Source organism: Scyliorhinus canicula, chromosome 19, assembly GCF_902713615.1.
Source record: "Scyliorhinus canicula chromosome 19, sScyCan1.1, whole genome shotgun sequence".
NCBI lineage: Eukaryota > Metazoa > Chordata > Chondrichthyes > Carcharhiniformes > Scyliorhinidae > Scyliorhinus > Scyliorhinus canicula.
The window spans coordinates 29,958,511-31,111,943 of record NC_052164.1 but is presented as its reverse complement, the minus strand read 5'-3'; the positions used below and the strand labels follow the sequence as shown (position 1 = coordinate 31,111,943).

Here is a 1,153,433-nt window from a genome sequence, read left to right as displayed (position 1 = left end):
TGCTTGTAATGTTAAGAACAACAACCTTTGCCTATTATGGTGGAACAAGCAGAAGGCTGTTAGCTAATTCCATCCTTACCTTTTACATTAGAGGTTATTCATGAAGGCCCCGCCTTTGCAGCCTTGCCCCTCGCCTGAGGTGTGGTGATTCTCAGGTTAAATCACCACCAGTCAACTCTCCCCCTCAAAGTGGAGGGGTCATCCAGATGGCCATCTGGAACTATGGCGACTTTACACACACAGATGTCGGTGATAACTCACGTCATTTAATACTGACAAAGCATTAATCTAGTCAACAAAACCTTAAATGTAAAATACTCTCACCAACCGTACAGGCTGTGTACGTTATTCGGCTGAGTCTAAAATCTAACACATGGATTCAATGAGGAATCATGGAAGTGGCTTCTTCAAGCCTATTCTTCCCGTTTTCAAAAAAATTGGAACATTTTTTATACCATTTTTTATATGGCTCTCTCCCTGCTGAATGAAAGCCTCTCCTCTTCCTGTATTACAACTACACATTTGTTTCAAATGGTTCACCCAAACTAAGATGAGAAGCGTCTTCATACCTGTTTCACATCAAAGTGTTACCTCATATTTATTGCCTTCCCTCTCAGCCATCATCTGATGTAAACAATTCCCGAATGCATGCACTCACAGCAACCCCAGCTGTGCTAAAAGCCTGTGCTTCAAATGCTTTTCTTATCATCAATTTTGAGAACATGACAGAGGTAAAACAGACTGTTTTGAGAGCATGATTTGAACTAATCCTTTCCATATTATAGTTTTGTCTCGATTAAAACTGAAGCAATCTGAAAATATATTGATATTTTTACCATGGTCACTGATCATTCTAGTCTTCATGTATTTTTTCATCCCAGGACCTTGCATTGAAAGGTTTTGTATACCAGTCTGTTTGGTGTCTAATGTACATCAGCCTTTCACCTCACAAAGCTGAAGCATTCGCCATAATCTTCAGCGAGAAGTGTTGAGTGAATGATCCATCTGGATCTCCTCCTGAGGTCCCCAGCATCACATTTACGAGGCTTCAGCCAATTCGATTCACCCCATGTGATATGAAGAAATGGCTGAAGGCACTGGATACTGTAAAGGCTATGGGGCCCTGGCAATATTATTGAAGACTTGTGCTCCAGGACTTGTGATGCCCCTAACCAAGCTGTTCCACTACAGCTGCAACACCGGCACCACCCTAGCAATGGAAAATTGGCCAGGTATATCACTGTACACGAAGAGAAGGACAAATCCAACTGGGCCAATTACTGTCCTGTCAGTCTACTCACAATCAGACACTTACTTAGCAATAACGTGCGTTGCCTCCAGTTGCGTTGTTCTAGCATAGCTGCAACACTGGTATCTAGCCATCAATGTGAAAGATTGCCCAGGTGGGTCCTGTACTCAAAAAGCAGGGCAGTAATTGACCGGTTTGAATTTGTCCCATCAGTCTATGCTCAATCATCAGTAAAAGTGATGGAATGAGTCATCAACAGTGCTATCTGGCAGCACTTACTTAGCAGTAACCTGCCCACTAGCTCTCTGTTTGGGCTCCAGCAGGGTCACTGAGCTTCTGACCTCATTACAGCCTTGGTTCAAACATGAAAAAGAACTGAACTCCAGAAGTGAGGGGAGAATGACTGCCCTTGACGTCAAGGCTGCATTTAAATGAGTATGGCATAAAGGATCCCTCTCCGTTGATTTGATTTGATTTATTATTGTCACATGTATTAGTATACAGTGAAAAGTATTGTTTCTTGCATGCTATACAGACAACGCATACCGTGCATAGGGAAGGAAGGAGAGACTACAGAATGTAATGTTACAGTCATAGCCAGGGTGTAGAGAAAAGATCAACTTAATACGAGGCAAGTCCATTCAAAAGTCTGATGGCAGCAGGGAAGAAGCTGTTCTTGAGTCAGTTGGTACATGACCTCAAACTTTTGTATAATTTTCCTGACGGAAGAAGGTGGAAGAGTCTGTCCTGGGGTGCGTGGGGCCCTTGATTATGCTGGCTGCCTTTCCAAGGCAGCAGGAATTGTAGACAGAGTCAATGGAAGGGAGGCTGGTTTGCATGATGGATTGGGCTACATTGATGACCTTTTGTAGTTTCCTGTGGTCTTGGGCAGAGCAGGATCCATACCAAGCTGTGATACAACCAGAAATAATGCTTTCTACAGTGCATCTGTAAAAGTTGGTGAGACATACCAAATTTCTTTAGGAAGTAGAGTCGTTGAGGGGAAAACTCTCCACTGGTTGGAATCATATCTATCACAAAGGAAGATGGTTGTGGTTGGCGGAGGTCAATCATCTCAGCTCTGGGGCATCACTGCAGGAGTTCCTTAGGATTGTGTCCTAGGCCCAACCATCTTCAGTTGCTTCATCAATGACCTTCCTTCCAACATAAGGTGAGATGTGGGGATGTTCGCTGATGATTTGTTCAGCACCATTTATGGCTCCTCAGATACTCAAGCAGTCTCTGTGCAAATACAGCCAGACCTGGACAATATCCTGGCTTGGGTGACAAGTGGCAAGTTACATTTGTGCCAGACAAGTGCCAGGCAATGATCATCCCAAATAAGTGAGAATCAAACCATTGCCCCATGACATTCAATATCATTACTATCGCTGAATCCCCCCATTATCAACATCCTGGGGTTTACCCTTGACCAGAAACTGAACTGGACCAGGTATATAAATACTGTGGCCACAAGAACATGTCAGAAGCTAGGACTCCTGTGGTGAGTAACTCACCTCCTGACTCCCCAAAGCCTGTCCACCATCTATAAGACACAAGTTAGGAGTGTGATGGAATATTCTCCACTTGCCTGGATGAGGGCAGCTCCAACAACCAACAACAATCAAATGCTTAGCACCATCCAGGACAAAGCAACCCTCTTGATTGGCACGCCTTCCGCAAACATTCACTCACTCCTCCACCAATGCATAGTAGCAACTGTGAGTACTGTGTACAAGATGCACTGCAGGAACTCATCAGGGCTCCTTTGGCAGCACCTTAAAAACCCACAACCACTACTATGTAGAACAACAAGGCAGCCGATACATGGGAACACCATCACCTGGACGTTCTCCACCAAGTCACGCACCAGACTGACTTGGGAATATAATCGCTGTTACTTCACTGTCGCTGGGTCAATATTCTGGAACTCCCTCCCTAATAGCACAGTTACAGCTACACCACAACTGTTGCTTCACAGCGCCTGGGACCCGGGTTCGATTCCCAGCTTGGGTCACTATCTGTGTGGAGCCTGCACGTTCTTCCAGCGTCTGCGTGGAGTTCCTCCAGATGCTACGGTTTCCTCCCACAAAGACCCGAAAGACATGCTTGTTGGGTGAATTGGACATCCCTGGATTCAGTGTACCCGAACAGGTGCCAGAGTATGGCGACTAGGGGATTTTCACTGTAATTTCATTGCAGTGTAAATGTAAGCTTACTTGTGACACTAATAAAAGTTATTATTATGGACTGCAGCGGCTCTGGGGGCACATCACAACATCTCAAGGGCAATTAGGGATGCCCTCAAGGGCAACATATGCAGGCTGAGCCAGCGAAGCCCACGTCCTGTAAAAATGAATTTTAAAACTTCCGGTTGCGGCTATGCGGAGCTAAGTCGCACGTTCGGCAGCTCCCGCCAGGAACGGACTTTTGGGCTCCTTTTAGGGCCCCCAGGGGTACTTTTTCGACGGTTCCCGACGTGGGAAGTAGCCAGCAACATTTTCCCGGCAGTATATGGCCTGGACCAGGAGTGGGGCGAGTAAGAAAGTGGTTGCAGCGCCAAAGCAGAAGCGAGGGAAGAAGCACAAGATGGCGGCGCGCGGAGACCAGGAGGCATGGAGGCAGTGGGCGCAGGAGCAGCAGGAGACCCTCCAGCGCTGCTTCAGGGAGCTTAAAGCCGAGCTGCTGGAGCCATTGAAGGCTTTAATTGATAAGCTGATGGAGACCCAGACGGCACAGGGGGTGGCGATTCGAGAGATCCGGCAAAAGACCTCCAAAAGAGAGGACGAGACCTTAGGCCTCGCGGTGAAGGTGGAGATGCATGAGGCGCTCCATAAAAAGTGGCAGGAGAGGTTCGAGGAGATGGAGAACCGGTCGAGGCGGAAAAATCTGCGGACCCTGGGCCTTCCGGAAGAGCTGGAGGGGTCGGACATGGGGGCCTATGTGGCCATCATGTTAAATTCGCTGATGGGAGCTGGGTCCTTTCAGGGGCCCCTGGAGCTGGAGGGGGCCCATCGAATATTGGCAAGAAGACCCAAGCCGAATGAGCCGCCGTGGGCGGTGCTGGTGCGGTTCCACCGGTTCGCTGACCGGGAGTGTGTGCTCAGGTGGGCCAAGAAGGAGCGGAGCAGCAAGTGGGAGAATGCGGTGGTGCGGATCTACCAGGACTGGAGTGTGGAGGTGGCAAAGAAGAGGGCCGGGTACAATCGGACGAAGGCGGTGCTGCACAGGAAGGGAGTGAAGTTCGGCATGCTACAGCCGGCACATTTGTGGGTCACCTACAAGGACCGGCACTTTTACTTTGAGTCCCCGGAGGAGGCGTGGGCCTTTGTGCAGGCCGAGAAGTTGGACCCTAACTGAGGGCTGGGTGCGGGGCTCGGCATGCAATTGTGTTATATTTTGTTATATTTTGAGGGGGGTTCTCGGTTTAATATTGGTTCTTTGTTGTTTTTAGGGCAGGTGAGGCACTGTTTTCTGCTTGGGTTTGTTGGATGAGCTTGAGGGGGGTGGGCAGACCTGCAGTGTGGGGGCTGATGGTGTGGAGGGGGGTTGGGGCCCTGCGAGGGGACCGGGCCGGTAAAGGGAGCTGCTGTAGGGGAGGTGGGGTCGGGCAGATGGAAAGCGCGGGCTTTTTCCCGTGCTAAGGGTTGAAGGGGCGGGGCCGGAGCTGGGAAGCGTGGGCTTTTTCCAGCTTGAGAGCGGGAGGGGGAGGAGGAATGCCTACGGTGGACACTGGGGAGGAGGGGAAGCCCCACACTGGGAGGGGTCGAAGGAGTGGCGGGAGTAGCCGGGGTCAGCAGGAGTCAGCTGACTTGCGGGAGCACAATTGGGGAAGCAACGCAGCTGGGGAGGGGTCCTAGCTCGGGGGGGGGGGGGGGGGGGGGGGGGGGGGTACCGGGTTGCTGCTGGAATGGCCGAGAAGGAACTGGAGTATGAGGAGGGGGTCGGGATGGGGTCTGCCGCTGTGGGGAACGGGTTGAGCGGGGGGCGCGGGCACGTGGCGGGCTGAGGAAGGGTAATGGCTAGTTGGTGGGGGAGGGGGGCAGGTAGCACCCTGATCTGGCTGATAACCTGGAATGTGAGGGGACTGAATGGGCCAGTCAAACGGGCCCACGTGTTGATGCACCTGAAGGGGCTGAAGGCGGATGTGGCCATGCTTCAGGAGACGCACCTGAAGGTGGCGGATCAGGTTAGATTGAGGAAGGGATGGGTAGGCCAGGTGTTTCATTCGGGGCTGAATGCAAAAAATCGGGGGGTGACTTCCTGGTGGGGAAGAGGGTGTCGTTCGAGGAGTTGAATGTGGTGGTGGACAGTGGCGGCGGGTATGTGATGGTGAGCGGTAAGCTGCAGGGGGAGCGGGTGGTGCTGGTCAACGTATACGCCCCGAATTGGGATGATGCGGGTTTCATGCTGCGCATGTTGGGCCGGATTCCAGATTTGGAGGCAGGGGGTCTGATAATGGGGGGGATTTCAATACCTTGCTGGACCCGGCACTGGATCGATCCAGATCCAGGACGGGGAGGAGGCCAGCGGCGGCTAAGGTGTTGAGTGGGTTCATGGACCAGATGGGAGGGGTGGATCCATGGAGGTTTGCAAGGCCAAGGGCCAGGGAATTTTCATACTTCTCCCATGTGCATAAGGCCTATTCCCGGATTGATTTTTTTGTTATGAGTAGGGCGCTGATTGCGAGGGTGGAGGATGCTGAGTATTCGGCGATCGCCATTTCTGACCATGCCCCGCACTGGGTGGGGGAGGAGAGGGACCAGCGCCCGCTTTGGCGCTTGGAGGTGGGGCTGCTGGCAGACGAGGATGTGGGCGGGCGGGTTCGAGGATGTATCGAGAGGTACCTGGAGGCTAATGACAATGGGGAGGTCCGAGTGGGGACGGTTTGGGAGGCGCTGAAGGCGGTGATTAGGGGGGAGTTGATCTCCATTCGGGCCCACAGGGAGAGGAGAGAGCAGAGAGAGAGGGAGAGACTGGTGGGGGAGATGGTGAGGGTGGACAGGAGATACACGGAGGCTCCGGAGGAGGGATTGCTGAGGGAGCGGCGTAGTCTCCAGGCTGAGTTCGAATTGTTGACCACCAGAAAGGCGGAAGCTCAGTGAAGGAAGGCACAGGGAGCGGTGTATGAATACGGGGAGAAGGCGAGCAGAATGCTGTCACAACAGCTTCGTAAGCGGGATGAGGCCAGGGAGATTGGTGGAGTTAAGGATAGGGGAGGGAATGTGGTGCGAAGGGGAGTAGACATTAATGGGGTTTTCAGGGACTTTTATGAGGAACTGTATCAGTCCGAACCCCCGGCGGAGGAGTGGGGGATGGGGCGCTTCTTGGACCGGTTGAGACTCCCGAGGGTGGAGGAGGGACAGGTGGAGGGACTGGGGGTGCCGGTTCAGCTGGAGGAGCTGGTCAAAGGGATAGGGAGCATGCAGTCGGGGAAGGCGCCGGGGCCGGATGGGTTCCCGGTCGAATTTTATAAAATGTCGCAGACCTGCTGGGCCCCCTGTTGGTTAGGACCGTCAACGAGGCAAGGGAAGGGGGGGCTCTGCCTCCGACGATGTCTCGGGCGCTGATCTCCTTGATCCTTAAACGGGACAAGGATCCCCAGCAGTGTGGGTCGTACAGGCCGATCTCACTCTTGAATGTGGATGCCAAGCTGTTGGCAAAGTTCTTAGCCACGAGGATAGAGGACTGTGTGCCGCAGGTTATCCACAAGGATCAAACGGGGTTCGTGAAGGGGAGGCAGCTGAACACTAACATACGGAGGCTCTTGAATGTTATAATGATGCCGGCGATGGAGGGGGAGGCGGAGATAGTGGTGGCGTTGGACGCGGAGAAGGCCTTTGATAGGGTTGAGTGGGGGTACTTGTGGGAGGTGTTAGAGAGGTTCGGGTTTGGGGAGGGGTTTGTCAGGTTGGTGAGGCTGTTATATGAGGCCCCGATGGCGAGCGTGGCCACGAATAGGAGGAGGTCGGAGTATTTCCGGTTATACCGAGGGACGAGACAGGCCCTTGTCCCCCCTACTTTTTGCTCTGGCAATTGAACCCCTGGCCATGGCGTTGAGGGAGTCGAGGAACTGGAGGGGGCTGGTGCGAGGTGGGGAGGAACACCGAGTGTCGCTCTACGCGGATGACCTATTGCTGTATGTAGCGGACCCGGTGGGGGGAATGCCGGAGGTGATGAGGATTCTTAGGGAATTTGTGGATTTCTCAGGATACAAGCTCAACTTGGGGAAGAGCGACTTGTTCGTTGTACACCCGGGGGACCAGGAGGGGGGGATCGATAGGTTCCCAATAAAAAGGGCGGAGAGGAGCTTCAGATACTTGGGGGTCGAGGTGGCCAGGAGCTGGGGGGCCTTGCATAAGCTTAACCTCAGGAGGCTGGTGGAGCAAGTGGAGGAGGAGTTTAAGAGGTGGGATATGCTGCCGCTGTCTCTGGCGGGTAGGGTGCAATCCGTCAAGATGACGGTGCTCCCGAGACTTCTGTTCCTGTTCCAGTGCCTCCCCATCCTTATCCCGAAGACCTTTTTCAGGAGGGTTAACAGGAGCATTACGGGATTAGTGTGGGCGCACGAGACCCGAGGGTGAGAAGGGTGTTTCTGGAGCGGGGCAGGAATGGGGGGGGCTGGCACTGCCCAACCTCTGTGGGTATTATTGGGCTGCCAACGCAACGATGGTGCGTAAGTGGGTGATGGATGGGGAAGGGGCAACATGGAAGAGGATGGAGGTGGCGTCCTGTGTGGGCACGAGCCTGGAGGCGCTGGTAACGGCGCCGCTGCCGCTCCCTCCAACGAGGTATACCACGCGCCCGGTGGTGACGACTACCCTCAAACTTTTGGGGCAATGGAGACGGCACAGGGGGGAGGCGGGGGCCTCGATGGGGTCCCCGATACGGGGGAACCACCGGTTCGTCCCAGGGAGAATTGATGGCGGGTTCCTGAGCTGGCACAGGGCAGGTGTTAGGAGGTTGAGGGACCTGTTTGTAGACGGGAAGTTTGCGAGCCTGGGTGAGCTGGAAGGGAAGTTTGGGCTCCCCCCGGGGAACACCTTTAGGTACATGCAGGTAAGGGCGTTTGTCAGGTGGCAGGTGGCGGAGTTCCCTCTGTTGCCGCCGCGTGGGGTCCGTGACAGGGTGCTCTCGGGGGTGTGGGTTGGAGAGGGGGGGATCTCGGCAACGTACCAGGTGATGCAGGAGGTAGACGAGGCCTCGGTGGAGGAGCTGAAGGGTAAACGGGAGGAGGAGCTGGGTGAGGAGATTGAGAAGGGGATGTGGGCGGACGCCCTAGGAAGGTTGAACTCCTCCTCTTCTTGTGCGAGGCTTAGCCTCATACAGTTTAAGGTGCTGCATAGGGCTCACATGACCGAGACAAGGATGAGCCGGTTTTTTGGGAGCGAGGACAGGTGTATTAGGTGCTCGGGGAGCCCAGCAAACCATGCCCATATGTTCTGGGCATGCCCAGCGCTGGGGGAATTTTGGAAGGGCGTAGCAAGGACGGTGTCGAGGGTGGTAGGATCCAGGGTCAAACCGGGCTGGGGACTCGCAATATTTGGAGTTGCAAAGGAGCCGGGAGTGCAGGAGGGAAAAGAGGCCGGCATTCTGGCCTTTGCGTCCCTAGTAGCCCGGCGGAGGATTCTTCTTCAGTGGAAGGATGCGAGACCCCCAAGCGTGGAGGCCTGAATCAACAATATGGCGGGGTTTATTAAATTGGAGAGGGTGAAATTTGCCCTCAGGGGGTCAGTGCAGGGGTTCTTCAAGAGATGGCAACCATTCCTGGATCTCCTGGCAGAACGGTAGAAAAAGGCCAGCAGCAGCAGCAACCCGGGGGGGAGGGGGGAGAATGTTTTCTTTGTTTTGGGCTGAAGGGACGTGTATATTTGTTCTTTGTTAATGACGGGGTTTAATTTATTTTTCTTTTTTGTATACATGGGGTGGGGGGGGGGGATTTGTTCTTTCTTTTCTTGATATTTTTTGTTATTGATATTTTGTGAAAATTTTAATAAAAATTATTTAATTTAAAAAATTGAATTTTAAACATCACATGCTTGTCACATGTCCGCATCTACTGTAATCAAAAGGTACTGTTATGGCCAGAATGAGAAACCGTTCTTTCACTTGAAACTGCAATATTAATGTACCTGACTGTTCTGCCTTTATTTTCAATGGGACATATATAGAAATATTTGGTCGGAAGAATAGGAAGGTCACTTATTATTTGGAAGGTGAGTCTATGTGGGTCAGAAGGAAAAAGGGATCTCAGAGTGCTAAACTTTGATCACTAAAAGTTGTGCCACAGCAAGGCTGTGGAAAAAAACAAAGCAAGCTTGAAGTTTTTCAAAAGCGTTTGAATTGAAGGAAGTTACAATAAACTGGCATTTGAATTTGATTTGAAATATTGTATTGAAGTCTTGCATGCAGTGCTGGTTGCCATATTACATAAAGATATAGGGCCCGATTCGCCCCAAAAATTCCGAAGTTTCCCACCGGCACTACCTGCGAGTCCCGCACCGCTATTGAATGACCTCAGGACTGGATTCACCCGCCTCGCCCACCACAAGAACGCCATGGGCGAGACGCTAACAATGGAAAAATGAATTTTCCATTGACCTTGCGGGGGAGTGGGGGGGGGGGGGGGGGAGGAGGGGGGAGGTTGCCAAGCGAACGCAGCAGGAGAATTCTGCCCTTAGTCACTATTTTGGGTTCTGGGGAGTTTCCCACTGGTTTAGCCCACACGTAGAATTTTTTTTACATTGGGGAGCTGACCTCCAAGATTGAGGCACCATTTTGAAAGGGTGCCCCAATCTCCAAGTGAGCTTACACCCCCACCCATGGGCATTGTCATCCCTCACACACATGGGCACTACCCCATACACCCCAAGTGAGGACATTCTGCTATGGGGACCCTGAGGGGGCTTCCTCTTCAGGCTTCCCCAAGCCCCCTTGCAGCACCCTCCATTCCGGAACCCATGACCCCTCCCAACCTCCCAGAGGCCCCTACTTACCTGCTCTGCACACCCCGACCCTTCACCCCTGCCCTCACCCACTTTCATGGGCCTTTGGCAGTGCCACTCTGGCACCAGGACAGTGCTCCTGCCAGCTTGGCAGTGCCATCTGGCACCTTGGTAGTGCCAAGGTGCAATCTGGGCAGTGCCAAGGTACCCATGTTCTGTGGGAGTACCAGAGGGCCACCCTGCACTGACCCAGACCACCCAGGGGTCTCTGATGGCCCAGGAGACCTCCCAGGTGCCGTTCCGCCTGGTCTACATTCATGTGGGTAAGTTCACCAAAGTCAGTTTAAAACTTGTTTTGGCACGTGCTGTTTTGTCCTGCCCCTTATGGGAAGGATTCTGACTCCGACGCCTCAATGGACTTGGGTGAATCCCGCAAGGCGTGAAGACTGCTGGGTAGCCCGCAAGAAGGCGTTCCACGCATTCACCGGCCGCACCGCCCTCAAGCGAGAGGCAACGCTGCCGGTGGACCGTGCCCATTGGGATTCTTGAGAGGATGCAGAGAAGATTTACAAGGATGATGCCAGACATGTGTGGTATTACATATTAGGAAAGAATGAATAGGCCGGGTCTCTTTTCCCTGAATAAAGAGGGCAGAGTACTGAACTTTACAGATCTTTAAAATTCTGAAAGGTTTTATCAGGGTGGTTACAGCGAGAATGTTTCCAGAAAGGTGGAAGAGCATAACTAGAGGCTGCAAGATGGTCAACAAGAGATGGAAAAGGGAATTTAAAAAAAACCTTGAAGTGGTGAGAATGTGGAACCTGCTCCCACGGAGTTGAAGGTACAGAGGCATTTAAGGTGAAGCTGAACAAGCATATGAAGGAGAGGGGAATCAAGGGTTATGATGATAGATTTAGATGATGAAAGATGGGAAGAGGCTCAAGTGGAGCATGACACTGGAACAGACTGGATGGGCCGCATGGCCTGTTTCCGTTCTGTACACCCGACAAATGTATGAAAGTAGGAAAAAGGCAATGCCGAGAAATTCACGCATTTTAAAATATTTCACGGGGTGAGTGTTACGTAACTGCACACCACCACCATGTCCCGCCCCACCCTCACACACTGCATGTTTGTCACATAAAATAAAGCAGGAGACCAGCCCACTGCCTTCTACCCACTCTTGACGTGTCCCCTTGGCAGTGTGCCTGCACCTAGGTCTATTGAAGTCCTTGAGGTGCTAGTTAATAGCGAATTAAGGACCTCCTTCCGCCTCCGCCACAATAATATGTGCAGCCGGGGAGGTTGAAAGGAAGGTGACCAGCCCGGCAGGTTTCAGTGCACAGATTAAAAGAGGGCATGAAGGTGGTTCCCCTGTGCCCATCAGGGACACCCCCTTCTCCCTGCTCCAAGATGGCACCACCATTTGGGCCTCCAACCTGACCTCTAAAATCCACTCCTTCCCTCTGAACTCAATCACTGCGGAACTAAAATGCCTGGACTGACCTGAAAGGCGTCATATTCAGTTTGGACTTCTTGTAGCCCCAACTTGCCGGCAGCTACATGCTCTGATGCTGCTGGGACACAAAGAGCTCTTGAGGGCCAGACATACTGTCGCTGAGGGACTGAAGTCCCACTTTTGCATCATTAAGGCTGCCCACAATGTATTATCCCTGCAGGGCAGCCAGACTTAAGTCTTATGCGGGTTGGTGGGTTATGCGAGTGCAGTGCTAGGGTGTGGGGCGGTGGTGAGTGTACTGTTAGGGTGGTGAGTGTAGTGCTAGAGTGTGGGTGGTGTTTTGTTATGCTCTTGACGTAGCATAAGCTGCTTCCTTGAAGTGCACTCTGACAAAGGAAGGTTCAGACTTGGAAATAGCTGTAACACATTTATTAAACTGTTAATGATTCTCCTACTTAGAACATAGAACACAGCACAGAACAGGCCCTTCGGCCCTCGATGTTGTGCCGAGCCATGATCACCCTACTCAAACCCACGTATCCATCCTATACCCGTAACCCAACCCCCCTTAACCTTACTTTTTAGGACACTACGGGCAATTTAGCATGGCCAATCCACCTAACCCGCACATCTTTGGACTGTGGGAGGAAACCGGAGCACCCGGAGGAAACCCACACACACACGGGGAGGACGTGCAGACTCCGCACAGACAGTGACCCAGCCGGGAATCGAACCTGGGACCCTGGAGCTGTGAAGCATTTATGCTAACCACCGTGCTACCGTGCTTAGATTCGACTCTCCTGTTAATCCTGCTATAGCTACTCAGACTGATGAACCAGTCTGCTACAATCCAGGTGGTGGGTGTGATGTGTTTCAATCAACCCTGTGCACTCACTAAGAGTCTCCACTGGAAAGAGGAAGATCATGTGCGCTGTGTCCTTATATATGAGTTGGTGTAATGCCCTCCTGTGGTAGTGTCACCTCTGTGTGTATCGTGAATGCCCATTGGTCATGTCCTATCTTACTGGCCTATTGGTTGAATGTCTGTGTATCATGTCTCTGGTGCTCCCTCTAGTGTCTAGCTAGGTGTAGTGTATTCACATTAACCCCGTGTGTATTTACAGTGATGCGGTTCGGATTTGGTACTGGGTAGCCACCTCCCAAGGTGAAATCTTCATCTGAGTCGTTGTCTTCCAAGACCATTTCATCACGTTTTGTGTCAGAGCTGGCATTGGGCTCGCGATGTCCAAAGAAGAATTCAAGGTCTGAGTCTTCAAGGACTGTATAATCTCTTTGGGCAGTGCTTACTGCTTGTTGCAGGGTTCTGCGGAGGTTACTTTCAGCTACTGGTCGAATTTCAGGCATTGTGCTGTCGGTTCAGGTGAAAGAATCAGGTTTTACTGCTATAAAACTTTTTTTCCGTGTTTTGGGACATTTCCCCTTTAAGTGGGCATGGCCCGGGGCCTCTGACATCACATAGCATGTGACGTAGGTTGTAGGAAGCGATTGCGCATGCGCAAATCGCAGTTCCTTTACTGGGGTCCTTTTTAGCAACCGCACATGCACGGCTTCTCGCGCATGCGCAAACGGACCTTCCTGTTCAGTGCGCTCTTCGTGCAACTGCGCATGTGTGGCACCATTTCCAAGATGGCCACAAATCAAAACTGCAGATTTCTTCACTGGAAAGCCTACCTTCGTCTCGTGGTGAGTTTTGGCGCCTCTTTTACCTTTTCTTCTGGTATGTGCCTCGCCGAATTTTTGGAATTTGTCCAGCACTGCCTGGAAGTCACTCTTGTTTTGTTCCTTTGAGTATTTGAAGGTCTGGAAGATTTCAGCTGCTTCTGGACCCGCGATGGTAAGTAGAAGCTTTATTTTCTCTGCATCCGCCACACCATCTAGGTCGGACGCTACAAGGTAGATCTCAAATCTCTGCCTGAACCAACGCAAGTTTTCACTGAGATGGCCTTGGTACCTGAGCTGCTGCGGAACCGGAATCCCGAACAGCATCTTGCCTGGCTGCTGTTGCTGGTTGTCACTGTTTGCTGAGTTGTAACTATATGAATTAAAAAGGTCACTCCTGGGGACCATGTTTTGTTATGCTCTTGATGTAGCATAAGCTGCTTCCTTGATGTGCACTCTGACAAAGGAAGGTTCAGACTTGGAGATAGCTTTAACACATTTATTAAACTGTTAACGATTCTCCTACTTGGATTCGACTCTCCTGTTAATCCTGCTATAGCTACTCAGACTGACAAACCAGTCTCCTATGATCCAGGTGGTGGATGTGATGTGTTCCAAATCAACCCTGTGTTCTCACTAAGAGTCTCCACTGGAAAGAGGAAGATCATGTGTGCTGTGTCCTTTTATATGGGTTGGTATAATGCCTCCTGTGGTGGTGTCATCTCTGTGTGTATCGTGAATGCCCATTGGTCGTGTCCTATCTTACTGGCCTATTGGTTGAATGTCTGTGTATCATGTCTCTGGTGCTCCCTCAAGTGTCTAGCTAGGTATAGTGTGTTCACATTAACCCCTTGTGTATTTACACTGATGCATATCACCACAGGTGGGTGGTGAGTGTAATGTTAAAGGGTGGGGGGTGAGTGTAATGTTAAGGGGTGGGGGGTGAGTGTAATGTTAGGGGGTGGGTGGTGATTGTTAGGGTGTAGGGGGCGGTGTCAGTGTAGTGTTAGGATATGGGTTGAATCGTGAATGTAGTGTTAGGTTGCAGAGAGATGATGAGTCTTGTCCAAAGAACAATACAGCAGAAGTAGGCCCTTCGGCCCTCCAAGCCTGTAACAGTCACGATACCACCCTTGACCAAAACCATCAGGACTTCCTAGTGCTGTATCCCTCTATACCCATCCTATCCATGTATTTGTTGAGATGCCTTTCGAACGTCGTTAATGTATCTGCTTCCAGTATCTGCTTCCACAATCGCCCCTCGCAACACATTCCAGGCACTCACCATCCTGTGTAAAAAACCTGCCTCACACATCTCCTCTAAACTTTGCCCCATCGACCTTAAACCCTAGTGACTGACCCCTCCACACTGGGAAAGAGTGCCTGCCCATCCACCTCTATCCATGCCCCTCAGAATTTTGTAGACCTCTATCAGGTCACTCTTCAAACTCCATCGTTCTAACTTAAACAGTCCGAGTCTATCCAGCCTCTCTGCATAGCTAACACCCTCCAGGCCAGGCAATATCCTGGTAAACCTCCTCTGCATCCTCTCCAAAGCCCCCACATCCTTCTGTAAGTGTGGTGACCAGAATTGTGCGCAATATTCCAAGTGCGGCCTTACCAAGGTTCTGTACAACTGTAGCATGACTTGCCAGTTTTTATACTCGATGCCCCATCCAGTGAAGGCAAGCATTCCATATGCTTTCTTGACTACCTTGTCCACTTGTGTTGCCAACCTTTAAAGGTCTGTGGACCTGCACACCCAAATCTCTCTGACTTTCTATATTCCTAAGAGTTTTGCCATTTATGGTATATTTCCCCTCTATGTTAGACCTACCCAAATGCATTTCCTCACATTTGTCTGGATTAAACTCCATTTGCCATTTCTCTGCCCAAGTCTCCAACCTAGCTATGTCCTGCTGTATCCTCTGACAATCCTTAACACTGTATGCCACTCCACCAACCTTGGTGTCACCCGTGAACTTAATAATCAGGCCAGCTAGTTTATGTATTCCAAATAGTTTATGTATTCTACAAACAATGGAGGCCCCAGCACAGATCCCTGTGGAACACCACTAGTCACAACTTTCCACTCAGAAAAACACCCTTCTCCTGCTATCCTTTGCCTTCTGTGATCGAGCCAGTTCGGTATCCATCTTGCCATCTCACCTCTGATCCCGGATGACTTCACTTTTGCACCAGTCTGCCATGAGGCTTTATTGAAGTCCATGTAAACAACATCCACTCCTCTCCACTCATCAATCATGTTTGTCACCTCCTCAAAAAACCCGATCAAGTTAGTGAGGCACGACCCCCACTTCACAAAACCACGCTGTCTATCTCAAATGAGTCCATTTGTTTCCGAATGGGTATAAATCCTGTCCCTGAGAATTCTCTCCAATAATTTACTTACTACTGACATCAGGCTCATAGGCCTATTGTTTCCTGGATTATCTCTGCTACTTTTCTTAAACAGCGGCATTGCATTAGCTATTCTCCTGTTCTCTGGGATCTCACCTGTAGCCAATGAGGATACAAAGATGTCAGTTAAGGCCCCAACAATTTCATCCCTTGCTTCCCTCAGTGTTCTGGGGTAAATACCATCCGTGAGAGCGCTGCGGCCGTGAGTGCACTGCTGGCGAAGAGGAGGATCCTGGCAACGGTGAATCAAGCCCCATGTATGCTACAGAATTCATGCACCATTTGGATGAACATCTTCCACTGGAAATAAAAACCTTCTAATGCCTGCAAACCTTGTTAATTCTGTGCATTTAGCCTTTGCTGTGCATCTATTGGACCTTCGTCCAACCTCACCATCAAGGCCATTCGTTAGCAGGGCCCTATACTTTATCTTGTGTTTCTGTAGCCATATCACAATATAAGTGTCATGGAGTTTATTCTGTTGCTCAATACAAATGTAGGTAGATGGTAATAGATATTAATGCTGCAACTTTTCAACTTCAAACTCCTTTGCCCAAAAGAAAGCAGATGGAACATTGAATGGGAAGCACATTTATCTATCTGGATATTGTTTTATAAAATTCTCTTATTGTGCATTTAACATGCATTGAACATTTGTAAAAATTATGGAATATAGAACTAACAAATTGTAATGTGAATTCCTCAGACCTCCTCAGGTCACACATCTGAGAATATCCCTTTTGAATAAATTACCATCTCCCCATATCCTGTGTGAGTTCTCGGCTTATTAGTTCCTGCATTGGTTCCACTTCATGCCTTGCTAATATGTGTGAGATTTGTTTTAAACACAAAAGCAATATAGATTAAGGGTGATTTGGCCCATGGAAATTACTTTGTGAAGTAGTTTCCTCACCATCACAGCATGCGTAATTCATTTCCTAACCCTTCTTGGTGAGGACTCTGTTAACATTTCTTTGTTAGTACAGCCTTTTTTGCAGTTCTTTTTAACGCATTTATGACTTCCTTTTATGCCGATCTAATTTGCCTGGTGCTAATTCGCCATAACATTTTCCTGGACTGCATGGTTGTAACAATGCCAAAGCTACCACTATTGCATAAAACTGACACCAACTCATTAGATGGAATCATGTGCCATATTTGGTAATGACCCATGGATGGCCTTCCTACCTTGCTGCAAATTAAAGCCCTTAAGTAGGCAATTAATGGCCACATAAGGACATCATACTACCACCGCTGGTATTAATCCAATGACGCGCAGGGGACTTGCTATGTGGGGGGGGGGGGGGGGGGGGGGGGGGGTGGGGGGGGGGGGGGGCAGTAAGAAATCTCACCAGGTTAAAGTTCAACAGCTTTGTTTCAAATCACTAGCTTTCGGAACATTGCTCCTTCCTCAGGTGAATGAAGACGTAGGTTCTAGGAACATATATATAGACAAAGTCAAAGATGCAGGACGATACTTTAAATGCGAGCATTTACAGATCTAGAGAGATAGGGGTAACCCCAGGTTAAAGAGGTTTGAATTGTCTCAAGCCAGGACAGTTGGTAGGATTTTGTAAGCCCAGGCCAGATGGTGGGGGGATAATTCTAATGCGACATGAATCCAAGGTCCCGGTTGAGGCCGTACTCATGCGTGTGGAACTCATGTGTGGCCGTACTCATATGAGGGGGGGGGGGGAACAACAAGCAAACTCTAGCATGATTGATATTGATTCTGAATGCAACTTCTGAACAACATGACTCACTGTGAAAGTGTGATGCAATTAAGCAGAAATTTGGTCAGTATGTAAGGGAGATAGGACATGCCAATAAGGTGATATAAAGTTTGGTGGGAGGTGTTGGGTTCCATGATCTTGTCTTGCAATGATTCCACAGAACTGCTAGTGACTTAACCAGAATGATGATTTATTGATGTACACGTGGTAAGGTAAGGATCAGAATGGTATACAGACTAAGTTATCATTGGACTCTCCTATGTGCGACTATCCTCATGTACGTCTTACCCCAGTAACCGGATGTCACCGGACTGATGTCTGCCCCCATCTGCTGGAGGGAGGTCACACTGCTGAGTACATGTAATATTATCGACAGGCATATCACCACAGGAGGAGACTCAAGTGGAGAATAAACATTGGCATATGGGCTTAATGGCCTGTTTCTGTATTGTAAATTTTGTGTTATTTAATGCAATTCTTACATACAACATGCCACATTAACCAGCAATATAAGGCTATGCAACATGTCCTAATTTGCAGTTCCATCAGGTGGCTAGAACTCACCCTCCTGTACAGGGATTTGAGAGATGCATAGCACTCTCTGAAACACTACCCACTAAGGAGCAACGTAATGTTTTGAAAATCCCCCATTATGCTCTATGATACGCCGATATGCGATTACTCAACATACCCCACTAGACAGCAGCATGAGGAGCATATACCATATTCCAATATACAGCGGACTTGAGGATGTACAACAGCTCAAACAATAAGTGAATCTGAGGGTTAAATAACAACACAGCCCCTCACCCTGCAGGACAATCTGGCGGCCAGGCATTCTACAGCATTCGGAGTGGATTACATACCCATGAATTGTATAGCCACCAGCTTTAAAGTCAGAGTGAAGCTTTGGGCAAAGGATCACTGTGACTGATCTTTTCATTGGGCGTTTCTGTGATAGTTGCTCTGTAAATTGTGAATATTTTGAATGCAGAGTCTCAGATGGCATCACGAGGTCACCAACTGCAAAGTTAAAATACTTGGGCAGATACATTAATATTCGTCTTGATGCTGGCAAGTGGCTCTTGCACATCTTTTCCTATTCAATTCCCAATAGTTCAGTTAATAATATATTAAGTTTATTTACTTTTGAACAAAAGGGAGAATTCTCTTATAACTGCATCTTTAAAGGCTGATTGATCTGTATGAGCATTCTGTATGCTGGGCTAGAAAAGCCTATTTTCATCTTGTCATAGCTGTCAGGGAAGCTTAAGGCACAGCCTGCCTTGCACATAGGCATTCATTATTACTTGTGGCGGAGGTCATTTTCAATTTTCTCCAGATATGAATAACATTTGATGCTGCTGATTATTGCAAGGGGCAGGGGAGAAACTAAATGATTTTACTTTGCCCCTTGCAAGTAATGTTTGTTTGCATTAGGTTTCTGCCCAACATGTAAGCTGCAACCCCAAGAAAATAGTCTTCAATCCCGCCAGCAGAAAGCACTATAAATGCCAATGAGAGAAAACACAGTAGAGCCACACGGAAAACACATCAAAATAATGGATGAACACCTGCTTGATAGGGGATATGCAATTGGTCTTCAGGAGAAGGTAACTTTTTACTTATTGAATGGCAATCACCCCAAACAGTGTTTGGAATTGGAATGGGCCACTACCAATGTCTCTGTGTATAATATAGTGAGAGTGAGTACAGAGCATTATGGAACTTTATTGATTAACGGTGCACCTTCTTGGAAGAAAGTACGATGGCTCTCAGCTCCATCCTCCACCATGTGACATGCTACGTACTATGTTTTGAGATAATCCAGCTCGCTATTCCTTAACCCATCAAATTCATTTGTCCAAATGCCTTTGAAGGTCATCAATCTCCCCAATTCCAGACACCAGCCCCATTACATTTTAGCAGCAAATGTTCTAATGCTGCAAAAGCACGACTCTTTTTCGATCATTTCTGAACAGCATAAATGTACCCGAACAGCTGATATTAATTGCCTGCAAAGGCGATAGGAACAGATTCTGTGATCGTATTCAAAGAGGAAATTGGGTACATATTAAAGGAATTTCTTGCAGGACTTTTGCATGGGGAAAGAGTAGGGCATAGGAACTTAATTGGGTAGCTCACGCAAAGAGCTGGCATTGGTATGATGGTCTGAGTGGCCTTTTTCTCTGCTATTAGACTCTGCTGTTATAAATGGAACCATGCGGAATTCAATTAAACAGTGCTCCCAAGAGACAGCTTTGGCCATTCATAATGTCCTCTTGCCTTCTGTTGTTGAGCCAGTTTTTAATTCCGTTATCAACATTTGTGAAGCCACATCAAATATCTTCTGGGAATCTGAGTTTATGACTTGATATCCTTGATCATTTATTGAGCCCTCTCATTAAAACATCTCTTATTTGCTATGTTCTATTGTTTCAACATCGGCACTGGCTGTTTAAAGCAGTGGACAAACAGGTAAAGGGACAGGGTCTAATTTCAAAACATTTCTGTCTGACAGTTTATGATTTACTTTCCAGTTAAAATGAAAGTCTGCTTTCTATCGTCCATCCATCAATCAGGATAATTATCACAATTAATTTGTAATTGCTCAGAACCGAGTAAGCATATCCTCCAATGTTCATGAAGTCTGAGCTAATGGGTTTTCTAATTTTATCTAATGTGCATTTAAAATATGTATAATCTGCATAAATCCAAGTATATTATCTTGAATGACACTGGACTATTCTGCTGAAGACTCAATGAGATAAACCTTGCAATTCCTGAGATATGGCAGAAAAGTATACTTAGTAAGTCTATTTAGCATGTATAAATTAAATGATATTTAACATAATTTATCAACACCAATTATGTTGAAAATAAACACTGCTTTTAAGAGATTATTTTCTTTATAAATTATTCACAATTATACATTTTTCTCATTTAAACCAATGGTTATTGCTGAAAAGAGAAACATGTTGCCCAAGGGTTTTTATTTTGTCTATCAGGACAAATGCAAGAATGTCAAATTTCAAATGATCACAATGATTTATTAGACAAGAGATAAGGGTGCTGATTTGTTGGCAGGCTATTTTTGATTGGCCAAGGCGTTGCCATGGAGAAAACAGCGAACAATCGGCTCCCCAAGCTCCTTGTAATTCAAAAAAGGCCAAAGGTCTCAACATGTTCCTTTTATTTCAGAAAATGGTGCACTCAGTTGGAGTTAATTATTATCACGGAAGCAGCAACATTCAGCAATTGCAGACTGCATTCTGTCTGAATGTTACTTTCATTCGGATGGATCAGGCGCAATCTAACCAAAATAAAACAAGAGTGCTGTTCTGGAAGCGACCCCACTGTCTACCGGCACTCTGTCTTGTTTTTGTTCCTCGTCGGAGCTCCTCAGTGCAGGAAAGGATCGCAAAGCCATTTTTAAATGGTCCTCAATCTCACGACCCCGTCTCAACCTGCGAACCCCCTGAATGCCCCAACTTACCTGTCAAGGAGTCCTCAGCCCCCCCGCACCCTATCACATACGGGCATGGAACCCTCAGGCACAAAGCCAGCTTAGCACCTTGGCAGTGCCAGCCTGGCATCCTGACAGTACCCCTGCCAGCCTGTCAGTGCCATCTGGGCACCCTGGCAGTGCCCGGCTCGCACAGACAGTGAGAGGGTGCCACCCTGCCCAGAGGCCGGCCACCCGACAGCCTCCGATTGCCTGGCAGACCCTCCAAGGTACTATTCCATCTGGTCCCCATTTGTAGGGACCAGTACTGAAGGGCGCCTGACTGGGGTCTCCAGTCAGCATCTAAGGGAACTTCATTTTGCAAGACTGGATCCCACCCATTGTAGGCAGGTTCCTGATCCTGAAATCTGCTTTAGGTCTCACGCAGTGTAACGACTGTCAGGAAACCTGGCGAAGGCCTCCTTCCAGGATCTACCAGCCGTGTTGCGCCACCGTTTGGGTGCAAGTTGGCATGTAGATCATGCCCACTGTGCCGGTAAATCGCGCCCATAGTTTATTTTATGAAAAATAGAAAATGTTCCATAGGAAAGGCTAATCTGAAAAAAACAATATCCTACTGTCAGGCTGGAAAACTAGTAAACACTACTTCCATAAAGCTGTCAGAGCACAAATATCACTGAGAAAAGACTTTATTGATCAGTCCAATAATAACATAAGGTGAAAGAATGAGTCTAAGGCTTGTTTTAGCAGATTTATTCTCAAAACAGCTCAGTAGAGTGACAAGTTTGTTTAGTTCCTTCCACACCCCACTCTTCCAGCTGTGTCCAATTCTAGGTGAGTCAACGCTTATCACCCGTCTTTAACAATGCTGCTGGCTTAACAATGCAATTGCCAGACAATACCATTGCTGATACATTGATACTTAGAACACATAAAAGTGAGGAATTGAACTAAACATGCAGTAGTTCTGGAACAGGCAATAACTAGGGCGGCACGGTAGCAAAGTGGTTAGCTTCACAGCGCCAGGGTTCAAGTTTCAATTCCCGGCTTGCGTCACTGTTTCTACAGAGTCTGCACATTCTCCCCGTGTCTGCGTGGGTTTCCTCCGGGTGCTCCGGTTTCCTCCCACAAGTCCCAAAGGACATGCAGGTTGGACATTCTGAATTCTCCGTCTGTGTACCCACACAGGCGCCGGAATGTAGCTTTTCACGGCAACTTCATTGCAGTGTTAATGTAAGCCTACTTGTGACAATAAAGATTATATTGTATTATGACTTAAGTTACAAGTGCACCCATCAACTGATCAAATGAAAAATAATTTCTCTCACAAGTCCGCATTGAAAATAATGGGCAGGATTCTCCTGCCGCGCTCGCCCGACGTCAAGCCCGTGCGTTCTTGTGTCGGGCGGGGTGGAAGAATCCAGCCCAATGGGTCCAAAGCCTTTGTAAATGAACAAGTGTGCCCTGGATAATCAAACCAAGGGTGGGTTCTCTGATCCTGAGGCTAAGTGTTGATGCCGTCGGAAACACCGTCGCCTTCCTTGACAGTGTCAACATGGCCTCAGGATCAGCAATTCTGGCCCCTACAGGGGACCAGCACAGCATTGGAGCGACCCACAGCACTCCAGCTGCTGAACACGGCGTGAACTAGCGCTGTGGGGTCCGCGTGTGCACAGTGGAACCGGCGCCAACACGCGCATGCGCAGTGGATCCGGCGCCAACCCACGCATGCGCAATGGCTCCCTTTTCCACGCTGGCCCCACTCAAAATGGCGTAAGGCTAAAGGAGCCAACGCGGAAGAAAGGAGACCCGCAGCCCGAGTGGCCGGTCCGCCATTCGGTGGGCCCCGATCGCAGGCCATGCCACAGCGGAGGCCCCCCCCACACACACACACACACAGAGGCCATCCACGGACCCTTCCACGCCGAGGTCCCGCCGAGTAAGACCACACATGGATGGCGCCGGCGGGACCTGGGTTTTTTGCTATGGCCGCTCGGCCCATCCCGGGCTGAGAACCGCCGGGGGGGGGGGAAGCTTTACCGGCGCCGTGCCGACCACGCCGGCGCCAATGGCGCCAATTCTCCGCTCTAAAGAGAATCGCATCCCGGCGTCAGGGCAGCGTAGTGCGATTCGCACTGGTCGCAGCGATTCTCCTGCCCGGCCCCGGGCTGAGAGAATCCAGCCCCAAGTGTCAGCGGTTACATCATTATATTGAAATTTCATCTCTATCAGAAATTTCAGGGCGACGCACGGCGCCGAGGACCAGGGTTCGATCCCGGCCCCGGGTCACTGTCCGTGTGGAGTTTGCACATTTTCCCCATGTCTGCATGGGTCTCACCCTCACAACACAAGAATGTGCAGCCTAGATGGATTGGCAAAGCCAAATTGCCCCTTCATTCGAAAAAAATAATTGGGTGCTCTAAATTTATTTTTTAAAAAGTGGTTTCTAACCTGTGTTTCTCTTTTCAACCTGGTCTACAGGTTTATCGTCTTCTACTCAAAGTAATTCTGTACTCTCAAGCGTACCTGAGTGACTGCCTCCAATCCTGGAATTGTGATCAACAATACTCGTTTTTGTTTGAATGTTTTTATTCTCCTCCTTTTTCACATTTTCTCCCAAATTTATACCCACCAACAATAAACAATAAGCAGTAAGGAATATAGGGATGGATTATCTCACCCACGGTGGTCTGGAGAATCGGCGGGTCGGGCAACACCAGTCCTCCGATTCTCAGGTGAGCGGAGAATCAGCCCCCCCCCCCCCCCCCCCCCCCCCCCCTCCCGCAACGCTCGCATACATCTTCTACCCCCTCAAAGAGCTGGCTCATCCTCGCTCTCGTGAGGTGTGCTCTATATACCACCTTCAGCTGTATCAGATCCAACCTTGTGCACGAGGTGGAGACGTTCACTCTCCGAAGCACCTCACACCAGAACCCGTCCTCCATACCCTCTCCCAACTCTTCCTTCCACTTTGCTTTGATCCCTTCCAGTGGTTTCTTCTCAGTGGGCACCGATCGCGGGCCGTGCGTCTGTAACGGACGCACTCTTTTCCCTCCGCGCCCCGCAAGATCAAGCCGCCACGCCTTGCGGGGCGGCTGAGGGAAAAGATGGCAACTGCGCATGCGCGGGTTGGCGTTGTCCAACCTGCGCATGCGCGGCTGACATCATCGGCCACGTCAGCCGCCGTGACGTATGGGGCCGCGCTCCTAGCCCCGCCCGGGGGGGAGAATCGGCCCCGGAAGTGGGCGTGAAGGCTACCGTGGGTCACGGCCTGTCCCACGGCAGCCTTTACGGTGCGGAGAATCACACCCTTTGGGTTGCACTCCAGCGTCGGCACTTAGTCTCCCTTTGGGAGAATCGTGCCCATTGTTTATTATGTTGTAATTTTTTCTTTCTGGGAAATTTGGCTGCTTTCATAGAGATGGGACAACAAAGGGACTTCAGGTATTTGCAATTTAAATAACAAAAACAGCTCTTGCTCGAACTTTGCTTATCCCCTCCAGGAGCAGGTTGGCACAAATCAGGTGGCACAATGGGGGCACCTTATCTTCTGTCTACCTGCCTCCACTGGAAATGTACAAGTGACAGGGTAGGTGTCAGGTGTCCACCTGTCCTTAGGCCATTGAGGCCCGTAAGTGGCCATTTAAAGGCTGCTTAAGGGTTGCCTCCTACCATCTCTTGTATTTTATCAGTGGCAGGGGGTGCACACCAGGCAGGCGGTGAGGCCACCAGGTTTTCTCCTCAGCTTGCTGATCGTTTCCTCACCCCCTTGACATGCCCCAGGAAAATTTCCCCAAATACCTTGCAGTCCGGCCTCCATGTCGTTCCTCGTTGGGATTGGCTGCATTTCAAGTAGCGGTCAGCAATGTGGGTCATGCTGCTGGGACTGGAGGCTATTTGATTGAACAGCAGCAGTCAGAGGCAGGACATCCTCCCAGATAGTGGCAGAAGCCACTTTACAGCCAAAGAACTACAAAATTAGACCTTAGCTTCCCAGCCCTGAGAACGTATGTTCATCCCTGACCCTTCAGGCAGGGATAGGGCTATTCGTTCTATGAAAAATTCTGCCCTCTAACACAAAAAAATGAATCATCCAGATTGAATAGCAGTACACTGAATGAAAATTCCAAATATGGGCATCTCATTAAAATTTGCTTAAATGATGTAAATAAAGCTCATCAACACTTCTGCCCTACTCTCTGTTTCTAAGAGAAACTGGTACTGATATTATGCTGAACGATGTGACACAATGTGGAAGTGAAAAGGTTTGCAGTAATGCTTAGATTATCAGATGTAAATGCGCGATAGACAGTTCTGATTAGCTCATTCCATTCAGTTATGCTAGACTTAATTGGCCTGAAAATTTGTTTGGGCTAATTATTTGGCGCCCAATGGGTGCAGGAAACAATGTTTGCATTCTAAGACTGAGGCCCAAGGATCATGAGAAACTGGTTCCTGTGCCTCGATTAAACACTCAGGCACCTGTCGCATCTGCACAGCACGGTTACCCAAATAAAGATGAAATTTTGAGCTGCCTGCCAGGCTGTCAGTGGCTCTCAGGTAAGTACTCGGGGAGAGGAGTGGGAGTTGGAATGATTGAGAACAAACAGTGACTCTCAGGGGATTAGTGGAATGTTTTAACAATTTTTTTCAAATGTTTCACATTTTGTTGGCAGCTGCTGCTTAGGTCACAATAACTGCTGAAGAATCCGAAGAGGACAAGGTGTGTCCCAGCCCCTCTCATTGCAAACCAGTTTCAGGAAGGGAGCTCTCACAGGCACTCAGCTTCTCGCCTATATGTGTAAGGGGCTTTTGAAGTATTTTCTGGGCTGTCAGCAGCACCTGAAGAACGGCTTGACTCAATTTCAAACATTTGCCTTGGGGCTCAGAGCTCGTCCCGTAAATGAGGTTACGTCGCACACATTTACGCTGACAAAATGGGCATTTTCTGCCCCATTAAGCCCAATATTCTCCTCTTTAGGTTTCGCCAAGCTTGCAGCAAAACCTCAGTCCAGTTCTCATTCTCAGCATGCAAAGGAACCACAAGAAGTTCATAAATGACAGTCATCTGTACATGTAAAAATTAACATGATAGAATTTTGCTCTCACTGCTTGGCAGTGAGGTGGTGGAGTCGGACCATAGGTGGAATGAATGAACAGTCAATCCAGTATCCACTTGGGGAGAGGTAAAAAAATCTATCCCAATTTTTGGATAACATATTCAATACACAAAGTTGCACTTTAATGATGCAGCATTTTTATACATTGTTTCTCAAAACTAGGAATATGGAACCACCAGTCACTTCAGTCACACATTATGGTACATTCCATGCTTCCTGAAGGGAGCCACATTTGAAGGAAACAAGAGTCGGAGGATGAAATGAAATGAAATGAAAATCGCTTGTTGTCAGAAGTAGGCTTCAAATGAAGTTACTGTGAAAAGCCCCTATTCGGGAACCTGTTCAATGAGGTTGGTACGGGAATGGTCACATTGTATAGCCATTTCTCTGATCCATAGGTCCCACCATTGGAAGTGGAAGGTTGTGGAACTAGTCCTTAAATGGCTGTTTTAAGTCATGATTTATCGGTTGTATCTGTCAATTATTTGGAAATGGCTACAACAGTTGCAAAGGAGTCAGAGAATCATAGAATCCCTCCGGTGCAGAAGGAGGCCATTCGACCCATTGAGTCTCCACTGACTCTCCAAAAGAGCACCCTACCCATGTCTACTTCCCTGTCCACCCCGCCCTATCCCCATAAACTAACCTGCACATCACTGGACACTAAGGGTCAATTTTAGCATGATCAATCCACCGAGCCCACACCTATTTGGACTGTGGGAGGAAACCCACGCAGACATGGGGAGAACGTGCAAATTCCACACAGTCACCCAAGGCCAGAATTGAATCTGGGTCCCTGGAGCTGTAAGGCAGCAGTGCTAACCCCTGTGCCACCCAATCAAAGTGATTGTACCACGCTGACAAGAAGCAAAACCAACTTTAAATGTTTGCTAAATTTAAAGCAACACATTTTTAGAAAAACGGTTGGTGTAAATTTAGTGATGGGCACAGGCCGACCTGTGACCAGCTGGTTTGTTACAGGGATCCCAGGACATTTACTGGCTTTCATAATTAACTTTAACTAGTCTGCAAGATGCAAATTGGTTCACAAGAGAAAGAAAAAAATAATACTATTCAGCAGCAAAGGATTACCAAGTAAACATCACTAACAATGCCAGAGAATCGGGCAGCGGCACGATGGCGCGGTGGTTAGCACTGCTGCCTCACAGCACTGAGGACCTGGGTTCGATCCTGGCCCGGGTCACCACCCACGTGGAGTTTGCTGACTGTCCCCATGTGTGCGTGGGTCTCACCCCCACAACCCAAAGATGTGCAAGGTATGTGGATTGGCCATGCCTAAATTGGTCCTTAATTGGAAAAAAATTAATTGGGTACTCAAATTATATTAAAAACACGATGCCAGAGAAAATCATATTGCTGATATTTCTACTGAGGCATTGCAACAGCACCAAATCCTCTGTGGCTGCTATGGAAACTGGCAAGAGATGAATAATTTTCAGGCCTCTGGTTGTAAATGTATATTTATATTCCAAAGTTTGCAAAGTTGATTGTTCCATATAAATTAACAACATGCTGTATGTTCATGTACCCATGCAATTAGTTCTGGTCCATGTCCTCCTCGTTCAACAAAATAATGAAAAATACTTTGTTTTGTCATCTGGTTCCCATAAGTACGCAATAGTCACACATTAGACTCAAACATGTTGGATCTTCATTATGTATATTTCATTCATCGCTCCATGCAGACGGTAGACTGATAAATCGTTACCCGGCACATGGCTGCGGAGCAGCAGTGAAATGTGGCACCTCAAACATACATTCCCGTAACAATTGGTTCCTATTCCTCTACATTATGGTTCCTATTCCGATACAAATAATGTAACAATAGAACAGAATTGTTTTCTGTTGTAACTGCTCCCCTATCAACCCCGTGCTCGCTGACTTACATTGGCTCCGTCTTGATGTTAGAATTTTCAACTTCCCCCACACCCTGCCTCCCTATTTTTTTTCCCCCCTTAAAGAAACTCCTTAAAACATTCTTCTTTTTGGTGATATAACCTAATGGCCCGGATCTTTCGCAGAGTGGTAATCATGGTTAGACTGCTGTTCTGACTACTTTTCTTTTTTTTTTTAATTTTAGAGTACCTAATTATATTTTCCAGTTAAGGGGCAATTTAACATGGCCAATCCATCTACTCTGCACATCTTTGGGTTGTGGGGGTGAAACCCCGCAGGCACGGGGAGAATGTGCAAACTGCACATGGACAGTGACCCAGGGCTGGGATCGAACCCGGGTCCTCAGCACGTAGGCAGCAGTGCTAACCACTGTGCCACGATGCTGCCCTGTTCTGACTACTTTTCTGACTACCCGATGCAGCTTTGCATTTCCAGCTGGATCTTCTGTGCCTGGCATCTCCAGTAGTGCAGAATATATGGTACATTAGCGAACTCCATTGCAGTGGTGAAGAGTCGGGGGAAAGAATGGCCCCTTTTACACACTAGTTGCCATAAGGCACGTTTATACGTCCATTGTGAACATTTTTTAAAGGACAAGGGAATGAATATTGGTGCACAGTGATTAGTGATTGGATGAATGAGCGAATGGGTAGGTTCGGTTGCTGGATGAGGTAAGTGGACAGGGTGGGAGAGTTAACTGGGGAAGTGGACAGGGTGGGATGTGGTAGAGGTGGCAGGTGGGTAGAATGGTAGCTGGAGAGGGTGGGAAGTGGATGAGGCAGCAGGTGGGTAAGGTGGCAGGTCAGCAGGGTGGTAGCTAGTGGAGTGACAGTGGCAGGGTGGCAGGTGGGTAGGTGAGTGACTGAGCATTGTGGGAGATAGTTGGGTCATGTCAGGAAGGTTAATCAGTTTGGGGGGATAGTCAAGTCTGGTTGGGACAAGAGGGATGATTGGGAGTAAGTGTGACTGGGAGAGGTGGTTGGATCAGGTCATGGAGTTGGTTGGGGATTAATCGGGTGCTGCATGGGAGAACTTTGGGGAGTGGATTTAGGGAGCTAATCTGGGGGTCAGGGTTGGTAGTTGGGGTATCAAGGGGGCAGTCAGGTGGGATCAGTGTGAGTGATTGGGGCTGGGGTCAGTTCTGTAGTTACCCAGGAGTTCATAGAATCATAGAATTTTACAGTGCAGAAGGAGGCCATTCAGCCCATCGAGTCTGCACCGGCTCTTGGAAAGAGCACCCTACCCAAGGTCAACAACTCCACCCTATCCCCATAACCCAGTAACCCCACCCTATCCCCATAACCCAGTAACCCCACCCAACACTAAGGGCAATTTTGGACACTAAGGGCAATTTATCATGGCCAATCCGCCTAACCTGCACATCTTTGGACTGTGGGAGGAAACCGGAGCACTCGGAGGAAACCCACGCACACACGGGGAGGATGTGCAGACTCCGCACAGACAGTGACCCAAGCCGGAATCAAACCTGGGACCCTGGAGCTGTGAAGCGATTGTGCTATCCACAATGCTACCATGCTGAGTTAGACTAGGTTTTTTTCTGTCTATCATTTCCGAGTCACAATTCAGGGAAGTAAGTTGGAACTGTCTGAAGAACCAACTATCTCAGGGTCTGAGACTTTCCCGGTGGATAACGGTCGGAGGGAAACTGCCTGTCAGAAGTTGAGCACAAATATAACCATCTCACATTAGCTGAAATGAGCAAACCAAAAGCAAAAATCTAGGGTCCAAATAGGTGTTCATTCTTGCTTTATATCAAGATCACATGAGCCTTCTGAAGGGATTTCTCCAGATTCTACAATGCAAGTCCAAAGATGTGCAGGTTAGGTGGATTGGCCATGATAATAATTGCCCATCAGTGTCCAAGATGTACAGGATTAGGTGGATTGCCCATGATAAAAATTGCCCATTAGTGTCCAAGATGTGCAGGTTAAATGGGGTTAGGGGGGATTGGCTGGGTGAGTGGGCCTAACGGGGTGCTCTTTCAGAGGGTTGGTGTGCACTCAATGGGCCGAATGGCCTCCTCTGCACTGCAGGGATACTATACTATGATTCTGTGAAGTCACTGAAATTTTAGTGCTTTTGAACTCCTGGAGCTTGGCGGGCATTTTGGGACAAAGGAGAGTTATTCCTCTTGAACATTTGGGAGATAGCTGGGCCGGATCGGGAAGGGTAATCAGTTTGCAGACTATAGTCAGGTCTGGTTAGGAGGGTAGGCAGGTGGTTGGCGGTAAGTGCAGTCAGGAGGAGTAGATGGGCAAGGGTTGGGGAGTTGGTCACGGTTAATCAGGTGCTCAGTAGGAAAGAACGTATGGAAGATCTTAAAACTCTTCAAAGGCAGAGTACTGGTTCTGCAGGAAAGAGTAACATGTGGCTCCAGTACAGCTGAATTGTTAACTATACAATGATCTGGTGACCATCGGGTGTTTGTGACTGCGTTACTGATAAAATATGTCGCATAGATACATGCAACATACTAAATGTTAAAATGCAATAGAGAACTTCCATTTTTCATTTCGAAGATGAATTTTGTAAACTTTAATCAAAAAGAGACACAAGTCCTGAACACATTCCTGTAAGGGAAGGGATGTCATGTCTCTGGTGCTCCCTCTAGTGTCTCGCTAGTCAACGTGTATTTACATTAACCCCTTGTGTATTTACAGTGATGCATATCACCAAATACAGTGGCTAGCACAGCTGCCTCACAGCACCAGCGACCCCGGCTTGATTGCCATCAGCATTCTAGTGGAAATAGAGCCTGTTTTGAAAGGTTACCACTTCCCACCCCCGGAGCAGTCTCTGAATGCCGAAATGTGTTGTGGACCAGTGAAATTGGGAAGCGATTTATAAGTTAATGTAAAGAAAATAAATGAAAGTACGTCAAACTATATTTCTTGATGTATTTAAGAGCAGAGACATGCTGGTTTGGTTATTGCAGCTGAAAATACATTTGCAAAAACGTAAGCTTTCTAAATCAGCGTGTCAATCCATCACCAGTAAGTAACGATTATAATTGCTGAGCGACTTTAAAAAAAATAAACAAAACAATTTTCTAGTTAGAGTGGGTTGTAAGGGTCAGTTCTTTGGAAGTTCTTTTTTTATCTCAATCATCTGTCAAAATGTGCTTTGTGACTAAAAGAGGCAATCTTATGTTTCAGAGCTTCCTTGTAGACCTACAAACATGTTAGGGAAAACACTTAATGGTGCGAGCCACTGTACACCGTGCTTCTTGGAAAATGTTTTCAGTACTCGTGCAAAAGATTGTTGTGGCTCAGCACAATTTACACTTAAAATTATGTGGTCTTTTACATTTGTTGAACAAAAAAGTGAATGAATCACACGCAAAGAAAACAATACCATCAATAAAGAAGGACATGCAGAGATACAATGCAGGCTTGTCAAAACATTTCACTCGGGGTTATACACATTTGCATATTTTCCTCACTCAAGGGGTCAATGAGCAAATTTCCGAAAGATTTGGCACAACAGTGAACTGAATTTCAGAAAAAAGTTGAGATTTCAAGGAAAGAACCAATTGCTGAACAAATGTAAAGCAATGTCATAGTAATCAACTGTTAAGTTAAAATAGAGTAAATAATAAAAATGAGAGTTGGTGTATGTGGGTGTGTGCGTGAATGTTTTGGTCTATGGTGAGAATGAGTGAGAACACTGAGTGTGGGCATAAGGCAGACTCACTCCCACCCACTTACCCAGTCAGTCACTCACTGCCACACACACGTCACTCATTTCCACACAGACCGGGCAAAATTCTCCGACCCTGCTCGCCTGGGGCCGCCGAAAATCCCACCCCGCTGTGGCAGAGATTCTCCGCCACCCGGGAAGTGGCGATGGCGGGAATCTCGCCACTCCGATCGGAGAGGCCCCTGCGGTGATTCTCCGGCCCAGATGGGCCGAAGTCCCGCCGCTGGGAGGCCTCTCCCGCCGCCGAGGTGGTTCAGTGCGCGAGCGGGCCCCGGGGTCGGCGGGGGGGGGGGGGGGCGATCGAACCCCAGGGGGTGCCCCCACGGTGGCCTGGCCCGCGATCGGGGCCTCCCGCTCAGACTCTGGGCCAGTGCCCTGGGTGCACTATTTCTCCTCCGCGGCCGCCACGACCTCTGCCATGGCGGAAGCGGAAGAGAACCCCACATCGCGCATGCGCCGGCAGTGACGTCAGTGGCCAACTGCCACTGACGTCACTGCCGGAGCATGCGCTGACTGGCGAAAGCCTTTCGGCCAGCCCCGCTGCCGGGGGCGCCGGTTTTTTGCGCCAGTCTTCTGGTGCCAACCGCTCTGGCGCGGGGCTGGCCCCCAAAGGTGGGGAGAATTCCGACCCCTGAGTGGTGGCGCCACTCCACTAAGCCCCGCCATACCTGTCTCCCCAGGCGCCTTCCCCACCAGCACTGACTCCTCCCGACTACAAATCTACCACAACTGACCCCTCTGGACTCCACTGCCATGCCCAACCCCTCCAAACTGCAGCCTCACTACACCCGGACCCTTGGGATTACAGAATACCGCGCCGGGCCCCTCGGGACTCCAGGCCCACTACACCCAGCCCCTCCGGACTCCAGCTTCACTGTGCCCAGCCCCTCTGGACTTGTGACCCATGGGCCGTACCTTCAACAAGCCTGGTTTTGTCTTCTCTAAACCAGCAAATGGCTCAAAACATTTTTCAGCCAATCGAGTCTTTTTGAAGGCCAGTTACTGCTGCAGTAGGAGATGTGACATCTATATGGTGCTCAATAAACTCTTACAAACAGCAATGTGACAATATCCAGATCATCTGTTTTTTGTGATATTGATCAAGGGTAAAATATTACCCACGACCAGAGGATAGCTATTATTTTTAGAAATAAGTAAATAAAGCAAAAACGACCGTGTGTGTATTGAACATTATTGTAACTCTTGACAGAATTAATGGCTGATGATCTCCGAGAACAATTAGAAGGAACCACAATTACTTTTTTTAGGATGTACAGTGATCTAAATACCAGGATTGTTAATATTTAACCTTTAGAAATTACAAGATGTCAGGTCGCCATCTCTTTATTACAAACCATACCATTAACTGATCTGATCTGCTGCTCAATTGATTGTTCAGTGCAAAGCTGAATGGTTGTCTTTAACCTCCAAATATTTTCAATCTTTATGATACGACTCTGCTCAAATCGGGAAAGCAGGAAGAAGCAATCTCCCATGGCTTGTCACCAAGGATATTCCATGGCCACCAGCAGGAAGAGACATTCTCGTTGTTCATACTATGTGAAGTCAAGTCTGCCTTCGCCCTTCACTTGAAATGAAATGAAAAATGAAATGAAAATCGCTTATTGTCACGAGTAGGCTTCAATGCAGTTACTGTGAAAAGCCCCTAGTCACCACGTTCCGGCGCCTGTCCGGGGAGGCTGGTACAGGTATCGAACCGTGCTGCTGGCCTGCTTGGTCTGCTTTAAAAACCAGCGATTCAGCCCAGTGAGCTAAACCAGCCCCAGATGGGCATTCTAATCACCGTAAGGTGTTCCGGTGTGCAACTAAATTTGAGTGGTAGATGCGCATCACAAGCTTCTCCATTCCTAGAAAGTAAGTGTTCGCCTGAGCTACTGAACTGAATTGTGTCCGAGGAATTCCATCATACAGCACTCAATCTGCTATAACTAAGGTCCAAAAGCAGGGTTAGCAGACAGAACAGCACCTTTTCCATCCAGAAATGGGCTACCACCATATTGGGTAAGGACGGACAAGAGGCATCCTACATCCATGCCTGAAGCAGGTGTTTGTCCCTTTGCATATATAAATAAGGGACCGGGTGCACTTCAGAACCACTCTCCGAGATTGGTTTGTCCTGAGGCCATCTTAGCGAAACCAACCCCAAGGTTTGCCTACAACAAAGAAGCAAAGTAAGTTGTCTGAAAATAGAGTGGAGAATGCTCCTCTCGGTCACTACATTTAATCACCCTGCCGACCATCACAACTGCCTTCGCCACCCCCCACCCCCCGCCCTCCTGATTTTCTCCTGATCCCCAGATTTCTCAACATCTGTCCCATGCAACAATGGGCTTTCTGATCCACAGCCTCTAGCACAATGCCGTACCTGCCAGCTATCCCATTGTCGCACCGTTCTTCAGATTACTTGGGCGGGATTCTCTAATAATGGGGCTATGTCCCCACAGCAGTGTGAAAACCAGCGCCAATGACTCCGGCATCAACGGCCCCCGAAAGTGAGGAATTCTCACCTTTCTAGGGGGCTAGGTTGGCGCCGGAGTGGTCCCCGCCGCTTCAGCCGGCGCAGAACGGCCTGCATATTTTCGCGCATGTGCAGAACGGCCAGCGTAATTTTGCGCATGCGCGGAACGGCCGGCATGATTCGGCGCATGCGCGGGGGTTCCCTTCTCTGTGCCGGCCCCCGGACAATATAGCGGAGCCCTACAGGGGCCCGGAGCGGAATAAACTAGGCCCCCACGGAACCAGCCCGCCCAAACGGTAGGCCCCGATCATGGGCAAGGTCACTGTGGGGGGCACCCCCTGGGGTCGGATCCCCCTGCCAACCCCCCACCTCCAGGACGGCCCCCACATACTCATCTTCCAGGTCCCGCCATGTGGGAAGGGAATAATCCACACTGGTGGGACTCGGCCGAACTCTGCGGCCACTCGACCCATCGGGGTCCGGAAAATCGCCGGGGAAGGGGCTACTGTCAACAGCCCCCGACCGGCGTGGCGGTGATCCCGCTGGTGCCCGAAAAACAGCGCCGGAGAATGGGGAAGCTGGTGTCGGGTGCAGAATCCCAGCACTTATCCCAGGCCTGGCACAATACAAGCAGCGGCACAATTTACCTCTAGATTTCATTGGTAGGCTGTTGTCGGTGCAGGTTATTCACCTCTCATTGCATGCACACCCAGTAATACCCAGGTTTCTGGATAGTATTTGCATTTGAGAAGCTCAACCTGTCCACAATATGTCAGGCAGCACAGTGTTGCAGTGGTTAGCGCTGCTGCCTCACGGTGACAAGGACCAGGGTTCGATCCTGGCCCTGGGTCACTGTTTGTGTGGAGTTTGCACACTCTCCCAGTGTCTGCTCGTTTCTCACCCCCACAATCCAAAGGAGGTGCAAGGTAGGTGGATTGGCCACAGTAAATTGCCCATTGATTAGAAAAATTTTAAAAAGTTGTCCATACATTTGATGGCAACAATGTGCAGCTCGGAAGAACATTTTACCCAGGTTAAGGTGTCTGTCTACCAGCCACATTGTGGGGCAGGTGATGGAAAAATGGTTAGTTTCTATTTATGATGCCAGAAATGAGAATCACGTATATGATACTTGTTGGAAATTTTCTCTGCTCAGGTACCTTAAGTATCTAAATTAAGCGACTGAATGGTTCCCAAGGACAGCTACGATAATGTTACACAATTAAATATTTAGCGGCATGAATAGGGGGGGGGGGGGGGGGATCATGGTTTATTTCAAGGCCTTCTCTCCATCTTTAATGTGAACTCAAAATAGCTCCGTTTTAATTAAATATTATTCTGCCTGAGACATGAGAGAAATAGCTTGCAGGATGACTGGCATTGCAAATTAGAAACATGCTTGCATCAAGCATTCCACTCGGGTCTGGAGCAATAGTTTTTGTGTGAAAATGGCCAAGAGTTGTTTAAAATAATAACAGTTTATTACATTTCGTATTTTGCTGTGTCCCCTACTTAAATTACTTGTAATAGCGCTTCATTATGTCTCGACTATGATTTCCAAATCCCCTGGTGTGTCCTTGCATAATTTGAAAAGGGTTTCTTCATTTTCTGCACACCCCTGTGGTGTGATTTGTGGCAGCAGAGGTGCTGCTATTGGATGGCGGCATAATCTTCCAGGCCGAAAAAACCCCACCCTCTGCATTTTCTGATCCATTTTGTAATTTGTCCCATTAGTTCTGGGTTGGGAATTTGCGATCACGATATTAGCCTGCCCCTGTCCCTTCCAGAGTCTGCTGCAATCCTTATCAGTGTGTCTTTGCTACCTCTGGACATCACTATTTTAGCCTAACCCTGGTCAGCCTCCCATGCTCTAGCCCCCGTAATCTTGAGGTCATCCCAAACTCTGTAGCCCGTGTGCTAATTTGCACCAAGTTCTGCTTAACCATCACTTTTGTGCTGGAAGACCTACATTGGCTCTCGATTAAGCAATGTCCAACATTTATGCCCCTCCCATATCGGAGGTACCCCCATGTCAGATGGTTTCCCCCCCCCCATGTCAGAGGCCCCCACCAATATCAGAGGGACCCAGCCCCATCAGTTCTCACTGCCTAGAATCTAAACTGCAGCCAAGGCAGAAACAGTGAACATCATTGCTTTTTAATTCATCTGTCTCTTACACTTGCCTCTCAGGCAGAGGTATGGAATGCACCAGCTGTTAGCTCACGGAAAGCCCAAACCACAACACAATACTTTAAACCCCCGCATATCCTTTGATCAGCAAAGCTTTTATTCACGTTTGTAGAGATCTACCATGTGGATTTAGTGGCACATGCGACACTAAAACTCAGTAGAAATTTGAGTTAAAACTTCTCGGGTGCAAATAAGAATTGTTTATTGCCTCTATTTGATTACAATTGAGAGTCACTTAAATCTTATTCCCTAATAAGTCTGGCTAGCAAAAAGGACTTAAAGAGAAGCAACTTGTACACAATTTAACTTTCAAAATAATACAGAAATGCTTTCTTGCTGACGGCAAATGCTTGCATTTACTTCAAGAGTTAGAGTGGAAAAGTGAAAGTATAGAGACAGCGAATAGTTTAGATCAAAGTATGGATGATTCATGAATAAAGATGGCCGAATGGACCCTCGCGGTTATATGAAATCACATCAGTCTTTAGCCATCTATCTACACCTCTACGTAATCCTAATTGGTTTGGGTTAGAATCAAATGAGTTTGATTTGACGGTTAGCTGTCAATCTTCAATGTGCAACATTAGTTTTAAATGTTTCATGTCTGAATACTTGTGCATGTTATGGAATGCAATTCTGTGCTGTTATCGCGACCAGTTTAAACTGGTCTTCTGCTGACTTAGCTGTTATCGCATAATCAACAATGGTGCATTCATGTTACTATGGCATTGCTATGTCCTTGATCTGATAAATGGTACAGCACAAGTATAGTGTCAAACTGTCTTGCAAATGTATTTGTTAGCTCAGTAAAAGTGCTGTTTTAATCTATAATGGAATTATGCTGTGTCATGCTGTTTTGTGTCTCAGTTCTGTTGAAGCTATATGTTTTGAAATGACCTGAGGTTATGAGTGTTGAAATACTTAATTTAAAATGGGTATTTAAAACTAGGGCTTAATATTAACGCTAAATAGTTGTCCTTTACCTATCAGGTGTATTAGAAAATAGTTGGTTTCTCCAGTCCGCACTTTGATAATTCGAAAGAATAAGTGAGATATATCACAATAAGATAAAAGATACAATTAATGGGATAGGATAGGTAAAAGCACAAAGAATAACTCATTCATATTGCCATTGCAGTTTGAACCAATAGAATGGGCAAGCATTGCCTTACAAGCATTTCAGCAAAAATTATTATGATTCTTAAAGAATCATGATTATAAAATAACAATCAATCAATTAATCAAATTTGTTTCGACTGATTCATGTTAATATATTAACAATATGTTAATAATACAGTCAAATAATTGATTGATCAGTAACATTTCAACAATAATCCTTCATTTCTACTTCATCTAATGGTGGTTCAGTGGGGTTAGTGTGAATCATTCTGACAGTCGGTCCCCTGCGTTTAGAAAATAGTTCTTTGATGCACTTGATACATTGGCATGTTATGTAAATGATGAATCCAGCTACACAGGAGAATAAGATTATTCTTACTGTGGACATTCCAGTGTGTGCCAACCACACCCGCAAAGTTTATCCCAGAGAGAGATAACTGGGGGTGGATCAAGTTTATTGATTTCTTTTTGGATATGTAATGCCAAATCTTTAACTTGTTTCGAGTTATCTGGAATGAAAGTGCAACTCTCTGCACCAATCAGGGCGCAGGTTCCACCTTTTTCGGCTAGCACATAGTCAAGTGCCATCCGATTTTGTAATGCCACGGTTCGAATTGCTCGCATTTCATCAGAAATTTTATCTGGGGCAGTGGTGGTGTAATCGGCCACGTTTTGTATGTTGGTCGTTATTTTATTCAATTCATTGCCCATCCTTATTTCCCAATAGCAAGGAATAATTCGAGCATAGTTTGCAAATCGTATGGTTATGGAACATTTATTTCTTCGAGTGGCTGGTTCTGAAACATAAGGGAGATGAGGAAGATGACGGATGGCAGGTACTAAGGGCGAGATTCTCCCAAAACGGGAGAAATCGTAAAGCTGGCGTAAAACCCGGGCGGGTTTTACGGCAGCGCGCCCCTTCCCGACCGGGGACCGATTCTGGTCCCCGGTTGGGGCTAGCAGCCCGACGCCGTAGGCTCCGGCAAGACGGGCTTAACGAAAATCGTTAAGCCCGCTTGCCGGAGTTAGCGCCGGCTGACGCGTCATATGACGTCAGCCGCGCATGCGCAGTTTGGAAGACTCCAACCCGCGCATGCGCGGGTGACGTCATCGCGTTTTTGCGCGAAACCCACGCATGCGCGGGCCGGGTTGCCCCTCAGCCGCCCCGCGAATGGATACTGCGGGGCGGCGGAAGGAGAAGTAGTGCGCGGGCATCGGGCTCGCTGCCCGCGATCGGTGCCCACCGATCACGGGCCCATGGCACCCTTGGCACGGCCGTGGTACGGCCGTGCCAATCGGTGCCATGGTTATTAATAGCGAGTTTGTGACGCCGTTTTTACGAACGGCAAGACCAGGTGTGTTTGCCGTTCGTAAAAATGGCGGAAAGGGCTGGGACTTCGGCCCATCTAACAGCTGAGAATCGCTGTCGGCCGTAAAAAAACGGCGGCAGCGATTCGGGTCGGGACTTCGGCGGTGGGGGGGGGGGGGAGAATAGCGGGAGGGCGGCAAAAATGTCGGGAAGGCCCTCCCGCTATTCTCCCACCCGTCTTGGGGGGCGGAGAATTTTGCCCTAAGAATCCTGAATAGCAGGATCCTGACCAGTATTTTGGGAGCCAGGAATATGCTTTATCATCACAAATAAAATAAGTCCCATTATAAGCAGAATATAAGTAAATATCTACTAAGTACCAATGATCTGAGAACTGTTTTATTATTTGTGATGTTACGTATGCCTGTTATTGTTGAGGACCGTTTGGTTCTTTGTAATAAATTTTGTGTACATTCATAAGCTGTGTTAACATCTAAATAATTAGTATAAACACTATTGCCTATTTTCATCCCTTTAGAGTGATTACTAATGAGGCATATTGATTCTTTTTGTTTAATATTAGTTGGGAAGCTAATGTATTGAGGATTTTTGTGACGGTTATATTTAAGTTGGTGCCATCCTGAAAAGGTGTTTAGTAGAGAGCCTGCAGATTTCTATAAATTTCTGTAAATAAATCTTGTACCTTACTTTTTCACGTGAATATGCTCCAGAACGGACCACTACAGAGCGAGGGATGCTTTGATAGATGTACCATTCTGCTGTTTCTGAAGTAGTAAAGGGAATAGTTAAGAAGGGAATACCCTCTCCTGACTTAGTAGGGGTTGCAATGCATACCCATCAATTGGAAATGTTGAAATTTTTAGCATATATCTTAGATGTGTAAAGGAATGTGTTCTTATTCAGTTCTGGTACAACATTTACAAAGCTAATCAAATAACTGAGAATGAATATTACGGTAAACATTTAATAGATCTTAATATTTATACGCGCGCTTCATATGTGATGCGTGGATCCAACTTTTCTTTCCTTAGTATTGCTTAAAACATTGATATACTGATTTTTTAAAATTGATATAATAATTACATCATTCAGTAACAAACAAATAATAATAATTTCATGTATACAAATAAAAATTATACAGTAAAATACCTGAAGTTTAGTATATGATTTAGTAATAAATTATTAATAATAATTCACTAATAAATGAATAATAATGCACTAAATAATAGTTCAACAGAAACTTTCCATTTTGATGTTATTGGCTAGTGGTGCATATGAATAAATATGAACCATGTGGATTGGTGGCGCACTATGGGTAGGCATGCATTAGCCAAAGTATCTGATCAGCAACATTAGTAAGTAAATGATAAGTCCAAATATGCAAAATAGGAAAAGTCCCTTAATCATGTTAATTCCTGTGCCACCCAACCAATTGGAAAGTCAAACCCAGAGTGTAATAAAAGGGTTGGTCAAGTTTTTTAAAATGTTGTATTGGATGTGAATTGCCAAGTCTTTGACATCTTCTGGATTATACACAAAAGCCTGTTGAAAAGGTTAATTTTCCTGCAGAACAAAAAGGGGCGTAGAGCTTGGAATGATGCCATTCGCATTTTTCTCACACTTTTTTTAAAATATAGGTTACTCAAATGGACTGGGAGTAAAAGTTGGATTGCTGCCAAATTCCCGTTATCAATTGTCTTAGAATAATGTGTTCTCTTGGAACATAGATTTGCTTTTTATAAAATTGTGGGGTTTTTTTTAAGAAAACAGCTTCCACATTGTCTGAAGTTTTAATTTCCATGCTAATTTTAAACATGTATTTTTAAATATCAAACTCAATAGCTTTATTGAATATATGACTGACCCAATCTTGCGCTGAATGAACTTGGTTTTCTGTGGATAAATTTGTCGACTCTGTTAAAGGAAGCACAGCTAACAAGATATGTTAATTTCTTTAAATTAATAAAGCAACATTCAAAATAATGACAGTTTTCTCAAGTTAACAGTTCTTGGCAACTTTTTAGGGATACATGACTTGGGGCGTATCCCTGTAGCTAGGAGGCGGGCCTTCATCGTAGGAGACCAGTTTGTAATCATGAAATCTGAAACTCACAAAATGGCATCTTCAACATGAGAAAGGAATTTCATATCTCTTCTGGACTGATTTGTCGTTAACGGAGGAGGAGAGGCAACGATTGACGTGCTTTTTTTAGCAGTTGCGGTTTCGGACTGAGGTCTGGGTAGGATCAAGTTTCAAGCTGCAGACAGTTCTGGTTTTAAACCAGTGACAAAATGGGTTTTTGATAGATCTTTTAAATAGTTTAAAACCAAGGCTGTTGTCTTTATCACTTCAACTACAAGCTGTTTGGTGCTTAATGGATTAAGTTGTATTACACTTTGTTTGCCACGAGGCCCGTTGCTCAACCGAATATACTTTTCGTGTTTAAAAATTTCACAGTCTATTAAAGCTGCCATGAGAGGCTTTTGGTTATTGTTAATTGTTATTGTTAATATTGTTATTGTTAATATTAAATTCGTCACCCGGTAGTCTGGCTCAATAAAATGAGAGAAGGATTCGTAGGTATAGTATCATTTAATAATAACTAACTTGCAAGGCTGACTCAATCCATAGGACCTCAGGACACACACACACTGTCTTCTGAGAGCCCAGGATAAAGAGAACCTCAGACAAAGGAACACTGCAGATATACTTCAAATTACATCAAGATTCGCATACAAACTTCCCATTGGTCATTTTACACACCTCCTGACCTGGTCATATATCCTAATTGGCTCACTTATCATGGGCCTCTTGTTACCCAACATCCTTTTCACCATTCTCTCTACGAGGCTACCATCCACCGAGCCATGCTTTGCTGAATCCCCTTTGTTCTTTGTCTGTGAGCTCACTACCATTTTCTATACTATTCTAACTAATAATCCTATCTTATATCACATTCATTTGGTCAATTCCTCATTATGACATTTGATGGTGTCCATGTCACTTTCCAAACTACATTTTTCCTCAAGTAACTAGCAATTTTCACTTGCATGACCATGATTTTGAAGTTGAAGTTTGGATTCTGAGTCAGTATTTTTACTTTGTAATTCACCAATTTGAAATGATTGTTGTTGAACTTTAAAGGTTTCATTTTCCAATAATGTGTTAATCTGATCACATTGCTCAAGTTTAGATTTTGCATCTCGTAATTCTTCAACAACTGCTGCTAGTTGGTCTTTAGTGGACTTAAGGTCATGATCGAATTTAGCTTTTGCGATTGTATCTTGATGTTTTTGGAGCTGTGCCATTACTGCAGAAGACCATTTCATACGTTTTCCTCTATTTAAGCGTGTGGTTTTTCCACATGCCTTCTTGATATTATCAAGCCTTTGGGGATATCATATTTTGATTACATTTTTCTTGCAAATTCAGACAGTCCAAATTGTGTACAAATCAAGAATCACCCAATATATCGTCAAGAGAGACATCCGGTGCAGCACGACCTCCCTTGGACGTTGTGGGAAGTAGTTCTCTACCATTTGAAGGACCTGAATCTATTTTAGGAGTCATGTCCACCATAAACTCAGCCTTACACACTATCTTTTGGTCGTCAACTATGTATAAGCTGTGTACACTACCCCGACTATTCTTTCAGTCGCGTTTTATTTTAGTTTCAACATCCGGCACCCGATTTAATTAACACAGTCTATAAAAAGGTCCTTTATAGGGGTCGAAGCACTGCTTGATATGGCTTTAAGATGTTTAATGGGTGCAAAAGATATTTCTTACCCCAGTCTAGGCATTTTTCTTGGCTCTTCCGTCCTTCTGGTCTTTCTTCGGTCTTGTGATTACTTCCTGGCTGGCTCCTCCGCTCATGGCTGGCTCGCCAGTTGTCAAGATCTACCATGCGGATTCAGTGGCACTTGCGACACTAACACTCAGTAGAAATTTGAGTTAAAACTTCTCGGGTACAAATCAGAATCGTTTATTGCTTCTATTTGATTACAATTGAGAGTCACTTAAATCTTATTCTCTAATAAGTCTGGCTAGCAAAAAGGACTTGAAGGGAAGCGACTTGTACACAATTTAACTTTCAAAATAATATAGAAATGATTTCTTGCTTTTGGCAAAACAGCTTGCATTTACATCAAAAGTTAGAGTGGAAAAGTGAAAGAATAGAGACAGCGAATTGTATGTATAGTATGTTTGAATAGTTCAAAGTATAGATGATTCATGAATAAAGATGGCCGAATGGACCCTCACGGTTATACAAAAACATATCAGTCTTTAGCCATCTATCTACACCCCTATGTAAACCTAATTGGTTTGGGTGAGAATCAAATGAGTTTGATTTGATAGTTAGCTGTCAATCTTCAATGTGCAACATTTGTTTTAAATGTTTCATGTCTGAATACTTGTGCATGTTATGGAATGTGATTCTGTGCTGTTATCGCGACCAGTTTAAAGTGGTCTTCTGCTGACAACTGTTATCACATTATAAACAATGGTGCCTTCATGTTACTATGCGTTGCTGTGGTGTTGCTATGTCCTTGATCTGATAAATGGTACAGCACAAGTATAGTGTCAAACTGTCTTGCAAATGTATTTGTTAGCTCAGTAAAAGTGCTGTTTTAATCTATAATGGAATTATGCTGTTGTGTGTCTCAGTTCTTTTGAAGCTATATGTTTTGAAATGACCTGAGGTTATGAGTGTTGAAATCCTTAATTTAAAATGGGTATTTAACGCTAAATAGCTGTCCTGTACCTATCAGGTGTATTACAAAATAGTTGGTTTCTACAACGATCAAAGAAAAGACCTTTTCGTAGGCTGCAATTCACGGGTAATAGTTTCTAGACAGTGAGGAATCTGGATTGTTATTTTTATTCCCCTCACACTTGAATGCATCTAAAGTACCTCGCTATGAACCTAACCTCAATGTATATACATATCTAGCTATGATTGACAGTTCCTGACCACATCAAATGCAGTTAAGTGCTTTCTGCTGAGAAAAAGCAGAAGTGAAAGCACTAAACTCCAGATGTTTTGCATGACACAATATTCTCTACTGCATTGGGAACTCTGCTAAAGACAATGGGCAGCAGAGAATTCCCCCCCCCCCCCAACCCCCCCACCCCAACCACGCACATGACAAATCTTACTTCATAACGCATGACTTGGACAGCAGATGTGAGGCAATAAAGGGGGGGGGGTGGTTGTGGATGCTTGGGAGGAGCTTTTGACTGTGAGCAGGTTTCAAATTAGTATATGAATGGAACATTAACGCCCCCACCCCATGACATTCAGCAGATTGAGGCCCAGGCAATTTTATCTCCCAGATCTAAAAGCTCAGTTATTACAATCCTAGACCAGACCCCAACAGTGGCTAGGATATTGGACCGAAACCCCAATATTTTATTTTAATTTTGTAAGAATGTGAGGAAAGAATATTTCGCTCCACTAGTGATTACACAAATAGATAGGATATGGTATTTTAAAACAAAACTTTAATACTAACACATTAAAATCTTTAACATCATACCCCAAAATACCTTATAATTACCACTGAAACAATACTAATCAACAATGAGTACAATACCCTTACTTTCCACCTTTATTCCTACTTAAACAACAAGAAAATAGATCATCTCAGCTCCCAATCCACCTGAAATGCCAATAGCATACAAGAATACTTGCTTTACAGAGTTATTCTTTGAAAAAGAGATCTTTTGACATGGCTTTGCAGAACAGATCTAACTTCAGTCCGAACCCGTGCAGAAACTCTGGCTGGATGTCTTCAAAAGCTGTTTCAGTTGGCTTGTTTCAGTTCCCCCTTGTCCTCAGAAAAGTCTGCACTGTTTTAAATACAGTTAATCTCTTTTAACTAACTTGCACTGAGAGCAGAATTGTTTCATGTGCACAACTTCAGCCAGATCAGAACTCTAACTGAAAAATGTGTTCCCAAAAAACCTAATGCCTTAGCTCCACCCAACAATGACATAATCGCACCAAGCTGAAAACTAATTAACCCTCAAGGGAGTCCCCTTAATCAAAACAAAATTGCACTAGCCCAAGCTTTTCGGATGGCTAATTGCACGTCACACTCCTGAAAGCTTTGTTGTCTCTCAAACCAACATTATTTAAAAAACATAAGTGCAGCAGTCAAACACACTCGAGCCCAGGTTTTTTGACCCTTACTTCACCAAATACCTACAATACAATTTATCTGAAATTCCTGCATCGAAAATGTCTACAATCATCATATGCTTCCCACCCAAACAGGCAGGCCTCATTCTGGCACCGTCAAATGTTTGGACGGGGGATGGAATTGGGTGAAATCGGGGCTGATCCGCATGTGGGAAGTGGAGGCAGCTGAGGACAAGACTTGGCTCTCTGGTAAGGGATGTTTCTCACATACCTTCAAGGGTCACTGTTTTCCTTTTGCCAAGTTTTATGAATAGACGTTTGTGGCCATTCGGTGGACCATCAAAGTGCCATTGGGTTCCAATGACACCAAATTACTATAATTAGCATTTATTAATGAGGACCTTGCTCAGCTGGCTGATACTTTAGCCAGCTAAAGAAAAGAACCCAATTAAAATAACATTGGAAATGAACCCAATTAAAATAACATTGGCTGAGAATTGGTGCATTGCAAACGTGTAGAATGCCAGGGGCCAGCTTAACCCTTACTTGCTACCGTTGAAAAATTGGATCCATTGTTCGAAAGAGTTTAGATGAGTTCATGGGAATTGGGTGATTAAGAATCAGAACTATTTAACACAGTGGTTCCCAACATTTTCCTTTATGGGGGGCCACTGATCATCAAAGGCAAACCACCACATCACAAACAATTTTAAACATTATTTTCTATGTAGCTCTATGGCTGATGGGAGTTGAATTTATATAATATATCATCAAGAAGTGTATTAAAAATGCAGCTATTTCTAGCAGTTTATGATGCACACTCACAAAAACATTGCTGGCCGCTGCTCCTTGATTCCCTGAGAGATGACACCGGCACTTGGCTGGCCTTCTTTGCACTTCCTGTCTGCTGCTCTCCTCATCTGTCAGCTCTCCCTTGGGTGGTCGGGCATTGAGGCTCAACCCTCGGCGGCCGTATGTGCTCCTGGCTGGTTGCCTGGTTGTTGCTGCTGGTCTGTCTGGCCTGTGCTCTTCCTTGCTGGTTAATGCCCAGCCCAGCCCTTTCACTCACAGCTCTGCCTAGCTGCCCTCTGGCTCTGATCAAGTCACACCACTCCTGCTGGCCGATGCTGTCTTATTCCCCAAGACACAACATCGGTGCTTGACAGGCCTTCCTCACACCTCCCGATTGCTGATCTGCTCACCTCTCGTCTTTCACTCAGATGGCCAGACTTCGAGCCTCAATCCTCGATGACTACGTCTGCTCCTGGCTGGTCGCCTGGCTGCTGATTATCTGGCCTGGTGGCGTCTGTGCTTCTTGATTGGTTGCCCATTCTCCTTCCTCAACCCTGGCCTGTAGGTCGAGGGTCACCCCATTGCTCCCCTTGACGGCCATTGTTTCCTTCTTGCTTCGCTGAAGACTTTGCAGGCACGCACCCAAAGGTTCGATTAACGACCTCACCTTTGTCCCAGGGTGCCCTCTAGACCGAATGCAAGGAACCTTGCTGCTGCTTTGCACCTTTACTCAACGAAAGTTCAGAAACCCAATTCAGGAGATCTGAATCCGAACTGCTCTAAGTCTCTGCCATCTCTCAACATCTGTAAACTATTTTCCTGCACTAAGGGGAGTCCACCAATCAGAGCCCGATGTTGTTCTGTATTGCCTACTGAGCCTATCAGCAAATTTTTAGCTACCAAGGCTCTGATTGGTGGTCCTACCCAACAACCATCTCTCCATATGGGACCCTCCCATTGACCAGGAGCCCCGCGCTGCCTCGCTGTGTGTTTCATTGAGAGACCACCTCTGGCCACGTTATTTAATTGCAGGGATTAATATAATACCAGAAATAACAGTGAAAATTGTTTTAAAAGGATTAGTATGCTACATATGAGGTACTCTTATTTTTTCTCTATTGACTTTTTTTCACAGTTCCAGCTTTTCCACAGAAAGTCACGTTCAATTGAACTGTGCTACAATATGCCATCAGGTTCCGCATCTTGGCATTAGCTGTGGCTCTGTTGGTAGCAGCCTTGGCTTTGAGCCAGAGAATTGGAGCTCGTTCATGTCTCACTCCAGAGGCTTGATCGCAAAGCCTAATCTGACACTTCAGTACGGATCTGAGAGAGCACTACACTGTTGGAGGTGTCATCTTTTGAATGAGACATTAGACTGAGGCTCCGTCTGCTATCTCTGGTGAACTTACAGCACTATTTTGAAGAGGAACGGTGATGTTAACCCCAATATCCTGACCAATACTACCCCCTTAATCAAGATCACTAGCACAGATTTTTGGGTCATTTATCACGTTACCTTGGGCGGAATTCTCCGACCCCCCACAGGGTCAGGGAATCGCCCGGGGCCTTCCTGCCCCCGCCATGGCCGGAATTCTTCGCCACTCAGGAATTGGCGGGGGCAGGAATCGCGCCGCAGTGATTCTCCGGCCCATGATGGGCCGAAGTCCCGCCACTGTCAGGCCTCTCCCGCCGACGTGATTTAAACCACCTCAGTGCTGGCAGGAGCAGGCGGCGCGAGCGGGCCGCGGGGTCCTGGGGGGGGGGGCGCGGGGCGATCGGACCCCAGGGGGTGCCCCCACGGTGGCCTGGCCAGCAATCAGGGCACACCGATCGGCGGGTGGGCCTGTGCCGTGGGGGCACTCTTTTTTTCCGCCGCCGCCACGGCCTCCACCATGGTGGAGGCGGAAGAGACCCCTCCACCGCGCATGCACCGGTGGTGATGTCAGCGGTTGCTGACGCTCCGGGGCATGCGCGGACTCACGCCGACCGGCGAAGGCCTTTCGGCCAGCCCTGACGCCGGTCGGCGTGGCACCAAAGGCCGTTGGCGCCAGTCAGCGGAGTGGGAGCCACTCCGATGCGAGCCTAGCCCCTAAAGGTGCAGAGAATTCCGCACCTTTGGGGAGGCCCGACGCTGGAGTGGTTGGCGCCACTCTGCTATGCCGGGACTCCCCGCCCCACCGGGTAGGGGAGAATACCGCCCCTTGTGTGCAAATTGGTGGCCAAATTTTAATTTTATAATCGTGACTACACCCAAAAGCACCTCATTGGATGTATTGAGATCGTGCTAGGCGCTACTTAAATTCATTCCTTCCATCATTCCAACCTCCGTCCATCCCCCACTTCCTCCCTCAGTGTGGATATGACAGTATAATGTAGATAGAAGTGCTGGACCTTCTGCTTCTGAAGCCTACACTTCAAAAAAAATTAAATACGGGGAACACAGCTTGAAATGATCAAAATGGAGCAGTTAACTTTACCACTGCTTAAAAATGAATATTGGCATTTGGTTTAAAAAGGGTTAATTTTCATAAAACTGCTGGTCAGTGGAAAAGAATAGTAATGTGAGAAGCTGTAAATCTCATATTGCCAAACACCCATGTGTTGTAAGCAAACTTTAAAATCATACATTAGATTAATGATGACTGAATGGACTGAAATTTGCACTTTTATTGCAACCTGTCACTAGACCTGGCTTCCTTAGAGATCTGATGGATCTATGAACAGTGAAAGGAAGTTATTATTTGCCAATTCACAAGGATCCCTAATCAAAACTGTTCACATTGCAGGATAACTATATCTTTTTTTAAATTTAAAGCACCCAATTCATTTTTTCTTTCCGATTAAGGGGCAATTTAGCTTGGCCAATCCACCTACCCTGCACATCTTTGGGTTGTGGGGGCGAAATCCACGGCAACACGGGGAGAATGTGCAAACTCCACACGGACAGTGACCCAGAGCCGGGAATGAACCTGGGACCTCAGCGGCGTGAGGCAACAGGGCTAATCCATGCTGCCCAGGATAACTGTAAATAAGAAATTTAGCATTGATAGCACAAGTTACCCAATGAATTCTTTGGAATTAGAAAAATATTGACCATTGCATTCAATATACTTAATGATCAGCCCCATGATGAGTTCAGTGATGAGGGTAATTTAATTAGGCAGGGGGGTGCAGCACGTGGCGCAGTAGATAGCACTGGGACTGCAACGCTGAGGACCCGGGTTCGAATCCCGGCCCTGGGTCACTGTCCGTGTGGAGTTTGCACATTCTCCCCATGTCTGCGTGGGTTTCACCCCCACAATCCAAAGATGTGCTGGTTAGGTGGCTTGGCCATGCTAAATTGCCCCTTAATAGGGAAAAAAAAAATTGGCTACTGTAAAAAAAATTTTTTTTAAATTTAATAAGGTGGGACTGTGGCAGCCTTCTTGTCCCACTCGAATTTGGTCTATGGATGGCCTACCTATTCCCCCCACCCCCTCCACTGCCCACACCTAAGGCCCCTAAGTGGGAAATGAATGTCCACTTAAGGCTTCATTCCACGACCAATGCTATTAATGCAGGGAAGGGCAGGGTGACTCATCATCAGGGTACACGACATGCAATCCTGGTAGCGTTACTTACAGAATGAAATATTTGGGGGGGGGGGGGGGATGAGGGGTGGAAAAGGATGGATGGGATGGGGAGTTGGGATGGGAGGGAGGGATGGGGGAGTCCCTCATTCAGAGGTACTCAGTGTCTGATAAAAAGAGGTTTAGAGTCTGGCCAAGGGACCCAGCATCAGGGAGGGGGTATTGGCCTCTGAGATCCTAAGCAACCCCCCGACCCCCAGCCCTCCCCCGCCCCCAACATGAGCTGGTGACCTTCCTCCTCCTTCCCAATTACCCCCATTTGTGACCACACCACCTCCTGCCATCACTCACCTGTGCTCTGGGATCCAGCAATTCTCCAAGGCCTCAGGCAGGTGACATACTGACAGCAGCCACTGCCTCTCTGATGATGCCGCCATTCAGTAGAGTTCCCGGTCTCTGATTGCTGACAGCTCTCAGCAGGTGGGACTTTAACCCCTGGCATTCTTGATTCTGACCAAGGTCCCCAATTGGCCAATTAAGTGTCTGGGTGGCACTCAATTTAATGTTCCTTCACTACAAGAGGAGAATCAGTGTTCTCATTGGCTCTCTTGCCATTGGGGCAGTGACCTCCATCACCCACATTAAATTCAGCCCCAAGAGTGATGACAATAGGGCAATGAATTGAAACAGTGGATAGAATTTTACCATGGGGGTCAAATCATTAAAAGGTTGCGGCATGTCAGAAACATGCCATGAGCTGGCTCAATTCTGCCATTAACCATCATGCAGTTGCAGGGAAACCATGATGAGGATGTCATGTCTGTTGTTTGCATAAGTTAAGAGGCAATTAAATTGAAATTTAAGCCAGCATTCTGGTTTTAACAGCCAGTGCATGGATTTCCTGAGTTGTGTCAACTGACCACGGTCAGCGTGATGACAGCACAATGGAGATTGATGGCTCTGTGAAATTGACAGGCTAGTAAGCCTTTGAATACTGAAACAGCACAGCTGCTTCCTTGCCCCTTCCCCAACTCTGTCATTCTGTGCAGTTATTTGTTCACAAGACCTATTCTGAGAGTGAGCTTTCATAGTTTGATAAATGTAAAGATACACTTTCACAGTCTTCATTTGTGAATAAAAAAGATATTTCATAGAATCATAGAATTTACAGCGTAGAAGGAGGCCATTTGGTCCATCAAGTCCATACTTGTCCCCATAACCCAGTAATCTGGGGTCGACAAAATTATGAGAAGTATGGACAGGGTGGATAGCAACAAGCTTTTTCCCAGAGTCGGGGTGTCAGTTACAAAGGGGCACGATTTCAAGGTGAGAGGGGGAACGTTTAAGGGAGATGTGCGTGGAAAGCTTTTTACGCAGAGGGTCGTGGGTGCCTGGAATGCTTTGCCAGCGGAGGTGGTAGAGGCGGGCACGATAGCATCATTTAAGATGCATCTGGACAGATATATGAATGGGCGGGGAACAGACGGAAGTCGATCTTTGGAAAATAGGCAACAGGTTTAGCTAAAGGATCTGGATCGGCACAGGCTGGGAGGGCCGAAGGGCCTGTTTCTGTGCTGTCATTTTCTTTGTTCTTTGTTCTTTATCCGACCTAACCTTTTGGTCACTAAGGGGCAATTTAGCGTGGCCAATCCACCTAACCTGCACAATTTTGGACTGTGGGAGGAAACCGGAGCACCCGGAGGAAACCCACACAGACACAGGGAGAAAGTGCAAACTCCACACAGTCACCCGAGGCTGGAATTGAACATGGGCCCTAGAGCTGTGAGGCAGCAGTGCTAACCACTGTGCTACCGTGCCGCCCTTATTAATAAGAATTGTACAGCAGCCTCATGGGCTGTAGCTCGCTCCCAACATGTCTCTTCCTAGGAGGCTCTTTCGCACTCTGAGGTGATTCCACACTCTTGAGTTCCAATTGGTCACCCAGGCCATATGATCCTTACTTTGCAGTTTGCACCAGGAAAAGTCCCATAAACAGGAGTAAAATAGATAAGTAGATCATTTGTGATATTGGTTGAGGGATAAATATTAGCCAGAAGCCCTCACGTGTTGTGATTTGAATAGAGTTGATTTCCACCATTGTTGAAGTCATCTCTGCTACTGTGGGCTTTACTCATCTTGAATTAATTTCGTTGCTGGTAGCCTTCACTGCAGCATGGGAGCAGTTTATGTGCTCAACCTTGTATCCTTGACGAGGGGCAGGAGGAGACAGCAACGTCAACGATAGCAGGAGGACCACCATCAGCAGCAGTAGCTGTCTTCTCCACAGCCATATTCTGCTGATCAGCACAGGTGGCCTGGACACAGAGCTCATGTCAAAGTAGGTGATGCCCCCAGTGCAGGATAAATGGACAGAGGATCAACGTTCCTTTCACAGCAGAGAGGAGTGGGGCTGGAGGAGGACACAGATGAGGGCTGCTCTGTGCCGACAGTGGGAAGGGAGCCCAGCTGCTCACCTGACTAACTGCCTGATTAACTGCCATACAAGCCCGCAGCTGACCCATTCAGCCATGGTTCAGCTAACCTGATTGTGTGAAGCCTTCTGGCAGAACAATACTGAAGCCATTGCCACCACTTTGGGGAATCTTGTACCCTCAGATAAGGACTCTCCACTGTTGTATCAGCCAACTGTTCCTGCTCACTTGTAATGTATGCTTTGTGGTACGAGAACCTAGCTAACTCCCTCGGAGGCCGCACTGAGTGTGTGATCTGAGCTGGTGGACAATGCTTTCTCCCAGTCCTCCGTCTGCTCTGAAAACAACTCGGCCTTCTGCTTCAGCTCCTGCATCACCCTTGAAGCTCCTGTGGGCAATGAAAGACGTGAATTAGAATGGACTGTTAAGTGTTCAAATTCATCAGATTTACAGTATTTTCTTTTCTATTAAATCTGAAGTGACAACATACTGTTTGCCTGTTCATGTTTTAAAAATATATACCTGCTACGTCTGAATGCTTGTTTACAATGGGTTCCTTCCCAACGACATACAAACTTACAAAAGTGATGGACAGGAAAGGATCACTTTATCCAGCTCATTTCCGGCAGTTATAATACCTCATGCATTTAGATACAAACACTGCCTACCCACCTTGAACCACAGCATTTCTTAAGTGGCGATAAACCATCTAAAACCCAGGCCAATTGGAGTGAAACATTTGGAAAGTTTCTCTCTTGACATTTTGGGATCATCAAACCATATAGAATCCTGGAATTGTAGGGATGGTCACAGCAGTCAAGGAGGCCATTCGGCTAGTCAGATCCGTTCTGCCTGTCTGCAGAAACAAATCAGCTCGTCCTTGGATGCATCCCATCCAGTCCTGTTGATTTTATCCATGACAAATACAGCCATTCTTTCTAATGTCTTCCCTTTATCATTCTTTAGTCCATTGAGTTACTTAGCTACCCCCTCTTTCACTGGACAATGGCGGCATCTTGTCGAGGAGAAGCAGGTTTTCTGTCTGAGCAGAAAACAAAGAGGTTGCACCTTTTGTTTGCTGGTAGATCCATCCACAAGAAGTGCAGCAAAAGGAAAAGGTCGATTAATAAATTTGCTTCACCCTGGTGAAATAAGCTATGAGAGATACATGATGGATACAATTAGGTTAGAGAGGTTAGTCATGTTCGGCATTACTGAGAACATGAATTAGGGTTACATCATTAATTTTTGTACGTAAGTTAGCCAAAGTTTTATAAATTACTGTGACACTGTCTTCCCATATGTTTCAAAACCCTTTTGTACAGTCACTGACTGATTCTACTATTTTCAGAGGTCTTGGACCTCACGAGGACAAGAGACCTACTGACATATGTAATAAACTAATTACAATAACAAGGGCTTCTGTCCTTCTCCTGTTCGTGGGTATATTACTTGGCATTATTGAATATAAAATCACTTTTTGCCATAGCACATGAGATAAATATCTGAGTAAGTGTCAAAAATATAGCGATGGTCTCTGGTTATTTGGTTTCTTTGCTGAGACCATAGACACCCCCAGTCTCAAATGGAGTCCACTCGCAACCTCTTAGTGAATAATGAACATATTCAAAGCTGTCAAAAACCCTCTGCAAGTCATTTGTTAGGAATGTTGCCCTCCAACCTAGAGATTGTGTTGTATGCTGATGTCTACGGGTATTCTGCTAGCAATGGGAGCATTGACGGGCGATATTACATCTTTGGAGGTGGATTTTGACAGTATGAATTTTACAATCGTTAGAAATCTGCTTTAATACCTATTCCAATATTATATGGTGCTTGCTGAGTCAGACTGAAAGGAGCAAGGCAATAGTGTCAAGTGTGCAAAATCATCACAATGCACTTAAGGATAGTTTGAAGTACTATTTGATGGCAAATAACTGGCTGAAAGTTTCAATAACACAGCCTTAATACTTGTCTGGCTGATGCTGCAATTCCAAAGATTAAAATCTGGTTAAATCTAAATTCCTTTTTCGAAATAGACTAGTAATCCAAATTCATTTTCACTTCCTGTAATATGTTGTTTAAATGCAGACCAGAATTTTAAGCTGGTGTATGTTTTCTTAAGTTACGTCGTCTCCTACAAAATCATCTGCCTGCATATTTGTGGTGCCGTGGCTTTTTGCCTTTTGAAAAAAGCTGTGAGTTAACTCTGAACAATAGCCCACAGATATTTTACAATGTAGTAAGGTTTACAGCCACTCTTGCATAGTCAGCTACATTGTGCAACAACAGCAATCAACTTGCATTTTTATAAGTCATTAAGGATGTAAAACAGCTGAAGGTACTTCAGAAAAGCATTAAGAAACAGAATTTGAGGGCAGCACAGTGGCGCAGTGGTAGCACTGCAGTCTCACGGTGCCGAGACCCCAGGCTCAATCCCGTCACTGTCCGTGTGGAGTTTGCACATTATCCCTGTGTTTGCGTGGGTTTCGCCCCCACAACCCAAAGATGTGCAAGGTAGATGGATTGAACATGCTAAATTGCCCCTTAATTGGAAAAAATGAATTGGGTACTCTCAATATATTTTAAAAAAACAAGAAACAAAATTTCACACCAAGCCACACTGGGAGATATTAGGACTAATGAGCCATAGGCAGATTTTAAAGAACACCTTAAAGAGTTGGAGGGTTAGAGAGTGGAAGAGGGAGGGAATTCTAGAACTGAGGACCTGGGCAGCTGAAGACATTAGGAAAAAGCAGAGGCTTTTCTCAGCAGTCTGACCAAATAGTTTGGCTGAATGCCTCATTGCCAGGCCTTACAAATGAGCAGCAAGATGTAACTTGGCTGGTGATGACAAGGACCCTGCCCTTCCTGCATGCTTGGAGTCTCACCCGCTCCACTTGCTGCCCTCAGGGCAGCTGCAGTGAGGAAGAGATCATCGCCTGTCTCCGTCTGGAATGCATCTTCACAAAACATGCCTGAAAAGAAATGCAGTGGTTTTTGTCGAGTTTCAGGTTGAGCAGCTCTGTAATGCAGTACTCGGTGCTGTTCTCAGGGACGTACACCACGATAAATATCAACTACTGTGCAAAGACCATCAACTCAGGAAGGCACTCTCTGGTCTGCCCAAAACTTGATAGTTTTCCAGTGCTTACAGCTGTCAACACTGAGTGTTGCACACTAGCAGGCTCCAAGGCCCACGGTTATGTGTTGAGGGACGTGCTGAAACCTGGGGTAACCATTTCCATTTTTTTAAATTCAGGGGCAAATTAGCGTGGCCAATCCAACTACCCTGCACATCTTTGGGTTGTGAGGGTGAGACCCACACAGAAATGGGGAGAATGTGTAAAGTCTACATGGGCAGTGACCCGGGGCTGGGATCAAACCCAGGTCCACTGCGCCCTCGTGCTGCGGGGCAGCCATTTTCAAGACTCAAAGGGGAAAGCCCGCTGTTGCTAAAACCTATCTATCATATTATACCGAAGGGTTGCATAGAGCTCTTTGCATGAGAGAATGTTTGACCTGGAATGTAAATGTACATTGCAAATATATCTGTAATGGCAAGGGTAGTGAGGTAGCTAATGTACTGTGTTGAAAGATATTGATCTGCACGGTACTTTATGTTATAGAACATAGAACATAGAACGATACAGCGCAGTACAGGCCCTTCGGCCCTCGATGTTGCACCGACATGGAAAAAATCTAAAGGCCATCTAACCTACACTATGCCCTTATCATCCATATGCTTATCCAATAAATTTTTAAATGTCCTCAATGTTGGCGTTTTCACTACTGTTGCAGGTAGGGCAATCCACGGCCTCACCACTCTTTGCGTAAAAAACCCACCTCTGACCTCTGTCCTATATCTATTACCCCTCAATTTAAGGCTATGTCCCCTCGTGCCAGCCACCTCCATCCGCGGGAGAAGGCTCTCGCTGTCCACCCTATCTAACCCTCTGATCATTTTGTATGCCTCTATTAAGTCACCTCTTAACCTTCTTCTCTCTAACGAAAACAACCTCAAGTCCATCAGCCTTTCCTCATAAGATTTTCCCTCCATACCAGGCAACATCCTGGTAAATCTCCTCTGCACCCGTTCCAAAGCGTCCACGTCCTTCCTATAATGAGGCGACCAGAACTGTACGCAATACTCCAAATGCGGCCGTACTAGAGTTTTGTACAACTGCAACATGACCTCATGGCTCCGGAACTCAACCCCTCTACCAATAAAGGCCAACACACCATAGGCCTTCTTCACAACCCTATCAACCTGGGTGGCAACTTTCAGGAATCTATGTACATGGACACCGAGATCCCTCTGCTCATCCACACTACCAAGAATTTTACCATTAGCCAAATATTCCTCATTTCTGTTATTCTTTCCAAAGTGAATCACCTCACACTTCTCCACATTAAACTCCATTTGCCACCTCTCAGCCCAGCTCTGCAGCTTATCTATGTCCCTCTGTAACCTGCAACATCCTTCCGCACTGTCTACAACTCCACCGACTTTAGTGTCGTCTGCAAATTAACTCACCCATCCTTCTGCGCCCTCCTCTAGGTCATTTATAAAAATGACAAACAGCAACGGCCCCAGAACAGATCCTTGTGGTACGCCACTCGTAACTGAACTCCATTCTGAACATTTCCCATCAACTACCACTCTCTGTCTTCTTTCAACTAGCCAATTTCTGATCCACATCTCTAAATCACCCTCAATCCCCAGCCTCCGTATTTTCTGCAATAGCCGACCGTGGGGAACCTTATCAAACGCTTTACTGAAATCCATATACACCACATCAACTGCTCTATCCTCGTCTACCTGTTCAGTCACCTTCTCAAAGAACTCGATAAGGTTTGTGAGGCATGACCTACCCTTCACAAAACCATGCTGACTGTCCCTAATCATATTATTCCTATCTAGATGATTATAAATCGTAACTTTTATAATCCTCTCCAAGACTTTAACCACCACAGACGTTAGGCTCACCGGCCTATAGTTACCGGGGTTATCTCTATTCCCCTTCTTGAACAAAGGGACCACATTTGCTATCCTCCAGTCCTCTGGCACTATTCCTGTAGCCAATGATGACCTAAAAATCAAAGCCAAAGGCTCAGCAATCTCTTCCCTGGCTTCGCAGAGAATCCTAGGATAAATCCCATCCGGCCCCGGGGACTTATCTATTTTCACCTTGTCCAGAATTGCCAACACTTCTGCCCTACGCACCTCAATGCCATCTATTCTAATAGCCTGGGTCTCAGCATTCTCCTCCACAATATTATCTTTTTCTTGAGTGAACACTGACGAAAAGTATTCATTTAGTATCTCGCTTATCTCCTCAGCCTCCACACACAACTTCCCACCACTGTCCTTGACTGGCCCTACTCTTACCCTAGTCATTCTTTTATTCCTGACATACCTATAGAAAGCTTTTGGGTTTTCCTTGATCCTACCTGCCAAAGACTTCTCATGTCCCCTCCTTGCTCGTCTCAGCTCTCTCTTTAGATCCTTCCTCGCTTCCTTGTAACTATCAAGCGCCCCAACTGAAACTTCATGCCTCATCTTCACATAGGCCTCCTTCTTCCTCTTAACAAGAGATTCCACTTCTTTGGTAAACCACGGTTCCCTCGCTTGACCCCTTCCTCCCTGCCTGACTGGTACGTACTTATCAAGAACATGCAATAGCTGTTCCTTGAACAAGCTCCACATATCCAGTGTGCCCAACCCTTGCAGCCTACTTCTCCAGCCAACACATCCTAAGTCATGTCTAATGGCATCATAATTGCCCTTCTCCCAGCTATAACTCTTGCCCTGCGGGGTATACTTATCCCTTTCCATCACTAACGTAAAGGTCACCGAATTGTGGTCACTGTTTCCAAAGTGCTCACCTACCTCCAGATCTAACACCTGGCCTGGTTCATTACCCAAAACAAAATCCAATGTGGCCTCGCCTCTTGTTGGCCTGTCAACATATTGTGTCAGGAAACCCTCCTGCACACATTGTACAAAGAATGACCCATCTAATGTACTCAAACTATATCTTTTCCAGTCAATATTTGGAAAGTTAAAGTCTCCCATAACAACTACCCTGTTACTTTCGCTCTTTTCCAGAATCATCTTCGCCATCCTTTCCTCTACATCCCTAGAACTATTAGGTGGCCTATAGAAAACTCCCAACAGGGTGACCTCTCCTTTCCTGTTTCTAACCTCAGCCCATACTACCTCAGAAGAAGAGTCCCCATCTAGCATCCTTTCCGCCACCGTAATACTGTCCTTGACTAGCAGCGCCACACCTCCCCCTCTTTTGCCCCCTTCTCTGAGCTTACTAAAACACCTAAACCCCGGAACCTGCAACAACCATTCCTGTCCCTGCTCTATCCATGTCTCTGAAATGGCCACAACATCGAAGTCCCAGGTACCAACCCATGCTGCCAGTTCCCCTACCTTATTTCGTATACTCCTGGCATTGAAGTAGACACACTTCAAACCACCTACCTGAACACTGGCACCCTCCTGCGAAGTCAAATCTGTGCTCCTGACCTCTATACTCTCAATCTCCCGTACCCCAAAACTACAATCCAGGTTCCCATGCCCCTGGAAGTTTTAACAGTTATGTAATGCAACTTTACAAATTTTAGGAATAAAAAGTGTTTTGGGGGGATAAAATAAAAATAAATAGCATGTTAAAATATCACAGTACAAAAGTAGCCATGTTTAATGGAAAGCCCAAGGGAAGATTGAGGCATATGGCACTAGCAAAGTAACAAAAGGGTAGGAGACAATAGAGGATAACTCGAGTAAAGCCAGTGAAATGATGATGGAAGTTACTCAGAGTTTATTGTTCGAATTGTAGTGCTGAAGGACAAAGGGAATTATTGGGCAAGGTCCATCACAATATGCCCTGTTTCTGCTCAAGGAATAAAGTCTGCAAAAATGATTCCTCATAAAAGGACACAAAGCCACCAAATCAATTCAGTTGAGAGACTCGTTTTAAGAATTGTTTAGCTTCAAGAACTACACTTTCTTAGAATGTGACAAAAACATAGAAACTGCATTAAATTGAATCTACATAAATGAGCATCAATTTTCTTGAACCAATTCCTGACATAATAGCAAATTCCAGCCTTGCAGGATGAGATGAGAATTAATGTAGCTCCACATGTTTGATTCCTTCGGAACTTAGAGTTCTTTTATTAGTTTAATCAAAGATTTGTCTCAAATAGTCATAAATCATTTTGTATATAAAGGCAAATTGCGGAAAGGTTTTTAAATGAAACTTGAATACAAAGTTCTGCCTGAATAGAAAGATTAATGAAAGCTGGATTTGCTATTAATGGTTTTAAGATGAGTTGTTTGAAGTTAAATACCTCTCCTTATTATTGTCAGTTTACATCAATAGAGTGAAGCTGAGTACTCAATACGGTCTTTGTGCTATGGGACTGCTACAGTGTCTTCATTTTAAATAGAGCTGCGTGCAGAACCCAGATGTGGGCAAGCAAGATTATCATAGAGGAATGATCCTCTTCAATGCAAAACCTCAGAGGCCAATAACTAGCGATGCATTTGAGTGAGTTTGCACAGTGGTTGGTGCTGCATAATGATAGCGAATTTAATCAGTCAATAGAACATGTTTCTGAATTTCAATCAAAACTATTGTTCCCCATAGCAAATGGCACTACTCGTTCAACACATAAATAATGGTTTATTAAATAATAATGGGGAAGTTGCATTGATAAGAATTTGAGGAAATTAAGATTTAATTTACTGCTGAACATTTAATGTTTGGTGTTTCTGTAGCAGGACAGTACTGGAAGATGTATCTATTTTAATATATTATATTTTAATGTATTATATTGAATTTCAAGTGCTGGTGATGAACTTTAAATGATATTACAATCCCATAGGGACTGATAATTTTTAAAAAGATAAATGAATTTCTCAGTGTAATATGTAAATAATATTTTACAGTTTGAGATTTCTACTGTAATAAACAAACTAAAATCAACAGTGACCCAACAGCAGCACGGTAGCATGGTGGTTAGCATAAATGCTTCACAGCTCCAGGGTCCCAGGTTCGATTCCCGGCTGGGTCACTGTCTGTGCGGAGTCTGCACGTCCTCCCCATGTGTGCGTGGGTTTCCTCCGGGTGCTCCGGTTTCCTCCCACAGTCCAAAGATGTGCAGGTTAGGTGGATTGGCTATGCTAAATTGCCCTTAGTGTCCTAAAAAATATAAGGTTAATGGGGTTGGGGTTGTTGGGTTACTGGTATAGGGTGGATACGTTGACTTGAGTAGGGTGATCATTGCTCGGCACAACATCGAGGGCCGAAGGGCCTGTTCTGTGCTGTACTGTTCTATGTTCTATGTTCTATGATTTAATAGGCAACTGAGACACTAAACTGCAGAAGAGATATTCCTATATTAACTTTAACACAACAGAAACCCCACACCATGCTCATACATCAGACCGCACTGTCAGCAGAAATGTCATGGTGGAATCTTCATTGCCCGAGGTTGGTAACAGGTTTCCCGATCCAACAGCGAATGGAGCGACAGCCGGAGAATGGAATCGGTGCTCTGGTGCCCAGCAGTAAAGTACACACCCCGTACTGAAGGCACCATGCAAAACTACGATTTGCATATATTTTAATATGATTAATGGCTGGAAACCTAAATCCCCCCCCCCACCCAGTGATGCTCCAACCCTCTCAGCTCGGAGACACGTGGGCATAAATTGGTGCGTATTTACAAGCGGGGTCCAGGTACCATGGCCGTTGAGGAGAAGCAAGGAGAAAAGCAAACTTTACAAACTTTTCAGGCTTGCTGAGGGGTGTAAGCCTGGCCCTCAGGAAGGAACAGGGAATGACTTGGTAGCAAGCGCATGTCCTCTTCAAGATTGAGGCCGAGATCTCCATTGCTACATAAATTAATTTTAACCTAACCCCCAGCTGCAATTTACAGGTTCTGACTGCTGGTAGTATCCTGCATCTGCTCTGAGGGATTCTAGTCATGTGCGGGCCCACCCAACCTGTCTAACTGGAAGCCCTCATGCCCTCAATACTATCATCAAGGGGATGGGTGTGGCGATCCTCAATTGCCAGCACACCAGGTGTTGGCAGACTCAGTGCACTCCTCAGGAGTGCAGCCCCACAATAGAGGAAGTAGAGGATTAGCATAACTCACCCCAAACAAAGGACACACGCATCGTGGCCGCTGGAACGCTCCATGGCACACAGCTCCTCTCAAAGTAAAAGCCACACCAGTGACACTAGCCCACACAGCTCAGGAGCATAAGCTGTCGCCAAAGCCTGCTGCCCACCGGCCCCCTGATCCCATCCATTCTGATTCTGGCCAGGAAACCTAAGCAGCTCTCTGTCACGTTATGTGAAAAACACAGGGTCCACATCACACTGAAGCAAAGGCCCCAGCAAACGCACACATCCCTCGCTTGCTCCCATCTGTATGACCTACTCGCACACCAGGCTCTTAGCCAGCAGACAATTGGCTGCGCTGTATGAATGTCTCCACCACACAACCAGTTACAACCCTCCTGGTGGGAGAGCGTAAGGCTCCCCCAGTGAGGATATCAACAGTAGACCCATATGGAGAAACAGGACAGGGACCACAGAGCCAAGGGTGTCCCTGTAACTTGGTGACATTGGATGGTCAAGAGAATCCTCATCTTGTTGACATTCTCTGTCTCTCCCCCCCACCCCCTGCAGAGACATGGATTTCAGACTATGGGCAGTTTTGCTCCCTATCTACTTGGCCACTGCTGCTGTTGCAGATGCACGACGGCGAGAGTGCCAGGGTCCTCCCCTGGTGTGCAGACGAGAACCTTGATCTCATTGGCAGCAGTAGGCCAGAGTGTAGTGGTCGGTTCAGCGCCCAGTGCGAACCTCGATTTTGGACGGACGCCTGATTCTCCACCCAATCGTGATCTGCGTTGCCAGTGTCCCGGATCGAGGAATCCAGGCCTTAATCAATCTTTTGGGCCTTGGGGAGTTTCTCCCTGGTCAAGCCCACACACTTAAAAAATCAGCCTCGTCACATCACCAAGCCAGGAGCGAAGAAGCTGATAAATCGAGCCCGATATGTCAGCCTGTTCTGCCCGCTGCCAATGAGTTGCGCCAGGATCAGATGGGGAGGGGATTCTGAAGCACTGAGGTGTTCCAGCATCACCCCTGCGGGAGGTGCCAGCATGGGACCATCACTTCATCCTCTCTCAGGGTGCTCGTTGGCACCGGGTTATTACATGGAACAGAGGGTCGGCCAGAGTGAGCTCCACAGGCGCCGCAAGTCCTGTTAGTCCACCCACTTCTGAACCATGGCCTTGATGCCCTCAGCTATGGTGCACTGAGACTGGGTCATGTCACTCAGCAAGTTAGCCATGTGCCTCACTGCCTCGGTGATGTCCCTCTGTGACTGGCTAATGCTCTCGATGCCCTCAGCTACGACCGTTTGTGAATGGGCCAAGCCTCCACCTGATGCGGTGCAGCATGTGTGTGGTGCTCACCAGAGGGTGACCCAGGAGCTGTTCATCAACATTACCCACCGAGGCGATAGTCTCTGTGATGGTGGATGGTGCAGGTGAAAGCAGTGCTGAGACGTTAATGCCTTCCCCAGAATGGTGCTCCGGGATGTGCTAATGATCTGGATGGGGTGAAGTGACCCTGGATGGCTCGGCCGCGTCTGATGGTGATTCTGTAAGACAAAAGACGTGGGGTGTGATCTTGGGAAGGACTGGTCTGTGGTAGAGGGGTGACTGACTTGCTATAGGGACATCTGCATTGCATCGGGCTCTCACTTGTTTGCTGCATGCTGATCTCCATTGCAGCCACTGCCCCGTCCTTGTCTTCCCCCACGAGTTGCAGGGTCTTTTCCTCGGAGGAGGTATGGACCCAAATATCTGGGATGCCCCCTTCCGTCCTCTGGCGCTCCTTATGTTTATGGATCGCTTTATCCTTGGGGGCACAGAAAGGACATAGTGAGATGCTGGGACACCGTTTTTATGGGGGTTTTGTAGCAGGTGGCCTGCGTGTGCAAGGCTCCTGGCCAATTAGCATGGTACACGTGTTTGAAATTTACGGAGGGTGGGTTGTAAGGGAGATACAGGCAGGTGGGGTGTTGTTGTATTCTTGGGGAGTAGGGGCAGATATGAGGAGTGGCTGAGGGGAGTGATGACAGGGGCACAGAGGTGATTACTCACCCGAGCTGCTCTAAGGAGGTTATTCATCCTCTTGCGGCATTGCGTGCCAGTCCCCTCGGTGATGCTGGCAACCCTCACAACCTCTGCCACCTCATTCCTGGCCTCGTTCAGGATCGCGGGGCTTGAGTCTCTGCCCCCCCCCCCCCCCCCCCCCCCCCCCCATCGGCGTGAGGAAACGGGTACCACTCCTCTCAATGGCATCCAGCATACAGTCGATCTCTGACTGCCGGAACTTTGGAGCAGGTCTTTGTACGGCCATCTTCTTGGCTGAAATGACATTCTGTGCTCAGTGGAGTTCCAGCTTGTCAGGCTCTGGCCCCAGCAAGTCAGACACTAGTGGGGCCAGGAATCAGGCAGGCTGCACATGGGCTGCGTGCTGGCCCATTTGAATCACATCACTCCTCGCCAGCACTCCGAGCAGGAACGCGTAGTTCCCGCAATCCTACAGTCGTAGCAGCACTTAGGGCGGAATTCTCCGCTCCCGGGAAAAATCGGGAGGGCCGTCGTGAACTCGGCCGAGTTTCACGACAGCCTCGGAGGCCGCACCTCGCCCCCTATTCTCCCCTCCTGGCGGGGCTAGGAGCGCGCTCTGTTACTCTCGGCCGCGGGGCATCGCGCCAAGAATGATGTGGCCGGCGCGCCCGATGACATCAGCCATGCATGCGCAGGTTGGCCGCCTCCAACCCGCGCATGCACGGCTGACGTCATGACGCTGATGGCACGAACCCGCGCATGCGCAGTGGCCGTATTTCCCCTCAGCCGTCCCGCAAGATGTGGCGGCTTGATTTTGCGGGGCGGCGGAGGGGAAATAGTGCGTCCGATTTGGACACCGGCCCGATGATCGGTGAGCACAGTCGTGGTGCTCTTTCCTTTCTAGGCCACCTACAAGCCCCAAACGGGCTTCTCACTCCCGTTTCACGACGGCAGCGACCAGGTGTGTTTGCCGCCATCGTGAAACGGCCGCGAACGGCAGGCCGCTCGGCCCACCCGGGTCGGAGAATCGCGGGGGAATCGCGGGGTGCGCCCCAGGTGGGCGTGAGATTTGTCGGGGGGTCCTACCGTGATTCTCCCACCTGGCGTGGGGAGCAGAGGATCACGCCCACAATCTCCAGAGCGGAGAATCCAGCCCATAGACTTGTTTGTGAAGTCCCAGAAATCTCCATAATTTTAACAGGATCACTTCTCCCTGCCCTATCAGGAGAAATCTTCCAATGCCCACTTCATGCCCAAATGGTCTTAGAATAATGAGGTGGCCTCTGCTGATTCTGTGATCTTTAACACTCCACAAACTTTGTTTCTTTTAAAAGGGAACCTTCCTCAGCTTAATTTGGTGAATTACCCCCAAAAAGTCTTTTTTCCCTGCTCGGTGCAGCAGCATCTGTTTTGGGTCTTCCCCAAATCTCACTTGCTGACTAACTCTGAGAGCCTGTTACAACAAGAAGAGTTGCCCCCTCTTTGTGTCCATGTTTAAAGCTTATACCGTACTTTCAATAAGTTTAGACTTATGCAAGGTTCTTGGGACCTGAAACAACCAAAATTAAAAATGCATGAGCGCCATGGCTTCTTTTAATTAATAAAAGATTCTTCATCTTCTGCTTCTGTTTTGCAGACTCCCACTGCAGATGCAGTTTGGTGTGATAGTTTCAAATGAACAGTAAGCGCTCATTACAATTTTCATAGAATCATTAAATACCTACAGTGCAGCAGACCATTTAGTCCCTTGGGTCTACACCGACCCTCTGAAAGAGCATCCACCCAGGCCCACTCCTCCACCCCACCCTGTAACTCCTTAACCCCACCGAACCTTTGGATACTATGGGCAATGATCAATCCACCTAACCCGCACGTCTTTGGACTGTGGCTGAAACCAGAGCCCACACTGACACGGGCAGAACGTACAAACTCCACACAATAACCTGAGGCCAGAATTGAACACAGGTCCCTGGTGCTGTTAGGCAGCAGTGCTAACCACTGCAATGTTTTCAAAGCATTAATACACTATCCTGAGCTCCTGTCACCATGGCAACCATGCCTCCAGGTAGATTTAGTCTGTGGTCAGATGGGCTTATTTCCAGGCAAACTTTGTCGGAGGTCGCATCCCCATTCCAAACTATTTCATTTTACCTCAAATTAAATGAGATACTTTAAAACAGAACCATCCTACAAAATCCAGCAGTCATAACAATGATATATACCTTATGTCCCTTGGCCAACCCCAGGTCTTGGAACAGGGTGGCGGAAATCATGTTAGGGACCAATAATATTTGTTGAAAGTAGATAAAGTTTGATATTCAAGACATTTACTAAATTAATAAAGCCACAGAATTCCATGATTTTTGAACAAACAAAACTACTCTACAAGTTCAGAAAAATAAAACAATTTGCAATATCTATCTTATACCCAGGTGCGGGGGCATCAGATAGAGCACCTGCTATTTCTTAGACGCTCTTCCGAACAAAGAGACAACCTCTTTAGACAAACTGCGGTTAGAAAGAACACCTGCTCAAAAGAGGAAGGACTTCAGAGTTAATGGACCCTATAGAGCTTTGTAAATTACCAACGGTAACATTTCCTTTGAAATTGGCTGGACCTGTCAATCAAGAAGTTTGTAAAAGGCAATGTAAACAGTGCAGTTCAAAGTTTTCAGGCTTCAAAGCATGCACAGAGGCTTGAAAATGTTAAAGGACAATAAAAGCACTTCAAAGGTTTCCATCACATTACCTTCACCTCACAGATCTTTGATCATAGATCATAGAATTTACAGTGCAGAAGGAGGCCATTCGGCCCATCGAGTCTGCACTGGCTCTTGGAAAGAGCTCCCTACCCAAGGTCAACAACTCCACCCTATCCCCATAACCCAGTAACTACACCCAACACTAAGGGGAATTTAGCATGGCCAATCCACCTAACCTGCACATCTTTGGACTGTGGGAGGAAACCGGAGCACCCGGAGGAAACCCACACACACACGGGGAGGATGTACAGACTCTGCACAGGCAGTGACCCAAGCCGGAATTGAACCTGGGACCCTGGAGCTGTGAAGCAATTGTGCTATCCACTATCTTGACAAGACAGTTTAAAGGTTTAAGGGCTATAGAGAGAAGACATCCACTTTCTCCAAATAGACCTTTGATCTTGACTTGCTGTTAGATCTCGCGAAGCATAGCAAAGTGGGTAAATCTTATGAGAGGCCTCTTGCGAGATTTACCGGCTGCATCGCGTCCTGAGTCAGGCGCACCTTGGCCGCTTGACTTCGCCCTAACTTTAAGAGTTGTCAGTGGGCAGTGTATCAAAATATTACTGTGAATAACTTACACATTTCAAATTAAGACCATTAAACGTACTCCACTATTAAATTAATCCTACAAAGCCCTACAAAGCTTGGACTAGATCTTTTTAACAATGACTGAATAATAGGTATTACAACCAGCCTATGTTGGAGCCAACTTTAGAGAATTTCCCATCAAATAGCCTTAATATTCACATTAATAGTCTTAATAGTCACCTGCGCTGCCTCAGAAATGCAAACAGCATTGTCTGGGACCCCTCACACCCAGGCTTTGCCCTCTTCCAGATCCTTCCATCAGGCAGAAGAAACAGAAGTCTGAACCCGCACATCCAGACATAGGAACAGCTTCTTCCCCACAGCTACTAGACTCCTCAACGACTCTCCCTTGGACTGATCTGTTCTCTGTAAGAACACTATTCACAACTCCCTATGCTGCTCTTGTTTGGCCTTGTTCCGCACTGTAACCAATCACTATTTGTTGATGCACCACTGTCAATGTGCTCTGTCGGTTATTCCTTTGTCTACTATGCATGTTCCCTTGGCCGCAGAAAAAGACTTTTCAGTGTACTTCGGTACATGTGACAATAAATATCAATCAATCAATCAATAAATAACTGTCCATCAACTGTATTTGCAAAGCATACAAGGCCTCAGTGCATCTATTTCCGAGGCGGCCTCTGTATACTGAAGTTGGGCATCAGAATGGCATGAGTCTGTAAAATTGAGCTTTTCAATTATTTGGCTCAGGATATAATGAGGTACACTGTTTGTGAGATGACGATCATGGTTTTACTGTGTTCCGTATCTTGATAGATTTAACTTGTTCTTGACTTATATGATTGGATCAAAATGTTCCAGGTTTCTATGAAGGATAAAAGTGTATATTGAATCTGATCTGATAGTTGTATTCTAATTAGATTGAGTTACGTGCCGAGAACTTCAACCAGTTTATTTTTCTTAATATTGATTCATTAAATTTTTGCAATAAATTCTACTCCTGCACGGTTGATAGATTGTTTCAATTATCAGCTGAGTCAACTCTTTGATATCAAGTGTAATTATTTTCTCCTTGTTGTGGAGTGCACACAATTAAATAAGGACACAAAAGCAAAAATTCTCGCGGTTGCTGGAAATCTGAAATTAAACAGAAAAAGCTGGAAACACCCAGAAAGGCCAGTCACGTGTGCGAAAAGTGAAACAGGATCAATGTTTCTGGTTTGTGACCTTTCATCAGAACTTAATTAAGGAGTCCCAGATCCAGCAAAGGGAAACACTTGCTAAAGGAGTCATTGTGCTTCAGTATCAAACTGTTGATGTTCTTTCCTCCAAGAGTTATCGGCCGTGTTATTCGCAGTCATCAGAGAAAATCCCGTCATGACGACTAAACCTCGCGAAAGGCCAAAAACGGGATTTGTGCCAGTGAGATTTCAGTGTGGGATCTTCCTGCCCCTCCCCCTCCGATGATGCGATCAGGTCCTCGCCCAGGAAGGATGCAAGTCCTATTAGAATATATTAGTATCGATTTTAATATAATTGATGGACTTGACACTGCCGATTCTGCCCTCAATGCATCTTCTGTCACGTAGGTGTGAATCACTACTAGTTTCCAACTACGAAAACCAGTTGTGCTGACCACGCTCTGGGCACACTGATAACTGTAGCCTCCAGGTGGTGAAGGATATGTCCAAGCAGTGAGTTGACGCTGTCCTCTGGCAGCCTGGCACTGTCAGGAGTGGGTCTTCTGAGGAGCCGCATTGGGGGTGTTCCCCTTTTGTGTGGTGGAGTTGTGGTGCAACCTGGTGCCTCTGTGGTGGGGCGTGTTGCCATTATACCTGTGCGGGAGTAACCTGATGCTTTTGGGGGAGGGGGTGTTCCTTGATGCCTGCGAGAGGGAGGTCGCCCCAGTATTTGTAGTGGGCCCTCCGGGTCCATTGGGGGTGTGGGGGGGGGGGGGGGGGGGGGGGGGGGTGGGGGTGATGAGAGGTGGACTGGCGAGTTTAACTTTTGGCCATATTAGGGTGCCCTTTAAAGTTGGTCCCCTGATCTCTGGAGCCGGTCTTTCTGGCTTCATCAGGCCTGCCCTGCCAGAGCAATGGCGCAAACCACAACCCCAGAGTCTTTGATTATAGATCATGGAACATACAGTGCCGAACGAGGCCATTGGGCCCATCGTGTCTGCACGGACCCACTTAAGCCCTCACTTCCACCCTATCCCCATAACCCAATAACCCCTCCTAAACTTTTTGGATACTAAGGGCAATTTAGCATGTCCAATCTACCTAACCTGTGGGAGGAATCCGGAGCACCTGGAGGAAACCTACCGAGTCAGGGAGAGAACGTGCAGACTCCGCACAGTGACCCAATGGGGAATCGAACCTGGAGAGAGAACGTGGCAGTGCATTTGGAGAGCTACACACCTATTTTCCATCTGAAACTGACAGGTTGACAAATTTTGGGACGATTCCACCCTTTGTATCAGCTCTGGTGAATAGTGTAGAGGGACTTTAGAAGGGTTTCACAGGACGGTGCAACATCGTGGGCCGAAGGGCCTGTACTGCGCTGTAATGTTCTATGTTCTATGTTCTATACTCCTCAAATTAGTATAATTGATATGTTAGCCATATGGGGCTTTTTTTTGCATGTACAAATTATGATAATTTAAGTTAAATATATTTTGGAAGCCAATCAAGATGGACTTATTGCGTAAGACTTCTTTTTTTTCAACAGCCAATTCAAACTTAATTTTCAGAGTTGTCAGCATATTGGGATCTGACAGGTAATGTGGCAGGTGCAGGTTTATATTCGTGACTCCTACATTTTAGATTCCAGAACTAACCATGTTGTCAGAGAGAATTGTCAAGCGGAAACCAGTAAATCCCCATGAGATGAGTTTAGTCTCTGAGGCCCGAGGCCCGAATATGTGCGCAAAACCTCAGAAAGGTTGCCCTTCATCTCCTCCAACCCAACTCAAAGCCAACTCGTGGGTCCCGGCCCCATGCCATCTCATAACCCCAATGCCTCCTCCATAGCCACTCGCTCAAGGTCTACCATGGGCAGAACTCAGGAAACTTTAAGAGAGCTTCTGACAATCTAGTACATCACAAGTTGGAGCTGAGGATTACAGACAAACAAACATTCAGAGGACGCAGACAGAAAACAAAATCTGAAGAGAGACTAATAAATATCATCATAGAAATGGAAACAACATGAGCACTGTTTTTTTCTGTTGTAACTTAATTTTGGGGGGGGGGCTTGTGGATTGTTGTTTGGCTTATTTCTGTTTCTTTCTTCTAGCGTATTATTATTCATTTTTCCCATTTGTTTGTTCCTTTATTCTTTTTGCTTTATGTCTTTCCTGTTTCCTATTTGTTAGCAGACCTCATGTATTGCCCCAAGGTGCTGTCAACATGCTGTTATGTGCAAAGTGTCCTGCAAACAAGATTAGTCAGCATCAGCAACAAAAGTGAGATTTCAATTGGCTTTTCAAAAACAATCCCAATACATTAAATCTCTATCTTTGTTGACTGAACTCACAACGTCTCTTTGAGCATCGACTTTTTCTTATTGAAAATTAGAATATTTTCCACCAGAGGTTGTCTACAGCAAGTGGCTTGTGTTTGCTTCTCCTAAGTGCCAGGTTTTCAGAGGGTTGGGAAGAGTCCACAGACTTTTAAAAATGGCAGGCGGAATCTGTATGTGGAGTTCACGGCACCCACCAAACCATCATTGCCCCTCATCTCCTCCAACCAAACTCAAAGCCAACTCATGGGCCACGACCCCATGCCATCTCAAAACCCCAATGCCTCCTCCATAGCCACTCACACTGCAGTAACCCACCAAGATTGCTGTGACAACACCTTCCAAACCCATGACCACCACCATCTAGAAGGACAAGAGCAGAACTCCACAGTAATGAATTAGTTACTGTAAATGTATTAAAAAAAAGACAAGATGCTGGACTGTGATCCAGGGCTGGGGTTGAACCTGGGACCTTGGTGCCGTGAGTCAGCAGTGCAAACCGTGCTATCAGTATCTTGCCTAAGTGGCCAGCTTTGTTCTTCCAGGGTCACTCAGCTCCTGACCTCATTACAGCCTTGGTTCAAACATGGACAAAGGTGCAGAATGCCAGAGGTGAGGTGAGAGTGACTGCCCTTGACATCTAGACAGTCCTTGACTGAGTATGGCATCAAAGAGCCCAACCAAACTGGAATGGGAATCAGGGAGAAAACTCTCCGCTGGTTGGAGCCATACCTGGCACAAAGGAAGATGGTTGTGGTGGTTGGAGGTCAATCACCTCAGCTCCAGGAAATCACTGTAGGAGTTACTCAGGGTAGTGTTATAGGCCTAACCGTCTTCAGCTGCTTCATCAATGACCTCCCTTCCATTATAAGGTCAGAAGTGGCGATGTTTGCAGATGACTGCACTATGTTCAGCACCATTCGAGACTCCTCAGATAATGAAACAGCCCATGTTCGAATGCAGCAAGAACTGGACAATATCCAGGCTTGGGTTGACAAGTGGCAAGTTACATTTGTGTCATCAATGACCATCTCCTACAAGAGAGGATCTAACCACCACCCCTTGACATTCAATGGCGTTATCATCACTGAATCCCCCACAATCAACATCCTGGGAGAAATAATTGATCAGAAACTAAACTGGACTAGCCACATTAATACTGTGGCTATCAGGGAAGGTAAAGACTAGGAAACCTACAGCGAGTAACTCACCTCCTGGGCCCCCCCAAAGCCTGGCAATCATCTACAAGATACAAGTCAGGAGTGTAATGGAATACTCTCCACTTGCCTGGATGAGTATAGCTCCAAGAACACTCAAGAAGCTCGACACCATTCAGGACAAAGCAGCCTGCTTGATTGCTCCCCCTTCCACAAACATTCAAACCTTCCACCACCGACGAACAGTGGCAGCCGTGTGTACCATCTACAAGATACACTGCAGTAACCCACCAAGAATGCTATGACAACACCTTCCAAACCCATGACCCCCACCATCTGGAAGGACAAGAGCAGAAGATTCCTGGGAACTCCACCACCTGGAGGTGCCGCTCCAAGTCACTCACCACCCTGACTTGGAAATATATCTCCGCTCCATCACTGTCACTGGGCCAAAATCCTGGAACTCCCTCCATAAGAACACAGTGGGTGTGCCTACATCTCAAAGGCTGCAGTGGTTCAAGAAGGCAACTCACCACCACATTCTGAAGGGCAACTAGGGATGGGCAAAAATGCTGGCTTCACCAGCGAGGCCCACATCCAGCAAATTAAAAAAGAAAATGGGGGCTTAATTCTCCATTTTAGAGAATAAGTGCTCCAGCCAGAGTAGAATCGCTCCTGGTCTTACCTGTCACTCAGAGCCGCGCCCAGGAGCGATGCCCTTTCCTTTTCCATGCATATCAATGTATGAAGGAGAGCCTGTGGGACTCTGTCTGAATCCCAGTATCGGGCCACCATTTTAAGCGAGGGGTCCGAAACCGAGATCCGGCAACTGGACCCCTCTTCCCTCCCACCCACAATGCAAATCCTCCCCCCCCCCACATAAATAAAGGGCCATGCCCCCACAGCACTCACAGATGAGGGTGACCAGACCCTCCCTACATCAGACCCCCAACAAAGACTCCTGCCTGAAAGCTGAAGAGCAGTCCAGGCAGAAGTCTGAAGAAATCACTGTATTTTCACTTACCCTTTCCTAACATCTGCTGCCTCAGACAAAAATGTTTAAAGCAGCAGCTGTTACAAGTGTCAGAGGCTTCATCAAAAGCCACATTCACTTCAAAGGGCTTGAAAGCCCTTGAGAGCCTTCCTCTTCTTTCACAGCAGGAAGCATTTAGCTACTTTTGAAGTGGTGAGGAGTTGTCAATCACAGCAGGAGTGTTTATAAACATAGTGGTGGTTACATCTAAACAGGGTAATGAAGATACAGTTAAGTGTAAAGGGAAAGATCAATGAACAATCCACCAAGCAGCTGTCTCTGGAGTAATAAAACTGTCAATCATGCTAATGCAATGTATTGCTGTGTGAAATTGAATAGAAGATTTGCATTTCAAAGGCTGGGGAGGTCTGATGGCGGGGTCTCTAAGGCGGATCTGATGGGGGGTCTCTGTTGGGTGTCTGATAGGGGGATCTCTATTGGAGGTCTCTGTTGGGCATCTGGTTGGGGGGTTTCTTGGGGTCTCTGTTGGGGCATCTGATGGGGGAGTGTTATGGGGGCATCTTATGCAGGGTCTGATGGAGGGGTTGGGGGGGTACGATTTGCACTGTGGGGGAGAGGGGCCTTCTGATTGAATTTGGGGGGCACCTCCATTACACACTGCCCCCATTGACCCACAACAGGGACCACCGCATCAGGGCCATGCTTGAAAATACCTACGCCAATTCCAGGCCCACGTGAATACTGGCTGAGAGGCCTGGAACATCACGGGGGCCTGGAGAATTGGGCCTCCATCCCATTAATAGGATGCAAATGACCTATTTGCATCTTCCCACCGTACTTTTCATGTAACTCGCTGCCACTGCTGATGGGGGGCTGGAGCATCGCAACAGGATCGATGATTAGTCTGCCACTTGATTCTCTGCCTGATTGGGAAATGCACTATTGGCGGCGGGTGATGGAGAATCCATCCCTGGGTGTTCACTTTCTGACAGAGGTCACTGGATTGCAATTCAGAAGCGGAATCCCTGACTGACTATTCTCCTCCTTCGCCCAAAGCATTGTGCCTAACTTTAGTAAAGAGCAAGGATCAAAAGTGGGATCTTACCTTGTATGGCTCAGTTTAACATCAAATGATACTTATACCAACAAGAAAATGCTCACTGAGGCTTTATGAAAGAGGTTATATTTTTCCTTGTGATACGTCGTGAGTCATTCCCAGTGGTGCATCTTAATTCAACAAAAAGATATATACATAAAGCCAAAGCACTCTAAAACTATTTACTAACTATCCTGAGGCGGACTCTGGCCTTCTCCAAATTCTCAACTTTCACTTAGTGCTTCCCTTGGTTTATAACTGAGATGCCCATTAGTAAAAGGTACAACATGCAGTAGCTCAAAACTGTAAAATGTTACTCATCCTAAAGGCTGCAGCCCACGTCCTTCTGCACATCAGGGCCTGAAGTCTTGCCCTTGCTAAACTCCATTGTGATCCTCTGCCACAGCAATTGGAGTATAGCAGCATCATTCTCACCCTCAATTCCTCCCTGGCCTCATCAAACACCACCTCAGGGATCTCCTCAAATTGCAAGTCTTTGCATTCTTTCTGTTTCTCTGATATTGGGCAGCCTCAACTCATTTCTTGTCCCTTCTGCTCCATTTTGCTGACTATGCCTGCAGCTGTAGTGCTCTGCTTTTGCGAATTCCCACCCCAATAACACTGCAATTTTATACCTCTCCCTTAGGACTCACTAGCATTTGCAGCAGGATACTGCACTGAAAGAGAGGGGGTGGGATTCTCTGTTTGAGAGACAGTTGACATCAGGACTGAATCGACGGACTTCGACGACAGCAAAGTTGGCGCCAGAGCGAGTTAGGTCCCATTAATGGGCTAGCACTGGCGCCATGTAGACCTTGCACAATTCCAAAGCATGCCGACCCTGATCCCAGCCAAGATGGTGGCACTGGTTGTGCTGGAACACGCCCATCCAGTTGATGGGTTGGATGGAGCCAGAGGGTATCCAGGGAGGTGTACTGGGGTGGCATCACCCATATGACCCGTGACGCTAAGTTTCCAGTGGGCAGTCGACGGCATGCGCAGCCACATGGCTGCCTTGCAGGCTGCGGCAATGATGGTCTGTGCCCGGCCAACCTGACCCCACAGCCCTCTTCTGAGCCGCCACCCACTACACCCCCTGGTCCTGACTGATGCCCCCCTGCCAGCGGCACAACTATGAGCACACTATAGCGATGTCGGTCACAGTTTGTACCCCCTCCTGCACTCTCAGCAGCCACGGCACCTGTATACCAATTTTAAAGTAGGACAAGTGAACCTCGCCGTCGGTAATTCCTCCTAGAGGAGCATCACTGTAGACCCATAGAATGCCGGGTCGGGCAAGTTAATGATATGCCAATGGTCTTTACTATGCAATTTGCATGCCCACCCTAGCATGTGGCGTATAACACATTCACGTTATTATCGAGGGACCAGAGCATAGCATTCCACTTGGCGCCCGGCACCAACCTCGATTTTCGGCTGACACCGAATTCTCCACTCATCGCGTTTCCCGATTCCGACGTCAGCTGCGGAGAATCCCGCCCCTTGTGTTTGAAGAAATGGCAACATAGAGGGATATCTCCCTTTAGACAAGACTCCCTGCTTGCTGTGCAGAACTGGCGGATTATTCACAAGTGATTTTTTTTTTCAAAAAGTTAAACAAAAGGAAGTAAACATTTTTAGGAATTTAGGATAGCTGCTATCCTACTCTAATGCAGTTTGGTCTTTGATATAAATGTGTCTTATTGCAATCTCTGGCGTGCATTGAATTTTATCATTGATCCTTCGAAGTGAATTATTCATTCCTTGTGTTCGAAAAATTGTAAACTGCTCCTTGCATTTGTTATTGAAATGCTGGTTTTTTATTGTGTTTATCTGTACTGTTCCCATATGGGTTTAATACGCATAAGTAATCATTTTCTTTCACACAAGAATGCTTATTTTGATGAAGTAAATGTAACTGCAGGCAAACAACTTGCATTTACAGAACTTAGAAACAGGAGGAGGTTTTTCAACCCCTCGAGGCAGTTCTGTCATTCAGGGGTTATAGTTGACTGATCCAAACTCCATTTACCTGCATTAGCTCCATGTCTCTTGATTTTTGGTGACCAAAAATCTATGGATCTCTGATTTAAAATTAATAATTGAGCTGTGCTGTTGTAGAAAAGCACCTCACACTATTACAACACTTTCTGTGAAGAAGTGATTCCTAACCTCTCTCCTGAATGCTGCGGCTCTGATTTTAAAGCTTTTTTCCCCCTTTTTTTCCAATCCTCTCCACCCTCAGCAAAGTAAGTTTCTCTCTATTGACCTTATCAATTCCTTTCAATACCTTAAAATGAGAATCAAGTTGCCCTTCAACTTGCTATGTTCCATGGTATGCAAGCCTGGTTGATGGCATCTCTCATCATAATTAAATCCTTTGAGTTCTGGCAAAATTCTGGTGCATCTGAGCTGCATTCCTTCCAAGGCCAATACATCCTTTCTATTGTCCAGTGTCCAGAACTGTACACAGTGGCCCAGCAATAGGCTGCGATTTAACAAAAAACACAGGGTCCCGTTTTGGGCGGGTGTAGTGGTGTCGGTCCCGACGGGACTCAAGTTATTTTTTGGGCTTCAGCGGAGAATGCTTCCAGAGGCCACACTTAGCATCATTTTCTACACTGAGGAGCACCCTGATCTCACGATCCCTTGACAAGATCCCCGGACCCCCTCCCCCCCAATGCCCCAACTCATCTGTTGGGGGTCCTTGTGCCCCCTGCACCCCACATGGGCAGGGCAGGGGGCACAAGTATCCCCAGCATGGGCAAAATGCCACACAGACACCTTAGCACTGCCACTCAGGTGACGCTGTCAGGGTGCCTGACTGGCAGTGCAAGGTGCCCTGGTGGCATAGGCAATGCCAGTGTGCCACCCTGCCCAGAAGCCAACCGCCTGGGACCTCCAATCGCCTGGGAAACCCCACCACCGAGTGCCATTCCAACTGGTCCCCGTTGTGAAGCCCAGTACTAAACGGCACCCAGTTGTGGTCTCTGAAGGCAAGGCTGATAGATCCTGGGGGCTGGTTACTTCTGGCGTAGTCACAATTAAGTCTGCCTCGTTAGATCGTGCAGGGCGTAACGAGCATCAGGAATCTGGAAGAGGCCACTTCCGGGATTTACTGGCTGCGTCCCATCCTGATTCCGGGAGGGCATGGGCAGTAAATTGGGCTCATAGTCTAACCAGGGTTTATGTCCTTCCCTTTATACCCCTGAGTAAAAGAGATAACCAATTAACACAAATCAAGTAAACTATCAGACAAATTAAAGGGGCAGCCCCTTAAAGAAATCCTGCCTTAAACAGAAATACAAATAAAAATGAAACTTAAAACATCAAACCAAAATGTGATTAAGAGGATCGATAAGGCACCTCAGTCCCTGCGGTGCCTACTGGGCATGGAAGGCCTCCACACCCCTTTATATACTTTATTAAAAAATTTAAAGTACCCAATTATTTTTTATCCAATTAAGGGACAATTTAACGTGACCAATCAACCTACCCTGCACATCTTTGGGTTGTGGGGGTGAGACCCATGCAGGCACGGGGGAGGGGAGATCACATGAACAGTGACCCAATGCCGGGATCGAACCCGGGTCCTCAGCACCGTGAGGCAGCAGTGCTAACCACTGTGCCAGCGTGCCGCCCCTCTCCTTTGTACTCTTGATAATACTGTGGGGGAGGGGAGGGCTCCAACCCCGGAGGGGCGGCCTCCGATGTGTCCTGGCCCGCGATGGTGTCCCACCGATCGGCGGCCAGCCTCTCTGGCTGGGGGCCTCCTTTCCTACACGCTGGCCCCTGTAACCCTGCGCCAAGTTGCGTCGGGGCCGGCGCGTTGAAGGAGGCCACTGCATATGCGCGCGTTGGCGCCGCTGCACGGATCCCTTGGTGCACAGTTCCCGCCGGGATCGGCAGCTGGAGCAGCGCGAACCGCTCCAGCGCCGTGCTGACCCCCTGTCGGGGCCAGAATTAGTCCTAGCAGCGGCCCGTTCACGCCGTCATAAAACGCGATGGTGTTTACGACGGCGTGGACACCCTGCCGCAGGGTTAGAGAATCCCGCCCCAGATAATTTTTAAGATGTGCTGAAATCTTTTATTCAGAAGTTGAGTTTGAAACTATGAAGTACATCTTCATTGGATGACTTGAAAAATTTACCATTCTTGTGATCCTCTTTAACAGGGTCCTCACAGTGTCATAAAAAAGTGAAAACTATACTCTGCCCAATGTGAACAGACACTGACAGAGTCCACTGACCACTGACAGAGTGAAAACTATAATCATAGGCAGAACCATTGACAGCATTAATTGTGTGCTTGTGCAATCGCCACAGCTTTGTGGTGACTGATGGTACAGGGCTGATGGTCCCACTTAAACCCATTACAGTAATCCTTTTGTCAGGCCACGGACTAGCATTGAAGTATTTTGGATATCCACATTATTGACAAATTTGAATCTGAAAATTGCAAACCAAGGGTTAATTGAAGTTCACTATCGTCTTTTGAAGGGTACAAATTGAGCTGCTTAATACTTGATTTTACTGATTTGAGTAAGTGCACTAAAAGGTGCTTTTACTGCCACACAATAGTCTATCCTCCGTTGGGGAGGCACATTAATTATTAATGCTTTGTGGCAATTAAGTGTACTGAACATCCATTTAAACACCTGACATATGGAACAAGGCAGATGGATACATGAATGTTAATGTAACTCGTTCTGTCAGCAATGCACCCTTCCGAAGTTAGAAAAGCAAAATTTACTGATGAGTTGATGGAGAAGCGAAGGTGAAGAGATCTACTAAAATAAATCAAAGGTACTGTTATTCATAACAGGTACCTTCTACATGTAGATATGGAAGGAAGTTCTGTCAATATTTTCATTCTTAAATGCTGAAAATCTAGATTCTGTATTGGCAACAAGACCCAATCCAAGAGATGTTCTGTATCAATAGGGAATCATATACTTAAAATTGAAATGCTTATGGCAATCTTTGGGTAGAACTAAATTTTTTTAAGAATCTACTTTGAAGAAATATCTCTCTCATTTGTAGCAAACAGCATGTGCCTGAACCCCTGTGGTTGTAATCTATTTTCACTGCTTTCTGTACATCGCTGTGACTGTTATGCTCACAATACCCATAATTCATCATGATTACAGTTCACAGAAGATGGACAAAATATTTAATAACCCGGAACCCTTTCAAAGAGGACACAGCCATAGATGCTGCCCTATTACATTATTATCACATAGGTGTTGTGTTTGGTCCTTTGTACTTTACAAAGGAATCCACCAAACACTGCAACTTGTCCAAACCAGAATCTTTTACTGAGTCTTGTGTGGTAAGATAGCAGTCTGATGCAGAGCATGTTATCATGGAGCCTGCTAACCACTCCTCTGGAACTTGCACCTGGAACTGCCCATTCTCATGTATGCCTTACTACTCTCTCAAACTTCTTCTGAAAATGGCCAGATGTGTCTCCCCTTATATCGGAGCCACAGGTCACATGATCTTGGTCTGGAGACTGCATGGCGTATCTGTACCGCCACCTGCTGGTTGGAGGTCGCATATCTTCCAACTATGATATAATCCATAAGCATATCACCAGAATGGGCACTTAAGTACAAACACTACCATGCATTGAAAACAACGCTCAAAAGTACTTATTGGATTTAAAATGTTGATATTTGCAATTTTGTTTGAAGAATAGAAGAACCCACTGCTGCCAAGGCAGGTCAGCATAGTGCTATTGCCAATATGGCCAGGCATGCCCATACTGAAGGACCTGCGTTACAACTTTGAAAAGGTAGCAAGGTGAGGACATGAATGAGGAGGGACAAACGGTCCTAACCAGACATGATGGGAACACTTCTGATGAGAGGATTTACAGCAGGAATGCATGAACCTGAAAGCTGTTTAGAGTGCTGTTCTCCGATAGATCAATGAACATGAATGCCTGGCGGTCTGGAATTGCTCGCCCCATGTCACCTTGATGGCCTGTTACAGATCCAAGTGCAATCACAAGTAGGGCTGTGCAGTGCTGGTTTTATGGAGGCTGATGCGCCTATAAAGCTGCTAATATTGTGGGCAGAAAATGATTGTACATTTCCATCTGCCACATTGGGAAAGGAAAGAAAATGGTGCACAGTTGCTACACTTGAAGTGGTGAAACCTTTGCATATGCAAATAAGAAGCCTCAGCCTGTTTTAAAGTCCCCACCTCAAGACAGGTTTGCTCTGTAGCAACTACCACCAGCTGCAATCAGAAAATCCAAACCATGAGAGTACCTGCTTCCAAATTTCAAATTTACTTACTTGAATTTGGGGGCGGGAGTACCAGACTTGCCCCTCCCACCCACATATTTCAATAATACAGGCTGCTGCAACCCTTACTGATGATCACAGGTTAGTTCAAGCTAATAGATTAAACTCTTTCAGTTTATATAGGATACTAAATTAGGCCCAAATGAGCAGCAATTGGAGTTGTAATCAATTATGCCTTGCAATCTTGGAAAGCAGTCGGTCATTTGCAGCCTTCTTGTGTTGCTATTGCTGATCAGAGGGGAATATAGTGAAGGTATCAGTCCTAATGTAAGAGTCACCTCCATTGCTGTGTCTTTGCGCCAAAGCTTTGGCTGATACTGGCTCTTTAACATTGTCGGCCGGAAAGGAGCCAGACTCTTAAATATTCAGGGCTATAATGACCATTGACAGCATTGTATAAATTTCAGGGAGATCTTTCTGAATCAGGTGCTACAACTTTGTAACCACCTCCCTGCTAATTCTCAATCTTCTAAGGCTATTCAGTCATTACAGCAAAGGCAGCTAGATCCAGTGATTTGTTCTTGCCACCTTGTCGCCTCTGGCAACCCTTTTCAGCCTTTTCTGCTGCTCCGCACCTAAGTGCAATGGCTGGAAAGCACTTGATGCATTACCCATCATTGTCCAATTTCAGTACTTTGAAGGTCAATTTTGTACCTGTGATTTCTATCAAACAGTATTCTGCCTCTTCTTCTACAAGTGCCTGATTATTATGGGAGGACACGATATGTGTAATATGGTAAAACTGCACTTTTCCCTTAAGTACCAGTATTCTGCCGATAACAAGTGAAACTAGAATGTTGAATGTTTTCAGCACTGCAGCACTGAAATCCAGTTATTCTAAGAAGTGATTTGTCAAAATGTTTGGCAGATGTGCACTATTCCACTTTGTCAACAACGCTGACTTGTGAACTCCCGGATCAACAGCTCATGACAATAATGGGCCCGATCTAACAAAATGGGAACAGAGTCCCATAGCGAGTGCACTTAGCCGAGAAACACAACGCTATCTAATGCAACTCCCGTTAGATACGGGGCCTCAGTGGATAATGTGCAGCCGAGGCCCCACTTAGTCCCATTTCCTGCACTGAGGAGCCCAGCTCGCAGAAACCCCTCAGTGCAGAAAAATGGCGTGACGATCCATCGCCTCCCCAATGCGACCCCCACAACTCACCCGGGCCTCCCTGCACTCCACCTCACGTGCAGATGGCATCCCCAGGCAGTAATAAAATGCCAGCCTGGCACCCTGGCAATGCCCCTACCAGCGAGCAATGCCATCTAGGCTGGCAGCCAGGTGGCACTGCCAGGGTATCAGGCTGACACCAGCAGTGCCAATGTACCACCCTGCCCAGAGGGCAAACAGCTGGAGGCCTCCAATCCCTTGGGAAACCCGTTTGTGGGGATGAGCACTGAGCTGCGCTCGTCCGTGGTCTCCAAAGTGAAGGGAATAAATCCTGAGGCCTCGATTGGCTCAGCGTACTGCATGTTAGAGTGAAAGCAGCTGTCTCACTCTAATATGAAGACTTCTCAAAAAGTGATCCCACCCTCAACGGGTGGGGTTCACATCGCGATGTCTCACGAGATCGTGTTTGATCTCGCGCGGCATCACAAGCTGAGCGGATCCCAGGAGCCTTGATGCGCTGACTTTCAGGTGCAGTGTGGCCGGTAGATCTGCTCAATAATTCTCTTTTCCTTCCTACTTGGAGGAGGCCATGTATCAACATATGTAGTCCAAATTAATAAAAATATGACGGAAACATGTGTTGCTGGAGAGAAGTAATTTTTATATATCCCTATCACACACAAGCCTGTGGGTTGAATGGTATCAATATAAAATATTTTGGCATAAAAATCCCTGCGACAATATTGGTAATGAACATTACCTCTAATGTTCTCCAATCCTTCAGCAATGAATTTACACCAGACATAATTGAAGAACTGATTAGGTTACACCCGAGTGAATCAGAAATAGCTTGGCCAATGGCCAAAGTGTAAACCAATTGTGATGTGATGCTATTCTGGCCTGGAAGCATTTAATATAGATGCTTAAAGGTTAAACCGATGTGCAGAAACAAGCACAGATTTAAATTCTATGGAGTTAATTCACCTTTCTGGATGTTTTCTTTAATAAATTTGGAGTACCCAATTCATTTTTTCCAATTAAGGAGCAATTTAACATGACCAATCCACCTACCCTGCACACCTTTTGGGTTGTGGGGGTGAAACCCATGAAAACACGGGGAGAATGTGCAAACTCCACACAGACAGTGACCCAGAGCCGGGATCAAACCTGGGACCTTGGTGCCGTGACGCAGCAATGCTAGCCACTGCGCCACCGTGCTGCCCAACCTTTCTGAATGTTATTATAATAGATTTTTTCTCTACTATTTCATAGATTGTGGGCTTCATTGGCAAGGGCTTCATTTATTGCCCATCCCTAATTGCCCTTGAGAAGGCAGTGGAGAGCTGCCGTCTTATCCTTTTTACAATATATTTTTATTCCAAACAGTGCAATAAATTTCACAGACACATAAAAAACACTCAATTATATTACAAACTGCTTATGAGCTGCCTTCTTGAACCACTGCAGTGCATGTGGTAACAGTCACAAGAGGAACCGTGACAACTACCACTTATTTCCATTGAGGTTGTACAAACAGGTCATTAACCAGAGACATTTTAGACTTCAGTTGCTCAAGCAACTTGAGAAGCCGGCTTGATTGGCACCCCTGTCAAACATTTCCCACATCCACTCCCTCTGTTGGCAGCAGTGTGTACCATCCACACGGTGCACTTTTCACCAAGTCCCCTTAGACATCAACTATCAAACCCGTGACCTCTACTACTTAGAAGGACAAGGGTAGAAGATGCATGGGAACATCACCACCTGCAAGTTCCCCTCCAAGCCTCACACCATCCTGACTTTGGAACTATAATCGCCATTTCTTCACTGTCACTGGGTCAAAGTTTTGCAGCTCCCTCTCTAACAGCATTCGTGAACCTACACCACATGGACTGCAGCGATTCAAAAAGCTGACACAGCACCAACTTCTCAAGGGCAATTAGGGGTGGGGAATTAAAAAGCTGGCCCAGCTCGCGAAGCTGAAAACCCATGAACGAATATTTTTAAAATTCCATTGTCTTAGCCTTTGCATTTTCAGGCTTGGATTGCAATAACATGTAAACGGGTAAATTGTGATCTTGACAGCCAAATGTCTATGTCATTAGTAATCTAAACTAAATGGGACAAATTCCATATTTTAAAAAGGTCACATTTATTTAATGTCAGTGAACAGCAGTCTGCCCCTCCGCCCAAGTATGCAAACAATTTCTGTTGCTTTTCATTCAAACCCCTCGGCTTTACAACACTGAACCACTGATTTATTTTTTTTTAAACCCCAATGAGAAATTATTTCTTAATTTTGTTTTAATTCCTGTGGGGAAACCATGAACTAAGATAAGAAAATTTACTGAATGACCTCCAAATAAACAAGTTACCAACAAGGATGACCCAGTGGTTAGCACTGCTGCCTCGCAGTGCCAGGGACTTGAGTTCAATTCCGATCTTGAGAGACTGTGCGGTGTTTGCACATTCTCCCCTTTTCTCGGTGGGTTTCCTCTGGGTGCTCTGGCTTCCTGCCACTGTCCAAAGGATGTGCAGGTTAGATAGATTGGCCATTCTAAATTGTCCCTTTGTGTCCAAAGGTTAGGTGGGGTATGGGGTTGTAAGGATAGGACGGGAGAGTGGGACTAGTTAGGGTACTCTTTCAAAGGGTCGGTGTGGAATTGATGGGCCAAATGGCTAGTTCTCTACTAGATTTTGACAAATTTCTGTGAGGAATCATACTCGTAGATAATTCATCGGTATCAGCAGAATCAGATTCAGTACCATTGTCATTTGATATGTGATTGATGTCTTTCAACATTTCTTTCTTTGAGGCATTTAATGCCGATGACCTTTCCTATTTCCCATGTGCACTGCCATTTGTATCTCATGTGCTATGCGCAGAACTTCATCGGACTCTCTGTAATTATGGGTGAAGCTACAACCTTCACTCCTGCCAAATCATTCCCCAAAAGTAAGTCTACTCGGTCCACTGATAACTTCTTAACCACTCCAACAACTACTGGACCAGACACTAAGTCATGCCCAAGTGTACTTTATGCAATGGAACCAGGATATAATCTCCACTTATCCCCTTCACAAATACAGCTTTGACAAAGGGTCATCTGGACTCGAAACGTTAGCTATTTTCTCTCCCTACAAATGCTGCCAGACCTGCTGCGATTTTCCAGCATTTTCTCTTCCCTTCACTAATACCTTAGCTTTCATTGAAATTTCTGGAGGGAAAACCCAATCCTTCTCCAGTAAGAGAGTTTGAGTAGATAAAGTGTGTTTTAAAATAGTTATGGGTTTGGATAGATCAGTTGAAGAAAATGGGGTGATCTTCCCCTTCGACAAAAACCCTGCATACCTCTCATCTACCTCATTCATCATATATGCTCCCACAGCAGTGTTTACCTTGGGTCTCCTGAGTCCAGTTTGAGATAGTCTATCCTGTATCATTCTCCACTTTTGTTCCCTTTTCAGAATCCTCTTTCTGAACTCCAACAAGTCCCATGGGTCTTCCTTGCAATTCCAACATGCTGAATGAACGTGCCTCACCTTATTACAACTGTAACACCAAGGCTTTCAAGCCTCCTCTCCACCCTCAATACTTTTCTTCCTGATCTGAGGCTATTGCGGCGCATTCCCAGCTATCAATTCCTTACCTTGGCTAGCTGCTTTCCTTTCATTCCCCCACTTTCTATCCTTTTCAAAATTATGGGGGTGTTGGAACAATGGTTTAAATTTATGGATCAGCTCATAATTGTCAGCCAACATTGCTGTTTGTCTAGCGGGTCATCACTCTTTGGGCTTCAACATAGAAGGTAGGGTTTTTTATTTCATCTAAGAGAATGAGCTCTCTCAGAACCTCATAGGTAGTTGCTGTCTTGTTATGCTTTTGGCATAGCATAAGCGGCTTCCTTGATGTGCACTCTGACAAAGGAAGGTTCAGACATGGAGATAACTTCAACGCGTTTATTGAACTATGTACAATTCTCCTACTCGGGTTCACCACTACTGTTAATCCTTCTATAGTTACTCAGACTGACAAACCGGTCTGCTACAATCCACGTGGTTGGTGTAATGTTGAATCAACCCTGTGTCTGTACTCACTGAGTGTCTCCACTGGAAAGAGGAAGATCATGTGTGCTGTGTCCTTTATATATGGGTTGGTGTAATGCCCCCCTGTGGTAGTGTCACCTCTGTGTGAATGCCCATTGGTCGTGTCCTATCTTACTGACCTATTGGTTGAGTGTCTGTGTGTCATGTCTCTGGTGCTCACTCTAGTGTCTAGGTAGTTTACGTGTACTTACATTAACCCCTTGTGTATCTACAGTGATGCATATCACCACAGTTGCAACTCCCAATGCTCGTACCCATCGATCAAAATTGTTTACTTAACTCTTTCAAATTTGACAGAGGTCCATCCCGGCTGTCTCCTTAAATTCTGAAACCTTTACCTATATACTTCAGGAGCCAATTCATGTGTACCCAAAAAAGCCGTTTTCACGGCATCATAATTCTTAGACACATCCCTCTGACAGGTAAGCATAAACTTCCTATGCCCACCCATCAATTTACTTTGCATGGGTAATGTCCACATTTCCTTTGTCGACTTCATTTGGGTTGCTGTTTTCTCAAATGCCCCGTAAAAGGTTTCTACTTTCTTCTCCTTCAAACATTGGCAGGGTCTGTATAATTTTAAACATATTGTTATTGGCCAGGGTTTACAGAACCCCAAAGTGTATCATGGAGTTCACCTGACCCACAACTTTTAATAGACTGTGGCATGGAGAGTACATGGCCCATTCTACAGGTGTGGTACAGCAGAAATGGAAAAGTATTTTTTAAAGCAAAACAATGTTTATTCTATGAACTCAAGTTAACTTTTTTTAAACTTACAGTGAACATCTTAGCAACCATCAATTCAAATACAACCCCCAAAGAATACAACACTAATTAATGCTTAACATTAATCCTTTTAACATCCATAAGATTTAAAAAACCTTTAAAACAGAAAGACGTCAGGCTTAACTTCACTACTGAGAACAGTTATTAGTTTTAAATCATCAAAGGATCGATTTACAGTCTTTAGATTACAGAGGGAGAGACTAATACCGGTTCTGGCTGTGACTGAAGCTATCCAGCTCTGAAAATGAAACTAAAACACACCCTGCAGCAAACAGCCTAAAACAAAAGTAAAAAGCTGAAAGACAGCCCAGCTCCACTCACACTCTGACATCACTGATAAACACCCATTTCTTAAAGGTACATTTCTTAAACACTCATTTCTTAAAGGTACTCTCACATGACAATATCACCACTGGGATTAAGCTCCCCTGCAGCTCCTAGCAGCTCTCTTTGATATCCAGTGTCTTAAGCTGGATCTCTCTCTCTTTCTTTTTTCCACACTCTCTCACTTTTGCTTTTTCTTTTCTCTCCATTTCCAACCTCCTCATTTCAATTCCCATCTGAAAAGCTTTATCTTTTTGCTGCTTCTCCAGTTCTTTTTCTTGTTGCTGCATGTCTAATTGTTTCATTTGTAACTGGGTTTTAGCTCTGATGGCTGCCATTGATCAGGTTGTGTTTCTCGTATTTCTTTCAAATTAAAAATGTTGAGCAGTCACTTCAGTTACCTCTACCTTCCTAGCTTTAGCTGGTACCTCTATTTTTAATTCACCTGTCAATTTGACTAGCTTGTCTTTCCAAAGCCTTTTTAAATAAACTAAAGACAAGTCATCCACCTGAATCCACCTGGGGCTGGTTTAGCTCACTTGGCTAAATCGCTGGCTTTTAAAGCAGACCAAGCAGGCCAGCAGCACGGTTCGATGTACCAGCCTCCCCGGACAGGCGCTGGAATATGGCGACTAGGGGCTTTTCACAGTAACTTCATTGAAGCCTACTCGTGACAATAAGCGATTTTCATTTTTTCATTTCAGAGCCATCCTGTTAATTCACTGCAAACCTGGTCTCTTTTTAAAAATAAATTTAGAGTATCCAATTAATTTTTTCCAATTAAGTGGCAATTTAGCATGGCCAATCCGCCTACCCTGCAAATCTTTGGGTTGCGGGGGCGAAACCCACACAAACACGGGGATAATGTGGAAACTCCACACGGACAGTGACCCAGAACTGGGATTGAACCTGGGATCTCGGCGTCGTTAGGCAGCAGAGCTAACCACTGCATCACCATGCTGCCCCGGTGTCTCTTTTTAATTTATACTCTACCCCAGACCACACTGTCGACCGCTCCAAAGGTCCAAGTCGAGCTCCCAAATTATGTTATGACCCCCTGAGCTAGTGCGCAGTCAATTCCAGCCCCACTTGACCCAGTGTTGCAACACAATTGAAATTCAAAACTAATAGATGCGGCACGGTGGCGCAGTGGTTAGCACTGCTGGCTCACGGCGCCAAGGACCCGTGTTCAATCCCGGCCCGGGTCACGGTCTGTGTGGAGTGTGCAGATTCTCCGGCGAGTCTGCGTGGGTCTCACTCCCACAACCTAAAAAAGATGTGCAAGGTAGGTAAATTGGACACGCTAAAGTTGCCCCTTAATTATAAAGAAAATGGGGTACTATAAATTTATGTTAAAAAATAAATTCATAAATAATTCTTAAAAAACACCCAAAGTCTTTGGCTCTTAGCTGCCCCAATAAATACAGTCACCAGGTTTGTAAATTTAAACAAAATTAAGTTTGTCAATAACAATAACTATTATTAAGTATGCAGAAAATGCAACTGGTTAACTATTGTCTAATTCCTAATCGCTCCACTTTAACTTGTCCCCACCCTGTATACACACGCTCAGGGCAAATAAACACGGAGGGGAAGAGAGAGGGGGAAATAATAAGTAAGATGATAATAGTTTTTGTTTCAGATGGTTGTTTCTAGCACACCTTCCTTCAAGGCTTTCAGTTCAAGGTCTTCTGTTTCCAGTCTGCAATGGTTTTCACTGTAGGTTCATTCATTCAGGTTCTCTGTAGATTCAGAAATACAGCAGCTCACAACATTTCTGGAGAGAGAGAGAAAAGAGAGAGGAGGCTCCTTCTTCCTTGAGCATCCAGGTCTCCACTCTGCTTTCCTTGAGTCTAGGAAAGGATCCCACTCAGGTAGTATCCAATCACCACCTGTTATCATGTAATGTACAGCCTTTTGGCCAATTCACTACCCACCAACCAACCAATTGAACCGAGTCCCACCTCATACCTCAAGTGACACAAAGTCTGAGTTCTGTTGCTCGGAAACTAGCACCATATACTATGTTGCAATATTTTGAATTCCTCGTTCTCTCTACTGCTTGACTCAAAGATACGTGCCCCTTAAGCATCCAACAATTACATACTCTATATACGTTTTAAAGAAATTACAAACTTTTGCTACTGTACTGCTACTGGGAGGAAGGTTGTCACACTTTAAGCAACTTTAAACTACAATTCTTATGATTATGCCAAGCATATACTGAATCCGCCAGCCTCATTATGCAACAGTAGAAGTGAAGATCACAGTGATGTTAGTTCAACATATTTGACCGTGTCATTAATTATATGGAAGTGCCTTGGGGCATTTAATTACAATAAGGCTGCTATATAAATGCAAATTGTTGTTATGACATAGATGCACCATTACACTGGGTGCAAAACTCACAAGGTATGGTATCTTATTAATGTTTTCTGACATAGAAAAATCAGTTGAAAGGGTGTAATTTAAGACATATCGGAATTCGTTTTTAAACTCTCGTTATTCACTATGTGCCGAAGGGGTTAAAATTCTTCTGTATCGATCTGCGTCACATAAGATGCTTAACTGAAGTATTAGCTGCAGGAAATCACCAAGGACACATCTAGCTGCTGATTAGATTCCAGGAAAGGGGAAGCAATTTTCAAGAATGACCATGAACAATGTGGGATTGTTCACCATTTTGTTCTGGTGCCAGATTGTCTGGAAGTAGACAGAAAGAGAGGCATTATCACAAAGAACTGTTTATTGCTGTAACATTTTTACCTTGGGTAACGGACAAATAGGTTAGAGTAGTCAGACAGGGAGGTGTTTGATACCATTGTCATGATAATGAGAAACCGGTGATAAATATTAGAGGACGGAATGTTTATGTCTCTGTATTGATTGGATATTGTAAATAAGTAGACGTGTCTATGTTATGATTGTTGATTGTTCTCATATACTATGCATGATGTAAACATAATCAATAGTTGTGACTGGACATGGATAACGAATAGCAACTCATTAGAATATGCTAATTTGTTGTGATCAAATCTGTAGTATAACTGTCGTGTAATCCTTGAATCAGGGCTCTCTGGTGTGATTCCTTAGAACGTCAACAGTTGATGCTATAGCTTGCAATAAAGGCCTCGGTAAGAGTCTTCTACTGGTTTCTCGTCAGTGGGAGGATGAATAACGAATAGTTTCAGGATGTTCGCTTTTGAATCTCATTTACAACACATCAAACTATTTACATTTACTGTTGAATTAAGAATGGCAACAGGGAAATTTGAGCTGATTATTTATTCAATATATAATACAAAAGTAAAATACTGCAAATGCTGAATATCTGAAAGAGAAACAGAAAATATTAGAACAACTTAACAGGTCAGGCTGAACCTGTGGTGAGAGAAACAGTTAACGTTTCAAATTAAAGTTTCTGACCCTGCATCAGAATATCATCAGCATTTCTTCAATTGTTCTCGCTGTACGAGACTTTTCCAAAACAGAATTGTGTTGCATTAGAACATAGAACATAGAACATAGAACAATACAGCGCAGTACAGGCCCTTCGGCCCACGATGTTGCACCGACATGGGAAGTCAAAAACTAAAGGCCATCTAACCTACACTATGCCATTATCATCCATATGCTTATCCAATAAACTTTTAAATGCCCTCAATGTTGGCGAGTTCACTACTGTTTCAGGTAGGGCATTCCACGGCCTCACCACTCTTTGCTTAAAAAACCTACCTCTGACCTCTGTCCTATATCTATCACCCCTCAATTTAAGGTTATGTCCCCTCGTGCTAGCCACCTCCATCCGCGGGAGAAGGCTCTCACTGTCCACCCTATCTAACCCTCTGATCATTTTGTATGCCTCTATTAAGTCACCTCTTAACCTTCTTCTCTCTAACAAAAACAACCTCAAGTCCATCAGCCTTTCCTCATAAGATTTTCCCTCCATACCAGGCAACATCCTGGTAAATCTCCTCTGCACCCGTTCCAAAGCTTCCACGTCCTTCCTATAATGAGGCGACCAGAACTGTACGCAATACTCCAAATGCGGCCGTACCAGAGTTTTGTACAGCTGCAACATGACCTCATGGCTCCGGAACTCAATCCCTCTACCAATAAAGGCCAACACACCATAGGCCTTCTTCACAACCCTATCAACCTGGTTGGCAACTTTCAGGGATCTATGTACATGGACACCGAGATCCCTCTGCTCATCCACACTGCTAAGAATTTTACCATTAGCCAAATATTCTGCATTCCTGTTATTCTTTCCAAAGTGAATCACCTCACACTTCTCTACATTAAACTCCATTTGCCACCTCTCAGCCCAGCTCTGCAGCTTATCTATGTCCCTCTGTAACCTGCAACATCCTTCCACACTGTCTACAACTCCACCGACTTTAGTGTCGTCTGCAAATTTACTCACCCAAACTTCTGCGCCCTCCTCTAGGTCATTTATAAAAATGACAAACAGCAACGGCCCCAGAACAGATCCTTGTGGTACGCCACTCGTAACTGAACTCCATTCTGAACATTTGCCATCAACCACCACCCTCTGTCTTCTTTCAACTAGCCAATTTCTGATCCACATCTCTAAATCACCCTCAATCCCCAGCCTCCGTATTTTCTGCAATAGACGACCGTGGGGAACCTTATCAAACGCTTTACTGAAATCCATATACACCATATCAACTGCTCTACCCTCGTCTACCTGTTCAGTCACCATCTCAAAGAACTCGATAAGGTTTGTGAGGCATGACCTACCCTTCACAAAACCATGCTGACTACCCCTAATCATATTATTCCTATCTAGATGATTATAAATCGTATCTCTTATAATCCTCTCCAAGACTTTACCCACAACAGACGTGAGGCTCACCAGCCTATAGTTACCGGGGTTATCTCTACTCCCCTTCTTGAACAAAGGGACCACATTTGCTATCCTCCAGTCCTCTGGCACTATTCCTGTAGCCAATGATGACATAAAAATCAAAGCCAAAGGCTCAGCAATCTCCTCCCTGGCTTCCCAGAGAATCCTAGGATAAATCCCATCAGGCCCCGGGGACTTATCTATTTTCACCTTGTCCAGAATTGCCAACGCTTCTTCCCTACGCACCTCAATGCCATCTATTCTAATAGCCTGGGTCTCAGCATTCTCCTCCACAACATTATCTTTTTCCTGAGTGAATACTGACGAAAAGTATTCATTTAGTATCTCGCTTATCTCCTCAGCCTCCACACACAACTTCCCACCACTGTCCTTGACTGGCCCTACTCTTACCCTAGTCATTCTTTTATTCCTGACATACCTATAGAAAGCTTTTGGGTTTTCCTTGATGCTACCTGCCAAAGACTTCTCATGTCCCCTCCTTGCTCGTCTTAGCTCTCTCTTTAGATCCTTCCTCGCTTCCTTGTAACTATCAAGCGCCCCAACTGAAACTTCACGCCTCACTTTCACATAGGCCTCCTTCTTCCTCTTAACAAGAGATTCCACTTCTTTGGTAAACCACGGTTCCCTCGCTCGACCCCTTCCTCCCTGCCTGACTGGTACGTACTTATCAAGAACATGCAATAGCTGTTCCATGAACAAGCTCCACATATCCAGTGTGCCCAACCCTTGCAGCCTACTTCTCCAACCTACACATCCTAAGTCATGTCTAATGGCATCATAATTGCCCTTCCCCCAGCTATAACTCTTGACCTGAGGGGTATACTTATCCCTTTCCATCACTAACGTAAAGGTCACCGAATTGTGGTCACTGTTTCCAAAGTGCTCACCTACCTCCAGATCTAACACCTGGCCTGGTTCATTTCCCAAAACCAAATCCAATGTGGCCTCGCCTCTTGTTGGCCTGTCAACATATTGTGTCAGGAAACCCTCCTGCACACATTGTACAAAGAACGACCCAACTAATGTACTCGAACTATGGGCTGGATTCTCCGTAGGCCTTCGTAACGCGGGTTGCCTGCGAAAAAAATCGGTGCGCATGACTCCGGCGTCCGGGCCTTCTTTTAAGCTGGCAATCTCCGGTCCCGGAAGGGCCAGCAGCTGACTGACGCGATACGCGTCAGTTTCACCAGCTGCGGAAGTGGTGAGACCCGGCGTTTTTTGGAGGAGGAGGAGGAGAGAGACAGACCAGGCATTTTTAGGGGGGGGGGGGTGTGAGACCCGGCATTTTTGGGGGGGGGGTGGTGTGAGACCCTGCATATTGGGGGGGGGGGGTGTGAGACCCGGCATTTTGGGGGGGGGGGTGTGAGACCCGGCATTTTGGGGGGGGGGGGGTGTGAGACCCGGCATTTTGGGGGGGGGGGTGTGAGACCCGGCATTTTGGGGGGGGGGGTGGTGTGAGACCCGGCATTTTGGGGGGGGGGGGGGTGTGAGACCCGGCATTTTGGGGGGGGGGGGTGTGAGACCCGGCATTTTGGGGGGGAGGTGTGAGACCCGGCATTTTGGGGGGGGGGTGTGAGACCCGACATTGGGAGGGGGGGGTGAGACCCGGCATTTGGGGGGGGGGGGTGTGAGACCCGGCATTTGGGGGGGGGTGTGAGACCCGGCATTTGGGGGGGGGGGTTTGGGGCAGCGGCGGGCAGAGTGGGGGGGGCGACTGATGCCCGGGGCCAATGCACCGTCGCCCCCCCTCTGCACGCAGCTGCCCCTACCCCAACCCCCCCTCACCACCGCTACATGCCTCCCCACCACCCCTACCCCCCTCCCCACCACCCCTACCCCCCTCCCAACCACCCCTACCCCCTTCACCACCCCTACCCCACTCCAACGCCGCACCCCCCCCCACCCCCCACTAACGCCGCACCCCCCCCCCACTAACGGAGGAAGGAAGGGGGGAGGAGGAAGGAGGGGGGACGGAGGAAGGAGGGGGGGGGAGGAGGAAGGAGGGGGGGGGGAGGAGGAAGGAGGGGGGGAGGTAGGAGGGGGGGAGGAAGGAGGGGGGGAGGAGGAAGGAGGGGGGAGGAGGAAGGAGGGGGGACGGAGGAAGGGAGGGGGGACGGAGGAAGGAAGGGGGGGGAGGAAGGAGGGGGGACGGAGGAAGGAGGGGGGACGGAGGAAGGGAGGGGGACGGAGGAAGGAAGGGGGGGAGAAAGGGGGGAGGAGGAAGGAGGGGGGAGGAGGAAGGAAGGGGGGACGGAGGAAGGAAGGGGGGGAGGAGGAAGAAGGGGGGAGGAGGAGAGAGGGGGGGGTGTGGGTACCGGCCTTCAGAGGGAGGGGGACGGGGTGTGGGTTGCGGCGTTGAGGGTGGGGGGTTGCGGCATTGGGGGGGGGGACCGGCGTTGAGGGGGGGGGACCCGGCGTTGAGGGGGGGGGGGACCCGGCATTGAGGGGGGGGACCCGGCGTTGAGGGGGGGGGACCCGGCATTGAGGGGGGGGGGGACCCGGCGTTGAGGGGGGGGGTTGCGGCGTTGCGAGAGATGGGGGGCGGCGTTGGAGGGGGGTAGGGGTGGTGGGGAGGGGGGTAGGGGCGTTGGAGGGAGGTAGGGGTGGTGAGAGGGGGGTGGTTAGGGTAGGGAGCAGCGGCGTACAGAGGGGGGGGCGACGGTGCATTGGCCCCGGGCATCCATCGCCCCCCCTCTCTGCCCGCCGCTGCCCCCAAACCCCCCCGATGCCGCAACCCACTCCCCCGATGCCCCCCCGATGGCCGCAACCCACCCCCCCGATGCCCCCCCCATGCCGCAACCCACCCCCCGATGGCCGCAACCCCCCCCCCCCCCCCGATGGCCGCAACCCACCCCCGACACTGAACGGCGTCAACCATCATCAATGGTTGACGCCGTTTTAAATCAACTGTGATTTTCGCCGACGTGACCCATGGCCACGTCGGCGGGACTTCGGCCCATCCGGGCCGGAGATTTAAGGTCAGTGCAAAAAAAATGAAATCCCGCCGGCGCCAGCTGTTTTCACAGGCTGCCGGCGGGATTTGCACAACGCCGGTTTTTTACCGGCGGGAGAATTCGAAAACCTGCGGGAGCGGAAATAACGCCGCTTCCCGCCAATTCTCCGACCCTGCGTGGGGTCGGAGAATTTCGCCCTATATCTTTTCCAGTCAATATTTGGAAAATTAAAGTCTCCCATAACAACTACCCTGTTACTTTCGCTCTTTTCCAGAATCATCTTCGCCATCCTTTCCTCTACATCCCTAGAACTATTGGTGGCCTATAGAAAACTCCCAACAGGGTGACCTCTCCTTTCCTGTTTCTAACCTCAGCCCATACTACCTCGGAAGAAGAGTCCCCATCTAGCATCCTTTCCGCCACCGTAATACTGTCCTTGAATAGCAGCGCCACACCTCCCCCTCTTTTGCCCCCTTCTCTGAGCTTACTAAAACACCTAAACCCCGGAACCTGCAACAACCATTCCTGTCCCTGCTCTATCCATGTCTCTGAAATGGCCTCAACATCAAAGTCCCAGGTACCAACCCATGCTGCCAGTTCCCCTACCTTATTTCGTATACTCCTGGCATTGAAGTAGACACACTTCAAACCACCTACCTGAACACTGGCACCCTCCTGCGAAGTCAAATCTGTGCTCCTGACCTCTATACTCTCAATCTCCCGTACCCCAAAACTACAATCCAGGTTCCCATGCCCCTGCTGAATTAGTTTAAACCCCCCCAAAGAGCACTAACAAATCTCCCCCCCAGGATATTGGTGCCCCTCAGGTTCAGATGTAGACCATCCTGTCTATAGAGGTCCCACCTTCCCCAGAAAGAGCCCCAGTTATCCAGAAATCTGAATCCCTCCCGCCTGCACCATCCCTGTAGCCACGTGTTTAATTGCTCTCTCTCCCTATTCCTCATCTCACCATTCTTGGATGTTGATGCTCAATTAAGTAAATATTGAGTTGTAAATAGCTCTGAAACGCTGCCAGTTCGGCAACCCAAGGATACTGCCAGTTTAATTAACTGCACCACAATGCCCAAGCTATGATTGTAAATAGATGTGATGAATTAATAATACAGCAACAAGTGCCAAATCTCCCTTGAACCCTGCATTTTAAATGCACAATTCACAAGGTTTAAATTGGAGTAATGTTACCCTCCTATCTTTTGATCCTTAGGTGAGGACAGCTGTATCGGGCACACAATAGGATGTCTCTGACCACTAATTAGAGTAAAGTATTTTAGGACAGGGTGATCTTTGTAAAAAAAAATCAAATTTATAAATGAAAAAAAGAAAACAAGTTGGCCAGAGTGAATTTTTGAACTGAGTTGAAGTAATTATTTAATGAAGGCTACAATACCATAATTTCAGGTTATCAATGATCAGTCAGGGCAGCACGGTGGCCTAGTGGTTAGCACAACCGCCTCACGGCGCTGAGGTCCCAGGTTCGATCCCGGCTCTGGGTCACTGTCCGTGTGGAGTTTGCACATTCTCCCCGTGTCTGCGTGGGTTTCGCCCCCACAACCCAAAAATGTGCAGAGTAGGTGGATTGGCCACGCTAAATTGCCCCTTAATAGAAAAAATAATTGGGTAATCTAAATTTATAAAAAAAAAAATCAATGATCAGTCATGCCAATAGATGCCTGATGATACATATATTAAGGAGAGTACACAAACAATTTCCAGAGGAAGGAAAGTGAGAGGTTTTAAAGATAAGTGAGAATTCGGGCGGCCCCGGTGCCCAATGAGTCGCGCCGGACCCCGCCATTCTCCGAGGCGGGCGGCGCGACTCACGCCGGGCCGGATTTTGGCGGGTGGGCGAATTGGGAGGACGGCGGGGGCAGGATTCATGCTGACCCCCGGCTATTCTCCCACCCGGTAGGGGGGTCGGAGAATCCCGCATGTTGAGCGGGATTCTCCAATCCTGGGGCTAAGTGTTGAATGCCATCGTAAATGCCGGAGTGTTTTACGATGGTGTCATCTGGCCCCTAGGATCAGCAATCCTGCAGCGCACAGTGGGCCAGCACGGCACTAGAGCAACTCACGTAGCCCCAGCTGCTGATACGGGCATCAGGTCAGGCGCCGCGCGTGCGTGCATGCGTGCCTCGGCCGGTACGAGTTTGCGCATGTGCTTGGGTTGCCTTCTCCGCACCGACCCGACGCAACATGGCTACAGGGGCCTGGCGTGGAGGAACATACCGGGATAAGCCCCCTGCCGACCGGAGGCCACGGTGGAGACCCCCCCGGAGTCAGATCCGACCCCCCCCCCCCCCCAACCAGGCCATCCCCCGCAACATAAACGCCGAGGTCCCGCCAGGTAGGACCACATGAGAATGACGCCGGCGGGACTTGGCCTAACTTGGCGGGCACTCAGCCCATCGCGTGGGGAGAATTGCCAGGGAGGGCCGTGTCTCTCTGTTTTATACCCACAGTTAATGGTTTGTTAATTATACGGTTAAGATACATAAGGGGGGCAGCACAGTGGCACAGTAGTTAGTACTGCTCACAGAGACAGGAATCCGGGTTCGATTCCGACCTTGGGTGACTGTGTGGAGTTTATACGTTCTCCCCGTGTCAGTGTGGGTTTCCTCCAGCTGCTCTGCTTTCCTCTCACAGTCCAAAGATGTACAGGTTAGGTGGATTGGCCACCTAAAATTGCTCCTTAGTGTCCAGGGATGTGCAGATTTGGTGGGGTAGAGGGATAGGGTGGGGTAGTAGCCCTAGGTAAGCGCTTTTACAGAGGGTTGCTGCAGACCTGATGGGGCAAATGGCCTCCTTCTACACTGTAAGGATTCTATAAACTCTATGAAGGTGAAGACCCTCATTTAATAAAGTACTTGGAGCACTTATAAAGAGAGACTACCTTCCATGACGTAATCTTACTTTGTAGAACATGGCCCATACTCCTGGAGGTTACCAAACCTGCAGTGGATATCCAGATAGCTTTTAGAGGCAATGAGTGTTTCTGCCTCCGTAACATTTTCAGGCAGTGAGTACCAGACCCCTACCACTCACTGGATGAAAATAATTTTCCTCATCTCTTCTTTAATTCTTCCACTAATCATTTTAAATCTTTGTTCGCTTGTCACAGGCACTGACCTACCTGCTGAGGAAAATAGATCCTTCCCATCCACTCTATCTATGCCCATGGGGGCTGAAGTACTTCCTCATTCCACAAAATAACGTCCTGACTTAATTTGGGATTGGTTCCTTTAAATATTTTTAATCATTACAATGCCCCTTTGGGACGATCACATGATTTATTGTTGAAATCGTTTATGTTAATTAGCCATTTTCTTTATTGATCATAAACTCAATAACGCATACAGAGAGACTGCCTTCCATAACCAGTGGGTACTGCAGGGGGCTTGAGTGCTTCATCAGCCCCCAAAACAACATTTAAATTGAAGTACATAAAGTTCCTTTACATTTATGTATTTGGTTACTGTGTTCCTTGGGGCTGTCTGGTTATTTAACTTATTTAATTTTTAAAATTTGCCCACTTGTTTAATCATATTCAAAAACATACCAAGAGAGGCTGTTGGGAAACTGGGTCAGGAGCTAGGAGGCAAATGTATGGAACTTGCATTCTGTAAATGAAAGAAATATCAAGAAAAAGGATTGTAGCTAATTTCATAGATCCATTTGTCACCTAGGTCCTGCAGATATGTCACCCATTTTTATCCCATGGAGGCACTTGGCTCTATGTAATCCATATCAGGCACAAAAATTCACCAGTATGAGAAGATGCATGGGGTGGAAATGCATTACACACTACAGCCAATATCAAGATAATAACAAAAACACACCAGTAATAAAATGTAATCTTTAACACCTCAGATGATCCTCTTAACTCCTGCTCCGGATTCTCTTTCATAGAATCATTCTTACACTTAAAAAGGAGGCCATTCGGCCCATTGAGTCTGCACCGACCCTCTTAAAGAGCACCCTACCCAGGCCCCAACCCTATCCCCGTAACCCTACCCAATCCATCTCCTATCATGTGTTCCTATAATGCTCCCTGTTCTGTCAGTCTATGTGATTCACTTACAGATTTACTGGAACTTGGGTAGTTTGGCACAGAATCATTCTGAATTTGTCTCTGTTAGAATGCCAACGAATGTATTTAACAATGCAATAATGCTGATGATCTCCCTTTCCAAATGGACTTTCCACCTGAGCGTCTCTTTATTATTGGACCAGGGGTGATTTTGACTTTGTGCCATATCAGTTCAGGCTTTTGTTATATATCCCCCCGAATCGTATTTCCAAATAAATGCTTCTACCAAACGTAAATACGGTGATAAGGACTTGAAAGGAACAGCAAACTACGAGCAGGATTCTCCAACCTCCCAGCCGTGTGTTTCCCGGTGGTGGGAGGTGGTGCGCCTTTTGCTGGTGGCGGGATTCTCTTTTCTGTCGCTGTCAGTGGGAATCCCCGTTGAAGTCACTCCACTCTGCCGGGAATCCGTTGGGTGGAGTGTGCACTGCCACCAGGATCAGAGAATCCCACCGCCAGCGAACGGCCAGAGAATTCTGGCCACTAGTCAGCCCTTTACATTAGAGATTCAGCTGCCACTGGGTAGACAGGCAGCTGGAGCAAACTCCTACTTCACGAGAGGCCACTTCTAATATGCAAAGCAGAATCCTACGGTGTACACGAGACCCTGATTGCAATTCGGGGGGTATAAAAGGAGAAGGAAATATGCGCCAACTGGACTCTGCCCATTTGTGATGTTACTGCGCCACTTAACCAGCAGTCATTAAAGGAATGGCTGGAGGCCAAGTGAAAACATGGCCCAAAGCAATTTTTAAATGTTTATTTTATTTTTATGGTCTTAATAGGAGCAAGAATGACAGGACCTGATTGTCCACAATTAGCAAGTTGCCGCCAAATGTCAGCTTGGTACAGGCAACTCAGCCGCTGCATGCAAGTGAAAAAAGGAGTGACAATGGGTGGGCGTTGGGCATCTTCTTCTGTCCCTTGTGTGTTCAAACCTAAAATTGCTGATTGGGGTTGTAATCAATGGCGGATACGTCCCTTTCCTTGTGCGGCTATTGAAACTGTAGGATCCTGTCTGCAATTCTCCTAATCACCTTCCATCAGAGAGTGGCACATAACACCAAAACAACCAGGTCAGGGCCTTGCGCAAGGATTGCGGTCTTCAAAACAAAAGGAAATAAATACTTACATTCATACCTCTCAGAGCTTTTTAGCCAATGAATTGCTTTTCAAACCTAGTTGCTGTTGTGATATTAGAATGAGGCAAAACCTCTGCAGCGTTAAAAGAGTAAGCAGAGTGATTAGATAAAACCAATAGCTTGTCATTAAAAAGAAACATTCATCCATTGGAAGTTGTAGAGAGGGGATTGTTTGCTCAAGTGTGTCAAGCAGTTTGCTAGTTTATTGGCTCCCTAATGCTGGTGTTTGACAGTTTACAATCCAAATGAATTCTCAACAAGGATTGGGATCCATGCCAGCTGTTAATGAAAAATGAATTGTTTTGCTGTCTATTTGGTAATTACATTAATTTCATTAACACAAGAGTGTATTGAAAATGGTAGTGCTCATAGTGGCCTGCTTTACAGCTTTAATAAAAAAATTAAATTAAAAAAAAGCTTGAAAAAAAAACACAGCAATTTGACATTTTTATTTCCTAGATTTTTACTGTCCAGTCAGTTGTTTATAGCTCAATGCAATAAATCTACATATCATCTGTCTCATCATGGCATATGAGTGATGGTGCTTTCATAACTGATAACACCCCTTCATGATGCAGTACAGTCTTTGAAATATGCAGACGGTAAGAAGGAAGTTACGGTTCTGGGGTATATCATGCAATCTTGAGTTGTGCTAACTCTACATGCCTGGCTTTAAAATGAGTACAGTTTAGCAACCACCCTTCATAAATTCCAGGTGTGAGCAGTTTTGCTGCTTCCAATTTTGTTAATGGGAAAGTTAGAAAACCAATTGTTCACAGCAAAGATTGAGATAATTCCCTTTTCACACTTCTCAAGCAGCTAATCGCCACTAATAAATACAAATGAAGAAAATGTCACCGGCTCAGTTGTGCAAGATGAAAAACTTTTCAGTAGCAGCTCAGTCGAATTCCTGCCGTCTCTGTGGAATGAGCCCTCAAGACTTTAGTTCCTTTTAGGTAGCTCATCACACCAGCACACTCTGGTTGGCAGGAGTGTGGACACTGATCAATACCATCCTGCCACTGACTATGCTGAAGAGGACTTCAGCCTCCACGTAACCCTGTTTACCAAAACATCCTCTCACAAAGAGTTGGACATTCTTGATGAATTTGCTCTTTCCCAGCTGGCCTCGCCGCACCATATTGAAATCGGGAGTTCTATCACATCATTGATTGTGGAGGATTGGAATTTGTCCAGGATCCCTTCTGGGACTTCCTGGAAGGAATAACCAATAGCCATTGGATACACCATCCATATTTAAGCAGTAACGAAATGGACGTTAATGAGAAGATAATGTCATCCAATGACTTTCTCACCATTTGATGAAGTAGTAATGCTGTATATCAGGAATGTCTTCCATTTGTGCCAAGATAGTGGGCAGTGCTCAAATTTAATGAGAAGCCTTACATTGAACAATTATCCCAGATTCTGATGCCTCCCCTCTTTCGCTGCACCTGAGGTTGATAACCAAGCAGGTCCTCTGGAAGTTGATTAAACTTTCCGTAAGGAGTGAACATGCCAAAGGGGCAATATAGATCATAGAATTTACAGTACAGAAGGAGGCCATTCGGCCCATCGAGTCTGCACCGGCTCCTGGAAAGAGCACCCTACCCAAGGTTAACACCTCCACCCTATCCCCATACCCCAGAAACCCCACCCAACACTAAGGGCAATTTTGGACACTAAGGGCAATTTATCATGTCCAATCCACCTAACCTGCACATCTTTGGACTGTGGGAGGAAACCGGAGCACCCGGAGGAAACCCACGCACACACGGGGAGGATGTGCAGACTCCGCACAGACAGTGACCCAAGCCGGAATCGAACCTGGGACCCTGGAGCTGTGAAGCGATTGTGCTATCCACAATGCTACCATGCTTCCTGGAAGGAATAACCAATGGGCATTGGATATACCACCCATATTTAAGCAGTGACGAAATGGACGTTAATGAGAAGATAATGTCATCCAATGACTTTCTCACCGTTTGATGAAGTAGTAATGCTGTATATCAGGAATGATATGATAATACAAAGTTTCTAAATTGAAGAAGGAGATGCTGTAGAGCCCCAATTTCTAAATTACATAACACAGATAAATACAGTGGGCGGCATTGTGGCACAGTGGTTAGCACTCCTGCCTCGGTCCAGTGGGCCTAGGTACAGTGCACTTTTGGAGGGTCAGTCAGACTCGATGGGCCGAATGCCCTCCTTCCGTACTGTAGGGATTCTCCGAAGAAATCTTTAAAATGGGACTAGACAGTGAAGCTTCGGACAACGTATTGGCCATAATCCAACAGGGGAGCACCTGAGTCTCCACATTTTTTTTTTAATGTTTATGATGATTTTCCTCTTCCCATTATGATGTAATGATTTCAAACAATTTGTTTTATGATTTGGTAATGTTTTGCTCTGATGTGGAAAGAACATTCATCAACACTTTTTAATTATTTTGGAAGTAGCATTCATAAATTCATAAATATATAGAAACAATCAGACATGGGGTGCGAATCAGCAAAACAAGTCTTATGTCCAGTTTCGGACGCGTTTAGCAGAGTGTTTCTCAACAATGTGACACTTTGCTGTTTAATTTGGCTTTTGGAGAACCCCATTGAGGCCGCACTTTAGTCATTTCCTGCACTGGTGAGCTCAGTTCACCCTTGCACTATGGCCTCTGGACCCCCCACTTCAACCATTTTGCCTCTTCCATGGTCCATGAGGTTCCCCTCACCCCACTTCTTCTGGGTAAGGCATTTCCGAGTCCGACCACTAGCACAGGCAAATTGGCACCCGGGCACCTAGCACTGCCAGCCTGGCACCCTGGCAGTGCTCCTGCCAGCTTGACAGTGTCACTCAGGCACCCTGGAAGCGCTAATGTGCCCAGCTGGTGGTGCCAGGGGCCAGGAGTGCCAGGATGTGACCCTTCCCTGTCGTTGACCACTCTGGGGTCTCCAATGGCCTGGGGCCCCCCTACCCCCCCTTCCCGTCTTCTCCCCCTCCGGGGACCCCCCTCCCCCTTCCCCATGTGCCGTTATGACTGGTCCAGGTTTGTGTGGACCAGCACTAAACAGAGGGCTGGCGAGGCCCCCCAGGTGCGGCCAGTGAATCCCGGGGCCGCGGGAGAATCCCGCGGGTTCATATTTAAATGAGCCTAATGGCAGGCGTCACGAGAGTTGCAAATCTCGCGGGATTCAACAGCCTCATTGTGACACCAAATTGGGAGCGGCAAGGCCTTTAAATTGCGCCCATGAATCATGATTGTGTTGCACCTTGGGAAATGTAAGCTGCATTGAAATACAGCTTTCATTGAAGTATTATCAATAAGGGGCTTGAAAAGTGACTGTGCCCTGAAAAATGTTGAGCAAGTGAAAATACGTAGCACCTGTGTACTCCGAGAGTTAATGTTACATAATAAAAACATAACAACATGAAAGAATGCACGGCAATTCACCAGAGTGCCAAGGGCATTTTGGAAAAGAAGGTTCACCAATAGACCCTGTAGTCTTTCAGGCTTTTCAGAAACAATTCAGCTATGAAGGCAGGGCAGCAACCTTGTAATGAAAAGATAAAATGTTAGAAATACAAAGTCTGCCAGGCAGCATCTGTGGAGCGAAAAACACAAGTTAACGTTTCAGACCAAACCATCTATTACACTTATCTATAAGCTGTGCACTATACATCCAGATAAAACTCATCCGTATTTTGGAGAAAATATTTGCTGTTACTTGGCCATAAGACATTAGGCCAAATTTTCCAGCCCTCCTGCAGATATGGGCCGGATTTTCCAGCTCTCCGCACCTTAGGTGAGACCGGAAAATCCCACCAGTGATAGGGGTGGAAAATTGCACCCTTTGACTGACATTATTGTTCCAGCCAAACCAAAAAAGAATCTGGTCAGTTCAAATATCTGTTGCAGTTTTCCATTGATGAGATGATGTTTCCAACAAAAATAGCGTTACATTTATCAATCAAGATTTACAAAAGCTCAGTGTCTGCCATGAAAGCGTTAAGGTCAGCGCTGCTCAAGTACAAGGCATCATGCCAATTCTTGTATTGAAGCTGAAGCTACTTATAGTGATGCTGATAATTCCATTTTGAGTTTTTGGTACAGACAGCTCAGATGCTGCTATTGATTTCTGCATCGTGATTCAGGTAGAAAGTCTAAAATCTCTTGATGATGAGAAAATAATGGAACATGAAATAAAGGTTGCAACATCAGACTCTTTACGCTCTCAGAGATCAAATAAATATGAAGTGAAAAGCCAATCAACCGCCTCCAGACCTCTCTCCTTTCACATCTACTCTTTTCCATCATGGACACCATGCAAAGCACAATTGGGCATTTATCATCAATATGTAACACTATATATAATGTAGATTTTGTGTGCATCCTATTATAAAAGAGTATCATTATTCATGCTGTTCATCTGCAGCCAAAAATATTCCATGACTGATTAGCGAACTTATCTTTCTCTTTGTTCTGATCACGTCTCATTGTAAATATTGTATTTAACCTGTGAGCTAAATAATTTCATGTTGCTTTGTCTTGAGACCCAGTAGCCAGATTTCTTGTGGTCATTTATAGATAATAACATGCTAGATGCGCAGAGGGATCTCGGATGAGCAGAGGGATCTCGGTGTCCATGTACATAGATCCCTGAAAGTTGCCACCCAGGTTGATAGGGTTGTGAAGAAGGCCTATGGTGTGTTGGCCTTTATTGGTAGAGGGATTGAGTTCCGGAGCCATGAGGTCATGTTGCAGTTGTACAAAACTCTAGTACGGCCGCATTTGGAGTATTGCGTACAGTTCTGGTCGCCTCATTATAGGAAGGACGTGGAAGCCTTGGAACGGGTGCAGAGGAGATTTACCAGGATGTTGCCTGGTATGGAGGGAAAATCTTATGAGGAAAGGCTGATGGACTTGAGGTTGTTTTCGTTAGAGAGAAGAAGGTTAAGAGGTGACTTAATAGAGGCATACAAAATGATCAGAGGGTTAGATAGGGTGGACAGCGAGAGCCTTCTCCCGCGGATGGAGGTGGCTAGCACGAGGGGACATAGCCTTAAATTGAGGGGTAATAGATATAGGACAGAGGTCAGAGGTGGGTTTTTTACGCAAAGAGTGGTGAGGCCGTGGAATGCCCTACCTGCAACAGTAGTGAACTCGCCAACATTGAGGGCATTTAAAAATTTATTGGATAAGCATATGGATGATAAGGGCATAGTGTAGGTTAGATGGCCTTTAGTTTTTTTCCATGTCGGTGCAACATCGAGGGCCGAAGGGCCTGTACTGCGCTGTATCGTTCTATGTTCTATGTTCTATGCATTGATGTAGATTTCTTTTGCACGGTGACACAGTGGTTAAGTACTGCTGCCTCACAGCGCCAGGGACCCAGGTTCGCTTCCGACCTCGGGTGGCCGTCTGTGTGGAGTTTGCACGTTCTCCCCGTGTCTGCGTGGGTTTCCTCTGGGTCTCACTGTCTAAAGATGTACAGGTTAGGTGGATTGGCCAAGCTAAATTGCCCCTAGGGGATAGGGTGGGGGATTGGGTCCAGGTAAGGTGCTCTTTCAGAGGGTCGGTGCAGACCCAATAGCCTCCTCCTGCACTGTAGGAGTTCCGTGATTCTGTATGTTTCACTAAGTTAGAAAGATAAGACCATAAGACCATAAGACATAGGAGTGGAAGTAAGGCCATTCGGCCCATCGAGTCCACTCCACCATTCAATCATGGCTGAAGGGCATTTCAACTCCACCTACCAGCATTCTCCCCGTAGCCCTTAATTCCTCGCGACATCAAGAATTTATCTATCTCTGCCTTGAAGCCATTTAGCGTTCCGGCCTCCACTGCACTCCGCGGCAATGAATTCCACAGGCCCACCACTCTCTGGCTGAAGAAATGTCTCCGCATTTCTGTTCTGAATTTACCCCTTCTAATTCTAAGGCTGTGCCCACGGGTCCTCGTCTCCTCGCCTAACGGAAACAGTTTCTTTGCGTCCACCCTTTCTAAGCCATGTATTATCTTGTAAGTTTCTATTAGATCTCCCCTTAATCTTCTAAACTCCAATGAAAACAATCCCAGGATCCTCAGCCGTTCATCATATGTTAGACCCTCCATTCCAGGGATCATCCGTGTGAATCTCCGCTGGACACGCTCCAGTGCCAGTATGTCCTTCCTGAGATGTGGGGCCCAAAACTGGACACAGTACTCCAAATGGGGCCTAACCAGAGCCTTATAAAGGCTCAGTAGCACATCGCTGCTTTTATATTCCAACCCTCTTGAGATAAATGACAACATTGCATTCGCTTTCTTAATCACAGATTCAACCTGCATGTTTACCTTTAAGGAATCCTCGACTAGCACTCCCAGATCCCTTTGTACTTTGGCATTATGAATTTTCTCACCGTTTAGAAAGTAGTCTATGCTTGGATTCTTTTTTCCAAAGTGCAAGACCTCACATTTTCTCACGTTGAATTGCATCAGCCATTTCCTGCACCACTCTCCCAAACTGTCTAGATCCTTCTGCAGCCTGCCCACTTCCTCAGCACTACCTGCCTGACCACCTAACTTCGTATCATCGGCAAACTTCGCTAGAATGCCCCCAGTCCCTTCATCCAGATCATTAATATATATGGTGAACAGCTGTGGCCCCAACACTGAACCCTGTGGGACACCGCTGGTCACCGGCTGCCATTCCGAAAAAGAACCTTTTATCCCAACTCTCTGCCTTCTGTCAGACAGCCAATCCTCAACCCATGCCAGTAGCTCACCTCGAACACCATGGGTCCTCACCTTACTCAGCACACCAGCACACCTAAAGATGATATAAAAGAGATTCCTAAAAACCAATGGAAGAAATATTCACCCATTATTTAAGATTTATTTATTTATTTACGGGATGTGAGCTCAGCTGACCAGACCAGCATTCATTGCTCATCTCTAATTGCCCTTGGGAAAGTGGTGGTGAACTGCCTTCTTGAACCACTGCAATAACTTTGATGTAGGTACACTCTGTTCTGTGAAGGAAGGAATTCCAGGATTTTGACCCAGTGACAGTGAAGGAGCGGTGATATATTTACAAGTTAGGATGGTGAGTGTGGAGGGGAACTTCCAGGCAGTGGTGCTCCCAGATATCTGCTGCCCTTGCCCTTCTAGATGGTAGGTTTGGAAGGTGCTTCCATAGGAGCTTTGGTGAATTCTACAGTCCTTCAGTGCATCTTGTAGATGGTACACACTGCTGCCATTGTTGATCGGTGGTGCAGTGAGTGAATGTTCGTGGATGTGGTGCCAATCAAACAAGTTCCTTTGTCCTGAATGTTGTGGAGCTTCTTGAGTGCTGTTGGAGCTGCATTCATCCAGGTAAGTGGAAAGTGCTATGTTACCTTTGGTGGTAATATGTCATTGTTCTTTGCCTTTTGATCCAGAATGGACTGTGGAGCTGATGACAAAGAAACCACCAATCTTTAGATTGAATCAGAACTAATTTATTGGATAACGATTAATTAAATGAAGTGCGCACACACTACTGAGCTTTAACTAATAATAAAGTAAGGCTGAATCTGTTTAGCAGTAATCCATAATCTAGTAATTACAAATGATGTCCTCGTGTTAACTCTCTCTCTAATCTAAACTACTCCTCATGTTATGATCAGTCTTTCTCCTTTGCTAACTCTTACCGACTACCCAGCATTCCCTGAGGTATGATATTTACTCTGGGAACTGGTGTTGCCCTCGAGTGTTTGAATTGCACTAAGATGTAATAATTAACCCTTCACTGGCGTATTTATATACATATTATTACAGAAAGTATGCTATCATACTCCTGACATGTGCCTTGTAAATGGTGGGCAGACTTTGAGGAGTCAGGAGGTGTGTTATTCACCATAGGATTAATGACTGCTGACATGCTCTTGTAGCCACAGTATTTATGTGGCTAGTCCAGTTCAGTTTCTGGTCAATGGTAAACCCCAGGATGTTGATAGTGGGGAATTCAGCGCCATTGAATTACAAGGGACGATGACTTGATTCTCTTTTGTTGGAGATGGTTATTGCCTGGCAATTATGCTGCATGAATGCTACTTGTCAGCCAAAGTCTGAATATTGTGCAGGTCTTGCTGCATTTGGACATGGACTGTTTCAGTATCTGAGGAGTTGTGAATGTTGCTGAACGGTGTGTAATTATCAGCAAATATCCCCGCTTCTGACCTAATGAAGACACGGTAGCACAGTGGTTAGCTTCACAGTGCCAGGGACCGAGTTCGAATTCTAGCTTGGGTCACTGTGCGGAGTCTGTATGTTCTACCTGTGTTTGTGTGGGTCTCCTCCGGGTGCTCCGGTTTCCTCCCACAAGTCCCGAAAGACGTGCTTGTTAGTTGAATTGGACATTCTGAATTCTCCCTCAGGGATTTTTACAGCAACTTCATTGCAGTGTTAATGGAAGCCCACTTGTGACACTAACAAAGATTATTATTATGATGATGGAAGAAGAGCATTGATGAAGCAGCTGAAGATGGTTGAGCCTAAAGACACTACCTTGAGGAACACCTGCAGTGATGCCCTGGGACTAAGATGATTGACATCCAACATACACAACCATCGTCCTTTGTACTAGGAATATGGCTCCAATCAACTGAGAGTTTTTCCCTGATTTCCATGGACTCCAGTTTTGCAAGGGCTCTTTGGTGCCATACATGTTCAAATGCTGCCTCGATGCCTTCCATTCCCACTTTATTCATGTATTTGTCTAGATGCCCCTTAAATTCCGCTATCGTACCTGCTCCCTCCACCCTCCCCCCAACTGATGAAGGCCAGCATGCCGTATGCCTTCTTTTTTTAAAATAAATTTAGATTACCCAATTATTTTTTCCAATTAAGGGGCAATTTAGCGTGGCCAATCCACCTACTCTGCACATTTTTGGGTTGTGGGGGCGAAACCCATGCAGACACGGGGAGAATGTGCAAACTCCACACGGACAGTGACCCAGAGCCGGAATCGAACCTGGGACCTCAGCGCCGTGAGGCGGTTGTGCTAACCACTAGGCCACCGTGCTGCTCCCGTATGCCTTCTTGGCCACCTTATCCACATGCATTGCCACTTTCAGTAATCAGTGGACATGCACAGCCTTTGTCAGTACCCGCAAGAGTTCTACCATTCATTGTTTAATTCCTACATGCATTAGACCTTCCAAAGTGCATTACCTCACACTTGTCAGGATTAAACTCAATCTATCATTTCTCTGCTGAAGATTCCAACCAGTTTATATCCTGCTGTGTCCTCTAACAATCCACAACTCCACCAATTTTTGTGTCATCTGCAAGCACCCTAATCAGACCAGCTACATTTTCTTCCAAATCATTTAAATACACCACGAACAAAGGCTCCAGAACTGATCTGGGCACGTGTTACCAGCATGGTAGCATAGTGGTTAGCACTATGGTTTCACAGCGCCAGGGTCCCTGGTTCAATTCCTGCTTGGGTCACTGTCTGTGCGGAGTCTGCATTTTCTCCCCGTGTCTGTGTGGGTTCGTGTGCTCCGTGTGTTCCGGTTTCCTCACACAGTCCAAAGATGTGCAAGTTAGGTGGATTGGCCATGTTAAATTGCCCTTAGGTTAGATGGGGTTGCTGGGTTGCGGGGATAGGGTGAAGGTGTGGGCTTGGGTAGGGTGCTCTTTCCAAGGGCCGGTGCAGACTTGATGGGCTGAATGGCCTCCTTCTGCACTGTAAATTCTATGATTCTATGTCAAGGACAGTCACTCTTACCTTACCTCTGGAGTTCAGCTCTTCTGTGCATGTTTGAACCAAGGCTGAAATTAGGTCAGAAGCTTACTGACCCTGGCGGAACCCAAACTGAGCATCAGTGAGCAGAAGGTCAGAGGGCTTTGTACGCTGGGGTTATTTCTGTGGTTCCAAAATAGGAAAACATTATTTCCATTGCCAAAACTCATTTCTTGCTCCATAGATGTCATTTTTTTCAGGCATTCTTCTAATTCTGCACTAATAGTTTCAAAGAGCACTGTTGGCAGAATTTAACGGCCTTTGAAGGTTCAAAAGGATAATTTCTGGATTATTATAATACTTAACTGATTATTTCTGGAACTTGAATATTTTACCTTACTATTGGCACGATATCCCATGTGGGTGGATTAGAAAACAATGGATTTCTCTTCTAAGTGTCTCAAAACCTGACACATATAACATACTCCCACTGGATTTGAAACTCAAATGACTACCATCTAAACACAAGAATTAACTACTTCTTGTTGTCTATTATTTGCCTAGCTATTTAGAGTTAATCCTCTGGTCACCTTCTGTCCTTTGCCTGAGTAGGTCATGATTTGACGAGACTAAAAGGGCCAACAATTATTAAATCATTAAGCATAGATTATTAATAACCCATCTGCTGTGTGCAGCTGATAACTCCTGCAGCCAATAAATATTTGTATTTAGAGAGTTCTTATCATCTATTTGACATGACATGAAGAATAGTGTTGTATACTTCACATATTGGGCGCAATCCACTGCACCCGAAACGCAGCTCGCCACGGCACAGCGGGCGGGATCACGTTTTGGAAAATCTGCATATTAGCGCGAGGCAGTAAGCCTCACTCTAATGTGCAGATTCCCGAGGTGCCTTAGGCTCTGGGATTCATCTCCTTCACCTCAGAGACCTTGGGTGAGTGCCATTCAGCACTGGTCCCCACAGATGGGGACCAGGTGGAATAGAACTCCCGCGGGGAACGGAGACTCCAGTTGCGTGCACTTTGCGAAAGGTGGTACCCTGGCACTGTCAAGGTGGCAAGCTGGCATTTCTTTGCATGCGCAATTGGATTGGGGTTGCCTGGCATGAGTGTTGGGGGCATGCAGAGGGGTTAACAGAGAGCCCCCCCCCCCCCCCCCCCATCGTGCGCTCGGGCTGGGGTTGAGGATTGCCTCAGAGATAATGATGCCATTTAAAAATGGAGTTCCATTCTCTTGGTACAATGGGGAGTTTCGGTGAGCGGAGCAGACCCAATGTCCAAAACGGGGCTTTGTGTGGCCTCAGTCGTTCAGGCCCCTTATTTAACACAAGTCGCGTTGAATAGCCATGTGGTTCCCGGCACTGCTGGGAAACATGCAGTTAAAGGCGCTCACTAAGGGATTTTGTTCCCTGCGGGGAGAATTGCGCCCATTATTGCAATTCAGCATTTTCCAATGTAGATTGATCATTTAATTGCATCCAAACTTAAAGGATGAAAGAAGACAGTTAGTACATTCCATGACCTTAGTTAAGTCTGATTTTTGAAACTCTCGGTGCTATAAGTTCAAAATCCAACAATTTGTTTACATTACTAAACATTTCTAGCCCGCTGCCATCTGTTTTTTCCTGAGTAGTCATACCCCTGTGAAGGGGTATAAATAAGAAATGCAAGCACAGATGAATCATCCAGTTTTGAGCATCGTATAAGGAGCTACATTAACCGCAGTGATCATTTGGAGATGTTTCCATGCTGTCTGAAGCTGGGGGTGCCATGGCAGCCACTCATTGTTATTTTTCATGCAAGCTGTTTCCTGGCGTTTGGAGCAGATTCCAGTGGAAGTAGTTTAGATAGCTGTCTATTTGCATTCAGAATATGGCTAATGCATTGCTTTAGAGTCCTGAAAAGCTAATTGGTTTGTTTATCCAGGAGAGGAAACAATTGGCCAGGCGACAAGAATGCCGTGCAGGATTTCCTCACACCTGTCTCTGAAGATTGTATCTATAGATATAAGTACCATCAGTCAACCTGCTATTTCACGCTTAGGATCCTCACCCAGTTGTTGATCCAAGTTGGAAGAATTTTTCCTGGGGTTCTTTTTAATACCTTCGAGCTTCATCCTAATATTAGGGTGGTTCCATTAACAGCAACAACAGCTGCTTTTATTTCTGTAACACATTCAACATTTAAAACATCCAAAAGTGGTTCACCAGCTCCGCACACCTTTCCCTGCCTTATTGCCAGCCCATCTCCAAAGGACCAGAAAAATTCAGCCCGGTAACTCTGTTTCTCACTTCACAGATGTTGTCAGGTCTGCTTGGTATTTCTAGCATTTTCTGTCTTTATTTCATATTTCCAGCATTGAAAGTTGAAACAGGGAGCCTGGCAAACATAAAGCTTTGGCAATCATGGAGTTCTCTAAATAAGAACCATGGTGGGATTCTTTGGCCTCTCCAGCCGCCTGTTTCTCGGCACCGGGAGATGGCATGCCGTTCGCTGGCGGTGGGATTCTCTGCTCCCATCGATGTCAAGGCCACCCCACGCCGCCAGGAGACCAATGGGCAGGGATTCTGCTGCCGGCAGGACCAGGGAATCCCACCACCAGCGAAAAGCCAGAGAATTTCACCCCGGTTTCTCATTCCTGAAATATTGTGATTGGGTTAAAAGTTTGCAATGTGTTTGGAATTGTGCTGTTCTGTAGACGTGCTAGCCCATTGATGGGGTAGGCAGCCTTTACCCAGACACTGGGTGGTATTTTAGAGGGGGTCTGTAAGAATGGAAAACCTGGCGGGTGGGGTGACTTCATTAGGCGGTAGCCAAAATGTCAGTTTCCTGAAGGCGTGTTGAGATGCACAGATTACGTTGGCAGCATGATAGTGACGTTTCAGGTTTCATGCTAATCTGCAGCGCGTCCTGACTTGTAATACTTTGTATCCATGAATATTCATTGTATTAAAAACGTTTTTGTAATTACATCCTACCTTCAACATTAAGTACGCAGCACATGGGAATCTCGTAGTACCCACTTCATGTTCATTTAGTAAGCATTCAGCTGTTTACTTTGAAATCTGCAGCACAGTTGGTAGGAGAATAGCATCTTGTGTGGAGGCTCGATACTGGCAAAGGCAAGTCAGGAGTGAGCAGGGATGGGAGTTGGGGGATGGGGCTAGGGGTTTGGGGGAGTGGAAGGTAGTTCCAGTGGGTGGATTGCGGACACGGAGGGCTGAAGTGTGCAAGTCTGGAGTTCTGGTATGGCGGGGACTGTCATTCAAGTTACGAAAGTGAAGGGAATAAAGGGCAGGATCAGTACTGTCCACATGTGGTCCATCTCAGGTGCTGGCTGGCAGAGTGAACATTCACAGTCACAGTGGGGAAGATGATTTGGTGTAGCGGAGTTGGGAAGGGGGTCTCGTCTGAGGTTGGGATCATCAAAATTCTCAACGGGTGGGTTACAGGATGTATAAAAAAACCTCTTAAGGATGATGCAGGGATGGTGTAGGATCATGGGGGGAATATCAACAGGAGATAGGCTCGAGGGAGAAGATGGCATTTCTAACATGGAGGCTTTCGGCATCCAGACCAAAGCGGGAGGAATAGAGGGAAAGCGCAAAGTGATATTGGGAGGGTTAGGAGTGATGGGGACAGGTGTGAAGGTGAGAGGAGGAAGGTGGAAGGTAATGGCTTCTAATGCAAACCTTAGAAGTACCAGTTTGGCAATGTCTCTAAAAGCTTGTGTGGTGCCCGGATTGGAGATCAAAGTGTGAAGAGGCCAGTGCGTGAAGGGTAGAGTTTTGGCTGTGGAGTTGAAAATCTCAGCGATCACCAATTCAATGGGTGAAATCTATGGACACCTGTGTTCTCAATTTGCGGTTCAACTGCTGGAATATGTATGTGTCTCATACGCAGAATATTCCTGCAGACCCGGGAGCAGGAGGGGAGGACAAAACTAAGATGGCTCTTAGAGTCATGCCAAACAAAAACTGCTGGTAATTTTATCAGGAGAGACAGGATTAATTATTTTTTAAATTATACTTTAAAGCAAGTCTGATTGTTTTGTAATATTTGGCAGCGGTGTTTCTTTTATAAACTGATGGATGTCATCGATCCAGGCAGATGTGAAAAGGCGCAGTGTAGGGGAGCCTAATGTCAATGTGCTGATACACCAGCATGCTGCACAACAGAACAAAGAGTTGATCCCTCGTATTCCGCATGTTGGATTTTTGATCTCAGCCTGCAGTTTTCAGAGACCAACTCCCAATCACAGGACATCTTCCTCATGTGGGAAAAGAATGGGGGTGGGAGGGAGTTGGTGGATGGCACAGAGGGAGCGCAGGATGCAAAATCAAGGGTGCAATCAGCTTTGATTAATTATGCATCTTCAGGCCAAGCATTACAGGAGTTCCATTGACAGGGAGTCGTAGAACATTGCAACACAGAAGAAGGCCACACTATTGGCATTATGTCTATTTCAACTCATTGCTGTAGCAATCCAGTAGATAATCTTATTGCCCTTTCCTCTCCTTAGAAGTACATTTCCTCATTTGTATGGTATTGTGGGGGTGCATATTAGTAATTGAAATAGAAATAAATATCTTTAAGTCCCCCTGGTGAATCTATTTGTTCCATATGTGTGTCCAAGCATAGAAAAATGAATGGCAGTCATCACTGATTTCATCAAATCATCTCTGATACAGCCATCACTGCACTGGAGCAAAAACAAAATCATTCAATGAGGTATCTGAGGCATTTGATAAGATGTGGTAGTCACCACTAGTAGTATATTACATGTATTACGGCACTGCCCGTATATTAGAGGTACAAGGGTAAATCCCTTCCTGCTGGCTCCGCCCAGTACGCGGCGTATAAATGTGTGTGATCTCCTGTGCTGCAGCCATTCTGGTTCCAGCTACAGGAAGCTCAACATCTTTGCTCAATAAAGCCTTGATTGTTTCACTATTCTCATCTTTGTGGTATTTGATAGTGCATCAATTTATTGAGCATGATTTTTTTTAAACGATGGATCTCCGCATCAAGCCTGATCACCTGCAGCTGAGCCCTCAAGCAGCCAACGCTGCGTCCACTTTTGACCACTGGCTAGCCTGCTTCGAAAGCTACCTCAGAGCAGCCACTGAAGAACCCTCAGACTCGCAGAAGCTCCAAGACCTCTATTCACGGGTGAGCCCTGACATTTTTCCTCTCATCCGGGATGCACCCACCTACTCTGAAGCGATGGAGCTCCTGAAGGGACATTACGTTCAACCAGTCAATGAGGTATACGCCAGGCACCTCTTGGCCATGGGACAGAAACTCCCTGGGGAGTCTCTGGATGATTTCTGGCGTGCCCTGCACACCCTAGGTAAGAACTGTGACTGCCAGGCAGTTTTAGCAGTCCAGCACACCGAACTTTTAATTAGAGGCACTTACGTCACGGGCATGAAGTCTGCGTACATCCGTAAGTGGCTACTGGAAGGGAGTACGCTCGATCTTGCAAGAACTAGGGAGCTCGCTAATTCGTTAGAAGTGGCCTCACGTAACGTTCAGTCCTACACCCCCGACCACGCAACACTCTCATGGGCATCATGGGCCCCACCAGCTGCCGACTCCAGCTCACTGCAAGCCTGCGCCAGGTGGCAGCCAGCCAACTCGGGGGGGCCCAATTGTTATTTTTGCGGGCAAAACAAACACCCCAGACAGTGCTGCCCAGCGCGGAGCGCAACCTGCAATGGGTGTGGGGAAAAAAGGACACTTCACTTCTGTTTGCCAGGCCCGGTCGGTCGCAGCTGTTTCCAGGCCCGGCGTTCACTCCCCCCCCGTGCGACCCAGGGGCGCTGCCATTTTCCCCTTCGCAAGCCACGTGCGACCCGTGGGTGCCGCCATATTCCTCACCACAAGCCATGTGCGGCCCATGGGCCCCGCCATCTTTGATGCTACCCATCATGTGCGCCCTGTGGGCGCCGCCATCTTCGCCGCCATTTTGGATGGCGCCTCAGGACCCCTGCTCGTCTGGCTGTTCATCGCCTGCTGTTACCTCCACCACCGCTGACCAGCCCGGGACCTCCCAGCATCATGCCGCAGCTCACCTCGATCACCCTGGATCAGTCCTGGCCCCGCAACCTCGCGACCACGACCATGACGGTGAAGATCAATGGGCACGAGATGACCTGCCTTTTTGACTCCGGGAGCACAAAGAGCTTCATCCACCCCACTACGGTAAGGCGCTGCTCCCTCCCGGTACACCCCGTCACCCAAAAAATCTCCCTGGCCTGCGGATCCCATTCTGTGGAAATCCGGGGGTACTGCACGTGACCCTCACCGTCCACGGCGTAGAGTTCAGCAATTTCCGGTTCTACGTCCTCCCCCACCTCAGCGCTGCCCTGTTACTCGGCCTGGATTTTCAGTGCCATCTCCAAAGCCTAACTTTAAAATTCGGTGGACCCCTACCCACTTCACCGTCTGCGGCCTCATGACCCTTAAGTTCGACCCACCCCGGATTGCAAACCCATCGCCACGAGGAGCAAACGGTACAGTGGTACCGGTACGGTACCTTCATCAGGTCGGAGGTCCAACGGCTCCTGCAGGAAGGGGTCATTGAGGCCAGCAACAGCCCCTGGAGAGCTCAAGTGGCGGTAGTGAATGCTGGGGAGAAGCACAGGATGGTCATTGACTACAGTCAGACCATCAATCAGTACACGCAGATCGACGCGTACCCCCTCCCACGCATATCTGACATGGTCAATCAGATTGCGCAGTATCGAGTCTTTTCCACAGTGGACTTCAAGTCCGCCTACCACCAGCTCCCCATCCGCCAGGAGGACCGCCAATACACTGCGTTCGAAGCAGATAGCCACCTCTATCACTTCCTTAGGGTTCCCTTCGGCGTCACTAATGGGGTCTGTCTTCCAGTGAGAGATGAACCGAATGGTTGACCGGCACGGAGTGCGGGCCACCTTCCCGTACCTAGATAACATCACCATCTGCGGCCACGATCAGCAGGATCACGATGCAAACCTCCAAACATTCCTCCAGACCGCCAAACTCCTTAATCTCACATACAATAATGAGAAATGCGTGTTCCACACCAACCGCTTAGCCATCCTTGGCTATGTTGTGGAAAATAGAGTCCTAGGGCCCGACCCCAACCGCATGCGCCCCCTCCTGGAACTCCCTCTCCCCCACTGCCCCAAGGCCCTGAAACGATGCCTGGGGTTTTCCTCCAATTACACTCAGTGGGTCCCTAATTATGCGGAAAAGGCCCGCCCACTCATTCAGTCCACAGTTTTACCCCGGCGGCTGAGGCCCGCCAGGCCTTCAACCGCATCAAGGCAGACATTCCCAAGGCCATGATGCACGCGGTTGATGAGTCCCTCCCCTTTCAGGTGGAGAGCAATGCATCGGACGTAGCTCTGGCCGCCACCCTCAACCAGGCGTGCAGGCCCGTGGCCTTCTTTTCCCGCACCCTCCATGCCTCTGCAATTCGGCACTCCTCTGTTGAAAAGGAGGCCCAAACCATTGTGGAAGCTGTGCAACATTGGAGGCATTACCTGGCCGGCAGGAGATTCACTCTCCTCACTGACCAACGATCGGTTGCCTTTATGTTTAATAATACACAGCGGGGCAAGATCAAAAATGACAAGATCTTGAGGTGGAGGATTGAGCTCTCCACCTATAATTATGAGATTTGTATCACCCGGGTAAGCTCAACAAGCTCCCTGATGCCCTATCCCACGGTACATGTGCCAGCGCACGGACCGACTCCAGGCTCTCCACTATGACCTCTGCCACCCGGGGGTCACCCGGTTCTTCCATTTCATCAAGGCCCCCAACCTGCCCTACTCCATTGAGGAGGTCAGGACCATCACCAGAGACTGCCAAGTCTGCGCAGAGTGCAAGCCGAGCTTCTACCGGCCAGATCGAATGCACCTAGTGAAGGCCTCATGCCCCTTTGAACGCCTCAGCATGGACTTCAAAGGGCCCCTCCCCTCCACCGACCACAACACGTAGTTTCTGAACGTGGTCGATGGGTACTCCCGGTTCCCTTTCGCCATCCCGTGCCCTGATATGACTTCTGCCACAGTAATTAAAGCCCTGCACAGCATCATCATTCTGTTCGGTTTCCCCACCTACATCAAAAGCGATCGAGGATCCTCTTTCATGAGCGATGAGCTACGTCAATTCCTGCTCAGCAAGGGCATCGCCTCGAGCAGGACGACCAGCTACAATCCCCGGGGAAATGGGCAGGTGGAGAGGGAGAACGGGACGGTCTGGAAGGCCGTCCTTCTGGCCCTGCAGTCTAAAAACCTCCTGGTCTCCCGCTGGCAGTAGGACCTCCCCGGCGCGCTCCACTCCATCCGATCGCTCCTCTGCACCGCGACTAACGAGACCCCTCATGAATGTGTGTTTGCCTTCCCCAGGAAGTCCACCTCCGGGGTCTCGCTCCCAATATGGCTGACAGTTCCTGGACCCGTCCTCCTTTGGAAGCATGTGTGGACCCATAAGTCGGACCCCTTGGTCGAAAAATCCACCTCCTACATGCAAACCCGCAGAACGCCTATGTGGCACACCCCGACGGGCACCAGGACACAGCCTCCCTCCGGAACCTGGCACCCGCTGTATCCCCACCCACGACCCCCAACCTGATACTGCCCCCCCCTCCCCCCAGGTTGACTCATTCACCCCTGCACCACTCACCCTCCCTCCAGTGAACGTCACTGCAGCCCCCACCCCTGCAGGATCTGTCCTCCCCCTGGTTCCACTCAAGGGTGACAAAGACAAGGACAACACGCTCCTGGAGTCGCAGGTGACTAAGTCGGTGCCCACATCACCACCAGGACTGAGGCAATCGCAGAGGAGGGTCAAGGCCCCCGACAGACTTAACTTGCAATGTTTTCCACCACCCCCGCCGGCCAATTTTTTAACAGGGGGTGAATGTGGTAGTCACCTCTAGTATTATATTACATGTATTACCGCACTGCCCGTATATTAGAGGTCCAAGGGTAAATCCATGCCTGCTGGCTCCGCCCAGTACGCGGCGTATAAATGTGTGTGATCTCCTGTGCTGCAGCCATTCTGGTTCCAGCTACAGGAGGCACAACATCTTTGCTCAATAAAGCCTCGATTGTACACTATTCTCGTCTTTGTGGTAATTGATAGTGCATCATAAGGTACAATCTGACATTTTAAAATATCATGACATTTTATACACTGAAATTAGCACCTAAAAATGCTGATGGAAAGATGCCTTTCCCCAAGTTAACTCCCTGTGCTGTCAATGCATGCTAACTAATGGCTACTGCTGCCCTTAAGATGTTCTTGTTGGATATTTAAGTTGGCACAGGCAGCAAAATGTAATGAAGGAATACAAATTACACCTCACAACAGCAACCAGAATCAAATATGAAGAAGTTCAGGAACTAGTAAACCACTAGTATATGGAATTAAATCTTTCCTATTCCCACATGCAACTTCTACCTGTCTGTTTCTTCACATAAATGTATGAGTGAGACATCTGCTGAGAGGTGCTATACTATATTAAAATAATATTTTCTTGATTCCATTTGAACTTTCATAAAATCCATTTAATGTTTGTACCAAAAATCTAATAAGCGATTCTCCGGCGCCGGTTTCTCTGCAGGAGAGGAAATTGCGCTGCGCCGGTTGGGGGCAGTAGTCAGGATGTGGGGCAGAAAATAAATCAGGAGATAGAAAAGGCATGTATAAAAGGCAATATCACAATAATTCAATATGCAGGTGGACTGGGAAAATCAGGTTGGTAGTGAATCCCCAGAAAAGGAATTAGTGGAATGCTAAAAGATTTTTTTGGAGCAGCTTGTGACAGAGCCTACTAAGGAACAGGCAATTCTGGATTTGCTGATGTGTAATGAGGCAGACCTGATTAGGGAACTTAAGGTGAAGGAATCCTGAGGGAGCAGTGACCACAATATGATAGAATTTACCCTGCAGTTTGAGAGGGAGAAGCTGCAATCAGATGTAACGTTGTTATAATTAAATAAGGGTAACTACAATGACATGAGGGAGGACCTGGCCAGAGTTGATTGGAAAAGGAGCCGAGCAAGAAAGACAATGGAACAGAAATGGCAGGGGTTTTGGGGGGTTATTCGGGAGCCACAACAGAGATTCATCCCAAGGGGAACGGAACATGTTAAGGGGAGGACAAGGCATCCATGGCTGATGAAGGAAGTCAAGGACAGCATAAAAGCAAAGGAAAAAGCATACAAAGTGGCGAGCATTAGTGGGAAGCCAGAGGATTAGGAAGCCTTTAAAAGTGAGCAGAGGACAACTAAAAAAGCAATAAGAGGGGAGAAGATGAATATGAGTGTAAGCTAGTTAGTAATATAAAAGAAGATAGGCAGAGTTTTTTCAATATATAAAAGGTAAGAGAGAGGCAAAAATAGACATTGGACCACTGGAAAATGAGGCTGGAGAAACAAAGAAATGGCAGAGGAACTGAACAGTTACTTTGCATCAGTCTTTATGGTGGAAGACACCAGTGGGATGCCAGAGCTCCAGGAGAATTAGGGCAGAGGTGAGTGCAGTGGCCATCACAAAGGAGAAGGTTCTGGGGAAACTGTAAGGTCTGAAAGTGGATAAATCACCTAGACTGGATGGGCTACACCCCAGAGTTCTAAAAGAGATAGCTGAGGAGATTGTGGAGGCACTGGTAGTGATCTTTCAGGTAACACTTGATGCACTATCAATTACGACGAGAGTAGAGAGTAATGGAGGCTTTATTACGCAGAGATGTGGAGCCTCCCGCAGCTGCTGCTGAAATGGCTGCAGCTCAGAGAGCCCACACATTTATACTCTGCCTATTGGGCGGAGCCAGCAGGCAGGGATCTACCCCCGTACCTGTAGTACAGGGGCCTTACCGTAATACCCTCGTATGCAGTATATAATACAACAGTGGTGACTACCACATTCACCCCCTGTTAAAAAAAAAGAGTCCAGCGGGGATGGTGGAAACTATTTACATACAGGTCGGTAAAAATAATTTTGAAACAGTCTACAAATTTAGACAGTTGGGTGCCTTGACCCGCCGTTGTGAGCGCCGCAGGTGCAGTGTTGATGCCGGAATTGGTTCGGTCGTCGGTGACTCCGGGAGCGTGCCGACCTCATCTTCATCCACGGGTGGGACTAAGGAGAGGGTGGAACGTCCTGGAGCTGGGGCTGTGGCGGGGTGTGTCGGGGGAAGGGAGGGTGGTGCCGGGGCAGAGGAGGGGGGGTGTGAGGGGACGCAGCCGGTACCAGGTCCCTGTGAGACTGTGTCTTGATGACCGTCGGGGTACGCTACGTAGGCGTACTGCGGGTTCGCGTGGAGTAGCTGTACCCTCTCAACCAACGGGTCCGCCTTGTGTAGCCGCACGTGCTTACGGAGGAAAATGGTTCCTGGAGCTGCCAGCCATGTCGGGAGCGAAACCCCGGAGGTGGACTTTCTAGGGAAGGCAAAGAGACGTTCTTGGCAGTTTCGTTAGTCGCAGTACACAGGAGCGACCGAATGGAGTGAAGGGCGTCGGGGAGGACCTCCTGCCAGCGGGAAGCCGGGAGATTGCTGGACTGTAGGGCCAGCTGGACGGCCTTCCAGACCATCCCATTCTCCCGCTCCACCTGCCGTTTCCCCTGGGCATGTAGCTGGTCGTCCTGCTCAAGGCAATGCCCCTGTTGAACAGGTACTGGTGCAGCTCATCGCTCATAAATTAGGATCCCCGGTCGCTGTGGACGTAGGCGGGGAAACCGAACAGAGCGAAGATGGTGTGAAGGGGTTTGGTGATGATGGCAGACGTCATGTCGGGGCATGGGATGGCGGAGGGGAATCTCGAGTACTCGTCGACCACATTAAGGAAATACGTGTTGCGGTCGGCGGAGGGGAGGGGCCCTTTGAAGTCCATGCTGAGGCGTTCAAAGGGGCGGGAGGCACGCACGGTCTGGCCGGTAGAAGCACGGTTTACACTCCGCGCAGACACGGCAGTCTCTGGTGATAGCCCTGACTTCCTCGATGGAGCAGGGCAGGTTGCGGGCCTTTATGAAGTGATAAAAGCGGGTGACTCCTGGGTGACAGAGGTCGTCCTGCAGGGTGCAGAGTCAGTCCACTTGTGCGCTGGCACATGTGGCTCGGGATAGGGCATCGGGGGGCTCCTTGAGCTTACCGGGCGATACAAAATCTCGTAATTGTAGGTGGAGAGCTCGATCCTCCATCTCAAGATCTTATCATTTTTGATCTTACCCCGCTGTGTGTTGTTAAGCATGAAGGCAACCGACCGTTTTCGACAGAGGAGTGCCGGATTTTGGAGGCATGGAGGGTGAGGGAAAAGAATGCCACGGGCCTGCCTGCCTCGTTGAGGGTGGTGGCCAGAGCAATGTCTGATGCATCGCTCTCGACTTGGAATGGTAACGTATCGTCGACCGTGTGCATCGCAGCCATGGCGATATCGGCCTTGATATGGTTGAAGGCCTGGTGAGCCATGGCCATCAGTGGGAAAGCGGTGGATTGAATGAGTGGGCAGGCCTTGTCCGCATAGTTTGGGACCCACTGGGCATAGTACGAAAAGAACCCCAAGCATCGTTTGAGGTCCTTGGGGCAGTGGGGAAGGGGGAGTTCCATGAGGGGGTGCATGCGATCGGGGGTCGGTCCCTAGAACTCCATTCTGTACCACATAGCTGAGGATGGCTAAGCGGTTCGTGCTGAACACACACTTCTCCTTGTTGTAGGTTAGGTTAAGGAGTTTGGCGGTGTGGAGGAATTTCGAAAGGTTAGCGTTGTGGTCCTGCTGGTCGTGGCCGCAGATGGTGACGTTGTCCAGGTACGGGAAAGTGGCCCGCAGTCCGTACCAGTCAACCATTCGGTCCATCTCCCGTTGGAAGACTGAGAGCCCATTAGTGACGCTGAAGGGAACCCTAAGGAAATGGTAAAGGCGGCCGTCCGCTTCAAATGCGGTGTACTGGCAGTCAGCCTTGTGAATGGGGAGCTGGTGGTAGGCAGATTTCAGGTCCACTGTTGAGAAGACCCGGTACTGTGCAATCTGATTGACCATATCAGATATGCGTGGGAGGGGCTACGCGTTGAGCTGTGTGTACTGATTGATTGTCTGACTGTAGTCACCGACCATCCTGATTTTCTCCCCAGTTTTTACCACTGCCACTTGGGCTCTCCAGGGGCTGTTGCTGGCCTCGATAATACCTTCCTGTAGCAGCCGCTGGACCTCAGACCTTATGAAAGTCCTGTCTTGGGCACTGTACCATCTGCTCTTGGTGGCGATGGGTTTGCAATCCGGGGTGAGGTTCGCAAACAGGGAAGGTGGGTCGACCTTAAGAGTAGTGAGGCTGCATACAGTAAGGGGTCGTAGGGGCCCGCCAAATTTCAAGGTTAGGCTCTGGAGGTTGCACTGGAAGTCCAGGCCAAGTAGCAAGGCAGCGCAGAGGTTGGCGAGGACGTAGAGGCGGAAGCCGCTCAACTCCAAGCACTGGATGGTGAGGGTGGCAGTGCAGTATCCCTGGGTCTCCGGGATTGTGTGGTTGCTGCGCGGCGCAGGCCTGGGGTTGGCTGGGGGCGATCGCTGATGGGGTGCACGGTAGGACGTTCGCTGGTGGGGTCCACGATGTCCAGGAGGGGTGGACTGTACGGCCGGGGGGCATACGCTTGAATATTGCGCAAGACGACCGTGAGCGAGAGCGCTAATTTCTTGGATGCCGCGAGGTCGAGGGTAGCCCCTTCTCAGAGTCGCTGGCGGATGTAGGCCGACCCTATGCCTGTAACGAACGCGTCTCTAAGTAGCAAGTCCGAATGTTCAGAGGCCGAGATGGCCTGACAATCTCAGTCTCTCATTAGGAGTTGCAGGGCACGCCAGAAATCTTCCACAGACTCAGCGGGGAGTTGATGCTGAGTGGCGAGGATGTGCCTGGCGTAGATCTTGTTGGTCTGTTGCGTGTAATTCTCCTTCAGTTGCGCCATGGCCTCAGCGTATGTCAGCGCGTCCCGGATGAGGGGGAAGATGTGCGAGCTCAGGCACGTGTAGAGGATCTGGAGCTTCTGTGCCTCTGAGGATGGTTCAGTCGCAGATCCTATGTATGCCTCGAAGCAGGCTAGCCAATGTGCGAAGGCTGACTTGGCATTGTCTGCTTGAGGGTGCGGCTGCAGGCAATCAGGCTTGATGCGGAGATCCATCGTTTTAAAATCTCTGCGTAATAAATTGATGCACGATCAATTACGACGAGATGAGAGTAGAGAATAATCGAGGATTTATTACGCAGAGACGTGGAGCCTCCCGCAGCTGCTGTAGAAATGGCTGCAGCTTGGAGAGCCCACACATTTATACTCCGTCTACTGGGTGGAGCCAGCAGGCAGGGATCTACCTCCCGTACCTGTAGTACAGGGGCCTTTCTGTAATACCCTCGTACGCAGTATATAATATAACAGTGGTGACTACCACAGCACTGGAGGCAAGAAGTGTCCCAGAGGCCTGGAAAGTAACTAATGTAATACCGCTGTTTAAGAAGGGAGGGAGAGGGGTTGAAGATGGGAAATTATAGGCAGTTTAGCCTGACTTCGGTCATTGGTAAGATTTTAGAATCCATTATTAAAGATGAGATTGCGGAGTACTTGGAAGTGTATGATAAAAAAGGACTGAGTCAGCATGGCTTCGTCAAAAGGAGGTCATGTCTGACAAATCTGTTAGAGTTCTTTGAGGAAATAGCAAGGAAGTTGGACAAAGGAGAACCAGTGGACATGATTTATTTAAATTTCCAGAAGGCTTCTGACAAGGGGCCGCATAGGAGACTGTTAAATAAATTAAGAGCCCATGGTGTTAAGGGTAAGATCCTGGCATGGATAGAGGATTGGCTGACTGGCAGAAGGCAGAAAATGCGGATAAAAGAGTCTTTTTCAGGATTGCAGCCGGTGACTAGTGGTGTACCTCAGGAGTCTGTACTGGAACCACAACTTTTCACAATATACATTAATGATCTGGAAGAAGGAAATGAAGGCAATGTTGCTAAATTTGCAGATTATACTAAGATCTGCAGATGGGCAGGTTGTATTGAGGAAACGGGAAGGCTGCAGAAGGATTTGGACAGGCTAGGAGAGAGAGCAAAGAAGATGCAGATGGAATACAGTGTGGAGAAGTGTAAGGTTATGCACTTTGGAAGGCGGAATGGAGGCATAGACTATTTTCTAAATGGGGAAATACTGAGGAAATCTGAAGCACAGAGGGACTTGGGAGTTCTTGTTCACGATTCTCTTCAGGTTAACGTGCAGGTTCAGTCAGCAATTAGGAAAGCAAATGCAACAAGGTTTACTGTAGACAGAATATAAACAAATGTCAGATACCAGGGGTGGGATTCCCTGATCCTGAGGCTAAGTGTTGACGCTGTCGTAAACGCCGTCGCGTTTCTCAACGGCGTCAACATTCCCTCATGAGCAGAACAGCAGGGGGCCCGCACGTCACTGGTGCAAACCACACTGCTCCAGCTGCCGATTCCCTGTGTCAGATGGGCGCCACGGGTCTGTGCATGTGCAGTAGGACCGGCGTGATTGCCGCACAAACGCAATGCCTCCCTTCCCCGGCGTGGAGTAAAAGTAACCCAGAGCCCGAGAGGCTGGCCAGCCGATCCGTTGGCCCCGATCGCGGGCCAGCCCACAGCGGAGGCACCCACCCCCCCCCCCCCCCCCCCCCCCGGGGTGTGACCCCCCCCACCCCCCCCACACCAGGCCACCCCCGGATACATGCACGCCGAGGTCCCAAGAGCAGGTGTGAATGGCGGCGGCGGGACTCGGGCCGAGAATTGCCAGGGGTGGCCCCATAGAGCGAACCCCGACCGGCGCTGCGCCGACCTAGCTGGAGCCAATGGCGCGATTCTTCACTCTCTGGAGAATCGGCGGACCGGCGTCGGGCGGTGTGGCGCGATTCACACCGGTCCCGGCGATTCTCCGGCCCGGCCCCAGGGTGAGAGAATCCTGCCCAAGGTGTTGGATTCTCCATTTTGGGGACTATGTTCCCATGCCGTCGTGAAAACTGTGGCTTTTTATGCCAGGAAAATAGCGTCAAAAGGCCACAGATTCAGTCTTGCCGGGGGCTAGCAGGCCGCCGTCGGCTCCAGCGGCCGCGCCGTGCTCTTTGGCATACTCAGATCGCGGACCCGGACTGCCCGCACAACAAAACCCCCGTCCCGAATGAGGACTGCCCTGCCCTCCGATCGACCTTTCCCCCGACTGTGGCGGCCCCGGACTGAATCCGCAGCCACCACGCGGGTATCAAACATGGTGGGACCATGAGTGGTCCACGCCGTCGGGAATTCGGCCAGTCAGGGACAGAGAATAGCGGGGCGGGCCTCAGGCAATGGCCTTCGGCGGTGGGTAAGCTGCGGAGTACGCTGTTTTTCAGAGGGGGGGGGGGGGTGGCGGAGAATCGCTCAACTGCCGCCGGTCCCGATTTCATGCAGGAAACTGGATTCTCCGCCCCGTCGCTCAATGCAATTTTGGCGTCGGGGTGTAGAAAACCCAGCCCTTGCAGGAAGAATTCCAGATCAGAATGATAGGGTTGGATTCCCTGGTTCCGTAGCAATATGTTTCTCGGCAGCACACTGTTCGTAGGTGGTGGGATTCTCTCTTTCCACCGCTTGTCAGTGGGCTTTCTCATTGAAGTCACCCCACGCCCCGCAGGCTGCCTGCAGGAACAGAGAATCCCAACAGCCCGAGAATTCCGGCTATAATGTCACACCAAACAAAACTCCATCTTACGAAGCACACAGGGTTACATTTTGGTTTTTTTTTTAATTTAGAGTACCCAATTGTTTTTTTCCAATTAAAGGGCAATTGAGCGTGGCCAATCCACCTACCCTGCACGTCTTTGGGTTATGGGGGCGAAACCCAAGCACACATGGGGAAAACTCCACACGGACAGTGGCCCAGAGCCGGATCGAACCTGGGACCTCAGCGCCGTGAGGCAGCAGTGCTAACCACTGTGCCACCGTGCTGCCCCATTTCTGCTTTTTAAGTTGCAGCGAGCTGTGGCTCAATTAGTAGTATGCTTGCCTCAGAGTCACAGATTTCTCGCTTCAGATGCCACTCCAGGCCTTGAGCAGAAAGACTTGCAGTGCTGAGGAAGTGCCCAGATGAAATGTCAAGCCGAAGCCCCTTCTGCTTGCTGTGGGGATGTTAAAGACCCCGTGGCACTGAGGGCGGGTGGGGGGGGGTTCATCCCTCAAATCAGCATCACAAAAGACAAACTCATCAAATCTTTCAGCTGGTGAAGAAATGCTGAATTACTGAATTGCGCATGAGCAATAGTTAGTTAGTTGCGAAAGTTTTGTTTTGAAAAGAGAATGCGAGGGGATTTTGTTCATTGCAAGTCTTCACCCTATAAATTTGCCTCCGGAAATTTGAATGAAGCGAACTGAGACTGATTGAAAAAAACGTTTTGCATCTTCTTGGCGGTGGAAGGCCTTTTATGAAATGAATTGGACCGACTCAAAATGCCGACTCTTCATGGCTTGTGGCAAAAAAAATTCTAATTTTCTGTTAATTGGCAATATCATTCAAAGCGGTCAATGAGGCAAATAGAAAAATAATTTGAATGGCTGCTGATCTATACTTCATTTGCTGAGACTTGTCATAGTCACAGCAGAAAAGAGGCAGATAGCGGCAGTTAAGTAATAAAAGCACTATGTAAAATAGCAATGAAGCCAAGTTTTGGTTAAATTAACACGGAGCTACCTCAGACCAAATAAACAACACTATGTAAAGCTAACGACAAAGCTCATCAAAACTTAATTACTTTGCTAGAGCCAGTTATTAATAACTGAGATTTTCATCATGCAATTTTTATGTTTTGTAAATGAGCAATTATTATCCTGCATTCTTTCAATTGTGATCTTATTTTAAAACATTTAACTGGGGCTTTTGGCAGCTGAATCAAAATAAAGACACTGGAAATGCCTCAAAATTAATTTATTACAGTTGTGATTGAACTCAATGGCCTGAAATTTACAGGCGACAGTGGGAGAGAGTGGGAAAGCACCGTCGATGGGCCAGGGAGATTAACCTTGAGGAGATTTTGCCAACATTTTCTGCTTTCACTATGAAACTGGGAGCATTTCTTCTCAGGCTAGTTGCTTTGATCAGAAGGTACGAAGGCACAGCTGACATCAACGGGAGCAGCTCATTGCCATTTTGAGATACCCTCAATCACAACACAGGAGAGAAGATAGATGATTCAAAGGCTTTAATCATCTGAGAACTGTACAGCAGCCGAGAAGTGTGCTCATCACATGCTGCCGAGTGAGCCCCATCCTATACACCGTTTCCTGGGGGCGGAGCCAGAGGCGGAGTCCCCCAGGGTTCCAAGCCCGGTCGTAAAGGGCCAACGCATTAAAGGTAAGGTACCATTTTAGCAGCTACTGATAACATTCATCACACATTTGCTGCTTCCGTTCTCTGCCTGGTACAGGCCAGAACAGGCTTTGGAGTGCACTGTGGGTGCCTAATTTAAATGTTATAATTAAGTACCCTTTTAAGCTATACAATTTGCCACTGTGAAATTTACGGTAGGCATATGCCAGGCAGGTTAGGATTAGGTTCCATAATTTCCATTTTAAAATCCCTCATGTAGGTGGTTACGAGGGAACCCAATGTTCCCGCTGCAGATTTGTTGACTTTCTGGAGTACCATTTAATGTTTAAAATCAGGAGATCGGGACTTGTAGTATTCTGGCCCCATGCCGTGCTAATGATTCAAATTGTGATACCGGAGCAAGTTCTCTCAGGACACTTGGGTTTTTATTTGCCTCAGTGCAAAGACACCGCTACCCCTCCGCACCAGGCCATCTGTCTTTTGTTCTGAAAATAGCAAGTTTTTCTTGCAATCTCTCACATCTACACTTTAATATCGAACACATTCACCCTCCCTTCAGTTCTGGCGAAGAGCTAAACTGATGCAAAACATTGATAATTCTGCTTACAGATGCTGCCAGACCTGCCTGGATTTTTCAGCATCCTCTGATCTTGTTTCAGATTACAGCATCTGCAGTATTTTTGCTTATTTTAGGTTTATGTTCTTTCATCAGAATCGTTGGTTGCTGAAAATAATTTGGTTGGGCAAACTAAGAGACAGGATTTTGTCTGTTCATTATTTGTGGAAACACTGATGCACATTCTTTATGCTGGTCACAAGTAAACATCAGATGGTGAATAGATGAAAATTTCACTCAGGGTATTCTAATTTTGTACATCTATTCCTTCATAGCTCTTTGCTGATGGTGCACAAACTTACAATATTAAACATACATGCTAAGTATTAATATGGTGCCAAGAATATGTAATAAAAATTCTAAACCAAATTAAATTTTTGCCAAAATGTGGGAGTCAAAGTCACTATCAAGTGACAACCATATAAATATATTTCTCCAAAAGGCACAAATAACCTTTTTCCTCCTACAATAAACGGTACTGTTTGAGCAGTAACAATTATGATTATAAAATTCAATCCTGTCACCTTCTGAACATTAATATCAACAAACATGATACAGAAACAAACCTTAATTCTTCTATTTTATAATGCCCTGTTTTATCTCTCTGTTATGTGCTTAACATTCTGACGCACACAATTCATGAAAGGAACAAAACGGAGCACAATAACTCAGAAAATGAGATTCTGCATGATAACTGCAGCAGAGTACTGTTTGCTTGAGTCACACAGCAATATCCCCTTCAACAACACCCAGCAGAGTGACACGTTACACAGGGTTACAGTCAATGCAGCAAGACTGTCCACACTCATAACCAGTTTAGTTTACAACCTCAACTCGCAAAATTCTCCACAACCACAACAAGTGCAACAACGTTCTCTATAATCACACCCAGCACAGTGACATTCCCTTCAGTTACAGCAAGTGTAATAATATTCTCCACAGTGGACGAGAAAAATTCATTATTGTCTTGAAATTTTCCACACTGACAGCGATCATTCCCACGGCGAGCCAGGCAGGTACATCCCATCTCTGTCTTTGTGGTGTTAAATGAAGGATAACTATTGGTCAGGGCATCAAGGAGAACCACCCAACTCTTCATCAAAACAGTGTCATGAAACCTTTAAGGTTATTCAGAGGGCAACAGTTGAGACGTTCACACCTCCCGAAAGGCAACACTCTCTGATTAAAGCCTTTAAAGTGTGAGTCAAACCCACAGTCTCAGATTCAGAGGTGACACAGTGAGGAAGAGAATATAGTTGAAATCCCATGGAGTCTCGGTGCAAAATGTCACGTAATACCGTCATTGTCATCACCGGCACATGTTTGCATTATGCGCAAGATTGCCATGTTTAGCTCAAAGATGCAAGCCTGCTTATATAGGAAGTGCCTTTCTTCTGCGAAGCTATAACTTACAAAATGTTTACTTGAGTTGAGCAAATTCTTGAAATTCATCAAATTACTGAAAGGTTCCTGAGAATGAAAAAAGGATACCTTGTGGACCATTCTCTCTCCCCAAAAAACCAACATATTCTACTGATCAGCTAACTGCACTCTTCTGATTTTTGACCTGCCAACGTACACTGTGATGTGTTAATATTTATAGAATTATTGGATCTCTACAGTGGAGAAGGAGGCCATTCAGCGCATTGAGTCTGCACCGGCCCTCCAAAAGTACACCCTACCTAGGCCCACTCCCCCTCCCCCATAATCTCCCTAACCTTTGGACACTTATGGGCAATTTTAGCATGACCAATCCACCTAACCTGCACATCTTTGGCTTTGAAAATGCAAACTCCACACAATCACCCGAGGCCGGAATCGAGCCCAGGTCCCCAACGCTGTCAGGCAGCAGTGCTAACCACTGTACCACCATATGAGGTAGAAGTAATAATTGCCTCGGAACATTTGTTGGTGTCACAGTCAGGAGTATCTATCTGGGAGAACTGTGCAGATATGGACAAGATGGGGTCGAAGGCCAACACTTGCATAATGCTGACACTGTCTAACAGGCAGCTTTATAATCTGTTTCTCTATGATTTAAGAATGGAAGCTGTAAAGGCTGCCTGTTTTATTTTTCTAAAGAAAATCTGAATGGACATTACACCGAAGTTGCAAATCTAAAGACTGCCTACTTTATGCTTTTCTGCTTTGCTTTCATTACTTTTTGTTTTATTCCGTTCTTTTCATTTATGCGCTTAAGCAAAGCTTGATGATTTTCAATGTGAATATGTAACATTTGCACAACGTTCTTGGAGAAAACATTATCGATATTGTATGTTAGACATTATGGGTAAGATTCTCCAGTTCCCCCAGCTGCGTATTTCTCGGAGGCGCACCATTCTCTGGCGGTGCTTGTCAATGGAATTTTCCACTGAAACCACCCCATGAGGTCAGGAAGCCCACAGCCCGGGTGCGCTGCTGGCAGGAACAGAGCATCCCAATGGCCGGAGAATTCTGACCTACAATTCAAAAAAACTTGCATTGATATTGTACCTTTCACAACCACCAAGTGTCTCAAACACCAAGTGCAGTACTTTTAAAGCACAGACATGGTAACCGATTTACGGACAGAAAGCTCACACAAACAGAAAGTCATAGTCCTTTACAGCACAGAAAGCCTTTCAGCCCGTCAAGTCCATGCCAACTTCCTGCGAAACAATCAGTCAGTTCCACTTCCTTGCTCAATTCCTGTAGCCCTGCAAGTCTGATTCCTCAAGTTCCCATCAATTTTCCTTTTGAAATAATTGTTCCCGTATCCACCACCCTCATGGGCAATGAGTTCCAGGTCATTACCACTCACTATGTAGAAAACAAAAGATCCACTTCACATTCCCCCTGCATCTCTTGCCCAAATTTTTTAATCTACGTTTCCTAATCCTTGTACCGTTAGCTAATGAAAAGTGATTTTCTTTGTCTACATTATCAAACCTATCGTAATCTTTTACACCTCCATCAAATCTCGCATAAATCTCCTTTACTCCAACGGGAACATCCCCAGCCTTTCCAGCCTAATCTTGTAACTAAACCCAAACCTCCAAATTCCTCGTGTTAATCTCCTTGAATAGGCCCTCAGTTGTTGGTGAGATCACGTTAAGGACCAATAGCAATTTTTTGAATGTAGACAAAGTTTGAGATTTAAGACATTTGCTCAGTGAATCAAGCCACAAGATTTCAAGGAATTTCAATAAGTAAAAGTAAAATTTACTATACAAGGCCAGAAAGATGAAATAATTTTCAATATCTATCTTAAATTCTAACATTCAGGTGAACAATACAGTACATGTAAATTAACAGACAAACTGTGTTTGGACACACCACACTACGCAATGTATGACAGATGTGACCAAAATAGATTCCATGGATTTTTCAACAATCCATCCAGACATTAGTCACATTGTGAGTCAACCAATTTCGCTGAAACTCTGGGCAGGATTCTCTGTCCCGGATCATGATTCCCGAAGAAACGGAGAATCGGACATCTGGCAAAACCAGGAGCGGCGCCGGGCACCGATCTGATTGCGATGCTCCAACCCCCATCTTATATTCTAACATTCAGAGTAACTGACGGCAGGAACAAAGTCCACACTGCATGTCAGCAGGAGCATGTAATTAAATGCAAATGGGTCTTAATGCAACCAGTTAGTGGGCCCAGTGCCCCATGCTCCGGCCTTCCTTAATTTTGGGTCCCCGAGACCTTGCATTACGTGGATCACTTGCACGGTTTTGTGAAAGGCAGAGGATGCCTGGCTAATCTAATTGACGTTTTAATTAAGCATTGGAGAAGGTTGATGAAGAGACTCTGGTGGGTGTTGTCCATATGAATTTTAAAGAAAGCATTTGACAAGATACTACAAAAACGCTGGTTAACAAAATTAAGGTCTATTGTCAAGGAGGGCCAGTGTGCTGAAGCCCCAGAGCAGGACATGAACCCAGAACCTCCTGGACTCAGAGGCAGGAGTGCTTTCAACGGAGTCACCGCTGATACACATCGGCCCTGTAATTGTTTTTGGTGGAGACATGGTCATTGTTTCCGGATTAACTGGTGATGAGCTTCCATCTCTTTTTGAATGAGCAGCAGAAAATATGTGGGAACTGTGGGTGGTTGCTGAAGTGACCTGCCCATTCTGCAGATGCAGGGAAGTTACAGGCTAATTGGCGATATCTACCATTCGGGGTGATTCATTAAAGTCAGTAATGCTTCAGGCATGAACAACAACAAACTGTATCATTTTTAAAAATAATTTTAAGTATCTATTCTTTTTTTTTCAAATTAAGGGACAATTTAGCGTGGCCAATCCACCTACTTTGGGTTGTGGGGGTGAAACCCACGCAGACATGGGGAGAAGTGGCACAGTGGTTAACACTGCTGCCTACTGCGCTGAGGAACCAGGTTCGAATCTCGGCCCTGGGTCACTGTCCGTGTGGAGTTTGCACATTCTCCTTGTGTCTGCGTGGATTTCACCCACACAACCCAAAGATGTGTAGATGTGGATTGGCCATGCTAAATTGCCCCTTAATTAGAAAAAGATAATTGGGTATTCTAAATTTATTTTAAAAACTTACACATGGGGAGAATGTGCAAACTCTATACGGACAGTGGAGCTGGGATCAAACCCAGGTCCTCAGCGCCGTGAGGCAGCAGTGCTAACCACTGCGCCACTGCACCCTTCAAACTGTATCTTTAACATTGCAGAACATTCCAAGGCATTCCACAGGATTATAATCAGGCATGAATTTTCACCAAGCTAAAGAAGGCATTATTAGGACAGTTGAATGATAGCTCGGTCAAAGAGGTATATTTTAAAGAATGTTTGCAACAAGAGAGATTTTGGGAGGGTTTATGGAACAGCAGCTTTGCATGATGCTCATGCTGCCTGCTGGATTCTCATAAGTATGTGATTGGGAAGCTGAAGAGTGTATTCAATCTGGAGTACCTGGCTTTGTCTTTCTCCCTGTGGTTGCAATTTGCACAAGCTCATTCTGCAGGAAGATTTACTGATTGATATCCTCCTGGAGAAAGGGAAGGCAGCTGGAATTTAATGTCCTCCTGAGAGAGCTGCAAGAAAAACAAAACCAGCAGCATAGCAACCAGCACAGCTGCCAAATCCCTTCACAGACAGTTTATTCTAGATACATTCTCTGCACATTAATACAAACAAATTCCATAGCTACAGGAGACGAGTGCACACACTCTTTGGCCACCGCTTGCATTTTCACACTATCCTGAATACCACCTCAATCTGTCAACTACCACATATCACATTTGAAAGTTTAGAATTGACAAACAAAGAACACTGCAAGGAAGCAATGCACCTTTAGTATCAGCAGATGGTTTAACTTCTGGCATTTGTTTGTATATAGTATTCTCCCTTGGTGTCAAGTCTGATGAGGTAGCCTTTCTGCCAGATCTCTCTGCAATTATGGCCATGAACGTCTTGGGACTGAGCTTGCCCACATCAAGGAGAGCCAAGAGGGTGAATGATGGTGTTGGGTCGGATCCCTTGGCACAGCCCAATGTGCAGGAGCCTGCATGATTCTCCACAGCCACCTCAACAGCTCCGTACTATGTTGGTTCCAGTGGCAAATGGTTAGATTCAGCAGTGAACAGACTGAGACACCAGGTGGAATTTATTGCCCTTCTCTAAGATGTCTTTGGAGGCTGAGGAGGGCATTTAATCTTTTAGAGAATGCAGGGTGCACCCAACCACATTCCCACCGTTGACCTGGTTAAGTCTGGGGTGCGAAGTCTCATACATGGCCTTCCTGCCCCGATGTCAATTGAGGCTCTTAAGTCGGCATTTAATGCCCACTTAAGGGCTTCATCTTGCCACTGCTGGTTTGCACCCAGAAGTAGGTGGGACAGTCACCACATGAGGAACATAAAAAGCAAATGCTACTACCATTGTCTTATGGTCGTTAGCACAATCTTTATGTTGGAGATGGATTCAATAAATTTATCCTTCACATTAAAACCCTTTTTTTTTTGCAGGCTCCCAGGAGGTCCCTCGTTCAAAAGTACTCAGTGCTTGATCAGGAGGGCAAGGGGCTGCTGAGACCCACCCCCCTGCCCTTTCTTCAAATCTCTCTGTCTCCCCGCAGCCAGCATCCCTATCCCCACGTTCCCCAATCCTTCTTCACTCTCCTGTGGCCTGGGCCACTTGCTGATCATGAATCTCTGGTGGGGGCATTTCCAGAGGTTACCACCGTTCCAGGTGGCGCTGCCTGCATTGGAGAGCTGCCAGCCTCTGATTGGCCAGCAGATCATGGATAGTGGGATTTCTTTCCCGGTCCTTAGTCCCAGGGATGGCTTGCTGCTGCCCAGTTAAGCATTGGAGAGGCACTTCATACAGCTGACCTTCCCCATAGCAGGACATGCAAGACTTTTGCTGGCTTTCCAGCAAAGCCTCCTCTTGCACCAAATTAAGGATGTGATTTCGATTAAGACATTAATGTGATATCTATAACCAATCGGAGAAGTCTTGGTAGGAATTAATGTTAACCCTATTTCTTGCTTCTCAGATGCTGCTGGACCTGCTGAGTGTTTGCAACATTTTCTGTTTGGTGTTTCTCTTTGTGAATAATGAGTCTTTCCCACATATGATGGAATCTCCTTTAATGCTCATCAGAGATTAGATCAACAGAGTGCAATAAAGAATTGTCGAGTATATGATATTATTTTGTATCTTTATATGTCACCATTAAACCATGTCTAATAATGATACAGAAACCAAATACAGATTGCGTACTGAAATAAATAAGATCAATAGTACTATGTCAGTAATGTAATTGAAATGAGCTGCGTACTGGAATTACGATTTGCATAACTAAGGGATATATTTTTCTCAAAGCCCATATTCCACTACTAATGGGCAGTATATTGTTTCATAATTGGACTGAGTGTCTGTTTTGTCACAAAATCTGAAACCTAATGGACCACCGGTCATAAATGTAGTCGTTTAAGGTTTTTAATGTGAAGGATAAATTTCTTGAATACATCTCCAACATAAAGATTGTGCTACCAACCATAAGACAATGGCAGTAGCGTCCCTCATTAAACACAGGGAAAAGACTGAACAGTTACTCAACCATGGAAATTATTGGTGGGAAAGAAACAGCTGGGGCAGCAAGGCAACACAATACCAGGGTCCCAGGTTCGATTCCCGTCTTGGGTCACTGTGTGGAATCTGCATGTTCTTTCCATGTCTGCGTGTGTTTCCTCCAGGCGCTCTGGTTTCCTCCCACAAGTCCCAAAAGATGTGCTAGTTAGGTGAAATGGACATTCTGAATTCTCCCTCCGTGCACCTGAACAGGCGCCGGAGTGTGGCGACTAGGGGATTTTCACAGAAACTTTATTGCAGTGTGAATGTAAGCCTATTTGTGACACTAATAAAGATTATTATTATTATTTAATATTCTGGAGGAGCAATGTTTTTAACGGTCCTTCAGGGAATGCAATCTGTTAGGAATTGTTATTAATAGGGCCTATGGAGATAGATCTTCTGATATCTTTACTAACTGCAGCAAATGAAGAAAACGGCCCAGATTAATTTTATTATCATTGAAACAATTCCTCACATTACCATTTTAGGCCAGACAATACAACACTGTAGTCAATTTGTATTGTGTCATGCTTGCTGGGAAGGTTAGCAGAGTCACTTGAGATCATGAGGTGGTCCTCTCTACCCTTTTGCAAGTCACCCCACGCTCAAGTGAGGGTCCCATGCCCGGTGAAGAATCATAGCCTGCAGTGGAGGAACGAGTGAATATTCGCTGGTGGGCAGAAGACCTAGCCTCGAGGGATAATGGCTGCTTACAGGCAAACGATCCTTCAGGAAGGGGACTTGTGTTCCCTCTAAGGACTGGTAGCAGCAGGAAACCACCTCATACCTTTCCTTTCCCGAGTCATATTGCTCATTGAAGCTGAAAATGGGAGGTGCTTACGGGCAACTTGAACGAAAAGCGCAGATCCATGAGGCATAGAGTAGTGAACAGTGGACATTGCATTGGGCAAATCATCACTACATGTTGCTGCTACAAAAGGATCTATTCTAGATTTTAAAGCTGCACCTGGGATTGTTTTTGAAATGAGTCTAAATTGAATATTTGTTTCCGATGCACATATTTGAATCTTTTAGTCAAGTTACCTCCTTTTTTTAAATTCAAACTTCTATCAAAGTAGATTACAGCAAATAAACACCCCGGGAAATATTCTTCCCAACCAGCAACTATACAGTTTGTACAGATTTTTCTCCTTTTTCACCCCCCCTCCCCGTAACCCATCTCCCTGGGACGAACAGCTCCTCAAACACGGTCACAAACATCCCCCACCTTTCCTCAAACTCCCCTGCTGCGCCCCTTAACTCATACTTTATCTTCTCTAACCGCAAGACGTCATACAGGTCACCCAACCATGCTGCAACCTCCAATGGCGATGCCGACCGCCACTCCAGCAAAATACGTCGCCATGCAATCAGAGAGGCGAAGGCCAAGACATCGGCCTTCCTCCTCTCCATGAGCTCCGGCTTCTCTGAAACCCCAAATATCACCACCAAAGGGTCCGGGTCCAGTCCCTCCTCCACTATCCTGGCTAAGACCGCGAACTCTCCCGCCCAGAATCTTCCCAATTTTTCACAACCCTAAAACATGTGCGCATGATTCGCTGGCCCCGCCCACACCTCTCACACTCATCTGCTACCCACTGAAAGAACCCACTCATTCTCGCCCGAGTCATATGCACCCTGTGCACCACCTTAAACTGTATCAGGCTCATCCTTGCAAAAGAGGATGTCCCGTTTACCCTTTGCAGTGCCTCACTCCATATTCCCCAATTGATCTCCATTCCCAACTCTGCTTCCCATTTCTCCCTGATCTTCACCACCCGCTTGCCTCCCTGCTTCCCCAGCCACTTATATATATCTCCAATTCTTCCCTCTCTTCTACATCCGGAAGCAGCAGTCGCTCCAGCAGGGTGTATCCCGGCAATCTAGGGAACCCAACCAGACCTTTCGTGCAAAGTTCCTAAACTGTGGATACCGGAACTCACTACCCCTCGGCAGCTCTACCCTCTCCCTTAGCTCCTCCAGACTGGTGAACCGTTCCTCCAAATACAAATCCCTCACCTTGACCAGCCCTACTTCCCACCACCTCCTATATACACTATTCATCCCCACCGGCTCAAACCCATGATTCTTGCACAGCGGCGTTAGCACCGACATCCCGTCCACCCTAAAACGCCTCCTCAGCTGATCCCACATCTTCACCATGGACAGCACCACTGGGCTCCCTGAATACCTACCCGGAGCCATTGGCAATGCTGCCATCACCATAGCCCTCAAACTAGGGCTTATATTACAAGATTCCTCCTCCATCCTAACCCACTCTACCCTTCTCCTTCCAACCACCGCCACACATTGTCCACATTCCCTACCCAATAATAATGAAGCAAGTTTGGCAACGCCAACCCCCGCTGCTGCCTCTGCCTCTGTAGCAGGGTCCTCCCCACCCTCGGCACCTTTCCCGTCCATACAAAGTCAGAGATGATTGTGTCCACTTTGCGAAAAAAGGCCTTTGGTATAAACATCGAGTAGCCTGAAAGATAAACAAGAACCTCGGCAGAATATTAATTTTCACCACTTGGATCCTCCCTGCCAACGTTAAGTGCGGTGTATCCCACCTCTTAACGTCCTCCCTGGCCTCCTCCACCAGCTTCGTTAAATTCTACTTATGGATAACCGTCCATTCCTCGCTACCTGAATCCCCAAGTACCTAAACCTATCCCTCGCCACCGTAAATGGCATCCCCCCTAAATTAGCCCGCTGTGCCAGCTCATTCACCGGGAATACCTCGCTTTTCCCTACATTCAGCTTGTAACCCGAGAACCCTCCAAACCTCCCCAACAGGCCCATAATCCTACCCATACTCTCCAACGGATCCGAAACATACAGCAAGAGGTCATCGGCTGAGAGTGACACACGATGCTCCCTCTGCCCCTCATTATCCCCTGCCACTCTGCCGACTCCCTGAGAACCATCGCCAATGGCTCTATAGCCAGTGAAAACAGCAGCGGCGACAGTGGGCACCCCTGCCTCGTACCCCTGTGTAAGTCAAAGCTTTGTGAGCTCATATCATTCGTCCTCGCCCTCGCTCCTGGTGCCACATAGAGCAATCGCACCCATGCCACAAATCTCAGCCCAAACCCAAACCCTCCCATTCCACCCGATCAAATGCTTTCTCCACATCCATGGACACCACACCTCCGGTACCAGAGCTCTCGACGTATTCATCACCACATTCAACAGCCGTCTTATATTACTCGTGAGCTGCCTGCCCTTCACAAAGCCTGTTTGATCTTCTGTAACCACCCGCGGGACACAATCCTCCATCCTTCCCGCCAACAGCTTTGTCAATACTTTCACATCCATGTTCAATAGTGATATGGGTCTACACGACCCACATTCCACCGGATGCTTCCCTTTTTTTGGGATTAGTGTAATTACTGCCTGCTTCATCGTCTCCGGCAACTCCCCCTTCTCCAGTGCTTCATTAAATGCCCCCAATAGATGTGGTGCCAGGTCCGCCGCAAATTCCTTATAAAATTCCACAGGGTACCCATCCGGCCCAGAGGCCTTCCCCAATTTCATACCCCTGATACTATCCAGTACCTCCCTCAGCCCCAGCGGCTCCTCCAACGAATGCCTCTTTGCTTCCTCCACCTGGGGAAATACCAACTCGTCCATAAACCGTCCCATGTCCCCCTCCTCTCCTCCTGGGTCTGCCTCATAAAGTCCCTGGTAATACTCTCTAAATGCCTCATGTATCTTCCCTGGCTCTGATACCACATCCCCAGCCCCAGTCCGGATCTTCAATATTTCCCTGGGCGCGGCCTGCCTCCGCAGCTGGTGCGCCAGCATGCGGCTCGCCTTCTGCCCATACTCGTATTGCACCCCTTTGCCCTACGCAGTTGCCCGACCGCCCTCCCCGTTGTCAGCCTGTCAAATTGCTCCTTGCAACGTTTTCCTCCTCGCTAATCCCTCCACAGTGGGCACCCTCAAATATTCCCTGCCCACCTCCACTATCTTGCTCACTAGACGGTCATGTTCCGCCCTCCTTTCCTTATTCGTATGAACCGTACATGAGATAATTTCTCCCCAGACCACTGCCTTCAGTGCTTACCAAGAAATGCCCGCCGACACCTCCCCATTCTGATTGAACTCCACATAATCCCTAATCGCCAACCGCACCTTATCACAAAAACCTCCATCCGCCAGCAACCCCGAGTCAAACCTCCCCCCGGCCTCTGCTCTCATCCCATAGTGAACCAAATATCCTCGAATAGACCTTATAGACATGTGAAAAGAAGGAATACTCCCTTCCCCCTGGGTTCTGAAAGCGCCATGGATCCACCTTACCCATCCTCTCCATAAACCCCACCAGCTCCCTTGCCGTTCATACCTACCCATCGACCTGGGCTTCGATCTCGGCTCCAGGACACAGTTAAAATCTCCACCTATGATCAACTGGTACGTGGCCAAATCCGGGATTGCTGCCAGCAACCTCCTCATAAAACCCACATCATCCCAATTTGGCACATACACATTTACCAACACTACCGGTGCCCCTTCCAATACCCCACTCACAATCACACATCTCCCACCTGAATCCCTCACCTCCTTCGTACTCATGAATCCCATTTTGCTGCTCATTAAAATCGCCACACCCCTCAATTTCAAATCAAACCCCTAGTGAAAAACCTGCCCTACCCACCCCTTCCTTAACCTAACCTGGTCCTTCACACGCAGGTGTGTCTCCTGCAAAAAGACAACCCCCGCTTTCAAGCTCCTGAGGTGCGCGAACACCCGCAGCCTTTTAACCGGCCCATTCAGTCCCCGGACGTTCCATGTTACCAACCTTACCAGAGGCTTGTGCCTCCAATCTGCTCTAAAGTCCTGCATCTTCCCCACTTAACTCCTGCTCCTTTAATTCCACTCTGTATCTCGCCCATCCCAGTTGGCCCCTTTCTTCGCCCTTGACCATGTCATCTCTCACCCCCTGCCGCATCGCAGAACTCCCCCGCTTTTCTCCTTCCGCTTCTTCTTCCCACCACTTCCCCCTTCCCCCCACCCCCGGCCACCCCTCTTGGCCTTCTCCCCCACCACCTCACTTCCGTTCACCAGCATAACCTGTTAGCGCAGCTGCCCCTGCCCAAAGGCGCATCCTAATGACCTCCCCCTCCCTCTTCTCCCCCCTCCTCAGCTCAAAGAAGAAGGCCTCCTGCTGGCCTTACCCTCCCCACCCAAACAAGGACCTTTCCTGAACTCCAGGTTGCCTTCTCCAAAAGCAAACAAACAGATGTTAAACACAAACAGTCCCATAAAACAGATGGGGGGATGGGAACATCCATCCCTACATAAACTTTTCACCCCTACAGCTCCTTCCAATCTCAACATTGAACAGAACCCGCCCCCCCCCCCCTCCCCCACAAAAAGAGGTGAAAATCCCCCAATCCCTACACCCACTTCAAACATGCTTCTGACCATTACATAGTGCCAGCACCCCGGTTCCCAAGCTTTGTCCACTCAGTTCTCCCCAATTTATGCTCCTTAATGAAGTCTTCGGCTGCTTCTGGGGTCTCAAAATAATACTCCCGGCCTCTGAACGTCACCCATAATTTGGCCGGGTAGAGCACCCCAAACCTGATCTGCCGCCGGTACAGCACCGCCTTGGCCTTGTTGAAACCCACCCGCCGTTTTGCCAACTCGGCTCCGATGTCCTGATAAATCCGGACGTTATTTCCCTCCCAGTCGCAGCTACGCTTCTCCCGGGCCCACACTCTTTCTGCACAAATTTATGGAGTCTCACGATCACCGCTCGCGGCGGCTCCCCAGCTCTAGGCTTTTGCCTCAGAGACCTATGCGCTCGGTCCACTTCAGGCACCCCTTCTGCCACCAGTCCCGCCAGCATCCTCGAGACGTACCTCGTGGCACTCACACCTTCCACTCCTTCAGGCAGTCCCACTATTCGCAGGTTCTGCCTTCTCGAGGCATTCTTCTGCTCCTCCACCTTTGCCCTCAGTGTTTTACAAAGGTCTCCTAGGAGCCCCACCTCCGCCTCCAGAGCCACCACACGATCGCTGTGGTCCGAGATCACTCCTTCAATCTCCCGAATCTGTGACCCCTACACCTCCAAACCTCTCCATCCGCTCCAAAGTACTCTTCAAGGGTGCCACAGCTTCTGCAATGGCCTTTGCATGATCCTCATGCATTTCTTTCCTCTGTTTATGGTATTCCTCCTTGATAAAAGTCATCAGTTCCTGTATCTGGGGCCTTACAGCTTGCCCCTCCCCCACCTGCACGCTGGAAGAGACTGTGAAGCACAAGACTGTTTCAACTTTCCAGCCAAACCTCTCACTGTTTTCTGCCAGGTCCGGTGATTAGAAGACACACCATTCCAGGGGTAAACTACTCCTCTAATATTCACCTACGCCTTTTCATCAAAACTTCACCCGGATCGGGGAAAAAAGAGCCCTTTTCTGTGACTTTGAACAGGAACAGCCCTTTATGTGACCAATCACTCCATGGTCACAAGCGGAAGTCATGAAGGTACCTCCTTTAGTGCAAACGTCAACACAATTTTATAGATCCCCACTGACAACAGTTGCATTAATCTCCAAATTGTTCGGCATCACATTAGACCCATGAACATGCATCTTTTAACTGCTAAGATAGATTTTGAGAAGGGGCGAGTTTTGGCGAAGGAGGTGTTTGTGGTGTTGATGTTACTTGTGGCCCGCTGTGCAGTTTTGTCTTGTATATTGCTGCTGTTGCTGGTATGTTGTTGGTGGTTGTGCAGGAAGGTTTTCCGTACCATCGCTGTCGGTGTATTCTGCTTCGGCACCAGTTCATGGCGTGGGATGCCAAATTCTAGCCACCCACTGAGTAAAACATTTTTATTTTTCGCCTCACCTTTCGTTCTCTATTTGTTTATCTTAAGTCATGTGATCTCTTGTCACACTCTCACTGATCAGTGCAAACAACTCATCCCTATTTATCTTATAATCTTTCATAACCTTGAAGACTTTTGTCAGGTAAGATCAACATGGTCACTTTGCTTTTGCATTCTATGCCTCCACATCCAAAAGCAAGGGTTTCGGTGTATTTTTGATAACCTTCTCAGCACACGAATGTCCATCAGGTCCTCTACTCTGTTTTAAATAATTCAACTTAAGGTGTATTCCTTTCCTTCTCCTTGCTTCTGAAAAATAGTACTTCACATTTTCCTGTTTAACAGAATATACCACCAATCTATCCATCTTGATGACCTATCTATGTGTAATCTTTCCTAGTCTTGGTTTAAATAACCTACCTTCCAATTTAATGTTATCAATACATTTTCATAGTGTTCCTTCATTTCCAAGTCACTGGGCGAGATTCTTTGGCCTCCTTGTGGCGTGTTTCATGGCAGCAGGAGGCAGGCCGCATTTGCATCTTTGGGCTGTGGGAGGAAACCGGAGCACCTGGAGGAAACCCACGGAGACACTGTTCAGGGCCTCATCTCACCAATGCTGTTATTAATTCAGCGGCAGCAGATGGGGCTTGCAAAGGGGGTGCATGACAAGCAAAGCTATACAGAATTTCTTACTGGCTTCTGCGGGAGTGGATTTGGATCAGGATTTGGATTTTGTTTATTGTCACATGTACCAAGGTACAGTGAAAAGTATTTTTCTACGAGCAGATCATTAAGTACATGAAAAGAAAAGGAAATAAAAGAAATTACATAATAGGGCAACACAAGGTACACAATGTAATGACACAACACCGGCATTGGGTGAAGCAGACAGAGATGTAGTGTTTATCAGGTCAGTCCATAAGAGCAGTGATTGTAAAACTCAGGGGCGCGACCCGCGGGTGGGTCGCAGGCGGGTGCCGGAAGGGTCACGGAGCCGTCCTTCGTGGCGCTCCCGATCGCGCAAATCCGCCGCAGCAGCCGGCCTTTAATAACGCCGGCTGCAAGCGGCCTTCAAAATGGCCGCGAACATGTAAGTAAAAATGCGGCCGCATTGCGCATGCACGCCCGAACATCGGTGTGCATGCGCATAACTGGTGATCAGGCATGCATGCGCAGTGCGGCCGCTTTTAAAAAAAATGGTGGCAGTTTTTTGTTTACAAGTTTGCGGTGGGGCTTTATTCATTTTATTCATTTATTTTATTCATTGAATTTTTCTTTTTATTTACAAGTTCGGGGGGGGGGATTTATTTGATAAAATTTTACAGGAAAAATGCAGAACTTTGGACAGATGGAGACTCCTACTTTCCAATACCGGAAGGCTTCACCTTCATCCAACAGGTTCCATTGGAGGAGAGTGTACAAGATCCAAACGGACCCAAAACCATTTCCTCCATTTCTGTCAGCAGCAAACAAGGTAAGAGAAAATGGTGGGTCGCGCAGGTCGGCTGGCATGGGTCGCGAAGGTCGACCGGCATGGGTCCCGAAGTTTCGGCAGTTGGTAAAAATGGGTCCTGGAAAAACGTTTGAAGAACACTGCATAAGAGGAACTGTGCATAACTGTGATGCAGCCAGCTAGGATGCTTTCTATGGTGCATCTGTAAAAGGAGTCTGGTAACAGCGGGGAAGAAGCTGTTTTTGAGTCTGTTCATGCGTGTTCTCAGACTTTTATATCTCCTGCCCGATGGAAGAAGTTTGAAGAGTGAGTAAGCCGGGTAGGAGGGATCTTTGATTATGCTGCCTGTTTTCCCCAGGGAGTGGGAGGCATAGATGGAGTCAATGGATGGGAGGCAGGTTTGTGTGATGGACTGGGCTGTGTTCATGACTCTCTGAAGTTTCTTGCAGTCTTGGACCGAGCAGTTGCCATACCAGGCTGTGATGCAGCCAGCTAGGATGCTTTCTATGGTGCATCTGTAAAAGTTGGTAAGAGTTAATGTGGAGTTAATGCCGAACATCCTTTGTTTCCTGAGGAAGTATAGGCACTGTTGTGCTTTCTTGGTGGTAGCGTCGACGTGGGTGGACCAGGACAGATTTTTTAAGATGTATACCCCTAGGAATTTGAAACTGCTAACCATCTCCACCTCTGCCCCAGTGATGCTGACAGAGGTGTGTACAGTACTTTGCTTCCTGAAGTCAATGACCAGCTCTTTCGTTTTGCTGACATTGAGGGATAGATTGTTGTCGCTGCATCACTCTATTAGGTTCTCAATCTCTCTCCTGTACTCTAACTCGTCGTTATTCAAGATTCGAATCACTATGGTCGTATCATCAGCAAACTTGTCGATAGAGTTGGAACCAAATTTTGCCACGCAGTCGTGTGTGCACAGGGAGTATAGTAGGGGGCTAAGTCCGCAGCCTTGCGGGGCCTCTGTGTTGAGGACTATTGTGGAGGAGGTGTTGTTGTTTATTCTTACTGATTGTGGTCTCTGGGTTAGAAAGTCAAGGATCCAGTTGCAGAGTGAGGAGCCACGTCCTAGGTTTTGGAGCTTTGATATGAGCTTGGCTGGGATTATGGTGTTGAAGGTGGAGCTGTAGTCAATAAATAGGAGTCTGATGTAGGAGTCCTAGGGTCAGGGGAGTTTTGATCAAAGGCACAGTGCCTGCTGGGAGCCACCCATTGCCCTTGTTGCCAAACGCTCCCACCATTAACCCCTACCTGCGGCTTAGAATGCAGTGATGGTACTAGGCTGAGTGTGTTGTACTGGCAGAAGCTGCTGGCTCCCTGGTGGCACTGACAGCCAGTAGCGTGGGGGTGGGATTCCCTTTGTCCCCATCAAATATTGACCGATGGGTCTTTGCTTGAAAGAACACATGTGTCGAATGTTGATTTGTTTATTTGCTTCAAGCTTGAAAATGAAGTAAGAATGACCCCAGTCAGAAATCATATCCTGTTCCCTTGTCATTTCTGATCTGTCAAGACTTGACTGATTTCTGTCATTTTCTTCAGTCAGAATGATAAAAATAGCTTTTATATAATCCCACATGAATTGCATAAACCTTGACCTTCTCTAATGATGTGTAAATGCCAAGGTTTTGCAGGAATCTTTGAAATCAAATAAGCGCTGTCAGAATTTCATTAGCCCTGATGAAAAGGGCACTTCTTGACACCCCTTTTCTAGCTGTCTATCTGAATCCTGGCTGGATTTAGTATACTGTAATATGAAGGCATTGTATATTGTTTACTCTGCCATCCCCAAAAATAGTCCAAGATCCAGACCTTGAAAAACCAGAGAATGAGGATATTTGGACTTGAGTCAGAAAGTGGAATAACAACGTGAATGGGGAGGAACAACATTCACTGAACTGAACCAATCGAATGGGATGAAACCATAGCTGTAGGAAGCTGCAAGGGGACACACATTGTACACAACGACATATGTTCCAGCAGTGATGATGGTATCTTACAGAACACTGACAAGCCCATACCCTTTCTATTTCCCTTGGATGCGGATAGCACTGTCTTCCTTAAGCACCTAACAGTGCAGATATTAATATTCAAAGCAGGTTTACAAGGTATTATGGGCTGAATGGCTTCTTTGTGTGGTCTAAGATTCAATGATTTTATAGCAAGGTAAATTAGTTGTTCTCCGATATGATGGCTTGGCAAAACAAGATAATTGGTATTTCTAACCCTGCTGTGCTTCAATTGTGCCAGGCTCGTAGCTCATGAATGGCAAATTTGTGCGAGATCATAAGAATTTCTCATTTGATATAATCGCATTCTGGGATGTTTAATTTTTTTCCTGGAAATGGCTGGCTCTCTCTCAAATCAAAGTGTTACTTTTAAGTCATGGTGAGCTTTCAGAGGTGTAAAATCTGCCGTGTAGCCCGGGCCACAGAGGTGGAGGAGAGATGTGTATTGGAATCAAACTTCAAAAGGGTTTGCTCGGTGAAATGTTGCCTGTTTTCTCATTAAGCAATTGGGGTCATGAAGTATTTCCTGTGAACCAAGGCTTATTGTGCCGGGATAGTCCGATTCATTTTGAAAATGACAAGACGTGCTGTTAAAGGCATTCACATACTTCTGGGTTTGGAATACTGTCACAGATCATAGAATCCTTACAGAGGCCATTCGGCCCATCAAGTCTGCACCAACCCTACGAAAGAGCACCCTACCCAGGCCCAATCCCCCACCCTATCCCCGTGAGCCCATCTAATCTTTGGACATTACGAGGCAATTTTAGCCTGCCAATCCACCTAAACGGCACATCTTTGGACTGTGGGAGAAAACCGCAGCACCTGGAGAAAACCCACCCAGACAAGGGGAGAATGTACAAACTCCACACAGTCACCCAAGCCCAAAATTGAACCTGAGTCCCTGGCGCTATGAGACAGCAGTGCTAACTATTGTGCCCCCCTGCGACCACTGGGGTGCCCTCTTGGCAAAACACAGGATAGAGAAAGGGGCAGAGTCAACTCTTCAACTGTATATCCAGAGCAAAAACAAAGGAATTGGGGATCACATTTTCTGGATCAGTTCAAAGAATGGCTGCCAAATTAGTTTGGGAGGCTACAAAACTCCTTTAGGGGGAAATCCAGCCAAGGCTTGGAGAGGCAGTCAGATTTTAGAATATAAACTGTCCAAGGAAAGAGAATGCCATAGCCAACTAAAAGGGACAATGTTACAGGGAGAGTCAGGTAAACTTTACCTCAAGAAAATATAAAACAAGTTGTGTTCCCTTGTTGCCGAGTTTAATTTTTCCCTTTTTCTCTGAGAAGGTAGAGACTAATCATTATGAATAATTATTTGATAGAATACTGTTTAGATATTTTTGCAGAGGGATAAAGGAATGAGAGGAATTATAATTGTAAATAAGCCTCTGCTAATCTGGTAAATAATTTACCATTAGGAAGTGTCGCTCACAGAAAGAAACACTGAAACATCAGTGAAAGTCAGAACAGTATCGTGTAAAGAAAAGGCCAAACTTGCATCTGTACACATGAGTGGATAGGGTTACAGAAACTACCTTTATATAAAGGTGTCCAAGTTGTAAATAAAATAGTTTCAACCCAGTGAGCAACTTGGGGTGTTGTGGTACACATCCATATATAATTACTGAAATATATTTATTCATGAAGGTCCGCCCACCTTCTCAACATTGTCCCTTGCTTGAGGTGTGGTGATCCTCAGGTTAAATCTTATTTTGTATAAATTTAGAGTTCCCAATTCTTTTTTTCTTCCCAATGAAGGGGCAATTTAGCATGGTCAATTTATCTACCCAGCACATCTTTTTGCGTTGTGAGGATGAGATCCACACAGACACGGGGAGAATGTGCAAACTTCACACGGACCCGGGGCCGTGATCGAACCCGGGTGCTCAGCACCTTGAGGCAGCAGTGCTAACCACTGTGCCACTGTGCCACCTTATTCACAGGTCAAATCACCACCAGTCCGTTCTCCCCCTCAAAGGGGAAAGCAGCCTAAGGTCACCTGAGATTAAGGCGACTTTAATAAGGACCCGGGGCGTCTACACCGAATAAGAATAAAGAACTTTGGTTTAGATTTACGTTTCTTACAACTCCCAGTGGATCCCTACTGGATCTCTCCTTGGTTTGGGCTTTACTGGCCGACCTTTTATACATAGCTGAATGGAGTGGAGAGGGAGCCCGTACTCCGCGAGAACCACGGGGAAGATAATCGTTCCCATCCCGTAAGTCCTGTGTGGGATATGACGGCGCCATACTTACTTTACTTGCTTTATATCTATATATATTTAAATAAATTAATTAAATTATGTTAATTTATGCTCATGGAAGGAAGCAATGTTGCTGGTAAATGTTAGGGATCAGAAATTCTCCAAATTTTCTTTTTACAGTCTAAAGGCAGTTTATATAAGTACAGCAAATCTCCCATGGACCAAAATCAGTCCCAAATAGGAAAGAACGTCACAGGACTAGTGATTTTGCCTGTAATCATGGCATAAATCACATTGCATTACTGCTACACACTCGATCAATGTTCCCTGTAAAATGTAATTGTTCTGGCAGCCATTTCTTCATGTTTAAATTCTTTGTGCGTCCGTGCACACTCAGTATTTAACACAGGATAAGACCTGTATGGTATTTTTCAGGCTGTCTGATGTCTGGCTGCACAAGGGCCTAGTTTAGTGGGAATATTACAATCCACCCACCTTGAAAGACAGTAAATACATTATGGTTCATAGCATTTCATTTTCAGTAAAATAATTATGTAGATGCAAATAGATGCCATAAGAACTCTGGTACAAATAAATAGCAAATAATCCAGATTGAGTCCGTTCGGATTAAAATATCTTGAACACAGATCGTACAGTTTAATTTCTCTCTTTTTGACTTTTCCCATTTTACATTGGATCACTGCTTTGCTGGATAATCAGTTCTCTATCCTCATTTATATCAACCATCGTTTTTGGATTTGGCAAGTGGTTTTACAAAAGGATGTCCTTCCTGCCACCAACCCTCTCCATTTATCCTGGCTAGCGACCAGCACCAATAGATTTCATAGAATTTACAGTGCAGAAGGAGGCCATTCGGCCCATCGAGTCTGCACTGGCTCTTGGAAAGAGCACCCTACCCAAGGTCAACACCTCCACCCTATCCCCATAACCCAGTAACCCCACCCAACACTAAGGGCAATTTTGGACACTAAGGGCAATTTATCATGGCAAATCCACCTAGCCTGCACATCTTTGGACTGTGGGAGGAAACCGGAGCACCCAGAGGAAACCCACGCACACACGGGGAGGATGTGCAGACTCCGCACTGACAGTGACCCAAGCCGGAATCGAACCTGGGACCCTGGAGCTGTGAAGCTATTGTGCTATCCACAATGCTACCGTGCTGCCCTAATGCTACTTTGGCTTGTCCTTGCCAGTTACTGTTCTCCATGACCAATAGGTCCTAGATTGGGACTTGGACTCAGAGCATTCTGGCTCAGTGGTATGGGGTGTTACTCATGAGTGAACACAGGAGGCAGAGTGTGAAGACCTGTTCAGAAACTCTGTGCCTGTATACAAGTCACCTTGTTAGATGCCAAGAAACACTTTATTCTTCTTACTGACGTCTACCTGGTATTGCCCTGAGCTACCACACAGGCCATGGATTCCAAGTACTAGTTTCAGAAACTAAACCATGCTAAAGATATTGAGAAATGTCAGTAGTGTTTATTCAACCAAAGGGACTCTTAATAAAGAGTTGTCAGAAGTTCAAAGACATAATGGTATATCCTGTACATAGAATTATGTCATGAGAAAAAATTCATATCTAGTCTGGACTATGTAATGTTCTTTGATTGGGCTGATGTGGAATCTCGATGTTGCCATGTGAACGAAGATCATTAGAGTTTGTTTTATAAACAAAGTGATTTATTACGAACACTACACAAACAAATAACTAAAATGTCCAAGATGAATACAGTTGGAAATAAATGTCTAACACTAACTTACACTAAGATACAACAGAGCTCCTCTAATATGCAACTGCTATCAACTCCTTACAAACACCTTCCGAAAGACCACATGGTGCATCTGGGTCCCAGGACTCCGTACTCACCCCACCTGCTGGTCGGATGCTTGACAGTAAAACATATAACTTATAATACTCATGCAGATCATAGATCATAGAATTTAGAGTGATGATGAACTACTCATTATATATACAGATGATAGTCTGCCTATCATCACAGACTATAGATACCTATCAATGCTTTGATCAAGTAGAATTATATTAGCCTCAGACAAAACTTCCACATCTTAAGATTGAAGAATATATTTGCCTTCTCGTGGCTAGATTAGCTATTATCTGCATCTTTTAGTTCAATAAGGTTGGACAATTTCTACCTTTAATGTGTTATTTCCAAAACACATGACCCCGATACAATACTTCACTATTTGTTAGTGCTATCTATCTTTCCCAACCCTTTCTGCGCCTTGTTATTCTTTCTAACTCTACATCCTGGTTCCCACTGTAATATCCTGCACGAAGACTACGGATGTGAATGCCTGTCTTCCCTGTGCTCCTTGCGGAGTATAAGCTCCCCCACTACGGGTGAGGTATCTCAGTTAACCATCTATAAAAGGTTGGCCAGTGAGGCACCGACCAGGGAGGAACCCCGTAGGACCTCTGCCTCGTTTTCCTCATTCAGGCCCTTTATACATCGCGGGTCGCGTTGTATAGCCATATATTTCTCGGCACTGCGAGCGCTGGGAAACACGCAGCTAAACACGCTTGCTATGGGAATTTGTTCCGTTTTGGGAGAATCACACCTTTTGTTTCTTATTTTACTTGCCGTGCACACCCCAAGGCCTTATTAAACTCTCCCCCCTACCAAGTTAGTTTAAACCCTTCCGAGCTACTCTAACAAATTGTTCCACCAGAATATTGGTCCCGGCCCTGTTGAGGCACAATGTGTCAGCTCTGTATGGGTCCCAACATCCCTCAGAACCTGTCCCTATGCCCCAGAAATCTAAAGTGGACACTATTCATCTCCTACTTTTAGGGATGATGCAAATGCATTGGAAGCAGTTCAGAAAAGGTTTACTAGATTAATATCTGGAATGAATGTTTTGTCTTGTGAGGAAAGGTTGGGTAGGCTAAGCATGTATCTGCTGGAGTTTAGAGGAGTAATAGGTGACTTGGTTGAAATCCTGAGTGGACTTGACAGGGTGGATGTGGAAAGGATGTCTCCTCTTGTGGGATAATCACGAACCTGGGGCTACTCTTTAAAAATAAAGCATTGTTCATTTAAGACAGGGAAAAGAAAACCTTTTTTCTCTCAGACGGTTGAGACTTTGGAACATTTCCTCGAAGAGGTGGTTGAGGCAGAGTCTTTGAATATCTTTCAGGCAGAAGTATTCGATTCTTGATAAGCAATGGGGTTAAAAGTTATCTGTGGTAGGCAGGAATGTGAAGTTGAAATTAAAATGAGATCTTATTGAAAGGTTGAGCAGACCTGAGGGGCTGAGTGGCCTACTATTGCTCCAAATGTGTCTGTTTGTATGTCAAACCCGTTCTCCTGTGCATCTCTCCAGTCAAGCATTCACTTGCTCTATCCCCCTATTTCTAGACTCACTCGCACGTGGCATCCAGAGTAACCCAGAGACTGCAACATATGACCATAAGACCATAAGACATATCAGCAGAATTAGGCCACTTGGCCCATCGAGTCTGCTCCGCTATTCAATCATGGCTGATATTTTTCTCATCCCCATTCTCCTGCCTTCCGCCATAACCCCTGATCCCCTTATTGATCAAAAACCTATCTATCTCTGTCTTAAAGGCACTCAGTGATTTGGCCTCCACAGCCTTCTGTGGCAAAGTGGTCCACAGATTCACCACCCTCTGGCTGAAGAAATTCCTCCTCATCTCTGTTTTAAAGGATTGTCCCTATGGGAGCCTCTTTAGTTCAGCTGGCTGGACAGCTGTTCATAATGCAGAGGCTAAGAGGCCCTACTCATTGATCTCCTTCCTAATTTTCGAATATTTGTCTGAAGAATCTTATCCCTCTTTCTACTTTTATGTTCCCTCTTTTATGTTGGTACTGAAATGAACCACAACCTCTGGCTCTTCACCCTCCTCCCCCCAGATTGCTTGGCAGCTGCTCAGTTATATCCTTGACTGTGGTACCGAGATGACAATTTCTCATCCTGGATTTACTGGCTGCAGGAAGACCAGTTGGTTCCCTTTAAATGAAGCATCCCCAATTGTTTTAAGAGGTAGGTGTGATTATAAACTGAAGAGCCAGTGAGCTAAGGTGAAGAATGACTTTCCCAGATCTTGAAAAAAGCGACATATGGAATGGGCTTTTACTTAGTGCAGTCAATATTTATTCACTTAATACACTTAAAGAGAATTGGGTTAATCCTGATTAAATAGAAGCACATGGGATTGATGTAGGAACAAGATGCCAAAGCAACTGAATGAGTCCTGAAGCAGGACCCCATTGATGGACTGAGTTTGATGGGCTTATTGGCTTTTCCTTGTTCATGCATTCATAGGCAGGCCTCCTAACCAGCCTGACTCTGGACTCGCCTGCCTCTGTGGCTTCGAAGGAAGGTGGGCCTGACTCTACCCTTCCTCCCCCTCCCCAGAGTGAAGGCTGGGCGCGATGGTGGCCTTTAAATTGAGCCGGGAAATGTCCTGGCTTGAGCTACCCATCTCGGTAACGAGAATCCGCTCCATTGTGTCTCTGCCATCTCTTCGAAAACACTGTCCAATCAGTCCAACTCCTTTCCCATAGCCGTAAAATTTTACCTTTTCAGTTTTATGTCCAATTACTTTTTGCAAGTGACTATTGAACCGGCTTTGATCACCCTTTCAGTCAGCGCATTCTAGATCGTAATAACTTGCTGCATAAAAGGCAAATTCTAGTTCTGCCTCCCATTTAAGCAGACAATCTTTAAATCTGCAAATCAATTTCATTTTTCCCATCAAAGGAATTCAGCTGTGCAGACGGAACCAGCCTTCATCTTCTAAGGCTCAGTGCAGGACTTGCAACAAAGAAAGAGGACGGTGTCTCTTCTCTTACACAAATTCTTCTGAATAATTTTTCTTGTGAAAATTCTTTCTGCTGGAGTGTAGTAATCCTGTTATTAATAGTAGCAATTCTACATTGGGATGAGTGCGATGAGGCAATATGTGTCACGTAGCTCTGAATTCATGTAATTGACTCAAAATTAATAGGTTAGGAGCTGGAAATAGTGGGTGGGTGGGTAGGTGGGTGAGGGAGCGGGGTGGGGGGGGGGGGGGGGCTGCCATTTCAGGAACCTGTTTAACGTACTGAGCAACAAACAGCAGATGGTGGGCAGGGGGAGAATGTTCTACAATCTGCAGGAAAATGGTAGTTAGAATTGACTAAAAGATTTCAAAACGTGTTAAATCATGCCATTTTAAGTAATGATTACTTTTTCAGAAGCAGTTACATTAACCCATTTCCCCATGACTGCTATTGGACTGACAGGTCATGTGTGGGGTTGCTGCTTTCCTAGGTTTATGCTGCACTGCTTAATCTTTTGCACACCTTCCTCCTTGCGGTTAATGCAGATCAATAATTATTTAAGGCAAATGTCTGGCCATGTCAAAGAATTTCATTATGGAAATTTCTGTTGCAGCATTTCGGAAATGTCTTGTGTCCTGATTGTGGTGCTTAGGAGTCCTGCCTTTAGAAGTGCTGTGCACAGCAGGACATTAGATGAAATCCAGCCATCAAACAGTTTACAGAAAGAGTGTGACATCTCCTTTTCTCTGTGATTAGGATTTTTGATTGTCTTCGCCTGTTTAAAGGCATTTTGACCATCTACCATTCCTATGCAGTCGAACAGGCTATAGACAAATTGCAGAAATTCAGCTCCCACACAGGCAAAGAAGCTAATAGAGCCATCAGCAGCATGCCAGCATCAGTAGTGTGGCATACAGCATTTATTTGCATTTATACATAGTCTGGCAGGTTGAGAGAGGCTATGACAACTCCAGTTGTGTGTTGCAAAGAGATGTCAGTGTTGGCAGGATGACGAACAGGCTCTGCCAGGGCCAGTAATGTGTTATAACTTGTACAGGAGCTGGCAATGTGGTGTACAGAGCATATGTCAGGGCCAGTGGTGTCATGCATGTCAGAGTCAAGGTACTTTAGAATCAGTAACGAGATGAGGACTTGTCTGACTGATGGTGAGATAGAGGGCATGTCATGGCTCGTGAAAATTAGAGTTATCATATGGTATATGCTAAGGTAAATAATGTGACCGAGAGGGTATATTATCTCGCCAATATAATGTAAAAGGCATATAAGTGATGGCAATATGAAGTGTGGATAACTCTAGGTTGGCAATAGGATATCATTTGGGAGGCGGGCTGGGTGGGTGGTGCGTGTTGTGATGGTGGCTCAGGGCCACTATGCTGGAACTAAAATTGTACTAGTCGCCTTGCTAATCTCCTCATAGCACTGTGCAGAGCTCAGGCTAAGACAGATAATGTGATACAAAATAAATGCCAGGCCTCATCTGACATAGGGGATATGTCATGGCTGACACTATGATGTAGAATGTATGATGGGGGCAGACAATGTGATAAACAAACATATGGGTCTTGATTTTCAACCAGGGGTCTTGAACCCGATGCCCAGATCAGAATACTTCACAGCACCAGGGACCTTGGTTCGATTCCTGGCTTGGGTCACTGTCTGTGTGGAGTCTGCACATTCTCCTCAAGTCTGCATGGGTTTCTCCGGGCAATCCGGTTTCCTCCCACACGTCCCGAAAGACGTGCTTGTCAGGTGAATTGGACATTTTGAATTCTCCCTCAGTGTACCCGAACAAGCGCCGGAGTGTGACGACGAAGGGATTTTCACAGTAACTTAATTGCAATGTTAATGTAAGCCTACTTGTGATACTAATAAAGATTATTATTATTTTGAAATGAAAAGCCAGTCATTGGGCTCATTGGGCTGTCGGTGAGATTGGTACCCGATTTTTTTTTTTTAATTTAGATTACCCAATTATTTTTTCCAATTAAGGGGCATTTTAGTGTGGCCAATCCACCTACTCTGCACATCTTTGGGGTTGTGGGGGCGAAACCCACGCAGACACAGGGAGAATGTGCAAACTCCACACGGACAGTGACCCAGAGCCGGGATCGAACCTGGGACCTCAGCGCCGTGAGGCAGCTGTGCTAACCACTAGGCCACCGTGCTGCCCTGGTACCCGATTTTTAAATGGCCTCAAAATCTCCTGAGTTCCCGACATGACACTCGAACCTCCCTGCCCAATCTCACTATAAGCGGGTCCCCACCCCCCACCCCCACATCTCCCACACCCCTCGGCCTGATATATCACCGTGTGAAAAATGCCTGCCTGACAGGCCTTCCCATCTTCTTTCTGGCCCCCCTCTTTCAATTACGGCGGCATGACATCTACAAGCCAAGAACACTGAAGTGATGAGCCGTTATCTCAGGAAGGTCAGACCATTACGAGATCCGGGAGGATATGCTATGCAGACTCTTTAACTCTTACATTCTTAAATCATTACGAGATCCGGGAGGATATGCTATGCAGACTCTTTAACTCTTACATTCTTTAATCCTTAAACTGTTGAACAGATTTTTCTTGTAGTTTTTTTCAACTGTCTGAACATGTATGTATTTTCACTCTTGATTTATAAAATATTATCTTGGTGGGGAAGAGGATCTCATGTCAAGGGAAAATATGTTAATGAATAAGTAGTCAGGATGTAAACCATGTGAACAGCAGTCATTGTTCAAAGGAGCTTTCAATTTTGTTCGGAACATGTGGTCTGCAGTTGTAATTTCATGTTAACAATAGCTGTTGAATCTTTATAGTATATCTGTCTGCTGAGCAACTCTATACTAATTCTTCAAATAAACACAACCTATGTTTATTTTATCCTGTGTAAAAGTGCTAAGTTTGCATTCAGCAAATATACAGACACAGCATTATTTTCTTTCCAACTTTGCTTAAGATGTAACGTATTTCATCTTCTATCAAGAAATCCTTCATTTGAATTATTTCCATTAGACTTTTTATTTTGTCCTCATTTATATGCTTAAAATGTAAGTACCTAGTTTGCTATTCTTTACCACCCCAAATCCTTCCTCTCAGTTACTTTCATGATCATAAAATAAACGTTTTTTTTTCCCACTTCTTCCTGTTAGATTTGCCACTTTGAATGAGGGATAATGCTAAAGCGTAGAGGTTTTTCTCCCAAAGTCAATTTTCTTGGGAGCAGAAACTTGAGTGGACAGTCTCAGGTCTTAACAGCGAACGACTCTGGGCATGAATCAAATTCAGTATTAAAGTAACTTATGAACATTCAAGCACAAACATTAGACCCTCTCCATGCCAGACAACATTGCAGGCTTAGAATATTTATTTGAGAACTTCATCTGTCCAAAACACTGTAGAAAACTAAGTAACAGCAAAGTGAATCAATCTAAAGATGCACCCGATAGAGGTCTTGCAGGCACAACCATTGACTCCTGGGTGCCGGGTGAAAGTGGTGTCTGGGGATTTAAATGAGCCGTTATGCTGGTCTGGATCACGCTGAGCAAGGGGGAGACTCACATCGCGCCGGCAGAGTGAGTCGGGTGACTTGCGATCGACCTGGCGCATAGCCCCATTGGTGACTCTCACGACATTCACCCGCCGTGGTGCCTGAATCGGTGCCTGAATCACGCCCTATGTAACTGTAATCATGAGCTGCATTCACTGAAATGAGCGGAGAAGGAAAATAACTGAAAATCAAGCAGTTATATGTTGGCAATTAATTTATCTCATTGCAACTAATATCTTCAGATTGGCTTCAAAAATAAAGAACAATTTGATTTTTTTCCCCGATTGATAGAAAATTTATTTATTTTTTGATTTGTTTTGCACATATTCAGTCGTCAAGCATCAGTATGCTTGGTTCTTGAAGCTATTTTTTTGTCCAATGGCAACTCTTGAATTGTCATGATGCAAGAGTGACAAATAATTAAGACCCCATGAACATGTGGCATTTACAATGCTTTCGATTAGGGTAAAGAAATACTGTATTGAACCCATTAATAGAAGAAATAGTACCGAGGAGACTACTTATGGCCCACCGAGCCTGCTCTGCCATTCAGTACAGTCAAGGCTGATCTTAGCTCTCAATTCCACTTTTCCTGCCCACTCCCCCACATCCCTTAATTCACAGGATGGCTAAAAATCTTTCAATCCCAGCCTTAAATGTATTCAAAGACGCAGCATCCGTAACCCTCTGGGGTAGAGAATTTCAAAGATCCACAACGCTTTGAGTGAAGTAATATCTCCTCATCTCAGTCCGCAATGACCATCTACCTATATCCTGAGACTGTTCCCGGAATCTTAGATTACCTGACCAGCGGAAATAATCTCTCAGTGATTATCTCTATCCTTTAGAATCTTGTATGGTTCCATGAGATCACTTCAGTTCCAGAGAATATAGGACCAATTTACTCAGCCTCTCTTAATAGAACAACCTCCCTATCCCAAGGACCAATTTAGTGAACTTTTGCAGTTCCACCTCCAATATCCTTTCTTAAATGAGGAGACCAAAACTGTACACAGTATTCCCAATGTGGTCTCACCGATAACCTTTTCAATTGTCGTAGAACTTGTATATTCCTGCATTCCAGCTCTCTTGGCCAACATGCCACTAACCTTCCTAACTGCTTGTTGCACTTGCATGTTAACTTAGAGTACTTTTAGAATTGATATAAGTTAGAGTATTTATTAATTTTGTATATGTTGCAATGTAATGAGTTTGACGTTAATGGCCCTGTGCACCATTATTTTTGAATGTATCCTCTTTGCCTCATAAAGATATGCGGTGGGATTTTCAAGCTCCTCGGCGATGTGTTTTCCGGCAGTGAAGGTGGGTCACCATTGGCCGCTGGAGAGGATGATAGAATTTTTTTTTTAACAGTGTAGAAGGAGGCCATTCGGCCCATCGAGTCTGCACCAGCTCTTGGAAAGAGCACCCTATTCAAGCCCACATCTCCACCCTATCCCCGTGACCCAGTAACCCCACTTTAATCTTTTTGGATACTAAGGGCAATTTAGCATGGCCAATCAACCTAACCTGCAAATCTTCGGACTGTGGGAGGAAACCGGAGCACCTGGAGGAAACCCACGCAGACACCGGGAGAATGTGCAGACTCCGCACAGACAGTGACCCAAGCCGGGAATCGAACCTGGGACCCTGGAGCTGTGAAGCAACTGTGCGACTCATTGTGCTACCATGCTGCCCAAAACTGCACACAGTGGGCGCATTCCCCCCCCCCCCCCCATGCCGGGTGGGAGAATCGCGGAAGTGCCGGGTGAGTCCCGCCACACCGCCCCGGCACCCGCACACGATTCTCCCACCCCATCCCCAAAACGGCGCGCCGAGATTTACGGCTGGCTGCTCAGAGAATCGCCGCTCCCCGTTTGTAACGGGCGAGCGGCGATTCTCTGGCCCGGATGGGCCGAGCGGCTTGCCCAACACTACGCGTTCACACCGGCGCCAACCACACCTGGTCACTGCTGGCGTGAACAGCGCGCGAACACTGCGGGGCGGCCTGTGGGGGGGGGAGGGGGGATCAAGCACCCAAGGGGGGGGGCGCTCAAAAGGGGTCTGGCCCACGATCGGTGCCCACCGATCGGCGGGCCGGCCTCTCTGTGAGATGCACCTCTTTCCTCCGCTGCCCCGCAAGATCACTCTGACATTTCTTGCGGGGCGTAAGCGGGGAGGACGGTAACCGCGCATGAGCGGGTTGACGCCGGCCAACCTGTGCATGCGCGGGTGACGTCATTTACGCGGCACCGGCTGCCTAATTTATGCGGTGCCGCTTTTACGCGGCACCAAGGCCCGCTGCGTGTAAATGACGCGGCGCCACTCCTAGCCCCCCCGGGAGTGGGAGAATAGGGGACGAGGAGCGGCCTCCGACACCGGAGTGAAACACCCCGGTTTTCACTCCGGCGTCGGCACTTCGTCTCCAGTTGGGAGAATCCCGCCCAGTATTCCCGATGTTGTCTCACCGATAACCTGTACAATTGTCGTCGGACCTCTTTATTCCTGCACTCCAGCATTTTGCGTGGCTCTCCTATCCCGCCGCAGCAAATCACCTTCAGAAATTCCAGAAGGTCCCGCTGACAAGAAGTGCTCAAAATCCCACTCAGAACTTTTGTCCACCCCTTACAAGGCTAGATAGATAGAGATAGAGAAATACAGCACAGAACAGGCCCTTCGGCCCACGATGTTGCGCCGAACTTTTGTCCTAGGTTAATCATAGAATTTTGGACAATTTGTCATGGCCAATCCACCCAACCTGCACATCTTTGGACTGTGGCTAGTATGACAACAGGATGATCACAAGGGTAGGGATTCTTTACTCGCCGAGTTCTCTCTCCTTTGAGCTCAATCAGGACCTGGGATATCAGCGAAGGATGGTGTGCCCTATGGTCGGAATGGGAGGGCCGGCCGTTAACCAGGTCTAGATCAGGAAAACGGCCTGCACCTCTAAAGGAACAGCAAATTACTTTAACAGAAAGTCAAGCTCAACTGAGGGAAAGGTGGCTGAGATCAGGAGATGCCCAAAGGTGGGGACGGGAAGCAAGATTTACAACCGTTTTGGACAACGTGCTAATGGTGTCCATGAACAATGTCTTCTCATGCTAACTTCATAAATCCAGCAGGTGTGATTCCGGTATAACTTAGGCACCAGGTATGATCTTAGGCACCAGAGGCTCAAACCTTATTGATTTAAAATAAAAATGTGGAAACTGAAAGATAGAAATATGAAAAAAAACATAAAAGACTACCTTGGAAAGAGGAAAGACAGGTTACTGTTTAGAGTGGGAGCTCGGCAAAGGGTCTCCACCCAATTCATTAACCTGTCAAAGTCTGATAGATCCTCTCTATTATTTCAAAGATTATTATTGTTTCCATGGTAATGAAACCTGTTTGCATTGTGACTTATGACACAGGTGACAGAAATCAGTTAAACCATTAGAAAATGGCAGGTGAGCTACATTTAATGTGATCTGACTGCTAATAGTGACAGAGTATATGTGTTTAGTTCATTAGCAGTAGACATTTACTAGTGCCATATATTTATGTCAGGAAATGTGGCGAGCTGGCGATGGCGCTAACATTACTGTGAAGTAAGTGCCATTTGCTTCCCAAGACCAATGTTAAATTGCTGGGTAATTCATTCTGGAGGTGGAGACTTTGCGAAATCTCACAACGACAAGGATTTAAACCTTGCCAGTAGCCTTTTCATGTAGCATTACCTAATTAATTATCTCTAATGAAACAATTCCAAAGGCAGGTTTATAATAATGCACAGGAGAAGTGAAACACTTCATTTGGTGGATGTGCTTAGAATAGAAATTTCTAAAAGTGTCCTTATTTTTCAATGTGTAACATATCTAACTACTTATACTAAAGGACAGACAATGCCATGGACATAACAGGACTAGATTAGGCTGCTGAAAAACCACGAGATTTCTCCTGGTCTCTCAGCATAACTCAGGCAGCAGGCAGAATACTCAAAGAAATGGTGGAAACCCCTCACATGGCCCCTCATGTCAGCTTATGCCCCTCTGCCGATCTTCTATGTCCCTTTATAGTGCCTATATCACCTTAGTGGAAATACATACCCCCAACTTCCACCTACCATACCAACACACCATGTGCAGACTTCAGGAATCATGCTGAGATGAAATAATATAAATTTGTAAGTGTCTATTGCAGCCTTTATTTTTATAAGCACTCATTCATTAAAAGAACATTTGTCTATATTAATATTCCTTTAACTACATAATCCCTTATCAGGACAAATATTTCAGTGGAGTGCCTTATAAGGGATTCATTGAATCCCATATAAAAACATGCATAGGAATTCATAGTCCAACTTCAAAAAGTATGTAACCTCTTGAAACCGTCAATAAAACTGTGAAATGGCAGGCAACCGACTGTGATAATGGAAGGTTGGGAAATCAGTCAGATATCTCTAATCCAGTAATAGTAACCCTCATGCTTATGTCAACAGAAAGAGTGAAATAGGAAGCACTCTCCACATTTTTCAAATATTTAAAGGGCGGGAGTTTTAAATTCCCTGTCAGCTTGACAGTTGTCTTTGACAGTTCATTTGGGCACTTGTAATAGTTACAATGAATTGAATGAATTTATGTACTTTTTGTGCACATTCATGCCTACAATGCTAAGAGACATCTTACGTCTCCCAAGGGACACTTGACATCTCCCAAGGGGCAAGTGGCTTCTCCAAAAGTTGTGACAGGACTATATCCTAAGAGATACCCCATCTCTTCTAGAGGGTACCACATCTCTCCAAAGGTCTCCACAGAATTTACACCTGCTCGTACCAGGTCTGACCTGTACACATCAATTTCACACACCTTGGTCACCAAAATTAGACATGAGGAGAGGCAGCTTCTGATTTTAATGGGCAGCGGTCTCTGCAATACATGCATGCATGAAAAGCGACCCACCTGCCGCAAAAATAGTAGGGGCTGTTTATGGGGACAGGCATCTTCCTCAATCTTCACAACAAATGAGATGCTCTCTGTCATTGCAAAAACCAGGGGCTGGATTCTCCAATAATGGGGCTATGTCCCCACTCTGGCCTTTCACTCTGGACTTTCCTTAGGAAAGTCCTGGGTAATTCTCCCATCTGCAGGGGGCTAGCAGGGCCCTGGAGTGCTTCTTGCAGCTCTGTGTGCGGATACGGGGCCCCGCACTTCCGGTTGGGAGTCTGCGCATGTGCACGGCGGTGGCCTGCAGCGGCCACCCCATGGGACTGTATCCGCAGCCACCAGCCAACGTTCCAGACGGCCGATAGGTGGTTAGAACCACACTGTCAGGAACTCCGCCGGTTTCACGCGGGGAAACGCGGGGGGGGGGGGGGGGGAGGGGTGCGGGGGGGGGGGGAGGCTCTGTCAATGGCCCCCTACCCACGCCGCGTAGTTCGCGTGCGAGAGACTCCCGAGCGATTCTCCGGTCAGAGTTTCGGGTTTGACGACCATTCTCCGCCCGCACGCTGAAATCCTGATTCGGAGAATCCAGCCCAGGGCCTAAGTTAGGATACACAATACATTTCATATAAATGAGAGTAAGAAATGGCAAAGGAACACAGAAGAGGCTAAATGAGTGAACAAAAATATGGCAGATAGAGTTTAATCTAGGGAATTGGTTTTTGAATAAATTTACAATACCCAATAATTGCTTTTTCCAATTAACGGGCAATTTAGCGTGGCCAATCCACCTAGCCTGCACATCTTGGGGTTGTGGGGGTGAAACCCACGCAAACACGTGGAGAATGTACAAACTCCACACAGATAGTGACGCGGGGCCTGGATCGAACCCGGGTCCTCAGCACCGTAGTCAGCAGTGCTAACTAATGTGGGGAAATGTAAGGTCATTCATTTTAGATTTGAAAAAGACCAATTGGAAAATCTTATAATGGTAAAAGGTTAGTAACTGTGGAAGTGCAAAGAGATTTGCATCACTAAAAACTAGTACACTCTTACAAATCACGCTGATGTATCTATGAGGGTGTCCCAACTTGGAGCAGCACTTCATGGGGTGCAGAGTTTGTTTTGGAATGGTGCGATGAGTCAATTGAAGCCCCAATGAGAATAACCCACCCAGTTATCATGTAATAATTATTAACAATTATTTATTTATTATATTAAAGAAAAGATAAATATAAACAAATAGGATTATGATACTCAAGTATATGGATCACTAAATATACCCTTGTTCCCAAAATATATCCACGATCTCGAACTCCCTAAGACTTCCCCTCTCCCAAACGACATCCAAATTAAATAAATTTGTAAGTCAAATCCAGCTTACGTTTACTGCATAATACAGGTGCAGATAGTCAAGTCTGAGAAATGTCTTTTTCTGCCCAGTGGAGATTTTTAAACTGCCTTTATGAAGCTCTAATACTTAGCTGCTATCCTCGGCTCCTGATTGTTAGATTTCAAACTCATCTCTCTGTCAGGCAAACTGCCTCTCTGCTCCTGAGGGTGCTGGCATTTATATCATAGAATCCCTACAGTGCAGAAGGTGACCATTCGGCCCATCGAGCCTGCACTGGCCCTTGGAAAGAGCACTCGACCTAGACCCACTCCCCACCCTATCTCTGTAACCCCAGTTAACCTGCACATCTTTGGACACAAAGGAGCAACTTAGCATTGCCAATCCACCTAACCTGCGCATCTTTGGACTGTGGGAGGAAACCAGAGCACCCAAAGGAAAACCACACACCCACGGGGAGAATGTGTATAATTTGTCTCAACACCTGCATTATGTTACATTTAAAATCACTCCATATTATGCCTTTTGAATGCTGGTTACTACTGTCACTAAGCAGATTTATACCTGTTGCTGGGCAGACCCACTGGGCACCGGTCACATTGCATCATGCTTTGTTACATTAGTGCTACTGCTGGTATTAGGCATATTTCTACCTGTTGCTGAGCAGATGCATGACAAGAGGTACAAAACATAATTTAAAAGACTAAAGGAGCACTTTAACTCAAATGGGTTGTAATCCTAGACAGATTTAATGCCTTACCCTGCAGTGGGTTTTGAAGTGGGAACAGGAGGCCATTAAACTTTGGGAGGGGGGAGCTGGGGACCTCTCCTTTCCACCTCTGCCCAGTTAAGTCCAGAATGGGAAGGCTCATGAATAGCAATCGGCTACTAATGTCCCGAAAGGGCCTCATTTGGCCACCACAGAGGTGGGTGGGCCAGTCAACACACGGCATCCAAAAAGCATGGAGTGGTGGGGGGGTATTATGGCTCTAACTAAATGGTATGTAATGCCTGATTGAGGGGCAACATCTGGAATGGGTGACCCACTGAGAGCCACTCCCTGCACAATCTTCTTATACCCCACTCCCCTCACATCCCCTAGACTGTGGATTCCCTACAGAAACCACTATCCTACCCACACCCATCTGTGGCCTGGATGCATCACTGGGTGGTTGCACTGCCAGTAGCTACTACCTCTCTCCCTGTGGTACTGATGCCGATGAGGAGCTGCTGACTTCTTGATTAGCTGGCACTTCTGCGGGTCCAATATCCCGCGTTGGACCTGTTCCTGGCCACGTAAGTACTGGCACTTTCTATGGTGTGCCTGCCCCAAAGGAGGTGATGGTGTGGACTAGCCAGCTTCCAGCCAGCAGGCAAGACCCATGTCGCCTGAATTAAATGCCACCCAAAAACTACCTGGAGTAGTTTTGGGCATTGAATCTCATGGCAGTGCAGTGAACTAATTGAAGTTTTTATAATGACAATGAGATTTGATGAGGGAGATGTGGAGAAACTATGACCTCTGGTAGAGAAATCCAAAATAGGAAGTCATTACCTTAAAATTAAAGTCAGGTAATTTCAGAGTGATATCAGGAATCATCCCTTCGTGCAAAAGATATTGGAGGCATGAAACCTCCTCGCTGTAAAGTGATGCTGGGCAAAGTGACATTTTCAAGATTGAGATCAATAGGTTTTCTGTTTTGGGAAAGGTATCAAGGGATGCAGGACTAAAACAGGTTAAATGGAGTAGAGGTACATATCACCATCAATCAAACTGAATGTCAAAACAGGCTTGAGGGGATGAAGGATCCACCTACACATCCTTCAGCCAGAGGCTTTTCTCTTATTTTCATACTCCACTGGAAGAATACTCAATGTTGTCTACAGCATTTTTCATGTCACAAAAATCTCAGGCTAATCAGTGATTTGCAACCATTTCAATATGATTCACCCCATTTCCTCTCCCTCCCCCTTCACTCCCTCCTCCACCCCCCCCCCCCCCACCCCCACCCCCCCCCCCCCCCCCCCCCCCACCCCCCCCCCCCCCCCCCCCACCCCCTGGTATGCACTAATCCCCACAGGGAGAAATCCACCTGTCAAGCTTTGCTGCAAGTTTACCTAAGACTAGCCCTGATGTGGTGTACCCTGATGTGGTGTACCCTGAGGGGGTCAGTCCATAACTAGGTGCTCACCAAGTCCATCGGATGGCCTCCCCCTCCCCCACACATTGGAAATCCTGACCACCCACTGACTAGTAGGGCCATCCTCCTCCCACCACAATAATGGGTCTTCCCCCCATAACACACATGCATGAGGGTCACCCAACACCCTCACCCACTGACACCCCCCAGCCCCTTCATTAGAGACCCCATTAGAGACCCCCATTGGCCGCCACTGTCTGAAAGCTAAAGATCAGCCCAGACAGCAAAGTGAAAGATCACCGCATGTCACTGTCTCTTCCCTAACATTTTCTGCCGCAGACAGAGGCTTTGAGCCCTGGCAATATTCCAGCAATAATCCTGAAAACCTGTGCTCCAGACCTTGCTACACCTCTAGGCAAGCTGTTCCAATACAGCTACAACACCTGGCATTTCCTCAGCAATGTGGAAGTTTACCCAGGTGTCTCCTCAACACAATAAACATAACAAATCCCACATGGCCAATTACCGCTGCATCAGTCTACTCTCGAACATTAGCAAAGTGATGGAAGGGGTCATCAACAGAGCTATCAAGCGGCACTTAATCAGCAATAACCTGGTCACGGATGCTCAGTTTGGGTTTCGCCAGGATCACTCAGCTCCTAACCTCATTACAGCCTTGGTTCAAACATGAACAAAATAGCTGAATGCTGAGGTGAAGTGAGAGTGACTGCTCTTGAAATCAAGGCAGTATTTGACTGAGTGTGGCATCAAGGATCCCTCGAAAAACTGGAGTCAATGAGAATCAGAGAGAAATCTCTCTGCTGATTGGGGTCATACTTGGCACAAAGGAAAATGGTTGTGGCCATTGGACATCAATCATCTCAGCTCCAAGACATCACTGCAGGAGTTCCTCAGGGTATATTCTGTCCTCGGCCCAACCATCTTTGCTGCTTCATCAATGACCTCCCTTCCATAATAAGGTCAAAAGTGGTCACAGATGACTGCACAATGTTCAGCACCATTCGCAATTCCTCAGATACTGAAGCAGTTCATGTCTAAAAAGACCTGGACAATATCCAGGCTTGGGCTGATTAATGGCAAGTAACATTCGCGCCACACAAATGCCAGGCAATGAGCATCTCCAGTAAGAGAGAATCAAGCCATCACTCCTTGACATTCAATCGCATTACCATCACTGAATCCCCCACAATCAACGTCCTGGGGTTATCATTGACCAGAAACTGAACTGGATTAGCTGTATTAATACGCATCTCTTGATCCCCTCAATGCCTGTCCACCATCTACAAGGCACAAGTCAGGAGTGTGAGGGAATACTCTCTCATTTGCCTGGATCAGTGCAACTCCACCAATACTCAAGAATCCTGACACCATCCAGGACAAAGCAGCCCGTCTGATTGCTACTCCTTCCACAAACAATCAGTCCCTCCACCACCAAAACACAATAGCAACCATCTACAAGATGCACTGCAGGAACTCACCAAGGTTCCTTAGGCAGTACCTTCCAAACCCATGACCAGTACCATCTGAAACTAAATGAAAATGAAATGAAAAAATGAAATGAAAATTGCTTATTGTCTCAAGTAGGCTTCAAATGAAGTTACTGTGAAAAGCCCCTAGTCGCCACATTCCGGCGTCTGTTTGGGGAGGTTGGTCCAGGAATTGAACCCTTGCTGCTGGCCTGCCATGGTTTGCTTTAAAAGCCAGCTATTTAGCCCTGTGATAAACCAGCCCCACATAAAGGACAAGAGCAGCAGATACCTGGAGGTTCCCCTCCAAGTCACTCAGCATCCTGACTTGGAATTATACCACTGTTTTTTTACTGTCGCTGGGTCAACATCCTGAAATTCCCTCTGTAACAGCACTGTGGGTGTGCTTACACTGCAGGGACTACTGCGGTTCAAGAAAGCAGCTCACAGCCATCTAGAAGTGGGCAGTAAATGTTAGCCTAACCAGTGATGCTCACATACCATAAATGAATTAAGAAAAATAAAAAAGATGCCATAGAGGATAAGCTGGTTCAAATGAAAATGGATTCAGAAAAGTCGCAGAAATGTAATTGTGTTTTTCTATCTCTGTGGGCCAGAATAAGCTGCTCTAGATCCTATGGGATAAACTGAACTTCTCTTATCTCCGCTTTACTGTGATGCCTTCTTTCCTAATCACTTACCTGACTTCTGGAGAACAATTCCATTGGGTCCCCAGAGGCAAAGTTCTGCCCAAATCGGGATGTAAAGCACTTAGAGGAGGAGGTCCGCATGATTCAAAGTAAAATGAAGATTGTTAACATGATTGAGAGTAGCGAAGGGAAAAATGCACTTTTGTCTCAAAGATATGAACAACCCTCAGAAGCACAGAAACTCCAGATCCTATGTACACGGCTGAGCTCCAATATCTTTCCCCTTATCCGGGACGCACCCACCTACACTGAGGCCATGGCGCTTCTGAAAGAGAACTACACCCGGCCGACCACCAAACTCTACGCCAGACACCTCCTGTCCACATGACAATATCTCCCCATTGAGTCATTGGAGGATTTCTGGCGTGCCCTGTATGCCCTGGTGAGGGACTGCGATTGCCAGGCAGTTTCGTGCGTTGAACATTCCGAATTCCTAATCAGGGTCGCTTTCGTTACGGGCATAGGGTCGGCGTACATTCACCAGCACCTCTTAGAAGGGGCTACCCTCGACCTCGCGGCGATGAAGAAACTCTCGACCTCACTAACGGTAGCTTCCCGTAATGTACAAGCGTACGCCCCCGACCGCATGGTACCCCCCTCCTGAACATCGTGGACCCCATCAGCGACTGCCCCTAGCCAACCCCAAGCCTGGACATCGTGGACCTTACCAGCGACCGCCCCCAGCCAACCCCAAGCCTGTGCTGCGCGGCAGCCAGCCAACCCCAGAGGGCCCAAGTGCTATTTCTGTGGGCAGACAAAGCGACCCCCGGCAGTGCTGCCTGGCGCGGAGCGCATGACGAGACGAGAGTAGAGAGTAATCGAGGCTTTATTAAGCAGAAATGTGTAGCCTCCTACAGCTGCTGCCGAAATGGCTGCAGCTCGGTAAGCACACACATTTATACTCCGCCTACTGGGCGGGGCTAGCAAGTAGGGATCTACCCCCATACCTGTAGTACAGGAGCCTTACCGTATTACATCTCATATACATGATATATAGAAACAGTAGTGACTACCACAGACAGTAACCCCCATGATGCATCCTGTTATTAGCAGTTATTTGCCAAAAAACGTTATGTGGTGTGTACAACAAAACTATGGTAATTTCAAAGTTTTTACATGTTTGAATATGCGGGGAGAAGATCTATCATCTCTGGGTTTCTGCAGTCATTCTTGAATGCCTAGCTAAAGCACACATGCAGTATTATGTATATCTGTGTATATTTGCATGTACATGTATGTGTGTATAAATGTGTAATATCCCGCACGGGACTTACGGGATGGGAATGCTTGTCTTCCCCGTGCTCCTTGTGCAGTATGAGCTTCCCCGCTAGATCAGGGTATCTCAATTACCCAGTGTATATAAGGGCGGCCAGTAAGGCATCAACCATGCTGAGGTCTACCGGGAAGTGTATATATATCATTTGTAAATAAAACTTTGTTCCTATTTTCACTCAGTATGGAGTCCCCATGTCCTTATTAATGTACATATCCGAAAATATGTGTGTATATAAATGTGTGTGCAAAAATGCAAAAATATGTGTGTATATTGTGTGTGTATATACGCATAATATATATAAACACAATGGGAAAGATCCTCTGTCCTGGCAGCCGGTCAACGGGGTTTCCCATTGTGGCCAACCCCATGCCATCGGGAAATCCGCGGGCGAGAATGCACTGCCAGCGAAGCGGAGGATCACGCTGACGGAAAATCCCGCTCCATGTAGATGATACATGGGTGTGTTTGTGTACTTTATATCTGTAATATGGTATATCTGCGCATCCGTATGTACGTGATTGCAGAGTTAGATACAGAAGTACAAAATGAAAAGGCATCAAACAACACCAGAAATTGGAAGGCATAGCTTTTGAATACAATTAAAGAGACCGAGTGTTATATCCCATCCAAATCAATTCATAATGTAATTAATGGTTTAAAGGGCGATTTGGATGTGCATTAGGTTAAGAGGAGGATTAACGATTTTAAAGACAAATATAGAAAGATGCCCAAGGAACGTCTTGTGAAAAAATTTCCGCAAATATTTCATGAAATGCAGCAGCCAGGGTTTAATGTCGTAGATTGTCATTTTAAGTTTAAAATACTCATTGCAATGATACAGGATATACATTTAGTTTATAATAAAGGTAGGGACTTTCACGTTGTCATGATCTGTATATTGTGGCTACATTCTCTGTGAGTTTTTATCATCATTTAGCTTCGCCGAGGACCACTTCCTCTAAACTCTCATGGCCAATATGTAAATGGTTACCATGGAAACAGCTTCTCAGATGTGCCCTAATTTTATTTTCGAGGAATTAGTAACCCCTGTAAACCGGGCCCAAAACACTCCATCTGTACATTTTCATTTTATTCCTCATAGCTAAAAAGCACAAAATGTGCAACAATAGTGAGCCTCAATCTAGTGAATGCATTGTAATAGATTTCTCCTCACTTGTGTTGCCACAAAAGGTTTTATTTTCCCCAAGTGGGATTTTTGTTCTCTGTAGAGGAAGATCAGTCATCTATCTGAAGGTCATTTTAAGCATAAGACCTCGTCTCCATTATGCATTTCAATTCAATTGTTGTCATTGCATCAATGTGTTTGTAACTTAAAATGAAGTTGAGCAAATTTTCATGTGAACAGCATTGCTGGAGTATCCATTCAGATTCAGGGGGTCATTTAGCTCAGTTGGCTGGACAGCCGGCTCATGATGCAGAACGAGGCCAACAGCGCGGATTCATTTCCTGTACTAGCTAAGGTTATTCATGAAGGCTCTGCCTCATACTCAATTTTGCCTCTCGCCTGAGGTGTGGAGACCTTCAAGTTAAATCACCACCAGTCAGCTCTCTCTGACAAAAGAGGAGAGCAGCTTACTGACCTTGGAGATAATGGTGACTCTCATTGTGTTTCATCGGGCAACACGGTAGCACAGTGGTTAGCACAGTTGCTTCACAGCTGCAGGGTCCCAGGTTCGATTCCCGGCTTGGGTCACCGTGTGGAGTTAGCACTTTCTCCTCGTGCCTGCGTGGGCTTCCTCCGGGTGCTCCGGTTTCCTCCCACAGTCCAAAGATGTGCAGGTTAGGTGGATTGGCCATGCTAAATTGCCTTTCGGTTAGATGGGGTTGCTGGGTTACGGGGATAGGGTGGAGGTGTGGTCTTAGGTAGGATGCTCTTTCCAAGACCCGGTGCAGACTCGATGGGTGGAATCGACTTCTTCTGCACTGTAAATCCTATGATTCTATGATTTACTTCGATTCAGAGAAGATGCATTGTGGAGTTGAGTCCTGTCATATCTAATACTGTCTGAAGAAAATGCCATTGCACTTGTATTTGTTAAAAAATGGAGATGGGAAATAATACACTCCAAGCCGCATTTAATTATACGACCTAAGAATTCTATTAAATAATATTTCCTTTTTTAGAAAGAAAGGGCAAGGGCTCAGTAATCTGGGTTAAGGGGTTTAAATTTAGGGATGCTCCTTTGGTGGCCTACTTCTGATGGCCTCATGTACCAATATGTCCTGCAAGAATATTGAGTGAAAAAGAGTAAAATTAACAGTTGACGAGTGTGCGCCAAGTGGCACAGGAGCGTGAATTTTGAGATGGCTGTTCTATTCCAGAAAGCTGGATGATGGAGGATTGACCTGGAGCCAATCTTTACACACTATTATCAGCTTTTATTTCCAGAGCTACATATTACAAGCATGTATCTCTGAGCCCAACACACAAGTTTCAGGGGCACAAATGAATTCCCAGTTAATGCCCACCAAGTGCATACAATTAAACACAATCCATATACTATAAGCATAGAGGTACAAGGCTGTTCAACTGGAATTCTTTTTAAAAAAGACTTGTTGACCAAGGGTCGCTTCAAGAGTGAGTGGAAAGTACGATTTCAAACTGGACAAAGAAGTAAAAAGTTAAATTTGCAGTGTGTGCCTTTGCCTGCCCGACTAAGAATAACTCTTTTTGCAGTGCTGCTCGGCAGCCCTGGGAGTAGCTGGTAAGTGGCACTTTCCTCTATGTAACACTCCTGCCTTCACTGCTCTCCAGGATGCTTTGAAGGTATGAATGAGTGAAGCTGTCCAATTGTCTTGAGTGGCATAATGCCATGTTTCTTCTGCTGTCTGGGCATAGGTAACACTTGAGTGGTTATCATCCTGTGCAAATGTATTAAAAATAAGCCTGAGAAATGATGATCAAGCTTTGGTCTTACGGGCTTTTTAAAGGGTGCATAGAAATTTTGAGATGAACTGTGCACACCCATTTTACACCAATGCCTCTGGCAATGTAAATACAAATGAGCAGAGAGGAAACTCAAGTGTATCTCCCCTTAGGGGCTACTGGTTTATCCACCTTAAGGGTACAACAGCAGTGTGTGATGACATGCATAAAGCAAATTTGTACATAATGTTATGCACAACCTCTGACTGCTAGGTAATAGTGTAAACCCACTGCATGGCCCTGTCAGGGAGTTGGGAGTAGGTCGTGCTGGAGGATAGATGTATTTTGCAATAGATCTACAACCGTTAATTGGTGTTAGTAGTTTATTATTTTATTTATCCTTGTTATCTTATAATGCAGTTGTTCCATAATAATTTATTTAAACTGTATTCTGTAGTTCATCATTCACTTCGGCCAGTCAACAGAACATAACATGGTACCAGGATTGATGATTTACTAAGAATTTGAAGATTCTATACATAAAGAAGCCATACCATTAAAGATAACTTTGAAGGATAAGGAAGAAAACACATCTTTGCTGCTAATCTTGCTAGGTTCTGGCATCTGATGCTCAACGCGCAATAAAACATCGAAGCTTGGGATGGAAGGCATCAAGGCACCTCAACAACTTTGGATTACCAGTAATATAGGGTGGCATTCTCCCCTACCCGGCGTGACGGAGGGTCCCGGAGTAGGGGAGTGGCGCCAACCACTGGGAAATTCTCCCCACCTTTGGGGGCCAGCCCCGCGCCGGAGCGGTTAGCACCAGAAGACTGGCGCAAAAAACCGTCGCCCCCGGCAGCGGGGCTGGCCGAAATGCTTTCGCCGGTCCGCGCATGCGCCAGCAGTGAATGACCGCTGACGTCACTGCAGGCGCATGCGCGATGTGGGGTTCTCTTCCGCTTCCGCCATGGCGAAGGCCGTGGCGGGCGCGGAGGAAAATAGTGCAGCCAGGGCACTGGCCCGGAGTCTGAGGGGGGCCCCGATCATGGGCCAGGCCACCATGGGGGCACCCCCCGGGGTTCGATCGCCCCCGACCCCCAGGATCCCGGGGGCCTGCTCGCGCCACTGAGCCTGCCGTTCCAGAGGTGGTTTAAACCTCGCTGGCGGGAGAGGCCTCCCAGCGGCGGGACTTCGGCCCATCCGGGCCGGAGAATCACCGCAGGGGCCTCTCCGATCAGAGTGGCGAGATTCCGCCGCCGCCACTTCCCGGGTGGCGGAGAATCTCTGCCACGGCGGGGGCGGGATTTTAGGCGCCCCCAGGCGATTCTCCGACCCTGCTGGGGGTCGGAGAATTTCGCCCATAGATGAGAACTGTAGAGTGTTTAAGCAACAGTTTAAACTCTATGTTGTAGCCCTTGGTCTTCAGGCAGAATCCGGTGAGAGGCGTATCGCGTTGCTGCTCAATGTTGCAGGTCCCCAAGGAATTGGAATTTTCAACACTTTTATCTTTGAAAACGAGGCTGACAGCAAAAGCTTTGATGAAGCTCTTAAACAATTTGGTCAGCACTGCTTCACTAAATAAAATGAAACTTTCAAGTGGTATATATTTCGTACATGCACCCAGAAGTGGGAGAAGCATTCAATAGCTTCCTCGTTGGCTTGCGTTTGAAGGCGCAATTGTGTAACTTCAGCGCACTCCAGTCATCAATGATACGCGACCTGATAGTTTTTGGAATCGCCAATGATAAAGTGTGCAAGCGCTTCTGCGGGAAACAGACCTGCAACTTGAAAGTGCGATTCAAATATGTCACGCGATTGAGCTTGCAGCAAAGCAGTTCAGCATACTGAATCTCCGGCATGTTGGCACAAATACAGAAGAGCTGGCAGATGCCATTCGTGTAGTGACACAGCTGAAGAAGAAATGTGCTCCCAGTGTGGGCAGCCATTTTGAGCAGCCGACCCGATCTTCCATTTTATGTCCAGGATGTGGCAAACAGCATTTGCCACGGCAATGCACTGCTTATGGAAAGACGTGTGCCATCTGTAATGGCAGGAATCATTTTGCAAACCAATGTTATTCAAGGAGAAGGCCTGAAAAAAGAAAGAGTATCAGCGCTATTGATGAAGTGTGCCTAGAGGACACATTCTTTGTAGAAATGATCTCCAGCAAAGACAAGGAGACTCAAGTCATGCCAAATAACAATGTATTTGTACTAATCTGCAGTAATAGTGAATTGAAGGCAGATAATCATAAGGATAAATGGACAGTGCCATTAAAGATAAATGGCACAGTGATAACAGTCAAGCTCGACACTGGTGTGAGGGCCAACCCCATCAACCTATCCGATTTAAAAAATTGCGGATTCATCCAAAAATAGTTTCCAGAACGGTATTGTTAAGAGATTACGATGGAAACAAAATCTCATCGTTCGGAGCATTTGAGCTTGATGTTGATGTCAAAAACAAAATTCACAAGTTGAAATTTTCTGTGGTGGCGGCAGACCACAAGTCTTTGATTGGAGTTGAGGCATGTGAGGTGCTACAGCTAGACCGATGAGTCTATCATGCAGAAAATGCTGCAACGGGCACTCATCCCTCAGGAGACTGCATCCTGAAGGGTTTCCCTGAAATTGTCCAAGGATTTGGTATGTGAGCATGCACATACAAGATTCAATTAAAGGAAGCTGCGAAGCCTGTGATTCATGCGCCGAGACACGTGCCAGCGCCATTAAGGGATAAACTAAAGGCAGAGCTAGAGAGAATGTCTGCTTTGGATTCATTAAGCATATTGAAGTCCCTACAGACTGGGTTAATTCAATGGTATATGTAAAGAAGTCCAATAAAGAACTTCCATATCGATGGTGTCAAACTTAGGGAAGAAACCAAGAAGGAACTATATTGCAAAAGGTGAGAAGAAATCTTCACGATGGCCCAGAGAACCCTGCTCCGGTTTCTACAATGTGAGAGCAGGGCTGAGTGTTGCAGATGGAGTTTTGCTGTGAAAAAAGCAAATAGTAATTTTCAAATCTTGAGGATTGGTGGTTCTGAGCGACTCCATGAAGAGCACACTGGAAGAAAAAATGTAAAAAGAGGGCCGAAGACACGGTTTATTGGCCAGGCATCCAAGGGATATCGACACAATGGTACAAAACTAACTGCACACCGTGCAGGCGAATGAACGTCTGCACACAGTGCAGGAAACAAACAAAAGACGCATGGTGCAAACTGCTTCAGTTCCAAGTGTTGCGAGAATCTGCTCATCCAGAAGCAAAAAGGCAACCACTCTGTCGAAAGAAAAAGAAGGTAAGGGAGAGATTTCAAGCCAAATCTGAAGGAGGTTTGCCGATGAGTCTATGAAACGCCTCAAACCATTGTGATGCAACGACCGGAAGAAGCATGCAACATCCTAAAACATTTGAAGAACATACGGAACAAATACAACAAGAAGATGAAACATCAATATATAAAGAACATCAAACTCAAGCAACAAACAATGAAGAAGATGAAGAACCTTTGCAAGTTCAGCCGACACAGAGCCGTCTACAAGGATAAGCTGCAAGCCAGAAAGACTGAACTTGTGACAGACTGTAAAAAAATTATGAACATGTAAATATTTATGCATACTCGGGTGAAATCTAAAAAAGCAATTTAATGTATGTAAATAATTACATTTTCCCAAGGAAAGGAGATGTGATGATGTGCATAAAGCAAGATGGTACATAATTTTATGCATAATCTCCGACCACTAGGTGGCAGTGTAAACCCACCACGTGACCCTGTAGTCGGGGAGTGGGAGTAGGTCATGCTGGAGGATAGATGCATTTTGCAGCTCCACAATAGTTAATTAATGCCAATATTTTATTATTTTATTTATCCTAGTTATCTTATCACGCAGTTGTTCCATAATAAATTATTTAAACTAGATGTTCTATGGTTCATCATTCACTTAGGCCAGTCTGCAGAACATGAGACAGTGTAAATCATTTTTTTAAAAGATCTAAGTCTAAGACTTTCTAAGATTATGAGCCAGTATAGACAGAAACATACCCTAAGCCCAAAAGCACAGAAAGCAAAATAACGCAAGGTCTCCACAATATGGACAGCCATCATCTGATGCCACTTGTGGCACTCAGTCTAATGATTATACAGGGGCGATTCTCTGGCTGTGTTCCGCCTGGTGCAAGAGCGAGAATTTATGCAGGTCTTGACAAACATCGCCTTGGAGGTGGACCTCATGGTGGGCAAGGGGATAACTCTTTAAGTGAGTTGCCCCCAAAGTCCATTGGAGGGCCACACCCTCCCCCCCACAATTCAAGACTTGCTCACCCGACCCCCAGCAGAATCCCCGCACCACCACCTCCACCTCCCCCCCCCCCCCCCCCCCACCCCTCACCCCCCACCAGAGACTCCCACCAGAGACCTCCTAATTAAAGAGATCCCCAGCAGGTCTCTGGGGCGTCTCTAATTAGGAGTCTCTGGTGCGTTTGGTGGCAGGAGTCGGGTCACCCCAGTACTTTCGGGGTCCCAGGGGGTGGGATGAACTTTGTTGTGGCGGGGCTGAATGGCATGCAGGGACGGGCTGAATTGCATTGTGGGAGGGGGGCGCAGCTGCCAGATCCTGCTCTCAAAATTACAGCCCAGCAGCAGAATTCCCTAGGGAATCCCTCGCAATCCATGCTACGCAACAGATTGGGACTGATTTGCACTCCCATTACATAATGCACCATTATGGTGATGGGGCTGGGGGTACAGGGAATGGATATAGACCATAGGTCAGCTCCACTCCCATTCCCAAAGAAATAGGTACATGATACCCACTTAAACAGCATTGCACCACAAAATAATTCTATTCATTGAAGCAGATGTAAAGTCTGAAGTGAGAAAGAAATGGGAGTTAAGTAATTCAAATACAATTCCAGTAACCTATACCTCTAAATATAAGGTGGCTCATCAGTTCCTTCTTGAGGGAAATTGAGGATGAGCAATAAATGCTGGCCCAAAGCCAGAAAAATAATAATAATAATCTTTTATTGTCACAAGTATGAAGTTACTGTGTAAAGCCCCTAGTCGCCACATTCCGGCACCTGTTCAGGTAAACTGGTACGGGAATTGAACCCGCACTGCTGGCCTTGTTCTGCTTTACAAACCAGCTGTGTAGCCCACTGAGCTAAACCAACCTTCTGGTGTAAAGGAAAGAATATATACCAAACTGTCCTCTCATTGGAAGCTATACTGTGTTACACATTTTCAACCTAAGGAGCAAATGGTTCAATGTGGAATAGATGTTTACTGGGCCATCTGTCATGTTGAAGTCATACATTCATTGTCATTCAGATAGAATAGCCTGACTTATCACTCCAATGATTACTTGTAACTATCTAAAATGGTTATTGTGCCAATAGAAACCAGCTTTGTTTCAGTTCTTCCATTGGAAACTTTTAGCTGCTCAGATGAAGGATTTGTGTGATTTGACACGGAATGAGATACTTAGAGAGGAACATATCACCACAGGGAAAAGGCAAATCACAAAGTGCCATTTGGGACAAAGTTATCTTTTTGTGTGGATTTAGAGCAGTGTTTCCAGACTTATTGAGGAGCCAAGATCATACAATGGGGACACTACAAAGATTGCCAAGGTGAAACGGAAGAGAAGAGGAGGTGGATGGAGAAGTTTATGTTTTAAAACCGGAACGCCTACTCATGGGTTGAAGGGTTGTGGGGAACGGGGGGGGGGGGGGGGGGGGGGGGGGGGGGGGAGTGGAGTTGAGGCCGAGATGAGATCAGCCATGATCGTATTGAATGGTGGAGTAGGCTCGAGGGGCTGAATTTCTTCCTCCTGCGCCCAGTTCTTATGCTGTTATGCTATGTCCTAAGAGGAAGGAATGATCAAGGAAGGTAATATACAGAGTTCTTCGGAAAGGATCAAGATCCATGGGCGGGATTCTCTGTCCTGCTAGCCCCCTTTTCCAGTGCGGCATTCCCCCACTGGCAGCAGGATCTTCCATTCTTGCAGCCAGCCAAAAGAGTATCCCATTACAGGGAGCCCATGGGCATGGGTGCGCGACTGGCGAAGCGGAGGATCCTGCCGAGGGAGAATCCCGCAGCACATTTTTTGATTTGTGCACCGTAAAAGTATAGGGAGGATAAATAGCTTGCGACCTTGCATAAATAGGGCTTGGAATAAAGAAGAGAGGATGGTTCAGGAATACTCCTGACTGTAATATTGATAAAATAGAGAAGAAAGCTTGCGATAAGTTACAGAGAGGCATTACCTAACAGGATGATCACCTAACGTCAGTGCGCTTAGAAATGTGCCTTGTCAGTTGAATGATATTGTAAAAAGTAACAGGCTCACGCAAATATTAGAAAACTGCAAGAAGTTGGGGAGGAAACATAAATCTGACACAGATTGATCAGGGATTTGAAAGGTTTTACCTACCTGCTTTGATTTCTGTCTTGAAGTGAGTGGTAAGTGCCCATGGAATACCAATGCTGCATTTTATTCAGAGTTTAGAATGACCTCCATCTCCAAAAAGATGTAGTGTGAATAATGTTTCATCTTTTTGAGCTCAATGAGTTCTCACTGGAATTCTGGAAGGAACTCTTATGAATACCTGGGTAGCTCACAGCAAGTGGTGTTCTTTATATATTGGCACCAATCCTGTGCACGGTTGCAGCACAGCGAGAACAAGAGCAAAACAAGAGCGAACAGGTGCCGGAATGTGGCAACTAGGGGCTTTTCACAGTAACTTTATTGAAGCCTACTTGTGACAATAAGCAATTTTCATTTTATTTCAGAAACAGGCAAAACCGTTTTAATTATATGTATTATATTTTTCCATCTGTGCAGTCGCAATTGCACAAATGAGCCTTAACGTACTTCAAGAAGTAATACATGTTGACGCATAAAAGTACACAAAATATTTGAAATCTCATAAATACATTTGAAATTCTTCCAGTAAGATGACAAGAATGGAAAATATGCATTCAGTCATATAAAATGCACACGTTTTTAAAAAAAGAATTAAACCTTCTCCTTCAAAGTATTACTTGATTTCATCTTTCTTCATCCTTTTTGCATTTTAACTGCTTATACATGGCATGTGGCCTCCCTGGTGACACGGCAAAATGGTCCACTAAGACAACAGGTTTATTTATACACCTCTGATCATATATAGATATATATTACATTTAGATTTATAATACGTGTACCGAGGTACAGTGATAAGTATTGTTCTGCGTACAGTCCAGGCAGATCATTCCATACATGAATAGAAAACATAGAACATACTATAAATACACAATGTAAATGCAAAAACGCATACATCGGGTGAAGCATATGGAATGTAGTGCTACAACTGTCGAGAAGATGCGCAGAAAGATCAGTTCAGGCCATTCAGGAGTCTGGTAACAGCTGGAAGTAGCTGTTTTTGAATATATTGGTGCGTATTCTCAAACCTTTGTCTCTTCTGCCTGATGGAAGAGGTTGGAAGAGAGAATAACCCGGGTGGAATGGGTCTTTGATTATGCTGCCCGCTTTCTCAAGGCAGCAGGAGATATAGGCAGAGTCAATGGATGGGAGGCGGGCTCACGCGATGGACTGGGCTGTGTTCACGACTCTCTGTAGTTTCTTCAGATCTGGGACCAAGCAGTTATGATACCAGGCTCTGATAGAGTCAGAAAGGATGCTTTCTATGGTGGGTCTATAAAAAGAGTCATTGTGGGCATGCCTAATTTCCTGAGGAAGTAAAGGGGCTGTTGTGAGCCTTTATATATGATGTATGTATTATCATTATTGTATCATTTATACACAACACCTTGTCATCATCTTTTGTTCACAAAAGTGAAAAAGCTGCTTTGTTATACCATACCCTTGCATCAGCGAGCATAACAAAGGTAATTATGCTGTAATTAAAAATGCTATTCAAATCACAAATAATTAATTTCTTGTTCGAAATATTCAATATGGTAGAGTAGTAGCAATGATAGAATGACAGTGATCCAGTAGAACTTCAGTAGCAATTCCAGTTAATATTTGATTGGTGCCGGATCTTGCCCTGTACATTGTGTTCATTCACTGGTGCCCACCTGCTGTTTCACTGCTGGCGAGCAGTACTTATCTGTATGCAGCCTACCACTAACCTTTGATTGAAAATACTTTTATGTAAAGCACTAGGAGTTCTTATTATCCCACCAGTATGTGCTGAAATAAGTAGATTAACATTAATCTCCTGGCAGGCTGTCTGAGGTGGTTGCTTGATGCGCTGGCATATTCCCATATTGTCACGTTTACGAAACAGGTCTCACCAAAGTATGTCTGCTGAAAGAATAGGTTCTTCGTAAACAGAAACAGTTTAGAAATTGAACACAGGCACCTTACACCTTTTGCCAACAAGAGGCTTTCAAATTGAACCAACAAAAGCAACATGATTATCAGAATTACAGTACAAAACAGGTCAATGATGCATTAATACTATAAAAGACTGGTGGTGAAGCAGTTGACTCACAGAAGTAAAAAGGTGAATTAAATTTCAAAGAACTTCAGACAGTTAAAATACACTGGATGATGGATGCATTACTTTAATGTAGAACTGATGGTACACAAGGCACTACTCACGATGTTATGCCAGCTTCCCATTAACAATATGAGTAAAGGCCAACTTAAATTCCGCCTATAGTGCAATAGATAAGCTATTATCAGTTAATTAGCATTTAATTAGGAGTTCTGTTGGAAAACTGTTTTAAAAGGAAGGCGAAGGCACAATCTCTTATTTTAGGAAAGAGGTTTTCTGCTTGCATTTTGCTCTCCATACTGGAAGTGTATTTAGCCCATCATTTGCAGAGGCCACACAGGTTGAATCAGTGTTGTTGGTTTCCTGATTCTATGTTGTATTCTGCGACAGTTACTCGGTGGCTAGTCCCCTAAAGTTTCTATGCATGCCTTAGAGATTTGGAGAGGAATTGCCCAAGCCGTTTTCCTGAAATTGACAAGATTTTATTTCTTGCCCCCTCAAGGTACCATTGCTGACGGTTGGGAAGGATGGTGCATCAAATTAGTCGATTAGCGTTAATGGGCCTTGTGGTCTTTTACCTTATGGCCAGTATTTGCCTTTTGGGAGACTACGGGTGGGATTCTGTGATCCTGAGGCTAAGTGTTTATGCCGTCGGAAACACCGTCCTGTTTCTCGACGGCGTCAACACAGCCTCAGGATCAGCAATTCTGGCCACTACAGGGGGCCAACACGGCACCGGAGCGGCCCACACCGATCCAGCTGCTGATCCTAGCGTCAACTGCACGCCGCGGGGTCCGCGCATGTGCAGTGGCACTGGCGCCAACGTGTGCAGGCGCATTAGCTCGCCTCTCCGCGCCGGCCCCATGGCGCATGGCTACAGGGGCCGGCGTGGAAGAAAGGATGCCCCTAGCCAGAGAGGCCAACCTGCCGATCGGTGGGCCCCGATCATGGGCCAGGCCACATCAGAGGAACCCCCCGCCCCGTGTCGGACCCCCCCCCCCCCACAGGCCGCCCCTGGACCCTTCCACACCGAAGTCCCGCTGGCTGAGAGCAGGTGTGAACGGCGCCGGCAGGACCCGGGTTTTTTACGACGGCCACTCTGCGGAGAATCGTGTCGGGGCGGCGTGGCATGATTCACGCCGATCACGGGGATTCTCCGGCCCGGCCCCAGGTTGAGAGAATCCCGCCCTACATTCTCTTATTGGGGTAGAATTGTTCCTGATCTGCGCTGGCACTAGAAATGGCGCTCAGGAGTGAATCACTCTCCCCTTATGCCACGCAGCGAGCTCCCAGGATTTCATTCCAAATCCCGCTATCGGGCTCCCATTTTGAGCGGGCGTCCTGATACCAAGATCCGATGTCTGGCCCCCCCTCACCACCCCCACAATGGAAATCCTGCCCCCATCCCCCCTTCCCGCAGACGAGTAAGGGAAATCTCCCCATCAGCACCACAGAAATTGTTGGTTTACCCTCCCCCTCCCCCACCCACAGCACATACGTATGGGGGTGACCCAATGTCCACCCTCCCCCCACTGATCCCCCATCAGAGACTGTGCATCAGAACTCCCCCACCAGTGAGTTCCTCATATCAGAGACCCCCATCAGAGAATGCCCATTAGAGAACGCCCCATCAGAGATGCCCATATCAAAGACCCTGTATCAGACAGCCTCCATCAGAGACCCCCAATATCAAAGACCACATCATGTCAGAGACATCCTGATATCTGTGATTCCCTACCCGAGGCCCCCATAATCAGAGACCCCCCATTAGCAGAGACCCCCCCATAATCTGCAACCCCATATCAGACACCCCATATCAGGTCCGCCTTATCAGACCCCCATATCAGACAATCCCCCATATCAGATAGCCCTCAAATCAGTAATCCCCCATTTCACAGATCCCCCATATCATTGACCCCCAATGTTTATAAATTCCTTGGCGACATATGCTTTTCACTTCCTCTTTTTCTCATCAGAAAGTACTAAACCGCTTTAGAGGTGGTGATGGGTTGTCACTCATAGTTAGATGTTTCTAAAAATTGTGGTTAGCTTCACAACAGGGTATTTGAGATGAATTCAAGCATGAAGGGTGATGAAAATAAACAATCCAGACATATGGCTGCCTGAAAGTTATTACCCTGTCAATTACAGCTGACTAAAAACTATTTCTCTTTGAAAGTGAATAGAAGTCTCACAGATCAAAGGATCTGAGGGGGTTTAATTTATTGTGATGTGTTTTGGCTTTCTGATAAATAAAAGCAGCTCCTTTCTGCACTTCTGTCTGAGGCAGCAGCTGTAAGGGCGTCATGGTGACACAGTGGTTCGCACTGCTGCCTCACAGTGCCAAGGACCCAGATTCGATTCTGACCTCAGGTGACTGACTATCTTTGTGGAGTTTGCATATGCTCCCTGTATCTGTGTGGGTTCCCTCCGGATGCTCCAGTTTCCTCCCACAGAACAAAGATGTGCAGGTTAGGTGGATTGGCCATGCAAAATTTCCCCTTAGGGTGTGGTGGGAGGAATAGGACAGGGGATTGGGCCTAGGTTGGATAATCTTTGAAGGGTCAGTGCAGGCTCAATGGACCAAATGACCTCCTTCTGCACTGTAGGATTCTATGATTCTATGTGAAAAAGCAGTGATTTTTCAGTGTTTCCGTCTGGACTGTTCTCCCATCAGGTTACTGTTTGGGGTGGGGGTAGGGGACTCTCTGATATCGGGAGAGTCTCTGATATGCGAAGCCTCTGATATGAGGGCTCTCTGATATGGGGAGGTTTCTGATATGGGCGGGTTTCTAATACCGGGGTCTCTTTTATGCGCGGCCACTGATATGGGGGTCTCTAATACAGGGTGGTCTCTGATATGGGGATCTCTGAAAAGTGGGTCTGATGGGGGGGTGTAATGGGCGGTCTGCTGCGCGGGTCTGATGGAAGTCTCTGATGGGGGTGACTGATGGGGGTCTGATGGGGGGATTTGATGGGAGTCAGTTGGGGGTCTGAGGGGTCATGGGGTGAGTGGGATTTGGATGGTAAGGGGAAGGGGGCCCACTGGGGGACTTTGGGGGCACCTACCTTACATACTTAACCCCTTACCCCACCATCTGTTCCACCACATCAAGACCACGATTAAAAATACTTGAACCAATCCACGCCTGTGTGAATTCTGGCTGAGAGGTCCAAGGCACCACCGAGCCATGGAGAATCGGGTGTCCATCCCGTTAGTCAGATGCAAATATGTGCAAATGACCCATTTGTAACCTCCCACCAGTGCAGGATGTGTAGGTCGCTGCCACTACCAGCAGGCGACCGGAACATCAGAATGGGATCAATACCCGGCGCCGATTCTGAGACGGGATTCTCCGACATCCAGCCGGCGGAGGCCCTTTGGCGCCGGTTGGCGAGGCACCAAGCCGGCGCGGTGCCAAACACTCCAGCGCCGGCCCAGCCCCTGAAAGTGCGGAGGATTCCCGCGGCCTGACACCGGAGTGGTTTACGCCACTCCTCGATGCTGGAGTGGCCCGCTGCGCCGGTTCGCAGAGACTCCCGCTCCTGTTTTATATCCGACACATAATTCTCTGCCGCATTGGGAATTCTGCTACCAGAGGCGGGCAGTGGAGAATCCACTCCTATAGGCTTCCCATATATGTGTAAACTTAAATTTAAAAGGCTAACATGCAGTCTTTAACCTTTCACCATTTGCAATTGTTTCCAGTAAGAAATGTGACTTTGCTAATTGTTCTGAAATTGGCTTTTTCTATCTTTGACTCGAGTCTTGGGACTTGGTTCTCAGACTGACAGCAGATATTCTCCGGCATCTGCTTAACACTTGTCCATTAGTCTAAACAGGTGACAGAGAAGGCACGTTGCTCCCAGGCATGATTCCAACCTGGGTTTTCGTGCCACGATGCAAGCATCGCAAAATGGCTGCTGCCGTAGATTTTCCTGCTTTCACTTGGTTTGGTGGGCTTTCTTATGGGTGGAGCCAATGCCTATGGACCTACCTAATCGACAGGGGCATGTGAAGCTTTGGATAGCTGTGGATCTGGAGTCACATGACCGGGTATTGAATTAAATAGTTTAACTTCCCAGCTGCTGTGGTGATTTTGAACTCATGTCTCTGGTTCATTATTCTCGGCCTCTATGTTATTAGTCCAATTATATCAGTGATATGCTATTGTAACTGTGCGACCTTAACAATGCCTGTTTTTACAGAGGAGTTAAATTAGGAACATGCTGTTCTCAAACAACGTGTTTCCCAGTAAGTTGTATAGCCCTGTAATCACCTCGGCTTTAATAGGCAAGCAATTGGTTTCCATCATAATTAGTAGAGAGCAGGTTGTCTGTTGGTGCATTGTTGCTGCAAAAGTAAGAAGCTTTCAGACTGAACACAAACAAGAATCTTTTATTATAGTCATGAGTAAAAGGTTTAAATAGGATCAATAGTGACATTCTCACAAAATTACATCCCAACAAATCATAAGGATAGATAGAAATAGAAAATCGCTTATTGTCACAAGTAGGCTTCAATGAAGTTGCTGTGAAAAGTCCCTCGTCGCCACATTCCGGCGCCTGCCCGGGAAGGCTGGTACGGGAATCGAACCGTGCTGCTGGCCTTCTTGGTCTGCTTTAAAAGCCAGCGATTTAGCCCAGTGAACTAAACCACCCCCTCTCTGTGTAGATTGTCTCTGTGGAACAAATACCGAGATCTGTTGCCCGGAGGGAGTCCCACAATTTAAATTTCCATGACAGCAACTTTCTCCAGCACCCCTCTGCCTTTGGGAGGAGAGTGCAACTGGGCTTCCAGTTGCACAAAATTGCAGGACTAATCTGGTTTGCATAAAAGGAGTGCTCCTGTGCCGCTTATGGGTCCTTGTGTGTACTCCCCGGGAGATCAGGAGAATTATAATAGCTGCCTGTTGTTCTCTCCGGGGTGTGAGAGGGGGTTGGGTGGTGGGGTAGATTGGCCATTTTGGCTAGAGATATATGTATTTTTAATTGTTACTTGCTTTCACTGTTGTTGACCGTCTGCAATTTATTGCTGCTGGCAATTAGCATTAAGAACCAATCAGCACACTACTGCAGTGAAAGAACCTGATTTGAAGTCAGCATACTTTAAATCAGTAGAGAAAGGATTGGCAGCAGGCATCATTCTGCCAGTCACATCTTCTTCAAGGTTATCAGGAAGACAGCGTTTTTCAAACTTTTTTGCCCGGGACCCATTTTTACCAATCAGCCATCCTTCGGGACTCATGCCCGTTGACCTTTGGGACCCACGCCAGGCGACCTTCGCAACCCACCATCTTCACTTACCTTTAATGTGACAGGTGAGCCTGCTTGGTCCTCACAATCTTGTTTGCTTTGTCATTCAATGTTACATTACTGATAATGACTTCAGCTGGTGATTTAAGATCTCACTGCATCCACTGAAAAAATAAAGATGTTTGTCCTCAAACCCGCCATGCTTAGTCTTCAAATGTCTTTGAAGTTTTGAGGGTTTTAAACTTTCATCTGCTTGTGCTTCCCTGCATATAACACACATGGACTTTGAATCCTGATTTGCATGTGGCCCACACCTCAAGTAATCATTTTTATGCTGCTTTGTTCCTGTTTTCAGCTTCTTCTTCATGGGTTGTTCACCAGAGGCCCTGGAGTTCATACCAGCACTGCTGGTAGCTGCAAAATGGAGGAAGCGCTCTCAGGCACCGAGAACATGTGACATGAGTTCTCCTCTGAGCTCCTCTCCAAGCTGGTCAGATGGGTGGTGGGGGCGGAGCACTCCAAATGATCCGGCCTCATTAGATGGTGATCTTGCAAGGCAAGGGGGTCAATGAAATGGGAAGACAAGGGTTTGGAAAATCAACAACTCAGTTCAGACAGGTCATCTGGACGAAGGAGCAATGGATGCACACTTCTCTGGAGAAGGCCAACCTCACTGTTGATCACTGCTCATTCTTTGGCCAATCCCGCAATCTCCAGGGCCCTTTCTGCATAGGAGGTGAGGACTTGCAACTTGGAGACGCCCAACTTCTCCCGCTTCCTCTAATTATCAGCTATCTACTCCTGCGGGGTCCAAAAGAGGATATTATGAGCCGGACACCTAATGGATCAGGGGGCCTGGAGCAGGAGACATGTGTGGGCATCGCACCAAGATAGAAAGAGGTTGTGATGAGTGCCAAGGGATTTATGAGGAATAAATTGGGTGGTTGGTTGTTGGGAGGCGGCGAGATGGCTGTGAGTGGATTACGGTGGCAAATCCAGGGGTGGCAGGTGGGACTGATGCCAGGAGGAGAGAGGTAGTAACTTACTCTTGCAGCTCGCGGGAAGTCATTCATCCTCTTCCCACATTGGACGCTGATCCTGCTTATCGTGCTGCTGGCACGAACTGCAGCTGTCACTGCTTCCCAGGTGGGATTTGTCAAAGTGCTCTGGGTACAGGATTCCCTGCCTCTCTTCCATGGCATCCAGATGCCTAGCCAGGTCTGAGTCGAGAAAGCGTGGAATAGGTCTCCCCACTGCCCCCCTCCTGGTTTGACTGGGAGTTAGTGCTGTGAGATTATTTAAATGCTGTTCCCCTTTGTTAGCAGTGAACAGCTGAGCCCCGAGTCAGGCGAATCAGACACCTGGGGATTCAGGCTCAGCGTGATTCACGTGGAGGATAGATTTTTGCACTAAGCAGGGATGGGTTGCAATCTGGATCAGACACATCCAATCAAAGGGAATCACTCCACGCTTCCTGCCCAACGTGATTCTCTATCATTGTTTGGGAGAATCGTGACCCCTATCTTTTCATAGAATTATAGAATCATAAAATTTACAGGGCAGAAGGAGGTCATTCGGCCCATTGAGTCTGCACCAGCACTTGGAACGAGCACCTTACTTAATCCTAAGCCTCCACCCTATCCCTGCTACCCTGTAACCCTACCTAACCTTTTTGAACACTAAGATGCAATTTAGCGGGGCCAATCCACCTAACCTGCACATCTTTGGATTGTGGAAGGAAACCGGAGCACCCGGAGGAAACCCATGTAGACACGGGGAGAAAGTAAATTCCATGTGCAGGTTAGCTGGATTGGCCACTCTAAATTTCCCCTCAGTGTCCAAAGATGTGCAGGTTAGGTGGGATTATGGGATAGGGTGGGGGAGTGGGTCTAGGAAAGGTGCTCTTTCAGAGGGCCAGTGCTGACTCGATATGCCAAATGGCCTCTTTGGCACTGTAGGGATTCTGCAGCTCTCCGATCTAAAGAGGGAAACTTTTGCAGCGCCAGTCTTATACATTTGTTGTTGCCCCAAAGAGAAAATGTAGAGGTGCCACTAAGTTAGTAAAAACATAGTGGAGGACTTATTAAGAGATGTGGGCAGCACGGTAGCATAGTGGTTAGCACAGTTGCGTCACTGCTCCAGGGTCCCAGGTTCGATTCCCGGCTGGGTCACTGTCTGTGCAGAGTCTGCACGTTCTCCCCATGTCTGTGTGGGGTTCCTCCGGGTGCTCCGGTTTCCTCCCACAGTCCAAAGATGTGCGGGTTAGGGGGATTGGCCATGCTAAATTGCCCTTAGTGTCCAAAAAGTGTTAATCGGGGGTTACTGGGATATGGTAGATACGTGGGCTTCAGTAGGGTGATCTTTGTAAGGGCCGGTGCAGACTCGATGGGCCAAATGGCCTCCTTCTGCCTTCTATGATTCTATGTTCCTTCCACAGGCGAACTCCACAAAACCCTGCAAAATGCCCTGATGATGTCACTGTGTATCACGTGACATTTCACCAACCAATCGTGTGACTTGAATACTAAACAGCCAGAGAGAATGTCAGGGGAGTAGAAAAAGCTGAGACGCTTTGGGGGAGCAGGATGAGCTGAGACGCTCTAGGGGAACAGGACAAACTGGGACGCTCTAGGGGAGCAGGATGAGGTGAGACGCTCTAGGAGAGCAGGATGAGCTGAGACGCTCTAGGGGAGCAGGACGGACTGAGACTCTCTCGGGGAGCAGGATGAGCTGAGACTCTCTAGGGGAGCAGGATGAGCTGAGACGCTCTAGGGGAGCAGGACGAGCTGAGACGCTCTAGGGGAGCAGGACGAGCTGAGACGCTCTCGGGGAGCAGGATGAGCTGAGACGCTCTAGGGGAGCAGGACGAGCTGAGACACTCTAGAGGAACAGGACGAGCTGAGACGCTCTAGGGGAGCAGGACGAGCTGAGACGCTCTAGGGGAGCAGGACTAGCTGAGACACTCTAGGGGAGCAGGACGAGCTGAGACGCTCTAGGGGAGCAGGACCAGCTGAGACACTCTAGGGGAGCAGGACGAGCTGAGATGCTCTAGGGGAGCAGGACCAGCTGAGACGCTCTAGGGGAGCTGGACGAGCTGAGACGCTCTAGGGGAGCAGGACCAGCTGAGACGCTCTAGGGGAGCAGGACCAGCTGAGAAGCTCTCGGGGAGCAGGACGAGCTGAGATGCTCTAGGGGAGCAGGACGAGCTGAGACGCTCTAGGGGAGCAGGACGAGCTGAGACGCTCTCGGGGAGCAGGATGAGCTGAGACGCTCTAGGGGAGCAGGACGAGCTGAGACACTCTAGAGGAACAGGACGAGCTGAGACGCTCTAGGGGAGCAGGACGAGCTGAGACGCTCTAGGGGAGCAGGACCAGCTGAGACACTCTAGGGGAGCAGGACGAGCTGAGACGCTCTAGGGGAGCAGGACCAGCTGAGACACTCTAGGGGAGCAGGACGAGCTGAGACGCTCTAGGGGAGCAGGACGAGCTGAGACGCTCTAGGGGAGCAGGACCAGCTGAGAAGCTCTCGGGGAGCAGGACGAGCTGAGATGCTCTAGGGGAGCAGGATGAGCTGAGACGCTCTGGGGAGCAGGACGAGCTGAGACGCTCTAGGGGAGCAGGATGAGCTGAGAAGCTCTAGGGGAGCAGGACGAGCTGAGACGCTCTAGGGGAGCAGGATGAGCTGAGACGCTCTAGGGGAACAGGACGAGCTGAGACGCTCTAGGGGAGCAGGATGAGCTGAGACACTCTAGGGGAACAGGACGAGCTGAGACGCTCTAGGGGAGAAGGATGAGCTGAGACGCTCTCGGGGAGCAGGATGAGCTGAGACGCTCTAGGGGAGCAGGACGAGCTGAGAAGCTCTAGGGGAGCAGGACGAGCTGAGAAGCTCTAGGGGAGCAGGACGAGCTGAGACGCTCTAGTAAAGAGACAGCATGGACATGACAGGCCAAATGGCCTCCTTCTGGACTATTCTTTGATTCTTGGATTCCATCTGCCAAAACGGTGTCACGAGATGGTGGGGATACCAGGATTTCTCATTCTGTCAACAATAATTGTGTTCCGATTGAACTGGCGTCCTCACTGACCAAAGGCATAACCACTAAGTCTGACTGCTGTAATTTTCTCTGACTGTATGAGCCTTGGGATCTTCTCATTAGGACTAGAGCTCATCCAGTTGGTAATTTGTTAGTTGAACCGTTTTGTTCTATTATCTTGTAACACGCTGTCAAATAGATTTGTGTAAAATTTCTTTGTGGCTATTTTCAGATAATCATTAACCCATTTATTTTTAATGGGCAATCAACCACATTAAAACAGTGCACGAAGAAACAACTGACCCTACATACCGCTAACATTGTTTTTTTTTGTGAGCCTTCCATTTCACTTTTGAGAGACTTCTCTTGTGGCCTGACAAACGCACTGAGCTGGTTCACTGAATTAATGTGCAGTCATCCTAACATAAAAGCATTGACACGTGATACTGATTTTCACCTGTGAATTAATCTTCAAATTATTCTGCCATCAAGTCGGCTAGCAACAGTCAAAATATTCTCAGTGATGCATAGAAGAACTGATTTAATTGCAGTCAAACCTTCTATTTTCCACGATTAAAAAATGTTTAAAAAGCTATATTTTATATGGGTTTCCATTAATGAGAGAGATCTAGTGAATGAAAATAACAGAGGAAACAGACATAAAGGGGGAGATTCTCAGAGCCCAGCGCCGAGCCCCGCAACCGCGCCATGACGCCCCAACGCCAGCGCACGATTCCCCGAGGTGCGGAGAATCGGTGCCATTTGCGCCGGCCGCTGATTCTCCGGCCCAGATGGGCCAAGCGGCCGTGCGGATACGACAGAGTCCCGCCGGCGCTGTTCACCCCTGGTCGCTGCCGGCGGGAACTCTGCGCGAACAGTCGGGGGTCGGCCTGTGAGGGGGGCTCCTCTCCTTCACCGGAGGGGGGGGGCCTCCGATGGGATCTGTCCCGCGATCGGGGCCCACCGTTCGGCTGACCGGACTCTACCCGCCCCCCCCTCCCCGGGCCTACTTCCCTCTGTGGCCGGCCCCTGAACACCGACGCCATGTTGAGTCGGGGCCGGCGAGCTAAAGCAGTACCCCGCGCATGCGCGGGTTTGCGCGGTGTCCATTTGGCATCGGGCAAGGAGGCTGGAGTGAACCGCTCCAGCGCCGTGCTGCCCTGTGGGGGCCAGAATCGGTCGTCTCCGTGCCCGTTTCGCGTTCACTACGGCACGAACACTTGGGCTCCATATTGGAGAATTGCCCCCAGATCCCAAGTCCCTTAGAATCATTTAATACTGACAGTGCAGAAGGAGGACATTCGGCCCTTCGAGTCTGCACTGACACTCCGAAAGAGCTCTCTACCCAGACCCAACTCCCACGCCCTATCCCAGTAACCCCACCGAACCTGCACATCTTTAGATCCTAAGGGGCAATTTAGTGTGGCTAATCTACCTAACCTTCACATCTGTTGGGGCCATTAAAACTGCAGAAAGTCTGTTCAGGACAAACATGAAACAATATATATAATATATTTACGATTTAACTACCGTGTTGCTCCAGGCACAGATCTTGGAGCATGGGTTAAATAGCAGGAATAGTAAAATGCAAGATTTGTGGCAAGTATGAATCTGTTTGCTATCTAACTGGCCCATTCCTGATGACGAGTTCCAGACCTCGCCCAAATATGGTGAGCATATTATTAACCCCAATTTGCATTAATTACCATCTCATGAACGAGATTGAAGTCGAATGTATCAGCCTCCCGGGAATTACCGGCTCTCCAGTGAGAAATCATGGGGGCATCGTTTAGCACTCCTTTTTAAAACTGTTAAGCTGGCGCAATGGCTGCTGAGGGGAACTGAGGAGGTGAGTGGACATTTCCATTTTCCGGTATACAGCTCAGGAGCACTGGAACTGCTGCCCCAGTGCTCGGGGTGGAGTGGGGGCATGGGGTGGTGGCTGGACACCTTTCAGTGGGGTTGGGCTTGCCCAAGGGGCTGAAGCTTTCCAGGTCGGGAGTCACCCCTGGGCCGCAGGGGGGAGGAGGAGGGGCTTTTCATCTATGAGGCCTTCAAGCCATCTTTAAATACTATGTATACCTATAACTGGGGCAACTAGAGCAGCTGCCTGTCTGACATACAAAACACTAGAGGCTAGAGTCCTGTTCTTGGTTATATGCTGAAGGTCAATTTGACTCCCTTTGACTGTGAGTTGCCTCTATTTTCACAGCTGCAAGGTATTGCTAATAAGGAATTGGACTTTTTAGTTGTGAGAGCACTTCACAGCTGCAGGTTGTGTTTGCTGCTTGCTCCTACTGGTGCCTGCAGATGCCTGGAGGCTGTTATTGCTGTTTGCTTCCTTTTCTATAGCCAGAAAGAAGGACACTTTTTTCTAAGATACCTGGGTCCTGGAACACCGGGCTCGGGGGTGCTGTATGAATCCAGAAGGCAATCTGATTTAAAGCAAGAAGACGCCGAGGGACCTGGTGTGTGACATTGAACCAAATGGGTCACCTGCTGACACTGATGAAGAAATGCTTTTGCAGATTGCTGATGCTTTTGTTGCTGGTGTGATGAGTGCTGCGTGTAACTGGCACATCACCACGGGTTAAACACACTGGAAGTCGACGATGTTCAACTGCACCTTGAGCGACTGTGGAATATGTTGATGCCAGGATTTGATTCCGGTGAGATTGGGCCGTGTGGGAGGCCTGCACAGCTGTGGCTGCTGGATGGAGAATGGCATGAATGGTAAATGGGACAAGTAACACATCGATGGACAGATCATTTCTACGACAATGCTCTGTACGTGATAGCACATTCTCAGGCTTATCCTCCATTTCTGTTGACGGACCTGCGAGGGGTGATACTGTGTATTTGGTTGATTTTTGACCCATGTGCATCCTCCTGCTCGCGCACCTCGAACCTCGATACCACTGCCAGCGGGAGACCGGAATATCGCAAATACTGGCGGCGTATCAGGAACTCCACTACCGGTGGTGGTTGTCAGGAATCTTCCCATCGGATCATTCTGCCCTATTTTTCCTAATAGGACAGCCCGCACATTCCAGAAATCGACCTCACAAATCTTCACTGTACCTTTTCTGAAGAAGCAAGTGTCTCTCCCCTCAGGTGAGGAAAGTAGAACTGCACACAGTACTCCAGGTGTGGTCTCACAAAAGCCATATATGATAGCAGCAAGACTTTGTCATTCTTACACTTCAGCCCCTTTACCATAAAGGCCAGCATATCATTGGCTTTCCTAATTGCTTGCTGTCGCTGCATGTTGCTTCTGTGGTTTATGTTTAAGGGCACCCAAATCCCCCTCAATACCGACATTTACTTGTCTCTCACCTTATAAAACATTTTCCACTTTTCAATCAAGTGGATAATTTCACATTTGCACACATTATACTCCCCAATAATTTAATCAACTTGTATCGCTTTGCAGCCACTTTGAGTCTTCCTTATGGTTTACTTTTCAACCTAGTTTTGTATCATCCGCAAACTTGGATATATTATGCTTGGTTCCTTCATTTGAGTCATTGATATAGATTACAAATAGCTGAGAGTCAAGCACTGATCCTTGTGACATTCCACAAGTTACACCCTGCCATACTGAAAATGAAATGGTAACTCTTATCACTGTTTCCTGTCCATTAAATAAGGACAGGATTTTCCAGCCTTTCCCACCAGTGGGATTTTCCAGTCCTGCTGAAGCGACCGCCCCCCCCCCCCTCCACCCGCCCCTACCCCCCCCCTCTACCCCCCCCCCCACCCCTTCCCCCCCCCCCCCCCCCCCCCCACACACACACACACACACCTTCTGCAGCATATTCCCCGGCGGGCAGGCCAGGTTTGCCACACAAAATGGTATCAACATGGGTGGGACAATGACATCCCATCAGGGGCCAATGGCGAGCAACCTCGACACCGGAAAAAGAGACAGATTCTTGTGCTATGTTTAACGCTTAAGGAATAAATTAGAGAACAGGCTGAGATCTAACATTGTTTGGTGAGACAGCAATAATTAGTTCTGTTATAGTAAAGGATACTGTAGTCCTGCACGGGAGCCGGAAAATTCTCCATCCATGCTAATCCCATGAACCCAAAGATTACCTTATATGTGGCATCTTATTGAATGTCTTCTGAAAATCACATTACACAACATCCATAAGTTCTCCATAACTATCATATTAATCATACCTTTTTAAGTACTCTAATAGATTGGACAAACACTATTTGCTTTCATAAAAGTATGCTGATTAAACATCCTGGCCATGATTTACTGGCTGCATCCTGCCAGAATCGGCATGGGATGCAGCCGGTAGATCCCGGGAGAGGAGTCTTCCAGGATTCCCGTCCATAATGGGCGGGACCCAGACTAGCAGAGTGAAGTGAGAAACACACTTAATTCTGCCGACGCCAGCTCCCGGGATCTGCCAGCCTCATCGAGGAGACACCATCCGGGCGCCGATTACTACTGGTCGCCACCAACGGCGACAGGGCATACCAGCACAGGAGCTCCGGGGTGGGGTAGGGGGGGAGCCCCCCAGCTGGCTGGTAGCTGGACTGGGTGGCACTCTAGCACTGCCAATGCCACCTGGGCACCTTGCCACTGCTATCAGGGAATCCTAACAGTGCCACCTGGTTGCCAGTCTGGCACTACCAGGGTGCCCAGGTGGCGCTCGCAGGGATACTGCCAGGGTGCCATGCTGGCAGTGTCAAGGCACCTAAGTGGCATTTTGCCCATGCCAGGTATCGGGCACGGGGATGCCCTGCCCGTGTGAGATGGGGTATGGGGGGGTTTGAGTTGGGTTGTTAAGGAGGTCCGGGGGTCGCGTCTGGTGGGGGGTGGGGGGTCGAGAGATCAGGGCACCATTTAAAAAGTCCTCAAGTGCAGAAGATTTGTTGTGGTCCTATTAATTTCCACAGTACTCTTTCTTTGCTAATAATTACTTTTGCTTCCTCTCCTTTCTTAGACCTTAGGTTCCCCACAATTTCCAATGTGACATTTGTGTCTTCTACTGCGAAGGCAGCCATTAAAGATTTGTTCAGTATCTCTGTCATGTCTTTATTCACATTAGAATCTCTCCTGTCTCCGTCTGTAAAAAGAACACATTTATTGCTCTTCCTTTTTGCCATTTTGTAAATGCTCTGTTTTTCGCTAATTGGCTGTCATTGGATTTTCTCACTCTGAATTAATTTCCGAGTCATCCTTAGGTGATATTAAACCCTTCTAATCCTTAGGCGTCCTATTCATTTTGATGAGATTGTAAGCCTTTTCTCTTAATTCATTGATTCAATCATGCCTGTGCTATTATTCAAATAACGTTTTATTCTTCAAGGAATAAAAAGAAATGTGTTTTGTGAGAATTTTTATTATTTATTATTATTTTATTATTTTTATCTTTATCTACAATGATATTATAAATCTATTTTTTCAATTTACTACAGGATCCTTTACTATAACAGATCTTATTATTGCTGTCTCACCAAACAATGTTAAAACTCAGCCTGATGTCCAATTTATTCCTTAAGCGTTAAACATAGCACAGGAACCTGTCTCTTAAATGACAAAGCTATTGTGATTGGACTTTTAAAAATTTGTTCTTTGGATATGTGTGTTGCTAGAAAGGTCAGTATTATTGTCCATTGTTAGTTGCAGTTGGGAAGTTTCTTGAACGTTGTGGTCTATATGATAATAGTGTTTCCACAGTGCTATAGATAAAGAAATCTCGGGTGTTTGACCCAGTAACCATGAAGGAAAGGCGATACATCTCCAAGTAGGAATCATTGGCGGGATTCTCTGATCCCGCACCGGGTCGGAGAACTAGTGGGGTGGGGCGAATCCCGCGACGCCACTCCGACGCTGGGCCACCGACCAGAGAATTGGCGCCAATAGCGCCGGGTGGTCGCTGAACGAGGCCCCCGCAGCAATTCTCCGCGCTCGATGGGTCGAGTGCCCGCACGGTTTGGCCGAGTCCCGCCGGCATCGTTCACGTGTCGTCGTACTCGTCGGGACCTCGCTGTTCTGGCTGCCGGGGTCGTCCTGTTGGGGGGTAGGGGAGGGATCCGACTCCGGTGAGGGGGCCCCCTAGCCAGGCCTACAATCAGGGGCTACCGATTGGCGGGCGGGCTAATTCCGGGCGGGCCTATGTTCCTCCGCGCCGGGCCCCTGTAGGGCTCCGCCTTGTTGAGTGGGGGTTGTCGCGGAGATGGCAACCCACGCTCATGCATGGACCTGCACCGGCCGTGCTGAGGCACATATTGGCAGCTGGAGCTGTCTGAAGTGCTCCATTGTCGTGCTGGCCCCCTGTGGGTTGGGGGATCGCTGCCCCTAGCAGCCAGATGATGCTGCCATAAAATGCTCCAGCGTTTACGACGGCGTTAACACTTAGCCCCATTATCGGCGAATCCAGCCCCATGTGTGACTTGCAGATGAACTTAGAGATGATGGTGATCCCGTGCACCTGCTGCCCTTTATCCTTCTGGGTCATGGAGATGATGGGTTGGAGAAATCTATTGAGCGAGCCTTGGCAAGCTACTAAATGCATTCTGTAGACAGCACACATTGATGTTGTGGTATTCTGATAGGGGAGGGAGGAGACCATTAAGGTAATGGACCGGCTAATCAAATAGATAGTTTTGCTCCTAATTAGTGTTGTGTTTCTTGAGTATTGCCGCATTTCCACCATTCCAGGCAAGTGGAGATGATTCCATCAGACTCCTGAAGTGTGCCTTAATAATAATAATCTTTATTATTGTCACAAGTAGGCTTACATTAATACTGCAATGAAGTTACTGTGAAAATCCCCTAGTCCAGCGCCTGAGCGAGTACAGAGGGAGAATGTCCAATGTACCAATAAAGCATTCTTTCAGGACTTGTGAAAGGAAACCGAAGCATCCGAAGCAAACCCAGGCCGACACAGGGAAAATGTCCAGACTCCGCACAGACACTGATCCAAGCGGGAAGCGCACCTGGGACCCTGGCGCTGTGAAGTAACAGTGCTAACCACTGTGTTAGTCATTTAGGTAGTTGGAAAGGCTGAAATCAATGTGAAATTTTTAACTCCGTTTTTCTCGATGTAGATGCTGCAGATCTGTTGAGTATTTTCCAGGATGTTCTATTTTCGCTTCGAGGGCAAGCTAGTTTGGCAACATTTCAAAGGCTTCTCCATTGACCAAATCTGCAATAAACGTCAGCCAAATTGGAGGAAACCACATTGTTCCTTGTCATGGGGTGGATCCTGTGAATGATAAAATCCAGCATCTCCTGGCCAAATCTCTTTCTCGCACCCATAAAGTGGACCGAGGGCAAAATCTGTCATATTAATATTGCAATGTTCAATTTTAACTATTACCCTGCTCTTTCCTTTCTTGGATTTATAGTTTGGTGACAAGTGAGCTGCTCCTCAAAATAATAATGGCTATACATGCTGGCCTTGGAACAGATGCTGCTAGCCAATTGATGTTCACAGTTTAAAATATATGGCTTAAAATTTAGACAGCCCAGGACAGAGCATGGCCGCGATTCTCCGTAACCACGATGGGTGGGAGAATAGCGGGAGGTCCGCTCCCGCACCTCCCGCTATTCTCCCACCCCCCCCAAAATGGCGTGTCCAGTTGTCCGCTTTTCATGGCGGCCCGCGATTCTCCGACCCGGATGGGCCGAGCGGCCTGCCGTTCCCGACCTGTTCACGACGGCGGCAACCACACCTGGTCACTGCCGTCGTGAACATGGCGCGCCAGGAAAGTGTGGAGCTTAGGGGAGGGCGGATCGGGGATCGAGCACCACGACCGTGCTCGGGAGGGGACAGGCCCGCGATCAGTGCCCACTGATCGTCGGGCCGGCATCTCAAGGGGATGCACTCTTTCCCCTCTGCCGCCCCGCAAGATCAAGCCGCCACGTCTTGCGGGGCGGCTGAGGGGAAAGACGGCAACTGCGCATGCGCGGATTTGAGGTGTCCAACCCGCGCATGCGCGGCTGACGTCATTAGGCTCTGCCGCGGCTTCATTCTTGGTGCGCCAGGCCTTGAAGCCAGCGACAAGGCCTGGCCGCCAAGTATCCCGGTACAGCTTGTCTATCCCCCCGGGTAGGGGAGAATAGGGGGCCGGGAGAGGCTTCCGACGCCGTCGTGAACCTCTCCAGGTTTCACGATGGCGTTGGGCCTTGCGGAGAATTCCGCCCCATGTTTGGTGACCTATCAAAATCTTATGAGATAGATATTTGTCACCCACAGTCTCTTCTAAGCCTCCTGCATAAGAGGCATCAGATAGATGCCATCCTATGTAAAGTCATTCAGTTTAAAATAACCTACACACAACCATATGGTCTTTATTGGAAACCAATTTATCAACCAACATAGCCTCTGAAATGATTGTATTTCTACCAGAATTTCCTGTGGCAACCAGCAACATAAAGCCAATTTTTTAAAAAATGCTTCATTTTTGTCACAAAACCTTGTCGTACATTTAATTCATTCTATTTGAAGAGTGACAAGTGAGTGCACTGTCGTTTTTCTCCTTGGCACGCACAATAGTTAAATAAAGTGTAAAGTGGATGGAAGAATACAGGGACTACAGAGGAAGATGGTAGAACTATGTTTGAGAGTTATTGTGTGACATGGAAAATATTATGGATGAAACAAATAGCTTCATTCAATTCAGAAAGTATTTGCATTTATTTAGCACCTGTCACAGCCTCAGGATGTCCCAAGGCAATTCATAGCCAATGCAATACTTTGAACAGTAGCTATTTTTTATAAAATAGCTTAGCATGACAACCAACTTACAAAAATGCTCACAGCAATGCCCCACATTGAGATAAATAGTTAGATTAGTCTATTAAGCAATGTTGTTTAAGAGCTAAATAAATGCTTGTTAGGGCACCTGACTTTCCTTGCTGACAATTGATGCGAAGAAAACAACTCTCTGATACATGCTGCTATTGAAGTTATTGAAGTTGCTAATGTCCCATAGCATTTGAAAAATACACCATTTCTGAGTCTTTAGTAACAACGCAAGACTTTATTCTCATTCTCTGCATCTGAAAGATGTCCCTCAGTAATTTTATTTGGGTAGATGTGTTTTGTACAGTGTACTATTGATCATTTGTTAGCAAAGCTTTTGTGCATCAAGATTCCGAATTGGGTGGCTATTTGGCAGGCTTTTTATAAAAGATAATCAAATGATCAATGTTCATGGTAATTGTAATTTTTTCATGAGACAGAAGAATTAATTCAGCTCCCAGAACCATTCAATCAGACACCAAAATCTAAACATCCTCCAGTTAAAATGAATGAAATCATCTATTTTTTTAGTATTTGAATTAAAAATTGACTGGAATAATCAAATGCTTTTCTTAATATCAGTTTTTCCACCCCAACATCCATTTTTTGGAACATGGTTAGGAACAAAATATATTCTACTACCTCGTGGATTCAGTACCCTCATGTTATGGAATTAATACATTCTCCCTTGATTTGAAAATGTGTTTGGATTACTTGGAATGCAAATATCTCCATAACAACAGTATGTAGTTTATTAGGAGCATATTAGAACATAGAACAGTACAGCACAGAACAGGCCCTTCGGCCCTCGATGTTGTGCCGAGCAATGATCACCCTACTCAAACCCACGTATGCACCCTATACCCGTAACCCAACAACCCCCCCTTAACCTTACTTTTTAGGACACTACGGGCAATTTAGCATGGCCAATCCACCTAACCCGCACATCTTTGGACTGTGGGAGGAAACCGGAGCACCCGGAGGAAACCCACGCACACACGGGGAGGATGTGTAGACTCCGCACAGACAAATGTATATTGCTATACATGGAGATAACAGCCTCCAAATCAAGAATGACTTCCCAGCCGGGAATCGAACCTGGGACCCTGGAGCTGTAAAGCATTTATGCTAACCACCATGCTACCGTGCTGCCAAATTGTAAACAGTGTTTTGAATTTAAAATCTAGAGTCATTCTTGATTTGGAGGCTGTTATCTCCATGTATAGCAATATACATTTGTCCATAAGTGGTATGGGCTCAAAATATCCTTTCCTGTGGCTAATGAAAAGGGTTTGGACAGCGCACATTTTCTGAGCTATAAACCAAGCCACAGGTCTGAACTGCATGGACACTAACTCAGTTCTTTCTGAGATTTATAGGGTGATAATGCCTAACAATCTGTTACCTATATTGGCTTATAGAAAAACTTCAGTTGTTGTCACAATAGATACTTGTTTGTCTTCTGATGTGCTTTTCAGGCTGGATTTCATACAGTGTTGCTACATAAAATGACCTGAATGCTGTCAACTTGACTTGGTTGGTGCTGCTCTTGATTCTCAGCTACTGTGGGTAAAATTCAACATACATAATATAGATTAACATTCTGGTGCAGGGCAGTGGGAGTGCTACATTGTTGGGGTGCTGCATTTGTTAGATACAATATTGTTTTGGGGTGTTAACTGCAACGGTTTAGAGGGAAATTAAAGATCTTGTAATACCATTCAAAGAAAAGCAGATGGAGACCCACATAACATTCATATCATACAGGGGCCAGGCAATGACCCACTGCAGATGCACTGCAGTAACTCACCAAGGACTCTTTGACAGCATGCACAAAACCTGTGATCTCTACTACTCACAAGGATGAGGTGGATGGGAACAAGAACCCCTCAGTCTTGTGTCATCCTGACTTGAAAATATCTCATCGTTCCTTAATATGTCGCTGGGTCTAAAATCCTGGAACCCCCTCCCTAACAATACTGTGGGTGGGTGGACCCATGCCACATGGACAGTAGTGGTTCAAGAAGGCAACATACCATCAGCTTTTCAAGGGCAACTATGGCCAGATCAAAAAATACTGGACTGGCTAGCGACACCCACAATCCATGAACAAGTAGAGTAGAACTGAGCAAAGACTGAACCTGAATATTTTTGGCCATAGATTTCAGTTACTTAACCAGTAAAACCACTAGAGGAGTCTCCACCATAACATCTTTACTTACATACAGCAGTTCATTTGGGGACAGATTATCCATTTGGAGTGCACTAGCATTACAATAATGGCACACATACTTGTGATGAAGGTTTGGGGCTCAGGGACCCATTCCAGTTCATTGAACCATTCCAACAGAAATGTCTTATGACGCATTCATATACCTTTTACAAGCGAAGTGATACAAGCTTGTTTCAGGCTTTGAAAATCCCCCAGCATGATGCTAATCCATCTCTACACCAGTATGTACTATATTGTGGTGCACTTTATAAAATCACCAGTGTTTTGAAATATTCAACAATTACAGGTAGAAAGACCTAAAGTGAAATGCTTTCAATAGAAAGGCAATCTGTTAACTCTTTGGTGTATCTTACTATGACAGCTGAGGTGAAGAGAATACGCATGGTATAAATGTCAAGTTGAGCTGAGCCAAATAAAATAGGGCTAAGACAAAAATTGATCGTAAGTGAGATTAATTTACTGCTGGAAGACACTGGCCTGTTGAAAGCACAATCCAATTGATTAAAACGAGCCAGTAAATGAATTTGACAGGAATTTCATACATATTCCTGCTTGATTCATATTCCAATCTGTCTTTCTACATGCTTATCTACACCATGTGTTTCATGGGATAATGAATAATGGAAGCATATGTTGCACTGCCTGTGTTTCTCACTCAAGATGGCACCAGTTGGCAATAAGCCCTCCATGAAGATGTATGGCGACTGTACCAAACAAAATGTACCCTCTACACATCAGTTTAAGAAGGTGCTAGCTCCAGAAGCAAACTGGTAACAACTTGATCATTCTTGAGTTGGTCCAGACGGTAAGTTAAATTTGGAAGACAAGGTGCAGAATATTTACTGCTTGAATACAATTTCATTTGAGTCTTCAGGATGCAATGTGCTGTACACACCCTTGTCTGCATTAATGGGGCCGAGGTAGAGATGGCTGACAGTTTCAAATTCCTAGGTGTGCATATCATCAAAAATCTGTCCTGGTCCACCCACGTCGACGCGACCACCAAGAAATACGCCTATACTTCCTCAGGAAACTGAGGAAATTTGGCATGTTCACACTGATTCTTACCAATTTTTACAGATGCACCATAGAAAGCATCCTATCTGGCTGCATCACAGCCTGGTATGGCAACTGCTCGGCCCAAGATCACAAGAAACTTCAGAGAGTCGTGAACACCGACCAGTCCATCATACGAACCCACCTCCGATCCATTGATCTATCTACACCTCCCGCTGCCTTGGGAAAGCGGGCAGCATAATCAAAGACCCCTCCCCACCCGGCTTATTCACTCTTCCAACTTCTTCCATCGGGCAGGAGATACAAAAGTCTGAGAACACACACGAACAGACTCAAAAACAGCTTCTTCCCCGCTGTTACCAGACTCCTAAATGATCCTCTCGTAGACTGACCTGATTAATACTATTCCTGTGTGCTTCACCCAGTGCCAGTGTCAATGTATAACGTTGTGCACCTTGTGTTGCCCTATTATGTATTTTCTTTTCTTTTCATGTACTAAAGATCTGTTTGAACTGCCCACAGAAAAATACTTTGCACTGTACCTCGGTACACATGACAATAAACAAATCCAAATCCACATCATGGTGATCAACTGCAGTTTGCAGGGGAGGAGATCTAGCATCCCTATGTGGTTCACTCGGTTCTGGTGTTAAATTGATCTTTTAAAAAGTCTACCTCAGATTAAAATGATTCCACGACTGTGCGTTATTTGTGTGAGTGGCAACTAGAATGCAGTTTTCTGTCGCGGAAGTAAAAATGCATGGAAAAGGTTTCGGGTGGTGAAGCAGAGTGGTCAGGGATTAAGATATCCTGGGTGACAGTATAAAGTTGCTGAGCAGAGAGTGGCATGAAAATGCAATGATAGCCAATAGAGATGTGTGACACATTAGAGAGGTAGACATGTTATGGTCGTGTCTGGTGGGTGGAATAGGTCTAAGAAGTGGCTTATTTATGAATAGAGAACAGAATGATGGCAGCATTGTGTTGGTGTAGAATTTAGAGCTGCATGGTATAGGACTAAAAAGGAGAAAGCAAATGTATCGAGACATCGACCAGAGAAGAAATGGGATGGCATCTTGTGTAGTGGGAAGAAAGGTTGCGTACATTAACACTCATTTCTGCATTGGAAAAATACCTGGTTCTGATGATAAAGGTTTGCGTGGTTTGGAATGTACCTTTAGGGTTTGGAAATGAAAGTTTTGGGGCGCGATTCTCCGCTGCCCACGACGGGTCGGAGAATAGTGGGAGGGCCTTCCTGACATTTTTCCCGACCTCCCGCTGTTCTCCCCCCCCCCCCCCCCCCCCCCCCCCACGGCCGCCCCACGACACGAATCGCTGCTCGCCGTTTTTAACGGCAAACAGCGCTTCTCCCCTAGCCGATGGGCCGAGTTCCCAGGCCTTTATGGCCGTTTTCACGAACTCCAACACACCTGCTCTCACCGTTCGTGAAAACGGCCACAAAGTGCCGTTCTGGACAACCATGGCACCGATTGGCACGGCCCAAGGGTGGCATGGGCCCGCGATCGGTGGGCACCGATCGCGGGCAGCAGGTCCGAAACCCGCGCACTCTTTGTTCCTCCGCCGCCCCGCAGGATCAGTCCGCGGGGCGGCTGAGGGGCATGACGGCCCGCGCATGCGCGGGTTTGACGCATATGCGTGATGACGTCATCTGCGCATGCGCGGGTTGGAGCCGTCCAATCCGCGCATGCGTGGCTGACGTCATCGTGCGCGTCAGCCGCCGTGACCCTTGGCGCCTGGGCTTAGCGACGGTCGCTAAGCCTGCGATGCCGTGCTTCACGGGGCCGCGTTGCTAGCCCCGCCCAGGGGGGAGAATCGGGTCCCGGGAGGGGGCGCGGAGGCTGCCGTGAAACACGGCCAGTTTCACGGCAGCCTTTACGACTCTCCGCATTTGCGGAGAATCACGCCCATGAAATGGAGTTATCTTTGGAGTAGAAAAACAGATTTTCTCTGGTCTTTGAGTGGTTCCAGTTTGTCACAATTCATTTAGATTTGATTGTATGTTATTTATAATCTAGATGTAAAGAATTGCCCATGGGAGCAAGTAGACTCCCATGACTAGAGTACTATAAATGAGTTACAACCAAAGCATTTGATTTACATCTGTATAATCCATTCTTTATCCAGCTGCAGAAAAAAATTAAAACTCTTATCTTTGAATCCCAGCTTTATGCTATAGCTGTGATTTCTGAGAAATCACTTTAAAGCGAAAGAGGACATTTAATGAGAATTGGCTTTCAATGCCAAATATCACAACATGATCCATGTGTTTGGTTAGTGATAGACAGTATTGCAGAATGCGGAACATGAGACTGTCTGCAGGCTGGTAATATTGTACCTCAGGCAAGTGAGGTTACGCTATTCACAGAGCTTATAACTAAGCACTATCTTTGATAGTGTGGCTCTGCCTACCAAATTCTGAGTGTAATACATATTCACCAGGTTGACATGCAATATTTTCTGCCTGTTTGTGTATATTGTCCACCAAGTTTGCAATGCCTGTCATGTAAAGAGAAAGAAACACTTACACACCTATCAATCCTAACGTGCTTTACAACCAATGAAGTACTTTCAGAAGTGTGGTCACTGTTATAATGGGCAAAACACGGCAGCCATTTTGCAAACAGCAATTTGCCCACAAATAACGACCAAACATTTTGTTTCTATTTAGTGATGTTGGCTGAGGAGTACGTTTTGGCCAGGGCGGCCTCCCCTGCTCAACTTCAAATGATGGCGTGAGATTTTTTTTTTTACATTCACGTGAGAAGACAGATGAGGCCTCCTCTCAACTGAAAGATGGCCCCTCCGTTAACTCTGCACTCCCTCAGAACTGCACTAGACTTTCAATGTAGAAGTTTGTGCTCAGGCCACTGGCTGCTAAGTCAGAGCTGACACAGAGTGAGCTGCGCCAGCAGTGAGCACATCCACTTGCTCTGTAAGACTACTCTAATCTTTTGTTCTATGCCAGAAGTATTCCCGAAAGCAGCTTGTCAGTCATTTAGGTGTACAGCACTGAAGTTAGCTGCAGTGTTGAAGGTTTCCACATTAATATCGGTGTTTTCGGGCACAATTACATCCTTAATTTCACTGGATTAAGATTCTGATGTTCTCCAACATTCCATCATTTATTCAACAAAATTTCCATAGAAGTCACACAGTCTCAGGTGAAGTTTCCTGCAATTTAGAAAATGCAACAAAAACTTCAAGAGTTAATAGTTTGTAGAAATGAAATGAAAAAATGAAATGAAAATCGCCTATTGTCACGAGTAGGCTTCAATGAAGTTACTGTGAAAAGCCCCTAGTCGCCACATTCCGGCGCCTGTCCGGGGAGGCTGGTACGGGAATCGAACCGTGCTGCTGGCCTGCTTGGTCTGCTTTATAAGCCAGCGATTTAGCTAACTTTAGTGAGCTAAACCAGTCCCTGTTTGTTTCTGTTTGTTGGCATAAAAGGAATATTCAGAAGATAGTTACAGCTAAAATTCACTAAACAATGTGACTGAAATAATAATTTGTTTCAAGTTAAATCAATCTATTTCAATTGCTCTGGATTAATGCTTCTCAGATCAATGGAGCCTATGCCTCCTGTCCACTATAAATCACTGTGATAAGTCACCAGTCATTTGTATATCCTCCTCCAACCAGAATTCTTTTTTTTTGTTTTTCCAATTAAGGGGAAATTTAGTGTGGCCAATTCACCTACCCTGCACGCCTTTGGGGTTGTGGGGGTGAGGCCCATGCAGACATGGGGAGAATGTACAAACTCCACACGGACAGTGACCCATGGTCGGGATCGAACCCGGGTCCTCGGTGCCATGATGCAGCAGTGCTAACTAATGCGCCACCATGCCGCTCCTCTCCAGCCAGAATTTTGGTAGTGGTAAATGATACTGACATTACTTTCTGAAGGAACCGCCTATTGTTTTGGCTGCAGTTTTACCATTGCTGCCTATCTGGAGCTTCTGTTGACAGCAAGTGAAGTCTTTAGCTGGAACTGTGAAATTGGGGCATGATATCCACACGACTTGCACAAACATTATCAGGCTACAATGACTCGTAAAGGAGCTGTCGTTAATGAAGGTGAATTTATTTACATATGTACACAAGTCTGCTTAATGCAGCATCTGACTCCCAGTGCAAATCGAGCTGGGAAGTTTTGTTCTGTCAGGCCTTGAGTTGCACCTGATGCTTTTAGATCTTGCTCCTAAAGAACCCCTGATGGTTGGCCTCCACCTGCTACCGAGGGAGCTCGTGCTCCTCGAGTCCCACAGGGAAATCATTGATTGTTTCCCCATGGTCCTCGTGGGGGCATAACACAGGCGCACTATGGAATTTAATAATTTGAATCTGTATTTCACAAGTTCAGCAATCCTATAGTTTATTCCATCATTGTTACCTGGGGTAAAATGCTCATGACAGATGAACATTTCATTACTTCTTACCACAGCTTGTTATTCAACACTACAATATTGAAATGGGCCATGAAATAAGTTGAGACTCGCTGATCGTGATTAATATCTGCCAATCAGCTAGAAGCGATACGTTTCTGCCTCAGTGTACAAAAGAATAAGTGGTGTAATAAAAACACGGCACTAGTAACAGGTATTGGGCAATGTGAGTGTCATAACCCCCATGAGGACCATTGTCGATTTCCCCGTGGGATTTGTGAATCACGGGCTTCCCCGGTCCGGGACGGAGGCCACCCAGCTGGAGATTGTTAAAGTCTACAACTGAAAGCCGGCCCAAGCAGGGCCCAGAGTGGTTAGTTCTCCCAGCAAGGACTGGAGTGAGAGAGAGTTACTGCCGTGGGCAGGATATTGTATTTCGTCCAATAAATCCTTGTTCCACTGCTGCTGGGTTCCTCAAGTTACTAAAGTGATCAAAGTGGAAAATTTCCTGTTTGAAAAGGAGACAGTTCCAAAAGAAGAGTAAATATTTTAGTTTCATGAAATAGGAAAGTTAAAGCTATCATTGAAATAAATCAAACAAACCAGCTCTGGTCACATGGCATTTTTCTGTCCCATCTTCAAAATACAACTGTTTCACATTCTGTTCTAATGCCTCTGCTGAAATAATTTGCTCACACGCCATGGAGCTTTTTGTCAGCTGCTTAAAGAAGGAAAGAAAGGCTTGCATTTATATAGCACCTTTCACAACCTCAGGATGTTCCAAAATGTTTTACATCTGATGAAGTACTTTTGAAGTGCAGAGACGGTTGTAATATAGGGGGTCACAGCAGACAACTGATGCACAGCAAGCTCCCATAAACAGCAACATGAGAAGAACCAGATCCTTTTATCCCTCAATCATCCACACAAAATTGGCCTGTAGATAAGGGATAACTCACCTGCTCTTCTCCGGAATAATATCAGGGGTCTTATATGTCCTGTTGAGAAGGCAGAAGGGAACTTCGGTTAACATCTCATCCCAAAGTCAGTGCAGCACTCCTTTCATATTGCACTGGAATGGTGGCCCAGATTTCTTGGCAATGAAAAATTTGAACAATCGAATCAAATATTCAACATTTTTGTTTAAAATATGTTGCTTTTTGCCTTTTATACTTCATTATGCTAATCCTTGTGTTTTTGACACATTTGCCTTGAATTACTCTCCCGTTTATAATGTGCAGAACATGTAGTTCTATCTTTTTGCTTTATGCCTGCAAATGTGAAAGGTCACCTCACACCATTCAACAATACTGCCATTTCGGATCCAACCAGAGAATTCCAATGAAAGCAACATCTCCAATCCTTTACCTCACTGCAAAGGCAATGGAGCAAACCTCTTCCAATTCATCCCTTTTGGATTCCAATCAAACTTCCTTTTCACTCACATTGCATTAAATCTCAATGGACCAAATGCTCCCTATTCATGCTTATTTTGCAGAATTCCAATTGATCAAACCACTTCCGATTCACAGAATTCCAGACCCAAGTGCAACGGTTCCTGACCTTTAAAAAAAAAATGTCCATTTTGCAGAAGCTTCAAGAAAGGGTGGTGTCGTGATCTTTGTGAGGGTGACTTCAGGATGGAAAGCGTAGTGTTCACAAAGACACTTGAAGCAATGTTCATCAACAAAGCTAAATTTATTTACGCTACTTAAATTAAAGTTCAACGCTTATTCCTATTGTAAACAAATAGATAATATTAAACTACACTCACTAACACTATCTCTATATTCTAATTATAACTATATTCTATCCTCTCTAGCTCTACTATGCACTTCACTCCAGTCTCCTCTCCTCTATTCCACTCTCTCCCCCCAGAAGCCTGAGAGAGTGCCTTTTATAGTACTGTCCCTCATTCCATCTGGTAGCTAATTGTAACATGGCATTAACTCTTCACATGCTGTATGTTTCTATAATGTCACAGGTGGGTGGCACAGCTGGGAAAAAACTCAGTACAAAATTAACTTTGAATATGTCAACACAAGTAATTGCACTACAATACAGTAGTACATGGGCCTGTAAATTACTGGATATATGGCAATCATTCATAAGCCCAGAGTGCGGTGGATGCTGAGATCGTGAGTAAATCTAAGGAGGAGTCAGCCAGATTTTTAATTAGTAATGGGTTGAAGGGTTACGGAGAATGGTCAGGACAGTGGAGGTAAGACCATGATGAGATCAGCCAAGATCGTATTGATCAGTGGAGCAGGCTCAAGAAGCTAAATTGCCTACACCTGCTCCTATTTCTTATGTTTTAAGAAAGAACGATTCTCTCTAATTCCACCTTCCAGCTCTTGTCTGAAGCCCTGTAGGTAACAGCAACTCAAGCACAAATCTGGTGTTCTTGATTAATAAGGGGATTTTTAAAAATAAGGGATCAGGGATATGGGGCGAAGGCAGGAGAATGGAGATGAGGAACATATCAGCCACGATTAAATGGTGGAGCACACAGTGGGCCAAATGGTCCAATTTTGCTCCTATTTTTTATGGTCTATGGTCTTATGGAATGTGATGATACAGGTTGAGGATGCAAAAGTTATTTTCCAAGGCAGTGTCTGCCCGATAGAACATTTGAGCTTGACATTATTCATCAATAATTTGGAGTCTACAATGAAGATGGGCAAATAAGAAAGAAGCAGTTGCCCAATTTTATTGAATACATGTCCCCATTTTGAATTTGGGAATTCAATACGTTTCTGTTTATATTAGAGTTGCCATCTCCCAGATACAGCAGATAATCTTTTTGAGAGAAGAACTAAGGAAAAAATAAGATAATTCTTGTCAGAGTGATAGGTGGCAAATTCAGAAATTTTACATTAAAAATACTGCTGAAGCTCTGTATCTCCAACTTGGGCTTATAACCGGTAAGTAACATTGACCGCACAAGTCGCAGGCAATGGCCAGCTCCAGTAAGAGACAATCAAACCATTGTCCTTTGACATTCAATTACATGACCATCGCTGAATCCCCGATTATCAATCCTGGGGGGTTATCATTGACCAGAAACTGATCTGCACCGGCCATATAAATATTGTGGCTTACAGGAGCCAGGAATTCCATGATGAGTAACTCACTTCCTGATTCCCCGAAGCCTGTCTACCATCTATAAGGCACAAATCAGGAGTGTGATGAATTATTCTCCACTTGTCTGGATGAATAACATTCCAACAATGCTCAAGAAACCTGACACCATCCAGGACTAAGCAACCCACTTGATTAGCACCCTTTCCACCACTTTACATTCAACCCTTCATCGACTGATACACTGTGTGTACCATCTACAAGATGCATGGCAGGAACTCATCGAGGCTCCTTCCACAGCACCTTGCAGCCCTGCGACCTTTACCACCTAGAAGGACAAGGGCATCAGATGCATGGGAACACCACATTGGAAGTTCCCCTCCAAACCATGTACCATCCTGACTTGAGAATATATTGCTGTTTCTTCACTGTCAGTGGTTCAAAGTTCTGGAACTCCCTCCTTAACAGCACTGTGGATGTACCTACATCACAAGGATTGCTGTGGTTCAAGAAAGCAGCTCACCACCACCTCAAGGGCAATTAGAGATGGGCAATAAATGCTGGCCTATCCACTGGCACTCGGGCCCTGTGAACGAATTTTTAAAATACCATTCTGTGGTCAGGAGGTTGGTAAAACGGGCTCACTTTTCCTGCTGAGCTCTACTTCTCAACCTACCACTAATGAGGAGGTCCTGGTGCCAACATATTTCAATTGTCTAATGATAAACTGGTGACAATTCACCTCAGAGGAATAAAGGAAGTGGAATCAAGATAGCTCCAGGGTGGCGTACCTCGCAATTAGAATTCAGAACCATGTCAATCTTCAGTGGCATATCATTGATAACTGACCCAAGGCAGTTCAACAGAGCTCCATGGCACTGCATGATTGACCAGCACCCACTACACCTAAGTGGTAGAGGTATGACTTAACAGAGAAAGAGTTTGAACCACAATTGGCAAACAAATCTGCTTGTTTGGATTTCTGCATGGCTTAGTTTGGAGAACTTTTAGCAATTAGTTTCTGGAAGTGGCATACAAGCAATTGGTGAAAAACTAAAAGAAAGAAACTGTATGAAATGAATTTTGTAGCAATATACTACCCCAAGATTTGTACAAGGGTATTACTGTAAAGAATAGGCTTTATTTTTATATTACTGTTGGGGTAGTAAAACAAAGTTGCAGAACCAAGCGGATTGGAATTCCTATCAGACACCTATTATTGGCTTTAATTAAAAAATAAGCTACCCAATCCTATGTGTACCCTTGCTGAAAGTCAGAATGACTCCACTAGAGGTCATACTACATACACTAATGATATAAACAAGATTGCCTCCCAATTTCCTTTCAAATGGATTAAAGCTGGAGCATGTGATCTTGTAGAGACACCATACTAGTGGCATCAGAGTAAGAATAATCCTACAGCCAGTAAACCATCACTCAGGGAAAATAAATTAATGCTGTGCCTGTGTGCAAGAGGCCATCTGCTGCTTCCTGAAGTGAAGGGAAAGAGGAATTATTTATAAGAATATTTTCTGAACAATTTCTTTTGAAAATTCTAAATATTTGCTTCACGATCTCTCACTTGGTAAATGTGGAGAGATCACAGTTCAATTTATTTGAAGCTGCAGCACAGATTTACAAGAGGGTTGGTAATTTGACTAACCACTTAGTTAAAATTCTTTACCTCACCAGTGTTATTAATAAAATATTACATTTTCCTTCCACTAAAAGACTGTCTGGGAAGTTTTCAATTTTACAGCAGAGTTGTAGGGAGAGGACTGCCTGCTTTTCTCCATGGTCTCTTCATCTGTACAATTATAGAGTGCCGTCAGTGCTGATTATCACTGCCCTGAGAAAGGCCAGGGGGATTGGGAAGTTGGCATATTGAGGGGAGTTGCATAAAGCGACAGTTGCTTTGAATGCCAAGGATCCTACATTTCTAGTTGTGGTCAACTATTTGGGCTGGATTCTGCAGGGGATTTGACGAGTCTGCAAGAACTCAGAGCGAAGGGAGGAACACAGTGTGTCTGACAGGGCCTTTCGTTTAACATTGAAGGGGTTGAGACAAATATTTTCTGCCTCGAATTGAGCACACACTCCTCCGAGGACAGCTGTGTGGATGCTTAAGTTAAGATAACAGAGTAAATCTATGTGGCATCTTTTATGAAATAGTTAGTAGCTTAGATTCAAAACAGTTGATACCTTGAAGAAGTTGGCCAAAGGTAAGTCCCTGGTTAGATTGTTGCTCTACATTGGCAGCAATACACTTATACTTATACCAGGCGCATGGGCCCACAGGATGTTCATTCTTTCATCTGAATCCTTTTATCTATCTGTGGGCCTTGGAACTCATTCTCTAACCACACTGTATGAGTACCTACCCCAAATGGACTACAGCAGTTCAAAAAGGCAGCTCACCACCTCCTTCTCAAGGGCAATTAGAGATGGGCAATAAAAATGCTGGCCACGTTAGATATGCCATGTCCGATGAAGAGAATTAAATCAACACATCACTTGCAAAATTATTTGCATGAATGACACACCTTTCACATTTCAAGCAAAATGCATACATTGACCTGCTTGAGACTTAAAATACTTCATGAAGACCCAGTGAATGGTATCCAACACCCCAAACATGGAGGCAGTGAATGGATGAAACAAAATCGTCCCAAAAATGTAGAGAAAAATTAAAATCCTGCAAGACTAAAGAAGAATTTGAAGAAGCATTCTGACCTGAAGAAAAGCTTGAAAAACAGATGAGCAGAGAAAATTTGCCCGGAAAAAACTCCAAAGAAATGCTTGGAAGCTGAAGGCAGAAATTTCAAATTTTTCATTGCAGCAGGAAGGCTCCATTGGTTCAGCTTCAACTTCCAGAGTGCAAAGTTAGCAGATCTAGCAGGGATGGGCTAAAGCTTTAAAGTTCCAGGATAAAGCAAGTCCTGAGAATTATTTTAGTAGTTCAGTGGCAAGAAATTGCCATTTAAAAACTCCATCAGAAAAACCCTTTCATGAGTCAGCGCCTGAACATAGGCTTATCTGAGTTGGCTCTGAGCAGGAAAAAATTTAATTTGGAAGAATTGAAACGAAAGAATCAGCTTTAAAGTGCTGCTTTAAAAATTACTAAGCTCAAAAGTCAACTGGAAAATGACGAAAATTATGAAACAAGTGGGAATTAAGATTTCATTGTTGAAACTTAAAGTTCCATGTGCGTCATGGCAAGCTGTACAATGAAAGATGAGGGAAAAGCCTGATGGGAATGAGAATGGTGTTTGCCCAACCTGGGAAATAATGGGATAAATCAACTACCTCCCATCACCTCTGCCAAATTGGCAAAGTGCTTAAAAAACAAGAAATAGAAAAAGAGGGCGAAAAGAAACTCAGAAGCCAAAACAACCTCGAAAACTGTGAGCGCAAGCAAGGGTGGAGACAACTCAAAGCTTGAATCTACACTGTCTATATGCATATAGTTCATGTCGTTAATAAGTATCTGCAGTTATTCTACATAAGACTACAAAGACTTCATTTGGATTTGGAATTGTTTTATTGTCACATGTACTGAGGTACAATGAAAAGTATTGTTCTGCGTACAGTCTAGACAGATCATTCAATACAGGAAAAAACATAGGGCATACATTAATGCACAGTGTACATACATAGACACAGGCTTAGGATGGAGCATACAGGAGTACAGTACTACTCAGTAGAGAAGATGTGTGAAGAAATCAGGTCAGTCCATAAGAGGGTCATTCAGGTGTCTGGTAACAGCGGGGAAAAAACTGTTTTAAAATCTGTCAGTGGGTGTTCTCAGATTTTTATATCTCCTGTCCACGGAAGAAGTTGGAAGAGTGAATAAACCAGATGGGAGGGGTCTTTGATTCTGCTGCCTGTTTTCCGAAGGCAACAGGAGGTGTAGAGAGACTCAGTAGATTGGAGGCGGATTACCATGATAGACTGGGCTGTATTCACAACTCTCTGTGGTTTCTTACGGTCTTGTAAGTTGTAGAGTGAGGAGCCAAATCCTAGGTTTTGCAACTTTGATATGAGTTTGGCTGGGATTATGGTGGTGAAAGAGGAGCTGTAGTCAATGAATAGGAATCTGATGTTGGAATCCTTATTGTCAAGTTGCTCCAGGGATGAGTGTTGGGCCAGGTAGATGGTGTCTGCTGTGGACCGGTTGAGGCGGTATGCAAATTGCAGTGGATCAAGGCATTCTGGGAGTATGGAATTAATGTGTCTCATGATCAACCTCTCGAAGCACTTCATTATGATTGATGCCAAGGCCATCAGACGATAATCGTTGAGGCACGTTGCCTGGTTCTTCTTTGGCACCCGTATGCTGGTGGTCTTCTTGAAGCAGGTGGGAACCTGGGAATGGGGCAGGGAGGGGTTGAAGATGTCCGCGAACATATCCGCCAGCTGGTCCGCATAGGATCTGAGTGCACGACCAGGGACCCCGTCAAGTCCCATAACTTTCAAGAAAGCCATCTGACGCTGGAAGCTCTGATTGTAGGTATGGTGTATCCGAGGCTGCTGGGGCAACTGGAAACGGTTTGATGGTTTCCTGCTCGAACTGAGCATTGAATGCATTGAGTTCATAGGGGAGGGGGGGGGGGGGGGGCACTGCTGTTGGAGATGCTACTCGGCTTTGATTTGTAGCCTGTTGTGTTTAAGTCTTTCTACAACCAATGAGAGTTTGTGGCCTCAGTCTGTGACTCTAGCTTAGTCTGGTATTGTCACTTTGCATCCCTGATAACTTTGGAGATGTCATTTAAGGTCATTAAGACCTACTGAATTATGTTCAACACCTCACAATATGTATCACCTTGCAGAACTTTACAGAGAGTCATCATTATGTCAGGAATGTCTCAGGTCTTTTCAATTCCCAGCCATCTTACAAGTCAACACCTAGAGAAGCACTAGGCAAAAGCTGTTGGAGATGCCCACATTAATAACAGAACTTTTACAGCACAGGAGGAGGCCATTTGGCCCGGGCTTTCTGCACCAATTCTCCAAATTAACAATTCACTAGTCTCATTCTCCTGCCTGCTCCCTGTAACCCTGCATATTCTTCCTTTTCAGATAACAATCGAATTCTCTTTTGAATGCTTCCGTTGAACTTGCTGCCATCACACTCTCAGGGAGAATATGGCAGAGCTTAACCCCTCTCACTGCTGTGGGAAAAAAAGTTTACTCATGTCACTTTTGCTTCTTTTGCTAATTGCTTTAAACCTGTGCGTTCTCCTTCTCAATCCTCCTTTCACAATGTGACAAGGGGGGGGGGGGCGGGGGGGGGGGGGGGGGGGGGGAGCTGTGTTATGTTGGGATGACTTTCATTTTTAGTTGAAATTGTTGTCTATTTCATGTCATTGAGCTTATCTTTCCTTCACATAGCGAACACCTGTTTGGCCTCAGGCTGATTGTTTCTGACTTCAGACTCTTCCTCAACCAACACATGTGTGTCTTTCATATTTAATTTTCTCCTGGCAATATCAGGGATATACAGCATACATAATATCACTATCATTTTAGGGTCCGTTTTGGGATTGCACTGAAAACCTCTGGACTTTTTCAGATCGCAAATTATCTGTTTCAACATACCTCATTATATGCTCTGTCTGTCTCCTTATGGAGCCACGTGCTTCATTATATGTTGCTTTTCATGCAAATTTTGTATCCCAGATATTGCGACATCCCTAGTGACCCAAAATCTCCATTTCTTGAGCAGAAATTCCATGAAACAATGATACTGCTTCAAATTGGTATTGAATAATTTGTGGCTACTTCAATTGGACCTGGCATCCCTCATGCAGAGTCACGTAAAACCCAAGGTGTTGATATATTGGAGGCCCTTCCTATTCATTAATGCCACAGAATTGATGAAAAGAGCAGGTAGGGCCATTGGCTTCATCAGTGAATCTCTGCACTCTTGGGAAACCAGCCAATCCAACAATATGAAGAGTGCTGTCTTGCAGATATTTTTGTGTTAAATCCATTTGCACTTCATATATGCAGTGCTGCCCTGCAGACCGGTAGACTCGATGTCCAACTTCAAAGAAATTTCACACCATTCTGCCATGCACCACCATGGGGAGAGTTGTCACATATGTGGGGGGAGGCTGGAAACTTGGCTTCAGAAGTAGCAGAGCTCCGAGATAGCGTCTTCAGTGAAGACATGGCTCGTTGTGAATCTCAAAGTAGCTTTTTTACAATTGTCTGCTTGGATCAGCTTGAGGTTGCAGAACAAGCATATCTGTCATACCTGTGGCTTCTTAAGGGCAAATGAAATTCCCAGAAGAATCTCCATTTCAATCAAGAGCAGGCAATTTCTATCAAGAGACCAGCAGATCTCCAGAGCTACATTTCCAGGTAAAATATGATTTACATTTTACAGTGAGTGGCAAAGTAATGACTCCAGCTTCTGACATTGAAGAAAGCTGCCCACAAAAATATAGTGATCCCTGTGACATGGTTTTCCCCTCTCCCAACATTAATTTAAATCTGGCGCCAAGTCGAGCAACAGCGATGCCACCAAGCAGCCAATCACATCGAAGAATTCCCACAGCCAACAAACCGGGAAATAAAAAGCACTGATTATCTTTCACTTCTTATAAATTTTTGGTTACTTCAGTTGGCTAGAGCGTGGATGCAGAATTAAGTTAACAGCATGGGTTCAAACCCCATATTGGCTTTGGTAGTTATCCTTGCCTTGTGCCATGCCTGGTATGGAGTGGCGCCCCTCAAGCTGGAAATAGATAACTATGGTCTTTCGTGGACAATTACTAATAAAGATTGAGACATATGCATGGGATTAGAAGTTGAAATGTCATAAACAAACAAAAAAAACGTTTTCTTATATTAAAGAACTGTGAAACTTATGCCATAATGGGGAAAAATGACATCACACAAGCATAAAATTAATTTTCCAGGCCAAAGAGATTGTTTATCAATGGTTATGACTTAGTGTACTGCTAAAGATCCAATTACACCTCATTAACAATTTTAACAAATATTATTGTGTACAAGGAGAGGTTCTTATCAGATCAATGTTTCCTGTTTCCTGAAGATTGCCAGCCGAGGGGATCTTCAAAAATGCACCCGAGGTGCTGGTGAGGGTGGGGGAGGAGAGTGTGGGGGGGGGGAGCAGGGAATCACTGACAGCAATTTTAGGATTTTTGCATTCAAATTCACATATGTATTTGAAAAGTTTGCGTTTTCTTCCCCATTTGAATCAAACGTCCCCAACAAATTGAAACAAGTGTAATATGAACAAATATCAAACAACAATAATCAATCAGTCTGATGGTTTGGGCGTTGTCATCCTCTGAACGGCTGCCAGCAAACCTCAGGCGTCTGCTTCTTGGCACCAGTTGTAGCCTTTGACGTTTCAGCCTCTGATTAAACATTAGCAGTGATTGGTTTGACATTGTAGCTAGAGGTTGACTGTGCTTGGTCTGAAATTGAGTTGTTTTCCTGAACTGGTTCAGTCGGTGTCTGGGTTTCATGAAGGTTCGGGTCACGTCATTGTACAGTTGGATTCACTGCAGGTTCTATCTCCAACCAGATTGGTTCTTCCCACCAACAGTTGATCCACATGCCCCCTCCAGATGACATCATCATGGGTCTGGATGGTATACGAAACCGATCCTGTCTATGCGTTGATTGTTCCATTTCTCTTGTATAGAGTAGTTCCTAGCCAGAACTTCTTGTCCTCAGCGGAAGACACAATGGGCGGGATTCTCTGAGCCTCCGCACCGAAATCGCGATCGACGCGGGGGCGGAGAATGGGCATCAAACCCGAGATTGAGTCCGACGCCGCTCCCTCGAATCTCCGGTCCACGGTGAATCGGTGCCGATTACGCGCACATGGTCGATGTGGCGCCGGTCGGGGGCCATTGAAAGAGGCCCCTGCGGCGATTCACTGAGTGTAGTTGGCTGAGTTCCCGATTGCGTGGTTCTCTCATGGTTCCACCCATCGACAGCTCTGCGTGGCGGCTGCAGACTCAGCCCATGGCCACCCTGCTGGGAGGGCAGGTGGACCATTCACGGGGGGGGGGGGGCCTCCAGGACAGCCAGGCTACCGATCAGGAGGCCACCAATCCGTGGGCGCGTGCGATCTGAGGGGGGCCTATCTTTGCAGTGCCAATCTGCGGTGTGGGTCGGCCATGTCGCGCGGGACGGCCGCCAAAGGCCGCCGCCAGGCGCATGTATGGACCCCCCCAGACCGGAGGTGCAGGGCCCCGTCTCGGCAGCCAGAGCCATGAGGACTACTCCGGGGCCCCGCTAGCCCCCTGCAAATCGAAGAATCACGCTTGACTTTCTCCAGGTAAATCCAGAGTGATTTGCGCGCATTTTTTCGAGGGCGGGGGGACATAGCCCTATTATTGGAGAATCCCACCCAATATTTTGCTATGTTTTACCGCTGTTCGATCTCATAGAATCCCTACAGTGCAGAAGGAGGCCTTTTGGTCCATCAAGTCTGCACCGACCCTACCTAGGCCCACTCACGCACCCTAACGCATAGCCCCGCGGTCCCACCTCCATTGGGCACTAAGGGGCAATTTAGCATGGCCAGTCCACCTAACCTGCACGTCATTGGACTGATGGTGGAAACCAGAGCACCCGGTGGAAATCCACTTTTAAAAAATAATTCTATTCAATTCCTTCTGGAGGTTCCTGCGGCACGGATGTCCACATCTCGGTAAATTTAGCATAGGTAAATCCATCTGGCCTTTTTGTTTCGAACAATTTATTTCATCTTTGGAGGTTTCAAATGCCGAATATAATTGCTGCTTCATCATCAGTAATGCTGGAGAAACTTTGGTTGTTGAATCGCAGTATTCCTTTACGTGAGCAGGAATTGATTTAGATGTTTGGGCAATGAATCTTGGTCCCTGATTAACGTTAATGTGTGCCTCATTGTTTGCACGAAACATAGAAACATAGAAAATAGAAGCAGGAGGAGGCCATTCGACCCTTTGAACCTGCTACACCATTCATTATGATCATGGCTGATCATCAAGTTCTAAACCCTGATCTCGCCTTCCCCCCATATCCCTTGACCGCTTTAGCTCCAAGAGCTATATCTAGTTCCTCAACTATTTTCTGTAGTAGCGAATTCCACAGATTCACCACTCTCTGGGTGAAGAAATGTCTCCTCACCTCAGTCCTAAAGGGTTTTCTCCTTATCCTCAAATTATGACCCCTAGTTCTGGACTTCCTCACCATCACGAGCAATCTTTCTCAATGTACCCTGTCTAATCCTGTTAGAATTTTGTATATTACTATGAGATCTCCTCTCACTCTTGAAAACTCCAATGAATATAATCCTAACCGATTTAGTCTCTCCTCATATGATAGTCCTGCCATCCCAGGAACCAGCCTGGTAAACTTTTGCTGCACTCCCCCCATAGCAAGAACATCCTTCCTCAGATAAGGACACCATAGCTGCACACAATACTCCAGATGCGGCCTCATCAATGCCCTATATAATTGCAGTAAAACATCTCTATTTGTTTACTCAAATCCTCTCGCTATGAAGGCCAACATACTATTTGCCTTCTTTATTGCCTGCTGTACCTGCACACTTACTTTCAGCGATTGTTGCACAAGGCCACCAACGTCTCACTGAGTATCGACCTCTCTAGATTTACACCTATTCAAATAATAATCTGCCTTTCTATTTTTGCTACTGAAGTGGGTTACATTATACTGCATCTGCCACGCATGTGCCCACTCACTGCATCTGTCCAAATCCTGCTTAAGCATCTCTGCATCCTCCTCATATCTCACCCTCCCACCCAACTTTATATCATATGCAAATTTGGAGATAATACATTTAGTTCCCTCATCCAAATTATTAATACACATTCTGCTAGTCTGCTTGTAGCAGGGTGGCATGGTACAAACCTGATATGTTGTATACCATTCTCTTTCAATAAACTTTCAAATTATTGAGAGATGAATTATGGTCTGTTATCACACACTAATTGTTCCGAAAATCCAAATGCACTGAAGACTTCTATTCTCTCAATTTCTGATTAAGTTGACTTCATTTTGATTAATTCTGGCCACTTTGAATGATCATTGACTGTGACTGGAACATGTGTCCTTCAAAATATCCTGTATGGTCGATGTCCACTCATTGTCAAGGCTTTCCCAGGCATTCCCAAGGATGCAGTGGTGCTAAGGGTGGCAGGTTTTTCATCTTCACGCATGAAGAACATGTTCAGCCTGCTCCTTCATTTTTGTGACCAATCCATTCCACCAGTAATAGCTCCTTGCTATCTTTCATTCCACAATTACGCAATCACCCTTGTGTAATTTGCCCAACACTCATCTTCTCAATGGTGGTGGGATGATTACTCTGAACGCCAAAGAAGACATCCTGACTATGCAGATAACTTCATTTTTCTAGGGGAGTATGCTTTCAGATCAGATTTTGGTTTTAAGGTCTTGCCTCTGAGCACCATTGGCATCACTTCGGAGAGTACTATATCGTTATGACTAAACTTCTTTACATGTCCTGAAGTGACAGGTGTACTGTCTACCTGTTCAAAGTAGAAGATTCTTCCAGTCGCGCCGTTTGGTGATGAAAAATTAGGTAGTGGTAAACGACAAAACTCCTCTGCATTACAATGAAGATTTGATAGTCGATACTTGATGATATGATGTGAGTGCAGACCAAATCAATGCGCATCTGTACAGCAGTGGAAATCAGCTAGTTGCATAAGAACATAGGAACTAGGAGGGGGCTATTCAGCTCCTCAAGCCCATTCCACCATTCAATAGGATCATGACTGATCTCCACTCGGCCTCAACTACACTTTCCTGCTCATTCTTCATCGCCCTTCAATCCATTACAAATTAAAAATCTGCCTATCGCCTTAAATTTACTCAAAGTCCCAGCATCCACAACACTCTGGAGTAATGAATTCCACAGATTCACGACCCTTTGAGAGAACAAATTTCTTTTCATCTCTGTTTTAACCCCCTTAACCTCAAACTATATCCTAAAATTACTTCCCAAAGTACTTGTCAATCATGTAACAAGTGTTTAGATTTTTAAAGATTGTTTCAACTTTACTGACTTTGATTCATCGTGAAGCAATAAAAATAATGTTCCCTGTCATTGCTGTGCTCCACAAACCTGCCATATTTTAGAACATAGAATATACAGTGCAGAAGGAGGCCATTCAGCCCATCGAGTCTGCACCGACCCACTTAAGCCATCACTTCCACCCTATCCCCGTAACCCAATAACCCCTCCTAACCTTTTTGGTTACTAAGGGCAATTTATCATGGCCAATCCACCTAACCTGCACATATTTGGAGTGTGGGAGGAAACCGGAGCACCCAAAGGAAACCCACGCAGACACGGGGAGAACGTGCAGATTCCACACAGACAGTGACCCAGCGGGGAATCGAACCTGGGACCCAGGCACTGTGAAGCCACAGTGCTATCCACTTGTGCTGCCCAAAGCTGGGAAAGCAGAAATAAATCATTTATTTAGGGTGAGATTCTCCGTTCTTTCCTGCATTATGTTCCTCGGCAGTGGGAGGCAGCGCAGCATTGGATGGCAGTGGAATCTTCTGATCCTGCCTCTGTCAATGCGATTTCCCATTGATTGAACTCCGCACCATCGGGAAACCCACGGCAAGGGTACACCGTCAGCAGGATGGGAATATCCTGCTGGCATGAACAGCCAGAAGATCTTGCCCTTAATGTCAAATAATGTTAAATCTATGCTCAGTATAATACAAATATAGACAAAATTAAACAATAAAGGTTTTTTGACATCTAAGTTTATTTTAACAATATCATATTTTGCTGAAATTATTTTTCCATTTGTATGATTCATAAGTAACTGTTCATTGAGCTTCAGTAGGAGCTGTAACTCGAAGGGATATTTTTGGGATAATTTAAATGCTGCAATGCCAGTGACACCATCCAACATTCTTTGCGGACTACTCTTCAGAGAAATTCTTGAATGGCAATCTTCAAATCTGTAGGGAAAATTAATGTTAGTTTCATTGTAATATGCCGATTGATTATTGACCTAAATTGTCCCAACTGTATACAGAAAATTGATTATACTAATGTTTCTGTGAATTTGGGTAAATGCAGTTTCCAATATACTTATTTTTTATCTCCACTGATTGTGCACGAAGTTGATAAAACCTGCATTTACTTGTTGAGACTATTTTGTCAGTTATTTTAATAGACTTGCCAGCTTTAAACTTGCAATCTCATGAAGAAATCTGGCAAAGGTGTAATGTGCAATCGACAGCAGTCAATTAAGTCAACTCTTAATCTATTTGGGGACTTGGATTGCTTCTCCTTGCCAGACATACCATTGGGATCAGATTCTTCTTCTCCTATGAAATTATTAGGACACTGGGAATCTTCCAATGGGTTTATATTCTCACACTCCTGTATCTCATCTTTTGGGAAATTATATTGTTCTTGCACTGTTATATTCCCCCTACTGCAACTGGTAATGGCCAACACATTGCCTGTATGCTACAATAGCCAGCTCATTGCGGTATCTCAATAGCGAACTCACTGTTGTACCTCATTGGCCAACTCACTGCTGTACATCACAATAGCCAACTCACTGTTGTACCTCATTGGCTAACTCACTGCTCTACCTCATTGGCCAACTCACTGCTGTACCTCACAATTGCCAACTTACTGTTGAACCTCATTGGTCAACTCACTGCTGTACCTCATTGGCCAACTCACTGCTGTACCTCATTGGCCAACTCACTGTTATACATCAGAATAGCCAACTCACTGCTGTACCTCATTGGCCAACTCACTGCTGTACATCACAATAGCCAACTCAATGTTGTACCTCATTGGCCAACTCACTGCTCTACCTCATTGGCCAACTCACTGCTGCACCTCATTGGCCAACTCACTGCTCTACCTCATTGGCCAACTCACTGCTGCAGCTGCACCTCATTGGCCAACTCACTGCTGTACCTCACAATAGCCAACTCAATGTTGTACCTCATTGGCCAACTCACTGCTGTACCTCATTGGCCATCTCACTGCTGCACCTCATTGGCCAACTCACTGCTGTACATCACAATAGCAAACTCACTGTTCTACTTCAATGGTCAACACAATGTATTACCGTATTAGCCAACTCACTGCTGAACAAAAATGGCCAACACAATGCTGTACCTCAATGGCCAACTCACTGCTGTATATCAATGGCCAACTCACTTCTTTACGTCAAAGGTGAACTCACTGCTGTACATGAGAATAGTCAACTCACTTTTGTACCTCATTGGCTAACTCACTGCTGTACCTCATTGGCCAAAAATGGCCAACACAATGCTGTACCTCAATGGCCAACTCACTGCTGTATATCAATGGCCAACTCACTTCTTTACGTCAAAGGTGAACTTACTGCTGTACATGAGAATAGTCAACTCACTTTTGTACCTCATTGGCTAACTCACTGCTGTACCTCATTGGCCAACTCACTGCTGTACATCACAATAGCCAACTCACTGCTGTATCTCATTGGCCAACTCGTTGCTGTACCTCATTGGCCAACCCATTATTGTTCTTCAATGGCCAACTCACTGCTGTACATCACAATGGTCAACTCACTGCTGTACATCAAATGGCCAACCCACTGTTGTACTTCAATGGTCAACACAATGTTGCATGTTAATGACCAACTCACTTCTGTAAGTCACAATGGCCAACTCACTGCTACAGCTCACAGGCCAACTCACTGCTTTACCTCACAGGCCAACTTATTTATGTCAACGGCCAACCCGCTGCTGTACCTTGATGGGCTACTGATTGCTGTACCTCAATGGCCAATGCACTGCTGCATGTCACAATAGCCAACTCACTGCTGTATTTCAATGGCCAACTCACTTCTCAATGTCAATGGCCAACTCACTGCTGTACCTCATTGGCCAATCCAGTGCTGTACCTCAATGGTCAACTCACTGCTGTACATCAATGGCCAACTCACTTAATGTCAATGGCCAACCTATTGCTGTACCGCAATGGCTAACTCATTGCTGTATCTGAATGACCAATTCACTACTGTACTTCAATGGTCAACTCACTGCTGTACATCAATGACTAGACTAACTCACTTCTTAATGTCAATGGCCAACCCATTGCTGCACCTTACTGGTCAACCCATTGCTGTACCTCAATGGCGAACCCATTGCTGTATCTCAATGGCCAGCTAACTGCTATATCTCACAGTCCAACTCACTGTTGCACCTCACTGGCCAACTCATTTCTTTATGTTAAAGGTGAACTCACTGCTGTACCTCAATGGACAACTCATTTATGTATGCCACATTGGCCAACTCACTGCTGTATCTCCATGGTCAACTCACTGCTGTACATCAATGGCCAACACAATGCTATGCCTTACTGGCCATATAGATAGAGATAGAGATAGAGAAATACAGCACAGAACAGGCCCTTCAGCCCACGATGTTGCGCCGAACTTTTGTCCTAGGTTAATCATAGAATTTTGGACAATTTTTCATGGCCAATCCACCTAACCTGCACATCTTTGGACTGTGGGAGGAAACCGGAGTACCCGGAGGAAACCCATGCACACGCGTGGAGGATGTGCAGACTCCACACAGACAGTGACCCAAGTTGAAATCGAACTTGGGACCCTGGAGCTGTGAAGCAATTGTGCTATCCACAATGCTACCGTGCTGCCCTTAAGAAGTTAACCTAAACTCCATTATTCTACCCTAATCCATGTACCTATCCAATAGCCGCTTGAAGGTCCCTAACGTTTCCGACTCAACTACTTCCACAGGCAGTGCATTCCATGCCCCCACTACTCTCTGGGTAAAGAACCTACCTCTGACATCCCCTCTATATCTTCCACCATTTATCTTAAATTTATGTCCCCTTGTAATGGTGTGTTCCACCCAGGGAAAAAGTCTCTGACTGTCTACTCTATCTATTCCACTAATCATCTTATAAACCTCAATCAAGTCACCCCTCATCCTTCTCCGTTCTAATGAGAAAGGCCTCAACCTTTCCTCGTATGACCTACTCTCCATTCCAGGCAACATCCTGGTAAATCTCCTTTGCACCTTTTCCAAAGCTTCCACATCCTTCCTAAAATGAGGCGACCAGAACTGCACACAGTACTCCAAATGTGGCCTGACCAAGGTTTTGTACAGCTGCATCATCACCTCACGGCTCTTAAATTCAAATCCCTCTGCTAATGAACGTTAGCACACCATAGGCCTTCTTCACAACTCTATCCACTTGAGTGGCAACTTTCAAAGATCTATGAACATAGACCCCAAGATCTCTCTGCTCCTCCACATTGCCAAGAACCCTACCGTTAACCCTGTATTCCGCGTTCATATTTGTCCTTCCAAAATGGACAACCTCACACTTGTCAGGGTTAAACTCCATCTGCCACTTCTCAGCCCAGCTCTGCATTCTATCTATGTCTCTTTGAAGCCGACAACAGCCCTCCTCACTATCCACAACTCCACCAATTTTCGTATCATCTGCAAATTTACTGACCCACCCTTCAACTCCCTCATCCAAGTCGTTAATAAAAATCACAAACAGCAGAGGACCCAGAACTGATCCCTGCGGTACACCACTGATACCTGGGCTCCAGGCTGAATATTTGCCATCCACCACCACTCTCTGTCTTCTATCGGTTAGCCAGTTTGTTATCCAACTGGCCAAATTTCCCACTGTCCCATGCCTCCTTACTTTCTGCACAAGCCTACAATGGGGAACCTTATCAAATGCCTTACTAAAATCCATGTACACTACATCCACTGCTTTACCTTCATCCACATGCTTGGTCACCTTCTCAAAGAAGTCAATAAGACTTGTAAGGCAAGACCTACCCCTCACAAATCCGTGCTGCTTATCCCTAATCAAGCAGCGCCTTTCCAGATGCTCAGAAATCCTATCCCTCAGTACCCTTTCCATTACTTTGCCTTCCACCGAAGTAAGACGAACTGGCCTGTAATTCCCAGGGTTATCCCTATTCCCTTTTTTAAACAGGGGCACGACATTCGCCACTCTCCAATCCTCTGGTACCACCCCTGTTGACAGCGAAGACGAAAAGATCATTGCCTATGGCTCTGCAATTTCATTTCTTGCTTCCCATAGAATCCTTGCATATATCCCGTCAGGCCCGGGGGATTTGTCTATCCTCCAGTTTTTCAAAACGCGCAACACATCTTCCTTCCTAACAAGTATCTCCTCGAGCTTATCAGTCTGTTTCCCACTGTCCTCTCCAACAATATGGCCCCTCTTGTTTGTAAATACTGAAGAAAAATACTTGTTCAAGACCTCTCCTATCTCTTCAGACTCAATACACAATCTCCCGCTACTGTCCTTGATCAGACCTACCCTCGCTCTAGTCATTCTCATATTTCTCACATATGTGTAAAAGGCCTTGGGGTTTTCCTTGATCCTACCTGCCAAAGATTTTTCATGCCCTCTCTTAGCTCTCCTAATCCCTTTCTTCAGTTCCCTCCTGGCTATCTTGTATCCCTCCAGCGCCCTGTCTGAACCTTGTTTCTTCAGCCTTACATAAGTCTCCTTCTTCCTCTTAACAAGACATTCAACCTCTCTTGTCAACCATGGTTCCCTCACTCGACCATCTCTTCCCTGCCTGACAGGGACATGCATATCAAAGACACGCAGTACCTGTTCCTTGAACAAGTTCCACATTTCACTGCTATTTCTCAATGGCCAACTCACTGCTGTATATCAATGGCCAACTTACTGCTGTACCTCAATTGCCAACTCTGTGCTGTACCTCGCAATGGTCAATTCATTTATGCATGTCACAATGGCCAACATGCTGCTGTGTCTTAATTGCCAACTCACTTCTGTACCTCACAATGGCCAATTCATTTACATATACCAAAATGACCAGCACACTGCTGTACCTCATTGGCCAACGCATTGGTGTACATCAATGGCCAACTCACTGCTGTGCCTAAATGGCCAACACACTGCTGTACCTCATTGGCCAATGCATTGGTGTACATCAATGGCCAACTTGCTGCTGTGCCTAAATGGCCAACACACTGCTGTACCTGACTGCCAAACTCTCAGCTGTACCTCAATGGTCAACACAGTGCTTAGCTCAATGGCCAACTCACTGGTGTACTTCAATGGCCAACTCACTGCTGTACCTCATTGGCCAACGCACTGATGTACATCAATAGCCAACCCGCTGCTGTGCCTAAATGGCCAACACACTGCTGTACCTGACTGCCGAACTCGCAGCTGTACCTCAGTGGTCAACACAATGCTTAGCTCAATGGCCAACTCACTGCTGTACCTCATTTGCCAACTCACTGCGTTACATCAATGGTCAACTTGCTGCTGTATCTCCATTGCCAACTCATTTCTGGAAATCAATGGCCAACTTAATGCTGTACCTCGATTGCCAACTCACTGCTGCTTCTCAATGGCCAGCCGACTGTTGTACCTCATTGTCAAACTCACTGAAGTGTCTCGATGGCCAACCCACTGCTGTACCTCAATTGCCAACTCACTTCTTAATGTCAATGGCCAACTCACTGCTGTACCTCAGTGACCAACTCACTGCTCTACCACAATGACCAACTCACTGCCGTGTATTGCAATGGCCAATTTACTGCTGTACCTCAATAGTCAACTCTCTTCTGCGCCTCAATTGCCAATTCATTTCTTTATGTCAGTGTCCAACTCAGTGTTGTACCTCAATATCCAGCTTACTGCTGTACCTCAATGGCCAACTCACTGCTGTTCTTCACTGACCAGCTCACTGCTGGGCATTGCAATTGCCAGATCACTGCTGTACCTCACTGGTGAACTCACTGCTGTACAGCACAATTGTCAACTCAGTGCTGTACCTTAATGGCCAAATCACTGCCGTACATCATAATGGTCACTTCACTGCTATACCTCAATGACCTCAATCGAGTCAACACCAACCCTCCGAAAGAGCACCCTACAGGCCCACTCCTCCGCCCTATCCCTGTAACTCCATAAACCCAGCTAACCTTTGGACACTAAGAAGCAATTTAGCATGGCCAACCCACCTAACCTGCACATCCTTGGACTGTGGGAGGAAATGGGAACGCCTGGAGGAAAGCCATGCAGACAGGGGGAGAAATGCAAACTACACAGACAGTCACCTGAGATCAGAATTGAATCCGGGTTCTGACACTGTGAGGCAGCAGTGCTAATCACTGTCCCTGGACAGCCCAGGCCCAATGGCCAACTGCTGCACCTCAAAGGTGAAATCTCTGCTGTAGGTCACAATGGCCAACTCACTGTTGTACCTCACGGCAATCTCACTACTATATATCACAATGGCCAATTGACGGATTTACCTCAATAGCCAACTTACCGTTATACCTCTTTCTTATTTCTGTTCCCAGTAGTCATCTGTTGTTACACTTATTTATGGTTCTCTGATTAACAGACTCCACAATATATGTACGCAACCAATGTACAATGACCTCTGTTCTGAGACCCTAAAATCTGCAGTGAAAATATTTCAAGGATATTTTGGATTTAATCTGGTTGGCTTTGTATTATTCCTTGTGTCTGAATAAAACTCATAGTCTTACAGTTGAATTAGATGCTTTATTTCTGTGAGTTTGTTCTCTCTCCAGCACTTAGACTATGTTACATCTGAGCTGCCTGTCTGTGTCCTGCTTACCAGCTGCTGTTCCTGTGAAGAGAGAGAGAGACCACTTCCTGTTTGTCCATGTTTATATACATCTCTGGTCCTCCCTCTAGTGGTTACTTAGCTGTAGTGTATTTACCTTAGCCCCTTGTGTATATACAGTGATGCACATCACTACATCCCCCCTTTTTCTTGTTACATATTTTCTGTACTTTGTTGAAGGAAATTGGACAAAACATGTAGATAAATAATGACATGTACAAGTTGTGATGATATTGATGATTATACAAAGCCAATTAATATTTATGAGTCCATCTTAATTTTAAAAATGTATGTGTCCAAACTTTATGAATTTGTTCGGTTGAGTTGCTTTCTTTTGTTGTTGAAGTGGTGATGTTGATGTTGTCATTTCTTTATGAACGTCATCAGTGTTCTTGTGTTTAAGTAATCAAGAAATCATCATGAGGTGTTCGAATGGTCGAATTATTTAGTTGTCTGATTTAGACTTTTTTTTTCTATGCTTGTGGTAGTAATTCTGTATGGCATCGTTGTTGTCTGCCCTGGACATTTTCCTGTGCTTGCTGTATTGATTCCATATGTCACCTTTGTTGTCCGACCTGGACTTTTTCCTGTGCTTGCGGTATTGATTATGTATGTCATCTTTGTTGTCTGACCTGGACTTTTTTCTGTGCTTGCGGTATTGATTCTGTATGTCATCTGCCTTGAAAGCTGGTTTGCTTGTTTGTAGTGAAGCAAATGTGAATTTGTGAGATTAATTGTCATGCCATGGTATGTTTGTACTCTTGTCATTGTTTTGAGCTGTGCTTTGTCCTTCGTGTGCAGAGTTGTACCATATCGTACAAGTTGTTGTTTCATTATTGTTGTTTTTGTCCTTTCTGTTATGCTTCTTGTGGTTTTTGTTGTTCTTATTGTGCTCAATGACTGTTCCGTGTGGATAATTCGAGTCATTCTCAAAGTTATTTCTGTCAGTGTCCTTTGTGGTATCTGATGTTTCATTGAGGTTTCTTCTTGAGGATTGTGAGAATGATCTGATGTTGCATTGATCTTGGTGACATCAGTCATTTGTGGTTGATGTGATTCCTCTTCCATCCTTGGTGCTCCTCTTCTGGAGTCATTTCTGGTTCACTTGAATCATTGAATCATAGAATTTACAGTGCAGAAGGATGCCATTCAGCCCATCGAGTCTGCACCGGCCCTTGGAAAGAGCACCCCACTTAAGCCCCGCGGCTCTACCCTATCCCCTTTATCCCGGTGACCCAGTAACCCCGCCTAACCATTTTGGACGCTAAGGGGAATTTAGAATGGCCAATCCACCTAACCTGCACATCTTTGGACTGTGGGAGGAAACCGGAGCACCCGGAGGAAACCCATGCACACACGGGGAGAACGTGCAGACTCCACACAGACAACGACCCAAGCCGAGAATCGAACCTGGGACCCTGGAGCTGTGAAGCAACTGTGCTAACCACTATGCTACCGTGTGCCCTTGAATTATCTTTGGTTTCTTGGTGCCCCTCTTTTGGAGTTATTTCAGGTTCATTTGAATCATCTTCATTACTTGGTGCTCCTCTTCTGGAGTCAAAATCTTCAAGATTTCATTTTCTTGTGGATAGGTTAGAGTAGATGAGGTTTTAATTGACATGGTCTCACTAGACTCAAGAGTAGTTTCACTTTGATTGTTGAGTGCTTCTGTACATACGAGCTGAGATCTGTCAGTCTCGCTGTGATCTTGCACATCATGGGCGCGATTCTCCGACCCCCCCACGCCGGGTGGGAGAATCGCGGGAGTGCCGGGCGATTCCCTCCACGCCGCCCTGGCAGTCACACGCGATTATCCCAACCCCCCCAAAACGGCGTGCCGAGTTTTACGACAGGCCGCTCGGAGAATCGCCGCTCGCCGTTTCTAACGGTCGAGCGGCGATTCTCCGGCCCGGATGGGCCGAACGGCCTGCCCAATCCGACTGGTTCGCGCTGGCGCCAACCACACCTGGTCGCTGCCGGCGTGAACAGCGTGCGAACGCTGCGTGTGCGGCCTGTGGGGGGGGGGGGGAGGATCGAGCACCAGGGGGATGTTCAGTGGGGGTCTGGCCCGCGATCGGTGCCCACCGATTGGCGGGCCGGCGTCTCTAAAAGACGCACTCTTTTCCCTCCGCCGCCCCGCAAGATCACTCCTCCATGTCTTGCGGGGCACCCGCGGGGAGGACGGCAACCGCGCATGCGCGGATTGGCGCCGGCCAACCTGCACATGTGCGGGTGACGTTATTTAAGCGCCGCCTGGACCCTGGTACCATGTATTATTCCTTGTGTCTGAATAAAGCTCGTAGTCTTACAGTTGAAGTACATGCTTTATTTCTGTGAGTTTGTTCTCTCTCCAGTGCTTAGACTATGTTACACCTGAGCTGCCCGTCTGTGTCCTGCTCACCAGCTGCTGTTCCTGTGAAGAGAGAGAGACCACTTCCTGTTTATTTATGTATATATTCATCTCTGGTGCTCCCTCTAGTGGTTACTTAGTTGTTTTACCTTAACCCCTTGTGTATATACAGTGTTGCATATCACTACAGACTTCACCAAACCATTGTGGAAAAGTGACAATTATCTTCCCTCTAGGCTTCAGATTTGAATACAAGCAAATATTGCTGATGTTCCTGGGGCTATCTGCTGTTTCTTATTGGCTGGCATTCTGAACAAGAATTACATGCTAGTGTCATGATCCTTCCCAATGAAAGTTGACAGTTAAAGTTAAAGCAATAAATAGGAAGACACTGACATTTCCAATGATAAAATAAAATGACGCAATCAGCTGCAGGAATATATACTGTATCTCAACAACACTGCACCTCTCCACAATGAAATTCGGCAGCTTGTTCCACAAACTGAGCAGCTGCTGCCATCAGCTGTTCTGTCTGCACAAGCCTCAGGGTGCATGGACACAGTAACCACTGGACAATTTGTCTGGTAAACTTTATTTGTGTGAGTTTGAGGATTTCCTTTCATAGACTATGCCTTAAACTGCTATTAGACTTCTATGATATCTAACAGTTATGGAATATATTTTAATAATATTTCTGAATTTTATTATTGGAAGTGGTACACATTAACTCTGAATTTTACAGTACTTTTACAATGAATTGCCAAGTCTTTTAGCATATACTTCCTGTGATGCACTGCTGTACCTCAATGGTCAACTCACTGCTGTACCTTCCAATGGCCAGGGGGCTTCGTCCGGGTGCTCTGGTTTCCTCCCACGGTCCAAAAATGAGGTTAGGTGGATTGGCCATTGTAAATTGTCCTTTAGTGACTAAAGGTTAGGTGGGGTTATAGGGTTACGAGGATAAGGCGAAGGAGTGGGCCTAGATACGGTGCCCTTTCAGAGGGTCGGTGTAGACTCGATCGGCTGAATGGCCTCCTTCTGCAAGTAGGGTGCACTTTCAGAGGTTCATTGTAGAGATTCTATGAACTTTTTTTCTTTCATTTACGGGATGTGGGTGTCACTGGTTAGGCCAGCAGTTATTGCCCATCCCTTCAGAAGGTGGTGGTGAGTGCCTTCTTAAACCCCTGCAGTCCCTGAGGTGTTGGTATAGTCACAGTGCTGTTAGGGAGGGAGTTCCAGGATTTTGCCCCAGCCACAGTGAAGGAACAGCAATGTATTTCCTGTTCGGGGTGATGAGTGACTTGGAGGGGAACCTCCAGGTGGTGGGGTTGCGAGGTATCCGCTGCTCTTGACCTTCTAGATGGTAGCAGTCATGGATTTGGAAGGTGCTGTCTAAGGAACCTTGGCGAGTTACTGCAGTGCATCTTGTAGATGGTACACACGGCTGCCACTGTTCATCGGTGATGGAGGGTTTGAATATTTGTGGAAGAGGTAGCAATCAAGCGGGCTGCTTTGTCTTGGACGGTGTCAAGCTTCTTGAGTGTTGTTGGAGCAGCATTCATTCAGGCAAGTGGAGAGTATTCCATTACACTCCTGAATTGTGCCTTGTAGATTGAGGACAGGCTTTGGAGGATCAGGAGGTGAGTTCCTCGCCTTTGGATTCCTAGCCTTTGATCGGCCCTGGTAGCCACAGTATTGATATTGTTAGTCCAGTCAGTTTCTGATCAATGGTAATCCCCAGGTTGTTGATTGTGGAGGATTCAGCGATGGTAATGTTATTGAATGTCAAGGCGCAATGGTTAGATCCTCTCTTGTAGGAGATGGTCATTGCTTGGCATTTGTGCGGTGTGAATGTAACTTCTCACTTGTCAGCCCAAGCCTGGTTATTGTCCAGGTCTTGCTGCATTTGGACATGAACTGCTTCATTATCTGAGAAGTCGCGAATAGAGCCAAACATTGTGCAGTCATCTACGAACATCCCCACTTCATGAAGGAAGGGAGTTAATTGATGACACTTACTTCCAGGAGCACACGATCAATCACATTATGTGAATACCAACCTATTTCCACAGAACAGTATATTCTTCAACTCACTTTGAGGAACACCAGAGGACATTTGCTAGTAATGTAATTTAAGGAGTTCCTGTAAGTGTAACAATTCCTGTAAATGCAACACTTTCTAATCATTCTTTAGCCCATCACACTTTTTTGTACAACATTGTCATGGGGTGAAATTTACTGGCCTAGTCGTACCTGACTTGTTGATGCAACGAGGCCTCTCGCAATATTCACGGCACTTGAGTCGTCTTGCGAGATTCAACCGAACCTCGCGAAACATCGTGCTCTGGATCTCGTCCTCACTAGGCGAGAGCCAGATCAGCACATTTAAATGAGCAGCATGGCTTACTTAAATCTGACTGCGCTGGATTCTCCCGGCGCTCGGGAACTAACAGCCTCTCCAGCAAGGATGCAACCAGGTGTCATTTAATACTGGTGCACACAAATTTGGGCAACATAATGACACCATAGGGCCTTCCTAAGCCATTGGAGACCATTGGGTGGTCGGAGACAGGGCAGGGTGGCCCCTTGATTGCCGCTCTGGCACCTGGGCACCTAGCCACTGCCAGTCTGGCATCTTGGCAATGCTGCCCTGGCACTGCCTGGGTGCCCATATGGTATTGCCAGGCTGGAAGAGGCACTGCCAATGTGCTAGGTTGGCAGTGCATGGGTTCCTGGGTTCCAGAGTGGCACTGGTAAAGGTCAGGGCCTGGGAGAGGCCACACCGATGGAAAGGGGTTGAGTGGTCTGGGGTTGAAGGGGGTTATGAAGATGCCTCATAAAGGTTGAGGGGGTAAGAGGGAAGGGGGGCTCTCAGTGACCGCATAACGGGGTATCCTTACTGGGGGGGGTTGGGGGGAATAATGCCCTTGCATGCCGGGGTGACGTTGCCCATGATTGGGTGGTGTGCGGGGCCCTCAAGCTCACTTAGACATTGGGCACCCTTTCAAAATAGCGGCTCGATCTCTGTGGTGCTGGGTCTGCCAGTGAGTTCCGCTCCCCAGTGATGAAAACATTTCTAAGTCTGGACTTGACCGGTGAGAAACTCCCCAAGGCCCAAAAAAATGAAAAAAGGCTCAATCTAACCAAAAATAAATCAGCATACGTTCAGTGTGGGACTAGCAGTGCCATTCCCGGCGCTTGAAGTACTGGGAGCAATCCGGCCATCTCACGGCACTCTGTTGCGATGTCGGGCTCTGGCGGGGAGTCCTCCCCATCCCATGAGGCTGCACTAAGCGTAATTTCCCACACGAAGGAGCTCCAATGACCAGAGCCCCTCAGTGCAGGAAGAGATTGGGATGCCATTTTTAAATGGTGCCCCAATCTCGTGACCCAGTGACGTAACCCCCGGGCCCCCCCAATGCTCGAACTAACCTGTTGGGGGTCCTTGAGCCTCTTTCCCCCCGCTCTCCACATCACCCCCCCCCGCCCCACCGCATAACGTCAGGGCACCCCTGGTCAGACCACCTGGCGTCAATGGTTCCTGAAAGCGTGGAATCCTCCCCTTCCTAGGGGGCTAGGTTGGACATGGAGTGGTCCCCGCAGCTCCAGCCAGACCAGAATGAAAATGAAAAAATGAAAACTGCTTATTGTCACAAGTAGGCTTCAAATGAAGTTACTGTGAAAAGCCCGTAGTCGCCACATTCCAGTGCCTGTTCGGGGAGGCTGGTACGGGAATTGAACCGTGCTGCTGGCCTGCCTTGGTCTGCTTTCAAAGCCAGCGATTTAGCCGTGTGCTAAACCAGCCCCTGGCCGGTGCAAATTCGCGGACGGCGTATTTCCGCGCATGCACGCTGCGCTGGTGTATTTCCGCGCATGCGTGGAGGTTCCCTTCTCCGCGCCAGCCCCTGGGCAATATGGCAGAGCCCTACAGGGGCCTGGCGCGGAGTAAAGTAGGCCCCCACGGAACCAACCCGCCCGCTGATCGGTAGGATCCCCCCCCCAGGACGGGCAGACTCACCTTCCAGGTCTCGCTGTATGGGACCTGAGTAACCCACGCCGGCGGGACTCGGCCAAACTCGTCGGCCACTCGGCCCGTTGGGCCCGGAGAGTCGCTGTGGGGGGGGGGGGGCTCGCTGTCAACGGCCCCCACCGCGCTGCTGGAATCCTGCGGGCGCCCGAGAATTGGCGCCAGAAAATGGGGAAGCCGGCGTCGGGGCAACGGGACGGGATTCTCCGACCCGCTGCCGGGTCAGAGAATCCCAGCCAGTATCTTTTAGGAAAAGTGGAAAGCTCCTGTAATCAGCAATTCAAATATTTAATGTACAAATTGATTACCCTGCCATCTTTTCTCAGTGATTGAATGGGATTTAAAGCAAAGTAAAATCAAAAGGAAAATGGAAAGATTTGCACTTGTATAGTGCGTTAGATGACACCGGGCTTCTCTAAGTGGGTTACAACCAATGATGTACAGGTACAGTTCTAATCTAGGAACCAGTCAATGTACATACTAATTTCCACAAGCAGCAATGATCAGATTATCTGTTTGTCTGAAGTTGATTGAGAGATAGATATTCACCAGAATACCAGGGATAACGCCCCTGCTCTTCTTCAAAATAGTGCCATGGAAACTTTTCCAACTCTCCTCGCAAACAGGTGGTTTTATTGTCTCATCCAATAGGGCAACACTCTCTGAGCACTGCACTGGAGCGTCGGCCTTAACTATTGTGCTCAAGTCCTGGAGTGGGTCTCGAACCTGAAACTTTGTGACTCTGATCACCCCAAACTTATATATTTTATATTATAATCCATTAATTAAGCTTTTGTTTCAAAATCTCAAACTATCTTAAAATTTCAACTGTATATTTTCACAAGCGTAGTTAAAGACAGTTGGAAGTCATACCCATGTATGTGTAGTTTGGTGAATTTTCCAACATACAAGCAGGTTGTGAGAGGGAACGCTTTGATCCTGTGAGGGTTTATGATTTTTTTTTGAAGTCTTGAAAGCAAAACTTGAAAGTAGAAATAGAATTCTTCAAGATGTATTTCAGTTAAATTTAATATTTAAAATATTATAAATTATTTATATATTAACCAAAAAACACGGCACCTGTAATCTCTTTTGTTGACATGTAGAAAATGAAAGAAAATATATTATATTTGTCTCAGTGAACAAGCCAGAGAATTTCAATACGTTTTACCAAGAGGTTTAAATCTGCTTAGAAAATACATTTGGAATAATGGATTATGTAAATCATGGTTAAGATCCTGATTTCTTCATACTGGTTTCAAATTTGGTTATTTTTTTTTATTTTCTAAGAAAAATAAACATGTACCAACTGTGCTCAACGATTCATTGTGAGCACGTTTCTTTTCAGAGTAGACTTCATTAATTCAAAGCATTGTGAGGTAATTGAATTTTCTTTGTACATAAACCTTGAAAGATGTAAACCATGAATTTTTGGGATGTTTTCTGAGGTAAATAAAGGTCGTTACTAGAAATCCTCATGATTCACAACACAGGAGGGCAGCACTGTGGTGCAGTGGTTAGCACTGCTGTCTCACGGCGCCGAGGTCCTAGTTTCAATCCAGGCTCTGGGTCACTGTTCATGTGGAGCTTGCACATTCTCCCTGTGTTTGCGTAGGTTTCATCCCCACAACCCAAAGATGTGCATGCTCGGTAGATTGGCCACGTTAAATTGCCCCTTAATTGGAAAAAATGAATTGGCACTCTAAAATTTAAAAAAAACGATTGACAACACAACAGGCAATGGAGAACATACCAAATTAGCATTTTTTAGCATTGTTGCTTCACAGCTCCAGAGACCCGGGTTCAATTCCTGGCTTGGGTCACAGCCTGTGTGGAGTCTGCACGTTCTCCCCATGGCTTTGTGGGTTTCCTCCAGGTACTCCAGTTTCCTCCCACAAGTCCTGAAAGACATGCTTGTTAGGTGAATTGGGCATTCTGAATTCTTCCTCAGCGTACCTGAACAGGTGCCAGGCTGTGGCGACTAGGGGATTTTCACAGTACCTTCATTTCAGTATAACATAAGCCTACTTGTGACACAAATAAAAGATTATCATTAATGGCAAAAATTGTAGAGTCTGCACCCCAACCACTAACACCCCATCAGGATTTTGAACAGGCACAGCAAATGTAGCCAGAGATTATGCATGGCCCCAGGATTTTATGGCTTAATTACTTTATAGTATATAACCTTTTAAAACTGCAATTAACTTTTAAACACATATGGAGCTAAGTTGAGTAAAGATCGCATAAATCGACGAACATGAATGGGTAACAAGTACATCAAACAAACTCGAAGCAGCAAGCATTTAACAAGTAGAAATGCAGAGGACCAATGCTGCTCACTGGAGAAGACTGATTGTTCAGATCACAGTGCAGGGGAGTTGCCTGGTTGTTTGAAAGGAGCCAAGGACAAGTTAGATGGTGCTCCTCCCTTCCCTCTCCCAAGGTCAGTTAGACCTGAGTATAACCTCTTAAAACTGCCAAATCCTAGCATTCTGCTCAATATTACCAGACCACACTTCGCACAAATGCTCCTGTAGCCTAGATATCCCTTCACAGTCCTTTTGAACCATTCACCTCCCTGCAACTTACTGTTGGTTCTCAGGGTTTTGAAGCCCTCAGAAGGCGATCCTAAGATTCTGTACAACAAGAGGACAGAGGGGCGATGTTTTTGTATCTTCGGACCTACTTCTCCTTTACTACCCTCAAGCACTAAGTTCCCTGTTTTTCATGAAAATAGAAACTATTCAGACCCTTCAATTAGATCATGGCTGATCTACACCTCAAGTCCATTTACCCCACCTCATCTCCATGTCACTTGGTACTCTTAACAAAAATATATCAATCACAATCTTGAAACCATAAAATAAAAGTAAAGTCACCAGAGTCTCAGATGACCATAGACTGATTTACTATTTGAGGGAGAGAGCTGGCTGGTGGTGATTTAACCTGAAAATCACCATACATCAGGCAAGGGGCAAGGTTGAGAAGGCGAAGCCTTCCTGGATAACCTCAGCCGGTACGGGAACCATGAAATGTCCCAGTGTCAAAAGTCTTTGTTGGGACAGAAATGCAGATTTCTACTAACCTTTGTGAGTTTCCCGATTTCCCTGCTAAATTACCTAGTTCAATTTTAAATTAAAGGAAGTAGTAATAATAATCTTTATTAGTGTCATAAGTAGTCTTACATTAACACTACAATGAAGTTACTGTGAAAAATCCTTAAGTCGCCACACTCCAGTGCTTGTTCAGGTACACTGAGGGAGAATTCAGAATGTCCAATTCACCTAACAGGCACGTCTTTCGGGACTTGTGGAAGTAAACTAGAGCGCCCAGAGGAAACCCACGGAGACACAGGGAGAATGTGCAGACTCCACACAGACAGTGACCCAAGCTGGGAATTGAACCAGGGACCCTGGAGCTGGGAAGCAACAGTGCTAACCAGTGTACCATGCCGTACATAGTTTATGTGTATCTATTGGACTGTATCCTTTTTAAACATAAGATCACCCCTCAATCTACTACTTGCAAAGAATTCAAAGCTTAATTAAATGCTCTAAGCTGTGGTGTCATTCTGGTGATCTGCACCACGCAGCCCTGCCAAGGCCAAAATGTCTGTCCTGAGGTGCGGTCTTCAAATCTCAGTGTAGTCCTTCAGTACAGCATAGATCCCTCCTCTTATAATCGGGCTCCTTTCGGATAAAAATCAATATTAATTTACCCTTTTTGATTGCTATTTTTACCTGCCAACTAATTTTCAATAATTTGTGGACTTGAAAATCTAAATCTTTCCATTTCGATAGTAATTGTTTCTCACCATCTTAGAAAATACTCTGATTCATTTTTCTTGCGGCTAAATTGGCCTCCCACTTAACCCACATAAAACTCCATCTGCCATAGTTTTTCTCAAATGTTTCATCTTTCTATGTCTCTTTGAAACTTTCTGCTCACATCTGCACTACATAATCCCCCTCCCAATGTGTTAAATCCTAAAATATAGATGTACAATTCTCTATCCCTGCGTACAAGTAATTAATAAACATGGTGAATAGTCGATTCCCCAGAACAGATCACGGGGAACATTACTTGTCATGTCCTGCTAACGTGAGCACATATCCTTTATCCCCACACTCCGTTTCTTACTTTCCACCTAATTCCAAGTATTATAATGAGAACTGTGTAGGCCTAAATTACCTGCATTATTTACCATTGATAAATATCCTGGTTTATATGGAGCATTCATAAATCTCTTGAATTGCAAATAATACTGTAGCATCTATAACATGTGTAGTATACTAATGGGATTCCCGTAATGTAATTACTGATTGTCAGTTTAAAGATGTTACGATTGCAGGCCATATTTCTTCTGGTGCATTTGGAATACCTGAGCAAAGGACCTCATACAATGCATCCTCCTATCTATCTGCAGCTGTTGAATTCAACTGGTATTACGGACACAGGCTCTGACAACTCATTAACAAAATTGATGGCATTGCGCCTGTCGATATCCCCCAACAATTTGCCTACCCATGAATTTGTGGGATCAATGGAGGGCACTTAACTGGCATGGGGCAGATGGGTGCAAATGCCATTCTTGGACACTGCTGGTGTCCACCTGCCCATAATCGTAAAATCCAGCACTTGGAAGGGGTGTTGCTCAAGCCATTCCACAGACCCTGCCTGGCAGGGTCTAATGTGGCAGGGTGGTGGGAACCAATGCAGGATGTCAGAGGGAAGAAAGGAGGGGGTAGGAACAAAAGCCAGTAAGGAGAAAAGTGGAATGTTTAGAAACGGATTGAACTGCATTTATTACAATGCAAGAGGCCTAATGGGCAAGGCAAGTGAACTCAGGGTAGAGATAGGTACATGTTTCAGTAATAGCTATAATTCAGTAATATAGCTATTACTGAAACATGGCTAAAGGAGGGGCAGGACTGGCAGCACAATGTTTTGGGCCACAGATGCTGTAGGAAAGATGCACCAGGAGATGGGGGGGGGGGGGGTTACGTTTTTGATTAGGAACAACATCATGGCAGTACAGAGAGAGCATATACCCAAGGGTTCATCCACTGAATTTATACACGGCTCGTTTAGCTCAGTGGGCTAGACAGCTGGTTTGTAGTGCAGAATAAGGTCAGCAGCGCGGGTTCCAATCCCATACCAGCTGAGAATTCTGAATTACAGATAGCTGCCAGAAAAATAGGGTGGTAATAGTAGGGGACTTTAACATTCCCAACATTAACTGGGAGTTGGGGAGAGTTACAGAATAAAGAGATCTAAGAGTACAGGTTCATAGCTCCTTGAAGGTGGAGTCGCAGGTGGACAGTGTGGTGAAGGCATTCAGCATGCTTGGTTTTATTGGTAAGAATATTGAACACAGGAGTTAGAAGTCTTGTTGAAGTTATACAAGATATTGGTAAGACCGCACATGGAATACTGTGTTTAGTTCTGGACACCCTATTATAGGAAGGATATTGTTAAACCAGAAAGTGTGCAGAAGAGATATATGAGGATGCCTTCAGGACATGAAATGAAATGAAATGAAAATCGCTTATTGTCACAAGTAGGCTTCACATGAAGTTACTGTGAAAAGCCCCTAGTTACCACATTCCGGTGCTTGTTCGGGGAGGCTGATACGGGAATTGAACCCACGCTGCTGGCCTGCTTTAAAAGCCAGCTATTTAGCCCTGTGCTAACCCAGCCCCTAATGATGGTCTGAGTAATAAGGGTGGGACTTTTTTCCCTGGAGCGTAGGAGGCTGAGGGGTGAACTTACAGAGATTTATAAAATAATGAATGGCATGGATAAGCTAGATAGTCAACATCTTTTCCCAAAGGTAGAGGGGTCTAGAATTAGAGGGCATAGGTTTAAGGTGAGAGATACAAAAGAGACCAGAGGGGAAGTCTCTTCACATCTGGAGATGGGCTTCCAGAGGCAGTGGTAGAGGCGGATACGATTTTGTCTTTTAAAAAACAGTTAAGACAGTTACATGGGCAGGGTGGGTACAGAGGGATATGGGCCAAATGCTGGCAAGTCGGACTACCTTAGTGATAGAAACTGGGTGGCATGGACAAGTTGAGCTGAAGGGCCTGTTTCCAAGCTGTAAACTTCTATGGATCCCTGTTTGTAGCGAAATATAATTAAGGATCACCATATACTTTCTGTGATATGGAGTTGGACGAGGGTGGGCACAGTAAGAAGTCTTACAACACCAGGTTAAAGTCCAACAGGTTAATTTGGAATCACTGGCTTTCGGAACGTAGCTCCTTTAACCTGGTGTTGCAAGACTTCTTAATATACCTTCTATAGTTAGTGATGGCACTATTCATGTATAACATGTGTTAAGACTGGGTGAGGAGGAATGAACTGGGTCAGCTTTATTCAGCCACCTCAGTTGGTCGCAACAAATGTTTTTTCTGTAAAAATGTTTCCCCCGTGGATACCTTTTTCCAAATCCAAGTGTTTTTACTTTTTAATAAGGAGCCAATCAAACCAGGTTGTCTTGAGTTAAGAAAGAGTGAGTAAGTTCTTGGCTTGACTTTGAGGTGTACATTGTTGAACATTGAGATTGATTGAAATTACTTAGTTTCCTTTAAAATCTTGGAGTTGAATTTTGCTGAAGACAACGTCTTCCCTTTTAATTCTGTGACCCGTTTCCCTGAAATCGACGGGCTTCACTTGAGGTACTTTCCAATGGAGTTACACAATCTCTGCGAATGATTTTTAGACTGCTGCGAGATAGTGCTTTTCTCAGCTTCAGAAAGAGAGAGAGATTCTTTACTACTTCCTTCAGCAGTTTTTCCAGATGACTTTGAAGACTTCCCTCTGTTTCTGGCTTGGTAAAACCGGGTCCTAAGGAAGCCTCTGTCCGTACATTCCAAGAAAGGAATTTTATTAACATATCTTGCAGTCATTGTTGTGGAACACGTAATCTCATTTTCCATCTGCTCAAACCTTTGGCACATTTCAAGATTGTAGAGATCAACAGTGGATAGGGGTATTTTGTTCTCCACAGGTGTTTTGTGTGCCTGTTGGATATATTCAGATCATTAATAGCTACCCATTGTCTTGTCTTGTCTTGACAGAATTACAGTTGAATAATATTTATCACTTTACATTCTTAAAGATTTCCTTTCAAGAGTCCCTACCCCCTACTTTGCCAGGACAGGTTTGCAGTGCAATTCATTAGGAACTTTGCAGAAAGTAGTCAACTTACAAGACCAGATGCCAGGTGACTGGTGGTCGCCATCTTTGGTAGTCTTTTTTCTTGTATTTAAAAAAAATAAATGAAACAGGTCCTCTTTAAACATTTCAATAGGTATTTTCTTAGGTGAAGTTATGGTAGATCTCACTCAGTCACAATTTCCCATTGCTGTGATGTGTATATGGGAAATGCTGAGTGGTAAAAAGCAAAAAAAAATGCAACAAAGCTTTGTTTTAACCAGTCAGTAGAGAGATATGTTTCCAATTTTGTTTTCCAAAAATACCTTGAAGGACTGATTAATGTCTTTGCTATAAAGCGGCAGAAGTGTTTTTCGCAAAATTGGTGAACTGAGGGTGTCAATTATTTATGGAGGAGCTGTTTGTGTGGTCAGATGCAATTATGTGAGAGAACCGAATCTTGATTTAAAAGGTTTTAGAAGTTATAGAAGCAGATGGAGTTAACTAGCCTCAGATGAAAGAGGTCAGTAACGATAAAAACTGTTTAGTAAGTGCCATAAACAGAATGCCTGATAGGAAACACGGTTAACAAATGCTCAGAATGATCAAAGGCAAATCTGATTGTTACTTTTGCTGAAACATGTTAGTGGTAAGAATCAGTGTCAAGCATTCAGACAGATGTACATGTTACAAGTGCATTTTAAAAATTTTACTGGCAAGTAGAGGATTAAAAAAAACAGCTGTCTGAAGTGGAAGGCAGATGAACAAGACGATACGTATGTGCACTTTAGCAGTACAAGATGTAAAAGCAAATATTTTTTAAAATATTAACTCATCTCGGGTTTCAACAGAACTTATCCTATATTTCAGAGTTGAATAGGTTCATGATGTGTAATGTAACCCAATGCACAATTTTAGAAAAACAGCAGCGTTTTGGAGCAATGTACAATAGACCTGACAATTAAAAGACTGTTTTTCCTCCTCACATCTGGGTAGGACTCCATATTCTGTAGTTATGAGATCGCACCCTCAGTCACTCGATTAGACTTCCCAAAAATCATAGAATCCCTACAGTGCAGGAGGCCATTAAGCCCATTGAGTCTGTACTGACCCACTGAAAGAGTACCCTACCTAGGCCCATTCCCCCGCAACCCTGCAGCCCCACCTAACCTTTGGATACTAAGCAGAAATTTATCATGGTCAACCCACCTAACCTGCTCATCTTTGGAATGTGGGAGAAAACCGGAGCAAATCCATGCAGACACGTTGAGAAAGTGCAAACTCCACACAGCCGCCCATGGTCAGAATCATAGATATATAGAAGATAGGAGAAGGAGGAGGCCTTTGAAATGAAATGAAATGAAAATCGCTTATTGTCACAAGTAGGCTTCAAATTAAGTTAAGTGAAAAGCCCCTAGTTGCCACATTCTGGCACCTGTTCGGGGAGGCTGGTATGGGAATTGAACCGTGCTGCTGGCCTGCTTTGGTCTGCTTTCAAAGCCAGCGATTTAGCCCTGTGCTAAACCAGCCCTTCAAGCCGCTCTGCCATTTATCACAATCATGGCTGATCATCCAACTCAATAGCCTAATCCTGCTTACTCTCCATAGTCTTTGATCCCATTCTCCCCAAGTGCTATACCCAGCCGCCTCTTGAATATATTCAATGTTTTAGCATCAACTACTTCCTGTGGTAATGAATTCTACAGGCTGACCACTCTTTGGGTGAAGAAATGTCTCCTCATCTCTGTCCGAAATGGTTTACTCTGAATCCTCAGACTGTGACCCCTGGTTCTGGACATACCCATCATTGGGAACATCTTCCTGCATCTAACCTGTCTAGTCTTGTTATAATTTTATAAATCTCTATGAGATCCCCCCTCATTCTTCTGAACTCCAGCAAGAACAATCCCAACCTAGTTAATCTCTCCTCATATGACAGTCCCGCCATCTCTGGAATCAGTCTGGTAAACCTTCGCTGCACTCCCTCGAGAGCAAGAACATCCTTCTTCAGAAAAGGAGACCAAAACTGCACACAATATTCTAGGTGTGGCCTCACCAAGGCCCTGTATAATTGCAGCAACATATCCCTGCTTCTATACTTGAAACGTCTCACAATGAAGGCCAACATACATAGCCTTCTTTACTGCCTGTTGCACCAGCATGCTTACCTTACTGGTGCACAAGATCACCCAGGTCCCGCTGCACATTCCCCTCTCCCAATTTACAGCCACTCAGGTAGTAATCTACCTTCCTGTTTTTTCTTCCAAAGTAAATAACCTCACACTTTTCCAAATTATACTGCCTGTGCTATTGATTTGCCCACTCGCCCAACCTGTCCAGATCATGCTGTAGGATCCTTGTATCCTCGTCACAGTTCACCCTCCCACCCAACTTGGTATCATCTGCAAACTGAGATGTTACATTTTGTTCCCTCATCCAAATCATTAATATATATTGTGAATAGCTGGGATCCCAGCACCAATCCCTGTGGCACCCCACTAGTTAATGCCTGCCAATTTGAAAAAGACCCATTAATTCCTACACTTTGTTTCCTCTCTGCCAACCAGTTTTCTATCCACCTCATTACACTTCCCCCAAATCCCATGCACTTTAATTTTGCACAATAATCTCTTATGCGGAACTTTGTCAAACGCCTTCCGAAACTCCAAATATACCACATCGACTGGCTCTCCCTTGTCAACTGTACTGGCTACACCTTCAAAGAATTCCAACGTATTTATCAAGCATGATTTCCCCTTCATAAATCCATGCTGACTCTGACTGATCCTGCCACTGCTTTCTAAATGTTCCGCTATAAAGTCCTTGATAATGGATTCAAGAATTTCCCCCACTATCGATGTTAGGCTTACTAGTCTAAAATTTCCTGCTTTCTCTCTACCTCCTTTTTTGAATATCGGAGTGACATGAGCTACCATCCAATCGAGCCTGGATCACTGAGGCTAACCATTGTGCCAGCTTATTTTTTAGTGAAAACCCCTGTAAAATCATTCAGCACAGGAGGCCATTTAGCCCAGCATGCCTGTGCTCATCTTTCAAAAAACTATCCCACTAAGCCCCACTGCCCTGCTCTTTCCCCATAGCCTCATAACTTTTCCCTTTTCAAGTGTATATCCAATTTTCTTTTATTGTGTTACAATTGAATCAGCTCCCAGGACCCTTCCACAGCTTTCCAGCATGACAACCCTCCCCCTCACAGGGGAAAGCAGCTTCTGGTCATCTTTGTGTTTATATTATTTTATATCCTTGAGTAACAAAATACTTTAGACATGAACACGAGATGTGGTAAACTAAAAGGAAGGCGGGGACGATGGCAGATTGAAATATTCTCTGTTGGGATCTAACTTTTTTCAATGGATGGAAAAGAGGCTGAGGAAGAGATTTGGAAATTCAAAGCTATTTGGACAGCAGAGGAAGGGCCACACAGCGTTCACTATTCTATACTTTCTGCAGGTATCGACAATATGGCATTCATTAAGGGGGGATACAGTCTCGACAAAGCATTGTGAGCCTTTTAAAGCTGCCTGCCTTTACAAATTTGAGCCGATGAATTATGGATGCTTTAGGTTCTTGGCGAGTGGAGGTTTGTTTATTAGTTTGGGAGCATTAGTGGTATTATGTAAAACAGCTCGGATTCAGTAGAAGTGGATTAACCTGAACCCTAACGGTGCCTGTCATTGAATTTCTTTTGACATCATACGTGGGATTAATGTTGTGACGGTAAAGACAGACGAGGGGGTTAGCACATTGGACATGAAGCAAAGTTTAAAAGGAGTCTGCATGTTAACCAATGGCCCATTTGCAGCCTATCCCTGCGTGCCTGCTGTTGTTTCCGTAACTGACCAACCGGGGCTTAACAACAACTTCGCGCGTCAGGCGGAGAGTTATTGCAGTTTCTTGGTTTCGGGATGTCAGGCAAAACCTCTCACTTCCCCTGTGCACAGATTTGCAGAAAAGCCCCGGGTAAGAATCTATTCTGCAAGAGCAAACGGTCTCATGCTTATAGATGGGACGTGGGGATGAGAGAAAGCGGGGCTTGAGTTCATCACCTTGGAAATTAGATCAGCGCCCGGGGCTTTGACGTCCAGTAGTTATGGACATATCTAAATCAATAGGGGACCTACCCTGGCTGTCCACCGTCCTGTCGGGTCCCCGGGAGGTGGAGGTTGACGGGGGATAGCACCCAAATGCGATCTTAATTGGCCAGAATTCCAAGAAGCGCGTTTACATTCAAAACCACACACACACACACACTGCAAACCATTCGGCTGCAGAGTGGATTTCTGCAGAAGGGCTCGCTGGAGAACGCAGTTTGAGGGAATACTGGAGCGGGAGGAGGCTGTCTGCTCACGTTGGAGCCTCAGTCTGCCTCTCTGTCAATCCACACAGCTGGATGGGATCTGGGTGCATCCAGTGAGTGGGGTGGGTGAGCTGGTGGTGCCCACGGCGGGAATAAACACCAGGGCTGGGGAAATCCCGGGCTCCCTTTCTCACCGTGTGCTGATAAACTTGCTCGCTGACCCTCCTGTTGCAAAGTGCGGCCAGGGTAGTAAATGCACCGAAAAGGTTAAACGTGAGCTTTTATTTTTTTTGTGTGTTTGGGGGAGGAGGGGGTGGTGGGTAGAATTGCTTGTCTATGAATTAATCATTACCCACTTACAGCCTATTGGCGAGGGGCGCTCCCTGCCCTTTTTCACAATTGGCTGCGCGCCCTCCCCCCCCCTCCCCCTTACACATTTGGCTGGCACCCGAGTCCTTCATTGAAAGCCGGGTCTTCAAAGTGGGAAGAGGCATCCGCGCCGGGCGTATTGGACCAGAGTGGTGTGTGTCGGCATGGAAACGAGTGAAGCCAGCAGCCCGGCGCTCTCCCCGTCAGCGGCGGCCGAGGAGTGAGAAGCAAATGCAGAGGGAGAGGCAAACACCTCGGCGGCGCTGGTGGCCTGAGCAAGTTCCGGGCAGGGTGATGGCTGCCAGCTGGCACGGCGCATGAAGGAGAGGAGCGAGTGTGGAGCAGAGACCACCCCCACCACTGTTAAAGTGACTGCTGAAATCTAGCGCATTGAGCAAATTCCAGCTGCAAGAAGAAGCATGGGGTTCGCCTTGGAGAGCGCACAGTTTGTCGGTGCCTTTGAAGTCAGCAGCATGAGTTGGTGTGAGTGAATTTGAGTGAGTGGGATTGTCGTCCATACCTGGCACTAGCCCTGACCCAAGGCAGGCAGAAAGCACTGATTAAAAGTTGATGAAATGGAAGAGGGGACCTGTTTTCCAGATGGATTTCTCTCACGATTCTTTTAACATGAAGCCCGTCAACCCGCGTGTGGAAAAGTTGTGGTGAAATCTTTGGCGAGTGGCCACCTGGGCTTTTCCTCTCTCTCTCTCCTCTCTCTTTCTGTCTCTCTTCCCTCCTTCCTCGGGCCGTCTGAACTTGGGTGGGTTTTTTTTGATGCTGTAGTCACTCCTTCCAGCCCAGCTGACTGAATGTGGGGGAGCAGATTCCACTTTTGCCTGGAGGAAGTTGCTGCTGTCGGAGTGACCCACCGGTGGGCGGGAGTCATGGCCTTGGAGGGGGCTCGGGAAGCTCGAGGCTCCCGCGCCCAGCCCCCGGGGAGGGGCACGGCGGCCGTCACGCTGGCATTCGCCAAGCAGGCGAAAATCCACGGCATCCGCTACATCTGCTCGCAGCACTACCCCCTGCACCAGCGGGTGGTCTGGTTCCTGGCCTTTTGCACCTCGCTGGGCTTCCTGATCTCCTGGTCCTCCAACCGGTTCCTCCACCTGCTCTCCTTCCCGTCCCACACCCGCTTCCACATGGAGTGGACCCGCGAGCTCAACTTCCCCGCGCTCACCATCTGCAACAACAACCCCGTCCGCTTCTACCAGCTGACCAAGGGTGACCTGTACTACGCGGGCCAGTGGCTGGGGCTGCTCACCGAGAACCGCACCGCCCGCCCCCTGGTCATCGAGCTCATCAGGGAGGACCGGCAGCAGTGGTTCCAGAAACTTTCCGACTTCCGACTCTTCCTGCCGCCCCGGAGCTTCGATGGCATCAGCCTGGATTTCATGGACCGCTTGGGTCACCAGTTGGATGACATGCTCCTCTCTTGCAAATACCGAGGGGATATGTGCGGGCCGCAGAACTTTACCTCAGTGAGTCTTGCCATTTCTTCCTTTCTTGAAAAACAATCTATTGGGGAATGTTGCATTACTCTTTGACCTTATCCTCCCCCCCAAAAAAAAGTTTGCATTCGAGTGTGGTGCATGCATTTTATATAATGAGTTGAGTTCAGAACCATTCATGTATCTCATTGAAATGTCCTAACTGATGACTTGCTCCATCCCAGCTGTTATTTCACATCACATGACCGTATTAGACGTCACAGAATATTAAATGCAAAAACAATACTCGTGTTGTCAAGGTGTGCACCTTGATAGCATTGAAATTAAGTAATGCAAGATGGATATGTAAAGGCGTGTTTTTGATCAATAACAGTTCGTCCAGATCCTTTCAGAGCTTGGCTGTCATTCCAGCTATTTTTGTCATTCCAGGATTTGCCTGAACTGGTTCGTTCCACTTTTACTGTGAAGCTGGCTGGTTGTTAGGCCGCGCAATCGAACTATTTGCTGGATACCTGGGATCAAGGTGGACATGGCAACGCATTCCACCCTCACTTGTTAACAGACCAAACAAACCACATTTGTTTGGCATGTTTATTTTTTTCTCTAGCAACTTGAGGTGATCCAGGTTCTTTACTACAGAAAACTGACAAACAGCCCACTCCACAAACTGTTTCTATATTTCCATATTGCTGGATAAGAAAGCCTAGGCTGCAACGGATCTAAACTATTGTGATGCTCTTATGCTCTTAATGAATATGGATTGTGAAAATTATAATTTTATGTAGACACAGCTTGTGGTATCAGATACCATTGCAGTTCATTACAAACAACTGACACAATAATATTACATTATAGCAGTCCAATGTATTATATAAAATGCAAACTTGAACACCATATAGAGAATATACTCTCGACACATCCTATGGTTAGACAAGGAATAGATGTTTGGTATAGATGGCAAGTCAGGATAGCAGCAGAATGTCATTGTGATAGTAGAAAAGTAGAAGTATGATTTTGTTTCTAATGTAAAAAGAAAAAATATTTTGAAATTGCGCTGTTGGACAAATGGTTAACACATTTGTATCCAGTTTTCCTGTTATGTTTCAAAGGCATATATCTTATCACATTATTGCTCAGCCTAATTTCCATGAAGTCTATTATTGGTTGAGCTAGTGTTTGGTGCAGCTAAAATTCTGACTCATATACACCCAGAAAGATGATATGGAAGTTTCAACTCTGTCAAATTAAGATTTCAACACAATATGATCTTTGGGCTAATTCGACAAGTTTAGCCATTCCAGTAAGGGGAAAAAAAGACCCCAGAGATGTTTCCATTTGGAGCAAATGGAAATATGCCACTGATGCAGTAGAGGGTGCTCTTCAGATTGAGGTGAGGACACATTGTTAGGACAGTACAAAAGTAGCATCACTATCTGTTTTTCCATGTGGTAAAAATATATGATACTCAGATAGCGGTAATGATAAGATAACATAGAATCACAGAATGGTTACAGCATGAAAGAAGGCCATTTGACCTGTTGTGTCTGTGCTGACAGTTTACCGAATGTCACCCCCCCCCCCTCCCCAACCATCTCCCTGCAGCCCTGCACTTTCTCCCTTTTCAGAAAAAAAATTAAATCCCCCTTGAAAGCCATGATTGACCCTGTCTCCACCACAGCCCCATGCAGTGCATTCTAGGTCGTAACTACTTGCTGCCTGGAAAATGTTTTCTTCGTGTCGCTATCGCCTTTTTGCCAATCACCATAAACCTGTAACCTCTGTTCCAGCAATGGGAACAGTTTCTCCCTAACTGTCCAGATCCCTCATGATTTTAAACACTTCTATCAAATCTCCTCTCAACCATCTCTTCTCTGAGGAGAACAGCCATGGCTTCTCCAATTTCTACGTTACAGTAAGTTCTTCACACCAGGTACCATTCTCGTGAATGTTTTCTGCACCCTCTCTGATGCCTTCACATCCTTCCTATAGTGTGTTGTCCAGCTCTGAGCACAATAGTCTTGTTCCCAGCAGCAGACAGCAGAATTGTATTCGACCACAATCTGTAACCTCATAGCCCAGCATATCCCACACTACTATTAACACAAAGACAGGGGATCAATCCTGGTTCAATGAAGAGTGCAAGAGGGCATGTCAGGAGCAGCACCAGGCATATCTAAAAAGTGTCAACCTGGTGAAGCTTCAACACAGGACTACTTGCATACCAAACAGCATAAGCTGCAAATGATCGACAGATCTAAATGACTGCATAACCAACAACCGGGAGCTGGATTCTCCGCTGCTGGAACAGAGTTCCCGATGTAGAAAAGAATCCAGCATTGGGGGAAAAACAGATTGGCGCCGTCGATACTCCAGTCCTCCCCCTCGTGTTGGGATCGAGGTTTGCGCCAGAGGGGCCCATTTGCATCCTATTAATGGACTGGGCACCATAGTCTCCGGGTCCTTGTGATTCTCTGGTCCTCTGGGCCAGAATCACGTGGATGAGAATTGGTGCAGTCCTGACAAACGTGTATCTTATTTGGTGCGCCAAAGTCCATCGGAGGGCCTACCACAACGCAAGACCTGCCCACCCCACCTCCACCTGAGACCACCTAATCAAAGAGAATCCCTAAATAAAGAGCCCCCTCCACACAAATCCCCTAAATAAAGAAATCATGAGACCCCCCCAAAGAAATCCCCGAAATAACGAAATAAAGAGCCCGTCCACAGAGACCCTGAAATAAAGAGACCCCCACAGAAATCCCCAAAATAAACAGACACCCCCCACAGAGATCCCCGAAATAAAGAGATCCAAGAGACCTCCTAAATAAAGAGACCCTGCTAGAGACCCCCTAAATAAAGAAATCCCCCACAGAGATCCCCTAAATAAGGAGACCGCCCCTCCATCCCCAGAGACCTCCAAGAAGATAGTACCCTGCCTGGAAGCTAGAAAGCAGTCCAGACAGATGGAGTGAAAAAAAATCACTGCCTTAAAACTCACCTGGGCAATACATCTGCTGGCTCAAGCACAGGAAGCAGTACCTGTCAATTCCTGGAAAGAGAAAAGCAGTCAGCTGTGTTTAAAACCCCTCAGATCTTTGATTTGCAAGCCATTCATTCAACTTTGTTTGATATTAATTTTACCAGGCTGTGATTGACAGCTTCCACCCACACCCAGCTGTCAGCATTGTTCATTCATTTCCCTTCAAGGTTCTTTGACTTTGAAGTGATCAGCTATGAAACTAACCAATGTCTATAAACATCAAGCTTTGATTGACAGCTTCTGGATCACATCAAGCAGAGTTACATGCTTTCTGTTAGCTTCACTACTACAGTTGTTGGATAACAGTGTAAATGGTCACACACTAAATTTGCAGCAATCTGAAATTCTGAAAATCATCATGCTGCTACTGCTAGTGTTGTATAGAAACACACATGGCCACACTGGGATTGGCGCATTGTGTTAGCCATCACACTTGGGGTTGAAACTTGGTCATATGCAGATCATAGGATGTTACGAAACTGAGAATGACCACTGCTACCTAAGCAGCTAATGTGTAATAATGAAAATAAGTAACAGATTAACACTGATCTGTAGATGTTTAAAGTAACATTCAGAATATCGGCATTGTCTAAAAGCATAAACATTTTGGAAAGCTATAGTTGTATTAAAGTAAAATAACCACACACTGGCAGTGTCTTAACAATGTAAAGTAGGTAGTATGTGCTGTCACACTCAGACAGGTACCAACCACTTCTGTTGTTTCCTGAACATAAAGATCCAACAATTTGATATAGCTTGAATTATGAAGAGTACATATTATAATATAATGTACAAAGTCATACATGAATTAACTGTTCTCGCATAATATGTGCAAGGTCATGTAACCCATTAAATAGTCTCATCCTCAGTAATAATGGGATTGCCAACAATTGCTGTCTAGATGCTGCGACCAGAAGTGTGGACTTTGGCTAATTAAGAGGAATAGGCTTGGCAGTGATGGTCTCTATAGCTGAAAAAAACTGATGAACACCTCTTATCCATTCAGCCATACAAATGAGTAGTGCCAACCTGGGCAAATTGTTATTTACCCAGGGACCATACACTAACAAGAATTGGCGCCATCAAAACAAAACAACGATCAAACAAAAATGGAAAAGATAGTTCACTCAATTATGGATGGATCATTTGCTGAAGTATGATAATGTAGATGATACTTTTATTATTCTTGCTCTGGAACTTTATTTAAAAAAGCAAAGGCCTTACCCCACTGAAGTGCTTTTCTATGTATAGTGTCTGGTATGGCTTTGTAAGCTTTGTTCAGTCAGCACCATGGACAGTTCACTCTCATAGCACCAGTACATAAGCAATATTCGAAACAAACCTTGCCTGGAATATAAGATGAAGTAATCATTTCAGTCCTCCCTGTTGCATTTCCTCGTAACTTTGAAGCACAGAGATCAGCACACAACAAATCAATAGTATTTTAAAAATATATACGGACTTGTGCTTCATCTGTGTTGGCACTGGCAAGACTATAATTATTGCCTATTTTAGTTTGCCAGAGAAAATAATAGTGGGTCTTCTGCTTCAACTATTGAAGTCTTTACACTGATGGTTCACGAAAAATAGGGAATCCATGGTGGTGTCCCAGGAACAATGGAGGAATATCAATATTGTGAGAAAGTAATGGAGAATGTAAAATTGATAGGGGCGGCAGGGTGGCACAGTGGTTAGCACTGCTGCCTCATGGCACCAAGGAGCTGGGTTCGATCCTGGTTCGGGGTCACTGTCCCTGTGGACTTTGCACATTCAGTCTGTATCTCCGTGGGTCTCACCCCCACAACCCAAAGATCTACAGGCTGAATTAGCCATGCTAAATTGCCCCTTAATTGGAAAAAAAATTGGGCACCCTCAAAATTACTGATCCTACCGGCCACATAGTCATCTATGTTGTTTATATAAATGACAAACAAAACGACACCCAACACAGATGCCTGTGGCACGCTCCTGGACACTGGCTTCTAGTCACTAAAGCAGCTGTCTGTCATTACCCTCTGCCTCCTACAGCTAAGTCAATTATAAATCCATCTTGTTACCCTGTATCTCATGTGCATTTATCTTCTTTATAAGTCTCCCATGTGGGACCTTGTCAAAGGCTTTGCTGAAATCCATCCAGCTAAACTATATTTAGGGTGCTCTCTCTCAGGACTGGTGCAGACTCTATAGGAGAATGGCCTCCTTCTGTACTGTAAATTCTATGTCTCTATGATTCTATGAACTGCCCTCCCTGCCCTCATCACTACATCTAGTCACATACTCAAAAAATCTAATCAAATTTGTTAAGCATGACTTCCCTCTGACAAAGCCATGCTGTCTATTCCTGATCAAACCTTGCCTCTCTGAGTGGAGATAGATTCTCTCCTTCAAAATTATTCCAATAGTTTGTTCATCCAATAGAAATGAATTTAGACTATTCCTGAATAAGAGAACGGGAAATAAAAGTTGGAAAGTCGCAATCCTTGTTGGCAGAGTGTTAGCATGGCATCTGGGCTATGACTCTTCTGGACACAGTTCAACAACACTTCAAAGAGAGAGAAGAGAATGACATTGCCTGTGATGGCAATACTCAAGAACCCGTTGCATCGTGAAGGGTGAAATTTAACGATATTGTCACTGCTTTTGTGTTAAGTATTTGTAAAATCTTGCTTAATAAATTTGAGTTGTCCTAACGCAAAGCCCAGGTTTGATCCCGGCCCCTGGTCACTATCCGTATGGAGTTTGCACATTCTCCCCATGTCTCTGTGAATTACACCCCCACAACCCAAAGATGTGCAGGGTAGGTGGATTAGCTATGCTAAAATTGCCCGTTAATTGGAAAAATTTTAAATAAATAAAATTCAAGTTGATTCATAAATACTAGTTATTTGTACTTGTCGGTCAAGCACAACTGAAGACCTTAGTGTTAGAAATTTAACATTTTGACTTTAGAAGTTTCAATTAGAAGGATTTTATACCTTGAAACCCTAAAACTCTACCGTAATGTGCAAATTGGAGAGGAACTTGAAGGTGTTCTTACAATATACATTTTGGATTTGTAGGGAAGGGAGATTCTGGCAAAGTAATAACAGTGCTTTGCTCCAGTGCGTATGGTAACTCGTACATACTGAAGCCAAAGAACACTGGTGGTAGAATATAGTGAACAAAGAACTGCTTTGTTCTGAATGGTACTGAATGTTATTACAGCTGCACTCATCCAGGTGAGTATCCCAATATGGGCTAACGTGAGCTTTGCAAATGGTGCAGGAGCATTGTGGAGTAAGGAGATGGGTCACTTATTTCAGTGCCCTCAACCTCTGCTCTACGCTATAGCAACAGTGATGATATATTTGGTTCACTCAACGCCTAGTCAGTGATGATTCCAGCAAGTGGGGCACTTGAGTGATAGGGATGTAACTGAAATTTAGGAGGCTGAGTTTGTCAGGGTTGAGATCACAATTATCTGACAGCTACCACATGTCAGCCCAAGCCTTGGTGTTGTCCAAGTTGTGCTGTAGAGTGACATGAACATAGACTTGATCATTGAAGGAGCTGTAAATGGAGTGAAATTCTGCAGTAAATTGACCCATCTCTAACACTATATATGAGGAAAAGTCATTCATAAAGCAGCTGAAAAGGCTGGACCCAGAATTCGTTTTTTTGGGGGGAAATCACCTGGTGAGTCTGTCCTGGAATTGTGATGGCTGAACACTGACAACCATCAGCATCTTTCCTTGGATCGGGCACAACTATAGACAGTAGATTGCTGTCCCTTTAATATTGATCAGCTTAGTTTGGGCTCCTTGCTGCCATAATCTTTTGACTGCTGCTTTGATATCCAGAAGAACTACTATCATAGAATTTACAGTGCAGAAGGAGGCCATTCGGCCCATCGAGTCTGCACTGGCTCCTGGAAAGAGCACCCTACCAAGGTCAACACCACGACCCCATCCCCATAACCCAGTAACCCCACCCAACACTAAGGGCAATTTTGGACACTAAGGGCAATTTAGCATGGCCAATCCACCTAACCTGTATATCTTTGGACTGTGGGAGGAAACCGGAGCACCCGGAGGAAACCCACGCACACAGGGGGAGGATGTGCAGACTCCGCACAGACAGTGACCCAAGCCGGAATCGAACCTGGGACCCTGGCGCTGTGAAGCAATTGTGCTATCCACAATGCTACCCTGCTGCCCTCACCAACTACTCTCACCTCTCCTCCAGCTCTTGTGCTCATGTCTGCATCATGGCTATGTTATGGCTGAAGACGTTTGGTTCTGGTAGAATCCAACCTAAATGCCAGTGAACAAGTTGTTGGTGTACAGGTCATTTAGATGAGAGTGTCATAACTGTACCAGAATGCCTTGGTGAGGACAGCTCTGGTGCACATAGCACAGTTGCCAGTGCGTTTTCTGTTAAAATAATTACACTGTTGGAACATAGTGGTGAAGTGTTCTGGAATGAAACTGGACAATGCCTAAAATTGATGCGAAAATGATTTGATGCCTCGCTCCCCTACCAAATCCTGATCTTAGCAGCACTCACCAAGGGAATAAACCAATAACCTCCCTGCAGGATGGAACAGGGAGAGAATGAGAGAATGCCTAGTCATCAACCCCCTATCTCTTTGACATTTCAAGAAGATGGAAATAGGAGGAAAATAATAATAATCTTTATTGTCACAAGTAGGCTTACATTAACACATCAATGAAGTTATTCTGAAAAGGCCCTCGTCACCACATTCCAATGCCTGTTCGGGTACACAGAGGGAGAATTCAGAATGTCCAAATTACCTAATAGCATGTCTTTCAGGACTTGTGGGAGGAAACCGGAACACCCGGAGGAAACCCACGCAGACACGGGGAGAACGTGCAGACTCCACACACAGTGACCCAAGCCGGGAATTGAACCTGGGGCCCTGGAGTTGTGAAGCAACAGTGCTACCCACTGTGCTACCGTGCTGCCCACAGCTAATAATGGGCAAAGAATAAATCCAAATAAAACTTCAAAACGGTTTTTGTATGTTTGAAGAATTATATTTGAAATCAGCACTCTTTTATTGACAGATATTCAGATATATATATATAAAGAAGGTAATCATTCTGAAGCTATTACTAGCAAGTTATTGGAACAAAATAATTTCAAAAGTAGTGTTCAGTCATTAGTTTTGAACACCATCCTTCTTTGAATTCCAGACAGGCCCCAAGTTCAATAGTGGTTCAATATAAGTGAATAAACTTTGATCTAATTCTTGATTAATGATTCATACCGTGTCAACATAAGAGGGATTGTTCTTGAATTTCTTCATTCTTTCTGCCTGGTATTGCTGTAACATCATTGGGGTGCAGCTGAATCTTCATGTAAGTGTTTAACATGGCTTTTGCCACATTTCCAGCGATGTACTGGTAATGCAACAGCGGAAGGTCCGAGGGAATCCAAAATCTTTGTAGTTGGCTCAGCTGTGTTTTTCAGTTCCGTATTTGCCAATGTTGCATTAGGACAAGCAGCATCAGAAGCTGCAGGTAGCCACACCTTTTGCACTGTACTTTCATAGAGAGCAACAGCATAGGATCTGAAATGATGCACAGTCTTCTGGTAAAACACTGGGAATAGGTGACAAGGCAGCAGAAACATAGCAGATCTTCAAACTCTGTCCAGAGATATTGTTAAAATCAAAAACCATCTGTGGCTTCTGTCAGAGTTAATTCTTATTTTAGTATTAAGGATAGGAGAGGTCAGAAAGGTTTAATACTGGACCACTGCCATATGAACACTTAAAGTTACAAATGCACAACAGCCTTAAGAAACCCTATTAACTAAAGATGCAGTGCTATATGTTGAATTATTCATTAAAAGGTCAGGCGGGTAAACTTTTTGTACAGTTTAAATCAGATCCAACATTCTATATCTGACCTTTTATGAAAAAGAGCTCCTGATGTCAAGATATGACAGAAGTAAACCAAAGTGAATGACAATTATCTGATTGAAATATCAGGCATGTGTATCACTTACACCCACAGGTTATTTCACGTACTTCAGGAACATGCCAAGCTTGAAATCAATAGTAAGTTGGAATAAAGTTTTCTTATTCTGGGTGTGTTACAATTCAGTAAGCCAACTTTAGAAATGTTGCTTTATTATCAGACAATGTAAATGCTAAGTAGAAATGTTGGGCGGGATTATTTGGCCTCCCCCCAGCCAGTGTTTCTCGGTGACGTGCCATTCGCTGGCAGCGGGATTCTCTACTCCCACTGCTTGTCAATGGGAGTTCCCATTGCAGCCACACCACACAGCCGGGAAACCCATGGGGATGGAGGGGGTGTGTTGCCGGCAGAAACAGAGGGTGGGATTCTGTAATAATGGGGCAATGTCCCAACGCCGGCGTGAAAAACGGTGCCAACGACTCTGGCGTCAATGGCCCCCGAAAGTGAGGAATTCTCCATTTTCTAGGGGGCTAGGTTGCCGCCGGAGTGGTTCCCGCAGCTCCAGCCGGCGCGAGTCAGTGCCTGCGCAGAACGGCAGGCGTATTTCCATGCATGTGTGGGGGTTCCCTTCTCCGCGCTGGCCCCCGGGCAATATGGCGGAGCCCCACGGAACCAGCCCACCCGCCGATCGGCAGGCCCCAATCGTGGGCCAGGCCACCGTGGGGGGCCTGCCCCCCACCCCCTTCTCCTCTCCAGGATGACCCCACACACTCACATCCAGGTCCTGCCATGTGGGAGGTGAGTAATCCACGCCGCGGAACTCGGCCAAATTCGTCGGCTACTTGGCACATCGGGGCCTGGAGAATCGCCAGGGGGGCCGCTGTCAACGCCCCCCGACCTGTGTGGCGACGGCCCATTGGGCGCCAGAGAATGGGGAAGCCGGGGGCGGGGCGCGATACTCGCACCCCCCTTGGGATTCTCCGACCCGGCGATTGGTCGGAGAATCCCGGCCAGAGAATCCCAATGGCTGGAATATCCCGGCCGTTACATCATTTTGAATGAGATGAAGCATTGCCAAGTCACTGGCATATAAACCTTGAAACCCAGATGCTGATTTTTGATCATTTTAATGAATCAAACATAATCTTCAAAGAAACCCTGAATAGATTTTTGAACTCCTCTGTGCAGGAAGAGATTTTCTAATTAATCAGTGTTTGTAGGAAAAGCACTGATGGTACCTGATTTGTCCGATGCACCTTTTGCTGTTTTGACCGTGCCCTATCCAGTGTCAATGTCAAAAGGTCATTCTCCAAAACGAAGACCTCAAAAAACGAGCGAAAAGATGGAAAGAAATGTGCTGATTTTGTTCATTTTTGAACCATCGCTCATTCCAAATAAGAGTCCCACTATTTTGCTGCTCAATGTTTATGTTTTTAATATTTTGCCAGCTGTGCTGAAAGTGGAGCTTGCATTCTGTGTCAAATCAGAAATCTTTTGAAATGTTATGCTCGGATGTTTTGAAACAAATGGAATTATGATGAAAGCTAGTATTTATTAAACATGAAAATAGAAATTGAAGTTAGGTTGTGAGATTCAGCTCTGGCAGTTTTATAAATCCATGAAAATGCAAAAGCTTGGTTCTTGGTCATTTTTTTTTTGCCAGATTAGGAGCAATTTAGCGTGGCCAATCCACATGCCCTGCAAGTCTTTAGGCTGTTGGGGTGAGAGCCAAACAGTGTCAACCACTGCGCCACCGTACCGCCCTTCATTGTTTTCTTGGTGTTAATCACGTTAATAGTCTTCTGAATTGCAATGGGGTACGCTGAATTTAACATTTTTAAAAATCCAATCAACGTAGGAATACTTACTGTCAAATGTTAAAGTTTGTGAGCCACAGACAAGTTAGTTTAAGTGATTAAATAAGCAAGGGAGCTTTGTTCTAATAAAAGTTCAGGATGTACATTGTTTAAAAGAATTGACAAGTGAATAAAAGTCAGTTCAAGTGTGTCTTCAGTGCCCAGGAGCTGCCAGCAACAGATGAGACTAGATTGAGGGCTGCTTTTACTTCAAATAAAGAACACATAATTTAGTTTACCTTCTGTCACATGGCTTTTGGTTTCCACTTTTGTACCGCCTCTGCCGCTTGAAGCAACTAAATGGGCGTCATGTGAACCATGTAACATTAGTCAGTGAAAAACTACTGAAAAAAATACAAGCACCTTGGATTGTAGCAGCTTATGTATCATATAAGAAAGTAGCATACTACTAGTTACTTCTTGGGTCTTTCTCTGTAATTTTACTGGTAAATAAATTCCACTTTTATGTAATGTATTACTCATTGGTTTGATATGTCATATTTACCATCATTTAGAACAGATAATGTAATAGTCACCCTACATGGTGTCTGGTGTGATATTCCAAGTTTAAGAGGTAATTATTAGTCTTAAGTAATCATGAGAGTTCAGCTTTCAGTTCATGCAAGATTCAGAATGCCTACGGAGACTTCCTTCATTCGGATGTTAGCACAAGAACAAATGCTTGAGAGAAAGACCAACTCAGAAAAAAAAATGAACTCAGTTTGTCAACAGTGGGCTGGATTTTGCATGAAACTAGCAGTGCTCACCAAACTTATGCAGCAAATCGGACACCAACGTCTGAAGTGTAGAGGTTTCTGTCTGAGTTATCTTACTCCTCACATGTTGTGCTGTACCATTACCTTGCTTAGTGATTGAAGCATATGCAATGGATGTGAATTTGCTGTACATATCCACTAGTTGCCCACTAAATATTACAGCAATATTGGTGCATTCAGGAATAAGTGAATTTTCAGGCCATAATGAATTGCAAACTTCTCTCTGACACTAAAAATTTAATTTAACAAGTGAGGAAGATCATTCCTTCATAAATTAATTTGGGTTGGAGATTTTTTAAAGAAGATTATAATTTTTCTTTCTTCTCCTTTCTCTCTCTCAATCCGATTTTATTTTCCCCTCTTTATTTAGTTTGCACATAATTTTATCATGAATTAAATCTAATTTATACTTCTAGTGCATGGTTAAATAAGCATTCTACAATCTGGTTGAAGGGCTCTCATACACCACAGATTCCCTATAGATGGCACTGCACTAGATCAGATGCCTGATGACAGAAAGATGCCACTCAAAAGCATGGAAAAGTCTGTGGGCGATCTGTGTCAATATGATGGATGGAAAGTGCTGTTCTGCTGTTACTGATGACAAAGGGCCATGACATCAATGCATGAATTCTTTTTACACCCAAGTTTGCACTTGTTTTTACTTCTGATAAATGGAGAAAACATTTACTTCTGATAAATGGAGAAAAACATACCAAATTGGATGAAACATAACAAAAGTAATTATAAACATCAAATTATGGAAAAGGCAAAAACAGAGTCGTTTTGTTCTGAAGGATTTTGCAAAAACATCAGAACAACTTTGCATGAGTCTTAGTAAATCATAGAATCTTACAATTATGTCAGCATTTTACTTGATTTGCCAAGTCTTGGCATTGACCAGCAACAAATTCATTCATTTGGTACATCACAACAGAGGGTCGAGGATGAGCAGACTTAATAGCCTCCGCCATCATGAGATGTAAAGCGTTATTTTGAAATAAGTTATGAGTCAGAAAATAAAAGCTGCACATCTCATGGGCTGTCAGCAAATATCATATAACAGACAATTGGAGCAAAATGTCTCAATAATAATTGTTATTGTCACAAGTAGACTTACATTAGCTCTGCAATGAAGTTACTGTGAACACCCCCAGTCACCACATTCCAGCGCCTGTTCAGGTACTTGAAGGGAGAATTCAGAATGTCCAAATTACCTAACAGCACGTCTTTCGGGACTTGATGAGGAAACCGGAGCACCCGGAGGAAACCCAAGCAGACACAGGGAGAATGCGCAGACTGCGCACAGACAGTGACCCAAGCTGGGACCCTGAGGCTGTGAAGCAACAGTGCTAACCACTGTACTACCATGCTGCCCAATCATTTTATGTTTCAAAACAAGGATCAGGAGAGTGGGACTTGTAGTATCCTGGCCCCTTGCCATGTTAATGATTCAAATTGTGATACCGGAGCATGTTCTCTAAAGAGACTTACCACCAGTGCTAACCACTGTGCTACAGTGCCACCATCTTGTAAGATGCCAAATAAATGGAATGTCATGAAGATAATTATAAGTCTCATTCTATTAAACTAGAGGTCGACAACTTTTTTATTTGAAGAACCTTTTTTCAAAAAATGCCTAAAATAAAGAAGTACTAGAGCCCAAAGAAGAAAATGTGACATCTCTACACCAAATATTTGGAAAATTGGCAAGTGCCTGTGGTGAAATTAATAATTTGCAGATATAATAAATAATATCCATGCATTGAATTTATTCATTAATAGAAATAAATTAAAATTCACCGAGCTTTGAATTATCGTTGTTTTGATATTTATTCAATATAATTGTGCCAGTAAAGTAATCTATAAAACAAACTTTAACTTTCGATATATAGAACTAAAAATGTTTGGCGCGATTCTCCGCTCCCGCGCGGCATCGGGAAGGCTGTCGTGAACTCGGCTGAGTTTCACGATGGTGTTGGAGGCCGCTCTTCGCACCCTATTCACCCCCCCCCCCCCCCCCCCCCCCCCAGGAGGCTAGGAGCGGCGTTGTGAGAAACTCGGCCGCCGGGACTTGACGCTTGCGTCAAAGCGGCGCGCCGAGAATGACGCGACGGTGGCGCCTAAGTGACGTCAGCCGCGCATGCGCAGGTTGGCCGTCTCCAACCCGCGCTTGCACGGTTGCCGTCTTCCCCCCCGCTGCCCCGCAAGACATGGCGGCTGGATCTTGCGGGGCGGTGGAGGGGAAAGAGTGCGTCTCTTAGAGACGCTGGCCCGACCATCGGTGGGCACCGATCGCGAGCCAGTCCCCTCCCGAGCACGGCCGTGGTGCTCGATCCCCTCTCCACCCCCCACAGGCCCCAAACTTACCTTTCGCGCTATGTTCACGCCGGCAGCGACCAGGTGTGGTTGCCTCCGGCGTGAACAGGTCGGGAACATCAGGCCGCTCCACCCATCCGGGCCGGAGAATCGCCGGTTGCCGTGAAAAATGGCGAGCGGCGATTCTCCGAGCGGGGGGTGGGAGAATCGCGGGGGAGTGCCAGGGCGGCGTGTCGTGATTCGCCCGGCCCTCCCGTGAATCTCCCACCCGGCGTGGGGAGCGGAGAATCGCGCCCGTTATGTTAGCTATTGATTCTCTTGATAAAATATTCACTTCTAATAGCACATTCGAAATAATTTTATGGTTGCAGCTATATTAGGAACAATGAGGGTCGCAATCATGAAATCTGTCCCTCAAACCAAAGGCATCATCTATAACCATGATGTTGCTACACCACTCAAATGGATTCATTCAGAGCACAGTGATGATTTTAAAATAATCATTTGAGTGGTGAAGTGCAGCTTAATGATTAGCCTTTGATCCTCACAATAAAAATAAGGTTTCACTCTTTTTAGACTCCTTTCCGTCTTAATGCCATCCAGCTGCAAAATGTTGGGCGCCGCAAATAAGAGCAACATGTTGCAAATTCCTGCCATAAACCTTGATATTTGGAAAGGTAGTAGCTCCTGTTAATCTAACATTCATGAGTTTAAAAACAAACTATTCATATTTGCTCTTGTACATATCAAAAGAGCTGGTAAATTATTTACATTTTTGACACTCTCAAAGGCTGTTACATGCGAGATGGTTCATATCACTTGTTAAACTAGCAGTTTTGAATTGATACCAATTAAGTTTTAGTGTGCATCAGCCCAAATGTATCAATCCAAGAAAGACAGACTTGCATTTATGTAGCACAGGCTTTAAGACGTTCCAAAGCATTTTACAACAAGGGAAGTGCTCATTTTGGTGCGGTTACTGTTATAATGTAAGAAACTCAGAGGAGACACTACTGGCTGCAGGTGTTCCGACGTAAAACTTCCTACCTCCAGATGTCCGAGGTCCAGTGCCGGAGACGACTGCGTCTGTCCCGGGAGACTGTGGACCACATGTGCCAGGTGATGCAAGAGTTGGCACTACAGAGACTGGGAGGTCATCCATTGCCTGTGGCCCTGAAAGATACTGCCGATCTGAACCTCTATGCTAGTGGCTGGTCTCAGGGCAGCACAGGTGACCTGTGTGCCTAAAACAGTCAGCTGCACACAAGTGCATCAGTTTAGTCACAAATAAGCTATTTGAAAAGGCCCACAGGTACATTAACTTGGACTGGTACCAGGCGAGCCACGATGCCAGGGCCATGGGCTTCATCCGCATAGCAGGCATACCCAGGGTGTCATCGACTGCACTCACCTGCCTCTGTGTTCCCCATGGCAGCATGGGTCACTGATGAGCTGGACCTTGAACCGCAAGGGATACTACTCCCTCAAGGTCCAGCTCATCTGTGACCACATGGTGCACATAAGGCAAGTGTCTGACAGCTTCCCAGGGAGCCCCCATGATAGTTAAATCTTGGGACCCTCGCGGATCCCAGCCATCTTTGAGGGATGGCTCCACAGGGAACATAGAGTGCCCACTGAGGAAGTGACTGATGATGTCAGTGCGGAGGCCAAAAACACCCGCTGAGACTTGATACAGTGAGGTTCATGCTTCAACACAAGCGATGGCCAAGCAGGCGATTGGGCTGCTCAAGATGTGGTTCCTGTGCCTGGACCAGTCCGGGGGGGTGGGGGAGGGGGGTACACCCCTCCAGAGAGTGTCACACATCATAGTGGTCTTCTGTGCTCTGCACAACCTGGCAGTGCAGTGGGTGAGCAGCTGGACCAGGAGGAGATAGAGGAGCGCCACAACTCCTTGGATGAAGAGGATGTCGAGTAGGGTGTTGATGGACAACCTGCGAGGAGGAGAAGGAAGGACCTTGGGTGATGGTTAGGGCCCGCAGGCTAGGAATGGCCCTCATTCACTTTCAGTTTAGTGACAACCAGGACTAGAGTGTGAAGACCTCACCAAACATGGGGTCTCACTTCTCACTACTGTGGGGCCTGTGGAGGTCATCGACATGGCCGCTCCATTCATGGGCAGGATGATCAAGCGACTGACGAGACATTGCAGGCGAGTGATGATGATTTGCAGTGAGGAAAGAGTGTTGCTCATCGCTCATCTTAATCTCCAAGAAATGTCTGACTCCTGCCTGTCAGAGAGCTGAACGAGACTTGCCACTGATCCAGGGCACCATAGAGGCAGAATAACACATCTCAACTCCTACTGCCCCCTCCGAGATAGGGGTTCCTGTGTGTTCCGCCACCTCTTGATGAGGTGGACAGACTCGCACGTTTTCAGACAATGGCATGCTCATAAAAAGAGAATTCAGCACATATGAGAAACCTGAGCATTGGTGTGTGGGGGATACCTTCCATGGATGGGGGTGTGACGGGAGGAGGGGGAGCTTGGGGCTGAAGGGGCTTGCGCCAGGAGCAATGCAGCATTACTGTGCCACCAGTGTGTGAGGTGGGAGCGACATAGCGCTGCCAATCTCACACTCACAGGGAGAAAGCGCTGTGTTTTCACAGGTATTTTTGGAGCAAGGTACCATGACATGACAGCGTGGAGGCTCTTTAGTCTTCCTCACTCTCCTGCTATGGCTAGGTGTTTCCCCAGAATCCACAGCTGGGGGTGAGGCGGCCTGCTGACTTCCATGCCGTGTTGCCTGAGATGACCTTGGCAAGCATTCCCTTGGTGTCCGGGCAAGCTTTCGGGCAGCATGGATGCTGAAGTGCTGCGCCCCTCGGTGTGCAGGGCTGGAGGTGTGTTGCTCATAGGGAAGGGGTGTCAGATGGGCTGGAAATTCCCATCGTCTCCTGGGTGGAACTGACATTTTGAAAAAATATGGTAAGATTCCACCTCTTGTTTGGATAAATCAATATTTGTGAGCAATGTACAGACACTGAGATCAATTTTGCAGCCATTATTGTTCTGACACATCTCATTGCCTTGTGTGATGTAGTTACATTTGTGCTGGAAATACAAATAATAAGAAGAAAGTTGAATTTTGACTTGATACGATCAGTCAGTTTTTGAAGTTCAATCTCTGTTCTAATGAAAGAAACATAGGAGTCAAGCTGCACACAACGAGCTCCGACAAACAGCATTGTGATAATGACCAGATAATCTATGTTTATGTGATGTTCAATGAAGGATAACTATTGGCGAGGGCAACTCCTTTGCTCTCCTTCCAAACCGTGCCCTGAATCTTTAACATCAACCTGACAGGGCAAATAGGTGTCAGCTTAATATTTCATCAAAGAGTGCAGGACTCCATCAATAGCACTCTGGAGTGTCAGCCAAGCTATTTGTGTTCAAGGCCTGGGGCAGGTCTTGAACTAGAACTGTATTAATCAAAGGTGAGTGCGTTTACCAAATGTGCCACCACTGGCAGTGGATTTTTGCCATTGTAGCTTAAATAGCTTTTGTTTACTTAGAGAGTGTAGAAGGAACAAGGGACTGGATATTACAAGGTTGCTAGGGTACCCAATCCCATTGAATAAACTTCTGGAGCGAGCAGGCTCCCGGTCCAGTGGTTTGCCCCACAGGCACTTAATGCCTCATCTGGGCTTGAAGTCCTGCCTCTGACTCCAACCGGGCAACAAAACACGAACCGCTTCACTGATCCAGCAGTGGCAGCTCCCGGCCACAAGGAAGGGGAGTGAAAGATAAATGGCAGTGTGGGGTCGTGGCAGGACCAGGGTAGAAGATTAGTGAAAGGGGAGTTGGGGGGTGGGTGGCCAGGAAAGACAGGCCAGGATGGGAAGGGACTTGGGGTGGTGGCCAGACTTGGGAGGTGCCATTCGATGGGCCCAGGGGCCCATGAAGGAGCCACCTCCTCCCACTTTGCTGGCACCAGCCAATGGACTGAAAATTACCGAGTGGCATGGACCTCTCCTGGCACTGCTGAAATCCTAACGGAGGCAGCTGGGGTCCTTCAGTGACCATTAATTGGTTATCCAAGGGCCTCCAGTGGCCGATGGACAAGTAAGCCCCCTGACACTTTCCTTGCAGCTGATGGAATTGTGGTGGGGCAGGGGTAGACAGGTAGGTACTGGCGATGGCAGCCATGTTACGGCCCCCTGCCTCACAACATTTGTCGAACCGCGGCTGGGGGATTGCAAAATCCAACGATTTGAGGTGCCAATGATTTGTACGCTGCAAATTTTTTTAAGTTATTGAGAAAAGCTGCCATCCATGTTTTGAGAAAAATTGTCTGTATTGTGCAGTATAATTAAAAAATTATATTGAAACACCTAATTCCATTCAACATCCCAATTGATCTAAACAATAATCATAAACTCTCTGAATATGAATTACCTCAATTGGCTTGATCTGTGCAGTTCTGTGCACTGCTGCAGGCAGAATCTAGGTGGGAGATATCATTAGTGTAACAATACTTCACTCATCATTGATATTACAACATTATTTATGCCTCTGTGTGAGAAACAGACTGTTTAACATACATAGTTATGAAAGGTGACCTAGTTTGCAAAGTCAGGTTGTGCATTTGATCAGTTAGAATCAGAATTTACAGTGTAGAAGAAGGTCATTTGTCCATCGAGTCTGCACTGACCCTTGGAAAGAACACTCTACTTAAACTTAAGCCCATGCCTCCACCCTATCCCCGTGAGCCCACCTAACCTTTTGGACACTGAGAGACAATTTAGCATGGCCAATCCACCTAACTTGCACATCTTTGGACTGTGGGAGGAAACCGGAGCACCCGGAGGAAACCCACGCAGTCATAGGGAGGAAGTGCAAACTCCACACAGACAGTAACCTGAGGCTGGAATTGAACCCAGGTCTCTGGAGCTGTGAGGCAGCAGTGCTAACCACTGTACCACCATGCCGCCCATGACTGATTCATTTATCTACGCTCTGGTGTGACAGATGATATGAGATATTGGCCCTGGGTTTGGTTCAGGGACAGAGTAATCATGTCTATTTAACTAACACCACGCCAGTCAGGAAGTGCCGCTTGTTCCATTTTATTTTCCAAGAAAGTGCATCTCTAGGTTCTCAGCAGAGATGCATGTTGTCGATTTTAAAGCTTCTTCTAGATGTAGGTGCTATGGACACATTTGCAATTAACTGGATTTCAAAGCCAGCATGCTGACCTGTATCTTATGAAATTTTAATGTTCAGTTGCTATTTCCATTTATTAGAGGGTGTCCTCCCTGGTCCCCACACTTGGGCATCATAAACATTTGATTCTACTTTCATGCATTTGTGTTTTTTCTCATAAGAAAAGGGAATGAAATCACACAGTGCCAGCAATAAGCATTATAAAAAGCTTCTTTTGGTACTTTTCAAAATCTAAACAGCAAATCAGCCTTTCTTTTTTTAAATATAGAAAAACCAAAAAAGGGAAAATATTTTCAGGGCAATGAGTAACGGCTGGGAGTGAAAACTAGGTGAGTTTCTCTTGCGCTCTTGCGGAGAGCCGACATGGACACAATGGGCCGAATGATCTCCTGCATTGTAAAACCATTCCATAGGGTTGCACGGTGGCTCAATGGTCAGCACTGCAGACTTGCGGCGCCGAGGTCCCAGGTTCGATCCCGGCTTCGGGTCACTGTCCGTGTGGAGTTTGCACATTCTCCCCGTGTTTGCGTGGGTTTCGTCCCCACAACACAAAAATGTGCAGGCTAGGTGGATTGAACACGCTAAATTGCCTCTTAATTGGAAAAAATGAATTGGGTACTCTAAATTTTAAAAAAAAGTCCATGATTCCATTTCACTCTAAAGAAGATTATTTTTCAATTTTGAAGTAGGGCCAATGGACAAATACTGTAATTGGCTGGATGTGGCTGGTTGTATCCTATGAGGATGTGTGTCGGAGCCTCATCTATTCACTTTATTTATTAATGATTTAAATACTGGGACAAAAGGCCACGGATTGAAACTTGCTGTTAAGATAAATACTGGCAACAGCGGAAGCTGCATATCCTGCAATAATGCAATTACAAAAGACATTGATAGATTAAGTGAATGGTAAAAACTGTTGCAAACGGATTTCCATGAAGGGAGAAGAATGGACCTAAAAAGGATAGCAAGGAGCCCTTATCAATTGGTTTAAACATCCTAGAAGCAGTAGAGTCCAAAGAGACTTGTGGTTATTATATTTTGGGTTATTCATGAAGGCCTGCTTTCTCCACCTTCTCCCTCACCTGAGGTTTAGTGATTCTCAGGTTAAACCACTACCAGTCAGCTCTCCCCCTCAAAGGGGAAAGCAGCCTATGGTCATTTGGGACTATGGTGACTTTACCGTACCTTTATTTTCGAACTTTAAATTGAAGGTAAATGAAGGGGTCATGTGATCTCTTCTGAAGGTCTTCCTTAAAAGTTTAGGTGGTTTGATTGTTAGAGATCAAAGTAAGGCTTAGATTGAATTACTGAGGAAATCTGCAAGATATTTAAGCTTGGAGACAATAGCAGCAGTCTCCAACTGAGCACTGAATTTTCATGGAGTCAGGAGATTCCATGGACCTTTAAAAATGACGGAAGGGACTCTATGCAGGATTTCTGTCCTCATATTTGACACCTCCCTAGCACAGGAGAAGGGTGTAGGCAGCAAAACTGCACCCTGAACTCCTGATCTGGCCTCTCTATTGCCCAGCTTTCCCCTTCCCCATAGGTTTCCAAATTATCAAGGACCCATGGCTCATGATCCCTCAGAGATGTCGTGAATCAAAGTCTCGACGGTAGAACCTTTTGAAATATAACATAAAATGGTCTTTCCATTCCCCTATGCCAACCCATGTCCCTCCACCCATCTGTAATTGTCTCTTGTTGTCCCTTGTACACTCCATTAAATCTTATTGTACTTTCATGCCCATTAACCTCGTATACACTGTACAAACCAATGGTAATAAGGACTTGTAACAACTAAAAAAAAACAATGATACATAATGATATTTAAAAATCTATTGTTACCATATAAAAGTGTCAATCAATCAGACCTTTAAAATATCAGTAGCAGAAACTACAAGCAACTGACACCTCTTTATCTTGTGCAAATAAACACTGATCCATTGATAAAATAGATCTAATAAGAACAAATTCATCTGTTCCAACAGACTAATAGAAGTCAGGGCTCTCAGACAATCATCCATAATGAGACATACTTAAGAGCCAATGCATCAATTAGTCTGCTGAGCGTGTAGAAGGGCATGTGTTGGCGTGAGTTGGCATTGATGGAAATGCAGGGTGGTGAGGGGTTAAGACTAGAGGACCTATAATTGAATACAGATACCTAGGGCAAAGCCCCAGATAACCGAGGTGGGCCATTTAACTAGCTTGCCTTGGCACTCAGTAGCCACTGTGGCTGCCTCTGAACTGTTTCTGGGGACAGTAAACCTGACATCAGCACACAGCCATGTTCCCAGAATGAAAATTATGTCTCTTGAGGTACCTTTTCTGGACGTGGAAGTAGGAGAAAGAAAAAATATTGAAACAGGCTTTACTGCTGATATTGGATCTGAGAAACTCTGAAAACTGAAGAATAACCTGGAGACAGTTAACCAAAGTTACTACACAGCAAAACAGGGATATGAGAACCCATTGGAATCCAACAGTGGATTGTTTGCTATGTGGACTATAATTCCATGGAGGGTGTGATGGGCCATCGCTATAAAAGGGGAATTTTCCTCTCTGCAGTTTAAAATATAAGTTACTTCAAAATTCAAATAATGTTTCGTCAATAGTGCACTTAGTACTTTGTTAACAGTAGAAGATTTAATACATGAAACCTTGATGTATCACCCTTTCAGCCATTAAAGGGATTTTCAAATTTACTTTTAAACGTTACAGCTCTCCACAGAGATTGTAGCAAGGTGTACAGGAAAACAAGGTAAAAAAGTTAAAAGGTACAAAAAGCAAGATTGAAAATCCAGTGCGATACTGTGGGAGTGCTCCTCTTTCAGAGGACAGTCTATCAGGTGAGGCATTATACCAAAGTCATGTCTGCCCTTTCAGATGGATGAAAATGATCCCACCACAGTTTCTCAAAGATGAGCAGGGCAGTTATCCCTCGAGTTTTGGCCAATATTTATCCCTCAATCAATCAACATCATTAAAACAAATTATGTAGTCATTCTCAAATTTGTTTGTGGGAACTTTCCTACATTGTAACAGTGACTACCCTCAAAAAATTATTTAATTGGCTGGAAAACACTTTGAGGTGGCTGGTTGTTGTGAAAACTGCGATATATATGCAAAACCTTTTTACATTATTGCTGCTTAGATGCAGTACACACAGGGAGGAAAGGGGAATCGAACTGCAATTCACAATGCATGTTGGATGGAAAGGGATAAACCATGAGACATTATCCAGATGGCAATATTCCATTGGGAGTCGAAAGTCAACAATGGGGGAAAATGGCATGGCGATCCCATACCGGAAAACAAAACAATATAAAGTAAGTAAAGTCGCCAAAGGCCCAGATGACCATAAACTGACTGCTTTCCCCTTTGAGGGGGAAATATGACTGATGGTGATTTAACCTGAGGATCACCACACCTCAGGCGAGGGGCAAGATTAAGAAGGCAGAACACTGGAGAACATAAGTTAGACACTGAGCTTGAATGAAGAGCAACAGTGAAACATGGACAGAACACAAGGAGTATTGGAGAGAGAATATGAACTGGAAAAAATGCAAGAGTAAGGTTAAAGACTGAAATGTACAGGGTAAGCAGAGTGGGCTAGAGTTTACTCTCAAATTAATCTGAAAATGTCAAAGCAAAATGGACACCACCCCAGAGAAATTGGACCATGTGCCTCTAATGCCAAAAATGGTGGCTGAGCGACACGTGCAAACGTCTAATGGGAAGTAGGATGATGCCATCTTGGTAAAGGAACCTGAGCGGTGCAACTAATATAACCATCGATAGCATGCAGAATTGGCAGATTGTGAGCTCAATCAGTATGCAATGTTGATTTGATGTCAGCACTGCCATTATTAAACAAGATGCTCAACCTGTGCTCTATGTTATTCTCACCAACGTTAATATGCCAAACGTGATGCATGAAGGACCCCCATCAGTGCTGTTTTTTGGGCCATGATGTATTTACTGGCTAGATGCTGGGCAGTTTATTCTGGTTGCTTTCCTACATTTCTCTAAATTTGACTATTCTAGAGAGAGTGGTCTGACAGTGCACAGCCTTTGTATTGCTCTGGAGTGTCAGCCTTGATTTTTGTGTTCAGTCCTGGAGTGGGACTTGAACCTAATGACTCAGAGGCAAGAGTGTTCTGAACAGAGCCATGGCTGACACTGCATTTTTATAAGTTGACAAGGACGTATTCACCTATTACTGTCAGGGAAAAGGTTCTGGTCAACAATGGCGAAATTCTTTGCCTCACGATGCCGCAAGCGCAAACTGCGATCGGGCAGAGAATCGGGCATCCGGCCACCTCATTGGTGAGTGGAAGGTTGAGGGGGGGGGGCTCTTCTCTCAGCCATTTTGGTGGCTGCAGTGTGTGTGTGGTAAGTGGAGTGCTTAAAAACAGCTCCAGCTCCTATGCTCTTTGCCGCTAACTCTGGCCCTATCAGTTAGATCGTCTGCTGAGCCGGGAATTACTCGGAATTCACGCCAGCATCGTGCCATCCATTAGCACTTCCTCAATTGCCCCACAAAATGCGCCCCCAATGAGTACATGAACCGCACATAATACAGTCTGGGCATCAATACTTAGTCTCCCAAATGGAGAATTTCACCCAATATGACTCTTCATGATGAACCACTCACCTTACATTGAAGTGGCTACTTAAAAATAATGAGGAATTGAAAGCTTCAAAAGGCTGCCTGGAGTTATTTACACACTCTTTCGATTGCTGCTGTTACATCATGTAAGAACGAAACTGTTTACTTGAAATTGGTCAGTTCAACAGATTTCACTGAAACAAATGTACAAAACAAACCTCTGTTAACATTTGCAAGACCTACCAGGAGACACACAGTGTGTGCGAAGGGTTTATGAACAATATGTGTGGAAATAAGGTTGTCTTATAAGGTAGATTGTGTGGAGAATACTAAGCATGTATTTTTCTTGCATGCCCTACTCTTCAAAGACTCACTGCAAACTCAACAAGTGTTTTTGGGATGACTATTCCTCGGTCTAGGTATGGGTTGCCGCTGGGTACTCCATCTGAGGGGTAGGAATGCTTATTACTAATGGCATGTTTGCACTTAAGAGCAGTCGGTTCTGTCAACACCAGTAACTTAGTTGGGAAAAGAGCAGTGACAGCCCGAGAATGCAGCAAGAGGAGCAGTGGCCCGGAAGCACAACAAGGGCCATGGCGGCCCAAGAACACAGCAAAGAATGCAGGAAGAACAGCCAAGGCCTGAGAGTGCTGGGGGTAAAATTGCAACACAGTGTCACAGGAGTTACATGGTGTGAGGATACGAGTAAACTTTTAATTTAAATGAATCAACATTAAAGTAAGACAAGAAGATCAATTAATTAGATTAAGAAGAAAGTCAATTTAATAATTTATTGTATAGTTACAATCAATGTTCAATTAATTAATCAGACCTAGGGCTATAAAGTTTAAATTGAATAACAAGGATAGTAAAGCTAAAGCTTTCGGAATTTTTCAGTAAATTAAAATCTGAGGTGTATCAATAATAGAAACTAAGTAAAACACGTAAGTGGATCTTATATAAAAACATAACTTCATCTGATTGATAAGTAGCTTGTGAGCCTTTATTTATTTAAGTCTTAAGTCTACTTCTGTTAAGTCATGTTTTAATAAAAATCATTAATTCACCAGATGTGGGCATCACTGGCTGGGCCAGCATTTATTCCCCTTCCCAATTACCCTTGAGAAGGTGGTAGTGAGCCATTTTCTTTAACCGCTGCAGTCCATGTTCTGTAGGTACAACCACAATGCTGTCAGGAAAGGAGTTCCAGGATTTTGATCCATCCATTTTGTTGAAGGAATGGTGATATAGTTCCAAGTCAGGATGGTGTCCGGCTTGGAGGGGAATTTGCAAGTGGTGGTGTATAACGTGACAATCAACGCATCTACAGTCCTTGACCTTCTAGGTATTAGAAATCATGGATTTGGAAGGTGCTGTAGAAGGAGGCTTGGTGAGTTGATGGCACACACAGCTGCCATTGTGCATGAATGGCGGAGGGAATGGATGTTGACAGTGGTATATGACGTGCCAATCAAGTGTGCTGTTTCGCCCTGAATGGTGCCGCATTTCTTCAATGTTGTTGGAGATGCACTCATCGAGGCAAAGGGAGAGTATTCTATCACACTCCTGACTTAAGCTTTGGGGAGTCAGGAGGTGAGTTATTCACCACAGACTTCCTAGCCTCTGACGTGTTCTTGTAGCCTCAGTATCGATAGATAATCCATTTCAGTTTCTGGTCAACAGTTGATGTTTTTTAGGAATCAGCGATGGTAATGCCATTGAATTTTAAGGGAAGATGGTTCGATTCGATCTCGCCAGGCACTTGTGTTGTGCAAATGTTACTTGCCACGCTTGAATTTTGTGCAGGGCTTGTGGATATGAGCAGCGCCTGAGAATCATAGAATCCCTACAGTGCAGAAGGAGGGCATCCGGCCCTTCGAGTCTGAACCGACACTCTGAAAGAACACTCTACGTAGGCCCACTTCCTCGCAACCCGTAGCCCCACCTAACCTTTGGGCACTAAGGGGAAAATTAGCATGGCCAATCCACCTAGCATGCACATCATTGGACTATGGGAGGAAACCAGAGCACCCAAAGAATTCCACAGAGACATGGGTGGGGGGAAATGTGCAAACTCCACACAGACAGTCACCCAAGCTTGGAATTGAATCTGGGTCTCTTGCGCTGTGAGGCAGCAGTGTTAACCACTGTGCTACTATGCTGTCCTAAGGAGTCATGAATGGTGCTGAACATTGTGCAATAATTGACATACATCCCTATTTTTAGCTTTATAATGGAGGGATGGTCATTGATGAAGCAACTATCATTGATGAAGCAACTAGTGTGCCTAGTGTGCACCCCTGAGCCATCTTCCTTTGTGCGAGGTATGGGTGCATTTAGTGGAGAGCTTTTCTGCTGATTCCCATTGACTCCAGTTTTGCCAAAGCTCCTTGATCCTACATTTGGTCAAATGCTGCCTTGATAAGGACAGTAACTCTCATCTGACCTCTGGAGTTCAGCTCTGTCCATATTTGAACCAAGGCAATAGTAAAGTCAGGAGCTGAGTGCCCTTGGCGGGACCCAAATGAGTGTTAGTGACCAAGTTTTTGCTGAACAAGTGCTACTGGTTAGCAATTTTCCATATTGCCTAGTAGATCCAATGTTGCAGCTGTACATTAATTGCTGGCTAGGGCATGGCTAGTTTTGGAACACAGCATTGTCAAGGCCCATAGCCTTCACAGTATGCAGTACCTACAACCGTTTCTTGATATGATGCGGACTGAATCGAATTAGTTGAAGACTGGCACATATGCTGGGTACTTGAGGGGAAGGATCATCCACTCAGCACTTCTGGTTTAAAATGCTTCAGCCTTGCCTTCTGAAATGTTGTGTTGTGCTTCCCAATCATTGAGGATTGGGATATTTATGGAGCCTCCTCCTTCCGGTTAGTTGTTTAATTGTTTCCCTCCATTCGGGACTGGATGTGGCATGTTATGCCACTAAGATTTGATATGTTGGCTGTGGGATCTCTTCATTCTGTCTATTGCATGCTGCTTCTGCTGTTTAGCATGCAAGTCATCCTGTGCTGTAGCTTTCTCAAGTTCACACCACATGTTTAGATATGTCTGGAGTTGCTCCTGGCATGCCCTCCTGCACACTTCTTTGAACCAGGGTTGATCCCTGACTTGACGACCATGGCAGACTGACAGATATGCCAGGCCATGCAGTCACAGATCGTGGTTGCATACAGTGCTGCTGCTGATGACAGCCCACTGTGCATCATGGATGCCCAGTTTTGTGTTGCTAGATGTGTTCAAAATCTTTCCCGTTTAGCTACGATGGTTTACAGTCTAATATTGAGAGGCACAGCAGGACACTTTAATCTTGTGGAGTCCACATCCTGCACCATGTGGGAAGTCCAGGATGCTTCTTGTGTCCTGGATAACTATGTGTGTAAGAGGTATCATCAGCTGGAAGAGTTCAGATTCCAGGTTTCAGAGCTTGAGCATCAGCTGTTATCAGTGTGGCACTTTGGGCAGACAGTTTCATGGATAGCACCAATCTAAAAGTAGTCACCCTACAGCCGAAGGATGTGCAGGGCAAGAGGGAATGGCTGACTGCCAGGCAGCTGAGGAGGACCAGGCAGGTAATGCAGGACTTTAATAAGTATCTTATTGGTGAGAGTGACGGTTCATTTGTGAAGTGTAGCCAATGCCAAATCCAAGGCATCAACTTTGGCTTAACTGTACAGTAGGGTGGGGAGGGGAGGGGGGGGGGGGGGTGCAGGAGGAATCTGGGGAATGCAGTAATTTTAAGGGTGACATATTGGTGTGGATGGATTGGCCAACTAACAGAAAACAGAGCTGGGATAAATGGGTCATTTTCGAGTTGGCAAACCACCCCTAGTGAAGCGCTGCAGGGGGAAGTGTTGGGGCTTCAACTATTAGTGATCGATGTTAATGAAGAGACAGGTTGTATTATAGTCCAATTTGCTGATGATAAAGGCAAATGGAATATTGGCCTTAATTGCAAGAAGGATGCAGTATAAAAGTAGAAAAGTCTTGCTACAGTTGTACAGAGGCCTTGGTGTGACCACAGCAGGAATGCTATGCCCAGTTTCGGTGTCCTGAAGAAAGGACATACTTGCATTTGAAGTAATTCAGAGAAGATTCATTCAGCTGATTCCTGGAATGGAGGTGTTTTCTTGAGATGAATGTTTGAGAAGATGGGCCGATGCTGATTGGAATTGAAAAGGAAGAGAGATGATCTTATCAAAACATATAACATTCTGAGAGAGCTTAACAGGGTAGATGCTCAGCGAATGTTTCCCTCACGGAGGAATCTAAAATTGAGGGGAATAGTTTAAAGTAAAGGGCCTCCCACTGAAGATGGAATTGAGAAATTCTTTCTGTCAAAGAGTTGCTAGTTTTTTCAAATTCTCTCCCCAGCAAGCAGTGGACATTGAATATGTTCAAGGCTGAGTTAGACGGATTTTTGATAGAAAATGGATGTACTCACTGCATCTTAAGATAATGGGGCTGGTTTAGCACAGGGCTAAATCGCTGGCTTTGAAAGCAGACCAAGGCAGGCCAGCAGCACGGTTCAATTCCCGTACCAGCCTCCCCGTACAGGTGACGGAATGTAGCGACTAGAGGCTTTTCACAGTAACTTCAATGAAGCCTACTCGTGATAATAAGCGATTTTCATTTTATTCATTTCATATCATTAAGAGATCCCATTTAAATACATCACTTTAAATAAATTCCCAACATCCCAATGTTTTGTAGCTTCCCACTATGTAATTCTGTTTCCGGATACAGTGTGGCACAATTGAACTTCAGTGCACCGCAACTCATCTTGAAATCATAATAAAAATGTCACTAAGTGCAAGGGATGTTCGCCAACTGCTTTGCTAAATGGTCAGAACAACAAACTCGTATAAAGATTTTCTGTGTCATTTATCTCCCACCCGGACATGAGCTTCACAATCTCGGCGTGAGACATTTTGTACTTTTCAAAGACAGAAGCAGGTGTCCGACATCTATTACATCTGACAGAGCCAGCACTGAATAACAATAAAACAGACCTGTTTAATTCTAGTCACACTCTTGTTCCATTTTATAATAGAATACAGCTAAGCAAGTAACAGCCCCGCTGAGCTTGTGAAAGCACTTACGCTTTGAACAATAAGATGAAATATTTGTATATTAAATCAATAATTAAATTGTTTGATGACAAAATAACTTCCCATTAGTACAATTCAGTGGATGATAGATTTTTTTTAAAAGCTAAAGAAAATATGCTCGCATGAAAATACTTCTGAATGACAGGTGATGCAATTTAAATTTCCGAAATGTTTCTGTTGGCCACTTGAGTGAGGATAATGTGCAAATCTGCCCCCAACCCACCCCACCCCGGCCGAGTGAAAAGGCTGGACAAGCCTGGATTGGACCTTCTCCTGAAAAATGCAAAGCCCATGAGGCATGTTTCTGAAACCGGGATGACGGAAATCACACCCAGCTGGAGGCAGCTTAACTTTTATACACACCACTGCCTCCATGAACCACAAAGTATGACATGCCCCCAACTACCTCCCTTGCCCAAACAGTGGGTGCTGGGCTTGTTCAACATAGTGTACATTCCCGACAATGTCAAATTTTCCAGAGACAGTACCTGGCCCCTTATTGGTGTCGTGCAGCTTCTAACATCTCTTTGTGTGGAAAACTCAATCTAAAAATAATTTGGGAGATATTAATTTTAGCCATTAAATTATTGCGAGTGCCAAATGGAAGTGAGAGGTAACGATTCAGCAGAGATTATTTTAAGTATAGCTTTTCCGTGGACATAGGAATACCTGAGACATCTTGAAGCCTCATAAATTCGACTTTTGCTCTGCCCCAGTGTGGCTATGTTATGTTTGACACTTTCACTTGAAGAGAGAGATGGGCATTCTGCACATTTTATTAAAATTATTACTGCGTCAAGGCACATCAGCAGAGTTGCAGAGTGAGCACAGACGAGGAAGGCATTTGCGCCCTTCCTGGTCTCTTATGTTTCATTTTGACACTGGATAGTTCAGTCGCCAACTGAACGATAATGGGAGCTGCGGGAACTGTAACAAGATATTAAATAAAATTTGGACCACCCTAACAGGTTATGACTGCTATTACAGTGGTGTCGTAAATCTAAGTGGATTATGAAGACACGTGTGGATTAAAGCCGAATCTTGCTGGACTGCAGCCTTAAAACACTGTATATATCTGTTTAAGAGTTTTGCTGTGTTTCAACGGGTGTACAGGTGTAAGTGAGGCCTGCATTTCCACGTGGACAGATGGGCTCGTTCGCCTGAGCCAAAATGACACTGTAGCGATCTGCATATCTGTATGTATACAAGGGGTTAATACATAGACATAACAGCTAAGCAATCATTGATGACAGCATTAGAGATGGGTATAAAAGACAGACTCAAGCCTAGTTCCTGCCTCTTCATGTGTAGTGACTACTGACCAGAGGTAGAGAGAGATAGCTCACATTGCAAGTGTTGTTAATCCTAGTTAATTCTTATTCAATCTTGTTTATTTAATATCTAGTATAAATGTTGGAGAGAGAACACACTCACAGTTTATTTGTTACGTTACTCAATAAATTATTTGCTTTAATTGGAAGACTACGAGTGTTAATCAACAACAAGTAAATGATCATCTTGGTAAGAAGCAAATGAGTAACATATATTACACAAAGTAATATAACATGGTACCAGGCTTTGACTTCAAGAAAGCTTACCAGATAGATTAGATTAGAATTAGCAAGGAAAAAAGAAAAATTTGTACTGACTATTCGAATTTGGAAGGCTTTGCAGCATTCTGATCCCTCGAAGAACAATTGACTCGATGGGCAACATTCAAGCTCCACGTCAACTAAAAACTACCGGTAATCTTAACTCAAATTGGAAACTTTTCAAACAGCATTCCAAATTTATCTAGAGGCACATGATTTTGACCACCGCTCTGAAGCTAGAAAAATAGCACTGCTTTTATCCATGGCAGGACAGCAGGCTATTGAAATAGACAACTCTTTCATTTACTCTGAAGGAGAGGACAAAAGCAAATTTAATTTGATAATCACCAAATTTGACGACCGCTGCAAAACGCGGACAAATTAAATCTTTGAAAGATTTAGGTTTCAAAAAAGGTTGCAGAAACATAGAGAGTTGTTCACCAGCTTTCTCACCAAACTGGGTCGGTGTGTTAAGAAACCATCTGGAGATCTTCAAATCTGCATAGATCCAAATGATCTGAACAAAAATATTCACAGGGAACATTACCCCATCCCTAAGTGTGAAGAGATCACATGGGAGGTGGTGAATCATAGAATTTACAGATTTACAATTTACAATTCAGCCCATCGAGTCAGCACCAGCCCTTGGAAAGCGCGCCTTACTTAAGCCCCACGCCTCCACCCTGTCCCCTTTATCCCCGTAACCCAGTAACCCCACTTAAACGTTTTGGACACAGTGGCAATTTAGAATGGCCAATCCACCTAATCTGGACATCTTTGGACTGTGGGAGGAAACCAGAGCACCTGGAGGAAACCCATGCACACACTGGGAGAACATGCAGACTCCACACAGACAGTGACCCAAGCCGGGAATCGAACCTGGGACCCTGGAGCTCTGAAGCACCTATGCTAACCACTATGCTACCATGCTGCCCATGCACAGAATGCTCGCATCTTCACTAAATGTGACGCTTCACATGGATTCTGGCAGATTGAGCTTGACGACTCAAGCAGATTGTTGTGCACATTCAATACTTCATTTGGACGCTTCTGCTTTAACCGCATGTCTTTTGGGATAATCTCCATTTCAGAGATTTTCCATAGGATAGTGGAGCAGATGACTGAGGGTATCGATGGTGTAAGAGGCTATGTCGATGACATAATTATATGGTCCACAACAGAAGAAGACCACATTTGTCGTTTGAAGAAGATGTTTCAAAGAATCCATTAGTACGGATTGAAACTAAACCACTCAAAGTGCGCGTTTTCACAAACAGCTTTAAACTTCTTTGGAGATACAATATCAGCTCAAGGTGTCAGACCAGATGATGCAAAAATTTCTGTGATCCAAAATATGAAAACGCCACATGATAAAAAGGGCTGCGTTGAGATTTTTTGGGCAGGTTTATCTCGAACCTGTCCATAAGGATGTTAGCTCTATGCAATTTGATAAGGAAGGCCACTGATTTCGGATGGACACAATGTCACCAAAATGAATGGGTGGATCTCAAACATCAACTGATGACAGCACCAATTCTTACCTTTTTTGACCCAACTAGGACTACCAAGATATCTAAGGATGCCAGTCAGGATGGGATAGGCGCAGTTCTTCCACAACAAAATGATCAATCTGATTGGGTTTCAGTTGCATATGCTACAGGGCTATGACTGCAACAGAGTGCTGATATTCACAGATAGAAAAGGAATGCCTTGGACTACTAATGGGAATACTGAAATTCCTCAGCTACATGTACGTGCTTCCTACATTTATAGTGGAAACAGATCACAGACCGTCAATTCACATAATAGATAAGAATTTGAATGACATGACTCCTCGCTTACAGAGTATTATGATGAAGTTAAGGAGGTCTGACTTCACCTTGGTATACACACACCAGGAAAAGGTCTCATCATTGCTCATACGTTATCCAGACAGTTGACACAGAAAGTTCACCACCAGAATATATTAGAGACATCGAAGGTCAAATGCAGTTATGCATGGAGAATCTTCCAGCACCTGATGAGAAGCTACAACTGATTCGTCAAGATACGAATAAAGATGCAACTTTGCTAAGAGTGGTGCACCATCTCCAGCATGGTTGGACAAAGGGACGATGTCCACAATATCAGAACATACAGACAAAGTTAACAGTAGTTGATGGGCTATTGTTACGCAATGACCAAATTGTAATTCCACCGAGTCTACGCTCTGAGATGCTAGACAAGATTCATGAGGGACATCTCAGAATTGAGAAATGTAAGAGGGGAGCAGGACAGACAGTTTACTGGCCTGGCATCAACAAAGGAATAACTGGCATGGTCACAACATATGACACCTGTCAGAAGCATCAACCTGAACAGTGTAGCGACACTTCAACATGTGTTAACAACGTCACCATGGACAAAAGTAGGCATCGATCTATTCCATGCTATGGGTCGTGACTATGTTCTCATCATGGACTACTACACAAACTTTCCAGAGGTTATGAAACTTCCTGATCTTGCATCTTCATCAGTCAAAAAGGCTTGTAAGGAAACATTTTCACGACTTGAATTTCCTCACACAGTAATGTCCGATAATGGTCCTTGTTTCGTGAGTTTTCAAATAACTACAACTTTTGTCATGTGACATCTAGTCCACACTACCCACAATCAAATCGTAAAGTTGAGAAAGGCGTTTACATCATCAAGCAACTCATTAGCAAGGCAAATAATTCACAATCCGACATTAATTTGGCTTTGTTATTGTACCGAGCAACTCCATTAAGCTCAGGACTATCACCAGCTCAGATGCTTTTTAACAGAAACGTCAGAACAACGTTACCTGCCATACAAGTCAAGGATCTTGATCATTTGTATGTTCTCAACAAACCAAAAAGCAACGTTCTAAACAGAGGCAATACTATGATCAGCACGCGATCAAGCTCAAACCACTGACAAAAGATGACATCGTCAGGCTGCGAAATCAAGCAGGAGGATGGTCTGCTCCAGACACAGTACTCAGGCAAGCAGCACTGAAATCCAATGTCGTAAAGTCTGCAGAGGGAGTGCTTTTTCGACGTAATCGCTGAGACCTACTGAAGATTCAACTTCAAATACCAGTTTTTTCCACATTGAATCTAAATGAGTCACTTATTCAACAGAATTTACTTCACAACAAGATGACAGACGGTGTTCACAAAGTTATTAAAATATCTACAACACCACTACAACAGTTAAGAAGATCCAATAGAAGAAGAGGGAAACCCAACCGACTAAATTGATAAAGATTGGACTCAAAAATATGAATTAGCTTTGTATAATTACCAATATCGTCACAACTTGTACAGATATTCACATCATCATTTATCTACTTATGTTGTACAATTTTCTTTAAACAGTACAGAAAATGTGTATAAGAAAAGGGGAGGATGTAGTGATCTGCATATCTGGGTGTGATTTCTGTCATCCAGGTTTCAGAATCATGCCTCGTGGTCTCATGTTTTCAGGTCTTTTTTTATTTATTTTTTATTACTTTATCTTAGTTACAAAGCCAGGGCTCAGCGTGTGGACAGAGGCGAACCCCTAATCCAGCTCCTTCCCTGCTCCAAAAACCAATTCAAATTGAATCAAATTCATGGTCTCCATAAAGAAGACATACCAGATCTGAGCCAAAAGGCTCAATCTACGCTCAATCTTAGCCAAAAGGCCGAGAAACTATATGTTTTCAGGTCTTAACCAGGCTTGTACAACCCTTTCACTCGGGGAGGGGGGTTGCATTTTTGCACATTATCCTCACTCAAGTGGCCAACAAGAACATTTCAGAAAATTAAAGTTTGGCAGAACAATAAACTGAATTTCAAACAAAAACGTTGTGATTTTAAGGAAGGAAACTATTTCTGAGCAAACGTAAGGCAATGTAAGAACAATAAATGGTTGAAAAGAAAGTAGTAAAAAACTGACCAGTGTGTGACAGGGTCAGTGAATGTGGATGGAGGAGTGAGAGTGGGAGAGTGTGTATGTGTTGGTGTGTACTGGGAAGAGTGAGTATAGAGCCTGACACTGGGTGGAAGGATTACCCCCACTAAATCATTCAGTCCCTCGCACTCACCCCCACTAAATCACTCTGTCACTCACTCCCCATCTCTCCCTCTTACACTGTTTTCTCACTCATTCGCTTTCTCATTTGCTTCCCCAACCAAATGATATATGAATATGCAGACACTTTCCCCAAGTTGGGTTTGCAAAGGTGGGAATTTTCCTGACTGCATTCCCGAGTCGGGAGGAATAATTTGTCCGGTTGTCTACATTGGCATATGCAGGTGCAGGGTGCCGCATGGTGGAGGGGTCCAGACGTAAGGGTGCGTTTTGAATCAAGTTCCCCAAAAAGAGAATGAGCAGTAACAATAACATTTTGAAGATTTTGTACAGTAAGATGAAGTGTAATGACTAATATTTTAATTGCACTGTCGATATTAATTCTGAATATTTTTAATAAGCTTCTTTTAGACTAAGAGTTGGCTGCATTCTTAGATTTTGTTCTTTATGTGGCTTTACCCCAAGGCAGTTTAATAGATGTACTCAACTCCTAAGTCATTTGTTGCTTAACCACATTTATATTCAGACCATGGTGTTGAATGCCAGATCCCACGCAGGTATGCCTCAGTCTCCTACACCATGAAGGCTATTCAAATACTTTCCCTTTTGCGACTTGCCTGAGTCGCTCTTTCGGAGATTGTTTTGAATCAGTTCTTTGTAGCCCACATTATGAAATATTTCTCCTGTTTTACTTGGTAAGATACAATATTTTAACAGTTTAAAAAAAAATGTTATTGAAATTTTTTGAAAAATGTGTAACAACAGAATAATAATAATAACAATAATAAACACCCCCGGACCCGTAACAGTGCATATCACGAACCCCCCCCCCCCAAACCCAATGAACAACAAAATAAATTAAAAATAAATTTAATTAACATAAACAATGCCCCCCTGAAAACTCCCCCCCCCCCCCCCCCCCCCCCCCCCCCCCGGGTTGCTGCTGCTGACCTAGTTCCCTATCGTTGAGCCAGAAAGTCGAGGAAAGGCTGCCACCGCCTAAAAAACCCTTGTACCGACCCCCTCAGGGCGAATTTTACCTTCTCCAGCTTAATGAATCCCGCCATGTCATTGATCCAGGTCTCCACGCTTGGGGGCCTCGCATCTTTCCATTGCAACAAGATCCTCCGCCTGGTTACTAGGGACGCAAAGGCCAAAACACTGGCCTCTTTCGCCTCCTGCACTCCCGGCTCCACCCCAACCCCAAATATCGCGAGTCCCTAGCCTGGCTTGACCCTGGACCCTACCACCCTCGACGCCACCCCCTGCCAGAATTCCCCCAGTGCCGGGCATGCCCAAAACATATGGGCATGGTTCGCTGGGCTCCCCGAACACCTAATGCACCTGTCCTCACCCCCAAAAAACCTGCTCATCCTCGACCCGGACATATGAGCCCTGTGCAGTACCTTGAACTGGATGAGGCTAAGCCTCGCACATGAAGAGGAGGAGTTCACCCTCTCCAGGGCGTTCACCCATGTCCCCTCCTCAATCTGCTCCCCCAGCTCCGCTTCCCACTTAGCCTTCAGCTCTTCTACCGACACCTCCTCCACCTCCTGCATCACCTGGTAGATGTCAGACACTTTCCCATCCCCGACCCACACCCCCGAAAGCACCCTATCCCTTACCCCCCGCGGGGGCAGCAAAGGGAACCCCTCCACCTGCCGCCTAGCAAACGCCTTGACCTGAAGGTACCTGAACATATTCCCCGGGGGGGGAGCTCAAACTTATCCTCCAGCTCACCCAGGCTTACAAACCTCCCGTCAATGAACAGGTCTCCCAACTTCCTTATGCCCGCCCTGTGCCACCCCAGGAACCCACCATCAATGTTCCCTGGGACAAACTGGTGGTTCCCCCGCAGCAGGGCCTCCACTGAGCTGCCCACTTCCCCCCTGTGTTGCCTCGACTGCCCCCAAATCTTGAGGTGTAGCCCCCACCACCGGGCTCGTAGTGTACCTCGTTAAAGGAGCAGCAACGGCGCCATTACCAGTGCCTTCAGGCTCGTGCCTCCACAGGACGCCATCTCCATCCGTTTCCATGCTGCCCCCTCCCCATCCATTACCCACTTGCGTACCATCGAGACATTAGCCGCCCAATAGTACCCAGAGAGGTTGGGCAGCGCCAGCCCCCCTCTATCCCTGCCCCGCTCCAAAAAGTCCCTCCTCAACCTCGGAGTCCCGTGCGCCCAAACAAATCCCGTGATGCTGCTGTTCACCCTCCTAAAAAAGGCCCTTGGAATAAAGATGGGGAGGCACTGGAACAAAAACAAAAACCTCGGGAGCACCGTCATTTTAACGGACGTACTCTACCCGCCAACGACAGCGGCAGCATGTCCCACCTTTTAAACTCCTCCTCCATCTGCTCCACCAACCTAGTAAAATTAAGCTTATGCAAGTTCCCCAACTCCTAGCCACCTGAACCCCCAGGTACCTAAAACTCCTCACTGCCCTTTTTAGCGGGAGCCTACCAATTCCCTCCTCCTGATCTCCCGGGTGTACAACAAACAGCTCGTTCTTGTCCAGGTTCAACTTGCAGCCCAAGAAACTCCCAAACTCAGCAAGAATCTCCATCACCTCCGGCATTCCCCCCACCGGGTCTGCTACATACAGCAGCAAGTCATCTGCATAAAGTGACACTCGGTGCTCCTCCCCAGACCCCTCCACCTCCCCGACTCCCTGAGCGCCATGGCCAGAGGCTCAATTGCCAACTCAAAAAGCAAGGGGGACAGGGGGCACCCCTGCCTCGTCCCATGGTAGAGCCTGAAGTACTCGGACCTCCTCCCATTTGTTGCTACACTCGCCATCGGGGCCTTGTACAGCAACCTCACCCATTTAATAAACCCTTCCCCAAACCCGAACCGCTCTAACACCTCCCACAAGTTATATTTTAACAGTTATAGAGCCAGAAGTTAAAAGTAACATTTTCATGTGTGACCCAGATGTACGTCGGCGTGTGCTTGGTTGAAGCAAAGTCCTTTTGAAGGCATATTCTTTAGTTATTAATATACATGCAAAATAGTCAAGCAATCTTCCAAACTGCTCTCTGAGAGACATATCTATATAGGTTCTGTGTATTTTAGAGCAGTAAGCTGAGGTTTTTGGCAATGACATCTTAAGAGGGCTGCTGTTTTCTCTCACACTGTGTATTTACAATGATAATGTTGTCTTACCCAGTTTTACTTATTGCCTCTATACAATGGAACAATTTGATCTCTAATGCAGGTTTTTATATTGGAAGACCTTCTGTCCAACCCGGTTCTAGTTTGAGAGACGGGAGACAGTGGTGAGTTCATTAGCTCTTTTTAATGTCAATATATCATGGTAAGGTGTCTTGTTCCATAAGTTGTAGCCATTTTGTTCACTGCTCTTTTCATACTGTGAGACTTCTTTACTTCTATAACTCACTGTACCAATTTATCTATGCCACCACTGTTACTACCCAACAATTAGTTGGAACTATACCATCTCTCTAACTTCTTGGTAGGGCAAGAAAGTGTTAGTTTATGCGGAATTCTGAAAAATGCTACGTGACTGCTGCTGAAGTGTCTAAATTGCCCAAGGACACACTCTCAGAAAATGTTGAAAAATGACCAATCAATAAATACACAGATTAGGAAAGTACGAATCCCAGTTGACCTAGATGATTGAATATCTCTCCACATACCTATGTTGACTGCTTATATGTACATTTCCCAATGGGGAGCAGTGATTATGTAAATGACACCCCATAGATCAAATCAATCAAATACAGATTCAAAAGAGTAATGTTGCATATTCGTGACAAATGTTCCCATCAGTACTTCAGCTCAAAATAATTGTCACCGACATTCAATTTTCCATGATTCTGAACTCCTATCCTTCTCTGTGGCAACATTTAAAGATATCTTAATTATATTCAGTTTCTACACTGTGGGCACAGTGGATGGCAAGAACCGTCCATTTTCCACTGATGATCTTTGAATTGTCCAACACCAGTATATCCACTAAATATTAATCTCCCAGTTTTAACCAAACCTGCCCAGCAAGAACAATGTTTTTTTTAAACTTCCTTTGGGGGCAATGGGCTGATCTGTCTTTTGGCAGCTACCCAACAAGAAGCAGAGATGAGATCAAGAATTTAGTGGACAGGGAGATTTAACCAGCTTACTGCTACTTCAGAACATCATATATTGATGATTAAAAGTACTTCACTGCTGTTCTATGTACGGTTCGAGCAATATATTTGATCAAATTTGTTAAGTGAGTTTGGTATTGCTCAGGAGGAGCTCCTTCACTGTTTTACATGCTACCAGTCTATGAAGCAGCTGTCGAAGAGATCTCTACCTTGCAGATTGGAAAATAAATTGGTGGCATAGGTACTTGTTCAATGGTGTCATACTGGCTAGGTCAATGGCTGACAAGATTTGGGAATGATAGCAGGATTCAAAGTACCCTGTATAATTATTACAAATCAGGCGCAGTGGTTAGCACTGCTGTCTATGGCACTGAGGACCTGGGTTTGATCCAAGCCCTGGGTCACTGTCTGTGTAGAGTTTGCACATTCTCCCCTTGTCTGCGTGGATCTCGCCCCCAAAACCCAAAGATGTGCAGGGTAGGTGGATTAGCCACGCTAAATTGTCCCTTAATTGGAAAAAAATAATTCGGTACTCTAAATTTATATTTAAAAAAAATTATTACAAAGCAGAAGTCAACAAAGCAAACAGAATCCTAAATTGTACTGCCAAATTAGTGCAGTATTAAGTAGTACAATGCTTTGATTGGGCTCCACTACATGAGTACTGCATTCAACTCCTGTCACCGAACCACAAATGTTCAAGTCCATGACAAGGTGCAGACAAAGGCCAAAAGGCTGATCCTTATTCTCAGAGGACTCAGTTATGAGGAAAGGCGAGAAAAACTCAAAGGTGAACATTATAACTCTCTCCACCTGGTGGACAGTGGTGGCAGTAAAATGGAGGTGGTGAACGTCTAGCCTAAGCATTTCCACTCTGCCCTGTTTCCTCGAGTTCATCGGTGCTGGATGGCCAAGAAGTCCATCTAGGCAGCACGGTGGTGCAGTGCGTTAGCCCTGCTGCCTCATGGTGCCAAGACCCAAGGTTCAATCCCGGCTCTGGGTCACTGTCCGTGTGGAGTTTGCACATTCTCCCTGTGTTTGCGTGGGTCTCGCCCCCACAACCCAAAGATGTGCAGGCTAGGTGGATTGGCCACGCTAAATTGCCCCTTAATTGGAAAAAATTAATTGGGTACTCTCAATTTAAAAAAAAAAAGAAAAAAAAGAAGTCCAGGCTGGAATCTCATTAGTAAATGGAAATTGAGGCACAAGTAATGATCCCAGTACAGTGTTAGCTGCCTGCTGGGCTGAACTCTCAAGTGATATTCCAATCAGTAAAACCTGGTGGTCCAGCAGAAGAAAACTGAAAAGATAGGTTTTGAAATTATTTTTCTGGGAGTTGGATAAATGGACCTTCCATAGGCTGCCACAAGAATATTGCAGATCACTCCTCTCCTGGCTTTCTCTCTCCTTCCATAATAACACCCAGTCCCCAGGCTTACCTCTCAGCTCTGTGCTAGCCAGAATTTATTAGGCCCTGACCAGCAAGCTGCAGTTAGATGGTAGTTTGGTGCCAGTATCTCACTACTACCATTGAAATAAGGCCTGGTCAATATTGCGTCGGTAAGCACCATCCAGTAAGCGACAGCTGCTTGGTGTCCACAGGCCTCTGTTGCCACAGTAACAAGGAACAGCACTCATAACAGATCAGGATTCCTGCGGATTGCTGCTCGATAGTTAGATTTAGCCCAGACTCTTCACCCTTAACAGGAGAGAAATTAAAATTAAAAGAAACCTTTCAAAAATATGAAAGATATTCAGAAATACTCAGATTACTCTTGAGCGCTAATTCAAGTTAAATCATTTCTGGAGGACAAAGGACATTGCCGAAAACTAGTTAAAAGCAATTTCAAGTAGGATTTTTCTTTAACATATATGAGTGCATCAAATGATTCCCCAGGTGGGATTCATGAAGCACTTGGATATTTTGGCGATGAGTCGTTGAAGATTTCTGATGAAGGACAGGTTAGATAGACCGAATGGCCTCCCTCATTTATCTTCGTCTTTGATTCAAATTACAGCATATTCATAGTCCTGAAGTATTCTTCGCAGAATAGCACAAAACTCAACGCTTAAGGCTAATAGCTTTCATTTTGACAAATATATATTTAATCTCTGTGCTAAAATGTGCTTACTGGTAAGTGAAATACACAGTGGTCCTTGTGAGTTTGAAGGACAATTGAACAGCATTCTGATGCTGGAGAAATTGGAATGTTATTTACGATATTGTAGAGATTCTGTTTCCACCCAACTCAACAAAATGTTCTGTGTGTTTAGGAGAAAAAATGCTTTGAGTCCAGTGTGTGAAATTCTATTTTTTTTTTGGAAGCACAGCATGTGGCCTGTTGCAGGGAACATTTGCTGTTTTATCTTCAGTTAAGTGCTCGGGACTACTACAGATGGTAAATTAGTATTTATACTAAGATGTCATTTTATACCATGACCAAAAAACGCTGACTTCAATAAAGCTGGATTCTCTTACTGTTTACTGTACGAGCAAACAATTGACAGAGGAATTCCAATGCAAATAAATACATTTAACAACCTCCGTATCCATGAATATCAAGCACTAATTTTTTTGTGTGAAAATCACTTGAAGAAATTGAGGCAAACCGTAACGTCTTCGTTTTTCAAACGTAGACCTCAGAAATGCAGACTGAAGGGACCTACATCTCCTGAATAGTAACAGACTTCTAGTACTGTCAACAGGGAATGTTCATACTGCCAGTGTTGTGACAAAGTTGCATAAATGTCAGGCTTTACTGGTGGACACAATTAAATATATTTAAAGATATAGCGCACAATCTATTGGCCACGCTGCACCCGGAAAGCGGCACAACATAGCCTATAAAAGCCAGAAGACCCCTCTCCTGGGATGCACCAGGTTGACCACGCCCCATGAGACATAATGTGATCGTGCGAGATGTCGTTACGTGAAGCCATTGTGGCAGGATCACTTTTTGGCAAATCTGCATATTAGAGCGAGGCAACTTGTCTCACTCTAATATGCAGTTCCCTGATGTAACCAAGGCATTGGGATCTATACCCTTTGCCTTGGAGATCTCGGACGAGTGCTGTTCAGTACTGGCCTCCACAAACGGGGACCAGATGGAATCCCAGGAGATTGGAGGCCCCCAGGTGCATGCCCTTTGGGCAGGGTGGTACCCTGGTGCTACTGCTGGTGCAACCTGGGTACCTTGGCACTGCCAGCCTGGCACTCTGGAAGTGCCAGCTTCGTGCCAGTCTGGCACTGCCATGGCACCCAGGTGGAACTGCCAAGGTGCCAAGCTGACATTATTGTTGCAGTGGTGATTGGGCTGGGGGGTGCCCCGTGTGGGTGTGGGGTGGTGCAGGCAGCCCGGTGACCCCCTTACAGTGTGTTGTGGCTTGAGGGAGGGGGGGGTTCAGTAGTGTGATCAGGGGCTCGAGAGGTCAGGGTGTCATTTAAAAATGACGTCCCGATCTCTCCCTGCACTGAGGAGTTTTGGCAAGCGGGGCTCCTCAGTGCAGGAGACGGGACTAAGTGCCCCTCGGCCACGCGTTCTCCACTCAGGCCACATATATAACCAAAACCACATTCAATAGCATTGTGTTTCTCGGCAGTGTGAGCACTGGGAAACACATGACTAAACACGCTCGCTATGGGACATAGTTCCCATTTGATTTGATCGCGCCCATAACATATTTGAAAATGTAGCTCAAATATGACTTGTTTTCACCATGTAAGTGATATAAAGATTTGTTTCAAAGAGGTTTGCTTAAATGTGTCATTTAAACGAACAAGAGTTTTTTTTTAAACAGTACTCAGCTCAGTAGCTTTTTTTTTAAGCAAGGTTACATCCTTGTGGGTTCCTTATCTGCCTGGTCCCCTCTGTCCTGACATAATGCAGAAACTCCACCAGTTCTGTAAAGCTGGCAGTGGGCATGTGTCCATGAAGTATACTTGCCCTGCATGTGTCAAAACCATATTCAAGCAACACTTGCTCCAAGGGAGTTCGATTGCTTGTACTGATTGGCAGCTCACCAATGAGGGAGCAGTGGGAGTGCATACTTGGGTCTGATCTTTGGCCAGACCAGTGTATGCTTCCCCCACCCTTATGCCAAAAGAATGGCAAAATTCCTGCTTTAAAATTTGTTGCAAGTGTTGCAGTACCACTGGCGCTGGCGTGGATGTTGCCCGGTGTTTAAATAATTCCACCTTTCTGATTTGAAATGGGGCCACTGCATGGCCAATGAGAGTCATGCCTCACTACACTCCTGGCAGTGGGAGTAAGGATCCTGCAATTTCCTTATGTTTTTGTTTGCTTCTTCTGTAATCCGCAGAGATGGCTTTAGCAGAGTTAAATCCTCAAATTCAGTTACAAAAGATGATCAGAGTTGTCACAGTTTCTATGGTCATTTGATTTCCCCCCCTCATTGACTTCAGATTGTGCACCATTTTATTTTCTGCTCTTTTGACATTAAACCCTGTGGTTTTAAAGATATGGCAGTGCTAAGCATAATGATTCTGATTATGGTGTTCAGTAGAAGTGGTAGAATTACACTGCATGCAGCACAATCTCATCACCAGTCATTGCTACTGATTATTTTTTATGTGTTCTCTTAAGAACCCCGCTGATGCTACATGCGAGAGTGTCTCAAAGTCCCAAAGGATAACTTGAATCACTGGTTTTTAGTGGTATGTTTTGTTTGGAATAATGTGAGGAACAATGTACAACCCAGTGAGGATGTTGTGTAAACAATTAATATTTATTAAAGGAAAAGTAATAACATGAAAAAAGACTAATACACACAATGACACTTATAACTCGACACACTGTGCTATCTGAAGTTGCCTCTTATTCCCAAAATATACCCACGTTACTTGAACTCAACGAGACACTTATTTTCTCAAGCAACATCCAATTTTAAGTAATTCTATAGGTCAAATCCATGAAATAGTTACCACACAATGACCAAGTCTGGGAAACCATTGCTTCCTGGTTCAGCGAAGGCACAAAACTGCATCTTTTAGAGGAGATCTGCCATGGCTCTAAATGTTAGATGGAACTGGCCTCCGTGGCTCGGATCACACATGGAACTGACTTGCCTGACTGTTGGATGGACAACTATCCTACTCCCCACGAGGATGCTCAGACACAGACTGTTTAGTCTCTTATACATTCCCTTCTGTGGATTCTGCTGTCTACCTCGCTCAAATTCCGTACCATTAGACGTCATAATTTGTATAGCTCCACACTGACTCTCTGGTAAGCAATGTTTCTGATATGGCCATTTGCGCCGACATGTCTCTAAGTAAGTAACATGGCCATAGTCCTAGATGACCATATGTTGCTTTCCCCTTTGAGGGGGAGAGCTGACCGGTGGTGACTTAACCTGTGAATCACCACACCTCAGGCGAGGGGCAAGGTTGAGAAGGCGGGCCTTCATGAATAACCTCAGCTGGTACAGGAATTGAACTCGCGCTGTTGGTCGCGCTCTTCATCACAATTAGGGGCTGGTTTAGCTCACAAGGCTAAATCGCTGGCTTATAAAGCAGACCAAGCAGGCCAGCAGCACGGTTCGATTCCCGTACCAGCCTCCCCGGACAGGCGCCGGAATGTGGCGACTAGGGGCTTTTCACAGTAACTTCATTGAAGCCTACTCGTGACAATAAGCGATTTTCATTTCATTTCATTTTCATTTCATAGCTGTCCAGCCAACTAAGCTAAACCGGGCCCCTGCTAATCGTGTTGCTGGGTGAATTGCATCTCATTATTCCTCCAGATGTCTGCTAGCCTCATTGTGTATTATTTTATTTTCATCTCAAGTTCACCGTTAATAATGTTAATTTCCCACGTTCCTAACAATTCACATGACAGTTGTCTTTCACAATAGTACTGTGCTTATTTTTAAAAATAATTCAATGTTCAACTATTCTAATTTCCTACTTCGGAGTTCTAAACTTGTTTCAACTGTGGTAAACGCATATAATTGTGGTAGATAATTACACTCGGTGTTAAATTGAGCTGCCTTGATAAACAATGTTACTTAATAGCACAGAACAAAGTGAGAATAGTACACTTGACCCTTCAATGTACAATCTCTTTTATAGCAACTGCAAAATTAGGTATTGAAGTTGAACCAACTAATCAGAGTACACTCTTGTAACAAGTATTCAGAATGAGATTAGTGCAGTATTCCCATTTTATTTCATCTTGGGTCTAATTTGGGCCTGAATTCCCACTGGTGGGCTTTGAGGGAGCACGGGACGGGGGTGATTGTGGGAGAGAGTGGGGGGTGGGCACCTTGAAATTGCATGGACGTGTTTCCCTCGGAGATCCAGCCTGCCCCATCCCAGATGCGATTTAATGATGGTGCAGCAGGATCTTGGACGTGAAGCCCGCTCTTGCTCAATTAAGGCCCTTAAATGGCCACTTGAGTGCCTTTCCCGCTCATCCTCAATTTTCAGGCTAGCGGGTGCCAGATGTCTCAGAGTGGGAAACAGAAAAATGTAAGGCACTCGATCTTGACACTTGATCTCGGGCGAGACGTGGGATTGGAGGAAGAAGCATCCTTCTGACTGGAGGTGCCCTTCCCCCACAAACCGGACACTTCTGGACCTCCCTCTTCCCCTCCCCGGCATAACTTTCCCATGGCTCTTTGTCATGTCCAGTCAGTGGGAGAATTATGCAGAATATTACACCTTAATTGTGGAGTGCAGTGCATGACGGCATCAGTGTTTCAGTGATTTCCAATAGATAGTGTGAGAAGGGTGCTGTTCCGGCCACTGCAGCGCTATACCTGGAGGGTTAGAGAGCTGGTGGACAATCTGATTGGCTGACAGCTGTTCAAGGTGGGACCTCCTTCCAAGTGCGAACGTAACCCATTGCCCCTGGCAACAGACAGTGATTGGTGTCTGCCAGGTGGAGCATTTTTAGAGAGAACCCAGCAGAAGACATGCGACCCTTGAAGTAAGCTGTGTTTTCTCCTGCTCTCTCTCTCTCTCTCGGCTGCTGGCTGCCTATAATCTCTGCGAGTCTACAGTGGAGACCATTACAGGCTGAAGGAAAAAATAACATCCAACTGAAAGTGTAAACTGGAGAAAGAAACTAACTGGAAGACATCCCTCTGAAGTCAAAGATCCCTATCTTTTATTTAGTATCATTATTTTCTTCATTCTCCACCACCCTTTCCCCTTTATGTTATCTGTATGTGTGTATGTGTGTGGGTAGGGGCAAGTTAGAAAGGGGCGGTTGGGAATTAGATAGTAGTTAACCTGCTGTATTGTTGCCTATTTAATCCTGGTAAGAAGTCTTACAACACCAGGTTAAAGTCCAACAGGTTTGATTGAAACACGAGCTTTCGGAGCGCAGCTCTTCCTCAGGTGAATGCGCTCCGAAAGCTTGTGTTTGAATCAAACCTGTTGGACTTTAACCTGGTGTTGTAAGACTTCTTACTGTGCTCACCCCAGTCCAACGCCGGCATCTCCACATCATATTTAATCCTGATTACTGTAAAATAATAATAGATTATTTGTGTTAAAATTTACAAACCTGGTGGCTGTAATAATCAGGCTCAAAACAAAGACATTGGATACTTCAGTAACTTTAATTTCACCTGTGTTGCGACCTTGGGTCAAGTGAGGCAGGAATTGACTGCGCACTCGCTCAGGGTGTCATGATAGCTCTCTATCACAGAGATTAACTGGCTGCAGAAATGTGGGAGGAAGCCGGATCACTCGGTGGAAACCCACGCAGTCATGGGGAATGTGCAAATTCTACCCAGTCCCCCAAGTTCAGAATCGAACCCAGGTCCCTGGTGCTGTGAGGCAGCAGTACTGACCACTGTGTCACTATGTCACCATGCCGTCCTTCCGGCTTCTTGGAAGTGGATGTCCAACATGTTTGTGAGATGGCCCCTGAGGGAGAGAGAAGATGATATAGATCATAAAAAAGAATAAGAGGAGAATGAGAGCGGAGGGAAGAAGCAGGGAAATAGAAGGTATGAACAAGAGAATGAGTACACATGACAGTGTGATAGAATGTGAAGGGAGACAGAAGGTGATGCACAGTGTAAATTAAAAAGAGAAAGTATGAGATAATGATAGAATATGGTGCTGGATTCTCCGCAGCCCCGCGCCAAAAATCACGTTTGGTGTGGGGGCAGAGAATCAACTTTCCCAACGGAATCGGGCCCAGTGATTCACCAAGCCCCGAAAATCCGCACGTTCACAAATTACTCCGCGCGGCCGGGGGGCCATTGCCAGAGGCCTGCCCAGCATTCCTCCGCTCCCGACTGGCCAAGTTCCTGACTAAAATGGTATGGCCGGTCTGGATGCTCGTGTGGCGGCTGCGGACTCAGTCCGCGGCTGCCCTGGTGGGGGGAGGGGGGGATCAGGCACCGGGGGTGGGGTGGCCTTATGGGCGGCCGGGGAGTACTTGTGCGCGGTCTGATCTTTGGGCGCGCGGCCGATCGGGGGCCTACATCCTCCAGCTGCCTCTGCTTGCCAAGTCCACCATGGCGCTCGGCGTGGCCTCCATGCGTGGACTCGAAACCGGACGTGCGGGGGCCCGTATCTGCAGCAAAAGCTGAGTGAAGCACTCCGGGTTGCTGCTAGCCTCCTGGAGGTAAGTGAATCGGCTTCTATGTTTTGGAGGAAACTTGAAAGTGCAACGCCAACATTTTTATGCCAGCGTGGGGACGTAGCCCCATTTTGGGAGAATCCAGCCCCATCTCTTGAAACTCATCTTAAATGCCCAATGTAATGGAGACCAATACTAGTATGACACATAATCTGATTCCGTTCCTTGCCTACCTGAAAAGCCAATCTCTTTCTGTCAAACCTGATCGTCAGACATTGCGCTGGACCATTTCAGTGGATGATCCCAGAATGCTAGCCCTGTCCCCGGAATGCATTCTGTTTATGCTCGTTTATGCATGCATATTTAGTTCAATTGTTTTTTAAAATTTCATTGCCCCTGCTCAAATATACATGTGCATGCGCAACAATGTTACAATTTAAATTTCATCCAGAATAAAGATGGTGTTTGCAATTGTTTGTACTCATACAGTTCAAAATATAAAATAAGCTGCTAGAAATATCGCAAGATTTATCCTTATCTCCAGACGGTTTATATAGATTTCTGATAGCAAGCAAGTAATCTTCAGAAAGTTTAGAAATAAAACTGAGTTGTATATCCAATAGTCATGTATACTTCGCAGCATGCAGGCATTGAATGATTAATTTAATAAAAACAGTTTGTGCAAATGTCCTGTCCACTACTTCACACACCCAACATTATTCATCTTAGTCACACTTAATAAATGCAAAGCCATACAAAGCAAGTTTCTTGTGACTATTTTGCTCATGTAAAAATTTGTTCCAGCAATCTTCAAAAGAATTAATTCATGTGGCATGTACAAAGAAAACTCTTTGCCATTAACAAAAGACCTTGTTAACAAGAAATCAGAAGGTAAAGCGGGGATCATTTTCATTTATTTTTGGACCATTACGAGAGGCCGTTGAACAGAAAAGTTACGTTTATGTTGTGTGTACATACTTTGGGCTGAGTAGCACTAGATATTATGTTGGCGTAGACGTTAGCAGTGACCGGTTGCCAGAAAAATGTGGATAAGGGAGCTTGTGACATCAGTAAATATGTGATGTTGATTTGAGGCCATTGGTGCTATTTTTGAGATCATTGCTCCTCCAACCTCACTGTTTAACATGATTCCTTAAGGAGGAATCATGCCCACAATCCACACCCAGTACCATTTACAGGGATCATCATCTATTTTGCAGTTTAATTGCAGGTTGATTTCTTCTGGCTGTTGCTTCTATTCTGCAAGTGTTTCATGCTTTTTATTATTTAAAGTTGCAATGGAATTGGCATGACATATGCTGAAGGAGTCTTTGTGAATCTCAAGGCTTCTGTACAAATAAGCTATTCTCTGACAATGAGTGCACTGGTAACCATTCTCCATGAAAGAAAACATGACTTGGATAATCAATAGAGGTCATACTGAGAAGAGCAGGCTGCTGAAAAAGGCAGGAGGAAGTGGGGGATTGCGGGTGGGTGGGGGGGGGGGGGGGGGGGGGCGGTGTCTAGAAGGTGTTCTCAGCAGGAGAGCAGGGTGTTCGGGGAGCAATTCCCCTACCTGAGTCTGAGTGAGAAACAATATATGAAAGACCTCCGTAAGGTTGTCCTCACTGCAATCTACCACCTGCTGTAGCCTTAACTGATTTGTGAAGGAGGATGCGGTAATTAGTTTTTATGTCTTTGCTGTTCCCAGGCTGGAGCTGGTCAAATGTTCAACAACTCCTGGTTTGCCATCCACTGATACATCAGCGTGCTCATTGAGGTTCCCTACTCAACAAGAGAGAATTCTCTCTTGCCAGAGACAAGCAGGAAGACCAAACACGTGGCTTTACTGGGAATTCTGTTTTCCTCATTGTACAGGGTGCCATTAACTTTGCCTGCTTTGCTTTCCGGATGCCGCATGTCAACTCTGTTATTTGCGGAATGCAAAGGGATTCCAATCCCTCAGTGCTCAGTTGGTCTTTGATCATAAGCAGCGATTTGGACAGATCAGTACCGGCAATCTGACGTCTTTATTCTGTGGCAGTCCACTGTGCCAGCTCCCTGCTGGCAAACAGATGCAGCAGCAGAAGCAAAACAGCCATGTGCAGGTTGTTTTCAAACAGGAAAAAGAGTGCCCTGTGCCTTTGTGACAACATGTTGAGTTGTAAACTCCCTGTCAAGTCAAGAACATTAATTTCAGCTAATTGCTGCCTACCTCAGGCTTAATCCAAAAGATGCATTTAAGCCGCCATGGTAAATCAAAAGGGGGGCTTCTGTGAGACAGGGGCTGCGCATTGACAACTGATGAGTCCAAAGTTATCTTCTTAGGAAAGTTATTCACTGTTGTATTCAAGACCAAATTCAGATTGAGTGATCACTTGTGTCCACCCTTCTGACCCCTCTTTCAAAATATGCTTTTTCTGTCACTCTCCCAAGTACAGGAAATATTTTCTTGCCAAGATAACTTTACTGCTTTCTTCCTTCAGTCTCTCCACTGAACAGCTTCTGAAACTCAGTTATTTCACCCTCCATCTTAACTCATCATGCTCCCTCTCCTCTTTATTCACTGCCCTCTTATTCTCCCTAAATCTCCCTCCGAGTAAATTCTCTAAGGTATATCCACAGCTGCTCCTTGACCTTGCCATCTCACGTGTTCTTGGTAGTTCCATCATCACACTGGTAGATAAGGCCATCTCTGATCACTTCCTTGCAATACTCCAGATCCCCCTTCCAGGTCCAATCTTACATATGCACCCACTCCTTGAATAAAACTATTCCTCAATTGCTTTACAAGTACACTTATCAAGTCTTTGGCCGTCGATTTGCCAGAACATTGCTGCAACCGCTGATTTCTTCTGTGGCACAATCACCTCCACCTTTGGCAATCTAGTCCCCAATAAAGTCATTACTCCCTCTCACCTTGGCATTCCTCATCTCACCTTTATTCCAGGATCGTTTTGGAATTCAAAGCCAATTGCCAACCTATTTTCTCTGCTGCAAATCATCTTATTAAACCCCTCTCCCTTGTCTCCTCTGCCGTCACTTTGAGCAATAAGTGTGAGGAGTTCATGGGCTTCTTTGACACTAAGATTGAGACCAGCCAATCAGCTGCCTCTGCCATATCGCTCCCTTCCATATGCCCACCGGACTAAACTTCCTCTAAAGATCCTCCTACCCCTGCTGTACCCCTGAATGCCCATCTTTCTCTCATTTCTCTCCTACCTCCTCATCTGTCCTCGTCAAGCTTTTATCCATGATACCACCTCCTACTCCCGATGCTTTATGTGCATTAAACTGCTGACCACCCAACTTCCTTTAATAGTCCTCTTGTTTTCTGCATTAAGTCCTCTCTCTCCATGTAATTCCCATACATTTACCGTCATCACCTCACTCCTCCAAAAAAAACAACCCTTTACCCACCATCCTTGTAAGCTACCATATCAGGGTGGACTCTCCACTGCCTGCCGCCGGTAGCGGGTTTCCCGATCTGGTGGAGAATCCAGTGTTGGCCTGTTCCGATGCTGTGGTCTCCCACTGGCGCAGCAACAAGCTTCACATCCCATGTGAGAATGGAAGTGTGTTATTTGCACTGATCTGCATCCGATTAACTGGCTGGAAGCCTAATCCTCCAGGCCTCAGTGATGCTCTGGCCCTCTCAGCTGGAATTCACGGGGTCATGGATTGATGCAGGCATTTTTTAGCATAGCCCTAATGCGGTGGAACCCACAGTGTGTCAAGGCGATCAGTGCATGACAGGGATGACCCCCAAAGTCCATCGGAAGGCTCCTCTCCCCACCAACACACAAATTGTTCCCCTATGCCTGAGCACCCCGCCCCCCATCAGAGACCCCCATCAGAGACCACTATTAAAGACCCCCCATCAACGACCCCCATCTGCGACCCGATCAGAGATACCCCCATCAGATGACCCCCATCGGCGACCTCCATAATATACACCCATCAGACCCGCCCATCAGAGACCTCTGCCTGAAAGAGCAATCTAGGCAATAGAGTGAGAAATCATTTCATTTCCACTTGCCTTTCCCTACCATCTGCTGCCTCAGACAAAAGTGTTCAAAGCAGCAGCTGTTACAAGTGAAAGAAACTTCCATGAAAGCCCAGTATACCTCAGACGGCTTGAAATCCCTTGACAGCCTATGAAATGCAGATCTTCCATTCAATTTCCCACAGCAATACATTGCATTAGCCAGTGATTGACAGTTTTATTACTCCAGAGACAGCTGCTTGTTGGACTGTTGATCTGTCTTTCCCTTCATGCTTGAATGCATCACTATTACCCTGCTTTGATGCTAACCACAATGTTTATCATAACTCTTGTTCTGATTGACAGCTCCTCACCACATAAAAAGCAGCAAAGTGCTTTGACTTTCACTTTCTCAGAGCAGAGAGCACGTCACTGACATATCTGCATTCATTTAATTTTGGCCTCCGATGTGCATCACCAACTTTAATTAGTGCAGCATCGATAGCTGTGCCTTCAGGTGCCTCAGCTTCGAGCTCTTGAATTTCCTCCTTACAGCTCTTTGCCTCAGTACCCCGATTTGTTCTTGTGGACAATACTTAAAAATTACCTCTCCAACCATTATATCTCCTTATGTGGCCCCGCGTCACATTTTGTTGTACAATGCTCCTGTGAAATGCCTTGGGATGGTGAAAGTGTTTGTAAAAGTCTTCTATAAATATATATTCTTATTGCTCTTGACCACTTACGTGGGGTCTTTGAAATTAGAACATAAGAACTAGGAGCTGGAGTAAGCCATATGGCCTCTCGAGCCTACTCCACCATTCAGTGAGATCATGGCTGATCTTTTGTGGATTCAGCTCCACTTTCCGGCCTGAACACCATAACCCTTAATCCCTTTATTCTTCAAAAAACTATCTATCTTTATCTTAAAAACATTTAATGAAGGAGCCTCAACTGCTTCGCTGGGCCAGGAATTCCATAGATTCACAACCCTTTGGGTGAAGAAGTTCCTCCTAAACTCAGTCCTAAATCTACTTCCCCTTATTTTGAGGCTATGCCCCCTAGTTCTGCTTTCACCTACCAGTGGAAACAACCTGCCCGCATCTATCCTATCTATTCCCTTCATAATTTTATATCTTTCTATAAGATCCCCCCTCATCTAAATTCCATCGAGTACAGTCCCAGTCTACTCAACCTCTTCTCGTAATCCAAACCCTTCAGCTCTGGGATTAACCTAGTGAATCTCCTCTGCACACCCTCCAGCACCAGTACGTCTTTTCTCAGGTAAGGAGACCAAAACTGAACACAATACTCCAGGTGTGGCCTCACTAACACCTTATACAATTGCAGCATAGCCTCCCTAGTCTTAAACTCCATCCCTCTAGCAATGAAGGACAAAATTCCATTTGCTTTCTTAATCACCTGTTGCACCTATAAGCCAACTTTTTGCGACTCATGCACTAGCACACCCAAGTCTCTATGCACAGCAGCATGTTTTAATATTTTATCATTTAAATAATAATCCCTGTTGCTGTTATTCCTACCAAAATGGATAACCTCACATTTGTCAACATTGTACCATCTGCCAGACCCTAGCCCATTCACTTAACCTATCCAAATCCCTCTGCAGACTTCCGGTATCCTCTGCACTTTTTGCTTTACCACTCATCTTAGTGTCGTCTGCAAACTTGGACACATTGCTCTTGGTCCCCAACTCCAAATCATCTATGTAAATTGTGAACAATTGTGAACAACACTGATCCCTGAGGGACACTACTAGCTACTGATTGCCAACCAGAGAAACATCCATTAATCCCCACTCTTTGCTTTCTATTAATTAACCATGATGTGGAGATGCCGGCATTGGACTGGGGTAAGCACACTAAGAAGTCTTACAACACCAGGTTAAATTCCAATAGGCTTGTTTCAAACACTAGTTTTCGGAGCGCAGCTCCATTCAGCTGAGGAAGGAGCAGTGCGCCGAAAGCTCGTGTTTGAAACAAACCTGTTCGATTTTAACCTGGTGTTGTAAGACTTCTTACTGTATTAATTAACCAATCCTCTATCCATGCTACTACTTTACCCTTAATGCCATGCATCTTTACTCTATGCAGCAACCTTTTGTGTGGCACCTTGTCAAAGGCTTTCTGGAAATCCAGATATACCACATCCATTGGCTCCCCACTATCTACTGCTCTGGTAATGTCCTCAAACAATTCCACTAAATTTGTTAGGCATGACCTGCCCTTTATGAACCCATGGAATTCTTGCAGCACAGCATCTAGTTCCTCCAGGCTTAACCTCCACAACCATTTGCTCCCACTGCTTGTTGACTGCATGTCTGGACAGCCTCCTTTCTCCTTTCAGATGGAGAGGCAGTGGCGTGATGGTATTGTCACTGGACTAGTGATCCAGGGCCCATTATAATTCTCTGGGGACCTGGGGTCGAATTCCACAATTGCAGATGGTGAAATTTGAATTCAATAAAAACCTGGAATTAAACATCCGATGGTGACCATGAAACCATTGTCGATTGTCGTAAAACTCCATCTGGTTCACACATGTCCTTCAGGGAAGGAAGTTTGCCAACCTTGCCATGTTACTCCAGAACTACAGCAATGTCGTTGACTATTCAGCACGGTAGCATTGTGGATAGCACAATCGCTTCACAGCTCCAGGGTCCCAGGTTCGATTCCGGCTTGGGTCACTGTCTGTGCGGAGTCTGCACATCCTCACCGTGTGTGCGTGGGTTTCCTCCGGGTGTTCCGGTTTCCTCCCACAGTCCAAGGATGTGCAGGTTAGGTGGATTGGCCATGATAAATTGCCCTGAGTGTCCAAAATTGCCCTTAGTGTTGGGTGGGGTTACTGGGTTATGGGGATAGAGTGGAGGTGTTAACCTTGGTTAGGGTGCTCTTTCCAGGAGCCAGTGCAGACTCGATGGGCCGAATGGCCTCCTTCTGCACTGTAAGTATTCAATGCCCTCTGAAATGGCTTAGCAAACCACTTCATTCAAGGGCAGTTAGGGATGGGCAACAAATTCTGGCCCAGCCAATGACGTCCAGATCCCATGAATAAATAAAGAAAACACAGGGAACCTACTTGATCAAGATCTCCAGTTCTGAAATCTCTGGAGCCCGTCTCTCCTCTGTTGTGCCGTTCCTCACTTTTTGCCATGTCAGATTCCTTTCAAGTAGGATTCCAAGTATCTGCTCCATCACAATGTGCCTCCCCATTCAGAGGTGCAGGCTAGCTTTATGTGGCAGTTACCACTAACCAGATTGATTCATTGCTGATAGCATCCAGCCAATGAACATCACGGTTAACACTGGCTGGTTACAGAGATCAGTCAAGTGAGCAGGCAGCAGGAGGTTGGTATGCTGCCTGCAATGTAATCAACGGATGCAGTTTAATCATTCATTATGATCCATACAAACACACTTTCAGGGGCTATTCACAAAGAGGATGAATTGCTTAAAATCTCTGATCTAGTTTATCTTTTTAATATTTGCAGCTATGCAAATTCTACGCCTGCGGTAACACAATTTCAGGACCAATAATACTCCATGTAGACTAAAGTTTTTCAGTGTGGAAATTAATCACAATAGATCACTTCAAAACGATAAGAAATATTGAAGTTAAAATAATGAGTACAAAGTTATGAGGCTAATAATGAGTTCAGTACATTCGGGGGCAATGTTGCTGCTTGAAATTTCAAAGACGAGATAACGGAACACTGCTGACAATTAGTCTAAGTTGCAGTTGGATTTAATTTCATAGCAGCCATACAAAGGGGCACAGAATCTGTCCAGATGACTCGCGCAAATCAAAGGAAAAGGAAACTGCAAGCTGACAAAGCAAAATGAAGCACCCGCTGTTGGTGAAGCTCAGGGCCTTTAGACGTACAGACCTAGCTGCTGATTCCAGCAGAAGATCTATAAGGAATGGCAAAGGGAATGAATATTTCATGACTCCTTATAATGAAGCAGCATGCGTTAAGCTTTTAAATTACTGACTCCTTCCAGAAATTTTACGCCAATGAAGCAGCTTTATTCCGTCAATCAGACTCACTTGTGAACAGGTATGTCTCATGCCAAACATCACCATTGAAAGTACAAGTAAGGGATGTGATAAAATATCTCACAGCTTGCAAACCTCTCGAGGTTGAATAGAATTTTGATTTGAAAAAGGGAAATTGGAAGTGTAATGCTAAAAAGATTCTTTGGCTTGGAGATATAGACGAAAACAAAAGATTAAAATATCCATGCCTTCCGTGGTCTAGTGCAGGAGCAAAGTGCTGCTTCGCACATAGTGGTGGGTAAAAGGTTATGAGCTGGGAAGCTGAAACAGGTTTATCTCAATGTTCTGGGGCTCCTGTGTTACTGTGGACTAAGATGTTGCTCTGATATGCAATGAGATTGCATGAAAGCTCAGAAAGATCTCCGAGTGGTAGTGTAGCTGAAGTGGATGGCCAAAAGCATTTGAGGGGAAACAAATAAAGCGAATTAATAAACCAGCTACCGGACCTCTTAATTTCTGGTCCCCAGTTACTTTGGATAGTTGGAGCGTAAGGCATCTGGTTGGGTGGTGTACTTCCATCGATGCTATCTTCAAGCAATAGAAACAGCTTCAACAACTGAATATTTGCCTATTTTTGTCTTTTAGATTAAACCGCCATCTTCTTCAACTGCCTGTACTGCACCAGTGGGGTCATCATCTGAGTTCTGATGGCTATTTGTCTTTTACTATGGTTTCAACTAGTTTAAGTCTCCTTGGAGTCTTTTGTTTCCAATTTCAGTTTCAATATTAGTGTCCTTAAACTAGAAGGGTCAGTTTCTGTTCAGTTTCCATTTTTACTTGGAGTCTGTCTCAGAAAATACAACCTTTAAAATTATGGATTCCATTCCTTCAGTTCCCCCCCCCCCCCCCCCCCCCCCCCCCCAATCCTGATCCTGCTGCTTGTAGTAAAATTTTCTTCACAGCAGTTCTGAAATGTAGCAAGTCTGCACCATCCAAAATATTTTAATAAGTAATTTATTACACACTGTACACAATTACACATACACAGGTTCGATTAGAGCTGGTGGCTAGATGTTTCAGTTGGCGTGGGCATCTTGGGCTGAATGGCCTCTTTCTGTGCCATAGCTTTTCTATGCTTGTATGGCTCTGAGACATTCTGCACAGCAGTCAACAATTTCCCAAACCACATCAAAATGGCAGTTCTTGGTTTGTGTTGTCAGAGGATGTTCACTGTATATCACAGAATCATCATCATAAAATTTACAGTACCGAAGGAGGCCATTTGGCCCATCGAGTCAAACCTTTTTGGACACTAAGGGCAATTTAGCATGGCCAATCCTCCTAACCTGCACATCTTTGGACTATGGGAGGAAACTGGAGCTCCCGGAGGAAACCCACGCAGACACGAGATGAATGTGCAGGCTCTGCACAGACCCAAGCTGGGAATCGAACCTGAGACCCTGGAGCTGAGAAGGAACTGTGCTAACCACTGTGCCACCGTGCTGCCCGATGTAGGTTATGTAGGCTAGGTCTATTATTTCAAAGAAAATGCTGGGAAGTATGACATTAAATTAGTGAAAAGTAAGCTTGAAACTGATATTAAGTAGAATTTATTTTCTCTGACTTTTAATCTGCAATGCAAAAGGTTATCCCAAATGCAGTTGGGCACAGTGATAAGAAAGTTAGATAACCCAAGATACATCTTCACTGAGATAAATGTAATTTTCTAGTCTCTGATTTTTCTTCAGTTCTTCCTGCATCTTAAACATCGAGCAAGAAAAGAGTAACACCTTGCAATTGGAGTTAATTATATATTCAACAGGCAACGTGTAGAATGGAAGTCTTTAAGTGGCATAGTGGCTGTATCTGTCAGCCTCACAGCCAAGGGTTGAAAATAACATTTTCAACAGGCCCTGATTTTTGCAACTCCAACAAAAAGTCCCCACATTCCTTGGACATGGGCTTCGAATGCTGCCCAAAGTGCACCTGTGAAAGTGTGAGCTCTGAAGTGAGTACCGCACTGGCATTATTTTAATCTCCTGATCCCCATTCTCATCTTGCACAAAGGGTGAAAATTGGATTTAAAGTCTTTGCATTTGAACAGAGGATCACTTGATGAATTTTCCAGGAGCCCCAGGAAATAGTGTCTGGCATCCAGTTAGCGTTGCAAATAAGGGAAACGACTGGGGTGAGGAGGTCCGAAGATGCTTTGTGGGACCTGGAAAACACTCTGAAATGGATGCATCAAAAAAGTTAAATAAAAAGGCTCACCTTGGCATCTTCTGCCACTCTGCTGAGTGCTGCCAAGTCTGGATGTCAGGCTTGATCCCATGTGGACATTCCGACTTCCTGAGCTATAATTGCATAGTGGCACCAATGACATTATTTGCCAATGACTTTTGAATGTGAAGTAGGTCCCAGTATGTGCTTGTATGTGACTGGTATACTCATTGACCAAGTTCATAATTATTCTGGAGTCTAGAGCAATAACTTTAGCAGTTATTCATGTAAATTCAACCTAACCCCAGATTCAGAACCTACTCTAATTCCTGGAGATTCCCTTGAGAAGGAAGTCTGTCTACTCTTTTGGCTTTTATGTCAGTTCAACTCTTGCTGCTGATTTACACGCCACTAATTTGACGCTGATACTAAAACAAACAAACCTGCAGCAATGCTCACCTTCAAGTATATATTGCATAATTTGGTGTGGGGTCCACTGATTTATGCAGGGTCAAATATTATTTTCCTCCATCGTTTTATCTTCCCAGTTGAAATATCCATGCACAAAAATCTTTGTGTCAATCAACATCTCAGATTTTAATAATATTGGCTATGTTTTACCTTCAAAACAAATAGGTACATTATTATCCTGTCCAGATTGCAGGCTTCCACCTGCACCAGCTGGAGATTATTCTCATATGTCAAGGCGTGCTGTTTTTAAAATGAAGCTGGTGAAAGCAACAGATCCCAGTACTCCAGAGACAGATTGAGTAAGCTGTGGAGGACTCTAATGATAAGCACTTGTGACAGGCAGCAACTCTCTCCAAAACCTTTCAATCACACAACCCCTGGAACACTGACAGTGACTTTACTTTTGTTGCTTAGTATTTGAGTTGAAAGCATCAGGAAGCAATGGGCTGTGATTATTTAGGACTTGTCCTGGTCCAGCCTTTGTGCATTTTCATGGATCAAAGATTCATTCCTCGTTCTCAAAAGAATATGGAGGAACTTTCCCACATATCCCCCAGCATGACTCCATTCGTTGCTAGATTGTCTGCCCGCACTGTGGGGCATTTTTCTCATTGGTCCTATCATTCCTGGAGAAATAATGGTGAGTTTACAGAGCTCAACATCATTAAGCTGCAACAGATGCAGCAAATTGTGATGACAATTATCATGAGTGAGGTGGAAAGTCCAAATCCGATTCTGCGCCAGCAGATGCGCCATTGTTTCAGCTATTGTTTGTTCATCTGGAAAGCAGTTTCCCCGTTCTGCATCTCGAGATGCTGCCTCCAAATCAGTGGATAGTGCACTGCACACAATATTGCCTTTAAAAGAAGTGGATAATGGAAGGTTTCTTCACATTATAACTCTTGCATGCTTCTTAATAAAATTAGCAATTTGTAACAAACATACCTTCAGACCAAGTGATATCGGATTCAATGTTGATTTGACAGGAATGGGACTGCAGGAGCATTTTCAGGGGCTGTGTATTGAGCTAGCTTTTATGTAGGGATCCTCCCTCTTATTTATGGATCACCTAAACTCAAAGACTTGCGGAGACAGCAATTCTAGTTAAACATCAAACCACTCTGCTTTACATTGCTCTAGGCTCTACAGTTATACAATTTCCAAATATCAGGCACCTACTGGGACTCGATCCAATCCTTATAGCTGCCAGTTTTACCTCAACCAATGAATTTTACTTTAGACAGCATGGTGACTGCTTGATCAGCTTAAGACTTAGACCCATCTGATCCCTGATCCCTGGCCATCTGTTGTTTTTCAGGACTCTCCCCTGCTGCCATTTCTCTTATCTCAGTTGGTTCCTGCTTGTACCATGGTCTGTCTAATCACAGGATGCAGAAGCTACTGATAAGAACTGCTTCTTGAGCTGACTGTGTTATTGCTGACCATATTATTTCTGTCTGCCTTAGACGACAACACCAACACCAAACCCATTCGAGTATTGCCCACTGTAATTGTTTCTCTGGCACCCAAATGTATATTTACCTCCCCAGTCTCCATCCCCCCTCCCTCCCCCCCATCAACAGTCGCCCACTTATGTGTTGTAAATAATTTTGCCAGGTGTACAGAGTTGCTGCTGTTGAGCTGGTGCACAATACCCTACTAGTTATTCTATTTAATTTTTTATTGTATTTTGTTTTAATTATTTACTATTTTCTTTTATTTGGTATGTTTGGGTGTGCCCTTCTCTATATATATATGTGTGTATATATGTCTCTTATCCTGTGTACATAATGGTAAATATACTTTGTTCAAAAACCCAATAAAAAACATTTATTAAAAAAACGGAATGTGGTCAAGTTAGCTAGCTTAATATTATTATTAAATCCCATCAGACATTGTGGCCAGTACTATTAGCAAAAGTTTAAATGCTTGTTACTGCTGTGTTCCAAGAATACATGTTTAATGGTTACTAATGATTACTGGGTATACTTTCTATGATTAGTCTCAATCCTCAATAAACTAACTTATGTAGAGCTATTCTAGTGTTATCCTAGCTATCCGGTTTTAAGGGATTTCATCTCAGGATCCCTCCTTCAGAGGCAAATTGGATTTCTTTATAGCGTTGGCACCTGGGTCCAAATGGCCTCTTTCTGTGCCACACTGTCTCTAAGACTCAATGATGGTACTGTGCTCTTCCAGTTAAGAGGTTTAAAATGTTTCCCTTTTGCATCCAGTGTCAAGCAGTGGAGTCCAGGTCTCTTGTTACCTCCAAGCCCCACTTCAAAGACTCAAACATGTAAATCTAAGCAGAGGCTTCATGGCAGTACCGAGGAAGCACTGCACTGTCAGAGGTTCGACTTTTTGGGTGAGACATTAAACCAAGGCCTGTTGCAAAGTAAAAGTGAACTGTACTGTGCGAAGAAAGTGCAAAAGAATTTCAGACAATGTGTTGGAAAACATTTCTCTTTCAAGCAACACCTTGAACAAATTGTGTAGACTCAGAGGTGGGAGCGCTGAGAGCTTACTGTGTGAAAATTGGCTGCTTTGTTTCCTACCTTATACTGTGACTGCATTTCAAATGTACTTTGCTGGTCGTAATGTGATTTAAGACGTCATGGGATGTTAAATAAATTTAAGTCTTTTTAAGTTGTGTACTGTGGGGTAAGATAATCAGTCTTTCTCACAAGCACAGCAGGGCCTCGAGATGACAAGCTTTTACATCTAAAAGCCAGCACTAAAGCCTTGTTTTAAAGTGGAATCCATCTACCTTCCATAAATCAAGCAGCATCCATCAGAAACTGTGTTTGCTGTGACATGAACAGCATCAGCAGCTTTTAATGGGATGTAATGATAAATGACTTTGGAGGAAGTAGTGGAACTTAATAGTAATACCTCGAACCCTACTTAATTATGTAATTACAGGTATCTCCACGGTATAGAGTTTACTTCTCCATGTCTAAGACATTATCATTCTGAGTGCAGGTTGCATGTGTAAATCTCTGCCCTAATGTTGCCCTGTTTTCTCCATGATATTCTTCCAGAACTACAAATAGCAGTCAAAATGTGATAATAAATTTCTCACTCTGTGCCACTATGGACAATTGTGGTGAATTACATAAAATCACTGTTAATGAGCTACTATTGTTGCTAATTAATCTGAATGAGGCCTTGAACCTCAAAATGCTTGTGGTTGTATTTGTCATAAGTGTAGCAAAGTGAACTTTTTTTTATCTATTGCCCTCTCTCCTCACACTTTTTCTCTATTCTCTCTTCTTTTTGCCCTAAGACATCTATATCAATCTCTGTATATCTAACAGCCAGTGCAATTTCTGCACATTTACCTGTCACCTAACTGTTTCTAATTCTATATCATCAATCTGTAACTTACCTAAATTGGTAACATCTGTAAATCAAGCCCATATATATCTGTTTCAATATTAATCCAGATCAATAAAGGAAGTGTTTAACATGCTGAATTGCAGAAGACGCTGATGTTCCATATTATTTTACTCAAAGGCCTGAAGCCTACTCCATGCCTAATGTGATCTAGAAGGCTACTGGAATGAGATGGATTAAGTTCACTGGAAGTTGGCACAGCAACAAGTCTCAGTAAATCCATGACTTTTATGAAGATAATACTGAAGCCCAGCGGATCTCAGGTGTCGTGCGGAAATTAAATAAAACAATCTTCTAAAAATCCACTAAGCTCTCACTATACAGATGTGATAGCGAAAATACCATTAATGAAAACATCTAAGCTTTTAAATGTCCTCAAGTGGCTAATCTGCTATAAAAATAAACAAACTTATTTTCATACCTCTAATTATTTAATTGCCTCTTTAGCTGTGAATCAAACTGTGAACTCAGAACCACCAGCTGAGATAATTGTAGCTTTTTTAATTCAACCAGGAATTAGGGGCGAGCACGGTGGCACACTGGTTGGATCTGCTGCCTATGGCGCTGAGGACCCGGGTTTGAACCAGGCCCCGGGTGACTGCCTGTATGGAGTTTGCACATTCTCCTCGTGTCTGCATGAGTTTCACCCCCACAACCAAAAATGTTTAGGTTAGGTGGATTGACCATGCTAAATTACCCCTTAATTGGAAAAAGAATAATTGGTTGCTCTAAATTTATATCTAAAAAAAGAAATTCACCCAGGAATTAATAATGAAAGCCCTTCGGGAAATGCCAACCAAGAACACTGTTGGAATTGCTCGAACATATGCTACATCAGCTGGTCTGTTAATATGAACATTCTAGGCAGAGGTTAAGCAGTCATTACAACAGTATCTAGGTTCTTTTTATGGTTTAAAAAAGGGAGATTATTTTTAAAGCTGAAGATCAGTTAAACAGACCTTATTCACCCTCCAGTAGCATTTATGTCTACTCTGTAAATGTGTGGCTCCTACATTGCACCTTAAGGCTTTTGGATAGCCGGAGTTGTGTGTGTTTGAACTCAGCAGTAGGTTTGAATGGTCCTGCTGATTTCAGGTTTCCCTCCTGTGTGAATTTGGAGGGTAAGTTGCAGGTTGTGTTGTTCCCATGCACCTACTGCTTCCTGTCTGCCACCAGCAAACAATTGGATCTGTCGGAAATTGGGTTGTGGCCTCCCCTCTGGGACACGCCTGCCATTTTAAAAGATGTACAGTGTGGGATAAGACTCAGTGAATATCTGGCCCTCAGTCCCAGAGAGAAAACTCCCTCTTTGTGATCTCTTTTTGTAATATTTTCGCCAGCATATTTGCAGTTAACAATTCATCAAAGAGATGTTTGTATCCCAAGGGCTTAAAAAAAACATTTTTATAAATCCCGATATTTGGAATTTTAAAAAAATGGTTGGCAGCCAACATCCCAAACTCTAACCACCATAGCAATCCCTGGCTCCTGGATTTTAATGTACTATGTACTGAGAATACTGCACAAATATTTAACCAAATTAATCTTGCATTATTATGGTACTGATACAGGGGTGCCTGTTGAGCAACAATCCTGACTGCAAGGTGCCAAGATTCATTGTCTACTCCAACACATGGCTCTTTATTGTGTTTGGAATAATATCAAATTTTTATGTTATCTTTCACTTTTTTAAACTATATAAATCTACCCATTCATACCATTCATTCATTCATACCATGTATTCATCTGGATACCCGCATAAAAGTGTCTATTTTAGCTCTTATCCATTTATTTAAATCATCTCTCTCGTCTAATGCATTTGCATCTATCATATATCTATCCACACACAGCGACCTCTACATTTTATTGGGGGTTGCTTGATCTTTGCCTCTATTAGTTTATTTCTATCCAGCCAATCTTTACGATCTAATCTTCTGTTATTTTAGTTACTATTCATTAGAGTTTAAACTAATGGATTGGTTGGCAGGGAGATACAGAAATTGTAGCATCTAACCTCTGACATTATCCTCTATTTCAGTGGTCATCTCTCCTGGTTACTGTTCAGCAAACCCACCTCCTGTATTTAAAAATCCCTGGCACCAGAAAGATATCAGGTTCCATCTTCTTGATAGTAGATTCCACTCCGTGCTCCAGCAATACCCACCCCCCCCCAACCCACGCCCCAATCACTAAATGGACGATGAGACTTTTAATGTGGAGAACGGCATGAGTTGAGGAGCAGAAGGTTCATGTGGTCAAAGGTGTGTTGTCATGGGAAAATGGTTTCAATGTGACAATCTTCAGGTTTAACTCTGACATGTCAATCCCCTCAGCAATGTAGATATGTAAACCACTCCATTGTAACAATCTACATACAAATTGAACCTCACATCCATGGGTTTTCAGATTTCTGGAATCCTACCATTGAAACCAAGGTGAGAATAGAGCTATGATTCAGGGGGCTCATTAAATACTGCGGTAACTCCAGAGTACTCGCAGCTGCTTTCTCTACCTCCTATCGTCTAAGTCTTTGAGCAGAGTACTTGTAATGGGAGATTAGTGATTGGGAATCAGGTGGAACACTCTACACTGGCTGGAGATATACTGATGAATCCCCAACAATTCATGGCATCCCATTGATCAACAAGTGACTTAAAAGGGAAGAAAGAATGGGCAGCAAGGAAAGTGGTGTAAAGCAATAGATTTTTGGCAGGAAAGAAGCTGAACAATGCAACATTTTCTCAAACACCGATGTGCATACCCTTGACTCAGAGAAAAGGAAGATATGCCGGAAGCATCATTGTGAAAGGTAGAGTCTTCGGAACAGATGGGACTGAGGCGGAGAAACTGAGAGAATGTGGTGGAATCCTTACAGGGAGCAGGGTGTGAAGAGGTGAAGTCGAGATAGGTATGGGAGTTGGTGGGTTTATAATGAATATTGGTAGATAGTCTACCACCAGAATTTGAGACAAAGAAGTAAATGAAAGGAAGGAAAATTTTGGAGATTGGAGATGGTCCATGTGAAGGTAAGAGAGGCAATCGGAAGTAAATGATTGAGTATTGTATAACATGAGGGTGAGATATATTTAATTCTATCACCTGGTAGCTGGGTTATTCCGGTTTCCGATGGACAGGGCTACTGAAACACCACTGATCTTCAACACTTCATCCTCGGCTGCTGTTGGCTATGAGATCTGTGAAGGAGAACCTTTTGTTCTTTCGCTCCCCATTGTTGTTTTGTGCGGTCCTCCTGCAATGTGGGAGAAACAGAACTTTGAGTGAATGTAATAATATGTATAATATTATTACATCATAATATGTAATAATATGATAGGTGCAGTGGATGTGGTGGGGGGCGAGTATCAGAGACCGATACCAATTTGCATTAAGATCAGGGTGGCAATGGTCATTGTGAGGTGTGGTTTGAGGGAGTAGGCCTGACGTGGGCAGCATGGTAGCACAAGTGGCTAGCACTGTGGCTTCACAGCGAGCATCAAAAAAATCCCCACCCCCTCCCACAAACAACAACGAAAACCCCTCCCCCCACACACACATAAAAGGGACCCCTCCCAGTAGAGCTTGCCAGAGGGCCCACCTCTGTCACTGTCCCAGCACCATCACCTTGACAGTGCCAGCCGGACACCGCCAAGTTGGTACTGACAGGGTGCCACTGACAGGATGCCCATGGGCAGTGTCAGGGCACTACCCGAGAATATCCCCCCCCGAGGGATATACATGTCTTTGCACCCATGGCAGGATTCTCTCCACTGTTTCGCGTTTTTAAATACCTGTTGTGAACCTCTGTCGGCAAGGTATGAATATTCAGCAAGCAAGAAAGGGGGGGGGTAGTCCTTCAATGATATTTAACCTTATTACAATTTATTGAAATGATGCTTGTTTTGCTACCGGCGAGGGGCATGCACAAGCGGAAAACAAGACCTTGCCGGCGAGAATTTTGGTTTCCATTTCTCACGAGATTTGGGCCCACATCGTTTTGCACTCACGGCGAATGTGGGTGAAAAGTCGCCACAGGCTGTATACAGTGGCAGCTTTGAACGAATTGTCGAGAGGTGTGCACTGAATATCCATTTGGGAGCCACTTCCTGCAGACAAATTGAACTCATGAGCAAAAGACACTTCAGTAGCATGTACTACTGCAATTATGTAAGGACAGCTCACCATGAGTTCTCAATGAATACCATCAATATACTAATTTCCAATTGCCAGCTTACTTTTTTTTTCTCAAAACCCAATTTACAATAAGTCCAATATAATTAATCTGCTCTGATCTGTTCAGATTGCTCAATGCCATGTGGACCTTCGCTGAGTCTGCTGTATTAGAGACAGCTCACTGCCTTAGACAACACCTGCCTCTTTTGTTAAATGTCGTGAATGCTGGCTTGATCTGATCTATTAACAACTGCTCATGTGTCAAGATTCCAACTTGCTGTGGTGAAGCAGAGCACTTTGCATCTAGCTAGGACCCCAGTTTGCTCTGATCTATTGAAGCCTGCTTACCTAAGCTCGGATGTGAGACACTTTTTGAGCTTACTGGGCATTTAAATGTTTTGTACAAGAGTCTTCTGAGAAATTGGACTTCTTATTACTTCCTGTGGTCTATTAATGTCTTTTAATATTGTTTCTGGGATTCATGCAGCACACAGCCCTGACACAGCAGTCATTCAGAGTCCAGCACACCCACAACTCCAGTAATGAATTTTTAAATAAAAATCACTTCAAAACTAAAACTAAAGACAATTATACATGTTTTAAAATTTTAATAATATGAGATACTGACAGAATAAACCGATTTTACAGCCGCAGCTTGTGGTTAAGCTGCGGAAGGTGAAAAATGAAATGAAAATCGCTTATTGTCACGAGTAGGCTTCAAATGAAGTTACTGTGAAAAGCCCCTAGTCGCCACATTCCGGCGCCTGTTCGGGGAGGCTGTTACGGGAATCGAACCGTGCTGCTGGCTTGCCTTGGTCTGCTTTCAAAGCCAGCGATTAGCCCTGTGAGCTAAACAGCCCCTGTTTTGAACTGTTGCCTGGAATTCAGGATCAGCAATAGATGATATTTAACTTTTAATGTGCCCCCAAAACCCCTCTCAGAATGGAGCATTCTTGAAACAAGGCACAAAGTGATTGGGCGAGCCACAGGGAATCGAATAATTCATGTCAATCCCCTCAGAATCCTTATTAAATAGCAGCTTTGTAGTTCTATTCAACATTCTTTGTTGATTTGCTATATCTGTTTCTGTTGACCTTCATTTGAAAAATTTAGTTTAAACTGTGAATGCCAGGACATCTCCAGGGCAAACAAGCTGGATGGATTTTTGACACTGACCGCTTGAAGTGCCTGAATGATGCAGAGACATAGTGGGCAGGGATTGGGTGGGGGGAGGGGAGAAATGTTCTGGTTACTCTATGTAGAGACAGTGTAAGAATGTTCTTTTTGCATACGTTTATGGTGCCAGATGATTCAGAATCTCTAATTTGTCATGCTCAGGAGCACCTTGGAGGTAGTATGATGTTCCACTGATAATAATTCAAATTTCTCACACCATTGAGCTTGATAACTCCTTCCTCTGACACCTTCCATTCATGAATATCTCAACTGATCATTCTGCTGTGTCACACTGACAGAGCTGGTATTCTTTATTAATAGTCGTACATCTACAGCAGTTAATCAATTTCTGCATGCTCTATGATTGAGTAACTCTTTCCAACCGGCACCGTGTATCAGTGACTGCGGAGTAGATTGCCCTTTTTTTGCACTGAATTTTGCAATTGAAAATATTTGCTTGGGTGCAAAGAAGTAAAGTCTGGCGTGGAACATCCCTATCTGTCAAGGAACCAGACAGACTTTATGTCTGCTTAAATTGATGAAATTAAAATTGGACATGTATTTATTCCGATGCTGTTTTCTTCTCTGCCCTCCACACCAGTGATTGTTTACAGCCAAATTCAGCAAAGGAAAATCCATTTCTGGTTCAGATCCATTCAGGCTCCTGTGTGACACTCACCACATATATGTTATTGAGGTCCAGATTCTTTTTTTAATAAATTTTGTGTACCCAATTATTTTTTTTTCAATTAAGGGGCAATTTAGCGTGGCCAATCCACCTAACCTGCACATCTTTTGGGTTGTGAGGGTGAAACCAATGCAGACACGGGGAGAATGTGCAAACTCCAAACGGACAGTGACCCGGGGCCAGGATTCGAACCCCATTGCCGCAGTCCCAGTACTAAGCACTGCACCACCGTGCTGCCCCGAGAGGTCCAGACTCTTGCCATTGACTTTGCCTCCCACTGCCGCATCAAAGATCCAACCGAACAGTTAAAATCACAGAAGGTTAACATGCAAGTATAGTAAGTTATTAAGAAGGCAAACGTTAGGCCAGCTTTTGTTACAATGGGATAACAGAGTAAGAATAAAGAAGTCTTTCTGTGATTATACAGGATTTTATGAGGCCACATCTGGATGACCACATGCACATTGGTCTCCTTACCTACAGAAGGACAAGGGAGTGCAATGAAGATTCAGGAGGTTGGTTCCTGGATGTAGGGGAGTGTTTTACCAGCAGCGGTTTGGTAGATTGGGACTGTATTTACAGGATTTAGGAAGCATGACGGGTAATATAATTGAGACATATCAAATTCCGAAAGGGACTTGACAGGGTAGGTGCTGAGAAAATGTTTTCCTTGGCTGGAGAATCTAGAACACAAGGTCACAGTCTCAGGCTATGGGGAGCTCATGAAATGAGGAGAACATTTTCTCCATTCGAAGGATTGCGAATGTTTGGAATTTGCTAACTCAGAAAGCTGCCATGCTCAATCGGTGACAGAGGTCAGTTGCTTTTTGAGTAGAAAGGATATTAATAGATATGGGAATAATGGTGGAATTGCATTAGTAGACCAGCTATGGTCTGACCGGATGCTAGAAGCAGGCTTGCAGGGCCAAAATTCCTGCTCCCATTCCGAACGCTCTTGTCATAGAATCATAGAATTCCTACAGTGCAGAAGGAGGATATTCGGCCCACCGTGCCTGCACTGACCCTCTGAAAGAGCACTCTATACATCCTCTTCCCCATCCACCCTGCCCTGTCCCCGTAACCTAACCCTGGACAGTAAGAGGCAACTGAGCATGGCCAATCCACCTAAATTGCACATCTTTGGCCTGTGGGAGGTAACCAGAGCACGTGGAGGAAACCCGCACAGACACAGGGAGAAAGTGTAGACTCCTCAGTCACCCAAGGCCGAAATTGAGCCCGCTGTGAGGCAGCAGTGCTATCCACTTTGTCACCGCGCCATCCAGTATCTACTCCAGTGTTCCATAGTTAAGTCGCCATAGACCCAGCTGACCAAAGGCTACTTGCCCCTTTGAGGGGAGAGTTGACTGCTGGTGATTTAACCTGAGGATCACCGCACCTCATGTGAGGGGCAAGGTTGTACCTCAGCCGATATGGGAATTGAATCCGTGCTGTTGGCCTCACTCTGCAGCAGGAGCCAGCTGTCCAGCCAACTGAGCTAAACCCGCCCAAAAGTATTTCAATAATGAAATCGTGCCTTTGTTAAAAAAAAATGATGTGACTGATTGTTGTCCTTAGCAACCAGGAGAAAAATGCAAATACAACATACGAAATATTAAATTCAAATGCTGCTCTTTCTACAACATATTTACTTTCTGACATAAATTTGTCTGCTTTTGGTCAAAGTGACAAATTATTGAAGCAATTTCCATTAAATTGGGTGATGAATGGGGAAACCTTTTACACCTGCGAGATGTCAGCAGAATGCTGTGAAACAATATGGCAAGCTCGTGACTACATTAAGTCCAATTGCAGAGGAAGCACATTTAGTTGGTTTCAATAGACACCTGTCACTTTTGTTTTCTCACTATACTGAGATGATGACTCAGAGTTAAGAAGGGCCAATGACCTGCCCGTCCTAGAGAGCCGAATGTAAATTTCTCTTATCTTGAGTGGTGACATTCTGCTTTTGTATGCGGTGCAGCCCATAAGATACAAACCCAATTGTAACTGGTTAAACATGAACCCAATGGATATTGAAGCTGTCGGAAGCTGATGAATGAGTCAAAAAGCTACAAGGGATGTATCCCAGCCCTCAAGGTGCTCCTGGACAAGAAATATGAAACACGATTATGATGATAAATGAGGATGAAAATAGTGTTACTTTTCATATGTGGGTGTGTAAAAGGCAAGCTTGATTCTTACCTGCATCAGAAATCTGGTGGTTGTCAAAATGAGTGATGTTCTACTCTTACTTAAGAAAGTGTTCACTTCACATCTCAAGCAAAAATGGTTACAGAGTACAGAGCAATATCTAATAATTAGGAGTATGAACATTTGTGTCCACCTTAGATCACTTTGCCATTTCACATATATGGTGATGCAGAAACATTTTTGAGGATTTAACTCAGCACTGCATTCAATTTCTGCAGATTTGCACAAAGATGTTGGATCATAGAACCAGAGTATTGCTGAAAAAATAGACATGCTGACAAAACTTCTCGTCTTGCACCCACCAGGACAGGCCAAAAGTGTTGAATGTCAAATTGAACAATAGTTTACACTGCATGAAAAAAGGGGTGCTGATTGGTTAGCAAGCTGGCTCTGATTGGGCGAGACATTGTTGTGGAAAATACAATGGGGAGCTATTGTCCACAAAAGTCCAATGTCTGCACACATTTCTTTTACCTGCACAAAACAGATCTCTGCAGTACATCTGTTGCAAATGTAAGAATTATGTTTGTAAGCTGATAATCTTGAATTAGTTGTTAGTGTAGTGTTAGCACTCAGGATTGCTCGGTAAATGCTGCCCAATTGTAGAATTACATCTAATGTTAGACATTGGGGGGGATTCCTTGCTTTGGTTTTCAGCGGTGGGGACGGAGAACAGATGGCTTTTAGGTAGGCAGGATTTCCAGTTGACATTGTCCCCACCAGGTCTGGACTAGTGGTGACCTGGCAAACGGTTTGGACTGAGGGTGAATGGGCAAGGGCAGCCCCTGGGGAGTAAAGGATTACGCCTGGGCAGTACCCAATGTCAAGGCAGTGCCACGGGGAGGTGCCAGTGGGAAGTGTCAGGAGGTGTGCATTGGTCTTTCATTGAGGAGGCTCAGCATTGGGGGAGTGGAGTCTGTATTCATGTGAGTGGGGTGGATCCATTTTTTTATCGTTATTTATTTCACATCAGGGCACCCTTGAAAAAAGGCACCCCGTTCTGTCAAGGACCGAGTTTGGTGGCGGAACAGGCTAAACCCCGAGCATGACATCATGGGCCACGCCCCTTTCATGTTTTTTTGAAGAGCTTGAAAATTGACGGGAAAAGCTGGCAAGCTGCTTTTCCTGCCTGAGACAGCACTAAAAGTCCGCCCAATATGTTTTGAGATTTGCAAATATGGGTTGCTTGAGCAAGGTCAGTAATCTGTCTATTGCAAAAGCAAAGGGGTGTACTTTTTGATATGACCCTCCAGTTGGTGGACGTACACCCTACATACCTGGCATGGGAATTCATAAACCACATTACTCATTTGTGTGGAATAAAAATTGCCTTTTGTCTTAATGGCAGCATCCTTTAAGGGTGGAAAATACTACTTGTATTGCCCCTGCATAATAGTAGCATGAACCAGCTAGCTTCACCTGGTGCTTACATTTTTGAGAAACTTGACATTTATTTGAGGTAGAGTAGTGACTTTTCATATCTGACTGCCTCAGGCCCATTTGTGAGTATAATAATAATAATCACTTATTGTCACATGTAGGCTTCAAAGAAGTTACAGTGAAAAGCCCCTAGTTGTCACATTCCGACGCCTGTTCAGGGAGGCTGGTACGGGAACTGTATGTGTAATATACATAGAACATAGAACAGTACAGCACAGAACAGGCCCTTCGGCCCTCAATGTTGTGCCGAACAATGATCACCCTACTTTAAACCCACGTAACCCGTATACCCGTAACCCAACAATCCCCCCATTAACCTTACACTACGGGCAATTTAGCATGGCCAATCCACCTAACCCGCACATCTTTGGACTGTGGGAGGAAACCGGAGCACCCGGAGGAAACCCACATTACAGGGAGGACGTGCAGACTCCACACAGACAGTGACCCAGCCGGGAATTGAACCTGGGACCCTGGAGCTGTGAAGCATTGATGCTAACCACCATGCTACCGTGAGGCCCCAACATACATACATTACATACAGCGAGCAATGATCTGATCGAGGTAGCCATTAGCCTGCAGGATAGCTTTGAAGCGCCCTATTTTGACATTGAGCTTGTACAATGAGGAAATGCTTGGACCACATCTATAAGATTGCTAATAAGGCCAACCTTGCAGCGTGTGAAGCTGTAGGAGTCCAACATGTGTATTTACCATTAAAGAGGCCAGGTACGTAGGCCAGTGTGTGCCAATGATTGGCAGATTGTATCAAGTAGCACAACCCTTTGGTTGTTCGCAATAGGCAGAATATTGACCATCCTCAACCAGCTGTTTCTTGCAAAGCTCAGAACACAATATCGAACATTAAATATGATTCCGCGATTGGACACTTAACAATTCTGAGTATGCTATGAGTTACAGCAACAACCTGTTCAAGATGATAAATTGGGCTCACAATGTATCTCGCTCATGCTTTCTAGAAGCTGCATATATTTATATTACAGGAACCTGTCCTCCTCAGACCTGTCCTCCTTAAACATAAGCATGGGGGACATTTACCATGACCAATCAGAGACGACTTGCTAACCAATCAGCATCCCCATTTACATACAGTATACATTGCTTCGGCATTCCTGTAGCTGGTCTGATGAATGCAAAGTGAAAGCTTTGACAACATGCCTCTTTTTTCAGCAATACTCAAGTTCAATACTATCAAACAACTAATCATAGAATCCTACAGTGCAAAAGGAGGGAATTTGCTCTTTCATGCCTGTGTTAAATCTTTGAAAGAACTATCCAATTAATCCCTCTCCCTTACATGGATGTATTGTAGCGCAGTGAGTAGCATCCCTGCCTCTGAGCCAGAAGCTTTGGGTTCGAGTCCACCCCTGGACTTGATGGCCAAGGAAGGTCCATTTATAATGCAGTCCAACAAGTTGAATATGTCAACCTGCAAACCCTTCCAAACACTCCAATGGCTGGTAGGAAGAGCAGGAGATGGTAAGAGTGGGAGAGATTCCTGGCCAGCCACATTTAATGTGGAGTGGTGCCCCTTCAGCTATAAGGCCCTGGCGACAGTCTAGAAACCTGTTCTGGGAATTACTAGCTACGCAAATACTAGCTACAGAAACAGAAAAAAAGTCTACCTTAGTGCACCATGAGATGTGGGAAGAGAATTGGAATTGGAATCCCTCTCTCCTGCTCTTTCCCCAGAGCCCTGCAACTTCCAGTATATTTTTAATTCTCTTCTATCACCACGGTGCACCAGGCTTTCATTTTCATATCAATGAGTTATAAGATGTTACAGCAGACAAATATCAAGATGGTGCTGGTATATTTCTACAAATAACCATCCAGGAAAACATCACTCTCCTGTTCATTATTTCATCTTCCTATTTTCAAGCAACTAATTCAATTTTAAAGAAATTTTGGATCTGCATCAATAGCAACAGGCATAGGGAGCGAACTATGCTTCAGTGTTGAACAGATTAGAATGCAAGGCAATGGTTTTTGGAATGCCACAAGCACCACGGGCAGTTCCATTATTGGAAGATAATGAAAGACCAGGAAATGGTGAAAACTGCAAAAAGCAGAATGGTTTGCGGGGAGAAAAATCCTTTTCATTTAAGAAAAAAAGGCAAAACTCCAAAAATGCAGAGGCATGCTTCAAGACTGTTTTCAGACGAGGCTTAGGCTACGGAAGAAACATCAATGAAGAATGCTGTTGCTTATCAGAACTTTGTCAGCAGCACAGCAGTAAAGCTGGCAAAATCCTTTTTTTTGGCTACCCCAGCAGCCCCACGCACCTACTTTCCCAGTCACCGCAGGTATTCTTTGCTTACGGAGTTTTTTCTTTCTCTCCCTGAATCTTTCTTTGATAGTTTTGAGATCCTTACTGTTTACAAAAAGCCCATCTATTCACCTAACAATGGTGAAGCAGTTGGATCAGGCCGCAAGAAGGAAGATTCAGCAAGAGTTGCATTCTCAATGCGACGTTGTTTATTGAGAGGCCATTTAAAATATTTTGAGGCAAACATGAACAGTAACACAAGTATGCCTCCTTCCCATCACTAACCACCCATTGTGATGTTTCGCCATTATGGCGTAACCTCTGTAATCTGTCACTATGGTAACTGCGCTGCTTTAAACTGCCGTCAAGTCTCAATTGACCTTGATTAAATTGATTATGATTTGTCAATCCTTGAAGGACCAATTGAGCATAAGTGACAATTTGCTGCTTCGTTCAAGTCCACTTCTTCAGACTAGGTTTAATGTCTGTTAACTTTTCTTCTAATCAATCACTGATAACAAATAAAATAATTCAAGAATCTGATGTTCAGTCATTACCGGGCATTAAGGCTCAATTAAAGAGTTATTCTTTCACTTAAAATTTACAGATATGTAATCAGGAGCAGAAATTGAGAAAAATGTACACACTAACCGAGGAAACTAGCAAATCAACTTCAGAATAACTAATAACTTAAAAACAGCTGTGGGCATAGGCCTGTGATATATGAAATGTGAAATGGAATTGGTCAAGCATCTATCAATTTGCAGATATTTCCAGTATTTCCTCATTCTACTGTGGATAATTGTGAAAAATACATAGCACATTTTTCCTTATTTCTTGCAGATATTATTGACTACAGGGGTGATTTTCCACCCCATTGGACGTAAATCACTTTATGGCTGCTAACTTTCGCAAGATGGCCATAATGGGATTTTGCACAGAGGAGACCTCCCCCCGCAAATCAGGTTCTGGGTGGCACCAGGGGTCTCAAGGGGATCCCATTTGTGGGATTCATTTTATGTGGGGAGGGAGGTGTTGTGCCTAAATGGTGGTGGGGTGAGGATGGGGTGGAGAATTCAAATGGGGAGGGGTTGCTCCATTGCCAGTGCGGATGGTGTGGGTGTGTGGTCGGGCCTGCATGGTGTGGGGTCGGGGGGGTCACCCGACCATTGAGTGATGGGGGGATGTTGTCTCTCTGTGCTGGAAGGTTGGGAATGTTCCTCTTGTCTGTCGGAGGTCCTGATGGTTTGGGGAGTGTGGGCGGCGGTAGAGGCCTTTGACTTCACTTTGAGATCGGGGTACTCTTTTCCAATCACTGAATCCCAGCTTTGCTGGTGTTGAGGCCACTGCCCCAACTGGCTATGTAATCCTCGGGATCTGGCGAGAAAAGGTGAGTTTCACACTGCCTTTCGAGGCTGATCCAGCACTCTGCAATTTTTGTAAAACCCCACCCTACTTTTCTTTTGTATATGTACTCTATTGTGCATTTGTCAGTGATTCTGATTAAACTGCTTCCAAGACAATCCAGAGGTGGGAGAAACAATGAGTGTAATTTGACGATCTGGTCGTGGTGGGGGTAAAATGCAGCAAGCCGTTCAAAAGCTCCAGCGGGAACATAAAATCCTGCTGGTGTAAGACTCCACCCAGTGGTGCACTGTTGGAAAAGCCGTGGGTCTTCAATATTGACTCCAGGACCCATGAATTCACATGGCTCCTGTTCAAATATAGGCAAAGAAACTGTCTGCTGATTATCAACTGCCCTCCCTTAGCTGAAGAATTAGCACTCCTCCATGCTGAGCAACATTTGGAAGAAGTGCTGAGGATGTCAAGGACATAGAATATACAATTGGTAGGGGACTTCAATGCCTCGGTGGTATCATCAATGGACAAACTGGCCGAGTCTAAAAAAGCATAGCTGCCAAATTGGGAATGGTATTGAAAGAACCAACACATGGGAATAAGCTGCTTGGCCTCATCCATATGTGATAACTTGCCACCGATTCTTCTGATGATGACAGTATTGGTAGGAGTGACCACAGCACAGTCTGTGTGCATACCAAGCCCCATCTTCACATGGAGGACATCCTCCATCCTGGCACTACAAACATAATGAGATAGATTTTTAAAAAAACTTAGAGTACCCAATTCACTTTTTCCAGTTAAGTAGCAATTTAGCACGGCCAATCCATCTAGCCTGCACATCTTTTGGGTTATGGGGGCGAAACCCACTCAAACACGGGGAGAATGTGCAAACTCCATAAGGCCAGTAACCCAGAGCTGGGACCGAACCTGGGACCTCGGTGGCGTGAGGCCGCAGTGCTAACCACTACGCCACCGTGCTGCCCTTAATGAGATAGATTAAGATCAGGCCCAGCGGCTCAATATTGGGTGTGTATGAAACAGTGTGGGTCATCTGAACTTAACTTTTCTTTATTCCAGAGTCTCCAATTATTCCTTTGTGGTTAATTTTTGATTAGACTATTGTTGCAAATCCTTGATATGCATTTATTTGTGTCGCCAACTGGATAACTCTAAAAGTGTTTGATTTTTCTCCTTGCCGAAATACTGCTAAAGAATCAACAAATCGATTTGTCAAAGCTCTTCCTCTTTAATGGTTGGCCCATCCATAATTGTCAGACTGGCTGTTGATTATCTGATGTGGCTGAATCCAGATGCTGTAGAATTTGATAATTCTGGAATCACTGACCCCCAAGCATATGGCTCCCCCACATGCTACTTGCGTCAGATTCCATTATTAGCTCCAAACTTTCCTTTCTCTCATGGCTTCCCTATTGCATTGTCACAAAGCACTCATTGCCTTAGGTTAACTGTGGATGACAGCAACAGTCCCAGCCATTATCTGGTCGGAGTCCTTTGTTCATATTTGAAATAAAGTGAGTTAAAAGGAAGAGATCGGGCGGGGGGTTGGAGAATCGCCCGGGGTTGGCGTCAATCCCGCCCCCGCCGTGTCCCAAATTCACCGCCCCCGAGATTCGGCGGGGGCGGGAATTGCGCTGTGCCGGTCGGTGGGCCCCCCGCGCCAGTCAGCGGGCCCCCTGCGGCGATTCTCTGGCCCGCGATGGGCCGAAGTCCCACTGCTGACAGGCCTCTCCCGCCAGCGGTGTGGTTTAAACCACCTACCTGACCGGCGGGATTGGCGGCGCGGGTGGGCTCCGGGGTCCTGGGGGGGGGGGCGCGGGGCGCTCTGACCCTGGGGGGTGCCCCCACGGTGGCCTGGCCCGCAATCGGGGCCCACCGATCGGCGGGTGGGCCTGTCCCGTGGGGGCACTCTTTTTCTATCGGCTTCGCCATGGTCTTCACCATGGCGGAGGGGGAAGAGACCCCCCTCCCCTGCGCATGCTCCGGCCCATGCACTTACTTACGCCGGCTGGCGAAGTCCTTTCGGCCCCGGCTGGTGTGGTGCCAAAGGCCATTCACGCCAGCCAGCAGAGTGGGAACCACTCCGGCGTGGGCCTAACCCCTCAATGTGAGGGTTTGGCCCCTAAAGGTGCGGAATTCTCCGCACCTTTGGGGCGGCCCGACGCCGGAGTGGTTCATGCCACTCCGACATGCCGGGACCCCCCGCCCCGCCGGGTAGGGGAGAAACCCGGCCGTGATCTCTAATCAGAGTGAATTGTTGCAACAATACCCAAAAATCAATAACCGGTTTCAGATTCAACTTTCTAAAGTGAAAAAATATTCATCATAAACAGAATTCAATAAATATAGTGGGTTGTGACTCTGTTTATCTTTTCTCTAAATGTAAAAAAATGTAGTTAGCAAATACATATTTATCTTGTAGCTAAAATTATCTTTAAATGATTATAATAAATAAAATTATTTTCTATGGAACAGGTGAAGCACAACTTCCTTTCACTATTGAATTTGATATCCAACATTAACTAAATATCAATTAATGAAGAAACAAAGAATATGTCAAAATAATTTGAATGCTGCGATAAAACATTTATCATGATGCAATTTTTAGGATCAGTCAGAATGACTGAGCATTATTTTGCGTTTTCAGTTTTGATTTTGCTGATTATTTTTAAACAATCTAATGATTTTCTACTCATGTTCACATGATCCTCAAATACGTTCGACATTTTTAAAAAACAGAAAATATATACATTAGGAGGAACAATTTTTCTCAAAATACCAAATAGAGTAGTTCAACATGGGAGCAGAGTACTTCAGAGTGATTCTCAATCTGGTGCTTATCGCAGTTCTGAATGAGTGCAAAGTCACAGGCCAGGATCACATGAATAACAAAACAATATATACTGAAGCACAGGGAATTAAATAGAAATTGGGATTCAAGCAACCCTATCTGATTTAATATGAAATTTAATCTTCTTGTTGTAATCTATTTCCCAAGATAACTTCTATTTTAGCTCAAGGATCCCAATGCCACTAATCATTAATGGTAAACTCATCACATTTACTGCTCCACAGTTATTAAACTATGATGATTACGCATCTCTGGGACATAAATTGATTGACAAGCACTTCGTACCTCACTGTCTGGAACAATGGAAAGAATTTTCCACTCTCTTTAAATTTGGGTGCATCGTTAGGGAATGGAGCTTTTGCTCACCACATTGATGCATCCCTAATTCTGGAAGTTCAGTCCTTTTCCTCTGCCAGTGTACTGTGCCAGACTGCAAATGATGTTTTGCTGCAGCAGCTCTTAACTGTCTCCGTGATGTGGGGGTAGAGACAGCCACCAACAGAAATGGATGGAAAAACTTTTGAGGTTCTCTTTGGCTATTGTAAGACTACACTCTATAAGGTGTGGCTTCACAAAAGGAGCTTACCCCACACTGACCGAATAAGGCAACTGCGTCTAATGGTGCATCCGGTGTTCAAATCAGACAAATGGCGGGAACGATGTTGAGAGGATTTCCTGGTTTGTGTTTTTATCATTTGTTCATGGGATGTAGGTATTGATAGTAAGGTTGGCATTTATTACCCATCCTTAACTGCTCTTGAGAAGGTGGTGGTGTGCCACCTTTTGGAACCATTGCAGTCCATGTGGTGTAGGTGCACCTACAGTGCTGTTAGAAATGAAATGAAAATCGCTTATTGTCACGAGTAGGCTTCAATGAAGTTACTGTGAAAAGCCCCTAGTCGCCACATTCCGGCGCCTGTCCGGGGAGGCTGGAACGGGAATCGAACCGTGCTGCTGGCCTGCTTGGTCTGCTTTAAAAGCCAGCGATTTAGCTCAGTGAGCTAAACCAGCCCCAGCTGGTCTAGTGAGGGTGTTCCAGGATTCTGACCCAGTGAAAGTAATGGCATGGTGATGTAGTTCCGAGTCAGGATGGTGTGTAACTTGGATGGGAGCTTGCGGGTGGTGGTGTTTCCATGTGTTCACTGGCCTTGTTCTTCTCAGTGGTAGGGGTTGTGGTATTGGAAGGTGCTGTTGAAGAAGCCTTGGTGAGTTACTGCAGAGTATCCTGTAGATACCCATACTGCTGGCATTGTGTTTGAGTAATGGAGGGAGTGAATATTTAAAGTGATGGATAGGGTGCCATTCAATCAGACTGCTTTGGATGGTTTCAAATTTCTTGAGTGTTGTGAGATCATGTGGGCAAGTGGGAAGTATTCCATCACACTCCTCACTTAATCTTGTAGATGGTGAACCAGCTTCAGGAAGTCAGATAGTGTGTTACTCATCACAGAATTTCCAGTTGTTTTAGGCACAGCATTTATGCGGCAGGTCCATTTCATTTTCTGGTCAATGGTAACTCCCAGGATGTTGGTGGAAAGGGATTTAGTGATAAATATCAAGTGGAGATGGCTAAATTCTCTCTTGTTGGAGATTGTCATTGCCTGGCACTTGAATTTGAAAACAATGATGCAAATTTTAAAATCAAAATGTTGTTTGAGGGCAGCACGCTGGCGCAGTGGTTAGCACTGCTGCCTCATGATGCCGAATGCCCAGGTTTGACCCCGGCCCTGAGTCACTGTCCGTGTGGAATTTGCACATTCTCCCCATGTCTGTGTAGGTCTCACCCCCACAATCACAATCAAGATGTGAAGGGTAGGTGGATTGGCCACGATAAATCGCTCCTTAATTGGGGAAAAATAGTAATTGGCTACTCTAAATTTATTTTAAATAATGTTGTTTGACCTCGATCACATTAGTTTTGAAATGGTCAATAAAATAGTGAACTTGCGGTGAGAAATCTGCAAATTTAAGATATCTCTATATCCCCCCTATGATTATGACTGCATCCAATCCTACAAATCCGATCTTGGTCATTCCTCTAATGCTAGCCTCTTGTGCCTCCTTCTCTGTTTCTGTGCCACACTTGATGTCATGGCCTCCACTGCATTGGCACTATGCTCGGAAGATGGTCATTGCCTGGCATGGCATGTGTGTGGCACGAATGTTATTTGCCATTCATCAGCCCAAGCTGGAATATTGTCCAGATCTTGTTGCTTGTGGGCACAGACTGCTTTGTTACGTGATGAGTTACAATGGGACTGAACACAATGTAATCATCAGTGAATATCCATTCCCATATCTGACCTCATGATTTTATTATTATTTTTCATACTTGGGATGTGAGCGTCAGTGGTATGGTAGCATTTAGTGCCCCTTTCTAATTGCCCTTCAGAAGGTGCTAGCGAGCTGCCTTCTTAAACTGCTGCAGCCCATGTGACATGCGTTCCCCCACAGTCTTAAATTTAACGTGGCGATTTGAGACAATGGTGTGGCTTGCACAGCCATTTCAGAGGACAGTCAACCAAATTACTGTAGGTCCAGAGTCACATAAATGCAAAATACTGCGGATGCCGGAAATCTGAAATAAAAACAAAGTGCTGGAACAACCTAACAGGTCCGGCAGCATCTATGGAGAGAAATAGAGTTAACAGGGAGGATTTAGAGGCCATGTTTGCTGCAGGCACAAATCCCAAAATGGCCACTAAATCTTGTCAGAGACCAAAAATGGGATTTGCCCTGGTGAGGTTTCCGATCGTGATCTTCCCAGCCCCGCTTTAATGACTCCTGGGCGTGAACCTGATTTGCATGAATTTGAATCCATTATAATATACTTAGCGGGCTTAACATCGCATCCTCTACCCTCAACGAATCTTCCCACCCACCAACCGTGACGCCACACCTGCGCGATTCACTACCCCTCTTTAAAGATGGGAACCAGGTGCCATGACCTGAGAGAGGGAAGTAGAAAGTGAGTTCCACTGTCACCACTGAGCACTCGGGGGTTCACAGGATAGAGGTCATTGGCAGTCCTGGGGGAGTTGGGGGGGGGGCAGGAGAAAGAGGAGTGCAACTGTCAGGGATCAGTGGCTTTACTCACAGGGGAAACGGGGGATTAGGATGCCATTGCAGGTGATCTTCGAGTCTGCTGTCAGTGGTATGTTAGTCAGGGGCATGGGTGTCTGTTGTCGGGGCGGGTGCGTGGCACATGGTGTAAGGGTGGGATATGATCATGGTCCAGATGGGCAGGGTGGCTGAGACCCCACAAGACAAAGCAACTCGGAGCCCATTCTGGGATGGGTGGGTTGTCTGCAGTGGGGGGGTCATGGATGTGCTTTATGCAAGGGTGAGTGACTACATTCATTTTGACCAGGCCAGATAGCATAGGAGATCTATGAGGTTGGGCAGATTGCGGACTTGCCACATGGGCAGGGGGCAATTAACTGCACCCATGTGGCTCTCTGACCACCCCTCCCCCCATCACACCAGGGAGTTCCCTTCATCAACAGGAAGGGGTTCCAGTCCCTCAGTGTGCAGCTGGTCTGCGACCACGAGATGTGAATAACCATGTGTGTGCCCGATTTCCAAGGAGAATACAAGAGAGTTTCATCCTTGGCTTGTCCCAGATCCCTGGACTTTTAGAGGGACAACCCAGGCTACGGGATGGCCCCTTGGGCACAAGGGTATCCCCTCAGGTCATGGCTGATGATGTCAGTGCGGTGGGCACAGTCTGCAGTGGAGATCCGATACAATGAGGCACACAATAAGAGTCACTCAGTGATCGAGCAGTGCTTTGCCACTGTATAGACAGCTTTGGTGGAGCCCTGTAGTATAGCCACCAGAGGGTCTCCTAAACTATGGTGGCTTGCTGTGCCCACCACAACCTTGCTCTGCAATGGGGTGAGGAGCTACCAGAGGAAGACTTGGAGTAGCGGCATGTGTCCCAGGACGAGGAGGAAATGCATAAGGGCTCTGAGGTGGAGGCTGCTGAGGAGGCCCAGGATAGAGGCCATGTGAGGGTGAGGTGCGCATGAGCAGAAAGCCTTGAGGTGCCCTCATTGCCTCACGATTCATGGAGGAGGACTAGTCAGGTGAATAACCCTAGTGTCCCCTCAGGATGTCAAAACTCCTATGGGACCAGGCGACGAAGGGAGGCGACCATTCAGTATTCAGGGAGATGAGTATGGGGAGTCCATGATTACCTGCTGATCGGTCCATGCAGGAGGATGATAATGACTTACGTGAAGTAAGGTCTATGATTTTCCTCAGAGACACTACTTATATCTGACCCCTATCTGTCTGATGCCAGCACACAGACTCTGTGGCCCATGTCAGAGTGAGGATGAGCACATCCATTCTTCGGGGTTGCATTGTTAGTAAGGAATGAAGTTAAATCGATAGCAAGGAGCGATATAGGATCAGAAGGCATAGAATCTGTGGGTAGAGTTGAGGAATCGCAACGGTAAAAAGACCATGATGGGAATTATATACAGGCCACCGAGCAGCAGTCAGGATGTGGGGCAGAAAATAAATCAGGCGATAATCATGGAGGACTTCAATATGCAGGTGGACTGGGAAAATCAGGTTGGTAGTGGATCCCAAGAAATTGAATTTGTGGAATGTAATGGTTTTTTGGAGAAGCTTGTGACATAGACTACTAGGGAAAAGGCAATTTTGGATTTGGTGATGTGCAATGAGGCAGACTTGAATAGGGAACTGAAGGTGAAGGAACCCTTAGGGAGCAGTGACCACAATATGATAGAATTTACCCTGCAGTTTGAGAGGGAGAAGCTGCAATCAGATGTAACAGTATTACAATTAAATAAGGGTAACTACAAAGACATGAAAGAGGAGCTGGCCAGAGTTAATTGGAGAAGAAGCCGAGCAGGGAAGAATAAAATGAAAATGAAATGAAAATGAAAATCGCTTATTGTCACGAGTAGACTTCAATGAAGTTACTGTGAAAAGCCCCTAGTCACCACATTCCGGCGCCTGTTCGGGGAGGCTGGTACGGGAATTGAACCGTGCTGCTGGACTGCCTTGGTCTGCTTTAAAAGCCAGCGATTTAGCCCAGTGTGCTAAACCAGCCCCTAGACACTGGAACAGCAATGGCAGGAGGTTTTGGGGGTTATTAGAGAGGCACAACAGAAATTCATCCCAAGGAAGAGGAAACATGCTAAGGGTAGAACAAGGCATCCATGGCTGACAAGGGATATCAAGGACTGCATAAAGGCAAAGGAAAAAGCATACAAAGTGGCGAAGATTAGTGGGAAACCAGAGGATTGGGAAGCCTTTAAAAGTGAGCAGACGACAACTAAAAAAGCAATATATAGGAGCGCAGGGTGGTGGTGATAGGAGATTATAATTTTCCCAACATTGACTGGGATTGACTGGGATACACTTAGTGTCAGAGGTCTAGATAGAGCTGAATTCGTAAGGAGCATCCAGGAGGGTTTTCTAGAGCAGTATGTAAATAGTCCAACTCGGGAAGGGGCAAAACTGGACCTGGTGTTGGGGAATGAGCCTGGCCAGATAGTTGAAGCTTCAGTTGGGGATTACTTTGGGAATAATGATCACAATTCCGTAAGTTTTAGAATACTCATGGACAAAGACGAGCCTGGTCCTAAAGGAAGAGTGCTAAATTGGGGGAAGGCCAACTATACCAAAATTCGGCAGGAGCTGGGGAATGTAGATTGGGAGCAGCTGTTTGAAGGTAAATCCGTATTTGATATGTGGGTGGCTTTTAAAGAGAGGTTGATTAGAGTGCAGGACAGACATGTCCCTGTGAAAATGAGGGATAGAAATGGCAAGATTAGGTAACCATGGATGACAGGTGAAATTGTGAGACTAGTTAAGAGGAAAAAGGAAGCACACATAAGATCTAGGCGACTGAAGACAGACGAAGCTTTGGGAGAATATCGGGAATGTAGGACCAATCTGAAACAAGGAATCAAGAGGGCTAAAAGGTGTCATGAAATATCTTTAGCAAACAGGGTTAAGGAAAATCCCAAAGCCTTTTATTCATATATAAGGAGCAAGAGGGTAACGAGAGAAAGGGTTGGCCTACTCAAGGACAAAGGAGGAAAGTTATGCGTGGAGTCAGCGAAAATGGGTGAGATTCTTAACGAATATTTTGCATCGGTATTCACCGAGGAGAGGGACATGACGGATGTTGAGGTTAGGGATAGATGTTTGATTACTCTAGGTCAAGTTGGCATAAGGAGGGAGGATGTGTTGGGTATTCTAAAAGGCATAAAGGTGGACAAGTCCCCAAGATAGGATCTATCCCAGGTTACTGAGGGAAGTGAGAGAGGAACTAGCTGGGGCCTTAACAGATATCTTTGCAGCATCCTTGAACACGGTTGAGGTACCGGAGGACTGGAGAATTGCTAATGTTGTCCCCTTGCTTAAGAAGGGTAGCAGGGATAATCCAGGTGATTATAGACCGGTGAGCCTGATGTCAGTGGTAGGGAAGTTGCTGGAGAAGATACTGAGGGTTAGGATCTATTCCCATTTGGAAGAAAATGGGCTTATCAGTGATAGGCAACATGGTTTTGTGCAGGGAAGATCATGTCTTACCAACTTAATAGAATTCTTTGAGGAAGTGACAAAGTTGATTGATGAGGGAAGGGCTGTAGATGTTATACACATGGACTTCAGCAAGGCATTTGATAAGGTTCCCCATAGTAGGCTGATGGAGGAAGTGAAGTCTCATGGGGTCCAGGGTGTACTAGCTAGATGGATAAAGAACTGGCTGGGAAACAGGAGACAGAGAGTAGTAGTGGAAGGGAGCTTTTCAAAATGGAGAACTGTGACCAGTGGTGTTCCATAGGCATCTGTGCTGGGACCACTGTTGTTTGTGATATACATAAATGATCTGGAGAAAGGTATAGGTGGTCTGATTAGAAAGTTTGCAGATGACACTAAGATTGGTGGAGTAGCAGATAGTGAAGGGGACTGTCAGAGAATACAGCAGAATATAAATAGATTGGAGAGTTGGGTGGAGAAATGGCAGATGGAGCTCAATCCGGGCAAATGCGAGGTGATGCATTTTGGAAGATCCAATTCAAGAGTGAACTATACGGTAAATGAAAAGCCCTGGGGAAAATTGATGTACAGAGAGATCTGGGTGTTCAGGTCCATTGTACCCTGAAGGTGGCTGTGCAGGTCGATAGAGTGGTCAAGAAGGCAAATGGCTTGCTTTCCTTCATCAGAAGAGGTATTGAGTACAAGAGTTGGCAGGTCATGTTACAGTTGGTTCAGCCACATTTGGAATACTGCGTACAGTTCTGGTCGCCACATTACCAAAAGGATGTGGCTGCTTTGGAGAAGGTGCAGAGGAGGTTCACCAGGATGTTGCCTGGTATGGAGGGCGCTAGCTATGAAGAGAGGTTGAGGGATAGAAATGGCAAGATAAGGGATGCTCCCAGAGCAGTTCAGATGAATGCATTGCTCAGGAGGGAGAGGGTCATGCCCAAGCTTAGCCAGGGCAGTGCCACGAGCAAGAACAGGGGTGGGGGGTGGGGGTGATTTCATGGAGGAGGGAGTGCGCGGGGGGTGGGGGGTGGGGGTTGTAGGGGGGGGGGGGTAAACCACTGTGCACTGGGGTAACGTCTAAAAATGGTGCCCCAACCTTCGACAAACAAGGTTTTTGGCGGGGCAGGATCAATCAGAGTCCAGCCTGCTGGCATGATATCGTGGAACCCTTCCCTTGCTGTTTACTTTTCAATCTCCTGAACGATCCGGCAGACTGACTCAACAGCTGGAAAACATATTTACAATTTTATTAAACATGACAGCCAGTGCAGAACTTCCTTTCTTCTGATGTGTAGAGACCAAAGAGGACAACATTGAATGATGAGAGGAATGAGGAAGAAATGGGGCACCAGTGGCTATAACGAACAGGGAGCAGAGTCCCAAATCTGAATATACCTGCAGAATTATTTCCCTCCATCTAAGGGGTGACCTGTGAGTGATCCGACTGAGTATCACAATTTACTTGAACGATTATCTCTATCTGGCAGCAACATTGGAACAAATGAACCAGTCACTGCAGGTTAATTAAGTCAAGTTGTAAACTCCAAGTAACTTACATAAGTGCCGACACTTCTCTGATGTCTCATTCTCAGCATTGATTAATTCTTATCATTCTCACCCCATACAGCCAAATCAAACGTTCAAAGTGGTTGTGTTCCAGCTGCTGATAGCAGACATTGATCACCCTGGAGAGATTTCTGGAAGCCTTTTGTCACCGGTGTCACCATGTTTATACAGCAAAAATACACCTGCAGTATTCACTCAATTAGTCTTTATGCTTACTATTTCCACAAAAAGGAACAAGGGGAGGAAGATCTACTTTTAGATGATGGTGTCACATGATGAGATGCTGGAAAAAAATAAAGAAAATAAGTGGTGTTACGACACTCGAGGTAACTGCGCGGTCAATTCCAGCCCCGCTCATCCCTAAATCACAACCCGAGTGAATTAACCAATAATTCTTATAGAAATTCCTGATGCCTTTGGCCCTTAGCTTCCCAATAATTATAGTCACCAGGTTTGTAAGTTGAAACATAATTACTGTTTAGTTTTAACAGGAATAATGATGAAATGTGCAGTAAAAGTAATGGGATAACAAGCTAACCTACTATCCCCTTTAACTGTTCCACCCTCTACCCATACACAGAAGACAGACAAACACAGAGGGGGGGGGGGGAATAAAGGGGTGAAAATAACAATGATGAAGGTCAAAAGGTAAGAGTCTTTGCCTCCAATGGTAGTTCTTTAGCACGATGTGGAGATGCCGCCGTTGGACTGGGGTGAGCACAGTAAGAAATCTTAAAACACCAGGTTAAAGTCCAACGGGTTTGTTTCAAACACAAGCTTTCGGAGCGCAGCTCCTTCCTCAGGTGAATCATGCTTCAGCTGGTTGGTCAAAGTCCTTGGTTTGCAGCCTGCAACGATCTTCGCTGTAGTTTAGAAATGTATTACTCACAGCTTTTCCTGGAGAGGCCCTTTGGCTTCACATCAAACTCTGCTTTCAGTTTGTGGTTTATTTCCAGGCCTCTTCCTTTTCCGGAGAGAGAGTTGGTCAGTCCTCCACTGCTTACACAGCCTGTAATGGTTCTTCTGTACATAAATTCATCCAGGCTCCCCACTGGTTCAGAAACATAGCCTTTCTGGAGAAAACAGAGAGGGGAGAGCACAATAGTTCTTCTTCAGATCAGCCAGGAGTCAAAATGAAACCAAAACTCAATCCTTGAAGCTCTGGAACATTCCAGTAGGATCAGATCCAATCACCACCTGTTACGGGGCAGAGTATAGTGTTTTGGTCCGATTCATTGGCCACTAGCCAAATTAGTCAAACTGAGTTATCACTGATGTCGGCCAATCTCTGTCATTGGTGCCGGTCCATCTGCAATCACCAATTTAAATCAGCACAGCCATCTTGATCCTTCTGTTTGAATTAAAGGCTCAGGCTGTCTTAAAAACACATCTTTTAATGTTTTTGTTCAAGGCATTTTCATGGAAATAAATAAAAGCAGAAGAACAACCAAATGGCATTATAAACAACCAACACCCACTCCCCCTGCTTCCCTAATACCATCCACTTCTCCCATCCCCTATTCCCCATTTTAACCCCTATACCCCTCCTCCATTTCCCCCCACCAACCCCTCAAACCTCCTTGAAGAAATCAATAAATGGCTTCTACCTCCCAGTGAACCCATCCGCCGACCAACTCAAGATGTCGACTTTCTCCAGCCTCAGGAATTCCAGCAGGTCACTGACCCACACCCCTACTTTTGGCGGCTCTGAGTCCCACCCCCGAGCAAAATCGTCTCCGGGCTATCAAAGGACAAAACATCGGTCTCTCTCACTCCCTGAACTCCCGGATCTTCTGACACCCTAAATATCGCTACCTCTGGACTCCGTGACACCTCCACCTCAAGCACTCAGACATTACATCTGCAAAACCCTGCCAGAACCCCTTCAGCCGTGGGCAGCCTAAAACATGTGGATGTGCTTCGCAGGCCTCCCTGCACACCAGCCTCACCTATCCTCCACCCCCTGAAAGAACCTACTCATCCTTGCCACCGTCATATGTGCCCTATGTATCACCTTAAACTGAATGAGGATTCACCTCACACACGACGAGGATGCATTAACCCTCTGCAGGGCCTTTTCCCACGTCTCGGCCCCCACCTCGCCTCCCAGCTCTTCCTCCCGCTTGCATTTTATATCCCCTACCAGGGCCCCTCCCAATCCATTAACTCCGGGTAGACCTCGGACACCTTCCCCTCTCCTATCTTGCCCCTCTTCAAAACCTTGTCTTGATACCCCAGAGATGGCAGCCCAGGGAAGGATGGCACCTCTCAAAATCCCGGACCTGCAGGTACCTAAAACTGTTCCCCCTGGGCAGCTCGTACTCTTCCTCTAGTCCTCCAACTTCACAAATTTGCCCACTATGAACAGATCGCCAAACCGATCAATCCCTGCTTGCTGCCACCCCCGAAACCTCGCATCCAACACCCCCGGTGCAAACCTATGGTTAACGCAGCCCGGTGCCCAAACCAAGGTATCCTCTAGCCCCAAGATCTGCTTCCACTGTCCCCACACCCAGAGCCAACACCACTACTAGGCTCACGGAGTACCTGGCCGGCGAGAACGGCCGAAGCGCTGATAACAAAGCCCTCAAACTCGTTCCCCTACACAATGCCGCCTCCATCCGACTCTACGCCAACCCCTCCCCCACGATCCATTTCCTAAAAATAGTGATAGTCGCCCAGTAGTAGTTCATCATATTCGGCATCGGCAGCACCAGCAACCGCTTTAGAAAAAACGCTCCTAACTCGCAGGGTCTTCCCTGCCCACACAAATCCAGAGATCTACATTAACCTTTTTGAAAAATGTTTTCGAAAATCAAGGGCAGCACGGTAGCATTGTGGATAGCACAATTGCTTCACAGCTCCAGGGTCCCCGGTTTGATTCCCGACTTGGGTCACTGTCTGTGCGGAGTCTGCACATCCTCCACGTGTGTGCGTTGGTTTCCTCCGTGTGCTCTGGTTTCCTCCCACAGTCCAAAGATGTGTAGGTTAGGTGGATTGGCCATGATAAATTGCCCTTAGTGTCCAAAATTGCCCTTAGTGATAGGGTGGAGGTGTTGACCTCAGGTATGGTGCTCTTTCCAAGGGCCGGTGCAGACTCGATGGGCCGAGTGGCCTCCTTCTGCACTGTAAAATCTATGTACAAAATTGGGCAGTTCTGGATCACGAACAGCAACTTGGCAGCATCGTGATTTTTACTGTCTGCACCCACCCCACCAGCGACAGCGGCAGCACATCCCACCTCCTAAAGTCCGCTTTCACCTGCTCCACCAGCCAAGCCAGGTTCAACTTGTCCAGCTGCGCCCAGCCAGTCACCTGAATGTCCAAGTATCTAAAGCTCGCCAACAACACCCTGAATGACAAATCGCTTAACCTCCCCTCCTGCTCTCTTGTCTCAATCGGGAACACCTCTCTCTTTCCCATATTCAACTTGTATCTGGAGAACCAGCCAAATTCCCCTAAAATCCCCATAATGTTCTCGATACTGGCCAACAGGTCTGCAATATATAACAGCAGGTTGTTCACATACATTGAGACCCTCTGCTCGACACCCCCCCTGCTCAATCCCTCTCCAGTCCCTTGATGCCCTGAGCGCTATTGCCAGCAGTTCTATTGCCAAGGCAAAAAGCAACGAGGACAGCGGGCACCCCTGCCTCATCCCCGATGCAGCCGAAAATGCCCCAAACCCACTTGGTACATCTGCAGACATGCGACCGACGCCTTGTACAGCAGCAGGATCCAGTCCACAAACTCCTGCTCGAACCCGAACCGCTCCAACACCTGGAGTACTAGAGTACCCAATTCATTTTTTCCAATTAAGGGGCAATTTAGCGTGGCCAATCCACCTAGCCTGCACACATTTGGGTTGTGGGGGCGAAACCCTCGCAAACACGGGGAGAATGTGCAAACTCCACAAAGACAGTGACCCAGAGCCGGGATGGAACCTGGGACCTTGGCTCCGTGAGGCAACAGGGCTAACCCGCTGCGCCACCGTGTTGCCCTTCCTCCAGCAGATACAACCAGTCCACCCGACCGAACACCTTCTCCGCATCCATTGCTGCCACTTCCTCTATCTCCTGCCACTCCAAAGGCATCGTGATTTAATTAAGCAGCCGCCAACTGCCTCCCCTTAACAAATCCCGTTTGTTCCTCACCTCTCACCCCCGGGTCGTAGTCCTCAATTCGCGAGGCCAACAGCTTGGCATCCACATTCAGTAACAAAATCGGGCGGTGCGACCCACACTGCTCCGGATCCTTGTCCTTTTCTAATGTCAGGGAAATGGAAGCCTGCGACAAAGTAGTGGGGTTCCCCCCTCTCCCTTGCTTCATTATATACCCTCACCAGCAGTGGCCCCAGGTCTGCCCCAAACCCCACTGGGTACCTGTCTGGCCACCGGGCCTTCCCTGCCTGCATCGCTCCCATACTGTCCATCATCCCCCTCAACCCAATTGGGGCCCCCAATCCATGAGCCAGCTCCTCCTCTATCTTGGGAAACTCCAGCCCATCCAAAAACTGCTGCATTCCCTCTCAGCCGGCGGGAGGCTCTGAATTGTATAGTCTTCTGTAGAATGCCTCAAACACACCATTAACCCTCTCTGAGTCCAACACCACCCTATTCTTATCATCCCTTACTCTGCTAATCACCTTCACTGCCTCTTGCTTCCTCAACTGGTGGGCCAACATTCGGCTCACCTACTCCCTGTACTCATATACTGCCCCTCTGGACCTCTGTAACTGCCCCACCCCTTTCTATGTCGACACTAATCCAAACTCCATATGGAGCCTCTGTCTCTCCTGCAACAGCCCTGTGTCCTAATACCTCCTGTCAACGCTCAAAATCTTGTCCAGCAGCCTTGCCATCTCCGCCTGCTATACTTTCTCCCTGTGCGCCCTGTATTGCAGACCTGCGTTTATCAACACCCGCACATTTACCCTCCACTGCGTGCGCTGCGCAGTCCCCCACCCCCTATGGCCACGTGCAAATTCATCCAGTGTGGCAGGTGGTCGGAAACCGCAATCGCCAAATACGACGAGTCAACCTCCCCGCCAGCAACGCTTTGTCTAACAAGAAAAAAATCAATCCGGGAGTACACCCGGTGCACATGGGAGAAGTATGAGAATTCCTTCACCCTCAGCCTTCCAACCTCCATGTTCTCCATGAACCCCTTCAGCTCCTTCGCTACTGCCGACACCTTCACTGACTTCGGACTCGACCGGCCCAAGCTTGGTTCTATAACTGTATTAAAATCCCCTCCCCCAATAATCAACCGGTGCAAGTTTAAGTCAGGAATCTTCCCTAATACCGGCCTCATAAAATCTACATCATCTCAATTTGGGGCATAAACATTTACCAAAGCCACCAGCATCCCCTTCAGCTTTCCACTAACCATCATGACTCCCCCCCCCCCCCCCCCCCCCCCCCCACCGAATTTGCCACAATCATTCCCACCTCAAACGCCACCTGCTTATTCACTAACACCACCACCCCTTGTCTTCATATCCAGTCCCGATTGGAACCTACCTCACCCATCCTTTTCTCAACCTTGTCTGGTCCCCTACCTTCAGGTGCATCTCCTGCAAAAAGGCCACATCTGCCTTCAAACTCCTCAGATGTGCGGACATACGTGACTGTTTGACCGGCCCATTAAGTCCCCTCACGTTCCACGTGGCCAGCCTGGTTGGGGGGGCTCCCCCTCCCCCTCCCCTGTTGATCAGCCAAATCCCTTTTTGGGCCAGTCCTGGGCCCATGTAACATGACCCTCTAGGCCCACCCTCAAACATCCTCTGTCATTGATCCTTTTCCAACTGCTCCACATCAGCCACACCTTTGTCAGCTACCCTCCTTCCCTCCCACCCCCCACCCTTGAACAAAACACAAACCCCTTCCCTCCCACTCTGCACCTGTCTCCTGACAACCCCTCACTTCACTCCCATTAACTAGCCTGCCCAGCCAGCCCCCGCCCAAGGCTTCCAACTTCACTACCACCCCCAATCCCTCCCCCCCCCCCCCCCCCCCGACCATACTTCCTAAATAGTAACAAAAGGTGCACTCACCCTTGACGTTCGCCCATGATTAACCTGCCCTCTAACAGACCCGGCATCAAACATTTTTTAAAGAAAAAACTTCTTTATAAAACACAAAAACTCCTCCAAAGTTCAATTTCCTCACTCTCCTCCCAGTCCATTGTCCCTCATACATTCATCGCTCTTCTGGTGTGCCAAAATAGTACTCTCATTTCTGGAAAGTCACCCACAGGCGGGTACAATGCTCTGAACTTCACCCCCCTTTTAAAGAAGGCCGTCTTGACTTGGTTGAACCCGGCCCTCCTATTCGTCAGAGCTGCTGCCAGGTCTTGATACACTCGCAGGTCGTTCCCTTCCCAGGTGCATTTCCTGGGTTGCCTTGCCCTTTGGAGAATCTTCTTGTCCAGAAAGCAGGAGAACCGCACCACCATCGCCCTCAGCGGCTTGCCCACCTGCGGCCTCCTGATCAGCGCCCTGTGTGCTTGGTCGACCTCCAGGGGACAGTCAAAGGCCTTCTCCCTCCCCCATCGACTTCTCCAGCATCGTGGCCACGTACATGCCAGCCTACACATCTTCAATGTCTTTGGGCATCACCACGATCCTAAGGTTTTGTTTTCTGGCGCAATTCTCCAGATCCTCCACCTTCTCCTTCAGCCTGTTTTGGGTCTCCTGCATTATCCCCATCTCAATCACCCATGAGGCTAGCTGCTCCTCGTGGTCCCCACCACCTCCTCCACGTTCTGGATCGCCCGGCCCCAGGACTCTAACCTCTGCTCCACTCTCTCGAACCTTGACTTAATTGGTTCCAGTATGTTGACTATGTCTTCCAGGGCCTCTTTCGTGGGCTGGCAGAACTTGCCACTAAGGAAGTCTATTAGCTCCTCCGATGACCACTGGGCTAGCAGAGCAGCCCCCTTGCCCTCTGCCATTGTTTCCTGTGGTGCACCACAAAGACTCTCCTGTTCCAGTAGATCTTTCCTTCTTGCCCCACTCCAGTGGATCTATCCACCGTCCACACCAGAGGGGTACAACCTTCCCCAGGCACTCCTGTGTCTCTTGCACTCAAATGCTTCGACCTTTGGGTGGTGAAAAGACCGAAATAACATGTTTTGAGCAGGAGCGACAAAATATGCGACCACTCACTCCTTGGCTGGCACCGGAAATAACCATGGATCAAAAATGTAAGGGCAAAAATAAAAGAAAGGAGAAATAAGGGAATAACCAGGGGTTAAAGAAGAACAAATAGAAAAGACTCTTACAGTGGCAAAGGATAGAATGAGTGTTGAGAAATAGCTCTTAGTGCTTGAACAAAGAGCCACTTTCTCTGGCATACTACATGTGGAGAGAAAAGGAAATATGAATTTTAAAACGAGAGAACTCATCAATTTGAATCAATGACTCAACTTCTTAGCAGCCAGAAGTGCTGTTACCAATCTCTCAACGCTAATGAATGTTTCTTCTTGATTAATGAAGAATGCTCACTCTGAAATTGAATTTTATTTTTCAGATAAAGTAATCATAATGAACAAATGAATGTTGAGCCTCACTTTGGAAAAATGTTTTTGCATTAGGTGTTATCTATTAGGTAATTTGGACATTCTGAATTCTCGCTCCGTGTACCCGGGACAGGCGCCGGACTGTGGTGACTAGGGGCTTTTCACAGCAACTTCATTGCAGTGTAATGTAAGCCTACTTGTGACAATAAAGATTATTATTATTAATAATATTATTATCTGGAGTTTGAAAGCTTTGCCACCATTGTCACTGAATGGACACAGTAACAGCAGTGTGCATTGACATTAATCAAGGTCGTCCTCCCTTCAATAACCCATCTGCCTTCAACACACTTGCCACCTTTTTTCTCTTGAAGGTAGGACTCTGGATCCAATTTGATGTCCTTCATCATGAGCGCTCTGTCTGGAACTTTGATTACCCACACTTTATTCAATATGAGTGTGTTTGGGAGCATTATTGCACAAGGCTCCTGTACCAGTGTACACGTTACTCATTAAGGGAAAGGCCAGGAATGGAACCCAGTCATGGAAATAGTTTTTGCAAATTTTGGATCCTGTATCCATTGAAAGAGTCAGTCCCTTGAGCCATTCAATCAGGTCATGGACAATCCACACATCACCCTTGCTCTATCTCCCTTGAAACCGATACCTAGCAAAAATCTTTTGACGCCAGTATTGAAAGCCCCAGTAAACCCAGTATCGCTTTGGAAAGGGAATTATATATATCTTTGTGCGAGAAAGAGCTTCCTGATTGGTCTGGTACCCCAATGTAAGATTATGTACCCATGCTGTTCGTTCTCCTATCGTAGTAAATAGTTTCTCTATTTCTACCCAAATTTACCTTCCAGAAATAAAAAATGCAAAGTCCTGGAAAATCTCAGCAGGTGCGGTAGCATCTGTGGAGAAAGAGAGTGAGTCCATTTTGAATCTTCTTTGGAACTGAAGAGAGGCAGGAATCTGTTGGTATTTATGCTGTGGAAACAGGGCAGAGACATAGGTGGAGCAAAAGGGAAGGTCAAGGATGGGTTAGGAGGCATAGGCGATTAAATGGTAAAGCTGTCATATGTACTTTATAGAACCCTTTTAACATTTTAAACACCTCGATTAGATGACTCCCTCAATGTTCTATACTGGACTTACGGGCCTTTCAGGTAGACTCTGGACCCAATTTGATGCCTTTAATCATGAGTGCACTGCCTCGCCGAACAGTTACATAGAAACATGAAAAATAGGAGGAGGAGGAGGTCATTCCAACCTTTGAGCCTGCTCCACCACTCATTATGTTCTTGACTGATCATCCAACTCAATAGCCTGTTCCCACCATTCCCCTTTGATCCCTTTCACCCCAACAGCTACACCTAATTGCTTCTTGAAAACATACAATCTTTCGACCTCGACTACTTTCTATCCTGGCGAATTCCACAGGTTCACCACTCTCTGGGGGAAGAAATCTTTCCTCATCTCAGTCCTAAATGGTCTGCCCCATATCCTCAGATTGTGACCCCTGGTTCTGGATTCCCCCACCATCATGAACCTGCACCTACCCTGTCTACTTCTGTTCGAATTTTATAGGTTTCCATGAGATCCCCCCCCTCATTCTTCTGAACTCCAGCAAATCTAACCCTATCCACCTCAATCTCTTCTCATATGTCAGTCCTGCTATTCGAGGAATCAGGCTGGTAAACTTTCACTGCGCTCCCTCTAGAGCAAGAACTTCTTTCCTCAAATAAGGACGCGACAGCTGCACACAATATTCCAGGTGTGGTATCACCAAGGCCCTGTACAGCTGTAGCAAGACATCCTCGCTCCTGTACTCGAACCCTCTCGCTATGAAGGCAAGCATATCATTTGCCTTCTTTACCGCCTGCTGCACCTGCATGTTTACCTTCAATGACAGGTGTATGAGGACACCAAGGTCTCATTGCACAATCCCCTCTGAATTTATAGCGAGTCCGATAATACTGTGGCTTCACAGCGCCAGGGTCCCAGGTTCGATTCCCTCCTGGGTCACTGTCTGTGAGGAGTCTGCACGTTCTCCCCGTGTCTGCGTAGGTTTCCTCCGGATGCTCCAGTTCCCTCCCACAGTCCAAAGACATACAGGTTAGGTGGATTGATCATGATAAGTTGCCCTTAGTGACCAAAAAGGTTAGAAGGGGTTATTGGGTTACGAGGATAGGGTGGAAGTGAGGGCTTAAGTGGGTCGGTCCAGACTTGATGGGCCGAATGGCCTCCTTCTGTACTGTATATTCTATGTTCACATTTATCTACATTATACTGCATCTGCCATGCATTTGCCCACTCACTCAGCCTGTCCAAATCACACTGAAGCATCTCTGCTTCCTCCTCACAGCTCACTCTGCCACCCAGCATTGTGTCATCTGCAAATTTGGAGGTATTACAGTGAGTTCCCTCATCTAAATCATTGTATATTGTAAATGGCTGGGCTCCCAGTACCAATCCCTGCTGCACTCCACTAGTCACTGCCTGGCATCTGGTAAAAGTCCCGTTCATTCCCAGTCTTTGGTGCTGGAATGACTTACATTGTGCTGCGGCGTTAGCCTCTTGGCCACGTCATTATTTTAAATGAGAATTGGTTCACAATTGGCTCACCAGGCCATATAAAGGTTAAATAAAAATAAAGGGAATACAAGTCAAATCTGTGCAATTTCTCCTCATAGTTTCACACTCTAAGCCCTGGCATCAATCATGTGTACTTCACTCTCTCCCATCTACCCCAAGATCAGTTTACCCTCCTCAGATGTGGTGCCCAAAATTGAATGCAGTACTTCAGTGGGCAAAGGAGACTGGAATTAACTGAAGTAAAACCTGCTCTCCTTTGTATTCTACCCCTTTGAGATAAAGGTAAACATTCCATCAGCCTTTTTCATTGCTTTTTGGACCTGCCTACCAGTCTTAAATGATTTGTATACACATCTAAACGTCTTTCCTCCTCTCCCTTTCCTAAGTTCTCAAAAGTTAAAAATTGCTCTTATTTATCTTTTTTAGGTCTCTTGCAGGTTTGTCAGGTAGAGGAATTGAGGCTCAGTCCCCTGATGTAATATGTTATATTGCTGACAGCCTAGATCCCAGAGTCACTGGACAATACCGAAGAACAAAAGAAAAATATTGCAAATGCTAGAAAGAAGCAGAGGGTGGAATTTTCCAACCCTTTCTCCTTTTCATCTGGAGGGATGTCTGATCACGCCGAAGGTGACACCCTCCGCCCTTCCACCCGCATGGCAGGTTCACCGGAGGTTAGACCGGAGAGCAAACGCAAATGGCCATTGACTTTGGCGAGACTGGATGATCCCACCAGTGGCCAATGGCTTTCGCCTTGGGAAAACACGCCCTGGGGGGGTCCAGAAAATCTCGTTCTGGTGAAAGGTCATCGATCCGAAACGTTAACCGTCTTTCTTTCCCCTGATGCTGCCTGACCTGTTGAGTTTCTCCAGCATGCCTTGATCTTATTACTGCCGGAAAAAAATAAATGTGTGCTTAACACACAGAGCTTTCCTGGCTCAAGTCAGATTATGTGCACAGGGGCCTTAATGCACTAAAGCCAGTGTAACCACAGATTGCAAAGGCTTATAATCCTTCAAAAAAGAAATGGATCACAGAGATGGTGCTGCGCTCACCATCAATTCTTCAGCAAACCAATCATAACTTTATTCCCATGGCTAAAATGGTGCAGTATTGCTTGGCTCACTTAGTGGGATGGTTAAAATGTGTTTCTGTTTTATAGTAAGAAATGGATAAAGCAAATAAGCATCTCACTTGGAAGCAGGCACAGAACAATTTGGTAACTGTCCAGAGAGTTTTGAAGGCTGCTTCCTTTGGAAGTGAGATTAATGTCAGTTCATGAAGATTGGGTGATTTATATGTAACAAGCTGTCATAGGGAAAATGGGATAGAATGCTTCACCGTAATTGCTTCTGCATCCCAATTGAGGCTTTTCCTCTTCATCATGCTTTATACTTTTCTGCATAAACAAAAAGAATCACTGATTTGTGAGGTGGTAAAACAGCAGTCAAATTGCTGCCCAGCTTCTTGGTTTGTTCTTGCTCATGTGCATCCTGGGGGAGAATTGATATGAAATTACATTTTAATAACTTACTATTTTCCTTGCTTTTACCTCTGTTGCTGAAATGTTTGTGCTTTTCCTCACCCTCCTATTTTTATTATCTTGCATCGCTCTTTTCATCTCTCTTTGCAAAGATTTACTGAGGAATCTTCTTTGCGTGTCATGTTTTTAAAACTAAAGGCTTGGAAAAGACATTGGTTGTTTAATTAGATTCACTTTGCCTGGAATTTCTTGGTGGCAGAACCTCTCCATCATTACGGAATCGGCAGAGGAGGCCGAAGTCCAGGAGTCCAGCCAACAAGACAACATTTTTGTGGGGGCCGGTCCCGTTTCACACGTGCTCATTTTGCAGAGGCAGCTGCCCATATAAATATGCAGCTGTCTCTACTCATGTCTGTCTTTGGTGACCGAGGTGAGTGAAACACAATGGGCTGGATTCTCCATAGCCCAACACTGAAATCGGGATTGGCGATCAGGCGGAGAATGGATTCCGATGGCGGAATCGGGACAGGTGCCGGTTTGATGCTGCTCTGCGATGCTCTGACCCCGCCAATCCGGCGTATTCGGATGCGCGCCGTGCGCACCTGCAATGCGGTTGCTGCATTGCCCACCTGCTATGCTCTGCCCCCGATGACCAGGTTCCCAACAGTGCGGGCCACATGTGGTCCCAGCAGTCAGGAACCTGGCGTGCCAGCTGCGGGCAGTGTCAAGCGCCGCCACACTCTTCCGGGATTGTGCTGCTGGCTGGGGAGCTTCTGCTAGGTCTGGGGAGAGTGGTAGGGAGTGGACGGGGTGGGCTGTGGGATCGGGGTTGGCTGGTGCCATGTTTTCCAGCACGAGTGGTGCAGGCCGTGAGCCCTGCACATGCACGGCCAGGTACCTGCCGATTCTCCGGCCATTTTCTGCGTGATCTGCAGCATTTAACATGGCACCGGTGCTAGCCCCTCACCAGTAGCGAATAAACTCCCGCGGATTCTCCCTTCGCACCAGCACTTGGTCTCAGGAACAGATAATTCCGCCCAATGTGTGCAGATTAGACCTGGTAGGTAAAGGTCTATACTTTACAGAGTTGTTTGGATAGGTAGGGTACCCCTCTGGATATGATAGCAGTATGCTTTTGAGGAGGTCAGATGTCCTTTGAGATTATTAACATTAGACATGAATGTGCATAAAAGTGCATAAACTCATGTAAATGTCAAACATGACTGTCAAAAGCAACTGTCAACAACTGTCAAGGAAATTAAAACCCTTGCCCTTTAAATAATTGGAAAAATAAACAATGAAAAAAATCCTTGCTATTTCACTGTCTGTTGACAGAAGCCTAAGAACAAGAATAAAGAACAAAGAAAATTACAGCACAGGAACAGGCCCTTCGGCCCTCCCACCCTGCGCTGATCCAGATCCTTTATCTAAACCTGTCTCCTATTTTCCAAGGTCTACTTCCCTTTGTTCCCGCCCGTTCATATACCTGTCGAGATGCCTCTTAAATGATGCTATCGTGCCCGCCTCTACCACCTCCGCTGGTAAAGAGTTCCAGGCACCCACCACCCTCTGCGTAAAAAACTTTCCACGCACATCTCCCTAAAACTTTCCCCCTCTCACCTTGAAATCGTGACCCCTTGTAACTGACACCCCCACTCTTGGGAAAAGCTTGTTGCTACCCACCCTTTCCATACCTCTCATAATTTTGTAGACCTCAATCAGGTCCCCCCTCAACCTCCGTCTTTCCAACGAAAACAATCCTAATCTACTCAACCTTTCTTCATAGCTAGCACCCTCCATACCAGGCAACATCCTGGTGAACCCCCTCTGCACCCTCTCTTAAGGGTTGTAATTAATAGATTAGTGCTGCATGACCGATCGACCAACCTTTCATTAAGAGGCACAGTGGGGTGCCTCTTAGTTTACAGTTCGATTGACAGCTGCAAGTAGTTATAGACTGTTTGAAAATGGACTATGAATTCTAATGTTTTTTTCGATCAGAGATTAAAATAATGCCTTCAATAGAAATTTAATACCTTTACTTTATGTCACCTCAGCATGGATCCTAAGTTCTGGATACTTGGTGACTAGGCATAGTAGGTGTAAGGAAAAATGGTGGTGGCTGTGGGATATAGGTTTGCATGAGTTGGCGCTGAGTTACAGGGACTATAATGGGCCAAAGGGGATGTTTAGAGGGGCATGGGTAGGGAATGGAGATTACTTATGTGTGTACGAGGAAGTGTGAGAGGTGAGAGTGAGAGGGCTGTTTTATGTTTCATTGTTTTTTTAAAATACCTCCAGTGTTGGCACTCCGAAGCAGGCCTTCTGCCCAGCCTGACTCTGCACCCAGAAGCCTCCACACTCATTCCAGAGTCGCTCTCCAGAACTCTTATTTTCACTCCACCCCTGCTCGCCCCCACTAAAGATTCAACCTTCTGGGGTACTTGTTCCTGGGCCAAGTTTGCAGAACCAGGAATTGTCCTTATTCTGCACTTCAGACTTGGAAAAAACAATTTGGGCCATGCCATTTTTGAATGCATTCATGAGGCTTTTCATCTGAAGACCTGAATAATTGGCAGTTGCCAGGTCCTGGATAATTCATAACCACACGTGAATGACCAAAGAGTTATATTTTATATTGACCAGACTTCAAATCCCCTGAAGTAATATTTTGTTGGGGTTATCTTCATAGCTCCTTCATAATGCAGGATAGATGTACTTCCAACTCTGAGACAGATTTTATTTGAAACTATATTCCATAATAATTTCTCACAATTCCATTACGTGGGAGTGAATGGAGAGCTAGTCGTCTCCAAACCACCGTATAATGTCATAAAAATGGATCTGTTGTTTACTTTATCTAAATCACTGGCTAATCTTCTCCAGTGGAGAATATTTTATATTATTACATGCATTATGCTATCCATTTCCTTCTATTCCACCATTCTGCAACTTCTACACTTATCTCGATTATAATTTCATTAAAAAAATGGAAAACAAATGGTTGCCGCTCCCTTTCCAATTCATGTTCTGTTTATAATGCTGGTGATATATTTTTGAAGTGATCTTCAAATCTGTTGAAACCTGCTCATGAATGTCACTTGCAATTGTGATGTAATTTGTTGCCGCGGTCACCTGGCTACTAGGGACAAATGGGCAGATGCTTCATGATAAATGTGATTTTTCTGTCACGTTGCTCCCATGGTCTATTATCAGCATTTAAAAGCGATGTATAATGGTTATTGTGGCAACAGTTAGGTGCCTCCCTGGGGTTAATGAACCAATAATGTAAATACTAAGTGCTGGGGTGTGTGTGTGTGTGTGTGGGGGGGGGGGGGGGGGGGGGGGGGGTATAGATGGCCAGGGAGTAGTAATGGCGAGAGATAGGGAATGGCTGGTGATACCTTGAGCTACCACTATTCTAGGACCATTAATTTCTGTTTTTAGTTTGAATTTAGATACAGTCAGCATGACATGACATCTTTACAGCAGATTCTCTAATAAATCCATGGGCGGGATTCTCCGACCCCCCGCAGGGTGGGAGAATCGCCGGGGGTCGCGTGAACCAGTCCCCGCCGTCCTCCTAATTCTCCCGCCCCCTCAAAAACCGGCCCGGCGTGTGTCATGCCGCCCGCCTCAGAGAATGGCGGGGTCTGGCGCTACTCAGTGGGCGCCGGGGCTGCCCAAAATCTCCGGCCCGCAATGGGCCGAAGTCCCGTTCGTCTGTTGCCGGTCCCGCCGGCATAAATTGGAGTAGGTCCAATTGGCGGCGCAGGTGGGCTCTGCCCCACGGTGGCCTGGCCCGCGATTGGGGCCCACCGATCCGTGGGCGGGCCTGTGTCAGTAGGGCACTCTATCCTTCCACACCGGAGGCTGTGGTCCTCCGCCATTCCTGGTGCAGAAGCAAATCCCTCTGCACATGCGCAGGGATGACGCCAGCAAGCGCTGGCGCTCCCGCGCTGCGCCAACTCGCGCTGACCGGCAGAGGCCCTTCGGCACCGGTTGGCGTGGGGCGCGCCAAGCCCCTTTCCCGCCGGCCAGTGGGGCGGCAACCACTCCGGGGCGGGCCTAGCCCCTGAAGGTGGGGAAAATGTTGGTGTTACCTATGACGTGAAAATAAATCCAGAACTGTATTGTATTGCTATTTAAATAAAAAGGGTTTTCTGCTGAACCAAAAACTATGACTGCTACAAGTCACATGACCACTGGTTTGCTGTTCGTTCTGAGAGTTATCACCAGGAACCCCAAGAACAAAATAATTATTTTCTCCGTCTAGCGAAATTCACACCTCTTTGTGCAGACTCCGTGCAAACATGAAACCAGAACCCATGCCCATTGAAACTCTTTAAGCCTGCAGAGCTGCTAACAGACTCAGATCACACCTGGGACTGTCCAGGTCCATTTCTTAGGGGGCGTCAATATTTGCATCTGATAAGCTTACCCTTCCAGCAGAGTCAGAGGGTATGCCTAGACAATGGCTCTTGACACCAGTCCCTCAATTGGATGGTAGCTCTTTTAACAGCTGATGATTGCAAAATTATCACTCCTGATACCATCGCAAGTTCTAGACAATGGGTAAAATTCTCCTTTGAAGCCACTGTGGAGAAAGATGACTCAAGTGACCATTTTGAAATCTCTATGTGCTTTTGAGAACTGAGAAATTCTCGGACTACTGTTTTCACATCAACTGAAAGGGCTCCAACTGATCAGCTGAGCTAGCAGCCAGTTACCTCTCTCATATCCATGAAGCCTGATCGATTTTAAAAGTCTCTGATGAACATCCGCCAAGTGGTTGAAGCGTAGAAAGCCCAGTGTATTGAAGTATTATTTGTCTCCAGGATTTTTATGTTGTTGGCTCTCTAACATGAAATTCCTCGGGACTGAACTTAGCTGCAAAGGAAGAACCTTCTAGACTTTGACTTCTCAGACTCCCAAAATTGCATGAACTAAAATGAACTTTTGTGGTGCTTGTACTGTTATTATCTATAGTTGTAAAACTCCTTTCCTCCATTTACTGTGTGTGTGTGTGTGTTTAGTGGAAAGTTTAAATTTTTTGAGTGGTGAAACCTTCTGAATTAATCATTATGTGAGTTTACTGTGGAATATTATAAATTGGATGACACAAACCAAGCATTTGGGAAACCAAGCTGTTGCATGCTTCAAAAACAATTCAAAACACCTTCAGATTATGGACAGTAGTGAGATGAATTAGATAGTTTGTCTGTCTCTCTCCTGTCTGTAACACTGGACGTGACGTGCTGTTGGTTCAGTTTTTGATCAACTTAAGTTTATGGAAGATGGAAGATCGGTCAAGGGAGCATTGGAATGGTCATGGTTGGAAGTAACACACATGGATTAAGGTTTCATCAGAAAATGGACTGTGGCAGGCATGGAGACTGATGGTCAATGTTGGCAGCTTTGGTGAAGGCGAGGATATTGGACAAGTCATTCAGCTTAGAGTAAAATAGGACTCCTGGGTTGTGAACCCTCTGCTAAAGCTTGAGACAGTGTCCAGAGGGGCGAATGGGATTGATGGCTAAGGAATGGAGATTTTTCAAGAATGGTGCACTGTCAGGGGAGTGAGATTGTTGTGATGGGAATGTTGATGTAAACTTGGCTTCATTTCTTTTTGACCACAATTGTTATTTGGGACTCCATAATGTATCAAATGAGTACTCTTTCAACACCCCCCCCCCAAAAAAAAAGCGAAGAATAGAGCATGGCCCTTTTCAAAGAACAGGAGTAGAGGACGAATTAGTGCTAAATCTCATATGAAATATTGAGATAGATTTCCGAATTACCACACGGACATGAAACTGGTTTTGCACATCAGCTGCCTGTTGTAGATATCATCAAATTTTCATTTCCATTAATTTGGGTGACAAAGTATCATCCTAAGTATTGTAGACTACCACAAAAGAAATCTGACTTAAAGGACGTGACTATTCATGACTAACCAAGATGATCAGTTCATTCACCTGTTTGCAAGATATCATTCAATTGGACAGTCATGTACTAAGAACTATAAGGGTTTAAATTATGCTTAATTAATTTGACAAGGAATGAACTTCCAATTAAGTGTTCCATTCTTTCCACTCTTCTGGAATTAAACCACAATAAGACAGACATCCTTTCTGATAACAGGGTTTCACAAGGCTCATGCTAATTGGTTACTCTCACCTACCCTTGACCCATATCATATTAATTATTCCAATGTACTTCAAACTTGACAGGTCCAGTTCAGATGCCAGTTGAATCTTAATTGTGTCTTAATTGGAAATCCAGTAATTGTCACTGTGTTCTATTTCCCAGAATAAAAGGATTAATCCTTGTAATTTCCTCAGACTATCTGCATTGTATCCAGAATATCCAGTTTTCCTACTGACTCAGGCAGCTAAAAATTGTATTAATTTGACCCTCGCTCATGTTAACCTCTCAGGTGTTTTAGCTTGTTATAGGACCTGAGCTTCACTAAAATAAATCCCAGGCCCTAAGTAGCTTTCCACCCACTTTATGTGTAGGTTCTCAATGAAGGATGTCCTGTCTAACTGTTACTGTGCACTGATGCTCAGCTGCATGCTCCACTGCCTCTTATGGTCAGACATACTGCACCCTATTACCTTCCCATTGTTACAAGTCCTGGATGACATGGCACCTCCAACTCTTTGTGATGCAGATGCAATAGCAAAATTGGTAAATAGGCTTATGACAAAATCAAGTTGCCACTTGGCTTCCCTCCTCTTCAGGACACTCAATTTGACAGAAGTTCCTGATTCCTTTGCCTTCGCAACTTATTGGCCTGAAGTGTGGACAGTAGATGTTTCTGTAAATCACCATATCACCTCTGACCCTATTGGCTATCAACCAGCATTCAACTGGCCATGATTTAGTCCTCTATATGTTCCCCTATGAGAAATAGCAGATTGATACTGGACACACCATGAGAGCACTATTAGTAGGATGTAGACTCAAGTGCAATGTCTGGCTGCTCTACATTGGCTTGATAGAATGTGTGGGTATACTAGTTAAGTACAGTAGCCCATGTAGGCGCAGCACGTTACATCTGCACAGTACACTGTGTAGAGATGCGGAGTAAACATTCCAATAACAATTGGAGTGCCATGAATGTGGAGGACTAGAAAACACAATATATTGGCTTTTTACATTGATCACATCTGAGTAAAATTTTGCAATTGTTTCTATTGTGACGTACAATGCAGACCCTTGCGCAAAGTGTGGAACTTTAGTTGACTGAGTAGATTTTGTGTAAATTTATTAAAATTGGCATCACCTGTGAATGCCCCATTTTTTCCACTGACAGCATTATGAGCTCATTTAAAATTAACAATTGTGCTGTGCTCTTTTGCTGTTGCAATAACTGGTCATTTACTTTTGCTTCTTGGAATAGATTTGCATTGTTTTGGTGATTCACATTTTTGCAATTTAGTTTGCTTTTCAATATCCTTCTTAAATGCCACTTGACAGCCATAATGTTTGCAACAATGTTCTTTGAGAATGGGGATTGCTTTAGGTGTTCCACTGGCAATTAAGGATTTGGATGAGAAATAGGACGACGCAAAGGAGAATGATGGACAGCAGCCTCATTTGTGCTGACCTCTGCATGTCCAGTTGGTGGGCATCTCCTCAGCACATCCAGGTTTTCTTTTATTCTTCCATGGGATGCGGGCATTGTTGGCTAGGCCAGCATTTATCACCTGTCCCTATTTACCCTTGAGAAGGTGGTTGTGAGCTCTCTTCTTGAACTGCTTCAGTTCATGTGATGCAGGTACACGTGATGTTCCCATGCATCCGCTGCCCTTTTCCTTTGAGGTTGTAGAGGTTGTGGGTTTGGAAAGTACAGCTGAAAAAGCCTCAGTAAATTGTTGCAGTGGATCTTATAGATGGTACATATTGCTCCTAATCTGTGTCAGTGGTGGAAAGAGTGAATGCTTCTGGTGGTAGATATATAGCCAATCAAATGGGCTGCTTTGTTGGATGTTGTCAAGCTTCTTGAGTATTGTTGGAGTTGTACTCATCCAGGCAAGTGGAGAGTATTCCAACACACTCCTGACTTGCGCCTTGCAGATGGTGGACAGACTTTGGGGAGTCAGGAAGTGCATTATTCACTGCAGATTTCCCAGCATCTTTTCTACTTTTGTCGCAAAGTTGAAGAACACAAAGCTGTCTATCAGTGTTCTGATATTTATTTTCCTTTATTAATATTATTAATTAAGTCATGCAATATTGCACAGCTGCACAAACAGATCAGTGGAGGCCTGGTGCTTGTGAGTTGAAAGAGTGGGAGGGTTTTGAAGCCAAATCGCATTGAACAATACACAGGGGCCATGATCTACCCGAATGAGGAGAGAGTGCCGTAGCGTGTGATTAATCGAGAAACATCCCACTATCTAACGCCCATCCAGGTTGATCGGGGGCCTCAGCAGTGAATGGGGGACTGAGGCCACACTTAACCCAGTTTTCTGCGCTGAGGAATTCTGCTCGCTGTAATTCCTCAGGGCAGTGAAAGATGAAGATGCCATTTAAAGATGACGTCCCGATCTCTCAAGCCTCTGACGCAATCCCCAAACTCACTATAAGAGTATACCCAGGTCCCTGCCCTCCCTTGACCCCCCACACCCACAAAGGGCCAGAATGAGCAGATAGCACCAGCAGTTCCAGGATACCACTCTGCCCAGAGAGCCTCCAATCCCCTGGGACACTCCCCACGAGTCCCATTCCATCTGGTTCCCGTTTGTGGAGACTAGCACTGAACAACACTCAACCGAGGTCTCCAAGGCAAAAAGGGGTTGGATCATATCCCTTGGGTAGATCTTGGGAGCGCATAGACTAGCTGTATCACTCTAATATGCAGATTTGCTAGAAGCAGATCTTCCCCACAATAGGCACGATTTACATCAGGTTAGATCTTGCGTGACATGGAGTGTCGGCTAGATCCCAGAAGTGAGATCTCCCAATATCTACCGGTCACGTCGTGCCGCGCTGCTTTTCAGGCGCAACGTGACCGGTAAATACCACCCTGGGTTTTAAGTTGAGAGAGAATGGATGTAGCAGTCTTCAACTATTTCAGAAACAGTGGACTGGCAATGCATTCAGGGCTCACAGGGGACAAAGGAGGTGATGATTTGACTTTTCATAAAGAAGTTGATCATTTTGGTCAACTGCTGTTGCCATTTTGTAAATAAATTCATCCAAGAACTCCAAGCCTTTCAGTCCAAGGATTCCTAGCTTGGGTCACTGTCTGTGCGGAGTCTGCACGTTCGCCCTGTGTCTGCGTGGATTTCCTCCGGGTGCTCCGGTTTCCTCCCACAAGTCCCGAAAAACATTCTGATCGGTGAATTGGACATTCTTGATTCTCCCTCTGTATACCCGGACAGGTGCCGGAATGTGGCAACTCGGGATTTTCACAGTAACTTCATTGCAGTGTTAATGTAAGGCCACTTGTGACAATAAAGATTATCGTTATTATTAAAAAGATGCATAAGAACACCACCACTTGTACAACTAGTTATCAAGGGTATTTATTCCCCTAGTAGCTCGACTACGAAAGGGCATTAGTTTCTCCCTCTGCAGATGCTGCCAGAACCTTGATGTGTTATCTGTGTTGTTCTAACATCGACTGCAACTGGATGCAGTAAAACGAGAAACAGGCTTCTGACACAGGAGATGGTCCAACACTGTTTTATTGAACCTGTTGATTGCTATACATAATCTGCTGTGGGATGACACTCGATTAACCTAACTGATAACCTGCTACTGGCTTGACTAAACTAGCTCTCTACCACATGGTGATGATGTTAATTGGCCTGTGCACTACGACTATCTCCCTGGCTGTGTCCTGTGAGAGAGAGAGAGCCTTAATGCCCTGTGGGCTTTATAGTGGCCGTGTCCTGTCTGGTGATTGGTTGTTCTGTGTCGTGTATGTTCATTGGTTATCCTGTGTGTCAATCACTGCCTATCTGCATCTCATGATAGACATGAGTGGATATTATGACAAACCTGTAGAATAGTTCGGCATTTTTCTCTTTTCAGTTTAGATTTCCAGCGTATTTAATATTCTGCTTCTGTGTGGGGATAGTGTTAATAGCTGCCTGCATATTCAACAGGTGAGCTGCAAGCTGAAGGCTGTAACCAATGTCTGTGACTGACTCTGGTGAAAGTTACACTTACTCCAGTAGTGACTTTTATTGGAGCCATTGTGTGTGCATTGAAGCATCAGCCATTTATGCGGGACTATAACAGTACTGCTGACTTGAGTGCTGAGCAGCTGCTCCTGGGCTGCTGAAAGACACTGCTTAAGGGCATCGGCTCATGAATTCCACTGATGTGCCTGAGCATAGAACAATTACGTTTTTTGGGATCTTAGAGTATGTTCATCATTTAACTGTATGTGCACTTTAGCCAAAAGGAAGCTGCTCATGATAGAATCTCAGAGCTTGGATGTCAAAACCTCCATCCAGTAACAGGACACTTTATGTCATAAGAAGTGCCCCAACTGTGCCGATGAACAGTACAGCCACTTCCGCTCCAGTTGCCAAATGTACTGCTGTGGATGCAAAACTTCTGCTTATTTTACACTTGGATTTTAATTCTCTTTATGAATAGTCAGATCAATACTATGTAGTTTTTCTGTCCCCATTTTTCCCATTTCCGTGGGTACTGGCAGTCCTGGATTTGAACCTGGGACTTTCAGCTCCACATTCGGCCACTAGAATGGCTATATATCTTTAAGCATTTAAAAAATCTTGCATCTGTGTGCACATTGTAAAGTTCCAGGTGAGTGACCACGAGGAAGTGGTGACTGATTCGAAAAACACAATGGGCACGATTGGTGGGCCCCGATCGCGGGCCAGGCCACCGTGGGGGCACCCCCCGGGGTCAGAGCGCCCCGCGCTCCCCCCCAGGACCCCGGAGCCTGCCCGCGCCGCCAATCCCGCCGGTCAGGTTGGTGGTTTAAACCACGCCGGCGGGAGAGGCCTGTCAGCAACAGGACTTCGGCCCATCGTGGGCCGGAGAATCACCGCGGGGGGCCCGCCGACCGGCGCGGCGCGATTCTCGCCCCCACCAAATCCCGGGGGGGGCGGAGAACTCGGGACACGGCGGGGGCGGGATCGACGCCGGCCCTGGGCAAATTGGGGGTCAGAGAATTCCGACCCCTGCCTCCCAACTTTCAATCGCCACTCTGCGCCGCAGCGAGCTGCTTTTCAGGTGTAGCGTGGCATCGGATCGTGGCCATTGTGTGAATTCCGCTAGCCACATTTCTCATGATGCCAGGGATGTGGAACTTCAGTTAAGTGAGGGGATGCGTAAAGCTGGGGTTGTTCTCCTGGGTGCTGAGAAAATTATGGACAAATTTAATAGAGATGTTCAAAATCAAAAAGATATTGATTAGGTAAATAGCCAAATCAGTAACTTCTTGTGGCAAAAGGGTCGGAAACCTTATAGACCCAGCAAAAACCTGGTCTACAGTTTTGCTGATGAACCAGGGATTGAAAGATCAAAGCATGAATGCTGCCCGCCAGTGAGTGCCAAGATCTGTATGACTGAAGTCTTCCTCGAGCACTCTCAGTTTAGTATTTTGATTTGGGCATCTTAGTGGTTTGTTGATTTTGCCCGTCCAAAAGTTAGAGTTGAGAAAATATCTCCTGTTCCTGCAGCTAAGGTTCAAACTTTTAGAAGGTGGATGATGAATGTAAGAGAAAACGGGGTGCAGTGCCAAACTTGTAGCAGCAGCGCATCAGTGAGTGAAACTGACCTGACAGCCCACCTTCAGAAAACCTGGTGCAGCCTCCAGCCATTACACCCCTGATAGCGCTTATTATTTTCCCTGACAAGTGTGGAAGTGATTACAGATGCACTTGGTGCACAAAAACACCTCTTTTCAAGTATGCCTTGAGATTATTATTAAATCCCAGTTCTTGGACTGAGGGGGGGGACTGCCTGTGGTGACGCCTTTTAGTCTCTCCACATTATCTGTCTCTTCCCTTTACTGTTCTTCCCTTAGTGTTTCTTGCAGCTACCTTTATTGTAGGTCGTAGTGAAACTGTGTTTACATTGACAAAACAAAAAACTGTACTGGAAATCTGAAATAAAAAACAAAAAATGTTGCAAATACTCCGCAGGTCAGGCAGCATCTGCGGAGGGAGAAGAGTGTGGCACCAGACTTTGATACTATTGTAACCAGGGGTTGCCAACTGCACTGTTCACATTAGATGCTGGTTTGCATAGGGTCTGGTTTAGCACAGTGGCCTAAACAGCTGACTTGTAATGCAGAACAATGCCAGCGGCGCGGGTTCAATTCCCGTATCAGGCTCTCTGAACAGGCGCTGGAATGTGGCGACTAGGGGCTTTCCACAGTAACTTCATTGAAGCCTACTTGTGATAATAAGTAACTATTATTATTATTAAACCATGAGGGTGGGAAAAGCAGAGTAGGCTTTGTTTCGTTATTGTATGTAATGCACCGTTACGGTGGTATGATTATCATTGTAAAATAAGTCCCTGCTTAAAGTTGTTTCATTGTGTGTGATTCCGCTTTAGCATCACATAACTAACGGGGGCGATGTGCACAATAGTGCCAGGGCTTCCACTTTCAAGTTGTTTCACGCTGAAGCAAACGTCACATCACATGAGCAGATCGATACCATTATGGAGCGGCCAAATTGGAGGAGTGCAGAGATTCTGGTGGGTTGTTGGGCCGGAGGAGGTTTTAAAGATAGGGAAGGCAACCTACGTCATGGAGTAATTTAAAAAGCTGGATAAGGGTAGTAAAATTGTGGCATTGCTGGATTGCGAATGAACACAGGTCATCGAACACAGTGTGAGGGGGTGAAAGGGGCTTGATGCATGTTAGGACAGGGGCAGCAGAGTGTTTGCATGAGCTCAAGTCAGGAGGTTGAACAGAAGAACATTCGAATAGTTGGGTCTAGAGGTTTCAAAGATATTTGAGGGTTTCAGCAGCAAATGGACCAAGGGAGGGTGGAGATGGGTGATGTTATGGAGGTGGAAGTAGGCAGATGCAAGAATTACAAGCAGTTTAATTCAGCCTCGGACAATATCAGGGAGAAAAACAGAGCCAGTTGCTCGGGTACAAAGTTTACCCTGAGGACTGTGAAGGCAATTAGTGCTTCCCATCATTTAATTGGAAGAAATTTAATTGGAAGCCTGACATTGCCAAGGTGCTCAGGTGGCACTGCGAGCTGATAGGGGTACTGCCAAACTGGCAGTGCCAAGGTGCCAAAATGACATTTTTCCCATGACGGGGATCGGCGTCCTGTGCAGGCAGGCCTGAGGACCCCCTTATGGGTGAGTTGGGGCTTTGCGGGGATTTGGAGTGGTCGCGAGATCGGGGCGCCATTTAAAAATGGTGTCCCGATCTCCTCCTGCACTGAGGAGTTCCGGCAAGTGTCGGGGAGTTCCCCCCAAGGCCCCAAATGGGAACAGAGTCCCGTTCGATAGTTGGGGTTTCTCGGTGGTCCTAGCGCCGTGACACACCCACCTAAATGCACTCGTTATGGAATTCTGTTCCCATTCTGAGCACATTTTCTGCATGAACCGGCTGCACTATTGGTTAACTATCAGGCACTCGAGGAGAGTGAAATGATCAATTAGTAGAGGGGAGATTGTTATCCTCTTTTTTATTTCTCCGCAATCAATAAAGGCACGTTTTAAAAAATGTGGATCCCTGGTATTTTGTTTTATGGAACAGAGCAAAACATAGCCTCAAGATACTTGAGGTGACTGTAGTTCAAACACAGCCTTTAGGGGTAACTACTAATTATCTCCACAGTAACTTCTGCAAATAGACATTCATTATCCAATCACCTGTGCTGAAGAAGTTAAATGTCGGGGACGTTCAGAAAAAAAAAAGCTCAAAAGGTCAAGGAATTAACATCCCAGGAGGCATCAGCTAAAGTAAAAAGAAACAATCATTGCAGGTACAATCCTGGAAGTGAAGGCCAGGATTTTCCGGTCCTGCCCTCAGCTGAAACCATTGTGGGAGGGAATGGAAGATTTGGAGAGACAGCCAAAAGTCTATTGACTTTCGACGGGACCAGAAAACCCCACCTGCAGTATCTCTTCTCTGTGCTCAGCCTCATTCATTTACTCTTGTAGACCCCCTTTTTTTTAGATCCCTCAAATTTTGGGAATAGCCTGCTTACATCTCCCCCTTGCAATGTTTCATAATATGAAGCATTTCTTCCTTTGAGAATATAGCAACTTCCCTAAAGGAGCAATTTTTAAAAATATTGCAATATATAAATGTTGATGTTTTTTCTATTTCATTCATGCATTTTTACCGTTTATGTTGTGCGCCTTGTGTATCTGATTATGTGATTTGACTCTATTCCTGAGTAAATATATTCATGTGCAGTAAGGAATATTTTACCTGACTATAGGGTTGCCAACCCTCAAAAATTCCCTGGTGTCCTGAGAAATTACCTATTAATCCCGTGGGCACTGCTCTAAACACGAGAAGTATCACTGGAGCAATTTTTAAAAAAGGTTTTAAATTTTCTTTCTGAGTCTTTGTAAATTGGCAAAACGCTGAAAAAGGTGTGGACAAGGAGAGACTTTTGACTGGGCTGAATGTTTAGAGGCAGAAGGCGATTTCCTCCAGGAATGCATCCAAGCTAAGTTGCATCCAACCTAACTCTAAAAGGTTGACCAATGTTAAATTTGTTAGAGGTGATTTTTCTGGACAAGCACTGTTTTGGAGCACTTTATATATATATATATATATATTTATATTATGCAGGAAGTAAGCTGCAGCCAGGCAAATCGTGGAATGATTAGATTTCCTGCTGTTCTTCATTATAATGAAGAGTTCCTGTCGGGCCACTTCAGTGAACAGTCAATGATGAGAAGAATGTTAGAGCATTTTGAGCTTAAAAGACAGCATTAAAGAAACATGCATGAAAAACCTGGAAGCTAAAGCTACAGCACGCTGGAGGCCTGCTGAGTTAGTGTCAGCACGCAGGAAGAGCAGACAAGCTGGTTACCTCATTTCTTGACTTCCCAAAGTCTGTCCTCTACAAGGCACAAGTCAGGAATGTCATAGAATACTCTACACTTGCCTTGATGAGTGCTGCTCTAACAAAACTCAAGAAGCTCAACAGCATTCAGGACAAAGCAGTCCCTGTGATTGGCATCCCATCCACCACCTTCAGCATTCACTCAATCCACCAACAGCACACAGTGGCAGCAGTGCACTGATTTACAAGATGCACTGCAGCAACTCACTACAGGTCCTCTAACACCTAGGAGGATAAGGGTAGGAGATCTGTGGGAACGCCACCACCTGCAAGTTCCCCTCCAAGTCACACATCATCCTGATTTGGAACTCTAGCGCCATTCCTTTGCTGTCGCTGGGTCAAAATCCTGGAACTCCCTTCATAACAGCACTGTCGATGTATGTATGCAACATGAACAGCAGCAGTTCAAAATGCAACTCATCACCATCTTCTCAAGGGCAATTAGTGATGGGAAATAGATGCTCCCTAGACAGCGATGACCATGTCCAGTGAAAGAATAAATAAAGAAGCCCCACTCCACACCCTTTCTCCATAGCCATGCAAATTGTTTCTCTCAAGGTACTTAACAAATTCCTTTTTAAAAAGCCTCAATTGAATCTGCCACCTCCAGCCTTTCAGATGAGTGGGCAACACGGCAGCATAGTGGTTAACACTATGGCTTCACAGTGCCAGTGTCCCAGGTTCGATTCCCGGCTTGAGTCACTGACTGTGCCGTGTCTGCACGTTCTCCCTGTATCTGCGAGGGTTTCCTCTGGGTGCTCTTGTTTCCTCCCACAAGTCCTGAAAGACGTGTTGTTAGGTAATTTGGACATTCTGAATTCTCCCTCTGTGTATCTGAACAGGCACCTGAATGTAGCGACTAGGGGCTTTTCACAGTAACTTCATTGCAGTGTTAATGTAAGCAAACGTATGACAATAAAGATTATTATTATTATATCCTGATCATAACAACTTTGCGCATGGAAAGTTTTTCATCATCTCGCTTTGATTCCTTTGCCAATTAATCACCTTGAATCTGTATCTTCAGGTTCTAGACTCCTCTGTCAATTTGAACGGTATCTCTTTTATCTGCAACCCCTCAGGATTTTGAACACGGCTACCAAATCTCCTCAGAACCTACTCTGCCCTAAGGAGAACAACCCCATAATAAGTGAACAGGAATTGTATCATGCCTGCTACTGGTGACTGCAGTCAGTTTTAAGACTGTCAGGAGCTGTGCTTTGCATTTCAGTGGCCTTCGTGTGACCTCTGAGTGAGTTCATGCCATCTCCAGGTGTGGCAGCGTAAGACACCAGTGTGGGTGTGAGCAATGATAGTGCAGGAAGAGCTTAACTGTGAGATTTATCTTGACAGACGGGCAGGCAGTAAATGTATTGTAGAGATATCATGGTTGTGCTGTAATTCACCAACTGATCATTAGGAGTCTCATTAATATATCAGTGAATGTTAGAGTCAGGTGACCTCAGACTGACTAGGAAGCTGGGAGAGAGGTTGCTTGTGCATGGCCATACTGTTATTCATCTGTTGTTTTGTATATATTTGATCCACAGTTAATGTTAATAAATTGTTTTTAGCTTTAGCTACGAGTGTTCTTGTAATATAAATCAGGCCATCAGACAAGAACATTACATAGTACCAGGGCTAGATGGTGCTAAACAATGAGGAAGAACTATTAGCCTGCCAGGAGGTCCACAGAGATTTGAAGATTTTGCAGACTGCAAGAATCAACCACATGGAGTTGTTGAAGCCACTAATGAGTCTCAGATTTCATGGTAATGTGGACAGCATTTGGCGTGTGTTTACACAACAATTTAATCTGTTTCTTTCTGCAGTACATTTAGGAGATAAATCAGATTCATGTAAGGTAGTGATGCTCCTAACAGCGGTAGGGCCCGAAGCAATTGCTGTGTTTAATACGTTTAAATTTGCAAATGATGAAGATCGTAAAGATTTGATGCACATAGCAGCCCCAGAAAGAATGAAATTGATGAGCGCTATGTGTTTAGTTCACATTTAGAGAAGACTGAAGAGTCCATAAATCATTTCATCACTGATTTAAAGTTAAAAGCTAAAACCTGTATATTTTTCTGCGGTGCAATCTTTCATGATTCAGGACCAAATTGTTTTTGGTGGGAATTAAAATAAGCTGAGGAAAATGTTGCTGAGGGAATCGGAGCTGTCCTTGGAACAAACAGTTACGATTTGTCAGGCTCACGAGCTAGCAGCACAGCATTCTAAAATGTTTCTCAGTAATGGTGGTGTCTTCTTGGAGGAAAACACTCCGGGTGCTTCCCTTTTTCCAAAATGGCAGGAAACTTTTTTAAAAAGGCAGAATAGTTCCTGAAGCTCCTCGCACACCAACAAACAGGTTAACGATCAGGACAAAGTATTTCTGTGTAAAAGATGTGGTCAAAGGCACTGTTCAGCGTTTGGCAAATTTTGTTCCAGATGCAAAGTAAAAAATCACTTTGCTCAGAATTGTTACTGTAAGCTCAACACCAGATCAGTCAGCACAGTGGAAGACCCAGTCTCCAGTGATGAAACATTGTTGTTTGTTGGAGTAATAACAGAAGAATAATTCATTAGGATATAAGTGAATGCTAGTGCCAGGTGACCTCAGACTGACTAGGAAGCTGGGAGAGAGATTGCCTATGCATATTCGTATTGTTATTCATCTATTGTTTTGTATATATTTGACCCACAGTTAATACATAGACCATAGAACAGTACAGCACAGAACAGGCCCTTCGGCCCTCGATGTTGTGCCGAGCCATGATCACCCTACTCAAACCCACGTATCCACCCTATACCCGTAACCCAACAAACCCCCCCCCCCTCCCTTAACCTTACTTTTTAGGACACTATGGGCAATTTAGCATGGCCAATCCACCTAACCCGCACATCTTTGGACTGTGGGAGGAAACCGGAGCACCCGGAGGAAACCCACGCACTCACGGGGAGGACGTGCAGACTCCGCACAGAGAGTGACCCAGCCGGGAATCGAACCTGGGACCCTGGAGCTGTGAAGCATTTATGCTAACCACCATGCTACCGTGCTGCCCCAATGTTAATAAATTGTTCATAGCTTTCGCTACAAGTGGCAGCACGGTAGCATGGTGGTTAGCATAAATGCTTCACAGCTCCAGGGTCCCAGGTTCAGTTCCCGGCTGGGTCACTGTCTGTGCGGAGTCTGCACATCCTCCCCGTGTGTGCGTGGGTTTCCTCCGGGTGCTCCGGTTTCCTCCCACAGTCCAAAGATGTGCGGGTTAGGTGGATTGGCGATGCTAAATTGCCCGTAGTATCCTAAATAGTAAGGTTAAGGGGGGGTTGTTGGGTTACGGGTATAGGGTGGATACGTGGGTTTGAGTAGGGTGATCATTGTTCGGCACAGTATCGATGGCCTGTTCTGTGCTGTACTGTTCTATCTTCTATCTAAGTGTTCTTGTAATATAAATCAGGCCATCCGACAAGAACATAACATGTATGATCGGGGGATTCCTACTTTGTGATAGGGAAACAATTGTGGGTAATTCAGGTGCTCTTATCTTCCTATAAATAAATCTAAAATAAGAGAGGGGAACATATTGGTCCATATGTACTAAGGACAAGGATTAGCAACATTCATAAGCACAGAGGCTGAAAAATCTTGAAGATTTCTCAATCAGTTGAAGCTTATAAATGACGGAGATACAGGGCAAAATGTTAATCTGATGTCTAACACTTGGATAAGATGTTTCGAAAATAAATCGATGAGGCAATCAGCGAAAGTGAGCAATATTCCAGAGGTGGAAGAGGGTGATGTTTGCAGTGGACTGTTTGAACAATTGCCAGAGATTGCGGACTCTTCAGCTGGAACCTGAGCCAGCTGCCAGGGGAGTTAATGAAGTCAAAACCAAAGGCACGCAGGGACAAACAAAAATCAAGCAAAATGAGCTTTTAATGCTGCTACCATTGAACCATAGGAAATCTACTTTTTTAATTAATAATCTTTATTGTCACAGTAGGCTTACATTAACACTGCAATGAAGTTATCATGAGAAGCCCCTCATCGCCACATTCCAGCGTCTATTCGGGTACACGGAGGGAGAATTCAGAATGTCCAAATTACCTAACAGCACACCTTTCGGGACTTGTGGGAGGAAACCGGAGCGCCCGGAGGAAACCTACGCAGATACGGGGAGAACGTGGAGACTCCGCACAAACAGTGACCCAAGCCGTAAATCGAACCTGGAACCTGGCGTTGTGAATCAAAAGTGCTAACCACTGTGCTACCGTGCCGCCCACTTGATGCTGGGCAGGCAGTTGGATAATATCGCAAAAAGCATGGAGTCAAATGTTTGGCTTCGAAGTATGATTGGGTGTTGTCAACACACTTTTGTAAGTTGGTGCAATTTATAATGGCTCCTTCAGAAAATAACTCTTGGTAGCAAAGGATCCGTTCACAGGTCAAGGAAGTTAACGTGATGCCAGATGACTCACACTTGGGTATGATGTGCCTGAGAGCCAGCAAGGGAGACAATTCTGATGATGAGCAGTGGAAAGTAAAATTTACAACAATGCATAATGCACCCAAACCTTGAGATGAATTTTTTATGGGTCCTCTAAATATTAACGAAGCGGAACATTAGAATCCCTCTCATTGCAGCCTCCACTCAGGCTGAATCCACATGCTCCCTGCTTGTTGAAGGCCTGAGGGACACTCCCTTGACTTCCAATTATTTACGTCAAGGCCTCAAGACACAGTCACAAACACTCAACAACCGGCAGTGATTAAATAAGCTCAGAGATTGCTTGTTTTGCAGGCTGGAAATTGCCAGAATTCTGCTTGTTCTCCATCCAGAGCTTCGAAAGGAACCTATTTAATGTAATCACAGTGATTTAAAGATGCATGTGCCCAAGCTGAGGACTGCTTGAGCTGATTAAAGATGGAATTGAAGGTACCATCTGGTGGGTACAATAACTTGCAATACTTTCTGCAACAGTACATTAACAACTTGAGTTGTCTTAAATTACAGTGCACAGACAAAGTAATTTAAAAACCGCATTAGAGATTTTATCTGTAATAAGCTTTGATTTGTACTTGATGCTGCAATGTGCGAATTCAAGATAGTTTCCTTGTGCAATGTGGGCAGACTTCCATCTATAAATCTTCAAAAAAGATTTTTCTTGACATTATGAAGTAATTTGAGTTTATTCCAAGATTTCTTCTGGTTGCTACATTGTAGGAATTTCCTTGCTTCTGAAGGTTCATTCCACTGAAGGGCCACAGTCCACAACAGGCCTATAGTTCTCTGGTCAACAGTACTCTTTAAAAGAACTAACTTCTGAAAATGAGATTTAATTGGTCTTGAGTTTCCACTTGTGATTAAAAGTGGAGCTGCATTGCCTCCGTTTCCGTCATCAGCAGTGTTTCAGAAGTTACAGAAATTAATGATGCGCATATTAGTTCATGGATACACTCCAAAGGTTTGATAAGGGTCCACTTTTCAGCAGTACCCTGAATGCCAGAAGGGCTGAATACTCACAACTTGTGGGCTATTTCCTGGGGACTCTACATAAACATGAAAATTGCGGGAATGGAATTATGGTAAGAAAATTATTTGTAAATTAAACAGAGGCCATTCACTCAACCCCCCCCCCCCCCCCCCCCCCACTACTCCGGCAGTTAGATTGTGCATTTTCTCCTAATGTTACATTTTTGTCACCGTTGTTCGAAACACTGCAGCTTCTTTCCTGGGATGCATTTCAAAATGTCTTGTTGCCAGGTGTTACTTTTAGTGTGTCATTTTAGGACTAGTTCGATACATAGAATGACATCGATGCTCGTCATTGGATCTACCCTCCTTTGCTGTGCTGTCTTAAAGAGACAGGCACCTCAATCCAAGGAATCTGAACTCCTTACAAAACAAGCTTGAAACATTGAACAATCAAAACTCTGATTGTAAACAACACATTGTGATTCTCAAAGAATCACTCATTGCTAAAGAAGTGCCATATTTCGAACAGAGAACACCATGATTGTTTCACTGGAGAGAAATATCAGGGACGTAGAAGATTAAATTCCAATGCTAAAGACAAATGGAGCATCGAGCATGCAAGACCGGGAAGAGGAGCTTATGCAGTTGGAAGTTTACAAGAGTCCATTATTGAAATTTCTTTGGAGATCCAATCAAATGATCAACTACCAGTCGTGTGGAAAATGCAAATGAGCTTGAGAATTTGGCATTCTGCAGAGGGACAGAAACTGTCCAGTGTTGAGGGTGCTGTGAAGGATGTAGCAGTGGAGAAGCCCAAAGAAAGGACACAACTTTTGGGCAAGTTAGCAATTCCAGGAGAATTGTCAAATAAGCAGAAGAAGATATGTTGAACGTAGAAGTAGAGTTTGATACAGCCACAACAAAAGGAACATGGCAATGGTCCAAAACTATACCCAGCCTGAGAAAGGAGAGACCTTTATTGAACGTTGTTAGAAGAGAATGTTGGATTCACTTTGAAAGAGGCGTAAAGATGGATTAACTGAATGGATTTCAAAAGCAGAATGATGGTCGAGAGAATGGATGTGATCCTTTTCGGCAAGAGAAAGGACTTATGGCCAAAGGAAGGGCAAGGTAATCAAGGATGAATACCGAGTATTAAGCTGGCGGAAACACACCAACATTGTGTGGTTACTCCACATTTCTTTTGCCATATTTAGCTTTGCGGTTGTCTGGCAGTGATGAGGGGGAGGCTCTTTGTGTGAACAAAGAGTTTAGTGATAACAAGGAACAATGGTACAGAGGTACCATTGGAACAATGGTCTTGCTGTCCTAGAGCAGCACAGAGCTGCTAACCCAGCCTTAAGATGGCGGAAAATGTCAGTGGATTGGGAATTTCCCACAAAGAGCTGGAAGTAAAGACTGGAACCCTGACAGAGCAATGTTTCCATGAGATAAATAGACTCAGAATAAAACTAACGCATGCTGAGAAGGATCAGAAAGCAAGCAGAACAGCAGAAGCATCGGATACAGACATACCAGCTCTCAATTGAGTGAGAGTTCGGGAAGGCAACAATTCGGAAGCAGAGATCAGTTGGAACAAATTTGGAAACAGGTTGAAAACTGCGGATGCTACAGGGAGCTCTCCTAACACCGAGGGACCACTTGAAGTTGTCAGTACACCCAAGGATACTTCAAATGATTATCAAGAGAAGGGAAAGGAATTGTTAAAGAAAAAGGTAAACCGACTGCGGGAGATGGAGCTCGAATTCCTCATGTCCATTCTCTGATAAAGAACTCCTCATGTCCATGTTTGGCATAAAGAACTCCTCATGCCCAAGAAACCTGCTTGTAGAAGGGTTATGTTAAATGTCAGCCTCAAGATCTCATCATCAAACAATCACTACACCGGCTTACAAATGTCTAACTTGTGTGTATAATGTTAATGTATAATTTGGGTTGAGTCGATTAAATTTGAAGATTGTATAAAGAAGTTAAAAGTGGGAGAGAAACAGTGGGTTGAGGTGCCTGGCTCTTTAAGACAGCACAGCAGAGGATGGTCACTTGGCTCTGGGGACTAATGGGGATTGAGAGGCCGGTGATCACCCCAGAGGGTGGAACCCCATCTCTGGCAGAATACACCTGGGAGCCATATAGCAAAGGTGGAAGGCTGGGGTAGCAGCTCTGTGCTGTTCCAGGGCAGTGAAGCCAGTGGCCTATGTACCATTGTTCCTTGTTATCACTAAACTCTTTGTTCACACAAAGAGCCTCCCCCTCATCACTGCCAGACCACCACAAAGCTGAATATGGCAAAAAAAATGTGGACTAACCACTTCATGTTGGTGTGTTTCCGCCAGACAAACACTGATACAACCCCTCTGTGCCCATCTTGTTTTCAGATCCCTTTGTCTCCCTTTTATTCAAGCAATAACCTAATCTAGTCTTAAATGCTGACCCGGTCTGAGCTTCAATCATTATTTTTGATAGTTCATTCCCTAACCTTTCAACTTTGTTTAAATATGCTTTTCCTGTTCTCTGCTCCAAATCACTGGGTTTAATTTCAAGTCTCTTCATTCTAAACCCTCCATTGCTCAAAACAGTGGGCCAAAAGTTGACTTGCACTGTTTCTAAGGCACAGAAGTGGGGCCACAATTTGCAACTGACCTGTACAAGTTCCAGTAAAGGTAAGTAATACCTAAATTTTGTGGTGCCATTTAGTTTATCTAGTTGTAACTTAGGGATGAGCATCCAGTAAGCTGCTGACTGCCTCTGTGTTCAGCAGGGAGCTGAGCAGCATTTACAACTCGCATGCGATGGGGCTTGCCTTCTGTTCCTAAAGACAGTAAGTCCTGTTTAAAAGTATGCTGCATTGAATTTCGGGACACAGCAGCAATTGTAAACAAGGAATATGGAACACCGGGGCAGAGAGTGGGCTCAGGCTCATGGATGTGACAATGGTTGCCTTCGGCATGGAGGTAGAAAGGAGGAAAGGTGCCATAAATGTGAAGGAAAAGAGGGGGCTGCTAGGAGAACCTCATGGAACAACTGCAGAAGAGATTTGGAGGTCAGTTTTCTGCGTTTATGGCCAAGAGCCTTTTAGCTGTGCCACAAGATGTCTAATAACTTCATTGAGATGGTTGAGGTCAGTGCACACTCTTCTCATGACATCTACCCAGTGCTCCATCTTCCTCTCACATTGTTAAATGCACCAAATTTCTCCATCACTCGGCCATAAGCAGCCCATGGCACTCACGACTCACACTAGCATCCAGATACCCCACCTCACTTCACCCACCTACTAATGCTGTCAGCCTCACACCTACCTCTCGCTACTTACGCATACCTTCAGTTATTAAACTGTGGTAGGCACAAGAGCCAAACATAGTGCAACATAATTACTAACATTTTTCTCTCTCTCTTGAAGGACAAGGTGGCACACAGTAAAAGGGAACAAAACAGAACCAGCGGGAGACGAGGACATCACCATCTCCTGAGTTCAATGGAGGAGATGGTGCTTCACACCATGGGGTTAGCTGCAAAAATGTCCATGGATTCCAGAATCACTGAGAACACTGAGGGATGACGGTATGTTCCTGCCTGGTGCCATCTCTCAACTCCCAGCGTACTCTCACCCTTCGATCTGGCTTGGTGAGCAAGCTGAAGATGCTGCGATCATAGACCTCTTCCTTTCACCTCAGTCCCCTTTCCTTCACTCTATCCTTACCGTTCTGATTTTCTGCTTTCAGGACAAGCACTGTTGTCTTCCCAGTTACTGCAACCTCAAGAGGAAAGAGAGTAACATCTCAACACTGATGCAAGGCCCCCATTAGCCAATAATTGATTTTGACACCTGCACCGCCACCTCAGTTCCTGGCATTGCACGTAAACCAGAAGGGAGTTCGGTGTATAGATCTGGCCATAAATGTGTTCCAGCCCAGTAAGGATAAAGGATGGTTTGTTAGCTAGCTCAGCAGAGGACAAGGCTGCGGATGTGTTTAGTTAAAGGGGAACATGGAGGAGCACCTCGCCATTTAGTGTATACACTGAGATACTAGGCACATTGATTGGCCTGCTGGCTGCCTCCTGTTACCATTAAGATATTTGGATTAATCTCCAACTTATCAAAGGGCATTGTGCTGAGCTTTCACTTTCTGTATCTCTGTCCTCCTGCAGTCCCCATACCTGTTGCATTCAACCTTTTTGTGGACAGATCATCTACTCCCCCCACCCCCCCCCCCCCCCCCCCCCCCCCACACTCCACTCGAAAAGGTTCTTCAGAATCACCGTACCTGCACGTTGGGTGCCTGGCCCTTTAAGTAACACTAGCAGGGTCCATCTTGTAGCTCAGTGCTTGAGTTTTTGTCAGTGTCATGCAAATTTATTGGGCGGATTTCATTGTCCACATTTAAAATGGACATCACGTCAGTTCTTATCATAGAATTTACAGTGCAGAAGGAGGCCATTCAGCCCATCGAGTCTGCACCAGCTCTTGGAAAGAGCACCCTACCCAAGGTCAACACCTCCACCCTATCCCCATAACCCCACCCAACACTAAGGGCAATTTTGGACACTAAGGGCAATTTATCATGGCCAATCCACCTAAGCTGCACATCTTTGGACTGTGGGAGGAAACTGGAGCACCCGGAGGAAACCCACGCACACACGGGGAGGATGTGCAGACTCCGCACAGACAGTGACCCAAGCCGGAATTGAACCTGGGACCCTGGAGCTGTGAAGCGATTGTGCTATCCACAATGCTGCTGAATCAAACATGATACCATTGTCTTATATAATTTGGTTCAGTTTGTGTGAGTAGCTTGGAAGAGGACTGGAGCTGGCCATGAGGGAATAAAATGTTTTTGTGATAGATGAAACTGAAGGTATCTTCTTGACATTGATTTGAGGAAAGGCATGACTCATCCATGATGTGATGGCAGAGTCAGAAGAACAACACAGAGCTGTTGGTGAGGTAGAGCTGGGATCATGAGTTTACATATAAAAGATGATCCCATGACTCCAAATGTATTGATAAGGAAAAGGAAGAGACCATTGATTCATCGGAAGAAGTGTCTGGAGGTGATGGTGGGAAGTAAATCCATTGCCGGAGGTGTGCTGGGTGTATTCAGACAGGTAGGAGTGGAACCTAAGTGCAGAGCCATGGAAGTAGCCAATGGAAGAAAGGCAATGAAAGAGGTCAGTATGGGTTGTTATATTCCAGGTAGTCAGTTGGTGGAGGATATAACTGGAACCAATCTGTATGCACTTTCATATGCATTTATTAACTGGGTTACAGATTACAAGCATACACATTCTAAATTGATAACGACAATTGCAGTGTGTGTGTATTTATAATTATTTTGATTCTGAGCGTATTTATAAGTGTACAAACAGATGACTCCACTATTATTGCCCACCACCTCCCCACAATTAAAAACAATTAATATACAATTAATGTGGCCGACAATATCTAGCACTGTGGAGAGATCAAGGAGAAAGTGGCTGGGTAATGTACAATGGTGGCAGTCACAGACGGTATCATTCTGAATTAGGCCACAGGGGATTTCAACAATGAGGTCTGGGGAAGACTGGTGCAGTTGGAAAGTGACCAATGCCTGAGAACTTTAGAGGGGAAAGGAAAGGTAAAGTGGGCAGAAATTGGCTGAGGGCCATACTTTTGAAGAAATGGTGGTTTTGAAAAGGAGAGGCATTGTGCATGAGGAAATCGAACTGTGTCTAAAGGAGAATTTCAGTAACAAAAAAAGAGTCACCACAAGAAAGCGATCAGCACAGCTAGTGTAGAGTTTATTGAATGGCTTGTAGGTTCACCCACAAAGGATCTTTCGGCAGAATAGGTTGTAGCAGATTGACACATTAATTAATTTTACATGCTATATGCATAACAATTTTTGTCTCGTGCTCAGTATATTGGCTAGTTCCTAAACAGCTATACTTTTGACCGAAGTAAAAGGGACCCAAACTTGATGCAGTTTGTCTTTTTCATCACCTTAATTGTAGAATTTTTAATGTTTTTTTTGTCTTCTTACATGGGCTTGGCAGAAAAATCTTCCTTTATAAATTTTCCTTTTGAAACTATTAACTGGTCATATTTTCATGAAGGCCATATTTTTAAATGCTGTATTTGTACACATTTAACAAGATTCTTTAATCACAGTTTAATGGTATTGAAGTAAACAGAAGGCATAAATACACTCCTTGCTGATACCATGTTGCATAATTTCAAGTACCGTGTCCTGATGTTGTTGAAACTTTCATCTGTAACTGCCACAATTGAATAAAAATGTCAATAACTGCTACCTGTTATCAACTTTGAAGTTCATTGAGAAATCAAGGGAAGGATTTTTCACATTTTTCTCTATTTATGGCATGATTGCAAAGGAGAGTACAAGAAACACACCTCCAATTTACCTTTAAGCTGTGAATTAAAGAAGTACCTTCTCTCCCAATTAGTGCCATTAAACTAACTGTGAACGGGAATTAATGAGGATTTAAATTGTATCTTGCATAAGGTTAATGGATAGTTCTTCTGTTTGCCTGGTATCATTCCTGGAGTGGTTTAGATTAGGTGTGTCTTTCATTTACTTCTGTGCTTTCACATAAGCTAACTCAATACAGTTTTTAAGTGCGTACAGGAGGCGAAGCCATAGAGAGAAAGGGCACAAGATGAGGAGAAGTTAAGAATTGGAGGTGGTCTGTTTGGAGTATAAATGCCAGCGTACTCCAGTGGGCAAAATGGTCTGATTTTAAGCTGGCAATTGTGCTATCAAATCGCTATCAATCGCATTATTGGAATGGGAGTTAATTGATAGAAATTTGGAAAATGATGATTAAAATATGGTAATATAATTGAACTTGTTTTCACTCAATGGACATGAATGATCCAATTGTTTTGTTTCATAATTTGCTGACAATTGGTCAGGGAATCCAAAACATGGGGGAGGGGGTACCATTTAAGACTGAAATGTGGAGAAATATCTTCACTGTAAGGGCTGTGAATCTTTGGAATTATCTACCTGTGGATGCTCCATCGTTGAATACATTTAAGGTTTGGATCGAGAGATTTCTGGTCTCACAAATGAAGGGATTTGTGGAGCAGACATGGAAATGGAGTTGAAGCCAATGATCAATCATGATCATTAAATGGCAGAGCAGGTTCGACTGGTCATTTGGTCTACTCATACTCCCATTTCTTATATTCTTATATTGGGGCCCGTTGAGTGCCAGTTGGTTAGATTTCTGAGTCTTGGCACACAAATGGAAGACTGCATTGCAGCATCATATTTAGTCTGCAGGGGTGGAGTTTGGGACCCTGTGTATTGATGTAGTACAACTCCTTATTCTAAAGTTGACTGGACGATATTATGGGCAGCACGGTAGCATGGTGGTTAGCATAAATGCTTCACAGCTCCAGGGTCCCAGGTTCGATTCCCGGCTGGGTCACTGTCTGTGCGGAGTCTGCACGTCCTCCCCGTGTGTGTGTGGGTTTCCTCCGGGTGCTCCGGTTTCCTCCCACAGTCCAAAGATGTGCAGGTTAGGTGGATTGGCCATGCTAAATTGCCCATAGTGTCCTAAAAAGTAAGGTTAAGGGGGGTGGAGGTTGTTGGGTTACGGGTATAGGGTGGATACGTGGGTTTGAGTAGGGTGATCATTGCTCGGCACAACATCGAGGGCCAAAGGGCCTGTTCTGTGCTGTAATGTTCTATGTTCTATTCACAGGTTTTGGCATTAGTGCGATTAAAGCACATATTGGGTAGTTTCTGGTTCAAAGAAATATTATTAAGGATTGGGGAATGTTGTGCATATATGACACTATGTCAGTGTTCTTCAAACTTTTTTTCCGGGGACCCATTTTTACCAACCGGCCAATCTTCGGGACCCAACCCGGCCGACTTTTGCGACCCACGCCGGCCGACCTTCGCGACCCACGCTGGCCGACCTGTGCGACCCACCATTTTCTCTTACCTTGTTTGCTGCTGACAAAAAATGTAGGAAATGGTTTTGGGTCCCTTTGGCCCTCGTACACACTCCCCCAATGGAACCTGTTGGATGAAGGTGAAGCCTTCCGGTGTCGGAAGGTATGGAGTCTCCATCTGTCCAAAGTTCTGCATTTTTTTCCTGTAAAATTTTATCAAATAAAACCCCTCCCGACCTTGTGAAAAAAATAAATAAAATGAGTAAAATAAATGAAAAAAATAAATAAACCCCCCCAAACTTGTAAAAAAAAGAATAAAAGAAACGAAAAAAATAAAAATTAAATGAATAAAATAAAGGAATAAATGAATAAAAACCAGTACAGAACTTGTAAAAGCAAAAGCTGTAACCATTAAAAAAAATAGCGGCCGCACTGCGCATGCATGCCCGATCACCGTGCGTGCATGCGCAATGCAGCCAAATTTTTTTTTTAACATGTTCGCGGCCGCTTTATGAAAAGCCGGCTGCTGCGCGGGGATTTGCACAATCGGAAGCGCCGCGGACAACGCCTCTGCGACCCTCCCGACACCCGCCCGCGACCCACCCGCGGGTCGCGCCCCCGACTTTGAAGAACACTGCACTATGTCCTGCCCATTTTCACATTTAATGATATCAACAAGCAAAGCAGCAGTGCAAACAATTTGCAAAAGGCATAAAGCTGTCAGCAAAGCAACTGCTGTGTACTTAAGTCTGCCAGAGGAAATGGTCACCAAATTTGTCTGGGGGAGGGCAGTAAATTTCGTCTCTTAAGTGGGCAATTAATGCTCATTTAAAAGGCCTCATCCTGTTGCTACTAGTATTAACTCAGCAAGGGTGCACCCTGTGGGGACCACAACAAGCTCACCAAGTCAGGGTTTTTGCAACAGATCACTTGTTGGCCTTCAGTCCCTGATCAAGGAATGCAGCTTAGGGAAAGGGGAGGGTCTGTGCTGAGAGCACCCTCCCGACCTTACTGCCAATAATCTCTCTACCCCCCCATCCACCCACAATACTCTCATACCACCACACAGATGCGACCTGGAACCCATCGCCTCCATTAAATACTGCTCACGGACCTCAAATGGTGACAGGATGGTAATACGTCCATGGTCTTTTCCGTCATGTAGTTCAATTGGGGTAGAGTCTGGAAGGTGGCGGTGTCCCCACCTAATACTCTCCCATCTGATTAATGGCCCTCCCCCACCTACCATGCTGAGGTCATTAAATTCCACCCAGTATTATTATAGGAACATAAAAGGGCTGATTTTCCAAATATATGCTATAAATATGCAATGTTTTAGGTATCAAGCTGGCTCACTTCAAAATTAAAACTTGTATTGATGAAGCGCGTTTACCATAATAAAACATTCCAAGATATTTCACAGGAGCATTATAAGACAATATTTGACACAAGTCACATAAGGAGAGTTTAGGGCAGATGATCAAAAGCTTGACGTAGAGCAAGTTAAAGGCAGAAGCCAAAATAGAGAGGCAAAGAGGTTTAGGTAGAAACTTCCAGAGCATGAAACATAACCAACTGAAAGTGCAACCACCAATGTTGGAGCGATTAAAATTGGGCACACCCAACAGACCAGCATTAGGAGAGTGCCAATATCTAAGAGGGTTGTGATGCTGGAGAAGCTTATAGATATATGGAGGGGGAGATCATGGAGGATTTGAAAAAAAGGATGAGAATCTTAAAATTGAGGTTTAACATTGTAGCACAGGGATGTTGGGTAGGAGCATAGGAAGGAAGGAACTTAATAGCAGGAGTAATGGCATTCATCCACTCAAGTTTGCTCCACTTGCTATAATCCCAGCCCATGTTACTACTGGACAGTTCATTGCCAGAATGGAACACTGACTCAATAGACCTTGGCCGGGATTCTCTGAGCTCGCGGCGGATCTGAGAATCTCTGGTGACGCGGGAGACGGCCATCACATGCATGCGCTGGTGCTCAGACGGCCACCACGCACATGCGCCGGCGCGGAAACGGCCACCACGAGTACGCACCGGCGCGGAGACAACCACCATGTGCGTGCGCCGGTGCGGAAATGGCGGTCACAAGCATGCGTGGTCCTGTGCTGGCCGTGCAAGGCTGCCTTTCAGCGCCAGAGCAGTGCGCAGCAATCTGGCGCTGTGCTGGCCCCTGAGGACCGCTGAATCGCTGGGCCAGGAGGCCCATTGACACCAGCATACACCACTGTTGTTTACGCCGCCGTCAACACTTGGCCGGGAATTCTGGATTCTGGCTCATGCATGTGGTGGCCATCTCCACGCCGGCATCGCGCAACATGGCGGAGACCTACAGCGGGCCCGCGTGGAAGGAGGTACGCCCCCTCCAAATCACGAGATCGCGAGCACCCACCGATTGGTAGCCCCCGATTACGGGCTTGGATGCTGTGGAAACCCCGCCTGGAGTCAGATTCCCCTGCCCCCTCACCGTGACGGTCACTGCGGCCGTGGGTCCGAGCTCCCGCCAGGTAGTACCAGGTTGGAAGTACCAGGTTGGAACCATGCCGGCAGGACTCGTGGGAACTTGGCGGGAATTCGACTGGTCGACTGCGGCGAATCGCTGCGGGGGCCTCTTTCAGGCAGCCCGGGAACGATGCCGCGTCAACCATGCGGGCTCGATTGGCGCCGATTCTCCGTTTGCCGGAGAATCGCGTCCTAGCGTCGGAGCGGAGTGACGGGAATTTCCCTTGTCACCGACGACTCTCCGACCTGGCACGGGCTTGGAGAATCCCGGCCCTTAACTTGTATTTTTTTGTTTAGAGACTGATGAACAGAATCACAGGACCGCTGATTAACGTTTAACAAAATAATAAAACATTTATTACACATGCAAAGATCAACTATGATATGCCTTCACCCCACCTATACCTTCACAGATGTACATAGATTTTTATGGATGTAAACCAACAGGCCAAGTGTGGTCAGACACACCATACTCTAAAACCAAGTGGCAGATGCCACCCAATATAACCTCTATTGATTTCTCATCAAATCCCCCCGGATGCATATCACACTGTAAACAGACTGGTCTAACTGGAATTTGACTTCCACCCATGCGTTTACAAATTCTACTTTCAGACAAAACACACCTTGGAATCTTTGTCCAAATGTTTTTATCTCTCAGATACATTCAACAAGGATCCACTTCCAGGATTTCAATCTCTTCTTTCAGTATTCCTCTGTGTCGGATTGCCACGTGCATTCAAGCTTCCACACAATCTCTCAGGCATCCGGTCATGCCAACTGAACACCACTGCTTCACAGGCTGTATTAAGTTGTTACCAACCGTAGGATTACTTCAGACTTCTCGCTAGCCGACATCACCAGGTCGACAACTTTCAACTCTGTCTTTAACTAGGAGCCTCTCTCTCTGCCCCTTTCTTACCTTCAGTGAACTATACCTTGTTCAGAGTCCACTTCTTTGTCCCTTTGACGTCAGTCTTACTGAGACCAGTCTTTTTATCCCCTGGTTTCTTGAACAATGCGTCCTTCAGTTTCTGTGATTTGTTTTTTACTTCTTACTCCATTATCCTGCCTCTCTGCTAGTCATTTCTGAGGGAACTGCTTTCTCCTCAGGCACCTGGTTCCAACTGAATCACAGGTGTTCAAGCTTTACAGTGTGCATCCTTGATTGCTGAGCAACAGCCTAGTCTTTTTTTAAATCCTGTTTGTTGTGGTGATATGCAACACTGTAAATACACAAGGGGTTAATGTAAATACATGTAGACTAGCTAGACACTAGAGGGAGCACCAGAGACATGACACACAAACACTCAACCAATAGATCAGTTAGATAGGACATGACCAATGAGCATTCACGATGCACACTGAGGTGACACCATCACAGGAGGGCATTACACCAACCCATATATAAAGGACACAGCACACATGATCTTCCTCTTTCCAGTGGAGACAGTCAGTGAGTAGAGAAACAGGGTTGATTCAATATTACACCCACCACGTGGATTGTAGCAGACTGGTTAGTCAGTCTGAGTAGCTATTAACAGTAGTGGTGAACCCGAGTAGGAGAATTGTAAATAGTTTAATAAATGTGTTGAAGTTATCTCCACATCTGAACCTTCCTTTGTCAAAGTGCACATCAAGGAAGCCGCTTATGCTACACTAAGAGCATAACAAGACAACCCTGTTTGTTTTACTTCATGAATCCTTGAATTACGATGCAGACAGTGTTTAATATGAAACCAAAACCTACAGACATGCTGGTATCTTTGTTTAACATGAAGCTAGCTAACGTTTCACCTCTTTCTTACACAGAAACACAAAACTAAACTTATTTAAAGCTCTACCTTATTTCTGATACCCACAAATACAAATGGAGGTTACTTAGAACTACCTTTGTTTCTTGACATGCTATTCAAGCAAATCATGGCTGATCATCTAACTCTATGTCATTTTCCCCCACTATCCCCAATTTCCTGATGTCATTAATATCCAGAAATCTATCGATTTTCGTCTCAAATATGCTCCCCAAGAAGAGAATTCCAAAGATTCACAATCCTCTTCAGTCTCTTTATTCTGAGAGTCTGTCCCCCAGCTGATTTTGCACTCACCAGCCAGGGGAAGCATCCCATTGACATGAATGATTTTGTGAGTCAGGACAGGGCAGCCGAGTTTTGGGTGGATTAGTGGCACTGTCGCTTCTGAAGCTGGAGGTTGTGGTTCAAATCTCACTCAACACCTGGAGGTGGTGGGGCAGCACGGTGGCGCAGTGGTTAGCACTGCTGCCTCATGGCGCTGAGGTCCCAGTTTCGATCATGGCTCTGAGTCACTGTCTGTGCGGAGTTTGCATATTCCCCCCGCGTTTGTGTGGGTTTCGCTCCCACAATCCAAGGATGTGCATGGTAGGTGGATTGGCCACGCTAAATTGCCCTTAATTGGAAAAAAGGAATTGGGTACTCTAAATATTTATTTAAATTTAATTTTAAAAAAACATCTGGAGGTGGCAGGTGTAATTTGAACTTTGACTAAAAACAGGGCGATATTAGATTCAATGCCTAACATTGAAGTCACTTAAAAGGAGCAGATCCTTAAAAAACAAAGGTCATAAGATTGTAATTTAAGCAAACAACTAGAATTATACAAAAGAGTGCAGCATGGAGGCTTAGCTGGTGGTAACAGAAGGTATTGTCTCTATACTGCATCACACAGCAGGAAGCTTTCTGTTCAGAGTGGGAACATTGTGGTGTGTTTTACCATAGTGTGTACTGTAAACCGCTTGTAACAACATACAGATTCTTGAGTTATGCCGAACTATCCAAGCGCAGTGAGCTGCATGTCCCTTAAATGCATCCAGTGGTTTGAGGTTTGGTTACATTTCTTTTGCCCATTAACGCGATTGTAGTCTTGAAAGTTTCATTTTCCTCTTTGCACTGAATGTTCGGTTTCATGAATATTGAGAGTGTCACTGGCTTGTCGGAATTGTTTTGTAACACACCATTTGGCTGCTGAAATTGAAAAGAGGCTCTTTTGTCTTGCTGAACAGTTCATGAAGAATAACATTTCACACTTTTGTAATAATACATGGAGTAAGCTGTATTAAAAAATCAGCCCAGTGAGGTTTGGCATGCAAGGATGCTTGTTTCAGACTGATGAGGGGAGAAGTGTTGCTGCACTTGGTTGGGATTTCAGGATAGGAAATGAAGGCAAGACATTAGACCAAGATAAGTATAACCTCATCCATTATCAAAATGCCTCAGGGCACTTCATCATAAGCAGTGATGACATCTGCTGCCGGGTGGCTTCTTAATCCTTAAATGTCTCACTGCTTTACAATGAGGACAAATGTAGTACTCATTATTTTCATAGTAGTGTCAAGAGATGAGAAAGATCTACTAGTCTGTGATCTACTGGCCTCGGGACACGACAAGGCTGGTAAATCTCTCGAGAAGCCTCTTCCGAGATCTAACAAGATCTTGCGAGGCATCGCGATCTGGATCCTGCCCATTGAGGGTGGGATCCAGATTTACATATTCAGGTGTGCAGTCAGGATCCCTTGAATATGCTCTCGTTGGAGTTACCCAAGGCACGGAATCTAACCCTCGCGCCATGGAGATCCTGAGTGAGTGCCATTTAGCACAGGCCTCCACCAACATGGTCTGCGATCGGGGTCCCTGGGTGGTCGGGCTCTGACACACCCAATACTACCTGGACATTGTGGCACCACCACCCTGGCACCCTGGTAGTGCCACCTGTGCACTCTGGCAGTAAAACCAAGGTACCACTGGTACCCAGGTGGCACTGCAAGACTGGCAGGGATACTGTCAGGGTGCCAGGCTGGCAGTGTCAAGGTGCCAGGGTGGCATTTTGCCCATGCTGAGGATCGGGCCCAGGGGTGCCCTGCCCTTATGAGGAGGGGTGCGGGAGGCTCAAGGACCACCTCAGTGGTAAGTTGGGGGGAGGGGGGGGGGGGGGTGTGTGTCTGGGGGCCGCGGTGGGTGTTCAGAGATCGGGGTGCCAGCAAGCGGAGCTCATTAGTGCAGGAAATGGGACTAAGTGCAGCCTCAGCCAGGCTTTTCTCTTCGAGGCCCAGAAATGAAGCAGAGTCCCATTTAACCGCGGGGCCGTTCTTGGTGCTGGGAAACACCTGGCCAAATGCACCCGACCCAGGACTTTGTTTCATTTCTGTTAAATCGTGCCCTTAGTTTTTGACATGGTTTTATCATCTTACTTCTGCACCCCTAAATGAACAGTTCAATAAGGACCTAACTCAGCACCTTTAAACGGAGACTTATATTCAGAGATATTGGGGGGGTGGGATAATTCAACTTGTGCCTGAAAAGTGATGGTGTTACAGGTCTTCCGTTGGTATCCAGGGTCCAGGTAGTGCCGTATTCAGACAGGTCTGTAATGGGTGTAAGTGCACTTTGCTGTACAAATTGAGGTCCTGTGGCAGTTGTAGGGTCCTGATGGGCACTCCCAGGCTGGCAGGGGCACTGTCAGGGTGCCGACATCTCCCCTCATCCACCCAATCCTCCCACCTTCTGCCCTTCCAGATCCACTGATTGGTATTGGTGCCAAATGGAAGTGGCCAGGCAGTAACCTTTGGTATTTACCACCCAGAGCTTTATATCGTGATCTAAATATGGGCAGGTGCCGAATTTGGCATGGGCTTCAGCTTGACAGGGAACGACATACAAAGCAGTCGTTCAGCTGGCTTGCCATAAATCTTGTGGGCAAGTCGCATTTCACAGTTCATTATTTGAAGGAAAGTTTAAATCCAGGGTCCAAAATATCTCTGAATGTTCTGGCTCAGCTGCAAATTTAGCATCTTTACTGTTTAGCAAAGATATTTGTGGGTAACTGAGTAACACTGGTCTTACACTGAAACATCAGTTCACACAAACATTATCTCAATCTCCTGCTCATTTATTCCGAGCTCAGCTGGAATATCCCAGCCAACAGGCATCCCTCCTTTTTCACAATATTAATGGAAGAGGAGCAGCAGAGAATGTGGCGCCATGATAGAAACAGCAGCCGACTTGTTAGCACTGTTATTGATGGCACAGTGTTTATACTCCAGTTGGCAGTGCAGCACAGCCGGAAATGCACTGCAGAAAATTCCGACAGAAGTTATGTTGTCAAGCTGGCGCAGATATAAACCTGATTCCTGTGCAAACACAATACTGGAAATTTCAGACCCAACAATCAAAGGTATTAGACAGAGGTTGCACCTGACTTGCAACAAGGAATTAATTCCCTGAGCAACAGCAATTAATCTCAGGAAATATTCTCTGGTCATACCAATATAATATTACATATAATATTATATTGCCTATTGGATCTTAAACCTCTGAGCTCCCCTATGTCGGATTGGGTGGGGGGGGGGTCTACCTTAAAGATGCGCTGGGAAATTCCCTTCTGCGATTCTCAGGTAGTTTTCGCATGGAAGTGCAAATTTCCCCAGGGTAATTGCCTTGCACTGGGAACCATCCGGAAATGTGATTAAATTCACAAACTTTGAATGGTTCTGACTGAGTTACGTCAATAGTTACCCAGAAAAAGTGAGAAGGATTAAAACCACTTCAAACTTCTGGGTAACTATTGGACAGGCCCAATCTTGCCGCCTCCCCCCCCCCCCCCCCCCCCCCCCCCCACCCCACCCCCGTGGGTTGACTTCCACAACTCGACCCCCACTTTAGGGATTCCCCTGCAGGACAACCCCACATATTTAACCACCCTAGCGGTCTCCAACAACTCCTCTCATCCCTCACCCGCCACTGAAGCTTGATTTTCACTCCCCCCCCCCCCCTCCCCCACCCAGACTGCCTTCACAGCCCTGACCCAATCTGGCTGACCCCCCGACCTCCGATCTCCCACACCAGTCTTCCGATTCCTTCTTTCCTGACCCCTGATCCACCCCCAGGCTCCTGATCCGAGATCCCTCTTCCCTCAACCAACCCCCCCCACCCCGCAACCTCCCCTGGTGGACCTACGATTCCCCCCACCCACCAAATCTTACTGACACACTTAACTTTACCCTGGCCTGTCACTTGGCCCCAGGACGTGGTGCGCTGCTCAAACCTCGCCCATTCTGAGTTGGAAGGTCGGGGGATATAAGGCCACCGAACGTTTACATAAGTAATTGGGCACTGAGTGACAGTCTGACACTGATTGCCACTTTGAGGAAGTTCAGACCCATAATATCCCTTGAATTGTGAAATCATACATCTTGAAGTTTATTAAGCAAATGTAAACTGCTTTAGGTGTACAAATATTAAGATGTAACTATTTTTTCCTTATGTTTGAATCAGCAAATTTACATGAGTCAAGGGACATTAGACACAGCAGTAAGGACATCCCAGTGCTGAGGGAAACATCCTTCGTGCATGAAGAACCCACTCAGTCAGTGTTGGTTCAGAATAGATGAAGGTACCACTGTCTAATAAATAGGGTCAATGAAAGCATCTCATACTTGCAATAGGAAGCCACATTCAAAAGGAAGTGCCGATTGGAAAACCGATATTACATTTTTGTAGTTTATAATTCACATTTCCATCAAACACAGCTCCCTGCTGCGACCATAAAATGTCCAATTTACCTTTGTGTTTTGTCCCTTTCAGTATAAAGACACCTTTTTGTTTTGAAAAGAATTATCTACTTGAACGTTTAGCTTTTTAATGAATAAAGCCAATTTGGACCAATTCTAACCACTTAAGTTTATAACTAAATGGAATGTTTATTTCAATTCGATGTAAGTGACACCTGTCATAATATCCACTCATGTATATAATGAGATGCAGGCAGGCAGTGATTGACAGATAGGATGACCAATAAGCATACAACACAGTACAGCCAATCACCAGACAGGACACTACCACTACAAAGCCACTAGGTTTCCCGCTCTCTCGGGACCCAGCTACTGAGACAGTCAGAGTCCACGAGCTAGCAAGTGCAAACACCATAGTAAGTCTGGTCAGGCTACTACAAGGTCACCAGTCAGATCAGTATAGTGTCGACCCACAGTTGAATATGTATAGCAGTTCTATAGTTGAATAAAACAGTGTTGGATCTTCTCCAGTGTTAGACGTCTGTTTCTAACTTCCCTGCATCGAGTGCAGTCCACATCAAACCAACCTGCCTAACACATCAACACCTAACAGAGCTTTTCACCTTTTTTCATGTCTGTTACACCATGGCAACCACAACAGGCTGAAAGTAAAGAAATATAGGGGCCAGTGATGCATGTGCGATGCACGAGGAGAGCGGGTGTTTGGGTGCTATGGGCATCTGTGCTTCTGAGATGACCTCATGACCAATCCTAGGAGCAATGAAAGAATTTTGTGATCTTCGGTAAGATTGGCAAGATATAGGGCAGCTGAGGTGAGAAAGCCAACATACAGCTCTCCAGCTGGCCAGCTAGGTTTTCTCTCCAGGCTGGCACTCTGTACACAGAAACTCTGAGGTGCGTGGTTTTTACTGTCACACTGGTGGGCTGGGCCAGACAGAGCCAGGAACAATGGCTTCACAGCGATTGGGGCACTATTTTTAAAAGACACCCCAATCTGCCCCAGCCCCCAATCACCAAGGATAAGGGATCCTCCCCCCCCTCCCCCCCCCCCCAAACCACAAGCACAGAAGAAACCAACCCCAACCTCCCCAAAACAGATAAAAGTAACCCCCAATGCACACATAAGGGGAACTCCCCACAATGGAGAGCTGGGCCTGCTCCTGGCACTGGTCAGATTGGTACTGCCGGGGTGGCACTGCCAGGTTGGCAAGTCCCTCTCTCCCTAGGGGCTATACTTATCTTTGCAAACCCAGCGGATTCCCCTCAACCGTTTCACGTTTTGCAGAAGCAGTTGTAAACCTCACCAACGTCATGTCACATCGGCGAGAGAGGTATTCCTAATGTGTGCGGTGGGGGGGAGGGGGGGACATATGGTGGTGAAGCCCTTTATGATTTTCTGTCACCGTCGCCATTTATGCCCTTGGCGAATACAGGCGTTAAACCCGACCCCCAGGTTGACTACACAGGGGGGCATCGTAACGTAATGACATTCAGCTGCGGGCTGGGGTGTATTTGTCCAGCAGTCTGTAGGACTCCACAAATAACTGCCACTTCACTGCAATTATGTACGCTGACTTTCAGTTTTCCTGACCAATCAGCATATGCAGAGATGACAGCCTAGAATTCCTCCAGTGTAGAAGGAGGTCATTCAGTTCATCAGGTCTGCACCGACCCTCTGAAAGAGCACTCTACCTAGGTCCACCACCCCCACCCCCCCCTCCCTCCGGGCACGAGAGGGCACTTTTATACCATAGCCAATCTACCTACACTGCACATCATTGGACTGTGGAAGGAAACCGGAGCACATGGAGAAAACCCACGCAGACACGGGAGAACATGCAAACTACACACAGGCGATCACCGAAGGCAGGAATCGAACCCAGGTCCCTGGAGTTGTGATGCAGCGGTGCCAACCACTGTGCCACCGTGCCGCCCTTGTGTCTTAATGTGTCTTGACGACACATTTCCCTGTCAACATCTGTTACTGAAGGACAGTGAACATCACAGTGGCAGCTTAGCACCTAAGCGCCAAAGACATGGCAGCTTGCCCCTGTTTCTACATCGCATTTTGTTTTTTTGCCCGACCAAGGAGTTCTTGTGTGACACTACAGATTTTGTTTTTCTCTGGATCTTTCTTTAAATGAGCGGCTAATTTTTTTTCTCTTTTTTTTGGGCCGGTGTAGACATGATGGACTTGAAGGGCTTCTTCCTGCACTGTGACTTTTCTCTCATTTTATGGTTCTAGATGTGGCAATAAGTGATCCAAGCATATAGCCAATTAGACTACGCTAGGTTATGAGGGTATTGAAGCTTCTGAAGGAGTACAATGCAGATCCACTAGAATCCTGCCTAACGTGAGAAAACATTAGGGGGCTGGATTCTCCGATTTTGAGGCGATGTCCTGACGCCGGCATGGGAACGGTGGCTTTTTACAGCCGATAATCGGTGCAAAACGGGCACCGATTCTCCATTTGGCAGGGGGCTAGCAGCCGAGCAGCATGGAGCACCCGGCTCTAGCTGCCGATATGGCTCAGAGAATTGGCGGGTCCGTGGCCGCACATGCGCCACGGCAGCGGTCGTTCAACATGGTGCTGGCCGCGCGTGGACCCGGCCCGCAAAATAGTGCCCCCCCTCGGACCACCCCCCAACAGTGCCCCCAGCCCCTGCCAAAGTCCCCTGCCCGCGGAGCGGCCCTCCCCTGACTGTGGTGGAGCTGGTCTGAGTCCGCAGTCGCCATGCGAGTTCCCGACAGGTAAGACCATAAGAGACCCACGCCGTGGGGAACTTGGCTGGTCGGGGGCAGAGCATTGGCGAGTGGGCACAGGCCACCCCCCCCCCCCCCCCCCCCCCCAATTTAGTCGGAAATGGGTATTTTCCGGCTGATCGACGAACGCGATCTGACGTTGCCGAATGGAGAATCCCGCCCAGGGTCTTTCTCATGAGAACAACACTGAGAATCAGTCAATATGGTAGAAGTTTCATAAAATATGAAAGAATGGAACGCAGTCAGCAGAGGCAGATTGATTCTCATGTTGACAGGTGTAGAACAAAGAGGCATTGATAGAAGATTAATGTAAATGTACGGTATGTAGAATAGGGAGCCTGAGAAACTTATTTACAGAGGAAGTTGTGAGGCTGTGGAATTCAATTCCATGGTGGATGTTTGAAGCAGAAAGTATATCAGCATTCGAGATTCAGTTGGATCGGTGAATAAAGGATAAGTGGAAGAAGGGAAATAATGCGTTGGTTGACGTGATTAGGAATATCTTCTTAGATTGAGGATAACCATAGAATCCCCACAGTGCATAAGGAGGCCATTCGGCCCATTGAGTCTGCACCAACTCTCTGAAAGAGCACCCTACCCAGGCTCCTTCCGCCCTATCTTCATAACCCAACCTAACCTGAACATCTTGGAAACTAAGGGGCAAGTTTATCACGGCCAGTCCACCTGCACACTTTGGACTGTGGGAGGAAACCAGGGCACCCGGAGGAAACCCACGCAGTCACGGGCTGAAAGTGAAAACTTCACCCAGACAGTCACCCAAGGCTGGAATTGAACCCGGGTCCCTGGCGCTGTGACACAGAAGTGCTAACCACTGTGCCACCGTGCCGCTCAACATAAAGACCAACATAGACTGGGTGGGTCAAATAACCTGCTTTGTAATTTCTGTGTAATTTGAACTGATTTATGGGAATAATTCCAGGGATGAGGCCCTTCAGTTATGTGGAATGCCTGGAGATGCTGAGGCAGCTCTCCTCAGAGTGGAGAGGACGCTTGCTGGAGGCATTCAAAATCACAAATTAAGAGAATAAAAGAGAATGGGTGCGATTCTCCGCTCCCCAGGCCGTGGGGGGAGAATCGCGGGAGGGCCGGGCGAATCACGACACGCCGCCCTGGCACCCCCCCCCCCCCCCCCCCCCCCCCCCCCACCGCGATTCTCCCACCCCCCCAAAATGTGAGAAAACGTTTCTCACGGCGACCGGCGATTCTCCGGCCTGGATGGGTTGAGCGGCCTGCTGAACCCGACCGGTTCACACCGGCGTCAACCACACCTGGCCGCTGCCGGCGTGACCATTGCGCGACCGGTAAGTGTGGGGCCTGTGGGGGACGGAGGGAGGATCGAGCACCATGGGCGTGCTCATGAGATGTCTGGCCCGCGATCGGTGCCCACCGATCGTCAGGCCGGCATCTCTAAAGGACGCACTCTGTTCCCTCCGCCACCCCACAAGATCAAGCCGCCATGTCTTGCGGGGCAGCGGAGGGGAAGACGGCAACCGCGCATGCGCGGGTTGGCACCGGCCAACCTGCGCATGCGCAGCTGACGTCACTTAGGTGCCGCCGGCCACATCATTCTCGGCGCGCTGCTTTGACACAAGCGTCAAGGCCTTCGGAGTGAAACACTCCGGGTTTCACTCCGGCGTCGGCTGTTTCTCTCCATTTCGGAGAATCGCGCCCAATATTTTTAGTGGTGGGAATTTCCCTAATCAGAGCGTGTAAAGAACCAGAGAGACCTGTGCATTTTTTTGTACACGCAGAGTTGTTGTGATCTGGAATGCACTGCCTCAAATTATGGTAAAGGTAGATTCGACAGTGACATTCAAATGTGAATATTTGAATGGGGACAAAATTGTCTGTCTCTGAGGAACAAGCATGGACCTACATGACTGGACCTACCAAAGGACTAGCAAAGGCTTGATGGGCAGAATAACCTCCTTCTGTGCTATATTATTCCATCCTTCTATGATTTAATAGACATGGAATGTGTAGCCTTACTGACTTCATAAGAGAAACCATCCTCATCCTGTCATCACCCTAACACCGCTGAATTAAAGCAGAATAATGGCAAAATATTTTATTACCATTTCCGAAATCGCACACCTTTTGTAATGAATACTCCTATTTACCCTGCGGTCTAGAAGATATCTTTAACATATCCTTAACATTAGGCAGTAAGCTAAAAAGCAGGACCTCTCGGATTGTAATCTCAAGATTACCCCATGTGCCACGTGCCAGTGAGGCTAGAAATCGAAGGACAGCTAAACATGTGGCTAAACTGGTGGTGCAGGAGGGAGGGTTTCAGATTTTTGGACCATTGGAATCTCTTCCAGGGGAGGTGGAACCTGTACAAGAAGGACGGGTTGCATCTAAACTGGAGGGGCACTGATATCCTGGTTGGGAGGTTTGCTAGATTCACTCGGGAGGATTTAAACTAGTATGGCAGGGGGGTGGGAACTTGAATGTGAGCTTAGAAGATGTAATAGCTGAAGGGGAAATAGAGAACAAAAATAAAGGAACATCACCCTCCAGCAGAGCAAAAACGATAACAGATGTGAAAAGGGTCAATGCAGGATTGAGGGTGTTGTACCTAAATACGCACAGTATACGGAACAAGATAAATGAGCTTGTTGTGGACATTGAAATTGGCTGGTACGGTGTTGTGGGCAACACAGAGATGTGGCTGCAAGGGGATCAGGGCTGGGATCTAAATATCCAAGGATTTGTGTCCTACGAAAGGACAGACTGATGAGCAAAGGGGGCGGGGTTGCAGTTAGTAAGGAATTAAGTTAAATCGATAGCAAGGAGCGATATAAGATCGGAAGGCATTGAATCTCTGTGGGTAGAGTTGAGAAATCGCAAAGGTAAAAGGACCCTGATGGGAGTTATGTACAGGCCCCCTAGCAGTAGTCAGGATGTGGGCCAGAAAATAAATCCGGAGATAGAAAAGGCATGTAAAAAAGGCAACATTACAATAATCATGGGGGCTTCAAAATGCAGGTGGTCTGAGAAAATCAGGTTGGTAGTGAATCCCAAGAAAAGTAATTTGTGGAATATCTAAGATTTTTTTTGGAGGAGCTTGTGACTAAGCCTACTAGGGAACAGGCAATTCTGGATTTGATGATGTGTAATGAGGCAGACTTGATTAGGGAACTTAAGGTGAAGGAATCCTTAGGGAGCAGTGACCGCAATATGATAGAATTTACCCTGCACTGTGAGAGAGAGAAGCTGTAATCAGATGTAATGGTCTTACAATTAAATAAGGTTACTACAAAGACATGAGGGAGGAGCTGGCCAGAGTTGATTGAAAAAGGAGCCGAGCAGGGAAGACAATGGAACAGCAATGGCAGGGGTTTTTGTGGGTTATTCGGGAGGCACAACAGAAATTCATCCCAAGGAAGAGGAAACGTGCCAAGGGGAGGACAAGGCATGCATGACTGACAAGGGAAGTCAAGGACAGCATAAAAGCTAAAGAAAAAGCATACAAAGTGGCGAGGATTAGTGGGAAGCCAGAGGATTGGGAAGCCTTTAAAAGTGAGCAGAGGACAACTAAAAAAGCAATAAGGGAGGAGAAGTAAAAGTATGAGTGCAAGCTAGCTAGTAATATAAAGGAAGAAAGGAAGAGTTTTTTTCAATATATAAAAGGAGAGAGAGGCAAAAATAGACATTGGGCCACTGTAAAATGTGGCTGGAGAAGTAATAATAGGAAACAAAGAAATGGCAGCCGAATTGAATAGTTACTTTGCATCAGTCTTCATGGTGGAAGACACCAGTGGGATGCCAGAGCTCCAAGCGAACCAGGGGGCATAGGTGAGTGCAGTGACCATTACTAAGGAAAAGGTTCTGGGGGAACTGAAAGGTCTGAAGGTGGATATATCACCTGGACTACACACCAGGGTCCTAAAATAGATAGCTTAGGAGATTTTAGAGGCATTGGTGATGATCTTTCAGGAATAACAGGAGGCAGGAAGGGTCCCAGAGGACTGGAAACTGGCTAATGTAACACCCCTGTTTAAGAAAGGAGGGAGGCAGAAGATGGGAAATTATAGACGGGTTAGCCTGACTTTGGTCATTGGTATAATTTTAGAGTCCATTCTTAAAGATGAAATTTTGGAGTACTTGGAATGACATGATAAATAGGACTGAGTCAGCACGGCTTCAAGGGGCGGTCATGTCTGACAAATCTGTTAGAGTTCTTTGAGGAAGTAACAAGGAAGTTAGACAAAGGAGAACCAGTGGACGTGATTTATTTAGATTTCCAGAAGGCCTTTGACAAGGTGCCGCATAGGAGACTGTTAACTGAGTTAAGAGCTCATGGTGTTAAGGGTAATATCCTGGCATGGATAGAGGATTGGCTGACTGGCAGATGGCAGAGAGTGGGGATAAAAGGGTCTTTTTCAGGATGGCCGCCGGTGACTAGTGGTGTACCTCAGGGGTCTTTTCACAATAAACATTAATGATCTGGAAGAAGGAACTGAAGGCACTATTGCTAGGTTTGCAGATGATAGAAAGATCTGTAGAGGGGCAGGTAGTATTGAGTAAGCAGGCGAGCTGTAGAAGGACTTCGACAGGCTAATAGAGTGGGCAAAGAAGTGGCAAATGAAATACAATGTGGAGAAATGTGAGGTTATGCACTTTGGAAGGAGAAATGGAGGCATATACTATTTTCTAAATGGGAAGATGCTTAGGAAATCAGAAGCACAAAGGGACTTGGCAGTCCTTGTTCATAATTCTCTTAAGGTTAACGTGCAGGTTCAGTTGGCAGTTAGAAAGACAAATGCAATTTTAGCATTCATGTCGAGAGGACTAGAATACAAGACCAGGGATGTACTTTTGAGGCTATATAAGGCTCTGGTCAGACCCCATTTGGAGTACTCTCAGCCGTTTTGGGCCCCGTATCTAAGGAAGGATGTACTGGCCTTGGAAAGGGTCAAGAGGAGGTTCACAAGAATGATCCCTGGAATTAAGAGCTTGTCATATGAGGAACAGTTGAGGACTCTGGGTCTGGACTCATCAGAGTTTAGAAGGATATGGGGGGATCTTATTGAAACTTACAGGATACTGTGTGCCCTGGATAGAGTGGACGTTTAGGAAAAACTAGAAGCAGAGGACACAATCTCAGACTAAAGGGACAATCCTTTAAAACAGAGATGAGGAGGAATTTCTTCAGCCAGAGGGTGGTGAATCTGTGGAACTCTTTGCCACAGAAGGCTGTGGAGGCCAAATCACCAAGTGTCTTTAAGACAGAGATAGATAGGTTTTTGATCAATAAGGGGACCAGTGGTTATGGGGAGAAGGCAGGAGAATGGGGATGAGAAAAATATCAGCCATGATTGAATGACGGAGCAGACTCGATGAGCTGGGGGGCCTAATTCTGCTCCTATGTCTTGTGGTGTTATGACCTGACTATGTGTTTGACCAGTATCAACAGCATAACCACTTGAGGCCTTGCATCAGCTCTGTCCTCTTGTATTATTTATGAAGATATGGCACCCAGTGGCACAGAATACAGACTGATCAAAACATTGATTAGCCCCGATAGACAAATGTCACTTAACGAGCACTCTAAAGGATGGCTGACATCATTTTGCAGAATGGAAAATGTGTCTCACCCATCCTTCAAGACTCACATCATGTTTGAAGGTGCAAATAATGATACTTAAAAGATTATGGAAATTCAAATCATCTGCTGTCAGTTACGTTATTCAAAGCTGATACATCAGCGTTGGTCGCTTCTCACCTGGATTCAAATTTAGCTCAATTTTCTAACGAGAGGAAAGAATGGCCAATTACTACACTAACAGACCAATAGCCAGGCTGATGTTAGTTTAATATGTCTATCAATTTTGCTGGAAAATAGAAGTTTTGAAGGAAATGTCAAGAAGAAATGCTGCAGATAAAATAGCTCTGATACCTCAATTGTTGTCCATCAAAACTAGATGTAGGGAGTGTCACACATGCTTGGATAATTCTTCACCAACACTGTAGAAAGGTGTTAGCGGAGGCGGGGGAGGGGGGGGGGGAGCGGTGGTGCTCTTAACCTCTGGAGTGGTTGTATTGTACAGGAGACTTGAGTGTTGAGGCATGACAACAATGAAGGGCACAATTTAATGGAAATGTAACAGAGTCCCATTTCAGGTCCACCTCACAGGCCCACCTCGCTCTCAGCACAGGCCCTCAGATCCTGTTCCTCCCCTGCGAGCTCCAGGGCTCTTTCCTCGAAAGGAGTCAGGGTCCTCAGCTCGGACATCTCTCGCTCGCTGCAGTTGTGGGTGAGCTACTCCTGCAGGAACACAAAGGAGGATGATGTGAGCTGGCCAGCTGGCGGGTCAGATATTGATGATTCTTGGCATTTGTGGACATTGCGTGAAGCAGGGAGAGTTTGTGATGAGGAGTGCTCGGGGGATAAAAGGAAACCTGTGGGAAGTTGGATGCTGGGGTCCGGTGAGGTGGCAGCATGTGGGATCCAGGATCCAGGCGACATTCCGAGAGGTGATGGCAAGGTGGAGTGCAGAGTGGAGACCAGGAGCACTTACCCTGGCAGAACGCAGTGAGTCATTCATCTTCTTGTGGCACTGCACTCCTGTCATCTTGTGCCAGCTGCCGGCACTAACCAGTGCTGAGATCATCTCCCAGGCGGGATTCGTCACCTTGCTGGAGGGTCTCCTGCCAGCTTGAAGGCATATTATAACTCACCTCTCCTCCTCGGAATCAGGAAATCAGGTGAGCTACTCCTCCATAAATCGTGGAGCAGATTTCCTCGCTGCCATCCTCCTGGCTTGAATGAGAGCAAGTGCTGTGAAGCCATTTAAATGCAGTGCCCCCTTCATTGAAGAGCTCAGATGACCCCCCGGGGTGGGCAAATCAGACGCTTCGCACCTCAGGAACTACGCTTTTCACTTGGGGGAATTTCATTTTTCCAAGGGCATGTAAATTGCGGTCTGGATCATGCTACGGGGGCCAGCAGGTATCACGCTGATTTTCGTAGAGAAAATTACACTCTGTCTATTTTCAGAAAATTCCATCCTTCAAGTGATTATTTCTGGTGTGTCAGTTCTTCACTTTTCTTTTTTCTACAGACGTAATTACTTATAATGCCATTTTCTGAATATTTCGAAGAAGCATTTTGTCACTGAATAACTCAGTAGGTAACGGTTGAAGAACACAAATAATGATGCCCCCTTATTTGGTAATTGTGCCCTAGGAGGTGGTGGAAGCAGGGACGATAGTGAGATTTAAGGGGCATTTTGACAAATACATGAATAGGATGGGAATAGAGGGATACGGACCCAGGAATTGTAGAAGATTGCAGTTTAGCCGGGCAGCATGGTCGGCACAGGCTTGGAGGGCCGAAGGGCCTGTTCCTGTGCTGTACTTTACTTTGTTCTTTGTTCTATATGTAATATCTGCATGTTTGGAGTGAGAATTCTTCACACTGGACATTGTTACAGGTTTCATCTCTTAGCATTGTCACACGTTCTATTAATGGAATGTAAATAGAAAGATAGAAAAGAAAGAACCTAGATTTATATAACATCATTCATGACCACAGGAGATCTCAAGGCAGTTTGCAACCACTGCATAGCTATTGCTGCAATGTCAGAAATACAGCAGCCAGTACACACACAGCAAGATCCCACAAAGAGCAAGTAGGAGCGCAATATTTCCACCATGCTGCACGAGTGAATCGTGCAGGAGAGTCCCAAATCAGGCATCTCGCCCAGCACAAAACCTTGCGTGAGTCACTCTATCCTCGGCGCCGGGTGCAATCTGGATCATGCTCTCTCTGGGCATGATCCAGATAATTATAATCAAATATGCCAGTAGTATCATTTAAATATCCAGGCCGTATTCACTTGGCGCCTGAGACTCAATGACCGTGCCTGCAAGGCCTCAGCCGTGCACCGTTTAGTACTGGTTTCCACAAGCGTGAAGCAGCTGTGATGGCACCTCAGGGTGGGTCCTTCAGGCAGTTAGAGCCCCCCGGGTGGTCGGGGACATGGTATGTCCCTGGCACACCCCCTGGCACCCAGGTGCCCAGTTGGAATTATCTGGGTGCCAGGCTGGCAGTGCTAAGGTTCTCAGGTGCCAGGTTGGCACTGCCAAGGTTGGGGATGGGGGGCCATGCCCATGAAAGGGGAGGTGAGGGGATTTGAGGGGGCTGCAGAAAGGGGGGTGTTGGCGCTGAAAGCGAGGGATCCTGAAAGAGGGAGTGTGTGGCAATCGGGGCAGCCTTTCAAAATGGCGCCTCGATCTGTGAGAAGCCTGTGCTGCTGGCAAACTCAGCTCCCCAGTGCCGTAAAACTTTAACAGTGTTGTTTCGATGTGGAGGAACCCCCCCCCCCCCCCCCCGAGGCCCAAAAAAACGGCTGAGTGCTGTTGGATTGGGGTGTCAATCTCGGCACTGCAGCTGTCGTGTAACATCCCGCAAAACGCGCCCAAACTTTGAAATCTTTCCGGTGAATCGCGCCTGAGGTAAATGACCAGCTCCTCTGTTCTAATTGAACTATAAATACTGGCCTAGGAGACAGAGACAGCTCCACTGCTGTTCTTTGAATACTACCGGCTGGCTCGATTTAACAAGTTATTTGAAAGATGGCACCTCCATTGGTTTCCTACTTAGAGCCTGATTGAAATGCCGGGCTACATTTTGGGCTTTTGGGCTGCAACTTGAATTCATGACCCTCTGTCACAGAGGTGAGAGGGCTTTTTTTACTGAAATAGGTATTGCACTAATGTTGATGTTGTTGCTTTATTAAATATAGAGCAAATGTTGTCTGGAATCCTTTGCAATCAAAGCTCCAATATTAAGCAGAATTACAGTGCATCGAAAAATTTGAATCATGGAAACTGGCGATTCAATCCAGCCAGTCCACATTGCTGTCCACCCCTCATGTGCAATCGTTTTAATTCTGTCTTTCTGCCTTATTCCCATGTTCTACTATGTCCCATAATTATCTAATTTAAGTCTTCCTTTGAAATAATCAGCCGTTTTCTTTATTCTTGGCATGCTTTCAAAACGGTCAAACAACTGAAGGATTAATTTCTATTTTTGACATGCTGCTGTTGGAATTTTTTAAAAAACATGAAAAGAGCTTTAATTCTAAGAGATCCAGAAAACAGCTGATGAGAGGCTGCAAAATAATTCATACTATTGAAAAAGAAAAGCAAAACAGTAGGCTCTGTGGCTTGTTATTTGCCATGATGTAGCAATCTGACAGAATGTTTTATGGTCTGCCCGTAGCTGAAATGGGTGAACAACAAGCAGGCTTTGCAGGGTACGGTGATGGATTGGATGCATTAAAGGTAGTTTGCAGAGTGGTGTGTCACGATGATGAAACAGTATCCTAGGATCAATTTACAAATAGGTGCAGATGCCTACTGCGATTACCAGTCTTGAAAAGCTTCCCCCACCCAAAATCCAAAACTCTATCCGTTTTGGGTTACTGAATGAACGACATGCAACGTGGTAAATATACTAATGCCGCATGACATGGAGGGAGGGGAGGGGTGAAGGAGTGAAATTGGTCTCCGACAGTTATGTGAAGGGGGTAAGTAAGGACTTGGAAACCTGTTTAACATCCCACCCGATTTCATTTTCTCATGAATTGAGCTGGGAGGAAGATGGGCTGCCAATTTGCACCGCTGCCAGCGGCCACATTTACTCCCAGGATACATGAATCAGACCAAACTTAATGTGATCGGAGGTTAAAAATAAAGCAAGAGTATTCAAAAGTCAAAACAGAAAATGATGAAGTGTGCAGCAGTCAGTCAGCCGTACTGTACTCTAATGTCAGTCTATTGTAGCTGAAGCGCTAGAGTGTACCATTCTATCAGAGGCTGCTAAAAATTGAAAATAAAATATGTTAACTGATCATCAACTAGCGGATCATTCTGCCTCTGGTGGATTGGATCAATTTGCATTCAGATGAATATATTTTGTTACCGTTGACTCCTCCAGTTTGAATGATCTCACTCTCAGATGCGCATGGACATCAATGAAGGTGCAATTAATATCCAAGTACTTTTGTATGCGTACATATGGCAATCCATATTATGGCTAAATCCATGTCTGTGCCCAGTTTTAAAAGTGAGATAATCCATGGTCACATAACAGGAAGAAATGGAATTGAGAGAAAGTTAAGACAGATATAAACTATAAATCAATCATTTCACATATTCAACTTTAAAAAATGTAATAGGGAACAGATTAGAAATTATGTATCTTATGATTCTGATCAATACACATAATTAGCAGCTAAATTATTTTCTACAGAGAAGATCACGTGAGAACGGTCCTTAAATCCGGCTGATCCTAATATCTTCCTCTTTGCCTGGTTGCAAAATGTGAAAGGAATAGTATTTCAGTTGCGTTCTTATTGGCCTTTACTATGGATGTGCCGCCATGTTGGAATTGGGAAAAGTGATATGTGGAGACAGTGCAGGCACTTTTCATTTTGCACAGCAAACAACCTGAAAACGCGCTTACTCTTTCGGAATTGCATTTAATCCTTTTCCACGATTTCTGTCATGTTCTAATGGACGATGGTGTATATCATTGGCCACTGAAACAATGACTCTGGACTGCCACCTTGAAACTAGTTGTATTTCAAAAAGCAATTGCCTTACCCCATGTAGTGGATTTCAGATAAATCCTTATCGATCATACGTCTGTCATCGTTCGGTGCTAACACTGTTACTCGTTTGAAATACTTGAAAAGGGAACAGCAAAGTTGTTAAAATATACTATTGATAGCATAACATTAAAGAGCTACTTAAATTCCCTTTTGGGAAGAAATATTGTTTTACTCCGATAGTTATTATGGTTTAAGAGCTTTTCTCTTGAAACCATTATATTATGTAATTCCACGGCCCTCCCCGGTGACAAATTCTAACTCTATTACACTTTAAATAGAGAAATTCCACCACTTGTATTCCAATTTAACTACTTTATAACATTTTACCCTCCTAATATTTCATCCATTCGCCACAGAAAGTAAGTTGCCTGTATCAATTTTATCAATTCCCATTAAAACACTAATATTTCAGTTGGATTACACTGAAGTCATCTCTGATCAAAAGAGAACAATTTCAATTTTGTCCCTTCTCCACTTAGATTAAATTCCTAATCCCCTGAATTATCTGTAGTCACCTTTGTAACCTTCTAAGGGTACTAATAGCTTTCCTAAAGTTAGGTGACCAATACTGCGTTGGGTATTCAAGGGGGCATTTGACTAGTGCCTTGTATGGCAGCAGTTATTTGATTAGTATTCTGTACTTATTATGTAATCTAGAACTTTATTTTCCTCCAGTCTGTAACAGTGAAGAATTCTGCTGATTTTTTTTTGATTAGATTTCAATCACCTTCGTTTTTCTTCCTACCCTTTATTTTAACATCCTATACAAACATTTTATTTTACTTGCAATTCTCTGAGTCTGGTCATTAAAATACATTGAAACAGTAAAGACCCCAAGATAATTTTTTTCTTTCACTATTTTTTTAATACCCATGATGTGACCGTAGAAGGACACCACTTACTGAATTATCATTGGAGGTCAACCTGTTTGGATTTTCGGGTGGACCCTCGATTAGTTTTTTTATTCTGTCATGGGTTGTGAATGTTGCTGACTAGGTCAGCATTTATTTGCACCTGCGAAGGTGGCAGATTAGAGATTTAGGCAGTCAGCACTTCTGCCAAAAATAGGCTGGGCCTAATCAAAATAAACAAAGGCCATCCGGATCCTCAATGCCATGGTCGTGTCAATCAGAACCTCTATTCTACCTGCCCATTGCTGACAAATCTTATGCAGCATAGGTCAGCCATGAAATGAAATGAAAGATGAAATGAAAATCGCTTATTGTCACCAATAGGCTTCAATGAAGTTACTGTGAAAAGCCACAAGTTGCCACATTCCGGCGCCTGTTCGGGGAGGCTGTTACGGGAATTGAACCGTGCTGCTGGCCTGTTTGGTCTGCTTTCAAAGCCAGCGATTTAGCCCTGAGCTAAACAGCCCCACGGGCAGCACGTTAGCGCAGTGTCTAGCAATGTGGCTTCACAGTGTCAGGGACCGGGTTCGACTCCTGGCTTGGGTCACTGTCTGTGCAGAGTCTGCACGTTCTCCCCGTGTCTACGTGGGTTTCCTCTGGGTGCTCCGGTTTCCTCCCACAGTCCATAGATGTGCGCGTTTAGGTGGATTGGCCATGCTAAATTGCCCTGTAATGTCCAAAGATTAGTTGGGGTTACTGTGTAATGGGGACAGGATGGAGGTGTGGGCTGAAATAGGGTGCTCTTTCAAGGGCTGGTGTAGACTCGATGGGCCGAATGACTTCCTTCTTCACTGTAAATTCTATGGAATCTGCATAAGGTATTTAACTGAGTAGAAACTTAGAGCCAAGTTCCACACACATGAGTGTGGCCTCAACCGGTACCTGGGATTCATATCGCATTCCATTCATCCCCCACCATCTGGCCTGGGCTTGTGAAATCCTACCAATTGTCCTGGCTTGAGACAATTCACACCTGTTTAACCTGGGATTACCCCTATCTCTGGATCTGTAAAGACTTGATGACCTGCAAATGCTCGCATTCTAAGCATTGTCTGGCATCTTTGAATTTGTCTATATATATGTTTCTGGAACATACCTCTTCATTCACCTGAGGAAGGAGCATTGCTCCGAAAGCTAGTGTTTGAAACAAACCTGTTGGACTTTAACCTGGTGTTGTCAGACTTCTTACTTTGCTCACCCCAGTTCAACGCCGGCATCTCCACATTAAGGTATTTAAAACTAACCTAGAAAGCTGTAATGTGGTGAGAGAATGGGACAGAATAAAACCACACAACCTGCGAAAACGAGTAAGAACCTACACACATGCATTCTCTGCAGTCATGATTGTTTTCTGGTTGTGAGAGTTTTTTTTATTCAAGGTGTTTTACAGATGCTGTTTTCTGCATGTTCTTGGTAGCCCTGATTTCTCTTCCCACCCCCACCCCCATATGACTTCAATGCTTCTGCACGGATTTCCATTTAAGAGGTGGGATTTCCACCTCATGCCTCCCCACCCCCGTCTCCCCCCCCACAGTGATGTGTTGGGTATGCTGGGTCTGCGAGGACTGCGTTTACCAGAGCAGTGAGAGAGACAGGCTACCAACACTTGTAGAAGTACAACTCTATTTTATTTAACTATGAGCTGTTAAACATACTTGCACTGTGGGTTGACACTATGTTAGGTTGACTGGAGACCTGAGGCTAACCTGACCAGGCTATACTGCTGGCACATGATAGATGTTTGTGTTGCTGATCACGGGCTCTGGCTGACTCAGAGGCTGCATCCCAACAGAGTGGGAAAACGAGTGCCCTCTGGATTTATAGTGGCCGTGTCCTGTCTGGTGATTGGCTGCCATGTTCTGTGTGTTGATTGGTCTTTCAGTGTGTCAGTCAGTGTCTGTCTATGCACCATCATATACTTGTGTGTAAATTATGACACACAGTGTGTTTTGCAATGGCGGAGTTGGCTCTTCCAGTCCTCCACCGTCAACGGGGGGGGGGTTCAGTTGTTCACACCCTCAGCCACCGGGGAAACCCGTCACTGTCGGCGGGACCGGAAAGATTCAGCCAGTAGGACCAGCCGGAAAGTTCTGCTCAATAACAAATGTTTTATCTACATGTGCACAGGTTTATTAAATGAGCAAGCAGTCAGAAAATGCTGGAAATACTCAGGTCAGGCAACATCTACACTGGGAGAAACAGTTAACGGACAGTATTTGATGGAGGCGACAGGGGTCTTGACCGCCAGCTGGATATCCGGCGGGAGGGCTGTGTCGTCCCTTTTAAGGAGTCCGGATTTCCATGTTTGTTCACCACCTGTCGCAATATTTAAAATCTTGCATTCAGACAAGGGACAAGCTTAGTTAAACAAGGCAATTATTCAAACAGGTATGTTTTTACAAGTGGAAGAACCACTGATCAATTATGTATTTTCTTGGCTTTACCCTTTGTGTCCAGGGGGTAGGGGCAGGAGGGGTCCTGAAAATCCAGATGCGCACAGGGCCCCACCAACTATAAATCCGTCACTGACTACCTACACATTATCCATAATTTCCACAATGCCCGGTCCAATTGGAAACTCTGTACTGATCTGTTACAGAAAGGCTATGCACAATTTGCCGTGAATGAACAATGATTTTCAGAATTTTTACTGGTCAAGTAAATTGTTACCTGTTTGAAAAATGTGAAATATGTATTATTGTTAAGTTGCAAACATATTGGTTGGATCCTTATCACATTCTTTAAATTATCTGTCCATGGGATTTGAGCATCACTGACTAGACCACCATTAATTACCCCTGAGAAGATGGTGGTGGACTGCCTTCTTGAACTGCTGCAGCACATGTGGGGCTCAATTCAACTAAATTGGAACAAAGTCCCATAGTGAGCGTGTTTAGCTGCGTGTTTCCTGATGCTCATAGTGCTGAGAAAGACATGGCTATTCACCGCCACTTGCGTTCTATAAGAGGCTTCAGTGGGAACGCGCAGCCGAGGCCGCACATAGCCCCGTTTTATACACTGGGAAGCTCCACTGAGGAGTTTCGATGAGCGGGAAACAGGACTAAATGCAAGCTTGGCCGCACGTTCCCTGCTGAGTGCCCTTATCTATCCAGAGTCATGTTCAATAGCATTGTGTTTCCCGGTGCCAGGAAACACGCAGCTAAACGTGCCCGCTATGGGACATGGTTCCAATTTGGTTAAACCACACCCTTAAAAACTTTCCGTTAGATTGCACTCAGAAGATTTTGGACTTGAGGCCTACTCGATGGCCTTAGCACAAAAATCAGGACTGACAGTCCAGTGCAGTGCGGAAGCAGTGCTTCTCTGTCAGAAATGCCATCTTTTTGGATGAGGAATTAAACTGAGGCCCTGTCAGCCATCTCAGTTGGGTGTGAAAAATCCATGGTACTATTTCAAAGAAGTTCTTCCCAGTGTTTTTGTCACCATTTATCCTTCAATCAACATAGATTATCTGATTGTTGTCACATTGCTCTTTATGAGATCTTGCTGTGTGCGGTTAGGAGACCACAGCTACAACATTATAGCTGTGATTGCACTTTGTTGGTCTAGATGGTCTGATGTCATGGAAGGCACTATATAAATGCAAGTCTTCTTGTTTCACTAAATCCAGCAACAAGCCTTTGTAATCATATTCTGGTTCACATGCAGATGGATTGAAAAAAGAAACAAAAGAGTTCCTGAGAAAGAAACTGGATAAACTAAAGTTAAATCAGGTATAAGAAAGAGAACTAAAAGGAGGGAATAAAAGATTGGTTGAAGAGGAAGAGAAAAAACAGATAGCAAGTAAATTACAATTATCTCCACATGGACTACACAGTCAAAGCTGTTCATTTTCAGGCATGAGGGGTTGCTAACCTCCCATGTAAACAATATGCATAAGAACTGAACGAATGCCAGAAATGTTGTCTGAAGTGTGTAAAATGTAATATTATTGTTTTATGCCGAATATACATGCCACTCTTCAGGAGTTTATGGGCTTTCTTTTTGAGTTTTGAGATTTACTGTGACATTATTGTCAACTGTGTTCAGCCTCAATTATTCAGGATCATGGATTATGCATCCCAAAGTCCTATTTGCCAAATTGCACCAGTGTAACCAAAGTGAAGCCTTTGTTGAACAGCTTCTCTGATGCTAAAGGACAATTTGAAACACACTCAAACATTTTTGACTGAATAGAAGTGCCACGTTTCTTCATTACAATTCCTGCAGGTCAATTTGCCTACGACTGCTACTCGAGTATGGGAAACCGTTAAGCCATGTTTCACTTTCAAAAGCGTGAAATGCAGCGTAGACTTTCTGGAGTGGTTTTATTTTTGCTAAGGAGAATGTGTAAGAACTAACAAGGTTTAATGAATTGCCAGACTACATAATTATATATCGGTGACTTTGTATTAAACTGGTAACTTTTTTCATGTGTTATTCATTCAGGTCTGCCTGCTTCATAGATATCAGAATTTCGACTTGTAAAGATGACAGGAATCCATTCATTTTGAATAGTTTTGTATCAACCCACGGTTGTGAATGTATTCATTTCTAATAGATCTCAGATAGGTATTGTAAAGTAACAATGGGAAAATATGTCATTTGAAACATGGAAGTCTGGCACAACCGGATCTGAGGGTACATGAGAAAATGCAAGGAAAAATACCATGAAGGGTTAACAGCAGCTACAAAAGAATGTTTTGAAATGCAGATAGCCTTTATCAATCAGGCGTTCAAGAAAACAGCTTGTGACTGCTCAAGCTGTAAAACTGATGCATGTCTTTCAAGTCAAAGCAGATTAAACTTTTAGTTACATGGAAAAAAACCAATATATTCTTTGAAGTTAATTATTTTAGTAAGCAGCTAAAAAAGAATTTCCAGGATCTTCAGTTGAATTGGGTGACAAATGTTTAGGTGTGAAATCCTGCTGACACCAGTTGAATATGGGAAGCTGGAAACGGCATTTCTATGAGAACACAGGTTAACCCCAAATCGGAGTCAGAGTTCTGACAAGTTAAGGGCACTATTTGGTAATAAAGCAACTTTAGATGTGACAGGAACCAGATGTAACACCCTTCTAGGATCAAAGCACTTTTGAATATTAGAAGGGACAAAATGTAATCAGAGTTTGATGAGCTAAAGTCATGCTCAATTTGAATACATAGCCGTGTTGGAAGTAATTAAGATTAAAGGTACCTTGAAAAATCAAGAGTAAAACAAAGTTACTTTCTGATAATGTCATATAAACGTAATAACTGCCAGAAGGAGAATATAAACCCTAAATCGGGGACAGCCAGCAGTCAGCTCTCATAGCTGCCCTCGGTCATGGGAAGGATAGAACACAGAAACCTAGCAGAGCAGCGAATCCATCAGGAGAAAACCAAAAGATCAAGGTAGACCTGAAGGTCTTTTCAACCAACCAGGAGAATCCAGAAGCAAGATCTTTTTACTTTTCTGTAAAGACAGTGATTGCATCGTTTAAAAGAAAAAATATAATAATAAAATAACTTAAAGTTTTGACCTGAAACAGTGGTTATTACAAAGTCTACTTTACGTACTTAGCAACGCGGGACCCAGGATCGATGCTGCTAAGTAGTAAGTAGATAAAATCTTCTATGGAGATATGGGTTATACCGGGAAATAACTTGAAAATATAGATTGACCCAAATAGCACCCAACTAAGTCTGCATAGGAGTCAGGGACTGAAAATCCCTGTACACCATTTTGTATGTCTTTTTGACCCTTTTTGGTATAGGGGAATTCAAAGAATAGTGGTGAGTTTTTTACTTCAGTCTGCGGTACTCATCTTCATCCAGATCTCTCCTTTTTTTGTCTTTCTGTCGGAAAGTACTTTGGGAATGACATGGCTGTTGCGGCATAGCTTTAAGTGAATGTGGTTGTGTTTTCTGAATCCATTAAGAGGAGAAACGGTGTGATTCAGACTTAAGCCAAGATTTTCGTTCTCACGACCCTTGGACAGAGATGAGAGAATTCCCAGCCCTGCAAAGCAATTCCAGTTTTCATTCTGGGAATTACAGGCTGGATTAGAATTTGGACCTGCACCCCCAGAACGAATGCGGAGACTTGTCACCTGAGGAAACAGGCTGGACAGTAGGCATGCCTTTCTGCTCCAACGTTTTAGAACAGTACAGAACAACAGTTTTGTTGAATTTAACTTTAAAAATGATTAAAACAGTCCTCACCTTCCCACACACCCATGCCATGCCAATCAATGACATTTCATGACCCCATATACCACCCTCCCCATGCCATTTTAGCTCAGTTTACGGGACAGCTGATTTGTGATGCAGAGCAAGGCCAACTGTGTTCAGCCTCAATCATTCAGGATCATGGATTATGCACCCCAAAATCCTATTTGCCAGATTGCACCAGTGTAGTCAAAATTGTAGTACAATCCTTTCTTGAACAACTTCACTGATGCAATTCCTGTACTGGCTGAGGTTATTCATGAAGGCCCTGCATTCTCAAACCTTTCCCCCACCTGAGGTGTGACGATCCTCAAGTTAAACCATCACCAGTCAACTCTCCCCATCAAAATGGAAAAATAGCCTCAGGTCATCTGGGACTATGGTGACTTAATTTACTTCCATTACCAATCCTTAATAGCCCCTCACATCTCCTCTGCCTACCCATGCCCCCACCTAACAAACTCCATGTTCCTCACATATCCATGGCCCTATCTAGCCCCTTTGTCAACTTAATGCTGTCTCATGCCAGCCTGCGACCCCACCCACCAACATTTGCCTTTAGCGCCTCCATGCAAACTCACAAGTAACTCACAAAACTCACAAGAAAAACCTGAGGAGCCCCCATGATGACAGTGGCTATTTATGACATCACTATTTTAAACAAAAAAAAGTAATTGATAAAAAAAAAATCAGTGCACAGAAATTCTTTCAACTAATCTCATAAGAAAATAAACATTTTTATTCTGCAACCGCTTGGAACTGTCAATCAAATGTGCACTTAACAGGCACCCTGCTATGATAATTTTAGTTTTCAACATCAATCATTGCAGCACAAATCCTATGATTATAACATTCAGGTTTATGTCAACAGTTAGAATGAAATATCAAGCAGTATTTGTATTGAAATCAGCTTTCTTTTAAATATTAAAGCCTATCAGAGTTAAATCCATTGATAGCTTTGACAGTTTTGGTGGTTTTGACCATTTCACTGGGTTTTGACAGTTCTTTGACAGCTTGACAATTATTTGATAGATGTTACAATTCCAATGAGCTATGTACTTTCTAATGCACATTCATGTTTACTTTTTAACAATATCAAAGCGAGTCTTACCTTTCCGAAAGGGTACCTTGTCTAACCCAAAGGGTGCCTTATATCTCTTAAACATGTTCCAGGACCACATTAAAATGGGTACCTTGTCTCTCTCAAGGAGTAATCTGGCTATCCAAATGAATACTTCAAGATTAGACCAAATGTTACCTCGTCTAATCTGTATACAGTGGACTTCACACTCCATACCAAATTCCACTTCCATACAGGCATCTAATGATGTGAATAGCCAGCTGCACAATACAATATGCATGCACAAACTCAAGCTTCAGCATCACACCGATGTAAATAGGAAATGCTGTGTTCAGGATTGGGACATAAAACTTTTGGCCATTTCTGCTATGATAGGGAGCCTCTCTATTGTGGTGAAAACCTGAGTCTTAAGGCATAATTGCCTCACCTGGGCCTAAGTCTCAAGCTAGTGGTCGACAGGAAACCATGAAATGTCTTCCAGCCCCAACCTCATTAATGATGCATTTGGGAGCCCAGTGCCTTAGTGTGTGGTGGGGCAAGCTTAATTGCATGCGTCTCACCATTACATCTGTGTGCCATATTAAAAAGACACCCAACATCACAGACCCACTGTTGAAGAAAGAATAGGGATCTTCTGAAAAAGGTGAACCTTCTGAAAAAGATCAATTTCCAGAACAAAGCTGGTGGCTTGACCTCCTGGATGCCAAAAGCTGGAAGATCCACCTGATAGATATTCCTTCCACCCACTGCCATGTTGCTGCAGGACACAGGCACACTGGCAGCTCCAATCCCAAACTTCAGAGCCAGACATTGTTCAGATGAGTCCCGACTTCTGCATGCCATGTTCTTCCATATGTGTTCTGGACTGGTGTGTTTTCCCACTATCGTCACACAGAATTGGGCATAGGACTAGATTTTGGTCAGGCCTTCCTCTGCACATATGATTAGCAGGATGCAAATCTGTTTCACACCAATCACCAGCGGGTTTCCCAATCTGCCTTGGCAGATGTAATGTTCTTGTCGGATGGCCTGATTTATTACAAGAACACTTGTAGCTAAAGCTATAGACGATGTATTGACATTAATTGTGGGTAAACTATATACAAAACAATGGATTAAGAATAGAATAATAATGCACCAGCAACCTCTCTCTTCAGCTCTCCAGTCAGTCTGAGGTTAGCTGACTTTTACATTCCCTTATATACTAATGAGACTCCTATTGGTCAGTCGGTGAATCACAATACACCATGCTATCATGACAGCGGACACCAGCGGAAGGCCCCCCACAGGAAATTCACACCAGCGTAAACCTTATTTTTGGTTCTCCCGCTGAATTCCTGCTCCACCCCGCCCGCCACTGAACCTGCTGGTGTCGGTATGGGAGAATTCCACTCTTAATCTCAGATTCGTTCCGAGGAAACTACCAACTCACGCTTGTGTACAATTTTTACAACTGTGTAACACTGCTATCAATTTCTCAAATCCTTAATGGATGAACCTGTGTAATTTTGTGTTAAACAATCCCGTTTATGTTTATATACTAAATAAGCACAAGGAGAAGAAAAACACAATAATGTCTTGTTAAAAATATTATGACATCACAAAGATTATGACATCACAAAGAAAGTATGTGAGCTGTTACATAAATGGTACAGAAAATGCTCCAGAATAGTTTTGATATGTATGTGAACATCAAGTCTATCAACTGACACTCATCAGTTGTGACTTTTTTTAAAATCCTGTATTTCTTGGGCGGGATTCTCCATTGGCTGACGCAGAAATCTTGAAACGTGATTGAGTGGAGAATAGGTTCCGATGCTACAATTGCAGCGGGTGCCGATTTGTCACCAAATCGCAATTCTCTGTCAACTCGACAGCGGCGTCAATGCGGTCGGGAATTCACATACAGTAAACACCGCTTGCATGTCATTGGCGGGCCCAATCCAGTATTCTCCAGGGCCTCCGCGATGCTCCACCTCCATTGGGCCAGGTAAAAATCAGAAAACCGGCTTTGTTGCTGCTCACAGAGGAGAGCGGGTACAGAAAGTGTCCAACATTGCCAGAGTTTGCAGACAGGTGTGCTGCTGGCCGGGGGACTTCTGCTATGGCCGGGTGGGGATTATAGCGGGGTGGCCAGGAGGTGGGCTGTGAGGCCGGGGTGGACAGGCGCGGACCACCAGTGCTGCAGCCGGAAAGGCTGCCATGCAGCTGCACACGCCACTAACAGCCCACTGTGAAGTTAGGGCACAGGTTGTATACGTGTCTTCCCAGGCCACCCCCCACTTGAATGTGCGTGGGGATTGTAATGTGTATATGCAGCTGCAGCTTGTCAGCCTCCCGGGTGTCAATCATGGGCCAGGTAAATTCCGTACCGTTTTTCATTGGAATCGATTCTATTCCATGTGGTGCCGGTGCTAGCTCTTCCATAGTTATTCAATCGATCTAGGTTCAGCACCAGTTTTGCTGTGGTGAAAGTCCATAAATTCTGCGCTGGTGTCACCACTTAGTCTCAGAAACGGAGAATCCCGCCCCATTGCTTTGCTGCTTCAGTGGGCCAAGGTACAATATGGTTTTAAGTCAAGTTAAATAATGTTGTATCTGCCATCCTATTAATTAAGCCAGAGAGGTTGATTCAGTTCAAGATTGTGCTTCATGACACCAGTTAATGATACTGGGAAGTTGGTGCTTTATAACGTTTGCAGGAATTGATATCGTCACAAAGGAAATAACTGTCCATGAAACAAACATAGGGCTGGATTTTAACCCCCCCCCCCCCCCCCCACTCCCCCCAACCCATGTTTGAAGTTGGGAGACCCATAAAGTCAAGTGGGTGGCCTTCCTGCCACCTCCCCACTCAGCCACCCACTGCCAGACCTGTCTGAAATTTTAGGAGGGGGTGGAGGAGGTGTTGGATGGCCTACCTGCGTCTTGGGTCTGTTCCGGGCCCTTAAGTTCAATTCATGGCCACTTAATGGCCTCATCCTTCTCCTGCTAGTGTTTTTTTTACTCGTGATGGGAGAAGGCCCAAGTTAGGCAGTTTCCTTGGCTGTGCGGGCTGGTTTTATGCAAAGTTAGGGGAATTGGGGGGCCTCCTTGGCTCATCAGAGGCACCCCCTCAGGGTCATCCTCTCCTCTTTCAAGCCTCCCCTGACCTCTTGAACTCAGCCTCCCCACATGTCACAACACCCCCCCCCCCCTACTAACTGCCCTCACCACCCCCAACCCTGGACTGACAAGTTAGTCCAGGAATATCAGAATTGGGGACTTCATCGTAGTCTCAGTAGAGGCTCCCACTTATGCTGATGGGAGTACAGAGCTTCTGGCGATTCAGAATGCCCAGGAGTAAAACAAGTAAAATTTGACTGATGTTGTTCCGAACTGCTTCACGATATCTTATAATGGAACCCAGTTCAGACCAGCACCAGTCATTTCCCAAGATTTACTCTTTTTCCTTCTAGGACGTTTGACTTCCTCCTGAGAAAGGACTGAAAGTGTTGCTTTAAAACAATTAACAAAAGTCTCTGTTAAATTTGCTTCGGGGCACCTGTCGGGTACCAGGCTGGTGTTTCCCCCCCCCCCCCCCCCCCAACATTGTAACCGGAGGCACGATAAGGACTCCATAAAATCCAGCCGCAGAGTAAAATCATTTACCCCAGTACCTCCTGAGCTTATTTAGGTCTACCTGTCAAAGACCGAGGGCGCGATTCTCCGCCCCCCACGACGGGTCGGAGAATAGCGGGAGGGCCTCCCGACATTTTTCCTGACGTCCCGCTATTCTCCCCCCCCCCCCACCCCCCACGGCCGCCCCACGACACGAGTCGCTGCTCGCCGTTTTTTTACGGCAAGCACCGATTCTCCCCTATCCGATGGGCCGATTTCTCAGGCCTTTATGGCCGTTTTCACGAATTTAAACACACTTGCTATCACAGTTCGTGAAAACGGCCGCAAAGTACCGTTCTGCACAACAATGCCACCGATTGGCACGGCCGCACCACGGCCGTGCCAAGGGTGGCATGGGCCCTCGATCGGTGGGCACCGATCGCGGGCAGCGGGTCCGATTCCCGCGCAGTCTTTGTCCCTCCGCCGCCCCGCAGGATCAGTCGGCGGGGCGGCTGAGGGGCATGACGGACCGTGCATGCGCGGGTTTGACGCATATGCGCGATGACGACATCCGCGCATGCGCAGGTTGGAGCCGTCCAACCCGCGCATGCGCGGCTGACGTCATCGTTCGCGTCAGCCGCCATGAGTCTTGGCGGCCGGGCTTAGCGAACGTTCGCTAAGCCCGTGCTGCCGTTCTTCCCGGGGCCGCGATGCTAGCCCCGACTGGGGGGGTGAATCGGGTCCCGGGAGGGGGCGCGGAGGCTGCCGTGAAACACGGCCGGTTTCACGGCAGCCTTTACGACTCCCCGCATTTGCGGAGAATTGCGCCCTGAGTCCTTACCTTGAAAAAAGACATGCGCTTTTACAGCGAATTAACTACTTTCGAAGTTTAGTCACTGTTGGAATGTAGGAATTATGCACTGCAGCCTCTCACAAACAGCAATGTAATGTTGTTTTTTTGTAATGTTGATTGTGGGATAAATATTGGCCAGGACGCAGGGCTAACTCCCCACTCGTCTTTGAAATAGCGTCATGAAATATTTCCCGTCTCCCTGAGTGAAAAGATTCACATTCAGATTGACGTTGTTTCCAGAAACATGGTGCCTCTGAACGAAGCGCTGTCCCGGTGCTATATTGGGGTGTTAACATCGATTTCTGTGTTCAATTCCTGGAGTTCGTTAACGTGCCATTTCTTGCCTACTCTTTCAATGAAATGAGAGTGAGAGAAGTCGCTGTTCACAACAACAGCAGCTGTTCTGTTTCTACTGAATGTTAAGGTCTGAGATTGTAGCATGTGATTTAAAGTATGGCAGCAGTTGCTCCTAATGCTTTGTTGAAGGTCACAAAGAAGGGCACATCTCACACACGCAAATGCTCCGTGCATAAACTATCCCCTCTAATATTATGTTTGGTTGCCGAGGTTTCTTAAAACCAATAAACAGGGATTAACTTAATTAATTTAACAAGGAGCCTGTCTCGTACACGTGGTTCTTCCTCTGTGAGCACATGTTTGTACATTATAATAAAGATTGAGGATGGCTGACGATGAATGTGCAGGCTTCAGGTAGGCCTTATAGAAAACGTGACACCGTCATCATTAAGATTCTGTTCAGAAAAGGTGTAGTTCACCAATTACAATGGAAAATTCATTCTGATCACTGGGTAAAGCAGACCTCTCAAGCAAATATTCTTTATTAATTTACCTCTTTCAGCATTCCACTGGGTTTGAAATGATTGAGTGCGGCATTGATGTTTGACGAACAACAAATGTCCCAAGGCACTACACATGAACACCAAAGAAAGAATTTTAACTCCTCAAATACCGACGGTGGCACAGTGGTTAGCATTGTTGCCTCACAACACTAGAGACGCAGGTTCAATTCCAGCCTCAGGTGACTGTCTGTGTGGAGATTGCGCTTACTTGCCATTTGTGCATGGGTGGCCTCTGGGCACTCCGGTTTCCTCCCACAGTCCAAAGAGGTGCAGGTTAGGTGGATTGGCCATGCTAAATTGTCCCAAAGTGTCCAAAAGGTTAGGTGGGGTTATTGGGTTATGGGGATAGGGTGGAGGCGTGGGCTAGGAAGTGTGCTCTTTCCAAGGATCGGTGCAGACTCGATGAGCCCACCTTTATCATTGTCGGATTGCATGACAGCATTTCTGAGATTTGTCTCTAACCCAGGTTAACCCTGTGCCTTGTCATTCACAGGCGCTGTGTTATCAATATCAGCCTATTGAAAAACAATTTAAACATTAGGACATTAACTATTCAGATGCAAACCCACAGTAATTTTTTTCCAAAGCATGCCTCTGCATTCTGCCTTTTTTGTAATATTCATTGACTGCTGCTGAATTGTAATCAACACAAAACTAATGTGACACTAAATGTGGCACTCAGATTGACCCTCAACTACAGATGAATGCAACCGATTTGCAATTCACCCCCACCCCCCATCCAAGCTTATTAGTCATTCTTTCAGTGATTAATCAAAAGAAAGGCAGAAAATAGAACACAACTTTTCACAGAAAATAATCCAAAATTCACCCTTGTCAATGGGTGGACTTTGCTGAGAGGTTGATTTTGTTCAACATCAACCATGTTAGGCAAATGGAATTTTGACATTTATTACAATGGGGATTTAGTATAAAAAGAGGGAAATCTTTTCCAGCTGTATGGAGCACTGATGAGGTCATGCCTCGATACAATGTGCAGTTTTGGTCTCCTTACCATGGAATAGAATCCCTAAAGTGCAGAAGAAAGCCATTCGGCCCAATCTGCCTGAGTCTGCATGGCCCTCTGAAAGAACACCCTACCGAGGTGAGGCCCATTCTCCCACAACCTTGTAACCCCACCTAGCCTTTTGGCATTGTCAAACCACTTAACCTGTATATCTTTGGACTTTGGGAGGAAACCGAAGCACCCGGGGGAAACCACGCAGACACGGGGGGAACATGAAAACTCCACACAGTCACCCAAGGTCAGAATCGAACCCGGGTCCCTGGCACTGTGAGGCAGCAGTGCCAATCACTATGCCGTCATGCTGACCTATGTAAGGAAGGTGTTGGTCGTTCTGGGTGAGTGTGCTTAACACTCAATTTGGCTCTGTTTCTTTACTTAGCTCTGGAGTCGCCAGGTATCGTTAAGACACCGCCACAAGCTTCAAGGTGAAGTTCAAAGCAATACAACCGTACACCAATTAGTAAGTCCAAACAACTGAGTTTATTATAATACAATTATAATAACTACCCATACACACGCTAAAAGGATTAAACTTATTCCTACCGCTAAATAAACTAATACTTATCTCAAAGGAACTGCCGGATCAGGGAACAAGGCCTCTTGCTCTGCTCTGGTCTGCAGACTTCAGGTTGGTATAAGTTAAAAAGGGGTCAGGAGTGTCTATCTCTGGTAGCGATCGTTGTGATGCACTTATTTGCTGGCTGCTGCTGTCCGAACCCTCTCCTCTCTCTCGTTCAAGGTCTTCTTGGCAAAAGCTGGTCGAGGTGCTGGTCCACGGAGGAGTGCTAGTCAAAGAGAGAGAGGAGGGCTGGAGGGCTGGATCAGAAGACTGAACCATGTGTGGGACCTGTCTTTTATAGGTCCCAGGGGATCTGCGCCCCTTTGGGTGGACTCCCTTACCTGCTTGGAATCGATTGGGTCTCTTCCCAATCGATATGTTTGAATCCCCCCAATACTGAGGCTGTTCCTTAGCTACTGGGCGGGCCTTCAGGCGCTTTGTTTTCGAACCTTGCTGGTGCCTGAGTGTCTGGTATCCCTTACAATGTTGCAGTTGCTTCCCCAATTGTGTCCATTGTCTCTGGAATCGTTCCATTAACATGCTAATTATCCCGGTGATTGCCTCATTAGTATGCGGAATGTTCGTTTCGGTGCTGTCTGCTTTCTTAGCAGACAGAATCCACACCTGCTTGGTGCAGCCTGCTGGGGCTGCAAACATTGTCCATTTTATCCTGTATGCTTTGCGTTCCTCCATTTTGTATTCAGGGAAATGGCCAACTTCGGTGGCCACAAAGGATATACTTGCATTTCAGAGAAGGTTCACGAGATTGATTTCTGGGAGGGAGAGGTTGCCATATAAGGAAAGACTGAGTAAATTGGGCCTGTATTCAGTTGGGTTTACAGAAATGAGAGGTTAACATGGAAACATATAATAATGACTCGTGGGAGAATCTAAGAGCAGAGACCATCGTTTAAAAATAAAGGGTGTCCCATTTAAGATGGAGATGAGGAGGAGTTTCTTCTTTGGGAGTTGTAGGCCTTTGTTTCCACAGAGAGCCGCAGAGGCTGAATTATTGAATATATTCAAGGCTGAGTGAGTCAGATTTTTAATGTAGCAGGGACTCAAGGGCCAAGCAGGAAAGTGGGGTTTCGGCCATAATTGGATCAAACAAGATCTCATTGAATGGCGGAACAGGTATGAGGGATCAAATGGCCGATTCCTGCTCCTTTTTCTAAGTTATCATGTTAAAAACAGATTGCTTTTATGCTCGCTTGAACATTTTATATGATCAGGCTGAATTATCAGACTGCCCAAAAGATTCAAACTTGTTGCATTTGTGGATTAGTCAGGGAATCTAGCAAAACCATTAGAAATACACTGCTCTCACATTGGGCCAGTATTCCAGGATAACACTAATGCTCGCCAGCATTGCTTCCAATTTCTCTGCATCACTAAACCAGATTATCTGGCCATTATCATGCTGCTTCTTCTGGGACCTTGGTGTGTGCATGTTGGCTCCCACATCTCCTCCATTACAGCAGTGATTGTACTTACAGTAACAAGCAATTCATTAACAGTGAAGTATTTTTAGGTTATGAAGGGTTCTATATAATAGATATATATATTATACACACACAAGGTTATCTTTGTTTGTTCCTTTTGCTAATGTTTTGCTGGTTTTCTTAATGCCATGGGACGGATTATGATGGGAGATAACATGCACTTTGTACATGGTTGTTTAAGATGCTACATTTTGCCCAAAAACCCAAAGGCAACAACTGTACTTTCTCATTAGACTTTACTCCAATCTCCAAATCCAATGCTGTTGTATCTGGACAAATATGTTTGTCTCCAGTCAACCTGTGGGAGGACTTTACACTCCCGTTTTCAACAGGCGGGATCAGTGGTGGGAGTGGAAAATCCTGCAGGAGTCCCAAAACGCTGTTCAGGCCAGTGGCGTTTTCTGCAGCAAACACACCCCCACCACCACCACCCAGCCCTTGCGTGTTGTCCGGGGGCCAGGAGGTGTTTGCGTGAAGAGTTGTTGCATCAGCAGGAGGTTTTGTTCAGCGGGTGGACGTTTGCTGGGGGTGTTCAAGAGAATGGTGCTGTGGGGTGGGGGGGCGGATTCTATGTTTAATCTTTTGTATTGGGACACTCCGATCCTTTAAAACCATAGTTGCTGGAGGGGCGGGCTCAATTAGTGATGTCATGGGACCAGCCCCTTCATTTTCTTTGGCTATCGGTCAAACAATACGGCGGGGAAGCTATCATTGGATTGGCTTATTTCCGCTCAGTGTGATTTTCAAAACCAAGAATGCCAGGGACAAGCTCCAGCCTTGTTCTCATAACATACCAGCTCAAAGCTGAGGATCCATGAGGATCACCAGCAGAGAAGAATTGTGTTTAACCGCAATCCGCAAATTCATAACCTTTCATAGAATTTCATAGAATTTACAGTGCAGAAGGAGACCATTCGGCCCATTGAGTCAGCACCGGCTCTTGGAAAGAGCACCCTACCCAAGCCCACACTTCCACCCTATCCCCATAACCCAGCAACCCCACCCAACACTAAGGGCAATTTTGGACACTAAGGGCAATTTAGCATGGCCAATCCACCTAACCTGCACATCTTTGGACTGTGGGAGGAAACCAGAGCACCCGGAGGAAACCCACGCACACACGGGGAGAACGTGCAAACTCCACACAGACAGTGACCCAAGCTGGGAATCGAGCCTGGGACCCTGGAGCTGTGAAGCAATTGTGCTAACCACTATGCTACCGTGAGTAACTCACCTTATGGCTCCCCAAATCCTGCCCACCATCTACAAGGCACACATCAGGAGTGTGATGGAATATCCTCTTTGTCTGGATACGTACATCTCACACTACCAGGACAAAGGCACCCCATCCACCATTTTAAATATTGTCCACCACCAATGCACGGTGACAGCTGTGTGCACCATCTACAAGATGTACTGCGGGAAACTCACCAAAGCTCCTTAGATAGCACCTTCCAAACCCATAACCTCAACCACCTCAAAGGTCAAGGACAACAGATACATGGGAACAGCATCACTTGCAAATTCACCTGCAAGACACACAAAACATAACACAACATTACGGAGTGGCATGGTGGTTAGCACAGCTCCATCACAGCGCCAGGGACTCGGGTTCAAATCCAGCCTTGGGTGACTGTCTGCGATGGAGTTGCACATTCTCCTCTTGTCTCTGGGTTTCCTCTGGGTGCCCCGGTTTCCTCACAAACACCTCTCGGTCTGCTTCACAATGATACTGACCTGCTTCATACTCCTCCTGGACTGCTTCCTTGTGATGCTGACCCACTTCATAATCCTCACAGTCTGCTTCACAGTGATGCTCACCTGCTTCACACTCCTGGACTGCTTCATAGTCATGCTGACCTGTTTTACACTCCTCCCAGTCTGCACCGCAGCATTGATGACCTGCTTCACACTTCTCATGTTTAATTTCCAGGCATTGTTGAACTGCTTCACACTACCCCCGGACTGCTTCACAGTGATGCTGACCTGCTTCACACGCCTCACGGTCTGCTTCATAGTGATGCTGACCTGCTTCACACGCCTCACGGTCTGCTTCACAGTGATGCTGACCTGCTTCATTCGCCTCACGGTCTGCTTCATAGTAATGCTGACCTGCTTCACACTCCTCATGGCCTGCTTCACAGTGATGCTGACCTACTTCACGCTCCTCCCGGACTGCTTCACAATGATGCTAATCTGTTTCACAATCCTCCCGGTCTGCTTCATAGTGATGTTAATTTGCTTCATACTCCTCACGGTCTGCTTCATAGTGATACTGACCTGCTTCACACTCCTCCCGGACTGCTTCACAGTGATGCTAACCTGTTTCACACTCCTCCCGGTCTGTTTCACAGTGATGTTGACTTGCTTCATAGTCCTCATGATCTGCTTCACGGTGATGCCGACGTGCTTCACTCTCCTCCTAGTCTACTTCATAGCATTGCTATACTGCTTCACACTCCCCACTGCCTGCTTCATAGTGATGCTGACCAGCTTGACACTCCTTCCAGTCTGCTTCACGGTGTTGCTGAACTGCTTCACACATCTCTCGGTCTCTTCACAGTGATGCTGACCAGCTTTACACTCCGCCCAGTCTACTTCATAGCATTGCTGACCAGCTTCACACTCCTCACGCACTGTTTCATAGTGATGCTGAGCAGCTTGACACTCCTTCCAGTCTGCTTCATGGCGTTGCTGAACTGCTGCACAACTGGTCTGCTTCACAGTGATGCTCATTGAATCGTACAACTTAATGTTGAGGGACTATAAGCTGCCGAGTGAAAAAAAACATCAAGTGAGAAGGTCACTTGTTAGGAAGCAGTCACAAATGGCAAGACAAGAAAGTATGATAAATCCATGGAGGCATTTTTGAAGTAAGATATGGACTTCGCACCTTCAGACTCCATTATGACATGTAATTCTTCTGTTTTTCATTATCCACCATGCCATCTTTGCAGTGTATTTAAAGTAGTGCATTTGAAATCAACTGATGCATGGGGCGGCACGGAGGCACAGTGGCACACTGCTACTTCTCAGCACCCTAGATCCGGCTTCAATTCCGGCCTTGGATGTCTCTGTGTGGAGTTTACACTTTCTTCCTGTGTCTGCCCGGGTTTCCACTGCTTCCCACAGTCCAAAGATGTTCAGGTTAGATGGATTGGCCATTCTAAATTGCCCCTTAGTGTCTAAAGATGTGCAGATTCATAGAATCATAGAAACTACAGTGCAGAAGGAAGCCATTCTCCCCATCGAGTTTACACCACCCCTGTAAAGAGCACCCTACTTTTTTTTTTATAAATTTAGATTCCCCAATTATTTTCTCTATTAAGGGGCAATTTAGCGTGGCCAATCCACTTACTCTGCACATTTTTGGGTTGTGGGGGCGAAACCCACGCAGACACGGGGAGAATGTGCAAACTCCACACGGACAGTGACCCAGAGCCGGGATCGAACCTGGGACCTCAGCTCCGTGAGGCGGTTGTGCTAACCACTAGGCCACCGTGCTGCCCAAAGAGCACCCTACTTAAGCACACACCTCCATCCCATCCCCTAACCCAGTAACCCCACCTATCCTTTTTGGAACTAAGGGTAATTTAGCATGGCCATTCCACCGAACCTGCACATCTTTGGACTCTGGGATGAAACTGCAGCATCCGGAGGAAACCCACGCTGATACGGGAGAATGTGCAAACTCCGCACAGACAGTGACCCAAGCCAAGGATCGAACCTGGGACCCTGGAGCTGTGAAGCAACAGTGCTAAAACTGTGCTACCGTGCCACCCAGGTTGTAGGGTTACCAGTTTATGAGGATAGTGTGGGTGAGTGGGCCTAGGTAGAATGCTCTTTCAGAGAGTCAGTGCAGGTCCAATGGGCCAAATGTCCTTCTCCTGCACTGTAGGGATTCTAGGCCATCATTTCTGCATATGTTGATTGGTCAGGAAAACTGGAAGTCAGCCGCAATTGCAGAGACATGGTAGTTATTTGTGGGATCCCTACAGACTGCTGGACAAGACCACCCCCAGCTCCCAGCTTAATGTCATTAAGTTATGAAGCCCCCCTGTGTAATCAGATTTAATAGTTCATCCATTGTGCTTTTATATGAGGACCAGGGGAAACGACATATGAAGTTTGCTGTGTTGATATATTTTGTTAAAATCAGTTAAGCACTTTTCCAAAGTTGTTCGATCTTAATTTGAAATTATAATCTGCTCTTGCCTTTTGAATTAGTATATGTGAGCTTTTTACTGTCTCGTAAACTTTAGATTTGCTTGGTTTATTGTTTAATTAACCACTGGCTCTTATTAATATTCATAAGATTAAGCCTGGTTTAATTAATGGTGGCATTACAGATAGATAACTTCCAAAGATTCATCAACAATTATATTTTATTCAGAAAATGAAACAGGATTAACAGCGTAAATAAACACCATTGGTATAATTTAGTAAAGTGTTGCATCATCAGATAATTGCATCCTGAGTCAAATCTCCATTTCTCTAAACATAAGAAAAATTAAAACTAAGATTGTATTACATTGATGTACTGCTGTCAGCCTAGATGTGTTTGTAATTAAAACCAGATGCTATTATAGCCATAGTTAATGAATCTCTGCTGGATGTCTATGTATGGATGTTTTTCTGAGAATAGCAGTTCCTGAATAGGCTAGATGTCCATCCACAAGGTGGGTAGCAGGAGTTGGGAAAATTCCTGGTTTGGTCCACCTGCCTTGGCAAAATGTGCCGGGATTGGGGTAATTGGTGTGGGTGGGTAAGGTGGAGTGGGGGTTGGGCCGCAGTTGGGCCAACAAAACCAAAAAAGAGCTCAGAGGCAACCACGGGGCTGTCAGATGCCGAGGTGGACTCTTCAATGCTGAAGGACTTCATCCCAGTTCTAATGAAAAGGTAAGGTGCTATGACTCTTCCCCTTCACATCCCCTCACCCTCCACACACTCTCCATGCCACTTCATGAACGCCTGTGGTCCAGCATGCTCTCCATGCTAAGGTATACACTCCACCCACCCACTATAACCCCTCATGCCCCCATGCCAAGATATCACACGTCCATGCCCATTATCTATTATACACTGTGTAGGACCAATGAATCCTATCATGACAATGGGGTATATAAAAAAGCTTTAAAAAAGTGATTCATTGATACATTTCTTTAAAAAGAACTCATTTTTAAAATGGGCCAATGAAAGCATCAATCATTCAAACCCTTTAAAGGATCAATAGCTGAAACTGCAAGAACTTGAAACCCCTTTATCTTGTGTAAATAAACACTATGTAATTGACAGAAGTGATCCAAGTGCAGGGGCAGTGAATCAAGCAATGATTTCCCTGGGGCTCAGGTGTATCAAGTACACTACTGGATATCTGTGTGTCAGCCAAGAATGAGTAATGAAGCTTCGCATGGGGACTGGGTGGGGCAATAGGGGGGTGATTGGAAGCATACCTTGGCATGGAGCCATGGAGGGCACACTTTGACATGGGGGACATGAGAGGCTATAGACAGTGGGTGTGGGGTTATGCCTTGGCATAGGGGTTATGAGGAGGACCTTTTAAAATTATAATTGAACAAGCCCACACCTATAAAAGGCATTCCTTAAAATTGGAAACCCAAGGAATGAGTTGGGAATCACGGAATCGGGTCCCGGACTTCATTTCTATCCATTCACCAAGTCTCTCTGACTTAATGAAAATCCAGCCGTACATTTGTCCAACCATCCTTGGTCACCCTCGTCTTCTCATCTGCATTCGTGTTCAGTGGCAGTATTGACTTTCAGATTTATGCAATAGAGCCAAAGCTGACTCAAATCTTTAGCAGATAATTGGTTCTACTCATTCTTCAATTCGATCATTCTGCTGTGAATGTTATGAATAGGCACATTATTAGTAAATAATTACAATGTGGTTCACCATAAAGCCAAACTTCCTGCATATTGTAATAATAGTTCAGTTCAGAGGGCAACAGGTGTTGCCCCTCCCGTCAAATTTGTCCAGGAAGTCCTGTTTCTTCTATGTTTAAAAAATAATTTGTGTGATGAAAAAACAACAATATATTTCTAAGTCGGGATGGTGAGTGACTTGGGGGGGTGGGGGGGAGCTTCCAGGTGCTGGGGTTCCCAGGTATCTGCTGTCCTTGTCCCTTAGATGATACTGATCGTGGGTTTGGAAGGTGCTGCCCAAGGAGCCTTGTGAGTTCCTACATTGCAGCTTGCAGATGGTACACACGGATGCCACTGTTCATCGGCGGTGGAGAGAGTGAATATTTGTGGATGGAGTGCCAATCAAGCGGGCTGCTTTGTCCTGGGTGGTGTCACGTTCTTGAGTGTTGTTGGAGCTGCACTCCTACAGGTAAGTGGAGAGTATTCCATCACACTCCTGACCTGTGCTTTTGGATGGTGGACAGGCTTTGAGGGGTCAGGCGGTGAGTTACTCGCTACAGGATTCCTAGTTTTTGTAGACACAGTATTGATGTGGCTAGTCCAGTTCAGTTTCTGGTCAATGATAACCCCCAGGATGTTGATAATGGGGAGATTCAACAATTGTAATGCCATTGAATGTCAAGGGATAATTGTTAGATCCTCCCTTGTTGGAGATAGTCATTGCCTGGCATTTGTGTGGCGCAAATGTTACTTACCACATCTCAGCCCAAACCTGAATGTCGTCCTGGTATTTGGATGTGGACTGTTTCAGTATCTGAGAGTCACAAATGGTGTGGAACATCGTGCAATCATCAGCGAACATCCCCATTTCTGATCTGATGATGGAGGAAGGTCATTGATGGAGCAGTTGAAGATGGTTGGGCCTGGGCCACTACCCTGAGGAACCCTTGCGGTGATGTCCTGGAGCTGAAGTGATTGATCTCCAACAACCGCAACTATCTTCCTTTGAGCCAGGTATGACTCCAACCAGCGGAGGGCTTTTCTCCTGATTCCAATTGACTTCAGTTTTTCTAGGGCTCCTTGATGTCATACTCAGTCAAATACTGTACCCTTCTTAGCCTTAATCACCACCATTTACATTCCTTTTGTCTTTCTGTCCACAACATCTTTCTCTATCTCCATCTGTCGCTAACCTATCTAGCCCCACCGCTCCATACCCCAATAGTATAAATCTAATCCTATTTCCAGTTATCTCCTGCTTTGACAAAGAGCCATCCAGACTTGAAACCTTAGCTCCCTTCTCTCTCCACAGTTGTTATCTGACCTGCTGAGATTGTCCCGGATTTTCTGTTTATGTTTCAGATTCCAGCATCCGCAGTAATTTGCTTTTATCACAGTCAATGGTGCCTTGATATCAAAGGGCATTAACTCTCACCTCACCTTTGGCGTTCAGCTCATTCTTCCATGTTTGAACAAAGGCTGTAATGATGTCAGGAGCTGGGTTATTGCTGTTTAAGTGCCAGTTGATAGCACTGTTGATGACCCCTTCATCACTTTGCTGATGATTGAGAGTAGATTGATGGGGCAGTAATTGGCCAGGTTGTATTTTTCCTGTTTCTTGTGGACAGGATATACCTGGGCAATTTTCCACATTGCTGGGGAGTTGCCAGTTTTGTAGCTGTACTGAAACAGCTTGGTCTTCAGTTCTATTGCTGGAATATTGTCAGGGCCTGTAGCCTTTGCGATATCCAATGCCTTCAGCTGTTTCTTGATATCACGGGGAATGGATCAAATTGTCTGAAGACTGACTTCTGCGATGCAGGGGACCTGCGGAAGCCAAGATTTGTATTGGATGAAACTGATGTAGGTCTGAGCTTTGGCTCAATGGCAGCACTCTTAACTTCAAAGATATGCATACGTAACTCACTGCTGTACTGAAGGAGTGTTGTGCTGTTGGAGATTCTGTCTTTCAGATGTGATATTAAACTGAGGCCCTGTCTTTACTCTCAGGTAACAGTAAAATATCCCACAGCTATATGTGAAGAAGAGCAAGGGATTTCTCCCAGTGTTGCAGCCAATATGTATTCCTCAACCAATATTACTGCAGTAGATTATCTGGTGATTACCTCATGGTGCTTTGCCTTGCGCATATTAGTGACACAGCATTTTACTGGGTGTACATGTTCTTTGGGATATATCAAGATCTGATGTAAATTATTTCCTACAGTATCGAAAAATGTATCTCTGCTATTCTTCTACTGTCGATCCTCTCATCTGAGTACCCATAGGATTAGCAACGCCTTTAACTCTGGCACAGTAAGAAGTCTTACAACACCAGGTTAAAGTCCAACAGGTTTGTTTCAAACACGAGCTTTCGGAGCACGGCTCCTTCTTCAGGTGAATGAAAGCTCGTGTTTGAAACAAACCTGTTGGACTTTAACCTGGTGTTGTAAGACTTCTTACTGTGCTCACCCCAGTCCAACGCCGGCATCTCCACATCATGGCTACCTTTAACTCTGGCAACTGCCACAGATTTATTAGCACTTGCCAATCTTTAGATTTCCCTTTCATTTCAGCGACTCTTGTAATTTTCCAAATTCTTCTTGTGATGGTTGATATTGCCACATACCCCATGCATCAGACAAGTACGGTCGGAATTCTCGCCGCCGAATTTCACGACGGCGTCGGAGCCCGCTCCTCGCCCCTATTCTCCCCACCCCCCCCCCCCCCCCCCCACCCCGGGGGCTAGGAACGGCGTTTCGCGAAACTCGGCCGCCGGGCCTTGACGCTGGCGTCAAGGCGGCGCGCCGATAATAACGCGGCCGGTGGCGGCAAATGACGTCAGCCACGCATGCGCAGGTTGCCGTCTTCCTCTCCGCTGCCCCGCAAGAAGTGGCGGCTTGATCTTGCGGGGCGGCAGAGGGGAAAGTGTGCGTCTCTTGGAGACGCCGGCCCGACGATCGGTGGGCACCGATCGCGGGCCAGTCCCCTCCCGAGCACGGCCGTGGTTCTCGATCCCCTCTCCGCCCCCCACAGGCCCCAAACGTACCTTTCGCACTATGTTCACACCGGCAGCGACCAGGTGTGGTTGCCGCCGGCGTGAACAGGTCGGGAACGGCAGGCCGCTCGGCCCATTCGGGGGGGGGGAGGGGTGGGAGAATCCATTTTGGGGGGGGGGGAGGGGTGGGAGAATCGTGGGAGGGGGGTGCCAGAGCGGCCCTCCCGCGATTCTCCCACCCGGCCTGGGGAGCGGAGAATTGTGCCCGTAAAAAGAAAAGGAATAAATACAATTCTCCAAAAGAGAAAATGTTGGAAAATCTCAGCAGGTCTGGAAACATCTGTCGGGAGAGAAAAGAGCTCATGTTTTGAGTTCAGATGGCCCCTTGTCAAAGCTAAAAGGCTTAGAAAGTGGGAGATACTGTGGGAGAAAGTGGGAAAGTGGGAGAGACTGTGGGGTGAGGAAATCAATGATGAGTTATAGCCACAGAAACTAAGGGAAAAGAGTGCTAATAATTTTTTTACAAATAATCTTTATTGCCACAAGTAGGCTAACATTAACACTGCAATGAAGTTACTGTGAAAAGCCCCTAGTCGCCACATTCCGCCGCCTGTTCGGGTACACGCAGGGAAAATTCAGAACGTCCAAATTACCTAACAGCACGTCTTTCGGGACTTGTGGGAGGATACCGGAGCACCCATAAGTAACCCACACAGGGAGAAAGTACAGACTCCACACTGATAGTGACCCAAGCTGGGAATCTAACTTGGGACCCTGGAGCTGTGCAGCAACAGTGCTACCCATTGTGCTACTGTGCTGCCCATAATAGCCACAGAAACCATGGGAAAAGAGTGCTAATAGCCCAAGAAAGCAAGGGAAAAGAGTGCTAATGGCAGCCCCCAGAGAGAATAAAGGTCTGAAAGGCGAAACAGCAGAGAAACTAAAATCAGAGGGTAAGCTGTGACAGATGCCAGGGGAAGGGGGTAGCAAAGGGGAGAAAATGGAAGGAAAGGCGGGATAACATAGGGGGGTAAATATATATATATATATATATAAAGAAAGACAAGAAAGAAATAAAAGGTAAAAGACAGTTAGAATGAAATGGAATGAAAACAAAGGGGTCGAGGTGAGGTAGAGCTAATCATCTGAAGTTGTTGAATTCGATGTTGAGACCTGTAACGTGCCTAACCGGAAGATGAGATGTTGTTCCTCCAGTTTGCGTTGAGCTTCACTGGAAATTGCAGCAGGTCAAGAACAGACATGTGGGCATTGGAACAGAGTCTTGTGTTCTATGCCTTTTTAGCTTTGATAAAGGGTCATCTGGACTTGAAACGTTGGCTCTTTTCTCTCCCTACAGATGTTCCCAGATGCTGAGATTTTCCAGCATTTTCTCTTTGGTTTCAGATTCCAGCATCCGCAGTAATTTGCTTTTATTTAAATACAATTCTCCTAATGGTGGCCCAGGGTTTTAAACCGTGTAGCAGGATCGTATGATCAACGAGTATGCACAAAGCTGTTAAGGTATTAGATAGACCTGCCTCAGAAAACAAGTCACGTTTAACAAACATTTTCCAGTTGAAGATGTCTACTTGGATTCCCAACAAGCTTTTAATAAAGTGCCTTGTTAGGGATCATGTGCAAAAATGAGCGCTCAATGTTTGAAGGGTGACATTGCAAGTGTATCACAAATTGGCTGGCAGGCAGGAAGCAAAATATGATTTTAAATGAGATAGCTTCACAAGGGGGTTCTGTTTATTATATTCATAAATATATGCCTCTCCTCTGACACACATTGGCAATGATGTGGCAGGATCTTAGAAGGGGGAAATAGGTTGTAATCTGGTAAGTTTGATTAAATGGACCCAATTTTGTCAATGACTTTCTACCTAAGGGCCACCTACTCTGGTGCAGGAACGACTTGCAGGCTGGTGTGCTTTAACTCCCAGACCACAATGTGATCTTGCTGGAAATGATAGTACTGTATCTGTAGAAAGCTTTCCAAATGTTTCTTTCACCAACAGCTGGCCAAAGCAAATAAAACCATTTAGAAGCAATCATCATTTTTGTGCTTGAAACTGATTTTGGACCACAAAGCTATCTCTCACATTTTTCTATTCCTGGCAGTGCGACTTGAAAATGTTCCTTACTCGCAACTGTATCAATTGCACCTTGGTGATTAGTTCTCCGATCGTGTCACTCAGTTTTCTGTTCATCTGACACTTTGGAAAAAATCTTAAGCAGGCTTTTCTTTCAGAGGTATTCTCCACTTGTGGTCAGTGTAGTCCTGTCCAGCCTCACGTAGACTTTCCCTTCTTCAGCTACTGAACTGTTTCAAGATTCCCTTACGTGACACTTTCTATTCTTGTCAAAGTGACATGATAATTGTGTGGTAGCATTAATGGTTAAAATTAATGATAGCAAAGTGCAAATATACACCATTTTGAGCAATATAGATGGAGTGAAGGAATTCAGGTTCAACCCCTGCAGCGTGCTGATTTAGATGATCTTGGTTGGGGTGGCAACAGGTGAACTTACTGGTTCTTTAACTATTTTCTTATGTTCATACGTACTGTTCGAGATTTTCCAATTGGCCTCAACTTCCAGAATAATATAAGCTGAGAAATTTGTTGCATACTACATTTATTGAGATTGGGTGAGCCAAATACTAGGCCAATTAAATATGGTGAGCACATGAAGAATGGCCACTTGGCTGAATTAGCACCGATAGCATGATACAGCAGTAAAAAAAAAAGAAAATTGGAGAAGTGTCCCAAGAGGACCCTTATCTCTTCATAAAGTAGTTATTTAAAATAATCCCTCAAACAGTGAGGCCTGCATTCATTGAATTTGGCTTGAATGTTGAACACAGCACCGCCTGCTGCCTGGTGAAGGAATTGGACAGCCAGTTAGTAGGGAATTCTGGGATGATCTGCTCAGTCAGGCCTACTTTGCAGTGATAAATATATGTTAAAAGCTTCACCCGGCTTTGTGTGTTGGTATAATGTGAGGTATTATTATATATCAACCACCATTAAGAGTACTCGTGTTCAGACTGACGTACTTCCGCAGACTTCATTTGTGAAAATAAAAGGATTTGTCAACGGGAAAACTGCAGCCTCATGGCTGTACCTAGCTTCCGACATGTATCCTTGCTCAGAGAGCTCCATCCCCTGGAGTGATTACCCAATCTGAGTCCCAATTGCCTGCCCAAGCCATGGAACTTCACTCTGCTGTGTTGTCCTTAAAGGGACAATCACCACAAATCACTATATTCCTCCCCCTTCAACTTCTTTATAGAATCTTCAGTAACTAAGTTGCCCAGTCCTAAATTCTAACTAAACATTATGTACATGCGTTAGGCAATTATAAGAGGGGATTTTTCGGTTTCTTGTAGAGCAGTGTAATTTTGTTCTCTGAAATGCTTCCACAAGATTGACATTAACAGGAGCTGCACCCCTTCTGACACAGGTAGTTCATCACAATTTTCTTCTATGGAGACATCAGTTTTGTCCATACCACGTCGAATATGTACTTCAGTGGGTACATGTTTGAAAACATTTCTTGATGGCAATGCTGATTGCTGGAGCATCTGTCTACTCCTCTCGTGATCCACATGTTTACGAACAATCCGTCCCTACATGTCTACTTGGTACAGTCTCAGAGGCACAAATTCTGGGGATCTAACTTGATCCACTACTGATGTTCCATATTATATACCTAATATGGGTTTTTTAATGTTGCGGAGGTGATGAGATCTTCAGACTCATGTGTTTAAACATAAACACTTTTATTGGTTAGCTTTAACAAATGCAATTCCAGATATAGTCTTGCATGGAGCAGTTCCATGCAGGCTTGCTGCTTACCGAGTTCTGTCCTGGGCTGTTCTCTGACTATGTGATGACATACATCATTCTGAGGGTGGTGCCACTCTCCAGATCCAAGTTGACCCTTGTTCTGCCGAGTACTTTACATTATAATGCATGCAGGCACATACCATCACAGTGCAACAAAGGCCGATGTGTTGACAATTCTTTCATTATTTTGGTCTGTCAAGTGCGAACGAATAGTTGTGGTACTCTGTTTCTGGTATTTAGGTTGCGTGATAGAGGATTTTGATTCAGCAGACAGAATATTCTCAAACAATGGCAAAGTGTCAGGTTCTGACTGAAAACTGGCGTATTTCTCCTCAGACAAACAGGCAGGTTCTCTGTCAAGGTCTCCCCACACTTTGTTTGCATCGTCATTGTGAGGGGTTGGCTTAAACATACCAGCAAGCCCGGCTCCGCGGAGATGGGGGCCTTCTTTGAAAAGGGCACCCGGATCTTAAATTAAAGTTAAATGGCTCCTTCCCCATCATCACCAGCATCAATACCCTCTTCCCGAAACAATGCAGGTATCCTCCCCCCTCACCCCGACCAATGCAGGAAACGCCTCCCCCCACCAAATCCTCCTCTCCCCCCCTCACTTCCCCACCCCACCCCCACCAATGCAGGCATCCTCCCTCCCATCATCGCCATCCCCCTCCACACAAAAGGGAAGACCTCCGATGGGCTTATCTGAAGGCCCTGCCGCGGGCACTGCCAGTATGTTAGGGGCTGTACCAGGGCACTGCCCAGCCATGTCCCTCACCACCCAGGGCTGTACTCACACCTGAGTCCCCAACGTGGTCATCACGACTCCTTTCCGTCTTTGGTAACAATGATATAAAGCGAATTTTGAATATTAAAATGCATTTGCGTGCATGGTAATCAGGTTCACACCCTCTCTGAGCATGAACCTGATTACATCGGCCAGGAAGGCCAGGAGCATTGCATTCTGGGTTCTCGCTGGTTCAAATTCGGTCATGGTTCTTCGCAAGAGGAAGCAGCCATAACAGGATTTGTGTTTGCAGCGAACGGAGCCATAACATCGCCCCTAGCACCTTTTTTATCGACCATATTATCATATCGGTTCTTGTGTGCTTTCTATTCGTGTGACCATTTCAGCAATCCTGTTCTGGCACTTAATTTTAGCTTCTTTCTCTGTCGGAATTGCTGATTCTACTGAAGGTTTCAGGGTGGGATTTCGCCGGAATCACGAAACGCAATTGGGCAGAGAATCGGTTTTGACGCCAAAATCATGAATGCCGCCAGTTTCACGCCAAATTGCAATTCCGCCATCAATGTTTTTGCCTCTTCAGTTAATTTCTCATTGCCAAACTCCCTTTCTTCAAGCACGTATTCTCCTGATTCAATTCTTCTCAGGGCTTGTTCTTATTTTCTAGTTGCTTTTTCATGGAGTTGAGCTCATTCTACATTAATTTCTCCTTCATCTTATCTGCATTTTGTAATTTGTTTCACAACTTCTTTACTCTCCAAGTTTGCTGTCAGTGATTTCATCTTGTTCTTTTAATATCTTCTCCAGAGTCACAGAGAATTACTGACCAATACAGTGCAGAAGAGGCCCTTCGGCCCATCGAATCTGCACCGACGCATGAAAATCACCTGACCTGCCAATCTAATCCCATCTGCCAGTACTTGGCCCATAGCCTCAAATGTTATGACGTGCCAAGTGTTTATCCAGGCATTTTTTTAAAGAATGTGAGGCAATCCGCCTCTGCCACCCTCCCAGGCAGTACATTCAAGACTGTCACCACCCTCTGTAAAAACGTTTTTCCCCAAATTCGCCCTAAACCTCCTGGGTGGATTCTTCCAAAATGGGACGATGTCCCCATCCTAGCGTTCACTCTGGAGTTTCCTAGAAAAAAGATAACCTTGTAGGGGGCTAGCAGGGACCCAGAATGATTCATGCAGCTTTAGCTGCGGATACGGGCCCTCGCACTTCCGATTTTGAGCCCGCGCATGTGCACGGCGGCGGCCTCCACTGGCGGCGCCATGGCGATCTTGGACAGGGGAGGCAGATGCGAAATGTAGGCCCCCCCGATCGGCCGTGCGCCTGAAGACCCGACCACCCCGATCTGTCTCCTGGCCGCCCAAAAGGCACTCCCCCCGGTGTCCAATCCCTCCGCCCCCCCACCAGGACGGCCGCAGACTGAGTCCACAGCTGCCACGTAAGCTTCCTGAATGGCAGTAGGTGGTGAGAACATTGCCGTCGGGAACTCGGCCCGTTGAGAGCAGAGGATCACTGGGAGGACCTCTGGCAATGGCCCCCAGCCGCACGAAGTACTCTGCGATCACGCCGATTCTGGGTCCCCCAGAATCGCCGGACAGGCACTGGGCCTGATTTCAGTGTGAAATTGGATTCTCCGCCCCCAGGCTAGACTCGATTTTGGCGCAGGGCTGCGGAGAATCCAGCCTCCTGTCTGTCACCTTATACTTGTGTCCCCTCGTAACCACTGCTCCCTAACTACCTGTCCATGCTCCTCATAATCTTATACACCTCGACTAGGTCGTCCCTCAGTCTTCCCTGCCTCAGCGAAAACAACCCAAGCCTATCCAACCTCTCTTCATAACATAAATATCCCACCCCAGGCAAAACTATGATGAATTGTCTCTGCACCCCCTCCAGTGCAATCGCGTCCTATAATGTGGTGACCAGAATTGCACACAGTACTCCAGCTGTGGCCTCACCAAAGTTCTATACAACTCCTCCAACATGACCTCCCTGCTTTTGTAATCCTAATCATTTTTTGCTGATTCTTCTTTATATTCAATAGTTCCTGTTGATTTTTTTAATGTTTTTAATTTCTGCGTTTCTTCCAGTAAGAATCCATCATGTTGTTAGTGGACGTACACATTTCACAAATGGAACCTTCATTTCTATGTGTCTTAATTTCAGCCAAACCCTTTTTGGCTTCACTGTTGGTCGGGTCCGTCTTCAATGAAGTGTTGACTTGTTTCCATTCTGCAAATCTCTCATTGCCATCTTTCTTCAGGGGTCTTTCATTGCCCTTCCTTTGGAGCCTTTCATCCCCTCCTTCTGGAGTCTTGCTTCCTATCTGAGGTCTTTGTTGCCTCTTCTTTGAGGTCCACTGTGGTCTTCCATTGCCTTTTCTTTGACATCTTTGTTGCTTGTAGACCTTTATTTTGAGTGTTGACCTCTATCAGGGCCTTCTCTAACTATCCTCCTTGTGGCCGCTTGTTCCTTCTTGTGGTTGCCGCTTTAAGTGCATTGCCACTTTAAATGTATTACCTCTTTACAGGTATTTCCGCTTTAAGATTGTGTAGTAATCTTTTTTCCACCACATGGATACAGTTAACGTCCCTTTGCAGGTGTATTTTACAACAAATGTATCAATGCATCTCAGGATGTTTCTTTTTTTTTACTCTTAACAATACAGCACTACTTCCTAGTGCCAGTCATTTTCTTTTAAAGCTTTTGAACTTTTTTTTAACTGCAGCAATTCTTTGCCTTTTACTAAAATTCCTTCTTTTAAAGGTTGAAACCACTGCTCTCCAGCTGTCAACTCTGCCATCTTCTTTCATTTTTTTGACTCCGTATGTTTCTTTTTCAAACCTTTGACTCTGGCGAACAACTTTACAGGTTTGGTTTTTTACATCTATATTTCAGTTTCTTAAATGCACTGAGCATCTTCTAACTGTCCATCTTTTCTGTTTCTACATTACTCCGGGTCTGGCAATATTTCAAATGGGTCTATTCGTCCAAAGACAGGCAGTCCGTTTTTTCAGTGTTCGATTAAAACTGGATACTCACAGGTGTTGGACTAGAGGCGGTGTTGTGAGAATCCCATCCTCATCGCCAAACACAATAATGCACTGTCACAGACTTCATTTGTGAATACAAAAGGGATTTGTTAATAAGAAAACTGCAGCCTCATGACTGCGCCTAGCTCCCTACATGTCTCCTGCCTCAGAGAGCTCTACCCCTTGAGGTGATTACCCATTCTGAGTCCCAATTGGTCACCCAAGCCAGATGACCCTTACCCTGCTGTGTTGCCCTTAAAGGGACAATGGCCACAAGTCACCACACTGTTGTAATAGGATACAGATAAATCCAGGAGAAAGGAAAAGTTTTTAAAAATCAGAAAATGCAAGTCTAAGGACATAAATAAATAACAAGGGAGACAAGTAAAATACTGATAGAGCAAGTCATGATTCAAGGAGTACTGTGCATCTACTCAATTGTTGGTGTGTTAGAGCTTGAAAGAAAAATCATCGATTTTTTATATGTAGAGTGTGGGATTCTCACACAGAACTACCAAGAGGAACCTTATTAAAATTATAAAGTTGCAGATTAAACAAATGCTATTTAAAAAGTGAAAACAGTTTAGGTTCCAGCATCCTGTGCCTTAATACAGAGATTGGAAAGAGACTAAAAATGAAGAAAAGAACATTTAGAGTGCACTGCAAGGAGATGGATTGGTTATTTAAATGCGATGATGCTGAGATTTTGCCAGGTATACAGGTCTAGCACATGGTGGCTGGGTTTCCTGGGCCTTGGGAATTCCCAGCAACTAAAGGGAAATGAGAACTGCTTTGTTATGTGGCTTTACAGGGGGTGAGCTGGAGTACTTCCTTGCAGCCCGCCTAACGTACCTTTCACCTTGACCGCCTTTGGAACCCACTTTCCCCAGGAAGGGAAAGCAGACCCACGCTCGGCTTGGAGATCATCCCCACCGAGGATCGGCAGCAGAAACCTCCTCCTTAGGGTTGCCAACCAGACTGGGCCATGCCTTGGGCACCACCACTCAAGACACCGACATCGTGTTCCAGGATTCCCACTGCGATTGCCACCCTAGGAGTGTTGGCCTCGCATTGGCAGCATCATCTTCCTGTGCCCGTAGTCTTTGGGACTCCTCCAGTCGGCTATTCACTTGCTGGAATGTTGCTGACATCCCATCCTCAAAGTCACGGCTGTGTCCTAACATCTGCATCAACTCTGGGAAAACCTTGTCCGGAGGCTTGGTACCTGACTGGGACCCAGCTAAGTCCTAGGATCCAGCAGACCTCCCACTGCTAACTGCCTTTGATGTCCCTGCCTCCACCTGATGTGCATCAGCAACTGGGTGTTGGGAATTTGAGGGGTGGTAGGCAGAACTCATGCCAGGAGAGAGATGATAACTTATACTTGCAGCTCGGTGGGGATCGTTGGTTTTCCTCTGACATTGTAGGGTAGTCCTTCTGCTCATGCTGCCCGCACTGACAGTCCCTGCCACTGCCTCCCAGGCATTATTGGTGACCCAGTTTCTGGTCCTCCTTGTGGGAATACAATGTCCCATTTGGCATCGGCGTGTCGAGGAGCCTGGCCAGGTCGACATCCCCAATGCGTGGAGCAGGTCTGCGCGCTGCCATGCTTGTGTGTTGGCTGGGAGCGAGTAAGGAGGTGTTTAAGAGTAGCTCCCTCTTGTTAGCGGCGAGACCCTGAGGCACGAGTCTGGTGAATCAGACGGATAGACAGCCAGTAATTGCGAGAAACTCGTGGGTGCCCATTTCTGGCACTAAGAGCTATTAAATACGGGCCACGAACTCATCAACATGGCCGCCGAGAAACTCCCTGACAATTGCATCCAAAATGTTCCGTTAAATCGCGTCCAGTGTTTATTTGGGGTGTGTTAGGTGATGATGTGGTATTTAATGTGGAAATATGGTCATTTAAAAGAGTAATGCCAATAAATCTCCCAGCAGTAATGCTTAGGTACAAGTAAATTCATCTGTATATAATGACTCCAGTGGCAGATCAGAGAATATGTATTTTGTTTTAAACTATAATTCCATTTTATTGACATGTTCCCATTTTCTTAATTTCATTACTGACTTTTAGGTTTGATTTAATTTAACATGCCTCTTTGCAGGCTTATATTATCTGGTTCTAACACATGACAGAACACTACCAAGTATATTTTTGAAACGCAAAACTCGCCTGAAACATTTGAAGAAGCTGCAAACGTATAACATGCATCGTAAGATGCTGAAATGAATTGATGGCCCAACAGTGACACGGGTGTGTGCGGTCAGTTAAACCTGAATACCTATTGAAGTACGCAAAAGCAGAACTGGTGACTTGAACAATGAGCTGCAAAAGCAAATGTTTTCATTGTGGATCAATAGCAGACGTTGGCTGAACATCTATACCATAAGTAATAATTCAGAGTGATATAAATGGAGGAAATGTTACTTTAGTGGGAAATTAGCTGTGCGGGAGGAAAGAAAATATCCACAGGTTCGACCAATCACCCATGGTCCGTGTAGGGTGGCTCAAGTTAAAATATTCCTTCTTTTAAAGTCAGTCTGATTTCCTGCACCACTACATTCATTCCAAGAGCACAACTCCACTGACTGAGGCTTTCTCATCATGCAGACAGCTTTGTAAACTGTTTGGTAAAACAACATGGGTGCGGTCATTATAAAGTACTAGTCGATCTCCCATGGTCTTGTCCATTGCCTGTTGGAGTATGTACTGTTTGTAAAGAGTGACATATTTTAACCTGGAAAGAAGACGCATCGTATGATGAAATGCAGGCGCTTTATATCCAGCAACATCAAATGTACTATCATTTGGTAATTTAATATTTCATGCATTTATGGGCGGCATGTGGCACAGTGGTTAGCATTGCTGCCTATGGCGTTGAGGACCCGGGTTTGAATCCCGGCCCTGGTCACTGTCCGTGTGGAGTTTACACATTCTCCCCGTGTCTCCGAGGGTTTCACTCCCACAACCCAAAGATGTGCAGGGTAGGTGGATTGGCCACGCTAAATTGCCCTTAATTGGAAAAAAAAATAATTGTGTATTCTAAATTTAATTTTTAAAAATTTCATGGAAGTGAAAATGAAATGAAAATCGCTTATTGTCACAAGTAGGCTTCAAATGAAGATACTGTGAAAAGCCCCTAGTCGCCACATTCCAGCACCTGTTCGGGGAGGCTGGTACGGGAATTGAACCGTGCTGCTGGCTTGCTTTGGTCTGCTTTAAAAGCCAGCTATTTAGCTCTGTGCTAAACCAGCCCTGTGTGATAACAAGGAAGGAGAAGGTTTTAAAAGAAAGATAAAAGAAAAAACTCTGAATGCTTGATGTATGAGTAGAACCAGAAGATTCTGGAAGTGCATGAAGAGAAGGGTCAGGTTAGGGTCTTGGGGATATTTCATCAGGGCTGAGTAACAAAACAAGTTGTATCTATGGAGAACCTTTAACGCAATAAAAGCTCGCAAGAGGCTATACATCAGCACTATTAAACAAAAGTTGATACAGACACCGGGATTCTTCAGCCGCGCCCACCTGGCAACAGGAAATTCCCGCCCAAGGTCAACGGACCTTTACATGGTCTACAGGTCTTAAGGCATATATATTGCTTTTCCCCTTTGTTGCTGCTGTTTTTGCAGTTGTTGGGTCTTGCAGATAGTGCTTAAAGATTAAAAGGGAGACTAATATGGCTGCCTTACCACGTAGTTTTGCACAGTTCCTTTTTTCCAAATATGGTGTTGTGCTTCAGTGGATTAGCCGCCACCTGGGCTATCGTTTGTGACATTCATCCTGGGTATTTGAGATAATCAGCACCTTGGGGCAGTGTTTTCCAGTTCTTGCCACCAAGGTGGTCGTGTCCCCCCCCTCTCCCCCGCCATGTGGCTAGATGGGCGCGCCACTCAAAATGTTGCAGGCATTGGTGGGACTGGAAGGCCCCACTGGCAGCCAATTGCGAGCCACCTCTGCCACTGGAAAATATGCCATGGGGTTGGGGGGGCAGGGTAGGGGAGGGGGGGTGGGGGCGGTGATGTGTTAGGCAGGTTGGTTCGACGTTGACTGCAACTGGATGCAGTGAAGCTAGAAACAGACGTCTGACACAGGAGATGATCCAACACTGTTTTATTTAACTGGTGGACTGCTGTACATGTTCAGCTGTGGGTTGACACTCTACTAATCTAACTGATGACCTCTTACTGGCTTGACCAGACTTACTAGCTACCGCATGGTGAGAGTGCTCACTAGCTTGTGCACTCTGACTGTCTCAGTAGCTGGGTCCTGAGAGAGGGAGAGTCTTAATGCCCTGTGGGCTTTATAGTGGTGGTCTGTCTGGTGATTGGTTGTTCTGTGTTGTGTGTTCATTGGTCATCCTGTGTGTCAAGCACTGCCTGTCTGCATCTCATTATATACATGAGTGGATATTATGACAGGGGGGAGAGGTGAAAAATCCCACTTTTGGTTTTAGAATGACCTATTCAAGTCAGGAAACATCATTTGGATCATTTCAGGAAATGGGTAATGATAATTCTTTGTCTCTACTACATTATGTTGTCCTGTCGAGATAATGTGGTAGTTTGAATCCACAGACCAAGTCAGTTGTCTCTCGGTGGTTATTTGTTGCCACATTTTAAGGTACATTTTTAAAAGAAAAGTCAGTTCCAGAAGATTCTACACTGATCACAGTTCATCTTTTGAGTATTAGGTGTAAAACATGCCTTTACTGGGCAGGAGAGTATGTTGTCTCAAAAATATTAGAAAGATCCAACTGTCTAAAGATACTGGAAGTATTCACCATTCATCATCACTATAAGTCACAGGCAACTGATTATCAGCCCAATTGAAGTGGAGGCAAATCCAGAGTTTCTCTTAGGGCAGCACGGTAGCATTGTGCATAGCGTAATCGCTTCACAGCTTCAGGGTCCCAGGTTCGATTCCGGCTTGGGTCACTGTCTGTGCGGAGTCTGCACATCCTCCCCGTGTGTGCGTGGGTTTCCTCCGGGTGCTCCGGTTTCCTCCCACAGTCCAAAGATGTGCAGGTTAGGTGGATTGGCCATGATAAATTGCCCTTAGTGTCCAAAATTGCCCTTAGTGTTGGGTGGGGTTACTGGGTTATGGGGATAGGGTGGAGTTGTTGACCTTGGGTAGGGTGCTCTTTCCAAGAGCCGGTGCAGACTCGATGGACTGAATGGCCTCCTTCTACACTGTAAATTCTATGATTAAAAAAACCTGAAAGAAAACCAGGGTCATGTGGAGGGTATCGGCAAAAACACTCCGAACCCCCACCCGCATGTTTCCCAGCAGCATGTCATTCATTGATGATGGGATTGTAATATTCCGCTGCTTGTCAATGGGATTTTCCATTGTAACCACCCCTGCGCTGCCGGGAAACGAGCTGCCGGGGGTGCCCTGGCGGCAGGAAAAGTTCAAGTTAAGGATGCTCTTTATACAGATCAAATTTAAATTTTAATAGATTTTATCATTGGCCATATTTTTGTGATTTTTCCCAACCCTTATTTCATTCATAACTTACAGACTGACCACTGATTGATTACCCGATGGGTTTTGATTTACGCAGAAAAGGAAGAAAGATTTCTACTTGTACCACATCTTGCAAGACTTCAAGACATTCCAAAACACGTAGTGAAATGCATTTAAGGTCCAATTTCTGCTGTAATGTATAGAAAACAATCTGAGTGGTCCCACGAGGAGCAAAGAAATAAACGACTAGGCCATCTGTTCAGGTGTTGCTTGAGGGTATCGGGGGAAGTCATTATAGAATCACAAAATAGGCACAATGCAGAAGGGGAACCATTTGGCCTATCATCTCCTCGCGGCCTTCGGCAAGATCAACTGATCTCTTTCCACTGGCCCACTGGCCCACTGGCCCACTGGCCCACTCCCCCCCCCCCCGGCCCGCCGCCTTAGCCCTGCAATTTTTCTTTTTCTATTCAGGTAATTATCCGATTCCCTTTTGCAAGCCAAGATTGAAGCTGCCTCTTCAATGCTGTCAGGCAGTGCATTCCAGATCTTAACCACTCGCTGCGTGAAAAAGTTTCTCCTCATTATGTCTTTGATTCTTTTGCCCTGCAACTTAAATCAGTGTCCTCTCTGGTTCTTGACCCTCTTGCCACTGGGAACCGTTCCATTCTATTTCGTCTTTCCAGACTCTTTGTGATTACTTTGAATAGTGCTGTGGAATCCGATATATCAGCCCGATGACACTTTAACGGCTTACATTGATCAGTGAGGCACTCCTTCACTACTCCACTGAGATGACCCGTCCAGGTTATGGGCTTGCTGGTGATTGTAGAATGGCGAGCCTCTATGCTCATTTTGTGCCATTCATGGTGAAAATTAGAATAAGAGGAACAGTGCTAAACTCCTGGTGGGTGATCCTGGTGGCATAGAAGAGCTGAAGGAGGCTGATTGCATTCAGTTCCTTCAGATTGAGTCCGTCAAGACCTGCAGATGCTGAGCTCTGTTGCATGGTGACCTGTGCGTCCACCATCGATCCTGCCAACCCTCACAGGAAGGTGCCTGCAGACCTGGACATTTGTGCATTTGCTGACGTATATCTACTGTACCACCAACTCCATTAAACATGTTGAATAATGAAAAAGAAATTGTATCAGATTAGTATATGATGATTGACAGTCCTAAATGACCAATACTTCCCGAGGGCCAGGGAGGCTTTCAGCAAAACAGGTTGATGTCGGTTCTGCTCCATAATTGATGACTAGATAATGAAATGGCATTATCATAAATCTGAGACATCAATGCCACATGCTGCTGCAATTTCATTGGGGATTGTTAATTACAGACGAGAAGCATTCTCCAATTTGTCTGGTTGCTCAAATGATTTAATTCCGTCGCCCCGTCTCTCAAAACCCGGATGGCCAGGAGGCGAAGGGTAGAACGTTGGTGCCAAATTTCAATTTGTATGCAAAGCTTTTGTTTACAGAAAGACACGCATTACATAAAGAGAAAATGCACAAACATCCCTCTCTCAGTCTGCTCCGATGTATAGAGGCACGTGGCTCCCCAATTAATACACTACCTGAATACAATTTACATCCAACTGATGTACAATTAGTACCCTCCTCTTTGCCTATCACCTGTCTCCAGAGGTAAATCTTTCCTGATAGTGAGGGTAAAGCTTCTGGAAAGCCTTTTGCTTCCGGCTATTGCAAGCTAAAGAAATCCACTTTCTGATTTGAGATTTCTCTTTAAAAAGAAAATGCAGTGAAAGCTTCCAGGGTGCACAGATGCAGATGTTGTCATTTAGTTAATCTTCATCTCATTCACTTTCTCATTGCGAGTTATGAAACGGTAGTAACAGAGGTCAGATTCTTGCTGCACCTCCACGCAACATCACACAGCTGCAACTTTGCTGCAACAAGCCTCCACAACCCGAAAAGGTAATGTTCCATCTCCCTCGCCTGTGATCCGGCAGATCATCGCCATGATTTGAAAAGATTGAAATAAAATGAACTCAGCTAGTCATCTGAAATTGAATCAGGATAACAAGTGTTGGTGTATCAGGTAGAGTAGCCATGGTAAAGTTTTCTTAATATAAAATATACCTGCCCAGATTTGTCACTGGAACCTGTGGTTTAACTGCCTGTTAATGTTGTATCAAATATAATTACAAAGGAGGCCCAAGAGGAAAACAGGCTCAGTGCCCACCTCTTCTGTGAGGACATGCGAGCAGACCTGCATGTACACGTGAACATTTGCAGAATGAGTTGTGATGTGAGATTGCTCCTATGTACATGTTTTCTTCACTTTATCTTCTGATTTATGGAATTGAATATTTGTGAAGTTTCAGCATGAAATAATGAGAAAAATAGAACAGTCAGTGAAAGTCGGCATCTTTTAACGACAGGGCAAACGCTTGAGAGTTTAGAAAGATTTATCAGGGTAGATAGGGGTTGCAGCAACTGGGGCTACCTATGGTATAGGGTTGACATAGAGACAGTGTTGGAATGTGAAGAAACAATGCACAAGCAATTAAAGGGGTTGCTTATAGGAACGATTGGGCAGATTGTTATGTTCCTTGTATTGTTCTCCGAGATAGCCAAAGTCGTAGTGTTTACAAAGAATATGGAGCTATATGGTTAAACCAAAGATAGTTTATTTTACACTACTTGAAGTGGTTTGAACACTTTACTGAGTAACAGCTAACAAAATAACAGTATTGAATCTATGTTACAGTAATTCCTCACCGGAGGAAGGAGCTGACCTTCGAAAGCTAGTGATTCGAAACAAACCTGTTCGACTTTAAACTGGTGTAAGACTTCTTACTGTGCTCACCCCTGACCACCGCTGGCATCTCCACATCACAGTAATTAATTATCTCTCTCTAATACAACCTACACTATCTCAACCTCACACTATCTTTCTCCCACAGCTTCTCCCAGAATGATTAGAGACGCAGCCTTTTATAAGACTACTCAGTGATGCCATCTAGTGTTGATATACATGAACATCAGCTTGTTCACCCTTTACTCTCCTTAGATTATACGTATCATTACACAGATGGGCTGCTGTAGCCAGTTCTTAAAGGACTTGCCGCAGGCCACATGCAACAATATAGAAAGTATTCTTTCCTGAATGCTCATCATAACCTGTATTTAAGTCATGCTGGACACTGCCAGCCTCTGCTCCCCTAGCCACCCTGATCCTACCCATTTCCCTTCCTTCTCAATCACCAATCCCTTTCTGGCCTCTGTAAGCTGGCCTCCTGACCCAGTTCTCAAGCTTCATGGCACTATTTAATAAGTGACCTGTGTCTCAATCTCAATCTTTCCTCACTCATAGGGCACGATCTAATGGCCGTGCCTAACCCGGGACACACTGCGGCTGGTAAATCTCGCAAGAGGCCATTTGCATGCTTTACCTGGCTCATCACGCCTCGTCAGACCTAACAAGATCTCGCGAGACGTTGTAATGTGGATTGGGCGTCATTTAAAAATGAAGGTAAGTGTGGCCTCGCTGGGGCCTTCCTCACCGAGGCTTGAAAAAAGAACAGAGTCCCGTTTAATAGCGGGATCGTTCTCAGCGCTGCAAGTGTTGGGAAACAGCCCACTGAACATGTCCGCAATGGGACTGTATATTTTCCGTTAAATATTGCCCATCAACATCTCCAGTGGAGCGTCCAGTGCCGCCTGTGGGGATACCCACTCCCATTTTTCAGACACAATTAACGATGTGGGCCTGTATTCTCTGGGCCCCAAATGTTCTTGATGCTTAACATCCCACAAATTTTGAATCAAGCTCTGGAAGGGAGGGGGTACAATGTTCAGACTGTGGAAAATAAAATGATGGATGCCCGAAAGCAGGGCTGGAGGAACGTTGCAGAGTTAGGGTAGCTTGTGTGCATCCTTCAGTGTTCCCACAGGCAAGGATGAGAGCAGCAGTTGTTACAAGAATCACAGATAATGAGGTTTCTCTTGAGGGGTTGTTAGCATCAATCTGAGCAGTGATCTCCAATCAGTTCTGTTGAAAGAAATAACATGCTATCTCAGACAGCCTCTTCTCAAACATCTTGATTGACTAGCCTATCCTTTGCCTGTGTAAGGGTACATTCTCATATACTTTTGCCGAAGTATAGTTTCCAGTTATACCGGAGTTGAGTCTCTATTTTCTTTCTTTAATATTGTCAATTTTCGCCTTCCACACAGGCTGCCTTTTGTGTTATTAAGTCTCTCCAGGATTAGAGCTGTGGTTGAATTGAAACCCAGGTGTGATTTAATGGAAGACCCAGAGTCCTGTTTTGGACATGTTGAGCATGGAGTTTTCCAGCATTTGCAACTATTAGGTGGGACTCTCCTTCATTTTTGGATTCGGTGAGGAACGCCCCTCACTTAGACTCATTGCAAGAGAAAATGGCATCCTGATTGCTGGACCTTCCACCGCACCAATTAGGGGTCCTTGGGCTCCCCACATCTTAAGGGCACAGCACCCCCCTGGTCCCATCCCCGGCATGGGAAAGCTGCCACTTGGGCACCTTGACCCTGCCAGCCTGGCTGTGCCACGATAGCACCTTGCAATTGCCAGGGTGGCACTACCAGGGTGCCAGGCTGGCAATGCCAAGGTATCCAGGTGGCATCCGGAATACCAGATACCACTCTGCCTGAGCCCGACCACCCGGGGCCCTCGATCACCTGGGAGACGCACAAAGTGTCAGTACGCCTGGTCCAGGTTTGTGGAAAGCAGATCTCATCCGCGCCTGATCAGGATCTCCGAGGCGAGCCCAATAAGTCCTGTTCTTTGGATAACTCCAGTGCAGACATATTCAAGTGAGCTTAACTTCTCATTTAAATATGTTAATCTAGATCACGCCATTGAGAGCATGATCCAGAATACGACGCATCACGAGATCTCATGAGGCGTAACAAGCATCGTAAATCTCACGAGAGGCCTTTGACAAGGCTGATAGTTCGCGCACCCCATTAGTTTTAAGAAGTAACCCAGTTCTTCAAAGTAAATTTAACCAATGATATGGGTGCTGATTCCACATGAAACCTCTGTTTAAGAGCTTTAATTAACTCTTCTTTCATACTGTCCATGAGCAAACCTTGACTGTGACAGTTTCTTGTGACAGATTCTGTACACATGTTTACAGTGCCTTGCATCCTGAATGATAATCACAGATACATATAATCGCTGCCATCACTGCTTTGGGAGTCTGGCATAAATAAAGGGGCATATGCGCTTGCAGATGTTAACTTTAATTGCTGACTGGATGGGGTCATTTTAATTTTGGATGATAGTGTAAAATCGATGGCATCAAGTCAGCCACCCAGCACTTGGTGAGGGAAGCATTTATTTTATCCACATCTATTATACTTGCTTTCAGCTAAATGTGTAACCTTTATCCGTAATTACAACAGCCCTCTTTATAAGGGTTGAATTCCCACATGGTCCCCCAAATATGTCCTCAGTGCCATTTCCCAATTACCCATCGTGCTGACTATGGATCTGAACAGAATTTGCACACGCGGACCAATCTTTCAAATTGCGCAAACCTCCTTTAGGTGTTTCAAAAGCTCTGCCGCAATGTTCTTCAGCCCTTAACCTCTCAAGTGAAATGTAAAAAAGAATTCTATCCCATGGTTGCCGACTTTCTGTTGTGGCTTGTACAAAGACTAATATGCGGACCCACAGCCAGCGGCCGTTATTAAACTAGCTTCATTTACACCTCCCCAACAGAGAGGGCAGCAGAGAGGGCAATATAATAACATGCTCAGGTCTTACAGAATATTGCAATAGTGTTCTCTCTCTTTTAGGTTCATTTTCCTGAGTTTTTGGCACCAAGGTTCTCAGAAAAACAATTCTACTAATCTTTGGTGGCCTTTTCATTTCTTGTACCAACCATCCTTATGGACTGTCCAAATGAAATTTTTAATAAGGACACAGGGGGCGGGATTCTCCGACCCCCCGGCGGGTCGGAGAATCGCCCGTAGCCGGCGTCAATCCTGCTCTCGTCGTGTCCCAAATTCTATGCTCCCCTGTGATTCGGTGGAGGCGGGAATTGTGTCGTGCTGGTCGGCGGACCCCCCGCGGCGATTCTCTGGCCCGCGATGGGCCGAAGTCTCGCCGCTGACAAGCCTCTCTCGTGGATTAAACCAGCTACCTGACCGGCGGGATTGGCGATGCGGGCGGGTGCCAGGGTCCTGGGGGGGGGGGGCACGGGGGGTGCCCCCACGGTGGCCTGGCCTGCGATCGGGGCCCACCGATCGGCAGGCGGGCCTGTGCCGTGGGGGCACTATTTTTCTTCCGCCTTCGCCATGGTCTTCACCATGGCGGCCGGCAAAGTCCTTTCGGCCCCGGCTGCCGTGGCACCAAAGGCCGTTCACAGCCAGCCGGCGGAGTAGGATCCACTCCGGCGTGGGCCAAGCCCCTCAATGTGAGGGCTTGGCCCCAAAAGGTGCGGAAGTCTCCGCACCTTTGGGGCAGCCCGACGCCAGAGTGGTTCACGCCACTCCATCATGCCGGGAGCCCCCCACCCCTCCGGGTAGGGGAGAATCCCAGCCCGGGAGTCCACACCGAGTAAAATATGAAGCAAAGTTTTATTTTCACAAACAGTATGTACACTACCCTGTTGATCCCTACCAAGTTCCTCCATGGTCAGTGCCTTACTGGCCAACCTTATATATATGAGTTAATTGAGATATCCCACCCTTCGCGGGGGAGCCCCTACTCCTCAAGGAGCACCGGGAAAACAAGCATTCCCACCCTGTATGTTCCATGCGGATATTACAAGATTGACAGCTTAATGCCAAGTTGTACCAAATTATGAACCATATAGTCCTGACATTCCATTCTTCACAGTGTTCGGAGTGATGCTGCGTAAACTCATTTTATTTAAAGCCCTCACCATGAGCAGGAAGAGTGAGATTTTCACCCGACCAGCTCAAAAGTAATGTAGATCGCAGGGTCAGGGATCAGACACCCCAGCTCTCCTCGGGTTTTGGATCAGACGTACCTGTTCCTGTAGCCTGCTTCAGAGTTACTCCCATAATTAAAAGCCCACGGCACGTGCAGTACTCCAGATTTCTGGGTCCATATACCACCACCCTCCCCACCACTCCTACCCCTGCCTGCTTGTGTAACCTGCCCCTGTTGGAATCCAGGCCAAGTAGAGAGATACAGGTAAATAACCCAAAGTAGTCGTAGCAACGCACAGAGAGGGAAAGACATGGAAAAATGCTACACACCGATCACCCCTGATAAGTTTATGTGTAACAAGGAAAGAAATAGTTGTTTTCTGAATTTGCTGTGAGCACCTCCAGTAATAGAACTTCAATCATTCATAATCTTACCTCGTACTCACATGGAATGAAAACGCAGCATACAAACCAACACCCCTCCCACTGCTACCATGTCCCCTCCACCAAACTTCACCTTTCACTATCCATCTTTCTGAATACCAGTGCGCTGTAGGACGTAATGCAGAATCATCAATTTTAAGGAATCTTGGAACTGGCAAATTGAAAATGCTATTTTAAGGCAGCGACAGGTTTTAGAAATTATGCCCATCTGAGTGATTCCTGAAGGTTAGAACAAAGTAGTCGAGCATGTCTGAGGGCCTGAAGAGGTGCCAGCTATTTCTATGATTAGAATATAAGTGTGTGCTTGCCATCTTGACAATGCAAAATGTACGAATTCAAAGACTCTGGACGGAATTTTTCTTAGTCTTGTGGGCGTGGCTTGGAAGCATGTGGTTAGGGTGGGGAACATCGCAGGGTGTGTGGAAAATCAGTCTGTGATGTGTCAGGTCCACTCTCCAATATGTTCCCGCTTCCAGGAGATGTACCCGGAGGCAGGTTTCCTGAGGTAGCAGCAGCACAGTCGTCCCTGACAGGGAGCCAATCAGGATATGTAAAAAGGCAGTCAGTCCTTAGTTGTACTCCGCAATGCAACCTTATGGCTCCACATCATTTCAGGTCCAGCAATGCAAACAAGATGGCCTCAAGGTCAAAAGGACCTTGGAGGTTGCTGTCCATGCTGCTATTACAAAAGCAGCAAAACAAAAGAGCTGGTCATTGACTTCAGGAAGAAATATATCATACACTCACTGTCTGCATCAATAGTGCCAAGGTGAAGATAGTTGACAGCTTCAAATTCCAAAATGTGCACATCACCAACAATGTGACCTGGTCCGCCCACGTTGATGTTATCACCAAGAAAGTGCAACAGCGCCTATACTTTTTCAGGAAATTAAGGAAATTTTCCATAGCCACATTGACTCTTACCAATTTTTCCAGATGCACTAGAGAAAGCATCCTATTTGGCTGCTGCATCACAGCCTGGTATGGAAACTGCTTGGCCCAAGATTGTAAGGAACTACAGAGAGTCGTGAACATAGCCCAGTCCATCACACAAACCCACCACCCATCCATTGACTCTGTCTACTCCTTCCGCTGCCTTGGGAAAGTGGGCAGCATAATCAAAGACCCGTCTCGCCCGGGATCTCCACTCCTCCAACTTCTTCCATCGGACAGGAGGTACAAAAATCTGAGAACACGCACAAACAGAATCACAAACAGCTTCTTCCCCACTGTTACCAGACTCCTGAATAACCCTTGTATGGACTGATCTGATCTCTTCAAACATCTTCTCTACTGTGTTGCTCTGCACTCCTGTATGCAGCACTCAATGCCTGTGTCTATGTATTTACATTGTGTATTTATGTATGCCCTTTATTTTTTTGATGTATGGAATGACCTGCCTGGATTGTTCGCAGAACATAGGGGGTGACTCTCCCAAATGGAGCCCAAGTGTTTGCGCCGTCGTGAACGCCGTCGCATTTCATGACGGCGCAAAATGGGCACGGGGACGACCCACAGGGGGCCAGCACGGCGCTGGAGTGGTTCACGCCGCTCCAGCTTCCCTTCCCGGCGCCAAATGGGTGCGACTCCAATCCGCGCATGCGCAGTTGGGCCGCGCCGGCCCCGACTCAAATGGCGTCAGTGTTCAGGGGCCGGCCCAGCAGGAAAGTAGGCCCTGGGAGGAAGCGGCCGGCCCGCCGACCGGTGGGCCCCGTTTGCGGGCCAGACCCCATCGGAGGCACCCCCCCCCCCACAGGCCACCCCCTGACCGTTTGCACAGAGTTCCCGCTGGCAGCGACCAGGGGTGGATGGCGCCGGCGGGGCTCTGTCGTATCCACGTGGCCGCTCGGCCCATCCAGTCCGGATAATCAGCCCCAATACTTCAGTACACCTGACAATAAAACAAATCCAATCCAAACCACAAGGCCTTGACAGCTCCGGGTCTTCATTTTTGCTAAGCACTCTGAAATATTTTGACGGCATCTCCATTTTGAGGCACCCTCTTTCTGCTCCAGCTGTACCAACCTCTCCGAATGATGCCTCCGATCAGCGAGTCCTGTGTGTTTTCCCATTGGGTTTTTGCTTCAATGCCCTGCCTGAAAGCCTTAATTGGATGGCACACCCATACGTGGCCTTTTAACTGACCACCTCCCCAAAGATTGCTCCACGCGGCACCCCTCCAACCCCCCGCAAACGGTCCCAATACCAGAAAATGTTTACAATTAAGAACCTTCCACCCTTTGTGTCATCAGTCCCTGAATAATGGTGTATGTGCTCCAGAAGGGCCCTCGGTCACAGACATCATAGTTGATTTTGCCAAGGGACTAGACTGGGGGAGGATTTGTTGTCTAAATTCTCGAACATAAATATCTGAAGGCGGCAGAAAAGAGTCCCCAAATCGAAAAGCTGTGTAGTAAAGACATAGTGTGTAAATTTCTTTATATTTATGCTCACATCCTCCAGTACTAAAGACTGATAGAATTTGCTCCTTTTACAATGTAGTTCATTTCATGAACATTGTAATTTTGTTGTGTTGAGCAATGACAAATAGACATTCTCTGCTTAGTAGTTTTTGCTGGAGCGTTAACCATTGGGTGTGTAGTTGCGAACAAAACGTTTTTCCAGATCCCCGCTGAGCTAAAACTCTGAAATGTGATTATCACTTAAATGCACATTATGCAAATTAAATTATGCATCTGAAAAGTTACATTTTCTGACAACTCACTGCACAGATAAGATTCGATGACTGGCCTGAATTCAGGAGAAATTTAATCAATAAATTTACATCAAAAAGCAGCGAAAGCAGTTATTGTCCAATCAGTAATGTAGTGCAGTGGGGTTAGTGCAATTTTTGTTGGACTCATGAGTTTCAACAGTTTATAGTAATCGGGGTTTGCATGATAACAGGATGTCAGCAGATTTGGATCATAATAACTCTTTGTACTGGGTCTAATCTCTGCTAAACTGTCAAGGCCGGGAAATATCTCCAGTTTAGTTTGCAACAACACAACCTTTCACCACTGCATCAAGGAGAAGCAATGAATCAACTTCACAATAAGCCCTGCTTCAATGAACATCTTGGAGAAATTTTGGGATGGTGCAATCAACCAAGGGTGAAAGCAGAAAAACTGATCTTAATACTTGAGAATTCTACACTGTGTCCTGTGATTCTGTCTTGCACTCCAGGCGTGGGATTTAGGCAGACTGTAGGCATACACTGGTATATTTTTAACACTTGTTTATTAGTTCTACTTGTCAACAGATTACAGATCACAATTGTGTGCACTGCACACCAGACTGAGCTCTTGTGTGTCTTGATTAACACAACCATGTTTCTCTAGAGTTTGCTAGATTGTAGTGCAGATGCATCTCAAGCCACATCATTGGAGCATGTTCAATCTTACCATGCAAATGTAGGAATGAACCATGGTGCACTGTCCCTTATTCTTCTAAAACTTAATGGCATTCTACACAATTGGTCACGCAATGGCCTGGTTAACAAGACAGCCTATCTGCGCCATCACGACTTTCCTGCCTATGTTCCGTCTCCTGCTGAGAAAATGCTTATCCACGTCTTAATTACTTTGAGGCTTGATATCTGAACAGTGACCCGTGCTGTATTCCAAAGCTTTAACTTTAGAAAACCTCAATTTCTCCAGATTTCTGCCAATCAAGTGTACCTATGGACTCTCAATGCCTCCACTTCACTCAGCACACACTCTAGAATATCCTTCACCCTTTGCTTTTCATTTCCAGATTCCTCGGTGATCTTTCTTCTCCCTGCTCCTGTGATCATCAGCCCCATAGCAACAACTTACTTTTACGTAGTTCTCTTAATGTAGTAAACATCCTAAAAATGCTTCACTGGAGTATTACCAGTCAGAGGTTGACACAGATAAGGAGACAGGATGCAATGATTATCTTAAATAGATGGACAGTGTTTAAGGAGGGTCTTCCAGAGCTTACGTCCCAGTCACATGAAGGCATGGGTGCCGACGATGGAGCAATTGAAATCGGGAATACTCAAGAAGCCAGAATTGGAGGAGAACAACAATTATGGACGGCTGTTGGGGTAGAGAAATTACAGAGCTAGGGAGAGGTAGGAACATGGAGGGATGTGAAAGCAAAGATGGAGAATTATAAATTTGCGTTGTTGCCAGTGTAGGTCAGTGAAAAGAGAGGTAATGGTTGATTGGGATTTTGTGCAAGTTAGGATACAGGCCTTCTCACCAAGTATTGACCTCTCTCTGACTCTTGTTTAAGATTCTTTTGATGCTATTGGTGGTGGAATCTTCAGCAATCATACCTTTGGACTTATAGAACAGTACAGCACAGAACAGGCCCTTCGGCCCTCGATGTTGTGCCGAGCAATGATCACCCTACTTAAACCCACGTAACCCGTATACCCGTAACCCAACAATCCCCCCATTAACCTTACACTACGGGCAATTTAGCATGGCCAATCCATCTAACCCGCACATCTTTGGACTGTGGGAGGAAACCGGAGCACCCGGAGGAAACCCACGCACACACGGGGAGGACGTGCAGACTCCACACAGACAGTGACCCAGCCGGGAATCGAACCTGGAACCCTGGAGCTATGAAGCATTGATGCTAACCACCATGCTACCGTGAGGCCCCCTACTACCGTGAGGCCCCCTCTATTAGAAATAGAAATAGAAACTAGAAATAGAATTCTATTTCTAAACCCCATCACCCTGTTGGGTGTCAACCTTGGCTCAGTGATAATGTTCTTGAGGAAAACATGAAGGGGCAAGAGCAGGTGGGTTAAGTGTGGGTAGAAGTCAAATTGAACTGAAAAGAATCACAGCCACACCCGGCTGCAAAATGTTGACTTTCGGCTTTCACCTAGACTGATTTAGCTACATGCAAGTAGCACTGTCAAACTCAGGCTGGTGCACCATTACTACATCGTTCCTAATTGGATAGCATAATTGGATGCAAATGAGGGTATCTAAATTTGCTTTTATGTAAATGGCCTGTTTATTTCATTGTTCAGTTCCTTCAAATTCTTTTGCATGGTGGATTAAATTTGTTAGATTTTCCTCTGTGAATCACCACTGGCTGAGTCTTTGAGGTATGAGGGCATCAGGGGCACTGACTGGTGATGACGGATGCCTCACCTCCAACGTGTTCTCCTCATTGGACGATGAGTAATGAGCACCTTTGTCCTCCTCCACCCACAATCCTCTGTGCTTTTCTCAGTGCATCATCCCCATTCTGAATACCCTTACTAGCAGGAACTGAAGGGTGCCTGTGCACTGGAAGCGCATCTGCATCATTCCCACGGCTTGCCTTATGGCACACATGGCGAGCATCTGGCTCGCATTGTCACACTGCTGCGTGACATTGGCCATGTTCCTCATAGATGGCATGAGCCAGTTTTGAAGAGTATATCCCTTGTCTCCTATGGGCAGTCCTTAAATTATGAAAGTAATGTGAAGACTGTTCACAAGTTGATCCCTTTGAGACGCCATGCAAAAAACATTTTTTACTGTTACCAAACATTGAAATAAATAGGCTGCGTACAGCATTGAAAATTCAGAAAGACATTTTAAATTTAAAATTCTTTGAATGTGACTTCTGCAGAGGTAGAGGAAGGCTGGTCAGATCCCTGTACTGACTGATGAAATGCTTTGGACTTTGGATTCCATGGCAGCTGTAACGAAGGCTGCTCTCTATACACTGTGCCGCAGTCAACTCAGCTATTGGACAGCAAGGCGACATGTTGACGTACTGGTTCTGGTGGAAACAGTGGCCACGCTAATGACCCTCGTGGATTCATTCAAGAACCATACTTGAAACTCCGCGCAAGTGGCCAATCTCTCCATGGCAAATCTTCCCACAATTCCCTGTGCCATCAATTGAACAGTAATTGAGTTGTACTTCTCCACCTTCTCTGCTATTGTGGGAGGTGACAATTAGCATGTGACGAGGTTGTTGATGAATTGGTTTACTTCTCAACGATAGCTCCAGGTGACAGAGGTGCAGCATCTGTTTCCAGCTGAGTAGAGCTTGTGGAAGATTGCAGCATGCACCACGGCAACACTCCCCCACCCCCTGCAACCCTGTGACACAGGCTCTCCACTGTCGACGCTGCAACCAGCAGCTTCTCATGTTCACTTGTGAAATGTGAATCAGGTAAAGTGACAATCTGCCTGCTCTCTCAGGTCATCATAAAAGATTCCTGGCAGCTATTTGAAAAAGAAGGGGGGGGGGCAGTTTCTTCCAGTATCCTGGATAACTTTCAACATCACAAGATCAAATGAACTCATTGCTGTTCCTGGGCCTTGGTGCAAATGTTTGTCTATATTGCACCAGTGACTACACTTCAAAAGTATCTGTGATATGTTCATGAAACGCTCTGTATGAATGATTTGATTTGATTTATTATTATCACATGTATTAGTATACAGTGAAAAGTATTGTTTCTTGCATGCTGTACAAACAATGCATACCGTACATAAGGAAGGAAAGAGAGACTGCAGAATATAATGTTACAATTATAGCAAGGTGTCGAGAAAAGATCAACTTAATATGAGGTAGGTCCATTCAAAAGTCTGATGGCAGCAGGGAAGAAGCAGTTCTTGAGTCGGTTGGTACGTGACCTCAAACTTTGGTATCTTTTTCCTAACGGAAGGAGGTGGAAGAGAGTATGTCCGGGGTGCGTAGGGTCCTTAATTATGCTGGCTGCCTTTCTGAGGCAGCGGGAATTATAGAGTCAATGGATGGGAGGCTGGTTTGCGTGATGGGCTGGGCTACATTCACAACCTTTTGTAGTTTCCTGCGGTCTTGGGTAGAGCAGACTCCATACCAAGCTGTGATATAACCAGAAAGAATGCTTTCTATGATGCATCTGTAGAAGTTGGTGAGGGTCGCAGCTGACATGCCAAATTTCCTCAGTCTTCTGAGAAAGTAGAGTAGTTGGTGGGCTTTCTTAACTATAGTGTCGGCATGCGGGAACCAAGGCTGGCTGTTGGTGATCTGTACACCTAAAAACGTGGAGCTCTCGACCCTTTCTACTTTGTTCGCATTGATGTAGACAGGGGCATGTTCTCCATTACGCTTCCTGAAGTCGATGATAATCTCCTTAGTTTTGTTGACATTGAGGGAGAGATTGTTGTCATTGCACCAGTTCACCAGATTCTCTATCTCATTCCGATACTCTGTCTTGTTTGAAATCGGACCCACTACGGTGGTGTCATCAGCAAATTTGAAAATTGAGTTGGAGGGGAATTTGGCTACACAGTCATAGGTGTATAAGGAGTATAGTAGGGGGCTGAGGACACAGCCTTGTGGGGCACTGGTGTTGAGGATGATCGTGGAGGAGGTGTTGTTGCCTATCTTTACTGATTGTGGTCTGTGGGTTAGAAAGTTCAGGATCCAGTCGCAGAGGGAGGAGCCGAGGCCAAGGCCACGGAGTTTGGAGATGAGTTTCGTAGGAATGATGGTGTTGAAGGCTGAGCTGTAGTCGATAAATAGGAGTCTGACATAGGTGTATTTGTTATCTAGGTCTTCCAGGGTAGGGTGCAGGGACATGGAGATGGTGTCTGCTGAGGACCTGTTGCAGCGGTAGGCAAACTGTAGTGATCAAGGCAATCTGGGAGGCTGGAGTTGATTTGTTCCATGACTAACCTTTCGAAGCACTTCATGATGGTGGATCATTCCACCTTCAAGGTCCTGCCTTAGACTTACCTTTTGACTGTTTTCTGGCTGCTTTCCATGCACAATTTCTGACTCAATGAGAAGCAGCTGAGTCATTTTGTATGTGAGAGGGACTATAAATGTGCAAGTATTTGTTTAATTTCCTTCATTTGCAATTTCAACAATGTGTTAAATGTTTTATTAATAATATCACACAGCACAATATAGCCCAGGTAATATGATGACGACGAAAATCAATGTGAAGACCTAAGACTTGGAATGCACCAAATATGGATGTTTAAACACTAATGGTGGGATTCTCAGGCTGAGCACGCCCAGCGACCAGAAATTCCCGCCCGATGTCAATGGACCTTTACATGGTCTGCATCGCACCCGTGGCGACCTTGCAGCGAGCCGGATGGAAAAATCCAGCCCTAATTGTTTTGGGAATTTGGACAAGATAGTATAGTATGTTTATCCTGTTAGGTTACTGATTACTGTTTAGTTGTGACAGCACGTCACAATCTGCTGGGCATAATTCTCACCATCACCATCATAAACTGGACACTTTATGAATTAATTTATGGGATGAGGATGTTGCTGGCTAGACCAGCATTTATTGACCATTCCCTAATTTCCCTTTGAGAAGGTGGTGGTGAGTTGGCTTCCTGCACCTTTGCACTCCCTGTGGTGTAGGTGCACCCACTGTGCTTTTAGGGAGGGATTTCCAGGATTTTGACTCAGCAACAGTGAAGGAACTGTAATATCCCGCACGGAACCTACAGGATGGGAATGCTAGTCTTCCCCATGCTCCGCGTGGAGTACGAGCTCTCTCGCAAAGGGCGGGTATCTCAATTACCCCATGTATGTAACATCGGCCAGTAAGGCACCAGCCACAGCAGAAATCCGGTAGGAATCTACTGGGTAGTGTACGTATCGTTTGTATAAATACAACTTTGTTCCCATGTACCTGCTGCCCGTGTCCTTTTAGATGGTAGTGATTGTGGGTTTGGAAGGGTCTGTCTAAAGAGCCTTGGTGAGTTCCTGCAAAGCGTCTTGTAGATGGTACAACTGCTGTACTACTGTGGAGGGAGTGCATGTTTGAGGATGAGGTGCCAATCAAGTGTGTTGGTTGCTTTATTCTGGATGGTGTCAAGCTTCTTGGGTATTGTTGGAGCTGCCCTCATCCAGGTACGTGGAAAGTATTCCATCACTTGGGCCTTGTAGATGGTGGACATTGAGGAGTCTGGCGGTGAGTTACTCACCACAGGATTCCTAGCCTCGGTATTCAAGGGACTAGCTGGGCATAATTCCCTTTATTATTGCTGAACAAAAAGAAACTGCTGTCAAAACTTTTAATCCTGCACTCATCAGTACAGATGGAAGAATGCAAAATTTAAAAGAGAGCAACAATACTGTAAGATAGAAAGGTGCTGAGTGGTTGGCAAGTTGAATCTGATTAGTGGAGGTTTTGCTGTGAAGAATGTACCAGGGAACTAGGGTTGTGTGCCCCCCCCCCCCCCCCCCTCCAACAAGCTTTTGTTTATTTTTTTAAAAAGATGCAATATCTGGACATATTCTTTTTGTCTCAGCAGAGGAGAGGTTTCTGTGTATGAATATATGTCGCTTCCAGCAAGCTTAAGAGAGACTCATTGCGATGTTGACTGATAATCTGAAATTGGTTGTTAGTGCGATTCTTAGCGAGCTTTTTATCCAGAATCTGTCAGGGGGTGGAGGACAGGTCACTTCAGGCTGACCTGAGCAGTTTTTATCATTCTCCAATACATGTGGAAAAGATAAACAGATGGTACAACACACTTAAGATGGTCAACACCAGCATATCCAGTGTATATTTTGAGAATTAATCGCTCGGTTGCGAGTTGTCTAGTTGGTTGTTGGTTTTAAATCTGTACGTCAGTTTGGACAGTCAGATTTGTTACCCTATTGCTTCTTCAGCTGTCAAGAAACACTTTGATGCTGAGAACTGTCGGCTAAACACTGCGCAATCTGCTCTTCCAATCTGCTCAGCAGTCCATTATGCCATTTTAGATTTTTTGCAATACAGGTTAAGGAAAATCAGATATAATATTTAAATAACTCGCCGTTGATTTTCCAACATAGACGTTTTCTCCACTCTCTTTCTCTCTTGTATAATATCATTGCAAAGCATCCAAGGCTGACAGTCTCCCGCCAAGCCTCCATCAATGTTATGTCTGGCTACTACCAACTACATGAGAGTGACAGGCCCATTCTCCATTCAATTTGTCCTCTCTGAACTCAGAGGCCTGGCCTTGGTTTGACAACTGATGCCAACAATATGGACGAACACAATGGAGTGTAATCACATTTTGCATTAATATAATTGTATCAAAGCACCTCGGGCAGTATTCTCCGCTCCCGGGACTAAGTGCCCCGCCATCGTGAATGCTGTCGCGTTTCACGACGGCGTGAACAGTTCCCGGGCACGGCCTATTCTGGCCCCCACAGGGGGCCAGCATGGCGCTGGAGTGGTTCACGCCATTCCAGCATCCCTACGTGGCGGCAAATGGGTGCCGCGCCAACCTGCGCATGTGCAGTTGGGGCAGCTCATTCCTACGCATGCGCAGTTGGGCTGCGCCATCCTGCGCATGCGCAGGAAACTACTTACGCGCGCCGGCCCCTCACCAACATGGAGCCGGTGTTCTGGGGCCGGCTGCAGAAGGAGGTAGGCCCGGAGGGGGAGAGGCCGGCCTGCCAATTGGTGGGCCACGATCGTGGGTCAGACCCCACCGGAGGCCCCCCCCCCCACTGAAGGAGCCCACAGTTCCCGCTGGCAACGACCAGGGGTGGACGGCGCCGGCGGGAACCTGTCGTGTCGGAGCGGCTGCTCGGCCTATCCGGGCCGGAGAATCGCCACTCGCCGTTTGCAGCGATTCTCCGAGCGGCCTGGCACAATTCGCGCGGCGCTGGTTTTGGGAGGGTGGGAGAATCACGTGCGGGGGTCGGGCCGGCGTGGCGCGATTTGCGCGGCGCCCCGGCGATCCTCCCACCCGGCATGTGGGGGGAGGGAGAATACCGCCCGAGCAGGTCATCCTAATTGTCGTGTTTTTCTAAGTTACAGCACATTGTTCATTAAAATGATGCTGAAGGCCTGGAGAATGTATCCTCTGTACCATTGTGAGCTCTTTGAATTTTCGTTCTTTCCTCTAAAGTATTACTTTCTCAATTGCATTGGTATACTGTCGTTCACTATAATCAGGCATGGCCAAACACAGTGACATCAAAGTGAATGTTTGAAAGTGAATTTACTGACTCTGGCCTAACGTTGTCGACTCTGTTGTCTCTTTGATCTCTAAAAATAAGACATAGTTTAATTTGGATCCCTTTTGAAAGGTATCTTCTTTCATGCAGTATTTCATCTTGAATTTTAAAAAATTTGCTTATGGGATGTGGCCGCCAATGGCTAGACCAGCATTTACTGCCCATCCCTAGTTATCCTTGAGAACGTGATGTTGAGCTTGAACCTCTGCAGTCCCTGAGGTATAGATACAGCCACAGTGCTGTGAGGGAGGGAATTCTAGGACTTTGACTCAGCCATAGCGAAGGAAAGGCAGCTTGATATAGTTCCAAAAATTAGGATGGTGAATAACTTGGAGGGAAACCTCCAGGTGGTGGGGTTCCCAGGTATCTACTGCCATTGTCCTTCTAGGTGGCAGTGGTCATGGGTTTGGAAGGTGCTGTCTAAGAAACCTTGGTGAGTTACTGCAGTGCATCTTCTAGAATTTGGGGTTGCTGCAAGAGATTTTCAAATAATTTCATTTATTCAATCCAAAATATGGCCTAAAAATGATTCTTTTGTCACCATCACCAAGTACCTAGCTTCTGGTTTTTAAGTCAGTCTAGGACCTGTGGCGTTCTCTCCGAGTTGAGGTTCCTACTTTGAAATAATGGCAGTCTTTCATTAAAGTTAAGAAAATAACTCAAACTAGATTTAGTTCTGGATCCATGAGCCTTTGATTGAGGGGACCAAGGAGCTGCACTATTCTGTACCTAGGATCATGCCAATCATTTGTAACAGAAGTTTTACAGATGACCAAATCTTAACTTTAATTCTGTTCAATAAATGTGAACTACATTCAGTCTTGCATTGAAACCTATATAGTTAAAGAGAGGTAATCTGTAGAGTCAACTGGTATGAACATTTAGCCTCAAGGAAAAACTTAACTTTGGGATAGATGGAGTGCAGAAAAGACGAATGATTCCTAGGCCCCAATAATTACAGGACTGTACACCTGCTGCTGGAATAGGTGCCTTGTTTTTATGATGCACGCTGACTAACAACATTTCTGATGATCTAACTTTATTAATAACACGTCTTCATAGCATGAACACACAACTGCAAGGCATCTGAAGCCCTTGTCCAAACCATGTCTGGCATATGCTATTTGACCTTCAACCCCCAGGCCAGATGACCCCATGTGCAGTACAGAGTGTACTGTGTAGAATCTAATACTGGATTCCACAGCCACAATCAATTATTATCATGATACTTTCCTATTTGGGGGGTGGCACGGTAGCACAGTGGCTAGCACTGTTGTTTCACAGAGCCAGAGACCCGGGTTCGATTCCCGGCTTGGGTCACTGTCTGTGAAGTGTCTGCATGTTCTCCCCCAACACCATTTGTTTCATTTCATTTGTTTTCCATAGGAATTTCTGGTTTCTCCTGTATTGTTATCCGTTTAGACTCGGCACTATCTAAGCCCCTGGCTCTCTTATGATTCCCGTGACAACAGCAGGATTCCAGATTCCGTCCTGCTGAATCCTCACTGTCCTTCCTATGTTCAGTTCAGACAGATCAAAGTCATGTTTCTGCTTCATCTGTATTGATTTTGGCACACTTCAGCTCACTGACTGTAGAAATAGCAGTTGGGGGTGTCATTAGTTCTTACACGTCTCCCCATCGGTATCTGTATTGGAGATGAACCAATGCCCTTTAGGCTTATTTCTGAAAGCCAGCAGGGCCAAGTATGGACCCCCCTCTGCCTTCTTCAACAGGTGTTTGAATGTCTGCACCATACCGTCCATCATTTTGTTGGCTTGTGGATATTTGGGATTTGATGTGGTGTGGCGAAACTCCTAGTCCTGTGCAACTTTTAAAAACTCAGTGCCTGAGATGTGTGGGCCTGAAATGAGCGCTTCATGGCGAATGCCATGGCGAGCAAAAATTGATTTCAAATGGTTTATTTCAGTGCTGCTCCTACTATCCTTTCTCAGTAGCATAAACTCAAAAAAACAACATTACGTAATAATCTACTGCTAATATTTACTCACTGTTGTCATTCACACCAATTTTATGTCAGGGTCTCTCTGGAACACTGTGGGGTAGAAGTGATTATTTTTGTTGTGATTTACTGTAGTTTTGGCACAGTGCACATGCATTCGGCTTTCCCTCAATTTCGTTCCAGGCCAATATATCTCAAGCTCTTCTGCCTGTTTATATCCCGAGGTGTAAGCACTGCAGCATTTCTTTCGTCCAGTGTTCATAGAATCCCTGCAGTGCAGAACGAGGAAATTCGGCCCTGCAAAAACCTACGAAAGAGCACTTCCCTGCCCCATTCCCATACCAGCCTCCCCGGACAGGCGCCAGAATGTGGAGACTAGGGGCTTTTCACAGTAACTTCATTGAAGCCTACTCGTGACAATAAGCGATTTTCATTTCATCTACGCATGAATCATGGCCAATCCATCCAACCTGCACATCTTTGGACAGTGGGAGGAAAGGGGAGAAGCTGAACGAATCCCACGCAGGCACAGGGAGAACGTGCAAACTGCACACAGTCACCCATGATCAGAATCAAACCCGGATCCCTGGCGCCGTGAGGCGGCAGTGCTAACCACGAGTGACGCAGGATTTGTTTTCTCTCTTGTCTGCTACATGACGTTGCTCACAAAAGTTCCAGTTCTCTTGTGCAGCAAAAGGGGCAGTCCACCGATTTGTGGGGCCAGCCATTTTACACAATCAAGGGGCTGGTGCCATTTGTGGTCACTTTGCTGATCTCATCCAGTTTGGTTACAGCCACCGGTAATTTCCTTTTGTCAGAATGTGAGCCTGCACTTGTGTTCCTTTGTCCTCTTCTTCTGTGATGGGTAGCTGTGTACGTGACACAGTGTCTGTGATGTACGTTTCCTTGCCCGGTTTCTATTTAATTCTGACCTGGTAATTCTGCGGATGCATGAGGAATCTTTGGATTTTTGTTGGTGCACAGTTCAAGGACTTTTTTTGCATAGCTTTGAAAAGCTCATGATTAGACTTTGCCTCCGCCTCTTTGCCACAGACAAACTGGTGGCAGAGTTCCAAGCCAAACACAATTGCCAGCATTTCCTCCTCTATTTGGGTACAGCGCTGCTGTGTTTCAGTCATTGCCTTTGAAATGCTCACCACTGGTGCCTCATTTTGCAAGAGCACAGCTCCCAGGCTGGTTTCTGAAGCATCCACTGATATCTTGACTGGCTGACTGACATTGTAACTCTTTAACTCTGGGGTCTGGGTCAGTATTCTCTTTAGACTGGTCAAAGCTTCTTGGTGGCTTTGTTCCCAGTGCCATTCCACATCATTTTGTAGACGTTCTCTGAGAGGTGCTGTCAGGTCGGTAATATATGGAATGAATTTCCCAAGTACATCACCAAACACCTCTCAAAGTCATTCTTATATTCTTTCTGGGGTGGCATGATCACATTGCTTCAATTTTACACTGGTCCCACTTCATTCCCTCGTTTAAGCACAGGTCCCAGGTACTTAATTTCATAAAGATCTATTTTTCAATTTTCGTCTTCAACTTGAAGCTCCTTTCTCGAGCTCTTGCCAGCACGTGCCTCAGTCTATTGTTGTGTTCTTCTTATGTGACTCCCCAGACTAACACGTCATCAACATAGGTTTCCACACCTTCTGACCCGTCAAACAGCTGCTTCGCTGTTCTGCCTTCATCCAGCTTGACCTACTGGATGCCTGAACACACATCTAAGACTGAATAGTAGATGTGATCTCTTGTGGTGTGGGTAACACATAATGCTCCCTTTGCATTGCCTGGTTTTGGTCTCTGTGGTACAGGCAGACTCGCAGATTCTCATTTGACATTTCTACAACCATAATTCGAATTAGATTAACCCACTTTGTCGGTTCTTCAATTTTCTTGATGATGTGGAGTTTCTCCATTCTGCCCAAATCAGTCGATATCTCAGCATTACTGGTACTTTCCTGCAGATGTATTTTGGGTGTCAGAGTTTCATCAGCCTTGATGATGTGTTCTCCCTTTGGAAAACTAATCGAATTGAACATATCTTTGCACTCACTCAGGATGGCTTCAGAGGTGACAGTCAATATTCTCTTGATGAGCTTCAGGTTTTCACAAGCTTTGATTTCAAGAATTGGTATCTCATCAGTTTTCACCACCATAAATGGAAGTGCTTAAGATTGTCTTTTGCATTTCATTTTAAGTTGGCTTTCTACACCAATTCCTTCACCTGGGTAAGTAGACAGCTTCACTTTTGTTTCAGCTAACCATTTTCCTTTATTTATCTTACTGTACAGGCTTATGGGAATGACATTTGCTTGCGCATCAATGTCAAACTTGAAATTCACCATCAAGTTTGGTAATTTTTAAACCGACCTTCCATTCATCTACTTTCAAATTTGTTGTTACTGCACTAATGAAAATTTCAGTTAGAGTGTCTGCACCATCACGGGCACTTTCTTTGATTTACACATCTTAGCAAAGTGATTTAGTTTATCACAGTTCAGCTTGCAGGGCAATCACAGTACATGTACTATTTTCCGTATGCTGGGCAGCTGGGTAGTAAGTTCTCAGCTCTGTATCGACTGCATTTAAATGTTTTAACTGCAGTTTTGTTATTTTTACCATCAGACTGTCTATTTGTTCTTCCCCGGTGCTGCTTCTGTTTAACTGCATCTAACTGCTTGACCGTGTGTGGCGTAAAAACTTCCATCATCTGTTTGATCTGCCATTTTGTTGGCTCTTTCACGCTACAGATATTTGTTGCTTTCTCCAGCGTGAAATCAACTTCTCTCAAAAGCCGTTCGGTCAGAGAGTAATTAGCGATCCCACAAATTATTCTATCCCAGATGAGTGATTTTTTTAAACTGTCCGAATTTAGCTCTTTTTCTCAGCTGTTATGTACTGAATAATGTGGTCACTGCCTTGCATGCACGTAAAAAAAATTGTATCTTCCATGCATGATTTTTTTTCTTACGGCTGCAGGACGTTTTGAATTTTTCCATTATTGTTTTCAAGTCATTTTGTTTCACATCACGTTCAAATGGGTATGTGTGATAAACTTTGAGGGCTCCTTCCCCTGCGACATGAAGAAAGATGGATGATTGTACCTGTGGGCCTTTCTCCTCGCCGCCCAAAGCTGTGAACTACAGCTCGAAGCACTGACGTAATCTTCACTTTTCAATGAAATTGCCCTCCAAGCTGAACTCTTGTCGGTTGTTTCAGAACCTCCATTGTAAAGCTTAGTTTCCTTCCGACACCATGTTTTGTTTTTATGATGCATGATTACCGACAGCATTGCTGCTGAATTAACTTTATTGATAACACATATTCATAACATGAACACACACTGCAAGGCACCTGATGCCTTGTTCCAACCATCTCTAACATGTGTTATCTGACATTCAACCTGAGATCAGGTGACCCCCCCATACGTAGTAGAGTAACTAATACTGGAGTCCACAGCCACAATTAATTATTCTTATGGCAATGGAGGGAAGAGTTGTGGGCAAGAAATTGGAGAAATGGGTTTCCTGGACATCCTCCAGATATTTACTGTAGGATGTTTTTTAACTTCTTTGCTGCAGGCTTCTTATCCGATAACCTGACTGATTGACAGCGGGTAGCCTGCGGGGCAGGGAAGCTTGCAGCAGAATAACCAGCAAGTAGAGAGGCAGCGAGAGATCATGGTTAGTTAGGTAGGGTGGTAAGCATGGTCAATGGGGAGTGGGGGGAGGTGGGTGGGGGTACATTGGAGAGGTAGTGGTCAGGGGTGAGAGTTGGGTGCTCAGTGGTTATAGATGGTGTCAGCCAACAGATCATGGTGGAGGCTGGGAGCGGTGGGTGGTGCGGTGGGCAGGGAGAGGGGAAGAGTGCGGATGTGGAAGATCTTGGGGTGTTGACGATAGTGATGCTGGAAGCAGGTAAGCTGTTTGGGCCAGGCGGAAACCCTACTGTTGCGCCTACATAAGCAAGTTGTGGATGCACCTTTGGCGAGGGGAGCTCCTCAGTGTGCAAAACGGAGATATCTGCGGCCTCAGCCATGTGTTCCCTGCTGAGGTCCCTTATACAACGCGAGTCGTGTTTTATAGCCATGTGTTTCTTGGTGCTGCGAGCACCGGGAAACATGCAGCTAAACGTGTCCGCTATGTGACTTTGATCCCAATTAGTTGAATCGAGCCCATAGCTTCAAAGCAGAAATAGGCATATTAAATAATCGTCTTTTTTAATTGAGCCAATAGGTATTCAATACAATTGATACATTAAATTGTATGACTGTTGAATTAATTGACTCCGACCATAAGGTGCTGTTTGTTTCTGCAACCTATTGCTCGAACTTTGCTTCACTTCCACCTCAAGTTTGCCACGATGCTCCCCACGATGCACCCTATCAAAGAGGAAAGGTTAAAGAGAAGCTGGTGTGAGGGGAAAGTGATATGCTGAGAGGGCAGGTAAATATAGTGGGAGGACGCCTTCAAAGGGAATAAGAGCTGATTCTGTGCTGTAATTCCATGTAATCAGCATCACAGCTACATCTAAGCTGATCTGTTAGGAATGCATCAGCTTACTTTAGCAATGTGCTCTTCGGCCTTTTTCTCCCGCTTCCCAGAAACCAGGCTGAGATTGGCAAAATATTTTGTAAAAAAGATTGGCACTGAAATGTTGCAGGCAGGAATTCGACATCTTCACGCCGTTGCTACAAGGCTTTTGTTAGATTTTAACGGCTTAAATGGAACAGTTACTAATGGAGACCTGAGCTAATACAGTAATCCAGTAACCATGCAGAGGAATCTTAATCAGCACAACAGAGTACAGTCCTGTTAAATGGATAGAGCTTTGAATGGGAAAATGGAAAGAAAATAATTTTGAAGTCAATATACTCTAGCCAATTTTTTTTTAATAATTAAAGATTGCAACTTATACTAATTTTTCTTCTGAGATGTCAGTGCTAATTAACTTACTGTTTGCTCATCCTTGGTTGCTTTTCTTCCTTCCATATTAATGACAGTTTCTGCAATTTCAGAGCTGAGTTGTTAGCTACCGCAGTGTATAATTGCATCAGACATCTTCACTAGTCACAACTATCTTGCAGATGTGAATAAGTCAAATGTTGATGCTGGCTCTGGCAAGAATTAAATGAGAAGAGTTACCATTTCTGTCTTGGATTTAATGGAGTTAATTCAACTACATACTTGCTACTCACTATGAAGGTTTCATTGTCATCTGACATTCATTCAGATTAGTTTGATTTCTCCCCAGTTGATTTCTCCAATGCTCTCCTTACCAATTCTATCCTCAGTAATCTTCAGTTAGATTCTTGAGGCCTCCACGCTTGACCAGCCTCCAATGGCAATTGGATTGGATGCGTTTTATTGTCACCTGTATCGAGATACAGTAAAAAGTATTGTTCTGCGTAGAGTTCAGACAGATCTTTCCATACATGAAAAGAAAATACATCGGGCAAACATTTAAAAAAAAATAAAAAATTTAGAACACCCAATTCATTTTTTTCCAGTTAAGGGGCAATTTAGCGTGTCCAATCCATCTATCCTGCACATCTTTTGGGTTGTGGGCACGTAAACCCACGCAAACACGGGGAGAATGTGCAAACTCCACACGGACAGTGACCCAAAGCCGGGATCGAACCTGGGACCTCGCCGCTGTGAGGCCGCAGTGCTAACCACTGCGCCACCGTGCTGCTCCATCGGGCAAACATAAAATACACAATGTAAATGCATAGACACAGGCATCGGGTGAAGCATACAGGAGTGTAGTACTACTCAGTAGAGAAGATGTGTGAAGAGATCAGATCAGTCCATAAGAGGGTTGTGTAGGAGTCTGGTAACAGCGGGAAGAAGCTGTTTTTGAATCTGTTAGTACGTGTTCTCAGCCTTTTGTATCTTCTGCCCGTTGTAAGAAGTTGGAAGAGTGAATAATCTGGGTGGGAGATGTCTTTGATTATGCTGCCTGCTTTCTTAAGGCAGCGGGCGGTGTAGACAGAGTCAATAGATGGGAGGCGGGTTCATGTGATGGACTGGGCGGTGTTCACAACTCTCTGTAGTTTCTTACAGTTGTGGGCTGAGCAGTTGCCATACCAGGCTGTGATGCAGCCACGTAGGATGCTTTCTATGGTGCATCTGTAAAAGTTGGTAAGAGTCAATGTGGTCATGCCGAATTTCCTCAGTTTCCTGAGAAAGTATAGGCGCTGTTGTGCTTTCTTGGTTGTAGTGTTGCCGTGGGTGGACCAGGACAGATCGTTGGTGATGTGCACACCTAGGAATTTGAAGCTGCCGACCATCTCTACCTCTGCCTCGTTGATGCAGGCAGGGGTGTGTGTGATACTTTGCTTGCTGAAGTCACTGACCAGCTCTTTAGTTTTGCTGACATTGAGGAGAGATTGTTGTCGTTACACCACTCCACTAGGTTCTCTATCTCCTTCCTGTATTCTGACTTATCGTTGTTCGAGATCCGACCCGCTATAATTGTGTCGTCAGCAAACCTGTAGATGGAGTTGGAGCCAAATTTTGCCACGCAGTCGTGTGTATAAGGAGTAGAGTAAGGGGCTAAATATGCAGCCTTGCAGGGACCCGGTATTGAGGACTATTGTGGAGGAGGTGTTGTTGATTATCCTTACTGATTGTGGTCTGTGGGTCAGAACGTCGAGGATCCAGTTGCAGAGTGAGGAGTCAAGACCTAGGTTTTAGAGTTTTGATATCAGCTTGGCTGGGATTATGGTGTTGAAGGCGGAGCAGTGGTCAATAATTAGGAGTCTGATGTAGGAGTCCTTGTTGTTGAGATGCAACAGGCATGAGTGTAGGGCCAGGGAGATGCCGGTTGTGGCAGTAAGCAGTGGATCTAGGCATTCTGGGAGTATGGAGTTTATGTGCCACATAAGCACATTATCTCCATCTGAATTGCTTGATAGCCACTTTATTTACTTGAACCTTTCCACCACCAGAGGCTAATTGTTATGAAGGGTGGCACAGTGGTCAGCACTGCTGCCTCACAGTGCCTCGGACCCATGTTCAATTCTGGCTTTGTGTGACTGTCAGTGTAGAGTCTGCAGTTACTGCCCATGTCTGCATGAGTTTCGTTTGGGTGCTCCGGTTTCCTCACACAGTCCAAAAATGTGCAGGTGAGGTGGATTGGCTGTGCTAACTTGCCCCTTCGTGTCCAAAGATGTGCAGGTTAGGTGAGGTTGTGGGGCTAGGGGATAGGGTGGGTGAGTGGGCCTAGGTAGCATGCTCTTTCAGAGGATCGGTGCATACTCAATGGGCCTATGCACCTGCAAGGTAGGTATTCTATGAAGAGACCTCTGACATCCTCTCTCTATCGCTGCAGCTATTATTTCTCTTCTTTCCATAAAAAGTCACTTGAAACATGTTCCAAATTGACTTAGGCTGCTATCTTTGTTATCCTCTGGTTTTGTACTGAATATAAGTGTCAGCCTTGGCTCAATGATAATTTTGTATTGAATCAGAAGGTCATGTGTTCTTTGCCTGCTCTATCCGGATGGCTTCGATGTATAGTGTTGATCAGAGAACAACGAATCTTGTAAATCAACAAAACTTTTTTATTAAGCTCTACTCACTGGATTCGACACTTATCCGTAAGAAACAAACTGTTGATTGTTCACATATAAATTATACTCACCTACATCCAGTTTACTAACACAATAAACTACTCTCTTGCTTTCACACTACCATCAGTCCTCTAGCCAGCTCCTGCTCCTACCACCTACTCCAACCTTCTGTCCCACAAGGCTTTCCATCATCCCTTAAATACATCTGAGACTAGCTCCCTCGGATGGCTCTCTGTGTACATTTTGTTAACCCTTACTATACTGGCATGTATAATAATACCACAGGTCATAGTTTCAAGCCCCATTTCAGATCCATGTCAGTTCAGAATTGAAGCTGGCATTTTAGTCTTTAGGCTGCCAGTTTCTCCAATCCATCTGCATTAAGGTGCCTGTTTCGCTAATCCAGATACCTCAACGTCGCAAGATTCCTATGGTTCATGTTACCTTTGATCCACCCCAACACGTATATCCCAATTCTCACTCTCAGTATACCTGTGTACCTGAAATCTGACACCTATAGTTGCTAATACCCCATCCATGGTTCTAACATTCCAACTATTCACCGAAGCTGGGATTTAAATTTTCAACGGGATAAAACGTTCTCAAACGACCAAGAGAGGCAAGGAAAGAGAGAGCGAAATATAACATGTTCTACCTTAAAATGTACTAAGCCAGGATTAGATTTGTGACAGCAAATCTCATTCAGACCAAAATGCTTGAAATTTGTACAGTATTGAGTATTTTAAATGCAGCAAGGTGGCGTTTCGGACAATTTGTACATTGGTGGGAATGGGGCACAGGGTCAGAGGAAAGAATTTGCTGCAGAGACTGTCATAATATGCACCCGTGCACATCATGAGGTAAAAGCAGGCAGTGACTGACACCCAGATGAGCCAATCAATGTACAGAACAGAACACGACCAATCACAAGACAGGAAACCAGAGGGGGACTTACACCCATAAGACACACGAGGCATCAGCACTCTGTCTCTTTCCACAGTAAGAAGCCTTACAACACCAGGTTAAACTCCAACTTGTTTGTTTCAAACACTAGCTTTCGGAGCACTGCTCCTTCCTCAGGCGAATGTAGAAACTTAATGTCAGTGTCTATATGCGCGATCTTCCTGGAGATCCTCTCCACTTTGAGCCGGCAGTTTGTGGTGTCGATGGTAGCCATGATGTGGAATAGTGGAGAAACATTAAGAGTATGAATTCTTATATTTTCTAGATTCATACTGCATAATCCTTTGTTCACTGTGTGAGCTGAACTTATTAATTGAGATTTTATTCTTAAAAGTCATCACTTGTGCATGAATGCAGACCATTGATTATTCCATGTTGTAGTATTTGGTAACAGTTGGACTGGGGTGAGCACAGTAAGAAGTCTTACAACACCAGGTTAAAGTCCAACATGTTTGTTTCAAACACTAGCTTTCGGAGCACTGCTCCTTCCTCAGGTGAGGAACACGCTCACCCTTCAAGTGGATTGTATGGACGAGTGGCGTGCCACAGTACAGGTCAACTATTGTAGCATCCGGTTCAAGCTCAACACTGGTGCTTCGGCCAACCTAATATCCAGAGCAGATTTGGCTCGCATCCGGAGGCAGCCTCCCATTCTTCACCGGCTTGCCAGTTGCTCGACTACAATGGGAATGCCATCACGGCGCTAGGATCCTGTCACCTGCGAGTATCCAAAAGGGCCGTCAAGGCCACTTTGTTATTTGAGATCATCCAGCCCGGCAAGGTTTCTCTGCTGGATGCCTGAGCATGCAAGCTCCTCCAGCTAGTTCAGCGTGTACATGCCAAGTCCTCAGCTGACAACACTCTGCAAGCCAACATTGAGGAGTTCCTATTGCAGTACCCGGACGTGTTCACAGGGATGGGCACACTGCCCTACCGCTATAAAATTCTGCTCAGACCTGATGCCACGCCTGTCATCCATGCACCACGCCAGGTGCCGGCACCCCTCAAAGACCGTCTGAAGGCGCAACTGCAGGATCTCCAGGATCAAGGAATAATATCCAAGGTGACAGAACCAACTGACTGGGTCAGCTCGATGGTCTGCGTCAAGAAGCCCTCGGGAGAATTGCGCATTTGCATCGATCCCAAGGATCTGAACCGCAACATTATGAGGGAACACTATCCGATCCTGAAGTGGGAGGAGCTGACGAGTGAAATGGCGCATGCCAAATATTTTCCAAAGCTGGACGCATCGAAGGGCTTCTGGCAGATAGAGCTGGACGAGTCCAGCCGGAAGCTATGCACATTTAACACTCCCTTCGGGAGATATTGCTACAACCGTGTGCCATTTGGCATTGTGTCAGCCTCCAAAATCTTTCATCGAATAATGGAGCAAATGCTCGAGGGCATTGACGGTGTATGGGTCTATGTTGACGATGTCATCATCTGGTCCACGTCCCCGGAGGAACATGTTGCCTGTCTGCAGCAGGTCTTCAGGCACATACATGCCAATGGCCTGAAGCTCAACAAAACTAAATGCTCCTTTGGCAGGTCGTCAATTACATTTCTGGGGGAACAGATCTCACAACAGGGCGTGCAGCCAGACTCAGACAAAGTCCAGGCAATTAACACGATGAAGACTCCAGAGGACAAGAAGACGGTCCTCCGCTTCTTGGGGATGGTGAACTTTCTGGGGAAGTTCATTCCCAATCTCGCGTCACACACCACGGCCCTCAGACACCTTGTTAAAAAGTCCACCACTTTCCAGTGGCTGCCCGCACATTAAGAAGAATGGCTTGAGTTGAAAGCCAAGCTAACCACCGCTCCTATTCTAGCCTTCTTTGACCCAGCAAGGGAGACCAAGATCTCCACAGACACCAGCCAGGACGACATTGTGGCGGTGCTCCTGCTGAAGGATGACACCTCGTCCTGGGCTCCAGTGGCCTACGCGTCCAGGGCCATGATGCCCACTGAGCAACGCTATGCTCAAATTGAGAAAGAATGCCTGGGCCTGCTCACTGGCATCGTCACATTCCATGATTATGTGTATGGTCTCCTGACCTTTACCGTGGAGGTGGACCACAGAGCCCTGGTGCACATTATACACAAGGACTTAAATGGCATGACACCCAGGCTCCAGCGCATTCTCCTTCGGCTCCGCAGGTATGATTTTGAACTGGTTTACACACCTGGGAGGTAGCTAATCATCGCGGATCCCCTTTCCCGTGCCATCACCACACCATTTGAGCAGGTAGACTTCGTGCACGACATTGAGGCGCAGGTGAAACTGTGTGCCAACACCCTCCCGTCATCCGACGATCGACTCGGCATCATTCGGGAGGAGACCGCCAAGGACCCTCTGCTGCAGCGGGTCATGCATCATCTCCCGAATGGCTGGCAGAAAGGGCAATGCCCCCAAAACTATAATGTAAAGGATGACCTAACTGTTGTCGGGGGGGGATCATTCTGAAATTGGATTGCATCGTCATCCCGCGCAGCCTCCAGAGCTTGATGCTCACGCAGATACACGAGGGACATCTCGGCATTGTGAAGTGTAGGCGCAAGGCCTGGAAAGCTGTCTCTTGGCCCGGCATCAATAAGGGCATCTCAAATATGGTCCTCAACTGCGTGACATGCCAGCGGTTCCTGCCTGCTCAGCCCAAAGAGACACTCCACCAGCATGAACTTGTGACCTCTCCGTGGTCTAAAGTTGGTGTGGACCTCTTTCACGTCAATGGGCGTGACTACATCCTGATAATTGATTACTTCTCCAGTTACCCTGAGGTAGTGAAACTATCGGACCTAACATCCTGGACCATAATACGGGCCTGCAAAGAGGCATTCGCCAGGCATGGAATTCCGCTCACGGTCATGAGCGACAATGGTCCCTGTTTCTTCATTCAAGAATGGTCCAACTTTGCAAAGCAATACCACTTCTAGCACATCACCTCGAGCCCGCATTACCCACAATCTAATGGGAAGGTCGAAAAAGGTCGTGAAGCAGATGCTCTGTAAGGCTGCGGACTCAGCTTCGCACTTCAATCTCGCTCTTGTGGCATCCAGGGCAACCCCTTTGTCCAATGGGTTATCTCCGGCTCTGCTCCTAATGAATCATAACCTGCGGACAACTGTCCCGGCCATTCATGTACCTGACCTGGATCACCTTCCAGTATTGCAAAAGATGCAGCAGATCAGAACCAGGCAAAAGATCACATATGATGCTCATGCTACAGATCTGCCGCTCCTCTCTCCAAAGGATACTGTTCGCATTCAGTTGCCTTGTGGCTGCTGGTCAGCTCCTGTTGTGGTTCGATAGGCTGCTCCCAGGTCGTTCGTGGTTCGCATGGCGGATGGATCGATGGTAAGGTGCAACAGAAGGGCGCTGCGCAAACTTGCATGCCCTCCACCGGATCTCACTTTCCCAGATGTCACTTTGCCCGGCCCGGACACCTCGCTTCATGAGGCCACCAACCTGGCTGCATGCCAACCGGTCAAGACACCATCATCTCCGCCTCCACCTCTCTGGCGGTCCACGAGAATCCGTCGACAGCCTCAACGATTGAACTTATAAATAATTCCCTGTATATATTATGTTATGTTTCTGCACGCTAGACACCTTACATGTACATATTCATCCTCTCACCGATTTTGTATACAGTTACTCTTGTAACTATGTCGTATATGCTCTAAGCAGCCGACAATATATATTTTTTTTTAAAGGGGGATGTCATAATATTCACCCATGCACATCATGAGGTAAAAGCAGGCAGTAACAGACACCCAGGTTAGCCAATCAATGTACAGAACAGAACACAACCAATCACAAGACAGGACACCAGAGGGGGACTTACACCTATAAAACACACGAGGCATCAGCACTCTGCCTCTTTCCACTGGTGATAGCTATAATGATAGTCAGGGTGTACAAATCATTCAACACCTCCAACACGTGGATCAGAGCTAGCCTGTTCTAGATAGTTAGCTTTAGTTTACTTAAGGTAGTAGAGAGTCAACCACAGCTGTGAATTTCATTACTAGAGGTCAGTAAATCTTTTATTGAACCAACGCCTTCGTTTGGTGTATACTTGATCAGTTAATTGCACGTGTGCAATCCGTGTTACCCCAGGGTGAACAACACGACAGAGACTGCACAGACTCATGGGAACTTAACTTCTCGTATGCCTGAAATTCCCAGCTGTTGCAGCCATTGTGCTGTATCATTTGGATTTTGAAAGGTCGAGGTGGGTGAAATTGCTGTAAAATAAAAGTATGGGGTATTCTTTCTTTCAGGAGGGGGTGCGACAGACATACGTGGGAGGAGGGGTACCTTTTGGAAACCAGCTGGCCTCCCCACACCCCAAGGCTGCGGATCCTCCCCACCCCCCACACCTCTGGGCCTACCAGGCCAGAAATACCTCCTGCACTCTCAGGCCCGCTGGAGCACCCCCTCCTCGACCTGCTGGACCTTTTGCACCTACCATGGCCTAATGGATTCCACCCCCCCCCCCCCCCACCCCCCACCCCCCATAGGATGCCCCGCCCGGGGATTGGCAGATCATCCAGTGTGTCTGACATCTGGGACTCAGGACAACATTGCAAATTCTGGCACATTCCCTTAAAACACAAGAAGACTGGTCACCCTGTATAGAGTCTCAGAAAATAGTCAGGAGGATGATGGAGAATAACATTGTCTGGACTTCATTGAATCAGTTCCCAGTTAAGTCAACTGTTTCAATAAATCACAATCTCCCACAACCAAAGTTGGCAGGTGAAATTGGGTACCCACTGTTTTCCGGTAGGATTTCCCTGTTATTTTGGTTGCTCCCAACGCATGCCAGTTATTCCGGTTAGAAACTAGTTAGATGGTTGCAGCCTTCAATTGATTTCTTCTGCTGGGATTTCGCATGGAATAATTGTTTATAAATTGGTGTGGAAGGGCAGCACGGTGGCACAGTGGTTAGCATTGCTGCCTACGGCGCTGAGGACCCGGGTTCGAATCCCGGCCCTGGGTCACTGTCTGTGTGGAGTTTGCACATTCTCCCCGTGTTTGCGTGGGTTTCACCCCCACAACCCAAAAGATGAGCAGGATAGGTGGATTGGCCATGCTAAATTGCCCCTTAATTGGAAAAAATAATTGGGTACTCTAAATTTATTAAATAAAAATAAAAAATAAAAAATAAAAACAATTTTTAAAAAATTGGTGTGGTGATTTCAGCAAGTTAACAGAGAAATATCAATGAAATATCATATAGTTGGGATTTGGATCATTTATTGATAGCATCTAATATTTTCAGCAGTTTTATAAAAGAATTGCCACAAGAAGTAATAATAAGAAAGATAATAAAAAATCTGAAATGTGACTAATTTGCATAATGGGTGCGATTCAATCAAAACATTTCAAAGTGTCAATTTGGGCGGGTTTGGTGCGGTGTTTCATGTCGGTTTTCCAGGGCACAATTCACCAAAAGGGCACAAAGTCCCTGAGTGAGCACATTTAGCTGTGTGTTTCCCGTCACTCATAGTGCCGAGAACCAAGTGGCTATTCAATGCGACTGGCGTTGAATAAGGGGCCTGAATGAGGAATGTATGGCCGAGGTCACAACTAGCCCCGTTTTGTCCAGTGGGGCACTCCGGTCATCGGAACTCCCCAGTGTAGCGAGTGATCAGGACACCATTTAAAACAATCTCTGACCTTCCCACTCCCCCAACCTAGATGTATATGGGTGGGTACCCACAACTTGGAGACCTTGCCATGGGTCTGTTTAGCACTCGTCCACACAAATGTGGACCAGGCATAACAGCACATTGGGGGGGGGGGGGGGGTCTGCCAGGAGATCAGAGGCCCCTATGTGATTGGGCTCTGGTCTGTGTGGTATCCTGGCACTCCCTTTGGCACCCGGGCACCTTGACACTGACAACCTGACTGGTACCCTGACAGTGCCGCCTGGGCACCCTAGAAGTGCCCCTGGCACCATGGCAGTGGCACCCTAGCATTGCCAGGGTGCCCAGGTGGCACTTCCAGGGTGGTTGGGCATTGCCAGGATTCCAGGTTGGCAGTGCCAATGTGCCCGTGTGGCAGATTACCCATGCCAGGCTCGGATGTGTCCTGCCTTTATGAGGTGGGGTGAGAGGGGCTCGAGGACCTTCTAATCAGTAAGTTGGTGTGTTACGGGGGTCCGGACGCTCCGATCCCTTCTGCACTGACGAGCGCAGGAAATGAATGTAAGTGCGGTATCAACGGGAATTTCCCTGCTGAGGCCACAAAACAAACAGACTTCTGTTTAATAGTGGAGTCACTCTCGGCGCTGCAGGCCCTGTGAAACACCCCACTAAACGTGCTCAAAACAGGACTTTTTTTTTCCTCATTAAATCATCATGCTTTTAGTCATTTTGTTGGGCCTTGGTGAGTTTCTCCACTGTCTCGCCCACACTTGGAAAGTTTTTCAGCAGTCCGGAGCGAAACTCGCGAACCAGAGGCACCATTTTGAAAGGGTTCCCCAATGTCTAAATGCGCTTTAGGGTCCCCAACACCCCCCCCTATCTTTGGGCAATGCCACCCCCCACAGACATAGGCATTTCCCCCACTTAGTGAGGTCACTCTGCTATGGGGCCTCTGAGGGCCCCCCTCTTTCAGTCACCTTAACCTCTATTTGCCCCCCCCCCCCCCCCGGTTAGGACCCCCCTTCATTCCTTCATGAGGCCGCTTCACCCCTTACGCACACTTTCATGGGCCTGACCCTCGGCAGTGCCAAAGTGCCAGGCCACAGTGCCAAGGTGCCCATGTGCCAGCAAGAATGCCAGGCTGCCACCCTGTCCAACGTCCGACCACCCGAGTGCTTCCAATGGCCTGGGTGACCACATACCACACCCCCACCCCACAGGTGCCATTACGATGAGTACACGTTCGTGTGAACAGTAGTAAATGGCGCCCTGCCGAGGTCTCCCACACGTGGCCGATGAATCCTGGGCCCCAGGAGAATCTGGTGAATACATATTCAAAAGGACTTTTAAATATGCAGATTTGGATCTAGCCCAACAAGAAATCTTGCAAGACCTTTCAAGTGTCGCAAATCTCGTGAGAGACCTCCTGTGAAATTCAACAGCCTCATCCCGGCATTAAAATGGGGCGCAGCGAGGCCATTGAATCGCGTTCCATATTTCTATCATTTCTTGTTTCATAATAATGGGCTGGATTCTCCTGTTCCTCAGCCGCGTGTTTCTTGGCTGCACGCCATTCGCTGGTGGTGGGATTCTATCTTCCCGCAGCTTGTCAATGGGATTTCCCATTGTGGCCACTCTACTCTGCTGGGAAAACCATGGGTGGGGCTGCGGTGCTGGCGAGAGAAGTGAATCGTAATGACTGGAGAAATCCGGCCATTTAACTCCTTAACTCTTCAGACACACAATATTAATGTGATCAAGACAGTAAGATTTGAAGTACAACTGTCCGAATCATTTATGTAGAGAATGGGCTTGAAAGCAATTGAGTTCGAATGAATTGTATTGATTGAAAATAACAATGTTCAGATTAAACATTTAAATCATGTGGTTGTTCTTCAAATAAACTTGTGGGGTTCCTTAATTACATGTAATATCATTTCTGACTTTATTCCTGTCATTAGGCTCAGTCAGCATTGGAATCTATTATATAATCCTTATTGTTTGAAATAGACGAAAGATGTGTGCCATTAATTCTACAGATAAAGGAAGTCATTATGGTGAACAGAAAGGCAACTTTAAAAAGCTCCCATGTCTTGTTTGCACTTTGTATCATGCATTCCTGGACACTCGGTGGAAGGCTTGGGGCAGTGCTGCCGGTGCTCAATCAACGCACAGTGTCCAGTCAGGCCCTGGAATCTTTAAGAAGGTTCTCTGTGCTTCACCTTAACTGAAGTTTTCTTTTCAGACCTTCCAGGCTAAGATTCCTGAACCCAGGACAGCACGGTGGCGCAGTGGATTAGCACTGTTGCCTCACGGCGCCGAGGTGCCAAGTTCGATCCTGGCTCTGGGTCACTGTCCGCGTGGAGTTTGCACATTCTCCCTGTGTTTGTGTGGGTTTCGCCCCCACAACCCAAAGATGTGCAAGGCAGATGGATTGGCCACGCTAAATTGCCCCTTAATTGGAAAAAATTAATTGGGTACTCTAAAATTAGAAAAAAAGAATTTCTGAACCTTGGGAATCCCATTAGATGAAAGGAGGTATGAAGTATCGAATCCATGAGGTAAATATTGTTATTAAGAGAGAATTAATGGTGTACCCTGACAAACTTCCCTTCAAAACAGCCCAGGATGGAGCCCCCACGATTCGCTGATCCCCCTCCAGCAAATTAGACTTCCTCCACCACTGTGCTGTCCCATTAACAACTCAAAGACTAGTATGAATTAAATAACTCACTACCTGTGGTAAACCATGTTATTGTATTATATTCATTGCGCTGTATTGTACATGCCTGGGCTTGTCCAGGCCGGTTCGGCCTGTGACTCCTCCCCTCAGGCTTCTATATAAAAGTGGCAAGTCTCTGCCTCCGGACCCAGTTCGGGTCCAGAGGCAGGAGGCTTGCTGTTTAGTGTATTAAAGCCTCAGTTACGTTTATCACTCGTTGTCTATTATTGATGGTGTATCACTACCCAACCCCCACAATATAAAAACATGTATTCTCTGTCAAATACATTTTTAAGACTGAGATCAATATATTTTTGTTGGGGAAGTGAATCAAAGTATGAAGAACAATGGCACATAAATGTCACTGAAGTATGGATCGGCCATGATCTAACTGAATCATGCATCAGACTCAAGAAGCTGAATAGCCTATTCCTGTTCCTATGTGTATACTCAGAATTGCGTCAGTGATTACCATTTTTGTGTTCGGGCCCGGGATCTCTGCTCTCACAAGTTCAAAACCAAATACGTCTCTTTATCTCTACGTGTAGTGTCCTCAAGTCTTGGTTCTGTGATGCCATGATATCACAATAGGACAAGCAGAAGAGACAAGCCTGAAGAAATACCTCAGCCGCACAAAGACTGAACCTGTGCCATCGGTGCTGTTAAACACCAGACTCTAACCAACTGGTATAGCCTGCATAAATTTAGTTGTTATATGAATTCATTTGGTGGTCCCATTAATCAGTTGTTGGCCTTTCTATTCAAATCAGGTTGCACAGCTAACCTATTTGACAAAATTTACTGGCAAAGTCGTTTCTTAAATGGTGAAGTACAGTACAAGTTCCAAATTAAAAAGCTAGAAATATTTTTTTGGAAGTTGTGATGGCCGAAGGGAAGGACTTCATAAGACACAAGGGAGACAGGATACAACTAGGTTTGTTTACTCTACTCACAAATACTACAATTGCATGACTCCTCACCCCGTAGGGTCACCCTCCCTGACATGCTCTCACACTGCCCTTCCTCTAAGTATCCTGTGAGATTCCTCCCAGTTGTGGGTTGGGGGGGGGGGGGGGGGAGGGGAGAGAGAGAGAGGCTCCGCCCCTCCCCGAATCAAATGGGGAATTTGTACTTCAAGGTGTAGGAGGGGAACCGTATACAGTTGGACATTACATCTGCCAGTTTAAACTCCCCTCTCTTTGAGGTTGTCACTGGCTTCTAGTCACTGCCTCTGCCTAATGGCAGTCTCAAAGAGGCACAATATGAAGGGACATGCAGTTAGGTTGAATCGTTCAAATATTCTAATCCACGTCTCACTTTGTCCTGAAATCACAGCTTCAGTGATGCGTGGATCGAACTACCTCCCACACTGCAGCACATCTTCAAAAGGAATGCTCGTGTGTTAGATACTGCCCCGTTGAAATTTTCCACATTTTCACCAGTGATTGGGCAAAATTAGAAATGATCAAAGACCTGTAGCATAGATCTGTACAACTTTCCTGGCTGAGGAAATACACATGCTGTTATGAGGCTGCAACCTACATTATCCCCAATCTCATAATCAGAGGCAAATCATGGCGCTGGAGTGTTGCAGACTATGTTCCACACTATTGCACCATTTCACTTGCGAATGAAATCGCGGAGGTGGAGAGCAGCAGTGGGAGACACACAAAGGAAACCGGGAAAACAAATATAGACAACATTTCAAAAGGAAAAGCAGGTGACCTCCATGGTTATTGGATAGAAATGTGCTTAAAGGACAAGATGCGTGCCAGAATAAGTAGATGCACTATAAACATTACAGCTTGTTCCATCTTGTTACCTCTACATTCTATAAATGCAATTTCTTCTTGCACACTCTTTGTTCCAGATGCATTTGATTTAATCGTTGCATTTGGACATGGCCAAGTCTTTCCTCTGGGACTTAGTGGGAGGTTTGCAGAGATTAAAAGGCTAGAAAAGCTTTATCTGCTGTCTGGAATCAGACAGCAATTCAGTTCTCTTCCACAGCATGGGGGAATAGATGGAACTTTGAAGAGAAAATAATGACATCATCACGTGATGCCTAACAAGTCCCCCCCACTCCCCCCCTTCGCTCATTTTAGTGGAGCTGTGTTTACACGAACAGTTTTTCTTTATTTTTCTCTGCCTTTTCCTCCTAAGCTTTGATAAAGCAGCTTGTCCCATCCATCTGCTCTGGTTTTGTGCCAGCTTTCCGGCCTCTTGGTATCCAAACACCCAGCAGTCCTAGCTGCAATTTACCCACCACTGCTGCGGTCTCCCTTGGCTTTTTTGGCATCCTTTGTCACCTTCCATAACGTAATGTGACTGATTATTTCAACCCATCTGGACTTGATTTTATACGCAAAAGTCACTTCTAACTGAGGCTGTGTCTTCCTCGGTTCGATAAAAGGAAAAAACATTCTGCGGAATCATATGTTTCCAACAGTACATCTGTTTCTCTTCCTGATTTATGTGAGTGTGTAACAACCAGGAGGTGCCTATAATAATGATCATTTAATGTTCGTCAAGCTGCTGCTGAGCCTTCATAACTAACATAACATTGAAAAATGAATTTATCCATCAGTGGAGTATGCAGTTTTGGAAGGCATTGAGGCAACAACATATGAGAAGAGTTTGTTTTAGCACTCAGATTCTGTCTGCAATCATAGGACCATCAAGGAAAAACATGAGCAGATTATTATGAGGGGAAAAAAAAAACCAATACCTGCAGCAACATTCATGGTTCTGAAAATTTAACATTGGCCAATTAGGAGACCCAGAGGGAGTTCCTCAGTTAAGACGTGTTATTACAATAAAATATCAGCCAAGTATACTTATGAACACAGAGAAAAATAGTAATTGAGGATGTATCAAATCAGGAAGTAAAAGAGGGGGAGCAAAACAGGAAATGAAATGAAATGAAATGAAAATCGCTTATTGTCACGAGTAGGCTTCAAATGAAGTTACTGTGAAAAGCCCCTAGTCACCACATTCCGGCACCTGTTCGGGGAGGCTGTTACGGGAATTGAACTGTGCTGCTGGCCTGCCTTGGTCTGCTTTAAAAGCCAGCGATTTAGCCCTGTGATAATGCAATATTATGGCTTCCAAATAATGGAAAAGAGAAGGTACTACAGGATGGAATTTCAATTGGCCTCGTCACCAAGGTAAATTATTCAAGGTAAAATACACACGCTATAGTAGGACATGTGTAGAACAGATTATCAAAATAACTTATTCCCTATCAGCAAACAATAAGCGTTGAGTTTGAAAGGGATTGGAATTGCAGACAGAAAGGTGGCATAGCTACTGCCACATTAATCATATGATTTGCACAGGGCTTTATGCAAATGAGTTCACGCACATTGATTAAGCACATGTGTTTGACACTAAATTGGTTGGCTCTTTAAAAGAGCCAGCATAGACATGATGGGCCAGGCGGTCGCCTTGTGTGCTGAAAGTTTCCATGATTCCAGAAGGTAATAATCCAAAAAAGTGGGTGTTTATGTTCTTACAATGCAAAGAAACCAGTAATCTCCAAGATACACTTGAAAAGCTCTGCTCGCTTACGAACCAACAATCATCGCTCCCACGTTTAGCCGACACTAAAATAAACACAAACAGATGATACTGATGTTGAAGAGGAAGCATAGGTTTAAATGATGAACGTTCATAATGAAAGAACAATAGTTGTCAGCGGCTGGTGATGGGCCAAATTATTCAGGGCAGAGATCCAGCAGGTTGAACGCATCTGTTGATCTTTTCTAAGAAAATAGAGATGTCAAACTGCCTCCATACACTGTGGGTGTACCTACACCACAGGGACTGCAGCGGTTCAGGAAAGCAGCTTGCCACCATCTTCACAAGCGCAATCAGGGATGGGCAATAAATGCTGTCCTAGCCAGAGGCGCTCACATCCCTTGAATGATTTTTTTTTTAAATGGAGATTTCAGACACTGACTCATGCTTCCATAAATGGTAATGGAAGATGTAATGGTTGAATTGACATAACACTCAAGCAGCTGCTGAGCGACTTAACATTGTAGCAAACTTGTCTGCATTGCTCGCACAATGGACTAGATCTGCCAAAGATGCAGTGCGCATGACTGCTTACAGTATTTATATCTTTTTGTGCACCTTCAACTAGGATCTGTGATCCCAGCTGAAAAAAATGGGACCTCGGTGTAGCAATACAACAAAAATCCGGTGATGAGGAACAGTGCAGAGGACATGCACCCTAGTAATTAAATCAGCTGCCATATTCAGGTAGATTTTTCAGTGGGGCTAGTGGGTTAGTGAATGGGTGGATGAATGAAAAGTGGGTGGTGGGCTGGAAGCAGCTAGTTGCATTGGAGAGATCTTTTTAATGGTTTAGAGCCTTCAGTTTGTGTTGCACTGTTAATCACTGAATTGCATCAGAGTTTAAGCGGTGTAACAATTCTGGGGTAAACATCTGGGTAAGTGGCATGTAGCTAGTCTTGGTGTCCGACACTGAGATCAGTGGAACAGACATTTGCCTGGTGCCCAGAGCAACACAAAGCTGCCCATCTGAAATTTAAAATTCCTGGGCAATTAATGCACGCATCAGGATTTGGGGTTCCAATGTGCACCAGCTTCAAGTTCAATGTATCACCACCCCCAATACCCAAAGATTTTGTCCATAATCTAACAAAATGTCTATCCACAATAGAGACTTCAGTTCTGCATGGCTTAGCCACAGAACAGTATCCCCCATGAATGTTCCCACTGCTGTTATGAACGCTCTGAGGATAAGGTCAAAGATACAGTTGCAACTGACTTCAACTCACTTATAGAACAGTTACCGGTACTGACAACAATAAGAATGAGAGTCAGAGGCTTCAAAATTCTGTCTTCTATGCTAAGTGTCCAACAATCCCTCAAACCTGCTCTCGAAAATATTCAACAATGGAGTGTCTGCTGCCGTTGAGAATTCAAAGATTCCCAGGCTTAAGAGTCCAAAATGCCATCCCTTCCACCTTTGTGGCCTTGTCAAGTTACAAGGAGATGCTCTCCTGGAATTGGACCTGCTGCCATGCCAGGAAACCTCAATGGTCTTTGCAGTTCAAACCATTCTGTCCTCGACCTCCAATTCAATAGACTGGACCTTCATCAGTCTCCTTATGCACCTTGTTTTGGTTTTGTTATAATCTAGTGTGAAAGGGTGAACTGGCTCCCTCTATTCAACCTCCTTGGTTGATCACAACTCAGGTTTAAAGCTTTTTTTTTTTACACCTTTTCCAAATCAGGATATATTTAACTATTTGAGCTGTGAGCAGTAAGGGGTCAATCAAAAAAGGCTTGCTTGAGTCAAAGAAAGAGCAAATCAATTAACCACTACCCAAGAAAAATAATAAAAATGTGACGTCAAGCAGTTATGCAGTCATTAGGGCACTCACAGAAACACACACACATGCACGGATATCACAAATAAGGGGAGTTAGAGTCCCATTAAAAAACAGGTAAAACAGTTTAATGTCTGTCATAATATACACCAGTATATCATGGTGCAGACACACACACTGATGGACATACAATAGGACCAATCAAAATGCATAACACCACAGCCAATCACCAGTTAGAGCACACTCACTATAAAGACAGAGGGCATCAGTTTTCCCGCTCATTCGGGATGCAGCCTTTCTGAAGTACAAGAGCTTATAGTTTACAGCACAGATTCTCACCATGTGCTGAGTGATCCGACTGGTTAGGACAGGCACAGGTCTTTAGTTAATCTAACATCGTGTTAACGCACAGTAAGAGTGTGTTCAACGGTTTATAGATAAATAAAATAGTGTTGTACTATTTTAAGTGTTGGTGGCCTGTATGTGTTTCACGGATCCAGAGCATCCAACACATCAGTGCCATTTGATTTTTTTTGAGGTATAGATTTTAAATGTTGCGGCCAATTTGGGTTAATTGGTCTCTTGGATGCGGTCAGTTGGAGACGATGTTGTAATTTTTATAGGATCTCAATTCACTGGCAGGTTTCTTGCAGAGTTGGCATCTCAAACCGAGTGACACAATTATTCCAAAATAAAGAGGGAGAAAGAGTGTCTCAGCTTGTTTCCTCTGCTGAAGACTTTCCAGACACCAACTATGTCATTTGCAATCTCTCTCTCTGGTGACTGGTGGTCTGCTTTGAAATACAACACCCATTGAAAATTGAAAAATCACATTTTTAAAAATAAAGTGGCGTAGCCTTGTGTGAAAACTTCCAGGTGACATTGTTATCTCCAGATATTGTTTTTATTTCATTTGCTATTGTCAAGGCAGTTACTGTCTTGTACTTTTTTTTAACCTCACATAATTCAAAATAATTCTGCAAGAAGGAGCATCTGAAAGGAGGAAAGAGTGGCAGAGACAATTAGAGAAAGGATTCCAAGTCTTAGCACCTAGACAGCTGAAGGCATGGCCATCAATCGTGGAGCAATTAAAACCGGGGATACTCAAGAGCCAGAATAAAATTAGTGTAGAATCATAAACTCACCTCAGGTTCATATATGACACTAGCAGCCTGGCTCAGCATTGTGCAGTTGCCAAGGAGAGGTGGAGTTTGTAGCAGGGATCAAATGCAGTGACTTCGATCTCCCCAATATTTAATTGCAAGAAATTTCTGCTCACTCAGTCCTGGATGTTGGATAAACAGTCTGATAATTTAACAACAGTAGAGGGGTCGAGGGAGGTGCTGGTGAGGTAGAGTTGGGTGTCATTAGCTCACATGTGAAAACTGATGCCGTGTTGTAAGATAATGTCGCCGAGGGGTAGCATTTGATGAGAAATGGGTGGGATAGATAGATCCTTGGGGGGGAACACCAGAGATGGGGGAGTGGGAAGAAGAATAATTATAATTGGTACTCTGGCTACAACTAGTTAGATAAGAATGGAATCAGTTGAATTCAGTCTGTAACTGGGTAACTGTGGAGAGGCATTGGCGGAGGATGATGTTGTCAACCATGTAAAAGGCTGTAGACAATTCCCAGAGGATAACTTTAGTTGCATTATTTTCTATTTGTTTCAATTACCTTCATCTCACTTTGTTACTTATTTCAACTTTTAAATGTTTCTTTCTCAGTCTCCCTGTTCCTAACATTCATTTTCGAGGTAGGGATAACCTTTTAACAAAAATTGATTTGATTGGCTGCAAGTTAGCTTTGGAGACGAAGACCTAGAATTTCAATCCCATGGAGCGTTTTGCTCAGGAGCTCACTGGCCTATTATAAGCTCCCAGCAGAGAGCATGCATGCATTTATTGTTGGAAGTGCACAGTCCGCCCATTTTGGATAAAATAGCTGTGGTACAAAAAGTACACATCAGGGACATTTTAAAACTCAGAATAATTTATTCAAAGTTGGTTCCTTCATGACTTTCAGAACTCATTCAATTTTACATTCTCCCAATGCTTCATTTATGTTGACCTCGCACAGCCCAACTTTCCAAGGCAGGAAGCCTCCCATACTTACCCAAACGTGGGGCTGAGGAACAAGAACAAAGAATAAAGAAAGGTACAGGACAGGAACAGGCCCATCGGCCCTCCAAGCCGGCGCCGACCATGCTGCCCGTCTGAAGTAAAATCTTCTACACTTCCGGGGTCCGTATCCCTCCATTCCCATCCTATTCATGTATTTGTCAAGATGCCACTTAAACGTCACTATCGTCCCTGCTTCCACCACCTCCTCCGGCAGCGAGTTCCAGGCACCCACTACCCTCTGTGCAAAAAAACTTGCCTTGTACATCTCCTCTAAACCTTGCCCCTCGCACCTTAAACCTATGCCCCCTAGTAATTGACCCCTCTACCCTGGGAAAATGTTTCTGACTATCCACCCTGTCTATGCCCCTCATAATTTTGTAGACCTCTATCAGGTCGCCCCTCCACCTCCGTCGTTCCAGTCGGAACAAACCGAGTTTATTCAACCTCTCCTCAAAGCTATTGCCCTCCATACCAGGCAACATCTGGTAAATCTCTTCTGCACCCTCTCTAAAGCCTTCACTTCCTTCTGGTAGTGTGGTGACCAGGATTGAACACTATACTCCAAGTGTGGCCTAACTAAGGTTCTATACAGCTGCAACATGACTTGCCAATTCTTATACTCAATGCCCCGGCCAATGAAGGCAAGCATGCCGTATGCCTTCTTGACTACCTTCTCACCTGTGTTGCCCCTTTCAGTGACCTGTGGACCTGTGTATACCTAGATCTCTCTGACAGTCAATACTCTTGAGGGTTCATATTGAATGGCGCAGCAGGCCTGAAAGGCCGAATGGCCTACTCTTGCGCTTTGCTTCTATGTTTCTTTCACATTAACAGAACAATCAGATGCAAAGATTGATGAAATGATAATGTGGGTTCTTTATTTGAAGATAAAACTATATACAGACAGAATTAGCTGGGAGACTAATTAGAGTGCATCTGACCATGACCACTGTAAGTCATGGGGCTAACACATCACATCCTATCAAGGTTTGTCTGTTATTGTTATTGTTAGGTGTGATAGTCATGGGTCTGGACCTAACAGTTAATGTTGAAGGCAATGCTGTTAGCAAACTATCCTTTATTGAACGTATACTACTGATGTAAAGTACAGACTAAACATGAGGTGGCAATTAAACTATCCCTTTCCATGCTGTTATCATCTGATCTTATGTCACTGATGATGAAGACTATGGGCGGGGTTCTCCGACCCCCCTGCTGGGTCGGAGAATCCTGGGGGAGGCGCGAATCCCGCCCCGCCGCCCCAATGCCGGCTGCCGTATTCTCCGGCACCATTTTTCGGCGGCGGCAGGATTCCCAACATGCCGGTCGGGGGCCGTTGGCAGCGGCCCTCCCGGCGATTCTCTGGGCCCCAATGGGATAAGCAGCGTCCAGGTTTGGCCAGTCCCGCCGGTGTGAATCACTCAATTCACTCACCGGCGGGACCTGGCAGGTGAGTATGCATGGGCAGTCCTCGGGGGGGGGCGCAGGGGGATCCCACCCCGGGGAATGGCTCCCATCGGGGGCCACCGATCTGCGGGTGGACTTGTTCCATGGGGGCACTTCTTTCTTCCGCGCTGGGCTCCGCCACATTGCCTGGGGGTCGGCGCGGACAAGAGAACCCCCCGCACATGCGCGAAAATATGTTGGTCGGTCTGCGCATGCGCGGAATCATGCCGGCCTTTGCACGCATGTGCAAACTCACACCAGTCCTTTGGTGCAGGCTGGAGTGGTGCCAACCCCTCTGGCATCCAGCCAGCCCCCAAAAATGCAGAGAAGTCCGCACTTTGGGGGGCTGTTGACGCAGGAGTGGTTGGCGCCAGTCTTCCCGTCAGCGTGGGGGCTTAGTCCCCAGAAGAGAGAATCCCGGCCTACATATTAGCATGCTGAACATTTCCTTTTATACTATATCTGCCTCCAAGTTTCTGAAGCCATAAATATTATTTACATTATCCTACATCTCCCACCAAACCTTTTGCCTTCATCTCTGGTTCACAGTGGTAAGCCCCAATTTTGTTCACATCTCTCTTGGAAGTTTCATACGATTAATATTCTACATGTTCTCTCTCAAACTCTGTGGAATAGTACATGGATATTTTGAGACTATTGTTTCTCTATTCAGTTTGTCACTCTGATCATTTGGATAGTAACTTCATTCAATTGACAATCTTTTTCTTGTTGATATGAGTCATCTTCTATTTCTTCTCAACATCCCATTCTCAGTCTCGACAAGATAAGTTCTCGGATGTCATCTCTTTTTCACGACTTGTCCTTCTCTGTTCTGGTCTGTAGTCCAAACTGGTTCACCTGTTTGGAGTTCTGATACCTGCTGCACTTTATGGCAGTGATTTACATTTTTGATCTGATTTGTACAATACTTATTCTCCTTCTCCCTTACACTCTCAATATCAGGCATTTTTAGACATGGCATGAGCATATGCCGATGAACAGGAAGTTGAGTCCATTGTCATCTTCTGCTCACAAATTCTGACGGAGCCAATGCAATGGTATGGAAAGGTCATCCAACATTATGGCATAGTTCAATTACTAAGTAGATATCATCATTCTTTTTGAACAGAATTTTGACTGTTCTTACTCCTCACTCAGTTTCACTATTTGCTTGCGGGTACTTAGGTGAACTAGTTGTGTGGACCAATAGGTCACTGTAAATTTCTTGAACCCTTGTCTTACATGACACAATCTGGAATGCCTACCGTGGCAAAGATTTATTTTAGTGAATTGATGACTGCGTCTGAGATTGCTCCATCAAAACATTTAACCTCAATCCATCTTATTTGATAGTTAACTACTCTGAGGACGTCTTCCCCTTGAACTTGAAAAGGTCCATTCTGAGATGTTTGCAGGTTCCAGAAGGTGGAAATAAGGTACCATTAATGGTTCTTTTTACTCTTTGCTATGGACTGCACAGGTGCTGCTGTTTGAAAACTGGTCCTTGTATTATTTAAGGATTCCAGGTCCCCTTTTAGATCTGGGCCTGGAAGTGAGGCAACTTTTGGGATTGTAAGAATTAAACACGGTTATGCACTTTTCATGCACAAACTCATTGGCACCATCAAGGAAATTTCAAGCCATCAAGGAACTGTCAAGGAACTATCCAGCTGTCAAAAAAATATCAAAATGTCAAAGCTGACCAGGATATCTCAAAGGGTATTAGGTGCATCGGCATGGTTGGTGGAGGGGGTGGGAGGGGCTATGGGCAAAGGGTGCGTTGTGGGGGAATGGGTTGGCATGCACTGACATAAATTGGCATAGGGGGTATGGGGGAATGTGTATGCAGGGGCATGGGTTTGCATAGGGAGTATGAGGGGCGGCAAGGTGTTTTTTGTTTAGGTTTTTATATTTAGACACAATACTGGAGCATGGACGAAGGCCTTCCGCCCAGTCAACTTCTGCACCCGGTCAAAGGGTGGACATTTTTAAAGGGATGGTTCACCAAGATGGGAAAAATCCCAAATCTGTGCACATGACCTGAGGGTGAAAATCTGGGCCAAGATTTTCCTGGAACAACAGATGAAGGAACCAGGCAAACATGAAAAAGCAAACAGCAAATAACAGCAGGTGCAAAACTTGCATTCCTATTAGGAAGTCTAAACAGGGGATACAAATCCTGTTGAGGAGGTAGAAGCATAGAGCTCACTGACTACAACCTACCAGCAACCACACGGAGGCTGAATGAAATAGGGCAAACACAGAAAGCATAACACTTTTAATTCTAACAATCCCAAAGGTTGCCTCATTTCCAGGCCAGATCTAAAGGGGTATCTTACCTTTCTACCAAAGTTCAGCCTTCCTCTTACCTGGCCTGCTCTGTGCACTCCGGGATTCGAAAATCAGAAGCCAGTGGAGGCAGCTAGTGATTTAAATGTTCAGCTGCTTCCGCAATTCGCATGAACCCTGGCTCGACTCCTACTCCACCTCCACAAAAATTGGAGACGCTGGGTTTTAGCGGAAGCCCCTAGAAAATTCAGCCATTTTCAGGATCTTTGGCACAATGGAAAGCCTCTTCATTGTGACGGAAATATGGGCCCTTCTGCTTGGTTTCCTCAAGACTTTCTTGTTCACCTCCTTTAAAGATGAGTTGTACATTGTGCACGCTTTTAGACTTAACAACATTCTTGATTGTGGATCACATACAAAGTTAGTATGATTTCTCTTCCTTAGTGCTGAAATTTAGCAGTCAACTGTCTTTTGACTTTCAGCTGAGTGCCTCCTGGACTGCAGTCATTTTATGGTCAACTCGGGAGTCCACTTTTAACCACTTTTCTATATTGGAAAGAATGAAACTCCTGCTCCAGTTTCTAACTTGAAATTTTGTTCATATCCAATGACCATAATGTCTGCACTCCAACAGTTCCCAATAATCCTGTAGTTTCTTTTTCTTCATCTTCTTGGATATCTTTAATTTAGGCTGGTTTAGCTCACTGAGCTTTTAAAGCAGACCAAGCAGGCCAGCAGCACGGTTCAATTCTCGTACCAGCCTCCCCAGACAGGCGCCAGAATGTGGCGACTAGGGGCTTTTCACAGTAACTTAATTGAAGCCTACTCGTGACAATAAGCCATTTTCATTTCATTTCATTTCAATTTCCTTAATGTGGACTTGGCTATTTTTCCTTAATAAATAAATAGTTTTCTGTGACAAACTGATTTAAAATGTCCTAATCTCCAATTGGAGAAATAACATTCCACATTTGTGGTCAGGACATTCATTGAACCAATGTAGCCTTTTCACACCATGATGAGAACACTGAATAATGGAGCTCTCTTATCTTTTTCTCTGTCTGGGGTTAGGATGCCGAAGTTTCTATTTGCTGTAAACTGGAGCGTATCAGCTGGTTTTCTTCATCAGATTTCTTTTTCATCTCAAATAAAAATGTAGTTTGCTTATCTCTCTTCTACCAGCCTTGTTTTCTGTGCTGCTTTTGATAGGGGCCAACCTTCCATCAACTGCAAAAAATGCCTCTTCCAATATTCCCACAACAATTCCATCCTGAATTAATTTGCCTTTCAGGGCTCCATATTCACTATTTTCAGTTGATGAATATAGCTCAGGGGTGTCTAAACCTTTTTTTTTCTAAGGGGCCACATTTCAATTTTTTTCGCACTATTAAAGTTCATGAACAGACTTCAGAAAGATTTGGCACAACATTAACTATGAATTTTTGAAAAATCAATGTCAAAGCAATAAATTAATAATTTAAAAATTATTTATAAAAATTACCATTAAAATGTGCCAAACAGCAGAGTTATTGTGGTGATCTACCACTGTATATATGTGTGTGCTTGCATTAGGGGATGTACGACAGTACCTGTATTACAGGTTTTCCGGTAAGCCCCTGCCGGCTAGCTCTGCCCACAGGGAGCAGTATAAATATTCATAAGTTTCCCTAAGATGCCATTCTACAACTGCAGCCGAAGGAATAGCATCTCACTGTAATAAAGCCTCTCTTGTGCCGATTCGAGTCTTTGTGTGCAATTGTTAGCACCACAATTTATTACAGAGAGATTTTCCAACATCATGGACATCAGAATTAAACCTGATCGCCTCTGCAGCTGGATCCGCAGTCACTGCACACCAGGAAAGACTTTAACCACTGTCTGGCTGTTTTCGAGGCCTACATCACCTCAGCGGACCCTACACCATCGGAGGCTCAGAAGGTACAACTCCTATACTCAAGGTTAAGCTCCAGCGTGTTCCCGCTGATTCAGGACGCGCCTAACTACGCCCGGGCCATGGAACTTCTCAAAGAGAATTACGCTCAGTCGACAAACACTCTGTTTGCAAGACATGTACTCGCCACTCGCGTTCAGCAACCGGGTGAGTCGATTGAGGACTTCTGGCAGGCCCTTATCCCTCTAGTACGGGACTGCGACTGCCAGGCCGTCTCGGCCATGGAACATTTGAATCTCCTCATGCGGGATGCCTTTGTGCTGGGTATTGCATCGGACCCCATCCGGCAACGACTGCTGGAAGGGGCCGCTCTCGACCTTGCGGCAACAAAGACTTTAGCGCTCTCAATGACGGCCACTTCTTGTAATGTGCAATCCTACCCCGCCCACCCATCCTACCGCGCGGCACACCCATCCTACCTCTCGTGGACCCCGCAACCGACCCCCCCCCCGACTGGGACCGCTCCCGCGCAGTATGCCTGCGCTGCTGGCCGCACTGCGCATCCTGCGGTCAGCAGAAGCACCCCCGCCAGCGCTGCCTGGCCCACACCACGACCTGCAAATCCTGTGGCAAGAAAGGCCACTTTGCAGCGGTGTGTCAGGCCCACACAGTTGCCGCTATCGCGCCCGAACTCTCTCCCTCGCCTCAGCCGATCGCGCAATGGGCCCTGCCGTCCGCTGCTCCCGGGGCCACGTGCGATCAGTGGGCGCCGCCATCTTGTCCCACCCCACAACGTGCGATCCATGGTTGCCCCCATCTTGCCCCGCCCCCACAACGTGCGCTGCATGGGCGCGCCATCTTCTTCCACGCAGGTACTCCAGACGCTGCCATTTTGTCCTCCCCTTGGAACTGGACCCTGGGACCGGGGTTGCTGCCGCCACTCATCGGACTCGTCGGACTCTTCGGTTGATCGCCCGCTACTCGCCTCCATGACGCCCGACCAATCCCGTCCTCGCAACCTGCCCACCGCTTTTACGACGGTGCTTATCAACGGCCATGCGACCTCCTGCCTCATCAACTCCGGGAGCATGGACAGTTTCATCCATCTGGTCACGGTAAGGCGCTGCTCCCTGGCGGTCCATCCCGCCAACCAGCGGACCTCCCTGGCCTCCGGATCCCACTCTGTCCCGATCCGGGGCTTCTGTCAGGTCAGACTCACCATACAGGGCGTTGAATTCAACCGTTTCCACCTGTACATTCTCCCCAACCTCTGTGCGACACTTTTACTGGGCCTGGACTTCCAATGTAACCTCCAGAGCCTCAGCCTCAAATTCGGCTGACCCCTACCTCCCCTCACCGTTTGCGGCCTCACGACCCTCAAGGTTGATCCTCACTCCCTCTTTGCCAATCTGACTGCAGAATTAAACCTTTTTTTTGCCTTTTTGCATAAGAAGTAACGCTGGAGAGAGATAGACTAGGCTCCATGTCATGATCAACAATAGGTGCTGAGCTAAAACATTGTGTTTAACTGACACACAAACGTATACACACACACACCACACACACACAGGAAGAGAGATAAGGCATCATGGCTGTGAAAACAAAAGAGAAGCCACTGACTGTCACAATATACATCTATGTAAATAATGGAGTGCAGACAGGCATTGATTGACACACAGGATGACCAGTAGCACACAGAAAAGAGCAGCCAATCACCAGACAGGACACTACAACTATAAAGCCAGAGGCCACCAGTTTTCCTGTGCTCTCGGGATCCAGCCTCTGAGACAGTCAGAGTTTGTGAGCTAGCCAGTGCAAACTCCATGTGGTAGCTAGTAAGTCTACTTAGGCTAGTATCAGATCTCCAGTCAAGTCAGCATAGTGTCAACTCACAGTTGAACATGTATTATAGTTTAGACGTTAAATAAAATCGTGTTGTATCTTATCAAATGCTGGAAGTCTGTCTCTCGCTACACTGCATCAAATGCATTCCACATCGACCCAGCCAGCCCAACACATCACTGACTTACACCTATCAGCAACAAATGCAGGAGAGAAATGGCATGTATTGGAGGGCAGGGCTTGCAGATCAGTCACTTAATTCTAACCTGTATTTTGAACAGTGAATCAACAGACTGGATGGAGAGGCTTGGTGGATTGGATTGTGGTGCACAATGTATAGATGAGACTACAACTGATATAGCTCATTTGTAAAGGGATCTATGTTCTCACAGTTTTCGATGCGCCAATTAAATTTTACATTCTATTGGTGTTGTTCTGAGGACTAAAATAAGTATCAAGGGCTTTGATAACTTTGTCATGTGTTGCCATGTCTTCATTTATACCCTGTCTGACCATTATGTCATCTGCACTACTACCTATGACAAAGAATAAGACACTGACAGTTTCCTTACTGGCCTTCTCTGCTGGTCCAAATGCTGTTCTGTACCTGGTAAACCGGCACAACAGTTCTGCCACTTCTCAGCTTCATCTGGGCTGTACACCTGGCAAAGGTAGGATATTGTCTTCACCCATAAGAAACTACAGAGAGTTGTGAACACAGCCCAGTCCATCACGAGAGCCCACTCCATCCACTGACTCTGTCTCCACCTCCCGCTGCCTTGGGAAAGCAGGCAGCATAATTAAAGGCCCCTCCTAGCCAGGTTATTCTGTATTTCAATCTCTTCCATGGGGCAGAAGATACAAATGTCTGAGAACACACACTAACAGATTCAAAAACAGCTTCTTCCCCACTGTTATCAGACACCTGAATGACCCTCTTCTGGACTGAATTGATCTCTCTACACATCTTCTCTACTGTTGTAGAACTATACTCCGTACACTTCACCCGGTGTCTATGTATTTACATTGTGTATTGTTGTATGTCCTCTGTTTATTTCATGTATGAAATAATTGCCTGGGCTGTACGCAGGACAATACTTTTCACTGTACCTCGGTACACATGGCAATATATCTAAATTTTCTTTTTACTATTGCTTTCTCTAGTGACTGGTTGAAGATTTCTCTGCGCTGTTCTTGTCCTGCAGTCACTTCTCTTGATGCTTCTTCAGGTCACTGGGATCTTCGCTTGTTGCTACTTTTGTCATTTATCACTGTAACCATCAATTATCGCTTTTGGAGGTCTTGCATGTAGTAGTCATGGGTCTGAACTGACAGATAATGCTGGAGGGAATGCTGTTAGATGTGCAGGTTAGGTGAATTTGCCATGTCAAATTGCCTCTTAGTGTCAAAAGGTTAGGTGGGGTTATGGGGATGGGGTAGGGGAGTGGGCCTCGGTTGGGTGCTCTTCCAGAGGGTTGCTGCAGACTCGATGGGCTGAATGGCCTCCTGCACTGCAGGAATTCTATGATTCTGTCAGTTCTATGATTATACTAACTATTTACAATACAGACTAAGCAGTAGTGCAAATGATGTAATGGTCAGACAGGACACAAATGAACACATGGCAGTGTAAAACAAATTTGACAAGCTCTACATGGACTAAAATGAAAGCAAAATACTGCCGATGCTGGAAATCTGAAATAAAAATGAAAAATACTGGATAACGTTTATCCGGAAACTTCTACTTTTATTCCACATGGAACTACCTCTCTCCATGCCCTGTTGTCATGTGATCTTACATTACTGTTAATGTAAACTATTTATTTACATATTTAGCATTAATCCTTTGTACTACAGAGTGTAGTGATTGCAGGTAATTGAAGGTACACCTCCTTAAAGGCGCATGTACATGTCACAACATCCTCCAGTCCAAAGTCTGGTCACCCAGCCTTCCTCATTTACCAAAGAGGGGTGTTGCAACACCTGCAGCAGTCTGATCTTCAATTGTTGACAGATCAATACTCCATAGAAATGATGCCTGATGTTCAATTTTGGAGATGCCTCAGGCCTAACCATTCAGTTACAATAATCGTGCCCTGCGTTCTTCTCCCCCCCCCCCCCCCAAAAAAAAACAACCTTTACACCTCACCAGGATTTCCACATCTCTTTTCCCAGCTGATGAATGGAGAGCCTGAATTCAGATATAATGAGAAGGTTAAGCTCATTTGTGCTCCCCATGGTTTTGGTACTTCAATAAATAGCCACTAGGAATAACACAGGTTAATAAACAACAATCAGCATAGATCTGTTCAGGCAACTTAGCTGGAATTCTCCGGCTTTTGAGGTTCTCTTTTCCCACTGGCAGTGCATCCCCACCGGTGGGCTTCCCGGCGGCGGGGGGGGTGACTTTGTGGGAAGTCCCTGTTGTCGAGCGGCAGGAAGAGAGAATCCCGCCACCACTGAACGGCTCGCCGCCGAGAAACACATTGTTGGGAGACGGGAGAATCCCGCCCCTTATGGCTGGCAAACTTAATCAAGTTGTTTAATGAAGTAATGAAGATGTTTGGTGAGAGTAATATGGTTAATGAGTATATAGACTTTATGAAAACCTTTGCTATGTGTCATGCAATAGATTTATCAGCGAAATGTTAGGTCATAAAATTAAAAGAGGTACATTGTGCATATAAAATTGGCTTACGAATGGAAGACAAAGTGTAGTGGTGAACTGTATTCATCAGACTGATGGAACATGGATGGAGGCCATCTGGCTCATCCAACCTGTGCTGTCTCTTTGGTAGAGCTTATCCAATTTTCCCCACTTCCTTGCATTGTAAATTCTATGGGCTAGATTCTCTGCACACCGATGCCAAAATCAAGGCCGGTGCCGGGACGGAGAATCCAGTTTGACACAGAAATCGGGACCGGCGTCAGTTCACTGATTCTCCGGGCACAAAAAGCGGCATCACCGGGGAATACGCCGCGCCACCTGGGGCCTTTGCCAGAGGCCCGCTCCGACATCCTCCGCCCGCGACTGTCCGAAGTCTTGACGGCGTGGATCTAACCTGATCCAGCCAGTTGGGATACTCCCATGGTGGCTGCGGACTCATTCGGTGGCTTCCCTGGTCGGGGGTGGACGGATCGGAGGCCTGGGGAGGCCTTATAGGCGGCCGGGGACTACTTGTGCAGGGTTTGAGGATTGGGCCCGTGGCCGATCGGGGGGTCTTTTTTTTGGGGTCTGGCTCCGCAGTCCAAGTCCGCCATGGAGCACAGCGCGGCCGCTGGAGGCCACCGCTGTGCGCATGTTCGGCCTCTGATCCGGAAGTGCGGGGACCCGTATCTGCAGCAAAAGCTGCGGGATTCACTCCGGGTACCTGCTTTCCCCCTGCAGGGCTGGGAATTTGTGTCCCTTTAATCCAGGATTTTCAGGAGTAAAACGCCACCGTTTTGACACAGGCATGTCGACATAGTCCCAATAATGGAGAATCCAGCCCTATGGTTCTGTGATTCTATGACTGCAGGAAAGTATGCAAGAGTTCCTGCAGGGGCCACTGCTCTCTTGGACAGGTAACGTTGCCCTGAACTTGGCTATGGTGCGTTCAAAGTTTGCAGATACCACTATGCTGGAAATGTAGTAATCAATGAGGGTGGTAACAGACTTCAGGAGGTGATAGATTGATGAACACATAGTGAATGAAATTTATCGCAGAGAACTGGGGAGTGATGTATTTTGGCATCAAATTTAGGGAGAAGTGAGGAGTATATATTTTATGCCATGAGTTGTTACAATCTTGAATCAGCTGCCTTAAATATAGTGGAAGCAGATTAAATTGATTTTTTCAATTGGGAAATAGATATGTACCTAAAAATAAGAATTTGCAAGTCTATGGGAAAAGGGGAGATGAGGGCGATTGAACCGCTCTTTCAATGAGCTGCCCCATATACGATGGGCTGTGTGGCTTCCTACTGTGCTGTATGATTCTATGAAACATGTACCACGCATGTAAACACACGGGGCGCGATTCTCCGCCCCCACGCCAGTTGGGAGAATCGCGGGAGGTCCGCTCTTGCATCTCCCGCGATTCTCCAACCCCCCAAAAATGGTGTGTCGCGTTTTGCGACACGCCGCTCGGAGAATCGCGAGCCGCCGTTTTTCACGGCGGCCCGTGATTCTCCGATCCGGATGGGCCGAGCGGCCTGCCATTCGCGACCGGTTCACGACTGCGGCAATCACACCTGGTCGCTGCCGTTGTGAACATGGCGTGCGATGCCCGTTTGGGGCTTGTGGGGAGCGTACAGGGGACTGAGCACCACGACCGTGCTCGGGAGGGGACAGGCCCGCGATCGGTGCCCACCGATCGTCGGGCCGGTGTCTCAAGGGGATGCACTCTTTCCACTCCGCTGCCCCGCAAGATCAAGCCGCCACGTCTTGCGGGGCGGCGGAGGGGAACACGGCAACCGCGCATGCGCGGCTTGGAGCTGGCCAACCCGCGCATGTGCGGCTGACGTCATTAGGCGCGTCGGCCGCGTCATTCTCGGCACGCCGGGCTTTGACGCTAGCGACAAGGCCCGCGGCCGAGATTCATGGCATGGTGGGGGGAGAATAGGGGGCCAGGAGCGGCCTCCGACGCCGGCGTGAACCTCTCCGGGTTTCACAACGGCGTCGGGCCTGGCGGAGAATTCCGCCCACGGTGCTTCTTCCATGTCAATTTCTCTCTCATTTTAAAGTCGATGTGTGTCACAAATGTGATATTGCTCATTGGAAAAATTGCCAGATAATTTACACATCATTTGCTCTTCTCATTTGACCCCTACTTATTATCCCTCATTTTGTAGCAGTGATTATTTTTTCCACTTTTGTTGGTGCGAAGCTCGAGGTGAACACATGGCATTAGTTGGAACCTTTTTGCTGAGTAAATTCACTGACATAGAAGGGGTGGTCAAAAATATATGGACCCCTGTCTTAAAAGCTCCACTTGGCCCCCGTTTCCGACTGAGTTGACTAAACGAACACCCCGTGTAAGCTCTGGAGCACTTCCTCGCTGGACTTCAGCCCACCACTCCATCGGGCGGCAAAATGCTCTTGCATTCTCTCTTCTCACCAGCTGCAATGTGCCATGTGAAGGTTTTCCGTGAGCTGTTGAAATGAAATTTAATGGTATTTTTGGCACCAAAGGAGCTGGGCATCACAGTGATTTTGACTAATGGTTTATACTTTCATTGATTATGTTCCAAAAGAGAGCTCTCAGAACGGGTTAGAATTTAATCCGAGAGACATGTTAACATAATTGCCACATGGGGATGCCATCGGCAGGTATGCTTCTAATTGCTGCATCACAATAAAGCGTCTTTGCCAATTGATCACCACAATGAAAACATTGAATCATGTGACTGTTATAAAACGATGTTTAATATTGAAAATAACTTTATTTGTTGAGTGAGGTGAAACCACCAGCTAAATTTAAAAAGACTGAATAACAGTATTTTAAGTTACTTGAACAGCACTCCGAAGGTGGCTGAACATTCAGACTGCTGCACCCTACAAATCACAAATCCCTCAGCAAGGTGCTGCCTGGAAGTAACCTACCAGAGACACATTAGACAAATGGGATGTCCCATCTACTGAAACACTCACAAAATATCCGGACATAACATGTGTATTCAGCTAGGTGTGGGCCAAGCCATTAGATTCAATCACTTTGGAAAATGGCGTCTAGCTGAGGAGGGAATTCTCCTGGTGATAATGTAATCATTTTCAAACAATGAACCTGGAATCAGCTTGCTTGAGTAACTGGCCACTTTGCGAGAGATCATCATTTGACAAGCAAGCTGTGACCCTCTTTGCATTTTAAGAAACTGTTTCGATACAGCCCAGTCAACGTGAGAACACAAAGATCCTGAGTTGGGGCACACTCTCTCACTCTCTCTCTTGCCATCCTGCAAGCTTGTGCCCTGCCTGCTTTTTTTTGACCAGCTACATGCTGCAGGAAGCATCTTCAATAGCAAAGCAGCACCTCCTGACTCCAGAAGAAAAGCCAGAAATCATCTTTCACCATCTTTGGAAGAACCAGTAAGTCCAGTCTGAAACCATGCAAGTCATCAATCTACGGGATCCACGTACAATTGACTATTTTTGGACTTTCGAATAATATACGTCTGTGTGTGTATGTGTGTGTGAGAAAGAGAGAGTTGGGATATTTTATTATTGTATTTAGATTAGGTATGAAGCCCAATGAATGCTATTTCATTTTATTTTCTAATCTACAAGAAAACCTGCCTGTGTCTTATAGCCACACACTTTGGGTGGCACGGTAGCACAGTGGTTAGCACTGTAGCTTCACAGCGCCAGAGACCCAGGTACAATGCCCAGGTTAGTGTCACTGTCTGTGCGGAGTCTGCATGTTCTCCCCATGACTTTTTAAAAATAAATATAGGGTAACCTATTATTTTTTTTTTCCATTTAAGGGGCAATTTAGCACGGCCAATCAACCTAACCTGCACATTTTTGGGATGTGGGGGTGAAACCCACGCAGACATGGGGAGAATGGGCAAACTCCACATGGCCAGTGACCCAGGGCCGGGATTCAAACCCGGGTCCTGAGTGCCGCAATCCCAGTGCTAACCACTACGCCACATGCCGCCCCGTTCCCCCCATGTCCATGTGGGTTTCCACCGGGTGCTCCGGTTTCCTCCTACAAATCCCGAAAGACGTGCTTGTTGGGTGAATTGGACATTCTGAATTTTCCTTCGGCGTACCCGAACAGGCGCCGGAGTTTGGCGACTCGGGGATTTTCACAGTAACTTCATTGCTGCGTTAATGTAAACCTACTGTGACACTAATAAAGATTGTTATTCTAAACTTAAACCATTAAACATTCACTGAACTGACAAGCAAATTATTTTCAAAAGAACTTGTGTTGCAGTCAACTGAAGGATAGAAAGAGAGGGAGCTATTGCACCCCTTCTTAGCTATTTGTAAATATTACATAAAATATTGTCAGCTTTAGTGATGCTGGAGCTGATTGAAGTCAAAATTCCAAAGATAAAGAGGCACTCTGGAGGTTAATCCATCCAGCTGTTGTGCTACTCAGAGTTCCAGAGCTGCTAAATTGTACTAAAATCAACTGGATTAATTTGTGTGATTGGCATTCAGATTAACAGCAATGCCAGAGAAGTCAGAATGATCAAATACTAAAATGACAGAAAAAGCCACAAAAAATATAGTTGCCAGTCAGAGTCTCTGGGTACCATGGGTTATTAAGGCAGGATGCCTTACTAATTAATAAAAAGTATGTCTTGTAATGTGAGGTTTACCAAAGGTTTTGTTAACATGGAAAATCAAAAGTGAGATATATTTAATTCATGACACCAAGTTCTATGGATTCCGATTGTAAGCATGACTCCACTGATTGACAGCTAAATGGAGTTCTGTCTTCCTCATTAATCATTCCACCATCAGCGACTCTCAAAATAACTCTTTGGCAACATTCAGGACCCATGCTGACAATGGGAATTGAATATTAATAGTTTTAATGGAGTTCTTCTTTGTCATGATGATCTGACATGTGCATGAATGATTTCATCTTTGATTTGATCAGCTGATCAAATATGTATTGAACTGTTTAAAAACCACTTTTATAAAGCAAGAAAAGCCACTGACTTAAGTTGGCTGTCATAAATCGCCTGACCTCGGTATTACAAGCTGATCAGTTTCTAGTCCCAATGTGGATACAATTAACACATGTCCAGGAAAGCGCCAAGGGAATTTTACACCTGCTCGTGTCAGAAGATTTACTGAACCGTACTGGACCTTACATTTGCATTTCTATAAAGCTACCTCTCAAGAGGAGACAAAGTCATCCAGGACAATAGATATATGGAACATGAAATAGTTATATCTTCCTTTCCGGGCAGCATGGTAGCACAGTGCTTAGAACAGTTGCTTCATAGCTCCAGGGCCTCAGGTTTGATTCCCGGCTTGGGACACTGTCTGGGCGGAGTCTGCATGTTCTCCCCGTGTCTGCGTGGGTTTCCTCTGGGTGCTCCGGTTTCCTCCCACAAGTCCCGAAAGATGTACAGGTTAGATGGATTGGCTATGCTAAATAGTGTTTTTTAAAAAATAGGTGGGGTTACGGGCATAGGGTGGAGGTGTGGGGATAGGCTGGGGGTACGAGCTTAGGTAGGGTGTTCTTTCCAAGGGCCGGTGTGGACTCAATGGGCCGAATGGCCTCCTTCTGGTTTAGCTCACTGAGCTAAATCGCTGGCTTTTAAAGCAGACCAAGCAGGCCAGCAGCACGGTTCGATTCCCGTACCAGCCTCCCCGGACAGGCGCCGGAATGTGGAGACTAGGGGCTTTTCACAGTAACTTCATTGAAGCCTACTCGTGACAATAAGCGATTTTCATTTTTTTCATTTCATTTCTGCACTCTTACTCATAGGACATTTTAGACTCGGCTGGCACTGGATCCAGTGCCAGGAGCTCTCAGATGATGCCCTCCAATATCCTCTTACAAGGATCTTGATCATTGTTGTGTGCTGCTGTGCTCTCCGTAACATGGCCCTCCTCACAGATCTGAACCTTGAGAAGGTTGAACCTCTTGGAGGGGACAGTTCATCGGAGGAAGAGCAGAAGGTAAGAAAGATGAAGGGATTGGAGGCAGAGAGAGCTGACTGTGGTGCAGTGGCAGGCTTTAGCACAATATCTCTCTTCCTCATGACAACCAACAGCCTCATGGCTGTCTCGGATGTCTGAAATCTGCCTCCACAGGGCTCACCACCACAAAAATCAGAATGTCATTTTCCCACCAGAGGCGAGATTCTGACGCAAAACAGATCCAGTTCTTATTTCCCATCTCCGTAGCAACCATCCGTCCCCAATATCGACAGGAGCATTTGGATGTCAAGTGAAACATGGATTAGATGAACTGTAAATTTCCTTCTGCCATCCTAATAATGTGCCTTAACACATTAGAACATAGAACATACCTACAGTGCAGAAGGAGGCCATTCGGCCCATCAAATTTGCTGCGATCCACTTAAGCCCTCACTTCCAACCTATCCCCCTAACCCAATAACCCCTCCTAATCTTTTTGGATACTAAGGGCAATTTAGCATGGCCAATCCACCTAACCTGCACGTCTTTGGACTGTGGGAGGAAACCAGAGCACCCGGAGGAAACCCACGCAGACATGGAGAGAACGTGCAGCCTCCCCAGCAGGGAATCGAACCTGGGACCCTGGCGCTGTGAAGCCACAGTGCTAACCACTATGCTACCGTGCTATCCCCACATTCTTCAAAAGGATCAGCCAACTGCATTGGCGTAGCATTTTCATTTCCCATAGCAGTCATGCTTAGAGCTGCTTCTAAATGAGATTAGAAAACTTTTTTATTCTGTGAACACATGCAGGATAATAACTAAGTAGTGGGTGAGGCATGACGGCAGTTACATTGTCCAAACCATTTCACATGCAGGCAGGAAAGTGGAATTAGCCTACAATCAGGCCAACCATGATCTTATCAAATGGTGGAGCTGGCTTGAGGGACCAAATCGCCTATTCCTCGTCCTTTTTAAGTTCTTCTGTTACCCTTCATGGCCAGCAGACAGAAGAGATTGCCATACCACGATACTGTGCAGGATTTCAACAGGCAGTATTGTAAGCAACAGCAGCAGCAGGAAAAAAAAATGATTTGTTTTAATTAGTTTTTCATCAGCTCTAAAACTCCTGACAATGTGCATAAACATTACAAATGCTGAAAAGTGAGGTAAAAATAGAAGCTGCTGGGATGACACAGCAAGTCGACCAACATCTGTAAAAAGAAGATGTGGGTTAATGTGGCTTTGACCCTTTGCCAGTCTTTCCAGTGAAGAGTTTGCAACTAAATGTTAACTCGCCTTTTCTGTTCACAGATAATGAAGGTCATGCTGCGCATTTGCAACAATTTCTGTTCTCATTGTCAAAACTTGTCCATGTAAATATGGCAAAAGGGCACAGCCAAGGCTGATTTAAATTTTCCAGTTCCGCTTAAATGGCTTTCTTTGACCTTTATCTAAGTTAATTGTGCTCGTGGGTTATTAAACCTAAGGGGAACAACCGCTGAAGCTTGACAAGTTGCCATTTTTCAGTCTGTTGGATCTTCAACATTGTTTATGCTGCACAAGAACTAATAAAGTGGTGAAACTGGTGGTTGTCAAGATGTAATCTGTGTCCTGAACCACTCAGGGCCTCAGACCAAGGACAAGGGAAGATAAAGTTAGTGGGTATGTTTGGGCATGAAATGTGAAAACGGAAATGAACTTCCACAAGGTTGGAGCCATTGGGCGCAGTTCAACGACCACGCTGCGTGTGTGTAGATGTGCGCTGGGTGGATAGTGGGAGGGGGCAAAATTGAGATTCACGCCGGGCATGAACCATTTTGCGATTCACCCAACCCACACCCTGTGGCAAGTTCCGGATCACACCCAAAAATGGAGAGAAAATCATGAACCCACACTTGCAATCATTTCAATCTCATTCACAAGATTGAAGTCAAATGCAGCGGCCTTCTGGGAATTGCCCAACTCTTCAGTGGGAAGTCGTGCGGCTGTCATTTAATACTGCTTTTCAAAAACGTGAAGCTGCTGCAGTGATTATGAAGAGGAAGTGAGGAGGTGATTAGCCATTTCCATTTTCTGGCATGCAGCACAAGGGCAAGGGAGCTACAGCCCCAGTGTTTGGGGGTGACGGGGAGTGCGGGGTGAATGGGAGGCCCCTCATGGGGGTGGGCTTAGACTGGGCTGAAGCTTTCCAGGCTGGGCGTCTCCCGTCACCTGTGCCACATCCTCACAGATTTGGCACCCCACGGAGAAGGAGGACACCCACTTATGGTTGCCATGAAGCTCACTGCAGCCCTGATCTTTTATGCCACCGGCTCATTCCAGGGCTCAAGTGTGGCACATCCCAGTGTTCCGTGCACATCTGGGAGGTTACAGATACTCTTTATGCCCGGGCATCTAACTGAATCACCTTCCAGTTGGACCAGGCCCACCAAAATGCCTGTGCTGCAGGATTTTCTGCCATCTCCAGAATAACCCAGGTCCAGGAGACGATTGATGGCGCACATGTCACTCTGTGAGCACCAGGGTATCAGGGAGTGCCCTATATTAACAGGCTGGGGTTTCACTCCCTGAGTGGTCAGATCTTGTGCGACCACCACCTCCGAATCATGCATGTGTGTGCCCGATTCCCAGGAAGCGTGCATGACAGCTACATCCTGTGGGCACTCAGAGATCCGCAGTATCTTTGAGGACCACGCAAAGATGACGGGTTGGCTCGTGGGGTGCACGGAATACCAGATGAGGACATGATTGATGACACCAGCGTGGAGGCCTGAGACTGAGCCGGAGACCAGTTATAACGAGACCCACATTGCCACCTCCCATTTTCAACCTTCTCCCCCGATCTCCTCCTTCCCCTCATTTCCCTCCAACCCCCTCCAATTTCCTTCCCTCCCCCAATCCCCCATTCCCCTTCCAATCCCCCCCCCCCCACCAATCCCTTATTTCCCTACCTCTGCCCCATTCCCGTCCCCATCCTCCGCCCTATGCCCTTCCCTCCCCCCAATCACACTGCCCCCTCCTCAACCGCCCTGTCTCCCCCCCCCCCCAGGGGTCTGTGGAACATCACTCCAGTGTGATGAGCCTGTGCCGGCACTGTCAGCGGAGGCAGCAGAGTAATGATAATTCACTGTGAGGAGTCTGACTCCTGTCTTTCTGCTGACAATGCGCTCACACCCATCTTCTGAACGGAGTCTGCAGCGGGGGCTTGAGATGTTGGACCACTGTTCCCGGGTGGGGATCAGTGAGCGGGGGTCCTGTGAAGATTAACATGGCAGAGGCTTCACATGTATCAGATGTGGAATGTTTTAATCGTTAACATTTTACTGTGGCAGATTTCCATTCTCCCTAGCTACAGATAGTGACCTCACCATTTCCCATTCAGTGATCCTCACTCTTCTTAGTCTTCCTTGGTCTAATGTTACGTTCAGCTGTGTCCCCAGGATGCGCTCAGAGGTGGAAGCAGGTTACCCTGTGATCTTTAATGCCCTTGGCGGACATCCTCTGGAGGGCCTGGAGCCAGGGGGGCCCCATCTGACCTACCGGTGCCATTTGTCTTCTCCATCCATTGGATAGTGACCCTCCTTGTCATGCTTCCTGCACTGACCGCTGCTGCCACTGCCTCCCAGGCAGAATTGCTGACCCCTCTGTTGGTGCTCTCACCCCTTTGGAGGAACAGGATGCCTCACCTCTCATCCATAGTGTCGGGAAGCCTGGCCAAGACACCATCCACAAAGCAAGGAGCAGGTCTGTGTGTTGCTAATCTTCTGTGTAGACTGGGAGTGAGTGATGAGGGAACATTAACACTGGCTGTAGCAATTGGACTGAAGGACATGTTTTTGTTTTGTACATTCTATGTAAAAGCCATAGACATGTAGCAGCCTGAATTTTTATCCTTCCCCCTGGGAGGAGGAGTTGAGAAAATTCTGGACTCAACCTGCCCGCCTTGAGAGAAAGCACTCCCAAGTCTCATTATATATGCTTGGCGTAGAGCCTACACAGCTATTAGAGTACCAGAACACCTGCTCCCATGATAAACCCATGTTTTATTGATAGCTCACACTGTGATCTGTATTGCCAATGTCACAATGTTTGTTTAGATAAGTGAAGTGGTTTCATGGATTTGTGGTGTTTGAGACTTTGGGCATGATTTAATGGCCTCATTCCGCCCGTCTTGCTAACGTGTCAAGGCCATCGAATCTTACGAGAGACCTATCACGAGATTCACAATGTTCGAAATGCCACACGATTTTACAAGATCTCACAAGACCTCACGATCTAGATCTCGCCCCTCACTGGGTGAGATCCAGATTAACATATGCAAGTGAGCTATTAGGTTCATCAAAATATGCCTGCAACATATTCACCGGTGCCCAGGAATTAACGGCCTGCCGAGGAGACTTTGCCAGAATGTCAGTTAGCAGGGGGCCCAGGTGTCATTGCCAGGGAACCAGGCTGGCAGTGCCAAAGTGCCCAGGTGCCACATTGCCCAAGCAGGGATAGGGTCTGGGGATATGTTGCCCTGAAGAGGTTGGATTGGGGGTGGACTCAAGGACACCCTAAGAGGTAAGCCGGGTGCAGTGGGGTGGTCCAGAGGCTGCGGTGGTGTGGCTGAGTGGGGCGGGGGCGGGGCGGGTTTAAAGATCAGGGCGGCATTTAAAAATAGCGCCCTGATCATCGAGTTGTTTTCTTGCACTGATGTATTGAGCTCCTCAGTGCAGGAAATGAGGTAAGTGTGGTCTCAGTGGGGTGATCCTCGCTGAGGCCAAAACAAATAGCAGAGCCCTGTTAAATAGAAATGTCATCCTCAACGCTGCGTGTGCCGGGAAACATCCCGCTAAACGTGCCCAAAACTGGACTCTGTTTTTGTCACGTTAAATTGTGCCGTTTAAGGGCCTGGATGATTTTCATTTTCATTAGCTTTCACTGCAGAATTTCTTTTTCAGACAAAGGGAAAAGTTAGCAATGAATTATTTTTTATTCCATAGGTTTTTAAAAATACTAACCACTATACACCACTGATTTCATTCAGTCAGAAAGTGCGCAGTGCTCACGGGGCATTGAAGTATCATTGCTTGTCATAAGGAGCATGAGAGGTGAATGGGGAGGGACATTACCTAGCAAATGAAGCGTAAGGAAGACATTTTGAACTTACCTTTTAAAAGGTCCCCTCCTACAGACTAGGGTTCACAACTCCTTTGAGGGGCTGTGAACCACACATGACTCTTTAAAAACCCGGCCTAATGCAAGGAAAATTGCAGAGGAGTAGGAGATGTCTGTTTCTGCAATGGCCCGGTCAGGTGTGTTGGATGTCTGCTTTTGATAGGAACCTGCCTGCATCTTTTAAAGGCAATCCTGAAAATAATGCAGCCCAGAATGGGGGGTGCGATTCTCCGAGCCCCGCGCCGGGCCGGAGAATCGCCACAACCGCGCCACGCCGCCCCGACGCCAGCGTGTGATTCTCTGAGGTGCGGAGAACCGGCGCCATTTGCGCCGGGGCGTTTGAAGCGGCGCGGGCCGCTGTATTCGGAAAAAGCAGAGCCCCACTGGCGCTGTCCACACATAGTTGCTGCCGGCGGGACCTCTGCGCGAAGGGGGCCGGACTGTGGCGGGGGGAGGTGGGCTCCATCCACGATGGGGTCGGGCCCGCGATTGCGGACCACCGATCAGTGGGCAGGCCTCTCCACCCTCCCTCTCGGGCCTACTTTGTTGTGCGGCCGGCCCCTGAACCCCCACACTATGTTGCGTCAGGGCCGACGCGCTGAAGAAGTCCCCCGCGCATGCGCGTGTTGGCACTGCCCAACTGCGCATGCACGGGTTGGCGCGGCGCCCATTTGGCGTCGGGAAGAGAGGCTGGAGCGGCATGAACTGCTGCAGCGCCGTGCTGGGCCCCTGTGCGGGCCAGAATCGGTAGTCCGCGCGCCCATTTCGCGCCATCGTGAAACTTGACGGCATTCACGATGGCGAGAACACTCTGTCTCCATTTCGAACAATCGCGCTCGGGTTCTGGGTTCCATCCACCATTTTTAAGGAACTCCCGAGTCAACTAGGCTTAGTTAAAATCTTTATACCTTACAAACTCTCTCTTGTCCTGTCAGAAATTATTGATATCAATATGAATAAACTTCAAGGTTTATTGGAGAAATGCGATGGCAAACTAAAGTGCTCGAACTGACTATTGAAAACTATACTCTTCAAATGATTGTCAATAACAGTGGAAGCCATAACAGAACAATCATAAACAGAGAAAAAGGGTTCGATCTGCTGAATTCTCAGAAAGGAATTGATTTTTACAACGGATTTCAAGGGAATTCTTCAAACACACAGCTATCACAGGTCAATGCTGATGCTATATTCTGCTGCTTGGTTCCCGACAGCGGTCAATGACCTCAGTGCTGCCTTTGTACCCGATGAAAATCATCAATTAATAATTTAAAAAGGAAAAAAAATTAACTTTCAGAGAAAGAAGCCATTTCAGGGCCCAGGTCCCAACAACATCTAATTGGCATGATGCATACCCCAAACCCTTGATTCCCTGCAGCTCTGTGCTGTTCCGATATCGAGTCAACCAATAAAGTGGGCCCTCATCTACCAAAAATAATGTTACTATAATAATTTTGGAGTATTTTTTGTCTGATTGTCAGGTTTTAATTTCCTTGTGTATGGAAAGTTAAGGAGCAATCTAAGTGAGCTGCTGAATATGAGAGGGCAAAACTATTTCCTCTTGTGGCGAGCCCCAGAACAGGGCGGGGGGCACTAACATTAGACCTTAAAGGTGGCATCAGTAATCACTTCTTCAAGAGACAGGTGCTGGGAATCTGGACCCGTTCCCCCACAGTTAGAAATTTCAAAACTGAGATTGATTTTTTTTTACACAAATGTTAAGAGTTACGGAGTTAAGATGGAGTTAAGGTACAGATCAGCCATGATCTCAACGAGCTTGAAGGGCTGAGTGGCCTACTGCTGTGCCTATAAAGTGTTCGCTGATAAGCTGTGCTCTCTAAATTGCACTTGGGGTCCTCTATACATAACTGAATCCGGTGGGCACTAAGGCTGTCCGCAGAAGTACTGAATTAAAATGGCAGTAAAAGCATAAGTCGATCGCCTTAATCCTAACGTCACAACTGCAACCCACCACCTACCGTCTGCTGATTAGAGGCAATTTGCCTAGAACAGGGGTGGGCAAACTACGGCCCGCGGGCCGCATGCGGCCCGCCAAAGGTATTTCTGCGGCCCGCCAAGTCATTAAAAAAAAAACATTTTTTTTTTTTAATTTTTTTTTTTTTTTTAATTTTTTTTAAGGTTAATGGAGGCGGGCTGTTGGGTTACTTACTGGTATAGGGTGGATACATTGACTTGAGTAGGGTGATCATTGCTCGGCACAACGTCGAGGGCCGAAGGGCCTGTTCTGTGCTGTACTGTTCTATGTTCTATATGAGGCGCCCAGAATCATAACCGGGTGAAGTAATTATTTTACTTAATATACTATGCGGCCCTTTGTGAATTGTGAATTTTTGAATGTGGCCCTTGCACGGAAAAGTTTGCCCACCCCTGGCCTAGAATGATTTGCCTGTGGAAGTAGTTGAGTCGGAAACATTAGGGACCTTCAAGCGGCTATTGGATAGGTACATGGATTATGGTAGAATAATGGAGTGTAGATTAATTTGTTCTTAAGGGCAGCACGGTAGCATTGTGGATAGCACAATTGCTTCACAGCTCCACGGTCCCAGGTTAGATTCCAACTTGGGTCACTGTCTGTGTGGAGTCTGCACATCCTCCCCATGTGTGCATGGGTTTCCTCCGGGTGCTCCGGTTTCCTCCAACAGTCCAAAGATGTGTAGGTTGGGTGGATTGGCCATGATAAATTGCCCTTAGATTATCATAGAATTTTGGACACTATGATTAAACTAGGAGAAAAGTTCGGTACAACATCGTGGGCCGAAGGGCCTGTTGTGTGCTGTATTTCTCTATGTTCTGTGTAAATCAAGTCACTCCGTTAGTCCACATTTTCAAAAAGCTGTCTGTGAACGACCATCTCTGAGTAAATGAGGTCGGCAGCAGCCTTTAGCTTCCATTCGGTAAAAGCTGTGTGGAAAGAAGAAACGGACAGTGGGACAATTTTTAAAAGAGTAATACCTTCAGAAAAAGATTGCCCTTCAATTTATTTTTGTTCAGTTAGTATTTTCCCAATTTTGCCCGAAAGGTCTAGACCATGAAATTCAATCACAGTGATTCTTGGGCACAGGGGCAATGGTTCACTGTGTGCCTTCACCCATTCAGATGCAAGATACAAAATTGGAGCAAGAGGGGTTGCCTCCAGCCCTGGTCTCCTCTTCTAAACACGACTGCATAGTTTTCCCATGACACTGCCAGCATTGTTCACCAATCATGTGGTACCAGCAGCCTGCTTTATCTTAAAGGCACGGTGTCTCTTAAATGAAATGAAATGAAAATCGCTTATTGTCACGAGTGGGCTTCGATGAAGTTACTGTGAAAAGCCCCTAGTCGCCACATTCCGGCGCCTGTCCGGGGAGGCTGGTACAGGAATCGAACCGTGCTGCTGGCCTGCTTGGTCTGCTTTATAAGCCAGCGATTTAGCCTTGTGAGCTAAACCAGCCCCTGGTTGGGAAGGTGGGGAAAAGGATTGCCATACTGGGAGTAGTTGAAAAACGAGCAACACAGAAGGATCCGGTTTGTTGGATGCAGCACTGGAGACATTAGTGAGAGTGGCGGGCAGGAAGAGAAATGACAAGGTTTTGTAGGATTCCAGGAGACTGCCAAAGATCACCCTAAGAAGGGAATGGGAGATGATCGGGGAGGTTAATTTCCAAATCTGGACCCAAGGACCTGGCAGCTGTGTCAAAAAAGGTCGAATGACCTCTATGTCAAAGAACGTATCTTCATTGTAACATCTTCCATCCACTGTCCCAACAACTTTTCACACCAGAAGCGACACTACATGAAGTTCACCCTGATGTTCTGTGCCTCCATCACACCCTGTGGCAGTGTGACAATTGATTACTTCTTAACATGTCTCCACAACCAGAAAAAATCTTTCCATCATTACTTATAAGTTCTTCATAATTTTAATAACCTTTATTAGATCTTTTCATTTTCCCTGTTGCAGCTGATATAGTCCTAGTGCCTCATACCTCCTCTCACAACTATAATTTCCCACCCCTGGCATTATCCTGGTTGATCTATAACTTCAATATGCTTGCTACAATGGATGCCCCAGAGTGCACACAGTACTGTAACCCTTTGTATGAATTTATCGACCAAAATGTGTTAAACAAAATAACAACGTTTCATTCAAATGTTGACACTCAGATTTTTTGATAATGGAATTTAATGGGGTCAAAACAATCCTACTTTAGATATTGAATTATTCCAGCTTCAATGATGCGTCTATGATATGGTGGAAAAATGCGAGTCATTTGCTCTCGTGAATTTTAAGATTTTTAAAATATATTTGCTCCTCCAGTCGAGTGCCTGGAGTATTTATTTTAAGCAACATTATTATTGACACAGGAGTGGTGTGAGATAACTGAAGTGAATATGTTGCACATCTGCATGTATTTTGTCAAGATTTTTAAGGTAGGTTCACTAAGCTCTTGGTCAGGATTTCTTTGGGTAGATGTTGCCGGATTGCATCGGGCAGAAGTATCCTTATCAGCCATATTTCTGCAACACAGTTTGAAGAGTGCCAACATGGATAAATAACAACTCTACTGTTTTACCAGGAACGCCGTAGCTTCACAAAGCATTGCTAACGTGCAAGTTTTAGAACTGCCAGGTTTTTCTTATTTATTTTCTGCAGTTAAGATTCCTTCTTGCAAGTAGGCTGACACATTACATAAACATTATTAAATATTCTCTGACAGAACTGAAACGCTCCACAGGCAAGGCAGGTGATAGGTGCAGGGTTTGTATCTCTTTCTACAAGCAGAACGGCATGTGACACAATCACAGACAATGTAACTGCTCTGTGTTCCCATCAGGGGTCATGGGCAGTTTGAATAATCCATTAACCAAAGTATACTTGCTTCACAGTGGGTTCTTGGGATATGACCCAAATGCTATTCTGTTATTTCCACAAATTAGGCTCTTTGCTTAGGTTTATGCTCCAGATGCACAGCTTACAGCGATGGTCTCCTGCGATGTCAACTGTTCTTTAATCTCTCTCTGGCATTCTCGGAATGATAAATCTTTAACCTTTAATATGTGTATTATTATAAGAAATTCGAAAGAGAATTGAATGAACACTTGAAGGGAGAATAATTACTGGGTTATCGGGCAGGAGCAGGATTTGATAGCTTTACCCTGATGGGCCGAATGGCCTCCTGTGCTGAATCTATTCCATGGGCTGGATTTCACTGGTCAGGATGAAATCCTGTCAGGGCCTGAGGTGGCCGTTCTCAAGCAGGCACATTGCCGCCAGCAGCAGCCAGTTAATAGACTGCTGTCCAATTTGTTAGGAGCAGGTGCGAAGGGTTGAACTGACTCCCCTGTATTCAACCTCCTCAGTTAGTCACAATTAAGGTTTAAGTTTCTTTCTCAGGAGGATATGACTTATTCAGATCTGAATGTTTCTACGTCGCGAGCAGTACGGAGCCAATTAAACAAGGTTTACTGGAGTTCAGGAATGAGCAAATTTATGAACCCCCAAGTTCAAGAAAAATATAATAAGGTGCAATGTCCCATACAGTATCAGAAATACGGGAAGTTAGAGTCAAGTAAAGAATATACGGATAAGGGTCCTTTTCTTGTCCTTGAGGAACAGCTTGTTAAACGTTGTGGCCGATTTGGGTTAGCGGTTTTCGGATGCAGTCAGATGTAGCAATTATTAAGAGATCTTGGTTTGCTGATAGCGTTCTGAATCATTGACTTTTCGTGGGCCACGTACAATATTTTCAAAAAGAGAGAGGAAGGAAGGTTGAAAAGCTGAGCTGTTTCTGCTGCTGAAAACTTTCTTGACGTTTCCTGTTTCCCTTGCAATCTCCCTGCAGTGGCTGCAACCTAGTCTATCATACTTTACCCAGTGTGTATTTCCAAGCGCTTGGGTGGATTTGACTGTGGAAGCCGTTGTTTCAATATCCAGTACTTTTAATTTCGAGGGGTCTTTGAACTATAGGAAATGGTTTTGTCTTCGCACTCCCCTGGAGGTGCCTTGTTTGCTTTTTCACCTTGCATTTTTAAGTAGTTTGTTCTGTCCCACTTGACATTGCAAAATTTCCAGTCAGTTGAAAGTTGAAAGATCACTTTTTCAAAATTAAAGGGGCATACTCTTGTGACAAATTAAAGACTATGGGCCAGCCGAAAGGCTGCACCTCGATTGCCAAGCATCCTTGTAGAGCATTGAGATTTTGGCATTGTACAATTCCATTTTTGAATTGTTGGAGCAAAGTCCAACTAATTGCCAGAACTGGTTTCCTTCACAGGTCCATTTCCCATTGTCTATTTTTACATTTGCTGGTGGAGTCCAGTTTTCACTTGAACTGAAGAAATAATTGCCCTGATATCACAATGGACTCCCGTGTACATAGCATTCACAAAAAGCAATGGTGGTATTTTGAATCAAGAAGCAGAAAATTCTGCTTCTTAAGGAAGCACTCAGCAGGTCAGTCTGCATGTTTGAGAGGGCAGATACACTAAAGCATCAGGGGTTGTATTTACCTTGTCAGGATGACGTTAGAATGCAGGTACATGACAGACAAAATGATGCCAACATGCTGCTCATGGTAACGTCACTCCTCGTACCAACACAGTACCTAGACCGCAGAAATAGTGCCCCTGATCGGCCGCTCATCCGACCCGGACTGAGTCCGCAGCCGCAGTGCGAGTTTCCCAAATGGCAGGATCACATTAGAAATAAGCTGTTTGGAATTCGGCCGGTCGGGGACTAGCGGGGCGGGCCTCAGGAAATGGCCTCAGGGGGTGGATACTCGGTGCGGCGTACTCGCTGAGTACGCCACATTTTGGGAGTATTGCGGAACCAGCGCCGGTCTCGATTTCATGTGTGAAACTGGATTCTCCGCCCCGCCACTGAACACGATTTTGCCGTCGGGGTGTGGAGAATCCAGCCCAACAGCAGAGATGTAGCCACCAAAATGCACAATGCACTGTGGGCGCGATTCTCCGTAAATGCGGCGAGTCGTAAAGGCTGCCGTGAAACTGGCCGTGTTTCACAGCAGCCTGCGCGCCCCCTCCCGGGACCCGATTCTCCCCCCCGGGCGGGGCTAGCAGCGGGGCCCCGTGAACCGCGGACTTAGCGACGGTCGCTAAGTCCGCGCGGCAAGCGTCACGCCGGCTGACGCGCACGATGACGTCAGCTGCGCATGCGCGGATTGGACGGCTCCAAACCGCGCATGCGCGGGGCCGTCATCTCCCTCGGCCGCCCCGCGGACTGATCCTGCGGGGAAGCGGAGGGAGAAAGAGTGCGTCCATTACGGACGCACTGCCCGCGATCGGTGCCCACCGATCGTGGGCCCATGTCCCCCTTGGCACGGCCGTGGTACTGCCGTGCCAATCGGGGCCCTGGATGCCCAGAACGGGCATGTTGCGGCCGTTTTTACGACGGCAGCAAGCAGGTGTGTTTGCTGCCGTAAAAACGGCCGTAAAGGCCTGGGAACTCGGCCCATCAGCCTGGGGAGAATCGCTGTTCGTCGCAAAAAATGGCGAGCAGCGATTCGTGTCGTGGGGCGGCTGTGGGGGTGGGGGGGGGGGGAGGAGAATAGCGGGAGGGCGTGAAAAATGTCGTGGACGCCCTCCTGCTATTCTCCGACCCATCGTGGGCAGCGGAGAATCGCGCCCTGTAGCTCTTAGTTGTGGGAGGATAAGGAATCATTTAGCTCTTCGGCTGAGTTGGTCATCAGGTCATGCCAGGAAGGTGATCGCTGATCTCAGTGCGGACAGATAAAGCGGGGGGGGGGAGGGGGGGGGGGGGGTGACAAGCATGGACCAACTGTTCCCCTCTTGTCGCCACTAAATATCACTTTCAAAATTTCTGGATTTTTTGTGGAATAAGCACAGCAGCCGATTATTTAGGTTGCTCTCTATCTCTTGTGAATAGCCGGAGCACGGTGGTGCACACTCAGCTCTTAGCAACGAGACTGGAGCCATGATTTACATATGTAGAAAGATCACGTGCGCTCATCACCCAATTACAGGCCCAGCTGAAAACGACATCAGGCAGGCCTCGGATGGCTGTGGGATGCCCCTTGTGTATAGAGGCTACCACACAATTCTCAGCATGAATATGCATCCAAGTGGTCCTGACGTAACTATGCAATCACAATAGGACTTGCAAAATTTGTTGTACGCAAACATGATTCGATACTTCAATAATGTATGTAGTCTCTCACATTTGAAGTATTGTTCAATTCTAATTTTTAAGTACTTCTCGGGGTCTGAGGACAGGCACTTGTTAGTAATCCAATAAGCCTTGTGTGAAAGCTGCGATTGAGTCGCTAGTTGAGAGTGTGAATTCAAGGTCGTCTTCATGTCTCATTCAATCTTTCTCATTCTTTGGCTTCCTGGAGAACATTATTTAGCGTGGAGAGAAGGACTGATGTGGCGTCTGGCTGCTGTTGTGCGATTCCTGTTCCACCGCTTCCATCAGATGTAATATAATTTGACAACCTGAGAAATGACAGTCCAAATGTTAGTAAATATTTACTTAAGGTAGAGTTTTCCCTTTATCTAACGATAAAAGATACAAGATGTTAATGTGCCAAAGCAAAGGGGGATCAGTTTCGAATCTTTTCTTGAGGTCATAATCTTTATCACATTAAAAAATATATGTGGTAAGGAAATAACTGATGGAAGATAAAATAGTTTATATACACTGATTGATTGATTTTATACCTGTTTATTTGGTCTGCTGCAGAAAGAGTGATCTGGTTTAGTCATCGAATCATGTGCCAATTTAAATCAACTACTGTTGGGTTACAAAACTTGAAAGTAATCCTGGGAGACCACAGCCTGCTAAAAAAATATAGTTTTGCAATATAGTTGAAATAAATGCCAGAATCCATTCTCCAGCAAAGAATTATATTGAGTTAGGAATTAGACAGCCTCCAGCCGTGTAACAAGCATTTCTGGAGGATGCAGTTATTTTGCGAGACTTTTGATCCATGTACTATTGCATGGAAAATAAATCATCTAAAATAAATCTCATAATGCCGTGTAAGAGGAAGTCTTCAAAATTCTCCAACATGCTGAGTAAATAGGAACTCTGTGTTGCCCGACAGCTATGGCTCAGCAGGTCGTACTCTTACCTGTGGCTTCCAAGGTTCTGATTTCACGTTCCACTCCAGGGCTTGAGTGCAAAAATCAAGGTTGACACTCCAGTGCAGAACTGAGGGTACGTTGCACAGCTGGAGATGCTGCTTTTGGGATGGCAAGGCCTCTTCTGCCTGCTCAGATGGATATAAACGATCCCATGGCGCTATTTTGAAGATGAGTAGAGTGGTTACCCCTCGTGTCCTAACCAATAACATCCTTTAATCACCATCACAAAAAACAGAGTGATTATCTGATCACTTATCAGATTTCAGTTTACCGAACCTAGCTGTGGACAAATTGGCTACTGCATTCCCTACATTTAGGGAAGATGGTGGCATAGTAGTATTGTCTATGGACTAATAATATAAAGACCCAGGGTAATGCTCTGGGGACCTGGGTTCAAATCCCACCACGGCAGACGGTGGATATAAATTCAATCAAAACATCGGCAATTAAAAGTCTAATGATGATCATGAAATCATTGTCGATTGTCATCAAAACCCATCTGCTTCACTAATTTCCTTTACAGAAGGAAATCTTCCGTCCTTAACTGGTCTGGTCTACATGTGACTCCAGACCCACAGCAATGTGTTTGAATCTTAAATAACCATTAAAATGGCCATAGCACTCAGTTCAAGGACAATTAGGAATGGACAATAAATTCTGGCCCAGCCAGTGCTGCCCACATCACCTGAACATATTTTTAAAAAAATCAACAGTGGCTAAACTTAGTTGGCTGTAAAACGTATTGAGATGTTATGAAAAGCACTTATATAAATATGTGCCTTTCTTTCTATATACACAGTTAATGATATTAAGTCTTCTGACAGCACCTTTTTACAATTATGCAAATGAAAAACCTCTTTGGCGATATATATCCTGAAATCATTGACTAATTTGTAAGGGAATATCTTTACTATTTTGGTGCACATCCACCGCAGCTCTGTCCATTTTCACAGCGAGTAACAATTACTCTGCTGAATAAACAGAACACAAGGAATAATTCTTTACCAAATAATCAAAAACACCATTTAACAAAATGTGACCTGCTACAGAAAGAACAGAAGATTAAAAGAATAATTATTTACACAAGCATGTTACCGCATATCTCAAAACCATCTGTTAATGCTTAAGATTGGCCTGGCTTCTCCATTTGGGAGGCTATGTTTTCCCGCTGGAGGTGAATTGGGACTGATGCAAGAGCGCAAATCACAAAGCAATTCAGTAATCCTTGCCATGCAAATTTATGCATGCTGAGGAATAAGAGGGCTTCCCGAGGGAATCCCACTATCTGGCTGCCAGTTTGACCGGGCAGTCCAATAGAGACGTCCAGGGACTGGCCACCTCCCCTGCAGCACAAATCAGCACTCCCCACCACCCCCCCCCCCCCCCCCCCCCCCCAGCATTGCAAATCAGCCCCACCTCCAGATTTCCTGCGTTCTCGCCCATCGCCCAAGTACGGGGGTGACCCAACCTGCCTGCCCTCCGGGACTCCTAACTAAAGGGACCCCCAATAGAGAGCCCCTAACTAAAGAACACCCTTGAGAGACCTCCTAACTAAAGGAACCCCCCCTTAGCGCATAACTAAAGGGACCCCCCACAAAAGAAACCCCAGTCTGGAAGCTAGATAGCAGTCCAGGCAGGGGCAGTTAAAAATAAACTGTTGAAACACTCAACTGGAAGCACCAGGTGTCCATTCCTGGAAAGAATAAAGCAGTGACCTGTGTTGAAGCCCCTCAGATCCTTTAGCTGCAAGCCATTCATTCATTTCTCCTAGTGGGCTGTGATTGACAGCTTCCACAATACAGATGTGGGCCTTGCTCCATCCATCTCCCTTCACGTATGAGTAACTCTGAAATGCTGTAACCACAATGTTTCCAAACATCAAACACTTCAAAGAGAGTTAACTGCTGTAAATTTCCAGCTCAGCACTTCAAAATCACTCAAGCATGAAGAGGGGGGGGGGGGGGGGGGGGGTGATTGGAATACCCTTAATGTAGATTTACCAGCCTTGTTGCATCCCAAGTCATGTCCTAAATCTTCAGAGCACAGCGTACTATTTTTCAACGTTTCAGTTCCTCAATTCCCCTGCTCAAATTAAAGTTATGACTTCATATAAAATTGATGAACTTCAAACGAGAACAACAAAGTAAAAAAATAGCAAATAAGGGAATCAACAGGAAGGGCCCTTACATAACCTACACCAGATGTCTTGTCAATCAAAGCAGCCCAGCAATACACGGATGCACATACAAGGAAATGAGTGACCGGCCAAGTTTTTCTTGAAAAAAGGCTGAGTGGGTTATCTAATAATTAGGCCCTTAAAATTCTGAGAGTTTTACTAGAGTTGACACAAAGAGATGTTTCCTCTTGTGAGGAAGAGCATGGCTCAATATAAGATAGTCACCAAGAAATCCAATAGGGAATTCAGAAGGACCTTTAATATCTAATGAGTGGTGAGAAGGTGGAATCTGTTGCCACAGGGAGTGATTGAAGTGAATAGTTTAGGTATTTTTAAGAGGAAAGAAGACAAGAAAATGAGGGAAGAGGATACAGAAAGGTAGCTTTAGATGAGGAAAGATGGGAGGAGGTTCTAGTGGAGCATAAACACTGGCATGAACTGGTTGGGCCGAATGGACTCTTATCTGTTTTGTTTATCTTATGTAATTCTCTGTAATGTAAAATACCAAACAACCAAACAAGAATATTTCTTGTATAGGTCAGCACCTCTGGTAAAGCAGCATACCTACTCCAGCAATGCCATGAGTTATCTGCAAGATTTAAAACACAAATTGGAGTGGGGTTTGAATCCAACCCTATATGCTGAGTCAGGTGAGAATACTTGCAACTGAGGGAAGCTGACAAAGATCGCTTCATGAGCTGAAAATCCTTCAAGTATCAGGAGACAGGCAAGTCCTGAGGAGAACATTTCTCATTGTAAACAAATCACTTGGTTTTATTCAAGCTGCTGAGGGAATGTAAAACAGAAGCATTGTATTTCTTATCTGCCACTGCAAGGCTTTGACAGACTTGTTACAGTGAAGCAGTCAAATGTAGTATTGCAAGCATCAAATTGTGATTTGGGTATCCATGTTCGCAATGGGCTGAAAGTATCTAATTAAAAAATGGTGCCACTGGAGATTTCATACTGTAACCATGAATATAACCATAAATACTGATGGATGCACCAACTGCACTGAGGTCATTTACAGGATTATTACTGAGTAACTTCAACAAATTGCAGTGTAATCATAGTGCCTTTTCCAGTGTGTGTGTTACTTAAGGGTCATGCTTAATGGAAAAACTTAGGTGAAAGATGAAAATTACGAGGAGGTTTTGTCATGAACGAATGATTGATTGGAAACCAACCTGCACTATCGTACTTTCCTACTCTGAGTACATTTGTACATTATTTTGACGCCAAGGGTAGTGCTGGGTGGGGGGGGGGGGGGTGTTTTGGCATGGGGGGACGGAGGTAATGGGGACGGAGGTAGTGGGGGGGGGGGGGGCGTCAGGGTTGGTCTGTAACACAGACTACCAGGTTAGTACTTAGGCTGTGATTCACTACAAGCTGGTTATCATGGTAGACCCATTTGCCTACATGTTCCAACTTTAATATGAAGGTAATCCATGGAAAATGAATGATTTACCATCAAAAACAATTCTGATGATAAGTCATAGATCCAAACAACATTAGCCTCTCCACTGATGCTGCCAGACCTACTGGGTATTTCCAACATTTTCTGACTTTATTTCAGATTTCCATCTGAAATGTTGATTTATCACTGGTGCTACAATTGAAGATCTCTCCAGTGCTTAACTGTAAATGTATCCAATACAGGGGGGCCATTGCACTAAAAGTATAATGTTATTGTTTTGGTAAACTGCTGATTGGAGATGGAAGTGGTGAAATTGGTCTCCGCCCATAGTTTAGAACAGGATTGTCGTGAATCAGCAGCCAATCCTTTGCCGAGCCTGATCTTCTTAACACTGAAGTTCACAGAACAATAGATAAAACTCTGTTTGGAGACTCACTTCTAGTCTCACTGCTCCTTTCACTTAAATTTACAAGTCAGTGGAAAACAAAAGCGAGCACATTGCATAATAGGCTTCCGATTCACTACAAGCTTGTCTTCTGGGTCTGGTTTTGCTCACTCGGCTAAATCGCTGGCTTTTAAAGCAGACCAAGCAGGCCAGCAGCACGGTTCGATTCCCGTACCAGCCTCCCCGGACAGGCGCCGGAATGTGGCGACTAGGGGCTTTTCACAGCAACTTAATTGAAGCCTACTCGTGACAATAAGCGATTTTCATTTCATTTCATTTCTGCTGCTGACACGGACCAGCCTCACTCCATCTGGACCAGACTTGCCATTAATATTCAATATTATGTGAAGCTGCGACAGGTGAGAGAAAAATCCACTTGGAAGGGAGAATAAAAGTTGTAAGAAGAGAATAACTTTTGTTTGAACACACTGTGAATCTGCTAACAATGCCAGTTCAGCAATGTTCACCTGTATGCACTTGACACATTTGGAAGTGTCCTCAATTATGATTCACTGAATGAAATCTGAAGGGGCGATGAGTGAATGTAATGCTATTGAACCTGAGAGCAAGGCCCTTACAATGGGCAGGTGTTGCATTAAAATTTTAACCCTGCGACCAACACTCAGTAAAATGGTGAAGATAATGCTGCAGGGATACAGTAATTAATCATTTTACACCCAGGAAAGAAAAGCTACATAAAAATCTCCTTTATTGGGTTCAGTTGAAAAGACTAGAGGGTGAATATGCCTGTAACACCCATCAACAAAGTACATTTTCAAGATTGTAGATGGAACTCAAATATAACAACAACGATTGCAATAGGAAATAGCTCTAACAGCATCAAAGAAACAACAGGGGCAGCAGGGTAGCATGGTGGTTAGCATAAATGCTTCACAGCTCCAGGGTCCCAGGTTCGATTCCCGGCTGGGTCACTGTCTGTGTGGAGTCTGCACGTCCTCCCCCTGTGTGCGTGGGTTTCCTCCGGGTGCTCCGGTTTCCTCCCACAGTCCAAAGATGTGCGGGTTAGGTGGATTGGCCATGCTAAATTACCCGTAGTGTCCTAATAAAAGTAAGGTTAAGGGGTGGGGGGTTGTTGGGTTACGGGTATAGGGTGGATATGTGGGTTTGAGTAGGGTGATCATTGCCCGGCACAACATTGAGGGCTGAAGGGCCTGTTCTGTGCTGTACTGTTCTATGTTCTAACATGATACAAATTAAGTGTCATAGAATTGCCAATAAAGAGAGATGAAGATGTAATAAATGAACCAAAGGTCACTGTCAGGAAATTAAATCACCAGGTTAAAGTCCAACATGTTTCTTTCAAACACTAGCTTTTGGAGCACTGCTCCTTCCTCATTCACCTGAGGAAGGAGCAGTGCTCCGAAAGCTGGTGTTTGAAACAAACATGTTGGACTTTAACCTGGTGTTGCAAGACTTCTTACTGTGCTCACCCCAGTCCAATGCCGGCATTTCCACATCAGGAAATTAAATGGGAAAGGAAGTCATGGCTCAGCCACCCTTTGGGGACTATCCAAAACAAAAAGAAAACCACATCAGCCACATGGGACAAAGTATTTTTGCACCCCGACTTATGATTCCAAAGGGTCTAATGCCTATTTCAGGCACCTCCTCTGCACCCTAGGAAGCTACCCATTTAGAATTTGGGAACTGGTACATGAGATAAAGTACAAGAGAACATGACATAAAACTTGTCACCCCAGCACTCATTATTGACCAACCCAAAATCTCCTCCAATACGTTGGCTACAATGGGATCTGAGACAATTTTGCATTGGAATTTTGGCTTACTAGGGACACTCCATATTCTGAAATACAATAATCTATGACAGCCACGACAGCATGGTGGCTGAGTGATTAGCCGGGTTCCAGGTTCGATCCCGACTCCGGGTCACTCTCCGTGTGGAGTTTGCACATTCTCCCCATGTTGGCATGGGCTTCGCCCCCACAACCTAAAGATGTGCAGGCTAGGTGGATTGGCCACACTAAATTGCCCCTCAATTGGAAAAAATGAACTGGGTACTCTAAATTTATTTTTTTAAATGTTAAAATAATCTAAGACAGCCAGTAATAACCATTTAGAAGTTGAGCAAGCAGGAAATGAAGCGTGTCGTCCCATACCACTCAGTGGGCCTTTAGCAGCAGAGTTGATCAGAAAGTAACAGCCGCAACAGCAGGAAAAGGAGGTCAAACTAATGACAATTGAGCGCGTGCATGATTAGGACAGAGATTGTGATGTGCAGTATCCTGGGCAGACCTTAATCCCTCCCAGCCATGACAGAATGAAGGGAAAGCAGGCATCAAAAGATCAACCAGCCGTCTGCACTCAATACAGTTTGTTAATGACAGGGAGGAAGGGTGAATGGCAGGGGTAATTTTCATATTGGTACTCTAAGTGGTGTATCTTGACAAGCGATCTACATTTATACAATTCCACTCTCTATACATCTTTCACTGACAACACCAGCAACCATTATTCTATTTTGCAGAAGGGGTTATGGCACTATCTAGGCAGGTGAGATATCAAACAGGGTTAGGTCATGTAGAAAGGTAGACCAAGGTGACTAAAAGAACAGTCTTGACCTTACTTGGAACTCCTTGATTAAAATGGAAGCAGAAGCCCGTTAAGTAGACAAGATTCCTGGCAGTTAATAAAATTAATGCTGTCATCTAAACTATCAAACAAAAATGTTTTTCTTTCCCTCCGCACATGCAATAACTGTCAGATGCCGCAGCTCAGGAGTTATTCAGCATTGCACATATTGCAAGGTCAGAACAATTCATTATGCGTGAAATTAAAAAAAGTGAAGTGAGGCTACTGGCATTATTCAAGATTGGAGTCAGATTTATAGTGCTTGAGATAAGATGGAGAATCGTCATAACAGAGAAAATGTGAGGCTCAACACATCTTGTAATTGGTAATCTGGATGAAGTAATTACAGTGTAATAGCATTCTGGGCATTCAGTTCTCGGCTGTGCATATGGAGATGTTCTGCTTAAAGGAACAATGAGATTTTAATACCACACTCTCTAATTATTAGAATTACCGGTGGCTAACAACACATCTGCATTGACGTCTGTACTAGGAGTACTTGGATTTTTATTCAAAATCTCAAACTCTGCTCAATAGAATAGGATAACTTTAACAGATTTAACATTTATTGTGTAATATAATACACAACATAACTGCAATATGAGTAAATAAATTAGACCAGCAGCAGATAAATAGAAGTTTAATTTTGTGTCATTATTCTCAGGAAGTTCTCTACTTTTACTATGGAATATTCAATAAAGCATCTTCGCTGTTTGCAAAAATTAAAATCCCATTAGGTCTGTTAATTTTGTTTCACTGTTTTGCTAATCAAATTTCCTCTAGTGCCTTGGCTGCGTTGCCATATAACAGAATGTGCTCTTTTAGACAAATTAGGTTTATGTATTTAATAAAATGCTTTACAGCAGAGTGACTCACTCATCCATGTGGTTGAAGAATTTGTGTCCCTGAAACAAAAGTTCCCTTCAACTTGCTTCAGATGGAGAAGTTCAAATCTCAGTTCTATTTGTCACATACCTTCTCTTTTCTTTCATTTAGTGAGAAATGCTATGAAAACAGCATGTTATAGACAAAGTGAAGCAATACCGCAACCAACAGAATATATCAGAACTCTAGTCTAGTCTTTGCAGTCTATTCACGTCCAGTTGTGAATGGTGCTGGACAATTAAACAACCAACCGGTGATAAGAGTCCGTGAACATCCCCATCCTCAATTACAAAGACTTGCATTCAAAGTATCATCTTGCATCCTTGACTTTGTCCATATATATGTTTCTGGAACCTAATACTTTATTCACCTGAGGAAGGAGCAGTGCTCCGAAAGCTAATGATTCAAAACAAACCTGTTGGACTTTAACCTGGTGTTGGAAGACTTCTTACTGTGCTCAGCCCAGTCCAACGCCAGCATCTCCACTTCATCCTCAATTATGGTAGAGTCCAGGACTTCACTGTCATAGACAAGTATGAAGTATTCAAAAGCATCTGCAACCAGCTATGCTGAGTACTTGATCCAGCTAGGCCATCTTATGAAGTCCCCACCATTGCAGATGTCAGTCTTCAGCCATTTAAACTCACTCCATTAAATATCAAGTAACGGCTGAATGTATTAAATATATCAAAAGCTGCAGGATACAACAACATCCTCAATGTGGTACTGAAGACTTGTGCTCTCGATCAGCTGCTCTTCTCGTCAATAGGTGTGATCGATGCCCTCGTCGTGGCCGACCCAGTGGCTCGTTGTGGCCGACCCAGTGGCGCGACGAGGTTATTAAATCTCACAAGAGGCCTCTCTTGAGATTTGTGACACTCGGAACACCTTGCGAGATCTAACGAGATCATGCGAGATGGCGCGATCTGGATTTCACCCTAGCTGGGTGAGATCCAGATGAACATATTCAAGTGAGCCATTAACAACACCCACACCTGGGAGACCTTGCCATGGCTCCCTGTAGCACAGGTCCATACAAACGTAGATCAGGTGTAATGGCATCTGTAAGCATCTCCCAAGCCATTGGAGGCACCAGGTGGTTGGGCTCTGGGCAGGGTGGTACCCTGGCACTCCAGGCACCTGAACACTTTGACACTTCCAGCCAGGCACCTTGGCACTGCCAGTGATCGGGACTGGGCGTGCAAGGCCCTTGAGAGGTGGGGTGAGAGTGTGCCCGAAGACCAACCTAAGAAGCAGGTTGGGGCACCGCGGGGGTCCAGAAGCTGTGGTGGAGTGTTCGGAGAGGGGGGGGGGGGGGGGGGGGGGGGCTAGATCAGATGGCATTAAAAATGGTGCCTGATCTCTTCCTGCACTGAGCTGAGCTCATTAGTTCAGGAAGTGAGGCAAGTGCGGTCTTGGCGGGGCGTTCCCGACCGAAGCCAGATAAACCAGCAGTCCCGTTTGATAGTGGGGTCACTCTCAGTCGTGCAGGCACCGAGAAAGACCTCACTATATGTGCCCTAAACAGGACTATTTTTGTGCATTAAACCGTGTCCCACTACATTTACAAAACTGGCATTCACCAATGGACATGTGGAAAATTGACCAGGTTCACCTTGTCCACCAAAAACAGGACAGATCCAATATGGCTTCATGCTGCCCCATCAGCCTACTCTCAATCATAAGACCATAAGACCATAAGACATAGGAATGGAAGTAAGGCCATTCGGCCCATCGAGTCCACTCCGCCATTCAATCATGGCTGATGGGCATTTCAACTCCACCTACCAGCATTCTCCCCGTAGCCCTTAATTCCTCGCGACATCAAGAATTTATCTATCTCTGCCTTGAAGCCATTTAGCGTCCCAGCCTCCACTGCACTCCGCGGCAATGAATTCCACAGGCCCACCACTCTCTGGCTGAAGAAATGTCTCCGCATTTCTGTTCTGAACTTACCCAATCAACAAAGTGATGGAAGATGTCATTGAAAATGCTATCAAGCATCAATATCTTGCTCATTGATGCTCAGTTTGGGTTCCTTCAGGTCCACTTGGCACCAGGCCTCATTACAGCCTTGGTCCAAACATGGACAAAAGGGGTGAATTTAAGAGGTGAGGTCAGGGTGATATATTTTGATGTTCCAGCAACATTCGACAGAGTGCAGTACCAAGAAGCCCTACTAAAATTGAAGTCAATGGGATTCACAGGCAAAACTTTCCAAAGGTTGGAGTCATACTTAGCACAAAGGAAAATGGTTGTGCTTGTTGAAGGCCAATCGCCTCGGCCCAGAACATTGTTGCTGAAGTTGCTCAGGGTGGTGTCCTAGGCTCAACCATCTTCAACTGCTTCGCCAATGGCTTTCCCCTTGTGGTGAATCACGGTAGCGTAATACACACTGTATTACTATGTCTCTGTAAGCTCGGCACACAAGCAGTTGCGCTGCTCTGCCACTAGGGGGAGATGCACTGGGAGTGTATGGGAGTTTGTACTGGGCTCCACCCTTGGCTCCACCCACGGCTCCTCCCCCCCTAACTGGACGTATAAAGGTTGATGCTGACAGCCTGCCTGCAGTTCATCGTGTCACAGGCAGGCTCTGTTGTAAGACCATTAAAACCACTGTTCACTTCTAACCACGTGTCGTGTGAATTGATGGTCTCATCAATTTAATCGTCTTAAGAAACAGTAAGGAATGACCATGGAATCAGCCCTCAAGCCTAACCAACTGGAACTCGACCCGCAGGATGCAGAGTCGAAAGAAATCTTTTCGCATTGGCTCCGATGTTTTAAGGCCTACCTGGCTGAAGCAAGCACCCCAGAAACGATGGAGGAGAAGAAACTCAGTCTACTGCACGCGAGGGTGAGCCATCGTATATCTACTCAGCTAAACTGTACCGGCTCATATACAGAGGCCCTAGCCCTACTTGATAGAATGTACGAGAGGCCTATCAATGAGGTCTACACACGCCACATTTTTACTACTCGCCGCCAGCGCCCTACAGAATCGCTAAAAGAATTCCTCAGAGACTTAAAAGCCTTATCCCGGGACTGTAATTAGCAGGCTGTAACTGCTGCAGAGCATAGAGAACTTGCTGTCCGCGATGTCTTTGTTGCAGGCCTTAGATCGAATTACGTGCGCCAGCGACTGCTGGAGAAGGGGGCCCTAAATTTAGAAGATTTAGCTACTACCATGGAAGTCGCATTTCGCAGCCTCACCTCGTTTCCTGCCGACTGCTCGACCCCGTCATGGGCCCCCGACCAGCGACTCCCCCAGGCCTGCGCCACGCGGCCACCCAGCCACCATGCTGCCCCAGCCTACCACTTTTGTGGCCAGCCCAGCACCTGCGGCAGCACTGTCCGGCCCGCAACGCGACCTGCAGCAGCTGTGGGCGAAAAGGCCACTACGCCAGGGTGTGCCTGGCAAGGAAGGCCCCAGCCCCTAAAACTCCAGCGGCACAGAGTAATCGCTCTCCGCAATCGCAGGCCCGCAGGCCCCGGAACGCAGCGGCCTATGCCCCGACTCCGCCCCCACCCGCCACGTGCGATCCATGGGGGCTGCCATCTTGGCGGACCCCCATCACGCGGTCCACCACGGGCGACGCCATCTTGGACGCCATCTTCCTCGCCGCCCGCCACGTGCGATCCACGGGGGTGGCCATCTTGGGCCCCATCCTCTCCACACTCAGAAAACTCGATTGAAGACTGCGACCTCAGTGGGCACTCATCGCGGGGCCATCCCAGCGCAGCCGACCGAGCCGCCGACTACCCGCAACTCAAAGCAGCCACACTGGACCAATCGCGCCCAAAGCATCTCAACAACTCTATGACAACGGTCAAAATCAACGGGTACAGTACACCGTGCCTTTTCGACTCCGGGAGCACTGAGAGCTTCGTAGACCCAGATCTGGTAAGATGCTGTTCGCTCACCGTTTTCCCTGCACAGCAAACTATCTCCCTCGCTTCGGGTTCCCACTCTGTCCATATCCAAGGGCGCACCATCGCAACTCTAACGATCCAAGTTGCTAGCTATTCTAAATTCCAACTATACGTCCTGCCCGAACTCTGCGCCCCACTCTTATTGGGACTCGACTTTCAATGCAATCTCAAGAGTCTCACCCTCAGCGGACCCCTACCCCCACTCACTATCTGCAGCCTAGCCACGCTGCGAATCTCCCTCCTCCTCTCTTTGCCAACCTCACTCCGAACTGTAAACCCATAGCTACTCGCAGCAGGTGGTACATCCTATAGGACAGGGTGTTCATTCGAACCGAGGTCCGGATGCTTTTACGTGAGAGGATCATAGAGGCCAGTAACAGTCCCTGGAGAACTCAGGTGGTGGTCGTCAAGACCGGGGGAAAATTCCGCATGGTCATAGACTATAGTCAGACTATTAATCGGTTTATGCTCCTCGACGCGTACCCCCTCCCCAGGATTGCAGACATGGTGAATCAGATCGGCCAGTATCGGATTTTTTCCACGGTGGATCTGAAGTCTGCATACCACCAACTCCCAATCCGCCCGGAGGACCGCCACTTCACGGCGTTTGAGGCCAATGGCCGCCTCTTCCACTTCCTCCGGGTCCCCTTTGGCATCACAAATGGGGTCTTGGTGTTCCAACGAGCAATGGACCGAATGGTGGACCAGTATGGGCTGTGGGCCGTGTTTCCGTACTTGGATAACTTCATCATCTGAGGCTATGACCAGCAGGACCACGATGCCAACCTCAACCGATTTCTCCAGATGGCCCAGAAGCTTAACCTCACATACAACAAGGAGAAATGCGTTTTCCGGACGACCAGACAAGCCATCCTTAGAATCCTTAGAACAGTACAGCACAGAACAGGCCCTTCGGCCCTCGATGTTGTGCCGAGCAATGATCACCCTACTTAAACCCACGTAACCCGTATACCCGTAACCCAACAATCCCCCCATTAACCTTACACTACGGGCAATTTAGCATGGCCAATCCACCTAACCCGCACATCTTTGGACTGTGGGAGGAAACCGGAGCACCCGGAGGAAACCCACGCACACACAGGGAGGACATGCAGACTCCACACAGACAGTGACCCAGCCGGGAATCGAACCTGGGACCCTGGAGGGTCCTGGGAACCAAGGACACCATCCTTGGCTATGTCGTGGAAAACGGAGTCCTGGGTTCCGACCCGGCCCCCTCTTAGAACTCCCTCTCCCTCATTGTCCCAGGGCCCTCAAACGGTGCTTGCGATTCTTTTCGTATTATGCCTAGTGGGTCCCTCAATATGCGGACAAAGCCCGGCCACTCTTTAAGGCCACACTTTTTCCCTGTCAGCTGAGGCTCGCCAGGCCTTCAACTGCATCAAGGAGGACATCGCCAAGGCTGCCATGCGGGCGGTGGATGAATCTGTCCCTTTCCAGGTTGAGTGCGATGCCTCAGAGGTAGCTCTTGCAGCCACACTAAATCAGGCAGGGAGACCAGTCGCATTTTTCTCCCGAACCCTCTCCGCTTCGGAACTTCGACACTCCTCAGTCGAAAAGGAAGCACAAGCCATTGTGGAGGCTATTCGTCACTGGAGGCACTACCTCGCAGGCAGAAGGTTCATCCTCATCACCGACCAAAGATCGGTTGCCTTCATGTTTGACAACTCACAAAGGGGCAAAATTAAAAATGACAAAATTCTGAGGTGGAGGATCGCACTCTCCACCTACAATTACGATATTATGTATTGACCGGGGAAGCTCAACGAGCCCCCAGATGCCCTGTCCCGCGGGACGTGTGCCAGCGCACAGAGCGACCTCTTAAGAACCATCCACAATGACCTCTGCCACCCGGGGGTCACCCGGCTCGCCCACTACATTAAAGCCTGAAATCTGCCTCTCTCCACCGAAGAGGTAAAAGCCATCACCAGGGATTGCCCGATCTGCGCGGAGTGCAAACCGCACTTCTACAGACCAGACAGGGCCCACCTGGTCAAGGCTTCTAGGCCCTTTGAACGCCTCACGATCGATTTCAAAGGGCCACTCCCCTCGACTAACAGGAATGTGTACTTCCTGAACGTCATAGACGAGTTCTCCCGTTTTCCCTTTGCTATCCCGTGCCCCGATATGACCTTCCACACAGTCATTAGGGCCTTTCATAGTATCTTCACCCTGTTTGGTTTCCGCAGCTATGTACACAGCGACCGGGGTTTGTCCTTTATGAACGACGAGCTGCGTCAGTACCTGCTCGGCAAGGGCATCGCCTCGAGCAGGACTACCAGCTATAACCCCAGGGGGAACGGTCAGGTGGAGAGGGAGAATGCGACGGTCTGGAAACCGTCCTACTGACCCTCCGGTCCAGGAATCTCCATGATCTCCCATTGGCAAGAGTCCTGCCCGATGCGCTCCATGCTATTATGTCCCTCTTATGTACCGCTACCAACCAGACCCCTCACGAGCGGCTCTTTATTTTTTCCAGGGGCACTACCACGGGGGTTTCGCTCCCGGCATGGTTGAAGACATCGACCGGGCCCAGTACTCCTCCGGAAGCATGTCAGGGCACACAAAACTGACCCACTCATAGAGAAAGTGCTCCTACTGCATTCAAACCCCAAGAACACCTTTGAAGAGTTCCCTGACGGCTGTCAGGACACTGTATTCCTCCGGGAGCTAGCACCTGCAGGATCCAACCCCCCCCCACTACCACCGCCGAGGTACCCCTCACACTACATCCCACCCACTCTCCCCCCACGCTCCCGCACCTACCAGTTCGCTACATTTTTGTTGCGCGCCTGCACCAGCTAGCTCCCAGTCCCCAGTCGAACCAGATGGGTACGAAGCTTGGGCGGAATCGCCCCCGGAGTCCGCCATCGTACCCCAACCGACGGTACTCATCCAGCCACCAGAAGGGGCTGCAACCCCGGTGCTCTGCCGATCACAGCGGACAACTCGGCCACCGGACAGACTCAATCTGTAAGCCACCACCCCCGCCGGACTTGATTTTTTTACAGGGGGTGAATGTGGTGAATCACAGTAGCGTAATTCACACTATTACTATGTCTCTGTAAGCTCGGTACACGAGCAGTTGCGCTGCTCTGCCACTAGGGGGAGATGCACTGGGAGTGTACGGGAGTTTGTACTGGCCTCCACCCTTGGCTCCACCCATGGCTCCTCCCCCCAACCGGAAGTATAAAGGTTGATGCTGAGAGCCTGCCTGCAGTTCATCTGGAGTTCATCGTGTCACAGGCAGGCTCTGTTGTAAAACAATTAAAACCACTGTTCACTTCTAACCATGTGTTGTGTGACTTGATGGTCTCATCACCCCTATCATGAGCTCAGAAGTGGAGATGTTCACTGATCAGTGAATAAGGTGTAGTGTTTCATCCCATTTACTATTCGTCAGGTAATGATGAATTATGTGCCCAATTACAGAAAGACCTGGATAACATCCAGATAATAAGTGACAAGGAGCATTCAAACCACACATATGCCAGAAAATGAATTCTCCAACAACCATCTCCACATAACATCTAATGACATTACCATCACTGAACTGATTTTTACATGCCCCCAGCAGGTGCGTTTCTTGCAGGGTTGTGGGGATGAGGGGGGAGATGGTGTGGGGAGGATGCAGGGTCAAAAAGTAGGGCAGGCGCCCAACCCATCACCTTCATGCACATCCACAGGCTCATTCCCGTAACCAGCACCAAAACTGGCAGCCCACCTGCCTTACTTAAACAAATAATTAAAGGTCAATTAGGCTTGTCATCAACCCTAAATATACTGACCACACCACAAAACATTTGGCATGGGCAGCCAGGCAGAAAAGCGAAGGTCATTTTTTTTCACTCAAATGTTTAATGGATGGGAGGTAATGGGGGGTTTGTGCTGGACCAGGACATGGGGGTTGGCATCAGTGCCCACGCCCCTTCCTGAAGCTGGGTCTCTGGATCAGGCATTTAGAGATTTTTAATACAGGACCTCCCATCACCCACAATCCCCCACCCCGCATGTTTTATTCTCCGCATGGCAGAGTTAATACCAGTAGCTGCGGGAAGAGGCCTATAATTGGGCATTAATTGCACACTTAAAAGCCCAAATTGAAGGTGGGACAGGAAGACCACCTACAGGCATTCCGTCCCCGGTCGGCAATGGAATAGAGGTGGGAAAATGGCAGGATCGCCACCAATCATTCTCCCATCTCACTAAAGACCTCCCCGACTCCAAACCTGCCACGGGGGAGACAATAAAACACTGACTGTTTTTTCTTACAATTTGGACCACCCACCCTAAGTCTGGGAAATAAAGGAACGAAAGTTAAACTAAGATCTTAGAAATAGGATAAATAAAACTATGTCCATGATGTAAATAGCTGAGATATTTGTCCTATGGGAATTTGGACTGAATGAGATAGATATTAAAGCTGAAAATCAGTCACAAAATTGTTTCCACTCAGTAATTTATTTAAAGCCTTTCTTATCTGACAGATTTTACTCAACAGTTCACTTCATTACATTCTTTCGTATAATTATTTTAATTAACAATCTTAATCCCATAAATATAAAACACCAATAGTTAAATTCGTACAAAATCATTAATCTCGAAAACATGTTGACAAGCAATATTTATTTGCAGCATGAATTTGCATTCATTTATTTTACATGGCTTGACTCTAGTTTAATTAGATTTACAATTTTTGCCGTGTGCTATCAACTAATCATTCTCTAACACTTCTGTGTCACCCTCAAAATCCTCAGGTTCAAAATCGACATCGCCTCCTATTTCCACAATGCGTGTTAACATTCTGAGTGTTGTGTCATCAATTTCAAAGGTGACATCGGCGATATCAGTCTTTATATTTTCACTGTCACTCTCTACCTTTTCAGTGTTGGTTGAAACCCAAAGGGCGCGATTCAGCGAGAGCAGCTTGCCAGCAGGAAACCACTCTGAGTGTGGCTGAATAGTGGGGTGTTTCTCAGTGCTGCGGCCGGTAAGAAATATCCCTCTAAATGCGCCCGACGACAGATTTTTTAAAAAACCAGAAAATACTGGACAGTCTCAGCAGATCTGACAGCGTCTGGGGAGAGAAAAAGGAGCGAATGTTTTGAATCTGGATGAGTCTTTGTCAAAGCCAGAGATGACTGGAAATGGGGTCAGATTTATACGATAGTGGAGGGGGTGAAGCGGTGGGACTGGATAGGGGCCAGCGATAGGTGGAGATAGACAAAGATGTCGAGGACAGAAGACCAAAGGAACATAAATGGCAATGCTTTTTTTTTATAAATTTAGATTACCCAATTATTTTTTCCAATTAAGGGGCAATTTAGCGTGGCCAATCTACCTACTCTGCACATTTTTGGGTTGTGGGGGCGAAACCCACGCAGACACGGGGAGAATGTGCAAACTCCACACAGACAGTGACCCAGAGCCGGGATCGAACCTGGGACCTCAGCGCCGTGAGGCGGTTGTGCTAACCACTTGGCCACCGTGCTGCCCTAAATGGCAATGCTTAAGGCGAGATTAAAATGTGTGAATGGCAGAACAAAGTTGAGTAGTGTGTTAAAGAGCAACTAAGAACAGTTGGCCCAAGTGGAGCGGGGGAAGGGGGGGGGGGGGGGGGGGGGACAATAGTGAGGGGAAAACAGATCAATGGAAGAAATAAAAATAAAAATAAATGGATGGAAATAAAAACGAGGTTAAGATGGAGGAGAGAGTTCACAGTCTGAAGTTATTGAACACAATGTTAAGTCCAGAACTCTGTAACGTGCCTAATCAGAAGATGAGATGCTGTTCCTCCAGTTTGCTCTGGGTTTTACTGCAACATTGCAGTGGGCCGAGGATGGGCATGCGGACGTGAGAGCAGGGCAGTGAGTTGAAATGGCAAGCAACTGGAAGGTCTGGGTCCTGCTTGCGGATGGACCTGAAGTGTTCTGCAACGTGGTCACCCAGTCTGCATTAGTCTCTCCAATGCAGAGCAGACCACACTGGGAGCAGCGAATGCAATAGACCAGATTGTAGGAGGTGCACATGAAGCGCTGCCACACTTGAAAAGAGTGTTTAGGACTTGAGATGGTGAGCAGGAAGATGGGAAAGGGGCAGGGGTTACACCTTCTGTGATTGCATGGGAAGGTGCATTGGGAAAAGGATGAGGTGTTGGGGATAATGGAGGAGTGGACCTTGGTATCCGGAAGGAAATGGTCCCTGCAAAAGGCTGACACAGGGAGTCACTATCACATTGTGGGTCTAACTCTTAATTATGAAGAGGATCACAGATTGGATCTTCCTAAATAGACAGTGAGCTGTTCTTACGTCCATTGACTTTGACATGACCAGAAAATCTCACCAGCAGGGGGGCCGTAAAATACCACCCTTGCTCTTTCTTACTTGCAGTACTGGTTGTTCTTGCAGTCTGTCACTTCCTGCCAACCTTTTGTCTTTTTTCTCTTGCTTCTTCCCCTTCCCTGACTCATCATGCTAAATGTTCCTTTCCCTTACCAAGTAATAACAAGAATGTACCGTACATAGCTTACATGAAACAAATAAGATATGAAACAAAAATCATAGAATACCGATTCGTCATAGAATGAGACCATTCAGCCCATCGAGTTTGCACCGATCCTCTGAAAGGCAACCCACCCAGGCCCACTCTTCTGCCTTATCCCGTAACCCCACCTAACCTTTGGACACTGAAGGACAATTTAACATGACCAATTTACCTAACCTGCCCATCTTTGGACAGTGGGAGGAAACCAGAGCACCCGGAGAAAACCCACGCAGACACGGGGAGAACGTACAAATTCCACACAGACAGTCAGCTGGAGCTGTGAGGCAGCAAGGCTAACCATTGTGCCATTGAAATATAAAATACAAAATAAATTTGGGGAATTGTGACAAATTCATTGCATTCTTTCTTCCAATATATGAATAACTTAGATTAAAGAAAGCCTATATTGGGACACAATGAAGGTGGGGCTGCAAGATCCACCACCAGGAGGTCAAAGTGCCACTTGGTGGGGGTGCATAGTTAGATGTCAGGCTCCCTCCAACATGCCCTCAGTATTGTCCCACCCAGTTTGAACATAGAACATACAGTGCAGAAGGAGACCAATCGGCCCATTAAGTCTGCGCCGACCCACTTAAGCCCTCACATCCACCCTATCCCCATAACCCAATAACCCCTCCTAATCTTTTTTTTTGGTCACTAAGGGCAATTTATCATGGCCAATCCACCTAAGCTGCACGTCTTTGGACTGTGGGAGGAAACCGGAGCACCCAGAGGAGACTCACAGACACAAAGAGAACATGCAGACTCTGCACAGACAATGACCCAAGCCGGAATCGAACCTGGGACCCTGGACCTGTGATGCAACTGTACTAACCACTGTGCTACCATGCTGCAGATGATTCTGATAATGTCATAAAACATTTTGAGCTATTTATTAACATCACAAAGACTTGTGTGATCAAATTATATTCAACTCACATGCATCATTCTTTATCTGGGGCAGTGTAAATTTAGTTTTGGTTACATTGCAGCATTGTACTTTGGTAAATTGCTTCAAATCGTGTTTGTGAATGACCTGTGTTCCTGAAAAGTAAATGATCAGTAGCTAAGAAAAGGGAGGGCAGCATGGTGGCGAGGACCCGGGTTCGAACCCAGCCTCGGGTCACTGTCCATGTGGAGTTTGCACATTCTTCCCGTGTTAGCATGGGTCGCACTCCCATAAGACAAACATGTGCAGTGTAGGTGGACTGGCCACACTAAATTGCTCCTTAATTGGGGGAAAAAAAATGAATTGGGTACTCTAAATTTATATTTGAAAAAATAATAAGTTAGAAACTAAAGGCATCCAGCAATAGCAATACAACACTTGTTTTACCACACAACTGTGCAACCATCATTACAAGAGATTCTGAAATTTGGATGATATTGCAAACTACGCACGTCCTGCCAAATTTAAAATTAACTTGCAAACCCTGAGTAAACTGTCATAGAATCATGCAAACTGTCTTAGAATCATTTCAGACAATCTTTTATTTTGCAATATATACCTTTTATTCTAGGGGTTGTTTTTGTTCATTCTGGGGGCATGTTTCTGCTGACAGCCAAGGTTAACATCAATGGTGATTGCAGACATCTTCTCTGCCGTTAATGCAACATTCACACCAAGAGATTAACGAACATGATACCAGCAGCGCAAGTCTATCAAGAAATAATTTGCCGTGATTTTTATGGCCTCTGCAAATTCTAATGACTTAATTCATGCAGTGAGAGGAGTGTGTAATGAAATAGTCCGAGTTAACTTACCCACACTTAAGGCTCAAATTAAATAGCAATTGATGCATGGATTATTGCCTGTGATGTGTTGAGAAACAAGAGAAAGCTATTAAATTGAAGGCCACCTGCATAGGGACAGGAGGAGGCCATTTAGCTCCTTGTGCCTGTTCCACCATTAAGTAATACAGGGCTGATATTCGACCCAACTCCATTAACCACTTTGCCCCATACCCCTTAATACATTGGGTTAACTAAGATCTACGAATCTCAGATGTAAAATTAACAATTGATTGAGCATCAATTAGCATTTTCAGAAAAGTTCTGAGCCTCTAGCTCTACCTCTGCATTACAACTATCTCCTCATTTCACTCCGGAAAGTTCTGGCTCGAACTTTTAGTCTACGCCCCCTAGTCCCTGACTCTCAACCAGTGGAAATAGTTCCTCTCTATTTACCCTACATGTTCTTTTTAATATCTTAAATCTTTGATCAAACCAGCGTTTAACCTTCTAAACCCTTTAGTTTTATGTAATAGTTCCTGGTATTTCATCCATAGGAGAGCAGGTATTATTCTGTTAAACCTATACTGCTGCCCCTTCAAGGCCCAAATCCATCTTTGAATGCTGCCCAGAACTGCTCACAGAACTCCAGGTGTGGTCTAACCAAGCTTTGTACAGCTGAAAACCCCCTTATATTCTAGTCGTCTAGCTATAAGGGGGGGAATTGTATTCCAACCTCTGCACAATTTTGTTTAAGTATTGTCATGCTTAGTAAAGGCATGACCTATCCATAACTTTAAAACATGGACTGTGATCAGTTCCTGATTGAATAACCATGTGCACCCCCATCCCTCCATAAATGGACATCCCAAGACAAAACCATCTGAGGGACTTTCACCTGCCACTGTTTGTAGTTTACCCAAAACTCAAAATCTATTGACTCCTAGGCCCACCATTCCTGAGCTTGATATTTAACAAATTAGAGATACACAAACCAGTTAATCACAAGTAGGTGTGAATGGCCACCATCTATCTCCTTTGTGTAGAAATGGATTTGTACTTCCAAGCCATAATGGCTGGATAACATCACTTGATCATGTGATCAAAACTGACTTCAGATCACACATTTTTATCCCAAAAACCTGAGAAAACTGTTTAGTCTGTACAGAACTCCACTGCAGGACACATAAGCAGCACAACATAGCAGTAGACTCGTGCCTTTTTAAACCTGGAGACCGCATCATCTTAAATGTCTCCCAGCCTGATTCCTTTTGTAAGTCCTCCAATGCAGAAACATGACCTCCTGTTCAGGAAGCCACCGGTCACTCACTTTGTGACCTGCTGAACATCCGTACATTTGATGAAATTTAGCAATAGTCCTAATACACAACTCCAGCAAGTTGAATTCGCCTGGACTACCCCTTCAGGCATGAAAACGCTTTGTTCCACAGGCCCGCTATGTGCTTCTTCTTAAAACAAATCAAAACATGACTTACAACACGGTCTATAATTGGTAAAGGTGAACTGTATCTTTCTCGCGAGTGTGTATGACTGAGTGGCGTAGCTTTTAGACTTCCAGGGTCAATGCATGAATAAATATATCTCTTTATTTTAAACCGCTAAAAGTTAGCAGCTGGTTATTCCACTTGAGCATACACTCAGGAGTTAATAAAGACGGACATCTTCCATCGCAAATAAAAAGCACTGATTACAAAAAGTAAGGGAAGGAAATTTGATGTTAATATTATGGGAATTATTTTGTTGGGTCGCACAGGTGAAGGGTATGGCTGAATAAAGTACTTGGAGTACACATAAGTAGGGGATCCTATGCCACCCGGTGTGGAGGGGGGGCATGGAGGGAGGAGGCCCTCCTCGTAAGGCTGCTCCAGGCTAAAGTGGCCATCAACAGGTCCAGGCAGTGAGGGGATCATCTGATCTGACTGCCTGCCCCTCTACGGTTGTGGCCGGGTGACTCTGCAGCGGGCTCAGGCAGTGTAAACTGGTACACCTGCCACAGCCATTGGACTCGGTGAGCTCTGAGCTGCATCGTCCTCTCAGGAAATAATCTTGTGATTTAGTTAGATAAGTTTTCCTTGATATTTTACTTCAGTTACAATGCCGCAGCCAGGGCTGTCACCACCTCTCATTTTTGTTTAATTTAGTGATTTTTTTTGTTTTTGTTTCGTTAAATAGGGGACAGCTGGGACACTGGAGATGTGTGAGGAGGGCTGTAAGACTGAGGAAAGCCAATAACACTCTTTATAAAGAAAATCCTAGGTCTTGTTTTGACTTCACCAATTGGCTCGGATACAGTTAACATTGGTAGCAGAGCATGGTTGGCCTAAAGGTGAAGATTAGAAACTAAGGGAGTGATTCTCCATCATCCACTGCTGGCAGCGGAGTTCCCAATCCAGTGGAGAATCGAGTGTAGGGCTAAAAGTGGGATTGGCACTAGGCAGATGTTCAGAAAGTGTTAAGTGAAAATGCAGTGATTTTTCAATCTACTGCCTGGACTGCTGTTCATATTTCAGGCAGGGGTGTCTGATGGGGGTGCTCTCTGTTGGGGGGGTTTGATGGGGGAGTCTGATGAGTGGGTCTCTGTTGGCAGTCTGATGGTCGCGTCTCTTTTGGGGTCAGCTGGGGAATCTGAGTGGTCCAATGGGGGTTCGGGCATCCTCATGCATGCTCGCTGTGGGGATGTGACCTGCAATTCCCATGGTGGTGGCGGAGATTATGCCCCTACTTGTTGCGGTGAGGGAGGGGGGGGTGTCGGGCGGTGGATGGGACAGGATTTGCAGGGGAGGGGGAGGGGGGAGGGGTGGGGAGGGAGGCTGGGCTCTGAGCCTAGGCGTCAGGCTACCCGCCTGCTCAAAATGGAAACCCGAAAGCAGGATTTGCTTCCCACCATGTAGTAATTTGATTGGCAAGGAAGAGGGAATGACTCCTGGGCATCGCTCCCAGTACCAGCACAGATAGGAACCAATTCTACTTTGGCGGGAGAACTTAGTCTCTTGAACGAAGGATCCAACCTTAAGATTTACTTTCTAACAAATGTTGTAATTGTACTTACTGTGGAGAGGAATGGCTGAAACCAAGTGTAAAGTATCAGGGTATGATTCTTCCTCCATTGTCCTGTGAAGCTGAATCTCAAGACCAATGGAAGACTGAAATGGATATGCAGACACAGGTTATGTCCTTTCAAAGACAAAACAAAGTATGGCCCGGAACACTTTCACTTCCCACCAGCAGCAGGATCAGGTGCAAAGTATTTTCAGAGCTAGACGTTTACCATTTCAGCACTGAGGAAGGTTTAAATAAACTCTTAAATTTTATGGACAAAATTATAAGAAAGATAATCTATTAAATGAACGAGGCATGGTCGAATTGTGATGGATTTAGGACAGACAGATTTTGAAGGACGGGCAGGCTTTTCATAATGGAATAATCATGGAATTCAGCAAGTTATATGCAGGATTTCAGAAATTCTGCGTGGAGATCCCTTATTCAGTGCTTGCTTTCAAATTGCAGGATTGTGCAAAAGTGCTCGGCTCTTGCTCTTGACTGAAGTTAGGTTCTCAGAAAGAGATATGTTTTTGGAATCGATGTCTGAAGTTTTAAGGAAGTTTCTGGGGGGAAATTAAATTCCAGCCACTTTCAAGTCACCAATGGGACTTTCAGAGGTAAACGAAAGATGAAAGATTCAAAGCTGGCAGTAGTTTGAGACCATGTAGATCTGGGGTTCAAGTGGGAATATGAAAAATGACCACAGACAAAAGAAAGGAAAGAGACTCTTTTGGTAACTCTAATGGGTGAGAAGAATTGGGTAATTAAAGTAGGAGACTAAACTCCAGGTTCACAGCTTTCAGATGTGACTCAAAATATCATGTTGTGACAAACTGTCTGAAAGGAAATAACAGGGTGTTTGAAAGGACACATGACATGGGCAGCACAATGGCTAGCACTGCTGCTGAGACACAGCCTGCTAAACACACCCAAAACCAGACATAGAAATGTTTTGGTTGAAAAAATTGTTTTAAAACTACATCAGACCAGACACAACATTTGTTAGTATATCAGGTGAGAACCCCAAATTTTTTTTTTTTTTAAATCTGTAAAACTGTGAGAAAAGGATACTTGATCCCTGATCCCAGGAGTGATAACTCTGACCAATAAGTATGTTTTATGCTAAAACAAACTTTAATTTAAACACAGAATTAACCAGATGGACATCGAATAAATTGCTTTACAATCATCAGTTGAACAGTTCTTAAACATAATGAAAAACTTAAACATACTATCTATACCTGCTACTAACTCCAATTAAGCAACACAATACAGTTTAAATGCCACTTATATATAAAGTTAACAAAACAGATTGCTTGCTTAGCTGTGCAGAGAGAGTGCCTTTCAAGAGCAGATCCACTTCTGCTCAACCTAACAGCATTTGGCAAAACTGCTGTTCAACTTAAAATCCTATAACAGACTGCAAAACCACAGAATGACCCAGCTCCTCCCATTAATTACATCCTCTGTCTTTTAAAACCCTGCATGGGACTCATCCAGCTGAGGATGATTGTTCTCTAGTGCTGATTGGGCTGTGAGTTAACCAACACTAGTATAATGAGTCAGCTGCTGTAGCAGCTGACAGTAAGGAGTGAGGACCCTGAGATGTGTAACTGGGTCCTGTGTAAGTACTGCTGTTATGCTGAGTACACATATTTCTTATGAACTCTTCAGACTCCCCTTTTGCCATTTACTGCAGTATCCCATTAAGTACCATGGCCTGCTTAGCTAGGACTAAACACCCTCATAAATTATCTACACTCCAGGGAATCTCTGGTAATGAAAACACAATTCAATTAGCCCTTCATCTGCAACCAAGTGGTAAACATCAACAATTACCTAATTCTTTTCTGACTCCTTAATTACAGCTTTAGCAAACACACATTCTGGATACCTTAACCTAGGTCCTTTAATAATATCACTGCAACAAATATATACCTTAACCCAGGCTTTTAAAAACATTACTCCAACAGATATAAAATATAATATATATCTATTTCTATATTCATCACAGTAGGAGTGAGAGACTGTGTAGCAATAGTTCGGAAGGGATACAAAGGTGAACAGGGGTCATAGTTTGACGCGAACAAAGACCATAGAACAGGCAAAGAATGCTCCTTGAATTAGAAGTCCTTATGGTCAGGACTTTTTTGGCTACTAACCCAAATTAGAAGATAAGTTGATAAAGGCTGCCAAACAAAAAGAGTCGGAAGGTTGGAAATAATTTGGTGTATGCACTGAAATACCACACGGGTCAGCCAGCCTTATCGCACAAGTTGACATGCACAGAAAAGTTACTACCTGATGGCAAGCATAAGTATAAGGCTGAATCTAGTGGATCAGAATTTTAGACGAGAGACATGGGTCAGATTTTCTGATCTTGTCTGCCGCAGAAATCATCATTGGCGGGACAGAAAATTTGGCGGACCAGTTAAAGGTCCATTGAACCCTTGCAGGAATTTCCAGTCTCATGGCAGGCATGAATGGAAAATCCTACCCTTGGTGATCAAGATATCAGCGTGGACTCCCATTTTAGGAAAAATGAGCTTGAGGATTTTCTTAGCTCTTTTAGCAACATATTCCTGGGAATGCAAATTGATATAAAAGCAGAATTTTTGGAAGGTGAGAAGCATTTTTGAAACCAGCTAAAGAAGCTGATGATATAGAAGGTAAACTTGAAACATTTATGTTCCACATTGATGATTTTCTGTGGGGAGGGTCTGCAGTTTTAGTGCAATGGGTGACAGATGAAGTGAAATGAAAATCGCTTATTGTCACGAGTACACTTCAATGAAGTTACTGTGAAAAGCCCCTAGTCGCCACATTCCGGCGCCTGTTCGGGAAGGCTGTTACGGGAATCGAACCGTGCTGCTGGCCTGCTTGGTCTGCTTTCAAAGCCAGCAATTTAGCCCAGTGTGCTAAACAGATGAAATAAAGAAGGCATTTAAGATTGGAAGTCAAGCTTTTAGACGCCTTTAAATATATAGAGTTAGACATTAAGCCAAATAAATTAGGATTGACCTTGAATCAACAGTCTTATTTAGAAAATGTCAATCGCATCTCAATAAATCAGGCCAGGTCCTCACAAAAAAAAGGATCCTGCATCCATGGAAGAAATAGACCTATTAAGAGGTTGTGCACTCAGACTAGACCTGATGCTCGTCATGATGTATTGGAACTAATACATATACCATAGGTCAAGAAGTTCTGAGAGCAAATAAAACATTAAAGAAATTAAACTCCGACAAATGTGCACTCGTGTTTGCAGCCTTGGATGATCCAGGAGATATGAATTTTGTCATTTGTTTTGCGATCCTTCACATGATGATCTTCCGGATGGATATTCTAGTACAGCAAGATTCAGCATATTATTGGTAGGAACGATGAACAAATATTGCCCACTGGCCAGGGAAGTGAAGAAATTAATAACGGTCGTTAAAAGCACCTTAGCTGCAGAAACATTAGCGTTAGTAGAAGTGACCAATATGGGAATTTACATATAAAATATTTTGAGGGAAACTAAGAAATGTTATCTAAGACGAAATAGGTCAATGCAAGGTACCAATTATTAGATTGTTTTACAAAAAGGAGTGCTTGCTTGAAGAAATTGTTGGAGGTCCTAGAAGAGGGACTTCTTATATTATGATGGGTTATTTAAAATGTCCAAAGTAATTTTCCTTTGATTATTTTTGAGATTATTTGAGTGATTGTAGAGTTATTGTTTGGTCAGCTAGACAGGTGAAGGCCTTGTTTAATTAAGTACTCTGAGCACATATAAATGGGGGATAGCTGAGACACTGACTATGTGTGAGGAGTGTTGTGAGAGTGAACATAGTCTATAAGCTATATAAAGATCGGCTCTGAGCCTTGGTTTCAACTTCACCAACCAGTTAACATTGGGGTTTCAGTCTCTCTCTCCCTCATCTCTGTCTATAATGGTATCCACAGGGCTAAGTTTCACAGCCCTGTCATGGCAGGGGCAGTGTCGGGAAACCTCAACAAGCCATTCAAACGTCCATCGACTTAGACAAGACTGGAAAATTCCATTGGTGGCAGGGCCTGTAAAATTCCACCCATAAAGTTTTGTATGTATTCCAAGGCTGCAGATTTTATGTAACCATACAATTAGAAAAGAAAGTATACTTGCATCTCAGAATCCCAATTTGTGAACGTTCTGGTCACAGCTCTAGTAAAAGTGTTACAAATGGGCTGAATATTTTGGTTTGGAGCTATAATTACCTAATCAGTAAGACAGGAAACCAACTGTAATTAGATAATTACCGTGGAGTAAGGAAAGCAATGAATAACTTAGGACTCATTTTGTTATTAAAATCTGCAATGCACTAACACATTTGAGGGAATGCTCACATGTAGGTTCTGAGAAGAAGATTTATCCAGTAGTCAAAAGAAGCTAAGGACCACAATTCAGAGACACCAGCAAGGAGCTGTTGTAGGCCATTCAGCCCCTCGAGCCTTCTCTGTCATTTAATAAGATAATGTCTGATCTGCTAGGAACCTTAAGTCTGCATCCTGACCACCCCCGATAGCCTTTCACCCCCTTGTTACCAAGAATCTATCTGCTCTGCCTTAAAAATAGTCTACAACTCTGCTTCCACCACCTTTTCAGGAAGAAAATTCCAAAGACTCACGACCCTCTGAGAGAACGAATTGCACCTCCTCTCTGTTTTAAACTTATTTTTAAAAGTGACCCCGAGCTCTAGATTCTCCCAGAAGAGGAAATATCCTCTCCAAATCCACTCGTTCAAGATCCCTCATAATCTTATATGTTTCAATCGAGGCGCCTCTTACTCGTCTAAGCTCCAGCTGATACAAATGCCAATGATGAGGAGGTGGCAGTGGCTTTGCTGGCAGCTCTCGCACTGAGTCAGAAGGTTATGGGCGCGATTTTCTGAAATGGAGACTAAGTGTTCGCACCGTCGTGAACATTGTTGCGTTTCATGACGGCGCAAAATAGGTGCGGGTGCAACCGATTCTGGTCCCCACAGGGGGCCAGCACGGCACTAGAGCTGTTCACGCCACTACAGCCTCCCTTCCCAGTGCCAAATGGGCGCCGCACATGCGCAGTTGGGCAGTGTCAACCCACGAATGCGCAGTTAGGCCGAGCCAACCCGCGCATATGTGGGGGATTTCTTCAGCGCGCCGGCCCCAACGCATCATGGCGTGGGGGTTCGTGGCCAGCCGCACAACAAAGTAGGCCCGGGGGGGTGGAAAAAGAGGCTGGTCCGCCAATCGGTGGGCCCCGATTGCAGGCCAGATCCCATCGGAGCAGCCCCCCCCCCCCCCCCCCCCCCCCCCCCCGGGTGAAGGAGCGCTTTTCCCTGCCCCAAAGGCTGTCCCGACCCTACACGCAGAGTTCCTGCCGGCAGTGACCAGTGACCAGGGATGAACGGCGCCGGCGGGACTCTGCTTTTTCCGCGTGGCCGCTTGCCCATCGGCGGCCCCGCATATCAGCGGATCGCGGCCAATGCCGCGTCAAACACGCCCACGCAAATGCCGCCGATTCTCCGCACCTCGGAGAATCGTGCGCCGGCGTCGGGGCGGAGTGGCAATGTTGCGCCGATTCTCCGGCCCGGGGCGGGGCTCGGAGAATCGCGCCCTATATGTTCAAGTCCCAATCCTGGACTTGTGAAGAAAAGTCAAAGATGATACTCCAGTGCAGTAATGAGAGAATGCGAAGCTGTTAGATTTGCAGGGTTGGATTCTCCATTATTGAGACTATGTCCCCACGCCGGCATCAAAAGTGAAACAACTTCCCAGTCCTGCAGGGGGCTAGCAGGGACCCAGAGTGAATCTCACACCTTTGCTGCAGATACGGGCACCTGCACTTCCGGGGCCATGCTCCATAGCGGACTCGGACTGCGGAGCCATACCTGAGAAAAAGACCCCCCGATCGGCCACGCGTTCGACCCTCAAAACCCGTACATTAATGCCCCGGCCGCCTATAAGGACCCCCCTGGTCCCTGATCTGCCCTCTCTCGACCAGGGCAGCCACGGACTGAGTCTGCAGCTGCCACACGAGCATCCCAACTGGCAATAGCAGGTTAGTTCCACGCTGTCGGGAACTCAGTTGGTTGGGCACGGAGAATTCTTAAGCGAGCCTCTGGCAATGGCCCCCCGGTGGCACAATGTTCTCCCCGGTGACGCCGATTTTCAAGCCCGGAGTATGGCCGAGCCTGCACCGGGCCCGATTACGGCATCAAACTGGATTCTCCACCCCGGCACCGGCCACGGTTTTGGCATCAGGCTGCGGAGAATCTGGCCCATTGTCTTTCATCTGAGATGTTAAACTGCAGACCTGCACTCCTATGTAACCTGCTCACTATATAATCTGACCACTATAGAACCTGCTCACTGTGGAACCTGTTCCCTATAGAACATGCTCACTATAGAATCTTTTCACAAGAGAATCTTTTCACTATAAAACTTCCTCTCTATATAACATGCTCAGTATAAAATCTGATCACAATAGAATCTGCTCACTATTGAAACTGCCCACTAGAAACTGCCTACTATAGATCCTGTCCGCTATAGAACGTGCACACTCAAGAATTTGTTCTCAATAGCACTCGTGCTCTATATAACCTTCTCACTATAGAATCTGCTCACTATGGAGACTGCTCTCTGTTCAAGTTGCTCACTGTAGAAGCTGCTCACTTTGGAAACTGCTCACTATAGAAGCTGCTCACTATAGATCCAGCTCTCTAGATGTCCTGCTCAATATGTAACCTGCTCACTGTACAACCTGTTCACTATAGAACACGCTCTATGGAGAATGCTGCTGACGATAGAACTTTTTCACAAAAGAGTCAGTTTGCCATAGAATCTGTTCACGGTATAACTTGCTCTCTATATAACATGCTCAGTATATTATCTGCTGACTATAGACCCTGCTCACCATCAAAACAATCCACTGTAGAAACTGCCTACTGTAGATCCTATCCACTATAGATTCTGAACAGTCTGGAATTTGTTCTCTATAGCACCTGCTCTATATAAGCTGCTCACTATAGAGACGGATATCTGTCCAATCTGCTTACTATAGAATGTCATGTGAGAGTGCCTTTAAGAAATAGATATTTAAGCAATGTACCTTTAAGAAATTGATGTTTAAGCAATGTACCTTTAAGAAACGCAGCAGCTCATATTACTGAAGTGATGTCAGAGTGTGGGTGGAGCTGGGTTTCTAGCTCAGCCATTTTGTATTGGTTTGGTTTCAGTTTTGAGGAAAAGAGCTTGGGTGTGTCTGTGTTTTGCAGTGAGCTGGAGTTGCTGTGATCTTTGCCATGAAAGACTATCTCTGAATCATTTGGGTGATTTAAACTCATAATAGTAATGTCTTTAACCTGATGTGTTTCTGTTGTTAAATGTGCTAAATCGTTCGGAGGTTTGAAGGAACATTTTGAGGGATTATTTAGTGTTGTATTATTTTCAAGGTTATCTTTGGAGTAAGGGGTGGTAAATGATCCAATGTTTCTTTAAAAAGGTCAAGTTGAATTCATGGAATAAACATCTGGAGACCAAGCCATGTGCTTCAAAAGCAACAATACATTAAAGGGAGAGGTTGGTTGAACTCCATGATACATTTTGGGGTTCTGAAAACACCGCTCCCATAACAAGAACCTGGGGCGAAATTCTCCGACCCCATGCAGGGTCGCAGAATCGCCCAGGGCCGCCGAAAATCCCGGCCCCGCCGTGGCAGAAATTCTCCGCCACCCGGGAATTGGCGGGGGCGGGAAATGCGCTGCGGCGAGCCCCCTGTGGCGATTCTCCGGCCCGCAATGGGCCAAAGTCCCGCCGCTGGGAGGCCTCTCCGGCTGCCGAGGTTTGAACCACCTCTGGTGGCGGCGGGATCGGCGGGGCGAGCGGGCCCCCGGGGTCCTGGGGGGGGCAGGGTGATCGGACCCCGGGGGGTGCCCCCACGGTGGCCAGGCCCGCGATTGGGGCCCACCGATCGGCGGGCGGGCCAGTGCCGTGGGGGCACTCTTTCCCTTCCGCCGCCGCCACAGCCTCCACCATGGCGGACGCGGAAGAGAATCGCCCAGAGCGCATGCGCCGGTGGTGACATCAGCGGCAGCTGCCGCTGACGTCACCACCGGCGCATGCGCGAACCGGCAAATGCCTTTCGGCCGGCGCCGGGCGGCGGACCTTAAAGGCCGCTGGTGCCAGTTTTGGCGCCAGTCGGCGAGGTGCCAACCGCTCCGGAGCGGGCGTAGCCCCCAAAGGTGCGGAGAATTCCGCACCTTTGGGGAGGCCCGACGCCGGAGTGGTTGGCGCCACTCCCCTACGCCGGGAACCCCCGGTCCTGCCAGGTAGGCTCCTGCTCTCTATGTAACCTGCTCACTATATAATCTGCCCACTATAAAACCTCACTGTGGAACCTGTTCACTATAGAACATGCTCTATATAGAATCATGCACTATAGACCTTTTCACTAAAGAATCTGTTTGTCATAGAATGTGTTCACTGTAGAATTTGCTCTCTATGTAACATGCTCAGTATATAATCTGTTCACTGTAGAACCTGCTCAATATAGAACCTGCTCTCTATGTACTATGTTCACCATAGAATCTGCACACTATGGAATCTGCGTGCTATAAAACCAGTCAATTATATAACGTGCCCACTATAGAAACTGCTCGCTACAAAACCTGCCATTATATAGCCTGCTCGCTATAAAACCTGCTCTGTCCAATCTCGGATCGGTTCTCTAAACAAGCTGCTCTCTATTGAACCCTGCTCAGGATAGAATCTGTTCACTATAGAACCTGCTCACTATCAAACTTGCTCTCTATAGAATCTTCCCACAATAGAACCTGGTCACTATAGAACCTGCCCACTATAGAACTTGCTATCAGTAGAACCTGCTCTGTTTCGAACCCGCCCACTGTACGACCTGCCCATTGTATAACCAACTCACTGACTGTTATAGAACCTGCCCACTTTAGAATAATAATAATCTTTATTGTCACATGCAGGCTTACATTAACACTGCAATGAAGTTACTGTGAAAATCCCACAGTCGCCACATTCCGGCACCTGTTCGGGTACACTGAGGGAGAATTCAGAATGTCCAAATTACCCAACAGCACGTCTTTCGGAATATGTGAGAGGAAACAGGAGCACCCGGAGGAAACCCACCAGGGAGAACGTGCAGGCTGCGCACAGACAGTGACCCAAGATGGGAATCGCACCTGGGACTCTGGCATTGTGATGAAACAGTGCAAACCACTGTGCTACCGTGCCATCCTACCTACCCACCCAATATATAACCTGATCACCATAGAACCTACTCACTATAGGACACCCCCATCACTATAGAACCAGCCCTTCATATAATCTGCCCACTTTCGAACCTGCTCACCTGTCCATTATATAAACTGTCCACCATAGAACCTTTCCATTACAAAACCTGCCCATTATATAACCTGCTATCTATAGAACCTACTCTCTGTAGAACCTGCCTACTATAAAACCTGCCCACCTTAGAACCTGCCCTTTATAGAACCTCTGTCCATAGTACCTGCCCACAATAATACCTGCCCACCCTCGAACCTACCATTTATAGAACCTCTGTCCATAGAACTTGCCCACTATAGAACTTGCCCACTATAGAACTTGCCCACTATAGAACTTGCCCACTATAGAACCTGCCCACTATAGACCTTGCCCATTATAGAACCTGCCCACTATAGAACTTGCCCACTGTAGAACCTGCGCACTAAAGAACCTGCCCACAATATAACCAGCTCGTGATCAAACTGCTTATTTCCTGTCCGTTCTTATTAGTTGTCCAAATATTACAGACATTCAATAATAGGCAATCAATCCCAATTACTGGCCACATTCTGCAGGCAGAAGAATCTCCACATTATTCATAGCGCCATCGTTTATAATATTCAACAGACATGAAAATGGCCTGAGTAATCAAAAATAGGAGTTTGAGGCTGGAAATTTATCTTAATTATTAATTTTCAATATAACAGCGCATTCCAATTAATTAGACGAGTAACACAAGTGAAATAAAGAAGGTTCCAACTTTTCAGTTTGTTGAATTCTATTTTACTGGGAAATCGAGGTGCACTGTAATTATTTATACATTTTAAAATTGTAAGCAATATCTGATTCTTCTTCATTTGTTAAAGTACCAAGACTAAAGCAGCATAAGAAAAATATGATTAATCATAGATTATATTTGAATATAAAACTTTTTCTGATAGAAATGTAGAAAGCCATTGAACCAGCATAAACAATGATGCTATTTCGAAAGATGTTGATGTGTCTTTGGCTGAAGTTATGGCTAAAGGTTGATGGACTGTTGCAGAAATAACTAGCAGGAGGTTCTGGGTCACCAACTATGTAAATCAGCAGAAAAGCAATGACTGCAGGAATGACCTCATAGGGGTCTTCAAGATAGCCAAAGGGTTTGATTAGGAAACCATAGTGACTTCGCCAAGGTCAGTCTACTGACAATAATTCCCTTTTATTGTAGTTACAAAAAAGACCTCCACCAGGATCTACAGAGATGCCGGTCTGGGTCGGAACTGCGCGTTTTAAACTCCCGCTAAACATCTCCTATTGGGAGAGCCTCTGCCCGCTCAATAGGGAAATTCGTATTCCATGAAGCCCACAGGGAGATCTATTGACGATCCCATGTGTCCTTTGTGGGCATCATAGTGGGTGGCATGGTAGCATAGTGGTTAGCGCTATTGCTCCACAGCGCCAGGGATCTGAGTTTGGTTCCCGGCTTGGGTCACCGTCTGTGCAGAGTCTGTACGTTCTCCCCGTGTCTGCATGGGTTTTTGCCGGGCACTCAGGTTTCCTCCCACAAGTCCCGAAAGACGTGTTTGTTAGGTGGATTGGTCATTCTGAATTCTCCCTCAGTGTACCCAAACAGGTGCCCGAGTGTGGAGGGGGTTTTCACAGTAACTTCATTGCGGTGTTCATGTAAACCTACTTGTGACACTAATAAAGATTATTATTAACATCCCTCCACCTTTCATCCGATTCCCCCTCAGTACTCCCAGGGCGAGGAGGTTTCTTCCACCTCTTTGTGATCAGCCTGAGGTCCATCGGGTGTGGAACGGAATCGGGTTGGCGGTCTTCGCCTCCATAGCGAGCATCAAAGAGTTACCGGCGCAGATTACTCCTTGGTATCTGCTAAGTCAGGGCACCTGCTTGCATCTCAGAACCTGAGTCTTCATATCAATCATGCTCAATGTCAGAGTCTTGCATGCTGTCAGCTGAATCACTTTCTGGTTCTCATCCCCCACAATGTTATCAGCATGGAATAAGTAATGTATTCACTCCGCGTATTGGGCCCAGTCTTCTCCATTAAATTGATAAGGTTCAAGCTTACCAGAGAGAGGAATTTTTTTTCTTACCGGAGAAGCTGCTCGTATTCAACTCTTTTGGTTGATCAGAAAAACTGACTTTTACTCCTCGTCGCCAATGTAGTGACTTTGCCAAGGCCAGTCTAATGACAATAACTCCCTTTATTGTAGTAACAAAAAGGGCTGTTACCGCGGCGTACAACACTACGTCCCAGTCCAGGGACATACGGAGATGTTGGTCCAGGTCAGAACCACGGATTTTAAAATCTCACCATGCACCTTGCATTGGGCGAGCCTTCACCCGCTTAACAGGGAAGTTTGTATTCCCCAAAGCCCATGGGGAGATCTATTGCTGATCTCCCGTGTCCTTTCATGGTCATCATAGCAGGAACATAGAGAAGATGTTTCCACTTGTGGCCGAACTGTGGACCTTAAGTACAGGATGGTCACTAATAACCCCAAGGGGGACTTCAGGAGAACATCTGTACAAATAGAGTATGTATTTAAAATAGCTGGCAATCTTATTTCGGAAGAAAATGTGTTCCTGATGCTGAGTTTTATGGGATTTTTTCTGTTTGTCTTCTCTTAATCCATAATGAGGGCTCTCCTCCTGCTTGTTTTCCTGCAACATTAGTCTCTCCTCCTGCCTGCTTTGGTTTATTTAGAAATGGAGTCATCATTTGTCTTTTGGTTGTTGTTTTACCATTGCCTTTTCTCAATAATCGCAGTGCAGGATGAAAACAGTTTTACCAACCTTCATAAAGGCATTACAGCCTATATCACATTCCTGGAGAGAATGCTACTTTTTTTTGATTAGAAAAAATATGGTTGCTCGTGGGCCGCCGTTCATTATACAAAGCAATGTTTCATCTCTAGACAGCTAATTATTCATTTAATTTTATTCCTTGGGAAACAGAATTCAATAATACATTGTTTACTTTCTTTCTGGAGCATTTCTTCGAGTCTGACAAGATCAGAAGATCAAGTGTCAAAATGAATTGGCTCTGTACTATTCACTTTATGTTCCGGCTGTTTTGATGTTTTAAATATGTCCTACTTGTCAGGCCCATGCCAGCCATACAAGACCAACAATGGAATAGACACTCCGACAGTCGAGAGAAGCTATGTGAGTTACTTATTGATGCCACTAACAAGCAAAAGTCAGGTTTTTATATTCCTTTTGCTAAAAATCAATAACCAACTTTTCGTTCAACATGGCAATATAGTCTGCATTTTCCAGCCATATTCTTTTCCATGCATTGAAGTTGTTGCTAAAGCCGTCGAGGATATCAGGCTTTACAATCAGTTCAAAAATGATCCTTCAGGCATTGGTTCAGACAAAATAGATTGCATTGGAGTAGTTCTCCACAATAAAGTGAATTTCAAAGAGATTATTAAGCATGTTTGCTGGACAATCTTGGACAGTGAGAAGGGTTGGATTTCTGCAGATGGTCTTCAAACATTTGCTAAGCCTTTTGCACAGAAACCCAGTTTCTTTGGGTTTCCATGGATCTGCTGAAGTCATGGCAATGGGTCGAAGAACCACTGCAGGATCCAGTAGAAACATCTGTGCAAAGAGAGTAGATAGAATTTGGAACCTTCTACCACAACTTGCAACATTATTTTTGATTTCCCTTGGTTGTTGCCTGCCTCCTTGAACAGCTGTAGTCCATGTACTAAAAATCTTGGTGGTTTTCATGCAACTGAGTGACTTGTTAGGCTATTTGAGAGTGCAATTAAGAGTCAACCATGCTGCTGTGAGTCTGGAGTCATATGTCGGCCAGACTGGGTAAGGATGGCAGATTTCCTTCCCATAAGGACATGAGTGAATCAGATAGGGTTTTTGAACAATTCAAGGTCACCATTATTAATATGAGCTTTCTCATTCCAGATTTATTTAACTAACGATTTTAAATTCTTCAGTTGCTATGGTGGGATTCAAACTCATGTCATTTGATCATTCATCCCAGTTTCTGCATTACAAGCCCAGTACCAATTGCATTGCCCTACCACTAAGCCCATGACAGTGAAGGTAGGGCTGTCAACCATCTAGGATTGGACTGGAGACTCCAGGAATCGAAGATGGAACTCCAGGAGGAAACAAAATAGGGGCATTTCAAAAAAATAGGATTTTTGTTGAACACTTGCCAGCCAAAAAAGAAAATCGGAGATGGGACTTAATATTCAAGTATCACCCAATAATATAGTCGGTGACCAGATTTTTAAAAGTCAAAAATGGGACTCATCGATAGGGCTTGGGAAGGCAGGGCTCTATAATGATTAACATGTTGGGTGCCCATGGTAGGAGTCTTGGGGAGTCATGTGATGACACCTCCCGAAATATGTCCAGCCAGAGTTGGCAACCCGAGGCGAAGGACATGTTGGTGGGAACATAAGACTAAAAGGAAAAAGCTGAAAATTTAAAATAAAATTTAAATACTGAAAGTACGTAGCAGATCACACAGCATGCATAAAAGAGAAATGAAGTTAACATTTGAGCTTGATGGCCTTTCAGCAGACCCGATAATAGAATGTTGATGGGTTTAAATGAAAAGTGGTGGTAGGAGATGCATGTGGAGTATACCAGCATTGACTTGTCGGGTTGACTGGCCCATTTCTGAGCTCTAATGCATTGTCTATGGAGACAGGATGATTTACAGTGGACAACAATATATACACAAATAGCCTAACATTATAAGTAGATACATTTTCCACTATCCTTAGTCCATTATTTGGAATAAAATTGAGATTCTAGAGAATGGTAAGCAAAACTTTTTGACTGTCACTGAACATTTGCATTGTTCATTCTGATTTACAATTGACAGGGACATGAATATTAATTGCAGTAAAGGATCTGTACAAAACTCATTACTGTTGATTTACGTCAGATGCCTTTCATTTGGATGGGAGGTGGGTGAAGCAGGTCCCACATCTGCCAGATAAACTTATTCACGACCTGAAATATTGTTAAGGACCTTAGACGAGGCCCCAATTTATATTGGAAACCGGACAGTTTTTCAATTTGTAAACTATGAGGAAATTATGCTTTGCTCCCGGAGTGATTAAATTGACAATGAGGAATATTGTATCTTAAAACAAACTTTATTATTAACACAGGAATACCCCTTTAAAAGCCAAGGAAAAAACGACTTTCAATGGACAATTAAACAATTTTTATAAATATAAAAAAAGGTCTTTGGGCTTACTTTCCCATCTACTTCTAAAATATCAATTAAGCAAAATCCACATGCAGAGGTCAAATGCCACTTAACAATAAAGTTAACACTTAATGGCTTATAAATTTTACAAAGTCCTTGGGAGAGAAGCTTTCAGAAGTCAATCTGAGAAAAGCACCTCTTCACCTCAGAATCAGAGCAGGACTCTAAAAATGACGGGGAGGTGGTGGCGTAGTGGCGTAGTGGCATTGTCACTGGACTAATAATCCAGAGATCAAGGGTAATGCTCTGGGGACCTGGGTTCAAATCCAGCCACGGCAGATGTTGAAATTTGAATTCAATAAATAAGAATGTGGAATTAAAAGAATAATGATGACCATGAGACCATTGTTAATTGTTGTAAAAGCCCAGCTGATTCACTAATGTCCTTTCGGGAAGGAAATCTGCCATCCTTATCTGGTCTGGTTGACATGTGATCCCAGATCCACAACAATGTGGTTAACTCTTAAATGCCCTCTGAAACGGCCTAGCAAGCCACTCAGTTCAAGGGAAATAAGGATGGACAATAAATGCTGGCCTGTGAATGAACAAAAATAAAGACACAGTAAAGGGCTGAAAATGAAACTAGAAACAGGCCCAGGCCTTCCCATGAATGACATCACAGCCTGTCTAACTGCTAACCCCTTAATCCCAGTTTTAGAGACATATAGGGCGGAATTCCCTGTCGGTGGGATCTTCTGCTTCGCCAGCCGCGCACTCATACCCGTGGATTTCCCAACCGGGTGGGGTGGCCACAATGGAAAACCCCAGTGGCTGGCTCCCGGGACGGAGGATCCTGCTGCCGCTGGGGACGTGCCGCACCAGAAAACGGGTCTCGCGAGACGGAGATTCCCGCCCATAATCGGGATATTTTAACCTAAATTCTTTTAATAACATTCCTGCAATAGACACATAGTACAATATATATATATAAATTCTTACATTCATCACACTATGTTCAGTGTCATTTTAATATTCATGCTAAGTGGACTGTGTACCTCGGGCTCTAACAGGCAGCTCACTGGGGGCAGCTCACTCCATTGAACAGGGGCTTCGCTGCAATCCTTTTATTAATTGGCATTATCTTGCTGGTGGAAGCCAACTAGCCAAGATCAGAGGCTCCAGTAGGTTAAGCACCCAGCCTATCTCTGCTTTTCAGTGCTTTCAAGCAATTCGCTGTACACATAATTCCAGCACTTCAAGAGAGGCAGAACAGTTCTTTAACCAAAGGCACTGCAAAATAGATAAGTAGTAAACAGCTTAAAAATCTGAAGATACTGCTGCTCACCGGTATGTTTTATTGTCTTCTCTGGGGAATTAAAAATCAGACTCAAAATTTGGTTATATCCATGGAGACCTCAGATAATTAAGAAATTAATTTAAATACCTTTTCAAAGCAAATTGTAACTGACTAATGTCTTAAGTTTAAATATATGGTTTTAAGTGTTTGTTCCTGGTTTCAAAACTTGGAATCGACTTTACACATGCACATTCCAACTTCCTTGATGCTAATGTCACTAATTAAGCTACCGACCTTTCACAATCCAGAAATGGCCATGCCAGTGAATCAGGCCATGCAATTTTGCTACTCCACCTAATGTCACTTTTTCTATGGGGTGTGCTGGACTTCCGACTCTGCTCATTTGGGGCTCTTTTTAAGATCCCGGACCGGACCCCAACACAGGATTCCGGACAAGAATCCCAAACACTTTTTTTTTTCATTTATAAAACTGCAAGGAAAGGATACTTCACTCCAGGAGTGATTCCACTGACCATTAGGCATCTTTTATATTAAAGCAAAGTTTATTCTTAACCTAGGACAAAACACATTAACCTCGCAGAAAATAGCTTTCAATTAATAGTTCAAACAATTCTTAGCGACAAGAGGAAATACTTTAACTTCTAACTGATTTCTCTATCTCCAATTAAACGGAGACCATCACGGGTCAAAAGCCACTTATGAATAAAGTTAGCAAACACAGGGATACTTGTTCTCCTCTAGATAAAGATTTCTTCAAAAGACTGCTTACCGAGAGAGAATTCCATGCAGACACCAGCTGCAGGTATTGCTGTTTTTGGGAGACTACTGCTTAACCTGACAGCGTTTGGCAAAAGCTTTGCAGCAGTTCAAAAAGGCAACTCACCACCACCTTCTGAAGGGCAACTACGGATGGGCAATAAATGCTGGCCTAACCAGCAATGCCCAGATCCTGTAAATTAATTTTTAAAAAGCTTCAAGCTCCTTGCAAAAAAAAAAACTTTCATTAATTACATCGCCTCACCTTTATCCCACTCAGATCCCCAGACCTGCTTACCTAAGTCTATGTCTCAAATCATCTACTCTCTAGGGAATCTTCTTTCAATTAGCAAAAGTTCATTAGGCCTCACTTTGTAAACATGTACATGGTTGGAATGAATGATGATCTAACTTTGCTACATCTTAATTGCCCCTTTTGCAAACACTGAAGGCATGATTATTCAGCCACGCCCGCCCGACAACCGGAATTTTCCGCCCGAGGCCAACAAACCTTTACATGGTCCCCATCCCGTCCGTGGCAATCTTGCAGGGGACACGGCCGAAGAATCCAGCCCAGAATCTGCCTGTATATTAAGCCAGGATTTTGTTTTTAATATTACTGCAACCAATATATATGTGTATGTATACCTGAAGACAGGATTTCAATAACGTTGCTGCATCAGGTTCATATAGTGCAAACTATATAAAAAACTCCTGCATTCATCACACGCTGCACACCCCAATGTACAAAAAGCTCTGTTTCGAAAAGCTATCACTATCCCAGCCTGTCGAAGCTGTCAGAGCGATGAGGCCATGAGTAGACAGATAAAGACAAAGAGCTTTAACAAAGAGTCATCCAGACTTGAAAGGTTAGCTCCCTTTTCTCTCCACAGATGCTGTCAGACCTGCTGAAATTGTCCAGTATTTTCTATTTTTGTTTGAGACAGATAAAGACCCTGGCTACCCAAATGGCTAGCCTTCATTTAAGATAAGAGAAAGACTACAGGTTTGATGCAGTGAGACAGCAACAAAAGAATATACACCAGACAGTGAGAGAAAGATGTGCTGGAGCTGTGGGCGACCACATGAATTCACAAACAGAAGGAAACGTCTCGCTTATGGATCAAACTGAAGAGCTTGTGGAAAGCACCATCACTGGGAAAAGATGTGCAGATCAAAAAAAGATGGAAAATCAGTAATCAGAGGCCAAGCAACAGGGTGAATGAGAAAGAAAAGAACTGAAAAGATCCATACCCTGCAAACTAATGGGGAGTTTGAAGATACAGTAGACCTAGAAATCATATAACTGCATGAAATGGCTGGCTGCGACAGTTCTCATGAGAAAATAAATTCTTACACCATTCAGATCAGGAAGATAAATCTGAAGCTGCAGTTTTATACAGGAGCACAGAGTAATATCATGCCACTCAGACTATATCAGAAGACCTTTCTGGAAAATTTTAAAGAAAATTGGTACCAGAAAAATGATGCTATGAAAGTGAGCAATGCCATACTGACAGCATACATGGGAACTGAAATTTGACAGCTAGGAACAACCCAAATCAGATGGACAAGCAAAGGAAAATAAGTTAGCTGTATGTTCAAAGTCACTGAAACAGACGGTCCTGCAGTTGGTCCCAGTAAACCATGCGTTGAAGGAAGCATCGCTGAGGGTTGAAGTTCGTACACACATTATGAAGCACCCTCCAATCAGAAGTGAGACAACATCAACAGCATTACCAATAAGTGGTGCGACATCTGCAATGTCACTAACAAGTGACAGCATAGGAACAACTTCGAACATATCTCCAACAACACCAGGAGCAGCACACACTTCACCAGTGTGGGCGCCACGGTGATTAGCACTGCTGCCTCACAGCGCCAGGGACCCGGGTTCAATTCCGGCCTTGGATGAATGTGTGGAGATTACATGTTCGCCTGCATCTGCGTATGTTTCCTCCGGGTGCTCCGGTTTCCCCCCACATTCCAAAGATGTGCAGGTTAGGTGGATTGGCCAAGATAAAATTGCCCCTTAGTGTCTAGGGATGTACAGCTTAGGTGGGTTACGGGGTTACCTACAGGTGAGTAAGTATAGGTAGGGTGCTCTTTCACAGAATCAGTGCAGACTCAATGGGCCTCCTTTTGCACTGCAAGGATTCTATGGCCGGGATTCTCCCCAACCCGGCGGGGCGGGGGGTCCCGGTGTAACGGAGTGGCACCAACCACTCCGGCGTCGGGCCTCCCCAAAGGTGCGGAATTCTCAGCACCTTTAGGGGCTCGGCCCGCGGTGGAGTGGTTGGCGCCATGCCGACTGGCGCCAAAACCGGCGCCAATGGCCTTTGACACCCGGCGCCTGGAGTCGGGGCTGGCCGAAAGGCCTTCGCCGGTTCGCGCATGCGCCGGTGCGTCAGTGGCCGCTGACGTCACCACCGGCGCATGCGCGGTAGGGGGGTCTCTTCCGCCTCTGCCATAGTGGAGGCCGTGGCGGCGGCGGAAGAAAAAGAGTGCCCCCACAGCACTAGCCCGCCCGCCGATCGGTGGGTCCCGATCGCAGGCCAGGCCACCGTGGGGGCACCCCCCAGAGTCCGATCGCCCCGCACTCCCCCCCCCCCCCAGGCCCCGGGGGCCCGCTCGCGCTGCCAATCCCGCTGGCAGCAGAGGTGCTCCAATTCCCGCTGGCGGGAGAGGCCTGTCAGCGGTGGGACTTCGGTCCTTCGCGGGCCGGAGAATCACCTCGGGGGGGCGCGCCATGATTCCCACTCCCGCCGATTCCCGGGTGGCGGGGAATACCGGCCACGGCGGGGGCGGGATTTACGCCGGCCCCGGGCGATTCTCCAACCCTGCGGGGGGTCGGAGAATTCCGCCCTATGTTTCTATTCTATGTTACAGTGTGTCAACTCATCATTGAGAACAATACAAATTTTAATCCACCAGGGACAACATTTCACCACCTAAGTGATGCATGAAAAATGATTTTTTGACTGAAGAAAACAAGTCATAAAAGACTTTTAACGTGTTCAATTTAATTATAAAAGTCAATTGGTAAACTTTTATAGTTTAGAAATAATATAATAATGTTAATGGTTAGAACTGGTGCATTGACATATGGAGGCATGATTTTTTTTAAAGAAAGAGGGATTTTGTAATATATCACTCCAACATGGTTTAGCTACTATATGTTCATGCGTATTCACATCACTCACTGCTGCACTACAGACAGGATACGGAGCAGCAATGTATCAGTCCACAGGACAGGGTGTGATCTAAGAAATGCACTTTTAAAGAAAAATACATTTGTGTTTAAAAGTGTGATTATCTTGAATTTCTGGGAACCACAAGACATAACAATTGAGAAAAGAATGATGGTGAAAGGCAAAAATGGAGGTGGTCATGGGAGAAGTAAAGAAACAAAAGGTGTGCCAGGAAGAGACGTAAGTGGCTACAGAGGCACCCTCTGTCTAACAACAAATGGCAGCGTTGACTATGAACTGAATGTGGTGAGGTCCATGTCGAGAACATAATCCAGTGGAGATGTGGAAACCAGTAAAGTTTGGAAATGAAGCAAACCTTGTCTGAATGGGTCTGCATACCTTAAAATGGAACTACGGTATTACTGGTGACAGTGTGGCTGATTTTTTACTGGGATTTAGCAGTTTTGAGCTGGGTTTCCCTGCTTACGGTTCTACAGCTTGTGTTGAGAAAGCCTAGAATTGGATTTATGTAAAATATGTGTTGTATCTGGTCACATTGGCCGGAATCTTCCGGCCATTCGCACTGACGGGATCTTCTTGTCCCGTTGAAGGTGTACCCCTGCCGCAGGTTTCCCGACAGCAGGGTGTGAATTCAATGGGAAATCCTATTGACAGCGACAGGACCAGCGACACAGAAGATTCCGCCACTAGTCAATGGCGGGTCATCTCCCGCCTCCGAGAATTAACCCGCGGAGAGCACCGAGATTTAATGTGAACAGCCTCAATAAGTCACATGTGTCACTATTTGTGAATTGTAGGTCAATAGCGGCAATGGACTTTACATGCGCCACGATATTGCAAAATTTATGAATGTGACAGGCATTTATCCACCCAAGTGTATTGAACTAAATTTTTAGGATGGTACAAATTATTATATTCATATTTATACAACTCCTGCAGGCCGGCAACCCTCTGATGTGCGTTCCTCCCATCCTCATGCACCCTGACCTACTTGACTACTGTGTCTTCAGTTGCCTGACCCATAGCATTGGAATTCCCTCCCCAAAAAATGCTCCATCTCTTTTTTAAGACGCTCGATTTTTTTAAGTGTACCTCTTTGACTAAGGTTTCGGTCAATTGCCCCTAACGTCCCATTCTTTAGTTTGGTGCCTGGTTATGCTGAAGTGAAACAGCTTGAGACATGTTACTATGTTAAGGGTGCTATATAAATGCAAGTCATTGTATATAATATGCAGAACAGATTAGAATATAACTTCGTGTTAAATATTGGAGCAGGAATAAAACATCTGTTCAGTTCCACATGAGTTGACGATAGCATTTTTCCTAAATGCAGATTGATAAAACAGAACAATGTGAGTGCCAAATAGTGGAGAGTTAACTCCCTCACTGGCCTGTATTATTTATATTTATCTTTTATTTTTCCCTCAGGTTTTTACCAGATATGGGAAGTGCTACATGTTTAACTCAGGAAGTGATAACAAGCCCCTGCTGACCACCGTGCAGGGTGGGACCGGCAATGGTCTTGAAATTATGTTGGACATTCAACAGGATGACTACTTGCCGGTCTGGGGTGAAGCTGGTAAGAATTATTTCCTCCTATTCTGACAGAATTGTAGAGCCAGGAGAAAAGTTACAGCCGTATATGATGCAAAGTAAGAATTTTATATTTGATGGAAACATTTAGCGTGCATTATCCTTTTAGCATGTATTATCTTTAACATTATTACAATTTTTAAACATTCTTTCACAGGGTGCTGGCATCACTGGCCAGGTCAGCATTTATTGCCCATTCTTAATTACCCTTGGGAACGTGGTGCTGAGCGGCGTTCTTGAGCCGCTGCAGTCCATGTGGTGTAGGTAAGCCCACAGTGCCATTAGGGTGATTTTGTACCAGCGACCGTGAACAATCGTTGAGTTCCAAGTCAAGATGGTGAGTGGCTTGAAGGGAGAACCTGCAGGTGTTGCTGCTCTCATGCATCTGCTGCCCTTGTCGAAGGAACCGTGGTGAGTTTCTGCATTGCATTTTATAGATGGCACACAAACTATTGTACGTCTGCAGTTAAAGGAATGAATGTTGAAGGTTGTGGAAGAGTGGTGCCAGTTAAGCAGGCTGCTTTGCGGGTGTCGAAGCTTGAGTGTTGCACTCATACAGGAAAGTGGAGATTATTCCATTGCAATCCTTGTGGACAGGCTTTGGGAACCAGGAGGTGAGTTACTCACCGCAGAATTCCCAGCCTCTGACCTGCTCTTGTCGCTAAAGTATGTATATGGCTGGTCCGACTCAGTTTTTGGTCAAATAGTTCCAATTCTACCATTGTTAAAATTCTCAAAAACTGTTGATAAAAAGAAAACTGAGTTCATTTGCAAATATACAGAAACTTTCTTGAATACACAACAGTGTATCTTACAGTCACAAGTAATTTAAAAGGCTACATAGCTACTCTCGCTGTTATAATCCATAATCTAAAACGCGATTAAAAGCGAAATAATAACAACTATTTTTTATGTGGCTCTATTTGGACTGAACAAGTATGGTAAAATATGGATGCAGCACATTCAAAGAAATGTGCCTGCATTAATCGTCCTTACTAGACATGACACTTGTAAACCTCAGCATTTCGGGAACATTATGTTCCGCATAATATTTAATCACCTCCATTTGTACTTGTGACAAGCACTGATTTTTCTTAACAGTGTGTTAATTGTTACCGTGGATTTCTGGGATCATCATGTAAGAATTAAAGCAGAATCGCACAGGAACAAGATGAAACATCTGTTCAGTTCCAGATGAGTTGCCTGTTGTGTCCTCCATGGCTGCAAATTGATAAGTCTGAGAATAATGTAAATTACAGATGGTGATGCAATCGGCTGCAGTTTTTGCATTTAATGACATGCATCCCTGTCGTTGCCAAGGATTATTTTCCTTTGGTATTGATGAATTGTCCTTGTTCTAATTATACCATGAGAAAGAGGGTAGCTGGTTGTTTTATTCCTCTCTCAGTGAGTATGTTGATAGGCAACATGATCATGGGTCAAAGAAGCCGTTCAGCCTGGGGCATCAGCTTTGATTGCAAGCTGTTTTATAGACATTTTGATAAGGAGACAGGAGACATTGATTGCCCAGAGCCTTGTGTGAGCTACAATAGGAGGTCAGAATCCACCTTCTCCAGAATTGTATTGGCCACAGTCAACCTTCAGTGAGCTATCTATCTGCAGATCTCACAGTCAACAGTCGCAGAACTGGTTTGTGTTCTACGAATCAGTTCTAACCTAGTCAGGGACTATGGCAAGCAATCCGTTTTGCCTGTAAAATCTATGATTGTAAAGATAAATGTGTTGTTTCTTTGTTATCTTATATATTCAAGAAGTATACAATAATTATAGAAGCGTTTTGACCAGGTTGTCAATAGCACTTATTTGTCCGTGAGATCATACGCAAAAAAAGCCAGAGTAGGTCATTCAGCCCTTCGAAAGATAATGGCGGATCTGGTTCTGGTCTCAACTCCATTTTCCCTAAAACCCTTGGCTCTCTTATCCATCAAAGATCTGCCCAATGAAGCCTCAAAAAATTCCAATGATCCATGCTCCACTGCTTTCTGGAAAGAGAATTCCGCAGATTAACCCCCTCAGAGAGAAATACTTTAGAATTCTATATATATGCCACCGTAGGGATAGAGGCAGGTGGTGGCGACATCCAGGAGAATCTTTTAAAACACTAAATTTGACAGGAGTGTATCTATTCAGTTTGTTTTCTGGGAGGAACTTAGTACATTCCAGTGCCCAGTATACAAATTAAGGGCTCTTGTGATTGGGTCTCTAGATTTCATTAGCAATGATCTCGGTAGAACCTGGGCATAAAACAATGCATCTAGATTAGGTAGCTGGAAATATAGGGTGGAGTTTTTCGATTGCGCCTGTCCGGCAACCGTAAATTCCCGCCCGAGGTCAACGGACTCAGATGCATGGTGCCATCCCGTCCATGGCGATTTTGCAGCGGGCGCAGCCGAAAATGTCAACCTAGAAGGTCCACTTGCAGGAATGGTGGATGATGCCGATCCAAGAAAATATCCAATGTAAAAACCTGAAAACATGAGAGCGCTTGTTGTTGATAACCCCCAGTCAGGGAGTTCACCATGTCAGGAAATACTTGCATCAATTCTCGCCCACGTGAATCCCGGCCCACAGGACTAGAGACTCATGCGGGCTTGGAGAATCCCACGCCTAGCCCGTTGATAGGATTCAAATGGACCCATTCAAATATTTTTTTAAAATTTAGAGTACCCAATTCATTTTTTCCAATTAGGGGGCAAATTAGCGTGGCCAATCCACCTACCGTGCACTTCTTTTGGGTTGTGGGGGTGAAACCCACGCAAAAACGGGGAGAACACTGGGAAACACGGAAACCCACGCAAACTCCAGACTGACAGTGGCCCAGAGCCGGGATTGAACCCGGGACCTTGGCGCCGTGAGGCAGCAATGCTAACCACTGTGCCACCGTGCTGGCCGGACCCATTCACATTGACCCATTTGCATTCTCCCACTGGCACAAGGGGTGTTGAGAGGAGGGGGGGGCGACGGTGTGTTGACCCCGGGCATCCGTCGCCCCCCCCCCTCTGCACGCCGCTGCCCCCACCCCAACCCCCCCTCACCATCCCTACCCCCCTCCAACGCTCCTACCCCCCTCACCACCCCTACCCCCTCCAACGCCACCCCCCCTCTCTCTCAACACCGGTACCCCCCCTCTCCTCTCAATGCAGGTACCCCCCCCTCCTCTCAATACAGGTACCCCTCCTCCTCTCAACGCAGGTACCCCTCCCCCTCTCTCCTCTCCTCTCAACTCAACGCCGCAACCCCCCCCCCTCCTCTCAACTCAACGCCGCAAACCCCCCCTCTCTCCTCTCCTCTCAACGCCGCAACCCCCCCCCTCCCTCCCTCCCTCTCTCCCTTCCTCCCTCTCTCCTCAACACCCCCTCCCCAAACGCCGGGTCTCTCCCTCCCCCCCCTGCCCCCAAACGCCGGGTCTCTCTCTTTCCCCCCCAAACGCCGGGTCTCTCTCTTCTCCTCCTCCCCCCCCCCCCCAACGCCGGGTCTCTCTCTTTCCCCCCCCCCAACGCCGGGTCTCTCTCTTCCCCCCCCCCCCCCCCCCCCAATGCCGGGTCTCTCTCTTTCCCCCCCCCCAACGCCGGGTCTCTCTCTTTCCCCCCCAAACGCCGGGTCTCTCTCTTCTCCTCCTCCCCCCTCCCCCCCCCCCCAACGCCGGGTCTCTCTCTTTCCCCCCCCCCCAACGCCGGGTCTCTCTCTTCCCCCCCCCCCAAATGCCGGGTCTCTCCCCCCCCCCCCCCCCCCCCCAACGCCGGGTCTCTCTCTTTCCACCCCCCTCAAGCGCCGGGTCTCTCTCTTCTTCCCCCCCCCCAAACGCCGGGTCTCGCTCTTCTCCCCCCCCAAACGCCGGGTCTCTCTCTTTCCACCCCCCTCAAGCGCCGGGTCTCTCTCTTCTTCTCCCCCCCCAAACGCCGGGTCTCTCTCTTCTCCCCCCCAAACGCCGGGTCTCTCTCTTCCCCCCACAAATGCCGGGTCACTCTCTTCTCCCCCCCCCCCCAAACACCGGGTCTCTCTCTTCTCCTCCCCCCCCCCAAATGCCGGGTCTCTCTCTTCTCCCCCCCCCCCCAAACGCCGGGTCTCTCTCTTCTCCCCCCCCAAACGCCGGGTCTCTCTCCTTCCCCCCCCCCAAACGCCGGGTCTCTCTCTTCTCCCCCCCCCCCCCCAAATGCCGGGTCTCTCTCTTCTCCCACCCCCCCCCCAACGCCGGGTCCCTCTCCTTCCCCCCCCCTAAATGCCGGGTCTCTCTCTTCTCCTGCCCCCCCCCCCCCAATGCCGGGTCTCTCTCTCTCTTCCCCCCCCCCAACGCCGGGTCTCTCTCCCCCCCCAACGCCGGGTCTCTCTCTTCTCCTCCCCTCCCCCAAACGCCGGGTCTCTCTCTTCTCCTCCCCTCCCCCAAACGCCGGGTCTCTCTCTCCCCCCCCCCCCCACAAACGCCGGGTCTCTCTCTTCTCCCCCCCCCCAAACGCCGGGTCTCTCTCTTCTCTCCCCCCCCCCCCAAAACGGCGGGTCTCTCTCTCCCCCCTCCCCCCAAACGCCGGGTCTCTCTCTTCTCCTCCCCCCCCCAAAACGGCGGGTCTCTCTCACCCCCCTCCCCCCAAACGCCGGGTCTCTCTCTTCTCCTCCCCCCCCCCCCCAATGCCGGGTCTCTCTCTCCCCCCCCCACGCCAGGTCTCTCCCCCCCCCCCCCCCCCCACACCGGGTCTCTCTTCTTCTCCCCCCCCCCCCAAACGCCGGGTCTCTCTCTTCTCCCCCCCCCCCCCCCCAACGCCGGGTCCTCTCTCTTCTCCCCCCCCTCCCCCCTCCAAACGCCGGGTCTCTCTGTTCTTCCCCCCCCCCCCAAACGCCGGGTCTCTCTCTCCCCACCACACAAACGCCGGGACTCGCCACTTCCGCAGCGGTGAAACTGACGCGTATCGCGTCAGTCCGCTGCTGGCCCTTTCGGGAACGGAGATTAACGGCTTAAAAGAAGGCCCATACGCCGGAGTCATCCGCACCGCTTTTTCCCGCCGGAAATGGGCGTCACGTCGGTCCGCGGAGAATTTCGCCCCTTAAGTCTGTGTCCTCTCGTTCCCACAGTATCGGCATTGGACTCTTGCCAAATGTCAAAAATGTCAATCTTGTGATCTTCACTTTTGAGGCACATTTTGACCACTTTTAAATGCATTTATTTATTGGTCCCACTTTTGTATTTCTCCAAGGAAATCTTCATTATTGAATGTTGTTGGTATCTCTGAGTTTTCTGTTAGCCGCAGTCACTGCCATTGTGTAATCTAAGATCAGTGCTGTGTGAGACATCATGGGCATGTCATTGTCATGGTAACTTGCTTAGGGCTGGTGTACATTAGTATTGAACTGAGCTATGGTTTGGGTGCCTGCAGGGTTCATATTTATACTTCAACAAGATTTTTGTCAGGGTGTTGGAATTCTGAAAGACCTACACCAGCTGGAAGAGCGACAAATCTGTTTGCTTTAATGTGTTATATCGGGGGCCAAGGAGGAAATTAATGTTTGCCAATACAAACCTGCCTGTTACGAGGCATGCATTTCATACTGAACCTGGTGCTATAATTGCACGACTATTATCTTCATGATTTGTTTACTTTTAATAAGAGCAGGTTCTTCTTCGTGACCTAGTTCAACTGAGTTGCTTAAACATTTTTCTTAAATGAACAACTGAGATTTCCAGTAAAATGCAACCTAGGAATTGTAAAATATATGAGCCCGAGACTTGCCAATTATTTAATGTTGTCCACACCTGGTAAGACACAGACATGAGATATTCCAATTACAGGGAAACGGTATGCAATAGACTAAATGAGAGAGTGTAATCCTTGAATGGAACTTTACCCATGCTGAAAAAAATATTGATGAGCATTTGCACAAAGACACACTATCCAGGAAAAAGCAGACCACTTGATTGGCACCCCATCCACTATCTTAAACATTCACTCCCTGCACCACTGAGTCGCAGTAGCAGAGTACACACCATCAACAAGACGTACTGCAGCAGCTCCAAGGCTCTTTCAACAAGACCGTTCAAACCCTCACTCGAAGGAGAAAGCAAATGCATGAGAACAGCACCACCTATAATTTCCCCTCCTGAGTCATACACCATCCTGACTTGGAATAATCTCGCCATTTCTCAGTTCTTCACTGTCTCTGGATCAGTTCCTGGGGCTCCCTCCCTAACAGCAGTGTACGTGTACCTACACCAGACAAACTGCAGCAATTCAAAAAGACGGCTCACCACCACTTTCTCATCGAAAACCTGGAATGGGCAATAAATGTATCACCAGCGGTGCCCACATCCATGAACGAACAAAAAAGCCATACACATGCACAGGCATTCGCACACACTATAATCCTCACCCTGCAAAGCTCCGATCTCCACTTGTGCTAAAATCAGGGATCCAGCTTCTTGGAGTTCCGATCATGAGATGGACATAATCTGTTCCTAGGATGGCAAACCCGCAGCCCACTGGGATGACTGCACCCACTTACCAGAGTCAGTTTATTTAAATAGCTTCCGGTCCATGGATCAGCAACCAGCAATATGGATCTGCAATATGTGGCCATCTGGGGAAATTTGGAGGAGCATGTGCAATTATCGGTAACAAACTACATGGCGGTAGGGGGTGGATGGTCGGGGTGGGGGTGGGGTGGGTGATGTTATTATTTTGACCAAGCGTCAAATTGAGTTTTAAATAATTGAATACCTCCAAGAGCTAGCATGGCCATGAGGACGTAGCGAGAGGTGCAGGTTCCATAGTCAGAAAGGTCTGGGTCGGCCTGGGATAAGGAGAGGGGCAGACCTAACACATGAAGCACAAAGGCCTTTCCAATCCTTCAAGAACAACATTTGCTTTTCCCCAACCAGGAGCACCTGACAGATCGGACCTGCCTCTGATGGCCGCAGCAAACAAAATAATGGTGGAAGCAAAATGTTTGAGAGGAATCACTTTGGAAAATAAATGCCTTACGGGACAAGAAAATCAAACAGAAATGGCAAATATTAATGTGCCAATTAAAATTGCAAATCGCACACTGTGATACGAAGAAGGTTTTAATTTCAAACCAGAACATAAAATGTTCACGACTGGGACATGAACCCAGAAGTTTCCGCCGAGGCGGCAAGAGTTCTTTCAACTGGGCTACGGTTGTTCATTTGCACCTGGAAATTGTTCATCACATAGAGCAACTTTTCATGAAGATCTTCAACAAACTACATTAATAAAAAAATTATATTTGTGATATAGCCTTTCTCAGGCAGCTCATCTTCTTATCCTGCTTACAATTTTTGAATTAAAAGTTCCTAAATCTGTACACTGGAGAGAGAGAGAGAGAGACAAAGAGAGGGTGGAGGGAGAGAGAGCCACTGTTTTTAAATCCATCCTCCACTTGTGAATTTGGTGGGAGAGGGACACGATTTGAAAGTTGTTTAAGGTGAAGTTTTATTCCTGGATGACCTTAGTGACCACAATTCGGTGTCTTTCACTATTTCAATGGAGAGGGATAGGGCCATACGGCAGGACAAGGTTTATAATTGGGGGCAGGGTATTTATGATGCGATTAGGCAAGAATTAGGGAGCATAAGATGGGAACAGAAACTCTCAGGGAAAGGCACAAATGAAAAGTGGAGCTTGTTCAAGGAACAAATACTGCATGTCCTTGATAGATATGTCCCTGTCAGGCAGGGAGGAAATGGTCGTGTGAGGGAACCATGGTTCACAAAAGAGGTTGAATATCTTGTCAAGAGGAACAAGATAGCTTGATCTTGGTTTCGGACAATTCTCAGCACAACATTGAGGGCCGAAAGGACCTGTTCTGTGCTGTACTGTTCTATGATAATTCTATGATTTTCTGGACTGGTGAAAAGAAAATACCTAAAGGTCACCCATTCCCCACCTCAATGGACTGTATCTTTAAATGGGATATTCTCCCCTTCTCCCTCCCCTGAAAAATGTGTGCCTCTGTCGGGTAGAGACTGGCATTTCACAGTCTTATCATGACATCTGCAAATTGTAGCACCCCCACCTGCGGGAGCGTGAGACAGATCATTTCAAGAAGTGGCAGCAAAGCCCCTTCCCAGGGAGGGAGTAGGCAGGAGAGTTTGGGAAAGTCTGTTTTGATTGAGCATATTAACTGACTAACGCTGAAAAATTGATATCAATAAATTCTGCACACTGTCAGATTTCACATTACCCGTGTAAACACTCAATCACTTCACACAATGAAATGCATCAATATACCTCAAAATTAATTTGAATACTGACAAAGTAGGATGCCAATTTTGACTGTTAAATCCCTACCTCAATGTAAGATTTATTTTAAATTCATGAGAAGTCAGCAGCAGAATCTGCATTCAGATTCATTTGAAGTGCCGTATTATAGCAAACGGCGGGTATCTTAAGGAGGCAACAGCTATCTCGGCTGTTGGCAGACGAGCCGGAAAGACCACCACATTGCCTCTTTTCATGAAAGCCTCGCGCATCTTCTTCCACTCAGGTATCTGATAGGCCTTTCCCCAGGATCAAGAACCCTGCAAATAGAATTCCTGCCGGCCGAGGGCTACCGGCCAATCAGATTTACTGAATTGCAGGACCTCCAGGGAGGCACTGACTACTGTCTGACCAACACCCATCTGAGACCTCGTATCATCGCTGCCTGCCCCAAGCCACAGTTGAGGGATGGAGGTCACAAGGCAGAGGACTCAGCAGCAAGGGAAGGGGCATGGCTTTCAGTGGGTCACCCCCACCTTCCTCCCCTTCCTACTGTCAGGGCCCTAAATCAGGCACAGAGTACTTTTGAATGACAAACTACTCCCCCCCTCTCCCTCCCCCCACCCCAAACCCCACCACCGGCACCTGCAGGCAAACCCACTCAGGTTTACATGCTGTGTTCCACACATGGTGAACTTAGTCACCCGCTGCTGGGTTGATACCAGCGAAGGTGAGATGAGGTCTTTAAATGGGCATTTGGTGGCCAGGCGGGAAACTCGTCCTCAGGCTTTGTTGGCGTGGATTTAATTGGGTTAATAGTGTGAACATGGCTGGATCCCCACTCAGCAACCTTTCACCTGATTAATATCACCCAACCACACTGGTCTAAACTGGTCTTGTATATCTTAAAATGAAACAGCAATAATAACTGGGACATAAGAATACTGGTCCAAATTGTAACTTTCCGATTGGGATCATGGGCGAGGGCAAATTATTCTGCCTTCGATTTCTAATGGAATGTACCCTCCAGAAAAGAACAATTCAATCTCCAACAAAATGGAAATAGCGCTGGTTAAATGGGGGCGCGATCCAACGGTCACGCGGCCCCGAAAAAGCAGCTCACTGCAGTGCAGCCTGGCAAATAAAAGCCGCAAGACCCCTCTCCTGGGATCCACCCAGCTCGCAACATTTCGTGAGATCGAGTGTGATCTCGTGAGACTTTGCGATGGAAATCCTGCCCATTGTGGGCTGAATCACTTTTTGGCAAATCTGCATATTAGAGTGAGACAGCTGGTCTCACTCTAATTCCTGAGGTACCTGCGGCTTTGGGACTTATCCCCTTTGCCTTGGAGACCTTGGGCAATGCCGTTCAATACTGCCCCTCACAAACTGGGACCAGATGGAATGGCACTCGTGGGGGTCTCCCAGGGGTTCAGAGCCCCAAGTTGCATGCCCTTTGGGCAGGGTGCCCTAGCACTGCTGGTTACACTTGGGCATCCTGGCAGTGTCACCTGGGTGCCAGCCTGGCACTTCCAATATGTCCAGGTGGCATTGCCAGCTGGCATAGGCATGGTAAGGGTGCCAAGTTGGCATTCTTTGCATATGTGATCAGCCGGTGGTGATCTGAATGGTGCTGACGGCGCGTGGTGCGGCTGAGGACCCTCCCATAGTGCGTTTGAGCTGGGGCAAGGTCGGGATTGCTTTGGGGGCCTCGAAGATAAAAATGGCATCCCGATCTCTCGCTACACTGAGGGGTTCTAGCGTGCGGAGCTCCCTAGTGTACAAAACGGGGCTATGTGTGGCCTCAGCCATGCATTCCCCACTGAGACCCTTATACAATGCAAGTCGTGTTGAATAGACATGTCTTTCTTAGCATTACGAGCGCCGGGAAACATGCGGCTAAACACACTCGCTATGGGACTTTGTTCCCATTTAGGTGAATTGAGCCCAGAACTTTTAATCATCATAAAATATTTGAAAATAGAAGGTATGTGTTGAAGTTTAATACGTGGAACAAAAGTACTGATACTACACAATACCTTCCTGCCCTATATACCCCCAAAAGTTCAGGCCGGAGCCTTATGTTACCCTGTGTTAACTTGACAGGTACCCAGCAATGATTCATCTGATATCATTAGAATGAAATGGGGAAACATAGCCAGGATTGCAGTTCCTGACCATTATTTAGTTATTCCTTCTCACAAATGTGAAAATGCCAATGCCAGGTTCACTGCGATGAAATAGCCAGCTGGCGTTCACCATCTAGGGTCACATATGAGAAATGGCCATTTCTGTGAGTTACCAGTTAGTTCTCAACAACCATGGGGTCATTCTCTAAAATCACAGTTTACGTCAAGAATTGTAGAGTTTACGGGAAAAGCAGAAACATTAAATACCTCAGAAATGACACTTTGGGCTGGTTTCTCCGTCCCGCTGCGCCAGATTTCTGATTCAGCAGGCCGTCGGGCTTCTCCGTTTCACCGTCTGGTCAATGGGGTTTCCCGTAGTGGGGCAGCCCCACGCCATCAGGAAACCCCCGGGCTGCGGGCAAAACGGAGCATCCTGATGGCAGAGAATTCAGCCCTTTGTTTCTCAAATCTTTGGTTTAAATTATTTTTCATTTAAACAAGGTCCCCCTGGCAAAATCTATTACATCCGGCCCATGGAAAAAAACAATAAATCTATGTTTATTTTTATTAACCTCTTCAATAACACAAATTTATCTATATCGTGCCTAATTTATTAAAAATTCTTGAGACTTCCTGTCACACATCCTTCCCAATGGTACAATGTAGTAATGTCTCCTGGCATTGAATAATGCTGTACTAGCAGTAAGATGTGCATCCAGTATTTGTAATAAATGGCACTTGCTACTCAGTCTACCTACCTTTGCCATGACCAGCCCAGGTCTGGTTGCTACTCCCTTTCACATTCAGTTTTCATAGACAAATTTTGATTTAATTTTTTCTTTTTAAAAATGTTTTACCTCTGCCTATTACTTACTGCAGTAGTTTGGCAACAGGCACCAACACCAAAAATAATAATGCATGACACCTGGTAACGACCTCATGTGCAGCATTTAAGCTGTGGCAGAACCTGCTTCTCGTGGATTGATGTTGTCCGCCATCAGTAAAAGTGAAGCTACCCCGTCCTGAAAGGGTTTGATTTACTCCACACCTATGGTCTTATGATGGACGGATGCCAATATTGGCAACGACATATTTATTTAGATTTACCTCAGCCTCTTGCTGCACCCACTGTTGCTGCCTCCAGGTGATCGTCCTGCCCTCTGATCTCAGAAAGTCCACTGGGTGTTCCTCTGCTCACAGAAACCCCAAAATCAAACTACATCAAACATTAGACAGGAAATCAGAGATGCATGTGTTAAAAGAACATCTGTGATTATGGGTTGCTTTATTCTGAATATAGATTGGGTGAATCAAATTAGTCACAGTAAAATAGAGGAGGAATTTCTGGAGTGTGCACGGAATGGTTTCCTGGACCAATACATTGAGGAGCCAACAAGGTTACAGGCCATCTTGGACTGTGTGTTCTGTAATGAAAAATGATTAGTTGCCAAACTAATTGTGAGAGATCCCTTGGGGATGAATGACCATAATATGACAGAATTCTTTATCATAGTGGATAGCGAGGTAGTTGGTTCTAAGACTAGGATCCTGAATCTCAGTGAAGGTAACTCTGATGGTATGAGGCATGAGTTGGCTGTGATGGACAGTGAAATATTATTGAAAGGAATGACAGTGGACAGGCAATGCCGGGCATTAAATGAACGAATGGGTGAACTCCAAATTTTGTTTATTCCTGTTGGCGCAAGAGTTGAAAGAGAACCATGTCCAAACCATGGCTTACAAGGAAAATTAGAGACAGTGTTAGGTTCAAAAGAAGAGGCACACAAGTTTGCAAGAAAAAGCAATACACCTGAGAATTGGGAACAGTTTAAAATTCAGCAAATGCAGACCAAGGGATTGATTAAGTTGGAGAAAATACAATATGAAGGTAAGCTAGCAAGGAATGTAAAAACTAACTGTAAACGTTTCTGTAGGTATGTAAAGAGAAAGAGATTGATAAAAGTGAATGAAAGGCCCCTTACAGTCAGAAACAGGGGACAAAGAAGTGGCTGAGAAACTCCATTCATACTTTGCTTCAGTCTTCACAAAGGAAGACATGAATAATGTATCGGGGAAACACAAGTTTTAATGAGGAGCTGAAGGAAATTTGTGTTAGTAGAGAAGTAGTTTTTAGGAAGATTAATGGGATTGGAGGTGGCTAAATCTCCAGGGCCCGATAATCTTCATCCCAGAGTACTTAAAGAAGTAGACCTAGAAACAGTAGATACATTGGCGGTCATTTTCCAAAATTCTTTGAACTCTGGAATGGCTCCTACAGATTGGAAGGTAGCTAATAGAAGCCCGTGATTCAAAGAGGGCGGAAGAGAGAAAACAGGGTACTATAGGTCAGTGAGCCTAATGTTGGGAGTAGGGAAGTTGCTAGAGTCCATTATCAAGGATTTCATAGCACAGCATTTGGATAGCAGTGTTATAATCAGAAAAATACAGCATGGATTTACGAAACCAAAATCATGCTTGACAAATCTACTGGAATTCTTTGAAAATGTAACTAGTTGAGTTGACCAGGGAGACCCAGTGGATGTGGTTTGTTTAAACTTTCAGAATGCTTTTGACAAGGTCTCACAAAGCAGATTACTTTGTAATGTTAAAACGTATGGGATTGCGGGTAGAGTCTTGAGATTGATAGAAAGCTGGTTAGTAGGAAGCAAAAGGTTGGAATAAATGGGTCTTTTTCCGATTGGCAGGCAGTGACTAGTGGGGTACGGCAGGGATCTGTGCTAGGAACCCAGCTGTTCACAATATATATTATGAGGGAACTAAATGTATCTCCAAATTTGTAGATGATACAAAGTTGAGTGGAAGTGTGAACTGTGAGGAGGATGTAGAGATGCTTCAACAGGATTTGGAGGCTGAGTGAGTGGTCACATGCATTGCAAATGCAGTATAACGTGGATAAATGTGAGGTAATCCACTTTGGTAGCAAAAATAGGAAGGCAGATTATTATTTGAATGGGTGTAAATAGAGAGAGGTGGTACTCAACAAGATTTTGGTGTTCTCGTGCATCAGTCACTGAAAGTAAACACGCAGGTTCAGCAGGCAGTAAAAAAGGCAAATGATTGTTGGCCTTCTTAGCGAGAGGATTTAAGTATAGGAATAGAGATCATGGATCATAGAATTTACAGGATGTTTTACTACAGTTGAATAGGATATTGGTGAGGCCACACCTGGGGTGCCGTGTGCAGTTTTGCTGTCCTTAGGCTAGATTCTCCACACCCGACGCCGAAATCGCGGTCGGAGAAGCCAGTTTCCTGCATGAAATTGGGACCGGCGCCGGTTCATGATTCTCCGCCCCTGCACCGAAAAGCAGCATACTCAGGGAGTATGCTGCGCAGATTATCCATCACCTGAGGCCATTGCCAGAGGCCCGCCCCGCTATTCTCCGCCCCTGTTCGACTGAATTCTCGATGGCATATTTCTAATGTGGTCCCAGCCATTCTAGAATCTTGCGTGGTGGCTGCTAACTCAGTCCACGGCCGCCACAGTCAGGGGCGGGCCGATCAGAGGACAGAGGGGGGCCGCTGGAGGCCGCTGCTGTGAGCATGCGCGACCTCTGACCTGCAAGTGCGGGGGGCCGTATTGGCAGCTACGACAGCTGCCTGCTGACCCCTTGAAAGGCAGTGAATCTGTGGGCTTTTAATGCCAGTTTTTCTGGCATAAAAGACCACAGTTTTCACGATGCTGTAGGGACATAGTCCCTGAAACAGAGAATCCAGCCCCTTATCTGAGGAAAGATGGAGGGAGTGCAGCGTAGGTTTACCAGCCTGATTTCTGGGATGGCAGGACTGATATATGAGTGGCTAAATCGATTAGGATTATAGTCATTTGAGTTTAAAAGAATGAGGCTGGGGGGGGAGGGGGGGAATCTCATAGAAAATTATAACATTCTAACTGGATTAGACAGGTTAGATTCAGAAAGAATTAGCGAAATTCTCCGACCCCCACGACGGGTCGGAGAATAGCGGGAGGGCCTTCCCGACATTTTTCCCGCCCTCCCGCTATTCTCCCCCCCCCCCCCCCCCCCGCCCAACTCCCGACACGAATCGCTGCCGCCGTTTTTTTACGGCCGGCAGCGATTCACAGCTGTTCGATGGGCCGAAGTCCCAGCCCTTTACTCTGTTTTTACGAACGGCAAACAGACCTGGTCTGGCCGTTCGTAAAAACGACGGGAACAACTCGCTTTTTATAACCATGGCGGGCAGCGGGCCCGATGCCCGCGCACTATTTGTCCTTCCGCCGCCCCGCAGTATCCATTCGCGGAGCGGCTGAGGGGCATCCCGGCCCGCGCATGCGCGGGTTTTGCGCAAATACGCGATGACGTCATCCACGCATGCGCGGGTTGGAGTCTTCCAATCCGCGCATGCGCGGCTGACGTCATATGACGCGTCAGCCGGCGCTAACTCCGGCAAGCGGGCTTAACGAAATTCGTTAAGCCCGTGATGCCGGAGCTTGCGGCGTCGGGCTGCTAGCCCCGACCGGGGACCAGAATCGGTTCCCGGTCGGGAAGGGGCGCGCTGGCGTCAAACCCGGGCGGGTTTGACGCCAGCCTTACGATTTCTCCCGTTTTGGGAGAATCGCGCCCAATGTTCCCAGTGATGGGCGAATCTAACAACTGGTCATAGTTTGAGGATAAGGGGTAAACATTTTAGGACTGAGGGGAGGAGAAATCCCTTCACCCAGAGGATGAATCTGTGGAATTCACTTTACAGAAAGTAGTTGAGGCGAAAACATTTGTAATTTCAAGAAAGAATTAGATATAGCTATGGGGGCTGAAGGGATCAAGGGATATGGGGGAAGGAGGGATCGGGGTAACGTGATGATCAGCCGCGATCATATGAATGGCGGAGCAGGCGCGAAGGGCCGAATGGCCTCCTCCTTCTATTTTCTATATATGTTTCTATGTATCCATTTCTGCCATCCACCATATTCGCTCCAAACCTGTAATTTGGCCCTTCTGGTGGGAGGCCTCTGCTAACCCCCCCACAACCACAACCACCACCATCACCACCACCAACAACTCTGGCCTTTTTTGTAACATTTAGAAAAAATAAATTCTCGCACTGATTTGGACAACTGCAGTTTAAATTGCAGGCAAAAAGTATTCTTCCAGTGAGTTAAAGGGGTTCCCTGTAAAAATGCAGATCAGGTTCCAACAACACCAAACCCGCTGGGATTGGTAGCCGGTGCCAGCTGTGTTGTGTTTTTCGACTGGTTGCAAATGTACAAATGATACACCAAGAATTGGTAAAACAGTAATGTTGGTTCTTTATTTGAAGATATACAAATAATTGCAATGAAAAGACTGCAGACAAGTCTGACCTGTAGGAATACTGCTGTAGTCTGACTACAGAGTCATGGGATTAGATTTCTAAACATGTCTAGTGGTGGGCAATGATGGACAGGAATTTTAGATATGCTTCCTTAAAGGTACATAAAATCGCAAAAGAAGAGTCCCTCTAAGGAAGGCAGGTTTATGTGTTATTTTAGTTTCCTTGTAGAGCAGGCGGAGCAAGAATACTTCTCCAGGCCGCATAAGGAAATTTTGGGCCTTTCCAGCTATGGGATTTCTCACTCCCCCAGCCTTTCCACATAACCTAGCGCCAGGGATTGGTCCAGCTGATCTCTAAATCAAAATGGCACAAATGTAATGAATGGTATCCCACCAACTTCCCACCACTTTTGGTCAGGAAGTTAGCAAGCAACGGGCAAAATGAGGCTTGGGTGATAAAACTGTCCCAACCCACCTTTTACCCCTCCTCACTAGCCACACCACTACTCATATATCTGGGAATAACATTCAAGGCCCGTATTGCATGCTATTTTTTAAAATTCAGCCCCACTGTGCAGCACACACACATCCCCAGTGAGGGAGACACTTCTAAGCTACAAAGGTCATGCCCAACCCCAAATAAATGGTGAAAGATACACAAAAGATTCCAGGGAGGATACAAAAGAAATATTGGGGCACAAAATTGTATAAGTGATAGAGATAAAGGAAAAAATGAATAACAGCAACAGATCAGGCAGAAGAAAATAGTGAGAAATGGATGTAAGAGAGAGAGAGACCGAACAACTCAAGAGAATGGGAAACGTCAAGAAAGCAGAGACGCTTCGGAAAGGAGAAGTGTCAGAGAAGCAGAACACATCGCAACAAACATCAGTGCAGAGAATGATAAATCATATAGCAGATATAAAAGAAAAGCCTTTGGTGATTCCCTTTGATGATGCACTATGAACAATTCCACATGGAATTCATTGGTAATATATTACACTATTTACATATAGAGCACATTTCCTACAATCATCACTTACTTCCTGTCAAACTCAAGACATCAAAGTATTGGACTGTGTTTTCACTCCAGCAACTTTTTTTTATTCTTTGATAAATTGTGGGCTTCGCTGATCAGGCCAGTCCATCCCTCATTGCCCTTCAACTGAGAGAGAGACTCACTGGACTATTTCAGAGACTCAACCAGCTTGCTGTGGTTTTGGCATCACATGGGGTCCAGAGCAGATAAGGATGGCAGATTTCCTTCCCAATGGGTTTTTACAATCATCAATGACAGTTTCATGGGTCACCATTACTGAGGATAATTTCAGGTTTCAATAATTGAATTTTAATTCCAACAACTGACATCGTGGGATTTGAAGCCATGTCCCCAGGATATTAACCTGGGCCTTTGGATCACACATCCATTGGCATTACCACAGCACCACTTTCTCCGCCTCTTGTCTAGCTGAGCTCTAAGAAAACACGTACTGTCAACAGCCCCAATATAGCACAGCTAGTCTTGAGCAACCTCAACCCAGTTTGACCACAGCCTACATAATTGTACCTATTTGGTCATAAGGCAATGATTTCGATATTTGCTAACCTGTATTCCACATTGCCCCTGAGGCTCAGAATATTCTCTTCCTTAGAAAACCCACACTTCTCAACTTTCCATGAATAGTCCAATAGCAGGTTTAACAATTAAGGGAAGAAACCTTGAAGGAATTCCTCAACTGTGTGTAACCTTCGGATAGATTGCATCATGTTGGACAAGGTAAAAATATTTAACAGCCATGCTGTTTTGCTGCACGCATCCCTCAAATGCCACCCTTGCTTTCTGTACCAGCGTAATCAGCTGGAGGAGTTTCATTTCATTACAGGCTCCTTCTAGCCTTTAAGTGCTTTTGTCAGGTCCGTGAAATGTAGAATCAGTAAAAATCAGGGATTTAATTCAGTCATTTACCAAAACAAGTGCACATTATGCAGCACTCTCTTCCTCTACATCAGCCACTTAGGAACTGGTTCAGATGGGTTTTTATCAGCGTGTACAAAATGGAAAAGGAAATAGCACTAAGTGGGCAGTCTGGACAGATACTCGGGGAACTCGCCACAGGACAAAAAAACAATCAAGAGCAATGATTCAAAGTAACTGATGCACCATCAATTGGACACGAGGCAAGTGGTAGTTTCAAACAACAGGCTTTAATACACTAGATGTGTGCCTGGCAGTAGATGTACAGAGAAAGGCCGACTGCCAGCCGGTACGGGTTCTTATACCCTGCCTCGTAGGCGGAGCTACCTACCTCTCAGCCAATCAGTGGGGGAGTCACATGACTAGCCTCAGCTAATTGGCAGAGAGGCACATGACTTGCCTGGGCCAATGGACAGCAAGTCTTCTGCACCAATGGCAGCTTGGTTCTAGGGTACCGTAACCTCCCTAGTCATACTACCACAATAACGAGACACAGGAAAATTGTATGCTTTCAAAAGGCAATATCAGCATTCACATGCAGGGCAGATTGTGGCAGTGTGGCACAGTGGGTGGCGCTACTGCTTTTCTCAGCTAAGTTCCAGTCCCAGCCCAGTGGTGCGATTCAGCCACCATGTTGCATCCAACGGAGCCAGGCACGACAGATGAATCCCAGGAGGGGCCCAAATTGGCTTCACACCGCACCGTCGGATGGAGATCCTGCAGGAGAATGGACATGTGGTCAGTGGGAAGTATGGATCAGTCTTTATGCATTAACAACTCAAGTGTGACAGGACATTTGGGTGGTGGCCGGTGGATCCACACCTCTGCACACAAGCCAACCTCTATGCCGGAGACCGGTCTGCCCTTGGCCACCCCTGCAGCCTCCGGGGCCCATTCTTCGAAGGGTTAAGGACAATGTCCGAGGCCCCGCAGCATATTTGGTCTTTCACCCATCTGTTGTGGGCCACATAGGGGGCATCATGAGGCACATGCTTTGTTCCTCCCGGGGGGGTAGGGGGAGAGAGTATGCGAGAGGAGATGGGGGGGGGGGGGGGGGGGGGGGCAGCATGAGCTGCACTGCTGGACATGGGCGGGTAGGTGCACAGTAAGGGTCTGGGCATGGGAGGTGTCAGTTACATGGTTGTGGATGGGGGGTGGTTGGTAGGGATGGCGGGTGGTGGCGGTGCCAGGGGGCAGGTGCCAACCCATTCACGCGGCGCAGTGGATGTCGTTGATCTTACGACACTGGATAACGGTCTTCCTGGTGACGTTCTCGGAGCTGATGATCCCTGCCACTTTCTTCCAGTCAGCATACTGAGAAACGTTTCCATTAAATCATGCCCTAAGTGTGGGTGAATGCCACTGCAGATCTCATCCAAAAAGTCAATGGGAAACACCTAGTCAAACTCGCTCAAAATGACACTTGGGTGCAATTCTCCGGCCTCGTTACACTCTCGCTCAAGCGAAACTAGGCTGGTGAATTGCGGGAGTGGTCAAAAACGAGATCCGTGCCGGGTGCCAAACAGTTTGCAATGCAACCGGCCCACACCCATAGGCGAAATCTGGATCTCACTACCAGGGATGCCTGGAAAGATGGGCAAAGGGTCCGGAGGTTGGTCTGCATTGCGGAAGGAAGTGACAGAGGCGTCATAGTGGGTGTGCAAAAAGGTGTTTAATGTGCTGTACAATACCCCACGCCTGATGGTGTCGCCCTCTCCCCACACCCTACCTTCCCCTACCCCAGTGCCTTCAGTGATCAGAACGTGCTTGGCCCTACTCGCTCTGCCACTACATCTAGGTGTTTCCCCAGGATGTACATTTGAGGTGGAGGCTGCCAGTTACCTACCTCTTCCCGTGGCCTTCGATACTAGGACATGTCCCGCAGAACCTCATCAAGGTCAGTTTGGTACTGGGTGACATCTCCCAGCGAGTTGGGCATTCTGCCGAGACCCTTAATCATGGCCGTCACTGACAGCATGATGCCTTGGACACCTTCGCTCATGGTGCCGACATTGTACCCCAGGCTGTCCATTACAGTCGCCACTGCAGCAATGTTGGCCTCGGTGCCACTCTTTGCCGACACCATCTCCTGTGCCCATAGCCTCTAGGACTCCTCCAATCAGCTATGGATCTGCTGGAGTGACACTGACATCTCCCTCTGAATGTCCTGGCTGCTCCCTATCATCTCCATCATCTCCAAGTATCTCTTTACCACATGCTCAAAATCAAGCTGGGAGCCAGCTGCCACCTGGGATCCAGCAGCCCTCTCTTTTGGGGTTTCCTGCCTCTACCTGATGTGCATCATCAGCAGTGTGTTGCTCACCAGAATCCTGGCCACTAACATGTCCCAGTGTATCTGCGCTGATGGTGGTGGAAACACAGCTGTTGCCATGACTGTAACAGTTGTATCCTCGGAGCTCTCCTCCGAGGTGTACTCCTCGGAGTCAGAAGAATTGCCCGCCCGGGATGGGCCATCGGCATCGGACATGTGGGTGAATGGACATGTGGTCAGCGGGAGGGATGGTTCAGTCAGTAAGGCAATAACAGCTCACATTTGATAGGTCCTCGAGGTGAAGCCTAGTGGTTCCTCACCTGTGTGGCGTCCGCCAGCCTCCCTGTTGTTGACCGATCTGTCCTCAGCCAACCCAGTCACCTCCAGGACTCGATACTCAAAGGAGGTCTAGATTCTTAAGTCCGGCACCACTCCGCCTGCCTGGGAGGCGGCGGAGTGGTGCCGGACCCCTGACGGTTATGGGAGAGCTTTTCCTGAGGAGACACAGAGAGGGCATTGTTACCCACACGCGTGTTTAACAGTGGTGTGGGCTTGGAGGAGAGGTGAAGGAAGGGTTGGGGGCTGAAAGGGGGAGGAGGGAGAAGAAGGGTTGGGGTCATATGGGGAGTTGGGTGGTGGATGCTTCCTTGTGGGGGGTGCGTTGGTGTCTACTCATTTGTGCCACCTGGTGTAGGTCGTTGACCTTCTTACGTCACTGAAGGCCAGTCCTCCTGGTCACTCTCCCAGAGCTGACAGCTGCCGCCATCTCATCTCAGGCAGCACTGGCTACCTTGTAGCTAACTCTCCGGGAGCATGGGGGAGCAGGACATCCCTCCTGGCCTCCACTACATCTGGGAGCCTCCCCAGGTCAGCATCCCTGAATCTTGGGGCCGGTCTCCTCGGCGCCATTATTGCGAGCTGGCTGTGGTTGGCTGAGCACCCACCTTGTTAGCGGGAGCTGGCGAGCACGGTCCTGGCGCATCAGCTGGCGAGCCTTCATTTGCGATGAGAAACACGGGAGGCCTCATTAAGTAGACTAATTAATGTTAAATTCAGTTGCCGGCCTAGTTAGGCTGAGCATCGGGAAGTTTGCAGCAGTTCAGTCAGCACGGTAGCACATGTGAATAGCATTGTGGCTTCACAGCGCCAGGGTCCCAAGTTCGATTCCCCACTGGGTCACTGTCTGTGCGCAGTCTGCATATTCTCCCCGTGTCTGCATGGGTTTCCTTTGGGTGCTCCGTTTTCCTCCCAAAATCCAAAACTGTGCAGATTAGGTGGATTGGACATGATAATTTGCCCTTAGTGACCAAAACGGTTAGGAGGAGTTATTGGGTTACGGGAATAGGGTGGAAGTGAGGGCTTCAGTGGGTCGGTGCAGACTCGATGCACCGATGGCCTTCTTCTGCACTGTCTATTCTATGTTCCATTCCCGCTGAATCGCTCCACAGGGCTTGATGTCTAAGGAAGTTGTGCTCGTGCTGGGGCCCAACAGGTTGAGTACTAGTCTGCAATCCTTCCGAACAAAAATCAATGGTAGGCAGTATGAACGGGGGATTACTGATCAGCCATGTGAAGGAAAGAAAGTTGAAATAATTACCATAACGTAAAACTATTATAACGTGCAGTTAAAAAGTGAATGTTGGCACAGTAACTCGGACTCTTTGAATGAGTTGTAACACACCACACAGGGCAGAATATAACTGTCCACGATCAGAGGAATGAAACATGTTAGGGAGTTGTGTGTATAAATGTGTGTGGACATGGCTATTCATTGTGGACATAAATATTGAGCCCCAGTGAGAAATGGTTAGCCATTGACACATTTTCTGTGACAATGGAAATTTTAAGCATTCAACTTAATTTCCTGGCAAATATTATTTAAGGTTTTTTTGTTCTCATAAAAGTCCCCATCCTTCATTGACGTTGGGCTTATTTTTACTTTATGGAGCAAGGTGTTAATACTACGAGATAATATTTTACAAGAGAGTCAATGGGTATTGTTTATTAGGATGGATAGCTCAATAATGGCTGACAGTTTGCATTCAGCTAAAACCTAATAAGTGTAGTCTTCTGCCGAGCACATTATCCTTCAGCTACCATGTGTCCAAGTGTTGTAGCAGATGTAAATATCTTCCGCTGCATGATGCTTGTCATGAAAAGAAAAAATGCCACAAATGTAAGAACAGCAATTTTGTGTATATGTCAAATTGTGTAAGAACAATGATTCCTGAGGTTTTCTCTGCACAGCCTGTCTAATAGATATCACGATCACCCGTGGAGAGAAAATGAATCGCAAGTTACTGTTTCCGTGGCAGCCTCAAATCCTTTAATTGGAAACTATCACTTTCACAGTGTGTCCTCCAGTGGATTCATCACCAGATTTTGTTTTGTAAAAATGGCATGGATTTCCCATCATCTTGTGCTTGTAAATTGTACTTTGGCCATTGTAATCTTAGCAGCACAATGTGTGGGTGATAAGCACAAAGCTTTGATTCCATTATATTCCTTTGCCCAGTGTAATCTTGGGTATTCTTTTCAGCTTTGGAAGGCGCTACATCACTCTCCCACTCATGTGGCTAGTTTTTCATCTTTCTCCTTTGAATATGAATGTATAATTTTGAGAGCGGGATAACCAGGTTCCGAAATTATTTCCATCCAATATCTTACATGGCAATCTTTCAAAAGGAATTCTGTAATACAGTATGTCCCATCCAATGGGATCTTTGAAGTTTAACTTAACTTTTTTCTATTACAGTGACATTGCTTGGTTGTTTCATTCTTTGAAATTGTTTCGGAGCATAACTGTTTTACATGTAACACCACCTGATAGGCGTAAATTTCAGAAATAGCAACAATAGCATTTGGTTAATGTGCTAACTCCTGTTGCTTCATTTTCAGCAGAGATTCCTCCTCTAGGTATCATGCCCTAAGAGGGTGTCGGTCACCGTGGAGTCAAATTGGATTGGTCTATGATTACGCTTGGCAAAGTATTACAGTGGTTTGCCATTGGCTTATGCAGTATGACGAGCCAGGAAACTTTGCCTCTCTTTACCGCCTGCCATCAGGCATGTTGGAAGGATTTACAGGCTGGATAATCAGCCTGCTTGCCTATATTTTGAATGCACCTTCCGTGGCCATCAAGCCCTGAAATTCTTGAACACCGAGCTTCTGATCCAGAAGTAGCAACATTACCCATTACGCACAAGATCTCGGGCGCAATTCTCCGACCCCAATCCCCCCCCCCCCCCCAAAACGGCGTGATGCGTTTCACGACAGGCCGCTCGGAGAATCGCCGCCCGCCGTTTCTAACAGGCGAGCGGCGATTCTCCGGCCCGGATGGGCCGAGTGGCCTGCTCAATCCGATGGGTTAACGCCGGCGCCAACCACACCTGGTCGCTGCTGGCGTGAACAGCGCATGAACGCTACGTGTGCGGCCTGTTGGGGGGGGGGGGGGAGGATCGAGCACCAGGGGGGTCCTCAGTAGGGGTCGGGCCCGCGTTCGGTGCCCACCGACCGGCGGGCCGGCGTCTCTAAAGGACGCACTCTTTTCCTCCGCCGCCCCGCAAGATCAATCCTCCATGTCTTGCGGGGTGCCCGCGGGGAGGACGGCAACCGCGCATGCGCGGGTTGGTGCCTGCCAACCTGCGCATACGCGGGTGACGTCATTTAAGCGCCACAGGCCGTGTCATTTATGCGGCGCCGCTTTGACGCAGCGCCAAGACCCGGCACGTGTAATTGACGCAGCACCGCTCCTAGCCCCCTGGGGGTGGGAGAATAGGGGGCGAGGAGCGGCCTCCGACGCCAGAGTGAAACACTCTGGTTTTCACTCTGGCATCGGCACTTAGTCTCCCGTTGGGAGAATTGCGCCCCTCATCTTCAGAGAATAAAGGACAATTTATTTCAAGCTCCCGTATGTGGCAGTCCACTCAGTGAAATAGAATTATAGAATTACAGAATCATGAATCCCTACAGTACAGAGGGATGACATTCGGCCCATCGAGTCTACACCGACCCTCTGAAAGAGCAGCCGATCGAGACCCACTCCCCGCCATATCCTTGTAATCCCATAACCCCACGTAACCTTTGGACACTAAAAGGTGATTTAGCATGGCCAATCCACCTAACCTGCACACCTTTGGACTGTGGGAGGAAATGGAACCACCCGGAGGAAATTCACACAGAGAACATGCAAACTCTACACAGTCTCCCAAGGCTGGAACTGAACCCTGGTCCTACTGTGAAGCAGCAGCGGTAGCCACTGTGCCACCCTTTAAATAGCTGAAGATTTCTTTGGAGATTGACTTGAATCCAAATGGGGTCCAATGTCTGAGATGGAATGGAAGGAACCATCTACAATTTAATATATTCTTTCCTTCCCAGGTATCAGACCCCATTTTTGTCAGTCTCCAGAGGGAGCTTTGGCTATTTTGCTTTGTTAAGCAACACCCACCTATGGGAACTTCACATACATTAAAAATCTAACTGATTTAATCTGCACTGCTGCCTTTTCGATGAGCTGCTCAATTAAGGCCATATCTGCCATCTCTGATGGATTTAAAAATCTTCACATCACTATTTTGAAGAAGAGTAAAGGAGTTATCCTCAGTATCCGGATCAATATTCATTCCTTAATTAACATCACTAAATGAGATGGTTTGGTCATCATCACATTGCTATTTGTAGATACATCTTGTTCACAAATTGGCTGTCACGTTTCCTACATTAAACATGGACTTCACTTCAAGAAAGCACTTTGGTGTATCCCTGGACACATGAAGAGCTTTGCGATCAGCCATCTTAATTTGCCCTAACATTTTAGGGGAAAGTCAAAATCAACATTGATCTTAGTGCTTGATGGAGAGCGATGGCGTAGAGGGAATGTCGCTGGAATCCAGAGATCCAGCACGGTGGCACAGTGGTTAGCAACTGTTGCCTCACAGCTCCAGGGTCCCAGGTTCAATTCCGGCCTCAGGTGACTGGGTGGAGTTTGCACTTTCTCCCGGAGTCTGCGTGGGTTTCCTCCGGGTGCTCCGGTTTCCTCCCACAGTCCAAAGAAGTGCAGGTTAGGCGGATTGGCGATGATAAATTGCCCTTAGTGACCAAATTTGGTTAAGAGGATAGGGTGGAGGGATGGGCTTGGGTAGGGCCGGTGCAGACTCGATGGGCTGAATGGCCTCCTTCTGCACTGTAAATTCTATAATTCTCTTGGAAGCTAGTGGAATTTAAGTTCAATTGATGAAATCTGGAATTGAAAGCTAATTGGTGACCATGCAACCACCATCAATTGTTATACTGAGCCATCTGGTTCACTTTAGGGAAATGCCCTTTGGGGAAGGAAATCTGCGACCCTTGTCTGGCCTGGCCTACATGTGAGGCCAGATCCACAGAAATGTGGTTGACTCCTAATTGCTCTCAGTTCAAGGACACTTAGGGATGGTCAATGAATGCTGGCCTTGCCAGTGATGCCCACATACCATGGAAGAATTTTTTAAAGCTAGGAGGAAGCATCTGTCGAACACAACACAGTCAAATCTTATTCCTGCTTTTGAAGTTCCTTTTCCTCAACCCTCAATGTACCAAATTTATACATCTATAATGAATAGAATTGCTACATACCAGGTTCATTATCTGATGGACTTAAGAACACAGAAGGTGGCTCTGTGAAGTGTATGTTTGTATAATACATAATGTATACTCTGTATACATAATATATATTATTCCTAAAAATAGCAGGAATAATCTGGTGGAAGCTGGTCAATAAATAACTCAAAAAGAGTATTGAAGCTACACAGTGGCAACCATAAGGGGATGTTTTCAATGAAACCTGCATAGCCTGTTGGACAAAAGGACTCATTTAATAGTCTGTCAGATCACAGAATACATTTCTGTTTCTACGATTATTCTCAAACTTTTCAAGGAAAAGTCATTGTACAATAATGTCTCCATGATCTTCCTGGAATGGGAGAGAATGCAGCAAGGTGGGATTGACACCAATAGGATTCAGAATTCCTGGTCCTAGGGCTAATCCTATTTAAATATTTACAGATAATAATTGGGATTGGGAGCTCATTATTCAGGGGCAGAATTCGGCACTGCAGCAGAGATTTAAAGAACTGTAGGAGCAATTTTTGAGGGAACAAATGTATGTGCAATCATAAAAATGGATTTGGAGCCCAGCAGAGCAGGTAATGTGTATTAATACAGAGCTTTTCAAAGTGTAGCTTGCGACCTTCGGGTGGGTCGCGGAGCGATCGGTCAACACATTCCCCATCAAGGGAGAAGTACCCAATAGCCACGACAGGCTTTTAAATTGAGAATGTTGGCCACGACCGGTTTTTACATAGATACATAGAAGATAGGAGCAGGAGGGGGTCTTTTGGCGCTCCAAGCCTGCCTTTCCATCTATCACGATCATGGCTGACCATCCAACTCAATAGCCTAATCCTGCTTTCTCCCCATAACTTTTGATACCATTCGCCCCAAGTGCTATATCTTGCCGCCCTTTGAATATATTAAATTTTTTGGCATCAACTCCTTCCTGTGGTAACGAATTCCACAGGGTCACCACTTGTTGGGTGACGAACTGTCTCCTCATCTCTGTCCGAAATGGTTCACCATGAATCCTCAGATTGTGACCTCTGGTTCTGGATACACTCACCATTGGGAACATCTTCCCTGCATCTATCATGTCTAGTCCTGTTAGAATTTTATAAGTCGTTATGAGATGGCACTGTCCCTACTCCGGCATCAGCACATAGTCTCACAAACGGAGAATCCAGCCCCATGTCTGTGCTGCCTCTCCGAGCAATTCACCGACCGTCATTCCCACGCCTTCTCCCCATAACCCTGTACAGCGTTCCTTCTCAGATAATAATCCAAGTCCCCCTTGAAAACTTCAATTGAACTTTCCTCCACTAACACTATCGAATCACATATTCCAGACTACCAACTATCCGTGGTGTGAACAAGTTTCCCCTAATATCTCCATTGCTTTTTCTTCCAAGTACCTTAAATCTGCACCCTCTCATTTTTGATATTTCCACCAGTAGGGACAGCTTTTTCCGAACCTACTCTGTCCAGGCCCTCATGATTTTGAATACCTCCTCTCAATCTTCCCAAACAAAATCAGTCCCAATCTATCAATGTAACTGAAGTCCCCCATCCTTGGAACCACGTCAATAATCCTTCAGTCTGTATGATAGATATACATATAAGATCTGCAGAAAAATCACTCAAGTATCGCTATGATATGCAATAAGTACACTTCTAATCTCTCAACCCTTGAGGGTGCATGCATTACAGAACATGGACTTCATAGGACCACATTAAATCAAGTCCTTGGCTTTGAAGATGCAACCTTATTTTTCACTGGGTGTAGAGGGGAGGTTAAAATTGAAAGCTTTTTCCGGCTCAGAATGAAACAAATCCCCTCGTGTTCTTCTAACACTGCTCACCCAGTGTCCTGCAATCATACCACTAAATCACAATGTCATGTGGCGAGATTGTCCGTGCAGAGCCATCGCACACTGGACATGGAGCAGGGGATTAATCAACAGAAACCAATTGCCTAGGGTCTCCCAACCTTTTCACCTCATTCGGATTTTATAGTGTTTGACGAAGGTTTATAACTGAACCTGGGGCTGTTGGAGATCAGATATAATATAATTATGTGAGCGGGGTTGGAGGAGGTGTTTAGCTTAATTTTCCCTCAACATTCCCCAGTAACGTGTCATTATATATTATAAACAAATCTCATTGATGACTTAATCAAATTAAAATAATCTATTGAAACAGAGGCTGGTTTAGCACAGTGGGCTAAATCGCTAGCTTGTAATGCAGAACACAGCCAGCAGCGCGGGTTCAATTCCCGTACCAGCCTCCTCGAACAGGCGCTGGAATGTGTCAACTAGGGGATTTTCACAGTAACTTCATTGAAGCCTACTTGTGACAATAAGTGATTATTAGCTTAACAGTCAAAAGTCCTTGAGATGCTTGACAGCTCCCTTTTGTCCCTTTCAGTCAATGGTGAGTAATCATACACAAATCCTTTTCCCCACCTTTGCCCCGAGTTAATCCGATTAATTTATTTGCATTCCTTTGAACAGTATCAATCACTATCAATCTTCATTACCTTGTTCTATCAGCAATCTGTATGATATTTTCTCATTTCATTTATGAATAGAATGATCAACAAACCAAAAAGAGATCCCTGTGGACTTCAACCAGTCACTGCCGTGGCCAAAGATACTTCCACTATTTGCTGATTCGGCTTGACTTAGTCGTAGCTTTCAATCTAATTAGCTAATATCATTTGAGACCTATAGTAACACCATGGGTAATCCGGCGAGTTCACAGAGGGACGTTTTTTCAGCTTTACAACGGCGCATACATAAGGCCCGGTTACACATTACCGGATCCTTGCTCCTTTCTCTCGTCTACTACAGAGGCCGACCTATTATACAAATGCTGGTTAATTCACACTGCCAAATCTTTCACGACAAGGCAACAATCATCCCCAACTGGATGAACCTCATGCATGTGACATGCAGGCTATTACAAAACCATTTTGCATTAGAAGCCTAATTTCTGAAAATCTATTGTCACATTATACAAATGTACAGCATGTGAAGACTTAATGTTATGTTCAGCTTAGCCACTAGAGGGAGCTAAGGGACAGTACTATAAATTGCACTGGCTCTTCAGTTAAGGGGAGGAGATAATAATAATCTTTATTGTCACAAGTAAGCTTACATTAACATTGCAATTAAGTTACTGTGATTAGACTGGAGCTGATGAAGATAAGATTCACAGTGTATTGCAGAGTTAGTTGAGATTTAATAGCTATAATTAGTAGATAGAGATAGTGTTAGGGAGTGTAGTTTAATTCTTACATGTATGTTCGCTGTTCAGAATAAGTGTCGAACTTAAATTTAGTAGCGTTAATAAAATTAGTTTAGTTCTTCAAAAGAGCTTTGTGTCTCTTTTTGATCACCATGCCTTCCATCCTGGAAACACCTCCCAAAGATCACCACATGGTACCAAGAGTGTATTCCATAAAAGCAAGCAGCAAGAAAGAAGAAAAAATAAATCAGAGCATCGCTACACATCTGAAAATCTGCAAAGAACAAAAAAAAACGAGACCAACATGGATGCTGTGCATAAACCAGATAACTTCAAGATATCTGGTAAACTAAGTTTAAATTGGAAAAACCTCAAGCTGCGGTTTGAAGTCTTTCTCACTGCCTCTGCACTTGAATCAGCTCCTGACATAAGGAAAATAGCTCTCCTACTAAATCTGGTAGGACTGCAGGCATTTGAACTGTTTAACTATATGATTTCTCAGAAAAGGAAGCTAAAAATAAGTATGAAAAAGTAATGGAAATATCTGACTCTCATTACAAAAAACAGCCCAATGAGGTGTATAAGAGATACATGTGTGAATAATGGGTGCAGCTAAAAGGCAAATCTTTTGACTCTTTTCTAACTGATTTAAGGCTCCATGTGCAATTCTGAAGTTTTTCCTCAATTACTGAATCAATCCTGCATGACCAAATTGTGTTTGGCATATTTGAAGAACAAATGCAGGAATATTTACTAAGAAAACCAAACTTAACTTCAGAAGAAGCCATAAACTTCTGAAAGCAAGTGAGCAAGCCACCAATGAAGTATGCTGAATTCAGATCCCATGAAAAAGGCACAAAGTTCAGCAACGTGGTCGGTGCCTTTGCCTCTGTGGCGCAATTTAAACTGAATTGTGCTGCAGCAGGTAAGAAAAAACGTGAAACGGACATTAGTCATTCCGCACATGCACATGTGTGAGATCAGTTCGCACATGTGTACTTTGAAAAATGACGCAAACCGGTAGTTGACCGATTTGCGTATGCACGCGAGAGGTTTATGCATGACATCACCAACGTCATGACATGTGCACGCTATGGGCACTCCCACTTAAAGCAACACTGTCCTGCATTTAGAAAAAGGTGCACAATATGTAACAATCACAATCATTTTGCTACACAATGCAGATTTAGCACAACACCAGACCAGAATTAATTTAAAAAGGCATTTAAACAGCATAAAAAAGTCAACACTATACAAAACAAGGAAGAAGACTCAACAATGCATTCAGTTGTCAGGGCAACAAAATATGTATTTGCAAGACATGGCATACTAGTTAAAAGCAAATTACTGTGGATGCTGGAATCAGAGCTAACCTTTCGAGTCAGATCACTCTTTGTCAAAGCGAACAGACAGAGAAAGTGGGAAATATTTATACTGTGGAGTGAGAATGAAAGGTGAGTCATAGCCACAGAAACGCAGGGAAATCAGGTGTGAATGGCCACAGAAACCAAGGGGAAAGAGTGCTAATGGCAGTACCCAAAGAGAACAAAAGATGTGAAAGCTCAAACTGCAGGGAAAACTAACATCAGAGGATGAACTGTAGATGTGGGGGGGAGGGGAAGGGGAAGCAAAGAGGAGAAAGGTGAAGGAAAGTTGGATAAGATTGGGGGGGGGGGGGAAGTTAAATATATATTACAAAGAACAAAGAAAAGTACAGCACAGGAACAGGCCCTTCGGCCCTCCAAGCCCGTGCCGACCATCCTGCCTGTCTAAACTAAAATCTTCTACACTTCCTGGATCTGTATCCCTCAATTCCCATCCTATTCATGTATTTGTCACGGTGCCCCTTAAATGTCACTATCATCCCTGCTTCCACCACCACCTCCAGCAGTGAGTTCCAGCCACCCGCTACCCTCTGTGTATAAAAAAAAAAATTGCCTCGTACATCTCGTCTAAACCTTGCCCCTCACACCTTAAGAAAGAAAGAAATGGTAAAAGACAGTTAAAATGAAATGGGATGAAAACAAATGGGCCGAGGTGGGGTAGAGATGATCATCTGAAGTTGTTGAATTCGATGTTCAGGCCAGAAGGCTGTAGCCTGTCTAACCGGAAGATGAGATGTTGTTCCTCCAATTTGCGTTGAGCTCCACTGGAACATTGCAGCAAGAAAAGACATGTGGGCATGGGAGCAGGGTCCTTTGTTAAAATGGCACTACGTACTACGTTATCAACTCTAATAGTTGCTAACAAAGATGAAAAGCCGTGCATAAAAAAGATGCGCAATTAGAGAGTGAGCAAAAGAAATTTTATGATAAAAACTCCAAACCACAATCTAGACTCAAAGAAGGTGACATTGCACTCATTCGTAATCCTAAAGATGGATGGATAGAGATTGCAAAAGTACTCAATGAACTCACACCAAGATCATACATGATCAAAACAGAATTTGGAAAGATTTTTCATAGAAGAGACCTCTTGAAAATCAGACAACCTGTTACATTCACAGAATCAGTTACCACAAGTAAACAACTCATATTTCCTACAAATGACTTTCCAAAAGCTATATTGTCAAATGAACCAGATGGGGCAGCAAGGTAGCATAGTGATTATCACAGTTGATTCACAGCTCCAGGGTCCCAGGTTTGATTCCCGGCTTGGGCTGCTGTCTGTGTGCAGTTTGCACTTTCTCCCAGTGTCTGCGTGGGTTTCCTCCGGACGCTCCGGTTTCCTCCCACAGTCCAAAGACGTGCAGGTTAGGTGGATTGGCCATGATAAATTGCCCTTAGTGTCCAAAAAAGGTTGGGTAGGATTACTGGGTTACGGGGATAGGGTGGAGGTGTGGGCTTAAGTGGGGTGCTCTTTCCAAGGGGTGGGTGCAGACTCGATGGGCCAAATGGACTCCTTCTGCACTGTAAATTTTATGAGAGTAAAAGATGACTCTATGATAACTTTATGATGACCCTATGATAATTCAAATAACACTGTTGTAACATTAAGAAGGTCTACAAGACATAGGAAACCTCCAAATAGATTAAATCTGTAAATCTAACATTAGTTCTACCATTGTTGACATGCTGTATAATACTGTAAACAAGGAAATGAATAGACAACATTTTTCTCAAAGAAAGGGGGATGTGACATTATACAAATGTACAGCACGTGAAGAGCTAACGTTATGTTAAGACTAGCCACTAGAGGGAGTTAAGGGACAGTGCTATAAATTGCACTGGCTCTTAAGGTGAGGGGAGGATATTAGACTGGAGCTGATGAAGATAAGATGAATAGTGATTGCAGAGTTAGTTGAGATATAATAGTTATAATTAGTAGATAGAGATGGACGCGATTCTCCGCTCCCCATGCTGGTTGGGAGAATCGCGGGACGGCCCCCCGACTAATTTCACAACCCCCTGGTGCCCCCCCCCCCCCCGCGATTCTCCCACCCCCCGCCTGGATGGGCCGAGCGGCCTGCTGTTCGTGACCGTTTCACGACGGCGGCAACCACACCTGGTTGCTGCCGTCGTGAAATCGCCATGAGGTGCCCGTTCTGGGGCTTGTAGGGGGCCTGGTGGGGAATGAGCACCACGACTGTGCTCGGGAGCGGACAGGTCCCGCGATCGGTGCCCACCGATCGTCGGGCCAGCGTCTCAATCGGACGCACTATTTCCCCTCCGCCGCGCCACAAGATCAAGCCGCCACGTCTTGCGGGGCGGCTGAGGGGAAGATGGCAACCGCGCATGCGTGGGTTGAGCTGTCAGCCGTCGTGACGTCAGCCACGCATGCGTGGGTTGGAGCTGGCCAACCTGCGCATGCGCGGATGACGTCACTTAGGCACCGCCGGCTGCGTCGTTCCGGGCGTGCTGGTTTGATGCAAGCGTCAAGGCCCAGCACGTGAAATTCACGCGCCGCCGCTCCGAGCCCCCCGGGGGAGGGAGAATAGGGGGCGAGGAGCGGCCTCTGATGCCGGAGTGAAACACTCCAGGTTTCAGTGAGGCGTCGGCTCTTTGTCTCCCTTTGGGAGAATTTTGCCCATCATTTCTGAATAAATGGTAGTGGCCAATGCAAACACAGGCCGCATCGAAATAAGGAGTAGTATAAAACAACTTTTTACTGTGATTTTAAGAAAGGTCATCGAATCAAACAGGCAGCTAACACACCACTTCAATCAATATTTTACAGCATAAATTCCTGAGGGTTATTAAGGAGGGGAAGTTTTCTCTTGTACAATGTGCTTTCTCTGAGCAAGTGGAATTATTTTGTTCATTTGAACGGCTGGATCATCATTTTGCTGGAGACTTCTTTTGTGAGATAATTGTACCGAATTCGCCTGCAGGACAGGATAATGCAGAGTTTGGATAAATCAATGTTCACACACCAGCAGAAAAACATGACTGTGACTGACTGACTCCCACTAGCTATTGCAGCCTGGATTTAGACAGATGTCATCTTCAACTGAAAACTGTCTACCAACAAATGAAAAAGTTTTGCCAACTGCTCTTGAACAGGTCATGCTTATTTTTTTTTATAAATGTTTTTAATTGGGTTTTTGAATAAAGTATATTTACTGTTATGTACACAAAATAGAATACATGTGTATATATACATAGAAGAGAAGGGAACACGCATAAAAATCAAAACAACAAACAAAATAAAGAAAAGTTTGAATAAAATTATTATGTGCTGGCTCAACAACAGCAGCTTTGTACAACTGGCAGTATTGTTTTTAGCACATAAGTAGGCATTTGTTTGTGGTAGTGGTTGGGGGGGGGGGGGGGGGACTGGGGGTACATATACATTTGGGCACCGGGGAAACAATTCCAGAACAATTACAGAGGGCAATACGTGAATGGATCTGGTGTTGCTGTTGTCGCTTGCTTCTCCCGGACGCTTTACGTTGCCATTGTCATCTCGCGATCTCCTCCGCTTCAGCCGTTCGTTCCTTCTTTCGCCCGGATTTTCCTTGTTCTCTGCTCCTGTAGATGCCAAGTTTGTTATTGTTTCCCATGCCCTCCTTCCGGCTGCCATTCCCTTGCGTCCCCCCCATCTCACTGGTTCCCCTCCATTGTTCCCTGTCTCCTCCCACTTCCACCCCTTCCCCCCCCCCTTCCCTTCTCCTGTGGTTCGCCTTTCTTATCTCTTAGGCTTAGCTGCTACCCCTCCCAACCCCCCCCCCCCCTGGTCTACCTCCACGTGCGCAAGGCTCAGCCTGACACAGGAGAAGGGGAGGGGGTGGAAGTGGGAGGAGACAGGGAACAATAGAGGGGAACCAGTGAGGTGGGGAGGGGGGGGGGGAGGCAAGGCAATAACAATCTAAAAGTGGTACATAGAGCCCACTGAGCAAGAACCCGTATGAGTAGGTTCTTCCCAGAGGTGGAGGATAGATGTGAACGGTGCCAAGGAGGCCCCGCCAACCACACCCACATGGTCTTGCCCCTGACTTGTGGGGTACTGGACAGCCTTCTTCGAGGCAATGACCAAAGTGGTGGGGATGAGGGTGGAGCCATGCCCGAAAGTGGCGGTCTTTGGGTTATCAGACCTGCCAGATCTATTCCTGGGGAGGAGGGCGGACACCCTTGCCTTTGCCTCCCTGATCGCCCGCTGTAGAATCCTGTTCGGCTGTCGGTCAGCAGCACCACCCAAAGCTGCAGACTGGCTGTCCAACCTCTCAGAATCTCTCCAAATGGAGAAAATCAAATTCGCCATCCGAGGGTCAGGCAACAGCTTCCACAGAACGTGGGAGCCATTCACCCAATTGTTCCAGGACCTGTTTGTGGCCAACAAACAAGCAGAAGAATAGCCAGGTAGCCAAGAATCAGGGGAAAGAAGTCATGCTTCTTTAAGATGTTAAATTACAATAAGTGAGCGGAAGGGGAGACTCAGTGAACGTTTTGATCCTCAGCCATGAGGTGAAACCCAGCACATCAGTGCAAGAGATAAGCAGAGGTCTTTTCAGGTGCCTTCTGCCAAAAATACCTCAGTGGATTATCCTACTTGGATTTTTTCAGAGGTCCAACCATTGGTACAGGAATTCCTCAGGCATGCATCCGAGCATATCAGCTGCATCATCAATAGCCTTCCTTATTTCAGAAAGTCAGTAGATAGGCTATTCACTGATGATTCCATTGCATTCACTTCCATTCATAAAATATTTGGTCAGAAAGCCATCCATGTGTAAGATTACAACAGGACCCGGACAACATCTAGACTTGGGCTGAAGAATGGCAGATGATATTTGCATCACATAACTACCAGGTAGTAACCTTCCATATTGAACAAAAGAAAACACAACCAGCGACCCCGAACGTCAAATTCTTTACCATCGCTAAGCCCTCACCAACAACATCTTGTATAGAAACATAGGAATTAGAGACAGTAGTAGGCAATTCAGCACTTCGAGCCTGCTCTGCCATTCAATCAGATCATGACTGATCTCTTTCTGAAATGCACCTCCCTACCTGTTCCCCATATTGCTTTAACCCATATTTAAATCCAAAATCTATCGCCTTCCTGAAACCATTTAATGTTTCAGACTCCACCGCAGTATGGGACAGCGAATTCTACAAATTCAACACCCTCTGCAAGATGTAGTTCCTCCATATCTCAGTTTTAAATCTAGCACCTCTCAACCTATATCTGTGACCTCTTGATCTAGATTACCCATAAGGGGGAATATTTGTTGCATGTTTATTTTATCAAGCCCTTTTAGTATTTTATATACCTCGATCAGATCCTCTTTCATTCTTCTAAACTCCAGTGAGTATAAACCCAACTGTTTAATCTTTCCTCTTGATGGTGGGATGAAATTCAATGTTATAACCCCGACGAGACCCATGGGAACAACCCGATTGATCTTCCCATTTGAGTTCCCTCGCTGAGAGGCGGAGATCCAGCAGCTGGCTTGTTAATTCTCAGAGATTAAAGCCGGCCATGGAAGGAGTCTGCATCTCAGGATGGTCCCGGCTGGGACTCGGACCGTTGTTTACTTGTTGCATTTCCTATCTGTGTGTCGGAAATAAACTACTTTTGACTCCCCTTTTGACTCCTCATTGACAACAATATTCAGCACTTGAAAACCGGTTAAAGACAGGTCGAGTTTCCCAATGAGCAATGTCAGGAAGCCCTATTCCATGTCAGGCATGGTCCTTAAAATAATTCAGTTCTCTTTTCAAATTGAATTCCCCACCAAGAGTGAGAACTTAGACTGTTCACTTTTGCTACTCATCGTAAGTGACATGCACCTGGCAAAGATAGCCATCTTCCATGATTAACCGTGAGTTGCCGCTGCATTGTCCACTTTCAGGGGGTCCTTAAAAGCCAGCCTGTGCTTGAGACCAGGTGGTGACAACGCAAGTTGCATGAAGGATAGCCAAGGGACGGAGGAAAGGTTAGCAGAGAAGGTTGGAGCAATAGTTGGGCAAAGGTGGAAAGGATTGTGCAGGTTGTCTGGGTGCCATTTATCTGGCCTTTCATCCCATGTGTAACGGTAATGCCCTTCCTGCCCCCACTGTGAGAATTAGCGAATGCAGATGCATATTTAATGAGCAGGGCAGAGCAAGATCGCATGTGGTCAGTCGCCTCGAACCCCCACACCAGTGGAAAACACTCCCCCTCTGTGTCCACCGCCAGGGCCGGCTCAAGGCACCGGCAACACGGGCAGTCGCCCGGGGCGCCATGTGCTAGGGGGCGCCAAAGACTCGGGTCCTGCGCATGCGCAGTTGGGCCGGTGCCAACCAGCGCATGCGCGGTGGCCGCCCTTCCCCAGCGCGCCCCCCCTCGGTCCGCCCCCGCTCGGTCCGCTCCCCCGGTCCGCCCCCCCGCTCGGTCCCGCCCCCCCCTCGGGTCCCCGCCCCCCCCCCCCCGGGTCCCCGCCCCCCCGGGTCCCCGCCCCCGGTCCCCTCCCCCCCCCGGGTCCCCTCCCCCCCCGGGTCCCCGTCTCCCCCCCCCCGTCTCCCCCCCCCCGGGTCCCCGCCCCCCCCTCTCGGCCCCCCCCTCTCAGCCCCGCCCCCCCCTCTCGCCCCCCCCCCCTCTCGGCCCCGCCCCCCCCAAGGGCGCCGAAGTTCAGCTTGCCCGGGGCGCCAGCAACCCTAGGGTCGGCGCTGTCCACCGCCAAACCTAGAATCCATAACAGGAGATTCCAGCCCTTAAATATGAACATAATGTCTAAGGTACAGTTAAGACAATATTCAGAAAAGCCTGAAAGTAATAGCCTTTAAATTTAAATATGGAAGCAATGCACCCACCGAGACTGGTGCAAGGTAGTTTAAATGTATAAATTGAGGCATCCTTCTCATTTTAGGACCCTGGTTGCAAACATCAGGTACAAATAGGTGACACACACACTTCCTAATTGGGCCGAAGAGGAAAACCCTTCCAAAAAGGCAAATGCAATATTGGACTGGATTTTAGGTGGCCCTGCCTATCGGTTGGAAATTCGAAGGTAAACATGGCGATCACAAAATACAAAATCACATCCTGATTTTACGGTCAGCAAGCAGTTAAACACCTGAGATGGTGAGAATCTTCCTTGAGCGTACACCACCAGCGTAAAATAACAGTGACAATGGAACGAGGCCCTTAGGTTGCCAATAATTGGCCACTTTAGGACCATAATTGGCCCAAGGGTGAATGGACTGTTCAAAACCAAATGCACCACTGCTAAAAATACCAGCAATAGTCCCCCCGCACCCCCCTCCTCCCCATTATCACCACGACCGCCGCACCTAGCAGACGTAACATTGCCTGTAAAACCCAAGGAGGAGCCAAAATTATCCTTGAGTCTTCACAAGAATAATACAAGGAGCTGGCAACCCAGGCTCACAGCCCCGTGAACTGTTTCCTCTCTTTCGACTACTTTCCCTTGTCCAAGTTAACCTTTGAGCCATCCCACATCGATCTCCGTGAAGCTGGCAAACTGCAAAACAACATCCCTTCCAGACCCACTCAAGATTACCACCCCTGCCTGGACACATTGCTGGAGGTTTCACCATGTGATCACCCACCTCCAAATACCTTGCCCAGTTAAAGAGCCATTGCTCCTCCATCTCCAATATTTTGATATCTAGTTCACAAAAAGGATTCAAGGAAAATGAAAAAAAAAGCAGATTTCTTTCCAATGCCGCTAAGGTTTTTCTCACGGGTTGCTCGCAGCAATCGTCTAAGGCAGGCGATTAATCTTTAATTCCAAGAGACTCCAAGGCATCCATGAAGTGTTGGCAACTCTAAACTTGCAGCTCACCAGCAGCATGACAATGAGGCCCAAATTCAAACTCATTTGAAGCTAATATTGGCATGAGAAGACATTTGAGGCAGCTGCACCAGCAATTCACACTCTAGGTAGAAGCTGAATTCCTCCTCCATAATTTTCTGCAAGTGAAGTTGTAATCACAGAGTCACACAATTATTACAGCGCAGTCGGAAGCCATTCAGCCCACCGTGTTCTCAAAACGTGCTCTCCGAACGAGCCATTCCTCTGTCTTTTCCCCACACCCCTGCACATTGTTTCTATTCAAGTAAATGATCTAATTACCCCTTGAATGCTGCAATTGAACCAGCCTCCGTCACACTTCCAGGCAGTGCATTCCAGACCAGAACCGTTCGTTGTGTGGGAAGGTTTTTTTCTCACATTTGCTTCTTTTGCAAATCACTTAAAATCTGTGACCTCTCACTCTTGATCCTCATAGTTTATCTACTCTGTCCAGCCCTATCATGATTTTGAATATCTTTATCTAATCTCCTCTTAGCCTTCTACGCTCCAAGGAGAATAGTCCTAACCTCTCCAATCTGTCTTCATAACGTATGTTTCTCTTTCCTGGTGGAACCATTCCTATGATCCTCTTCTGCACTCTCTCCAACACATTCACATCTTTCCGATAGTGTAACATCCAGAACTGTACACAATATTCTAGCTGAGGTCTAATTGATGTTGTGTATAAGTTCAGCATAACACTTTTCTTTGATACTCTGTGAACCTATTAATAAAGTTCAGAATACCAGATATTATATGAAAAGGAACGGTGGGCATGGTTTAATGGAAATGAAACAGAATCCCATTTTGGCACTTTTGGTGGGATGTTTCCCGGCGCTTGCCGCGCCAAGAACGATCCCGCTATTAAATGGGACCCTGCCTCATTTCTGGGCCTCAGCGAAGAACACCTTGTCGAGACTGCACTTAGATTCATTTCCTGAATTAATAAGCTCAGCTTGCCAGTGCAGCAAGAGATCAGGGATCTTTGGACCCCCCCCCCCCCCCCCCCCCCCCCCCCCCCCACCATGGCCTCCGGATCCCCCAATGCACCAACTTACCAATTAGGGATCTTCGAGCCACTGCACCGAACCTCGTAAGGGCAGGGCACCCCCCAGACCCGACCCCCAGCATGGATAAACTGCCACCTAGGCACCTTGGCACTGCCAACCTGGCACCCCACCCTGGCAGTGCTCCTGCCAACCTGGCAGTGCCAACTGGGAACCCAGGGACTGTCACGGTGCCCGGATGGCATCAGGCGTGCAAGAGTACCATCCTGTCCAGACATCAATGCTTGGGGAATCCCCCAAATGCCAGTATGCCTGGTCCACATTTGTAGAAACCAGTGTGAAATGGCACCTGCCCGGAGTCTCTGAGCCAAGACCATTAGATCCCGCGCCTTGGGTTACTTCGGTGTGTACATATTTAAGTGAGTTTAACTGCACACTTAAACATGCAAATCTGGATCCCACCCTCAGATCGCAATGCGTCATGAGACCTCATTAGATCTTGCGAGGTGTAACGAGCGTCGTAAATCTTGCGAGAAGACTCTTGCAATATTTACTGGCCTCGCCACATTCCGAGTCAGGCGTGGTGAGGCCGTTAGCTCGTTCCAGGTAACTGAAAGTGTTGCAATGCACTGAATGTGACAAAGAGAGCAACAGGAATTGATGCATGTGGCAAAATACTGCTGGATCTATCTTTTGAATTAAGTAAACAAAACTTCAGAAGCAATACTGAAAACAGTGACACAGCTTTGCACACTAGTCAAGCTTTTGTGCTGTTTGATACAGATGAAGCAGTGCTACAGTGAATGAGTCAGCAAGACCACATGGTCAAACATGGAACTCATTACCATAATTTTCATGCGTGTCACGGAGAGAATGCACATGTTCTCATACTTCCGATAATTAGTTAGTTCTGTTTGGAAAGAGGTGTGACTTCTCTTATCCTTGGAGTGTGTATTCCAATTAAATAATTCAGCAGCAAGCTTTTGTGAGTTTAAAAAATAAAGAGGGTTATTTGTGTTTGCGCACTTAACCCAAATTACTGCCACGTCATATTCATGGTCTCTCTCTCTTTCACACACACACAAACACACACACACATTGGATACAGATAAGAATAGTGCATTTTTACAGATTACAGTTAGTCAAATATCCAGGAGATTAGTTCTCAGGTGAACTTTGAAACTGGAAGAGGTTAAGCACTTTGGCAGTTTGATAACTTGGCTAGGTTCAGTCTGGTTCACAGACAGGCTGTAACTGATGGTTCTGATGGAACCTGGAGTATCAAAGGTGCAGTCCCTGAAACCACCTTGAATCACATAGCTGCTGGGTTAATAATTCTGAGGCCTACCCCATCCAGTTTGGATTTGTAAAGTTATTGCAATGTGATGGAAATTGGCCATCAAACTTTGATTTCTCTTTTGTCCAGTATGAAACATAGATATAGAATTTACAATGCAGAAGGAGGCCATTCAACCCATTGAGTCCGCACTGACGTTTGGAAAGAGCACCCCAAACATCCACCCAATCCCTATAACCGCCCCCCGCCCCCCAACCTTTTTGGACACTATGGGAAATTTAGCATGGCCAATCCACCTTATCTGCACATCTTTGGACTGTGGGAGGAAACCGGAGCACCCGGAGGAAACCCACGCAAACATGGGGAAAACGTGCAGACTCCGCACAGACAGTGACCCAAGCCGGGAATCGAACTTGGGACCCTGGAGCTGTGAAGCAACAGTGATAACCACTGTGCTACCATGCTGCCCTAGGTGACAGGCAGTCTTCAAACTCTATTGTCCTAATGTGTTGGCCCAGGCTTAAACAAAGCGCTTCCTACAGTCAACAAAGGGTTGTGAGATTTCCTCAGCAATGTCCATGGTTAATTAGGTTTTTGTTGGAGACTTAACACCGCCTGTAATCTAATTGTTAAAATCACATGATTTGCAGCAGCCATCTCAACAGCTTGCTTGTGTTCCAATTTGTAAACGTCTTGGCTGAAATTTCATAATATGACGTGCCTGTACAGTCCAAGCTGGTAAGTGCTATGGCTCCAAATATTTGGGCAAATATATTCATCATAATGTACCCCTCTGGATTTGAGTGCTCGTGACCAAATATGAAGCAGAAAAAAATAGGTTGACAGTTCAGTGCTGTGCTGAGGGAATGCTGTACTGTGGAAGTGCCATCCTTTAGGTGGGATGTTAAACTCTGGCCTTGTCTGTTCTCTCAGGTGGACGTAAAAGATCCAAAGGCTCTGTTTTAAAGAAGTACAAGGCCAATCTCCCAGCTGTCCAAACCAATATTTATCCCACAACCAATGTCACTAAAACAGATTATCTGGTCATTACTTCAGTGCTGTTTTGGGGAGCTGGTTGTATGCAAACTGACCACCATATTTTTTACATTATACGTATCTACACTTCAAAATCAGTACATTGACTGTAAAGCACTTTGGGACGATCTGCGATTGTGAAGAGTGGTATAAAAATGCAAGTATTTATTTCTGTTTACATGTATTGGGTTGATTGTCTCCATTTCGTATTCAAAGCGTGTAACATTCAAGTGCTCACAAAATTGCAGCGAACATCATGAAACACGAAGGCTACAGAGGTTATGGATACATCCCCCTTTGGATTGCCAAGAAATTGGGAAATAACAAGATATTTCATGAAGTGAATTAACTTGCTGTGGCTCCAGCTGTGGAAAGCCCCCATTCAGCGGGCACAATGGTGAGCTGCAGTATTGTAAACCTCTCACTTGTGTGTAACAATAGCAAATCCATGATCTGCGTGAGGAGGCTCATTGTCTAGTGTTACGCATGTGGGCACGCACTCAGCACAATTCATGACACAGTTGCAATGATGTTCAGTAGCCCATTGGCGGGATGCTCAGGCAAGCTGCAGTGAAAGGGGGTGAATTTTATGATGATGGGTAGTCCAGTTCTTGGGTCAAAGAGTAGGGTTCAGCAACTTCACCCCACCCCAGGCCCACTGGGCAGTTGCCAGGGTTCACCAGCTGCTGGTGGAATGCCAGTGGCAGTGGGAAAAGACCCTTAATTGTCAGCTAAGTTGCACAATTACCCTCTAGATGAGAGGGCTATCCTTCACCTTCCCCACTACTGACAAACTGGCATAAAGGGTACTCCACCTCCCCCTCCCCCCCATCCCCTCCTTCCATCACCATTTTACGTGACCCCCATCGTCCAGCCCATCACATGGGGGGGGGGGGCGTTCCAATTTGTCGGTATCCCGTCCAGAATTTAACAAATTGGGGCTCGTGCTGAAATCATTCCCACAGAGGGGACGGAGGGTAACAAATGTCCTCGGGGACCAGCCATGACACTGGGGAAGAGGAGCAGATGCACAAAGCCCTGCATTAAATGTGGGTTGATTGCACAGTTCGCTGCTAACGGCAGGCTGTTAGTTAAATATATTGCAAGTGCGAAATCAAGCTGCCCAGGGAGATTCTAAAACCTTCATATTTTGGGATCTGTTTATCCTGTCAGGCTGTCTGTGGGAAACAGACACATGCCTTTCATTTTTGATAACAGAAGTATTTTCATGAGGCACACACCATGTCATGAATACCGGCCTGTTCCAGGTTCTATTCCCTCAAGGCAAATGAAATAAGCCAGAGGCAAAAGAAGTAAATGAAGCATTGAAATTTGCATTTGCATACTACCCTATAGTCACTGACTCATGTTGATATCATAACAGCATGTTGATGAGTTTGTTTAGGCAAAATCATGTTTCCCACAAGTACTATCTCAAAATAGTGGCATCTGGGGAGAAAGGCAACGAGTTATTTACTCCTTCACAAAAGTGTGTAGCTTTGGGAGTAGGCACAAGAATTTACGACTGCAATAAATTGACCGTGCTGTGTGAAAGCACTCTAACCTGCTTTTGTGAGGGCCACAAAGAATCCAGCGTGAGTTTATAGAATCAAAAGAAATAACTTTATCTGTATCTGTATCTGCAGCACTCCTTTACTTCTCTCTCTGGCCGGGTCCACACTGGCCAGCTCTATTTATGCAGGTGACTGCTAATGATGTCTCCGCCCCCCTCATTGGGGAAGCTCACACTCACTAAGGATTGTGGGATGGCCAATAGTCCCCGGCCAGTAGTAAAGAGGCAGGTTTTAACATCTGCCAACCACTACATTTAGCCTCAACCCATTAAGCTGCCCACGTGCAAATGCCACGGGACAGATGCTGGCAGCTTATTAAGAGTGAAATTAACATGTGATTTTGGGACTTAACTTTAGGTGCACTTGTTCCCTGGGCTTCCTGGATCTAATGGGCAGCATGGTAGCATAGTGGTTAGCACTGTTGCTTCGCAGCACCAGGGAACCAGGTTCAATTCCTGTCTTGGGTCACTGTCTGTGCAGAGTCAGCACATTCTCCCTGCGTCTGTGTGGATTTCCTCCGGGTGCTCCGGGTTCCTCCCACAAGTCCCGAAAAATGTGCTTGTTAGGTGAATTGGACATTCTGAATTCTCCCTCCGTGTACCCGAACAGGCGCTGCAATGTGGCGACTAGGGGATTTTCACAATAACTTTATTGCAGTGTTAATGCAAGCCGACTTGTGACAATAAAGATTATTATTAATTATTAAATAATTGACCAATTGATCAGTTTTGATGATGTTGGCTGAGGTATAAATATGTTGGCCAGGACACCTGAAAAATTCCCTGTTCTTTTTTTAAGTCGTGCTTGGCATCTGTCATGTGCATCTGAAAACATCTCAGCAAGAAAATAGCATCGCTGACAGTGCAGCACCCACTTTGTACTACACTGCAGCGTAGGTTACATGCTCAAGCCTCTAGAGTGGGACTTCAACTGACAACCTTCTGATTAAGAGGAGAGAGTGCTATCACTTAACCAAGGTTTGACGCCATTACCTAATTACTAAATTCAGCACAATCTTCATAAATGACTAAATTATAACCAGTTGGGAATTCATTTTCCATAGCTTTCTCTCGATCTCACTTCAAAGTGAGGGCATAGTGGTTAGCATAAATGCTTCACAGCTCCAGGGTCCCAGGTCCGATTCCCGGCTGGGTCACTGTCTGTGCGGAGTCTGCACGTCCTCCCCGTGTGTGCGTGGGTTTTCTCCGGGTGCTCCGGTTTCCTCCCACAGTCCAAAGACGTGCGGGTTAGGTGGATTGGCCATGCTAAATTGCCTGTAGTGTCCTAAAAAGTAAGGTTAAGGGGGGGGGGTTGTTGGGTTACAGGTATAGGGTGGATACGTGGGTTTGAGCAGGGTGATCATTGCTCGGCACAACATCGAGGGCCGAAGGGCCTGTGCTGTACTGTTCTATGTTCTATGTAAAATGCAACTCCAACCATCTTTAAATGTCCTTATCCTATCATTTCTTTGGCTGGGATTCTCCGTTGCGAGTCCGTCCCATGACGCTGCTAACGAGGACGGAGAATTCGGAGCTCAGTCAAGACGTCCATTCACTGCGCAGGATGGGCGAATCCCGTTGCCAAGAATGTACGGAGAATCCCGTCCTTTGTTTCCCTCTTCCTTCTCCTTTCTTTGCCCTTTTAAGTTTAAATGTATTTATTATAGTCTATGCACACTATTGTACCTATTTCAAACTGTTTTTCCAAATATTCCAACTTAGAAATTTTTGGTCTTTGTTTTTCAGATACTATTCTTTTTTTATATAAATTTGGAGTACCCAATTTCTTTTCCAATTATGGGGCAATTTAGCATGGCCAATTCACCTACCCTGCACATCATCTTTGGTTTGTGGGGATGAGACCCACGCAGACACGGGGAGAATGTGCAAACTCCACACAGACTGTGACGCGGGGCTGGGTTTGAACCTGGGTCCTCGGCGTCGTGAAGCAACAGTGCCAACCATTCTGATACTATTCTTGAGCAATTTTACAAAAACATTGCCATTTCATTGGTTAATAAGCATGTCAAGGTGCTGTGGGTTTTAAACCAAAGACCCTGGGTGGGACTCTCCATAGCCCGACGGTGAAATTGTGTTCGGCGGTTAGGCAGAGAATGGATTTTGGAGTCGAAATTGGGCCGGCGCCGGTTTGACGCCGGACCGCCATGCCCAGCCCCTCCAAACTTCCGTCATCGTGATGCACGCCACACGCCGTTTCAACGGTGTTACCGCATTATCGGCTGGCGCACCTGCGATGCTCCGCTCCCGATGGGCCGAGTCCCCAAAGGTACGGGGTACGTGTGATTCCAGCAGGCGGGAACACAGGGTGCCGTCTGTGGACTTTGTCCAGCACTGCCACGCTCAGCCGGGATCTGTGCCATTGGCCATGGGGGGCTTCTGCTAGGGCTGGGGGGACTGGTGGGAGCTGGTCAGGGGGTGGGTAGGCTGTGGGGTTGCAGATGGCGGGTTGGGTTTGCGTACGGCTGCCAACATGTTGTACGGTGCGACCGCTACAGATTATCAGCTATGTGCATGCGCAGCGCGGGATACGGCCATTCTCTGGCCGGTTTTGGCACGGGAGGCAGGAGTTTCAGCTTGTGCCGGTGCTAGCCTCTCACTGGTGCCAGAATCGGTGAGGGTTTCATGCCGATTTTTCGCCCATAAAAGATCACAGATTGCTCTGCTAGCGCCGGAACTCAGCCGCTGAAACGGAGAATCCAGCCCCCTGTCAATATTTGGAGCATCAATTCTGTGTCAATGTTTCAGCATCAGAAGGGAAAGGAAGGCTAGTTCCAGGTTCCTGCAGTCTGATAGCACCTGGACCAAAGCTAATACTTGATTTATTTCGATGTGGAATTGCATTAGTCGTAAATAGATGTAAATTTCATCAACACTGACAGGATCATTTTCTAGCTGACAAATTTCATCAAATGAGGGGACCTGGATAATTTAAATTCAATATGCCATTTATTTACTTAGTTGTCATAATATAAATCATAAAGCACAGCATTCAAAGTTATTTTTGTATCTGTTAACTAAACTTGCAGTTCCAGATAAACTGATTTTTTTGTCATTATAAGGTTTATTTATATTCAAAGATTAAATAAGTTGGATTTGTGTTATTTGAAAACAGACTTTGAAATTATTCAATTGACATTTTCAAGATGATTAAGGGAACTGATAAAATTGATCCAAAATGGTCTTTGAAGAGCTTAAACATCAGGATGCAAGTTATAATAATTAGGAGGTTAAGAACAGAATGTGACTCGGGGCTTTTCACTGTACCTTCATTGCAGTGTTAATGTAAGCCTACTTGTGACAATAAATATTTTTATTATTATCCCTCAATGGCAGCAAAACTAAAGAGCTGGTCATTGATTTCAGGAAACACAGTACTGTACACACCCCTGTCTGCAACAACGGGGCTGAGGTAGAGATGGTTAACAGGTTCAAATTCCTACATGTTCACACCACCAAAAATCTGTCCTGGTCCACCCACGTCGACGCTACTACCAAGAAAGCACAACAGAGCCTTTACTTCCTCAGGAAACAAAGGAAATTCAGCATGTCCACACTGACTCTTACCAACTTTTGCAGATGCACCATAGAAAGCATCCTATCTGGCTGCATCACAGCCTGGTATGGCAACTGCTCGGCCCAAGACCCCAAGAAACTTTCAGAGTCGTGAACACAGCCCAGTCCATCACACGAACCCGCCTCCCATCCATTGACCCTATCTACACCTCCTGCTGCCTTGGGAAAGCAGGCAGCATAATCAAAGACCCCTCCCACCCGGCTTACTCACTTCTTCCATCGGGCAGGAGATACAGAAGTCTGAGAACACGCACGAACAAACTCAAAAACAGCTTCTTCCCACTGTTACCAGACTCCTAAACAACCCTCTTATGGACTGACCTGATTAATTCTGCACTCCTGTATGCTTCACCCGATGCCGGTGTCTATGTATTTATATTATGTACCTTGTATCGCTCTATTGTGTATTTTCTTTTCATGTACTAAATGATCTGTTTGAGCTGCTCGCAGAAAAATACTTTCCACTGTACTCGGTACACATGACAATAAACAAACCCAATCCAACAAATCCAAAAGGACAGTCACCCACATTTCACCTCTTGAGTTCTCTCTTTTGTGAATGTATGAACTCAGGTTATAAGCTAAATAGCCATAGCTAAGCATCAGTGATCAGGTTATTGCTGAATAAGCGTTGCTTGATATTACTGTCGAAGACATTTTCCATCACTTTTCTGATAATCGAGAGTAGGCTGATGGGGCGGTAATTGGCCGGGTTGGATTTGTCCTGCTTTGTTGTGAGTAGGGAGTACATAGGCAGTTTTCCACATTGCGGAGTGCTTGCCAATTTTTTAGCTGTCCAGGAACAGCTTGACCCTGGGTACAGCTAGTTCTGGAGCACAAGTCTTCATTACTATTGCTGGAATGTTATCAGGGTCCATAGATTTTGAAAAATCTAGTACCTCCAGCTATTTCTTGTAGAGTGAATGAAATTGGCTGAAGACTGAGATCTGTGAAGTTGGGGACTTCAGGAGTAGGCTGAGATATTGGGCAGCACGATAGCACAAGTGGCTAGCACTGTTTCTTCACAGCGCCAGAGTCCCAGCTTTGATTCCCTGCTGAGTCACTGTCTGTGAAGAGTCTGCACGTTCTCCCCGTGTCTGCATGGGTTTCCTCCGGGTGCTCCGGTTTCCTCCCACAGTCCGAAGATGTGCAGGTTAGGTGGATTGGCCATGATAAATTGCCCTTAGTATCCAAAACGGTTAGGCGGGGTTATTGGGTTACGGGGATAGGGTGGAAGTGAGGGCTTAAGTGGGTCGGTGCAGACTCGATGGGCTGAATGGCCTCCTTCTGCATTGTATGCTCTATGTTCTATGGATCATTCACTCAGCTCTTCTGGCTGAAGATTGTTGCAAATGCTTCATCCATGTCGTTTCCACTAATGTTCTGGGCTCCCCCATCACTGAGGACAGGGATATTTGTGGAACCTCCTGTTAATTGTTTAATTGTTCACCAGCATTCACCACTTTATGTGAGGATTGTAGAACTTAGATCTGATTTGTAGGTTATGGGATTGTTTAGCTCAGTTTATCACATGCTGTCTGGCATGAAAATAGTTCCTGTGTTGTACTTGAACCAGGTTGTTTAAAAAATTCCAATTAAAGGGCATTTTAGCCTGGCCAATCCACCTATCCTGCACATCTTTGGGTTGCGGGGGTGAGACCCACGCAGACACGTGGAGAATGTGCAAACTGCACACAGACAGTGTCCCGGAGTCGGGATTGAACCAGTCTTCTGTGCCGTGAATCAATAGTGCTAACCACTGTGCCACCATGTTGCCCGAATGCTTGCACCAGGTTGACACCTCATTTTAATCTTTGCCTGTTGCTGCTGTTATAATCTTCATTGATCTAGCAGGCATCAATCATGTCTTTACCTCAGATGCCTGATTCTCCACCGGATCGGGAACCCCATTTCCAACAGTGGGTGGCGGAGAATTACCCCAGAGTCAACATTTCGAGCCCATATGACTCTACTTCGGAACTTCAGTTTGTAAACACACAGCAACACACTAAAATATACAGCAACATACAGGCATAACACACAAAAGCGCACATACTAAAACATACATATATAAGCGGTTTAACACGTATATATGTACACAGCCAGTGCGCAAATTCATGTTGGTCTATTATAGCAAAGGAAGAGGCCATTTCAGAAGCAGTTGTTTTGGGTTCCCCTAATGTTATCAGGATGGCTTGAAAAATGTTTCCGTCTTCATCAGGAACAAACATTCACACCAATGAATGAGAAAAAAATGAATCACAGAAGGCTCAGGCAGCGAAGAAAAGGTCAATGTGAGTATATAATACCAGTGAAGAGGCTGGTAACTGAGATACGATGAAAATAAGCCTCTGTATGCCAAATATAATTACATGTGTATAAGAAATCTCATTAGCGTCAAAAACTCTGAAGAATAACAACAGCGAACAAGAAGGTTAAGCATTGATTCCTCTCACTTGTCACGTTGCAGTGTCTCAAGCTTGAAGCAATTAAGAGCAAGAAATGATCAGTTCTCGGGCTGTTTGGAGTATTTCCTAATTGGCACATGAATTGTCTGCAAGTCGGAAGTTAGTCATCTTATGGTCATTAACTTGTTCGTTTTTTAACCAGGCAGCAAATAAAATATGTCTTTGGTGTAATTGTATTAGAGATTTAAAACTGATTTTCGCAAGCTGAAAAGTAACAGCTCTAGCGTCAATGGTATCAAGGTTCTGGGCACAGTGAGAAAACAAAATCTGCCCTGTAAATATAAGAGAATGCATTCCTCCGACAAGGGATCAATGGTTTTGGACTGTGCTGATCTTACATTTCAGACCGGTTTATATATACATTGGGATTTGTGCACACAGCTCAGAACTGCCTTGTATTTTTGTGTGCAAATGACAGTCTGGGTTTGGGTCATAATTGATAGACTGATGTGAAGGTTTCTGAGGATTTCTTTTCTAAATTGTAACTCTTCTCCATCGATCATTGTTTGCTGAACAAGCCCGTCATGTACATGTTGAATATGGTTACTGCTGTACTGGAGTGTCCATTCATATTGTGTTGGGCTACTTGCAATTGCCTTTAATAATGAGCATTAATAATGTGCAGTGTCTTTGGAGAATACTGAAGACACGCTGTAAATCTGCCACAGAGAGACTTGTTGACAAAATCAAACCGCAGGTTCATCCAAGTTGCCAGGAGAACTGTCATTTCGGGAAATGTTAAACTGCTTTCAGGGAATAATGTACAAGCATTCTCTGCTGTCATCATCAACAACAAAAGCATGTCCTGCATTCAAAAAAAAAGCTTCAATTGGAATTCACATAATAATTCAACCAGGCATGGGCCATTTAAATGGGAATTGAGTTCTTGCTGACACTTCACTTTAAATATTTATTAAATCAAAATCAATTCTGCATAATGTAAGATTGAATATTTTCAAACCCAAAATAAATCTCTCAAATATTCACATTGAAACATAATGCTTTTAACAAAGCCAAATTCAATTGTGCAAAGTTCCCAAATCACATCTATGAAAAGGTTGATCCTGTCAGTCCCGGGATGCCACGGCAGGAATTCCTCAGGGTAGTGTCCGAGGGCAAACTATCTTAGCTGCTTTATCAATGACCTTCTCTATCACAAGGTCAAAAATGAGCATATTTAGTAGTGATTGCACAGTGTACAGAACCATTTGTAACTCTGCAGATACTGAAGCAGTTCATGGCCAAATGCAGCAAGACCTGGACAATTTGCAGACTTGGGGCTGAGAAGTGGTAAGTAACATTTGTGCCACACAACTACCAGTCAATGACCATCTCTGGCAAGTGAGAATCCAGTCAATGACCATCTCTGACAAGTGACAGTCCAGTCAATGACCATCTCGGCAAGTGAGAATCCAGGCAATTAGGGATGGGCAATAAATGTTGGCCTTGCCAGTGACGCCCACATCTCCTGAATGAATTAAAAATTCTATATTAGTACTGCGGCTGCAAGAGCAGGTTGGAGGCTAGGAATTCTGCAGTGAATAAGTCACCTCCTGGCTCCTCAAAGTCTGCCCCCATCTGCAAAGCACAAAGCAAGAGTGTGATGGAATACTCTCCATTTGCCTGAATGACTTTAGCTCCAAAAACACACAAGTAGCTTGACGCAAAATGGGAAAAAGCAGCCCACATGATTGGCACCGCATCCACCAATTTCAACAATCACTCCCTCCACCAAAAATTCACAGTGACAGCAATATGTACCATCTACAAGATGCATTGCAGCAACTCACCAATTCTCCATTAACAGCAGCTTCCAAACACGTGACTTCTAACACCTAGAAGAACAAGAGCAGCAGATGAATGGGAACATCAGTGCCTGAAAATTCCCCTCTAAGACACAACCATTCTGACTTGGAACTTTATCACCATTCCTACACTGTAGCTGGCTCAAAGTCCTGGAACTCCCTCCCTCCCTAAGAGCAGTGTGGGTGTACCTACACCACATGGACTGCAACGGTTAAAGAAGGCGGCTCACCAGCACCTTCTCAAAGGGCAGTTAGGGATGGACAGTTAATACTGGCCTAGCCAGTAATGCCTCCATCCCTTGCCAGATCTAGAATGGAAGAATATTCCAGTTGTTAATTTTGGATGAGAACAAAGACTAGTGAAAAGGTTTATGAGTTGTCACTGACCAGGGAAATGGGAAATGCTCAGGTTGAAAATTTCATTACAAATACATTTTCTGTTTTCATGAAGTTAAAAGGAGCTCTGGCATTCAGCTTGAGCCTCACCTCATTATCTACCAGCTTGTGCAGCAAAAGCACTTTCAGAGCCATCGGGTTCAATGATAACCTCCAGTCAAACTTGGAGTGAGGTTTTGCTGTCAATATTTCCAAATATCTTTCTACACGTCTGTGCGATTTCCAACTTGGCTTAGTGTACAGATTAAAGAAGCCTGATCTTCCTTTATGAATAGCCAATTTTCAACCTACTTAGATCGAGCAATCCTAAACTCATCTACTATAATTTGCATTCCTCTCTTCTATTCTGAAGTTGTGTCAAGTTATTTCTTTGAAAATTGTATGAAGGCTCATGCTGTGTCCAAGAACCCTCTCCAGGGGCGGGATTCTCCGACCCCCCGCTGGGTCGGAGAATCGCCCGGGGCTGGCATTAATCCCGCCCCCGCCGTGTCCCGAATTCTCCACCACTCGAGATTCGGCGGGGGCGGGAATTGCGTTGCGCCGGTTGGCGGACCCCCCGCGGCGATTTTCCGGCCCGCGATGGGCCGAAGTCCCGCCGCTGACAGGCCTCTCCCGCCGCCGGGAATCAAAGCACCTACCTGACTGGCGATTGGCGGCGTGGGCGGGGCAATCTGACCGTGGGGGGTGCCCCCACTTTGGCCTGGCCCGCGATCGGGGTCCATCGATCGGTGGGCGGCCTGTGCTGTGGGGGCACACTTTTTCTTCCGCCTTCACCATGGTCTTCACCATGGCGGAGGCGGAAGAGACCCCCTCCCCTGCCCATGTGCCGGGATGACACCAGCAGCCGCTGACACTCCGGCGCGTGCGCGGACTTACGCTGGCCGGCAAAGTCCTTTCGGCCCCGGCTGGCGTGGCGCCAAAGGCCGTTCACACCAGCCGGCGGAGCGCCAACCATTTTGGCGCGGGCCTAGCCCCTCAATGTGAGGGCTTGGCCCCTAAATGTTCGGAGACTTCCGCACCTTTGGGGCGGCCCGACGCCGGAGTGGTTCACGCCACTCCAACACGCTGGGACCCCCCCCCGCCCCGACGGGTAGAGGAGAATCCCGGCCCAGATCTCCAACGTATCAACTCCAAAAATCCATCTATATCAACGAGATATTTTAGTCACGTGGTCGCAGAGTCAGAGTCACAGAGTTTTACAGCACAGAAAGAGGCTCTTCAGCCCATCGAGCTTTTGTCTTTGTGGGCCACATTGGTGCATACCGTGGAGCCTGAGTGAAGGGTGGGAGAGCTAGAGGGCATATAATAGTTTTGTGCATACATTCATGAGGAATCACTCATTGATCTTCCTGTGGGTCTCGTTGAATATGAGTTCCCACGGTAATGGACTGAGGCCCGTCCAGTTGGGACTCATTATCAAACTTTTTAAATAATGTCCCAGAACCGGATTGGGAATTCCTATTAGTCCCATGCTGGGAAACTCTTGTGTGTCACAGGTGCGGCTTTACTTTGAGTTAACATAAATTTGGTTAACCTTTATCTTCATGTCCCCTGGATTACTACAAAAATTAATCTCTATGTTCCCTTTTACCTGAGTAGAGACCTTGGGGGCGGGATTCTGCAGGAATCAGCGGGGTGGGCAACTCCGGCGGGAAGGAGTGGCATGAACCACTCTGGCATCGGGCCGCCCCAAAGGTGCGGAATCCTCCGCTCCTTCAGGGGCTAGGCCGGCGCCGGAGTGGTTTACACTGCGCCAGCTGGCAGGGAAGGGGTTTGGCGCTACGGCAGCCGGCGCCGAAGGGCCTCCGCTGGCCAGCACGAGTTGGCACATGCGCAGGAGCGCCAGCATGTGTTGGCATCATCCCAGCGCATGCGCACTGGCTATCTTCTCTGCGTTGGCCATGACGGAGGACCACAGCAGCCGACGCTGAGGAATAGAGTGCCCTCATGGCACAGGCCCGCCCACGGAGAGGAAGGCCCCGATTGTGGGCCAGGCCACTGTGGGTACACCACCCGGACCATATCCTCTCCCCCCCCCCTCCCCAAGGACCCCGGAGGCCGCCTGTGCCGCCAGGTCCGGCCGGTAAGGACCTACTCTAATTCACACCAGCGGGACTGGCAAAAGAAATGGGCGGCCACTCGGCCCATCGCGGGCCGCAGAATCACCGGGACCGACTGGCGTGGTGCGATTCCCGTGCCCGCCAAATCCCCGGCTCCGGAGAATTCAGCAGCCGGCGGGGGCGGGATTCACACCCCCCCCCCCCTCCCCCCCCCCCCCCCCCCCCCCCCCCCCCCCCCCCGGCGATTCTCTGAGGGGTTGGAGAATAAATGCCGGCTTATCCTTCAATGGCCGTAATTCTCCCATCAACGGGTTTCTCTGCTCTCGCCAACAGCATACCCTCGCCTGTGATTTTCCTGGCGGTGTGGGGTGGCTTCAATGGGAAATCCCATTGACAAACGACGGGAAGGGATAATTCCACCATCAGCGAACAGCACACCGCCAAGAAACATGTGGCTGGGAGATCAGAGGATCCCGCCCAATGACACTAAATGCAGCTCTTTCAAGACCTGCAGGCCCATGAATAAGAAATAGTCTATTAATCCCAAATCAAAATTACTTAATTTTATTTATCATATACCGTAGATACTCGCGTGTCCTACGATCTCACGTATCATGCGACCCCTAAATTTTCGTCCCCAAAACATGATTTTATCATATATCTTATGTACCATGCGAGTCACTTTTTTGAGATACCAGATGACACTAGGCTAGGCTTTCAAACAAGTTTAACAAGTAGCCAACACGTAACAAGTACCCTAACACATAACAACGATCGAATACAGACCTTAACAACAGAATCGTGAAACGACTCTTCCGCCGTAAACAACCGAATGAGAAACAGCTGCTTTGCTGTTTCTAATTACAATAATAAACAGTTACCTAACACGTAACAAGTACCCTAACACATAACAGTGATCGAATACATTCTACCCTTAGCCACTATGGAGAAAAGATCTGCGAAGAAATATACTGCCAAATTTAAGCTGCAAGTTGTTGCCGAAGCGGAACAAAGCAACAACGTTAAAGCTGCAAAGCTGTTTGGTGTCGGAGAAAGCTGTGTCCGAAACTGGAGAAAACAAAAAGAAAAATTGAAGGAAACTCCTTCCTATAAATGCGCAAATCGCGGGTCGAAATGTCATTGGCCGCATTTAGAAGATAAAGTATCAAAGTGGGTGTCCGAAAATCGAGAAAATGGTTATATTATAACATGATCTAAAATAAGACTGCTTTACGAGAAGCAAGAAAAATGGGCATTTGTGTGTTTACTGCAAGTCCCGGATGGTGTACACGGTTCATGAAAAGACATGACTTTGTGTTAAGAAGAAAAACAAAAATTGCACAGAAACTCCCAAAAGATCGCAAAGCTAACAGCTATAAGTTATCGTGCATTGGATTTCATTATGTTCGTAATGTGATAATAATACATGCATTATTATTGGATACAGCAAGTAAAACAGCAGTTTTATCAAAATCATCTTTATTTGATATACATATGTATTATTTGACTTACCGTAAATGGATACGGTCTGCTTAACAGCCTAACAGCCTAATCTTGGCCAGCACTTCACACCCGCAAATTTTGTATGTCGCGTATCATGCTACCCCCCAAATTTAGGTTACAATTTAGGTTTTCAAAAGTCGCATGATACGCGAGTATATACGGTAAATCAGATGTTTTTCGAGATAAAAAAAACAATTTTGAATTATCAGAAGCATTCAAAATGGACTGATTTTTCGTCGTCCCATTAAGATGGGTTAAATGGTGGGACCAAGTGCAAAGCTGTAAGATGGCGAGTCAGTTTAATCATCCAACAAGTTCCCACCTCTGATGATCGTGCCAGAGGCAAGATCAATGCAGCAGAGGCTATCTGCCCTGCAGCAATATATAGCCACATTAGGCTTGTTAATAGGATAATTGGGGAAATGGGGGTGCCAACATTGTCCTCATGGCAGATAGCCCTCCCCACTGAGGATAGAGTCTGACATTTAACTAGAGGCAGCCTCTTGGCAGCAGACTAAGGCGAAAGAGAAAATGCTGGAAAATCTCAGCAGGTCTGGCAGCATATGTAGGGAGAGAAAAGTGCTAACGTTTCGAGTCCGGTGAGTTTGTCAAAGCTAACAGACAGAGAAAGTGGGAAATATTTATACTGTGGAGTGAGAATGAAAGATGAGTCATAGCCACAGAAAGCCAGGGAAACCGCGAGCTAATGACCACTGACACCAAGGGGAAAGAGTGTTAATGGCAGTCCCCAGAGAGAATAAAAGATGTGAAAGGTCAAACAGTAGGGTACCTAACATCAGAAGATGAACTGTAGATGTGGGGGAAGGGTGAAGCAAAGAGGAGAAAGATGACGGAAAGGTGGATAAGATTGGGGGGAGGGGGAATTAAATATATATTAAGAAAGAAAGAAATAGTAGAAGACAGTTAAAATGAAATGGGATGAAAACAAATGAGTCGAGGTGGGGTAGAGCTTTTCCAGCATTTTCTCTTTCCTTTCAGATTCCAGCATCCGCAGTAATTTGCTTTTATTTTAGCAGACTACTGGCCATTGATGTCTGTTCTGACTCACCCCAGCACACAATAGTTGTAAGTGACAGCCACGAGCTGCCTTTTTGATCTCTGAATCTCATGTCATGTCCACTTTGCCTCTCTATTTTTACCAGGAAGGTTAAGAAGATAAGACTTCAGTATTTCTGCCATTTCACTGCCATTCTTCTTCTCCATGTAGAATCACTGATTACGTGACTGTTGCTGAACTATGGTTTATGCCATGCTTTATTTTTGGTGCTGAGAAGGGTGAGAAAAAAGGCCTCAAGTGTACCTCAGCTGGCACGGGGATCAAATTTCACACCGTTAGTGTTATTCTGAACCACACGCTAGCCATCTGAACTGCCAACTCCCCAATCCCCCACTCCCTGACTGTCATCACCTGAGAGTTTATCTTGTGCACCCCTTAGTAGTCTTATCCCTAGTCGAGCTCTCAAACTGCTGTGGCTCAGTTTGTCGTGCTGTGATTTCTAAGTCACACTAGCTTCAAGTCCCACTCCATGAAAAACATACTGAGGGAAGGATGCACTGCCTGAAGTGCTGCCGTTTGTATGAGATGGTAAACTGAGGCCTCACCAACCTGCTCAGATACATGTTGAATATCCCATGGTACTATTTTGAAGGTCAGTGGATTTTCTTCAGTGTCCTGACCAATGCGTATCCCTCAAATCAACAGCACAAAAACAGATTCTTATTGTTATCATGTTGCAAATTAACTGCTGTATTTATTGCAAAACTGAAGTAACAATATGATGCAGAAACTTCCTTCTGCGAATGGAGCAGGTTTTTAATCTCTGAGATAACTTAACTGGTTTCAGGAAATCAATACCAAGCTTGGACAAAAATGTGTCATTTTGTCGACATGTTATGTTAATGCTATAACCCCCACGAGACACACGGGGATGACCCGATTAATCTCCCCCATGAGCCTCGTGGAGTAGGAGCTCAGCCGCTGAGGGACAGAGGCCCATCAGTGGGCTCATTACGTCATAGCCTTAAAAGCCAGCCCAGGTAGGAGCCAAACTTTCTTTTTGGAAATAAACCATTTATGAATTTAATTTCCGGACTCTTCTTTGATTAAATTGGCGACGAGGATAGAGCCTCCCCAGAATCAACATAGGATGATCCAAGATGGTGCGGCACTTGTTGCCAGTGAAACCGCAGGGATAGGAAACCACAGGTCAACCAGCAAACTTGCCGCCATACCCGAGGGAGGCGCCAGTCCAGAGTCCAGATCCTCCACTGTTGGACCGCGACTGACTACAACGCCTCAAGTTGGACTGGCAACAAATCCTCCAGATGGGACACCAGACCAAGTCTTAGGGAAGTATCCAGAAGTCTTCCCAGAGGGCCTGGGCAAAATTAAGGAGGCCGTGGCTGAGATATATGTAGACCCTGAGACCCAGCCAAAGTACTTCCGGGCCTGCCCGATTCCCTGTGCGCTGCTGATGAAGGTCGAGGACGAACCCAGCCGACTGGAAGGCTTAGGCGTCATCTAGCCGGTACAGTTTGCTGATAGGATCGGGACTATCGGCTCTGCCCAAAAAGCTGACAAAGCTGTACGCCTGTGAGGAGACTAAAGTTGACCAACAACAAAGCCTCCTGTCTGAAGTGAAAATCGCTTATTGTCACAAGGAAGCTTCAATGAAATTACTGTGAAAAGTCTGGACAGGTACCCAATACTGTGGATAGAAGATGTATGTGCGAAGTTAGCGGATGCCGTTCCTTTTCCAAGCTCGAAATTAGGCACGCCTATCTCCAGCTGGAGCTGGACACCGATTCCATGCATTGCGTAACAATTAATACCCACAGGGGCCTCAGTGAGAACATGCGGCTGTGCTGTTTCGAGTGTCATTGGTTTGTGCAATTTTTTTAGAACATACTGAGAGGGCTACCATGTGTGGCGGTCTACTTGGACAATGTCCTGACCACCAGAGCCATGGAAAGGGAACACCTGAGCAACCTGCCGGATGTCCTCTGCCGGTTCTCCAAGTCAGATGTCCGCCTCAAGAGGGGAAAGTGTGTTCATTACGCTAAGGAAGTTACATACTTGGGGTATCATGTGGATTGGGATATGCCCGGTTGAGGAGAAGGTGCGGGCGATTAAGCAATCCCCCACAAATGTGTTTGGATCAATGACACATTACGACCCTTCCAAACCTCTTTTGGTGAAATGCAATCCCTCGCCTTACGGAATCGTAGCTGTATTGTCCCACTGGCTGTCGGAAAGGAAAGGCCGATAGCACTTGCATCAAGCATATTGGCCACTGCAGAGCGCAATTACGCTCAGATAAAAAACGAAGGACTGGCCGCCATATTCTTGGTGAATAAATTTCATCAGTACCTGTTTAGACGTCGATTCATTATTGTGAAGGACCAAAAGCCATTGCTACGACTTTATAAAGAGGACAAGTGATTCCGCCATTGGGGTTCGTCCGTTTACAGCGATGGGACTTTTGCTAACAGCATATGTGTATGCCTTCAAGCATCGCCCAATTGCGAAAGTGGATGCACTGAGCAGGCACCTGCTGCCACCATGAAACCCCCCCCCCTCCCCATTCCCCACCAAGTGCCGACAAAGTCGTTTTTAACTTCATGGATACTTTGCCGGTCAATGGTGCCAGATACGCCACTGGACACAGAAGAACTCAGTACTGGCGATTGTACGAGAGGACCTGCAGAGTGCTCGCAACTGGGACTGGGACTATTACTTGTAAATACTTTCCTTTTGGAAATAAACCATTTATGAATCTCCTTTCCAGGCTCCTCTGTGACTGCTATAGTTAGATGCTCTATAATGAAATTAGAAGACCCGCAAAAAAAAATTTCAAACAATTTGGGAAGGTTTACAAACACATGAACAATGACAGACAGGAAAAAGCACCTTCATTCCAAACACGACTGTCCAAGAGGAAGCAAGAGAACTGCGGACATTTTGAGTCATTATGGGAGACCAAATTGCCAAATCATGACAAAGGATCAATTGATGTTGCTGTCTTTCTATCCCAGCATCCTTAAAGTGTTTGGAAGTGTAAATTATAAATCTCAGCATAATTTGACCAGTGTTAAATTCAAGATGGCAGCCACATCACCTTCTGATTGGATCAAGAGTATTAAGTATGTGTAATAATTTTAACAGTCACCCAAAGAAAGTTCTTCCGTGAGAAGCAGGCTTTTCTAATCTTATTCTTACGTAACTTTTATCCGATATTCTATTGCTTTTGAAGCCTGATAAATTATTAATTCCAACCTTTCCAGCGACAACAAATTAGAACGCTGCAAGTTACATTGTATTGACAGCAGATCATTCCCTGAATTTCACTAACATTCACTTTATGACAATAAGGCATCATTTGCAAAGTTGTATTCTGAAACCCTTCTAATGTTTGACATGAGCAGTCAGAACTGTGTGTTTTGTGGGGAGTGTCACCGAGGTGGGACTGCAGTCTCCCAGCAACATGATATCTCCCGGCTAATTACAAAAATACAGCTGTTTCCAAACCTTCGCCTTCAATTTCAAACTCGCATATCGCTAGCAGATGATTCCCAGTCGCATGGGATGAGGAGCGAGATGCCCAGCAGCTCCTGCAAACACTGCTTTAACATTTGCAATAACTGCTGACATAAAACTTCCAAATCTTACTATAAATTTAAAGTTAATCATTGAAATACTGTGAGATGGATGATCCGTTCTGCCACCACATCAATTATTCAGTGGCAATGACTCTCCTTTAAATGTCTTTGGCATGAATTGTAAATATGATGTGACAAAGCTTAACATGACATTTAGTATTTACGAAATATGCAGTTGACAGAGCATCAGTATAGCTTTTTTTTTGCCATAACAGCCGGTCCAGTTGAGAAACTTTGGAACATTTCCCGAGTGGCCATCGAAATGTTAACTGTGCATCGGATGCTTGAACGGACTGGTTGATTGAACGGTACCACTGCCACGTACTGCCCGCAACCCAAATATTAATTTTAATCGCTCAGGTCGCGCAGAATTTTGGTCATCAATCCTCAATTTTCTTTGCACATATAAGGTCTTTGCAATCATCAACGGGTATTCTTGGAGCTGTCTGAATGATATTGCCAATTAGTGGCGGTTTTAGTTGCTACAGCCAGAGCTGTCCAAGATTTAACGAGCTGTATATATGCGTGTGTAACGTGTTACTGTCTTATCTTAACTTTAGAATAGCGTTTAAACGTTTTGTGATAGCATATATATCACGCAACGTCAGGAGCTAAAAATAAAGTCTGAACTCACACTCCCTTTAATTTGCATGTACCTCCAGTCATTCATACTTAAATGTAATGCTCTGATTCATAGTTTATGAACTGATAAAAGAACAATGTTTTCCAAACCACTAAACACACAAAATTCGAACAGGATAATACAACAAATGAGAAATATATACTGTTGCATTAGGGCCATAGGGTGGTCATTCATTTGCTCGGCTCAGTTACCACGTGGTGAAGATTTGAGATTGGCCAATTTCATTTTACACAAGGACCCTTCCAGTCAAGACAGAAGAGATTCTTATCTAATCTGCCCTAGATTTTAACCCCTAACCCAGAGGTTAGGTCCAGTTACTAATCTAATGCATCACCCATCCTCCTGCCTGCCTGTTTAGTAGTGTCAGGAATGTAACAAACTCTATTGACAGGTATTTTGAATTAAATATTTTTGTTCTGTACTCCTCTAGTTTTGATCTCCAGTACGTAGTCAATTTTAATCGCTCTGCATTTCCTTCAATTGCCTTGGCCCAAAACTCAGGAATATCCTCCCCACCTCTCCTTGCTTTCCTTCTTTAAGGAACCTTTTAAGCTTATCGTTTTGACCATGCTTTACTTATGCGTTTTAGTGTTGTATTTTTAAATAAAATGCTCCTATGAATCTCCTTGGAGTAAAGGTGCGATATAAATATAAGTTGTTAATATGGTTCTGAATTTGAATCTGAGACCTTTAACAAAAAGTATCTAAATGTGCAAAGACAAGTGGCAGAGCAGAAGATTGGACAGAATATAAGGAGCGGCAAAGGATGACTAAAAGATTAATAAGGAGGGAAAAATAAGAGTATGAGGAAAAAGCTAGCCGGACATATTGTCATGGGAGTGCCCATTAAGAAATGTTTTTGTCTCATCACATGGCTTCAGTGATGTCGTTGTGTGGGTGGAGGTAGGCTGTCGATCTGGGAGTTGGTTTTACTTTCGCTTTGGTTTGGAGCTGGTTTGTGGCTCTGAATTTTTACTTTTGTTTTCACATTTGGTTGCTGTACTCGGGCAGAGAAGTATCTTGATCTGTCTATCTATTTTTAATTTTAAAGAGTTATTCCAAGGAAGAAACCCAATGATTATGGTTACCTGCTATTTTTGGTAAAAAGGGGTTTTTGGTTTATGGGATCTTGTTATTAAATTGGAACAGTTAAAGGGGGAAATTATTAAGGGTTATACATAGAGTATTGTAGCTGCATAGGGTCGTTATGTTTGTAGTTGATAATAATTCTTATTGTGTGAGTTTATACAAATGCTAACTAAATTCGTAGAATGAAGCTTGTTTTTGGATTAAAAGCACCGACGCTCTCTGTTTAATAACACTTGAAAGGCAGGCTCTTGTGCCCATCGTAACCAAAATCAATAAACAGTTGTAGGTCAGGTTAACTCCATGATATACTTTGGAGTTTTCTAACTCTTGGCCCATAACAATATAAAAACAGACAGTCACAGTTTTTAATCAATATTTTAAAAAGAAAAGAGTTAAGAAAGTGAGTGTTGTCCTCCAGAAAGTGAGCCTGGAGAATTGATAATGAAGATGGCAGATGAATTGAACAGGTTTTTGCACCAGTCTTCATGATAGAGGATACAAGTAACCCATGAGCAGCTATAAACCAGGAAATGGAACTCTGGAAAATCACAGTAATCAGTGAACTGCTAAGTGTTAAGTAAATTGTTCGAACTGCGGGCTGATAAGAGCTTGGGTCCTGATGGACTTCATCTTAGCATCTTAAAAGAAGAGTCCAGTGAGATGATTGATGCATTGGTTTTAATTTTTCAAAACTCCCTAGATTCGGGGAAGGTCCAATTATTGTTTTTGTTTGTTTTTTTTAAATTTAAAGTACCCAGTTACTTTTTTCCAACTAACGGGCAATTGAGCGTGGCCAATCTACCTATCCTGCACATCTTTGGGTTGTGGGGGCGAAACCCATGCAAACACGGGGAGAATGTGCAAATTCCACACGGACAGTGACCCAGAATCGAACCTGGGACCTCGGCGCCGTGAGGCTGCAATGCTAGCCACTGCGCCACCATGTTGCCTGGAAGGTCCCATTATATTGGAAAATAGCAAATATAACTTCTTTATTCAAAAAGGGATCAAAACAGAAAGCAGGAAATTACAGGCCAGTTAACTTAACATCTGTCATAGGAAAAATGTTGGAAGCTATTATTAAATAAGTTAGAGCAAGACAGTTGGATAAGCTCAAGAATCAGGCAGAGTCAACATTCAGATCCGGATCTCACCCAGTACAGTCGAGATCCAGATCTCTGCAATCTCTCACCATTAAGATATTATCTGGAGCTGATTAAGGACCATGGGCTAAACAGCTGGCCTGTAATGCAGAACAAGGCCAGCAGCGCGGGTTCAATTCCCATTCCAGCCTTCCCGAACAGGTGCCGGAATATAGCGACTAGGGGCTTTTCACAGTAACTTCATTGAAGCCTATTTATGACAATAAGCGGTTATTATTATTATGCTTCTTTTTTACTCTTCCTGCCAAAATGGATAATTCCACAAATTTTCACATTATACTCCATTTGCAAGATCGTTGTCCATTCACTTAACCAGATCGAGCGGAGTGAGTCAGGAGGCTCATGCGAGATTTTGATCCTGGCGTAGAGCCCGATTTTGGGATGGCGCATGATTTCATCCGTTGCGCCCGGATCCGTGCCAGGTGCAAAGGGGTCGCTGAATCGTGACCATAGGTAGGTTAAGTGAATGGACAAAGCTTTTGTAAATGGAGCATAATGTGAAAATATATGGAATTGTCCATTTTGGCAGCAAGAATAAAAAAGAAACCTGATATCTAAATGGCGAGAGATTGCAGAGATCTAAGGGGCAGGTGGATCTGGGTGTCCCAGTAAATGTATCACAAAAGGCCCGTATGCAGGTACGGCAAGTAATTGGGAAAGTTAATAGAATGTTATCATTTATTGTGAGGGGAATTGAATATAAAAGTAGGAAAGTTATGCTTCTGTTGACACGGCACTAGTGAGACCATATTTGGAGTACTGTTTACAGTATTGGTCACGTTATTTAAGTAAAGATGTAGATGCGTTGGAAGCAGTTCAGAGAAGGTTTACCAGACTAATATCCGGAATGGGCGGGTTACCTTATGAGGAAAGGTTGGACCAGCTACGCTTGTATCTGCTGGAGTTAAAAGAGTAAGAAACGACTGAATTGAAAAATAGAAGATCCTGAGGGGTCTTGACAAGGTAGATGTGGAGAGGATGGACGTGATTCTCTGCAAAAACGTCCAAGTGCTGGAGTGCGCTGAAATTGCCCCGGGTTTCCTGGCTCTCGGCCCAGCGAGGCCGGCAACACTATTCAACGTTAATTGATCCACTTAATGAGGCCTCACGGGCTTCTCGCCCCGAATTCCGGTGCGCCAGCTGATTCACCAGGACCGCGCTCGTCAGCCCCCCACTATCAACATCGAGCAGCAACTTAAGCTGCACTTGCTCAGCCAACCACAGTCAGCTCGCAACAATGGCGCCGAGGAGACCGACGCCAAGATTCGGGGAGGCTGACCTGGGGAGGCTCCTGGACGCGGTGGAGGCCAGCAGGGATGTCCCGTCCCCCGAGGATGAAATTAAATGAAATGAAAATCACTTATTGTCACGGGCTTCAATGAAGTTACTGTGAAAAGCCCCTTGTCGCCACATTCCGGCGCCTGTCCGGGGAGGCTGGTACAGGAATCGAACCGTGCTGCTGGCTAAACCAGCCCAGGGGAAGCCAGGGGATCATGGAGGGTGAGCCACAAGGAAGCCAGTGCTGCTTGGGATGAAGTAGCCAGCCGGCTGCCTCCACCTCTGATGTGCATCCTGGGGACTCAACTTGATGTGGTGGTAGAGCTAGGCGAGCAAAGCACATTGAGGATCACTGAGGGCACCGGGGGAGGGGTGAGGGGGTGGGTGAGGGAGTGGGGGGGGGGGGCGTATATTGAACAATAAACACAACTAGTAGGCTGCCTCTGTCACTTTCTTCCGCATTGCATTGTCACATGCAGCAGACAAGCAGGGGTCAGACTATGGCATAGACTGAGGAGCACCAGCGCCCAGCACACTCTGGGTTATCATCACCGCCCCTCCCTGCCCTGGACAGTGACCCGCGGACAGTGCCGACACAGTCCCAGCAGCCTGGAGTGATGTGACACATATCCTGTGAGGGTGGGAAATGAGGGTGGTGGGTGGGTAAGAATGCGACGATGAACCAGGCCATGTCTTGGGTGAATCAGGCCAGTATGAGGGCCTCCCTGGCCCTCTGGGCTTGCCGGGCCTTCACCGCTACCTGCAGCCTCCAGCTGGGCCTCAGGGGCACGATTCTCCGCACTCCCGACGGTGCAGAGAATAGCGTGGCTCATAAAATTTTACGGCCACGCTGTTCCGACGTCCTCCCGCTATTCTCCCACCCCCACGCCCGACTCCCGATACGAATCGCTGCCGCCGTTTTTTTACGGCCGGCAGCGATTCTCAGCTGATGGATCGGCCGAGTTCCCAGCCCTTTACGGCTGTTTTTACGAACGGCAAACACACCTGGTCTGGCCGTTCGTAAAAACGGCCGTAAACTGTCGATTTTTAAAACCATGGCACCGATTGGCACGGCAGTACCACGGCCGTGCCAAGGGTGCCATGGGCCCGCGATCGGTGGGCACCGATAGCGGGCAGCGGGCCCGATGCCCGCGCACTCTTTGTCCTTCCGCCGCCCCGCAGTATCCATTCGCGGGGCGGCTGAGGGGCATCCCGGCCCGCGCATGCGCGGGTTTCGCGCAAATGCGCGATGACGTCATCCGCGCATGCGTGGGTTGGAGTCTTCCAATCCGCGCATGCGCGGCTGACGTCATATGACGCGTCAGCCGGCGCTAACTATGGCAAGCGGGCTTAACGAAATTCGTTAAGACCGCGATGCCGGAGTTTACGGCGTCGGGATGCTAGCCCCGACCGGGGACCAGAATCGGTTCCCGGTCGGGAAGGGGGGGGCTGGCGTCATACCCGCCCGGATTTGACACCAGCCTTACGATTTCTCCCCATATGGGAGAATCGCGCCCCAGGTTCCTCCCCAGCCTCGTCCTCCAGCCCCTGCTGGTCCGATGCCTCATCATCATCCTCGTCCCCTCCTCCTCCTCCTCTCCCTCCTCCTCCTTCTCCGAGGTGATGACATGTTGCATATCACCAACCTCCAGCTGGTTGCCCTGCTGCTGTTCAAGGTTGTGGAGGACACAGCAGACCACAACAAAGCGGGTGACCATCCTGGCAGTCGACTGGAGTGCACCTCTGGAGCGGTCGAGGTATCGGAACCGCTCCCGAGCTCTGTGCCTGTGAGCAGTGATGGCTACTCACCTCCTCGGCTTCCCACAAAAGCCCTTCCGTCAGGTTCATGTTTTTAAAAAGGAGTACTAATAGGCGCCAGCGTGAGCACTTGCTGGGAGGCTGTTGAATGACAGGAAGCCGTTGGATAATGCGTGGCTCGGTTTAATTGTATGGAAATGGGGCTCAAGTGCTGATAATTGATTTCTCGCCACGCTACGGCGAGATTCCGAATTTGCCTTCGGGAGCAAGCTGTTGCATCGCAAACTGTTTGGTGCCTGACATGGGCCGGTATTCTCCCCTACCCAGCGGGGCGGGGGGTCCCGGTGTTGTGGAGTGGCGAGAGCCACTCCGGCATCGGGCCTCCCCAAAGGTGGGGAATTCTTCGCACCTTTAGGGGCTAGGCCCGCGCCGGAGTGGTTTCCGCTCCGCCGGCCGCGCGAACGGCCTTTGGCGCCCCGCCAGCCGGAGCCGAAAGGCCTTCGCCGGCCGGCGGAAGTCCGTGCATGCGACGGAGCGTCAGCGGCTGCTGACGTCATCCCGGCACATGCGCGGGGGAGGGGGTCCCTTCCGCCTCCGCCATGGTGCACCACGGCCGACTCGAGTCCGCGCATGCACGCCAGGGCCGGCGCGGAGGCGGCAACCCACGCGCATGCGCACCACGGCCTGCCCAAGTCCATGCATGCGCGCCATGCCCGGCGCGAGAAGACTTACAAAAAACATATCCTATAACAGAAGCACATCATTTCAAGTCACTACTGAGAACATTTATATTTCTGAATTCCCCAAATGATCAAGAGATAGTCTTTAAATGGCAGAGAGAACAATAGTACACCTGCTTTGTCTGGCTTCAGCTCCAACACTGAGATTTTCCAGTTGCCATCCACACCACAGGAAGAATGTTTAGGTGCATGGAGATAGGGCACTCATCTGCAGGACAGGGAACCAGTCCTGCTGGCAAGTCCAGAGGCCCTCCCTGTCTGCTTGGCTGCAGGTGTGGGTGCAACCGCAGAGGCCACTCCCCCTTTTCAAACAGTAGTGGCAGACTGCAAGGACCATCTTTTAATTATGATGTCAGAAAAATCAGTCAGAGTGACAACTCCATGCTGAAGGGCCCTCTCGTGTCCCATTACTATCCATTGCAGGTTGCTGCTCCTCTCAACTTGGAAAGCCTCTGAATGGGCCTTAAGCTTTAAGGGATAAAAGACCATAAGACATAGGAGCAGAATTAGGCCATTCGGCCCATCGAGTCTGCTCTGCCATTCAATGAGATCATGACTGATCCGATGTGATAATTCTCAACTTCACTTTATCCTCATAACCCTTGATTCCCTTACTGATTCAAAGACTATCTATCTCAGCCTTGAACATACTTAGGTTTTGAAAGGTTGTTCATAGAATCCCTACAGTGCAGATGGAGGCCATTTGGCCCATCAAGTCCGCACCAACCCTTCAAAAGGGCAGCCTACCGATCTCCACTCTCCCGTCCACCCCACCCTATCCCCATAATCCCATAACCTAAACTGCACATCCCTGGACACTGAGGGGAAATTTAGTATGATCAATCCACTTAACTTGTATATCTTTGGGTTGTGGGTAGAAACCGGAGCACCTGGAGGAAACGCAAACAAACATGGGGTGAATGTGCAAACTTCACATAGACAGTGACTTAACAACTGAACAACCCAGCCTCTACAGCTCTCTGCGGTAAAGAATTCCACTGATTCACTGCCCTCTGAGAGAAGAAATTCCTCCTCATTTCTCTCTTAGATGGGTGACCCCTTACTCTGAGATTATGCCCTCTGGTCTTAGACTCTCCCACAAGGGGAAACAACCTCTCCACATCTGACCTGTCAAGCCCCTTGAGAATCCTGCCTGTCTCGATAAGGTCACCTCTCATTGTTTGAAACTCCAATGAGTACAGGCCCAACCTACTTAACTCTCCTCATATGAAAATCCTTCCATACCCGGGATCAACCTAGTGAACCTTCTCTGAACTCCCTCATATGCCAGTATATCTTTCCTTACATAATGTGAAAACGTCCCACCCTTAATTGGATTGAAGACTCTTTTAGGGGATGTCTCCTTAGAGGGTGGGTGCCTCCTTCAAAATCCCAATTGGTGAGTTTCCCACTGGGGGCTGGTCCAGGACCTGGGAAACAGGTGCAGCTTCTGCTCCTCACCCTCATTGGCAACATCTGGGAATCTGATGCAGATTAGATTAAATTATTTATGTGGAGAATAAACTGGGACAGAGTTTTAGGGTAAAGCAGCTCATTGCTGTGCGGCAGCATTCTATCATTCCATTCTGTGATGCGGAATGTTTACCCCACTTCTGATGGACAATTAAGAAGAACAACCAAGCTCTTTGCAGTTCTGTAACAATACCGATCCCCCCCTTCCCCCCAGATGGGCCTTACACTGCAGACTTCGGGTCCCTGATTGACTGAATGCTGGTAAACAATTCCTATTCCAGTGAAGCATTCAAAACCTTGTAAGTATAGATTAAAATAATAGAACTGAACTCTTGCTCAAGGCTTGTTTTCAGAATTGCCCTGTGATGAGAATACAAAATAGCAAATTAAAAATTTAGGCTAGCTAATTAAAAGCTGCGCAGAAACATTTTGCATTATTATGAAAGTTTTACAGTTCAATTTATCAAATTAAAACAGTCCATACAGCAGACACTTCATTCAAAGGTGCCACTGGTCATTAGAAATGACTATTTGTCAATTCTGACACAAAAACACTGACTAACACAGAAAAGGGACTTGAACATACATAGCACCTTTCACTAAAAGACTGCCCAAAGTTCCTTACTGCTAATTAAGTACATTCTGAAATGGAGTCACTGTTGTAATGTAGGAAATGTGACAGTCGACCTGTGCAAGATCCCAGAAAGAGAATTGTGATAGCGACTGGATAATCTGCTCTGGACTTGTTGGTGGAGAGTAAATACTGGCCAGGAAACTTGGGTGACTCCCCTCGTACGTCTGTTCAACAGACAAGAAATAGTTGTGGCCTGGAGACAACATTGCTTGATTGACAACTCCATACCACAAATATATTCTGTCAATTGCACATTTGTTTTATTTACAGGAGATAAAGAGATTGCAAGTACTTATTGTGATGTTCTGTAGACTGGCTGAAGTGAATGATAAACTACAGAACATGTAGTTTAAAATAATTTATTACAGAACAAACTACGTGGTAAGGTGATTAGGATAAATTAACTATCAAACAACTAACACCAAACAACTCTCGTGGAATTCCTGCAAATACGTCTACCTCCCAACACGACCAACTCCCAAATCCCAGATCACATGGTGACGTGGTGGGTTTACAATGCCACCTAGTGGCTGGAAGTCGTCCATAACATTATATACAAACTTAGATTATGCATATCATCACATCCCCTTTCCTTTATAAAAGAGAATTATTTACAAGCCTTAAATTACTGTTAATATTTTATCATGATATGCATAAATATATACATGTTCAGATATCTTTTGTTTTACTTCACAGTCTGTTACAAGTTCAGTCTTTCTGGCTGGCACCTTATTCTTGTGTTTTAAAAAACATTTAGAGTACATAATTAATTTTTTCCAATTAAGGGGCAATTTAGCGTGGCCAATCCACCTACCCTGCACATCTTTGGGTTGTGGGGGCGAAACCCACGTGAACATGGGGAGAATGCGCAAACTCCACAAGGACAGTGACCCAGAGCCGGGATCGAACCTGGGACCTTGGCACCATGAGGCAGCAATGCTAACCACTGCGCCACTGTGCTGCCCTTCTTGCGGATCTTCTTAGTGTTTGCCAAACTGGCATAGGCTAGTCATGCTCTTAAATATTTGGTGTTTGATATTGATATTGTTCATGTGTTGACGTATCATCCTCTTGTGGTGTTGATTCCTCCTCTTATTGTGTTGGTTCTGTATTTTGAGCAATGCTCTTCTATTCCGCCTCAAAACAACACCTTCACCTTCATAACAAGATATGAGTTTGGACCTGCTGACCGCCGTACCTTTGCCTGTTTAGACCAGGCATTTCCAAAGTGGGGGCCGCTGGCGGGAGCCGGAAGTGTCCCGGAGCCATCCATCGCGGCGCTCAGTATTGCTGCAGATTAGAACAAATATACTTCTGTTTGATACACCTCGAGTCTCCTTGTCTTTGCAGAAGATCATCTTTGTGGACACCTCATCAATGGCACCAATACACTTTGTTCAGGCTTTTTTCTTGTAAAACATTGGGCTGCAAAATGATTCCTGCCATTACAGATGGCACATGTTTTTCCATAAGCATGGCATTGCCGTGGCATATGCTGTTTGCCACATCGCGGTCACAAAATGGAGGATCGAGTGGGCCGCTCAAAATGGCCACCTGCACTGGGAGCACGTTTCTTATTCAGCTGCGTCACCACACTAATATCGACTGTCACCTCTTCTGCCTTCTCTCTACGGAGATTCAACGTGTCGAGCAGCTTTGCTCACTAGTGTGACATATTTGAACGGCACTTTCAAGTTTCAGGTTTATTTCCCGTAGTAGTCGCTCGAGCACTTTATTATTGGAGATTCCAAAAACTATCTGGTTTTGTATCATTGATGCCTGGAGTGTGCTGAAGTTGCAGGACTGTGCTTTCAATCATAAGTCAGTCTGGAAGCCGTCGAATGCCTCTCCCGGGTTTTGGGTGCACATACGGAATTTATAATGCTTAAAGGTTTCATTTTTATCTGGGGAAGCACTGCTAATCGAATAATTTTAAAATAAATTTAGAGTATCCAATTATTTCTTTTTCCAATTTAAGGGGTAATTTATCATGGCCAATCCACCTAACCTGCACATCTTTGGGTTGTGGGGGTGAAACCCACGCAGACACGGGGAGAATGTGCAAACTCCACACGGACAGTGACCCAGGGCTGGGATTTGAACCTGGGTCCTCAGCGCCTTAGACCAAGTGCTAACCACTGTGCCACGTGCTGCCCCCATAATCGAATCTCATAAACACTTCTTCAAGTGTTTAAATTTGTCTTCAAATGGAAAAATATTGATAGGATTCTATGGTGTAAATTGTTTGGGGACCTGCTATAGTGAGCATTAACGCGATGCATCTCTCATCAGGCTGTGTCTACAAACCAAGGGCTGTAATACACAGTTTAAACTGCTACTTAAACACCCTCCAATGTTTGTCTACATTACCGGTAAACCAAAGCTGTTGAGGTACCTTGATACCTTTTATTCCAGACTTCGAAGTTTCAGCTACGTTGAGCTCAAGATGCCAGTAGCTTGTAAGGTTAGTCACAAAGATTTGTTTCCTTTCTTATCCTGCAGAGTTATCTTCGGTGGTTCGAATTATCTTGCGCAGAATCTTCAAATTCTGGTTAAATCATCGAACCTGGTACCATGTTGTGTTCTGTAGACTGGCAAAAGGGAATAATAAACAACAGAACATGTAGCTTAAAATAATTTATTATAAAACAAACTGCATGGTAAGATAACTAGGATAAATTAACTGACAAACAGCTAACACTAAACAACTCTCGTGGAACTACTGCATATACGTCTATCTCCCAGCACGATCAACTCCCAGATCACTTGGTGACGTGATGGGTTTACAATACCACCTAGTGGTTGGAGGTTATGCATAACATTATGTAAAAATGTACATTATGCATAGCATCGCACTTCGTTTCACCTAAAGTTATTTAAAGAGTGTGGATGATCAACAGGGGCAGCAGGGTAGCATGGTGGTTAGCATAAATGCTTCACAGCTCCAGGGTCCCAGGTTCGATTCCCGGCTGGGTCACTGTCTGTGTGGAGTCTGCACGTCCTCCCCCTGTGTGCGTGGGTTTCCTCCAGGTGCTCCGGTTTCCTCCCACAGTCCAAAGATGTGCGGGTTAGGTGGATTGGCCATGCTAAAATTGCCCGTAGTGTCCTAATAAAAGTAAGGTTAAGGGGGGGCTGTTGGGTTACGGGTATAGGGTGGATACGTGGGTTTGAGTAGGGTGATCGTGGCTCGGCACAACATTGAGGGCCGAAGGGCCTGTTCTGTGCTGTACTGTTCTATGTTCTAACACTTTTGTGTGTATGCAGAAAGTGGAACGCTATGAATTAATGACTTTTTGACATATCCTACTGTTACTAGCAGGTTTATGTTCAGTACTGAGTGTACAGTGGATAAGTGGGCAAGGAAATGCCATAGCTTGACATGGAGGTTATGAGCAGCCGAGGGAGTAGACGGAGAGCCATAGCTTGTCTTGGACGATATGAAGGTAGGTGGGAGGAGCAAAGGTTGTCATGGGGGTTATGTGTCAGACATTTTGAACTTGCCTTTCAAAAGGTTCCTTCATCTAGAGTGTGGTTCATGACATCTCTTAGATGCCGGGAACCATGGGTCCTTTAAAATCTGACCTGACTCCATGATGACATGCTTATCTCTGCAATGGAACTAGTCAAGTTCTGGATTTACGACCCGCATCGGCCTGCAACATTAACCTGCACTGCTGAAAATTGAGGATCCCGCGAATGGGGTCAGGAATTCCGGAATGGGGTCCTCTACGGAGTCTCCCCAACTCCAAGAAAATCTAGACCAATGTAGTGTGCATTGATTACCTGTGGAATAAACCAGCACACCAATAGGGGTATGAAGGAGCTCAACACCAATAAGAGCAGTACTGAAAGTGACAACAGACACCGGAGGTTTGCAAAATTGTATCACTCGAAATATACAATTCTACTCACTCTCTGATATACGAGGACTAATAGATAACTGTAGCATTGCTGGGTCAACGGAGGTTTCCAACCCAATGGCATGATGCTTATCTGATTGCAGTGAGTAGGTTACACTTTGTGCTGATACCTGGATGTGCAGTCATCAGTAAATCACATCTCATCCTACTTTTTTTATGACAAGAACTGTGAAACATGTTGTGGGATGGAATAAATGATAAGGGTAAAGTCATTGAAGGAAATGATGCCATGTCTCGCACGGCCTGAGGGTTGCAGGGACAGGCTGACAGAGTCAGAGGCATATAAGCGTGCTTCGAGCTTGAGGTGTGTATCTATGTACCAGTTCAAGTTACAATAAATAACCCATGTTTTTGTTGGATAGTGTTTGTATTCCTGTGACTCCTATAATCAGTCGCATGTTGAAAGGGCAAATAATATAACAGAACAATGTGGGTGAATCATTGGTCCTGCTACTTATGGGAAGGGGGTAGGTTGGGGCGGGCAAAGTGGGGGGGAGGGGAGTTAGTTTTGCGGACAGGAAACCCAGAAGAACCAGTTTCCTTCAGGACCAGGACCTGATTAACATTTAATTAACTTTGTTTCCTGGCTACAATGGGTCAGATTAAAAGATTGACTGGCTGCATTCAACTCCGGGACCATAAGACATAGGAGCAGAATTAGGCCACTTGACCCATCAATTCTGCTCGCCATTCAATCATGGCTGATATTTTTCTCATCCCCATTCTCCTGCCTTCTCGCCATAACCCCTGATCCCCTTGTTAATCAAGAACCTAACTGTCCCTGTCTCAAAGAAACTCAGTGATTTGGCCTCCACAGCCTTCTGTGGCAAAGAGTTCCACAGATTCACCATCCTCTGGCTGAAGAAATTCCTCCTTACCTCTGTTCTATGATCGTCCCTTTAGTCTGAGATTGTGCATCTGGTTCTAGTTTTTCCTACAAGTGGAAACATCCTCTCCACGACCACTCTATCCAGGCCTTGCAGTATCCTGTAAGTTTAAATAAGAGCACCCCTCATCCTTCTAAACTCCAACGAGTACAGACACGAAGTCCCCAACCGTTCCTCATACAACATGCTCTTCATTCCCGGGATCATTCTTATGAATCTCCTCTGGACCCTTTCCAAGGCCAGCACATCCTTCCTTAGATACGGGCCACAAAATTGCTCACAATACTATAAATGGGGTCTGATCAGACCCTCATACAGCTGGGGAAGAGAGAGAAGTTAAAGGGAAATTAGAAAGCCCCGTGGGGATTGTGATGGGGAGAAATTTGTAAAGGCCCAGATGTGGTTGGAGAGTTGGAAAAGGCTGGAAGTTTGATGTGACCTGTATGCTGGAAAGCTCAGTGGAGGGGGAATGGGAAATGCCAGGGTGGGGAGATCAGAGGTCACAGATGGGAAGTGTAGAAATAAAGAGGGAGGGATTAGAAAGGCCAATTTTGGGAATGGAGGGTTGAGGCTGTGACATTATGTATAATGTCTAGCACATTAAGGGTTAACGTAATATTTTACACTACCACCAGGTGAATTTGGGGAGCAGAACTATAAAAAGGAATGCCCCTCAGTCTTCTGGGAGAAGGAGGGAGAAGGTTAGAGAGAGTAAGAGGAGAGCAGAGAACAAGTAGGGATAGTGAGATAGGTGCTAGTATAATGTAGATTGTATTAATAGATTAGAATATTGCTAGCTTGAGGAATAGTGTTTGAACTGTATAATAAGTAGTATAATAAAAATTTAGTTTTATTAATTTAACTTCGCTCTGTGGTCTTTGTGTACACTACGTCCAGAATCCATCCTGAGTATTAGCTGTTGTGTTATGCTGCTTCGGATAAAACAGGCTGCTACTTGACGCAGTCTTAACTAAAGGATGCTCCAGACTCTGAAATGTGTTCAACGTGTTTATTGAACTATTAACACAGTTCTCAAATGAGTTCGACTCTCTGCTCATCTAACTGTAGTAACTCTGTCTAACTGTACCAGCTTCCACTAAGCCACGTGCTGGGGTGTGATGCTGTTGATCAACCCTGTCTAACTCTCTAGATGTCTGTTTGTGGAAAGAGGCAGGGTGAGAGTGCCTCATCCCTTTTATAGTTTTTATGTCATGCCCCCTTGTGGTGATGCCATCTCTGAGTGTCCTGACTGCCCATTGGTTGTGTCCTATTCTGAGTGTTAATTGGTTGCATGTCTGCATATTGGTTTACAGGTTTCCTTGTTGAAGTATTGGATCGAGAGCAAATATTTTGGTCAGTCACTTTGGAAGTTAAAGGCTTTAAAATTTATTTCAACGTAATACTGAAGCTGGTGTTACAATATAGGCTGATCATTCGGAATGGCTCAAAGCAATAGGCATCCAAACATAGAGCATTAAATTGCAAAGTCCAGGTATGAATCTTCTAATAACAGGTCAGGTAACTGCCGGCCTTCATGACAAGGGACTACAGATTACAGAGACCCTCTCAATATCTAGTATAATCACAGCATGTTTTCCAATCAGAAATGTACACAGCCAACTGGGTCTTCTGAAGAAAGTGGATAAAGTTCTACAACAACAGAACAGGACAACAAGACAGGACATGACCACAGAGTTTGTGATGTTCCAAAAGCATTACAAGAGGTAGGTCTCCCCAGATACCAAAGGAATACAAAATTAACTGAGACTCGATAGCAAACATAGTTAGGTGAAGAATCTATATAACACAGAGAAACTTAAGATATCTGCATACAACTTTGATGATGCAATCGCAAGATTTGAGACCCAGAGAAAGATTTTTATTGGAATGCCCCAAGTGATGGAACCCCGTTCAGTGAGAATATGTTGCAGTCAGAAGTGGAGATGGCTATATTTTTCTAATTAGTAACAGGCTGTGCAATTCATCATTTGCTAATGAATTAATTTTTTTCCCTCACTTATTTCTGTGAGCCTTGCCATGTCGGTGAAGAGTGTATAGTGCCTCAATGCAAAGGTTGTGATTTACAACTTCAAACCATTGTCTTGTGTATGGTTGTTGTTCTGGCTATTGTGAAGTCCCCACTGTGACATGAATAGCGCATAATAATGGTAGCCAGAGGCGTTATTGGAGAGCATTACTTGAAGTATTTACACAATATAAATAAGCCATCAAACATGGTACATTATTCAGTGCAAGTGGCTCCGAATACATAGATGTACTATGTCATCAGGCTTTGGAGATTCTTAACAGTATTTACAATTACTCGAAGGCTTTCTGAGAATCTCAGATTGTTGTAAGCATTGTATGTCTTCTATTGGCAATTAAGAAAATGTGTCTTCCGATCTGCTTCCTTGAAAAATATTTTTATAATAAATAGGTTATGGAGTAAAGCTGTATTTGTCAATTGAGTATTACTGCATTGTGTTTTCCACAATTTTATAAGAAACTGAGTCAAATATGCAAATAAATGTTGGATGATGAAAAGTGTATGAAAACAACAACAAGCTGATGGAGGAAAGACATTTGCAAATTAAATACAAACTTAGTTTACGCAGGACTGGGTTTTCTGCCCCTCTCCCTCCCTCCCATCGTGTGTTTTCCCGCAGTGGAGGCTGCTCACCATTGGCTGCTGAAGTCTGCATTGTTTGGTGTGGCTCGCCCGCTCCACCAGCAAGTGTGAGTGTGTGTGTATATTATGCTGTGTGTGAAAATGTGTCTGCCAGCGTGAATGTCTAATACACATGTGTGTGTGCAAGGTTCTTGTGTCGGGCTCGTATGTATGTATGTGTGATACATAGGAACATAAATTGACCATTTAGCCCCTCAACCCTGTTACATAATTTATTGTGATCATGGCTGATCTCTGACCTAATTCTAATTATATATGTAGAACATGTATGTTTGAATCCGTTTGGTGTGTCCATGTAGTGTGTGCGAAGGAGTTGCATGTGTGTAAGAATTGCACGTGTGGATCTGTGATACATTTATCCAGATGTGAATTATATAAGGTTGTTAATTGTTTGTGTGTATGTGCTGCATGCATTTTTTTAATTCACTGGCAGCCTCTGTTCCCATCTCTAATTGCCCCTGAGAAAGTGAAGGTGATCTGCCTTCTTGAACTACTTGTCGTAGGTACTTCCAGAGAGGTGTTAGGGATGAAGTTTCAGAATTATGGCCCAGGGATGTGATACATTTTCATCTGGAGCTAGAGTGTGACTTATAAGGGAACTTGGAGGTGGGTGCATTCCAAGCACTTGCTGGTCTAGTTGATAGATGTGGTGGGTTTGGGAGGTGATGTTGAAGGAACCTTGGCAAGTGCTGCAATGCATCTTTTATCTGGTACACACTGCAGACACTGGACACAGTTAGTGGAAGGTGTAAATGATCAATCGACTGCTTTGTCCTAGATGGTAACGAGCTTCTCTTGGAGCTGCACTGACCTAGGCAAGTGGAGAGTGTTCCATCACATTTCCTGACTTGTACAATATAGGTGGTGCACTAGCTTTCAGGAATCAGCAGAATACCCAGCTTCTGACCTCCTCCTAAAGCCACATTATTTATGTGGCTCGTCCAGTTAGCCTTCTGGTCAATACTGTTTTAGATTTGGGCAGCACGGTAGCACAAGTGATTAGCACTGTGGCTTCACAGCACCAGGGTCCCAGGTTCGATTCCTGGCTTGGGTCACTGTCTGTGCGGAGTCTGCACGTTCTCCCCGTGTCTGCGTGGGTTTCCTCCGGGTGCAGGTTAGGTGGATTGGCCATGATAAATTGCCCTTAGTGACAAAAAAGGTTGGGAGGGGTTATTGGGTTACGGGGATAGGGCTTAAATGGGTCGGTGCAGACTCAATGGACTGAATGGTCTCCTTCTGCACTGTATGTTCTATGTACTAATCCCAAAATATTGATGGTGGGAAATTCAGTGATGGTAATGCTATTGAAGATGAAATGAAATGAAAATCGCTTATTGTCACGAGTAGGCTTCAATGAAGTTACTGTGAAAAGCCCCTAGTCGCCACATTCCGGCGCCTGTCCGGGGAGGCTGGTACGGGAATCAAACCGTGCTGCTGGCCTGCTTGGTCTGCTTTAAAAGCCAGCGATTTAGCTGAGTGAGCTAAACCAACCCCTGCTCAAGGTGGTTCTACCCTTTCTTGTTGGACATGTGTAGCATGAGCATTATTTGTCACTTACCAGATCAAGTGTGAATGTTGTCCAGGCCTTGCTTCACGTGGTTGAGAACTGTTTCATTATCTGGGAAATTGCAAATAGATTTGTAAACTGTTTAATCATCAACAAACATCTCTGCTTCTGACATTAAGGTGAAGGGAAAGTCCTTGATGAAAGTGTTGAATGTTATTAGGGCAGTGTAGAGTTTACCTTGATTCCCCATTAACTTCAGTTTCTCTAGTGCTCCTTGATGCCACACTCAGCCAAATGCTGGCTTGATGCCAGTGGCTGTCACTCTCACCTCACCTCTGGAGTTCAGCACTTTTGACCATGTTTGACCAAGGCTGGAATGAAGTCTGGAGCCAAGAAGTCCTGATAGGGCTCAAGCTGAGCATTGACAGCACATTATAAGAGAGTAAGTGCCATTTGATAGCACTATCACTTTCTATTACTTTGCTGATGATTAAGAATAGACTATTATAGCAATAATTAACAGATTGGAATTGTCCTGTTTTTGTAGATAGGACGAAACTGGGCAATTTTCCACTTTGTTAGCGAGTTGTCAGTGTTGTAGCTGTACTAGAACAGGCAGAGTTAGGCCTGGAGTATAGATCTTCAGTACTATAGCTGAGATGTTATCAGGGCCCTTTGTCTTTGTAATATCCAGTGCAATCAGCTGTTTCTCGATATCACGTGGAGTGAATCGAATTGCCTGAAGGGTGGCAGCTGTGATGAAGGAACTGCAGAATAAGGCGGAGATGAATCATTGACTTGGCACTTACAGCTGAAGATGGTGGCAATTGCTTTCGGCTTATCTTTTGCCCTTGTGTTGTAGTCTCCATTATCGTTGAGGATGCAGACATGCATCAAGCCTCCTGTCCCCATTCACTGTTTAATCTTCTACCACAATTCGGAATATTTATGTATATTTGGCATGTTTTGAGATGTATAACAAAAAATATCTTAATTAACATCAGCAGGATTTTCTTGGAGACAGTGGACCCCATTAACTACGGGACAAAAGTCTACACAAATTCACTGCGTCTATTCTAAGGCTATTTGTGATCAGGTTTCCTTTGTTGCTAAGTGTTTGCAATTGTTTCCTCTCTCTTACAGAAGACACCACATTTGAAGCTGGGATAAGGGTACAGCTGCACACTCAGTCTGAGCCACCATTTGTACACGAGCTGGGATTTGGAGTTGCACCAGGATTCCAAACGTTTGTTTCCACTCAAGAACAGCGGGTACTGCGCTTCCTCTGATATTCAGCTAAGCTCTTGCATTTAAACCTCTTGAGCATTTCATCTTCAGTGGTACTTAAAACCCAGAAAACCCTTCTTTAAAGATATGGATCTTTTTTGTTTATTCCACTCTCCTATTCTAGATGTCCCCAGCATCCATGGTTGGAGACATGTCCAGCGTTACTCTCTCAGCTTAGTTCCTATTCAATGTGGAAGTACCTGATATCTGCTTGGTGTGTTTAGCAACATAACCAAGGCGAGTAGACCAGTCAATCACTTTAACTGTATCCTAGTGCCCAAAGGCATTGTGCAGGGAGACACAAAGTGGAATTGTCATATATGTGGAGAATCTTTGAAATATATGCGGAAAACAGAATACAATTAGTTTGCACCAAGAAAATGATCCTCAGTGAATCTGGATAATGCTACTAATTTTATAAATGCCCCCAAATGTTTGCTCATTTGGTCTTGATGTTTTCATTTATTTACGTAATTGCAAACATGATTGTCTACTAGATTGACTACGGCCAACCAAAGCAGAGGTTTGAAGGAAATTTTAAATCTAGTTCTTTCTTTATTCGTTCATGATACCGGGGCACTGCTAGCAAGGCCAATGTTTGTTACCCCATTCTTATTTTCTCTTAAACTGAGTGGCTTGTCAGGCCATTGCTGAGTGGCTGTTAAGGGTCAACTGCCTGTAATCTTACCAGACCGGGTAAGGATGGTGGACCTTAGTGGATCAGATAGACTTTTACAACAATCAGCGTTAGTCATCATGGCCACCATTAATGACATTAACTTTTAATTCCATTTTGTTTTAATTAAATTTAAATTCCACGAAGTGCCGTGGTGGGATTTGAACCCTACCACAGTATTACTGGGCCTCTGGTTTACTATTCTGGTGACATTACCGCAACGCTACCATCTCCTTCCCACGACTACATCATCAGTATGTAAAGAGAGGAACCATAATTAAGTGTCACCATCTTTTAAAGTAATGGATTAATAATTGTACTGTTAATTGAACTTGCCTGATTCTTTAAAGAACAAATCCATTTGCCTGTATTGGGGATTAATTGCAAAGTCCTTTATGACAGAGGAGAGCTCAGGAAGTCTATTAACATGCTGTTTTCCAGTGCAAACGGTCCTTAGTATCAGCTTACCAGAGGTAGGAGTCCAAAGTCAGCGCAAAGCAATATGATCATCAGAAAAGGATATGGAAGGCTTCACTTCCGACCAGACCTATTATTCCTCATATTTAAAAGTACATGTTAAATTGTTGCAAATAAGGTACGTTTATTGAGCAGGTTGTTTTTCTGTTAATCATCTGCATTCCAGGATAAGGTATCAGAAGAACATTGAAAGTGTAGAGTCATAGATATTTCAGCATGGAAACAGGCCCTTCGGCCCAGCTTGTCCATGCTGCCCAGTTTCTATCGCAAGGCTAGTCCCACGCCTGCATATGGCCCATATCCCCCTATACCCACCCTGCCCATGTAACTGTCTAACTGCTTTTTAAAGGACAAAATTATACCCGCCTCTACCACTGCCTCAGGCAGCTTGTTCCAGGTGTTCACCACTATTTGGGTAAAGAAATGTTCCCTCTGGTCTCTTTTGTATCTCTCTCCTCTCACCTTAAACCTTTGCCCTCTAGCTCTAGACTCCTCTACCTTTGGGAAAAGATGTCGACTATCTACCTTATCTAAGTAACTTTGTGAGGCATAAGAAAGTTTAATATCTTCAAAACATGAAACTGGAAATTAATAGCTTTTTTGTCAAACCTTAAACAGCAGAAATATGTATTTTCTGGCTTCTCAGGACAGATAAAGTTACAAATTTAATAGAGGTGTTCAAACTGTGATGAATGTAAGAAATTATCATTCTTTATATTTTGTATTTTTTCAGTAATAATATTAAAATCTAGTATGTCTGCTGGAGTTGTGAGCAAAAGATTATTTTTGCGGGGGAAGCGTTTTGCCAGTAGATAATAAAAATCATTTTATTTGTTTGCAGATAGAGAGTTAATGTAATGTTATAAAAGTTTGAGTCTTTCTAAACAAATGAAGACACATCTTGTAACAAGAAACAAAAGAGTGCTGTGTGCTCTGAGTGTAGCTGGTGTAGCTACTGGGAGGGACCAGGTCTGTTTGGACAAAGGAGTTGCTTCCCAAAATCTAAGCTGAGTAGGTTTTCAGCTTGGTCCTCAAAAAAATATTTCTCTCTCCAAGGACTCTGCACCAAGATAAGCAAGTAAAACCTGATTGCTAAATTTATACATAAGTGGTATTTAAAATATATGTTTTGCTTAATTGGAATTCAGAGGCAGGTCTCGGGAAGCAAGTTGAGATGTTGTACCTGTTAACTGTAAAATTATTTCTTTGTTGCCTAATTCTGTGTTCAAGTTAAAGGCTAATTTAATATAAAAGCTGTCAATTGGCCAGTGTTATCACCCCTGTGGTGCAGTAACACTTCCTCCTAGTTTTACCAAATGCAAATAATTGGGTTATAATCCGGGATCTGAACCAAAATTGGAGTTCTGGTCCAGGCCCAAAACAAAACTGTGAAGCGTTTTGAAAGTGTAGACAGGGAGAAACTGTTTCTGCAACTGGCAGGAGGGTTGGTAAGCAGAGGACGCAGATCTAATGTAATTGGCACGGTTTTTTTCACACAGAGAGTTTTTGTGAGCCGAAATGCACTGCCTGAAAAGGTGATGGAAGCAAATTCAATCATAGCTTTCAAAAGGAAATTGGATATGCAGTGCAGTTGAAAGGGAAATATTGAAACATTTGCAGTGTTGTGGGGCAAGGGCAGGGGAATGGAACTAATTGAATAGCTCTTTGGAAATGATAATTGGATACACCTGGCACAGGCATAATGAACCAAAAGGTCTTGTTCTGTTCTATGTGATTCTAATATCTACTTCAGCCAGCTCCATTAATAATCTTTGACTTATCTCAGTGGAAAATAATAAACACCCACTGGAAATGGTCATGGCCTGACAGAAATAGCCACTCAACCTTATCCCAAATCAAGTGAAAGTTCACCAAGGCCAGACGGAATGAATGCTGCCACATTTTTGACAATAAAAGAAAATGTCTACTGCTGTAGAAATAATGGAAGTTGTTACAATCTGTGTAGAGATCGCAAATTTTTAGAGAAATATTCAAATTTCCAGTGGCTGAGTGGAAGGATCGCACAAAATTTCAAATTTTAAGACTTGCTTTGTAACCTCACGGTAGCATGGTGGTTAGCATCAATGCTTCACAGCTCCAGGGTCCCAGGTTCGATTCCCGGCTGGGTCACTGTCTGTGTGGAGTCTGCACATCCTCCCCGTGTGTGCGTGGGTTTCCTCCGGGTGCTCCGGTTTCCTCCCACAGTCCAAAGATGTGCGGGTTAGGTGGATTGGCCATGCTAAATTGCCCGTAGTGTAAGGCTAATGGGGGGATTGTTGGGTTACGGGTATACGGGTTACGTGGGTTTAAGTAGGGTGATCATTGCTCGGCACAACATCGAGGGCCGAAGGCCCTGTTCTGTGCTGTACTGTTCTATGTTCTATGTTCTAATACTCAAGCTGAAAGCAACCATTGTCTAAATGATATTCAGTGGGCACCGTATGCTCTAAACTTCAGAACAAATTCCCAATTTATCTTGTAAAAATAGAGAAAATTGCCCTCTGTGGTTATAATTTACTCTGTCCCTTAAATGAACACTTCACTCTCTCGGACCTTCCAAGGCTGTTCTTAGATCCCAATGGATGTTTGTCCTTTTCCAATTGTGAAGCTTCTAATCCCTGAAATGACTTTCACGGTGAGGGATTCCTCTTGCTAGCCAATACTAAGTGAGTCTTCCAGTCTTGTTTAAGCCTTTGTAAATTTTGTCTATTCAATCCAAACATGGGCTTCCACCTGGATTCTGCTTGGTGAACATTGGAAAACTACTGCATCTGCCTCTGTTGTCTATCTCTCTCTCCCATATTCTTGTAGACTAACTTTGGGCGCGATCAAATGGCCTTGTCACGCCCGACTTGGAAAATGACAAGCCGATAAATCTCGGAAGAGGCCTCGTTATGCCTTGTGAATTCGAACAAGACCTCGCGAAGCATCGCGTTCTGGATCCCACCCTCAGTGGGTGGCATGCAGATTTGAATATTCAATGTGCAGTTCAGCTCACTTAAATATGTTCCCACCGGAGTTGCCCAAAAGGTTGGTCCTAATGGCCTCGCCTCGGAGATCCCAAGTGTTGCCATTTAGCCCTGGCTTCCACAAACATGGACCAGGCGTACCAGCACTCGGGAGGCTCCCAGGCGATCGGGGACCCCCAGGTGGTCGGGCTCAGGGAAGGGTGGTACCCTGACACCCCCGATGCCACCCGGACACCGCAGCACTGCCATCCTGTCACCTTAACGGTGCTACCAAGGCACCCTGGCTGTGCTGCCACCCATCTGGCACCCTGACCAGGCTGGCAAGGGCACTGTGTGCTGGGCAGGCAGTGCCAAGATGCACAGGTAGCATCTTTCCCATGCCAGGGATCGGGCCCGGGTGTGCCTTCCCTTATGAGTTGTGGTGTGGAGGGAGAACTGAGAACTCTCAAATTGGTAAGTTCGCCGTTTCGGGGGTGGGGGGGGGGGGGGGGGGGATTCGGAGGCCACGATGGGGGGGATACAGAGATCGGTGTGCCACTTTTAAAAGTGGCACCCCAATCTCTTCCTGCACTGGCGAACTTAGCTTGTTAGCGCAGGAAATGAGACTACATGCGGCCTCGGCAGGGCGTTTCTCACCAAGGTCCCGTTTAATAGCGGGGTCGTTCTCTGCCATGCAAGTGCCGTGGATCCGGGTTTATTTCTTGCCTTGGGTGACTGTCTGTGTGAAGTTTGCACTTTCTCCTGGTCTTTGCGTGGGTTTCCTCCAGGAGCTCTGGTTTCCTCCCACAGTCCAAAGATTTACAGGTTAGATGGATTGCCTTGTTGAATTGCTCTTTAGTGTTCAAATATATGTACATTAGGTTAAGGGGTTGTTGGGATAGGGCAGGGGAGTGGGCTTGGCCTCCTCCTGCACTGGAGCGATGCTATAAAAGCACCAAAAACAGGGCTCTGTTTTCATTTCCATTAAATCGCGACCCTTGTCTCAGAACATAGAACATACAGTGCAGAAGGAGGCCATTTGGCCCATCGTGTCTGCACCGACCCACTTTAAACCCTCACTTCCACCCTATCCCCATAACCCAATAACCCCTCCTAATCTTTTTGGATACAAAGGGAAATTTAGCATGGCCAGCTAACCTGCACATATTTGGGCTGTGGGAGGAAACCGGAGCGTCCCGGAGGAAACCCACGGAGACACGGGGAGAACATGCAGACTCCGCACAGACAGTGACCCAGCGGGGAACCGAACCTGGGACCCTGGAGCTGTGAAGCCACAGTGCTATCCACCTGTGCTACCGTGCTGCCCTAAATAAGCTGTCTTATTTATGAAAATTTGCAATGCAATCCACAATGTCTTCCTTTGAACTCTTTCCCTTGCAAAGCCCATCTCCATGGTAATATGAATGACATGGACCTTTCACCCTGATAGACATACTAATTAGCTATCCTATAATTCCCCTCACCTCTAACTTCATTCTATCTTGGAATTAAATGGGCAGTTTAAAAGAATAACTTTTTACAAAATCTCTCATCCCTGGGAATTGGAGGCTAACAAACACCATCAGCGCAGGCGCCCTGATTGTTTACAGATATGAATACTTTGCATTTTTTTCACAGTAGAACAACCTGGTCCGCCTTTAATATTCAAGCTACCTGAGCTTGTTTGGGCAGAATTCAGAACAGGTCACATGATCTTCTTCATTGTTCCATTTTATCCTCAGATAAAGAGACAGTCCCAAACCAAAACAGTCTTACAAACGTCGAGAGGGAGAGACCGGAAATTCCCGTGCAAAGGCTTTTGGCTGCCCTCCAAATCTCCCAGCGCAGCCCGTGCCACTTCACACCATAGATACAATTGGAAAATCCCTGCCTTCATATTTGTAACAAAGTACTACTGATTCTTCATTCTCTAATCTTCTCAAGAAACTTCTGTTTTTTCTGTCCCTCCTTTTAAGTCAAATTTCTTTCTTGCAGAATATAACTTTTGGTCAAATCTTCATTCTCAGACTATGTAGGAATCAGTTTGACTATGTGTTTGTACATGTTTGAGTTAAAACATTATGGGCTCAAACATCTCCCTGGCTTGAGCACAGAGCTCAGAATCTCGGCTATCTAAGGATTCTTTGGGAGGCAAGGGATGAGATTGCAGAGCCTTTGGCTTTGATCGTTGGGTCCTCAATGTCCACGGGGATACTGCCAGAGGACTGGAGAGTGGCGAATGTTGTTCCTCTGTTCAAGAAAGGGAATAGGAATGACCTTGGTAATTATAGGCCAGTTAGTCTTACTTCGGTGGTCGGTAAGTTAATGGAAAAGGTCCTGAAGGATAGGATTTATAACCATTTGGAAAGATGCAGCTTAATCCGGGATAGTCAACACAGATTCGTGAAGGGTAAGTCTCGCCTCACAAATTTGATTGAATTCTTTGAGGATGTAACTAAGCGTGTCGATGAAGGTAGAGCAGTTGATGTCGTATACATGGATTTTAGTAAGGCGTTTGATAAGGTTCCTCATGGTCGGCTCATGAAGAAAGTAAGGAGGTGTGGGATAGAGGGAAATTTGGCCAATTGGATAAGTAACTGGCTATCACATAGAAGGTGGTGGTGGATGGAAAATGTTCAGACTGGAGACCAGTTACCAGCGGTGTACCACAGGTATCAGTGCTGGGTCCTCTGCTATTTGTGATTTTTATCAATGACTTGGAGGAGGGGGCTGAAGGGTGGGTCAGTAAATTTGCTGATAACATCAAGATTGGTGGAGTAGTGGATGAGGTGGAGGGCTGTTGTAGGCTGCAAAGAGACATTGATAGGATGCAGAGTTGGGCCGAAAAATGGCTGATGGAGTTTAACCCTGATAAGTGCAAGGTGATTCATTTTGGTGGAAAAAATTTGAATACGGATTACAGGGTCAACGACAGGGTTCTGAGGAATGTGGAGGAACAGAGGGATCTTGGGGTTCATGTCCACAGATCTCTGAAGGTTGCCACTCAAGTGGATAGAGCCGTGAAGAAGGCTTATAGTGTGTTAGCGTTTATTAACAGGGGGCTTGAGTTTAAGAGCCGTGGGGTTATGCTGCAACTATACATGACCCTGGTGAGACCACATGTGGAGTATTGTGTGCAGTTCTGGTCACCACATTACAGGAAGGATGTGGAAGCATTGGAAAGGGTGCAAAGGAAATTCACCAGGATGCTGCCTGGTTTGCAGGATAGGTCTTATGAGGAAAGGTTGAGGGAGCTAGGGCTTTTCTCTTTGGAGCGGAGGAGGATGAGAGGCGACTTAAAAGAGGTTTATAAGATGGTGAGGGGGATAGATAGAGTGCACGTTCAGAGACTATTTCCTCGGGTGGATGTAGCTATTACAAGGGGGCATAACTATAAGATTCAGGGTGGGAGATATAGGAGGGATGTCCGAGGTAGGTTCTTTATTCAGAGAGTGGTTAGGGTGTGGAATGGACTGCCTGCTGTGATAGTGGAGTTGGACACTTTGGGAACTTCCAAGCGGTTATTGGATCGGCACATGGAGCACACCAGAATCACAGGGAGTGGGATAGCTTGATCTTGTTTTCAGACAATGATCGGCACAACATCGAGGGCTGAAGGGCCTGTTCTGTGCTGTACTGTTCTATCTATCTATGACACTTAAGTTCAGTGCTTTATATGAAATGAAAATTCACAAATTATTTATTTCTCATTTTTATATATATCAGTGCTTCACATTCCTGTCTTAAAACAATAAAGGGCCAAATGAAAATCGGAGTGCTTACTTATCTGACAGACATATTGGTAATAAAGTTGCCTTTACAATGGGAATTCTGGAGGGCAATATCTGCAGGGCCAGTCTGACGCTTGTCAGGTAAGGATTTATGCTAGAGCCGATGTTTAATATGCTACAGTACAAACACATTCATTTGGAAAAGTGTCAGTTTATTTTTCACTGATTGAGCGATTTAAAAACCTTAACCGTACATTCAGACCATGGGACTCCAAAGGTTAATGAATGATGAGTGTTCAAACTGAAAAATTAAGAAACATTTACATGGATGTACAGAAAATAGAAATTAAGGTGATTTAATCTGGCCTAAGTGCACTGAGTCTTTGGACGACAAATTATACCTTTCGCTATCAGCTAAACGTATGCTTAAGAAAGCCCATTTCCGTTCTAATGAATAAGTATCTTGAGATGTATTATGTGTGCATTAGTGTACAATTCACCAGCGTATAAACATAAAGATAGAGGGAATGAGCAATATCTGAAAGAATAATTGACAGAGGTGGATGTCGGAGGATGAGTAAGAGCAGATTTAGATAAAAGCCAGGAAGAGAAAAGTATTTTCTTGTTTGGTTCTCACAGCCAGAGGGATATTAATAGTGTCGCAGATATTTCCATTACAGGTGGATGATGTTACTTTAGCCTCACTCCCTCTTATTTTTCTGCTGCAGTTGTTTGGGCAGTAAACTACAAATGGAAACTCTAAAAAGCCATGCCACCGAATGATAAGACGAGTACACAGCTAGGTTGTGAAGGAAATGCATGAATAAATAAGTAGAATTCATGGGTGCGGTTCTCCCAAAACATTACAAAGGGCTGGATTCTCCGCCGTGTCGGGAACTCCTCTAACGGCAGCAGAGTAGCGGAGAATCCAGCATCGGGCAGAAAGTAGGTGTCGATCCTGATCCGATGTTCTGGTCCGCTGCTGCCGTTGGGTTTGCATCCCGTGGCAGCGGGAGGATGTAAATAGATCATTAAGTCTCAATTGCATCCTATTAACGGATCCGGTACCATATTCTCTGGCCCTCGACACCGGCAATCACGCGGGCAAGAATTGGTGCATGATTTGACAAGCGTGGCCCTGACATGGTAGACCTCTTGGTGGGCCAAGGGGTTTATTCTTTAAGGCAGTTGACCCCAAAGTCCATTGAGAGCTACCTTCCACCCCACAATGCACAACTTGCCCACCCCATCTCCACCAGATCTTCCCGACTGCCCCCCCCCACCAGATATTCCCAATTAAAGGGACCCCCCACCAGAGACCCCCTATTTAAAGCAACTCCCATCAGCTCCCTTCATGCTTGAGTGGCTTTGAAGTAGTCAGCTGTGAAATTAACAGAGAGCACTTTAGTCTCCTTGATGTGGTCAAAGAGCTGTCAGTCATAGCTTGATGTTTATAAACATTGCGGTTAGTTTCACAGCTGACCACTTCAAAGCTACTCAAACATGAAGGGAGATAAATGAAAGAATGCGGAGAGCTGCATGTGTATGAAAGCTGTCAATCACAACCGAGTAAAAGCAATGTCACAGAGAAATGATTGAATGGCTTTCAGATCAAAGATCTGAGCGGTTTAAACCCTGCTGACTAGTTTTCTCTTTACAGGAATTAACATGTGCTGTTTCCTATGCCAGAGCCAGCAGGTGTGTTGCGCAGGTGACTTTTAAACCAGGGTATGGGAGGTGGGGGGGGGGGGGGGGGGGGTGGTTGAGCGGTGGCTGACCTGGGAGCCCTAGCCCATGCCCCATTCAATGGTTTCCCATTCCACCCCCCCCCCCCCATTCCACCTGAACCTGACCAATCCCTCACATCCTTCCGACAGAGCACCAAGATAGGGTGAAAGCTTTGTGAACAGATGTTTACTGTGAACAGGTGAGCATGTATCTACAGGTTTCTGCCCTAGCCCCTAGTGCTATCCTGTGTGCTGCACCATGCCAAATTGACTGGTGTCTAACTTTCTGGCCTTCCAGGCCCTAATACTATGTCAATGCAGATCCCCAGGGGTGCAGGCGGCCTGTTGCAATTCCCGACCTTGGTCCCCTTTGGTGGCCATCGTCTGGAGCGGTCGGGCCAGGATGGGCCTAGCAGTCTCTTGAATGTCCCAGGTGTATGGTGCCACCCTGTTCTGCCTGCTGTCCATCGGAGGTGCTGGGGACAGGAGGGGAGGAGTCTGCAATGTCCAGGTGGCCCTGGTACGTAGCTGCCTGTGATAGGGCAGCCCTGTCCTGTGCCTCAGCCACTGCCTACACAGAGTGCCCCAGGCCTTGGACATCATGACTCATGGCTGATACCTTCACCCCCAATGCCTCCACTGTGGATTCCACTCGTGTGGTGTTGGCCTGGCTGGCACGCACGGATGGCACCACCTCCTGCCCATGCAGCCGGTTGGACTCCTCCAACTGTACCTGTGGATGACGGATGGTTGCTGACAACCCCTCATGTAGTCACCGGTTCAGCGGCTGCATCTCCAACATCGATGGGACTGCCCTTTCCAGAAGCCTGAAACTCGTCTGGAGGGCAGCTAGTCCCTGGGATCGGGCCGCCCTCCGACCGTTTGTCTCATCAGGTTCCTACCTCCACCTGATGTACCGCTGCACGTGTGTGGTGTACATCAGATAGTGCCCCAGCAGCCTCTTCATTAACATGCCCAACCCCGAGGTGAGTGTTACAGGGATGGTGTTGGAGACGGCTGTGACGGGAACTCAGTGCTGCGCCCAGACTAGTGCTTCGGGGTGTCACAAGCTGGCCTTTGGGGGCTCGCACTGCTGACTATTACCGACAACTCACTGGATGTGTCCTGGGATTGTGGTCGGGGCGGGGGACACCAAAAGGGCCTGACTTATGGCCAAATGATCCTACAAGATACAAGACATGACTCATGGTTGGATCGCGGGTTGGGGTGGTGCGGTGGTGGTGGGGGTGGGTTTGGGATGGTGTGGGGTCGGATTGGCACTGCCTGGGTGCAGGGGGTGTGCCAGGGTACCGCCCTACCCTTTCCCCCACCACCCAGGGGGCTCCAATAGCTACCGAGACTCCCAGAGTGGCCATCATGCTTGGTCTCCACTTGAGGAGAACAGAACTAATCGGCACTCGGTTGCGGCCTTGGTAGTGCGGCCGGTGACTCCCGGGTGCCAGGAGAATGCAGCCTTCAATAGACCACGCATATTTGAATGAGCCTGATGGTTCATTTAAATATGAATATCTGAATCGCACCTAGCGAGTGATTGAAAATCAGGAATATTGTAAAAGGATACTGATAGCACATCCTCAATGTTTCCTTGCTTGTCCAGAGGTTGGATGTCATAAAGCAAACAGCTTTTGTATCAAACTGCTCAACAACTGATTCACTCGGGGATTCAGGTAAAATATTGTTTTGAATGCTGATGGATAGTCTTTTTTTTTAAATTTAGAGTACCCAATTAATTTTTTCCAATTAAGGGGCAATTTGGCGTGTTAAGTCCACATAGCCTGCACATCGTAGCGTTGTGGGGGCGAAACCCACGCAAACACGGGGAGAATATGCAAACTCCACACAGATAGTGACCCAGAGACGGGATCGAATCTGGGACCTCAGCGCCGTGAGAAAGCAGTGCTACCACTGCGCCACCGTGCTGCCCCTGCCGATGGATATTCTTACCTTGATGTTAGCTGTGGCATTGTGGCATTGAACCCAGTGGAGTACCCGATGAGGGGCTCAAGAGCATTATATTGTGGCAGGAAGGGGAGACCCTAGCTTCACGCCATTAATTGCATGCACATACTCGCTTTACTTTCACTTACGTGTTTGTGCGGGTTGGTATCGTGCTGCCGGTGCTGGCTGGTTTTTGGAGCAGAGCAACCTGTAAAACCCGTCTTTCAGGAGGCGTTTCATTCTCCGCCCGAACGGAGAATCCCGGTACTGGCGTCGGGCAATGGAGAATCCACCCCAATATCTCGTGACAGTCACTTTCCTTGGGGTGACATGGTCCACTTTCTCAGACCCAATGGTGGGATTCTCCGGTCCACCAGCCATATTTACCAGCGCAGTGCGCCCCCACCGGCAGTGGGATTCTCCATTCCCGCAGCCGGCCAATATGGTTTCCCATTGTGGCCACCCCATGCCATTGGGAAACCCACAGGCGTGGGTATGTTGCCGGAAGACCGAAGGATCCCGCCAACGGATAATTCTGCTGACTGTGTCGTTGCGAAGTTGCTGCCTTGAACTCAGGTGAGGGTGATTGTTGAGGGAATGCTCCCAAACTGGGGTAGTCTATCTTTGGGGCTAGAGTTATAATCCATTTCATCTCCTGATGTCATCTTTCCCTATGAAGAGGGAGGAAAATATGGGAAGGAGACATAAGCACATTCTGGGCTAAAAAGAGCACTAGCGTTTCCTATCCTCTCTCTTTGTTGGTATGCTGTATATGGCACAGGAAAAAAACGAGAAAAACAAGATTTTCCTGACAACTCTAACCATGCCACTGCAGAGGCCCAACATTGCTGCTGGTTCCTGCACTGAGCCATTAACCTTCTTGCAGGCCAATCTCTGGCAGTGGCCAGCAACAGTAGGAAAAGAAGAGGATTTTTAGAAGCTGTGTTACAAAGACAAGGGATCTTCAGGGAAAGACCTGTAAATGACATGCAAATAATATATTGTTTCTGCTGCGCGTATTTGGATTAATTCACTCTTCAATTTGCACAGCTTAAGATACAAATTCAGCTCTCCGCTTGCGTGCCCTATATTGCACCAGCCACATTACTCAGTCTAACAGAAACAATAAATGATCAGTTCACATTGTGACATTTCAGGAAACTGATGCCAGTGATCTGGTTTGCTTTTGCATCAAAATGCTCTCCAACTGAGCCCTGCATTTTCCTGGACATATGCAGAGATGCTCCATTATCCAATTATCTGCAGAGTCACATTCAGTAAAATACTTACGTTGGATAGCTAGCATTTTAACATTGAAAAATAGGGCTTGTGAATTGTGCTGAAGTAATTTAATGGTGTAATTGAAATTGTGCAGGAAAGCTCCAGAGATTGAGACAACCACCAACACTTGAAGCAATAACCTAAGAGCAGGCGGAGCAGTTGAAAACAGCTTGCGCAAAATTGATGATACAGTGCAGAAGGAGGCTATTCAGTCCATCAAGTCTGCACCGAACCTCTGAAAGAGCACCATACCTAGGCCCACCCACCCGCCCTATCCCTGTAGCCACACCTAACCTGCACATCTTTGGACTGTGGGAAGAAACCGGAACACCCAAAGGAAACACACACCGACACACGTGCAAACTCCACAGAGAGAGTCACCCGAGACTGGAATTGAACATGGTTCCTTGGCACTGTGAGGCACCAGTGCTAACCACTGTGCCACCGTGACACCCTTCTTGAATTGCTGTCGTCTGTGTTGTGTTTGGTACACACACAGTGCTGTTAGGAAGGGAGTTGCAGGATTTTGACCCAGCAACAGTGAAGCAATGACAATATAGTTCCAAATCAACATGGTATGCGTCTGAGGGGAACTTGCAGTTCGTATGCATCTGATGCCTTTGTCCTTCTAGATGGTAGGAGTCATGAGTTTGGAAGGTGCTGTTGAAGGGTCCTTGATGAGTTGCTGCAGTGCATCTATAGGTGATATGCACTGTTGCTGCTGTACATCATTGGTGGAGGGAGTGAATACTAAAGGTGGTGGTTGAGATTCCGGCCAACTGGAGTGTTTTCTCCTGCATAATTTTGAGCCTTTTGAGTGTTGTTGAAGCTTCATTCAGCTATGCAACTGGAGAATATTCCATCATGCCTCTGGTTTTTGCTTTGTAGATGGTGGACGGGCTTTGGGAGTCAGGAGGTGAGTTACTCTCTGCAGAATTTCAATCTCTGCCCTGCTGTTATAACCACAGTAAGCTGGTCCATTTCAATTTCTGGTAAATAGTAACTACCAAGATATTGATAATAAGTGATTCAGTGAAGGTAATGCTATTGAGTGTCAAGAAGCAATGGTTAGATTCTCTCTTGTTGCGGATAGTCATTGGCTAATACTTATATGGCAAGAATGTTACTTGTCACTTGTCAGCGCAAGCCTAAATGTTGTCCATGTCCTTACTGTATATGGACATGGATAACATTTCCTGAGGAGATGTGATTGGTGCTGGACATTTTGCAAGAATCAGTGAACATTCTCACTCTGACCCTATGATGATGGAGTAGCTGAAGTGGGTTGAACCTGGACACTACCCTCAGGAACTCCTGAAATGAAAATGAAATGAAAATCGCTTATTGTCACGAGTAGGCTTCAAATGAAGTTACTGTGAAAAGCCCCTAGTCGCCACGTTCCGGCGCCTGTTCGGGGAGGCTGTTACGGGCTGCACTGACGTCCTGGGACTTAGATGATTGTCCTCCAACAAGCGCAACCATCTATCTTATTTTGTGCCAGGTTTGTCTCTAACCAGTGGAGATTTTTCCATCTGATTCCCATTGACTCCATATTTGCTATTTCCTGATATCACATAGCGTGAATCGAATTAGCTGAACACTGGTATCTGTGAAACTGGGGACCTCAGGAGGAGGTCGAGATGAATCATCCACTCTGGCTGAAGATGGTTGTAAATGCTTCAGCCTTGTCTTTTGAACTGATGAGCTGGGCTCCCCATCATTGAGGACAGGAATCTTTGTGGCGACTCTTCCTCCTGTTGCTTGTTTGATTCTTCACCACCATTCATGACTGAATGTGGCACGACTGCAGAGCTTAGTTCTGATCTAAGATGTGAGGTCTCGGGTGTGGAATTGCCAAGCTCTGTCTAATGCATGATGCTTCCACTGTTTGGTTTGAAAGTAGTCCTGTGTTGACGCTTCACGAGATTGACATCTCATTTTTAGCTATACCTGCTGCTGCTCCTGGCATGCCCTCCTGCATTCTTCATTGAACCACGGTTGATCCCCTGGCTTGGTGATAATAACAGAGTGGGGGATATGCCAGGACAGAAGGTTACAGATTATGGTTGAGTACAATTCTGTTGCTGCTGATGGTCCACAGTGCCTCATGATTGCTATAAGGGTCCTTCCTGTTGATTCCCTTATTTCCACTTTCTTTATTTTTGCCGTTATCATTTTGACCCATGGATGATTAATGGACATGTATCTTTAAGTCACGCAGAGGAAGTAGGCAGTACGGTAGCATGGTGTTTAGCACAGTTGCTTCACAGCTCCAGGGTCCCAGGTTCCATTCCCGGCTTGGGTCACTGTCTGTGTGGAGTTTGCTCGTTCTCGCCGTGCATGTGTGGGTTTCCTCCGGGTGCTCCAGTTTTCTCCCACAGTCCAAAAATGTGCAGGTTAGGTGGATTGGCCATTCTAAGTTGCCCTTAAGTGTCCAAAAAGGTTGGGTTGGGTTACGGGGATAAAGGGGATAGGGTGGAGGCGTTGGGCTTAAGTAGAATGCTCTTTCCAAGGGCCAGTGCAGGCTCGATGGGCTGAATGGCCTCCTTCTGCACTGTAAATTCTATGAAATTCTATGAAAGTGTGGTACTGGACACTCAGAGAAGAAGCTGCTCTCGCTCCCTCTTGTTGTCTCCAGAAATGCTGAAGGCTGCTGTACTTCTGAACCTGCAGAGACCTGAATGAATCTGCAGTGAAAATCATTACAGACTGGAAAGCAAAAACTTTAAATTGAAAGCCTGGATTGAAGGAAGGTGTGTTAGAAGATAACCATCGGGAACAAAGATTCTTATCCTTTGTGATGAATGTACACCATAGTATAAGCTGTCTGTGTAACACTGTGGCCCAATGGTAATGTGATCTCCTTACAGGTACTGTACTGGAACCTGGTGGGCTCCGCCCCTCCCGGACGGTATATAGACCGGCCGCCAGGGGGCGGAGCTCATTTGTACAGCAGACTCAGGCAGGCTGGTTCTTGGTTAATAAAGCCTATGTTCACTCACTCTCATTGTCTTGCAGTGGATTAATGGCACATCAATTTATTAATTAAAGACTATGGAAGCCGCTCTAAAGCCTGATAAACTGGAACTCGATGCACGAGCAGCAGAAGCTAAGGAAATCTGCCACTGGCTGCGCTGTTTTAAGGCCTACCTCAACTCCTTCGAAGCGCCTCTCTCCATTGCCCTCAAGCTGCGAATCCTCCACGGCCGGGTGAGCCACCGAATATTGGGTATGATTCAGGACGCGGCCATGTACGAAGCGGCGGTCGCGATCCTGAAGAGACAGTTCGTGAAGCCCGTGGACAAAGTGTTCGTGCGGCACCTCCTCACTACCCGCCGTCAACGCGCCGGGGAATCACTGGACGAGTAGCTAGAGAACCTGATGCTACTCACCCGCAACTGCAAAGACGTGACGGCTGAGGAGCACATGAAACTGATGATCCGGGACACCTACGTGGCTGGAGTACAGTCTAACTACCATCCGGCAGCGACTGGCCTACATCTGGTCTAACAGATCCTCAGCGCGTTCTTGGCAGACCCACTCGTGGGCACCACTGACACGGCCGTCATCAGACCCGACTACGTCTCAGGCCTGTGCCGCGCAGCTGCCCGTGCAGCCTGGGGGACCGTCGTGCTATTTCTGCGGGCTGGGCCGACACCCCTGGACATGCAGCGACTGCGGCAAAAAGGGACATTTTGCCAGAGTCTGTCTGGCCCGACCCAAAGCCCCGAAGTCGAAAGCTCACCAGGCCCGATCCATGGACTCACAGGCCCACAAACCCCACAAGGTGGCTGCGTGCCTGCCGAAACCGCCCCCTTCAGACCCGTCACCCGCCTCATGCAGCTCGCGGGGGGCGCCATCTTTAACTCAGCCCGACACGTGCGACCGATGTGGGCGGCCATCTTGGTCTCCATTTTCGACTCAGCAGGATACGTGGGGGCCGCCATCTTGTGACCTCGATACCTCAGACCACGCAGAACACCCGCAACTCGGCGCAGTAACCCGTGACCAGTCGCGGCCAAAGCATCTGAGGAACTCGATGATGGCCGTCCGGGTCAATGGGCACGATATCCCCTGTCTTTTTGACTCCGGGAGCACAGAGAGCTTCGTCCACTCCGACATGGTAAGGCGCTGCTCCCTCCACATCTACCCCGCATCCCAGACAATCTCCCTCGCCTCCGGATCCCATTCGGTACAAATCCGGGGGTACTGTGTCGCGAACCTCGCGATACAGGGCGCTGAGTATGCCCAAGTTAAACTGTATGTCCTTCCTCACCTCTGCGCACCCCTACTGCTTGGACTCGACTTATGATGCAGTTACCAAAGCCTGACGCTAAAGTTCGGCGGACCCCTACACCCCACCCCTCACTGTATGCAGCCTCATGACCCTTAAGGTTCCCCCCCTTCACTCTTTGCGAACCTCACTCCCGACTGTAAGCCAGTAGCCACCAGGAGCAGGCGGTACAGTTCACAAGACATGATTTTTATCAAGTCGGAGATCCAGCGACTCTTGAGGGAGGGGATCATCGAGGCCAGCAACAGCCCCTGGAGAGCACAAGTGATGGTCGTCAGGACCGGGGAAAAGAATCGGATGGTTGTGGACTACAGCCAGACCATTAAATGGTTCATGCAACTGGATGCGTACCCCCTCCCCTGCATAGCGGAGATGGTCAACCAGATCGCACAGTACCAGGTGTTCTCCACGGTCAATCTGAAGTCTGCCTACCATCTGCTCCTGATCCGCCCTGAAGAGCGCTTTTGAAGCAGCTGGCCGACTCTTCCACTTCCTCAGGGTCCCTTTCGGCGTCACTAACGGGGTCTCGGGTTTTTTAGAGAACGATGGACCGAAAGGTGGACCAGTATGGGTTGCGGGCTACATACCTGTACTTGGACAATGTTACCATCTGCGGCCATGATCAACAGGACCATGACGTCAACCTTCAGAGGTTTTTCGAGGCCGCCCAATCCCTCAACCTCACATATAACAAAGAGAAGTGGGTTTTCCGCACTACCCGACTGGCCATCCTCGACTATGTCATCGAAAACAGGGTCCTGTGGCCCGACCCCGACCACATGTGCCCCCTCATCGATCTTCCATTTCCCAAGGCCCTCAAACGCTGCCTGGGGCTATTCTCCTATTATGCCCAATGGGTCCCAACTATATGGGCAAAGCCCGCCTACTTATCAAAGCCACGATATTCCCCCTACCGGCTGAGGCCCGCGCGGCCTTCAGCCGCATCAAAGCAGATATTGCCAAAGCCGCCATGCACGCGGTGGACAAGTTCATCCCTTTTCAGGTAGAGAGCGATGCGTCAGACGTCACCCTGGCCGCCACCCTCAACCAGGCAGGCAGGCCCGTGGCCTTCTTTTCTCGAACCCTCCACGCCTCCGAGATTCAACACTTCGCTGTCGAGAAGAAAGCACAAGCCATTGTGGAAGCTGTGCGGCACTGGAGGCACTACCTAGCCGGTAGGAGGTTCACCCTCATCACCGACCAACAGTCGGTAGCCTTCATGTTTAACAATGCACAACGAGGCAAAGTAAAAAACGACAAAATCTTGAGGTGGAGGATCGAGCTCTCCACCTATACTTTCGATATCAAGTATCATCCTGGGAAGCTCAATGAGCCCTCAGATGCCCTGGCCCGGGCCACGTGCGCCAGCGACCTGGGCCCTAAGGCCCACAATCTGCCCTCCTCCACCGAGGAGGTCAGGGCCATGACCAGGGACTGCCAAGTCTCCGCAGAGTGCAAACCGCACTTCTACCAGCCAGTTAAGGCCCACCTGGTAAAGGCCTCCCGGCCCTTTGAGCGCCTCAGTATCGACTTCAAAGGGCGCCTCCCTTCCACCAACCGTAACGTATACTTCCTGACCATCATTGACGAGTACTCCCGCTTCCCTTTCGCTATCCCATATCTTGACATGACCTCGGCCACCGTTATAAAGGCACTGCACAGCATCTTCACCCTATTCGGTTTCCCTGCATACGTCCACAGTGACCGGGGCACCTCTTTCATGAGCGATGAGCTGCATCAGTACCTGCTCAGTAAGGGCATTGCCTCGAGCAGGACTACGAGCTACAACCCACAGGGAAACGGGCATGTGGAGAGGGAGAACGCGATGGTATGGAAGACCGTCCTTCTTGCCCTTCGGCAAAGAGGGGTTCCCCGAAAATCCAGCCCCCGCCGTGGCAGAGATTCTCCGCCACCCGGGAACTGGTGGGGCCGGGAATCACGCCACTCCGATCGGAGAGAGGCCCCGCGGCGATTCTCCGGCCCGAATGGGCCGAAGTCCCGCCGCTGGGAGGCCTCTCCCGCCGCCGAGGTTTGAACCACCTCTGGTGGTGGCGGGATCGGAGCCGCGACCGGGCCCCTGGGGGGGGCGTGGGTCGATCGGACCCCGGGGGGGTGCCCCACGGTGGCCAGACCCGCGATCGGGGCCCCCCGCTCAGACTCCGGGCCAGTGCCCTGATGCACTCTTTCTCCTCCGCCGCCGCCACGGCCTCCGCCGCTGACATCACCGCCGACGCATGCGCCGACCAGCCAGCCCAGCTGCTGGGCGGCGGGCCTGAAAGGCCGCTGGCGCCGGTTTTTTGCGCCAGTCTTCTGGTGCCAAACGCTCCGGCGCGGGGCTAGCCCCCAAAGGTGCGGAGAATTCCCCACCTTTGGGGAGGCCCGACCCCGGAGTGGTTGGCGCCACTCCCCTACGCCGGGACCCCCCCGTCACGCCGGGTAGGGGAGAATGCCACCCCTGGTGACTGTAGTTATTGGGCAGCCAAGGGCCAAAGATTTCGATGTTCTTCTCAGAACAATTTATAAACTTCAATTGTGTTGCGAGTCCGGGTCAAGTGTGGCTGGAATTGACCATGCACTAGCCAAGGGAGTCGTAACATTGACCTATTTAGAGTTTCTAGATTGGTTCAAAATCTATCCCATTTAGCATGGTGGGAGTGCCGCATAACAACGATGGTGGGTATCTTCAGAGAGAGTGGGTGGCGGTTATGGACAGTTGCATCAGCGACAGGTAGATTAGTGAGTATGTTGTCAAGTAGATTTTTCCCTCCTGTTTGTTTTCTCACCATCCCTTAGACCCAGTCCAGCAGTTATGTCCTTTAGGACTCAGGCACTCCAGTCTGTGGTGGTGCTACCGAGCCACTCTTCACAATGGATATTGAAATCCCTGATCCAGAGTAAATTTTTTGCCCTTGCCACCCTCAGTGCTTCTTCCAACTGATGTTCAATTGGAGGAGTATTGATTCATCAGTTCAGGACATTGTCTGTAAGATATGATGCTGTGAGTATGGGTGTGTTAGGCAGTAGCTGGGGGAATTTAAGAGTAAACCACATTGCTGTGTGTGTAGAATCATATGTAGCCCAGACCAGGTATGGAACGGCAGACTTCCTTCCTCAAAGGGACATTAGCAAACCAGATGGGTTTTACAACAATCGATTTATGGTCACCATTACTGAGACTAGTTTTGAATTCCAGATTTATTCATTGGATTTAAACTCCACCAGCTGCATGGTGGGGTTTGAACCCATCCGTATTAGAAGCTGGCTCTCTGGACAATTAGTCCAGTGACATTACCACTATGCCACCCTCTCCCAAGGGTCACTTTATGAAAAGTCTAATTCTAATGACATTGGCTTGTTATTCAACACTGCTTTGTGTTTGCTATGTAGGAGTGTATCAGCTTTTGATTGTTCCTTTTAATTACAAGTCGACAGCGCTGATCTTTTGAGTTATCACTCATGTCTATATTCTGCCTTGTTGACCTTTCATGTGATGATTAGTGTTCGAGCACACAAACACAGTTTGATTTGATCTGATTTGATTTATTGTCACATGTACCGAAGTACAGTGAAAAGTATTTTTCTGCAGCCAAGGGAACGCACACAGTACGTACATAGTAGACAAAAAAGATTAATCAACGGAGTACATAGACAAATGGTACATCGACAAACAGTGATTGGTTACAGAGCAGAACAAGGGGCCAAACAAAGCAAATACATGAGCAAAAACAGCATAGGGTGTCGTGAATAGTGTTCTTACAAGGAATAGTTCTGTCCGCGGGAGAGTCCTTGAGGAGTCCAGTAGCTGTGGGGAAGAAGCTGTTATTATGTCTGGAAGTGCAGGTCTTCAGACTTCTGCACCTTCTGCCTGATGGAAGGGTCTGGAAGAAGGCAATGCCTGGGTGGGAGGGGTCTCTGATAATGCTGTCTGCCTTCCTGAGGCAGTGGGAGATGTAGCTAGAATCAACGTGAGGGTGAAAAGCTTGTGTGATGAGTTGGGCTGAGTTCACCACACTCTGCAGTTTCTTGCGATCTTGAACCGAGCAGTTGCCATACCAGGCTGTGATGCAGCTGGATAGGATGCTCTCTATCGCACATCTGTAGAAGTTTATGAGAGTCGATGCAGACATGCGGAATTTCTTTAGCTTCCGTAGGAAGTAGAGACGTTGTTAGACTTTCCTGACTATTGCATCAATGTGAGTGGACCAGGACAGACTGTTGGTGATAATGACCCCAGAGAACTTAAAGCTATCGACCATCTCCTCTTCGGATCCATTGATGCAGACGGTGGTGGTGGGGGGGGTGTCTTGCTACGCTTCCTGAAGTTGATGATTAGTTCCTTGGTCTTTCCAACATTTAAAGACAAGTTGTTTTCGGTACACCATGGAGCAAGGTGATCTATCAGGAACTCTAGGGCCGTGGCCATAATAATCACCTCGACAATGGAATATTGTGGCATCAGATTTATTTTGTGTTATTTACATCCCCTTGGTGCAATAACTAATATATTAAACAGAAGCATACGGGGGGAAGTCAGAAAGCTGGCGGCTGTCTGCTTCCGCTGTTCCAGTAATTAATTAAATATCATCAGCTGCAGGAGAATGAGTTCCAATATTCCTCCTTCACGGCCTAGACCTTCCCAGGTGCAGCAATCATCGTCGGATTGCCTCTGTGTCTGGAAATTTCCTTGGCTGCTCTGCATTTCTACAGGGGTCTCCTGAACACAGCTGCCCGCAAAATGAGGAGTGCAAAAACTCTCAGAGAATTCAATTAGATCATAGTAGAGTCGGGAGAAGACAGGAAACTCTCCCCTTTTACAGCACTGGATCCCCTGTGGTAAATTCAAACGCATGGTCTGAATGTTAATGAATAAATGTGAGTGAATGGTGAGTGAATGAATGGGTATGTGGATGAGGTGGATCAGTGGGTAGCTGACTATGGGGGAAAGGGGCAAGGAGTAGGTGGGTGAAGTAGTAGATAGGTCAGTGGGTGAGCAGATTGGGAGGTAATCGGCACAGGTTGGGAGGGCAGTTGAGTAAGGTCAGGAGGGTAGTCGGCGGGTTGAGAGGTAGTCAGTGCCCACCACACTGGTATGGAGATGGATGTAGGGCCAACTCTGATTCTGTGCTTTTCCTTGGAATCCTGTGCTCCCTTCTGATGGAAGGAGGGTGAGAAATGCAGTATGTTCAGAGAATGGTGGGAAAATGAGATGAAGATCACAAACAGGGTGGCTTTGCATTCAGATGAGGATGAATGTCAGTGGTGGTTGATCAGGGGAAAGTAGTCGGGGCGGGGGGGGGGGTTAGGGTAGTTGATGTTTTCTGAGGGTAGTCGGTTGGTTGGGAGTGTAGTTGAGTCAGGTCGAGTGGGTAGTCAGATTGTCAGAGGGGTCGGGGGATGTAATTGAGGGGTCAGAAGAGTATTCAGGATGCTGGGGTGTACTCAGGTTTGGCAGGGGAGAGGGGTACTTAGGTATGATGTAGTTACCCAGGTATTGGACTAGTTTTTAATCTGTCTAAAAGTGTCTGGGTAACTATTCAGGCAAGCACATCAAAACTGGCCCAAGTGCCTAATTCTAACTCAAATTCAGAGACAGTCACAGAAGACCATAGGAAGCAGGTGAATTATCCATGGGAAGTTAAAACGTTGGGGCAATTCCCGCAGAGGTTCACATGTCAGGACCTCCACAGCGTTCCAACCGCATCTCAGTCATATGTTTATTCTCCGATGATCTGGAGACCAGAGGAATTGGCCCCATGTTTCATGCAGGGGAAAATGTAACCAGTAATAGGGTAGTAATAGCAACCACGAGTGACAAAATGCAACAAAAACAGTTCATTTGAGAGATTAGAAAGAGAGATTATTGTTATTGGTTGTCAATCACCAAGTACAGCAATTTTTGAAAGACTGATTAAGTTAAACTAAAAATGGAATTAAAGAAAACGAGGGTGGTGGAAGTGGAGACAGTTAATGATTTTACAGGAAATGATTTCAAAGGAAAGAAGTGACCTCCCATGAGGAATCTTTGTCATTCTGCATCAGCCATTACCAGGCGCTGGATGGGAGATGAAGGAAATGAATTAGAAATGTCACGGGAACAGATTGCTAAGTCATCATATTTCTTTGGCTGCTGACATCAAGCCAATGGGGCTCTCTGATTTTCAGTTCTGTCACCAGGTAGCTGAATCTTTCGATTTCTAATGGCCAGCCATGCCAACTCAGCTTATCGCCAGTGCCCACCACACTGGAATGGAGATGGATGGAGGACCAACTCTGATTCTCTGCTTCCCCTTGGTGTCCTGTACTCCCTTCTGATGGAAGGAGGGTGAGAAATACAGTATGTTGAGAGAATGGTGGGAAAATTAGATGAAGATCACAAACAGGGTGGCTTTGCATTCAGATGAGGATGAATGTCAGTTGTTGTTGATCAGAGGGAGGTGTGAAGAGGTGGCTATACCGAGAGGGAAGGATAGGTGTAATATACAAGGTAAATTAGTATGAGGAATGATGTGTGGGAGTAGATAAGACGGTAGAGTGAGGGAGGCTGACGTTAGGCACAGATCAGGCTTAACTATTTTAAAATAAATTTAGAGTACCCAATTATTGTTTCCAATTAAGGGGCAATTTAGCGTGGCCAATCCACCTATCCTGCACATCTTTGGGTTGTGGGGGTGAAACACACCCAGACACGGGGAGAATGGGCAAACTCCACACGGACAATGACCCAGGGCCGGGATTCGAACCTGAATCCTCAGCGCCGTAGGCAGCAATGCTAACCACTGTGCCACCATGCTGCCCCAGATCAGGCTTAACTTGAATGTGCTCAGCCAATTACCTTTCCTGCCCTAATTAGGTCATTGAGCCTCTTCTGGCAATGAATCCAGGAGTGTGGCACTGCTACGTCTAACCTCAACCGTGGCTTTGGATTTGGCCTTCTTGATGTCTGAGGCAGGCCTCCTTCTCCGATTGACAGGCAATACAATTTCCCCACAGTCCCTTGCTGCTCATGGTTTCCTCTGTCAGGATGTGGGCCACGCTGGCTCGGCAAGCATTTATTGCCCATCCCTAATTGCCCTTGGGAAGGTAGTGGTGAGCTGCCATCAATTAAGCCGATTTGGTGCTTCCCTGCAGTGTTGTGAGTCCATTGCTGCAGATTACACCTCTTTTTGAACATCTGCACAATGCTTCAAGACTCATTCAGACATAGAACATAGAACAGTACAGCGCAGTACGGGCCCTTCGGCCCTCGATGTTGCGCCGACCTGTGAAACCATCTGAAGCCTATCTGACCTATATTATTCCATTTTCATCCATATGTCTATCCAGCGACCACTTAAATGCCCTTAAAGTTGGCGAGTCTACTACTGTTGCAGGCAGGGCGTTCCACACCCCTACTACTTTCTGAGTAAAGAAACTGCCTCTGACATCTGTCCTATATCTACTACCCCTCAATTTAAAGCTAGTCCCCTCGTGTTGGTCATCACCATCCGAGGAAAGAGACTCTCACTGTCCACCCTATCTAACCCTCTGACTATCTTATATGTCTCTATTAAGCCACCTCTCAGCCTTCTCCTCGCTAACGAAAACAACCTCAAGTCCCTGAGCCTTTCCTCGTAAGACCTTCCCTCCATACCAGGCAACATCCTAGTAAATCTCCTCTGAACCCTTTCCAAAGCTTCCACATCCTTCCTATAATGTGGTGACCAGAACTGCACGCAGTACTCCAGGAGCGGCCGCACCAGAGTTATGTACAGCTGCAGCATGATCTTGTGGCTCCGAAACTCAATCCCCCTACTGATAAAGGCTAGCACACCATATGCCTTCTTAACAGCCCTATTAACCTGGGTGGCAACTTTCAGGGATTTATGTACCTGGATGCCGAGATCTCTCTGTTCATCTACACTACCAAGAATCTTGCCATTAGCCCAGTACTCTGCATTCCTGTTACTCCTTCCAAAGTGAACCACCTCACACTTTTCCACATTAAACTCCATCTGCCACCTCTCAGCCCAGCTCTGCATCTTATCTATGTCCCTCTGTATCCTATAACATCCTTCAGCACTATCCACAACTCCACCGACCTTCGTGTCATATGCAAATTTACTAACCCATCCTTCTACACCCTCTTCCAGGTCATTTATAAAAATGACAAACAGCAGTGGCCCCAAAACAGATCCTTGCGGTACACCACTAGTAACTGAACTCCAGGATGAACATTTGCCATCAACCACCACCCTCTGTCTCCTTTCAGCTAGCCAATTACTGATCCAAACCGCTAAATCACCTACAATCCCATACTTCCGTATTTTCTGCAGTAGCCTACCGTGGGGAACCTTGGCAGATGGAATACAATGTTGACAAATGTGATGTTATCCATTTTGGTAGGAATAACAGCAAACGGGATTATTATTTAAATGATAAAATATTAAAGCATGCCGCTGTGCAGAGATACTTGGGTGTGCTAGTGCATGAGTCACAGAAGGTTGGATTACAGGTGCAACAGGTGATTAAGAAGGCAAATGGAATTCTGTCCTTCATTGCTAGAGGGATGGAGTTTAAGACTAGGGAGGTTATGTTGCAATTGTATAAGGTGTTAGTGAGGCCACACCTGGAGTATTGTGTTCAGTTTTGGTCTCTTTACTTGAGAAAGGACGTACTGGCAATGGAGGGTGTGCAGAGGAAATTCACTAGGTTAATCCCAGACCTGAAGGGGTTGGATTATGAGGAGAGGTTGAGTAGACTGGGACTGTACTCGTTGGAATTTAGAAGGATGAGGGGGGATCTTATAGAAACATTTAAAATTATGAAGGGAATAGATAGGATAGATGCGGGCAGGTTGTTTCCACTGGCGGGTGAAAGCAGAACTAGGGGACATAGCCTCAAAATAAGGGGAAGTAGATTTAGGACTGAGTTTAGGAGGAACTTCTTCACCCAAAGGGTTGTGAATCTATGGAATTCCTTGCCCAGTGAAGCAGTTGAGGCTCCTTCATTACATGTTTTTAAGGTAAAGATAGATAGTTTTTTGAAGAATAAAGGGATTAAGGGTTATGGTGTTCGGGCCAGAAAGTGGAGCTGAGTCCACAAAAGATCAGCCATGATCTCATTGAATGGCGGAGCAGGCTCGAGGGCCCAGATGGCCTACTCCTGCTCCTAGTTCTTATGTTCTTATGTTCTTATTAAACGCCTTACTAAAATCCATATACACCACATCAACCGCTTTACCCTCATCCACCTGTTTGGTCACCTTTTCAAAAAACTCAATAAGGTTTGTGAGGCATGACCTACCCTTCACAAAACCGTGTTGACTATCGCTAATCAACTTGTTCTTTTCAAGATGATTATAAACCCTATCTCTTATAACCTTTTCCAACATTTTACCCACAACCGAAGTAAGGCTCACAGGTCTATAATTACCAGGGTTGTCTCTACTCCCCTTCTTGAACAAGGGGACAACATTTGTTATCCTCCAGTCTTCCGGCACTATTCCTGTCGACAAAGACGACATAAAGATCAAGGACAAAGGCTCTGCAATCTCCTCCCTGGCTTCCCAGAGAATCCTAGGATAAATCCCATCTGGCCCAGGGGACTTATCTATTTTTACACTTTCCAAAATTGCTAACACCTCCTCCTTGTGAACCTCAATTCCATCTAGCTTGGTCGACTGAACCTGAATATTCTCCTCGACAACATTGTCTTTCTCCAGTGTAAACACTGACGAAAAATATCCATTTAACGCTTCCCCTATCTCCTCTGATTCCACACACAACTTTCCGCTACTATCCTTGATTGGCCCTAATCTTACTCTAGTCATTCTTTTGTTCCTGATATACCTATAGAAAGCCTTAGGGTTTTCCTTGATTCTATCCGCCAATGACTTTTCGTGTCCTCTCCTCGCTCTTCTTAACTCTCCCTTTAGGTCCTTCCTGGCTAACTTGTAACTCTCAGGTGCCCTAACTGAGCCTTCATGTCTCATCCTAACATAAGCCTTCTTCTTCCTCTTGACAAGTGCTTCAACTTCCTTAGTAAACCACGGTTCCCTTGCTCGACAACTTCCTCCCTGCCTGACAGGTACATACTTATCAAGGACACGCAGTAGCTGTTCCTTGAAAAAGCTCCACATTTCGATTGTACCCATCCCCTGCAGTTTCCTTCCCCATCCTATACATCCTAAATCTTGCCGAATAGCATCATAATTGCCTTTCCCCCAGCTATGATTCTTGCCTTGCGGTATATACATATCCCTGCCCATTGCTAAAGTAAACATAACCGAATTGTGATCACTATCACCAAAGTGCTCACCTACATCTAAATCTAACACCTCTCCGGGTTCATTACCCAGTACCAAATCCAATGTGGCCTCGCCCCTTGTTGGCCTGTCTACATACTGTGTCAGAAAACCCTCCTGCACACACTGCACAAAAACTGACCCATCTATAGTACTCGAACTATAGTATTTCCAGTCAATATTTGGAAAGTTAAAGTCCCCCATAACAACTACCCTGTTACTCTCGCTCCTGTCGAGAACCATCTTTGCAATCCTTTCCTCTACATCTCTGGAACTATTCGGAGGTCTATACTCCCAACAGGGTGACCTCTCCTCTCCTGTTCCTAACCTCGGCCCATACTACCTCAGTAGACGAGTCCTCAAACGTCCTTTCTACCGCCGTAATACTTTCCTTAATTAACAATGCCACACCCCCCCCCCCCCCCTCTTTTACCATCTTCCCTGTTCTTACAGAAACATCTAAATCCTGGAACCTGCAACAACCATTCCTGTCCCTGCTCTACCCATGTCTCCGAAATCACCACAACATCGAGATCCCAGGTACCAACCCATGCTGCAAGCTCACCCACCTTATTCCGGATGCTCCTGGCGTTAAAGTAGACACACTTCAAACCAGCGTCTTGCTTGCCAGTGCCCTCTTTTGAACTTTTAACCCTATCCCTGACCTCACTACTCTCAACATCCTGTACACTGGGACTACAATTTAGGTTCCCATGAGCCCCTGAAATAGTTGAGCTGAAATAGATCAATGCGACTTGTCATCATCTGGAAGTCAGACGCAAAATATAGTGGCTGTGTTAAAAAGCCACCGGAAAACATGCTTCTGAAACTCCCAAGTTCTTCATGGGCTGGCAGCAGGTCAAAAAGTTATCATTTAGCCCAATGTCAGTGGAGTTTTAGTCAAAATTGTGTTTTCAGGTCTTTGGAGTAGAGCTTGAACCCAGAACATTCTGCCTGAGATAAGGTTATCACTGAGCCATGGCGGGCACACAGGGTTAAGGGGGTCATTAATATGGACTGGTGTTATTGTGAATCAATGATTGCTGAAAACATTGCTCAGTTGGAAGCATCTCCAGCAATGAAGGATATAAAGATACAGAACAGAAATAAATAGTGCTCTAGACAAAGCCTTCTCCCCGAGGGAGACTTTATATCCTATTACTGAGCAATGTAGCTCACATGAAGTGTGACAGGAACAAGAATGAATATCGCTGTTTCTGTGCTGGCCAAGGAAACAATACTTCAGAATCATCTTGTAATGCCATTGTTGGAGGTTGTGAATCAGAGGCTGAGAATTAATGGGGGCAATGGAGTCCCACCCACAAGATGGAGAGCCGGTGGGAGTCCCCAATCACTTAGGTGGTGGAGGCTCAAACACATTGAGTGCCCAGCAGGTGAACAGACATTTAACTGGCCAAAAATTGACCTTTTCTCGGATTTAGGTTCCTGGGGGATTGGGGGAGGAATCATTTTTCTGAGAGCTGCTGGTATATTGGAGAGGTGACCTCTACCTCAGGATTAGCAGAAGGCAGTAGATGTAAAAACTGTATGTGGTAGTTCATTCATGCCCTAGTTATCATAAACTGAGCCCCCAGGATAGTCCTGTTACTCTATGCAGCATATTCCAATTAGATTACACCAGACTGGCTTGCCATGTTGCAACTCAGAACCTGAGGCCTAAGCTGAATATGGCTGGGATGGCATTCAATTATTTACGCCAGGTGCCAGATCAGGTTGCTGTGCCTCATAACTTCAAGCTGAAATGTATGACATAATCCATCCGGCGCACTCGGATTGGATTTCATGTGGCAATCCAATTTATTGTTATGCGACTAAAAATCTTAAGCTACCACAAAGATCGGACTGGGGGGATGGGGTGAGGGGAGGGAGGGGGTGTTGTTGGATGTACCACTGTAGGGACTCTTATTTTTCTCTTCTGATAAGAATTAGAAGTGCAGTTGATGGGAGCTGTCAAATTGCTATTCTATGTAACTCTTTGTTACCTGGAACATTTCTTCTGTAGAAATATCTGGCGGGGCTCGACCACCCCTAGTATCTGTAGACAGGTCTTCAGCCGCCATTTCAACTTCAATACTTTTCCCTTCAATAGTATTTTCGAATCCCGGGCCCCAAGTTGTAGACTATTCTCTAGTCGGGGGAATTACAATATATATATATTTACACCGCCATATAATATAATATATATATACACCATTGTCAGACGTCTGTTACTGGGACTTGGGACAATTTCAACCAGGATGTTTTTGTAAGGGGTGCGTAGGAGGTCACCCGACTCTAAACAGCCGCAGACTGTAAGGGGGTCTCTTACCTCGGTTCTGCCGATCCGTTACCCGATGCCTCAGTGTGGTGTTCAGTTTCTTCCTTCTAGCACTTATGGCTGACTTGCCAAATTGTGGGGACTGTTATTTTTCACTTTTTATGAGAGTCGGTAGTCCGGCTGGTGGGAGTTATCAAAAATATGACTTTTTTGCTAATTACTCACTGGTATACACTTGAATAAGAACTGAATAAAACTTAGAAACAAAATCTCAAACAATACATTAAAAGGTCAAGCACATTGCAGTAAACATAAGCACAAAAGAAATCACTTAAATACAAATAAATAGATAGACGATTCACGAATTCAGGAACAAAGGACCTCGGCCACAAAGTTCTATTTTTAAGGGAATTCTTATCTCTGGTTTAAGCCCTCATTTACATTCATTGACTTCTACTTCTCAACTGAGACCTCCTGGTTTGTTCAAATGAATGTCTGTTACCTGGAGGATAACTTGTTCATCAAGCATTAGACTTTACTTAAGATTGTCTGGTACCTATCAAAACTACCATGCACAGTCTTAGGAACAATACTGGATATGTTTTCTCACACTTTGCCATGTTTCACAGCTTGGTTGTGACCGAGCTAAAATTGACTAGTTGATTACATAGAGAACAATCTGCTCTCAGTACTGAATACAATGGAATACAATGGTTAATTCAGTATATGAAAAAATGATTGGGTTCCCACAATCAAGACACTTTTAATATTTTGCTTGTTAGTTATATGCATTTAACTAGCCCTTATATGAATAAAACTATTATCAACCACTTACTTAAGTGAAATGACCAGAGTCTCCAGAGAATGTGTACCAGGTCACATAATTCCATTTAGTTTGAGAAAAATCACGGATATTGTAATAGGCCCAGGGGGTCGATGAAAGTAAAGAAGGAATCAGGAAGAAACCAATCAAAACAATTTAAATTTAAGCCTAATTAACTTTTTTTTGATTGCATTTTTTCTGCTCCAGGCTTATTCATCTGGTCTGCTGCCCTCTTTACATATCTTTGAATAACTTGTAGTGATTGATTATTGCATTGTCAATACTGCCTTCTTATATTAAACTTCAGAGTTTGCATGGCCCCAGAAGTGAGTGTCAATGAGACCTAGGGTTGCAAGAGGCCACAGATGGGGACCATGTAAAGGTCCGTTGACCTCGGGCAGGAATTTCTGGTCAGCGGGCAGGCATGACCAAAGAATCCAGTCCACAGTGTCCTTTTGGAAATTACTGTAGAAAACATAAAATTGTGACATGAGAGTCTGCATTCAACAGAAAAATAGTGTCTAAAATCAATCCTGAAAGATTTTGGAGTTTAGTCACTCTGATCATAAGATCATAAGACATAGGAGCAGAATTAGGCCACTTGGCCCATCGAGTCTGCTCCGCCATTCAATCATGGCTGATATTTTTCTCATTCCCATTCTCCTGCCTCCTCCCCATAACCCTATATCCTCTTATTATTCAAGAACCTATCTTTCTCTGCTTTAAAGACACTCCGTAAATGGCCTCCACAGCCTTCTGCGCAGAGTTCCACAGATTCACCACCCTCTGGCTGAAAAAATTCCTCCTCATCTCTGTTTTAAAGGATCACCCCTTTAGTCTGAGATGGTGTCCTCTGGTTCTAGTTTATCCTACAAGTGGAAACCTCCTCTCCGGGTCCACCCTATCCAGGCCTCGCAGTATCTTGTACGTTTCAATAAGATCCCCTCTCATCCTTCTTAACTCCAACAAGTACAGACCCAGAGTCTTCAAACTTTCCCCATACGACAAGTTCTTCATTCCAGGGATCATTCTTGTGATCCTCCTCTGGACCCTTTCCAAGGCCAGCACATCCTTCCTTAGATATGGGGCCCAAAACCGCTCACAATACTCCAAATGGGGTCTGACCAGCCTCAGAAATGCATCCCTGGTCTTGTATTCCAGCCCTCTTGACATGAATGCTAACATTGCATTTGTCTTCTTAACTGCCTATTAGAAATGTCTATTCCATGGTCATACTTCTTTGAGGTCATGTCCAGGGATGTGGGGGTGAGAGTAGAGCCTTGCCCGCCACTGGCAGTCTTTGGGGTGTCAGAACAGCCAGAGCTCTTCGTGGCAGAGGGTCGGACGCCCTAGCCTATGCCTCCCTGATCGCCTGCCAGAAACGCCTGCTTGACTGGCAAATGGCAGCACCACTGAAGAATGCAAACTACCTATCCAACCTAACAGAATTTCTCAAGCTGGAGAAAATAAAATACGCCATTAGAGGATCGGAGGAAGGCTTCCACAAAACGTGGAGGCTATTCACTAACTTGTTCCAAGACTTGTTTGTAACCAGCAGCAAATAATGTAGTGTGGTGGGGTGGCACCAGAACAGATCACAAAATAAGGAGGAGAAAGGGAGAGGGGGGAGGGAGAGAACAGAATGTTGTTGGGGGGGGGGGGGGGGGGGGGGAGAACAGGAGGGGAGACACCAAGGGAAACGTGGGGCACATAAAGGAGAGAACCCGGAAGGGACAAAGAGCGATAAACGAAAAACAACCACAGTGGCGAGCACACCCAGCGGACACTCCCCACTCCTTCTCCAGCAACGTTTAGTGCCAGGAGGCAACCAAGTCAGGGGGGGGCAAGGCCACATAGTGGTAATGGTTGACCACTGGGTGCTCCCAATCAGTGACCCCCATAACTATATAAAAGCTCCCTCTCAGGAGAATATAGCCAGCAACCGGCCCCACGCGACCTAGTGGGCAAACCCCAGGCTCCTGGTTGGCCCAGCAGGCACTCAGCTACCATTTTTCTTTTGTATCTCTCTGGACTGTCTTTTGGTCTCAATAAAACCACACTGTAAGATAAGTTTTATGTGTCGAGACGATACAGTCTATGTGTGAAAATTGAAACTGCAGCTTTTGTTGTAATTTGTGTTGATATATGTGTTGGTATCGTCTTATTCTGTTATTTTTGATATAAAGTGTTAAAAGTTCAATAAAAATGTAAAAACAAAAGGAATGTCCATTCAGGAGTGTGAGCTGGAATATTCAACTCAATTATGGTGGAGGTTCAAAGAGTAAGTTCTGTGCAAAAACTGGGATGGGACTTTATGAGCAGTATGTAGCTTAGAGCAGTATAATGTTCCTATAAAATCTCAGTAAAATATTCTGAGAGTGAGAAAAGCTCAGGCATTGTGCGTGTAATGAGTTGGAGAGGAAAGTTACAGCAAGGTCATCCCGACTATGTGATTGGACATTTATGAGCAATGTCCAGGCTAACAAATAAGGACAGAAGAGGACAAGCACACTAATCCATGGGTGTATGAAGCAGTGTACTGTGCTTTGAGACACTTGTAACCACACTGAGTCTGCCCCATACAGCCAGGCCAACAGGGTAGACTTTGTATCGCTGATTTTCATCAATCATTTCTCAACAAAAAGTAGATCGCAGGAAAAAAAACGGCTGATTCATCAGGCCTGCCCTTTACTACATTTCTCCTAACACAACCTTTTCAGGTCATCACTCAGCCATCTTTTTTATAGAGAAAGGAGCCTCAGTCTGTTCCTTCGTGGCTCTGGCTCCTTCGTGTTTGTTCCAATTCCTCATGATGTGGGTAGATTTTCTGGCAGTTTGTTCAACAACTGTAATCCAAATTTCCCAAGCAGTGTGATTATCACACAGGCATGAACCCATTTTGAAAAATAGTGGGTTTATCGGGGAATCGATGTTGGTCGTGGGAAAATCAAAGACAGCATTTCTTGCAAGTTACCAGTTAACCAGGGAACAGTGTCTTCAATTATTTTCAAAAGCTGAACGTATGAATGTGTCTTTTGCTGTTTCTAATGTGCAAATGTGGGAATTTGTATCCAGCATCACTTCATACACTGTGCAGAGTACGACAATGAAGCTCCACAGGTCCTCCAATTCAAAGTAAAGACTGATGCAAAGACATTTGAGCCTTTCTCAGATCATAGCATGGGGGCACCTTTGAGGAGCAGATTGTTGCAATTCAGCATTCATCCCTTTAATCGATCCGACAATCACAGGAGTTCCTGGACAAAATTAAACGATTGAAAATTGCGAAAGTTTTAATTTTTTTCTCTGAAATTTGACCCCGACCCTAAGTATGATCACTTGCCAACTTCCCCAAGGTAACTTGAATTCATAACCTTGTTACATTTTATAAGAAATGAATATGTTAAAATGAAGCTCAGCGTGGAGCTGTATCAGATGAGTATTGTACCTTTGAAATGTGACCCGATTAAGGATTTTGTTTGAAACGTTAATGTTCGTTTGTTTCTGCTTGCAGCTGATATACCTGCCGCCACCCTGGGGAGACTGCCAATCCTCAGCTGTCAACACTGACTTCTTCCCAAGCTATAGCATCACAGCTTGCAGGATTGACTGCGAAACAAGGTACCTAGTGGAGAACTGCAACTGTCGGATGGTGCACATGCCAGGTGAGCAAAGAAAGCCCACGCTCTAGTAAAGAGCGATTACAGAGCTATTGGGGAATTTGGAATCATCCTGTACTATAAAAATTAATGCACCTGGACCCACCAAAAAATCTGCACTGCCATGACAAGAAACAATTGTTTTTTAGTTGTCTTTACCTAAAATGATCAGTAATGGAAAATGCAATATTCAAAGTTTCATATCAAGATCCGACGGTGACTTTCTGCTGATTTTCATTCCAGGAGATGCCCACTATTGCACCCCTGAACAGTACAAAGAATGTGCGGAACCCACATTAGGTGAGTTGGTACTACCTCAGTTTTGTTGAACTGTATGAACCTGCATTTATATAGCGCCTAAAACACAGTAAAACTCGCCAGGTGCATCACCAGAGCGTTATCAAGCAAAACTTTACTCCAAACCGCATGGGCCATAAGATGTTGCAGCAGAAGTAGGCCATTCGGCCCATCGAGGTTTCTTCACCATTAACCAATGAGGGGATATTGGTGCAGGTGACTGAAGTCTTGTTGAAAAAGACAGGTTTTAAAGAGTGTCTTCAAGGCAGAAAAAGAGGAAGAGAGGCAGAGAAGGAATGCCAGAGCTCAGGGCTTTGGCAGTTGAAAGTATAGCCGTAATGTAAGGGTCTGGCAGATATCGGTTTAATGTGGGACTGAATACTCTATCGTCCACATAGTGATATGAGAGAACACATGACCCACACGTTGGGGTCAGTCTTGCATTGGACAGAGCTGTGTGCATCACCAAGCATAGAGCAGCTCCTAACCTGAATCCCTTGCTGCATACCTGCACATAGTTTTTGCAGTTAAAAATACAGACAGTTAAATCATTTAACACTATGAAGATGCCGTTCAGACCTACCAAATGATAACCAACACCCTACAACATTGGCCACCAATGGTGTAGCGATTAAAATTGGGAATGCTTCTGAGTTCAGAGTTGGAGGAGGAGACAACATTGTGGATGGGGGTTGGGGGGGACCTTTGCCGGTGAGAAGTGGGGGGTAGAGTTATTCTGAGATCTGGGTTTTAAAAATGGGAATGGATCCAGCCTGGCTGGTGTCTTTGGGTCCCACACAGCATATTTTGGGTGTGAATCCTTCCCTGGCTCCAAAATAATGTCTAAGTGATGGTGGATCATGATGGGAATTCCCTCTGAACAGCCACCGGCGATTTGCACCATTTTTCTCACCCAAAATGGCACTTTGTCATTTTTTGGAAGAATTCCACCCAAGTTTGAGGGGTAGAAGGTGTATCATGGGCACAGCAAGATCCCGCATACAGTCTTATGATAATGATCAAGTAAGTATTTGAAATGTTTGCAGAGGGAGAAATGTTGCCAGGATACTGCGGATAATTTCCCTGTGAGTGTGAGTTTAGAACTAAGGCAGGGTGGAACTTAAAAGAAGGTCAGCCGCGTGGACGAGGGGAAGCAAGGGAAGTGACAGGTGCAGCTCACTTGTTGTTCTTAGTCGTACTGACAAAGAAAACCATGGGCTGGATTTTCTGAGGCACCATGGTTCCCGCACCGCCTCTCCACCCGCTCACTGGTGAGTTGATCACCATTCTATTGGCTGCCCAGTATCTATTGAATGCTGGGAGCAGCTTTGATTGCTTTTAGATGAGACTTCCACCTATACCTTGTGAGGAAGTCCTGCCTTAGAGAGCTTGCAGACGGCTGGCAGTTCTGTAATCCCAGCACTGCAAGGTGGGAATGGTGGCCATTCCTGGGACTACAATCAGTCATGACAATCAGGAACCTAGAGTAAGAGGCAAGTTCGGGTTCCGCCAGGGCCAGGTTTGCAGACCAGTCAGAAGGAGGTGGGAGCCTTAGTTTAAAGGAGGGTAAAGGTATAACTCTGCGTGTAGCATAACTTAGGCCTCACCGTGTCGTATGTAAAATACTGTTGGTTGGGAGCGGGGCATGAGACTTTTAAGTGGTTATTTAGTGACCAGATAAGGGTCCCAAAATGCCCAAGGGCAGTTGAGTCATCTCATCCTTACCCTGCCTCCCATAAATGTTCAGAGATGTCCAGGATGGGCAGGGAGGAGACAGAAAACTCACTTGCTCAATTTTACAAGCCTCATTGTCATTGTCAGGGGCTGGTTTAGCACACTAGACTAAATCGCTGGCTTTGAAAGCAGACCGAGGCAGGCCAGCAGCATGGTTCAATTCCCGTACCAGCCTTCCTGAACAGGTGCCAGAATGTGGCGACTAGGGGCTTTTCACAGTAACTTCATTTGAAGCCTAATTGTGACAATAAGCAATTTTAATTTAATTTCATTTCATTTCAAACTGATTGGAGGGGGAGTGTAAAATCCTTTGAGTTCTTTGTGTATGTTGTTGGAGGTGAAGGGAGAAGAGGCAGGGATATTGGTTTCAGAAGATGGTTTGCAGTAGAGAATAGAAACTAGGGATTATCTTTAAATTCCAGACTGGTCCTGGAACATCGGAACAGCAATAGGCCATTTAGTCCCTGGAGTATATTTCCCCATTCAATGATATTATAGACGGCCTGCTATGACATTACAGGCAATACCCGTGCACTAAACTCCAAGTAGCTGCCTTTGTCCCATTCCACTCAATACCTTTGGATAACAAAAATCAATCACTCTCAGATTTAAAATTTGCGGTTCACCTAGCATCTGAGGAAGGGAGTTCAAAACTTGAATTGCCCATTGTGAGAGGAAATATTTCCCAACCTCACTTGTGAAACATTTGGTTCTAATTTTTAGATCATAGCTGGGATCATCTAGTCACCCAGCCAGCTGTTTCTCGGTGGCGTGCCGCTCAATAGCCATGGGATTCTCTATTCCTGTTACTTGTCAATGGGATTTCCCAGTGAAGCCACCCCATGCAGGCGGGGGTGCGCTGCCGGTGGGAAAAGAGAATCTCGACGGCCGAGAAATTCCAACCCGTGTCTCGTAGACCTTGACTTTCCAAGGAGCAGAAATAGTTTATCTACATCAACCCTCTCTGCTCTCTTCAATGCCCTGAAAATGTTTAACAGTGAGCAGTCTTAGTACAAAGAAATGAAAGACTTGCATTGACATTGCGCTTTTCACAACCACCGGATGTCTCAAAGTGCTTTACCGCCAATGAAGTACTTTTGCATTATAATCACCATTGTAATGTAGGAAGCATGGCCGTCAATTTGTACACAGCAAGCTCCCACAATCAACGGGCAATGGCAGTCTCCAGTTTTTCCGAATTCCCCCCTCCTGACACCGGCACATCTCAAGGGCAGTGGGCAGAACAGAGTGGCACGGCGACGCCAGTGACACCGGTAAATCGGCCGGGGCACTCTGGCTCCAGGCTCTCCAGAAGATGTCCACCAAGGATGCGAAAAGCAGCGGGCTGCATCCACCTCAAAAATGCATCTTGGAGACACAACTATGCTCAACAGTAGACCATGAAAGATCAAGAAAGTTGAGGATCACTGATTGGGCATGGGGAAGGAGGGAGCGATGGTGCCACTAACTGTAGCTAAAGGGAATGGAAATGTCTAATGTTCACTATTAAAACATGTTACATTTGATACATGTGATGCCTCTGTCACATTAATCTTCCACAGGCCTGCTTGCACCCCACACACTGTTGCCCTCAGCTCCCCCCACCACCGCTCCCCGGGCACAGTGCTCCAAGATTAAATGCCCCCGATGCAGACGCAGACCCTGTTCAAAGGTTGGGTGTGAGCACGCTGTCAGCAGAAAGACAGAGGTTAGACTTTGGCATAAACTGAGGAGCACCAGAGCTTTCCTCACAGCGAGTTATCATCACTCTCCTGTCTTGTACAGTGACCCGCTGACAATGCCGACTCAGGCCCACCACCCTGGGTTGATGTTACACAGACCCCTTGGAGGGTAGAACGGGGTGATGGGCGAAATGGATAGGTGGTGGGCGCGACATGCGTTGAAAATTCAGGGAGTGGAAACCCTTCCTTTTAATGAAGGGCACTCCCTGATGCCCCGGTGCGTGCAAGGCAGCATCCGTGCCGTCAATTACCCCTTGGTCTTGGGGCGACTGCGGAAAATCTTGCTGCCCGGACATCTTGGTGGGTTTGGCCAAGCTCAAAGTTGATATAGTCTACTGCTGCCCGAGCCATTAGGACATCCATGACCTTATGAATGCACTTGTGGGCTGTGCTTGCGATATGCCCCATGAGCCCATGCTCGAGCCCTGGAATAGATGTTCGGGGCTGCGGGGACTTTCACGGCCACCGGGAGTGGATGTCCTTCTCCAAAGAGCTCCGATGTACAGATGCTGCAAGTGTTGAGACGGAGTTTCCTGAAACACATGCTGTCCGTTAAAACCTCAAACGTCCAACGATGCCCATACACCTTGGGCCGTTACTGGCGTCCCCCTCTGGGATCTCCTAGGCCTGGTGGGTGGCTGCGCCTACAGGGTGTGTGGCGTCTCCACACACGGGGTGATGGGCGTGCCACCTCCAGCCACTGTCGTCACTGCTACCTTCTCTGGCGTCCAGCAGCCTGGGCAGCCAGCAGCACTGTGGGGACATTGTCTGCGGGACCGACACCAGTGTTCATTTTGGTCTCTTGTTGCTCTGTTTATCTGGTTCTAAATACAGCGGTCACTATGGTCGCCTTCCTTAATCCTAATTATGTTTGCTCTAGAGTCGCCAGGTATCTTTCAATACTGCCACAAGGTTCAAACCCGAATACTGATGAAAGAACCAATGCACCAGTTAGTTAGTTCAAAGTCAATACTATTTATTTACACACACAGTGATATCTACTCATTCACAAATACCACAAACTAAACTATCTCTAACACTAACGCCTATACTTAACTTCGGGTGCCCACTCAGTCAGAGGAACAATGGCTGTTGTTCGGATCTGAGGCTGTTGGGTACGAAGGTGTAACAGGAGAACAGCTAAGGTCGTCCTTCTGTTGGCGAGCGTTGACCTTGGACTTACTTGCTTCTGGTGCAGCTGGTGGACGGGTCTCTCCGCTTCGAGAGCCGAGTCCAAGAGAGCGATTCTCTCTCGGGGGCTTCTTATACCCGAAGGGACTTCGCGCGCTTTTGGGCGGGCCTTGAACTTGGCCCCAATTAATTGGGCTGTATTTTGATCACTCGTATTGATCTTGACCAATAAAGGGGTGGGTGCCCTGATGGCTCGGCATGTCCGAGGTGGCCGTTGGCCTTGCTTTGTTTGTGTCTTTCTGGCGCCGAGGTGTCTGCCTCAGTACCGGTTACTTGAATGTTATCTCTTTGTTCCCGGAGATGGGCCATCAATATGCTAATTGCCTTACAGTTTCAGTCTCGTCTGGGAGTTTCCTTCTCGATACGCATCCAGGCTCTGTGCCTGCCTGCTTTCTTAGCATTGCCCATAGTTCCCTATAGTCTTTGCAAACATCCATTTTGTATTCTGGAAGTGGCCATCCCAGATGGCTACACTCTGTAAGGAATTGGAGAAGGAGTTGGACCGACAATCAGTTAGGGCTTCAAACCCTGGCCCTCAAATTCCTCAAGCCTCACCCCCACCAACACCCTGCCCCCCCCCTTCCCCCTTCCCCTCCTTCCCCCCCCCCTCCCCCCTTTACGTGTCCCTCCTTCTCTCAGAGTGCTATCCAACGAGCCAGTTGCGTTGGAAAACATCACTCTGAACAATCAGCCCTGGCCACAGCAGGAGCCCCTAGACCCCAGACCCCTGCCAGGAACATTAGGGAGACCGTCGTCAGCTGCCCTCTCCTTTGTACACAAGGATATCCCCAGTGCTGAAGCCCAGATTTTGTGTGTGTGATTGATGGCTGCTGCCTCGATGGTGCTGACTCTTCTAGAAGTCAGGCAAAGTGTTCAGGCTTCAAAGTTTGATTGAAATACGATGCAATGGGCAGCACGCTGTCACAGTGGGTTAGCCCTGCTGCCTCACGGCGCCGTGGTCCCAGCTTCAATCCCAGCCCTGGGTCACTGTCCGTGTGGAGTTTGCACATTCCCCCTGTATTTGCGTGGGTCTCACCCCCACAACCCAAAGAGGGACAGGGTAGGTGGTTTGGCCACACAAAATTGACACTTAATTAGAAAAAATGAATTGGGTACTCTAAATTTATAAATAAAAAAGGAATACAATGCAATAATCACCATCTGAGACATGGCACATGTACCCACGAGAATCCACTTGGGTAATATTTTATTGGCAAAATGGCAACAAAGATTTGGAAATCAACTACCTAACATTCCACATCTCACAGTAACCATTAAACAACAAGGAAATGTCACCACTCCATATTGGTACCAGTACAAAACTGTATCAGTTGATTTTTAAACCATACACACTGCATCATCCCTCAGAGGTTCCTCAACAGAAATGGAGGATAAGCCTGAGAATGTGTTATCATGTCCAAAAGTTTGTCATAGAAATTATCTGTTCATCAATGTGTTACTTGTTGGTTGTTCCACATACCAGTGCCATTCTCCATCCATGAGTCACAGCTGCGCAGAGCCTTCCACATGTCCGCATCTCATCCAGATATTCCACTGGAGCTCAAATTGCAGTTGACCATCCTTGATTTCCAGGGTGTTTGACCCATGGTGACGTACTAGTTATATGCAGCACTCACCAGACCATCAAAAAAGCATCAGCAATCTGCAAAAGCATTTCATCAATAGCTTCACCAGGTTGCTCATTTGGATCATTGGCTTGCACCAGGTCCCAATGCATCTTCTTAGTTCAAACCTGATTGCCTTTTTGGCTCATACATCCTGCTGAGCCCGGTTTTCCAGGTTCTAGGTATCTTGGAAAGAATTGTCCTCCTTTCAGGCAAAGAAGCAAATAACAGCAGCACCCTCCAGGCATTTGCAGATGCACGCAGCAAACATAACATACTATCCATATATCGCAATAACCATTAACCGACAAGAAAAAGACACTGTGCCAGAATTTCGGTACAAACACAAAGTTACAACAGTGCATTTATACAAAGAAAATCAAATACACATTAAATAGAAAACAGTCACTCGTACAATTAAGTCACCAACACCTGAATCAACTCGTCACTCTCTCCCCCTCCCACAGCTCCCAGCAGCAGACTTGCATCAGAGGAAAATCGCTCCGGGATAGCACAACAATATGCCAAAAAGTCACAACGCGCAGAACACAGCAGAAGAGTCAGAGAGCATCATTCCTCCTCTCCAGCACTTGCAGTAGATTCCATACTCCAGGCCATAGAAACAAAAAGGGCTGCAGCAGACAAATACACAGCCTCCAAACAGTACACAGTTAACATTACAGTAGCTCTCTCTCCCTCCCTCAGCTCCCAGCAGTAGGCTTGCATCAGTAGAAAGCCGCTCGATGGTACCCTAACAAACACCAGAAAGTTACACCAACACAGAGCACGACAGAAGAGCAAAAGAACTCCCCTCACCCTTTCGCTAGCACTGGCAGTAGGTCATCTTACTGCCACCCTTTCCCATGCTCCAAGCCACAGAAGGAAGAGGGGCTGCAGCAGACAAGCACACGGCCTCGAGGCATTTAACAGTAAACAACCAACAGTGCAATTGCAAACACACAGTTTCCAGACATTAAACATAGAATGGTCAACAGTACAATACAGTCAGCAGAAATCCGCACAGCTTCCAGACATTAAACGGTCAACAGTCAATAGCACAATAAAATCACCAGCAATTTGCAAAAGCGTTTCTTCTAGACCTTCAGCAAATTGCTCAGTTGAATTGGGCCGCCACCTTTCCCCTCCTCCAGCACCACCAGCAGATCATCTGACTCCATCCCTTTTCTTGCAATATCTGCAATACTTAAAGGTGGCTTGAACATCTCACTGATGCAAAGCCCTTCACCCCCCCCTCCCCCAACCCTGTCCAGATACGACCCCTGATAAAACCAAACGCCCATGAGGGGGCCCAATCCCCCTCGAGCACAGGGGCAAGAGCTCCAGTGCCCTTCAGCTACAGACCTGAAAATGATAATATGCCTACTCACCTCCCCAGTTTTCCTCAGCAGCCATTGCACCAGCTCCACATTTTAAAAAGGAGTACTAAACAACGCCTGGATCAATTCTCCCTGGGGAAGCTGGCTAATTCCCGGGAGGCCTTTGCATTCAACGTCAATCTCGCTAATCAGATTGAAATTAATGCAAATTGGGGTTTATGATTCGCTTGCCATATTTGGGTGAGATCCGGAACTCGCCATCGGGAGCGGGCCGGTTAGATGGCAAACTAAATCCGCCCGTGCGAAATGCGATTTTGGCCTTTCCCGCTATCTAACCAGCACATCCAGATTTCCACTGGGCACAATACAGTGGCTATTCGTCCCCTCTGCCTGGGCTCTGACTGTAGCTTAAGCTAAGAACCCAGTAGAACCTGTAGGCCAGTCGCAGGCTCAGCAGGGAACAGCAGTACTGAAGGAAGGAGTGTAAACTGATCAAAGTTATTTTAACATTCAAGCAACAGGGCGGAAGAGCAGAGGGACGTACAGCTGAGAAGTAAAATGTATAGTGCAAACAGGTAGTTTTGATGTCCATAGACATCTGCTTTTGCAGCTAACTTTAAGAAAGGATCCAGCTCTCAGGAAAGCAAGGAGCAGAGATGATTGGGGATGGGAATGGTGGTTAAACCAAACCGTTAACCTGCATATATTACCAGATGAAAGGACACAGATCCCTTTGATGTATTCAGGAGTGCAGCAGCAGGATTATGCAAGTGTTGTAAAAATGCCAAACCTCTCACAGTTGCTTGCATTTGATAGCTTTAGTTAAAGGGGATTACATCAGCGCAGTGCAGTTATATCCTAATTTATTGCACCCACACTCCATTTCCTATTTTGAAAATTAAATTTTCAAGTGTTTACAAACAGCTTCATAATTTGTGAAACTGTTCTACGTTATCATTGCATGTTTCCAGCAGCATAATTTAATTGGATCAATTTGATTTTTTTTGGTATACTTGTGCCTGCACTGGATTGAAGCGTATTGGAGGGCTGAGATAATTGTTTTAGTTGGGGAAATTAGGATAGGAACAGAAGGTGGAAATCACCAGCTCCACAGAATAAGTGACTTTTCCACACATACTGTTGGTCAGGAGGAGCAGGATGCTTCTCCCAGGCATGATAAGACAACCTTAGGCCTCCCGTCTGCCAAGTGTAGCCTCTTTATTTCCCTTGGCATAATTTTCGCTTTCCCCCCCCCACCCTTACTCCTGCTACCACCTTCCAGATCCATTGGCCTCTTCCTTCCTTTCATCTGGATCACTGACAACACCCATTTCCCGATTGACTGGGGTTATTCCTAAGGGTCATGCTGCTATTGGCTAATGTCAATTTAGTCAGTTGCCAGGCAGGACACAGAACAATAACATGATAATGAAACCCTGATGTTAGGTTCATCAGGATCTCCACATATACAGTCTTGTTGTCTCCCCCGTACCCTCCCCATAAATATTGGGACCCACCCTTCAAAGCTGAAAAGTAATTTTTCCAGACTTTCCCAACATTTCAGGGCTTTAATGCTGGACTCTCCTCTGCTCTGTCTCCAGCTCTTAAAGTCTCACTGGTGCCTCCATGATGAGAAGTGGATGTAGTTCTCAATTTGCAGCATGAGGCGGTAACATGGCTACATCGTAGAGATAGGTCACTCATGACTAATGTACCTGCATCATGTGGAGATGTCGATGTTGGAGTGGGGTGGGTACAGGAAGAAGTCTTATAACACCAGGTTAAAATCCAACAGGTTTCTTTTGAATCACTAGCTTTCTGATTCACCTGATGAAGGAGCTGCGCTCCGAAAGCTCGTGATTGGAAACAAACTTTTTGGACTTTAACTTGGTGTTGTAAGACTTCTTAATGTACCTTCAGATATCATAAAATTCCAGCGTACCAAATGAAGGTGTTTTTGTGATGTGAAATTTGATTTTATAGGGTGGAATTTAGCGAGCCTGTTCGCTGTGGGCTCAAATCCCATTAAGGCTGGAAAATCTTGTGAGAGGGCCAGAACGGAATTTGCACAGGCATGATTTCAGAACATGATGTTCCCTCCCCGCTGCCAGTTACAGGACTCCTGATTTGCATGGTTTTAAATATAGTTTAATATCATTAAATGGCTTCACGCTGTAGCGTCTGGGACCATGGAATGCTCCCCCCATGGCTGCGTGACATCACGCCGGCGCAAATCACTACTGGTTTGTGAAAACAAAGGCCAGTCGTGGTGACCATGCCGGGGGGTGCAGAGGTCCTGGGGTTGAGGGCCGAGGCTGGGTGTTTCCCCCTAACCAAGGGTCAGTGCCAGGGGCTACTGCCTGGGGGCACAGCCAGGGAGCACTGAGGTGGTCTCTGCCAAGGGGCTAACCCTTCTCTATTGGGTGGGATTGCCCTTATGTGTGGTGGAGGGAGGAGAAGGGTGCATTCTGATGACAGTGAGGGGCGGGGTAGATGGGTGAGAGTGCCCCGATGCGTCCCTGGTTGGGGGAGTCACCCAAAAGCCTGTGGGAGGGGGTGGTTTAAATTTTTGCAGACCAGGGTGCCTTTTAAAGATGGTGCCCAGAACTCTTTGGAGAAGGCCTTGCCAGCTCTAACAGGCCCCACCCTGCCAGAGTGATGGCCCAAACCAGACACACCCCCGATTTTGCATCAGAAAATCTGTTCAGAAAACCTGGCTGTATTTCTGGAGAGAAATATACCGGGCGCGATTCTCCGCAAATGCGGAGAGTCGTAATGACTGCCGTGAAACCAGCCGTGTTTCACGGCAGCCTTAACGCCCGTTCCCGGGACCCGATTCACCCTCCCCAGTCGGGGCTAGCATCGCGGCCCCGGGAAAAACGGCAGCGCGGGCTTAGCGAACGTTCGCTAAACCCGGCCGCCAAGACTCACGGCGGCTGACGCGCACGATGACGTCAGCCGCACATGCGCGGGTTGGACAGCTGCAACCCGCGCATGCGCGGATGACATCATCGCGCATTTGCGTCAGACCCGCGCATGCGCGGTCCGTAATGCCCCTCAGCCGCCCTGCGGACTGATCCTGCGGGGCGGCGGAGGGAGAAAGAGTGCACAGGGTAAGCACCCTTGTGGCATGGTTGTGCAGAACGGCACTTTGGCGCCGTTTTCACGAACTTGTATAGCAGGTGTATTCAAATTCGTGAAAACGGCCGTAAAGGCCTTGGAAATCGGCCCATCGGCCAGGGGAGAATCGCTGCTCGCCGTAAAAAAACGGCGAGCAGCGATTCGTGTCGGGGGGCGGGCGTGGGGGGGGGGGGGGAGAATAGCGGGAGGGCGTCGGACCAGCTTTGCCGTAAAAATTTGCGCCGCCCGCTATTCTCCGCCCCGTCATGAGTGCGGAGAATCGCGCCCACCAGTTTTCAAACAGAATCTGACAGTTTGACCTTTTTTAAAAATTCCACCCATTTTAATTTCACTATGTGGGAAAGTTCTCCCTCATTTCACCATTGCTTCTTTTGCCAATAATGTGATGTCAGTGTCCTCTAGTTCTCAATTCTTTTGTCAGTTGGAACACTTTCTCCCTCCAGACCACTCATGATTTTTTACACCTCTATCAAATATTCTCTCAACCTTCCTTTCTGTGATTTTTCGAAACAAAAACTAGTGCCTTGAATCTGTACTCTGCAAGGAAGAATTTCTGAGTGAATATGTTGGGATTTGTACTCTATATGAGCACTATCCTAATCGTCCCAGTTCACTATGGGCTTCAGTGAAGTCATTAATGTTTATGCATCACTGTTTTGTGTCTTCCTCAATATATGTTGCCACGACCCCCTGGGCTACTGCGAGGTCAATTCCAGCCCCACTTGACCTGGAGTCACAACACAAGTGAAAGAGCGGCATGGTAGCACAGTGCTTAGCATTGTTGCTTTACAGCGCCAGGGTCCCAGGTTCGATTCCTGGCTTGGGTCACTGTCTGTGTGGAGTCTGCATGTTCTCCCTGTGTCTGGGTGGGTTTCCTCCGGGTGCCCTGGTTTCCTCCCACAAGTGTGACGACTAGGGTATTTTCATAGTAACTTCATTGCAGTGTTAATGTCAGCCTACGTGTGACACTAATAAAGATCGTTATGATTATTTTAAAATAGCAGAGGTCCTTGGTTGATCCCAATAAACTGCGGTCACCAGTTTTGTAACTATAACACAAGTAATCTTTTATTACAGACAGTATTATAGTTAAACAGACATAAAAATGTAACCGACTATCTAATACCCTTTCCCAACTACCGTTTCCCTTTCTAACTACCCCCACTCTCTGCACACAAAGACAAATAGCACAGAGGGAAAAGGGCGATTGAGAGATAAAGAAAATATTAATAAGAATAGAAGGATAAAGGATCTTTGGTACACTAAGATAGCTTCCAGTCAATGTCTTTCTGCTTTCATTTAGGTAATTCTAGGCTTGAGATGGTTTTCTCTGGCAAGGTTGTCTACATTCTCTGTTGTTTCAGGATTAGTTCCAAGTTTACAGCAAAGATGTGCCAGGCATTCAGTGGTTTTAGAACATTAAATCAGTTTTTTACTTCTGCAGCGAGAGAAAGTCTGTTGCTTTCACCTCAAAGGGTTAAACACTTCTGCCCAGTTCTCTCAGAAAACACCTCGCAGGAACAAATTACTGACTGTTGTCAGGCAGAACACTGTCCCTGGAAAACCTAATGGTTGCAAATTAGCTACTCGAACTAAATTCCTCCAAAACTGATTCCCAAGATTCACTTGATGCTGACGAGTCTGTTTTCCTCTCCAAAATATGATACCTGGGAACACAATGGGTGCGATTCAACAGGACAAAAAAAGAGTCTCGTTTCGGACACGTTGAATTGGGTCTTTCTCAGCTGCTGTAAGACCCCACTATGCAATAGCACTTTGCAGCACATCCGTCGAGGCCGCACTTGCATCATATCCTACATTGATGTGCTGAGCTTACCAGTCCAGGAAGAGTACGCACGGATCAAGCACCATTTTTAAAGGTTACCCCGATCTTTTCACCACACTCAGCATCCCCAATGGGGACTCTGGGCTCTCGCCAAAGCAGCCAATCTACCTCTTCCGCATTCCTCGAACCACCCCCCCTCACCCCACCTCTTAAGGGCAAGGCACCCCAGGCCCGAAGCCCCGGCACAGGCAAGCTGGCACCTTTGTACCTGCCAACCTGACAGGGCCATCTGGGCAACCTGGCAGTGCCAGGGTAGCAGTGCCAAGGTGCTGGGGAGCCAGCAGAAGTGCCAGGGTGCCACATTGCGCACCGCCTGACCACCCGGGGGCCTCCAATGATCTGGCATTTCCACCCCCCCCCGGCGGTGCTGTTAAGGCTGATCCACGTTTGTGTGGATGAGTGCTAAACGACGCCCTGGCGATGCCCCCCAAGTGCAGCCGTTAGGTTCCTGGGCACCCGGAGAATACCACGCAGACATATAAATGAGCCTAATGGCTCACTCAAATAGGCTAATCTGGATATTGCCCAGCGAGGGCGAGATCCAGATCACGATATCTCGCAAGATGCCATTGAAACTCAAGTGTTGCAAATCTCACGGCAGGCCTCTCACTAGATTCAATGCATCACCATGTTGGGCGTGACGAGGCTGGTAAATCACCCTCATAGAATCATAGAATTTACAGTGCAGAAGGAGGCCATTCGGCCCATCAAGTCTGCGCTAGCTCTTGGAAAGAGCACCCTCTCCAAGCCCACTATCCCCATAACACAGTACCCCACTCAACCAACACTAAGGGCAATTTTGGACACTAAGGGCAATTTAGCATGGCCAATCCACCTAACCTGCACATCTTTGGACTGTGGGAGGAAACCGGAGCACCCGGAGGAAACCCACGCACACATGGGGAGAACGTACAGACTCCGCACAGACAGTGACCCAGCCGGGAATTGAACCTGGGACCCTGGAGCTGTGAAGCAATAGTGCTAACCACTATGCTACCATGGTCCTGGCAAGCAGGCTGCTTCAGCTTGAGTCCACTGCTTAAAGGCACATTCCAAATATGGGTCCACAGATCGAAAATAATAAAATAAATGAAAAGTGAATGCAAACAAAAGGAAATAAACAGGAAGGACTCTTACAATTAAAATCAAAATTATTGTTACCAACCAACAAGGGAGTGTGTCCTTCCTTTTAATATTGCTTCTGAAAATGAGTTCAAATTTGAAATCTTCAACCAAAAATTGACAATCTGGATTGTAAATGAATTGTTTTATCAAGGATTATACAAATGCACGTTTAATCATAGGAACATGTGAATTAGGAGCAGAAGTAGGCAATTCAACCCTTTGAGACGGCTCCACCATTCAATCAGATCTTGGCTGACCTCTTCCAGGTCTCAAATCCGCGTCCTGCCTGTTTCCCATATACTTCAACCCGTTTTCTTTTATCATAAATATATCTATCTCCTTCTTGAAATCATTTAATGACTCAGAGGACTCAGAGGGAGAATGACTCAGTGGATTAGATAGGGTGGACAGTGAGAGCCTTTTTCCTCGGATGGTGATGTCTAGCGCGAGGGGACATAGCTTTAAATTGAGGGGAGATAGATATAGGACAGATATCAGAGGTAGGTTCTTTACTCAGAGAGTAGTAAGGGCGTGGAATGCCCTGCCTGCAACAGTAGTGGACTCGCCAACACTAAGGGCATTCAAATGGTCATTGGATAGACATATGGATGATAAGGGAATAGGGTAGATGGGCTTGAGTGGTTTCACGGGTCGGCGCAACATCGAGGGCTGAAGGGCCTGTACTGCGCTGTAATGTTCTATGTTCAGACCCCACTGTACTGACTGACATTGGGCAGAAAAAACAACAACAGGTTACAGCTGGATTAAAATTTTTAAAAAATAATTCCAAGATGACGTCGGAGCATGATGACGCTCTGCGAGTTCTCCCCTACAGATCCTCTTCCTATATCTTTTATAACCTTTACTATAGTATGTTCTGTAATTATTATAGTATGTTCTATATATTCACGTGTGGAACGATCTGCCAGGACTGTAAGCAGGACAGTACTTTTCACTGTACTCAGTACACATGACAATAAATAAATAAGCCAAATATTTCCTGAAATATATCAAAATAAATCAAATTGTGGGCAACGTGTTCCAAAATTTAACCACCCTCTAGGAGAAGTAGTTCCTCGTCATCTCAGTTTTACATCTACCGCCTCTCAACCTATATCCGTGACCTCTCATTCTAGATTGCCCCACAAGGGGGAACATTTGGTCTACATTTACTTCATCAATCCCTTTTCGAATTTTATACACCTCAATCAGATCCCCTCTCATTCTTCTAAACTCCAGCAAGTATAAGACCAAACTGTTTAATCTCTCCCCATACGTCAATCCCCAGAATCAACCTGATGAACCTCCTCTGAACTGCATGCAATGGCCATCACATCCTTCCACGAATAAGGAGACCAAAACTGGACACAATACTCCAGATGTGGTCTCACCAACACCCTATACAATTGCAATACTTCTCTACTTTTATACTCCAGTCCTTTTGCAATAAATGCTCACATTCCAGTTGCCTTTTTTATTACATGCAGTACGTGCATACGAACTTTCTGCGATTCATGAACAAAGTCACCAAGATCCCTCTGCCCAGATGCAGTTTGAATCTGCTTTCCATTTCGATAATAATTTCCCTTTCTATTTTTTGGGCCCAATTGGATAACCTCACACTTACCAAATTAAATTTATCTGCTGGAGAAATTGTTCAATAACGCTTTTCTGAATTCTGAAATGGATCAAGCATTTAAATCCGGCTACTTTTCAGTTATGCTATTTCAATTCTGAAATTGCAAGGCTGTTAGGGGAGGCAGAGGCGTAGTGGTAATTGTTGCTGGATTAGTAATCCAGGGTCCCGGTGCCATGATCTGGGGACCCAAGTTCGAAACCCCCACATGGCAGATGGTGCAATTGGAATGTAACAAAAAGAACCTGGAATTAAAAATCTGAAGGTGACCATGAAACCATTGGTGTAAAAAGCCTATCTTGTTCACTGATGTATTTTCGGGAAGGAAATCTGCTCTCCTCACCTGGTCTGGCCTGGATGTGACTCCAGACCCACAGCAATGTGGTTGACTCTTAAATGCCTCTGGGCATTTAATATTTTGGGCGGGATTCTGCGCAAATCGTCGGGGCAGGAAAAAACGGCACAAACCCTGGCGGGAACCACTCGGCGTCGAGCCGCCCCAAAGGTGCGGAATCCTCGTCACCTTCGGGGGCTAGGACGGTGCCAAGTGGTTTGCGCCGGGCTGGCCGGCGGGAAGGGGCTTGGCGCCACGCCAACCGGAGCCTAAGGGCCTCCGCCGGTCGGCGTGAGTTGGCGCATGCACAGGAGCGTCAGCATCTGCTGGTGTCATCCCCGCGCATGTGCAGGGGGGGGTTCATCTCCGCGTCGGCCATCGCAGATCGGTACAAGGCTGACGCGGAGGAATAGATTGCCTCCACGGCACAAGCCTGCCCGCGGATCGGTGGGCCCGATCGCGGACCTGGCCGCCGTAGGGACACTCCCCAAGGCCACATCGCCCTGCGCCCCCCCCGAGGACCCTGGAGGCCACACAAGGAGCTGGGTCCCACCGCTAGGGACCAACCTTGATTTACGCCGGCGGGACCCTCGTTGAATGGGCGGGACTTCGGCCCATCGCAGCCCGGAGAATTCGGGTGGCCCCGGGGCCCATTGCGTCACGCCGGTCCCCGCCCCGAGGCGGGCGGCGCGATTCACGCCTGGCCAATTTATAGGGACCGGAGAATTCAGAGGACGGCGGGGACGGGAGTCACGCCGACCCCCGGCGATTCTCCCGACCTGGTGGGGAGTCTGAGAATCCCGCCGATTATAAATGGCCATCTGCAGAATGAGCCTGTACTTATGTGACATGTGTTCAGTTTTGTAAAGTGGGCATATCCTGCACAACAATAAATTGTAAGAACTTAACTGGATTTTTTTGCACTGTTGTTCATCCCCTGTTTGCAATGGGTCAGAAGGAATTGCTTTAGCTCAGTTGGCTGGACAGCTGGTTTGTGATGCAGAATGAGGTCAACAGCACCGGTGCAGTTCCTGTACCAGCTGAGATTATTCACAAAGGACCCCGCCTTCTCAAACTTGCCCCTCGGCTGGAGTTTGGTGATCTTCTGGTTAAACCACCATCCTCAAAGGGGAAAGCAGTCTATGGTCATCTGGGGCTACTGCAACTTTACTTATGGGTCACTGGGGTTATTGTTATTATAAATAAATACAAAGCTATTAAGAAGTGAGAAATAAAAAGGGAGGCTCGCAGAATATTTATACCCAATTGAGAAACCTACTTTAAAATAGAGAGAGAAAGATTTGATAGTGTCACGGTGAGTGTGAATATTATATTGTTGGCAGTAATTTTTTTCCTAGTTTGTCAGCAATGCAGTTTTATTGTTATTTCTGCCTTAACATCAGCAACATATCTTTGCCATTGTGGGCTTTGTCATTCTGCCATTAGCAATGATTCAAAATCACTGCACATTTTCTTCATTTGAAACCGTGCTAAAATAACACGGGCGTTTTACAGAAGCAATTTAACCACTACACCAAAGGTAGTGCACCTTTCTCGCAGTTCCATTCATGTGTGAGGGTGACTGCTATCTGGGGGCATGCTGAAAATGTTGAGAATAGTAAATTGGCAGAGAAAAGACGGGTGCAGGGGGAGAGGCAGGTCAGAGCCGAGTACAAAGACAGTTCAGTTCTCCAGGACTGGCAACATCTTAATGAGCACACACATCACAATAAACAGCGAATCCACCAAAGTGTAGATTTGCGTTTGAATAAGAACCGAGAAAGCAGCTGCCATGACAAGAGCTTTTTTTTTTCTTTTCTTGTTCACTTTACAGCCTTGCTGGCAGAGATGAATAATAATTGCCTCTGCAAGACGCCATGTTACCTAACTCGCTACAACAAGGAGCTGTCCATGGTGAAGATTCCAAGCAGAACCTCCGCAAAGTATCTTGAAAAGAAATTCAATAAGACTGAGAAATACATTTCGTGAGTATACATTCTGACACTACAAGATTCCCTGCTATTTTCAGAAAAGCAGCCAGCAACTTCAGGCCACTGCCACAGACTGAATGTGTGGCCATTTTCCCGCCACTATTGTTCAGCAGGATGATCAAAGTTATATATTGTGTGCAATTTATTCTGCATGCTGTGGATAATCTCCTACTTCCCAATGAGAGTGACAACAGACTAAGGAAGTGCAGAAACAATAAATCAGTTCTTGTAGCTTCCTACTTTGGAAAGAAGAGAACTGGTTGCGCCTCGTTAGAGCTACATGTTTCTCATGTGCCTACCAAAAATTATGCAGATTGCCAGGGTGTCTAAATTACACCACACCGGACAACTTGCATCACCATCAAAGCTTTCTCTGCCTCATACATGTGCTAGTTTTAATATATTTGCAACTGGTTAATGATCTATTAATGACCTGCCAAGCTTTTCATTCTTTCACTCTTTCCCAATCCCGTCTTGCTTTTCTCGCTCTGCCAGTTGCCGACAGTCACATCTAATCAAACCCATTAGTCAGACACCTGTGTAATGGTTATTCTATCCAGTTTGCTTTCACACTATTTATAACCCCGCTTGCCTTTATATTGGGGATTATGATTTGATTTGATTTATTATTGTCACATGTATTAGTATACAGTGAAAAGTATTGTTTCTTGCATGCTATGGAGACAATGCATACTGTACGTAGGGAAGGAAGGAGAGACTGAAGAATGAAATGTTACAGTCATAACTAGGATGTAGAGAAAAGATCAACTTAACACAAGGTGGGTCCATTCAAAAGTCTAATGGCAGCAGGGAAGAAGCTGTTCTTGAGTCGGTTGGTACGTGACTTCAAACTTTTGTACCTTTTTCCTGACGGAAGGAGATGGAAGAGAATATACCTGGGATGCGTGGAGTAATTATGCTGGTTACCTTTCCAAGGCAGCGAGAATTGTAGACAGAGTCAATGGGTGGGAGGCTGGTTTGCGTGATGGTCTGGGCTACATTCACGACCTTTTGTAGTTGAGCAGGAACCATACTAAGCTCTGATACAACCAGAAAGAATGTTTCCTATGTGCTTCTGTAAAAGTTGGTGAGAGTCGTAGCTGACATGCCAAATTTCCTTCGTCTTCTGAGAAAGTAGAATCGTTGGTGGGCTTTCTTAACTGTAGTGTCGACATGGGGGGATCAGGACAGGTTGTTGGTATTCTGGACACCTAAAAACTTGAATCTCTTAACGCTTTCTACTTCGTTCCCATTGATGTAAACAGGGGTTCTCCTCTACGCTTCCTGAAGTCGATGACAATCTCCTTCGTTTTGTTGACATTAAGGGAGAGATTAGGAACAATAGGTAGTGTGATAGTTTTAAAATTATGTTTCAGTGGTTCAAACAAACGAAGAGCTTTATTTACGAAACGTTGACACTGCAGGCTGCTATGTTACGCTGCCTGTTTTCACACGCAAATGTCCGATGACGTCAGGTGATCGATCTCCTCAAGTGCCCTGTCCCATTGCAAGGCTGCTAGTGAGGAAACACAAGAAATACCATGCATGAATACACAGTATTTTCCTCCCCCATTTAAGCAAACGTGCCAGAGGCAGTAAACAATATAACATTAACAATCAATCATCGACAACAGTCAATATGTCAGATGCTTCGGAGACCATCGTTCTCTGTGTGGTTGTTGGTGAACCTCAGGCGTCTGCCTTTTAGTGTTTGCTGGAACCTCTAGTGACTGTGGCTTGGTTTGGATGTTGTCCATGGTCGTTCTAACGAGAGTCGGCATAGTGTTCCTGAGGTTGACTTGGTGTCTGGTTCTCAACTGAGATACTGATTTCCCCAATTGGTTCAATTAGTGTCATGGTCTCAGGAAGGTCCAGGTCATCTCTTGGCACAAGTGGATTTGGACACTCTGTCTGTTCTGTCTCTGGCAGATTGGTTCTTGACGCCAAAAGTTAATCCGCATGCCGGCTCCATTTTATATCATCTTGGTTTTGTACGGTGTAGGAGACCGGTCTTTTCTGTGCAAAAATGGTGGCAGGTAATGGGCGGCATGGTGGCGCAGTTTTAGCACTGCTGGCACCAAAGTCCTTGGTTCGATCAAAGCCCCGGGCCACTTTACTTCTGGAGATTGCACACTCTCCCCGTGTCTGCGTAAGTCTCACCCCACAAGCCAAAAGATGTGCAGCGTAGGTGGATTGGCCATGCTAAATTGTCCCTTAATTGGAAAAGAAAAACAAATCGGGCACTTAATTTTTTTTTAAAGGGTGGCAGGTATCCACTTTTCAGTTGTGGCATAGTTCCTTGCCAGAACCTCTTCGCCCTGGTGAAAAACACATTTTGCCTTGTTTTCCCACCGTATAATCTGATCCTGCTGCTTTTTCTTGACAATTTCTTTTGTCTTGGGTGGTTTAAGCAAATTGAATACTGTGCGTAGTTGACGTCCAAACATTAGCAATGCAGGAGAAACTTGGATTCTTGAGTGCACGGTATTCCTGTCCGTCTGTCCGCAAGCAGGAATTGGCTCAAGCGTTTAGACAATGAACTTTGTTCTCTCCTTACCTTCAACAAATATTTGATTGTCTGTATAAAACATTCTGCCAGCCTATTTGTGGCAGGATGATAAGGAGTGGATCGGATGTGTTGAATTCCGTTCTCCTTCAAGTAGTGTACAAACTCTTGCGAAATGAACTGCGGCCCATTTTCGCTCAAGACTTGTTAAGGGTAATTGTATCTGCTGAAGACTTTACCCAATCTCTCAATTGTTTCTCTGCTTACATTGACTGGATTATCCTGTTCCCCAACTGCGTGTTTCTTGGTGGCATGTCGTGGCATGGTGGCGGATTTCATTACTCCCGCTGCTTGTCAATGGGATTTCCTATTGAAGCCAACCCCAAGCTTTGGGGGCAGCAGGGTAGCATGGTGGTTAGCATAAATGCTTCACAGCTCCAGGGTCCCAGGTTCGATTCCCAGCTGGGTCACTGTCTGTGTGGAGTCTCCACGTCCTCCCCCTGTGTGCGTGGGTTTCCTCCGGGTGCTCCGGTTTCCTCCCACAGTCTAAAGATGTGCGGGTTAGGTGGATTGGCCATGCTAAATTGCCCGTAGTGTCCTAAAAAGTAAGGTTAGGGGGGGGTTGTTGGGTTACGGGTATAGGGTGTATAAGTGGGTTTGAGTAGGGTGATCATGGCTCGGCACAACATTGAGGGCCGAAGGGCCTGTTCTGTGCTGTACTGTTCTATGTTCTATGTTCTAAGCCGTCGGGAAATCCGCGGGCGGGGATGTGCTGATGGCAGAAGAGAATTCTGGTCATTGTCGTCATAATGACAACCTTGGGCCATTCGAAGTGAGCATCAACTACAGTGAGAAACATATGCCCTTCAAACTGTCCGGCATAATCAACATGTACCTGCTGCCAGGCGTCGTCTGGCATTTCCATGGCTGTAACGGGGTTAATGGAGGTAGGTTCTGCAATTTTGCGCAAGGTGAACATATTCCCTCCTTCTTCTTTGGCACCTAATTCTGGCCACAAAAAATAGCTACTGCACAGCGCTAATTTTAATAATTTCTTTTTCTTTTTGGGTACTCACAAACGCTGTTCGACTTTCTTTGAGGTGCCTACATCATCGCCAGTTTTTGCGTGGTGGCTTTAAAATTACGTCTGCAGACCTCAGAGGCACAAACAAATGAAGAGCTTTATTTAGAAGGTGCCAATTTAGAAGGCTGCTGTGTTACACTGTCCGTTTTCCAGCACAAACAGCCATCAGCATCATCTCGTCAGGTTAAAGTGCCCCTGCTCCACTACAAGGCTGCTCGTGAGGAAACAATAGAAATGCCATGAATACTCAACAGGTAGCATCGCTGCCTCTGAGTTAGAAACTCTAGGTTTAGGCCCCGCCCCAGGATTTGATGGCAAAGGAAGGTGCATTCAGAATGTGGCCAAACAGATTGTGTGCCAATCTGCAAAATCCTTCCAGTACGCCAATGGCAAGCAGTAAGACTGGGAGAGACTCCTGGTCTGCCATGCTTGATGCGGATTGGTGCCCCTCAAGCTAAATGCCTCGGGCGACAGGCTGATGACATGTTTCAGGAAAAATCTCACCATGGAAACAGATGAAAATTTGCCTTGTGCACCACTGGGTGAGGAAAGAAAAATGATAACAACAGCTTGGCTTTGTTTCCTACTCTTTCTTTCTAATTTCTGTCTCCTGCTTTAGAACGCTCTGTGTGGTTAGCATATCTTACATTATTAAATGATCCTAATGCCTGACATGAGAATAGATTAATTGCACAATGCAGGAAATCACTAACTTACACTCCTGGTTCTCTATCTTTCACCATGCATGGAAATGTTGAAAATGATTAAGAATCAAGAGAATAAAGCTGGCAGTACCAATGCCTAAGAGATCACTGCAAGTACATCAGGGTGGATCAAAATGGACACACTTTCTCTGACACACTTTGTAGAGCTATCTTGTTCAACTCATAGAAATATCGGGTGCGGTCTACTGGCCATGTTGCTCCTGAAAGGCAGTTCAGCCGGTAGATGCTGGGAGATCTCTTGTCCGGGATCTACCCGGCTCGCCATGCCTCCCAAGAACTAATGCAATCTCACGAGACGTCGCTATCTGAATCCCGTCCACAATGGACGGTATCACTATTTTGAAAATCTGCATATTGGAGTGAGACGACCAGTCTCACTCTAATATGTTCTCCCATGATCTACCCAAGACATTGGAATCTAGCCTCTTCGCTGAGGTGACCTCAGACGAGCGCCATTCAGTGCTGGTCTCCCCAAAAGGGGACCAGATGCAACGGCACTTGTGGGTGTCTCCCATGGGATCAGAGGCCCCCAGATGCTTGCTCTCTGGGCAGCCTGGCACCGTGGCACTGCTGGTGCCTTTGAGGCACCTTGGTAATGCCAGGCTGGCTCTCCGACAATGCTACCTGGGTGTCAGCTTGGCACTGCCAAGGTGTCCAGTGGCACTGTCAGGGTGCCAGTCCGGCAGTGCCAATGCGCCAAGCTATAATGTTCCCACGACGGAGATAGGAACTGGGGGTGCCCCACGCGGATTGGGGGGGGGGGGGCTCTGAATATCCTCTTATCAGTGAGTTGGGGGTTTGGCGGTTGCGATGAGTGGTTGAGAGATTGGACCACCATTTTTAAATGGCGTCCCGGTCTCCTCCTGCACTGGCCCCTGTTTCAGCAAGTGGAGCTCCTCAATGCAGGAAACAGGATGAAGTGCTTCCAGGGACATTCCCTGCTGGGGCCCCAAATAGAATCAGAGTACCAGTAGATAGTGTGGTGTTTCTCGGTGCTGCGAGCGCTGCGGAACACTCAGCTAATCATGTTCGTTATGGCACTCTGTTCCCATTCGATTCAATCGTGCTCATAGAATAGCTTCCCAGTGTCGCATGGAAGAAGAGACACTATAAAAATGGACACTGACTCTTCTTAGTTGGTACTTTGTGTTGTATTCTGGCAGCTGTTTGATTTATTTTTAGTGTGCAGATATGTTTGCCTTTCCACCTCTGTCTCCATAACTGTCTGTCACAGTTTCATTGAAGCAATTGTTTCAGTTCAGTCAGCAGCTGCTTTTATCGAGGACAGGTCGAGAGTGTCGCTTGAAAGACTAAATGGAGAGCTTTTCACATAAGTAAACAACAACTTATATTTATATAACACTTTTAACGCATTGAAACATCCCAAAGCGCTTTCCAGGCACGTTATGAAACAAAGTATGACACCGAGCCACATATGGAGAGGTCAGGTCAGTTAACCGAAAGGTTGATCAATGGTATAGATTTTAAGGACTGTCTTAATGGAGAAAACCAATATAGGGGATGTAGAAAGGGAATTCCAGACCTTGGGATTGAGGCAACTTATGAACCAGGCAAATGGTGCACAATTATAATTTGAAATGCACAAGAGGCCAGAATTAAATGATGCAACTATCTCCAAGGCAGTTGGGCTTGGAGGAGCTTTCAGAGATAGAGGGAGGCAAGGCTGAGGAGGGATTCGGAATCAAGGTTCAAAATTTTAAAATCTGGACATTGCTTGACTGGAACTTAATGTAGGTCATCGAGCAAAGGGCAACAGTACTTGCTGTTAGTTCAGACACAGGCAGCAGAGTTTTGGATTACCTCGTATTGATGGAGAGAGGAATTGTGGATACCAGCCAGGAGTGAGCACAAGAATAAGTTCAGAAGTCCACCTCTGGATCAAAAGTGACACCAATATTGCGAACAGACTGGCTTTATCTCAGACTGTTGCTGGGAAACAGAACGGAGTGGTTAGCTAGGCAACAGAATTTGGAGCGGAACCAAAATCAATGGCTTCAGCCTTCCCAATATTTAATTGTAGGAAATTCCTGCTTATTGGATAAGCAATCTGATAACTTAGTAACAGTGGAATTGTTGAGGTAGAGCTGGGTATCGGCAGCATATATGTGGAAACTTATGCCATGTGTTAAAGGATCGTGAAATGCTATAAAAACAAACAAATCTAATCCCTCCCTAATCCCTCCTTTGAGATGGGCATCAGCTGTCAATCAAGAGGCTTATAAAAGTCAGTGGGGTGCAAAATTAAATGTAAACAACCAAGTGTAAAGGAGTAAAATACAGCAAAACCACGGAGCCCATTGCAACTTCCAAGGGGAGTGAAATGCTTCTTCAAGAAATAAGCTGCAGAATGGCTTTGTCCTGTGAAAGGATTCAAGGACAGACAACTTCCCTGTTGTGGGAAGTTAAACATGAAAGGATGCAGGCTTCGAAGCATCACAGACCCAAAGCGACCCCATCCTGGAGACCTCTGACCTAGCCCCCTCGAGCCCAGCCTGAGCCCCCCCAAATGATAGCTCCCTTGAAACCCCTCCCAACTCTTCAATGCCATCTGGCCATTGGTTGCTGTACCCTTGTACTCCCTGGAGATAAGTGGAAAGAGGTACTCACCACCTTGATGCCCTTCGGAGTCCAGAGTGCCTGGTCCCCACTTTTAAGGACAAGTAGTGATTCATGCACGTGATGACTTCCTCTTGGGGGGGGGGGGGGGGGGGGGGGGGGGGGGGTGATGGAGAATACCAGGATATCTCTGCATTCAACTTTAATCTCAACTAATGAGGTCAAAATGAATGCAAATCTGCTGTGATCAGTTTCTCGCCCTTTCAGCAGTAGCAGGCCAGGCGAATCAAAGGTGTTTTGCGTCCGGCGCAAATCCCATTTCGGCCCCTCATGGAATTCTCTGGACATTGCGGGATTTGTGCCAGACGCAACATGACTGGAGAATTGCCCCCTCCATGTCTTTTGTTCAATGCAATTCATGCTGAGGTAAAACCCCTCTTTGACCCTAGCCTTCTACATATCTTTATCATCACTACCTCTAATTAATTTGAACTGAGGCTTTTTAATCCATGTCTTGGAATTATCAAGGATATTAGCCCAAGACTATATTCACTATATTGGACCCAGGTCTCAGATGTAGCGTGAGATCATCTAAACCACTGCTGACTCAGTCCTTTCAGAATGTAGTAAAGTACCATGTAGGAAGCAACAGTAGAGTGCCAGGGAATGAACAATACTAAGGGTATTTGAGTAGTTGGAAGTTGGAATAAATGTCTGTTCATGTGCTAAAATAGAAATATGTGGAGCTGCATTCTTTGTTTCAGCAGCTAAGTGCCAGCTGAAACGGAGAATTTGCACGCGTTTTACGATGCCAAAATTGGCGCCGAACCCTCACCGATTTTGGGACCGGTGAGGGGCTAGCAGCAGCGCTGGGTAAAACCCCCGATCCCGCGGCAAAAACGGCCAGAGAATGGCCGGGTCTGTGGGCGTGCATGCGCACGGCGACGAGCTGCAGTGGTTGCGGCTTACAACATGGCGCCGGCCATGCGCGGACCTGACCCAGCCATTCTCCGGCCATTTTTGCCGCAGGAGCCGGGAACCCCCCAGCCAGCGGCACGGATCGCAGCAGAGTGTGGCGGCACTGGACACAGTCTGCAGCTGCCACGCCGGGTTCCCGACCACTCAGACCACATGTCAACCATGCAGTCGGGAACTCAGCCCATCCCCCCGATGGGCAGAGCATCGTGGGAGGGACTTCCAATGATGTGCCAACACCATTTCAACGGCGTGCGGCACGTGACGCGATGGTGCTATTTCGAAGGAGGCGGAGACTAGAAAACTGGCATCAAACCAGAGCTTCCCCTGATTTGGGCGTCGAAAAGGATTCTCCACCCGACTGCCCTACCGCTGATCATGATATCACCGTCGGGCAATGGAGAATCCCACTCGTGGTCTCTTAGAGACAAGCCTTGAATGGGTTTTTGATTTGAATGCTCAGGAATTAAATGAAAGGGATGAGTTCAACTATTTTAAAATAGCATCATAATATCCAATTTGATATTGATGTTGGAAGGTCATTGCCCTCTGGTTATCAATGTGGAATTGGACAATTAATTTACAAAAGAAAATGTTTGGAATAGAAAAAACCTGAGATGCCAGGAGATGCTATTTGATCTTGAATTCTACATAGATTTTTATACTCATAGTTACATTAATATCTCAAACAGCAAAGGGAGGATGTCTGGTCTCAACAAATATTGCTAAAAAGTTATCTATTTGGCACAGGATCTGTAACTAACAAATAGCAAAGTTACAAGTTACACAGAATTCTATTCATACAATTTATGATTCTCATATTGCTTTGCTAAAACTTAAATCTATATGCCCAATTAGAGTGGTATTTCATACGCAGAACAGATTGCTGTGAATTTGCTCCATGATTAACAAGGCCAATGCTTTTGGTGACTATGTCCGTTTATATTGTCAGAGATTCCAGGATTTTTCTGGCAATTTGTTGGAAAACCTGGTGACTTTGATGACAATGATGTTGACAGGGCAGTCACAGACAATGAGACTCAGTGTGCCTTGATCGTTATAATGCGCCAGATGGACAGTGCCAGCAGGCTTTTTGTAGCACTGATGTCCACAGAGAACTTAGCGCCAGTCTTTTCGGCCGCAGTTACTGATTATGAGAACGAATACAAGCTGTTTTAAATTTTGTTAACTATCGGCAGCTTGCCACAAATGTAGTCTCAATTGGGATCATATCCAGATAGAGTAAGTCTCCCACTCACTTAAGGAAATATCTCTCAATTGGGTATTTCTGATGCATAATGACCCCCTTTTTGAAAATGTCTGGGAGGCACTAACAAATGTAGTCTGAATTAATAAAATAGAATTACGTAGGAACTGACAATGGCTTTTATGTCATTTGGATTTTTTGGCGTTGCACGCTTACGGCAGTCTCATACTGTCTTTGGCTGTATCAGAAATGTAAAGTAGAAACATTCGGGAGGACCAATTTTATTTCGAGAATCAACCTGACAGACACAGGCATTCTCACACCTACAAATACAGGGACCATGCTCAAGTGTTCACATCGCCATTGACGTTTGTACAATTTCATTCATACTGTGTACTCACACAAAGTGCCTTCCCGCTAAATGCATCTCATTTGCTTTTTCTATTTTTTTGTTGCAGGGAGAATATTTTAGTGCTGGACGTGTTCTTTGAAGCATTGAACTATGAAACTATTGAGCAGAAGAAAGCATATGAAGTGGCCGGCTTACTTGGTGAGTGATCGGATTTAATGAGCTGCTCGAGTGTCCATTAGTGCCTCCTTGAAAGGTGCAGTTGGTATTTCAGCCGGCAAGGCTTCCATATGTTTAGCGAGTAAGTAGCACAATCCCACCATGGAACATTTTCTGCAGCAATTGAGCAGCTTCAGGTGGACTAATTTAGAAATGTACAACAAACCTTAAAGAAGAGAATGTAAATGAACGCTGAGGAGAAGCGAAGAGTCTTAATTGATTCTTTCACCAGCAAAGATCCACACTGATGTACTTTGGTTTTTGAAGATGCCACGAATAATTTAGCATTATGTTTCAATATGACTTGAGGCTAATTCTGACACAAAATAAATATTACATGGTGGTGAGCTTCCTCATAGTTTATAATGAATAACATTTTTCAAGACTGGGCCTTCGGGTGAAAGCTGTTACGGTCCAATGTTCATTTTAGAGGCTTCACTTTTCGGAGTTTCCTCTTTATAATATGTGAGCCTTCCTCCAATCCGCTCACAGCCTCCCCATTGACCCAATTTGCACGTGTCAAAGTGAAATCCGGCATAGCAACAGCGACTTTCCTGAGTTTCCATTGGTCGTGAACATTTGGTAAGTTGGACATGGACCAACAGCTGCCCAAGATTGGATAATACCGTGAATTTGACAGCTCATTGACACAGCAGAGATGAGAGGTGGGCTTCTCCGTTGCCCGACGCCGATATCGTGATCGGCAATCGGGTGGAGAATCCCTGTTTACCACTAAATTGGGGCGGCGCCTGTTTTTGGATGCTCCGACCCCTCCAAAACGACATAATCGAGGAGTACACCACACGTCATTGAGACCACTTCAGGACATTACCTGAAGGCCCTCCCCCGATGCTCCCAGTCCCTGATGGCACGGGACACATTGGGCGGGATTCTCCGACCCCCCCGCCGGGTCGGAGAATCGCTGCGGGGGGCGGCATGAATCCCGCCCAAACCGTCTGCCATATTCTCCGGTGCAGGGGGTTTGGCGGGGGTGGGAATCGCATCGTGCCGGTCGGCGGCCCCGGCGATTCTCCGGCCTGCGATGGGCCGAGTGGCCACCTGTTTTCAGCAGGTCCTGTCGGCATAAATCACAACAGGTCTTTACTGGCGGGATCTGGCTCCACGGGCGGCCTGCAGATTACTCGGGGTGGGGGGGGGATCTGGCCCGGGGGGTGCCCCCTACGGTGGTCTGGCCCGCGATCGGGGCCCACCGATCCATGGGCGGGCCTGTGCTGTGGGGGCACTCTTTCCCTCCACACCGGCCACTGTCAACCTCCGCTATGGCCGGTGCGGAGAAGAACCCCCCTGCGCTTGCACTGGGATGACGCCAGCGCACGCTGGCGCCCCTGCGCATGCGCCAACCCGCGCCGGCTGGCGGATGCCCTTCGGCGCCGGTTGGCATGGCGCCAAGCCCTTCCGCGCTGCCTGGCGCGCGCCAAACACTCCGGCGCCGGCCTAGCCCCGGACGGTGCAGTGGATTCCGCACCTTAGGGGCGGCCTGAAGCCGGAGTGGTTCACGCCACTCTTCGGTGCCCGGAGTGGTCCGCCCCGCCGGTTCGTGGAGAATCCCGCCCGTATGGTCTCAGTTTTCGTGAAGACGGCGTGGTAGCTGCAGACTGTGTCCAACACCGCCACAGTCGGGGGTGGGGGGTATGCCACTGACTGGCGGGGGGGCTTCAGAGAGTTCTGGGGAATGGTGGGGTAGGCCCGGGGGTAGCGAAGGGGGTGTCCAGACAGGCACTATCTGCCAGGTCATATTGTACGGCAGGACCGCCGCAGGATGTCACCACGCGCGGCCCCGGACTCAGCAATTCTCCGGCCGTTTATTTCGTGAATGGCCATCTGTTTTACGTGGCACTGCTGCTAGCCCCTCACCGGTCGGAGGGTCAGTGCTGGGGCATTGCCGATTTTTTCGTGGTAAAAAATAGGCACTTCCTCTGGACATAGCCTCAAAATCAGAGAATCCAGCCCCAAAATTGATGATAATCTTTATTGTCACAAGTAGGCTTACATTAACGCTGCAATGAAGTTACTGTGAAAATCCCCAAGTCACCACATTCCGGCGTTCGGATACACTGAGGGAGAATTTAGAATGTCCAATTCACCTAAAAAGTACGTCTCTCGGGACTTGTGGGAGGAAACCGGAGCACCCGAGGAAACCCACGCAGACACAGGGAGAACATGCAGACTCCAGACAGTGACCCAAGCCGGGAATTGAAACTGGGGCCCTGGATCTGTGAAGCAACAGTGCTACCCACTGTTCTGCCCTATTGTGATTACAGATTTCTGTACCTGCCATATTTTTACAGCACTTTTTAATAAAACAATATGCCTGCGCAACATGAGCTTGCTGCTCACTTCTCACAGGACCAGACCAGTACCAGAGTTTCAGACCCGCTGATCCACTATCCATATTCAAGAGCATTGAAGAGCAAGTGTCCCATTCCCTGAGGGCGCACTCTAAAACCTCAATAGAGCAGAGACAGGGACCACCAGATGATGTAAATTCAAGTATGAAGTATGATTCAAGACGTGCTGAGTTCATTCGGCCCTTTTCATTTTTATTCGAGTACTCAAATACTATTTATTGCAAAAAACGTGATATCACATGTGGTGAATGTATTCACCTAATCCATGTATGATACTGTAACCCAGGGGTGGGCAAACTACGGCCCGCGGGCCGCATGCGGCCCGCCAAAGGTTTTTATGCGGCCCACCAAGTCATTAAAAAAAAGGTTAATGGGGGGGTCATAACCGGGTGAAGTAATTATTTTACTTAATATACTATGCGGCCCTTTAAAATTGTGAATTTCTGAATGTGGCCCTTGCACGGAAATGTTTGCCCACCCCTGCTGTAACCTATGACCTGGAAGTGGTAATACCATAAGACCATAAGATATAGGAGTGGAAGTAAGGCCATTCGGCCCATCGAGTCCACTCCGCCATTCAATCATGGCTGATGGGCATTTCAACTCCACCTACCAGCATTCTCCCCGTAGCCCTTAATTCCTCGCGACATCAAGAATTTATCTATCTCTGCCTTGAAGCCATTTAGCGTCCCGGCCTCCACTGCACTCCACTGCAATACGAGCTGCCTCCAGGTACTGTACTGTACTGTGACCCCGGTAGTGCTCCGCCTCTGGCTCCGCCCTCACCAGGGCCATATATAGAACGGCCGCCTGTGGGCGGCATTCATCTGTACAACCGACTCTGGCTAGACAAGTTCATGACTAATAAAGTTCACTCGCTCTCTCTGCCTCTCGGTGAATTGAAGATATTGATGCACTATCAATTAAGCAAAGATGAGAGTAGGATGTAATCGAGGCTTTATCACACTGAGACGTGTGGCCTCCTACAGCAGCTGACAAAATGGCCGCTGTACGGGAGCATAAATATTTATACTCCGCCTACTGGGCGGAGCTAGCAGGCAGGGATCTACCCCCGTATCTGTAGTACAGGGGCCTTACCATAAAGCACCTATATCAACATCCTCTATATACAATATATACATCAGTGATGACTACATTCACCCCCTGTTAAAAAATGAGTCCGGCGGGGGTGGTGGAGAACTATATACAGGAAATTGTGTTATTAAAGTACAGATATATTACAAATTCAGGTGGTCCGGAGCCTTAATCTGTCGTCGAGAGTGCCGTAGTGCTGGTGGCGACTCCGGTGGCGGTTTGGTCTTCGGTGACTCCGGGAGTGTGTCGAAATCCTCTTCATCCCCGGGTGTGGGCAAGGGGAGGGCAGAGTGTCCCGGAGCAGGGTCTGCGGCGGGGTACGCCGGGGGGAAGGGGGGGTGGTGCCGGGTCGGAGTGGGGGTGTGTGGGGAACCAGCTGGTGCCAGGTCCCTGAGGGAGACTGTCTTGGCGGCCGTCGGGGTATGTTACGTAAGCGTACTGCGGGTTGGCGTGAAGTAGCTCTACCCTCTCAACCAACCACGCCTTATGGAGTAGAACGTGTCTACGGAGGAGAACGGGTCCTGGAGCTGCCAGCCACGTTTGGAGCGATACCCCGGAGGTGGACTTCCTGGGGAAGGCAAAGAGACGTTCATGGGGGGTTTCATTAGTCGCGGTGCACAGGAGCGACCGAATGGAGTGAAGACCGTCGGGGAGGACCTCCTGCCAGCGGGAGGCCAGGAGTTTCTGGACCGTAGGGCCAGCTGGACAGCCCTCCAGACCATCCCATTCTCCCTCTCTACCTGCCCGTTTACCCTGGGGTTGTAGCTAGTTGTCCTGCTCGAGGCAATGCCCCCGTTGAGCAGGTACTGGCGCAGCTCATCGCTCATGAATGAGGATCCCCGGTCGCTATGGACTTAGGCGGGGAAACCAAACAGAGCGAAGATGGTGTTGAGGGCTTTGATGTGCAGACATCATGTCGGGGCATGGGACGGCAACGGGGAATCGGGAATATTCATCGACCACACTGAGAAAGTACATATTGCGGTCGGTGGAGGGGGGGGCACTTTGAAGTCCACACTGAGGCATTCAAAGGGGCGGGAGGCCTTCACCAGACGCACACGGTCTGGCCGGTAAAGTGTGGTTTACACTCCGCGCAGACCTGGCAGTCTCTGGTGATCGCCCTGACTTCCTCGATGGAGTAGAGCAGATTACGGGCCTTTATGAAATGGTAAAAACGGGTGACTCCTGGGTGACAGAGATTGCCGTGCAGGGTCCGGAGTCGGTCCACTTGTGCGCTGGCACATTTACCTGGGCTAGGGCATCGGGGGGTTCGTTGAGCTTACCGGGGCGATACAAAATCTCGTAGTTGTAGGTGGAGAGCTCGATCCACCACCTCAAGATTTTATCGTTTTTGATCTTGCCCCTGATGCACGATCAATCACTACTGATGCGAGATTGTAGTCCAATTGAAGGCTTTAATGAACAAATAGTTACCCCAGCAGCTCCGGTACAGAATGACTGCTGTGGGCGAAACACAGAGTTTTATGCTCCGCTTGCTGGGCGGAACCAGCAGGCAGGTTCTACCACTCATACTACAGTATAAGGTACATCCCACCTAGGTACTGCAATACCCCTAATATAGCCTACCACAGCCCCGCTGTGTGTTATTAAGCATGAAGGCAACCGGCCGTTGGTCAGTGAGGAGAGTGAATCTCCTGCTGGCTAGGTAATGCCTCCAATGCCACACAGCTTCAACGATGGCCTGGGCCTCTTTCTCGACGGAGGAGTGCCGAATTCCGGAGGCATGGAGGGTGAGGGAAAAGAATGCCACGGGCCTGCCTGCCTGATTGAGGGTGGCAGCCAGAGCGGCTGATGCATCGCTCTCGACTTGGAATGGTAACGTCTCGTCGACCGCGTGCATCGCTGCCTTGGCGATGTCGGCCTTGATACTGTTGAAGGCCTGGTGAGCCTCGGCCGTCAGTGGAAAACGGTGGATTGAGTGAGTGGGCAGGCCTTGCCCCCATAGTTTGGGACCCACTGGGCGTAATACGAAAAGCACCCCAGGCATTGTTTGAGGGCCTTGGGGCAGTGGGGGAGGCGTAGTTCCATGACGGGGCGCATGCAATCGGGGTCGGGCCCCAGAACTCCGTTCTGGACCACATAGCTGAGGATGGCTAAGTGGTTTGTGCTGAACACGCACTTCTCCTTGTTATACGTGAGGTTGAGGAGAGTGGCGGTGATGAGAAATTTGGCACAGTTGGCATCATAGTCCTGCTGATCATGGCCGCAGATGGTGACATTGTCCAGGTACGGACAGGTGGCCCGCAGTCCGTACCGGTCAACCATTCGGTCCACCTCCCATTGGAAGACCGAGACCCCACTGGTGACACCGAAGGGAACCCTAAGAAAGTGGTAAAGGCAGCCGTCTGCTTCGAACACAGTGTATGGGCGGTCCACCTTGCGGATGGGGAGCTGGTGGTAGGCAGATTTCAGGTCCACAGTTGAGAAGACCTGGTTCTGTGCAATCTGATTGACCATATCAGATATGCGTGGGAGGGGGTACGTGTCGAGCTGCGTGTACCGATTGATGGTCTGACTTTAGTCAACAACCATCCTGTTTTTTTCCCCAGTTTTGACCACTACCACTTGGGCTCGCCAGTTGTTGCTGGCTTCGATGATGCCTTCCCAAAGCAACCGCTGGACTTCAGACCTGATGAAGGTCCTGTCCTGGGCGCTGTACCGTCTGCTCCTGGTGGCGACAGGTTTGCAATCCGGGGTTAGGTTTGCAAAAAGGAAAGGTGGGTCGACCTTCAGGGTCGCGAGGCCGCACACAGTAAGGGGTGGTAGGGGCCCACCGAATTTCAAGGTTAGGCTCTGCAGGTTGCACTGGAAGTCCAGGCGAGTAGCAAGGCAGAACAGAGGTTGGGGAGGACGTAGAGGCGGAAGCCACTGAACTCCATGCCCTGGACAGTGAGAGTGGCAATGCAGTACCCCCGGATCGCTACAGAGTGGGATCCGGAGGCCAGGGAGATTCTCTAGTTGGCAGGGTGTACCGCGAGGGAGTAGTGCCTTACCGTTTCGTGATGAATGAAGCTCTCAGTGCTCCCGGAGTCCAGCAGGCAGGAGATCTCATGTCTGTTGACCTTTAGTTGAAGCTGTCGCGAGGTTGTGTGGTCGAGACTGGTCAATCATGAGTGGGGCAAGATGCGGCTGGTCGTCGGTGGTTGCAGGCGATGAGCAGCCTGATGAGGTGCCCGACGGGCAGGGGTCCTGAGTCGGGCAGGTGGCGGCGCCCACGAGCCGCACGTGTCGTGGGGGAGGCAAGATGGCGGCGCCCTGGGGCTGCACGTGTCGTGAGGAAGTCAAGACGGTGGCGCTCGTTGGTCCTGGGAGGAACAAGATGGCGGTGCCCAAGCGCCGCACGTGTTGCGAGTCGAGCAAGAAGGCACTGTCCACTGGCCGCACGTTGTCCGAGGAGGGCATGGTGGCGGCGCCCAGAATAGCGGCGATTGAGCGCGTCTGGCACACTACAGCGAAATGTCCCTTCTTGCCACAGGCCTTGCCGAGGGCGCTCCGTGCTGGGCAGCGCTGTTGGGGGTGTTTTGACTGCCCACAGAAGTAGCATTTGGGCCCCCCGAGGTTGGTTCGCTGCCGCGAGGCACAGGCATGGGGCTGGCTGATGGTGGTCGCTGATAGGATCCATGATGGGGCGGCCGTCTGTGGAGTCCATGATGCACAGGAGGGGTGGGCCGTGCGGTGGGGTGCATAGGCCTGAATGTTGTGTGATGCGGCTATAAGTGAGAGTGCTAGCTTTTTGGTCGCCGCGAGGTCGAGCGTGGCCCCTTCTAAGAGGCACTGGCGGATGTAGTCAGACCCTATGCCCATAACAAATGCATCTCTCATCGGCAAATTCGAGTGTTCCGTGGCCAAAATGGCCTGACAGTCACAGTCTCTAACTAGGGCGAGCAGGGCGCACCAGAAATCTTCCACTGACTCACCGGGAAGTTGGCACGTGTGGAGTGGAGGTGTCCAGCGTAGATTTTGTTAGTCTGCTGAGTGTAGTTTTCCTTCAGTAGCGCCATGGTCTCTGCATAGATCGGCGTGTCCTGGACGAGTGGTAAGATGTTGCAGCTCAGCCACGTGTAAAGGATCTGGAGCTACTGTGCTTCTGGAATTGTGTCTGGCGCAGACCCGATGTACGCTTCGAAACAGGTTAGCCAATGTTGTCTGTGTCATCATATCCACTCATGTATATCATGAGATGCAGACAGGCAGTGATTGACACACAGGATAACCAATGAACACATACAACACAGAACAACCAATCACCAGACAGGACACCACCGCTATAAATCCCACAGGGCATTAAGGCTCTCCCTCTCTCACAGGACATGGCTAAGGAGATAGTCACAGTGCACAGGCCAATGAACATCATCACCATGTGGTAGAGAGCTAGTCTGGTCAAGCCAGTAGGAGGTTATCAGTTAGGTTAATAGAGTGTCAACCCACAGCAGATTATGTACAGCAGTCAGCAGGTTCAATAAAACAGTGTTGGACCATCTCCTGTGTCGGAAGCCTGTTTCTATTTTACTGCATCCAGTTGCAGTCGAAGTTAGACCAACACAGATAACACATCAGTCTGCTTGAGGATGCAGCTGCAGGCAATCTGGCTTGATGCGGAGGTCCATCTCTGATAACTCAGTGTAATAAATTGATGCACCATCAATTACGCAAAGACAAGAGTAGGATGTAATTGAGGCTTTATTACACTGAGATGTGGGGCCTCCTACAGCAGCTGACGAAATGGCTGCTGTACGGGGAGCACACATATTTATACTCCGCCTACTGGGCGGAGCCAGTACAAGGGCCTTACCGTAAAGCACCTATATCAACATCCTCTATATACAATATATACATCAGTGGTGACTACCACAAGTATATCATCACATGTCAACACTGAAGTCTTCTGACCAGATGTTACATTGAGACCAACTCCACCAGCTTGTTCAGGATGTTGAAGATTCTCTGACACGATTTGAAGGAGGCCAGGAAGTTTTCCAAGTGTTCTGGCCAATATCTACTCTTTAATCAATGTCACTAAAAGAGATGGACGCACCATTTCTCTCTTACACTGTTTGTGGGACCTTGTGTGCAAAGTGGCAGCTACAACATTTGCCAACGTAACAATGGTCACAACACTTCAAAAATACTTGACTAGTTCTGAATCACTTTGAGGCAACCTAAAGATGTGTTTCATTATAACTATTGCTTAGAGGCTGCATTGAGGTCTTCACTGCACTTCTGAGAGTCAAACTTGGTTGGAATATCTTAGCACTAGAAGTAAAAGTATCAAGGTAATCTTGGGCGGGATTCTCCCCTACCCGGCGTGACGGAGGGTCCCGGCATAGGGGAGTGGCACCAACCACTCAGGGGTCGGGCCTCCCCAAAGGTGGGGAATTCTCCCCACCTTTGGGGGCCAGCCCAGCACCGGAGCGATTGGCACCAGAAGACTGGCGCAAAAAACCGGCGCCCCCGGCAGCGGGGCTGGCCGAAAGGCTTTCGCCGGTCGACGCATGCGCCGGCAGTGACGTCAGCGGCAGCTGGCCGCTGACGTCACTGCCGGCGCATGCGCGATGTGGGGTTCTCTTCCGCTTCTGCCATGGCGAAGGCCGTGGCGGCCGCGGAGGAGAAATAGTGCACCCAGGGCACTGGCCCAGAGTCTGAGCGGGGGGCCCCCGATCGCGGGCCAGGCCACCGTGGGGGCACCCCCCAGGGTTCGATCGTCCCCCGCCCCGCCCCCCCCAGGACCCTGGGGCCCGCTCGCGCCGCAGATCCCGCCGTTCCAGAGGTGGTTCAAACCTCGGCGGCGGGAGAGGCCTCCCAGCGGCGGGACTTCGGCCCATCCGGGCCGGAGAATCACCGCAGGGGCCTCTCCGATCGGAGTGGCGAGATTCCCGCCACCGCCACTTCCCGGGTGGCGGAGAATCTCTGCCACGGCGGGGGCGGGATTTTCGGCGGCCCCAGGCGATTCTCCGACCCTGCTGGGGGTTGGAGAATTTCGCCCCTTATCTGTGTACATCTGAACACAAACAGTACATCAAAAATAAATTCAAACAGTTTTCGACAAATCGCAAGTTGTCAAAGAACACACATTAATGGCTTTGCCTGTCCCAAAGTTTGATGTAATTTTAGAGCTCAACATGTATCAAAGAACATTGGGTGGGATTCTCCATTCTGGAAACTGTAGGTGCTGCGCCGGCAGAGAGTCACAGTAACTATGCGCTGCCGCCAGGAGTGCTAGCCAGGAGAAATTCATTTCTTACAAATCGCCAGCACACAGCCCATATGCAGCCTTCCCAATTCCCGGCCTCGCAGGCATCTGATTGGCTGGGTTTGGGATTTGTGTTCAGTGCCTGACAAGCCAGAGCAGTTTTTAAACGCTCCACTCAGCACAGACTGGCATTCTAACAAAGAAAATGGCTGCACCAAAACCAGCATCAAGGTTCCTGGATGCTGACTTTGAATGCATCCTCAATGCCATTGATTAGAGGTGGGGCGGAGACTCAAGCCTTCTGTACTGAACAAGGCCTGGGATGAGGTTGCAGTCCTCACCAAGAGGACTAGCTCGCAATGCTCTATGAAGATGAACAACCTCCTTAGAGCAGCTCGGGTGAGTAACCACCTCTGTTCCCCTGACATCACTCCCGTCCCTCACTCCTCATATCTGTCCCCAATCCCCTAGAGGCCAACAACACCTCATATGCCTGCATCTCCCTTACACCACACCCTCCATGAACCTCCAACAATCATAGGAGCCTTGTACACACATGTCACCAGCTACAAACTTCCCCCAATAAAACCTGTGTCTCAGCTTCCTACAGTCCTTTCTGTGTCCCCAAGGATAAAGCAGGAACACCATATTCATTGAATTCTTGCTGTGCAGAAGGAGGCCATTCAGCCCACTTAATCTGCACTGAAAGAAAGAGCACTCCATCCAGGCCCCACTCCCCTGTCCTTTTTAAAAAAAAATTAGAGTACCAATTCATTTTTTCCAATTAAGGGGCAATTTAGCATGTTCAATCCACCTACCTTGCACATCTTTGGGTTGTGGGGGCGAAACCCACGCAAACACGGGGAGAATGTGCAAACTCCGCACAGACAGTGACCCAGAGCCGGGATTGAACCTGGGACCTCGGCGCCGTGAGACTGCAGTGCTACCACTGCGCCACCGTGCTGACCTCCCACTCCCCTGTCCTAACCGCATAATCCCACCCAACCTTGGACACGAAGAGGCAATTTTGCATGGCCAATTCACCGACCCCGCACATCGTTGGACTGTGGGAGGAATCAGGAGCATCCTTGAAGAAACCCACTCAGACATGGGGAGAATGTGCAAACTGCACACAGACAAGACAGGACTGGACATCCCAGATATTCATGTTCACACTCGCTCTAAGGAAAGGGCCCTGCAACTGGTGGAGAAGGTCGAGGAGAGGGCAGTGAATACAATGGAGATCAGCATGCACCAAACAAGTGAGAGCCTGATGCAATGCAGATGCCCCTATAGCAAATCAGTTACCCCTCTCCCACAGACCAGTCCTTCCCAAGATCTCATCCCATGTCTTATGTCTTACAGGATCCTAATCAGATGAGGCTGAGCTGTCCGGGGTCATTGTCCCCCATCCAGACGCTCAGCACACCCCGGAGCAGCACTCCGGGGAAGACACCAACGTTTCAGCACCACTTTCACCTGCCCCATCCACCAGGCACAGTGGTTAGCACTGCTGCCAGGGACCCGGGTTCAATTCCAACCTCAGGTGACTGTATGGAGTTTGCACTTTCTCCCCATGTCTGCGTGGGTTTCTTCCGTGTGCTCCAGTTTCCTCCCACTATCATGCTAAATTGGCCATGCAAAATTGCCCCTTAGTGTCCAAAAGGTTAGGTGGGGTTACAGGGATAGCGTTGCAGCAAGTGTGTTCTTTCTAACGGCTAGTGCAGACTTGATGGGCCAAATGGCCTCCTTCTGAACTGTTGATTCTATGATCACAGAGACTATCACCTCGGTGGGTAATGTTAGTGATCAGGGTCCGGGGTCACCCTCTGTTGAGCACCACACACATGCTGCAGCACATCAGGTGGAGGCAGGGACTCCCAAGGGAGTGTACGGTCGGAGGGATGCCCGATCCCAGGGAACAGCAGATCCGCAAACAGATGTTGCATTTCTAGAAAAGTTGACCCCATCACCGGTGCAGATGTGGAGCCAGAATTTACAGGAGGGGGTGTCAGCAACATTCCACTGCCTACAAGTTCAGCTGGAGGAGTCCACTCACCTTCAGATGCAGGAGATGGTGCCGGAAATGCGTGACACCCAAGCCAACACTGTAAGGGTGGCGGCAGCAGTGGACGGTCTGAGACAAGATGTCAGAGCCATGTGTCAGGATATCCAGGGCTTGGGGCACACTGTGCTGTCCATGGCAGAGATGCAGGATAGGAGAGCCATTCACAGGTGGACATGTCCCGGCACAGATGGGAATTGCTGCAGCGCTCCAGAGCTTGGCCCATTCACAAAGACTGAGGGTATCAAGAGCTTTGCCCGGGTGCTCTTAGCCAATCAGAGAGGGACATGTCACAGTCGCAGAGGGACATGACCAAAGGGAAGAGACAGAGAATGTCAGCAAGACATTTCCTTGACTTTCCAATGCCACCAGCTTACAAGATCACCCTGAGCTGTACTGCTGCTCCACCCTCAATATATCCCTAGGCCATCCCCCCTCTACCTTTCGAGATGGTGTAATCTGCACTGCAGTCGTGTCCCCATCAGTGACTTGCACCCAGTCTGTAATGTGAGAACCTCTAACCTCACCACTCATCCCTGCCAAACAGGGGTACCAATGGATGCCGCAATCAATATTAGAGATAGGCTCAGTGGTCTCTGTCCTGTTTCTCCCAGTGGTCTACTGTGAGTCTCCTCACTCTCCTAATATGCTCTCCTAACAGCAGGTGGCAACTGGTTGTATGGTGGAGACATTCATATCATGCAGGTATGTGGCTCCAAGCTAAGAGACTGGTGTGCGGGCAGGTTCTAGAGATAAGGATGAACAAAGGATATGTGCGTTTGCTGCGGACCTTAACTGCAGTGTGATGAGGAGCCTGGATTCTACACACAGGTTGTGACAGGGAGCTGATCAGGTTTCCTGGCCAGGCACGGGATGGATGGGATCAGGGGTGCAGTGGACAGGTAGGGGGATCTTGGAGACAGCTTGTGATCCTCAGGGGTGGACTATCTGAGAGTATCTCTGGCGAGTCGTTCACTCTGAAAGGAGCTGTGTGCCAGGGAGGGTTCCAGCGGCAATAGTCTGTTGGGTGTCAGCTCTGCTAGTCCTCTGCTGTGGGGCTACGCTTCTAAGGAGGGCACCGAGGAGCGCCAACACCTGTTGAGCACGGCCACGCCCATTCCATTGATACTGCTGGGATATGAGGGTTTCCAGAGGGGCTGGCTGGGTGGGTTACCAAATGACCAGTAACCTTCAGAGCATGTGCAGGGTTCTGTGAGTAGTCAGCAGTCTCACCGAGACCAGGATCCTGTAAGTTGAAGCGGGGGGGGGGGAGCAGGCGAGGGGGGTGGCGAGCGGGGGGGTGGGCCAGGGGGGTGGGGCGAGGTGTGGGGGGGGTGGGTGGGGCGGGGAAAGCGTCCAGACCCTGTTTGTAAATACTTGCACCAAATCACAAGTGAGATGGTAGGAGTATAACGGTGAGTTTAGAGAATCGGACTTCCAGCCTGTTAATCTTAACGATGTACAAATCGTGCACTTGCATGGTGCCTCTGGCGCGGGGCAGGGCAGGGAATTGGAGCATTGCAACGGGTTTAGCACCCAGCACCGATGCCCGTTTTTCGGGCAACGCTCTAGTCGCCGCCCGAACGGGAAGCCAGATACCAGCACCGGGCAATAGAGAATGTACCCCATTGTCTCTCGTTGCCGCAGGTTCGCCTGCTCTGAATTATCCCTGTTTAAAAGCTCTTTAATCTTTGAAACTTTAACCATATATCAACAGATAAAACAAATGTTGATTCTGTATTCCGCAGGATCCTGCGTAAGTAACTGGCAGAATTTATTTTCTTCCCTCTGCCAAAGTTGAACTGACCTTTAGTCTTCTTCATATCTGGAAGGAAAGAGCTGTCAAGGATCTGCCACTCACATTGCCGCCCTCTCAACCTCCAGACTCAGGTTTAATCTGATATGCTTTTTATTTGCTTCTCGGTGCAAGATGAATTCTGAATTCCCTGAGACAGACTACAGCTGCTCTTCAGGGGCACCTGCGCAGATTTGAATGTGGCATTACAGCCCCAATCTTTCAATCATGGGGCAAATCAAATTGAGCTGCTCCAGTGCACATGCTTTCCTATCCCCTTGCGTTTTTATTGGGAATCCTCCCGCCTAATTTAAATAGGTTTGGGAAAACCTTTCTCAGAAATGTTGCCGTCCATCCAATATCAGTGAGCACCATCAAAGCACCAGTGGTTATAATAATAATCGTTATTGTCACAAGTAGGCTTACATTAACATAAAGCATCCAAAGTGGCAAAGATTAGTGGGAGACTAGAGGACTGGGAAATCTTTAGGGGGCAACAGAAAGCTACTAAAAAAGTGATAAAGAAGAGTAAGATAGATTATGAGAGTAAACTTGCTCAGAATATCAAAACAGATAGTAAAAGTTTCTACAAATATATAAAACAAAAAAGAGTGGCTAAGGTAAATATTGGTCCTTTAGAGGATGAGAAGGAAGATTTAATAGTAGGAGATGAGGAAATGGCTGAGCAACTGAACAGGTTTTTTGGGTCGGTCTTCACAGTGGAAGACACAAAAACATGCCAGTGACTGATAGAAATGAGGCTATGACAGGTGAGGACCTTGAGATGATTTTTATCACTAAGGAGGTAGTGATAGGCAAGCTAATGGGGCTAAAGGTAGACAAGTGTCCTGGCCCTGATGGAATGGATCCCAGAGGCTAAAAGAGATGGCTAGGGAACTTGCACTAGTGATAATTTACCAAAATGAAATCCAGGCGGATTGGAAATTAGCAAACGTGACACCACTGTTTAAAAAAGGAGGTAGGCAGAAAGTGGGTAATTTTAGGACAGTTAGCTTCGGCAGTAGGGAAGATGCTGGAACTATCATCAAGGAAGAAATAGCGAGGCATCTGGATGGAAATTGTCCCATTGGGCAGACGCAGCATGGGTTCATAAAGGGCAGGTCGTGCCTCGCTAATTCAGTGGAATTTTTTTTTCTCATAGATTTTACAGTGCAGAAGGAGGCCATTCGGCCCATCAAGTCTGCACCGGCTCTTGGAAAGAGCACCCTACCCAAGGTCAACACCTCCACCCTATCCCCATAAACCCACCCAACACTAAGGGCAATTTTGGACACTAAGGGCAATTTATCATGGCCAATCCACCTAACCTGCACATCTTTGGACTGTGGGAGGAAACCGGAGCACCCGGAGGAAACCCACGCACACACGGGGGAGGATATGCAGACTCCGCACAGACAGTGACCCAGGCCGGGAATCGAACCTGGGACACTGGAGCTGTGAAGCAATTGTGCTATCCACAATGCTACCATGCTGCCCTTTTGAGGACATTACCAGTGCGGTAGATAATGGGGAGCCAATAGATGTGGCATATCTGGATTTCCAGAAAGCTTTTGACAAGTTGCCACACAAAAGTTTGCTGCAAAAGCTAAAGATGCATGGCATTAAGGGTAAAGTAGTAGCATGGTAGAGGATAGGTTAATTAATAGAAAGCAAAGAGTGGGGATTAATGGGTGTTTCTCTGGTTGGCAATCAGTAGCTAGTGGTGTCCTTCAGGGATCAGTGTTGGGCCCACAATTGTTCACAATTTACATACATGATATGGAGTTGGGGACCAAGTGCAATGTGTCCAAGTTTGCAGACGACACTAAGATGAGTGGTGAAGCAAAAAGTGCAGAGGATACCGGAAGTCTGCAGAGGGATTTGGATAGGTTAGGTGAATGGGCTAGGGTCTGGCAGATGGAATACAATGTTGACAAATGTGAGGTTATCCATTTTGGCAGGAATAACAGCAAAAGGGATTATTATTTAAATGATAAAATATTAAAACATGCTGCTGTGCAGAGAGACCTGGGTGTGCTAGTGCATGAGTCGCAAAAAGTTGGTTTACAGGTGCAACAGGTGATTAAGAAGGCAAATGGAGTTTTGTCCTTCATTGCTAGAGGGATGGAGTTTAAGATTAGGGAGCTTATGCTGCAATTGTATAAGGTGTTAATGAAGCTACACTTGGAGTATTGTGTTCAGTTTTGGTCTCCTTACCTGAGAAAGGACGTACTGGCGCTGGAGGGTATGCAGAGGAGATTCACTAGGTTAATCCCAGAGTTGAGGGGGTTGGATTATGAGGAGAGGCTGTGTAGACTGGGACTGTACTCGTTGGAATTTGAAGGATGCGGGAGGATCTTATAGAAACATATAAAATTATGAAGGGAATAGATAGGATAGATGCGGGCAGGTTGTTTCCGCTGGCGGGTGAAAGCAGAACTAGGGGGCATTGCCTCAAAATAAGGGGAAATAGATTTAGGACTGAGTTTAGGAGGAACGTCTTCACCCAAAGGGTTGTGAATCTATGGAATTCCTTGCCCAGTTAAGCAGTTGAAGCTCCTTCATTAAATGTTTTTAAGATAAAGATAGATAGTTTTTTGAAGAATAAAGGGATTAAGGGTTATGGTGTTCAGGCCGGAAAGTGGAGCTGAGTCCACAAAAGATCAGCCATGATCTAATTGAATGGCGGAGCAGGCTTGAGGGGCCATATGGCCTACTCCTGCTCCTAGTTCTTATGTTCTTATGTAACACTGCAATTAAGTTACTGTGAAAATCCCCTAGTTGCCACATGCCTGTTTGGTAATATGGAGGGAGAATTCAGAATGTCCAATTCACCTAACAAGCACGTCTTTTGGGAGGAAACTGGAGCACCCGGGGGAAACCCACGCAAACATGAGGAGAACGTGCAGATTCCACACAGACAGTGACCCAAGCCGGGAATCGAACCTGGGACCCTGGCGCTGTGAAACAACAATGCTAACCACTGTGCTATCGTGCCACCTGATTAAGGGCTGCAGCTCGGTATTAAAGGGGAAGTTGTAGTGGCAATAGAAAAGTGGAGTGATGGATCGGAGTGGTACAACTGAGATATTGTGAGTAACATTATTGAAGATGTAGTTGTCCTGCTGCGGGAAATGCACCTAAAAAGAGAAAGAGCAGAATTTTCCAATATTTTTTCATAGTGTCAGGCTCTGTCAAGTACACCATCAGGGAGTCGCTGGAGGGATTGTACCTGAGATGGCCACTGTCTATCTCTCACTTCAAAGAGTTAATTACCATCAGCTGTTCAGGGGGAGGTAGGGTTTATAGGGGCAGGGGGTTATGAGGGATACAGGGGGGATATGGATGTAGCTCTTGTTGGATATTTTTTCTATATCTCTAATTTTTTGTTAATGTGACAATTGTACCATGTTCGAATACTTTTCGCAGTTGTGTTGTAGTTCGCTTCCTGTTCATTAAATATGAAACTTTCAACAAAACACTATTCAAAAAATAAACAAATAATTGTGAGCTGCATTAAATGAGGATGCCAGCTGAAGTCTTGCAGACACTCAGGTCCTCAGCATCTGCCTGGAAAAGAAGACAGTTTTTTGCATCTCGAAAAGTACAATGAATTTGCTCTTCGCTTATACACAGAGTTCTTGTGGGGACCATCAAGGATAATACAAACCTAAGTTGGAAAGCCGACAATTCCATTCCAGGCCCGTTTTGACAAACCTTTTCTTTATACTTAAGTTGTATGGCACACTTGCCTTGCAGGTGGACATGGGATGGCAACTGCACAAGGCCCAGCTCTGCCACTTGGGCGGTGGTTTCTCAGTGAGGTCAGCAGTGTGTCTGTGCCACCGGCAGAACTATGAAAACCCAGACCTTGGATATTTTGACATTTGCCCGTTTTTATTTGCTCTGAAATCTCCACATAGCTTTTGGAACACTGGCTGATTTAAACACATCTTTTATTTAATTGTTCAAAACAGACACATGCACTGTGTCTCAATCATGCAAAAGCCATTATCTGTCATGTTCTTCATTCATGTGAATAATTACGGACATAATTGGGTCTTGCTCAGAAATCAGTTTATTCGGTATTGTCTCCATTTTACGATGTATAAGTGAAATTGAGCTTATCGCGCTAGACTGCAAGCTTATCCCAATTTATCTGAGGGACCCTTTCTGAATTTGGTTTGATTATGATTGCCATCATCCTCCTGTTCTTTTATCAGTGAGATCCAAGATATATTTTAGCATTAAAAATGCCTAAATTGCACACGTTTTGCAAAAATAAAAAAGGGAACGCAGATTAGCACACATTATCAGGGGAGAAGGGGGGGTGGGTTGTTGCTCGTTTTATTGGAGTGTGATTAACACGCCTCCGTTTAAAGGCCGTGTACTTAACACTACTATGGCTCTGTATGTGTAATTATGCTCGGAGTCGCCAGGTGCCGTAACAGACACCGTCACAAGTATATCAAGGTCAGGTTCAAAGTAATAAATCCATACACCGATTAGTAAGTCCAAACGATTGGTATTTATTATAACAAATATAATAAATACACATGCATACGCTAAAGAGACTAACTTACTTCTAATACTAAACAACTAAATACTTATCTAGACAGGAACAGGCAAGGTCAGGGAGCAAGGCCTTCGTCCCGTTCTTGGTCTGTAACTTTCTGATTGGCGGTGTTGTCAAGGGCTAGCAAGGTCTGGATCACGTAGCGATCGTTGTGTTGGCACTTACAGTTCGATGGCTGATGCTCAACGGCCGGTGATGAAACTGGAGTCAGGATGCGATGTAACAGATCTGGGCCGGAGTCTGGAAGCAACAGCAGATCTGGGCCGGAGCAAAACAGATCTGGGCCGGAGCAAAACAGACCGAACCATGTGCGGGACCTACTCTTATAGGTCCCAGGAGGTTCAGGCCCCCTTGGGGCGGCTCCCTCATCGATTGGGTCTTTCCCAATCGATATCTTTCAAACTCCCCAATCCTAGGGTCGTTCCTCGATGGGTGGGGCGGTCCCTACGGCTCTTTGTGTTGGTTGCTTTGGCGCCATTCTGTCTGGGCGTCTATGGAAAAGTATCCATCGATACTTAAATGTTTCTATTGTCCGGGGTCTGGATCTGGATCACCTCATTACTATGCAGATCTGTTTCCCATTTGCACCTTTGGCTGAAACTCTGCACCTGGCTAGAAACTGGTTTCTGTACGTGCAAAATGCAAACCAGTCTTTTGCAAGCTGTGTGTCCTCACTATGACTGTTTTTCCCTGCAGTCTTAGCAGTTCTCCATTTTGTAGCCCAGTGTCCATCTTAGATGGCTACATTCCCTCCTTGTGATCCTCACGAGAAATTGTGAAGGATCACCTATGCATGTTTCTTCGAGTGCCTTTGGGTGCCCTCTTTGGGTTCCCTGACCTTAGCAAGTTCCTGGGCGTCTACTCTGTCTTTAACTATGGCAAAAAATTTTAACTCACATTTTCTACTTGGCGCTATGTCAAAGGGGACATGCATTACCAATAACCGGGAACCTCTACCTATCATAACTACTATCCTTATCTCATTTTAAACATTTTATTACAGTCTAAAAACCTTATCCATTCACACCACATTACATGTCACTTTCTGACTCGGCAGTCGAGTTCAGAACCATATAATACATTAGTATCTTCTTTATTCACATATTGCTTTATTCATTTCCTAGGCATCAAGGGGTTGGGGGGATTGGTGAAAACCGAAAATAGGGGATTGAACTCCGTAAATGGTTGAGGGGCAGGAACGGGAGGCTCTCCTTTTCCATTTCCTCAACCTGAGGGTCTGTACTATGATGCAGAGAATTGCAATCACCAACAGTGATTCAATCACATACGACATTGAGTACCATGTCATGAATTTTGTGCACCAGGTCTGAACTTCGCTGATCAGTGATGAGCACGGGGAAGTTGGTGTGAGGGAAACATTAATGGCGGGGGTTGTGGGGGAAACGTGACTTGCTTCCACATGTACAAATACAACAACGTTTAAAACTAATAGGTAGGCTTCCATCATGGTCTTCTCTTTGTTCTCTTTGTCCTCTTCCTTCTGTATGGCCGATCCTTGCCGTGAACCCTCCTTCGACTTTCGGAAGCTATGGGATCAAGCACAGTATCTGTCAATACACAGTTTAATATCTGTACTGTTAGTGTATCTGTCCTCTCATTCCAATTGACCCTTAAATGGCTGGCCAAGTCACACCCTGTGACTCCCCTCATTTTTTTTCAAATGCGAATTTAGGAGCAGAAATACACCTAACAACTTTCCTCCTGCGGGCCGTCTCGCAGGCTTTGCAAATTTACCATCCGAATGTTCCTGGATGTAAATAGCATGTGGGATGGCGGCCTAAGGGCTACCTAACGAAAAATGAAAGCAAATTTTGAAACGAAAAAGTTGAATGAGTTGCGTATGGGCCGCTACGGGTAAGATTTGGATGGAATCCCCGGGTAAGGCGTGCTGTGCCGTACCCGAGCTTGGCTGACCAAAAGGGGGGTTCTCAGACAGGGCGGGTCCTCAGTGCCGTTTCTCCACTGCCTGAGTAACCTTGAATGAACGGGCAGGAATGTGTTAACCGTGGAATTGCAGCCTCTATTCACCGAATAGAGGGGCACCTAAAAAACAAGGGTGGAGCCAAGATGCTCCAACATCTGAAAACAGGGAACAAGTCGTGAACCGTGTCGGTTCACCAGAGGATACTTAACAGAAGTTCTCAGAAGTTTCTGCGGACAAACTAAAGTGCGCGCGAGGCGGTCACAAGCTTTTCAGCTGAAAAGAAAATAGCCAACCTCCAACTGAACCATTAACATTAAAAAGACAAACAAACGCAAACATACAAACAAAACATACGTGCAGGTTCCATCAGAAAGGATATCGCTTCCCTCAAGCGGTTCCTATTTTACATCATCTGGACACTTCACTTTTCCTCTGCCTCTGTGAACAGGGTCACAAAGGGGTTGCCGTATCGGGAGTCAGACACCGTGTCGTCCTGCTCTCCCGGATCCCACACCCTTGTGTGGATCAGGCATGCAATCTTAGAGTTATGTGACCGGGGGTCACTTTCATCATTACGGACAAGTCTCCATGAATTGTCCCTGTGTCAAAGTGTGGGGTGTAAACTTGAAGGGGCATTGTCGGGGTCATCGGGGTCGGGTGGTGGGTCTGGGTATTTAACGTAGGTGACCTCCATGGGGTCACTGGAGCCGGGGTCGTAGTCGCTAAAGTGTGGGCTGTAGGGTTGAGTGCTGTGGCTGTCCTCATTGTCAGAGTCAGTTTCGCTGTCTCTGCTGTGGCAGCTTGTGGGCGTTCCGGGGCGTTGTCTGTTGTGGTCAGTGGGCGGAGTCGTGGGCGAGTCCAATGAGGAACTGGTCGAGGGGGATGGTGGAAACGTGTCTCTAGTGGGCGGGGTGAGATGTTCTGCTGCGTCCAGTAAGACATGGTGTGCGTGGTTAGACTGTGTTCCATATGCCTTTAGCTGGTTGATATGAAACCACGCAGTCTTTCCATTGGGGTATTTTATCCTGTAAACTGAGGGGCTAATTTTGTCCGAAATTGAGTACGGGCCGGAATATTTTGGTGCCAAAAAACTGCTGGGGTTATACACAGATAGCATTACCTGTTGCCCAACCTGAAATTCTGTGGAGTGTATGTTCTTATTAAAGCAAGCTGTGCTTTGTTTTCGTCGTTTTCCCAGTTGAACTGCGGCTGCGATCTGTGCAGACCTCACAGTCTCAACTAGGTCTTTAACAGCTTTCTCATGCGTGAGGGCCGTCACTTCGGGGCTAGTCATGTCCAGTCCTAAAAGGAATTCTGTACCTTTCATAGGGCGTCCGGTCATGAGTGTGTGTGGGGTGAAACCTGTGGATGTTGAAACCGTGTTGCGGATAAACATTAGTGAAAATGGGAGCACTGAATCCCATGTTGAATTGTTTTCCCAAACCATTTTTCTAAGGGTCGATTTTAGGGTCCGATTCATGCGCTCTACAATCCCGCTTGACTGTGGGTGATACGCAATGTGAAAATTTTGTTTAATGCCGAATATGGTCAGGACGTTCTTCATGACACGTCCTGTGAAGTGAGATCCCTGGTCTGAATCTACTTCTGGGTAGACCCCATCTCGTGAAGATGTGGTGGGTCAGGATCTTCGCAGCTGCTTAGCTGTATTGGTTCTTGAGGGGAATGCCTCTACCCATTTGGTAAAGGTATCAATCACAACCAGCACGTATTTATAGCCATTCCTACAAGGGGGCAATGGTCCTATAAAGTCGATCTGGAGGTTTGTCCAGGGGCCATTAACTGGTTGAGTATGCCGAAGCTGTGCCTTTTTGGAATACCTCTCCGGGTTATTCTGGGTGCAAATAAGGCAATTCTCGATGTAATGGGTAACATCGGTCCTTAAATTAGGCCACCAACAGAGTTGCCTGAGGTGCCTCGTGGTCGGGTCGATCCCTTGATGCCCATGACCGTCATGGAACAAGGCAATCATTTGATTTCTATCCTGTTGCGGGACCACATAAAGCTGGTCCTTGATGATCACACCCTCATGTGTGGTCAGAGCGTGTCGGAACTTATCGTACTGTGGCACAAAAGTCCCTTTAAAAATCTCCCTGAGATCTCCATCCTGTTTCTGTGCCTCGGCTAAATTTTAATGTCCGTCTGTGAGACTTGAACTGCACTCACAGGGGCGCTAGCTGGTGCGCTAGCTGGGGGTGTCCAAAAGTGTCCTCGCCTGGAACCTGCTTTTGCCAGTGCGTCGGCTTTTACATTTCCAGGGAGGGATGACCTATGGTGACTTCTAACTTTGATAATGCCAAAGGTCCTATCCTTCGCTTTGTCTAGGATGTGGCGGAGTAAAGGGGCTGATGGAAGGGGTTTCCTGTCTGCGGAGACAAAACCTCGTGTCCTCCACAGGGGTAGAAAATCCGTTAAACTGTTGCAGACATATAGACTGTCCGAATATATGTCTGCCGGGCTGGGGAAAGAATCGGGGTGGTCCACTATGTAAGCTATGGCCGCGAGCTCTGCTGCCTGCGCGCCTAAGTGACCTGGTAATTTTAAAGCAATCTCCTCTAAAGCGCGACCCTGCGCGTCCTCGACATAGATGCCGCATCCAGTGATACGCTCACCATCTAAAACTGTGGATGAACCGTCCACGTATATTTTCAGTGGGCCACACGTGTCTGTGTGTTCGGGGCTTTGTCTTGGGTTCCCTATCTTCCTGGGGGGTGTCTTCGCTATGAAGGGTCCTGTGTTGTGTAGGGGTGCTACAATTTCGCATTCATGGGGCTGTCCTGGATATTGGAGGTTGTCGGCTAAAAATGTGTGTGTCCGGGTCCGTTTAACCGTAATGTCCCGTCCTTGTAAAAGTAACGTCCACCTAGCTGCCCTAATCTGGCTAACTGAACCGTCCTTCAGTCGACCGTCTAGGAGTAACTGTGTGGGGGTGTGCTCGGTCAAAATGGTGATGGGGTTGAGTCCGGTAATGTAGGAAAAGTATTGAACTGCCCAGAAAACTGCTAGGAGGTGCCTCACAGGCTGAGAATCCTTGTTCTACTGGGTCTAAAAGTCTTGAGGCATAAGCCACTGGTCTTAGCTGCTCGTGCCGTTCCTGAAGTAACATGGCCGAGAGGGTTAGATCAGTGCTCGCTACCTCTATTGCATAGGGGGAGAGTTGGTCTGGGACTTGTAGTGCGGGTGCTGCGCTAAGGGCTTTCTTTAACTCTTCCACAGCCTCTGTATGCTGCGGAAGCCATTCCCATGGGGCTCCTTTCTTAAGGAGGTCTGAGAGTGGGGCTGCCTTTGTCGCGAAGCCATCGATATGGTTCCGACAGTACCCAACCAGTCCTAAAAACGACCGGAGGGCTGAAACATTCTGGGGAAGGGGCAATTTGACAATCGAGACTCGACTTCCGGTCGGCGAGCGAAGCGGTCGCAGGGAGAGGGGCTTCCGCAAGCGGCAGACAGCAGGGAAGGGACCCCCCGGGCAGGCCGGTCGGCGGAGGAGCATCGGCAGCGGCGGCGGCAGCGGGGCTCGGCGGCGGCGACAGCGGGGCTCGGCGGCGGCGAAAGCGGGGCTCGGCGGCGGCGACAGCAGGGCTCGGCGGCGGCGAAAGCGGGGCTCGGCGGCAGCGGCGGCGGCAGCGGCGGCGGCAGCGGCGGCGACAGCGGGTCTCGCCGGCAGCGGGTCTCGGCGACAGCGGCGGCGACAGCGGGGCTTGGCGGCAGCGGGTCTCGGCGGCAGCGGCGGCGACAGCGGCGGCGACAGCGGCGGCGACAGCGGCGGCGACAGCGGGGCTTGGCGACAGCGGGGCTTGGCGGCAGCGGCGGGGCTTGACGGCAGCGGCGGCAGAGAGGCTCGGCAGCGGCAGGTCCAACCCGGTCCAAACCCCCCCAACGCAGGCCAGGAGTGGTGCGGCAGCGGCAGGCCCTCTCCCCCCCCCCCCCCCCCCCCCCAAACGACGCAGGCCAGGAGCGGTGCGGGACCGAAGGGGGGGCCAAGCCGGAGGCAGCGACCAGGAGGCCGTGGGGTGCGAAGTGCGGCAGCGGGGACCCCCCAACCCCAACCGGCAGCGGGGACCCCCCCCAAACCGGCAGCGACCACCACGTGGCAAGAACAAAGGGACTGGGCAAAAACCTCTCTCTCTCCTGGGTGAGTGAGGAGAAAGGAAGGGGGAGATAAAAAAAAAAGACTTATATTTCTGTTTTTTAAAAAAAAAACCCAAAAGAAAACTGGTAAAGAGAAAGGGGGGAATATATACTATTTTCTCTCTTTATACACTCGCTCCCAGCAAAAGTAAGCCCATCGGAGAGGAGTTGCATAAAAGCGGGGAGGAGGAGAGAAAATAATTGAGAAATAAATAAATAAAATAAAGGGGTAAAGGAAAGAAGGGGGGGGGGGAAAATAAATTTAAAAAAAAATAAAAAATAATAATAAATAAAATAAAAATAGGGTGCGGAAAAGGGGGGGAAAGAAAAACAAGGGGAGAAGAAAAGATGAAAGGGAAGGGGGAGAAAAAAATGACAGAAGGGGGCCAAGAGAAAGGGGGCACCAGAAGTGGACGGGGCAAAGGGCAAGTTAGCTCGGGTGAACGAATCAGCACACGAAGCGGCGGGAAGGATGTATCGCCGCATCAAAAAGAGCTGGACAGACAGGTACCCTCTCCCCTGGGGTTAGAGGGGGGCGTGAACTGGAAGGCAGCCTTGGCCGAGGTGGTGAGGGAGCAGCTGCAGGCAATCAAGGCAGAGTTGAAAGCGGACGGAGAGGCCGCAGTACAGACAGCAGTGGCCAGGGCCATGTCAGGGATGCAGCAGGCTCTGACCAGATTGGAGGAGAAAGTGGATGCCCAAGGGGAGAAACTGGCAGCCCATGAGGCAACCATTAAAGAGCTGGAGAAAGCAGCGACCGACATGAGCGACCGGGTCACGGCCCTGGAGAGGGAAGTGACGAGACTGGGTGCAGCACAGGGGAGCCTGAAGGGCAGGGTAGACGACCAGGAAAACAGCTCGCGAAGGCAAAATGTTAAGATAGTGGGCCTGCCAGAGGGGGTCGAGGGCAGAAACCCCACAACATTCGTGGCTGCGTTGCTGGGCTCCTTAGTGGGGGGGACACCTTTCCCACCCCACCGGAAATGGACAGAGCTCATCGGTCACTGCGCCCGAAGCCCAAGGAAGGGGAACAACCGAGAGCAGTCATAGCCAAACTGCACCGGTACCGGGATAGGGAGACAATCCTGCGCTGGGCCAAGGAAAATAGAGCCTGCAAATGGAAAGGGCACGCCATCCGAGTCTACGAGGATCTTGGAGCGGACATAACTAAGAGACGGGCTGAGTTCAACAGAGCGAAAGCAGCCCTCTACAAGAGCAAAGTGCGTTTTGGTATGCTGTACCCAGCAAAACTCTGGGTCACATACCAAAACAAGGAATATTTCTTTACAGCCCCCGCTGAGGCGAATAGGTTCGTCGAGGAGCACGGGCTGGAAAAACGCCATGGGAGGTAGGGACGAGGGGCCCATGGCAAGGAGAAACGACATGCTGACGGGGGGGTGGGGAGGGGCGAGGCAAAGCCAGCCCCCTCCCCCCCGGCAGGAACACCCAGAACAAAAAACAACCCACTGCCCAAGGGACCGCTCCAGGTGGGAGGCCAGGCCCCAGCACGAGGGAACGGGAGTATTGGAGAAGGGAGAGGAGAAGCGGGACAGCAACCTCCGAGAGGGGAGCCACTGTGCTAGCAGGAAAGCTAGCGACGGGGGCACGCAATAAAGCAGGGCCGCAGCGCACCCCCAACAGGGGGGAAGGCGCCAGGCATGGGAGGGGCGGGATCACCCATCAAAGTCGGGAGAGCAAATGGGGACAGGAATAGGGGATGGAGGGGCAAAGGAGGGGTATACAGGGGAGGGGTGAAAAGGGAGAGAGCGGGGGGGGGGGGGGGGGGGGGGCACTCGGGGTGCGAGAGACCAGGGAGGGGAAACGCAGGGACAAAGGGACAAAAGAGGCCAGAAAAGGACCAGGTCCACAAAGTGCCACAAACAAGGGCTCGAAACAGGGAACCGCTGCAAGCACCCACCCAGTACGGTCTGTGAGCAAAGGGGCCCCCCGGAGTGCAGGGGACTACCCGCGTGACGGACACACAGTGGACGGCCATGGCGGGTGCACCCGGGACAAGGGGAAACCCCGGAGTGCAGAGACCCGACCGCATGGGGAGAGCAGTGATAGTGGCCATCCTGGACGGCCCCCTAACAAAGGGAAACCCCGGAGGGCAGGGGCTCGTCCACCAGACAAATATGGTTAATCCCACAGGAACGAGGGGGCAGAAGCCCCCCACCAGGATAGTCACCTGGAACGTAAGGGGACTTAACGGCCCAGTGAAGAGATCTAGAGTCCTCACCCACCTCAGAAATATAAGGGCCGACATAGTCTTCCTCCAAGAGACGCACCTGAGGGAGCAGGACCAACTGCGGGTAAGAAAGGGCTGGGTGGGACAAACCTATCATTCCTGTTATGGGACAAGGGCCAGGGGGGTGGCGATCCTGATTGGCAAGAGGACAATGTTTAGGGCGACAAAGACGGTTACAGACCCAGGGGGGCGGTATGTCATGGTCAGCGGGGCCCTGGATGGGGCGCCGGTAGTTCTAGTCAACGTGTACGCGCCCAACTGGGACGACACGAGCTTCATCCAAAAGACCATGGCAGAAATCCCGGACATAGCGACGCACCGACTAATCATGGGGGGGGACTTCAACTGTGTACAGGATCCAAAGACGGACAGATCAAACCCCAGAACGGGGAAAACCTCAAACATGGCAAGGGAACTCAGTCACTATATGGAGCAGATGGGAGCAGTGGACCCCTGGAGATTCGCCCACCCGGGGGAGAAAGAATTCTCTTTCTTCTCCCCAGTACACAATGTGTACACCAGAATTGACTTCTTTGTGGTGGGGAAAACGGTGCTTCCAGGGATAGACAAGGTGGAATACTCCGCAATTGTGATATCAGACCACGCCCCACACTACATGGACGTGCGGCTGGAGACGGGAAGGGCCCAGCGCCCCACATGGAGGCTGGACGGTGCCTTACTAGCTGACAAGGCCTTCAGCGAAAGGATAGCGCGGGCCATAGCGGAATACACGGAGAACAACCAAAACGGGGAGGTCTCATCCTCCACGTTCTGGGAAGCGCTTAAGGCCGTACTAAGAGGGGAAATCATTGCCTACAAAGCGCAAAGAGATAGGGAGGAAAGGGTGGCTAGGCAGAAGCTGGTCGACTCCATACTGGAGGTAGACCGTAAATACTCCGAGGCCCCGACCGTAGAGCTCCTGGCGGAGAGAAAAGAATTACAAAGGAACTTTGACCTGCTCTCCACCAGGAAAGCAGTACACCAACTCCGCCAGGCACGCGGGGCCCTGTACGAACACGGAGACAAAGCCAGCCGCCTGTTGGCACACCAGCTGAGAAAGCAGGCAGCCAGCAGGGAAATTGCGCAAATCAGAGGTACCAGAGGCACGTGGGAAACAGAACCAGAGAGGATTAACGAAACCTTCAAGGCCTTCTGCCAAGAGCTGTACACCTCGGAGCCCCCAACGGGGAAGGCTGGGATGAACCAGTTTCTTGATGGACTGGACATACCAGTCGTGGGAGAGGGCAGAAAACGGGATCTGGAAGCACCACTAGCACTGGGAGAAATCATGGAGAGCATTAGCTCCATGCAGACGGGGAAGGCGCCGGGACCGGACGGATTCCCGGCGGATTTCTACAAAAAATTTGCGACAGCGCTGGCCCCGCACCTGCGGGAGATGTTCACAGACTCGCTAGCTAGGGGCACACTGCCACCCACGTTAGCACAGGCCTCAATCTCGCTGATACCTAAGAAAGACAAAGACCCAACGGAATGTGGGTCATACAGACCCATATCTCTGCTGAACGCAGACGCCAAAATACTGGCCAAAATCCTAGCCAAAAGGCTAGAAGACTGTGTACCTGAGGTGGTCACAGAGGACCAGACGGGCTTTGTCAAAGGTAGACAGCTTACCGCGAACATCAGGCGCCTGCTGAACGTGATAATGACCCCCTCCGGGGAGAGAACACAAGAGGTGATCGTCTCCCTGGACGCAGAAAAGGCCTTCGACAGAGTCGAATGGAAATACCTCATAGAGGTACTGGAGCGGTTCGGGCTTGGAACAGGGTTCACCGCTTGGGTAAAGCTCCTATACAACGCTCCCATGGCGAGTGTACGGACCAACAATACCAACTCCCAATACTTCCAGCTGCACAGGGGCACTAGACAAGGATGCCCACTGTCCCCGCTGCTGTTCGCACTAGCAATCGAACCGCTAGCAATCGCGCTCAGGGCAGCAAAAAATTGGAGGGGGATCCGAAGGGGAGGTAGAGAGCACAGAGTCTCACTCTATGCGGATGATCTGCTCCTCTATATCTCGGACCCACAAAGCAGCATGGACGGAATCATAGCGCTCCTGAAAGAGTTTGGAGCCTTCTCGGGCTACAAACTCAACATGAGCAAAAGTGAGATCTTCCCAGTACACCCGCAAGGGGGGGGGGGGGGCAGCACTAAAGGGGCTGCCGTTCAAACAAGCCCGAAATAAATTCCGCTACCTGGGGATCCAAATAGCCCATGACTGGAAAGGGATCCACAAATGGAACCTCACCAGCCTGACGGAGGAAGTTAAAAAGGACCTGCAAAGATGGAACACACTCCCGCTCTCCCTCGCGGGGAGAGTCCAGACGATCAAAATGAACGTACTGCCCAGGTTCCTTTTCCTGTTTAGATCCATTCCGATCTACATCCCCAAGGCCTTTTTCAAAGCGCTGGACAAACATATCATGGCGTTCGTATGGGGGGGGGTAAAAATGCTAGGATCCCAAAGAAGGTCATACAAAAAACAAAATCCAGGGGGGGGCTAACCCTCCCGAATCTACAATTCTACCACTGGGCGGCAACAGCCGAGCGAGTAAGGGGATGGATCCAGGAGCCAGAAGCCGAGTGGGTGCGTGCGGAGGAGGCCTCCTGCATGGGAACCTCCCTCCGGGCCCTCGCCACGGCAGCACTCCCATCCACACCCAAAAAACACTCCACCAGCCCAGTGGTGACAGCCACCCTCCAATCCTGGAACCAACTGCGGCAGCAATTTGGCCTGTACCAAATGTCGGACAAGGCTCCCATCTGCAACAACCATAGGTTCAAACCAGCACTGACTGACGCCACCTTCAAAAGGTGGAGGCAGGACGGGGGGACACTGACAGTCAGGGACCTATACACGGACGACAGGATCGCAACACTGGACGAACTGACAGAGAAATTTCAGCTAGCTGGGGGGAACGAGCTACGGTACCTGCAGCTCAAAAACTTCCTACGAAAGGAGACAAGGACGTACCCACAACCGCCACGACAGACACTACTGGAAGACCTACTGGACGCAAGTATCCTAGAGAAAGGGAACTGTAGTGACATGTATGACCGACTGGTAGATAGGGACGACACCGTACTGGACGCAACAAGAAGGAAATGGGAGGACGACCTGGGGATGGAGATAGGGTGGGGACTCTGGAGCGAAGCACTGCATAGGGTCAACTCCACCTCCACGTGCGCAAGGCTCAGCCTGACGCAACTAAAAGTGGTACATAGAGCCCACTTAACGAGAAACCGTATGAGTAGGTTCTTCCCGGAGGTGGAGGACAAATGTGAGCGGTGCCAAAGAGGCCCGGCCAACCACGCCCACATGTTCTGGTCTTGCCCCAGACTTGTGGAGTACTGGACAGCCTTCTTCGAGGCTATGTCCAAAGTGGTGGGGGTGAGGGTGGAGCCATGCCCGATAGTGGCGGTCTTCGGGGTTTCAGACCAGCCAGATCTATTCCTGGGGAGGAGGGCGGACGCCCTTGCCTTTGCCTCCCTGATTGCCCGCCGTAGAATCCTGTTTGGCTGGCGGTCAGCAGCACCACCCAGAGCTGCAGACTGGCTGTCCGACCTCTCGGAATCTCTCCAAATGGAGAAAATCAAATTCGCCATCCGAGGGTCGGACGACGGCTTCCACAGAACGTGGGAGCCATTCATGCAACTGTTCCGGGACCTGTTTGTGGCCAACGTACATGAGGAAGAATAGTCGGGTGGCCAAGAACCAGGGGAAAATGGACGGGAATCGGGGGAAGGTAGCCGGGGGGAGGGGGGGGGGGGGGGGGGGGCTACGGGCTCGGTATGGGGGTTTGATGGCAAGCCAAGGCCCAAAACCAAACTATAAATAAATGCCTATAAACATGTGCCTCGGCCATATTGGGGAATGTAAAATATGTATGCTGGCTAAAGGGGGCGGCCACAATTATTGTTATGAAGATGCTTACCTGTAAATATTCATGTTAAATTTTTGTGTTTTCCTTTTTTTTTTTCTCTCTCTCTAATAACTTGTAATTTGTCATATATAAAATATGAAAACTCAATAAAAAAACATTTATAAAAAAAAATTTGACAATCGAATCAATCCTTTTGAATTCGATCTCGCGTTTGCCGTGCGTGATGACTGTACCCAAATACATCACTTTATTTTCCAATATCTGGTCCTTTCTGGGGTTAACTTTACATCCAATCGAGGTTAAAAGTTCCAGGAGCTCGGCCAGAAGCATAATGTGCTCTGCCTTTGTGTCTGTCTGCAGTAATAGGTTGTCCACATACTGTACCAGACATTCGGGGCGGGAAAATTTTACTAAACCATTTGCCAGCTGTCGATGGAAAATGGAGGGGGAATTGTGGAATCCTTGTGGGAGGCATGTCCACGTATACTGCTGTCCTTTGAATGTGAAGGCAAATTTGTACTGGCACGCCTTTGCCAATGGGATTGACCAGAAGCCATTGCTAATGTCCAATACCGTGAAGTATTTGGAGCGGAGTCCCTTTTTGAGCATGGTCTCGGGACTTGTTGCTACCGTGGGGGCTACTGCTGGGGTTACTTTGTTGAGCTCCCGATAATCAATGGTGAGACGCCATGATCCGTCGGGCTTTCTCACTGGCCAAATAGGAGCATTATTGGTCGAGGCTACTGTCCTAAGTACCCCTTGCTCCAATAAGCTATCTATTACTTTCCCTATTTCTCCCTCTGCTTCTAGGGGAAATCGGTACTGTTTCTGTGGTCTGGGGTCAGGTCCGGTAACTTGAACTTGTCCAGTCATTCTGCCGCAGTCGTGCCGGTGACTGGCAAATGCTGTCCTGTGTTTATTTAAAACTGCTCTCACTTGTTTGTCCGTGCTTAGTGTAGTCAGGTCGAAAGAATAGTCGCCTACTGCGCTAATCCGATTTGCGTACTCTCCATCTGTGAGAGTAGCGGGTGTTCTGTCTGACCTTGCCATTCGCCAGACACACTGGTTTACTGGGTCGAACGAAGATTCATGAAGTCTATTCCCAATATGTGTTCTGCTGTACGGGGAAGATTTACTAAAACGACGGGGTGTTTGGTAGAGATGCAAGACCTTTCCTACCCCATCCCCAACAGATCCCCCCCCCCCAACCTTGCAAACGAACCGCAATGTTGATAAAGATCTAGTTATGATTGACAGCTCCTGGACCACGTCACAGACAGTTATGTGCTTTCTGGTAGTTTCACAGCTGGGTACTTCAAAGCTGCTCAAGCTGATGGGAGATGAAACGATGCAGACAGCTGGGTGTGTGTGGAAGCTGTCAATCACAGCCTAGTGAAAGCAATTTCACAGAGAAATTAATGAAAGGCTTGCAGATCAAAGATTGGAGGGGCTTTAAACACTGCTGACTGGTTTTCTCTTCCCAGGAGTTGACAAGTTTTACTTCTTCTGCCTAAGCCAGCAGGCATATTGCACATGTGAGTTTTAAAGCAGTAATATTTTTCACTCCCTCTGTCTGGACTGCTCTCTAGCTTCCAAGCAGTGGTCTATCTTATTGGGGGGGGGGGGGGGGGGCTCCCAGGCAGGGGCCACTCTTATGGGGGGACTCTGGTGGAAGTCAATCTAATTAGGGGTCTCTCTAATTGGGGGGGTCTCTTGTGGGAGTCTCTACAATTAGGAGTGTCTGGTGGGGGGTCTCTAATTAGGGACTCTCTGGTGGAGGGTAGGTGGGGGGGCAGTTCGGATCACCCTTGTACTGTGGGGGGAGACCCAAAACGTGCCGGGGGAAAGTTGAATTGTGTTTGTGGGGGGAGCGGGGGGGGGGGCATCTGCCGGACCTCCCTATCGGGCTGCCCGCTCACAATGGAGGCCCGATAGCGGAATTCACTAGGGAATCCCTCGCAATCCTCACCATGCATTAATCTGCATGGTCAAGGATTGGGACTTGCTTCCTGATTTGACTCCCAACATGAAAGCAAATCAGGTGTGATTCATCTCCAGCAAGAGAACATAGTCTCGGAGAATCCTGCCTATCGTTTCAAGTCAAAATGGTGTGAGGCTTGGAGGGGAACTTGCAGGTGGTGATGTTCCCATGAATCTGCTGCTCTTGGTGGTAGAGATCGCAGGTTTGGAAAGTGCTACCCAAGGAGCTTTGATGAGTGGCAGCACTGCATCTTGTAGATGGTACACACTGCTGCTACTGTGCGTCAGTGCTGGGGGGAGTGAATGTTTGTGGTGATGGATGGGATGCCAATTAAGTTGGCTACTTTGTACTGGAAAGTGTCAAGTTTCTTGAGTATCATTGGAGCTTGTTCGTAGTAGATAATGGACAGGCTTTGAGAAGTCAGGAGGTGAGTTACACCCCACAAATCACCCAGACTCTGGCCTGTTCTTAGTAATGTATAGAAGTAATGTCATGCATAGAATCCCTGCAGTGCAGAAGGAGACTATTTGGCCCATCGAGCCTGCACTGACCCTCTGAAAGAGCACTCTAATCAGGCCCATTCATTCACCCTATCCACGTTACCCCATGTAACTTAGACATCCGTGGACAGTAAAGGGCAATTCATCATGCCATTCCACCTAATCTGCACATCTTTGGATTGTGGGAGGAAACCGGAGCATCTAAAGGAAACCCACGCAGACACGGGGAGAACTTGCAAACTTCAAACTGGCAGACAGTAACCCAAGACTTGAATTGAACCCGGGTGCTGTGAGGCAGCAGTGCTAACAACTGTGCCAACATGCCACCTGTATTTATATGGTTGGTCCAAGTCATTTTCTGCTCATTGGTTACCCCCTGTGTATATATAATGGGGATTTAGCGATGATAATGCCATTGAATGTTAAGGGGAGTTGGTTGGGTTCTCTCTTGTTGGAGATGATCGATACCTGGCCCTTGTGTGGCCCAAATGGTACTTGCCAGAATGTTGTTCAGTTATTCCTGCTTATGGACATGCCTGCTTCAATATCTGAGGAGTTGTGAATGGTGTTGAATATTGTCCAATCAATGGCAAATATCCACACTTCTGATCTTATGAGGAAGGGAAAGTCATTAATGAAGCAATTGAAGATGGTTGAGTCGAGGACATGAAGAACTCATGCAGTGATGTTGTCGGGCTTAGATGATTGACTTCCAGCATCTTCCTTCATGCTAGATATGACTCAAAATAGTGGAGAGTTTTACCCCGATTTCCAATTTTGCTCAGGTTCCCAGGTTCCTCAAGGGCAATTACTGTCATTAGTTCAGCTCTTTTGTCCATGTTAGAACCTAGGCTGTAATGAGGTCAGGGGTTGAGTGCCCTTGGTGAATCTACACTGACCATCAGTGAGCAAGTTGTGGCTGAGTAAGTGCCGTTTGTTAGCACTGTTGATGACACTTTTCATCACTTTTCTGATGATCGCAAATAGACTGATGGGGTGTTCATTGGCCAAGTTTGATTCATCATTATTGGTGTCACAAGTAGGCTTACATTAACACTCAATGAAGTTACTGTGAAAATCTCCTTGTCGCCACACTACGGCACCTGTTCGGGTACACTGAGGGAGAGTTCAGAATGTCCAAATCATCTAATGATCACGTCTTTCAGGACTTGTGGAAGCAAACCAGAGCGCCCGGAGGAAACCCACGCAGACACTGGGAGAGCGTGCAGACTCCACACAGGCTAGGGACTCAAGACAGGAATTAAACCCGGGTCCCTGGTTCTGTGAAGCAACAGTGCTAATCGCTGTGCTACCCTGCATACCTGCCAATTTTCCACATTGCCAGGAAGATGCCAGTGTTGTAACAGTGCTGGAACAACTTGGCTAGGGTCGTGACTAGTTCTGGAGCAAATGTCTGCAGTACTATTGCTGGAATTCTGTCAGAGTCCATAGCCTTTGCAGCATCCAGTACCCCCAAATATTTCTTGATATCATGCGAAGTGAATGAAATTAGCTGATGGCGATCTCGGTAGGAGGCAGAGATCGATCATCCACTCGGCACTTCTGGCTGAAGATGAGTGCAAATGCTTAAGACTTGTTTATTATACTGATGTGCTGGGCTTCCCCACCATTGAGGATGGGAATATTTGTGGAACCTTCTCCTCCAATTAATTGTTTAATTGTCCACTACCATTCTGACAGGGAAGACTTTGAATTTGTATAGTCACTGAAGGTTCAGTGCAGCAACAAAGGTCTTTTATGACCTCAGGTCATTACTGAAAGCATCAGTATCTATGCCGATGTCTGTCTGTGTTCGGTGCATCACTGTTAGTCGCCAGGGGCATATTTTGTTTCTTCACAATGCTTTACTTTCGCCTCTTTGTTGTGAACATCATTTAATAATAATGATGTCGAACAGAAAACAAGAAACATTTTGCAAGATGTGAGCATTGAATTATTGTATTCAAATAAAACCTTAAGTATTAAAAAAAATTCATTAACTTCAGTTTTCACTGTTCCTCTCCTGAAAACACAGAACATCGATAATGTGCCATTCTCTTCAAGCTTACAGCCCTCAAGAACCTCACTCAAGTTGCCACTTTCAATGATCCTGGAGTTGGTAGCTATTCAAATATGCAGAGTGCTAATCCTCCCTCGCATTAAATTTGTTGTTAGGAATTTTCACGGGTGGGGCCGCTGGGCATTCCTCAGCAATGGGGACCCTGACTTCTTTTCCTTTCCACAGTCTCGGAGCTCTGATGTGCACTTTAACTCCCAGCGGACCAGAAATAGAACTTGGAATATTCCTCGTCTGCATGGTTCAGGATGTCAGTCGGCAAAGTAGTTAACCATGAGTGCATTAGGGGAATTAGTACTAAGGTATTTGTGAGCCATTTAGGACTGAGATGAGGAGAAATTTCTTCACTCAGACAGTGGGGAATGTGTGGAATTCTCTACCACAAAAGGCTGTGTAGCCAAGTCACTGAACATATGGCCGGCACGGTGATGCAGTGGTTAGCACTGCTGCCTCACGGCGCCGAGGGCCCGGGTTCATTCTAGATCACTGTCCTTGTGGAGTTTCCACATTCTTCCCATGTCTGCATGGGTCTTTCCCCCACAACCCAAAGATGTGCCGGGTAGTTGGATTGGCCACGCTAAACTGCCCCTTAATTGGAAAAGAATTGGGTACTCTAAATGTATTTATTTTAAAAAGTCACTGAACATATTTAAGAAGGAAATGGATAGATTCCTGACTCTAAAGGTGTCAAGGGGTTTGGGAAGAGTGTGGGAGTATGGCATTGAGATGGAGGATCAGCCTAGATCATACTGAATGGCAGAGCAGGCTCAAATGGCCAACTCCTGCTCCTATTTTGTATTTTTCTAAATAGGAATGCAGCTTCTATTTTGTCTTTCATCATTTTTTGCTGACAGTGTTTTTTTTCCTTTTCAGGTGACATTGGTGGCCAGATGGGCCTGTTTATTGGTGCTAGCATATTAACAATATTAGAGCTCTTTGATTACTTGTATGAGGTAAGATTTTTATGATATATTTTGCTGCAGTTTGTTTAAAGGCAAACCATATTGCACAAAATGATCTTTCTAAAACTGTTGTGCGCCTTCCGACTCTGCCTCCAGATATCATGTGCTTTCGACATGGTCAAGCTCTTACAAAAGATGCATTATTCATCGAACGGGGAGGTTTCCTCTGCTATTCATAATGAAAGCATAAGAATGAATAACAAGTCTTCAATTGTATTGCTAAGAGGAAGCTGAAGAAATGCACGTTTTAAGTGTTATCAGAAGCTGCCTTGAAATAATGAGCAAGTTGCTGTGAGAATTCGCTTCGAAATTACTTTTTTATGAATGTATGGCCTCACTGTGCTATTTTAATGGAGCCATTACATCTCTTAAAATAAAATAATAAATGTTAGTATTTCCAAGTGATGGGTTAATTGAAACCTACTAATAAAAAGGAGAGCTTCGCCTCAGAATTGAAAACACCATGGGCGGAATTCAATGGGCCGAGTTCCCGACCACGCGGTTGAGGTGGGGTCTCAGCGGTCAGGAACCCAGCGTGCCAGCTGCGGACAGTGTCCAGCACCACCACAGTCGGCCAGGAGTCATGCTGCTGGCTGGGGGGGGGCTTCCGCAAGGGCTGGGAGGAATGGTGGGGAATGGCCAGGGGGGCACTATTTGACAGGTCGGGTCCGTGCACGGCCGGTGCCATGTTTTAAAGCGCGACCGCTGCAGGTCGTCGCCGTGCGCATGAGCGATCACGGACCCGGCCATTCTCCCGCTGTTTTTGTCCTGGGAACTGGGAGTTTTACCCGGCGCGGCTGCTAGGCCCTCACCGGTTGCAGGATGGGTGAGGGTTCGGTGCCGATTTTGGTGTACACAGTTCCCACGCCCGTGTCGGCACTTAGCCTCCAAATCAATGAATCCAACCCCGCAAGTGTTGTAAAAACTCAGCAGGCTCGGCAGCGCCTGTGGAGAGAGAAACAAAGTTGACGTTGTGAGTCAAATATAACTCTTCATCCCAGAATCCCTAACTTATAATGAACCAAGATGATAGACTGCGGGCTTCTCTGATCTCATCCATTGGTGCCTTGTTGCAAGAGAGAACTGGAGAATTTGGCATACTAGCCAAAACTCCATTCAACTTTCTGCCTGACTAGTTTTGGTCTCCTCCAGAAATGAAAATAGCTTGGGAGTAATTCTCTAAAAAAATGACTCAGGGTTGGATTCTCCGATCCTGCAGCCGTGCGTTTCTCAGTGGCAGGATTCTGCCATCCCACTGCTTGTCAATGGGATTTCCCAATGGAACCACCTCTTGGCACCGGGAAATCTGCAGGCAGGGGTGTGCTACCAGCGGAAAAAGTGAATCACAACGGCTGGAGAATTTCACCCATTTTTTTCCATCTTATCCAGTAGCTTTAAATTCTTTTTATATCATGGAGCCCAGAGCTGTTCACTGTAAGTGTGGCTTGATAAAGATTTTCTCCCTGGTTAAAGTATTTTTTCTGCCTTTCAAATCTATCCCTGTAGAAATGAACCCCACTGCTTTGTTGACTTTTTATGTGGCATAACCCTGTGGTGCTACTTTTATTGATTTGTTATATTTCATTGCTCCTCCACCACTTACAGGCCGAAATCCTCTGGTCTCCAGATAGTTACAGACCAGAATTACAATGGAATGTGCCCATCAGGACCCTCCAGATGTCCTGACACATGAACCTACATGAGAATTGCCTGGGAATTTTAAACTTCCGATGGGCTGATTCCTTACTGTGTGCAACCCTGCACAGATGTCTCTGACTCTACGTATGACTCAGTTACCTAGTAAATGTAAGACAGTTCAACACTGAGGTAAATCCTCAATCAACCCCCCAATTTGCCCCATCCTGACTTCCCAATAACACTACCGACCACCTTACTACCCTCCCCTGCCCCCAGACTACCTGACTACACCGCTGACCATCTGACTATCACCCGACCACTTGGCTACCCCTCCAACCACCTAACTACCCACCCTGACCACTTGACTATCTCTTGACCAGCCAACCATCCACTGAAGCCAGACCTATCCCAAAGACCCACCTACCTATTCACCCAACTACTCAACTCACTCACCTACGTACCCATTCATTCAATTACCCATTCGCCTATTCACACTCACTCAATCACTCACTAAAATACTAACAAGCTTAGGTACCTTTAAACCCTTAACTGAATGTGGCAGTTTATGTCATGTGAACAGGACACTGTTCTTCTTTGCTGGTCTCCCATGGATTCCTGCGCTGAGGGATTTCGACAGGATCCAGAATTCGAGGTTTGGCCTTAAACAAAAGCCCATACAGGTGAGTGAGTGTTTTCTTGTGTCTGGCCAGTACCGGACACAGAGACACTCATTGGAAGATTTGGACATTATTTTCCAAGCATTATGGGCTGGGTTCAATTCTGGGTCTATGTCCCCTCTCCGGCGTGGGAACGGTGGTGCCAGAATAAATTATGTAAAACCGCCACCGTTTCCCCGTTTTACTGGGAGTTAGCATGCCGGCAGCTTAGAGCACCCGGCTCTAGCTGCCGATAGAGACCAGAGGATTGCCGGGTCCATGGCTGCACATGTCCGTGGCAGCAGCCATGCCGTGCTGCATGGTGGAAGACGCTCACGGACTTGGCCCACAAAATAGTGCCTGCCTTTTGCCGGCTCGCACGCCCTGGACCGTCCCCCACAGTGCCCCCAGCCCTGAATAAAGTCCACCCCTGCCCGCGGATCGGACCTCCCCCCGACGGTGGCGCTGCTGGACTGAGTCCACAACTGCAACACTGTGTTCCTTTTTGTTAAATTTTAGAGTACCCAATTTATTTTTTCCAATTAAGGGGGCAATCTTTGGGTTCTGAGGCGAAACCCACGCAAGCACAGGGAGAATGTGCAAACTCCACACGGACAGTAACCCAGAGCCAGGATCGAACCTGGGACCTCTGCACCGTGAGGCAGCTGGGCTAACCCACTGTGCCACCGTGCTGCCCTCACACCGGATTCCTGACGGATGAGACCACACGCGACCGACACCGTTGGGAACTCGGCCAATCGAGGGTGGAGAATTGGAGGGCGGGCCTCAGGCAATGTCCTGAGGCCGTCGATACGTCGCAAGGCGTGCTCTCCGTGTAAGCCGCTTTGGAGGGGGCGGAGCATCGCAAAAGCACCACCACCCCCAATTTGGTCGGGAACTATGACTCTCTGATCGATTGCCGAACACAATTTCGGCATCGGCGACAGGAGAATCCAGCCCCTTGTGTTCTTCCCACCAAAATGCACCAACTCACACTTATTTATATTGAAGGTCATTTTGCAATCGCATCTCCCATTGTGCAGGTTTATTAATGTCTCCTTATATTTTGTCAGAGATTTCTTCGGTATTAACCGTAACCTTCATTCCCTCTGTAGCAATTTGGCACCATCGGCAAGTTTTGAAATTGTGGCTGAAATTCTCCAGCCTTTTGCTGGAGGCACGATTCTCTGTTCCCGCCAGTTGCACACACCCGGAGAGTGGGTTGGTACAATGGGATTTCCCATTGTCAGTGGCCGGAAAAAAGACTCCAGCCTCCGGTGAGCGGCACGGCACCTCCTGCGGCTGAGAAACAGGCAGCTGGGAGACCGGAGAATCCCACCCAGTATTTCAGATCCCCCCCCCAAAGTCCAAAACAGTTGTGCGTGTAAAAGAGCTAATTGTTAATTCTATGCAGCTGCTTTTTTTTAACAGGACCATTTTTTTTCTTTGAAATGTAATATCAATATGCCTTGTATTTTGTTTAAAAATGTGTGAAAACATTGAATGATTGCATTGAAAAAAAACACACAAAAAAAAAGTATAATCTGCCCCAGCCTCTGCTTGGATTACAGTTCATGGTACTTATTAAGCAATTTAGGAAAATTTCAGATGAGAGCGCAACATGGATTTCAAACGTGCCAATCTACATATTATTAAATATTAATTAGCAGGGAAAGACCTTTTTTCCTTTTCTGAATGATAGCAATAAAGACAGTCCCTGTAGCAGACATAGTTGATAGATCTGTCTGTGTCAACACATTGGCCTTTATATCAAAGTATTTTTGGTTCATGTTTAAAGACTGTTTGAGATGGAACAGCACGGTGGTCATTATGACAGGCATTACAGAATCGGAAACAAAGGCCCGACAACTGACCCCTCGTACATTTGGAAAAAAACTGCAAAGCATCTATTAGCATTTCTGCATTGGTTAGCATTCATTTACATGACATTAAATTATCTTTGTACACAAGCATAAATTATTGAGATTAAATATTGCCAACTCCAGTGGAATATTACTGACATTTAGACTTTGGTTTGCAGTATGTTTGAAGATGCCCTTTTCAGACATTTTTAAATCTTTGAGGTGTAGGGCTTAGGCACATGTCGTACAGTTATTAATAAATGTTATCCAAACAACAACACTGAGCACTGTGGATCAGAAAATGACCTTAGGTTGTCTCCACTGTACATCAAACCCATTTATAAGGATCATAGAAACTATTTCTTGGCCTTTCCAATCATATCACAAATGAAGTGTGTTGTGCTGGACAGAATGTACAGGATTCCCTGTTGAGTTGAGTTTTGTTGCGCCTTGCCTTGGCCGAACTCGGTGGTTAATCAGCCATAGCCTACAAAGGACCATGGACATCCCTCTCCAATAGAGACAATAGATTATGGGCTGGATTTTCCGTTTCTGAGGCTAAGTGCCGGCGGCAACAGAGAATCCGTCGTGTTCCACAACGGGAAGATTGGCACAAATCTCTCACCGATTCCGGTACTGGTGCGGGGCTAGCACCGGCGTTGCGTGGAACACCTGCGGATCGCGCGGGGAGAATGGTCAGAGAATTGCCGGGTCTCGGGCCGCGCAATCGCAGGGCTGACAAGCTGCAGCCGCGCACGCCTACACCCCCACCGATTGCGCCCGGAAACATGGCGCCGGCCGTGCTGGACCGTGTACCCACCCACCCCGACCCCACAACCCACCTCCTGGCCACCTCCCACCAATCCCCCTAGCCCTAGCAGATACCCCCGAGCAGCGACATGGATCTCGGCCGGCACACCAGGCTCACGACTGCTGGGAACACACGTGGCCCGCGCCACCTTTTATTCCCCCACTGAGGGATACCTATGTTACCTAGATTCCCAGCCAACGTAGAAAATGTGTTATTAATGCCTCTAACTCGGCCCCTCGGAGGTGGAGCATTGTGGGTGGGCCAGCTTATGACGCACCGACGGCATTGTGGCTGCTCGCGGCTCGATGACGCCGATTTGTAGAGGGTAGAGCATCACGAACCAGCTTCAAACCGGTGTCTGCCCCGATTCCAGTGTCGGAAGTCATTCTCCGCCCGATCGCTGTTCCCGATTTTGCCGTTGGGCTACAGAGAATTCCGCCCTATATATATCTTGAGAAGCACCACTCTACCAGCATGGGGCAAAGGGATTCGGCAGCCCTCCATGAGCTCAAGCTCAAATCATGACCAGGATCCTGCAAAAGTGCAACATACGAAAAAAATGTGCTCGCAATTAGTGCTAAAGATCAGCCCTTCGCCTGGCAGTCTGTTTCGTCTTACAAGTCTTTTATCAATGGAAACACATGTGCAATGAAAGCAAAACTAGCCAATTTTAATTTATTTTCTTTGTCTCTTCGTCAGTTTCATCATGTCACACTCCGAATGTGGTGCGCAGAGTGGCCCTATGTGTAGGCTATGATAAGCAAGATAAAGAAGAGTGAGAAAAGACAGCAGACCGATTCAGCCACTTTCTTCCACAGCCCATATACATGCAAGCCTATAATGCTCCAAATCTAATTCACCTCATCTCTTCAGGAAAAGTTGAACAGAACGTTTTCCTACCCACTTTCTCCCAGGGGAAAAAAGTAACTCAAATTAATGTCCCGTGTATTCTTACATTGGATATTCCCAGATGTGCTATCTTCTTTTAGTAGTGATTTCCATGTTGGGACTTCAGAATCCAGCATTTTGCACACAGCGTTTGACCATTTCTATTTGTACATACCTTCCAAAACTTCAGGCCTATTTTGAACCAGATGTCCAACCATCTGTTTGCTTAGAGGCATTAATAACACATTTTCTACATTGGCTGGGAGTCTAGGTAACATAGGTATCCCTCAGTGGGGGAATAAAAGGTCTTCCAATTGAAAATCATGCTTGTTAAAACTGGCTAGTTTTGCACTCGTATCATTTGGTCAAATTGGTCACACACGTACTGAATATGCTTTCAAAACCTTTGATATTCAGAGGCATTGGACCAGTCAATATATATATATATGCAAACTGGTGCATGGAAGGATTATAAGGTGGCATACGATGACAAGAGTAATTTAACATAGAATTAAATTGCAATGGAGTTAAAAGAGCTAACTGCCTCTTGCCAGAATTATCAGACACAGATGTTATAACTATTACTCCTTTAAGTAAATACCTGAATTAGGACAACTAACATTATCATATGATAAAGTATTGATGTTAAGCAGGCGTTTAATTGAGCATTGAGTTTATAGTGGATATTAAACACTGAGTTTACAGTCAGCACTTAGGTTGAGCATTTATTAATAACCCAGGTGCAGGTTATTATTTCCAATATAAATTGCTGTAGGTAAAAATTTAATTTCAGTGCATGGTCATAAATCAACCACAGCATGGAAAGTTATCTTGAAATATAACAGGTTGACACAGTCCTGGGTTGCATTTATATATGAATGACCTGGTCTTTGGTGGATTAAATTAGTGGTCCAATTCATTCAGCTTTTTCTGGATGCTTGCAGTTCATCATTGTCTGCATTATCTTCCTCATTTGATGGTCAGCATCTTCTCATTCTGCTTTAGCTAACTACATTTCTCAATGCAAATATAAAATATTAATATGCAATGCACAAGCATCATACTGTGCTCAGCGGCATGAGATTAAATGCTGTGGTAAAATACTTTATACCTTTTACTTCCTTCCATTTAGATACTGAGTGCCTTTTAACCCAATAATTCTCATTCTTAAAAGTCTTATAATTTGCTCCCATTTGGCCTGAGTTAATTTTGCCTGTCTCGATTACTTAACTCCCAACTGTTTCCATAGCCATCAAACTGTTCTATTGTGATTGATGCAAAGAATGACTTTTGCCAGGTTTTAGCTTCAATCTCCAGTTAAGTTTCCATTTTCTAAACAATTCTGATAAGCGTGTCAAAGGTTCTGCGGCGGGACTCTCCGACCCCCCACCGGGTCGGAGAATTCTCCGGCGCCAGAGATTTGGCGGGGGCGGGGGCGGGAATCGCGGCGTGCCGGCTGGCGGCCGCTGGCAGTGGCCCCCCGGGCGATTCTCTGGCCCACGATGGGCCAAGTAGCCGCCCGTTTTTTGCCGGTCCCGCCGGCCTAAATTAGAGTAGGTCCTTACCGGCGGGATCTGGCGGCACAGGCAACCTCCGAGGTCCTCAGGGGGGCGCGGGGGGATCTGGCCCCGGGAGGTGCCCCCATGGTGGCCTGGCCCGTGATCAGGGCCCACCAATCTGCGGGTGGGCCTGCGCCGTGGGGGTACTCTATTCCTCTGCGTCGGCTGCTATTCCTCCGCGATGGCTGACGTGGAGATGATCCCACCCCCACCCTGCACGTGCGCTGGGATGATGCCAGCACACGCTGGTGCTCCCGCGCATGCACCAACTTGCGCCGGCCGGCGGAGGACCTTCGGCGGCGGTTGGCATGGCGCCAAGCCCCTTCCCCGCCAGCCGGCGCAGCCCCTGAAGGTGCGGAGAATTCTGCACCTTTGGGGCGGCCCGACGCCGGAGTGGTTCACGCCACCTTTTCCCGCCGGAGTTGCCCACCCCGCAGAATCCCGCCCCTGAATGAACATAGAACAGTACAGCACAGAACAGGCCCTTCGGCCCTCGATGTTGTGCCGAGCCATGATCACCCTACTCAAACCCACATATCCACCCTATACCCGTAACCCAACAATCCCCACCCCCTTAACCTTACTTTTTAGGACACTACGGGCAATTTAGCATGGCCAATCCACCTAACCCGCACATCTTTGGACTGTGGGAGGAAACCGGAGCACCCGGAGGAAACCCACGCACACATGGGGAGGACGTGCAGACTCCGTACAGACAGTGACCCAGCCTGGAATCGAACCTGGGACCCTGGAGCTGTGAAGCATTTATGCTAACCACCATGCTACCGTGCTGCCCTCAAATGTTGAGACTTTATGTTTTGAATAGGTCTACCTGGGTTCATTTCTCTCTCCTACAATTTTCAACCACGTTACTGAGTCACAACGAGAATCATAAGCCCAAATTTTTCCTTTGACCTTAAATCTTAGGTACTTACAATCATATAAAGAACAAAGAAAAGCACAGCACAGAAACAGGCCTTTCAGCCATCCAACCCTGTGCCAGTCATGATGCTCTAACTAAAAAAAAAACCTTCTGCCGTTACTCAGTCCTTGCTCCTCTCTTTCCTCCCTATTCATGTATCTATACAAATACCTCTTAAATGTTGCTTATGTGCCTGCATCCACCACATACCCCGCGCATCTCCCTTAAACTTTCTCCCTCTCACCTTGAACCTGTGCCCTCTCGTAATTGACACTTCCATGCTTGGAAGAAGTCTCTAACTGTCCACCGTGTCTATGCCTCTCATAATTTTGGAGACCTCGATCAGGTCTCCCCTCAGCCTCCGTCTTTCCAGTGAAAACAATCCTAGTTTATTCAGCCTCTCCTCATAGCCAACACCCTCAAAACCAGGCAACATTTTGGTGAACCTTCTTTTTACTCTCTCCAAGACTTCCACATCCTTCAGGTAATGTGGTGGCCAGAACTGCACGCAATACTCCAAAATTGGCCGAAAGAAGGTTTTGGGAGCGATTCTCCGAGCCCCGCGCCGGGCCGGAGAATCGGCGCAACCATGCCACGATGCCCCGACGCTGGCGCGCGATTCTCCGAGGTGCGGAGAATCGGCGCCATTTGCTCCGGCGCGTTTGGCGTGGCGCTGGGCGTGCGCCGCTGGAAGGGTCGCTGATTTTCCGGCCCGGATGGACCGAGCGGCCGCGCCGATACGACAGAGTCCTGCCGGCGCCGTTCACCCCTGGTCGCCGCCAGCGGGAACTCTGTGCGAACGGTCGGGGGTCGGCCTGTGGGGGGAAGAGGGGTGCTCCTTCACCGTGGGGGGTCCTCCGATGGGGTCTGGCCCGTGGGGGCCAGAATCGGTTGTACCCGGGCCCGGTTCGCGCTGTCGTGAAATCACCGTGGCCACCTGTGTCACCTTTCGGGAACTGTGAACCTGCACGCCCAGATCCCTCTGTATCTTAATGTCGCCAAGGGTTTTGCCATTTACAGTATAATCATACCTAGATTTGATCCTCCAAAATGCATCACCTCGCATTAAACTCCATCTGCCATTTCTGTGCCCAGGTCTCCAATCTATCTATATCTTGTTGCATCCTCTGACAATCCTCAGCACTATCAGCAGCTCCACCAATCTTCGTGTCATCCGCAAACTTACAAATCAGACCACCCACGTATTCCTCCAGATCAGTTAGATATACTATAAACAACAGAAGTCCCTGCACTGATCCCTGCAGAACACTACTAGCTGCAGATCTCCATTCTGAGACACATCCTTCCACCGCTACTGTCTTCTATAACAATTTTGGTATCCATCTAACCAGCCCACCCCGAATCCCACGTGATTTTAGTTTTTGTACGTCTGCCATGTGGGACCTTGTCAAACGCATTACTAAAGTCCATATAAACTACATCCACAGCCCTTCCCTCATCAATTTTCTTTGTCACCTCTTCAAAAAACTCAATCAAGTTGGTGAGATATGATCTTCCCCGTACAAAACCATGCTGCCTGTCACTAACTTGTCCATTTTCCTCCAAATGTGCATACATCCTGTCCCTCAGTATCTTTTCCAAAAGCGCCCCCTCCACTAGTGTTAAGCTCATTGCCATATAATTTGCTGGATTGTCCATGCTTCCTTTTTTAAACAACTCGGGAAGGGGCCATACTGCACCTGGTATTGGGGAATGATCCCGGCCAGGTGGTTGATGTTTCAGTCGGTGATTACTTTGGGAATAGCAATCACAATTCCGTAAGTTTTAGAATACTCATGGACAAGGACAAGAGTGGTCCGAAAGGAAGAGTACTAAATTGGGGAAAGGTAGAGTATAACAAAATTCGGCAGGAGCTAGGGAATGTGGATTGGGAGCAGCTGTTTAAGGGTAAATCCACATTTGAAATGTGGGAGTCTTTTAAGGAAAGGTTGATTAGAGTGCAGGACAGACATGTTCCTGTGAAAATGAAAGATGGAAATGGCAAGATTAGGGAACCATGGATGACGGGTGAAATTGTGAGACTAGCTAAGATGAAAAAGGAAGCATACATAGGATCGATGCAACTCAAAACTGATGAAGCTTTGGACGAATCTCAAACGCGCAATAAAGAGGGCTAAAAGGGGTCATGAAATATCTTTGGCTCACAGGGTTAAGGAAAATCCCAAAGCCTTTTATTCGTATGTAAGGAGCAAGAAGGTAACTAGAGAAAGGATTGGCCCAATCAAAGACAAAAGAGGGAATTTATGCGTGGAGTCAGAGGAAATGGGTGAGATTCTTAATGAGTACTTTGCATCGGTATTCACAAAGGAGAGGGACAAGATGGATGTTGAGGCTAGGGATGGATGTTTAAATACTCTAGGTCAAGTTGTCATACGGAAGGGGGAAGATTTGGGTATTCTAAAAAACATTAAGGTGGACAAGTCCCCAGGACCGGATGGGATCTATCCCAGGTTACTGAGGGAAGCGAGGGTCGAAATAGCTGGGGCTTTAACAGATATCTTTGCAGCATCCTTGAGCACGGGTGAGGTCCCAGAGGACTGGAGAATTGCTAATGTTGTCCCTTTGTTAAGAAGGGTAGCAGGGATAATCCAGGGAATTATAGACCTGTGAGCTTGACGTCAGTGGTAGGCAAACTGTTGGAGAAGATACTGAGGAACAGGATCTATTCACATCAGAAAGAAAATAGACTTATCAGTGATAGGCAGCATGGTTTTGTGCAGGGAAGGTCATGTCTTACAAACCTAATAGTATTCTTTGAGGAAGTGACAAAGTTAATTGATGAGGGAAGGGCTGTAAATGTCATATACATGGACTTTAGTAAGGCGTTTGATAAGGTTTCCCATGGCAGCTTGATGGAAAAAGTGAAGTCGTATGGGGTTCAGGGTGTACTAGCTAGATGGATAAAGAACTGGCTGAGCAACAGGAGACATAGAGTAGTGGTGGAAGGGAGTGTCTCAAAATGGAGAAGGGTGACTAGTGGTGTTCCACAGGGATCCGTGCTCGGACCACTGTTGTTTGTGATCTACATAAATGACCTGGAGGAAGGTATAGGTGGTCTGATTAGCAAGTTTGCAGATGATACTAAGATTGGTGGAGTTGCAGATAGCGAGGAGGACTGTCAGAGAATACAACAAAATATAGATAGATTGGAGAGTTGGGCAGAGAAATGGCAGATGGAGTTCAATCCAGGCAAATGCGAGGTGATGCATTTTGGAAGATCAAATTCAAGAGCGGGCTATATGGTCAATGGAAGGGTCTTGGGGAAAATTGATGTACAGAGAGATCTGGGAGTTCAGGTCCATTGTACCCTGAAGGTGGCAACGCAGGTGGATAGAGTGGTCAAGAAGGCATACAGCATGCTTGCCTTCATCAGAAGGGGTATTGAGTACAAGAGTTGGCAGGTCATGTTACAGTTGTATAGGACTTTGGTGCCACATTTAGAATACTGCGTGCAGTTCTGGTCGCCACATTACCAGAAGGATGTGGAAGCTTTGGAGAGGGTGCAGAGGAGGTTCACCAGGATGTTGCCTGGTATGGAGGGTGCTAGCTATGAAGAAAGGTTGAGTAGATTAGGATTGTTTTCATTGGAAAGACGAAGATTGAGGGGGGACCTGATTGAGGTCTACAAAATTATGAGAAGTATGGACAGGGTGGATAGCAACAAGCTTTTCCCAAGAGTGGGGGTGTCAGTTACAAGGGGTCACGATTTCAAGGTGAGAGGGGGAAAGTTTAAGGGAGATGTGCGTGGAAAGTTTTTTACGCAGAGGGTGGTGGGTGCCTGGAACGCTTTACCAGCGGAGGTGGTAGAGGCGGGCACGATAGCATCATTTAAGATGCATCTGGACAGGTATATGAACGGGCGGGAACAGAGGGAAGTAGTCCTTGGAAAATAGGAGACAGGTTTAGATAAAGGATCTGGATCGGAGCAGGCTGGGAGGGCCGAAGGGCGTGTTCCTGTGCTGTTATTTTCTTTGTTCTTTGATCTTTGTTAAACAAGGGAATAACATTGGCTATTCTTCAGTCCTCTGGTATCTTGCCTGTGGTCAAAGAGGATGTGAAGAAATCTGTTGAGGCCCCAGCTATTTCTCCCCGCGGTAACCTGGGATAGATCCCATCCGCCCCAGGGACTTGTCTATCTTGATGCAATTTAAGATACTCAACACTTCCTCCTTTGATATATTAGAACAGAAGGAGGCCATTCAGCCCATCCTGCTTGTACCAGCTCGTTGAAAGAGCTGTCCAATAATTATTCCCAGTCCTCATTGCCATTCCCCTTTATCCTGCAAATGTTTCCTTTTTAAGTGGATAACCATTTCCCTTTTGAAAGTTACAGCTTGACCATCCTTCCAGGAAATATATTTCAGATAACAATTTGCTGCATTGAATTTTAAAAAATACTCATCTCCCTGCTGACTTTATCACCGACAGATCTTAAATCTGTACCTCAGGTTATCAATCCCCCGACCAATGTAAATAGCCTCTATCTATCCCCTCAATATGGCCGATTTCCCAAACATACTAATTCTGTTCATTAGCTTTCCAAGCTGAGGAATCGATCCTCATCGCTGAGATGCTCAACTGTATCCCTTTTTGAGTGTAGAATAGTTCCTGACTTAAAAGAATATCAATATTAATCCTATATTTTGAGCAGTTCATCCCTAATAGATAAAGCTAAATGCATCTAAATTAACTCTTCTTCCTTAGCTGTGTTTCTTCAACAAGAATGAATTCAGTCATAGAATTCTCTGGTCATAGCCCAAGCGCCAATTTCCAAATGATTCCGGTACATCAGCACAGTCTCTTTAAACATCAATGATAGATGTCTTAAGTGTTCTTCCCCTATGCTCTATACAAGCTTACAATAACTTGGCTTGACTGCCCTTCGTGATGATCGGTATTTACCTTTAATACCTTTAATACCAGAATTCTGCCTAGTTTCTAGGCCCTCTTCCATCTTAGATAACAGAAGTTCCTTCATCTTCCACTGAAAATGAAAAGACAGTAACATGCCTGGATCATCCCTTAAATGTTTGCCCACATGAGATGCTTGGAATACAGATTTATGGCTTCATGAGAGGGTGGATTAAAAGTGAAGCACTGATTCAAGAAGTAAAAATGGTGGGCGGCATGGTAGCAGTGGGTAGCACTGTTGTTTCACAGCTCCAGTCCCAGGTTTGATTCCCGGCTTGGGTCACTGTCTGTGTGAAATCTGCACATTCTCCCTGTGTCTGCGTGGGTTTCCTCTGGATGCTCCGGTTTCCTCCCACAAGTCCCAAAATACGTGCTGTTAGGTAATTTGGACATTCTGAATTCTCCCTCTGTGTACCCGAACAGGTGCCGGAATATGGTGACTAGGGACTTTTCACAGTAACTTCATTGCAGTCTTAATGTAAACCTACTTGTGACAATAAAGATTATTATTATTGCCAGACTGAGGATTAAAAGCAGTTTCCTTTAGTCACCGAGGTGTAATGTTTACTTTTAAATATTTTTCTTCGGAAAATGACTAATTAAGAAGCACAGCTCTACTAAGCCACATTTTTCTGTTTGTTTGAAACCGCTTTTGAGATATTGTTGGTGACATAACTGGAATGCAGGCTTAGAGGTCAGAGAATGATTAAACATGCACAGTTAAAACTGGCATGATTGCCAAAGAATGGTGATCTCTTCTGATTTAAGCACAGCTCTGTCGTCATACTTGTCAACCTTCTCCTAGACAATCCCCCTGTGATTTCATTAACATCCACTGTTTAAATAAAAATATCCCAAAATAAATCAAAACAAAAGACTAACATGTCAAGTGCGATTGTGGTTATAACCTGGTTTGCTTTTATAAGGTTCGCTGGTAACATTTTCTGTGAGGGAAGATTATGCGTTGTTTTCAAGAATGTCAATCAAATAATGCGCTCAATGCGGGAAGCAAATGTGGATCAGTTCCACTAGTTCTTTCCGCTAATGAGCAGGACCTTCCTCCATGGAGAAACTGGGAAGTGTAAAATTCAAGCATTTCTTTCTGGTTCGAGTGAACATATTCAGTGGGATTCTGCTTCTGGGGACTAAGTCCCCACGCCAGCTGGAGAACCGGCAGCAACTATTCCAGCGTCAACAGCCCTTGAAGTAGCGGAATTCTCCACACTTCCGGGGGCTAGGTGGATGGCGGATGGATTGGCGCTGCTCCAGCTGGGGTTGAAGGGACTACGCGATGTGCAAAAGGGCCGCCGTGATCTCGCATCTCGTGGTCCCGAGCATGCGCAGATCAGCCGACGTATTTTGGCGCATGCGCGGGGGTTTCTCTTCTCTGCGCTGTCCATAGCGGAGCCCTACAGGGGCCGGTGCGGAAGGAGTGCCCCCATGGTACAGGTCCGCCTTCAGATCGGTGGGCCCCGATCGCGGCCAAGTCGCCGTGGACACCCCCCCCCCAGAGTCAGATGCCCCCCCCCCCCGCCCCCTCGAGTATTGCCCCCGCCGACCTACCTGCGAGGTCCCGCCATGTGGGACCCACACCGGCAGGACTAGCCAAAAACAGACGGCCACTTGGCTCATCGGGGCCCGGAGAATTGCCGGGAGGGCTGCTGCCAACAGGCGTGGCGTGAACCCCGCCCCTGCCCGAACACCGGCGTCGGAGAATACAGCAACCGCCGTCAAGGTGGCGGGGCAGGATTCGCACTGCCCCCCCCCCACCCCCCGGGGATTCTTCGACCCAGCGGGGGTCAGAGAATTCCGTCCAATGTAAGGCTACTTAATTGGGGGTTTGTTATTTTTGTGGTCTTAAAGTGCATGTGCTTCTGCCCTCAAGTTGTCTGGATACACAGATTTCTTTAACAAGTGACAAAAATCTGGGGATAACTTTGGTAACGTCAGAAGAGATATGTCTGGAATTTCCCTCCAGGCCATTCCTGTGGCTGCCTTAAATTTGGTAGGAGATCAGCAGAAACAGCAGGGCGGAATTTCAGAGCAGGTTTGGGAACCCAACAATTGGATAAATTCTCGTGTTGTTTTCACGACACTACTTCTAAATTCAAATGGCCTAATTGGCCAGTAGACGAGCTCAGTGCCCAATTACTATTGCTAAGGAGGTGCGGGCTCACTGTCCGGTGCCATTGGCAAAGGCAGGCAGGCATGCTGCCACCTTGCTGCATAGAGCTGACAGCTCGTAAGACCATCAGCAGTGTCAACGGTCTGGAAGGGGCTATGCAGGAACATTGGAGATCGAGCCTTCACACTAGTGCGGGAAGGTCCCTGAAAATAACAGGTGAAACACAAGCATAAATAAACTTCAATTGGCCTCACACAAAACCTGACAGCTATGAACTAAACTCGTGTGTGGTCACAGAAATAGGGAGTTCATATTTACACCTGACAGGCCCCTTGAAAAATTCCTTAAGGAGCTTAAGGGATTGATTTGCCATTCCCCCCCCCCACTGGCTCTTTGGAAAAGTTTGGAATCCCAAAACAACTTTCAGGCAGTAATTTTAGAATCACACTCACATCAGGCCCTGACCCCCAGAGCTTTTTAAAATCGGGTCCCATTTCCGTGATTTTCTACTGATTTTGCAGTGAAGTTATGGTAACCAATTGGTAGAAACCCTGGTGAAGTAAAAGATGATTGATTCTATTTTTCTCTCATCTGTGTGAAGGTTTTAGGGCAGATCTTTTGCTTTTGCAGCTCAGGCCTTCAACTCATTTGAAGATCAAAATCAGTTTAACTCAACCTTGAATACATCCAATGGCCCATCCTCCACTGCACTCTAAGAGAACTCTAAGAGAAGCAAGTCCCCCTCATCTCTGTCTGAAATGGGAGGCCTCTTACTCTAAAATTGCTTCCCTTAGTTCAAGATTCCCCAATGAGGGGAAACACTCTTTCATCACCCACCCTGTCAAGCCCCCTAGGGACTTTCTAAGTTTCAATAAGATCACCTCTCATTCTTCTCTAGTCAGTGAGTGTAGGCCCAGCCTGCTCGACCTTTCCTATAAGAGTGCCCCAGAAACAGAGGATGAGACTAATCACCAGTGAATGTGTATGTTTTTTTCTTGTCGTGTTGAGAAATGAATAAACATTGCCCACGTCATTGGGAGAGCGCCTTCCTCTTCTTTAAGTAATCCCCTGGTTTTTTTTGTTTCCTTCTATCTGAACGGTTAGCCATTTTGAAATAATTTAAACACAAATACTGTCTGTCAATGCATCATTTTCCTGAGTACTATACTGAAGGACCAGCCTAAATTATGTTATCAAATCCTGAAGTGGGGCTGAAATCTATGGAAATCATGGGGAAAAATGCAACTGAATAAGCCATGTTAACACAGGGGCATAATCTGGTATTTAAGGCTCTGTATCTATTCAAATCACACACATTCCGGAGACTTTCTCGCACATATATAAAATTAGTTGGCACTAGAGTTATGTATTTACAAAGATTTCACATGTGTTACGCTCAGCAGTCCAATGCTTTGTTTATCTTCACAGTTATTATTGATTTATAAGTGTCAAGAGAAAAGTTGATGCGCCGTTGAACTGTGCTGCTGGAGGGTATAATTTTATGCTTGGAAAATCTTGCAGTTTCCAAATGACACTGCAGAGAACAGAATTGACTCTCTGATCATATCTGACACAGCCTCAGTGTTATCGGATTTGTCAAAATCATCCATTGTCACCTAAAATTCTGCGGTCACATCTGGCATTTCAAAAATGAAGCCACCGATGCTGTGAGGAAGGATTTTTAAGAAACATTTTTTGGGAATATTGTATTATTCTGTAAAGAAGACATGTTCTTCTGTAAAGAAATGTGATTGTGTAAATAGGTTGGTTTAAAATTTTGCATTAGGACATAGATAGGGGGCTGGATTCTCCGCACAACGACGCCAAAATTGCGTCCGGCGCCGGAGCGGAGAGTCCATTTCTGCGCATGGAATCGGGACCGGTGCTGGTTCCCCCTTTCTCTGGGCCCCTTCGGGATACTCGCATGGCGGCTGCTGACTCGGTCGGGGGCGGGCCAATCGGAGGGCGAGGGGGTCATACGGGTGTGGTGAATGTAATATATGAATGTATATATACTAATTCACACTGTTATTGTAAGCGCAGTAGCGCCATCCTACCACTAGGGGGAGTAGCGCTGGGCGCACTTAGGAACTTGTACTGGGCTCCACCGATGGTTCCGCCCACGACTCCTCCCCCTAGTGCAGCTGAATAAATATCCGTGTCCAGAGTCAGCCTGGGTCACTACGAGTTCATCGACAGGTAACAGGCTGGCTCTGAAGTAAGTCGATTAAAGCCTAGATTCACATCGGAAACACGTGTCTGGTGAATTGATGGTTCCATCAACGGGATCGGGCAACTTTTGGCCGGGCGGTCCGGGTCGGGCACCCGTCGTTCAGGGGCACTATTTGAGAGGTCTAGCTCCGCGGTCTGAGTCCGGCATGGAGAACGGTGCAGCCGCTGGAGGCCGCCGCTGTGCGCATGCATGGCCTCTGACCCAGAAGTGCGGGAGCCCATATCTGCAGCTAAAGCTGTGCATTTCACGCCAGGTCCCTGCTAGCCCCTGCAGGGCTTTGAATATGGGGCCTTTTAATCATAGATTATTATAGAATTTACAGTGCAGAAGGAGGCCATTCGGCCCATCGAGTCTGCACCGGCTCTTGGAAAGAGCACCCTACCCAAGGTCAACACCTCCACCCTATCCCCATAACCCAGTAACCCCACCCAACACTAAGGGCAATTTTGTTCACTAAGGGCAATTTATCATGGCCAATCCACCTAACCTGCACACCTTTGGACTGTGGGAGGAAACCGGAGCACCCGGAGGAAACCCACGCACACACACGGGGAGGATGTGCAGACTCCGCACAGACAGTGACCCAAGTAGGAATCGAACCTGGAACCCTGGAGCTGTGAAGCAATTGTGCTATCCACAATGCTACCGTGCTGCCCTTTAATGCCAGTTTTTCTGTTGGTAAATTTCAAGGGGTAGTAATTGAAGGTTCTTATATTTTATTTGACCTGAAAGGGGAGTCAATAGGAAGATACAAAAGATTTTTATATTTTTGGAAAAGCTGAGTTCAAAGTGGTGCTGAGGACAATGGAATAAAAGATTAAAGGGAGAAAGGATATTTGAGGAGAGCTGTTGGCTGCGACCTAGCGATCCCAATAGCTATGGACACAGACCCAGGAATGGCTGCTGAATCTCGCGAGGAGCCAAAATCGGGATATGAAGCAGCGAGATCTCAATTTGAGATCTACCATGTCCCCCCCCCCCCCATCAATGATGTGATCAGGTTCACGCCCTTTCTGTGTGTGAGCCTGATTTCAGTCCAGTATCATATTTTAGCATATAATTAAAGGGCTTGACTCTGTATCATCTGACCACGACGCATCCTCCCCCCAGCAGTGTGACATCATGGCGGCGTGAATCACTACTGGTTTTCAAAAGCAAAAACTAGTCACGATAACCATGCCGAGGCAGATGTGCCTGTCGGCCCTGGGGTTGAGGGACAAGGCTAGACATTGGAGGCACTGCCAATGGGGCACTGCAAAGGGGGAAGTACCAAGGGGCCACATTCAGGGAACAGTGTCAAGGGTCACATGCAGGAGACTCAGGCAGGGTACTCTGGCGGGTTGGGGAGGTTGTCCTGCATATGAGGGTTGGGGGTGTTCCCCTTGTTTGCCAGGGGTGTCTCAATCTCAGTGGGAGGGGTTGTGATCTCCCTGGGGCCCAATGTCCCTGTATGGTCCCGATGCCCGTTGGTGTATCTTTGAGATCGGGATGCCCTTTACAAATGGTGCCCCAATCTCAGAATATCAGCGCTGCTGGTGTGTTTGGGCACCACCCCTCCAGCTGGCTATGTTTTGGGAAAATTGCACTTGTTTAGTTGAATTGAGCTGGTTGCGGGGGAAGACACCCTGGGGACAGCGCTATGCTGAGGGAAGGTGTGAAATTTGAAGTGATCATCCAGAAACCAGTGAAGTCTTTGGTTTCAGAAGGCAGTCTTGTGGATTTTGTTGGATTTCCACAACAGAGTGGAAGCGAATGATAAGTTATGTGGTCTACCTTTACTAAAGTGACAGTAGTTTTTTAACTTGGGCAATACTGCTAGTTTTATTTTTACAATTGAGATCTATATGGGAATGTTGTATAGAAGGTGCTTACTTGTATGTTCTGATCAAGTGGGTTTAGGGAATAGAATCCATAGAATCCCTACAGTGCAGAAGGATCCCATCCAGCCCATGGAGTCTGCACCGACCCTCCAAAGGTACCTACCTGGACCCACCCCCCTGCCCTTTCCTGCTAACTCTGTGCATTGATCATGGCCATTCCACCGAACCTGCACATCTTTGCACTGTGTGTGGAAACCGGAGCTACCTGTAGGAAATCAACGCATACACGGGGAGAACATGCAAACTCCACACATACAGTAACTCAAGCCGGAATGGAACCTGGGTCCCTGGTGCTGTGAGGCAGCAGTGCCAACCACTGTGCCACCGTGCCTGGATGTTTTTTACGACTATTTTATCTGTGTAACTTTGATCTTGTAAGTTTTCATTTTTCTTGTTAATAAATCTTTTAATTTTTTAAATCCCAGAAGCTTTACTGGAAATCCATGCTCCTTTGATGGGTAGATCATGGGCGTAATCCTCTAATCTCGCGGCAATGTCCACGCAGTCAAAACGGTGTCGCGTTTTATGACGGCGTGAACAGGCCGACCCCACGACTAATTCTGGCCCCTACAAGGATCCGCACATGCGCAATGGTGCCGGCGCCAACGCATGCATTCGCAGTGGCTTCCTTCAATGCACCGGCCCTGACGCAACATGGCACAGGACTACAGGGGCCGGCACGTAGGAAAGGACACCCCCAGCCAGAGAGGCCGGCCCGCCGATCGGTGGGCCCCGATTGCGGGCCAGGCCACATCGGAGACCCCCCCCACCCGTGGTCGAAACACAGGCTGCCCCCGACCCTTCTACGCCGAGGTCTCGCCGGCTGAGAGCAGGTGTGGATGGCACCGGCAGGACTCGCCATTTTCACGATGGCCGCTCGGCCCATATCGGGCCGAGAATCGGCGGGCTGGCCGCGTAGAGCGGTCCGCGGCCAGCACTGCGCCAACCACGCCAGCGCCAATGGTGCTGATTCTCCGCTCTGCGCTCCGGCGTGGCGCGATTCGAGCTGGTGGCGGGGACACTCAGTCCCAGCCCCGGACTGGGAGAATTCCACCCCTTGTTTCCTGAATAGAAAAAAAAGCTTATGATTCGTAGACAAGTTTTGGCTTGCCCAGCAAGCAACCTCTGCTGTGGTCAGATCAATGCTCTTCGATATCTGTGCAAACCCAGTCTTAGGAGTTAATAGTGAGATTTGACGTATTTTTCAGTTTTCTCTTCTCTGTATCCCTGGTTCCAATTTTAACTTCAACTCAGTTTTTGGCAAGTCAGTTTTGGATTTATATTTCAAACTCTTCGATTGCAGGCAAAAATATGCCAGGCTATTAGAATTCCAGGATTCATTACAATTCCCATGAATGACCAAAGCCTGCCCCATTTCTGAGGAGCAATATTTATGGTCACTTAGTGACCATTTAACATGGCAGTTAAAATGGGACCTTAAAATGCCTCTTAGTGGGAGGCTACGTTCCCATTTCGCTGGACTGGCTCTTCCATTGCTGCAGCGCTTGTTCAGAAATGAGCCACCAGCAAGACAGTAGGTTTTCTGGAGCCTCGGTGCAGGTATTTGTGGAAGAAGGGGTAGCGAGGAGAGAACTACTCTTCCCTGGCAGGGCTGCAAGTGTTCCTAGACATGCTGGCCTCTAGACATCAAGAAAGGCTTCGCAGGTCATCTACCCCTGGAGCATCTTCCCTCCAAAGCAACTCGGGAAGGACTTCAATGACTCACAAGTGTGGCGAGAGTGAGTAATGATTTCTTCCTTTCACCCCCTCTCTCTTGAACATATGGCAAATGTGCTTCACCCCACGTCTCCAGCAATCAAAAATTCATTTTCTTCCATCACTTTGTTCATCCTCAAGCACAAAATCACACTACACCAAGGTTTGTCAAACTCCGGGTCACGGGAGGGTGTCACCAGGGTTCCAGAGCAATAGATCGCGGCATTCCTGATCATGGGAGAAGCGCCAATGGCCATGACAGCCTTTTAAATTGATAATGCCAGCCGCGACCGGCTTTTAAATGGAATGATGCAATCTTCCAGCCAGAAGCGGCGTCAGATAGCACGCCACGAGCCCGGCAGGTACACTAACATCACGTGCCCTGTACATCCGTGATTTTGGTGTGAAATCAGGAGGAGAGATTCCTCCATTTTGTAGCTGCCAGCAAGCAAGGCAACAGGACTGTGAAGAACTGAAGATGGGTCATTTTAAACAAAGAAAAAGCTGAAACCGGGAATAAAGCAGTATAAAGATAATTTCTTGAGGTATGGCCCTATTAATTGTGCCGATGCAAAACCCAAGTGTGATATATGCAGGGAAGAACTGATGAATGGGAGTTTAATACCCTCAAAACTTCAAAGGTTTAATGACCAAGCATGGCGGGTTCGAGTACAAACCTCATGATTTTTTTCAAAGGATGCAGCGAGAACTTAAATCATGAAATGAAATGAAAAGAAAATCGCTTATTGTCACGAGTAGGCTTCAATGAAGTTACTGTGAAAAGCCCCTAGTTGCCACATTCCGGCGCCTATTCGGGGAGGCTGTTACGGGAATCGAATCGTGCTGCTGGCCTGCCTTGGTCTGCTTTCAAAACCAGCGATTTAGCCCTGTGTGCTAAACAGCCCCTATCATCAGCTGAAGTCATTAGCTGATGTTACATTGAACGACAAAGCGAGAGATTGTGAGGACCAAGCAAGCTTGCCTGTTGCATTAAAGGTCAGTGAAAATGGCATGAGTCGTGAAGGTCGGCTGGCGTGGGTCCCAAGGTTTGGCCTGTTGGGAAAAGTGGGTCTCGGAGCAAAAAAGTTTGAAAAATACTGCACTACACTATCGCTTTCTCTCATTACAAACACAAGCTAATACTTTCCTGTCACTTTTATATGACAGCCTTTGTGAGATCTGCAACTTTTGCAGTGATCATAGCTCATTTCACAATCAAGACACATGCTTCCCATTCAACACCTCCTCATCCTGCTCGTGTATTGCTCCTTCCTTCCAGCATGTGCTCTGCCTGCATAATCTCCACTAAACCCTTCAGTCGCCACTCACTAACTCGCTCTCTTTTGCTTTCCGGAGGGCAGCAATTGAGAGGAGCAATACAGCAGGAGGCACAACTAACCCCATTATCCTGAGCCAGTCAGATTAGCAAACCCTGGAAGTGTGTGAGTCTGCATGCCTTCCTTCATTAATGACTGGAAAAGCAAACAGTCAGCCAGCATCACTACATTAAATCACATTGTGATGTATGTCTAAAGCAACTGTGGAAACCTTCAACTCCATCCCACCTGTCCCATTTCTCTTTCCTCTATATCCTCCTCAGTAAGTCAGATTTCACCTAAATGCGACAACTCAGAGGCAGAGATTCCTCCTGAGCAGGTATTATCAGGCACTCCATCAGCACATTGATTACCACCACAATTGGATTGCACAGTGAGATACAGAAGTCTGTATGTGGTGAAGCATTTGGCATTAGTGTGCAGGAGATGGGTAATGGTAATGAGGCAGCCCAGCAGATGGCTCATTGAAGTGTGAACGCATCTGCTAAGGAGAACAGAGATGAGTATTTCAGTCACCCAGAAGTATGCTGCTTCAAGCGAGTAGCTGAATGGGTCACTGTCTGTGCGGAGTCTGCATGTTCTCCCTGTGTCTGCATAGGATTCCTCCGGGTGTTCCGGTTTCCTCCCACAAGTCCCAAAAGACGTACTGTTAGGTGAATTGGGCACTCTGAATTCTCCCTCTGCGTACCCGAACAGGCGCCGCAGTGTGGCGACTAGGGGCTTTTCATAGTAACTTCATTGCAGTATTAATGTAAGCCTACTTGTGACAATAAAAATTATTACTATTATTATTATTATTACGTCCTACTAAGTAGATTTTTCAGGGTGGCTGAAAATATGAAGGACTCATCCTACAACCTGAGTGGTGTAATTTTGTGTGGCGTCAGAACTATTCCTCTATGATGGAGATTGTGGCTACCTCAGGGAGATTGTAACCAGGCTCTCACAGCAGGTTTCCGTGATCACATGCTTTGCAGCTTTTATGGAAGGTGGTGTAGATGCTGAGTTCACACTGGAGAGGCAAACGTTCACCTTGGTAGGGTTGGTGAAGAAAGCAGAGCGGTGCTTTCAAGGAGTCACACATTGTTAGTATTTCTTCTCCCTTATCACCCCATCGACCACAATGCACCACAGTGCCAGAAAGCCAGCTAGATCAGATACACTGCAGCAATCTACAGCTGGACTCTCAGGTTGAAGCACACATGGGTCACTTCATGGTCACATCACAGATCCCCACGCTTGTCCCAGCAGCTTTCCGCTAACTCTGCTCAAGTCACTAGAGGAATACCTTATTGCAATAGTATAATGACGAAACATTTTAGATTGACTACTTGGATGCAACTGGACATGATTTTGGTTCAATATTTTCCTTGCTAATAAATTTATCATCCTTTTCATATGTGGGAATTTCATATGTATGGCTGGACTTTCATCTTGAAGGGAGGAATTGGGGCCAGAATTTGAAGCTTCCCCACACCACAGTAGGTCCTGAGGCGGGGAGGGGTGTGGAATTGCACGGAGGATCTTCCCTCCTCTTTCCTAAAGGTATGTGTCCATTGAACATCCATGGATTAAAATGATGACTGCAAAAAAATAAAGAAAGGGGAAATAATGGAATAAACAGAAAGGACATTTAGAGGAAGGTGATCAGCAATCTTACCTGCCCTGGACTACATGTGACTCCAGACTCACAGCAATGAGAGACTGTTAACTAGCTCTCTGAAATGGCTGAGCAAGTCACTCTGTTCACGGGCAACTCGGGATGGGGAACACAGGGTGGCCTTGCCAGCAACACCCATATCTCATGAAAGAATAAAACATTGTCAACCTTGGGCCCTGGTGTCACAGACTTTCCCTCGATTGGGCAGCAAACCTACAGAAAAAAGCTTTCAAAGTGCCCTGATGTTAATTTCAAATTAAAGAGCAGACAATGGACGGGTTTTCCTGGGCCCCACGGCCGGGTGGTTTCCGACGGTGGAGGTGGCTCGTCTTTGGCCGCCAGTGGGATCTTCCAGTCCTGCGGATGTCGAGAGAGTTTTACCCGGCTCGCCCGTCCCGCAACTGGGGAACCCAACAGGCAGAATCGCCTTCACCGGGACCAGAAGATCCCACCAATGGCAAGGGCTGGAAAATCCCATCCTGCAATTTTTCTAGTAACCTCAGTAAAGACAATGTTTAAAAATCGAACAGTTCTAGGTAAGTATGGCTGATTCTGATTTCTGAATATGTATATTTGAACAGCAAGTTCTGACAGCGACACCAGAGGAACTTACCAGATGGGTTCCCGAATCCAGCAGTGTGTGAGTTGAATAAACAGTCTTTTAGTTGGTACAACGCCATTGTTCGCATCCCCTTGTGCTAAGAACTGTTACGTTCCTTTGCTAAACTCCATCACACTATTAAGCCCACTAAGTCCTCTTTGATAATATAAGCAGCGTTGATTTCAAACAAAGGCATAGGCTGAAGCAAATGAGTACAGTAGCAACTTAGCTTAACATACTGAATCGGAGCTGGTTAAATTGCAATCGAGATCAAAATGGCGAGTCTCTATTAACTGCTCATCAACGGCTCTGGGTTGGAACTCCAGAATAAATAGCCCTGTTTGTGTTTTGACAGGTCATGAAGGACAAGTTAATCGGCCTGACTAGCTTCAAAAAAGGAGAGGAAGAAAGAAGTCACGATGATAATGTGGTAACACTCTCTGTTAACCTGGATGAGCCGCTCAAACAGGACTCAAGCTCTTCCCAGATGAACTAAGCGTGTCACAAGCCTGCCAAACATCTTTATAAGAAAACTGTCGTTAATTATACACATAACAGATATTGTTGAATGCATAATTAATGCTTTATTGCAAGAGAAAGACTTGTAAGAAACCCCTTGTAAAGTACAATATACTGTGAAGCTTCCCAGGCAAGAAAAGGCGTCCTTTCAGATTTGGAAATCGCAGAAAGAATTCCTTCTTGTCTGGAGGGCATTGTGCCTGGTCTGCAATCGCGACATTTAATCGGGGTACGAGCCAATCATTGCCTCGTATGCTCCGAAAGTTGAAGTTACCAATTAAGTAATCTGTATGGGTATTTTTTCAACAAAAAGAAACTGAGTAGATGTGTTTGTGATGGAAGTGTTTGCTGAAAACATCACTTCTCGATTTATTTCCTTTACACGTGAGCTTGTGCCACTTTGTTTTGCTTCATTTAGCGTGCACTCACTGTGGAAAATCCTAGGTTAGGTAAGATGGTAGCCAACGGCAACAGATGTAGACCGGCATTGCCCACACAGTATAACGTCCCATCCAGCATTCACCATATGTGCTGATCTTTTTGATTCTTCATATTGTCACCATTTAGTTTTCGAGGTTCGATCCACCGGATATAAGCATACAAACTGAGATCCACTGGCTTGTAAAAGTAAAAAGTAAAGTCACCATAGTCCCAGATGACCGTAGGTTGCTTCCCCCTTTGAGGGGGGGAGCTGACTGGTGGTGATTTAACCTGAGGGTCACCGCACCTTAGGTGAGAGGCGAGGCTGGGAAGGCATTAATAATCTCAGCTGATACGGGGATTGAACCCGCGCTGTCGGCCTAGCCCTGCATCATGAACCAGCTTGTCCAGCCAACTGAGCTAAACTGGGTGGTAACTCGTACTTCATTGCAATCAGCCCATTTCCCTTATGTTCATCACGTGCTGTTTTGCTACTGAGGAATATAAATTTTCACAAAGTCCGCCAAATACATTGAAGCAACTTTTTATCGCCCTCTGTGCTCGATGGAGATTGTGACACAGGAATGGACTTGTGAAATGGATGGAAGAGTTCCCAATGAATGAACTTCACTTTGACTTCAAATATAGTGAAAGCTAATGACAACAGAAGGCATTGTGTCTTAAGCACCATGCTAATTTCCGACCACCACAAATCCAGATCAGGACGTGAAAGATTTTCCCAACACTTAGCAGTACTCTGTGGTGAGATCTCATACAGGAAGAACATGCAACACCTCTAATAGGGTCTGGCAACATGTTTTCTCTGAGAGGCCTCCGAGAGAGTAGACAATTTACTGAAACAACACATAGAATAGCAATGGTGCAAAGTGCTCTGTGGGCTCCTCCCACAGTATGGAATCAGTAATATTGTGATAGAAGCCAAGCATAAAGCAGCGGCCTTTTACTGAGTATATTGCATAGATCTAATGGCAACTCTCTAAAAATACAACTGTACCAGTCAAAAAAAAAAGATATGTTCTGGTTATAGTTAGAGTAAAATTTCTGGTGTTCAGATCTCCAATTCCAGATTGTTATTCATTCACTCGTACAAACCAATATCTTTCAACAGAAGGCAACATTAGCTGACACTGAGGTTTTCTCATCTGATTTATTTCTTTGTGTATTTAAAAGAAATGTAGATGTGAGTCTTAAATAAAGAGTACATGAAATGGATGTGCAGTCTAATGAAGATTTCAGCCCTTCAAATTGTGTGTGTCCTTTGCAGCATTGAGAACGCAAAAGTTCTCCAATTGCCCTTGCTGGAATATTTCTCACGCTGATTGATGGACAAGCAGGTGAAGCAAAGAGCCATCTTTTATTCGCACTATTGCTGAAATCACTGTGTGCGATATTGATGTCGGAACACTTGACACAATTGTATTGTATCACTTTGTCCACTATTTTAACTGAACTATTGATCTAGTTCTTGTGTGTGTTCATACGATAATAACACCTGCAGTAATATCTTCTCGTGGCTAATTTTATTCAGGCTTGCAGCATTTTAGACCCATTTTTACTCTGGTGTTAGATATATTCCTATAGTCTGAAAGTTAACAAAGAGGAGTGTCTCATCAGGGTGCTCCATAGGTAGGTCCATGTAATTTAAATGTCAGTTTAAAGGCTTTAAATGTAAGGTAGAACATGTGTGTGACCCCCAAGAGCTTCTGATGTTTCATAAAGGGTCCAACTTTCAAAGGCCAACAGAACAAGTGCTAAATTTGACTTCAAAGGGGAATAAATGATTGCTGTTGCGCCTGTGACATTTGCAGGAATCACCATCCCAGAGGAAAATGTATCTTTAAATGTTGCCAAAGCGCAGTTGCCTGGTGAAGCCAAACATTTCCACACCATCTTTGAGATGCCCAACTAACACCGTTTTGTGTAAAATCCCAAAACAACTCAGCCCACAGCAGGATTGTTGATTACAGCAAACACGTAGACGCGTAGATGCGTCCAGGCAAAGGGATCTGGGTGCCTTTGTTCATGAATCGCAGAAAGTCAACATGCTGGTGTAGAATGTAATAAGAAAGGCAAATGAAATGTTAGTGTTTATTGCAAAATAATAATATTATTATTAATATATTGGAGTATAAAACTATAGAAATGTTGTTGGAATTGTATAGGGTGTTGGGGAGACCATATCTGGAGTAGTGTGTCCAGTTTTGGTCTCCATTTTTGAGGAAGGTTGTGGTGGCATTGGAAACAGTTCAGAGGAGGTTCACCAGATGGATTCCGGGAACGAAGGAGTTGATGTATGAGGAGAGATTAAACAGTTTGGGCTTATGCTCGCTGGAGTTTAGAAGGGTGAGAGAGGATCTGATCAAAGTATATAAAATACTAAAAGGGATTGATAAAGTAAACATAGACCAAATGTTGCCCCTTCTGGGACAACCTAGAACGAGAGGTCACAGATATAGGTTGAGAGATGGGGGGCGGAATTTTCCGCTCCCAGGAAAAATCGGGAGGGCCATCATGAACTGGCCGAGTTTCACGACGGCCTCGGAGGCCGCTCCTCGCCCCCTATTCTCCCTCCCAGCGGGGCTAGGAGCGGCGCTCCGTAAATCTTGGCCGCGGGGGCGTCGCGCCGAGAATGACGCGGCCGGCCCGCCTAATGACGTCAGCCGCGCATGCGCAGGTTGGCCGGCTCCAACCTGCGCATGCGCGGCTGACGTCATGACGCTGACGGCACGAACCCGCGCATGCGCGGTGGCCATCTTTCCCCTCAGCCGCCCCGCTTGATCTTGAGGGGCGGCAGAAGGGAAATAGTGCGTCCGATTTGGACACCGGTCCGACGATCGGTGGGCATCAACCGCGGGCCTGTCCCCTCCCGAGCACAGTCGTGGTTCTCTTTCCTTTCTCGGCCACCTAAAAGCCGCAAACGGGCTTCTCACTCCCATTTCACGACGGCAGCGACCAGGTGTGTTTGCTGCCGTCGTGAAACGGCCGCGAACGGCAGGCCGCTCGGCCCATCCGGGTCAGAGAATCGCCGTTCGCCGTGAAAAACGGTGAGCGGCGATTCTTCCGAGCCGGGGGGGGGGGGGGGGGGGGGGGGGGAATCGGGGGGGGTGCGTGAATTTTGTCAGGGGACCCCCCCCCCGTGATTCTCCCACGCTGCGTGGGGAGCGGAGAATCGCACCCGGTAGATTTAAAACTGAGATGAAGAGGAACTACTAATCGCAGAGGCGGTGCATTTGTGGAAATTACTACACCCTAGTGCAGTGGAATCTGAATCATTAAATGGTTTCAAGAGGGAGATGGATATATTTCTGATTTTAAAAATGGGTTAAAGGGATACGGGGAACAGGTAGGGAGGTGGATTTGAGACCATGAAGAGATCAGCCATGATCTGTTTGAATGGTGGAGCAGGCTTGATGACTGAATTGTCTACTTCTGCTCCGAATTCCTATGTTCCTATTAACTGGGATCGGATTTCCAAACAAGGGGTGGGTTTTGATTTTCCAAATGCAATGGCATTTAAATTACTTTTCTTCCCAGAATTATGCCTAATTGGCAGGTTTGACTCCTTGTCAGGCAGGGAACGCTGAGAGACTACAACCCAGCCCCTGGAAGATTTTGTGCTACTTAGGGTGGAGGTGGTGAGAGAGAGGGTGGATACAGTGCGGATTGGAGGTGTCGAGGGGAGATTGGAGTCACCACTGAGATGCTGGTGACAGCGAGATATAGGAAGGTGAACAGGAAGAGATAGGAATCACTGAAGATGAGAAGTTTAATTTGGAGGCATCAAAAGACCAGGAACCAGTGCAGTTCTGTGAGTACACGGGCAATGAGTGAGTGGCCTTTGGTGCATAGGTGCATGGCAGAATAGAAGCAGCAGAGCTGGGAATAAATTGTGAATTATGGAGGAGAGGAGACCAGCCAGGAGAGCATAGGATTGTTCAAATGTGAAGGTTGCAAAGGTGTGAATGAAGGTTTCATCAATGGATGGACTGAGGCAGGAGTGGATGGGGTCGGTGTGACAGAAGTGGAAGTAAGTGGACATTTTAATGTACCGATTCTCTGGACAACCTACAGGGGTTGATGAATGATGTCTAAATAGAAATTCTAATTATTTGTCAGTGGTTAGCACGATAACCCACTGTCATACGTTGGCCAATGGTCTAAGCTTAGCAATTATCAACAAATAAACACACAACAATGTTATTTAGACAACTACTCTTCAAATCACAAAATCAGTCAAAAAAAATTATTTGAACAAATAAGTGTCTTCATGGTCTTCAGAAATAGCTCAAAAACTCAATCCTCTTCGCCAACATATTAGGATTCAATTGAGGAAATAAAATATTAGTACTTAAATTTAAAAAGATCTCCAGCTTGAGTCATGCAATTTTCATCTTATAAATGGCCCTTTATGGAAACTGTAAAATAGTAAAATGTATTTTTGTTATTATTTCACCCTTCTATCTCCTGAAAACGTGATGTGGTTTCACCACAACAGTTAGTAAGATTATATTTGGTATATTTCTGTATTTACTCTGATATTCACATTTTTCTTAATGCTCTTCTACACATGCAAAGAATGAGTTGGGGGATAGGGTGGAAGTGAGGGCTTAAGTGGGCCGGTGCAGACTCGATGGGCCGAATGTCCTCCTTCTGCACTGTATGTTCTATGTTCCAATGCATTTTGATTCATGGGTTACAATATTATACTTGTAGCTCTCCAGCTTTCTGTTACTGGTGATCGATCGGTCTGTCTTGTTTGTCCTTTTTGCTCTTACATTTGCTTCTTCAAGACTTTTACTATTGCTGCTTATCTTTTATTTCACATCCTCTCCGCCACATTCCAGTTTCTCTTCCCATCTGGCATATTTCTCTTTCTGTTTCTTTTTCATGGTTGCCTGTTCCAAGGTAACGGACACTGCATAACCAACAAAATACCAACGGAGAACTTCTTGAAATGCTTGTTTTCGCTAAAAGTCTTAGTGACCATTTCTATGACATTTTAGACAAACTGAAGTGGATATTCATATAGATTATTTTGGTTCCATTTAAGACAAGAGGTATGTAAAATATCTTATTTTGAAAGAGACGAGACGTTATTTTCCATTAATTGTCCTTAATCGTCGCAGGCATGTTTTATTATTGATGAAGATGAGAATGGTAGCATTGTCTTTCTGCTAAACAATGTATCCAGACATTTCAGTTATCCACCGCATAATGACTATAATCTAACCAGTAAATGCTTCCCTTTCAACCATTCTTAAACTGCTTTGCACCACACTTCAATCAGCTTTCTTAGTCACAAAATGATTGCACTGTTGGATATTTCATCTATGTTGCTGATAAGCCTGCGACATGTTATGGAAAATTAGTTTTACAATTAACAGGAGTTTATACATGTGCCATTAGTTTCCAAACAATCAAACAGTAAGATTAGCTTTCCTAATTGTCTTTCCTGGATAAGATGATTGACAAAAAGAACAGACAAAAAAAACATAAATACACGTTATTAAAACCCCCAGGGTTAAATGAACCTGAATAGTGCCAGTAAACGAATTCCATTTAAAGGAAATTATCTCTCTGTTTGCATGAAAACAAAATTCAACTCACACAGGGTTTGATATCTCTGCTCATAATAATAAAGGAAATGTCAGCAACTATTGGAGTGGTTCTGTTATTTTGAGGGTAACAATTATGGTTGGTCTATGTGGAAACATTATAAATGTGTCCATGGGCAGCACGGTGGAACAGTGGTTAGCATGGCTGCCTCACAGCACCAGGGACTCAGGTTCAGTTACGGCTTTGAGAGACTGTCTGTGTGGTGTATGTACCTCCTCCCCATTTCTGCGTGGGTTTCCTCTAGGTGGTCTGATTTCCTCCCAGAGTCCAAAGATGTGCAGGTTATGTGCGTTGTCCATGCTAAAAAGAAATTGCCCCTCAGTGTTCAAAGATGTGCAGGTTAGGTGGGGTTATGGGATAGGGCAAGGGAGTGGACCTGGGTGGGGTGTACTGTCGGAGAATTGGTGCAGGTGCAATGTGCCAAATGGCCTCCTTCTGGACTGGAGGGATTCAATTAAGATTTTCAATGGTCAATATTTTTTAACAAAGTTATGAAAATTTTCGAAACGCAACATATTTATAGCTTTGCTGCAAATATCAAGCAGAGGAAGTCATCAAAAAGTAATTGATAGCACCATGATGTATGGGGGAAAATTTTAAAGCCAAGAAGCAGAAAAGAGCCTTATTGCCCCTGTTTTACATGTGTACAATGGGTGGAATTGGGTCCAATTTTGGGGATCAATATCCTGCATTTGAAATACATTTGACAAACATCTGACCTACAGTTGAGCTGGGCCATTTCTCAGGCATTGATAGCAGCCACATAGAATAGCTGTTTGGCCACTTAGATATGTACGTGAGGGGAGCAATTCCTGTTTCAGGTCCTTGACAGAACTTTCAGTCGGTAGGGGTTTGGCTTGCACAGAGTCCCCTGGTGCATACATGCATTTCTGACTCCACAGTACTTGGATTGCCGATCCGTTACTGCCCCACTCTGCTCCCCCACCTCTTCCTGCACTCCCCCTCCCCCACCCACCCTGGCCCACTCAATAACAATTACGTGCCAACAAAGCAAGTGGACCCCAATTCATGCTTCTTTGAACAGGGTGAACTGTCTGCGGGGGCATGGCAAGTGTCAACAGTTTACCCAAAGCAATGCTAATGAAAGCCAAGATCCAATTTTGGGCTAGCGTTAGGTTGGGTCACATGGCTCAGTCTGTGCGCACAAACACATTTTCTGCTTCCGTCAAAAAACTATATTGTTAAGGGTAAAACAACATTTGAAAACTGAATTTTGTATTTCTTAGGCTATGTTTAATTTGCGATATTGTTATTATTTTACTTCAAGTAAGATAAATGAAAAGTTCCTTATTAAAGTATCCAAGAACCTGTGCGATTTTTCTGAAACTCATTCAGTCTGAAGTATGTTTTTGCGTCATTTAGAGCAGAATCCAGCTTTTTTTACAATGTTACATGAAAAAATAATTGCAAACTCAAGAAGACTATCCAATTCATTAAGAAACCTGATTGCAGACCAAATTTGCAATTCAAATCACCAATTGACTTTGAACTTCAGAAACTTGCCCTGCTAAATGCCCCTCCATCTTGCCATAATTGGCATTTAAAGAAACTATTGATTTGGGGATAGAACGAAACACCAATGAAGTTTAAATGGATGACTGTTTGCAGTTGTGATTTTTATGAAATGCAGTATTGAGTTTATTTAACTGTTTGATAGTATGAGGGCAATATGGCCCTAGTGTCGGTTATGTTTCAGAAATCTGGCTGCTAAAATAAAAGACGGCAATGATAGAGAAAAAGTGCTTCATAAAATCTTGATCAAAATATTCATGCAAAACATTTAATCAAAGATTGTACTATAGAGGTTTGGTGAGGTCAACGTTTTATTGATGTTTTGTTAAAAAAAATATTGTCATGTTACGGATGAAGTTTGAAGGTGACTGTATTCCTAACCTTAAGATACTTTCGTATGTCATATATTTACATTAATTTTAAAGGGAAACAGCGACATGGATCACTTTCATTACAGCAACCTTTTTGAGGTTCTGCGATAATCATGCAGGCTTTAAAGATTCAAGTAGAGAAACCTCTCACACAAGTACAAGTATTTTTAGACCATCACAGCCAAGCTTGTTTTTAGTATGGTGGCACAAATGGCATTTATGATCACAATTGAACTGATTATGTACACAACAATAGGTCAATATCTTTTTCAACAGTGATCCATTGCTTGATAGACGGATAGAAAGTTATTTTGCAATGGCCTGTAAATTATTCTAAAAAAAACTTCTTTAAATGATTCGCAGTTGCAATTTGGCTTAAGTTACCTGTCATCTAGATTTGTGGTAACCATAGTTTTGGGACATCCTAATTACTCACAGAAGCACAGATAGCACAGCAATCTTTTCTTAAACATGGAGATTGCTTGTGTTTTTTTGATGTTGGTTTCGCTTGTTTGGTTATTTATCTGCTATCTAGCACTATGTTTCATCTACTAATGGGGCAGCGCAGTGACACAGTGGCTAGCACTGCTGCCTCAATGCCAGCAACCTGGGTTCAATTCCGACTTTGGGTGACTGTTGTTAAGTAATGGGTTAAGAGACATTGCAACTAGTTGTCTCATTTATGTTAAGTGTTCAATGATTGACACTGATATGTAAAGGGGGTTCAGGTGGCCTCTGGATCTGGTGATCTGTAGAGTTCTGTGCAGAGTGAGTTTGAACCATTAAAGGTGTGTGGTGAAAAAAGAGCTGAACTCTTGCCTCTTCATACCACAGCATCTAACAATTGGTAGCAGAGGAGGGGTGCTGTGAAAATGTGAAGGCTTGAAAGGTACAATTTTTCCAGATCAAACCAAGGAGTGAAAAAAAAGGGAAACATGGCTGAACCCAGGACGAAGATGGCTGGTTATGATTACCCTCCCTTATTTTCTGAAAGGGAATCATACGACCAATGGAGAAGTGCAGTAGTTATGTGGACTAAGGTGACTGCTTTAGGAAAGAGAAAACAAGGTATGGCATTGGCTCTTTCTTTACCATATGGCAGTAAAATCCGAAACAAAGTGCTTTCTGAGCTGGAGTTGGAAGATTTAGACTCAGAAGAAGGTCTGGCAACTTTATTACATTATATGGACAAGATTTATAAGAAAGATGACTTGTTAAGTGCCTATGAAGCATGGTCGGATTTTGATAAGTTCTGGAAAATGGAGGATTTATCTATGGAAGATTATATAAAGGAATTTTGGCAGACTATATAAAAGGCTGCAGAAACACAGGCTGGAATTTCCACAGTCTGTGTTGGCCTTTAAATTACTTGACTGTGCTAGAGTGAGCAACATAGATAGGCTCCTGGTTTTGACAGGTGTTCAGTTTATGGATAACGATACCTTATTCGAACAGATGACAACAGCTTTAAAAAAAATTCTGGAGAAACATTCGATTCCAATGGCTCTGATGACCCAAATAGGTCAGCCTGCCATTAGGCAGAATATGGAAGATACACTACTAACAGGATGGCAAAATCGTATGGCTACGAACAGGCCTCAAGACTATAAAAGAAGACCGAGACAAGGAAATTATGAAGACAGAAACCCAGTTAGAGCCTACAATAGGAGGATGAACCCCAGAAATGCACGGGGCATGATCAATCGATGTTTTCGATGTGACTCTCAATACCATTATGCTTTCAACTGTCCAACTCGTTATGATAGAGTATTTGAAGCGACACATGACATGGAAGAGTCAGAAGAGGAAAAAGATAGTGACCAGAAAGAAGGCATTGTCCTATTAACAAGCTGTTTTATGCCGGTAATGAGGGTGTTGGTTGCAGGATCCTTTAACTGTGCTGTATTGGACAGTGGTTGCACATCTACTGTGTGTGGGATTGACTGGTTAAAATGTTATCTGGACTCCTTGGATGCTGAAAATTGTAACAAGGTTAAGGAATTTAAAAGTTCCACAAGTTTCAGGTTTGGGGATGATAATACTCTGAAGTCATTGAAAAGAGTGGTGATCCCTTGCAATATTGCTGGAGTGAACCATTTCATTAGCACGGATGTTGTATCAAGTGAGATACCTTTGCTTCTGAGCAGACCGTCGATGAAGAAAGCACACATGAAGCTGGATATGGAACAGGATAAGGCAACAGTTTTTGGAAAGACGATGGACTTACAATTTACACAGTTGGGACACTACTGTATTCCATTACTGACAAATAATATTTCAAGTAGAGTCGTTAAGGATATGTTAATGGCAGTTGATAATGGGACTTCAGCTGATAAAAAGCTTGTTGTAGTAAAACTGCATAGGCAATTTGCACATCCGTCTCCTCGGAGGCTGAAATTTTTTTTAAAGGATGCAGGGGTAAGGGTTGACGACTATACTAAACTGAAAGAACAGGTTACAGTAAGTACAGAAGGACACCAGCGCTACCAATAGTAACCCTACCTTTGGCCAGGGATTTAGTCAGTCAACGATTGTACGAAGTTAAGAAAAGAGAGTAATTCTGGATCAAATTGTGGGAAAAATGGATCGGGACAGGAATGGGTCCACCAGCAAAGTTCTTTACGGACAATGGGGGAGAATTTGCTAATGATGAGTTTAGGGATATGTGTGAAAACATGAATATCAGAGTTATGAACACGGCTGCAGAAAGTCCATTCAGTAATGGTGTCTGCGAAAGAAATCATGCTGTTATCGATGACATGCTTTGGAAAATTTTGGGAGATCGACCAAACTGCACGCTAAATTCAGCTTTAGCATGGGCGGTACATGCAAAGAATTCATTGCAGATGGTTGGGGGCTAAAGTCCTTATCAATTAGTGTTTGGTAGAAATCCTAAAATTCCCTCTATTTTGGATGACCAGCCTCCAGCTTGGGAAGGGACTAAAATTGGCTCAAGTTTTGCTGAACATTTAAACACGTTACCTAGCAGTAGAAAAGCTTTTTTGGAAGCAAAAGTCTCTGAAAAAATTAGAAGAGCTTTAAGACATAATGTATGGCCACCAAATGCCGTTTTTTAGCAAGGAGACATGGTATACTATAAGAGAGACAATTCTAATGAATGGAAAGGCTCAGGGAAGATCATAGGCATAAATGACCAAACATTTATTTTCCAACATGGTAATCAAACTGTTAGGGTACATTCATCAAGGATAATGGGTACCAATTACACATTTTCAAATTTAGACAGAGCAGACGGACATAACAAGGAACCAGAGTCATCTGGTATGCATGTGTTACAGAGCTATGAGGACCAGTTAACTGATATAGACAGGGTTTCTGTAGAGGAACACGACACTTCTGATAAATTAGATCAGGCCATTTTTCCGAAAGGGCAACTGCCAAAGGTTGGTACAAAAATGGCATACTTGCCTGAAGGGTCTAGTCAATGGAAGGATGCAACTGTTATTAGTAGAGCAGGGAAGGCCACCGGAAAGTATAAACATTGGTTGAATGTACAGCATTCAGGGGAGGAAGTTAAGACAATGGATTGGGAAAAAGAAGTTCAAAAATGGAGGACACAGAAACGCAGTGCCAGTTCAGATAGTACATCAGATAGTGAACACGTTCGCAGGAAAAGGTCGAGAACTATTGAAAAGACATCCCGCTTTAGAAGAGAAAGATCAAGCAGGAGCAGTACAGAACGAGATACCAGGCAGGAAAGGGGACGTAGTTTATCAAGATCTCGGAACAGGCGCAAGAATACGAATACTAATAGAAGTAGAAGTCCACATGTACGTGAGATTTTGGTAGCTTCAAATAAATTAGATTAAAATGTTATCAAAGATGCTAAACAGCAAGAATTGCATAGTTGAAGTGAATTTGGGGTATACACGGAAGTACCGGATAGGGGACAAAAAGTTCTATCCCACAAATGGATTTGTACAGAAAAGGTTCTTCCAGATGGAACTTATAAGGCAAAGGCCAGGCTTGTGGCAAGGGGATTTGAAGAAAACTTAGACGATCAAGACTTAAGATTCACCTACAGCAGGAAAGGTTATTTTAAAGATCTTCTTGGCTCTATTAGCCACAAAGGCATGGGAATGCAAATCTATAGATATAAAAGCTGCCTTTTTGCAGGAACATCAGCTCCAGAGAGACATTTTTCTCCGTCCTCCTAAAGAAGCAGCTAACACAGAAGGGGTACTGTGGAAGTTGAACAAATGTGTATATGGAGTAAATTATGCATCTAGAGTGTGGTACTTTTCGGTAAGGTCAGTCTTGTTAAAGTTAGGCTGTTACCAGTTGAAAGCAGATCCTGCAATGTTTTACTGGCACTATAAAGGAAATCTTGCTGGCATCTTCATGATGCATGTCGATGATTTTCCGTGGGGTGGAACTAGTGATTTTGAAGCTATTGTAATCTCTGGTTTGAGGAAAGAATTCAGGGTTGGAAGTCAGGCTTCCGGTGCATTTAAATATATTGGACTGGAAATTGAACAGACTAAGTTAGGGGCAATCTTATTTGGAAAGCATCAGCCCAATAGCAATTAGTCGTGGCCGGGTTTCACAAAAAGACGCAATGGTTTCGAAGATAGAAAAAGAGCAACTGCGAAGTTTAATTGGGCAACTGAACTGGTTAGGTAGACAGACTAGACCGGACGTGAGTTTTGATGTCTTAGAGTTGAGTACAAAAATGAATGATCCCAAAGTGGAAGACATAATAAGAGCGAATAAAGTGTTGGCCAAACTAAAAATGCAGGAGTGTGTTTTGAAGTTCCCGGTTTTAGGTGATCTTAGGCATTTGAAACTCATAGTTTATAGTGATGCGTCCTATGCAAATTTATGTGATGGAGTTTCAAGCGCAGGAGGTTTTATAATTTTCCTTTCGGGGAACAACGGTACATGTCGCCCTCTTGTGTGGGAAACAAAGAAAATAAGGAGAGTGGTCAAAAGCACTTTAGCTGCTGAGACATTAAGCTTAGTGGAAGCGGTGGATATGGCCTTTTATATAAATCAGATATTGACAGAAATTTTGGGATTAGGGGATTTGGGTAACATACCTATTGACTGTCACATTGACAATAAATCCCTGTGGGAAAATGTGCACTCTACAAAAAGTGTCAATGAAAAGAGGTTACGGATAGACATCGCAAGTTTGAAGCAGATGTTGGACAGAGGGGAAATAACAAAAATTAAATGGGTTGACAGTAGCTATCAACTGTCATACTGTTTTACGAAAAGAGGGGCTAGGTCACAGAAAATTTTAGATATTGTGAATGAAGGGCGCCTGTTTCTGTGAATGTTTTTTTTCTTCTACTCAACAAAACAAAAGGGGGGGGGGGGGGGGGAATCAGGTGTGTGTTTTAGTTTCTTGAAATTTTAGTTTCTTGAAATTTTGTTTTCACCTAATTGTTTTTTTTTCTCCAAGGACGAGTAGACTGTTAGGTAATGGGTTAAGAGACATTGCAATTAGTTGTCTCATTTATGTTAAGTGTTCAATGATTGTTTCATTTATGTTAAGTGTTCAATGATTGGCACTGATATGTAAAGGGGCTTCAGGTGGCCTCTGGATCTGGTGATCTGTAGAGTTCTGTGCAGAGTGAGTTTGAACCATTAAAGGTGTGTTGGTGAAAAAGAAGCTGAACTCTTGCCTCTTCATACCACAGCATCTATTACATTTAACAACTGTGTGGAGTTGTATGTTCTCCCCGTGCCTGTGTGGGTTTCCTCTGGGTTCTCCAGTTTCCTCCCACAGCACAAAGATGTGCAGGTTAGCAGGATTGGCCATGCTGAATAGCCCGTCAGTGTCCAAAGCTTAGGTAGGATCGCAGGGATAGGGTGAGGGAGTGGGTCTAGAAAGGGTGCAGACTCAATGGGCTGAATGGCCTCCTTCTGCAATGTAGGGATTCTATGATTCTATGAACTGTTAAACCAATGAGCCTGTCAAGCCAATCAATCTCTTTCTTTGATCTTTTCAATTAATTCTCAGACCAATTTATTCATTTAGTGAATGCAAACCCCCAAAACCAAGCGATTGCTTCCTCGTTTGTTAAGTTTAAGGTAGTTAGTTCCCCTGTAAAAGGGGGCTCTCCTCAGTAATCTGTAGTATTGTTTGTGTCTTCCCACGAGTGCATGCCCAATTCAACTGCATCATTAGCTCCCTGCCTCCACAAGCCTTTGATCATAATTCCCCATAATTGTCTGGTTAGTGAAGTAGCTAATTCATCTCCTGACCAGTGGAATTTGGCCAACAGTCCTTTGGCCAACAATCTCCCACTAGACTACTGACCAGAAGAATCATTGACTCTTATTGCTAATGGTAACATTTCTACTTATCTGGGCAATAGAACATTGACACTGATGCTTTGTTCTTGCTGGAATGTTCCTAATGAGTACATTTATTTAAATGCTTCATCAAGAGGCTATTTAGCAATCTGCATAAATTGCTTTTATGGCGCCCATTTGATTATCTCTATACATTAAATTCTGGCTTTAATAAATTGAAAATTGATTTCCTGAAAGTTCATCAAATTTAATTGACACTTAACTCTCCCTGATTAGAAATGTGCCTCCTTTGAAAAAAAAATGTATGCTGAGACTGTACAATAGCAGCAGAACATTGCAAAGTTGATGAGAATTTGAGTTCAATTCTCAATTAACACTTGCATTGGACTTGTCAGTGATTACTCTTCTATTTTTAGTTGTCCCACGGAATGCAGACAAAAGAGCCAGCTTTACTTTATAGCTCGCGCCACCAAGCAGATTAGCGAGCTGCATTAGCAGCAACGAATGGCCTCAAAGTTGGTCAGTCTCACCCTCCTTGGTGATTCAGGATAAAATTCTGGATGAGCAAAATAAAGATAGAAGGCTAACTAAATAAAAATAAAACAAATGGATATGCCATCTATCTGGTCACAATCCACAAATGTCTGTGACCCCAATAATCCAGCAAATCTCTCTACGATTTATACTAAATGCAAATATTTCATTTTGTGTGTTGTTTTTTTGAGGTGTATTTATTCCTATATTTTACGTAGCTTGGTGTATATAGTTCATATTTATTTCATACGCCATAGATGGTATTGTTAACAACTTTGCACTAAACAAAGCTTTACAATCTGTAAATAAATAAAAAAAATTCTATTTGCAGTGACATCTCCACGGCATGTGTACTTATGTTCTCGATACATTTGGGAACTGCTGTCTCTCTGAATTCCCAAGCCTCCTCCATCTTCTGCTGTGTGGGAGGATGTTTGCTGGTTTTACCCACTCAATTGGGATTCCTTTGGACAGGCATAATGGTAACAAGCCCCAGTGTCATTAAAGCAATTTTTAAACCCAACATCCCTTTGTCACCTTAACTGAATACATCCTTCCAACAATCTGTAAAGTACAGTTATTGCAGTGAAGGTTTTTCATGCAGTAACTGAACGAAAACGAGTACAGAGGTCTACACCAATCCAGAATACTGATTGCATAACTCTTTAACAATGCATGAGTGGTAGAGTTTACTCTCGTACCATACCAGCATAGTTACAATGCACTAAAAAAACTGATGCCAGTTTGTTGTATAGAGTATAGAGAAATACAGCACAGAACAGGCCCTTCGGCCCACGATGTTGCGCCGAACCTTTGTCCTAGGTTAATCATAGAATTTTGGACAATTTGTCATGGCCAATCCACCCAACCTGCACATCTTTGGACTGTGGGAGGAAACCGGAGTACCCGGAGGAAACCCACGCAGTCACGGGGAGGATGTGCAGACTCCACACAGACAGTGACCCAAGTCGAAATCGAACTTGGGACCCTGGAGCTGTGAAGCAATTGTGCTATCCACAATGCTACCGTGCTGCCCTTAAGAAGTTAACCTACACTCCCTTATTCTACCCTAATCCAAGTACCTATCCAATAGCCGCTTGAAGGTCCATAAATTTTCCGACTCAACTACTACCACAGGCAGTGCATTCCATGCCCCCACTACTCTCTGGGTAAAGAACCTACCTCTGACATCCCCTCTATATCTTCCACCATTTATCTTAAATTTATGTCCCCTTGTAATGGTGTGTTCCACCCGGGGAAAAAGTCTCTGACTGTCTACTCTATCTATTCCCCTGATCATCTTATAAACCTCTATCAAGTCGCCCCTCATCCTTCTCCGTTCTAATGAGAAAAGGCCTAGCACCCTCAATCTTTCCTCGTATGACCTACTCTCCATTCCAGGCAACATCCTGGTAAATCTCCTTTGCACCTTTTCCAAAGCTTCCACATCCTTCCTAAAATGAGGTGACCAGAACTGCACACAGTACTCCAAATTGTCATTAACCATGGACAGAAGGACAACTTTTAGCATGCCAGATATATACACATCAGCTAAAATTAGAATACCTACTACATGCCTTGCTGCACAGTGCCAAATAATTAATGTACAAATTGTGACAGACAGTTTTAAAATGTTATATTTCATTGCCCAGCAGCAAGCTGTTGTATTTTTGAAAATTAAGAAGGGCAGTTTATTTCTCACACAATTTCCGAGGAGCATAGTGAAATCTTAATGCCGCGATTTAAAGCACAAAAAAAAGAGTCCAGTTTTAGGCGGGGTGTTGTTTGTGCCTGCAGTGCTGAGAAGGACCCCACTATCTAACGGGACTCTGTCAGACGTTTTGGCCTTGGCGAGGAGCGCCCTGCTGAAGCTGCACTTGCCTCATTTCCTGCACTGAGGAGCTCAGCTCCTCAGAGATGGCTCATGGATCGGGGGACCATTTTTATGTGCCAGACCAATCTCTCGACCATCCCTCTGCTCCTCCACCGTGGCCTCTGGACCCTCCCCCCACAGCCCCAAATTACCTAATCGGGGGGGGGGGGGGAGGGGGCCTTGAGTCCTCCCCCTCACCCCATCTCTCAGGGGCAGGGCAACCCCGGGATGATTCCTGGTATGGCAACCTGGCACCTAGGCACCTTGGCACTGCCAGCCTGGAGGTGCCACCCAGGCATTCTGGCAGTGTCAGGATGGTGCTGACTGGGTGCTCGAGTGACAGTGCTAAGATTCTAGGTTGGTAGTATCAAGGTGCCTGGATGCCAGTGAGAGTGCCAACGTACCACACTTGCCAGAGCCCTACGACCCGGGGGCCTCCGATAGCTTGGGAGACCCCCCCCCCACAAAAGTGCCATTACGTCAAGTCCACATTTGTGTGGACCAGTACTGAATGGCGCGATGGCGAGGTCTTCCAGGTAAGGCCATTAGTTCCTGGGCCTCAGGGATATCTTGCGTACAGATAGTTAAATGAACTAAAACAAATTTATCTTCAACTATATCGTGTTTTTGTGCAGTATAGTGAGGGTGACTAGTGTGAATGAGATATGGGAAGTGATCTAATGGCTCATTTAAATATGCTAATCCGAATCTTGCCCAGCAAGAGCACGATGCAGATCGCAAATTCGCACGAGATCTCGTTAGTTCTCCCGAAGCAATCAGAGCGTCGCAAATCCCACGCGGGGTCCCTCGCGTGATTTAACGGCCTCGTTAACAGCCAGTAGCTGTGTCCTGTGAGAGAGGGAAAGTCTTAATGCCCTGTGGGCTTTATAGTGGTGGTGTCCTGTCTGATGATTGGTTGTTCTGTGTCGTGTGTGTTCATTGGTTATCCTGTATGTCAATTACTGCCTGTCTGCCATCCATGATATACATGAGTGGATATTATGACATCTCCCCTTTTTAAAATAAATTTTGGAACGTGGCTGTATATATATGCATGACTATGTACAAGTGGTGAATGAATGAACATATGTACATCGGAAGGTGTCTATTGTGCAGATACAGAGAAAACTGAACAAAATTTACAAGATTTAAGTCTATACACTCAGCCTCTGTGGCGGGCGACGAATTCTTGTCGATCACCTCACAAGTGGAAGGTGGGGGGGGACGCCGCCACATGAACAGGCGGGATGGCTGCCATTTCGGTGGCCTCGTGGACAGGCGGGGTCGCTGCCAGATCAGTGGCCTCGTGGTGCAAGACATCCGGAGGAGGTATGATGACATGCGGAGAAGTGCGGTCAGGTGGTGGGCAGGGAACTTTGCGCAGCACCCTCATTCACACGAGCCACCCTCACTACACCACACAAAAACTAGATAGAGTTGAAGATAAATTTAAAAATTTGTTTTAGTTCAGTTACTATGTGAGTGCAGGCCTGATGTGGTCAAGCTGTTATTTTAGCTAAAGTGAACGTCTCAAAAGCGCAGTTTTCTCAATTCTTGTGATGGTTCTTAGAGTTGATCTGCCCGGAGATTATTTTTACAAGTAGGCTTGAAGATGGAACAGGTTAGAGGAGAGAGAGAGGCTTAGGGCGCAATCTACCGTCTGAGTTGTGCCCGGAAGGCATCACAGCATGCCCGGTAGATGCCAGGAAATCCCTGTTACAGGGTCTACTTGGCTCGCCATGCTCCCTGAGATATAACACAATCTTACGAGACATTGTGATGTGGATTCCTCCCATTGTGAGTGAGATCACATTTAGCAAATCTGCGCACAGAGTGAGACAGCTAGTTTCATTCTAATATTCACTCTCACGATCTACCCAAGGCATGGGATCTAACTCCCTCGCCCTGGAGATCTTGGGTGAGCACCATTCAGTGCTGGTTTCCAAAATGGGAACGAGAAGGAATGGCACTTGTGGGGGTTTCCTAGGAGATTGGAGGCCACTAGGTGGTTGCCCTCTGGGCCAGATTGCACCCTAACACCTTGGCACTGGCATCCTGGCTGTGCCACCTGGCATTTTTGCTGCACTGCAGATCAGGCCCAAGGGGTAACCTATGTTGGGGGCCTGAGGACCACTTATAGGTGACTTGGGGCTTTGGGAGGTTCAGGGATTGCGTCAGGGGGGGGGGGGGGGGGCTGAGAAATCAGGAAACAATTTCAAAATGGCGTCCTGATCTCCTGCACTAAGGATTCCAGCGAGCTCCTCAGTGCAGAAAACGGTACTAAGTGTGGCCTTGCCGGGGTGTTCCTTGGAATTTCCGTGGTATTTTCCCAATCCATTAAGGATACTGATGTGTTATCTGAGTTGGTCTAACATCAACTGCAACTGGATGCAGTGAAATTAGAAAGAGGCTTTATGTTCTATGTTCTAACGCTGTTTTATTGAACTTGCTGATTGCTGTACATAATCTACTGTAGGTTGACACTCTATTCACTGTGGTGATATGCATCACTGTAAATACACAAGGGGTTAATGCAAATACACGTAGACTAGCTAGACACTAGAGGGAGCACCAGAGACACGACACATAAGCACTCAACCAATAGGTCAGTAAGATAGGACACGACCAATGGGCATTCACGATACACACAGAGGTGACACTACCACAGGGGCGCATTCCACCAACCCATACATAAAGGACACAGCACACATGATCTCCCTCTTTCCAGTGGAGATACTCAATGTGTATAGAGGGTTGATTGAAACACATCATACCCACCACCTGGATTGTAGCAGACTGGTTCGCCAGTCTGAGTGGCTATAGAAGGGTTAACAGTAGTGGTGAATCTGAATAGGAGAATTATAAATAGTTGAATAAACGTGTTGAAGTTATCCCCACGTCTGAACCTTCCTTTGTCAGAGTGCACATCAAGAAAGCCGCTTATTCTACGCCAAGAGAATAAGAAGACATTCAGCTAACAGATAACCGCCTACTGCCTTGTCCAGACTAGCTCTCTGCCACATGGCGATGATGTTCACTGGCTTGTGCACGCTAACTATCTCAGTAGCTGTGTCCTGTGAGAAAGGGAGAGTCTTAATGCCCTGTGGGCTTTATTGTGGTGGTGTCCTGTCTGGTGATTGGTTGTTCTGTGTCGTGTGTGTTCATTGGTTATCCTGTGTGTCAGTCACTGCCTGTCTGCCATTCATGATATACATCTCCCCTTTTTAAAATAAATTTTGGAACGTGGCTGTATATATATGCATGACTATGTACAAGTGGTGAATGAATGAACGTATGTACATGGGAAGGTGTCTATCGTGCAGATACAGAGCAAACTGAACAAAATTTACAAGATTTAAGTCCATACATTCAGTCTCTGGCGGGCAACGAATTCTTGTCGATGACCTCAGAGGTGGAGGGGGGGGATGCCGGCACATGGACAGGCGGGATGGCTGCCATTTCGGTGGCCTCATGGACAGGCGGGGTCGCTGCCAGATCAGTGGCCTCGTGGTGCAAGATGTCCGGAGGAGGCATGATGACATGCGGAGAAGTGCGGTCAGGTGGTGGGCAGGGAACTTTGCGCACTGTCCTCCTGTTGCTCCGTAGAATGGAGCCATCAGCCATTTGAACAATGAAAGACTTGGGGGCAGCCTGTCTGACGACAGCAGCTCGGGCTGACCAACCGCCCTCAGGCAACTGGATGCAAATAATATCTTCTGGAGCCAGAGCAGGCAGATCCGTGGCATGAGCATCATATGTGATCTTCTGCTGGTCCCTGGATCGCTGCACTTTCTGCAGCACCGTGAGATGGTCAAGGTCTGGAACATTGATGGCTGGAACAGTCGCCCTCAGGTTGCGGTTCATGAGCAGCTGCGCCAGAGCCAAACAGAGGGGTTGCCCTGTATGCCGAGGCTGAGTTTGCAGCCTTGCAAAGCAACCGCTTGACAATATGGACCCCTTTCTCGGCCTTCCCATTTGATTGCGGGTAATGGGGCCTGGATGTGGTATGACTGAAGTGGTGGGATCATGCAAAGTCGGACAACCCTTGGCTGTAGAAACATGGACCGTTGTCAGTCATTACTGTGAGTGGTATCCCGTGCCTGGCAAATGTCTCTTTGCAGGCTTTGATGACTGACTTGGATGTGAGGTCCGACAGTTTCACCACTTCCGTGTAGCTGGAGAAGTAGTCGACCAAGAGCACGTAATCACACCCATTTGTGTGAAAGAAGTCCATCCCCACCTTGGACCATGGAGAGGTCACGATCTCGTGCTGTTGCAGTGTTTCCTTAGGCTGAGCTGGTTGAGACTTCTGGCATGTTGTTCAGTTGAGGACTGTGTTGGCAATGTCCTGGCTTATGCCAGGCCAGTAAACTGCCTGCCGAGCTCTGCGTCGACATTTCTCAACCCCAAGGTGACCCTCATGGATCTGTCTGAGCAGCATGCTTTGCATGCTTTGAGGAATGACAATTCTATCTAGTTTAAGAAGGATCCCCATAACAATCGTTAGCTCGTCCTTAACGTTGAAGAACTGGGGGCACTGCCCCTTTTGCCAGCCATGGGAGAGGTGCTGCATCACGTGCTGCAGTAGAGGATCTTTGGCAGTTTCTTTGCGTATTTGGACAACTCGTTCATCAGTGGTTGGGAGGTTGCTGGCACACAACTGCACCTGTGCCTCAATGTGGTGAATGAAGTCGCCCTGTTCACATGGCGTGGTGATGGATCGGGATAGGGCATCCGCGACGATCAGCTCCTCACCCGGTGTGTAGACGAGTTCAAAGTCATATCGGCAGAGACGAAGAAGAATTCGCTGCAGCCGAGGTGTCATGTAATTTAAATCCTTCTGGATTATGTGGACTAAAGGCCTGTTGCCTGTTTCCATCGTGAACTTTGGCAGGCCGTATATGTAGTCATGAAACTTCACTATTCCTGGCAGGAGACCCAAGCACTCCTTTTTGATCTGGGCATACCGTTGTTTGGTCGGAGTCATGGCCCCTGGAGGCATATGCCACTGGAGCCCAGGACGAGGAGTCATCTCGCTGGAGGAGCACCGCCCCAATGCCATCCTGGCTTGCGTCTGTGGATATCTTGGTAATCTTGGTTGGGTCAAAGAATGCTGGTACTGGGGCTGTGGTGAGCTTCGCCTTCAGCTCAAGCCACTCCGCTTGATATACGGGAAGTCACTGGAACACTGTTGACTTTTTTACGAGATGCCGTAGGGCCGTGGTGTGGGCGTGGTGTGCCATATTGGGAATGAATTTCCCGAGAAAATTTACCATCCCGAGGAAACGGAGGACCGCCTTTTTGTCCTCTGGGGTCTTCATGGCATTGATTGCCAGCACCTTGTCAGCGTCAGGTTGCACACCCTGCTGTGAAATGTGGTCACCCAGAAACTTGACAGAGGAGCTACCAAATGAGCATTTAGCCCTGTTGAGCTGGAGGCCGTTTTCATGAATCATCTGGAAAACCTGTTTGAGGCGAGCGATGTGATCCTCGGGCGTCGTGGACCAGATGATTACGTTGTCCACATAGACTCGCACCCCCTCGATGCCCTCCATCATTTGCTCCATTATGCAATGAAATACTTCGGAAGCTGAGAATATAACAAAAGGCATGCGGTTGTAGCAATACCTGCCAAACGGAGTGTTAAACGTGCACAGCTTCCGACTGGACCCGTCCAGCTATATCTGCCAGAACCCACGGGAGGCCATCTCACAGGTTAACTCTTCACGTTTCGGGATCGGGTAGTGCTCTCGCATGATGTTGCGATTCAGGTCTTTGGGATCAATGCAAATGCGGAGTTCACCAGAGAGTTTATTGACGCAGACCATGGAGCTGACCCAGTCTGTTGGTTCCGTGACCTTTGAGATGATGCCCTGGTCTTGGAGCTCTCGTAACTGCATTTTCAGACGGTCCTTGAGAGGAGCCGGCACCCGGTGTGGTGCATGGATGACTGGGATGGCATTCGGTTTGAACAATATCTTGTAGCGACATGGGAGCGTGCCCATCCTCTCAAACACGTTGTGGTATTGCGTGAGAATGTCGTCCATCTCAGACTGGAGATTCGCATTGGGCGAGGCAGTCGCCGGTGTCGAGGACATGGCATGGACGCGCTGGACCAGGTTTAGGAGTTTGCATGCATGAGCACCGAGCAGGGATGCCTTGTCAGCCCGGACGATCTTGAATCGTAACGTCGCCTTGATTGCCTTGTGAGATACACCTAGCTGACATGATCCACTGGCAGCTATGGCATTGCCATTGTAGTCAAGGAGCTGGCAGACTGGTGGAAGAATGCTAGGTTGGTCTCGGACGTGTCGAGATCCGACTGTGATATGAGGTTTGGAGATGCACCAGTGTCCAATTTAAATTGGATGCAAGATTGGTTGACCGTGATGACAGCACACCACCCTTTGTCAGGATCCACACTCAGGATTAAAGGCGGTTTGCAGGCGCCGTGGAGGCCAGCCTGCACGTGGTGATTATGCCCACCCGGTATGGAGACTCGAGGCAGTCAGCATCAGGGTCCGTTGGGCTGTCGGGATCAAAATCCTGCATGCCTTGTTGTAAGCAGCGGACACGTCTGCGCTGCAGCTGGGATCGCCGGCTGTTGTTCGGTGGAGCGGGCCTGCAGAAGGCTCCGTAATGCCCAGGCTTTCCACACTGTAGACATCGCCTTCCTTTGGCTGGACATTGCCGCTTTAAATGGACGGAGCCACAATTTGGACACGTCACAACGCTGACGTCAGCACGTTCTGTGCGCCATCGTGCAGCGCAGTACGGTCGGCCAAAGTTTGCTTATGCGCATTAGGGTCTTCGGCCTCCTCGTCCACCCGGTCGTGGCGCGCAGGCGTAGGGACCCGGGAAAAGCACGCAAAATGGCCACTCTCCTCGATGCTCAGGCCTTGCATTTTTGCGATGGCCTGCACACTTTCTGCCTCGTGGGAGGCCAGTTTTGCAGTTTCTGCCGCCCTGATGTGGGAGTAACGATTTCTGGCATGCTCATGGACTACGCACGTTTCGATGGCAACGGAGAAGGTCTGATTTTGAGGAGCTTCTCCCGCAGGGAGTCGGGATGCTCCTGCAACCCAAACATGGCGTAAATGCATTGCTCACCCCGTGGGGTAAAAGTACAGTAGGCATATCATTACCGGGCCTGACACCCTATTCTCCGGGGCCTCCGAGATTCACCATCACCTATGGACCGGGTTCCCCGGTCAAAAGTCATGAACCTCGCGTCAAGGCTGCTGAGCGAGAGTGAGGAGGTAGGAATGTGGAGTGACTGCAGGCTGCCGGCCAGGACACCGGCCGTCCTGGCTGTGGCAGGGCGGCCCCTGCCAGGGCCAGGGGAGGGGGGTAACAGGCCATGCAGCCACGGACCCCTCACAGGACTGGGGTGGTGTCCGGGCACCAACTACTATTATGACGTCGATCTTGCTGTGCACCCACTGACCACCTATCCAGCCCCTGGTTCTACACCATGCCATCGGCCGTATGGATGCACCCACCTCCGCACCCTGCCACAATGCGCCCTCCCGCCCAACTGGCCGCCACTCACCAGTGGTCAACCCAGGGCAATACCCATGGCAGCTCCCAGTGAGGGCAATGCCAGACAATGGTACTCCTGGCAGCAAGACGGGCGCCAGGACCGCGGGCCACCATGGTGCCGAACATCAAAGGGGCAGGGGTGCGGGCGTGGAGGAGGGACATGTGTGGAAGGGGCCCATAATGCCAATGGGTGCCACCAAGTAGCCCATGGACAATGTTGGGCATGGGAGTATGCGCCACACTAACATGTTAGTCTTTCACCCCCTGCAGACAATGGCGTTTGGCATTCAACCTGCAATGTTGACCGCCGTGGTGATGGTCGTAGCCCTGCGAGATGCCCTGTGGCCGCATGAGCAGGGGCCATGCAGAGAGCAGGAGAAAGCTGCAGCAGTGGAACGGCCAGCAGAGGATCGGGCAGCAGAGGACTGGGGTGCAAAAGAACGGATAGCGGAGGAATGGGCTGCGGAGGAACGGGCTGCAGAGGGGCAGGTGGTGGCGGCACAGGCTGGAGGGCCTGCCAGCCAAAAGACCGAGGAGAAGGAGGTGCCAAGGTGGTGCGCCATGAAGCCTTGTGTGTACCGGCACTGCCTGTCATTCAAGGACCTGCCGGACCAGACATGCCATCGGAGACTCCGGCTCGCAGAAAGCCAGTGCGATACATCTGCCAGATGATGGCACACCTGGCACCGCGAGGGTATGGGGGAAGGACACCCGCTCCTGGTGACTGTCAAGTTGATAGTCACCCTGAGCGTCTATGCCATGGGGTCCTACCAGGTGCCGAGTGGGGACCTGTCTGGGATCGCACAGGCCTCGGCGCACAGGTGCATCCGCGCCATCACGGAGGCCTATAGATTCAGGCGTCTCAATACATCCGTTTCAATGTAGACTGAGCCCACCGGGATGCCTGGGCAGCGGGGTTTACTGCCATCGCCAGGCTGCCCCGGGTCTAGCGGGCGATAGGTGGGATGCATGTTGCACTCATGGGCACCAGAGGATAACAGTCCGCTCTACACTAACCGAAAGGGGTACCTCGACGAACATCCACTGGTCTGTGACCATCAGCTGCGCACCACAGGCCTCTGTGCCCGATATCCGGGTCGTGTGCCCGACTCCTTCATCCTGGCACACTCGGTGATTCCTAACACGTCCGAGCCCCCCCCCCCCCCCCGGTTACCCGCTCCTCAGCCATTGCTGATGACACCTGCGGAGACCACAGACCGACGCGGAGACCCGCGACAACAACCCCCACACAGTGACCAGGAGTGTGATCGAGTGGTGCTTCCGCATCCTGAAGATGCACAGATCAACCTACCTACTTTCTCTGATACAAATTGACATGACAATCATGTCCAGGATTTTCTGATTTTTAAAAATTTAATAACAACAGATGTTGGTGCAAAAATAGAAAAGTAACACTGCACTGGAATCAAAGCAGACCGAGATGCAATATGTTACCATCAAAACAGCATGAATATCATATATGTAATATTCATGCTGATGCAGGTACAAAGCATTACTGGTATCAAATCATAGAGATACAGCACAAGTACCTAATCAAGTTAACTACCAAACACACCAGATAAATGTAGGTACATTGATGTCTAATTGCCACACAGGCGATAATACCCAGATTGAAATGTATCATACCAACTGGTGCCAAACCAGGAATGACACTAGAGACTGGGACCAGTTTCGTACAGAGACAGGGCCCGGAATTCTCCGGCCATTGATATTCACTGTTCCCGCTGGCACAGCACCTCCCATGGGTTTACCAACAGGGTAGGGTGGCTTCAATTAGAAATCCCATTGACAAGCGGCTAGAGTAGAGAATTCCTGCGCCAACGAACCACACACCGCCAAGAAACAGGCGGCTCAGGGACCGGAGAATCCAGCCCGAGATGAATTACCATCAAATCAGGACCGGTGTCAGACAAGTGTAACCAATGAATAGATATGACAGATATATTTAAAACCAGAAATATCAAATACAGTAGTTCCAAATCCAAAATCCCCTTTGCTGTGCCATGTTGTGCAAGATGCAGCAGGCCACCATGATGCGGGCAACCCTCTTACCCTCGTGCTGGAGGGCCCTTCGAGTCAGTCCAGGCACCTGAAGCTCATCTTGAGGATGCCGAAGCACCGTCCGGTTACACTCCTGGTCGCTGCATGGGTATCATTGTAACGGGTCTCTTCAACGGTCTGTGGCCTCTGGGTAAATGTCATCAGCTACGGCCACAGCGGGTAACCCCTGACGCCCAGCAGCCAACCCTGTATCCGGGGGGGGGGGTGCCCCTTGAACATTAAGAGGATCACCGAGTATGCCAAGATGAAGGGGTCATGTACACTGCCCGGGTATCAGGTGCAGACGTGTATGATACGCAGCTGATGATCATAGACCAGCTGGATGTTCATTGAGTGGTTCCCTTTCGGTTGGTGTAGAGCGGCCTGTTATCCGTCGGTGCCCATGCATCCTGTCTATCGCCCCCTGGACCCAGGGCATTCCGGCGATGGCAGCGAACCCCGCTGTCCGGGCATCCTGGTGGGCTTGGTCCACATGAAGCAGGATGTACAGTTCCACCTGGGCAAATAGGGCATCCATGATGACGCGGATGCATCTGTGCACCGATGTGAGGGTTAGGGACACTTGCAGGATCTGAGGGTAGCAGGTTGGAAGCCATAATTGATTGTCAGTCTCACACCCTCTCCAGTTCCTTACAAATATTACATTATGGATGATATCTTGGACAGGGCGGAAGCAGTGGCGTTGGCAGGCTAGGCGGCCAGAATCCAGAGAAGGTGGGTGCAGCAGCGTCGACAGAGGCTGGAGGCAATGGCCCAGGTGTAGGGCCCAGCCCCTGAAGATCCAGCTACCCATCAGGCCAGGGAGGGACCCGGAGGGAAGGCCGATGATAGCCAAAGGTGTGGAGGCATCACTGGTCCTCGATGACGGGCAGCACGTGCCGCAAGAGGCTCCGCCTCAACAAGGAGATGGTGTGGCATCTGAACCACATGAAAGAGGAGGATATCCGCTCCCGATGGCCATCAAGGTCATTGTCTCCCTCAACCTCTACATTTCAGGATCATTCTAAGGCTTAAGCGGGGACTTGTGTGGCATTTCCCAACAAACACCCCACAAGTCCATCCATGAAGTCACAGATGCCCTGTTTGCCCTAACTTCATAAACCCTCACCTGGACCAAGCCCATCCAGATGCCAGCGCAGCAGAATTCTCCACCATCGCCAGGATGCCCCAGGTCCTGGGGGTAATAGTTGGCATGCATGTCGCCTTTTGAGCAAACTGTGCAGTCCAGGGCATCCTTCATCAACAAGAAAGGGTTCCACTCCCTGAACATCCCACTTGTGTGTGACCAACACCTTAAGATCATGCACGTGTGTCCACGCTTGATCAGTATTCGGTTTTGAACCCTGTGGTGGTATCAGAAAGATACCTGGTGACTCTTGAGCAAAGGTAATTAAAACAGAGCAAATTAAGGAAAAGCATAACGAGCAACATAGATACCAGTGATGGTCTTGCTGGGTCAGCAGTCGGGAAACACGCGGCAAATCTGGAATTAAAAGTCCAGTGGTGACCATGAAACCATTACCGATTATTGTAAAAAAGCCATCTGGTTCACTAACGTCCTTTAGGGAAGGAAATCTGTCGTCCTTACTTTGATAGTATGCATAAGCGGTTATGGTAATGTTAATAGATATGACTTCCAACCAGCAGGTTGCAGCAGAGAAAAACCATGTGCCATTGCAACCTCAAAGAGTCTGGAAGTAGTCCTTGAAGTGGATAGCCACAGCTGAAGTAACTCTTGGATATTTTGATAGTAATAATTTAATAGTTTATTGTTTCTTCATAGTTTCATGTTTGTCATCTGACCCATGTTATTGTTCAACAATAAAACTCAACTATTCACAAACTAGGCTCTAGTGCATGAATCCTACTGGCTTAGCAGCAGAATATAACATGGTACCAGGATTACCTTTCTGAAGATACAGACGACCAACAAACAGAGGAGAAAGGAAAATGAACCGCAAAGAGTACTGACAGACAAAGCTCAACGCACTACCAGCAATCAAAGTCTAAGACACCATGCCAGCATCGAGTGACTGCTAATGTAGATGCAAATTGGTGCACTTTTAAACAGCAATTTGCATTCAACGTGTATTTCTACGTCTTCAGACACAGCCTGATGAACAGAGAATGGTGTTGCTGCTCACTGTAGCAGGTCCACAGGCGACAGAAATCTTTAATACCTTCATGTTTGATAGCGAAGCTCATAAGAATAATTTTAACAAAGTCCTAAAAAAAGTTGATCAACACTGTACACCTAAAAAGAACGAAACATTTGAACGGTATATTTTTCGATTGCACACACAAGAGGCAGGCGAATCGTTCAACAGCTTCCTAACAGATTTGAGCTTAAAGGCTCAAGCATGTAACTTTGCAAGCATCCATGATCTAAGATCAGATTGTGCTCAGGATAAGCAATGACAAAGTTCGTGAAAGATAGTTTGTGGGAGAATGAACTCCAGCTCGGCGATGGCATTAAAATTTGCCATGCCAACGAATTAGCGCAGCAGAGAAGCACATCAAACTTAACGGATTTTGCTGTGAAAATCAGAGATGGAGCTGATGCCATTAATGTTGTGGCGCACCCTGAAGCAAAATGTGGTCTCAACAGCGGCGGCCATTTTAAACGTGTACCCGATTCCACCATTTTATGCAAGCGATGCGGCAACAGGCATTTGCAAAGGCAATTCCCAGCATTCGGAAAAATGTGTGCTAAATGCAAAGGCACGAATCACTTTGCAAAACAATGCTTTTCAACTAAAAAAACAAATACAAAAGTCAATAAATGTGATTGATGACGTTAATCAGGAAGATACATTTTTTATTGACGTTATATCAGTGAAGATAAGCTTAATAATGCAATGCAAGCTGAAATGGTCTTTGAAACAGATTTGCAGTACTAACACTGAAGATTCAAGTGTTCATACAGATAACTGAACAGTTCCTCTAATGGTAAACAAAACATTAGTTAATGTTAAACGCGATACGGCATCGACAGCTAATCTTAGAAGTTTATCAGATATGCAAGAAATGAAAATTAAACCCCATGTTTTGAATAAAATGGTACTTTTGAAGGATTATTGTTTTTAAAAATGTTTTTATTCTCCTTTTTCACATTTTCATCAAATATACACCCAACAACAAATAAAATGAGAATCAACAGTCATCCCATACATCATCACCAATAACCCATATCCTCAACCCCCCCAAACCACCACCCCCCCCCACAATGTTCGATGTCATCCAATTCTTTAGAGTGCATGATAAATAATGTTCATGATTTGCAGAACCCTTCCATCCTTCCCCTCAGCTCTAACTTCACCGCCTTGAGCGTTAAGAATTCTAGCAGGTCCCCCTGCCAAGCCGAGGCACAGGGCAGAGAAGCTGACCTCCACCCCAACAGGACCCACCATCGGGCAATCAGTGAGGCAAAGGCATCTGCCTCCACACCGCCTCCAGTCCCGGCTGGTCCAATACCCCAAATATGGTTTCTAGGGGACCTGGTTCTAACCCCACATGCACCACCCTCGAGATAACCCTGAAGACCTCCCTCCAATACCCCTCCAGTTTCGCACAGGACCAAAACATATGAATATTGTTTGCGGGTCTCCTGCCACAGCATTCAGAGTCGGACCATCCTCGCTCTCATGACGTGCATCCTATATTCCACCTCCAACTGTGTTAAGGACCAGGGTTTACAGAACCCCAAATTATATCAGGGAGTTCACCTGACCCACAACTTTAAATAGATTTTGATTATGGGGAGCACACTTCACCACTTTATAGGTGTGATGCAAAAGAGAACTAATGTATGTTTAAAAAAACAATGTTTATTCTATGAATCCAGTTAACATTTTATGAACACACAGTAAACATCTTAGCAACTATCAACTCAAATACTCCCGCCAAAGAATACAGTATTCTATAAGTAACCCTTAATCTTTCCTAGCAATATCCATAAAACAAATACCCTCTTTCACAAATACAGCAGGTTTAAATTCATTACTGAGAGCAGTTATCACTTTTAAATTAGCAAGTGATCTGAAGGCGCTCTTTTTACCGAAGAGAGAGATCAAAATTACACCTTATTTGGCTGGATGCAGCTCCAACTCTGAAAACAAAACTAAAACACAGACACAGAGGGCGGGAGGAGCTGGGTTTTGGCCTGTGGCTTTTTACTTTTGATTCTGGGGGAGAACAAGGTATCATTAGAGGGGATTAAAGCAAAGTGGGAGTTGGGAGAGGGCATGGAGGACGGGCTGTGGTGTGAATGCCTCAACCTCGTGTGCGAGGTTGCGACTGATACCAACTTTTTTGCTCAAAGCAAAAGTAAAAAGCCACAGGCCAAAACCCAGCTCCTCCCGCACTCTGACATCACTGCAGCTATTTGATAAACAACCATTTCTTAAAGTTACTCTCACATGAGAACTGTATCAGTCGCAACCTCGCACACAAGGTTGAGGCATTCACAGCACAGCCCGTCCTCCATGCCCTCTCCCAACTCCCACTTTGCTTTAATCCCCTCTAATGATACCTTGTTCTCCCCCAGAATCATCCCATAAATTGTCGACACCACCCTCTTTTCCATTCCCCCTGCCGTCAATACCTCCTCCAGCAATGTGGAGGCTGGTGCCATCTGGAAGCTCTGAACATCCTTCCAGGCGAAATCTCGGACATGCCTATATTTAAACATCACCGCCTGCCCCAGCCCATATTTCTCTCCCAACTCCTCCAGCCTCGCAAACCGTCCCCACCCAGAAACATATCTTTTAACAGCCTAACTCCCCTCTCCTCCCGTCTCCAAAAGCTTTAATCCACCTCCCTGGCTCAAACCTATGATTCCCCCGAATTGGCATCTCCTTTGACCCTGCCCACAAAGTCACCACCACCAGCCCGGAGAATCGCCGGGGGGGGGGGGGTCACTGCCAATGGCCCCCGACCGGCGTGGCAGGAATTCTGCCCCCATCCGAAAACCAGCGCGGAGGAATACCGCCCCACAGGTCCAGTGATCATAGGCCTACCAGCTTTGGTCACCATTCATGGTACAGTCAAAATAAAGAGAAGACCCCAGACCACAAGGAGTACCATCAGAAACAGGACTTGCCACTGGGAGAACACCCCAGATCAAACTCTGCAACATAGATTATCAGCCGACAGGTTACTTAACAAGGTTTGATCTGTGTTTCACAGTTTAACATAGATCCATTCAGGACTTGTAAATCTAATGCTGCGGAACCTAGAGTGAATACTGTATGACAAACACGTGCAGAGAAACCTTCCCAATTATCATTTATTGATACTCCCGGAAGTACTTATTGTACTACCTGAAAACAGGGGAAGATGAAATATGTCCACGATCAGCGTACAGGTCATGAGTAAGCCATCCTGAATATCAGAGAGAAAGTTTGAACACAACACTCAACTGATGGCATCTAGAATCCATCAGAAATAATCAGCAAATACCCAGAACCAGATCATGGGCGAGATCATCCGGTTCCGCCAATGACCCACCCACGCCACAGGTTTCCCATCAGCATGGGATGGATTCAATGGGAATTCCCATTGACAGCGGTGGGAGCAGACGATCCCGCCACTGGCCAACGCAAGCCGCCAAGAAACACAATGTGAGGAGGCCAGAGATTCACGTCCACTGTCGAATATTGAAATCAGGGCCGGGATTCTCCCCTACCCGGCGAGGCGGGGAGTCCCGGCGTGTTGGAGTGGCGTGAACCACTCTGGCATTGGGCCACCCCAAAGGTACGGACGTCTCCGCACCTTTAGGGGCCAAGCCCTCATATTGAGGGGCTAGGCCCGCGCCGGAGTGGTTCCCGTTCCGCCGGCTGGTGTGAACGGCCTTTGGCGCCACGCCAGCCGGGGCCGAAAGGACTTTGCCGGCCGGTGTAAGTCCACGCATGCGCCGGAGCATCAGCTGCTGCTGACATACCGGCATGTGCGTAGGGGAGGGGGTCTCTTCCGCCTCCGCCATGGTGAAGACCATGGCGAAGGCGGATGAAAAAGAGTGCCCCCATGGCACAGGCCCGCCTGCCGATCGGTGGGCCCCGATCGCGGGCCAGGCCATTGTGGGGGCACCCCCCGGGATCAGATCGCCCTGTGCCCCCCCCCCCAGGACCCCGGCGCCCGCCCGCGGCCCCAATCCCGCCGGTAAGGTAGGTGGTTTAATCCACGCCGGCGGGAGAGGCTTGTCAGCGACGGGACTTCGGCCCATCGCAGGCCGGAGAATCGCCGCGGGGGGCCAGCTGACCGGCGCAGCACGATTCCCGCTCCTGCCGAATCTCAGGAGCCGAAGAATTCGGGACACGGCGGGGGTGGGATTGACGCCGGCCCTGGGCGATTCTCCGACCCAGCAGGGGGTTGGAGAATCCCACCCAGGACTGTGCCTCACAGACTCCCATTGCAAATTATATGTATATAGTCTTAGAACAAAAAAAACCCAAATTATTGTTTCACCAATCTTTGGGTATGACTGGTACATTGACATTGAAGAAAAGAAGAATGTAACAACCCCAACACCTGACTTTTAAATTGGGCTATAAATTCATTACAGTAGGTCAGATAGTAAGAATGTAAAGTTGCCATAGTCCCAGGTGACCATAGGGGGGGAGAGCTGGCTGGTGGTGATTTAACCTGAGGATCACCACAGCTCAGGTGAGGGGCAAGGTTGTGAAGGCGTGCCTTCAGGAATAACCTCAGCTGGTTGGGGGATTGAACCCACATTGTTGGCATTGCTCTGCATCACAAACAAGCTGCCCAGCCAACTGAACTAAACAGGTGCCAGATCATACAGTGAGAAGAAGGAAGAGGTTAATAGGATGAACAGGCAGGGCCCATCTAATGACTAAGTGGGGAAACGGAAATGTAGAAATTCTAAATGTGCAGTGACTGGGGGAGTATAAATTGGGGACGAGGCTGAGTGTTATCAGAGATTAATAAAGAAGGTCAGAATGTGTGAAAAGCATAGTGTGCATGAAAATTCTACAGGAGAAAGATGGTCATATTTAAAAACCTTGCAACTAAATTCATGCAGTAATTTGGAATAAGGTCAATAAACTGACGGCACAAATAGAAACCAATGGGTATTATTTGGTGGGGATTACGGAAATATTGTTGCAGGAAGGCTGGGACCTGGGAGTTGAATGTCCATTATTCCAAAATGATAGACTGGATGGAACAGGAGGTGGAGTTGCTTTATTGGTTAAAGATGACATTAAGACTGTATTAAGGGATTATATTGGCATTAAGGGCCAAAATGTTGAATCTATCTGGGTGGAAATAAAATACAAGGGAAAAAACTCCTTGGTAGAAGTAATTTACAGGCCTCCAAGCAATACTTCCAAAGTGGAGCATAGTATAAACAGGGATTTTGAGATGGGCACAATGGTAATCAGAAGTGATTTTAACATGCATATTGACTGGATTAATCAAATTGGCAAGGTATCCTTGAGGGAGATTTCATAGAGTGTATGAGTGATTGCTTCTTAGAGAAATATGTTATGTAGCCAACCAGGGAGCAGGCTATTTTAGATTTAGTATTATGTAACAAAGAAGGGTTGATAAATAGTCTTGTCGTTAAGGATCCTCTTGGAAGGAGTGATCACAGCTTGTTAGAATTTCAAATTCAGATTGAGCGAAATAAGACAGTGTGCTGTAGTAGAGTTTTAGCATTGGGCAGAGGTAAATATACTGGCCTGAGGAAAGAGTTGGCCCACGTAGACTGCGCAATAATTCAGGGTAGGGCAGTTGAGGAACAATGGCAGATGTTCAGGGAGAGATTAAATACCTCTCAATTAAAGTATATTCCTGCGAGGAAGAGAAATTGTGAAAGGGAGAAAAACATTCCATGGCTAAACAAGGAAGTCAAAGAGGACATTAAGGCAAAGACTAGGACATACAATACTGCACAGCTGAAGGTTTGGGAGAACTTTAAGATTCAGCAAAAAGTTATTAAAAATAAAATCAAAAAAGCTAAGATGAGCGATGATTGGAAACTCGCAGAAAATATAAACACTGATACCAAAAGCTTCTGTAAGTGTCTAAAGAGGAAGAGAATAGCTAAATTAAAATTTTGGCCCTTTAGAGGACAATACTGGTGAGGGAATAATGGAAAACACAGAGATGGGGACGCACTGAACCAATACTTTGCTCTGGCTTCACGATAGAGGATAGTAAAAAAAATTTCCAAAAACTGCAATTAATGCAGAGGAACTTGGAGCAATAACCAGCACCAGAGAGATGGTATTGAATCAACTAATGGGATCAAAGGCAGATAAGTCTCCAGAAGCTTAGGTGGATTGGCCATGTTAAATTGCCCGTAGTGTAAGGTTAATGGGGGGATTTGTTGGGTTACGGGTAACGTGAGTTTAAGTGGGGTGATCATTGCTCGGCACAACATCGAGGGCCGAAGGGCCTGTTCTGTGCTGTACTGTTCTATATAAGCTGGTGACCTGTACCTTTGGGTATTAAAGGATGTGACAACAGAGATAGTGGATGCATTGGTTATGCTATTTAAAAATTCACTGGATTCTGGAAAGGTCGTGGTGGATTGGAAATGCACTACTGTGATGCCCCTATGAAAAAAGGGAGAGAGGCAAAAAGTAGGAAACTATCAACCAGTTAGCTGTGGTGGGGAAATGCTGGTATCAATCATTAAGGAGGAGATGACTGAACATTTGGAAAGACAAAACTCAATCCACCATTGTCAGCATGGTTTTATGAAGGGTAAATCACGCTTGATAAACTTGCAAGGCGGATAATAGGGAACCTGTGGATGTGGTGTATCTAGACTTCCAGGAGACGTTTGACAAGGTGCCACATAAAAGACTGATCCAGAAGGTGAGATCGCAAGGGATTGGGAGTAGAGTACTAGACTGGAATGAGGGTTAGCTGACTGACAGAAAGCAGAGGGTTGGGATAAATGGGTCCTTCTCTGGCTGTCAAGCTATAACTAGCGGGGTGCAGCAGGGGTCAGTTCTCGAACCTTAACTGTTTACAATCTATATAAATGATCTGCAGGCAGGGACAGAGCGTACATAGCAAAGTTTGCGGATGATATTAAAAAAGGTGGGAAAGCAGACAGTGAAGAGAAAGTAAAACATTTTCAGATGGATATAGATAGGCTAGGAGAATGAGCCACAATTTGGCAGATAGAGCCTAATGTGGATACGTGTGAGATCATCCATTTTGTCTGAAAAAAATAGTCAAATTATTATTTAAATGGAAAGCAAGTTCAAAATGCATCTGGGCAGAGGGATCTGGGTGTCTCTGTTCATGAATTGCAGAAAGTTGGTATGCAGGTACAGCATGTAATAAAAAAGGCAAATGGAATTTTCGCGTTTATTGCAAAAGGATTGGAATATAAAAGTAGAGAAGTGTTGTTGCAATAGTATAGGATATTGATTAGACTACATCTGGAAAATGATGTCCAGTTTTGGTCCCCTTATTTGAGGAAGGATGTGTTGGCATTGAAGATAATTCAGGGGAGGTTCACCAGATTGATTCCGAGATGAAAGACTTGACCTTCACCTTCTGAAGGGCAACTAGGAATGGGCAATAAATGCTGGCCTAATCAGTGATGGCCACATCCCGTAAATGAATAACAATAAAAAGAGATTAAACACTTTGGGCGCAATTCTCCCAAAGGGAGACAAACAGCTGACGCCGGAGTGAAACCCGGAGTGTTTCACTCCGGCGTCGGAGGCCGCTCCTCGCCCCCTATTCTCCCCCCCCTCCCCCAGGGGGCTAGGAGCGGCGGCGAGTGAATTCCGAGCGCCCGGCCTTGATGCTTGCGTCAAAGCGGCGCGCCGAGAATGAAGCGGCCGGTGGCGCTCAAGTGACGTCAGCCGCGCATGTGCAGGTTGGCCGACGCCAACCCGCGCATACGCGGTTGCCGTCTTCCCCTCTGCTGCCTCGCAAGACATGGCGGCTTGATCTTGTGGGGCGGCGGAGGGAAAAGAGTGCGTCTTTTAGAGACGCCGGCCCGATGATCGGTGGGCACCAATCGCGGGCCAGACATCTGACCACGCCTGTGGTGCTCGATCCTCCCTACGCCCCCCACGGGCCCCACATACACCGGCCGGGGAATCGGCGCTCGCCATTTTGGGGGGGGGTGGGAGAATCGCGGAGGGTGCCAGGGCGGCATGACGTGATTCGCCCGGCCCTCTTGCGATTCTCCCACCCGGCGTGGGGAGCGGAGAATCACGTTTTTTAGGTTTATACGCGCTGGAATTTAGAAGAATGAGAGGGGATCGAGGTATATAAAATACTAAGAGGGATTGATAAAGTAAATGTAGACCAAATGTTCCTCCTTGTGGGGCAATCTAGAATGCGCGGTCACAGATTTAGGTTGAGAGGCGGTAGATTTAATACTGAGATGAGGAGAACCTACTTCTTGCAGAAGGCAGTGAATTTGTGGAACTCGCTGCCCCATATTGCGTTGGAGTCTGAATCTTTAAATGGTTTCAAGAGGGAGACAGACATATCTCTGATACAAAATGGGTTAAAGGGATATGGGGAACAGGTAGGGAGGTGGACTTGAGACCTGGAAGAGATCAGCCATTATCTGATTGAATGGTGGAACAGGCTTGAAGCGTTGAATTGCCTACTTCTGCTCCTATTCCCTATGTTCCTAAGTTCCAATCATTTTACCATGGAATGTTGTTCAAATAATAAGTACCTTTCAGCTTATTTTTCCAATTATTTGGACCCATTTTATTATGTCTTAAAATTTCGACAAAATTATTCTTCACATACAAGCGCCACTCCGCAAAGCCACATTGCAAAACATTGCTAGTAAATAAAACAAGAGTTGGCACTGCAAAAAGTCCAAAAGTCATAAAGGTAGATTGATGCACTAAATTTAATACAGCTCACCTTTTAATAAAGCTTTATCCACATCAAGCTGGACACAATAACACAAAGCAACCAAACGCAATGCATTGCCTCTAATACTGTCACACACAACAATATCATTTTGTTCCAGTGCAACGGGAGTCCTCTCAACACAACAAACCTAATTCAATACAGCATTACAAAGTACAGTTCGGCTGAAGATTCATTTCTCTAATATCTCCTTTACTGTACCCATAAGGAACAACTGTTACAAATAATTTAAAATGTGTGGGCTAATAAAATAGAAAAACATTTTTGTGTCAGAATCTATAAAAGTCAATAACTCCAGCTGGTACATATTCTAAAATTTGACCCAATGCAGCAAAGCCACACAACGATCAAAGTAAAATCCTATTGATCATGTAATTAGACATATGACTTAAGCTGAGCGAGATTTATCTGCTGCGAAATTTCATGCAGCTTGTGTAACTGCAAAGGTCACCCCTTCTGAATCGATGTGTCACCAACTGACATAATAAAGTGTCATCTGGTCTTTGTGGTAAGATTCTCACCACCAGAGGTGGCACAATGGTTAGCACGGCTGCCTCAAAGCACCAGGGACCTGGGTTCAATTCTGACTTTGGGTAGAATTTGCACGTTCTCCCCGTGTCTGCGTGGGTTTCCTCCGGGTGCTCCGGTTTCCTCCCACAGTCCAAAGAGGTGCAGGTTAGGTGGATTGGCCATGATAAATTGCCCTTAGTGTCAAGAAAGTTAGACAGGGTTACGGGGATAGCTTGGGACCGTGGGGCTAGGTAGGGTGCTCTTTCCAAGGGTCGGTGCAGACTTGATGGGCAGGATGGCCTCCTTCTGCACTGTCGGGATTCTAAGCCTGAGTTACATGTTCGCACTGAGTGAATAGCGGGTGAGGGAATAAAATGAGGTATTAGCCATGTTTCTGTGAGAGCGTTTCACACTCCTTAAGTCCCCGAGGGCACACGTCCCCATGACTCAGAGGATAATTAGTGCATTGTATATCCAGCAAGCTTTGATGCCTGAATGGTGTGCCAGAACTCTAGGAGCGTCAGCACCATAGAGGTAGTTTCCAACAATAAAACACTAAAGAGCAGGGCTTCAGTACTGGGGCTCCTCTCGTGACCAAAGGTAAGTGTGTGGATGAGCAGAGGGCAGCTGAGCATGTCTCAGCAGAGGTCTGGGGTCCAGGGTCCCCTGATGTGGCCGGGGGATTGGGGGGGGGGGGGGGGGGGGGGGGGGGGGAGGAGTGTGCAGAGTATGGTTTGCCAGCACAACTGGATCATTGGATGGCATTTTGAGAGAAGGTGGGACAGTCATGGTAAAGAACAATACAGCACAAGTACAGGCCCTTCAGCCCTCCAAGCCTCTGTCAGTTATGATATCAACCATTGGCAAGCCCCTCAGCACTTCTGAGAACCATCCCAGTGCAATTGCCTTGTGGGGGACAAGGGATTCCCATTAAGGTCATGGCTGATGATGTTGGTGCGGAGGCCTGAGACTGAGGCGGAGGTCCATTATAATGAGGCCTATGTTGTCACCCGTGCTGTTGTTGAACGGTGCATCAGACTGCTCAAGATGTGATTCCAATGCCTTGAGCACACTGGTGGTGTCTTGAAATACACCCAACAAAGGATATCCTGCTTTGTGGTGGTCTGCTGTACCCTCCACAATCTGGCACAGCAGTGACATCCTGGAGGAGTAGGAGGAAGCAGAGGGACATGCGGCCTCGTCTGAGGAGGATAAGATGGTCCAGGAGGAGCTGGCAGACAAGCCTGAGGAAAAGCCAGAGTATGGAGGATGGGCAGCAGCAAGGGTCCAAAAGGCCAGCAGGACCAGGGAGGCCCTCATCGTCTCCAGATTATCCTAGGACAAAGCTGTGTCTGTCAGCTCAACACCCTCGCTGGGTTCCCTCCCCCCCCCCCATCTCCCCTCCTCCCATTTCTGCTCCCATTCCCCTTCTTCCGCAACCCACCTACCCTGCCCCTATTTGCCTCCCCCCACATTTCCCTACCCGCTCAGCCCCACCTTCCCTCCATTCCTGCCCTGCAATCCTTCCCATTCACTCCATCACACTGCCCCCTTCCCAACCACCCTGTTCACACTCTCATGTGTGACATGTTTTAATCATGGACATTTTACTATGACAGATTTCCATTCCCTCTAGCTACAGATAGCAACCACCCCACTGTGCCCACTCAGTGTTCCTCATTCTTCTTGATCTTCTGTTATCTAGTGCTACGTCTAGGTGTAGTCCCCAGGATATACATCAGAGATGGAGACAGCCTGCTGCTTTCCGCGCCCTGTGGCCTTTGATATCCTTGGCAGATGTCCTCTGCTGGGCCTGGAGCCAGGGGGCCCCGGCCGAGTTATCGGTGTCACAGGCATCACCGTGCCACCGTCATGCCCGCTGCCCCAAGATGCGCCGGTGTCAGGAGTGGGGGTTTTGGACAAGATGTAGCCCTCCGTAGTCTCCTTGGAGGCATGCTTCGGGCTGGCCTCCAGTCCTTTCTGCTCCCTGACAGTACCCACAGGGCCCTGGGGAGCTCCATGGGATGGAGGGGCTCCAGAGGCCTCAGGATCATCAGGTGCTGCTGGTCCTGGATGCTCCCCATTGTCTGCACCATGATGTTGGTGTCCTTAGCAATGTTCCTCAGTGGCTGGTCTTTGTTCTTCAGTGCCTCAGTAATACCCACCTTCACCTAGGACACGTCCCTCAGTGACTGGGACATAATGTCGATGCCCTCAAGTGTGGCCATCACAGAGTGAGCCGAAGGACAACATGGTGGAAGGGCAGCATGGTGGCGCAATGAATAGCACCACTGCCTCATGGCGCCGAGGTCCCAGGTTTGATCCCGGCTCTGGGTCACTGCCCATGTGGAGTTTGTACATTTTCCCCGTGTTTGCGTGGGTTTCGCCCAAAATATGTGCAGGCTAGGTGGATCGCTAAATTGCCCCTTAATTGGAAAAAATGAATTGGATATTCTAAATTTATTATTAAAAAACTCACAGACTGAGCCATGCCTGAGACACCACTACTCCAGATGCAGATGCCGTGCTCCAGTTTTTCCACTGCGGTCTCCACCCGCCAAAAATCAATGCACACACTGGAATGTCGCTGACACCCTCTCTCAATCTCATGGCTGTGTCCTCTCACCTGCATCAACTCTGGGATAACCTTGTCCAGACGCTCAGCATCTGTCTGGGATTCAGCTGAGTCTTGGGATCCAGCAGACCTCCAACTGCTGACTCTCTTGGATGTTTCTGCCTCCACCTGATGTGAAGAAGCAACTGTGTAATGCTCACCAGATTCCACCTCAGAATCATGTCCACTAATGTTGCCGGCAGAGGTGTGTGTCACTGGCGGAGCTCTCCTCCAAGGATGTCTTTTGGGTGGCGACGAGGGGGGGCAAAAGAACTCCAGATAGCCCTTCCCCATCAGATGGAGATCCTGCAGTGAAGGGACATGTGGTCACTAAGAGGGAAGGATCATTTTGTCTGTGTGGTGAATTATATAATTCGTTAATTCACACTGTATTGCCTTACGTGTATTGTGTCCTTGTGGGCTCTGTATACGAGCCATTGCGCTCTCAGTTCATCTCGTCGCAGGCAGGCTTAGTTGTAAGACTATTAAAACCACTGTTCACTTCCAATCACGTGTCTTGTGAATTGATGGTCTCATCAGTCTGACATGAACAACTCACTTGAGGCAGGCCGTCTGGGTGAAGGGGCGGTGGATCCTCACTTCTGTGGTGCAGGCCAACCTCGCTGTCTGTGACTGCTCTCTCTTCGGTCAACCCTGCAATTTCCAGGGACGTTCCTCATAGTGGGTGAGGACTCTGATCACTGGTAGTCCGCCCCATCTTGACCCTTTCCCACTTATTTTGGACTATCTTCTCCTGTGGGGACAAAGAGAGGGCATTGTGAGCCGCATGCTTGATGTGTCGGTGGTTTCTATTGCAGATGGCATTTGTGGGCACACACCTGGACATAAAGAGGTTGTGCTGCTGCATGCCAGTGGGTTCTGAAGAGCAAGCACAGAGAACGGATGTGACGACGGTGCGAGGTCTTAGTGATTTGTTGGGGAAGGGGGGAAGTTGGGTATGGGAATTTGAGGGGTGGCAGGTGAACTGATGCCAGGAGAGAGGTGGTAACGTGCCCATGCAGCTGAGTGGAAATCATTGGTCTTCTTCTGACATTTTACGGCGGTCCTCCTGGTTATGCTGCCCGCACTGACAGCCGCCCCCACTGACTCCCAGGCGGTATTGGTGACCCCACTTCTGGCCCTCTGACCCCCCTTGAGGAAACAGGATGTCCCAACGGCGTCGAGAAACCTGGCCAGATCGGTATCCCCAAAGCGAGGAGCAGGTCTGCGCGCTGCCATGCTTGTGTGTTGGCTGGGAGTGAGTGGTGAGGGAGCGTTTAAAAGCAGCTCCTCTTTGTTAGCGGCGAGCAGCTGAGGCGCGAGTCGGGTGAATCAGACGGCGAGGGAGCCAGTAATGATGAGAAGCTCGTTGGGGGTTCATTTCCACCATTAAGTGCCATTAAATACGGGTTGCGATCTCGCCAGTGCGGCCACCACGAAACATCCCGCCAATCGTGCACAAAATGACACTTCAAAATTTTTCCATTAAATCACGCCCATTAGCTCTCTCTTCTCTCTCCACAGTTGCTGCCAGACCTGTTGAGCATATAGAACATAGAACAGTACAGCACAGAACAGGCCCTTCGGCCCTCGATGTTGTGCCGAGCAATGATCACCCTACTCAAACCCACGTATCCACCCTATACCCGTAACCCAACAATCCCCCCCTTAACCTTACTTTTAAGGACACTACGGGCAATTTAGCATGGCCAATCCACCTAACCCGCACATCTTTGGACTGTGGGAGGAAACCGGAGCAACCGGAGGAAACCCACGCACACACGGGGAGGACGTGCAGACTCCACACAGACAGTGACCCAGCCGGGAATCGAACCTGGGACCCTGGAGCTGTGAAGCATTTATGCTAACCACCATGCTACCGTGCTGCCGTAGAAAAAGCAGTTCAGCTTTTTCTGTCGCAGTACCTTTCACTTTTGCTCACTCCATTTTGGTCAATTTCTAAAGTACTTTTATTTAACTGGAGAATTCTGATGACACTATTGAGGGCAGCAGTTTGGGAGAATTACTTAGCTCAATATTGTTTGGGAGACAAATCACTATCATCCCAACTTTGCGATTGTATCTGCTACGGTTGTTTCAGTTCCCAAACAGCCAGTCTGAGTGATATCTTTAAGCCATCACCTCTGTTGATGTCACTTGGAATCACTGTGTAAATAAAATATCTTAAAAATCCACTCATAAGGACGGAACAAGTCAGCTTTTTTTTTTAATCTGCTGTTTTTGCTGTGTTAGTTTCCTTTCTCCAGCTCTCTCAGGAAGGTATTGATTTATCTCTGTACTCTGGTTTCACAGGCATCTGTGACTCTTGGGACCATACTCAATAGCCATTCATTATACATAAGTCTAGATGATACATATCAGCGGGCTAGTTGACTGAGAAAACCAAACTGCAAGTCTACCAACCCTGTACTCGCAGTGCGCTCCCCTACAATGCTGAGGCCTCAAAAACATATGCTAGGCCGGGGGAAAAGTTGAACAGTTTAAGAAAGGAAATCTGCCATATTTATCAGGTCCGGCTCACATGTGACTCCAGCTCCGCAGCAATGTGGTTGACTCTTAAAATCCTCCGAAATGGCCTGGCAAACCACTCCGTTCAAGATGGGTAATAAATGCTGGCCCAGCCAGTGACGCCCACACCCCATGAGTGAGTTTTTAAAAAACTGTCTCGGGCGTGTCCAAGCCTCTCTTGGCAGGACCATGGGCGGGATTCTCCGGCCGCGTTCACTCGGCAACCAGAGATTCCGGCCCCAGGTCAATGAATTTTTCCATTGTCAGCGTCTCGGCTGTGGCGTTCTTGCGGTGGGCAGGGAGGAAGAATCCAGCCCCAGGTTACCAATCAGAATCCTGGGGCTTGCTAATTCCATCAGCGTACACTCACTATGAAGTCAACTATATCTGTGTTGAATCAGTCACGTTCATCAGGAGGATGACGGCCATATACTCAAAGGCTTCTGTACAGTGAAGCGGCGATTCAACCCTTCAGCCTACTCCACCAGTCAATAAGATTAACCCTATTTTCCTGCCGACAACCCATAACCCTTTGCTCCCTTGTCAGTCAAACATCTGGCTAACTCAGCCTCGAATATATTCAATGAGCCAGTAGTTGGAAGAGAATTCCAAAAGATTAAACACTCCTCTGATGGAAGAAATTCATCTTCATCTCCATATTAAATGGAAGTACCCCTTATTGTTAAACTGCACTCCCCCCCCCCCCCCCCCCCCCCCCGAGTTCAAGGTTCCCCCACAAAAGGAAACATCCTCCCAGCATCGCCCTGTCTAGCCTCATCAGAGTCTCAATAAGTTTCAATAAGCATAGCTCCAACCTACTCAGCCTTTCCTCTGAGCCAACATTCCATTCCAGGAATGAAGCCAGTGAACCTTCTCAGAACTCTTTCCAATATCTCTCTTTAAGTAAGGAGGCCACAACTGTACACAATATTTCATCAGTGGTCTCGCCAAGATACTGTACATTTGGAACAAGACCTCTCTACATTTATATTCCATCTCCCTCTCAATAAATGCCAGCATTCTTAGCTACTTGCTGTGTCTGCATATTAATTTTTTGTGATTCACATACAAGGGGCTGAACCTGAGATTAAGTGTTGACACCGGCGCAGGATTCGTGGAGTTCCACGACAGCAAAACTGGCGCCGCACCTGGACCAATTCAGCGACTGTGGAGGGGCTAGCAATAGCGTCACGTGGAACACAATCAATTCTAATGAGAAATGGTGCTGGATTCACAGTTGGCACTCGGGAGGCTGACAATCTGCAGCCAGATATACACATTACAATCCCCATGAACACTCATCCCAGCCAACAAGTAGGCACTGGTTGCGCTGCAGCATACTCATCCTGCTGATGGTGCCCTAGGGGGACATCCATATGCTCTGTGGCCGTAAGTTCATAGTGGGCAGCCAACGGCATGTGAAGCTGCATGGCTGTCTTGCTACCACTCCCCCCCCTCCCCCCCGCCCTCCATGCCTGAGACACCACTACTCCAGATGCAGATGCCGTGCTCCAGTTTTTCCACTGCGGTCTCCACCCGCCAAAAATCAATGCACACACTGGAATGTCGCTGACACCCTCTCTGAATCTCATGGCTGTGTCCTCTCACCTGCATCAACTCTGGGATAACCTTGTCCAGACGCTCAGCATCTGTCTGGGATTCAGCTGAGTCTTGGGATCCAGCAGCCCTCCAACTGCTGACTCTCTTGGATGTTTCTGCCTCCACCTGATGTGAAGAAGCAACTGTGTAATGCTCACCAGATTGCGCCTCAGAATCCTGTCCATTAATGTTGCCGGCAGAGGTGTGTGTCACTGGCGGAGGGTGCGGCTGATAGCTGTAACACCTAGAAGGTGGTCGCCTTGGAGCTCTCCTCCAAGGATGTCTTTTAGGTGGCGATGAGGGGGGGCAAAAGAACTCCAGATAGCCCTTCCCCATCAGATGGAGATCCTGCAGTGAAGGGACATGTGGTCACTAAGAGGGAAGGATCATTTTGTCTGTGTGGTGAATTATATAATTCGTTAATTCACACTGTATTGCCTTACGTGTATTGTGTCCTTGTGGGCTCTGTATACGAGCCATTGCGCTCTCAGTTCATCTCGTCGCAGGCAGGCTTAGTTGTAAGACTATTAAAACCACTGTTCACTTCCAATCACGTGTCTTGTGAATTGATGGTCTCATCAGTCTGATATGAACAACTCACTTGAGGCAGGTCGTCTGGGTGAAGGGGCGGTGGATCCTCACTTCTGTGGTGCAGGCCAACCTCGCTGTCTGTGACTGCTCTCTCTTCGGTCAACCCTGCAATTTCCAGGGACGTTCCTCATAGTGGGTGAGGACTCTGATCACTGGTAGTCCGCCCCATCTTGACCCTTTCCCACTTATTTTGGACTATCTTCTCCTGTGGGGACAAAGAGAGGGCATTGTGAGCCGCATGCTTGATGTGTCGGTGGTTTCTATTGCAGATGGCATTTGTGGGCACACACCTGGACATAAAGAGGTTGTGCTGCTGCATGCCAGTGGGTTCTGAAGAGCAAGCACAGAGAACGGGTGTGACGACGGTGCGAGGTCTTAGTGATTTGTTGGGGAAGGGGGGAAGTTGGGTATGGGAATTTGAGGGGTGGCAGGTGAACTGATGCCAGGAGAGAGGTGGTAACGTGCCCATGCAGCTGAGTGGAAATCATTGGTCTTCTTCTGACATTTTACGGCGGTCCTCCCGGTTATGCTGCCCGCACTGACAGCCGCCCCCACTGACTCCCAGGCGGTATTGGTGACCTCACTTCTGGCCCTCTGACGCCCCTTGAGGAAACAGGATGTCCCAACGGCGTCGAGAAACCTGGCCAGATCGGTATCCCCAAAGCGAGGAGCAGGTCTGCGCGCTGCCATGCTTGTGTGTTGGCTGGGAGTGAGTGGTGAGGGAGCGTTTAAAAGCAGCTCCTCTTTGTTAGCGGCGAGCAGCTGAGGCGCGAGTCGGGTGAATCAGACGGCGAGGGAGCCAGTAATGATGAAAAGCTCGTTTGGGGCTCATTTCCACCATTAAGTGCCGTTAAATACGGGTTGCGATCTCGCCAGTGCGGCCACCACGAAACATCCCGCCAATCGTGCACAAAATGACACTTCAAAATTTTTCCATTAAATCACGCCCATTAGCTCTCTCTTCTCTCTCCACAGTTGCTGCCAGACCTGTTGAGCATATAGAACATAGAACAGTACAGCACAGAACAGGCCCTTCGGCCCTCGATGTTGTGCCGAGCAATGATCACCCTACTCAAACCCACGTATCCACCCTATACCCGTAACCCAACAACCCCCCCCCCCCTTAATCTTACTTTTAAGGACACTACGGGCAATTTAGCATGGCCAATCCACCTAACCCGCACATCTTTGGACTGTGGGAGGAAACCGGAGCACCCGGAGGAAACCCACGCACACACGGGGAGGACGTGCAGACTCCACACAGACAGTGACCCAGCCGGGAATCGAACCTGGGACCCTGGAGCGGTGAAGCATTTATGCTAACCACCATGCTACCGTGCTGCCGTAGAAAAAGCAGTTCAGCTTTTTCTGTCGCAGTACCTTTCACTTTTGCTCACTCCATTTTGGTCAATTTCTAAAGTACTTTTATTTAACTGGAGAATTCTGATGACACTATTGAGGGCAGCAGTTTGGGAGAATTACTTAGCTCAATATTGTTTGGGAGACAAATCACTATCATCCCAACTTTGCGATTGTATCTGCTACGGTTGTTTCAGTTCCCAAACAGCCAGTCTGAGTGATATCTTTAAGCCATCACCTCTGTTGATGTCACTTGGAATCACTGTGTAAATAAAATATCTTAAAAATCCACTCATAAGGACGGAACAAGTCAGCTTTTTTTTTAATCTGCTGTTTTTGCTGTGTTAGTTTCCTTTCTCCAGCTCTCTCAGGAAGGCATTGATTTATCTCTGTACTCTGGTTTCACAGGCATCTGTGACTCTTGGGACCATACTCAATAGCCATTCATTATACATAAGTCTAGATGATACATATCAGCGGGCTAGTTGACTGAGAAAACCAAACTGCAAGTCTACCAACCCTGTACTCGCAGTGCGCTCCCCTACAATGCTGAGGCCTCAAAAACATATGCTAGGCCGGGGGAAAAGTTGAACAGTTTAAGAAAGGAAATCTGCCATATTTATCAGGTCCAGCTCACATGTGACTCCAGCTCCACAGCAATGTGGTTGACTCTTAAAATCCTCCGAAATGGCCTGGCAAACCACTCCGTTCAAGATGGGTAATAAATGTTGGCCCAGCCAGTGACGCCCACACCCCATGAGTGAGTTTTTAAAAAACTGTCTCGGGCGTGTCCAAGCCTCTCTTGGCAGGACCATGGGCGGGATTCTCCGGCCGCGTTCACTCGGCAACCAGAGATTCCGGCCCCAGGTCAATGAATTTTTCCATTGTCAGCGTCTCGGCTGTGGCGTTCTTGCGGTGGGCAGGGAGGGAGAATCCAGCCCCAGGTTACCAATCAGAATCCTGGGGCTTGCTAATTCCATCAGCGTACACTCACTATGAAGTCAACTATATCTGTGTTGAATCAGTCACGTTCATCAGGAGGATGACGGCCATATACTCAAAGGTTTCTGAACAGTGAAGCGGCGATTCAGCCCTTCAGCCTACTCCACCAGTCAATAAGATTAACCCAATTTTCCTGCCGACAACCCATAACCCTTTGCTCCCTTGTCAGTCAAACATCTGGCTAACTCAGCCTCGAATATATTCAATGAGCCAGTAGTTGGAAGAGAATTCCAAAAGATTAAACACTCCTCTGATGGAAGAAATTCATCTTCATCTCCATATTAAATGGAAGTACCCCTTATTGTTAAACTGCACTCCCCCCCCCCCCCCCCCCCCCCGAGTTCAAGGTTCCCCCACAAAAGGAAACATCCTCCCAGCATCGCCCTGTCTAGCCTCATCAGAGTCTCAATAAGTTTCAATAAGCATAGCTCCAACCTACTCAGCCTTTCCTCTGAGCCAACATTCCATTCCAGGAATGAAGCCAGTGAACCTTCTCAGAACTCTTTCCAATATCTCTCTTTAAGTAAGGAGGCCACAACTGTACACAATATTTCATCAGTGGTCTCGCCAAGATACTGTACATTTGGAACAAGACCTCTCTACATTTATATTCCATCTCCCTCTCAATAAATGCCAGCATTCTTAGCTACTTGCTGTGTCTGCATATTAATTTTTTGTGATTCACATACAAGGGGCTGAACCTGAGATTAAGTGTTGACACCGGCGCAGGATTCGTGGAGTTCCACGACAGCAAAACTGGCGCCGCACCTGGACCAATTCAGCGACTGTGGAGGGGCTAGCAATAGCGTCACGTGGAACACAATCAATTCTAATGAGAAATGGTGCTGGATTCACAGTTGGCACTCGGGAGGCTGACAATCTGCAGCCAGATATACACATTACAATCCCCATGAACACTCATCCCAACCAACAAGTAGGCACTGGTTGCGCTGCAGCATACTCATCCTGCTGATGGTGCCCTAGGGGGACATCCATATGCTCTGTGGCCGTAAGTTCATAGTGGGCAGCCAACGGCATGTGAAGCTGCATGGCTGTCTTGCTACCACTCCCCCCCCCCCCCCCCGCCCTCCAACACCCCCAGCCCTGGCAGAAGCCTCCCAGCCAGCAGCACAACTGTCAGCAAACTATGACGATGTTGGACACTTTCCAAACCCCCTCTCACTCCCTCATCAGCCACGGAGCCTGGTTCGCAGTTTTTAAAAGCACAAGTGAACCGCGCCATCAGAAGTTCGGCCCATCTGGGGTGGAGAATTGCGGAGGCCCCAGAGATTATCAGGGGTGGGATTGTCCCACAATCAGCAGGATGGCCCGACGCCAGCACCAACAACGGCGCTAACCCCTCCGGTGTCGGGCCACCCAGAAATTGCGGAATCCTCCGCTCTTCCAGGAGCTAGGCCGGTGCCGGAAGGACGGTGTGGTCCCACGCATGCGCAGAACCACCGGAGTGTTTTGGCGCATGCGCAGAACCGCCAGCATGTTCTGGCGCATACCCATGGGGGTGTCTTCTCTGTGCCGGCCATGGCGGAGCCCTACAGAGGCCGACGCGGAAGGGAGGAGTGCCCCCATGGCACAGGCCCGCCCGCAGATCGGTGGGCCCCGATTGCGGGCCAGGCCACAGTTGGGCCCCCCCCCCAGGGCTGGATCCCCCCGCGCCCCACCGAGGACTGCGCCAGTTGGCCTACCAGCCAGGTCCTGCTGTGTGGGACCATGTTCATTTCGCCGGCGGGACTGGCCGAAATCGGATGGCTGCTCAGCCCAGCGGGGCCCGGAGAATTGGCGGGGGGCCCGTTGCCAACGACGCCAGAGAATACGGCAGCCGGTGTCAGAGTGGCTTAGCGAGATTCACGCCACCCCCGGGGATTCTCCGACAGTGTTTACTGCACGTGAGTTTTGGAAGACATTGGCGCCACTGTCATAGCGACGGAGAATTGCGATTTTGTGTCAAATCAGCGCCCGTCGAGACTTCGACATCAAAACCGATTCTTCGCTCAATTGCGTTGCCCGATTTCAGTGTTGGCCGATGGAGAATCCCACGCAAGGTCTTCACCAACAGAAAAAAATGACAGAGACAGCCATGCCGGATGCTCTTGAGATTCAACAGGCGATGTTTAACACAAGGTGACCAACAACGCACAACCTATCATCTCACGAGAGATGCTTTTTAAAAAAATGTTTTAAATAAATTTAGCGTACCCAATTATATCTTTTTCCAATTAAGCGGCAATTTAGCATAGCCAATCCACCTGCTTACGAGAAGTGCTGACCATATGAGGGGATACAGGCATCACACCTGACTCTTTCCTTGCCTGATACCAGCAGGCAGGCGCACAGTTGAAGCAATCAGCAGCATGAATATTTGCAGAATCGCGCCTTCCTAAATTTGGACTGAGATCAATCGGAGAGTCTCTACTAAAATGTGGACGAAGGTATGCTTGGATACGTTTCCAAATGTATTCAATCTGTGCTGTAAGGCAAGTCTGAGCTGGGTTTTATTCTTGCAATAAGACAAATCGGTGAAGTGAAATAGCTATTCCCGTAACGTCTCTCACATCGGGTTAACTCACTGGGGAAGTAATCACTGAGACTTAATATATTCTGGCTCTATATTTGTGAACTGACTTCTGAATGTGGCTGGAAAGGTTACTGCACTACGTTGGTTTTGTTTGTTTCTGGATTGTTCTGGGTAATTGGAAAGGAAAGTGGTAACATTGTTCCTTACACTAGGTCCATCTACATTTGGATGGTGAGCGATGCACAGCCCAGAGAAAGTTTGGCAGCTTCACTACTAAGGGAGTGAAGCAGGAGTTTGACATTCGTCTAGATTTCATGCCCTAGCTGGTTTTCCAAGACACCTCGTGCTGACATTGAAATATCTGTACTGTCAGTTAATTCACAAATTGTCAAAAGTAGCATCGCAGGTTAATATAAAAAGTATTGGGATTCCATTCTAGAGAAATAAAATGGAAAAGTAGGCAAGTTCTGTTCAAATTATATTGAAGCTTGGTTAGACCGCATGTAGGATACTGTGCACTGTTGCAAAAGCAGTCAATATGTAGGATTTCTAATGTAGTAAAGCATCCAAAGGATCATCACAAGACCATTGTGACCAAGCTTTGACATTGAGCCACATAAGGAGATCTTTCAGTAGATGACTAATAACTGGCCCAAGAGGTAGGTTTAGGAAAGAAAGATCTCCGCCGGCGGGATGCTCTGTTTTGCCGGCAGCCCGGGGGTTTCCTGACGGCATGGGGCAGCCCCACAATGGGAAACCCCATTGACCAGCCGGTATAACGGAGCATCCCGTGGGGGTGCTGAAACAGAAATGTGGCGGGGCAGAGAATCCAGCCCAGGGAGTTGAAGAGGTTGAGGGATGGAATTCCAGTGCTTAGAGCCCAGGCTGTTGAATTATGGATCAGTTAAATTAGGTCTGGCAAGTAATTTAGAAAGGTAATAGAATGCTATCACTTATTTGGAGGAGAATTGATTACCACATAAGGGCAGGGCACCACTGGACCTGATCTTGGGCATGATGCCACCTGGGCAACTTGGCACTGCCAGCTTGGCAGCCCCTGCTAGCCTGGCAGTGCCATCTGGGCACCCTGGCAATCCCAAGGTGACACCTGGGTGGCACTGCCAATGTGCCCGGGTAACACCGCCAGGATGTCAGGCTGGTAGTGCCACAGTTCCCGGGTGTTATGAGTTATTGGGGATGCCAGCATACCACCCTGTCCAGAACCCAACCACCCAGGGGCCGCCAATCGCCTGGGATCTCCCCCCCCCCCCACCCCCTGGGACTCTCCCCCCCCCCCCCCCCCTCCCTCCCCCCCACCCCCTCAAGTGCCGGTACACCTGGTCCACATTTGAGACCAATGTTAAATGGCGCCCGCTCGGGGCCTTCGGGCGAGGCCGTTCGATCCCAGACGCCGGGTACATCTTGCACAGATATTCAAGTGAGGCTAACCGTCCACTTCATTATGCAAATCTGGGTCCCGACCTCAATGTGAGGTATTCAGATCGTGACGCCTTGTGAGATCTTGTTCGATATCACGAGGCATGATGAAGCTGATTTTACCGGGCAGTACTGTACACAATACTCCAGATGTGAGGCTGCAGCGAGGCCGATAGATCGCGTCTCACATCTAGAGTATTGTGTACAGTACTGGGCTCCTTATTTAAGAAAAAATGTAAATACATTAGAAACAGTTCAGAGAAGGTTTATTCGACTGATATCAGTAAAGGGCGGGTTGTCTTATGAGGAAAGGTTGGAGAGGTTATGTTTGTGATCTACTGGAGTTTAGAAGTGTAAGAGGTGATTGTTCCAAACCTTTAAGATCCTGAGGGGTATTGACAGGGTGAATGGTGAGATGAGACAATGATTCCTCTTGTCAGATAACCTAGAATTAGGGGTCACTGTTTAAAAACAAGGCATCGCTCATTTAGACGGAGATGAGGAGAATTTTTTTTTCTCAGAGGTCACGTGTCTCTGGAAGTCTCTTCCTCAAAAGAGCAGTGGAAGCAGAATCTTTGAATCTCTTTAAGGCAGAGCTACCCATATATTGATGAACAAGGTGATATTTTTATTGGGGTGGACGGGAAAGGGGAGCTGAAGTTACAATCAGATCAGCCATGATCTTTTTTAATGGCAGAGCAGGCTCGAGGAGTCGAGTGGCCTACTCCTGCTCCGAATTCGTATGTTCATATGGGATGCTCAAGCGGCATGAATTAGAAGGACACAGATAACTCAGAAGGTTGTGGGGCTGGGAGACTTCAGACATAGGGAGGGGTGTGGCCATGAAAAGATTTGAAGCCAAAGGTGAGAATTTTAAAATTGAGGTGATATTTAACCAGTCAACAATGTGGGTTGTCAAGCACAGGGACAACCTAGTCAGAGTTAGGGCAATGGCAGAGTTTTGAATGGTCTCAGGAGTAAAACAGTGCAAGACAAGGCAGGTTGGTCGGAGTGAATTGGAACAATCAAGTCTTTAGTTAATAAAGCAGTGGTGGGGAGTGTCAGCAGCAGATGAGCATGACAGGGATGGATCGGGTGATGTTATGGAAGTGGAAATAGGAGGTCATAACATTGGTGCAGATATGTGGTTCAAAAATTATCTCAGGGTCCAACATGACAGCAAGACTGCAAACATCTTCAGCCTCACGCGGTTACTGCGAGAGGGATGGAGTGGATAGTTAGAGAATGGCATTTGGCGGGGTACCAAATGTCTCCATCTGGCAGGGTGGCCCACCTGATGCCAGTACAATACCAATGAGGGACATGGTATCACCAAGGATGGACCAGTTAATTGCCCTAATTAGCCGGCCACCAACTGATATTGGAGGGGGGGGGGGGGGGGGGGGGGGGCAATTGATGAAGTAGTTGAAGATGGACTGGCCTGGGACACACACTTGAGGAACCTCTGCAATGATATCCAGGGTCTGAAATGATTGACTTCCACAAGTCTGTGCTTTGTATGACTCCAATCAGTGAAGAATTCTCCCACAACTATCTTTGACTCCAGTCTTGCTAGGGCTCCTTGATGTCTGTTGCTTCTCTCCAATGACTTCAACTGATGAAACAGGCAAATCAGTCCTCACGACAGCACGGTCAATTAAACAGCTTTATTTAACTCACTAAGATTTATTTAAACAGTTACATAAGTTTCAAGACGCGACTTGAATTTAAAATAGTAGCTTAATTACAGTGTTAATGTAAGCCTACTTGTGACAATAAAGATTGTTGTTATTATTATTAAATACCATGCGATAGAGAGAATTTGGCCCGGTTCGCTCTGGAGGGCTTTCGCTGTGACTTTCCAAACCCAGGGTCCTGTCTTACAAAGTTGACCACAGGGTTATCGCTGCTGAAATCCCAAAAATCATGGGATCCTTACAGTGCAGAAGGAGGCCATTTGGCCCATCACACCTGCACTGATCCTCTGAAAGAGAACCCTTGCACCATGCCCTGCCCTATCCCCAAAACCTCAACTAACCTTTTGGACACTAAGGTGCAATTTAGCATGGCCAATCTAGCTAACCTGCACATCTTTGGACTGTGGGAAGACACCGGAGCACCTAGAAGAAACCACGCAGACACGGGGAGAACGTGTAAACTCCACACAGTCACCCGAGGTCAAATTTGAACCCGGGTCCTAGTGCTGTGAGGCAGCAGTGCTAACCAATGTGCCGCCGTGTCGCCTGCTCTTTATAAGGCTTTGGTTCTTAGTTTGTAGTTCATTCATACAAACAATCCTGCAGCATACAGGCCTCGTTTGTCCTTAAGAGAGCCTTGTTTTCACTGTTTCAAAACAAAGTGCCATCAGTGTGAAGTCCAGTTGCAGGTTGTCCTATCTGTTCCCACGAAATTCGTTCTACTGAGCTGCAGTGTACACACAGTCTGTTAGCCTCTTTTACCAACATGCCTCACATCAGAATGTGAGTGATCATTATCTACTCAGCATGCCAAACTCGGTCAAATGCTGCCTTGACATCAAAGGCCGTCACTCTCACCTCAGCTCTGGAATTCAACTCCTTTGAGCATGTTTGGATCAAGGCAGTAACATGATTTTGAGCTGAGAGGCCCTGGCGGAACTCAAACTGAACGTCAGTGAAAATGTTATTGGTGAGGGTGTGCCACTGGTTACCACCATGGATGGTACCTTCCATCTGATGATCAAGAATAGACTGGTGGGTGATAATTGGTCAGGCTGGATTTGTCCTGCTTTTTGTGGACAGGACATACCTGTAGCTTTACTTGAACAGCATGGATGGGGGCATGGCTAATTCTTGAGCACTTCTTCACAATCCTACAGCCAGAATGTTGTCAGGGCCCATAGTCTTTGCAATATCCAGTGCCTTCAGCCATTTCTCGGTACCCTGTGAAGACTGACATCTGCGAGGCTGGGGTGCTCAGGAAAAGGCCGAGATGGTTCAGTCACTCAGCATGTTTTCAATTGCTTCACTCTTGTCTTTTGCACTGATATGCTAGTCTCTCCCATCATTGAGGACGGGGATGTCTGTGGAGCCTCCTCCACCTGTTACTTGTTTAATTGTCCAGCACCATTCACGACAGGATGTGACAGGATCGCAGAACTCTGCTCTGATCTGTTGTCTGTGTGATAATTTACCTTTGTCTATAGCATGATCCCTCTTGCTGTTTCAGCATGTACAGATGTTCTGTGTTGTAGTTTCACCAGGTTATCAGCCCTCCATGAGTACGCCATGAATGTTGCTGACTATCTTTCAAACATGACACCTTCCTGTGACGTGCTGGTACTTTTTCCCTTTCACAACCTTTTCTCGGCTGTCACATTTGCCTGCCGGATGTTAATCGAAAGAAAATTTTAAAATTTAAATAATGATTAAAAAGAACAGAAAACTTGAGCACACAATATTATAATTGCACAGTTAAAACAGTCTTACAAAATATCAGCCCCAAAATCTCCCTTGATCAGAACATACCCCTTCTTGGGAACAGTCCCCCGTATATTTGTAACATGGAAAATCCAGTAATACTGCCCAAGACAAAAACTGCTGTCATTTTAGTAAAGGAATACTGTAAGACGTCCCACTGTCTTCAACCCTGGTATGGAAATGGATCAAAATTCTGAAGCTTTCTGAAATAAAAGACTTTTTTGATTTCTGGAAGGCTGCTTCAGATTTTATACCTTCTCACAGCACAGAGTTTTTCCCAGAATGTTTACTCCACACAGCCAACACAATTCAGCTCCCTCAACACCTTTTCCTTCAATATCCTTTCTCCTTTCATCTTCAAATCCATTATCCCCAGCACCTCTCTGAACTCAACTTTTCCAAAATATTAAAATCTTTCATGTTTTCTTACTGCTTCTGCTTTCAGATCAATATAACTTAATAAATTTCCCTTGTTCAATAATTAAATATTTATAAGGTGTACAAGTTCCTTACTCCCCTTTGAAATGTAATAACTGAAAATCCAAGGGCGAAATTCTCCCCCCCCCACGACGGGTGGGAGAATAGGGGGAGGGCCTTCCCGACTTTTTTGACGCCCTCCCGCTATTCTCCCCCCCCCCCCCCCCGCCGAAATCCCGACAAGAATCGCTGCCGCCGTTTTTTTACGGCCGGCAGCGATTCTCAGCTGTTAGAAGGGCCGAAGTCCCAGCCCTTTACGACCTTTTTACGAACGGCAAACACACCTGGTCCTGCCGTTCGTAAAAACGTCGTGACAAACTCGCAAAAAATAACCATGGCACCGATTGGCACGGCAGTACCACGGCCGTGCCAAGGGTGCCATGGGCCCGCGATCGGTGGGCACCGATCGCGGGCAGCGGGCCCGATGCCCGCGCACTATTTGTCCTTCCGCCGCCCCGCAGTATCAATACGCGGGGCGGCTGAGGGGCAACCCGGCCCTCGCATGCGCGGGTTTCGCGCAAAAACGCGATGACGTCACCCGCGCATGCGCGGGTGGAGTCTTCCCACCTGCGCATGCGCGGCTGACGTCATATGACGCGTCAGCCGGCGCTAACTCCGGCAAGCGGGCTTAACGATTTTCGTTAAGCCCGACTTGTCGGAGCCTCCGACGTCGGGCTGCTAGCCCCGACGGGGGACCAGAATCGGTCCCCCGTCGGGAAGGGGCGCGCTGCCGTAAAACCCGCCCGGGTTTTACGGCACTTTTACGATTTCTCCCGTTTTGGGAGAATCGCGCCCCAAGTCCCTGGGCTGGATTCTCAGAGACATCGCGGCGAAATCGCGAAGCGCAATCAGCCGGAGAATTGGCTCCGACGCCGAAATCTGCTTTGATGCTGGTTTCGCATTGATTTCGAATTCTCCCAACCCACCTACTCGATGGAATCGCGTTGCCCGCTGTGTGGCTTTTGCATCCCAATATCTGCCCCGATGACCGATTCTCGGGAGCCCCAGCAATTCAACAGCCTGGATGGGCCGAGTTCCAATGGCGTGGTTCTGACCACCGATAAATATATTGTGAAGCCGGCGTGCTGGTTGAGGCGGCTGCTGGAGGAGGTAGGAGTTGGCGCGGGGGGCGGGGGGACTGAGGGCTTCAGGAACTGACACTGGCTGTGCTTTCTGCAGAGCGAGGGGGGCTGCCAGGGGAGGAGGAGGGGAGGGGCAGGCCGAGCAGTCGGGGAGCCCCCAACGTGACAGGGTGGTGCCCACGCAAGGAACCCCATTACGGCGGCAATCTCGTTCGCCACTCACCCGGGGCGCTGGGTGAATGTAGAGTTAACGGCCATATCAGTGGGTGCCCCCCCCCCCTTCCCTGGCCACCCCATTAAACCGGCGACACCCACCAGGGAGAACTCCCAGGGTCACACCGAAGGCAGACCCCAGTGAGTGCAGTGCCATCAAATGGTGGCCCTGGCAGCAGGGACGGGCGCCAGGTGCTGGTGCACCGACGGGGCGGGGGTGGGGGGGGCATGTGTGGCTGGGGCTCATGGTACCAACCTGGACGACCATGTAGCCAATGGCACCTGTTCGTGCGCGGGTCTATGCGCCATGGTAACATTTTCTCCCCTCTCCTCCTGCAGATAATCATATTTGGCAACCACCCAGCGATGTTGGCCGCCGTGGCGGGGTCCGCTGCCCTGCATGTATCCCTGTGGCAGCAACAGCGCAGGCGGCTCTGAGAGGAGGCGGAAGCTGCAGCAGAGGAGCTGGCCACAGAGGGGTGGTGCCAGCTGCTCAGGCTGGAGGGCCACCCGCCCAACAGGCCGAGGAGAAGGACAAGGAAGGAACAAGACAAGGAGGAGGAGGAGGCGGAGGTGGTGGTGCCAAGGAGATACCTGATGAGGCTCCGTGTGCACCGGCACCACATGTCCTTTTAGGAACTCCCAGATCGGGCATGCAGGAGGAGACCAGATGAGCCGCGAGACTGTCCGACACATCTGCCACATGATGGCACACCTGGCACCGCGTGGGAGTGGGGGAGGACACCCACTACCGGTGGCCATCAAGGTGACGGTTGCCCTGAACTTTTATGCCACCGAGTGGGGACCTGCCTGGCATCTCCCAGGCAGGTGGAATGCGTCCACCAGGATTCCCAGGCGGCGGGCTTCACTGCCATCACCAGGATGCCCCGGGTCCAGGGGGCAATCGATGGTGTGCACGTCGCCCTGCAGCCACCTGCAGATAACAAGCCGCTGTTCACCAACCATAAGGGGTACCACTCCATGAACGTTCAGGTGGTCTGTGACCACCAGATGAGGATCCTGCACATCTGCGCCCGGTACCCGGGCAGTGTGCATCATCCATTCATGTTGGCCCAGTCTGTGATCCCTGGCATGTTTGAGGATTGGTTGCTGGATGACGGGGGTTACCCGGTCGTGGCTAATGACGCCTATACGGAGGCCACAGTGTGACACGGAGAACCGCTACAATGATGCCCATTGTGCGACCAGGGATGTGGTGAATGGTGCTTCGGGGTGCTGAAGATGGGCTTCAGGTGCGTGGACCGCTCTGGTGGGTGGGTGGGGGCGGATATTGGCCTCCAGTACGAGTGAAGAAGATCGTCCGCATTATGGTCGTCTGCTGCGTCCTCGACAATATAGCCCTGGCTGCCCTGAGGAGGTCGTGCAGCTTCTTTCGGCACTGGTCAGCTGTCTGGGTCACCACAGCAATGGCACTTACAGCTTAGGCCACCTCCTCCCACGCACGGCGAACAATGGCGCTTGCTGTCCTGAGGCCCGGCCTAGGGTATAACACCAGCTTCCTCTCCTCCACGGCGTCCAGGAGGATCTCTAGCTCCCCATCCCTAAATCGGGGCGCTGCTCTGCACGCCGCCATCTTGCCTGCAACACCGCGTGTTGGGGGGAGAATTCTTAACTGGAGCTGCGGCATCGTGTCATTGACGGAACCGGCAAATCGGTGGCCGATCCGTCACGCATTGCGCGACCTGCCCATGCTAGCCTCCTGTCGGCCATTGAATGGCTCCACCTGGGAGTCTGATGACGACGTCGTGAAACTCCACGGTCTTCACCACGGCGTCAACACTTAGCTCTGTTTTGGGAGATTCCAGTCCCCTATCTATCTCATAATGGAAACCTCTAAAACTATCCTGTTTTACTCAGAAATCTATTACACTATGACCTCTTACTTCAAATGTATGCACTTAGCACATTTATCCTTTCATCTCTCAACTCTCCCAGACAAATTGTCTGTATTAATCTTTCTCTAGTTTAATTAAATCATTGACACACATATGCACACACATAGCCTTCTTTGTAGAATAACACAAATATTCCCGAAAAGTATTTTTAGAAATAACATCCATCTTCATAAAAGCCATCAGCAGAATTATCCGTCCGCGTGATCCTCCGATCCGCCTACAGCACACTGACGCCCGTGGGGTTCCTGCTGGCGTGGGGTGGCCACAATGGGAAACCCCATTGGCCAGCTGCGGGAACGGAGAATCCTGCTGCTGGCGGGTGTACTGTGCCAGAAAACACGGCTACCGGGAGGGAGAATCATGTATTAACTGTAAGGGTTCCACGCTGCAACATGTTGATGTATTCTACTCAATTGTATTGTTTCAAACAGACTGTCCTGACATCAGGCCTGAGAAAAGCTGCATTATGATGTTAGACTCCCAGCCAACATGCCTGTTCTATAAAACTCCATTCCAACACCAAGTACAAAACCAAAATTCCATTCTGCCAGTGCAGTGCGTGAGTACTGCATGATCCTCTGCCAAAAGACAAAGGGGTTATACACGACAGCTTCAACTGAAGCAGTCATGTGAATGTTTCTTCAATTGGGATAATTGTCTATAATTTAACCTTTTGGAGACCATGGCTAGGTCTGAATCTTTTGCTTTGCATTCAAACAGCTGAAGAACTAATATAAACAGGGGCGAAAATCTCCGCGGACCGACGTGACGCCCATTTCCGGCGGGAAAAAGCAATGTGCATGACTCCGGCGTCCGGGCCTTCTTTTAAGCTGGCAATCTCCGTTCCCGGAAGGGCCAGCAGCGGACTGACGCGATAGGCGTCAGTTTCTCCAGCTGCGGAAGTGGCGAGTCCCGGCGTTTGTGTGGTGGGGAGAGAGAGAGACCCAGTGGGGTGGGGGGAGAAGAGCGACCCGGCATGGGGGTGGGTGGGGGTGGGGGTGGGGGTGGGGGTGGGGGTGGGGGGGATAAGAGCGACCCGGCATGGGAGGGGGGGAGGGGAGAAGAGCGACCCGGCATGGGGGGGGGGTTGGGGGCAGCGGCGTGCAGAGAGGGGGGGCGACGGATGCCCGGGGCCAACGCACCGTCGCCCCCCCCCTCTGTACACCGCTACCCCCTACCCCAACCACCCCCCCCCTCACCACCCCTACCTCCCTCCAACGCCCCTACCCCCCTCCCCACCACCCCTACCCCCCTCCAACGCCGCCCCCCCCACCCCCCTCCAATGCCGCCCCCCCTACCCCCCAACGCCGCCCCCCATCTCGCGCAACGCCGCAACCCCCCCCTCAACGCCGGGTCCCCCCCCCATCAACGCCGGTACCCACACCCCGTCCCCCTCCCTCTGAAGGCCGGTACCCACACCCCCCCTCCCTCTGAAGGCCGGTACCCACACCCCCCCCTCCTTCCTCCTCCCCCTTCCTTCCTCCTCCCCCCCTTCCTTCCTCATCAGTGGGGGGTGGGGGGGTGCGGCGTTGGAGGGGGGTAGGGGTGGTGAAGGGGGGGGTTGGGGTAGGGGCAGCGGCAGGGGCAGAGAGGGGGGGCGACGGATGCCCGGGGCCAACGCACCATCGCCCCCCCTCTGCACGCCGCTGCCCCTACCCCAACCCCCTCCCCTCACCACCCCTACCCCCTTCACCACCCCTGCCCCACTGCAACGCCGCACCCCCCCCGCACTAACGGAGGAAGGAAGGGGGGGAGGAGGAAGGAAGGGGGGGAGGAGGAGAGAGGGGGGGTGTGTGGGTACCGGCGTTGAGGGGGGGGGGACCCGGCGATGAGGGGGGGTTGCGGCATTGAGGGTGGGGGGTTGCGGCGTTGCGAGAGATGGGGGGGCGGCATTGGAGGGGGGATGGGGGGGCGGCGTTGGAGGGGGGTAGGGGTGGTAGGGAGGGGGGTAGGGGTGGTGGGGAGGGGGGTAGGGGCGTTGGAGGGAGGTAGGGGTGGTGGGGGAGGTGGTTGGGGTAAGGGCCAGCGGCGTACAGAGGGGGGGGGCGACGGTGCGTTGGCCCCGGGCATCCGTCGCCCCCCCTCTCTGCACGGCGCTGCCCCCAAACCCCCCCCCCGATGCCGCAACCCACCTCCCCCCGATGCCGCAACCCCCCCCGATGCCGCAAACCCCCCCCGATGCCGCAACCCACCCCCCCGTGCCGCAAACCCCCCCCCATGCCGCAACCCCCCCCCATGCCGCTACCCCCCCCGATGCCGCAACCCACCCCCCCCCGTGCCGCAAACCCCCCCGGTGCCGCAACCCCCCCCCATGCCGCAACCCCCCCCATGCCGCTACCCCCCCCGATGCCGCAACCCACCCCCCCCCGATGCCGCAACCCACTCCCCCCCCCCATGCCGCAACCCACCCCCCCCCCCCCCCCCGACACTGAACGGCGTCAACCATCATCAATGGTTGACGATGTTTTAAAGCAACTGTGATTTTCGCCGACGTGACCCGTGGCCACGTCGGCGGGACTTCGGCCCATCCGGGCCGGAGATTTGTGGACACTAAAAAAAAAATGAAATCCCGCCGGCGCCAGCTGTTTTCAGAGGCTGCCGGCGGGATTTGCACAACGCCGGTTTTTGGCCGGTGGGAGATTTAAAAACCCTGTGGGAGCGGAAATAACGCCGCTGCCCGCCGATTCTCCGACCCTGCGTGGGGTCGGAGAATCCCGCCCCAGATGTACAAACACATAGGGTGTTTCACGTGATTTTCCGACCCTCCCCGCCTGCCGAATTCTCCAGCGCCGGAGATTTGGCGGGGGCGGGAACCGCGCTGCGCCGGTCGGCGGTCTCCCCCCCGGCGATTCTCCGGCCCGCAATGGACCGAGTTCCCACCTGTTTTTGCCGGGTCCTGCCAACGTAAATCAAGGTAGGTCCCTACCGGCGGGACACAGCTCCGTGGCCAGCCTTCGGGGTCCTCGGGGGAGGCGCGGGGCGATCTGGCCCCGGGGGGTCCCCCCACGATGGCCTAGCCCACGGTCGGGGCCCACCGATCCGCAGGCGGGCCTATGCCGTGGGGGCACTCTATTCCTACGCGTTGGCCAAATAAGCCTCCGCAATGGCCGACGCGAAAGTGAACCCCCCTGCGCATGCGCGGGGATGACGTCAGCAGATGCTGACACTCCCGCGCACGTGCAGACCTGTGGCAGCTGGCGGAGTCCCTTCGGCCCCGGCTGGCGCGACGCCAAAGGCCTTCCGTGCCGGCCGTCAGGTCGCAAACCACTCCGGCGCCATCCTCGCCCCTGAAGGTGCAGAGGATTCCACACCTTTAGTGCGGCCCGCGCCGGAGTGGTTCCCGCCACTCCACTGCGCCGTTTCTGCCTTTCCCTGCCAATTCCCGGAGAATCCTGCCCATAGATAGTGAAAAAATCCCTTATTGGCAACAGAGACAAGACCCAAATTAAGGTGTTTGACAAAAGAACAAAAGGTGACTTGAAATAAAACGATTTTACGCAGCAAGTGGTTAGCATCTGGAATTTGTTTCCTGAAGAGTGCGGTGGAGGCAGATTCAAAGGGGAATTGGATAGTTATCTAAAGTGAAAAATATCACAGAGGGAAAGGAAGCCAGGGGTGTGTGGTGGGTGGATGGGCAGTTGCATGCCACTCTCTTCAAATTAAAAGAGGTATTTATGCTCAGGCATCCTCCGTCAATCAGGGATCTCACAGATGGAGAGAGTGTAAACAGGATGAGTGCCAGGGCAAATGACAAGGATGCCGGGCATGTGTGGATGGTGGGTGGGAGCAACAAGGTGATGAGGAGATGACCCACAGGGGAGATGAAGATGTGTGTGGGAGAGTGAGTGGGGGTGTCATTTGAGCTGGAAGTGAGTGAGATCCATGTCGGTGTGTGATGGGTGTGTGAGTGCGTGAGTTGGCAGTAATGGGAAGAGTGGCTTACCCTGGCAGAACAGAACATATGATTCACCCTCTCCCTCCACCAAATGGCTGTCCTCTTCTGCACGGAGTTGGTGATGGCCACCTCTGCTGTCACCTCTGTTGTTGGGTTGGTGTCATTGGTGGTTGGTTGCCTGCCTGGGCACAGATTGAGGACATCACGTTGCACTTCCACTGCATCCAGAAGTGTCTCCAAGGCGGTGCCCGAAAACTTGGGTGTAGATTTTGTTGCAGCCATAACTTGCCCACAAGCAACAAAGTGTGGCTGGGTGCGTGGTGGTGGCCTCTAAATGTGGTGCCCAGATCATTGAAATGCTGAGGTGATGGCAGGGCAGGTGAATCAGAGGCCGTCCCCTTGCGATATGGCATGGCACCCATGACTGAAAATCTTTGGCACCAAGTGCCGCACAGCACAGTGGAAAAAGCCACCATTGCTGTCAGCAAACTAAACACTTCTTTTCCCCCCAACATTGGCTTTTGCTTATTTCCTGGAAAATCTCTGCCTGTGAATATATGATTCTATATAATGAGGGGAGGAAGGATGTATCTTCTGCCAGCTGGTTGGTCAACACTTGGACAGTAGTGGCTGGTGTAAGGGTCCTTCTGGTTTATCCTCCTTATTTTCCCTTTCTATTATTTTGCCATTTTTATTTTGATCCATGAATGATTAATGGCCATATATCTTTAAGGCAAGCAGCCTAATTCTTTAATTCGGGAGAATCCAAAAGTTACAGGAGAGATAACTTTGCTCGCCTGTTCTGGTTTGAACAGGAGACCACAGACTTGACAGCACCAGCTAGAGAGATGGGTTGGGACTCGGTTTGATTGGTTGGCTGATGGCCAGTGAATTGGCCCAAAAGGCTGATACTCTGCCTGGTAACGGGTGGTGATTGAATTATATCCCGGTGAATTGCTCTTCAGAGACCCAAGGAGATTCAGTTTATTGATCCTGGCAGCATGAAGAAAGGCCCTACTACTCTCTCTCATCTGCATCTCTCTCCAGAATGCCTTCTGTATTACTGAAACTACAGAGGGCTGAATACAAACAATGAGAAATGAAAGGCTGAAGAGAAGTAAGGTGCCTCTCCAGAAATTCTGTGAGTACTGCTTTTCTAAACTACAGGGAACCTGACTGAATGAATGGCTCTACAGGGAAAACTGTTACAGGCTACAAACAGAATCTTAAACCTACGAACATACTGTGAAGGAAGGTGTGCTAAAAACCATTGTCTGAAACAAAGACTCTTTCTCCATTTTATTATTATTATTCTTACTCCTTTTCAGCCCCCTTGTTTGTCTAACTTGTCTGTGTGTGAAGAGGGTGCAGCAAGTTAAAGTGGGGAGTTAGGAATTATTTAACCCCTTGTATTTTCTGCATAGTTCATTCTAGTTATTGTTATAAATAAACAGTAATTGTGTTTGTATCATTGAAACATAGAATCACTACAGTGCAGAAGGAAGCCATTTGGCCCATCAAGACTTCACCGGCCCTCTGAAAGAGCACCCTATGTAGGCCACACTCGCACCCTGGGTGGGATTCTCTGATCCTGAGGCTAAGTGTTGACGTCGTCGTAAAGGCCATCGCGTTTTACGACAGCATCAACAGGCCCCCAGGAGCAGCAATCCTGAGCCTTACAGGGGGCCAGACGTCATCGGAGCAACTCACGCAGCTCCAGCAGGTGATAACGGCATCAAACGGGTGCCACGGGTCTGCGCATACACGCTGTGACCGGCGCGAACTCACGCATGCGCGCTACAGGGGCCGGCGTGGAGTAAAAGAGGTCCCCACCAGGAGAAGCCCCACCAGGAGAAGCCGGCCCACCATCGGTAGGCCCCAATCGCAGGCCAGTCCACGGTGGAGGCTCCCCCCGGGGTCGGATCCTCCTTCCCACCCACGAGGCCACCCCTCACAGGATGGACACAGAGGTCCCGCGGGGTAAGACCACACGTGAACGGCGCCGGCGGGACTTGGGCTATCTCAGCGGCCACTCAGCTCATTCCGTCCGGAGATTTGCCGGGGGGTGTAGGGGGGGGGGGGGGGGGGGGGGTGTAGAGCGTCAATAGCGAGAATTGGCTTACCGGCGTCGGGGCGGCGTCGTGTGAATCGTGCCCGGCCCAGCGATTCTCCGACCCGGCCCCAGGGCAGAGACTCCCTCTCCCGATTCCCATAATCCTGTAACCCCACCTAACTTTTTTGGATACTAAGGGGCGATTTAGCACGGCCAATCCACCTACCTTGCACATCTTTGGACTGTGGGAGGAAACCAATGCAACTGGAGGAAACCCACGCAGACATGAGGAGAAAGCGCAAACTCCACACAGACAGGTTAGAATCGAACATAGATCCATGCTGCTGTGAGGCAGCAGTGCTAAACACTGTGCCACTGACAAACCTGGTGACTGCAATTATTGGGCAGCCAAGGGGCAAAGACTTCGGGTATTTTTATAGCAATTATTGGTTAATTCAATTATGCTGTGACGCCAAGACAAATTAGGCTGGGATTGATCGGTCACCTGCCCAGGATGGCGTAATACTGTAGATGAGAGACAGAGTAGCCTTTTATCGGAGCACAATGGAGCACTCATGCTTTTCCTGGCTCAACAGGAATAATCTATTACCTAACATCTTGGGGCCTGTTTGTTCCTGTGCCCCCCCCCCCCCCCCCCCCCCCCACCTCACCACCCAAGTTTTACTGAGTCATGCATCCATGATGACATAGACATAGAGCATACAGTGCAGAAGGAGGCCATTCGGTCCATTGAGTCTGCACCTATCCACTTAAGTCCTCACTTCCACCTTATCCCCGTAACCCAATAACCCCTCCTAACCTTTTTGGTCACTAAGGGCAATCCAACTAACCTGCACGTCTTTGGAGTGTGGGAGGAAACCAGAGCACCTGGAGGAAACCCACGCAGGCACGGGGAGAACGTGCAGACTCCACACAGACAGTGACCCAGCGGGGAATCGAACCTGGGACCCTGGCCCTGTGAAGCCACGGTGCTATCTACTTGTGCTGACACACTCGGATGGTGATGTCTAGCACGAGGGGACATAGCTTTAAATTGAGGGGAGATAGATATAGGACAGATGTCAGAGGTAGGTTCTTTACTCAGAGAGTAGCAAGGGCGTTGAATGGCCTGCCTGCAACAGTAGTGGACTCGCCAACACTAAGGGCATTCAAATGGTCATTGGATAGAAATATGGGCGATAAGGGAATAGTGTAGATGGGCTTTAGAGGGGTTTCACAGGTCGGCGCAACATCGAGGGCCGAAGGGCCTATACTGCGCTGTAATGTTCTATGTTCTATGTTCTATGTTCACTATGACACACTGCCCAGAAGTCAATTAGAATAGTATTGGTCCCTACATAAACTTCAACCACACATGACAACGCAGGAGGGAATATATGTTGTCATTCACGAGGTTGGCATTGGTCCACCACTGCCACCTAGTGTGTGCATGAATTGGAAGAAGTTAAAAGCAACTCCCATATTCATTACTGGAACTATTTTTGAATGTTGAGGTAGCACATTGGTGCTTTGATTTTACTGGTGATACCGTGCAGTATGTAAAGCTTAACTTTCCAGAGAAATATCACTGCAGAAATAACCCACTTGCTGAGGCAGAACTACAACAGCCTGTGCCAAGGAACGATGAGCTGGCATCGATGAAAGATTTGTGCCATTCTCTTTTTTTTTAAATTTAGAGGACCCAATTATTTTTTCCAATTAAGGAGCAATTTAGCATGGCCAATCCACCTATCCTGCACATCTTTTGGGTTGTGAGGGTGAAACCCACGCAGACACGGGGAGAACGTGCAAACTCCACACGGACAGTGAACCAGGGCCGGGATTCGAACCCGGGTCCTCAGCGCCGTAGGCAGCAATGCTAACCACTGTGCCACCGTGTTACCCCGATTTGTGCCATTCTCATTGATGAACTCCAGGAATCTCGCTTGCTGACATGGAAAGTTACAGATATCAAACATGTCTGCATGCTTGAATGGCAAATCAAATATTAAATGGTGCTCACAAAACAAATTAGTAAAAGAAATAGTAAAAGGCACTAGTTAGGCCTAATCCAAAGTACTGCATCCAGTTCTGGACGCTATATTTGAGGAAGACTGTGAAGGCATTGGAGAGATTACAGAAGGGATTCACAAGAATGATTCCAGGGACAAAGAACCGTATCGATAAGGAAAGATAGGAGTGATTGGGACTGTTTTCCTTGGAGAATAGAAGGCTGAGAGGAGACTTGATAAAGGTTTTGAAGATGCTGAGGGGTATGAACATGGTAAATAGTGGAATACTGTTCCCACTCAAGAGAGCACCAAGAACTAGATTCAAAATAATTGGCAAAGGAGCAAAAGTGATGTGAACAAATGGCCTCATTCTGCACTGCAGGGATTTGGAGTCTGGAAGAAGCTTCCGGAGAAGGTGATGGAGGCAGGTTCAATCGAGGTATTCAAAAGGGAATTGGATTGCTCTCTAAAAAGAAAGAATGTGCAAAGTTACGGGCTTACGGCAGGGGAGTGAGTCGAGGTAGAATGCTCTTTCAAAGGGCCAGTGCAAACCCGATGGGCCAAATAGCCTCGTTCTGCGTGACGATTCTGTGATTCTGAGGTAATTGTGTTAATTAATCATAAATGAAACATGTGGCTAGTAAACTGCTAACATCAGAATAAAATATGCTATATTAAACAGATGCTGACAAAAATATCCACTGTACTGAGCAAGCAAACTGAGAGGTTGGTTTAACTCCAATAGCCTTGTTCTGCTCCTCACTTGAGGACACATATTTCTGTGTGGTTTTTCCTCTCAGATTCCACTTTGAGCGCTGGAAGTATTTGTCTCCAAATTAGAATTTCCATTTTGTGGCATGGATATCATGGCTGTGATTCAGCGACCCCATGTGTCTGCCATGGATCCGAGAGCAATGAGTGAATTGAGTGAGAGACCTAAATTGGGCTCCACGCCGGGCCGATTGCATGGCACCTGATGTTCTCCACCTAGCACGACCTAGATCACGGCCTTGCTGGACATACTTGAATGAGCTTAATAGCTCCAGGGGACAACAGCAAGACTACACCATTGCACTGCCAGGGCGTCAGGATGGTACTGCCCGGGTGCCAGGTTGGCACAGCCTGGGCTCTTTGCCAATAGCAGGAGGGGTTAGTGGGGATTTCCAGAAGCATTGACAAGGTAGGAGGGTGAGGGGAGGCAGATGGGGAGGGACCTGAAAGTGTGGGGGGGGGGGGGGGAAATCGGGGCTACCGATCAAAATGGCGCCTTGATCTGAAATCAGCCATTCCTGCTGTTGAGATCAGCCCATCAGCCAGAAATCCATCCATCCACCTGAACAAATAATTCCTTTAGTTTTTTAGCTGCTGCCTATGATGTCTTGAGCTTCCTCTAGCGTCGTCTGTGAAAACCTTTAAATCGGAAGATTTGTCTGGGGTACCAAGTATTTTTAAAAGTGAGGTAATTGAATTAGCTAAAATTCAATTACAAATGAAATAATCAGAGATGCAGGGAAAAGAAAAGGAAAAAGAAAAGGGAATAGAAATGAAAAAAACTTGAACTAGATATGCAGGAAAAGCAAAATGAAGTGGAAGAGATAAAAGAGACGAAGAGTGCTTTTCAGAGGGAATTTGAAGTGAATAGGTTAGCAATGACAGAAAGGAGGGAGAGATGGAAAGAATTTCAACTTAAAATGCTGGAAATTAAAGCAGAAACATGAGAGGAGGTGAAAGAAGGTTGCAGTTCTAGGCATGAACACAGTGGGCAAATGTTTACATTTATACAAGCTCTCCCAAAATTTGAGGAAAAGAATGTGGAAGCATTCTTTATTTCTTTTGAAAAGGGAGCTAAACAGATTAAATGGCCAAAATAAATTTGGACATTATTTTTACAAAGTAGATGAGTAGGTAGAACTAGTGAGATGCATGCATTATTATTGGAAGCGGTATCTGAAAATTCTGATGTAGTAAAGAATTATATTCTTCATGCGTATGAATAGGTTCCTGAGGCATATAAGCAGAAATTTCAAAAATCAAGAATCCAGCCTGGAAAAACTCATATTGAATTGGAGAGGCTGAAGCGTCATAATGTTGACCATTGGATACAGGTGTCAAAGATAGAGAGAATATACGGTGCCCTTGGAGAGGGGATTGTTTTCTAAAAGTTTAAAGGTTCACTTCCTTTGGTTATTAGGACACATGTTGAGGAACAAAACATTTAAAACTACCAGACAGGCAGCGAGCTAGCCAATGATTACAAATTAGTCCACAGAACAAAACCATTTTTTCCGTCATCCTTTTAAATCTGAGAAGGATAAAAGGTGGGCAGGAAAAAAGAAAAAAAAATAGTCAAGAAGTGGATGGAACAGTTGGGAATGATCAGGAAATTTCACCTCAGATCAAAAAGGAAGATGCTGAGGGTGGAAGTGACATTCAGAGGCCTCAATGTTTCCACTGTAACCAAACGGGACATATTAGAGCAGATTGTTGGAAACAAGTGGAAGACCAGGAAAGGAAGCATCCAAAATGGCTATTAAAACTGTAGCAGTGGTGCAAGTGAAATGTGCTCCTTCAAAGTCAAAGAGAAAGAGGGATAGATCTCAAATTATTTCAAATAATTATTTAAGTACTGGCGAAGGAAGTCAGACTGTTGGAGGTTCTGAGTGGGTTGGTTTAAAGGGAGAAATTTTCCCTAAATCATCCAACACATCCTTTTGGTCTCGGGATCAGATGATGACGAAGTTGTCCCCACCCCAGCCAGCTGGCCAGTGTCTGGCCTGTCAGTCCACGGTCGTGCCTCTCCATGTCCTACCTCCTCTCTCTCCCTCATCAGCCACAACGCTGGTTTCATGATTTTCAAAAGCACAAGTGAACCGCACCATCGGGAATTCGGCTCATCAGAGGCGGAGAATCACTGAGGCCCTGGAGAATACCGGGTCGGCCTGCTGATGATATGCAAACGGCGTCTACTGTACGTGCATTCCGGAACATATTGACGCCACTGTGAGGTGCTGGAGTACTGCAATTTGCCGGCAAATCTGCGCCTGCCATGATTTTGTCGCCGGGACCAATTCTCTGCCCAATCGCTTTTCACGATTTCGGCGTTGACTGAAGGAGAATCCAGCCCACAGTCTGTTGAGCCAGGGTTCCATTCTGGCATCTTCCCTTCCAGTTAGAACACCAACTGGGATTGTAACATCAGAAAAGAAAGCTCTTGCCCTGTGCACTACCTTTGACCTAGATATGATAGATCTGCATGCTACTTAAAATTAAATCATGAGAGTACAAGGAATGATTGACAGATAGAATGGAGTTCTGATTAGGGTGATCCAGTCAAAAATTCTGGAATAACTTAAGAAATAGACATTAAATTATCTGACTGCAAGGTCTTGTGCGAAGGATGAAGAATGATGAGATGATCTTCATCTTTAACCAGCTTGTGAACTTACACTCTCCATATTTGCTATCTTTTCCTGCGTGACTGGATTCTAAAAGATTTACAATTTGCAATGGGCTTCAACTTAATTGAGGGAGGAAGGTAAACCGTGCTCAGCAAGCACGCAAATAGCACTGATATTGTTAATTTGGTTGTTGCTGGTGCTCAGGATTCTGTGCTGCCTTTCTGTACCAGTACTACTAATGTTAATGTTAACTGCAGCTGTTGACTGGTTAGGGGTGATGTCGCTGCTCATACTTATTTCCAATGATCGTAGAGCTGATAGATAGGTAACCTTGACGACCTGCGCTTGCAGAATGGATGAAAACAAAAATTATCTTCCGATTTCTTTTGAATAGATTGTCTTTGTTGAAAGAAAAGAGGATTTCTACACAAACTTATTAAGCATACATACAGTAAATTAATGCAGTGTGATTCAACATCCTGGTTCTCAAAGATTTCAGGATTTCATAAACAGAAGTCACAATTTGCTACCTAAAGGCAATAGTCATTCATAATTCATCCAAATTTTCAATTTGTAATTGGACGGTACTGCTTGGGGCACCAGAGCGAACAAACTATGCACTCCTTCACTCACCGCGGTCCATCCAACAGCAGAGTACTATTCCTTAACCTAGCGCCGGAGCCGCCACACAAACGTGTTAGATATCCACCTCCAGGAAGCCATAAGGATTATTTGGGGATATGTTGTATTAAAACAAACTTTAATATGATCACAGGATTGAACTACATTAACATCACAGAACATAGTTTACAATTAGTAGTTCAACAGTTCGTAACAATTAAAAGAAACACTTTAACTTCCAACTGATTACTTCCATATCTCCAATCAAAGCCCATCACAAATCACAAACCACTTAGAAATTAAGTTAGCAAACACAGAGATACCCGCTGTACACATGAATAGAGAGTTTTGGAAATACCACTTGAAGTCAGCAAGAGAGAGAGAGATATCTTGTTAGGAAACAGCATGCAGTTTTCCTAACAGGATCTCTCTCTCTCTCTCTCTTTGTCTTCAAGTGGTATTTCCAAGAAATCTCTATTCAGGTACAGCATGCAGTATGTCTGTATCAGGCTACTGCTTAACCTTTCAACCTTTTGCAAAAGCTGCTGCTCAGCTCAAATCTCCCGACAAAACTAAAAAAATAAACTGCCTGCTATAGACCTGGTTCCTCCCATTAATTGCTTCAATATTTGTCCCATTCAAATATCCTGATCTGTTTACCTAAGTCTACTGTTTCGAGTCTGGATGACACTTTGTCAAAACATCAACTCTCATGTCTCTCCACTATCAGACCTGCTGAGATTTCCCAGTATTTTCTGTTTTTGGCTCAAATTATCTACTCCCCAGGGAATCTCCAGAAATCATAACAGAATTCCATTAAGTCTCTCTTTGTAAATAGATACTTGGTTGGAATGAATGATGTTCACACTTTTATGACCCCTTATTTGTACCTTCTGCAGCTATGAAAGCCTGAACCTGGATTATTTAATAATATTATTGCAACAGATCTATGTACCTGAACTCAGGCATTAAAAAACATTATTGCAAGAGGTATAAAATATTACTTTCATTACATTATCAAACTTGGCATAATTTACCCAGCCTGAAGAATGTTTTTAATGACCCTACGTGCACAAGGGATTTGCCAGACCCAAATGGAGGCTGAGGGATGTATGGAGCTCTGGGGTTCCAATAACAGAAGGAATTCCTTATGTGATCTTAATCATATTGAAGTACTTGCACAATGCTGACTGCTTGGTCTCCTCTTACTCTGCAGTGCATATCCTGTCAGTACATGAATACACCAGTTAATGTACTTGGCTTATCACAGAGGTTAATTATACTTCGTGAAGGCATGTCTTGGAAAGAATAGCATCTTCCATTGATCAAAGAGGTAAAGGCCTCTCTCACTAGCACACTATGTCAAATCTTCTCATTATCCACCGTGTTTTCATTTGGGCAGCCTTCCTGCACCACAGACAAAATGCAGTGCTTGATTTGCTTCTGATTTAGCATTCGTTTGGGGTTGACTTTGCCGACCCACTGCACACAAATAAGATGCAGATCATTCCCTGAGGCAAATTGTTTAATGTTATGAAATCATTATTAATAACTGCTACTTTAAATTGGATACCGTCATGTGGTGGTTTGTTGCTGGACTAGAAATTCCGGGAATGTGAAATCAAATCCCGCCAAGGCAGTTTGAGAAGTTTAATTCAAGGATTCACATCTGTAAAAGTTACACTGAATCTGTCAACTTTCATTTAAAAAAAACTTTGTTGGTACACTAATGCCCTTTAAGGAAGTTGTATCAAAAATTGGTAATATGTTTTAGAACAGGGTTTTCCAAAGTGCGGTCGCAGTTGGGTTTATGGAGGGTCGCGGAGAGATTGCTTGCAGCTTTCCTGTGGTGGTCGTGATCGCAGGAGACGCACCCAATGGCCGCTACCAGCATTTTTATTGAGAATAGTTCCGGGTGAAGCCTTGGTTTAATAAATATATTTCATTAATTTTGTCTTTCTGTGTTTTGCTGACAGAAGCAAGCAGATCAGTTTGGGAACAGACAGAGGCAGTTGCAGATTTGGTCTTGTGTAGGCTGCAATTCACTGAGTAGAGAGAGTGAGCCAAAAGAAATAAATGGTAGTCAGGCCTATAATGAAACAGAGGAAATACTAACTGTATCATTCACCGAGCAAAATGAGGATGGGGGCATGAGCTTGGTATGGAGTTTGAGAGAGGAAAGAATCTTGTAGCTCATGGACGAAATCTACAGTGGTCTTCGCATGGCTGTGTGGCAAAAAGCAGTCAGTCTGAATTGTGAGCTTGGAAAGAACTGGTCAGAAGTTGCAGAAGAAAACTGGGATTTCTGAAAACTGTATTTCAAAGCAGGGCAAGGAGTCCACACTTGTGTGGTCTTTAAAAGAAAATTGGAGGATCCCAATAGAAGGATTACAAAGTAATTTGCACCTTAAAAAATAGCTGGAATACTAAGTAGTATTAAAGTAACTTCCAGGGTGTTGTGGCATATCTTTTGGGTATTATTTTTGAGTTACAATAAAGTTTGGTTTTCTCTAAAACCTTGAAACCTTGTGGCATAGTTCTGTCAGTTAATTGCTGGTGTCTACTTTACACCTATAAGCATTAATGATCCCTCACAGGATCTGTAACAAAGGAAACGGCCGTTCGTAAAAACAGCCGGAAACTCTCGATTTTTAAAACCATGGCACCGATTGGCACGGCAGTACCACGGCCGTGCCAAGGGTGCCATGGGCCCGCGATCGACGGGCACCGATCGCGGGCAGCGGGCCCGATGCCCGCGCACTCTTTGTCCCTCCGCCGCCCCGCTGTATCACTTCGCGGGGCGGCTGAGGGGCATCCCGGCCCGCGCATGCGCGGGTTTCGCGCAAATGCGCGATGACGTCATCCGCGTATGCGCGGGTTGGAGTCTTCCAATCCGCGCATGCGCGGCTGACGTCATATGACGCGTCAGCCGGCGCTAATTCTGGCAAGCGGGCTTAACGAAATTCGTTAAGCCCGCGATGCCGGAGTTTACGGCGTCGGCATGATAGCCCCGACCGGGGACCAGGATCGGTTCCCGGTCGGGAAAGGGGGGGCTGGCGTCAAACCCGCCCGGATTTGACGCCAGCCTTACGATTTCTCCCCATATGGGAGAATTGCGCCCTGGTGTTTGGGCCTAAATGTGACTTCAGTTCTACAACAATGACTCACAAATGACCTCCGATTTGATGTGGATAGCCTCTAAACTGTATAAAACTGCAGCAAAGACTGAACTCCCTGACATTACTGGATTCACACCTTCACTTCAAAGACTGCCACTTAAGGAGGCTCATTATCTCAAGTCAACTAAGCATAGGTGGTATTATTGGTTTTGCCAGCGATGGGCACATTCCAAGGTTAAATTTTAAATATTGTACCTAAAGTGTGATAACACAGGCTCCAAATGATTTCAGAATAACTTCTCATTGACTGAGATTTAGGGATAGCAATGGGACACAGATTTATTGACTTCCTGGATACAAATTTCTAACATTTTTCAACACATTTCCAATCATTAAATATTTGGATTGTTTGTGTTCTATTCAATGGCATCATTCCTGATGCCCACTAAACAATCATAAACTCAAGCAAACTATGGTTTGAAAACCCTCTTCTCTCCAGCATTATCTCAACTGATGATAAAGGTATGTGTAAGGATCCTTCCTGTTTGTTCTTGTTTATTCCCTTATTTTCCCTTTCTTTTATTTTTGCTGTTTCACCTTTGATCCATGGGTGCCTATAATTCAAACAGAAGGCTGTGCTGATTTGCATTGGTGATTGCAGACTGGCTGGCATCAGTGATGACTCGGCTTGATTGATTTGGCTGGTGGCCAATGAACTGGCCCACAAGACTGTGCTCTGACCAGTAACAGGTGTTGATTGGATCTGATCCCCACTGGAATTCTTTTCAGAGCTCCAAGGGCTCAGTTTGGTTTCACTTTTGATTCTGAAGCCTGGATGGAGGGATCTAACTAACTCTACCCAAAAATTAACTAACTATACCTCATCAGAAGGCTACTGTGGGGGCTGAATCTCTCTCCAGCAAGTCTGGGTGTCATTCTCTTGAGATTGAAGAGGCCTGAAGTTAAGCTACGAGCTGAAGGCAAGAAATAAAGTGTCTGTACAGAAGGATAGAGAGATGAATGAGCTAAAGGCCCAGCTTATTAAGAAATAAAATATCTCCAGAAAGCCTGCTTGCTGCCTATGGGTACTAACTATTCCACCCTGTGTGAGCCCCAAATAAATGACTGCAAGGAAAATTCATTATCAGATGTAATCCAGGGGCTTTGACCACCCAGTGTGCTGGAAGGAAAGTGTGCTAAAGAACCGCCATTTGAAGCAAAGACTCATCTTTTGACCTTCATCCTTATTATTGTTTTACCCGATTCCACCCCTTTGTTTATTTGCCTGGCGTGCGTGGGTAGAGGTTGGCACAGCAAAAGGGGGTAGTCGGCACTAGTTATCTAGTTATTGATTAATTCACTTGTATTGTGACTCCGGGACACGTGGGGCGGGAACTGACTGCTCACTTTCCCAGCATGGTGCAACACATGGATAAAATAATTTCATTTCCTCCTCCCCAAGCCCATGCTAACATCTTTTACCCAGTATCTGGGTCATTCTCAAGAGATAGAAATAAAAATATTTATCTTCCATTAATACACTTAATGAGCACAGAACTTTGGTTCAACTGTGATATTAAAGATTGAGTACAAAATAAACTGTGGCTTACATTTTATGAGGATCATTAGTATTCTGTACGATAATGATATCTTTAACAGATTAGCGTTCATAAATCCTTAAAAGGATAAGATTCAGAGTAAAACAGAGAGGTGTTAGTTGGGATGAGGGCGGAATCTTCCACTCTGGATTCTAAATCCGCTGGTGGGCCTATATCTGTAATCTCCTCTATCCCCACAACCCTCCAAAATAATTGTGCTCCTCTAATGTTAGCTTCTCGCGCACGCCCGATTTGAACTGCTCCACCTTGGTGGACCTGCCTTCAGCTGCCTGCACCGTAAGCTCTTAAATAACTGTCCGACACCTCTCTGATCCTCCAATTCATTTCCCTCCTTTAAGGCACTCATTCTGTCTACCCATTTGAACTAGCTTTTGGGCATCCGAACTAATATCTCCTCAGTGTTATTATCTGTTTTACAATTCACCTGTAAAGTGCCTTGGGACTTTGCATTATATTAAAGGCACTATATAAACATATAAGCCAGGGGCCGGTTTAGCTCAGTTGGCTACAAATCTGATTCATGATGCAGAGCGAGGTCAGCAGCGCAGGTTCAATTCCAGAGGTTATGCATGAAGGCCCCTCCTTCTCAATCTTGCCCCTCACCTGAGATGCGGTGATCTTCACGTTCAATCACCACCAGTCAGCTCTCCCCCTCTAAGGGGCAAGTAGCCTTTGGTCATCTGGGACTATGGCGACTTCACCTTTATACAAAGTTGTCGCTTGACTCTTCTGAAGCACCAGGGGTAGGATTCTCTGTCCAGCCATGTCGAAATTGCAAAACACGATTGGGTGGAGAATTGTGCGCGAACACAATATCGTGGCCGGTGCCAGTGCCCAATCGAATGCTGTCCTCTGGTGCCTCGATAACAGCATTTGACTCCGCACGTAGAGCAAACGCTGTTGGCATATCATTAACGGGCATGACCCAGTGTTCTGTGGGGTTCCCGTGATGCCCCACCTCTGCCAGGAGGATTTACTGATGGCGAAGTTCACTTGTGCTTTTAAAAATCAGGAAACAGGGTGTCAGCCGGGGGCCACGGAGCATACTGCTGGCATGGGAAGTGCCAGCCACCGATAACCCTGGACCAGAGGCCCTACAGTACCAGGCACCTATGGGATCTGGGGTTCGGTGGGCAGAGTGCCAGGGGGAACGGCTGGGGGTAGGTGTGGGGATAGGTAGGAGATGGGGGAAGGGGGACATGGGGGTCAGGGGCTGCAGTGCAGACCGGGCCACCATGTCGCCTGGTGAGCCTGGTTGGGCATGAGGGTGTGCACCATGCTGACATGTCTGCCTTTTATGCCCAGCAGACAATGGACTTCGGAATTCAACCAGGAATGGTGGCCTCCATCCTAATCACCATAGCCCTGGGGATGCATTGATGCTGTACGAGCTGGAGCTGCTCGAGGAAGAGAACATTGCAACAGTGGAACCTGCCCCAGAAATACCGGACCTAGCTGGTGAGAATGGATAACCAGCCACCCAACCGGCTGAGGAGGAGGACGTGCAAAGGAGGCACCGCATGAGGGCTTGCGCATACTGGCACCGCCTGTTGTTCGAGGACCTGGCGGACCGAGCATGCAGTCGACGTATCTGGTTCAGCAGGGGGAAGTGTGCACAATGCCCATCATGACGCACCTGGCACTGAGGAGGAATGGTGGAGGACACCCGCTCCCAGTGGTTGTCAAGGTGACGGTCTCCCTGAATGTTTACGCAACGGGGTCTATCCAGGTGCCAAGTGGGCACCTGTCCGGAATCTCACAGAGCTTGGTGCACAGATGCATCCGCACCATCACCGGGGCCCGATATACCTGATCGCCACAATACATCAAATTCAATGTTAACCGAGCCAACCAGGCTGCCCAGGCAGCGGGGTTCGCCATCATCGGCAAGGTGCCCAAGGTCCAGGGGGTGATCGACAGGATGCATGTAGCCCTACTAGCAACAGCCCATGCCAGGTCAGTCTTCACAAACTGAAAGGGATTCCACTCAATGAATGTGCAGCTGGTATGTGACCATAAGGTGCACATCATGCATGTCTGTACCCGATCCCTGGGCAGTGTGCACAATGCTTTGATCGTGGCACACTTGACAGTTCCTGACCACTTTGAGAGCCCAACTGATGTGTTGGCTCCTGGGTGACAGGGGTTATCCACTGTGGCCGTGGTTGATGCCACCTATTCAGAGGCCAGAGACACCCACCCGGAGCCAACTGCCTCCCCACCCCGGGGTACAGAGCGGCCCGCCTCTTCTCCACGGCGTCTAGCAGGGTCTGCAGTTCAGCATCAGGGAATCGTGGTGCTGCTCGTCTTCCTGCTACCTTGACAGCTGGAATGTTTTTGTGTGGGGAGTGATGTGCTTATTTACGGCTTTAGTTTGTCAGCCTCATGACTGCCAATCCCGAACCCGGCGAATCAGTCATCATTTTTTATTGGAATCAGTCCAATAGGTTCCATGTGGTGCCGATGTTAGCCCCTTAACGACCGATAGCTGGGAACGGCACTAATTTTGCTGTCATAAAACACCACCGATTCAGTCCCGGAAACAGCACGTAGTTTCTGGCGTGAAGAATTCCGCCGAAGGTTCTTCCCAAAATCGTAATGACAATCATCAGATGATTCTCATACAAAAATTACAAAGTCTGATGCTGGCTACGTTTTATTTTTGTTGTGTACTCCCATGTCAGCACAAGTTAAAAGGAATTAGATCACCCATCGCTAACAGATAACAGGCATTGCGGGTAACAGAACTCAAGTTATCAAGTTATCTAAAATTCGCACCCTCTGTCGAATCAACTCCTCTGCGAATGTAGAAGGTTCTTCTGACAGAAAATGAATCAGTCAATCAGAATTCAATCCTGAATCATTCAAAATGAGTCTTCCAAGCATCTTAAACACTACTGAGCCACTAATAAGCCACTTGACCTATGTAGATGACTTTTTTCCTTACTCTCTACAGACAACAAACAAAACCAAGCAGTCACTCTAATGATGCACAGTATATGCATGACGACAGGTAATTTACACTATTGCAAGATTCACTGTCAGGCATACAAAGAAGCCGGGCAACATTCAAAGAATTTGACAAGATTGAAATATTTCAAAGCCGATTCAGGAGCTACGGATGGCGTTGCAATAGCTGCTTAGGGGGCTCATCTTCAGTTTCTCCATAGCCGGTGCTAAAGGAGTGTTCGTTTATTCCTGCTGATGAAGCATACATTTCCCTCTGGTTAATTCTCAAATTTACATTTAGAATTCCCTACCTTTCGTGCATTTCCCAGTTGCGTTATCAATTAATTTGGTTTCACTTCCGGAGAGAAATTTAATGTGTTTGTCATTCTTAATCATTTTCAAGCATCATTAACTCATTAGTTGATCTGAATAAGGTTCAGATGAAACAGAACCTCAATCCAGTTTTTCATGGGATCAATGCAAATCCCTCTTTCACACCTATTATTCCCCTTTCTCTCTATTCTTTTTCACAGTTTTTGGGGGAAAAAAGAGGCAAAATAAGAACTTTTACTTTCTCCCCATGCTTACTGTTATTTCTTGTCCTCTCTTTCATTCACTTTTTGTGTCTCACTTTTTCCCTCTTTCTCAATCTTTCAGTTATCCCCACTCTTTTACAATTAGTTCTTATTTCCTTTGTTATGTTAGTTTCTATCTGCTACTCCCTCCTTCTGTTACTCCTCATATTTCCCTTTTATCTTCATTTTTTCATCTTTTACTCCTGTCTGCTGCTATGCAGCTGATGAATATATCTGCACTACATAAGCAACAGGAAAACATTCTTGGTGGAGATAGTGCAAAGAGTTAACAATTGCATTGTTAGGAGAGAACAACAATCGCTGATGTGTTATAATGGTATAATGCCTAATGCACCTATCACTCAGAAGTGTTCAGTTAGCCACATGAGAAGGTATCTATAGGTGTGAAGGTATCTATAGCTATGAAGCTTGAATGCATCAGAGTTGTGCGTGTGCTCTGCTCAAAGCAAAAGTGAAACAAAAACAGGATCACATAATACATTTCCCTTCATAGAATCATAGAATTCCTACAGTACAGAAGGAGGCCATTTGACCCATCGAGACTGCACCAATCCTTTGAAAGACCACCCTATCTAGACACACGCCCCCAACCTATCTCCATAATCCAGTTATACCACCTAACCGTTTGGCACACTAAGGTTAGTTCATCATGGCCAGTCCATTAACCTGTACATCTTTGGATTGTGGGAGGAAACTGGAGCACCCGGAGGAAACCCACGCGGGCAACGAGGAAACGCCACGCAGACAATCACCCAAGGCTGAAATTGAACCAGGGTCCCTGGTGCTGTGAGGCAGCAGTGCTAACCACTGTGCCACCGTGCTGTCCTTCTAGTGAGGTCATGCTGATATCCCTTAAAGGCATATTCCAACAGCTCCCCCCCCCCTTTTAAAGATACTCGCTTCCCTTTCAAAGAAGCACAACTATTTGAAATACTGTAAGAGTCCTTCCTGTTTATTTCCTTTGTTCCCATTTATTTTATTTTATTACTTTGGTCCGGAGACCCATAATCATGATGTACCTTTAAGCAGGAGACTCAAAGTTGAAACAGCCTGCTTGTCAGGCCATTGTGTTCCCAAGGCTGCTTGTTTGGGAGAAGAGAAGTCATCTTCGGCATCGGATTTTAGGAACTGGTTGTGGAGGGAGTTGGTTTGATTGGCTAACCGGCAATAGTCAGTAATTGGTTCTTGCATAATGCTTTCTGAGGGAACTTGGCAAAAGTGTTTAGACCTTGGAAGTGAAAGGCTGTCTCTCTCTCTATCCTGTTTGCTGAAGTGAAAGAACTTCTCTGATGTTCTGAAAGCTGAGTGCCCGGCACATTATTTGCTGTGAAGCTGAAATGATGCTGAGTCTGCAGAGAAGGTAAACAACCCTGTCAGAGACAACCATCTCAAGCCGAGGGGCGCGATTCAGTGAACTCAATGTTATAGTCCACTGAGCGACGTGTTTAATGGGATGTTTCTCAACAGCCGCAACACTGAGAAGCACCCCGCTATCCAATGGCACTTTGCCATTTTTTGAGACCTTGCGGAGTTCCTTCCTACTGAGGCCACACTTAGAGGGATTTCCTGCTGGCGAGCAGAAAGGCTACTCGTGGATTGAATCATGATTTTGTCTGGCAGTCCTGATCTCCCTACTCCACCCCCACCTATTTTTGTAACCCCCCCCCTCATCCCCCAACCTTGGTGAGTTCCCCGTGAACCCCACCCCTCACACCGGCAAGGCCTCCTCCGCGCCCAATCCCTGGAAGTGCCAACCCAGGCACCCTGGTGTGTCCCCTGGCTTGTCAAGGTGCCAGGCACACTGCCAGCATGCTGAGCAGGCAGTGCCAAGGTTCCCAGGTGCCAGGGAGAGTGCCAGGGTGCCACTCTGTCCCCGATCACCTGAGCATCTCCAATGGCCTGGTAGATTCCCCCAATGCTCTTACACCTGGTTCACGTTGTGAGGACCAGCACTAAACGGCATCCAGGCAAGGTCTCACAGGCATGATTGGTGAGTCCAGGTGAATTGACATCTGTATATTTATTGAGCCCAGAAAGGGCAAGAACCACATTGCGCCAGATGCAGCGAGGCAAATGACTCGCAATCGACCCGGAGCCCGAGTTCTTTATTTATATGTTTTTTTCCTTTGCTTTCCACCGCCATTTCCCCTCTGTGTTGTTTGTCTGTGTATGAATGTGTAGAGAGTGGGTAACATTAGGAAAGGGGTAGTAGATAATCAATTACATTTTATGTCCGTTTAATTATCGTGAAAGTCATCAAGCCCCAGAGGCTGCTCTCCTCTTTTTGAAGGGGAGAGCTGACTGGTGGTGAATTAACCTGAGGATCACCTCAGGTGACGGACAAATTTGAGAAGGCTTGAGCTGGTACAGGAATTGAACCCGTGCTGTTGGTGGCATTCTGCATCACGAACCAGCTATCCAGCCAACTGAGCTAACTGACCCCCTCAATGCTGCGCTTAATAAAATGTTACTAGTGTTTTAAAGTTACAAACCTGGTGACTGCAGTTTATTGGGCTCAACCAAGGACCTTGGGTATATTAAATAAAATCTAATTTCACCTTTGTTGCGGTGAATCTATCAGCCTGCAAGTGTAGAGGTAACCTGCTGGTACGCCCAGATCGTGTGATGGTAAACTTGTCTGGAGGTTCTTCAATTGCTCACAATGATCTCTTGCAGTGTCTTTCTTGGAAGTTCTTCCTGATTTTATTTGGGATCGTATCCGAGATGTAGTAGAACTGCATGGTGATTGAGGAGCTGAAATGGATCTGATTTGTCCTTGGTGGCACCTCACCATTACGCCTGTGTGTGTAATGACTTCATTGAACATTGGTTCTGAACAAATCCTTGACAGCTCGGCTGGTTTTCACACACCTTCTGTGTGACCATGCATTTGAACTTGTCCTATCTGTAAACTTAGCAATTCAATTTTTATCATGCATGTTGGTCATCTTCTCTTGTAGTTTTATAAATTGCTCTCTAATGTCTGGGAGAGTAGAATCTGTAAAAGTAGGTAAATTGGTAAGTACCGGTCTGCCCAGCCTGAGCTCTACCAGTTATGGCAGATGTCGTTCCCAATTCTAACATTGCAATGTGTAGAGCTTGCTTGGTCTGTCAACATTTGAGAATTTGGGATTTCACCTTGCAAATCATTCGTTCAGCTGGGCGATATCTAGCGTAATGAGCAGAAGAAGTAATGTGATCGGGAAGCTTGAAATAGCTTATCACCAAATTACAGACTTTTATCCATAATGATCTCTCTACGCACACCAAATAAACTGAAAATAGCACTTAGCAAATGTTCAAGAGTATTGCGCAATTGTCAAATAATGGGATTCTTTGTAAAGTAGTTGACGATGACAACAACTTTAATGTCATTATCCTGCCAATAGGCTGTCTCTGGTGCCACATCACGAGAAGAGAAATATGCTATGTTGTCCAGTCTTATTTTCACTTCCCACTAAAGTACAGCAGTCTCTTGCCAAAATGAAGTGCTTGAGCAGTGACAGAATTTGAGAACTTGTTGCAGGTCTAGGAGCTAGGAGTATGTCATAATCACAATGAGGCCCACCCGGTAACCCTGATTGATCTCTCCATGGGTCTCATGGAATATGAGCTTCCCCACCAGTGAGCAGAGGCCTGCCCAGCTGAGGCTCATAAGAATCTAGAATATAATTCAAAATTATGAACAATTATGACAGGATAAAGAAGGATAACCTGTTTCCATGAGTTAGAAGTCAGTGACTCGGGAGTCACAATTTCAAGATGATTGGTAAGAGAGCTGAGGAGAAACTTCTTTAGTCAGAGAGCTGTTTGGATTTGGAATGTGTTGCCAGGGAGAGTGGCGGAGGGGGATTCCATAGGAGGTTTCAAAAGAGAGCTGGATATATATTTGAAAGTGATGAATTTAGAGGGCTAGGGAGATAGGGCTGGGGAACAGGACTAGCTAGGTGGCTCATTCAGGAGTCATTGCAAACCCGATGGGCTGAATGGCCTCCTTCTGTGCTGTAAAATTCTATGATTCTATGATTCTAAAAGCTGGCCTGGACAGAGACCAGCAGGTTGGTTGCCTCAACGGTACTATGCTGTGTAAATAGTTTGCTGCCATATGTAATCTTGATGAAAATAAACATTCACCTTACTGCTCAGCTTAATAGAGTAATGTATCTGAAAGGGGAAGGGTGGATGAACCAGACTTGCACAATTAGTCCACCTTAAATACTCTGTGTTATTGGTCTCGTATTCTGTGGGTCCTTGCATGACTGATGAGCCCGATCCTAGAGCTGCATCTTCAACCATTCACTTGGCAGGAGTTTCCAAAAAGGTTGGATCAGTCGGTGGACTCTAGGTCGGGCGTATTCCTTTCTCAGGCTCCTTTTCCAGGTCTCCTTATGCCGTTGTGTGATCTCAAAGAATTGTGTCCCTTCAATCCGGAGGTTCCTCCAAGGAGTCCTCTTCTGAGCAAGGGTCTCCCAGGCATTGGCGTCTATATTCCAGTTCTTGAGGTAAGCCTTCAAGATGTCTTTGAAGAGCTTCCTTTGTCCTCCTCTTGTCCGAGATCTTTCCTTGAGCTGGGTGAAGAAGATTTGCTTTGGTAGTTGGTACTCTGACATCCTAATCCTATGGCTGGCCCAGCAGAGTTGGTTTCAGATGACCAAGGCCTTGATACAGCTGCTATTGACTCCTTCAAGGATATCAATGTTAGCACGCTTGCCGTGCCAGCTGGTTCAGAGCTAAAGTACATTTAGATTTTGAAATGTACTTTAAGCTGTGTTGTTTAAGAGACTCCCTGATGCAATGTTCATCCTTACAAGCCTCAAGTGATTACTTCAAATGTTTTAACAAAGTTGAATGCCTTAGTGATGCATACAAGCCTCCTGTAAGCTAACGTGAACTATCTCTCTGACAGGTATTGCAGAATCCAGTGCAGGATCAAAATCTGTAGTCATGCTTCACCTCTGCTGGGGAATCACACTATAGCGTGGCTTCTTAACATCCTTAAACAGGGGTCATGGGAGAAGACTCAAGCTACATCTCCGACGAGCGAGGAAGCAAATCAATTACCTACCCCTAAGAGTGTACAGAAAAAGGACATGATAGGAAATAATGTCAGAGGAGATGTGTGCCAGTAGACTGCACTTAAGCAAGGAAGCAATGGGGACGCCTTTGTGAAATGTTGAATGAAGACCTGAAGCCGAACTCTAAATGCTTTAACAGTGGAAATGAAACTTACGAAAGCGCAATTTTTTTTTGTGTCTGGGTCCATTCAACATGACGTAGGCAAAATTTCACAGAATGCTGCTGGGACCTGCATTCACCAGGTAATGAATGCAATTTATCGTAAAACTTCAGAGCTTATTGTTTTTGGCACATTCCCCGTGAAGGTGAAGGAGAGGTCCATTGCATTCTATAGGATTGTTGGTGTCCCAAAAGTAATTGGGGCTGTCAATATACTCATAGTGCATTGAAGGCACCAATAGATGATACTGTTTCATTCATTAGCAGGAAGGAGTTCCATTCTTTAAATCTGATGATAGTGTGTGATGCACAAGTGAAGAGTCTCACTGTAAATGCAAGCAACGGGGAAGAGCCCATGACTCATTTGTCCTTGAAAGCTCAATGTTCATAGATCATAGATCAAAGATCATAGAATTTGCAGTGCAGAGGGAGACTATTCAGCCCATCAAGTCTGCACCATCCCTTGGAAAGAGCCCGCACCTCCAACCTATCCCTGTAACCCAGTAACTCCACCTAACCTTCTTCGACAATAAGGGCAATTTTGCATGGCCAATCCACCTAACCTGCACATCATTAGACCAGTTACACTGGTCCATGACAACACCACCGGGAATTACAGAATGGTTACTGGGCGATAAGGGATACCCATTGAGAACATGGCTTATTACACTATTCTGGAGGACCAACAATGAAGCACATGAACGAGTCAACTGTGCACATGCAGCAATGTAGTGGAGAGGACAATTGATGTTTTAAAATCACGTATTCGATGTCTGGACAGGTCAAAGGGCACATTACAGTATGCGCTGGAGATAGCTTCAAAGATTGTTACAGTGTGTTGTGCATTGCACAACTTTGCCATTCAGCATGAACTGAACATTCATCTGGAAGATGGCTTTCCACCAGAAATGGATGAGTTGGAGAAAGATAATACGGAGCCTGTTGCAGACATGCCTCCTGGTGCATGTGTGCAAGTCCAGGCTCCAGGTGATGCAAGGGCCGTTCGAGATCGCCTGGCAGATGCTGCTTTCAGACATTGAACTTGTAAAATTAACAATTGATATGTCAAAACCTTCCCTCCCCCCCTCCCCTCCGCTTGCCCCTCTTCCCTTCCTCCCCTTGCCCCCTCTCCCCTCCCTCCGTCCCTTTGCCCACTCTTCCCTCCACTCCCCTTCACATATAGACAGAACCATTGTGTTTATGTGGAAAAATATATTTTATTGCAAGAAATTTGTAAAAGTTGAGGTAGGTTAATGTCATTGTTCAGTGAAATGTCAAGTTAAATGTTAACTGGTTTCAAAGTTTGATATTTATAAAATTATTCTTGTTAATAAATGTTTTCCAAAAAACATTGCAAGCTTCTACAAATGTCTTACTGAAACATCAACATACATTTGATCATGAGATAGGTATAAATAAATAAGGAAATTGAAATAAACAAGGCAAAAACATGATAACGTGTGTAACACACTGGTTAGCACTGCTGTATCAAAACACCAGGGACCCATGTTCAATTCAGATCTTGGGTGACTGGGAGAAGTTTGCACGTTCTCCCCGTGTCTGCATAGGTTTCGTCTGGGTGCTTTGGTTTCCTGCCACAATCCAAAGATATGCAGGTTAGGTTGATTGGCCATGCTATATTGCCCCTCAGTGGCCAAAGATTAGGGTTATGGGGATAGGACAGGGGCGGGGTGTGTACCTGGGTAGGGTGCTCTTTCGGGGTGTCAGTGCAGACTCGATGGGCCGATTAGCTTTCCTGTGCACAGAAGTGAGTCTATGATTCCATTAACACAAATCAAAAAGCTATCCGACGTTACAAGGGCAGTGACAGCAAAAAGAAGGGCCGGCTCAAGGTACCGGCAACTCGGGCAGTCGCCCGGGGCGCCATGTGCAAGGGGGCGCCATCAAGGAGTGCGTGACCGGCATCAGAGACCCGGCGCCGCGTAAAAGACTCGGGTCCCGCGCATGCGCAGTTGGGCCGGTGCCAACCAGCGCATGCGCGGTGGCCGCCCTCCCCCAGGCCGCCCCGCACAAACATGGCGGATGGATTCAGGCTCGCCGGTGGAAGAAAGGAGGCCTGCCGACAGAGAGCCCGGCCCCGGCCCCCCCCCCCCCCCCCGAAGGGCGCCGAAGTTCAGCTTGCCCGCTGCCGTCGTGAACAGCGCGCGACAGGTAAGTGTGGGGCCTGTGGGGGGGGGGGGTGGAGGGAGGATCGAGCACCACGGGCGTGCTCATGAGGTGACTGGCCCGCGATCGGTGCCGCCCCGCAAGATCAAGCCGCCATGTCTTGCGGGGGCAGCGGAGGGGAAGACGGCGACTGCGCATGCGCGGTCGACGTCACTTCGGCGCCGCCAGCCGCCAGCCGCGTCATTCTCGGCGCACCACTTTGATGCAAGCGTCAAGGCCCGGTGGCCGAGTTTCCCGCAAAGCCGCTCCTTGCCCCCTGTTGGGGGGGGGGGGGGGGGGGGAATAGGGGGCGAGGAGCGGCCTCCGACGCCGGAGTGAAACACTCCGGGTTTCACTCCGGCGTCGCCCCATGTGTGGAAATGCTTCAAAAATCTTCATTCATTCAGCACTTTCTTTAAAAACTGTTTATACTGCAGCCCGACAGTGGTTCCAATCAGCCATACATTTAAACCATCAATAGCAGAAATTATAAGCACTTGACATTTTTTATCTTGTGGAAACAAAATTGAACAATTGAGAAAATAGATCTAAGAGCAAAAGTTGCTAATCCAGCAAGGTTTTGCCTTGGGAGCAGCCTCCCAAACTACATGAAATTCAATTCCATTCATTGTTTCTCTCTTCAAGATTTTGCTGGTTATCTTGAGTATTTTCAGCATTTTCTGTCGCTATTTCAGATTTCCAGTATCCACAATATTTATTATATATATATATGTATATATAAATTCTACATTGTTCATCATGGTTGATAGTGTTCAACATAGTGCTGAACTAAATTTGTTAATAATAACACAGAGCATTTAATTGCTACATTCTGATAGTGAATGAGCTGATAAAGTTGCTAATGGTTGTTAGGTGATGTGCCAATTCTAAAATATGAATTATAGAAAATAAAATGATAATGCAGCTCTCACTCACCATTGACATACGTTCAATATCAGGGAAATTATTTTTTGAAGCATAGGATGTGTTGTCTGAAACATGTTTTAAAAGTAGTACTTTTATCAGTTCTACTAAGGTACATAATTACAGTCACCGTCTTCATGTAGGCTGATGGAGGCACTGGATTAAAATTGACAATAATAATGTTGTGAGCTTCACTGAAGTTGGAAAGATACACAAGCAAATCTTGGATTTCATCTGAGCATGCTTCAATTTCTGTGTAAGGGTTACTCAGAGACTCACTGAATTATATGATTGTCAACCTTCAGATTTTATTTATTTATAAATGATATGCTCGAAAGCACGACACTGTTGATGATGGAAATTTGAAATGAAAACAGAACATGTTGGAATAAAAGAGGGTAGAGCTTCAGTTCACTGAGCTTTTGGCAGAATTGGTAAGGTCGGTAATAGGTCTTAAGAGAAGAGACGGGCAGCAATCCCATCAGAGAGCAGTGCAGAACCTCTTCAAGTTGGGCATACCTAGAAGAGGCAATAGCAACATAATATGTGAGCTCTCACTATTTCTCATTTACCTAGATCCTGTTGCATTGTTGATAAAGTCACCTAGAGAGCAATTGCATTGTACCCAACATCTTGAAGAGTGGTCTAATCACTTGGTTGTGGCAGGTGGGTGCATGTGTCCAGGTATGGTGTTATAGTTTTTGCATGGTTCAAGGAGAGAGGTCAAAGGTGTTGATCGGAAGATACAAGTAATGTTGATTCAATTATGGGAGGTAATGAGGTAGTGGCATTGTTGCTGGACTACCACTCCAGAGACCCAGGTTAATGCTCTGGGGATCCAGGTTCGAATCCCACCACGGCAAATAGTGAAATTTGAATTAAATTTTTTAAATCTGCAATTAAAAGTCTAATGATGACGATGAAACCATTGCCAATCATCGTGAGGACTCATCTGGTTCATTAATGTCCTTTATGGAAGGAAATCTGTTATCTTTGCCTTCTGGCCTACATGGAACTCCAAATCCACAGAGATAAGGTCGACTCTTAGAATAAACTCAGGACTTTTAGGGATGGGCAATCAATGCAGGCTCAGCCATCGATGCCCACATCCCACGAATGAATAGAAAAAAATAATTTTATCTTGTCAGATAAAAACTCCCATCTGAACATAATTAATGAGAAGGTGCTCACTATAATAATAATAATCTTTATTGTCACAAGTAGGCTCACATTAACAGTGCAATAAAGTTACTGTGAAAGGCCCCTAATTCTCACATTCCGGTGCCTGTTCGGGTACACAGAGGGAGAATTCAGAATGTCCACATTATCTAACAGCATGTCTTTCAGGACTTGTGGGAGGAAATCAGAGCACCCGGAGGAAACCCACGCAGACACAGGGAGAAAGTGCAGACTCTGCACAGACAGTGACCTAAGCTGGGAATCGAACCTGGGACCCTGGTGCAGTGCAACAACAATGCTAACCACTGTGCTACCATGCCACCCACAGATATACATAGGTAGTTGAGGTATGTCTTTACATGGTTCTTTTTTTATTGTAAAACTATTGAAGCATAATTTGTAAACTTTTAAACATGATGATGGGTTCCTGCTCGTCTTTCCAAAACAAAACTGTATTCTTCACAAGTAGTCACATACTCCACATAATAGGAAATTTAACAAGGTATAAAATTCATGGATGAATCTGGTACCGCTAAATTGCATTGTCATCAATTTTGGCACTAATTCAATTATTCAAATTAGTCCACAGCAACCCCCTCCTGAGCATCAAACTTGATCAAATGCAAAATGTTTTATACTTGACTTTGCTTCACATGAAAAATTTTGGAGATCATTTTAAAACTGCTGTTAGAATACTGTGGATGGACTTGACTTCCGGGCGGCGAGCGAGGAGGTCGCAGGGAGAGGGGCTCCCGCAAGCGGTAGACAAGAAGAACAACCCCCCCCCCCCCCCCCGACAGGCCGGACGGCGGAGGAGGAGCGCCGGCAGAGGAGCCGGAGCGGGAGCCGAGGAGCCGGAGCCGAGGAGCCGAGGAGCCGAGGAGCCGGAGCCGAGGAGCCGAGGAGCCGGAGCGGTGGAGCCGAGGAGCCGGAGCGGAGGAGCCGAGGAGCCGGAGCGGTGGAGCCGAGGAGCCGGAGCGGAGGAGCCGAGGAGCCGGAGCGGAGGAGCCGAGGAGCCGGAGCGGAGGAGCCGGAGCGGGAGCGGAGGAGCCGGAGCGGAGGAGCCGAGGAGCCGGAGCGGGAGCGGAGGAGCCGGAGCGGCAGCGGAGCGGCGACAGGGGGGCCCAACAGCAGCAGGTCCATCCCCTCTCCCTCCCCCCCCCACGCGGGCCAGGAGCGGTGCGGCGGCGGCCCCTCTTCTCTCCCCCCCCCCCACGCGGGCCAGGAGCGGTGCGGCGGCGGCGGCCCCTCTTCTCTCCCCCCCCCCACGCGGGCCAGGAGCGGTGCGGCGGCGGCGGCGGCCCCTCTTCTCTCCCCCCCCCCCCCACGCGGGCCAGGAGCGGTGCGGCGGCGGTGGCCCCTCTTCTCTTCCCCCCCCCCCCCAGCCAGCAGCGGGGACACAACCCCACCCCCCCCAGCCAGCAGCGGGGACACAACCCCCCCCCCCCCCAGCCAGCAGCGGGGACACACCCCCCCCCCAGCCAGCAGCGGGGACACAACCCCCCCCCCCAACCAGCAGCGACCACCCCCCCCCCCCCCCCCAGCCAGCAGCGGGGACACAACCCCCCCCCCCCCACCAGCAGCGGCCACCCCCCCCCCCCCCCAGCCAGCAGCGGGGACACAACCCCCCCCCCCCAACCAGCAGCGACCACCCCCCCCCCCCCCCAACCAGCAGCGACCACCGGCCCACTCGCCCCTCCCCCCCCCCCCCAACTGCTGTGACCACCACGTGGCAAAGACAAAGGGACTCTCTCTCCTGGTTGAGTGGGGAAAGAAGACAAAAGAAAAAAGAGACTTGTATTTCTGTTCTTCCCAAAAGAAAACTGGTAAAGAGAAAAGGGGTAGGGGAAATAAATTTAAAAAAAATATATATATATATATATATATATATATATATATATATACATATATAGATATATAATAATAAATAAAATAAAAATAGGGTGCGGAAAAGGGGGGAAAAGAAGAACAAGGAGAGAAGAAAAGATGAAGGGGAAGGGGGAGAAAAAAGTGCCAGAAGGGAGCCAAGAGAAAGGGGGCACCGGAAGTAGACTGGGCAAAGGGAAAGCCAGCTCGGGCGAACGAGTCAACACGCGAAGCGGCGGGAAGGATGCTTCGCCGCATCCAGAAGAGCTGGACGGGCGGGCAACCTCTCCCCTGGGGTTAGAGGGGGGCGTGAATTGGAAGGAAGCCTTTGCCGAGGTGGTGAGGGAGCAGCTGCAGGCATTCAAGGCAGAGTTAAAAGCAGACGCAGAGGCCGCAGCACAGGCAGCAGTGACCAGGGCCATGTCAGGGGTGCAGCAGGTTCTGACCAGATTGGAGAAGAAAGTGGATGCCCAAGGGAAGATACTGGAAGCCCAAGGGAAGATACTGGAAGCCCAGGGGGCAACCATTAAAGAGCTGGAGAAGGCAGCGACTGACGCGAGCGACCGGGTCATATCCCTGGAGAGGGGAATGGTGAAACTGAGTGCAACACAGGGGAGCCTGAAGGGCAGGGTAGACGACCAGGAGATCAGCTCGAGAAGGCAAAATATTAAGATAGTGGGCCTGCCAGAGGGGATAGAGGGTAGAAATCCCACAACATTCGTGGCTGCGATGCTGGGCTCCTTAGTGGGGCGGGAAACTTTTCCCACCCCACCGGAAATGGACAGAGCTCATCGGTCACTGCGCCCGAAGCCCAAGGAAGGGGAAAAACCGAGAGCAGTTATAGCCAGACTGCACCGGTACCGGGATAGGGAGACAATCCTGCGCTGGGCCAAGGAGAATAGAGCCTGCAATTGGGACGGGCACGCCATCCGAATCTACGAGGATTTTGGAGCGGACATAGCTAAGAGACGGGCGGAGTTCAACAGAGCGAAAGCAGCTCTCTATAAGAACAAAGTACGTTTTGGTATGCTGTACCCAGCAAAACTCTGGGTCACATACCAACACAAGGAATATTTCTTTACAGCCCCTGCCGAGGCGAATAGATTCGTCGAGGAGCACGGGCTGGAAAAACGCCATGGGAAGTAGGGACGAGGGGCCCATGGCAAGGAGACACGTCATGCCGACGGGGGGGTGGGGAGGGGCGAGGCAAAGCCAGCCCCCTCCCCCCTGGCAGGAACACCCAGAACGGAAAACAACCCAATGCCCTAGGGCCCGCTCCAGGTGGGAGGCCAGGCCCCGGCACGAGGGAACGGGAGTACTGGAGAGGGGAGAGGGGAAGCGGGACAGCAACCTCCGAGAGGGGAGCCACCGTGCTAGCAGGAAAGCTAGCGAAGGGGGCGCGCAACAGAGCAGGGCCGCAGCGCACCCCCAACAGGGGGGAAGGCGCCAGGCAGGGGAGGGGGGGGATCACCCATCAAAGGTGGGAGAGCAAATGGGGACAGGAATGGGGGAGAGAGGGGCAATGGAGGGGTACACAGGGGTATCCCCGAAAGGGATAGAGCGGGGGGGGGGGGGGCACCCGGGGGGCGAGAGACCAGGGAGGGGAAACGCAGGGACGAAGGGACAAAAGAGGCCAGTAAGGGAATAGGGCCACAAAGTGCCACAGACAAGGGCTCGAAACAGGGAACTGCTGCAAGCACCCACCCAGTACGGTCTGTGGGTGAAGGGGCCCCCCGGAGTGCAGGGGACTACCCGCGTGGCGGACACAAAGTGGACGGCCATGGCGGGTGTCCCCGGGACAAGGGGGAACCCCGGAGCGCAGGGACCCGACCGCATGGGGAGAGCAGTGATAGTGGACATCCTGGACGGCCCCCTAACATAGGGAAACCCCAGAGGGCAGGGGCGCGTCCACCGGACAAATATGGTTAACCCCACAGGAGCGAGGGGGCAGAAGGCCCCCACCAGAATAGTCACCTGGAACGTAAGGGGACTTAACGGCCCAGTGAAGAGATCTAGAGTCCTCACCCACCTTAGAAACATGAGGGCCGACATAGTCTTCCTCCAAGAGACGCACTTGAGGGAGCAGGACCAACTGCGGGTAAGAAAGGGCTGGGTGGGACAAACCTATCATTCCTGTTATGGGGCAAGGGCCAGGGGGGTGGCGATCCTGATTGGCAAGAGGACAATGTTTAGGGCGACAAAGACGGTTACGGACCCAGGGGGACGGTATGTCATGGTCAGCGGGGCCCTGGATGGGGCGCCGGTAGTTCTAGTTAACGTGTACGCGCCCAACTGGGACGACACGAGCTTCATCCAAAAGACCATGGCAGAAATCCCGGACATAGCGACGCACCGACTAATCATGGGGGGGGACTTCAACTGTGTACAGGACCCAACGACGGACAGATCAAACCCCAGAACGGGGAAAACCTCAAACATGGCAAGGGAACTCAGCCACTATATGGAGCAGATGGGAGCAGTAGACCCCTGGAGATTCGCCCACCCGGGGGAGAAAGAATTCTCTTTCTCCTCCCCAGTACACAACGTGTACACCAGAATTGACTTCTTTGTGGTGGGGAAAACGGTGCTTCCAGAGATAGACAAGGTGGAATACTCCGCAATTGTGATATCAGACCACGCTCCACACTACATGGATGTGCGGCTAGAGACGGGAAGGGCCCAGCGCCCCAAATGGAGGTTGGACGGTGCCTTACTAGCTGACAAGGCCTTCAGCGAAAGGATAGCGCAGGCCATAGCGGAGTACACTGAGATCAACCAAAACGGGGAGGTCTCACCCTCCACGTTCTGGGAAGCGCTTAAGGCCGTACTAAGAGGGGAAATCATAGCCTACAAAGCGCAAAGAGATAGGGAGGAAAGGGTGGCTAGGCAGAAGCTGGTCGACTCCATACTGGAGGTAGACCATAAATACTCCGAGGCCCCGTCTGTAGAACTCCTGGCGGAGAGAAAAGAATTACAAAGGAACTTTGACCTGCTCTCCACCAGGAAAGCAGTACACCAACTCCGCCAGGCACGCGGGGCCCTATACGAACACGGAGACAAAGCCAGCCGCCTGTTGGCCCACCAGCTGAGAAAGCAGGCAGCCAGCAGAGAAATTGCGCAAATCAGAGATACCAGAGGCACGTTGGAAACAGAACCAGAGAAGATTAACAAAACCTTCAAGGCCTTCTACCAAGAGCTGTACACCTCAGAGCCCCCAACGGGGAAGGCTGGGATGAACCGGTTTCTTGACGGACTGAACATACCAGTTGTGGGAGAGGGCAGAAAACGGGATCTGGAAGCACCACTAGCACTGGGAGAGATCATGGAGAGCATTAGCTCCATGCAGGCGGGGAAGGCGCCGGGACCGGACGGATTCCCGGCGGACTTCTACAAAAAATTTGCGACAGCGCTGGCCCCGCACATGCGGGAGATGTTCACAGACTCGCTAGCTAGGGGCACGTTGCCACCCACGTTAGCACAGGCCTCAATCTCGCTGATACCTAAGAAAGACAAAGACCCAACGGAATGTGGGTCATACAGACCCATATCTCTGCTGAATGCAGACGCCAAAATACTGGCCAAAATCCTAGCCAAAAGGCTAGAAGACTGTGTACCTGAGGTGGTCACAGAGGACCAGACGGGCTTTGTCAAAGGTAGACAGCTGACCGCGAACATCAGGCGCCTGCTGAACGTGATAATGACCCCCTCCGGGGAGAGAACACAAGAGGTGATCGTCTCCCTGGACGCAGAAAAGGCCTTCGACAGAGTCGAATGGATATACCTCATAGAGGTACTGGAGCGGTTCGGGCTTGGAACAGGGTTCACCGCTTGGGTAAAGCTCCTGTACAACGCTCCCATGGCGAGTGTACAGACCAACAATACCAACTCCCAATACTTCCAGCTGCACAGGGGCACCAGACAAGGATGCCCACTGTCCCCGCTGCTGTTCGCACTAGCAATCGAACCGCTAGCAATCGCGCTCAGGGCAGCAAAATGGAGGGGGATCCGAAGGGGAGGTAGAGAGCACAGAGTCTCACTCTATGCGGATGATCTGCTCCTCTATATCTCGGACCCACAAAGCAGCATGGACGGAATCATCGCGCTCCTGAAAGAGTTTGGAGCCTTCTCGGGCTACAAACTCAACATGAGCAAAAGTGAGATCTTCCCATTACCCCCGCAAGGGGGGGGGGGGGGCAGCACTAAAGGGGCTGCCGTTCAAACAAGCCCGACATAAATTCCGCTACCTGGGGATCCAAATAGCCCATGACTGGAAAGGGATCCACAAATGGAACCTCACCAGCCTGACGGAGGAAGTTAAAAAGGACCTGCAAAGATGGAACACACTCCCGCTCTCCCTCGCGGGGAGAGTTCAGACGATCAAAATGAACGTACTGCCCAGGTTCCTCTTCCTGTTTAGATCCATTCCGATCTACATCCCCAAGGCCTTTTTCAAAGCGCTGGACAAACTCATCATGGCGTTCGTATGGGGGGGTAAAAATGCTAGGATCCCAAAGAAGGTCTTACAAAAAACAAAAACCAGGGGAGGGTTAGCCCTCCCGAATCTACAATTCTACCACTGGGCAGCAACAGCCGAGCGAGTAAGGGGATGGATCCAGGAGCCAGAAGCTGAGTGGGTGCGTGCGGAGGAGGCCTCCTGCATGGGAACCTCCCTCCGGGCCCTCGCCACGGCAGCACTCCCATCCCCACCCAAAAAACACTCCAGCAGCCCAGTGGTGACAGCCACCCTCCAATCCTGGAACCAACTGCGGCAGCAACTTGGCCTGACCAAAATGTCGAACAGGGCTCCCATCTGCAACAACCATAGGTTCAAACCAGCACTGACCGACGCCACCTTCAAAAGGTGGAGGCAGGACGGGGGGACACTGACAGTCAGGGACCTATACACGGACGACAGGATCGCAACACTGGACGAACTGACAGAGAAATTTCAGCTAGCTGGGGGGAACGAGCTACGGTACCTGCAGCTCAAAAACTTCCTACGAAAGGAGACAAGGACGTACCCACAACCGCCACGACAGACACTACTGGAAGACCTACTGGACGCAAGTATCCTAGAGAAAGGGAACTGTAGTGACATGTATGACCGACTGGTAGATAGGGACGACACCGTACTGGACGCAACAAGGAGGAAATGGGAGGACGACCTGGGGATGGAGATCGGGTGGGGACTCTGGAGCGAAGCACTGCATAGGGTCAACTCCACCTCCACGTGCGCAAGGCTCAGCCTGACGCAACTAAAAGTGGTACATAGAGCCCACTTAACAAGAACCCGTATGAGTAGGTTCTTCCCGGAGGTGGAAGACAGATGTGAACGGTGCCAAAGAGGCCCGGCCAACCACGCCCACATGTTCTGGTCTTGCCCCAGACTCGTGGAGTACTGGACAGCCTTCTTCGAGGTAATGTCCAAAGTGGTGGGAGTGAGGGTGGAGCCATGCCCGATAGTGGCGGTCTTCGGGGTTTCAGAACAGCCAGATCTATTCCTGGGGAGGAGGGCAGATGCCCTTGCCTTTGCCTCCCTGATCGCCCGCCGTAGAATCCTGTTTGGCTGGCGGTCAGCAGCACCGCCCAGAGCTGCGGACTGGCTGTCCGACCTCTCGGAATCTCTCCAAATGGAGAAAATCAAATTTGCCATCCGAGGGTCGGACGACGGCTTCCACAGAACGTGGGAGCCATTCATGCAACTGTTCCGGGACCTATTTGTGGCCAATGTACAAGAGGAAGAATAGTCGGGGGAAGGTAGCGGGAGGGGGGGGGGGGGGCTACAGGTTCGTTACGGGGGTTCGATGGCTAGCTAAGGCCCAAAACCAAGCTAAATAAACATGTTGAGGGGGGGGGGGGGGGGGGCGCAGTTACTACTACGAAGATGCTTACCTGTAAATATGTATGTTAATTTTTGCGTGTTTGTTTTTGTTTGTTTTTTTTTGGTTTCTCCTAACAATTTGTAATTTGTTCAATATAAAATACGAAAACTGAATAAAAACATTTATAAAAAAAAAGAATACTGTGGATGCAATCACTCTGGGGTTGTTTGGAATCTAAAGAATGTGGAAGGAGTCTTCTTTTCAACACGATATTCAGGAGCGACGTTAGCAGAGATGGCAGATAGGATTTTGCATTGCCCTAGTGTAATGCCAGCAGATGGGAGGTGGGGGTTCTTGTTCAGGAAGCTGTTCTGCTCGCTACCCCTACCACATCTAGGACTTTCCTACAGAACTAACAAGGATAGAAACTATTTCCACCCACATTTGGAAGCACTGCAATTGTCGAACGTAAGTGTAGAAGGAAGATTTTAAAAAAGAAAATTCACTTGAGTGCCAAATTTCCTGATGAGGTCTCTTGCGTCTTTTTGGCCTTACCCTCACATCTCTGCATCCCTACTTCCCGAAGGATTCTCAGACAAAGTCAGGAATAACATCAACAACCTGCTGACTTTATGTAAAGTGTCCTGACCTCAGACTATCGATCAGCCTCGGGAGTGGAGCCCAGCCCAATTATTGTGCTCGGATTCTGGTGGAGCATAAAATCCCTGCCCCGAAATTCGAATAATGCGACAATTACAATTACAGATCTGATAAGACAGGAGCGATAATGGAAACTGCTTCTATAAACCGAAGGGATCTCTATGTTAAAGGGAAAGATCATCTCAGTATGGATTTATGATACCGTTAATCACATTGTAAAAGCAACATAATTTCACCATGATAGAAATTAGACTTTGTTCATTTTGGAGCAAACTTCCTATCTCTAAAAACCATCAATAGTTACTTTCAAATGGCAACTTTGTCAAAAATCATGGGCGGGATTCTCCGATCCCCCGCCGGGGGCCGGCATGAATCCCGTGTCCGCCGTCGCCCGAAGTCTCCGGCAACAGAGATTCGGCGGGGGCGGGAATCGCGCTGTGTCTGTCGGTGGGCCCCTCCCCAGCGATTCTCCGGCCCGCGATGGGCCGAAGTCCCGCTGCTGCCATGCCGGTCCCACTGGCGGGAATCCTACCATACCGGCGGGAATAGGCGGAGCAGGCGGACTCCGGGGTCCTGGGGGGGGGGAGTTGCGCAGGACAATCTGGCCCCGGGGGGTGCCCCCACACCTTCCGCGTTCGCCATAGTCTTCACGATGGCGGACGCGGAAGTGACACCCTCCCCTGCGCATGCACGGGGATGACGTCAGGAGCCGCTGACGCTCCAGCACATCCGTGGACTTCCGCCGGCCGGCAAAGTCCCTTCGGCCCCGGCTGGCGTGGCGCCAAAGGCCGTTCCCGGAGAATTCCGCACCTTTGGGGCGTCCCGATGCCGGAGTGGTTCACGCCACTCCATCCTGTCGAGACCCCCGCCCTGCCGGGTAGGGGAAAATTCTGGCCCATATCTTGCCTATGAAAAGGTTTGGCAGCAGCTTCTTTGAAGGGAAAACACTCAGACAGTGGCAGCTTTTTAAGTGTGCCACATTCAACATTTGGTCATTCTGAAGTCTCAGAAGATTCTCAGTCTGAAGCTTTTCCATTCTGGTCCTTCGTATGAAACTGTTCAAACCCAGTTCTACTGGGGAATTTCTTCAGTCGTTGTGTTGAATTAGCAGATTTCTGATGGAGTTAGCCTTCCCCTTGCTAATCCGTGTGTGACTAATTCAATTTCATGAAGGCTGGATCGCAAGTGCAGTGAGAATAACAGTGTTCAAATTCTGATTAATTAACGTTTTTAACCACAGAAACCTGCTTACATTACAAAATTGCCTTCTTTCAGAATTTTCCATTATATTTGGTATATAGCACATCAGGATTAAACACAGCAGTGTCATTGAGGCAATCATGCAGGCTATAAGTGCATGATGGATGGAGGAGCTCGAATCTTCTATCACTATTCTTCACAACTTCATCCCATTGCGTTTTTATTATGTGTTTGATAAAAAAAAATGATATTCAGGTTTAGCAGGATTCATCATTACAAGATGGAAATGACAATGCAATTTAATTGGGTCAGCACAGTAGCACAGTGGTTAGCACTGTGGCTTCACAGCTCCAGCGTCCCAGGTTCGATTCCCAGCTGGGTGACTGTCGATGCAGTCTGCACGTTCTCCCGGTGTCTGCGTGGGTTTCCTCCGGGTGCTCCGGTTTCCTCCAATAGTCCAAAGACATGCAGGTTAGGTGGATTGGACATGCTAACATTGCTCGTAGTGTCTAAAAAGGTTAGGAGGGGTTATTGGGTTAGTGATAGGGTGGAAGTGAGGGCTTAAAGTGGGTCGCTGCAGATTTGATGGGCCAAATGGCCGCCTTCTGCACTGTATGTTCTATGTTCTATGACTGCAAGTCAAATGTTCGGGAGTCACAGATTACTCAAAATAGGCAATCGAAAACTCATAAATGGTGGTATTTAAAATACAGATGGAGTGTGAGAAGGTAAAATCCAATGCCAGTGTCTTGTGCTTAAACAAAGGAGGCTACAATGGGATGAGGGAGGAGATGGCCAGGGTAGATTTGGAGCAAAGACTTTGTGGTGGGACAATTGAGAAATAGTGGGAGAACTTTCAAAGCGATTTTTCTCAGTGCTCAGAAAAGGTATATACCAGTGAAAAGGAAGGACTGTTGACAAAGGACAATCAGCCATGGATATTTAAGGAAATAAAGGAGCGCATCAAATTGAAATTCAAAGTGGCAAAGATTAGTGGGAAACTAGAGGATTAGGAAATATTTAAAGGTCAAAAGAAAACTACAAAAAAAGCTACAAAGAAAAGTAAGATTATGAGAGTGAACTAGCTCATAATATAAAAACAGATAGCAAAGGTTTCTACAAATGTATAAAATGAAAAAGAGTGGCTAAGATAAAGATTGGTCCTTTAGAGGATGAGAAGGGGAATTTAATAATGGGAAATGAGGAAATGACATTGAACAGGTATTTTGTGTCGGTCTTCGCAGTGGAAGACCCAAATAACATGCCGACAATTGTTGGCAAGGAGGCTATGTTCGTGAGACCTAAAAACAATCATTATCACTAAGGAGATAGTGTGGGCAAGCTAATGGGGCTAAAGGTAGACAAGTCTCCTGGACATGATGGAATAATAATAATAATCATTATTATTGTCACAAGTAGGCTTACATTAATACTGCAATGAAGTTACTGCGAAAATCCCATAGTTGCCACACTCTGGCACCTATTCAGGTACACAGAGGGAGAATTCAGAATGTTCAATTCACCTAACAAGCCCCCGGAGGAAACCCACACAGACACAGGGAGAACATACAGATTCCACACAGACAGTGATCCAAGCAGGAATTGAATCTGGGACCCTGGTGCTGTGATGCAACAGTGCTAACCACTGTGCTACTGTGCCCCATCCCAGGGTAATAAAAGAGGTGGCGGGGTACATAGCAAATGCGCTCATGATAATTAATCAAAATTCGCCAGACTCCAGGGTGGTTCCAGCAGATTGGAAAACATCAAATGTGACGCCACTGCTTAAAAAAAGGAGGTAGACAAAAGGCGGGTAACTATAGGCCAGTGAGCTTAACTTCTGTAGTGGGGAAAATTCTTGAATCTGTCATTAAGGAAGAAATAGCGAGACATCTGGATAGAAATTGTCCCATTGGGCAGACGCAGCATGGATTCTTGAGAGGCAGGCCATGTTTGACTAAATTAGTGGAATTCTTTGAGGACGTTACGAGTACTGTGGACAACGGGGAACCGGTGGGTGTGGTGTATCTGGATTTCCAGAAGGCATTTGACAAGGTGCCGCACAAAAGACTGCTGCATAAGATAAAGGAGCATGGTGGTATGGGTAATGTATTAGCATGGATAGAGGATTGGTTAACTGACAGAAAGCAAAGATTGAGGATAAAAGGGTCTTTTTCTGGTTGGTGATCAGTGGCTTGTGATCAGTTTTGGGTCCGCAATTGTTCACAATTTACATAGATGATCTGGAGTAGGCGACCAAGTGTAATTGTGTCAGAATTCGCTGATGACATGGAACATAGAACTGTACAGCACAGTACAGGTCCTTCGGCCCACGATGTTGTGCCAAACTAGTCTGAAACTGAGATCAAATCAACCTACTCCCAATCATTCTCGTGCACTCCATATGCCTATCCAATAACCGCTTGAAAGTTCCTAAAGTGTCCGACTCCACTACCATAGCTGGGAGTGCGTTCCATTCTCTGAGTAAAGAACCTACCTCTGACATCCCTCCTATATCTTCCACCATGAGCCTTATAGTTATCCCCCTTGTAACAGCTACATCCGCCTGAGGAAAAAGTCGCTGAACGTACACTCTATCCCTCTCATCATCTTATATACCTCAATTAAGTCACCTCTCATCCTCCTTCACTCCAGTGAGAAAAGCCCGAGCTCCCTCAACCTTTCCTCATAAGACCTACCCTCCAATCCAGGCAGCATCCTGGTAAATCTCCTTTGCACCCTTTCCAATGCTTCCACATCCTTCCTATAATGAGGTGACCAGAACTGCACACAATACTCCACATGTAGTCTAACGAAGGTCTTGTACAGTTGCAGCATAACCTCACGGCTCTTAAACTCAATCCCCCTGTTAATAAATGCTAACACACTAGAGGCTTTCTTCACGGCTTTATCCACTTGGGTGGCAACTTTCAGAGATCTATAGACGTGAACTCCGAGATCTCTCTGCTCCTCCACATTCTTCAGAACCCCGCCATTAACCCTGTAATCCGCATTCAAATTTGTCCTACGAAAATGAATCACCTCACACTTTTCAGGGTTAAACTCCATCTGCCACTTTTCAGTCCAGCTCTGCATGCTATCAATGTCTCTTTGCAGCCTACATCAGCCCTCCACATTATCCACTACTCCACCAATCTTGGTGTCATCAGCAAATTTACTAATCCAACCTTCAACTCCATCATCCAAGTCATTGATAAAATCACAAATAGCAGAGGACCCAGCACTGATCCCTGTGGTACACCGCTGGTGACTGGGCTCCAGAATGAAAATTTATCATCTGTCTTCTATGTGATAGCCAGTTACTGATCCAATCGGCCAAATTTCCCTCTATGCCATGCCTCCTTACTTTCTGCATGAGCCGACCATGGGCACCTTATCAAACGCCTCACTAAAATGCATGTATACAACATCAACTGCTCTACCTTCATCTATGTACTTCGTTACCTCCTCAAAAAATACAATCAAACTTGTGAGGCAAGACTTAGCCCTCACAAATACGTGCTGACTATCCTGGATTAAGCTCTATCTTTCCAAATTTCATAAATTCTATCCCTCAGGACCCTTTCCAATAATGTACCTATGATTGAAGTGAGACTAACTGGCCGATAATTCCCAGGGTTATACCTATTTCCTTTCTTGAACAAGGTGACAATATTCGCCTCACTCCAGTCTTCTGGCACTATTCCTGTAGACAGTGAGGACATAAAGATCAAAGCCAAAGGCTCTGCAATCTCATCCCTCCCCTCCCAAAGAATCCTAGGATATATCCCATCAGGTTAGGGGACCTATCTATCCTCAGGCTTCTCAAAATTTCTAACACATCTTCCTTCCGAATGTCTACTTCCTCCAGCCTACCAGCCTATATTACACTATCCTCCTCAACAACATGGCCCCTCTCCTTTGTGGACACTGAAGAAAAGTATTAATTTAGGGCCTCTCCTATATCTTCAGATTCCATGCACACATTCCCACTACTGTCCTTGACCGGCCCTAACTTCACCTTGGTCATTCTTTTATTCCTCACATAAGTGTAAAAGGCCTTGGGGTTTTCCTTGATCCTACCCGCCAAGGACTTCTCATGCCCCCTACTAGCTCTCCTAAGCCCTTTCTTGAGCTCCTTGTATCCCTCAAGTGCCCTGACTGAACCTTGTTTTCTCATTCTTACATAAGCCCCCTTCTTCCTCTTGACAAGACATTCAACCTCTTTTGTAAACCATGGTTCCCTCACTCGACCATTTCCTCCCTGCCTGACAGGGACATACATATTAAGGACACGCAGTATTTGCTCCTTGAACAAGCTCCACATCTCAACTGTGCCTTTCCCTGACAGTTCCTCTTTCCAACTTATGCTCCCCAATTCTTGCCTAATCGCATTATAATTACCCTTCCCCCAGTTATAAACCTTGCCCTGCCGTATGTTCCTATCCCTCTACATTGCTGTAGTGAAAGTCACCAAGTTGTGGTCACTATCTCCAAAGTGCTCTCCCACAACCAAATCTAACACTTGGCCTGGTTCATTACCCAGTACCAAATCTAATGTGGCCCCGCCTCTTGTCAGTCTATCCACATATTGTGTGAGGAAACCCTTCTGCACACACTGGATAAAAATAGCCCCATCCAAACTATTCGAATTATAGTGGTTCTAATCAATATTTGGAAAGTTAAAGTCACCCATGACAACTCCCCTGTGACTACCGCACCTATCCAAAATCTGCATTGCAATCTTTTCCTCCACATCTCTGTTACCGTTTGGGGGCCTATAGAAAACTCTGAAAAAAGTGACCGCTCCTTTCCTATTTCTAACTACAGCCCACACTACCTCAGTGGACAGATCCTCCTCAAACTGCCTTTCTGCAGCCATTATACTATCCTTGATTAACAATGCTACTGCTCCACCTCTTTTACCACCTTCCCTAATCTTACTGAAACATCTAAACCCCGGAACCTCCAAAAATGATTCCTGCCCCTGTTCGATCCATGTCTCTGTAATTGCCACAACATCGTAATCCCAGGTACCAATCCAATCTTCAAGCTCACCAACCTTATTCCTGATGCTCCTCGCATTGAAGTCGACACACTTCAAACCACATTCATGCCTGCATGTCCACTCTTTTGACCTTGGTACCTTCTTCAGTACTGCACTACCCTCAACTTCCTGGACTCCAGCAACGCTATCTCCTGGATTACAAATCAGCCCCCCCCCCCCCCCCCCCCCCCCCCCCCCGCCAAATTAGTTTAAAACCCCCGAAGAGCTGTAGCAAATTTCCCTCCCAGGATATTGGTGCCCCTCTGGTTCAGGTGTAACCCGTCCTGTTTGTACAGGTCCCACCTTCCCCAGAATGTGCTCCAATTATCCAAGTAACTGAAACCCTCCCTCCCACACCATTCCTGTAGCCACATGTTTAACTGCACTCTCTCCCTGTTCCTCACCTTGCCAGCACGTGGCATGGCAGCAAACCAGAGATGAGAACACAGTCTGCCCTGGCTCTAAGCTTCCACCCTAGCTCCCTGAATTCCTGTTTTACATCCCCGTCCCTTTTCCTACCTATGCCGTTGGTACCGATATGTACTTGTGGCTGCTCCCCCTCCCCCTTAAGGATCCTGAAAACACGATCAGAGACGTCACGGACCTTGGCACCCGGGAGGCAACACACCAACCATGAGCCTCTATCATTGCCACAGAACCGCCTATCTGACCTCTAACTATAGAGTCTCCAATAATTAATGCTCTCCTGCTCTCCCCCCTTCCCTTCTGAGCCACATGGATAGACTCAGTGCCAGAGACCTGGTCACTGTGGCTTACCTCTCATTGGTCCGTCCCCCCCCCCCCCACCCCACCCCAACAGTATCAAAAACGGTATACCTGTTATTAAGGGGAACAACTGCAGGGGATCCCTGCACTGACTGCTTCTTCCCCCTCCTTTTAAACATCACCCAGCTACCTTCATTTTTAGGAGTAACTACATCCCTGTAGCTTCTATCTATAACCGACTCTGGCTCCCAAATGATCCTCAGTTCTTCCAGCTCCAGCTCCAGTTCCCTAACATGGTCTTTGAGGAGCTGGAGATGGGTGCACTTCCCACAGGTGAACTCAGCATGGCCACTGACAGTGTCCCTCACCTCAAACATCCTGCAGGAGGAACATTACACTGTCCTCTCTGCCATACCTTCTATTTATCCACTTGACAATTACAGAGAGAAAAAAAAAGCTTACCTGATTTTCACACTCTCCGCAGGTTAGAGGTGGTGGAAGGGTGGAGAGAGGGAAAGGAAAGAAAAGCTTACCTCACCAACTCGACACACAGTCTTTTTTTTGGTTTGAGGAGGAGGATGGGTGGGAGACACTACCTGTGTAGTGTCTCAGGTTTAGCCACTGCCTGAAATATATTAGTTCTAGAAACTCACCCGACAGCAGCTTTCCACAATACACTCCCCGCAACAGCCAATCAACGTTGCCGCTCTGCCGCCCTCTGCAGGACACTAAGATGAGTGGTACAGCCAAGTGTGCAGATGACACTGAAAGTCTGCAGAGGGATATAGATGGTTTAAGTGAGTGGGCAAGGGTCTGGCAGATGGAGTTCAATGTTAATAAATGTGAGATCATCTGTTTTGGCAGGAATAACAACAAAATGGACTATTATTTAAATGGTAAAAATTGCAGCATGCTGCTGTGCAGAGAGACCTGGGTGTCCTTGTGCATGAATCGCAAAAAGTTGGTTTGCAGGTGCAACAAGTAATTAAGAAGGAAAATGGAATTTTGTCCTTCATTCCAGAGTTGAGAGGATTGGCTTATGAGGATAGATTATTATTATTTTATTTTTTTATAAATTTAGAGTACCCAATTATTCTTTTCCAATTAAGGGGCAATTTAACATGGCCGATCCACCTAACCTGCACATCTTTGGGTTGTGGGGGTGAAACCCACGCAAACACGGGGAGAATGTGCAAACTCCACACGGACAGTGACCCAGAGCCGGGATCGAACCTGGAACCTCGGCGCCGTGAGGCTGCGGGGCTAACACACTGCGCCACCGTGCTGCCCCATGCGGATAGATTATGTAGACCGGACTATACTCATTGGGATTTAGAAGAATGAAGGGGGATCTTATGGAAACATATAATGTTATGAAGGGAATAGATGAGATAGAAGCAGGGAGGCAGTTTCCACCAGCAGGTGAAACTAGAACTAGGGGGCATAACCTCAAAATAAGAGGGGAGCAGATTGAGGACAGAGTTGAGGATGAACATCTTCACCCAATGCGTCGTGAATCTGTGGAATTCTCTTCCCAGTGAAGCGGTTGAAGTTACCTTGTTGAATGTTTGTAAGGCAAAGTTAGATAGATTTTTGAACAGTGAAGGAATTAAGGGTTATGGCAAGCGGATGTGTAAGTGGAGCTGAGTCCACAAAAAGATCAGCCGTGATCTTATTGAATGGCGGAGCAGGCTCGAGGGGCCTGATGGCCTACTCCTGCTCCTCGTTCTTCTGTTCTTATGTTATGTTTTCCAGATGGAGAAAGGAAACAGTTTCTGCCAAGGTGGCCTAATGGAATGCCTATCAATTCCACAAGAATTCTATAATTATTCTGAAAAGTATAATTTATTAAATGTCCCACTTCTTACTCTGCAGGCACTTTCAACACTAAGAGAAGGATGGATTGGAATTTGATGCCCACAACCCAACGTGACCCAATCAATGAATTGGGAGATGAATTGGAAAACCTCAGTGTAAATTCTGCAGCCTTACATTGTGAGTTAATTTCTGTTTTACTTATTGGGTTAAGTGTGGCACTATAGTGCCATTGGCTCCTGATACCGGGGTCTTGACAAGAGCTTTAAAGTAAACTTATTGGATTTGTTAAGTGCAAAAGATGGGAGGACCCATTTGTTTTCTTAGTCTTCACAGCATCTATTCCCAGTGAATACAGCATTGTTATTTTGAGTTTACCCCTGGCTAAGTGAGATAGCTGTACAGAGTCACTGCCATTAATACCTTGTGCAAGATAAGAGCAGCTATTGAAAGAGTATTTAGAATGATACGTGCATGCATTCCCTGTCGGGAGTATTTATTTTTGTCTGCCCCATAAAAAGTATGCAAAGTGAGATGCTTTGGCATGCATGCTTTGAGCATTTAGGATCGTTTTGTGGCCAGTTTCTTGGCATGAAGTAGAGTGCAAAGATGTTCCATAGACTTCTTGTATACTACCGCATTGCTGGGTTTGCTAAACAGAAGAGACACTGGAAACTGAAAACACCCACCCATATATCACATGAAGTGTGTTAATGACAGCACCATCTGTCAACCAAAATATTTGCCCCCATTAACACTGTGACAACAATGGGCAGCAGGGACTCAGTGAGATTCAGTGTTGTGAAGACAGCATTGGGAGGAATACAATTTAAAAGGAAGCATAGGATGCCTGCAATCAATCACAGTGTAATTGATTGCATATCTCAATCAATAACATTTAAATATACAAAGACTGCAATTTAATCTCTTTTCACCTTGACCTGACACTGCGATGTCCCCTTTCCCAATCCAAGGCAGGGACAAAATGCAACTGCGGACAAGCAGCACAGCCCATAAATTAACCTTGGCACCTGGAAAAATGGTATTGCAAAGTGAAGGATTTTTTCATGATATTCTCTGCCCATTCCAGTTGAACAATGATTTTTAATCCCTTGATAAAACTTCTGCATTAGAACGGTAAAGTTAAGGATTTAACGCTGCTTTGGAGAGAGTCCCAAAACTAATTAGAAATGAATCTTCAGCTTCATTGCTTGTACCCCGTGAGAAATGTTTGCAGCAATACAAAATATTGAAGTGCAGCTCCAGTTTCAATCTGGAGGTTTGTTGAAGCAAGTGTGCTGTTTTTGGTGCTGTGCTAGGTTAGAATCATGTGGAACATCACAGACCAGTCAGAGCTCCTTGATGTCACAGGTCCTTATTATTTGGATTTTGTTTATTGTCAGTGTACCGAGGTACAGTGAAAAGTATTTTTCTGCGAGTAGCTCAACAGATCATAAGTACATGAAAAGAAAATGAAATAAAAGAAAATACATAATAGGGCAATGCAAGGTACACAAAGTAATTACATAACACTGGCATCGGGTGAAGCACACAGGGGTAGTGTTAATGAGGTCAGTCCATAAGAGGGTCGTTTAGGAGTCTGGGAACAATGGGGAAGAAGCTGTTTTTGAGTCTGTTCATGCGTGTTCTCAGACTTTTGTATCTCCTGCCCGATAGAAGAAGTTGGAAACGTGAGTAAGCTGGATGGGAGGGGTCTTTGATTATGCTGCCCGCTTTCCCCCGGCAGCGGGAGGTGTAGATGGAGTCCATGGATGGGAGGCAGGTTTGTGTGATGGACTGGGCTGTGTTCACGACTCTCTGAAGTTTCTTGCGGTCTTGGGCCGAGCAGTTGCCATACCAGGCTGTGATGCAGCCAGATACAATGCTATCTATGGTGCATCTGTAAAAGTTGGTTAGAGTTAATGTGTACATGCCAAATTTCTTTAGTTTCCTGAGGAAGCATAGGCACTGTTGTGCTTTCTTGGTGGTAGCGTCGACGTGGGTGGACCAGGACAGATTTTTGGAGATGTGTACCCCTAGGAATTTGAAACTGCTAACCATCTCCACCTCGGCCCCATTGATGCTGACAGGGATGTGTGCAGTACTTTGCTTTCTCAAGTTAATGAGCAGCTCTTTAGTTCTGCTGGCATTGAGGGATAGATTGTTGTCGCTGCATCACTCCATTAGGTTTTCAATCTCCCTCCTGTATTCTGACTCGTTGTTATTCGAGATCTGGCCTTCTTTGGTCGCACTGTCCGCAAACTTGTAGATGGAGTTGGAACCAAATTTTTCCACGCAGTCGTGTGTGTACAGGGAGTATAGTAGGGGGCTAAGTATGCGGCCTTGCGGTGCCCCGGTATTGAGTACTATTGTGGAGGAGGTGTTATTGTTTATTCTTACTGATTGTGGTCTCTGGGTTAGAAAGTCGAGGATCCAGTTGCAGAGTGAGGAACCAAGTCCTAGGTTTTGGAGCTTGGATATGAGCTTGGCTGGGATTATGGTGTTGACGGCGGAGCTGTAATCAATAAATAGGAGCCTGATGTAAAAGTCCTTGTTGTCGAGATGCTCTAGGGATGTGTGTCGAGCCAGAGAGATGGCGTCTGCTGTGTACCGGTTGCGGTGGTACGTGAATTGCAATGGATCAAGGCATTCTGGGAGTATGGAGGTGATGTGCTTCATGATCAGCCTCTCGAAGCACTTCATTACGACTGAAGTCAGGGCCACCGGACGGTAGTCATTGAAGCACATTGCCTGGTTTTTCTTTGGCACCTGTATGATGGTGGTCTTCTTGAAGCAGGTGGGGACCTCGGAGCGGAGTAGGGACAGGTTAAAGATGTCTGCGAACACATCTGCAAGTGGCCCGCGCAGGGTGCACAACCAGGGATCCCGTCCAAACCCGTCGCCTTCCGAGGGTTCACTTTCAAGAAAGCCGATCTGACTTTGGAAGCTGTGAAGGTGGGTATGGATGTGTTATGGGCTGCTGGGGCACTCGACAGCGGATCGTTGGTTTCCTGCTTGAACCAAGCATAGAATGCATTGAGTTCATTGGGGAGGTGTGTGCTGCTGCTGGAGAGACTGCTCGGCTTTGCTTTGTAGCCCATTATGTTGTTTAGTCATTTCCACAACCGCCGAGAGTCTGTAACGCGAGTCTTTGATTCTAGCTTGGTTTGAAATTCTCTCTTGGCATCTTGGATGGCCTTGCGGAGGTCGTACCTGGATTTCTTGTATAGGTCAGGGTTGCCTGACTTGAACGCCTCAGGCCTGTCCTTCAGTAGAGAGTCAATCTCGCGATTGAGCCATGGTTTCTGGTTGGGGAAGGTACGTACTGCTTTCTTTGGCATGCAGTGGTCCACACATTTTCTGATGAAGACTATGACAGTGGTGGGATACTCATTTAAGTTGGTTGCTGAGTATTTAAATATGGGCCAGTCCACTGTCTCCAAGCAGTCACGCAGGAACTCTTCTGTTTCCTCGGATCAGCACTGCACGACCTTCTTTGCTGGATTCTCCCGCTTGAGTTTCTGCTTGTATGCCAGGAGAAAGAGCACCGTCTTACGGTCTGATTTCCCAAAGTGCGGTTGGGGGATGGAACGGTAGGCGCCCTTGATTTTTGAGTCGCAGTGGGCAAGAGTGTTGTCACCCCTGGTGGGACAGGAGATGTGCTGGTGGAATTTTGGCAGTACACTCTTGAGGTTGTCCTTGTTGAAGTCCCCGGCCACGATGAACAAGGCCTCCGGGTGTTCTGTTTCAAAGTTGTTTATAACTGTGTACAGTTCGTCCAGCGCCTTCTTCATTCCTGCCTGGGGTGGGATGTAGACCGCTGTGATAATGGCTGAAGTGAACTATGTGGAAGATAGTATGGGCGGCACTTCATGGTCAGGTATTCCAGGTTTGGGGAGCAGTAGGTCGCCAGGGTCGCCACATCCAAGTACCAGGAGGAGTTGATGATGAGGCAAACCCCTCCACCCTTCGCTTTGCCTGCTGATGACGCGGTACGGTCCGCCCGGTGAAATGAGAAGCTTTCAGGTTGTATGGCACAGTCCGGTGAGGTGGGGGTGAGCCATGTCTCTGTGAAACAGAGCACACAGCATTATTCTATGTCTTTGGGAACCTCCACATGGCTAGTCACCTGATTGAGACACCATCCTGAGCATGTATTGAATGAAACACAAAGAGCGCGATTTGGCAGACTAAAAACTAAATCCGCTGTCGGGCGCATTCAGCGGGGAAGAAACACCCTGGGCCGAGAAACATCCTGCGATTCACCGGCACTTTGCCATTTCTTTAGGGCTTGGGACTTTCTCTCCACTGAGGCCACACTTAGAGGGATTTCCAGCTGGCGAGCTGATCTTGCCAGACGAACAGCTGTTCTCAGACCAGGGCGCCATTTTGATCGGCAGCCCCGAACTCCACACTCCTTTCGGCAACCCCTCCCCTTATTGACTTCCCTCTCACCGCCCCCCCCCCCCCCCCCACACCCCCCCCCCCCCCCCCCAATCTTGACGAGATCCCTGGGAAACCCCTTTCACCCTCGCTCTAATTGGCAAGGTCGCCCCCCCCGGGCCCAATCTCTGGCACCCTGACAGTACCACTGGACGCTCCAGCAGTGCCAGAGTGGCACTTCCAGAGTGCCTAGGTGGCACTGCCATGGTGTCAGGCTGGTGGTAGTCAAGGGACCCAGGTGCCAGGGGGAATGCCAGGGTACTCTTCTGCCGTGTTGTGACCACCCAGGGTCTTCAATGGCCTGCGGGACACTCAGGTGCCATTATGCCTGGTCTACGATTGTGTGGACTTGTACTAAACAAACACCTGGCGAGATCTCCCAGGCCGGCCATGAAGCACGACCGCCTGGTGGGTATATATAATACCCTGACGTCCAGGTATTTAAATGAGCCATATGCCTCATTTAAATATGCAGATCTGATCTCACCCGGTGAAGGCAAGATCCCGATCGTGCTGGATGGAGCGATCAGCCTGGCATTGAGCCCGATTTGGGGCTCTCTCATGTGATTCATTGCACAAATCAGCGCTAGGTGTAACGATGTTGCTGAATCACACCCAAAGTTCATGTAAATGTACAGAACAAACCATATGACAAGTGTCGCTGATGATTGCCCTTGCATGGATACATCCCCCAATATCAGTAATGGCAACATGTACATTGGAATGAGGGTTCACAAAATCAAACCTAAAACATGAACAGTATATAGGAATACATGTTTTCCAACACAATAGGACTTTGCTGGGATTGGCGAATATATAAGAAGAGTGAGGAATCCAAGTTGTTTTGTCCTCCCTGCTTCATGTAAGCATACAAACGTACAAATTAGGAGCAGGAGTAGGTCACTTGGCCCCTCGAGCCTGCTCTGCCATCCAATAGGGTCATGCCTGATCTTCTGGTATCTTCAACCCCTCATTGCAGCCTATCCCAAACCTTTTATCCCCTTGGTAGTCAAGAATCTGTCTAGCTCTGCTTAAAATTTAGTGAAGCCAATGCAATGGGTGGCATTCTTCGACGTCGCTCGCCCAGCAACTGACAATTCCCGCCCAAGGTCAATGGACCCATCCGAGACGATCTTGCAGCGGGTACAACCGAAGAGTCCAGCCCAATGATTGCCCTGGAATGTTAAATGAGCCACATAAACCCAGGTTGGTGTTCTTTTCCTGGATTATTGGTTAAGTCAGCACAGGCTAGAGATTGGATTGTCCTTTCCAATTCCACATCATATGGTTTATTTAGCCACTATTTTTGATGTTTGCTTCTGCTGAATACATTTTGGCTGGAATTCTCCCTTTTGGGGACCATGTCCCCAAGCCCACCAGAAAGTGGGCGAGAATCATTCCGGACCTTTTCCTCGAAAGTGCGAGGTGATTCTCCGTTTTCCAGGGGGCTAGCAGGGCCCCGGTGTGAGTCCCAAAGCTCTGGCTGCCAGCGGGGCCCTGCTGTCCAGACCACACAGCCGCTCATGCGCACGGCGGCCGCAAGCGGGTCCCGCATGCGCGTGGCGACCCGACATGGTGGAGGCACGCAGTGGGCACGCACGGAATAAGGTAGGCCCCCCCCCCCCAGATCGCGATGGCCCACCGATCGGTGGCCCCGAACGCGGGCCTGGCCGATGAGGCCCTTCCCGGATTCAGGTTACCCCCGCCCTCCCCCACCAGGACCACCACTGCGGCCGCGGGTCCGAGCTCCCGCCAGGAGGGCTATTTCAGCGGCCCCCGACCCGCGCCGCGGCGACCGCGCGGGCACGATTGACGGTGTTTCACCGGTCACCGGAGAATCGGCGGCCCGGTGTGGGCTCGGAGAATTCCAGCCTTTATCTTTAATTTGTCATATTTCAAGCTACAATTCAAAAAGATTTCTCTATGTTCTGTATCAAATTCTTCAACTGGCACCACAAAAACAGCAAGCAAATTTCCCACCGGAAGCATGGTAGGATGTTCCCCTGATCCTAGGCTGGACTTTCATTCTTGAAATGGTCAGTGGAAGTTGGGAAAATTCCTGGCTCGGACTGCATGCCTCAGGAGAAAATGCCTGCAAGGGTGGAATTTCCATTGTGCGTGCGGGATGCAGTCGGGCCAGCCGACCCGGGAATGAGTTGGAAGGTGGCCTCAGATTTGCTGGGTGTAGAGGCAGCCAGTTTCAAAGGTCCCCCCTTGGTGTTATGGGACCTTGTTCCAATTAGAATGCCCCATCCATGTTAGTTCATGCCTCCCACCCATCCCCTCTGGATCCTCATTCCTCCCACACAAAGCTATACTCCCATAACAATCCCTATGACCCCTCATGCCCCCATGTCACCTCATTGTGAGAGCCCAGAAGTCCAAGAAAGCCTTAAATCACCTGAGACCACGGAAAACATTACTTGACTGAGAGCTCTGGCTCTCTGATCTATGGGGCGGAATTCTCCGCCCCCCCGGCAGGGTCGGGGAATCACCCGGGGCCGGAATTCCCCACCGCCTGGGAATCGGCGGGAGCGGGAATCACGCCCCGTCGATTGGTGTGCCCCCCCACGCCGATCGGCGGGCCACTCGCGGCGATTCACCGGCCCGCGATGGGCCGAAGTCCCGCCGCTGACAGGCCTCTCCCGCCGGCGTGGTTTACACCACCTCTGTGCCGGCGTGATTGGCGGCGCGAGCGGGCCTACGGGGTCCTGGGGGGGACGTGGGGCGAGCGGACCCCGGGGGTGCCCCCACGCTGTCCTGGCCCGCGACGGGGCCCACCGATCGGCCGGCGGGCCAGTGTCGTGGGGGCACTCTTTTTCTTCCGCCGCCACCACGGCCTCCACCATGACGGAGGCAGAAGAGACCCCCCTACCACGCATGCTCCAGTGGTGACGTCAGCGGCCACTGACGCTTCGGCGCATGCGCAGACGCACGCCGACCGGCGAAGGCCTTTCGGCCAGCCCCAACGCCGGCCAGCGTAGCGCCAAAGGCCGTTGGCGCCAGTCGGCATAGCGGGAGCCACTCCGGCACGGGCCTAGCCCCTAAAGGTACGCAGAACTCCGCACCTTTGGGGAGGCCCGACGCCAGAGTGGTTGGCGCCACTCCGCTACGCCGGGACCCCCACCCCGCCGGGTCGGGGAAAATTTTGCCCATGATATCAATTGCACAACGTGGATTTATACAAGATAGAGACGTTTCAAGCATTTGTAGTTTCAACTATTGATACTTCAAAGGGTTTGGATGATTAACATCTTTATTGGCAGCAATAAACTTATTTATTTAAGAAAGTGGAAAGTAGGGCAGCACGTTGGCCTAGTGGTTAGCACAACCGCCTCACGGCGCTGAGGTCCCAGGTTCGATCCCGGCTCTGGGTCACTGTCCGTGTGGAGTTTGCACGTTCTCCCCGTGTCTGCGTGGGTTTCGCCCCCACAACCCAAAAAAATGTGCAGAGTAGGTGGATTGGCCACGCTAAATTGCCCCTTAATTGGAAAAAATAATTGGGTAATCTAAATTTAAAAAAAAAAAGAAAGTGGAAAGTTATCAAGTTATTAGGCGATACAGTGGCACAGTGGTTAGCACTGTTGCCTCACAGCTCCAGGGATCCGGGTTCAATTCTGGCCTCGGGTGACTTTCTACCTGTGTCTGCGTGGGTTTCCTCCAGGTGCTCCGGTTTCCCCCCACAGTCCCAAGACGTTCAGGTTAGGTAGATTGACCATGCTATATTGCCCCTTAGTGTCCAAAATGTTAGGTCGGGTAACTGGGTTTACGGGGATAGGGTAAAGGGATGGGATTTAGGAGAGAACTCTTTCCAAGGGCTGGTGCAGACTCAATGGGTTCCATTGCCTCCTTCTGCACTGTAGAGATTCTATGATTCTATGAATTACTTTTTTACAAATCTTACTGACACTATGGGGTTCATAAGTGGATACACTTAATGAATATTAGAACATAGAACAGTACAGCACAGAACAGGCCCTTCGGCCCTCGATGTTGTGCCGAGCAATGATCACCCTACTTAAACCCATGTATCCACCCTATACCCGTAACCCAACAACTCCCCCCTAACCTTACTTTTTAGGACACTAAGGGCAATTTATCATGGCCAATCCACCTAACCCGCACATCTTTGGACTGTGGGAGGAAACCGGAGCACCCGGAGGAAACCCACGCACACACGGGGAGGACGTGCAGACTCCGCACAGACAGTGACCCAGCCGGGAATCGAACCTGGGACCCTGGAGCTGTGAAGCATTTATGCTAACCACCATGCTACCCTGCTGCCCCAGCATATTGAAGTGCCTTAGCTTTGCACGGAGAGCACGTGGAACCACAGTGTGTTTTGGGGACATGAATATGAGGAGAATGGGAATACATAGGAGGTGGGTGGTGGCATACCTTGGAATAGGCGGCATGTGGGGGTCATAGGGGTTGTCTGGGGTGCAAACCTTGGCATGGAGAGCATAAGGAGGACTTTTTGAACTTGCCTTTCAAGAGGTCGCCTCATGCAGACTATGATGCATGACAGCTCTGAGGTTCCGTGAACCACGACTTTGAGAACTGCAGAGGACTAAGACATGTGTGCGTAGCCCCCAAATGGGCAGTGGAGTGTGGAATCATGCAATCTAAACCAGACCACACCCTGAAGAGAAACTCCTGAAAATAGGAAATCGCAGGAATGGGGTGGGAAATCCTGAAATCGGGACCAGCCTGCCATTTGTACAGGGTTCCTGAGTCATCCGGACTTGACAAAAATCGAGCCCCATGTCCCAATGACAGGTTACTCAGGCCCATAACTTTACTGAGAAATCAGTGACATAAACTAACATGGTTGGTGGGATAGGCGGGACAGGGGGAGATGTGGAGGGCGGGGTGTTGGAGTGAGGAACGGAATATTTTGTATATTAGTTTGCTGCAGGCAGCATTCAGCACAAGACACATGAGGTGCTCACTATCTTTTTGTCCCTTTGTCCAATGCATGCTGAAAATTAACTGGGGTCAAAAGTGGTGGCCTGGGACAGGGGCAAGGGCCAATAGCTGGTTTCCGCAAATATTTTATAGAAATTTCAGTCAGGACAGAAGCCAGGGCTAAAAGCGGAGAGACAAAGTGGGGCCTCAGTGTGAGAATCAGTGAGAACAGTGGGGTGGTGGTGGTGGAGGGTGGGATGGGGGAGGGGGCTGAAGGTGGTAGGGGTAGCTAAACTTTAATAAGAGCCTGTCAGCATCTAAAAAAGCAACAAAGTGTAACATCACGGGGACGTGGGTAGGCAGTTGACCCGTGGGTATTTTATATCTAATCTCAGGATTAAATTGGTGTGTCTGATCTTATTACAAAGTAAGGCTTAGTACGACAAGTAAAGTCTATTAGGTATTAATAGGATTTATATATATTAGTAAGGTTTACAGGAAAACTGTAAGTTGGTTTGTAAGTAACTGCTATGAGAGTGCGTGTATAAAGAGCTGGAATTTAGAAAAATATTTATTTTCAAATAAATATTGTTATAATTATAATTAATTAAGAAACACTAGCAGAAAGGAAATACAAATCCATGAGTCCATTATTTATTTTATTAAGTGGTCAGTTTTATCGGACTATCAATGTTCAAATTAGCATAGAAAGTAGTGGTGAGAAGAGGCATTAATTTAACTTAAAACTAATTAAGACAATATTTTCTTAAGACACACGAAGGATGGCAGGGCAAGTGGCGTGTTGCTACTGCAGAATTTGGAGCTTCCGGACAAATATATCTTCTCGGGTTTAGATATATATCCTATTCTAGGGTTCTGGAATAGGTTCTATTCTATATATTCTAGGGTTTAGATATATATATAACCCTAGATATATATCTAGGGTTTAAACTAATGTGGCAGGGGGATGGGAACCAAATGATGAGGTTTGTGGACAGTAAGGAGGCAGTAACTAAAGCCTGTAAGGAACTAGATCATGAAGCCAGCGTGACTAAGGGAAAGAGTAGGCAAGGAGCAGATGATGAACGCAAAGGGACTGGTGGCCTGAGGTGCATTTGTTTTAATGCAAGAAGTGTAGTAGGTAAGGCAGATGAACTTAGGGCTTGGATTAGTACCTGGGAGTATGATGTTATTGCTATTACTGAGACTTGGTTGAGGGAAGGGCATGATTGGCAACTAAATATCCCAGGACATCGATGCTTCAGACGGGATAGAGAATGAGGTAAAAGGGGTGGAGGAGTTGCATTACTGGCCAGCGAGGATATCACAGCTGTGCTGAAGGAGGGCACTATGGAGGACTTGAGCAGTGAGGCGATATGGGCAGAGCTCAGAAATACGAAGGGTACGGTAACAATGTAGGGGCTGTACTACAGACCTCCCAACACTGAGCGTGAGATAGAGGTACAAATATGTAAACAGATTATGGAAAGATGTAGGAGCAACAGGATGGTGATGATAGGAGATTTTAATTTTCCCAACATTGACTGGGATACACTTAGTGTCAGAGGTCTAGATGGAGCAGAATTTGTAAGGAGCATCCAGGAGGGTTTTCTGGAGCAGTATGTAAATAGTCCAACTCGGGAAGGGGCCATACTGAACCTGGTATTGGGGAATGAGCCCGGCCAGGTGGATGAAGTTTCAGTCGGGGATTACTTTGGGAATAGTGATCACAATTCCGTAAGTTTTAGAATACTCATGGACAAAGACGAGAGTGGTCCTAAAGGAAGAGTGCTAAATTGGGGGAAGGCCAACTATACCAAAATTCGGCAGGAGCTGGGGAATGTGGATTAGGAGCAGCTGTTTGAAGGTAAATCCGCATTTGATATGTGGGAGGCTTTTAAAGAGAGGTTGATTAGAGTGCAGGACAGACATGGCCCTGTGAAAATGAGGGATAGAAATGGCAAGATTAGGGAACCATGGGTGACAGGTGAAATTGTGAGACTAGCTAAGAGGAAAAAGGAAGCATACATAAGGTCTAGGTGACTGAAGACAGACAAAGCTTTGGAAGAATATCGGGAATGTAGGACCAATCTGAAATGAGGAATCAAGAGGGCTAAAAGGGGTCATGAAATATCTTTCGCAAACAGGGTTAAGCCTTTTATTCATAGATAAAGGACAAGATGGTAACTTGAGAAAGGGTTGGCCCACTCAAGGACAAAGGAAGAAAGTTATGCGTGGAGTCAGAGAAAATGGGTGAGATTCTTAACGACTACTTTGCATCGGTATTCACCGAGGAGAGGGACATGACAGATGTTGAGGTTAGGGATAGATGTTTGATTACTCTCGGGTATTTACTCTCGGGTATACCCAAGGTTTAGAATACTTGGGTATTCTAAAAGGCATTAAGGTGGACAAGTCCCCAGATCCAGATGGGATCTATCCCAGGTTACTGAGGGAAGTGAGAGAGGAAATAGCTGGGGCCTTAACAGATATCTTTGCAGCATCCTTGAACACGGGTGAGGTGCCGGAGGACTGGAGAATTGCTAATGTTGACCCCTTGTTTAAGAAGGGTAGCAGGTATAATCCAGGTAATTATCGACCGGTGAGCCTGACGTCATTGGTAGGGAAGTTGCTGGAGAAGATACTGAAGGATAGGATCTATTCCCATTTGGAAGAAAATGGGCTTATCATTGATAGGCAACATGGTTTTGTGCAGGGAAGGTCATGTCTTACCAACTTAATAGAATTATTTGAGGAAGTGACAAAGTTGATTGATGAGGGAAGGGCTGGAGATGTCATGTACATGGACATTTGTAAGGCATTTGATATGGTTCCCCATGGTAGGCTGATGGAGAAAGTGAAGTCTCATGGGGTCCAGGGTGTACTAGCTAGATGGATAAAGGACTGGCTGGGAAACAGGAGACAGAGAGTAGTAGTGGAAGGGAGTTTCTCAAAATGGAGAACTGTGACCAGTGGTGTTCCACAGGGATCCGTGCTGGGACCACTGTTGTTTGTGATGTACATCAGTGATCTGGAGGAAGGTATAGGTGGTCTGATTAGCAAGTTTGCAGATGACACTAAGATTGGTGGAGTAGCAGATAGTGAAGGGAACTGTCAGAGAATACAGCAGAATATAGATAGATTGGAGAGTTGGGCGGAGAAATGGCAGATGGAGTTCAATCCGGGCAAATACGAGGTGATGCATTTTGGAAGATCCAATTCAAGAGCGAACTATACAGTAAATGAAAAAGCCCTGGGGAAAATTGATGTACAGAGGGATCTGAGTGTTCAAGTCCATTGTACCATGAAGGTGGCTGCGCAGGTTGATAGAGTGGTCAAGAAGGCATATGGCATGCTTTCCTTCATCGGAAGGGGTATTGAGTACAAGAGTTGGCAGGTCATGTTACAGTTGTATATTACTTTGGTTAGGCCGCATTTGGAATACTGCGTACAGTTCTGGTCGCCACATTACCAAAAGGATGTGGATGCTTTGGAGAAGGTGCAGAGGAGGTTCACCAGGATGTTGCCTGGTATGGAGGGCATTAGTTATGAAGAGAGGTTGAGGATTAGGATTATTTTCATTAGAAAGACGGAGGTTGAGGGGGGACCTCATTGAGGTCTACAAAATCATGAGAAGTATAGACAGGGTGGATAGCAAGAAGCTTTTTCCCAGAGTGGGGGACTCAATTACTAGGGGTCACGAGTTCAAGGTGAGAGGGGAAAGTTTAAGGGGGATATGCGTGGAAAGTTCTTTCCGCAGAGGGTGGTGGGTGCCTGGAACGCATTGCCGGCAGAGGTGGTAGAGGCGGGCATGATAACGTGATTGAAGGTGTATCCAGACAGATACATGAATGGGCAGGGAGCAGAGGGATACAGATCCTTAGAAAATAGGCGACAGTTTTAGATAGAGGATCTGGATCAGCGCAGCTTGGAGGGCCGAAGGGCCTGTTCGTTTGCTGTAATTTTTTCTTTGTTCTTTCTTTCTTTCTTTCTTTCTTTCTTTCTGTAAGCATCTGCAATGCGAAGAACTTGGGCTTAGCGTCATTGAGCTGGGCGCATTACTTCGGAAACTACTACAAATCTGAGGATGAGAATGTTACCTGGATCCTTTGTTCCAGGAGGCGGCCACAACCTTTAGGTCAGTTAGGGTCTTCTGATTTGATCAGTAATCAGAGGCAGGAGCGTGTGATTGCGAGTAAGGCAGCAAAGGGGATCGAGGAAGTAAAAACGAAGGCGCCTCAGCCGTTGCAATATCCTGAAAGATTCAAGGTTCTTGCAGTTTGTATGGATGAACGCGAGAACTGCAAGGTGGATGAGCAAGCTAAGCGTGGCACCCTGGTACAGGACGCCATTTCAGTGGTGGAGAGTTAGCGGGAATGTAGTGGAAGATGGGGACAGTATTGTTGGGAGGTCGATGGATCTCTGCATCCAAGAGCTAGAGCCCAGAATGCTATGTTGCCTGCCAGATCCGGGGATCAGGATACCTTCTCTGGGCAAGAGGGACTTGCAGTGGGAGGGGGAAGATCCAGCAGTCATGGTCCACGTGGGTGTTAAAGGCATAGGTAGAATTAAGAAAAAGATTCTCCTCAGAGAGTTTGAGCAGCTAAGAGCTAAATTAAAAAGCAGAACCTCAAAGGTAATTATTTCTGAGGCTGGAAAGACAATTTTAGAAACTGTTACTCCATTTGAATACACGCAGCATACACAATAAGATAGATTAGTTGATGGCTGTTATTATATGGCAGATGATAAGTTCCATTCTGCCCAAATCCCAAAGGGAAACTTGAACAAACTACCATAACAATTTGCAAGTTGTATTTTATGAGAAGGCATCTGAAGTCAAAAGAAAGAATTACAAACCACCTACCAACCCCCAGCCCCTCGATGTGCTTTGCCTTACTAACTCTACTGCTACATCTAGGTGCGTCCCCAGGATGCACATCAGAGGTGGAGGCAGCGAACTGTTTCCCACATCCCGTGGCCTTCGATGCCCATGTCGGGCATCCTCTGGGTGTCTGGTGCTGGAGGGCCCCGGCTGACTTGTCGGTGGCACATGCACAGCCGCGCCGCCCTGTTCTGGGTACTGACTGTGAGAAGGGTGCAACTGTGGGGTAGCTGGTGGTTACCCTCCCCACTCCATGGGCCATGGGGTTCACCTTCGGATGGAGGGGCAGCTGGTTTGATCCCCAGCTGCCCCTGCATCATGTGGCTCTGCCAGCCCTAGCAGTGGGCGTCACTGACCGTGTGACACAATGGACACCTTCACTCACGGTGCCGATGTCGTGCACCAGGCTCTCCACTGCGGTCACCACCCTAGCAGTGTTGGCCTCCTGCACCTGTAGCCTCCGAGACTCCTCCAATGGGCCATGGATTTGCTGGGGTGTCGCTGATATCTCGCTCTGAATGTCCGGCCTGCTCCCTATCGTCACCATCAGTTCCGGGAATACCTCAGCATCAGACTGGGATACAGCTCGGTCCTGGGATCCAGCAGACTTCTGACTGCTGTCTCGCCTCGGTGTTCCTGCCCCCACTTGATGTGCATCAGCAACAGTGTGGTGCTCTGCAGATTGCGCCCAGAGGCCTGACCACTAATATTTCTCACCGAGGCTGTGGTGGTCGAGGGTAGGGATGACAGCTGTGACGCCTCGATCATGTGTTGCTCGGCGCTCCTCTCTGAGGTTTTCCCCTGGGAGGCTGGAGAGGGGGCCACCAGGGATGGGCTGGCGCCATCGGCTGAAGGACATGCAGGAGAATGGACATGTTGTCAGTGGGAGGGATGGGTCAGGCAATAACTATTCATGTTTCACATGTCCTCTGGGTGGAGCCCGGTTGTTCCTCACCGCTGCAGTGCCTGCCAGCCTCTACATTGGTGGCTGCTGTGTCCTCAACCACCTCAGTCAGTTCCAGGGCCTGCTCCTCGAAGGAGGTGAGGATTCTTATGTCCGGCATCGCTAGTCTGGGTCCACTCCCGACAGTTGTGGGAGAGCTTTTCCTGAAGAGACGCAGTGAGGATACCGTTAACCACACGCATGGTTCACAGTAGTTGGAGGAGGGGTGTGAAGGAAGGGCTGTGGTGTTGTAGGGAGAGCGGGGTGGAGGGAGGGTTGGGGGAATTGAAGGAGGAGGGGGTTGGAGGGAGGGTTGGGGTCGCATGGAGGGTTGAGAGGATGGGTGCTCACTTGGGGGCAGATAAGTCTGGGGGGGGGTGAGGGGGGGCATTGGTGTTGACTCACTCGTGCTGCCCGGTGTAGGTCGTTGACATTTTTCCGGTACTGGAGGCCAATCTTCCTGGTCACACTCCCGCCGCTCACAGCCACCGCCACCTCATCCCAGGCAGCACTGGCTGTCCCGTGGCTGACCCTTCTGGACCCTCAAGGGATGAGGATATCCCTCCTAGCCTTCACTGCATCTAGGAGCCTCCCTGATTCTTGGGGCCATTGTTGCAAGCTGGCTGCGGTTGGCTGTGCAAGTGCAGCTCGACCTTGTTAGCAGGGGACTGGCGAGCGCGGTGCCAGCGAATCGTCTGGTGATCCTTCATTTGCAGTGAGAAGCCGTGAGGCCTCGTTAAGTGGACCAATTAACATTGAATTGCGTTTCGGGCCTCGCTAGTCCGAACGCCGGGAAGCTTGTGGCAGTTACAGCTCGCTACCACGTTTAGAAATCTTTCCGGAGATCACCCCCACTCCAGATCCTTCCCATCTGAGATCTCTTCCTTCATCTCTGGGTTTCCCCTGAGGAGCTGTCACTTAACCGCCAGCATGTAAATTGAGGCTGAGCGGGAAAGTAGCAATTAATTCCAGCCATGGCCCTGTCCACCCCAGTATAAAATTGCTGCAAGGTTCGGATGAGTGGGAACCCGGAGCAAATCTCCTCCATTCAATTTCACACCCCCTCCCCCCCCCCCTCCCCCCGCCCCCACCCCACCTCAGAAGTCGCTGTGAGGAAAGTGTGATTCAACGGATTCAAATTCCGGTTTTAGGCATATTTGGCGGGGGTGCTTCACAACAGACGCGTTGGCAGGATAGCGGCCCATATTCAACGATACCCATGAAATTCTCAACATTACTGCCTCCCTCGGTGTCTGATTTGCCAGACACACGCCTCAGCCGCTCTCCGTTAACAAGTGGGAACCACTCAATCCATCTCAACACACAAGCATGGCAGCAGGCGGACCTGCTCCTTGCTTTATGATGCCAACCTGGCCAGGCTCCCTGACTCTGTGGACGAGAGGCAGGCCACCCTGTTCCCTCGAGGCGATCAGCAGGGTCAACAATGCCACCTAGGAGGCAGTGACAGCAGTTGTCAGTGCGGACAGCATGACCAGGAGGACCACCGTCCAATGTAGGAAGAAGACAAATGACCTCCACCGAGCTGCAAGGGTAAGTTACCATCTCTCGGCTGGTATCAGTTCTACCTGCCACCCCTCAAATTCCCACCCCGCCCCAAATCACTGGCTGACACCTCGCACCCTCCCCACAGCTAATCTCTGTGCTTGTTCCTCAGAAGTCCCTGACACCCACCAGTGTAGTGTTCTGCGACCTTGCCATTGCAATCATGCACACAGAACTGCTGGTGACTAGAATAATGATTTATTGATTAACACTTGGAAAGATAACAAACAGAATGCTATACAGACTAGGTTACTATTTGAGTTTCGTGAATTCTCCTGGAACTATCCTACCTGCGACTGTCCTGTTGTACACCTTACTACCAACTGGCGAGAATCGGATGTCACATGACCGATGTCTGACGCCACCAGCTGGTTGGAGGTCCCATTGCTAACTATGTGCAACATTATTCACAGGCATATCACCGCAACCAGCGCAACCTCTTCATGTCCAGGTGCGGTACCCACACATGCCACCTGATACAGACCCTGCTGATCCATCAAGGGTGCGGTTCACAGTGCCCTCTCTTTGACCCCGCAGGAGAAGACAGCCCATTATAAAAGGGAAAGGGGGCGGAATAACAAAGATTCTCTAGACCCCTTCCCTCTGCCAAGAACATTCGGGAGCCCGTGCTTAGTTGCCCTCCATTCATCCACACACTTACCCTTTGGTCGCGAGGGGATCACAGTGGTGAAGCACAGCTCTTAAGTGTTTGATTGATGGCAGCTGCCGCTATAGAGTTCAGACTCAAAGTTTGCTGGATATGCCATGCACTTATCATCCTCTGAGACATGGCACACGTGCCCCTCGAGGAGACACTTGAGAGTTGAGGAGTGTGAAGTGCTATCACAACTATCAAAGCTAATTCCACATTTGAAATAGCCTTCAGCTATGAAGCTAGAGGCTGCTCACAGCTAAAGGGGGTGAAATTGAACTTCAGGGTAGAAGCAGCAGCAGGGCCCTGTCCTGGATGTATTTGGTTGGACAAACAGGCTGCAGTTGTGGTTGCCCCTATTATGAGTCCCCACAACATTTAAAGATGGCTTGAAGGCCTCACCCCCCCCCCCCAGCCCCTGACACCCCCAGCCCAGAGGCAACCCCTGACTTAGAACGCTTCAGGCCCCTCACCAATCCCAACCCCCTGAGGGTTCCCCCCAACTCCCCTCCTCCTCGAACACGGAGGCCGCTGCATTTGATTTTGATCTCAATCTCATTAATGAGATTGCAATGGATGCAAATGAGGGCTGATGTTCTCTCTATTTTGGGTGAGATCTTGAATTCACCATCGGGAGCGGATCAGGTGAATCTCAGAATTATTTGCCCCCGGTGCGGATCTAGATTTTGGAATTTCCCGCTATTTACCGGCACCCTGATCTGGGCTGGGTGCAATGCAATCGCCGAATCATGCCCCCAATCTCTGGTTTGCATATAGGTGAATCATATTATAATGTAAAAAATACTATGCAATGGAAATATTTATTTCATGTGTATGCTTATTGGGCTCATGTGGATATGTTCATTGTATAACATTCAAATGCTGTGGGAACTCTTGAAGAGTGTCAAAAATGATCCAGAATGAATTCATTCACACTGGTACTGAGTTCATATTGCAGCAGATGGAGCTTCTCTTATTGTAAAACAATGGAATAATCATAGCATCAAACTCACACTATATCCTTCAGCTCGCTAGGAATACGTCAGTGTAATGAATTCAGTTACAAGGCTGGCATCATCTGCTGCAACCCTCCCGACCCCCTCAAACAAATCAGTATTGACTGAGCAGTTAGAATTGCATTTTAAATCATTCCAATTCACAATTTACGGTCAGATGCTAAAATGTATTCTTTGTGGGGGATTGGAGGTCAGCTTGCTGGTTGGACTCAGCACGTTGCTGTACAGAGAGCTGAAATTTGTATCTGAATTGTTATGGCCTGTACTTGGGTAAGCTTCTACCTGTTTATATTCTGAAGAAGGTTTGATGTACATTTATAGAAATCCTCGCTAATTGAACATGACGGCAGCAAAAAAGATTGAAATGAAAACCTTGATAAATTGATGGCCCTGAAGGATTGCAATCAAAACATCAGGGAAATGTAAATTTAGACCTGCATTCAATGCACCTTTCACTAAAATGGGTGATAGCCAATCAGCAGCCTGTTTTGCAGCTCTCTCGATTCTTATTTCCATTGAAAAAAAAGGAGATGCAAAATGGCTGCCAATTTATCATTGCCTGTTTGCTACCTGCTTTTGCCACTTGCCACCCCAAGGGGCCAGAACCTACATTGTATCCAGTTCCTCTCCTACACCCTGGAGTACAAGCTCCCAGGTGATTGGGAATACAGAACCTCCCCCTGATTGGAGGAACTCCACAGGATATAAACCCAGGCCTGGGAGCAGGTTGGGAAGGGAGACCCTGCGGGGAGAGTAGAGTGATTAATGAGCGCATTGTTAGTTGTAAATAAACTAAGTTGTACCCTGCCTACCTGGCCTCTTGTGGAGTTCTCGCCTTCGGTCTTAACAACACCAACCCTCAATGTCAAAATTGATTCTACTCACACTCAAGTGCTATTCAGAGAGTGAAGATGACTTTCATTGTGTGGATTTGAACTGAAAGAAATGAAATATGAAAATCGCTTATTGTCACGAGTAGGCTTCAATGAAGTTACTGTGAAAAGCCCCTAGTCGCCACATTCCAGCGCCTGTCCGGGGAGGCTGGTACAGGAATCAAACCGTGCTGCTGGCCTGCTTGGTCTGCTTTAAAAGCCAGCGATTTAGCCCAGTGTGCTAAACCAGTGTGCTAAACTGAGAGGTCAAGTCTTGATGAACATGTTGCGGTGACTTGTAATGAGAGGCTGAAGCAGTTGTGTGGGTGTTGAGGATACTTGAAGTGATGTAATGGGCAGTTGCAAAGTTTTGAAACTCTGGAGAATGACAAAAGTGGCCTTGCACTCCGAAGCATGGGTAGTAATCAGCGGTGCTTCTACTTGCATCCCTATTGCCTGTTATTGACTGTAAAAGGTTTGGAATTGTGCGTCGCCACTGAACTCTCACAACTGAAGAAAAAAGAACTTCTGAAAGAGAAAAGAAAAAGATGTCTACCCCTTTGTTGAGAGTTTTATTCTCCAACTCTTCTGTATTGTACACTTTCTCAGATAGCATTCAATCCCATTGGGAAAATGTTTCAAAATATAAATTTAACATTGATGTTGAAGGTAAGATTCTTCTGGATGCTTTCAACAAACCCACTGTCAATTCTTTCCAAAACAAAATCCCTTGTAGCTAACAGGCTGCTAAATCATCCTTGTATTACGATTGACTTCATAACTAAAAAGACCTTGACATAGCTTGGATGTTTACTTTATTCTTAAAATTTTAAATGCACGGCTTTTAAAGCGGATAAAATAGCATCAAATGGAAGTCGAGAATGAAAGAAAAAAAGGCAATTTCTCCCGTGAAGCCTCAAGTTGTAAATATAGTGAAAGGAGATGATCTCACTATCTCGAGTTTAATCTGAGGCGTGTCATTGATGGCTAAACCCCTTCCTGGCCAATACACATTTGTCTAAGTGGATCACAAGTTAATTTCCATCTCACAAAAAATTCCAGTGCTAAAACTAACCTGCCAACTACTGACATTGTCTTTGCAGAAACAAATTAGTAATTTGGATCATCAATTGAGAGACATTGGTTCCAGAGTGATTGGTTTGTGGCCTGCACTTCCATATTTCCATTTTGATACCACATTCAAGAAAGCATACGGAATGCTTGCCTTCATTGGATGGGCATTGAGTATAAAAACTGGCAAGTCATGCTGCAGCTGTATAGAACCTTGGTAAGGCTGCACTTGGAATATTGCGCACAATTCTGATCGCCACACTACCAGAATTATGTGGAGGCTTTGGAGAGGATGCAAAGGAGGTTTACCAGGATGTTGACTGGTCTGGACGGTGTTAGCTATACAGAGAGGCTGAATAGACTTGGACTGTTTTCATTAGAAAGACAGAAGTTGAGGGGTGACTTGATAGGGGTCTACAAGATTATGAGGGGTATGGATATGGTGAATGGGCACGCACTCTTTCCGAGGGTGGAGGGGTCAGTCACTAGGCGGCAAAGGTTTAAGGTCCATGGGGCAAAGTTTAGATGAGATGTGCGAGACAGATTTTTTACACAGAGGGTGGTGAGTGCCTGCAATGCATTGCCGGGAGGTTGTGGAAGCAGATACATTAACGGCGTTCAAAAGGCATTTCAACAAATACATGGATAAGATGGGTATAGAGGGATGTGGCACAAGGAAGTGCTGAGGGTTTTGGCCAAGGGTGGTATCATGACCGGTGCAGGCTTGTCGGGCCGAAGGGCCTGTTCCTGTGCTGAATTGTTCTTTGTATCACTATGAGATAAGAACAATGTTTGCCATTTCTCCCCACGGGCCTATTTGTGAGACCATGAGACCATGGCTGATCTGAAACCTAACTCTGTGAAGCTGCCTTTCCCCTATATCCCTTAATAAGCCTGGTGAATAAAAGTATAACAATCTTAGTTTTTAAAAATTAATAATTGATCAGGCATGAAATGTAATTTCCATAAGCAAGTTTCAAACTTCTACCATCCTTTCCATGAATAAATCTTTCCTAATTTCACTTCTGAAAAGTCTGGTAGTGATTTTTAAATTATGCCCTGTATGTAATGCAAGGTTTTGCAAGATGGTTATGTTTTAAACTGTCTCTTTAATTCAAGGTAAAATGATGTACTGAAGACCTGTTACTAGTTCTACCCAATGACAAATCTGTGTAGCCTCATTAAAATAGGGACAGGGGGCCCCAGAACAAGTGCCATTGAAATGGATGTTCTTGCTATTGCATACTTACTGCCTCAGAGACATGTAACATACAGAGAGAGAGGATCCTTGAAAGAGAGGGGTGGGGGAGCCAGCAACTGCTGTGATCAGGAAGGGCCCCCCCCCTTCCTGATCACAGCAGTTGCTGGCTCCCCCACCCCTCTCTTTCAAGGATCCTCTCTCTCTGTATGTTAAATGTCTCTGAGGCTAAATTCCAATGAATGCAATCACAGTGCATTTAACCACTCCTGTAGTTCAACCCATTGAACACAAGTAACTTTCTGGTGAATCTGTGCCACACTCCCTTCCCAGGGCAGTATATCCTTCCTAAGGTGTGTTGCCCAAAACTGTGGAGTGACCGAGTTAGGCATGCAATGTCAAGCAAAGTTGCTGGTGCTAAATGTGATGTAAACATTGTGGACTCACTCCAGCCTAACTCAAGTAATTAGTACAATGCTCTAGAAATAATGACACACATTATTATGCTGGTGTTGCCCCACTGATATACACTTGTCAGTGAAAGATGCACTCCTCAATTTACTTCTGCCATTAGTTGTGCTAAATTATGAATATTGGCTTCATACTTGTATTGCACTAAATTATGAATATTGACACAGTGCTTGACTACTGGGCCTTCTGAATACTGCTATGCATTGTATTGCATATGCACATCCATGTCATGCATAATGTAGCAGGTTACAAACGCAGGTCCTATTATTGCAATCAGCTCAAAGAGCTGAACTTCGAAATGGTAAACAAGCGAAGCAGTAAGCAGAAGATATTTGTTACTGGATTCTAAAACATTTTGTGACTGGTCTTTAAAGGATGGTGACTATTTCTGACTGTTTACCTATTCGTTGCTGTCGCCTGTCAGAGACCTGTTGGTTTGAAATATTCTGGATGGCCCATCAGTGACAGTGGTCAGTGTTCAGTGGTGATGCCTATGGAACTATTCTTAACTGTCATGGTGAAGAAGCTTCCAGAAAGGAGAGGGAAACATTTGTACGTGGTATGCTGCGGCAGAGCTGACTGAAAATTAAATGGAGTCTGTGCTATCTTCAGCATGACGCTCAAGGACGGAGACATTTTTCAGTGTACCTTAGACTGCAGAAAACATAGCTTGTGCAATAAATACTGAATGAATTCACAGAGCTTTATGCCAGAGTATTTGAATAATGTTGAATAATGGTAACCTATAGAAATATTAAGCCAGTATTTATTTAAATAGTCCAGGAATCGTATATTGCAGTCTAATAGTGTAAATCTGAGGAGGATAAAAATTGAGGCAGTATCAAAAGTAATCATTTCTGGTAACTAAGGTGATTAGTTACTGTTTCTGTGGTTACAAATTATTGAATCTGTGTACCTCTGCTTACTTGAGTGTATCTTAGATATTGGCTGAAGGGAGTTGTGTCTGTTCAGATCCACCAGGAGCTGAGATAGCAGGCAGATTGGTAACTACATCTTGGGGCTGTGAAATAAATAGAGGAAAGAACGTAATCCCAAAGAATCTCTCATGCAGAACCAGAATATCTGCTCAAAGGAATGGCATAAAATCTATTGGGATGAGATAATATGAAGAAAATTGTCTGTTTCCCAATAGCATAAAATCACTGCTCCTAATTGCCAGACATGTCAGGAATGTTCTCCGCGTCAATAAACTGAGCATTAGAGTTTTCATTACTAAAAATAGGGCTGAGATCCTTCTCAAAGGTTGGTGGGATATAGTGAAACAATTATTAAGGGGTAACGGTCCAATAGGATGACACTTTTAACACTGAACAGCAGAAAAAAACAGGGGTAGATTTCTTTCTGAACAAGTCTAAAGATCTGGTGGAAATCTCTTTTGGATGAGACACAGTCCATTTTCTTAGGTACCAAGGAGGCCATAAAATATGCCTACTGGTTACATAAGCATAGTGGACAGGCTTTACTCTGACCGAAAACTATGCCCAGATTGTTGTTTGCCCTGATTTCTTGCTGTATTTATTTCCTCACTTGTACTGTTCTTGTTGAACTTACTTACTCTTTCTTATCTTTTGTGCATAGAAGTGCATTAGCTCTTTGCTAGCAAGCTTAGCAAGGGATGGTGGGGTGTAGGATCTCTCATTTATCTTCAAAATAAGAGTCAACCCTCTGATTGATTGGAGGTGTCCAGAAATACAAATGTATTGTTAATTATTCACTTTAATACACTTGGAAAATAACTGAAGCTAAACTTAGATTAAATAATACATAAAATGGTCAGAACATAGCAAAAAGCTTTCAACATAAAAGCATTAAGAAATCACTTTAAACATAAACAGATAGCTGAGGCAGTGAGTGGCGTAGTGGTATTGTTGCTGGGCTAGTAATCCAGAGACCCAGGGTGATGCTCTGGGACCTGGATTCGAATCCCACCAAGGCAGATAGTGGAATTTGAATGTAATAAAAATTTGGAATAAAAGTCTAATGAGGATCATGAAACAATTGTCGATTGTTGTAAAAACTCTTCTGGTTCACTAATATCCTTTAGGGAAGGAAATCTGTCATTCTTACCTGGTCTGGCCTACAAGCAAATCCCAGAGCCACAGCAATGTGGTTGACTCTTACATGCCCTCAGGGATGGGCAATAAATGCTGGTCTAACCAGCGGCGCCCACATCCATGAACAAAGAAAAAAAAGGATTCAAGAACTCAGGAATTCAGGAACAAAACCTTGCCGAGAAGGTCTTACTTTTAAGGGAATTCATATCTATGGTCTAACCCCTTATTTACCCTCATTGGTTCAAATTCTCAGCTGAGGCCTTCTAATTTATTCAAACAAATCTCTGTCACTTAGAACATGATTTGTTATCCAGGCATTGGTCATTACTTAAGGTTCATTAATGTCTATCAAATTAATTAAATGTCTACGTTCACCCACCATGTATGCCATTCCAACAAAGATAAGGTGCTTGGATTAACCTTCCTTTTTTCTAAAACTCTGATACATTCTTATCACTAAATGTATTGTGGAACAATGGTCTATTCATTACAAAAGCTTTTATGCAACGTTTTTTGAAACAATGTTTGTTTTGTACAGCAATTCTTATATTTGTATCTGAAACAATGACATTGGCTTTGTGGATATTCCATTTTCTGTCTCAGTGCTGAATTTAAAAATTATACTGCATCAATTCTTAAAGGCCCCAAATAAATCAATGAAGCAATCAGTAAATCAATAAATCTGTAATTTACCATGGGGGTAGAATGCTTTGATCTTCCTTACCTTGATATTCTGCTGTTGGCTTAGTCGCGACCAAATGGTTACTGACATGATTTAGAGCAGTAGGGGGCAACCTGTGGCCCCTCTGGGTTCTAAGTATGACCCACGAGACATTTTGAAGAGTTTTGCTCAGGCACAGGGATGCCTTATTCTGCAGATTTCCGTCCATGTAGTTTTTTTTCCTACCAATATGACTAAAGTGTTACACACATAAAGCAAGGGCGAGTAAAGAGAGGTGTGTGCTGATTGCTCACAACATTGACTGTGAGAGCAGTGCACTCCCTCTGTGTCCAAAGTGTAAATATTTATTTTGATTTTACCATTTGAAGTTGATGATAGTTCTATTAATATATAAACGATTAAATATTTCTTATAACTCCTTCACAAATATTTGTCATGTATTAAATGTAACTAATCCTATTAATGGGGTCATGGTTAGTGAACAAGTGCAATTTCAATATTGCTGCCCACTAAGGTGGAGGGGGCCACTCATGCGGCCCACTCACTAGCCTAGGTTGCCCATCACTGCTTTAGAGAGCCTCAAAAGGAAGATTGAACCCAATTTTCTAAAGTCAACTCCTTGACCCAGATTTTGCAGTCAGCAGCAAAGCAAAGATGCTTGCCCCTTCGCCACTGTCCGAGAAGAATGTCTCACTGAAAGGTTTAGGGCATAAAGGTATGTGCGGCACGGTGGCACAGTGGTTAGCATGGCTGCCTCACAGCGCCAGGGACCCAGGTTCAATTCCGGTCTTGGGTGGCTGTCTGTGTGGAGTGCGGGGACAGGGCAAGGTAGTGGTAGACCCCCTGGCTTCTGGGCATCTTGGCGCTGCCAGCCTGGCATCCAATGCCAGGTTGGCATTGTCAGGTGTCGGGCCTGTGGGGGGGGGGGGGGGCCTTGCCCCTTAGAGGCGGGTGAGTGGGTTTCAGGACCTCATGAAGGTTTGAGGGGGGGGGGGTGAAGTGGAGGAGTCCTAAAAGCCAGGAGAGGGGCTGAAAGAGGGTTCTAGAGATGAGCGCAGCTTTCCAAAATGGTGCCCCAATAAGTGAGATGTTGTGAGGTCGTCAGTGCAGGACGGCTGCCAAATAAATTAACAAAGTGCTTTTGAACAGCGAGTTTTTCTCAGCGCTGTAGCTGCCGAGAAGCGCCCAGCCAAATGCATCCGAAAGTGGACTTTTAACTTTTTTCTGCTGAATTGTGCCCCTGGTAATCTCTGAGGTGAGAACTGGGAATTCTCAGCGTAGTGCTGCAGTGATATTGTCAAACTGTCCAAGCAACTAATCACAGTGCAGTATTTAAGAGGAAATGAAAAGCAATGAAAGCGAATCATTAAAAAAAATACTCAGGGCAAAAAACAAAGATTTAAACATATAAATTGGATTTTACAGTGCCCCCTTTGGTGCATTTGAAGGCGAGGGTCTGATAAATTAAAACGCGTGGCATTCCCATTACCACCCCAGCTTCTCTAGTGAAAAGAGACATGTAAGAGGTATGTAGTTGCCTACTACTACCTGAGCCACACATCAAGTAACAGCAGAAGTGGAGTTAAGCCAGTAAAGGACCTCAATAGGCCGAAGGATGGGCAAGCTTCCTGACGCGGACTCTGCCCACTGTAATATGGAACAAAGGACAATACTTCACCTTATCCTCACCAACCTTTGCCGCAGATGCATCTGCATCTGCATTTGGTAGCAGTGACCATCGTGCAGTTATTGTGATAAAAAAGTCCCATCTACACACCAAGGATATCCCCTCCCCATCGTCTTATGGGCACTACCATCGTGCTACATCATAAAGGGTTATGGGGATAGTGTGTGTAAAAGGGGGCATTGGTGTCCGATCTGCCATGATCGTGTTGAATGCTGGAGCAGGTTTGATGGGCTGAATGGCCTCCTCCTGTTCCTATGTTTCTATTAAAGGGATTGCCACGATAAGATGTCTAAAATGCTGCAAATCTTTGTACAGCCTCAAAGGCATTTGAAGCCATCAATGACCTTTGCCAAAGCTGCATGGGTAAGTCCTAAATAAGGCACATGGGTAAATATAAAGTGAAAAGAAATCCAAGCAAAAACTACGGGCAAGTGACTCACAGCACAGTACTTCACCCCACCATTTAATGGCTGCAGAAGTGGACTTCTTCTCCACCTATTCGAATATTGCAACCTGCTTGCAGGAGATTGAATCAATATTCAGCTCCTTGCTAATCATTACTTTGATGTGCCAAACCTATTGCTGCATGGTAGCCTCTGGAGTCTTTGCAGTTGATGGCACAACTCTGCAACAGGCTCTCGGGTGAAATGAGATACCTATCGCCATTGCCACGAGGATACAGCAGGTTGAGCAAAGACTTTGCTACTATCTTAATCGGTGTCACTAATTAGACTACCCTGACTATTGATCACTGTGGCATGCCTCATCTTGAGGGAGCATTACAGCCATTACATTACAGTCAGTCAAGCATTGACTTATCTTAATGTTACATTTGATTCAATGGCGTCAGTTTCCATTGGGTGAGTGAGCTTCTTGCTAGTGCTAATTGTCTGCCAAATATGTGAAATATGTTCATCAGCCTGTAAATGCTAGTCAGTTGGCACCAGTATCTGGACACAGCATGTTCTGTGTGGGCTAACTGCCGAGTATTCTATCCTAGGTGCTACTTTTCTTCTTCAAAACATGTCTGATGGGAGACATCCCATTAGTAACCCATTGATGTCAAGAATGGTACACATGGAGATTATTTTTTAAAGACACTATCGATACAAAGGCTAATACGAACCTAGGTGGCGGCAAAAAATACATTTTTTTAAATACAAAGATATAAAAGCCAGTGGTTAACCTCACCACTGCTGATATTATGACATTTAAGGGTGTCTTTTTCAAAGCAAATCCCTTTAGAATTAATGTAGGTAAAGTTCCACTTCACAATGGGTGCAAATGGGTGTATAAGGACTGCCCATCTGCTATCCCTCAGCCAACATTGAATGTATTTCTTCATGTCCAATAACCTTGAGCTTGTGTACCAATATGGAGGGTGGAGGCCCATTAATGGAAATTAAAATCCAGAAAAATGAATATAAAACAATTTATACACCAGTTGGGCATGGTTGAGGTGGTTCATATCTTTAATGTGATACACATCGTATTGCATGCCCAGTCTGAAAAACCTTACATTGTGTTGGCATCTTTCTGTGATGCATCAATCAACTCTTCCCACCATCAATGTTTGTCCACAATGATGATGTGAACTGTCTCAGTGCTGCAAAATTACAGGCCACTGGCTGGCCACCTCTGGGGCTTTGCATCTCCAGTCTCTGCATGAGCGGACATTGAGTCCAGTTAAAACGAGACAACATTGTTCTTGCCCAATAACCTGTTTAAAGTAGCATGCCCTGAGGATTGAAACAATAAAATCCTTCACTATAAGGATAGGATTTTATGAGCTTGCATGTGTTGCTACTTGCAACTGTTTTGGAAGATGGACTGATAAACATTCTGGAGAGATGAGGTCAACTGTGAATGAATGCGCTGGCTTATTTTTTAACAATAAAAGATATTAATGAATAAAATGTGATTTTCTAGTGAATATCTCTCTGTCTCCTAATGACATGTTAGCGCAGTGGTTAGCACTGTCACTTCACAGCTCCAAGGTCCCAGGTTCGATTCCCGGCTGGGTCACTGTCTGTGTGGGGTCTGCATGTTCTCCCTGTGTCTGCGTGGATTTCCTCTGGGTGTGGGTTAGGTGGATTGGCCATGCTGAATTGCCCTTCATGTCTAAAAATGTTGGGTGGGGTTACTGGGTGAGGTGTGGGCTTAAGTAGGGTGCTCTTTCCAAGGGCCGGTCCAGACTTGATGCCTCCTTCTGCACTGTAAATTCTATGAAATCTATGAATCGATAAAATGATAAAATAAAATATTAAGACCTTTCTTGGTAGAATTAATTTACTAGTGAGCAGTCTCTCTACTAACAGGCGCTGATCTGAGAAAGCAAGGTTTTTCTGATTCAATCTAACTGTTACAGACTCCAATTACAAACAAACTACTCCAGAGAAGAATTTTTGAATATAAAAGTTAACCTTTGACTGATCCCTTGGCCATCTGTGGTGAGGAAAGGCCCACTAAATTGCCCATTAAAACAATCAGATGTGAAAAGCCTCTGCGGAGACTATGGCAACATTTTTGTTTGTTTGTCTATGTTCTCCCACTAGATATGAAATCCATTCCTGCACTGCAGTTTCAACTCAAATGTCTCAAATGATCTGTCTGAGCTGTGCACAGAACAATACTTTTCACTACCTCGGTACATATAGCAATAAACAAATCCAATCCAATCTAAGACTGAATGGCCTCCCATTGTCTTCAAACTGATGTAAAATGATGATAACACAGGTTTGAAGCTAATTCATCTGGCTTTATAAATAGCCTACGCACCTCTGGAAATTACCTCTCTGTGAACTGTTGTGTTCTGTGATATAATCGTTGTGATGATGTACACCGAAAATCTAGTTTTTTTAACTAGGAAGATGGTTTATTAACAACACGTGGAAAGGTAGCTAACGGACAATTATACAGACAATGGCTACTAAATGAATTCAGTGAATTTCCTGGAGCTACTCTAAGTGCGACTATCTTCTTGTACGACTTACTACCCACTGACTGGTGTCTCCAGTCACGTGATGGATGCCTGACGCCACCTTCTGGACAGAGGTCGTGCCAATAACTATGTGCACTGAGATACAACTATGTACATTTATGTGTACATGCATATCATGAACCAAATCTATCATCCCTGCTAATATTGCGGTATAAATTAAACCAAATTTCCTTCCGGACAAAAGGCATAAAATGTTTCAGGGTTGCACACATAAAGATGTCACACCGTGATGAATTTTCCTGTCAGTGGTGATGTTTGTGGATGACTTGGCCTCAGCTTTGCATCTCCCAGCTCCTCACCATGTAGGACACCTAGGCTCTGACCAATGCAATTTCTCTGTGTTCTCAACACGTCATAGGTTTTGATATTTATTGATTGATAATAGAGTTGGCCCACTGAAGGATAGGCAAGGGAACCTATGTGTGGAGCCAGAGGAAATGGGCGAGGTACTAAATGAATACTTTGCATCAGTATTCACCAAAGAGTAGGAATTGGTGGATGTTGAGTCTGGAGAAGGGTGTGTAGATAGCCTGGGTCACATTGAGATCCAAAAAGGCGAGGTGTTGGGTGTCTTGAAAAATATTAAGGTAGATAAGTCCCCAGGGCCGGATGGGATCTACCCCGAATACTGAAGGAGGCTAGAGAGGAAATTGCTGAGGCCTTGACAGAAACCGTTGGATCCTCACTGTCTTCAGGTGATGTCCCGGAGGACTGGAGAATAGCCAATGTTGTTCCTTTGTTTAAGAAGGGTAACAAGGATAATCCAGGGAACTACAGGCCGGTGAGCCTTACGTTAGTGGTAGGGAAATTATTGGAGAGAATTCTTCAAGACAGGATCTACTCCCATTTGGAAGCAAATGGATGTATTAGTGAGAAGCAGCATGGTTTTGTGAAGGGGAGGTCGTGTCTCACTAACTTGATAGAGTTTTTCGGAGAGGTCACAAAGATGATTGATGCAGTTAGGGCAGTGGATGTTGTCTATATGGACTTCAGTAAGGCCTTTGACATGGTCCCTCATGGTAGACTGGTACAAAAGGTGAAGTCACATGGGATCAGGGATGAGTTGGCAAGGTGGACACAGAACTGGCTAGGTCATTGAAGGCAGAGATTAGCAATGGAAGGGTGCTTTTCTGATTGGACGGCTGTGACTAGTGGTGTTCCGCAGGGATCAGTGCTGGGACCTTTGTTGTTCGTAGTATATATAAATGATTTGGAGGAAAATGTAACTGGTCTGATTAGTAAGTTTTCAGACGACACAAAGGTTGGTAAAATTGTGGATAACGATGAGGACTGTCAGAGGATACAGCAGGATTTAGATCATTTGAAGACGTGGGCGGAGAGATGGCAGATGGAGTTTAATCCAGACAAATGTGAGGTAATGCATTTTGGAAGGTCTATTGCAGAAAGGAAATACACAGTGAATATTAGAACCCTCAAGAATATTGGAAGTCAGAGAGATATAGGTGTACAGGTCCACAGGTCACTGAAAGGGGCAAAATGGTGGAGAAGGTAGTCAAGAAGGCATATGGCATGCTTGCCTTCATTGGCCGGGGCATTGAGTATAAAAATTGGCAAGTCATGTTGCAGCTGTATAGAACCTTAGTTAGGCCACACTTGGAGGATAGTGTTCAATTCTGGTTGCCACACTACCAGAAGGATGTGATGGTTTTCAGAGAGGGTGCAGAAGAGATTTACCAGTATGTTGCCTGGTATGGCGGGCATTAGCTATGAGGAAAGGTTGAATAAACTCAGTTTGTTCCCACTGGAACGACGGAGGTTGAGGGGCGACCTGATAGAGGTCTGCAAAATTATGAGGGGCATAGACAGAGTGGATAGTCAGAGGCTTTTCCCCAGGGTAGAGGGGTCAATTACTAGGGGGCATAGGTTTAAGGTGCGAGGAGCAAGGTTTAGAGGAGATGTAAGAGGCATGTTTTTTACACAGAGGGTAGTGGGTGCGTGGAACTCACTGCTGGAGGAGGTGGTGGAAGCAGGGACGATAGTGACATTTAAAGGGCATCTTGACAAATACATGAATAGGATGGGAATAGAGGGATATGGACCCAGGAAGTGTAGAAGATTTTAGTTTAGATGGGCAGCATGGGTTTGGAGGGCCGAAGGGCCTGTTTCTGTGCTGTACTTTTCTTTGTTCTTTGTTCTTTGTTCTAATATAGAAAATCAATATATCACATAAAATAATGGGCAGAATGCAAGGCTTTAAACTGGGGATTGATTTAGATCTGCACACTCTGACCCAATTACGCCTCATCCTCTAACCCTGTTTCATATTGGTCATCATGCACAGCTATAGGAAATCACTATGATATAATGATTATTTTGAGAACTACACAGAGGCTGACTGAAGAGTCTCGTGTTAAAAAGAAAAGGATGTGCATTTATGCAGCACCTTTCATAACCTCAATATGTCCCATAGTGTTTTACAGTCAATGAAGTTATTTTGACGGGTTGAATAGCCTTGTACTCTTGTTCCTGTATTCCTCAGGAAAACCACCATTGCAATTCAGGAAGTGTGACACCCAATTTGCACATAGGAAGGCCCCAAAAACAGCAATGAAATAATAACCAGATCATTTGGTTTAACTATGTTAGCAGGGGAATAAAGATTGTATATGAATAAATAAAAGATTTCAGTTAAAGAAGAGGCTGCCGCTTTCAGTTGCAAAACAAGCAAACAAAATTAAAACAAGTTAGTGCCATGATACCGAAAGAGATAATCAATTCATATGAAAGACATAGACCTGTTGGTGGATAATTTGGTCACACATAATTAGTTTGTTTTGGAGACAAAAAAAAATGATAGCACAGAGGGTATGTGGCAGGAGAGATCCATCCAATTGCTCAAAACTGGGAGCGATCAAAGAGAGGAGCCTTATTATCGTTTTGAAATTGAAAACGGATTAGATCGTTTCATATTTTGATGAGAACCTGGGAATATATACACCCATTGGCCACTGCGGTGAATCTGGAAGCTCAAGAAATAATCTGCAATAGTTTAGGATTGACTCCAGCTTCCTTTGATAATCAGAAGGAACACAATATATTAATGGTCAAAGTTTAATGCAAGAAGGAAGAATTAGTATAATAGCATGATGTAGGTTTGCACACAATGAGACATGTACGTGATATTCTAGCTGAATGCCAATTAGACGATAGACAAAATAGTGAATCAGGGACAGAAAAATGAAGCAGTAAAATAACAACTTGCAATCATTGGAAACAATTGCAAGAGCAGGGATGTTACGGATAATATGCTGACATTTGGAAAAACAATGCAGTACATAAAGGATTTGATCTTTCTTTTTGTGTGGGTCAATGGCAGTTTCAGTGAAGGATTTCCCCCCTCCTCTTTTGTTATTGCACTGTTATAACCAGAATGCTTAGGGCAATGATGGTATCCTAGTAACAGTTAGCACTTGCAGACGATGGGACTCAATGCACAGCTATTTAAACATAAATGAAGCTGCCGATGGCTGTGTAATGGGAGTTCTGATTTGATTGTGATCTCTTGTATGTGATCCACATATGAGGTGATGAGCACTGGTCACATGTTTGAAGGCTAAATAGGTATAGTGACATTTATTTATTTACGTACAGGCAATGGCTTTGTTTTAAAACAGATAAATATGCATTTCTCATCCTTTGATGGAGGAATTATAAAACAAATACAGTTCAGTGGCAATTGTGATGAACAGTAAGTCCAGAGTAGTTGTAAGAACAGGGAAGAATCAAAATTATATTTATGAGAATACTTTTGTTCCTTGGAATGTTTTAGCTAGAATGTTGGAGGGACAATTGAATAGCATTGACAATAGCCCCATCGCCTCAGTGACCGTATATGGCACTTGGGGTTTCGTGATCGAGATTGTACTGTGAAGTCATCGGTGAGCAAATGCAAAATGCACTGACAAGCCCAGGTTTTGATGCTCCTGGTATTTTGACTACCAAGCCACATCTGGCAGTTAGCTGACTGCAAGCTTACACCAAAGGAAGGCTCATTTATGAATACGTAAGTGGTAGGGTAGGGGTTTTGCTAGGGGATCTGACAAAGAAGAGGTGGTGCCTGGGGCAGGGAAAGCCACAGTTTTCATTGTGGAGCCCAGAGAAGCACCCCATGCTTGTCCTAACCTCAAACTGGAATAATTTGACTTGCCCCAAAGAGCTGCTTCAGCTTTTTGAGAGCCACCTATTGATCTTTACCTGCCATAGTGACTTGCCTAGCCAGTACTGGGTTAAAATGCAAATATTAACAAAATGCAAAACTGATTTGTGTAAATCTGTGATGCTTCCCCCCACCTGCTTCTGCTGATGGGCTCAGGCACTGAACTACAGTGAGCAATGGCGGCTAATGGGATTTCAACTGAATAGGGTGGTACTTGTCAGAAATTTATATTTGTATTGGTAAATATTAGAAATAAGGTATAGTTTTCAGAGAGTTTAACTTAGTGTTTCTGTGTAAGGAAGCGTAAACCTATTGTTAGAAGCAGGCTAAGCAAAGGTGTTTGTATGTTTGTGGGGTTTGTTCAGTTCTAACTGCTTCTATTGTGCTCAGAGAGGGTTACGGTGTGAAAAGTAAAAGTGGTAGAAACATAAACTCGTTGCTCAGTAACCGGGGCACCTTTAAGGTAGGAAGGACTTTAAACTTGTGTTTTTAGCTGGATATGTAGTAGTTGAAGCTAGAAAGCTGGGGAGAGAACATCTCTCAGCTCCACCAGAAGAAAAGATGGACAGGACAAGGAGACTGCAAAAATGCAGATATCCCAAAGAACCAGTTGAAGTCCAGACAACCAGGACATTTTGGACAGAAAGGAAGACTGACATTCAGGGAACAGACACCACGAAGTGAAACAAGTTACTGTTCAGGAGAATTTAAGGGAAAAGCACATAAAATTTTATGAATCGAAGAGATAGCTGCAGTACTTCGATTTAAATTGGGAAAGCAGACTTCAGAGGTAAATCAAATGTTTGGTGCTTTTTTAATACAGTCTGAGAATCGATAGGCAAAGCAATTGTGAAGAGTTTATGAAACAGTCAAGGCAAAGAAATCCTGAAGCGGGAGGGAGAAAATTTGGAATCGAATTGTTGATGGAAGAAATTGAGGGATAGAATTGTTTAAAAGAATATTTGAAAGTATGACTTTTCAAAAGAAGAATTTTAAATTACTTTTCTGGAAGACAGAACTTAATGAGCATGGTGGCGCATGGTATAAGAATAATCTGGGAGATTTTGAGGAGAAATTCACTCGGGTTCAGAGTGAAATGTGTCAGACCACTGTCAGCCTGTGTGTTTAAAGGATTGTGTGTCATATCCGATGATATATTTTGGAACCCATGTTCACCTTAAAATATGTGTATATTTGTGAGGCTAAGGGTGAGTAAAGGAGTATTGTATCAAAATCAATATTTTCATTTTTAATAAAAAAATATTTCTCTGCTAAAAATAATTTGCGGTCCTATGACTGTTCGTCCACGTTTTCTAAAGACAAAGTAAAAGGTATGGGGCGGGTGTTGTGAATTCTCTGTTAGCGTGATTCTCAGCATCATGGGGTGGCCACAATTGGAAATCACGGGAGCACAGTGGTTAGCACTGTTGTTTCACAGTGCCAGGGTCCCAGGCTCGATTCCCGGCTTGGGTCACTGCCTGTGCGGAGTCTGCACGTTCGCCCTGTATCTGCGTGGGTATCCTCCGGGTGCTCCGGTTTCCTGCCACACGTCCCGAAAGACAGGCTTGTTGGGTGAATTGGACATTCTAAATTATCCCTCAGTGTACCCGATCAGGCGCCGGAGTGCGGCAACTAGGGGATTTTCACAGTAACTTCATTTTAGTGTTAATGTAAGCCTAATTGTGACACTAATAAAGATTATTATTATTATAAATCCCATTGGCCGGCTGAGGGATAAGGAGAATCCCTCTGTCGGCGCCGGCGTGCCGCCAAGGAACACACTGCTAGGAACAGGAGAATCCAGCCCACTGTCTTTTGAGCCAGGCTTGCATTCTGGGATATTCCCGTCCAGTTATAGCATCAACTGAGATCGTTGCATACTCCAAAATATTCGACTGGCACATGCTTTATATTGCCTCCATTGCTACATTTGGAATTTGTTATGCTTGTATTTTTCCAAATATTTTCCAAATCAGTACATTTGGTACTGTAGGCAATAGAGGGACGTTTGTGACTGCAACATTTGAAAACTCCTTACAAACATTTTGTTGCTTTCAAAGTGCAGCCATATTAATTTCTACTTAAAAACAACAAGGTTCCTCAGGTAGAACGATGGAGCAGTGGATAGCACTGTTGCCTCACGGCGCCGAGGTCCCAGGTTTGATCCCGGCTCTGGTCACTGTCCGTGTGGAGTTTGCACATTCTCCCCATGTTTGCGTGAGTTTCACCCCCACAACTCAAAGGTGTGCAGGATATGTGGATTGGGCACGTTAAGTTGCCCCTTAATTGGAAAAAAATGAATTGGGTACTCTAAATTTTTTTAAAAACAAGGTCCCAAAGCCAGAAATGAGTGAGCAATCTATTTCTGGTGGAGTTCATCGGAGGTGAACATTGGTTAGGATGCTTGGAAAATGCTACAGGATATTTTGTATTCACCTGAACAGATAGACTTTGGTTTGAAATCTCAACTGAAAGTGCACTGCTGAAATACAAAACAGCTCATCGCCATAGATTCACAATTATATGATGAAACGATGAATGAAGAAAGAATTAAAGTTTCAGAAAAGACTTTCTCAGGGAGGGATACTTCACTCTTCCATATCAAACAAATCTCAGCGGTTGTATCTACCTTTCAAAGTTCTAAATCCTTATTGTTATATTAATTCTGGCCCCTCTCTCTCTTGCCAAAACTGGTCTGGTGTCCTGGCAACTTTCGGTCATGAGATTAGGAATTGCTTAACATGCCCTTGGATTTTTATGCTTGTTTTTCCAATTTCATCTTGTTCTGCTCTCAAAATAAAAAATATCTCCATTTTACTCTAGTTTCATGCAAGTACTTCATTGATAAAGCAATATACTGATTATTTAAGTTATTCATTATGTCACATTAGTTTAATTGCCAGGTGCACTACAAGCGAGTAAAATATTGGAATAGCAATTAGCTCCTTTAATTCTATTTGAGGTTACATTAAGAGCACATGAAGTAAGCTACATGTAAGCATCATCTGGATATAGACAGATATGAACGAAAATCTTCCATAATTGTAAAAGCAACAAACACTGATGAACAGAGGCCAAATTTTTTTAATTTGGCAGCGCAAGGAGGAGGCAAATGATGGAGCCAGGGTGAAATCCGTGGTTAACTGGAGTTGACGCTGTAAATCAAGTGAGTAATTACTCATCTTGGACTAATAACGATGTAACCACAACACCCACACAGTGCTGCCAGCAGACAAGAAGAGTTTTCAACTTTGAATCACAGTTTTATATTCATGGGGAAAGCAAAAATAGGTTTGGTGCATATAATTTTGATTCACTTTCAAATGATCTCACTCCCAGGATGTTGCTGTAGGAGTTCCTCAGGATGGTGTCCTAGGCCCAACCATCGTCACCTGCTTCTTCAGTGTCAGTTCACAATGAAAACATTGTCGATTGTCGTAAAAACCCACCTGGTTCACGAATGTCCTTTCGGGAAGGGAAACTGCCGTCCTTACCTGGCCTGACCTACAAGTTCCTGTAGATCCACAGTAACGTGGGTGACTCTCAAATGCCCTTTGAAAGAGAGGGCAGTTAGGGATGGGAATAAATGCCGGCCTAGCCAGTGACACCCACGTCTCGTAAATAAACAAAGAAGATTTGGATACAGAATCATAACATCATCAGAATGTTAATGGAGACACAAGGGGCGAGATTCTCCCAAACCGGGAGAAATCGTAAGGCTGGCGTCAAACCCGGGCGAGTTTGACGCCAGCCCCCCCCTTCCCGACCGGGAACCGATTCTGGTCCCCGGTCGGGGCTAGCAGCCCGACGCCGTAAGGTCCGGCATCACGGGCTTAACGAATTTCGTTAAGCCCGCTTGCCCGAGTAAGCGCCGGCTGACGCGTCATATGACGTCAGCCGCGCATGCGCGGATTGGAAGACTCCAACCCGCGCATGCGCGGATGACGTCATCGCGTATTTGCGCGAAACCCGCGCATGCGCGGGCCGGGATGCCCCTCAGCCGCCCCGCGAATGGATACTGCGGGGCGGCGGAAGGACAAATAGTGCGCGGGCATCGGGCCCGCTGCCCGCGATCGGTGCCCACCGATCGCGGGCCCATGGCACCCTTGGCACGGCCGTGGTACTGCCGTGCCAATCGGTGCCATGGTTATAAAATGCGAGTGTTTACGGCCATTTTTACGAACGGCCAGACCAGGTGTGTTTGCCGTTCGTAAAAACAGCCGTAAAGGGCTGGGAACTCGGCCCATCTATCAGCTGAGAATCGCTGCCGGCCGTAAAAAAACGGCGGCAGCGATTCGTGTTGGGAGTTGGGCGTGGGGGGAGAATAGCGGGAGGGCGTCGGAACAGCGTGGCCGTAAGATTTTACGAGCCACGCTATTCTCCGCACCGTCGGGAGTGCGGAGAATCTCGCCCAAGGTGCTTTCACTGATTGCTTATTTGATTTCTTTAAAATTAATTCCTGGGACCATCTCCAGGGAGATTGATGTAGAGATCAACATCCACACAAGGATTAACAAAAAAACATTAGTTTTCCATGGTTCCACATGGTTTGGGCATCCAACACAACCATGTAGCTGGAACTCTACATGCCATAGTAGCACTATGCGGCACATGGAAGAGAACTGCAAAGATGTTATGTATGTTGGATATTTTTCACCAGTGCGACCTAAGTAAAGTCCTGGGCATCACATGGAGAGACAGCATCAAAACTTAGAAATCTGACTTGGTATGTCACAACCTGCTCCCACCATATATGCTGAGGGTTTCGACGTAGGGCTCAAGGGATCTTGCTACCTGCACTAGGATATTGAGACTGACGAAGGTTCTGGTTGAACACTTGTATCTGAAGTTTATTACTAGCAACAACTGTATAGAGCTCTCCACAGGCCTTGATCTGACCTGGGTCCTAACAGTTACATAGTCTGATTACTTTATTATATGCTTGACATAGAGTATTGCTGATACAGATTGACAGATAGTAGTGAACATCTGAAACTGTGATAATTTAACATGAAGGCTGTACTTTTATATCCCAGCCTCACACATGGTGGTGTGGTAGTGACATCATTATTTAGCTTCTTAAAGGCATCATCAATGGCTCCGAGTGGAGATGGTCGATAGCTTTAAGTTTCCGGCGGTCACAATCACCAACAGTCTGTCCTGATCCACTCACGTTGATACAACAGTCTAAAAAGCCCAACAGTGTCACTACTTTCTACGGAAGCTAAAGAAATTCATCTTGTCTGCATCGACTCTCACAAACTTCTACAGATGTGCCATGGAGAGATTCCTATCTGGCTGCATCACAGCCTGGTATGGCAACTGCTCGGTTCAAGATCGCAAGAAATTGCAGAGTGTGGTGAACTCAGCCCAACGCATCACACAAGCTTGCCACTCTCACATTGATTCTGTATACACCTCCCACTGCCTCGGGAAGGCAGACAGCATTATCAGAGACCCCTCCCACCCAGGCATTGCCCTCTTCCAGACCCTTCCATCAGGCAGAAGGTGCAGAAGTCTGAAGACCCGCACATCCAGACATAGGAACAGCTTGTTCCCATAAGAACACTATTCATGACACCTATGCTGCTCTTGCTCATGTATTTGCTTTGTTTGACCCCTTGTTCCGCACTGTAACCAATCACTGGTTGTCATTGTACCATTTGTCAGTGTATTCTGTTGATTATCCTTTTTGTCTACTATGTACGTACCGTGTACGTTCCCTCGGCCGCAGAAAAATACTTTTCATTGTACTTCTGTACATGTGACAATAAATCAAATCAATCAAATCAAATAAAATCTGCATTGGCAACGCATACAGTATCGCAACAAAGTGCAACAGCGGGACATTGCGTCAAAGAGATGACTGAAGCAGCAGGATACCTATTTCGCTGTCCAGACATACAGGGACAGTAGAATGGACCGCCACCAGGGAGAAGAAGAAGACAGGGTCAGCCAAAGATGACCTTGCAAATTATATTTTAAGGAGGATCTTTAAGAGCCGATCACTCGAAAAAGTGAAAGAGATTGCGATGGGCCAGGGCCGGTGACAGAGTCTTGCTGCCTATCGTCCCACATGGGACGGGCAAAATTGAGTCTAAGTAAATAATTCCTGGGATTGGGTGCTTGTGTGTGCATTGGTGGTGGTGGTTGGGGGGGGGGGGGGGGGGGGAGAAGCATTGCTGGCAAGGCCAACATTTATTGCCCTTGAAATGGTGATGGTGAGATGCCTTCTTGAACTACTAGTCATTGTGTATTTTCATGCTGTTAGAGTGGGAGTTTTTATAATATATAGAAATAGTTAGGAAATAAAAGAGAGGAAAACTTGCATTTATATAGCACCTTTCATGACATTAGGACCTGCTAAAGCACTGTACAGTCAATGAAGTATTATTGGTGGCGGGACCAATTTTGGTCATGACATTGAGGAGGCCTCCCCTGCTCATCTTCAAAATAGTGCCATGTGGTACAACAGGTGAAGTTGCATGGGATCAGAGGTGAGCTGGCAAGACGAGTACAGAACTGGCTCGTTCATAGAAGACAGAGGGGAGCAGTGGAAGGGTGCTTTGCTGAATTGAGGGCTGTGACTAGTTGTGTTCCACAAGGGTCAGTGCTGGGACCTTTGCTGTTTGTAGTATATGTAAATTATTTGGAGGAAAATGTAACTGGTCTGATTAGTAAGTTGATAGATGACACAAAGGTTGGTGTAATTGAAGATGGCAATGCAGACTGTCAGAGGATACAGCAGGATATAGATCGGATGGAGACTTGGGCGGAGAGATGGCAGATGGAGTTTAATCTGGACAAATGTGATGTAATGCATTTTGGAAGGTCTAATACAGAGTGGGAAATATACAGAACCCTTAAGAGTATTGAGAGGCAGAAGGACCTGGGTGTACACAGGTCACTGAAAGTAGCAATGCAGGTGGAGAAGGCATATGGCATGCTTGCGTATGGGCTATATCATAGAGAAACACATAGATATGTGTGATCTCCAACCAGCAGATGGCGGTACAGACACACCATGCGGTCTCAAGACCAAGGTATGTAACCAGTGATTCCCATATAAGGAGATACACATCCTAGAGGTAGCTACCAACAATTAAACGCTTTAGAGCAGAGCTTCAGCATTGGGGATATCCTTGCAACCAAGGGGTAATTGAGTGGATGAGTTGGGGGCAGCTGAGCTCGGTCTCCCTTATGTTCCCAGTAGAGGCCTGTGGTCTGGGGTCTAGGAGCTCCTGATGTGGGCAGGGATGAGTGTGCAGAGCAAGTTTTGGCAGCAAAACTGGCTCGCTATAAGTCACTCTAAGAGAAGGTGGGACAGATAAGAGTGGGGGAGGCTTGGAGGATTTAAGGGCTTGTTGGATTGGTCCTTCTCCAATTCCTTCCAGATGAAACTATGTTTTCTGGTGTCGATCCCAAGGAGGCAGCCCTCTTGTTGCTTGCGGTGGCCAAGGCGGGCAGAGAGCAGCAATGCCAACACAGGCTGGAGATGGCACTACATGTGCAGGGGCCGCTACACACACAGAAGACTCGGCCATCAATCAGTCTGAGGAAGTGAGGCCAGCATTGGCCCAAGGCATACACCGGGCAAACACACCCAAAACTGGACTTCGAATTTTTTTTTTGTTGAACCGTGCCCAAAGACAATATTAATGTAAATAAAGTTCTGCCCAAGTGCAGGAAAAGCAGAATGAAAAATCTTTGCTACATAGTATAACTATTAAAGGAATGTAACATGTTGTGAAACAGTTTGTGAGGGACTTGAAACATTGCAGATGACATCACAATAGCAGACTGTGTCCAACAGCGATGCTGCTAAATAATCAATAATTGAAAACATATCAGAGATTCACATCATGTCTGCCTGCAACATCGCAGCACCAGAATAAGCAGGAGAGCTCATTAACACAGCATAGTAGATGTGAAGGTAAAGTCAATAAGCAGGGGGGGCATGTAACCACTATAGAATTGCACTTCTAAGAATAAAGAAAAATCTTAAGTTTTTGTTGAACTATAGACTCTGCGAATCAGCCAAATGTTGAGTGAGGCTGCGGTGGACGAAAACCATTATGAGTTCTGTTTGCAGAATCCTGGGTCATGCTCCAGAATGTTAGGAAAGAATTAATGATCCCCAGAGCTTACGTTAGAATTGGAGCTTTAATTGTTTAACAGACCACACTTGTTGTTTGATAGACTGCACATATATAAATACATAAAGGGAATCAGGTGGCACTGTGGAGTTGGAGGAGAAGTGATTGTGGAACAGAACAAGTTAAGGCTTGCTTTCTAGTTCTTATTGCAGAAATACCATCGGAGCTTGACAATGGTAGCAGTCCCTGCTAGTAAGTAAGAAGGATTTCAAACTAAGATAATAATCTGTATTATTGTCACAAGTAGGCTTACATTAGCACTGCAATGAGGTTACTGTGGAAATCCCTTCACCACATTCCGGCGCCTGTTTGGGTACACAGAGGGAGAATTCAGAATGTCCAATTCACCTAACAAGCACGTCTTTCGGGACTTGTGGGAGGGAACTGGAGCACCCGGAGGATACCCAAGCAGTCACGGGGAGAACGTGCAGATAACGCAAAGACGGTGACCCAAGCTGGGAATCGAACCCTTGTCCCGGGCGCTGTGAAGCAACAATGCTAAACACTGTGCTAAAATGCTGCCCCTTATTTATTTGGGTGAAGATGTATTCTGAATTATAGCCTAGAAAATGATGTAGGAGGGCAGCACGGTGGCCTAGTGGTTAGCACAACCGCCTCACGGCGCTGAGGTCCCAGGTTCGATCCCGGCTCTGGGTCACTGTCCGTGTGGAGTTTGCACGTTCGTTCTCCCCGTGTCTGCGTGGGTTTCGCCCCCACAACCTAAAGATGTGCAGGGTAGGTGGATTGGCCACGCTAAATTGCCCCTTAATTGGAAAAAATAATTGGGTAATCTAAATTTATAAAAAAAAAGAAAATGATGTAGGTAAACTTGGAAAACAAATGACTGAATCGAAGTGTTAAAGTTTCGGTGTTTGATTACCCACCATTGTTTAATGAGTGTCCATTCTATGACCAATGGAAGAATGAAGTTGCCACGTGGACACGGGTTACGTTCTTGCTCCCCAAAAAAGCAAGGAATGGCCTTGGCATTTTTCGCTACCCCACAAAAGCAAAATAAGATGCAAAATATTCTCAGAATTGGATTCAGATCAGTTGGATTCAGATTAAGGCCTAGTTACATTATTAACTTTTATGGATAAAATTTACCGAAAGGATGACTCATTAAGTGTTTATGAGGCCAGATTTTGACAGGTTTAGAAAGCCAGAGGATCGCTCCACAGAAAAGTATATAATGGAATTCAGCAGACTCTGGGCTCGATTCAACTCATTGGGAACGCGTTTCCTGGCACTCGCAGTGCCAAGAAACACATGGCTATACAACCTATACAATGGTTGTATAGCCTTGTATACAAAGACTATACAATGGCTATACAGGGGGCAGCACGGTAGCATGGTGGTTAGCATAAGTGCTTCACAGCTCCAGGGTCCCAGGTTCGATTCCCGGCTGGGTCACTGTCTGTGTGGAGTCTGCACGTCCTCCCCGTGTGTGCGTGGGTTTCCTCCGGGTGCTCCGGTTTCCTCCCGCAGTCCAAAGATATGCAGGTTAGGTGGATTGGGCACACTAAATTGCCCGTAGTGTCCTAAATAAGTAGTGTTGGGGGGGGTTGTTGGGTTACGGGTATGGGGTGGATACGTGGGTTTGAGTGGGGTGGTCATTGCTCGGCACAACATCGAGGGCCGAAGGGCCTGTTCTGTGCTGTGCTGTTCTATGTTCTATGTTCTAACCGATGCATGTTATATAAGGGGCCTCAGTTGGGAATGCGTGGCCACAGCACACGTAGCCCCGCTTTGAACACTGGGGTACCCCCAAAAACACCCACACAGGTCACCCCAGGCCCAATCATGCACACACAAAAAGTAGCAGCTTGGCACCACCAATCTGGCACCACAGCAGTGCCCTAGCCAGCTGGCAGTGCTGCCTGGGCACATTGGCAGTGCCAGGCTGGCATCCAGGTGGCTTACAAGTCATAGTGCCAGGCTGGCACTGCCACAATGCCCAGGTGGCACCAGCAGTGCCTGGGCACAACCTTTCCCAAAGGGCATGCAGTTGGGGGTCTCGGATCCCCTGGGAGATGCCACAAGTGCCTTTCCATCTAGTCCCTATTTGTGGGGACCAGTGTTGAATGGCGTTCGTCCAAGATCTCCTAAGCGAAAGGGATGAATCTCAAAGCCTCAGGTACCTCGGGAATCTGCACAATAGAATGAGGCTAGCTTACTCGCTCTAATGTGCAGATTTGTCAAAAAGTGATCCTGCCCACAATACGCGGGATTTATATCGCAATCTTCGTGAGAATGCTTTGGCACTGCAAGCCAGGTAGATCCCTGGAGTGGGATCTCCCGACTTTTATCAGCCATGCTGCGCCACGGCGTGCTGTTTTTCAGGTACAGCATGAGCATCGGATTGAGCCCTAAATACTAGGCCCAAACATTCTGTCGAGAAATCCACAGATGCACATCTACAGAATGTGGAATAGACTGGTGAAAATGTGACCTGGACTCTCGTGTCAAAGATCGGAACAAAGTTAAGGAATTTTGAAGCTCCATAAGTTTCAGATTTGGAGATGATAATACCCTTAAATCGCTGAAATGAGTGGTGGATTCCTTGTAAAATCGCCGAAAGAAATTGTTTTATTAGCACGGATGTAGTATCCATTGTAATACCTTTGCTATTGATCCGTGTATTGACGAAGAAAGCACATATGAAACTTGACATGGAAAATGACAAAGCCATCATGTTTGGAAAAATTGTGAACTTACAATCTACACAATCTGGACACCATTGTATTCTATTCATTAATCCTAATTTTTTTTGTAAAAAAATGAAAGAAGTACAGTTAGCATTAGAGAACAGGAGTCTAGAAAACAAAAAGTTGATTGTGTTAAAGTTGCATCAGCAATTTGCCCATCCGGCTTCCCAAAGATTAAAAATGTTGCTCAGGGAAGTTGGCATAAGAGATGAATAACATATCAAATTTATTGAATAGATAGATGTGATATATGTAAGAAATATACAAGAACATCCTTAACGTGATTTTAATTTAAGAAGGAGAAGATAGGAGTGCAGGTTAATGATGTTGACTTTAAACTAACTAAAGGGGGTGCGGACTCAGGAGACGTTAGTAAAGTTTCCAGAACAAGTAATAGAACACAGAGTATGGAAAGTGGCAGGAATCTAACTTCAGGCACAGCAGAAAAGAGGGAAAACTATGAGAATGGGGGTGGCCAATGCAGGACTGAAGGTGTTGCACATAAATGTGCACAGTATATGAAGCAAGGTAAATGGGTTTTAGCGCACATTAAAATTGGCGGATATGATGGTGCAGGCATCACAGAGACATGGCTGCAAGGGGACCAGGGCTGGGATCTAAATATCCAAGGATATGTGTCCTATCTAAAGGACAGGCAGGTGGGCAGAGGGGGCGAGGTTGCCTTGTTAGTAAGAAATAAATTAAATCGATAGCAAGAAGCGATATAGGGCCGTTGGTGTTGAATCCATGTGGGTAGAGTTGAGGATTTGTAAAGGAGAAACGACCGTGATAGACGTTATGTACAGTTCCCCTAGTAATAGTCCTCCAAGGACTATTTATCAGGATTTCGGCCCCGTCGCGGGCCGGAGAATCGCCGCGGGGGGCCCGCCGACCGCCGCGGCGCGATTCACGCCCCCGCCGAATCTCAGGGGGCAGAGAATTCGGAACACGGCGGGGGCGGGATTGACGCCGGCCCCGGGCTATTCTCCGACCCGGCCGGGGGGGGTCAGAGAAACCAGCCCCACGTGTCTCTCTCTCTGCCTCAAAACCCCCGTCCACCCCCTCCTCCCACCAGTCCTCACCAGTTACAGTCTTTCAGCCAGCCGGGCAGTCAGCATTTCATTCTGACCGTCTGCCGGGTTGAAATAGGTGGAATAAACTGAACTGGACTCCTCCCATTAAATTTAGCAAACACCTTCCCCTTTCTTGTATTGCCCAGTTTCCAATTCACTGACAATAAACCCATTCCCTCCCTGCCCCTTTCTGAGTCAATGTCTAAAAGTAACATTTCTCTTTTGAGTGTTTTCCCTGGGTATTCATGCCTTCGATCTGCTCTATGCTCTTCTCCTAGTCAACAATAGTTGCTTGTCCTCCTTCAAATAAGTTCAGATGCAGCCCGAAACAGCCTTTTCCCTGTAAATTTTGAGGTATTAATGTTTATTATAGTTGATTTTTGAATCTAATTTCTTCAAATTATTTTTTATTTGAGTACATGTTGGCTGATCGAGGGTTACAGACTGTTAGCTCAAAGTACAACAAGACCTATTACTTGTGAATTCTCTCTCGGCTTATTGGGATATTTTAGTAGGTTTTTGACAGTTAGATAATAAGTATGATGCTGCTTTGACCAAGTTATTTTGAAGCCCTTTTTGGTTTGGAAAGTCTTTGCTCAATTTTAAAATCTAATTGGAGGGCACCACGGTGGCACACTGGTTAGCACTGCTGTCTCACGGCGCCGAGGTCTCAGGTTCGATCCTGGCTCTGGATCACTGTCCATGTGGAGTTTGCCCCGTGTTTGTGTGGGTTTTGCCCCCACAACCCAAAGACGTGCTGGGTAGGTGAATTGGTAACGCTAAATTACCCCTTTATTGGAAAAAATGAATTGGGTACTCTAAATTTATAAAAAAGAAAAAAGGAAAAAAAAAAGAAAATCTAATTGGCCGGCTCTCTAAGGTGGGACTTGCTCCCAGTGATTGGGAACGTTCCATCTTCCGACAGTCCATGCTCATTAGAACGTAAAGTGGTATCGGCCTTCTGGAGTGGACGGGGATGAGTTCTGGGACATTACACTCACAACTAAAATGCACATCTGAGTAAGGAAAACTTTTTAAACAATGGAACCTGTCTGATTATGGCATCACTCGACATTGCTCAAATGATTTAGACTTCTTTGCATCATTGGACACTTTTGAACTCCCATGTGTCTCCTTGAGGGTTGCTCCTCACACACACTTTGAAGCAGCAATCCCTTTGTGTTAAAATGCAAGAGCTGGAGGAAAAAGGCAAAGATCAGTTAGAACAAGCAGAAAGCTTAATTACATTTCATCGAGCCAGATAGCTTTGGTTTCCGGATCTTTCTGGAGTTGGCTCTTCTCCAAAAATAAAATACGTAAATTTAGATAATTACAGTTCATTTTGATTACTATTACAGAATTGTACCGTGACTACTTGGAATGAAATATTGTAATAACTTTTAAGGCGAGTAATTAATTAGAATTCAGTGCTTCCAGATAATGTGTGAAATTGGTTTCTGAGGAGTGCTCCTCCATGTTCCCTGGTGGAACTTTGGGAATTTCAGCCTTATTTCGGTTCACTACACCCTGTGAAAAAATGCCATGTGAGCAGCAACAACAACCCAAACCACTAGTTGATGGTAATCCAAAGTGAAAGGTTCCTGGTAGTTATTATGATGTCCAAAAAAAATAACGTCAGTAATAATCATATCTATGGAAACAAATATGTGAAATAGCATAAATTCTATTGAAGTCAGACTGCGAGTGAAAGCATACCTTCCTTCTAAACATGAAATTTCAGTGTGTACAATATCATACATTACTGATGGTATGCATCGTTGTTATGTAGCTTTAATTATTCATCATTTGATTTATTTTTTTCCCTCTATTTTGTGCAATTAACCACTTCACCAGGATATTGCCTGGTATGGAGGGTGCTAGCTATGAAGAAAGGTTGAGTAGATTAGGATTGTTTTCATAGGAAAGACGGAGGTTGAGGGGAGACCTGATTGAGGTTTACAAAATTATGAGAGGTATGGACAGGGTGGATAGCAACAAGCTTTTTCCAAGAGTGGGGGTGTCAATTACAAGGTGTCACGATTTCAAGGTGAGAGGGGGAAAGTTTAAGGGAGATGTGCGTGGAAAGTTTTTTACGCAGAGGGTGGTGGGTGCCTGGAATGCTTTGCCAGCGGAGGTGGTAGAGGCGGGCACGATAGCAACATTTAATATGCATCTGGACAGATATATGAGCGGGTAGGGAACAGAGAGAAGTAGACTTTGGAAAATAGGCAACAGGTTTAGATAAAGGACCTGGATCGGCGCAGGCTGGGAGGGCCGAAGGGCCTGCTTCTGTGCTGTAATTTTCTTTGTTCTTTGTTCTTAAGATGGTCACTCCTTTCTAAATAGCTCAGTTGGCTGGACAGCTGGTTTGTGGTGAGGAACATTACCAACAGCATGGTTTCTATTCCCGCACTGGCGTAGGCTATCCATGAAGGCCCTGCCATCTCAACCATGCCATGCTCCTGAGGTGTGGCGACCCTCCAAGGCAGCGTTCAGGACACGCAACAATGTGTAATTGCTGAGCAGAAACTTATAGCCTCGTTCCGCACGCATGAGTGCGGCCTCAACCGGGATCTTGGATTCATGTCGCATCACATTCACCCCCCACCATCTGGCCTGGACTTGCAAAATCCTACCAACTGTCCTGGCTTGAGACAATTCACACATCTTTAACATTGGATTACCCCTATCTCTGGATCTGTAAAGATTTGATTACCCGCAAATGCTCGCATTCCAAGCATTGTCTGGCATCTTTGACTTTGTCTATATATATGTTTCTGGAACATATCTCTTCATTCACCTGAGGAAGGAGCAGTGCTCCGAAAGCTCGTGTTTGAAACAAACCTGTTGGACTTTAACCTGGTGTTGTAAGACTTTTTACTGTGCCCTTGAGAAGGTGTCGATGAGCTGCCTTTCTAAACTGTTGCAGTCCGTGTGGTGGAGGTAAACCGACAATGCTGACCTACCAAGTTGTCAAATTATATTGTCGACCCTTTGTAGATATATGAAACTCTGTACCGAGCAGCTACTCCATGTGTACAAAAGTACTGGTCTCCTCAGAATACTGATGGTTCATGAAACAACTTCCAGTTACCAGAAACTGGATTGTAAACTGCCTCTACTTTAGCCTGCAAAACTCAAGCTAGAATCTGCAGTGACTCAGTGGACAAGCATGGTTGTGGTGAGAGGTGGAACCAGACATTGTTCATCTTGGGGTGTTTTTTTAAGATTAAAGTTAGAACATAATGGCCTGAGTTTTCTGGGTCAGAAATATCTGGCATAACCAAAATGGCGCCACAGCCCCGATTCCAGAACCTCCGAACCCAGCACCCAAATTCCCATCATTTTTGTTGTGATGGGTGGGGGATGGGGGCGGGTGTAGTTTGTACATCCATGGCTCAAATAGATACAATTTTCCTCACTACGATGTCCAAAACACAACTCATGAGTTTTAGATCTTTGAGGAAAATATTTGAAGAAGTGGGGTACTCTTTTGGATAGATTCAGAAATCGTTTTTGGATAGGACCAGATACCTTTTTTGGAGAGATAAGGGGCGGAATTCTCCGACCCCCCGGGGGGTTGGAGAATCACCCGGGGCCGTCGTCAATCCAGCCCCCACCGTGTCCCGAATTCTCCGCCCTCGAGATTCGGCGGGGGCGGGAATTGCGCCGCGCCGGTTGGCAGGCCCCCCGCGGCGATTCTCCGGCCCGCGATGGGCCGAAGTCCCGCCACAGACAGGCCTTTCCCGCCGGCAGGAATCAAAACACCTATGGTGCCGGCGGGATTGGTGGCGTGGGTGGGCTCCGGGGTCCTGGGGGTGCGCGGGACCATCTGACCCCGGGGGGTGCCCTCATGGTGGCCTGGCCCGCGATCGGGGCCCACCAATCGGCGGGCGGGCCTGTGCCGTGGGGACACTCTTTTTCTTCCGCCCCGCTATGGCCTTCACCATGGCAGGGGCAGAAGAGACTCCCTCCCCTGCGCATGCGCCAGCATGACGTCTGCAGCCGCTGACGCACCGGCGTGTGCGCGGACTTCCGCCGGCCAGCGAAGGCCTTTTGGCCCTGGCTGGTGGGGCACCAAAGGCCATTCGCACCGGTCGGCGGAGCAGCAACCACTCCGGCGCGGGCCTAGCCCCTCAATGTGAGGGCTTGGCCCCTAAAGGTGCTGAGAATTCCGCATCTTTGGGGAGGCCTGACACCGGAGTGGTTGATGCCACTCCGACACGCCGGGACCCCCGCCCCGCCGGGTAGGGGAGAATCCCAGCCAAGGTGCCTTTTTGGAATTGGTAATTGTTGACATAAATGTGCACAAGAGGTGGATAGACTCTGCTGAACTGTAATATTTTGAGGCATTTAAGAGTTCTGCCCTTTAATTCAAAAAATAATCTGCAGTTTGAAAAACAAATTCTTGCAATTTGACTCTGACTCAATATTATCCGGGGAGGACTACATGCCTGATTCCTGTAGGGTGCCTTTCAGTTCACAGTTGATTGACAGCTCCAAGTGATTATAAAGTCTGGGTGGACAAGAATGGGATCTGGGGAGAATGTGGGTGGGCTGGGATTTGAGGGGTTGTGAGGAATGTGGGCTAGAGGACTGCTTTTAGTTTTATTCTTTTGCTTCCAAACCCGTGAGCTCTGAAGTGGAACTTTCACACAGCTCGCTTCTGCACCCAGCAGCTTCCTGCCTCCTGGCTGCCTGCAAACTCTTTCCGGGGTCCGCGGGCCCACCTCCAGGTAACACCCACCTAGAATATCCGGGGCACTTTCCCCAAGTCGGGTTTGCAGAGCCGAACATTTTCTTGACTCTGCGTTGACAGAACAGAAAAAAGTTTGTTTGTGATGTATTGGACATGGGAGTGCTTACTTTGACACTGGGTTACATAAATAAAAAGGTTGTTCTGTTCCCCACCATTCAAATTGTTCGCTCGATAAGCATGAAAACATACAGATCAGATGGATGTCTGAAGTTGAAGACAAATTTCATGCTTCCCATAATCAACACACCCTGGAAAAGTTTGTTCTGCAGTCAGTTTTTTCAATGCGACAGTAACTTCAGTTATCATAGAATTTACAGTGCAGAAGGAGGCCATTCAGCCCATCGAGTCTGCATCGGCCCTTGGAAAGAGCACCCTACCCAAGCCCAAACCTCCACCCCATTCCAAACCTCCACCCTATCCCTGTAACCCCACCTCATCTTTTTTTGCACACTAAGGGCAAATCCACCTAACCTGCACATCTTTGGACTGTGGACTGTGGGAGGAAACCAGAGCATCCAGGGGAAACCCACGCATACACCGGGAGAACGTGGAGACTCCACATAGACAAGCCAGGATTTGAACCTGGGACCATGGACCTGTGAAGCAACTATGTTAACCACCATGCTACCGTGCTGCCCTTACGTTTGCCACACAGATGCTATTTCACCCCGTATAAGACCCTGGTACCTGCCACACATTGTGCAATCACATACGCATGTGACTTTGGCGGAACATTGGTCAGTATGCAAGTCTTTGGGAGTGTTGGTTATGTTTTTCTGAAGTCAGAAACTTAGATTTCCTAAGAAGCAGATTGCTTGCACATATTTCAGCAGCATCTCATGGTTGCATCTCGTGCGGAAGGAAAATGGTGAAGCACACACTTAAAAAGGCCAACTATTATATAAAACTGATGTAATGCACTGATGCGCGATCAATGAACACAGAAACGAAGGAGTAGTCTGAATCGAAGGCTTTAATCTAAAAGAAGTGTGCCCAGCAGCAGGAGTACAGAAATAACGGTGGCTGCTGGGAAACACGGGTTCTTATACATAGAACATAGAACATTACAGCGCAGTACGGGCCCTTCGGCCCTCGATGTTGCGCCGACCCGTGAAACCATCTGAAGCCTATCTGACCAACACTATTCCATTTTCATCCATATGTCTATCCAGTGACCACTTAAATGCCTTTAAATTTGGTGAGTCTACTACTGTTGCAGGCAGGGCGTTCCACACCCCTACTACTCTCTGAGTAAAGAAACTGCCTCTGACATCTGTCCTATATCTACCACCCCTCAATTTAAAGCTATGTCCCCTCGTGTTGGTCATCACCATCCGAGGAAAAAGACTCTCACTGTCCACCCTATCTAACCCTCTGACTATCTTATATGTCTCTATTAAGTCACCTCTCAGCCTTCTCCTCTCTAACGAAAACAACCTCAAGTCCCTGAGCTTTTCCTCGTAAGACCTTCCCTCCATACCAGGCAACATCCTAGTAAATCTCTTCTGAACCCTTTCCAAAGCTTCCACATCCTTCCTATAATGTGGCGACCAGAACTGCACGCAGTACTCCAGGTGCGGCCGCACCAGAGTTATGTACAGCTGCAGCATGACCTCGTGGCTCCGAAACTCAATCCCCCTACTGATAAAGGCAAGCACACCATATGCCTTCTTAACAGCCCTATTAACCTGGGTGGCAACTTTCAGGGATTTATGTACCTGGATGCCGAGATCTCTCTGTTCATCTACACTACCAAGAATCTTGCCATTAGCCCAGTACTCTGCATTCCTGTTACTCCTTCCAAAGTGAACCACCTCACACGCCTCGTAGGCGGAGCTACCTTCCTCTTGACCAATGAGAAGACAACTCTTTGGGCCAATGGGCAGCGAGCCTTCTACACCAATAGCAGCTCACACTCCCAGGTACCGTAGTACCTCTAGTCATACTACCACATGCACTTTCTCACAGGATTCACACATTCCATGTTGGTTTTTCCATTTAATTGATAACAATTCCAGCTGAGAACAAGACTTCAACTCTGATGAAGCTTGAAGTTCTGTAAGGAGTTCACATTAAGTCATAAACATCTTATGAAAGATCTAACGTAGAAGTGCCCCAGCTTCTATCTTCCACAAAGGACATGGGCAATCTTAAACCACATTGTCAAAGTTTGTGATGGATGTTGATAATTGAAGCACAAAAGGCAAATAAAAAACTTTCCGAGTGTTTAACTATGGCCACCATGGACCGACCATAGAGCATATAATAGTTCAGTGCCTGATTCATAAATCTGAAGGAGGCGTCACAGCGATACACTCCACTACTCCTGACTCAATTATCTGGCTTAACCACTGTTACGACCAGTTAAAAAGGTGTCAACTTTTTCCCCTTAAATCAACCGCCCTGGTTGGTCATAATAAAGGTTAAAGCATCTTTTTCATGAGGATATGCCTTTTCCGAATCAGAATGTATTTAACTGTTTAAGCTGTAAACAATAAGGAGCCAATCAAAGAAGGCTTTCTTGTGTCAGAGAAAAATAATAAAAACGCAATGCAATTTGGCTCTCATGCAGTCATTGGCCAAACCACAGAAACATACAGGTATCAGAAATATGGGGAGTTAGAGTCCAATGAGGAAATACAGTTAAGCATCCTTTGATTGTCCTTGAGGCATAGATTTTAAATGTTGCAGCCAATTTAGGTTTGCTGGTTTCCTGGATACAGTCAGATGCAGATGATGCTGGGCAGCACGGTAGCATTGTGGATAGCACAATCGCTTCACAGCTCCAGGGTCCCAGGTTCGATTCCGGCTTGGGTCACTGTCTGTGCGGAGTCTGCACATCCTCCCCGTGTGTGCGTGGGTTTCCTCCGGGTGCTCCGGTTTCCTCCCACAGTCCAAAGATGTGCGGGTTAGGTGGATTGGCCATGCTAAATTGCCCTTTGTGTCCAAAATTGCCCTTAGTGCTGGGTGGGGTTACTGGGTTATGGGGATAGGGTGGAGGTGTTAACCTTGGGTAGGGTGCTCTTTCCAGGAGCCGGTGCAGACTCGATGGGCCGAATGGCCTCCTTCTGCACTGTAAATTCCATGAATGTTGCAATTATTATGAGCTCTTGGGTTCGAGTTAGAGTTGGTTTCTCAAGCCGGGGCACATACTTATTCCAAAAGAGAGAGAGGGAGAGAGAGAGCCTTCAGCCTTTGCCCTCTGTTGAAGGCTTTCTGACACTGTCTTAGTCACTTGAAATCTCTTTCTAGTGGCTGGCAGCCTTACCTTGAAATATTTCACCCATTGTCTATTTCCAAGAGGTTTTAGGTGTGTCTGTTGTTTAAATAGCTAGTACTTTGCATTTTATAATATCTCTTCCTTAGACAGTTGAGTTTCTATTGGTATCTGGATTATACAAAATATCTCTCTCTTCACAGTTACCATTGTTTGTTTCTTACCTCCACTTTAGAAGGTGTTCTTGCATTTTTATGCTCTGTTTCCAATCAAATTGCAAAATTTCCAGTCAGGTGAAATTTGAAATATTATAGGGCGGAATCCTACCAAAAATGGCGGGGGCCATTCTCCGATATGGCGGCCAAGTGTTTGCGCCGTCATGAACGCCGTCACATTTCACAACGGCACGAACAGGGCCCGGGCACGTCCTACTCTGGCCCCCACAGGGGGCCAGTACGGCACTGAGTGGTTCACGCCGCTCCAGCCTCTGTACGCGGCGCCAAATGGGCACCATGCCAACCCGCGCATGCGCAGTTGGGGAAGCTCAATCCTGCGCATGCGCAGTTGGGCTGCGCCATCCTGCGCATGCGCGGGGAACTTCTTACGCTCGCCGGCCCCGACGTAATATGGCGTGGGTGTTCAGGGGCCGGCCACAGCGGAATGTAGGCCCGGGGGGGGTGGAAGAGGCCGGCCCGCCGATTGGTGGGTCCTGATCGCAGGCCAGTCCCCTTCAGAGGCCTCCCCGGTGAAGGAGCCCCCCTCCCCCCCACAGGCCGCCCCCCGAGCATTCCCACAGAGTTCCCGCCGGCAGCGACAAGGGTGGACGGCGCCGGCGGGAACCTGTTGTGTTGGAGCGGCCGCTCAGCCCATCCGGGCCGGAGAATCACCACTTGCCGTTTGTGGCGATTCTCCGAGCCGCGATTCGCACGCCGCTGGTTTCGGGGGGTTGGGAGAATCGCACCGGGGGTCGGGGCAGCAGGGCGCGATTCACGCAGCACACCGGTGATTCTCCCACCCGGCGGTGGTCGGGAGCGGGGAGAATACCGCCCGGCAAGTATCAGTCCTGGTGAGAAAAATGGAGTGAATCCTGGATTTCACATGGAACCTTGAGCCGCTTAGAAAAATAAATGCGGGGAATTTTAGAACGGGAATTGAATTCAAACAGCGGGGTGCCATCTTTAAAGAGCGCCCCAACCTGTGCTGTAACTGAACGGCAGCCAGACCACATCTTGGAGGTCTCAGTTTCTACCTGCAGGAAAGGATGTCCCGAGGCGTGGTACATTGGCGAGACCGTGCAGATGCTGCGGCAAAGGAAGAACGGACATCGCGCAACAATCGCCAGACAGGAATGTTCCCTTCCAGTCGGGGAAAACTTCAGCAGTCAAGGGCATTCAGCCTCTGATCTTCTGGTAAACATTCTCCAAGACGGCCATCAGGACACGCGACAACGCAGAATTGCCGAACAGAAACTGATAGCCAAGTTCCGCACACATGAGTATGGCCTCAACCAGGGCCTTATATCCATGTCTCATTGCATTCATCCACCACCATCTGGCTTGGGTTTATAAATCCTATCAACTGTCCTGGCTTCAGACAATTCGCACGTCTTTAACCTATGATTATCCCTCTCTCCAGTCTCTCCAGTCGCACTGTCTGGGCCTACAAAGACTTAATTACCTGCAAAGCCTCTCATTCAAAGTATCATCTTGCATCATTGACTTTGTCTATATATGTGGTTGTGGAATCCACCTCTTCACTCACCTGATGAAGGAGCTGTGCTCCGAAATCTAGTGATTCCAAACAAACCTGTTGGACTTTAACCTGGTGTTGTAAGACTTCTTACTGCCAGTCCAAGGCCGGCATTCCCACATCAATGAGATCGTGACTGATCTGATATGATAATCCTCAATTCCACTTTCCTGCCTGATCCCCATAACCTTGTTTCCATTGTTAATTTAAAATGTGTCTATCTCAGCTTTGAACACACTCAACAGAACAGCCTCCCTGCCCTCTGCAATAAAGAATTCCATAGCTTCATTCACTCTCTGACTCTAAGAGAAGCAATTCTTCCTTATCTCTGTTTCAATGGGGCATAGCCTCATAACACCATGTGAATGTAAAATTAGAGTTGTTGGTGTACATTAAATCAACCCTGAGAAACACAGATGTTTAACTTGAAATAGGAGTGATGAACCGTGCGTTGGCCGATCACTGCTCAGTCGGCAACAATTTGAATATTTTGTTTTGCCTCTGTTCCAATTTGGATTGGTTAATTATAATGAATAGTGTGCAATAAAGGGGACATAGTCTGTGAACTGGAAACAGTCCCAATGCTTTTAGTGACATCTCACATCAATCTCATCCTGCAAGTAGTTTTTCCCAATATAACAATGAATGAATCATGGATGGAAGGGTAGATTGACAGCAGATAGCTGATGAATGGTTAGCAACAGAATATATTTGTATTAAATGAGGACCGAGGAAGAAATAATGCTGCACTGAAATGATGATTGATGAGGACAGTGTTTGGAAGGTGATGGTACAGCGGATAGTATACTGACAAAGTACTAGGCGAATATGTCCAAGAAAATGCTGAAGTATCTGAAAAGTTAGGAAACAATTAAAGTTTGATACTTAGTTCGCAATCATTTTAATTTGTGTTCCTTTTAACGTCAACGTTTCAATTATAAAACGTGTCATTCATTGCGGGCTAAGGTTTCAGAATTCATTAAGTAGTCAGTAAAATACCAGGAGGCCCAGTGTGTTGAGCGGCTGAAGACTGATCCGTGGGATACTCCTGAGGTCATAGTCGATGGGGTAGAAATTGAACCGTTGCTGATGATGCTTTCGTTACAGTTGGGGAACTAAGAGTGGAACCAAGCAATCAAAGTCCCAGTGAGCTAATTAATGGACAAGGAGCATTCGAGGAAAATGTTATAGTTAACTGTATCAAACGTTGCAAAGAAGTCAAGAAACGACATTATGAATACCTGTAGTGCAGTGTGATCACTTTCACAGGAGGTAGTATATGTCACTTGGTAGGGCTATTGCAGTGTTCTGGAAAGGGTGGAGTGAATGAAATATCGAGTTGCGGGAAACAGGCACAGATTTGGATGCTGGCAACACATTTAACAACATGTTAAAGGAAATGGGGGCTGGAGGGAATATGCAAGGACAAAGGGATCAACAGGAGAAGCACAGTACCAAAGGAAAGCAAATCATTTACAATGTCAGCTAGCAAGGGGGAGTGGGGTCAGGAATCTGGGAGTCAAGAGAGTAGGAAGTGGGCCCCAGGGACTAGATAAGCTGGAAGACAGCACGGCGAGAAATTGGAAAATGATTCAGGCTCAAACCTAAAGCAGGGAGGAACATTGGAGGAGGTTTGGCTTTGTGGGCGGAGGAAAGGAAAGGTATGGGGCAAGATTCTCCGTCCCGCTGTACCCATTTTTCGGTGCAGCGCACCCTACCGAGAGCAGGATCCTCCATCCCGCCAGCCGGCCAATGAGGCTTCTTATTGTGGGCACCCCTCAGCCTTCGGTAAATCCGTGCACGTGAGTGCACTGCCGGCGAAACAGAGGATCCCGCTGACGGAGAATCCAGCCTATGGTATAGGCAGCTGAACAGGACACCTCAACCTTAGTAACAAGATTTCTTCACCCTTGTTGGAGGTGAGGGTGAGAGGGCAGGGTTGACACGTTTTCGGAAATGATTGATTGTGCAGGAAAGAAGCAGGTGTTAACTTTGTTTTCCAGGGTGATCCTGGAGTAACAAGTAGTTTTTAAAGAGGATTGAAGATCCTGACAGTCATTGATATGGACCTGCCAAACATGGTGATTGATAGTTAAATCAGTTGTGTGCCAGCTGCGCTCATATCTGCCTGGCCTTGAGGATTCATTCATGAAGGGAATTCATTATATTGCAGATTACCTGGTTATTGAGAAATTTATTTTATCGCATATTTACCCTTTGGGGAATAGTGTGAGCAAGTGGTGGAAAGATTCCTGAGTTGATTGTCAGCCCGTTGACCTGCGTTGAACGCCGCTTCCATGGCCAACTCTATTGGACTGTGACTCAGAGCTTCTAGTCCAGTGGTAGGGACACAACCACTGTGCCACAAGGCCTCCTGTGTTTTTTATTAATTTATGGGATGTGGGTGCCACTACTTAAGCCAGCATTTATTGCCCATCCCTAGTTGTAGTTAGACTCACAGTGCTGTCCAGGAGGAAATTCCAGGATTCTGAGACAGTGAAGGAACGGCAATGTATTTCCAAGTCAGGATGGCGAGTGACTTGGAGGGGAACCTCCAGGTGATGGAGTTCCCAGGTATCTGCTGCCCTTGTCCTTCTAGATGGCAGTGGTCGTGTTTTTGGAAGGTGCTGGCTAAGGAACCTCATGAGTTACTGCATCTTGTAGATAGCACATATGGCTGCCACTGTTCCTTCACCACCTGCTGCAGACCCAGCTATGTCCTTTAGGGACCAACCAACTCGGTCTGTGATGATACTACCAAGCCACTCTTGGTGGTGGACAACAAAGTCCCCCACCAGGGTAAACTTGCTGGAGTGTACAGAGTGTACACTTCCTTGCCAATCTCAGTGCTTGCTCCAAGTGGTGCTCAACATGGAGCAGTACTGCCTCACCAGCTAAGTGGGAGGGGAGAATGGTACACGATAATTACATGATAATCAGCAAGAACTCTCCTTGCCCATGTTTGACCTTGAGGAAATGAAGATCTTTATAATTAAGTAAAAAGTATCAAAATTATTCTTTGTTTTTATGTCTATCTGGGTGTGGTGCACACAACTAAATGTGCAATTCCTGTACTAGCCTCCCCGAACAGGCGCTGGAATGTGGCGACTAGGGGCTTTTCACAGTTGAAGCCTACTTGTGACAATAAGCGACTTTCATTTCAATGAAGCTGTTCTTGTTTCTTTGCCTGGAGAAAGCAATGAATCTGCCACTCTGCAGAGCAGTGAATTTGGTACCTCCTCAATGCAGATAGATGTGATCTGAGTTAATCTGTTGTAATGGTCCCTCGCACTTGAAGAAGGCTGTGGGCAGGATTTTCCACCCCACCTCCACCCCCGCGTCGTGTGTTCCAGTGACGCAGGACACCCGCCATTGGCCGCCAGCGGGGTCTGCGGCATTTTGCATGACCCGCCTATGCCACCGCTGGTAACCCGCCGTGGGGTACCGCCCTGGGCAAAACTGGAAGATCCCGTTGACGGGAAGGGCCAATAAATCGCACCCTGTACTTTTTATGTAGCTGTATTTGGAGCACTTGCGATTCACTGAGACACTTTCAAATCCTGAAATTAGTATTTGGCATAATTGGGTGAATAACTTGCTACTTAGCTAATCCTATTTACTCACAGCTTCATGGAGAATTTGTCCTTGGCTTAAGCAATCTTTCCTGTGGTCAGGGCCTATTCCTAAATGTCACTTCTATTCTGGGCTCGCTTCTCCTATTTATCTTCATTGTTGCAGAAATAATAAGTGGTTGGAATTGTAACATTTTTCAGAAATCCCTGGAAACATTATGTTTGGATTGACGACAATAATGAACTCAAGCGGCAAGATTTATTTGCAACTTCCATCTAAATGCCAACCTAGAAAACCAGTGAAAGTTGACGCAGCCCCGAAACACTGATGATTCAGCAAAAGCTTTTTAATAAAATGGTAATAACATGAAAATAAGTAGTTATGTAGACGACTCGTCATAAACCATGGGTATTACACCTAACATCTCTTCGTTTATAATGGCCAAAGGGGTGTCACATATTGGGATTTTAAGAGCAAGAATATAAAAGCAAACTACTGTGCGGGTGCTCGAGACCTGACATTAAAAACAAAAAATGCGTGGAAATACTCCACCCCCGCATGCCGTGTTTTCTGCTGGTGGAAGAAATTCACCGTTTGCTGATAATTTTTATGGCAATTCTATGGCATTTTACACAGCTCACCCATTCCACCACCAGTGGGTCGCCATTGACCGGAAGGTCCCACCAGGGGGAAGGACCACCCATTTGTTGTGATATCAATATAATATATTGCGATATATTTGGCCTTTCACGCCTTTTGTTCTCTCTGGGGACCGCCTTTAGCACTTTTTCCCTTGGTTTCTGTGGCTATTAGCTGTTGGCTATTAGCACCCTGTTCCTTTGGTTTCTGTGGCTATGACTCAGCTTTCATTCTCTCACTCCACAGTATAAATATTTCCCACTTTCTCTGTCTTTTAGCTTTGAGGGTCATCAAAGGGTCGTCTGGACTCGAAATGTAAGATCTTTTCTCTCCCTACAGATGCTGCTAGAAGGGCTGAGATTTTCCAGCATTTTCTCTTTGGCTTCAGATTCCAGCATGTGCAGCTTTTATGTCGCGATATCATGGTTGTGTTGTAATTCACCGACTGATCACGAAGGGTCTCACTAGTATGTAAGCGAATGTAAAGTCAGCTGACCAGACACTGGCTGGAGGAAGTAAAAGAGAGAGCTTGCATGTGCATGATATTGGCTGTTGTTCATCTGTTGTCATATATAATGTATCCCCAGTTAATGCTAATAAATCATTTATAACTTTAACTACAAGTGTTCTTGTAATAAATCAGGCCATCCAACAAGAACATTACACCATTAACTCTGTTTCCCACACTTGCTTTCAGACCTGATGAATGTTTCCAGTGCTTTTCTTTTTTTTATAATTAAAAGCAAGATTACTTTTAGTTTTTTAAATTTAAATCTTGTACCCCCTACGAGGTCCCCTGCTGAGGTGTGAAGGCCCAAGAGCAGACCTCATTAATTCCCTATGATTAAGGCCCAGAAGGAAGCCAGCATCTTCGGAATGTCCCGGCTGGGACTGGGTTCACTTTTTACTGCTGTGCATTCTTAAAATGAGTAAAAAATAAACTGCTTGAATTTACCTTTTCATTGATTATCATATTAAGCATAAAAGTGTATTTTGCACTTAAAACAATACTCAGGGGCGAAGTGGGTGAACAAGCAAAATGAACGTTCTTTTCCATGGAGATTTGGTCCCAATCTTAACGTTGCATTCTGGGGCCTTAACAGGAATCAGCACTCACTCCCTGTCAACACACAAGCATGACAGCCCACCAACCTGGTCCTCGCTTTGGCGATGCCGACTTGGCAAGGCGTCTGGATGCAGTGGATGGAGACGCGATACCTTGTTCCCTCGAGGGGGTCAGAGGACCAGCAGCAAGACCACCAATGCTGCCTGGGAGGCAGTGGCTGTCGGTTTGGGCTGAATAACCAGAAGGACGAGCATCCAATGTCGGAAGAAAACCAATAACCTCCACCAAGCTGCCAGAGAACGTTTCCACCACTCTCCTGGCATCAGTTCTGTCTGCTATCCCTCAAATTCCTAACAATCTCCCCCCCCACCCAACAAATCACTGGCTGACACCACACACCCCTGCCACATCTGGGGTTTCTCCGGCCAATACAACAGAGTCCCGCCAGTCGCTGCCGGTGGGAACTCTGCACGAACGGTCGGGGGGGGGGGGGGGGCGGCCTGTGGGGTGGGGGGGGGGTGCTCCTTCACCGGGGGGGGCTCCGATGGGGTCTGGCCTGCGATCGGGACCCACTGATTGGTGGGCCGGCCTCTCCCCTCCCCCCCCCTCCCCCCCGGCCCTACTTTCTGGCGCGGCTGGCCCCTGAACACTGACACCATCTTGAGTCGGGGCCGGCACGCAGAAGAAGTCCCCCGCGCATGTGCAGGTTGGCGCGGCCCAACTGCGCATGAGCAGGTTGGCGCGTCGCCCATTTGGCACCGCAAAGGGAGGCTGGAGCAGCATGAACCGTTCCAGGGTCATCCCGGTCCCCTGTAGGGGCCAGAATCTGTTGTACCCAGGCCCGGTTCGCGCCGTCGTGAAACGCGACGGTGGGAACACTTGCGCTCCATACTGGAGAATCGTCCCCCTGATCTTTGTGCTTGTTCCTCAGCACCCACTGGCATCCGCCAACATAACCCCTTCATGTCTTGGTGTGGTGCCCACACATGCCACCTGCCATCAGGGCCGGCTCAAGGCACCGGCAACTCGGGCAGTCGCCCGGGGCGCCATGTGCTAGGGGGCGCCAGAGACTCGGATCCCGCGCATGCGCAGTTGGGCGGCTCGGTCGGCCCCCCGGCTCGGTCCGCCCCCTCCCGCTCGGTCCGCCCCCCCAGCTCGGTCCGCCCCCCCCCCACTCGGTCCGCCCCCCCCTGCCCCCCCCCCCCTCGGTCCGCCCCCCCCCCGCCCCCCCCTCGGTCCGCCCCCCCCGCCCCCCCTTCGGGTCCGCCCCGCCCTCGGGTCCGCCCTCGGGTCCGCCCCCCCCTTCGGGTCCACCCCCCCGCCCCGCCCTCGGGTCCGCCCCCCCTTCGGGTCCGCCCCCCTTCGCCCCCCCCCCATCGCCCCCCCCCCCTCGCCCCCCCTTCGGCCCCCCCCTCGCCCCCCCCGCCCCCCCCGCCCCCCCTCTCTCGCCCCCCCCCTCGGCCACCCGCCCCCCCCCCTCGCCCCCCCCCCTCGCCCCCCCCCTCGGCCGCCCGCCCCCCCCTCGGCCCCCCCCTCGCCCCCCCCTTCGCCCCCCCCCTCACCCCCTCCCCTCGCCTTGGCCCCCCCCTCGCCCCCCCCCTCGGCCCTCCCTCACCCCCCCCCTCGCCCCCCCCCTCGGCACCCCCCCCCCTCGGCCCCCCCCCTCGGCCCCCCCCCCCCTCGGCCCCCCCCCCTCGGCCCCCCCCCTCGGCCCCCCCGGACCATCCAGAGCTGTTCCCACCCCTGCTACCCAAGAGACCGCCTTGGAGGAGAACTCCTAGGGGACCACCATCAACGCGGCACAGCTACCATCCCCAGAGACGCACACCTCGGTGGCGACATTAGTGGATAGGCTTCTGGGGCACAATGTGGTGAGCACCACACAGTTGCTAATGCACATCAGGCGGAGGCAGGAACATACAAGGGTGTCAGCAGTCAGAGGTCTGCTGGATTCCAGGACTCAGCTGAGACTCAGTCAGATGCCGAGACTCTGGACAAGGTTATCTCTTGGCTGATGCAGATGCTAGGACACGGGCGTGAGATATTGGGGGCGATGTCAGCAACACTCAGGCAGGTGCATAGCCGATTGCAGAAGTCCCAAAGGCTAAGGGCGCAGCATTGCTAGGAAAACCTGCAGCTCGAGGTCAGCATCTTGAGCGCCGGTGTCCAAGGCGTGGCTCAGTCTGTGATGACCATGGCTGAAGGCCTCGGCATCATGTTCTAGTCACTGAGGACCATGTCCCAAACGCAGGTAGACATTGCTGAGGCACTGCAGAGTGTGGCCAAGTCACAGAGGAGCATCTCTGAGGGCATCAACACCATGGTGTGGACAATGGGGAGGTGCCAGGACTTGTGGAGCCAGATAACGCTGAGGCCTCTAGAGCTCTCTCCAGCTGCCTCTCCTTACCTGGTCCATCAGGCTATCTAAGGCCCCTGGGTGGTTGGGCTCGAGCAGGACGGTACCCGGAACTCCCTGTGCTCCATTGCCACCCTGGCACCCTGGTACTCTGGCAGTGCCAACCTGGCCCAGGGATGCCCTGCCCTTATGAGGTGCGGTGGGGGGGCTCGAGGACCCCTAATTGGTAAGTTGGGGGGGGGTTGAGTGGGTTTGGAGGTTGTGCAATCTCTTCCTGAACTGGCGAGAAGCTTTGGCAAGGTGTTCCTCGCCGGGACCCAAAAAAGAAGCAAAGCCCTGTTTAATAGCAGAGTCCCGAAAAACACCCCGCTAAACGAGCCCAAAACCGTACTCTTTTTTTCATTAAATCACGCCCTTGTTTTCACAAATTCAAGTTCCCAATTGTTTTCCCTCCAAGACCCTCAGATCCCGTTAGCAAAACCAAACAAAATCAATCTCGGCAGGTCAATGTTAACTTTCACTTTTAATCTATGAACCTCTCCCTTTCAATGTGGCTTATCACAACAAGGTAAGTAAAATACACAGAAGTACTTTTCTGATCAATTATGTGGAGAATCATAGATTGAAGTGATTGAAAGAAAATTACCTCATGAATAGTATAAATAAATTGTGCAAGTGATGTTTGAATAAGATTAAATTATTTCCATTACGATCACAGATCACACCTACTCACAGACACAGAAATCACAGTATTTCATTATTGATAACTTTGCAGTTGAGTGGAAAATGGCAATGCTCTATCTATTGCACATAAATAGCTTCCATATTGAAGTAAACCTACTGTTATCATGATTTTCTTTCACCGGGTGTCACATCAACTTTTTTTGCTGTATTGCAGTGAGAGAGGGCAGTAGTAGATTGCAGATTTATTGCCTCTGGGTGATTTATCTGCATGTTACGAAAATGTATTTCCTGAGGAAATATAAGCTCAGCAGCCAAGTCCGCTTAAGTTTTGCAGAGGACTGCAGAGTGATTTACAATCTGATCTGCTTTGCCAGTAGCTGAAATAGCTTTCTGTTAAATGTATCTACATGCTGGTCAATGTACATTATGCTATACAGGTCACAACCGGCCTTGTCAAGAGCGCACCTTGTCAAATATAGTTCCCTGGAATTTACAACAGCTTGAGCCTTAGCGTGCACTTGTGACACGGCTGGCAAATCCAGACTTGTAGCTGCAATGTTGGCTTCTACATTAAAACAGCGACTGAACTTCAAATGTACCTCATTGGTTGGGAAGCGCTTTGAGACGTTCTGAGACCACGAAAGGAAGTGCGTAGGTGCAAACCTTCCTCGTGTCTCGGCAGAACTTGGCATACTCGGGTTACTTCTGCCTGGGTGACGTTTTAAATGTCCTTTTGCGAACGCTTTCTGTGCATGCCCGGGTGAATGAATGTGTGTCGTTTGTCTCTAAAGGTTCAGGCAGTGTGAATGGGAGAATGAGATCAATTTTGGCTTTTAGATACTGGAGCAGGTCTGCCTAGCTATTCCCATTCAGAAAGTGATAAAGCTCCCTGCCACTCTGAGGCCCTGACCTAATTGGCAGATGAGCTGTGGAAACCAGGCTTCATTCACTTGGATTCTCATTCTGCATTGTTTGGGAATTCTATCACACTAACATTAAATTGGTAACGGCACCCTTAGTAGCAATATTAGTAATGAGCTGTTGTAATTTCAGGGATCTTGGGTGATGTTTACTGCACAAATGTGTAGCTCCCTGGAATGACATTTAATTGCATGAATAGAGTGTAAAATGTTGATTTACCCGCGAGATATGCTTTATTCCATAACTAGGTTTCTTTCCCTCTGTCTGAAATATCTCAGGCAGATAAAACATTTGAGGCTTGGTTTTTTTTTGTGACAGTCGTATAAAATTTCCCCCATGGGTGCCCCCCAGAAAAAGATGGTTACCAACTGGTGTTAGTAGGTGTCAATGAAATGTAACAGAATGGGATCAATTAAAGGTGACTTGTCACTGCTACATTTTTAGGTTTTCCTACACTCTTTACTTTATGCTCACATTTCAGATATCTCTCAAAGTTAATTCCCAGCTTCCAAGACGTTAAAAAAACAGTAAAAACTGGGAATTAAGAATACTGATCCAAACTTTTATTTTTCCTTTGGGTAACTGACGCTCAAGGTAACAAACAGAAAACCAAAAATGGGGTTGCCAAATGCTGATGGGGGTCATCACCTTTGCTGAACATTCCTGGTCAGTCCGCAAGTGCAGCCCCGAATTTCTGGTCACTTGCCATTTTGATTCTCTGTTGCATTCTCACTTTGACCTTGCAGTGTTACCATGAAGCTCAACATAAACTCATTTCAGAATCACGCTCAGCTTTCGATTAGGCACTTTACAACATTCCAGGCTCAACAAATTTCAGATCATAATCACTGTTCCCATTTCTTCGGACAGAAAGTGTCCCTGTTGGCATTACAGCTCCTGCAGATCCAACTTTTGTCCAGTTACTCATCCGTGTCTTTTTTGCCTTTGTCCATCATCCTTGATCTTTCCTGCTTCCCACCCTATCACAGGCCTGCCCTCTTCTCCCTCCCCTCCTATCCCTGCCTCTCTCCTTCAAAACAAATGCATCGCTGTCCATTTAGACTTCCAATGTCAAGTCATCTACTTGAAACATAGGGCTCGATTATCACTCTTTCAAAGCTCAGCCACATAAACAGAGTTAAAATTGGGCCCATTAACTCTGTCACTCTCTCCGCAGGCACTGCCTAATCTGCTGAATATTTCCACTTTTTTTTTCAATTTCAAAACAAAAACCTTTCGTCTGTTAATTATCAAATATTAACTCTCACTCCAGTCTCCAAAAAATGACAAATCAGCCAAACAGATCATACTTGTCATTTAAAAATACTTAACAAATATGTCATAACTTATTTGTAGTAGAAATCCGGCTGCTCTGATCTATGCGCAGTTTGAACAACTCTTGTATGCGCATGGCTTCCTTTTAAATTTTGAGGAGTTGAGTTTTTATTTTATTTGTTCATTGGGTATGAGCATTGCTGCCAAGGCTAGAATTTATTGTCCAACTCCCTTTGCCCTTCAGAGAGTGGTGATCAGCTGTCTTCTCGAAACTCTGCAATCCGTGTGGTGTTGGGACACCGACAGTTCTGTTAGGAAGGGAGTTCCAGGATTTAGATCCAAAGGTAATGAAGGAATGTATGTCTTTTAATTCCAAATCAGGGTGTTTGACTTGAAGGAGGACTTGCAGGTGGCAGTGTCCCCATGTGTCTTCTTCTTGTGTTCTTCTAGATTGTAGAGGTTGTGGGTTCAGAAGGTGCTGCTGAATGGTTCCCGTACCAGCCTCCCTGAACAGGCGCCGGAATGTGGCGACTAGGGGCTTTTCACAGTAACTTCATTGAAGCCTACTCGTGACAATAAGCGGTTTTCATTTCATTTTTTTCAATGGGCCTTGGTGAGTTGCTGTAATCTATCTTGTAGCTGTTGGACAACGCTGCCATTATGTGCTGATGGTGGAAGGAGTGAATGTTTAAGGAGTGGATGAGACAAGCACATGCATACCTGCTTTTAAGATCTCATTTTGTGCAGTTAGTCCAAAACAGAGAATGATTGCTTCTTAAGTATAGACACTATTGTTGTGTCAGAAACACTGCAGCCAGTATGCAGACGGCTAGATCCCAAATGATGATTATAACACCTGACACTCTTACTCCCTAACTGCAAACTACATTTTTTTTAAAGTGCACTTATGCTCCTGAATCAATGGCAAAGTCTGCATTTGAACATTAGACTCTCTTTCAATCCTGTAGATGTTCCTGGAACAGATTGTTCCTCCTACTGCATGATTGGTTGAGTAAAACATTGCTACTTTTAAGCTTAATGACAATTACGTCGATTTTCGGATCTCCATCTTGCAGTTGGTTAACGGAGGGCCTATCTGCTCCGATATATCTTGTGGCACTGTTCACAAATGCAGCAGGAGGGGTTATCACCAGTATCTTGGCCAATATTTATCCTCAACCACCGTCACAAAAGAAATAGATGATTTGGCCAGCGTCACATTCCAGCATGTGGAATCTGCATATTGGCTGTAGTACTTCATTTGCCAGAAATAACGTTTTGGGCATGTAAGACACTATATTAATGAAAGTATTTATTTTATTGAGGTCATGAAATCTACTTAAGCCCTATGTGGCACAGAGAGTGGTGAACACAGCCCAGTCCATCACGCGAACCAACCTCCCATCCATTGACTCTGTCTACACCTCCCGCTGCCTTGGGAAAGCGGGCAGTATAATCAAAGACCACTCCCACCCAGGTTATTCACTCTTCCAACCTCTTCCATCAGGCAGAAGGTACAAAAGTCTGAGAACATGCGCTAACAGATTCAAGAACAGCTTCTTCCCCACTGTTACCAGACTCTTGAATGCCCCTCTTATGGACTGAACTGATCTCTCCACACATCTTATCTACTGTTGTAGCACTATGCTCCGTATGCTTCACCCAATGTCTATGTATTTACATTGTGTATTTATTTCTTGTATGTCCTATGTTTTTTCATACATGGAACAATCTGCCTGGACTGTATACAGAACAATACATTTCACTGTACCTCAGTACACATGATAATAAATCTAAATCTAAATCTAATGGATGTTGCACCAAATGCCTTCTCCAATCTCAATACAGGCAGTCTGTATCAATTTCTCATGTGCTTCCAGCCCTCAATGTCCAAAACATAGTCACTTCCTATATTCAACAGCAATTCCTTTGCAGATGCCCCAGTTGCAGCCACAATGCCAAAACGCTCAGCTCCCTCTCCAGGCTTGAAGTGTCTGGCACTGTAAACGTTGAGTGTGCCCCCTTAGCTAACTGATGATTTTGCAGAACTGTATGTCCCTTTCCTGCAAAATGGTAAGCCAATAAAGGACAGTTTATGGCCTCCCGAAACTGCTCTGCAAGAGGTAAAAGCAAAACACTGCGGATTCTGGAAACCTGAAATAAAAATGGAAGATGCTGGGAAAAAACTTAAGTCTGGCAGCTTCAGAGAAAGAGTCATAATGGATTGGAAACGCTGGGCGGGATTTTATGGTCGCGCTGGCCCAATGCCGAAATTCCAACCTGAGGTCAATGGACCTTTAAATTGTCCGTCCCGTCCATGCTGATTCCAGCGGCAGATCGGACCGGAAGATTTATCCCCTTAACTCTGTTTCTCTGCTGCCGGACCCGCTGAATTTTGCCAGCATTTCCTGTTTTTATTACATTGCAAGAAGGTACTGGCAGGAGAAAGCGGTGGGTTAACACTGGTTTCAAACCGACCGGCATTAGGACCAGTAGTCTGTCAACATGAGGACAATCCGGGCTCCATCTCCGAAAAGATAACCTGTAATTTGGTTAATGCTTCAGCACAACTCACTGGGTTCAAACACAGGTCAAAGAACAACCTTTCAAAGCAACCAATACCCAAGCATTTGGTACCCATCTTCTGTTTAACATTATCAATAAGCTGGAAATGTTTCATATGCGGTTCATACACACGTCATGAGGCAGAAATTCTATTTTTGGCATAATTTCCTCCACACTTGCCTGGACAGTGGGGTACAACATTACTGTTGATTTTCTTTCCCGGGTGGGAAGTCTGGGAAACATCCTGAATGTCTGCTCTTTCAGTTCAAACAGCTCCCTGAATTTTTGGGATGCCAATCTATACTGTTCCATACATCTCAGCTTCAGCAAACATCTCAGCCATATCTATTCTCCTGTATTCCTGCAATTTAGAGAGTTCTTCAAAGAGTACCTGACGCCACACTTGACTTGATCCGGAGAGTTTCTGGGGAAAGCTTCCTCCTGTTACTGCAGATCCATTGAGTAGAAGTTAGGTTCTGTGAGGTAACCCTGCTTCAAACTAATGACATTTCACACCTATTAATAATGTTTATTTTGTGACTGCGTTCCAATCTACAGGGTGTTCCCTTACCTTTAACTTTGCGTTTATCACAGAATTAACAATTAGTCAGGCGTTTGCACCAATTGAGTCCAAAATTAGAATCACCACCTCAGAACTGCAAGTTCCAACACTCCCTGTAGCAGCCTTGGTTTCCTGAGTTCCTTTAGACTATTTACAGGGTTTGCAAAAAGCGCTTGATTCACTTATCTTAATTTTATTTTTTTGAATCACATTACCTTGATGGCTTGATTCAAATGGTGACACATTATGGATTAAACTACTTGTGGCTTGTAATCCATTTTGGAAAACATTCTGCGAATCAGTCACAGAGACCTTTGCAGACTGCCTGTGAGACAGAAAAACACACCGTTACTCTATCAGAAGAATCCAATGCTAGAATTGCAACACCACAGTGACTTGTACAATTCCAGACGCAGACATTAAGAAGCCATTTGTCTGCCTTAGCAACCCATCCACGGCAATTTATTAGTGTAATATTTTCAGGGGTTTTACTTTTACTCACAGTATAAACTAAGAATAACCAGATTGCCACACCACAGGAGATTTAACCAGTTGTCAGAGTTTATTGTAGAGGTGTTGCTTGCTCACAATCTAAGATGGAGGAAGAGGGAAAATCTCCCAAGTGCCCCTGAAGATGTCACCGCGTAATCATGTGACACACTATATAGAAGGGCATTGGTTACAATACATAACATCCCTCCCCCTTAACTTCTGTAGATTATTAACTTTTTAAAAATAAATTTAGAGTACCCAATTAATTTTTTCTAATTAAGGGGAAATTTAGCATGGCCAATCCACTTACCCTGCACATCTTTGGGTTGTGGGGGTGAAACCCACGCAAACATGGGGAGAATGTGCAAACTCCACACGGACAGTGACCCAGAGCCGGGATCGAATCTGGGACCTCAGCGCCGTGAGGCAGCAGGGTTAACCCACTGCGCCACCGTGCTGCCCTGTACATTATTAACTTAAACTTTTACTCAAGATGAGCAGTGATGATACAATCAAGTATTATTATTCTTTTAGGTGGAGATCGGTTCCACTTAAGCAGAATCTGTCATTCAGGAGTCTTTGTTTTCACACTCTCGGTAGTCTGTTCCACACTGGTCCCAGGCACATCATCTGATAAAGTTGGTTTTCTTCAGCTTCTTCAGATGCTGTTGGTTCAACTAGTGTAGAATCTGAATTCAACTCAGTTGTAATCATAGGTCCAGGGATCTCCCAACCTTGAGTGTCCGATGTTGGCCTTTCAGATACTGACTCTGCAAGTTCTCTTTTTGAAGCAAGGACTTGATTTGTGTTCCTCCTCCAAATTCTCTTGTCACAGTTTGCAGCGTATAAGAAAAGCCTTTGTGAGTATTGTGGCAGGTACCCACTTCTCATTTGAAGAGTAGTTTCTTGTTAAAACCCTTTCTCCTTGCTCGAAACTTCTTGGCTTCGATGTCTGTTCATGGCGAGTATATTGGTTTTGTTGTTGCTCTACAATGGGAGGAGTGGCAGGCGGTAAGAGCAAATCAAACTTGGTTCTCAACTTGCGTTTTAAATACAATATTGCCGGTGGGTTTTTGGTTGTCGCATGGGCGGTATTTCTGCAGGAAATGTGACACTTATTTACTCTCTTAGCTAATGGACATTTGTCCTATGATGGCATTCTTCAATGACTGTACTTGCGTCTGTTTGTGGAAGGATGATAAGGTGCGGTTTTTATAAGCTGTATGCCATTGTTTCGATGGTAGTCCACAAATTCCTTTGACATGATCTGAGACCCGTTATCATTAAATACCTTTTCCAGAAACTTCATCTAGACGTTCGGTTGTCTTTTCCACAATATTCGGCTTCATTATCATTATTTGGGGCCATTTGGAATATGCATCCTCGAGGACAAGAAACATATATGCTTCAATTGGTCCCGTGCAATCGATACTTATTCTTTGCCACCTTTGTTTTGGCCAATCCTAAGGGTGAAGTGGTTCAAGGGCTGGAGTATTTCATATCCTAGCACAAGACTGACATTGACCTACTATTTCTTCAATCTGTGAGTCTAGATGCGGCCACCAGAAATAACTTTGCAAACTCTTTCATATGTACAACTCCTGGATGTCCTTCATGGAGTTGATCCTCCGCAAGCATAGAGGAATTTGTTTTTAAATATTCATTTACGGGATGTGGGCATCGCTGGTTAGGCCAGCATTTATTACCCATCCCTAGTTGCCCTTCAGAAGGTGGTGGTTGAAGTGTTGGCTCGTGTAGACTTGAGAGATGAACAGACACTTCCAACACTGCTGAAGGTTCATCTCAATTTTATTAACTAACTTCTAACTAACTAATACACGATGACTGTGGGTCTAAATGATGCTAACTTAAACTAGAGGCCTAAGCCTAGTCCGAACCAGTTGATTCTCTCAGCACGTGGTGTGAGTCTGTGCTGGGCTGGATGAGTTCTTATTACACTGAGAGGCAGCACCCAGAATGAACGGGAACCGTGATGCCCTCTGCCTTTATAGTGTGTGTATTCTAACTGGTGATTGGCTGCGGTGTTTGTACATGTTGATTGGTCCCTGTGTGTATCCATCAGTGTGTGTCTGCACCATGATATACTGGTGTATATTATGACAGTGGTGAGTTGCAATCTTGAACCGCTGCAGTCCTTCAGGTGTAGGTACACCCACTGTGCTGTTAGGAAGGGAATTCCAGGGGTTTTCCCCAATGACAGTGAAGGAATGGCAATATATTTCCAAATCAGGATGGTGAGTGACTTGGAGGGGAACCTTCAGGTGACGGGGTTCCCAGGTATCTGCTGCTCTTGTCCTTTTAGATGGTAGTGGTCGTGGGTTTTGAAGGTGCTGTCTAAGGAACCTTGGTGAGTTACTGCAGTGTATCTTGTAGATGGTACACATGGCTGCCACTGTAAGTCGATGGTGGAGGGCTTGAATGTTTGTGGAAGTTGTAGTAATCAAACGGGCTGCCTTGTCTTGGATGGTGTTGAGCTTCTTGAGTGTTGTTGGAGCTGCACTCATCCGGGCAAGTATTTCATTACACTACTGACTTGTACCTTGTAGATGGTGCACAGGCTTTGGGGGGTCAGGAGGTGAGTTACTCACCATAGGATTCCTCGCCTTTGATCTGCCCCGGTAGCTACAGTATTAATGTGGCTTGTCCAGTTCAGTTTCCGATCAATAGTAACCCCCAGAATGTTGAATGGTGTCACAAATTCCCCATTGATGTACTCCATTTTGTACCAGTAACTCAGGTTCCCTTGTTTGGTATGGCTTGAATTCTGGATTCCTCCTCTGTTTATCCAATGGTAAACCATTGAAGATCATGTCCATGACCGTCACCATCATCAGACCGATCTGACCTTGTGTGTCTTTACATTTGAGATGCAGTAATAGGTACACTATCCAACTGGGAAAAGTACACAGTTTACATATTTCTCCTGTGATTTGGCTTTGTCCTGCATAGGTAAACATGATCAACCATCGGCATTCATATGTTCCTCTGATTTCCTGCATTTAATCCTGTAATTATGCGCTGATAAGATGAGGGACCATCTCTGAAAACGGCTCGCAGCTAGGGGCAGTATTCCTTTTGTATTTGTCCAAAATTGTTGTCAAAGGCCTGTAGTCTGTTAACAAGGTAAAATCTCTTTCATGTAAGTAATGATAAGATCGTTTGATTCCAAATATTGTACTCAAAGCCTCTTTTTCCAATTGAGCATAATTCTTTTCAGCACTTCTCAACATTCTCAAAGCTAAAGCTATTGGTCCTTGGTCTGCATTTGGCATTATATGAAAGACAACTGCACCCACCCCATAGGGCGATGTGTCACATGTGAGTTACATTTTTAACTTAGGGCCAAAATGAACTAAGACTTCTGATAGCTTGAGCACATTTATGACTTCAGTATATGCCTCTTCATAGTCTTCTATCCAGGTCCATTGTTTTTTTAATAAAATGAAATGAAATGAAAATCGCTTATTGTCACGAGTAGGCTTCAAATGAAGTTACTGTGAAAAGCCCCTAGTCGCCACATTCCGGTGCCTGTCCGGGGAGGCTGGTACGGGAAGTAGAGTACCCAATTATTTTTTCCAATTAAGGGGCAATTTAGAATGGCCAATCTACCTATCCTGCACATCGTAGGGTTGTGGGGGTGAAACCCACGCAGACACGGGGGGCGGAATTTTCCACTCCCGGGAAAAATTGGGAGGGCCGTCGTGAACTCGGCCGAGTTTCACGACGGCCTTGGAGGCCGCTCCTCACCCCCTATTCTCCCCTCCCGGCGGGGCTAGGAGTGGCGCTTCGTAACTCTCGGCCGCCAGGCGGCGCGCCAAGAGTGACGCGACGGCGGCGCCTATGTGAAGCTAGCCGCGCATGCGCAGGTTGGCCGGCTCCAACTCGCACATGCGTGACTGACGTCACGATGGCTGACAGCTCGAACCCGCACATGCGCGGTGGCCGTCTTTCCCCTCAGCCGCCCCACAAGACGTGGCGGCTTGATCTTGCGGGGCGGCAGAGGGGAAATAGTGCGTCCGATTGAGACGCCGGCCCGACGATCAGTGAGCACCGATCGCGGTCCTGTCCCCTCCCAAGCACACTCATGGTGTTCATTCCACACCAGGCCCCCTACAAGCCCCAAAACAGGCATCTCACAGCGATTTCACAACGGCAGCGACCAGGTGTGGTTGCCGCCGTCGTGAAACGGTCACGAACGGCAGGTCGCTCGGCCCATCTGTGTCAGAGAATCGGCGGTCGTCATGAAAAACGGCGAGCGGCGATTCTTCCGAGCGGGGGGTGGGAGAATTGCAGGGGGTGCCAGAGGGTCATGAAATTAGTCGGGGTGCCCTCCCGCGATTCTCCCACCCGGCGTGGGGAGCGGAGAATCGCGCCCGGGGAGAATGTGCAAACTCCACACGAACAGTGACCCAGGGCCAGGATTCGAACCAAGGTCCTCAGCACCATAGGCAGCAATGCTAACCACTGTGCCACCGTGCTGCCCTCCAGGTCCATTGTTTATTTGCAGATGATAATGGATGAAGTGGTTTTGATATGGGAGAGAGATTTGGAAAATATTTTCCATCATAATTGATGAGACCCAAAAATTATCTCAGTTGCGTTATTCTGTGGTCTGAGCACATTTAAAATTGTAGTCTTCTTCTTAGGTTCCTTGTGGAGCTCAGCCTTATTAACTACATGTCCAAGATAACTTATTGATGATTGGAAAAATTTGCATTTCTTTCTGCTGATAGGAGGATTGTGGGCTGGATTCACCATTTTTGAGGCAGAGTGCAGAAGCCGGAGAGGGAACTGTCGTGTTTCAAAGGCCAAAATCGTCGGCGATCTCTAACCGATCCTGCGACCAGTGAGGGTATACCAGCTGTGCCGGTAAAACTCCCGGCTCCCACGATATCAACAGCTGGAGAATGGCCGGGTCCATGGGCGCGCATGTGCACGGTGACAAACTGCAGCGGTCGCGCCATAAAACATGGTTCTGGCCGTGCGCGTACCTGACCTGCCAAGTGGTCACCCCCTGCTCGCCCTCCACCAGTCCCCCAGCCCTCGCGGAAGCCCACCCTGGCCAACAGCACGGCTCCCGGCTGACTGTGACTGCACTGGACACAGTCCACAGCCGCCACGCCAGGTTCCCGCATGGCTGAGGCCACACGTATCACGTCAGGAACTCGGCCCATCGGGGGCGGAGCATCAGGGAAGGGCCTTCAGGTGACACGCCAACGCCATTCCAACGGCGTGTGGCAAGCGACGCAATGACACCATTTCGGAGGGGATGGAGGATAGAAAACCGCCGTCAAACCGGCACCACCCCCCGATCACCAATTACACGATCGGCGTCGGGGAACGGTGAATCCCGCCCAATGTCTTTCAAGACGCTTCAGTGTCTTCTAAATTCTTTAGGTGCTCCTGATCAGTAGTCCTGCCAGTAATTAAAATGTCATCCAAATAACATTGAACACAGTTGAGGCCACTACCAATTTGGCCCATAAACTTTTGGAATAGGCTAGTGCTGACATCATTCCAAACGGTAGGCACTTGCACCTGAACAGTCCTTTATGTGTTATAATGGTTAGAAAAGGTTGAGACTCAGCTGCTACCTTCATGTGGAGGTACGCTTGGGTCAAATCTATCTTACCGAAATGTTATCCACCCAACATTTCAGCAAATAAGTCCTCTATTAATGATAAGGGATATTGGTCGGCACACAACAATGGGCTGATCGTCATTTTAAAATCGCCACAGGTTCTCACTGAGCCATCTGGCTTAATAACTGGAACAATTGGGGTTGCCCAATTGCTCGTCGTCACAGACTGGATCACTCCGTCATTGTTCAATTTGCCAAGTTCCACTTTGACTTTTGGTTCAATTGCATATGGCACAGGTCTTGCCTTTGAGCATTTAAGGATGCTCTCAGGTTTTAAGTCGTGTCTCGACTCCAGTCATTGCCCCTAAAGTTTTTTCAAATATCTTCTTGTCCTTTTCTGACTACTTGTAGATTGTGTCTTAAGAACAAGCTGTTAAGGACAATGAGAACTGGTTAAACTGGAGCATGTTGCTTGACCCTTATGCTAACTGCTGCAGATGGTGCCATATCAGCCTTTAGCTGACATCTTTGTAAAATTGTCCTTTGCTGCGTTAGTATACGACACTAGATTGATTCAAAAATCCCTAAAAATAATTGCTTTGCTAATAGATTTGTTGTCAATATATGCTAATCATTTGCCTCCCCACAACACCAGCATCACAGTTACCTGTTCTTAACCTGTAGTACTTTCTTTAACTTTTCCTCCCCTCTAATTTCTTTCTCTTCCAATTTAATTCGTATTTCTTTTGTTGCTTCATGAAAAAAAATAATTCCTGGTTGGACTGTGGCTTTAAGAAACATTTTTTTTCCAAACACCGCTCTGTTTTAAAAATAGAAGATTTAAACTGTAATTCTGTTTATTCATGGTTACTATTGTGTTATGCTTCCTATTTGAACAGCTGTTTTTCCCCAAATCAGGTCTCTCTCTCCCCGAGTTCAAGGATCCGACGCTGCAGCATGTCACATGCGAAGGCATACAGCTGGCAAAACTCCCCAGATTCGAGAAATAACTCATTTCTTTATTTATCCCCTTATTTCCTGGCTTCCTCTTTTCTATGGGGTTTGTTTTCTTTCTAAACATTACTGGAAAAACATCCTCATCGCCAGTTTTGTTTTTAATAGTCTTATGTTCTCGGGGGTTTTGCTTTTACTCAGTATAACCTGTGATTCACACTATATATAGTTGCCAATATCACTCCATGTATATTGTTTGTTATCTACCCATTGTAAGTGCAGTTGCACTATCCGACCACCAGGGGGAGTCGCTCTGGGAGTACGTGAGAGTTTGTACCGGGCTCCTCCCTTGGCTCCGCCCAGGACTCCTCCCCCTGGGACCGATGTATAAAGATCAGTGCCTTAGAGCCAGCCTGCCAGTTCACCTGAAGTTCAACGACAAATAGGCTGGCTCTATTGTAAGTGTATTAAAGCCTCTGTTCAGATCCAACTACACGTGTTCGCTGAATTGATGGTTCCATCATAACCAAAGGATAATCAGGTTGCCACACCATAAGTTACTTAACCAGCCGTCAGAGTTTATTGCAAAGGTGTTGCTTGCTCACAGTCGAAGATGAAAGAAGAAGGAAAATCTTCCAAGTGCTCAAGTACCGTGGGCAGCATGGTAGCACAGTGCTTAGCACAGTTGCTCACAGCTCCAGGGTCCCAGGTTTGATTCCCGGCTTGGGTCACTGTCTGTGCGGAGTCTGCACGTTCTCCCCGTGCCTGCGCGGGTTTCCTCCGGGTGCTCCGGTTGAAATGAAATGAAAATGAAAATCGCTTATTGTCACAAGTCGGCTTCAAATGAAGTTACTGTGAAAAGCCCCTAGTCGCCACATTCCAGTGCCTGTTCGGGGAGGCTGGTACGGGAATTGAACCGTGCTGCTGGCCCGCCTTGGTCTGCTTTCAAATCCAGCGAATTAACCCAGTGCACTAAACCTGCCCGGTTTCCTCCCACTGTCCAACGATGTGCGGGTTAGGTGGATTTGCCTTGCTAAATTCCCCTTTGTGTCCAAAAGGTGGGGTGGGGTTACTGGGTTACGGGAATAGGGTGGAGGTGTGAGCTTGGGTAGGGTTCAGACTCGATGGGCCGTATGGCCTCCTTCTGCACTGTAAATTCTATGAAATCTATAATGTCACCATATAAGCATGTGATATACACCGAGTTTTTGTTCTTTGATCTTCGTAGACATTTGTGCCTTCCTTAGAACTTTTATTGTCTTCCATCATTCTCTACACTTTTTTTGTATTTGGGTGCATTCAGAGAGGCATTGGTTACAATGCATAACAATTAGGGACGTGCAACAGGAGAAAAGATCCGTTATTCTGAGTTTCCGACGTTTTTGCATATGAAATAATTTTCTGATGGGTTGTAGACTAAAGAAAAGCAATGCAAGTTTTACTCTGTTTTTTTTTGTTGCATCTATCCACCCTTCATTCTAGTCAAGTGAATAGCTTATAGAACTGACCATCCAGTAAGCAATACTGTCAAGAAGATTTAAAGAAAATTCTTGCTGTTTTGAAGTCAGGTCAGACTCGATTTTCACCAACTGTTTTTCTCTGTTTGCGTTTTGCACTTTGATTCTCATGAGCTTTTGCACCGATTTTTGTCTTACCGTTATAGACATTGGATTTCTCGAAATCCCACCCCATTTAAGTACTGTGAAGACGAGGAGGACCATCAATAGAATGCTAAACAGAGTGGTCTGTATGAGAGTTCTGCTATTGGAAAGATGCAATTTCATAGACTTCATTAATGAACAAAAATGGTATTTATCAATAAGAATTGTACAGAAGCCTCATAGTTGTAGCTTGCTCCCAAAATGTCTCTTTGTCTCAGAGCCTTTCTCACCATGTGATGATTTATTTGAGCCCCGATTGATCACACTGATATGTGACCCTTACTCTGCTGTGTTGACCTTAAAGGGACAATCACCACAACTATCATTTGGTACTTGGACATCTGCAGAGTGGCGGCCAGACCTTACGTTGACACAACTTTTAGACATGGAATTACTAGCCCTAAAAGCAGGCCCTGAATACCTGTTGCACTAGATGGTTCTTCAGAAGTTCCCCAATTGTAACATGGTGTACCTTACATGGTACTGCAGCAAGAAGGCATTATTAGCCAACAAATCCTGATTGCCCACCCTTACAAGATCCTACCAAGAATAATTGAAGAACTTGTCAGTTGAAGAACTGACATTAAAAGTAGCCAGATGGCCAAGGCAAACATCTTCACAGAATATGTGTCAACAAAGAACCAGATGGAGAGCTATACCATATGTTTTAAAGGGTATTTGTTGCTAACATTTGCCAAAGGGTTGGCACAGCGAATGAAAGAACCAGTTAGCAACAACCCAACCGGAATATGAACTTTCTTTTCTCTTTATAATAATAATCTTTATTAGTGTCATAAGTAGTTTTACATTAACAGTGCAATGAAGTTACTGTGAAAATCTCCAAGTCGCCACATTCTGGCACCCTTTCGGGTACAGTAAGGGAGAATTCAGAATGTCCAAATTACCTAACCTTAACCTTAGTTTGTTTGTCCCTACACCTTCAGCCAGGGTGAAGGTTCCTAATGGATTGGGTCGATTTTTGAGTCTTTCTAAAGGCTTTCATAATTTTGTTCCTCCCATTCTGCCATTCTTTTCACTCTCACATCTTCAAGTTGGCCTTAAATTGGTAATGAATGTGCAAATGCAGTAATTTCTTGACAATCTTAAGGAGGTAGAATGTGAGATGCTGTTTTTTTCTAAGAATTACAGCAGAACAGCACAAATCATTCAGCAGCTTGTGAGAGCTAGTAACTCACGAGCTATCACTCCCTTGTTACAAATTGCTGGACTTGCATATTGATAACCATGTGTGCGTTCTAATTTCATATTCAACTTTTAAAAACAGCAAAATCATTGCACAAGGCGGTTTTCAATTTAATTCAGCTATTTTCAGAAATTCTAAACTCATCAATGTGATATTAATGCCCTATAAATAAGAGACCATTATGCACCTTAAAGTCTTCTTGCTGTCTCTGCCTGAAGACAGGTCTGAACCATAGTGCCGTCATCCCCAACACGGGTGGGATAAGGAGGCAGCTTCTGAATCCGTAATAACTTAGCCAAGGCCAGTCTACCAATAACAAGCCTCTTTATTGCAGTAACGAACAAGGCCACAGCCGTGGCTTACAACTCGTGAGTCCAAGACTGGGGACCTATGACGATGCCAGTCCAGGTTGGAACAGTAGGTTTGAAGCTCCCAACATACATTTCCGATTGGGTGAGCTACAGTACGCATAAAAGGGGACTACATATTCAGAAAATCCATGGGGATGATCCCCCAGTCCTTCACGGCCACTATAGGATCCCTTGCCCCTCAAGGCCATTTCTCCCTTAATACTCGCACAGTGAGGAGGTCTCTTCTGCGTCTTTGCAAGCGATCTGAGGTCCTCCAAGGGTGGAACTGGATCTGGAGGTGTGAACCGAATTGGAAACTTTCGCTCCCGGAGGGAGTGCCGAAGAGATACTAATGCAAATTTCTCCGTGGCGTCTGATACAGTCAGAAGACCTACTTCTATCTCGGAACCTGATATAGATGTAAGGTTCTCTTTGGGCTGGTTCGCTGCGTGAACAGTGGCCAGCTCTGTGGCTGGCAGCAAGGCTTAAATGGGGACGGACTCCCTACTTCTGAGATGGTCCGTGTGTTTCCGAAAGACCTTATCCTGGTCCGTCACTTTGAAGAATGCTGGCCCCATTTTCTCCAATATGACTCCAGGGATCTGAATTTCCTCGCATAGACCTGGTGCCCAAGGCTCAGTCTCCACCTTCTTCAATAGGGAATATGGAACAAGTCTTGCTCTAAAATATTTAGGCGTAGCGTTGGAGTCGACAGAAATTTTGGCTCTGGCTCCTTTTGTTTTTCCAAGGCCCTCCGGCAAGGGTTCAGTGTATCATACTGTCGTCCCACACCCAGCCTGAGATTTTCTAGCCAGTTCGGCCTCATCCGCTGGAACCAATCTCTCCCTGTAAGACTTGGTTCCTTTCCCTGCCCAACGATAAATGTAAATCGGGCTCATTGCTGCCTGTACGTCACTGGGGTCATTGTGGTGCCTTTAATCTGCAAAGGTCCCCCTGTATAGGTGGCATGTCTGGCTCTAGTGTCTTCTGGACCCAAGGATTGGATACAAGTTTGGAGGCGATCAAATGTCTGTTCTCCAATGACAGAGGTGGCAGCCCCCGTGCCTACCTCCATTTCCAATGCGTGACCATTTACCAGCCATTCTATCATTGTCGGGACAACCTTGGTTGAGATTATATGGTTTAGTTGTATTGATTCTGCTTCTGAGAGTGGGTGTACCTGCATGATATGTATCTGTGCTGGCCTTGGCTTCTTCCCGTGTATTGCCTATTCATATACCTTTGTCTTGGCTGTGTCCTTTTACCATGTTCACAACAACCCACAGCCTCACATCTGCAACCTTCTGGGGCAGGTTCCCTAGCATCGTTAGAACTGTCATAATATTTCCTTGACTGCCGGGGGACATGAGCAGAGCTCCGATTTGTTGATGGATTATTTACACAGACGTCTTCAGTTGAGGAATGGTCACCTTTGCATGAGGCCCCTCCCCCTAACCAGAGAACATTGTTGTGTGATGCCCCTTGTACCTCCTGAGCTTCTTTCTCTGTATTCTCCAGGGATTGGGCTATCTCAGTAGCGTTTTTTTAAAGATCCAGATTGGGCTCTAACAGTACATTTTTGGGTTGTCATATTGTTTATTCCGCACAACAATCGACCTCACAACATTTTGGTCAGGGATGGGCTGAATTCACAATATTCTGCCAGTTTCTGTAATCGGATCAAAGATTCAGTGACGATTACCCAGGGTTCTCCCACCATGTTAAAGCGGTATCTCTGGATTATGATAGAGGGCTTTGAGTCATAGTGATTTCGCACTAGGCCTACGAGATCATCAAACGTTTCTGAGTCAGGGGCATTCGGATAGATCTGTCTTTTTATCGCGTTGAATGTCAGGGCCCCGCATGCTGTCAGCCGAACCACTTTTTGCTTCTCATCTCTTACAATGTTATTAGCCTGGGAGAAATAACACATACGCTCCATGTATTGGGCCCAGAGATTACTGAAGAAAGACATTTCGTTTTTTACCAGATTAGCTGCTCGCTTTCAACTCTGAAGGTTGCTCAGAAAGTAGAGGTTCCAGTTTACCTCGAAGTCTAAGCAAGTAAAAAAGCCTACAGTGCAAAATGCCAATTTGTTCAATCTGTCCCAACAAACAAAATGCTTTGATTTATACAAATGCTTTCTTCTCTCTTATAGATTGAGGAAAGTGTGAATTAGATGCATTTCCAATTATCAAGAACTCCATTAATTTTCATCAATGCAACCACAAATTGATTGGATGGCTAACGTTACTGCTGCTGCTGCAACACAGAAATGGAAGTGAGCAAACCAGTGGACATATTACTGGTAGCTTTTAATGAAAAATGTTCAATACTTTCAGATACCAATCCTATGAATAAAAGTAGATAGGATGATAAGGAGAAGACAGACAGCAAGCATTCAGGCACCGCAGAATGAGGGACAGCTTAATCGAGAGTCCTTTTAGGACTTCAGTGTAACCAATAAAAAATGTACTGAAAGATAGATGGAGAAAATCAGTACGCTTTTAGACTGATCTTTCAAACAGACACATTGATCAACAGATTCCTTCAGGCTGTATTGTTGCAGACATAGCGATCTGCAGCAGGTACATTTAATATAACACATCCTGGGGAAGATTGACACGGTCATATTGGCCACCTGATTTACGTCATTTTACTTTCCACTGACCTCAGTTAGAATCGTGGTTGGGTGTAATTCTGATCCTATCAGTTTCTGGCTGGGTGAGCTACATTAAAATGACACCTCTAGGGTGCCATTTCTGCCATGTCTAGCATAATGCCACTGCCAGACACTTCTACCCCTTTTAGCATTCTGAAGGGACCACTGCCTTTTCAATATCTTGTTCCATCCCTCAGTCATTCCCAACAATCCCAACGGTAATTTCCATCCAAACACAGGAGTTGCAACACCTGCTATATTATCCAGTCTCTTCTCGGCATCCAGGACCCCAAACAATCCTTCCAGGCGAAACAGTGATTATTTATATTACTTATTTTAATATTGTCTACCTTTTCATTGTTCACGATGTCGTGTCCACTACACTGGGAATACCAAATGTAGACTAGGTGACCACTTTGCAGGAAACCTCCTTACCATCCACAAGTGTGACGCAAGCTTCCAGTCATCTCTCACTTTGATTCTGCACCTTAATCCAACTTTCCTTGGCTTGCTACAGTATTCCAATGAAGCTCAATGCAAGTTTGAGGAACAGAACCTCACCTTGAGATTGTGAACTTTATGTTACTTGTATAATTATGTTTAAGGCCTGAATTTTGTAAAGGCAGAAGCCTGGATTGTCCACCCCGCGACGCTAGCAAAGCAACTTGCGATCGGGCAGCGAATCAGGTGTCCAGCCGAAATCAAGGTTCGTGTCAGGTGACGAGCCGCCGCTGTGCTCCTGCTCCCCACTGATGGGGGTACCGGGGTTCACGTCTATGCACCAGTGGGAAGATGCTAATGGGCCCGGCAACAGAGCCTCCAGGCCCTCGCGATTCTCCGGTCCTCTGGGCAGGGAATCACATGGTTGGGATGCACAATAAGTATTACTAAAAATGTACATGACGTGGTGGACCTCGCAGTGGGATATGGAGTTGACCCCTTGAGGGAGTTGCCCCCAAAGTCAAACCAAGGGCCACCCTTCCCCCTTATACTGCACGACCTGCCCAGTCCTCCCCTACCAGACCCCCCAACTACCTCTCCAGAGACCCCCTAAAATGGGAGACACCCCCAGAAACCTCATAGATATGGCCCCCCCAGAGATCCCCTACTAAAAGCACCTCAGCAGAGACCCCCTAACTAAAGGGACCCCCAAGAGACACCCCAGATAGGGCAACCCCGGAGACCCTCTAAATAGGGTAACCGCCGAGACCCTGCAGCTAAAAGGACCTCCCCCGAGACCCCCCAACTAAAGGGACCCCCTGAGAGACTACCTAATTAAAGGGACAAAGGGACCCCCCACAGAGACCCCTGACTAAAAGAACCCCCCCCCCCCCCCCCACAGACCTCCCCCCCTGGAAAAGAGGCCCTCAGAGGAGTGAGTTTAGTTTAAACGTCCCCAATTTCACCCCTCGCCACCCATCCGCAGAAAGGTGTTATGATTTTGAAGCGATTGTGTATTATTCCCAATCCCTCAGTTTTTGAGTGATCCAATTATGATTAACAATACCACACCAAATTCAGGTGAAGGTAAAATCAGAGGGTTAGTTTATGGTGGGCACTACTTAGCCCCTGGTCCATTCATACAATAAAAGAGGCATAAAGTAAAGAAAGGGGTACAGTATTAAGACCACAGAGAAGATAAGAATCATTGTTTCACGTAAGCCCAGAGCCCAGAATTAAAGTCTAATCATGTATTATTTCAAAGTTAGCTGGTTGAAGACTGATGCTGGATAATTCTCTTTTGTAGCAGAGATCACTTCTGCAATGACATATGCATGTAGGAATGAATTAGTCTGAGGGTGGCACGGTGACACTGCTGCCTCACAGCGCCAAGGACCCTGGTTATATCCCAGGCCCAGGTATGGAGTTTGCACATTCTCCCTGTGTCTGCATGGGTCTCACCCCCACAACCCAAAGCTGTGCAAGGTAGGTGGATTGGCCATGCTAAACTGCCCCTTTATTTAAAAAAAAATGAATTGGGTACCTTGAATTTATTTTTAAAAGATAAAAACAAAAAAATGAATTAGTCTTAAAGGCACTTGTACAGAACGTCCAGTCGAAGCAGTGTAGATGTGGGTCAGGCAATTTTAATCCTGGACAGAGCTTTGGCTCTGAAATGAAATGAAAATGAAAATTGCTTATTGTCACGAGTAGGCTCCAATGAAGTTACTGTGAAAAGCCCCTAGTCGCCACATTCCGGCGCCTGTCCGGGGAAGCTGATACGGGAATCGAACCGTGCTGCTGGCCTGCTTGGTCTGCTTTAAAAGCCAGCAATTTAGCCCAGTGAGCTAAACCAGCCCCTCTGCTGTTGCTTGGTTGATGGAAGATTGCAGTCTTGAGCTTTTCAGCTCCACAAGTCAATATTACAGGTTCTAGCAGTTTGGAGGTGTGTGTGTGATGTGACATGACTCCCACTTCTCCACTGTGCTTTGAACGAAGAATGTGTATTCCTTTGTCTGTATTCTTGAGATGGTTAATGTTTCAACCATTTACAAGTTTAACAAAGATTTCAGGATCATTTGTCCACGCAGACTGATCACCTTTGTGGAACAGGGCCTAGGCTTCGGAATGTAAATGGCCTTTGTACAAATTCTTGGGATTTGATCTCTGCAGTCAGAGCAGCATTAGCATATCTTTAGGGATAGCGGGGTGGCACCTGTTCAGAACGCCAGGAAGTTCCTTTGCGTTTGAAACACAGCTAGTCGTGGTTTCAGTTATTTGTCTTTGTTCAATTTAAAATTAGCCAGAAGGATATAATAAAAATATAGAGTGAGCTCTTGGCTCCAGAACAATTACAAATGCTCAGACTCTGAGCAGCTGACAGAAAGTGATGAAGTATTCTGTGCCTCAAAAACGTATGCGATTTGGGATGATAGCCCTGAGAAACAGAATACTTTCAGTCAAGGGCTGGTGATCACGATACACAGGACACAGCTAATACTTCCAAAAGCCTACTACCTAAAGTACATGCTCTGGCGACAGTGTCCAATGAATGAAAGGATGCAGCTTTTGTGGGGACTGCAGGAAAGTTTAAATATTTGTTAAATGTTCAAGGTAACAGCCAAGAAGTGGATCTACATCGACCCTCCCTTAAAGAGCACTCCACCCAAGCCCACTTCCTAACCCCTTAAACTAACCTACACATTTGTGGACACTGAGGGGAAATTTAGCATAGCCAATCCACCTAAACTGCACATCTTTTAACTGTGGGAAGAAACCAGAGCACCTGGAGGAAACCCATTCAGACCCAGGGGGAATGTTGTAAATGCCACAATTGGCATTGTGAGTCTGCAGTACTACCCACTGTGCCACCCTGCCGCCCACATTGAAGTGCAAGTAGTGGCCATGGCTTCAATAGATTATGGAGTGAGTCAGGGACCTTTTCAGAGGGAGCAGGGTAATTGTTCAACAGAGGTTAAATCTTCTGGGTAATATCCATGAAATCCATGGATTTCCACAAGGCTGGATATGAATCGTAGGCCTAATTCTTGACTCCAACAGTCCAAATACTGGAAAATCTGGGCCATGATGGCACATCAAATGAAGAACCGAAGCGTGATCAATGAGCTGAATTGATTATGTATTAAGACAAGACCGGATTCTAGTTTTGATGTACTGGAACTAAGATACTACGTTGAAGAACCCTAAAGTCGAGATGTTTTCAAAAAATAAATAAGGAGAAATGCGTACTTCAATTTCCGTCTTTGGGTGACCCAAATAATGTGAGTCAGTTTTAATGATCAGTTTTAGTGATGCTTTACATGCTGATATTCCTGACGGATATTCAAGTGCAGGAGGATACAAAATATTTTTGGGTGGGTGAAAATGCGTCTTTAGCCTGGGACATTAAGACAATAAAAAAGAGTCATTTAAAATACTTTTGCGAAAACACTGGCCCTTGCCCAAGTAGTGGATATGGGATTCTATTTGTCAAATATTTTGGAGAAGTTCCATACAAAGCAGGCTGCTCCTTGAATGTTAAATTCATAATCATTCCTTATTGGGATGATGTTAACTTGACAAAAAGGTAAGGATTAAGGATTGATATTACTAGCTTGAAGCAAATGTTAGAAAAAAAGGAACCACAGAGAAAGTGCCGGAAAATCTCAGCAGGTCTGTAGGGAGCGATAAGAGCGAACGTTTCGAGTCCAGATGACCAAGGGTTTCAGATTCCAGCATCCGCAGTAATTTGCTTTTATCCAGTTAGTTAGAAGATCAAATTACAAGATCAAATGAGTTGATGCAAGTCATCTGATTGTTTCACGGAAGGTGAAATTATTGGGGGCTCGAGAAAGGGTTGTATCGTAATGCAATGTTTTATGGAAAATATGAAAAAAAAAATGTTCTTTTATTTGTTTTGAAATATTGTTTGTGAATCTTATTTAGTTTTTGTTTAAGTTTTGTCAGAAAAAGAGACTCTGTTATTTGTGTACATTAATGTTAAGGGAAAGTTCTCCTCTCCTACCTGTGGCAGGTTTCATGGCTGGTAGCAGCAGAGAATCTATCGGGAGTGGAAAAAGTCATAAACCCATTGGTGTAAAAACAGGTTGCAATATTCCCAATAGCAGGTTCATAGCGGCTCGGTTATCCCTTTGCCTGGTGACATGAACACCATTTTACATCTCATGGATGCTCATTAAAATAGCTATTCGCTGGAAACTCCCCACACCATCCAATCTTGCCAGCAGGAAATCACTCAGAAAAGGAGTGGTGTGCACAAGCCGGACCTCAGTTCGCACGAGTCTTTGAAATGAGTGAATCGTACACAGCCAACTACATGTTATACTGAGCGGCACACTGCTAGGGCAGAGGGGTTTGTACCCTCTATCTCCATTCCAATGTTGTCTGTATGGGCAGTAATGTGCTTTAGGACTCATGGACCCTTCACTTTGACCAACTCGAAGCTCGACTAGAGGTGAGGTGCAAGGTGACGGTGGGACTGATGAAGATAAGGTGGAAATGGAAAAGGAGAGCTGTACAAGGGCGGGGTAGGAGACCAACACAAGGGGGTGGGGAGAGATGGGGAAAGAGGGTTGTGCAAGGGGGAGTGAAGACCAAGGGGGCATGATAGAAGGCAGAGGGGCAAGGAGGATGACAAATGGAAGAGGGAAGACTGAGGGATGGAAAGTTGGACCCCGACAAGGGTGCATAAAACATTGACAAATAATGGTGCCAAAGGGATATCACATTGTTACTGGAAGGGGATGCATGCACATTCCGAAATGGGGGGGGGGGGGAGGGGTTTGCTCATTAGCATGGCACATGAGCGATGGTTCACACGGAATCTCAAATTGTGGTGGTGTGGTTTGGGAGGGTCACTGTTGTCCTCATTGCAAAAAGGGGGGAACTACGTGAAGGCTTTTGTTCAGATGTTTGCAGACAGGAGTCAAGTGCAAAGGTTCCTCTTGTGAAATGAAAAGGCGTCACAGATGATAGGCAGTCCAGGGTCTGTGGGGACCTCACAGTTAAAGGGATAAGAGACAGTCCGGGGTGTGGCAGGCAGGAAAGAGGAGCAATTGTTGGAAGCACGGTGCACCCCAGCTGCAGAGAGGGGCAAGGGCTGTGTGCTCCATGGGGAAAAAGCACAGCTTAGTGTGTAGGGCAGTCTCACAGTCACTGTCCCTGGGCTTGGCTGGTACTGTAATGGGCTGGATAGGACTGGTGGACTGAAACTCACCTGTGTAGGGGGGAGGTTCACCTCAGTAGGTGACCGTGCACACAGCTTCAAGATGGGATGGGTAGAGGTCAACATAGGGCATGGACAGTTTGCAGGTGATGGGCTCAGAGGGGAGGGGAGGAATGTTCATCACAACAATGATGGGATCTAGAATTACTGGGGGAAGCTGGAGAATAATAGGTGGAATTTCCATCTTTACATTGTGAGGCTCTAGGTAAATCAGAGGCACATAGGCAGTGAGGGAGGAAGTGTCAAATTCAGTCCTAAATTACAGGCATAGAATCACCATCTTGAGGTCCCAGGACAATGCATTGTACAAAAATGAAGTAAGATTGGTTCTGACTGGGAGGGGTGTCTGGTAGTGTGGAAGGGCCACTAAGCTGGTCTATGGGGCCTATTCGTGGGATGTATTATAACTTAGTGATGCTGCTACTGTGGACAGGATCCAGACAGGAGAAAGACCTCGTAGCCCAGGAAGCAACTGAAATTCAATCATTTTCTACAGCACTGTTATAGGCATAGACAGCTTCACATCAAAGTCTGTATATCAACAGAGTATAAGGTAGTAATGCAGCCTTGGAGAATGAAGGTAACAGTGAAGGGGGCACAAATGCGGCATATCTGTCATCCCAGCAATGAAGGGAAGTCATGGATTCCCAGTGAAAGCCATTCGTCACTGGACAAATAGCTTCCGCTCACTGACCATGAACAAGTGAAAGGTCACTGGTATGCCACTTCAAAGAATGGAATGCTGAGTTACTTTGGTTTGATCACCTAATTCACACCTTGTCACCGCACATAGGGCTTTCACATATCTGGGGCGAAATTCTCTGCAGACCGTCGTAACGCCGATTTCCGGCGAGCAAAATTGGTGTAGATGACTCCGGCGTGGGGGCCTTCTTTTAGGCAGCTGTTATCCGTTCCCGGAGGGTCCAGCAGCAGACTGACGCGATACGCGTCAGTTTCACCAGCTGCGGAAGTGGTGAGACCCGGCGTTTTTGGGGGGGGGGGGGGGGGGGGGGGGTTGCGGCGTTGAGTTGAGGGGGGGGGGGTTTGCGGCGTTGAGTTGAGGGGGGGTTGCGGTGTTGAGTTGAGAGAGGGGGGGCGGCGTTGGAGGGGGGGCGGCGTTGGAGGGGGGTAGGGGTGGTGAAGGGGGTAGGGGTGGTGAGGGGGGGGTTGGGGTAGGGGCAGCGGTGTGCAGAGGAGGGGGGGCGACGGTGCGTTGGCCCCGGGCATCCGTCGCCCCCCTCTGCACGCCGCTGCCCCTACCCCAACCCCCTCCCCTCACCACCCCTACCCCCTTCACCACCCCTACCCCACTCCAACGCCGCACCCCCCCCCCACTAACGCCGCACCCCCCCCTCCCCACTAACGGAGGAAGGAAGGGGGGGAGGAGGAAGGAAGGGGGGAGGAGGAAGGAGGGGGGAGGAAGGAAGGGGGAGGAGGAAGGAAGGGGGGAGGAGGAAGGAAGGGGGGGAGGAGGAAGGAAGGGGGGGAGGAGGAGAGAGGGGGGGGGGTGTGGGTACCGGCCTTCAGAGGGAGGGGGGGGGTGTGGGTACCGGCCTTCAGAGGGAGGGGGACGGGGTGTGGGTACCGGCGTTGAGAGGAGGGGGTTGCGGCGATGAGGGGGGGTTGCGGCGTTGAGGGTGGGGGGTTGCGGCGTTGCGAGAGATGGGGGGCGGCGTTGGAGGGGGGTAGGGGTGGTGGGGAGGGGGGTAGGGCTGGTGGGGAGGGGGGTAGGGGCGTTGGAGGGAGGTAGGGGTGGTGAGGGGGGGTGGTTGGGGTAGGGGGCAGCGGCGTACAGAGGGGGGGCGACGGTGCGTTGGCCCCGGGCATCCGTCACCCCCCCTCTCTGCACACCGCTGCCCCCAAACCCCCCCCCGATGCCGCAACCCCCCCGATGCCGCAACCCCCCCCGATGCCGCAACCCCCCCCGATGCCGCAACCCCCCCGATGCCGCAACCCCCCCCGATGCCGCAACCCCCCCCGATGCCGCAACCACCCCGATGCCGCAACCCCCTCCATGCCGCAACCCCCCCCCGATGCCGCAACCCCCCCGATGCCGCAACCCCCCCCACGATGCCGCAACCCCCCCCCGATGCCGCAACCCCCCCCCCGATGCCGCAACTCCCCCCCCCCGATGCCGCAACCCCCCCCGATGCCGCAACCCACCCCCCCCCCCGACACTGAACGGCGTCAACCATCATCAATGGTTGACGCCGTTTTAAAGCTACTGTGATTTTCGTGGTCTGTGGCCACGGGCCACGTCGGCGGGACTTCGGCCCATCCAGGCCGGAGATTTGTGGAAACAAAAATATAATGAAATCCCACCGGCGCCAGCTGTTTTCAGAGGCTGCCGGCGGGATTTGCACAGCGCCGGTTTTTGGCCGGTCAGAGAATTAAAAACCCTGCGGGAGCGGGAATAACGCCGCTGCCGGCCGATTCTCTGACCCTGTGTGGGGTCGGAGAATTTCGCCCCTGAAATGGAATATTGCATACCGCAATGTGTGTGGCAGCATTTCGAGTGTAAGGCTGCATCAGGCACAATGCATGCAGGGCGGCCAAAAGCTGTGAAGCCCACCAATTTCCATATGTTTCTCAATCAGAGCTTCTATTTCTGATCCCTTTAATCAGTTTTGTCTTTGATGCTTCATTTCAGAGAGAAGGCTAAATAACTAATGGATCCAGGGCTCCATGCTGCATTTCTCAGAGTCCTCATTCAAGGCAATGAAGGGAGAGGCGTCACAACACGCAGCTCCAGAAGAACATGGCCAGGGGGAGCTTGAGCATGAATAGAAGGGTGAGGAGCAGAGACCCAGACAGCAGGGATGACTCTCCACACTAAGAATTTAACATTGAAGAGCATCCTACTTACAAACGAGTGAGAAGCAGTGCTGGGCACACCGGTGATAGTCCCGAGTCCTAGTACATTATAAATGTCACATTCTCAGGAAGATCTGATGCCACATGGCGTTGGAGGCTTCACTCTGCCAGTGGCTTGGAAGTTTATGGTAGCAAGGAACCTGTGTGGCATCTCTCAGTCTGCAACACATCAATACATAGAGGTCACCAATGCCCTTTATATGAAGGTCTGTCATTATGTTAGGTTTGCTCTGGACGAGTATAGCCAGGTTCATAGATTCACCAGCTTTGCTGCCATTTCAGGCTTCCCAGGATGCAATAGACTGCGCACAATCCACCTGTACGGATTCCATGGCAGCAGCCACTAATGTTTATTAACGCAAGGGCTACCATCCATCAGTGTGCAACTGGTGTATGACCACCGCAAGCACATCCTGCACATGTATGCACGGTGTCCAGATTTCCAGAACTCCAACATCCTCAGCCTGGTAATTTCAAGGGGCCAGAATGTCTGTAGAGAGGGTTATTTGAGGAGAAGAGCTACCCACTTAAACACTGGCTGATGACTCCAGTGCATCACCCTCAAACTCATCCTGAGAGAGGTACACACTGTTCCCAGCTCCACACTTCCCCTAATCATAGAATTTACATTGCAGAAGGAGGCTATTTGGCCCATCGAGTCTGCACCGGCCCTGACAAAGAGCACCCCACTCAAGCCCACGTCTCTACCGTATCCCTGTAACCCAGTAAGCCCCACTTAACCTTTTTGGACACTAAGGGGAATTTAGCATGGCCAATCCACCTAACCTGCACATCTTTGGACTGTGGGAGGAAACCGGAGCACCCGGAGGAAACCCACGCAGACACGGGGAGACTCCCCACAGACAGTGACCCAGCCGGGAATCGAACCTGGGACCCTGGAGCTATGAAGTAACTGTGCTAACCATTATGCTACTGTGCTTCCCATTGTATTCACTGTACTGGGTAGCATTGTTTAAGAAGTAATGGTGAGCTATTTTCTGGTGTGATGTAATAGATATTTTAACACTTATTAACAAAGTTTGTTTTGATAACCCTTAAACCTATTTCTTCGTGAAATCACTCCTGGAGGGAGCACAGTTAACTCACTGTAATGATCAGGATTTGATTAAGTGATGGAGCTGTGATCCATACTAGGTTGCAGGGAAAGGCCAACCACCCCTTCCCCTGGAGTGATCCCTGTCCTCCCCAGAATGGTCGGCTGCTGTCTCATCAAATTCGATGAGGGTGATGGTCTTGCCGTTCCTCCCCCGGTCGGGTCCCGCTCAAGTTTGTTGTGTGCCAGTTTTCACAGTATGAAGACATAAGAAAGGCTTCTGATCAGAGGAGATGAAGCAGAGGCTGAGTGAAATGTATGTCCCCTGTGCATGGTGAGCCATCCCCAGAAGGGCAAGAGGATGGAGTTAGAGCAACTACTTAGCAGGGATGTTGATGATGTGAAAGTGTCCTTGAGAGAATGACTGTCGGTATGTATCCCTCTGATGAATATAAGAAATTGTCATACTTTATAGTTTGCATTTTTGCAATAATGTTATTAAAACCCAGGTTAAAATGTTTATAGACACAGTGCAGGATTCTGCTTTCCCGATGCCAATTTCGTATTCGGCAGTCAGGCGGAGAATCTCTTTTTACAATGGAATCGGAAGCGGCGCCTGTTTTGCACAGGTTCTGCGTGCCCCGCCCCCTCTAAAACAGCATCATCGCAGCATCCGCTGCACGTCGTTGGGGTAGCCTCAGGACGTCACCTGAAGGCCCTCCTCCGATGTTCCACTCCCGATGGGCCAAGTTCATAATGGCACGGGGTCTGTGATGTCCCAGCCATGCAGGGATCAGCGCCGCCACAGTCAGGCAGGAACCCTGCTACTGGCTGGGGGGCTTCAGCGATGGCTGGGGGGGGTCTGATGGGGGTGGGCAGGGAGCTGCGAGGGGGTGTTTAGGGGTACACTATCTGTCAGGTCGGGTCTGCCCATGGTCCGCGCCATATTGTATAGCATGACCGCTGCAGGTCGGCGCCGTGCACATGCGCGGCCACAGGCCCGGTAATTCTCCTTCCGTTTATTTTGTGGAGGCCAGGCGTGGTGCGGTTGCTAGTCCCTCACCTATCGCAGCATCGGTGAGGGGTGACGCCAATATTTTCCACGTAAAGCACCACGGTTCCTCTGCACGTAGCCTCAGAATCGGAGAATCTGGCCCAGTATGTCTGTTGGAGCTGTGATTAAAAATGAGGTAATCAGTGATTTTTGAAGCGGAAGTGTTTTGCTAATCGACATTAAAGGGCATTTTACCAATTTTACGATGGAGTGCTAATGTAATCTATAACAGTTTGAGCCTGACTAAACAAATCTAGGTATATATTGTAACAAGAGACAATATATATATTGTAACAAGAATGCTGTGTGCTTTGAGTGCAGATGGTGCAGGTAATGGGAGGGGCCAGGTTTGCCTGGACAAAGGAAATGCTTCTGGGGCTTTAAGCTGAGGAGAAGGTTTTAAGCTTGATCCTAAAAAAGGTTTCTCTCTCCGAGAATTCTGCACCAAGAAAAGCAAGTAAAACGTAGGTGTCAACGTTATACATAAGTGGTATTTGGAATATATGATTTGCTTAATTGGAATGTAGAGGCAGGTTTCAGGAAGCAAGTTATGAATATTGAATCTAAAACTATTTGTTTGTTGCTAATGTACTTAATCCTCTGTTCTAATTTCGTTTTAATGTAAAAGCTATCTACCGGTCAGTCTTATCATTCCTGTGGTGCAGTAACATTTCCTCACAGTTTTACCAAATGCAAATACGGGATTCTAATCCGGGACCTGAATCAAAATTAGGATTCTGGTCTGGACCTATAACAGTCCCCCATTACTGGATGTGTAAGATCCATGGAGAGGAGCCACTTGTGTACATGGAGTACTAGAGGGAACTGAGATAGTATCTACCCAGGCAGAGGAGGTGAGATCATCCATCTGTTTCCTGCACTGCGTGGTGCTTTGGGCAAGGTTGCCAGTCATGCTGACCTCCTGGGCAACAGTTTCCCAGTCAAGAGAAGTGATATCTGAATGCTGCTTGGAGCCATGCCACGGGTAGAGGACATGTTTCTGCACCCGGACTCCACAGATCAAGGTCTTGAGAGCCTGGTGGCCGAAGCAGGATGCTGCCTTCCTCTTGAGGCTGGTATTCTTTTTCTTCTGGCTACCATTTTCACCACTCTTCCATAGACAGGTGGGCTGTAGAGAGTGAGGTGAATGCGTTGGACTGGTGTTTAAATATGGTGGTGGAAGGTTCAAACCCACAGGCTGACAACAGGCAGACAAATCAGCTCCCAACCTGTCAGGTGATTTAGAGCGATACTCACCTGTGCATAATTAATGCATTCCAAGCACAGAATTGGGCGCGAGTTTGCACTGTTCTCGGCCAATGGGAACAGCATTGCTAGTGCCACCTACCACCCCACCTAAACAAAGTGAAAATGCTGAATACCATCCATGTCTACAGCTGGAGGACTCTCATTGGTTCTTGTCTTGTGTGTATGTAAAGATGTGGTAGCTTCAGGCAATTCATTGGACATAAAAGTGGCAGCTCAAAAATATTTTTAAAAATGTTTTTATTCTCCTCCTTTTGCACATTTTCATCCAAAACATGCCAGCTCAAATTTAATGCAAGCATGTGATGTTGCTTTTTCCCTGGAGGGGTGGAATGTAATGCCCAGCAGTATGCTTGAGACCTTTCACGACCGGTGAGCATCGCAGGAGCTGGAGTGGTACAACCTGCCCGTAAACCATATTTTTGTTTAATTTATTAAGTTTCCACTAAAGTTTTTGTTTGTCACAGTGTCCCTTTAAGGAACAGCTGATTAGTTAATTTAATTATTAGCTCATTTGTTTATTTTATTGGTATGCTTAAAAGAGGATAAAGAGACAGTTATTAACACAGCTGGTGGATTGTAGAGTTATATTTCACACCAAAGGTTTGTGGCAACACAGTCGTTGCATATGCTCAAAGCAGCGGTCAGTAGACTTCTAGATCCCAATAACATTAAACGGGCGTGGATACTACAGGAAGATTTGGATTTGGGTTTATTGTCACGTGTACCGAGGTACAGTGAAAAGTATTGTTCAGCATATAGTCCAGACATACATGAAAAAACATAGGACATAAAATAAATACACAATGCAAATACATAGACACAAACATCGGGTGAAGCTTATGGAGTGGAGTTCTACTCAGTGGAGAGGATGTGTGGAGGGATCAGTTCAATCCATAAGAGAGTCACTCAGAAGTCTGGTAACAGCGGGGAGGAAGCTGTTTTTGAACCTGTTGGTGCGTGTTTGCAGACTTTTGTCTCTCCTGCCTGATGCAAAAGGTTGGAAGAGAGAACAATCCAGGTGGGATGGGTCTTTGATTATGCTGCCCGCTTTGCCAAGGCAGCTGGAGGTGTAGACAGAGTCAATGGATGGGAGGCGGGTCCGTGTGATGGATTGGGCTGTGTTCATGACTTTCTGTAGTTTCTTACGGTCTTGGGCCAAGCAGTTTCCATATTTTGCTGTGATGCAGCCAGATAGGATGCTTTTTATGGTGCATCTGTAAAAATTGGTAAGAGTCAAGGTGGACATGCCAAATTTCCTTTGTTTCCTGAGGAGTATAGGTGCTGTTGTGCTTTCTTTTTTAAAAAATAATTTTTATTCAGATTTTCCAAAACATATCAAAAACAGAAAATGACAACAAGAAACCAGTATTAACAACAACAAAAAGAAAAACACACTAACCCCCAAAACCAACCCCCCCCCACCCCCCCACCCCCCTCCAGTACCTACAAAAAGAAGAAATAGATAAACACCTGGCATATTCAATAAACACATATACCCGTTGTGGTGAATGTGATTCACACTATATATAGTTGCCAATATCACTCCATGTATATATGTTCGTTATCTACCCATTGTATGTGCAGTTGCACTATCCGACCACCAGGGGGAGTCGCTCTGGGAGTACGCGAGAGTTTGTACTGGGCTCCTCCCTTGGCTCCGCCCAGAACTCCTCCCCCTGGGACCGATGTATAAAGATCAGTGCCTTAGAGCCAGCCTGCCAGTTCACCTGAAGTTCAATGACGAATAGGCTGGCTCTATTGTAAGTGTATTAAAGCCTCTGTTCAGATCCAACTACACGTGTTCGCTGAATTGATGGTTCCATCACCCATTTCTCCCTTCCCCCAAAACAAACCCCCCTCCCCTCCTCTCTCTCCCTCCCCACCCCCACCCCCCCGGTTGCTGCTGCTGCCGGCCTATTTTCCTAGTTCTGCTAGGAAGTCCAGGAAAGGCTGCCACCGCCTAAAGAACCCCTGTACTGATCCCCTCAGGGCAAATTTCACCCTCTCCAATTTGATGAACCCCGCCATATCATTGATCTAGGCCTCCACGCTTGGGGGCCTCGCATCCTTCCACTGGAGCAAAATCCTCCGCCGGGCTACTAGGGACGCAAAGGCCAGAACACCGGCCTCTTTCGCCTCCTGCACTCCCGGCTCCACTGCAACCCCAAAAATTACGAGTCCCCAGTCTGGCTTGACCCTGGATCCTACCATCCTCGACACCGTCCTTGCTACCCCCTTCCAGAACACCCCCAGCGCTGGGCATGCCCAAAACATATGGGCGTGGTTCGCTGGACTCCCCGAGCACCTAGCACACCTGTCTTCGCCCCCGAAAAACCTACTCATTCTCGTCCCGGTCATGTGGGCCCTGTGCAGCACCTTGAACTGTATGAGGCTAAGCCTCACACAGGAAGAGGAGGAATTCACTCTCTCCAGGGCATCCGCCCACGTCCCCTCCTCAATCTCCTCACCCAGCTCCTACTCCCATTTACCCTTCAGCTCCTCCACCGAGGCCTCATCCACCTCCTGCATGACGTGGTACACTTCCGAAATCCTCCCCCCTCCAACCCATACCCCCGAGAGCACCCTGTCCCGTACCCCACGTGGGGGCAGCAGAGGGAACCCCTCCACCTGCCGCCTGGCAAACGGCCTAACCTGCATGTACCTAAACATGTTCCCCAGGGGGAGCCCACACTTCCCCTCTAACTCACCCAGGCTCGCAAACCTCCCATCCACAAACAGGTCCCTCAAACTCCTAATACCTACCCTGTGCCAGCCAAGAAATCCGCCATCGATGCTCCCTGGTACAAACCGGTGGTTCCCCCGTATCGGGGACTCCATCGAGCCCCCCACCTCCCCCCTATGCCATCTCCATTGCCCCCAAATTTTGAGGGTAGCCGCCACCACCGGGCTCGTGGTATACCTCATTGGAGGGAGCGGCAACGGCGCCGTTACCAGCGCCTCCAGGCTCGTGTCCACGCAGGACGCCATCTCCATCCTCCTCCATGCTGCCCCTGCACCGTCCATTACCCATTTATGCACCATCGCTGCATTGGCAGCCCAGTAGTACCCACAGAGGTTGGGCAGCACCAGCCCCTCCCCCCTATCCCTTCCCCGCTCCAAAAACACCCTTCTCACCCTCGGAGTCCCATGCGCCCACACAAATCCCGTAATACTCCTGTTGACCCTCCTAAAAAAGGCCTTCGGGATAAGGATGGGGAGGCACTGGAACAGAAACAAAAACCTTGGGAGCACCGTCATCTTGACGGACTGCACCCTGCCCGCCAGCGACAGCAGCAACATGTCCCATCTTTTAAACTCCTCCTCCATTTGCTCCACCAGCCTAGTGAGGTTAAGCTTGTGAAGGGCCCCCCAGCTCCTAGCCACCTGGATTCCCAGGTACCGAAAGCTCCTCCCCGCCCTTTTCAGCGGGAGCCTATAAATCCCCGCCTCTTGATCCCCCGGGTGCATGACGAACAGTTCACTCTTACCCAGGTTGAGCTTGTACCCAGGAAAGCCCCCAAATTCCCTAAGGATTTGCATCACCTCCGGCATTCCCCCCACTGTGTCCGCCACATAAAGCAACAAGTCATCCGCATATAATGACACTCGGTGCTCCTCCCCACCCCGCACCAGACCCATCCAATTCCTCGACTCCCTCAACGCCATGGCCATGGGCTCAATTGCCAATGCAAAGAGCAAAGGGGACAGGGGACACCCCTGCCTCGTCCCCCCGTACAACCGAAAGTACTCCGATCTCCTCCTATTCGTGGCTACGCTCGCCATCGGGGCCTCAGATAACAGCCTCACCCAACTGACAAACCCCTCCCCGAACCCAAACCTTTCCAGCACCTCCCACAAGTACCCCCACTCAACCCTATCAAAGGCCTTCTCCGCATCTAATGTTACCACTATCTCCGCCTCCCCTTCTACCGCCGGCATCATTATAACATTCAGAAGCCTACGTATATTGGTGTTCAGCTGCCTTCCCTTCACAAACCCCGTCTGGTCCTCATGAATGGCCCCCGGCACACAGTCCTCTATCCTTGTGGCCAAGATCTTCGCCAACAGCTTGGCATCCACATATAATAATGAGATCGGCCTAAATGATCCACACTGCAGGGGTCCTTGTCCCATTTAAGGATCAAGGAAATCAGCGCCCGTGACATAGTCGGGGGCAAAGCCCCCCCTCCCTTGACTCGTTAAAGGTCCTAACCAACAGGGGGCCCAACAGGTCTGCATACATTTTGTAAAATTCGACCGGAAACCCATCCGGCCCCGGCGCCTTCCCCGACTGCATGCTGCCTATCCCTTTGACCAGCTCCTCCAGCTCAATCGTCGCCCCCAGCCCCTCCACCTGCCCCTCCTCCACCTTCGGAAATCTCAGCCTATCCAAAAAGCGCCCCATTCCATCCCCCCCCCCCCCCCCCCCCCCCCCCCCCCTCCCCCCCCCCACCTCTCCACCGGGGGCTCGGACCGGTACAATTCCCCATAAAAGTCCCTGAAGACCCCATTAATGTCCACCCCCCTTCGCACCACATTGCCTCCCTATCCGTCACTCCACCAATCTCCCTGGCCGCGTCGCGCTTACGAAGCTGATGCGCCAGCCTACTCGCCTTCTCCCCATATTCGTACACCGCTCCCTGTGCCTTCCTCCAATGAGCTTCCACCTTTCCGGTGGTCAGCAAGTCGAACTTGGCCTGAAGATTACGTCGCTCCCTCAACAGTCCCTCCTCCGGAGCCTCCGCGTATCTCCTGTCCACCCTCACCATCTCCCCCACCAACCTCTCCCTCTCTCTTTGCTCTCCCCTCTTCCTATGGGCTCGGATGGAAATCAACTCCCCTATAATCACCGCCTTCAATGCCTCCCAAACCGTCCCCACCCGGACCTCTCCATTATCATTGACCTCTAAGTACCTCTTGATACACCCCCGAACCCCCCCGCCCACCTTCTCATCCGCCAGCAGTCCCACCTCCAGGCTCCAGAGTGGGCGCTGGTCCCTCTCCTACCCCAGCTCAAGGTCTACCCAGTGCGGGGCATGGTCCGAAATGATTATGGCCAAATACTCGGCATCCTCCTCCCTCGAAATCAGCCCCCTGCTCAGGACAACAAAATCGATCCGGGAATAGGCCTTATGCACGTGGGAAAAAAATTAATACTCCCTGGCCCTCGGCCTCACGAACCTCCAAGGATCCACCCCTCCCATCTGGTCCATAAACCCCCTCAACACCTTAGCTGCCGCTGGCCTCCTGCCTGTCCTGGACATGGATCGATCCAATGGGGGATCCAGCACTGTGTTAAAGTCCCCCCCCCCCCCCAGTATCAGGCCCTCCGTCTCTAAATCCGGAATGCGGCCCAACATGCGCCGCATAAAACCCGCATCGTCCCAATTTGGGGCATAGACATTCACCAGCACCACCCGCTCCCTTTGCAACTTGCCGCTCACCATCACACACCTCCCTCCACTGTCAGCCACCACCTTTGATGCCTCAAACGACACCCTTTTTCCCACCAGAATCGCCACCCCCCGATTTTTTCATCCAGCCCCGAATGAAACACCTGGCCTACCCAGCCCTTCCTCAGTCTAACCTGGTCCGCCACCTTCAGGTGCATCTCCTGGAGCATAGCCACGTCTGCCTTCAGCCCCTTCAGGTGCGTAAACACCCGGGCCCGTTTGACCGGCTCATTCAGCCCCCTCACATTCCAAGTTATCAGCCGGATCAGAGGGCTCCCTGCCCCCCTCCCCTGCCGACTAGCCATAACCAGTGCCCTGCCCGCCCCTACCAGCGGCCCCCGCTCGGCCCGTTCCCCACGGCGGCAAATCCCCACCCCAGCCCCTCCTGCATACTCCAGCTCCATCCTGGCCATTTCAGCAGCAACCCGGTACCCCCCCCCCCCCCCCCCCCCCCCCCCCCAGGCTAGGACCCCTTCCAGCCGCGTTACTCCCTCCATAGCACTCCCGTGAGCCAGCTAACTTCTGCTGACCCCGGCAGCTCCCTCCACACCTCTGCCCCCCCCCCCCCCCCCCCCTCAACGTGGGACTACTTCTACTTCCCCCAGACCCATCAGCAGACCCTCCTCCTCCCCCTCTGCTCCCGCGCGGGAAACAAGCCCGCGCTTCTCAGCTCCGACCCCACCCCCATCCACCCTCAGCGCGGGAAGCAGAAGAAAAGCCCACGCTTGCCCTCTGCCCGACCCCGCCCACGCAAAAAAAGACAGCACCCCACCCGCCCAAGAACCACCGTACAACCAGCTTAAAACAGCATAAAACAGCATAACACAGAGGCCCTTCCCACCAAAAGTTAACACAGTTATTTACAAACCCCCAACCCTCAGTCAGAGACCAACTTCTCAGCCTGCACAAAGGCCCACGCCTCCTCCGGGTACTCAAAATAAAAGTGCTGGTCCTTGAATGTGACCCACAGACGCGCCGGCTGTAACATGCCAAACTTTACACTCTTTCTGTGGAGCACCACCTTCGTCCGGTTGTACACGGCCCTCCGCCTAGCCACCTCCGCACTCCAGTCCTGGTAGATCCACACTACCGTGTTCTCCCACTTGCTGCTCCGCTCCTTCTTGGCCCACCTAAGCATGCACTCTCGGTCAGCGAACCGGTGGAACCGCACCAGCACCGCCCGTGGTGGCTCATTCGACTTGGGCCTCCTGGCCAGTATTCTGTTGGCCCCGTCCAGCTCCAGGGGCCCCTGGAAGGACCCAGCTCCCATCAGCGAGTTCAACAAAACGACCACATAGACCCCCAGATCTGACCCCTCCAGCCCCTCCGTGAGGCCCAGGATCCGCAAATTGTTCCGCCTCGACCGGTTCTCCATCTCCTCGAACCGCTCCTGCCACTTCTTATGGAGCGCCTCATGCATCTCCACCTTCCCCGCGAGGGCCGCGGCCTCATCCTCTCTTTCGGAGGCTTGTTGTCGGAGCTCCCGGATCTCCATCCCCTGGGCTGCCTGCGTCGCCAGCAGCTTGTCCGCATTCGCCTTCAGCGAGTCTAGCAGCTCCACCTTTAGCTCCTGAAAACATCGCTGGAGTGTCTCCTGCTGCACCTGTGCCCACTGCCTCCATTCCTCGAGGTCTCCGCCGGCCGCCATCTTGATTCTCTTCCCCCACTTTTTCTTGGGCGCTGCCACCGCTATTTTACTGGCCCCACTCCTGGTCAAGACCATAGACCACTGGGGATCCGCTGCAGACACCTTCCCACGTCGGGAACCGTCAAACAAGTACCGCTGAGAGCCCTTAAAAGAGCCCAAAAGTCCGTTCCTGGCGGGAGCTGCCGAATGTGCGGCTTAGCTCCGCATAGCCGCAAACGGAAGTCCCTGTTGTGCTTTCTTGATCGTAACATCGACGTGGGTGGACCAAGACAGATTGCTGTTGATGTGCACACCTAGGAATTTGAAGCTAGGGCAGCACGGTGGCGCAGTGGTAGCACTGCAGTCTCACCGTGCCGAAGTCCAGGTTCGATCCCGGCTCTGGTCACTGTCCGTGTGGAGTTTGCACATTCTCCCTGTGTTTGCGTGGGTTTCACCCCCACATCCAGAAGATGTGCAAGCTAGGTGGATTGAACACGTTAAATTGCCCCTTAATTGGAAAAATGAATTGGGTACTCTAAATTTATATTTGAAAAAAAGGAATTTGAAGCTGTCAACCAACTCCACCTCGGCCCCGTTGATGCAGACAGGGGTGTGTATGATACTTTGCTTCCTGAAGTCAATGACCAGCTCCTTAGTTTTGCTGCAATCAAGGGAGAGATTGTTGTCATTACACCACTCCAAGCCCAAGAGGGATGAGCCAAGCCCTAGGTTTTGAGCTTTAATATGAGCTTGGTTGGGGTTATGGTGTTGAAGGCGGATGTGTAGTAAATGAATAAGAGTCTGACGTAAGAGTCCTGTTGTCGAGATTCTCCAGGAATGACTGTAGGGCCAGGCAGATAGTGTCTGCTGTGGACCGGTTGTGACGGTATGCGAATTGCAGTGTATCAAGGCATTCTGGGAGTATGGAGTTGATGTGCCTCATGACCAACCTCTCGAATCACTTCATAATGATAGATGTCAAGGTCACCAGACGATAGTTGTTGAGGCACGTTGCCTGGTTCTCCTTTGGCACCCATATGATGGCGGTCTTCTTGAAGCAGGTGGGAACCTCGGAACGGAGTAGGGAGAGTTTGATGATGTCCATGAACACACCCGCCAGTTAGTCCGCACAGGATCTGAGTGACACGACCGGGGACTCCGTCAAGACCTGTTGCTTTCCGAGGGCTCACTTTCAAGAAGGCCGATCTGACTTCGGAAGCTGTGATGGTAGGTATGGCTGTGTCTGAGGCTGCTGGGCAGTTGACAATGGTTTGTTGGGTTTCCTGCTCGAAACAAGCATAGAATGCACTGAGTTCATCAGGGAGGGGAGCGCTACTACCGGAGATTTTACTCGGCTTTGCTTTGTAGCCCCTTATATTGTTTGTAGCCCGTTATGTTGTTGCCCGTCATGTAAGATCAGGTTGAGAGAGAAGATCAGCCATTATCTAGTTAGATGACAGAGGAGGCTTGAGGGGACAAGTCTCCTCCCCCTGCTCCTATATTCCTATATATTTATAGGGCCTCAATATTTGAAGACGCCTAAAACAGAGTAAAGATTGATTTCTGGGCCCCTCCTTCACCAACTGGTTGTAAGAAGATTAGCCCTTTACCTACCTTCTGGACTCAGCATTGAGTTCAACAATTTAACCCCTCTCTTCTTCATTTTGTTTTATGTTTCTTTGCTGCTTTGGCCTTTTCTCTCTCATTTCTTTCTTTTCAGGATCCTGCAATTCACACCTCCTCCAGACACATCTTTTATATCTGTAACTCTCCCATTCCCATTCCCTTCTGGCCTTGCACCATGTTGTTTAATGTCTGCTGTCCTCCACCCGAAACCATAGACTTTGGGCCGGGTCTTTTTGCCCCTACCTGCCAGAGGGATTTTCTGGCCCCACCAAAGGTGGCCCCGTGGTGCATTCCCTGGCGGCACGGCTGGCGAGCGACGCAAAATGGCCATGGCCTCGGTGGGACCGGAAGACCCAACGATGGCCAATAGTGGGCTGCCTCAACCACCAGAACATCCCGGCTTCCTCTTTTCTTTTTTCCTGTCTGATGTACCATCAATTGGACACGCGTCGAGGTGAAGATCCAAACATTAGGCTTTAATCGACTAGTTGTGTGCCCGGCAGTCGACTTACAGAGTAAGGCCGACTGCCGGGTCCTACGGGTTCTTATACCCCGCCTCATAGGCGGGACTACTTGCCTCCCGACCAATCGGTGAGCAGTCACATGACTAGTCTCAACCAACCAGCCGAGAGGCACATGACCGGCCTGAGCCAATGGGCAGCGAGTGTTCTGCACCAATGGCAGATAGGTACCGTAAACCTCCTAGCCATATCACCACACTACCCTTCTTCCTATCGCTTGCTCATTTGCGAAATTTCCAAATTATGATGAAAGGCCATGGGCTGAAATGTATTCTCCCCACAGATGCTGCCATACCTGCTGAGTATTTATGTATTCTCCCCACAGATGTATTCGCCTGACAGATGCTGCCGGGCCTGCTGAGTATTTCCAGCATTCTCTGGGAGGTTTTTTTTTTACATTTTATTTTTCCTCATTTTCAGAACTCATGCAAGTTAAAATTCTGAATTGTCAAATCTTTTCTCAACAAGGAATTACCCTGAATGATGCAAAAGCTAGAAAATGGTGTACTTTAATTTAAACAAATTCTAAATTCACTTCACTTAAAATTCTAATTTTACATGTTGCGGCTATTCACAGGTTGGCCATTGCTTACTTCAGAGGAGATAAATAGGTATTAGCTATTAACTGACACTGATAAATTGGGCAAAAGAGGGAGCATTTGGTTCACTTCAAGCAGATGAATTATGAATAATTCATTACATGCACTCATCCATAAATCAGAACTGCACAGGTCAGTGCACACAGTTCTCGCTTACAAACATATTCATGCTGTTTCTTTGACACGCAACATAATCCTTACCTACTGTTTTCATTGTTGTTTCATACATATACCATGAGATGAGTTATTCTATTAGCTCTGTGATGAAACTTTAAGGCCTAGGATTCTTTATTAGGGGGATTTAATTGTAATCCTTCCTCAAATTATGGTTAAAATGATTAGAATATTCATGCACATTCAGGGAACATAATTCATACTGGAACTAAACCTCACAGATGCTCAAACACACATTTATATCCATATGGACAGGCAGCGACATGTGTACAAACACACACATACATATACAGACAAACACTGTTTTAACATCCTAAAGTAGGATCTTTAAGTGAATGGAATTGCAAAGCTTCCCAGGACAGCTTTGGGTTTGATTCTGACTTCGGGTGCCTGTGTGGAGTTTACACGTTCTCCCCGTGTCTGCGTGGATTTCCTCCGGGTGCTCCGGTTTCCTCCCACAGTCCAAAGGCGTGCAGGTTAGGTGGATTGGCCATGACAAATTGCCCTTAGTGTCCAAAAAGGTTAAGAGGGGTTATTGGGTTACGGGGATAGGGTGGGAGTAAGGGCTTAAGTTGGTCGGTGCAGACTCGATGGGCCGAATGGCCTCCTTCTGCACTGTATGTTCTATATGTCTGTATGTTCTATAGGACAGACATTTCCACGGCAGAAAAACATGTTGGGATATGAATTTTTGTTAGACAAAAGCACAATCCAATGTGACTGTGAGCTTTCTTACTCAATTTACAATGGGTTGGAGTTTGGCCTAGAAAAAAGGCAGGTTTGAGTCAGACGGGAAGGTTAAAGACTGAAAAAACCTTTTCCAGGCCCAAATCTGCCTCAAACATGCCGATTTTCAGCTGTAACTGAGGCTGGAGATTGGGAGGACAGCCAAGCCCTGCAAGGAGGCGGGCTGGAAGTTTAACTATGATAATGCGGCTGTGAGCCTGAATGTTACGAAGGTTTTAAACTTTAACTATTGGAAGTCAGCTTTCCTGAGTTTCACGGAGCCTGGCAGCTTTAGCGAGATGAGAACAACAAGAATGAGGCGCATTTACATAGCACCTTTAATGTAATGGAGATTCACAGGAGAATTAAAAAAACAATGTATGGCTCTGAACCACGTGATGAGGTATTAGCTCAGAGTCTTAATAAGTGTCTTAAAGGAGGAAAGCGAGGTTGGGAGGGTTAAGGAGAAAATGAAAGGCTTGCAGGTATTTCAGAGGGTTGTGCAGTTGGAGGAGATTCCAGAGATGGGGGAGGGTGAGGCCATGGAGGGATTTAAAAGCAAAGACGGAATTTTAAAGTCAAGGTACTGCTTAACCAAAATCCAATATACGCCAGCAAACACATAGGGTGATATCTGAGGGTATAAAATTCTGATGTTTTTTTATTGCAAGAAACCCAACCAATCAGTTACTGTGAAGGCTATAATTCTTTACAATGATTGTTTTAATATTAAAGATGATAAGATTATTTTGGTGGTTGTTACGAATGAAAGGACCTTTAAGATAATCACCAATATTTAATTTTATAGTAACATTGACCACACAGTTTCCATTATTAATAAATAGCATTGGCCCGGAACTTCTGTTCACCAGTGGGTTGTTCCATGGGGAAGATGTGATTTGGGGACACCCAGAGGTCCCCACGAAAGGACTGCACAGGATTGACTGGGGAAACCCAAACTTCCAAGGGGCAATTACCTTACTTTGGGACCAAATTTAAATTGGAGACTTCGGATGGTACCAGCTCTCTTACCAGAATAGTTACCCAGGGCGCGATTCTCCAGCCACGCTGCGCCGGTAAAGCAGCTCACTGCGGTGCTGTGTGGCCGATGAGGGACGGGAGATGCCTCTCCGGGGATCGACCCGGCTCGCTATGCCTCGCTAGGTCCAACGCAATCTGGCGAGATGTTGCGATGTGAATCCTGCCCACATGGGCGGGATCATTTTTGGATAAATCTGCATATTAGAGCGAGGCAGTAAGCCTCACTCTAATGTGCAGATTCCCAAGGTACCAGAGGTTTTGGGATTTAATCCCTTTGCCTCAGAGATCTTGTGTGAGCGCCATTCAGCACTGGTTCCCACAAATGGGGATCACATGGAAAGGCACTCTCATAGGATTGGAGGCCCCCCAGGTGCATGCCCTTTGGTCAGGGTGGTGCCCTGGCACTGCTGATGTCACCTGGGCAGTGCCACCTTGGAAGGGTAACTTGGGTACCAGCCTGGCACTGAAAAGGTGTCCAGGTGACATTGCCAGCTGGAATAGGCACTGCTGAAGTGCCAGGTTGGCATTTATTGTGCTCATGTGATCGGGCCGGGAGTGCCTGGTTTATGTGTTGCGTGGGGAACAGGGACTCTCCCAAAGTGTGTTCAGGATTTTTGGGGGCCTCAGAGATTGGGACGCTATGGGCTGGATTCTCCAATTCTGGGGGTATGTCCCCACGCCGGCATGGGAATGGTGGCATTTTACCTCAGGAAAACTGCCGCAAAATGGCCACCAATTCTCCATTTTTCTGGGGAATAACATGCCAGCAGCATAGAGTATCCGGCTCTAGCTGCTGATCCGCCCCAGAGAATTGCTGGGTACGTGACCGCACATGCGCATGGCGGCGGCCTGCAGCAGCTGCGCCGTGTAACATGGCGCAAGCCGCTCGCGGACCCAGCCCGCGAAGTAGTCTCCCCACTCCTTCGGCCGGCCTGTGCAACCAATTTTGGCGTCGGCGACCGGAGATTCCAGCACCATATCTCTCGGGACCCGGGAATTCCCACAGTGTCCCCAGCCCTGAATAATGTCCTCACTGCCCGCAGATTGGCCCTCACCCAACTGTGGCAGCGCTGAACTGAGTCCGCAGCCACCATGACAAGTTTCCGACAGGTGAGACAATGAGAGACCCACACCATCGGGAACTCAGCCAGTCGGGGGTGGAGCATTGTGAAAGCGGCACCTCCCCCCGATTCTGATGTAAAGTTGATTCTCCGGCCGGTCGCCAAACGCAATTTTGGCGTCGGCGACCGGAGATTCCAGCACCATATCTCTCGGGACCCGGGAGTTCCGGGCAGTGGAGCTCCTCACTGTATGAAACGGGGCTATATGCGGCCTCAGCCACGCATTCCCCGTTCAGACCTCTTATTCAACGCGAGTTGTGCTGAATAGTCATGTGTTTCTCGATACTGCGAGTGCTGGGAAAAACGCAGCGAAACACGTTCGCGAGGGGACTTTGTCCCCTTTTGGGAGAATTGTGCCCCCAGGAAAAATTAGAACTACACTAGTGATGCCCCCCATCCATCTCTCCCCTGCCCCCAACTCCCCACACTGAACCGCCCGACTACAACCTCCCAGCCTTCGAGTAGCCCCCACTCCTGACTACACCCCCAACATCGACCCCACCCTCCAACAACCCCCATCACCCCAAATACCCTCAATATCTAACAACACTTGTCCACTTCCTGAAAAGCCAATTCTCTAGCTGCCCTCCTGAATCCCATGACAACTACCCCTACCCCATGACTGCCCCTACATACACCCGATTACCCCCAACCCTGACTCCCTTCCTCACTCCTGAATTTCCACCCCCATTCCCCCCACCCCTCCCCCACCTCCTGACTATTTCCCCAAACACCCAACTACACTCACAACCACCCAAATACTCACCCGGTCATACCCTGACAAGCCACCCAACCTCCTTCGATCCATCCTATTCACCATCACCCCCTCCCTGGAAGTCCCGAACTTTATCTCCCCCTACCCCCACCCCAGCCCATGCTTCACCCCTCTTCTACTCTAAATGCTTAATCTTCTCTCTGGCTTCTCAAAGTGGTGAGGACGTTTAAACTTACGCACTTCACTGCAGCAAGTGCTGTGCATGGTTTCGCATGCCTACACAAAAAGGCCGCAGGATCTGGTGCGCTACACATTTCTTAGCAAGCCAGAGCCGGAAGGTCAGATGAGAAATATGCAGCTCCTGACTAAGGTAAGTTTTAGGATGAGGGGTAGCAGATTTAAAACAGGGATGAGGGGAAATTCATTTACTCATTGGATCGCGATCTGTGGCATTCACTACCCCAGAGTGCGATGAATGCCGGTTCATTGAGTAAATTTAAAGAGGAGATAGACAGATTTGTAATTAGTCATGGGTTGAAGGGTTATGGAGAACGGGCAGGAAAGTGGATTGGAGGCTGAGAGGAGATCAGCCATGATTGTATTGAATGGTGGAGCAGGCTCGAGGGGCTGAATTGCCTACTCCTACTCCCAGGTCTTCTGTTCTTAAAAGAAACAGAGTGGCAATACAGCTGTGATCGCAACTCCTTGGAAGTTCTGACCCAAAGTCTCAGCAACACATCGTTGTGACTATCCTGGCCGTTAATGTCTTTGACAAGTAAGAGTTAAACTACATTATCATCCTGTTGTTGATTCACTTACTTTGATTATCAGCCAATGACTCTAGCCTGGAATATGTAGCAGTCTGAAATGAGTTAATTGAAGGATTGTAGTTAGAGCTTTCTGTCTCTGGGTTTGCTAATACACAGTTCCTGCCCATTGAAGTAAATGGGTGAAAAATCAGAGCCTAGTTGCAGAATCTGAAAACTTGCAACCTGAAATATTCAAATCAATCAAATGCTTAGACCTGAACTTATTAGAGAAGGGGAAACAAGGATTCTAATAGTCTTCCACTAACATAGTCTTCGTAATCAGGATTTATCAATACTTCAGATAATTCTGTTTATACTAGGGTGTTGTTCTGGACCTATTTGTCTTTAGGAAGTGTGGCAGTAATAAATTGTGTCCTCTAGGAACGTGGCATGAATATGCATGTGCCTGAGTGCTTTGCATGTCACTGCAAAAACCATAACCAAGGTGAGAGCGAACTCTTGTTGGCATCAAACATAAAGGCACATACTAAGAGAGGCAAAAATTTGGCACTTATATCTTGGCAATCTTCATGGGTCTGAAAATGTTCTTTCTCATCTTCCATGATCTACAGGCAAGCAAAAATGTCTTCATTCATTTGACCGCCTCCACCTAGCTATTTTTAACATTACAGTCACTTGTTGAATGTCCCTCAGCAACGAGAAACAATCTTCCTTTTTAACATCTTCAGATCAGCATTAAGTATAGTGTCATCGAGGTATTGAGGAACAGAAAGAGGCTATTTGGCCCATCATTCTCAAAAGGATGATTTCTGATGTTGCCCTATCATGCTTCCATCTTTGATAACTAGCTGCAGCTGCAAGGCTAGTGCAGTATTTCAACTGCGAATCACAGCCCTTTAACATATGCCAGCTTGCCATTTTTAAAAAAAATAAATTTAGAGTATCCAATTCATTTTTCCAATTAAGGGGCAATTTAGTGTGGCCAATCCACCTACCCTACACATCTTTGGGTTGTGGGGGCGAAACCCACGCAAACACGGGGAGAATGTGCAAACTCCACACAGACAGTGACCCAGAGCCAGGATCAAACCTGGGACCTCAGCGCCGTGAGGTTGCAGTGCTACCACTGCGCCACCGTGCTGCCCTCAGCTTGCCATTTATCCCACCCGCCCATCCAACACACTCCCTGCTCATCATTCAAACGGTGCTTGGAAGATGGATGATTATTGATTATTATATAATTGAATTCACACTAGATCAGTCTCGATGCTATTTGCACACTTGTGTACAATGAATTGCAGAACCATTATGATTTGAATCTTTCCATCAATCCTTGTATTTCAATTACATCAATTGAATGTCTGTCCTTAAACTCTATCCATCATTAAATATGTCAAAATTCTGTTTTTATTTTGAAAAACATGTTATGGGTTAAGATTACATTGAACGATGCCATTAAATCTTTAAATAGGGAAAAGCATGCAGAGGTGAGTCAATGGGTGGCAGTCTGAATGTTGTTTTGCTTTATTTTGTGCATGGGATGTGGGTGTCGCTGCCTGGGCCATCATTTATTTCCCATCCCTAATTGCACTTGAGAAAGTGGGGTGGAGCTGCCTTCTTGAACCAATGCAGTGCCTGTGTTGCAAGAACACCCACAGTGCTGTTAAGAGAAAGCCCATAAATTGGAGGAGGAAAGTAAATGAAATAACGGGAATAGAAGGCAACATTTTCCATACGCCTTTAAAATGAATAGGTGCCGGAATGTGGTGACTAGGGGCTTTTCACAGTAACTTCATTTGAAGCCTACTCGTGACAAGCGATTTTCATTTCATTTCATTTCATTTTCATTTCCATTTGAACTCATTTAGTGACTGAGTCGCATTGCACCTGAACCTCCTTGCTGGTTTTCCTGGTCCACATCTGACTGCACCTGAAGAGTAGGGGAGGCATTGACCCGATGATGTTGTTGTTGAGACCATGGTTTGATTCCCAAAACGGCAGAATGTTAAATTTCAATGCAATAAAAAATATGGACTCATTGTCATTGAAAACCCATCCAGTGAAGGGGAGCCTGCCTTTCTTACCTGGTCATGTGTTTCCAGACCCATGAATGACTCTTAAATGTCTTAGCAAACCACGCAGTTGTACCAAATCGCTATGAAGCCTACAAAGCTGGACGGACCACTCGCATCAACTTAGATTCTGGAAATGGCAAAGGCAAACCCAGCCCTGTTGACCCTTGGCCAAAATTGGGAGAGCTCTCTAGTCAAACAACAGCCTTACATAGTTACACTGTCTCAGACAACACTGCCACAATTCCTAGATATGTCCCACCAGCAGGGCAGTGTAGCCACCTGGGTTGACCACTGCCCGACATAAAATGGAAGATTGCAAGGAATGCAGGGAAAATTGGACAGGTTGTAAAAAGCAAGCAGCTTGCAGAGTGCTTGTATATTTGGACTGCTACAGAAACCAGTTTGGCTGTTGCTGAAACCAGATAACGCTGTGAAAAGAAACAGTTAGCATATTAATGAGGCGATACCGGGTGATCCCCAGGCACAAAAGACACAAGGTAGCACTAATCGATACATTGAATGGAAGGCCAGACTTTTCGGCGCCAAAGAAGCCCAAAACAATAAGTCCCAAGAACCGCCCCAGTGATCGAGAAACTGCCCCCTTATTGGGGAATTCAAATCAATCGATTGGGAAGAGACCCAATCGATTGCGAGTGAATAGAGGGTCCACCCAGATCCTGAGAGAGGTATAAAACAGAGACCCCGACCCCAGCTCGCTCTCTCTGCCAGCCTCTCCTCGACCAGCTCTCTGTCAGCCTCTCCTTGGCCAGCTAGCTCCCCCAGCAGAACACCGTTGCAGCAGAAGAACCTTGTGCAGGAGAGGCCTGAGCAGAAGCCACCAGCAAGTAAGTCACAACGCACGCTACGGGAATAGACACTCCTGACCCCTTTAGACAATAACCACTGGAAGCCTGCGGACCTAGGACAAAGCTAGAAGCCGTTGTTCCCTGATCCGGCAGTCCCCTTATCCAGATAAGTATTTGGCCTAGTAGTGGTAGGATTAGCCTAGTCTTATAGTTTATATGAATGATTAGTAGATTATTGTAATATAATAAACGTGTCTTGTTTGAACTTACTAATTGGTGTATGGTTTTATTGCTTTGAACTTGACCTTGAAACTTGTGGCGGTATCTTAACGATACCTGGCGACTCCAAAGCTAAGTAATGAAACAGAGCCAAATTGAGTGTTAAGCACACTCACCCAGAACGAGCAACAGCAGACCCAACAAAGATGGTATCAGTTTTGTGCAAGTTGCCCAGGGAGTACTCAACATTAACTCTGGAACCCAAGATGTCCCATGACATCAGGTCAAACATACGCAAGGAAGCATCCTGCTGATTACTATGTACCGGCCCCCTCAGCTGATGAATCAGTACTCCTCCATGTTGAACACCACTTGGAGGATGGTGGGGGCGCAGAATGCACTCTGGGTGCAGAATTCACTGTCTATCAGCAAGTGTAGCTTTGTAGAACCACTATTGGCCGAACTGGTCAAGCTGCTAAACTGGGTCTATGGCAGATAGTAAGTGAACCATACATGACCTTATTCTTAGAATCCATAGAATCCCTACAGTGCAGAAGGAGGCCATTCAGCCCATCATGTCTACACAGACCCTCCGAAAGAGCACTTTACCTAGGTCCCTCCACTGCCCTATCCCCATAATCCCAGACATTGATCATGGCCAATCCACCTAACCTGCACATCTTTTTATGAGAAAACCGGAACACCCGGAGGAACCCCTCATAGACATGGGAGAATGTGCAAACTCTACACAGTCACCCAAGGCCGGAATTGAATCCGCATCCCTAACACTGTGAGACAGCAGAGTTAACCACTGTGTCATCGCAGATGCATCTGTCCATGACAGTATTGGTCGGCATGACGACCGCATGGTGTTCAGCACTCCTCAGACACTGAAGCAATCCATGTCCAAATGCAGCAAGACCTGGACAATATTCAGGCTTGGACTGACAAGTGGCAATTAACATTCTTGCCACACAAGTGCCAGGCAATGACCATCTTCAACAAGAGAGAATCTAACCATCAACCCTTGACATTCAATGGCATTACCATTACTGATTACCTCACTATCAACATCCTGAGGCATACCATTGACCAGAAACTCAACTGGACTAGCCATATAAATACTGTGGCAACAACAGCAGGTTAGAGGCTAGGAATCCTGTGACAGGTAACTCACCACCTGCCACCCCAAAGACTGTTCACCATCAACAAGACACAAATCAGGAGTGTGGTGGGATACTCTCCCCTTACCTAGATGAGTTTAGCTCTAACAACACTCACGAAGCTTGACCCCATTAAGGACAAAGCAGCCCGCATGATTTACATCCTTCCATTAACTCCCTCCACCACTGGCGCACAGTAGCAGGAGGGTGTACCATCTAAAAGATGCACTCGAAGAACTTACCAAGTTCCAGGCAGCACCCTCCAAACCCACAAAAATCACCATTTAGAAGCACAAGGGCAGCAAATGCATGAAAGTTCACTTATCATCCTGACTTAAAAATATATCGCCACTCCTGGGCTGACAGCACTGTGGGTGTAACTGTGCCACATGGACTGCAACAGTTCAAGAAGCCAGCTCAGCATCAACTTCTCCAAGGTAACCCCTGGGAATCACTCTTCTTCCTTTTCATCTCCAGCCATCTCCAGGGTGTAGTGGCCCTGCCTTCTTCGGGCTTATTGCTCAGAGTGCTGAGCTCCCTGATGGAGGCTTGTCTACCTCGAGTTCCCTTTTATTAAGGCTGCTTTCTCTTGTAGGAGATATTAACAGGGTTGAAAGGTAGTCAGAAGGAGTTGGGATAATAAGAAATAGGAGCATATCATGTGGCTGTGGTAACACGCCTGTCTGGGGGTGGGCGAGCTACGTTCGGGGGATAAAAGCAAATTACTGCTGATGCTGGGATCTAAAACAAAAACAGAAAATACTGGAGAATCACAGCAGCACCTGTGGAGAGAGAAGGGAACCAACGTTTTGAGTGTGGATGGCTCTTTGTCAAAGCTGTGCTCGGAGGTAAAATGTTATGCGAGGAACATGCACAAAATTGAAACCAGGAGGATTACAGAAAACAAAATGCAAAAGAATTGTGAAGGTCAGAACGCTCAGAGATGCGTAGTGACATGTTCTACCTTGCTTTTTTAATGAGGTCTGAACATTTTATAACACACTATAAACATAAGATATACAGATCCGTTCTGCCAGAGTTCAGTTATGCCATTTCCTGCCATGCATTCTGCTCTGCCTCTTTTCTCCCTGTGGCAGTGTGTAACCCTGTTGCTTCACAGCATGCAGCAGCGCATTAATGCTCAATTATCAGCAGAGTGTGCTGCCTTTGCTCTGGGTCCTAATGCCCCACCCAGGCCCTTCTTGGAGCTTTGAAACATCAATAAAAACTGGAACACGAAAATCAAGAGAAGATGCATTCAAAGATGCAACTTGTAGTCGAAGGTTGATCCTGCCCTCCTTATTCTGAAATATGTAAACAATTTCTGCCTGAAGCATTTGTTCAAAATGGCATTTTGAACAAATGCTCCAGACAGAAAGGGCTGGATTCTGTGTTTCTCAACGGCGTCAACATGGCCTCAGGATCAGCAATTCTGGCCCCTACAGTGGAGCCAGCGCGGCACTGGAGCGATCCATGCTGCTCCAACTGCTGATCCTGGTGTGAACTGGGCGCCGCGCATGCGCAGTGGCACCGGCGCCAATGCGCGCATGTGCAATGGCTCCCTTCTCCGTGCCGGCCCCGACGCAACATGCGCAGGGTGACAGGGGCTAACGCGGAAGAAAGGAGGCCCCCAGCCAGAGATGCCGGCCCGCCGATCGGTGGGCCCTGATCGTGAGCCAGGCTACATCAGAGGGCCCCCACCCCCCGGGTTCGGACCCTCCCTCCCCCACCACAGGCTGCCCCCAGACCCTTCCATGCCGAGGTCCCACCGGCTAAGAGCAGGTGTTAAAGTCGCCGGCGGGACTCAGGTTTTTTACGACGGCCGCTCGGCCCATCCCGGCACCGTGCCAACTACACCGGTGCCAATGGCGGCAATTCTCCGCTTTATGGAGTATCACGTCCCAGCGTTGGGGCGTCGTGGTGCGATTCGCGACGGTTGCGGGGATTCTCCGGCCCAGCTCCGGGCTGAGAGAATCCCGCCCAAATTGTTTACAGATTTCAGAAAAAGCAGGGCAGGACCAACCTTCGACTGCGAGTGCAGAGGAGATTCATTAGGTTGATTCCCGAGTTGAGCGGATTGGCTTGTGAGGAGAGACTGAGTAGACTGGGAATATACTCATTGGAATTCAGAAGAATGGGAGGGGATCTTACAGAAACAGATAAAATTATGAAGGGACAAGATAAGTCAGAAGCAGGAAAGTTTTTTCCACTGATCGGGTGAAACTAGAACTAGGCGGCATAGCCTCAAAATATGGGGGAACAGATTTAGGACTGAGTTGAGGAGGAACATCTTCACATAAAAGGTTGTGAGCCTGTGGACTTCCCTGTCAGGTGAAGCAGTTGAGGCTACCTCGTTGAATGTTTTTAAGGCAAAAATAGATTTTTGAAGAGTAAAGGAATTAAGGGTTATGGTGAGCAGGCGGGTAAGTGGAGTTGTGTCCACAAAAAGATCAGCCATGATCTTATTGAATGGCGGAGCAGGCTCGAGGAGCCAGATGGCCTACTCCTGCTCCGAGCTCTTAAGTTCTTATGTTCTTTCCCCTGCTGGTTTATATCACTCATCTGCCTATCCACTTTGCTTTCAAAAACATTCATTTTTTCTACTTTCACCACCCTCCATAGGCAGAGCCTTCTAGTTAGGACAGAACTATAACATTGTATAAAATAGAATGTAATGCTTGTTTGAAACATTAAAGAAATAGCATTGGTGCAGGTGGGGTGGGCAGAATGGCCTCATGTGCTGTAATTTCCATGATTTCTATATTTCTATTGACCATTCCAACATCCAAATTGCTTTGCAACTACTGTTGATTTTCTTTCACTCAAGTCACTTTCCTGATCTCGTCATTTAGCAGTTTAGCATTCATTGTATCATTGCACCCATAACCTGTTGCAATGTTTGAATAACATTCACAATTTTCCACTTCCCTGGTTCCTAGCACTTTGCCATAAATCATACTGCAGTTTCCAGCTTCCCTTCTCATCCCTTGAGTGCCTTTGGATAGGTTCCATTTGGCCCTGACTTCTTATGAATACTCATAGTCCCCTGTTACTTATTAATGACAGTTTTATTACCAATCTTGATCATCATTGTGACCTTAAATATTATTGTGGCTAAAATGTAAATATTACTTGTGCTTTGACCATGGAAAATTAGTCCCCGCCTGCATATCTTTAAAATCCTTCTGTGTCGTGAGACTTGAGCTCGGAATAAAGGGAACTGATTTATTCCCAGACCTCTGTCTGTCCTAGTCGATAATCAACCTCTGTACCTGGCCAACATTGAACAACACCAAAAATAATACACAGATTAACTTGGTCATTTCTTCATTGCTGTATGAGCAGACACGGTTGTGCACAAACTGGCTGCTTGTATACCTCCAACGAGCAAGGTGATTGCACTCAAAAACTAATTAATTGTCTGCAAAGCACTTTGGGGCATCCATAAATCATTAAGTACCCTTTATAGATTTAAATTCTTTCATTCTCACAGAAAAGCAGCACAAGGTTATTTTCTTCCCCTGATCTCTGCCCAGCATCTTCAGCAATGTCAAACGGCTGAATTTTAACAATGTTTCAAACATTCATTTTATAATCTTCACATGTTTTCTTCCCTTTGTGGAAAGTGAAGAAGTCATGAACTGTGGCCAACATGTCCAGGAGTAGAACTTACATAGACATAGATTTACATAGAACATACAGTGCTGAAAGAGGCCATTCGGCCCATCGAGTCTGCACCAACCTATTTAAGCCCTCACTCCCACCCTATCTCGGGAACCCAATAAACCCTCCTGACTTTTTTGGTTACTAAGGGCAATTTGGCATGGCCAATTCACTTAACCTGCACGCCTTTGGAGGAAACCGGAGCACCCGGAGGAAACCCATGCAGACACGCGAGAACGTGCAGACTCCGCACAGACAGTGACCCAGCGGGGAATCGAACCTGGGACCCTGGCGCTGTGAAGCCACAGTGCTATCCACTTGTGCTACCGTGCTGCCCATTGAAACTTCAGAGGCGATACTGAGCTACGTAAGCTTTGGATAATAATAATTAGAATCTTTATTAGTGTCACAAGTAGGCTTGCATTAACACTGCAATGAAGTTACTGTGAAAATTCCCTGGTCATCACACTCTGGCGCCTGTTCGGGTACACAGGGAGAATTCAGCATGTCCAATTCACCTAACACCGGAGCACCGGGAGGAAACCCCCGCAGACATAGGGAGAACGTGCAGACTCCGCACAGGCAGTGACCCAAGCCTGGAATCGAACCCAGGTCCCTGATGCGGTGAAGCAACAGTGCTAGCCACTGTGCTACAGTATAAATAATACTGCAAGGTGGTCTCTATATTTTAAGGAATTATCCTTTGACTGTCCCATCAGGGATACCTTTTGTCCCATGACAGCCTGTGGGTGACTCATCTTGGGTGTCTCCAAGGTGAGTTTGAGTGATTCAAGTGGGCCTGCAAGTGAATGAGTCGGCCAGCAGAGATGACTCAACAACATAAGGTTTGCTTCTTCATGATGCCTTCCGCCCTCTCAACTCCCCCTTCCCCCATCTCTCCTATTAAAAACATCCCTTACTCTTATGGTGAGCAACATGCTGACCTCCCACATCCCCCCCCCCCCCCCCACCCCATCACTCTTCCTAAACCTGCACCAGCCAGCCACCCATGCACACTCACATACAAACACACACTAATCCCATCATCAAAGTGTTTCTTTTTCTCATTTCATAAGAGTTGCAGCCACCCTATAGGCCTCGAATGAGTCAACCATTTGGACAGTCAATTTAATCAGACCATATGGTCACAACTGGAACAAACTTAGCAGCTCCACTGGAAATAATTCAACAGGCCAACTAGGGACCAGTGGCAACTTCCATTGAATAACTGGACCCATTGCAACTGATTTTTATTCCTAAAGTCTGTTCATTAAATGGGAAATTGCGTACAAGAAATCTGCCACTCCAGAATATAATGAGCTCCACCATCCTGACCACAGTAAATAGCCTTGGGCAGTATTTAATAACCTTGGGCAGTCATTTACTCAAAGCAGCGGAAACACGATGGCCAATTGCTTCGCTACTGGGTGGGAAGTAAGGATTCACAGGCTGTGTTTACATGTGGAGCATCACAGCTAATGGAGACGATTTTGTGCCCAGCTCCACTGCGAGCGTAAACGGCACCACAGACACAAAATCTCACAAGAGTCAGGAAACTAGATTCTCACTGCCGAGATCTCATTTCCTGATTTCCGTCATTCCTTGCCGATGATCTAATGAGGTTCCATCCTTTCATTTTAATGAATTTGCATATTATTAAAGGGCCTGCCCTTCACATGATTTCCCCCCCCCCCCCCCCCCACCCCAGTGAATCTTCAGACCTCGACAACATGACATCACGTCAGCGAGGTTCACAACAGCTTTATGAGGATGGGAAACAGTTGAGGGGATCCCGCCAGTGCCAACCTGGCAGAGCCAGTCTGTGCCAATCCGTGCCATGGGCAGTGCTGGTGCAGGCCAACTGGTTGGAGGGAGGGGTTCACATTATGCGGGGTGGGGGGGGGAGAACATCAAGGCATTTGATGGGGGGGGCAAGCAGTGAGGGGGGAAACCTGGCAAATGAGGGAGGGGTTGTGCATCTGGCATTGAGGGGGGAAGCTGGCAGCGATGCGTACTGCTGCAGTGGGTGATATTGGGGGGAGGGGGGGGGGCATTGGAGTCCTCCATAATTGTGAAATGTGGGTAGCCTCCAATACCTTTATGGTTGGGCTGTGGTGCTGGGGGAGTTTCTCAGTTCTGATTGAGGTGCCCTTTAAAGATGAAATGAAATGAAATGAAAATCGCTTATTGTCACGAGTAGGCTTCAATGAAGTTACTGTGAAAAGCACCTAGTCGCCACATTCCGGCACCTGTCCGGGGAGGCTGGTACGGGAATACGAACCGTGCTGCTGGCCTGCTTGGTCTGCTTTAAAAGCCAGCGATTTAGCCCCTAGGCGAACCAGCCCCTAGGCACCCAGCTCTCTGATTTCTGGCCTTGCCAGCTCTATCAGGCCCCACCCTGCCAGAATGATGGTGTAAATCGCACACCCTCATTTCTTTCCTGTCAGAGTGGCTGAAGACCTGGTCTGAAAACTCGACAGTGCATCTGGAGACATAGATTCTGACTGAATGCCAAAGTGTGACACCCTGGGAGAGATTCAGCCTGTGTTAGCCATCAGTGAGAATGGTGTGTGGGCAAGGTCCAATTTTTCCAGGCCCCTCGCCGGTGGTGTCAATCCTGCCAAAGAAGGTCTGAAACCTCATTTTAGATACATTAGCATTTTGTTCACCGTCACGCTGCCACAATTTACAACAGCTGTATGAAAGAACCTGGTGACCTCATCTCTGAAAGGGATATCAGAGGTGAGCGCTCAGGTATTATTAATCTTCAGGGTATCACTGGCACGGTTGGCATTCATTGTCCATCCACAATTGCCCAGAGAAGATGGGCCACCTCAAACTGCTTCAGTCTGTATGGTCAAGATACTTTGCAGTTTGAGACAGCTACCCCTTGCTAAGAGAATGTTCAGCAACATCAGAGGACGATCAAGAGTCAACCATGCTGACACAGGACTAGAGTCAGATAAAAGGCAGGCTTCATTAGAATGGTTATTTTCGATTCTGAATGAAAATGAGAGAACCGCTTGTGCTTTTTCTCTGACAATCCAGCAGCATTATGGTCACTTTTGCTGATGCCAGCTTTTAAATTCCAGAATTTTTTATGAAGCCGAATTCAAAATCTTCATGGCGAATTTGAACTCACCTCCCTCATCACCATTGCTGGACCATACTCGCTTATGTACGGATTGTTGGAGGTGTTTGAAGGCATGTCCCACAGCAAAGGAAATGGGGGGGATTGGCAAAGTGATGGAGCTGAACCCCTAACTATTCCTGCCATAATTACCAGAAGGTAGCTTGGACCAAACAGCATTCTAAGTGGTGGCAACAAATACAGGGCGATCTAATGGCCGAGTGGAAAGAGGTACAGACCAGTTCCATGAATAGACGTCTATCAGCTTGCCATTACATCTACTTCTACTGATGAGGAACCACATTGATGGACGCCAGCTTAAGCACTAAAATAGATACACCATGCACTTTCACAAATGTACTCAGCACATATGGAGCTCATTTGATAAGGGAGAAAATTGATTTATTGAGATTAACACGAATACTAATTATCAAATTTTAACTTTATTGGAAACTAACACATGGCTTTACTAGGCACCCTAATTTGTAGAATATAGAGTGGAGAAACGTCAAATACTGCATACTGTAGAAAAGGTGCCAAGATGATGGGACCATGAGAAAATTATGTCAAGTTATTAAAAAAGCGCTTGCGTGCAGCAAAAGGTCGAGGCCTTGAAGATGTCAGTGGGACCTGCTTATGCATGTAAAACTATAGGGTTGGAATGTGTAGGCTCCTCCAGAAAGATCTTGGTGACTTGGGATAAAAGGCAAAGATGGATATGAAAAGAAATTACGTAATGTTGTGATGATTCCATGAAAGATATCTGCTTGATCAATGCTCAAACGCGGGCTGAAAATGATTGGAGTGAGGGAGAGGTTATTGGGTAACGACCAGGATAAGATTGACAGAGAGATCTGAAAGCTAGAAACAAGAAAACAAGATAGGAAACAAGGGGGAGTGAGAGAAAGAGAGACAGAGAGGCCAAGAGACCAAAGCTGCGAGAGAACTCTTTCCTGCACCTTACTGTCCAGTTTTTGAATTGGTGGTATTATCTACGTTGAACTCTAACACCGGAGTTTATTGCTATAATTTACCTGAAGACTTAATAAACTTGCCCTGACTTTATCTAATAAAGTTGGTTCAGAACTGTAGATACTAAGTCTAGCTCTGGAGCAAAACCCCCTAAACCTGACAAACAGCAATCATGGGAGGGCATGGCCCATTGCGAAACTGTGTACTTGAGGTGGGCTGGAATGAGACAGAGGCAGAGCATGAACTGGGAGCAATGGTAGTTTCTGATGACAAAGTGCACTGATGAATATATGTTTCCGTCTATTTTATTAAGCATCTGACTTAAGAGACACTTAAAGGTGTCATTATTAGACCCCCACCTTGAGATGCACCATTGAGAAGTTGCAGCCTGTGTTGGGAGGTGACTACAGAGGGAGGTGGGCATAAAGAGTGGGGCATTTTAGTGGCAGCAGATTGATTCCACCCACACCACCACCCCAGGCCATTTTCCCAGAGGTGACAGAGGGCCACTCACCCCAAGGAATTGGGAGTAAATAAAGACCCATTAAGACTTATTGTCAGGAGGCACCTATAATTTTCCAGTTGGACTGTTAGCCCCTCAAGGTGTCGAGGACTAGACCAACTGCCTCGGGGTAGCCTCCAGTGGGGCAGCACTCCATGCAGAACCTCCCCAACCTAGCTGGCATCACCCGTTAATTGGTCACTCCGGGGCAAAACATTGCCACATGACTGTTTCCAACACAGAATCGGGTTGTGACATCCTTTGGGTGGGGTCCTGACCCCAAAAAGTAAAATCCTGCCCTCCCGGTCTGTAAGGGGCGGAGCATAGACATAAATAGTTCTCAAAATTCTACGTTCACATTTAATTCCTCGGCAAAAAATTGTCACATTGACCATGAAGCTACTTTTAAAGCTGACCAAAAAAGTGATTGAGTAAATGGATCAATGAACAGACCCAGAGGAATAACTGATCAGCAGTATCATTAGCTAAGCTCTTTGTATTAAAATAATATCAAATGAAGTGCAGGGAGAGTGGGCATCCATTTCCCAATGGGAAAGGGCCCAGATCAATATAGGGCGAAGCTAAAGTTAAAATTTAAAATGGGTAGTATTCAATCATATCAGGAGCGGACACAATTCTGTTCCTCATCTCTATCGTGTTCGCTGATTTCAGCTTAAGGAATGCTGGGAGGATTACAGCTGGCCTTAGCATCCCGCACTTTTGATAAATTAGCCAGTGCAACATTTTATCTTGACCAGGAAGCCTTGGTAAATTGCAGAAACCCCAGGAAACCACTTTTCACTTGGTGTTTGATCATTTAATTCAATAGGGTGCCAATTCAACCTGGGAGCCTTCAGACCATTTTATCCCAATACCGCACATAAGCCCAGCTAGGTGGGACATCAAAGCAGCTTGGAAAATGCACAGACCAGCATTGACATGTTGTAGATTCTTCTTAAGAGTTGGATTCTAAACCTCAGCTCTACCTCTCAGAATCAAAGCTGTACATGCAGTCCTCGGACTTAAGACACAGGTAGTTCATGAAAAATGCGTCCTTAGCCAAAACGTTGTTAAGTCAGAAATAATTTTGCAAAGGCCCAATACCCTATTCGTTGCTTACTCAATTCTTCTGTTCTATTTAGTCTCAGAAGGTAAAGTTCGATGTTTTAACGATTTTGCATTCCCACCTCTGAGAAAATGGCCTGGGGTGGGGATGTTGGTGGAACAAGGGTTTTGCTGGGAAAACGAGTACTCTTTATCATATTAATCTTTATTGTCACAAGTAGGCTTACATTAACACTGCGATGAAGTTACTGTGAAAAGCCTAGTCGCCACATTCCGGTGCCTGTTCGGGTACATAGAGGGAGAATTTAGAATGCCCGAATTACCTGACAGCATGACTTTCGGGACTTGTGGGAGGAAACCGGAGCACCCGGAGGAAACCCACAACGATGAGGAAAGAATGTGCAGACTCCGCATAGACAGTCACCCAAGCCGGGAATTGAACCTGGGACCCTGGTGATGAAGCAACAGTGCTAACCACTGTGCTACCGTCCCTTTATGCCCTGCTGCCTCTTTGTCATCTCCAACAAGGGCTGAAATTCCGATGATGCATCTCAAGGTGGGGGTCTAATAACTAACAATTTTAAGTGCCTGCTCAGATTCTTAATAAAATGGACTAAAAGACTATCTTCATCAGCGCACTCTGACAGTCAAAAACAACCATTGCTCCGAGTTTGTGCTTCTGTCTCTGTTTTTTGGAACTTTTATTGAGTGATAATGAATCTTTTTGGGTGTAGTCTTTGAACCAAGGATGCTTGGAGCAGGGTGGTCGGCGCAAGGTTTTGCAGCTTTCTCGACATCCAATGATGCCATCCCCGACCTGAATTTGGCATGTGGTTCCGGGGCAAAGGTTGTCGGACCGCAGGCACCAGAATCCCATTATAATCAATGGGAAAGCCTTCAGTGGACCAGGACCACATCTTTACCGACAAATCGTGACCTAATTTCCAACGAGCATTCAGAGACATGACAGAGGGTGGTTTGCTTTTGGGGCTGCTCGATGTTGGTCGAACCCGGCTAGCACATCTGGTGGAGCGAAGGGTTCAGGCGCGGGATGCTTAAATTATTCACTGCAAACTGTTTCCCAGCTTCTGGGGTCTAGTTCGGCTGGTTAGCAGCCCGGTGACCAAAGGGTGCTGGTGGCCGAATGATCTGAGAGGGGAGGGTGGTTTCTCCACATCCCTGGGCTCGTTCGGGGTCAGCGCTGGATGTCTGTACTGTGGAATGAGATCGATCCACAGAGGTTTCAATTTCCTTTAATGTGGAGGAAATCTTCTTCTTTCATCTCCCACGCGTCAATGAAGTATGGATTATCATCTGTCTTTTCAGACACAAGTCCGCTGATTGTCTGCTCCTGCATCTGCAAAAAAAACTGCTGAAGCTCCTGCACAGGAAATTATATTTGCACCAGTTCCTCTTATTCTGGTTGAGCAACCATTTCTGCTCGCATTTGGAAGCTGCCTGCGAAACGTTGCAACCTCAGTGCCACTTTGGCAGCAGGAGCTCATTCAAACTCCTTTTTTTAGCTCGCTTCCCAACATGGCAGTCAGCCAGATTGAGAGGCTAACCGGCTGCCAGGCAAAAAAGGCATTGCACAGGACCGCATGAAGCCAGGGAGAGAAGAAGGGAGAGATGAAGGAGAGAGATATTGGATTGCAGTGAGTGGGAATCACAACTGCTCTGCTCCTGCTCCACAAGCACAGCTGGAATGGTACTTAAGCGCTGGATAATAACATAAGAAATAGGAGTGTGAATAGGCTATTGAGTCTGCAATGGGTGATGGATGACATTCAACCTCTGTTACTGTCCCATACCTTTTTTTATTCATTTAAGAGATGTGGACATCGCTGGCTATGGCAGCATTTATTGTCCATCCCTAATTACTCTTGAACTGAGAGGCACGGGAGGCCATTTTAGAGGGCACTTAAGAGTCCACCACATTGCTGTGGGTCTGGACTCACATGTAGGCCAGGCCAGGTAAGGACAGCAGATTTCCTTCCCTGTAGCATTGCTGCCTCACGGCGCCGAGGTCCCAGATTCGATCCCGGCTCTGGATCACTGTCTGTGTGGAGTTTGAACATTCTCCCCGTGTTTGCGTGGGTTTCACCCCCTAAAGATGTGGAGGTTAGGTGGATTGGCTGCGTTAAATTGCCCCTTAATTGGAAAAAAAAAATAATTGGGTACTCCAAATTTATATTTTAAAAAAATATTTCCTTCCCTGAAAGACATTCATAAACCAGGTGGGTTTTTACCACAAACAACAATAGTTTCATGGTCGTCATCAACAATCCAGAATTTTACAGAATTTGAATTTCACCAGCAGAAGTGGTGGGATTTGAACACAAGTCACTGGAGTACTACCCTGGGCCTCTGGATTACTAGTCCAATGACAATACCACTATGCCACCGCCTCCCTCAAATACTACTCCCATAACCCCTTAATTTCCTTACTATCTAAAACTGCTGTTGATCATCGACCTTCCCACATTATCCCTCTAACCCTTGATTCCCTTGGTAAACAACAAAATCGATCGATCTTTGACTTATATATACGAGGTGACTGCGCACCCACAGCTCTCTGCAGTGGTCAATTTTCTCATTCCAGACCTCAATGTCAAACCCAGTCAGGGGAAACATCCTCCCAGCATTTATCTTATCAAGCTCCGAAAGAATTTTGCATGGTTCAATGCGATCACCTCTGATTCTTCTCAATTCTAGGGAATGGTCGTAACCCCCCATCCGCCCCCCACCCCCCTTCCACTAGGCCCACATGGAAACCACTATCAATCTCTCTGTGGGGTTCGTGGAGTACGGGCTTCCCAGATAGGGGATGGAGGCCAACCAGCTGGGACTCATTAGAACTGAACATAAAAGCCGGCCCAACCAGAGGGCTGGTTGGACCCCAACGGGCACTCTGATGGTGGATAGTTACTGACGTGCGCAGAATATTATAAACAGCTAAAATAAACCTACCGCTGGCTTCCTCGGTCACTAAAGGAATATTGTTCCAACCTACTCATAGGATCACCTTCTCATCCGAGGAATCAATCCGGTGAACCTTTGCTGCACCCGTCTAAGACCAGGATTGTACACTCCCTCCCACCCGATAGGATATTACCTTGAAGTTAGCGGTATCCACCAGGGGAGACGCGCTATGGTGGGACAATTCTGGCCTAGATCTGGTATCACCAAGAGCCTATAGTAATGCAGTAAGACTTCTTTACTCTTACATGACAATCGCTTTGTAATAAAGGATAACAGACCATTTCCTTTTCTAATTCCTAACGTACCGGGATCCAGCAATTCCAGCCTCTCTGTAGTTGGTAGGTCTCCCCTACCCTGGGAAACCCAGCACACAGCCATTAAATCCAAATTGCTGCCAAACATTTGGGGGGCGGAGTCTCATTTAAATATTATAATTGATGTCTCACCTATCGAGAGTGGATGCGAACCGATAAACACCCCACTTAAACTGAAGTAAGTGCTTTGATGGCAGGCTGGGTGGGGTTAAGATTTCCCAGTTTTAAAATTAAATCCCTAATTTGCCCAACGTGGGGGCCCGCTATTGTTTCTATGATTTGTCACCCAGGTTGTGCACAGTAACATCCAGGAGATTAATCGACAATTCCTCGAGATTCCAGGTCAACCCAAGGGGATTGCGATCCCTATTATCTGCCCATCCACAAATGGACATATTCAATGTCCATTGTCACAAGCAGTCAGTTTGATTTTGATAGATGGCTGCTATGAGTCAATATAAAATGCCTTAAGTGACAGGTGTTCCCCCAACAGAGGAGAAGAGTGGAATCCGAGCCTCGGGTGTTTGTAGTTAATGAGAGTAATCACTGAACAACCAGGGATGTGTTAACCATTTGACTTGTGGCCTGACCTTTACAGTTTCGAAACAACATCATAACTGGAGGTAACCCATCACTAGCATTGACTGCAAAATTAGCCATGGTGTCAATATAGCTCTTAGCTGCTATGTGTCCTGGCCCTTTCACAATAGTCACTGTAGTCAATAGTATGGTTGATGTACAGGAACAGCATGCAATCGGTGGCAAAATCAATCATATTGCTCCTCTGATGACTGCCTTTACTTCACAAGGATCGAAGCGTGTTGGCAGATCAGCACAAGTAAAGTTGAAAGCTGGTTGTTATAAGGTGCAGGCGTTACTCTTGCGGAGCCAATTAAACAGTTTGTAGAAACAATGAAAGTTTCAGCTTTACCAAAATTGCTCTCTGTGGGCCCTTAGCAATGTTGGGATGTTTATTTAATACTTACCATGGAACTGTTTGCTTAGGGATCAATTTAGTACAAAAAGTAGATTTGTATTAGATGTAAACACAACCAGGGAGAACGCTGTGCATAGCTCACTGACTGCATGTACTTTTCAACGGTCTGTAGGTATGATCCTTATAATTATACAATTTTTAATTATAGTAATTGAATAGTGCATGCAACATACTTATGTTCATAATTAATTGCAATAATATCGGTAACCTCTGGGTGTTGACAACGCTATTGGTGGTTGAGACTTAAAGTCCTGTAGCAACTGAAAAGGGGCAAACACTACCAGCTTTTTAATCAAGGTCGAAAGTCAGTGAGGTGTTTTCTTAAGAGAGAAAGGGGCAGGAGGGTCCCCCCCTCTCTGGCTCTGAGAGCAACGGTCTTGAGGAAGGCAAGAGGGCGGCAATGCTTTGTCCAGAACCTTACGCCTTTTAAAAAAATGCAGGGTAAAGTTCAGTGATTTTCTTAAAATTGGAGAACGGTCTTGGACTTCTAATCTATCCAGCACACTTTTCCTCCCCCTCATGTGTGTCTCAAAATACATTCACGCCTTCCATGACTGCAAAGTGCCATTTTACCCATTTAGCATCTTATTTCGAATTGTTCCTTCACTCACATCGTTCCATTTACTCAGCCGAAAGGGATCTTTTTATTTCATGTCACGGCCTGTTACATCAGCACATCCACATCCGCCGCGGGTTATATGCTTGGATGTTACGTAGGTCATCTTAATAAGCAGAAGCTCCCATTTCTTTACTTTTTGCAGGAAAAGATAACTCATAGCCAACATGAATGATCACTTACTGGCGTATACCTCCTATATTTAGACTACTTACTGTTGTGACAGAGTTGGGCACAAACAATGGAAGACATTTTCCAGCCCTTCCCGCCAGCAGGATTTTCTGGTCCTGCTGATGGTGATCCCCCATAGCGTGTTCCCCGGTGGCAGTGGGCAGTGGGCATGCAAAACACTGTAGACATTGGCGGGAACAGAAGATCCTGCCGTTCAACGGCGGCCCAATTCTGCCACCAGAAAGTACGCCACTGGGGGGGGGGGGGGGGGGAGAGGAGGCTGGAAAATTCCTCCCAATATCCTTTAAATAAGTCTCTTCAGTAGATTAACTGTATTAACAAGTAGTATTATTTACACATGTACAGGCTCGGTATCTCCATGCTTAGGTCTTAACCTGTCTCTGCTCAACACCATATTGACCCCTGGGTCTGGGTCATGTGCCTTCTTACATCAATGTGTAGACAATATGGGTAGCACGGTAACACAGTGGTTAGCACTGTTGCTTCACAGCGCCAGGGTCCCAGGTTCGATTCACGGCTTGGGTCACTGTCTGTGCGGAGTTTGCACGTTCTCCCCGTGTGTGTGTGTGGGTTTCCTCCGGGTGCTCCGGGTTCCTCCACCAAGTCCCGAAAGATGTGCTGTTAGGTAATTTGGACATTCTGAATTCTCCCTCCGTGTACCTGAACAGACGCCAGAATGTGGCGACTAGGGGATTTTCACAGTAACATCACTGCAGTGTTAATGTAAGCCTACTTGTGACAATAAAGATTATTATTACTACTCAACTCAGTCCCACATTGACCCTGTATGAGCAAGGCCCTTATACTACACTTACCCCATATAGAACTGCTGATATATTCATTAAGTCACACAAGGAGACCATTTGTTCCATCAAATCTATATCAGCCCTCTTTAGAGCAATCCAATTAGTTCTATTTCTCCGGAGAAGAAACATTCAAAATGTAAGAGGCTTCAGAGGTAATGCGAAGTGAAAGGCTTATCATCAGGAAACCTCTGGTGCTCATTCTAATCTCTTATTCATTACATTTCTGCCTTTATTTGGTCAAGTCGTTCAGCTATACAGTCAAAGGAGAGGTTGAGAATGCAGTTAAAGGCTTGTATGTACGGCAGCAGTCTGAGATGTCCACTGGCAAGAAAGACAGTCTCTGTCATAAAGCTTGTGCTACTAATCTCAATGAATGTTTCAGCCACTCCTCGGGCTGTCTGAATACTTCCTATCAGATCTGCTATGTAAAGAGGCAAATTCATTCCTTGATTTACTACTTCAGGTGCCCCAAATCATCCATCTATCCATGTTCCTTCTCACTTGTGCTGTGAGGTTTATCCCATGCTGTTGTCCTCAGATGATTTAAAAATCCTGGTGGATGGCTCCATGCTGCTGTTCTATTATGATTGAGTACCAGCTCCACAGTGCAATGCTTGGTGACTTCACATTGGAGGGTCCTGAGCTCGCCTCTACCATCATATCTACAGCCAAAGAATGAGGAAAATTATTAACAGAATACCCACATAAAAGGCAGCACGGTGGCGCATGGTTAGCATTGCTGCCTCACGTCGCCGAGGTCGCAGGTTTGATCACGGCTCTGGGTCACTGCCCATGTGGAGTTTGCACATTCTCCCCGGCTTTACCCAAGATCGACTGTGCATCTCCTAAGATATGCAAGCGTTCATATCAAGGATTGAATAACTGAATGGGTTTGGGTGCGAAGGAAGATTAGACACTGTCGAAGAACTGTGCTGAGTGGGAGCAGCAGTAGAATTCTGGATGAGGACAAAGACATAAACAAAGAGGTAAGTTATGAGAAGGCCTTCGAGATTTTTTTATTCATTCAAGGGATTTGGGCTTCAGTGGCTCGGCCAGTATTTATTGCCCATCCCTAATTGTCCTTGAGAAGGTGTTGGTGAACTACTTCTTGAACCGCTGCAGTCTGTGTGGTGTAGGTACATTCACCGTGCTGTTAGGGAAGGAGTTTCAGGGTTTTGACCCAGCGACAGCGAAGGAACGGCGATATATTTTGAAGTCAGGATGGTGAGGGGCTTTGAGGTGAACTCCCAGGTGGTGGGGTTTCTATGCATCAGCTGCCCTTGTCCTTCAAGATGATACCCTTTCTGGGTTTGAAGAGTGACTTTCCACGTACTATTACTGAAGAAAAACAACTTCATATGTAAAAATTCAGGACAGAGATCACTCAGAATTCATCCACTCTCCAAGAGGCTTCACATATTCCAGATACATCTACTTCCTCCTGAACAATCCCACAACTGATCTGTAGACTTTGGATAAATTTGACTGCACATCTATGAATTTTGAATGAATTCTGTGACTTTATCAAAAGGCTCTGAAAACCTTCCACACCGACCCCACAACGGTTTCTACTAAGTAAACATTGGTTTGAAGAGAAGTTAAACTTTTGAAAATGCACCTCAGGCACAGGTCCGCATTATCAGCTGCTGCGCAGTGCGGTGTATAAAGTCACCTTGTTCCCAATTGTCGTTTGCCTCATTAATCACCCTTCTTAAGGAGAATGTAAACCCACAAAAAATAATAAATGTTGATAATTTACTTACAAACGCGAACCTCTGCCAAGTCTCCTGAACAATGTGCTGCTGTGATTAACAGTGTGATTGATAATGGTGCTCTTTGATCTAAAGTATTCTCAGCAATGCCCCACAGAAATCAAAGATTTGAAGTTGAACTCTGTGGCTCAGGTGCAAGAAATGGGTTCACTCACACAAATGGCACGTTAACGAATGGTGTACATCCGCCAACATTCTCTGAAAACTGCAAAACAAAACATAATTTTGGCCTAGTGGTTAGCACCGCTGCCTCACAGCATCAGGGACCAGGGTTTGATTCCGGCCTTGAGTGACTGCGTGGAGTTTGCACCCTCTCCCCGTGTCTGCATGGGTTTCCACCCACAGTCCGAAGATGTGCAGGTTCGGTCAATTCAGAGACCCTCATAACATTTAAGAAGCATTTAGAAGTGCATTTGCAATGCCAAGGCATACAATGGTCTGGGCCAAATTCTGGAAAATAGCATTAGAATGCTTATGTTCCGCTGAAGGAGACATACCCGCAACAGATTCCCCAGAGGCCGGAAGGGCAAGCCACGCAAAATGCCATAGACATTTTCAGGACTGGAAGATCCCATCGCCGGCCAATGACAAGCCGCCTCTGCCACCAGAAAACATGCCGCGGAGAGGACTGCAAAATCCCGCCGCTGAATAGGATTATTTTAATATTCATTCCTGAGACGTGGGTGCCACTGGCTGGACCAGCATTTAAGTTCCCATCCTCAAGTTCCCTTGAGAAGGTGGTGATGAGCTGCCTTCTTGAACCGCTGCAGTCCATGTGATGTAGGTACATCAACAGTTCTGTTAGAGAGGAAGCGTCAGGGCAGCACGGTGGCGCAGCGGGTTAGCACTGCTGCCTCACGGTGCCGAGGTCCCAGGTTCGATCCCGGCTCTGGGTCACTCTCCATGTGGAGTTTGCACATTCTCCCAGTGTTTGCGTGGGTTTCGCTCCCACAATCCAATGATGTGCAGGCTCTGTGGATTGGCCACGCTAAATTACCCCTTAATTGGAAAAAATGATAGGTACTCTGAATTTTTTTAAACAGAGAGGAAGTTCCAGAATTTTGACCAGAGAACAACCCAGCGTTGAGGTAACTGTTAATATATAATAAAACGTTCCTCAAATGGCAGTTACCTGAGATCAACAGTGTAGCACATATTATGGCAAATAGCTCCACCGTAAACCAGATCCTATCATTCTTTATTGACACGCATGCAGGGACAGAACAGTATGAAGTTCCCGTTGAAGGTCCTTGCAGATTTGAAGCACATTTTATTTCATTCATTGTGTGCTGATCACTAGGTTGCCTATTTGCTCCTGGAAGGTAATTTAAGATATCGCAGAATCACAGAATTATTACATTGCAGAAGGAGGCCAATTGGCCCATCAAGTCTAGACCGGCTCCCCAAATGAGCATTCTGGCTTAGTGCCATTCCACTGATTTTTTTTCCCGTTCCCTTGCATATTATTGTTATTCAAGTAATCTGCGAATGCCCTCTTGAATGCTTCAATTTAACCTGCCGCCACCATGTTTTCAGGTGGTGCATTCAAGGCCAATTACTCATTGTGAGAAAAAGCTTTTCTTCCATCACATTTGCTTCTTTTGCAAACCCCTTTAAATCTGTACCCTCTCGTTATTGATGGTTTTATGAGTGGGAACACTTTCTCCCTATCTTATGAGGGAAGGCTGAGGGACTTGAGGCTGTTTTCGTTAAAAAGAAGAAGGTTAAGAGGTGACTTAATTGAGGCATACAAGATGATCAGAGGATTAGATAGGGTGGACAGTGAGAGCCTTTTTTCTCGGATGGTGATGTCAAGAACGAGGGGACATAGCTTTAAATTGAGGGGAGATAGATGTAGGACAGATGTCAGAGGTAGGTTCTTTACTCAGAGAGTAGTAAGGGCGTGGAATGCCCTGCCTGCAACAGTAGTGGACTCGCCAACACTAAGGGCATTCAAATGGTCATTGGATAGGCATATGGATGATAAGGGAATAGTGTAGATGGGCTTTAGAGTGGTTTCATAGGTCGGCGCAACATCGAGGGCCGAAGGGCCTGTACTGCGCTGTAATGTTCTAAGTTCTATCTGTTCAGCCCGCTCATGATTTTGGACATCGCTATCAAATTTTCCCTCAGTTTCCTTCTCTCTAAGGACAGCAGTCCCAAGCTCTCCAATCTATCCTCATAACTGAAGTTTCTTATCCCTGGAACCATACTTGTAAACCTCTTCTGCGCTCTCTTCAAATGCGTTCACATCCTTCCTATAGTGTGGTGCACGGAATGGTACACGATATTCCAGCTGAGGTATAACTATAGCAGTCTTTTGGGATGGTAGGAGCATTGTTGGCTGATGTTGTACATGTTGTTATAATTTGTTCAATTAATAAAGAAGAGTTTGGTCCTTTTATGGACTCAGTCTCAGTCTGCATTGTTTGCACTAATCAACTGCGAACAATAAAACTAGAGGTGGCTGTTACTTCAAGATGCTACTTTGGAAGTTTATAAAGTATATTGAATAGCTCTTGCATACTAATTTCAGGTGGCGTGACTTCATGTGAATACTAATGGCAATAAGCGCACAAAGAGGAATATTTCATCAAAAAAGTATTAATTAACATAATTAAAATTAATGGTTAAATATCTGAAAGCTTTGCACAGATTTGAGAGTTTACAAAGATTTGTGTAACTGTACCCTTTCAGACACAGGTCCCTTTTTAAGCAATGATTTAATTTCTCTGACCTATTGCTTCTGAAAACAATTAGAGCAAACACATTCCAGAACTATTTTCTTCAAATGTAGCTGTACCCCTGAATTTATATTTCTGCCAAGGCTTGGTCAGTCCAAATCACGAAGCAGTCTTTCGATGAACTCTACCTTAACAGGATTTGCACACTTTCAGTGCAGCTCTCTGTTTACTTTGCCTGCCCCCTTCAGAAAGTTAATTACATTGAATGATTTCTGCTGCTGAGAAGCCTCCAGCTGACATCCCAACACAAATTCTGGGAAAAAAAACCTTCCTTAATCACCTCGCCTCACACTGCTTTCAATACAACCCAGGGAAAGGATGCTGGCTTCTAGTTACTTTGGACCCTTTTCAGTTTGTCATGTTTTTCTCCTCAAGGAGCTTCTTTTCCAATATAAAACTGAAATTGCTTTCCGACTGTGTGAGACATGTCTGATGCTTTGTTCCGAGCCTCCTTGGAACTAATCCAAATCCATTTTCTTGGTTTTGCTGAAGCTTGCTACCCCATGGCATCTATATCATTTTCAACTGCATTTCCCTCCTCTACTGATGCTTTACATTTTTTTCAACGGCAACTCTATCCTGGACATAATTTTGCTTGAAGTGTAACAAAAGAAATATCCTTTCCCTCGCAGCTTCATTCTTTGATTGCATAAATTATAGCTTGCCCACGTCATCCAAATCCTTTTACACTTATGCATCACTTAACCATCCTGTGGTCTGTGTTTCAAGCTCCATCAAAATTATCCAAACGATTTAATTTCTGCTTGACACGGCCTAAATATTTTGTACATGTAGCACATATTACAAGCCCTGTTTATTTTGTATTCCTTTGTGATGGTTTATGATGGCTTATTCCCACCATTGATTTTATCTAAACTACCTGTAGGTCCCAACTGTGGGTTAGCGTTAGCTGCTGTGCGTGGCACAAATAATGAGACACGCAACTCCAGGGATGTTCAAATTAAATAGGAAATGGGCACGCCACTCTCCAACCACTGCCTGAGGCTGGATTTTAACATTCACCATGAAAATAGAACAATCATAGAATTCTTACAGTGCATAAGGAGTCCATTCGGCCCATCGAGTCTGTATCCACCCTCTGAAAGAGATGTTACCTGGGCCACCATAACCCCACCTAACGTAAACATTTTTGGACTGAGTGACAATTTAGCGTGGCCAATCCACCTAACCTGCACTTCTTTGGACTGTGGGAGAAAACCAGTGCACCCAGAGTAAATCCACGCAGACACAGGGAGAAAGTGCAATTTCCACACAGACAGCCACCCAAGGCTGGAATTGAACCCGGGTCTATGGCACTGTGAGGCAGCAATGCTAACCACTGTGCCACCGTACCACCTCATAATATGCTTGAAGCTCGGATACAAAAAGGTTCTCAAAGACAAACATTGCTCCTATTTTATAGCAGGATTACAACAGTGGAATATGCAGGGGGCGATTCTCTGAGCCCCGCGCCAGGCCAGAGTATCGCTGCAACCGCACCACGACGCACGATTCTCCGACGGGTGGAGAATCGGTGCCATTTGCGCCGGCGCGTTTGACGCGGCACTGGCCGCTGGAATTGGCAGGGCCGCCGATTCTCCGGCCCGGATGGGTCGAGCGGCTGCACGGATACAACAGAGTCCCGCTGGCGCTGTTCACCCCTGGTCTCTGCCGGCAGGAACTCTGCGCGAAGGGTCGGGATGTGGCCTGTGGAGGAGGGAGGGAGGCTCTGCCCCTGGGGGAGGGGGGGGGGGGGGGGGGGGCCTCCGTTGGGGTCTGGCCCGCGATCAGGGCCCACTGATCGGCGGGCTGGCCTCTCCCCCCTCCCCCCGGGCCTACTTTCCTGCGCGGCCGGCCCCTGAACACCGACGCCATGTTGAGTCGGGGCCGGCGGGCTGAAGATGTCCCTGCGCATGTGCAGGTTGGCACAGCCCAACTGCGCATGCGCGGGTTGGTGCGGCGCCCATTTGGTGCCGGGAAGGGAGGCTAGGGTGGCACAGGTTCTGGCCCCCTGTGGAGGACAAAATCAGTCGTCCCTGTGCCCGTTTCGAGCCGTCGTGAATCGCGACGCCGTTCACGACGGCGTGAACACTTGGGCTCCATTTGGGAGAATCGCCCCCCCGCAATGTTCATGCAAGTGACTTGATCTTACGTCAAGAAGCAACAATGCAGGGACTTTTATAACAAAAGCTATAACAAATAAATTGTTGATTCTACTATAGAAAGTGAACAAAGGAACAGCTTCTGCAGTCAGATGTATCCATCTCATTGGGCAGAGTGCACAACAGACTGATGTGCTGTTTTCTATTTTGTGTTATTGACCAGTACAACTTTCAGCTCTGTTCTATCTTCAGTAATGTGAATATCAGGCCCTGTATCAACAAGGAACACCAAGCGAGGATGTGATCCAAATTATCGGAACCACAATGGGATTCATTGGGTTTTCTGCACATAATTTACCTGCAGCAGCGAAAAGAAACAAAATGGAATCCCAAAAAAGCTCCACCACACCTATTGTTACCTAATGGATTAGACTTTGTTCTGGTGCTGTAGCTGGTTGCAAGCTAAATAAGAAAATGGACAGTTGCCTGATTCAAAAGGGAGTAGAGCGATCCATCATTTCTGTTATAGAAATGGCAAGGAAATTCATAGAATGGTTACAACGCAGAAGGCCATTCAGCCCTTCCTGGTCTTTGTTGGCCCTCTGCAAGAGCAGCTCAGTTTGCTACACTACCCCGCCTCTTCACCATAGCCTTGCAAATGTTTTCTCTTCAGGTAATTATCCAATTCCCCTGCTGAAAACCACAATGAAATCTCTCTCCACCATACTCTCAGGCAGTACATTCCAAAGCCAAACCACTTGCTGCGTAAAAAGGTTTTTCTCATGTCATTCACCTTAAATTGGAATCTTCTGCTTCTCAACTCTTCCACCAACGGCCAGTTTCTCCACATCTATTTTCCCAGGCCCTTCACCACTTTGAACACCTCTATCAAATCTCCTTTCAACCTTCCCTGACCTTCTCAAAGGAAAACAACCACAACCTCTACAGTCTATCCATATAACTGAAGGCCCTCATCCCTGGAACCATTCTCGTAAATCTTTTCTGTTCACAGTCTAATGCCTTCCCATCCTTCCTAATTATGCATCCCAGAATTGGACATAATTCCCCAGTTGAAACCCAACCAGTGTTTTATAATGTTCCACCATAATTCCTTATCTTTGTACTTTACGTTCCCATTCATAAAGTTCAAGATCCCAGCTGTCCGATTAGCAACTGGCTCAATCTGCCCTGCCAGCTTGAACTTGTTGTGCACATCTGCCCCCAGGGCCTCTACCTGAATCCATGTAGAGATGTATCTCTTATTTTATATTGCCTCCCCTCATTCTTCCTCCTAAATATATAATCTCTAACTTCTCTGCACTAAATTTCATCTGTCACTTTCACCCCATTACATCAGCCTATCTGGCTGGTTTAGCACAGTGGGCTAAATAATGCAGAACAATGCCAGCAGCGCGGGTTCAATTCCCGTACCGGCGCCGGAATGTGGCGACTCGGCGCTTTTCACAGTAACTTCATTGAAGCCTACTTGTGACAATAAGTGATTATTATTATTATTATCTGTATCCCTTTGATATCTGTCACTATCCTTTTATACTGTTACATTTCTTGGATGATGTTGTCCTTGGCCAGGATTGATCGATACTGCAGGATGTAAGGCTGTTGGTAAACGTTATCTTTATTTATACAGGACAAAGCTTAGCATGTGGCTTCACATAGATCTATCTCTCAGCGCATTCGGTTGCTGTGTGATCTTACATCACTGAATGTGTAGACTGTCCTATTTGCATAATTAACATTAATCCTCTACACCAGTGCTTCTCAAAGTGTGGTACGCGTACCGGTGCCGGTACGCGAGCCATCGTCTGCCGGTACTTGGAGTGTTTCCAGAAAAGAAAGAGACAGTAATCCTGGATTGGCTTGTTTCGCTCACCGGTCCCTGGCACATTGAAAAAAAAACTGCCGGTCCGCCACATCAGATAGTTTGAGATGCACTGCTCTACACTACATCATTTCATAAGATTCTGACACAGAAATCCCACATCGGGCGGGATTCTCTCACCCTGGGGCTGGGTCCAAAAATCATCCGGCCGGGTGCGATTCGCACAACGCCGCTTCGACGCCGGTCCGCCGGTGTCCGGAGAATCGGCGCCATTGACGCCGGCGCGGCGCCAGAGCGCCCCCCCCCCCCCCCCGCCGATTCTCAGCACGGGATGGACCAAGTGGCCGCCAAGAAAGCCCGAGTCCTGCTGGCGCCGTTCACATGTGGTCTTACTCGGCGGGACCTCGGCGTCCATCCTGCGGCCTGGTTGGGGGAGGGTGATCAGACCCCGGGGGGGGGCGGCCTCCAACATGGCCTGGCCCACGATCGGGGCCTACCGATCGGCGGGCCGGCCTCTCCTGGTGGGGGCCTCTTTTACTCCGTGCCAGCCCCTGTACGCCATGTTGCGTCGGGGCAGGCGCGGAGAAGGAAGCAACCGCGTATGTGCGAGTTTGCGCCAGTCGCAGTGGCATGCACAGACCCGCGCCGCCCGTTTGACGCCGATATCGGCAGCTGGAGCTGCGTGATCGCTCCAGTGCCATGCTAGCCCCCTGTAGGGCAGAGTATCGCTACCCTTAGCGGTCCGATAACACCGTAGTTAAACTCTCCGGTTTGTACAACGCCGTCAACACTCTGCCATCAGAAGGGAGAATCCCGCCCATCACCCCTAGTTCACAGAGATAAGTGTTTTGCTGGTTCCTGCAAACTCCCTGACCACTCTCAGCTCTTTCAGAGACTGCATAGGATATATGTTCTCGATGTTTTCTCTCAAACTCATTAGAGTAGAATGTGAATCTTCAGAGACGACTGGCTCTTGTTTCAGATCATCTTTATGAACATCTGGGTCGTTTGTTTCCTTGATAGTCTTCTTCTTGTGGAAATATTTTCACTGTACTTCGGTACATGTGACAATAAATATCAATCAATCAGTCAATCAATCGATCAATCAAGTGCACTTATGTTTCTTCTCTCTTTTCCATTATTAGTGTCTACAAGTTAGGGTCAAAAAGTGGTGTTTTTTCCCCAAAATCTGACTTTGGATTCTGGTCACAAATCCATACGGATTCCCCTGATTGAGTTCTGGTAAATCATGCACTCGATGGCCGGAATCTTACAAAAGAATGGCAAACCAGAGTGAAGCCCACCGATGGAGTCAGCAGGATTTCTCACACAACCGTACGCCACTTTAAGAAATATTTTTCTTCCCACCAGAATCACACCACGCTCTGAGTGCCCTCCTGTAGAATCGCTCGCCCCGGGGAAACCGAATCGGTGCAATTATTGGGGTGCTCCATATAAACGCCTCCCCAGCACTTGTTCCAGATATATTCGAGGGATTTGGAAGCCAGCTCCATGTCTAACTCAGGGAGCCCTGACCAGACTCCTGGATGGGGTGCAGCAGAGGTGGGCTGTACTCGACCCGCGATCTGGGTGACGACCCACCAGCAGGATCACCACGGCTGCCTGGGAGGCATTAGCTGCCTTGGTGAGCGCCAGCGCTCTGCAGAAAAGGACGCGGCAATGGTGCAGGAAGAAGATGAATTATCTCTTTCCCGCAGCCAGGGTAGATCTGCCACCTCCAGTCTCTAACTGCAACCCATCACCCACCCCTCACACCTCCAAGATGTTTTCTCACACCTTGACCTCATGGGTGGCTGACCTGTCACAAAATCTTCCCCCCCTCCACCGCACATGGTGTGCTCCCACCCCTTGATGCCCCGCCATCTCACCCCCATGATGCCCCCTCCCCATCCCAATATCACGTTTTCTCCTTACATCCCTGCTCCCACTCCAGACCCACACATGCCTCTCCCCAACTCTCTGAACTCGCAGGTATGCCATTTACAATCTTTCCATCTGTGTCTGCGCAGGACAAACTGGAGCACAACCGGTGTGAGATGGCAGGTCCATGTGGGAGCATAGAAACCTGACTCCACGTGAGGAGAGAGTACTTGCGCTGATCAGGGAGGAGCTGACCGCGTCTGTCCTGGTGGCAAAGTGGGGGTAGTGAGGAATAGTGAGAACTCTCAAGACATACAGTCATACCTAAAATCTCACGAGTGAAAATCTCTCACCATTACTCCCACGTGAAATACAATGCCATCTCCTGTCCCTTCCCAGGGCCCCGGGAACCAAAAGGGAAGAGGATTTGCATGTAGTAATACATGATCAAGTAATGTAAAGCAAGTACAGGCAAATGATCACTGGATGGCTGTCATAATATACACCAGTATATCATGGTGCAGACACACACTGATGGACACACACAGGGACCAATCAACATGTACAAACACCGCAGCCAATCACCAGTTAGAATACACACACTATAAAGGCAGAGGGCACCACGGTTCCCGCTCATTCTGGGTGCTGCCTCTGAGTGTAACAAGAACTCATCCAGCCCAGCACAGACTCACACCACGTGCTAAGAGAATCAACTGATTCGGACAAGGCTTAGGTCTCTAGTTTAAATTAGCATTATTTAGACCCACTGTCATCGTGTGTTAATTAGTTAGAAGTAGTTAATAAAATTGAGGTGAACCTTCATCAGTGTTGGAAGTGTCTGTTCATCTCTCAAGTCTACACTAGCCAACACTTCAATGGCAACACTAACAAGACCTATAAAAGGGTTTCCCCGCTCTTCCCTCGGAGAGTGTGTGTAAGGAGTGTGGAGAGTACGGAAGGGAAACACCCAGGAATGTGGCCCAGGGCCCCCAGGAGTGCCCAGACTGCCGCTCTCTGTGAGCGACACACCAGCCCCGCACACTGAGGAGGACAGTGTTGCGACACCCGTGCTGCTCAAAGGTACACCCAGACCCTCAAAGTCCAGGGCCCCCAGGGTTCGCTTGCAAAAATCTCAGGCAACAGGATGTGGAAGGCAGCAGACTGCCTCAACCTCACATGTGGATACTGGGAAGACACATAGACGTAGTGTAAGAGTGAGCAAGGGTAGGAAACTGGCTCCTAATGGGCATAAGTGATCACAGGTAAGATAGGGCACGACTGTAATATAGCACACGTAATAAATTTCACGTTGTTCACCACCAGGTCCTCCATGCTGTCATTTCATAGGCCCAAGATCCACAAACCCCCACACACACAATTGCCACTTCATCCCTGTGCGGTGTGAGAGTGGCAGTGCTGCGCCTCTCCCGCCTCCCACTGATGACTCATTGAAGACAAGCTGAGACAACTTCCCCACCCACGCCCACCCCCAGCATCAACGCTCAGGCCTCTCACAGCAGCCACTCTTCTCCAGTAATGAGGATGCCACAGGCTGACAAAGTGAAGTGAGATTGCCCACCCCAGAGGTTAGTTGGAGGAACAGAGCAGGACCCCTGACACTGAAGGAGGCGGAAGCAGATGAGAACATACCCCACACCTCTGAAGCACAAGATAAGCCCGTTCTTACACAGGGGTCTGGCATATCACTGAGGATGAGAGGGGCATGCTTCTGTAATTCTCCTGCAGAGTCCGGCTAATGGTTTTAGCGCCGTTCCCATGGAATCAGGCACCACACTAATACTGAGGTAGCAGTTCCCTTGAATGGAGATTTCCTCACCCCCAAACCTAGAGACAGTGAAGGTGTCACTAGCCTGACGGCCTAAGCGGGCCCTGACCATGGCACGAGGTTCTTCCTCCTCCTCCACAGGTTGCCTCTCACCACCCTCTCTTCATCTGAGGGGATATGGCAGTCCTTTATCTCTTCCGGGTTCAGGTGGTCTCCCTACTACAGCGCCAAGTTGTGGAGAACGCAGCAGACCACAATAATGTAGGACACTCTGTGGGGGGCTGTACTGGAGGGCACCCCCCCTCCCTCACCATGTGGCCCAGGCACCAGAACAGCATCTTCAACTGTCTGATCATCTGCTCCACCAGCACTCCTGTTGAAGCAGGAGTCTCATTGTAGCGAGTCTGCAGCTCTGCACTGGTGTCATGAATCATCTCCTCACTGGGGACCCCTTGTACCTGAGGGGCCATTTCTCCTGATGCTGCTCTCCCTCAAAAGATGTCTGGGATCTGCAAACACCCCAAGATGTAACTGTCATGGACACTCCCAGAAAACGGGTACGCACCTACATGGTTCTCATCATTGGATCACAGACAATCTGGATGTTGGGGAAATGGTATTCCTTGCAGTTCATTAATGGTGCCATATGATACTGTGGAGACTGCAGGGCCACGTGGATGCAGTCTATCAAACCCGGCACTCAGGGCATGCCAGCTAAACAGCAAAGCCCATGGCCCTGGTGTCTTCTGGTTCGGTTCCAAATTTATATACTCGCACAGAGGGCATCTATACATCCCGAATGTATATGTGCAGCTGACTGGGAGATGCCACACAGATCATCAGTGCTGCCCTGAAACAAACTGATGGCATAGACGTTCAGAGTGGCAGTGACTTTAGGGGCCACTGACAGTGGGTGTCCTCCTATCCCATGTTGCGCCAGCTCTTGCAGGACTTGGCAAAGGTGGTCAACTGTCCCTGGGACAGGCATAGTCTTCTCCGGCAGTGTGGTTCTGACATCTGAAGATAGGATCACCGATGCCGGAAGACCCTTGGACAGTACAGTCTGAAACAGGGTTCTTCCCTCTGTGGTGCAGCTCCCAGAGCAGCTACGGACTCAGGTAGCCATTTCTCAGCAGAGCATTGGTCCAGGCCATGTGCAGGGCATGTCTCTGTTTCTGCTGCTGTTCTCTCGCAATGAGTAGAAATGCCAATTCGACAGGCGCCATCATTCTACAGAATCATGCACAGAAAAGAGAAGGAAACCAAAGTGAGCGGTGAGGATTCGTGAGAAAGGCCTGCCCCTCTACTCCTCCAGGACCTCGAAAACACATTTCCCCCTTGGCAAGAGTCTCTCCACTGAGTCTCATACCCTACGCTCCCACACTGGCATACGCCACTCCTGGCCTTCTCAGGGCAACCAGGATATCACACCTGGACATGCAAGAGTCTTGCTGGTTCTTGATCATGGCCACTCCCCCGCTGCTGCAGGTGATAGGGCTTTTGAGTGGATATATGGGACCTGAGTCTGAATCCTCAGAGGGCACATCAAAGAAGCCTCCCCCACGTCATGACATGTGACGATGTGAGTGATTATAGACTTAACCATGAAGCCTTGCCTTGGGGTCACTTCAGTGTGTGATGTAGATCTTGATTTAGCAGTGGAGACTGAAATCAGTGGCATTCCTCTTCAGCTTTGCATATTTCATTGGCACTGTTGAGTTGCCAATGAAGGATGAAATTGCATTCCAATCAATTGAATGCTGCTGTGAGATGAGGCAAAGCTGATGAGAGTAAAGCCTGCAATGATCAGGCCATTCACACATCTAGAGGCCACCCATATTCTCCCATTTCACAAACCCTTGCACACGCATTCCTGAGGGACAAGCATCCTAAACAAGTGGAGTCCAACCCCTTGGTAAACAGAGTTGTGCCTGCGTGTGGGGTTGTACTCACAGCTCAATTCTGTTCCTCAAGTGAGAGGATCTTCATTCCTCATGAGTCGCCTACCCTGCCCTTGCAGTGTGGTGTCTCATGGGACCCCACCCAGTTACCTCACAGTCGGCCCCCCGTGGTGACCCTCAGTATTCACCTCCTCCCATTTTTCAGCTCTGACTAATGTCAGGCCTCCCTCAGCAGTGATTTGGCCACAAGCCCAGCAAAGAGGATGCAAGAAACAATGCCTGCTCCTTTAAGGTAAGAAGACCCCCAAATTGAATGTAGCGACCCCTCCCCCTCGATAATGAGTGACTGACTCCCAGTTCCGGTCCCAAGTGGAACTTGTCTGTGTCCCTTGCGTGGTCTGGTGCACCTTAAGCAGTGAAGAGACTAGAGGACCATGGCTGTCTGAGCGCCCACCTCTGATATCCCCCTTGGAGGTGAGGCCACCAGGTTCATGTCTATATAGAGCAGTTATAAATGGCCTGTGTGGCACCCTTTGAAGTGGTGAAGGCCTGGAGAGGGTGCTCGCTAAGACGTGCTAGTGTATTAAACTGAGGTTCTCGAGATCGGGCAGTGTAATTCACACTACTCCACTGGCGGGAGCGGTGGGGGGGGATAAGATTTCAAAAGCCAATCCCGCTACAGAGAATCATCTTTGTCACCTCTCTCCAGATTTTGAGCCCGTGCCGATTTTCTCACGGACAGAGGGAGAGAAGGGCTCAAAATCGGCCCCGTGGCATGGATTACAGTTTCTAGTTTGAAGCCTGAAATATTATCAAAACTTCTTCATATGTCATTGTCTCTTCATTTATTCCCTGTTTGACCATTACATCGCCTGTACTATTGCCTATGGCCTGGAAAAGGGTACTGACCTGTTTATTGTTCTGCTTCTCCACTAATCCTGAAGTGGTTCTATGCCTGGTAAATCATGGCACAGACCTCAGTTTGGTCCAGGCCTTGCAATTGTATAGTGTTACATTATATGTGTGGCTTTTTCTCACTCTCGTCTTCCTTCGCGTTCTGTTGGCATTTGAAGGAGCGTTTTCAGGGACTGAGTATTGAGCTGGCTTTTACGTGGGGATCCTCCCTCTTAGTTACGGCTAGCTAAACACAAAGACCTGTGGAGACAGCAACTCTTGTTAAGACAGCTTTATTTTCCAAGCTTGGTCAACGTACGAGGGAGAATGATTTGGGATAAATGCCAAAACCACTCTACTTTACATTGTTTCAGGTGCAACAGTTATACTATTTTTAAAAATCAGTAGCCCACACCAGTTGGAGCCAATCCAATACTTGTAGCTGTCGATTGTACCTTGACCAATGAATTTTACTTTAGGCAGCATGGTGACTGCGTGATCAGCTCATGATTTAGCCCCATCCTCTTCCCTGGCCATCTGTTGTTTTCCAGGACTATTGTATCCTCTGTCTCTTGTTCTCCCCTACTCCCATTTTCCTTATCTCAGTCGGTTCCTGCCTGTATCATTGTTTGTCTGGGTGCAGGATGTTGAAACTGGTTCCTCTTTGTACCGTGGTCTGTCTGAGCACAAGATGTTAGGGCTACTGGTAAGAATTGGTTATAGAGCTGGATATGTTATGGCTGACCACAGTTTTTCTGTCTGATTCTGTCTGTCTTAAGAATATGGTCAAGTTAGGGCAGCACGGCGGCGCAGTGGGTAGCACTGCAGCCTCACGGCGCCGAGGTCCCAGGTTCGATCCTGGCTCTGGGTCACTGTCCGTGTGGAGTTTGCACATTCTCCCCATGTTTGTATGGGTTTCATCCCCACAACCCAAAGATGTGCAGGGTAGGTGGATTGACCACGCTGAATTGTCCCTTAATTGGAAAAATGAATTGGGTACTCTAAATTTATTTTAAAAAAAGAATATGATCAAGTTAGCTTAAATCCCATCATACATTGAGGCCACTATTATTAGCAAGAGTTTAAATGCTTGTTACTGCTATGTGCTAAGAATACATGTTTAATGGTTAATAATGATTATTGGGTATACTTTCTCTGATTAGTCTCAATTTTCAATAAACTAACTTGTATCTAACTATTCTAATGTTATCCTAGTTTTTAGGGGTCTCATCTCAGGACACCACCCTTCAGCATGTTTCCTACACTGTCCTTGTCTTGCAGCCATTTCTCTTGTTGCTTTTTCCAGTCGCCCAGGTCTTTACTTGGTGCTTTTTCCGTTGTCTGTTCCACTGTCATCATCTATTATCACCGTTGCTGGTCTTAGATGAGGTTGGCCTTGGTCAGGTTTGAGAGATACTGCAGGAGATAAGGTTATTAATAAACGTTATCTTTTATTGAACATTCTATTGCAGCACAAGGCTTCACATAGAATGATTTCCCAGCTCTGTTGCCTTGTGATCTCACATCACTGATGGTGTTAACTGTCTATTGACATATTTAATATTAACCCATTACCCTACACTATCTTCCTCACATTTCACAAGACTCCAAGTTGTGTCTTCTGAAAATTTTGAAAATGTGTCATGCACACCCAAATCAAGACCATTAACGTTGATCAAGAATAGGTAGTACCGATCCTTGGTGAAACCGCTATATATATAAATATATACCTCCCTCTGGTCTGAAAAACAACCATTCACCAGTATGTATTGTTTCCTGTCACTTGGCCACTTTTGTATCCATGCTGCCACAGTCCCTCTTATTCTATGGGCTATAACTTCGCTGACATGTCTATTAGATTATAGAATTTACAGTGCAGAAGGAGGCCATTTGGCCCGTTGAGTCTGCACCGGCCTTGTAAAGAGTGCCCCACTTAAGCTCCACACCTCCACCTTATCCCAGTAACCCGATCTAACATTTTTGGACATTAAGGGCAATTTATCATGGCCAACCCATCTACCCTGCATATCTTTGGACTGTGGGAGGAAACCGGAGCACCCGGAAGAAACCCACGTAGACACAGGGAGAACGTGCAGACTCCGCACAAAAAAATGACAGGTAGGTAACACTACCACTGAGTAAGCAATGCAGGATCCAAACGGATCTTTGAAGAAGTTCTCCAGCTATACCCAGGCGTTTCTCATTGTCTTGTGCTTTGTATTGCTGTCTGTTATCTAGTGCCCATCTTTGTTAATGTTCGGAAGCATGGACTAATTACCTCAGTGATGGGCAATGGAGGCTAGTGAGTGGGCCGCAAGAGTGACCCGCCTTCATCTCAGTTGAAATCAGGCTTATTCACCACCCATGACCCCATGAATAAGATTCAATATATTTAATACATATCAAATAGTTCAGAATGAGTTATAGAAAATGCTTAATCACTGTCCTGTGAGAGTGCCTTTAAGAATTGGATGTTTAAGAAATTTCCCTTTAAGAAATTAAGCTGATCATATTACTGAAGTGATGTCACAAGGGGGGAGCTGAGCTCACTTCTGCTTTTGAGAGTTTTAGTTTCAGTTTGAAGAAAGCTTAGGTGTGGCTGTGAGCTGCATTGCTGATGATCTCTGCCATGAAGGACTATCTCTTAATCCTTTGGTGAAATCGGAATTGTAAAAAGGTCTCAGTATTGAATATAAATCTAATGTGCTTCTGTTTGAAGGATTTGTTAAGTCTTTTGGATGTGTAAAGGAACAGATTGCAGTATTGGGTAGTGTTGTATTATTTTTGGGGTTATCTTTGAAGTAAGGGGTGTTAAGAGATCCAATGTTTATTTAAAAGGTTAATTTGAATTCATGGAATAAACATTGTTTTGTTTTAAAAACCACGTGTCCATAACCTGGGGAACAAGCCGTGTGCTTCAAAGGCAACAATCCATTAAAGGTGGGGGTTGGTTGAACTCCATGATACATTTTGGGGTTCTGAAAACACCTCTCCCATAACATCACTTATAAATTAATAGAATTTGTTTTTTATAAATTTAGAGTACCCAATTATTTTTTCCAATTGGCCATGCACATCTTTGGGTTGTGGGGGTGAAACCCACGCAGACACAGGGAGAATGTATAAATTAATAGAAATATTGTTAACTTCAAATGGTAAAAACAAAATAAATATTTACACTTTGGACAGAGAAGGAGTGCACTGTTGTGTGCAATCAGCATGTACCTCACTTCACTTGCCCTTGCTTTATGTGTGTATTACTTCAGTTATACTGTTTGGAAAAATGTTACGTGGATGGAAAATCAGCAGAAGCCCTGCGCCTGGGCAACGGTCAACAAAATGTCTCGTGGGCCTCACCTGAGAAACCAGATAGGTTGCATGTGGCCCCCGGGGCTGCAGATTGTCCACCATTGGATTACCTAAACAAAACCACTCCTATGTTCGCTGCTCTCTCATAGCTATCTCAGAATTGTCCTCTGCAACAGTGATTATTATATGATTCCCTTCAAACCCTCTCACTTGTCCAGAAAGCTCATTATCTATCTGTTCACCTTGAACTGACAGTCAGCAGCAGTTGGCATTTATCATTGCTGTCCTTACCGTTGCTAATTTTCCCTCCCCACAATTATTGCACTTTTCACTGACTGTTGCTCAATTTCTTAGCAATAGCCCTGTCAGTCTCAAAGAACTCTGATTTCCCCTGATACTAATTAGAGTTTGGTTTCTTTTTCCTTCATTTTCAACCCTTAACATTTTCTTAACAACTAATTTAATTTAATATAGCTTAATTTTTCTTTTCCCAGTTCCACACTCATTCCATCATGTTAACCTACTTTTCCACCCCAGTTTCTCCATATAACTTTAAAATTGGCTCAATCATAAGGCGGCTCACTAGATTATCATTATCTGTAGGCTAATTGCAAGATATTAAATAAATTTACATTATGATTTCCAAATTTCAAACTCTTCGCCCTCAAAATTACCAGATAGTGAGCTTCAGGTTCACTGCTAAAGATTAACTCAATTATAATCTTTTTCCTGACTCCGCCAATCCAACGCTTAAATCTAAGTTCCAAGGAAATGGAAAAAATTACAAAATTTGCGGCTGGTGCTAAACTTGGAAGCATTGTGAATTGTGAAGAGGTTACTGGGACATGGAAAGAATTGGCCATTATGTGGCAGATATAATTTAATGCACGGACTCATAGGATACCTACAGCGCAGAAAGGGGGCATTCAGTCCATCAAGTCTGCACCGACCCGCCAAAAGAGCACCCCATTCAGGCCAACTCCCCCACTCTATCCCCCCGTAACCCTACCTAACCTTTAGACACTAAGGGAAAATTTTGCATGGCTAATCCACCAAACTTGTACATGGTTGAACTGTGAGAGGAAACAGGAGCACCCAGAGGAAATCCATGCAGATAAGGTATAGACTCCATACAGACAGTCACCCAAGGTCAGAATGAAACCCGGGTCCCTAGGGCTGTGAGGAAGCAGTGTCACCCATGGGGTGTGGCGTGATAGATTTTGGTGGGAAGAACGAAGAGAAGCAATCTAAAATAAAAGACACAAATCTAAAAGGGGTTCAGGAGCAGAGGAACCTGGGGATGTGTGTGCACAAATCATTGAAGATAGTTAATAAGGCAGACAGGATCCTGAGCTTTATCAATAGAAGCGTAGAGTACAATATGGTAAATCATAATAAAAACACTCATTTGGCCTTAACTGGAGAAGTGAGGTCAATTCTAAGCACCACTTTGGAAAAAGTGAAATTATTAGCGAGGATAGAAAAAAGATTTAGGAGAGTGGTTCCCGAGATGTAAAACTTCAGTTATCTGGGTAGCTTGGGGAAGCTGATGGTATTCTCCTTGAAGAGAGGTTTCAGAGGTGGTTTTGATACATGTGTTTGGAAACACAAAGCATCTGGATAGAATAGACAGGAAGACCATATTCCCATTGGAGGAAACGTCAAGAAACAGAAGACACCAATTTGAGGTGAATGGCAAAAGAACTGAATCAGAGCATCAAAGTCTTGTTCAGTGGTTAAAAACAGGGATGTGGGGCGAAATTCTCCGACCCCCAGCAGGGTCGGAGAATCGCATTGGCCCGCCGAAAATCTGACCCCCGCCGTGGCAGAGATTCTCCGCCACACGAGAAGTGGCGGCAGCGGGAATCACGCCACTCTGATCGGCAAGGCCCCTGCGGCGATTCTCCGGCCCGCGATGGGCCGAAGTCCCGCCGCTGGGAGGCCTCTCCCGCCGCCGAGGTTTGAACCACCTTTGGTGGCGGCAGGATCGGTGGCACGAGCGGATCCCCGGGGTCCTGGGGGGGGCGGGGGGCGATCGGACCCCGATGGGTGCCCCCACGGTGGCCAGGCCCGCGCTCAGACTCCGGGCCAGTGCCATGGGTGCACTCTTTGTCTTCCGTGCCGCCACGGTCTCCGCCTTGGCGGAAGCGGAAGAGAAACCCACATTGCGCATGCGCCGGTGGTGACGTCAGCTGCAGCTGGCCGCTGACGTCACCGCCGGCGCATGCGCCGACCGGTGAAAGCCTTTCGGCCAGCCCCGCTGCCGGGGGCGCCGGTTTTTTGCGCCAGTCTTCTGGTGCCAACCGCTCCAGCGCGGGGCTAGCCCCCAAATGTCCGGAGAATTCCCCACCTTTGGGGAGGCCCAACCCCGGAGTGGTTGGCGCCACTCCCCTACGCCGGGGCCCCCAGTCACGCCGGGTAGGGGAGAATCCTGCCCATGTTTTGTGAGAGTGAGGGAGAGAGATTGAATTGTGGGTTTCAGAGGGTTATCCGAAAAGAAAAGGTTATTTCTGTGTTGTGTTTGGTTCCTTGTAATTTATGAAGTAACTCACCAAACACTTATCTGTCCAAACCAGAATCCTTTAATAGTGACTCGTCTGGTAAGATGGCAATCTGATGCAGAGCACATATCATGGAGTCTTGCTACTCCTCTGGAACTTATACCTAGCACTGACCAATTACATGTACATCTTATTACCCTTTCAATCTTCTTCTGAGGATGGCCGGATGTGTCTCCCTTTATATCTGGCTTCCAGGTCACATGACATTGGTCTGGAGACCACATGATGCGCCTGTACCGCCAACTGCTGGTTGGAGGTCGCACACCATCCAACAATGATATAGCCCATAGGCATATCACCACAGTCAGCAGGGTATAGGTTATGGGAGGTTGGGAAGGTGGTGGTGGGGTATTGTGTGAATTGCTCATATGCCCTTGCAGAGAGCAAGGGTGGATGTGAAGGGATGAAGGGCCTCCTTTTGTGCTGTTACCCTTCCTTAATTTCGTAAGAAGGCAGCAGATTGACTGAGTTGCAGCACTGTTGCAATTTAGGTAGGTACACCAGGGTGTGCAATGCCCAGCGCAACAGGTAATACAGCTTGATGCTCGTCAAGATCATGGGGTTTGCTTCACTCATGAATGATAGATAAATTGAACAGAAGAATGGGGGGGGCGGGAACATATTGCTGACCCTGCCTTCTTATTTTCAGCCTATTTAATTGGAGTGATTTTTAATGGATGCAAACAATTACAAAATCCTTTTAAAGATACAAACCTTAAAAAAATGCTGGAAGCATTCTCAGCACCATACAGGATTAGGAATACAAACGGAAGGCATAGAAAATTCACAACAGGTTTGTGAACATTTTGTAAGTATTCCTGCCTTCAGCAGAACCCAAGGCTCACGGGCAGGGATTGTGATCAGTCCTGCATGATGAATAGGAATGAAGTCGGTGCAATTAATTAGACAAAAAAATTAAGCCAGATTTTCTGACTACTTCATATCCCCTCTGATTTGCCAGTCAGGTGATGTGTGGGTACCAGAAGAAACTACCTGAGTGTGGTGAATTTTATTAAAAAGTCCCTGACAATATTATTTAGGCATGCAATTCACAGTATTTCTGGCATTATTGCTCGGCCATTTAACCTATTTATATGAAATAAGCATTCAGGGCTGTTGTGATGAGCTGTTTATGAATTTATTTATTTATTTATTTATGGGATGCAGGTGTTGCTGACAAGACCGGCATTTGTTGCGCATCCCTAATTACCCTTGAGAAGTTAGCGGTGCAATGCCTTCTTGAACCACCGCAGTCGGCGTGTTTTGCAACTCCAACAATGCTGGTAAGGAAGGGAGTTCCAGGAATGACTCTAAAGTGTTCCATGATAAATGAATAGCAGCAGTTTGATGTGACATTAAAGTTTTTTTGTTTGTTTTTGTTGTTCCATTTCGTAGCTCTGAAGCCTTAGAGCTTTAATATTCAGAAATAAAAATGCCTTGCAGCTCCACTGATTCCTCTCTCTCTCTCCAGGGGCCTCCTCCAGCTGAACAACCAATACTCACCCTCAGCTTTGTGCCACCTCATACCCATGCCCCCTCCATAAACGCTGTCCTCTCCTTCTTCCCACACACTGTGGCACAACCGTCGGAGCCTCACAGCGCCAGGGATCTGAATTCAATTCCGGTCTTGGGTGATTGTGTGGGGTTTTTCACGTTCTTCCCGTGTCTGCGCGGGTTTCCTCCGGGTTCTCCAGTTTACTCCCACTGTCCAAAGATGTGCAGGTTGGGTTGGGTTACAGAGTTACGAGGATAGGAAGGGGGAGTGGGCCTCGGCAGGGTGCTATTTCAGAGAGTCCGAGCATTCACTATGGACTGGATGGCATCCTTCTGCGCTGTAGGGATTCTATAGTTCCTCACAATATATTTCTCAGGCTCAAAAATCTCCACTCTCTCTCCGTGGAGGAGATGATCAGTATTAATCCGTGGCTTAGTTGGTAACACTCTTGTCTTTCATTTGGAAGGTTTTGGGTTCAAGTTCCACTTTGGCTGATCCAGCAGTGCAGCACTGAGGGAGTGCTGTACTGTCAGAAGTGCTGCCTTTCAGGTATGGTGTTAAACTGTTGCCCTATCTATCATCTCCGGTAAATGCAAAAGATTTCCATGGCACTATTTTGCAGAAGGGCAGGGAGTTATCCTTGGTGTCTTGACCAATATTTTCCCTTAGCCAACGCGCAAAAACATTTTCTGGTGATGATCACATTCTGGTCATTATCATATTGCTGTTTGTGGAAGTTTGCTGAATGCAAATTGGTTTCTGCGCTTTCCAATATTACAATTCACGTCATTCATATCATTCCAAAAGTGACAGCCCTTCAAAAGTACTTAATTGGCTGTAAAATGCTTTGGTTGTGACAGGGGCTGTTTAAATGCCAGTCTTTCTTTTTAGACCTCCAAGGAGAAGCAGGGAATCTTTTAATGATGATCAAGTTGGTAGCCACTGGTAACGCATGCCCTCCTGGGCTACTGGGAAGGAGATCTTGGTCTGGGTGGTTGCAGTTGTCAACACTTGCTGTGAAAATGGAGACCTCCTAAGGTACCGTTACTCACGCATACCATAAGAGCTAATTACTACCTGTAGATGCTGTGTTCAGTGTATTTCCTCCTTTGATTTGGATATTTGAGTCCATCCTCTGTGTCCTGTGGAGCAGCAAATGGATCTTGAGAAGTCTACTGATGTGCTGGTGGTGCCCCTGATCGGAGGTGCAAAGTAAAGCTGTATACATGGTCGCTCTGCTGTGGGGAAGGCTGACAGCAAGGAAGAGCTGATCAATGTAAATGAAGTGCAAGACAGTTGATCTGACTGAGAAATGTTGGGAATCACTTGTCAAGCAGCAACAGAAGTATTGTGACAGCAACCTCTCTCACTGAGGCGTTACCGCTGCTCTTCAGCTTCGTTGTTTGAAGGCTTCCCAGCCTGTCAATTTCACTGAACTAACACTCAACTTGTTGAATCTGGAGAGATGCAGAATCTGCTAAAGCCACAATATGGCGGTAAATAAATTCCTGGAGATTCCTCACTCACGTTTAAACTCAGGCATTGGCATAGTGGTACTGTTCGCCAGATTAGGTGATCCAGAGATCCAGAGTAATGTTCTGGGGACCTGGTTTAGAATGCCACCATGGAAGATGGTGAAATTTAAATTCAATAAAACTCTGGAAAAGGCCATCACACTATTGTTGATCGTTTGAAAACCCATCTGACTGACTAATGCCCTCTGGGAAGGAAATCTGCCGACTTACCCTGACTGACTTACATGTGACTCAGATCAACAGTGATACCATTGACTCTTAAAATGCCTCCTGAAATGCACTCAGTTCAAGGCAATTAAGGATGGGCAGTAAATGCTTGTCCAGCCATGTCCCATTAATGAATAGAAAAATATAGTGGGCAGTAGTATCATGTTGAGATCCTGACGTCTCGCCATTGTTCAGGGATTTAACCTGCACCTGGGCCCATTTTCACTCAGTACTCACAATTCTGCGCGACATAAATAAAATTAATTCCATAAGAGCAGCGAAGAGCAGCATTCTAACTGTTGAATATGTGCTAATTACAATAGCACCAACTGACTAACGTCCTTATCAGAAAGTTTACCTTCATCTAATTAAAGTTTGGGTCTGCCATTCCCTCATCAGGGGCTGAATTCTCTGACCCCCGCAGGGGCGGAGAATCGCCCGGCGCCAGCGTAAATCCCGCCCCCGCCATGGCCGGAATTCTCCGCCACCCGGGAATCGGCGGGGGGCGGGAATCCCGCCACGCCAGTTGGCCTCTCCCGCTGACATGGTTTAAACCACCTCTGGTGCCGGCGGGAGCAGGCGGCGCGAGCGGGCCCCGGGGTCCGGGGGAGGGCGTGGGGCGATCTGACCCTGGGGGGTGCCCCCACGGTGGCCTGGCCCGCGATCGGGGCCCACCGATCAGCGGGCAGGCCTGTGCCGTGGGGGCACTCTTTTTCTTCCGCCGCCACCACAGCCTCCACCATGGCGGAGGTGGAAGAGATCCCCTCCACCGCGCATGCGCCGGGGTGACGTCAGCAGCCGCTGATGCTCCGGCGCATGCGCAGACTCACGGCGACCGGCGAAGGCCTTTCTGCCAACCATGACACTGGTCCGTAGGGTGCCAAAGGCCGCTGGTGCCGGTCGGCGGAGCAGGAGCCACTCCTGTGCGGGCCTAGCCCCTAAAGGTGTGGGGAATTCCGCACCTTTGTGGAGGCCCGACGCCGGAGTGGTTCCCACCACCCCGGTACCCCCCCCCCCCCCAACCCCGCCGGGTAGGGGAGAATCCTGGCCCAGATGTTCCAATGTCCACATAAATTGACCAAATTCATTGCTTAGCTTCCCTATCTGCCAAGCTCCCCCACGTCCCACTACCACCACCCATCACCCCTCTCCCCACCAAGCCCATTGCGGTGACTCTTTGCAGGCTTCTCTATCACAGCATCAGTCCCACAGTCACTTCAAGAATATTAAAATCCTTTTCTAATATAATGAGAAATCAGAAACACTTCAAAATTTGAATTTTATCATATTCCCTGAAAATGTGATCTTATTGTTTCCTCTCAAGTTATAACAACGATCAGGGAAATTAAAATCAAGAAGCGAGAAGGGGCAGCATTTATTTCTAAGGAACCTGTTGGCCAGTATCCTGCAACTTAATAACCACACAATTATGGAGTAAATGCAATACTGCTGAAGGAATGTCTTGAGATCGAATCCACACTGATTGGCACTAATTTGACCTGAATATAGATTGGTGCCTATTTAATTAAATCCCAATGAAACTATATTGCCAATCAGTCAGTATACAGATATAGCTGAATGGTATGCATGATTTTTTTTCTGTTGCATGGAGTGGCTGAAAGGGGGAAGTTTGTTTAAGGGAATGTAAGTATATTCATCTGGACAAATAACCAAAGTTTTGCAAAATTATTACTGGAAATGCTGCCATTTACTAATTATCCAATCAAGAAATTATGTGTGCTTATCTAATTCTACCAGGGAAGATTGGAAGGAATTTAAATTCAACTGCATAAATTGGACTGGTCAAATTTAATTGAAATAGAATTAACGATGACAAATATAAAGACATTGTGGGAGATAATTGGCAATCCTCAGAGAATCCTTAGACGTGTTGTGCCAGCTGCAGAGCAGTTTGGAGAGGAATACTTTACAAACTGCTAATGCAGTTGCAGAAATTTACAGAAATGTATCGTGCAGGTCTGTGACCCTCTTTGTAACGTTGACTCGACCGTTGGAATTCTGTGAGCATCAGACTTCTTTTTCTCTGAGTGATCATGTGCCTATCCACAGGTTTGTGCTGTTGCCAGGGTCTCAGCTCCCATCGTGTTTACATTGGTTACTGGTAATGACGTGAGTGTGCTTCAATGGTGCAGTTACCAGGAATCTATTCTGGCTCAGCAAAAGGTGAGCTTTTTGTTGGGATTGTTTCCTGTTTTGTATGAACATAGGAACATAGAAACTAGAAGCAAGAGGTCATTTGGTCTTTTGAGCCTGCTCTAGCATTCCATATGATCATGGTTGATCCTCTATCTCAATGCCATATTCCTGCTTTCTCCCTGTACCCCATGGTGCTACTAAAATCTAGGATAACCAACCACTGTTTTGTAAATTCTTCTGTTGCTTCTTCAAACCACTTTTCTGCTGAAGCAAGATTAGTTTGAGCCCATTAATTCATCATATCTGCTGTCTAATTTATAGCCATCTGTTAATTAATTAGTCTAAAGCTATTAGAACATAACTTGACGATGCCTGTACAGTTCTGGGTGAAGTAGGTGCCAGCGAAAAAGCTTAAAAACAGATTACCTTCAATTGATTTGAGCTTCCTGCCAGCAAGGGCCAGATAATGAAGGAAGGGTTTGAGACTGCTGAAAGATGCCAGCCCCAGTGGTAACTCCCTTTTGTACTAATCTCATTCAAATAGTTTATCCAGCATCTAGGACCAAGTCTGATCCTTTCATTGTTTAAAAAGCTACAAGCATATCTCCTCAAGACTAAGCTATTCCAAAGATTAAAAACAAAACTCCCGGGGCTGGATTCTCCGATCGGCGACGGCAAAATTGCGTTCAGTGATTGGCCGGAGAATCCATATGTACGGCAGAATCGGGGCGGCGTGTTTTTCCGATGCTTCGCCCCCTCAAAAACGGCGTGCTTGAGGAGTATGCTGCATGTCGTCAGGGTGGCCTCAGGACATTCCCTGAGGCTTGCCTCCGATGCTCCACCCCCCCCCCCCCCCCCCCCCAATGGGCTGAGTCTCCGACAACGTGGGGCGCATGCCCTCACTTTTCGGGGACCTCACATGGTGGCTGTGGACTGTCCAGTGCCGCCACAGTCTGGGGGAAGCCATTCCGCTGGCAGGGGGTGGGCTACGGTGGGGGCTGGGGAGACTGGTGGGGGGTGGTCTGGGGGGTTACAGGGGGGCAATGTTTGGCAGGCTGGGTCCGCACACGGTCGCCGCCATGTTGTATGGCACGACCGTCACAGGCTACCGCTATGCACAACCACGGGACCCGGCCATTTTGTGTCCGTTTCGGCAGGTAAAGCCATACGTGGCACGGCTGTTAGCCCCCCCCCCCCCCCCCCCACCGAGCGGAGCATCGGTGCGGGGGCGGTGCTGACTTTTTGGTCATAAGACGAGATGCATCCTCCGGACAAAGCCGCAGGATCAGAGATTTCTGGAGCTAGCTAAAGATTTTCATTATAATCCTTTTTGGAATTTTCCTTAATGACACCTACATTGATTGAAGCATTGGTGATCACCAAATATTTTCAGATCCCACGTTCCCCACCCACCCCCTCAAATGTGCCACCCTGCCAACTACATTCAGAAGGACAAAATAGCTGGAATAGTCTTCTCAATGGATAAGCTCTTCTCTGTGTAAGAATGGGAGACAAAATGGGTCGGAAAAGCAGAGAATCTGGGAGCGAGTTATAATGACAGAAGAAAGCAGACGACTTATTATTCCCAGTAGCTGTTGCAGCAGTTTGCAAGGAGATTATTAATCTTCTCCTCACAGACCTTTTTGCTGGAGGTTTATAACAATGGGGATAAATTTAACTGTGATCCCCGTTTGGAAAGAAAGGCTCCTGCAAATTAAAACTAATGTGACCATGAATTATCACGTAAGAAGATACAATAAACAGCAAATAAAATTCAAGCACAAAATAGAGACCAGCGTGGCGATTCTACCATTATATTTTCTGTAATAAATATCAACGAAATTCAGTCATACACAAAGGAGTCCTGTGAGACTTTTAGTAATGTTTCATAACCGCTTTTTCCTGGAGATAAAACAGGAAAGTGGAGTTGAGGATTATCATATCTGATCAATGGTCATTAAATGGCGGAGCAGACTTAATGGGCCGAATTATCTACTTCTGCTCCTATGTTTTACGGTCTTTCCTCTCTGTGGATGTTTCTCCCTCGCAAGAGCACAATCAATGTGTGCCTCAAAACATCTGTCAGCCATGACGAAGAGAATCAAAAGCTGAGAGGAAAATTTATAGCTTCATCTCCACTGGAAAGTTACTATCTTCAAGTCAGTTCAGCAAATACAAATATCCTTTGGAAATCCAGCAGAGCATCCTTCAGATAAAATTTCACACTCCTCATTTTGTGACTATATTGAAGCTGGTTTCTTGAATAACTCAGACTTTTTTCCAGTGCGGCTACAACAACAGTAACACTGTTATTGATAGAGAAAGGAAAGTCGACACAAATTAAATTCAAGTTCTCGTGCACATAGTAAAAGCTCCATTGCTCTTTCACACATCAAAATAATAAATGTGAACCTGAAAAGGATTTTTTTTTTTTGCCTTTCCGTAGGGCTAGAGTCAGTTCAAAGAGGATCAGCACTACATTGCACAAGGATTCTCAGTGAGCTGGGGTACAGCATTCCAGGCATGTCAGCCATGGTGTCTGGTAGTAGTGCAATCTTTAATATAAGTGAATCAAGGCCCCACCTTCCCTCTTTCTACCCCGTTCAGCCTTCTCATGATTTTGAACACCTGGAAAAATCTCCTCTTAGTCTGCCTCTCTCCAGGGTGAACAGTCCCAACCTTCCCAATTAATCCTCAGAGCTGAAGTTTCTCATCCCTGGAAATATTCTTGTAAACCTCTCTTGTATTCTATCCAATGCTTTCACATCCTTCCTATAGGGGCAGCACGGTAGCATTGTGGATAGCACAATCGCTTCACAGCTCCAGGGTCCCAGGTTCGATTCCTACTTGGGTCACTGTCTGTGCGGAGTCTGCACATCCTCCCCGTGTGTGCGTGGGTTTCCTCCCACAGTCCAAAGATGTGCAGGTTAGGTGGATTGGCCATGATAAATTGCCCATAGTGTCCAAAATTGCCCTTAGTGTTGGGTGGGGTTACTGAGTTATGGGATAGGGTGGAGATGTTGACCTTGGGTAGGGTGCTCTTTCCAAGAGCCGGTGCAGACTCGATGGGCCGAATGGCCTCCTTCTGCACTGTAATGTCTATGATAACCTATGATAGTGTGGTGGCCAGAACTGGACATAGTACTCCAACTGAGGTCCAACTCGTGAGTCGTGTAAGTTCATCATAACTTTATTGTTCTTGTATTCTATGATCCTGATAATAAAACCCAGTATACTGTACGCTTTACTAATTGCTATCCCCACCTACCCTGCTACCTTCAATGATCTGTGCACATTACACCTAGGTAGCTTTACTCCTACACCTCCTGAAGAATTGAACCCCTAATTTTATATTGTCTGTCCATGTTCTTTCTACTAAAATGCATTACCTCACACCTCTCTGCATTGAACTACAACTACCACATATCTGCACATTCTACCAACTTGCCTAGGTACTTTTGAAGTTCTACACTGCCCTGCTCATAGTTTACAATGCTTCCAAGTTTTGTGTCATCCACAAATTGTGAAATTGCCCCCGCACACCAACATCAAGATCATTAATATGTATCAAGAAAAACAAAGGTCCCAATACCAATCCATGGGGAACCCCTCTACAAACCTTCCTCCAGCGTGAAAACTTTTCAGTCACCATTACTCTCTTTTTTTCCATGTGGCGACTAATGCGAACCCAAATGGCATATTTTTGGAATCTTGCCATGCATGTACTGGCTGCTGCATTTCCTAAAGTGCAACAATGATCTTACCTTTTTTTAAAAAATTTTTACTTCACTGGCCTTGAAACACTTTTTGGGATGTGCTGAGTTGTGAAATGCCCTGTTTAAATGCAAGTAATATCGTTACTCAGGTTAGTTAACGTAGCTTTGAATCAAGAGGGAAGAGTCCAAGTGGTTAGTTGATTGAAATGATCATGTCACTAATCTATGATCTCACAGCTATGTTTCAAAGCCACTTATGAAGTGGCTTTGCACTAAAATGTTAAGCATGTGAAAGTAAGTCCAGGTTATAGAGATAGTAATTTTCATTATCACGGAACTGACGAAAATGGACTTTTCACTGTAAAAATTGTTCATTTGAGTATTATTCGCAAAATATGGCAGTGGATGGTTTGAAGCTATGCGCGTGATTTTCCCACCGCTTAGCGCCTGGCTCTGCGCCGGGAGAGCCCCAAGTTGGGCTCCACGCCGGGTGTGAAACCTTGCTTGTGTCACCTGACTTACAGAGCCTAGCACAATCTGGATAATGCCCTTGCTAGGCAACTGTTCAACTGGTGTTAGCTCAGTAAATTTGGATTGGCATTGGAAGAGTGCATTGAAATAGTTCTCCAAAGTGTGTTTAGGATAAAGCAGGCTCAATTCATTAAGAACATTTAAATAAACTGCTTATACAGATATCCATATTTGTCTCCTACTATGATCTACTATCTAATCTTTGATCTAACCTAGCCCTACAGAAAGGTTACTATAGAGATATTTGTTAGGATTCGCAATTCCCAAACCTGCCTGTCACCACTGTCTGAAGTTGATATCCAAAGTATGCAAAAGCAAATCTAATCAATAGCATCATCAAAACCATATTCCAAAGATCAGTGCCTGAACACACACACTACACCTTCTAAGATTGGCTGGACCCTGTGCAATTTATATTCGCTCTTTTTAAAGAATTTGAAGATGATAACCCAATAGAGAATTGGAAAACAGTACGAGATGAAGAATTTGCAAGCGGATAAAATAAGATTTCTTTCAAAGAAAAAGCACATTTGCAAGAAAAGCAGAGGCTGCAGAAGAAACATCGGGATAATTGAACTGGTAACCTGATTGATATCACCAATTATATTTATCTCTGCAAAGCTCCTCTGATAGCCTTGAGATGCTGGCTTATGCCTATCATAGGTTTTTGTGATTTCTTGATAAAAAAATGAATGTATCAAGCAGCCAGACGTGAGGAAAGTCAGACACAGAAAAGGTAAAGGTTTATGATCTTTGAATTAAAAAAGAACATCAGAGTTCAGAGATGCCCTATGTTAACTGCATTTTTCCTTGAGTGTTCATTCACAGGATTTGAGCATTGCCATCAGGGCTAGGATTTTTTTGCCAATTCCTATTTGCCCTCGCAAAGGTGGTGGTGAGCCACCTGAAAATGAAATGAAATGAAAAATGAAAATCGCTTATTGTCACAAGTAGGCTTCAAATTAAGTTACTGTGTAAAGCCCCTAGTGTCCAAATTCCGGCGCCTGTTTGGTGAGGCTGGTACAGGAATTGAACCGTGCTGCTGGCCTGCCTTGGTTTGCTTTAAAAGCCAGCTATTTAGCCCACTGTGCTAAACCAGCTTGAAGGGTGTAGGGACGTACTGCTGCAGTCCACCAGGTGTGGATACACCCATAGTGCTGTTAGAATGGGAGTGCCAGGTATTTGACCCAGTGACAGTGAAGCAACATTGAATTCCAAGTCAGGATGGTGTGTGGCTTGGAGGGGAACTTGCAGGCAATGGTGCTCCCATGCATTTAGCTGCCATTATGTGATTACCGCTGCCGACTGCTAAAGTGCCACCATTGAGTGGGTTTCTGTGGATTAAGTGATGATTCTCAACAGTAGCAGGAGTTAATTAACCGATAAGTGATGTGGTGCTCCCAACTTGAGAAGAACATTAGCCTCCATTTTAATCAGTGCCCTTTTTGGATACACTTCTTTTTAAACTAAGCTGCAGGGCATAGTAAAAGATTGAAAAGAGTCACATGTAAGGTAAGGTTATTCAATTTTTTTATTATGGATTTATAAAATTCCAGTGTCATCCATATCTCCTATACATTTGCATATCTCCATTCAGAATTAAGGCCAATGGGTCTTACATGGAAACTACTTGTTCTTTGTATTGCATCAACATGGAAGACTTGAACAGGTGTGAGCAGTGAAAATATGCCTGTTTCTCAAATCCTTCATTACTATGTCAACAGGGCAGGGGTCAATAGCAGACAAGGAAAATGGCATTGGAACATTGATGGTTTGAACAAAAGGACAAAAGAAGGTACCTAACGCATGAACATCCACTTTGAAAGTAAGCTGAACCTAAAGTGTGCCATCAGACCAGCAACACTGGCTGTGTTGTGTTCTGCTGGAGAACTTAGCACCAAATATGCATCCTGGTGATCTCGGTACATTATTGCTACTTTGCTCCCTACTTTTAGGGGAGAGGCAGCCTTCGGCTAGCATTCTCAGCCTGCGCCAGAGAAGGGAAATTGCACACTGACACCCTGAGAAAATTAGCAAGTTGTTTCAAAAGAAAAGCCAATTGTTACCTCGGGTAAATCGAAGTATTATGAAACTGAGATCTACAAACCCACAGTTGTGCACATGCAAGTACAAAAGTGTAGCTGCACCTCAGTTTTAAAGTGCTGGCAAGAGACTACCTAAGAGACAGGTTCTGAGTGAGGCAGTACGTCCCTACACATGAAGGGGTCACTAATCTAACAGTTACTCATTCAGGAACCACATAATTACTGCAACACCTCCAGGTGAATTGTAGGAACACATTCTGATATTAGCTGTCAACCCGTTTTTCTGGGGGTTTTAAAAAAAAAGAAAGAAAAATAGGCCAATTTATTTTTCCTTCTGGTTTACACGCAACATGACAGGAATGCTCAAAAAAATAGCTCATTATGATTTGAGGGAACCAAAGATTATCACGAAAAACGCACAGCGAAGTGGCTGGGTTTTCCTTTAGCTTGGCAGAAAACACACTCGAAAATAACTTGCAAACAGAAGTCGGAAACTGAAATGGCTTCAACGCACTAGACTGCAGGTCCTGAGGCAAAGTTTATTTCACAGTGAAGTGAGACGATGAGGAGCCAGTGACAAAAAAGGAGAAAAAAAGTGAAAATTAAAACAGATCATCTCAATTTTCAATAGATTAGTGTTTTTGTAACATTTTCTTTATCCTTGAAGATGCATGTAAGGTGAGGTAAATCAAGAAATAGGTTTTGAAAGTTTGTTACTTGTTCGAGGAAGCGAATGCAGAAATAGATTAGGGAAAAGAATGGGTAAGATAACGTTCAAGAGAAAATTAGATGAATGGTTTTGATGGAGAAGATACCATCAACATTGTTTTTAAGGTGAGTAACTTCAGCACAGGAAGACTCAACCTTGGCTAGGGTGTTAACTTTCCTACTGACAGAAATTCTGTCATCAAATTGGACTCCGAGATGGACTTGAAGGATTTCATGCTACATCTGCACATTAACCTTATTGGTTTGTTCGTGTTCAGTTCACATACATATGGACATCCGGCACGTCTATTTCCTTTGGAAGGGGTAGGCAGAGTGACTTACCAATAATAATAATAATCTCTATTTGTGTCACAAGTAGGCTTACATTAACACTGCAATAAAGTTACTATGAAAATCCCCCAGTCACCAAACTACGGCACCTGTTCGGGTACACTGAGGGTGAATTCTAAATGTCCAATTCACTTAACAAGCACATCTTTCGGGAATTGTGGGAGGAAACCGGAGCACCCAGAAGAAACCCACACAGACATGGGGAGAACGTGCAGACTCCGCACAGCCAGTGACCCAAGCCGGGAATCAAACCCGGGTTCCTGGTGCGGTGAAGAAGCAGTGCTAACCACTGTGCTACCGTGCCGCAGAGAAGACTGGAGCTCAACAGATAACTCAACAGATCCCATTTGACTCTTAGAAAGACCATGGAACTGTGTGACCCATTCCCACCACTTTAATGTTGCTCTTAAGCTGACTTCCAAGGGGTGAATGAACACTGTCCAAAATGTTTTTGTCTCTTTTTTTTCTCTCCTGTCCTGTGAGGAAATATATCATCTGCCAGCTAAGATTTTGCCACAAGTCATGTGGCAAACTGATATTTTGTCCTTTTTTATGGTTACTTCAAAGGCAGCCATATCCTGCTAACTGGTGAATTTGATTGGATATAATATTAAATGGATTAAGTTGAAACAAATACTTCTCAATGTATTCAAGATATTCAATTATTAATAGGTGTTTTATCAAATCCTCGTAATCAATAATCATAATCACTGCAGTTCTTGAAACATTAAGATAGATCATAAATTTCACTTTCAGTCAGACTAATGCGTACATTTAATATATTCTTCCAACCACAGCAGGCAATAAAGGTCATGGACTCATACAGTTTTACAGCACAAAAAGAGGCCCTTTGGCCTATTATATCTGCGCTGGTCACCAAGCACTTATCTATTCTAATTGTATTTTCCAGCACTTTGGTCCATAGCCTTATATGCTATGGCATTTCAAGTATTCATCTGAATACTTCTTGAATGTTGTGCGGGTTCCTGCATTTCACCTTTTCAGGCAGTGAGTTCTAGATTCCCACCACTTTCTGGGTGAAAAGATTTTTCCTCAAATTCTCTTTAACCTGCTCCTTACCTTAAACCTGTGTCCCCTGTTACTGACCCCTCTACTAAGGGTAAAATCTCCTTCTTATCTACTCCATGTGTGCCCCTCATAATTTTATACAACTCACTCAGGTCCCCTTTCAGCCTTCTCTGCTCAAAGGAAAATAACCCCAGACTATACAGCCTCTCTTTCATAGCTGAAATGCTCCAGCCCAGGCACCAGCCTGGTCAATCTACTTTGCATCCTTGCAATCACATCCTTGACTGGGTACTGCAATGCATTACAGTTCTGAGCGCAGTATTCAGGTTGATCAAACCTTGAAACACAAATTCACATTACAATGCATTTCTTTCTGATTGATATGTCTGCGAAAATGCCATTACAAGGTATGCACAGCATGAACTAATCGGGCCTAACGCACACACAATTATACATTTCTAAGCCACCGCACATGATCAGTTATAATTTCTCATGATTTCATGGACATGGGTGAAGATGACTTGATGCTGCAATTATCCTGATTCAAACTGAACAGCTAGTCCCCTTGAGTCTCTGGAGAAGTCGGAAAGGGGCTATCGTATGGAGCTTATGGGACCAAGTACGCACTGACCACCGTAGATTTACAGTGTGAAGGGCCCTTATAAACACTTAACAGAACAATTACCGGGATAATTAAAGCCACTGAGGCACAGGCCAAAGGAAGGACATGCGACGACTTAGCCTGAGAGCTGGTAGTGGTTGTTTGTTCAGACATCGAGGATTTAAGATTCTGGACTATTCCCCAACACTTATTTGTTTCTCTGTACAAATTAAATTTCCCTAACGTCCACCAAGCAGACATGAATTGGTGGTCACTCGACCAGGTGGGGGCTCAGAGAAAAGGGCTGTAAAATTCATCATTGCCATTCCACAGGAAAGAGTAGCTGATGGCATCTTTGAGGACAATTATGGATTTGAATCAAGGGGGACAGCGAAAGCAGGCTTTCTAGCCAGGTCTAAAGGACCCATAAGGAGGACCTGACATATGTAACCACTGCAGAATGCTGCCCAGAATCGACAACACACCAGGACAGATGGTCTGCAAGCCATGCAAAGCGATGCAGAGATGGAAAGAAATACATTCTCCCGGCTCCAAGTTGCCAGACCATTTTTTAATAAGGTTCTGACAGGACTACAGCCAAGCACTACCAAACACGATTGTTCTCAATCATTCAGCCACCGATGTATAAAGGTCAGGTGGGATCCGACCTTTCCGACAGATTGTTACGACCTGTCCCCAAAGCTGGTTAACCCGGTCGGGATCCCTCAATTTGTTACTGTCCAGCTTGGATACCCTCGGCTGAGGAGGGATGAACTTGCTCCCTTTCCTTTTTCAACCTCCGCTACTGGTCGCAACAGGATTAATCTAAAAGTAATCCTTCCCTTCACAGATACCATTTTCAAGTCCCAGTACTTTTGTTTTAAAAGGAGCCAATTTAACCAGAATTTATTAACTATTAAAGGCAAGAAAATGGTAAAACACATGCATATACATTCATGCAGGAGTCATAACTGAATCCAAAGTAAGTAAAAAAAGGTTTATGAGGCAGACCGTGGCTCATGTCTGAGTGTTGTGGCAGTTATGTTTCAAGATTCCAGTACATCTGATTTCAGCAGGAGAATAGTTAGTTTCAAGATTCTGGTGTTCTGCAGTTTGGTGAAGAAGCTTGCCTGTTTCCATTTCCCCTGTGGTCTTTGTTGATTTGGCTAACTTACACAATCAGAGAGATGGGGATAGCCCTCAAAAAGCTTTTGCAGAGGTGCTGCTACTGGCTGACTTCTTCCTCGGTGGCACACATATCCTGACACTCCAGCACACCCATGCACGCTTGGGGCAGCTTTTCAGCTGGCCTTTATCCCAGTCTTTGTATATTCCAGGAAGGCAAAATCCACAAATCCATAGAATTCCTGCAGTACAGAAGGAGGCCATTTGGCCCATCGACTCTGCACCCACCCTCCAAAAGAACTCTCTACCTAGGCCCATTCCCCCAACCTATCACTGTAACCCCACAGATTGACCATGGCCAATCCATCTAACCTGCACACTTTTGGACACTAAGGTGCTATTCAGCATGGTCAATTCATCTAACATGCACATATTTGAACAGTGGGAGGAAACTGGAACACACTAAGGAAACCCATCTGGTCATTACGCAAAGGATATCTCTTGATGAGGTTGTGCTAATCTCCCTTAACCTCCCATTGTCTCCACCAGAGATCGCAAATAGTTTCTGGATGCTTTAGAAGTACCATGTCTGGAAACAGTTCAATTGTATCTCAGAGTATCACCCCCGAGCAATTCAGCCACTGGCCAACTTTATATCCACAGTCACCTTTTGTATGTTCATTGAAAAAAGAAATTCTTTAAAAGTTCAATATTTCTAGACGTGACACAGTGTTGTTCCGTCATTATTATGACAAGAAGCATTAAAAAAACGTCTTTCATAGGTGTCATTAGCAAAGTCAGCATTTGTCACCATCTTTAATTACCCTCGAAGTGCTGGTGGTAGGCAGCCTTCATGAACAGCTGCAGTCCATTCGATGCATGTGTACCCACGGTACTGTATAGAGTTCCAGGATTTTGATCCAATGATAGTGCAGGAATGGTGATGCAATTCCAAGTCAGGATGGTGTGTGACTTGGAGGGGAAGTTTCAGGTGGTAGCCTTGCTCTTCTAAGTGGTAGAGGTCACAGGTTAGGGAGGTGCTGGTGAAGGTGCCTTGAAGAGTTGCTGCGCTGCATCATGAATATAATGCACACTGTGCAACTGTTCATTGCTGGTGGAGGGACTGAATGTTGAAGTTAGTGGATGGGATGGCTATCAAGTGAACTGCTTTGTCCTGGATGATGTGCTTCTTGCGTGCTGTTGAAGCTACACATCCATAAGCGATTTTCATTTCATGCCAGTAAAGCGTATTTCATCACACTCCTAACTTTTACCTTGTAGGTGGTGAACTGACTTTGGGGAGTCAAGGGCGAGTTACTTGCTGCAGAATTCCCATTCTTGGACTGCAGTTGTAGCCACAGTATTTATGTGACTGGTCCAGTTCAGTTTCTGGTCAATGGCACCCCCCAGGGTATTGCCAGTGGAGGATCAAACCATAGCAATGCCATTATTGACTTCACTAAAAAGAAGTCTTACAACACCAGGTTAAAGTCCAATGCGCATCTCCTTCATCAGGTGAGTGGAGAGAGCTAATGAAGGAGCTGCGAAAGCTAGTGATTCCAAACAAACCTGTTGGACTTTAACCTGATGTTGTAAGACTTCTTACTGTGCCCACCCCAGTCCAACGCTAGCATCTCCACATCATTGCACATCAAAGGAAGAGGGTTAGATTTCTTCTTATTGGAGATGGGCGTTGCCTGATATCTGTGTGGCATGAATGTTATTTGCCACTTATCAGCTCAAGCCTCCAGGGCCGGCCCAAGGCACCGGCAACTCGGGCTGTCGCCCGGGGTGCCATGTGTTAGGGGGCGCCAGAGACTCGGTTCCCGCGCATGCGCAGTTGGGCCGGTGCCAACCAGCGCATGCGCGGTGGCCGCCCTCCCCCAGGGTGGCCGCCCTCCCCCAGGGTGGCCGCCCTCCCCCAGGGCGACCCCCCGCCCCCCTTCCGTCCGCCCCCCCCCTTCCGTCCGCCCGCCCTCGGGCCCGCCCCCCCCTCCCGGCCGCCTCGGCCCCGTCCCCCCGCCCGCCTCGGCCCCGCCCCCCCCGCCCGCCTCGGCCCCCGCCGGCCCCGCCCCCGCTAAATTTCTTAATGTCAAGGGCAGACACTCTCTCCTCCCCTCTCGAGTTCAACTCTTTTGCAAATGCTTGGACCAAGACCGTAATGAGGTCAAGAGTTTGGTGTTCATGGCAGAACTCAAATTGAGACTCAGTGTGCAGATTATTGCTAGGTAAGTGCCACTTGATAACACTGTCAATTATACCACAGAGAGCAGTTGAGGCCAAAACATTGTATGTTTCCAAGAAGGGGTTAGCTAGAGCTCTTGGGGCTAAAAGGATCCAGGGATATGGGGGCTGGAGGGAGGGGAAGCCGGTTCAGGTTACTGAGCTGGATGACCAGCCATGATCATAATGAATGGCGGAGCAGGCTTGAAGGGCCGGATGGCCTACTCCTGCTCCTATTTTCTATGATTCTGTACCTTCCATCACTTACCTGATGATCGCGGGGAGACTGGTGCCAGTATTTGGCTGGATGGAATTAGTCCTTTTTGTGGACAGGACATGCTTGGGAAATTTTCCATGATGTTAGATGTCAGTTTTATACTTGCACTAGAACAATTGGGGCTGCAACGCAGCTAGTCCTGGGGCACAATTGTCAGGATGTAGTCAGGGCCCATGCCCTTGGAGGTATTCAGTTCTGAATTGTCTGAAGACTGGCATCTGTGATGCTGGGGACCTTGGAAAAAGAACAAGGTGAATCATCTACTCAGAATTTCTGGATGAAGATGGTTGCAAATGCTGCAGCCTTGTCTTTTGCACTGATGTGCTGGGCTCCCCCGAACTCAGAGGATGGGAATATTTGTGGAGCCTCCTCCTCCTGTTAGTTATTTAATTTTCCACCACCATTTCCTTCTTGATGTGGCAGGGCTCTAGAGCTTTGACCTGATCCATTGCTTTTGGGATCATTTAGCTTTCTCTATCGCATGTTGCTTTGTTGTATGGCATGCAAGTAATTCTGTATTGTAGTTTCACCAGGTTGATATTTTTACTTATGTCTGGTGCTGCTCCTTGCATGCCCTCCTGTACTCTTCATTGAAATCAGATTGATCCCTTGACTTAATGACAGTGGTGGAATGAGAGACATTACATACCATGCAGTTACAGATTGTGGTTGAACACAATCCTGCTATTATTGATGGCCACGGTATCTCGTAGTTATTAGTTTTGAGTTGCTAGATCTGCTCTGAATTTATCCCTTTTCGAAATGCAATAGTGCCACACCATACATTGGAGACTATGCTCAGCGTGAATGGAACTTCATCTTCACAAGGACTGTACTGTGGTATCCCTCCCAAGATTGATGCCAGTCTGTCACTGGTAGTTTGGTGAGGAAAAAGTCTGGGAGTGTTATCCCTCTTATTAGTTCCCTCACCACCTACTGCAGGCCAGGTCTGACCAATATGTAATTTAAAGTTCAGCCTACTCAGCCAGTAGTGGTGAAAGCAAGCCACCGAGTATGTTCTGTGCCTTTGCCACCCTCACTACTTCTTCCAAATGATGTTCAACATGAAGGAGTACTGTTTCATTAGCTGGCAATAGGTGGTAATCAATTGGAAGTTTTCTTGACCATTTTTGACCTGATACCAGAGACCTCTTGTGATCCAGCTCAATGTTAAGGACCATGATGTGGAGATGCCAGCGTGGACTGGGGTGAGTACAGTAAGAAGTCTTACAACACCAGGTTAAAGTCCAACAGGTTTGTTTCAAACACGAGCTTTCGGAGCACTGCTCATTCACCTGAGGAAGGAGCAGTGCTCTGGAAACCCGTGTTTGAAACAAACCTGTTGGACTTTAACCTGGTGTTGTAAGACTTCGTAAAATGTCAAGGAATGCCAGGACAACTCCCTCCTGACTGACAAAAGAGAAAATGCTGGAAAATCTCAGCGGGTCTGGCAGCATCTGTAAGGAGAGAAAGGAGCTAATGTTTCGAGTCCAGATGACCCTTTGTCAAAGCTAAAAGGCACAGAAAATGGGGGATATTTACTGTAGGGTGAGGGAATGAAAGATGAGTCACAGCCCAGAAACCAAGGGAAAAGAGTGCTAATAGCAGTCCCCAGAGAGAATAAACGTGTGAAAGGCCAAACAGCAGAGAAACTAAAATCAGTGGGTCAGCTGTGACACATGTAGATGTGGGAGGAGGGGGGACATGGGTGGAAGAGAGGTACAATGTGAAAAAGGGGGGAAGGGGGAAGCAAAGGGGGGAAGGTAAGGAAAGGGGGGATAAGAAAGGGGGAAAGAGTGGGGGGGAAATATATATAAAGAAAGACATGAAAGAAATAAAAGATAAAAGACAGTTAAAATGAAATGGAATGAAAACAAAGCGGTTGAGGTGGGGTAGAGCTAATCATCTGAAGTTGTTGAATTCGATGTTGAGACCGGAATACTGTAGCGTGCCTCACTGGAAGATGAGATGCTGTTCCTCCAGATTGTGTTGAGATTCACTGGAATATTGCAGCAGGCCAAAGACAGACATGTGGGCATGCAGGGTCTTGTGTTGAAATGGGAAGGTCAGGGTCCTGAATGCACACAGACTGAAGGTTCTCCGCAAAGTGATCACCCAGTCTACGTTTGGTCACTCTGATGTAGAGGAGACTACCCTCCTGACTGTATACTACTGGGTCACTAGTACATGCTGGTGGGACAGGATATACCTAACAATAGTGATAATGGTGTCTCGGACATTTCATATCTTTTTGACTTTTTGGCAGCAGTTTAATAGTACTGGGTCGCTTGTTAGACCATTTCAGAGGGCATCACTGTGGGCCTGGCGTCCAAAAGTGCTGCAGATGTCCTTAGCACATTAGTAAACCAGATGGATTGTTACGATGGACGAATAGTTTAATGGCACCATTCCTGAAACTATGCTTTCTTCAAATTAATTGATGGTATTTGAATTTAATAAATCTAACTCGCTACCAGGGTGGGATTTGAACTCATGCTCCCAGGACGTTAGCCTGAGCCTTTCGATAACTAGCATAGTGATATTAGCACAATGGCTTGTTACTCCCTGCAGAATGGAAATTTGCTTTACTGTATTATCTTTTTGCCAGAGTTATAGAGCCAGAATTCTGTAAATGTATAATTTATCCATGGCACTTTACCTGGCTCTCCTCTTTTGCTGATTGATGGAGTGGATTAAAATGACCTAGGGGTTTTTGTTATGGATCAGCGAATATATCCCGACTGGTAAAGTATCACACGATATGTAGTGGATGGCACGGCAACAGTGTTTAGCACTGTTGCTTCATAGCGCCAGGTACCCCGGTTTGATTCCTGCTTGGGTCACTGTCTGTGTGGAGTCTGCACGTTCTCCCTGTGTCTGCAATGGTTTCCTCCTGGTGCTCCGGTTTCCCCCCACAAGTCCCGAAAGACGTGGTGTTAGGTGAATTGGACATTCTGAATTCTCCCTCAGTGTACCTGAACAGGTGTTGGAGTGTGGCGACTAGGAGATTTTCACAGTAACTTCATAGCAGTGTTAATGTAAGCCTATTTGTGATGCTAATAAAAATCATTATTATTATTAGTCAACAGAGTATTTGTGTGGGCTTTGCCATTTCCCATCTTCAATTGTATGAGCAACATCCCTTAATAAACCTCCCATTGTGTTTGAAAGAATCTAGAGTGTGGGCACCTCCATACCTTTTCTCTTTGCGACAACAAAAAAATATAAATAAATAGTAAACTGGTGATGAGGATTAAGGCAGGAAAAATACCACTGGAAAAAGAAGCTCATGGACTAAACAGTGGGGGTGGCATCAAGAGCAAAAGAAGATTCTCAGGACCAGGCTCACATGCATATCTACATCGAGTGAAGCACTACCACCAATGCTGAAGACTTTTTTAAAAATTTTGATTACAACCGTGAGTAAAGAAGAATGACAGTTTGGGGAAAACTTGACGCCATTAAAGCGAGTGAGGTCTAGGCTGCATGCAACATGCACGTGGCAAAGCTAAATGGGCAACGGGGGGATTTTAAAGTCTGCAGGCTCTGCCTGGGCCACTACTCGGGATCCAATCAGGCAAAAAGGAAAACAGTTCTTGTTGTTTTCAATAACAGGGATCGTTTGTGCCATACTTTCCACAAAAATTGGAAGGGAGGAAGTTGGTTTAAGTATAGAGCCTAGAAGCTGGGATCCATAATGACAGGAAAAACGGGTGCCGTGGATGTATTTGATGAAAACTGTGAGACTTGGAACTCATATGAGGAAAGATTCCAATGGTACCTCATAGTAAATCAAATACTGGAGGTCCTAAAGATCGCAACGTTTCTCAGCTCAGTAGGGCACAAAAAGTTTATGCTGTTACAAAATTTAGTTCATCCAGCAAAACCGGGAGAAAAGCCCTACATTGAATTAATGAAAATCTTGGAGAGACATTTCTCCCCTCGGCTGTTATTGATTGCAGAAACGTTTAATTTCCACTGCCACGATCAAGAAGAAGGTGTAAGCGTTTTAAATTCATAGCGACTTTAAGAAGGTTCGCAAAATATTGCAAATTTGGTGTGACACTTGATGAGACTCTTCGTGATAGACTGGTTTGTGGCCTCCGCAATGAAACTATTCAGAGGAAGCTGCTTACTGTAAGTGATTTAACTCTCAAATATGCTGTGGAAGTTGCCACATTGATGGAGCTAGCAATAAAAGAAGCTTCATAGATAGGGGCTGGAGCAAAAATGGATACCACAAGGAACAAGCCTTCAAGGGTGAAACCATGTCACCAATCTATAAAGGCTGGACAGTGGGAGAATGCTGGGGTAAAACAAATACAGGCCAGAACTGTGGCAAGAGGGCTACATTGCCAAGGCATTCTAGGTTCAGAAAGCCTACACCAAGGATGTGCAATAAATAAACACATCTAAACAGACTAGTCATGTCTATAAATTAGTAGAAAAAGTTCACGATCGCACAAAAGACAATGGAACTGAACTACTGCAGAAGCTAAAGCTAGGCATCTTGTCAATGAGGGGCAATCATTAACATGTTTGGGCATGTCCAAAACCCAAAGGCCATGAAGTTAAAATGGAAGTGGATACGGGCACAGTGCTTATTGTTAATACCTGAGACAATTTATAATCAACATCTGAAGCATCTACCAGATTCAAACCATCAAATATGATCCTAAGGACGGACACTGAGGAGATCATAACATTAAAAAGATATATTATAGTGAAAGTAGAAGCAGATGGACATATGACATAGTTGTCTCACCACATTGTCCGTGGAAACCTTCCTGTTCTATTTGGCAGGGCATGGTTGGAAAAGATTAGACTTAACTGGGAAGCAGTAAAGCAACAAGCAACTATTGGATTGTTGCAAGAGCAACTTGCAATAACCTCTGATGAAGCAAGAGGTGTTCAAAGATTCAGTAGGCTCTATGATATTAGTTGAGTTGCACCTAAATATCAAGCCAGACAGCACACTTCAATATCTCAATGTCAGGCCATATGATCAAGAAGAAGCCTAGGACGAATAGGGGTCATGGAATCTGTTGCTACAAGTAATTGGGTAGCACCAATAGTTCCTGTATTGAAATGTGATAGAATTGAAATGTGATAGCTCAGTGAAGATTTAAGGCGATTTAAAAAAACAAACTATTAATCCAGTATTGTGCGTAGATCATTATCCACTGCCGTTGATTGAAGGCTTGTTTGCTTGACTTCATGGAAGGCAGAAATTCAGTAAAATGTATCTTTCACAGGCATATCTGCCGATGTATTTGGCTGCTGCATCACCATCACTACTCACAATTGTGACGCACAAAGGTCTGTTTTGTTATGAAAGACGTATTCAGAATAATAGCTGCTCCTGTTCTTTTTCAAAGATTCGTGGATCAAATTTTAAGTGGGCTGAATGGAGTGCAGTGTTACTTAGATGACATACTCATCACTGGTTCAAGTGAACAGGAACACTTGGAGAACTTGAAAGCTACTCTGAAGGGTTTACAAGAGTTAAAAAGGAAAAGTGCAACTTTTTCAAGTCATCCATCAATTACCTAGGTCGTATAATCGACAAAGATGGTTCATACAAGAAGACAAAGAAACAAGGGATGGGGGGAAGGTGAATAATTGTTTGCCTCTTTTATAATTGTTTGCCTCTTTTATTGAGATGGTTATGTCACTGTTCAATAATTTAAATGATTTAATATTTGATAAGCTATCTGTCATGAGGGTGTTGTATACAGTTGTCTAAAAAAAATGACTGGAATGACAATAGTTACAGATGGGTCCATTTGGTGACCTTTATCCTGGCTGTCTTTGATTATGCGATGCACTGTATACAGCTGAGACTTTTGTTTTTCTGGTGACTACAGATAAAAACAGACTACAGTAGCTAAAACACACTTGTGAATTGCTTTGGGTTGAGAAGTTAAGCAAATTCCCAAATGAAGAGATAAAAAGGTGTCTAGTAGCCGACCTGGTTGCACAATCTTAATTTTGCTTAAATGCCCATTTCATATAGTCGATAGCAGTCCCAAATCAATGGATTAACAAAATGTTTACGATAGTCTAGGTCTAGCCTACCAATCCTGATTTTGAAGACTGTGGGATAACGGTAGACGCACCGAACCTATTTCCATGTTATCCTTCCCTGATAGTCTCCCTGAATCACTATAAATCTGGGCAATATTGAATTCTCAAAGGATATAGCAACAAATTGCATTTATATAGCACATTTAACAGAGTAAAACATTCCAGGGAACATCTCATGGAAAGAGCACCTTGGGCAAAAATTAGGTGGGGCTGCAATCAGGCATGATTGTTGTTAAGAATAGGATGTTAATATAATATAAACAGCACTCTTCCCATGGATTTGCAGCTTGTTTTTTGAATCTAGGCTGTGTTTTCTGCTAGCGGCGCAGGCAACACAGGCGCAGACATGTACACTCGTTTCTGTTGCTCCCTTATGCCATAGCGAGCAAAAGTATCAGCAGCAGCCAGGACCAAAAATGGTGTCGTTCAAATAACCACCGCTGTGCTTTTCCACCTGTTTAGGCAACAGTTCATGCCTATGTAGTATTGATTCCAATACCATCCTTTTATAACTTTCTTTAAACTAGGCATATAATTTCATGGAAATAGAATTTCAGCATAGAATCTAATAGCAGGCTTGAAGTCCAGTCATGATATAAGGAATGTTTCATGCAAAGCATTTTCTTTTTTTTTATACCATTCACTTTTCCCAATTAAGGGGCAATTTTAGAACATAGAACATAGAACGATACAGCGCAGTACAGGCCCTTCGGCCATCGATGTTGCACCGACATGGAAAAAATCTAAAGGCCATCTAACCTACACTATGCCCTTATCATCCATATGCTTATCCAATAAATTTTTAAATGCCCTCAATGTTGGCGTGTTCACTACTGTTGCAGGTAGGGCATTCCACGGCCTCACCACTCTTTGCGTAAAAAACCCACCTCTGACGTCTGTCCTATATCTATTACCCCTCAATTTAAGGCTATGTCCCCTCGTGCTAGCCACCTCCATCCGCGGGAGAAGGCTCTCACTGTCCACCCTATCTAACCCTCTGATCATTTTGTATGCCTCTATTAAGTCACCTCTTAACCTTCTTCTCTCTAACGAAAACAACCTCAAGTCCATCAGCCTTTCCTCATAAGATTTTCCCTCCATACCAGGCAACATCCTGGTAAATCTCCTCTGCACCCGTTCCAAAGCTTCCACATCCTTCCTATAATGAGGCGACCAGAACTGTACGCAATACTCCAAATGCGGCCGTACTAGAGTTTTGTACAACTGCAACATGACCTCATGGCTCCGGAACTCAATCCCTCTACCAATAAAGGCCAACACACCATAGGCCTTCTTCACAACCCTATCAACCTGGGTGGCAACTTTCAGGGATCTATGTACATGGACACCGAGATCCCTCTGCTCATCCACGCTACCAAGAATTTTACCATTAGCCAAATATTCCGCATTCCTGTTATTCTTTCCAAAGTGAATCACCTCACACTTCTCCACATTAAACGCCATTTGCCACTTCTCAGCCCAGCTCTGCAGCTTATCTATGTCCCTCTGTAACCTGCAACATCCTTCCGCACTGTCTACAACTCCACCGACTTTAGTGTCGTCTGCAAATTTACTCACCCATCCTTCTGCGCCCTCCTCTAGGTCATTTATAAAAATGACAAACAGCAACGGCCCCAGAACAGATCCTTGTGGTACGCCACTCGTAACTGAACTCCATTCTGAACATTTCCCATCAACTACCACTCTCTGTCTTCTTTCAACTAGCCAATTTCTGATCCACATCTCTAAATCACCCTCAATCCCCAGCCTCCGTATTTTCTGCAATAGCCGACCGTGGGGAACCTTATCAAACGCTTTACTGAAATCCATATACACCACATCAACTGCTCTACCCTCGTCTACCTGTTCAGTCACCTTCTCAAAGAACTCGATAAGGTTTGTGAGGCATGACCTACCCTTCACAAAACCATGCTGACTGTCCCTAATCATATTATTCCTATCTAGGTGATTATAAATCGTATCTTTTATAATCCTCTCCAAGACTTTACCCACCACAGACGTTAGGCTCACCGGCCTATAGTTACCGGGGTTATCTCTACTCCCCTTCTTGAACAAAGGGACCACATTTGCTATCCTCCAGTCCTCTGGCACTATTCCTGTAGCCAATGATGACCTAAAAATCAAAGCCAAAGGCTCAGCAATCTCTTCCCTGGCTTCCCAGAGAATCCTAGGATAAATCCCATCTGGCCCCGGGGACTTATCTATTCTCACCTTGTCCAGAATTGCCAACACTTCTTCCCTACGCACCTCAATGCCATCTATTCCAATAGCCTGGGTCTCAGCATTCTCCTCCACAATATTATCTTTTTCTTGAGTGAATACTGACGAAAAGTATTCATTTAGTATCTCGCTTATCTCCTCAGCCTCCACATACAACTTCCCACCACTGTCCTTGACTGGCCCTACTCTTACCCTAGTCATTCTTTTATTCCTGACATACCTATAGAAAGCTTTTGGGTTTTCCTTGATCCTACCTGCCAAAGACTTCTCATGTCCCCTCCTTGCTCGTCTCAGCTCTCTCTTTAGATCCTTCCTCGCTACCTTGTAACTATCAAGTGCCTCAACTGAAACTTCACACCTCATCTTCACATAGGCCTCCTTCTTCCTCTTAACAAGAGATTCCACTTCTTTGGTAAACCACGGTTCCCTCGCTCGACCCCTTCCTCCCTGCCTGACTGGTACGTACTTATCAAGAACACGCAATAGCTGTTCCTTGAACATGCTCCACATATCCAGTGTGCCCAACCCTTGCAGCCTACTTCTCCAACCAACACATCCTAAGTCATGTCTAATGGCATCATAATTGCCCTTCCCCCAGCTATAACTCTTGCCCTGCGGGGTATACTTATCCCTTTCCATCACTAACGTAAAGGTCACCGAATTGTGGTCACTGTTTCCAAAGTGCTCACCTACCTCCAGATCTAACACCTGGCCTGGTTCATTACCCAAAACCAAATCCAATGTGGCCTCGCCTCTTGTTGGCCTGTCAACATATTGTGTCAGGAAACCCTCCTGCACACATTGTACAAAGAATGACCCATCTAATGTACTCGATCTATATCTTTTCCAGTCAATATTTGGAAAGTTAAAGTCTCCCATAACAACTACCCTGTTACTTTCGCTCTTTTCCAGAATCACCTTCGCCATCCTTTCCTCTACACCCCTAGAACTATTAGGTGGCCTATAGAAAACTCCCAACAGGGTGACCTCTCCTTTCCTGTTTCTAACCTCAGCCCATACTACCTCGGAAGAAGAGTCCCCATCTAGCATCCTTTCCGCCACCGTAATACTGTCCTTGACTAGCAGCGCCAAACCTCCCCCTCTTTTGCCCCCTTCTCTGAGCTTACTAAAACACCTAAACCCCGGAACCTGCAACAACCATTCCTGTCCCTGCTCTATCCATGTCTCTGAAATGGCCACAACATCGAAGTCCCAGGTACCAACCCATGCTGCCAGTTCCCCTACCTTATTTCGTATACTCCTGGCATTGAAGTAGACACATTTCAAACCACCTACCTGAACACTGGCACCCTCCTGCGAAGTCAAATCTGTGCTCCTGACCTCTATACTCTCAATCTCCCGTACCCCAAAACTACAATCCAGGTTCCCATGCCCCTGCTGAATTAGTTTAAACCCCCCCAAAGAGCACTAACAAATCTCCCCCCCAGGATATTGGTGCCCCTCAGGTGGCTAATTCACCTATCCTGCACATCTTTGGGTTGTGGGGGTGAAACCCACGCAAACACGGGGAGAATGTGCAAACTCCACATGGAAAGTGACCCAGAGCCGGGATCGAACCTGGGACCTTGGCGCCGTGAGGCATCAGGGCTAACCCACTTCACCACCGTGCTACCCCACGCAAAGCATTTTAATGGTTCTTGATCAGCTAAATGCTCTTTGCTCCTCTTTGTGCCTTTATTGCTTGATTTTCATTCTTGTGATGTAATACAACTTCTCTGTAAGCAGGGTCTCCTTGAGGGATGAGCGTTAACTATGAGTGGTTGGGATTCAGCCTATCCTCTCTGGCAACGGGATGCAACAATTTGATACGTGAGCCAGAGATATGCAAGGGACACCAGGGCTCAGATTGGCCCTGAGTTTGGCTGACTCAACAGTGGAATTTAGAAGGATACTGTGATGATAGGCATAAAGCAAGTTTGTATAGAATGTTATGCACAACCTCTGACCACTAGGTGGCAGTGTAAACCTACCATGTGACCCTGTAGACTGGGACCAAAGAGAAAATGCTGGAAAATTTCAGCAGGTCTGGCAGCATCTGTAGGGAGAGAAAAGAGCTAGTGTTTCGAGTCCAGATGACCCTTTGTCTGGGAGTTGAGAGTAGATCGTGCTGGAGAATAGATGTATTTTGCAGTCGCTCTACAATAGTTGATTAGAGTTAGTAGCTTATTATTTTATTTATGCCCGTTATCTTATCATGCAGTTGTTCCATAATAAATTATTTAAACGAGATTAATTATTCACTTCGGCCAGTCTACAGAACATGATAGATACCTGATCCAGCCTCCCTGGACAGACGCCGGAATGTGGCGACTAGGGGCTTTTCATAGTAACTTCATTGAAGCCTACTCGTGACAATAAGCGATTTTCATTTCATTTTTTCCAGCCCCAAATTAATTAATAGATAGCTTTATTGTTCTTCAGGCTAAACCCAAACTTCCAACCACCTTCCCAGCAGTCAGTGTGTCAATACATGTCTAAAAATGTTTCACACATGGACAGAGGTGTACAGGAAGGTTGAGTGCAGCAGAATGATGTCACTGCCGTTCCGCCTAAGCACCTAAGCGGCCATCTTGCATTGACTGGGGTTGGTGTCTTTTTGACTCCTGATTCTATTTTGGTAATTGTTCCAAAGCTTAACTGTGAAGCTGCCTGCATCTGATGTCTTATCCTAATTTTAGTTTATGTTTACAACTATCCTTTAACCTTTCAAGCACAAATCTGGTGTTCTTGATTAATAACGGGATTGCTTGATTAATATGCAGATCAGGGGTTACGGGGAGAAGGCAGGAGATTGGGGATGAGGGTCATATCAGCCATGGTCGAATGGCGGAGCAGACTCGATGGGCCAAATTGTCTACTTCTGCTCCGATGGTCTAAGATGCTTCATGTTCTTTTTAAAAAGGGGGGAAAATAAGTGCAGACAAACGACTTTCAGTCTGAATCTTGCACTTATTTCATCTTCTGCGATGGGAAATCTCAGATTATTTCTGCAGTAATGCAACTGCCAGATGAGCATGACTGCAGTCAAACTTAGTGCTATGGCAACAAGACTTCTGCTTATTCTGATCTAAATTTGGACCATTGTTAATGGCACCCGCAGAGCAGACTAATCCATGTGAAGAGATCAAAAACTCATGTGCACACAGCCGAACTCCAGATTTTCAGGATTGTTTTCTTCTCTCAAAAGTATTTTTCCAAATCTCTTATGTTCATGATCAACCTCATGATTCAGTCAGAAAATGGCTGTTCTTTATTTTAAGCTTATAAATAACACCAGAAAGTAATTTGGATTCCATGTATTGCTGTTCATAGGAATGAAGCATACAATGATAATTATTATTACTTACAAGAACATATATAGATTGATCGTTAATAACACTTAACAGTGGAAACTAATTATCAAATAATTAATCACGTCACAGGTGTGCAGCGTGAGAGTGATAGGTGGACAGGTCATATTGAATTTTGAGGTATTTTCACTATTTCACTCTGGCTAGTTGAGATTCTACATGTTTAAAAGTAAGACCTCATCCAATTAGCTGGACTTCACTCTTTAACAAGAAGCAGTCTCCTAATCCTTACCTTGACTGAAGAGTCAATCAGGTCATTCAATTGGAGACAGTCATCAGTACTGACGAATCTCCTACAGGTGATTGATCTCTGTTGTTGCACAGGTATGCTCTTTGAAGAGTTTATTCCTGAGAGTGCTGAGCTATCTATTAGGGTTGAGCAGAAGAAAGTTTTGTAGCTGAATGCTTATTGGCTGAAGTATTTGTCTGGAAACGTTTAATTTCACTGGAAGCAAAACTGACTGATTTGATTTATTGTCACATGTACTGTAGTACAGTGAAAAGTATTTTTCTGCGGCCGAGGAAATGTACACAGTACCAACATAGTAGACAAAAAGAATAATCAACAGAGAACATTGACAAATGGTACATCAACAAACAGTGATTGGTTACAGTCCGGAACAAGGGGCCAAACAAAGCAAATACATGAGCAAGAGCAGCGTAGGGGGTCGTGAATAGTGTTCTCACAGGGAACAGATCAGTCCGAGGGGGCGTCGTTGAGGAGTCTTGTAGCTGTGAGGAAGAAGCTGTTCCTATGTCTGCATGTGCGGGTCTTCAGACTTCTGTACATTCTGCCTGAAGGAAGGGTCTGGAAGAAGGCAATGCCTGGGTAGGAGGGAGTCTCTGATAATGCTGTCTGCCTTCCTGAGGCAGCAGGAGGTGTAGTCAGAATCAATGGGAGGGTGGAAAGCTTGTGTGATATGTTGGGCTGAGTACTCCACACTCTGCAGCTTCTTGCGATCTTGGACCGAGCAGTTGCCATACCAAGCTGTAATGCAGCCGGATAGGATGCTCTCTATTCCACATCTGTAGAAGTTTGTAGACATCTGTAGACATTTCCAGCCTTCTACCTGAAACTCACTCAGTAGGCAAAAGATAAAAGTTAAACTTACCAATTAACTGTTTGCTAACAAAGCGTTGATGCATGCTGTGATCAAACACATTTCCCAGAGTTTTATGAGATGGGGAGAGCAAGAAATTGCAAGGAGGGGTTCTCGCCCTCCCCAACCTGGGAGCAAATTTTTGCTGGGCAGCCTGTATAAGACCATTAAATGGTTACTCCGGGTCTCAATTTATAGGCTGGTGGGCAGATGACAGCTCAGTGGGGAAAGCGCATTCAAAAAAATAGCTGGAACTCAGGCGGGAAGGGGATGATGTCTCCATCAGAAGCCCTCTTCTGACCAGGGCCGTCCTGTCCTGAAGGGCCGACTATATCTAGACCTGCCTCCCCACCCAGCCTATCCCCTGAGATCTCAATCGCCCCCCTTGTGACCCCTATAGCCTTCCCTACCCTCCCCACCCTGGGAGACCTGCCACTTACTTGACCTTCGGTTCCCAGGACTTAGTGCCAGGCAGCTCCTTGCAGTCTTCTTCCGGCCAATCTGATTGGCTGGTGGCTCTCCAAGGCAAGTCATCCTCCCGAGTGAGGGGCAGAAGTCTTGCCTTATGCCAATCAACACTTATTAGGGTGTTAATATGGCACTAGGGCCGCTCGAGCTGCTGGGGATGTGTTCCCCGCTGACTCTTGAAGTGGCCGAGGCTGACCACCCACCCCCCCCCCCCCCCGCCCCCCAACCATTCTAAAAATGTGGATCATTATTTATCCATACTATCATGGCGAAAACGAATAAACTAGCCTCATGCCTTTACTGGTGCTTTGATTATAATTGTGAGGGTTATAATATTTTTAAGTGTTATCTTCATAGTTAAAATAAACTGAAGGGAATAGAAGGTCGAGAGGTGCAATGGCTAACATCCCTCCCTCTGAGCCAGAAGCTCTGGATTCAAGTCCCACTCCAGAACTTGGTTGCCAAGGAAGTTGCCTTCATACCATGGCCAAATGATTGAGCATCAACTTGTAAATCCTTCCAACATATGCCTATGACAGCAGTAAGAGCAGGAGATGTTCCTGCTCAGCCATGTGATGGAAAGAGCATTCGGGCCTATAGATCCAGGCAGTAATTTGTATGTTACCATGGAAACCTAGGCCCCTTGGTGGTGGTGGGGGAGGGGGGGGGGGGAGAAGACTGGTAGACACATTGGCTGATGTAGATCTGATGATAGCCAATAGCACAGCAACCATTCCCTCTTACAGCTGGGGTGGATTTGGGACCTCCCTCCTTGTCCCTACCTGTAATGGAGGCTATGGTGCCATAGGTGCTATCAGGTAGAGAATACTGGAAGATTGAAATGAAGGTGGTCACATGAACTGTTCTGAAGTCAGTCTGACCACAAACCTGGGTTGTTTGATTGTTAGCGATTGCAGGGGCCTAGATTGTCGGAAGGGGAGGAGGTGCAAGTCATTTACACTTGAAGACAAAGGCAGCAGCTTGTGGTAAAGTGGAGATTGCACATTTCAAATCTGCTAGTAAAGTATTGAGAAGGGCAGGTTGCAAACAGTTGCACTTTAAAATATCCATTTAATTCCAAGATAAGAGAGCGTTCTGATCTCAAGGATAGCTAATAATTTCTACCTAGATACAAGGCCCATCCGCCTTGCCATGCAGAAGGATGCAGAAGAAGCCATCAAGGCAGCACAGTGGTTTGCACTGTTGCTTCAGAGTGCCAAGGTCCCCGGTTTGATCCCCGGCTTGGGCCATTGTCAGTGCGGAGTATGTGAATCTCCCCATATCTGCATGGGTTTCCTCTGGGCACTCCGGTTTCCCGAAAGACATGCTTGTCAAGTGAATTGGACATTCTGAATTCTCCCTTAAGTATACCTGAACAGGCGCCGAGTGTGGCAACTAGGACATTTTCACAGTAAGTTCATTGCAATGTTAATGTAACCCTACTTTCGACACTAATAAAGATTAAAGGTTACAGGCTTTCTTAGAACATGACAGAATATCGCAGACTGTGTTCTGGGGAGTCTGCCTGCATCTTGGAGAGAGGATACAGATAGAAACCAAAATAGTTTCTGTAGTTCACCACGCAGGAATGCAGATGGGAGTTTTCATTTCTCACTGTGAAAGACATTTCTAAGATTGCAAGTTACCAGGCTAACAAAAGAAAAATATAACCCCTCCGGAGCTAAAAGAACAACTTTAGATTAATTCTGGAAAAATGAAATGTTTACATAATGGATAATGTAATGTGTACCTGTGAAGTGTGGTTTTGTCAATTGGATCAAGAATAAGAATGAGCATATTCCATTCTGTAGTTTAAAATATAAGGGGCGGAATTCTCTGATCCTGAGGCTAAGTGTTGACGCTGTCATAAATGCCGTCGCGTTTTCCGATGGCATCAACAGACTCCCAGTAGCAACGATTCTGCACCCTACAGAGGGCCGGCACGGCACTGGAGCAATTCACGCAGCTCCAGCTGCCGATACCGGTGTCAAACAGGCACTGCGGGTCTGCGTATGTGAGCTGCGGCCGGCGTGAATTCGTGTGTGCGCGTTACCACCGGGTTCTCCGTGCCGGCCCGGATGGAACATGGCATAGAGCTACAAGGGCCCGGCGCGGAGTAAAAGAGGCTCCCACCAGGAGAAGCCGGCCCGCCGATCAGTAGGGCCCGATCGTGGGCCAGGCCACGGTTACAGGAGAATCCGGTTACAGGAGAATCGGTGGACCTGCGTCGGAGCGGTGTCGTGTGAATAACGCCCCCCTCCCCCCGAAAATTCTCCTACCTGACCTGGGGCCAGAGAATCCCGCCCAAGTTGTCGACAAAGATATTGGGCGGGATTCTCCGGCCCCCGTTGGATCAGAGAATCGCTGGGGTTCGTCGTGAATCCTGCCCCTGCCGGCCGTCGAATTCTCCGGCCCCCCAAAAATCCCCCCCCGACATGAATCGTGCCGTCCGCCTCGGAGAATGACGAGGACCAACGCGACGCAATGGGCCGCCCGAATCCTCTGGTCTGCTTTGGGCCGAGTGGCCGCCCGTTTTAAGCCGACTCCACGGGTGGGCTCCCGGGTCCTTGGGGGGGCGTGGGGGATCTGGCCCCGGGAGGGTGCCCCCACGGTGGCCTGGCCTGCGATCGGAGCCCATCGATCCGCGGGCGGGCCTGTGCCGTGGAGGCAATCTATTCCTCCGCATTGGCCGCTGCAACAGTCTGCGATGGCCGACGCGGAGATGAACGCCCCCTGCGCATGCGCTGGGATGATGCCAGCACACGCTGGCGCTCCCACGCATGCACCAACTCACGCCAGCTGGCGGTGGCCCTTCGGCGCCGGTTGCCATGGCGCCAAGCCCCTTCCGCGCCGGCCGGCACGGCGCAAACCACTCCGGTGCTTTTAATAATTTGTTCGAGTAAATGCCTTAAAACATGGAATCTTGACAGACTCTTTTTCAGCTGTTAAGTGCAAGTTTGAATATCCTTTTAAACGTTCTTGGTCTCTTTGGAGATTCTGACAAATTGCCCTCAATTCCTATAGTCTTGTACAGTCCATTGTACTAACCTATCATGGTTTCTCTCACCTGGCTTTTTGATCCTCGTAGCTTTTATGAAACAATCATTGGTCTGGATCAAGTAGCAATGCAGACCTTTCCAAATGTATGTCCACAAAGATTTATTGCCTCCACACTCAGTATAGATGGTCTTGAATTGTTTTCTTTATAATAGATCCCAGTGCATTGATCTTCTGTAGATATACAGTTATCAAGCTCACAATTTCCACGGTCTTGCTTCTTTAGAAGACTGCTATCATCATGATTTGTGATCTAATTTTCTCTTCATAGCACTTCTTCAGTTAACATTTGTTTCAGTATTCTTGATTGTGCTTTACTTGGTTTTGTGCATTATGAAGTTTCAAGTAGTCAAATTTCTTATAAACCTTTCATTCCAGACCACTATTTCTGCCTCATCGCCGATGTATGGTCTGGTAATATGTCTGTGAACACCATTAATGTTCATGAGAGTACAAACTGATAGGAAAATCGTTTTAAAAGTTTGGTTGCTTGGTGACATGACTTATGGGTGACACAGTGGTTTGCACTGCTGCCCCACAGTGCTAGGGAGCCAAGTTCAATCCCAATCTTGTCCCAACCTGCCTGTGTCGAGTTTGTGGCTGCATGGGGTTTCCTCCGGGTGCTCTAGTTTCCTCCCACAGTCCAAAGAACTGTAGGTTAGGTGCATTGGCAATGTTAAATTGTCCCTTAGTGTCTGTCTTGTTATGCTCTTAGCGTAGCATAAGCGGCTTCCTTGATGTGCACTCTGACAAAGGAAGGTTCAGACATGGAGATAACTTCAACACGTTTATTAAACTATTTACAATTCTCCTACTCGGGTTCGCCACTACTGTTAATCCTTCTATAGCAGAGGGCAGCAGAGCAGAGCTACTGATTGGCTGTTCCGGGGAAATTTGCATACGTGCAGTGCGGTCAGCCTAATTTGAAGGTGTACCTGCGAAGGAGACCCGATGAGTTTGAGTGAAGGCAAGCATCCAGCAGAGGGCAGCAGAGCAGAGCTACTGATTGGCTGTTCCGGGGAAATTTGCATACGTGCAGTGCGGTCAGCCTAATTTGAAGGTGGTTTGTGGAGGGGCTGTTGTCAAGTGACAGCTAAACCCGAAACACTTTGTCAGTGTTTCCCCCCCCCACCTCCTCCTCTAACCAAAAAAAAAAAACAACGGTCATTGGGAAGCGGGAGCAGGGGCCTGTCGTGAAGGTGAGTGAGTGCCTTTAAATTTGCTTACCTTTCAGCGGGAGCAGGATTTGAGGGAATATCAGGTAAGCTCTTCCTTTCTTTTTCTTGTTTTTTTTTAATCTAGAGGTGATGTCAGGGAAGGCAGTACAATGCTCCTACTGCAAAATGTTTGAGGTGAGGTCAGTGTCCCTGCTGATTTCATCTGTGGGAAGTGCACCCAACTCCAGCTCCTCAAAAACCGTGTTAGGGAACTGGAGCTGGAGCTGGATGAACTTTGGATCATTCGGGAGGCAGAGGGGGTCATAGATAGAAGCTTCAGGGAGGTAGTTACACCAAAGAATAAAGATAGATGGGTGACGGTGAGAGGGGCTGGGGGTAAGCAGTCAGTACAGGGATCCCCTGTGGTTGTTCCCCTTAGTAACAGGTATACCGCTTTGGATACTGTTGGGGGGGGACGATTTACCAGGGGTCAGCCATGGGGTACAGGTCTCTGGCACAGAGTCTGTCCCTGTTGCTCAGAAGGGAAGGGGGGAAAGAAGTAGAACATTAGTCATTGGAGACTCCATAGTTAGGGGGATAGATAGGAGATTCTGTGGGAATGAGAGAGACTCGCGGTTTGGTGTGTTGCCTTCCAGGTGCCAGGGTCCGTGATGTCTCAGATCGTGTTTTCGGGATCCTTAAGGGGGAGGGGGAGCAGCCCCAAGTCATGGTCCACATAGGTACCAACGACATAGGTAGGAAAAGGGATAGGGATGTAAGGCAGGAATTCAGGGAGCTAGGGTGGAAACTAAGAGCTAGAACAAACAGAGTTATTATCTCTGGGTTGTTACCCGTGCCACGTGCTAGCGAGTCGAGGAATAGGGAGAGACAGCAGTTGAACACGTGGCTGCAGGGATGGTGCAGGAGGGAGGGTTTCAGATTCCTGGACAAGTGGGGCTCATTCTTGGGTAGGTGGGACCTTTACAAACGGGATGGTCTACACCTGGACCAGAGGGGTACTAATATCCTCGGGGGGAGGTTTGCTAATGCTCTTCGGGAGGGTTTAAACTAGTTCAGCAGGGGATTGGGAACCTGAATTGTAGCTCCAGTACACAAGAAGCTGAGAGTAGTAAGGTCATGAGTAAGGTTTCAGAGTTGCAGGAGTGTACCGGCAGGAAGGAAGGTGGTCTAAAGTGCGTCTACTTCAATGCCAGGAGCATCCGGAATAAGGTGGGTGAACTTGCGGCATGGGTTAGTACCTGGGACTTCGATGTTGTGGTCATTTCGGAGACATGGATAGAGCAGGGCGAGGAATGGTTGTTGCAGGTGCCGGGGTTTAGATATTTCAGTAAGCTCAGGGAAGGTGGTAAGAGAGGGGGAGGGGTGGCATTGTTAGTCAAGGACAGTATTACGGTGGCTGAGAGGACATTTGATGAGGACTCGAATACTGAGGTAGTATGGGCTGAGTTAAGAAACAGGAAAGGAGAGGTCATTCTGTCAGGGCTTTTCATAGAATTTCATAGAATTTACAGTGCAGAAGGAGGCCATTCGGCCCATCGAATCTGCACCGGCTCCTGGAAAGAGCACCCTACCCAAGGTTAACACCTCCACCCTATCCCCATAACCCAGTAACCCCACCCAACACTAAGGGCAATTTTGGACACGAAGGGCAATTTATCATGGCCAATCCACCTAACCTGCACATCTTTGGACTGTGGGAGGAAACCAGAGCACCCGGAGGAAACCCATGCACACATGGGGAGGATGTGCAGACTCCGCACAGACAGTGACCCATGCCGGAATCGAACCTGGGACCTTGGAGCTGTGAAGCGATTGTGCTGTCCACAATGCTAACGTGCTGCCCCCGAATTCCTGTGGTCGAACTGTTAAGCTTCTTTGGCTGCTAATTCCATGGACGCAGCGACTTCCAAAGCTTTCTTTATGTTAGATTGCTTTTGGTTAACAACCGCTTTTGAGTAGCTTTGCTCCTTAAACCACAGACTAATCTATCTCTGATGCTATCGTTTTAACACATCGCCGAATTTGCAGTGTTCAGCCAGTCTTTTCAGGGTAGTTACAAACTGTGCAATCGATTCACCTTCTTCTTGGTTGCGTTTAAGGAACCAAATCATTTCTGCGATGACTAAAGGTTTTGGTTAATAGTGGCCCTGCAATATTTCCACTGTTTCGTTGTACGTTTTCGTGCCTGGCTTTTCCGGCTGTACCAAACTCCTTGGGAGATTAAATGTTTTCCCCCCTATTATGTTCAGTAATGTTGGGACTTTTATATATGCTGCTATCTTGTTCGCTTGAACAAAGTAGTCTAACCTCTCTGAATATGAGCTCCATCGCTCTGGATTCTTATCAACTGGTCTCATGGCGCCGAAAGCTCTCGCCGTTTTTCACGATGGAAGGACCGACATGTGCACAATGTCCCATGAATGTTTAGCGCTACCTCACTTCCTTTGTCCCCAAAACAAGGCAAATCTGACCTCAACCTGTTTTCCTATTGTGTTTTACAACAGCCCCCCCACCCCCCCGCGCTCTAAATTCATTGTTGTTGGACACTTGCTACTTACGGTACTCCCGGTGCTGTTGCGGTTTGTTTTGGCAGAGCACATGGCGAGCTTCTTTCCAAAGTTGTTTTCTACGATTCCTCAATGTTTTTTCAGTTCCACTGGTGGCTGTGACCATTATTTGGCTCCCCCATCATCAGCTTTTGTGAAGCGACGATTTTAATTATTTCTTTTTCTTTTCAGCTGCCAAGAAATGCTGTTCAGAGTAGGTGGATTGGCCACGCTAAATTGCCCCTTAACTGGAAAAAATAATTGGGTAATCTAAATTTAATGGTGGATAATTCCTTTCACTATGTGCAAGGACAAATATGCTGTCTGCCCATCTAATTGCACTGTTACATCAATTGGGTGCCTCAAAAGTACAACTTAGCAGGTGTAGGTTTTTAACACTACCTTTGAGGGCACTAAGGGCAATTTATCATGGCCAATCCACCTAACCTGCACATCTTTGGACTGTGGGAGGAAACCGGAGCACCCGGAGGAAACCCACGCACACACGGGGAGGATGTGCAGACTCCGCACAGACAGTGACCCAAGCCAGAATCGAACCTGGGACCCTGGAGCTGTGAAGTGATTGTGCTATCCACAATGCTACCGTGCTGCCCGATTTTCTATAGGCCTCCGAAAAGTTCCAGAGATGTAGAGGAAAGGATTGCAAAGATGATTCTGGATAGGAGCGAAAATAACAGGGTAGTTGTTATGGCGGACTTTAACTTTCCAAATATTGACTGGAAACACTATAGTTCGAGTACTTTAGATGGATCCGTTTTTGTCCAATGTGTGCAGGAGGGTTTCCTGATGCAGTATGTAGATAGGCCAACAAGAGGCGAGGCCATATTGGATTTGGTACTGGTTAATGAACCAGGACAGGTGTTAGATTTGGAGGTAGGTGAGCATTTTGGTGATAGTGACCACAATTCGATTACGTTTACTTTAGTGATGGAAAGGGATAGGTATAAACCGCAGGGCAAGAGTTATTGCTGGGGGAAGTCAATTATGATGCGATGAGGCAAGACTTAGGATGCATCGCCTGGAGAGGAAAACTGCAGGGGATGGACACAATGGAAATGTGGAGCATGTTCAAGGAACAGCTACTGTGTGTCCTTGATAAGTATGTACCTGTTAGGCAGGGAGGAAGTGGTCGAGTGAGGGAACCATGGGTTACTAAAGCAGTTGAATCACTTGTCAAGAGGAAGAAGGAGGCTTATGTGAAGATGAGACGTGATGGTTCAGTTGGGTCGCTTGAGAGTTACAAGTTAGCTAGGAAGGCTCTAAAGAGAGAGCTAAGAAGAGCCAAGTGAGGACATGAGAATTCCTTGGCAGATAGGATCAAGGATAACCCTAAAGCTTTCTATAGGTGTGTCAGGAATAAAAGAATGACTAAGGTAAGAGTAGGGCCAGTCAAGGACAGTAGTGGGAAGTTGTGCGTAGAGTCCGTGGAGATAGGAGAGGTGCTAACTGAGTATTTTTCGTCAGTATTCACACAGGAAAAAGACAAAGTTGTCGAGGAGAATACTGAGATACAGGCTACTAGACTAGAAGGGCTTGAGGTTCATAAGGAGGAGGTGTTAGCGATTCTGGAAAGTGTGAAAATAGATAAGTCCCCTGGGCCGGATGGGATTTATCCTAGGATTCTCTGGGAAGCTAGGGAGGAGATTGCTGAGCCTTTGGCTTTGATCTTTAAGTCATCTTTGTCTACAGGAATAGTGCCAGAGGACTGGAGGATAGCAAATGTTGTCCCCTTGTACAAGAAGGGGAGTAGAGATAACCCCGGTAACTATAGGCCAGTGAGCCTTACTTCTGTTGTGGGAAAAGTCTTGGAAAGGTTTATAAGAGATAGGATGTATAATCATCTGGAAAGGAATAATTTGATTAGAGATAGTCATCATGGTTTTGTGAAGGGTAAGTCGTGCCTCACAAACCTCATTGAGTTCTTCGAGAAGGTGACCAAACAGGTGGATGAGGGTAAAGCAGTTGATGTGGTGTATATGGATTTCAGTAAAGCGTTTGAGAAGGTTCCCCACGGTAGGCTATTGCAGAAAATACGGAGGCATGGGATTCAGGGTGATTGAGCAGTTTGGATCACAAATTGGCTAGCTGGAAGAAGACAAAGGGTGGTGGTTGATGGGAAATGTTCAGACTGGAGTCCAGTTACTAGTGGTGTACCACAGGGGGCGCTGCTGTTTGTCATTTTTATAAATGACCTGGAGGAGGGCGTAGAAGGATGGGTGAGTAAATTTGCAGATGACACTAAAGTCGGTGGAGTTGTGGACAGTGCAGAAGGATGTTACAAGTTACAGAGGGACATAGATAAGCTGCAGAGCTGGGCTGACAGGTGGCAAATGGAGTTTAATGAAGAAAAGTGTGCGGTGATTCATTTTGGAAGGAATAACAGAAAGGCAGAGTACTGGGCTAATGATAAGATTCTTGGTAGTGTGGACGAGCAGAGAGATCTCGGTGTCCATGTCCATAGATCCCTGAAAGTTGCCACCCAGGTTGAGAGGGTTGTTAAGAAGGTGTACGGTGTGTTAGCTTTTATTGGTAGAGGAATGGAGTTTCGGAGCCATGAGGTCATGTTGCAGTTGTACAAAACTCTGGTGCGGCCGCATTTGGAGTATTGTGTGCAGTTCTGGTCGCCACATTATAGGAAGGATGTGGAAGCATTGGAAAGGGTACAGAGGAGATTTACGAGAATGTTGCCTGGTATGGAGGGAAGATCATATGAGGAAAGGCTGAAGGACTTGAGACTGTTTTTGTTCGAGAGAAGAAGGTTAAGAGGTGACTTAATTGAGGCATACAAGATGATCAGAGGATTAGATAGGGTGGACAGTGAGAACCTTTTTCCTCGGATAGTGATATCCAGCACGAGGGGACATAGCTTTAAATTGAGGGAAGATAGATATAGGACAGATGTCAGAGGTAGGTTCTTTACTCAAAGAGTAGTAAGGGTGTGGAATGCCCTGCCTGCAACAGTAGTGGACTCGCCAACACTAAACGCATTCAAATGGTCATTGGATAGGCATATGGACGATAAGGGAATAGTGTAGAGGGACTTTAGAGGGTTTCACAGGACGGCGCAACATCATGGGCCGAAGAGCCTGTACTGCGCTGTAATGTTCTATGTTCTATAGCTATTCAGACTGACAAGCCAGTCTGCTGCAATCCACGTGGTGGGTGTGATATTGAATCAACCCTGTATCTCTACTCACTGACTGTCTCCACTGGAAAGAGGAAGATCATGTGTGTTGTGTCCTTTTATATATGGGTTGGTGTAATGCCCTCCTGTGGTGGTGTCACCTCAGTGTGTATCGTGAATGCCCATTGGTCATGTCCTATCTAATTGATCTATTGGTTTGAGTGTCTGTGTGTCATGTCTCAGGTGCTCCCTCTAGTGTCTTGCTAGTCTACATGTATTTACATTATCCCCTTGTGTGTTTACAGTGATGTATATCACCACAGTGTCCAAAGGTTCGATGGGGTTACAGGGATAAGGTAAGGGAGTTGGCCTAGGAAGGGATTCCATGATTCCCTCCCCTTCAGTCTTCCTTAACTGATGTTTAAATTTTGTTATTTCCCCACCTTTTCCATTGATTTGCAACACCTATGCTGGCATTTTATGTGCATGACTGGCCACAGGGACAAAACTCGTGAGAGGCTAAAAACGAAAATTCTGCTGGCGAGATCTTGCGACGCGATCGTCCCCGACTCCCGCCATTGACTATACATGGTTCATGCCCAGGAATGTTGGGACCTATGTTTAAATACATTTCATATTATTAATGGACTTCCCCGCTGTATCATTCCCCCCGCACATAGTGATTTACAACAGCCTGGAGCAATGTGGACCAGGCGAAAAGAACCCGCTGGGGGCTCGAGGAGAAGTTGGGGGGGGGGGGGGGGAGAGGGAAATACCTGGCACTATCCCATGGCACTGGCAGAGCAATGCTAGGGGACAGTGCACCAGGGGAAGCCTACTTTGGGGATGTCGTGGGGGTAGGACGATGTTCCCTGTGTTTGTGAGATGGGGAGGGCGGTGTTTCTCCATGTCCGGGAAGGCATCTTTGGCTTTATTTTTAGTTCTGTTGGATTGGGGCGCCCTTTGGATGGCTAAGAGCCTGTCCCACCAGCGTGACGACAAGGTGTTGGAAGTACTGGAAAATATAACAGGAAAAGCTGACAGAGCAGCCACCGGGATGCGCACTCCGTTTCTCACCTGAACCAGCACTTTTGGGGGAAAATCATGGAAAACTCTTCATTTATTCTATCACTTTTTACATCAATGTTGCACTGATAGTACCATTCTTCAGATGAGACCCCTGACAGTGGGTGGCATTTTACTGCCCCTCCACCTGCAGGACATTACAATCCCGCCAAAGTCATTGGACTTTTGAATCGCTCACCGCATCTTACAGCCCTGCTCCACGGCGACAGGGCTGTGAGATTCCACCCCGTGAATGTCAGTTGGCTGCTTGACTGTGGGAGCAATAATAACCAAGCCTTTCTTACCCACACTCAATTAGCACCCCCAATTGTGTGCAAGTCCAATGGGGTCACTAGAGAGCAGCCAAGTACTCCTTCGAGGATTTTACCTGTTCCCAACCAACAATTCTGTTTGTGTACAAAAGCATATCCTCTAACAACCTAGCTGAGGTAAATTAATGCACAGTAGAACAGATTGAACCTGGGAACATCATCATCTATATGAAGGAATGCCATCCGACATGATCTTTATTCTCATAATATTATCACAACCCTCCATAAATGCAAATATGATCAAAGTTCATTGCTGACAACTCTTGCTTCTTGTATCTGTTTCCAAATCAAATTACAAACTTTTTCAGTGAGCGTTGGAGCACTAATTAAGATCATATTGTGGATAGAAAGAGATAGCTTTGTCCCCACTGAACCTACAGAACTATTGAAGCTCCCTAGTTCTGCAAGATAGAAAAATAAATTCCTTTCCTTGCTGCTGCGCTGTCATTCCTGATTATATCAAAAACTGTTGCTTCCCGTATTCCACGCCTACGGTGGAATCATTAAAAATAAATGTGTTTACACAGTGACCTGGAGCCAACTATAGTTGGGAAGGCAGTATTGCAGCATACTATTTTACTGTTTGGGTACAAAAAATAAAGAGGAACATAGTTATTCTCAAGTAGAAGTGACATGACAGATGTTCCAATTGCCCATATGTTTTATAATAACGTTTGTGCTGTTTTATTGCCCTCTCCAGCCACACGTCTAATTACTCTACTTTTTCTTTCTGGAGGAATAATTTGTCATCTCTGGTCTATCAAGTGGAATAAAATATTGCCACGGTAATGCTTCAGTGTCACCACAAAGCCAGGCATTGTTGGCTTTAGATAAACTGCCATCAGTAAGCTGGGTTTATGCCAGCTATGCTAACATCTGTGCGTCGCTGTGGCACAGTCCTGGATACGTGCTGACAAGCAGCTCCGGAAAGCTGCAATTGCATTTGTGGTACCATGGAGCGCAGAGTTGAATATTCCCAACGTTTCATATTCATCCAGCGAAAGATCGTAGGGGGGATTCTCCGGCTCTTCCCACTGGCGGGATCTTCTGGTCCCACCAAAGGCAACCCGCATGGCGTGTTCCCCGGCAGCAGGACGGGCGAGCCACACAAAACGGCGTAGACATCAGCGGGACGTGAAGATCCCGCCAGCATCCTATGATGAGCCACCTCTTTTGCCGGAAGACATGTCATTGAGGGGGGTGGTCAGAAAATCCTGCCCTTCAGTAAAAACCACAGCCTTTTTTCTTCTTGCAGAGAATGTATAGTTACAATGATGATTAAAATCTATGTAATATCTTGCATACGTGAGCTGGTTTGGATAGTAGCAGACTATATGCTGTTTGTAGGGCCTTAATGTTGTTATAGGAAATTGGTGGCCAATACCTAAGGCTGAGGCTATATAGTGAGGCTTTGCATGTTACTTCAGTAAAAAATGCCAAGATTAATGAGGCTGCAGAAGAGTGGAGCCAAATAGCACCAAGACATTAAAGTTTAAAGAGCAGTGGAACATAACAATGGCTAGATGATGTTGTGTTATGTACTCTGGGATAACACAGGCTGCAACTGGAGGCGGCTTTAACCAAAAGATACTCCAGACCTTGAAGTTAGTTCAATCTGATTTATTGAACCAGTCGCACAGTTAGCACAGTTCTCTATGAGTTTGACTCTCTGCTAACCTAAGTGTGGTTACTCTGTCTGACTGAACCAGACTAGCTCTTAGCCACGTGCTGGAGCTGTAAATACGCCCTGACTCACTCTGTAGATGTTCATCAGTGGAAAGAGGCAGAGCGTGAGTGCCTCGTGCCTCTTATAGTGAGATACCACCCCTGAGTGTCCTGCCTGCTCATTGGTCATGTCCTGTTCTCTGTGTTCGTTAGCTGCCTGTCCGTATATCATTATCTGCATGTCTGCATATCATGACATCTCCCTTTTTTTAAATGTTTTGTTGGCATATGGGAATGTATTTACATGTGGTGGCATATATTAACATATTTACAAGCGGTGGCATATGTGAACGTATTTACATGTGAAGACAGCTGTCTAATGTGAGAAAACAACATAGCAAACAAAACAAATGTTCATAAGTCCAGTCTCTGGGGCTTGCGTCTGACCTTGTCGACCACCGGAGAGGTGGTGGTGGGGACTTGACAGGCGGATGGAAGCCTGACTGGTGGCCTTGTAGTTCGAGGTATCAGGAGGTGGCAAAACAACAGATGGAAACGGAGAAGAAAGCAGTTGCGGGCAGGCAACTTTGCGCAGTGCCCGTCTGTTTCGTCGCACAACAGAACCATCAGCCATACGTACAACATACAAGCGGGGCGCAGCCTGTCGAACAATGACAGCTGGATCAGACCAGCCACCATCCAATATCTTGATCGTGACAGTGTCTGCCGGGGATAACACGGGCAAATCAGTGGCATGAGCATCATAGCCCTGCTTTTGCTGGTTTCGGAGCTGCTGCATCTTCTCCAGCACCGGGAGGTGATCCAGGTTGGGCAAGTGTATGGCTGGAAGTGTCGTCTGCAGGTCCTTGTTCATCAGGAGTTGAGCTGGCTACATGCCAGTGGACAGTGGGTTCGCCCTGTACACAAGCAGCGCAAGGTAGATGTCAGAAGCAGAATCCGCGGCCTTGCAGATGAGCTGTCTCACAATGTGCACCCCTTTTTCAACTTTCCCATTGGACTGCGGATAGTGTGGGCTGGAAGTGACATGTTTGAAATAGTATGACTTGGCAATCATAGACCACTCGTGGCTGTTGAAGCATGGACCATTGTCACTCATGACAGCGAGTGGGATACCATGCCTGGAGAACGTCTCCTTACAGGCCTTGATGACGGTCCAAGATATGAGGTCTGAAAGCTTCACAACGTCAGGGTATTTGGAGAAATAGTCAATAATCAACACGTAGTCACGACCATTTGCATGAAAGAGGTCGATGCCAACCTTTGACCACGGGGAGGTCTTGATTTCATGCTGCTGGAGCGTCTCCTTGCTCTGCGCTGGCTGGAAGCATTGACAGGTCGCACAGTTGAGGACCATGTTCGAGATGTCATAGCTAGTACCGGGCCAGTAGACAGCCTGCCTAGCTCTGCGTCTGCACTTCTCGACGCCCAGGTGTCCCTCATGGATTTTGCGGAGCATCAAGCTCTGGAGACTGAGTGGAATGACAATCCGCTCCAACTTGAGGAGGATACTATCAATCACCGTCAGGTCGTCCTTTACATTGTAAAATTGAGGACACTGCCCTTTCTGCCAGCCATTGGCGAGGTGGTGCATGACACGATGCAAGAGGGGGTCTTTGGCTGTCTCCTCGCGGATACGAACCACCTTCTCATCAGATGCCGGGAGGGTGCTAGCACACAGCTGCACCTGTGATTCAATCTGCCGGATGATTTCCAGCAGTTCACTAGGTAAGGTGATTGAGCTGGACAGTGCATCAGCGATGATGAGCTCCTTGTCAGGCATGTACACTAAATCAAAGTCGTACCTTCTGAGTTTGAGGAAGATGCGCTGCAACCGAGGCGCCATGCCGTTCAGGTCTTTGTGGATAATGTTGACCAGAGGCCGATGCTCCATCTCGACAGTGAATGTCGGCAGGCCATAGACATAGGCGTGAAACTTGAGAATGCCACTGAGAAGACCCAGGCATTTCTTCTCTATTTGCGCATACCTTGTTTCAGTGGGCGTCATGGCCCTCGATATGTGGGCTACTGGTGCTCAAGATGAAATGTCATCGCGTTGAAGCAGCACCGCACCGATGCCATCCTGGCTCGCATCTGTTGAGATCTTTGTCTCCCTGTCTGGGTCGAAAAATGCCAAGACAGGTGCAGTGGTGAGCTTGGCTTTCAGCTCCAACCACTCTGCCTGATGTGCTGCATTCCACTCAAAAGCAGTGGACTTTTTCACCAGGTTTTGTAGGCCATGGTGTGCGAGGCCATGTTTGGGATGAACTTGCCCAGAAAATTGACCATGCCCAGGAAGCGCAACACCGCCTTCTTGTCTTCAGGGACCTTCATGGCTTCAATGGCCTTGACCTTGTCTGTGTCTGGGCGCACGCCCTGCTGAGAGATCTGGTCACCTAGGAACTTGAGTGTCGACACGCCAAAGCAATATTTGGACCTGTTCAGCTTCAGGCCATTGGCATGGACACGGCAGAATACCTGCAGGAGACGGGAAACATGCTCTTCAGGGGTCGTGGACCATATGATGATGTCGTCCACGTACACACGAACCCCTATAATGCTCTCCATCTGCTCCATGATGCGATGGAAGATCTCCGATGCTGAGACAATGCCAATTTGCCAAAATCCATGTGATGCATCTAACTTGGTGAAAAACGTGAGTGTGCCATCTCACTGGTGAGTTCCTCCCGCTTCGGGATGGGGTAGTATTCAAGCATTATATTCTTATTGAGATCCTTGGGATCAATGCAGATGTGCAGGTCTCACAAAGGCTTTTTAACACATACCATTGAGCTGACCCCTTGGAAATGATGCCCTGTTGCTGAAGATCCTTGAGCTATGCCTTCAGGCGCTCCCCCAGCGGAACCTGGACCCAGCGTGCTGCATGGACCACTGGCTTGGCATCAGGTCGTAGCAGAATCTTGTATCGAATTGGCATCCCATCGAACACATCCGGATACTGAGCAAGGATGTCGTTAATGCCGGACTGAAGATCCACATTGGAGGATGTCGTTGTGTAAACCCGCTGCACGAGGTTCACCTGCTTGCAGGCATGCGCGCCAAGTAGGGAGCCCTGTCTGACTTGACAATTTCATAACTTAACCATGCATGGGTGCTCCGGTTGGAGACAAGTAGATGGCAGGATCTCAGTGCCGTGATGGCAATTCCGTTATAGTCCAGGAGCTGGCAGGCTGCTGGAAGGACCTTGGGGGGCTTCTTGATGCGTCTGAAATCTGCCTGTGAGAGGAGGTTGGCAGAAGCACCTGTGTCCAGCTTAAACTGGATGGAGCAGTGGTTGATCTGCATCACCACACACCATTCGTTCGCAGAATCCACAGCGAGGGTGGATTGAATTCGTGATGAGTTGGATGTGGCATATTCACATTTGGTAATGATGCCCACACAGTAGGCGGAGTCCAGGCATTTTTCCTCTGGATCCGATACGCTGCCAGGATCAGAATCCTATAATCGTTATTGCACACTCTGAACGCGCCGTTGTCGGAATTGGGAGTGCTGGCCCCTGATTGATGGTGCATACCTGCACAAGACTGCATAGTGTCCAGGCTTCCCGCAGTTTAAACATCGCCTGCCTCCTGCAGGGCAGTGTTTCTTTAATTGGGCGGTCCCGCTGTTCGAACACATTATGACGTCAGCATCCTAACGCTCTGTGCGTCGTCGCACATGCGCAGTGCGGTGTCAGCTGCTTTGTTATCCCGTTTGCATCGCGCAGGGGGGGCCGTGAAAAGCACGCGAAATGGCCGCTTTCATCAATGCCGAGGCGCTGCATCCGGGAGATTGCCTGCACACACTCAGCCTCGTGGAAGGCAAGTTTCTCATTTTCAGCCAATTTGTACTGGGCATAGCAATTTTTGCCGTGCTCATGCACTGTGCATGTTTCAATCACGACTGGCAGGGTCATGTGCTTGATTTTCAGTAGCTGCTCTCTCAGAGGATCAGAGTGAACTCCAAAAACGATTTCGTCTCTGATCATGGAGTCAGCAATATCACCAAAGACACAGGACAGCGCTAGCAGGCGGAGGTTAGTTAAAAAGGAGTTGAAAGATTAATCTTTACCTTGTAGACGCTGTTTGAATATGTAGCGCTCGAAGATTTCATTGGTGTCCACTTCACAGTGACTGTCAAACTTGTCCAAGATAGTCTGAAACTTTGTCTTGTCCTGACCTTCGGTGAAGTGAAAAGAGTTGAAGAGTTCGATGGCTTGATCACCCACTGTTGAGAGGAGAGGCGTAATCTTCTTTGCATCAGACGCACCCACGAGGTTTGAAGCTTCAATGTACAGCAGAAACTTTTGCTTGCATGTCCGCCAGTTGGCACTGAGATTGCCAGAGGTCCTGAGCTGGTGAAGAGCCTGAATCTTCTCCATGGTGCCGGGATACATTCGCTGGTCGTCACGAAACGGACTGAGGTAAACCACCTAGATTAAACAGTCTCCTGGTAGCATGTTGTGTTATGTACTCTGGGATAACACAGGCTGCAACTGGATACAGCTTTAAACAAAAGATACTCCAGACCTTGAAGTTAGTTCAGTCTGATTTATTGAACCAGTGGCACAGTTAGCACAGTGAGTTCGACTCTCTGCTAACCTAAGTGTGGTTACTCTGTATGACTGAACCAGACTAGCTCTTAGCCACGTGCTGGAGGTGTGATACTGTAAATACACCCTGACTCACTCTGTAGATGTTCATCAGTGGAAAGAGGCGGAGTGTAAGTGTCTCGTGCCTTTTATAGTGAGATACCACCCCTGAGCGTCCTGCCTGCTCATTGGCCATGTCCTATTCTCTGGGTTTATTAGCTGCCTGTCTCTGCCTGTCTGTATATCATTTTCTGCATGTCTGCAAATTATGACATGATTTAAAAAAAGATTCACCTAATTCATCTTCCACCATTCTGGCAATCACATGATACTATGATAATGCGGAACCAATCACTGCAAATTAGTCTTCAACTGACCCAGAAATAATGCGAAAGGAATGGAGAATGAAAAGCACCAAGGTTCCTTAGGCAGCACCTTTCAAACCCGCGACCATTACCATCTGGAAGGACAAAGGCAGCAGAGACCTGGGAACACCACAACCTGGAGGTTCCCCTAAAAGCCACTCGCCATCCTGACTTGGAAAATATATCACTCTTCCTTCACTGTCGCTGAGTCTAAATCTTGGAATTCCCTCCCTGAGAGTACCAAGGATGAGAGTTCAAGAAGGCAGCTCACAAGCACCTTCTCAAAGGAACTGGGATGGCAATAAATGCTGGCCTAGCATCCCGTAAATGTTTTTTTAAATAAGGAATCTTGCTGAAATTATATAAGACACCAGTTAGTTTGGTCCCTTATCTAAGGAAAGATATGCTGGCATTGAAGGCAATCCAGAGAAGGTTCACTAGGTTGATCCTAGGCACAGAGGGCTTTTCTTATGATGAGAGGTTGAGTAGGTTCGGCCTGTATTCATTGGAGTTTAGAAGAATGAGATTCTCAGGCAACTTGACAGGGTAGATGTTGAGAGGATGCCTCCTCGTGTGGGTGAGTCTGGGACCAGAAGGTATAATCTCAGAGTTAGGGGTCACCCATTTAAGACCAAAATGAGGAGGAATTTCTTGTCTCAGGGGATAGTGAATCTGCAGACTTCTTTAATATGGTCAAGATAAGGGAATCAAGGGTTATGGGATAATTCTTTTCCAATTAAGGGGCAATTTAGCATGGCCAATCCACTTACCCTGCACATCTTTGGCTTGAGGGGGTGAGACCCACGCTGACACGGGGAGAATGTCAAACTCCACACGGATAGTGACCCGGGGCCGGGATCGAACCTGGGTCCTCGATGCCCCGAGGCAGCAATGCTAACCACTGCACCACCATGCTGCCTTGAGTCAAGGATTATCATATCAGATCAGTAATGACCTAATTGAATGGCACAGCAGACTAGATGGACAGAATGGTCTATTTCTGTCCTTACATCTTATGATCTTCTAAAAACACCCCAGTGGTGGATGGCTTTGACATCCATAAGTCCAAGGTCACCTTTTCCCACACAAATATGCTACATACACCATATGGCATGTTTCAAATAAATCAAATGAATGTGAAATTATTTTCTGAAAGCAATATATCTAAATTTTGTTCAAGTGGATCAATACTCATTGCTTCCATCATTTCCCTTGGGAATCCCTTCCATAGACTGACCTTGCCTTGTCTATATATTGGTTTTGAAATTAACACGCCTCAAGTGCATGTCCCCTGGTTTTACTGCTTTGAATTAATAAAGAAAAATTGTTACAATTAATAAATTATTTTTCCAACAACCAATCACTAGTTATCAAATCAAATAATACAATCATGAGGAAAACATGTAGTTTGCTGGCAGTGAAAGGGTTGTTTAGCTAATAGAAAGCCAGAATTCACACACCCCCATCCGACAGGAGAAGTGTGACATTGAAGGAATGTTCCCGCCCACGCCGGCTTCTTAGCGATTTTACGCTGGAGTAGGCGAGGCCTCGGACGAGCAGCCCGCCCTTGCACCAATTGAGGACCCTCGTGTGGCCAATTTTTTACCATATTTTTTATTAGTGCCATGCGGATATCGGCGTCGCTGGCTGGGCCAGCATTTGTTGTCAATCCATAAATGTCCTTGAACTGAATGGCTTGCTCAGCTATTTCAGAGGGCATTTAACAATCAACAACATTGCTGTCAATCTGGAATCTGTGGGTAAGGATGGCAGCTTTCCTTCCCTCAAGGGCACTGGTGAACCAGATGGGCTTTTACGACAATCGACATAGTTTCGTGGTCAGCATTAGACTTCCAGTTCCAGAATTCTTTTGAATTCAAATTTCAACATCTGCCGTGGTGGGATTTGAACCCAGGTCCCCAGACCATTACCTTGGGTCTCTGGATTACGAGTCCGGCGACAATACCACTACGCAATTGCCTCCCTGATCTAATTATTGGGCACTTTGGTCTTTTTCCCTCCCAGACTGAACTTTTAGGGTGCTGGGAGTATTTCCCAGGTGTGGGGGCATGCCCGAAAACTTACCTTTCTGTCCAATCCAGGACGTCGTTTTTGATACCTTCAGGAAGATCCTCTTCCTTCATCCTATGTCGCTGAAGGAACTAGAGAGCTACTGGCCAGTCAGGTTGGCGAGCAGCTCTCTAAGGCGGGATTTGCTACCGTGCCAGGGGTGGGACTACAGCCATTTCAGCTTAAATGGATGCAGGTCTCTGCATCGACAGTGAGACTCTGCCATCCGAAATATCCTGGCCATGCTGCTAGAGTTAGGTAGAGAAGGCGGAAACTCGTGTGCAGCACAGGGCAGTTGCAATGAATGGCCTGTTTTTCTGCTGTAAACTCTACCAGCGGAATTTTGCACAGAATGCTGGCTGGGACGAGAAATTGGGTGTCCTGCTCCGCAGCTGCCCGGCCGAGTTTTCACTCCGAATTCTCTGGCACTCTGTGCACAGTTTCGCTGTCACGTTGGTGGGCTGGGGCCTGACAGAGCCAGCGACGCCGGCTCCACAGAGATCATCTCCAATATAGAATAACACACCCCTCCCCACCCCACCTGCTGAGATGTGTCAGACGTCCAATGACCATGAGCAAAATGTTAGTGGCCCTCATGGGTGGGATTTCAGGTAGGGAGGGCCTGTACAATTTGCAGGGCAGCCTTCTTGCCACCTATCCATCTACCCTCCAACCTTTTTGCAATTCTCTACGGGCAGACAAGGCCCCACCCCAATTGAAGCCCTCAAGTGGCCAAGAACTGGCTGTTTGCAACCCAGCTACAGTACCTAGGTCAAAGGGAAGAGATCATAAATGAGATCACAAATGAAGCTCGACAGGTGAGGAAGCTCCGGTCTCGGCTATGTGATGTGGGTGGGGGCAGCCAGGGAGGTGGGCAGTGGTGGGCTGGCAGCTGCATCACTGGCCCCTTTCCCGCCCAACCTCGGGTGCTCCATTCTCACCTGGACTTGCCATTACAATCCCCACCCAGGGCCTCCCCTCTCGATCCTGCTACAAGACTCCAGATTTAATTTGGTCCTGTGGGCTCCAGCACCACTTATTTCTGAAAGTTCAGTCTTCAGCCAAGTAACACTCCATACTGTTGACCACAAAATCTGGGTCGCAATGTTTTTGTGGGTTTAAGAAAGTTTAAATAACATATTGCACAGAAATCAAAGCAAATTTCAAAAACTGAAGGAGGTGAGTGAATATTTTGCCAGCAGGACAGATGGAGCAAAAAAGGATTTTGGCTGAGGGATGCGAAGAAACAAGATTGTGGAGCAGTCATTAATGCCTGTGAGAGCAACAGTAATTACTTATTGCTGCCTGTTACTGTTACATCGAGTATTCTGTAATGGAGGAACTAAATAGTGATCCGCCATCAGCCAGCGGCAAGATCCTCTGGTCCCACCATTGTCAATGGGATTTCCAGTTGAATGCGCCCATTGCTGCCTGGAAACCCACTCCAGGGAGCGCATCATTGGCAGGAGCAGAAGATCTCTCCGGTGTGAATGGCCGTAAGGTTCCAGTCAATGTTACTTTAGGTACTGTAACTTGTTAAACGCAGAACATTCCTCATTTCTTGCAATAATAGTTATTGCAATCTGGCTCCTGCATTACAGTACACTGATGGCTATAATTAATTAATAGTTGGCATAATTAAACTCTCAACCTAATGATGCCAATCGGACAGTTTGATGTTGACCTCACAGCAGTGTAAATATTGCAAAAAGTGAAGCATGTGCCAAAGTCTGTCGTCTTGCACTCAAAACATGTTGGTTGTTTGGCAAAGTACCCTTTTCTGCTGAGTATAAATACTCTAGACTATAAGACATAGGAGCAGAAGTCGGCCATTTGGCCCATTGATTCTGCTCCGTCATTCAGTGAGATTATGACTGATCTGATACAAACCTCAACTCTAGTTTTCCACCTTATCCCCGTGTTGTCGCCCTCTACTGGCTTCAACTGACAAAGCAGACAAATCAATCATAATGCGGATTATACTCAATACAAACTTTATTAATACCACTTTATTTAGCTCACTAAGACTTTAGCTATGCGCTTACTTGAACAGTTCAAGACTCCATAACGTGAACTCATAATGCTACCCAATAAAGAGAACCGGCCAAGTCTGATCCGGAGGGTGTGCTCTTACCTGAGTTTCCAAACTTGTCTCGTCTTGCGAAAGTTGATCCCAGGGTTATCGCTGTTGAAATCCCAGAAGCTTTTTTTTATATAAGGTTTTGTGTCCTTTCTTATGAATAATTCTTTTCCATGTAGGCATCAGTTATCCTTGGAGCATCTTGGGCGGAATTCTCCGCAAGGCCCGACGCCGTCGTGAAACCCGGAGAGGTTCACGACGGCGTCGGAAGCCTCTCCCGGCCCCCTATTCTCCCCTCCCCAGGGGGATAGGAGGGCCGTACCGGGAAACTCGGCCGCCGGGCCTTGTCCCTGGCTTCAAGGCCCGGCGCGCCAAGAATGACGCCGCGGCGGCGCCTAATGACGTCAGCTGCGCATGCACGGGTTGGGCAGCTCAAACCCCCGCATGCGCGGTTGCCGTCTTTCCCCTCAGTCGCCCTGCAAGACGTGGTGGCTTGATCTTGCGGGGCGGCGGAGGGGAAAGAGTGCGTCCCCTTGAGACGCCGGCCTGACGATCGGTGGACACTGATCGCGGGCTCGTCCCCTCCTGAGCACGGTCGTGGTGCTCGATCCCCGACCCGCCCCCCACAGGCCCCACACTTACCTGGCGCGCCATGTTCATGACATCAGCGACCAGGTGTGGTTGCCGCCGTCGTGAACAGGTTGGGAACGGCAGGCCGCTCGGCCCATCCGGGCCGGAGAATCGCGGGCTGCCGCGAAAAATGGCGGCCCGCGTTTCTCCGAGCGGCATGTTGCAAAACCGGACACACCATTTTGGGGGGGGTGGGAGAATAGCGGGAGGAGCTGGAGCGGACCTCCCGCTATTCTCCCACCCATCGTGGTTGCGGAGAATCGCGCCAATTTTTGCTGTTTCAACGCTAAGTCTTATATGTTTGTTAAAACCCGCATGAGATTTACGGGGTGGGAGCAGTCACTATATCCATGAGTCTCACTGAATACAAGCTCCGCCGCTAAGAGGCGGGGAGCCAGGATTGATCTTAATTTAGAATCCCGACAATGCAGAAGGAGCCCTATCGGCCCATTGAAAGAGTACTCGACCAAAGTCGATGCTCCCAACATATCCCCATAACCCAGTAACCCCAACCTAACCTTTTAGACGCTAAGGGGCAATTTAGCATGACCAATCCTCCTAACCTGCACATCTTTGGACTGTGGAAGGAAATCGGACCTCCCGGAGGAAACCATGCAGACATGGGGAGAATGTGTGAACCCCACACAGACAGTCACCCGAGGTCAGAATTGAACCAGGGTCCCTGGCGCTGCGAGGCAGCAGTGCTAACCACGTTGCCTCCGTGCCGCACATTTAGTTCTACATAAAGCCAGCCAAGGATGGAAGCGACAGCACAGACTCGGCTGGGGTCTGATGTATATTGTAAATACCTTTAAGTTACAATAAACAAAAATTGATTTTTAAGAAACTCGTTTTGGACTCCTTCTTGTCTACAAAACAGTGAAAGGTCCAGATGTACAAGTTGCTGTTCTCCATTTCCCCATGAAACTCATTTTGTTGAGTTGCAGCTTTCACTCACACAAGTCTGTTAGCCTCTTTTACCATCATTCCTCATGTCAATAATGTTAGCCATTTCTCGGCCTCAGCACCCCTTGATTCCCTTACTGATTAAAAATATATCTGTCTCAGCCTTGAACATGCTTAACAATTAATTGGTGTAATCATTTGAAATTTGGCACTCTTGTGTTTGTCCTGATTGAATTTTCGATGAAAACTTTCAGCAACGTTCTCTCTTTTCAGGTACTGTACTACCAAGTGACAGCGAACGGAAACATTTTATTTTGCACTTACTGATGCAGCAGTGGAAATATTGTAGACAGCAGGGGATCCTGAAACCAAATAAATTGGCAGATAGAAATTCTTCGTCAAAGAGATCTGATGCACAATATCTTGTCTCCACAATAAAACAGAGCAGCTGGGGCTTCATTCCAGCACAACCGCTCATGCTTTCCATTTCTTACAAGCCACGCTAGTCTTCCTAATGTTGAGAGATGGTTTTACATTTAGCCATATTCATGGAGCTCTTCCTTACAATTGAGTCAGGACGACAATAATAAAAACAGAAAATGCTGGAAATATTCAGCAAGGTTAGCCGCAACTGTGGGGAGAGAAATGATTTTGGGTCTCTGAACTTACTTCAGAACTCTAAATGACAGAAGAGTTGATGGTGCAAGGTGAAAATATAATCCAGCAAAGAAAATGGAAACAAAATTGGGGCAGGGGATACAATATATAATTGTTGAACTTAATTCCAGAGGGTTGTAGGTGCCCAGCCAGAGGATGAGGTTGGTTTGTTTGAGATATTGTTAGACCTTACTGCAGGAGGCCCAGGAGATGGGTCAGAGTGCGAGCAAGATGAAGGGTCAAAATGACAGGCAACTGAACCACAAACTTAAGTTCTTGTTATATTTCTTTGTTGCCGCAAAGAGAAAAGATATGGAAGTGTCCACACTTGGGGGTCTTGGAAATCATAACAGGCTTATTGAGGGTGTCGCTCAATACAATCAAGATGATGATCTGCTCAAAGCTCGCGCAGTCTGTTGATGTCACTGTACATCAGGTGTCACAGAACCAGCAAGATGCATTCTCTGATACATAACACCCCTCTCTTTTTACTTCATTGGTGCGATGATAACAATTAACATTTACACAACAGATCCCGTGGTATGTTATTTCTATACATACATACATACAATTCGATAAGACAAGACTCTGTGGTGGGACATCCATTCCTTTCTGGTAAAATTCAGTGTCCTTGAACTTGGCTGCTTGCAACCTCAAGTGTCCTCATTCCTTCCTGTAGATGATACATCTTTGAGTAGTCATTTCAGTATCTGTCATGATGCTCATTGAAAAGTCCTCAGAAAGAAAATCTGAACTCGTCACTGGGGGCAGCATGGTAGCACAAGTGGATAGCACTGTGGCTTCACAGCACCAGGGTCCCAGGTTCGATTACCCACTGGGTCACTGTCTGTGCGGAGTTTGCATGTTTTCCCGTGTCTGCGTGGGTTTCCTCTGATTTCCTCCCACAGTCCAAAGACGTGCAGGTTAGGTGGTTTGGCCATGATAAATTGCCTTTAGTGACCACAAAAGGTTAGATGGGGTTATTGGGTTACGGGGGTAGGGTGGAAGTGAGGGCTTAAATGGGTCGGTGCAGACTCGATGGGCCAAATTGCCTCCTTCTGCACTGCATGTTCTATCTTTGGCCTCTGTTCCAGAGTATTGCTCTCTAGATCTTCCAAAGGCAGTTTCCTCTTGAATATCAGCATTGCTGATGAACTCTGTGTGATAACATGTGCAGTGTTCTGATAAGATTTGAGAAATTAGTTTACTCGTCTTAATAATGTCCCCTGGACTTCAATGCTTTGAAAGAATGCTTTAATGATTGCACAAAACATTCAGCCAATCCATTCATTGCTGGATGATATGGAGCTGACTTGATATGGTGTATACCATTTCCCTTCAAATAGTCCTCAAATACCTTTGAAGTAAGCTGCATGCTATTATCACTGACAATCTGCTCCTGTGTTCCAAATCTTGTGAATATTTTGTCTGGTTTTACAATGGTCTGCTCAGTCATCATTGACTTCATTAACACGACTTCTGACCTTTTCGAATGTGTGCCCACAATCACTAAGAACATGTGACCCTCCAGTGGACCAGCATAATCGGTGCATATTCTCTGCCATGGCTGTGTCAGCTATTTCCACTGATGTAATGATGGAGTGTTCCTTAGTTTTGTACACGTTTGGCATTGTCCAACTCTCTCTTCAGTTTGAGCATCTAATCCTTGCCACCAAAACTAACTAGGTGTCAATTCCTTCATCCTTACTCCGCTAGGATGTCCCTCATGTGGTTGGTCAAGGACGGAGCACGGAGGAATGATCACATTGATTCCCCAAAATAGAACTCCAATCTGTACTGTCAAGTCTTGGTGTGATGCGAGGCGAAGAATGTCTATCAGCGTTCCTTTTGGACCAGGTCCATCACCTTCCCCTTCAGTTCTTGGGCGGGATTCTCCAGTCCACCAGCCGCATTTCCCTCTCCGGAACGCCCTCGCTGGCAGCGGGATTGTCTGTTCCCGCAGCTGCCAATGTGTATTTCCCATTGTTGCCACCCCACACCGGCAGGAAACCCCAGACATGGGTGCGCTACCGGCGGAATGGAGATTCCTGCCCTTGATACATCTTTGAAATTGAGATTAAGTCACAGGTACACTATCTCCAAGTGAGAAATGCAAAATATTTACAAAATGTATTTCAGGTTCATGCATGAATTGCAACAGCAATCATGATAAAGTATCAGCATTTGCATGACATGCGATACTGAATATCATTAAGTGTGAGCCAACAGGGGCGGCACATGGCGCAGGGTTCAGCACTGGGTCTACGGCACTGAGGACCCAGATTCAAATCCCGGCCATGGGTCACTGTCCATGTGGAGTTTGCACATTCTCCCCGTGTCTGCGTGGATTTCACCCCCACAACCCAAAGATGTGCAGGTTAGGTAGATTGGCCACGTTAAATTGCCCCTTAATTTTAAAAAAAGGATGAGCCGACAATATCAATGACCACCTTTGCAATCTGCCAAAGAAGGTATATCTTTATATGGCAAAACATTGTATTCAAATGAGAATGATCCGTCAAAAGGAGGAAATGACGCTCACAAATGTCATGGTGGAAATTTCTTAGAATCATTGAATCCCAACAGTACAGAAGGAGGCCATTCGGCCCATCGTGTCTGCACAAACACTCCAAAAGAGCATCATACCTACTTATACTCCCATGCTTTATCCTCATAACATCGCCTAACCTTTGGACACTAATAGGCAATTTTATCATGGCCAATCCACCATACCGGCACCTCTTTGAACTCTGGGAGGAAACCGGAGCAGCTGAAAGAAGCCCACACAGAGAATGCGCAAACTCCACACAGACAGTCACTCAAGCCCGGAATTCCACCCGGGTCCCTGGCGCTGTGAGGCAGCAGTACTAACCACGATACCACCATGCCGCCCATGGGGACACCAAAAATGACGTTCAAAGTCTCTTTTTCTAACTGAGCGCAATTCATTTCTGCGCCAGGTATGAATCCATAAAGCAAATGCTATTGGTCGTTTCCCCTCCAGAAGGAATAATGTGTTAGACGACCGCACCAACTCCACAGGGTGAAACATCACAAACAAGTTGCAACGTTATCTTGGGATTATAATGAACCAACAGCTCTGCTTCTTTCACTTCGTTGTTTGAACTTTCACATTCTTCTGACTAGTGCCATGCCTTTTTTATATACGTGTGTAATGCCTAAACCGTGTTGATAAATTTGGCATGGATTTACCATAATAATTGATAAATCCGAAATATGACCTTATTGTATCACGTTTTGAGGACGTGGTGCTCCTAAGATTGCTGACATTTTCTTTTGCTCCTTGTGTGAAACATCTTTATCAATGGTATGACCCAGGTAACTCATGGATGACTTGAGAAAGTTGCACTTTTTCTTTTTAACTCTCAGATTGTGGCTCTGTAAACAGTTCAGAGTAGCTTCCAAATTCTCCAAGTGTTTTTGTTCACTTGAACCTGTGATGAGTATGTCATTTAAATAACATTCCATTCAGCCCACTTAAAATTTGATCCATGGATTTTTGAAAAAGAGCATGAGCAGATGTTCTCCTGAAAGTAAGTCTTGTGTAATGAAACAGACCTTTCATGAGCCACGATGGTGAGCAGTGGCTGTGATTTGGGCAGCCTCATTCACCTGCCTGTGAAGAGATCAATTTCTGCCTGTCAGAAATTCTACCAAACAATTCTTCAGTCAGCAGCAGTGGATAATGATCTGTGCACAATAGTAAGATAATAATAGGACAATAATAAGTGTTTTAAAAGCTACACAAATTCTCACTGAGCCATCATGTTTCAATACAGGAACTATTGGTGTGACCCAATTGTGTACAGCAACAGGTTCCATGACCCTTATTCATAGTAGTGTTCTTTGGCCTGATGGCATATGGCATTCTAGCTTTGAGACATTTAGGTTTGCCATCTGGCTTGATTTTTAAGTGTATCTCAACTCCAGTCATTCAGCATAATGAACCTTTGAACACCTTCTCCTACTTCTTCAGAAGTTGTTGCAATTGCTTTTTGAATCCATTAATTGATTAGCTGTTTCCCAGTTCATCTGAATTGTAGCCAACCATATCTGCCAAATAGAGCAGGAATTTTCCTTGGACAACATGAAGAGGCAACTTCGCCATCTGTCCAATTGCTTCTACTTTCACCATAATGCATATTTTTAATGGTACAACCTTTTCAGTGTACATCCTTAGGTACAAACTTGTCAGTTTTAAAGATGGATGCTTCAGCTTTTGATGATACATTGTCTAGGTATTAACGATACTGCTGTGCCCGTATCAGCTTCCATTTCAATTTCATGACTTTCAACTTTTGGATATGCCCAAGAACATTGTCGTCACCCACCCCCACCTCCACCCCCCACCCCTCCACATTGTTAAAAAACAGGAGTTTGGTTTCCCTGTCTTTTGAGTGATCTTGAGCTTTATCCAGAAATTTGTTGACACAACTAGATTGTTTGACTGTGTTGCTCTTGCACTTACTTGGTGTAGAAGTTTTCTGAGTCCAGCACACCTGGGCAATGTGACATTTCTTGCCACAGATCTTGCATGTATTCGATATACTCAAGCATTCCGGTGCTGAGTGTCAAACCTGTGTGCAACAGTAAAATGATTGCACCTTTGTAGCCTTGTTCCTTAAGGTATGTGTTTTGTGGATCTTCACTCCAACCCATAGATGTGGCAACTTCCACAACAGCTTTTAGAGCTAAATCACTTGCAGTAAGCAGCTTCCTCTGAATAGCTTCACTGCAGGGTCCACAAACCAACCTGTCTCACAGTGTATCATCAAGTGTTGTACCAAATTCACAATATAGATAGAACATAGAACAGTACAACACAGTACAGGCCCTTTGGCCCACGGTGTTGTGCCGACCATTTATCCTAATCTAAGATCAACCTAACCTACACCCCTTCAATTTACTGCTGTCCATGTGCCTGTCCAAGAGTCGTTTAAATGTCCCTAATGACTCTGACAACACCACCTCTGCTGGCAATGCATTCCATGCACCCACCGCTCTCTGTATAAAGAACCTACCACTGACATCTCCCCTATACCTTCCTCCAATTACCTTATGCAGCTAATATTATTAAAGATGCTATAAACAGCAAAAGACTTTCAAATTCTTCCTGACTATGGCGGTGGACCCGAAACCTTTCTGCAATCAATAACGGTTTGAGATAAATGTCTCTTTAAGGTTTTCATTGATTCACTGTAAGTCTTATCTCCTGGTTTTGCTGGGTGATGTAAATTCTGTAGCAGCATAAATGTTTTATGGCCAACTGAGCTGAGAAATGTTGTGACCTTTAGGTCCTCTGGTGTCGAATGAGCTATTGAAAACAATTGAAATCTTTCCTCGTATGAATTCCATATTTCATAATCCTCATCGAAAGCATCCATGATGCTCCTTATTCCCCGTGATTTTTGGATCCTCGCTCTATTTTACCATTCATTTCCAAGTGCTCCACAATCTCATCCTTAATAATGGACTCTAAAATCTTACCAACGACTGAAGTCAGGCTAATCGGTCTATAACATCCCAGCTTCTGCCTCCCTCCCTTCTTAAACAGGGGTGTTACATGAGCCATTTTCCAGTTGTCTGGGTCCCTCCCTGACTGCAGTGATTCCTGAAAGATCACCACCAATACCTCCACAATCTCCTCATCTAACTCCTTCAGAAAACTGGGGTGTAGACATCCTTTCAGTTTTACCAGCCCCTTCTCTTTAGTGATGGTAACAACTGACTTTCTTGAAGTTCTAGTATGCCACTCGTCTTCCACCGTGAAGACTGATGCAAAGTACCTATTCCGTTCCTCTTCCAGTTCTTTGTTCCACATTACTATTGCTCCAGCCTCTCATTTTCCAGTGGTCCAGTGCCCACTCTTGCCTCTCTCTTACTTTTTATATATCGAAAAAACCTCTTGCAATCTTCTTTTATATTACTAGCTAGCTTACACTCATACTTCATCTTCTCCCCCCCTTTTTAATAGCCCACTGCTTGCTTTTAAAGGCTTTCCAACCCTCTGGCTTTCCGCTAATCCTCACCAACTTGCATGCTTTTTCCTTTGCTTTTATGCTAGCCCTGATTTTCGTTGTCATGGTTGTTTTGTCCTCCGCTTAGCATGTTTCCTCCTCTTTGGGATGAATTTCTGTTGTGCCTCCCCAATAACCCCCAAAACCTCCTCTTTGCTGTTCCACTGTCTTCCCTGCTAGGCTCCCCTTCCAATCAACTCTGGTCAGATCCTTCCTAATGTCTTTGTAGTCACCTTTACTCAACTGTAATTGATTACAGCTGCTCCCTCTCAAGCTGCAGGGTGAATTCTACCATATTGTGGACACTGACCACTAAGGGTTCCTTCACCTTCATGTTCCCTATTCAAGATGCTTCATTACACATTACCAAGTCTGAATCGCCTGTTCCTGTCATGATATACTCCAGTGCATCATGGTGCAGACACGCGCTGATGGACACAGACAGGGACCAATAAACATGCACAAACACCGCAGCCAATCACCAGTTAGAATACACACACTATAAAGGCAGAGGGCACCACGGCTCCCGTTCATTCTGGGTGCTGCCTCTGAGTGTAACAGGAACTCATCCAGCCCAGCACAGACTCACAACACGTGCTGAGAGAATCAACTGGTTCGGACAAGGCTTAGGTCTCTAGAACATAGAACATTACAGCGCAGTACGGGCCCTTCAGCCCTCGATGTTGCGCCGACCTGTGAAATCATCTGAAGCCTATCTGACCTACACTATTCCATTTTCATCCATATGTCTATCCAGTGACCACTTAAATGCCCTTAAATTTGTCGAGTCTACTACTGTTGCAGGCAGGGCGTTCCACACCCCTACTACTCTCTGAGTAAAGAAACTGCCTCTGACATCTGTCCTATATCTACCACCCCTCAATTTAAAGCTATGTCCCCTCGTGTTGGTCATCACCATCCGAGGAAAAAGACTCTCACTGTCCACCCTATCTAACCCTCTGACTATCTTATATGTCTCTATTAAGTCACCTCTCAGCCTTCTCCTCTCTAATGAAAACAACCTCAAGTCCCTGAGCCTTTCCTCATAAGATCTTCCCTCCATACCAGGCAACATCCTAGTAAATCTCCTCTGAACCCTTTCCAAAGCTTCCACATCCTTCCTATAATGTGGTGACCAGAACTGCACGCAGTACTCCAGGTGCGGCCACACCAGAGTTTTGTACAGCTGCAGCATAACCTCGTGACTCCGACACTCAATCCCCCTACTGATAAAGGCTAGCACACCATATGCCTTCTTAACAGCCCTATTAACCTGGGTGGTAACTTTCAGGGATTTATGTACCTGGATGCCGAGATCTCTCTGTTCATCTACACTACCAAGAATCTTGCCATTAGCCCAGTACTCTGCATTCCTGTTACTCCTTCCAAAGTGAACCACCTCACACTTTTCCACATTAAACTCCATCTGCCACCTCTCAGCCCAGCTCTGCATCTTATCTATGTCCCTCTGTAACCTATAACATCCTTCAGCACTATCCACAACTCCACCGACCTTTGTGTCATCTGCAAATTTACTAACCCATCCTTCTACACCCTTTTCCAGGTCATTTATAAAAATGACAAACAACAGTGGCCCCAAAACAGATCCTTGTGGTACACCACTAGTAACTGAACTCCAGGATGAACATTTGCCATCAACCACCACCCTCTGTCTTCTTTCAGCTAGCCAATTACTGATCCAAACCGCTAAATCACCTTCAATCCCATACTTCCGTATTTTCTGCAATAGCCTACCGTGGGGATCCTTATCAAACGCCTTACTGAAATCCATATACACCACATCAACCAATTTACCCTCATCCACCTGTTTGGTCACCTTCTCAAAAAACTCAATAAGGTTTGTGAGGCATGACCTACCCTTCACAAAACCGTGTTGAGTATCGCTAATCAACTTGTTCTTTTCAAGATAATTATAAACCTTATCTCTTATAACCTTTTCCAACATTTTACCCACAACCGAAGTAAGGCTCACAGGTCTATAATTACCAGGGTTGTCTCTACTCCCCTTCTTGAACAAGGGGACAACATTTGCTATCCTCCCGTCTTCCGGCACTATTCCTGTCGACAAAGACGACATAAAGATCAAGGACAAAGGCTCTGCAATCTCCTCCCTGGCTTCCCAGAGAATCCTAGGATACATCCCATCTGGCCCAGGAGACTATTCTATTTTTACACTTTCCAAAATTGCTAACACCTCCTCCTTATGAACCTCAATCCCATCTAGCCTGGTCGACTGTACCTGAGTATTCTCCTCGACAACATTGTCTTTCTCCAGTGTAAACACTGATGAAAAATATCCATTTAACGCTTCCCCTATCTCCTCTGATTCCACACACAACTTTCCACTACTATCCTTGATTGGCCCTAATCTTACTCTAGTCATTCTTTTGTTCCTGATACACCTTTAGAAAGCCTTAGGGGTTTCCTTGATCCTATCCACCAACGACGTTTCATGTCCTCTCCTCGCTCTTCTTAACTCTCCCTTTAGGTCCTTCCTGGCTAACTTGTAACTCTCAAGTGCCCTAACTGAGCCTTCATGTCTCATCCTAACATAAGTCATCTTCTTCCTCTTGAGAAGTGCTTCAACTTCCTTAGTAAACCACGGTTCCCTTGCTCGACAACTTCCTCCCTGCCTGACAGGTACATACTTATCAAGGACACGCAGTAGCTGTTCCTTGAAAAAGCTCCACATTTCGATTGTACCCATCTCCTGCAGTTTCCTTCCCCATCCTATACATCCTAAATCTTGCTGAATAGCATCATAATTGCCTTTCCCCCAGCTATAATTCTTGCCTTGCGGTATATACCTATCCCTGCCCATCGCTAAAGTAAACATAACCGAATTGTGATCACTATCACCAAAGTGCTCACCTACATCTAAATCTAACACCTGGCCGGGTTCATTACCCAGTACCAAATCCAATATGGCATCGCCCCTTGTTGGCCTGTCTACATACTGTGTCAGAAAACCCTCCTGCACACACTGCACAAAAACTGACCCATCTATAGTACTCGAACTATAGTATTTCAAATCAATATTTGGAAATTTAAAGTCCTCCATAACAACTACCCTGTTACTCTCGCTCCTGTCAAGAATCATCTTTGCTATCCTTTCCTCTATATCTCTGGAACTATTCGGAGGTCTATAGACAACTCCCAACAGGGTGACCTCTCCTTTCCTGTTCCTAACCTCGGCCCATACTACCTCAGTAGATGAGTCCTCCAGCGTCCTTTCTGCTGCCGTAATGCTTTCCTTGATTAACAATCCCTCCCTCTTTTACCATCTTCTCTGTTCTTACAGAAACATCTAAATCCTGGAACCTGCAACAACCATTCCTGTCCCTGCTCTACCCATGTCTCCGAAATCGCCACACCAACCCATGCTGCAAGCTCACCCATCTTATTCCGGATGCTTCTGGCGTTGAAGTAGACACACTTCAAACCAGCATCTTGCTTGCCGGTGCCCTCTTTCGAACTTTTAACCCTATCCCTGACCTCACTACTCTCAACATCCTGTACACTGGGACTACAATTTAGGTCCCCATCCCTCTGCTGAATTAGTTTAAACCCCCCTGAAGAGCACTAGCAAATCTCCCCCCCAGGATATTGGTACCCCTCCGGTTCAGGTGAAGATCATCCTGTTTGTAGTTTAAGTTAGCATAATTAAGACCCACAGTCATCGTGTGTTAGTTAGTTAGAAGTATTTAATAAAATTGTGTTGAACCTTCATCCGTGTTGGAAGTGTCTGTTCATCACGGTAGCATGGTGGTTAGCATAAATGCTTCACAGCTCCAGGGTCCCAGGTTCGATTCCCGGCTGGGTCACTGTCTGTGCGGAGTCTGCACGTCCTCCCCGTGTGTGCTCCGGTTTCCTCCCACAGTCCAAAGATGTGCGGGTTAGGTGGATTGGCCATGCTAAATTGCCCGTAGTGTCCTAAAAAAGTCAGGTTAAGGGGGGGGGGTTGTTGGGTTACGGGTATCGGGTGGATACGTGGGTTTGAGTAGGGTGATCATTGCTCGGCACAACATCGAGGGCCGAAGGGCCTGTTCTGTGCTGTACTGTTCTATGTTCTATGTACTCTATCTCTCAAGTCTACACTAGCCAACACGACAGTTCCCTAGTGGGCTCTACCACAAGCTGCTCCAAAAAACCATCTCGTAATCATTCCTCAAATTCCTTTTCCTGGGATCCTCTACCAACCTCATTTTCCCAGCCCACCTGCATATTGAAGTCACCCATTATTATTGCACTATTCCTTTCTTGTATGCCATTTCTATCTCCTGATTTATTTTCTGCCCCACTTCCTGGCTACAGCTAGAGGGCTAGAGGGCCTGCACATAACTCTTATCAGGGTCTTTTTCCTTTGAGATTCCTCGACTCTATCCACAGAGATTCTATGTCCTCCGACCCTATATCGCTTCTTGCTATCGATTTAATTTCATTTCTTACTAACAAGGAAACCCCGCCCCCTCTTCCCATCTGCCTGCCCTGTTGCTGGGACACATATCTTTGGATACTTAGATCCCAGCCCTGATCCCCTTGTAGCCACGTCTCTGTGATTCCTACAACATAGTACCCGCCAATTTCAATATGCAACAAGCTCATTTGCCTTGTTTCGGATATTGAGCACATTTGAGGTACAAAACCCTCAGTCCTACATTGACTGCCCCCTTATCACAGTTGTCCCCTTATCTGCTGTTCCTGAAGTTAGATTCCTGCCGCTTTCCATACCGTCTGCTCTATTAATTCTTCCAGAAACTTTACTAACCTCTCCTGAACCCTTCCCCCTTTATTTAGTTTAAAGTCCTTGTGATCACTCTAATTAGCCTTTCCACTAGATTCTGGTCCCAAATCGCTTCAGGTGAAGCCTGTCCCAACGGTACAGTTACCTCCTGCCCCAATACAAATGCCAGTGCCCCACGAAATGGAATGTCTCTTTCCCAAAACACTCCTTTAGCCTTGTGTTTACTTTCCTAATCTTATCTCTTTGCCAATTTACACATGGCTCAGGTAATAATCCAGAGAACCTTGTGAGGTCCTGTTTTTTAATTTTGTTCCTAATTCTGGATGTTCCCCAAACAGGACATCTTGCCTACTCTTGTCAATGTTGATGGTGCCAACATAGAGACCACAACAACTGGATCCTCCCCCTCCCTCTCCATTATCCTTTCAAGCCGAGATGTCCTTTAACTTGGCATCAGATAGGCAGCACACCCCCGAGTCCCAAAGGGACATGTGGAGCTCTCGATCCTGCTCACAAAGGATTAATCCACCTAATTATGGAAACCCCTATCGCTGTCACCTTTCATTGTGCTCCCCCCACTTGAATAGCTCCCTGGACTACGGTGCAGTGGTCTGTTTGACCATCCTTCCTGCAGACTCTTTCCTCATCCAGGCAGGGAACAAATAGCTCATACTTGTTGGACAAGGTCAAGAGATGAGGCTCCTCCAATGCCATGTTCAGGATCACTCTAACCTGCCTCACTTGTGTCGCACCCTCCTGTCCCTGTCCTGTGGCTAAATTTGAATATTTAAGCTACAGGATGACTGCCTGGCATACAGCATCAATGTAATTCTTCCCCTCCCAACTGTGCCGCAGTGCCTTTAAAATCAAATTCCAGCTCATCCACTTTTTGAGCTGAAGTTCCTTGAGCTGCAAACAGTTATAGAAGATGTGGTCACTGTGGGATCCACCAGCTTGCTCCCTTATCAAACAAGAACAACACACCACCTGTTCTGCCATTTCTAATATAGTTAATTAGATTTTATTTTTTGTTTAAAAATATTATTCTTGGCTAGTCCCTGAAGTATTATACTCCTTTCTCAATCTACTACTATTTAAAGCGAGTCCCTAATCTAGGTCCCTTATCAACCAATTGTACCACAGTTTCTCTGTGACAGCACCTTTGCTCAGTGTACCTCCCCCTGACCGGCTCTACCGTGCTCCCTGACCTCTCACCTTTTGACTGCTCCGATTCCACTCCGCTCTGCCCCACTGCTCCCCCGCAGGTTCGCTCAGAGTTGACTACTGTGTGACTGGGGAGGGAGTGGGGATCAATGGAAAGGTGCTCTCATAGTGGAATGCGCAGGGGTGGAAGCCCCAGATCCTGAGAGGGCTGTGGATCAGGGTATTGTCAGGACTCCTTATCACTCGAGTTGATGTTCTTTTCCTTTCAGTTTTTGATTCAGGAGAATCATGGAGCCAGTCGAGCTGAAAGTTCTTTTGATTAATACTAAGCAGCATCAGAGACATCAAGGTGCTGCTGCAAGGGGCCAGGACCAACGCCCTGCAGAGGAGGGGGAGGTAGGGCCCATTGATTTTATGGGAGCAGGGCCACAGATGGCAGAGCCTGAAACGAGACACTACCGGCCATGGGTCTACCTCCAGATGTCAGACATCCAGCGCCAAGAGAAGACAGTGTCTGTCCTGTGGGACGGTGGACCAGCTGTGCCAGGTGATGCAAATGTTGGCCCCACATGGATTGGGAGGTCACACATTGCCTGTGGCCTTACTACCACTCTGGGCGTTTATGCCAGCAGCTTGTTTCAGAGCTGCCCAGCTGGCCTGCGCAGATCTCCCAGTCAGAAATATACATGTGCATAAGGGAGGTCACAGCTGCACTATTTGCAAGGGCCCACATGGACATCAACTTAGACTGGGATCAGGGGAGGAATTCTCCGAACCCCGGGGGGTCGGAAAGTCGCCCGGGGCCGGCGTAAATCCCGCCCCCGCCTTGGCAGGATTTCTCCGCCACCCGGGAATCGTCAGGGGCGGGAATCGCGCCGCGCCGGTCGGCGGGCCCCCCGCGGCGATTCTCCGGCCCGCGATGGGCCGAAGTCCCGCCGCTGTGGTTTAAACCACCTCTGGTGCAGGTGGCGCGAGCGGGTCCTGGGTCCTGGGGGGGGTGCGGGGTGATCTGACCCCGGGTGGGTGCCCCCACGATGGCCTAACCCGCGATCGGGGCCCACCGATCGGCAGGCGGGCCTGTGCCATGGGGGCACTCTTTTTCTTCTGCCGCCGCCACCATGGTGGAGGCGGAAGAGACTGCCTCCACCGTTCATGCGCCGGGGTGACATCAGCGGCCGCTGACGCTCTGGCGCATGCGCGGACTCACGCCAACCGGTGAAGGCCTTTTGGCCAGCCGTTCATGTCGGTCAGCGGGTCGCCAACCACTCCGGCGCGGGCCGAGCCCCTAAAGTTGCGGAGAATTCCGCACCTTTGGGGAGGCCCGACGCCGGAGTGGTTCTCGGCACTCCAGTACACCGGGACCCCCCCCGTCCCGCCGGGTAGGGGAGAATCCCGGCCCAGGATGCTAGGGCCATGGGCTTTGCCTGCATAGCAGGAATGCCCCAGATGCAAGGTTTCAGCGACTGCACCCACTTAGTTCTCCGCTCCGCATGGTGGCTTGGGGCATCATTTGTGAACCATAAGGGATTCCACTCCCTCAATGTCCAGATCGGCTGTGACTATGTGATGTACATCTTGCAGAACTGTGCCCGTTTCCCGGGGGAGCGTCCATGATAGTTACATCTTCAGAGGCAGGCCACCACGTCCGCAGTGTGAAACATGTGGGGGAAAAACAATTTCATTAAAAAGGCTGAACATACAGTGAGTTTTCCCACCATCAGCGGCAGCAGGATTCTCCGCGGTTTTTGCACCGGGACTGACACTGAAAAAATATGGGAAATATCCGCCCCATTTGTTGTCAACAGTCTTTCTACCCAAGGAGAATGCCACAGTGGAACAAGCTGCCAAAGGAGGTGGTCACAGCCCCATCACTTGGAACCTTCAAGACCCATCTTTCGACACATTGCATTTGAAAGTTTTGGTCATTGGGACTACCATCTTAGCAGCTCATGTCTGATTTTGCCATCAAAATGCTGGTGGACTATGGACACAGCCAAAACATCAGAAACAAAAATGGAGGCTGTGATCTGAATGGAGGTGTTTTGCAAAATGGTCACAGCCTACATTAGGACTTCCCAGTACAGAGTGGAACACATCAAAAGAACAGCAAATATGGTGCAGTAAGTTTAAAAAAAAGTACCAAGTAAATGTCTGTTCCACTTGGAAGAAGAGTTTGGGGCCTTGAGTGGTGATAAGGGAGGGGAGTATCTGTTGCATCTCCTATGGTTGCAGGGAAAGTTGGCATGGGAAGAGGGGGGGATTGTTGGTGATGGCTAAGGACTAGACTAAGGGGATGAGAGAGGGCACGGTCCCGTAGGAATACTGAAAAGGATCGGGAAAATGTGTTGGCAGTGGCATCATGCTGGAGTTAGAGAAAGTGGCAGAGGATAATCCAATGAACATGAAGGTTGATGCATTGGAAGGTGAGGGCAAGGGGGAATTGTTCACGACTCTGGAAGGGAGGGGAATGATTTAAAGCAGAAGTATATGATATTGAACTGACACAGTTGATGGCTGGGGTGGGTCAACCCTCAACTGAGGAGAAAGGAAGGCATTTCGGAAGCATTAAGGAAGGTTGTCAGAACAGATACAAGGTAGATGGAGAAAATGGGAGAACCTGATTATGTCCTTACAGGAGACTGGGGGGTGGGATTCTCTTACCCCCCCGCCGGGGCGGAGAATCGCCAGGGGTCGGCATGAATCCCGCCCCCGCCGGCTGCCGAATTCTCCGGCCCCCAAAAATTCCCGCTGACGTGAATCGCGCCACCCACTCGGAGAATGGCGAGGACTGGCGAGACGCTATGGGCCCCGGCGCTGCTCGAATTGTCTCGGCCGGATGGTCCTGAAGGAAGTCCTGCCGACCGGTTTAACGGCGTCAACGAGTTGTGATGGTTGACGCCGCCCAGCGCGGATGTAGGTCTCGGCGTGGGGTGGCCACGGAAGGGGAGAGGGCGAGTGCCGGGAGGGAGGAGGGGGCGAGTGCCGGGGAGGGGGGTGGGCGAGTGCCGGGGGGGGGGGTGGGCGAGTGCCGGGGAGGGGGGTGAGCGAGTGCCGGGAGGGGGGTGAGCGAGTGCCGGGGAGGGGGGTGGGCGAGTGCCGGGGAGGGGGGTGGGCGAGTGCCGGGGAGGGGGGTGGGCGAGTGCCGGGGAGGGGGGGTGGGCGAGTGCCGGGAAGGGGAGAGGGCGAGTGCCGGGGAGGGGGGTGGGCGAGTGCCGGGGAGGGGGGTGGGCGAGTGCCGGGGAGGGGGGTGGGCGAGTGCCGGGGAGGGGGGTGGGCGAGTGCCGGGGAGGGGTGTGAGCGAGTGCCGGGGAGGGGGGTGAGCGAGTGCCGGGGAGGGGCGAGGGCGAGTGCCGGAGAGGGGGGTGGGCGAGTGCCGGGGAGGGGGGTGGGCGAGTGCCGGGGAGGGGGGTGGGCGAGTGCCGGGGAGGGGGGTGGACGAGTGCTGGGGAGGGTGGGGGTTGGGGAGGTTGTCCGCCTGGTGCCAGCTTCCAACAGTCCCCAGTGTGCCGGCCCCGCTCGTCGTACCAGGACCTCACAGACCGGGCATGCTGGAGGAGACTCCGGATCACACGAAACCGTCGCCCATATCTGCCACCTGATGGCACACCTGGCACCGCGTGGCACTGGGGGAGGACACCCCCTCCCCGTGGCCGTCAAGGTTACGGTGGTCCTGAACCTTTATGCCACAGGGTCATTCCAGGCACGGAGTGAGGACCTGTCGGGCATCTCGCAGGCATCGGTGCACTGGTGCATCCGTGCAGTGACAGACACATTATTTGCCATTGTAGACCACTACATCCAGTTCCCTGTGTACCGGGCCAGCCAGGATGCCCGGGCGTGGGCTTCGCTGCGGCGGCCGGGATGCCCCGGGTCCAGGGCGCGATTGATGGGATGCATGTCGCGTGCGGCCACCTGCAGATAACAGGGCTGTGTTCACCAAAAGGAAGGTTACCAACTCCATGAACATTCAGGTGGTCTGTGACCACCGCATGATGATCCTGCACGTCTGCGCCCAGTACCCGGGCAGTGGACATGACCTCATTCATATTGGCGCAATCTTTCATCCCGGCATGTTCGAGGGAAGCCCCCCCCCAGCTGAGGGGCTGGTTGCTGGGCGACAGGGGTTACCCGTCGTTACGGTTACGGAGTTACGGAGGCCACAGACTGATGCGGAGAACCGCTACAACGATGCCCATGCAGCGACCAGGGGTGTGATAGAGAGGTTCTTTGGGCTGTTGAAGATGCGCTTCAGGTGCCTGGACCCCTCTAGTACCCGTCAGATAGGGTCGGCCGCATCATTCTGGTCTGCTGCATCCTGCACAACATAGCCCAGCAGAGGGGCGATGTGCTGCAGGCAGAGGAGGGAGAAGGGGAGGAGCAGCAGGACGAGGTGCAGACCTCCCCAGATAAGGAGGATGGGGGCAATGGTCAGGACAGACGGGCTGGACATGGACAGGAGGCTGCACACCGTTACCGGCTGGGCCAGCGGGCACGGGAAAGGCTGATAGCTGCCCGGTTCACTGACTAGGGGAGTGTGGGAATCGCCGAGCATGGGCACAGACTGCACACCACGGCACCAGCCGACCACCCTCAACCCCCCACTCACCCACCACCAACCACCCTCACCCCCCCCTCCCATCCACCTACCACCAACCACCCTTACCCCACCCACATGCATACCACCAACCACCCTCACCCCACCCGCATGCATACACCCCTCCATTGCACATCCACCTGCGGCACAACGGGCCGGGCTCACACGGTCGCCGGTGGAAGCGTGTCTATTGCAGGCCATGGAGGATGATGACAACCGCTCTGCGATGTGTTCTGGGCTCTACATCGTTGGACATTGCCTGACCCATGGCCACAGTACCACCCTCCACCCGGACGGTCCCTGCATGCGGCCGTGACACTGCAGCACACGGTCCTGTCGTCACTGCCTGGGGGGATGGTGAGGGCGATCGGGGGGGAGGGGGGTCACACACACCTGAGGCCGACGTTCTATCACCCCTCACACACACACTGGCGCTCACCTCACACCACACCCCCGCACGCATCGGACAGAGCACAAAGGCAGCTTCTGTAGGTGTGAAAGTGATTTTAATAACAAACAGTTCATACACGTGCCCTAGCCCCGATAACTCATCTGTGCTCTGCACCAGTGTCAACTTACTCAGTGTCTATTTGTTTGGCCTTACGGGTCCTTTGACTATGTCTAGGTGGTTCCCCAGACGGTATAGCAGAACTGGAGCTGGACTCATGTGATTCCTGCCCTGTGACTCGGGACCCCTTTGACGGCCGTTTCCTGGGGCGGCCCGGCCTAGATGGGCTAGGCTGCGGCTCGGGTGACTGGGATGGCGAGCTGCCAGCCTGTCCTGCCCGTTGCCCATCAGATGCACCTGGGACGGAAGGGGGGGGAGTCCGAGGTGCCGCGGTGTTCCAGAACCTCCCCTACAGGGGGACCCGGAACGGGCCTCAGCACCACCTCCTCCCTCGGGGTGCCCGATTACCCCCGGGCCTCTACATGGGTTGGGGATGCGAACAGACTGACCGTCCATCGCCCCCCCGACACCTGGCGCTGCCAGTCCTGGATGCCCACCCTGGTATCAACAAGGGTCTGCAAGTTTGCAGCCATGGAGCTCAGGGAGTTGGTCATCCTGTCTGTGGCTGGGTGACGCCGGCCAGCACCTGGGCAATGGCGCCGATGCCCTCAGCGATGGCCTGCAGAGACTGGGCCATTGCCTGCTCAGACTGGGCAACGGCGTTGAGCGCTTCTGCGATCTGCCTCTGGCTCATGGCTTCCTGTGAGAGGGCAGCCATGTCCTGGGCCACTGACGCCGCTTGCACGGAAAGCCCCAGGCCTTGCATACTGCTCCCCATGTCTGACACCGTCGCCCCCATTGCCTCCACCACAGATGCTACCCTTGCGGTTTCGGCCTGGGTGGCACGCATCACCGGCACCACTCCCTGCTCCTGGACGCGGGTGGACTCTTCCACCTTCGTCTGCAGCTGCCGCAAGCCGGCCATCACCCCCTTCGATCGTCCCTTGGTCTGTAACTGCATAGGGTCTATGGGTGGGTGTGGTAACTCCAGGAACCCGGGACCCATCTGGGCGGCAAATGGTTGCTCGCGCTGGGATGCCCTCCGACCTCCCGGGCACCTAGGGCTGTGCCGCACATCGGATGTGGGGTGAGGGGGGTACTCGCCCTTGCTGCCCTGATTAGGTCTTTGAACTTCTTGTGGCACTGATCGCCTGTCCTTGGCATTACAGCCACAGCACTGACGGCCTCTGCCACCTCCCTCCTCAGGCACCAGCTGAGGCGTGGTGCGACCCTGCGGCCGTGTCCGGGGTACAGGGCCTCCCTCCTCTGCTCCACTGAATCCAGGAGCGTCTCGATGTCCTGCTCCTGGAACCTCAGCACTGGGCGGTGGGCAGCCATTTTGACGGGTCTCCGGGGGGGGCGGCGTCTTTTGTGCTGCGATGCCACGTGGCGTCACTGATAGCGCATGCGTCCGTGACGGGTGACGCCGTCGCGAATGGCGTCATGCTGCTGCTTGCCCATTCTGGGCCGGAGAATCTGCGCCATTTCGGGGGGCCTGATGCCGGAGTGATTCATGCCGTTTTTGGCGCCGGGTTCAGGCCATCACGCCGATTATCGGAGAATCCCGCCCGGGGTGTGAGAAAAATGTTCAAAGGTCATTGACCTTAAGTGATAACTTTGTTTTGCTCGTCACAGATGCTGCCAGATCTGCTGAGCATTTCGAGAATTTCCTTTTTTAATTTCAGCATCCGCAGAATCTTACTTGTAGAATTACAATTCTCAGGTGGGATGTACCGGCTGTTCATGGAAATCCCGTTGACAATGGCGGGACCGGTAGATGCCGAGCTGCCTCCCCCGCCGAAAAATGTGCGGCCTGGTGGTCGGTAAATCCCACCCTAATTTCTGATTTAATACCTGACCCCTGCCACCTCGGAATCAATTTACATTTGGATCAATGCAACCATTACTTCTTGGTGAACAGAAGCCAGAACTATGAAGGATTTAAATATCTGGTGAGGATGATTAATGAGGGATTAAGATAGTAATGGTTTATGGAGAAAACATACCATCTTATCCTCCCAAAAAAGGTGCTTATATCCCAGGGAATGCTTCCCACCATGTCATTGCCCCTAGTTTCGAAGAGGACAGTCTCTTCAGCAAAGGGAAGTCTCTGACACCAATTTTCTATATTCCCGATGGGTGGTTGGCACGCCAGTCTATATATCACTTTTGCTTGCTCACTGTTATCTGCAGCGTGAGGTTGGAGTTAGAATTGAACTTGTGAAGATTCTGTTTTACTGGTGTATTCTGTGGTGAAGAGCTTTTCACAAGTTACAGCTGCGACCATCAACCTGTTTTCTGACAGTTGCGTTGGCATGGCTCCACCGTTATGGATTTTTCTCTAAATAATGGCGTAATAACCAGTCATCCATCATCCGTGTACTCATGGTCGTTATGTTGACAGTTTATGATCAGGCAGACAGGTTATATATTGCACGCCATGCTATATTAGGAGTATTATAGTTTCACACTGTAGGACCACTCGCAAATTCCCATGAATAAATTAATTGATTTTTCTCTGTCTCTTCGTTTCAGATAGAACAATACACTGATGAATAATATCGCATTGATCATTCGCCATTCAAATTGTGAAAATGAGAACTATATTTCTGTGGGGGGTGGTGTGGTGGTTTGCTCCGGTTATAAATCCATTTGCGCTGGGATATAATTTGGCCAGGCCGTTTACAGGTTTGTGAAAGCCAAGTTTGCGTGCCATGGTGTGGAGATGCTGGCGTTGGACTGGGGTGAGCACAGTAAGAAGTCTTACAACACCAGGTTAAAGCGAGGAAGGAGCAGTGCTCCGAAAGCTAGTGTTTGAAACAAACCTGTTGGACTTTAACCTGGTGTTGTAAGGCTTCTTACTGGACATGCCTGGCTTCAGGGAATCTATATCAAACTGTTTATTCACCACAAAAGATATGTATTCAAACACATGTAAAAGATATGGAATTGTTAAACTAAATATTGATCCAATGCTACATTACCCATCTAGATTGCTTGTGATCAAATTCCAAGCTGTTACAGGAAACTTTGATATCAGAGGGATCCATGTTATATTTAAATTCATGTGGTTGCATTAGTCCCAGCAGCAAACAAGCATTGAACAGACAATGGGGTGTATCGCTGTGCTTTGTAGTTCCAGATTCTACACTAAGTGGAGCGGCATAGGACTCAATCAGGCTGATATCGGAAATACTTTTCCATGGTCCTTACTTGGGTACCATCTCAATTATCCCAACACATGCAATTGTTAATGAGTTAAATTCTCAGAGCTGAATTGCTGGGAGATGTGCATCAGAAACTGCTAAATTAATTTGCCAAATGACACCTGTCATCTGAGACAATGGAAGTTGTTTAGACTTTCTAATGAGTCAACCTCAACCATTACTTGACCAACATCAGAATATACAAAAATAGCAAATAAGAAAATACTCGCTGATCCATCTTACCTAACCCATACAGTCATAGTGTAACTTCTACACCATGCCCCACCCCCTCACACCACACCTGTCCACTTCACCAGCTGCTATTCACAACTCTCCTGGGAGAGGCAATGGTCCTATTCAGTTAAAAACAGCAAGGATAGCTTCTTCACGCACAGATTTATTTGGTAAAGGTGGATATTATGCTTAATACAATAGAATGGGTCATGGGTAAAACTATCTTTCCTGTCCAGCTAGGTATCATGTCTTTAAGACATGAAAGAGATCATAAACTGTTGAAATCAAACCTGATTTATTTAGAAATAGACTTTGCTGCACCAAATAACATGGCTGCTATAGGTCACATGACTTGAAAGTTGACTACAATTCCAACAGTATTTACAGGACAAAACTCAACCCTCATCCTTGTGGAATCTCACACCTGTTACTGTGTGGACCCATTACAAAAAACAAAACGAGGGAAGGTTGTATGGTCCGTCTCCCCAGCCTGGATTTATAACCAAGAGAGAGCCATCAAAACTTGTTACATGGAAGAAAAATCTAATAACCGCCATCTACCTTCTAAGGTAAGCAATTGATTTTGACCAGAGGCATAGAAACCGACTCATCCATGGGCATCACAACATGACCTGAGCTCCTTTGGCTTTTGCAAAGTTTAATGTTATATTACTAGACTCTCAGGCCATTCTTTGTTAAACATTTGGCCTGTCAACACCAAAGCTTCACTCCATGCTAACAGCAAAGTCTGCCCCAACCTGTAAACATCCTCAAAGCCTGGTTTCCTAGAAGACTCAAGACATTACCAATAGATTTGACCAGATTTCCGTATACTGACCTCACCTTAGAACATAGAACATAGAACAGTACAGCACAGAACAGGCCCTTCGGCCCTCGATGTTGTGTCGAGCAATGATCACCCTACTCAAACCCACGTATCCACCCTATACCCGTAACTCAACAACCCCCCTCCTTAACCTTACTTTTTAGGACACTACGGGCAATTTAGCATGGCCAATCCACCTAACCGGCACTTCTTTGGACTGTGGGAGGAAACCGGAGACCCGGAGGAAACCCACGCACACACGGGGAGGACGTGCAGACTCCGCACAGACAGTGACCCAGCCGGGAACTTTGCTGTGCCATTCCCAACTTTGAAGGAATTTGCCGACTCTTGCTCACAGCAAGCTGAACTTGCCTGAACTTTAACTGATAACGTGAAAGATGTCCATGTATCAGCAAGTGCATACTTTGGCAAATTCCATTGTTAAGCTAATTGCCTTATTAAAGACAAGTAGTGGTTATTATTGGTCAACCTCCAAAAAGTGTACAAATTGTCACAGCTGGAATATTTGCAGTGGAAAATTATATTTGGCAGCACGGTAGCATTGTGGATAGCACAATCGCTTCACAGCTCCAGGGTCCCAGGTTCAATTCCGGCTTGGGTCACTGTCTGTGCGGAGTCTGCACATCCTCCCCGTGTGTGCGTGAGTTTCCTCCGGGTACATCGGTTTCCTCCCACAGTCCAAAGATGCGCAGGTTAGGTGGATTGGCCATGATAAATTGCCCTTAGTGTCCAAAATTGCCCTTAGTGTTGGGTGGGGTTACTGGGTTATGGGGATAGTGTGGAGGTGTTAACCTTGGGTAGGGTGCTCTTTCCAAGAGCCGGTGCAGACTCGATGGGCCGAATGGCCTCCTTCTGCACTGTAAATTCTAGATGGAGTTTGTATCTTTGTGGATTTGGAAACCATAAACATGCTGAAGGTAAACGACAAGCTGCTGTATTATTCCTCCATCATATAATAACAGTTCATCTGACATTCACAAGAATTAATATCTATATCTTTGGGGTACTTTTGTTTTAAACTATTCTTGTTGTCAAACTTTATTCTTTCCTATCTCTTTGTGTAAGTGATGACTGTTCCCCATGTTCAATGTACATATAAATAATTCTGATTGAAACCTAAAGAGAGTTTTCTGCCAACTTTAAAATTGACTTCACAAACAGAGGGTTTGGGGAAACACGCCAGAATTTAAAAAAAGAAACACTTTTGCTTATGGACAGAGGGCAAGAAAAATATAGCATTTCAGTTTGCCTTTCTCCCCTGTCTGTAACATAGGAAACACTAGGACATGCAAGATCTGCTAAGAGATTGAATAGACCCAATCTTCCTTGTTGAGGAATTCGCAGAGTCGCTTACCAAGAAAGTGCTATGTGTCCTATGAACAGGAACTGTTTCTTTAAAATATAAAGAGCATGGGCAGCACGGTGGCGCAGTGGGTTAGCCCTGCTGCCTCACGCTGCCAAGGTCCCAGGTTCGATCCCGGCTCGGGGTCACTGTCCGTGTGGAGTTTGCACATTCTACCCGTGTTTGTGTGAGTTTCACCCCCACAACCCAAAGATGTGCAGGCTAGGAGGATTGGCCATGCTAAATTTCCCCTTAATTGGAAAAAAATAACTGGGTACTCTATAATCAAAAAAAAGTTAAACAAAAAATATGAGGAGCGATATTGAATTGGTTCAGAGTATGGGGTGAGAATTTTACGTCGGCAGGATTTTAATGATGCCGCCAAAGTCAATAGACTTTTGAATGGATCACCGCATTTAACAGCCCATCCCCCCGCTGCAACAGAGCTGTAAAATTCTGCCCATGGTGACATTTGCAATAAATTTTACTCTGCTCATTCACTTACCAATTGAAAAATAAGCCACTATATTGACTTGCATTTAGTTTTGTCTCACTGAAGTATCATTCAATCTCCTTTTCAGAAGATTGGCAAACCACTCAGAGATACATATGGATTATAGTATCCAATTAATGTAAGATATTCTTAATTGTTATGGTCTTGTTTCATGATATCATATAATTAGATATTGAGCACTGTAGAGGCTGATCATAATGGCGGGGATTCCGTTTACTGGGGAGACCAATGAACAATATGCAGTGCAAGCTCAAAATCTGTAACAATGACTATTTCAAGATCAGGCAGATAATAAATGATATTTTACTTATTAGGTAACGTGTTAACTATAAAGGTATTCCTGGCATTAAAACTTTAAAATGTTTAATTTGTAGCAAAATAAGTTATGCAGTCCACTCTTTCAGGATTGTAAAATATAGTGATTAATCCTCAATCATTTCTACTACATTAGACCATAACACCATAAGACATAGGAGCAGAATTAGGCCACTCGGCCCATCAAGTCTGCTCCGCCATTCAATCATGGCTGATATTTTCTCATCCCCATTCTCCTGCCTTCTCCCCATAACCTCTGATCCTCTTATTAATCAAGAACGTATCTATCTTTGTCTTGAAGGCACTCAGTGATTTGGCCTCCACAGCCTTCTGCGGTAGAGTTCCACATATTCACCACCCTCTGGCTGAAGAAATTCTTCCTCATCTCAGTTTTAAAGGATCGTCCCTTTAGTCTGAGATAGTGTCCTCTGGTCTTAGTTTTTCCTACAAGTGGAAACATCCTCTCCCCATCCACTCTACATTCATTTTCAACAGTTCCGAATCATTGAATGGGTTATACAACACACAGCAGAGGTTATACAACACACAGCTGAAATATATAAATACCAACCTCTTTAGATTACATAGAGTTCAAAATAATGCATTCATAATCCCACATTTTTTTCCTGCATATATTAATCCTCCACTTGCTTTCTACAATTTCAAGCTTTTTATTTTTGTGATCGAGAGGAAATTGGAGGCATTTACTGACACTACTTTAGGCAACTTTCTTGTTTCTGAGGTTCCAATCATCTCAGTTATTGGTCGACCAGGAAATTGCCATAGATTGTTTTGGCCTAGACTTGGAAAACAGTAAGAGTACAATACATAAAGATGCCCGTTTCTCCGTCAAAAGCTTGAAACAAAGGGGAGGAATCAGAAAGCATCACAAGGCTTCAGTACATAGATGTTGCACTGCCCACTCTCAAGTTTGGTTGCAGTCAATCATACACCTATATAATGTCATAGCTCAATATTTGAGGCATCTGCAGAACATTTTGATGTGTTGAATCTTCTGTAAAATCTAGTTCAACACAGTCACCGTCGCCTATGTACTCAACAGATTTCACTGCTCAGATTATATATGATGTGGAAATGCCAGAGTTGCACTGGGGTGGGCACAGTAAGAAGTCTTACAACACCAGTTTAAAGTCCAACAGGTTTGTTTAGAATCACTAGCTTTCGGAGCATAGCTCCTTCATCAGGTGAGTCACTGGCACCTGACTCAACTGATGAAGGAGCTATGCTCCGAAAGCTAGTGATTCCAAATAAACCTGTTGGACTTTAACCTGGTGTTGTAAGACTTCTTATAGATTATATATGAAGAAGGATATGTTAAATTTGGTTCAATTTCACCTGCTTTTTGTGGACAGGGCATACCTGGGCAATTTTCCATATTATTAGGCAGCTGCCAGTATTGTCGCTGTACTGGCACAAATTAGCGAGGGACGCAGCAAGTTCTGGAGCACAAGTCAGGCCTTTGTAATATCTAGTGCCTTCAGCAATTTTCCAACATCTTGTGGATCGAGTCAAACTGGCTGATGACGGCACCTGTAATATTGGGGATCTCTGAAGGAGACCAAAATGGATCATCCACTCGATACTTCTGACTGAAGATTGTAGCGAAAGCCTCTGCCTTATCTTGGATGGGGTATTTGTGGAGTTGTTTAACTGTCCACCACCACTCATGAAATAGCCACAATGTGGCTATTAATATTTTATTCAAATGGCTTTATATCTCATGAGAAAATGTGTAACTAGGTAATTTTCCACTGCTCATTGGGCACTGGCTTGACTTCCATCAGGACTTTCTTGGTTATCAATATATTCTTGACCATCTCTATGCAAATTATGAGCACACAGTTTGACCAAAATTGAATTACTCCCCTAAATACTCTTTTGCATTGGGTGTTAAATTGCCTAAATATGTGCACAGTGCCTTCCCAACCACCATGTCCTCAACAATTATGTGAATATGAATTTTAAAAAAGTGATTGTAAAATAATACGAGAGCCCGAAAGGTAAAATTCAGCATGGCATTGCACATTGTCCTGGAAGGAATGACACCATAAAAATTGTTAGCTTTATTCTACTGCTGGAAGAGTGATAAATGCCATAGAGTCATAGAGCTTTACAGCACGTGTCTGTGCCAATTATCAAGCACGTATCTATTTCAAATCCCATAGTACTGGACCTGTAGACTTAGAATTTCATAGAATTTACAGTGCAGAAGGAGGCCATTCAGCCCATCGATTGCACCGGCTCTTGGAAAGAGCACCCTACCTAAGCCCACACCTCCACCCCATCCCAGTAACCCCACCCAACCTTTTTGGACACTAAGGGCAATTTATCATGGCCAATCCACCTACCCTGCACATCTTTGGACTGTGGGGGGGAAACCGGAGCACCTGGAGGAAACCCACGCAAACACAGGGAGAAAGAGCAAACTCCACTTAGACAGTAACCCATGCCGGGAATCGAACCTGGGACTCTGGAGCTGTGAAGCAACTGAGCTAACCACTGTGTTACCGTGCCCCCTTTGTAGGCTATGGTGTTTCAAGTGCTTATCTAAATGTTTCATCTCTTATCCGTGGTGTCAGATGCTTGCTGGTACAATTGCCAATCAGTTTAGAGGCAGTACTGTAGAAGGCATTCAAAATACTAAATCCTTCCCAACTTCAATTGATTTTTTAATAAAGCTATTTTTACTGCCAATAGAGAATTGAATGTGATGTTTATAGAAAATGGATGTCATTAAACTGCCGACAAACTGAAAAGGTGACGTATTTGAGAGCTGTTGGCTGACCATGGCCTCCATTCTAATTAAATCTTTTTTTGAGCAATACACCTCGCCAGTTGTTTCTGGGGAAGGAATGAGAGGAGTAGAACTTTCATGCTGCACATAACTATTAAAAGCAAAAAATCAATCATGGCTATTTTCCAATATGCAGGCAGAAGACTTTTTTGTCAGCTAGGTCACTGAATTTTCATTTTCAGGAACAAAAAAGACATCACCTGCCTAGAATTAGCCATCATAACAGGTGAAAAGGTTTGATCAACAGAAAATGAAGCATTCGCTCAGAATTCAAATGGTACTTAATGACAGTTATTATCTTGACTACCGTCTTTCTCTCTTACTTAACACTTTGCTGATAACTTGTTTTTTATCAACTCCATAAAGAAAGTAAGAGATGCAGGGCTGGATTCTCTGATTTGGAGACTATGTTCCCACGCCAGCGTTGGAACAGTTGGCGTTTTACACCAGGAAAACTGGCGCAAAACGGCCACCGATTTCCCATTTTGCTGGGAGCTAACATGCCGCCAGCGGAGAGCACCCAGCTCTAGCTGTGCGGAGAATTGCCGGGTCCACGCATGCGTATGATGGCGGCCTGCAGCGGCTGTGCCATGCTTCGGTTTTTTTTTGTATGTTTTTTTAAAATAAGTTTAGAGTACCCAATTCTTAATTTTTTCCAATTAAGGGGCAATTTAGCATGGCCAATCCACTTAATCTGCACACCTTTGGGTTGTGGAGGTGAAACCCACGCAGACACGGGGCGAATGTACAAACGCCACACGGGTGGTGACCCAGGGATTCGAACCCGGGTCCTCATGACCTCATGACAGCGCCGTAGTCCCAGTGCTAAACACTGTGCCACCGCCCGCTGCGTCATGCTTCATGGGGGACCCGGCACGCAAAATAGTCCCCCCCCTTCGGCCGGCTCGCATGCCCCGGAACCCCCCTCCCCACAGTGCCCCTAGACCCTGATAAAGTCCCCCCTGCCCGTGGATCGGCCCTCCCCCAACTGTGGTGGTGCTCGACTGAGTCCGCAGCCGCCACGCTGAGATCCCGACGGGTGAGACCACACGTGTCCCGCGCCGTCTGGAACTCGGCCTGATTGGGGCGGAGCATCGGGGGGGGGGGGGGCGGGCCTCAGTCAATGGCCTGAACTGTCGATACGGCGTGTGGCGTACTCTGCGATAATGCCGCTTTGGAGGGGGCGGAACGTTGCGAACGTGGCGTCACTGCTGATTCGGTCGGGAAATGTGCTTCTCCGGCCCTTCGCCAAACGCAATTCCGGCATCGCCGATCGGAGAATTCAGCCCGCAGTATTCCACAAGTCCCGAAAGACGTGCTGTTAGGTAATTTGGACATTCAGAATTCTCTCTCTCTGATTCTGAACAGGCGCCGGAAAGTGGCGACTCGGTCTTTTCTCAGTTGCTTCATTGCAGTGTTAATGTAAGCCTACTTGTGACAATAAAGATTATTTTTAAAAAATAAGTGGATTCCCTAAATATTTGTTAATTCTGGACTTAAAACTCAAAGGCCTTCAATTGAGGTTTGTTGTCAAATTTGGAACATGAATGTCACATGAATGGTAAGGGTTCCCAAAGCAGCTGAAGAACCCAATGATTGCTGAAGGCTCATCTAATATTGTATTGTGAAGGACAGGGGAAAGTGTGTAGACCATCAGCAAGTTCTGCAAACACTGCAGAGAGGAACCTGCTGAGATATGCGGGCACATTACTTATAACCCTAGAATTTCCGAGCTGCATTCTGCTCTGGTTGCATGCAAGTGCCAATCAATGGCACTGGGATTTGCCAACCTTATCCTGCTGTTTGAAATCTGTATAATAGTTACGTCACCTGAAATTGTTTCCTTGAAAATGTTGTGTCCAAACAGTAATCCATAATTTGTTTTATAGAAATCTTTATTGTCACAAGTAGGCTTACATTAACACTGCAATGAAGTTACTGTGAAAAGCCCCTAGTCACCATATTTCGCCGCCTGTTCGGGTACACGGAGGGAGAATTCAGAATGTCTAATTCACCTAACAGCACGTCTTCGGGACTTGTGGGAGGAAACCGGAGCACCCGGAGGAAACCTATGCAGACATGGGGAGAACATGCAGACTCTGCACAGACAGTGACTCAAGCCGGGAACCAAACCTGGGACCCTGGTGCGGTGAAGCCACAGTGCTAACCACTGTGCTACCATGAATGAGGTAAATATCTTTTCTGGTTACTCTTAAACTAATGTGGCAGGGGGGTGGGAACCAAATGATGAGGTTAGTGGACAGTAAGGAGGCAGTAACTAAAGCCTGTAAGGAACTAAATCATGAAGTCAGCGTGACTAAGGGGAAGAGTAGGCAAGGAGCAGATGATGAACGCAAAGCGACTGGTGGTCTGAGGTGCATTTGTTTTAATGCAAGAAGTGTAGTAGGTAAGGCAGATGAACTTAGGGCTTGGATTAGTACCTGGGAGTATGATGTTAATGCTATTACTGAGACTTGGTTGAGGGAAGGGCATGATTGGCAGCTCAATATCCCAGGATATCGATGCTTCAGGCGGGATAGAGAGGGAGGTAAAAGGGGTGGAGGAGTTGCATTACTGGTCAGAGAAGATATCACAGCTGTGCTGAAGGAGGCCACTATGGAGGACTTGAGCAGTGAGGCGATATGGGCAGAGCTCAGAAATACGAAGGGTACAGTAACAATGTTGGGGCTGTACTACAGACCTCCCAACAGCGAGCATGAGATAGAGGTACAAATATGTAAACAGATTATGGGAAGATGTAGGAGATTTTAATTTTCCCAACATTGACTGGGATACACTTAGTGTCAGAGGTCTAGATGGAGCAGAATTTGTAAGGAGCATCCAGGAGGGTTTTCTAGAGCAGAATGTAAATAGTCCAACTTGGGAAGGGGCCATACTGAACCTGGTGTTGGGAAATTAGCCCGGTCAGGTGGTTGAAGTTTCAGTCGGGGATTACTTGGGGAATAGTGATCACAATTCCGTAAGTATTAGAATACTCATGGACAAAGACGAGAGCGGTCCTAAAAGAAGAGTGCTAAATTGGGGGAAGGCCAACTATGCCAAAATTCGGCAGGAGCTGGGGAATGTGGATTGGGAGCAGCTGTTTGAAGGAAAATCCACATTTGATATGTGGGTGGCTTTTAAAGAGAGGTTGATTAGAGTGCAGGACAGACATGTCCCTGTGAAAATGAGGGATAGAAATGGCAAGATTAGGGAACCATGGATGACAAGTGAAATTGTGAGACTAACTAAGAGGAAAAAAGAAGCAAACATAAGGTCTAGGCAACTGAAGACAGACGGTGCTTTGGAAGAATATCGGGAATGTAGGATCAATCTGAAATGAGGAATCGAGGGCTAAAAGGGGTCATGAAATATCTTTAGCAAACAGGGTTAAGGAAAATCCCAAAGCCTTTTATTCATATATAAGGAGCAAGAGGGTAACTAGAGAAAGGGTTGGCCCACTCGAGGACAAAGGAGGAAAGTTACGCGTGGAGTTAGAGAAAATGGGTGAGATTCTTTTTTTTTTTACAAATGTTTTTATTCAGTTTTCATATTTTATATTGAACAAATTACAAATTGTTAGGAGAGAGAAACAAAAAAAAAACAAACACGCAAAAATTAACATACATATTTACAGGTAAGCATCTTCGTAGTAGTAACTGCGCGCCCCCCCCCCCCCCCCCCCCCTCAACATGTTTATTTAGTTTGGTTTTGGGCCTTAGCTAGCCATCGAACCCCCGTAACGAACCTGTAGCCCCCCCCCCTCCCGCTACCTTCCCCCGACTATTCTTCCTCTTGTACATTGGCCACAAATAGGTCCCGGAACAGTTGCATGAATGGCTCCCACGTTCTGTGGAAGCCGTCGTCCGACCCTCGGATGGCAAATTTGATTTTCTCCATTTGGAGAGATTCCGAGAGGTCGGACAGCCAGTCCGCAGCTCTGGGCGGTGCTGCTGACCGCCAGCCAAACAGGATTCTACGGCGGGCGATCAGGGAGGCAAAGGCAAGGGCGTCCGCCCTCCTCCCCAGGAATAGATCTGGCTGTTCTGAAACCCCGAAGACCGCCACTATCGGGCATGGCTCCACCCTCACTCCCACCACTTTGGACATAACCTCGAAGAAGGCTGTCCAGTACTCCACGAGTCTGGGGCAAGACCAGAACATGTGGGCGTGGTTGGCCGGGCCTCTTTGGCACCGTTCACATCTGTCTTCCACCTCCGGGAAGAACCTACTCATACGGGTTCTTGTTAAGTGGGCTCTATGTACCACTTTTAGTTGCGTCAGGCTGAGCCTTGCGCACGTGGAGGTGGAGTTGACCCTATGCAGTGCTTCGCTCCAGAGTCCCCACCCTATCTCCATCCCCAGGTCGTCCTCCCATTTCCTCCTTGTTGCGTCCAGTACGGTGTCGTCCCTATCTACCAGTCGGTCATACATGTCACTACAGTTCCCTTTCTCTAGGATACTTGCGTCCAGTAGGTCTTCCAGTAGTGTCTGTCGTGGCGGTTGTGGGTACGTCCTTGTCTCCTTTCGTAGGAAGTTTTTGAGCTGCAGGTACCGTAGCTCGTTCCCCCCAGCTAGCTGAAATTTCTCTGTCAGTTCGTCCAGTGTTGCGATCCTGTCGTCCGTGTATAGGTCCCTGACTGTCAGTGTCCCCCCGTCCTGCCTCCACCTTTTGAAGGTGGCGTCGGTCAGTGCTGGTTTGAACCTATGGTTGTTGCAGATGGGAGCCCTGTTCGACATTTTGGTCAGGCCAAGTTGCTGCCGCAGTATTTCCAGGATTGGAGGGTGGCTGTCACCACTGGGCTGCTGGAGTGTTTTTTGGGTGGGGATGGGAGTGCTGCCGTGGCGAGGGCCCGGAGGGAGGTTCCCATGCAGGAGGCCTCCTCCGCACGCACCCACTCAGCTTCTGGCTCCTGGATCCATCCCCTTACTCGCTCGGCTGTTGCTGCCCAGTGGTAGAATTGTAGATTCGGGAGGGCTAACCCTCCCCTGGTTTTTGTTTTTTGTAAGACCTTCTTTGGGATCCTAGCATTTTTACCCCCCCATACGAACGCCATGATGAGTTTGTCCAGCGCTTTGAAAAAGGCCTTGGGGATGTAGATCGGAATGGATCTAAACAGGAAGAGGAACCTGGGCAGTACGTTCATTTTGATCGTCTGAACTCTCCCCGCGAGGGAGAGCGGGAGTGTGTTCCATCTTTGCAGGTCCTTTTTAACTTCCTTCGTCAGGCTGGTGAGGTTCCATTTGTGGATCCCTTTCCAGTCATGGGCTATTTGGATCCCCAGGTAGCGGAATTTATGTCGGGCTTGTTTGAACGGCAGCCCCTTTAGTGCTGCCCCCCCCCCCCCCCCCCCCCCCCTTGCGGGTGTAATGGGAAGATCTCACTTTTGCTCATGTTGAGTTTGTAGCCCGAGAAGGCTCCAAACTCTTTCAGGAGCGCGATGATTCCGTCCATGCTGCTTTGTGGGTCCGAGATATAGAGGAGCAGATCATCCGCATAGAGTGAGACTCTGTGCTCTCTACCTCCCCTTCGGATCCCCCTCCAATTTTTTGCTGCCCTGAGCGCGATTGCTAGCGGTTCAATTGCTAGTGCGAACAGCAGCGGGGACAGTGGGCATCCTTGTCTGGTGCCCCTGTGCAGCTGGAAGTATTGGGAGTTGGTATTGTTGGTCTGTACACTCGCCATGGGAGCGTTGTACAGGAGCTTTACCCAAGCGGTGAACCCTGTTCCAAGCTCGAACCGCTCCAGTACCTCTATGAGGTATTTCCACTCGACTCTGTCGAAGGCCTTTTCTGCGTCCAGGGAGACGATCACCTCTTGTGTTCTCTCCCCGGAGGGGGTCATTATCACGTTCAGCAGGCGCCTGATGTTCGAGGTCAGCTGTCTACCTTTGACAAAGCCCGTCTGGTCCTCTGTGACCACCTCAGGTACACAGTCTTCTAGCCTTTTGGCTAGGATTTTGGCCAGTATTTTGGCGTCTGCATTCAGCAGAGATATGGGTCTGTATGACCCACATTCCGTTGGGTCTTTGTCTTTCTTAGGTATCAGCGAGATTGAGGCCTGTGCTAACGTGGGTGGCAACGTGCCCCTAGCTAGCGAGTCTGTGAACATCTCCCGCAGGTGCGGGGCCAGCGCTGTCGCAAATTTTTTGTAGAAGTCCGCCGGGAATCCGTCCGGTCCCGGCGCCTTCCCCGCCTGCATGGAGCTAATGCTCTCCATGATCTCTCCCAGTGCTAGTGGTGCTTCCAGATCCCGTTTTCTGCCCTCTCCCACAACTGGTATGTTCTAGTCCGTCAAGAAACCGGTTCATCCCAGCCTTCCCCGTTGGGGGCTCTGAGGTGTACAGCTCTTGGTAGAAGGCCTTGAAGGTTTTGTTAATCCTCTCTGGTTCTGTTTCCAACGTGCCTCTGGTATCTCTGATTTGCGCAATTTCTCTGCTGGCTGCCTGCTTTCTCAGCTGATGGGCCAACAGGCGGCTGGCTTTGTCTCCGTGTTCGTATAGGGCCCTGCGTGCCTGGCGGAGTTGGTGTACTGCTTTCCTGGTGGAGAGCAGGTCAAAGTTCCTTTGTAATTCTTTTCTCTCCGCCAGGAGTTCTACAGTCGGGGCCTCGGAGTATTTATGGTCTACCTCCAGTATGGAGTCGACCAGCTTCTGCCTAGCCACCCTTTCCTCCCTATCTCTTTGCGCTTTGTAGGCTATGATTTCCCCTCTTAGTACGGCCTTAAGCGCTTCCCAGAACGTGGAGGGTGAGACCTCCCCATTTTGGTTGATCTCAGTGTACTCCGCTATGGCCTGCGCTATCCTTTCGCTGAAGGCCTTGTCAGCTAGTAAGGCACCGTCCAACCTCCATTTGGGGCGCTGGGCCCTTCCCGTCTCTAGCCGCACATCCATGTAGTGTGGAGCGTGGTCTGATAGCACAATTGCGGAGTATTCCACCTTGTCTATCTCTGGAAGCACCGTTTTCCCCACCACAAAGAAGTCAATTCTGGTGTACACGTTGTGTACTGGGGAGAAGAAAGAGAATTCTTTCTCCCCCGGGTGGGCGAATCTCCAGGGGTCTACTGCTCCCATCTGCTCCATATAGTGGCTGAGTTCCCTTGCCATGTTTGAGGTTTTCCCCGTTCTGGGGTTTGATCTGTCCGTCGTTGGGTCCTGTACACAGTTGAAGTCCCCCCCCATGATTAGTCGGTGCGTCGCTATGTCCGGGATTTCTGCCATGGTCTTTTGGATGAAGCTCGTGTCGTCCCAGTTGGGCGCGTACACGTTAACTAGAACTACCGGCGCCCCATCCAGGGCCCCGCTGACCATGACATACCGTCCCCCTGGGTCCGTAACCGTCTTTGTCGCCCTAAACATTGTCCTCTTGCCAATCAGGATCGCCACCCCCCTGGCCCTTGCCCCATAACAGGAATGATAGGTTTGTCCCACCCAGCCCTTTCTTACCCGCAGTTGGTCCTGCTCCCTCAAGTGCGTCTCTTGGAGGAAGACTATGTCGGCCCTCATGTTTCTAAGGTGGGTGAGGACTCTAGATCTCTTCACTGGGCCGTTAAGTCCCCTTACGTTCCAGGTGACTATTCTGGTGGGGGCTTCTGCCCCCTTGCTCCTGTGGGGTTAACCATATTTGTCCGGTGGACGCGCCCCTGCCCTCTGGGGTTTCCCTTTGTTAGGGGGCCGTCCAGGATGTCCACTATCACTGCTCTCCCCATGCGGTCGGGTCCCTGCGCTCCGGGGTTCCCCCTTGTCCCGGGGACACCCGCCATGGCCGTCCACTGTGTGTCCGCCACGCGGGTAGTCCCCTGCACTCCGGGGGGCCCCTTCACCCACAGACCGTACTGGGTGGGTGCTTGCAGCAGTTCCCTGTTTCGAGCCCTTGTCTGTGGCACTTTGTGGCCCTATTCCCTTACTGGCCTCTTTTGTCCCTTCGTCCCTGCATTTCCCCTCCCTGGTCTCTCGCCCCCCGAGTGCCCCCCCCCCCCCCCCCCCCGCTCTATCCCTTTCGGGGATACCCCTGTATACCCCTCCATTGCCCCTCTCTCCCCCATTCCTGTCCCCATTTGCTCTCCCACCTTTGATGGGTGATCCCCCCCCTCCCCTGCCTGGCGCCTTCCCCCCTGTTGGGGGTGCGCTGCGGCCCTGCTCTGTTGCGCGCCCCCTTCGCTAGCTTTCCTGCTAGCACGGTGGCTCCCCTCTCGGAGGTTGCTGTCCCGCTTCCCCTCTCCCCTCTCCAGTACTCCCGTTCCCTCGTGCCGGGGCCTGGCCTCCCACCTGGAGCGGGCCCTTGGGCATTGGGTTGTTTTCCGTTCTGGGTGTTCCTGCCAGGGGGGAGGGGGCTGGCTTTGCCTCGCCCCTCCCCACCCCCCCGTCGGCATGACGTATCTCCTTGCCATGGGCCCCTCGTCCCTACTTCCCATGGCGTTTTTCCAGCCCGTGCTCTTCGACGAATCTATTCGCCTCGGCAGGGGCTGTAAAGAAATATTCCTTGTGTTGGTATGTGACCCAGAGTTTTGCTGGGTACAGCATACCAAAACGTACTTTGTTCTTATAGAGAGCTGCTTTCGCTCTGTTGAACTCCGCCCGTCTCTTAGCTATGTCCGCTCCAAAATCCTCGTAGATTCGGATGGCGTGCCCATCCCAATTGCAGGCTCTATTCTCCTTGGCCCAGCGCAGGATTGTCTCCCTATCCCGGTACCGGTGCAGTCTGGCTATAACTGCTCTCGGTTTTTCCCCTTCCTTGGGCTTCGGGCGCAGTGACCGATGAGCTCTGTCCATTTCCGGTGGGGTGGGAAAAGTTTCCCGCCCCACTAAGGAGCCCAGCATCGCAGCCACGAATGTTGTGGGATTTCTACCCTCTATCCCCTCTGGCAGGCCCACTATCTTAATATTTTGCCTTCTCGAGCTGATCTCCTGGTCATCTACCCTGCCCTTCAGGCTCCCCTGTGTTGCACTCAGTTTCACCATTCCCCTCTCCAGGGATATGACCCGGTCGCTCGCGTCAGTCGCTGCCTTCTCCAGCTCTTTAATGGTTGCCCCCTGGGCTTCCAGTATCTTCCCTTGGGCATCCACTTTCTTCTCCAATCTGGTCAGAACCTGCTGCACCCCTGACATGGCTCTGGTCACTGCTGCCTGTGCTGCGGCCTCTGCGTCTGCTTTTAACTCTGACTTGATTGCCTGCAGCTGCTCCCTCACCACCTCGGCAAAGGCTTCCTTCCAATTCACGCCCCCCTCTAACCCCAGGGGAGAGGTTGCCCGCCCGTCCAGCTCTTCTGGATGCGGCGAAACATCCTTCCCGCCGCTTCGCGTGTTGACTTGTTCGCCCGAGCTGGCTTGCCCTTTGCCCCGTCTACTTCCGGTGCCCCCTTTCTCTTGGCTCCCTTCTGGCACTTTTTTCTCCCCCTTCCCCTTCATCTTTTCTTCTCTCCTTGTTCTTCTTTTCCCCCTTTTCCGCACCCTATTTTTATTTTATTTATTATTATATATCTATATATGTATATATATATATATATATTTTTTTTTTTAATTTATTTCCCCTACCCCTTTTCTCTTTACCAGTTTTCTTTTGGGAAGAACAGAAATACAAGTCTCTTTTTTCTTTTGTCTTCTCTCCCCACTCAACCAGGAGAGAGAGAGAGAGTGTCCCTTTGTCTCTTTGTCCTTGCCACGTGGTGGTCACTGCAGTTGGGGGGGGGGGGGGGGGGGCGAGTGGGCCGGTGGTCGCTGCCGGTTGGGGGGGGGGGGGCCCCGCTGCTGGCTGGGGGGGGGGGGGGGGGTCCCCGCTGCTGGCTGGGGGGGGGGGGGTGTCCCCGCTGCTGGCTGGGGGGGGGGGGGTGTCCCCGCTGCTGGCTGGGGGGGGGGGGTGTCCCCGCTGCTGGCTGGGGGGGGGGGGGGGGTGTCCCCGCTGCTGGCTGGGGGGGGGGGGTGTCCCCGCTGCTGGCTGGGGGGGGGGGTGTCCCCGCTGCTGGCTGGGGGGGGGGGGGTGTCCCCGCTGCTGGCTGGGGGGGGGTGTCCCCGCTGCTGGCTGGGGGGGGGGTCCCCGCTGCTGGCTGGGGGGGGGGGGGTGTCCCCGCTGCTGGCTGGGAGGGGGGGTGGTGTCCCCGCTGCTGGCTGGGGGGGGGGTGTCCCCGCTGCTGGCTGGGGGGGGGTGTCCCCGCTGCTGGCTGGGGGGGGGGGGTCCCGCTGCTGGTTGGGAGGGGGGGGGTCCCGCTGCTGGTTGGGAGGGGGGGGGGAGAGAGAAGAGGGGCCGCCGCCGCCGCACCGCTCCTGGCCCGCGTGGGGGGGGGAAGAGAAGAGGGGCCGCCGCCGCCGCACCGCTCCTGGCCCGCGTGGGGGGGGGGGAGAGAAGAGGGGCCGCCGCCGCCGCACCGCTCCTGGCCCGCGTGGGGGGGGGGGGGAGGGAGAGGGGTTGGACCTGCTGCTGTTGGGCCCCCCTGTCGCTGCCTCTCCTCTGCCGTCGCTGTCGCCGCTCCGCTGCCGCTCCTCCGCTCCGGCTCCTCCGCTGCCGCTCCGGCTCCTCCGCTCCGGCTCCTCCGCTCCGGCCCCTCCGCTGCCGCTCCGGCCCCTCCGCTGCCGCTCGGGCCCCTCCGCTGCCGCTCGGGCCCCTCCGCTGCCGCTCCGGCCCCTCCGCTGCCGCTCCGGCTCCTCCGCTGCCGCTCCGGCTCCTCTGCCGGCGCTCTTCCTCCGCCGTCCGGCCTGTCGGGGGGGGGGGTTGTTCTCCTTGTCTGGCGCTTGCGGGAGCCCCTCTCCCTGCGACCTCCTCGCTCGCCGCCCGGAAGTCGAATCATGGGTGAGATTCTTAACGAGTACTTTGCATCGGGATTCACCGAGGAGAGAGACATGACGGATGCTTAGGTTAGGGATAGATGTTTGATTACTCTCGGTCAAGTCGTCATAAGGAGGGAGGATGTGTTGCGTATTCTAAAAGGCATTAAGGTGGACAAGTCCCCAGGTTCAGATGGGATCTATCCCAGGTTACTGAGGGAAGTGAGAGAGGAAATAGCTGGGGCCTTAACAGATATCTTTGCAGCATCCTTAAACATGGGTGAGGTACCGGAAAACTGGAGAATTGCTAATGTTGTCCCCTTGTTTAAGAAGGGTAGCAGGGATAATCCAGGTGATTATAGACCGATGAGCCTGACGTCAGTGGTAGGGAAGCTGCTGGAGAAGATACTGAGGGATAGGATCTATTACCATTTGGAAGAAAATGGCCTTATCAGTGATAGGCAACATGGTTTTGTGCAGGGAAGGTCATGTCTTACCAACTTAATAGAATTCTTTGAGGAAGTGGCAAAGTTGATTGATGAGGGAAGGGCTGTAGATGTCATATACATGGACTTCAGTAAGGCATTTGATAAGGTTCCCCATGGTAGGCTGATGGAGAAAATGAAGTCTCATGGGGTCCAGGGTGTACTAGCTAGATGGATAAAGGACTGGCTGGGCAACAAGAGACAGAGAGTAGTAGTGGAAGGGAGTTTCTCAAAATGGAGAACTGTGACCAGTGGTGTTCCATAGGCATCCGTGCTGGGACCACTGTTGTTTGTGATATACATAAATGATCTGGAGGAAGGTATAGGTGGTCTGATTAGCAAGTTTGCAGATGACACTAAGATTGGTGGAGTAGCATATAGTGAAGGGGACTGTCAGAGAATACAGCAGAATATAGATAGATAGAGTTGGGCGGAGAAATTGAGTTCAATCTGGGCAAATGCGAGGTGATGCATTTTGGAAGATCCAATTCAAGAGCGAACTATGCGGTAAATGAAAAAGCCCTGGGGAAAATTGATGTACAGAGAGATCTGGGTGTTCAGGTCAATTGTACCCTGAAGGTGGCTGCGCAGGCCGATAGAGTGGTCAAGAAGGCATACGGCATGCTTTCCTTCATCGGAAGGGGTATTGAGTACAAGTGTTGGCAGGTCATGTTACAGTTGTATAAGACTTTGGTTCGGCCACATTTGGAATACTGCGTACAGTTCTGGTCGCCACATTACCAAAAGGATGTGGATGCTTTGGAGGAGGTGCAGAGGAGGTTCACCAGGATGTTTCCTGGTATGGAGGGCGCTAGCTATGAAGAGAAGTTGAGCAGATTAGGATTATTTTCATTAGAAAGATGGAGTTGAGGTGGGACCTCATTGAGGTCTACAAAATCATGAGAGGTATAGACAGGGTGGATAGCAAGACGTTTTTCCCAGAGTGGGGGACTCAATTACTAGGGGTCACGAGTTCAAGGTGAGAGGGGAAAAGTTTAAGGGAGATATGCGTGGAAAGTTCTTTACGCGGAGGGTGGTGGGTGCCTGGAACACATTGCCGGCGGAGGTGGTAGAGGCGGGCACGATAGCATCATTTAAGATGTATCTAGGCAGATAAGTGAAGGGCAGGGAGCAGAGGGATACAGATCCTTAGAAAATAGGCGACAGTTTTAGATAGAGGATCTGGATCGGCGCAGGCTTGGACGGCCGAAAGGCCTGTTCCTGTGCTGTAATTCTTTGTTCTTCTTTGTCCTTTTCTTTACAGCTGTTTCCTACACCTTGCTATGTTTCAACGAGAGGATATGTGTACATTACTCCAAATGTGGCTATACTGCCAAGTTTTATACAGAATGACGATCATTTCCTGAGACATATCCTGTGTGACTTTGCCTATACTATACACAATCTAGGGCGCGATTCTCTGTTTGGGAGATTGTTCTCCCACTGGAGGAGAATTGCAACCAATTTACATTCCACCAGGGAGTGCAAATTGGGAAGAAATTCCGTATGACTTGCCATTTAAATTTATACATAGAGAGGAATACGAGGGATTCCCAAGAGAATACCGCTATTGGGCCACTATTTTGAGCGGGCGGCCAGAAGGTGAAGTCCCATGGCCAGCCACCACCACCCCCTCGCGCCCCACCGCAAATCAGCCCCCAGCTCCAGATTGCCTGGGTGCCCCCCTTCCTCCAAGTACTTGAGTGACCTGACCCATGCCCCCCCGCCCCCAGGGACCTCCTTAATAGGGGAGCCACCCCCATTGGCCCCCTTAATAGGGGGACCCCCCCAGGGCCCTTTGGCTCACCGCAAGGACCAAGGCTGACATTTGGTGAAAACTGTAGTAATCTCCGCCCACGTGACTTTCGGCCCAGGGGATCGGAGACACGCGGAAGGATGGAGATTGCCTCGCCCGCTAAATGGATGCAAATGTACCTATTTCATTCATCTACATTCTCCCCGCTGGCAGACAGGCATGAAACTCGATCGTACCATTAGTGGGGAGACAGAGCAACGCCCGGCACAATCCCGATTTTCCAATCCTCCGTCCCATCGGAAACACGCTTCGGGTGTCCAGGGGTGAAGAATCAGTCCCATACAATGTTTTGGCCTAGATTGCCTTCTATAGTGGCAAATTGAACAGGCTTACCACTCTCTGTGTGAAGGTGCCCAGGTGGTACTGCCAGCTGCCATAGGCAGTAAGGGTGACCAGTTGGCACTGCCAGGGTGCCAAGCTGGCATTTTTTGCACGCCCGCATTTGGGCCGGGGGATGCCCGCCGTGGGTCCTAGGAGGGGTGCGGGGGTGGGGGACAGGTCTGAGATCGCATCGGGGCCTTAAAGATCAGGACGCCATTCAATCTCTCGCTACATTGAGCTCCCCACTGTACAAAATGGAGCTTTGTGTGGCCTCAGCCGTGTGGTCCCCATTAGGCCCCTTCTACAATGCATGTTGCGGTGGATAGCAGTCTGTTTCTCGGCACTGCAAGCGCTGGGAAACACATGGCTAAACATGCTGACGAGGGGACTTTGCTCCCTTTTCGGTGAACTGCGACCCTGGTGAGCACAATACAAGGAGGACTTAATTGCAGTGGAGAGAGTGTAGAGGAGGTTTACAAGAATGTTGCCAGGATGAGAAAAGAGTAGCTATGAGGAGAGATTGGATAGTTTTGGGTTATTTTCCTTGGAACAAAGAAGGCTGAGGGGTGACTTGACTGAGGTGTAAAAAATTATGAGGGGAAAAGATAGAGTGGACAGGATAAGGGGCGGGATTCTCCCCTACCCGGCGGGGCGGGGGGTCCCGGCGGGATGGAGTGGCGTGAACCACTTTGCCTTCGGGCAGCCCCAAAGTTGCGGAAGTCTCCGCACCTTTAGGGGCCAAGCCCTAACCTTCAGGGGCTAGGCCCGCGCCGGAGTGGTTGGCGCCCCACCGGCCGGTGGTAAAGGCCTTTGCCCCCACGCCAGCCGGGGCCGAATGGACTTCGCCGGCCGGGGGAAGTCCGCGCATGCGCCGGAGCGTCAGCGGCTGCTGACATCATCCCCGCGCATGCGCAGGAAGGGGGTCACTTCCGCCTCCGCCGTCGTGAAGACTATGGCACAGGCCCGCCTGCCGATCGGTGGGCCCCGATCGCGGGCCAGGTCACCGTGGGGGCACCCCCCGGGGCCAGATCGCCCCGTGCTCCCCCCAGGACCCCGGAGCCCGCCCGTGCCGCCTGGTCCCACCGGTAAGGTAGGTGGTATCATTCACGCCGGCGGGACTGGCATGACAGCGGCAGGACTTCGGCCCATCGCGGGCCGGAGAATCACCGGGGGGGCCCGCCGACAGGCGCGGCGCGATTCCCGCCCCCGCCGAATCTCTGGTACCGAAGACTTTGGGACACGGCGGGGGCGGGATTGACGCCGGCCCCTGGCGATTCTCCGACCGGAATCCCGCCGCAGTTGTTTTCCCTTGTGGAGAATTTTAGAACTAGGGATATAGATTCAAGATAAGTGGCAGGAAGGTGTAGAGAGGACATGAGGAGGAACATTTTTTTTACACAGAGGGTAGTGGGTGTCTTGAATTTGTTGCCAAGTTGGTGGTAGAGGCAGAGACCTGAAATTCTTTTAAAAAGTACCTGGATCTATTACCTTAAGTGCTGTAAGCTACAGGGCTATGGACCGGGTGCAGGAAGATGGGATTAGAAAGGGCTGACATGGACACGATGGGCCACATAGCCTCCTTCTGTGTTGTAACTTTTCTATGGTTCACCTCAGAAAAAGCAATATAGCTGGTGAGACGAATAGAGCTCAGTAAACAGAACCTGGTAATACTGAGAGGTGAAGAAAAATCTTGGATCAGGAAACCTCCAGTGACTACACAGTTCCTGAAGTCCCGGAATGTAAAAAGAGAAACAGAAAAAAAGGTAGACTTTGGAGGGAAAGTACAAGGTGCCATAAATCGTTGTCAGTGCTGTGCAACCAAAAAGACAGACATGCGCGAACGGTGTCTTGCAATCATTGCAAAATTAATTCTCTGGAGACGAATTGGCCATTCCAGGCTGATGTGTAAAAGTAAAACTTCTAACTTCACAGGTTTCAAAGGAAAAAAAATCTTCAATTTATTAATGAAGTTTACGAATTTCCGCCAGAAGAGGGAAAAAGATATTTCCTTGGTGAGATCAATGACCCTAATTATGTAGTCAGGAATGCAACTATATTTGTCAATGGAACATCGCCAGCTTTGAACTAGATTCTGGTGCAAGTGTAACATTTTTGTCAGACAACAAACTATGGTTACCAATGCATTGCCTACAGCCAATGGAAACCGAGCCATATGGTCCTAAAGGGATTGAACTAAAAGTCAAGGGAAAGTTACGGGCAACACGCCCAGCAGAGGGGAAAGCAGATTTTGCAAACATGTGTGTTCTACAGAATCAGGAATTTTCTCTCTTAAGTAGAAGAGCTTGTATAGACCTTAATCCTATCTTGAAAGTGGAAGAAGTCAGTCAGCAAGAATCCCACGGGTGACTTCAGAAATTAGTCCTTGAAACCATACCACTCCAATGAAGAGCTGGATTGTGACCTCAGCACCAATTTTTTGACAATCTTCACAGAGATTAATAGACCAGCCTCGTTGAAGGAGGAGGTCCAGGAGTGGAGGGTGGGGGTATGGAGTCGTCCACTCGCTCACTCACTCACTATCAATGCAGAGTGAAAACTAAATTGGACCAAAAGAAAACATGAGAATGAGGGGGATGGTGCATCTTACATCATCATAGAGCCATAGATGTTTACAGCATGGAAACAGGCCCTTCGGCCCAGCTTGTCCATGCCACCCAGTTTCTATCACTAAGTTAGCCCCACTTGCCCACATTTGGACCATATCCCTCTATACTCACCCTGCCCATGTAACTGTATAACTACTTTTTAAAAGACAAAATTGTACTCAACTCTACCACTGCCTCTGGCAGCCAGTTCAAGATGCTCACCATCCTGTGTGAAGAAATTTCCCCTCTGGTCTCTTTTGTATTTCTCCCCTCTCACCTTAAGCCTATGCCCTCTAGTTCTAGGCTCAATATCCTGACCAATAAAACATAGCATGCTGAATGCCTCCTTCACCAACCTGTCCACCTGCAACTCCACTTTCAAGGAGCTATGAACATGTATTCCTAGATCTCCTTGTTCTGTATCTCTCCCCAACTCCTTACCATTAACTGAGTAGGTCATACCCTGATTTGATCTACCAAAATGCATCACCTCACATTTATCCAAATTAAACTCTGCCATTCATCGGCCCACTGGCCCAATTGGTCAAGATCCTGTTGCAACCTTAAATAACCTTCTGACCCAATTGGTCAAGATCCTGTTGCAATCTTATATAACCTTCTTCACTATCCACTATGCCACCAATATTGGTGTCATCTGCAAACGCACTAACAATGCCTCCTACATTCTCATACAAATCATTTATATATATATAAAACAAATAACAGTGGACCCAGCCCCGATCCCTGAGACACACTGCTGGTCACAGGCCTCCAGTCTGAAAAACAACCCTCCACAACTATCCTTTGGCTTCGTTCGCCAAGCCAATTTTGTATCTATTTGGCTTTCTCACCCTGGATTCCATGAGCTTTAACCTTTTGCAAAAACCTACCATGTGGTACCTTGTCAAAGGCCTTGCTAAAGTCCATGTAGACAACATCGATCACACTGCCCTCATCTACCTTCTTGGTTAGCCCTTCAAAAAACTCAATCAAATTCATGAGACATGACTTATTCTTACAAAGCCATGCTGACTTTCCCTAATTAGTCCTTGCCTGTCTGAATCCCTGTAGATCCTTTCCCTCAGAACACCTTCTAACAACTTACCCACTACAGAAGTAAGGCTCACAGGTCTGTAGTTCCCAGGCTTATCCCTACAGCCCTTCTGTACACACAAGGGCACCACATTTGCTACCCTCCAATTTTCAGGCACCTCTGCTGTGGCTGTCGATGATTCAAATATCTCAGCTAGGGTGGATCGAAAACAAATAAAGAATAGTACAGCACAGGAACAGGCACTTCGTCTCTCCAAGCCTGTGCTGACCATGCTGTCCGTCTAAACTAAAATCTTCTACACCTCCGGGTCCTAAATGAATATTTCTCATCAGTATTTACTGTTGCGAAAGACACGAATGTTAGGCAAATTGGGGAAGTGATGACTTGAGGAGTGTACATATTAAAGAGAACGAGGTGTTGGAGGTATTAAAGCGCATCAAGTTAGATAAATCACCGGGACCGGACGAAATGTATCCCAGGAGGGCGCTGGGTAGTCCGGTTCGGGGCAGGCTGGTACCCTGGCACTCCTGATGCCACTTGGTAGTGGCACTGCCAGGGCAGCTAGGTGGTAATAATAATAATAATCGCTTATTGTCACAAGTAGCCTTCAATGAAGTTACTGTGAAAAGCCCCTAGTCGGCACATTCTAGCGCCTGTTTAGGGAGGCCAGTACAGGAATTGAAACCGCGCTGCTGCCTTCTTCTGCATTACAAGTCAGCCGTTTAGTCCACTGTGCTAAACAAGCCCCTACTACTGGTACTGCTAGGGTGTGAGGCTGGCAGGTTATCCATGCCAAGGATTGAGCCCTGCCCTTATGAGGTGGAGTGAATGGGGACTCGAGGACCCTGTGAGAGGTAAATTAAGGGGCTGAGGGGGCCCGGAGGCCATGGTGGGGAGTTCGATAGAGGTCAGGAGATCAAGGCAGCATTTAAAAATTGCGCCCCAATCTCTTCCTGTTCCTTCACTGTAGCATTGAGAGGGTGTTGCATTATCTTTCCAAGGTTTGATTTGCGGCTTGGGACACTATGCGGAGTCTGCATGTTCTCCCTGTGTCTGCGTGGGTGTCATCCAGGTGCTCCGGTTTCCTCCCACAAGTCTCGAAAGATGTGCTGTTAGGTCATTTCCGTACCAGCCTCCCCGAACAGGCGCCGAAATGTGGCAACTAGGGGCTTTTCACAATAACTTCATTTAAAGCCTACTTGTGACAATAAGTGATTTTCATTTCATTTCATTTCATTTGGACATTCTGAATTCTCCCTCTGTGTACCCAAATAGGCTCCGGAATGTGGCGACCAGGGGCTTTTCACAGTAACGTCATTGTAGTGTTTAAGCCTACCTGTGACAATAAAGATTATTATTTCAAGAAGAGCATGAGAATTCTATTCATGATCTGATGAACATTCTTCCTTCGCCCAGCATCAGTGATCATGTACCCAATTGCTGTAAGTGGTACCTTTCCGTGCACAAATTGACTGCTGCCTTTGTTTGCATGGTAAGTCATTTGACTGGAAAGTATTTTTGGTTGTTCTGAGAATGAGATTCATGGTTTTTAACTGCAAATACTTTAGGCCATATATTAAAATGAACACACACAACCGTATCTACAAGAATACCTCATTATATTACACCCACTTGCTGAGGAACATCGCACATATACCCCAGCAACCTATCAGACAAACAAACAAACCCAAGGAGATGTTCATAGTCATATACCTCCCGACTCTGGAGATATCTCTTTTTAAATGATTGTTTGACAATAGGTACTTACTTACAACATCCTTATCCCATAAGGATACATGTATGTTACTAAGTTCTTCAGTTACCTAATTGATATTGTTAAGTTTTGTAGCCACCTAAAATGGATGCTGAGCTACAAAAATAGGTCAAGCGCTAAGACTGCTGGGAAACAGACAGTTTAGCCAGAACAGCAGTCTGCAAAGAGCATTTTGCATTCTGCAGCAGCAGAAACCAGTTTGGGCTCAGGTGAGAAGACCTTAGCTAGGTGCAAATGGCAAAACGCTTTGCATGCTAATGAGGCAATCAGACTTGAACACCCACACAATAGATACATTTGGTTCTGAATGGACACATTCTAATCAAGGCCCAGACATCGAGGCACCAGAAACCTCCAAACAAAAGGGCATAAGAAACGCCCCCTCCATCACGGAGACCCCCTCGCATTGGGGAATTAATCCAGTATCGATGAAGAATTGATCCAATAGGTAAAGCCCGCCCGAGAAGAGGGAAGGACAATGGAACCCCTATAAAAGATAGGGACCTCGTGTTGTCCGGTCTGTTTTTCCGTGCTCCGGCTCTGACCACGACTTTGAAGATCCACTCTGACTCCAGCCGTTGAGCACCAGCCGCTGAACCGTAAGTGCCAGTACGACGCTCGCTACGCGAACTAAGCCCGCTAGAACCCCCAGTGACCAGAACGCTTGCTGAAGGTTGCAGCCCAAGACCAGGACGAAGGCCTCGCTCCATGACCTTGCCTGTTCCTGTTAGATAAGTATTCTGATTACTTTAGTTTAGTCATAGCTTAGTCTCTTAGTGTGTGCATGAATATTTATTATAACTGTATAATAAATATTATCGTTTGGACCTTACTAATCGGTGTATCGTCTTTATTACTTTGAACTTGACCTTGGAATACTAGTGACGTTGTCTATACGGCAACTGGCGACTCCTAAAGCTGAATAAATACATAAGATAGAGCCTAGTGGTGTTAAGCACTTGGAAGTTAATACACCCCAATAAACGCGTTTAACGCCCATAGTAAAACGTGCAACAGTTTTCAGTACAAATCTATTGGTGTACACTCCATGGGTGGAATTCTCCCATGCTCCCGCTGGCAGGAACAGTGGCAGCCAGGGTGTTTGAGCAGGGGAAGAATTCAGTGGGAATCCTAAAAATTGGTTTCACATCGGCAGTAATTTCCAACCAGATCTTCCACTGGTTCATGACATGGCGGATCGGGAAATCCACTGGAGGCCATCATGAATCCGATTTAATGAAGGCCCAACTAGAATCTTTCCTCCATGTCCGATCTTCCGTTAAGGCAGTGGAAAAACTCGCCAATCCAGAACACGTACAGGACCAGCGTGCCATGCAAAAGTTCAGACTTACCTTTAGGGCTTTGCTCAGTTCATGGACATGTGAGGAGATGACTCCAGACCCACAGCAATGTGGTTGACTCTTGACTGTCCCTCAAGGGCAATTAGGGATGTGCAATAAATGCTGGCACAGCCTATTACGCCCACATCCCATGAGCGAATTTAAAAAAGCTCCCTCGAAACATTAAGCACATCCATATGGCTCATACATGCAGCATGTGATTTACATATGTCTCTGCACATCACCCCCTCACCCCCATTCCAGTGCAGTTTCCCATGTCTGCTCACGAATGAAAGAGACAAGTGGTAGCTCCACCACAGCGTGGATGCACTGTCGTGGGGATGTGAGGCAGGACATATTGTTGCCACTGGGCCTTGGACTCGGACATACTGGAGTTTTGTGTGTCTAATGCTGAGATTTACGCTGCCGCAGTGAATAAGATCATTCATCCTCTTCCGGCACTGTGTTGCCGACCTCTTGTGAATCCCATGGGTACTGACTGCATCAGCCACTTGTGTCTATGCAGCGCTAGTTTCCCTGCTTGGCCTCCTCCTCCACCCATCAGGTGGGTATAGCACATTCTTGCGCACTTCAATATGGTCCCTTGTGAATATATGGGCGCTATTTAAGTATGGTGCCGGAAAGGACAGTGGGTTGCCCCTCTAGCTCCAACTGGAGTCTACAGTATGAGAGCATAACCAGCACAGTCACCTCACCTTTCACCACCAAAACTAAAACCTTTATAATGGTTCTACGTTTTGACAAATACTTTAACCGCATTTGAAGATTGGAAAGAAGTTTGGTTTTTTTCTTAATTGCAGAAGGGATACTCACGGAAATAAAAGAAAAATAGAATTATGGACAAATTATTTTGAACCCCTGACATGACCATCTTCCCATAAGTTAAATTGGGACCTCAACAATTTACAGTTGACAATTTACGTTACAGATGATCAAGGTTGCAACTTGATCTACAACCTTTTCAGGAATTTATTGTATACCTTTTTTATCACAAGGCAAATTCAATTTGCCAATTTGGCAAGCTCTGAAGCAAGCTTTAACACGTTGGGATAGACAGGAGCATAGTGTTCTTTGTAGAACCCTGACATATCATCCACGATTGAACGTTATTGTGTTTGTTCATTTGACCATTTAGTTAGCACGAATCCCTGGTTTAATTTAGGTTACGTTTTTGATATAAAGTTAGGTTTTACGGAGGTTGAAGCCTGAAGGTTAATTTCAAAAGAGCAATATCATCTTTTTAACTAGTCAGAGGAAACAGACTGGAATTGCCAAAGGGGCTAATAATGTTAAATGCCAAAAGTTTAAAGATACCGATCACAAAAGCCAAAAACACCACTGGCAGGGCTGAGAGGTCAACATCTCCTGTCATTGCTGACCTAACTGCTAATGGATAAGTCTGCTGGAGATGGTGGGAGTGTGTCAGGCGTGCGCTCAGCGTATGTGCTTCGCCCTGGTAAGAAATCCTAGTTTACAGTTAATATTTAGTGCCAGGCCAAGGGACAGAAGGGGAAAAAGGTAAATTAGGCTATATAGAACATAGAATGCAGAAGGAGGCCATTCAGCCCATCGAGTCTGCACCGACCCACTTAAGCCCTCACTTCCACCCTATCCCCGTAACCCAATAACCCCTCCCAACCTCATTGGTCGCTGAGAGAAATTTATCATGGCCAATCCACCTAACCTGCACGTCTTTGGACTGTGGAAGGAAACCGGAGCACACGGTGGAAACCCACGGAGACACGGGGAGAACGTGCAGACTCCACACAGACAGTGACCCAGCGGGGAATCGAACCTGGGACCCTGGCACTGTGAAGCCACAGTGCTATCCACTTGTGCTACCGTGCTTCTAAAACTCTTTCTACTCAACAGTGGAGATAACTGCCTTCAGTTGTAATGTGCAGCTACATCTTAAACAAATGCAGGAACATTATTATTTACCAGTTTATTTGAAAGTCTGCATTTATATTGAAGGCTGTTCGGACTACTAGGTATTGCATACAGACCTCAAAGCTGTACCTGCGGAAAATCCAACCTGAATTGTGCCTCAGATTTGAGATCAACTAGACAGGCCATTCAATATTAGCTCAGTTGGCTGGACAGCTGGTTTATGATGCATAACGAGGCCCGCAGCGTGGGTTAAATTCCCTTACTGGCTGAGATTATTCATGAAGGCCCCACCTTTTCTCTCCACCTGAGATGTGGTGATCCTCAGGTTAAATCACTGCCAGTCAGCTCTCCCCCTCAAAGGGGAAAGCAGCCTTTGGTCATCTGGTACCACAGTGCCTTTACCTCACACAATTTGCTTTTGTTTTTGCACACTCATGCTAATATGAAATTATATATTTGGGGTTTCATAGAATTTACAGTGCAGAAGGAGGCCATTCGGCCCATCGAGTCTGCACCGGCTCTTGGAAAGAGCACCCTACCCAAGGTCCACACCTCCACCCTATCCCCACAACCCAGTAACCCCACACAACACTAAGGGCAATTTTGGACACTAAGGGCAATTTATCATGGCCAATCCACTTAACCTGCACATCTTTGTGACTGTGGGAGGAAACCGGAGCACCCGGAGGAAACCCACGCACACACGGGGAGGATGTGCAGACTCCGCACAGACAGTGACCCAAGCCGGAATCGAACCTGGGACCCTGGAGCTGTGAAGCGATTGTGCTATCCACAATGCTACCGTGCTGCCCCTGTGTGTTTGTGTGTGTGTTGTTTGTAATATTTTTGGTCTGTACACATTGTCTATATGTACACAAGAGGGCAACTGTATTACTGATATGTGGACATTTGTGTGGATAGCTGTAAAAACTACAGGCTCACTTTTCTGTTTTCCCTTTTCCCCACAATCCGTAGGATTTCAAAATCCAAAATTGGCACGACCTCTTAAATTAGCATCAACTCACCTTCCAACAGTGATGGTGCCCTGCACAATGGACCTTGCCCAACAATGTCATGCATGGGTGCAGTTAACAGTGAGTGAAACATCAAAGTACCAGGGAGCAGAAAGCTCATGAATAATAATTTTAGCAGTCTTTGGAGTTCTGCAATAAATTCAGAGCTCTGCTTCTGGGGTTATCACTTGAAATCATTTTCTGAGCTTTCAGCCTTCTCCGACCGTCGAAAGTTTAAAAAGTCAAAATGTATATTAATAATGAACTATCTGCACATCTACCCTTATATTAATATTCCTTGTGTTTTAGGAATCAGCACCTTGCTGATGTTGTGGTTGTTCTCTCAGAGTCAAGCGTTCAGCTGGAGAACGGTTCACAAAGCAGCTGGCCCCGAGGCTTGTTGCAATAGAACATCCAGATGAATGCAAAGGCCTCGTCGCTTCACTTGTTTGATCCAAATATTGAGGATAAAATGAGGCTGTGTATAGCCAGGAAAGATAGTAAGCAGACTCTATAAATAATGGCCTCTGGCTAAAGTTATATCCTATTCTCTTATTCAGTGAGGCCTTGTGAAGTCCAGTTAAGAATTAGCCGTAATTGGTGAATATTTTTTTTTTTAAATTTAGATTACCCAATTATTTTTTCCAATTAAGGGGCAATTTAACGTGGCCAATCCACCTATTCTGCACATTTTTGGGTTGTGGGGGCGAAACCCACGCAGACACGGGGAGAATATGCAAACTCCACACGGACAGTGACCCAGAGCCAGGATCGAACCTGGGACCTCAGCGCCGTGAGGCGGTTGTGCTAACCACTAGGCCACCGTGCTGCCCTGTAATTGGTGAATATGACGCACGTTGTTTGACTGCAGAAATCAAACCCAAATCAAACCCATAGACGAATTAGAATAATTTTATTTTTGCTGTCTGAATTTTCTTCCGAGCAGATAATTCATTTGATTAATAGTCAAAAGTGGTGGGCAGCAGGGTGGCGCAGTGGTTCGCTCTGCTGCCTCACGGCGCCAAGTCCCAGGTTCGATCCCAGCCCCGGGTCACTGTCCGTGTGGAGTTTGCACATTTGCCACGTGTTTGCGTTGGTTTCGCCCCCACAACCCAAAGATGTGCACAGTAGGTGGACTGGCCACGCTAAAGTTGCCCCTTAATTGGAAAAAATTAATTGGGTACTCTAAACTTTTTTTTTTAAATAGTCAAAAGTGGCTCTGATGGAGAAGTATTTTTGGAGTGCGCTGTGACCCAGCAGTCTTTTTTAGTCACTGTGCATAGTTACAAAAACAAATACAGGAAACGTTCTTTTTGTGAGCTTTGTAGTGGGATAGCAAGCTGCTTCGCCAGCCAGTGTGAGAAAACCTTCCCACATATGTTTAAAGTGCTGTGTCTAGAACACATCCCCACTATCCTCAAAGGCTCTTTGAGAACTGGTACAAGTGGTGCAGTATTGATGCTGTAAAATGCATGACGATTTTGGCTTCTGACAGTTTTATCACCAACAAGTTGTCAGGTGAAGGCTTGTAAACAGAGGCAAGAGAGAGGGTAGATGGAAGTAAATTTTCTGATGCTCTTTTCATCAGAGCTCCAAGCATCTCTTTCAAAGGTGGCACCAAATAAAAGGCTGGAACCAGGTGCTCCCTCATTTGATGTCAGGCTCTGAGATGGGAATAGGCTGTCCTTGAATTGCCTGCTGGGGGTCCTGCAACAGAAACAGCGGGAGCAAGCCATTAGATGGGGACCATAAATGACAGGGTCTCCATCAAAATTATTTTTTAAGATTTATTTGTTCAGGGGTTGTGAACTTCACCTGCTAGGTCAACATTTATTGCGCACCCCAAATAGCCCTCGAGTCATTTTAAATTGCCTTCTTGAACCAGTACAGCCCATGTGGCATGGATACATCCACTGTGGTGTTGAGATGAATATCTAGGATTTTAGCCTAGCAACAATGAAGGAACAGCGATACATTTCCAAGTGCGGCTTGGAGACAAACTGCGAGGTGGTGGTATTTCCATGCATTTGCTGCCCTTGTCCATCGCACCCTTTCTCTCTCACTCTCTCTTACACTCTCTGTAAAAGGAGCCTTGGTGAGTTGCTGCAGTTCATCATCTAGATGGTACACACTACTGCCTCTGTGCATTGGTCGTGGAGGAAGTAAATGTTGAAGGTTGTGGATAAAGTGCCAATCAAGATGGCTGCTGTGTTCTGGATGGTGTGGAGCTTCTCATGTTATTGAAGCTGCACTCAATCAGGCAAGTGGACAACAATATTCCATCACAGTCCTGATTTGTAGATGGTGGACAGACTTTGGAGTCAGTAGGGGAGATATTCTCCACAAAATTCCACATAATTCCTAGACTCTGGACTGCTCATGTATCTACAAGATTTATATGGCTGGTCCAGTTCAGTTTCTGACCAATGGTAACCCCCAGGATGTTGATATTTGGGGAATTCAGCAATGATAATGTCACTGAATGTCATGGAGAGATGGTTAGATTCTTGCCATTAATCAGCCCAAGCCTGAACGTTGTCCATATGTTGCTGTATACTCGTTTAATGAAACCAATAATCAGTAAATTAAACAAGTGAGAGGGAGTTGACAGGCACTGGTGGGACACTGTAATTAAACTAGAATGTCAAAAAGAAACTTAACAAATTCAATTTAGAATATCATTCTTGGTGTTGATGGTGCATCCCAGCCTCCATGGTGCCCAGCTGTAATGGGAGGCCTGAAGCGTGCCGGTAGACACCATGTGCTCCCTCTCCCTAGCGATACATTCAATGACATGCACCGTCCATGGAGCAGCAATTTGACATGTTCTGTGGAGAAAGAAGAGTCTCAGAGCCAATTAAACCATAGAGCTCGAGCTGAGCACAAGGCTAACATTGGGAGATAGGCTTTATAAGGGATACAGAAATAAATCATGAAAGAAGAGACAAGTAGTTTTGCTGTTTCAATATCACAGTCCCATTTTCCCCACAGTGGTTCAGTCAGCTCCTCATTTATTTTTGATAAACCATTCTAGTTCTGCTTTTTCTGCCAACTGTTAGGAAATCACTTCACACAATATTATGCTGAAACCTCCTCTTTAAATGGCTCCTTTTTCTTGTTCAGAACAAGTGTACATTAGTATTTACTGACACATTCAATGAATTCTTGCACTTTGTTTAGTGAAGCCTAATAGGATATATAATAAGCTTGACGTTTAATTTTGCAAATGCAGATCCTGAAAGCCAATTTTCCTGAAGCGATTCATGCAGGCGGATGTATATCACAGGAAACGTGAACAGTGAGCTTGTCATTCCCGAATCATAGAGTTCCGACAGTGCAGAAGAAGGCCATTCAGCCCATCGAGTTTGCACCTACCCTCTGAAAGTGTACCCTACCTGGGCCCACACCCCCTCCCTACCCCGTAACCCCACCTAACCTTTGGACACTAAGAGGCAATTTTCCATGACCATTCCACCTAACCTGCACATCTTTGGACTGTGGGAGGAAACTGGAGCACCCGGAGGAAACCATCGCAGGCACAGAGAGAACATGCAAACTCCACACAATCAACCGAGGTTGGAATTGAACCCAGCTCCCTGGCGCTGTGAGGCAGCAGTTCTAAACATTGTGTCATCGTGCCACCTTAGGCATGATTTCCCAATGGTACATTTAATGACACAGAGGGGGCTGGCAGTAGAACAAAGAAAAGTACAGCACAGGAACAGGCCCTTCGGCGTCCAAGCCCGTGCCGACCATGCTGCCCGACTAAACTACAATCTTCAACACTTCCTGGGTCCGTATCCCTCTATTCCCATCCTATTCATGTATTTATCAAGATGCTCCTTAAATGTCACTATTGTCCCTGCTTCCACCACCTCCTCCGGCAGCGAGTTCCAGGCACCCACTACCCTCTGTGTAAAAAAACTTGCCTCATACATCTACTCTAAACCTTGCCCCTCGCACCTTAAACCTATGCCCCATAGTAATTGACCCTGCTACCCTGGGGAAAAGCTTCTGATGATCCACTCTGTCTGTGCTCCTCATAATTTTGTAGGCCTCTATCAAGTCACCCCTCAACCTCTGTCGTTCCAGTGAGAACAAACCGAGTTTATTCAACCGCTCCTCATAGCTAATGCCCTCCACACCAGGCAACATCCTGGTAAATCTCTTCTGCACCATCTCTAAATCCTCCACATCCTTCTGGTAGTGTGGCGACCAGAATTGAACACAATACTCCAAGTGTGGCCTAACTAAGGTTCTATATAGATGCAACATGACTTGCCAATTCTTATAATCAATGCCCCGGCCAATGAAGGCAAGCATGCCATATGCCTTCTTGACTACCTTCGCCACCTGTGTTGCCCCTTTCAGTGGCCTGTGGACCTGTACACCTAGATCTCTCTGACTTTCAATACTCTTTAGAGTTCTACCATTCACTGTATATTCCCTACCTGCATTAGACCTTCCAAAATTCATTACCTCACATTTGTCCGGATTAAACTCCACCTGCCATCTCTCCACCCAAGTCTCCAAACGATCTAAATCCTGCTGTATCCTCTGTCAGTCCTCATCACTATCCACAATTCCACCAACCTTTGTGTCGTCTGCAAACTTACTAATCAGACCAGTTACATTTTCCTCCAAATCATTTATATATACTACGAACAGCAAAGGTCCCAGCATTGATCCCTGCGGACAACCACTAGTCACAGCGCTCCAATTAGAAAAGCACCCTTCCATTGCTACTCTCTGCCTTCTATGACCTAGCCAGTTCTGTATCCACCTTGCCAGTTCACCCCTGATCCCATGTGACTTCACCTTTTGTACCAGTCTCCCATGAGGGACCTTGTCAAAGGCCTTTCTGAAGTCCATATAGACAACATCCACTGCCCTACCTGCATCAATCATCTTTGTGACCTCTTCGAAAAACTCTATCAAGTTAGTGAGACACAACCTCCCATTCACAAAACCATGCTGCCTCTCACTAATACGTCCATTTGTTTTCAAATGGGAGTAGATCCTGTCTCGAACAATTCTCTCCAGTAATTTCCCTACCACTGACGTAAGGCTCACCGGCCTGTAGTTCCCTGGATTATCCTTGCAGTAAACAAACATAGCTTTATTTACACTATTTACAAAGGTATGTATAACACAGGATAATTGATCCCAGTATAAAGCTAACTGGGAGGATTAATCACACTAGGTCCTGTTTTGGGCCTGCTTTTATGTTAGCTCATACCGAGTCCCAGGTTGTTGGCCTCTGACCCTTACTTGGGAAGCTTGTACTCATCGAGTCCCACGGGGAGATCAATAATGGTTTCCCCCTAGGCTTTGTGGAGTTATGACAGTATAAATGGTATACAAGGTAAAAAAGCCAACCCTGAACTGCATTCACTAAATTAAATCAAACCTTCCTTTCACTGGGATAACCCATGATCGCTGCATCATTTCTCCACAACAACCTGTCCTTAAAATGAACTGGCAGGTTAGGTTAGAGGTTCAGTCCATCCAACTCTCTGGGGCAACCCTATTCAGTTGGCACATTCTGGAGCTTCCTGTTGTAATGTAAAGGGTTCATAAAATAGAAATGCTCATGAGTAATGGAGACTTTGATGTATCTGTGACATCAGCAATCATATATTAGGGACTCGGTGTAGAGGACTGGCAGCACCCAGGAGATGGTGTCCAATCAATAACCCACCTTGGGCACAATGTGAATAAACTAAATAAATATCTGAGTCAAGCTACAGCCCCTCTTCTTAGGGTACAAGGCCTAGTACGCCCATCAATCACTTGCGGCAAGGTTTTGTGCCAAGAGCCTCTAACATCCTAATCATTGTTCTAATCGTTCAGTCTCATGATGTGGAGAGCCGTGGCAAGGCCAGCATTTTTTGCTCATCCCTAATTGCTCTTGAGAAGGTTATGGTGAAAAACCTTCTTGAACTGTTGCTCTCCATATAGTGTATGTAAGTACATAGTGCTTTTAGTAAGGGAGTTCAACTCAAAAATAGGAGGAAGAAGTGAGGTGAATGTCGTTGGTGTCTGCATTGAGGAATGGAGGTGATTCAGTACCTCCTTGTGAGGGACCAGGAAACTAACCTGCTGTTGCAGGTACTGTGACAAAGGAAGGACCTGCTTGCTTGAGGGAACATGTGTAGTCATTTGAGTGGAGAAGTATGACGGTCCCATTATTCCGCTACATTTTTTAAAATTTGAAGTAACCAATTCATTTTTTTCCCCAATTAATGGGCAATTTAGCGTGGCCAATTTACTTATGCTGCACATCTTTGGGTTGTGGGGATTGAGACCCACGCAGACTTGGGGAGAATGTGCAAACTCCTCAGGGACAGTGACCTAAAGCCTGGATCGAACCCGGGTTCTCGGCGCCATGAGTTATTCTCCTACCTATTGGGAATTCTCTCAGCATGGCTACTGGTTTAGACATAGACATAGACATGAACATACAGTGCAGAAGGAGGCCATTCGGCCCATCGAGTCTGCACTGACCCACTTAAGCCCCCACTTCCACCCTATCCCCATAACCCAATAACCCCTTCTAACATTTTTTTTGGGGTCACTGAGGGCAATTTATCATGGCCAATCCACCTAACCTGCACATCTTTGGACTGTGGGAGGAAAACCACCCAGACACGGGGAGAACATGCAGACTCTGCACAGACAGTGACCCAGCGGGGAATCGAACATGGGACCCCGGCGCTGTGAAGGCATAGTGCAATCCACTTGTGCTACCGTGCTGCCTTTTTTGTGTGGGAATACATTAGTGCAAATGGTAAAATTGAAGCCCTGCTCAATTGATTTCTCAAGCTGATACATGTTGAATCCATGCAAGACAGATTGGTGTGCATTGGAACCAAAAATTTCAGGAACTACAATTACAGCATGTGTGACGTGATAACTTTGCCTCCAAGATTCCAACCTCAGCCAAGATAAGGCACTCAGGTGAAGAGACTCTGTGAGTAGCCATACTCACCATGCCGAATTGCAGTTCAGTTACAGGCAGTCATTCCGCATTGTCCAGATGCAGGATGTGGACTCCTCCACCAACACTCTCACCACACTCCCAGATGACTCATTGATGTTGAGCTATCCAAGAGGACATGCTTACGTGTAAGCCATGTGACATCAGAATCCTTGGGTTCAAGAGCTCAAGGGGGCCTCAGGTTAACCCTCCAGCCAGCAGCTTACGTTACCATAGAGAACACAAACCCTTGATAACTTGCACTCATTTAGATAACACAATACTTAGCAACAGTGAACTCAAATAAATAACAAGCACTTTTAAAAAATAAACTGGACACCTCTTCACCGAATTCCACCGAGTTCAACCCAAAAACAACAGACTCTAGCGCGAGCTCAAAGAGGCCACTCGTGAGATTTATGACACCCATTACACCTCGCAAAATCTAACACGATCTTGTGAGGCGTCGCAATCTTGGTACTGCTCTCAATTTTAATAGTTAGCCAAGGCCTGGGATCGAATGACCTTGCCTGAGAGACCCTGGCACCGGTCAGCACTGATCTCCACAAACATGGACCAGGTTTATCGGCATTTGGGGGTTCTCCCAGACGATTAGAGGCCCCCAGTAGGTGGTCGGGCTCTGGGCAGGGTGTAACCTGGCACTTTTGATGCCACCTAAGCACAGACACTACCTGTCTGGCACCCTGGCAGTGCCCCCTAGGCACCCTGGCATTGCCAGCGGCACTGCCAGGCTGGTTAGTGCAGGCAATGAATCCTTGACTGCAAGCACAGTGAATCCTTGACTGCAAGCTAAACACGCCCAAAAAGGGACTCTGTTGTTTTTCCATTAAATCACGTCCAGTAGGGCAGCACGGTGGAGCAGTGGGTGAGCCCTGCTGCCTCACGGCGCCGAGGTATCAGGTTCCATCCCGGCTCTGGGTCACTGTCCGTGTGGAGTTTGCACATTCTCCCCGTATTTGAGACAATGGATGTGCACAGCCCACACATTCCGATTTGCCTGTTTTTCCAAAACGTTGCACACTCTGCTCCTCCACTTAGAGCTTAGAGGATTTCAGTTCGTATGTAATCTTTGACGCACGGCTTCCAAGAGAAAAGATCCTTTGTCAGGCCTTTGGGTTTAATTTAAAATTAGAAAGTGCGTCTTAATGTGCAAAGCATTTGTTCCCCTCGAGTGTTCATGCAAGGTTCTGACTGTGACGTCTTTGTTTAGATTCGGGTTTCGCCCCCACAACCCAAAGATGTGCAGGTTAGGTGGATAGGCGACACTAAATTGCCCCTTAATTGGAAAAAAATTAATCAAGCACTCTAAATTTATATTTTAAAAAATCATGTCCAGTAGTTTTACGTTCATGTTACTTTAAGGCTGAGTAAAATCCCCACAATATAATATTTGTACTTGATTCAAAAGCCTTGCTCCAAGAATACAAATATGGTAAGCTGCAGATAACATTTATATATTATACAAAATAATCTATAAGTTATGACTCAGAGATTTTTCAATAAATAACTTGTCAATTCTTTTTTAACAGACTGTTGGATGTCTCCCACAATAAAGAAAAATCATATTTCAACTGAGATAATAAAGGCACAGTTAGGTACATTTCACATTCATGAACTTCTGCTCAAATCCGAGAACCCAAAAGATTCATAACGTACCAACGAGGAACAATTTTTCTTGCACCTTATTTATCTCATAAATTCTGACATCAAAAGATACAGTGATTTTTTGTGCTGTCTTTGCCAGCTCTCCGCCTCTCCCCTATTGTAAGTAGTTTGTGACTGGCTAAAGAACAACTGCAGACACATAGATATGTCAGAATAATAACTGCTTTATTGCATGAACATAGCTATAGACAGATTTATAAGACTACAGGCATTACACAGTCTAAGCCATGAGCTTTCTCCTTCTCATCTTAGTCAAGTGTCTCTGCCTTACATCATCATGGACGGTACTGCCTCTCCAGTCCCACACATTAACCCTTTCAGCCCTGTACACCCAAATACTACACACCATAGTCGACCACTGATGGGAAGGTTTTATACACCTATGGTGGTGTCCCCACAATTCTGATGTAGGATTACATGCAAAATGTTAAACCGTATTTCCTTTTTGCAGGCTTACTGTGCCTTTCTTGTTTTATCTTGCTGGCCCAAGATACATTATGGTGAATAGAATCAAACAAACTGCCTCTTCTACACACTGCTAATAAGCCAGAAGTAACCTTAGTCCCAAAATGTTGTTATTTTGTATGCTGATTTATTGCAAGGCAGAGAACAGCACTCCTGAGATGAATGGTGCACATGACATGCGGATTTGACTGAGCACTCGCTATCAATAGGGCATAAAGTCAATCAGTAAAGTTCAGATCCAATGAGGCAAGTATGCTATTTTCAGTCATGGCATCAATATAACAGGGGGAGCATGATTCAATATCACTACAGGATGAACGTCTGCCAGTGTGGACGTCAAAATATAGTTGAGTTCACAGGTGTATCGGTCATATCTGTAGATTCATAATACCAGGAGGGACTTGCACATTACTAGGGTCACCCAAAGGAAATAATTTTGTCGTCACAGTGAGCTTCAAGTATATATCAGATATGCAGAGCATCGGTCCTCTGGTTCTAATTATTTATAATTGTAACAATTTGTCACTTTATCTTTGAACATTTTTCAACTGACTGGAAATTTTGTAATTTCAATGGAGACCAGAGCAAACGGCTTAAAATGCAGGCTACATTCCAAGAGGAAGGTAAAAAACAAACAAATGACCCTCAGGGGAGTATGAGGAGAGAGACATTTCCTATGGCCCAGACACCCATCCAAACCTGTCACTGACCAAGGAAGAGACAGTAAAAAATGCAAAATACTGGATATTGAAACCATGGTTGCCATAGGCTGACACACCCAAAATCTCTCATGAGTGCACAATGGGTGAAGTGTTTCAAGACACGGCTACCCAACAACTAGAGAGAGATTTCAAGTGGCACAGGTGGTGACCAGGGAACCCTCAGCAGAAGAAACAAACTGAGGGATGCTCTCTCTCTCTCCCCCTCGCTTTTGTGTTGCGAGCGCACCCCGATTCAAGAAGCCAACGGCTTCAGAAATCTACCAGTGAACCGAGATCTCTTAAGAATTGCAACATCTTCCACACTTATCACATTCAAGAAACCAGCTAACCTAAATCGCTGCAATGTTTAAAATCTATACCTCAAGGACAACGTACACTTAACCATAATTGGTCTCTAACTCTCTTTGTCCATGTGTTTGTGTGTGTGTGTGTGACAGTGTCTGTGTGGGTGTGCATTCAACTGTGTGTGTGTGTGTGTACACATGTGACTTTCTGTGCGTGTACACGTGTGTATGTGAGTGTAAGCATGCATCACATTTTAATTACTTTGGTTTGACTTAAGAAAACCTTGCTTGATTGCCTCCTTATTGCTCACAGCTCAAATCATTAAATACATTTCAATTTGGAAAAGGCATACATGCTTGTGTAAACAAGAAACTTAACCCTTTGCTGTGAACAACTGAAGTGGTTGAATAGAGAGGAACCAATTCATCTCTCCTCACCTGGTCATAAGAGAATGTTTTCTTTCAAGAAAAAGGATCTAAGTGCTAGGAATCTGAATCGCTGGCTTCTTGGAGATTCATTCATTCAAAGTTTGGAGATTCATTCATTCCTCCAAAAATGTGGAGAAACACTTGGATTATTGGAAATGATTTTGTCCCATTCCCAGCGTTCTCAAGATCATAGAATTAACAGAGCAGAAGGAGGCCATTCAGCCCATCGAGTGTGCACCGGCTCTTGGAAAGAGCACCCTACCCAAGGTCAACACCTCCACCTTATCCCCATAACCCAGTAACCCCATCCAATACTAAGGGCAATTTTTGACACTAAGGGCAATTTATCATGGCCAATCCACCTAACCTGCACATCTTTGGACTGTGGGAGGAAACCGGAGCACCCGGAGGAAACCCACACACACACGGGGAGGATGTGCAGACTCGACACAGACAGTGACCCAATCCGGAATTGAACCTGGCACCCTGGAGCTGTGAAGAAATTGTGCTATCCACAAGGCTACCGTGCTGCCCAAGATGTTGGGAGTGATCAGTTACATGGAGATATGAGTTCTCTTAGTCAATCTAGCAACACATCGAGTCAGAAGGTATTCTCCCATACTACCAGGAAATGAACCTCCAGATGTCTGCCGTTTACCCCTGCTCCATATATGATGTATTCATCATGAAACAGTTGGGTAATCAACACTTATTGGCTGGGTTTTTGAAGGGCTAGAATGATCCATTGAAATTTGACACGCTATTGAGGAACCTGCAAATGTCAGGCATGATTTGTTTTAACCAGAGTATCAATCTAAATGCCCTGCATAAGAGCTCAAGCAGAGCAAGGATTATTCAGCTGTTGTCTCTTGGCCACACAAGGTTATTAAATTCACCATGAGGGACATTTGCTTCCAGATCACCGAGCAATGCAACAGTGGTCCGTCAGGTACGATAACCACATTTTCTCTGAATATTGAAAAATACCAGCTAAATTAGAGGAAAAGGAGGTAGGATATCAAAAATGAGCAACAGTTTGAGATTAGTTGAAAAGGTGATCTGGTGCGAAACTGCAGCTTTAAGTTTAATGAAGAGACTTGTTCTTTAAAAATGGTGAGACTGGGTCCCAAACTCAAATATCAGAGCATCATTTAAATGTGCTAACCTAGAATACTAAATATTAATCTCCCCATCTGGAAGAAAACGCATTAGAAACATTTCTGTCATCCATATAAACCTCCGAATTTGGCTCAGACATAATGAAAACAAATCTGGTACAAGGCCCCTGGGAGGTTACTTTATTAGCTCATTCCTCCTCATTTAAACAGCATATTAAAGCACAACAGTTGAGAGAATGCCACAACATTCTGACCTATACATCCCAGCTCACTGCTGTTCAACAGCTGAGCTGTTTCGAGCCCCAGACCTCCAGTGCAATCAGCCCGCACCAGCTGCTTGACAACGGCTGGGCTGCTGGGAAATACAACATGGCTGACTAACTGCTGCTACCTTTTACTATTCCAAGTGAAATGAGACTTCGCCAAAACCACTCCAATAACTAAATGTGGGTGAGCCCCATATACAGACATATGGAAAGATTTAAGTAAGAGCACCAGGTACTGAGTAAAATACTGAGCCAAAGCCTGCTCAGTTTGCCGCTAACCAGGCAGATTAAATAACACGCCTGAGCTTATAGTCTGATCAGTCTTTGGGTTTCTAAAAATTGAAGAGCTAAGACCAGGTCACCAGCTACTTGATGGACAAACATCAAAGATGGACGAGGAGTGTCACTCCCTATCGAGCTGAAGTCAAATCCTACTCCACACAGCAACACCAGAGTATCCTACCTGCGAAATCAAATTTATGAATCCTTTCATTACATAGAACATAGAACAGTACAGCACAGAACAGGCCCTTCGGCCCTCAATGTTGTGCCGAGCCATGATCACCCTACTCAAACCCACGTATCCACCCTATACCCGTAACCCAACAACCCCCTCCTTAACCTTACTTTTATTAGGACACTACGGGCAATTTAGCATGGCCAATCCACCTAACCCGCACATCTTTGGACTGTGGGAGGAAACCGGAGCACCCGGAGGAAACCCACGCACACAGGGGGAGGACGTGCAGACTCCACACAGACAGTGACCCAGCCGGGAATCGAACCTGGGACCCTGGAGCTGTGAAGCATTTATGCTAACCACCATGCTACCCTGCTGCCCTAACTGCCCTACAATTGCTTAAGGGATTTCTCACACTTTTTACGGGGTTAGAAAACACACAAAGTACACCAGAATTAATTGCTGAACAGAACAATGTTCTTTTGACAATGTCAAATAGGAGACATTTCAAGAGAATCTTTAGGTGCAGGTTTAATGCATTCGCAATCACAGCATAAGGAACTCAAAACGACAAAATAGGGGTAATTCAAGCTTGTGCAACAGTGTAAAAGAGATTTAAGGACATGTTAAATCTTCCATTTCCATTGGTTATTACTGATTTTAACTACCACACAAACTCAAAGTTGTCCCCACCAATTTCTACATCCAGGTGCAACAGTATGTAAAATCTTCTTGCTTCCCAATTCTTCCCAGAATTGATCCTTTTGCTTTTTGTTATCATTTTTGATTCAAACACTAAAAATGTTATCCATTTTTTGCCAGTCTTCAATATAACGAGTCATTTCCCTTTCGGGTGTTGGATAGGCACCCAAGGTTGCAGGGATAGGGAGGGGGGATGGAATTGACTGGATTGCTTGATAGTGAGCTGGTATGGATGCATTGGGCCGAATGGTCTTTTGCGGATTTGAACACTTGAACCATTGACATCATGCTGGGATGAGACCAAACCAGAGCACTGATACATTTGCTTGTGGTGTGGGTAGTTTACCATGCAGGGTGAGATTCCTGCCACCAAGAAGTTGCCTCAGAAAGACTATCACTGCAACTTCAGAAGTAGCAGCTGGTGATTTTAAAGATGTGGCAAGTCTCATAGAGGATTCCAAACATTTTTTAGACCCCAATTAAAAATCTGGGGCCTAAAATGGTTAATTTAATTCACAGAGAGAAGGCTTTATTAGGCCATCATTCTCCATTGGAAGCATTTTGGGGCCTGTAATATAGCTATCTGGGCCCAGAACTGTTATCTTTCTCCATGTAGTCCATAGGGAACAACAGCAGTAAGGTGGCGGGGAGGAATATTTGCTGGAAATCTGTTAACATTTATTTAAGATGTATGGACATACGCCAGCCAGAAACCAATGTTGGATGGCTTGGAAGCAGCAGGATAAACTCAGGATAATGTGGTATAAGCTCAGCATTGAAGCAGCCCATGTTATTCTTGTGGACTCCTGATCCCATGAAAGTCATTTCAAACTGAAACCTTTTTGTTCCTCTTCAGCTATGCCCACTGGTAAAGTTGGGAGAGTGTGCAGAGTGCCAACTGTCCCCATTTAACTCTCAAAATGGCAAATCAGGGCGTCTGTACACGATAAGCAAATCATGGGCCTATAAAGAGGCAGTCTTTCTGACCACCCAGCACTAGGCACCTTTCAGGAACAAGGTGACAAGATTTTCATCGCAATGAATCAAATTTTTTACAGGTCCATTTCCACTCAGCAGAGCTAGTGAACGTGGATGTTTTATTGTGGCATCACTAATACCCTTTGCCTGATTCATTTCCAATCTCCTGTCTGCCTTCTCTCGTGCAAAGATAAATTTATCAGTCCTTGTTTTTCCGCAAATTTCTAACATCAGTAGTTATATATTAATAATCTAAAAGCATGCAGCCTGATGCAGCCACTTCATCACAATCTTGTGCATTTGTTTATTTTATAACAACCTGTACTCTGCTGGAATGAAAATGAATGGCTGTAGTTCAAGACAGCATATTAATCCTAATTCATTTCTTTGAAGCTGTACCTGTACGGCTGGTTTCAATATGATTAGGAAGCATCTTGACCATCTATCATTTGCTCATACAGCATTCATCAAACATGTCTATCCTTTGGAAAACCGTACAGTCATTTGAATTGTAGAAATGAACCTCGGAAAGCACAGGCCAAATTCCGAAGTGCATTTTGGTCAAATTTAAAATTAAGAAATTGATTTCATTACATAACGGGGAGTCAGGCCGAATGAAAGCTTGGAGGGTAGACACAGTGATGACTTACCCACTGAACCTTATTTCGCTGGGTGAAGCTGATATGGGTAGCTTAAAATGAACATACAGGATTCAGTTTTTAGGTCATTAGATATGCCTGAATTTTGTTTACAGCCCTGTATTTGCGATGGAGTAAACTCTGGCGTTTCAATCTGAAATAATAATAATAATCGCTTACTGTCGCAAGTAGGCTTCAATGAAGTTACTGTGAAAAGCCCCTAGTCGCCACACCCAAGGCTGGAATTGAACCCTGGTCTCTTATCTCTTACGCTGTGTGGCAGCAGTGCTAACCATTGTGCCATCAGATAGAAATGTTGTAAGTCATGTCTCCTGTTTCTAAAAGCCCTTGTCATGCACTATTGATCTCTTCTCTCGGTCTCAGGTACAATGGGATGCAGCCTGGCGGTACATCAGCCAGGTCCTCAAATCCGGCCCAGAGGGCAGCACTGAGGAGGGGTTCACAGACTCTGATGTCGAAGAACCATCACAATGCTCGGCCACACACTCCACTAGCTCAGAGACACACTTGGATCTAGGCCCATAACTTCTTCCAGCGGATTGCCACTCTGGATGGGTCAGGGTGAGGGCCGTAGGATGAGGTCGGACTGGGGGGAAGGGGGGGTGCGGGTGGCGGTGATGATATGGAGGGTGTCCCATGTGATGTTCCGTCTGGGTGTTTAAATAGTTACTCTGCGGTTAGAATGAATATGTAAATGAAATTAAAATCGCTTATTGTCACGAGTAGGCTTCAATGAAGTTACTATGAAACGCCCCTAGTCGCCACATTCCGGCACCTGTTCGGGGAGGCTGATACGGGAATTGAACCGTGCTGCTGGCCTGCCTTGGTCTGCTTTAAAAGCCAGCGATTTAGCCCAATGTGCTAAATCAGCCCCATCAGAAGTGACTTCTTTTCTTCTAAACCTTTCAGAGTAACTATCAGGGTAAAACTGGCAGTACCATCTGAAATTAACATCTCAGATCACTTCGGTTCAATGGTTCCCAGCCCAACGCAATTATCCAAGGGAAGTTGGCACTTCTGTGCAATAAACCCTTACGTAGGAATTTCCTGGAGGGGTTCCCCAACACGTCATTGAGGTACCCCCTAAATGAAATGCTGGGGAACCAGGAAGTTAAGGACTAGTTTTAGAGCAGCCTTGGAGTCTCACCGTACATCACACTCACAGATCCACAGCAGGCAGAAACAGGAACGTTCCAGGTGCCAGCACTCGGAGGATTGCTGGAAGCCAGGAATCTGCTGAATCCCAGTCAGACGACAAGCCTCTGGGCTCAGTCATGCCTCCGTTGCTGGAGTTTCAGTAGCAAACTTAGAAAAATCAGGAAGGGGTGACTAGTACCCTCCTCGGATTGAAGTCTGCCTGGAGGAGTCGGTCTGCCTTTTACTGTGCCGACACCACAATGCAATGATGCTAAAGCAGCTAGGGTGGCGACCACCTTACAGGTCTTAGTATCAGACTTTAGTTCTGCAGTTCTGCAGGACATGTTCTCCATGGTGCGGCACATGTTGGAATCCACGAGTGCCAATGCCAGAGGACAGCGGGGCTTCATGAGCTCACTCCAGTTACCCCTCTACCCCAAGGAGGAAGCCAGGGCCCTCATTTAACCACAGGGAGGAAGATCAGCTTTGTCACACCCAGGGGGCCATTTATCCAGGTGACTCCGGGACTGTCCTACCAACCCAAAATCCCTCTTCCTGTGACCGATTCAACTCCAGCTCCACAGAGAGGGTGGCACTGTCGGCAAAAGCAGGCCAGGGACCTCCAGGTCTTGGTTCTCCAGAACATGCCAGCCAAGGGCATCACAAACAACAGTACGTGGTAGATAGCAGGCTGTCTTCACTTCCGCTGTGGATGTTGGGGATGCACAAAGACATAGCAGTAAGATTAGAGAGGTTAAGAAGCTCTAGGTGCTCAGTGTGGACATGGGTATTAAGCACTTGTACAGAATATTCACCACTGTAAATAAGCTCTAATTGATTACACCCTTGTTCTGATGAGCTGTGTTCCCATAACTCTGACCTAAAAACTGGATTCCTCCACCAGAAAAAGCCATGGTGCTCAGTCCAGAGCTTCCTCCATGTGCTTTGTGCAAGGTTTCCAGCACATTGGTGTTGCCCCTTTACAGTGACGGAACACATCGGTCATGCCTGTTTCCCGTAGGGTCTGAGAATATTCTCCCACATTGTACAGGGCTAGCGTCACTCATTTCAATCATGTGTGCTCTCTGCGCCTTTTATCTGCAACTGCCCCCCATCCCTTCATCATATATGCCTCAGCCTCTGATGTTGGTCTTTGGGTGGGTGGCCTATCTCTGGTTTCTTTAAAAGAGCTTCAAAAAGACAAGCTAGTCAGTCAAATCGGTAGGTGTATTAGAAACAGAGGTACGGGCTCGAGCTAGGAAGGTGGCGATAATTGAAGGAATTGCGCAGCATTTCTGTTGAAAGAAATGCCAGAAACACATCCTGTGTCATGGCAACAATCAGTAGAATTACCTAAAATTCAGTTGTAAAGGGAAGAGAGAGAGTAAGAGCGAAGAGTGAGAGAGTTGTTGTATTCTGTGATCCAACCGTTGTAATAATGAACACAGAACATCTAGTTGTTTCACTAGAAAGATGATTTATTAATAAACACATGGAAAGATAAGTAACAGATTACTATACACACAATGGCTGCTAAATAAATTCTGTGAATGCTCCTGAAACTAGCTCTACGTGTGACTATCCTCTCGTACATCTTACTACCAACTGGTGGGTATCTAAAATCACATGAAGGATGTATGATGCCACTAGTTGGTTGGAGGTTGCATTACTAACTGTATACAAAACTGTGCACAGGCATATCACCACCACAAGAGTGAGTGAGAGAGAGAGTGATAGTGTGTGAGAGAAAGAGAGGGCGTGTGAGAGGGAGAGTGTGAGAAGAATGACAATGGGTTCACCAGATTTCCTATGTTCTCACTGCAGTATCAAAGAGAGATCCTTAAAGATTAGAATTTGTCTCCTAAGGACCACTCTTTACCCATTCATTGTCTGAAGCCATCTCTCAAAGCCCATTGACCATGTCCTGGCCATCACATTGATGCCCTATCCTTCATTCCTATGCTGATTGGGCAAGAACTCACACCATCCTTGCCTCATGCCACATGGCCGAGTAACCATAGCTTTGGCCACTCTACTGCATCCTGAGCTCTCATCTCAGGCACAGACATTGTGCCGAGCTTCACTCCAAGACTTTGTGCTCAACCTGGTCTATAGGGGGAGCTTGTCAATACACACCTCAGCACACAGCCAAGCATTAGGAGTGCTCGCCACAGACAGTGCCATTGACAACTCTTGGAGGCACTATTTCTGCTTTCCCATTCTGCCAATGGTGCTGGCACACCATGGCAATCAGCAATTGTCGAAGTCTGTGTGCCAAGTGTTAACTGCTGAGCAGCAATCAGTGGCATTCACAAACATAAGTGGTGCTTGAGTGGGCATAGCTGCACATGTAGTTAGACACCAGGCATGTCAATTGAGTTTGAGCTGAATGGTCTCACTTGCAGTAGGGTAATAGTCACTGGTATGCCTTCCTATCGACATTGCCATGCTCAACAACCCAGTTCCAGAAGCCTCCCCTTCCCCCCAGATTTGAGTTGAACCATCAGCCCATGTTGATGGCGCATCCACCCCTTGCATTGCCTCAGGCTTCCCTTCCCACTGTGAGGCTCTTCAAATAAGCCTGTTGCTCAGCAGCAGAAGACAACCTCATGAACAGTAATTTCACACTTGGAAGTCCTACCCAACCCTCCCCCTCAACCCCATCTCACCAGTAACCCCCCCACCCCCCCCCGCCCCGCCCCCCAAGTCTTCCACCTGGTACTTTGCAGTCAACCACTGGTTCCCTGCAGTCAGCCCCCAAGTCTCCCCTTACTAGGCACCCGGTGCTCATCCAGTGTTACACCCATTTCATCCATCTTTCCCAGTACCCTCCGGCTAGGCCTCCCGTGTCCTTACCTTGCTCTCATTACAGTGTTACCCCAGTCTCACGTGAGTTAAAGGCTGGCCACCCATGTGTCAGACGCTGGTCACCACCGTGTCAGAGGCTGGTCACCGCCAAGTCACTCCCCTTAATATTAATATACGGAGCCACTTCAAGGTTGCTGTGCTTACCTCAGAGCTCTACTCAGATGGTTACTTGCCAGGTGTGTGCATTTTGAAGACTGTCGTGAATCACGCCATTCTGACATCATCCACCCATGGATGGATTACTAACCTGTGGAAGATTCTTTGTCTCTGACCTATTGCATTTTGAAACTGAACATTGCATATATCCAGCTGCTGCTCCAGCACATATATATCTTATGAAGATGGCTCTCTTCACCCATCTACTCTTCCACAGTGGATTGAGGCTGCTGTCTGCCTCCTACAAAGTGTTGCTGCTCGTTTCTTTTATTAAATGAGTGTTCATGGCCATGTGATGTTACAGTATAGATAGTTATACCTGACTATCTGTTTAGACCAGATTGATTGGAACACCCATTCTTCCTCTGGCTCCTGTTATACAGCTGATCAGGGTGATGAATGTAGGAAATTTTTATATCTACTATGTGTCTGTTACAGTTAATTTATTAAAGGAACTTAGGTTAAATACAGGTTATAGGCAAAATTGAACCGTGATCAGGCAGGGAATTGGGCGTCCGGTCAAAATAGAGGTCCACACCCTGTGCCAATTCGGGTGCCATGCTCCAGTCCCTCCCTGTTGGCGATAACGAGGTTTGCGCCCTGTTTCCGCAGCCGCTTGTAAATTCAGCATTTGCATGCATTTAAATGTGATTAGCCACTTGGACACAATATGCTTCGTCTTTCCACGAGGCTCCGCTCGCCTCAGGCTGAAGCCCTGCGGGTGTGAATTACTACAAGCATTTACAAACATGGACTGGGCAATGGCTGCGGAGGGGGAGCGAGAGGCTAAAAAAAACACTGAAAAGCCATTGAAAACGGAGGATAGCTGCCCAGTCAATGGGCGTTAATGGGAAGTGACATGGTGCCAAGTCTGTGAACTTGGGGTGTGTCCCTCTCAGGATCGGGGTGGCCTGACTTAGACAGCCATTGCTGCAGTTTGTCTTTTAAACGCACCCCTTCGGTGCTACTTACAGGCTCCTGGCTGCTCACACAGCTGAGTGCTGCCTGTGACCTTTGAATGATCTGGTCAGCTGGGAGTCCACTGGACACTCTCATACCCCAGCAGTACCATCAAGGGCCAAGCTCAATCAGGAGCCTACCAGGTGTTGGCATTCTTCAGAAGCACTGCCCCATTGAAGAGGAAGCAGGGGATCAGCAGAGTTCACCACAACCAGAGGACACCTGCACCGCAGCCTTTGGAAACCTCCCTGGTTCTCCACCCTCTCAGGGGCAGAGGACCCAGCAGTCACCCCCAATTCACTGGTGGCCCATACTCCTCCGGATCACCAGCTGTCTCCTCCTGGTGAGACTGGCAGTGCTGACTGCCTTTGCCACCACCTCCCAATGCAGTGTTCAGGGGGACAGGCTTGAGTTGGTGGCCGACTCTGTGGAAGCGGGTGTCCCTCCTCACCAACATGGAGCTGTTGGACTCCCAAACTCGGGGAGTTGGGGGGGGGGGGGGGGGGGGGCAGGTCTGGTCTGAGCCATCTTGGAGGCTGTAGTAAATGGAGTGCTTAAAAACAACTCCAATCGCCAGGCTCTTTGGCACTAAATCCAGCCCCAGTGGTTAGAACGCCTGCTGGGCCAGAAATTGCTGAGAATTCGTGCCGGAAGAGTGCTGGCCCATTAACATGTCCTGAATTGCTCCACAAATAATGCCCCCAACATGAACCACACAATTCAGCCCGGGCAACAAGTCTCCCAAATGGAGAATTTCCCCCTATGTGTTTGCTAAAGCTGTGATCCCCTCCTTTCAGTTTAAAAAATTGACAAATTGTTGGTGTCTCGTCCAGCTTCCTAATATAAATTGGAGTCTAGCCTGGGTACCGTAATATCAGCTTCACATTTGAAGTAAAGATAACAAACGCTGAAGGAGGATTGAAAACATTCAAAAACATCAAGACAAATTAAAAGGTTGTGAATAAAAGCAATGGATATTGAAATGCAAAGGATGAAATACATTTACAGAGTAGAAATAGTGAGAACATTGCAAATTGCCCCTAAACATCCTCCAAATTCTCTCGGCAAGAACCATTCCTTTGGATTGGAAAAGTGGACATGTCATTAATAAACGTGCACGCCATTCAGAAAGGTGACAGAGGGAAACCAAGGAATTATAGACATCTAACATCTGTCGCCGGAAATTGCTAGAATCCAAAATAAATGTTATTAACGCCTTGAAAATTTTCAGCTATTCAGAGAGAGCCAACATGGATTTATGAATGTTAGGTCATGGCTAACAGCTCGGACTGAATTTTTTTGAAGTGACTAAAATCTTGGACAGAGGAATGTTTGTGGATATTATTTATATGGACTTCCAGAAGATATTTGATTGTTAAAATTCCCTCATATGAGACAGTTAGCGAAAGTTAAAGCTCATGGAATTGAAGACAAATGATGAAATGAAAATCGCTTATTGTCACAAGTAGGCTTCGATGAAGTTACTGTGAAAAGCCCCTAGTTGCCACATTCCGGCGCCTGTCTGGGGAGGCTGGTACGGGGATTGAACCGCGCTGCTGGCCTGCTTGGTCTGCTTTAAAAGCCAGCGATTTAGCCGAGTGAGCTAAACCAGCCCCTAATTGGCTCAATTAGGAAATTGGCTGAGCACAAGACAGAGGGGGGAATTCTCTCATGCCCCTGCCACCAGGATCACCGGCGGGTTGTCGTGCGGGTAGAATTCGGTGGAGGGTCTAAAACTCGGTGTCACACCAGCATGGAATTAAAGCAGGATCTTCCGATGCTGCCTGTCATCATGACGGATTGGGAATCCGTCATGAAGACCGGCGGGCAATCGATTTGCTTCCCGCTAGTGCGATGCAGATGAAGCCTGGACCAGAACCTTCCCCCCCCCGTGCCCAATTGTCCATTACACTAGTGGGAAAACATGGCAGTCCAGAACACGTCAGGACCAACATGGCATTAATGGAACCATCAATTCATGAGATATGTGCTTTAAGATATCAACAGTGGTTTTAATCTACTTACAACAGAGCCAGCCTGTTACCTGTTGAACTCTCGATGAACTGCAGGCTGGCTCTGGACATGGTTATTTATACAGCAGTCTAGGGGGAGGAGTCGTAGGCGGAGCCAAGGGTGGAGCCCTCTACAAACTCCTGAGCATTCCCAGAGCTACTCCCCCCAGTGGTTGGATAACGCTACTGCGCTTACAATGGTATTGGTAAATACAGTGTGAATTACTAAGTTACATTCACCACAGGCATGCAACGGTCGGGACTTACCTGAAGAAGGCCCGGAGTTGCCTCTGGAGTTTGGGACAGAGGCCGCCAGAGTCTCTGGAACACAAATGCAATAGGTTGGCAAAGCATCTTCAGGTGGATCTTCCAGTTTCAGTGTCTTCGCGGCAGTTCATCCTCCGGCCTCAGAGTGTTCCTGGAGGTCTTTCTCCAGCGGGTCCATCTTCGTTATTCAACAGTGGGTCAATGATGTCAGCCACCTTTTAAATATAGCACCTGGATATGACGGTGGGATGCATGTCATCAAGCCCGCCCTGCCATGGAAGACAGCGCTAAGCCCTGGATGCATAATTACTTAGTCTGGGAACAGAAGATATTGGCATGGCTTTCAATTGGCCTCCACAGTGGGAAACTCACCCTGTTGACGCTACTGCCAGATGAAAGAATTCCAGCCAGAGAGTGGGGATAATGGCTAAGTGCTCTAACTGAGAAGATGTGAATAGTGGTGACCCACAGTGCTGTATGTTGGGGCCCCAACTATTCACTGCATTCATTGAAGTCTTAGATAATGGGATAGAAAGTCACATATCCGCCTCGGCTGATGGCACAAAGCTAAGTGGCTTTGTAAAACAATGTAGAAGAAAGTGTAAAATTTCAAAGAAATATGAATGGCCTTGAGTGAATGAGTAAAACTGCAGCAAATAGATTTCAGTGTAATCTGATGGCAGTGTCTTCCATTTTGGGTGACGTGTAAAAAAGGTAAATCAGAGTACTTTCTAAATGGTAAAAAGTTAAAAATGGTGCAGGGCGAAAGATGTGCAGGTTTGGTGGATTGGCCATTAGTGTCCAAAGATGTGCAAATTGGGTGGATTGGCCATGATCAATGCACGGGGTTACGGCGATAGGGCAGGAAAGTTGGCCTCGGTAGAATGCTCTTTTGAAGGTGCGTTCAGACTCGATGGGGCAAATGGGCTCCTCTGCACTGCAGGGATTCTGTGGATTCTGTGGTCACAGATTAACCATGATTCCACTGAATGGAGAAACAGATTTGAGCAGTGTGATGGTCTCCTTCAGTTCCTAAGTTTCCATTAATGAATTGGATGCAATGTTTATGATTAATTTAAAGTACCCTGTCAAGATGACGATGTTTATCAGAAAAATTAATGCTCAACTACTGGGCTACAAGTTTAGATGTTTTGATTACACAAAAAATAGATTATTTTAAGAACATAAGAACTAGGTGTTGGCAATTCAGCCCCTCGAGCCTGCTCCACCATTCAATACGATCATGGCCGATCTCCTCTCGGCCTCAACTCCACTTTCCTGCCCTGTCTCTATAACCCTTCACCCCATTACAAAAAAAATATGTCTATCTCCTCCTTAAGTTTACTCAAAATCCCAGCATCCACCGGACTCTGGGGAAGTGAATACCACAGATTCACTCCATGTTTACTTTGTCAATACCATTTATCATCTTTTATACGTCAATTAGATCCCCTCTGTGAGAGTACAGGCTTAACTTTCTCAATCTCTCTTCATAAAACAAGCCCCTTGGGTGGGATTCTCCGTCGGCCGAGGCCGGAATTATGAATCGCGATTGGGTGGAAAATTGGTTTAATGGCAAAATAGTGGCTGTCACCGGGTTCGCGGCAATTCGCAATTTTCTGGAGCCTCGATAGGGGCGTCAATGCGTTCCACTATGCACGTAGAGTAAGCACCATTGGCATATCATTAGCGGGCCTGACCCGGTATTCTTCGGAGTCTCCACGCTTCTCCGTCTCCACTGGGGGAGAATTCCCGATGGCAAGGTTCACTTGTACTTTTTAAAATTGTGCAACAGGCACCATGGCTGATGGGAGGGAGCGAGGTGGTATGGAAAGTTTCCAACGTCACCATCAAATACTGACAGTTGTGCTGCTGGCCTGGGGGCTTCTGCCAGGGCCAGGAGGGGTAGTGGGGGGGGGGGGGGGGGGGCAAGAGGTGGGCTGTGGGGTTGGGGTGGATAGGCATGGAACACATTGCTGCAGGCAGCAAGGCAGCCATGCACCTACGCATCCACTGACTACCTCTTCATTCACCTGAGGAAGGAGCAGTGCTCCGAGGGCTAGTGATTTGAAACAAACCTGTTGGACTTTAACCTGGTGTTGTAAGACTTTGTACTGTGTTCAAACTAGTCCAACGTTGGCATCTCCATCATGCCCATTGTGAACCTGGCGCCACGGGTCGTATGTGTGCCCCCCCCCAAGCCACCCCTCCTTGGTACCCTCTGGCCCCAGCCGACCCATCAAGGGATGGGCGCACTCCAGTGCCATCTTGTTGGCTAAGATGAGTATGTGTGGGGAGTGGAGTGCTAATATGCGGCTGCAGCTTGTCAGCTCTTAAGTGTCAATTCCGATCCCAGGGAATCCAACACCCTTTTTAATTGGAATTGCTCGTGTTCCACATGGTGCCAGTGCTAGCCCCTTAACGGTCACTAAATTGGTCCAGAACTGAAAGATGTAAGGGGGACGGTGCAATATCCTAGATTCCCAAAATGCTGAGATGCACAGATAGTGGGAATGCATTCAATTCAGCTTGTGAATGCACAGTTAACGGTAACTATTTTACACCACATCATGGATTAATAGCATGAGACTTCCTTCTTCAAGGAAATAGAACTAATTTTTGTCACTTTTGTGCCTAAGCACTCACTGCAAGTGCATTGCAATTACAAGAGCAGATAATGATATAGCATTTTATCGACCTCAAAGTATTTGTCTCTGATCCAAAAATTTTCATGTCTCATAAGTAAAATGCAATCACTGCTTTTACATCAGCATAGTTAATTGCCAGCCTCAATCATGACATTTTAAAAGCACAGCGCCAGATTATTTTCCTATTGACAGTTATCACATCAATTCATTTTCCTGAAGTTTTCAATGTTTAATTTATAGATGCTTTTCAAAATCACTACCTCCTTTCAATTTACATCCAAACAAGGACTCTTCCTATCTTTCAAATTCAAAAAAAATCCATTTTGTTCACAGGCTGAAAGTCAATTAGAACAAAAAAGTAACCTATGATCAAACACATGAGGAAAGTTATTCCAAGCAGATGAAGAAAATCTGTTATGTTCACCATGTCCAGGACAGGATGACACAAACTTACTCATAGCAGACTTGCCTTGCTTTGTCTTTGATGGTACAGCGGTGCGCAGACTGCTAATCATATGGAAAGCAGCCACATAGGTACACCTTAACTAATGTGAGATGCCCATTGGATTGTCACTTTCATTAGGGGCGTACAACAAACTAGTGTATGATTAAGCTAATTTATCTCCAGCTTCATTGTTCAAGGCTGGCTTAGTAAATCAAAGATGCACTAGATTAAAATTCCCTGCAAAGCGGTGGAGTTCAAATTGGATCCTGTTAAATTTATTCCTTAATGTCAATGAAAACCACTTGGTCAACAAGACCTGCAGATGAAAAGGGTAAGTGAGAGAGTTTCAGCGAATGCATAAAGAACATCAAGCATTGAAGAATCACGTTAATTACAAATATTGGATTAATCTGACCTCATTTATTAATGCAATATGGCTCCCTTAAAATAACTAGTATGAACACTAACATCACATTGATCCGTCCAATTAGCATGCACATTATGGCCAACACGCTGCTCCATCCAATTAACAGAGATTATTTATGCTTCTTGACAAGGCATAACAAATTCCCTGGTTCTTTTGTCCTATTTGCCAGCTGCCAGGGTAAATTTCATGAGATGTTGGTCTTCAATGTACCTAGTTCTGGATTCTGACTGTGACGCCCCTTGACATAAATTAGAATTGTCACCCAGCGAATACAAAATTTAGTGGAATGAAGGCTATGGGATGAAACATTTAATGAGGTAATGGTGATAAATATTTGACAGCCTCTAATGAAGGTTACTATCACGTACAATACCCAAAATAAGATTGTGTTACAGTGTGACTTGTGAGTAGCATTTTTGTTGTGTCTAAGGTTCTGTGGGGGGCAATAACATTGTGATGAGTTCCATGTTTTGTAATTTTTGAAACATTAAAAATATATGGAACTAAAAAGTATAGATTCTGATCATTCTGGTGTGATTTTCTTATTGCCTTGAGTTATAAATGTTATTGTTTGGGGTATTAGGTATCTGGCTCAGAAATGAAGATGACAGTTGAATCCAATCTTGAATTGTTTTTTTGGCATTTGCTAGTTTCTGATTCGGAGCTTTAAAGTGCATGGAAATGGCTAGTTTTGGAAGCAGTGATTGATTTGTGTTCTGGTTGCTGTCACTTGCAGACTGGGTGAGGTACACTTTCAAGCAGCAAACAATAGGTTTATTCACCTGCTGCTTTCTTGGTCTTTTTTCAATTTGGTATTTAAGCCACGATTGATTTATTTTTTACCTCGCTAGCACCTGAATTGTGATATTGATTTCTGAATTGTGATGCCTGAATGATGTGATCTATCCTCGGGCATGAATCAACTAAAAGGGAACAAAGTCCCAAAGCAGGCACATTTAGCTCCATTTTAAAATGGCGCCCAATCTCCAAGGCCCTGATGTGAGCCACCCCCCCCCCCCCCACCTCCCACCTCAACCCAAACCCCAAAGCATTATGGGAGGTAGAAACCAGTACTAAACAGCATCCTGGCAAGTTCCCCCAGACACAGCCTTTACATCCTGGGCGCCGGGAGAAGACCTCGAATGTTTAATGGCTCATTTAAATATGCAGACCTGGATCATGCCCAGTTAGGGCAAGATCCAGATTGTGACGTCTCATGAGATTTCATTAAATCTCGCAAGGTGTTTAGAGCGTCGCAAATCTCATGAGAGACCTCTCGCAAGATTCAACGGCCTCACACCGACACCAAGTCGGGTGCAACAATAAACAATAGCACTGAATCGTGCCATAAAACTAAAGGGCCTGCTAAAAACCTGGCTCCTCTCATTAATGACGTCATCACTATTCCATTAACTGGGTTATGCCCATCGTACTAAAGCTACCACAACACCTCAATTGTCTAAACTCCAGGGAACCTTGGGGGGGCGATTCTCCAATATAGAGCGCAAGTGTTCACGTCGTCGTGAAACGCGACAGCGTGAACCGGGCCCGGGTATGACCGATTCTGGCTGGTTCACGCCGCTCCAGCCTCCTTTTGCGGTGCCAAATGGGCGGCGAGCCAATCTGCGCATGCGCGGGGGACTTGTTTAGCGTGCCGGCCCCAACTCAACATGGTGTCGGTGTTCAGGGGCCAGCCGCACCAGAAAGTAGGCTGGGGGGGGTGGGGGGGGGGAGGCCGGCCCACCGATTGGTGGGCCCCGATCGCAGGCCAGACCCCATCGAAGGCCTCCCCCACCACCCGGTGAAGGAACCCCCCTCCCCCCCAACAGGCTGCCCCTCCCCCGACCGTTCGCACAGAGTTCCCACTGGCAGCGACCAGGGGTGAACGGCGCCGGCAGGACTCTGTCATATTGGCGCGGCTGCTCGGCCCATCAGGGCCGGAGAATCGGCCAAACGCGCCGGCGCAAATGGCGCCGATTCTCCGCACCTCAGAGAATCGCGCCCCAGCAGGGGGCGTTGGGGCGCGGTTGCGGCGATTCTCCCGCCCGGCGCGGGGCTCGGAGAATCACCCCCCCTTCTTTCTATATTCATCACACTGGACAGAATTCTTCAGAAAATAAAATCCTTATTTGGACATTCAGTAGATCAAACAAGATTAAGGAATACTTAAAGACAAGATGAACAAGGTGCAGGTGCACATGTTCCTATTGACAAATATCACAGATGAATATTCCATGTATATATAGAGCTGGCTGAACGAAAAACTGGGATTAAGGAATGTGAAGACATGTCGTATTCATAATAAAATATGAACTGGAATCTTCTGGAACTGACATTATTTTTGTAAATGGACAATAAAATATTGAGAGTCATCTGACCTGGTCTGTGGAGTCACCTGATTCACTCCACCCGGCGCTATCTGGATGTCGCCGTCGGTAGGCTAACTATAAATACCCAGATGTCAGATTCACCCAGTGCCCAGGAGTCAACATTCATGCCTGTGAGGCCTACCAGGGCGCCATTTAACACTGGCTTACACAAACATAGACCAGGTGCAGCAGCACCTGGGGGAGCCTCGCAGGCCATTATAGACCCTGGGTGGTCAGGGACAGGGCAGAGTATAGTACCCTGGCACTCCCCGACACCTGGATACCTTGGCGGTGGCAGTTTGGCACCCTGGCAGGGTGCCCTGGGATGCCTTGCCAGGGTGCCAAGGGCACTGCCAGGGTGCCAGGCTGACAATGCCCAAGTTCCAGATTGGCACTGCCAGGGTTCGGACCGGGGTGCCTTGCCCATTGGAGGGGGAGGTAAGGGTGGCGAGGTGGGGTTTCCACAGGCCTCGACATGGGCAACACGGTAGCATGGTGGTTAGCATAAATGCTTCACAGCTCCAGGGTCCCAGGTTCGATTCCCGGCTGGGTCACTGTCTGTGCGGAGTCTGCACGTCCTCCCCGTGTGTGCGTGGGTTTCCTCCGGGTGCTCCGGTTTCCTTCCACAGTCCAAAGATGTGCGGGTTAGGTGGATTGGCCATGCTAAATTGCCCGTAGTGTCCTAAAAAGTAAGGTTAAGGGGGGGGTTATTGGGTTACGGGTATAGGGTGGATACGTGGGTTTGAGTAGGGTGATCATGGCTCGGCACAACATCGAGGGCCGAAGGGCCTGTTCTTTGCTGTACTGTTCTATGTTCTATGGTTGGGTGGGGTTGAAGTTGGGGGTCATGAAATCTCTCTGAATGTGGCCTCGGCAGGGAGAAACTCTCCGAGGTCAAAAGAAACAGCAGAGACGTCGTTGAATAACGGGGTGACTCTCGGCACTGGGCCCAAAAGCGGACTTAAAACTTTTGTCCACTGAATTGCGCCCATCATCCTTTTCAAAAAGCTTACTGATTATGGACAGTTAGAATAGGAACAGTGGTTTCAGTAGTTCTCCCTGTAACAGAAAGGTGAGGATGATAAATATAAAGTCTGTAATATAGAAGAGAACTCAAAGAAACGTTAGAAATAGACAAAGGAAGAAAAGAGAAAAATTAAAATGAATTTGAGGAAACTGAAAAATAATGGTAGAGTGGGTAAGACGGTGACATCTCCAAAAAATTAATTGGGTAATATAGAACATAGAACAGTACAGCACAGAACAGGCCCTTCGGCCCTCGATGTTGGTCCGAGCAATGATCACCCCACTCAAGCCAACGTATCCACCCTATACCAGTATATAACCCCCCCCCCCATGACACTAAGGGCAATTTAGCATGGCCAATCCACCTAACCCGCACATCTTTGGACTGTGGGAGGAAACCGGAGCACCCGGAGGAAACCCACGCACACACGGGGAGGACGTGCAGACTCCGCACAGACAGTGACCCAGCCGGGAACTGAACCTGGGACCCTGGAGCTGTGAAGCATTTATGCTAACCACCATGCTACCGTGCTGCCCCTCATAAATCTAATATATCTAATAAATCTAATAAATCTAAATTTATTTTTAAAAGAATTTAAATTACATTCTGTCTTGTTGGAGATGGCCGTCGCCTGGCATCAATGTTATTAGCTACTTGTCAGCCCAAGCCCGAATGTTGTCCATGTCTTAATGTATATGGACATGGACTGCTTCAGTATCTGAGGAGTTGTGAATGGTGCTGAACATTGTGCAATCATCAGCGAACCTCTTCAATTCTGACCTTATTATGGAGAGATGGTCATTGATGAAGCAGCTGAAGATGGTTGGACCTGGGATGCAACCCGAGGGACGTCCTGCGATGATATCCTGGGCCTAGGATGATTGGCTTTCAACAACCTCAACTATCCTCTTTTGTATCAGTTATGACTCCAACTGGGATAGAGTTTCCCCCTTCATTCCCACTGACACCTGGGGCTCCTTGTTGCCACACTTAATCAACCACCGCGTTGATGTCAAAGAAAGTCACTCTCACCTCGCCTCTTGTGTTCAGCTATTTTGGCCATTCATAAAAAGCAGGATACTCTGCCAAAGTTCAATGAGGGCCTAAACTGCCAATGCCTACCCATTATCTGTATCAAGTAATTAGATATATATTAAACAGACTCTTCCACCTGCAGGCGTAATCCATCAGCACTTTGTTCAATTACAGCATGCTAAGGAGTTTGAGGATTGCACTGTAACAGCTCCAAGAGCAATAGATTGTTCGCATTCACTTCATTTTAAAGGAAAACAAAAGCAGCAGAGAATTATAGCTAACTTCTTTCCTTTCTCGCTGAAAGGATTCTCAAGGGAGCCTCATGCCCCTTTGAGGCTGGTTCAACCCTAGGTTAATAACTGTATTGTAACAATTTGCTAAAGCATTCAGTGAGGCTTAATAACTCCTCCCAGATGGACTGTTGCTACATTCTTCTCTAATACCATCAGCAATCACTCCTTTTCCACTTTGACACTTTTTAATTAAAAAGAAAATTCTACATTAGTTTACATATTGGCCCAGTTGTATAATTTTTAGCTTGACACTTATTGAATCATACATTGATGCACACACTGAGCATAAATTGATGTTAAGAGCACCATTGATGTTAAAGGCGAGGGTATTCCGAACCCCAGAAGGGAACTTTGGAATAAATGCCTGCTCTGAACTCTATTTTGCAATTCGGTACAATGTGAGGGAGATGTGAAATCCAGTGAAGGATTTTAATTTTCCTTCAGACTTCTAATTTTAAATAAAATAAATGTTCATTTAACAGTAAAACACACCACAAAAAAGTCAACTAAAATCTGTTCAACTACATTAATTATTATCCTTAATACCTTTAAATTGACCCAGTTCCAAACTCCTCTATTTTCCTATCCTCCGAGCTAAACCTCGCCAAACAACATCCCTTGGGTTTTTAAACATTAAGCAAAATCCAGCAATAGTTACCATACCAGGCATCTGTATCTTTGGGGATTGCTTCTGATTTAGGATAGAGACAACTGGCTTCTCAAACTGGCTTTCTCCGAGTACAGCTTGTCAGTAGTGGACACAACTACTGAGTGGGCTGCGGTCTCAAAACAGCTAACTTGCATAGGGTGAACTTACCTCTGATACACTGTATTTCTTTTTATCTTCCATTATCTGAACTAACCTTCTCAGAAGTCCCTCTTAATTACCTTTATTAAATGAGCTGACCCGTCAGAATGTAAATACGAAATGCACCCCCATCTACTCTTTTGAATTTTTACCATCTCCATTTTAACTTTTAACACCCCATCTCCAACTCGCCTGAAGTAAACATCTGTTCACAAGGTTGCTCAGCTAATCAACATATAACAGCCCTAGTTCCATCCCCCTAGCCAATGTCTTTTTTCCAATTTCAATTTTTAAAATAGTTTGTTTTTCCTTTAAACATACAACCACCAGAACATGTTCCCAATTATTGGTTTCTTATTTTTGTCATTTTATCCCGATAGCCTAATAGTTGCATGTTTATGTAAGTCAGGAGCTGGATGGTGGAGGGCAGAGGTTCTGACAGCTGTTTAAAGAATCATCGTAAAGAAATAAGCTGTTTCAGTTGACCTTAATTCTTTGTGATTTTGAGAATTCAAAAGTACACAACCTCACACTTCTTCCAGTTTAATCTGACATTCGCTTAATCTCATTTTGTGATACATTTACAACACAGGTAACAGAATTTCACTTCAACAGGCACAAAGTAATTCAGGAATATCTATCAGGAGTGCTGGGTTGTGCATGTGAACTTTGGTGCCACTCCAGAAATTAGCACTATTTATTTTTGCGCTTCTCTCCTGCCTCCTCCTTTTGCTGTTCTTTTTAATAATAATCTTTATTAGTGGCATAAGTAGGCTTAAATTAACACTGCAATGAAGTTACTGTGAAAATCCCCTCATTGCCACACTACGACGCCTGTTCGGGTACACTCCTCAAGAAGATGGCTCCGGAGTGAGGTGACTCTCTGCAAGCTTTCCCCAACATATCCACTTTTTACTTAACTTATACTTGTTTTAATCTTTCAAAATTTAATTCTAAGACTAACATTATTACTACCTTGTGTTGCCCTATTATGTGTTTTCTTTTATTCCCTTTTCTTCCCATGTACTTAATGATCTGTTGAGCTGCTCGCAGAAAAATACTTTTCACTGTACTTCGGTACACGTGACAATAAACAAATCCAACCTAATCCAACTGAGGGATAATTCAGAATGTCCAATTCTCCTAACAACACGTCTTTCGGGACTTGTGGTAGAAACTGGTGCGTCCAGAGGAAAACCCACGCAGACTTGGGAAGAACGTGGAGACTCCACACAGCCAGTGACCCAACCCGGGAATCGAACCTGGGACCCTGGTACTGTGAAGCAACAGTATTAACCACTGTGCTACCACACAGTACCTTCCTGGGTGCTTTTCTCTCCAATTAAAATTGGGTAGACTGACACTACTGTATTTATTCCCCTGCCACAAACTCCATTCCCTCATAAGAACATAAGAACTAGGAGCAGGAGGAGGCCATCTGGCCCTTCGGGCCTGCTCCGCCATTCAATGAGATCATGGCTGATCTTTTCTGGACTCAGCTCCACTTTCCCGCCCGAACACCATAACCCTTTATTCCTTTATTCTTCAAAAAACTATCTATCAATTCCATTCCCTTTCCCAAGCAGTGTCAGTTATTACTGTGAAACTAAGTCAGCAAGAATAAAATTGGCATGGTAAGCATTCAGATAGCTTTGTCCTTGTTCTCCCCTCCCCCACTTCATTCCATTGGATGTGGGCATTGTTGGCAAGGCCAGCATTCATTGCCCATTCATTATTGCTCTTGACTAGTTTGCTAGATCATTTCGGAGAGCCCTGGTTTGATTCCCATCCCAGGTGTCTGTCGGTGTGGAGTTTGCACATTCTTCCCGTGTTTGCATGGGTTTCCTCTGGGTGCTTTGGTTTCTTCTCACAGTCTCAAGATGCGCAGGTTGGATGCTAAATTGCCTCGTAGTCTCCAAATCGTAGGTTGGTTATAGGGATAGGGTGGGGATTGGGCCTGGGTAGTATGCTCTTTTGGAGGGTCGGGTGTGATCCGACCTTCCCTCTGTAATAGTGGGACCCTTCCAAGGACCCCTGTAATAGGGGGTCCCTCACAAGGGTCCTGTAATGGGGGCCCCACAGGGACCCCTGTAATAGTGGGACCCATCACAGGGGCCCCTGTAATAGGGGGATCCCCCTCGACAGGGACCGCATGCCTAAAGGAACCCCCTCCACAGGCAACCCGCCCACACAGACCCAACAACCTCCACACAGACCCTCCCCTACCCCCAAGAAAGGAGACCGCTCTTAAAACTAGAGGGCAGACCAGACAGGGACAGAGGGAAGCAATATAGCTCTAAGACTTACCTTGCAGCTCCACATGTCCATTCCTCGAAGGAGAGCAGCTGTTCCTGCGTCTGGTTCCCACAGATCTATTATCTGCAGGCCATTCATAGCTTTGAAATTGTGGTCTGTGATTGACAGCTCATAAAAATAATTTTTAATCCATTCATATCCTTTCACACTTCAATGGCCTAAGTGGTGAAACATCAATGTTTGTAACATTGACCACATCAAAGAGAGGTAAGTGCAGTGAAATCACACGCTTGAGTGATTGGATGCACTTAATGCAACTTTCATAGAATCATAGAATCATAGAAAATGTTCATTACAGAAAGAGGCCATTCAACCCATCTTGTCTGTGCCAGCCCTTGGACACCCAGGTGTACCCAGTCCATAGCCCTGTAGCTTAGAGCACTTAAGGTGCAGATCCAGGTACCTTTTAAAAGGGTTTAGGGTCTCTGCCTCCACCATCAACTTGGGCAGTGAATTCCAGACTTCAACTACCCTCTGCGTAAAAAGGTTCCCCCTCATGTCCCCTCTACACGTTCTGCCACTTATCTTGAATCTTTAGAACCCTTTCCACAGCTTGTGCATCTACACACAAGTTCCCCAGTTCATCTCTGATAAGTCCTACTGTTAGCTTAACTAATTTTTACCATTAATATATTGATAAAACATCTTTGTGTTTTCATTTCATTTAGCAAAGGGCTAAATCGCTGGCTTTGAAAGCAGACCAAGGCAGGTCAGCAGCACGGTTCGATTCCCATATCAGCCTCTCCGAACAGGCACCGGAATGTGGTGATGAGGGACTTTTCACAGTAACTTCATTTGAAGCCTACTTGTGACAATAAGCGATTTTCATTTCATTTCATTAACTTTACTTGTTGATCTTTTTTCATGCCCTCTCTTTGATTTCCTTATTTCATTTCTAACTTTGCCCCTGTACTTCCTATGCTTGTCTAGGCAATCTGCAATGATTGGTTATTTATTTCGACCGTATGCTTTCTTTTTACATAGATTACATAGAATTTACAGTGCAGAAGGAGACCATTCGGCCCATCGAGTCTGCACCGGTACCCTATCCCCTATCCAAGGTCAACACCTCCACCCTATCCCCATTACCCAGTAACCCCACCCAACACTAAGGGAAATTTTGGCCACTAAGGGCAATTTATCATGGTCAATCCACCTAACCCGCACATCTTTGGACTGTGGGAGGAAACCGGAGCACCCGGAGGAAACCCACGCACACACGGGGAGGATGTGCAGACTCCGCACAGACAGTGACCCAAGCCGGAATCGAACCTGGGACCCTGGAGCTGTGAAGCGATTGTGCTATCCACAAGGCTACCGTACTGCCTGTTTTCTGTTTGATCTTCCCCTGTATTCCTCTAGACAAGCAGAGGGGGTCTAGATTTGGCTGTATCACTCTTATTTTTGAATGGGACCATGTCTAATTTGCATTTGTAGGGTCTCTCCTTTTAGTGCTTTCCACTGGTTTGGCCAGTCCACCTCAGCCAAGTCCTTTCGCATTTCTACAAAATGTGCCTTCCCTCAGTTCAAAACTTTTACTCCTGCTTTGTCTCTGTCCTTTTCAATAGTAATACTGAATCCAACTGAATTGTGTTCACTATCCTCGATATGGTCACCAACTGTCACTTCACCCACTTGCCCTTCTTCGTTCCCCATGACTAAGTCTCGAATTGTATCTCCTCTCATCCCCCTCATAGGGACACCCCATAGGGACCCATGAAATAGTGGGACCCCCCTCCAAGGACTCCTGTAATAGGGGGTCCCTGTGGAGGACCCCCTATTACAGGGCTCCTTGGAGAGGTCCCACTATTACAGGGGTCCCTATGGGGGGGGGGGGGGGGGGGGAGCATATTACAGAGGCCCCAATGAGGGCCCCTCTATTACAGGGGTCCTCTCTGGGTTCGACACTAATTGGGCGAAAACATTTTCCTGGACAACTGCATGAATATTTCTCCCTCAGTTCAGCTTATAATGTTTGATTTCCAGTTGATATTGGGATAGTTAAACTATTATTGCCCTCCTGTTCTTACAGGCAGAGATTTTCCTACCTATTTGCTCTTCTATCTCCCTTTAACAATTTGGGGGTCCATAGAATAATCCCAGTAGTGTGACTCCCCATCCTTTTTTATATCATACCTTCTCACAACTGGAATGTATTCCTTAACCATTAATGCTACTCCTCTCCTTTTTTATCTTCCCTTCTGTGCTGCCTGGAACTCTGTATCGAGGGATATTGAGCTGCCTCCTTTAGCCAGGTTTCCATTATCGCAATGATATTCTGCAGGCATGTGTCTACCTGTCCTCTTAACATATCTATCTTGTTTGTAATTGTAGCCACCGAAGCTGGCCACTTCCCGACATAAAATGGGAGAATTGAAACGCATGCAGGGAAAATTGGACAATGTCAGAATGGCAAGCAGGTTGCAGAACCTCTCTGTGGATTCTGACCCCTTTAGTGAAGAAACCAGACAGCATAGAAACTAGCAAGTTTGCATACTAATTGAGTGATTCCCGGTGATTCACGGGCACAATGCACACAACGATTAGCTGCAATAGAAACATTCTATAGCAGGTCAGACTTCTCGGCGCCAACGGAGTCTGAAACAAAAGGACACAAACAAGTTAGAAAGAACCGCCCCGCGATCGAGGAACAGCCTCAGTATTGGGGGATTTGTATCAATCGATTGGGACGAGACCCAATCGATTGCCAGTGAGTTAGGGGTCCGCCCAAAAGTGCGCAAAGCCCCTGGGACCTATAAAATTAAGGTTCCAAGACGAATTCGATCTCTTAGCCATCCCTCCTCTCTCTTAGCCGACCCTCCCAGCAGAACACCTTTGCAGCAGCTCTCCAGGAACTTGAACATGAGAAGGAGAGGCCTGGCCAATTGCTACACCGACAAGTAAGTGTCATACAACACCCGCTACGAGAATAGACACTCCTGACCCCTTTAGTCCACACCAACTGGAAGCCTGCGGATCCAGGACAAAGCAAGAGGCCATTGTTCCCTGATCCGGCAGTTCCCTTATTTCAGATAAGTATTGGCTTAGTAGTGATAGGAACAGTTTAGTCTTAGTATTATATGCATGAGTAGCAAATAACTGTGTAATAATAAATGTGTCTTGTTTGAACTTACTAACTGGTGTATTGAGTCATTGATCTGAACTTGAACTTGAACCTCGTGGCGGTATCATAAGGATACCTGGCGACTCTAGAGCTAAGGAATAAAACAGAGCCAATTGAGTGTAAAGCACACTCACCCAGAACGAGCAACATAATACTCCTTGCATTGAAGTACAAACAGTTTAACCCTGCCATTACCCCTTGCTGGACACTTTTAAAACTTTGCTTCTCCTATGGAGGGTCCCCCTATTGCCAGTCCCTGTCGGGGGTCTCCCTATGACATGTGTCCCTGGTGGGGTTCTCCCTATTAAAGGGGTCCGGGGGGGGGGGGGGGGGTCACCCCCGTACTCGGGGGTGGGGGGGCTCACCAGGCAATCCAGAGTTGGGGGCTGCTGTGGATAGCGGGGCAGGTCGGGGACCCGCACCCACACCAGCGGGGGTTCAGAGCATGGCATTCGGCTCGACGCTCATGCCAATTCCAAATTTGCTCCGAGGCCCGATTCTCCGTCCCATCAGGGAACACATTCCAGGCATCCTGGTACGAAGAATTCAGCACGTTGCTTTTACCGCAGAGGGAAACATTCCCAGTTTTGATGTACAAAGCTGAAAACAGAGCAGCAGCAGGACCCTAAAATCAAGATCAGCCAACAGAGAATACAGTCTCCATAGAGATTATAATGTGAGCTAGGATAATTATCAACAAAATCAACAAAAACACAAAATGTCTGAGGAAATCATGGATTTAATCCATCGTAACTATCAGTGCTGCATTTTAATCTACTGATGCTCCCTTTGTGAAATGCTGGTGATTTTCCTTTTTGGAGTATGTGTGTGTGTGATCATGGTCAGGATTGGAGAAATTCCATTGGCAATTGCTTGTCACTCAGCATAAGAGATGTTAGTGAATGATTTTGACTCCTTACAATTTTGGCGTGGATGCCTGAGGGAACTGCAGAAATTCTCCATATTTTTAAAGATTGTGCTTTTCCGAAGTGTAAAGCCCCTGGTGGGGCGATTCTCCAATATGGAGGCCAAGTGTTGGCACCGTCGTGAACGCCGTCGCGTTTCATGACGGCGCGAACCGGGCCCAGGTATGAACGATTCTGTACCCCACAGGGGGCCAGCACGGCGCTGGAGCGGTTCACGCCACTCCAGCCTCCTTTCGCCGCGTCAACCCACGCATGTGCGGGTGACTTCTTTAGCGCGCCAGCCCCGACAAACATGGCGTCAGTGTTAAGGGGCCGGCTGCACCAGAAAGTAGGCCCGGGGGGGGCAGGGAGAGGCCGGCCCGCCGATTGGTGGGCCCCGATCGCGGGCCAGACATCATCGGAAGGCAACACCGGTGAAGGAGCCCCCCACAGGCCGCCCCCCCCCCCCCCCCCGACCGTTTGCGCAGAGTTCCCGCTGGCAGCGACGAGGGGTGAACAGCACCGGCTGGACTCTGTCGTATCCCATAGATTCCAGCGGCCTGTGGCCGGCGCCGTGTCAAACGCACCGGCGCAAATGGCGCCAATTCTCCACACCTCGGAGAATCGCGCACTGGCGTCGGGGCGTTGTGGAGCGGTTCTCCGGCTCGCTGTGAGGCTCGGAGAATCCCCCCCCCACCACCACCCCCCCCCCCCCCCCCCCCCCCCCCCCCGTTTCTCATATTTTATTTATTGAACAGTCTATGCGAAGCCTGCTTCTGTTACTCCCTCCTGCAATTATGAGTGGGGGTGGAGATGGTGTGAGTGGGGATGGAGACGGTGTGAGTGGGTGGGGAGACGGTGTGAGTGGGGGTGGAGACGGTGTGAGTGGGGGTGGAGACAGTATGAGTGGGGGTGGAGACGGTGTGAGTGGGGATGGAAATGGTGTGAGTGGGGGTGGAGATGGTGTGAGGGGGGTGGAGACGGTGTGAGTGGGGATGGAGACGGTGTGAGTGGGTGGGGAGACGGTGTGAGTGGGGATGGAGATGGTGTGAGTGGGTGGGGAGATGGTGTGAGTGGGGGTGGAGACGGTGTGAGTGGGGATGGAGACGGTGTGAGTGGGGGTGGAGATGGTGTCAGTGGGGATGGAGACGGTGTGAGTGGGGATGGAGATGTTGTGAGTGGGGGTGGAGACGGTGTGAGTGGGGATGGAGATGGTGTGAGTGGGGATGGAGACGGTTTGAGTGGGGGTGGAGACGGTGTGAGTGGGGGTGGAGACGGTGTGAGTGGGGGGGAGACGGTGTGAGTGGGGATGGAGATGGTGTGAGGGGGTGGAGACGGTGTGAGTGGGGGTGGAGACGGTGTGAGTGGGCGTGGAGACGGTGTGAGTGGGGGTGGAGACGGTGTGAGTGGGGGTGGAGATGGTGTGAGGGGGTGGAGACGGTGTGAGTGGGGATGGAGACGGTGTGAGTGGGGATGGAGACGGTGTGAGTGGGGGTGGAGACGGTGTGAGTGGGGGTGGAGATGGTGTGAGGGGGTGGAGACGGTGTGAGTGGGGATGGAGACGGTGTGAGTGGGGATGGAGACGGTGTGAGTGGGGGTGGAGACGGTTTGAGTGGGGATGGAGACGGTGTGAGTGGGCGTGGAGACGGTGTGAGTGGGCGTGGAGACGGTGTGAGTGGGGATGGAGATGTTGTGAGTGGGGGTGGAGACGGTGTGAGTGGGGATGGAGATGGTGTGAGTGGGGATGGAGATGGTGTGAGTGGGGGTGGAGACGATGTGAGTGGGGGTGGAGACGGTTTGAGTGGGGATGGAGACGGTGTGAGTGGGGATGGAGACGGTGTGAGTGGGGGTGGAGATGGTGTGAGTGGGGATGGAGACGGTGTGAGTGGGGGTGGAGACGGTGTGAGTGGGGATGGAGATGTTGTGAGGGGGTGGAGACGGTGTGAGTGGGGGTGGAGATGGTGTGAGTGGGGATGGAGACGGTTTGAGTGGGGATGGAGACGGTGTGAGTGGGGGTGGAGACGGTTTGAGTGGGGATGGAGACGGTGTGAGTGGGGGTGGAGACGGTGTGAGTGGGGGTGGAGATGGTGTGAGGGGGTGGAGACGGTGTGAGTGGGCGTGGAGACGGTGTGAGTGGGGGTGGAGACGGTGTGAGTGGGGATGGAGACGGTATGAGTGGGGGTGGAGATGGTGTGAGTGGGGATGGAGATGGTGTGAGGGGGTGGAGACGGTGTGAGTGGGCGTGGAGACGGTGTGAGTGGGGGTGGAGACGGTGTGAGTGGGGGTGGAGACGGTGTGAGTGGGGATGGAGACGGTGTGAGTGGGGGTGGAGATGGTGTGAGTGGGGATGGAGATGGTGTGAGGGGGTGGAGACGGTGTGAGTGGGCGTGGAGACGGTGTGAGTGGGGGTGGAGACGGTGTGAGTGGGGGTGGAGACGGTGTGAGTGGGGGTGGAGACGGTGTGAGTTGGGGTGGAGACGGTGTGAGTGGGGGTGGAGACGGTGTGAGTGGGGGTGGAGACGGTTTGAGTGGGGGTGGAGATGGTGTGAGTGGGGGTGGAGACGGTGTGAGTGGGGATGGAGATGGTGTGAGGGGGTGGAGACGGTGTGAGTGGGCGTGGAGACGGTGTGAGTGGGGGTGGAGATGGTGTGAGTGGGGTGGAGACGGTGTGAGTGGGGATGGAGATGTTGTGAGGGGGTGGAGACGGTGTGAGTGGGGGTGGAGATGGTGTGAGTGGGGGTGGAGACGGTTTGAGTGGGGGTGGAGATGGTGTGAGTGGGGATGGAGATGGTGTGAGTGGGGGTGGAGATGGTGTGAGTGGAGGTGGAGACGGTGTGAGTGGGGATGGAGATGGTGTGAGTGGGGGCGGAGACGGTGTGTGTGGGGGTGGAGACGGTGTGAGTGGGGGTGGAGACGGTGTGAGTGGGGTGGAGACGGTGTGAGTGGAGGTGGAGACGGTGTGAGTGGGCGTGGAGATGGTGTGAGTGGGGGTGGAGACGGTTTGAGTGGGGGTGGAGATGGTGTGAGTGGGGATGGAGATGGTGTGAGTGGGGGTGGAGATGGTGTGAGTGGAGGTGGAGACGGTGTGAGTGGGGATGGAGATGGTGTGAGTGGGGGCGGAGACGGTGTGTGTGGGGGTGGAGACGGTGTGAGTGGGGGTGGAGACGGTGTGAGTGGGGTGGAGACGGTGTGAGTGGAGGTGGAGACGGTGTGAGCGGGGGGGAGGCGGTGTGAGTGGGGGTGGAGACGGTGTGAGTGGGGGTGGAGATGGTGTGAGTGGGGGTGGAGACGGTGTGAGTGGGGGGGAGACGGTGTGAGTGGGGGTGGAGACGGTGTGAGTGGGGGTGGAGATGGTGTGAGTGGGGGTGGAGACGGTGTGAGTGGGGGTGGAGATGGTGTGAGTGGGGGTGGAGACGGTGTGAGTGGGGGGGAGACGGTGTGAGTGGGGGTGGAGACGGTGTGAGTGGGGGTGGAGACGGTGTGAATGGGGGGGTGGAGATGGTGTGAGTGGGGATGGAGACGGTGTGAGTGGGCGCGGAGACGGTGTGAGTGGGCGTGGAGACGGTGTGAGTG

General features: G+C 46.7%; 1 protein-coding gene across 1 annotated transcript; it reads left to right on the top strand.

The window, feature by feature from the left end:
- Positions 1-244,622: 244,622 nt before the first annotated feature.
- Positions 244,623-755,108, top strand: asic2 (acid-sensing (proton-gated) ion channel 2). The gene is made up of 9 exons (XM_038779460.1): positions 244,623-246,031; positions 551,841-551,991; positions 630,322-630,449; positions 664,456-664,606; positions 664,844-664,900; positions 682,443-682,593; positions 692,132-692,223; positions 728,028-728,107; positions 753,292-755,108. Exons 1-9 carry the CDS (start codon positions 245,363-245,365, stop codon positions 753,430-753,432), a joined length of 1,620 nt encoding a protein of 539 aa, XP_038635388.1. The 5' UTR covers positions 244,623-245,362; the 3' UTR covers positions 753,433-755,108.
- Positions 755,109-1,153,433: the final 398,325 nt, after the last annotated feature.

Coding starts and splice junctions, on each gene's coding strand:
- asic2 (XM_038779460.1), top strand. CDS start 245,363: ATGTGGGGGAGCAGATTCCACTTTTGCCTGGAGGAAGTTGCTGCTGTC. Junction 246,032..551,840: donor GGCCGCAGAACTTTACCTCA/GTGAGTCTTGCC, acceptor TTTTTCCCTCAG/GTTTTTACCAGATATGGGAA. Junction 682,594..692,131: donor AAGACTGAGAAATACATTTC/GTGAGTATACAT, acceptor TTTTTGTTGCAG/GGAGAATATTTTAGTGCTGG.